Raw genomic sequence first — 1,153,433 nt, 5'->3', positions numbered from 1 at the left:
ATAAAGAAGCAAAGTTTTCCCATCATGTCGTGTCGTGTGCCACTGCTGCTCACGCTGTCATAGCATATGTGGATATGAATAAGTGAAACTTCCTGGGTGTACTAGCGGATGCAATCATCTACTGGGGTCTATTGGGTGAATTCTGCGCATTTGACAATGTCCCGAAACTTATTTGCAGATGAAGTTCGAAGCACTCAATTCCTCGGCGGGGCGAAGTTTACATTTTATTGACATTTCCGAGACCCAGCTTTCTAAATCGCTCGTGATTTCCGGTAGGGGTGGACATTCTTGTTCCCTACTTTGCAAAACATTGAACGGCTTCAGGTACGGATTTTACATGCTGGTCTGAACCGATATCGGGTGTTTGCATTTGTATGCAAATTAGGGCGATGATAAGGATGATGATAATGGTGATAGGGCCATGATATGGATCATGGTTCCACGATTCTAAGATGTGCTGGCAGCAACGTTCGGAGTGTAAGCGGAACGAACATATAACCTTTTTACATCTTCTTAACGTTCATAAGAGATACTTCAAAATGTACGATGATGTGCCAATTTAGTAACACATGTGTGTATGTTTAGTTTATTGTTATTCTTTTTTTTTAACAAATACACAGCGGAGGTGGAAAAGGCACTTTACCCAACAGGGTAAACAAGAACATTATCTCTTTTCTCAGATAGTCTTAAAACTTTTTGTTTTGTTTCTTTTTGCAGAAGTATGGAGGGTTGCCCGACATCACTGAACGTGATAATTAATTGTTTTTTACGTTCGGATCTCACGCCGATTCTTTCGCATGTGAACTTGAAAAAATAACATAGGAACAATTCGATTAGTGAGACTCTTCACATGATTTCATTTGTTATTAGTTTGATCATTCTGAGCTATCATCGTTTCGTTCACACTTCTCAATGATAAAGTATGCTTCTTGTTCGTTTGACATTCCTCAATTTCATTTTCATGTTTTAAATGTTTTCGATACATACCCTAATTAATTCAGATTCAGACTTTTTTTTAAATTAATTCACTAATGTTCTGAAGTCATTTAAATAATGATCTTATTGTATTTAAATATTAGATGTTCCCGTTATGAGATTATCATACTGATTCATGTAGGTGAAGGATAAGTTTAGAAATAATTTTTCGGTTTTGCTAAATAAATTGATTCACTAATGCTTTCTAAATAATGCGTCAACTGATCTATTTTCATTTTGAAAATGAAAATTTGTGACATAACAAATATTGCTATTGTTTTTTGAATGTTAAATTGATCAATTAGGTATCAAGCAATACTTCTGTCGTTTTTTCATCAATATTTCTGAAAACTGACTAAAAAGTTGTAGCTTGACGAAGTATTCGGCTTTGGCTACTACTCCGTTTCAAAATATCCAAATAATGCACATAAAGCTGATGTCCTCCCGTGGCCGAGTGGTTAGCGTCAAACCTAACATGTCGGGGGTTCGGGTTCGATTTCCGTTCCGGTCGGGGGAATTTTTCATCAAAGAAATTTCCTCCGTCTTGCACTGTGGTCACGCGTATTCTAGAGCTTGCCACTCAAAATGCAGGCGTGTTATTTGGCATAGAAATCTCAACTGAGTGTTAATAAAAATGACGCAATTAATACTACGTTGAGACGGTGAAGTTCTTCTAGGAACGTTAGTGCCATTTAAGAAGAAGAAGACATAAGGCTGAAACGAATAAATTTGTTTGTCAGCTTTCAAATATTTATGAATATGAAGATTAACGTACCGGAAACAACATTTTTTTAAAAACTATTTCCTCTCAAATTTTGTTTGTTCCATATCAATTGAATAATGATAAAAATTCCACAGAATTATTTTATTTATTTATTTATTTATTTATGGTAATTGTTGTAGAGTAAGGTGAAACCTTTTAATTTAGCACAACCATATCCTATTTCGATTGAAATTCATAATCAAAGAGCTACATTTTCTATTAACTAATCTTAACTTAACAGCTAAAAAAAACAAATGTTTTGCTGATTTCCCCTGCTGAACCAAGCCACACAATCTCGCCGGAAAATATTTTTATTTTTAATGTCATTTGGAAGTATATTCCAAAGAGCAATGCCCCGTACAAATAAAGTATTGCCGTAATGTGATGTACTGTACTGTGGAATTACGAAATTTCTCATCCGAGAACTTCTAAGCGGTTGTAGGTTATCTTTTAAATATTTAGAAGATGGGAAATGGATAACTTTAAATATAGTCAAACATACACGTAGCCTAATAAATTCATTGAATGGGCACCCGAGTAATTGCTTTTGAAGGTGACTAACATGAGAATATCTATTCAGATTAAATACATAACGAACGCAGCTGTTTAAAGCAATACGTAGTTTATTCAAAGCTCTAGCTGAAACATTCAAGAGCAACTCTGCGCCATACAGGAACTGGGGTAGAATTAAAGATTTGAATAACTTTAATTTTACTTCAGCTTTAACCATACTGGACGTTAGTCGTAGATGCCGACGAACATTCTATACCTTCGAACACATAGTAAATAGTTGACAGTCTCAATCAAGACTGGAAGTTAAAATGAAACCAAGGTTGGTATACGTATCAACATATTCAACAATGTTTTGACCAAGGGTAACATCGGGTAACAAGGTACGATTTCTAGTTCTTGAAATAAACATCACCTTAGTTTTATCTACGTTTATAGGCAACAGGTTTTGGAGAGACCATCGATAAACTGTCTTCAAGTCATTATTCAAAAGGTTTGCCATCTCTTCAATAGGAATATTGATAGAAGCTATATATATTTGTACTTCATCAGCGATCATGTGAATTTTGCAGAATTTCAGTATTGAAGGTAAATCGTTAATGTATAAAGAAAACAGTAACGGGCCCAAGTTGGAACCCTGTGGAACTCCTGATACTATATTGATAGGTTGAGAATTAATTCCATCTACTGAAACAACTTGAGATCGGTTAGACAAATATGATTGTACAAGGCGAAACGAACAGTTAGAGAAAAGAAGAGAGTGTTCTGACAATTTTCGTAACAATTTACAGTGTGATACACGATCAAATGCTTTTGAGAAGTCTATCAATAGAAGAAGTGCTACACCCTTTCTATCAATCATCTTACTGACATCATCATGTACTTTAAGTAAAGCAGTAGTTGTACTGTGTCCAGGTCGAAAGCCTGACTGAAATTCATTGAGCAGCTGGTACGTGAGTGTGAAGCTTTGAATTTGATTTTTGAGAATTTTTTCAAAAGCTTTCGATAATCCACATAAAATGCTAATTGGTCGCAAATTAGACAAATCTGAATTACGCTGTTTCTTTTTTATTGGTAACACCTTAGCAGCTTTCTATGCTCGTGGAAACTTAGGAGATCTCACGCATAAATCAAAAACTAATTTTCGAAGCAACTAGCGGCAAAATAAGTTTAACGAAACGAAGAGCAATTCCATCCATATCAATCGAATTAGATTTAACACCTTCGTCGCCCATAGCGATTCGGTCGAGTTTCTTGCGGAGCCCTAATTCAACTGTCGGTGCGCTAGAGAAATAAGCGGGCAACGATACTAATGAATTCAGGTTCGATTAAGGACTACTTTTCTGTTGAATCCGAATGAAATCAACCGACTGCTGATTAGAAAACTTATAAAAATTAGTTTTCAGTCAATTATACAGTGTTGGAAATGATAATAAAAATGAAATTTAACCGAATGTACTTGCTTTCTGTACTATATTCGATCGCGGAGAATAAATTCAATTTTATTGGATAATATGGAATATTCTGTTCAATCGATTGGGAAGATTCTGTGATCATACTGAGAACATTGTGGGAAAATAATCGTCATAAACTATATCACATTTGGCAACTCCGATTTTTCACGTAATTGGTTTTTATCGTTCTTTGCGCTTGGTAATAAAAAATCTAAAAGAAGAAGCAAGTTGCAAGTTTTTTTCTGAGAATGAGAATAATAGAAGGAGAAGCCCCTGTTTATTCCAAAAAACAATATGTTTATTATGTTTTTTTAGATACACGTGTTTTTTCATTCTTAAAATGTTCACCGGACGGCGTAATAGTAAATTTGAAAGCGAGGATATTAGTAACGACGAAATAGTGCGAAGCATTAAAAGAAAAATTTCGAGTATTATCTCATCAAGTTCCGATTTCGATATTGAGGAACTAGAACTTAGAAGTTAGAGGAATTACTATAGACGACATAAAGATAACGATTTTTCAACAGTACATTTTAAAATGCGATTTTTCACAAATAAGTATGTTCTACTATTCAAGCCATTTCGTTTGATAGCCATATTGATGAAATGAAAAAAATGTCCCATTTTGTGATGGCGGTCATTTTGGATTTACATTTTTCATAAATAACTGTGTTCTACTAGTCAAGCCCTTTCATTTGATACCCATATTGATGGGGTTTTGATAACATTTTGTTGCGGCCGCCATTTTGGATTTTCAAGATTATAGAATACGTAGTTTTATAACGACAGCAGAGATAAAGGCGTGCTTCAAATTTCAGATCAATCGGTCAACAGGAAAGAGGGTGAATTTCTGTTTATGTGGGACAACCCTGCAGATAAACATACAAACATATTTACAGTAGGTAATCTATCTATCTATATATATATAAATGGAGTGATGTCTGTCTGTCTGTCTGATTCTTATAGACTCGGAAACTACTGAACCGATCGACATGAAAATTGGTATGCAGGGGTTTTTGGGGCCGGGGAAGGTTTTCGTGATATTTTGAGACCCCTCCCCCCTCTCTAAGGGGGGGCTGTCATACAAATGAAACACAAATTTCTGCATTACTCGGAAATTAACCAAGCAAACGAAACCAAAGTTGGAATGTGAAAGTTTTAGGGTGCAATAAATGTTTCTATGATGGTTAGACAGTCCTTCCCCCACTCAAAGGGGGGGCTGCCATACAAATGAAACACAAATTTCTGCATTACTCGAGAATTAATCAAGCAAATGAAACCAAATTTGGCATGTGGAGGTTTTAGGATGCAATAAATGTTTCTATGGTGTTAAGATACTCCTTCCCCCTCTCTTAGAGGGAGCTGCCGTACAAATGAAACACAAATTTTTGCATTACCCGAGAATTAATCAAGCAAATTAAACCAAATTAGGCATATGGAAACTTTAGGGTGCAATGAATGTTTCTATGGTGGTTAGATACCCCTCCCCCCTCTCTTAGGGGTGGCTGCCATACAAATAAAACACAAATTTCTGCATTACTCGAGAATTAATCAAGTAAATGGGCGGGACGAAGTTTGCTGGGTTAGCTAGTGCTAAATAAAACCATTTAAAACTATAGTATAAAAACTATATTATTATGTTTTTGATTTTTTGATTATTCTTCGTAACTCATATTTACATTTAAGTGCCCATTCTATCAAATTCCGTTTAAAAATCCTATTCAATTTGAACGAGAAAATTGTCACCTGGGTGATGGTGCCTCCCAGGAAATACACCCGTCACCCAGATCTTGGTGACGGGGCCTTCAAAGTGTTAATTGAGCTTATGGCAGATACAATATCATGTTCTGCTATATCACAAAATATGAATCCATTTTCATTAGCAGAAGTCACATGAATGCGATCATCATCTGTAATGAAGTTTGATCCAAAGTAATCATTGATTTCATCACTTGAGTATCCCAACTGTTCATTATTAGAAGCAGATTTTACAACATTCATATGTTTTAGTTTATCCCAAAGCTCTTTACTTGAGTTCAAGGCGTTTATTTGAGAAGACATGTAATTCGCCTTAGTAGTGTTGATCAATTGAGTTACTTTATTACGCAAACGTTTATATAGATTGTAAAAGTGTGTTGGTTCATAACTGACACAATTTAAACCTAAAGCATTCAATGTGTTATCAAACCCAACCGAACGAGTTGTAGAGTTTTGTAAGTTAGTATTGAAATCTCCAACCACGAGAATATCTGTATAATGCAGTGATAAATCATTTAGCTGATTAGATAGAATTTCGGAACAATCATTACATTGAGGATTGTAGATAACGCCTAGTAAAAATTTATATGTGTTATGCTGAACTTAAGGAACAAAAATTCGGTTCTATCAACGATTTCAAGGCCACTATGAAACTTGGAATGAGATAACACTTTTATATTTAGACATTTCCTGTAATAAATACAGATTCCACCACCTTGACTATATAAACGATCATTCCTAATCAAATTAAAACCTTCGATAGCAATCATGTTATCAGACACGCCATCGGAAAGCCAGGTTTCGGAAATACAACTTATGTTCAATTTACTGTCTTGCATAATAAACTTTTACTCATTAAATTTACTTAAATTGCGTGCGCACAAACTTTGGACGTTAATATGGCAAATATTCAGACTATCAGAACGTAAAGCACAATTCATAACCACTTTAGGTATACAAGCAATATTATCATTTGCGGGAGTATTGACGTCATCAACCGACATCAGGAAGCAGAGTATACAGCGTACAGCAACGAAACAGCATGACCCAGCCCCACAAAAGAAAATCAGCAAACAAATCAAATATTGAGTGAAGATTCATATATAACCTATTAACTAAACTATAATAGCGCATTCCTAACGGATCACTGATCTCATTATAATTTGTGATTCTACTTGTTTTATTGAGACATTACATTCATTCATGGAGTAGTGGCAGTGAAAAAAATCATTACAATTGCGGTTCCACTAGCAGTAGTCAAAACGACAGCAGCAAAAACGAAGACGCGAAACAACAGGAAGGAACGGGATTTAGATGTCGAACAGCATTACTTTAAGGAAGGAATAAATCATGGAAAAATATAAGGAATGGAATCACGGAAAGAATCGGGAGGAGTAAACAAAAACTTTTTGGAAAGGTTTGAAGAAAAAAAAATAACTTTCAGGAGCGGACTAATCAAAGGATATCGCAGGAAATGATACACGTAAATATGTGGAAGGAAATATGATGCAACAAGGAAAGGTTTATTTCTCCGCTAAATGGTCTACAGAGTTAATTCGCTGTACAGCAGCATCCGCAGTAGACTTCACGTGAATCACTCCATCTCGTGTGTAAATGGAGAACAGTTTCCCAGCTTTTTTGAGTTTAACAGCCAGTGTCTTGATACGGCGGGTCTCTTCCTTTAAATTTTCGTTGAGATAAATCCTCTTGTCGACATCAAAACCCAGATGCGACAGTGAAAGAGAATTACACAAATCTTTAACTGAAAATCAATTCATATTTATCGTGAAAATCTCCGCTAGATCCGGCGGCTTACGATTATATTTATTAATTTTCATTTTGAAAAATATTTTTTTTTCTGTGAAAAAAATCGAAACAAGTTGCTTAAGATCATTTTTAAATATATTACGGTCAAATTGTGATAGAGGCGCGTATTTTTTGATATAAAAAGAAGAAATTATACATGGAATTCAGCCCCTCAGTGGTTGTCCTCTCATTTCTAATACGTTTTTGACCACCTCTAATGTGTAAGGAACATGTATGTCATGTTTGGTGAATATTGGTCAAGACGTTTCAGAAATATGCTGGAATAAATGTATCTGTATATAAAAACAGTGACTCTAAGACAAAAAAAGTATTTTTTAATGCTTCAATTTTGTTAAAAATCGCAGTGATTGGTCATTAGCCCAAAAAAATAGAATTTTTCTTTTATTTGCCCATTGGGGTACTCAGTCTTAAAATAGGACATGGAAAAAGCGACTTGACTTTTTTTTCAAACATTTTAGGAGGCAATTAAAAAATTGAATGATTTACAACTAAGGGGCGAACACGAAATTATTGCGACACCGAAAATGTCATGCCAATTTTCTTATAATGTTTAGAATCAAACCAAAATTTTAGGGTAGTTTTAAACATATATTTACTTCAAAAATCACAAGAAAAGTTCGATGGAGCCTTGAGTGTAAAATTGAACGCATTTTCGCTTGATGCCCTCCATCAAAGTCTTTACAGTGTCATCCGGTACCAGTTTCTCAGTTTTTTTTCCATTTTCTTAACATGTCCTTCTCGTCTTTGACTGTCTTCTTGCTCTTCCGAAGTTCCCGCTTCATTATTGCCCAGTACTGCTCCACCGGGCGCAGCTCCGGACAGTTTGGCGGGTTCATGTCCTTTAGAACAAAATGGACAGAATTGGCTTCATACCTCTCCAGGACACTTTTAGAATAGTGGCATGATGCCAAATCTGGCCAAAAAAGCGGTGCTTCGTCGTGCTACTGCAAGAACGGCAAAAGGCGCTTCTCGAGGCACTCAGATTTGTAGATCTCGCCATTTACTGTGCCCTTTGTCACGAAAGGCTCACTCCTCAGTCCGCAAGAGCAGATGGCCTGCCAAACGAAATATTTGGAGACGAACTTCGACATTTTCTTCTTCTTTAATTTGTCGTCCACATCGAACTTGCTCTTGCCGGTGAAAAACTCCAACCCCGGAATTTGCTTAAAATCGGCTTTTATATACGTTTCGTCGTCCATCACACAGCAGCCATATTTTGTTAGCATCTTCTCGTAGAGCTTCCGTGCCCGAGTTTTAGCCGTCGATTGTTGCCGCTCATCGCGGTTTGGGAAGTTCTGTACCTTGTATGTCTGTAGTCCAGCTCTCTTCTTTGCATTCTGGACGTAGTTCTGCGACATGCAGATCTTTTTAGCCAAATCACGGCTTGAGACGTTGTGATTTGCTTTAATCATCCGCTTCACCTTTCCCTCCGTCTTTTTGTTCTCTAGTCCCGGTTTTCTTCCAGCTCCTTTGCCGTGGTCCAACGTCAACCGCTCCTGGAACCGCTTCAACACTCTGGAGACGGTTGAATGGTGAATGTTCAACATTTTTCCCAACTGCCGGTGCGACAGGTCAGGAAATTCCAGGTGTTTGGAAAGAATTTGTTCTCTCGACTCCATTTTCGTTGAATCGAAAAACACAACTTCGAATTTGACAGAATGCAGACAATACACATCAATGAGAAAGTGTGCAAAATTTGGTTGATTTTTACCCAATGGTAAAAAAGTTATGCCCTGTTGAATGTGTCGCAATAATTTCGTGTTCGCCCTTTATGTGTATGTCATTAGAGTATGGGGAAAGGAGAGGCAGTGCAGCCCATTAAAGAAGAGGTACTTTATTCTCAATCAATGCCTGGTAAATTCAGCTAGTATTTTCACAAAATTATTGTTTCATTCAAACTAAAAAAAGATAAGCCCTTTTAATAAGTTGGTCGTGGAATATATAGAAATTGTCATAGATGACAAGTTTCAAACATAAAAAATAGAAAAAAAAACATATAAAGGAGTAAAAAAAACTTTATTGGCATGTATGAATATTGAAAAAATTGTTATTTTATATATAAAAAAAGACCAAACCTTTTCAGAACATTAAAAACGCTACATCGCAGGTCGTCGCAGCAATTTGTTAGTGTACCTAAAACTTGAAAAAAAAAAACAAATCCCAGCCCGAGAGATTCTGGGAGTAAAAAGATGTCGATCAACAAAGATGAAATATTGATTATTATTCTAATTTTCTTCCTTTTCTCGTGTTTTATCTTCTCATTTTCACCTATATGATGCCATAAACTTAAACGAGAAAACGTCACGTCAATTTCGGGAAATCCGTTTGATTTTTATTGATTATTATTAACTTCAGGTGCTCGAGTTGAAATTGTTTGTTTGTTGCTTAAAAAATTGCATATACAGTTATACCTTGATATAAGGTAACTTTATTTTTTTTTCTCATTACGTTATATCGAAGCATTTTTTTTTAATTGATGAAAAAACGGTTCATGATTACTTAAAAATGCGCGAAGACTAATTTTCTATCACCTAGCAGTATTTATAAACCTTTCTTATGCCAATTTAAGATAATTTTCGTAGACAAACATGATCAGTTTTAAGTAGAGGAAAAGATCTGACAAAATTGAAGTGAAATTAGTATTACTTAGTGATGAAACGAATAGTAGTTTGGCCGGATACCGGATTTCCGGCTAGCTTCAAGGCCGGATAGCCGGATATTGGGCTTTTTTTTTGCGAATACGAAATTTTAAGACACTGCATGTGTGCATGAATGAAATAAATGAATACATTGTAGAAGAAATAAACACATTTTTACATAACAATAATGAACTATGAATAAATTTTCCGTTTCGAATGGATATCCTTAATCTTCAACGGGCTGATAAGGATTCAACTACTGATCTTCTCAGAATTACTTTATTACAATGATTTTAGACCCAAGGATTCAGTCGGACTAATTAAAAGTTCTGGAACCAAAACAATCTTGCTGGCAAAGTTATTGGAGTATAGAGAATATCTTGCAACGAATCTTCTGAGAGCAACAGCTCATCGTCGTCTTCAAGACCTGTTAATGAAACAAAAGAGACGAAACTGAATCAAACCATATACACGAAACTCACGAAAAACCTTTTGGGACTATTTCGACGAAGTGGAAAATGAAAGTAATAGTTAGCGTCGCGTTCGGGGAAAAAAATCCCGTTGCTAACGAAATCGATGAAATGTGAAAACATTAGAATTAGAATCGATCGCAATCACGATCCTTACATTTGGTGGTCATTAAAATCTAAGCAGTCAATCAAGAGCTAGAGTTTATCTTTCAGCTCCTTGCAGTAGTATTATTGCGAATACTGTATTCTGAAGTTGGCCTGGTGTACGAAGCAAAGCGTAATTGGTTTTTATCATGATATTCTGAAAGTTTATTATTTATTCATCATAATTTATCACTGGGTAATTTTGAGTACTGTTCTTAAATAAATGTTATGAGTAAATAACAATCTAATTAAAAAAACTGGCATTTCATTAATCAAACCATATTTTCAAATAATTTTACTATTCTATGCTAGCTAATGAGCTGTTTTGTTATGATTTATGTTGTGTCAATGAGAAATTGTTAATTTTTTCCATATCCGATATCCGACCGGATAGCAAATATTGGCCGGATAGGCCGGATATCCGTTTCATCTCTAGTATCAATGTTTATTTTATAGTTTATATGTTTGACTTACTTTATCTCCAAACGACCTCTAAATTCCTCTGCTCTGAATTTTGCTCTTGAAACATGTTCATAGTTATGCTAAAAGTTAAAAAAATACCATAATAATACCAAGTGGAAATGCCGCCCAAAAATATGCATGCGTATTTCATAAGAGAAATTGTCGTGAACTGTAATACAAAACAATCCGTACATTGTCTCTAACAAAATCTTGAGAAAAAGATCAATGCTGCCCATTTTACGGTACCTATTTGTTTAAAAACTTACTAGAGACATTTATTTGAAATAATTAATACTCCAAAAACTATTTCTGCATTGTTTATTTTTTATTCTAAGACATCTTAAAAAGTTACGGTATATCGAGGTACGACTGTATTAAAATCGAAGGAATATATACAACCCTGCTATTCAATTTGAAATATATGTAATTTTTTCATTTGATATTAAACATCAAAAATATATTGGTGGTATTTATGACCAAGTAACTTGGTTGTTCAGTGTATTTAAAATGCATAGTTTCGTACCGAAAAAGAGCATTTGCGGCAATTCTTCTCAAAAATTGAGGTCTTCTTTTATATTCAAAAAACGAAAAATATGTGCATATAATTTAAAAAAAAAAATAGTTTGATTCAATTGTTTGTTTGAAAGATATCAAGAATTAAGGAAAGTATGTATTTCCTTTATTGGGATACATTGTTTCAAGAATTTTGAGAAATACCATTCATGCTTTTTGAATTCCACAAGAATAGTAACGGAACAGTTGTTACTGAACACATGAGCGGTGTTTATCAAAATTTAATAGACGTACGGTAAAGTTGAATGTTCTTTTCTATGTTTAAGCCGGTAATTTTGATATAATATTTCCGATCTCGGGATGAAATTTGTCCAAACAAATCAAATCTCTTAAACCATTTTAGACAATCGATGAGCTGTAATTTACTCACAGCTTATTGATTATCGACTAATTTTGGTCGTACACCCATGAATAAGAGTTTGGGAAAATTTGAGTTTGAATTTAATGTAGGAAATCCGACATTACTTTCCGATACATTTTCACGCTCATGATCGTAAACGCTTCGCCATGCAATACAGCAGTCGCTCGAGTGGGCTCACAATTCAAACAGCAACTTTATGATAAATGTTTTTCTTTTCGATTCGATATCATCATTCGCTTCCTTTCTCTTATCACAAGTACTTTTGTACAACTCGTCGTCACCGACAAAAACATAGGCAAGAAAAATCACCAACTGAACGAGAAAAAAAAAGACACCGGAAACTTTTGTTCTCGGCTTAAATTTCCATTTTCTCGAACAACGGTAGACAGCGGTACGCAATGGTTTCCGAGAGGAGCTAGCACCCCTCCGGATGTGGTTCGGCGTTGAGTGAGCGAGGCTAGCGGTGAGGATAAAAGTTTGAGCATCTCCTGCAGCCGAATCAATTTCCGCCCGATAGCTACTCATATTCGATGGGTTTCCTACCGACGCCCAAGTTTCTCCCGACGACGACACATCATCCATTGGTCCCACTTTTCCTCCCGCCGAAAAAACGCGTCATTGAAAAACTGGGAGTCGAGAAAATAAGGATATCAATATGACAATGATGAAGAAAGTTTTTCATTTATCACACACATACACACGGTTACACATGCTAGCGTATCGCTGCGTTGCATATTCATAAACAAGGAAGTTTGTCTTATCTAACCAGGATTTTTTGTTTGTTTGTTTGTTGCTCCTTTCGCCTTTTGCTGTCGAAGTTTTCGACACACGCAATTCACTTCTCGTTGATCTATATGGGGAACTTTCCATCTGTCTTTTGGAGAGTTTTTTTTTATCGGTTTTGTAATTTATTCATAACTTTGAATCTGATTTTTCACATCATCATATAGAGAGAAGGCAAGAAAGCTATTGATCATGGCGACTGGCGTTGCTCGGAAAGATTTTCGATTATAATGTAAAAAGTTCTTTGGGAGATTGATAATGTTCTGTTCGAAGAGAAACATGTTAAGTATTAGACAGCGAGGGTGGGGTTTTTTCGGCAGGTGCTCTTCTCTGTACAGCTGCGAATTCATCGTTTTGTTCTTAATAAAAACAAGGATTTTGCGACCACAGCTGAACAATTCTCGACCTAACTGTGTGCGAATTAGTTTTTGAAGGGTTTTCTTGTAAACGAAGTCAGTTTTTATTTCAATGTGGGCAAACAAAGAAAATAAATCTGAGTTTCTTTTGTGTTTTTGTGTTCCAGTGTGTTTTTGGTTATCTGAATTCAACCGAAGTTATCGTGCACTCTAGGACTAATTCAGTGAGGGGCGTCTGTTATTTCAGAGAGTTATTTCACATTCAATACTGCATGTCAAGAGCATTACTTGATTCAAGTATTACCCACTAATGTTCTTTTCTTACTATTTATTTACAGACGCAATTTTTCCCGCCAAATCTGTATTACGAAGGGTTGTGCTGTATTAGAGAGTGAAAAAAGTGCTGTTAAAGCCTTCGCCAACACTCAGTGAATAGAAAATTGAAATAAAAAAACGAGGAATATAAAGAAAAAATGTAGAAGCGAAAAAGCGAAGAATCATAAGACATTTGGCTTAATTTTTTTCTTATTGGTACCCTAAACCATACGTTTTGCCCCGTAGTCCGAAGAAAAGTTTTCCATTTTTGGTAAAAACTTTTTTTTTCGACATGACAGTAGAATTCGACGTTTCTGCTATTGTTTTATGGTTAATAGTGTATTGACCATAATCTGAAGAAAACTTTTCTCAGACTATCCTTGAAATCGCTTTATTGTACATACCAAGAACCAGTGAAAACCCTGGAAAGAGGTGCGTCCCCTGGTGGACCCCCGAGGATAGAACTGCTATTAAATGTAGAAGAAAGGCATTACGAAAATTGAGGAACACCAACCTAAATAGTTCAAGCCCATTCTGTCGAAGGAATTTCAGAAGGCTCGTAGCGAAGCAACGCCTGTCACATCCAAAGCCAAATAGGACAATTGGGCCGAATTTGTTGAGGACATCAATCCTTACACGTCATCAAAAGAGTTATGGAGTAAAATGGAAGTCGAAATGGCAAAAAGAGCAGAAACCAATACAATCTCCTGATTGATGGTCAATACACTATTAACCATAAAACAATAGCAGAATCTTTTAGAGAACAAAGCCTCCTCCAACCATAACTATTTCCAAACTAGATAAGCCGAGTGTGAAAATGAGCCCATTGACTTCAACTCCGACTCAGAGTACGATTTAACAGAGACTTTTCCATTATTGATCTTGAGTGGACACTTAGTAGAGCTAACCAAAGCTTTACAGGACCAGATGAGATTAGCTATCCAATGTTGAAAAACCCGACCTACCTTGGAAAAAAGATTGATTGAAACTTTATAATGAGGTGTGGTCCAGCAGGAACATTCCCAATTGCTGGAAAGAAGGTTTGATAGTTTCACTCCCGAAACTAAACAAAGACTAACATGTTCTAGATAATTTCCGACCTATAACTCTTATGAGTTTTGTCGGAAAAGTTATAGGAAGGGTAGTGAATCGACGCTTGAAGATGTTCTTAGAGTATAATAAGTTGCTCGATCCAAGACAGTTCACTTTTCGTGGTACCCAGTTAGAAGAGTCTTTTCGCCTGGTGGGTTCGTTCCTAGGATATTGAACTTCAGAATCATAGTCAACAACACCAAATTCTCATTAAAAGCCTAAGAAAGTGGAATTCCCCAAGGCCCTTCAGGATTATTATGCAATTACTTTTTGCGAAAATATCAGACAATGTAAAAATTCTTGTTGATGCAGATGACATTGTGCCAGTTTCAGTTAGCGTCGCTGCATCAGCAACAAGGAAAAGACTTCAAAAAACTATTGATCCCGTTCTAAACTGGGCCAAAAATATTGGTTTAGAAAACGCCCCGGAAAAATCAAAAGTCTTAAAATATTTGGAGGAACCTTTGACAAGAAACTTAGTTTCATAGCACATGCTCAGGCGGTACAAAAAAATGCCTGCAATAGAATAAATCTATTAAAGATCAGGACATAGGAAATCTTCATTACGGGTAGTAAACGCTTGGTTAACACAAAAATCCTCTATGAAGTGAGCATCTGAGTCGAGGCAGCGAAAACGCGCTAAAACGATTGAACCGATATACAATAAGGCAATAAAGATAGCCATCGGTGCTTTTGGTACAAGTCCTACCTCCGCTGTTATGGCAGAGAGTGGACAAGTAACGTTTGAGTGTCTCGTTACGAAGATTGTAACCAATGGAGCAATCCGTTACCTTTCACTTCCTGACCGCAACTACGATGTCCCATCAATATACGATTCAATGAACACACGAATCAGGATCATCCCGATACATGTGTTCACTCGACGGTTGTGAAAAGGAATTTGAATGTGAAACCGGCAAATGTCAATCTTGATTTACTCGAGGAAGTTCGTGCAGGTGACCTCCAACCTAAAGTAAAAGCTTGTTTAAAAACCTCGTTGAAACGAAATTCCAGATTGAACAACAGGTTTACACTGATGGTGCTGGCAATAAGTGGCAAAATCTGGCGATAGCGCAGATGGTAAGCGCGTCGGTTTTCCGTGCCGAAGGTTGGAGAGTTCAAATCCCGCCACTGTCTATAGTATTTTTCGGATTGGGAATTCGTTTGACAACTCTTGAGCAATAAGCATATCGTTGTGCTTACCACACAATGCATGATTGAATACTGGGAAAGCATAGTTAACCTTAATTAAGAACTGTGGAAGTGCCCACTCCCTCTTCCTTTGTCTCCTCCAATGCAGAACATAACTTACAAACAACCCCATTTCAACTTGGTATGAACATTATGAGCATTAAAGGTGCATACCATTGAATTGAATTATTCCAAGTCTATAAAATTCAAATTGCATTTGCTCGTAAAGAACAAATAGCTTCTATTTTCCTGGATATCAAAGGGGTATTTGATTCATTTTCCATGGAAATTCTCTCAGAGAAGCTTCATAATCGTGGACTTTCACCAATTCTGAACAATTTCTTGTACAATTTACTGTCAGAAAAGCACATGACTTTCTCTCATGGCAGCTCGTTACAGTTTTATGGGCCTACCGCAAGGCTCCTGCCTGAGCCCCCTCTTGTACAGTTTTTATGTCAATGATATGGATGATTGTTCAACTAGAGACTGCACGCTGAGACAACTTGCAGACGATGGAGTTATTTCCATCACGGGTACTAATCCCGTCGTTCTGCAAAAGTCGTTGCAAGATACCCTGAACAATCTGTTCACGTGAGCCCTTAAGCTGGGTATCGAATTCTCTACGGAGAAAACTGAAATGGTAGTTTTTCTAGGAAGCACGAACCCGTCCAATTCCAGCTACAACTAACCGGCAAAACGATCCAACACTCTATGGTTTTCAAATACCTGGGTGTATATTTTGATTCTAAGTGTACCTGGGGGAGACACATTGCGGATTTGAAACAGAAATGCCAGCAAAGAATCAATTTTCTCCAAACAATAACCGGAACATGGTGGGGCGCCCATCCAGGAGACCTCATTCAGCTGTACAAAACAACGATATTATCAGTGCTCAAGCTGGAGAGAATACAATATCGTTGCTTGCGTATAGCCATGGGGTGTTTGCATTCGACACATACGATGAGTCTCGAAGTTTTGGCAGGAGTACCCCCGCTTACTCTTCGGTTCACAGAATTATCCTACAGATTTCTCATCCGTTGCAAGATCATGAATCCATTTGTGATTGATAACTTCGAAAATCTACTCCAACTGACTGTTTATGTGTTTATACCATGAGTACCTTACCCACGACGTGCACCCTTCACCAGGCATCTCCAAACAAGTTTGCTTCCCATACTTTTGCAATTCCTCTGTCAATTTTGATCTGTCCATGAGACAAAAAATCCATGGAATCCAAGATCATCTACGATCCAACGTTATTCCGTCGATATTTTCGGAAAAATATGGGAAAGTTAGATCTGATAGAATGTTCTTTACTTACGGTTCATTCATAAACGGGTCCACTGGCTTCGGCATCTTCAATGAAATTTCCAGTGCCTCTTTCAAACTCGAAGATCCTTGTTCCGTATATGTCGCTGAACTGGGTGCGATATACTACGCACTATGGATCATTGAAACACTGCCCATCAACCATTATTTTATTTCTTCAGACAGTCTCAGTTCAATAGAGGCAATTCGCTCAATGAAAGTTGATAAACGCTCATCTTATTTCCTAACAAGAATAAGACATCTATTGAGTGTTTTGGTCGAAAAATTATTCAAGACTACCTTAGCATGGGTTCCCTCTCATTGCTCGATTCCGGGGAATGAGAAAGCGGACTCGCTAGCTAAGGTGGGCGCTTTAGAAGGCACACTTTTTGAAAGGCAAATTGCTTATAATGAATTTTTCCACATTCCTCGTCAGTATACGCTCGTATGTTGGCAGCGCATGTGGAGTGGTGATGAGTGCGGTCGTTGGTTACACACGATTATCCCTAAGGTCTCGACGAGTGCATGGTTCAAGGGATTGAATGTAGGTCGTGATTTCATTCGCGTGATATCTCGGCTTATGTCCAATTACTACAACCTAAACGCGCATCTTTATCGCATTGGGCGCGCAGCAAACAATCTTTGTGATTGTGGCGATGGCTACCACGACATCGAGCATGTTGTCTGGTCGTGTATCCGGTTCCATGCTGCTCGCTCTCAGCTCTCTGGAGCACTGAGAGCACAAGGCAGACAATCGGATATCCCCGTCCGGGATATCTTAGGTAGCCGGGAACCTGATCTTCTGCTTCATCTATACCTGTTCCTCAGAAACGCTGATGTCAACGTTTGATGATGTTTCCTCCTTTGTATCCCTGTATCATATCCCTCCTATCCAATCGATAAACTTTTACTTAGTCGCGGCAATACATACACATACTCTTCATAGATACACAGGTCGAAGGTTGTGCAGTCCACTGATCATTCAAGAAGAGCCAAAGGTTGTACCGCTCATGGCAACTCTACACGAGCTGAAGATTGTACCGCCCAGTGACCATTCTACCCTGGATTCCTCGAGTCAAGAGAGACGCACCACGATTGATATGAGGTACAAACTAGGGGGGCGTCGCTGATCAATGGTCAGTTACACCCCAATAGGAAGTATCCTGTGTCGGCCACACATACATAGTACTGGAGACTGCAACATCCCAATTATAAGATCTTTGTAATACTAACCTCGAGCCAACCGCGAGTAATCGGTTACATATTACTAACATAGTTGTAAGACAAAAAATGTCAAAATATTGGATTCCTGGCCCCGTCAGGCTAACGCCACATGTGCCTTAATAAAATATATATTTTGTAAAAAAAAGTCTATAAATAAACCTCTGATTTATCATTTGTTTGAGAAACCCTTTAAGCCACCAACCACCAACTTTAAATCATTATATTTTGAGCTTAAACTATTATATTGATGAAAAACAGGTTTCACATAATATGTTTTGGTTGTGATAATCGAGCCTGATAGCAACAAATAGGTAGACCAGGTCAAAATTTTTAGAAAAACTGTTTCTAGTCGTTTTCTCGCAAGCGTGTAAAATGGACTTATGGGGTTACTCAAACAAACGATTCAAATATTTTCGATGGAACAGATTTTTTGAAGAAAAAGTAAAGATGGATAAGATTTTTACCCCTCCGGTACAGATGAAAATGGGGCAACGCTGCTTCTCATCCGTCTTCGAATCGGCCACACCAAGGTCACTCACACATAGGGGGTCCTGATCCGATCCCCTAAACTGCAACGATCATTCATCACATAAAATTTCCGTTTTTTGGTAACTTCGGCATTGAAATGAATTATATAACTCTTAAAATATGTTTTATACTGGTCGGTGTGATTCATTAGTGCTGAAAAAGGGGAAAACAGAGGCCAAACCGGATGCCCTATTTTTCGACACCTTCAAAAATGGCGGTCCTAAACCAACCCCCCTCCCCCAATGTCCTTAACCGGCCATGTTCTGTTTGCAGCGAATCTATTCCCAATTGGACGGAAGTGATACACATTCCAAATTATATAGGTAATGGATGAAATTAACTGACGAGCGGAAAACGAATATAATATTGTTTTGACCTCCGGTTTGCTGAGAATGGCTCTAAATGTCCAACAATGACGGACACCCCCAACGATATGGGTGAAAGGGCTATAACAACGGAAGTCGAATATAGTGTTCCGATACCATTATGGAAACGAAGATGGTGACTTCCGGTTCATTGAGAACGACACTAATAGACCGGAAATAAAGATGGAGGGGTTCAGTTAGACAAGCGTTTAAGTGAGACGAAAAGAGTGTTAAAGCGAAATGGCGGTAGCAAAGAACACAGGCACAAATGAAAACGGAAACGGAATCAAATGCAACGACAACGCTCCACGCTCAAGGCCCAACGGTCAACACGCCCACACACATAACAAAAACAAAGGGTCGGTTTAGGACTACTCTGACTTTTTTCAATTAAGTGCATGCCGTGTACTATAGGTAACAGGTAAATGAAATTTATACAGCTTGTTTTAAAGAGCAGACCAGAAGCAATCGAAAATGCCTTATTTTGTAATTTATCGATATGTACAAGAATATTTAAGGGAGTATTCTAGTCTAGAGGTTTGAAAAAAATAAAAAAAAAAATTCTTCATATTTCTGTAGTTTAAGCATTCAAGACTATACCCTAGAAAAAACATATCGAAAATCCTATTACTTACCGTTAGAGCCATTTTAGTGATGCGATATCTAACCTGAACTTCAAACGCGTTTTTATCAAAACTAGTTTTTTCAAACTGGCGTACACGATATCTCAAGTTCTACTGAACCGATTCGTGTCGAATTTATATGGATACAATCTGCAGGAATTTCTCTATCGCATGAACCTATAAAAAAGAGATAATTTTCAAATTTTACTATTTTCAAAAATCGGAAAACGTTAGAAAAAACGTTTTAAACCGTATTTTGTTTTTCAAACGGCCGTAATTTTGTAAAAAAGATGTTATTGACTTGTCCGAGGTTCATGCGATAGTGGCATCTTCACTGATTCAGAATCTGCTCGTTTTTTTGTTCCAGATAACCAGAAGGGTTGGAATCGTGTACGCCATGACACAACTTTTTTTTGAGCCCTCTCACTTCGTCGAAACAACGTCCAAAATTCGTGTTTCTACACTAGAATACCCCCTTAACTCATTTTCCGTACAGGTAAAACATTTTACCTTTCCTGGCATTGAAAACACTAAACGGCCCCAAAACGCTAAAATAAAGGGAGCAAGTAAAAGGTCTTCATACAACACAATTGTCAGTGTAGTGACACCTTTCATTTGACACTACTAAAAATTCGGAAGGCCATTCCCGAGATCCAAGGGATGGTCAGTTCAGGGCCACCGGTCGGATTAGGGCAACCTTCTCCTATCTTTTTTCGAAGGAAAGAAACAAAACAAAACTCAATACTCTTGCGATGAGGCCCCCATTTCTGTAAGTCACCTTTTACTGGATTCGCCAACATACATAAGACGCTAGAATTAGAAAAAAAAATGGACAGAACTTAAGGGATATACTAAGTAATGATGAAACACAAGAAAGTAATTAGTTGGGTTTTTGAAAGAAACAGAACTCCATGAAGAAATTTTCAAAATCAGAATAGCAAAAATAGAAACAAACTGAATATCGGAGACGAATGAATCGTAAGATTCGAAGTCTCCGTGTACAAAGAAAAATAAGAAGAAGAATATTTCGTGAACATTCAGCTAACATGGAGTTGATGGGTTGCATAGCCTCCAATAACATCTTCTTACTCCCTAGCATCAATAATAAATCATGTAGATAACATTTTCCGATGTTTTGCAGTGGTTGCGTTCAAAAGGAAAGTTTTGGAGATCCTTTCTTCGGAATGGTTCGAAAATTAGTTTGGATGCATGTAAAAGTGTAGTAAATAAGTTACCAACGGATCCACCAGCATGACCCCAGTTGGCAACGATACCGAGCCATCGTCAAACATCATACATTCATTATTTGGACCCCGTCAGCAGTTAGCACTTTATTGACACCGGAACAACGGGCATTACCCTCAAGCAGCATCAGCAGAATTCCACCGATGGACAACAACGTTAACTAGGTCACGCAATTCAGCAATAAACATCCGTGCAACGACAACGACGGCGAACGACCCTTGGACTGGCATCGACAGGTATAATATTGATAGGTCAGCAGATTCATTTAGGAAGTGTAGGGTAGAATTAAGTATCGGAAAATAAAGACGATCATTATTGGTCTGAAAGTTGAACAGTGAAGTTCGTTTTCATTTTTTAAAAACTCGGCCGTAGTCCGCGATTCGTTAACTGGCGCAGTCGTGTAGTACTGGAGTGAAGTAAAGTGTAATTTCAACGGCGGCTTACCGGAGAAGTGCAACATCTCATAAACTTTACCTCATCCAGCAGGAAAACCGAGGGAATATCGGTATCATTTTCTTCAGAGTCAACGGATTATTAACTCAAAGAGAAATTAGGTAAGCGTTCTTTTTTATTATTTTTACGAAAAAAGTGAATTATTTATAAGAGATAAGGTGAATTACCAATAGAAAACAGAGTAAATTATTAACAAAACACAAAGTGAACTATCAACAAAAAAAAGTGAATTATCAACAGAAAAAATAAGTGAACCATTAATAAGGAATAAAGTATACTAAGTGTTACCACAATTTTAACAATTTTTAAAACGTTACGATATGGCTCGCAACATGCAAGAGCAACATATCGAGGATTTGAGAATTCAAATTAGAGACTTAGCTCAACATGTGGCTAACCGGGATGCAGAACTTGCTCAGGTTAGAGCCCAAGCTGCGCAAGCGGAACAGCTTGCACAAGCAGCACAACATTTGGCTAATGTGCCTCAGGCACCAGCTAACAGCGTTGGGAGAACGGAGATGATTTTAGAATCACTCCAGACCCCACAAATCATAAGGGATATACCTTGTTTCGACGGAAATCCCGTTAAGCTGAACTCTTTTATAAGAGCAATAGACAACATAATGCCATTGCTCAATGAAGTTGAGGGGACGTGTGTGTGTACAATGTGTGGATTCAGGCTGTTCGCACAAAGATCAGGCGAAGCCGACAATATATTGGAGCTTTATGGCGCCAATTTGAATTGGGGAGAGATAAAACAAAATCTCATCACCCACTATAGCGACCGACGAGACGAAGTGTCTCTCACTCGCGATCTTTTTAAAAGTACACAAACCCACAGTGTAGAAGACTTCTACAGTAAAGTCTCACACACAATTTCATTACTGATCAATAATCTCAACATTACTGAGAACAACGAGGCAGTAATATCCTCGAAAAAAGAATTTTACCAACAAATGGGGCTGAAAGTATTCCTAGCCGGATTGAAGGAACCTTTGGGGCCAATAATCAGAGCTCGCGGACCATATACTATGAAAGACGCACTCAGATTATGCCTTGAAGAACAACATTATAGTTACGCAAAAGCAGGATTTAGAACTTCAACACCAGTTTCCTATTAAAAACCTTATTCCAGTTTCAACAACTCTCCATTTAGATCTCCACCTCTTCCATTAACACCGTTCCGTAATCCTCCTCCTTTTAGATTTAATCAGAATCAAAATCCATGACAATTTCCCAATAATCCACAGTCCTCACAGAGAGTTCCCATAAGAAACTTTTTACCACCTCCAACCTTTCCTAAACCACTACCTAAATCAATACCGATGGAAGTAGACCCGTCTATAAGAAGTAGACAGGTTGACTACATGAATAGGAGACCTAATCAAATCCCATTTCCATCCAGAAACCCATTTTCACCAGGTTCCAGTAGAATGAACTCAAACGAACAGAGAAATATGGAACAAGCAAACTTCTATTATCCCTACGAATACCATCAAGAATTTCACGATGCGAACTACGGAACAAACCCCTTTTGTCCAGATCAGTCATATAGTGACCCAGAACCAGAACCAGAACCAGAAATTGAAATGCAAAATACACCAGCAGTAAATGAAGAAATAGATGATATAAATTTTCAAGTTTCCCCAGAATCACCACCAGAAACATAGTAAACAATAATTATTTACCCTATGTCCAATTAAACACAAAATTTGGCAATTTGAAGCTCCTTGTTGATACAGGGGCATACAAAAATTATATCGATCCTTCTTTAATTGACCCAGCTTCCATAGAGTACACTACTCCATCTATTGTCGAAAGTGTACATGGAACTAATAAAGTTGATCAATTTGTAAAATTCTCGCCTTTCAAAGGAAGATTACCATTAACTTTTTATCTCTACAAATTCCATTCATTCTTTGATGGACTTATCGGGTACGAATCCCTGAGTGATTTGAAAATTGATATAATGACTTCATCTAACAAACTACAATTTCCTAACTGTACGATACCCATGAGGAAAAAATATCCAGATTCATACACAGTAAGCGTTAATGCCGGAGAACAAATTGGTTTAACATTTCCGACTAATATTACGAATGGAGATTTCTTTGTAGAACGATAGTTACCGTTAACTGAAGAGATAGCTGTAATTCCCGGAATTTACCATGCTGAAAATAATATAGCAACTGTAATGGTCGAAAATAAAAGCCAAGATGTCGCAAAAATTAACCCAAACAGACCTGTGTTCGGAGGGATAAATAATTTTGAAATACAATCAAAATACGAAAAACCAACTGAGAATTATTCAAAAGGAAAATTTTGAGCCTGTAATTTTCCTACGACTTGACCACCTGAATCAAGAAGAACGTAATAGGCTCTGTAAAATTATTTCACAATTTGAAAATATATTTCATCAAGAAGACAAGATTTTAACCTTCACCAACGGAATAAAGCACACTATCAAAACAAAAAATGATGTACCAGTTCATTCAAAATCATACCGGTATCCTTTCTGTCACAAGGAAGAGGTACAACGGCAGATTTCAAAAATGCTGGATCAGGGCATCATCAGGCATTCAAATAGTCCTTGGTCATCCCCAGTGTGGGTTGTACCGAAAAAGGAAGATGCCTCAGGACAAAGAAAATGGCGTTTAGTTATCGATTATCGGAAACTAAACCAAAAAACCATTGAAGACAGGTATCCTATACCAAACGTAAGTGATATATTAGACAAATTAGGTAAATAGATATCTTTATTTCACCACGCTTGATCTCGCTTCCGGATTTCATCAAATTGAAGTCTGTGAAGAGGACATACCTAAAACCGCATTCAGTGTCGATTATGGGCACTACGAGTTTCTGCGTATGCCTTTTGGGCTGCGAAACGCTTCATCCACTTTCCAGAGAGTGATGGATAATATACTTAGGGAACACATTGGAAAAATTTGTCTCGTCTACATGGACGATAAGCTTTGCGCAGTGGCGATATCGTAACCAATGAGGTACATCCGAGGTGCGATTATTGCTAGTTGAAAAAAAAATGGACGATATTATTGTGTTTTCTACAAGTCTTGAACATTTGGAAAACTTGAAGAAAATCTTCAGTTGTTTACAAGAATATAACATGAAGATTCAATTAGACAAAAGTGAATTTCTTCAGAAAGAAGTCGCGTTTTTAGGACATATCGTTACACCGGAAGGCGTAAAACCGAATCCTAACAAAATTGATGCGATAACGAAATGGCCCATTCCCAAAACTGAAAAGGAATTACGCGGATTTCTAGGAATTTTGGGTTACTACCGCAAATTTATAAAGGACTTTGCGAAAATTGCAAAGCCCTTAACAAATTGTTTGAGATAAGGAGAAGGCATAAAACATTGCCATGAATTTATCAACGCATTCGAGAAATGAAAAAATATCCTCACAAGTAGTTCAATATTACAATACCCCGACTTCAATAAAACCTTCATCTTGACAACCGACGCATCGAATCATGCAATCGGCGCGGTTATATCCCAAGGCACTGTTGGCAGTGACAAGCCTGTAGCATTTGCTTCTCGTACCTTGACAAAATCAGAGGAAAATCTTTCCACAATCAAGAAAGAACTCCTAGCTATTTGGTGGGGATGTAAATATTTTAGACCGTATCTTTTTGGCAGAAAATTTGTTTTATACACAGATCACCAGCCACTCACATATGGTTTAAATCTAAAAACTCCAAACAGCAAACTTATTAGATGGAGACTCGATCTAGAACCAGATCATTCTTTAGATAAGTGAGCAAGAAGAGGAAAAATTGGAAGAAATTTTTCCAAGAGTTTTCAGGCGAACCATTTCAAAATGGATGTTTGGTGTACCAGCCCTAATTAAAAATTTTAAAGAATACATGAACCCAAAACAAATCAACTGTATTATGTGTCCAGAATCTTTATTCCCATCAATCCAGGTAGTATACAAAAATTATTTTAGCAGGAATAAAATATTAAAAGTTAAAATTTCACAATTATTACTAAAAGACGTCAAAACCCCAGAAGAACAAAATGACCTCATAAGAGAGACCCATGAACTATCCCACCGAGGAATCCAAGAAAATTTCAAGGAAATGACAAGGAAATATTACTTTCCAAAAATGAAACAAAAACTTAGACGATTCATCATACTTTGCGAAGTGTGCAATAAAAATAAATATGAACGTGCACCATATAAAATCAAACATGGAGAAACCCCAATACCAAAGGCACCTTTAGAAATTATTCATCTCGATATATTCATATCCCAACCAGATATGTTCATGTCAGTAGTCGATAAATTCTCAAGATTTGCCGTTATTTTACCACTAAAGAGTAGGAATATACAAGACATCAGGGGAACACTTTTGAAATATTTTAGCACTCACGGTAAACCTCAACTCATCGTCTCAGACAATGAGCCAGCCATGAAGTCAATCGAAGTGAGAGGACTTCTAGAAGACCTAAGAATTCAAACATATTTTACACCAGTCAATCATAGCGAGACGAATGGGATTGTGGAAAGATTCCATAGTACTCTCGCCGAGATTTTCAGATGTATTAAGGATAAGTATAATTACCTAAGTAGTAAAGAAGTTTACAAAATTGCTTGCACTTTATACAACGGTACAATACATAGCGCAACCAACTTGAAACCAAGAGAAGTCTTTTTCGGTATAAAAGATGGCGAAGAAAGGCCACTTGAAATGGAGAAAATTATTGAAAATCGTAACAAAATTTACGATGACGTTGTTTTAGAACTTGATAAAACTCAGAAAAGAGACATAAATCAACATAACAAAAACCGCGAAAATGCCCCCGTGTTGCGAGAAAACGACAAGATTCATCATAAAGTGCAAGGAATTAAATGTAAAAGTAAAACGAAAAATGAATTCGATGCGGTTCAAGTCGTTGAGGATAGAATCAAGACATTCATAGATGATTCGAACCGTAGATTACATAAATCAAATCTAAAGAGAATTAGAAAGTAACATAATCTTCTTATTCATTTTAGAATCATGCAGCCGATTCCATATGTCATCATCTCATCTACCCTCACGTCGATGATCCTATCCCAATCCATACAAATACAGGACCTTTCGACTAACCCTGGACTTTTGACAATACGGACTAAATCAACTCTTATAAAAAACGGACACTATCATGTTTATCATGAAATAGACCTTAGACAATACCAACCACTACTTGACCGACTACAGACTATCATAACTGAACTAAAATCATTTTCAAACATTCAAGATATTGCCCAAATGTTGGTCGTTAAGTACGATGAAATTACAAACATTTATGAAAAACTTTTTCCAAAAAATAGAGATAGAAGAGGAGCTTTTAATTTATTAGGTTCTACTTTAAAATTGATAACAGGAAATTTAGATCAGGATGATTTAAATAGGATTCATTCAGAAATTGAGCAACTCAAATCAGGTAATAGAGCATTAAACAATGAAAACAACCTACAAGCCACAATAAATGAAAAACTTCAAAATAGACTCGACAGAATTATCCAGTCAATAAACGACCAACAAACAAAAATTATGAAACAAATAATTTCAAACAGACAAACAATGTTAGACATACAAAATCATAATCAAAACTTCACATCAATTGTAAAAATTTTAAAAATATCATTCCACTTAGATCAAATTCATTACCACCTAGACAGTATTTTCGAAACTATACAACTCGTCAAACTCAATACAATATCAAGAAGATTCCTAGAACCAGAAGAACTGAAGTTTATTGTAAAACAGTTAGAAAAACAAAACATAACCCTTTTAAATTCAGAACAAGCTTACGAATTTTTAGGCATCAGGACTCTATTCAGAAATTCTAAACTAAATTTTGTAATCCTAATACCGATTGTCGAACCAGAACTTTTCAACGAGTTACTTTTGGAAGCACTTCCAATCAACAACACATCACTGAAACTTCAATCAAACACGGCGATAGTAGGTGTCAACTCCACATTTCTTCTCAAAGGTTCATGTCAACTTGTAGAGCAGAACACCCTTTGTGACCGTAGAGACCTCATCGATGTATCCAAAGATGAATGTTACTCCCGAATTTTAAGAGGATTTTCTGGCAAATGCGTTTTTACGAACTATTCAGATACAGATGTTAAACGTATAACTGACTACCACATCATTCTCAAAAATGTTAAAGCAGCAATCATGCATACAGATTGTCAACTCTCAGACAGAGTACTTCAAGGAACTTTCCTAATTTACTTCTCTAATTGCACAGTTACCATAAATGATGTGAGCTACAGCAGTAGAGAATCATACAGCAAACAAACCCCACTTATATTACCCCTAGATGGATTAAATATTGAGAAGACCGCCTTCGAGTCTAACATAACTTTGGAGAAGTTACAAGAACTTCACCTCCGAAACCGTCAACGAATGGACTCCATGGAAGATACAACTAAAATCCAGATATCATCAAATATTGGACTGTTTTTGATAATTATCGTTTCAGCGATAGCTGTGGGTGTTTCGAAATACTGTAAACGAACCGAAAGCACTTTCCAACGAAAATGGTACCCTAGTATCAACATAAGTAGTATCCTGGAGGATTCATCAGCCGAAAGAATCGAACCGGGACGGCTCGATCTTCAGGGGGGAGCAGTTACCAACGGATCCACCAGCATGACCCCAGTTGGCAACGATACCGAGCCATCGTCAAACATCATACATTCATTATTTGGACCCCGTCAGCAGTTAGCATTTTATTGACACCGGAACAACGGGCATTACCCTCAAGCAGCATCAGCAGAATTCCACCGATGGACAACAACGTTAACTAGGTCAGGCAATTCAGCAATAAACATCCGTGCAACGACAACGACGGCGAACGACCCTTGGACTGGCATCGACAGGTATAATATTGATAGGTCAGCAGATTCATTTAGGAAGTGTAGGGTAGAATTAAGTATCGGAAAATAAAGACGATCATTATTGGTCTGAAAGTTGAACAGTGAAGTTCGTTTTCATCCGCGTTTCGTTAACTAATATAATGGAGAATATTTTGCATCATAAAAGCTTCAACTTAAAACTTATCGAGTACTTCTCGTATCACGGTGATAAGCGATCAACAATATTATATCTCAAAGGTTGTTTTCCGAATATGATACTTATTTGTAAGGCTTCTATCGTAACCTTTTGCTGTGCTATAATACTTTAAACCACCAGATAATCTTTTTTATATCCATACCAGTGATTCTTTGAGTCAAGCATCGTCGTAAGCGTTTTCCTCATCGTTCCGTTCTACTCTCTACTCTCTACTATGGTTAGCTTAAACGAAATCGTATCAATATGTGAATGATTCAATAATCAAACATACATATAAATATCAACAGTTTGTCTCGTGACATCCATAACAAAGCTAGATAATCGCTAATATTATTACAAATAGAAGACCAATAGCACCATGCGACTGGAATCATTGCATTCAAGGAATCTTTTCGCTCTGATATCGTTCCCACAGACGTAGCTACGATATCGAGACGAAGCCAAACAGAATGATAACTATTTGCTAAATGTTTCTTGATCTATTTTCAGTACTCGCACCTAAGCTACTTTCTAGACGGTGGCTGTGGAAAAATGAAAATGGATTACAAATCCTCAATATAGGTATACATCTTATTTACACTAGAAGTATCTTCGACCGTCTACAATTCCGAACCCTTTTCTCTCATCCTCGAGCAAACTAACCTCCACTTTCTCGAACTGATGTGCTAACGAGAAAATGGGAAAACCTGATTTTCCAGGTCATAATTTCAATTCAGAAGGCTTGGCCATGTCAATGTACGCCGCCCCGGCCGCCTCCCGGAATACCATCGTCGCATTGCGTTCCTAGAGTTGTAATCCACCTGTTTGAGTTATCACCCGTTGAAATTGGATTCCGTGCCGAAGGTACCCGCCTGCTTTTGAGAGACGCTGGCTCCGAGCGCTAGCCTGGGAAGCATTGCGCCCGGCCTGATACGTGCTTCCACGGTCAGGAGGCGAGATTAATGCAGTTATAGCGATGCCACCTGGGCACGACTTCGGCTTGACATTTTCCGCTAGGAATGCTAAAATAGGGCCGAGCCGATATCTTCACAGACTGAGGGATAATAAAATAGAACGCATTCGAACAAGTTATGAATTGATTGTGGTCGGATTCACGATGACTTTCCGTTCCGTGCGATATTTTAGTGAGCTACCCTCACGTTCCCCCAGTCACCAAATTTATTTGGCTCCATATCTTAGCAGCGACATTTTCCGCTGAACAAACATACGCACCCCACCCATTCCGGCAGACATTTTTATTACTCGCTCGTTTCGCCAACAACTTGTTATCGTTGGGTAATCGCCAGTCTCGTGTATTGATACAGATAAAATGGACATCTGGATCACCGGAAAGGGAGGAAGCACTTATGTTTGCTCACAAAAACATGTTCGTCTCGAAAGCGTGGTGTTCGAGTTCGAGTTCGTGTCACATTGGGTGCCATGTAGCCATAAAGTCGCCCAGATGCGCAGCATTGGGTAGCACCCTTATGGTCATTCCAACTGTCTGGGCGATAATAAGCACAGTGTTACCGGGAATGTTTTAAATTTTGGTTGAACGAAACAAAATGGAGAACTTTTTCCTTGCGACACCGTTCAATCGACCCAACTGCCCGGAATGTCTACCAGCCGACGGAGCGCTCCGGATCGTATACTCGGTAATGTGAATTGCTAGTGAGAAGATTCAATTTAATTTTGATCTTCTTTTATGGCTTTCAATTTAGGCTTAATCGACATATGGTAGCGCAAGAGGGACGGGGTCAAGAGTAAATTGTCCCGTGGGGTTGTACGGGGCTTCCTTCCGTTCCGAGTGGTTCATTAAGAAAGGATTAGCTGCCGTGATGTATGGCAAACACATACACGAGCACCTATAAAACAGTATGTTGTTGGTAAGTCCTTATACGGTGCGCAGTCCTATCGCTGAGTATCCATCTCTCGGGAACGGTGTCGTGTGGTCTTGGTACGAGATAATAGGACCGATAGGAACGAATGGCTGTGGGGTGGGCAGAACGACGCCGACTGGAGTCAGCATTTTACTTGTTTAATAGTATTGGCGAGGTTATTCAGCTACATTGCTTGCATTCTCGGTGTAACAATACTTTTTTTAGGATGGTTTGGATGGAGTTGTTCATATATATTTTCAAATGAATAATAGATAGAAACTTGGAATATGCATTTTGTGTGGAACGAAATAAACCCTCACGCTGTCTATTAAGAGAATTTCTTCACAGTACTGATAGTTAACGTTAGCTTAATGAGTTTTCAATTGTTTCAAGCTGCGAGTACAACATCATATTTGTATTTCTATTTAATCAAGTAATTCCATCTTTTTTCAACCAATTCCTTTTTCGCTCTATTTTTATCGCTTGAGTTTTAAGTTGAGTTTTAATTTTTCAAAACCTAAAAATTACCCAAGAACGAGGTGTAATCGAGGTCTACAAAATATTTTGGATGCCAAATATCTCAAAATTGCATGAAACGTCGAGATCTATTGTCATCTCGATTTTTTAAAATTAAAAATCGACTTTCTGGGACGAGGCAGAACATATGCTTTATATTTTTTTTAACTATTAGAACCATACTAGTTTTGTGTGCTCCCGTGGCCGAGCGGTTAGCGTCAAATCTAACATGCCGGGGGTTCGAGTTCGATTCCCGTTCTGGTCGGGTAAATTTTTCTTCAAAGAAATTTCCTCTGACTTGCACTGTGGTCACGCGTATTCTAGAGCTTGCCACTCAGAATGCAATCATGGCGTGTTATTTGGCATAGAAATCTCAACTAAGTACTAATGAAAATGACGCAAGTAATACTACGTTGAGACGGCGGAGTTCCTCTAGGAACGTTAGTGACATATAAGAAGAAGAAGAACCATACTAGTTTACACAAATTGTACCACCCTAGCGGTATCTTTTCCGAGTTAATATCTTCAGTGTACTGCATTTCGAGCACAATTTGTCTCGAAGAGAAATGTCAATTGCAAAAAAAAAAATGCCGGGTGCCGAAAAACGCTCAATTCGCTATTATATTAGAATTGTGATTAGAAAGAAAAAAAATCATACGAGGTTGTGTCCAAGATACGACCGCATTGTTGACGTAGGACTACGCTGTTATTTTATATAAGTCGCTTATTTATATCTTCGGATATTGTTCTATAAAAATGTGAAATTCTAGAAACATCTGCTTAGTAGAATAATCTCTGAAATGGTTTTTTCATTGTAAAATGAGTTGACTATAATTGATTGATGATTCATTCTTGCCCTCGCATGATAATACACTAGCTGATCGTATGTCGCAATTTATTTCATGTCAATTCATTTTTCGGAGTTGGCAGCCCCCTATGGATGATGCGCCACTGGCATAATGCGAATTATGGTAAATATATGTGTATGAGTGTATGTAAATAGAGAAGGCGATAGGGTAATTGTCAGTTTGATATTTTTGTTATATATAGAGTGATTGTTGTCTTTAAATTTCAAATAGTTGTGTAAATTAAATAGAAGGTATAGATTTTAATGAAATAATAGGAAATAGATATAGAGTTGAGAAAGGAAGTTAGGGGAAAGTTGTTGAAAGTCTAGTTAGTCTCAGTCCAGTAGTCACACGGCTCACATGTTAAAATAAATGTAATTCCTGTAAAATAAACTGAGTGTAGTTTATCAAGTACCAATCGTTTTTAATTGTTGGTTTTAAATTGTGATAAATTCTCTGAGCTATCGTTGATGGATCGGGTCGATCCAGACAGCATTAAAAATTCACCTCGAACGCTATTCCGATGGCTTTTTCCGCAATTGACATAGACTCGGCTACAGTCGATTATATACATGTTGCATCAGCACCATTATTCCAGATCTTATAACTACATCAATATATCTTTGGCACCGCATGGAAACAACAACAATGACAACACTTGCAACTATCAAATATCATGCTACATGTTATTTAGTATTGCCTCAAAGGAATCGCACCTCTAGGCATCGTTCGTACAAAGTAAACCAAGCGCCAAACAAGCGTTCGCCATAGCATGCATGCAGAGCCATACATTGGTGCAGTGTTTGCCAAATGATCCACTCATTGAAAAAATCGCTTTCGTTCGTTCAAATATGAACTTTCAGGAAACATTTCCCCCAGCGGTATTCTATTGTTGTTATGTGCTGCAAATCACGACACAAAAGAGAACGAGACAACTCTGCATCGGCTCGCACTTCATTGCACACCTGCATGCAAGCAAAACTATCATATACGCTTTCGGTGCAGAAAGCTTATTTTCTTCTTTGCCTCTAACATATGCATACCGACCTCTCCATGCATCATGAAACAGCAGGATCGTACGGACAACGCAAAGCGAAAGATTCATATTCAGCTAATGTAGCAGATCCTGATTTTTAAGTCTCTGAGAGTGCAAACTATATGATTATTTAGCTCGATAGAGGCTAAGGGAAGGGTAGTCAGATTATATTTTCCATTTTTAACGCCTCTATCCCTTGAAATGTGTATATTCATATAGACCGCATAGTTTTACTAGCAACACCGCTCCAGTGAGAAGCAAAAACTCTCGCGTTTTATCTCTTTTCCCATTCGCTGCTCTCCGCAAATGGTGACGTAATGATGACGTAATTTTTCTTGTATCATTTATTGCTTTGCACTTGTCTGTGCAGTGGGTTTCGCTATAGTAAAATGGGACGATATATGCGGTTCAAACTTGTATGCAGGCTTCGAAAATGGTATGCGATGTTTGATACAGATCGGATATGCAATCAACAGTCTTCGTTCCTCTCTCAGTTTAATCACTAAATATTACAGAAGTGATTACTGACATTCATACAAGTATCTGAATGATCCTCTCATATTTGGTTATATGTTCGTGAGAGTTTACTTGCATGACACATTGTGTATCATTCGATTTTGATCGAAATCCAAACACTGCATTGGTGGCTTGAAACTACTAGGAATATAAACACTTCTCATCATTTTGCGCTATTCTCAAAAGAAACGCTTCTGTTAATATTACTGGTATCGAAAAAAGTTACTTTCTCATGCTCTAGAGAAGCGCAGCTGTCACTCTTAGTGGAGGAAGTTTTGCTACTAGCAAGCGAAACCTAATCACATACAAAAGTCCAGAACGACATTTACTTTTTGGTGACTAAACAAGCGAAGTAAAATCATCAAATTCATCACCAGTCGGGGGAGCTTGATCTTGGTTGTTGCCTGGGTAACGGCGTTTACATTTTTGAAATTTTATTGCCCCTGGCAATGCGTTCGTTTTTTGCAGGGCTCGAGCCTGCCTTCCTCTTCTTCTTGCTCATTACACACTACGCGAAGCATCCAATTTATGACGCGGAAAGAAAAACACACATACGAGTAACGCGAAAAACGAACAGAAAAACCAAACGACCATATCCAAGTTGGATTACCACTGGTGGGGTCCAATCTTAGATCGAAGCGCAGCGAAAGCAAAGTGAACTGGATTGATCAACAGTCCGATGCCGAATGAAAGTTTGCCTCAGCGAGATCCACTGTTTATATTCTAGGCAAGTATTCCACTTCATTCTTTTTCTTTTCCTTTGTTCACGAAGACTTTGAATCCTACGATTTCCCCTCCGTTGGTCGTCGATAAGTTGCTTGTTATTGACAGCTCTGTTCGAGAAAGCACACAAATGGACAGAACAAATGTATGGAAAAATGGAAACGCTTAAAGTTTTCATGAATTTTAACCATTCACAAACCAGGGGATTCTAATGTATAGCATATTAAACAAATCTTACGGAATTTCCGATTCGTTTAGAATGTAAGTCGCCAAAATCCGTCCGCGGCAAAAATAGTTATTGACGTTAACTTTATTTCATGAAAACGTGACTTGTTTTCTGATTTGGCACCCTTAATGAAAGACGTAGTTCTACGTCAAAATGCGAAATATTTTTTGACGACAGCGATAGCGAAGAAGAGAGCACGCTTATTCGACAGAGTCGGGAACCCTCTATCGCTAAGTTCAAATGAGTGAGTTTGTCTTATTTACGTTTCCGATATAAATGATAATAATTATTCTTTTGTTTCAAGCATTTCAGGTTTAGTCGAGGAGCATTTAAAAATATTTCGGATACAGCCATTTCCAAACACTTTCAAAAGCACTGCTACTCCTGCTGCTTTGAAATTAACGGTCGCTTTGAACCTTCTGGTCAGTGGCTCGTACCAAATTAATGTAGAAGGAAACTCTTAACTTGCTATGGCTTGACTAACAATTTCATCACTGTTCAATGAAAGGATGGTACGCAGATACCCATCCTAAGGCCTACGGGAAACGAACATATGTACTTTTTTTCACTCCGAAACTTTCCGCACCGGGGTCCCTCGCTCATTAGGTGCATTCTTTAAACTGTCCCATAATTTTTAAGAAGTTCTCTTCGTATCAGCGGTATTCCTCAAATTTCGGGCGGGATCCGAATGTTCCTCCATGAACTACGTCAAATGATGCTCATTGTCCTTCTTTGTGATTCCACAGTGCTAAAATGACTAGTGATTAATTATGCAACATACTAAAAGTATTGTATATATACTCACATACGGGTACATATAGACGTCAAAACCAATGGAAATACAATAGAAATTTTCATTGATGTATGATTTAATATTAAAATTAACGTTTCACTAGCATTTTCCCATACGACGATCAACCATGTCTTGTCGAGACATTTGTTCTCGTTTCGAGCTAAGAAACGCTCGAACACAATGTTACGTAACGTCATACTATGCTCGAAAGTCTACTACTGCTTAATTCGTTTTACTCGTTTCGAGCTCGCTTCGAGATCCATAATGACAAAAGTGACTAAAACGAACAAAACTCACTCGAAATGCGAAATGCTACCCCAGGTTATAAGTTTTGTCGAAACTCCTGATGATAAATAAGTTTAAACCAAAACAACATGAAAAATTGTAATGAGGATATTTGAAAATGATGCGGAAGACTTCTCTGATTCAGTTTTAGAAATATGAGAGTGTAGGTATAATTAACATGCTGTTTTCTCTCCTTTCAGTATTTCACCTCAAGGCTAAGAGATCATTTAGAAATGGACACGGGCTATGAACATTTTTTTCGAAATTGAGCAGGTAACTTTACATAAAAATATATAAACCATAAATGAAGGTGTGGGAAGAATGGGTGAATCGTATTAACGCCACCGCATCGCAATTTTTTATTTCGAATTAATTTTTTTTTGTAATTAAATTTATTCTGATGTCAGCTCGTTAGATGGACGATTCGCCTCCATTATGAGTATAAGTAACCGAGACGGCCTTCAACCGCCGAGGAGACGCAATCCGAGTCAGCCGTCGGAAGCGACGGTCTATGAGTGACCTACTGTTCTTTTATCTCCCTCGAACGCATTGTCTGTCTTTTTTCTTTTTTTTCTGTTTTACAGATTTCATTATCTTAATCTACGAATTTCACATCACTTTTTCGTAACTCTCAAAACTATAGTACGCAACGCAACTTTCTTGTTTATGATTTAAAGGGTGTGTCACATCAAATTGCATCACGGAAAAAACGCTGTAGAAATTCGCCCAGTAGACCGATCCTTTTGAAAATTTTAGACAGTAAAATAAAAACTATTAAACAACTTTTGGCATTTTCTTTTTGTTCATACTTCGAACCCAAGCCCGTATGCTCGCACCTTCCTCTTTACCCCGTCCATAAGGTTCTGTACAACGTCAGGTTGTAGTTTTTTTTGAACAGAAATCCATTTTCTCTTGAAGTCCGCCTCCGATTTGACAACTTTTGGGTTCTTCCGGAGGGCCTGCTTCATAATCGCCCAATATTTCTCTATTGGGCGAAGCTCCGGCGCGTTGGGCGGGTTCATTTCCTTTGGCACGAAGGTGACCCCGTTGGCTTCGTACCACTCCAACACGTCCTTTGAATAGTGGCACGAAGCGAGATCCGGCCAGAAGATGGTCGGGCCCTCGTGCTGCTTCAATAGTGGTAGTAAGCGCTTCTGTAGGCACTCCTTAAGGTAAACCTGCCCGTTTACCGTGCCGGTCATCACGAATGGGGCGCTCCGCTTTCCGCAAGAGCAGATCGCTTGCCACACCATGTACTTTTTGGCAAACTTGGATAGTTTCTGCTTGCGAATCTCCTCCGGAACGCTGAATTTGTCCTCTGCGGAGAAGAACAACAGGCCCGGCAGCTGACGAAAGTCCGCTTTGACGTAGGTTTCGTCGTCCATTACCAGACAATTCGTCAGCATTTCGGTGTACAGCTTCCGGGCTCGCGTCTTCCCCACCATGTTTTGCCTTTCGTCGCGGTTAGGAGCCTTCTGAACCTTGTATGTACGCAGGCCCTCCCGCTGCTTGGTCCGCTGGACGAATGAACTTGACAAATTCAGCTTATTGGCGACATCCCGTTCCGAACTTCTCGGATCACGTCTAAACTGCTTAACTACGCGCTTGTGATCTTTTTCACTGACGGAGCATCCATTTTTGCCGTTCTTCACCTTCCGGTCGATGGTTAGATTCTCGAAGTATCGTTTTAGTACTCTGCTGATCGTGGATTGCACGATTCCCAGCATCTTACCGATGTCCCGATGTGACAACTCCGGATTCTCGAAATGAGGGCGCAGGATTCATTCACAACGTTCTTTTTCGTTCGACGACATTTTTTCAAATTTACGAAAAATTGACAGTGAAGCATGGCCAACGTGATCTATACACTCTTATCTGATTATAAGCGAAAGCTGAAGATATAATTCCTAAAAATTAAATTTCTACAGCGTTTTTTCCGTGATGCAATTTGATGTGACACACAGTTTTTGGATACCAGTTAATGTACAAATATGATCATTTTAATAACGCTTACTCTAATTAATTATAAAAATACTTTCTGATAAAATATGGGAGAGCTGAAAAAATCCTCGATCGGACGGCACTGGGGGAAGTTGGTCGAGTTCCTTGTATAACTTTCTTCTAAAACTTATTCTTGTATTTGTACTTCTCTCCGGGGGGTGTGGACGCCTTGTCGCTGGTATAGTACTGGAATGAGGGACTTTGACAGCGGAGAATAACTCTCGTCGTCTAGTACGAACGTCGTCCCGCGATAATTCTTCGTCATCCACCGGCACTGAGATTATACGGTCGCTATTTGCTCGTCCTTGTACTCTGAGGACCTAGTTCCGATAGACAATGCCCTCATGCTTGAGGGTTCTGTGGATGTAGGAATGGGAACAGCGAAATTTTCACTAAACACTCCTCGTCTCCCGGCCTAAATGGATAAAAAAATCAATCATATTTCTAGATTTTTTCTTTGGTTTGCAACCAATTTCACACAAATCGTAGAAGCCAACTTAGCTCGATGTACCATTTTCGGTCTAAATTCTCAATGACATGTCTGTTTAAGGACAAATAACTGCCAATGTCAGATTACTAGACTGATTGCTGCTAAAGATTATCAACATCCGATCATCACTAATAGGAAGCACTTTGTAAAGAAGCATAAATACAAATCATAATACAAGGCTGAAACCTGTCGTCAGATGAATCGATGGTAGAATCAATACTCCAGATATTACGAAGCATTCTCCGCATATTTGTTGGTTTGTGTTGTGTCACTAACGGAAAGTTAATCTTCAACGAAATATTGTATTCGTTATTGTATCACAATGGTAGTGCAATTTAAATTTTGCTAAGTCTATACAAATTCCAATTATTTTTTTTATCCCATTTATTTATTTATCAGGCTCATTAGCATATTATCTGTAACAGAGCCGGGTTTTTATCGTGTACAGTGTACATGTACATATAATTATGTTTCTATAAATTGTAAATTACACAGTAGTAGAGTAGCCATTTAGGCGTTAGGTTTTCTGCTCCATTACATTATGGTAAATTACACAGTAGTAGCCATTTAGGCGTAAGGGTATTCTATCTGTTCTTCCATTGTTCAGCAGACCGGACGACAGCGGAGACAGTTGATACTGATCATTGTTGGGTTATTTATAGAACAGCAGCCCGATGTTTCTTGCAGAGCAGAGCAGCTGTATGGATGAATCGATCTTAGTTCCACCGTGGATCGATCTCCATAGCTGATGATGGTTGCGTGGACGTAGTGATTCTATAACAACACAAAGATGGTCAATTGAGGGCCCTGAGTTTGAACTCACGATCGATCGCTTATTAAGTAAACGCGTTACCAAGTGGCTACGAAGACCCCCAAATTCCAATTAGTTATCAATCAGTTACCAAAACGAATATGATTCTATATGAGGGACTCAAATTGAAAGGAGTGTAAGTGACATCATCGATTTCTCTATATCGACTCTCGCTTTTGGTCATATCTTAGCTGCAAACTCATTACCAGCTATATTTGACAATCTGGAGGATAGGTCAGAAACTCATCTATCGGATTCTATAGCAAACTCGTTCCAAATTGAGTTTTGACAGTTGAGTTATTAACTAAAAAAAAAGTTGATGAAGAGAAGTCGATCAAATCACTTACACCCCTTTCATTTTAAGCCCCTCCCTTAAACATGGTTTCAGCGATAAATTGACGCGATATAGTGGAAAACCTTATAGTGTACATAACCGAACGATTATGTTTTCAGTTTGAGATTTTCTGCGAATTGCACCTCGCAAACATTACATTCTCAAAAATAAAAAGATTATGAATAGTAAATTGTAATAGGGTTTTTTTCACCACTTCCCTCGAAAACATGAATGCAATTCGTGCGATATTCCAGAAAATCTATATCGGGGGGATAAAATCAAATAGAGTAAAAATAGAAAAAACTGCCAGCAGGCATTCAAATATTTCAATTTGTGCTAATTTATGAATTCCACTCTTGGTAACCGTGGGCCTCCCGGCAAAGTCCCCTCCATGGATTATAGACACTGAATCACCTGAATCAGACTATGTTCTGAAGCAGCACCTGTTTCATGGGTGACAACAGTTGGTAGGATAGTATTTTCGAATTACAGCAAGGGTCATTTGCGAACTCTCGTGGATGTAATGTGGGGTGAGAACACTGAACAGCAGAATGGGGAGACAAAGTATGTAAGTTTACTCTAGCAGCAACAGAATGGCGATTGGCGATTATTTTGTCCCATCCACCTTGGCGGCAGGTCTCTGCTTTCCATCGATTGATCGTCGTATTTTCGCGTTTGAAAGTACTGACGGAACGAGATATCTTCTAATTTTCAAAATCTGCTGATATAACAGAGCCACTCATGGAAAATTTTATATTTGTCTAATTTTTGCCGACTACATAAACTAGGTGAAACAATAGCATGTATACGAATTGGATTTGTAAAATTTGAGCATAGTTTAAAATGATTATAATGGAAATCAACAGAGTGCAATATAAGTGTTTGTTTTTCTGTTGCAACAATCCTTTTTTTTTGAATAAACGTCTAGGCATTTGATACCGAGTACCATCGCACAAAAAACGACTAGTGAAAGCCCCACTTCCGCTCACAATCACGAACAGTGCTCGCGGGAATGTGCTTTCAATGTGAATACCCACCCTCAAATATTGTTTTATGTGTGTTACCGGCATCGTGGCCAAGTTTGTACGAGATAATGTTTAAGCACATACACACCACATGTTGCTCTAACAGTTGGTTTGCGTTGTGTGAGTGGTTCGAAAGAGAAGTGCGAAAGGCTGGTCCTTAGTGTTTGCTCTTCTTGCCGGAACCGTCTGCACTTGGCAAAATAATGTTAATTAATTTTAATTGGCTCAACATTAAATACGATATCGAAATGGTTTCCTTCCCTCGCTATACGATGGAACGGGGACAAGAAAACACCCCTGGGAACCAAGAGGTAACAAAGCGTGTTTCGCAAATGTGCTGAGAGCTTAAAATTGTATATTTTTTAGCTTATGGGTGAATCCGAAACGTGCCACGACTGCATATGGTGCAATGCTATTCATCGCGATATTGAAAGCGGACTATTGAGAATTCAGTTTGGAGTAGTGCTAAAGTCAATTAGCTATGAGAAACACGGGATGAGAGGTAATATTTCCATTTCGCTGGGAACACGCGCAGTATATGATCAACAGATTATTCACAAACCGCCCGTAATCTTGAACACGTTTCACGCTCTATCTTGTATGGATTAATCAATTCAAATTTTGCAAATCTTAATGAAAATGTTATGGTGCATGATGTATGATGATACTGCATCCCATTAGGAGATTAGATCTCTACAACATAATTCCATCAATAAATTGAAACCATGGCTACAATTATTGATTCTGTCAATTTTTTTCGATTCACGCAAAATATCTGTTTTCCCTGATCTAAAAAGGCTTCATTGCAATGTCCAAGAAGAACATACTTGGCGTTAATGTACTTGTCATTTCAGGTGCAGGTGTTTTCGAATCGCTTTGAAAAGCTTCGTAGCAAGGTCATATTTACCAGCTGATTTGTGCTTATTGTCTTATTAAATTTGTTGGTACTTACGTATTAACGCAAATGTAATGGGGATGCAGTTCTTAGCTAGCGTGGATAAGACAGCGAGGTGGCTCCAAGCCGTCGAGCTCGGTCAAGCCTAACCAAAGGACCGTCTCCTATGTTTCAAACTAACCTGGCAATCGATGGAACACAGGTTTGGTTGCGAGAGACCGATGCTTCCGATGGTGGATCGGCGGCCGACTCAGATTGCGTCACCTCGGCAGCTTGGGGCTTATCCTCGTCAAATGGGAACTTCGCTCTCATTATATTGACCTCAGAATAAATTTCATTACGGAATAATAAATTCATGTTATAGTTATAGCTATTCCCAAGGCTGAAAAACGTGACAGGAGTGACTTCCATAGCGTATAGACCAATTAGTCTAACATCTATCATCATGAAAATGATGGAAAAAATCATTGATCTCCATATCATATCATCGTATTTGAACAAAAGACCGTTGAACAACTTTCAATTTGCCTACCAAGCAATCGAATCAACTGAAACAGCGCGTCACAGGTTGATTTCAAAAATAAAGAGGTCTTTTGACGCTAAAGAAATTTCACTTATAGCTTTTTTTGATATTGAGGAATCATTTGACAATGCATTCCACAATTCTATAGATAAATCTACGAAAAAAGGTGGTTTTGACATGTCCAACTGGATACATGCTATGCTAATCAACCGAATAATAACAGCTATATTAGAAGGATCTACATTAACAACGAAACCAACAAAAGGTTGCCCTCAAGAAGAAGTTTTCAGGGGGTCTTCGTAGCCACTTGGTTACGCGTTCGCTTATCAAGCGATCGATCGTGAGTTCAAACTCAGGGCCCTCAATTGACCATCTTTGTGTTGTTATAGAATAACTACGTCCACGCAACCATCATCAGCGATGGAAATCGATCCACGGTGGAACAAAGATCGATTCATCCATACAACTGCTCTGCTCTGCAAGAAACACCGGGCTGCTGTTCTATAAATAACCCAACAATGATCAATATCAACTGTCTCCGCTGTCCGGTCTGCTGAACAATGGAAGAACAGAAAGAATACCCTTACGCCTAAATGGCTACTACTGTGTAATTTACTATAATGTAATGGAACAGAAAACTTAACGACTAAATGGCTACTACTAACTACTGTGTAATTCACAATTTATAGAAACATAAACATATGTACATGTACACGATTAAACCTGGCTCTGTTACAGCTAAATGCTAATGAGCCTAATAAATAAATGAGATAAAAAAAAAGAAGAAGTTTTGTCTTCTTTGTTGTGGTATCTTTTTGTTTTTAATAATTCGTTTATTTTTACAGGCTCAGTTACTTAAGTTTAAAGGAGCCGAATACTTAAATATAATTTTAAAACTATATATATATATATAAACAATTTTCTTTCATCTATGGTTAGTAAGGTGGAAAACCGATTACTCGCCGTGTACTCGAGATTAGAAGGATGACATATTTTTAGGAGAAGGATGTGATATAAGGAAATTGTAACAATGTTGATGAACACTCAATTCTTAAATCTATTCGCATATCTATAGTGTATTTACATTTCACCTTATTCTACTATTTATAGCAAGGGGACGAATTACCCGTAAAGGAAGGGAAGAAGGGTATAAGGATATAGGGACAATCACACACGAAGATCCATAGCTTTAAGGAAAACATATATATGGGATATGTAATCAAGGTCTAACCGAGCCAACACATCTCTTACCGGCACATTGGGCTGTTTTCCTCGGGCCCGAAGGGAGTTTTCTAAATTCGATCTGGCGACCAGATACACCTCGCACGACCAAACAACGTGCTCGATGTCGTGATAACCTTGGCCACAAACGCAGAGATTGCTGCTGGCAAGATTGAAACGGAAGAGTAGTGCATCTAACGAACAGTGATTGGACATGAGTCGGGAGAAGGTGTGAATAAAGTCCCGACTCAATTCCAGACTTTTGAACCACGGTTTGAGGCTAACCTTAGGGATAATCGAGTGAAACCACCGGCCCAATTCATCTTCATTCCACTTGCGTTGCTAGTTAGCGTTAGTATTTTTGCGGACTAAAGAATAAAATTCATTGAAGGCGATTTGACGCTGATAAATATCGCCTTCAATTGCACCTACCTTTGCTAATGAGTCAGCCCTCTCATTACCCGGAATTGAGCAAGTGAAGGGACCCAGATAAAGGTAATGACATAACAGCGTCTGGATAAAGCACTCAAAATTTCTCGTATTCTTTCAAGGAATTACGGCGAGTGCTTTTCCGGCCTCACTGAACGGATAGCTTCGACAGAGCTAAGACTATCCGTTACAATGTAATAGTGTTCAACAGGTCGTGAGGCGACGCTGTCCAGCGCCCAGTGAATCGGTGCCAATTCAGCAATATATACTGAGCAAGGGAACTGAAGACTATGGGAGGTGCTGGAAATTTTGTTGAACATTCCAAATCCTGTGGACTCGTTTATAGTGGACCCATCAGTAAAGTACATATTATCACAATTGATATCCCCATACTTTGCATCGAAGATCGTTAGAGCGATCCTCGATCGTTGATAATCTGAATATCCATGGATATCTTGCTTCATGGACAGATCAAAATGCACAGAGGAATTGATGTAGTCATGAAAACAAACACGGTTGGGAATATACAAAGAAGGATCAACCTGCATGGAGATGAATTCATGATATGAACTCATGAATCCAGAGTGAAAATTTAACTCGATCAGCTGCTCAAAATTTCCGTTCACCAATGGGTTCATGACCTTACACCGGATAAAGAACCGAAGAGATAATAAATTGAAGAGATCTTTTAGTGGGAGTAGGCCTGCCAAAACCTCGAGACTCATGGTATGCGTTGAGGGCATACATCCCAACGCAATACGGAGACAAAGATACTGAATTCGTTCGAGTTTAATGAGGTTTAATGATGTTTTGGCAGCTGATTGAAAACAGAAACTGCCATACTCCATCACTGGAAGAATAGTTGTTCGAAACAACATTATAAGATCTTCTGGATGGGCTCCCCACCAGGTGCCGGTAATTGTACGAAGAAAGTTTATTCTTTGTTGGCATTTTTTACTCATATACCTAATATGAGCCCCCAAGTACATTTAGAGTCGAACCAGACCCCAAGATACTTGAATGACATAGCATGAGTGATCGGTTTACCCAAAAGTTGAAGCTTTGGTTTTGCTGGTCTATGCTTCCTAGAAAAAACACCATCTCTGTTGAATTCGATCCCTAGCCCAATGGCCCAGATTGAAAATTTGTTCAAAGTATCTTGTAAGGGTTCTTGCAGGTCGGATTCGTTTGATCCTACGACAGACACCACTCCATCATCTGCAAGTTGTCTTAGGCTGCAATTTTGTGTAAGGCAATTGTCGATGTCGCTTACATAGAAGTTGTACAAAAGGGGGCTTAAACATGAGCCCTGAGGGAGGCCCGTGTAAGAGAACCGACTTACTGCCGAATCTCCGTGAGAAAAGTTCAAATGCTTCTCACAAAGCAAGTTATATAACATATTATTCAATAGAGGCGGCAGATCCCGAGAGTGTAATTTGTCTGACAAAACCTCTTTTGAAAAAGAATCAAAGGCCTCTTTTATGTCCAAGAATACTGAAGCCATTTGTTTATTTTGGGCGTAAGCCATTTGAATTTCTGAAGAAAGCAACGCAAGACAATCATTCGTCCCCTTGCCCCTGCGGAATCCATATTGTGTATCTGAGAGTAGGCCATTCGTTTCAACCCATCGATCAAGGCGAAACAAGATCATTTTCTCCAACAATTTCCGTATACAAGACAGCATTGCTATTGGGCGGTACGAATTGAAGTCGGACGTGGGATTTCCGGGTTTTTGAATAGCTATAACTCATACTTGTCTCCAATCATCTGGAACAATATTATGCTCCAGAAACCGATTGAATAAATTCAACAAGCGATGTTTCGCCACATCAGGGAGGTTTTTCAACAAGTTGAACTTAATTCTATCCGTTCCTGGAGCCGAATTGTTACAAGAAAGGAGAGCAAGAGAGAATTTTACTATCGAAAACCCGGAATCAAGATCACACCTATCTTGTGGTATACCTCGAACAATTTTTTGTACGGGAGCGGAATCGGGACAAACCTTCCGCCCAAATTAACAATCCATCGATGTGAATATTCTTCGCTTTCATTCGTTGAAGAGCGATTTCTCATGTTTCGAGCCACTTTCCATAATTTTTTAATTGACGTTTCTCGTGACAAACCTCCCACAAAATTTCGCCAATAAGCACGTTTTTTCCTTTGATCAAGTTTTTAAATTGATTTTCAAGGTTCAAATACGACTGAAAATTTTCAATGGTTCCACGTTTCCGAAAAGCTTTGAATGCGTTCGATTTATCCTGATAAAGCTTGGAACATTGGCTATCCCACCATGGATTGGCAGGCCTTCGGCGAAGACTGGAACCTGGAATGGGTTTCGTTTGAGCGCGAACCGCGCTGTCATAGATCAAACGAGAAATGAAGTTATACTCCTCCAATGGAGGCAAACCATCTCTGGAATTGATGGCTAGAGCAATGTCTTGTGTTTTGTGTCTTGTGAGGTCTTATGCCATGTTCATAGATTCAGAAGAATTCGACCCAATGGTGATGGAAATTTTGATTGGCAGGTGATCACTACCGTTGGGGTCCTGGATTACATTCCACTTGCAATCTAACGATAGTGAATTCGAGCAAAGCGAAAGGTCAAGAGCACTTGGCTTAGCAGGAGGTTTAGGTACACGTGTTGTTTCCCCAGTGTTCAAAACGGTCATATTGAAGCTGTTACGAAGGTCATATATCAACGATGAACGATTGTCGTCGTACTGTTCCCCCCAGGCAGTTCCGTGAGAGTTGAAGTCTCCCAAGATCAATCGTGGCTCAGGAAGGAGTGAGCACATGTCATCAAGTTGTTTGCGGCTACTCGCAGCTCTCGGAGGCCAATACAAGCTGACAATACAGAGGTCTTTGCCCCTGATGTTTGCATGTTGTGTTATCTAGTTGTCGATGATTTTCTTAATAACTGTGACGGCGAGCCTCTCGACACAGACGTTACGGAACGACCGGATGGTAACGAACGCAAGACGGACGGCTGTCTATTTGTTGACAGGTCTGACAATCAGTCTGTCAGAGCCTGAGTTATAGCTATTTTCAGCTAGAAGCATAAATAAAAATTGAGCTAAAGGGTGTGTCACATCAAATTGCATCACGGAAAAAACGCTGTAGAAATTCGCCCAGTAGACCGATCCTTTTGAATATTTTAGACAGTAAAATAAAAACTATTAAACAACTTTTGGCATTTTCTTTTTAGTCATACTTCGAGCCCAAGCCCGTATGCTCGCACCTTCCTCTTTACCCCGTCCATAAGGTTCTGTACAACGTCAGGTTGTAGTTTTTTTTGAACAGAAATCCATTTTCTCTTGAAGTCCGCCTCCGATTTGACAACTTTTGGGTTCTTCCGGAGGGCCTGCTTCATAATCGCCCAATATTTCTCTATTGGGCGAAGCTCCGGCGCGTTGGGCGGGTTCATTTCCTTTGGCACGAAGGTGACCCCGTTGCTTCGTACCACTCCAACACGTCCTTTGAATAGTGGCACGAAGCGAGATCCGGCCTTAAGATGGTCGGGCCCTCGTGCTGCTTCAATAGTGGTAGTAAGCGCTTCTGTAGGCACTCCTTAAGGTAAACCTGCCCGTTTACCGTGCCGGTCATCACGAAGGGGGCGCTCCGCTTTCCGCAAGAGCAGATCGCTTGCCACACCATGTACTTTTTGGCAAACTTGGATAGTTTCTGCTTGCGAATCTCCTCCGGAACGCTGAATTTGTCCTCTGCGGAGAAGAACAACAGGCCCGGCAGCTGACGAAAGTCCGCTTTGACGTAGGTTTCGTCGTCCATTACCAGGCAATGCGGCTTCGTCAGCATTTCGGTGTACAGCTTCCGGGCTCGCGTCTTCCCCACCATGTTTTGCCTTTCGTCGCGGTTAGGAGCCTTCTGAACCTTGTATGTACGCAGGCCCTCCCGCTGCTTGGTCCGCTGGACGAATGAACTTGACAAATTCAGCTTATTGGCGACATCCCGGACCGAACTTCTCGGATCACGTCTAAACTGCTTAACTACGCGCTTGTGATCTTTTTCACTGACGGAGCATCCATTTTTGCCGTTCTTCACCTTCCAGTCGATGGTTAGGTTCTCGAAGTATCGTTTTAGTACTCTGCTGACCGTGGATTGGACGATTCCCAGCATCTTACCGATGTCCCGATGTGACAACTCCGGATTCTCGAAATGAGTGCACAGGATTAATCCACAACGCTCTTTTTCGTTCGACGACATTTTTCCAAATTTACGAAAAATTGACAGTGAAGCATGGCCAAGGTGAGCTATACACTCTTATCTGATTATAAGCGAAAGCTGAAGATATAATTCCTAAAAATTAAATTTCTACAGCGTTATTTCCGTGATGCAATTTGATGTGACACACCCTTTATTTGGACTTGGTCTCCCTACAATAACCTAACTTATTTAGGATACAAGGTCATAGGATTCGTTGATGACATAACCATTCTAGTGATGGGTAAATGTGAGTATAGTATTTCTTATAGAATGTAAAAAGCTCTTAACTACAAACTCAAATGGTGCAACTTGGAAGGACTTAGTGTCAATCTTTCAAAAACAGTCGTAATTCCATTTACAAGAACAAGAAAGTATAAGATTGCACCTCTTAGATTGGGAGGTGTACAATTGGAGCTTTCCGAACGAACCAAATATTTAGGTGTTATGCTTGACCAAAAGCTAAATTGGAACGACCAACTGAAGTAGGCAATATCTAAAGCCCAGACTGCGCTCTGGACATGTAGTAGTATATTCGGGAAAAATCTGGCACTAAAGCCGCGAATGATTCACTGGATCTACTCGACAATAGTGAGACCCAGGCTAACATATGCATCGGTAGTGTGGTGGTCTAAAAATACACAAATATCAGCTCAAAACAAGCTTGATAAACTACAGCGCGTGGCATGCTTATCAATAAATAACTGGAGCAATGCCAAGCGCACCCTCCAAAACCCTAGGTGCTCTATTGCATATTCTACCCTTGCACCAATATGTGCTACTTGAAGCGGAAAAAGGTGCTCTTAGGCTGAAACGTATAAAAAAATTCCAAGAAGCAGATCTCACAGGGCATTTACAAATCCTGAAAGAATTTCAACTGAACACTATAGTAAGTATGAATGAAGACTGGATGGAAACAAAGACAAACTTCAGTGTTCCCTTCAAAGTGATTGAATTCAATCGCAGTGAATGGGAAGTGGGTGGTTCTAAAACTCGACGAGGATCACTCGTGTTTTATACTGATGGATCTAAAATTGCCAAATTTACAGTAGCTGGGATTACTGGACCAGGGATCTACGTGTCAATTACAATGGGGCAGTGACCTACAGTTTTTCAAGCAGAAATACATGCTTTTCTAACATGTACAAATATTTTTTTGATACAGGTATGCCAATACAGGTCGGACTCGATTATCCGGAGTATTGAATTTTTTTCACTTCGGATAATCGAATCCTCCGGATAATCGAGTCAAAACAATTTTTTTTGCGTGTATTTTTCGTTTTTTGAAAATAAAAAAGGTTTTTGATTTTTTTATCCCCTTAAAGTCAGAAAACAGCCTTCTCACATGAACAAATTTTTTTCCAGATTCTCTCAGGAGGTGATAGACGATCATATTTGATGAAAAAATCTTACTACGCATATGTTCGAATTTCAACAATGACAGAGTTACAGAACTTTTTTTTGCTTCATACTGGCTCTACATTAAAAAGTACGCTACGGAAGACGATTCTGATGCTATCATTTGAAAGATGAGAAAATTTAGTACAGGATATAGTAGTGGAACAACTAAATTAGTGATTTTTAATAACATTTTGGAAGTGAAACACTTAAAAGTTAATAATTTTTAATGTGTTATTATTAATTTTATCCTAAAAATTTATATTAAACTAGATTGTTTCTATCAATTAAAATGAAGTTCTTTAACCGCTCCACAATTTGTTCTTTGACGCACAACTTCTATCTTTCTTGATTTGGCTGCAATATCGATATATCGATACAATTCCCGGTGAAAATTCAAGCAAAATCTTCAAAAATCACGATTGTCACAATTGTTCATGTAATAGCCACTTAAACTTCACCTTTACATTGAAAGGTTACATTTCTTCATGAAATAAGTCATATTTGAAATATAATAAAAATTGTTATTTCAAAATTCAACGCCAATATTTTGTTTCTTTGTTAGATGTTGGTAGCACTGCATTATTTATGATATATCGATTTAAGTTCAATATTGATATGAAATGTATTCAATGAAAATGGCTTCGAAAGTTCGAAAAGACTTTTCTGGGGGGAAAAGCGATCAGTTGTTCTTTGGATCGTTTTTTTTAGAAATTTTGATGATGCAGCTCAAGGAATGTTAATTAAGTCAATTATGCGGAAGTACAACATCATGACTCATGTTCAAAAGTCAGTAACATTAAACGCGCCGGGAAAGGCAGGTTTTTATTTGTCAATTATTTTTCAGCAAACCGAAAGCGTTTCAAAAAGTTCTAGCATTCGGAGGTAGACGCTGCACATGTGATTTCTAAAATGGTTGGAGTGGGTGAATATGGTAGTGGGTACGTTGACAAATTTATCAAGCGGTATGGCTTAAGCCTATTTATGATAAATCGGGAATAAGTTTTCCAGTTGTATTTGGGATATTGGTAAGCATGTAAAAGAGTTCTGTGTGGAAATGTGGAGTCCGAATTCCTAACCATGTCAATTACTCAATGCATACGAGAGCGGCTTATGCTTTTAAGTCATTCCACCGACAACATACAGTGATTCAAACTCGTAATCGTACCCCACCATGCAGATATTTTTTCACTGCGTTTGAAAGTCGAAAACAACCCTACGAAACATTCTGTTTAGATAATGCTATATACATCATTTTAAAGCTTAAACCTTCAGCTTTTGGTGAATATTTAACGAACATATCGTTATAATTGTTAATCCTTAACGATCTGCCTGTTTCCGACCTAATCAACTTGTCTCTCGGATGATGCATTTTTTGAAGCTTGATCAAGCCATCTATAAAACCGTTCTTGTTCTTGATAAACTGTCGGAACTTTACAGTGCAGAGAGCTATGAGCCATATTTCTAAGTTTTGCCTCCCAACACCACCAACCGATCCGTATTACAATAAAAGAGAATTGTGAATGAATTAACCAACTGGATATAAATGGTGGAAAAGTCACCGAGTTTGAGATCCTAAAAGACAAAGAAATCGTTAAGAATGTACTCGATCCATCATCTGATATTCACTCTTGCACTTTGAACCAGATGATGAGAAAATCCTTCGAATTTCGGAATCAGTTGGTCCGGAAGATGAAAATCTCAATGGAAATGTTGTGGTTAAGGACGATGAAGAGCAAGTTGGTCTCTGAATGCGTAGTGTGCTTTGCGAAAGATCAAACTGGATAACATTGCATGTAGAAAAACTCGAGAAGTGGTCTGATAACATCATCAGGGGAGGTTATGTTTCCATTTATCATTTCTGTGAATTGGTTTGCTGGAAGTTTAAAATTCTCAAAGAAAACTGTTTTCTTTTTCTTATTTGTTAAATGGATTTCAATTTCAAGGTGATTTTTTAAATTTTTTTTTGGTTATTTATCGATTTACCTTCAAGCAACTGTATGAAGGAAAAATGACGAGAAAAGTTGGCTTCACCTACTAGTTCGATTTTATCACCATCATTTACTAACCATACTCAAACAACAACAAAATAAAGAAATCTAAGCCATATTTTTGAATTATTTTTTATGCTTCGATACAACGTAAAATTTTGAAAGTGAAATGTACGTTATATCGAAGTTTCCCTGTATAATCGAGTCCAAAATTGTATATAATCGAATCACATATAATCGAGTCTGTATATAATCGAGTCCGACCTGTACTGTATTCTATTAGTCAAATCATTTCATTTGATAACAATATTGAGGGGATTGCAAAAAATACATAGTCAACCATTTTGTGGTGGTGACCTTTTTGAATTTATGTTGTTCATAGTGTAATGTATTCTCCAAATCAAGCCATTCATCCATTTTATTGCGGCGGCCAAATTGAATTTTTCAAGATCATGGAATACGCAGTTTTATAATGACAGTAGAATTTAATGTATGTTCCAAATTTCAGATCAATAACTCAACAGGAACGGGGTAAATTTTCTATTAATGTGGGATAACTCTACAAACATTCAAACATACATAGAAACAGGTCAAGCTGAATGAAACCATTCAAAAAGTAATTAGTTATTCGGGGACTGCGGCCATCTTGAAATTGGATTTTTCATTATCTGCTATGTTCTACTAGTCGAGAACTTTCTTTTGATACAATTTTGGGCATTTTTCATAAATAACTGTGTTCTACTAGTCAAGCCTTTTTATTTGATACCCATATTGATGGGGCTCTGAGAAAATAAGTATTCCGCCATTTTGTAGTGGCCACCATCTTAGATTTGCATTTTTCATAAATAACTGTATTCTACTAGTCAAGCCCTTTTATTAGATACCCATATTGATGGGGTTGTGAAAAAAAATGTATATGGCACCATCTTGCGGTGGCGGCCATTTTGGATTTGCATTTTTCATGAATAACTGTGTTCTACTAGCCAAGCCCTTTCATTTGATACCCATATTGATGGAGTTCTAAGAAAATATGCAATCCGCCATTTTGTAGTGGCCGCCGTCTTGGATTTGCATTTTTCATAAATAACTGTGTTCTACTAGTCAAGCACTTTCATCTGATACCCATGTTGATGGGGTTATGAGAAAATATGAAATCCACCATTTTGTAGTGGCCGCCATCTTGAATTTGCATTTTTCATAAATAACTGTGTTCTACTAGTCAAGCCCTTTCATTTGATACCCATATTGATGGGGTTATGAGAAAATATGAATTCCGCCATTTTGTAGTGGCCGCCATCTTAGATTTGCATTTTTCATAAATAACTGTGTTCTACTAGTGAAGCCCTTTCATTTGATACCCATATTGATGGAGTTCTGAGAAAATATGCAATTCGCTATTTTGTAGTGGCCGCCATCTTGGATTTTCATTTTTTATAAATAACTGCATTCTACTAGTCAAGCCCTTTTTTTTGATACCCATATTAGCTATTCAATATAGAATTATTACACAAATTATTCAAAATTTCCGAAAATCAAAAATAAAATACTCCGGATAATCGAGTCTAAAATTCCGGATAATCGAGTCTCCGGATAATCGAGTCCGACCTGTATATGTATTTTCTCAGATAGTCAAGCAACTCTTAATGCATTAAAAGCATACCCATGTCAGTGAAAGCTAGTTTGGGAATGTATTCTATCCTTAAAACAACTAGCTATTATCAACGATGTTAATATATACTGGGTGCCTGGTCACTGCGGTGTAGAAGGTAATGAAATAGCTGATCTTTTAGCAAGATTTGGATCTTCAACTAAATTCTTCGGGCCTGAGCCATTTTGTGGATTATCTACATCGTGCCGGCAATCAGAGCTTAAAACCTGGGAAATTCGAGCAGGTATTACCTTAAAAAAAATTATAGGAGGTTGTGTCCAATATACAACCGCATTGTTGACGTAGAACTACGCTGTTATTCTATATAAGTCGCTTATTCATACCTTCGGATATTATTCTATAATGCTGTGAAATTTTAGAAACAACTGCTTAGTAGAATAATCTCTGAAATGGTTTTTTCATTTTGGAATTTGTTGACGATAATTGATTGATGATTCATTCTTGCCCTCGCAAAACAATACACTAGCTGATCGTAAGTCGCAATTTATTTCATGTCAATGCAATAAAAATTTACCTCGAACGCTTTTCTTTTTTTTTGGACCTTTTTCGCAATTGACATAGACTCGACTAGACTCGATTATATACATGTTTCACCAGCACCATTATTCCACATCTCATAACTACATCAATATATCTTTGGCACCGCATGGAAACAACAACAATGACAACACTTGCAAGTATCAAATATCATGCTACATGTTATTTAGTATTGCCTTAAAGGAATCGCACCTCTAGGCATCGTTCGTACAACGTAAACCAAGCGCCAAACAAGCGTTCGCCATAGCATGCATACAGAGCCATACATTGGTGGCTTGAAACTACTAGGAATATAAACACTTCTCATCATTTTACGCTATTCTCAAAAGAAACGCTTCTGTTTATATTACTGGCCTCGAAAAAAGTTGTATTTCTTTTTCATGCTCGAGAGAAGCGCAGCTATCACCCTTAGTGAAGGAAGTTTTGCTACTGGCAAGCGAAACCACATACAAAATTCCAGAACGACATTTACTTTCTCGGTGACTAAACAAGCGAAAGAAAAATCTTTTTGTTAATAACAACCTCGAAAACAGTAGTAATGCTTCATAGCGCTAATGCAATCCTAGCTGAAGGCAGTTTTGCAACTGGCACGCGAACCCAAATAACTTATAACATTCCAGTAAGACATTCAAGATGCTTGGTATTCCCCAAATATTTTTTTGACGCACAACCTTATGATTCAGAAAACAAACAATGTTGACTGTTTGGAAACAGACTGAATTATGTCACACAGCTTGTACTCTGCTGTAACACCCATCGATGCGAATTCGCTGATGAGTTTGTCAAGAGCGACCGCCTTCCCAACCAGCGGGGGGAGCTTGATTTTAGTTGCTGCCTGGGTAACGGCGTTTACATTTTCGACCGACGCGCCGAAATCGCCTACTTCGCTGTTGTGCGATGCGGTGTCACGCTTTTCACTGCACCAACATCGCGTGCATCATTGGATGACGCTTGTCTCGAAATATTATTGCCCCTGGCAATGCGTTCGTTTTTTGCAGGGCTCGAGCCTGCATTCCTCTTCTTCTTGCTCATCATGCACTACGTGAAACGTCCAATTTATGACGCGGAAAGAAAAACACACGATACGAATAACGCGAAAAACGAACAGAAAAACCAAACGACCATATCCAAGTTGGATTACCACTGGTGGGGTCCAATCTTAGATCGAAGCGCAGCGAAAGCAAAGTGAACTGGATTACTCAGCAGTCCGATGCCGAATGAAAGTTTGCCTCAGCGAGATCCACTGTTTATACTCTAGGCAAGTATTCCCCTTCATTCTTCTACTTTTCCTTTGTTCATGGGGACTTTGAATCCTACGATTTCCCCTCCGTTGGTCGTCGATAAGTTGCTCGTTATTGACAGGTCTGTTCCGGAAAGCACACAAATGGACAGAACAAATGAATGGGAAAATGGAAACGCCTCAAGTTTTCATGAATTTGAACCATTTACAAACCAGGGGATTCTAATGTATAGCATATTAAACAAATCTTACGGAATTTCCGATTCGTTTAGTATGTGAATCGCCAAAATCCGTTCGCGGCAAAAATAGTTATTAACGTTAACTTTATTTCATAAAAACGTGACCTGTTTTCTGATTTGGCACCCTTAATGAAAGACGTAGTTCTACGTCAAAATTGCAAGGGGTTGTATCTAGGACACGACCGCATATTTTCTACGTAGAACTACGCAAATATATTATGCAATCCACTTGTTTATCACTTCGAATATTACTTTAGAATGCACCGAAATTTTTGTAATAGATTATGTTCTTCGTTACGAATAAATTTGATGAACGTCCTTTAGCGTCTTTTTATATGACGCCTAGGACTACCGAAATATGTGAGCGAAAGAATTGTCAAACGATTATTGTATTTTTACATTTTCCTCTGAAATTATTACTCATCTCACTATTAGTTCTCGAACCGCAAAAATTGATTCACCTCTAGTACCTGAAATACGATTTTCCCTGGCTTCTCAGTTAAAAAGTACGTTTTAGCGAAACATATTCCGGTCTGCACAACTACAAGCGAGAACAAAAGTACTCAACACCAAAAAATACCCCCGACTTTAATGTATTTGCAGAGTGGATTCCCAGGCACATTGATTTTGAGGTCCGTGTTAGGGAAACACAGCCCGGTGGGAACAAAAATACCCCCGACTTGCATGTATATTTATAAAGCGGATTTCCACAGGTACGGACCAATCAAAACTTGGTAGTTAGGGTGTTTAGATTTTAGGGTGCTTGATATTTTACAGTTATTCAATTGGTCGGTGTTAAGTCAGAGGGGACCAAGTCGCAAAATTGATAATTTCGAGTTATTGATTACACTTGGTTAAGCATCATGTAAGCTACACACCAAATTTGTCAGATTTGGAAAATCATGCACACAGCAGGAATAATGAATCGCAATTATTATGATTGATCAACGAAAATCCCTCACAGTATGCAGTCAGAGAGGACCATGTACCATTTATCATGGCGAAATGGCTCTATATCATGTGCAGACAGAGTGGACCATGTGACATTCGTTAGAAAAATAAATAAAATCAATTTCCAATCGCCGAATTCAAACCAACAAAACTTTTTATTGAAGCTAATAGGTACCTTGTCGAAATGTGCTTGAACCCGTTAGCGTAAGATGTGCACATTCTGAGTATATTGAAAATAAACTTGGCTGAACGGATCAGTGAAAAATGCTGGCCTTCAGTGTGAATGATCGCAAAATGTACTATTTCAGAGTGCGATTTAGGCTGAAGCGATGACACTGAATTCAAATTTGACGATTCTATTGACGAATACTGTCTAAGATGATTGAAAATGGTAAGTTAACAGAATAGCAGAATGACACACTTTGACTCACAAATGTTGATTGATTGAGAAATATTTCGAAATTGTTCAGTCATTGTGAACCAACTCTTAAAAATGCTTCATTTGATTCAGTTAGAATGGACCATGTTTGTATAGGCGGCCAAATAATTGCCTTTTTTGGAATGATACTTGATGTTTTTATTACAACTATAATACGTCAAAGTATTGCCAGGGAGTAGCTAACATTTCTGAGAACAATATTGAACGAAAAAATTAAATGCTTTGAAAATTGCACAGCATTAAACTTTATGTTCGTTTTTCTCGAAATCATAAAAATGTCACATGGTCCGATCTGACTTAACACCGACCAATTGTTCATCTTTAATTTAATAACATTTTATTAATTGTGATAGACGCGTAGAAATATTTCCTATCAATTGATGCAAACATCTTTCTGATCTATTAGGAAATGTTCGAGTTACGCTCAGGTTTTTTTTTACGCGGGGGATACGTACCTCGTAAAAAACCGCGTAAAAAACCACGCCAATTGGAAAATCCTTGTAAAAAAACCGCGTGAAAAAAACCTTGGTGTATAAGCATTCGAAATACGGGTAGAGTTAGCACACAAATCGGCAGAACAAATGTATGGGAAAAAAGGAAGTTCTTCCAGTTTTCATGAATTTAAACCGTTTAGTTATTAGCGAATTGTAATGTATTAGTATTAGAGGATTTCCGATTCGATTGGTATGCAAATCATGAGAATTCGTTCACAGTGAAAATAGTTATTAACGTTAACTTTACTTCATAAAAACGTGATCTGTTTTCTGATTTGGTACCCTTCCTGAAAGACGTAGTTCTACGCCAAAACCCATTGAAAACGAGATCGACTATTATTCGAAAACATTTCGAATCGATCGCGATCACATTCTTTACGTATTATGGACATTAAACTCCAGCAAGCTTTGTCAATTGGGGGTTCAATTGACAAAGCTTGCTGGAGTTTATCATTCAGCTCCTTGTAGAATTGGTTTACACTGAAGGACTGTTCTCTGAAGCTGGCCTGGGGTACGAAGCAAAGCTTAGTTGGTTGGTTAAAAAATGTGTAATAAAAGTCATAGTGTTAATGAATTAATGTTATGAGTTAATATTTATTCAATTATGAAAAAAAAAAAGATTCATTTTGTGTTATTGTTTTTTTTTTTCTTACATCCGGTATTCGGCCGAATAGTAGTTCACTGTCCTGTATACCAGATATTCTGGCCGGATACCAGATATTTTCCGGATATCCGTTTCATCTCTACTTTTTTGTATGGTTTAATTCGTCTCTACCTGTTTGTATATATGTCCTGTCCCGTTCCTGTTGGCTGATTGGATCCGAAATTTGGATCACACCTTTATCTATGCTGTTATTATAAACTGCGTATTCTATCTTATGATTGTATGATATTGAAAAATCCAATTTGACCACCGCTTAAAAATGATTGAATGGCTTGACTTGGAGAACATACTACAAAATGAACAACATAAATTCAAAAAGATCGCCGCCACAAAATGGTCGACTATGTATTTTTCGGAATCCCCACAATATCGGTGTGAAATGAAATGATTTGACCAATAAAATACAGTACATCATGAAACTATTGATTAAGCACAATAATAATACATATACACAATGTACTAAAAGATTGAAAATAATTAGGCAAGTATACCCAAAGTTAATTTTTAGCACATGTTATGGCATTCCAATTTATTACATTAAATAAGCTGAAAAATATCAGACAATGTTCTACTCCCCAATACATGTATATCATTTGTATTATATATATGCTAGAGCCAATATTAGCATGCGAAACAGGAGACACATTTAAATGAAAGCATAAGTTTTTCGTTTGAGAGCATAAGTTTTGACGTAGGACTACGTCTAACCGGAAGATATAGGGGGTGAAATGGAAATCTAGGCACTGAACAAGTAGGAAAAAATATAAGATTTGGAAAGCTTATAATTCGAGCATTTCTCAATAGATCGCAAAGGTTTTTGCATCAATTGATAGGAAATATATCTACGCATCTATCATAACGAATAACATTTCATTTTTCTTGAGATAAATAATTGAATAATTGTGAAATATCAAGCATTGTCAAAATGCACTATGTGCCCATTTTTGATTGGTCCATTTTGTGCTCCTCAAATCGTACCGACCAAAACGGGCAACCAGAGCAGCAGCGAAATAGAATGAAGCACGATTGGAAAGGAAAAAGAAAAAAATGAACGAAACATTGGTCGTAGTCTCACACATCCGTAATTCTCGAGCCAGCCAGTCAGCTTAAAAATCCCCGCTCCGCTGCCGTAACAATCATTCTCATTCAAACCGTACACCACAGCGGTTCGCATCACAACACATCAACAAACCAACCCAAGCAGCCATGTCTGGACATGGTAAAGGAGGAAAAGTGAAGGGAAAGGCAAAATCCCGCTCGAACCGTGTTGATCTGGAGTTCCCCGCAAGGGTAGCTAGGCCGAGCGCGTTAGTACCAGTGCACCAGTCCACCTAGCCGGCGTTATATAGTTTCGGCCGCCGAAGTGATAGAGTTAGCTGGCAAAGCTGCTCGCGACGATAAGAAAACCCGCATTCGGAACAGAACACATTCGGTTCGATGGACATCAAGACAACAGGCAGTTGCAGCGAGTGGCGAGTGGCAAACGCAATCGCAAAACGGCATCAGGTAGCAGAAGAAAAATGTTTGTTCTTTATACCAACTGCTTTGGTGGCAAATCCAGAACAAGGCGGCATCGAGGGCGTTCGAAATGGTTTTTTTCAAAACCACGAGTACTATGTTTTCTAAATTGGAACCATTCAATAAAACAATGCGCTTTTCAGGGCCATTAAACCTTCCAAAAAAGAGTTTAGGAAATACAGTTCAATGCTTTCTAAAACATTATCCAAAATAATAATAAAACATAAATTGATTTTTTCATAATTTGTTTGCCAGGATCTGATGAGTATGTGAATTTGGCAGTTATTCTGAGCTTATTAACTATCAATAAGCTCAGGGACTTTCCTGATTATTCAATTTCCACCAATTCTTAAATTGTTTCCAGGTTGAAAGTACAGTAATTTACAATTAGTTCGACATTTAGCTAATTGGACGGACATGTAATGCGACTTATTTAGTTGGACATTTTTGTAAACATAGAGATCCAAATTATGACCCCACATTGGAAGTCGACACTGTACCACTGTCATCGCATGTTCAATTACAGGTTAAAATCGCCTCCAATGCGACACTGAGTGGCGCTTCGGCACGTCGCATTGAATGTAATTTACTGTACAACATGTCACAAAGCTGGATGGGAAGAAATTTTCCAACTGTGAAAGCTGTGGCGAGTGGCAAATGCAATCGCTAAACAGGAAGGTTTAGCCGAACAAGATGGGAATATCGAGTGATAACAAAACAATAAACTCTTTACATTGAAGATAATTTTGTGATCCTGAAAAGGACCCTTTTTAGCCTGCATGTGAATCCAACGAGCGAACGAATCGTAATGAATGTATTTTTTTGCCATCGCTCCCTTTTAACGCTCATTCGTTCGTCTCGTTGGACTCGCCCCTCTGGCTGAGTCTGCCGATTTGTCTCTATCCTGTGAGTGTGTACCGCTAGAGTATAAAACACGCGGACCCCAAAAAATATCTTATTTTCTTTCAAACCGTATACCCGTGTGGTTGTACGGCATCGGCATCGTGGACGTAACAAAGGAGGACAAGTTAAGGGAAAGGCAAAGTCTCACTCGAACCGTGCAGGTCTCCAGTTCCCTGTTGGTCGCATTCACTGATTGCTACGCAAGGGTAACTAGGCCGAACGGATTGGTGCCGGAGCACCAGTATACCTAACATCGATTATAGAGTTTCGGCCATCGGAGTGCTCGAGTTGGCTTGCAAAGCTGCTCACGACAATCAGAAAACCCGCATCAAGAACAGAGCAGCTTCGGTTCGGCGCTCATCAAGGCAACAATTAGTTTCAGTGAGTGGCAAAGTGTTTCTCCGGCACGTCGCATTAAATGTAATTTACTGAACAACATGTCACAAGCTGGATGGGAAGAAAATTTCCAACTGTGAAAGCTGTGGCGAGTGGCAAACGCAATAGCTAAACAGGAAGGTTTAACCGAACAAGATGGGAATATCGAGTGATAACAAAAACACAACACCAAAGGTTCTTTTCAGAACCATCAACATATTCATAAAGAGTAAACAGTGAACTAATCCATTTTTCAGGTAGATAGGTAGATATTCACGTAGGAGATGAAAATGAAACAATATATTTAAAATATATATTTAACAAAAGCTGTCCCCTTTGTATAGTCCTACGTCACTCCGGTTATGTCCCCGACATTACCCACCCGTCTTTTTTCGTACAGTTTGCCAAATACACAGCCCAGACAGAGAAAGATATATTCTCGTTCATGTTCTTCTTTATCCTCTTAGAAAACACTTTCCAACTTCATTTTAAGACGAGGTGTTATATTATCACGCTTTTATATAACAGCGCCAGTGCTTGGAAATATCTGTATCACATCAATCTTTTCAGCTGAATTTCTGGCCACATTCGATCATTATACCATTGCATTCGGGATACCGAAAATAAACCAACGCCAAACCTCACAATCACAGCAAGCCACTCACAGTTGATTCATCCAGTTTTTTTCATTCTGTTTTTCGTTCTGTTCTGCGTTCACGGAATGTGAGCAAAACAAAATATCCCTAGTTTTGTCATTCATTGACATTAACATACCAGTTCATTCACTATCAGCATCGTTCTCGGACACTGACGATACGGAGAAATTCGTTGAGGAAGATAAGAAAGTACAGAATGCTCATAATAGTGACAATAAATTAAATTGTTCAAGCATGCAAGGTTTCCGTCTCAGTTAAATTGCTTTCATTTTACATAGTGAATATGCAGTTCCAAATCCACTTATCAGAAATGCTTCAAAAGAAGAATTCCGATGTAATAAATACCGTCTTGACTCAAATTTCAAACATTTAATTTTTTTTAATTCTGAACACACGAACATAAAATGGTGGTGTCCAAGACACGACCGCAATGGGAATATTTCGAGCTTCCTTTTGCAAACGGATCAAACTATGCTATAGGATTAGCGGATGAAATTGCCAACATCCAGCTTTGGCTGACATAGCTTGCATTCGCTGCTTGGATCGATTCTGCAGAATGCCCCCTCGCCCTTGCCCTTTCGTTGCCCTTTCGGAGTAACTTCAAAAGCAACTGAATAAGCAAGGCACTGACTCAATGAGAAAATCACACACAAATCGGGATATTGAAAATGAACAGTCACTACATTCCTGACAATTCAATGGCAATGAATAAATGTGAATGAATTCTCATGACTTGAGCTTTTAGGAAAGCTCAGAGAGCACAGAATGAATATGAATGAACACAGTTGTAAATTTGTTTGCCGTCGAATGAATGACAGTAGCATCGACAAGTAAAATAAACGCGTTACACTGATAAAAATATATTTTCAATGTTGCTTAACAAGCTCAATATTTCCAAGCTCTGAACAGCGCTGACAGCTATATGGATAGCGTGGTCGTGAGAAATAACTTCGCATTCCAGCCGTCCTTGGTTCGAATCCCATTGACGTCATATGGACTTTTTTTTGGCACAATCCCAAATGAAATGAGAAAAGAAAACAGAAAGAGATATCTGCTCGCATACATACAAACCATTTTTAAGCTTTTCAAACAGCTCATTATTTGCGCATTTGACTCTCCAGTACACATAATGGCATTTTGCCAAATATGAAATGATTTCTGCCAACGCTAGTTTGGGTGTAGCAGTTAGTACACCCAAACTAGCGTTGGCAGAAGACATTTCATCTTTGGCAGAAATGATGTCAGATATCGTGTAACTGCGACGCGCAATCGAAATAGGGTGGTTCCCAGTTGGATAATGTGAATGCAAATAGGATTTGTTTTGTTGATTAAAAAACTCAGGTGCTCCGTCAAATGTTTTTGCTACGACAAGTGCTCTGCCATAAAAAAATCTGAAAACTCCTAATCTAGGAGATTTAAGAGGCTAAATAAAATCGAATTTGAATCATTTTCTAGCTTGTTACTGTTGTTCCCAGGGCCGACAATCTCTAAACAAAAAGTTGGTTCTTTGGGACCATTTTTTGAGATAAAAAATACACGTTTTTGAAGATACACGAATGCAAATTAATATGAAGCGACCTGAGCGATAAAAATAAAGTTGCGTGAAACCGCAGTCGACAAGACACGCACTCGTTTTTCTCGAGCCATTACTTTAACAATTTCCGAGCATGCCAGATTCACAAATTATGTTTCCACGAATCCATAGAAAATATATTTTCATAGCTGCGACAAATTTTGTTATTCGATTAAAATTCTATTCGCAGTCGAGCAACTTGCTGTACAGAAAAGAAGAGGGAAAATTTAATTTGCCCATCATTCTGAGCATGACGCTAGCGAGAAAATCATTGTCATTCGCACCCGTTTCTATTCCCGCAGAGTCTGCACCCAACAGTAGCCGTGGACAGACATGAAGCAGCATCCGTTGCGTTGCCTCGCAGGCGGTCAATATTTCAAGAACACATTGATCTGACACACTTTTGTCACATGCACATTCGTTTGGGTTAGAATACGTGTAAATCACTGCCAGGCGAACAATTGTCGAATATTCACACAACAACACGGAGGGAAAGATACGAGCAAAAACCTTTTACGGAATATGTTGTGGAGAATGACTTCCACTAGGTCCTGTGTTAGGATGGGGAAACAAGTTCAATTGTAGAATGAATGTTTAATTTTCATTTATCAGTATTTCTGCTCTCGAATAACTTCTACTACTGAATAATATGACAATAATATCTTTATTTTGAAATAAAACTATGATTTGAACGAATTCGACTGGCCTATCCTATCTAATCGGCTCCCGGAGTATTGTAGGCACTCCAATAAAGGGTCACGCAGAGAAGGAGAGTGGTGCAAAATCTGTTCTCGTCCAAGAATCGTGTGCGACTGCAGTGTGAAAAATCCTGACCGTACGTCGTTGGACATCGTATTATTTATTCATTCCGCATACGGACGAGACACAAAGGCAACATTCTAGAGCGTGTCATTTTTGATAAGAATGTTTACGATAATGGCACAAGGACACACAACTACACACTACCGGCTGGGTGGGGGCCATATAGCCGGGGGGAAGTGGTCCACTGGGTGAAAAAAGAGTGAGAGCTTTTTTCCGCTCGTTCATGACTGAAATGCACACAATCATCATCATCATCTGTGGCAGCAGCCGCCGAGTAGATCCTGTAGACCGAACATGAGTGATTGGAATGTGTGGCATTTTTTGCGCTTCCGAACAGTTTCGTACGATTGTGACTACTTCTCCTCGCTAGAGTAAGTCGTTTTTTTCGCCAATTTGAAGTGCAACTCTACAAAAATGAGAAGCGACGTTGTAAGAGGGCTCGTTTCCGTGCGATTTACGGTACGGCATTTGACGAGAGTCGTAATGACGAAGCACATTGCGCTTGATGACCGCTGTGGTTTTTTTCCCGTGAAAATAATGACGGGGACAAGAAGAATTTCCGTGCGGTAATGGTTGCATCAGTTGAGTTGAATTGTTTTGTAATGATATGCATTAACATACCTTTTCTGGATGCAACATATTCTACAAGTCGATGAGACTTACGTGAATGGACGGTGGAAGAGTCGTTTAGATGGTCGAATATACAATTAGTAGCGGAATTTGCGAAGAGCATAGATTAGTGTGAGGCAAAGGTACGCACGGGGCAAAAGTCCCGTGCGTACGCATTGGCCTTTTTGAAGCAAACGAACATAAAATTTCGAAAACAGGATATTCGTTTGATACATTATTATACCCGTAGCTCACACATATAAACAAGATATATTTAATGAAAGTGGCAAAAAGTTATGAGGTAAAAAGAGTTTTACGATGTTTTGGTCTCATTTTTTGAGTTTTGAAGATTATGATTAACTTACCTAAGTTAATTGGAAAGTTCGAAACCACACTGTCAAGGAAACCTTCATTGTATAGTAGATGATAGTGCGTATTCGTTTTTGTGAAAAAGTTCAAGAGCTTTCTTAAAAATTCGATTAGTTCAAACATTTCTTGTGGGGCAAAAGTTCGCACCAGAGTTTTGCTCTGAAAAAAACTTACAAAACGTTTCAACCAAATTTTTAAAAGGTCCCACAGGAAGAAAACTGGCTTCGAAAGGGAGTCTCGAAGCGTCGAATTGCGACAGACCTCGATTTTTCTGAATCAGCTCTGAGGAAGAGGCTCATATCAGTGAGTGATTTATAATTTGAATCTTTTTTCATTGACATTTCTACTTCTGCTGGGATGTGCCATGCGCGCAACTAGGGCGGTTCAGACAAGTATTTACGAGTGAGTAGTCTGAGGATCTGGCGGACCACTGCAGAGCACTGGACAAAGTTTTCTATGGTATGATATTTAAGGCGCCTGGCGTTTGATTTTGCGGAAGCCAACAACCTCCAGCATGAATTCAATCAAGTTGCAAAACTGGCAGAAAGAGATTGGGTTTCTAGCTTCATGAGGAATCATCATCTGTCTCTTCGAACCCCATAACAGTGCAACGAAACAATAGCGCTCCAAGGCAAAGCGTCGGAATCCTCAGAACCGAATCCAATGATTTTTTTTTTCATTTTCACCATGCATTCAATTCAATAACGGGTATGTTTCGTTTATGTTTATGTTTTCACAATGAACTTCAAGTAAATATTGTTTTTTTTTCAACAATGAGTTTCAAATAAAACAAGTGAAAGTAACTATGTATTTATAAACTTGATTTATATTAATATAAATGATTTGGTGTCCGTTCCTCACGATTTAATTCAAGAACGGAGCTACGGATTGAAACAGTCAGTATCAGGAATGATGCGTCTTAGCCTGCATCAGGTTTATATGTCAAAAAAGAAATTATATACCGCGAGTATAATTCATGTATGATTATTACAGAAATCATTTCTGTAGGAACTTGAGTGTTCAAAATGATTCATATCAATATATCAACTGTAGGTAGGTGACCTGCGGTATTTTTTTTGAATTTTCATTTGTTCATTAAATTAGTTACAATCATCTGTTTTAAGTCAAATATGCGCCGTTTTGTTCGATGACTTGTTCCCAACGAGATGCCAACTTCATAATATTTACCCCTGTTATAGAAGCTCGCTTCCTTATTGGTAAAAAACTCGGATAGCCAATTTTCACAGGCCTCTATTGTGGCTAACTTCTGACTACCTAGCTTGTTCGCCATGGACAAAAACAGGTGGTAGTCACTTGGTGCAAGGTCCGGACTATACGGCGGATGCAAAAGAACCTCCCATCCGAGCTCCCGGAGCTTCTGGCGGATCACCAAAGAAGTGTGTGGCCTGGCGTTGTCCTGATGGAAGACAATGCGGCCTCTGTTTATCAAAGATGCCCTCTTCTTCATGAGTGCTACCTTCAAGCGGTCCAGTTGCTGGCAGTACAGGTCCGAATTGAGCGTTTGGCCATAGGGAAGCAGCTCATAATAGACTATTCCTTGACAATCCCACCAAACACACAGCAGAACCTTCCTGGCCGTTAATGAGGGCTTGGCCACCGTCTGAGCCGCTTCAGCGGGCTTCGACCACGACCGTTTGCGCTTCACGTTGTCGTAAGTGACCCACTTTTCATCGCCAGTCACCATCCGCTTCAGAAACGGATCGATTTTGTTGCGATTCAGCAGCGATTCACATGCGTCGATACGGTTAAAGATGTTATTTGCGTCAACGTGTGTGGCACCCATACATCGAGCTTCTTTGTGAATCAAAGCTTCTTCAAATGGTTAATAACGGTTTGATGACTTATCCCCAGCTCTTGGCCGATGCTACGGCTGCTACTATGCCGGTCTTTCTCGGCTAATTCAGTGATTTTGTCGCAATTTTCGACGACAGGCCTTCCGGAGCGTGGCGCATCTTCGACGACCTCTACACCAGAACGAAAACGTTGAAACCATCGTTGTGCGGTGGAAATGGAAACTGTATCGGGTCCATAAACTGCACAAATTTTATTGGCAGCTTGAGATGCATTTTTGCCTTTGTCATAGTAGTACTGTAAAATATGTCAGATTATCTCTTTATTTTGCTCCATATTTGCGACACTATAACTCACGAACGACTTAACCAAGCAAAACACTGTCAAGGACTATATTATAGCGCGCAAAAATACCTTTCCAACAAGCTACAAGCTACAATGAATACAACTAGAACTACGCGCTTACAACGACACCTCGAGGAAATACCGGAGGACTTTTTTGACAGCCTAATATATAGTTACAATTAGGTTAGCAAATTGAATTTTATTTGCTTTTATTCCAAGAGATATTGGACGACAGCAGTTGGGTGCGCACCTTTGCCCCGCACTACTCTACTGGAAAGCACTTAGAAGTAGTAATAATTCTAAGCTCTTATCTTTTAGAATCAGAAGTCCTATTGTGTGTTTTACTGTACAATAGAATACGCTGTTTGAGACCCTCTAGTAATATTCGAGTCCAAAGATCTGTTTGCACTGGAAACCTCCGTTTTTTGGGTGGTTCGCTTTTCAAACTCCGATATATGACTGTTTACGCGTGATCCGTAATATGTGCCAAATGTTGGCTTACCAAACGTACCGCTTTGAACGGGACAGTACCGTTTTTTCGACCATTTTTGATTTTCCCGTCTTTTTATCAATTTATATCGTATTTTCAGTATGAAGAAACAAATATTTATTCCTTTATTCATTATTTTCTTTAAGTTTTTTTTTAAGTTTAATACTGTAGGATATTATAACTATCTTCATTTATTCAGGAAAACTGGATTAGTGGAATGGTTTCTAAAGTACCAAGCTCTAGAAGCCAAACTAAAAGGTTTGATTAAAGCAAAAAAGCGTGAATATTGGCGGAAGTTCGTCAATGGTTTGTCAAGGGAGACCGCTATGAGCACTCTTTGAAATACGGCTAGGAAAATGCGTGGCTGGAACCATACAAACGAAAGTGAGGAATACTCTGACCGATTTTTAACTTTGCAAGGAATGTTTGCCCCGACACCGTTCCTGCACAAAACGTCGTACGCGACATTCCACTTCAAAACGATTATGAGAATTTTTCGATGGTGGAATTCTCAATTGCCCTTCTCTCATGTAACAATTCAGCTCCGGGGTCGGACAAGATTAAATTCAACTTGTTGAAGAATCTTCCCGACTTGGCAAAACAGCGTTTGCTGAACTTGTTCAACAAGTTTCTGGAGCTGAATATTGTCCCGCATGACTGGAGACAAGTGAGAGTGATAGCCATACGGAAACCCAACAAGCCGGCTAGCGATCACAACTCGTATAGGCCGATTGAAATGTTATCCTGTATTCGTAAATTGTTAGAGAAAATGATTCTACTTCGTTTGGACAAGTGGGTCGAAACGAACAATTTCATTCGACACATACGATGAGTCTCGAAGTTTTGGCAGGAGTACCCCCGCTTACTCTTCGGTTCACAGAATTATCCTACAGATTTCTCATCCGTTGCAAGATCATGAATCCATTGGTGATTGATAACTTCGAAAATCTACTCCAACTGACTCCTCAGTCAAGTTTTATGTCTTTATACCATGAGTACCTTACCCACGACGTGCACCCTTCACCAGGCATCTCCAACCAAGTTTGCTTCCCTTTATTCTGCAATTCCTCTGTCATTTTTAATCTGTCCATGCGACAAAAAATCCATGGAATCCCAGATCACCTACGCTCCGATTCTATTCCGCCGATATTTTCGGCAGAATATGGGAAAGTTGGATCTGATAAAATGTTCTTTACTGACGGTTCATTCATAAACGGGTCCACTGGCTTCGGCATCTTCAATGAAAATTACAGTGCCTCTTTCAAACTCAAAGATCCTTGTTCCGTGTATGTCGCTGAACTGGGTGCGATATATTACGAATTAGGGATCATTGAAACATTGCCCATCGACCACTATTTTATTTTTTCAGACAGTCTCAGCTCAATAGAGGCAATCCGCTCAATGAAAGTTGATAAACGCTCATCTTATTTCCTAACAAGAATAAGACAACTATTGAGTGTTTTGGTCGAAAAATTATTCAAGATTACCTTAGCATGGGTTCCCTCTCATTGCTCGATTCCGGGGAATGAGAAAGCGGACTCGCTAGCTATAGTGGGCGCTTTAGAAGGCACACTTTTTGAAAGGCAAATTGCTTATAATGAATTTTTCCACATTCCTCGTCAGTATACGCTCGTAAGTTGGCAGCGCATGTGGAATGATGATGAGCTCGGTCGTTGGTTACACATGATTATCCCTAAGGTCTCGACGAGTGCATGGTTCAAGGGATTGAATGTAGGTTGTGATTTCATTCGCGTGATATCTCGGCTTATGTCCAATCACTACAACCTAAACGCGCATATCTATCGCATTGGGCTCGCAGCAAACAATCTTTGTGATTGTGGCGATGGCTACCACGACATCGAGCATGTTGTCTGGTCGTGTATCCGGTTTCATGCTGCTCGCTCTCAGCTCTCTAGAGCACTGAGAGCACAAGGCAGACAATCGGATATCCCCGTCCGGGATATCTTAGGTAGCCGGGATCCTGATCTTCTGCTTCATCTATACCTGTTCCTCAGAAACGCCGATGTCAACGTTTAATGATGTTTCCTTCGTTGTGTCCCCGTTTCATATCCCTCCTATCCGATCGATAAACTTTTACTTAGTCGCGGCAATACATACACACACCCTTTACAGATGCACGGGCCGAAGGTTGTGCAGTCCACTGATCATTCAACAAGAGCCAAAGGTTGTACCGCTCATGACAACTCTACACGAGCTGATGATTGCGCCGGCTAGTGACCATTCTATCCTGGATTCCTCGAGTCGAGAAAGACGCCCCACGCTAGATATGGGGTACAGACTAGGGGGGCGTTGCTGATTAATGGTCAGCTGCATCCCAATAGGAAGTATCCCGTGTCGGGCACACGTACAGTGCATCGAAGACTGCAACATACCAATTATGAGAACACTTGTAATACTAACCTCGAGCCAACCGCGAGTAATCGGTTACATATTACTAACATAGTTGTAAGACAAAAAATGTCAAAATATTGGACTCCCGGCCCCGTCAGGCTAACGTCACATGTGCCTTAATAAAATATATATTTTGGGAAAAAAAATAATTTATAAGACTGGCCATTTAAACTTTATTGTTGTGTTCTGGCGCGAAACATTCGAAAAACTAAAATTCCAGTGTTTCATAACCACAGAACTAGATGGAAAAACTCTCACTCCTTTACAAAATTAATGTCAATTTTACATGAGTTATAATGAGTTTCTAATTCGTATGTCATCTTTAGTTCTTAATCAGTTCAAATATCCCATTCAGGGTTGTTTCGACCCAGCTGCGCCATGTTTTAGTGTGTTTTTTGTTCTACGCAGAGGATACTGCTCGTTTAAGCTCTTAAAATCACTCATACTGCTGGTAAGCTGCATCTACTATTCGTACGATCACTTCTCATAAGTTCTTGATAGGGGTTTGATCTGAATTGATGCCAAATTACCCAATAATCACATTGTTTTTCATGCAAAAACAGCACTAAATGATTTTGAAGTACTTCGTTGCACTCATGACTGTGCATTCGTGTTGTTGAAAAGCTATCTAAACTATGTTTTTTTGAAAATATTTCCCTTAAACCATCAAACTGGAATTTTAGTTTTTTGAATGTTTCGCGCCTGAAGACAACAATAAAGTTCAAATGGTCAGTCTTATAAATGAATAGCTATAATATCTTACACCATATACTTCAATTCAACCGACTTCTTACAATAAGCAATAAGGAAAATTCGGAAGGCAACATTTCCGAAAAATCATTCCATTTTGTTATTATTTTTTACCCGAATTTTCAAAATAACTCTTTAGTAGAAAGTGCTGGTGGCCCTGAATAGGGCCAATGGATGGCGTGGTTTTGTAGAAACAGCAGAGGAGATAAGTATGCATCGATCAATCCATAAGTCGACAAGCAACATCACTCGTGCACCTTTTATCCTGCGAATGAAGTGGCCATGATAGCACTTCGTTCAGCCGGAAAAAAGGTACTAGCGCTCAAAATCTTACACCCCAGACGTAACACTCTCGTACCGAACTTACATCCCAGTATAGAAATGGAAGACGTAAATATGACGTAGTTCTACGCTGAAACTTAGCGGAAAATTGTAGATTGTAGTATCGTAGAAATATCGGGATCAAAACAAATCCTAGAATGAGCATCACCTCGATAAGGACTACTGTTTCAACAAGTAGAGAATGACCATGACCTTAGAATGACCATCACCTCGTTATGAATTACTATTTCTAAAAATGGTTAAAATCAATTGTGTTCTGATGTTTGAAAAGAATGACGCTGCATAAAGACCACCGAAATTACCTCGTATGCGAACTTTCTTGAAACGAATTGAAAAAAAGTTTCAACTCTCTAGATGAAGATTCAATTTTCCCTATTGCAACACCCACTGAATAGAATTGATACAATGTAATACTCTAAGTATTGTAGGAATAGTCGGAGAAAAATATTTCACATTGTTTTTGCCTATTCGAAAGCCTTCGTGGTGTTTCCCGAATTTGTTCGGCTGATAAGTATTTACACGGTGGTACTGGGAGAGAATAATGGTGAGAATTGTCTATCGTCTATCGTAGCTGTTTGTAGTTATCGTCGAGTTTTTTTTCCTTATTTGTAGTCGCGGATCAGACTCAATCGATGCAGGATCAAATGTCGGGACCTGCACTAGCCATGCCACAAGTTAATATACAATGTAATGTTGTTTATATCGTATTTTAGATAGTTCAACATATGACTAATACTGCATACAATAGTTCAATATCCGTATAGCCGTAGAGCTATACGGAAAAAGATTTTTCAGTTTAGTTTTCAAAATCACTACACTTGATTATCCTTATTTGATTACCTGACATGCAATTTTGGCGATATTTTTGAAAAAAAATTGTGTTTTCGGACCGATTAAGTGAACGTGCAAAAATGTTTGTTTCAATTTCACGGTACAAGGAAAAGTAAACAAATGCGCTAATTGCGTTAAAGCATTCCACTATTCTGGTAATAGCTGTCATAAGGTGTGTTGAAAGATAATGTTTACTACATATATTCATCATTCCTAGTAAAAGTTCTGATTTCCGTTTTAACTTACCCCAAATTTCAACTTGCCAACCCGGTGTACCTTATATGTTAAACCAACGTTGGAGTGACGGCTTATGCTGGGTTATACTGGCCGGTTTGACATTTGTTTACCAATGTTATCGTAAAATGTACGAATAATTCGTATTGCAAAAATTGACTAATTATTGGTAATATTTACCAAAAAATTCGTCATATATACCAATTTTTCCTAATAGTGTACGTGATACATGAGAGAGAGAGAAACACAATTTATTCTAAGGGGAGTCAAAAAAAGTCAGTCAAAACACTTCAAAATGCACTGAAGTCTATTTGACGGGGAAGAAAGAAATGAGATAATCGAGTCGGTAGAGGGAGATAGCGAATAAACGCCCGACTGACTATTGACTCATGTTGGCGGAGAAACTGCTCGAAGAAGCCAAAAGTACTTTATAACTTGACGCATATATTATTAATTGTGTATAATAGGTTAAAAAATAAATATCACATCCTTCATTTACAGTGACCCATGAATTATTAAAATAAAATTGAAAGAGTAATTAACCAGCGGTGGTGCATATCAAGAGCTAGAAGTATTTCAATAGGTCAAAAGTCAGTCAAAAATGGAAGAGAAAACAATTTCCCCGTCTCACCATGACCAACCTATGCTCCTAGGAAAGATGTTCGAAATTACACTTCGTAAAAAATGGAAAAAAACACAAACAAATAAACTAGAGCAAACAAATAAAAACATTCGTGCAAATGGGCTATCTTTCCGCAGAATTCAAAATACCGCTGGGAGGACATATTCCCTGCCACGTGGAGGCAGAATGCGTGTTGAGCAATCTTCATGAGAAGCAGCGGCCGGAAAACATGGCTTTTGCAAGTAGATTTCATATTTGGTTGAATAAGATCCAATGTTTGGCGAAATAAACAAGCACTGGGTACACTTCTTTTTCCAAAGGTACTAACATTCCAAGAGGAACTTGGCCGTCTCAATGTTGGTTTACTTTTGTATTTTTTCGTGAATGCTTATTTGAGATTTCCATGCCAAAAAGGACACGATTCGACTGTATTCGTAGTAGCGAGCCCAGAGTGCAAGTCGTGAAAAATTCCTCGAAAACAAAAATCAACACTAATTATTCCTGAGTAGGATTCACACGCTTCAAAGGATTGGTTGACACATTTATTTATAGCTTCAAACGTATTATGTCTCTTGTAGCCAACATTAAGTATATTTAGTTATTAATTATAAAGCTTGTTCTGTTATTTGGAACACAGAATTCGGATTATTATTTGAAATTGAGTGAAGAACATCACCGCGAACATCACGAAATTTTGATGTTCGAAATTTTGATTTTGATGATGAAATTTTTAGGTATATCCTTACACTGTCTAATGAAAGTGATGAATCTAGCCAACAATGGTTCAATCGAATATTTTATAGGACGTCTTGTTATTGGATCATCGATTTGCACGCATTATGCTGAAGACAGCTGTCATTCATAGACAAATTAATTCAAATTAACTTGCTCGCCATATGTGTGCCACTGACGGCATATAATTGCATGTAAACAGGAAGCACAAGTGACAATGCGTCATCGCGTGATAGACATAAACCACTACTCTACATCCCGGCGACAATCAAATTATAGAAATCAGTCGTTTCCGGGTTCCTTGTCGCCACAAATTCTGCATGATATGACCACGTTCGGTGCATCACGCCACGGTAACACATAAAAATGAATCATTACGCCGGTTACCTGTCAACAAATTGATTCCAACGAGCAAATTGTATCAATATTTGATTGAATCATATGATACCAAAAACGTAATTGAGCCCGTACGTGTTCCATAGCTCGGTTTACTCCTGACGGGTAGCAATAGAGGCTTTCGGAACGGAGTGCGTTGCAGCGGTTCGCTAAATGAGTCCCATCGCTTCCACATCGTTCGCCTCCGTTCTTATAAACGTATTGCGACATCAACATGTGTTCATACCGATTCCCACTTCCAGTTTTATTAATTCGTTCCACAATGCTGGTACCGCTTTGTCAAGGATGCTCTGGCTGGTACCGACAAACATTTCCATGAAGCAACGGCAAAAAAGAATCAACTATCAACGATTAGGCAAACTTCCTGCCGTTTCTCCACAACGGTGGGAAGCTGCCGCTTCCGGGAGCAAGAAACTTCACGCCACGGTTCGGGCTTGAAGGATGAGAGAGTGAGGGCATTCAAAAACGCATCAACGAACAAACAGGCGATTAAAACATATCGCCAAATACACCCGTGTTGCTCGCATAGATGTGCACGGGCAACCCACTCGAGTTGCGCGCAATTTGGCGTACACCGCAGGGCCATACTAGAAGCAGCAACAAAAGTAAGGTGAGTCAGGTGGAGAACTCACGCCGACGAACGAGCAATATCCGCGCCATGAATATTAAATAGCCTTCCGTCTACCTCCAATCTTTGGTCCGTAATGGAATATGCCATACGTTGGTGTGCATACGAGTTGGATATCCGCGAACCTGGCTCGTGAACCACCTCTTAGGCCGGTAATTCGATTAAGGCGCGAAAAAATCGTGCACGTACGGCCAATGAGCACAGTAGGGTTGTTCATCGAGTGATCTATTGATGTGCTGTGTTATTCTATGTATACTGAATTCTGTTTTACGCGACTGATGCGTGAACAAAAATCGCGTAATCTCGAGCAAATCGCGTAAATAAAAATCGCCTAATTTCGAGAGAATCACGTAAAAAAAGATTGCCCCATCACCGGCACGCGTTCGTCACAACCACTCTCGCACAAAATAAAATCACGCAAGAAAATCGCATAAAAAAATAATCCAGAGTATTTCATTTAATAAAATAAAATTAGTTGCTTTCTTTGAATTACAAAAACGGGGATTTGAAACCTTTTAGTTTAACACATCAAGAAACCAGTTTTCCTGTCTGAATTAGTGAAAAATTTGAACAAAAAATATTGGGGGTTATGTCCAAGACATGACCGCATTGTTGACGTAGGACCACGCTATTATTTTATTCAATTCGCTTGCTTATAACTTATTATTTTAGAATGCTTCGAAATTTTCGAAATAACTGTTTATTAACACTTTGGCGTCCGGCGACACCACAGTGGTTACGCACGCAAATTAGCGCCTGACTGCCGGCGACACCACAGTGGTTACGTACGCATAGTACCTCAGTGGCCGTCGATAGCACTTTAGTATCGTTTGCATTCTGTTGGGGTTTTGTTTAAGTAACAATAACTTACACACACTATCAAGTTTAATGTTTTTATAAATAGGGGAGATGGGGGAAGACGGACATATTAAGAAGAACTTTTATTATATCTTTCGAAACTCATGTTTTTCCAAACTTAAATGCAGTTTCTTGCATTTCAATATACTGTTTTTCGAAATAGTCTGCCGAATGTTTTTCAATGTTTTTATTAATATTAAAAACGACCGAAAAGTAGAACATTTTTTTGATGATTATCCGCATGGACATATAGTGAGGGGAATATGGGCAGGTTTGTAATATTTACGTATGTATATCTTCGAAATTTCATGAAAGTAGGGAAACAGGGTTGAGAACTTATGAAAACTAACGATAAAATTAGTAAAACTGAACAATTTCTAGTCTTCCGATAATGTCGAAAACGGGCGGCGACAATCCAAGTAATCCGAATTAGCGCTGCCTGCGCCAAGCACATATTTTTTTACGAACCGTGCGGACGTCAAAGTGTTAAAATTATTTGGTCGCTCTGAAAAGACATTTTTTGTAGAATCAGTGGAATAATGGTGTTTGTACAACAAGTATATCATCGTCTGTAGCCGAGTGTATGTCAAATGCGGAAAAGACCGCCGAAATAGCGTTCAAGATATATTTCCAATGCATTGACATGAAGAAACAAATTGCTTCAGCTTGTGTATTGTACCTGCAAGGGCAAGAATGAATGCCGGAGATTCGGATTCGATTCACGTTCTGGCCGGGAGATTTTTTCTCAAATATTTTTCTTCTGATTTGCACTGTGGTCACGCGTATTATAGAGCTTGTCACTCCAGAATACATTCAAGACGTGTTATTCGACATAGAAATCTCAGCTAAGCACTGCTAATGAGAATGATGCTAGTATTATCCACGTTGAGAAGGCAAAAGTTCTACTGCGAATGATAGTGCCGGTTTGTGTGTCTCAGTGGAATTGTTCAACATATCATGCACACAGAGCCATACACTGGTGACTGAAACAACTAAATTTATAAACACTTTTCACCATTTTGCGCTTTTCTCAAAAGAAACACGTTCTGCTAATACAGTAGTGCTTCTGAATCCGGACGTTCTTTTAATCCGACACTTTTTCATTACATTCAATATGATGCCAAAACCATGACATTTTTTTGCATGTTGAATTAATGTGACTGATAGTTACTATTGTGTCAATTTAATTTAGTGTCAAACATAGTACCTAGCTGTTAACAAAAAATGTCAAAAATCAAAAATCAATCTGAATTTAACAAACCCATGTCCGGAATAAAAAGCACATTCAGAAAATGATTTTAATCCGGACGGTCAAAAGTTGACGATTGAATTTCTCATTGAAGGAGTTGCATAAGGGTATGTTGGAGGCCTTAGTATGAAGTATGGAGTGTGGAGCAAAGACTTTTGATCCGGGAAACCGCAAAACTCTTCGTTATACAGGACGGGGTCGATTATATGACCCGTTTGTATGTACGTGGGTAACTTTGTAATTTTGTTTGTAGCGCTGTCCCACATTAATAGAAGTTTAACCCCCTTCCTGTTGATCGATTGATCTGAAATTTGGAACACACCATTATCTCTGCCGTCATTATAAAACTGCGTATTTCATGATCTTGAAAATCCAAAATGGCGGTGGTATATTTGCTCTAAGCCCCATCAATAAGGGTATGAAACGAAAGGGCTTGACTAGTAGAACACAGTTGTTTATGAAAAGTTCAAATCTAAAATGGCTGTCAGCACAAAATGGTGTCATATATATTTTTGACGTGGGACTACGTCTAACCGGAAGATGGGGGTAAAATGTAAATCTAAACACTGAGCATGCAGGAAAAAATGAAAGATTCCAAACGCTTATAACTTGAGCATTTCTTAATAGATCGCAAAGATGTTTGCATCAGTTGAATGGAAATATTTCTACGCATCTATCACGAAGAATAACTGCACATCATTTTTATGATAAACAATTGAATAATTGTAAAATAGCAAGCGTTATCTAAACACGGTTCACCCTCGTTTTGATTGGCCCAATTTGTTCTCCTCAAATTGTACCGACCAAACGGAGCAACCAGCGCAGCAGTGAAATACATCAAACTTCCTCAACAAAAACGAAGAAGAAAAAATAGGAACCAAACGGAGCAACCAGAGCAGCAGCAAAATACATCAGGCTTCCTCAACAAAAACGAAGAAGAAATCAATACCACTGCGGGAACAATCGTAGCAACCACCGAGCGCACCATCCAAAGGGAAATAAGAAAACGAAGACACCATAGAAATGTTCGCGACGCTCTAGCCAACTCAGTCTCTCTTTGTCGTCGAAACTGTACGCCACTGTGGATGTACCACAACGTATCGCATCGCATCAACAATACAACAATGTCTGGCAAAGGAGAAAAAGTTAGAGGAAAGGTTTGCTCGAACCGTGCTGGTCTGCAATTCTTCGATGCTTACGAAGCAATCGGTGAACGATTTCACCGATTGCTTCGTAAGGGTAATCATGCTGAGCGCGTTGGTGCTGGTCCACCATTCTACCTCGCCGCGGTTCTGGAGTACATGGCCGTCGAAATTCTCGAGCTCGAGCTGCCAACAATAAGATAACTCGCATCGTTCTTCGCCATCGTAGTGCTTTGGAAATCAAACCGAAAGGTTTTACTTTCTCGCGTTTAGCGTTTTCGAAAGAGTTTAAAGAAAAAGTTTCCCGCCATTACCGAATGCAAGCTTTTTTCAAAGCTTTCAAGCGGTTCTAAATACAATTTTTCTTTTTCAGCAACAGTTCGTGCGAGAAGAAGAAAAGGAGATAACCTATAAGCCCCAAATGCCAATACGACAGTTGGTTTGGTTTGGATTGTCACCTATACCGGCAGTTTTCACTGCTCCTTGCGTTTCCCGCTGTTTTTTCTACCCGGTTTTCGGCATCTTTATACAACTGCATCGCTCCCTGGTGGTTGACGCTATCGCTGGTGTCTCTCGATTCATCGGTCCACTATAATATAGGAGGATAGATGAAGGAAGAGTTCTTTCCACTTCGCTGTCGTCGGCGTCTGCTGCTATGGTGGACATCTCCTCAGGATTTTCCCCACTGCCTTTTTTGGATCCGGATCATTGCCTCCTGCCATTGCCTGGAAGGCTCCCCTACGTTTCCCTACCACTGATCGGTGGTTTTCATTACCGAAGGAAAGTATCATCTGTCTACCGGTAAGCGAAAAAAATAGTTTGCTTTTTCACATAGGGTTAGTAAAGTTAGGACGCCCTGTGGGCATAGGTAGATATCATAAACATTTTCTAGACATTCCCGAAATATTTTTACCAGTGACTTTTTATTCTCAAGTGAAATTTAAGTTACATTACTAAAGTGTTTTTCAGCAAGTGATTTTCGCTCAAGTGAGTTCGATTTTACTTCCAGTGTTTTGTGTTTTTTCTACTATAGTGCTGTGTTGGCATTGTCACCCGCTGTTACAGTCCCCCGACGTCGGAAATTTAAATTATTTTTCATCTGGATGTAGCCCGGTATAGCCAGCCCTTAACTATGGCTTCCAGCAGCTCCGCTAAACCACAACGCGACGATAAGAATCGTTTGCAATATATGGTACAGTACCGTCTTCGATGATGGCTGGTTGTCGATGACTCTTTGTTACTCGTTGTGTAGGATTGATACCACGTGGACCGTCACGTAATTTCTTCGAAAAGCAAGATTGGACGTCCTTGTTCATTTTTTTTTTGGTTCTACTTTTCGTTATAATGATGACAGTGGTGATTGAGAGGCATCCAAATATTCCGTAGAACCATTTTCTATGATCGAAATCTAATATAACGTGATCAATTAGATGTCGATTATTCAACGTTTCCTAGGTTAAAGTTGTGAATTGAATTGAATTTGAAAATTGTTCCATCCAATCAATAATTTAATCAATACAAACAAAGGATAACTAGGCCAACGGTAGTCCCACGTCAACCTTGCGGTTATATCATAGATATAACCCACCCATTTTTTTTCTCCAAACCGTATCAACATGGGTATAAAATGACTAGTAGAATACAATTATTGATGAAAAAATAAATCCAAGATGGCGGCCGCTACAAAATGGTGGATTACATATTTTCTCAGAACCCCATCAATCAAAAGATCAATGAAGAAACGGGTGTTATAACTAGTAACTGCTACTTGCCTGATTATTTTCTAGCTTTTAGTACATCATCTGTATTATTATTATGTTTAATCATAATGAAACCGTTGAACTTAAAAAGTGTTTTGACGTGGGACTACGTCTAACTGGAATATATGGGTGGTGAAATGAAAACCTAAACACAGATCATGCAGAAAAAAATGAAAGATTTCGAATGCTTATAACTCGAACATTTCTTACTGGATCGGAAAGATGTTTACATCAATTGATAGGAAATATTTCTACGCATCTATCGCAAATAATAAAATGTTATTTTTCATGAGATAAGCAATTGAATAACTGTGAAAACTTAATCGTTATCTAATCGCTCTAACTGCCTCGTATTGATTGGCCCGATTTACGGTTTCCCCAACACAGCCATCAAAACCAATCAGTCTGGGAACACTCGGCATTGCAAATACATGAAAGTAGGGGGACTTTTGTTTTCACCGAAATGTGTTCCCTAGCACAGACTTCAAAACCAAGGTGCCTTGAGGGAATTGGCATTCAAATACTCTAGAGGCGAATGAACTGCAAAGTTTAAAGCCTCTCAAAAACAAAGAATGAATGAATTGCAAATACATGCAAGTCGGGGGCATTTTTGTTCCGACTGAATTGTGTTTCCCTCATACAGATTTCAGAACCAAGGTTTCTGGGGAAATTGGCATTGTAAATTCATGCATATCGGGGGTATTTTTGTTCCGCCTGAAATGTGTTTACCAAATACAGACTCAAAACCAAGGTGTCTGGGGAAATCATCTTTGCAAATAAATGGAAACTGCGGGTACTTCTGTACTCACTTGCCTTTGTCCAGACTAGAATATGTTTCCCTAACACGGTCTTCTAAACTCAGAAATCTGGGAAAATCGTGCTGACACTAGAAACGAATGAACTTTCAAGTTTAAGGCCTCTATAGTATAAAAATTGGAAGCTGAAGTTGAAGTTGTTGATTCATGCAAGCCGGGGGTACTTCTGCACCTGCATGCACTCCGAAAAGTGTTTTCCTAACACGGTTTACAAAAGCTGGTTCAAGCACAACGCATTGGTTCGGTTCTTCAAGGTTATCAAAGGTTATTCAAGAATATGCCTTCATATCTTCTGCTCACTGAATTTCTACGCATACCATTTGATGTTGATTATCATTTGCTGCGATAACGCTTATTGATTAAACAATATGCGTTCGACGTACATGTCAAAATCTGAACTAAGTGCTTGATGTTCATCAAATCATGCAAATTCGCGGTTCGAGAAGACGTACACTTGAGAGATGAAAACTTCAGAGGGAAATGTAAAATGAAATAATCGTTTCATAATTCTTCCGTTCACATATTTTGTCCTAGGCATACCAAACGTAAAAGGACTGTAATTAAATTTACTTGTAACGAAGAACATAATTTATCACAATGCATGAATTTACCTTACGTATCATTTGTTCAACCTTTTTACTTACAAAGCAAATATATTGAATTCAATTGAATTCGGAAATTGTTTCATTCAATCAAAAATTTAATCAATAGAAACAAACGATTGCTAAGCTAAGGTAGTCCCACGTCAACCTTGCGGTTATATCATAGATATAACCCGCCCATTTTTTTTACTTATTTTATTTTTAATTTTTCTACAACCATTCAACAATTTCTTTAAAATTTTGGATTCGCATTTTTCATAAATAACCGTGTTCTACTAGTCAATCTCGTTCGTTTGATACCAATATTCATGGGGTATTTAGAATATATTTAATCCGCCATTTTGTAGTGGCCGTCATCTTGGATTTATATTTTTCATCAATAACTGTATTCTACTAGTCAAGCCCTTTCATTAGATACTCATATTGATGGGGTTTTGAAAAAAATATGACGCCATCTTGTAATGGCGGCCATTTTGGATTTCCATTTTTCATGAATAACTGTCTACTAGTCAATACTTTTCATTCGATTCCCATATTGATGGTGTTTAGAGAAAACATGTAATCCGCCATTTTGTAGCGGCTGTCATCATGGATTTACATTTTTCATCAATGACTGTGTTCTACTAGTCAAGCCATTTCGTTTGATATCCATATTGATGATATTCTGAGAAAATATTTAATCCTTCATTTTGTAGCGGCCGCCATCTTGGATTTTTTTGCTCGAAAAACGAACAGGAAATTTAGTAAAGTAGTTGAACAAAATGACGATTGAAATGGGTATGTTTTTTGGATTGCACTTATCACCCGCTTTCCTCCCTTACGCAACGAGCAATCTTTTTGCCTGTATTTTGATATTAGCTCACAATGTGAAACGATGCGTATCAGGAGTTATTCTCCATTTTTCGAACAAACAGGCATTTAAAAGTTGACGGAATCAATGGAGAGATGATCTTAGAAGATGGTTTTACTCTATAATCCCCAAAGTTTAATCAATTCGGGCTGTAATTGAGGTCCAGGATGTCATAATATCGAGCATGTGGTTTTGTTATGTAAAAATGCAGTTAATGAATTGACATGGCTGCTGATTTAGAAGTTCGGAAGGATATACTCACACATATCAGATTTTGACAGCTTGAATAGTCGCGATCTTAATATATCTTTCTTAGAAGCCCGCTTCACTTCCTCGAATGCACTTACCCATTCTCCATTTCCTTTCCTATACACTACACGGCTACACGAACTTCGTAAGGGAGCACTCATAGGATACTCAATATACAGATACTCAATATACATCACCTGGCTATAAAGTTATTACAAACAATGTTCCGGACAACGTGGCAACGAAGGAGAAAATGCTGTTAATATGTATGATATATTTCTGTAGTCATAGATTTATTTGACTTAGACTTAGACTTATATTATGTATATTTATTTATGTAGACTATTTAGACTTGTGTTTAAAAATGATAAATGATGAATCCTTGCCGTCTACTGCATAATTTAATAAACATAAGAAAAGGGTAGTAATGGCTTAAACGATATTTTTGTGTACATTTTTGAACAGAGTGCGGTTCAGGATTCTATCACGTTATCTCATCGTTATCTCAACCGTTTAAAGGATACAAGTTCATACAGGAAACCTTTTTTTCAGGGCTTCCATTTGATATATCAAAATAGGAAAAATTACAAATTTTGAACAACGAAAGAACTCAATTCAAATGCAATTACTATATGTAATCACGGTCCTATGTCAAGATCTCGTCTGTGCCCCTAAAAAAAGTATAAATGAGAAAGATGTTTAACCCCTCTGGTGCAGATTAAAATGTGGCAACACTGGTCGCAGGCGTTAAAATTTGAGTTTTTTGAAATTTGGGTTTAAAAAAAATGCCAAATGTCTTATTATTGCACGATTTATCTCGAAGTTTCGATTTTCAAAAAACTTCAACCGCTTTGCGCCACTCTCCCCTAAGTCTGATTGGGCTGAAATTTTGCATAGGGTGTTTTTTCGAGATGGTGAACATTTTGTATGCGGTGACTTTTTGAAAATTTCAAGTCGATTTGTTTCCATATATTCATTGGCACTCTAATGTACATGGATGTATTATTTCGTTTTCTTGAGTCAAAACTGTTACTGAGGCTTATCCAACACCATTCAATGCATCTTTTGCGATGTTTGCTCATTTGTTATGCAGTAGTGGCTTGAATTTGATTTGATGAGCTTTCGCAAAATTATTAAAGTGAACAATATTCGATTATTACGGTGTTATCTCTAATCATTTAACAAATCCCATGAAAGACCCTTCAACATGTTTCACCAGAGAAAAGTCATAATTTGTAAAAGTAACACAATTTTTACTTACCAACTCAACATCAAATCCAATTAATTTTGCACGAAGTGACAGTATGTCAGTATGTCAAAAATCACTTAAAATTTTGGACTTCGCGCTCTGATCCTCTATTTTTTTGTCGAGTGTAGTTGCGGTATTAAGAGATATACCAAACAATCTAAAATTGAACACCACCCCAGTTGTGTCGCCCCATCCCTCACGACCATATTTTGAGGGTCAAGTGTGGTTCAAATGCACTATCACCGGCATGGAAATCGCTCATCACTGTTGATGGCACGTGCGCCTTGTTTTATGACAAATTTTGGTGTAGTTTTGCGTCACACGATGTGCCAGTGGTGACTGTTTTCAATTGTTTTGTTTTTTCTCTTTGATATATTCGATTTATTAGTCAATTACTTCCTCCCAACAGCACTTTGCCAACAGAATAGGCCTAATGGCTGGGTGCCGGCCACGCTTATCATCTGTCATAAAATTGGAAGCACGTAAATACTATGGTCGTATATGGGTCACTCGTGGCCTTTGCCACCTTCACCGCTACCGACAAGTCGATGCTCGATTATGTCCTCTAAAGCTGGTTTACACTTGAAATTTTGCAGAAGTTTTTTCGGCTATTCTGTGATGTCCTTTGCGTTGTGTATAAAATGTGGAAGCAGCGATCAGGTTGATATCAGTTTTCGGTTATCACATCGAACAATTAGTTCTGCTCAGAAGATACTCGCTAACATCAGAATTAAAATGAATCGATTTGGATTTATTGTTGCTCTTGCTCTGGCCGCTGTGGTAGCAGTTAGCGGTGAACCACCGGTACGACACCAGCAGCCTTTTCATAGTTTCGGACGGTTGCAGTTAGCGCCAACATTTGCGAGGCAAACCGCTGGCTATGACTACCCACGGCCGGCTGGATACCAGTACCCCAACCCGGAGCAACCTTTCCCATTGCCGGAGGAAATTCCAACCAGCACCGCAGTTCCAACAACCACCGAACTCCCCACAACCACAGCATCCATTGATGACTACGATGACAGCACTACCGTAGACCCGGAAACGGAAACTGTTGAAGCGGAAGCCCGCGCTATTGCTGGCCGCCTTCGTGCCGCTCGTCTCCGCCAGGCTCCCGTGAATAGCCGTAAATCCGCTCGCTTGGAGGATCTCAGCTCCCAGCAGAACCAAGACCAGCAGCGTCCAATCTACTTTGTAAACATCCCTGAATCCACTCTGCAGCGACTGTTCCTGTTTAACCAGAATCCTGCCCTGGCTGCCACCGTCGCTGCACCAGTTCCTGCCGCTGCTCAACTACAAATTGCAGCCCCAGTGCAATCAGCTGCTCAAATTCAGACCACCGTTCCCGCAGCACTGCCAGTGGCACCCCAGCAATTGTTCTACACAGCCTATCCTAATTTGTGGTAAACTCATCCTCCGAGACTACTCTTCCAATTTTACACCATTGTAATGTGGTAAAATCTGGTAAGAGTTAAAACCGACACCAAATGTGAATAGAGGACTACGGTATTGTGTTATATTACGTGTTAGAAGCGATTTATAAAAGTATGGTTTTCGTATATGCCCCCAAAAACTTAATTTCATAAGTATCACATTTAGTCGTGTTCTCGTGATAACTGTAATAATTCATAAAAAAAGTTTTTTTTCGATTCATGTTTGAAACTTAAAAAATCAACGGGCGGAATTTTAAACGAACGTTCAGATTTCTTTGAATTTGAGTGTCAATGTTGAAGGAACCCGCATAACAAGTTCTATTTCCTTCCTGATTGATCAAAGTTTTGAGACATTTATAGGAGCACTTCATTGCAAATTGTGTCGGAGGTACAACGTACTAAGCTTAACCTTGGAATGAAGGATTCCTACCTTCCAAAAATCACTTAAACATTTTTGCTTCTTAATTTTTTTTGTCGATTGTAGTTGAATGTTTTTTGATACTTTGATTTTGAACACCATTATCAAAACAATGTAGAATTGATTACATTAACTTTACCAGTCATATTATGATGTCGTTTTATAATATTTATTTAAAAAAAATAAAAATATGTTCACAATAAAAATGAAAACTCTGCCGTTTTATTTTATTTCTTTTTACAGAGCGAAATGGTGATACCCCTACAGAGCCCTAAAGCCAAATTTTTAAAACAAAACTCTATTTCAAGTTTTTGTCTTATTCATACAAAATTCTTAATAATTTAAAGACTTTGCGGTTGGTTAACCTGTTATAAGGCCGTAATAACTATATTGCCACCCACAAACAATATTTTTGTCACACTTGGATTATTATTTCAATATTTTGCTTAACCAAAGATTTCTAAAAGTATCTGGCAATACTCCATTTTTTTAGGGCTGCTAAAATATCCGATATTAATTTTGGAGTCATGTTTATGTAAAAAACCACGATTTCAGAGCGCCGGCAAAACTTCTGTTTAAATTCGTTGAACATGCCACAAGTTGATAAGTTTTTCACTGTAAGCGTTCTATGTAGGATCTTCTGCATAAGTTCACGCAGTTTCTTCAATAAAAAAGGGCGTATTTGATGAAAAATTCAAATTTCATATTATTTCTTTGTAAGTTTATATACAATTTTTTTTCACTGCACTAGAGATATAGTTTAAATTTTTGTATAACCAAAGGCACAATCAAATGAGCTTACAAGGCAGCGGCAAGCAGTGTTTTTGGGGTTAACGGGCAGTGACAACTATATTGCAACCAGTTTTTAGACTGTTTCAATAGTTTATTTTTTATCAAATATAACATGTTCCTCCTCATGTAAGAATTATGTTCTCTAAAGTTTGAATCGATTCCTTGACTAGTTGGGTTGCCAGGTGTATTGAACAGATATATGGATATTGGAAAATCAATAGTCTGGATTTGTCTGGTTTTTTGTCAACATTATTTATATTTAACTGCGAATTTTATTGAACATTTTCACGAGAACGTCGTTTGATGTTTTTAAATGACATGATGATGACCCACCTCATTTGATGTTTTCGGAAGCAGACACGGTTTGCTGACGAGCAATGACAATGAAGTGTCTTTCTCAAGGCAGGTAAAGAAGGAGTTTGGATTCAGTTTGTCCATAAGGGCCCTTCTCAGGATTAGAACTGCGGAAGTTTAAAGTCTCTATAATTCAACACAATCAATCATCAAATTTTACGTCTGATGTGTAAAAGATAGTTTAACAGTTATTTCTTCTCATCATCTATCGACGCATTATACCTAAACTTGATGGTTGTAGACATGTGCAGCAAACCACTTTCTTCGGTGTTCAGTAACTTTTTGGGATGAATCTGCTTAATTGCGGGAATGCCATTTCACTGCCACGGGTAGTTGTGGCTAGAACTTTGCCCCAAAACATGATTATATTGGTTCGTTTATCCGGAGAATAGTTTCAAAAATCAACATTGCACAGCTCTCTGAATTCCTCATCAATTGGCTGAATCATTTCTCTGGGAACCAGATCGGGAAAATTTTCTGTAAGCGGAAGAATGGTTTTATGTTTTCTTCTGATGACATTGGTCGGGCCCAGCATGGTCAGATTCTTCATAACCGATTCGTTGAGGTTGAAGTTCTACATTCCGTTACGGTAACCTGTATAAGGTCATAAAACCAATCTTTCACGAACAGTATACCATCCTTCCTATAGTTAGTTCCGACCACTAAGGGATGAGCACCCTGTATGACCGAAGCCAAATATTTGACTCTTTTTGACAGATAAACTGTGATCGACGTATACTGTTCAAATATATTCGATACAAAACACGACAAGCAAATATTCAGTTATCGGATGCCTAAACATTTTTTTTGTTCTGTTCGTAAAAACCTGTCGGTACATGGTTAAGTAGTAGGTTGAATACAGGAAAACCTGTTTTTATGCGGTTGCTTTTTGTGCGATTTCTCATTTGTGTGACTGTTTAGGTGCGATATTATTATTTGTGCGATTAGTTTGTGTGATTTAAGACCCAATGTAATAATAAAATCGCACAAACGAGGAATCACGCGGAAAGGGACCGCACAAAAACAGGTTTGCCTGTAATAATATTTTATTCGAATTAGTCGAACAATCGAACTGAACGGATTGCTTCGCAAATGATTAATGGGCTTCTCGTGGTGACAAAGGACGGTCTGGGTATTTGGAAGCTTCACCGAAGTCTGGTAGATTCCAGATAAATCTGGAAGTCTGCCAATCGTTGGTTAAGCGGGTAAACTTGACATCATTTTCTCATCAAAATTCAGCAAAATAAATAGATGTAAAATTATATAAATATAAATTTAATTGTAAATATGTTACCTTTAACGAACGAGCGTATTTTTCTAGTACGATGACCAGTTGGTCGAAGGAGTTTTATGAAATTAAGTGCTTTATTTATAGAGTGAGAAAACGTTCATTATTAATATCGCTTTATTGGATTTTATGGAAACTTTCAGTAATAATAGGTAGTATATGAACAGGTATGTCCATACAAAAGGATAATGGAATGAAAATTTTAGAAAAATAATGGGAGTTGAGATAAAGGAATAGATGTGTGTTTGTAATGTATTTATTTGTAAAAAAATTATAACCTAACAGAATGCCCTGAAGTATAACGGAATGCTCCAGATCACGTTGCATGCATAAAAAGGGCATAACCTAACTGAATTCTTCGAATATAACGGTTTTTGATTTGTTCAGAATATTTTTGTAGTTACAAAACCGACCAACTCCAAAAATAAAAATTTTACAGGAGAAACGATTTTCTGTTGCATCATGCTAATGGTTTTGCAGCCCATCATGATTTTAAAAACGCGTCTGAAAAACCGAAAAAAACGAATTTCTCAAACTTGTGGAATTGGCCGGTTTTGCAACTAGGCGACACATTTTTATTTTTCAATGTCGCGAGTATGGCGGCATTCGTTCGCTAAGAGTTAATACAAATTATTCACAAATACTGGAGTAGGCATTTCATTTTTGAAAAAAAAATATAAAAATCGCACGTTATTGATAAATATTTATTAAAAAATCAGTGTTGTGTGATGATCCTCGTGACTTTCTTTCTATTTTACTATTTTACTAAATTTATATCTTGAATTAAATAAGTAAATGAGTCTATTCAACTTCCAAGAAATTCAGAACGCAAATGTTAAATGCACTTGCCAAAGGTTTCATCTTGTTAGAACTTATGTGCACTCATCTATTTGTTGAGCTTTTGAAAAGTACAACAATAATACAATAATCCAGTGTAATCACGTAACACAACTTAACTGTATCTTGATAGTTTCAAACACGAACTTGAGTTAATTAATGGTCAAAGACCTTGTCGACCGTTGAGAAAACAATATCGGGAAAATATAAACAAAGTTTATTGGCGGAATTTGAAAGAGTATATTTTACTGTACATGATGTAGAGACTATGTTATTTTTCGTGTTTGAGTAAATTAAAATTTAAATCATGGGTTTTTGGGTGAAAAACCATCAATAACTTTGAGTAGGTTTATTGACAAGTTTTGCATCGCAAAATGTTGGTATTGATAAGGTCTAAAATTCAAACGAAGATATTTTTGATGTAGAATATTAAACATAAAAGTTAAAGCAAAAAAGCCCGTTTTTTCATGGTCACCGTAATGCAACTCGGAAAAGCGCTAAATCGATTAGATTAAAATATAGAAAGAAACTTTATTCTATAAAGTTGTTCAAAATAACTGGTGCTACAACATTTTCGAACTATGTTTATCTCTATCTATAATGATAAGAAAGTTAGATTTTTTATTTCATCGACAATTTTGGTCACCCTATTTTTGATAACATGAAAATGCCGTACAAATGAAACACAAATTTCTGCATTACTCGAGAATTGATCAATGAAACGAAATTTGGCGTGTGGACGTTAGCCTCCATGGTACACCTAAAATTTATTTTTAGCACATGTTTTGGCATCCATTAAATGACCCTAAAAATAACAGGAAATGTGCTACTTCTCAATACTTGTATGTCATTCGTATTATAAATATGCTATTTCAATATAAAATCAATTTCAGCGAACAAAACAGGAGGCACCTTGCACATTGGGTTACTGCCGTACAAATGAAACACAAATTTCTGCATTATTCGTAAATTAATCAAGCAAATGAAACGAAATTTGGCGTGTGGAGGTTTTAGGGTGCAATAAATGTTTCTATGGTGGTTAAACACTCCACCCCTCTCTCTAAGGGCATACCCACCGATGGGTTGCTATAAGCGTTTGTAATTTGACAACTTTAATCGTTGCTACTTTGGATAGCAACCCATATTTGCACCGGTCGTTGCTATCATGGTTGCCATTTCAGTCCTTTCTTTTTCGCACCGGTGGTTATCAAACGAGGATGTTCTTTTGTTGATATGATTGTTTGCTCCGAGATTTGAGAAACTCACGTGTCGTGGAAAGAAAAGCAAAAATCACTGTTTTAAACAACAACCTAAACATAACCATCGCAGAACGGAAGGAATCAAAACAAAATTCCGACTTTTGCTGCAAATAGCAAACTTGCGATGAAATAACTACTGCGTTGCCAAATTTATGAACCGGCTGCTACTTTGGGGGTGCGTTGTTATTTTACTCACCCGAATGGCAACTCCCGGTGTGGTTGCCAAGTTATGGTGAAGGGGTGCCTAATCGTTTTTAGCAACCGAATTTAGCAACTGGTGGGGATGCTCTAAGGATTAATCAAGCAAATGCAACCAAATTGGGCATCTAGAGGTTTTAGGGGTCACAAAACCTTTCTATGGCGAATAGACACTTCTCCCGTCTCTCTGAGGGGGGAGGGGGGCTGCCATACAAATGAAGCATACATTTCCACATAATTCAAGAACTAATCAAGCAAACGGTACTAAATTTGGCATGTGGAGGTTTTATGGGGAAGAAACATTTCTAAGGTAGTTCGGCACTCCTCCCCCCTCTCTGAGGGGGTCTCCCATACAAATGAAACACAAATTTCTGTATAACTCGAGAACTAATCAAGCAAACGAAACCAAATTTGGCAAGTAGAGGTTTCAGGATGCCATAAAGGTTTTTATGGTGGTTCGACACTCCTACTCCCTCTCTCAGGGTGGACTGTCATACAAATGAAAAACAAATTTCTGCATAACTCGAAAACTAATCAAGCAAATAGAGCCAATTTTGGCATGTAAAGATTTTAGGGGGCACGAAACATTTCTATGGCGAATAGACACTTCTCCCCCCTCTCTAAGGGGAGAAGAGGGGAGGGGTCTGTCTTTATTCTATCATATTTTCTGTATCAAACATTTATTCCATGTAACGGAGAAGCATGTTATTTGCAAGTGGTTTGAAAATCTTGAACGAGAATTGTGTCTGAAAATAATCTGATATTATAATGATGAGTTTTGGTAGAAGTACTAGGATTTTTTTAGTAAAAGGTAAATTCAATGGGGTCGACTAGAATATCATTCAATGAACAGTTCTGCGATTGGACTCATGAACTTGCGCTTAGTATGAAAACGTGATTGTTTGAAGGTATTGATAACAAAAAACAAATTTTAGGCGGGACTAAGCTTGCCGGGTCAGCTAGTTGTATATAAAACTAAATTGGAATATATTTGTTACAAGGTACGAAGCGCTTGAAAATATTTGCCTTTAAGAACAAGGCTCTAGCTGTAGTTGTATTCAGGATATCACAAGTCTTTAATTTAAAATTTATTTAGAATTTGATGCTGGAATGTTTAACAATATCCATAAAATACATACTTCTGTTATTCAATATTTTGTTCATGGCTATGGTATGCCGAAATTGAAAATTCAATTACGGAATAAATTTAATTTCGACACATTATTTATGCACACGAGAAAACACATTTACACAAATAAAAAGCAAAATGGTCAATAAAGTAAACTTTTGCGAAATCATAACACATCACAAATAGTGAGTTGAAGCGCCCGGGGGAATGAAATGTTGCTTTGGGAACTTTTTGGTCTAGTGTCTTCCTAGTTGATAAAGCCAAACTGCATCCGGGCTGGCGGCTGTAATTGCCAAACTTTGCCGTGTTTGGCGAGCCAAAAGGACAGACACGTCTGGCAGACTGATAATCCATTTCTCTATGAACATTCCACCGCGTTTATTGCTGCTGTTGCTGTCACTGCGGCTGCTGCCCGACAATAAACTATAAAATCGAATTTCATATCCGGTTGCAGGATGGCAGTCAACATACCGCACATGTCGAAAGCCGACAAATTTTATGATATGAATTTTGCAGTATCTGGAAAATACCAGGGTGACGTTTACATTTTTGAACGAGCTAAATTTCCTGATGAAATTTTGGTGCACCCTTCGGGTGTGCGCCGTGCATTTTTGTGAGTGCGAGTTTCGAGCTGCAGTTCTGGGGGGTAAAAAGTTTCCGGGTATTCCGTGTTCGGAGGCAAAACAAAAATTTCTTTTAATTAAAGGTCGTAGCACGTGGGTGTAATTCTGGCCCGGTGAACAGGACGAATATAGATGCTGCAGAAAACTTTGTAACGTGATTTTCCAGGAAAATTAATTTGTAATTCCAGCGACAATGCTGGTTTACTTGTGTAATCAACTTGTGTGCATCTCAATAGCTTCATAATTAAAATAATTTAGAGTGGCTATTTTGACGTAGGACTACGCCTTTGATTTCTTTATGAGGGGGTCACTTTACGAAAAATGTAACAAAAAATTAAGGTACTTCAAATGCATACTACGCAAAATCGTTATTGCGATGTCTGTTATACTATAACAGTTCGACTGAAAAGTTTACACGGTAACACAGTAAAATTATTTTTTTTTTGCAAAATTCAATTTTATTATCCAACATAATTGCCTTCGATACAGCGATTATAGCGATCTTACAGCTTTTCGATACTATTTTTATAGTACTCTTTCTGTTTCTCCTCAAAATAGGCCTCAGTTTCGGTAATCACTTCATCATCGGTCTTGAATTTCTTGCCAGCGAGCATTCTCTTCAGGTCTGCGAACAGAAAATAGTCGCTGGGGACTAGATCTGGAAAATACAGTGGATGCGGAAGCAATTCGAAGCCCAATTCATGCAATTTTGCCATCGTTTTCATTGATTTGTGATTCATTTTTAGCACATGGCACATTGGCATCCATGAAATGAGCCTAAAAATAACAGAAAATGTGCTACTTCTTAATACTTGTATGTCATTGGATAATAAATATAAGATCAATTTCAGCGAACAAAACAGGAGGCACATAGCAAATAATTAAAACTTTTCGTATAGTTTGCCAAATACACGGGCCAGACCGAGATGGATATAGATCTCCTTTATGCTCTCCTTTTCACTCCTACAAAAACATTGGTGAAATCTCAAATGAGATGTAAAAAGGAAAAAGAGAGAGATGACTGCTCCCATGCATACAAACATTTTAAATCTTTCAAAACAGTTCATAATTTGCTCAATTGATCCTTCAGCTCACTAAAAAGCATTGTTTCTGTAGAAGATGAAATGTTTTCTGCCAACGCTAGTTTGGGTGTAGAGAAGAGCAAACCGTTCACGAACGTTATGAAAGAACTAGTTCACCAAAAAGATTAAACGAACGATCGTTCTTTTTAAAAAAAAGGTAGTTCGCTGAATGAACTGATCCTGAACTAACTGTTTGGGAACGAATGATGTGCAGCTGAACTGAATACCTGTGGGATGCAGATTTCGTTGGATGAACCGGATGAATATAATGGAAACGCTAAGAGAAAACTAAAAAAAGATAACTATATTGTCATCCACAAGCAAAACGCGTGGTTTATATTGTTAATGTATGCACAATTTTCAATCGAAAAACACAGCTCTAACTTTTGGAAATTTCTTCTTATCATCCGACTTGCACTCGCATTTCCCATTTCCCATTTCCCATTTCCCATTTCCCATTTTCCATTACCCATTTCCCATTTCCCATTTCCTATTTCCTATTTCCCATTTCCCATTTCCCATTTCCCATTTCCCATTTCCCATTTCCCATTTCCCATTTCCCATTTCCCATTTCCCATTTCCCATTTCCCATTTCCCATTTCCCATTTCCCATTTCCCATTTCCCATTTCCCATTTCCCATTTCCCATTTCCCATTTCCCATTTCCCATTTCCCATTTCCCATTTCCCATTTCCCATTTCCCATTTCCCATTTCCCATTTCCCATTTCCCATTTCCCATTTCCCATTTCCCATTTCCCATTTCCCATTTCCCATTTCCCATTTCCCATTTCCCATTTCCCATTTCCCATTTCCCATTTCCCATTTCCCATTTCCCATTTCCCATTTCCCATTTCCCATTTCCCATTTCCCATTTCCCATTTCCCATTTCCCATTTCCCATTTCCCATTTCCCATTTCCCATTTCCCATTTCCCATTTCCCATTTCCCATTTCCCATTTCCCATTTCCCATTTCCCATTTCCCATTTCCCATTTCCCATTTCCCATTTCCCATTTCCCATTTCCCATTTCCCATTTCCCATTTCCCATTTCCCATTTCCCATTTCCCATTTCCCATTTCCCATTTCCCATTTCCCATTTCCCATTTCCCATTTCCCATTTCCCATTTCCCATTTCCCATTTCCCATTTCCCATTTCCCATTTCCCATTTCCCATTTCCCATTTCTCATTTCCCATTTCCCATTTCCCATTTCCCATTTCCCATTTCCCATTTCCCATTTCCCATTCAGGATCTTTCATTTTTTCCTGCATGTTCTTTGTTTAGGTTTTCATTTCACCCCCATACACTCCGGTTAGACGTAGTCCCACGTCAAAAGTTATACCATACATCTCAAGGCCAAGTCGCTAACAATCAGGAAAATTGGCTTCACTTAGTATAATCGATTTCACTCTCAATTGGTTGAAGTTCAATTTTCATGCTTTGATTTTCACTAACACGCAATGATCTTCAATTTCGACGTATCGAATATAATGACGAATACAAAAATTCAATGGAAAATGGACGTCATAACATGTTGATGAAATTGGCCTTCCTTCACGAACTCACGAATTCGTGAAAATAGAACGATCGATCGGAAAGTCCGCAACCAGTGATAAACCAGACTCCTAAATTCACACGTCATTTCGGATATCCTTCAGAATGCATTGAACTACATCGTCTCCTATGTTTCAAACTAATCGGGCAATCGATGGAACACAGGTTTGCTTGCGAAAGGCCGCCGCTTCCGACGGCGGGTCGGCGGCCGACTCGGATTGCGTCACCTCGGCGGCTTAGGGCCGCCTCTGTTCCTTATCCTCAATTGATGGGGACCACGTCCCCATTACGTTGCTCTCAGAATAAAAAAAAACATAATGAAAATTACGCTCATGTGGCGTTTATTCTTAAATACCACAAATCACAAAATCGCATTTTCGTACCAATAAAAAATGACAAAACACTACAAACAACAAGGCAGCAACAATACAAAAGATATCTGAGTGCCAGTGTGTACAACAAAATTGCTATCTATTGTATTTCAACTCCGGTGACGCTAATACGAAACTACCTTCTTTTGTTGTTACGTGCTGCAAATCACGACACAAAATAGAACGAGACACTTCTGCAACGGTTCGCACTTCATGATACACCGACACGCAGGCAGAACCATCATATACATATACGCTTTCGGTGCAGAAAGTATATTTTCTTCTTTGCCTATAACATATAAATATCGCATCACTCCATGCATCATAAACAGTAGGATCGTACGGACTACGCAAAGCGAATGATTCATATTCAGCTAATGTAGCAGATACTGATTTTAAAGTCTCAGAGAGTGCAAACCATACGATTATTTAGCTCGATAGAGGCTAAGGGAAGGGTAGTCATATTATATTTTCCATTTTTAACGCTGTTATCCCTTGAAATATATATATATATATATTCGCCCTACATCATTGGACTCTAAACGCGCGTTTTCTTCTTCTAAACAAATTGTTAATGAGTTCCAATCTAGATTACAAGACGACAAAATTAGCATTATATGTGTCCTTAAGTATTACTTTAACCTAACAAACTAAATAGCAAAAACTTAATAAATTTATCAGACTGTGTGGCGCTTCACTGACACGAGTCCTAGAATACATTTGAAAAAAATAACAATTCAATACTGAAGTAAAATGTATGAACGATGTGTTCCGATGAACAATTGCAAATATAAATATATATAGAGCAAATTCATAAGACATGCGAATTGGGGCTCTTATGGTATTAACAAGTTTTTCCGCACAGTAACTCGATGTTGATAATTCCTTAAATTTTTTCCTTCGTTGATCGTTTTGTTTTCACATATTCACGTTGGAGAGCCTTAACCCTTCTCTTCGTTGGCCGAGTCATTTTGATTGAATGTAATACTTTTCCGTTTACTATTTTTGAAAGCATAGGCAGTCGTGGCAGTGTTCCGAGCTTCGCAATACAATTGTCTTAATCAATTTCAAAGTTGCTAAAACTTACATTATAGACCCATTAAACGTAAAAATAATAATTGTATTGATATCAACACAATTTTATTTTATTAATTTTCATTACATGAAACGCTATGACTCAGGAATAACATTTCATTGAATGGTTTTTATATCTGATTCGATGATGTTGTCTGGCATCAGTGTCGGAAAAGTAACGATGTTTTCACCAGTACAAACGAAATTTTTGCGGAAAATTGAAAAATTAAAAGTTAACTTTCAGAGCTCGACTTTTACGACGTTTTCCACTATACGACGGCAGATGAAAATTTAATATTTGGTGAGTAATCGATTAAATTTTGGTTAATATTACTTGGTGGGAAGTGTGTGCAAACGATCATATTCTTCACACTGTTTCGCAAAATTATTGATTTTCGGGCGAGGGGTAAGGGAGGGAGATGAAAGAAATGAGCGCCATTATGGCAGTCATTTGTGGCTAGCTTCCACCTTCATCTTAATTTAGGCATTTTTTTAAACCGGCAATTTACCGGTAATAACCGGTTATTGAATTTTGGGTCGGTAATGCAATCCCTGTTCATAATTATGATTGAGTAATTTCACAGAATTATAAGATGGATAGAAGAATTGGGCATAGGCAAAAATTTGTCGTAATATTTTAAGGGGCCCCTTAGATAGTCCGACCAGAAGAACGATGGGCTTCACTTCACACTACAAAATTGCTATATGTGGGTAAGCCTCACCGACCATTCTAAACAACATAAACACAAAGTCGATACCGCAACATAAAATATTTACACAATATTCTAATTATTTTATCTATTTGAATTTTAATTTGAGGAAAAACAAACCTAAATTTTGAACAAATGTAACCGAATAAACAATGTAACCCACCAGAAGAAGTTTTAGAAATTACTCATTACGATAAAGCAACATAAATCACCGCTCAAAGGACTTGCAACCGTTGGGCTGTACCGGGGGAGAAATACATTATTCGGCCGAATGACGCCACTAATGGCTGTGATTATAAAGTATGGCATGGCACTTCTCGCACGCAAAGTCACACAATACATGAAATTAGTCAGCACCGAAAATTGCTGCTAGCCGGAAGCTAATTCACAACCGTCGCCCGGGTGAACGCCTCTCCGCCCGCAGTATTCCCTAGCCATCGCCAAAAAGCATGTAATAGCGCACCATAAATAAGTAATGGTTTATGGAGTGCTGCAGTGCATCATTCCTTATCTGGGCCCGTGTTCACCTCGTTCGATCAATGCAATGGTGGTAATTAGTGCTTTCATTGAATCGGAATCGTTCCAAGAAGGTGTGAAAATGATCGGTGTATTGGAAGGATAATTATAAAATGAGCATTGAATGGTTAGTGAACCAAAATATTATTCACGTGTTATTGCGAGCTGTTCCAACTTCACGATAAATTACGCGACACATTTTCCGTCAATTAGATGTAAACTTTGAACTTCTCCAAGGATGCCAAGTAAAGCATAAATAGAACCAAGATTCTGGCAGATTGCCAAATTCTTCTTCATAATGTCCTGCTGTACACAACCGTATAGTAGTCTAATGATGGCAGGAAAGTGCAATAAGGTGATTGATTCATTCCAGACAACCGAAATGTTTTCCTGTTAGTGGAACATAAATAGAAACGAGTTGTGCTTGCCAAACCATTGTGGTAAAACATGCTGCCGGATAAATTACATATACTGAAAACCCCACGTTCAGCTTTCACGCAAAACATTATTTTGATATAATATCACGCATCAAATTTCTGCAAACGCGTTAGGTCGTGTTTATTTTCCATATCCCTACAAATGACTAATAATCAGGGTTTGGGCTAGAGTGGCTATATAAATAATACTTCCAAACTCATTTGCAGTCATAAATTCAATAATCCGTTCCGACAACAGCTGCAATCCGACAACTTATCAACTAGTTTTGTAGGCTACTGTATGTCCCTCATTCCCTGCTGTTTCTGGGACGTCAGCCGAAACCCAGATTCAGGAAACTCTCCCCCGAATGAGGGCAGACCGATCTATGACAAGTTTTCTATTTTGAAATCAGGCTTCCATTCGTCAGAGTGTTACGCGTACACAAGCGTGGGGGGTTTCTCACTGTTTAACTTTCGATGTTTGAATGTTTGCTTTGAAGTTATCCGATACGTGCGGCAGTTCAGGCGTGATGATTTGGTCAACGTGCTATACTAGTAAACGTGAGCCTTTGACTGGGAAATTCGTTTAATGGACGGGATTTGGAAACTAATCAATTCAGCTCGTTTTGCTTTATTCTCGCATTTCTCAAAAGTTTTGAATGTAAGTATTATTCAAACTGTGCTCCATTGACCTGAACAAGTGGTAATCAGAAGGCGCTATGGCTGGCTGGAAAATATGGGTCTAATATTTTGCAATAAGGAACACAACTACCAATTTCAACGAAAGTCTGAGAACAGCTATATCGGTTTGGCATGGAATGACTGTATATAACGGGTGTTCAATCAAAAATGAGAATTTCTTCAGTTTCTTCTTTTTGAATGGCGTTAACGTTCCCTGTGGAACTTTTGCCGTCTCAACGTATGCATTAACTAGCGTCATTTATTATTACTTAGTTGAGTTTTCTTAAGCCAAATAACACGCCTTGAATGTATTCCGAGTGGCAAGCTCTAGAATACGCGTGATCATAGTGCAAGTCGAAGGAAATTTCTTTTGACGAAAAAATCCCCCGGCCAGAACGGGAATCGAACCCGAACACCCGGCATGATAATGTGAGACGCTAACCACTCGGCCACGGGTGCACCTTTTCTTCAGTTTACAATATGTAAAAAGCATTTAAAATTATGTAAATCAGTTCAGTTTTTTTATTGTTAACACATTGCGGACCGCTCACGAGTTTTCTCGTGTTTTGCGTTCCGTCTGTTACGGATGGATCACGAAATAACCCGTGTTTTCTACACTTGAAGGTAAAATCATTGGTTTGCCAATAATCTAACAAGGCCTACCGATGGCTCGCCTTCGTCTCATCCACATCGAAGAAAAGGATCTCATTCGTGGAATCCGAACAGATGAAGCGTTCAAGTTTACCTCAAAACGTGCGGTCTTTAATTGATAATTTGATAATGATTCGGTGGCCCTGAAAAGAGCCGTTTTGTTTGGTTGTTGGGTATTGCTGGTTCACTTCACCAGTGTTTACCGAGTGATGATGACAGAAGGATGGTAAACAGTCGTTGGATGGTGTGTATCAGATGAAAGATACCGAAGTGGAACGAGATATCATGAAAATCGCCCTCTGTGATCCTAGACGAGATGCCTCCTGTGTTATGTATGGATGAAATAAAGAAAAAAACACCAATGTAATATAAGACCAATACCAATACCGAACACAACTATCAATTTTTCTTATCAGTAAAAACATGTGACTTCAATATAGAGAAACCATATTCGAAATGGAAAAGGTAATTTTCTTTTATTATTTATATTTTCTGAGTGTTTATTCAACCCAATGCGAATTCCAATTGGATTAACAACACCTAATGCTATAAGTAGAGTATATGGGAAATCACTTTTTCTAATATTTCTTCACTTTTCTAATTTTTCTCGCCGTATAAAATTTCCTTGAGTGAAAATGAACACAACAAAACAAACAGCTTAAACCAAACGACCCGTTCTCGAGCGGGAACGCACTTTGGTTTTTATTGATGAAAATTGAAATAAATCGTTTCATATATCAAGTCATTTGTACACAACTGCTACCATACACTTACACTTGTGCTAAGTTTTCCATAATACACGATCGGGCATTGATATGAAATTTCACTAAGCAACCAACATCAAAGTTCCAAAATGAAATTTTATTTGCTGGAATTAATCGTATCACTCACCTTACTTGCAACATAAAAATGCCCCCGACTTGCATATATTTGCAATGCCGATTTCCCTCGGGCACCATGGTTTTGATGTCTCTGTTAGAGACCCGCCGCATGTGTCGTCAACTTCGACCACTCAGAAGTGGGTATTTCCTTTAGGATAGGGGTTGAGATTTTTCAATTGTTCGATTGTTTGTTTCATGACGTATATTACTTTCTTCAATATAAAAAATAAGTTAGGGAGTACCGAAATCGATTGATTCCATCAGAATGATGCCCCTTAAGAACGGAACCAGAATCTTCTCCAGGCACTCCACCTGATACACCTTTTGATTGATGGCAAATCTGCTCGGCTTATTAAACCATCACTTTGTCGGAGATTGCAATATACAGTATAAATTTCTTCTCAAACTTATTCTTCTATTTGTACTTCACCTCGGGAGTGTGGACGCCTTGTCGCTGGTATAGTACCGGTCATTGCTGGGAATGTGGGACTTTGACAGCGAAAATAGCTCTCGTCGTCCAGCACGAACGACGTCCCGCTATAATTCTTCGTCCTATACCGGCACTGAGATTTCACGGTCGCTATCTGCTCGTTCATGTACTCTGGGGACCTAGTCTTCTACCTAAAGACGATGTTCTCCTGCTGGAGGGTTCTGTGGATGTAGGAATGAGAGCAGCGAAATTTCGGCCAGCGTCACGCAAACTTTTACCGTCCACGTTGTCGATCAGCCTTTTCAGAGACTTCTTCTTCTTTATCGTCATGATCTTCGCCGGACGGCCACTACCGGTCTTCCACTCGACGTTTCGGGTTACCAGGATCCGGTAAACAAAGCTCACCGGCACATTTTCGTCCCGAAAGTGGTCTACTATAAACTTTATTCCTTGACTTTCACGCGTTCCGAAGAACCGCACAACGCGCTCGCGAAGTGCTTGTTGTTTCGACGCCATCCTTGATCGAATTGAGAGCACCCGAGCGAGAAGAAACGAGCAACCCGTTTCTAGAGAGCCCAGAGAGCAATTCTCTCGGTGAGAAAAAAAATACGCTCCTAACTTTTTTTTACAGGAAGGTATTGGAATCATTCTCATTTTTTATTGAACACCCGTTATAACGTTATATCCTAGGACTAACGGTTCTCGAGATATAACAAATTTTATAGAATGAAAATCGTTTTTGCGAAATACATAATAGAAAATGCATACTGCTGCTGGACATTACGACTAAAGTTCCAACATCGTATAGAAATTTCAGTAACATTATTCCCATTATAAAAAAGGTTATATCTCGTGAACGGGTTTTCATGCAGAATCGCAAGTAAATTCTATTTTTCATATTACTTTCCTTAAGTGGATATTATTTCGCAAATTGTGAAAATTTCATAAATTTTTCAAACTTCATATCTTCATTTTGGTGAGTACGACGCGGCATACATCAAACTTTGTTCAATTGAAAGGATTTTCTTATAAAAATATTTCAAAAAAATATCGAAGAGGGAATGTTTGGCTTTATGCAAATTTTTAATATTAAATTCTATTGTAAGGTAAGATTTTCTAACGGTGTTGCCCAACAACTATACCTCATATTTTATTCATACATCTGAATTTTGAGTTATGATTTTTATCAAAAAAGGTCAGTGATTCTGAATACGCCCTTATAAATAAAACATCAATGTAGTTCAAATTGATCATCTGGGTAGCTGCCACCTTAGAATGTATAAAAAAGGGAGATGCGACCATCTTAAATTTCAAAATCGGCTGGTTTTTGGCTGATTAGGCGTGGGATTGTTCTGTAGATAGATAAAATGAAGTTTGACAATTGACGAATTGAATGACTCACGGATACCACAAATGTTAGCCGAATGCATAGCGCGAGTCCACGAGTGCACATGAACCGCATCCTGGAGTTGTCCCGTGAAGTGTTTGTTTTGAGTCACTGTACTGTAGGTGACTATAAAAAATGATTCACGGCGACATATGACCCATTCCAGCGTGACGAGACAACTGTTTGACTCACTAAAAACAGGTTTTTTTTTCTCGTTTTCATGTATAAATCACACGATTGCCAAATAGTGAACGATTTTGAAGTGAAATTGAGAACATTTCCTACAAGAATCTTCAGCTGGAGAATATTCTGCAGTTGAATTCGCTTGTTGCCAGCCCAAATACTTTTGTGACGTGACAACACCTGTCTTTTTGCGGGTTCCGACTTTTGAACATCAATGTTGTATTTTCAGTTCAGTTTCAAAACATACAAATAAAATTTGTTCTATGAATTGTTAATGAAAGATGAACGTAGATTCCTGTATACTCAGTTTTTCAAAAAACTCGCAAGAACCTGCATTTTGACGGCAGGCATTTTGTGACGTGACGACGTGCTCTGTGCGAATAAACAGTCTCCACGAAGCGTTGTCACGTCACACAATCAATATACTATATCAAGTTGTATTAAATAAGAATCGTATCGTATTGTAGCAAGCTATATACTATTTTTTATGTTTTTTTATTACTCTGAATACTTCTTACTTTCCTCTGAGATCTCCCCTTCCTCTTCCAAAAGTCCATCCTATAGGAGAAGGTGGTCCTTACGTAACCGGTGGTCCTGAACCTACCATCCTTTGTATCCCAGGAACGGTACTTCCTACTGAATTTTCAATAGTTTCAAATAAAAGGAGTCATAACGATGACAATTTGATGAATTTTTTCTGGCTCTTTTCATTCTAGCATTTTAGCGCCATTTTACGTTTTCATTCCTTCGAAAACAGAGAAGAAATATGTTCGACCTGTGTGCAAAATGAGTTTTATGTTCTTTTAGATTGTGAAACATTGCGAAACAAGGCTTTTTTATTGTTTATCGTATGTTCATCTAAATAAGCAATATAAATTGAATCTACCTGTATACACGGTAAGTTTTTATTTGGGAAAAGTCGTGGTGGTCTCAAACCGACCCCCAGTTTTCATATCGTGATTGTTTAACACGTTCACTCTGGCGCTTGCCATCAATGACTAGCACAGGTTTGATTCATCGAGTTGCGCTCACTTCAGGAGGAACGCATTTGATTTTGCTATCAGAAACTTTTGATTAACTATTTGTATACATCCGCGCACATACCTGTGCAAGGGCGTTTATGTTTGCGTGTTGAAGATGACTTTGACTTTGACGTTGACTTTGATCGTTGATCGTTGATGTTTGAGAAAGCATTTGTGTGTGCACTTTCTTTGTATAACTCCACGCACGTCGCTCTAAGGCTAAGTTCTTTCCACTCAAACATTCCCCTTTATTCCGCGCGGCGAATGAGGTGAGATGGCTCAAGTCACTGCATTCCTGTAGGCGAATGGCGTGACTATAGTTTATCACTAGGTGAGATTTGAAGTCGTGTCTTCATATGTTATAAACTCGGGTATCAAAAAGATGTTTAAAAGTAAGGTAGCTGCCACAATGGAACGAGAAACTTTGCTATCTCAGGTCACTCGCCGCGTGGAATAAGGGGGATTATCTTCCTCTCACTTAAATCCTATCTCTCACTATCAAACCTTATTCTTTTTTTATACTTCTTCGCGCACCCATGAATATATGCCAACATTACCGTTCACGATCGTTTTGTGGAATTTCATGCCATTCCCGGTCTTTTATATCCGTTTTTAACGAACCGGAAGTCACCATCCTCGATTCCAAAATGGCATCGGAATACTATATTCGACTTCCGCTAATAAGCCCCTATCGCATGGGGTTTTCATATTTTTTTAGCATTCAATAATACCATCAGCAAACCGGGAGTTGAAATAAGATTATATCTTATGTTATGGAATCTACGTTCATATATTGTTGATAAAACATAGAAGAAAGATCATTTGTATGTTTTGAAACGGAACAGTAATTAATTAAATTAATCATTCATGTTCAACAGCCCGAAACAGCATAAAGTCAGGTGTTGCCATGTCACAAAAGTATTTGACTGATAGCAAACCTTTCTAACTATAAAATATTTTCCAACTGATGATTCTTGTTGGAAGTTTTCTTAATTTTACTATAACACTGTTTAATTTTGTGTTCTTTATTCATGAAAACGCAAAAAAAAGTGTTTTTAGTGAGTCAAAATGTTGTTACGTCACATTGGAATGGATCGTATACTTTCCGTGACGTAACAACAACTTCTGGAGATAGTTGATACGCCTCTATTTGTGTACCGATCTTAACCAAATTTGATGGGCTGTTGACCATCATTGTTTGCTCAGAGAAAACTTAGTATGAAAATGTTTGAAGCTATGTTCGTTTGATAAACTAAAAAAATGCTCTATTTTTGTGACGTGATAACGGTATTGTTTTTCAAATGCTTGTTTCTCAAAAATTACAAAATGAAACGTAGGTCTACCCACGGATCTTCAAACAAGCATTTATTCACCCATTCAATGGTATATAGACATTGAAGTTTGGTTATCATGTGCAGAGATATCTCAAGAAACATAAAAATAGTGAAAACCTAGAATATTTTGGATATAATTATGTAGTTTTTCAAACTCGCCTCTCTCAAAGGTTGGTGCATAAAAATTAATTTTGTTACAAAAAAATTATGATATAACTAGTGCTTATTCAAATAACGTTCTCAATTTTCTTCTAAAACTAGATTTGAAATTTGGTTCTCTGGTGCATAACCTCATGGAATGGGTCATATATGTACACACACATACATACATACAAACGATTAATATATAAAAAAAATTCTTTTGTGGCTTCTGAAAACGCGGTTTACAAATTTTTAAGTCATAGATTTAGAAGTTGTAGACAATGAATTTATAATATTAGGTTGGGGAAAAAGAAATACATTATTTTCTCGGTAGATGGCTGTATGATGAATATCTCGTATAGTATCGATCAAACAATTTTATATTTATGTTCGTTGTGAAGGTGATATTTCACACTAAAAAAATCTTCTTTTTGGTTTACTCCATTCAGTCGTGAATTAACGTGAAATTGACGGGGCGTCGAAGGTGTTAAACGAAAGTGACGTGATGAGAAATGGGCACTAAGCGATTACCCCCTTTTTTTGCATTGCAAAATTTCCTGAGTGATAAGAAATTGGGATCAAGAGAAGATTATTAAAATCGATTATTAATTTTTTTCGCCAAGAAAGGATGCCGTTGGTGACACTTTTTGACAGATAAAGTTTGGTTTGAAATTTGTACAAATACTATTTTGTTTGCCACTTTTCAATTATCAACAGTGGTAAACAATGTCAAACATCAAACATGAGAAGAAATCTACTGAAATATTTAAGGTAACCTAACCATGTACCAACAGGTTAGAAAAAGACCGAAAAAATATAAGACATCCAATAACTGAATATTTGCTTGTCGTGTTTTGTGTCGGATATATTTTTTAAACAGTACACGTTTATCAAATTTTATCTGTCAAAACAGTATCAAACAGTGTATGACTAAGAACCAAGAATTCTATGAGAGAGACATTTTGAAGGTATGCTTCAATGCATAGTTTGGAGTTTTGAATGACACGCAAAAAAATGATTTTCTTTTTCCCAAACTAGATATAATGAAGGCTTTCTAATTCACCACAGAATCTTGTAACTTGTAACTTGTAGCCTCAAAGAAGCCTGTCGCCTGCTGGCTGGAGCGAGACCAGAATGACAATCGCAAATTTTTCATACTCCCGCCTGGAGTAACGGCGAAGATTAAGTTGCGAACTTCTTTTCTGTTTTCTTCTGTTTTGGTTTGCCTCTACGCGTGAGTGAGTGCACTGTTGGATCCAACCTTCAGCTGTTTCCTATGTAAAAAGCATTTTTTGTCAAATTCAGAAATTATCGCAGCTGCAAATGGGGTTTCGAGACTTTCCGGAACTTTTTTTAGAGATGGGATAAATGCATTAGAGAATCGTAAGCAAAAGTGAAAATATATTGAAGAATATTATGATTCTGGAACCAGTATTTTCAATCATTTTTTACCATAGATCTCAATATCGAACGAATTAGTATGGTAAATGTTATTATCAATTTATTCGATTCTAGTCATGAGAAAACAATTTATCCACCATAATATTAATCCTCCCTATCGTCTGCAGATACATCATAAACCCACTTCTTCTGCAGCGAATCGTGGGAAAGCTGCTCTAAATCAAGAGACGCCATTCGTCGCCATCTCCACTCCGCAAGGTATGACACTTTTACTCTGAGACGTTTTATTCCAATTGTGTGAAACGAAAAAATGAGGAATAAAATGAAAAAGAGGTTGGAGGATTCATAATAAGCACCTTGAGTGTCATTATGAAAAGCAGCCGGAGAGAAAACGGGAAGACGGTAAAGCACCGAGATGGAAGGCAAAAAGATGAGCTAATTCAAGAATAACATTGATGATTAATTAATTCAACTTGTTTAATTTGCAGATTGCTTTACAGTTTTAATGATCCAGTTCGGCTGTGGAAAAAAAATACAGCTCTGTCTAGGCAGCTGCTATCACATCGCGGGGGGAGTTGCACAACCGAAGCTGAGTTTTTGCATTTTTAATGGAATAACGTTTACGTAGTATTGCTTCCTTTTTTCGGACTCAGAGAGTGAGTACAAAAAATTAGTAACTGCATAGTAGTGTAGAGATATTTTACCGTTATTTTTGTGTATCTAATGAATATTAACGCCTGAGTTTGTACAGGTCAGAGTATACTAAAATTACTTCAATTGAATTTGAAAATATATACATCCACTTCATGCCAAACCGGTCCTGAGGTTTTCGTGAAAATTTGCAGTTTTGTTCCTTATTGCAAACTATTAGAGCCGCATTTTTTCCCATTTTTTCATTAGGGTGCTCATTTCCATTTTAGGATGAACCTTAAAAATAAAATTATAACTTTCGAAACGTATATAACTTACAGAATTAGAATTTATTGGAGGGTTTTTAAAAAACAACTGCATTCGAGCACAGCATATTTAAGACTGATTTTATTTCTTGCTCATGTTTTACATTAGAGTTCATGCTTACGCTATAGGTTGAACGAGTTGCATACCGTCGCCCGGCTCCTTTTCTGCTGACTCGCATTGTATCGTCTCCGTTGCTTTATGGTAGATGAGTCGCTGGGTTGAAATCAAGCATCAAGCAGGTGTTATTAGAGCTGGTGGATGGCTGGTGTTGCCGTTTGGATTTGGCGGTAACTGCTCCCTCATGAAGTTCGAACCGTCCCGGTTCGATTTTAGTGGATGTTGATTTCTCTGAATCTTCTTCCTTCTCTGGTAATGTTCTGCGGGGTTCTGGGAATGGATGCTGGCTGATTTGAAAGACGTCACTATTGAGTTTTTTCGTTAGGGCTATTACTATTCCTGAAATTATAATTATCGAAAATATTCCGATATTTGTTGAGATATGGATTGTAGATGATTCTTCTATTGAATCCATTCGTTCACGGTTGCGGATGTTTAATTCTTGTAGTTTTTCTATAGTTATATTCTCCTCGAGAGCGCCTTTTTCTATTATTTGTAGACCATCTAGCGATATTACCAGTGGTGTTAGTTTGTTGTGTCTTTCTTGATTGTCAAACTTTGTGCCATTGATGATTACTGCACAGTTTGAAAAGTATATTAGAAAACTACCTGATAGTGTTCTGTTTGTCAGTTTGCAATCCGTTTGTATGAATACTTTTTGAACGTCCTTCAGCACGATATGGAAATCAGTTGACGCCGCTTGACGCCTGAATTGACATCGTGATCCACGAAGCTGCACTTTCCGGAAAATCCTCGTAGGATTTTGGAATAGCATGCGTCGTTGGAAACATCTATCAGATTGTTCCGATCGCACATGGTATTTTGTCCCACAGGTTGGCATCGCCCGTTGAGAAGATAAGTTGATTGGCTTCCTACTATTGCTGTCCTTGATGGTAGTTTTAGAGATGTTCCGTTGATTGGTAATGGTTCCAGTAGCAACTCGTTAAATATTTCCGTTTTAACAAATGGCACTAAGATAACAAAATATAATTTGCTGTTCTCAAAGACTATTTTAATACTTATAAATTCATAAGCCTGTTCTGAATTAAGCATGGTAATGTTCTGTTTTTCTAACTGATGCACTATGACTTTTAATTCCTCCGGTTCTAGGAAGTTCCTCGAAATCACATTTACGCGAGCTAATTGAATGGTTTCGAATACGGTGTCTAGGTGGTTTCGTATTTGGTCTAGGTGAAATGAAACTCTGATTACTTTGCTGAGGGCCGTGAAATTTTGGTTTACATTGTTGGGATCTAATATAGCTTGTCTATTTGAAATAATTTGTTTTACCAACTTACTTTGTTGGTCATTAATGGATTGCATTATTTTATTTATTCTGTTATGTAGTTTTTCATTGATTGTTGCTTGTAAATTGTTTTCATTAATTAACTGTCGATTTCCTGCCTTGAGATGTTCAATCTCCGTGTTAATTCTGTCTAAATCTTCTTGGTCTAGGTTTCCTGTAATTAATTTTATTGTAGACCCTAAAAAATTGAAGGCTCCTCTTCTGTGTCTCTCCTTAGGGGAAAGGATTCTGTATAAGTTTGTAATTTCATGCATTTTACTACGCAACATTCTTGTGATTTCTTTGATGTTCGGAAAGGTTTCTAATCCGGTAATTATGGTGTTAAGTTGGTTAAGTATAGGTTGGTATAGGTCGAGGTCTACTTCGTGATAAACGTGAATATGTCCGTTTTTGATGAATGTTGATTCCATTCGTATGGTCAATAGTCCGGGGTTTGTTGAAATGTCTTGAATTTGAATGATTTGTCCAAAATAAAGTTGCATTTGGAGAACAAGAAGGATCAACAGACAAAGTGCCATCTGAAAGAAAAAATATTATTAGTTATTATTTATTCTTTTTATATTATTTTTGTGTAATCTACGATTCGAGTCGTCAATAAAGCTTTTCAATCTGTCTTCGACAACTTGAACCGTTGAATATCTTTTTCTCGTTTTATTCCGAATTCCCTGCACTTTATGTAACACTTGCTGATCTGGGACCAATTTTGGTTCGTCTTCCAGATGCCGGTTGTGTTGTTTATGTGTGTTCCTTTGTGTTTTGGTCAGTGTTAATACGACTTCGTCATATAATTTATCTCTTTTTGCCAATATTTCTTCGGCGTCCAGAGGTCTTTCATCTTGGTCTTTGATACCTAAAAAGATTTCTCGGGGTTTCATGTTAGTTGCAGAATGTATAGTTTCATTATATATAGTGCAAACAATTCTGTACAATTCTTTGTTGGATAGTGATTCATACTTATGCCTATTACAACGATAAACTGTGGACTGTGACTGTGGACTGTGACTGTGGACTGTGTACTGTGGAATCTTTCCACTATTCCGTTGGCCTCTCTATGATTTGTCGGTGTAAAATATATTTGTATACCTAGATCATCGAGGAGTCCTCGAACCAGATCTCATGGATGGCTCGTTATAGCATACAATAAGTTGAGGTTTCCCATGAATGCTCAGAAGGGCTCTTCTTATATCTTGTATTGTTCTGGACTTGATACTTACTAAAACTCCGAACCTAGAGAATTTATCTACAATGGATAAGAACATATCCGGTTGAGATATGAATATGTCCGCATGGATAATTTCTAGTGGCCGTTTTGGGATGGGGGTCTGTCCTAGTTTGATTTTGTAAGGTGCTCTATCATATTTGGCTTTATTGCATTGATCGCATAATCTTATGTACGTTCTGATTTTTCTTTTCATGCTAGGGAAATAGTATGTTCGAGAGATTTGCTGAAGATTTTCCTGAATACCTCTATGGGCGAAATCGTGTTGTCCTCGTATGATTTCGTTCTGGCGTTCTTCGGTAGTGACGTCTTCTAAGGTGATTTGGGATATTCTCATTCTAAAAGTTTTATTTCGGCTAAAATAGTTTTTGTAGACTATTTGAAGAGAAGGTATGACGGTCTCTGGACAATTGATGCAATTTATTTTTTTTGGATTTGTGTAATCACGTAGTATTCTTAGAAGGGTCGGAACTCCGAAATGTAATTTTGTTATCGTTTTTCTGAACACGAGTGGAAAAATCTCTTCGACTTCTTCACTGTCTGTCTGTCCAATTTTTAAAACTATTTGATTTGAGAATGCATTCAGTGGTTTTAATGTCATAGGTATGAATTCCGAGTCATCCGTGTCTGCCGAATGAACGGTTGCGTCGTCGGTATCGTTTTCGTTTTCGTTATTATCTGTGTCTTCGTTGAGATTGATCTCTAGGGGAATCCGAGATAGGGAGTCGGCAACAGTGTTTTGTTTGCCTGGTCGGTATTTAATGTCATAGTCCTATTCTTCAAGATCTAATCTCCAGCGGATCAATTTACTGTTGGGGGTTTTCAAATTTAAACCGTAAGTCAAGGGCTGGTGGTCAGTGTATAGTGTGAATTTGCGGCCAAATAAATATGGTCGAAAGTATTTACAGCCCCACCAAACGGCTAGTAATTCCTTTTCGATCGTTGAGAGATTTTCTTCGGATTTGGTTAGAGTTCTCGAGGCGAACGCTACTGGTTTGTCTCGACCTATTATGCCTTGAGATAATACGGCTCCAATCGCGTGGTTAGAGGCATCTGTGGTTAAGATGAAGTCTCGTGTAAAGTCGGGGTATTGCAGTATGTCACTACTTGTTAATATATTTTTACATTTGTGAAAAGCTTCAATAAATTCCTTTGAATGATGGACTTCCTCACCTTTCCTCAAACAGTTTGTTAGGGGCTTTGCGATTTTCGCAAAGTCTCTAATGAACTTCCTATAATATCCTCACACACCGAGGAACCCACGGAGTTGTTTCTCATTCTTAGGTAAAGGCCACTCTTTTATTGTTTGTATTTTATTGGGATTAGGCTTAACACCCTCTGGAGTCACAATATGACCCAGGAAAGCAACTTCCTTTTTCAGGAATTCGCTTTTGTCCAACTGAAGTTTCATGTTAAATCTTTTAAGTCTATCGAAAATTTAACAAAGGCTTTCAATATGTTCTTGAAGACTGGTGGAGAAAATTATAATGTCATCCATATACACAAGGCATATGATGCCAATATAATCTCTAAGGACATTATCCATCACGCGTCGAAACGTGGATGGAGCATTCCGAAGACCAAATGGCATCCTAAGAAATTCATAATGCCCATGCTTCACGCTGAAGGCGGTTTTTGGTATGTCCCGATCTTGAATTTCAATTTGATGAAACCCACTAGCTAAGTCCAATGTAGAGAAATAGTGACAACGTCCCAGTTTGTCCAATATTTCATTTATATTGGGTATAGGGTACTTATCTTCGATAGTCTTTTGGTTCAATTTTCTATAGTCTATCACTAGACGCCATTTTCGCTTCCCTGATGCGTCCTCTTTCTTGGGGACAATCCACACCGGGGAAGACCAAGGGCTGCTCAATGACGAATACTACCCTGATCGAGCATTTTGCTTATTTGCTGTTGCACTTCAGCTTTATGGCAATAAGGGTATCTATAGGATTTCGAGTGTACTGGTATTTTACCGGTGTTAATTTCGTGCTTAATAGCACTTGTGAAGGTCAAGTTTAGTCCTTCTTGATGAAATATCTCGCTGTATTTCTTTATTATTTTGAACAGATTTTGGCGTTCTTCTGAGTTTAGGTGGTCTGAGCGGATTTGTTTCAGCAGTTCTTGAGGGTTATTATTCATTGAATCAGGAGGTGAGACTTCGTCAAAATTGTTTAATTCGGAAAAAATAGGTCTGTTTGAATTAACTTTCACTGGACAATGGCTAGTATTTCTAATCATGACAGTAGCTTTATTATCGGTTGATCGGTTGATGTCTATTGGAAGTTTTATAGGAACCTCTTCATTTGCATTCAAATTGATGTCGTAGGAATTAGGATATTTCCTACTCATCTGGATGGTATAGTCCGGAAATCTAAGTGTGTTGGAAGAAGTAATTATGTCGGCTTCAAGTTGAGTCAATGTTTGAGCCAATAAGTCCGTCGATGAAACTTGAACAAAAAGAATGTGATGGGAGGTTTTCCATCGAATGGGGAAAATTCAACGGATTCGTTAATGGAATGGGTGCCGTTGATATTTCTGACGAAAGATTGATTTAGTTTGGAAATTTTGAGATTTGCAATCTTCGCGGGATTGATGTAATTTTTGTTAGCGTCACTGTCTATCAAAAATTTCATCTCTCCTATCTCCGTGTTTTATTTTACATATGGGATAAAATTTGTTATCTCCCGTTTGAACTGTCTGAAGCCGGTTGAAAATTTAAATCATCTACATTTCCTTCTGTGTTCTCAGATGTCTCATCAGTTTCGATATTTCCTCCGAAAATGTTTGGATCATTTTCTGAATAGATGTTGTTATGGGGGTCATAGTCTGGGTAATTTCCCTCAACCTTCGCTAAGGCATAATTGTTGATTTCAGCATGTCCATAATCGGGCAAATATGTTTCTTCACAATGTTCGAAATGATAGTTGGGACTTGGGTGAAAAGGATTTAAATTCTGGCGTGGTTTAAAATGGTTATTATTGTTTCTATTCATGTAATTTACGTTCCTACTTCGGATCGAGTGATCCACCTCCATAGGGACTGGTTTGGGAAAATTATTTTGATGGTTTTGTCCAAACTGATTGCGGGGAAAATTAGGATTTGGTTGCTGGGTGAAATTATTTCTGAAAATTGGGGGTCTCTGAATAGGGTTTGGAGAGAAATTAGGTTGCCAATTAATTGGTTTGGGGTTCGGTGGAAATCGGGGTACGTTCACAGGATCATTATACGGTGCTGAAAATTTAAAAGGATTCACTGGCCGGGTAGGTATATTTGGAGGAATAGGAGCTCTTGGATGATTAAATGGTTTCGGTGGTAGCATCGGTTTATATGATTTTACATAATTTTAGTTTTGCTTCTCCATACAAAGTCGGAGAGCGTCTTTCATTGTAGTGGGACATTGGGCTCTAATGATTGGTCCTAGCGGCTCTCTTAAGCCAGCGAGGAAAACTTTTAGCCCTATGTCCTGGAAAAATTCTTTTTTTGCTTGTTTCACTGCTGCATTTTGTTCTGTTATGCTCAGATTATTTGTGAGCAGTGAAACGATGTGCGATACCTTGGAGTAAAATTCTTCCACGCTTCCGATTTGGTTCAATTTGAAGAGGTCTCTGGTGAGGGAGACCTCGTCACGCTTGTCGCTGTAATGCGTGATTAGGGTTTGTTTTATCTCGGCCCACGTTAAGTTGGTGCCGTATAGTTCGAGTACGTTGTCAGCGTCCCCAATTACTTTTGTGCGGATCGCTTGGATCCACACTCTATAGACGTTAGTATTCTGTGCCTCATTCAGCAGAGGGATTATATTATCAATCCCCTTTAAAAATGAGTAACGGGTTTCCGTCGAAACACGGAAGATCCCGAATAATTTAGGGCGTCAGTAACGATTTTAGTATCGATTCCGTTCTTCGCTCCGGCACTTGAATCACCTGCACGGGGTTCGCTGGCCTGCTGGCAGCCAGTTAGGCGGCAAGTGATTGAGCATTTCGCTCACCTTGCGCTGCTTGGATTTGTAACTGAGCGATCTGCTCATCTTTCTCGGCCAGAAGGCTGGCCAGTTGTTCCAAACTCGCTTGGAGAAGTTCGAGCTGGTTCTCTGCCATGTCTCGGCCTCGATTGAAATTCCTAAATTGCTTAATTTTGGAAATTAAAATTTCCTTTTTAAAGATGTATTTTACTTGGTACCGGTTATAAAAATTCACCTTTTTATTCGTTACTAAATCACTAAATATTAAATCACTATACCTAGTCTCTTTTCGCTTACCTTAATTTTTGCGATATTCCTTCGCTGGTTCTGATCGCTTAGTTTTGTTAGTTGTCCTTGGGGTGCCACTACAATCGATAAGCCGCCGATTCGGTCACACACGCGAACTTCTAACTAAAACCGCAATCTAAAACGACTGCGCCACTTACAGAATTAGAATTTATTGGAGGGTTTTTAAAAAACAACTGCATTCGAGCACAGCATATTTAAGACTGATTTTATTTCTTGCTCATGTTTTACATTAGAGTTCATGCTTACGCTATAGGTTGAACGAGTTGCATACCGTCGCCCGGCTCTATATATATATATATATATATATATATATATATATATATAGAGCCGGGCGACGATATATATATATATATATATATATATATATATATAACTAGTTCAAGTCCTTCATAAAACATAATTTCCAATACGAAAATTGGTATCGATTACGACTGATAGGGGTGCTTGCACGGTTGGAAGTCATAATGGATTTATGAATCATTGCAAAATTTATATTCATTTTCAAATTTTATCATTTAACATTGAATCAGCAAACACTATGCGCAAAAATATTGAAATCGGATGAAGTGTGGAATTTGGCACTCGAAATAGTATAGAAATATGTATAGAAATCAGTTTGCGGAAACGCGAATTCAGGGCAAGAGAGTTGTGAATCAAATATCGGATAATTATTGTTGCACCCCGAGGTGACAGTTTTTTTTCAAAAGAATCAATTGCAACTGCCAAGAAATCATATCCTCATAATATCATGGGTGCATGATCTACTTTTTCATTGTGTCGTCACAGCGAAGCAAAATGAATTAAATTTGAAACATCGAGGAAAAAACTGAAAACACTCTTAGAAGCACACTTTAGGAGAAAGTATTTCGAAAATATTGCGACTAAATCAGCAGATTAAAACACATTAATACTATCGTTATGCAGATTACATTTTTGACGTAGGATTACGTCTTTCGGGAACATATTGGGGTACAATTTGAAAATCGAAAATCGAGCGCACCGTGAAAATTGTCCAATTTCAAATGCTTATTGTTCAGTCATTTCATGATGGATTGATGAGATTTTTGCGTCAATCAATTTCGGCACTCCATAACATTTTTTTACATTGAGTAAAATAATATATGTCATGAAACTAACTATCGAACAATTGAAAAATCTCAACCCATATCCTAACGGAAATACCTACTTCTGATTGGTCGAAATTGACGACATGCGGTGGTTCCCTAACAGAGACATCAAAACCAAGCTGCCTAGGGGAAATCGGCATTGCAAATACACGAAAGTAGGGGGAGCTTTTGCTCCCGCCGAGATGTGTTCCCAAACAGAGACATCAAAACCAAGCTGCCTGATGGAATTCGGCATTGCAAATACATAAAACTCGGGGTCAATTGCAATTAAGAAGAGTGATACGAATAATTCTAGCAAATAAAATTTAAATTTGGAACTTCAATGTTGATTGCTTGGTGAAACTCCATATCAATGTCCGATCGTGTATTGTGAAAAATTCAGCACAAGGGTAGGTGTAAAATTGTATACGATAGCCGTTGTGTTAACCCTTTCCCGTATAACATAGAATCTCACTACATATAGTACATATAGTATTAGGTATTGTTAATCAAATTAAAATTCACATTGGGTTGAATAAACAATCAGAAATTAGAAAAACATAATAGTTATAAAAGAAAATTATAAAAGAAAATGACCTTTCCCATTACAAATATATTTTCGCTATATTAAAGTAACATGTTTTTACTGATAAGAAAAATTGATAATTGTGTTCGGTATTGATAATTATCTTATATTACATTGGTGAATATTTTTTCTTTATTTCATCAATACATATCACAAGAGGCATCTCGTCTAGGATCATAGAGGGCGGTTCTCATCATATCTCGTTCCACTTCGGTATCTTTTATCTGATACGCACCATCCAACGACTATTTATCATCCTTCTGTCATCATCACCCGTTAGACACTGGTGGAATGAACAAACAATACCCAACAACCAAACAAAACTGTCCTTTTCAGGTCCACCTAATCATTATCAAAGAGTTTAACGATGTAATTATCCAAAATCAATGTATAACCTAACGGAATCCTACGTCAATTATGCGGTCGTGTCTCGGACACAACCCTCCTGTGACTTTTTTTTGTTACGAAATGAGTTCGATGAACAATTTGAAGAAATTTCTAAAATAGATTAAATTTCTAAAATAGAATATTATAATTCATGCCATCTACATTCAATGTTGGAGTCAACATACAATAAACATCAATTAAATTAAGAAGCGCTAGTAGAAAATGAAATCTCCAATTTCAATTGCAATATATTTTTTGAAATCAAATCAATTGTTGCATTTTTGATAACTTTTTTCGGACATACTTATACCCGAACACAATATTTTCTACTATGAATACAATCGGAACACAACATCGCTCTCCTTTGGCATTTTAGTACATTTGAACAAGAATATGAAAGTATGAACAAAAATACAAAAATATGAAAATGTCGAAAATATACAATCTAGTGTTTCCAGCGCTTCATCAGATACAAAACAAACATTCTGGATAAAATGTGTTTGAAATAAGATTGTTCGCAGTGGAAATAAAAAATAAAAATAAAGAAGCCTATTGTTATTAAACTTATTAGTTTTTGAGAAGAAATCATTATTCTCGCTACCTAAAATAACATTTTACGTAACATTTTACAATCAAGCTACTACTTATTAACGGTCACATTAACGGTCAAACATATTGTATTTGTAGCTCGCCGTCTGCTTTTGAGAAAAAAGGACCCGTGGGGGTGAAAGGTTTGGACATCCCTGCTATAGCGGATATAGCATCAGAGACGGCGCTACGAATTTTACAGTTTCAACAATCTTAAATTGATTAACAATTATCTGGGTTCTCAAATAAACCAATGCCGACTCAATGGCAATTCATTCGATCGAGTAAGAATCGCTAAGACCTTGATTTAGATTCAATTGTGGATCATTTTGCATCAGCTAAAGCACACAAGGTAAATATTTGACTAGAACCTTCTAAAGCCTTCTAAATACGAATAAACTTTTTAAAGTAAACATTGGTAGAAGTGAGTAGTTTTCACAAAATATCACCATCTCAAAACTAATGAAAAAATCGAAAAAGCGGTACATTTGGGGGCGCTATTTTCATAGTTTGCCGAGGGCGCTGTCTACCCTCACTACGCCGCTGCCCGAATGTATCACATACCCGAATGACATTCATCCGAATGTAACAAATACCCGAGTGGCCATTTGCCCGAATGCGACAAATACCCGAATGGACATTTACCCGTATGAGACAAATACCCGAATGCAACAAATACCTCAATGTGATATTTACCCGAATGCAACATTTATCCGAATGAAGAAGGAAAAATTCCGAAAAATCAAATTATGAGGTTTGTCGAATCTGCTGTTATGAAGTTACGAATAAAAATAAGAAATTGAAATGAGGAAGTTCAAAACAGATGTTGAAGACTTCGCTGTGTTATTCTCCGAAATAAGTATAAGCACACTTGACATGACGTTTTTTTGTCTGTATTATAGTGACTTTCGACACTTTTGGCTGGTTCGTCACTTTTACTTCCATTTTTGGAAGAATGTCGGGAGTGAGAATTGAGCTCGTGACCTTGAGCGTGAGAGGTACGGATGTTACCACTACGCCAGATCGCCTCCCGACATGCCGTCTTCTTTCCTTTCCGTATTTCGCTCTTTAAGGCCAAGAGATCATTCAGAAATGAGTATGGAATATTTCGAAAATTAAGCAGGTAACTTTAACACAAAAAAAATTCAAATGTGAAAAGAATAGATGAGAAAAAAATTGCACTTACGTATTTATTACCGCAGCGCAGTTATTATCATGAATTTATTATTTCGTGATGAAATTTATTCTGACTTCAATGTAATGGGGGCGAAGTCTCCATTTAACGAGGATAAGGAACCGAGGCGGCATCAAGCCGCTGAGATGACGCAATCCGAGTCGGCCGCCAACCCGCCGTCGGAAGCGGCGGCCTCTCGCAAGCAAACCTGAGTTGCACCGATTGCCCGTTTTGTTTGAATTATAGGAGAAGATTCTTAAGTCAGGTCCGACCGAACGTTAGAATAACTCATCAGTGCATAAAGGTCGAACTACAACGGCATGGTACAGGGTATGTCATAAGGGCTTCAATATAAGTGTGTTAAGGTGTTAAAAAGCTTAAACGAGCAATTATATCTATGTACGAGATACAAATTGCCAAAATCCACAGCTTGGTTGGAAGCATATTGATTAGGTAGTTTGAACTGACTGATAACAAAGTAGGACTTACGCATTGTAAACTTGTTGCAATTTATGCGAACTGTTTTTGATTTTGTAATAAGTAAAAATCATCTGGGCCAATAGTTATAAAACACTAGTTTCATTCTGTTTTAGGGACGTTTTGCGCCTAATAAAAAAAATAAATAAATAAAGGCTATGAGAATAATCTACTTTCTATAATTAGTTCCACTGTTTTTTTTCGTCCATCCAGATCACAGCATGTAACCAATGCTATCGATTATTCCGCATCAATAATCCAAAGTAATGAAGATCATAATTCAATTCAATATTTATGGATTTTTATACTTTAAATTCCACAGCTTTTTCTTTGTTACCACGGAAAAGCGACACGGTACATGTTCCCTGCCTTGTATCGAGCGTATAAAACGCTTTTATCATATTTTCCCACTGTCTGTGCTCCATTACTGGGACCGGGAAAGGGCGTTTCTTCATGCAATGGAAGGAGAGATCAAGAGTAGAAAACGCATTGCCTTGTTCTAGCGCAATATTCACTCAGCAGCACCCAAGGCGTGACGTGAAGTAAGAAGATTTTGAACAACAAAAAAATATCGCTCGCAATCCCGAGTGGGTGGGTGGAATCATCGCACACAAAACAAAGTGAATACGTTTCCTCCCTTCCCGGCGATATTTATGACGATACGGAGCGCGAAACATGCTCGGTCATAAATATTACACGACTGTGATGGCGATGTGAGATGGCGATATTGGGACGGCACGCGTCGCTCCATCTACCGCCCCGTATATGGCACACTTCCGCCAAAGGATAAGTAGAACCGGAAGAAGAAGGACATCCCATTGCCACCGATAGGAAAACGGCAGCTGTGGGTTTAGGATTGGTTGGGATGGGTGGATGTGCTGTAAAAATTGTTTTTCGGGGGTATCCTATGGGGGACCATTTGTTTGAAATAGTAAATTTTTTCCACCAAAGGATCCCCGAGATCCAGATAGCAGAAAGGGGCTCTAGAATCGGTGAGCAAAGGATTGGATGATATAAAAAATTCAAAAACAATTTCGAGACCATATTTTACTCAATTCAGACACGCACACTTTTATCATGAATGCTGATAAATAATCTACATATATTCGTTCGTTTACTGCATATCAAATACGAGGAGAACTTTTTATTATTTTGGTGAACACATCAGTGACTTATATCTCGGACCCTTAAGACCCATTTCCGATACTGAAAAAAAATCTTCTTCCTCCTCTTCAGTGGCACTACGCTCTGCAGAGGAGCTCAACCCACTCATGACGTAGATTATTAATAGAATCAATTAACTATGTAAATCACACTTTTGAGTCGTATTTTTTTCTTCAAAAAATATCCCCAAATGGGCTTGAAAATGAAACTCCTACCATGAATTATGTGATGATCATTGCCACCGCTGAGTACTCATCCATGAGAGCCACTGGAGGAAATCATATCATTTCAATTGGGTTAGATTTGAATGAAATATGGAATGAAACTTTTGATGTTGTGTAATTCTTCCAGATTGGCTGGATATGATAGTGGAAATGAATTTCCAGTTTCAACTCATTTAGAATTGCTTTTCTCGGCAGTCTTCGATTGGATAAGCACGGAACTTTTGTCACAGCAACACAACTCAGTACCTTCATTCCGGTACTCTGGGTTTTCCCGGAAAGTATATTCTTACGAATACTTGCTGCAACAGCAGCAACTGGTGCATTTTCTTGCTTCAAAACTTTGTCGGAGCGATAATGGGAAAGTTTTGCGCGTCATCTGATAAAGCTGCTTATATCGGAATGGCAGCTATAGAAATACCCACAGGAGTACGAGGAAAGGAGCTGCAGCCCGAGCGGAAAACTTTATTCCCGTTGACGTGTGTAAACTGAATCAGGTTTCTGGAATGACAAACCGGAGGGGAAGTTTCGCTTCCTGGTGGAAAAGTTTCCAAATTAAATTGCGGAAAATGGTGTTAAATAAGCAAAATGTCACAGTCAGTGCTAACGGTGGAACGCTAAAGTTATCGAGTTCTAAACCGATTGCTTGAATGGCTGAACAAAATCAAATAAATACAGTACTCATATTAAGCAAAGAAAATATATCCGTGATGTGCCCAGGAATGGATTCGTCTACAAAAATTTCCTCAATATTTTTTTCGTCTAGGCACTGATGAAAATGAACTTGTAGTTGTTATTATTACTGTTCAAAATGTTCGCGGTAGTGCTGTATTCGTTTCTTTTCAAAATCGCCATAAATTCGACAATCATCTGATTATTCAGTAACACTCCTGTCAGAATTGAAGCATACATTTGGACTTTGTGCAAACGCTGCTCGGCTTTCATGAAAACCACTTCCGACACGTTGACTGCCCCGCGTGTTTGCAACGAAATTTCGGTCAGACCACTCCTATCCTTGTAGGAAGCGGTTGTGTCACATTTACCCGAACGACAACTGCCCGAAAGACCCGAATTCCAATGAAGAGAATGTAACAAATACCGAATGCGAATGGAACATCTACTCGAATGCAACACTTTCATGAGTGTAACATTTCCCCGAATGCCACATTAACCCGAATGCAACATTTACCCGAGTGTAACATTCACCCGAATGTACTATTTACAGCTATATTTAATTAGAAGGCATTTTCATATTTAATTCTGATGAGCGTTATTAAAATGACCACGTTTATACATTAACTGGTATCCATAAACTCGTATATTTCGTAGAAAGAGCAAAAACGAGAGAAAACAGCGCTGCGTTAATGTTTTCAATGTTATGAAAAAGTGATATACCGTTCTGAATCATATTTTGGACACACGTTAATAATAACTTGAAATGCTCAATGCCCTCATGGTATAACTAAAGGGTTTCTCTAAAGAATCAATTGCGATATTAATTTTATATTTATATCATCAGGGCATTAAGTAATTCAAGTTATTATTACAGAATGTCCGAAATATGAAGCGGTCGGAAATATGATTCAGAACGGTAGTTTCACTTTTTTATTAAGTAAATCATTAATTTTGTACAAATGATGGACTTTCAAATTCGATTTTAAACTTTATCCAGTCATAACGAAGATCATACACGAAGAAGAATGTTATCAATTTCTAGCAGTCCCCATAAAATTAATAGAATGCGAAATTTAAATCTGTTAAAAAAAAGACAGATAATGCGTTGGAAGGAGATAGAAATATTATAACACAGCGATATTCTAGAGCATTTGCGAGAAACAAGGTCACTCGATTACCCGAATGGTAGGGTAATGTTTTTATCTAAATAATAGGTATTCGAGTGACCTTGATTCTCGCAAATGCTCTAGAATATCGCTGTGTTATAATTTGTCAATGAATCCCGAATGAAAAGAAATAAATCTTCAAACAAGAATTAAAATTTTAATAATAATCCTGATAATAAATTAAAATCAGTTGAACGCCACCCGACAGAGAAAGTCTTTTATTAATTTTTGTATAGAAATATGAATGATATATTTCAAAGCTAAAATTAACCGGGCAAACGTAACATACCAGGAAAACTTTGAGTTTAATGACCACCAAACGTAAGGAACGTGATTGCGATCGATTCGAAATGTTTTCGCACAACAGTCGATTTCGTTAGCAATAGATTTTTTTTTCTGAACGCAACGCTGACTATCATTTTGGTTTGCCACTCCCACACTATCCCAAAAGGTGTCGTGTGCTTCGCGTGTAAGGTTTAATTCAGTTTCGTCTATTTGCTTCGTTTGCTTCTATATTGATTTGTGGTGAAGTAGATGTACCCTCTCTCAGATTCTCACCCTTGAAAACAGTTCTAAATTTTGTAATCTTGAATGAAAATAATCGATTGATGTTCTTTGCTTATTTGAATTCGTAGTACCGACTCTTTCTCGAGTAGTATTAAAATTATTTCAATATAACCACAAAAATTTATCATTGTTACTAGTGTTTCCACACGTGCAGATTTATTTGGAAAGGTACAGATTAGTACAGAACATATGATAGTTTATTACTTTTGTTTAGCTGGTTCTTTCGACGCAGCTTGGGTCGTTTGCTGAGGAATCTCTGGGGGAACTTCACACAAATTACTCGCGACGCGGAACACGGAACAAAATGGTGGACACAATGGTGGAAAAGCACAATTACAACACTTTTTATCGTCGGCGGAAAACAAGACTTGCTACGTAAAACCTAACAAACAAAGAACACCGCGGTTTGGATGGCCACAGAATTCACGCTTAAGAAATAAATTGATTTTTATACATGTATTTTTTGTTTTATTACAAATTTTGTTTTTTTTATGGTTCGAGCTCACCGGTTTCGTTGCGACCGTTCGCTGCGTTGGTCGACTTCCGGTTCTTCTTCGAGGGCTGGAACAGGCTATGGTGGGAACGGGACGGCTTCGGCAGGACTCAGGGACGGTCACACGATGGGGAATGGGGGATCAAATTTATTTCTCACGTCGCACGATCGGATGTCACGATGGCCGGCGACACTAGTCGGTCAGAGAGTTGAGACGGCTTGTGATTTTCTACACACGGTTCCGGAACCACTTTAAGAGCCTAGCAAAATTGCTATGCTAGCTCACGAGCACGGATAACCGGATCCCTTTTAGGTGGCGGGATTCTTTTAAAATTTCAGCAGCGATAACAACTGCGTCCGTGCTGTTCCAAATCTTCGCGAAGACTCCCAGATTCTCTTTCATTTTCTCCTCTCAACGCTTTTTTTTTCTTTTCAAATTCTTTGCTCGCTTTTTTCAATTCTTTCAAACTATTCAAGCTTTTGACCTTATTCAGGTTCCCTGGTACTTTTCTATTAAGGCCTGTTTCCAATGCCGACGCCCTATCCCTCTTTCGCTGCGACGACGATGAGACACACGATGGTTACTCCGACAATACAAACACAACCTAATACTATTGGTTTCGGTTGGTGTCACGACTAATAAATAAACATTTAAGGTAGCATGCTATACCTGGACAATTAAACCTAGCACTTGCTTTCCGCATATAAATGAATAAATAAACAATGAACTGAATAAACCAAACACGCAATTGTAAATAAACTTTGAATGTATAAATAAATAAATAAATAATTGAATAAATAGATGAATAAATAAATAAATAAATAAATAAATAGATAACTAAATAAATAAGTAAATAAATAAATAAATAAATATCTTTCTTCCCTACTACTAAATAAATAAATACAAAAAAAAAAACTAACTAACGAAAAAAATAATCTATTGTGAAACACCAACCTGGGGGTCTGCGATTAACTGTTTTTTTGGTTTATTGCAAAAATTGGACTCATACGTCATCTTTTCTACGACAGTTAATCACAGACTCCCAATACTATTTTTTTTTTATTGTCATATGAGAAATAACATTAAGTCAAACACAAGATGTGGACATGAACTGTAAACTTCTCAAATGACAAGACAGCACAAACAAATATTTTACATTTTTTTGTACAATATCGGTAAAGTCCAAACCCACGGTTGGCCTTCCCACCAAATTCATTATTGTAACCCAACGTTTGGTTACACATATTACATTCGAACATTAAGCAACATTAAGGAACAAGACGACTTTTACGACGCAGTATCGTTTGGAGCGATTAAAAAAAAAAATATTTATAATAGTTTGTAATATAGATAAAAAAAACTATGTACAAGCATTATAAAACACACGAAGGACTTGCAAATGTAAATGTAGTATTCTTAGTAAATAAATGAGTATTTTATCATGCTAAATTTCTGCAACGAATATTTTCGATGGTAAAGTTTTTTCGACGAAAAAGTACATATGAGAAAGATTTTGAACCCCTCTGGTACAGATTAAAACGTGGCAACACTGATTGTAACCTTTTCCGTTATTAAACCCTTAACAGAAAAAAAATCTGTACAATATTCCTTACAGAAAACTTGATACTCTAATAGGGGTTATTTGTTCTATACTGAAAATTTAATTATGATTTTTAATTTTAATGCAAAAATGCCTCCCACTTCCGTATTCGCCAAAAAAGAGTCGAATATCCGGTTATCCTGAATATTTGGTGATTTTCAACCAAGGAATGAATTGATTGTTGCCAAAACACGCAGCGGATGTCCAATTATAACCTCAAACGATAATAGTCGTAAACTCGTTGAAGAACACCTGAAACACCTCCGACGTCGAGATCGTTGTGCTTGAGGCAATCTGGCGCGAAAAAAGAAACCCCTTCAATAGCAGCATGTGAGAAAGTCTATCAGTCTTAGTAAATAATGTTCTGTTCTGATCTATTGTAAGTCGTTATTCACCACTGATCAATTTGCCCCCAAACATCAAAGCAATTTCCATGCGAATTGATCGCTGAAATCAATCGAATTACCTGTCAATCTCTCCTAGAACATGTGAACAGTCTTCCAAACTGATGATTTGCCGGAGATATCGGATCGAATAAACTAAATTTTACGAGAAATTCCTCAAATACGATGTATACAAAACAACGGTCGAATGGCTACCGAGAGAGCGAATTGTGTTTTTGTTTTTATTCCGATATGCAACAGGTCTACTGAAGTACAAGGTGACTCAAAACTAATGAATGTATTCAAACATGAGGTGACTATCAATCGAGCATCAACAGTCAATAATTATACTACCAAACAAGCAAGTGACCTCTTTGCTCCTACTGATCACTTTACCCGCACTTCCCCTGCAGATAATGCGCCATTTAAAAACCCTAAACTTCGCTAGGATGACTTCGGTGCAAACGTAAGTAATAGTGGTATCCCAGGCGCGAATTTTTTTTCACTACACTAAATCTTATTTTTTTTTCTAAATTTGGCACAAAAACATACTTCGAATGCGAATTAGAGTGGTTATATGGTTTTGGAGGAAAATTTTTCTAATTAGCGTTGACGGTCCTGATTCGGGTAGCACCATTTGGGAAGCGAAAATTATATAATGATATGCCTCTAATTGGATATACCGAATCAGTGTCGCATTAGAGGAGATTGTGTTTTTTTCAAATGCGAAACCAAATCACTGACAAAATTCCAGAACATTTATTTTCTTGGTGAGCTGACAATAGCCTAGTTTGATGATTCCCCACACAATTGTGTAGCTCAGAACCTTAATGCAATGGCGTCAGTTTGATACAATGGTTACAATGCCAGAGACATCAGCGAGTGAATAATTTGGTGGCGTACTTTTCCTCCCTTCCCGGCGATATTTATGACGATACGGAGCGCGAAACATGCTCGGTCATAAATATTACAAAATTTTATCAATCCGAAACAGAGACATGTGATGACGCAAAACAAAGAACAGGCTATGTTCATTGCTTTGAAAACAGAACGATACTGAAAGCTTGCCTCTCTTCCTTTAACTTTAAACTTCTTCAGTTCATTCGTCTCTATCCTTCAAAAAGGCCCCTGGAAAACTTTACTTTATTCATAATATTACTCCTCCACCCCCATTGCCTCGAAAAAGGCATTCGATCCCTCGTCGTCCAGCTCGCCCAGCAACGATGTTGTTCAGTCGATTTCCTCGCGAAGATTGAAAGTTTGCCTCATAGAGATCCACTGTTTATACTCTAGGCAAATATTCCCCTTCGTTCTTCTTCTTCTCCTTTTTACACGGAGACTTTACATCTTTCGATTTCCCTTTCGTTGCTCGTCGATAAGTTGTCGATATTGACAGCTCAGCTCATCTCGAAAAAAAATTGGCCGAAAATAGACTTTTTGGGACTTGAGCCTGGGTGGCCAAAAAATCAAAACTTTGAGTGCTTTGAGGCACCCCTAAGTCATGTCCGATCGATCTAAAACTTGGTACAGATAATTTTTTTGGGCCAATAAACAAAATGTACATGGTCGGTTTTGAAATTCGATAATGAATTTTTTCCCATACATCCATTGCCACCCTAATATACATCTCTTACGTTATATTGTACACTCAGTAGAGAGAATGTTTGCTCCATGCGGAAAATCCTTACAAATAATCACTCTGATGATAAAGGGGGTAGAGGGGGCAAATTGGTCATGGGGAGCAAAGTGGTCACCTACTTGTTTGGTAATAATACTATTGACTATAGATTCCGTATTGATAGTCACCTTATGTTTGAAGAATTTAATGACTTTTGAGTCACCCTGTACTTCAGTACTTCAGTAGAGCTGTCGCATGTCAAAATACAAATAAAAACAGGAATAACTCTCTCGATAACCATTCGGTCGTAGTTCTGTGCGCATGGTATCTAAGGAATTTCTCGTGAAATTTAGTTTATTCAATCTGATATGTTGGACAAATCATCAGTTGGACGACTGTTCACATTTTCTAGGAGGGGTGAACAGATATTTTATTCAATCTCAGCGGTTAATTAGCATAGAAAATATTTTCATGTTTGGGAGAAAAGTGGTCATAGGTGAATAACAACTTACAATGTTCTGTTTACTAAAGCTGATATACCTAGGTGAATAGGCCAAGCTTATTTCATAAATGTACCGACTAAATCATATATGATGTGAACAAATTTGGACGAAAAAATCGCATAAATGTATCTCATTTAGCTTGATATGTGCGAGTGACCACTTTTCCCCCACTAGATGACCACTTTACCTCCGAGCAAAAAGAAAGTTCGATTTTTCACCTGTTTTTCTAATGTTGAAAAGTATACAATTTTGAATTTTTATAGTAAAAGCCGTATGCTATCTTGAAGAACAATGGGTTGAACCATAATATTCTTCGGGAAACGAGAATTAAATCGGTATGTGGGCGCTGGAAATGGGCATATTCCTTAGGGTGACTTAGGGATGACTTAGGGTTAGGGTTATCAATTTCACAGATCTGAACGATAACATAAAACTCTCTTGAAATATATTGTTTAGTTTTTCCAAAATATTCTCTAGAAATTCATTTTATGCCAGAACGACGTTTGCCGGGTCAGCTAGTTTTTTATATTTTTTCTTGAATGCTATGTTTTTTACATAACATATCCAAAAATCAGAGAGATGTTTTTTCGTAATTTTTATATTTTTCAAAGTTAACTGAATGATTTATTTTTTCCCCTATTTTTCCAAAACGATAAAAATCCCATCTCTGATTTTTGGATATGTTATGTAAAAAAAACTTCACCCTTCAAGAAAACATAAAAAATATATGCAGTACTTGGTTTCAAAACCATGTAAACTATCAATCATTCCGATATGATGGAATTTTTTTTTAACTAATTTTTAAATCACTGAACCGATTCTGATGATCGACATATAAAATTGAAGCCAATCAGTTAGTCTTCTTTGAAAAAATAATACATTTGGGGAAAAATGTATTTAATTTTCGAAATTATTGATTGTATTGGTTTTTTTGACGTAGAACTACGTCTTTCATTAAGGGTGCCAAATCAGAAAACAGGTCACGTTTTTATGAAATAAAGTTAACGTTAATAACTATTTTTGCCGCGAACGGATTTTGGCGATTTACATACTAAACGAATCGGAAATTCCGTAAGATTTGTTTAATATGCTATACGTTAGAATCCTCTGGTTTGTAAATGGTTAAAATTCATGAAAACTTTAAGCGTTTCCATTTTCCCATACATTTGTTCTGTCCATTTGTGTGCTTTCCTGAACAGAGCTTTCAATAACGAGCAACATATCGACGACTAACGGAGGGGAAATCGTAGGATTTCAAGTCTCCGTGAACAAAGGAAAAGTAGAAGAATGAAGGGGAATACTTGCCTAGAATATAAACAGTGGATCTCGCTGAGGCAAACTTTCATTCGGCATCGGACTGTTGAGCAATCCAGTTCACTTTGCTTTCGCTGTGCTTCGATCTAAGATTGGTAACCACCAGTGGTAATCCAACTTGGATATCGTCGTTTGGTTTTTCTGTTCGTTTTTCGCGTTATTCGTATTGTGTGGTTTTCTTTCCGCGTCATAAATTGGACGCTTCGCGTAGTGTGTGATGAGCAAGAAGAAGAGGAATGCAGGCTTGAGCCCTGCAAAAAACGAACGCATTGCCAGGGGCAATACAATTTCGAGGCAAGCGTCATCTAATGATGCACGCGATGTTGGTGCAGTGAAAAGCGCTTGCACTGAACCGAGCTTTCGCGAGTGAGACACCGCATCGAACAACGTCGAAGTAGGCGATTTCGGCGCGTCGGTCGAAAATGTAAACGTCATTATCCAGGCAGCAACCAAAATCAAGCTTCCCCCGCTGGTGGTGAAGGCGGTCGCTCTTGACAAACTCATCAGCGAATTCGCATCGATGGGTGTTACAGCAGAGTACAAGCTGTGTGGCATAATTCAGTCTTTTTCCAAGCAGTTAACATTGTTTGTTTTGGAGCCTTAGAGAATGCATCAATGCATTAAACTGACGTTATGGCGAATCAGGCGTAAAGGTTGTGTGCCAAAAAATTATTTGGGGAAAACCAAACATATTAAATGTCTTACTGGAATGTTATAAGTTATTTGGGTTCGCGTGCCAGTCGCAAAACTGCCTTCAACTAGGATTGCATTTGCGCTAATATTGATCATAATGAAGCATTGCTACTGTTCTCGAGGTTGTTATTAACAAAAAGAGTTTATTCCGCTTGTTTAGTCACAAAGATAGTAGATGTCGTTCTGGAATTTTGTATGTGATTAGATTTCGCTTGCCAGTGGCAAAACTTCCTCCACTAAGGGTGACAGCTGCGCTTCTCTCGAGCATGAGAAAGTAATGCAACTTTTTTCGAGACCAGTAATATTAACAGAAGCGTTTCTTTTGAGAATAGCGCAAAATGATAAGAAGGGTTTATATTCCTAGTAGTTTCAAGCCACCAATGTATGGCTCTGTATGCATGCTATGGTGAACGCTTGTTTGGCGCTTGGTTTGCGTTGTACGAACGATGCCTAGAGGTGCGATTCCTTTGAGACAATACTATTTCAGAGATTATTCTACTAAGCAGTTGTTTCTAAAATTTTACAGCATTATAGAATAATATCCGAAGGTATAAACAAGCGACTTATTTAAAATAACAGCGTAGATCTACGTCAACAATGCGGTCGTATCTTGGACACAACCTCATATAATTTTTTGTAGTTTACATGGAATCGGGACCAAGGGCGCTATATTTTTTATACTTTTTCTTGAAAACTGAGTTTTTTACATAACATATTCAATAATCAGAGAGGTGTTTTTTATCCGCTTTCGAGTTATGATTCTTCAAAGTCAACCGAAGGCCGAAAAATCATTTTTTCTCCTTTTTTTTTCAAAAATGACTCTTTTCAAAAAATTATCGTTTTTGAACTACCGAACCGATTCACATGATCGACATATATAATTTAACCCAATGAGCTAGTCTTCATTGAAATATACCACAATATATTTAATAATTGCGTAAAACATGGATGATAGTCGCATATATGCAGTCTAGTCGCTAAGGAATATTGAACGACAGAAACATGTTAACTTTGAAAAATCATAATAAAAAAACACCAATCTGATTTTATGTAAAAAATCGTTTTGGCATTGAATGGCTATTTGAAGCTGTATTGAAACATTTTTGGGACTAAAAAATGGGTGGGTTATATCTATGATATTACCGCAAGGTTGACGTGGGACTACCTTAGCGTACCAATCATTTGTTTGTATTGATTAGATTTTTGATTGAATGAAACAACTTCCGAATTCAATTGAATTCAATATATTTGCTTTGTGAGTAAAAAGATAAGGTCAATTTATGCATTGTGATAGATTATGTTCTTCATTACAAGTAAATTTAATGACAGTCCTCTTACGTTTGGTATGATGACATCTTGGTTTTGAAGTCTGTGTTGGGGTAACATATTTCAACCGGAACAAAAATGGCCCCGACTTGCATGAAATCGCAATCCCAATTTCTCTACGCTCCATGGATTCGAAGTCTGTGTTAGGAAAACACATTTCAGTCGGAATAAAAATACCCCCAACTTTCATGTATTTGAAATGCCGATTTCTCTAACGCTGATTGGTTTTGAAGTCTGTGTTAAGGAACACATTTCGGTGAGAACAAAAGTTTCCATACTTTCATGTATTAGCAATGCCGATTTCCCCAACGCTGCTTGGTTTTGATGGCTGTGTTGGGGAAACCGTAAATCGGGCCAATCAAAACGAGGTAGTTAGATCGTTTAGATAACGCTTAACATTTTACAGTTATTCAATTGTTTATCTAATGAAAAATAACATTTTATTAATTTTATTAGAAATATTCCGTATCAAAGTTATAAGCATTCGGAATCTTTCATTTTTTCCTGCAATTTAGGAATGTTTCGGAATTCATTTTACCACCCATATACCAGTTAGACGTAGACGTAGTCCCACGTGAATATCATTATTAAGGCATAACCCGCGGAAATTCGAAATATATATATATTTATAAAAATTAAATTCTGTCTGTCTGTCTGTCTGTCTGATTCTTATGGACTCGGAAACTATTAAACCGATCGACATGAAAATTGATATGTAGTTTTTGGGGCCGGTTAAGATTTGCATGATAGTTTGAGACCCCTCCCCCCTCTCTAAGGGGGGGGGGGAGGGTTGGGGGCGTGCTACCATACAAATGAAACCCAAATTTCTACGTTACTCGCGTTAATCACGTAAATGCAACCAAATTAGGCATCTGGAGGTTTGAGGGTGCAATAAATGATTCTGTGGTGGTTAGATACTCCTCCACCCTCTCTTAGAGGGGGCTGCTATATAAATGAAAAACAATGCAATAAATGTTTCTATGGTAGTTAGACACTCCACCCCCTCTCTAAGGGAGGGCTGCCATAGAAAGGAAACACAAATTTCTGCATTACTAGAGAACTAATCAAGTCTGCCATACAAATGAAGTATACATTTCCGCATAATTCAAGAACTAATCAAGCAAACGGAACTAAACTTGGCATGTGGATGTTTTATAGGGAAGAAACATTTCTAAGGTGGTTCGACACTCCTCCCCCCTCTCTAAGGGGGTCTCCCATACAAATGAAACACAAATTTCTGCATAACTCGAGAACTAATCAAGCAATCGAAACCAAATTTGGCATGTGTAGGTTTTAGGATGCAATAAATGTTTCTATGGTGGTTCGACACTCCTCCCCCTCTCTTAAGGTGGGGTGGGTATAGTGTTTATCGCCATCAATTCTCAATTACTTCCCAATTTTTACCATCAATTCCGGCTCTGTTTTCGGTTCTCCCTTTTCATCTGTCAAGTCACCGAAGGTCCGACGGTCACCAAGGATCAAAACTCGCAGGCGTGAATATGCGCATCTATCAAGATTGATAGTAATTGTGTAGATATAATAGTATCCAAGTTAAGACCGGAGCGGTCAATTCGGATTTTTAAAAAACTGAATGTGTTTCCTTTGACGGTCGAAACAGAGGTGAAGTTCTTTATTTCTCTCTTAATTCTAGGTTTACATAAATTGCTTATGCTAGCATTCGCGCGCCTACCGTGGGTCTGATTCCTTGAAATATAAACAAAAACAATCACGCGCTGTTGACGGGCTGGTTTCCTGGAAATCGAACGCTGTGTTTGGATATCGTTATACCGCATGATTCGTTTGGTGTGGCAAATGATGATTCGGATGTTAACTTCCATATAACAATTAACCCTACAGTGGGCTGTCATACAAATGAAAAAAGAATTGCTGCGTTACTCGAAAACTAATCAAGCAAATGGAGCCAAATTCGGCATGTGAATATTTTAGGGGACACGAAACGCGTCTATGGTAAATAGACACTCCTCGTCCCTCTCTAAGGCAAGAAGAGGGGAGGGGTCTGTCTTTATTCTATCATATTTTCTGTATCAAACATTTATTCCATGTAACGGAGAAACATGTTATTTGCAAGTGGTTGAAAAATCTTGAACGAGAATTGTGTTTGAAAATAATCTGATATTATAATGATGAGTTTTGGTAGAAGTACTAGGAGTTTTTTAGTAAAAGGTAAATTGAACGGGGTCGTTTAGAAGATCAATCAATGAACAGTTCTGCGATTGGACTCATGAACTTGCGCTTAGTAAGTTAACGTGAATGTTTGAAGGTATTGATAACAAAAAAGACGGGTGGGTAATGTCGGGAACATAACCGGAGTGACGTAGGACTATACAAAGGGGACAGCTTTTGCTAAATATATATTTGAAATATATTGTTTTATTTTCTTCTCCTACGTGAATACCTACCTATCTACCTGAAAAATGGATTAGTTTACTGTTTACTCTTTATGAACATGTTGGGGGTTCTGAAAAGAACCTTTGGTGTTGTGTTTTTGCGTTTTTTTATAATCTTGATTCTTGTTTTTTTTCTAAAGGCTTTGTACTTATTAAATGTTCAACGCCGGGCATCTTTCGGCGTATGCACATATTGTACAATCAAAATGATGGCTGTGATAGGGAATGCATAGGTGGTCATCAGCTCATTCACTATCATATATTTCACTATTGAGCACATTACCGTACCTTAAACTGTAGTTTCGGAGACGAATGAATTGTAAGATTTGTAGTCTCCGCAAACAAAGTAAATGAAAATTAAAAAGAACTGAGGTTTTGGAGACAATCTGTTGAGAAATAAACGAGCTATAAGCGTTCTGAAAAACCAACAATAAATACAGGGATGGATGACCTTCGGATTAAAGTCCTTTAAAATAAGAACAGAGAGCTCCAAGTAAAGAGCGTTTTCCAACTGCTGATCCGGAAGCAAACCCTAAAAAGGGTCCTTTTCAGGACCACAAAATCATCTTTAATCTAAAGAGTTTATTGTTTTGTTATCACTCGATATCCCCATCTTGTTCGGCTAAACTTTTCTGTTTAGCGATTGTGTTTGCCACTCGCCACAGCTTTCACAATTGGAAAATTTCTTCCCATCCAGATTGTGACATGTTGTACAGTAAATTACACTTAATGCGACGTGCCGAAGCACCACTCAGTGTCGCATTGGAGGCGATTTTAACCTGTAATTGATCATTTGCGATGACAGTGGTACAGTGTCGACTTTCAATGTGGGGTCATAATTTGGACCCCGATTTCTATGTTTACAAAAATGTCCAACTAAATATGTTGCATTACATGTCCATCCAATTAGCTAAATGTTGAAATAAATGTAAATTACTGTACTTTGAATCTGGAAGCAATTTAAGAATTGGTGAAAATTGAATAATGGCGAAAGTCCACAACCATCAATAAGCTCAGAACAACTGACAAATTCACATACTCATCATATCCTGGCGAACAAATTATGAAAAAAACAATTTGTGTTTTATTATTATTTTGGATATTATTTTAGAATGCATTGAACTGTATTCCGTAAAATCTTTTTTGAAATGTTTAATGGCCCTGATAAGCGCCGTGTTTTATGGAAATGGTACCAATTTAGAAAACTTAGTACTCGTGGTTTTGAAAAAATGGGTGGGTTATGTCTATGATATAACCGCAAGGTTGACGTGGGACTACCTTAGCTTAGTAATCATTTGTATGTATTGATTGAATTTTTGATTGAATGAAACAATTTCCGAATTCAATTGAATTCAATATATTTGCGTTGTGAGTAAAAAGTTTGAACAAATGCCATGTCTCTAGTGTCTGCATGATCTTACCAGGTACCTAAGTTTAGGAGACCGTGTTAGGGAAACGCATTCGAGTCTGCACAAAGGCAAACGAGTATAAGTACTCGCAGTTTGCATGTATTTGCAATGCCGATTTCCCCAGACACCTTGGTTTAGAAGTCTTTAAAGGTAATCAGATTTCAGTCGAATCAAAAATACTCCCGAGCTGCATGAATTTGCAATCCCAATTTTCATAGACACCTTGGTTCTGAAGCCTGTGCTGGGGAAACATATTTTAGTCAGAACAAATTGCCCTCGACTTGCATGTATTAGCAATGCCAATTTTCCCTCGCTCCATGGATTTGAAGTCTGTGGTAGGGAAACACATTTCAGTCGGAACAAAAATGCCCCCGAATTGCATGTATTTGCAATGCCAACTTCCCCGCGCTCCTTGGATTTGAAGTCTGTGTTAGAGAAACGCATTTCGGTGGGAACAAAAGCTGCCCCTACTTTCATGTATTTGCAATGTCGGTTTCGCCAATGCTGCTTGGTTTTGAAGTCTGTGTTAGGGAACATATTTCGGAGAGAACAAAAGTCCCCCTACTTTCATGTATTTTCAATTCCAATTTCCCCAACGCTGCTTGGTTTAGAAGTCTGTGTTGGGGAAACCGTAAATCGGGCCAATCAAAACGAGGCAGTTAGGGCGTTTAGATAACGCTTAACATTTTACAGTTATTCAATTATTTATCTAATGAAAAATGACATTTTATTAATTGCGATAGATGCGTAGAAATATTCCCTATCAATTGATGCAAACATCTTTCCGATCCAGTAGAAAATTTTCGAGTTATAAGCATTCGAAATCTTGCATTTTTTCCTGCATGTTCAGTGTTTATGTTTTCATTTTACCCCCCATATATTCCGGTTAGACGTAGTCCCACGTCAAAAAACTATTTCGAACGCACTTCATGCCGCCTTGTTCTGGATTTGCCACCAAAGCAGTTTGTACAAAGAACAAACTTTTTTCTTCTGCTACCTGCTGCCGTTTTGCGATTGCGTTTGCCTCTCGCCACTCGCTGCAACTGCCTGTTGTTGTCTTGGTGTCCACGGAACCGATTGTGGTCTGTTCTGAATGTGGGTTTTCTTATCGTCGCGATCCTCCTCTGCTCCTTTGCCATGTCCAGACATGGCTGCTTGTGTTGGTTTGTTGATGTGATGTGAAGCGAAACGATATGGTGTACGGTTTGGATGAGAATGAGCGTTACGGCAGCGGAGCGGGGATTTTTAAGCTGACTGGCTGACTCAAGAATTACGCATGTGTGAGACTGCGACCAATGTTTCGTTCATTTTTTTCTTTTTCCTTTCCAATCGTGCTTCATTGTATTTCGCTGCTGCTCTGGTTGCCCGTTTTGGTCGGTACGATTTGAGGAGCACAACATTGACCAATCAAAAATGGGCACATAGTGTATTTGGACAATGCTTGATATTTCACAATTATTCAATTGTTTATCTCAAGAAAAATGAAATGTTATTCGTTCTGATAGATGCGTAGATATATTTCCTATCAATTGATGCAAACACCTTTGCGATCTATTGAGAAATGCCCGAGTTATAAGCGTTCCAAATCTTGCATTTTTTCCTACTTGTTCAGTGCCTAAATTTTCATTTCAACCCCTATATCTTCCGGTTAGACGTAGTCCTACGTCAAAACAAATTTCAGACGGGACGAAGTTTGCCGGGTCAGCTAGTTTGAGATATTTTTGAAAGAGACCTTATAAGAGCTCGCTTCAAAAGATGTACATATGATAACTTATTATCAACCAACTTCATTCGTATGACCCATACCATACATATTTCAATGAAAGCTAAATTTTGGGTAGAATGTCATCTACGCACTTCATCATTCAGTTGGTGTACCGAGTCCTCCGAATCAAATTTTGAAGAGGCGATTTCCAAATTTCTTGATGAAAGTGAACTCAGGCTAAAAGTTTTATATTTCCCTTTCCGACGTGGAACATTAATAAATTTCAATATTCTTTGGATTAAAAATTGGTAGGAAGAGGAAAAGTGAAATGATGGCACTACAAAACTTTCTAGGAGAGGCAACAATTTACGCGTTCAAATCGGCCGAAAATCTGTTCCCGGTTTTTAGTCGCTCTCCTCTGAAAGGAAATTGGCCCCCCGGGGTGCAATATTGAAGCGTCGAGTGATAAAAATATTGCTAACAAACTTTCTGAGTTATTTGCTCAATTTTATCGAAGGTGAAGTTTTTGCTCCATAACCCACCCCAGTGCGCTCGCTAACCTCGAATCTTTCACAACAGGCAGAAGGAACCGACAGATCGTTATTAAAACATTATTCAAAATCCTGTCACAGCGAGTAAATCATACTAATCGGTAATAAATTGTGATCAACGTGGAAGAGAGATGAATTAGTTCCATTTTGGTCGTTTTTATTGCTCGTGTCACATACCAACATAAAACCGACGCAAACAAATTTAGTTATTTGTCATCAACTCAGCGCTTATGGGATTTCCGAGTTTGTTATTGAAGTGGGACCAAAGAAGATATGAAGCTGATTTTTTCGGTTAAGGAGTTTCAGTCATGAAAGAAATAAAAATATTTGAACCGAGCATATTTGAATTTCATTCGATGATGTGATATACAATTATCCATTACTTAATCACAAACCTCCATCCCTTCCATCTGAAACTTTCTGATGCCAGAATGGAGCGACATCTTTGTCCCACCAGCGGGTCCTACTTCGTACCACAGGGGTGAGAGTTAATTAAGAGAGAAAATCTCATTATGCTTTTCAGAACGACCTCGCGCTTGTTCTGCTGGAAAGTTTCAGCAAATGAACGGTTTGCGGGATGCGCTTCCTAGAGGTCACCGTAGCTGGCTTCTATCCTTCACGCTCGGGTAAAAGTTTCGAGTGCTTGTACAAGACATTGTACCATACGCACACGTACATCCATACACACATACATGCACTGAGGCCGGCGACGACGCTGATAGGTTGATTAAATTATTGCTGAAAAGTGCTAGAAGACAAGATATTAAATTACAGCCAATTTATGGTGCCCAGGTGGAACCTGAACTACTGGTCGAGCAGAAGATGACAATTTTTGTCACGGTTTCATGACAACCTACTCTGAAACCTTGGTGTGTAATGAAGAAGCAAAAGTTATGGTCAGGTGGAGTAAATACTTTATTAAAATATAAATGAAGGGTCTGAGAGGTGTGTAAAAGAGCGCAAGCCGAACGTATGTGTGTAAAAAAGTGATTTGAACTGTTACTTCAAATTTGTATAGGAGATGGTAGTCCTAGCCGGACCCTTCTTGGATCCTGGGAATGGCACTACCTACAGATTTTTAGTAGTGTCAAATGAAATATATCACAACGGTGACAACGCTATACGAAAAAGGAAAGATTTGACGTTGACGTTTTTGAGCTGCACGGAAAATAAGTCAAATGTTCTTTTACAGGAAAAAAAGACGGGTGGGTAATGTCGAGGACATAACCGGAGTGACGTAGGACTATACAAAGGGGACAGCTTTTGCTAAATATATCTTTTAAATATATTGTTTAATTTTCTTCTCCTACGTGAATACCTACCTATCTACCCTAAAAATGGATTAGTTTACTGTTTACTCTTTATGAACATGTTGGAGGTTCTGGAAAGAACCTTTGATGTTGTGTTTTTGCGTTTTTTTTTACAAACTTTCTCAATTTTTTCTCACTATCTTATAGTTGCTTCTTGATATTTTTCTGAAGGCTTTGTACTTATTAAATGTTCAACGCCGGGCATCTTTTGGCGTATGCACATATCGTACAATCAAAATGATGACTATGATAGGGAATGCATAGTGGTCCTCAGCTCATTCACTATCATATATTTCACTATTGAGCACATTACCGTACCTTGAACTGTGGTTTCGGAGACGAATGGATTGTAAGATTTGTAGTCTCCGCAAACAATGTAAACAAAAATGAAAAAGAACTGAGGTTTTGGAGACGAACTCTACGATCTGTCGAGAAATAAACGAGCTATAAGCGTTCCGAAAAACCAACAATAAATACAGGGACGGATGACCTTCGGATTAAAGTCCTTTAAAATAAGAACAGAGCAGCAGGAAATACATAGCTCATCATGTTGCTCCTTAGTTATTTTTCTATACAATGCAGATGTAACGTCAGTCAATTTTCAACATCAGTTATCAACCAAAGAAAGCAGTTCTTGCTACCGAGAAAATTCGTGAATGCCATCCTGCATACAATGTGTTGTAATTTGAAGCCACATTCAATTCGGGAACCATGCATGGGTTTGTGAAAACTATATGATCAATTTAAAAGACCCCAACCACCAATAAGTTCACAAACAAGCATAAACAAAATAAATCAGTTCATATTATATGTCATATTATGTCACTTTAGAATGCATTGGTATTGTGAATAACTTTAAATAACTCTTCTTTAAAAGGTTTAATGGCCCTGAAAAGCGCCGTGTTCTACGGTGGATGGTTTTACCACCAAAGCAGTCTGTATAAACAAACTTTTTCCTTCTTCTACCTGCTGCCGTTTTGCGATTGCGTTTGTCACTCGCTGAAACTAGTTGTTGCAACCGAACCGAATGTGCCCTGTTCTGTAGGCGGGTTTTCTTATTGTCGTGAGCAGCTTTGCAAGCCAACTCGAGCACTCCGGCGGCCGAAATTCTATAACCGCTATTAGATATACTGGTGCTCCGGCACCAATCCGTCGATGCGTCGAAACGATGCCATACAACCACACTGATTTACGGTTTGAAAGAGAATGATATATTTTTCAGCGGATCCGAGCGTTTTGTACTTTAGCGGTAAACGCTCACAGGATAGAGTCAAATCGGCAGACTCAGCCAAAGGGGCGAGTCCAACGAGACGAACGAATGAGCGTTAAAAGGCAGAGATGGCAAAAAATACATTCCATACTGATTTTAACCTCCGACCGAGAAGGTCGATTTTTCTTTTAGCAGCTCGGATTTTTGGCGTTTCTGGACAACGGACTGGGACGTTCCCCCTGGCGATTTTGGAAGGAGATTTGTTGCAATTGTTTAGACGTGACAGCAGAAGGAGAGCGGGAAAAGGCAATAGCTCGCTTCGACCGTGGAGAGCGGGCGCTCACCGGCTTGCCGGAAAAAGCGCGCGCTTTTTCGGCGTCACCGACGCCACGCCCCATTTTTTCTTTCGGGCAGTGTTGCCGGGAGGCCAAAATACAAATTTCTATGAGGGCAGGCCCACCGAAGCCACCGCTCCACTATGGGCGGACCCCTCGAACGGTAATCTCCAGATACTGCTTCTGAGAGCTACAGGAGACAAGGTGCTTCCAACAAACCCCTTCACAGTCAGCAATACCATCAAGGCAGTTGTAAAAAAATTCAACAGCGCCAAACCACAGCGAGATGATAAAAAGAAACTCCAGTACATCTTGACAACCAGGGATGAGGATACAGTCGGTAAGTTACTTTCGATTACCAAACTGATTGATAATACCCCTGTAGAAGTGATCTTCCACCCAACTTTAAACCAACGCAAATGCGTTGTGACTTGCCGCGAAGTTATCGACCTTCCTGAATCCGAACTGGTGAAAGAACTCACCGCTCAAGGTGTGATCGGCGTCAAACGCATCACCAGAAAGGACAACAACATTGTTGTGCCAACGGCCACTTTAATATTGACCATTCGCGGAACTGTCGTTCCCAATTTCATTTACTTTGGGTTCATTCGAGCCGGGACTAGAAACTTTTATCCCAATCCCATGCAATGCTACAAGTGCTACAAATTTGGGCATACGAACAAGCGATGCAAACGCGAAAATCCGCTTTGCAGAAACTGCGGCCAAGAACATCCGGAACAACAAACAGACGCAAACAAAGTATGCGATGCTTCAGCTTTTTGTGTCAACTGCCAAGGGAACCACTCCTCTTCTAGTAGGAATTGTCCCGTATGGCAAACCGAAAATAAAATCACCAGAATAAGAATCGACAATGGACAATAATACAAAGAGGCAAAGGAACAGCTGCAACTTCAAAACAATGCTCCAACATTCGCAAGTGTTCTGCAAGACAGACTATCCAACTTGCAAAAGCCAGCACCCAGCTGCAACTGCAAATGTAACTGCGCCTCGGCCGCTTCGGCCACTTCTAGCCGCGAAAGCACCCCCCCAATTGACACTACATTCGATACAACCATAACAGATTCAACAACTGGTAGTTCATCAACTGAATCCGAAAGCGAATCAGTCATTTCTATGGATACGTCTGATGTTCCAAACAAAAACAAAAACAAAAGAAAAATAACTAAAGGATCATCCTCAGAGTCAGATCAAAAATCTGAAGATGAGACCCAAACAAACAAAGACAAGAAAAGAACTAAGAATGAACAAAGACAGACACCAACAACAAATAACAATACAACCCCAACAGAAAACAACAACAACAACAACAACACACATCAAACAAAAAACAACAATAACAACAACAGCAACGCACATTCAACAAAAAACAACACAAACACAACAAACACTCCAAAGACTTCTACACCAAACAAAAACAACACCAATACCTCAAAGAAAGCTTCTCTTTCCAAGGGTAAAGGACCATCGAACTAATTCTCTTTGAATAGTTCAAACATACACACAATTAAGACTTAGGAATTAGAGTTAAAAACACCAACACATTCACTCCAACACAGAAATTCGGGATACAATGGAACATCAGAAGTATCCGACGAAATATTCTAGAATTGAAAATGCTTATTTCAAACTCTAATCCCACAGTCATAGCCCTTCAAGAAACTATGACACCAAACAATTTCAATAAACACTTCATCTCAAAATATATCACATATTTCAAAGAGGGTCCCAACCCCTCAAAACACGGAGTTGCAATCGCAATCAAGGATGGCACTCCACATGATCTTCTTCCCATTACCACTGATCTTCAGGCAGTGGTAGTGCGCATTAAACACCCCTTTCCAATCACCGTCGTTAGCATCTACATCACTAATGATTCCGATCCGAACACTCTACGCGGACAACTGGACCATCTGTTCGCCCAACTTCCCGCCCCAATCATGCTTATGGGTGATTTCAACGTCCACTCATACGCCTGGGGAGGTGCATACCTCGATCGAAAAGGATCCATCATTGAGGATTTCATATCCGACCATTCTCTTCTCCTTCTTAACAACGGCCAACACACCAGAATCCATTATTCTGGTACTACTTCAGCCATCGATCTCACTATAGTATCAGACAAACTCTCTTCAAAGCTTTCTTGGAACATCCACGATGATACTTGCGGAAGCGATCATTTTCCAATCTTCACTTCCTTCGGCCAAACTTCTCCAGAGTTTTCAACAAGGCCAAGATGGAAATTTGAATACGCTGACTGGGCTGGCTATCAGTTTGACATTGAAAACCGCCTCTCCGCTAAACGAGATTAGACAGCCGAGGAATTCTCCAAAGTTGTCCTAGAAGTTGCAATGGTGCATATCCCCAGAACCAGTGGCATCCCTGGCAGGAAATGTGTCCCATGGTGGTCGCCTGAGCTGAAGGCAGCGATCAAAGGTCGACGTAAGGCCCTACGCAAATTAAGAAAGGCCCATCCGGACAGCCCACTGGGACCCACTCTGCTTACAGAGTTCCAAAGGGCTCGCAAAGAAGCTAAGACTGTTATCAACACAGCCAAGCACAACAGTTGGGTTAAATTCGTCAGCGAAATTAATCCCAACGCGTCAACAAAGGAGTTATGGAGTAAGATTGGCAGGCTTCATGGAAAGAAAAGAAGCAAAGAATATAATCTTCTAATTAACGGTCAATACACCAATGACCGGAAAATCATCGCCGAGGCGTTTGGAGATTTCTTTGCATCCGCCTCCTCCAATCAAAACTACGACCAAACCTTTCTAACCCACAAAACGGAATGCGAAAGAATTCCCATCGATTTTCATACCGATGTGGAATTTGACTTCAACAAAAACCTCTCCCTCAAAGAGCTCGATTGGGTACTGAACAAAGTCAAACAAGGATCCACAGGACCTGATGACATCAGCTACCCTATGCTTAAGAATCTACCCCATCTCGGGAAAAAAGCACTTCTGAAGCTCCTCAACAAAGTCTGGGACAGTGGAACCCTCCCCAGTTGCTGGAAAGAGGGTTTAATGATTTGTATCCCGAAACCAGACATGAACAATCATCTTCTTGACAATTTCCGCCCCATCACTCTTCTAAGTTGTGTTGGGAAAGTCTTGGAAAAAATGATCAATCGACGCGTAACGACTTTTCTAGAGTCAAATAAGCTGATTGATCCCAGACAATTCGCATTCCGTGCGGGAAAAGGTACAGAAGATTGCCTTGTAGCAATCGAAAAAATCCTAGACGACGCAACTGAAAAATTACACCACATTGATATTGTTTCCCTGGATTTATCCAAGGCCTTCGATCGGGCATGGAGGTACCCAGTGCTGAAAAGCCTTTTCGACTGGGGGATTCGTGGGAGATTAGGTCTCTTCATTAAAAGTTTTCTAGAAAACCGGTCTTTCAAAACCGTTATTAACAACCACCAATCTTCTCTAAAAATCCCAGAAAACGGCTTCCCACAAGGCTCAGCACTTTCACCAACCCTCTTCAACATTGCCATGCAATCTCTATTCGAGATTATCCCGGACCATATAAAGATCATAGTCTATGCAGATGACATCACTCTTATCTCTACGAGCTGCTTCGGCTTAATTCAGAGAAAGAGGCTTCAAAAAACCTTAGACTCCATCCAAAACTGGGCTCTAAAAACAGGTTTCAAAATTTCCCCGGAGAAATCCAAACACATACATATCGGAAAAGCTCTCAGAAGGAGAACCTATCTTCAGCTCAACAAAATCTCGATCCCTACAATGAGGACATTGAAAATACTAGGGGTTACTTTCGACAAGAAACTCAACTTCCTATCACATTCTCAAAAGACCAAAATAGCCACCAGAAAGAAACTGAACATCATCAAGGCTATCGCAGGCAACCTAGCCTCTGGTCATAGAAAGACGCTGCTAAATGTTGTAAATGTTTGGTTGGTCCCACAAATCCTTTACGGAATAGGCACCTTCAGCCGTGGAGGGGACAGGGTGTTAAACACCATTCAACCAATTTACAATAAAGCAATTAGGCTCGCAATTGGCGCTTTTCCCACCAGTCCTACTCTTGCTGTAATGGCAGAAAGTGGGCAACTTCCCTTCACCCACCTGGTAAAAAAGCTATCACAAATAAAGCCATCCGTCACTTGTCACTCCCCGAAAGCGACCACAATGTCCCATTAATAAATAGGGCTAAAACATGGTTCAAAAATCTCACGAACAAAGATCTTCCCGATATATGTGAACGTTCATCTGCGACGGGAAGAAATTGGAACGTCAAACCGCCGAACATTAACCTTGAACTTCTCAAGGCAGTTCGGGCGGGAGACCCTTCTCCAAAAGTCAAAGCCTGCTTCAATAACCTCGTTGCATCCAATTTTCAAATTAATCACCAGGTATACACAGATGGTTCAGTCAGTGCCGATGGAGTTGGATGTGGAATCTTTGAGAGTAGATACACTGGTAGCTTTTCTCTTCCACCGCAATGCTCCATCTTCAGTGCGGAAGCTTTCGCCCTTTTAATAGCTACCCAAGAATGCACCTATGATTTTCTTCCTACCACAATATTCTCCGACTCAGCTAGCTGTCTCCACGATCTTCTGAGTGGAAACAGCAAACACCCATGGATTAAGCAAACAGAAGAGGCTGCTTCAAATAAAAACATCTCCTTCTGCTGGGTTCCTGGTCACTCAGGAATCCGCGGAAACACAGCCGCCGACATACTGGCCGGCAAGGGCAGCAAAATAGAACCCCCAGACATGCCCTGTCCTCCATCTGACATTGTCCGCTGGGTAAAACAGCAAGTCCGTGAAAGCTGGGACATAGGTTGGATAAACAGCCGTCCCATCCATCTTCTTCAAATTAAAAATTCCACTCTTCCTTGGGAGGACCGTCTCAATAGTAGGGAAAGGCAAGTCCTTACCCGTCTTCGAATTGGGCACACTAACTTCACCCACTCACACTTGTTCTGCAGAGCCGAAAAACCCCAATGTGCTTGCAACGAAGCTCCGGTTTCCGTTAGCCATCTTTTACTTGAATGTCAACATACCAAAGATGCTCGAGTCCGACATAACATAGGTCAGAGTCTCCGAGATATCCTCAGTAGAGACGAGACCCAAGAAACCAACTTAATTGCGTTTCTGAAAGAAAACGACTTCTTTGGTAAAATCTAAATCGAAATACTAAATACCTTGGAAATTGCTTAGTAAAGTTCGCCACTTCACAGTCATGTATGCGTGTTTATGTGTGTATACACATGTATGTACGGGTCGGAAGGAAGGAAATCATACATGTGTATACACGCATTCAATAATAATAAATAACAAATAATATAATATATACTTTCATACTCACATCTATCTTCTCTCCATTACATTATAATTTAATCAACTTCCTATTCCTACAGCCAAATTCACCAAGGAGGATAAATTCATTAAATAAACCTCTCCATTTTTCAGCTCTACTATATACCATTAAATTCAAAACCACTATATTTTATCATCTATTCAAACTGTATTTCATTTCATTTCACCCCACCCCACACCCCACTCCTCCCCTCTTTCCTACCCATACCACTCCCACCCCTTTCCACTCCTCTAATCCCACCCAAATCCTTTCCACTCCTTTCCTTCCTATCCTCCTGAGAAGGGCCTTTTTGTTTTTTTGTTTTTGGAACACGCCTTTCGCTGGGTCACTTGTGCTTCGTTACGGCTTTGGTCCTCGGATCATTAAATATTTACTTCCCTTTACAGCTTATATTAAATATCTTATGAAGCATAGGATCCCTTCCTACCTTCTTCTTGATTCGAGAGTCGAGCGAACAGATCTGATGGTGTTATTTTGTTTTTGGTTTCCCTTTCGCCAGTCCCCTCTGGGCTGGTTTTATTGTGGCTCTTCACTGGGCTAGAGGCGAATGAACTGCAAAGTTTAAAGCCTCTTAAAAACAAAGAAAGAAAGAAAGAAATACATTCATTACGATTTGTTCGCTCGTTTGATTCACATGCAGGCTAAAAAGGGTCCTTTTCAGGATCACAAAATTATCTTCAATCTAAAGAGTTTATTGTTTTGTTATCACTCGATATCCCCATCTTGTTCGGCTAAACCTTCCTTTTTAGCGATTGTGTTTGCCACTCGCCACAGCTTTCACAGTTGGAACATTTCTTCTCATCCAGCTTGTGACATTTTGTACAATAAATTACATTTAATGCGACGTGCCGAAGCACCACTCAGTATCGCATTGGAGGAAATTTTAACCTGTAATTGAACATTTGCGATGACAGTGGTACAGTTTCGACTTACAATGTGGAGTCATAATTTGGACCCCGAACTCTATGTTTACAAAAATGTCCAACTAAATATGTCGCATTATAGGTCCGTCCAATTAGCTGAATGTCGAACTAAATGTAAATTACTGTACTTCCAATCTGGAAGCAATTTAATTGGTGAAAATTGAATAATCGAGAAAGTCCCCAACCAGCTCAGCACAACTGCCAAATTCTCATACTCATCATATCTTGGCAAACAAATTATGAAAAAATCGATTTGTGTTTTATTATTATTTTGGATAATATTTTAGAATGCATTGAACTGTATTTCGTAAACTCTTTTTTGAAAGGTTTAATGGCCCTGATAAGGGCCGTGGTTTATGGAATGGTTCCAATTTAGAAAACTTAGTACTCGTGTTTTTGAAAAAAAAAACCATTTCGAACGCCCTCAATGCCGCCTTGTTCTGGATTTGCCACCAAAGCAGTTTGTATAAAGAACAAAGGTTTTTTCTTCTGCTACCTGCTGCTGTTTTGCGATTGCGTTTGCCACACGCTGCAACTGCCTGTTGTTGTCTTGGTGTCCACGGAACCGATTGTGGTCTGTTCTGAATGCGGGTTTTCTTATCGTCGAGAGCAGCTTTGCCAGCTAACTCGATCACTTCGGCGGCCGCAACTTCATAACGCCGGCTAGGTGGACTGGTGCACTGGTACTAACGCGCTCGGCTACCCTTGCGGAGAACACCAGACCAACACGGTTCGAGCGGGATTTTGCCTTTCCCTTCACTTTTCCTCCTTTGCCATGTTCAACCATGGCTGCTTGTGTTGGTTTGTTGATCTGATGTGATGCGAAACGATGGGGTGTACGGTTTGGATGAGAATGATCGTTACGGTAGCGGAGTGGGGATTTTTAAGCTGACTGGCTGGCTCGAGAATTACACATGTGTGAGCAGGGTTGCCAATAATATTTTTCAAAAAACTGGAAGATTACTCTTAAAAAACTGGAAGAAAACTGGATCTGTAAAAGCGTCTTATTTTAGGAAGATCGGCTTTGATTTATCTAAAATGATTTTTTTACCCATTCCAATGCTTGAGAAATAGAATTTTCTTTGAAGCTTCGTATAGTATTTATATCTTCTTCTTAAATGGCACTAACGTTCCTAGAGGAACTTCGCCGTCTCAACGTAGTATTACTTGCGTCATTTTTTTATTTCTCTATGCCAACAACACGCCTTGAATGCATTCAGAGTGACAAGATCTAAAATACGTGTGTGACCACAATGCAAGTTGGAGGGAACTTCTATGAAGAAAAATTCCCCCGACCAGAACGGGAATCGAACTCGGCCACGGGGGCACGTATTTATATGTAGTTCATAAAACTGTAACCGTATTTACTGTGAAATAATATTTAAGAGACGATTTTGTTTTGGGCAAAACATGAAGAGTCTCGTATTTATCGCTTCATGTCCATAAATTCGTTGATAGAAGATCGTCACAAACCCGCGAATAGTTCGATACATCAAAAAGGTACGGATTAGCATGAGATACGAGGTAAAATACCAAAGAAAAATACCATAAACAACTTCCCACAATATTGTTTCAATACTCGAATAAGCACATTCAATGCCAAAACAACAATGCTCATGTATTACTTTGGTATTGAAATTATCAAATTTTGGTATTGAGCTTTTGAGCGTTTTAGCTATTTCTCTCAATCTTTTTTGGTATCAAAATCAAAATGAGGTATCTTTAAATATTTCCTCTTAGTCGAGAAAGTATTTTTGAAAAAAATATGCATAGTACTATTTATGTATGAAGTTCATGATATTTAGAACTAAAATTCCTCTGAGTGATCATGAGAAACTAATATTCATTTGATGTAAACGGAAGCAAGGTTACTTAGGTTTTATATCCATATCAATTAAAGTCAATGGAGACCATTTACTCTATGACCTTCTGAACTTTAGTAGGATTTGGAGAACCTAGAACATCTGATATTTATATTAATCAAAACACCGTATAGCTCGTTGCTTCTTGGTAAGTTGTTGAATAAGATAAGACGAATTCAAGAAAATGGGAAGAACCAAATTACAATCTCACCTGTCCCAGAAGTTCATGAGGTAGATGGAACACGACTGAAAAACAGTAATTTTCACCACACGCATTGCATGCTGCCCGTATCGAATTCGGAAGTGTAAGTAACAGTAAGTTGACTGTGTAAGAAAAGAGAGATCGATCCAAGGTCGAACGATGAATGGTAAAAAATAAAATTGCTCAAGGGATAGGAAGGTGGAGGGAGAGATAATATTTATCGTTGTAAACTTATTTCACAAAAAATGGGTAAAACTAGAGCAAACATATGAAAATCTTGATAAAACTGGACGATATTCCAAAAAACTGGAAGATTTTAGGGTTCAACTGGATGACTGGATCGAGAAAAAAGACTGGAAGAATCCAGTTTAAACTGGAATATTGGCAACGCTGTGTGTGAGACTGCAACCAATGTTTCGTTCATTTTTTTCTTTTTCCTTTCCAATCGTGCTTCATTGTATTTCGCTGCTGCTCTGGTTGCCCGTTTTGGTCGATACGATTTGTGGAGCACAAAATGAACCAATCAAAAATGGGCACATAGTGCATTTGGACAATGCTTGATATTTCACAATTATTCAATTATTTATCTCAAGAAAAATGAAATGTTATTCGTTATGATAGATGCGTAGATATATTTCCTATAAATTGATGCAAAAACCTTTGCGATCTATTGAGAAATATTCGAGTTATAAGCGTTCCAAATCTTGCATTTTATCCTACTTGTTCAGTGCCTAGATTTTCATTTCACCCCCTATATCTTCCGGTTAGACGTAGTCCTACGTCAAAATACTAAACTAAACAATTTTGATGGCTTATGGTCTGTTCATCATAACAAGCTATATCGTAATGTATCGAAATCCGGACACTTGAGCGCTTACGATGATAATTTCAACTACTGAAAAATACTGACATATGTAATGTAATAAGTAATAAACCACATAATTCCACAAGATCGTGTTGCGTTTGTTTAAAGTTTCAAAATTTCCGGACATTTTTTTATTCGTGATTTGAATTCTGAATACTTTTGCTTTTAGTTCCGAACACGTTTATGTAACTCCTTCAATAAGAAATTGCATCGTTTATCCGTCGTCCGGATTTAAAATCATCTTCTGAATGTGCTTTTTATTCCGGACATGGTGTTATGAAACACAAATATATGGCTCGATTTTACTTTGAATTTGCGATTTTGGTTTGGTGATGTTAACTTTGAAGTTAATCGTTGTCCGTTGACCGTAGACCATTGGAGGTACAGAACTTTAAAAACAGATTCTTCATGGAAATAATAATTCGGTTCTAGAAACTCATCGCGATCATAGTTCATTTTACACGGTCTGCAAAAGCGGGTACAAATGCAACGCTTTGGCTCGGTTATTCAAGACTGCATGCCCGTCCATGTCGCCAGCTCATTGAATTTCTACGCATACCGTTTGATGATTAGACAAAATGTTGATAACTATTTGCTGCGATAACCACTATCATAATGCATGGATTGACCTAAATTAGAATTTGTTTGCAATTGAATTCGTAAATTGTTTCATTCATTCACTAGTTTAATGAATAATTTAATCAATAGTTCTGCGCAGCGGTGATATCGTACCCAATGAGGAACATACGAAGTGCGATTATTGCTAATTGAAAAAACACAAACGATTACTAACCCAACGGTAGTCCTACGTCAAGCTTGCGGTTATATCATAGGTATAACCCATCCATAGTTTTTTTTATTTTTAAACTTTTGATTCCCTTCTAATGACTGGTATATTGTTTTTTAATAGTCATATGGAAATAACAATGTTGTTTTCTAGTACTTATGTTAGTTTTACAGAAAGATAAAATTGAGCAATTATAGATACGTATTTGTAAACTGTTCAACAGCATTGCAAAGTGGTTCTAGAAAGATTTATATCATTATCATTGTGGTAAGAAATGTGAAAGAATATGTGTATATGAACTACTATCGTTCGTAAAGTTGGCTTTCAATTGTAATTGTCGAAAATTCCAGAACTTTAGACTAAAATAGAACTAGCAGTTTGAGCAGCCGTACATTCTTAATTACTATTGATTCTACTCACTTGGAATCCAATATAACCACCGTTCCGTGAATTGTTTTCTAACTTGTTAGACATTCCTAATTCGAATTCAATTCTCTCTTAGGCGCATGGAGCAGTCGTACGTTCATTTGTTTTCTCGGATGGATGAATAACGTATAATTCGCAATCGGAACAGTCTATCTCGAGAATGCAAACTATCGCTATCGATATCCCCTGACCAGACAGTTTGTCGATTTTGGTTTCACTTCTTCTTCCATAGCTTTTCCCACTGGCGACTTTGCTACGTTTGGTCTAAGCTGTGTCTGGTATAAGGAGTGTATCGAAAAGAAGTCTTAAACTTACATAAACATCAAAATAAAACTGAAAACGTACAGAAAGTTTTTATAAATGTGAATTTTATTAAAGAATATTAAGTTAACATAGCAATGAAATGAAAAAAAATGTAAGGGGTTGTATCTAGGACACGACCACATATTTTCGACGTAGAACTTCGTAATTATATTATGCAATCCACCTGTTTACCACTTCGAATATTTTTTTAGAATGCATCGAAATTTTTGTAATAGATTATGTTCTTCGTTACAAATAAATTTGATGAACTCCTTTTACGTTTGATATGATACCTAGGACTACCAAAATATGTGAACGGAACAATTGTCCAACGATATTGTATTTAACATTTCCCTCTGAAATTATTGGACATCTCATGTTTACGTAGCTCTCGAACTGCGAAAGTTCATGCACCTTTAGTATCTGATATGACGATTCTTCCAGGCTTCTCAGTTTAAAAGTACGTTTTAGGGAAACATATTCCGGTCTGCACAACGACAAGCGAGTATAAAAATACTCAACACCAAAAAATACCCTCGACTTGCATGTATATTTGCAATGCGGATTTCACAGGTACATCGATTTAGAAGTCTGTGTTGGGTAAACCGTAAATCGGGCCAATTAACACTTGGCAGTTGGGGCGTTTAGATAGCGCTTGAAATTTTACAGTTATTCAATTGTTCATCACACGAAAAATAACATTTTATTAATTGTGATAGACGCGTATAAATATTTCCTATCAACTGATGCAAACATTTTTCCGATCTGTTAAGAAATGTTCGAGTTATAAGCATTCGAAATACGGGTAGGGTTAGCACACAAATCGGTAGAACAAATGTATGGGAAAAAAGGAAGTTCTTCCAGTTTTCATGAAATTAAACCGTTAGCGTTATTAGATTAGTGAATTGTAATGTATAGCGTATCAAACAAATGTTAGAGAATTTCCGATTCGATTGGTATACAAATCATGTGAACTCGTTCACAGTGAAAATAGTTAATAACGTTAACTTTATTTCATAAAAACGTGACCTATTTTCTGATTTGGCACTCTTTCTGAAAGACGTAGTTCTACATCAAAATTCAAGCTTATGGTTGATTTCTAAAAACATTTTTGAACCTTAGATTTAACTCCACTCATCAAATTCAAATTCTCCGGTGTTTGTTTGGCCACTTTTTGCTTTTTATGGGTCTTTAAACCATGTCTCTGTTTAATCTACTGAATCATCCCAACACTGGTTTTGAACTTCTTGGCCAAATCAAACAGATGCAGACCTGTTCTTCTAAATATAATTTACAACTTTTTGGTCCAATCCAGGATTACTTGGTCTGAGTTTCCGTCCACTTCTGCGGAGATCCTCAAAAGAACACTCATTACCGAACTTTGCGATGATTCGTTTAACACTTTCTGGACAAACTTAGATTTTTATTTGTTATTTTGTGGTATGTAACACGGTGTTACTAACACTCTTTTCGGTGCACCAATTGTGCAGAATTTTCTTATTAGTTTCCAAATCAATCCGCGATATTTCGAATACAACCTTATGACCGAGACTAAAATACTTGTATTTCGATTTTTGACATGTAAACAAAGCGTGCTCTGATTACACGCTCGGGGGAGCTTTTTTCCACCGACATAATTTTCTAACAGAGAATTCAAATTGCAAATATATGCAAGTTGGGGGCATATTGATATTGCAAGCAAGTTGAGTGATACGACTAATTCTAGCAAATGAAATCTAAATTTGGAACTTTAATTTTGGTTGCTTCGTGAAATTTCGTACCAATGACCGATCATGCATTGTAAAACTTTTAGCACAAGTGTAAGTGTAAAATTGTATATGGTAGCAGTTGTTATGAAGCGATTTTGCCACCCAAGCAATTTTTTTGCCACCCAAAGAAAGTTCATGCGATGGGAAAATTCGAAAGGTGAATATTCGAAAAAGTAATTTTCCATATGCTCTACATATCGTATTAGGTGCTGTTAGTCCAATTGAAATTCGCATTGAGACGTATAGCGAAAATGGAAATGAGTTGAACAAACACTCAGAAAGTAAAAATTTAAAAAAAAAATTACTTTTTCCATTTCAAATATATTTTCCCTATGATAAAGTAATATATTTTTTCTGATGAGGAAAAATGATAACTGTATTCCATAATGATAATTATCTTATATTTCATTGAATTGTTTTTTTTCTGATGCATAATTTCATCCATACAGAACACAGGAGCCATTTCGTCCAAGGCCACAGAAGGCGGCTTTCATCATATCTCATTCCATTTCGGCATCTTTTATCGTTATACGCACCATCCAACGACTAATCACCAACCTTCTGTCATCATCACTCGGTTGTAAACACTGGTGGAGTGAACAAATAACACCCAACAACTAAAAAAACGGCCCTTTACAGGACTACCAAATCATTATCAAAGCGTTTAAAGGTGTAAATATTCAAACATATCTAACATCAGCATGCAACATATAGCCCAACGGAATCTTACGTCAACTATGCGGTCATATCTCGGACACAACCCATCTGTGGCTTTTCCTGTGAGCGAATGAGTTTAAGTATGAGTTTATCAGTTATACAGGGAATTACATAAAATTCAATTCTTTAGTACTCGCTGGTGGGCTTGAGAAAAACCGATTAGCTTACATGGCAGTAACATAGTAACGGGATTGGCCAGGGAGAGAAAAATATTTATAACACTTTTGATCCCAATTGGTTTTTTGATTTCACAATTGATCCCAATTGATTGTTCAGCATCAAACGCTGAACAATCATAACTAAGTTTAATGTAAAACAGGAGCTTTTATTTATAGATTTTTGTGATTTCAATAGTTATCATGACGCAGTTCGGAAGGTAAGAGCTAAGGATGGCAACTCTAAACGAGCTGGACAGCGCAAATTTTGTTTTTTTTTATCTTTATGTACAAATGTTCCGACTTAGTGATAGTCCATGATATGGACAACCATCAGGTGGACCGTTTTGAACTTGAAAACTTTTTCGATCTTTATAGTTTCACACTTTGAACCATTGAGATTATTACCTTCTCAATTTATACATCACGGGAAGCGATGTAAATACGATACTATAACTGAAAATGCTAGACTGCAATAATTTCACTTGCGTACTTCTGATTGGTCACGCCAACGCGGAGTTAGTTATCCTTACAAATTCAAAAGCTTTTCATTCCGGTTAGGGCAGGAACAACAACAACCCAACGTCTTCTTGGGCAGACAAGGGAGAGTCGCTGGTTTCCGTGTCAGAGATCTACATGTCAAGAGACGTTCTGCTATTTCTTATTCCGCAGATATGTGCTACAGTTTCTTATACTTAGTTGCACTCAATGTGCGAATGATATGTAAGCTGCTATTGCTCTTCATGTACGATCGCTCGATCATAGGTGAATCGGTTGATACAAATGAACAAATACAAATAGGGTAGTTTGATGCGCGCCTTGACACTGTTGTCGTTGAACACAATTCTCTTGGTAAAAATATTGGATACTGATGGGGATGACACGGCGATTGAAACAAATATTTGATAGCCCACTTAAAATATCGCTCCTGGTAGTAGTAGCTTTTCCTTAGTAGCTACTTCTGCGATTGCATTCATCTACACTTTTAACACAGCATGTAGAATGCTAGGACGAAAAAAACATCATGAGCTTCGAAGCCAACAACGGTATTGTTGATAACGGTTTCATAGATGCGAGCACTACACGTCCAACTACTTCAAGCAATTCTCGAGCTGTTACTTCAAGCAATGTTCAACTGTTACGCCTAGGATAATATCGAATTCCTGAAGCGTACTTCATGATTAAGTTGTTTCGTAAAACCACAGCGCATACATGGCAGTGTGAAATAATTTGCCAGCGAAATTGCACTGTCTCCACATTCTTTCATTTGCGTGGTCAGTCGACTTCCATATGAATAATGATGCCCCGTGTAAGAAGATTACTTTCGCTAAGGAGATTGTGTATTCCCAGTTATTATGGTGATGACTGGGTATTCTGTTTCGTTCCGTATGGTTCCATTCCGATGGCAGCCTCCAAAAAGTGATTACTCTATCTGATACTCCGTCTCCATTTCTTCTTGTGCTTCTTCCGGTTCCCCGTCTGTCCCACAGCGTGCATTTTCCCAGTGTCGCATTTTGCGGCTCCACAGCGGAGCTGGATTTATGCGACGAGATTTATGCTCTCCGCTCGCTCAGTGTTGATTCGTGTCGTGATAAATTGCCCTACGCAAACAGCGACGCTCGGACTCGTAGGGGAAATTAATATTTTGAATCACTAAACAAACCACCACCTCCCCCGAAACATATCATTCGGTCGCGGTTCGCAGTAAAGTGAAAGAGCCCGCCGATAAACAGCTGGAAAGTGGGCCACCATTTCCACATATTGACATCGGTCCAAAAAGTTTCCAACTCTTAATTATCCCTGACCACAAATTGTTTGGTTGAACCCTTGGCTAAACTAGACGAGACGGAACGGAGGCGCACACTCGGACGGTTATGATGATGTTGGTCCGTATGGAGCCTTTTTTCAAAGCTTGGGTTGGCCTGGGCTCGAATACGCATTGATGGCGCCAGATCCTTGCCGGGGCTGTACGTTCCATTTTTGATCTTTTTCCTCAGCTGTTCGACCAGACACAAAGGAGCGAAATTTAAATAAATGACTTTTTTATCCCGTCTGTCATACACTCTCAGTGGCAGGGAAATCGATGCCCAAACCAGGAAGATATGACGGCCTTCGTCATCATCATCACCATAATCGTCATCACTAGCATTGCCGTAATTGCTGTCATCATTATCCCTTATGTTCTGTCGGCTTTGATTTTGTCTGAAGCGAGATACCTAAGGCAAAAAATGGCAGCAGCAAATTGTGTTTCCTTTTTTATCCTCTGGCGCTCGCAGATCGGTGTTATATTTGTGATTTGTTGGGCAAATGTGCCCTTGATATGGCTAAATGGATCCAGTATTTACGCCTTTAAAGATAAAGTAAAGGCCAAGAGAGGGCTTGATGAGAAAGATAAGAGATATGAATTGTATATCATTGTCAGACTTTTTTACGTATAACACCTAATTTTCGTGTGTATTTCATGCCTATCTGTTTGAATAGATAAAAGCCGAAAAAGTAGATGAATCAAGCAAATGTTGGTAAAATTCATCTTAAATTTAATACTCTAGTAGAAACATTGCTAAGAACTAGGAACAAAGTCATAATATTTTATACAAAATTACCCAATTTCGAAATATTACAGAACTGATAAACATCTATCTATACAGCCGTTCCATGCCAAATCGATATAGTGGTTCTCAGATTTTAGTGAAAATTGGTAATTTTCTTCTTTTTCGCAAAGCAATTGGCCCGTATTTTTTATTTTTTCATTAGGGTGACCATTTCCAAAGTTAAATTTTTTTGAAAAAAACCATTTTTGGAAAAAGAGGAAAAAGTTGACTTTTCGGACAACCCCAAAATGGAAATGGTCACCCTGCTGCAAAAATAAAAAAATACGGATCTAATGTTTTGCGATAAAGAACAAAACTACCACTTTTCACGAAAATCTGAGAACCACTGTATCAGTTTGACATGAATTGGTTGTATATATAAATCATCCGCAAAGGCGGGTCGCGTGAGTTTTTAAAAATTAAGCAACACATTTATTCAGAGTTTGTAATATGAACTAACATTATTCTCGTCTAAACTCTGCTTAAACACCTATCCATCTATTTATCTATGAAAGCAAACCGGGATAATATTAGTAAACATTGTGCTGATCGTGGCCTTGGTTCTCATGTTGTTGGATGATGATGCACTGTTATCTTCTTTCGTTGGTGATTGTCCGATGCGCTGGCGGCTTTTGTTTATAAACATCCCCTCGTTTCGATGATAACTAAAGGCTGATTTAGACGATGCCAGTCAGCGCTCTAGTTGAAGTATCCAGTGAATAGAGAACAGACACTCTGTTCAAGTTAGAGGCCAATTACTTGTTCGATACTGGTAAAAGTAACTTGAACAGAGTGTCTGTTCTCTATTCACTGGATACTTCAACTAGAGCGCTGACTGGCATCGTCTAAATCAGTCTTAAGGGTAAGGTTACATTGGCTCGGAGTACGCACGAAAACTTGATTGTGCGATGAGTGACGAAAAGAAACCAACTATTTTGTTCGAAAGAAGCAGACGAATTCGAACGAAGCAAGTGGGAAGCAATGTAACCACACCCATACAATTCTATGTGGTTGTTTACTTCTCACGATTGTATGCGTTTCGCGCAGCCTTATTTTCGTAAGAAGCTGCAGCCAGTATAACCGTGGCCTAAGGGTTGGCTGAATATCAGGCAGGATGAAGATTCTATTCGATGATGTGTATTTTGTAAACGCCAGATAATGTTGGATGGCGTGGTTCTACGGATTCGTAAGCATTCCTCGGAGCATTGGTTGAATGATGCGATGTTTGGAAAGACAAACGATTATGGTGGATGGCGTGATTCTGTTGATTCGTCAGCATTACTCGGTGCATTGCTTGAAAGATGAGAATGTTGGTGTTTGGTTGATCAGCGGTTTTGGATATTCGTTGATACGGAATTGATATTCACGTTTTCAGGATCGGAAAAGTAAATGTGCTCGTTGAGTCATCCTTTGGAAAAGGGTATTGTGATATATATATATATATATATATATATATATATATATATATATATATATATATATATATATATATATATATATATATATATATATATATATATATTTATATATATATATATATATATATATATATATATATATATATATATATATATATATATATATATATATATATATATATATATATATATATATAAATGGATTTCTGTCTGTCTGTCTGATTCTTATGGACTCGGAAACTACTGAACTGATCGACATGAACATTGGTATGTAGGGTCTTTTGTGGTCGGGGAAGGTTCTTATGATAGTTCGAGACCCCTCCCCTCTCTCTAAGGGGGGGCTGCCATACGAATGGAACACAAATTTTTACATTACACGAGAATTAATCAAACAAATGAAACCAAATTTTTCATATGGAGGTTTTAGGGTGCAATACATGTTTCTATGGTGGTTAGTCACTCCACTCTTCTCTCCATGGGAGGGCTTCCATACAAATGAAACTCAAATTTCTGCATTACTTGAGAGTTAAACACTTGAGAATAAACACTCCTCCTCCTCTCTAAGGGGGGGTTACTGCCGTACAAATGAAGCATACATTTCTGCATAATTTAAGAACTAATCAAGTAAACGGAACCAAATTTGGTATGTGGAGGTTTTAGGAAGCAATACATGTTTTTATTGTGGTTTGAAACTCCTTTCCCCTCTCTAAAGAGAGGCGGAGAGGTTGCTGAACAGCTCGATAACTAATCAAACAAATGGAATCAAACTTAGCATATAGAGGTTTTAGGGATCGATAAACGTTTATATGGTAGTTCGACACTCCTCCCCCCTCTCTTAAGCGGGGCACAAATGAAAAATAACTCGAAATGCATAAATACAAACTTCTGCATAACTCAAGAACTAATCGAACAAAGGGGTAAGGGTAAAACCCGAGGAAGGAATCGTCCGATTTCACATGTCATCATTTTATTATACAAGAGAAACATGTTATTTGCAAGTGATTAAAAAATCTTGAACGAGAATTGGGACTGAAAATAATTTGATATTATAATGACGAGTTCTGGTAGAAGTACTACGAAACTCATAATATGTATAAGGAATTTGTAAAGGGTCAAAACTAATCAATGAACAGTTCTGCGATTGAACCCATGGATGTTCGCCTAGTAAGAAAACGTGAATGTTTGAAAATTTTTCTAACAAAAAACCATTTTTGGCGGGACAAATGTTGCTAGTTTTCAATAAAGTCGAACGAGTTAAACAACCACAATAACAAAATATACCATACAACAAGAAGATCTAAATTACACATTCTATCACGAACACAGCTGGAACACACCTCCTTCTTCGTACCATTGATATTTGATGAAATTCCCGAAGCACACGGAGCTCGTCCTTCCGCTGAACTCCGTCGTCATAAGCAATATCAATTTCCGTTCTACTGAAAGATTGAAGGTAATGAATGTCGAAACACTCAGGCATCAATTGAATCGATACCATGTAGTGATTTCTCGTGTTGCACGGTTGTCGCACGGAGCCCGCATGCCATAAAGGGTAATTGCGTTTATGATGAGCCCCAAGAATCGAACAATCCGAAGGAACTAAATCATCCCGTATTATCTCGCGGGAGCGCATAAACGGAATGACAACGTCGGCTCCATTAAGGCGACTGCAGCGGATCACGCTGCCAAAAGAGAAAGCCCTGGGTAAATTAATAAGACGTCAACTCGGAATTGCTGTCATGGGACGATGTGAACGACGGAACGATGGTTTTAATTAAGAATTTACGTGCAAGAAGAATTCCGTCGGAATATGACGAATGTTTGGTTTGATGGTCCAAATCAAAACCGATGCTCAACGAACTCGCCTAATCTGCATATTATCTATGAATCTAGGACATACGTTAAGGATTCTGTTTCCATAAGAACACGATTGTGTTCGAATGCTTGAATTTTTTTTGCTCATAAAATATATCAGTTATCGATATTCAACCGGCCAGAATGCGTACTGTGTAACCGTGTATGTGTCCAGTTTTGTTGAACCACAGCCTGTCATGTCCTATGGCACATTGACTATGCTGGATGGAAATGATTGACGGTCCCTCCGCTCGTCTCTCACTCTCGACATTGTAGTGAAATTGTGGATTTACAACAATGACAACAGTGGTCGTAAAGAGATCGACCCCAGAGTCGATTAAGATAAAATTCTCATTAGTGTCGATCTGTCACAGTGTGCGCCACTACTGCTAATTAGAAATTTATGTAGCGGATATTCCTTCCGCCAGGGATAACCAGAACTAAATTTAATATAGGTCTTCATACCGCTACGAATACCATCCGAAGCAACCGAAGAAGTCTCGCAAATATTGCACTTCCAGTCATTCAGCACATCCTTCAGGCTCAGGTAGAGATAATCTCCTAATTAAGTCACAGTAATCAAGCGTGGCCGTGCGTCTCCAGAACGTGGCCCCAGGATCTGGTAATAACAACAAAGCAAGGCGATGGAATTGCCTCCCAGCACCAGCACGGTGTCTAATTTGTGTAAAGCGGTGCCCCAACCCATCTGATAGATGAGCACATATGGGTGTATGTGATGTGCCACTGTTGATACTTCCACTCTATAAATCAATCACGGACGCTTGCTTCCGTACCCAGCATGATGGACAGTACGAACAGCACTGTCCGCTCTCGTCCACAATTCGTTCCGCTTTGAAATTGTCCAGAATGCCGGCGACAGTGCCATTATTGTCAGTGCTTATAAAATGAAGCTCATGCCCAGTACCGGTAGGGATTTACACGAACGCATAAAAATTGTATCCTGACGAACAGAATGTAAAATGTGGACCCTGTGTGGGTACTTACACGCTCTAAATCTACTTTGAATTGAACTCTCTGTGAGCTCGTTTCACTGCTGTATAATTAATGATTGTGAGTACAGAGGCAAGTCCACATAAATGATTAATGGTGTGCAAGTTGGCAAGGTTAATGTTTATGTCGCTAATTATCATTTCCATTCGTCGTCGCTTTTCGGAGATGAAATTTCGTTCTGGGTTGATGAGGAATGTGATATAAGCTAAATGGGCGGAACCAAGCAATTGTAGAGGATTAAAATATGTGATTGCCGAAGTGAAAAAAACAAACAGCTTATTTTTGAGGGAATTTATACGAATGAAACATCAGATAATAGCTTATCGTCTATATAATAGATGACCAAATAATTAAAGTCGATTGAAATATTTTGTCAAAAAAGATATTTATGTAATATTAAGGTCTGTATCCGCAATAATCTGGACATCCTAGAATTGTAAATAAACAAGCCATAAAGCTTTTAATTTCCAATGTAATTTTTTTTCATAAATGATATGGTTTACACATTCACATTACACAGTGTTACTGTTTTGTTATTTAGGCTCTAAGTTTATGTTCAAATATAACGCCTCAAAATATATCTATATATGTAAGTCAACAAAATAATTTATAACAACTCACACACAACACATACACCTACCTTTTGGAAGCTGCAATCCTTGATGCATAAGTCGACGAACATGGAAAACAGAATATAGTAGGTTATGGGAGGAGAAAAGAATTTGGAATAATCTAGAATTTGCTACTTGGCAGGAGTCATAGAAAAAATCAGCCATTTACTGGTTGACATCGGTGCTGAAAACGTGCACTATAACCATAAAGATCATTAAGTTTAATAGTGATAGAATAATAAAAAGCGATCACCAACAAGATTGGAGGAATCAGGTAGGATTTTTTAAATAAGAACCAGCGAACATTTCGGACAGTTTATTCAGACCGAATAGGATTAGCATCCTAGCATAGCCAGTAGCCTGAATTCTATTTTGTTAAAAGGATTCGTTAACTTTCCCGCTAATAAAGCCGTTGAAAGTGTGCTCAGTTCATGGCACTACATCCAATTAAGCCCAGTGAGCTTAAGTCTTTGTAACCGTGAAGCCACTACAGGATCAACCAGCCCTTCGAGTGGATTAGTACCAGCACAGCCACGAGATCCCGTTTGATCCCGCTAGAGAACGCATCAGAATCAACAGCAGCCGGCCGGCCATCACACCACATTTACACACATAGGTATTGTAACCTAGGTAACAATAAAAAATAGAAAAAACTAATGTGGATTATATCTTTGATATAACCGCAAGGTGGACGTAGGACTAACGTTGACTTAGCAATCAATAAGTAACAAGCATATAAATCTTAGACGTTTCATCTTTCGAATAAAGTGATTATCATACCACTTCGTTCAGCCGGAAAAGAATTATTAACGTTCAATGGGGGAATCGATTCCTCCTCGGAAATACCCAGCGCAAAGAGCACCCACTCCCCAAACCCCGACAATTGGAATCATAGGGAAACATTCCAATTTTCAGAAACGAGTACAAAAGTACCCGCTGCTTGCATCTAATTTGCTATGTCAATTTCCCCTGGCTCCATGGTTTTGAAGTCTGTGTTAGGGAAACATCCGTCCATTCCAGCGATCGTACCTCAATCGTTGTGAAACTATAACTGAGTGGATTTCCGAGCGGCACTCGCTTATACACCGATTGTGGTGATTTCAATAATCTGTTTTAAAAGTAATTTTAGGGCTATTGAAACAAATTTTTGGATCAAAAAGTAACAAGCATATAACGCGTAGACATTTTATCTTTCGAATGAAGTGTTTATCATACTATTTCGTTCAGTTGTTTAGGAGCTATTAACACTCAAAATCTCGGTCTCCAGCGTAACGCTTTCGATTTCGTTTGAACTTACACCCCAGTATAGAAACGAAAGACGTAGTACTACGTCAAAATTATATACTTACCTGTTTTGCATTGTGTGATAGTGAGCCTTTGATACGCGAAATCACCTCAAACACGAGGAAAGCCGACCCTGAGAGCATACGGCCTCAAGCTCGTGCTAGCCACAATAAAAGAGGCCTTGAGTGCCCAACCTTAACAATCCTCGAGGCTTAGACCAGGGATTGAGGTCCGAGGGAGATCCGTCTGACCCCGAGAGAGTAATAACAGTCATAAAAGTTTGCGCATACTCCTCAGTAACGTTACCAGCAACTCTGGTCTAGAGTTTTTTGAATTGTTTGGAATTGTTAACTTTTCCGGAAATCACCCACTTCATCGAAACCCATATCTTTCGATTGGGAGTAACTCGGGACAATTAGTAGGATTGGCAAAATTTTGTACACCATTGATCTTATTGGTTTCATAACACTCCATCACGGATCTGTAAAAGATCCGTTCGCGCACGTTTTTGACGTAGAACTACGACCCTCATTTCTATACTGGTGTGTTAATTCAAAATGTTGCAAACGAGAGCGTTACGCCGGAACAACAAGATTTTGAACGTTGATACCTCTTTGCCGGTTGAACGAAATGGTATGATAAGCACTTCATTCGAAAGATAAAACGTCTACGCGTTATATGCTTAACAATTATAAACCCGAAAACTTGTTTCAATTGCTTAAAAATTACTTTGTAAACAGGCTATTGAAATGACACAAATCTGTATATAAGCTGGCGCTCGCTCCGAGATCCATTTAGTTGTGATTGAAAAGAGACGGGAAGATGGTCTTGCTCCCCTTAACACTATGCTCTTCTCTCCCAATCCCATTTGTTTTCTGCAGCCGGACCGACCCGCAGTGGTCCGAAAGCTCTCAAATCGGGGGAAAATTAATAGCACCTTTCTAGAAGCATGGTGTCTTCAGCAAAGTTGATCCTATGCTCCCTGGCTATAACGAAATGACAATGGATTAGTTCATAATGTCACCGTAAGGGTGCACAGTGGTCAAGAAAACTCAAAACGGATCATAACTTCTCAAAGATGCCTTTTTGAAACATTGTGTCTTATCCAAAGTTGATCCTATGATTCCAGATCCTAATGGGATGACAATAGTTTAATTCAAAGTTTTATCGCTAGGGCACACGGTGGTCAAAAAAAATCAAATCGAGGTAAAATTGATAATTCTTCAGGAATACTTTTTCGAAACATGGTGCCTTCTGGAAAGTTGGCCTTATGATCCCTGGCCAAAACGGATTGACCAAAGTATAGTTCATAATTTCATCACTCTGGCGCACAGTGATCACAAAAAACTTAAAATGCAGAAGAATTAATAACTCCTCTGGAATGCTTTCTAGAAACATTGAATCTTCTACAAAGGTTGATCCTATGATATCTGGCGATTACTTTTTTCGAAGGCGCTCGAAATGTTGCTTTCTGGTAACCGAAATGGCTGCATTCTGTTATACTCAAACACTAACATGATTCTTCACTAGGTATTCCTTTTCCATACATTTATTGATCGAATGAAAGGGGTGTAAGTGACTTGATCGATTTTCTCTTCAACTTTTTCTTTCGTGAATAACTCGGCTGCAAAAACGTTCCAATTAGATTTCGCTATAGAAATCGATAATTGAGGTTCTGACCTATCGTCCACATTGTCAAATAAGCTGGAAATATGTTCGCCGTTTCCTTCCCTTTCCTTCTGAGCCCCACAATTGTAATTAGTGCATGTCGGTGCGGTTGCTCGTCACACCATTTTTTCTTCTTTCTCATCGTATCATCGTTTAGGCGGAAAATGACCAATGAATATGAAAGAGAAATATGAAATGTCTGATATGGTGTAGAGAATCTTCCACCATATTAAAATAAACCAGGAAAGCAGGCGTTATAATATCAATCATAGATGAATGCCTCAATGATCTATGATTATAATTGGTGGGTATTATTTGTGCTGAGTATTTTCGAGGATAAATCGATTCCTATTTTGAGCGTTAATTATTCTTTTCCAGCTTTCCAGCGTGACCCGAAAATATGTTTCAATAGCTAACACTTTACGGACCGCTCCCGAGATATCTCGTTTTCGCGTTCCTTCTTTACGGACTTGTGTGAAATTAGCGGATAAAAGTTTTGTTGCGTGCAAGTTCTTGTTCAACGTCTTGCTGGATTTCATGAATAATGAATTATTTTAATTGAAATAAATTGATTGTTTATCGAGTAACATCTTCCACAATCATGCTTATTGGATAGAGAATTGCATCATTCATCTTTCCAAATAATTCATTTTTTCTTTGATCGTGACAGAGAAAAGAGAAAGAGAAAAGTAGATTGAAACGTGAGCATGGGTCAATATAGGAAAATATACAGAATTTAGAAAATAAAAAAAAAAGTTCGAATAGAGCTATCGAAGTTATTCGATAGAGAAATATTTTACCTATCTTCCAGCCACAATTTTATTAATCGAAAAAGGGTCTGAGAAAAATTATAGGCCAAGTTGTATGGGAGAAATTAATTATTTTAAAGAAAATTGAAAAACAGTTATTTGAAAGGACCCAAAACACATTCTCGAGATAGTACTTATTCGATATAGAATATTTTTATCTATCTTTAGCAAAATTTCCATTGGTCGGAAAAGGGTCTAAGGAAAGTTATGCTCAAAACCTATACAATTTATATGGGGGAAATTAATTAAATTAAAGACAATTCAAAAAAGTTATTTGAAAGGACTCAAAACGCATTTTTGAGATGCTAGAGAATGTATAGAGAATATTTTTATCCATCTTCAGCTAAATTTTCGTTGGCCGGAAAAGAGTCTGAAAAAAGTTATGGGCCAAAATATACAAGTTGATGGAGGGAAATTAATAAATTTAACGAAATAGAAATAGAACTTTTTCACACGAAATCGAAATTTGTAGGCGATTTTTGAAATGCTTTAAAATCGTAAAATATCAACGCATGAAGATGGGATATTAATCACTTTAAAGCATAATTGACATGGATTTACACGGAAAATTTTACAGAGAAATTTGTACCTCGATGTATGTAGATGGAGAGGACAAAAACATCGGGAAAAAATGAGAAATCGATTTCTTTCTGTTTTTTTTTCAAAGATAGCAAATCCAATTAACGTTATCAACTATCTTTCATTCGATTTCTATAACGTTGTTATAGAGCCATTCAGTACACAGATAATATTGTTCGAACGAACAATTTCGAATTCGTATTTGATGATGAATAAAAACAGTTTTGGAAACTCTAATAAATTCTACAAACACAATTTTTTTTACGCGGGGGATAGAATTTTTTTATAATTTGTCGCCATACACCATAGGAGATGTTCTTTAAGTATTTTCTCAAATTTTCATTTCCAAGCCTATTGAGAATGGGGAAAAAAGAAAAACTATAGCTCTTTTTTTATCCCATTTGTTTATTTTAGGCTCATTCGCATTTTTAGCTAGTACAGAGCCGAATTTTAATCGTGTACATGTCACATGTTTATATCATATCTATAATTAGCACATTACACAATTGCCATTCGGCGTATTCCCTTTTATACCATTGCAAATGGTACACATTTACACAGTAGTTAAGTTATTTATAGAACAGCAGCCCGATGTGTCCTGCAGAGCAGAGCAGTTGTATCGATGAATCGATCTTATTTCGACCGTTCATCGATCTCCATCGCTGATGATTGTTGCGTGGACGTAGTTATTCTATAACAACACAAAGATGGTCAATGAGGGCCCTGGGTTTTGAACTCACGATCGATCGTTTACTAAGCGAACGCGCAACCAATGTGGCTACGGATACACCTGAGTACTATAGCTTTTATAGTGAGCCATGCAGGAGAATTATCTTATTTCCTAGTTTGGTACTCTATAAAATATTTTCCATAGTACTGGAGATAATGTTTGGGGAACTTTTTACGAACCCATAAATACAATACAATTATAGAGTTCAGAAAAATTAAAAAAAGAATCAAAAATAATTTTTAGAATAATTAAATATTTTCGTACCGCATAGTTCTCGAAGTTTTCTGAAAAAAAAAAACACAAATATCAGAAAACACATACGAACATATTTAAATATAAATAGAAACAGTACTGAGTTTCAAAATTCTAAAAAATATATAAATTTGGGAATATTTATTATTTGTACCGTGCAACATTATTAAAATTCTGAAAAAAATCACACATATCTATAAAAGACGTAGGAATATATTCAAATACGGTTGAAGCGTAATCTAGTGAAGTGTGACAATGGATGAAACGTGTATCCATTACCACACTGCTGAGTCCAATAGGCAGTCTCCAGAGTGGCACTGAGACATATTTCGAAGACTTAGACGTTTCGTACTATAGAAAGGGAATCCAAATGTTTGAAACTCCCTATACCAAGTGTATTGCCCTCGGAGGAAACTATGTTGAGGAATAAATACACATTTGCAAAAAAAAACGATTGTTTTCTTCAAAAATCCCACGACCTTTCAGCCCTTGTAGTACTTCCCAGTGATAGTCCATTTTTATTTACAGTTTTGCACATCACAAATCAAAAATTTTCAAATTAATAAACAAGCGAATTGCTGTCGAAATCACTGTATCCTCCAGGGTCCAACATTTTCGAAGGCGAAAAAGAAACGAATTCAGTCTGGGGGGAGTCACCTCAACATGCCTTGAAGTTCATTAAACGGTAAAGAAAATGATTGTTGATTCGTGTTGACAGAGAAACTGCTGGAAGTAGCAGTCATTTCCAATTTAATGCAAAGGCTGGTGGCTTCATAGTCCTCTGACTAATCTCAGTACGACCACTAATTTGGCAACCTTGGAAGGGACCTAATGTGTATGAAATTTATTAGGCCAAACAGGTTTTTGGTGAGATTAAAATCAATGTTCACTGAAAAACATATTTAAAAAAAAATTCTACGATCAAAAAAATCGGAAAAATCGAAAAGAACAGATCGATTTTCGCGATGATTCGGAGTACAAAGAATCGAAACTTATCGTACACATCTGGGCACTTTTTTTGTCGTTGTTTCTTCAATACAAATTGTTTTTTTTTGTTTCTTTGAGTTAAACTGTTTTTTTTCTGTATTTCATAAGTGAAACTTTAAAAGAATATCATAAATAAGATATCAGAAAAGATTTTAGTGTGTTTACTGTAATTTAACCAAATAAACAAAATAAATTCAAAAAAAATGTGAGGCGGCCACTTTATTTTGCCTATCAATGAGGAAAATTACCTCATTCTTCAAATTATGACTACGTCCATTTATAGAAATCAATCTTTTGATCTTTGATCTTTGACGAATGTCAAAATAATGAACAAATAAGTTTCATTATCCATCCAGCAGATCATTGTTCGGAAAATCCTGTTCCTAAATGTGAGATAAGTGAGTTAATTTCTTGGTGCAATCGATCAGGATACCGAGTGGATCAATTCCATATATTAGGTTGGGGAAAAAGTAATCCATCATTTTTGGGTGAAATTCAAAACCTTTTTTAATATGCTTCGGATTATTCGATTGTGTACCGTTTTGTTGGAAATTTTTTGCCATTATAATGTTGGCTTCATAATGCCTCTATCGGCCCCATTAACACAATTCACAATTTCCAATCTCGCCTTTAAGAGTAAAATGTACCGAATTTTCTATTTGTTGACTACCATTGTTAACACTTCGTAACTCACAAGTGAATGAAACCAACAAAAACAGCAAAAGATTTTTTCAGTGTGAAATGTCACCTTTACAACGAGCCTAAATATGAAATTTTATGATCGATATTACGCCAGATATTGATCACTAAAGCCAGCAACCGAGAAAATAATGGATTACTTTTCACCCAACCTAATATTATGGATTATTATACTCTTTTGTATATCATGACCCCTAAAACTATAGCTCTTCGACTTGACAGCGTATCGTTTTATATCCATCTTATGTATGGACAATATCGCACCAGATTTGTTGCTTTCCAACTGAGCCACTCTTAGGAGGTAAATTATTTAAGTCAATTCAAGTTCTTCTGAAAATCTTCGGCGGTTCTAAAACCTGGTTACGATGTCACTCAAATTCAGCCCATTTACGGCTTTCGGTTTTTGTTGGTACTAAATTTGCCTCCTACAAACCGTACGAGGTTATATGTATTCGAGCAATATTAAGCATAAAAGCTGCTTAGCAGCAGTACCATCGTGGAAGGAAGCTAACGTCACGTTGGGAAGAAATTGAGTTTTGTTCCAAAATTTAGCATGCTGACGAGGTGATGTCACATCACCATATGATGCGTCTGACCTCCTCCCAGGTCCTGTTGCGTGCTCTGTTGACTTCCACCGGAGAACACGTTGGAGAAAAACTCCTTTGATATCAATTACCTTTGATGGTGGGACGTGCGATAAAAATTGATACCATCGTATCGCGTTGTATCGTGCTCCAGCGAAAACACGAGGGACGGTTCGAAGTATCATTATTCGATATTGACTCACTCTGGGCTCGGATCCGTGATCCTGATGGGCACGTATGCGTTTGCCGTTGACGGTGGGGTTGAGTGTTTCATTTATTGGAATTTATTGATTCCTGCGATGGGTTTTGTTTCACTGGAAAAAGATCGGATACGGGTGGACGAATTTTGTCTCGTGCCGAAGGCTATTCAATTTAGCAGTGTTTCCATTCCGTTGCCAGGTCGATACTTGACAGCGTTTCTTGCCATTTCCACGAATCAAGTTTTCTGTCGGAGCATATGTATGAGATACGAACAGTATGTGCGAGGGATATGCATGAAAGGATGAACATTATACCAAGTATGCTGAAACATAGTTTTGGATATTGGAATGAAAATGTTTTTTAAAACGTATGGTATATATAGAATGCGATTCCCCGATTCATATTCATATGTTCTTTCATTTTTTTATTCCAGAATTTGACTATAAGAGAAAACGTGTTCAAGCCTTATAAAATAATATTCTGCAAATTGAGAATTAAAATAACTTTTACCAGTTCCATCATAATTATTAGTCATTCAATGATTTTTTTTTTAAATTAACTATTTCCTATTCCATACGAAATTTTAATTCTTTATTTAATTACATTCTATACGCGAATTGCAATGATCATGATTTTCAATCTAAGTTTTTTTCTATTTCTCCTGAAAATTCGCTTCCATATTTGCTTCATGCATACAGACTGTTTCTCTTAGCTTCGCAGTTGCGAATTCAACATCCTATTAGACATCAACCATCGAAATAGTCTGCCGTGTAAATCTGATTGCAACATGCTGCTCATTTCCATGCAATCATCAGGTAAGCTCAAATTGTGCCATCAGCATCATGCAACATGTAATCCGTTCTCGTGCAAGATCTCCTGGAATTTGAACCTTGCCGTATTTTCTTTACGACAAATCCCACCAGGAATCAACCTGTCGTTTGCAACCTTTGCTTCCATGTGTCAGAGCAAACAGCTCGCTCGCTCTGTGTGTATTTTACATGTTTGCTCGTGCAGTGCATATTGTCGAAAGCAGGTCTCATTACCTTCCAGAATCCTGTTTCCCCCGAGCAAGCAGCTGGTTTGCTGCTGCCGGCGTTTACAAGAATGTGTGATTCTTCGACAGCCATGTGTCTGCTGGCATCAAACAGAATTTTCAAATGATTTCACAACATAATGTCGACAAACGACAAAGTTACCACTCCCCTATCATGCATCGCCCTCGTGGCAACCAACCAGACATCATACGAAACCCACATGGGTGGGTGGTCGGTTGGTTGGGTTCGGTGGAGAGATTGAAAAGGAGCATCACCTTACGTGTTGTGCTATATCCAGTGTTAGTGCGCATCTTCCTTCCAGATACCCACACACACATGTACATGAGTAGTAGAAACCGAATCAGGAAAGTTATCTGATCAAAAATTGCTACATATCATTGCCACCGTGTGTTTCACCTCGTCTCAGCGGGGGAGTGAGCAGTTAACTTGGGACTCAACTATCACCTGCTCACACTACTTCTCTTTGTCGAGCTGATCGTATTAAATTGCTAGGGTTATTTTCATGCCAATATTCTTCCCAGCGGTGAAACCGCGGCAACCGTTGGTGATGGTTCGAACATCGAGACGGGAAATTCGTTTGCAGTGAAATTAAACATGGAACCAGATCATCAGATTTACGGTTGAACGAATTTTCGAAATGAGAAAAATTTATTGAGCTTCGGTAATAAATGAAGGTCGTTTGTGTGAAATCCGAACATTGGAGAGAATAGTGATATATTTTTTAGAAATTCCAGAATTTTTCTTTGGATGGTCAACAAAGCAAAATTAAGGAAATTCGAAATACGCAGCTGTTGAGTCACTATTTCAGAGTATTTTACAGCTACTTGATAAAACTTTTTCAGCTTTGGATGACTGTCGTTCTACGCATAGTTGTTACTGTTAATGTTACTTTCTGACAATTTTAATGTTTTCATGCCTAATCCTTCGGAAAAAACAGGAAAAAGGTAATTGCTTGTCTCCAGTTTTTAAAAAAAACAACATCAAGCTCAATTGTCCCACCATGTATTTTTTGTAGATCCATAATAAATGAATCGGTTCAAGCACAAGAATTTCATGTCACGCTTGCAGCAGGGCCAATGAACTCATTTCTGATTTATAAAAATGAAAACAAAAAAAAAACAGTTTGACAGAACATGCGAATGCCTAATAACAACGAGATTTATATTCTGCAAAGATGTTGCAGATCACTCACTGCGCTCAAGTCATTGTACGATTCACAAGTGATATCACTATCACTACATGGGCTGAAAAGTCTCGGGATTTTACATAAAAACAATCGTTCTTTGGGCAAAGCTGTAATTATTCCTTAACGTAGTTTCCTTCGAGGGTAATACACTTGGTATAGCGAGGTTTTTCGATTCCCTTTCTGTAGTACGAAACGTCTAAGTCTTCAAAATATGGCTCAGTGTCACTTTGCAGGCTGCCTATTGGTCTCAGAAGTGTGGTAATGGATCCACCTTTCATCCATTGTCACAAAACGTCGAACTCGATTAGGCTTCAACAACGCCAAATTGACTGTTGAATCATAAACGCGCAGCTTTTTTTGGTCGACGGTCAGCAAACACATATGCTAGTGACAGTTGAACCTTTCGAAATGAATCGTGTTAATTTTTTAGTGGCGCCATTTGTTGAAAAATCCCGGGACTTTTCAGTCCATGTAGTACTACATACAGATGCTGCTTGCTATGACACCAATTTTGTTTACTTTTTTATGCTATCAAACTGCTGTTAAACTGTAACTATGCGTAAATAGTTCTCACATGTTACTTTTTGGCAAATTTCACTTTTCTTCATAAATCAAACAATAGTTTACTGTTAATAAAAAAACCCGGTGTATTGCTGAATTGGAACGCTTAAAGCCTCTGGTAGACGAATATGCTAGAAAACGTTGACTGCGTTTTTCCCCGTTTGTTGATTTTGGAGCATGGGGCAACCATGCGTAGAATGGCAGATGAGCTGTTGAAAAAAATTAATGCGCATAACTCGAGAACTAATCAAGTAAATGGAACCAAATTCGGTATGTGGGGGTTCGAAAAATGAAAGAAATATCTGCTCCAATACATACTAACATTTTAAGGTTTTTGAAACAGATGCTTTTATTTGCTCATTTCACCATTCAGCACACGAAAAAGTATGTTTTCTGCCGAAGATGAGAAGTGTTTTCAGCCAACTTTAGTTTGGGATTTGGAATATTATTTGACATAGAAATCTCAACTAAGCACAAATAAACATAACGCAAGTAATACTACGTAGTTCCACTAGAAACGTTAGTGCGAATATGGAAGAAGAAGAAGGAGCAGAAGAAGAAGAAGAAGAAACAGAAGCTAAGGTTTTTGGGGTAAGAAATATTTCTATGATGGTTCGATACACCTAACCCCTCTCTAAGAGGAAGGGGGTTGCCATACAAAAAAACACAAACTTTTGCAAAAATTTGGCACGTGAGGGTTTTCGAGTACGAGAAATGTCTCTGGGGCCCCACAAAAATATTATACATATTATCCAACCAACCACATTCCAACCAAATATGACAATTTAAAATTTTCGGAAAACTCTGAAACTTGAATTACCATATACTCGAGGAAGGAATCGTTCGATTTGATAAGTCTTCTTTTTATTATATTTTCTGGATCAAACATGTATTCCATGTAACGGAGATGTTATTTGACATATTTCGGAAATCTCTGGAGAAAAATAGAACAATTCGTAAAATTGGATTCCCAAATGATCTACAATTACATCTTGATAAGCGTTTTTAGTACATTTGATGTTTGCCTTAACGAAATGGATTTTTGTTCTAAAGTGGAAATGGATTTTCCGTTGAAAAAACGCTCTCTTATATCTTCTACCTATATAAATAAAAATGAATCGCCAAATGTGTTGGTAAGCGCAAAACTCGAGAAAGGAATAATCCGATTTAAGTTGTCTTCTTTTTTAAAATACGCGCCACTCAGTTAGTTGATGTCATAGCGGAGCGCTAGTGGTCTCGTTCAACAGGGGATACTGTAAAGTTTTGTCCCGACACGGTTTAGTCGACATCATGTGTAGGAATAGTGAGAAGCGTGCCTTTGCCGTTGAGGTTAACTTTTCAAGCGGATGTTCGGTTATTGCGTGAATTTCGGAATCGCTTTAATTTAGCCCCGTTGGCTCCCGTCCCAGACCGCAATCAATTGTTATATGGGTCACTACATTCAGACAAACTGCTAGTGCGACAAAAGGAAGAACTGGAGTCCCTCGGCCCGTTAGATCACCTGAGAACATTGAAGCTGTGAGAGCGTCAATGTTGCGATCGCCACGGCGTTCTGCGCGCAAACACGCATCTGCCCTTGGACTGTCCGATCGTTCTGTGAGAAGAATTCTTCGTGATGATCTTCATTTTCATCCATATAAGATGGCGATAGTGCAGGAACTTTCAGAACGTGACTTCAATTCTCGGATGAACGCGTGTGAGCTTCTTCTGGATGTCGTTCCCGAGGGTGCTATTGTTTTTTTAGCGATGAAGCCTATTTTCATTGGTGTGGGTCGGTTAACAAAGAAAACATGCACTAGTGGGCTGACACCAACCCTCGAGAATTGCATCAAAAGCCTTCGCAAAGTCACAGTGTGGTGTGCAATTTCCTCAGCTGGAATTATTGGTCCCTGGTTTTTGGAGGATAATGAGGTTACAGTGACAGTGAATTCGGACCGGTATATAAACATGCTACAATTTTTTTTTCCCACGGCTAGAAAATTTGAATTTGGGGGACACTTGGTTCCAAAAAGACGGTGCAACAGCACACGCTTCAAGAGCATCGATGGCTGTTTTGAGGGAACACTTTCCAGAGCGCCTTATCACAATTAGAGGCGATTTGGAATGGCCGGCACGCTCTCCCGATCTGTCCCCTTGTGATTTTTTTCTATGGGGTTTTTTTGAATCCCGTGTTTATGTGAACCGTCCAAGAACCCTACAAGATTTGAAGACCAAAATCCAAGAAGAAATTGCCGACATAACACCTGCTATGTTAACAAGAGTCATGACAAACGCCAGAAATCGGTTTACGCAATGTATGGAGAATGGGGGACGTCACCTAACAGATTTGAGCTTGACGTAGGACTACGTCTTTCATTTCTATACCGGGGTGTAAAATCAAAGTTTCGAAAACGAAAGCGTTACGCCGGAGACCGATATTATGAGCGTTTATAGCTCCTAAACAACTGAACGAAATGGTATGATAAACGCTTCATTCGAAAGATAAAATGTCTACGCGTTACATACTTGTTACTTTTAAATCCAAAAACTTGTTTCAATAGCTTTAAAATTGCTTTCAAAATAGGCTATTGAAATCACCAATCGGTATATAAGCGAGCGCCGCTCGGAAATCCACTCAGTTATAAATGAACAGCGATTGGAGCATGTTGTCGCTAGTGCACCGCATGGTGAGACGAGACGAAAAAGTGAAACATTATCGGGATCGTCTCTACCTGCTCCACTTCAAAAGAGGATCGGTTACATTGAATAGCCTGCAAGCAATCCGTTTTCTTTTTTCTCTCGCCGTCAAATGGGAGCCGTATCGTGGTGGAAATAGAGATATTACACAATGCCAACGGTGCCTGAACTTTGGTCATGGTACAAGGAATTGTAACATGGTCCCACGATGTAACATCTGTGCGCAGAATCATGTATCAGCGGACTGTCCGGTGGAAGGGGCGGCTACCCTGAAATGTGCTAACTGTGGAGGTGACCATCAGGGATCGGATAAACAATGTCCAAAACGCGAAGTGTTCAAACGCATCCGAAAGGAGGCATCTTCCAGCACCCAACCGAAACCGAAAAAACAGGCTGACCCAATGTTCAAAGCAGATGACTTTCCAGCACTGAATAAATATAGTTCGTTCCGACCCAATGTAGTTGGTTTCTTCACGAACAACCAATGGTCCAACCCTCCTCCCGGACTCAGACAACAGTTTACACCAAAATCTGACCCTCCACACAACAATGCGGATCTTTTCAAGCCAGCTGAATTGATGGAGATATTCAACAGCATGATAGTCGCCTTTCGTCAATGTCGCAGCAAGTCCGAGCAGTTGCAAGTACTCGGGTCATTTATCATCCAATATGGCGACTAACAGCCTTAATATCTTCACCTGGAATGCTTGCTCTGTTCGGGCAAAAAAGTATGAGCTGCAGGAATCTGTCAGTAGATATAAAATTGATGTGGGGCTCATCACGGAAACCCACTTAACATCCAGCGAAAGTTTCTCTCTGCCAAACTATGCCATCATACGTCTGGATCGTTCCAACTCAAGGGGAGGAGGGGATGTGATTCTCGTGAAAAAAGGCATCCGGTTTGTCACTATTCCACACTATAACACCTCCGTAATTGAAGCCATTGGAGTTGAGGTGCGAACGCTTGTAGGTAAGCTTCAATTCATCGCAGCCTACTGTCCTAGACAGTGCACTAGCACCAGTGGTCTCTCCGTTAAATTTAAAAATGATCTGACCATCATCACTCGTACCAACGCAAAGCTGATTGTCGGGGGAGACTTCAACGCAAAGCATGAGCTGTGGGGTAATTATCAACGAAATTCCAATGGCCTCCTACTCTTCGAACATGTCCAGCTCGGAAATTATGTGGTACAGTTTGCGGACACTCCTACGTTCTGGTCTCCATCGGGCAGTACTTCAACACTGGATATTTTTCTGGCCAATGTCACTACCACCAAGCCCATCTCACTCAATGAGTTGAGCTCTGACCATCATCCGGTAATCTGCGAAGTTGGTGGTAATGCAGTTTCAGTTCCAGTACAACAGATCAAAGATTACCACCATGTGGACTGGTTGGTGTTCGCTAGGATAGTTGACAACAATATCGTGGAGAATCCAGTGCTCGATACACCAGCAGACATCGACCGTGAACTTGATGGATTCCATGAAGCCATATCTGTGGCGGATAGGGCTTGTGTTCGAAGTGTGCCTGTTAGGGGTAAGTTCATCGAAATAGATCCTCACACATTATTAATCCTCAGACTCAGAAACATATATAGACGGCAATTTCGTCTATAAAAAAAACAGGAAGTGGGTTATATCTATGGTATAACCGCAAGGGTGACGTAGGACTATCGTTGATTTAGAGATCATTTGTTTGAAGTTGAATCTAAATCCATCCTGAATGAATGAATAAATAAATATTTGGGTGACTTCAAAAACGAGAGTGTTACGTTGGAGCATCAAGGTTTTATGCATCCAATATTGGATACAAAAAACCTTGTTCTGAAGAATAATCTTCAGAAGCTTTCCTGCTAACTGCACTTGATTGACAAATCACAAAACCAAATGTATGTGGTCGCAGTATTATATGGATAGAAAACATTAAAATAAACTCGCTTGAATGTAATTTTCAATTCCAAGGGGAACTGGCAGATTATTTTTCAGCAACGATAATTTCTTTCCAGGTTTCCTCTCGATAACCAGCAAACGAAAAGAGTTGCGCGCGTGTATGTATGTGTGTGGCGGCTGCTCCTATGTCTTCCTGAGGAACCGTATTTCGATGCTGATACTCTCTTGGTCACGAGAGTATCAGCATCGGCTTTTCTGCGCTCCCTCACAGTTAAAACAAACTGATTGCATTTCAGGTCAGGTCAGGCCAGGTAATGAATCCCTCGATCCCTCGCGGTTTAGCTCGTTCAGTAACGATGTTGTCTTGTCGATGTCCTCAGGCGTCGTGCACAAATTACGTAACGCTAAAAATCCGAATTTTGAACCACCTCTCCCCCCCCCTTTCGTAACGCAATTTCCTATCTCTAATAAACAGAAAGTAACGCAACATCTACCCCCTCCCCCCTTATCACGTTACGTAATTTGTGCACGACGCCTCACGAAAAATGAATCGGTTTCACCACCAGAATATCATTTCAGTATGCTTTTCGTGCGTGATTGAATCGAGAGAAGGTGTGGTTTACGATGGCAATTTGGAAGGCAAACTAGAGGAGAATGAACTCTCTGAGTATGAAAATTTCGGCGACTGAGCAATAATCGATTGAAAATTATATAATTTTCGCGATACGAAACATTTTCCGTTTTTCATGTTATGCATCCAATATTGGATACGAAAATATCCTACTGATGGGAAAGAATAATCTTCAGAAGCTTTCCAGCTAATTACACTTGATTGAAAAATTACGAAATCAAATGTATTTGGTCGCTGTGTTCGCCATATAATTAGAAAACATTAAAATAAACTCTTTCGCATGGATGTATTCTTCAATTCCCAGGGAACTGGCAGATTATTTTTCAGCCATGATTAGATCTTTCCGGAATTTTCTCGATGCTGTATGGCATCCTAACGAAAATTCTCGTTTCAGTTTGGCCTGCAAAAAACTTTTCTAAACTCTAATCCATCAAATTTGGAGCCCTGAAAAGGGCCGATGATTATATGCTAAGCTAATATAGCACCCTCTCCTTGGATTCGATGGTCCTTGGGCATGATGTGACGCGTTTTACGTGGATAGCACACAAATTTGTATCTTCGAATAAGCCTCCTGCAGCGTCATAACCACGGAACTTTGGAAGCGCAAGTCGGTTTTGAAGTCCTGAGCAATTCCACGATCCAAAAGCTGCAAAGGTAGCTTGCGGATCAGCAATTCGGTCGACTTCCGATAGCGATGAATTTCACGCAAAGTTCCCGGTCGATAGCGATGTGGCTTCTTCACCTATCCTGCGGCTGGTGCGCTTATCCGAGCTGCTTTCGTGTGCCTTACCACTGAAAGACTAACCTGCTATCTGCTTGGTCCCAAACAAACGAGTCGTCACGGTGCGAGAGTAGAGTAATAAATGAACGAAAGCAAAGGAAGTGTCATTTTATAACCTGTTTTCGAAGCTATCATTAAGCTATTGAAACAATTTTCCGACTCAATAAATAGCAATCATATAACTCTTGGACATTTTATCTTTTGTATGAAATGATTATCATACTGTTCTGTTGATCCGAAGCAGAATGAATCACGCTTAAAGAAGGAATGGATTTTTCTTGGAATTTAGTCAGCAGAAATAATGCCCTTTCCCAACAATTAAAAACGATAAACGGTAAACAGTTTCATCAAAGTGATTTCTTCGATATGGGGATATATTCACTACATCACATATATTTCATATTCTTCATTATGATATCCATATCCATGGCACCTATCGGTATCGAATTATCATCGACACCACGATTTTCGCTAAATGCTCCTTTCAGTTCGGCCTGTAAAAAACTTTTCTGAACTCTAATCCATCAAATTTGGAGCCCTGAAAAGGGCTGTTGATTATATGCTAAGCTAATATAGCACGCTCTCCTCGGATACGATGGGCCAGCTGGATGTCCTTGGGCATGATGTGACGCGTTTTGCATGGATAGCACACAAATTGGTATCTTCTAATAAGCCTCCTGCAGCGTCATAACCGCGGAACTTTGGAAGCGCAAGTCGGTTTGAAGTCCTGAGCAATTCCACGAACCAAATGCTGCAAAGGTAGCTTGCGGATCAGCAATTCGGTCGACTTCTGATAGCGACGAATTTCATGCGAAGTTCCCGGTCGATAGCGATGTGGCTTCTTCACGCTTCCTGCGGCTGATGCGCTTATCCGAGCTACTTTCGTAGTGCCTTACCACCGAAAGACTAATGAGCTGTCTGCTTAATCCCGATGAAACGAGTCCTCACGGTGCGAGAGTAGAGTAATAAATGAACGAAAGCAAGGGAAGTGTCATTTTATAAAACATAAAAAAATCGAATGTAAACCCCACCCTCTTTATTGTATAAGCTTACTGTATACTCACGAATATAATAAGGGTGGGATTTAGATTCTATACTTTTATGGTTTATAAAATGACGCTTCCTTTGCTTTCGTTCATTTCTTACTCTACTCTCGCACCGTGAGGACTCGAGCTCGTTAGTCTTTCGCAGACAGCTCGTTAGTCATTCGGTGGTAAGGCACACGAAGTCAGCTCGGATAAGCGCACCAGTAGCAGGATAGGTGGAGAAGCCACATCGCTATCGACCGGGAACTTCGCATGAAATTCGTCGCTATCAGATATCGACCGAATTGCTGATCCGCAAGCTACCTTTGCAGCATTTGGTTCGTGGAATTGCTCAGGACTTCAAAACCGACTTGCGCTTCCAAAGTTCCGCGGTTATGACGCTGCAGGAGGCTTATTCGAAGATACCAATTTGTGTGCTATCCATGCAAAACGCGTCACATCATGCCCAAGGACATCCAGCTGGCCCATCGTATCCGAGGAGAGCGTGCTATATTAGCTTAGCATATAATCAACGGTCCTTTTCAGGGCTCCAAATTTGATGGATTAGAGTACAGAAAAGTTTTTTACAGGCCGAACTGAAAGGAGCATTTAGCGAAAAACGTGGTTTCGATAATAATTCGTTACCGATAGGTGCCATGGATATGGATTTCCTTATGAAGAATATGAAATACATGACATGATGTAGTGAATATATCCGAAGAAATCACTTTGGTGAAACTGCATTATAAAATTATTTGTGTACGAATGCCGCAATCGATAGTCGACTCTAATTTGCGCTGGGTAATTTCCTCGGAGGACTCGATTCCTCCTTTGAGCATTAGTAATCTCTTTCTGACAAAACGATGTGGTATGAATCACATTATTTGAATGATAGAATGAAGAAGTTTTCTGCCAATTTCCTTCAACCTCCAAACGTATCTTTCTCCCGTTTGTCGTTTTCGCGATCGCTAATCCTCTCTCGCAACACCCATTTCTAGTTTGAGAAATTGTTGAGTAAACATTGTTTGCCAGTGCGCGTAGAGCGGGAATTCCTAAAGATTCATTGCACCTCTAATAAATTGCCGAAAGACGTGGTCTTACGTTGATCGCACTTGATTGAAAAAATCCAAAACGAAATGTATTTGGTCGAAGCATTATATGAGTAGAAAGCAAATAATCGCTCGAAAATGACTTGATTTTCGCGATGTGAAACATTTTCCGTTTTTCATGTTATGCATCCAATATTGGATACGAAAATTTCCACTGATGGGGAAAAAAATATTCAGAAGCATTCCTGTTAATTGCGATTGATTGAAAAATAACAAAACCAAATGTATTTGTTGCAGTGTTATATGGATAGAAAACATTAAAATAAACTATTTCGCATGAATGTATTTTTCAATTCCCAGGGGAACTGGCAGATTATTTTTCAGCAACGATGATAGCAACGAGAATTCCGCGCGTGTATGTGTGTGTGTGTGGCGGCTGCTCCGATGTTTCAAGCGGAACCGTGGCATCACTCTCCTCCTGATGGATTCCCTTTTGGCCTTAGGTGCACAAACAGGCTCTTGGTGACACCGTTCATCAGCGCATTCATGATAAACGAAATTAGCTTTACAACAACAGCGACAACATGCTCCAATCGCTGTTCAATCATAACTGAGTGGGTTTACGAGCGGCGCTCGCTTATATACCGATTTTTGATTTCAATAGCCTGTTTTAAAAGCAATTTTAAGACTATTGAAACAAGTTTTTGGATGAAAAAGTAACAAGTATATGACGCGTAGACATTTTATCTTTCAAATGAAGTGTTTATCATACCATTTCGTTCAGTTGTTTAAGAGCTATTAACGCTCAAAATCTCGGTCTCCAGCGTAACGCTTTCGTTTTCGAAACTTTGGTTTTACACCCCGGTATAGAAATGAAAGTCGTAGTCCTACGTCAAAAAATAAAAGACGTCTTGCTCGTAGTCTTACAAAAGTGATAGCATCTACGATGGACTCACTCCGAAATGAAAATTTCGGACGTGTTGTCCAAACATTAGATACTCGTTCTCGTCCCTTTTGGAAATTATCAAAAGTGCTGAAGACAAAGCCGAAACCAGTTCCACCATTGAGGATCGAGGAGTCAATCTTAATCACTCCAATCGAGAAGGCCGATGCAATCGGAGACCATTTTTATAATTCCCACAATATTGGCCTCCACATGCAGAGTTCACATGAACAGATGGTTTCCTTGAGCATCAGCAGCGTTGATAATCAACCTGGTCTTATTCCACCAGAAGGGGTAATTACGGTAGAGCAACTTTGCTCAACGGTGAAGAGCAGTAAAAATATGAAGGCTCCCGGGTTTGATGGCATTTTCAATATCATTCTTAAAAAATTGAATATGAAAGTTCACACTTTTCTTTGCAACATCTTCAATAGATGCCTGGAACTTGCCTATTTTCCTAATTCATGGAAAACAGCTAAAGTTATACCCATTCTGAAACCCGGGAAAGACTCTACATCTGCGTCCACAGACCAATAAGCTTGCTCTTGCTGAGTAAACTGTTTGAAAAGCTGGTACAAAAACGGCTGCTGATGCACATTGAAACCAACAGTATTTTTCCTCCACAACAGTTTGGGTTTAGGAGCGGTCACTTGACATCACATCAGGTACTACGGATGACAAACAACATTAACAAAAGTCGAGCTGTGTCCAAGTCCACTGCTATGGCGTTGTTAGATGTCGAAAAGGCATTTGACAATGTTTGGCATGATGGGCTTGTGCATAAGCTCTTAAACTACAATTTTCCTATATATTTGGTGAAAATCATCCGTAGCTACCTGCAACAAAGATCGTTTAAGGTATCGCTGCAAGGTACTGTATCTAAAATCATTTCTCTACCAGCGGGTGTACCGCAAGGAAGTCTGCTCGGCCCTGTTCTTTATAACTTATACACGTCAGATGTCCCACAATTTCCCGACTGGTGTATGTTATCTCTCTACGCAGATGATACTGCTCTTAGCGTGAAGGGTAGTACTAGGCGAGAACTTAGAAGCAGACTTCAGCGGTGCCTGAATATCTTTGTTAATTATGCTTCCTCATGGAAGATCAAAATCAATGCCTCTAAATCCCAAGCTATAATTTTTAAACACAGACAAACATATAAATTGAACCCACCACCAAATTCCAGAGTTTCAATTAATGGGTCTCCGATTGATTGGTCTTCCGAAGTAAAGTATCTTGGAATTACCCTTGATTCAAGATTGACTTTTAGATCCCACACAGAAAATATCATCACCAGATGCTTCATTTTGGTGAGGCGTCTTTATCCTCTCATCTGCCGCAAGTTTAGATTATCTTGGCCTAACAAGATTGCCGTCTATAAACAAATAATATCACCAGTGATTTTATATGCTACACCTGTGTGGGGATCATGCGCTGAAGTACACAAGATTAAATTACAGCGAACCCAGAACAGGACACTTCGGATGCTGCTCGACTTGCCTAGATTCACACGGACCACAGATTTACATGAAATAGCCGGGGGCGAAACAGTTAAGAACAAAATTACAACACAGAATGAAACATTCCTACAGAGATGTGCTCAATCCAAATATCAGAAAATTAGCTCTTTGTATATAGTAGGTTAAGTAGATTTAGTTGTAAATAGTATGTTAGTTTTAAATCACAAAAAAAAAAACAATCCTAAGATGGATGAACACTAGATAAATGCAAAATTGCATAACTTGAATTTGATAACATAAATATGAAACCGAAGATGTAAAGATATATAATCTGAATCACTTATATATGTATATACAATGTTACCCAACTGAAAATGTAAAATGAAATCAATGTTTGACTTTGACTTTGCCTTGCATGTTGTCGCTGTTGTGGTGAAGCTAACTTCGTTTATCATGAAAGCGCTGATGAACGGTATCACCAAGAGTCCGTTTGTGCACCTTGGGCTAGAAGGGAATCCATCAGAAGGAGAGTGATGTCACTGAAAAGGCGACCAAGAAAGTACCAGCATCGAAAATTGGTTCCCCTTAGAATTGAAAATTACACTCAAGCGAAAGAGTTTATTTTAATGTTATCTATCCATATGATACTGCGACCATTAGGTTTTGTGATTTTTCAATCAAGTGCAGTTAGCAGGAAAGCGTCTAAAAAATTATTCTTCCCCATCAGTAGAATATTTTCGTATCCTATATAGGATGCGCGCAACGGAAAATGTTTAGCATCGCGAATACCATATCATTTTCGATCGGTTATTGCTCAGCCGCTGAAAGTTTCAAACTCAGAGAGTTCATTCGCCTCTCTCTAGTTTGCCTCCCAAATTGCCATCGTAAACCACACTTTCTCTCGATTCAATCACTGACAAAAAGCATACTTAAGCGATATTCTGGTGGTGAAACGCATTCCATTTTAATTCTTTGTGTGGACACCGACTGTACAACATCGTTGCTGGACGAGCTGGACGGCGAGGGATTGAGTGCCTTTCTCAAGGCAAGAGGGCGGAGGTGGTAGCGCTGGAGTAGAGTAGAGTTTTCAAAGGGCCTTTCTCAAGGCTAGAGACGAATGAACTGCTAAAGTTTAAAGTCTCTATAATACAAGACCTTCCTTTGAAACGCATTCAGTATGTTTCGAACTGTGAGGGAGCGCAGAAAAGCCGATCTATCAGGAGAAGAAGAGAAGACGACCAAGGGAGTATCAGCATCGAAAATTGGTTGCGTTTGATGCATCGAAGCAGCCTCCACACACACATATATATATATATATATATATATATATATATATATATATATATATATATATATATATATATATATATATATATATATATATATATATATATATATATATATATATATATATATATATATATATATATATATATGTGTGTGGAGGCATATATATATACGCGCGCAACTCTTCGTTTGCTGGTTATCGAGAAGAATCCGGAAAGAAGTGTTCGTTGCTGAAAAATAACGATCCGGAAATTACATTCAAGCGAAAGAGTTTATTTTAATGTTTTCTATCAATATAATACTGTGGCCAAATACATTTTGTTTTGTGAAGAAGGCGGCCAAGAGAGTAATAGCATCGAAAATTGGTTCCGTTTGAGGCATCGGAGCAGCCGTCACACATATACACAAATACACGCGCGCAATTCTTTTCGTTTGCTGGTTATTGAGCAGAATGTGATCGTTGTTGCAAAATAATCTGCCAGTTCCCCTTGGAATTGAAAATTACATTCAAGCGAAAGAGTTTATTTTAATGTTTTCTATCAATATAATACTGTGGCCAAATACATTTTGTTTTGTGAAGAAGGCGGCCAAGAGAGTAATAGCATCGAAAATTGGTTCCGTTTGAGGCATCGGAGCAGCCGTCACACATATACACAAATACACGCGCGCAATTCGTTTCGTTTGCTGGTTATTGAGCAGAATGTGATCGTTGTTGCAAAATAATCTGCCAGTTCCCCTTGGAATTGAAAATTACATTCAAGCGAAAGAGTTTATTTTAATGTTTTCTATCCATATAATACTGCGAACAAATACACTTGGTTTTGTGATTTGTCAATCAAGTGCATTTAGCATGAAAGCTTCTGTAGATTATTCTTCTTCACCAGTAGAATATTTTCGTATCCAATATTGGATGCATAAAACCTTGTGCCTCCAACGTAATGCTCTCGTTTTCGAAGTCCCCCAAATATTCATTTACTCATTCATTCAGAATGGATTCAGATTCAACTTCAATCAAATGATCACTGAATCAACGATAGTCCTACGCCACCCTTACGGTTATACCATAGATATAACCCACTTCCTGTTTTTTTTTCAAAAATGAATGCTTTATTCTGCAAAATGTTAAAAAAAAATGTAAAAATGTAAGGTAAAAATATTCAAAGTATTGCTCATCGGTAGTCACACCTTTTTCACGAATTGATCCAATTTTTGACTTCATCAAAATTGGAGAAGTGTTGGTCAACCAGGCCATGTAGAATCGATCGAAAAAGGTAGTAATCGGACGGAGCAATGTCTGGAGAATACGGCGGGTGGAATAGGACCTCTCATTTCAGCGTTTCCATGTATGTTGACCGGTTTCGCGACCATAAACATGTGGTGATAATGCATTCGTTACATACGTTGCCCGACGTTTAGGATTGTCGTAATGGACCCACTTTTTATCGCCAGTAACGATTTGATGCAAAAACCTATTCTTTTATGCCGTTGGAGAAGTTGTTCGCACATGAAAAAACGGCGTTCGACGTTTCGTGGCTTCAATTCATACGGTACCCAATGTCCTATCTTTCGGATCATTCCCATTGCTTTTAAGCGATCGGATATGGTTTGCTAAGCTACTCCAAGTGTATCTGCAAGTTCGTGTTGTGTTTGTGATGGATCTTGATCGGGTAAAGCCACGAATTCTTCAACTTCAAACTGTTTTGGCGGTCCGGAACTTTTTTCGTCTTCCAAGTCAAAATTACCACTTTTAAACCGTGCGAACCACGTCTGACACGTTCGCTCAGGTGGAGCATGGTCACCAAAAACTTTCACCAAAATTCGATGAATTTCCGCAGCTTTTTTCTTCATATCGAAGTAATGAAGTAACACTCCCCGCAAAAACACTCTCGTTGGTACGAAATTCGACATATTCGAAGTAGCAAAAACCTATGCTGTTTACGCTTCAACTTTTTGACATATACTGAAACATACATATACGCGCAATAACAGTAGCTTTCCAACGACTGTCTGGAAATTTGACTCACTGGAATAATAATCAAGTTACGCCATCTGTTGTAAAACCGAAGAAACTTAGCGGTACACCTAATACATTATACCGGTGAAAAGGAGTATTTCTCCTTTACTGAGTTAATTAATTCATTTTTAATTTATCATAAAAAATTATAGTTTATTTGTTACTTTTTTTTTTTTGTTACTTTACCAATGTACTGCACTATTATAACTAATAATTATAACTGCCTTGATGAACTGCTGCTCTTCTCTTTTAAAGGGTGTGTCACATCAAATTGCATCACGGAAAAAACGCTGTAGAAATTCGCCCAGTAGACCGATCCTTTTGAAAATTTTAGACAGTAAAATAAAAACTATTAAACAACTTTTGGCATTTTCTTTTTATTCATACTTCGAGCCCAAGCCCGTATGCTCGCACCTTCCACTTTACCCCGTCCATAAGATTCTGTACAATGTCAGGTTGTAGTTTTTTTTTAACAGAAATTCATTTTCTCTTGAAGTCCGCCTCCGATTTGACAACTTTTGGGTTCTTCCGGAAGGCCTGCTTCATAATCGCCCAATATTTCTCTATTGGGCGAAGCTCCGGCGCGTTGGGTGGGTTCATTTCCTTTGGCACGAAGGTGACCCCGTTGGCTTCGTACCACTCCAACACGTCCTTTGAATAGTGGCACGAAGCGAGATCCAGCCAGAAGATGGTCGGGCCCTCGTGCTGCTTCAATAGTGGTAGTAAGCGCTTCTGTAGGCACTCCTTAAGGTAAACCTGCCCGTTTACCGTGCCAGTCATCACGAAGGGGGCGCTCCGCTTTCCACAAGAGCAGATCGCTTGCCACACCATGTACTTTTTGGCAAACTTGGATAGTTCCTGCTTGCGAATCTCCTCCGGAACGCTGAATTTGTCCTCTGCGGAGAAGAACAACAGGCCCGGCAGCTGACGAAAGTCCGCTTTGACGTAGGTTTCGTCGTCCATTGCCAGGCAATGCGGCTTCGTCAGCATTTCGGTGTACAACTTCCGGGCTCGCGTCTTCCCCACCATGTTTTGCCTTTCGTCGCGGTTAGGAGCCTTCTGAACCTTGTATGTACGCAGGCCCTCCCGCTGCTTGGTCCGCTGGACGAATGAACTTGACAAATTCAGCTTATTGGCGACATCCCGGACCGAACTTCTCGGATCACGTCTAAACTGCTTAACTACGCGCTTGTGATCTTTTTCACTGACGGAGCATCCATTTTTGCCGTTCTTCACCTTCCGGTCGATGGTTAGGTTCTCGAAGTATCGTTTTAGTACTCTGCTGACCGTGGATTGGACGATTCCCAGCATCTTACCGATGTCCCGATGTGACAACTCCAGATTCTCGAAATGAGTGCACAGGATTAATTCACGACGCTCTTTTTCATTCGACGACATATTTCCAAATTTACGAAAAATTGACAGTGAAGCATGGCCAACGTAATCTATACACTCTTATCTGATTATAAGCGAAAGCTGAAGATATAATTCCTAAAAATTAAATTTCTACAGCGTTTTTTCCGTGATGCAATTTTATGTGACACACCCTTTATACTGTAGATTTAGAATGCGTCAGTTGCTTTTCCAGAAACGCAAGAGGCGCGCGTTGTAACTCGTCGATAGTGTTTTGTATTTAATTTCTTCGGTACTGACAGGAGTTTCTGGAACTGGTGGCACATGTTTTGGCTGGTATCGCTGGGTGCATCGGTTGAATTTTGTAGAATTGGATGTTACGGCCGCACCAACGAAGCCATATTATTTTCGCTAAATATAGTTCTTATATCTCGAGGTTATTGAAAAATACAATACTGTACTTGGATGTTTTTTTTGAAAAAAAATCCTTCAAACATTCTTCGATATTTAATAATAAGACTTTAAAGAAAATAATGTTTTCCTTATGAATCATTCAGTAACCGATAATGAATTTCTTTTTTTATATATGTTTATATCCTATCGAACATAGTTACATAATGACTTTATTATCTAAAAATTCGTTTATACAGTCAACGTTGGTAGACCACAAACTGACATTTCAACGATTAGTCGCCCGCAAAGACCAAAAGTTTGGAAACCCCTGATATATGATGACTGTATAGTGATGAATTAAATTTGAAAATTTAAATGCATTTATTGGAAAAAAAACACACAATATGGCGCTGGCCACAATCAGAGTTGTTTTCACGCCGAAACAGATAACATCATTCATCGTTTATCAATGCTCCAACAGGCAGTCCATTGTTCTTAAAATGCACCAAGTAATCATGCCATATCACAGAAAGTGAGTGCGATGAAAGCTTCCCCTGACCTCAGCCTTTCCTTTCGCAACGAATGCATTATCACCACATGTCTATTTTTTATTCCCTTCGATGGTTGTTTTTCACAGAAATTGTTACACTGCATAAGAAATTTAGTTCCATCCTAGACCAGCATGAAAAAGCTTAAGCCCAGCTTTCACCCTGAATAACCCTATTGGGAGAAGGAAGAGTAATAGGCAGCAACAGCGGGAAACCACTCCCATCATACGTGCCAGATCTCTACACAAGGCTGAACCGTTGCAATCGATGCTCTGGCAACACGTCTCACTCATCCGTTTATTCGTCAGTTTTTCTTTTGTGGCATTCGATAGATAACACCAAAGAAAACCGAACATTTCTTACGCCATCGCATCACTTGCACACAAATATTTGATGGGGTATTAATATTTTTTGCTGCCCGAACCGAAGGGACGAGAAATAGCAACATATTCTCAGTGCTAGCTGTCTGAGTCTGCCACCCATCAACAGCTATAATGATGCTTGGCTCTACTGAGAATGTGATAAATAAAACACAGCAAAATCGACCTTTGGGATGGAGAAAAATCCGACAATAAAAAAAGGAATAAGGACCTGCAAAAGAACCAATATGACCGCTCAGTTTGAGGGGGACCGTAAGTAACAAAGCACAGAAAAAAGATAAAAAAGAACAGCGCTGAGAAAACCATCTGAACGAAAGGAACGGGAAAATGATTGATTGATTTGTTCCAATCAAATATGTGTATGTGTGATATGTGGAAAAATTATTTGATATTTATTGAACCGAAAATGTTTATAACAACCTCGTCAGGGATTGTCGAAGGTAGCGTCAGAAGCCAATAACTTCGCATCTTCATGATGTCAGCCTTAAATGAACTAGGAATAGAATGTTGGTTTTGCAATGGTTCGATTGTTTATCAAAATTTCGTTTTAACGTTTTTCCAAATCTAGCGGTGTCAGTCTCTACGGCCGTTTTGGGATGGTACAATTTCAAACAGATAAGTACCTAAACAGAACAGCGATCAATATGTGACACGTGTTTTTGTCGTTCCAATCGCCCAGTTAAGGCCTGCTCATATAAGTGTAAGCGGTGCACACAGTTCAATTGATGGGGTGAGCGTTAGGCGTTGAGGGGGAGAAAACGACATAACATGTAGCAAGAGTCGCTATCAAAATTTCAGTCATGAATTTTCACTCTGTTCCATTTCGTTTGTTTTTGCAGTAAAGCGTGTATATGCGGATGGAATTGAAAGTGCTGACTTTGGTTTAAATTTTTTTATTTTACTCTTCAGGTTGGTGTGAGCATACTGTGCTTAGCACTCGATGGAACTAGCTCACGCCGCCCGGCAATGCTTCGTTCGTTTCGTAAATTGGAAAGCCTGCTTCTCAATGCTTCCAGTATTTCGAATGTTCTGGAAATGATAAATTTGGATAAGATTTGTAGCTACAGTTGCGCTTTGAATCTCAATAGAAGGCTCTAATGCGGAGGCTTCTAGAGAAATTTGCAACCCACATAACCGCAGAAATTATTACATGAGTGCAAAGATCGTATCAACAGTATCATAGAAAAATAATGGAATGTTAAACCCTCTTACGGAACTGCTTATTAAGTTACTGTAATGGCGCGAAATGGTACCACGTTTACTCAGAATCGGTTTTCACTGCTAAAAACAAGCACCGGTGCAATCACGCTCCATAATTAATTTATGTTTATTTTACGAGTGAGGGGATTTTAAAATGAATTGTCTCTTGCCGCTGGCCCTTATTTTAGAGTGCAATTTCTCTCTAAATTAAATATAGCTAATTTCATTTCAAGTGCTAATCAAACACAGACAGATGGTTGCGGGTCATCAAGGGTACGAAATCAAAATAACCGAACCTCTGTGCAGTGGGATGCAAAAGTTAAACAAGGAACGCTCTGTTTACGTTTCGAGTAGTCTTTAATAATTGTAACTGGTTGAGCAACACTTCACATTTTTTAAGTTACAAGATGACGGGAAGTTACGGAATGACAAAAGTATTAGAAATCGCCTTTTGTTAAAGCTTGAGCGTTCAATGTTCTAATTGACCCTTTACAATTTCGTTATACTATAAATTTCCTAGTACTTCTCGTCATTATAATATTCTCGTATAATATTCAAAATTCTCGTTCAAGATTCTTCAACCACTTTCAAATTACATGTTTCTTCGTCACATGGAATAGATGTGTGATATAAAAATATTGGGTTGGGGAAAAAGAAATGTCGTATATTGTCAATATATGGCAACACTTAAACATATCTTGTGTTGTACTTATCGCATCGGGCCATAATAAACGGCTATTTAAAGACGACAATCTGTGCTACAAGTATCGTTTTGACAGTGTTGTGATTGTCCTTTTCAGTCTCACGTTATAGCGAGCCAAAGATGTAGTCCACCAAGCAAGAAATTCACCATATTTTACGTTTTTACTACCTGCGAGGTAAAACTGCAACGAAGGCGGCCGAAAAAATTCGTGTAGTTTATGGACCCGATACTGTAACGATTCGCACAACACAGCGTTGGTTTGATCGATTTCGAACTGGGTATAAGCGGATAATGAAGTTGCCTTCTAAATGGCAACTAGTTTGCGAACAAAACGGCGCACATTTGACTTAAATTGGATAATTTAAGTATGGTAAATAAAGCGTCAAATTTCTATCGGAAATACGACATTTCTTTTTTCCCCAACCCAATATAATAAAATAAAAACAGCTCAAATCAGCCGATTCCTTTCACGAGTATAGCGCTTACTAACACATTTGGCAAACCATTTGTATTTCTATAGACATAAAACATCATATGGACCAACAATGACACCATCTTCTAATCGACCCTTTAAAATTACCTTTTACTATAAAATTCCTAGTACTTCTAACAAAACTCGTCATTATTCAATTTGCTTGATTGGTTCTCGAGTTATGCAACTCCCTCTCCCTCAGAGAGGGGGGAGGAGTGTCGAACCATCATAGAAACATTTCGTGCCCTCTAAAACTTCCACATGCCGAATTTGGTTCCGTTAGCTTGATTAATTCTCGAGTTATGCTGCCGTAGGGAGAGAGAGGAGTGCCAACCACCATAGAAACATTTATTGTCCCCTAAAACCTCCATATACCAAATATGGTTCAAATTGCTTGATTTGTTCTTGAGTTATGAAGAAATTGGTGTTTCATTTGTATGGCAGTAGAGGGGGAGGAGTGTCAAACCAAAATAGATTCATGTTTTAAACTTTGGTACCGTAACCCGGGGGCAAATTGATCACAATATTCAGAAAAATGTGAATATTTTCGAATTTTTTGTTAGATTTATTCCCAATTATTTTTGAAATCAGTACTGGTGCTGAGGTTACAAAAAAGCTAGAGAAAGTTTTATTAAAAAAAAATTAAGCGTTGATTTAGAAATTTTTTAGCGGAAAATTGAATTCGCGGGTTGAAATTGATCAATCTATGTTTTTCATCATTTTCTAGTGTCATATGCACAAAAATGTATAGGAAATCAATTATTTCTTCACCTGGTCATTTGAATGATAATTCAAGGTTTGGAGGATACAAAACCCTGTTTCAATCCACCTAATGCCCATGCCTCATGTCTTTCTATAACTCGACTAAAGCACTGACCTGCAGGTCATCCGGAGACCATTCGGGTTATCATAAAGTGGCCAAAAACCCTTTAAATGGACATGATAGTTTTGAAAAACCAAGACGTTCGATATGTCGTATGATGGGGTTCGGTTCTGGTCATTCGTCGTGCTTTTTTGTGAAATAGTTTTTTCACACTTGTTTGAATAGTAATTACCAGAATTTGATTACTTATTCAACTAATCAAGTATCGGCTAGAAGTGAATCAATATGTTTAGCGTCTATTGTTGATGTGTAAAAAATATGTGTAAAAAATATGTTTCTTTAAAATAGTTAAAAATGGAAACAAAAATGCTATTTCGAAAAATGGTAATTTTTATGCAATTTAATAAGTATTTCGTTGAGAGCCATTAACAAAAAGAACCTTCAGATGATTATTGAACATGTCAGATTAAAAAAGTTTGGAATTAAATTACATAATACCTCTGAAAATTTATGTTTGTTTTCAGTAATACATTTGATCAATTTCACCCCGGTGATCAATTTGCCCCCGGATGACGGTTTTTTTTAAGAAAATCTGAATAATTTTCTACATTTCATCCTTTAACCAGAACTTTGCAGGTATTATAGTTTTGAGTTAGTTAAAATTTTTGTTAAAAATAAAGAACAATTTTTTGGCCTTTTCCAAAAAGGCCAGTCTTTTTTTGAATATTTCAAGCATGCAAAGTTGTTTAAAAGACCCATGTGTTTACACTCACAATGTTTCACTGCTATCTGAAATGGAGCTGATTCAAATGATCGACATATCAAAACGAAGCCAATTAGTCTTCGTAATTATTGATTGTAGTCGTTTTTTATTGTTTTCATGGCTTTGGGCTAGAGGGCGCTATATTTTTTAATGTTTTTTCTTGAAAGCTGATGTTTTTTTCACATAACATATTTCGATATCAAGATGCATTTTTTTCATATTTGAGATATGATTTTTTAAAGTTAACCGGTGGTCCCAAAAATTGTTTTTCCCCTTTTATCAAATATTGCTTTTTGATTAAATCCATAACATTTGAGCTACTGAACCGATTTAGATGATCGACATATTAAATTGAATCCTGAATTAAAAATATCACACTAATGGAAAGATTGGATTCTAGTCGCATAGGTCTAGTCACATATGAATATTCAACGAAAACTTAAAACATGTTAAATTTGTAAAATAATAACTCAAAAACGAAAAATAACACCTCTCTGATTTTAGAATATATTATGTATGTCTCAGCTTTCCAGAAAAAATATAAAAAACGCATAGGTCTGTTTTTTCAAACCATCGATAGACTTTGAAAAATCATATCTCAAAAACGAAAAAAATTGCATCTCTGATATCAAGTTATGTTATGCTTTCAAAAAAAAAAAAATTGAAAAAAATATAGCGCCCTCTAGTCCAAAGCCATGAAAACAACAAAAAACGACTAAAATCAATAAATACTAAAATGAAATCCATTTTATTTGCAAGTTCAATAGTTTTTGATAAAAGGCTAGCAATTTTGTATATCGATAATCTAAATCGTTCAGTTTTTCAAAAGTTATGAATTTTTGAAAAAAATCATTCGTGGGAAAAGGTGGATTTTTCGGACCACCATAAAATGGAAGTGGGCACCTTAATGAAGAAATAAGAAAAACGGGTCTAATGTTTTGCAATAAGGATCAAAACTACAACTTTTCACGGAAATCTGAGATCCACTGTATCGGTTAGGCTTGGAATGGCTGTATAAGGAATCTGTCGTAGTTCAAATTATGAAAGTTGCTCTTGGCATTGCTTTGTGTGATTGGATAAAAAAAAAGAGATAGGAGCGGGTTAAAGACCGGTTGCATAATGGTGGAAATTTCCCATCATGGCATTGAATGCACAAAAATTATATAAAAGAACAAGTTCACTTTAGGTTGATCGTGTCTAAACCATGATTTATTTTACCAATAAAGAGAAATCATCCAAAGAAGGGTTAATAGCTTAGTAGTAAAATCATACCAAATCAGATGGTTGAGGTGGTTTCTGAATGATATTTACATTATCTTTGACATGCCATGAACGATTAAACAATGCACAACATATATGATGGCAGGTGAATTACTTTCTTACAAATCATGTCCTTGCAGAAAGTTTTGCATAACGTTCAGACATCTCCTCGGTAATATTGCTATCATAAACTACATATTTTAGACTAATCTATCTCGCTCAACGAATTGTCAATATAATTCACTCTGTTGCGTTTGATCACTGCCTCCGACAGGGAATGGTTCTTTATTTGCTTCTTCGGGAGCATTTTTGCCCATTCCTTCACTTATCATACGAGGGTTCGAGTGTTGAATTCTGTTATGAAAATGATCGAAATTGAATGGCTTTGTTGTGTGTATTTTCCGTTCCGACCCATACCAACAGAGCGAGGGGGATAAATTGTGCTATCCTTTCTCGTTGTAGTTTGTAACTGAGCTGGCATGAAATATTTATGTTTCGCAAAATATGCATCACAATATTTTTGCCATCAACTACATCTCGTCCTCTTACCTTCGCGATGGCAGTGAGCAATAGTGAGTGGTGGTGCCACTGATGGTGCTATTGTTGCCGGCCGAGTCGGAAGATGATTGAAGAAATAACCGCACGGGAGATGCCTTCTGCACATAAGACTGGAAGTCCATTTTGTCCGGAAAGCCAAGCATATCTGGGATGCTGGAGGCTGCATTATGGCAGACGTGGGTCGTGATGCACTGAATATGGAATTTGAGTAGCATTTATGTGAATGAACGATCCTTTGACGGACGGAGAAATGCTTGGCTTGGAAGGAGGTGGACCCGCTTCCGTCACTCTACGGAAGCTTGAGTAAAGTACAACAAATTGCGAGGAAAATTTAATTTTACGTTTAGTTTGTAGCGAACCGGAGTGCTAAGGCTCGATGGAAACAAATACATATTAGTAACATATGTTTATTAGCAATAATTTGATGGCTTTGTTCTTTGGTTATTTATACCAAAACTTTTTCTCCAATCATATTATGTAAGCCAAATTCAGCTTGAAGTCCAAGCCACAAAGAGGATTCTCACCAGTTTCATCCATTCCTTTGTAGCTCTACAAAGGAATCCCTGGCGGGGTCTTAAGCGTGCAAAAAGATGCAGCAGGCAAGATATGAAAATTGCATTTTGATTGCAACTGACAGTTAAATTGCGCTTGCAGTATTCACTTCGGTCCAGTGAGGGAAAACGGTTTGCAGGGGTGCCCCACACAGGGTAGTGCAATGCCGGGCGGACAGTGAGCAGGCAATACGAATGGTCTTTTGTTTAAATTCTGCTGAGATCAGCATGTCGTATTGCTTTAGTTGTACAGCAACAGGCTCAAGATGGACCGAAAGAGAAAAAAAAATCGTTCCTTATAGAGTTTTGACTGCACCATGACTTCTGGTCTGGTCTGGCCTGGGAGTGACTTCGTGCTGATAATTTTTATTGCAAAAGGTAACCTCATCGTCATGGGGATTTGCATCCAATTTCCGTTCCGATCCATAAAAAGATGTACAGCAGTGTCTTAGAGATCATTGGAATATTGCATTTCAGACTAAAGTTGTGAGCTTATGGAATGGGTTCGCAGAAGAGAATAACTGCGTGAACAATTTATTTCATTTTTTTCCGAAATATTGTTGATTATTTTCATTCCACTTCAATAGATTGTTTTGATTGCAATTGATCTTTTTCTACATTTTAATCTTCAGGTCGGAAACCAAACACTTTTCGTATTCAGCCATTGCATACCAAACCGATATAGTGGTTCTCAGATTTCCGTCAACAGTGCTAATTTTGTTCTGCGTCACGAAACATTAGTCCTATATTTTCTTATTATTTGTCAGGGTGCCGAAAAATCAAAATTTCTCCTTTTTTTTCTCCAAAAATGACTTGTTCGCAAAATAATATCTTTTGAACTACTAGACCGATTCAGATGATTGACATACAAAATTGAAGCCAGCTAGCAGATCTTTTTTGCAAAAATACTACGTTTGCAAAAAAAAAAAAGAATTTTGTTTTCGTTATTGTTGATTGTATTTGTTTTTTTATAGTTTTCATTGTCTCGGGACCAAGGGCGCTATATTTTGTTATATTTTTTTCTTGAATTTTTTTACATGACATATCCAAAAATCAGAGAGGTCTTCGTTTTCGTTTTTGAATTATAATTTTTCAAATTCCTCTAATGGTCTAAAAAATTATTTTTTCCCTTTTTTCCAAAAATTACGTTTTTCATCAATAATCAAGAAAACAAAATAATTTTTTTTCCGCAAGATTAATATTTTTAATAAGTTTAATAAGTCTGGCTCATTTGCTTCAATTTGATATATCGATCATTGGAATCGGTTTAGTAGCACAAAAGTAATGAATTTTTGAGAATAGGAAAAAGGGGAAAAATTGATATTTCTAACTATCAGTTAACTTTGAAAAATCATAAATAGATAAGAAAAAGAACACATCTCTAATTTTGATATATTTTATGTAGAAAAGCTTCCAAGAAAAAATATAAAAAATTATAGCGCTCTTAGTACCGAAACTATGTAAAATATTAGAAAACAGATGCAAACAATAATAACGAAAACAAAATCCAAATTTTTTACGAGTGGTGAAAGATTAGCTAATTGGCTTTAAGTTGATTTGCCGATAATCTGAATCGGCTGAGTGGTTCAAAAGATATGAATTTTTGAAAAAAGTAATTTTTGGAAAAAATAATTTTTCGAACCACTCTAAAATCGAAACCGAAATCACTCTAACGAAAAAACTAAAAAAATGCGAAAAAACTAATATTTTACGATAAGGAACAAAATTGCCATTTTTGATGATAATCTGAGAGCCATTATATCGATTTGACACTGATTTTTCTTAAAGAGATGAACAATTGTAAAGAAATCTATTTTTCCCACTTCTGCCTTGAGCTTGCTTCACCAAAAGCCGCCCCGAATCAGTTCATCATTATGGTTCTATGGTAATTATTTTTTTTTTGATGGTACATGGAACCAAATTCTAAAACATGAATTTGAGCAAAGAATTAGTTTTTTTTTTCATGTTAACACTAAAACACACAATATTTATTTTTTATAAAATTATACGAACACTACTGCTACTACCCTGAATTAATTATTTAAAAAAAACAACAACAAAAACCCTAGAATCTGTTCGCCATTAGACAGGAAATTTGTCCAGCAAATTAGTGCTTGAAACACGAACAGAAAATATAGTTTAAAAAAATAAACAATTTGACGATTAAAATGGGTATGTTTTTTCGATTGCACTAACCACTCGCAATCCTCCCAGACGTAACGAGCATTCTTTTAGCCTGCAATTCGTCGTTAGCTTACAATGTGAGTCGATGCGTATCACGAGTTATTCTCTATTTTTCGGACAAACATGCATTTGTAAGTTGGCAGAATCAATGCAGAATCAATGAATTTACGTAGTTGTGCAACGGAAGAAAAAATGCAATTTTTATCTATAATACATTTTTGTAGTCATAGATTTATTTAACTTATATTTATTAGACTTATATTAATGCAGGTCTTAACTGTTTAGACTTGCGTTTAAAAATGATAAATTATGACTCTTTGTCTCCTTCTGCATAATTGAATCAAGAGAAAAAAAGGGTAGTAATGGGTTTAATGGTAATTTTGTGTACATTTTTGAACAGAATGTGGTTCCTGATTCTATCCCATTATCTCATCTAACCTGTTTAAATGACACAAGTTTCTACAGGAAACGTTTTTATCAGGGCTTCCATTTGATGTATCAAAAGAGAAAAAAAAAACAGATTTTGAACAATCAAATAACTTAATTCATATGCAATTACTACACCCGATCACAGTCCTATGTCAAGATCCCGAAGCCCTAGGCAAAGAATCATCAACATGTTTATTTTACTAGGCATAGCACTTTGGTCCTTTCACCTATCCCGTTCATATTTCTCTCATACCACTTGTTTCGCACTTCGCTCAGCCGGCAAAGATATATTAGCGCTCAAAATAATCTTTTGATGGAATCTCACCGCATGGTGTTCATTTCACGAATATGAACAATGTAAACTAGCGAAATAATGCGATATAGTTAAATATTCTCCATGCTGTTCTAATCCTGCAATCAAACAAGCCGTATTGACCGCTGTTTGACTCAGTAAAACTTCACAATGTGCTGGACCTAATAAAAAAGAGCATCATTTTATTTGTATTAAGGTAAGGTAGTTAAAATCCGCACTTCTGACCATTATTGAACTATGTTCTTATGAATTTCTCACTATTCCTGCTAAAATTTTATCATTACAATGAAAACATTTTCACATTTTCCGTTCAAGATTATATAATGATTAAAAGAGCTATGGGGACGAATGTTTGACCCACAAAACAGTTCACCCACACTCGATCAACAGTGATAATATTAGGTTGGGGTAAAAGAAATCCATTCATTGGGAACGACTTCTCGTGGGGGATTGCTTCTCCAGGCACGACGCGAGGAGCTTTTATAAAACGATAAACCGTAACAGGACAGGGAAGGGAACCTGATAACCGATAAATCGGAGGTGGTCAGGCATTGGTAGCAGCATTTCGAGGGGTTGTTGAATGGTGAAGATGGAGTCGTCGAAAGGAATAGGATTGAGATTGAGGATGATGGACAAGCTGTGGATCCACCAACCATAGTTGAAGTGAGGAAAGCAGGGAAAGAGCTGAAGAACGGTGAAGCAACTGGGAAGGACGGCATTCCTGACGAACTAGCTAACTAGCTGAGGCCCGCAGTTTGCAAATCCACACAAAACATGCGATCTATAGGACATTGACTCTCCCAGTGGCACTCTATGGCCATGAAGCATGGACACTGAAAGAGACTGACAGGCGAGCTTTTGGTGTCTTTGAGCGTAGAATCTTACGATCCATTCTCGGCGGCGAACTTGAAGACGGTGTATGGCGCAGGCACATGAATCATGAGGTATACCAGGCATACAAATCGGCGGATATAGTCAAGCGTATAAAACACGGCAGGCTACAGTGGGCTGGGCATGTAGCTAGAATGTCGGACGAGCGGTCAGCAAAGGCTATATTTAGCAAGCATCTCGATAGAGGTCGTCGATAGACCCCACACTCGCTAGATGTGTGCTGTTATCGAGGATGCTAGCGCAGTGAGTGTTAGGGGAGACTGTAGGACAGCAGCCTAAGACCGAGCATCATGACGACGTATTCTGGATTCGGCCTTGGATCGATAATCGGTCCGTCGCCAAAAAAATTAAGTGAGTAAAAGAAATCCATTATCCTCGCGTGAAGTCCAAAACTTTATTTAATATATTTCGGATTATTCGATTTGGATAAAATATTCACCGTTTTGTTGTATAATTTGTTGCCATTTTAAAGACAGCTAATGAGTCTCTCTCTCTCTCTCTCTCTCTCTCTCTCTCTTCAAATGTCCATAAAATGAATAAAGCGTTTGTATTCCGAGCGAGTGATTTATTCAGTCACATCCGCTTTGTGAAGCTGTGTAGTAGAATTGATTGATTGATTTTGTTTGATTATAGAGGCTTTAAACTACAAAGCCTTTAGCCTTGAAAAAGGCCTGTTAGTAGATCGACCAAATGTGAAATAGAAATTACGAATTGATTCTTTCATAACCAAGTAGAAAACATTGGTACTGTACCTCGTCGCTAGTTGCTCATTATTGACGACAGGGGAAGGTAAGCACATAAATGCACAGAACAACTGTATGGTGAAATAGGAGCACTTCGAATAATCGTCAATTTAAACCATTTACGGAATACGAATTGTGATGTATATTTAGCATATCAAATATTTCTCAGAGAAACCCAACTCGATTGGTATGCAAATCATCAAAATCCCTTCGCGATAGGAATAGTTATTAACGTTAACTTTATTTCATGAAAATGTGACCTGTTTTCTGATGTCCTTTGCTGAAAGTCGTATTCCTACGTCAAAACATTGTTATAATTAATTCAGTTTGTGAATATGATAGGTGAATGTCGATAGGAGATAATATAGTTTGGGCAGTTACGTTGGATTTCTGGCTCGAAAATCGCGAAATTGTTGAATTTGACAAAACCGATCGTCTGCAGCGTCCTCAAATGTTTCTGTGTCGAAATAAACCGAAAAATAACTTCTGTTTTTTGCTTTTATTTCATGACAGATTGATTCTGAGACATAGCTGATGTTATGCGACCTTTTTTCAACTAAAACAAGTTTCGTGATGAGCACCTTAGCAGGCATAACCATTAGAAGGAAATTTCAAGCAAGACGTTTTTAACATTCTTTGTAAGTTTAAGCGCATGTGATGCTGAGACGACCTGGGAATGGTCGACGAAATCTACAACGGACGAATCGAAGTGCTGCATTTGAAATCGGCGTGATCCATCAAACTAATAAATAATGTTGAATATAAAGTATAATGTGGTGTAGCGATGTGTGTAGTTTACCTGACCAATAGCTCACTATGGCCATCAAGATTAAATAACACGATGAACTATTATCGTTGGAGTACAGGGAAGCATGAATATGAAGGCGAATGAACTACGTACCATGGGGAACCCAGCTAGAATGTTGTTTGCTTCGAATTCGATGAAACTAGAAACAGCGGAACCCATCCACCTAAGCGATTGGATCAGAAAGAGCAATGTTAGGGATCAAATAGTAAAGCGAAAGGTTAACAGATTTAGTAACTAAAACTCGCAGAAGGTTTTAGCCTCACTGTCCCAAGAAAAGTTCTCACGAGAGTAGCTCAATAAACGAATTAATTCAAAAAGATGTGTTGTGACAATAAGGAAACAAAATTCAAATAAAAAAAAATAGCTCATTTCAATTATATGTATTGTTGCACCTTGATTGAACATTCTTTAGACCAATTTCGAATTAGAAACGAGTGCGGAGCTTGAAGCCATAATACGCGAAAGCAAACCAGTAGTAGCGTGACACAGTTATAATGCGGCCACCCAATTGCGTGGGCTTCAACGCAGTAGACAAGAAACACTCCGCACGGATTGGTTGCCGTTGATCTCAACCGTAGACCAAATCAATTAGCTGCGGATAGGAATGGTGCACGCTGTTCAAATATGCAGCGCCAATTAGATGTTCGTAGAATCCAGCAGATCAAACAACTATTTCACGTCACGCCGGATAAATTATTAATCGAACTGCATCACACGCATTGATTCATGCCGAGTCCGCACTGGTAATAGTAGTTGGTTAGTATTGCACATCGAATCAATCGTTGCAATTTTCAGCGATTACGATTTAGAACCCCCGTCCGCCTGTGGCCGCGCCCGCATTTGGTGTTGCTGCTGCCATGCAGAACTTAATAACACCACAAGTCAACGTTTGGCAAAGTGCTATGAGCTGAGGTTGGACATTCTGATACACCAACGCGACCTGAGATTTATGGTACCTACGTGATAAGCGTAATTATGAAACTTGGGGTAAGCAGAGGGCGTCGTCGGGTGCACATGTATCGTTGGTTGATGTACAATAAAAACAAAAACGAGACATTCTTTGTATGTTACCGTCGAGAGGTACCATGTTTAGGTGGAAAAAATTGTCAGAATTTTGGTTTGGTTGTGGAAATTGCATTTACCGTCTGATTTTGCACCATAAAGATGTTCTGAAAAATCTAAATGTTTGATAATATACTTATTTTTATGAAATTTGTAACTTTTGGAACACTTAGAGTAAGTGACAATTAGGACCCCTTATCAAATCGCATAATATTTCCGAACCAGTACGGTCTGAATGAAAAAAGTCACATTGCACACTGAGCTACATTTGTTTTCTATCAATCAATCATGTTTAATCATTATATCAATCTTCAAACTACCAAAAATGTAATAAAAAAAAGTTTTAAATATGTATGACCAATTCACTCCACAGAAACATGACACCCCCACACAGCATACAAAAATTAAAATGCAATTTATTTCATTTATTGTTATCAAACCTACAGTTTCGCTGCATAAAATGGTTCCTCTTCTGTATGCGAACAGAATTTAACTGCATAATAGGCGAAAAGATCATTAAACCAACGGAAAAAATCTTAGAATCACGATCGAAATATTTACATTTTGTTACAATCAAAGTGCTTTCTTTGTTCATGCTACCGTTTCCTTCCAAATGCCAAAAACAGGGGTTTTGTAGTGTTTCAGAAAATCATCTGTAATTTAGCAAAAATTGCAAAATAGGTTATTTCAACTTTAAGGTGAAAGTTAATTGGCTGTTGACGAATTTCATGCCAAGTCGTCTTAGGAGTTGGTAACACCATCTCAGATAGCAGTGAAACGTTGTGGGAGTAAAGACATTGGTCATTTAAGCAACTTTGGATACTTGAAATCTTCGAAAAAGAATTGAAATACCTTTTTGGGAAAGGGCATTTTTTTCTTTTTTTTTACAAAAAATTATAACTCAAAAACTATAATACAGGTCGGACTCGATTACATACAGACTCGATTGTATGTGATTCGATTATGTACAATTTTGGACTGGATATGACAAATATGACTTGTTTCAAGAAAAATGTAACCTTTGAAGGTTGAGGTGGAATTTGAGTGGCTATTATATGTACAGTGGGGATAAAAATCGTGCTTCTTAAAGATTTTGCTTCAATTTTCACCAGGAATTGTGTTTATCGATATTGCAGCGAAATTAAGAAAGATAGATGTTGGGTGTCAAAGAACAAATTGTAGAGTAGTTCGATATGAGTTTTTGGGATAAAAAAAATTACACATCAAGTATTACTAACATTGAATTTTTCACTTCCAAAACAGTTATTTAAATCCTCTAACTTATATGTTCTACTACTATTATATATATATATATATCCTATATATATCCTGTACTAAATTTTCTCATCTTTCAAATGAAGGCAACATAATTGGCTCACGTATTGTACTTTTAGGTGTAGAGGCAAAAGCGGTGTTCTGTTGCCTCAAAATCCGAAACAAAAAAAAGTTCAATTTTTGTGGGAGATTCTGGAAAAAAAATTTCATGTGAGAAAGGTGTTTTCGGACTTTAAGGAGATGAATCAAAAATTAAATTTTACTAATATATGCATAAAAAACGAATAATTTTTTTTTAACTCCATTATATACAGGATTCGATTATATACAGTGAAAAGAAATCGGAGACTGTATATGCTCGAGTCAAAAATGAAATGTTTTCTTGTTCTTGTTCTTGAATTTTAAAATACAAAAAATACCAAAAAATTTTGAGGGAAAAATTACACTGAGAAAAACTATTTCAAAAATTCAAATTCATTTTTGTCAAAAAAAAATTTTTTTTAATTCTCAAAAAGATTATGTGAATAACTTTTACGATTTCCAACAAGTCAACCATACTTTCCAAAAACAACTTTTTAATGTAATTTTAATGTAATGTTTAATGTTTTTTTTTATTACTATTAATGTTTAACTCGTAACAATTTTATGTATAAATGATCGCGATTTACATGTTCTGCTAACTTTTTTCTACTTAAAAACATTTGAAGAACATGTCAATCGCGAGAATTTACACACAAAAATCTTACGAGTAGCACATTATGTATTTTTTATGAAAATTTAAAGAATTTCCAATGTCTTTACACTCACAACATTTCACGACAATCTGAGATGTTGCTACCAATGTACAATGGTCCAGGAAGTGCATTTAAGTGGAAATTAACATCTAGAGCTTGACAGTTATTCTCTAGACAAAAAATGTCTTCGACAAAGTATTTTTTTTTTTTATCTGTATTATAGTGATTTTCAACTCATTTGGCTGGTTCGTCACTTTTACTTCCATTTTTGGAAGAATGTCGGGAGTGAGAATTGAACTCGTGACCTTCAGCGTGAGAGGCATGGATGTTACCACTACGCCAGATCGCCTCCACTTCGACAAAGTTGTGGCATATGATAGAGTGCTTATTTTGATGTTGTCAACAATAGGATGACCAACATTTACGATGAAATAAGAATTCTAACTTTTTATTTTTACTATGTTTTAGAACTATGTTTACCTCTATCTAAACATAGTTCTTCAACGCTATAGCCCCAGTTATTTAAGGAAACTTTTTAGAACATTTTTTTTTCTATCTCCTGAGATAACCGATATTGCAAAATTTACGTGCAAGCTGTCTTCAGAAGACTTTTAGAGCTTACTAAGACAAACATTTTGCGATGCAGAACATGTCAATATCTCAACTCTACTCAAAGTTATTGATATTTTTGCCTAAAAAATACGCTCTCTTCATTCGCTTGTCATTCTTTTTGGAACAAACATGAAAAATGTTCGCTAACGGCGTTTGAAAGAGCATACTTGACTCTACATAATGTGGGATTTCCAAAACTATGTTATTTTTTGTATTTGACTAAATGAAATTGAAATCATGAGTTTTTGGGTGAAAAAGCATCAATAACTTTAAGTAAGGTGAGATATTGACACGTTCTGCATCGAAAAATAATTGTCTTAGTAAGCTCTAAAAGTCTTCTGAAGACAGTTTGCACGAAAAATTTTCAATATAAAAGTTAAAGCAAAAAAAAAAAACGTTTTTATGGTGACCCTAACGCAACCTAGAAAATAAGCGCTATATCGGTTATTTCAAGAGATAGAAAAAGATAGAAAATAACTGGGGCTATAACATTGTAGAACTATGTTTACCTCTATCTATAAAGATGAGAAAGTTGGAATTTTTATTTTATTGTGGATGTTGGTCATCCTATTTTTGACAACATCAAAATAAGTGCTCTATCATATGCAACAACTTTGTCGAAGACAGTTTTTGTATAGAGAATAACTGTCGAGCTCTAGATGTTAATTTCCACTTAAATGCACATCCTGAACCATTGTGCAATGGCCAGTCGGGTTGGCATGAAATCCGTCTATTATGAGTACAGTGCAGTAAAAATCCTGATTTTTGAAGATTTTGATTGAAGGCTCACCAGGGATTGTTTATAATGATATTGCAGCAAATTCAGAAAGATTGAAGTTTTGTGTTAATGTTTTGTGTTATTTTGGTTGATAGAAACAATGAAGTTTATTACTGACTTTTAAGATAAAACCATAATAACAACTTTTAAACCACTAACTTTTAAGTTTCTCACTCCCAAAATTTTATTTAATTCTTCTAATTTAGATATTTCACAACTATATCCTGTACTAAATTTTCCCATCTTTCAAATGGGAGCAACAGAATCGTCCTACGTAGCGTACTTTTTTATGTAGAGGCAGCCTAAGGCAAAAAAAACTCGAACAAAAAATAAGTTCAATAGCTATGTCATTGTTGAAATTCGAGCATATACGTAGAGGACTTTTTTTTCATCAATTTTTTTTCATCGATATAGTCGTTCTCAGATTTTCGCGGAAAGTGGTAGTATTGTTATTTATCGAACCTTTTTTTTTATTTTCCATGGGTGTCCATTTCCAATTTAAGGTGGTTCAAAAAATCATTTTTCCCCTTTTTTCCAAAAATGATTTTTTTTATATCCATAATTTTTGAACTACTAAACCCATTTGGAAGACCCTTATATCATATTGAAGCCAGTAAACTAGATGAAAACTGCTGAGTATTTTTTACATGACATATCCAAAAATCAGAGACACGTTATTTTCTGTTCTTGAGTTATGATTTTTCAAAATCAACCGATGGCCCGATGAATCTATTTTTACGCTTTTCCCAACACAAAAAATCATAACTTTTGAAATACTAGAACGATTCAGATGATCAACATATCAAATTAAAGCCAATGAGCTAGTATTGCTTGGAAAAATGCTGAACTTGAAAAAAATTGGATATATTTTCATTGAAAGCTGAGGATTTTTCACATAACATATCCAAATATCAGTTTATAAAAAAATTTGTTTTATTTTTTATTTATAAAAAAACTCTCGAGCCGTTTCGGAGGAGTTCGATCTATGTTAATTCGTCTAAAACCAGGCGTATCGCCGGCAAGCTAGAAGCCTTTTTGATTGAGCACAATTAGTTATTGGAATTCTTCAAATCACACATGATCGGATTACAAAATGACAATCGCGCTATTGTCATCGATCCTGTTAGATTACCAGTTGGGGAGCAAGTATCTGAAATCATGGTAGGCCACAACGTGCTGGAATAATGCAGAAACAATAATTTGTAATTAATCGTTGAAATACACATACACATACACAAAAAACACGACTCTTTCCGTACTATATACTATATCTTCAATAGCACTAAGGTTCCCAACGTTCACTCTCTCAACGTAGTACTATTTGCGTCATTTTTATTAGTACTACAATTCCTACGACACAACAAACAAAAGCGGCGTGAGAAAGAATACTTCCACCTGTGAGACGCTATCATCAGTAACCAACACAGTCTCTGCTATTGCCAGGTCAGAGCGCAATAAATTGTCATGACATTATATGTTTAAACGAGAAATGATCTGAATATATCCATATATTAGGCGCTAAAAATCCGGATTTTGGACCCTCTTCCCCCCTACGTAACGCAATTTCCTATCTCTAATACACAGAAAGTAACGCAACCTCGACCCACCTCCCCCCCCTTATCGCGATACGTAATTTGTGCACGACGCATTCGGATAAATGGAAAAAAGGGGGTCTTTTTTTAATTCCTCAAAAATTTCAGCTCTGTCTACTGATCAGCTACTGAACTACGAGACAGCAATTAAACGAAATAAATACTGATTTTCTTGATTTAATTTTTTCTACTTCACGACAAAATTATTTTCCTTTATTCTCTTTACATTTAACATTTTTTTACACACAATATTCATTAGAAAAAAATTATCTGGCAAAACAACGTTTGCCGGGTTAGCTAGTATAATTGTTCTATATGCAATTTTTTTTTGTATTCGATTATATACAATGAAAAGACTCTATATAATCGAGTCCTTTGTATATATATATATATATATATATAATCGAGGCTTTGATGAAATAATTTACAACGTATTGCCAACTTGTGTATTATTCTTTCGTGTGCAAAAATTAAACATTAACCAACTATCTTCAGTTGATGTTGACAAAACCACACAAAGCATCGATATTTTTCAAATTTTTTTCCCGAAATACTACTAAAGAGTTGAATCTAAAATTTCGATGCACTCTAAAAACATTCAAAATCAAAAACAATTGAATCAAACAATTTACCGCTAGAAAAACTGCCTTTTGTTTTACAAGCAAATTTCCACCACCAACACTTTGAAGCAAGAGAATCATAATATGAAACCCAATTGCCAAGTGTTCATTCCAGTCATCTGGTACATCCCGTATAACTAAACACCAGGATACGCATATCACAAACGTAGCATCGATGCTAAAAAAGGTACAGTGGATGAGCGGGACCCTTTCCCGCGACGAGTATGTGCTGGATTTTGGGGCGGTCTTTTAATCTATGGGCAGATAGTTTAGTTTAACGAAATTGAACTTTTGGGAGGATGCTATTCAAGAGCAGGTACCTTGCTCGAAACACCCTTTGCAGAGAGGTAAGCGAGGTAAGCCGAAGGATAAAAAAAGTCTCCCTCCGTCTGCGGTGCAAAGTTCCGCCCTCGGACAAGATTACGGGTCGTCAGGGCGGCCGGCAGGAAGAACCAAAATCGCAAACGCAACAGGGAAATCCCAGTCGAGTAACGCCAGCGAATGTGTGGGGGGAGTGTTTTTATTTATTTCAGGATTTTATTGCAGGGGCGGAGATTAACCCTCACGATAGGCGGGAACACCAGAGAAAATCCGACGAAAGTAAGCGGATGATAATTAAAATCTTGGTTCTCCATTACGTGAGCACGATGGGCGGCCGAGTACACATGCCTTCGGGTTATGCGAACAGAATCTGGAGGCCCTTCATCTATGGTTCAGGTCGTAGGGTGTACAGCAGGCGTAAATAATAGGGTCCGCTTACGCTTTTATGGACTGAAATCAGCCGCACCGCGAAATCGATCCCGGGTTACAGATTGGAGAGTGAATATCAGTGGACAACAAAAATGAAACACTATAGAAACGTAAGCGTCCGTAGATGTGGATCAAAAATTAATGTATCCCAGAAGAGAGATAACCAACGATCTACAGTCAATCGCAAAATTGAGTATACACATGCTACTTGAAGATACTTTCCATTCATTTGGTACAAAATATTTTTAATACATTTGTTCTTTTGATGCATACTAATTACTCACACATTTAAATAGCTTTACGGGGAATAATATTCCGCGAGAGTGTTTTTGACTAATATTTAATATTTTTAATATTGAATATTTCGTCTATGTGTAATGTCAACACCCGACGACTGATTAGGCAGTGTTGCTTTTTGCTTTTTATTTATGTTTGAAAAACTTTTTTTTAGCGAAAGGCAAGGGAGAGGAAATAAATAGATATTGTTACACGTATAATGTTAACAAGAAAAACTTATCATGGAAAGATATTGCGATAAATAGCAGATACTGTCGGAAGAACTCACTCTACAGTGAAGAAAATAATAAACCAATGGAAATACGAAGAAACCATAGAAAATCTCTGGACAGAGGACATAAATCGATCCTGTTTTCTGATGATGAACGGGTAGTTATGCGATAGTAAAAAGGATCGATTTTACGATGAGTATAAGTCGCTTTTATTTTTTTTTTATTTTTAACCCTGAGAAACACAAAACTAACAAACCAACAAGGGGTGTATACTCAATTTTGCGATTGACTGTATTTTAACGATTCCGTTCTTCATCCTCGTTTGCTTATTTATTCTTTGTTCATTAAAACAGAGAACCCACACAATGAAATGCCCAATGTTTTATATGCTAATCGTTTCTATGATCTCAATAAAGTCTCAATCCTCCGTACAAAGCTTTTTTTCTTATTTACGTTTTCATGATTTTTTAAAGCAGGGCTTAAAATCACAATTGTTTTTTTTTAAATAATATTATTCGTCTATCTTACTATTCCTATCTTCGAGTCAATTATGGATCTGTGTTTTGCCATCAGCCTTTTAATCTTTTCGGAGTCATAGTTACTAACGATACTGACGCAGTCAAATATTCTATTCTGAGTATATATTACATCCTTTGCCTTATAGATAATGAAAATTTTAAAATATACTGTATTATACTAACTGCAAAGTTATATTTTTAAATTCAAGTTAATATACTCAATAAGTTTTAGAGGCCTGGCTTTAAAAATGATTGAACTAAAAGGCTTTTTCCAAAATCTCTTAGAAGGGTCTTGCAATTTTCCTCATTTTTTCATGTCTAAAATAGCTTCCGACATTCGGAATGACAGGATTGCTTTTTGAAAACCACTAAGCCAGGCTTTTCCAGCCATCTGAGTAGTTTTATTGAACGAATGCTTTAGTGCTTTATTTTTGCCAGTTCGAAAGCCATTATTTTTTTACTTCCGTCGTGCACTTCCCATAGAATCTCCTCTAGGTCGGGGAGATGTCACACTAGTTCTTGTTCCTCCTGCTGACTGAAAACTGTCGGAAGTGGTTCTAGATGCTTTTACAGCTTTTACAGCCTCTTCCATCCGTCGGTTCATCCATGACTTCCGGTTGCTCTTGCAAACCGGAGTTCGGAGTTCTCCGAAAATACTTGGTTTGGCATCTGCACATGTGTCTGCTGACTTGTTTTCATCGCAACAGGAAGGACGTGAAGGACTACCTGGAGAAACGTCTACTGCCTTTCCTCAAAGAAACATGACATACCCGTTATGTTTTGGTCTGGAAATAAGCCGATGGAATGGTATGTCGAGAATAACTTGATGGTGGTGCCCGAAGATTTCCACCCTCATAACTATCCAAAGGCAATAAAGGAATGATCGGAACGGAACTTTAAGAAGACGGTAGAAAACGAGATACAGTTCAAAGGAAACTGGCGTTCTGCGGCGAACAAAGTTGACGAGATTTTGACGCTTTAACGTCAAAATCAGAACAGGGGAATCATCCTACAATTTTTATTATGAATTTATCTTTTCGTAATGACATTTATTCTTCGGCGGGTGAAGCAATCCGAGTCGGCCGCCGACCCTCCATCGGAAACGGCGATCTCTCGCAGGTACCATGTTCCACCGATTGCCCAGTTAGTTTGAAACACAGGAAACAATCTTTTAGTTAGGTCCAACCGAGCGTTTTGTGTTTTTAACTTATTTCAATATCTCATTCTATGAATTCTACGGCGACTGCTTGAAATTGACAGCTTTCTTCTGAGTTTATGGTCTACTGGATCCAAATGACTGTATAGTGTTTAAAATCGAGTTTGGAAGTCCATCATTTATACCAAATTAATAATTTAATCAATAAAAAAGAAAAACTCTATAGTTGTTTTAATAACTTTGAAAGATGTAGCACACAACGTCGTTTTCTATCGTTTTTGCTCTACCTCCCGAAATATGCGATTTTTATTTAATGTATAAATATGATCATTTTAATAACGCTTATCAGAATTAAATATAAAAAAAATCATTCCAATTAAATATAGCTTTAAATGGTACATTCGGGTATCTGTTGCATTCGGATATTTGTTACATTTGTGATTGGAATTCGGGTAAATGTCTTTCGGGTAGTTGTCGTTCGTGTAACTGTATTCGGGTAAATGTAACACAATCCACCAATGTATACTTTTTCTTTGGTTTTACAATCAGGATTCACAGTAGTTACTCGACGAAATAAAATCTCCATGATCGAAAAAAAAACAATACATGACGTTCTGACCTACTTCGTGATTTGTCGTGAGTCGAGTTTTCTCTTTTATTTATCATATTTTTCAATACGTAACGGCAGTGGGTATTCAGAGATTTGGGAAGGCAACCGGGAAAACAAAAATGGGTATCATTCTACTAATGGGCAATTGGGTGAATACCTCTTCAACAAAACGGACCAACGATAAATTTGTTCACTTATCTACGTAACCTGAAGGCTCAAATCTTGGTGATACTCGATGAAAAGATGTACCACGTCGGTTTTCATATCGTTAGATGGAGCGTGTTCGTGTATTATTGAATCACACGCTGATATTGTTTATTTCGTTGTTCCCAAAGGTGGGACAAGTATAGCATCATCCGTCATCAAGTATAGCATCATCCGTGGCTGCTGCGTGTGTCTACAGGAAGAGATGCATGCTGAATGTATTGTATGCCTTGGGAATAAAGACCATAATTTCGACATGAGCTTGTGTATTGTTCTCGCGAGAACACAATTGAATCATGAATCAATCATCTTCAGTTGTTTCCATAAAACCACGTAAACCATCGGCATTTTCCAAGGCCACCTAAACTTCCTACTGAAGAGTTATTTCAAACATTTCGATGTATTTTAAAGTAATTTCTAAAGTAATTATTGGAGAATTTATTTCTATGATTCTTTGCGTCGGAAGACAATTTGTGTGAGTTTCGGAGTGTGTTTGGGCTTATTGATGACTTTCACGATCCATCATTCGATTTTTGTGAATTCGAGCATTGTTTCCGGGTTAAAGAGGCTTCAAAGTGCAGCGCATTCATAGCCGAACAAGGTATTTTCCAGTGGTGTTCTTCGGTGGAAAATTGCCACCACCAGACGACTGATTTGATTCAGATTTTCTGTTATCGATCTGTGAAAGATGCTATATGAATAATATAATTTGTGGATGATTTTTTTAGAAATTATTTTTTTTTTGGGCGTTAGAGATGTATTTTTCCTAAGAGATACTGAAAAACTACTTGGATATTCAATAAATTTGTGTTTTAATTTTAACAGCACAAGCTAGGACTGAGAGTTTACTTGAACATTTTAAAATTGGATTTCTATCTACCAAATATTCTACGTCGTACATTCGTTAAATATATTGCTGAATAAACTACTATTTACCTTTATTTCTCAGCATTGTTTTGTCTCGTTTTATTTTTTTTGTTTTAATTCGGTCGCATAAAGTAGGACATTTCTGCACAGTTCTGTTGGTAACCGTGTTTGCTATCTCATTCTACCACTTTTCAATTTGAGCTGGTAAAAAACCAGGCGGAAAGGGTTTGTTGTGGGAAGGCAGAAGTACTGTTTAGAAAATGATGAGTGGTATCACACGAAAAGTTCGAAAACTCATCCGAACAGATGATGAATATGATAATCATTAAAAAAAACCTACGAAAAGACATCCTTCCTTTTTGAGCAATTTTAAATGTATTTTTGATTCGAATGAAAGTTTGTATTCTGTTTGGGTTGAAGGAAATATGAGTTTTCCACAGCAATCGGGATTTTTTTGACTCAAGCGTAACTTTTGAAAAAGGCGTTTCGATTTTAGTAGGAGAAAACTATGAGTCGTACCGAAATAGTGTCTTAGAAAGAGTTATAGGGTATTGATGTCTAAACATGAAAAAAATATACACTGAGAAAAAAAATAGTACTCTTTTATTTACAAAAAAAAAACTTGAATTTGCAATATCCAAAATACATATTTTTAATTTTTTTTAATTTGTTCATATAAAATAGAAGTTATGTAGAAAATTTTAAAAACGGGTCCAAGATGGTAAAACTATTTTTGACGAACTTTGTGGAACATCGAATTTTTATGAATTTTCGAAACTTCGAACTTTTGTATGTTAAATCATTTTTAGCCACAAATTATGATTCCTGATGTGATTTAAAACAAAAAAGCTCATTATAAATCTCCTTCTAAATGCAGCCATTCTCGAGATATTTTGAAACATATTTTTAATTTATTGTCTTTTTTATAGTAAATATTCCCTTTTAATATGTTTGTCGTGTTATACCGTCATGTTCATGAAATTTTATGAATTTGATTATAATTTCCAACAACTTTTCCAAATACATAATTATGGTAAAAATATATGTTTAGGAGTTACGTTGAAAATCATTTGAACACATGTGGGTTAATATAAAACGTAGCGATATTAAAAAATGTTTTTTTTATCTTAATACAAACTTTTAACATGTTATACATGTTGCGCCAACAGAACACAACATTTATAAAAGGAAAAAATATAATTCTCTACAATTTGGTCAAATAATTCCTATACTTATCGGAAGTTAAGAGATACTAATAATAATACTAAAATTTTTAGCAATTATTTTTTACCAACATTTGTTTTTATCAACTAACAATTTTGTTGTATATAATTTAATTTTTTTCATTATTTTCTTATATTTCTATACACATTGTGATAACTTGCTGCATTGTCGTTAGAGTACAACTTTGCTGCTACTTCATTCTCGGATACAGGTACAAAAGAATGATACTTTGGGTACCTGGAATTTGTTTGGTGTTATCATACATGCTACTCAACTCTTCCACACCCTGATCATATTCTTCTTGTGACATTTATGAAAATGACTATTTTGTAAGATAGTCTTCTTTTCGCTTGCTAGCCCAGTCAAATAACGTTTTTGTACTCGTAATCGGATGTTCATGCTGCCTAGCCAAACTAGCTCTTATTGCCATCCGTTTTAATGTACCACCAATTGCATCACAAGGTCCTTTGCCGTGTGAAGTTGCAAAAAAATGCTATTCAGCGTCAATGTCGTATTTCGATTTAAACTGACATAAACTCGCAAAATTTTTCCTATTTTTATACTGGGATGCAGCACCATCCGACATAAATTTTATTCTCTTTACCTGCATTTGTTGTTTCAAATATGTCACCAATTTAGAAATAAATACATGCACAGCTATTGTATCATGACTTAAAACTTCAGATATAACTACAAAGCTTAAATTTGCCAGAGAACCTTTTTCATCTCTATAATAAACAACGAATGGATGGATTGTTGCTTGATCATTGTTCCAGTGATGACTTTGAACTTCATCTTGAAGCACAAATGAATAATTTTCGGAAAAATCGCAAATCACAACAACCTCATTTTCTTGCAAATTAGCTTTTATATTGTTAAGAAATGTGGACTGTTGTGTTTTAATATAATCATGAGTAAGTAATTTTTCTATTTTTTCGCAAAAATACGATAAAAATTCTTCCACCGGTTTTACAAGAGTTTCTATGTCGCATCGATCAGTAGAAATCCATTGTGCATAAGTAATTTCAATTAAATTGCGTTCCTGACGCTCATCTAGAAACCAGTTTCCAAACTCGTCCATTGTTGGGCATTTTTTACATTCACGAATGTAACAGTATTTTGATCTATCTGATATGTTACATAGTATTTTTTCCATATATTCTTTGCATTCAATGTAAAAGGAATATTTTTTGAGACTATGAAGCATAAGATTAACATTTTCATGGAATGTACAAACACAAACGTTATGATTTCCTGAACTACTCAGCAATTTGCAATGCTTCGGCAATTTGGATTAAGTTCCTTAAATCTGTTGAAAGTTTCCCGTAATGATGTTATTAATAACCTTCTTTGGATGTGTTGACGCTTCACATCTTTGGCTACAGAAACATAGTCTCTTTCTCCAGACAATGATCGACTGATATCGTCGTCATTATAAAATTCCGAAACATGATTTTTAACATCTTCACTTAAACTTGGTCCATATTTGCTATGTGGTGTCGACAATACACCTTTTTCATTTGCCAGTTTTTTTGGCTTGAATTGCCATATATTTATAAACGCCAAATTATTCTTCCATTTTTTGCACGGACCAAGACTTAGGCAAAACTGTTAAAATTCTAACTTTTTCCGATCTTGTTGTCTTTGTGTGGTCAAATTTCTCTTTGAGCTGATTGATAATCTCTTCAAACTCTTTTGCCTTTTGTTTAAAGTTCGACTCTTCGTCTTCTTCATGTGAAAAGGAGAATAGATTTCTTTTAATACCTTTAGAAATTTCTTTGAATTTTTGTTCGGGGTAACTAGCCTGTCCAAGTCTTTTCTTCATTATGGGTGAAACGTTAATACCGGCGATTCCCTTGTTGAATAGCTCAATGTTGTACGCTCGGGAATACTCTGGTATATTGCTGTTTTGTGAATCTTGCGAAGACGACTGAAACTATTGATGGTACTTCTTCTAAAGTATTTCCTACTGCTGTACTGATCTGCTCCTCAGTATTACACTGCTTTGATTTGGAAGAGTATACAGATAAACGGCATGATCCGCAAATTTTTAAAGATGTATCTTAAAGGATATTGCATCCAATTGACTTAAGTTTCTCAATCATTGACAAGGTTAAGAAACGTTTTTCAGTAGATGAACATTTCTTACCGTTTTTCAGAAACGATCTACAACACGAAACAAAATTTTTGTAGTCCATTGTTGTATACTGTTATTCACTCTATAAGGAAGATTGTTCGACCTTATAGAGATACCTGACTTTAATACCTATACAGAGGTAGCTTAGAGATACTTGTTAATTAATTTATTATTTATTTATTTAATTATATTTGTACCCATAACGTCCGGTTGAATCAACAAGGTGTATTTGTTGTTGGGATTTCAATTCTACTGTTCGTGTTTTGATTGCGTAACACGAATAAAATGTTAAAAGTTTGTATTAAGATAAAAAAAAGATTTTTTAATATCACTACGTTTTGTGTTAACCCACATGTCTTCAAATGTTTTTCAACGTAACTCCTAAACATATATTTTTACCATAATATTGTGTTTGGAAAAGTTGTTGGAAATTATAATCAAACTCATAAAATTTCATGAACATGACGGTATAACACGACAAACATATTAAAAGGGAATATTTACTATAAAAAAGACAATAAATTAAAAATATTTTTTAAAATATCTCGAGAATGGCTACATTTAGAAGAAGATTTATAATAAGCTTTTTGTTTTAAATCACATCACAAATCATAATTTGTGGCTAAAAATGATTGTTAACATAAAAAAATTCGAAGTTTCGGAAATTCATAAAAAATCGATGTTCCACAAAGTTCGTCAAAAATAGTTTTACCATCTTGGACCCATTTTTTAAATTTTCTACATGACTTCTATTTTATATGAAAAAATTTAAAAGCAAATTAAAAAATATTTATTTTGGATATTGCAAATTAAAGTTTTTTTTGTAAATAAATAAAAGAGTACTATTTTTTTCTCAGTGTATATTTTTTTTGCGGAAAAATCCATCAGTCTTGAAGCTGCATCATTAAATAAATAACAAATCAAATATTATCAAGAAATAAGAACACATATAACAATGAATAAGTTTTAGTACCCGGATACGTTCAAACGTAATCGCTAAAACGTCCATTACCTGTTTCCCACGGCATCCATCACTGACCTGGTGCCCATGAAGTTAAATCAATCGCTTGCCCAATGAATCCTCGTCAATTGCTCCCTTCGGGGACGGAGAAAGAGCTCAATCAACGCTCCGACACAAAACGAAGTAATCGCACACTGGTGATCCAAGGGAAATTAGTCCACAAATTGTCTAGCAAATCCCAGCGAATCGGAGCTCAATTTTTCGAACCGATCCGGCCAAAAAACCGAATCCTACTTCCCGTTCATATCGCACTAAGGAGACAAAGGATACCTCGGATAAAAATTTGCCGATGCAGCTGTCTGCGCTCGACAATTTTCCCTGGGGGAGTTTTTTATGCGCTCACCTCCCTTACCTACCAGTTCGGGTTTCCTTTGCACGTTCACGAGATTGTCCTGCATGCTTCTTATTCCGATGCAATGTCATCTCCGGGTTTACTGCTAGGGATGAGCAGAATTGGAACTGCTATTTACAAACAAAATCCGCAGAATCTCGGGCATTTGTTCATATCGATGCTTTGAGTGCCGGGTGAATTTTGAGCATCCCTACTCACACGATCGGAAACTTCTTTACGACGTTGAATATTCACGATATTTCATTTCGAATGATGGTGCTGGCTAAGGCCCTAACTTGGCGGACCACGAGTGCACTGCGATGGTTGGCAATGTATATACCGAGCCTGGGGGTATTGAAAAATTGGTACACGCGAGGAATGGGTCAAACTGCTTGTACCGCTGGTTCGGGTGAACGGAAGACTTGGCCCAGAATTGGACAGGAACAGGCTTCCGACAGTTATTATGACACAGTGAATTATTCTATTCACGTTCATATGGACCGAATATAATGGCTTTCCACGACCCAAGCGAAACTATAATTTAAACCGTTTTCGCTCTGGTGGTGCTAACGGGTGAATTCTAAACATAACCCTCAATCTTGCACACTGATTTGCACGACGGGTATTATTGTGCACAATTAGACAAATTGGAGCATATTCAGCAAACAATTATTTTAACTCTAATCATGGCTTTCTCATATGGATGTGCTGGAAAAATAATTATTCAAAATATGTCGAAGTATGTGTCTCCCGCCTTCTTTCCTTAGAAATCTCTGTGGGCTTGTGCCAATGGCCATCCATATTTCAACAAAGAGTGGATTTCCTACTTCGTGCAAATGTATGCCATCTGTCATGTCATTCATCTCACGTAACTTTTCCTCGTCTCTTCATACCTTTGGCTCAAAAATGTGTGAGTTACTCCACAAAAAATAAACGAGCTACAATCAGCGGTAGCTTTAATAAAAAGTTTCAACATTACGCCGCCCGACCCCACACGGATTTAAGCTAGATCCTTCCAATCGCGTAGCAACATAACTTTGAAGGTGTATTTTTCTTAAACCGCTGTCGATTGCTGCTGTTTCGCTGGTCTACCAATGCAAAAAAAACCTCACAAGTCAGACGAAACCTTATCAGAAACATTACATAAATTCAGTTCAAGCAAAAATACCCGCCCGGAAAGCTTTCGGTCGTAAAATCGAGCAGGAAATCCCGGAAAATCCTTTACGCTCCGGCGATGGTAAAACTAAACACACATTCAGACAGGCGTACGTAGCAGATTGAAACACCCGTTTCATAACCTCTCCACGGATGAAAATGGAAAAAGATAGAAGGTAATATTCAGTACACACGCGGTCGCAGGTTCCCGTTTTTTCCTCATTCCGAAACGCTGCGAAAGGTTTACTCTGAACGGTTGCCCCGCTAAAGGGGCAAAATTCAAATTTATTTTCCACAGAAAAGCTGTTGACTGGTGGTTTTGTGGGAGTGTGACCTTTTGGTGGTCCGCCCAGGCCAGGGATGCAGAGAGCTTTAGAAAGTGTAATTAAGAATCAGAGTTTGCAGAATCGTAATTACCTGGCTTGGGGGTCACTGTAAACGACATGGTAAACTATACTTTGGTTGCTTTGAGCTGGCTCGGATGTTAAGATTATGAAAATCGGGTGGTGAAAAACCGGTGGAGGAAAGGGTATGCAATCTGAAAAATTTGAAACCATAATGCTGGAGAGATCAAACTATCGAAACTATCGAAACTATCAATATGGAAGTTTAAGTCCATGGGTGTTCTTTATTTGTATGTATTTTTAATATGCATAGAGAATTGGTGAGAAACATTACAATCATCATAATCATAGTAGAAACATCATAATCATTCTAATCGTGAAAATCGAAAGAAATTCGTTTCGTTATCGATAGGTAAAGAGAAATGTTATAAAAACAAGCGCTGATAAATAACTACATAAAAGTTTTTCAAGCACTTCGTGAAATGTAGGATGGTCTTGAAACCTCACATTTTTGAGGTTTTTTTTTTAATTTTTGAGAGGTAAGAATATATGTGAAGTGAGTAGAAATTATTTTTGACGATAACTAGTATTATTTGACATGGGGAGAATGTCCGAGCGAAAAACTATAGAAGTATAAAGGGCAATACATGGTCGCACTGTTGAAACAAAATAAACTCTTTAGTTAACTTTTGCACAATTTTGTCTCAAATTCCGAACACTTCATTTTTAAATGTATATTTACTGAACTTCAATGTTATAAATAATTGATTCATAAAAACCCTGACATTTTTTGAGGTATAGGATCGTGGATCGATCTCCATTGCTGATGATTGTTGCGTGGACGTAGTTATCTGTAACAACACAAAGATGGTCAATGAGGGCCCTGAATTTCGAACTCATGATCGATCACTTACTAAGCGAACGCGCAACCAATGTAGCTACGGAGTACCCCCGAGGTACAGGCTCCATTCAACTTTATTTGCTTGTCTTATAAATTCTAGACTACTAAGATACTAAGCATTTGCATAAAAATCGAAAGCCGTGATAAAATTCTGTAAAAAACAAGCATCGTTAATTTTTCGGTTTTTGTAGTTGTTTTAACTATTTTATTTATTGTTTTCATAGTCAGTGTTATAAAAGTTAAGAATCTACTATAAATGGATAAAACATTATCTTTCATGCAGAAATCTTCATTTAAATTAGTATTTAAGTAGTGTCCGGAATTTGAATCAAGTTTCGATGGATAATTCAAATACCGAATAGTAGATGTTTGAACACACTATTTTCAGGCAAATACAGCGATATTTCATAAATTGGGGTACAAGGACAGCCCAATTTTGGAGCAATAATAGAAAAAGACCTAACACCATTTGTAAACAAATGTTTGTAAGCTCTTTTCTGGCAAAACGTAGGTCGAGATCAACGAGAATAAAGAATGATTTTTTGGTCAGATTTTCGACTCAAACCGTATCAACTAAACTGGACTCTGGACTCTATTGTATACAGTCACAGGAAAAATATTCGTCAAATTTGAATTATTTCAAGAAAAAAAATTTAATATTTCAATGCTAAGGGGAAAGTTAATTAACTATTATGAGTACAATGGAGTAAAAATCATGATTTTGGACGATTCCAATTGAAGGCTCACCAGGAATGATTTAAAACTAATAGACCAGACGAACTTCGTCTCACCCAGAATATATTTTCATCCAAATAATTTCGATCCGAGATCGCCGAGTTCTAATAGGAATATTGAACGAAAACTGAAAACATGTTAATATTGGAAAATCATAACTCAAAAACGAAAAAAATCACCTCTCTGATATCCGGATATGTTATGTAAAGAAAACTCCAGCTTTCAAGAAAAACTATGAAAATATGGCCCCCATGTAAGCTATGAAAAACAATTGCAATCAACAATTACGAAAACAAAATCCGATTTTTTTCCAAGTGTTACATTTTTTCCAAGTGTTACTAGCTCATTGGGTTTAATCTGATATGTTGATAATCTGAATTGGTTCAGTAGTTCAAAAGTTATGAGGGATAAAAATTGAATTTTCGGACCATCGGTTTATAAAAACATCATTTCAAGAAAAAATATAAAAAATATGGTGACCTTGGTCTCGAGACCATGTAAACTTTAGAAAACAAATACAATCAATAATCACGGAAAAACTGTGTAGTTTAGTGTAGTTTTTAGAGAAGACTGGTTCATTAGCTTCAATTTGCTATGCTGATTGTCTAAATCGGTCCAGTAGTTTAAATGTTTTGGATTTTAAAAAGAAGTCATTTTTGGAAAAAAAAATAATTTTTGGACCACCATAAAATGGAAATGGACACCTTAATCAAAAAGGAAAAAAATACGGGTCTAAAAACTAACACTTTTCTGAAAACTACTATATCGGATTAGCATGGAATGGCTGTATAGATATACAAAATTCGCTAGATAAATTACTTTTCAATTATATATGAGAGGCTTAGAATGCAAGAGGTGTATATGACTTGATCGATTTCTCTCCATAGAATTTTTCTTTTGATCATAACTTAACTCCAAACACATTCCCAGCTTATTTGGTAATGTGGACGATAGGTCAGAACCCCAATTACCGGTTTCTATAGCAAAATCAAATTGGAACGTTTTTGTGTGTTATGCTTTCAAAGTTGATGAAGATGTATCGATCAAGTCACTTACACCCCTTGCATTCTAAGGCCCTCATATGTTTTTCCAACTGATTTTCATAAATTTTTTGACACATAAACTTGACGCAGTTACATCAAACCTGATACTGACTTTTATATCCATTATTCTGTTCTCGAGTTAAGTCGTGAGAAACCAAATCATTTTTATTTATATAGATTATATTGTAGCCAAATTTAAAAAATATATAGCGGTTAGATGCCAAAGAACAAATTATAGAGGGCTTTGAGAGGGCTTCAATTTAATTGATAGAAACAATCAAGTTTATTATGTATTTTCTAGGATAAAATTTATAGCAACAACTTAAAAACTTCTAACTTTTTAGTTTTTTGCTCTCAAAGTGATACTTAAATCTTACTTAATAAATATAAAATATTGGAAATATAAAAAAAATATATAAAGTATAAAATTCTCTCATAATTCAAACGGAAGCAACAAAATCGTCTTACCTAGCGTATTTTTTAGGTAAAGCCAATTTGAAGCGAACAGAGCCCGAAACAAAAAAAAAAAGTTCCATAACTATATCATTGTCGAAATTCGACCATATGCGTAGGAGAATCCTCTGTCATCTCCTAAGAGATTCCCGATATATGTATTTTTTTATGTTGGAAAGGTGTTTTCTGACTTAAGGGGGTATTCTAGTGTAGATGCATGAATTTTGGACGTTTTTTCGAGCTCTGAAAAAAATAAAACAAAGAATGTTTTTACTATAGTTGAGGGGCTTAGAATGCAAGGGGTGTAAGTGACTTGATCGATTTCTCTTCATCAACTTTTTCTTTAGTAAATAACTCAATTGCAAAAACGGTCCAATTTAAGTTTGCTATAGAATCTGATAGGTGAGGTTCTGACCTATCTTCCAAATTGTCAAATACAGCTGGGAATGTTTTTGAGGCTAAGCTATGACCAAAAGAGAGAGTCGATGTAGAGAAATCGATCAAATCACTTACACCCCTTTCATTCTAAGCCTCTCAATTATTTGTTTATTTATCACTAGCTGGCCCGGCAAACTTCGTCCCGCCCAAAACTTATTTTTTGTTATCACATCCTCGTTTTCTTACTAAGCACACGTTCATGGGTTCAATCACCGAACTGTTCATTGATTGATCTTCTAATCTACCCTTTAAAATTATTTCTTACTAGAAAATTTCAGTACTTCTACCAAAACTCGACATTATAATATCAGATTATTTTCAGACACAATTCTCGTGCAAGATTTTTCATCCATTTGCAAATAACATGTTCCTCCGTTACATGGAATAAATGTTCGATACAGAAAATATGATAGAATGAAGACAGCCCTAAATCGGAACATTTCTTTCTCCAGTTTTGCTCTTATCAACATATTCGGCGATCCATTTTTATTTATATAGATAGAAGACGATACAGGAGTGCGTTTTATCACATTAAGATTCATTTCCACTTTCGAACGAAGATTAATTTCGGTACCGCAAACATCAAATGGACTTGTCAACATGTAATTGTAGAACACATGGGCATTGAATTCTCCGAATTTTCCTCTTTTTTCCTTCAGAGTTTTCCGAAAACTTTCAATTGTCATGTTTGGTTGAAATATGTGTATAATTTTTATGGAAACCCCTCTCCATTCCAGAGAATGGAGGGGTGTCATATTATCATAGAAACATTTCTCGTACCCAATAACTCTCATATTCCAAATTTGGTTCTATTTGCCTGATAAGTTCTTGAGTTATGCAGACATTTATGCTTCATTTGTATGGTAGCCCCCCCATAGAGAGGGGGAAAGTGTCGAGCTATCATAGAAACGTTTATCGATCCCTAAAACCTCTATATGCTAAGTATGATTCCATTTGTTTGATTACTGCGCGTATTGTTTAGCACCCTCCCCCTCCCCCTTTTCAGAAAGGAGAAAGGAATGTCTAACCTTAAAACCTCCATATGCGAAATTTGGTTCCGTTTGCCTGATTAGTTCTTGAATTATGCAGAAATTTATGCTTCATTTGTATGGCAGTATTCCATACCCCCACCCTCCCCGTCAGAGAGAAAGGAGGAGTGTCAATTCACCATAGAAACGTTTCGTGTCCCCTAAAACCTACGCATGCTAAATTTAGCTATATTTGCTTGATTAGTTCTCGAGTTATGCAGAAATTTGTCTTTCATTTGTATGACAGCTCTCCCTTAGAGAGGGGGTGGAATGTCTAACCACGGTAAAAATATTGATTACACCCTAAATCCTCTAAATGTCACATTTGGTTTCATTTGCTTGATTAATTCTCGAGTTATGCAGAAATTTGTGTTTCGTTTGTATTGCAGCCAACCCTTAGAGAGGGGGTGGAGTGTTTAACCACCATAGAAACATTTATTGCATCCTAAAACCTCCATATTCCAAATTTGGTTTCATTTTCTTGATTAATTCTCGAGTTATGCAAAAATTTGTCTTTTATTTGAATTGCAGCTCCCCCATAGAGAGGGGGTGGAGTGTCTAACCATCGTAAAAACATTTATTGCACCCTAAAACCTCTATATGCCAAATTTGGTTTCATTTGCTTGATGAATTCTCGAGTAATGCAGAAATTTGTGTTTCATTTGTATGGCAGCCCACGTCTTAGAGAGGGGGGTGGAGTGTCTAACCACCGTAAAAACGTTTATTGCACCCTAAAACCTCCACATGCCAAATTTGGTTTTATTTGCTTTATTAATTCTCGAGTAATGCAGAAATTTGTGTTAGTCTGTCAGTGAATATCTTCAGAAGAATGGATTTGGTTGAGTTCACGTTGCCTGAGAAACCACATGTATACAGTCGCTTATAGCTAACTGTATTTTCCTTTAAATTAAAATATAGTTTTTTTTTCATTATTAATTATTTTGAATACAAAAGCAATTCTACATTCAGGGGCATATTTTCCATGTATCTTAGACTGTTGCGTTCACAACTGACTGCATTATATTTCTGATCTTCTATCATCATAATTCTTTTATGTCCAACTTCTTGGTATATGTTGTTGTACAGCGCTTTCTTCCTTAGGGCTAGGATGGTAACTTCTCATAGAATTCAAATAGTTGAACGTAGTTATTTTTTAGTTAGATTAACTTTCCTGGTGTTCGCTACACAGATATGATCACAAATACCAATTCGCAAAAGCTATCAAAAATGTATCACCGGCTACCTTGAAATGCAACTTAAACAATTGACAGAATAAAATACTCCACTACTACCTCGTACACAGTCCAAACTAAGGAAACGCCACAGGCGGTTTATCTCATTTCAGCCATTCCATGCCAAACCGATATACTGATCCTCAGATTTTCGTGAAAAGTAGTAATTTTGTTCTTTACCGAAAAACATTGGAACCGTATTTTTCTATTTATTTATTAGGGTTACCATTTCCATTTTAGGGTTGTCCAAAAAATCAACCTTTTCTCCTTTTATCAAAAAATGACTTTTTTTTAACTCATAACTTTTGAAGTACTGGACCGATTCCCATGATCAACATATCAAATTTAAAAAAAATTACACGTGCAAAAAAATTGGATTTTGTTTTCATAATTGTTGATTATATTTGTTTTTTTTAATTGTTTTTTATACGTCTCGGGTATACGTCGGCAAGAGCGCTATACTTTTTAATATTTTTCTTTTTAAAGCTGAGGTTTTTTACATAACATATTCATAAATCCGAGACGCGTATATTTTTGTTCTTGAGTCATGATTTTTCAAAATTAACGGATGGTTCGAAAAATCAATTTTACCCCTTTTTCCACCAAAAAAATTAATAACTATTGAAATGATGGACCGATTCATATGATCGACACATCAAATTAAATCCAATGAGCTATTCTTATTTAGAAAAATATTACACTTGGGAAGAAAATAGAATTTTGTTTTCGTAATTATTAGAATTTGATAGATTTTCCAGCTGGTGCACAACAAACGCGTGCTCTTAGAGATTCAAGCCTCACTGCACATTGGTTAGGAGATGCATTTAAGTGGAAATTAGCATTTAGAACTTGACAGTTATTCTCTGGAAAAAAAAAAGTTGTTACCCATGATAGAGCGCTTGGTTTTATGTTGTCAAAAATAGGGTGACCAAAATTTTCGATGAAATAAAAGATCTAACTTTCTTATCTTTATAGATAGAGGTAAACATAGTTCAACAATATTGTAGCTCCAATTATTTGAGATATGTTTGTAGAACAAAGTTTTTCTCTATCTCTTGAAATAACCGATATAGCGCCTTTTTTCTATGTTACGTTAGGGTGACCATGAAAAAACTGTTTTTTTGCTCTAACTTTTATATTTCAAATTTTACATGAGACTTTTCGAGCATACTAATACAAACATTTTTCGATGCAGAACTTGTCAATATCTCAACTTTACTCAAAGTTATTGATATTTCTTCCCAAAAAACACGCTCTTTTCATGTGTTTGTCATTCTTTCTGGGGAAAACATAAAAAATGTTTGTTGACGGAATTTAAAATAACAGATTTCACTCTATATAATATGTAATTTTCAAAGCTATGTTATTTTTTGTGTTTGAGTAAATTAAAATTGAAATCATGAGTATTTGGATGAAACCCCACCTATAACTTTGAGCAGGATTAATATATTGACATTTTTTGTATAGCAAAATGTTGGTATTGATTAGCTCTAAAAGTCGTACGAAGACCATTTTGATGTAGAATTTTAAATATAAAAGTTTGAGTAAAGAACCAGTTTTTTTAATAGTTACCCTAAGGCTACTCAGATAGAAGGCGCTAAAAACAACTTTGTGGGAGATATTTATTGTTCAGACAAAAACTGTCTTAGACAAAGTTGTTACATATAGAGCACTCATTTTTATGGTATCAAAAATATTGTGACTAAAATTGTCGATGAAATGAAAAATCTTACTTCCTTATCTTTATAAATAGAGATAAACATAGTTCAATAACGTTGTAGCCCCAGTAATTTTAAACAACTTCTTGGAATAAAGTTTTTTTATATCTTTTAAAATAATCGATTTAACGCTTTTTTTATAAGTTACATTAAGGTGACCATGAAAAAACGGATTTTTTCTGCTTTAACTTTTATATTTCAAATTCAACATCAAAACTGTATTCGTACGACTTTTAGAGCTTATCGATACCAAAATTTTGTGATGCAGAACTTGTGTATATATTAATCCTACTCAAAGTTATTGATGGTTTTTTACCCAAAATCTCATGATTTCAATTTTAATTTACTCAAACACAAAAAATAACATAGTTTTGAAAATCACACATCATTTAGAGTTAAATACGCTCTTTCAAATGCCGCCAATAAACTTTGTTTACGTTTGCCTCAGAAAGAATGACGAACATATGAAAAGAGCATGTTTTTTGGGAAGAAATATCAATAACTTTGAGTAAAGTTGAGATATTGACAAGTTCTGCTTCGAAAAATATTTGTATTAGTAAGCTCTAAAAGTCTCTCGAATACAGTTTGCATGTAAAATTTGAAACATAAAAGTTAGAGCAAAAAACAGTTTTTTTTTTCATGGTGACCTTAATGTAACATAGAAAAAAGACGCTATATCGGTTATTTCAAGAGATAGAGAAAAACTTTGTTCTACAAAGATGTCTCGAATGATTGGAGCTACAACATTGTCGAACGATATTTACCTCTATCTATAAAGATAAGAAAGTTATATCTTTTATTTCACCGAAAATTTTGGTCACCCTATTTTTGACAACATAAAAGCGGGCGCTCTATTATGAGTAACAACTTTGTCTAAGACAGTTTTTGTCTAGAGAATAACTGTCAAGCTCTAAATGCTAATGTCCACTTAAATGCATCTCCTGGACCAATATGCACTGTTAAAGACCATATCACAATATTTATTTCGAAGCTTCGAAATGTTTTTTTTTTCGATGAAAGTAATACAACGTAAGTTTGTTCACTTTGTTTTGCGACTGTTGTCTTGGAACAATTTCTTAAATCTTCGTAGTTATGGAATTCGTGGTCAACTAATCGACCTAGATCTTCTCTGCGAGGATGCGAGTTCTCTAGTAATTCTATAAACCTTCACGAAATTTGTCAATTGATCACTGATGTACACGACCTTACAGATGGATAGTTCAATAATTTCTGTATTGGTAAAATATAGTTTCCATGCTAAAATATATTTTTTTCGTGTTTGTACCCCAACCTTTAGCCCTTTATTGCGTTATCCGCGATTTTCGTTATACTCGTTGAACTAGCCCGACTATTTTGCGGATAATCGTGGTTCTACTGTATATGTCGTGTGTTAAATCGCTGTTATCATGTTTTCGATTATCACTTATCTCATCATGTTAATAAGAGTGGGTTCCTATCCAAGCACTAGACTAGTCTATTGTTAAGATAGAATAGGTCGTATCATTGTTAATATTAATTTGGATTATATTTTCTGTTGATGCAAAATATAAGGAGGTTTTATACCCACTTTTGAAGAAAAGCTTGAAGTAAAATAAATATAAAGCATGATTCGTTGGATTGAAAATTTGAACGCAACATTTTAAAACTTAATTTTTCAGTTGGAAATTTTAAAAAATAATTAGAACTAAGTCTGAACAATTTGGCAACGGCTCCAGGATTTTTTTTTTCGTTTTAGCATAATGGTATCATCTCCGTAACACGCGATGGTTGAAATACCAGAAAAAAAATACAGAACGATAATGCTTCTGTTTACGTTGGGAAGACACAATTAGGGGAATTTTATTTCTTGTTAGCATCGAAACGGCTTTTTCCTCTATTCGCTGTCATGATGTACCAAACCGCGACATCACCTTCAACAATCTAATAACGCCAACTGCGTGAGTCGCCCACACCCTGCATACAGAGAGCTACTTGTTGCCGATTAACCAGCTTATGCCAAATCATAAAATCTCGCTTACACACGCACACACATTTCCATGTATCTTCCCATCAACAGCTTTGCGGATCCCTGAATAAAAGGCAACCGTTAGAGTGTGGGACTTGTTGGGCACATTTTTCATCTGAAAATGGGGAGTTTTTTTTTACTTTTACGTGTCCCTGCGTGTGTGGAAATGCGATTTGGAAAACCGCGAGGATATACATTCACACATTCTCCTGCGTACGCACGGGTCGGTCCGGAGTTTTACAATTAAATCTAACAATGTGCGAAACCCTCGCTAACAAGGGTTATCCGGAATTTTACCTTTTTTCAAATGTTTATTCGATGCCCTTCGATGTTAAACTTTTTCGATAAATTTATTAAATTGACGTTATGCGTTGAAACTTAAAAAAGGTGGATTGATTCATGACCATCCCATCAACGGAGTTCAGAGTGATATCCACACACATAAGGGAGTCTTTACAGCTTCACTTCCTCACCGTCTCAAAAACACCATCGAGAGGTACGGGGACCTGCACACAAAACCCCTGACGTAGTAAATTTTTCATGAATTATGCTAATAAAAATAAATATAATATTTTAATCTCATTTGGGCTGTCACGCTCGATGGATACTTGCGCCCAAAAGCTTTCTGTTCCAGTGTTCCCACAATTTCGACTGCCTTTGGTTCCGAAATGAGTTACTAAAGCGACGGCCAGCGGCATCGGTAGAAGTGGAGGTGGCGAAAACCTGTACACCGTTTCGGAAGAGACACGACCAACAATGAGAAAAAACGCTCCTTCCGCCACAACAGCAAAACTCACACACATTCGCGCTAATACTGGAATGCCCGGACGCTGGGGGAAAATTAAACATAATTTTCCACTTTTATGAATTTGCATCTTTTTAACAAACGCGCGCCGGAGAGTCATTATTCTTCCGCCGCAGTAGCCGGGCCACCCGGGCGCGAGCTCAGACAGCCGGAACTTTTCCTGGTGCTCTCGATTCCTTGCCCCGTCGTTATACTTACCGGGCGAACGGTATTCCCCGCTCCGGTGAGGATGGTTACACTTACATGGAGTGAAAATTAATTCATCTTGTACCGTACTCTGTAGCGGTGAATGTGATGACATCGAGAATGAGATTAGGGAGATTTTCATTCTTCTCCAAGGGTTTGGGTAGCAATAAAAGTCTTGTGAAAAGGACGAAAAAAGTCGGGATGATGGGAAAACCCACCACATACATGCTAGAATTCAGCGCGAGAGACGTGCGCAAGATAACACTTTTCGCAATTTCAAACGCTTCCACAAAATTTTGTTTATTTAGACTAATGAAAGAATAACGTGCTGCGATAGCAAAAATTTCTCGCTTCGTTGGGATGGTTTATAATATTGACTTTATGAACTGACATCAGATCGTTTCCAATGCTTGAGCTCTCAATATTGGTTTAATTTCTTCTTATTAAACTATACTAGACGATTTTCATTTCAAGTTCTGTTTAGTTTTTTTCTCCTCATTTCAGTCGAATGCGAAATATCCAGACAACTATAACAATATTCGTTTTGTATCCCTCTGAAAATGGGACTGACTACCTAAATTTTAAAGACCTAAAATATTAGTTTTTCAACGACTTCAACATTGCATTGTATGATAAGACACCTTTACGATGTTTTCTAACAGTTGTCGTGCTTCTCACAGAGGACAGAAGTTTCCTTTTTTTAAATATATGTTAGAAAATTATGGTTCTGAAGTGACCCCCCCCCCCCTGGATCAGAGCGATGGCGCTACCCACCCTAATTTTTTATAGTGTCGAAGTAAAGGTGTCGCAACCTGAGTTGCCAATCTTCCTGTTTTTCCTGTATATTGCCAGTTTTTTTAAACCATGCCAGCAAAACAGCCAAAGGCAAAAAATCTCCAGCTTTTTAAATTTTTTACAGTTTCATCCAGCGTTTTTTATTTAATCTTCTTTTTTCATTTGCTCAAGTGTCAAATTACATTCTATTTTGCCCAGACTTGTTTACAGTAGAATGTGTTTTCCATATTATGGTCCTGTGTGCATTATATGTATGTCAACACATGCCTGAGAGCTGGGTAAGGACATTTGCTCCTTTTTCAGCTTTAGTCCGTTAAGGAAAAGAAAGTTTGCTGAAATTCAAACTCTCTCAGAGTTAAAACCCATAAAAATGCTACAATCGTCAGTCACGCGGTGACTTTTATTGGAATGTATTGTTAAAGGTTTATTGGAATGTTACGAACCGGGAATAAGTGATAGTCGCTATGGGCGAGGTCTGGGGAGTAAGGAGAATGCTCGAACACAGTCTATTTGTTTTTTTTTTCAATTGCTCTTGAGTTACGGTGATTATGTAGGAAAATAGAAAATAAAATGTAGATGTCGAAAATCACCTTGTTTTTTGTCCTAACTTTATTTTTCCGCGATTTCTGATGCACTGAAACTTATTTTTTGAACGACCCTCGTATTAATTCATAGGAATTGACGAAATTCCAATACAGGTCGGACTCGATTATCCGGGATTCGATTATCCGAAATTTTAGATTCGCTTATCCGGAGTATTTTATTTTTGATTTTTGGAATTTTGAAAATGACGGATTACATATTTTTTCAGAACTCCATCAATATGAAAGGGCTTGACTAACAGAATACAGTTATTTATGAAAATTACAAATCTAAGATGGCGGCCAGTACAACCCCATCAATATGGGTATCAAATGAAGGGGTCGACCAGTAGAACACAGTTATTTATGAAAAATGTAAACCCAAAATGGTCGCCACCACAAGATAGCGCCACATATATTTTTTTCACAACCTTGATCAATATGGGTATTAAATGAAAGGGCTTGACTGGTAGAATACAGTAGATCATGAAAAATCCAAATCCAAGATGACCCCAGCTCCCGAATAAACAATTACTTTTCAATGGTTCCATTCAGCTTGCCCTGTTTGTATGTATGTTTGAGTGTTTTGTATGGTTGTCCCACATTAATAGAAAATTGACCCCGTTCCTGTTGAACGATTGATCTGAAACTTGGAACATACATTTAAGTCTACTGTCATTATAAAACTGCGTAATCCATGATCTTGAAGAATTCAATTTGGCCGCCGCTCAAAAATGGCTGAATGGCTTAATTTGGATAATACACTGCACTATGAACAACATAAATTCGAAAAGGTTGCCGCCACAAAATGGTCGACTATGTTTTTTTTGCATTTCCCTCAATATTGATATCAAATTAAATGATTTGATGGATAGAATACTGTATATTATCAAAATATTCCGAAAAAAGTTAGGTAAGAAATGAATTTTTTTTTGAATGTTTTTAATGTATACTAATGTATACTAACATACTAATACGTATACTAATGATACACTAATACCTATATTAATGATACGGATAATTTTCTAAAAACTAAAAAATAAAATGAGTAAAAAAAATTTTAAGTTAAACGGTTTAATGTACAAAGAGCTAGAAAATAATAAGACAAGTAGCAGTTAGTAGTTATCACACCCGTTCCTTCATTAATCTAGGGCAATGATGAGACTAAAATAAAATCGTGGAATATATGATGAAATACTGACTGTGGATAATGGAAATCCAACGTTTATTTCGGAATATTTTCATGATGTACTGTATTCTATTAGTCAAATAATTTCATTTGATACCGATATTGAGGGGATTGCAAAAAATACATAGTCGACCATTTAGTTGCGGCGACCTTTTTGAATATATGTTGTTTATTATGTTTCGTGTTCTCCAAGTCAAATCATTCAGCCATTTTTTAACGACGGCCAAATTGAGTTTTTCAAGATCATGTAATACACAGTTTTATAATGACAGTAGAATTAAATATATGTTCCAAATTTCAGATAAATCAGTTCACAGGACGGGGTCAATTTTCTATTAATGTGGGACCACCCTACAAACATTCAAACATACATAGGAAACAGGTTAAAAAGTAATTAGTTGTTTGGGGACTGCGGTCATCTCGGAATTTTTCATTAACTGCTATGTTCTACTAGTCGACAACTATCTTTTGATACCCATATTGATGATATTTTGAAAAAAAAATATATATATATATATATATATATATATATATATATATATGGCGCCATTTTGTGGTGGCGGATTTTTGATTATGCGGATTTTGGATTTGCATTTTTCATACATAACTATGTTCTACTAGTCAATCCCTTTTATTTGATATACATATTGATGGGGTTCTGAGAAAATTTGCAATCCACCATTTTGTAGTGGTCGCCATCTTTGATTTACATTTTCCATAAATGATTGTGTTCTACTGGTCAAGCCTTTCCATTCGATGTCCATATTGATGGGGTTTTGAGAAAACCCATATTGATGGGATTTTGAGAAAATATGTACATAATCCGCCATTTTGTAGCGGCCGCCATCCTTGATTTTCAAGATCATGGAATACGCAGTTTTATAATGACACCAGAGATTAGGATGTGTTCCAAATTCAGATCAATCGGTCAACAGGATGGGAGTTAAATTTCCATTAATGTGGTACAGCACTACATAGAAAATTACAAAGTTACAAATTTACAAACATACAAACGGGTTATCCTATGTAAAAACCGTTTAATAAATAAGTGCAAATCATAATTATATTACGTTTATCGAGAGAAAATTGTTTTTTTTATGACTCGATTATCGGGAGGATACGATTATCCGAAGTGAAAAAAAATCAATACTCTGTATAATCGAGTCCGACCTGTACTTTGAATACAATAAGTAATATAGAGAGAAAAGTAATACAAAAAAAATTTTACACGTAATTCTGCATGAAACATTATTCACACATTTTTATCCTCAGACTAACTGTTCTCGAGATAGAACAAAATGTATAGAAAATTATATTTGATGAAAAAATCGTATGTGTCATATCATGAAAACTCAACCATTATGGAATCGTTTAGTTTTTATAATTTTTGACTATGAAAGTATATGCATTGCCCATAACTATAAAAGTCATAGGATCATAGGAAATAGGTTGTCCACAGTTTACGTAAATTATTTTCAGAGTATGGATTTCAGTGAAAAAGTTCAATAATTTAATTTAAATATATGGAGCGCAGTTTTAAAATTATTGAACACGGAATAGCTTTTTAATTAAGAATGTATCGGTGATTATATTTGAAAAAATATTTATTCTACGAGTCCACGTAGACATAGTCTATACCCCCTCCCCCTCTCCGTGGCCAAGAGTGGATATTTTAATATCCCCTACCCCCCTAAAGTTGTCCACGAGGTATGTGGACAGTCCCTAATATAAATACATAATGTATTTGTCGTATCCACGTGGTATGTGGACAGTCCCTAATATAAATACATAATGTATTTGTTTGTCCGTGAAGGTACGTGCCGTTTACGCTACGTGCTGGATAATGAAAAACGGCCGTCACAAGGGCAAGAATTAATGGAACGGCACACACAAATAGGAAGGGAAAGACTCGAATCTCGCCACTGACTAACGTATTTTTCGGATTGGAAATTCGATCGACAGCCCTAGAGCACTGCACTGACTGTTTGTATAGGAGACGTAAGCGACAAAATGAACAAAATCGGCTTTTCCGCCGTTTTGCATTCTACGCAATGTAATTCGTTTTCTAACAAACATACATTTGTTCGAAAACATTTGAGTAATTTTGAAAAAAACGTTTCCGAAAAATCACTGTTTGTCCGCATCATAGACGTAGTTCCATACAGCTTTCATACATAGTTCGAAAATCAACAATTATAAGTATTATGGGTTATAAGCTAAATCTACATTTGAATCTTTGTAGAGTCCAAACATGCCAGTCACGAGTCTTATTACTTAGTGTTTCCTAATAGATGAGTATAAGAAACCATTGAAACACTGCTCATATAATTACCTTTTTTTATGCACTGCGATGAAAAAAGAAAAGCAATTGTTTTTTTAGTGTTAGTATTACCTAAATTTCTGCATTTGAATCTTCAAGTAGATAATGAAACAATAAGATCAGTAGTAAAATTGAGATAATATTGGTTCTTAGCATTATAACTCCTCGGATTCGACATCGAATTATTCCACATACTCAGCATTTACTCATACCGTTGGTGTAAGTCATTCCACCATCTTTATGCGATTGATCGTGATATCGGTAAATCATGTTGCTTAAATTACCAACATTGCAGATTGCCTTCACAAATTCAATTGATTGAAAAACGCGAACCTGCTGTTCTTATCTTATACCAGAGAATTCAGGAAAAAAGTACTATCGTAGACTCGCAACAAATCAACAGCACCTTTTCCAGACATTCCACTAAATTTCTTCCAAACCTTTTTGATTTTATCCGAAAACAACAGAAATTACCGACGGAGACGTTCTGACTATTATCGGAAATGTATATACTAACGCTACAGACAGAGCAAGTTGGTGATTACGTCTAGCTATGCGAACGAACATTGATTGAAACGATTGAAACGAATAAATAGACGCAAGCATTCTCCAAATGGAAAAAATATGTTTTAATCTTATTGCCGATAATAAAAATTTGCATGGTTACGCTTACAGGCAACAACAAAATTGCGTTTTCCCAACCCTAAAGGTGTTGGTGATTACGTCTTCTATGCAAACATGGGAAGAGCAGTAAGCGTATCATTGTCCTTGCCCTGCCATACAATACACGATTGGATGCTAAGGAAAGGCATAGTTACCCTTCAATTAGAAATTGTTGAAGTGCACCAAGAGCACTAAGCTGAGTGGTAGGCAAAGCCTCGTAGTACTATGTACTTCTCATATATTACGTAACGCAAAAAGTATTTTCAAATCTTTAAGATAATCTGTTTTAAAATCCTCCGTATCGTGTTTTTGTGTTCCTTAAATATTAAGAGTCAAACAAATAATACTTATCCGACCCCCCTTACCCCTCACTCCTTTAATACAGAACATAACTTATGAACAGCCCTATTCATACTTGGTATCATCATTATGAACATTAAACGTAAAATTGAATTGAATCACTTTAAAACATACTTATATACTATAGCTCTGTTTGTTTGGAAAAAACCATCAAGTCCATCAACTTCAAAGCGTTGTATTATAAGCTTAAACTGCTATATATTGATGAAAAGGTGATTTCACATTAAATGCTTTGGATGTAATAACCGAACCTGATACCAACAAATAGGAGGATCAAGTCAAAATTTCGAGAAAACCAATTGTTTACGCTTTTCTCGCAAATGCGTCAAATGAAATTATGTGGTTCTAAAACAAATGATTGAACTATTAACTAGGCTTGGCAGTCAGCGAACAGTCAATAACCACACAGAGGCTTTGCCCGGCGCGAAGTTCGAGAGATAAGTCGCTTCGAAGAATTGATAGCGTGTTGTAGATGGAAGATGTTACATCTGGTATTAGCTCATATCGGGTGTTTTTCCATAAAAAACACAATGAATAAATAATTTTATGAACCCTTTCGGTCACCAATAGAATAGAAGTAATTATTTTATGTACAAATCTACATTAAAGCAACAAGCTGCCATCTCGCGGAGGACATCATCTCAGAAACAGCACCTTCATCCACGGCAATAAGCCACAACTATAAAAATAAATTCATTACTCATCAACGGGTACATCATCGTAAGCCCTCCCGCTCGCTCAGTCCGCCGTTCAAATATTGGTTTCGAGGAACCCACTCTTCTTCCCTGTTCGCGGTTCACTTGGTGGCACTGATGTCGACAACCACTTGCGAGAGCCATAAACAAGCCCATAAAATATGCTCGTTGTTGTTGACATCCAGGGAAGAGGGAACCGGGTTGCTACATGATTACAATTTTACGGCCGGAACAGCGGCAGAAGTCTAAAAAATGGGGAAGTAATAAACCTTTTTTGAGCTTTACGCCGCGCACTTTCATTGTCAATTTCAACCGAATAAAAAAGAGCCGTTTCGGTACGCGAAAGCCTGCCACACCGCCCTGAACACTGCCCAAATTAATCGCTTTGACGTTGGTAACATTATAGATTCTCGTTTGTAATGGGTTGGATACCGTTAGTATCCTGCTTGACTCCGCTGTGCGTCTTTTTTATGGGAGGATAATTAGAGTACGTGCAAATTAATAATGCTTTCCCTCGCGACGATGAATATCCCTGACGATTCGAGGAGAAGATATATTATTCTACTACCACTGTCATTCTACTGCCTCACTACGAGGCAGCATCCTTAGCCAGTTCCAATCCTTCACATCTTTCTGTTCATTCGAATAAATTGAATACATCAAAGGTTCAATAGTGAACCAAACATCAAACTTCTGATACGTGTTTCTCATTTGTAATGATGCTTTCCGAGAATCTTGGAGTGATTTAATTCAATGAAATTCTCTAATTTCTTAACAGCGAGGCCAACGGGAAAGCGCACCCCAGTGGTTGGCTTATGCTACAATTAATTCGGATTTCCAACCCAAAACCAAATCCGATGGAGCGTCCAGACTCGGATGTTGGTATTCCTGGATGGGTGTGCAAATGGTTCACTATCGGACCCGTGTGTGACTGGAAGGATTAAGTCTCTGCAGAGCTGTCCGTGCCTTGGTGCTCTATCGGCACCACAGAGCGGTCGTTTCCAATTTGCACTCCATCGGTGTGTAAAGTTCGTGTGGTAGTCTCGAATGTATCTGCAGCGGTGAGGATGTAAATTAGACGGCTTTGGATGCATATAGTTGCAGGATCAAGCGGTGTTTCTCCGCTGCAGGGTGGGGCAAGTGCTGGGCTCGCCTTCCGTATCAATTTCGGACCGTAATCAATATTCAATAAGATTGGGACGAATTCAACGAGTCACATTACTAGGTGCACGATGTGGAACAGGAATCATTTCCTGTTTCGACACATCGTCTGACAGAAGTAAATCTAAGCATTTGGCTTCGTGCAGTACCTTTTTGTTCGATGATCGCCATTGACCATCAGTGAAATTGAACTGCACTGCGGAAAGCAAACATGACAAGAGCTGTCCTGGAATACACATGCAATCTCAACGGTGTATGACTGTCCGGCCGCTTGACTCACATGAAAGATTTGAATAAATGTATCCCACCTTCGAATATATGTATGGTGGTTTGAATATAATAATTGTAAGGTCCTTTGAAAAGTGTGATTTTGTTCGAGCGTAAATTATTATTCATATGGGTCAGATGATTTCAAATCACATTTATGTTCGGTACTGACAGCGATTGAAAACAGTCAGCCACTAGTGTTGTCAGTAATAACAGCATCTTGAAAAGGAGAACGATTAAATTTTATACGAATTAAACGAAGATTTACGAAAACCAACAAATTGAAATGTATGAGTATTATTTCATGAAAACCACAACAAGTTTAACAAATGTTCAAGATTCTGAGAAGTCCATGAAAAACTATAAGTCATTGTCCACGTAGAGGGTGGGAGAGTAAAAAAAAATATTCAAAATCTGTCCACTTGTTGTATGGACATCCCCTATCTATTTTTAGATGTGACGGCAGTATTTTGCTTCTATAGACCATTATATACAATGGTATAGCTCACATAATTTACACCAATTGAATATGAGAAGATGATGTACCTTTAGGTGCATCCATGCCATGGTCGATTGAAGTCAATTAAAAATCAAGAGTAATTTTTTACTGATATGATTGATTATGTACTACTAAGTTCATAATCAAACAATGTTTTAGTGAGCATGTAACGGCGAAAGTATATTCTGTCAATATACATAAAATATATACCGGAATTTGTGTTTTTAAAGAAAATGTTTTTTTTTATGATCTAAATTTATATTATTTATATTATTTACTAGCTAACCCGGTAAACTTCGTCCCGCCCAAAATTTGTTTTTTGTTATCAATACCTTCAAACATTCACGTTTTCTTACTATGAGCAAGTTCATGGGTCCAATCGCATAACTGTTCATTGATTGATCGACCCCGTTGAATTTACCTTTTACTATAAAATTTCTAGTATTTCTAACAAAACTCATCATTATAATATCAGATTATTTTCAGACACAATTCTCGTTCAAGATTAACCACTTGCAAATAACATGTTTCTCCGTTACATGGAATAAATGTTTAATACAGAAAATATTAAGGAATAAAGACAGCCCTTAAGCGGACAATTCCTTCCTCGAGTTCTGCTCTTATCAACACATCCGGCGATCCTTTTTTTGGTATAGATAGAAGAAGATATAGGAGTGCGTTTCATCACATCAAAATCCACTTCCAGTTTCGAACAAGAATCAATTTCGCTAGCGTGAACATCAAATGGTTTTATAGCACTTGTCACTGTGTAATTGTAGAACATATGGGAATTTGATTTTTCGAATTTTCTCTTTTTCCTTCAAAGTTTTACGAAAATTTTCAATTTTCATGTTTGGTTGGAATAATTTTGGTTGAAGTATGTGTAATATTTCCCCCTTTCCATTCCATAGGAGAGAGGGGTGTCAGACCATTATAGAAACATTTCTCATACGCAAAAAGCCTCACATCCCAAATTATACTTGATTAGTTCTCGAGTAATGCAGAAATTTATGTTTCATTTGTATGGCAGCCCCCCTAAGGGAGGGGGGAGAAGTATCTAACCACCGTAAAAACATTTATTGCACCCTAAAACCTCCGCATTGCCAAATTAATTCTCAGGTAATGCAGAAATTTGTGTTTCATTTGCATGGCAGCCCCCCCCCCCCTTAGAGAGAGGGGGTGGAGAGTCTAACTACCATATAAACATTTATTGCTCCCTAAAACCTCAATATGCCTAAATTGGCTTCATTTGCTCGAATAATTCTCGAGTAATGTAGAAATTTGTGTTTCATTTGTATGGCAGCCCCCCCTTAGAGAGGGGTGTGGAGTGTCTAACCACCATAGAAACATTTATTGCACCCGAAAACCTCAATATGTCTAATTTGGCTTCATTTGCTTGAATAATTTTCGAGTAATGCAGAAATTTGTGTTTAATTTGTATGGCAGCACCCCCCGCCCCGTTCTTTGAGAGGGGGGAGGGGTCTCAAACTATCACGAAAACCTTCCCCGGCCCCAAAAACCCCTACATTCCAATTTTCGTGTTGATCGGTTCAGTAGTTTCCGAGTCCATAGGAATCACACAGACAGACAGACAGACAGAAATCTATTTATATATATATATATATATATATATATATATATATATATATATATATATATATATATATATATATATATATATATATATATATATATATATATATATATATATATATATATATATATATATATATATATATATATATATATATATATATATATATATATATATATATATATATATATATATATATATATATATAGATTGATAGATATGAGTCAGAATAATTTCAAATCACATTTATGTTCGGTACAGACAGCGATTGAAAAAAGTCAACAATTAGTGTTGTCAGTAATAACAGCATCTTGAAAAGGAAAACGGTTAAATGTTAGAAGATTTTAGAAAACCAACGAATTGAAATGTATGGATATTATTTCATGAAAATCACAACAAATTTTACAAATGTTCAAGGTTCATATAAATCCATTAAAATCATGAAAGACTGTTTAGCACACTCCATTATTTCCTGACGAACGCTCAATTTATCCTGATTTTTCAGAAATGATCTTGATGTTTTTTCCTGATTTTTGTACTCTTTACATCATTTGTAATAAATATACTGGTTTCCATGCTAAAGTTTTCTGTCATGATATTTAGTTCTCCGGTTCGCACTTGTATATATCTTACATTAAGTTAAATTCTCTAGACGCAAAGCTGTACTTAACTTTTTTATCTCTACCCTCAATTGTTTCGTGGCTTTTCAAAAAAATGCTAGAAAATTTCATGAAGCCAGATTGTGTGACGAATTCATGAAATTACAACGAGATGAAGTTTGAGGAACAACATAGCTTTATTGAGGATAATGTGTATGTAGATGTATCCCCAGAGTTTAGTTAATTAATGAGTTAATGTACACTCAAACTAGCGTTGACCCTCCAAATACGTAAATAATTAGCTGTTTTAAAAGCTTAAAAACAAAGGTCTGTATGTATGCGAGAATATATCTTTCTCTGTCTGGGTCGTGTATTTGGCAAACTATACGAAAAACTTTCATATGCTTTCATTTAAATGTGTCTCCTGTTTCGCTTGCTCATATCTCTAGCATATATATTATACAAATGATATGTTATTTTTCGACTCATTTAATGTAATAAATCGGGATGCCATAACATGTGCTAAAGATTAACTTTAGGTGCAGGAATACTTTTCAGAGTGTAAAATTACTCAAGAGAAAATTTGGAATCCGCAGAATAACTGTACTAAATATCATAAAAATTAGGAAAAAATCAACAAGTATTCCACTGCTGATATGCTTTCCTCATTTGTTGAGTAAAGTTTCATTCCAAAGCATGGACGATGGACTCAGTGAAAATTTTAATGTTTATTTCTCTGCAACTGATTGTAGTGATGCTGTAGGTTTTCGGAAAAAATATAAACGATCAAAAGGTCAGGCGAATCACTAGCATTTCCGCTTATGCGAGGATTTATACCATTCTTATTAATTCTGTTACATATCCGGTCTTCGCCCGAGGAAAGATCTACTTTGTTTCTGGTGGGATTTGAAATTCTCACATGTATGGATTGCAGCAGTTTTCGACGAGGAAGCAAAGATGTTCTAAGAGGATAAAATATTTAAGCTGTTCGAAAGATGACGAAAGATTGTGGAACAGAACTATGGATATAAAATAAAATTGTAAGGCTTTGATTGAAAATGACGTTTTTTTTCCAAAAAATCGACATTAACTTTTCAAACAAACCAATATGAGCTTTCCTGAAATATCCTGATTTTTATTTTCATTCTTCCTGATTTTTGGAAATTATAGTTGGCAACCCAGTATACAATGTTATAGCTCACATAATTTACACTAATTCAATATGAAAAAATTATGCATCCATGCCATGGTCGATTCAAGTCAATTGAAAATCATGAGTTATTTTTTACTGATTATAGCTGTATTCAGGAATTGCCTTCAGTTCACGCAGCGAATTCGTTTTAATGTCTTCAATACTGTCGAAACGGGTCCTTTGAAGCGGTAATTTGGCTTTCGGATATACAAAAAAAGTCACATGGGGAGTTCTACGGGGCTTGTTCAATCACATTCGTACCTTTTTTGGTCAAAAATTCGTTCACAATGAAGTTTCGATGAGCCGGTGCATTATCGCGGACCGAAAAATCACCCAAGAAGGAGTACTTGAAATCGGAGTTTTCAATTTTTTTAATGTCAAATGTCTTCAAAATGCATGAAACGTCGGGATCTACTATCATCTCGAAACAATTCTTTTTGTCAAAAGTCGACTCTCGGGGACTTTTTTCGTTTTTTTTTCGGAATACGAGGCAAATAGTATGGATTAGGATGCCAACGAAAATTGTCTTCTCGATTTTTCATACAGACTTCCTGCGTAATGTTGATTAGTTCAATCGGACTTATTAGTGTCGCAAGCGTCAACATTTGAGTTTTTTGAAAACCGAAAAATTACCTAACGAAGGGAGGACATGAAATCAGGATTAAAAAAATTTTTTTTTTGCCATATGAATATCTTAAAATTGCTTGAAACGTCAGGATATAGTAGTTCTCAGATTTTCGTGAAAAGTGGTGATTTTGTTCTTTATTGCAAAACATTATACCCGTATTTGTTTATTTTTTCGTTAGGGTGACCATTTTTGGGTTGTCCGAAAAATTATTTTTTCCACTTTTTTCTAAAATTCATGACTAATAACATAACATTTATAACATAAAGGGGTCTTCGTAGCCTAATTGGTTGCGTTTCCGCTACTAAGCGAACGATCGTAAGCTTATAACTCAGGGCCCTCAACTGACAATTTTTGTGTGTTATTTTAGCTACTATGTCCACGCAACACTCAACATGTGACGGTAATCCGGTAATCCCTTACCGTTCACATTACGGTCTGCTGCATCGGTAATTGGTGCTATTTATAACACAACAATGGAAGCCTCATATCCACTGTACCGCTGTGTATATAGTCCAACTGTACACATTCGAACAATAGGAATATTCTTACGACGAAAAAAGGCGACATGTGTTGTGTACCGATAGAATAGGAATACTCTTACACCTAAATGGCTACTGTGTAATATACAACCTGAAATCAAAATGTACACGAATAAATTCGGCCCTGTTACTGCTGAATTGCTAAAGCCTAATAAGAATAAACAGATGAGACATGATGAGATTCAAATGATCGACATAACAAATTAAGGGCAATGAAATAGTCTTCTTATGTTACACTTGCAAAAAAATTGGATTTCGATTGTATTTGTTTTTTTTATAGTACACATGATCTTTTTTATGATGATGATGATGATTGTTGTGATAATTATCTGAAAGATAATTATTTTTTTCGCATCATTGAAATCAGTTTAGCAAACACAAAAAAACGAACTGATTTTATTTACAGATATAAGTTTAAAAAATTGTTATGTCATAAGACAAGCCAAGACAAGTGTTGTATTTTCTATTTATACAATAAGTATCTTTGGGAGCTGAGACCGACACTGATATTTTGCAAACGCTTTTCATGCGGGCTTAATAGAAAGCGCAGCAATAAAAATTCGGAGCTCAACGTGTTAATAAAACACCCCTTCTTGATTAATAAATCTTGATGATGAATTTATATCATAGTGGTGAGTTTTGGTAGAAGTAATACGAAATTTATAGTAAATGGAAATTGTGAAGATCAATAAATGGAGAGTTCTGCGATTGAACCCACGAACGTTCGCTCGGTAAGAAAACGTGAATGTTCGAAAGAATCCGTATTTTAATTTTGAGCGGGATGAAGTTCGCCGGGCCAGCTAGTATTTTTATATATTTATTGAGACGCGTTGGCATATTAACAATCAATTGATGAAAACATCTTTGCGATCTATCAAAAAATGGTCGATTTATAAGCGTTCTATTTCGACGTAGGACTACGAACTTCATTTCTCTACTGGGGTGTAAGTTCAAAGTTTCGAAAACTAGAGCGTTACGCCGGAACGTTAATACCTCCTAACTATCTGAACAAAATGGTATGGTATGAATGGTATGACTTCATTAGAAAGATAAATTATGGGTTTTCGAGCGGTAATGAGTGAAACTTGTATAATGCACTGCTTTTTTTTAATTTATCCCGATTGGACTGTCACCTTGACAACCTACATGTCAGACCGCTCCAATCGTCACTGGATCGTTACCAGTAGAGCTGTCAGTACCAACTGTACGCGTTATATGCTTGTTAGTTATTGATCCAAAAATTTGTTTCAATAGCTCAAAAATTGCTTAGAATGCAAGCTATTGAAATCAATACAATCTAACTCATTGATGATGATTGCTTTTGTGGTGATCGGAGTGTGTTCCCGAACACGGGCGCAAAATCAAGGCACCAGTAGAACCCTCCATAGCAGACACATGCAAGCTGCTAGGGGAAGTGGGGACATAGTGGTCACCCTAAGAAATATGTCCATTTCCAGCCTCCACATAGCGCTCAAATTCCCGTTTTTCGAAGAATATTATAGTTCAACTCATTGTTGTTCAAGATAGCGAACGACTTTCACTATAAAAATTCAAAATAGTTCATTTTTCATCTTTAGAAAAAAGTGAAAAATCGAACATTTTTTTTGCTTGGAGGTCACCTAGTGGGGGAATATTTTTTTTTTATCTGTATTATAGTGATTTTCAACTCATTTGGCTGATTCGTCACTTTTTTACTTCCATTTTTGGAAGAATGTCGGGAGTGAGAATTGAACTCGTGACCTTTAGCGTGAGACGCATGGATGTTACCACTACGCCAGATCGCCTCCACTAAATGAAATAGATTTATGCGTTTTGTTCGTCCAAATTTGCTCAAATCACATTTGATGTAGTAGGTACATGTATGAAATAAGCTTGGTTTAGAGTCTCAATTTAAATTTTCTCATGCATACAAAAACTAGTAAGAAACACATAACGTTCCGCATAATGAGGCTTGGTTTAGTTGGAATGGCATATTTTTCCATGGTCAAAGTCACAAAAGCAACCTTTTCAAGAGCAGAATGTGATGAGGTATATCAGCTTCAGTAAACAGAACATTGTAAGTCGTTATTCACCTATGACTACTTTGCCCCCAAACATCAATGTGAGTTCTATGCTAATCTATCGCAGAGATCAAACGGAATATCTGTTCACCTCCCCTAGAATATGTGAACAGTCGCTCAAACTGATGATTTGGCCAACATATCAGTTTGAATAAACTAAATTTCACGAGAAATTCCTTAGATACCATGCGCACAGAACTACGGCCGAATGGCAATCGAGAGAGCAATTTCTGTTTTTATTTATATTTTGACATGCGACAGCTCTACTGAAATACAGGGTGACTCAAAAGTTATTAAATTCTTCAAACATAAGGTGATTATCAATACGGCATCTATAGTCAATAGTTATACTACCAAACATGCAGGTGACCACTTTGCCCCCCATGACCAATTTGTCCCCACTTCCCCTATTTCTTTTGCTCGCTTGCATTTGTTCCTGCTCAGAATATGTTCCCGAACACGCATGCTAAATAATGCGGCTGTGGAGACCATCGTATCAGATACATGCAAGCTCGCTTTACTCGCTTGCATTTGTAGTAACAGTATACAAGGAGCTAAAAAGGCCTGCCAACCATCCACCGGTGAACGAGCTGATAGTGGCCGCAATCAAGGCACCAGAGAAGAACAATGGTTTGTGCAAATAAAGGGCACCGGTGCGTAGGGATCCCCCTAAAGCCAAAAAGGAGTCCACCGGAAGGAAGAGTGAGCGGCCGTCTTTCTCCCTCTCACACACATACACACAATCTCGAGCATTGTTCTCACGGGAACGAAATATATCATGTATCAACCAGTTGCTGCTACAAAACTACGCAAAATCATCGGTTCTTTTCAGGACCACCAACAAGTTCAAAAGAGTTTGTTCATTCATTCATAGAAAATTGATTCAGATGCAACTTCAAACAGATGATTACGAAGCCAGCGGTAGATCTACGTCTACCTTGCGGTTACATCGTAGATATAACCCACTTCTAATTTTTTCATTATTACTTACATGTTTAGTATTTTAATTGTTATTTTACATCATATTCTTTTCTGTTAAACGTAGTCCTACGTTTACGTTAAAAAAGTTTCAATTCGGTATTCATTAACAAACTCTCAGACTGGAACCATTACTAAGCGTTTTAACACCTTCCCATTTTTTTTAAATTTATTGTTCGTACTGTTATTTCTGTTTCGTATTTATACATTTTCACTCAATTAGAGCTGAATAGGAAAATTTTTCGAGAGGTTCATTTTCAAGATATTAAAAAAAATTCTCGTGAACATTTTTTGCAATATTGCGTACACAACTGCAGTTTCATTCACCATGGTTCCACCATATAATGGTTGAATATCAAACTGTACTCATTTTGAAACAAGGCTACACAATTGCTTAGCGGTTGTAAATGTTCCGTAAGAGGAAGATTTCCAAAGCTATTTCCAACAGCTTCATCAATATCACAATCATGCGGTGCAGTTTTCGTTTATCGCTTGAAATTGCTGGTTCACAGTAACACTAAAACGCATCAGCGACAATTGATTTTCGAGATCCCAATGGTACGTATCCGATTTCGATACATCCGCCTCTAGAGAGAATGATTTAGTATTGGGCGCTCCTCGAACTACATTTGGATATTCGTTGTTTCAGAGGTATCACGATCTGGAGCTGCTGTCAAACAACAGCGTCCTTTGTGCCGATGGTTGTTTGGAACGCTTCCGGATCAAAGGTCCGACGTTGGTAATTTGATTCTCTCGGTGGCGATGCACGGTGGTGTTTGGCAAGGGAAATTGAATTTACGGTGAAGAGCTCCTAAGATGCAACTTTCGACAACTACACGTTTTGGTGAGCTTAACAAATAAACCCCATAGTCAGAGCCAGAAATCTGAAATTGCAAGTTTAGTTTAGTTTGGCTGTCGACCGAAGGCTGCGTTTGAAGTTCAGCTTTCTCGTTCTGTCCCAGTCAAATAAACAAAACCCAGCATGATTTTGCTTTGACTTTGTTTGAGAGTAAACAATATCACGTACAACGGTTCCCAGAAAATAATTAAAAATAGCTGAAATAGGTCCTTTGGATCCACAAAATGGCTGAAATACACAATAAAAAATCACGATGTTGAAATTTCTAGCACATATCGAGCAGATTCAGTTTTAATTAACATCATTCATTATGACACCTGGCTTGACATTAAAAGTTCCATTTAATTAAATCTATTAATTGCAAACAAACCGGGCCATACTAGAGTTGCTGATGAATTGAAACCGACAAAAGTTATTTTTCACCAGGCACATACTATCTGTCATTTCCAGCCTGGCGAATATATTTAGTTTCGTGGCGAGATGAAAACATATTAGGGGGGTTCTACGCAACATGAAATGAAAAGCGTGTTTGGAGCTGATTCCTATATAGAAACATTATTTTTCGTAATCCTTCATACCAGTTGAAGAGAATAACACCAACAGCCTACAGTGGTTCCTCCCTCACTAAGTGCTTGTCACTCGCGTGTTTGCCATGTGACGCAGCCTAGAGCAAGATGACCTGCCTCATCCAATGCGTGAAACGTCACTCGGGGTGCGTTGAGCGGATTAAAATGACAATTATTCATTTAATTATCTCTCTACTGAATCGTCTAGGTGCTCCCCCACTCCATCGACATTCCGAGAGGTATAAAGTTAAAAAAAGTCCTAGCAGCGCAAACACTGGGCACGGTTCGGACAGTATAAATCATCCCCGATTCGTCGAACTGTGCGTAACCGAACAATATATGTGAATGCATTTTGAATTATTGAGGTAAGAATGATAGGCGGCCAAAAATATGCGGGCGAAAAAAATGAGAAATGTGAACGGTAGGTAATTCGAACGCTATTGTGAAATTTATTATGACAGAAAATTAATAGCAAACATTCCTATCAGGCGAGAAAGGTGGAATACAATGGGTCTGGCTTTAACTGTAATTCAAATGGCCTTCGATTTTTGGTGTTTTTTCACATTGCATTATACGTCTTATAGGTCTGGGTTTTTTTTGTATAAAACCCCAAAAAAAAATACACTTCCTGAGGAATTCAGATGAATTTCCCCATGCCATATCTCTGTCTGATTTGAAAAGTAACCCGATGGAAAACATCAAGCAATCATTAACCTTCGGAACTAGACCTTAACAAACAAACATAAACCCTCCAATCGTTTCGGGCAGGAGAGAAGTAACAAAATCCAAACTCCGCAGCAATTCAGTTTTATGTTCCAGTACGGAGGTTAAATTTTCCCCTTCCCTGTTGAGAAACAATTACATACCACCTAACCACCGTACGATCCCCTCTATGGAACCAGCCCTATCGCCTGCGATTGAATCCAACCCCCCACATTGGTGAAACTTTTGATCTTCACAAATGTATTACTCAAATATTGAAATACCCCACTCGAACGTAGTGCTTCTGTTTTGCCGTGTTTTTTTTGCCGAGAATACACAAATATGATGCTCATCGTTTAATATCCTGACTCATCAAATTCCACCGCTAGCAGCCATTCCACGGTTAGGTAATCTGGTGCGAGGAAAACAAACATACACATCAGCACGAGCAACGGAAACTACCTTTTTTTTGCTGTTCGGCGAAAGTAATATTGTGTATTGAATGTTACGTTCGATGCCGTTACTGCTGCTTTCCAGCCCCAAAAGTATCAATTTGGGATATACACGCTTTTTTGTGTGCTACATTGTTGTGCTCGAGCATATTGAATATTGATATTATTTCATCTCAGAAATCGAAATATATTTAGAAACACATAGAAAATTTACTATTGTTTCATCGGCAGCAGTATGAGAAATTTGAACACAAGGTGTGATTATTAAATAACCAGACTGACATTGTAGCTTTTGACGTAGGACTATTAGAAATAGTGAAAGATTTGATACACAATTTGCAATGTGACCTGCCTCATCCAATGCGTGAAACGTCACTCGGAGTGCGTTGAGCGGATTAAAATGAAAATTAATTATTATCTCTCAGCTGAATCGTCTAGGTACTCCCTAGACTCGACCATTTCATGATAGATTGCAAAGATGTTCGCATCATTTGATTGCAAATATTTCATCTATCACTATAGACAAAATTATTTTTTTTTTTGGAAAATCAATTGAATTATTTTAATATTCCAAGCATAATGTAAACGCGCTAAATGTTACGTTTTGATTGGTTCAACTTGTGCTCCTCAAATTATACCGAATAAAAGGAGAAACTCTTTCTATGTGAACTTGCAAATTCGAGTGTCCAGGGGCACGTTCCCACCGGAGAACCATTTTCGTGCTATCGATTCAATACACACAATGAGGCAGTTTTTTGACGTAGAACTACGTCTTTCATTACATTACGTCTTTCATTACTCATCAAAAACCTGTTTGTGCGATCAAACGGCATTGGTGCGTCAGATTCGTTTAAGATTCCCCCTAAGACCAAAATCGAATCCACCGGAGAGAAAAATGGTACCACTAAGAAGGCGACCAAAAAGGACCAGCATCAAAAACGGTTTCCGCTTCGAAGACAGTCACCACACACACACGCACGCGCTCAACTCTTTTCGTTTGGTGGTCATCGAGTCGGCATTGATTGTCGGCGGGCGTCGAGCGTTGAGAGGAGGAACCGAAAAGATGTCAAAGCCGCTGAAAAATAATCTGCCAGTTCTGCTTAGAACTTGGAATATCGTTGAAGGGAAAGAGTTTATTTTGTTTTCTATTTATAATATAATATTGCGACCTAATACATACGCCTCTGGTTTGTTTTCCAAATTTTCACATATATTTTGTTTTGTGATTTTCGTTTGAGCATTAGCGACAAGCAATGTATTATGTATTATGTATAGGACAAATATGAGAAAGCGGAGAATAATGTTTGCACCAATTTTGCGTCAATTTGGTGAATATTTTGCCTCCGCTACAAACAAATTGTTCGATGGCGTTGTACACAGAGCGAACAACAATCTTGCTTTGCTAGCCGTGCCTTGCATCAGTCGCATATCAATCATGACTGAAATGAAATTTCAAGCAGTTACCCATATTTTTAGATTTTGGTGATTTCAATAATTTATTGTTGTTGTCGTGAATTGTAGAGACTTCAAACTTTTTCAGTTCATTCGACTCTATCAATAGTTTACTTGCAAGGTATGTAACTCGGAGGCATTTTATAATTCGAATGAAGTGATAATCATGTAATTTCATTTAGGCGACAAAGAGGTATTGAGGCTCAGAACTTTGTGCCTCCAACGTAACGCTCTCGTTTTCTAATTCCCCGAAATATCTATTCATTCATTCATTGAGAATTGATTCGGATTCAACTTCAAACAAATGATCACAAAATCAACGATAGTACTACGTCAATCTTGTTGTTAAACCACAGATATAACCCACTCCCAGTTTTTCGGTTAAAGCACCGCATTGATTTTCATGCCGTCTGGAGGAGAGTGCTTTTGTATTTTTTGCGTCACAAACATACACTTTGATATTTTTTCCATTCGTTGTGAAAAGATAGATTGATAGGGTTAAGAAATGTAGAATAATAGTGCTGGTGGAACAAAATACAATCCCCTCATTCCCGATTCATTAGTCAACCAGCTAGTGACTGAACGACAGTGGTTGCTTGATGAAGAAAGTAGGACTTACCGCGTCGGTTTTTATATCGTTCGTAGTTTTTTTTATAGAACCAACACTAAAGAATTTTTGATATATGTTTGGTATTTCAAATATAAAATCACAATTGGCAAGTACCGTACTCTCCAGATATGACTCCGCGTGACTTTTGACGTAGAACTACGTCTTTCATTAAGGGTGCCAAATCAGAAAACAGGTCACGTTTTTATGAAATAAAGTTAACGTTAATAATTATTTTGCCGCGAACGGATTCTGGCGATTTACATACCAAACGAATCGGGAATTCCTCAAGATTATGCTATACATTACAATCCCATAGTCTGTATATGGTTTAAATTGATGAAAATTGGAAGAATTCCCATTTCTCTATACATTTGTTCTGTCCATTTGCGTGCTTTCCCGAACAGAGCTGTCAATAACGATCAACATATCGACGAGTAACGAAGGGGAAATCGTAAGATGTAAAGTTTCCGTGAACAAAGGAAAAGAAAAAGAACGAAATGGAATATTTGGCTAGAGTATAAACAGCGGATCTTGCTGAGGCAAACTTCAATCTTCGTGAGGACACCGACTGAACAACACCGTTGCTGGGCGAGCTGGACGGCGAGGGATCGAATGCCTTTCTCCAAGGCAATGGCGGTGGAGAAGTAATATTATGCACAAGTAAAGTATTCTAAGGGCATTTTTGAAGGTTACAGACGAATGAACTGAAGAAGTTAGAAGTATCAAGCAAGGAAGGAAGGCAAACTTGCAGTATCGTTCTGTATTCAAAGCAATGAATATCGCTTGTTCTTCCTTGTTTTGCGTCATCAGATGTCTTCGTTTCCAAATTACTCAATCGCTGATGTCTCTGGCATTGCAATCATTGCATCAAACTGACGCCATTGCATTAATGTTTTGAGCTACACAATTGTGTGGGGAATTATCAAGCTAGGCTATCGTCAGCTCACCAAGAAAATAAATGTTCTGGAATTTTGTCAGTTATTTGGTTTCCCATGACGGTAGGAAAACTTTCTCCACAAAGAATGACAGCTAAGCTAATCTAGACTGGCAATAGTAACAGAAAGGACTTCTGTTGAGAAGAGTGCAAAACAGAGATAAGTATGTGTATATTTAGCCATAAATATATGGATATTTGTGTGTATGTACGTGCGTGCTTCATAACCCATACATAAAAAAAGTGCATCTTCGCTACGCTGAAACCCCATTTGTAATGACAAATATAAACAAGGAGGGGATATAGCGGTAGGGAATTATTCACGCTAGGGTTTTAGTAATGAATATCTGCTGAGACAAATATTCAGCCTTTTTCCAAGCAGTTGACATTGTTTGTTTTCTGTCATCATAAAGGCTTCGTTGGTACCTTTGACATTGCATCAATGCATTGAACTGACGCTATGGTGAAGCAGGTGTTAAGGTTGTGTACCAACAAATTATTACCAAGTTACTCCACTTTCTCCACTAAGGATTACAGCTGCGCATGTATTGTTCTGCGAGCACAAGAATGAATTATCAGACAATTATCGTCAAATGATTCTACAATAAAAAAAACATTTCAGGGCGACAAAACTGGTAGAATGGTTATTTCAAAATTTTCGTAGCATTATAAAATAATGTCCGCAGCTATAAAGAAGCGACTTGAATTAAACTACAACGTAGATCTACGTCAATAATGCGGTCGTGTCTTGAACACAACCTCCTACTATTTTTTCCTATTTCCGAAACTCAAGTTACCGCTTCATGGGACTCGTTTTGACAACATTGAAGACATAAAAACGATTTTGTTGCGTGAATTGAAGGCAATTCCTGAATATAGATATGAAAAAAATATTTCGATAACTGTTGACCGATTGATATGAAATTTGAAACACAGCTTTATCTTTGTAGTCATTATAAAATTACGTATTCCATGACCTTGAAAATCCAAGATGGCGGCCGCTACAAAATGGCGGAATACATATTTTCTCAAAATCTCATTAATATGGGTTTATCCAAAACCCCATCAATATGGGTATCAAATAAAAAGGTTGGAATACAGTTATTGATGAAAAATGTAAATCCAAGATGGCGGCCGCTCCAAAATGGCGGATCACATATTTTCTCAGAATTCCATCAATATGGGTATCAAATAACGGGCTTGATTAGAAGTTCACATTCATTTAAAAAAAAATGCAAATCCAAAATGGCGCAATATATTTTTTTTAAAACCTCATCAATATGAGTATCAAATGAAAGGGCTTGATATATAACAAAGTTATTTATTAAAAAAATCAAATCCAAAATGACCACCTCTACAAAACGGTGAAACGGTGAATTTTTGACGTAGGACTACGTCTTTAATTTCTGTACCGGGGTGTAAGTTCAATGTTTCGAAAACGAGAGTGGCGCTGGACTGCAAGGTTTTGAATGTTAATACCTCTTTTCCGGCTGAACGAATGATAACCATTTCATTCGAAAGACAAAATGCCCACGAACTATATGATTGTTAATTATTGAGCCGAAAACTTGTTTCAATAGCTTTAAAATTGCTTAGAAAACAGGTTGTTGAAACCGTATATAAACTCGCATACGCTCTGGAAATCCATTCAGTTGATGCGGCAATGTGTATGAGGATGGCCGCACTCAGACGCCTATGCATCATGCTCTACTTTTCCAATTCCATTTATCTTCTGCAGTTGAATATTTCACCATATCAAAAAAAAAAAAAAAACTTTGATTAAAGCTGCGTTACAAAATTATTTGTGTACGAATGCCGCAATCGATAGTCGAATCTAATTTGCGCTGGATACTTCTTCGGAGGACTAGATTCCTCCTTTGAGCATTTATAATTTCTTTCAGGCAAAACGAAGTGGTGTAATAATCACATTATTCGAAAGATAAAATGCAGAAGTTTTCTGCCAATCCCCTTTCAACCTTCAACATCTCTTTCTCCCGTTTGTCGTTTTACAATTCCATTTCTATTTTGCAGTCAGACCTAACGGAGCATTTAGCGAAAACCGAGATATCGATGGTAATTCGATACTGAAGGGTCCCATTGACTACGGATTTGATAGTGAAGAATACGATGTGATATGGTGTAGTGGATATTATCGATGTGGATATTATATGACATATCGAATAAATCACATTTATGAAAGCAGCGTTATAAAATTATTTGTTGACGAATGCTGCAATCGATCGTCGTTATTGGGAAGTTGGAATAGTTGGGAAGGGGCTCTAATTTTTGCTGTGTAATTCCGAGGAGAAATCCATTCCTTCTCAAGTGTTAATAATCCTGCGCCGGATCAACGATGATTCCAATTGTCAAGGCTTGGAAAGTGGGTGTTATTTGCGCTGGGTATTTCCGAGGAGGAATCGATTCCCCATTTGAGCGTTAATAATTCTTTCCCGGCTACACGAAGAGGTATGATAATCACTTTATTCGAAAGATGAAATGTTTAAGATTTATATGCTTGTTGCTTATTTATTGCTGAGTCAACGTTAGTCCTACGTCTACCTTGCGGTTATATCAAAGATATAACCCACTTCTAGTTTTTAACGTAGAACTACGTCTTTCAGGAAGGGTGTCAAATCAGAACACAGGTCACGTTTTTATGAAATAAAGTTAACGTTAATAACTATTTTCACTGTGAACGAATTATCATGATTTGCAAATCAATCGAATCGGAGATTCTCTAAGATTTGTTTGATACATTACAATTCGCTAATATCTAAACGGTTTAAATTCATGTGAACTGGAAGAACTTCTTTTATCCCCATACATTTGTTCTGCCGATTTGTGTGCCTACCCGTATTTCGAAAGCTTATAGCTTGAACATTTATAAACAGATCGGAAAGATGTTTGCATCAAATGATAGGAAATATTTCTACACGTCTATTACAATTAATAAAATAGTTTTCATGAGATGAACAGTTGAATAACTGTAAAATGTCAAGCGTTATCTAAACGCCATAACTGCCAAGTTTTGATTGGCCCGATTTACGGTTTCTCCAACACAGACTTTAAAATCGATGTACCTGTGCAAATCCGTTCTGCAATTATACATGCAAGTCGGGAGTATTTTTATTCCCACCGAGCTGTGTTTCCCTAACACGAGCTTCAAAATCAATGTGCCTGGGGGAATCCGCTTTGTCAAAACATGCAAGTCGGGGGTATTTTTGTACCCACCGAGCTGTGTTTCCCTAGCACGGACTTCAGAATTAATGACCCTGGGGGAATCCACTTTGAAAATACACGCAAGTTGGTCGTATTTTTTGTGTTGAGTACTTTTGTACTCGCTTGTCGTTGTGCAGACCGGAATATGTTTCCCTAAAACTTACTTTTCAACTGAGAAGCCTGGGAAAATCATCATTTCAGATACTAGAGGTGAATGAACTTTCACGGTTCGAGAACTACGTAAACATGTAAAGATGTGCAATAATTTCAGAGGGAAATGTAAAATACAATGATTGTTTGACAATTCCGTTCACATATCTCCCACCTTATGAGGATCGATGCGCGCTGTTGCATATTGAACTCCTTCAAATTCGGCGTGCTATCAATCAAGCTGTATTCGGAGCGAAAATCCTACGGGCTAAAATTGACAGTTCTGAGCATGCGCATATATGCACCTGAACGAGTTCTGCGATCTAGGCAAATTATCCATGCTACACGCAGGAATACCCGATATGGCTCACACGATCCAATTAATTTTGTTTGTAGACGTCTTCATGTAGCATACAATTTGTTTGATTTTAATGTGTCTACTTGTACATTTCGTCAACGTTTATTTTCCGCGTGTCCATTTTAATTTATGTAGTAAGTTTCATAAAGACCTTGATGTCAAATGATGAATAAATAATAATAATAATAATAATAATAATAATATTTTGGTAGTCCTAGGCATCATACCAAACGTAAAAAGACGTTCATCAATTTTATTTGTAACGGAGAACATAATTTATTACAAAAATTTCGATGTATTCTAAAATAATATTTCGAAGCGGTAAACAAGTGGATTGCATAATATAATTGCTTAGTTCTACGTCGAAAATATGCGGTCGTGTCCTAGATACAACCCCTTACAATTTTTATATTTGAAGACAACACTTTTCTTACTCCACTAGAGTTTTTAGCGCTACTCATCTTAATTTATCGTTATTTTTGTTCAATTAGAGTCTAAATATTTTTGCTGAGTTGTCAGCCTCCAGTTGGAAAAGTTTATTCCGTGTCGACCAATCCTATATTCATTTTCTCCAGGTGTACATAAGTCTCAACAAGATGCAAAAAATTTTTTACAACTTATAATTTCCATTAATTTTGGGGTAGAGATGGCAATCAACCTGAGGATAATAAAATTTTCGCAATGCTTTTTCTTCCATTTTGTAAATATTTTCACATTCAGCCATTCCATGCCAAACCGATATAGTGATTCTCAGATTTTCGTAAAAAGTGTAAATTTTGTTCTTTATCGCAAAACATTAGACCCGTATTTTTTTTCGTTTTTGAGATATGGTTGTTTAAAGTTAACCGATAATTCTAAAAAACAATTTCTACTTTTTTTCCATTACAAAAATTCACTTTTGAACTACTGGACCAATTCAGATGATCGATATATCAAATCGAAGCTTATGAGTTAATTTTTTCGAAAAAATATTAGATTTGCGTAAAATTTGGTTTTTAGTTTTTGTAATTATTGATTGAGTTAGTTTCTCGTTTAAAGATAGAGGGCGCTATATTTTTTAATCTTTTTTCTGGAAAGCTGAGGATTTTTTTCTTACAAAATGGATCCGAAAATCAGAGAGGTAACTAAAAATAACAGTTTTTGAGTTATTATTTTACAAGTTTAACATGTTTTGGTCTAGAATCCAATCTTCCCGCAAGTGTGATATTTTTAGCTTATTGGCTTCAATTTAATATGTCGATGTGTTATGATTTTTTTCAATAATTCGTTTATTTTTACAGACTCAGTTACCGTTTTAAGAAGCCGATTTCTTAACTATATTTTTACAACTATATGTAAACAATTTTCTAATTCCATGGTTAATAAGGTAGAAAACCGATTACTCGCGGTTGACTCGAGTTGAATATGAATTTTTACAAAAAGTCATTTTTGGGGAAAAGTGGGACAAATTGATTTTTCAGACCATCCTAAAATGGAAATGGGCACCCAAATAAAAAAATAAAAAAGGGTCTAATGTTTTGCGATAAAGAACAAAATTTCAACTCTTGACGAAAATCTGAGAACCACTAAATCGGTTTGGCATGGAATGGCAGCATTAACAAATATTTGCACTGAATTCGGTGCATCAGTTCATCAGACTGTGCTCTGATTTCTGACAAAAGGCGAAAAAAAAAACAAATAGGATAAATATAATTTGCATATGAAATATCACACACAGGTGTCGTGTGAGCGTACTTTTCCTCTTTGGGGCCAATTAATAGCAAACAAAGCATGATATCAGGTTGATTATCAATACCGAAGGCAATGGAATGAAAAGCATTATAATGCCATGTGCGAGAGGAACGCAAATTCGCTCCCAAATTGCATTTGTAAATTAATTGTGGCTGTAAATTCTCGTTCAATAAATAGCAATATCAAAACGAGAATGGAAGTTGTGCCACCACTTCGCAAACATTCCATCACTCCCAGACGATGTTTCATCATCAGGTGCTGGGTAGGAAATGTGGAATGCGAAATCCATTTCTCGAATATAAATCCGAGCTATCACAATCATGTAGCGGAATGCATATCGTTCGGCAATTTCGTGGATTCCGCTGTGTTTAACAATATGGTTCAATATATCCACGCCTGCACATGGATACGCGTCTGGCATCGGGTCACATCCGCCAAACATCTACCGAGAATTATCGTTGATGCGCGAATATTAATTAACGCAGTTAAGTAGTGATATTTAGGTAAATATTCGTTTTCCGAGAGACTTGATCGTACGAGTTTAATTCCAGCGGTAGAAAAGGTAAGCGCTTTTGTACACACGAGCACCGGGAATATGGTTTCGAGGGATTGAATTAACGTCATAACGTTCATATCAACATGTATTCCAATAGGGAGGGCATAATATTCAACCAATTACAATTTTCAATGACATTTGGATTTCGTCGGAAAGGTAACGAGATATTTTATTTATGAATGGTTAGCATTGATATTGACGAATGATGATTTTTTTCGAGTAGCGTTAGCGTTTCGGCGTTTAGTTCCTTCAGCGATTCTATTTTCATTTCATCACATGCAAAACATTGTCAGTTCTTTGTTATCTTCAACTTCGTTGATAGATAAAAGCCGAAAAGCAGCATACCGGGTGAATACGATGGTTGAGGCATAAAATTAGCAAAGTTAATACCAAAAATGTCAGCACATTTAGTACGCAATATTTTGAGGAAAACTTGTTTGACACAATGGTAGACCAACATCGTCAGCAGCCTGCCGTTTGGTAATTGTCCATGGTAATTTTATTTGCTATATTCATGTTTTCCCCTTCACGGATGTGTTTGGTGTTATTTTATTTTTTACCAAGCTTCATTTTTTCCCCAAAATATATATTTTATTAAGGCACATGTGGCGTTAGCCTGTCGGGGCCGGGAGTTCAATATTTTGACAATTTTTGTCTTACAACTATGTTAGTAATATGTAACCGATTACTCGCGGTTGGCTCGAGGTTAGTATTACAAAGATTCTCATAATTGGGATGTTGCAGTCTCCAGTACTATGTATGTGTGGCCGACACGGGATACTTCCTATTGTGGTGCAACTGACCATTGATCAGCGACGCCCCCCTAGTCTGTACCCCATATCAATCGTGGTGCATCTCTCTTGACTCGAGGAATCCAGGGTAGAATGGTCACTGGGCGGTACAATCTTCAGCTCGTGTAGAGTTGTCATGAGCGGTACAACCTTTGGCTCTTGTTGAATGATCAGTGGCCTGGCCTGCACAATTTTCGACCTGTGTATCTGTAAAGAGTATGTGTATGTATTGCCGCGACTAAGTAGAAGTTTATCGATTGGATAGGAGGGATATGATACAGGGATACAACGGAGGAAACATCATTAAACGTTGACATCGGCGTTTCTGAGGAACAGGTATAGATGAAGCAGAAGATCAGGATCACGGCTACCTAAGATATCCCGGACGGGGATATCCGATTGTCTGCCTAGTGCCCTCAATGCTCTGGAAAGCTGAGAGCGGGCAGCATGGAACCGGATACACGACCAGACAACATGCTCGATGTCGTGGAAGCCATCGCCACAATCACAAAGATTGTTTGCTGCGAGCCCATGAACCGTTTATCAGATCTAACTTTCCCATATTTTTCCGAAAATATCGACGGAATAACATTGGATCGTAGATGATCTGGGATTCCATAGATTTTTTTGTATCATGGAAAGATCAAAATTGACAGAGGAATTGCAAAAGTATGGGAAGCAAACTTGGTTGGAGATGCCGCCTGTTGAAGGGTGCACGTCGTGGGTAAGGTACTCATGGTATAAATACATAAAACTTGACTGAGAAGTCAGCTGGAGTAGATTTTCGAAGTTATCAATCACCAATGGATTCATGATCTTGCAACGGATGAGAAATCTGTTAGATAATTCTGTGAACTGAAAAGTAAGTGGGGGTACTCCTGCCAAAACTTCGAGACTCATCGTATGTGTCGAATGCAAACACCCCATGGCTATATGCAAGCAACGATATTGTATTCTCTCCAGCTTGAGAATATGAATCCTGGCAGCTGATCGGAAGCAAAAACTGCCATATTCTAACACTGATAATATCGTTGTTTTGTACAGCTGAATGAGGTCTCCTGGATGGGTGCCCCACCATGTTCCGGTTATTGTTTGGAGAAAATTGATTCTTTGCTGGCCTTTCTGATTCAAACACGCAATGTGTCTCCCCCAGGTACACTTAGAATCAAAATATACACCCAGGTATTTGAAAACCATAGAGTGTTGGATCGTTTTGCCGGATAGTTGAAGCTGGAATTGGGCGGGTTCGTGCTTCCTAGAAAAAACGACCATTTCAGTTTTCTCCGTAGAGAATTCGATACCCAGCTTGCGGGCCCACGTCAACAGATTGTTCAGGGTATCTTGCGACGACTTTTGCAGAACGACGGGATTAGTACCCGTGATGGAAATAACTCCATCGTCTGCAAGTTGTCTCAGCGTGCAGTCTCTAGTTAGACAATCATCCATATCATTGACGTAAAAACTGTACAAGAGGGGGCTTAGGCAGGAGCCTTGCGGTAGGCTTTATGTATTAAAATGATTTTTTTCGGTGCAATGTTGATTTGTTCAATAACATTTCAACGTGAAAGGGCGTGGTTCATCGAGTCTTTGCATTCCAAGAGAAATTTTGAAAAAAACTAGCAGCACAGCTTGTCATACCTATAAAAGTTCCCAATAACTTGATTGGGATCTGCTACGAAGTAGAAAAAGGGCATTAGCATTATTTGGCATTTGGCATTTATGTTGGAGTGAATGGCAAAGATGTGGATATTATAGATATACATATCAGCTCTTCAGACAACTTCCATATTTACGGCAGCAAAAATCGAAGAGATTATTTCGTCCTATTTGCGGAACCTCAGTACGATTCGTACTGATGCAGCCCTTTTGTTATCAGAAGACATGAAACATGTTCTCTTGGTAGAATCTCATAGGAGCAAAGAAAAGAGCACCCGTTTAACTGTGCTTTGAGGGAAGTTCTTGAGGAGATCGGATACTACATTCGGGGCAAGGCGGACGGAAAGTTTTGGGATGTTATATTCTTGCTTTCCTCAAGATTATACTTGGTTCCCGATGAGACAATTTCGATATTTTCGAATTTCGGTCGAGAGTCTCCCGGACCATAACACGGCAGATTGTATCAGAGATTCAACGAACTATTCATTTATATTTACGAGCGTGGTCAAATGATGGAATAGTTTAGGCTCTTCGATGAACGACTGTGATTGGCGAAGAATTTTTTTTCGAGAAACCAAACGTTAGCGAATATCGTAGACGATATCAAGTCGTACATCAGTATCGAATGTGTTGTGAATTTTAATTTAATTTGTATAATGTAGAACGGTGTTGAAAGTGTTGAATGATTACGAAAAGTTAGCATGAACATGAACGTTAGCAAATACTTCTACAAATTTTGCTGTTTTTGCCAATAGAAGAGTTGACATAATCTGCCTTTCTGGGACTTGAGAGTTTTAACAATACCGTAAACCGTGGAGGAATGGAGGAATTTGTATTTGCCAGAAATTGAATATGTTTCTGATTCGTTCAGGGTACAACTTTCTATTTGCATTCTGGAAAATGGAGCGTGATAAAGTGTTTTTCGACATGAGCCTTTGCACTATTTCGATACTAATTCTATACAAAAAACTAATCACATTTGGAACAACCAAAACATTTCGGAGACGAATAATTATTGTATGAAAACTAAACTCGTATATCAGAATAGCTTAGAATCGAGCCAGGAGCTACTGAAGCGGATGTTTTCAAACTTTTAAATGCCATGATAAAAAATACGAAACGAAGGAAAATAGATACCATCCATATAAGTTATCCACAAAAACAAGCAAGCAAGATAGGGTAAACAACAAACTGAAGTACAAATCTTAACATTCAAAATCATGTATTTATTTTGAAACATAGTCACCGTTAAGTATTAGGTACCATTTCTTTCAATGTGTTTTTTGAAGTTTTTCCATACAGTCACTGAAAAATCTTTCGACTTTTCACGAACCCAGGATGCGATAGCTGCATTCAACTCATTGTCCAAGCTGTAATGATCACCCTTACGGTATCTCTTAAGGGGGTATTCTAGTTTAGAGACAATAATTTCGAATGTTTTTTCGAGCTCCGTAGAAATTAAACAAAGAGTATTTTTAGTATCCATTGAATCATTATTTGTTCATCTATGTATTAACAATAAAACAAAAAATGGACGGAGAAAAAATATTCATAACTATAATAGTTACAAGCTAATTAAGTGAGGGGGGGTCAAAAAACGTGTGCTATGGCATACACGATTCTAGCCCTTCTGGTTATCTGAAACCAAAAAATCGAACAGATTCTGAATCAGTAAGGATTCCGTTATCGCATGAACCTCGGACAAGTCACAAACATCTTTTTTAACAAAATGGCGGCCGTTTGAAGAAAAAAATGCTGTTTTTAAAGTGTTTTTTACGTTTCCCGATTTTTTAAAAATATTAAAATTTTAAAAATATCATTTTTCAATGGTTCATGCGATAGAGAGATGCATATAGATTGTACTCATATAGATTCACCATGAATCGGTTCAGTAGAACTTCAGATATCATGTACGCCAGTTTGAAAAAAGTAGTTTCGAGAAAAACGCGTTTGAAGTTCATTATTATGGCCCTACCAGGTTAGAAACCGCATCACTAAAATGGCTCCAACTCAGTAAACAATGGGATTCTCGAAAAGTCCTTTCTATGGTATATTCTTGAATGCCTAATTTACAGAATTATGAAGGAAAAAAAATTGATTTTTTCAAATTTCTAGACTAGAAAGGCAGTATATAAGTAGGGGAAAATAAATGAAAAATCGCAAGGCGCAAGGTCGGGAAAATACAGAGGGTGTGGTGGGGAGGTTTTTCAGAGCCTTCTCTGTTGCACGCGAAGTATAATATTTCTGTTGATGAGAACCCATCCTACATGTTATTCTATACTATTTGAATCACCCTATGACAATGACAATTGGACATAAGTGGGAAAAGATAACAAAAACCGAAAACCAGAAGTGATTTCGCGTGCGATTTATTTCTCGCGGCCTCGATAGTAAGCATTTTGAGTGGTTTAATTTCAAAACTCAATTTAATGGTAGATATATTCTGATATGTAAGTGCCCATCAAAGAGATGTTAGGCATGTACCAAAAATTAAATTCAATAGTTGGTCGATAATTTAAATTATTGAAATAATTGTCCTGATGAGGTCAAACGGCCAGCTTCTAGTGGGGGTAAGACGGACAATGAAAAATCTGTTTATTCTAGTCCTAACGAATGCCTCGCGTCTACACACCTGTCCGTTTTACCCACATCATAAAATAAGTTGTACTTCTCGTTCCGTTGTAATTTCAGGAAAAAGAAGTGCAAGAATGGGTGGACTTATGAATCGTATCGATACTGACACCGTTATATCGAAATAGTATCGCTCAGTTGCTAGAAAGACGGAAAAAATTGCAGGAAGTGATGGAAAATGCCTTTATTGAGATACTTTGTATAATGATTTTGACGTAGGACTACGCTTCCAGTAAAAGTACCACATTGGAAAACAGGTCAGACTTCTATGAAGTAATGTTAGCGATAAAAATTATTTTCACTGCGAAAGCAATTTTAAATCGGAAATTCTTCAAAATTAGTTTGATATGCTTTAAATCAGGGATTCTCAAACTATTTTTGCAAGAGACCCCTTTTCCAAAATGAAGTGATACCTTAGAACCCTATAGACAATTTTTTTTAAATTTTATCTTTAGTTTTTTTTATTCAAACCAAATACTGTCCACTTTCAAAACTATGCGGTTCGTTAAGTGAGTGAACTTGACATCATTTTCTCATCAAAATTTAACAATTAACAGACATAAAATTCAGCAAATATCAAGTGTAATTAATAATAATTCATATTACAACAAATACTTAAATAGGTAACTAATTTTGTGAAAGAAGAAACATTAAAACCGCAAAGTAGATATAAAAAAAATTATAAAAATCAGTGTGATGGATGAGGCTGGTGACTTTTTACCAATCTCTACCTATATAAATCCGGTTTAAAATTGGTGTGTGGAAGCCTTAAATCTCAGCGTTAATTGATTTTCAAATAGTTTCTTAGTTTTATCTCAATGTTTATATCCACACTAAACCCTTTTTCGGCACGGTATGATGATGGGTGAGGGATAAGATATTTTTCAGTAAAGTTTCACAATGCAGGATACTGTGTTTCTTTGTTACGTTGCAACCAGAACTTCTAGTAGCCTTGGTTGGATTTCTGCTTAAGCTCCTCATCTTTGCTGTTCAACCCCTTTTGCACTATCACATTGGCTTCTTACATGGCTTATTATATAAATATATAATATTATTCATTAATGAATTTGTGAATTTAAGAAATTCCTCAAACCTCGTAGTAATATCCTTGTGTAATGGTTACAAGTGAGTACCAACTGATAACATAACATCGTCTTGAAGCTTTTGTGATAATGTTGACAAATGCGGAAAATGTGAATATTATTTTCTCCTTAAATTCTGTTTATGAAAGATGAGTTTACTCACAAAGTCACACACTGTTATATACTGTTATCAAAATATACACCCAGGTATTTGAAAACCATAGAGTGTTGGATCGTTTTGCCGGATAGTTGAAGCTGGAATTGGGCGGGTTCGTGCTTCCTAGAAAAAACGACCATTTCAGTTTTCTCCGTAGAGAATTCGATACCCAGCTTGCGGGCCCACGTCAACAGATTGTTCAGGGTATCTTGCGACGACTTTTGCAGAACGACGGGATTAGTACCCGTGATGGAAATAACTCCATCGTCTGCAAGTTGTCTCAGCGTGCAGTCTCTAGTTAGACAATCATCCATATCATTGACGTAAAAACTGTACAAGAGGGGGCTTAGGCAGGAGCCTTGCGGTAGGCTTTATGTATTAAAATGATTTTTTTCGGTGCAATGTTGATTTGTTCAATAACATTTCAACGTGAAAGGGCGTGGTTCATCGAGTCTTTGCATTCCAAGAGAAATTTTGAAAAAAACTAGCAGCACAGCTTGTCATACCTATAAAAGTTCCCAATAACTTGATTGGGATCTGCTACGAAGTAGAAAAAGGGCATTAGCATTATTTGGCATTTGGCATTTATGTTGGAGTGAATGGCAAAGATGTGGATATTATAGATATACATATCAGCTCTTCAGACAACTTCCATATTTACGGCAGCAAAAATCGAAGAGATTATTTCGTCCTATTTGCGGAACCTCAGTACGATTCGTACTGATGCAGCCCTTTTGTTATCAGAAGACATGAAACATGTTCTCTTGGTAGAATCTCATAGGAGCAAAGAAAAGAGCACCCGTTTAACTGTGCTTTGAGGGAAGTTCTTGAGGAGATCGGATACTACATTCGGGGCAAGGCGGACGGAAAGTTTTGGGATGTTATATTCTTGCTTTCCTCAAGATTATACTTGGTTCCCGATGAGACAATTTCGATATTTTCGAATTTCGGTCGAGAGTCTCCCGGACCATAACACGGCAGATTGTATCAGAGATTCAACGAACTATTCATTTATATTTACGAGCGTGGTCAAATGATGGAATAGTTTAGGCTCTTCGATGAACGACTGTGATTGGCGAAGAATTTTTTTTCGAGAAACCAAACGTTAGCGAATATCGTAGACGATATCAAGTCGTACATCAGTATCGAATGTGTTGTGAATTTTAATTTAATTTGTATAATGTAGAACGGTGTTGAAAGTGTTGAATGATTACGAAAAGTTAGCATGAACATGAACGTTAGCAAATACTTCTACAAATTTTGCTGTTTTTGCCAATAGAAGAGTTGACATAATCTGCCTTTCTGGGACTTGAGAGTTTTAACAATACCGTAAACCGTGGAGGAATGGAGGAATTTGTATTTGCCAGAAATTGAATATGTTTCTGATTCGTTCAGGGTACAACTTTCTATTTGCATTCTGGAAAATGGAGCGTGATAAAGTGTTTTTCGACATGAGCCTTTGCACTATTTCGATACTAATTCTATACAAAAAACTAATCACATTTGGAACAACCAAAACATTTCGGAGACGAATAATTATTGTATGAAAACTAAACTCGTATATCAGAATAGCTTAGAATCGAGCCAGGAGCTACTGAAGCGGATGTTTTCAAACTTTTAAATGCCATGATAAAAAATACGAAACGAAGGAAAATAGATACCATCCATATAAGTTATCCACAAAAACAAGCAAGCAAGATAGGGTAAACAACAAACTGAAGTACAAATCTTAACATTCAAAATCATGTATTTATTTTGAAACATAGTCACCGTTAAGTATTAGGTACCATTTCTTTCAATGTGTTTTTTGAAGTTTTTCCATACAGTCACTGAAAAATCTTTCGACTTTTCACGAACCCAGGATGCGATAGCTGCATTCAACTCATTGTCCAAGCTGTAATGATCACCCTTACGGTATCTCTTAAGGGGGTATTCTAGTTTAGAGACAATAATTTCGAATGTTTTTTCGAGCTCCGTAGAAATTAAACAAAGAGTATTTTTAGTATCCATTGAATCATTATTTGTTCATCTATGTATTAACAATAAAACAAAAAATGGACGGAGAAAAAATATTCATAACTATAATAGTTACAAGCTAATTAAGTGAGGGGGGGTCAAAAAACGTGTGCTATGGCATACACGATTCTAGCCCTTCTGGTTATCTGAAACCAAAAAATCGAACAGATTCTGAATCAGTAAGGATTCCGTTATCGCATGAACCTCGGACAAGTCACAAACATCTTTTTTAACAAAATGGCGGCCGTTTGAAGAAAAAAATGCTGTTTTTAAAGTGTTTTTTACGTTTCCCGATTTTTTAAAAATATTAAAATTTTAAAAATATCATTTTTCAATGGTTCATGCGATAGAGAGATGCATATAGATTGTACTCATATAGATTCACCATGAATCGGTTCAGTAGAACTTCAGATATCATGTACGCCAGTTTGAAAAAAGTAGTTTCGAGAAAAACGCGTTTGAAGTTCATTATTATGGCCCTACCAGGTTAGAAACCGCATCACTAAAATGGCTCCAACTCAGTAAACAATGGGATTCTCGAAAAGTCCTTTCTATGGTATATTCTTGAATGCCTAATTTACAGAATTATGAAGGAAAAAAAATTGATTTTTTCAAATTTCTAGACTAGAAAGGCAGTATATAAGTAGGGGAAAATAAATGAAAAATCGCAAGGCGCAAGGTCGGGAAAATACAGAGGGTGTGGTGGGGAGGTTTTTCAGAGCCTTCTCTGTTGCACGCGAAGTATAATATTTCTGTTGATGAGAACCCATCCTACATGTTATTCTATACTATTTGAATCACCCTATGACAATGACAATTGGACATAAGTGGGAAAAGATAACAAAAACCGAAAACCAGAAGTGATTTCGCGTGCGATTTATTTCTCGCGGCCTCGATAGTAAGCATTTTGAGTGGTTTAATTTCAAAACTCAATTTAATGGTAGATATATTCTGATATGTAAGTGCCCATCAAAGAGATGTTAGGCATGTACCAAAAATTAAATTCAATAGTTGGTCGATAATTTAAATTATTGAAATAATTGTCCTGATGAGGTCAAACGGCCAGCTTCTAGTGGGGGTAAGACGGACAATGAAAAATCTGTTTATTCTAGTCCTAACGAATGCCTCGCGTCTACACACCTGTCCGTTTTACCCACATCATAAAATAAGTTGTACTTCTCGTTCCGTTGTAATTTCAGGAAAAAGAAGTGCAAGAATGGGTGGACTTATGAATCGTATCGATACTGACACCGTTATATCGAAATAGTATCGCTCAGTTGCTAGAAAGACGGAAAAAATTGCAGGAAGTGATGGAAAATGCCTTTATTGAGATACTTTGTATAATGATTTTGACGTAGGACTACGCTTCCAGTAAAAGTACCACATTGGAAAACAGGTCAGACTTCTATGAAGTAATGTTAGCGATAAAAATTATTTTCACTGCGAAAGCAATTTTAAATCGGAAATTCTTCAAAATTAGTTTGATATGCTTTAAATCAGGGATTCTCAAACTATTTTTGCAAGAGACCCCTTTTCCAAAATGAAGTGATACCTTAGAACCCTATAGACAATTTTTTTTAAATTTTATCTTTAGTTTTTTTTATTCAAACCAAATACTGTCCACTTTCAAAACTATGCGGTTCGTTAAGTGAGTGAACTTGACATCATTTTCTCATCAAAATTTAACAATTAACAGACATAAAATTCAGCAAATATCAAGTGTAATTAATAATAATTCATATTACAACAAATACTTAAATAGGTAACTAATTTTGTGAAAGAAGAAACATTAAAACCGCAAAGTAGATATAAAAAAAATTATAAAAATCAGTGTGATGGATGAGGCTGGTGACTTTTTACCAATCTCTACCTATATAAATCCGGTTTAAAATTGGTGTGTGGAAGCCTTAAATCTCAGCGTTAATTGATTTTCAAATAGTTTCTTAGTTTTATCTCAATGTTTATATCCACACTAAACCCTTTTTCGGCACGGTATGATGATGGGTGAGGGATAAGATATTTTTCAGTAAAGTTTCACAATGCAGGATACTGTGTTTCTTTGTTACGTTGCAACCAGAACTTCTAGTAGCCTTGGTTGGATTTCTGCTTAAGCTCCTCATCTTTGCTGTTCAACCCCTTTTGCACTATCACATTGGCTTCTTACATGGCTTATTATATAAATATATAATATTATTCATTAATGAATTTGTGAATTTAAGAAATTCCTCAAACCTCGTAGTAATATCCTTGTGTAATGGTTACAAGTGAGTACCAACTGATAACATAACATCGTCTTGAAGCTTTTGTGATAATGTTGACAAATGCGGAAAATGTGAATATTATTTTCTCCTTAAATTCTGTTTATGAAAGATGAGTTTACTCACAAAGTCACACACTGTTATATGGTTTTGATCAAGTTGACATTGTCACCCTGCAGCTACAAATTAACAAATTAACTGTTCAACATACCAAAGATATGAGTCATGTAACGTATATCTGTTTTACAATTGTTCAGATTTTCTGTCAAATCGGATCTTTTTCTTGTAAACTACACACACAAATATTGCTAATTAAGAACCTTGGATAGCCAGCGAGCTTCAGTGTGCAGAAGTAACCGACTAAAGGCTTCGTAGTTTTCCTCAAATAGGTGAAAAATAACCGAGAGTTTAAAGAATTGCTTCGAACCTTGTTGACAGCGTTTATAACATATTGTAACTACTGATTCAATTCAGGACTCAGATTCTTTGCTACTATATGCTGTCTGTGAATCAGTTGTCGCTTTGGGTGAGCTATAAAACCACGACCAATCATAGATGGTGAACCATCAGTCGCAACAGAAATAATTTTCCCATGGAAAAAGCGGTTTTTGTCACATCCCTTCATCGTTAAAAAATGTCATGCCAATTTTCTAATAATGTTTAGAATCAAACCAAAATTTTAGGGTAGTGTTATACATATATTTACTTCAAAAATCAAAAGAAAAGTTAATCGATGGAGCCTTGAGTGTAAAATTGAACGCATTTTCGCTTGATGCCCTCCATCAAAGTCTTTACAGTGTCATCCGGTACCAGTTTCTCAGTTTTTTTTCCATTTTCTTAACATGTCCTTTTAGTCTTTGAATGTCTTCTTGCTCTTCCGAAGTTCCCGCTTCATTATTGCCCAGTACTGCTCCACCGGGCGCAGCTCCGGACAGTTTGGCGGGTTCATGTCCTTTAGAGCAAAATGGACAGAATTGGCTTCATACCACTCCAGGACACTTTTAGAATAGTGGCATGATGCCAAATCTGGCCAAAATAGCGGAGCTTCGTCGTGCTGCTGCAAGAACGGCAAAAGGCGCTTCTCGAGGCACTCAGATTTGTAGATCTCGCCATTTACTGTGCCCTTTGTCACGAAAGGCTCACTCCTCAGTCCGCAAGAGCAGATGGCCTGCCAAACAAGATATTTGGAGGCGAACTTCGACATTTTCTTCTTCTTAAATTTGTCGTCCACATCGAACATGCTCTTGCCGGTGAAAAACTCCAACCCCGGAATTTGCTTAAAATCGACTTTTATATACGTTTCGTCGTTCATCACACAGCAGCCATATTTTGTCAGCATCTTCTCGTAGAGCTTCCGTGCCCGAGTTTTAGCCGTCGATTGTTGCCGCTCATCGCGGTTTGGGAAGTTTTGTACCTTGTATGTATGTAGTCCAGCTCTCTTCTTTGCATTCTGGACGTAGCTCTGCGACATGCCGAACTTTTTAGCCAAATCACGGCTTGAGACGTTGGGATTTGCTTTAATCATCCGCTTCACCTTTCCCTCCGTCTTTTTTTTCTCCGGTCCCGGTTTTCTTCCAGCTCCTTTGCCGTGGTCCAACGCCAACCGCTCCTGGAACCGCTTCAACACTCTGGAGACGGTTGAATGGTGAATGTTCAACATTTTTCCCAACTGCCGGTGCGACAGGTCAGGAAATTCCAGGTGTTTGAAAAGAATTTGTTCTCTCGACTCGCGTTGGTTCACCTCCATTTTCGTTGAATCGAAAAACACGACTTCGAGTTTGACAGCATGTAGACAATACACATAATTGAGAAAGTGTGCAAAATTTGATTGATTTTTACCCAATGGTAAAAAAGTTATGTCCTGTTGAATGTGTCGCAATCGTGTTCGCCCTTTATTGAACATACCCTATCAACAGGGTTTCATTACCGGGTTACGTAGACTAGTCTAACTGGAGAGAGAATGTGTTGGGCTGTAATAAAAAATATTTTCCAGGTCGCGACCCATTTCGTCTGTTCGTCTCTGAACGTTGTCATTGCTCCAGTGTAATAAGTGCTGTGATGCTCGTTGTTCCATCTCAATAAATTAATTGATATAAAAACTTTAATTGTGACACTCACAGAACATAGGACAGTACACACATAAAATTTATATTTGTAACACCCACAATACACCTTTTACACAACCCTATTACCATGCACAATTAGGGTAACTATCGAAAATATCACAGTTGATCACAACAAATACACAACAATTAAAAATAATTGTAACAATGAACTCACACTACGTATTTACACAATTTAAAACAATGAACTTAACATAGAGAAGAATACATGAAAAGATGCAAGCTTTTTCATCTGGGGAACCCAGTTATTCCTGCCATTAGCGAAATAAACTTGTTAGAAAACGGGCGTTCTTTTTCATCTCTGGATACTTTCATCCTTGGATGGACTCTACCATTGCGACCCGATCACGGGACACGGACAACTCTACTACGAGCGTACGCTCGTAATAACCGGTGAAGCCCATCATGGGAATTTTACCATATTTTTGCATTCCTCCAATGTTTGCACTACCGAAGATTTGGTAGCTTATTTCATCGGGCATTGTTGTGAGTATAGGTACTGGGTATATTTGGGTATGCTCACGAGCCTACCTATTGTTAAATTCGAATATAGTCACTATTATACAGAAAATTTGCATCAAGTACCAATTAGTGCAATTCCAAATGAAATCGTCCTAAAAATGATTTCAAAAACATGTATTTTTGATTCGAATCATAGTTTGTATTCCGTTTGAGTTGTAGGAAATATGAGTTTTCCACAGCAATTGGGATTTTTTTGCCTCAAGTGTAACTTTGGAAAACGGTGAATTGATTTTAGTAAGAAACATCTTTGATGATTTATATCTCAAAAACTATGAGTCATACCAAAATAGTGTCCTAGAAAGAGTTATAGAATATTGATGTTAAGATGTGAAAATAATATACACTGAGAAAAAATTTAGTTCTTTTTTTTTTATTTACAAAAAAAACTTTAATTTGCAATATCTAAAATATGTATTTCCTTATTTCTTTTTCATATAAAATAAAAGTCATGTAAAAAATAAAAAAAACAAAGAGTCCAAGATGGTAAAACTATTTTTGACGAACTTTGTGGAACATCGAATTTTTATGAATTTTCGGGGTTACCCATATTATGTTTAGGAGTTTAAACCTACATGTCTTCAAATGTTCTTCAACGTAACTCCTAAACACATATTTTTGCCATAATGATGTATTTGTAAAAGTTGTTGAAAATTATAAGCAAATTCATTAAATTCAATGAACATGACAGTATAACACGACAATCATATTAAAAGAGCCTATTTTCGGGTGAATAAATCCATCCATAGCCATAGATCTCCCTAATGTAAACTCGTCACAAGACACTATTTCGGTACGCTTCATAGTCTTTGAGATATAAATTATCAAGGATTTCTCTTATTAAAATCCATACGCCCTTTTCAAAAGTTACACTTGAGTCAAAACAATCCCAATTGTTGTGGAAAATTCATATTTCCTCCAACCCAAACGGAACACAAACTTTTATTCGAATCAAAAATACGCATGTTTTGTCATTTGTCGATTTCATTTGGCATTGCTCAACTTAGTTACACTCTAAAAAATCATTTTCAATTTCTGAGAATATTTGTACCCAACGATTTGCAACTGACAAGGATTATCAGTTCCACCACTACTTTATCTCATCAATTTTAATTTTTCTGGACTCATCAAACAACATGTTCCCATTTATCGGAAAAAGAAGATTTTTAATAATGCTATTTTGAATGGTCAATTAGGAATGGACTTTACTAAAATCCATTTATACTGTTGTGTGCTTACTAGACTAACTTTTCACTTTTCAATATTTTCTAACGCAGTATCGTAAAATTATCCACAGTTGAAATAGTTGGTTTTGGTTTCGTGTTCCATCTGAATCAACTAAACTTTCAAGACCAGTTTGCACTTCACGAGTCAAAAATACTTTTATCCTTGTATGTTGAAGAGTTCTATTTTTTAATAAATCGTTTCTACTTACAGGCTAAGTTATATAAATTTGATGAAGCCAAATTCTAACTCTATTTTTAATTCTAAAGTATGATTACAATTTGCTTATCCTAGGGTAAATAGGAAGGGGAAATGATTAACCGCTGACTCGAAGCTATTAGGGTGGCATATTTTTATCATAGAGAGGAGGGTACATAAGGAGATTTGGATAATTTTGATGTTTACACACGGAGATCGATACTTTTGAGGAAAAGATAGATTTGGTCTAACCGAGCCAACCCATCCCGCATCGGCACAATGGATTGTTTCCCCTCGGGCCCGAAGAGTGTTTTCTAAATTTGATCTGGTTACAACATACACCTCGCATGACCAAACATGCTCAATGTCGTGATAACCTTAACCGCAAACGCAGGGATTGTTGCTGGTAAAGATTGACATGAAATAACAGCGCGATTAACGAACAGTGATTGGATATGAGTCGGGAGAAGTTGCGAATGAAGTTCCGACTGATGTACAGACCTTTGAACCACGGTTTGAGGCTAATCCTGGGGATAATCGAGTTGAAGACGATTTGACGCTGATAAGAATTCTAATAAAATCATCAAAATTTACGGAAATATCAGCGACAGATACATCGACTCTTTCAACAAGACGAATAAATGTTTAAAAGGTCATCAACTGGTGTCTCGGGTCGAAAGTAACCATAGTTTTAAGCATCGGTTTTCAGTTAAATCCCGTAGTACAACAGGACACTTCTCTTGTGGAAGAAGATAAGAGCGCAATCCTTCAAAAATACCAAGAATCTTATCGATGGAAGGTCCAAGAGCACGGCATCGTGTGTTATCCTGCTCAAGCAATTTAGCATCAAGTTCACCGACAAAATTATAAAAACTCTTCAATTTTTTTTACGACGCCCCATGTGACATTTTCCTATTTCCGAAACTCAAATTACCGCTTCGTGGGATACGTTTTGACATCATTGTAGTCATAAAAACGAATTCGTTACGTGAACTGAATTCTTGAATACTTGAATATAGAAAGTGTTTTCGATGACTGGATTGTTTATTGGAAAAAGTGTATTGCTTCAGAAGGGGAATTTTTGAAGGCGATAATATCAATTTAGATGATAAATAAAGCATTTTTTAAAAGCAAAAATAAAATTTCAGGATGTATTTGATAGATTTCATTTTTTGTATATTTGATTATTTGATATTTGACAGATTTCACCTTTTTACTAAAATATTAGTTATTCTCATTCAAACAAAAACTTGTGCTTCTGGGGTAGAGTTTTAGACTTCGTCGATCCCCAAAATCAGTTTTCCTTTTTGTCAACCCCAAGGGGTCGATATCGACCGCTTTGAGAATCCCTACTTTAGATTATGATTCCCTGATCCGTGAGCTGGTTCAATTACCGAAAGTTGGAAGCATTCTTATTTTCCCATATATTTGTTCTTTCCGTTTGTGTCGATTTGACATGAACCCGTGCTATCAATATTTTTTTTTGTTCATTTTTCGTTTTTTTTTTTTGCTTCATTCATGCATCGGTGGGTGGCAATATTTATACACCACTGTGAATCAAATACAACGTGAGGGAGGAGGGAGAGAGGATCTTGCGATTTAGGCCATTTCTTGACGAGCTAAATAAGAGTTTTAACTAATGAAATATTCTAGTATATGTTAAATCCACAAGTAAGTTAAACACTACACCCTGTTTTCACTGCTCTCTAAATTTGCTTGGATTCAAAACGTAAATTCTAATTGATAATTGGAGAGTTTGCATCTCTAAACGCATGGAAGCGAGCAATTATATACCATATTAAGATCGATGATGCTCATCCGAAGCCATGCACTAATGCATCGGTTCAACTACTTTACATACCTGCAGCGAATGTTCCCCCCGGCTGTTTGCCTAATTAGGTTCCCCATTTAAATGCTAATTTGAAACATTTATTCACTTCAGACACAGGAGATAAAAAATCGAACTATTTACCATGGAAATCGTCGCTTTCTCTATTGAAACTAAAAACAAAAAAAAAAAAGATTTGATGCGAGAATAAAAAAAAAGTTTTAATTCTCTCCACTCACCTTACGCTCCACCACTCGGAAATGGTGATCGTGGCGAAGCTGGCCAATACTCATCCTTTTTTCAGCGGTGCACGCGTTTAATTGCCTTCGAATGAAGTGTAATGTGGCTCTGTGCACCTTTATGTGGCCTATAGATGATGGTTCAATCAATACGCCGATTAACGCTTCCAGTGGGAGATTTTACCGTTGGCTTGCTCAAGTTTTTTAAGCCACATAACCCACCCCAATAGCCTTGATGACATATAATTACTGTTATAGTGGTATTCGGGGATGCGCAGTACGCGATTCGGCCAGGTCATTACTCGTTTAGTTAATTTAACCATTAATTATTTATTTGTAAGGTAAGTTAATTACGGTAATTTATTTGTAAGGTAATAAGGCATTAAGTGGAACTCATAAAGTTTTTCCTGTGCATCCAATTAAAAAACAATCAGATCCACAATCAAGAACAGTATTTGAAAAAAAAACAACCGCTGTCGAGGGCAGCGGCGTTTCACAGCGAATCCAACCGTGAACCACTTAAATACGGAAGTACCGACCAGTACAAAGCTTCTGGATTATCCCGACATTTTCATAATTACCTGTATTGCAATGGTGCACAAGCTGAGGATTAAAAGAGCCAATTTTTTCCCTGCCGTCACTCACAGAACTCCCCGGAAACGATGCGGCCGCGAGGGGGATGATAAAAACTGATCTCACATCAGCCCGAGAATTCAACTCTACTCCGCCGTTTCTGTCAGAACCACTTTCCACCTCGACGCTCCTTCCAAGCGGCTGGAAATTAAATTGGCTTTTTAAACTTTTCCCATTTAGCAAATTATGTTAATCCAAAATCAGGGGAAAACAAAACTGCATCGCTGCGGTGGCGATTTAAGTGAGCGGTGTTCGTAGCGGGAAATGAAGAAGAAGACGCTGGAGAAACTCATCCTTTTCCCGATTCTCACTATTCTGAGTTTTTATGAAGAGTTACTCGCATCCCCAAAACAACCACCCATTTAGAATACATAATATTCATAATTTTCACCTTCACTTTCAGTAGCTCATTCGCTCCAAACAATTTCCGTAAGCCGCTATCAGGCCGGATCCTCTCGTGGCGAAATTCCCTCTTTGGGAAGAACGAACAAGTCGAGGGTTCGTGAGTGGGGATGGGGCGTTCGTTGCAAGACATAATAGTTAGTCGAAACAATGTATTATCTCACAGCAACGCGCCACGAAGATTGTGTGGCAGAGAATGGTTCTGTTAGCTTCCAACGTAAGGAGGAGGCGCCCCTACGGCAGACAGATTTAATGAAGCCGTATTTTTCACAATATTTATTTACTGTTACGTTGAACAAAACATCATCCTTTAATTGTAGCTTATTCATGCCGCATTTCGGAATCTTGCCCCGAGTATGGTTCGTTGCACAGGTCATACTTGACTTTGGTTAAAATGAATGATGACACGGACTGTCTATTAGTCCCTCTAACGATGTATTTCAACGTTGGGATACGGTGTAACCGTCGGCGAACCTTTTTTTGTCGAGGGATAAAAAAAACCAGGTGGCTTTTGCGCCACTCTCCGAAGAGAGACCACCCGTCGCTTTTATTTGCCCAGCTATGGTAGAGCCCCTCTATCAAACGGTTCCAAACGGTTCAGGTCTTCAAGGCTGCCGTCTTTGGAGAACGAAAACCTTCGACATCTGGTTGCGCCAGAATGGTCGACACCTCTATAACAATAACCGAAAACACCGCGGACACCGAAGAATACCGAAGTTGGAGATTCGCAAGTGAAGATCTTGTTCCGGAAAACGTAAATTTGAACAGCGTACTCCCGTGGCCGAGTGGTTAGCGTCCCACACTATCATGCCGGGGGTTCGGGTTCGATTCCCGTTCTGGTCGGGGGATTTTTCGTCAAAGAAAATTCTTCCGGCTTGCACTGTGGTTACACGTATTCTAGAGCTTGCCACTCCAGAGTACATTCCAGGCGTGTTATTCGGCATAGAAAACCAAGTACTAGTTATTAAAATGACGCAAGTAATGCTATGTTGAGAAGGCAAAAGTTCCATTGGAACGTTAGTGCCATCCAAGAAGAAGAAATTTGAGCAGCACGAATCTCTTGAAAAAGAAAAAACCTCTATTCTCAGTATTTAGCATCCATTCTATTCTTACTTCACATTATCTCACTTTCTACAATCTTCCATCACTCTTCTCACCTTTTTTCTTTGCTTTCTCTCTCTATCGCGATCATGGGCATGTCACTAAAGCTATCGTACCTGCGCGCAGGGTTTTACCCCTAATTAGTCGATAACCGGATCCGCTCCGGAACTCGGAAACGTGCTGGTTTCCGGGTAGTCTGCGATCGGTTGCCCTTCGTAGAATTCGCAATGCGTATGGCTTGCACCGCGGGATATTGCCTCCGAGTATCGGTCGAACGTTCGGGTTGACTCCCGTCCGTTGCGTCGTGGATTGGGACTCACACGGTAATTATCCAGCAGCATGGCCCTAGATAAGCCACCTGATGAACAGGCGTTCCTGTTACAAAGGGTTTATAAGGCAAATTACTCAAGAAGAGAAGAGTTTCTTTCAGATTTTGTTTTTGATAATTCTTTAAAGCAGTGGTTTTCAACCATTTTTGCTCATTTCTCCCTTTACAAAAATTGATCCCGGTGTTTCACCCCTACCAATATTTTTGTAAGAAAGTTTGTATCATATCAGTAAAGTAATGTAAGAATACTAACGGTTTTCAAGTTATATTCGCAAAATTTTATTTTATACATACATCTGATTACAAAAAAGTTACAAAAAGTTTGCCAAGTCAAAATTGTAATGTTTGAGAACGTTGTCGAAAAGCACACCTCCACCCCTATTCTGTATTTCGATCGATTCGAAATATTTCGAACGAATTCATAAAATTCCATTCTGTATTTCATGTCCGAATTTGTTCATTGATATAAGGAAAATATATTCCAAGTTTAACTTATTGTAAAAAGTCTTGACAAATGCTGTACAATTCCCTTTTTTATGGTCTTCTGTACTGTGCGGTTGTCTGTTCCATCATCATTCACTGACGAAAGTCTTTCAAACATTGCGAAGTTGTTCAATTGAACATTACATTTCAGATTTGGAAATGTTTGCCGAGGATCGTAAATTTTAGCCTATCCAATGAAGTTTTTGTAGCAATTTTTGCTAATCATTGCCATCTTCAAAATGAAGTAAATGTCCAATATTCCCTTGCACAATTCCCCCCTTTTAATGACCAAAATCCCCACTAGGGGGGAATTCCCCACCGGTTGAAAATCACTGCTTTAATATAATCGTGAACAGTGTTCCGTAAACTTTTTTCAAATTGTATGAATACCTAAACCATTAATAAAGAAACAATTAAACAATTGAATCTTTTGGAATCACCTATTCAAAGACTGTCCTATCGAAACAAGCTGATCACTCAGCTACGTTCCGTTCACCGATTGCTCCACAAACGCTATGACCGAGGAACCCCAAATTAGGTTTAATCAGACCTCTGGTTATGCCAAGCGGCTGTAATTTAATTTCGCCCGTTGTATCTCATTGTAGTACAGCCGACATCCAGAGCCCTCTGTAAGCGAGTCTGTTCCAACCCTCGTCATGTTCAAAACCATCTTCAAATGGGAACTCTTCATCTTTTATAACGTGTTTTGAATTTTGATTTTTTTTATGATTTTTTTGTTTTTTATTATATTACAACGGTTAACAGAAGGGTATGAGGCGTAAAATGAAAATCTAAAAACCAAACACGTAAGAAATAAAGAAATATATCGAACATTTCTTAACAATTGAATAATTGTAAAATGTCAAGCAAAATCCCACATTTTTAATGGTAAAATTTGTGCTTCTCAAATTAACTGACAAAACCGAGCGACTAAAGAAGTAGTGAATTGAAGTATGAATATAACAATACCTCTGCGAAAACAATCAAAAAGTAAAACATTCCTAAGGATCGACATACGCGTTGAAAGGTTGTAGAAGATGGAAGGGGAGAGACGTGAAATAAATCTGCACACTCAAGCTGCAAACCCAACGAAGGAATGGTCGCCAAAGTTCTAAAATCGACCGGTAAACATTGACGTTGGAACGCGCAAAGCAAACCAAACGTAGAAGTGAAACATATGACCGGAAACTACGAGTGAAGATCAACAGGGCAGTAGGAGATAATTCTAGGATCTTCGTGCGTGATTTGGCGAATAACAACTTTATACGAAGAAGGAGAAGTCTAGGAGAGTTCATTCCAAATTGACCTTTTGTAATATAAACCAAGTTGTGGTGGATTCAGTTTTTGGACAGTTCCTGTAGAGTAGCGAAACCTGCATCGCTAGCACCACCCCAGAGTGATTTATTAGCTAGCCATAAATATATACAAGTAGGGGAAATCAGGGTAAAACCGACACTGCAGGTAAAACCGACACCCTCTATTTTTTCCAGTTAAAAGTTTTTTTTTGCAAATTTTCCGTCGCCCCCTTTAAACTTTTGCCATTTTTTACGTTTCGAGCCCTCCTTTAACTGCTGAAGTCGCGTTGCTGTCAAAACAAACAAGAATTAAAGTCGATCAGCAAATAGGAAATAGTCCGTGTAAAATATCGACAGTGTAATTTAAGCGTTTTTGTCGGGAAATTTAGTGAAACTCACTATTTTTTGTGAGCCTAACTCATATCAGTTCATTATTCAGTGTATTCTTTGAGAAGGTAGGTGGTATTGATGCTAAAAAGATTTATTTTGAAATTTATCGATGCTAAAAAGACTTATTTTGAAATTTCGAGTTCATTCGGGGTGGAATCGACACTTTCAGTCAGTGTATAATCGACACTGACTGTATGCTTCCTTGCGAGATGTGTCTTATGTTTAATTATCTTTAATCTTTATGTTTTGTAGATGCCTCGTGTTTATGTTCGTAAAACGAAACGGCAGAGCTGGACCGAAGAACAATTGAGGAATGCCAAAAGAGCTATTGATGGTGGAATGTCTAAGAAGAAGGCTGCAAGGGGTTATGGTATTCATCGGTCAAGACTCATTGGACACATCTGCGGCAAATGCTCCTCTAAGTTTGGATCGAAAACCTGCGTGTTTAACCCGAACCAGGAGCAAGAGCTGGTCCGTCATCTGCTTGACCTTGAGAGTCGCTTCTACGGAATTAGCATGACAGATGTTCGTCGTATGGCATTTGAATTGGCCGAAAAAAACAACATTCAACATCGGTTCAATAAGAAGAGGAAGGCTGCTGGCTGAGACTGGATGAAAGATTTTCTAGACCGAAATCCGAAATTTACGTTCCGTAAACCCGAGGCTACATCAGCAGCAAGAGCCAGAAGCTTCAACAAGCCTACGATCAACAGTTTTTCTTGACTTGTTGGAGTCTATTTTAGAAGCCAAACAATTTCAAGCCTCTCGTATATACAATGTTGATGAGACATCGGTATCAACGGTGAGTGAATTTTATAAAATAGTATGGTTTTTAAACATTCATACCGCTCTTAGGTACCCAACAAAAAAAACTAAAATTGCTGCCCATCAGGGTTTATGACTGCTGATCTATTCGGTATCTGGTTCGTTCACTTTTTGCAGAATGTCCATCCAACGGCAGAAGATCTAGTGCTGCTGATCCTGGACAAGCATTCCTGGCACACAAAAATTTTTTTAGAAAAAGAAAAAGCTGTAGAAATCACCTCTCAAGAATACAAACGAAGTTTGACTACTGCAAAAGCGGCGAAAAAAATTAAGGCTATTATGTTAAGCCGTAAGCGAGCTTCTAAAAAGAAACCGAAAATTTGGAAAGCATCTGTAATCTCGGAAGACTTTCTATGTGATATTTATATATTTATGAGGTGTCGGTTTCACCCTAATAGGGTGTCGATATTTCCCGCTATACCATTTATTTCAACCAAAAACACACATTTTTCTATTCTATCAAAATACGAGTTTCACTCAATAAATGATCAACAGAAATCTGTAGAATGATTTATGAAGAGTTAAAGAGAGATTTTTTCTCGATTTGAAGTCAAGTAAACATGGGAAGTCTTGGAAATATTGGAAAATCCTTAGGGTGTCGGTTTTACCCTGATTTCCCCTAGTGGTCTAGTGGCGAGGAGGATTGAGTATATTTGGAACCGTGAAGCAGTTTACGCCGTCATCCAAACGATCTTAAAAGAGAAGCAATATACGAGGGTCACTATTTATATTTCGGGAATTGGCAACACTGATGTCATGTGAGTCCATCTGACGGTTTCATCGTAAAGTTTGACATTTTTGACGATATACGTACTCAGAACATTTTGTCATACGGAATAGCGTCCGTATGTTTATTTTATATTTAGTTGAAAGTTTGGTCTCGGCAAAAAAATGGAACTGAATCGTGAACATTTTCGTGCGATGATTTTTTACGACATTCGACGTGGATTATCACAACAAGAGTGCGTCAATCAACTTAATTTGACTTTTGGCGATGAAGCTCCATCAAAAACCACTGTGTATCGCTGGTATAGTGAATTCAATCGTGGTCGTAGTTCGCTGTCCGACGAGTTTCGTGAAGGTCGTCCAAAATCGACTGTAGTGCCAGAAAACATCGATGCTGTGCACGAAATGATTAAGCAAGATCGTCATGTAACCTATTGTGAGATTGAGGCATCCCTAAGCATTAGTTCCACCAGCATATATGCGATTTTACATTAACACTTAGTTGTGCGAAAATTATGTTCACGTTGGATCCCACATAATTTGACAATCGCTCAAAAAAAAAGGCTCGTGTCGATTGGAATAAATGCTTTGAAATTTGGTTTAAGCGCATGCAAAAGTGTATCGATCATCGTGGCGAGTATTTTAAAAACACAATGAAAATATATTCGCAGCTTAACTATTTGTTTTTGTTCCTATTCCCGAAATATAAATAGTGACCCTCGTAACACGCATATGAATTACATCAGTAGCAGCAAAGATGTTATAATTTCTTATCACAACGGATCGGATTCCTGGCAAGAGCGAATCGTTTTATTTGAGCTGTCTATTTTATTGGGTTTGGATCCGCCCAAGAAAGGTTTATATGGCGAGGAAAACTGTAAAAGCGAAGGAAATCGGACCTTGAAATCGTAGTAGGCATTTTTCCATATAACTTTCTGCTGGACTGGTTCGCCTCTGCGTAGTAGGCGTTGTTAATTCAATTAAAATTTACAAAAAGTCTAATATAAGTGTAACACTATCAGATAGCAGTTTTATTTTTTGGAAACAGCTTGTGAGACCTTAATCATTTAACAAAAGTTCCATGAAAAAAATATTCTACATGTGATTCAACATGAAAAATTATAAGGCTTGAAACATTTAGAATCCGAAGTCACAAAACTAGGTGTATCTCAGGATTGGTTAAAGTTACAAAAAAAATTCTTACATCAAAATTCCATTTATTCTCTGGAAAAATATTGAAAAAAATTTAGAATTTAGTTTGAGTTCTAAAGTAGGATGAAGGTAGGTCAACCTCCATCCTACTTTAGACTTGTACTCTGACGATTCTCATAGTATACTGCCTCTTATTGGACTGCGCAAATTACAGACTGTTGAATTTATCCACAGCGTTACAAATGAAAATAATATCCATCACAACCTGACAATACGTATAGCAAATCACCAACACTCCACACGACAAGCCCAGAATTTAATGCGAAGTCGGGCAACAACCAATGTTGGTCAACAGTGCATTCTGTTTTACGGACCGTCCCGTTTCAATGCTCTGCAACCGGAAATCCGAGTAATAACACGTTCAGATTTTTTTGAAAATAAATTGAAGCTATACCTAAAATCGATCATAAGAGTTTTCCTAGTATAGATTTCGATCAACCACAATAATGCCCCTCAGTGTTTAGTTTTCTTTACGACGGCTACTATAGAATGAACAATTCTAATTATTCCGAATTCTAAATGTTTCAAACCTTATATAACGTTTTATCATAGAACATGCGACAAAATGGTAATGGAGACTCTATTCATTCATCCTCCATATATAATATTCATTATATTATCCACACAGAACGCAGAAACTATCTTGTTCAGGGGTAGTTGTCAATATATTTCATTCCACTTCGAAATCTTTTATCGTGATAATGTCCTTCTGCCATCGTCGTAACAATTGTACCACTGATGAAGTGAATAAAAACCACCCGAAAATCAAACATATCGGCTGTTTTCGATCATGTCCCGGACACATCCTTACTGTAACTTTTTGCTTCCAAATGCATCCTTAAAATATGCACAAAGTAGGTACAGTAGAACATCGATTATCCACGGTGTGGATTATCCGTGAAAGAAAGTTCCGTAGTAATCTCTAGCTCTTTTGTTTTGGTCATGGCTTTCACATTATCTGGTCACTGATGTACACGACCTTACAGATGGATAGTTCAATAATTTCTGTATTGATGAAACATAGTTTTCATGCTAAAATATCTTTTTTTCGTGTTTGCACCTCAATTTTAGTCCTTCATTGCGTTATCCGCGATTTTCGTTATACGCGATGACCTAGCCCGACTATTTCGCGGACAATCGGGGTTCTACTGTATAGTGCGAAAAAAGCATGATTAGAAATTAATTAAAAAATTTTAAAAAAACATTGGCCAGCCAACTATCAGAGGGTTTTCTCGACGCGAAATCGTTTCTAAGGGAGAGTGGTGAATAAAAGATATCAAACCGCGAAAAATGTTCGAAATATCGAAGCATCCTTCTTCAACATGAAGCCAAGGACATGTATTTTATTTGATACTTCGTGACGTGACAACGTTTTGACTCTCTAAAAACAGGTTTTCTTCTTATTTTTATGTATAAATCACATGGTTTCCAAGAAGAAAACGATGTCACAGTATGATTGAGAAAATTTTCTACAAGAATCATCAGTAGGAAAATATTTTGAAGTTGAATTCACCTATTGCCAGTCCAATATTTTTGTGACTTGACAACACCTGACTTTTTGCGGTTTCCGGCTGTTGAACATTAATTAGAATGAGTTCAATGTTCTTTAACCCTACTGTACTCGCGAGAAAAATTGTAACTCGTGTACTCACCTACTGTGCACGTCTCTGTAATATTGCTTTTGTGTAATTTTAGGCGTTTTTGATATTTATTCAAAGAGAACGATATAATTTAATGAAAAATCACCAGGTTTTTTTCTTTCATTTCATTCAGTTTTATTGTTGGATTAATTAAATAGCTGTCTCATTGATTCTCGGTCTGTCAGACCGTATGCGCGAGTATAAGGGGTCTAAGAGGCAATTAAAACAAGGCCATTTTTATTGCTTATGGTATGCTCATCAAAATAAACTTTATAAATTGAATCTAACTTTTGCCTTTAGTACACGGCATACCGTTATTTCGGAAAAGTTTGGATGGTTCTGAAGCGACCTCCAAAAGATGGTTCTGAACCGAATCCCAGTTTTGACCTCCAGTTTGAGAATTATTCAACACGTTTACTCTGGGGTTTGCCATCAACGGCTCACAAAAGCCTTGCACTCGAGACTGTTCATTAGAGTGCCAATGGATGTATGGGAAAAAAGTGACCCTCGAATTTTCAAAGCAAACTTGAAAAAAAAAATTATGCCAAATGTCATCAAATTGCATGAAACGTCGAGATCTACTGTCATCTCGAAAAACTTTAAAAATCGACACTTTGGGACTTTTTTTTCGAGATACGAGGCATATCGATTTTTCATACGGGACTACCTGCGAAATGTTGATTTGCACGATAAAATACCGCTGAAAAATATTAGCTCATACGGACTCCACGTTTGTCCCAAAGTGTCGATTTTTTCCGATCGACACGTTTGTCCTAAAGTGTCGATTTTTGACAAAAAAATATTTCGAGATGACAGTAGATCTCGACGTTTCATGCAATTTGATGACATTTGGCATCAAAATTTTTTTTTCGTAAACCCCGATTTCCTTTATTTCTCCCTTGGGTAATTTTTCGGTTTCAAAAAACTTAAACTTTGACCGCTGTGCGACACTAGTAATTGAAGTCCGATTGAGCTGATATTTTGCACAGGGTTGTTTTTCGTGGGAATCAAGGAAACATTTTTCAAGTTCGCTTTGAAAATTCGAGATGGCTATTTTCATTGGCACTCTACTGTTCATACATCTCCATTTGTGTACCAAATATTGTGATTTGTTGTTCCTCATTGTTTGCTATACGGAACCCAAGTATAAAAAGGTTTGAACTTAAGTTCATCTAAGAAACTAATAGAATGCTCTATTTTTGTGACGTGACAAAACTTCAAAATACCAAAAATTTTCAAATGGTTGTTTCTCATCCTTGGTTTACCCACTGCTCTTCAAACAAGTATTCAATTTTTCATTCATGTAGCTAACACATAATATATTTTAGATATAATTATCTCGTTTTTGAAACACGCTCTTCTCAGAGGTTGGTGCATAAAAATTGAATTCGGTTCGAAGAATTCATATTACAACTAGTGTTTATCCTGATAACATTTTAAATTTTCTCATAAAACGAAATAGAAAAACATCTTCATTCAAAAAAAAACAAGAAAAAATGATTATTGATTATGATTATTATCAAATTAACAGCCATTCCAGGCCAAATCTATATAGAGATTCTCATATTTTTGTTATAATTAACAGTTTTGTTGCTTTTCAAAAAATATTATCCCCTTTTTTTATTTTGCAAGTACAAGTGCAAGTCGGAGAAAATTTCTTTGACGAAAAATTCTTCGACCAGAAGGGGAATCGAACCCGAACCCACGGCATTTTAGTTGTGACGCTTACCCCTCGGTCACGGAAGCATCAAAAATCTAACTAGAAATACTACGCTTTATAAAAATCTGGATTATCTGATTTTTGTAATAATTGATCGTATCGTATTTGTTTTTTTTAATAGTTTTCATGTTCTCATGCAAGAGCATGGCTTGAATTTGATATATCGAATCAATCGGTCCAGTAGTTCAAAAGTTATGAATTTTTGAAAGAAGTCATTTTTGGAAAACAACGGGAAAAAGTAATTTTTCGGACCATCCTAAAATGGAAATGGTCATCCTAATGAAAAAAAAAAAAAAAAAAAAAAAATACGGGTCTAATGTTTTGTGTTAAAGAACAAAATTGCCACCATATCGGTTTGACATGGAATAACTGTTAATAGACAATTTGATAAAAACCTAGAATAGATTTTCTTTGCGGGTAATTCGTCCCCTTGCTATAAATAGTAGAATAAGTTGAAATGTAAATACACTACAGATATACGAATAGATTTAAGAAATGAGTGTTCATCAACATTGTTACAATTTCCTTATATCCCATCCTTCTCCTAAAAATATGTCACCCTTCTAAACTCGAGTACACCGCGAGTAATCGGTTTTCCACCTCACTAACCATAGATCTAAGAAAATTGTTTATATATATAGTTTTAAAATTATATTTAAGAATTTGGCTCCTTTAAACTTAAGTAACTGAGCCTGTAAAAATAAACGAATTAATAATAAAAAAAAAAAAAATTGAATAGATTTCCAAATCAAATGATGTAATCACTTCTGGACCTTATGTAAACATTGTGTTTTTATGAGAAGTTGATAGAAACAATCAAGAGTTTCATGCTTCTTTGGAAGAAAATGATAAAAACCTCAATGTTAAAGCAATGTTCAGATTTGACTAAATGCGTAGGAGACAAATTAGCAAATAAGATCCTCCATCACTTTCTGAAAGATTCTGGGTTGATCGAACATCCTGTACTTCGCCTATTACTCCACCCTGATATGAATCACACTGTAAAGAGAGTTATATCGTTGTGTGATACGAGAAATATCACAACAGCAGCTTGTACCCCATAGCAGGCCATGCAAATTAAACACAAATTTCTACATAACTCGAAAACCTATCAAGCAAATGGAGCCAAATTTGGCATGTGATGGTTTTAGGGGGCAATAAATGTTTCTATGGTGTTTAGACACTCCTTCCTCTTCTCTAAGGGGAGGCTGCCATACAAATGAAACACAAATTTCTACATAACTCGAGAACTTATTAAGAGAATGGAATCAAACTTGGCATATAGAGGTTTTAGAGATCGATGAACGATTCTATTTCCCGAGAATTAATCAAGCAAATGAAACGAAATTTGCCGTGTGAAGGTTTTAGGGTGCAATAAATGATTCCATGGTGCTTAGATACCCCTCCCCCCTCTCTTATGGGTGGCTGCCATACAAATGAAGCACAAATTTCTGCATAACTCGAGAATTAATCAAGCAAATAAAACCAAATTTGGCATGTAACGTAACGGAGAAACATGTTATTTGCAAGTGGGTGAAAAATGTAGAACGAGAATTGTGTCTGAAAATAATCTGATATTGTAATGTCGAGTTTTGGTAGAAGTACTAGGAATTTTATAGTAAAAAGTAATGTTAAAGGGTAGATTAGAAGATCGATCAATTAATAATTCTGCGATTGGACAGCGCTTAGTAAGAAAACACGGATGTGATAACGAAAAACAAATTTTGGACGGGACGAAGTTTGCCGGATAAGCTAGTTGACGATAAAAAAAATGGTTCGCTTGATTAATGATCATGCTGTTATCTCATCAGAAGCAATAAACTACTGAAAATGAGTCCTTAATTTGCAATATAGCCGTATTACCTACTGGCAAAGTAATTATAACTTTTCGTGCTCCAATCCCAATAAAATGACGAATAAATTAAATATTCCCCCAGAAAAAAAAACTATTATAAACTTAATTATTCATCCACACTGCAAGGTAATGTGAACATCAAACGAGTAGTTCGAAAACATAATCGTAAGCAAAAATGCTCCCAATTACCGTGCAATCCCTTTGATCGAATACCATTCTGGTTCCTTTTTAGGGGGGGCTTCCTAAGAGTTTGAAACTACATATTTGGGTTTAGATGTTTACCTTATGGGAGTGCTGAAACGGTCTCTCTAATTGGGGAGTAAATATTTAACAAAATTGGAGTGGCCTCCTGCTGCCGGAATTAAATCCTAATTTATTTCAATGGCCAATGCCGATGTTTCATCGTTTATGCAGAGGAGCTTTGAATACGAACCATACTCACCCTTTTATACAATGTGAGGAAAGTCATCGGATATAATTACGAAATTAAGGATTTTTTAATAATATTTTTTTTATTTTTCATATACTTCTACCCGATATAAGACATCATTTAATGTTTGAGAAGTTCTGTTTTTTTCAATTTGTTTGTTGAGTTAATCCACATTTTTTATCTAAGTGCCTCTTCAATAAATTTTGCAGTTACCTATATTAGATTTTTTTCCTTAAGTTCTAAAAATAAGCACGTGTTATCAACGTTTGACATTCTTACGATCGATTCTCCTTGCTCTCCTATCAAATGGTAGATTTCCATCTCGGCTGTGCTTTGTATTCCTTATGACGTCCTATATTTCATCAGTTCACACCATCGGGCTCTTTGTTAGAATGGGGCCATGGAGTAAAATTAATGTTACTGTATAAATCCTGTTTTGCTTCTTTTTTCTCTGTTTATGCCATCAAGTTTCAACTCGGTTCGGGGCTTTCCTTCTTCTCGTTGTGCTTAATCTAGTATGGTTTATTTCCATCGTGTTTTTATCGCAGCTGCTAGTTTAGATTTTTTTACACATCTAGATTCACATTTATACACTATTTACAGTGGACTCAAGGGCAAAATTATGTGCTCTCCGATTAATAGTATTGCATTTTGCAAGTAAAAATTTTCACGTTTTTTATTATTCGCCGAGTTGCGATAAAAATTTCCCACCGCAGTATAACTTTTATCCTTTCCGGAAAGTTAGCTACGATATTTCGATAACCTCGTTATAATTCCTCTAGGTTCCGGACCACTTTCCATCTGTTTGTGGGTGGCTGTGATTGAGTGGGCGGATGATGGGGTACATAGGCTTACTCGTACTAATTTCCTCTCATACCGAACATACCGATCGTCCAACCTTTCGCGAAAATGGATTAATGGGGAAATTGGCTCGGAAAGAGAAAAAAAAAGTTTTTTTTTCTACCCTCCCTTAACTATCCTTTTATTTCTTCTCTTCATAATTTAATTACATCCAATTTCCGCGATTACATGGTGTCTTGCAGTTATCGGCCATGTCTGCAGCGACAGATTGGATGCTGAGATTTTCCGCCTCTTCGATGATAATCATTATTGGAGCAACTGTTTTTGTGCGGGCCGAGAAAAGGGGCTTTTACAAGCGATTTTATCGGATAAATCCAGACAGAACGAGGAAGAAAGTTCCAGGAAATTGGCTAATTGCTTCAAGAAGGATAACGACGGAGCATTACGAATAGCAATTGAATTTTTGATAATGCGCTAAAATAAGAAAGGCAGTAAAACCTATAACACTAAATGTGTCTTTTCTAATCTCAATTTTCTATTTCGCTTCTTAATCGAATCGCTACAGCTCTCGCCCCTCTGAGCTTTTGGTTTGCTAATTAAATATTAATTTACCTTCCGTTTGCTGATGTTCGCTCACCGTCCTTCCTGGAAATGGAACTAAATCCGAGGGTTCAATCCGTTGGAGAAAAGTTGTTTAAACGCGGAGGCTGGAATACAGCCTTTCTACTACGCTTTGCTTGCATCCCGCCGAAGAATCCGGATTCCGCGGTAAGGCGGCTTGTTTGGTATTTTTCTTTCGGCCCTTGTTTCTACTCCCGACGGCAACTCAAATATACATATTTTGGAAAGGTTATACGCATTAGGGATTTTGCTACAGGCTTTCGGAAACAAGAACGGTTTTACGGCATTTGCTTCACGCTGTATGCGGTGCAGCATAAAGTATGATCCGGCACAGTTTATGGGTCGGTGCGCAATTGATGCTTGCATAAATCATGGAAATTATTCCTTCCATAATGTATCGTTTAATTCGGTTCTCTCAATTCCGTTATTCACTTTTTTTTTATCTAGATAATGGTAAGATAACACATTTGGTATTTATTAACATCGATCGATTTGGTGTGGAATTGAAATGTTACACCTATTGTGCTCGATAAGTTTTTAACATCTCGTACTGATTGGAAAACTTCATGATTTATGGTCGTTAATTGTTTTAAATAGCCACTGTTATCATCTGCAAATATTTACCTTCAATCTGGCTTCATCGAAAGCTGTTACCGATTGTTCAAGTGAAGACTTGTCTGTGCATGCGAAAACCTGCAGTACATCAATTGTTGAGTAGTATTTATTGAAATTTCTAAACGGATAAAGCTGTGAACCTGCCTCTCGTCAAAATATGAATGAGTATACGCACTTTAATAACCTTTTTTGTTGGATGGTGGAAGTTTTCATTCGATAAAATAATTTGAAGCATTTATAAATTCACAATATGAAAAGCAGGACTTTCATATTAAGTTGGGGAAAAAGTAATCCATTATTTTCTCGGTCGGACTGTAGTCATCGATATCTCACGTAATATCGGTCATACAGTTTCAAGTTTAAGCTCGTTTTGAAGGTGACATTTCACACTAAAAAAATTATTTTGCTGTTTTTTTTTGTTTGTTCGATTAAGTTGTGAGTTTCAGGGTGTTAACGATGGAAGTCAACAAAGAGAAAATTCGGTACATTTTACACTTTTTCTTTTATAAAGGTGAAAATGCAAGCCAGGCAGCTGAAATTGTGAAAGGTGCCGATACTATAACAGTAAAGTACGTGCAATTTTTTAAAAAAAATTTTCAAATTTTTCAATTTTTTTTGTAGTGAAATAGACTGAATTCAGAACTCTATTATCAACAAATGAACCGTTTGAAGCTAGCGATTGTCCAGAAACTTTCAGAATTAGCCAACAGAAGAGGTGGTGTGTTCCATCAGGACAAGGCAAGTCCATGCAACTCCGAGAGCTTGATTGGGATGTTTTAACGCATCCATCATATAGTCCGGACCTAGGGCCTAGTGATATCACCTATTTCTCGCTTTGCAAAACTTCCAGAATGATAAAAAATTGGGATCAAGAGAAAATTGTAAAAATCTATTGCTAGGGTTTTTCGCCAATAAGTACCAAGACTTCTATAGAAGAGGTATTATAAAGTTACCTTTAGAATGGCAACAAATTTTACAATAAAATGGTGCATATTTGACCCAAATCGGAAAATCCGAAGCACATTAAAAAAAAATTTGAATTTCACCCAAAAATAATGGATTACTTTTTCCCCAACCTAATATCATCGATAAGAAATTGCATCGTAGGGCACTCGGGAGGTTTTGACATGCTCTCATATAGATACTTACTTGTTTTATTTGTCATGACATATGTGTTTTTTCTATTTTGCATCATCACTTTTTTCAAAACAATATATGTTGAAAGAAGCATTAACCCAAATTAGACTGGAATAAATTACATAAAATGCCAAATAATACTAGAAAAACCCGCAAAACACAATTATAAGCTTCTAAAACTGTCTGTTTTATCTCCTAGAGGTCGAAAAAAGAGAATAGGAGCATCTTTTAGCAGGATACATATTTTATTCGGTCCATAGAAACTCAAACAAACGGAAAGTTGGGAAAGACGGACAGGGCGGGTTAGATGGACATTTTTGATAAACTACATTTTTATTTTAAATTTGAATGATGTACAAAAACTTGTAATACAGTGTATCAATACTATTGACACTTACTGTGTGCACCTAGCTGGTTTTTTGTCAAAATTGCAAATAAAAACATAAAAATGATCTGCAAAGAACAGTTCGATGTGAATTTTCGTCTGCAGAAAATGAGGTTCTTATTGTCAACGAGTATTTTTTTGCGTATTTTTCGTTATGTGAGTGTTTTATCACTTTCTTTCCTTTTTATCGAATCAGCGGTAATTTCTCTCTCCTTTACTCCAGAAATATTGACGTTAAAAATACTGATCGAACCGGGAAGGACGGAATGAAAAGTAAATTTTCGTTTTTAATTTTCAATCTAAATTATTTTTTTTTAAAGTTTAAAGTTTTTTTCCACTTTATTCCACCTGCAAATCCAATAAGATTTTCGCTTCACAATGACAGAAAACGAAACTAGATGCCGTCAATGCGAATTAAATAAATGAACATTGAGTATAGTGCAACGAGATGTTTCTTCACTTCAATTATACCCGATTTACATTTGGCAGATCTTATATGTATAATATTTAATATTATTATACGGTTTAAATTTTGAATTGCAGGTATATGAACAAAAATTGGTGTCTCTGCATAATCTTTCGCAATTGATCTCTAAGCTGAATTCAATCATTGTTCCCGAATCACTGGAGGTCAGCCGCATTCTGAAGAAGAGTCGGTTGTGACGAAGAAATGAAGTGGCAGGAATCAGTTATAGTGGCAGTGCCATATAATTTGCGTTTGCGTTTATGAAACGACTCGCTTCATGAACGCAACGAACATTTTTGGAACCTGACTGGGATATGCTATTCCATCAGCTAAGCAAAACGGATATTGCACCTACAGATTATCTCAGGTTCAGTTTCTCTTCGAAATTCTCTTAAGGACCAGAAATTCGACTCTATAGACAGTATAAAAAATACCTTGTTCAGTTTTCGACCAGAAACCAAAAATATTCCGGGAGGATAGAATTTCTAAGCTGCGTGAAAGATGGCGAAAGATTGTGAAACAAAATTATGCACATAAAATTGAATGAATGTATGTCTGCCTATAAAAATGATCCTTTTGTTTTCCCAAAAATCGACACGAACTTTACGGACAATTAAATACGAGCTATCCTGATTTCCTTCTGATTTTATTTTCATTCTTTCTTATTTTTGAAAATTATAGTTGGCAACCCTGCTTCCGACATTTTCCAGTCAGCAGCAGGAACAAAAAAAATCGAATGGAAGTGACAGAATCGTTGTAAGTATCGACATCTCCTCGAACGAGAGAGGAGGTTCTATGGGAACTGACGGATTAAGACGGACTGAAGCATTCGATCAATAAACCAACTCAGACGGCTGGAGTCTAGGCTAATGTCTAGGCTAATGGTTTTTAAAACGTAATTCGAATCTATCATTCTGGATGCCGGAAGCTATTTATTTTATATAGACATGAAAAAAAAAAGAAAAATTACAAGACCCTTTCCGGTCAAGCCTTTTTGTTCAATCATTTGTGAGGCCTATTAAAAGATTTCAAAAACCTGTTGAGTACATCAACTTGAATTTCAAAGCATAACTACTTAGACTGAGTCCGTCTTTCCCTTTAAGTGTCCGTCTTTTCCGACTCTTTTTTTTTTCAATGATGCCGGACACATCAATGAAGTCAGCCTAATTTACGCCTCAGAGACAATTTTTATTTTTAACAGAGAATTAAACTATCGATTCGTGATGAAATAGCTGTGTATTTTTTGTGAAATTCACAAAAAAAAACAACTTTTACTTAAGGTGTCCAGACGGAAATATACCACCCTTCTCCTACTATCTCAGCACTCGAATGCTAAACGAAGTACACCAGCTAGAGAGCACGTGTGTAAATTCAATGCGCATGTTGTTGAATGCATTGCTGAAATCATAGTAGGCGACTCTACAGCGACGCAAAAAGTTATGATTCAAAAATTAAGCAACATTCTGAAGTTCATCGTGGACACACACTGTTCATATGAAGCTCTACATATCTTGTTCTTCAATAGTGCTAGCGTTTCTAGAGGAACTTCACAGTCTCCGCGTAGTATCGTTTGCGTCATTTTTATTAGTGCTTAGTTGATGTTTCTAGGCCAATCAAAACGCCTTGAATGATAAGCTCTAGAATTCGTGTGACTAAAATGACCACAGTGACCACAGTGATCACGTCATTGCTTATTTTGGATTAATATTTATGAATATGTGGTTACAGGAGACGAAACAAACAAGATAGAGCGCTCGACGGATTTTTATGTATACCGCATACGGAAGGATACGATCGCTTGCGAGACGCTATCATGAGCAACGTCGACACAACCTTCGCTACTGCCAGTCCAAAACGTAATGCATTGTTATGACATTATAGTAAAACTCAAATCCAGACGAGTTGTATAACCTTGCTATGCAATTCAACATTGACGACATTGAGTTTCGAATTCCGATTCTGTGAAGCGAAAATGGTCATGGATTTCTGATGTATTAAATGCGCTTTTAAAATAAAAATTATAAAAAATGTGTTCTATGTAACAGTGTAGCACATATTCAGCAACTGGGGAAAAATCATGAACGAAAATTGTGATCGGAAACGATTTATATCATGGAGAAAATTTTGGCGGAAATGCTAGGAAATACATAGAAAAATAGGCCAGGATTATGTCTTCTAAGTATATAAATAAGATCGAGCAATAATTTTGATTCATTTTTTTGGTATTCGGGTCTGCTAATCTGATAGACAGTAAACTGCCCCACCAATGAAATTAATTAGTTTGACATTTGTTTTGCATCAAGGCAAGATTGCTGTATTTGTATAGCACGTTTAATGATAGTCGAACGGATTTCAATACGCAAAAGTCGAGTTTGATTGAAACGTAAAATCTGAAAGTGTGAAAGTGTAAAATTTTGTGTAGTATCAGACATAGTACTGTTGGCAAATAATTGTCCAAAATTAAAACAAGATGTCTGGAAAAAACATATTCCAAAGATGATTCTAAATCTGGACGGATCAAGAGTTCACAATGAATTTTTTTATTGCCGGAGTTTCATAAGAGTATGCTACAAGCCCTAAAACGAATAGAGCAAGAATTTTCGATGTTTGATGTTGGGTTTAAGATTAAAATAGAATAACATTGAAACAATAAGCTCAACAAAAATCAATAACTAATTTCTCTCAAACAAATACTACTGATAAAATATGTCCGGAATTTAAAACAAAAGTGTCCGTATTTTTAATTACGACATAGTTAAGAAATTTTCAAACTTTGAGCAAATGTAACACGATTCTGTGGATTTTTGTGATTGATTACTTGCATGAATGCCTTCTAATTCTATTGGAATGGTACTGTTTTCGCTGTCGATTGGCCGTCTCGTTAATGCGATTTGACGCCATTGGATTTCTTTTTATGGCGCTATGTCAATCCACTGATCTATACCAACAAGCCAGCAACTTTAGAAGAGTTCAGAGACAATATCCAACGCGAAATTTATAACATTCTAGTCGAAATGTTTGGCTTATTAGTGAAAAATTGGGTCTGACAGATCGATCGGTGTGAACGGGTCCGTGGTGGTAATATGACCGAAATTGAATTTCATTCTTAAAGTGGAAGAGTTGAACTAAAACCAGAATAAATTTGATCTCAATATTTCAAAGAAACCTGTGTTTTATTAACAAAAAAAAGTTGACAAGTTCTTAATAAAAGATCCGTTATAATGATAACTACCTGTGGGAATATCACGTAGTTATGAACAATGACATGACCGTCCAGATTTTGTGAACTTACCTAATTAAGCTGCTTGGCATACTTAGTTTTCCGAAAATTTATCTAGATTACAACTTGGAAAGCAGTCTTCAGGCAACAAACGCAGCGCTGCGCTTGAGTTGAATTTTCATCAGCGCGCGTTCAAGAAAAGCGTGTATTCTCTCTTGGTGCGAAGCGCACAAAATTCATTAGCACGACAGCGCAAAATATACCCGGCGCAGAACTCAGATACTAAACATTTCTTCTCACTTGTGTGATGCGCGTCTTATTCTATACACACACACACATACACATCAAATTCTAGCGCCCGCTTTGTCTTCGTTCGTTCTAAGCAAAGCATAAAAACAACAGCGCGCCCCCATTTGAACCGTATACGCTTGTGTGAAGAAAAATATCTCAACAGACAGAGCCATCCAGATTCAAGCACGGCGCGAATTTCAGCGTAAAACTCAGCTTAAAACTGGGCTTGCGCCCACGGCACTGACAACCAAACATTTCATCTGTGTTTCGGAGCGTGCTCATTCGCCAGAGCGCATGTGTGCGCAAGGAGTGGGAGCTCAACTGGGTACAAAAATCTTGTTGCGCATCAGCACCGAGTTGCATTCTGAAGACTGATGGAAAGGGCAAAAAAATTTTTTACTCGAAAATGGTAAGTCCTACAAAAAAGTGATCTATGGAAGAGTTTGTGAAAAATAGTTGAGTATTCGGAATAAATTCAGAAAAAATATTTTTTTTAAATCCTACACTGAAAAAAATGGATTTCAAAAACTAAAAGTCGATTTACTCAAAATGGTCATCTCAGATTTTGATGAAATGGTAGATAAATTGTAGATAAATATTTGCCCTACAACTCTTCCATACATCGCAACTTGTGCATATTTAAGGCAAAAAAGTTTTTCGAACAAAAACATTGTCAAGATTTTTCCTCGAAAATTATAATTTTTTTTTTTGGTGTACAGTTATAGAAAAAATCAATAACAAGTAGAAATGGATTGATGGTGACCCTTGGATGCTAAAGTATAGTTTTCAGCTTGTTTTTGGAGCTTGTGAATCTTCAATATTTTGGTTAGTTTTATCCTCATCTATACGTCGTTTTTTCATTGGAATACATCTATTGTTCTAAATCACTGCAAAACAAGTTTTACAAATTCGCATTGTATCACCCAACGGATGGGTATATCCCGGTAAACGTATTTTCTTAATTACTGTTGATGTTAACTGATGTAGTTTATTACGTTTAAACTTGGGGTTGCTAACCCTTTCCCGTACAACATCGAGTCTCACTCGTAGTGTACTTGCATAACATATGGCGCTAGAATGCTCAGCAGAGTAGTGAAATCACTTGATGTGTGACGTATTAAATGATACGGGAGGGGGTTAATACTACCACTGTATTTGCAATCCTTGCAAATCTTGGAGATCACGGCTTGACTAATGTTGCTAAATAATGTCACACTATTCTTTGTTGAATTCTGATAATTACGCAGAAACGAAATAATGCTATTTCTTTTCCGCCACTTTACATTTGCTGCCGGTCACGGCCACGACGACGATTTTCGAACAACTGCAGAGTATTTTACTCATCCGTTAGGTATCTATTATTATATTTTTATTATACATTTATTATTATCATATCTTCAGTGACTTACAGTGACTCTTAATAGATACCTAAATCTACAACAACTATTCGATACCAGACCGACAGATGAAGAGATTTTTGGCAATTGCAATTTGAGCAATTTTGCCACGGCTATTGTTTGAGAGCTGTCGTAGCTCTCTGAATTGAAACATATTGTATTTGACTACAAAAACAAGCTGAAAACTGTACTTTAACATCCAAGGGTCACCATCAATCCATTTCTACCTGTGTCTACCTACATTACTTTTTTCTATAACTGTACAACCAAAAAAAAATTTGAATTTTCGAGAAAAAATTTTGAAAAAGTTTTTGTTAGAAAAAGTTTTTTGTCTTGAATATGCACAAGTTGCGATGTATGGAAGAGTTGTAGGGCACATATTTATCTACCATCTATCTACCATTTCATCAAAATCTGAGATGGCCATTCGAAAAAAACATCCATCTAAAATTTGTGATGCTAATCTAGAATGTATAATTTGTATATGCAAACAGAACTCGAATCTGGCATCTGGTATGGTTAGGGAGTTTAAAACTCAAATCCTGGACCTAGGATCTAAATCTGTATCCTTGATCTGCAATTTAAAAATCAATCTCGATTTTCATAGTCGGGAATGTGGGATTTGAGTCGGCAATCTGAAACAACAATTCTCTTCTGGAATATTGGTACTTTGTCATGTACGTCTAAAAATAGAATATTCTACCTTTATTAAATTGGGATCCATATTCGAAAACTGGAACCTCCGGAATGTATCATTTAGATATGGAGTTGAAATCTTAGTGTACAAGGTCTGTTCACATAGAATCGCGACTTCTGAATTTCCACCGGCTACATATATTTGATTTTCGTTTTTTTGTGGTGTTATGTTGATACTCATGTTTCTCACTTATGCTGGCTAGTTGGGCTGTTTTGAATGTTCAGATTATTTTTATGATTTGCTTGCACGTGTTTTGGCTCGTCTTGAATCGGTCAAATTTTGTGTGAAAAACAAAATCGAGTGCGCGGTCGCATTCCGAATGTTTATTGTGGTATACCCGAAACAACATTATTGGGGCAACAAATGTTGATGTAAATGGCGAAATGCGTGCCGGACGCACGAACACATCACCAACCGACAAAAACACTGACACCACGAAGAAAATAGTATTAGCCAATCATCGAATTATTGTTAGAGAAGTTGCTGAGGACTCAAACATATCTATTGGCTCGTGTCACTTGATTTTTACCAATCATTTTGGCTTGAGACGGGTCGCCGCCAAATTCGTACCAAAATTTTTCAATTTCGACCAAAAACAACATCGCATTAATTTTGCTGAGCAGCTGTTGGATTCTGTCCGCGACGACCCAAGTTTGCTACAGAGTGTCATAATTGGTATCGAATCATGGGTTTATAGTCATGGCATGAAAACTAATACTCAATCATCTGCTGAAGCTGCTGAATTGGGAAAGACAAAAATTTAAGACGAGTCAAAACACGTGTGAGCAAAGCGGCTGTAAAAATGTCAATGATTATTCTAATTGACGTGACTAATGAATACAAATCTGCCTCTTCATCCAACTGATTTCTATGCACACTTCTACTTCCCCCTGACATTAATCTCTTTTCCCGCATATACAATCTCATTTTACGTACATAGAAGTGAAACGAAAACGTGATTTCTGATGCAAATAAGTAGTTATACCATTGATGGACGGTTTACAAAAAAAATCTAGCTCACCTGTAGGATATGTGAAACCACGTTGAACTCAAACATCGATACATGCATACGTGATACATGGGAGAGAAAAACGAATGCATTTTGAGGGGAGTCCCTTCAAAATGCAATGAAGTCCATTTGACAGGCAAGAATGAAATGAGATAGTCGAGTCGTAGAGGGGGATAGTGACTAAGCGCCCGACTGACTCTTGAGGCATGTTGACGGAGAAACTGCGTGAATAAGCCAAAATTTTTTCCAATTTTATATGAAGGGGAATTTCTTCATAGTCCGCTGACTTCCCTCAGTTGAATGTGACTATGCCGAGGCCTGAGTGAGAGTACCAACATGAAGACGATACGTAACCCGCGGAAATTCAAAAGTAGTGATACTTTTTGAACAAACCTCGTGTAATATAAAGTGATGGATTCGAACATAGGGAGATAGGATACATATACCTACAATCCGGACCCTGAAACTGAGATCCGTATATGATGTTTGAAATCTGGTAATATGACATCTGGAATCTCTGGAGCAGAGACTGGAAACTCGAAGAAACACAGTTGTTATTAAGCCAGCTGATGTTGTTAATCCTTATTTATATACATACCGACATCGTTATGAAAACCCTAGTTGCCTAATTGGAGGCAACCCAAAGGATACCAAATTAGTTTTTTTCTTCGATTCTACAAAGGAAATAAATTTCACGTCTAAGAAATTGTGCGGAAATGCCCCTTTTTGCAGAACACAAATGTGTACGAAATCTGTCTATCTGTGTAATATATCGAGTAAATCTGGGAAATTTGTAGTGCTCGCTAAATCAGATTCACGCTTAATGAATTTATTGAGTGAGGCAGCGGTTTTATTTTTGGAAGAGTGGGAAGACTGTTGCTGAAGAAAAGTTACATTTCTTCCAGAAATAAAACCGCTGTCCTTCATGTCCAACAGAGCGTCTGCCACCTGAACACCATAATTAATCAAAGTAAATCAATCAACGCGACTGGAAACTAACCAAATTAAGTTCCACTTGATAGCACTGAAATAAAACTGCTATCTCACAGAATGGCGCCAAATTGGGCGAAATGTACTAATTTAGTACCAATTTTCCAAATGAGCACTCACCATTTTCGACCTGTTAGACGATAGTTGTCACACTGACGGGAAATAGTTGGGTGCCGTTCCGCATTCCACTCGCACTCTCCTCCATCTCCTTCACTTCCGCCAGTGATCAACCACCGGAACGTGTTCCTTTGAAGTATAATAACCGTAAAAAAATCTAGTAATAGCCATAATTACCAAGCTTTCGTGCGAGGGCCCATGATGGCTGGTTATTAAAGCAAATGGCCCTCTCATTTGGAAGGTGAAAATTGAGACGTCACGTCACGCTGTGACGTATCGACCAATGTTTCCTTAAACTGTACCGTCACGCTAACGCTCCCCCAATTGGCGATTATTGAACACTTTTTCATAAGTGGATTATGAAGTTTGTCTATTCCAATCGAAAATTCATCAACTGAGAAGTGGATTGTTGATTTTTCTTTGCACAGAAGATATTCCTTCGAAGTTTCACTGAAAGCTATCAAGAATATGGTGAAATGAAAAACGTTTGAACTTAAAACTCACAAGCCAACAGCCAGTATTGTGGCTTTCGTATGCGGAAGCGGTAAGAAAGTGCAGTAAAGTGCCAGAGTTTATTGGAACTCTTGTGGTCTTTTTTTATATTTTAATTTCTTTTGTCCCTTGTTCCTTCGCTTTATTTCGCCTCAAATGCAGCCCATTCAAGACAACTTCTGGTAGATTATGAACTGGAGCCCGGGAGGCATTTGTGGCCCGAATAATAATAGGTCGCATAAAGCACCCCGTTGGCATCTGGCAGTCAATTCCTGGTTTTAAAAAGCAGCATTAGCTTCCTTTTGTCCCTTCGTTCTACAATATATTTTTTCAGCCTCGCTTTCCTTTCATCGTTCCAAAGGCAATATTCTCAAATTTAGTGTTCATTCGTTTTACAGATTCGGTTGGAATGGTAAAGTTTTATTCTGCATTGGAATGCCACAGGTTATCGTATTTATAGGCATTTTCTCCTTCAATCGTTTATCCTCACGAGAGAGAAGTTTATTTTCTTATTCCAATCCATCTTGAATAGCGATTTCCGTATACGAGTCAAAGTAAGCACCACTTGTTCTTTTTTTCATGAGCAATGCTCGGGATTTTATTATCCACATGTCACCCGTGGATTTATTTCATGTGGGTTGCCTTTGGCGTCTTTTCAGTCAGAAATATTCTCCAAGCAAGATTGAACCCGTCGTTAAATTCAGTTGAAATGCTTAAGCATTTGAATATGCAACCTATGAAAACCATTGCAATTGGTCATCTTATCTCGATGCTATTTTTTCTTAAAGATGATTTTAAAAATAAACAGACATTAGCTACTTCATATCACATCGTCACTTAAAAAAAGCTAGAAGCTAACACACTAACACAGCAACAAGCAGGAACGCAACAGTCGTCACTGCCCCGAATTCGGTTCCGATGCTTAAACTCCGCAATCCCACTCCTGAACTGGACGTCGCACTAGCCGACGATCGCCAGCCCATATCGATACCGATGGATTCTCGCGACAAGGGCAGCTCCGTCGGTTCATCCAACTCCTTGGCGCACGGTAGAAAATCTTCCTTTCGAAGTTTCACCAGAGTGAGCACCTGTTTGCCGTTGACCGTTTTGGCCGTCTTGCTAGACGGGTTGATACTTCGATCGTAAGGATCCGTAATCTGTCGACTGCTACCCGATGGTATTTGACCCATTTGTCCCATGTTGCTTCGCTGCATGGGCTGCAGTCCGTAGCCGTGATGGTGAGAATCATCATACTCGACGTTGTCTTCGTAGCCCAGGATATCATGCGGCCGACTGTAGTCATTCATTTGGTTCAGAAGTGCGGTCGAGGCTGGCCCTCGGTTATCCTTGAATTCATATAAGCATTCCACCTGTTGGAGTGTGTACCGAAGATCCTCGTTTTTTGTAGCGTTCTTCAGGTCGATCAGCCAAATCAATCGACAATCACAGATGAGTCTATTATCTGCAATAACATAGAAAATAAGAAACAATAAATAATCATGTCGCAATCATTCGCATTTAAAATTATTTTTTATATGCACCGTGTCCAATATTTTTTCATACAAATTCAAACCCCGATTATTTTACATGAAATATTCAGATATGATCGATTGTGAATGAAAGGTAATATTGATTATTTACAGCATACGTTTCGAAATAACTTCGTCTAGCCTTTTTGACTAACTTGAAACGTTCTTCATACCCGTCGCAGCCGGCACGTATGACATCAACGACTTCATTTCGTCCCAAGTTCGAAGGATCACGAACTTGGATCGGGCCGAAGTAGAAATCTTGTCCTCGTTCAACTTCGACAACATATATGCGCATACAAAATAATCCAAGGGGTTTCTCTGGTGAACTAGTGGCGGCCATTCATATTTGGCCAAAAACTCGGTAAAATTTTCCCGACACCAGTTCTGAATAAGATTCGCAGTATGAGAAGGTGCTCCGTTCTGCTGAAACACGTAATGATCATTCCCGTAAAACCCTTTTTTTTGTTCGTTTCACGACATTCTCCAAAACATCCTTTTCATAATATAAAAAAGTGAGTTTTAACCCCTCTATATAAAAACAAGTGGTAGTTTGGATGTATCAAACCATCACGGACGCGGAGCTTTGGAACTGTGGATTATGTCTATCACTATCTGAGGCTATTTCTCGAACTGTAGGCCCACATTCTGTCGTTTTGGATATTGTGAGACTGTTGCAAGACAGATAACTAGTTGTCCGAAATGACGAATTCTTGTCCACCGTGTCGGTAAAGTAAGAGAATTGCTGTTTCAAACCGTTTCTTGTTCGTAGCATCCGAAACTCCATGAACTTTAGGTTTCTGGAAAGTTCGCCATCCCAGTTTATGTTTGAGTTCATTGTGCATTGTCAATTTCCAAACATCGAGATCAGCAGCCACTTTACATACAGAGCGTTGTGATTTTCGTCGAATTCACTTCCTGACGATCTCAATTACTCGCACAGTCCTCGCTGAACGTTTTCTGTCGGACCTTTTCCGGTCATCCAACGAGGAATTCTCGGGTTCCTCCTAATGGCTCGATAAACAAAATTATACTTTACTCCAAGGTTTTTCAAAACTTATCAAACGCGCTCCTTTCCAAAACGTTGTTATCACCATAGCATGAAACTCTTTAATGGTTTTTTTTTCCAAAATATATATTTTTATCAAAGCTCATATGGCGTTAGCCTGACGGGGCCGGAGTTCAATATTTTGACAGTTTTTCTTATTATCTATGTTAGTAATATGTAACCGATTACTCGCGGTCGGCTCGAGGTTAGTATTACAAGTGTTCTCGTAATTGGGATGTTGCTGTCTCCAATGCTCTGTACGTGTGCCCGACATGGAATACTTCCTATTGAGATGCAGCTGACCATTAATCAGCAACGCCCCCCTAGTATGTACCCCATATCTAGCGTGGTGCGTCTTCTCGACTCGAGGAATCCAGGATAGAATGGTCACTAGCCGGCGCAATCATCAGCTCGTGTAGAGTTGTCATGAGCGGTAAAACCTTTGGCTCTTGTTGAATGATCAGTGGACTGCACAACCTTTGGCCCGTGTATCTGTAAAGAGTGTGTGTATGTATTGCCGCGACTAAGTAAAAGTTTATAGATCGGATAGGAGGGATTTCATATCCACAACGGGACACAACGAAGGAAACATCATTAAACGTTGACATCGGCGTTTCTGAGGAACAGGTATAGATGAAGCAGAAGATCAGGATCACGGCTACCTGAGATATCCCGGACGGGGATATCCGATTGTCTGCCTTTTGCTCTCAGTGCTCTAGAGAGCTGAGAGCGAGCAGCATGGAACCGGATACACGACCAGACAACATGCTCGATGTCGTGGTAGCCATCGCCACAATCACAAAGATTGTTTGCTGCGAGCCCAATGCGATAGAGATGCGCGTTTAGGTTGTAGTGATTGGACATGAGCCGAGATATCACGCGAACATGCTCCACATGCGCTGCCAACTAACGAGTGTGTCCTGACGAGGAATGTGAAAAAATTCATTATAGGCAATTTGCCTTTCAAAAAGTGTGCCTTCTGAAGCGCCCACCTTAGCTAGCGAGTCCGCTTTCTCATTCCCCGGAATCGAGCAATGAGAGGGAACCCATGCTAAGGTAATCTTGAATAATTTTTCGACCAAAACACTCAATAGTCTTATTCTTGTTAGGAAATAAGATGAGCATTTATCAACTTTCATTGAGCGGATTGCCTCTATTGAGCTGAGACTGTCTGAAAAAATAAAATAGTGGTCGATGGGCAATGTTTCAATGATCCCTAATGCGTAATATATCGCACCCAGTTCAGCGACATACACGGAACAAGGATCTTTGAGTTTGAAAGAGGCACTGGAATTTTCATTGAAGATGCTGAAGCCAGTGGACCCGTTTATGAATGAACGGTCAGTAAAGAACATTTTATCAAATTTAACTTTCCCATATTGGGATTCCTGGGATTCCATGGATTTTTTGTCGCATGGACAGATCAAAAGTGACAGAGGAATTGCAGAAGTATGGGAAGCAAAGAGATGCCTGGTGAAGGGTGCACGTCGTGGGTAAGGTACTCATGGTATAAAGACATAAAACTTGACTGAGGAGTCAGTTCGAGTAGATTTTCGAAGTTATCAATCACCAATGGATTCATGATCTTGCAACGGATGAGAAATCTGTAGGATAATTCTGTGAACCGAAGAGTAAGCGGGGGTACTCCTGCCAAAACTTCGAGACTCATCGTATGTGTCGAATGCAAACACCCCATGGCTATACGCAAGCAACGATATTGTATTCTCTCCAGCTTGAGAATATGAATCCTGGCAGCTGATCGGAAGCAAAAACTGCCATATTCTAACACTGATAATATCGTTGTTTTGTACAACTGAATGAGGTCTCCTGGATGGGCACCCCACCATGTTCCGGTAATTGTTTGGAGAAAATTGATTCTTTGCTGGCATTTCTGTTTCAAATACGCAATGTGTCTCCCCCAGGTACATTTAGAATCAAAATATACACCCAGGTATTTGAAAAACATAGAGTGTTGGATCGTTTTGCCGGATAGGTAAAGCTGGAATTGGGCGGGTTCGTGCTTCCTAGAAAAAACGACCATTTCAGTTTTCTCCGTAGAGAATTCGATACCCAGCTTGAGGGCCCACGTGAACAGATTGTTTATGGTATCTTGCAACGACTTTTGCAGAGCGACGGGATTAGTACCCGTGATGGAAATAACTCCATCGTCTGCAAGTTGTCTAAGCGTGCAGTCTCTAGTTAGACAATCATCCATATCATTGACGTAAAAACTGTACAAGAGGGGGCTTAGACAGGAGCCTTGCGGTAGGCCCATAAAACTGTAACGAGAAGATTTTGAGTTGCCATGAGAGAAATTCATGTGCTTTTCTGACAGTAAATTGTACAGGAAATTATTCAGAATTGGTGAAAGTCCACGATTATGAAGCTTCTCTGAGAGAATTTCCATGGAAACTGAATCAAATTCCCCTTTGATATCGAGGAAAACGGAAGCCATTTGTTCTTTGCGAGCAAATGCGATTTAGATTTCAGAAACATCATTTACAGGTATCGATATTGCCTGTGATTTCTGTGATAGTGAATTCGGAATTTGAATCAAATTTCGAAGCACAAAATCCAAATTTTTGAGAGTATAGTATTTTTCAAAAGAAGCTAATTGGCTTTAATTTGATATATCGATCATCTGAATCGGTCTAGTAGCTCAAAAGTTATGATTTTTTTTAAATTGCATTTTTGTTGTTCGGAATTTGAGACAAATTTTCAGTTTTTCACCATGAATATGTATTTGTAAATCAATTTTATGGTGGACAAATGAAAGCAAAGGCTCTATTGTATCCAAAAACCACATTATTTACTCGAAAAAGTACCATTTTGAGCAATGGGACACTGTATAATGGCCAACAAAGCTTGAGTATTCGGAATTTGAGACAAAACGGTACTAGACTAGAAGACTAATGGCTTTAATTTTATAAGTCGGTCATCTGAATCGATCCAGTAGTTCAAAAGTTATGTTAATTTTTCAAAAGAATTATTTTGGAGGAAAGGCTAACTTTCAGACAACCCTAAAATGGAATTGAGCACCCTAATGAAAAAAAAAAAAAAAAATAAAAAAAAAATAAAAATTAATAATTAATAAATATATATATAAAATCTGCAGGCGGTACGTCTGGCATCAAGACGTTGATGACATTTGCCGGATGTGCCATCAAACAGGGTAAAACGTAGAGCACATTATGGGAGGCTGTCCCGTTTTCGCCAACGCAGCCTACACCGAGCGCCACAACAACTTGGCCCGTATTGTTCATCGACAACTGGCGCCCCAATGTGCTCTACTGGAAGACTACGTACCAAACTACCAAAACTACCAAACTACCCACGGTCCCAAAATCTGCAAGTACCGACCATTGGCCGTGGAGCTCAAGGAACTGTGGGGGCTAAGGGAGTTCCCAAGAATTGTTCCAGTCGTTCTCTCTGGAACTGGAATTGTCCCGAAGACACTTCTGGAAGCGCTGAAGGAGGTGAATATGGAGAAGGAATTGGCCGGCATCCAAAAGTCGGTCATCCTTAGCACCTGCGCGATTGTCCGACAATTCCTCGGTCAGGACTAAAACAGCACGAGCATGCAGATACGTGCATTCCGCACAGCCTAGTCCCCCTTTGGCATTCAGAAGCCCGGGGCAGGTGAAAATTCTGGCTAGAGCCTAGTTAGGAAGTGAGATAAGTCTGCAAAAAAAAAAAAATTATAAAAATAAATATTTTACGATCAGAAACAAAACGACCAATTTTAAAAACTTGAGAACTACTATATCGGTGAGGTACGGAATGGCTGTATATTTAAAAGCTCTCGAAAAAATTGTTTGCATACGAGCAACATCGATTGAATGTTTCCAATTTCGTTTATGACGTATATTTTACAGTATAGAGTAAAATTTCTTGGAAATGTTTCAAGAGTTTAAATGTATTCGTTCTTCAAGCGAATGCTCCTCCGAAGATGAGTAGTGACCACAAAAATTGCTGAGCAAAAAAGTTTTCCCTGAACTATGTTTATACATTTTTTTTCTTGCATTCTTGCCACTGGCCGATGGTTCAAATTACTGCCCTTCCTCACAGCCCTTCAGTAGCAGAGTTTATTTTACTCTCAATTAAACTTTGCCTTCAAAGTCGACCCTGTAGAAAGCAAAGGTTCGCTGGTTGGCCAAAGGAAAAATATTCTAGATATAATTCCAAAGTGGGCAAGGGAGGACTCTCAGTTATGGTTTTCATTGAAAAAAAAAATAAGTTTCACAGATTGTGAAAATGATCGATCTTTTTTTTTGTTCCTCATCTGAGATATATAATAGAAGGTTCTGCTGTCAGCTGAGAAATTTGCTGGGAAATTTCCCAAACTTAATGGACCGTTTTTGTGTATGATTTAGCAAATATTTCGGTTCCGGGGGAAAACAATCTGCCAAAACCAAAGCAGGAACTGCGTGGGTGCAAACGGGAGTTGTCGGGGTTAATGAAAAATTTAATTTATGGAACGAAGGGAGAGTTGCTAACAAGCGATTGAAGCTTGACACAACCTGCGGCAAAGGATGATTGATGTGCGCGAGTTTCCCTTCTTTTTTGTCCGGTCACCGGCAGCGATGTTCCACCTGCAGTCGCAAATTACTCGCGAAAAATAAAACAGCGAAAGGTGTCAGCATAAAAACTGCCCGAAAGCTAATTTTGATGGATGATTAAATGGTATATATTGCATAGTAGAAATATTCACACCAGTGCTAGACATGCGAACAGTGTGACGTAATATTTAGTGAGATACAATCAATTAAGGTGGAGCCGGAACATATAATTTATATGCTTGTAGTCACAACACAACTTTCATAAAACGTTTTATTTTTATAATGTAACTCTGTTATATGCAGTTTTGAGATTTCTCTGCAGAGCCATTGTTCCGTCTGCTGGGAACCATTGGTTAGATTTGTGTTGGAGTATTGAAGAGCGAATGTAGTTTCAATTATATTTACACTGAATTCATTTAATTTATATTAAATGAACTTTTCTTCACTCGGGAAATACATTAATTTTTCTATACTCGCGCATAGGTCTGACAGACCGAGAATCAATAAGGTGCCTGAATTGAATGACTATTAAAACTGAATGAAGTTAAAGACAAAATATTTTTTGGAGTTTTGACGTAGGATTACGTCGTTCGGGAACATATTGGGGTACAAATTGAAAATCGAAAATCGAGCACATCGTGAAAATTGTCCAATTTCAAACGCTTATTACTCAGTCATTTCATGATGGATTGATGAGATTTTTGTGTCAATCAATTTGCGACAAAATCGCTGAATTAGCCGAGAAAGACCGGCATAGTAGCAGCCGTAGCATCGGCCAAGAGCTGGGGATAAGTCATCAAACCGTTATAAACCATTTGAAGAAGCTTGGATTCACAAAGAAGCTCGATATATGGGTGCCACACACGTTGACGCAAAAAAACATCTTTGACCGTATCGACGCATGTGAATCGCAACAAAATCGACCCGTTTCTGAAGCGAATGGTGACTGGCGATGAAAAGTGGGTATCTTACGACAACATGAAGCGCAAACGGTCGTGGTCGAAGCCCGCTGAAGCGGCTCAGACGGTGGCCAAGCCCTCATTAACGGCCAGGAAGGTTCTGCTGTGTGTTTGGTGGGATTGTCAAGGAATAATCTATTATGAGCTGCTTCCCTATGGCCAAACGCTCAATTCGGATCTGTACTGCCAACAACTGGACCGCTTGAAGGTAGCACTCATGAAGAAGAGGCCATCTTTGATAAACAGAGGCCGCATTGTCTTCCATCAGGACAACGCCAGGCCACACACTTCTTTGGTGACGCGCCAGAAGCTCCGGGAACTCGGATGGGAGGTTTTTTTGCATCCGCCGTATAGTCCGGACCTTGCACCAAGTGACTACCACCTGTTTTTGTCCATGGCGAATGAGCTAGGTAGTCAGAAGTTAGCCACAAAAGAGGCATGTGAAAATTGGCTATCCGAGTTTTTTGCCAATAAGGAAGCGAGCTTCTATAACAGGGGTATTATGAAGTTGGCATCTCGTTGGGAACAAGTCATCGAACAAAACGGCGCATATTTGACTTAAAATAGATGATTGTAACTAATTTTATGAACAAATGAAAATAAAAAAAAAATACCGCAGGACTTTTTTGACAGCCTAATATATGTTATGAAACTAACTGTCGAACAATTGAAAAATCTCAACCCCTATGCTAAAGGAAATACCCACCTCTGATTGGACGAAATTGACGACACATGCAGCGGCTCATGTACTTACAATTGCTGGTCAATTATTTCCTGGTGGATTTACGAGATATTTGCATCAATCGATTTGAGCACTCCATCAAAGCTTATCACAATGGTATCTCTTTGGTATCTTCTATCGTGATACGCTCCATACAATGACTTATCACCATCCTTCTATCAACATCACTCGGTTGTAAACACTGGTCGAGGAAAAACAATACCTAACATCCACACAAAATGGCCCTTTTCCGGGCCACCAAATCAAATCGGAGAGTTTAACAATGTAATTCTTCAAACATATCCAAAACAACAGATAGCCTAACGGAATCGTACGTCAACTATGCGGTCGTGTCTCGGACGCAACCCTCTTGTGACTTTTTTTCATTCAATTATATCTTTTCTTTGAATAAATACCAATAACGCTTCAAAATACACAATAGCAATATTACAGAGACGCGTACAATCTGTGGGTACACGAGCTACGATTTTTCGCACGAGTATAGGAGTGTTATGATCAACAGAAACTGTTGAAAGTGGCCAAATCGACTGCCACCAAAGAAAAAAAAAGTGTTCGTTGACAGCCTGAAATTCTTGATCAAGCGGAACTCTAAAACCGGAAGCTGTAGCGAAAACAAAAAGAGTGGCTAGCATTCTCAAGCGGAATCCCCACCTCTCCGTCTTAGATGTCACAAACAAACTGGGAGTCGTCGTCGTCTAGCTGAAAACACGACCCGAACTGTGACGTTCCGACTCGAGATAGTGTCGTTCAAAACACGATCCTGGAAGCTGTACACAACGATGCTGACGAGTTTCGATTGTGATGGTTGACGGAGAAATCTACACCCAAAGTTAATTTTGGGCACAAGTTATGGCATCCCGATTTATTACATTAAATGAGCTGAAAAATAACAGAAAGTGTTCTACTCCTCAATACATGTATATCATTTGTATAATATATATATATATATGCTAGAGCCAATATGAGCGAGCGAAATAGGAGACACATTTAAATGAAAGCATGTGAAAGCTTTTCGTATAGTTTGCCAAATATATGGCCCAGACAGAGAAAGATATATTCTCGTTCATGTTCTTCTTTATCCTCTTAGAAAACACAATCCAACTTTATTTTATGATGAGGTGTAATATTATCACGCTTCAATATAACAGCGCTGACAGCTATATGAATAGCGTGGTCTTGTGAAATATCGCATTCCAGCCGGCCTTGGATCGATCCCCATTGACGTCGCATGACCTTTTTGTTTTAGAAATGAAATGAGAGAAGAAAACAGAAAGAGATGTCTGCTCGCATACATACAAACCATTTTTGAGCTTTTGAAACAGCTCATTATTTGCGTATTTGACTCTCCAGCACACGAAATGGCATCATTTCTGCCAACGCTAGTTTTGGTGTATGTAATCGTATGTAACGCCCAACCAGGAACATTAACGCCGAGGCCGAATATTCACGGTGCCAAAATAATGCTCTGTATTTGGTGGGATCTAGAGGGTGGGATCCACTATGAGCTGCTAAAACGTTGGCAAATGACCAAAAGAGCAACAATTGATCCGTTCAAAGCGAACTAAAAACGTCTAGATTATGCGTCCAGAAACAAGTAGATAATAATCCATCATGACAACACTCGACCCCATGTTGCTGTTCGAGTTAAAAAACTATTTGGAAAATAACGGATGGGAAATTCTGGTTCACCCGCCTTATCGATGCAGAACGCTTAGAGTGGAATATGGTAAATAATGTTGGTTTGTCCGATTTTGGATGTTTTCACGCAACTATTAAACGCAAATCGATTTTTTCATGAAAATCACATGTAATCAAGACGAGTTTGTGTTTGTTAAGAAGCCCCAAGTCTCTAGTTCCCAATAATACCATAAGGCGTTAAAATTGTTCATTTTTTTAACGTGGGACTACGTCTAACCTCAGTAAATGGTGGTGAAATGAAAACCTAAACACCGAACATGCAGGAAAAAATGAAAGATTCCGAATGATTATAACTTGAACATTCCTTAATAGATCGGGAAGATGTTTGTATCAGTTGATAGAAGATATTTCTACGCGTCTATCACAATTAATAAAATGTTATTTTCCATGAGATAAACATTTGAATAACAGTAAAATGTCAAGCGTTATCTAAACGCCCTAAGTGCCAAGTTTGGTTGGCTCGATTTACGGTTTCCCCAACACAGACTTCAAAATCAACGTACGTGAGGGAATCCGCTCTGCAAGAATACATGCAAGTCGGGGGTATTTTCGTTCCCACCGAGCTGTGTTTCCCTAACACGGACACGGACACGTTTCCTCAAAATCAATGTGCCTGGGGGCATCCGCTTTGCACATACATGCAAGTAGGGGGTATTTTTTGCTCCGACTGAATTGTGTTTCCCTAAGATGGATTTCAGAACAAAGATGCCTTGGGGAATCCACATTGCAAATATATGCAAGCGGCGAGTACTTTTGTATTCGCTTGTCGTTGTGCAGACCGGAATATGTTTCCCTAAAACGTACTTCTAAACTGAGTAGCCTGGGAAAATCGTCATTTTAGATACTCGAGGCGAATGAACCTTCGTGGTTCGAAAGCTACGTAAACATGAGAGATGCAATAATTTCAGAGGGAGATGTAAAATACAATGATCGTTTGACAATCCTTCCGTTCACATATTTTGGTAGTCCTAGGCATCATATCAAACGTAAAAGAACGGTCATCAAATTTACTTGTAACGAAGAACATAATCTATTACAATGCATGAATTGATCTTACATGGCAACTGTTCAAACTTTTCACTTACAAAGCAAATGTGATGAATTCAATTGAATTCCCAAATTGTTTTGCAAACGATAATTTAATGAATACAATACAAATAAGCCAACTTACAAAGCCAACGGTAGTCCCACGTCAACCTTGCGGTTATATCATAGATTTAACCCACCTATTTTTTGACATAAGACTACATCTTTCATTTCTGTACCGGGGTGTAAGTTCAATGTTTCGAAAACGAGAGAGTGATGCAGGAGTGCAAGGTTTTGATCCTTAATACCTCTTTACCGATTGAATGGAGTGGTTTCATAATCACTTTATTCGAAAAATAAAAAGTCAAAGAGTTTTATGATTGTCACTTATTGATCCAAAAAATCGTTTCAATAGCTTAACAATTGCTTTGAAAACAGGCTATTGAAATCATAACAATCTAGCTCATTGATGATAATTGCTTTTGTGGTGATCGGAATGTGTTCCCGAACACGGACACATAAACAAGGCACCAGGAGAAACCGTCAGCGGATACATGCAGGCTGTGATTTCTTTTGCTCGCTTGCATTAGTGCTGAACGTATTCTTATTCACTCACACTTTCAAAATATTCATTCCTTCATTAAGGATTAATTCAGATGCAACTTAAAACAAATGATTGCTAAGCCAGCAGTAGCCCTACGTCAAACTTGCGGTTATATCACAGATATAACCCACATCTAGTTTTTTATATACATTTCTCATATCGATGTAGGAAAAATGGAGAATATCTAGTTTCTCGTGTTTACGTTGGAATATTTACAGTTCATTTTAATTTTTGATCCGTCGCAGGACACAAAAAAACGTTATGTATATTCGTCATTATGTTTAGCGTGTTTATTTATTCGTGAAATTCTTAAATGAGTCCTTGCAATTAAACCTGATCTGTATTATTTCTTTCAACGTATCGACTCATAGTAGTGAATTTTTTATCAGCATGTTAAAATGAATTGTCTAAGTGTTACATAGCCGTTTTTTGAAATCTATTTTTTTCGATTTTTTATGAGCTGCTAAAGGGCGAATGAAAAATAGTCCATTTTCAACAAAAAACCCTATGTAACACTTTATCAGTGGCGTCGAGTGAAGCTTTTGCACCCGGGGCGGAAGAGTTGATTTGTACCCCCTTCTTCCGTCAGGGAAGTAGGAACATTTGCACCCAAAGTAGAGTTTGTGTCGTACCCGGGGCGGAAGAATCGATTTACACCACCCATGAGAAATCCAAATTCAAAATGGCCAATTACTTTTATTCATGCAACAACTAGTTTTTCATGCAGAATTGCATGTAGATTTCATTTTTATGTTACTTTTCTTAAATGGTAATGTTTTCACAAAATATTGTAATTTCTATTTTATTCAAAAATTCATACTTCCATTTTAGTGAGTTAACAACGACACCACTGTACGTATGTCAGACTTTGTTAAATTAGAAAGGCTTTCCAATAAAAACATACAAAAAAAACTATGGAAAGTAGAGTGTTTTGAGATAGAAAAGGTTTCAATGTAAAATTTAATTTTTGAGAATTATGTTTTAACAGTACATTTGAATGTGATTTCTCCCAAACGGTTTATTGATTTTCCTACAACATCTGAGCTTTGAGTTACATTTTTTAAACAAAAATCAATTATTTTGATTACGCCTTTTTTTTTAAATCAGTCGGAATTTATATTGAAATGAAATGAAATCCAAAAAGTTCCCCACCACAAAAGTGTCGACTATGTATTTTATGCAACCCCCTTGACATTAGAATCAAAATTGATTTCACTAAAAGAATATAGTACATCGTGACTGGTGTATTTCCTGGGGACTTCGTCACCCAGCTATGGGGGATGTTTTCATTGTTGAAATAAAAATTGATTTTGAAAAGGAATTTAATCGAACAGGCACTGAAATAGAAAAATTGGATCTACTTGTAATCAGAGCTGCGATTTGTCGTGAGAATCAAGTGATGGTACTCACACAAAGATAATCAACAAATTTTGTACTACGATTATCTTTGGTGACCATCCCAAAGTCAGTCCAATAGTGTGAGAGGAGTATTATCACAACACTAACGCATGGTGAACTTCTACTTGACAGTAGAAATCCGAGCTCCTTGGTGAGTGTCCTGTCGCTGAAATGTCAGAATAGTGCGACACTCAAAAGTCTAGCTGATGGTTTGGTGTTTGGCGATATTCACAACATTCGCCTCTTTGTGTTCGTTCTTCGTGACTAGGGATGCCAGATGTGAATATACAGTTTCATTTTAAATACAATTTGAAGAATATTGTGTTTTCAGGTATGTATTTTCTTTTCAACTTTTCGGACGGCCTTAACGTTTACACTTCGGCACTTCGCCGACTCTACGTAGTAATACACGTGTCATTTGTATTAGTACTTAGTTTGTGGAATAACACGTCTTGCGTATCCCCTCTATTCCGGCTCCCGATCGGGTTTGAAATTAGCAAAATGATGTATTTTGTAACCCGTTCGACTTCGATTTTTTCACCAAATTTGCTTCTCATCATTGCAAGGATACTAAATCTGCAGACATGTTCGCAATTTTACTGATATTCAATGTCCTGTCTATCCTGTTGCAAACTTATATTTTCAGTTGCAGACTGTAGGGATATGATATTTCTTCTCTTTATGACTTGATTCCCTGCGCTTAAAACCCCTTTTTTCAAACATTACTTTGCTGTTCTCGCGGTTACAAAAGTATCTGCATCTCAGATTTCATCAACATTTCAGATTTTTGTCGAATATTTTCAAAAAAATCATCTGGCATATCTGGAGGTGATGCATTTACTCTGACAAAGGCCAACACGAAAACAACAAGTCACCAAGTATTTTTGTATTATACATTAAATATTTTTGTGTACAATGGCTCTCTGAGTTGACCGCTACCGATCGCGCCAGCTGTCCAAACTGGACTACCACAAAACGCAAGTTGCGCATCTGATTAATCTTTGCTCCCAGGGAGACTTCCAGCATCTCGTGTTATACGGTCCTTCCGGGCCAGTAAGAAAACTCGCATCATGTATCTGTTGTGGAAACTTTACCAATTGGGCGTGGAACGGCTACGCAATGAAATATGAAACTTCACAACGCCCTCGAACCGGAAGGTGGAAATCAGTACCATCAGCAGTACATACCACATCGAGTTGAATTCATCGGTTACCGGGATATATGACAGGGTGATCGTGTCGGATTTGATCAATCAAATTGATCCCAGCGGGTAGAGTGAATATGAGACTCGTCTTGTCCGTGGTGGATTAGCTGACCAAAGATACCCAGGATGCGCTGAGAAGAACCATTGAAAAGTATGTGTCTAGGTGCAGATTGATTTTGTGCGCCAATTCAACTTCGCGGGTTATTCCCGCGGTGAGAAGTCGTTGCTTGGGAATAAGGGAGCCGGCTCTATCTTAGGAGGATATTCTTAAAATTTTGAATGTAATATTGTCATTTGTTTGTTTCTTGAATATAACAACATTATTTGCATTTCAGCACATTCCTTCGGAGAAAAGAATTACGCTATCCTCATGCTGGAAGCTTGCAACGTACAACAGTAACCGTTCACGGTCAACTAAGAAGTACCGGAAATTGACTGGCAAATATTCCATCGAGAAACCGCCAATCAGATTGTCCTCGAACAAAGTCCGCAGAAGCTGGAGGGGGTGGGCGAACGGCTATACGAGCTGCTATTTCAATGCGTTCTATCGAATGTTATAATCTGTGGATTGGTACCGAATCTGGTTAAAAATTGCGATATGAGTCTGAAGACGCAAACATTGAATTTTGTCGGGCATTATGAACACTGGATGCAGCAAGGAAGCAAACATATATTCCATTGGACGTGTTCGTGGCGCAGTTTGTAACACTGTATAAGAAGTTCCTCAATAAAGCCTCAATGGAAGTGGATGATTTTTGAGCGATTCTTTGAGATCGCAATTTTCTTTCGTTTTATAAAAAAATGAAATTTTTGTGTTCATCTCAACAATCATCTAAACTTCAATAGTTCTGGTGAGGCTTAACTCTAAATAAAAAAAACACCTTGTCGGTTTTCAATCGGATCATTTTCATGATCCGCAAATAATTTTGAAATGGTAAATTTATCAATATACTTAAATACCATTTCATTCAAATAATGGTTTTTGCTGCACCATGTTTATTTGAAAATTGTATTTAATATAACTTTTAAAATTATGACACCATAATCTTTTTTATTATAAATGTTTGTTCATGTTAACTGCAAGAAATAAATACTCGAATACTGAAAGACAATTGTTCGAATGAATCGAATATTTAAAAATGGCCCCACGATTAATCGATAATCGAATAAACGAAAAATTTAGACATCTCTAACAACTACAACAACTTCTACTTCAACAAACAAATCTAAACCAAGGAAAGTGAAGTGGAAGGTAAAACGTAATGTCAGAATTGCCGTTCGGACGTATCCCGTAAGATTGAATTTATTTACATAGATGGTATCCAAACAACACTAAACATTGGCTACAGTTTCGTCGGCACAGTTGATTGCCGTTATGAACCAGCACAAAAAAACAAAGCTGCAAATTATGCACCATGTCGGTACCACGATCAAAGCATTCCCTGAATAAATCATATCACATTAGCCGAGGCAGCTGGCGGAAGCATATGCATAAAGGAGAAGGGGGAGGTGTCTCAAACTATCACGAAAACCTTCCCCGGTCCCAAAAACCCCTACCGAGTCCGAGTCCATAAGAATCACACAGACAGACAGATAGACAGATAGACAGACAGAAATCCATTAATATATTAGGCTGTCAAAAAAGTCCTGCGGTATTTCCGCGAGGTGTCGTTGTAAACGCGTAGTTCTAGTTGTATTCATTGTATCGAGTCATACTATAGCTTGTTGGAAAGGTATTTTTGCGCGCTATAATATAGTCCTTGACAGTGTTTTGTTTGGTTAAGTCGTTCGTGAGTTATAGTGTCGCAAATATGGAGCAAAATAAAGAGAAAATCCGACATATTTTACAGTACTACTATGACAAAGGCAGAAATGCATCTCAAGCTACCAATAAAATTTGTGCAGTTTATGGACCCGATACAGTTTCCATTTCCACCGCACAACGATGGTTTCAACCTTTTCGTTCTGGTGTAGAGGTCGTCGAAATGCGCCACGCTCCGGAAGGCCTGTCGTCGAAAATTGCGACAAAATCGCTGAATTAGCCGAGAAAGACCGGTATAGTAGCAGCCGTAGCATCGGCCAAGAGCTGGGGATATGTCATCAAACCGTTATTAACCATTTGAAGAAGCTTGGATTCACAAAGAAGCTCGATGTATGGGTGCCACACACGTTGACGCAAAAAAACATCTTTGACCGTATCGACGCATGTGAATCGCTGCTGAATCGCAACAAAATCGACCCGTTTCTGAAGCGGATGGTGACTGGCGATGAAAAGTGGGTCACTTACGATAACGTGAAGCGCAAACGGTCGTGGTCGAAGCCCGCTGAAGCGGCTCAGACGGTGGCCAAGCCCTCATTAACGGCCAGGAAGGTTCTGCTGTGTGTTTGGTGGGATTGTCAAGGAATAATCTATTATGAGCTGCTTCCCTATGGCCAAACGCTCAATTCGGACCTGTACTGCCAACAACTGGACCGCTTGAAGGTAGCACTCATGAAGAAGAGGCCATCTTTGATAAACAGAGGCCGCATTGTCTTCCATCAGGACAACGCCAGGCCACACACTTCTTTGGTGACGCGCCAGAAGGTTCTTTTGCATCCGCCGTATAGTCCGGACCTTGCACCAAGTGACTACCACCTGTTTTTGTCCATGGCGAACAAGCTAGGTAGTCAGAAGTTAGCCACAAAAGAGGCCTGTGAAAATTGGCTATCCGAGTTTTTTTCCAATAAGGAAGCGAGCTTCTATAACAGGGGTATTATGAAGTTGGCATCTCGTTGGGAACAAGTCATCGAACAAAACGGCACATATTTGACTTAAAACAAATGATTGTATCTAATTTTATGAACAAATGAAAATTCAAAAAAAATACCGCAGCATACCGCAAATTAAAAAAAAATACGACAGCCTAATATATATATAAATTTTTAGTATGCTTGACAGGCATAGAATTTACCGAGGACATCCATTCAGAAACGACAAGTTCTCGAAATTTTCTAATATCTATTTTCTTATTTGTGGCTCTCTGGTACACAATATGGGCATTTACTATAGATGTCCCCAAAATAAAATGTAGGGCTAATTTCCGATACCACTTGATGCTTTTCCTTATTGCTGTGACATATGACACCATCTGGTCAATCCTATCGATGCCGATTTTTCCATTATTATACGCAATTACGCAAAGGTTTTTGTTTTGGAGGACCACGACGAGAAAAACATTGAACTTGCAGACATTATGGGTGCATGTTTTGTCGATAACATTCTTACATCGCGAACATCTCTCCATTTTAGCACCACAATACCTTCTCGTACTATCATTTCACCTTTTTTTAATGGGTACGACATTAGAAAATTTGGTATGTATTTCTAATTGTGACGCACAGTTCCAACGACGTGCGTCTTCAATTTTAAAAATTTACTAATTAACTCATAGCTCGTGTATAAATTATCTACATATAATGTTCGTCCTTTATTCGATAATTTATCTGTAAGTTGAATGCATACATCTCCAGCTAGGCCAACATGCTTTCAGATTTATTGATCAAAACAACTAAAACAACGGAAAAATGTAACTGGTCGTATAGACTTTTGACACCTTCGGTTTACACTCAGCGCTTGCACACACACATATGAAAATCATGCAGTGTATAGTAGTCATCAATACCAATACACTTGGATATAAATTGAAGCATTGTTTGTTTACAATGGCACAAAGCAGCAAGATCATCACCTGGTCTTATAAAAGTTGGACAGAGTGTATAGCTTGCCACTTCGAATACTTTCAAGGCGTATTATTTTGCATAGAAATTTCAACTAAGTACCAATCAAAGTGACGCAACTAATACTGCGTTGAGACGGCGAAGTTCCACTAGGAACGTTAGAGCCAATAAAGGAAAAGAGAAAGAATTCATATTCGAAATTACAACATTGGATTTCAGCGGAAATCTATGACATGGACAATGCATCCCAGTGTCTAAAATTAGAGTGTGTGGGGTACTTGTGTAATTCGTATTATCTTTAACGATTGCCATTAGCTGTTAGTGTTTTTTTTTTCTAAGAATGACCTGTTGAAAAAAAATAACAATAACCAACTTTATGACACCCCATTGTGATTTTGTGGGGTAATGGCCAATCAACCAACCACGAATAATCGGTTTACAATTGCTTCAACATAATTGTGTGAATTTCATTTGTGAATCATAATGAAATTTAACCCCCCCCCCCCCCCCCGTCCCCTTTGGTCTTTTGATCTCTGGAAACCAAACAAAAAACTAATACATGTTATGAGAATACCCCGAATTAGCGTAATTGTTTTTATTTCAGATTATTGTGAAAACTGAGATAGCGATTCGAGTCAATGAAAATCAGACAAACGAATAATACTCTGGCATTTTAAAATAATGATGCCTTGAAAATAAGTGAGATGATTATATCGGTTTGAATATTTCGGCAAATCACTTCCGCTGAAGGAACTGCATGTTGTAGTTCAAATTAATCGTGACTATCTAAACTAAAGGGTGTGTCACATCAAATTGCATCACGGAAAAAACGCTGTAGAAATTCGCCCAGTAGACCGATCCTTTTGAAAATTTTAGACAGTAAAATAAAAACTATTAAACAACTTTTGGCATTTTCTTTTATTCATTTTTATTCATACTTCGAGCCCAAGCCCGTATGCTCGCACCTTCCTCTTTACCCCGTCCATAAGGTTCTGTACAACGTCAGGTTGTAGTTTTTTTTTTAACAGAAATCCATTTTCTCTTGAAGTCCGCCTCCGATTTGACAACTTTTGGGTTCTTCCGGAGGGCCTGCTTCATAATCGCCCAATATTTCTATATTGGGCGAAGCTCCGGCGCGTTGGGCGGGTTCATTTCCTTTGGCACGAAGGTGACCCCGTTGGCTTCGTACCACTCCAACACGTCCTTTGAATAGTGGCACGAAGCGAGATCCGGCCAGAAGATGGTCGGGCCCTCGTGCTGCTTCAATAGTGGTAGTAAGCGCTTCTGTAGGCACTCCTTAAGGTAAACCTGCCCGTTTACCGTGCCGGTCATCACGAAGGGGGCGCTCCGCTTTCCGCAAGAGCAGATCGCTTGCCACACCATGTACTTTTTGGCAAACTTGGATAGTTTCTGCTTGCGAATCTCCTCCGGAACGCTGAATTTGTCCTCTGCGGAGAAGAACAACAGGCCCGGCAGCTGACGAAAGTCCGCTTTGACGTAGGTTTCGTCGTCCATTACCAGGCAATGCGGCTTCGTCAGCATTTCGGTGTACAGCTTCCGGGCTCGCGTCTCCCCCACCATGTTTTGCCTTTCGTCGCGGTTAGGAGCCTTCTGAACCTTGTATGTACGCAGGCCCTCCCGCTGCTTGGTCCGCTGGACGAATGAACTTGACAAATTCAGCTTATTGGCGACATCCCGGACCGAACTTCTCGGATCACGTCTAAACTGCTTAACTACGCGCTTGTGATCTTTTTCACTGACGGAGCATCCATTTTTGCCGTTCTTCACCTTCCGGTCGATGGTTAGGTTCTCGAAGTATCGTTTTAGTACTCTGCTGACCGTGGATTGGACGATTCCCAGCATCTTACCGATGTCCCGATGTGACAACTCCGGATTCTCGAAATGAGTGCACAGGATTAATTCATGACGTTCTTTTTCGTTCGACGACATTTTTCCAAATTTACGAAAAATTTACAGTGAGGCATGGCCAACGTGATCTATACACTCTTATCTGATTATAAGCGAAAGCTGAAGATATAATTCCTAAAAATTAAATTTCTACAGCGTTTTTTCCGTGATGCAATTTGATGTGACACACCCTTTACTAATATTTGTTACTGTTGTTTTATAACCTCAAATTCAATATGCTGAATAAAAAAATATACATGGTAATTAAATATCTCCAAAAACGACTCTCTGTTGCGATTTCTAAAATTGATCAAAACAAAAACAAGAAAATACATTTTCATTTGGGATGTTTTTCCTCAAGAATAAAGGAAAAATAGCATTCCTCTTGTTTTAGCTTCGCGGCTGGGAAAAGTAATTCCACTAACCATTCTTTTGACTTTGTTCCCAGGCATAATCGCAAATTATTTATTTACGTAAGGCGAGAACGCAAAAAAAATACTTGTGTACCTAATAACAACTTCGGTTGCAGGAAACGAAAAAGCGAGGCGTCGGCTCCCAAGGATCCGTACTTGAGATAAAGAGAAATGACACCCGAGAAATGGAAGAGCGCGGCGATGTTTCCACAGCACCCCGACTCTTCGCACGTGCCGTTTCCATCCGACAGGCCCCTACCGAACAAATGGGGCGCCCGAAGGTATGGCAAACAATTTTCCTATCCTTTGTTCACTCCTTCAGCTTATAAAGCACTCACTCTTTTGCCCCTTTCCATTTTTTTTCTCTGCACAATCACGCTTATTTTTCTGCAGCTCGAGAAAATTAATAAAAGACGGCAGTTAGACCTTTATTCTCCGTGTTATACCTTCGCCGATTAGATGGGAGTGCAGAAGCTAGGGGCTGCTCGGTAAACACTGCATCCTGACGGGGACACTACAGATTAAAGGTGACACGTGGTGGAGGTTTTTTAAAAACTGTGAACTATAAAAACTTCTGATTGTTTTATTTCCTTATTTAATGCCTTATTTAATACGCTTTCAAACTTCCATTGCTTTCCGACGTAATGTGTCTCCCCTAGGTCAGTTGGATTTTTTCGTCGTAATCGAATTCGTAATGAGATTTGGTATGGTAGGGAGTATCAGAAACAGTGGGGTGGATGGAATTTATTTGTTTGTTCTACCGAAGAAATCAAATTCAGTTTGGGGAAAAATTAGTGGGATAATTGCCTGCCAGCAATATCCCCAATAATAGATTCGATAAAAATCATGGTTTCTTTTAATTGACTAACATAAATAGCTTCATACTTCCCCATTAATATTTGTTTTGCAACGTATTTTCAAAAAAAGCAATAAGGGTCTGGAACATCAATATAAATAGCTACAGATCGTTCGTAAATAGTAAATAGTAGACATTCGCGCTTCGAGCAAAAGTATTTCAAGCGAAGAAGCTTCCAGGATAACAGTTCAACATTTTAAGATGGGATTCCACTGAGGCAACGTTTATGTTACTCTACGACATGCAAATATGTAGGTTACCGTAGTCGAATCGCTGCTTTATAGGCGTCGGGCACAAATTACGTAACGCGAGAAGGAGAGAGTGGGGTCGAGGTTGCTTCACTTGATGTGTGTTAGAGATACGAATTGCGTTACGTAAGGGAGAGAAGGGTTCCTTAATTTGTTAATCACGCAATATGACCTAATAACGAACCAGTCCGGCAAAACGTGTTTCTGAATGGTGAGATTTTCGGCAACGAAACAAAAACTAAAGTGGGGCGGGTTCATCATACGCGGAACTAATTAAATCAGGGCGTTTCCGACGTGCAATGGACACGAATGAAAACAAACTATTTTTCCGGAATTTTATCTTTACACCTCACTTCCGAGAGGGTACTGGAAATATATTGGAGTGTCTGCTGAACCGTTGAACAGCAATGGCTAATGATCTCATTGTTTAAGGAGAAAACTTTGGCTTTCCATAGTTTTGCGATTGAGCACAATAGTGAGGCCAGATGTTTTAGTTCGTTGATGGAAAATGCAGCTTTTCAATGAATGAGATTTCTAGCTATTAATATACACTGGTGGGAAAATATATAGAAGCATCGGTTTTTACAATATTTTATTAGTTAATTCAATGTTTTCGAACTATAAATGTTACTATCTGCCTGAGATAGCGAAATAATCAAGTGCGTTTTATTCATTATTCAGATCGATGATAGTTTTAGAATAACGAATTACAATGGGAAAACACGATGGAAATATTTTTTGTAATATATTAGGTTGGAGAAAAAGTTATCCATTATTTTCTTGTTAGCTGGCTTTAATGATCAATATCTCGCTTAATATCGATTATACAATTTCATTTCTGAAAGGTTCGCACTAAAAAAAATCTTTGTTGTTTTTTCGTTCCATTCAGTTGTAAGTTACAGAGTGTTAACAATGGAAGTCAACAAAAAGAAAATTCAGTACATTTACACTTTTTTTTCATTAAGGCGAAAATGCAAGTCAGGCCGCTGAAATTGTGAAAATATAATTTTTTAAAAATTTTTCCAATTTCAATTTTCTTCTAAATTAGAAAAACCGTTTTTTGGTGCAATACACTCAATTCAGATCTCTACAGTCCAAAAATTGATCTTTTGATGCTAGTGATTGTCCAGAAACATCTAGAATATACCAACAGAAGAGATGTTGTGTTCCATCACGACAACGCAAGGCCACACAATCCGGGAGCTTGATTGGCATGTTTGAATGCATCCACCATAGAATCCGAACTGGCATCAAATGATCACCACCTTTTTCTCGTATTGAAAAAATTCCAGAGTACCAGAGTTCTGAATCATATTTCAGACACGTTGTTCTAATATCTTGAAATGCTTTATGCACTGATGATATAACTATAAAATTAATATCACAATTGCTAATCCCTTGGTTTCACTATCATTTCATTTGAGAATTACATTTGAATCAAAAAATCAACAACACTACCTATTATTGTTTGTGTTTCACGTTTGTGTAGCGTGAACACGTAGAATTTACCCGTTAATAAATATTAAAATTTCTCCCGTGTTTCATCAGTTCTCATCATCGTTAACAGTTTACTGTGATTGCTTGGTAAGTGTTTCGCAGTTGACTATAAAATATAATCAGGTGTAATGTAATTTTCGTCCAAACAATTACAAAATAAAGTGTCCGAAATTTGAATTCAATCTGTCTGAAATTTGATTTAGTGTCCGAAGTTTGATTCTTATTCGCTTCATTTGAAAAGCATTTTATTCGATGATTTTCTTATGTTTTCCATCACACAGGTACCAAAGTAGAAAGCTTAAAATCATATTGAACTGATTTATTAAAAATATCTACCAAATACATGTGCATAAAGTTAGGTCTGTTTTCTGCATCATATGGCTTATGCGTCCGAAATATGATTCGGAACGGTAATATGCAATTATGATGAAGAGAAGATTGTAAAAATCCATTGCTAGAGTTTTTCTCCAACAAGGACCCAGACTTCTACGAGAGACGGATTATAAAGCTACCTTGAGGATGGAAACAAATTTTACAACAAAACGGTGCATATTTGACCCAAATAGGGCAATCCGAAGCATATTAAAAAAGAGTTTGAATTTCGCCCAAAAATAATGGATTACTTTTTCCTCAACCTGATATACAGCCATTCCATGCCAACCCGTTAGGTTAGGGTTAGGGTGACCGTTTCGATTTTAGGGTGGTCCGAAAAATTTATTTCCTCATTTTTGTCAAAAATTACTGTTTTTTTCAAAAAATTCATATTTTTTGAACTACTAGACCTATATTATCAACATATCGAAATAAATCAAAATATATGAAAAATATTGCGAAAAATATTGTAGTTTACATAGCTTTGGGAATAAGGGCGCTATATTTTTTAATACTGTTTTTTTGAAAGCTGAGCATTTTTTACATAGAATATCTGAAAATCAGAGATGCGATCTTTTTCTTTTTAAAGTTTTGATTTTTCAAAGTTAACCGATAGTTCGAAATATCAATTTTTTCCACTTTTTCCTATTCTCAAAAAATCAAAACTTTTGAACTGCTAAACCGATTCAGATGATCGATATATCAAATTGAATTCAATGAGCTAGACTTTTTTAGGAAAATATTGCACTTGCGAAAAAAAAGAATGTTGTTTCCGTAATCATTGATTGTATCTGTTTTTTATAATTTACATGGTTTCGGGACCAAGGGCGCTATATTTTTTACATTGTTTTTTTGAAAGCTACGGATCTTTTACATTAAATATCCAAAAATCAGAGAATATTTTTGAAAGTCGAAAATAAGCTTCCGAAGCATTCTATTAAGATAGTGATATATACATCATTTTGGAGCTTAAACCTTCAGCTTTTGGAATATTTCACGTACATATTGTTATCTTGGTGTTTGTAGATGAAGTGGACAAAAATATAGAGAAGATATAAAAAATCGATTTTTTTCTGTTTTTACATAAATTTTGTGAATTAACACCATTTTTTGTCAACCAAGTCAATTGCAAATACATTTAACCTTATCAGCCAGCTCTCAGTTGATCTCTATAACATGTCTGTAGGATCTTTCAACACAGAGATGTTTATGGTTGCATGAAAAATTTCCTCTTTGTTCTTGATGATCAATAATTTTAATAATCTTTCGTTTTCATGAGTTTGTGGATGATGAGTATATGTATATATAGGAATGCGTATGTATACGTGTGAGTATCATCACACCTTGCAATCCTACAACCTACAAACGCATGAAAACGAAAGAGTACGCATAGCATAATGAAGTTCTGGTCAATATGCGTTGAAGTGCTACTTTAATTTACTCCAAAATTCGATCGATCGGCTAAATGTATCAATACGAAACGTTCGCAGGTGTTTTGGGGATGCACTAGGCTAAGAATTTCCCTGCTAACATTAGAACTCACTGCAATATTGGCTAAATTACAGATAATTTTCTAAAATCCTGTTTTTGGTACTTTTTTAAAATTGATGCAACAACAATTAAAATAAATTTATAAAAATAAAAATTAAAAAATTGTTTAGTCAAAGCAACAAATTGAACCTGTACAGAATTTATTTGAGTTTTCAAATCTACCTTGCGGTTTGCGGTGCGATTATTTTTTATATGATCGTTATAGATACCAAATGAAAGCTGGTTAAAAGGTTAATTGAATTTGCTATTAAGTTGGTTAGAAAAAAATAGTGTTAATTCACAAAATTTCTGTAAATACAGAAAGAAATCGATTTTTTTTCTTTTCTATATTTTTGTCCTCTACATCTATACACACAAAGAAAAATATATGTTCGTAAAATATTCCAAAAGCTGAAGGTTTATGCTTTAAAATAATGTATATATCATTATCATAATGGAATATTTCGAATGCTTATTTGCGAGTTTTAAAAGTAGTGAAACAGATCTGCATGGTGGGGTACAATTACGAGTTTGAGTCACTTTATATACATCATAGGATTTTATTTTAAAACATGAATATTTTGTATTGCCTCCACTTTTTTTCAAACTTCAATCAAATTTTTTTCAAACTTCATAATCTATCCTCCTCTGAAATTACAACTTATTCTAACCTTAGTACGATTACGTAAATGCTAATATTGCTGAAACCCATCTGGACCAACCAAATTAAATTTCTTCTTGTCGCTAAAAACAACGGATTTTGTACCAAACGAGATATGTTTTCGAGTAAATTCATCTCGAATTTTTCTATGATGTTCGGTCAAAAAAGGTTTTGGTTGTCTTTTCCTTAACACAATGCTAATCATGATATAATTGTAGAACATATGGGAATACAATTTTTCGAATTTTACTACCTTCCTTCAGAGGTTCCGAAAATTTTCCGATTTTTCTCTCCGTAATGTTCATTTACGGAAAGAGACTAATACAAAAAGCTATGGGTGGGTTATACCTGAGATATAACCGTAAGGTTGACGTAGGTACAGAAATGAAAGACATAGTTCTACGTCCAAATAGACGGTTTAAATCGGACCATTCCTTCCTCGGTTTCTGCGCTTCCCAACACATTTGGCGTTCCATTTTTATTTAATAGGAGTACCGGTAATTTTTCCGTTTTTTTTCAAAAATTAATGCTTTATTCTGCAAAGATTACAAATTTAATATTCAAAGTATTGCCCATCGCTAGTCACAATTTTTTTCCAACTTTCTGGCAATTCACGGATTCCTTTGCGAACATAATCGGCCGGTTTGTCGGCTAACCAAGAAACGATCCAATTTTTGACTTCATCAAAATTGGAGAAGTGCTGGTCAACCAGGCCATGTTGCATCGATCGGAAACAATGTTTGGATAATACGGCGGGTGGGATAGAATACGACCTCCCATTTCAGCGTTTCCAAGTATGTGTTGACCGGTTTCGCGACATGTGACCGAGCATTGTCGTGCTTCAAAATAACTTTATCGTGTCTGCTCGTATTGTGGCTTTTTTTCCTTCAGTGCTCGGGTCAAACGCATCAATTGTCGTCGGTAGAAGTCCCCCGTAATGGTTTCAGCAGCTCATAGTACACCACATCCAGTTCACACGTTCGCTCAGATGAAGCATGATCACCATGAACTTCCACAAAAATGCGATGACTTTCCGCAGCTTTTTTCTTCATATTGAAGTAATGAAGTAACACTCCCCGCAAAAACACTCTCGTTAGTACGAAATTCGGCATATTCGAAGTGGCAAAAAACTATGTTGTGTACGCTTCAACTTTTTGACATATACTGATAAAGACGCGCAATGACAATAGCTTTCCAACGAATGTCTGGGAATTTGATTCATAATCAAGTTATCGCCATCTGTTGTAAAACCGAAGAAACATACCGGTACACCCTTAATCATCAAAGACAAAGGGGAATTTTTTACATTCTGTATTGAAAGAATTGTTCGAGGAATCAAATGAAAACTGGTTGACAAGGTCAATTGGATTTGCTATTAAATTAGTGGACCAAAAATGTGAAAGGGTACGGATGTAAGTTTGAATTAGGACTGTGATTGCATTGATTCGGAACAATTGTATTTTTTAATGTATTTTTTCATTGTTCATAAAACTGTTATTTTAACTCTTTCGAAACTCCAAATGGTGGCCCGGAGGAGGGTGCTTGTTACATGTACTGATATCCATCAAACGGGTTGTAGCAATTGAAGTGATAAGATGTATCATCCGCAGTTTCATTGTCCAGAATGTTTGAATTTCCCGCTTCAGTATCCAAGTGTAGCACAGTGTATGATGGACCAACCGATTTTAACCCTTTTTTTTTTGTTGTATTCATCTCTGCCTCTAGATCAATGGTATGGAGAGAAAAATCGGAAAATTTTCAGAAAGCTCTGATCAAAGGTAGGCATTCGTATATCTTCTATCTATATAAATAAAAATGGAAGGCCAAATGTGTTGCTGAATTGTTTGTTGGATCACTTCTTTCTATCACTTCGCCGTAAACGACATTACGCACGAAGACTTCGTCTAACCGACCAAGGCGAGCAACAGCTTTGAATCCAGGAGTGGCAATACGCAGAGAGTCTCGGTTTCGCACGCGCGATAAAGCCACGTATAATTGACCGTGAGAAAACACAGGCTCGTATAGAACAATACCAACTTTCCGGAATGTTTGTCCTTGCGACTTATTAATAGTCATGCTGAAGGCCGGTCTTACAGGAAACTGACGACGCTTGAATGACTCCATACCGTCTTCACTCTCATAGTTAAAATCAATTCGTGGAATCAATACATCTTCATCTGAATCAGAAACTTGACTGATACGTCCACATCGCAGGAGGCGGTTACTACAAATTTCTTTAACCAATAACCGAGTACCGTTACAAAGTCCGTTGGTGACGTCCAAATTTCGTAGCAGCATCACGACTGCTCCTTTCTTGAGAATCAACTTTGTGGGAGGAAAACCGTTAGGTAAACGATGAGCCACGTGTTCTGGTTGCAGCACAGGAATATCTGGATTCTGATTATCTTTGACAACGATTGTGTTGCTACCCATAAGCACGTGCTCGTGACCATGGAACTTACTCATAATAATTTCGTTAAGTTCCATTGTACGTTTGTTCTGTACCGTCAACAAAACAACATCAGCCAGCAAGAACGGATTGTGGAGTGTGTCGCCGTTCAAAACCCAGTCGATCACTTGTTTTTCATTATCCATCACCATGTTTGGCTCGATGTAAATGTACTCCTCTGAACCATGATCGGAGTCCGAAACTTGTAGATGGCCTGAGCCGACTTTTTCCAACCATTCGGAAAACTCTCGCTGACCGGCATCTGCCCGCATGTTTGTTCGCAAAGTGTACGTTTGAAACAAAGGCCACAAATAACTAAATCTATGGGTAGACTGGATGACGGCTTGCTCTGAACCCTTGATAATAACAAGTAGTAGTTGCTTCCAGTCCCCTCCCAGCAAAACTGCTACTCCTCCGAAAGGAAACGTTCGATTTTCAGGTAACGCAAAACTGCGTAGAGTGCGATCTATCAATTCGAGAAGGGTTCGTGAAACCATCACTGCTTCGTCAAAAATGAGGCCATCAAGATCGCGCAAAAGTGCAGCCTTCTTCGATTGTCCTTCAATATTTGCAACTGTGGTAGCCATTGGGTTCAGACCCAGCTGAAACGCCGTGTGTGCCGTGCGGCCGTTTCTCAACAGCTGCAATGCCCGTCGAAGCCACTGCCAATACTTTTTTGCCTCGCGCTTCAGCAGCATTGAGAACGGCGTTGAATGTGAATGATTTACCTGTCCATCCCGATGCCTGACAGAAAATGAACCGCCCATTTCCAACCTTTGGATAATCCAACAACTGCAGAAACTTGTCAGCAAGCGCCTTTTGCTCAAAGTTCATAGTGGCCGCGGCGCGTTGCCACAATCCGTCAGCTGCCTCGGCTGCTTCTTCTTGCTGCTGAGCATCGATCTCGTCGTGGTCAACACAAGGCAAATTGTAATCGTGAAGCGTTTTGCCATAGTGCGACAGAATGCTCTCGATGTGCGCAAGTGCCAGCTGTTCCATTATTGCGGCAGGACGTCGTAGATTTGCGGTTATCATGTACGCCTTATACTTTTCCCACAAAGCCAAGTAGTCGCAGTTGGTAGCGTGCAACAAAATGATAACGAACGTGCGCCTTGCAGATGCAGGTAGTTGGAAGCGCACTGCTTCAGCCATAGCCTGATCCCATTCGGTTTCATCTTCAAGTAGTCCGCTTGCAGCAGCAGCTTCGTAGAAGGTATCGCATGTTACACCATTAACTGTTCGCAAGTCTTTGAATGATATCACACCCGTGCGGTTGTATAGAAGCACTCGAATCGCAAACAATTCTTTGTGTTGCAGATGAACCCAGCGAATTCGGGAAATGATGTCGCATGTACGTCGCTTTCGATCAGTCCAGCAATACGTAGTCGCATTCCACGTGAATCGCGTGGGCACTTGAAGGTAGCTTAAACTATCATTTTGTGGATTGCTCGCGCACAGCTTGAAGTATGCAGTCAACTGTGACGAGTTTTTTCGGCTATTTGCTCATTCAAGCGCCTGTTGTTCGTCCTCGTCTTCAAACATGATCGTCTCCTTGTCGGGCTCGTGAATTTTCAATTCCACAATTGTGTGGGACATTCCCCATAGCGGATAGCCCAGCAAACGATAAGCTGCTTCGCAAGACGTCATAAATCTCATCTGCAGATATTCCACGCACTCGTCAATGACAATCTCTTCCCGTCCTTCCTGAACTGCTGCCTGAACGAGTTGCTCTCTAAACTGCACGATAGCTTGGTCTGAACCCTTGTTAATGTATTTGAAAAGGTAAATCATTGCGGAATGAGGAGCCTTGATGCACTCAACGTTGCAGTGCGCATCGACCAGCATAGATAAGAAGGGATTGTGTGGAACAACATGCTGATTCGTAGCTATTCGTGCGTTTTTAGCGCTTCCAAAAACATGATGTCTACCATTGTCTGGTCTTTTTGGCTCAGCGTATCCTTGAGTTGTGATAATGGATTCTGCAGAAAAATCCTTTGGATACCACTTCGAACACTTTCCGTGTGCCCCTATTTTTGATTTGTCAGCTCGACAAGGCCAGGGATCATGACCCGTTGGTGCCTCACAAGGCCCATGAATATGATGCTTCACAACAAGATCCAAGTATCGTTTTTTTATGTTGTAATCGGCGTCATTCAGATCTGGTTGCTCTGGCAGCTCCGCTGAAATCCATTCTTCCAACTCTTCTGGGGATGCAATATGAATATCAGAGGCTAACAGCAGATGCAAGTGAGGCATTCCACGCTTCTGAAATTCAATATGGTATGCCCAGGCCAGGGCCTTGCCAATTGCGCCATCCTTGATGGCCTGCATAAAGAGATCACTTTTTTGTTTGAACACGCGGACAATCAACGGTGAGTTATCGTAAGCACATTGCCCTGGAAGTAGATTTTCTTTGATCTCTGGCCAATTGGGATTGCCTGTGAACGTAAGAAAAAAGTGCGGGGCTGCAATAGCATTGAACAATGCACACGTATTGTGGAAAAGATGTGCCGTATGTTTGTTGCTGCCTGTGAAATTACCTGGTAAAAAATATATATATTAGTTTGGACTTCTGCGATAATCGAGCAGTATGCCGATCATCATTTCGCTGCGACATTTGTCCCGATTTAGACTCGACAATTATAACAGCGACAGTTACTCGCACAAGGAGGTATCTTTGTCTTAAGAGGCCTATTAACTGTCAAAATTTGAGACCACCGAGTATGAAAGTATGAAATGCACCTTGCTTCTTGTTTGCATGCATACATACATTTGACACAACGAAGGTGCATGATTCGACTGTGATAATTATCAAGACGGTCACTTTCACAAGCCAGGTACTCGTCAATCAGATAAGTCTGACCCAAACGTCTTACGTCAAACAAGAAGTGGTGCAAATCTTGCCGCCGCTGATACATATGGAATACAATGGAATCTCTCCGAGATACATTCGCGTGAGTTTTCTGCAACGGATGCGTATTCATTGCGCTGTCTCCTCGTGCGTCATCTGTTGTGCAACCTCTATCATCTAGTTCTTCGCCAGTTATTGCGTTGGCCAGTCGAGTTCCAGTCTGAAAGATCAGCTGGCCGTGAGGAAATAATAGCGGATAGCAAAGAGGACGCATATCTGGATTATGATGCGCAATCAAATTGACCCTAGATGATGCGTTCCCTCTCATGCGAGTATTCACAACGATGTACTGTTTGGAGAAATTAATCAGCTGGTCTTCGCGATACACCACAGCCATGCAATCCTTTAATGTGGGTACATTCTGTCTGCCTTGGTGGGTTGTGGCATCGACAACAGCACGTGCTTCTTTGTTGCGAGAAGAAACGATGAGCAGGCTGATGTTTCCTGCATCATCGCCGCGTTTTCTATACACTTCGTAAGCCATCAAATAAGCCTTGCAGTGAGCATGATGTATCCTTAGCATTCTGTCCAACTCCCGCAGGAGTGTCATATCTACATCTCTATCGAAGTCATGAGCTCTGTTGGCTCTTCTTTTTGCAGCTTCTTCGACATCATAGAAGAAGTACTGAGCAAACGACGGTTCTTGGTTAGCACGTGGAAAGAGGTGTGAATGTCTATGAAGTACTTGACCCTGAACAGCAACAACTGGAGCACCATGCCGATGAAGAGGCCGATTTGGCATCGTAACCGAACCGAGGGCAAGTAGATTGTTTAGTGACTTGGCGCATTCTTTGAATTTTGCAGATTTAGTATGTTGACCAAAATATAAACTGCGCAGTGGTTCTGGATACTGTTCTACGTCAATTGGCGGGAGCATTACTTTACCTTCTCGGCAACATTTGCGTGGCTCAAATTGGAAGAGTAAAGCACAACATGAAATACATTTGCGGTCTCTGAGTGCACCTAGAGAGATTGCAGCCGGAAGCGAGTTCTTCATGTTGGCCGCTTTGTAAAGAGGTGGATTACCTCTTCGTTCTTTTTGTATAATTGCATACGTTTTTCGGTGAACGTCGGCATTGTTATCGCAAATCTCCACGGCTCTCTCTGCGCCAAGAGTGCTGCGAGAATTTATTCTGCTGTCTTCCTCACGTTGAACCTTTTGAGTTTGCCGATCGTTTAAAATTTGTTCGTCAGAAACGTATTCACGGAAACAAGAATCATGAGCTAGAATAGCGCGTCTACTAACCAAGCAATAAAATGTATGACAAAAATAGGCATGGTTGAGAGAAGGCACAACGAACAACATGTCGTCTGTTGTAGCCAAACTGACGCGCACTCTCATGTTGCTTTGAAATGCTTCATTGCCTAGTTTTTGCAGCGTGTCTCTGAATAACACGAAATTGACGCATGCCAAGAAGCGTATACGTTGCACTTAATACTGTTCTTAGTCCGCTGGAAAACACAGCATGCATACGATGTGTCAATAACTAAGGGGGCAACGTATATGTTTGGTGTACGAACGTTGAGTGGATTGACCGTTGGTGTTGTAGTCGTTTTGCTAATGTGTATCAACGGTAAAACTGACACATCACTTGATTTGATTAAGCCACAGTTAAATTGTTTTGTCCAGTTGTAGGTGACGCTAAACGCAGTTTCAAACGAAAGTTCCGTTCTCAGTGGGTACTGAGCATCCACCATTTTCAAAAACATAGCATACGCCGTATTACCATTCAGTCCGCGTAGCAACGGCACTGGTACATAATTATTCGTCTCTTGAGTAGTGCTTCCGAGAAGATGTAATTGTAGGCGGTTACCCTTGGAAATTCTAGAAGATGATGTTATACTGGTATCACGACTAGATACTGATTTACCCTCCAGCGTTACCCATCTAGGCTCTTTGTTGTAGCACCTGCGAACTGTGCAGAATTCTCGTCATGGAGCTTGCCAGTGCAAAAGGCACGTACGAGATGGAGAAAGTAGAGACTGATTTTTGCTTCGTCCACATGAGCAATTTCTGTGGTCTGTTTAGCGAAAGCACACGAAGTTACAGTCTGCATACCATAAATCAGCACTCCGATCCCTTTGAAGAAAGTGCGAAGAGCTTTCTTCAATGCCATGGACCATGGCACGTAAATTATACATCGCTTTTGGCGAAAAACCGCTAGAATCATATGCAAGCGCGCGTATAGCACTGGAACAAAATACTGCTTATATCTGCCTCGTATTGACTCTTGAAATGGCTCTGGGGCATTGCAACTCAGTGAGGGATCAAACCGCTGCAAAGGCAGTGCTACAATGTCTTCAGTGCATTTGCACTGCGCAACCAGCCAATCAAAGACCGTGACTTCCATCGATTCTATGCAATCATCATCCCTGATCTGTTGAAGCATTGCAGACAGGCTAGACGACTGTTCTTGTGCGACGGTATCAACGGTCTGAGCACGCTTTATGTGTGGTTTCTTCGAATTCAGATGAGCCGGATGTATTGATTTTGGACGCTTAATAGATGGGAAGCCATTAGCTGCCTGATCTATTAGGTGGTGTGGCAAAAGAGATCATGAAGTAGCGGCAACCGCCAAATTATAATTGGCAGTTTCCGCGTTTGTATCTTTGGTGGCATGAAAAAATAAAAAAATATAAAATGCAACAGTTGCATGATCGTTTGAACCTCCTACCATGTTTTGGTCGTAAACGGGGGATGTCGTGTTTGCCAGTTCTTCATGCGGTGCAGCGGAAATGGAACATTGGCGCGGTGGACTACGCAAAGAGGTGTTTAGGCGCGCTATGTTGTCTCTCATGCTCTGGCAACCAACCAACGTATTCCACATGAGGATACGCAATGCACGTAAGTTCAGATTGGTGTTCATGTAGTCTGGCATGCCGTCGCACACTCGCATTGCTGCAGCTGTTGTGAATACGCCACAGGAGATTCCATCAGTTTGAACTGGGCAATCAGTACGAAGTTCTACTGGACGCACAAAACCAAACACAGCCTGTTGCCAAATCTCAATGCAGCGCAAATATATCGGCGGTGGCAATCTGTGTGTAGAATCCACGAAGTGCACCGTTTCAGAGTTAGGCAAGACAGCTACCAAGGCAAAATGGGCTGGAGCCGCTAGTGATATTGGCAGTAAAACGGCGTGGTACGGGCGGAGCGAATTACGAAACTCTGGAGCGAGCAAGGCGAGCATTGTCTCGAAACCAGTCAAGATAGTTTTGTTACCGTCATTTCGCAACTCTGCAAACGGTGCCCACAGTGATGGGTTGACACAACGGCGTTATCTCGATCACGTATATACTCCTGCAGAAAACTGAAAATGCTCGATTCTGTCAGGAATTCCACGAAATTATTGTCGATCAACGACAGAAAGTCTTGAATACTACGATGCACATATCTACGAGGAGGTAACACAAAACGCCCATTCGTAGGTATGATTTCGTAGTATCTGCCACTATCGTCGTCAATCATCTTCTCTGATTGCGCGACACTCATGTCTGCTACAGGATAACTTCTAGGCAACAGGTGCATTTGATGTTCTGAAGACCATAAACAGAGTCAGCGGACGTGCAGGAGACCAGATGTGCGGAAAGGATGTACTCTGAAAAGTTGCAACGGTAAATATTTCGCAATATTTCAATTTCATCGTTTTAAACACTAACATCAATCACTTATATCGTTTGATCGATTAAAAGAATTGAAATTCCATCTGCAGACGAATTGTGGACCGTTCGAGCGAACGAAGAACAATCTTGTTGATTAAAGTTTCTGTAAGCAAGGATGTTATGCAGTTCATGTGCATTTTACATGTTTAGCATTCTACTTACGTAAATTTGAAGCGGGAGAATTTCCGAAGACCATACAGTACAGGGTCAACTGACGTAAAGGAGACCAGATGTGCAGGAAAGGGAACGTACGTTTGAACGAAGTCGAACTCTGAAATGTCACAACGGTGAATATTTCGCAATATTTCAATTTCATCGTTTTATACACTAACATCAATTACTTGTATCGTTTGTTGGTCGTTGGTCGAGAAAAAAAAAATTAAATCCCATCCGCAGACGAAGCGTGGACCGTCCGAACGAATGAGACGAACAATTTTTTTAGTTGAAGTTTCTGTAAACAACGAAGTTATGCAGTTTACGTGCAGTTTACATGTTTAGCGTTCTACTTACGTGAACCTGAAGCGGCAGAATCAATCACTTAGAACTTACCCGAAGCCTCAGTCACATTAAATTAAAATTAATAGTTTTTTTTTGCAGTTATTATATGAAAAAAACACGCACACACAAACACATACACGCACAAACGAACACATGCACACCGCAGACGCGCACACTTCGCGCAGTGATAAAATGAACAAACTGTTGTGTGCTGTATGCTGGGGGACTTGGACGCTTTCTGGGACTTGGTGTTATTGCCGACGGGGCAGTGTTATACACACTGCGTACTGCGGGTGCTGGCTCGTTCTCACACAAAAAACACATCGCAGCTGCTCACTCTCTCACTCTGTTTGTGTTTACGTCAAGAATACGACCATTTACGACCGTTTACGACTGTTCACGACGACCGCGCTTTATTTTTTAGCGATTTTATTTATAGTAAGATAAATATAATATATATATATATATATATATATATATATATATATATATATATATTAATTTTTTTTTTTAATTTCAATACTGTGTTTTAGAATGAACATGTAATCGAGTGTTTGATACTCTGCAATGAAAGTTTATAAAAATCTTCAAATCCTCACGGTTCGTGTACAATAATTGAACACATGTTGTGATTACATCGGTGAACATAAAGCTAAATAGTTTGAGAATGGAAACATACGATCCCTTACTTTTAAACCTTCTGTCGAGTGAATTTTGAGGATTTTTGACGGAATGCGCTCTTGTTTCCCACCATAAAAAAAATGTTCTGATGTACTGTGTGAATAATTAGAAACCCCATGTATGAACAAACTTTAATTGTCATTGGTGAAAGATACGATTATCTGCTACTTGAGATGCTGGAAATTTTGATGGTTTTATTAAAATTCTTCAACATAGAAAGGAAGCAGTGTTTTTTTGGCAAGTGAGGTGAAAATTATTTTTAAAAACTTGATTCAGGGTAAATACAGGATACTAATTTTCTTAATACCATTGAACATTTTTACAATACTGCGTTGGGGTACATTAAAAATGGAAGACTAATCTAAGAGAAAAATAACATTATGAATGGACTCCATGGAAGTCGATTCTCGTAGTGATAAAAAGTAACATTAGTATAAAATTTCCTGTTCAGATGGATGCAGATTGGATAATGAGCGGGTAATAATGAAAGGAATTGATATTGGGAATGGGACAAAAAGATGGAACAAAAAATCCGTGCTAGTTTCGAATGGTTGGGTGCGAATGTTTTCATAAATAGAAAACAAATTTAGAAAGTGTAAGGAATTCGCGGAGCTTACTGATCATAGTTATTTTTGTGTAAAATGTGCTGTGCTTCGCATTGTTCGATTCAGGTCAAATATGCACCGTTTTGTTGTAAAATGTATTGCCACTCTAAGAATACCTCTAGCTCTAGTAATAGATTACAACAATTTCCTCTTGATCACAATTTCTTATCACTAAGGAAATTTTACAATGCGTGAAAAATGTGTAAAACGCTTGGTGCCATGTCCGGACAATATGGTGAATGCATTAAATATATCAATCAAGCTCCCGGAGTTGTGTGGTCTTGAGTTGTCCTGATGGAATTCCACACCTCTAGTATTGGCCAACCTGAACGTTTCTGTTGAATCGCTAGCTTCAAACGATCCATTTGTGTATTACACTGTAAATTGTAAAAAAAAAGAAAATTTATTTTGAAAATAAAAAAATTAATTAAGAAAAATAATTTGCACGTATTTTACGGTTACAGTATCAGTATCAGTAACAGTATCACAAAATTTCAGTGGCCTGGCTTGCATCTTCGCCTTTATAAAAGAAAAAAGTAGAAAATGTACCGAGCTTTCTCTTTGTTGACTTCTATTATTAACACCCTGTAACTCACACCTGAAGTGAACAAACAAAAAAAACCTAAACTTGAAATTGTATGATCGACATAAACTACCTTTTGTTTATATTAGGGCGTCCTAAAAGTTTCTTCCGCGCCACGCTATGAGTGACTCTAAGTGATTGTGTTTATATAAACATGCAGGCCTATGGCATCGGTTTTAGTCGTCCCACATCTCTTACAAAGCACGTTTTGATGGTGCCAAAGTATCTTCTAATTTTTTTATGGTGTGCAAAAAAGGCATATTATACTTCATTGCTTTTAAGAAGGCGATAGTGCAAAGGACACTTGTAGCGGCAGCCCAGCAACGACGGATACGAACATTATCAAGACTGTGCTCACTGAGAATTTGTGATCTAGTGGATGTCATCAATATCTCAAGACAACGGTATATACGCATTTAATCAAGATGGGATATGCAAAGGCAAACGGCCAGGATGGGCGAACTAATGAGGCATTGTTTTCCATGATGACAACGTGAGACCGCATATTGCGTTGGCCTTGAGGCAAAAATGATAACAGTTTAATTGCGACATTGTACTTCATCCTCCGTATTCCCCGGACCTTGCTCCATCCGATTATTCCTCTCGTTTAAAAAATTTCTACGTAGAATATTTTTTTCAAATCCACAAGCGAAATAAAAAAAGCAACTAGATGAATATATTGCAAATAAGCTTCAATAATTTTGGAACGAAGGCATTACGTGTCATATATTATTTCAACTCGTTACTTTGCAGGCGGAAGTTTGATGGTTTGGGGAAAATTCTTTCAAAAAAGCCTGGTCTAGATAGCTTACCATCAACACGAATGAAAAGTCAGCAGTGCAACGAAGTACTTCATAAAGATTTACTGCTGTTTTTGCTAAAAAAACAGTTTGATAATTTGGTAATTTGGTATCAATTCATAAAATCCGGGAAGTTATGACATGGTTTAATGAATAGGGTTTTCAGATTTTGGACTGGTCAGCTTGTTTACCAAATCAAAACGCTGTAAGGAACTTATGAGGAGTGATCGGACGAATAGTAGATGCAGCTTGCAAGTAGTATGAGTGATTTGAAGAGCTTAAACGGACAGTATCCTCTGCGTAGAACGAGATAAACACTACAACATGGCGCAGCTTGGCCGGAACCAAATCCGGAAGCTCATGGCATGGTTTATTGATTAGGGGCTTCAGATTCTGGACTGGTCAGTTTTTTTACCAAATCAAAAACCCATCAAGAAGAAGATTAGAAACTTATTGTAATTCATGTGAAATTGACGTAAATTTTGTAAAGGGGTGAGAGTTTTTCCATCTGGTTCTATAGTTATGAAACATTGAAATTTTAGTGTTTTGATTGTTTCGCGTCTGAACACAAAAATATAGTTCAAATGGTCAGTTTTTTTAATGAAGATAGTTATTATAGCCTACACTATACACTTCAATTCAACCGACTTCTTACATATCTCTGGGAACATAGAAAAAATGAGTGGTCCTATAGGTGTGAAACGCAGTGTATATAAAAATGGATTTCTGTCTGTCTGTCTATCTTTCTGTCTCTCTGTCTGATTCTTATGGACTTGGATATTATAACATTACAACTAACATTAAGAAACCATCATTTAGAAGTAATTGCGAAGGCACGACGACAGCTTGAACAGCATTGGAAAAGTGACGAAGGAGTTCAACGATCTCTACACAATTAAATCACTGTATGTTAGTCTGGTTGGTTCCATTCTTGGGACGGGTTAGATAATCTGGGATCCGTTTCACAGTACCGTAACCGATCGCAAAGACGCCATTCAGCGTCAATTTGTGTGATTTGCGCTTCGCGACTTGCAGTTATCCGGTAAATCTATCACCAGATGCCAGCTGCTAGGATTGGAAACGTTGGAACAAATGAGGAAGGATGCGAAAACCGTTTTTTTTTATACTAAACTGCTGAACACCGAGCTCGACGCTCCTAACCTCTCGTCCCTTGCGTACATAAACATTCCTGGTTCCGCACTCAGGAACTTCGAGTTCTTTCGCCTGCCACGATGTAGACAGGACTACAAAGGTTATGAACCAGCACGAGCAATCATGCCTTGTTTTAATGCTGAGTTTAATTTATATGATTTTAATGAGAACTCAGTTCAGTTTCGCACAAGGCTTCGAAATAATTATAATTGGGAACACTTCATTAAGACCTTATAACGTCGAATGAATAAAAAAAAAATGGCTGGGCTATATATATGATAAAACCGCAAGGTTGACGTGGGACTACCGTTGGGTTAGTAATCATTTGATTGTATTTTACAATTGAATTCAACATATTTGCTGTGTAAGTAACGAATTTGAACAAACGCCATGTAATGTAATGCATCTTGGTTTAGATGGCTTTGTTAGGGAACACAATTTGGTGAGAATAAAAGCTCCTCCAGCTTTCATGCATTTGTAATGTCAATTTCTCCACGTGCCTCAGTTTTGAAGTCCGCGTTGGAAAAACCGTAAATCGGGCAAATTTTTGACCAAAAATGACACGAATGTGATTAACCTTCTATATCCGCGCATAGTTCTGACAGACCGAACATCAATGAGGTGGCTGAATTAAATGACTATTAAACCTGAATGAAGTTAAAGAAAAAATATTTTCTGGAATTTTTTCACTCAATTATATATTTTTCTTTTAATAAATACCAATAAAAAATAAAAATACACAATAGCTATATCAAAGAGACGCGCAAAGTCCTGAGTACACAAATTACAATTTTTCGCGCGAGTATAGAAATGTTAAACAAGCACCATACTCTCCAGATGTTGCCCGTGTGGCCTTTTGGAAAACAAAAAAACGGATTCTGTCGGTGTACTGAAGGTAATTTCTGAATACAGTTATAAAAAGTTTTTCGATGACTCTATTGTTCGTTGGAAAATGTGTATTGGTTATGAATAAAACATTTTCTTCAAAAACACCAATTCCAGGTTTATATTTGACAGAATGTAAAATGTCTATGAAATAGAAAAAAATGGAAGTTTTATAGTACAATCTATAAGAGGAATATGTTCAAATTTTAAATTCCACAATTCTGGATTTGAATTAAATTCAAATCCAGAATTGTGGAATCGAATCTGACAACACTCCACATCACATGTAAATTTAGACATCCCAGCGGGGGGCGTACAAAAAAAGTCAATATTACGACAAACCAGGTTCACGAGAAGCACCCGGAGCCATTCGTTAGCAAAAAAGGTAAAGCTAGGGGCCGGAAGCGAAATGTCGAAAATGCTTGGCATTGTCCTTCGTGCACTCACCTTTCAAATGCAGCACGGCGGTACTGTTAACGAGGTTATCCATCAACGGGAGAAAATTGTTGTAGGTTATCGTTTCCAGCTGATTGGAGTTGAGATTCAGCGAGAGCACTGCTGGCACCCCCGTGAATATTCCCCTCTCCAGTCGTGTCAACCGATTGTTCTCGAGATTGAGTCGCCGCAGGTTATTTAAACCGTCGAAGGCGCGTGCTGACAGTTTCTGGAATGACAACGTTACAAACATTCAAATTGATATTAATTTTTTTTAAGAGAATATTTCGAACCTCAATATGATTACTGTCCAGATCAATTTCCTGTAAACTCCAAAGCTCCGCAAAGACAGCATCACCGATGAAGTGGATACTGTTGGCCGACAGTTTTAGGAACCGTAAATTTCCAAGCCCTTTGAATATTTCCCTCGTCAAAACTGTGATTTGATTCGATTCTAATTTCAGTTCGTCCAAATTGATCAAATCAATAAACACATCATCGTGCAACATCGTCAAGTTATTGAAGTCTAAGTTCAACCTTCTCAGCTGGGGTAACCGCACCAAGGCTTCTTTGTCAAGCTCGATAATTTCGTTCCGCTCCAAGTTTATTTCCTCCAAATAGGGATGATTTGCAAACGCAAACGGATGTACGATTCGAATCTGATTTTTGTGCAGCGTGATGTTCCGCAGTTCAGTTAAATTCCCGAATGCGTAGTTCAGAAGGTCCGGTATCATACCGTACTCGATTGTGAGCTGCTTGAGATTTTTCAACGCCACCACCACATCCGAGGGGATGTATGTGAGGTTGCCGATCTTCTGCACCGTTATCTTGAGCTGCTCGAGTGTGGTTTGCGTCTGGAACGCCAGCCAATTGGGATCCTTTCGGGGTAAATCCTTGCTGAATATCCAGCAGTTGGCTTTCTGTGCCTTGACGTGCGGATCGTCCGGACTGCAGTGGCAGACCAGCTTCATTTCTCGATCCCCCGAGCAGAGGTTCATTAGTGGCAGCGCGGCTTGATTGCTGAAAACCATGTTCATTTGGGCGGATTTCATCTTTTTCGGTTCCTTCTCACGGTATCGGCTTTCGGTTGGACTTGTGACAACGCATAGCAGAAGTAGCACCAGCGCCACGTTCCGGGAGGCTGCTGTTACCATCGCTGAAGGGTACATTGTGATGTTATTCTGGAAGAGGGAAAAGCAAACGAAGGAAAATAAGTTTGATTTTACACTAAGAGTAACTCAATTTCGATTAAAAATATGTGTTATTTTACAGATAATGTTTGACAAAGGCATGGAAGCCAGGATTATAAAGAAACCAGATTCAAAAAACAAAATCATACGAGCAGAAAGTGAACCAACATTTTCCAATACAATCCGGAATTATCGCTAAGAGATGTTGGATAGAAAATACGAATATCAAATTTTGCTATATAAAGAGTACAAAAAGAGCTTTTAAAAGATCCGGATTATCAACCACAAGGTTTAAGTGATGGCTAATTGATGAGAATTGAAAATAATAAGGGATTTCGCGTGTGGATGTCAGTTTTGCGATTACGGGTTTGAGATTCTCGAAATGTTTGATTCCAAAATTTGATTCTCTAGTGGTTATATATCGATAAGTAAGCTTACATCGAAGCGATGGGCAAAATGTACCAAATGGTAAATTTATTTGTGAGAAAAAAATCCGAATGAATAGATAGAGATGAATAGAGGTACAAACAATCTTACTGGAGGGGTGAAACCACAAGAGAGGGTGAGACGGACAGCAGAAAGTAGGTGATGGAGAAAGCATTTTAATCGCGCTTTCTTTCTTTCTATTTGTTTTCTTTTCGCCGTTTTGCCAGTACCACAAAAAAAAATAACCTTGTCGATCTGTTTTTAATTCAGTGAAACATTTTTTATTAGTTGAACATTAAATTGGTTAATTCGAAACATCGATTTGAAATAAATTGAAAAATTAGGTCACTTAACTGAGTGCGTTCAGTTCCTAAACAATTTCCCATATTACGGAAAATGTACACTATTTACTTGGATCACCATATACAATACTATTTCAAATTTTCAAACCTTCGGTATATAAAAAATAGTGATTCTCTATAACAACCGTAATACATACCGAATCTATTGTCGAAATAGATAATAACGAACGATGCGGGCACACTTGACTTCCACGAAACATTAGTCAAGCGGAACTATATAAAAAGAAGAAAAGAAAATATCTCCCAGAAAATAAAGCATGTATTCCCAACACACAGTCAATTATTACATTTCTCGGTGCACATTACTGTTGGCCAGCGTTCATCCCTTCGCCCCAGGCAAAAGGACAACTACGACCGGCCCGGAAATATAATAACAAAACAAATGAACTGCAATATTTCTTCGGAGTTTCAATTGGCCGACTCTGTTGTGCCCAGGAAAAATTCCGGCTGATTTCCAGGCAAAGATAATCGTCGTCGCAATGATTCAAGCGCTTGCCTCGGGGATGTATTTCCCATTCTTCAGGGCATGTTTTTGGCTGCGGAGAAAAATCTGCCAAGCGGGAACTCGTTTATCGCGGGTAAACCTGGGAAGAAGTCCTATTCCGGGGCCGCCTTGTTGTCTCGAAAGAGGAAATTACTCGATAATAAAGCTGTTCTCGCATCACGACCACCGACACCGTAGTTCTGCCTGGATGGTTGGCAGTGTGCCTGATTCGATCGTTTTCCTGGAGTTTTTTTTCTCTGTTCCGTGTGATTTTCCCCATTGCGCTCCACTCATCCGGGTTTGCCAGAGCAGAGAGGGAATTATTTTCCGTTGTACTCCCATTTTCGCTTGTTATGCCAACGATCAAATCAGTGTCATGCCTCCAAAAGGGAGCGATTACGATGTTTCGAACGGAATCGTTACGAAGCTGGCAATCGTTATCTTCCGAACTTTGCCAGTACCTTTTTTCTGGCCGTCGAATGGTTCCATGGTCCTCCCCCATACCCGAGGAAATGAACTTGCCAAAAACGCAACGCAAAGCATTACTTTTTGTTTTGTTGTATAACTGCAATACAATGGAAATTGATTGGAACATTCATTCATGAATGGTTTGAAGACTTCTTTGGAGTTCACTATTTTCAACAAATGTGTCACAAATTATTGAACAGAGAAAACTTTAACACTAGGTTTATGGGACGCGTCTTTTTGACGCACTTCGAATTTAATAAGGAAAATTACAAAAAATTGTTGCATTTTAATTTTATAGAGTTGGGGAAAAAGAAATGTCGTATTTCTGATCGAAATTTGACGCTTTATTTAACATACTTAAAATTATCCAATTTAAGTTAGATATGCGCCGTTTTGTTCGCAAACTTGTTGCCATTTAGAAGGCAACTTCATTTTCCCACACCACCGCCCCCCCCCCCTTATAAAACTCCCCCTCCTTATTTGCAGGAAACTCAGACAGCCAGTTTTCGCAAGCCTCTTTTGAGACCAACTTAGTATCACCAAGAGCGTTTTGCATGGACCGGAAGAGATGATAATCACTTGGAGTTCGGTTCGGACTATACGGTGAGTGCAATAGGACATCCCATCCGAGCTCCCGTAGCTTCTGGCGGGTCATCAAAGATGTGTGAGGCCGAGCGTTTTCCTGGTGAAACACCATTCCTATGGATCATTTCTGGCCACTTCTGGTGACTCGCCTGCTTCAAACGGTCAAGCTGCTCACAGTAGAGAACCGAGTTGCGGGTCTGGTCATAGTTGAGCAGCTCATAGTGGATGATTCCCTTCCAATCCCACCAAACACACAGCAAAACCTTCCTGGCCGTCAATCCGGGCTTGGCGGTGGTTTGAGCCGGCTCACCGCGCTTCGACCACGACTTTTTTCGCTTTACGTTGTCGTACGGGATCCACTTTTCATCACTAGTCACCATCTTCTTCAAAAATGGGTCGAGTTCATTCCGTTTCAGCAGTGCATCGCAGGCGTTGATTCGGTCTAAAAGATTTTTTGTGTCAACTCGTGTGGCACCCATACATCCAGCTTTTTTTGGAATCCAATCTTCTGCAAATGGTTCCAAATGGTTTTATGGTATATACCCAGTTCCTGGCCAAAACGACAATTTCCAACTAATCAACCCGTCGTTCGTTTTTTCAGAGAGAACGAATTTAATTACGTTGCAAAATGACAGATGGCGCTACACTCGCTTCATCAAACTTTCATCCGCGCATGTGCTAATAACTTCAATTAGGCTAAAGCCATGCACATTGCCGGCGAGCTGGAAAACTTTTTGAATAAACATAATGAATTATTGAAATTCTTCAAATCATATATGTTCGAATCGCAAGGTAACAATCACGTTATTGTCATCATGAACCCCAGGTTGGAGAACACGTGTATACATTCAATGTGTATGTTGTTGAAGACATTGGTGGGATCATGGTAGGCGACTGCACAGCGACGCGAGGAATTATGATTCGAAGAAGAAAGAATAATCTGAAGTTCATCGTTGACACAAACCGTTCAAACGACGCTCTTCATCTTCTTCTTCAATGGTACTAACGTTCCTAATGTTCCTAACGTTCACCATCTCAACATAGATTTACTTGTGAACGATAGAGAAGAAGAGAACGAACGATTGCGATTCTAGACAATCATATATGGTGTGAGGAAAATTACACTCGCTTGCGAGACGCTGTCATGAGCAACGCCAACACAGCCTTTGCTATTGTCAGGGCAAAACGCATGCATTTTCATGATATTACAGCCCGTGTGTTCGAACAAAACATGAATGAAATGAAGACTGATGAAACGCCCCGCGCGGTTTGGCACTTTCTTTTCTTAAAAAATAAAAAGACACTTTTTCCCTTTCTGCAGGAGGCACGACGAGGGATCGACCCGACCTTATCTAGACCCTATCACAAAAAAAAATAGATAAACAAAACCCGTCTGTATTCGAGGTCGTTGCACTGAGCTTCATTACAAAATTACACGAATTCAGTTCCCCACCTTGCTGAATGTATTCGGTTGGATGGCAAAAGCGAGGACTAGGAGGTATGCACATTTTTAATTTGGGTATTCGACAAAATACGCCCTGAGAACTCTTCGATCTGATGATCGATCTGAAATCGATCGAGTCAAAATTACCCGAATCTATTGCAATATCGCATTCTGTCATGCGTTCTACTTAAATCCTTAGGTCCACCACCCTTGAAACGCGATGCGATAAAGACGTCATTGAGCTTCGTATTCCATTTCTGTGAAGCGAAAATTGTTATGAGTTTTCGAGTGAAATAAACACGCTTTCAAAACAATAATTATAAATGATAATTGGCTCAGTGCTATATTAGCTGAACAAATATTCAATGCTCATATCAATGTTGAGTTCTGTAGTTCGATGAAAATTTTGTTTATTTAATTTGTCTACTTTACGACAAAAATATGTTCCTATTTTCACTTTACATTTAACGTTCGAGAGAACAAACATGTCGGTTTCGTTAATGAAATACATCGAATGAAAAGGAATGGCTTGAGTTTTTTGAATTTTTGTCGGTGGTCATCGACTTGGCGTTCTATTCCTCGGTATGTCAAACACAAGTATGAACACATAAGTCACGATCGTTTAACGTATGTGTAGATCGTTAAAACAATTAAACACACTTACAATACATCAGTTATTTTTTTATTTAGCAATCAACATATTCACTAGAAATAATTTTTATGGCAGAACAACGTTTGCCGGGTCAGCTAGTCTATATATATAAAAATCTCGTGTCACGATGTTCGTGGCCGTACTCCTCCGAAACGGCTCGACCGATTTTGATGAAATTATACTCAAAATACTTGGTAGGCATGAGAATAGGTCGTAAACTATATATGGTACCGCTAGGACACCGATTACTTTATATTGAATACCGATTAGGGTGGTCCTATGCAAAAAAAAAATTGAATAATTTTGTTTTTGTATTTTTTGCATAAATTTGGCTTAATACATATAACCATATATAATCAATTTTTACCCCTATCTCCTATTTTTAATCGCGATATTTGTATTTCTATATAAACAATATAAACAATACCAAACAATTGATCCGTCGTCCGTTTTTTAAACAGGACGAATTTAGTTACGTTGTTAAATGCCAGAACATCATCCTCTTCATCGATTTTCACCCACACATACGCAAGTAACCTTAATTCGACTAAAGCTAGGCATATCGCCGACAAGCTGGAGGCCTTTTTAGATGAGCAAATGAATTATTGAAATTGTTCTAATCACCCACATGCTCCGAATGAAGAATAACAATCACGCTATTGTCGTCAATTCTGATAAAAAAACGACTGGAGAGCACGTGTGTAGATCCAATGCGCCACCGCTACCTCAATCATTAAGAATATCTATTTATTTATTTAATGTCAAACGTCTTCGACCTAATGGTTGTACAGACTGCTTATAGGGACTTAATTCTATTCTTATAGATTATCCTACTAATATTAAAATCGAACAGTTCAGATACATCGTTAAAGACGCGGCAGCAAGTGTCTAATGGATTATTTTGCCCATATATGGTACGGTGATTACTCATCGCCAGGACTCGATGGTGGCGTAGCTGTCGGGATGGTGCGTGTAGGCTAACGTTTCGAAGTAGATAGCTGCAGTCAATTTTTTCTGTCAATACATCGAAAACAAAAATTCTCTGTAGCACCAATCGTCGGCTTTCCAGGGTTTGCATTCCAATAAGTGCACAGCGCTGTTCATAGGGTGGTAGGTTGGTTGGATCATTCCAGGGCAGGCCACGTAGAGCATACCTTACGAAGCGTTTCTGAACACGTTCGATGCGCTGGATATGTACAGCGTGATATGGGGCCCATACTTGTACTGCGTATTCCAAGACGCTGCGAACAAATGCACAGTACAACGACTTCAGAGCGTAGACGTCATCGAAATGAGCTGTGTTGCGTCTCAAAAATCCAACTATCGCATTTGCTCTTGAAATTGTGACCGAGACGTGCTCATGGAAACGCAGCTTGCTGTCAAGAAGAACTCCCAGATCTTTGATTCGATTGACTCTCTGCACTGGCGAGAGATGCAACATGTATCCGTGTACAATAGGGGAGCGAGAGCGCGTAAATCTGATGGCCTTGCATTTATCAGCGTTTACATGCATTCCATTTTCCTGGCACCAAACCGTCGCTCAATGTCAGCTTGCAGTATGCAGCAGTCTAAATTTGATTGTATTAGGCTGTCAAAAAAGTCCTGCGCTATATTTTTTTTGAATTTTCATTTGTTCATAAAATTAGTTACAATCATCTGTTTTAAGTCAAATATGCGCCGTTTTGTTCGTTGACTTGTTCCCAACGAGATGTCAACTTCATAATACCCCTGTTATAGAAGCTCGCTTCCTTATTGGCAAAAAAAATCGGATAGCCAATTTTCACAGGCCTCTTTTGTGGCTAACTTCTGACTACCTAGCTCGGTCGCCATGGACAAAAACAGGTGGTAGTCACTTGGTGCAAGGTCCGGACTATACGGCGGATGCAAAAGAACCTCCCATCCGAGCTCCCGGAGCTTCTGGCGCGTCACCAAAGAAGTGTGTGGCCTGGCGTTGTCCTGATGGAAGACAATGTGGCCTCTGTTTATCAAAGATGGCCTCTTCTTCATGAGTGCTACCTTCGAGCGGTTCAGTTGTTGGCAGTACAGGTCCGAATTGAGCGTTTGGCCATAGGGAAGCAGCTCATAATAGATTATTCCTTGACAATTCCACCAAACACACAGCAGAACCTTCCTGGCCGTTAATGAGCGCTTGGCCACCGTCTGAGCCGCTTCAGCGGGCTTCGACCACGACCGTTTGCGCTTCACGCTGTCGTAAGTGACCCACTTTTCATCGCCAGTCACCATCCGCTTCAGAAACGGGTCGATTTTGTTGCGATTCAGCAGCGATTCACATGCGTCGATACGGTCAAAGATGTTTTTTTTGCGTCAATATGTGTGGCACCCATACATCGAGCTTCTTTGTGAATCCAAGCTTCTTCAAATGGTTAATAACGGTTTGATGACTTATCCCCAGCTCTTGGCCGATGCTACGGCTGCTACTATGCCGGTCTTTCTCGGCTAATTCAGCGATTTTGTCGCAATTTTCGACGACAGGCCTTCCGGAGCGTGGCGCATCTTTGACGACCTCTACACCAGAACGAAACCGTTGAAACCATCGTTGTGCGGTGGAAATGGAAACTGTATCGGGTCCATAAACTGCACAAATTTTATTGGCAGCTTGAGATGCATTTCTGCCTTTGTCATAGTAGTACTGTAAAATATGTTGGATTTTCTCTTCATTTTGCTCCATATTTGCGACACTATAACTCATGAACGACTTAACCAAACTAAACACTGTCAAGGACTATATTATAGCGCGCAAAAATACCTTTCCAACAAGCTATAGTATGACACGATACAATGAATACAACTAGAACTACGCGCTTACAACGACACCTCGCGGAAATACCGCAGGACTTTTTTGACAGCCTAATATTACTCGGTAAATTTTCAAATCATCCGCATATAAAATTTTCTCCGAACATAACCTTTCGCACAGATAGTTAACGAATAATACAAAAATCAGAGGACCAAGAATGCTTCCTTGTGGCACACCAGATGGAATCGTAAATTCGTATCATTACCCATTTTGAATAAATATTTTTGAATATTTAGTTGGAGGAGACGAAGCAAACAAAATAGTGCGCTCGATGGATTATTTTGTGTGTCGGTTGATGAATTGACGCAGTCAGACAACTTCATTCTTCGATAGCTTGAGCCGTGCCAATAATCCATGGTCAACATATTCACAAAGGTGAAGAGCGGACGTTTGCTTTTCCTATGACACAATGAAGGAAGTATACATTCACTTACGAGACGCTATCATGGGCAACACCTACACAGCCTTTGTTCAAAAGTGTGCACGTGTGTTCAAACAAAAGAAATGCATACACGTATTTCGACAACATGTTGCAGGACTTATTCGCATGAATGACAAAAGCGAGGATTGACTTATACGCATTTTCTTTAGTTTGATTAGTCGACAAAATACGCTCTGAGCGAAAGGATAGAGTAATTTCCTCGGAAATTCTAGATCTATCTACTGATTAACTATACTCCTGTACTCTAAAATCCGATCGAATCAGAACTACCCGAACTAATCGCAACTCAAGTTCAATCGAGTTGTGTAAAAGTGACAGCCTTGCCATGCAATTCGGCATTGAGCTATTTCTGTGAAGCGCAAATGGTAAAATATCAACAAATATCATTGACATCCAAAATCGTTGGGAAGTACCATATTCGGCTCAGCTGAGCAAACATTTAATGTTTATGTTAATGTCAAGCTCTGCAGTTCGGTGAAGAGCATTAAAGACATTTGCAAATGTGTGAAAAAAAGAAACAATATGGATGTGTATCGAATCCAGAATATCGATTTGAATACTCCTTGATTGAATCACTACGACGATATAATGAGGTACCGAATTGGCCTGTGCATCAGCTCCAATGAAGTTGTTTGGCGTATCTTTGGTTTCACAATTCATGAACGAAAATGGTGTGATGAAATGAAAATGAAAATGTTTTTTTTTTTGTTTTTTGTTCAAGTTTGGTTGGTGGTCATCGTCTAAAGCGCTCTATTTTCTGAATATCATAGATCTCATCACTATCTGCACATCACACTCGAATTCGGGAAGTCCATTTTCCCGCGGTCCAATGTAATACACGATCAAACCTTCACGTATCTGCTCGATATTCACGTGGAATCTATCTTTCATCGATCACAATCGATTAATTTTATGGATCGTTAAAACATTTAAACACACTTACAATACATTAGTTATTTTTTATTCAACAGCCAAAATATTCACAAGAAGTAATTTATATGGCAAAACAACGTTTGCCGGGTCAGCTAGTATTTGTATAATAATCAGTAGGGATTATCACAATTACAAAAATAAGAAGCATCGTTCGACTTGAAACGACGGGAGTTAAATTTAAATCAATTTAAATCTAAAACGAATGTGAAAAAATTATAAAATACTGTTAAATAGGCATAATTAACAAAAAAAACCTAATTTACTCCATTGAATCGATTTGTTGATACTTTTCTTTGCATAATGTATTGTTAAGGCATCACGAAAACGATGATGCTTCACCGACACACCAACTGTGGCATGCATCATTCCGTCTCAAGGGAGATTGGTCATCAGATCGCTGATTAATCACATTAAACAATAAATCACCACAGCGTGTGCAGTTGGTCAGTTGGGTTTTTCCGCTCCAACCATCCATAGGCGTCCATATGTGCGCGCCTTTTGCGAAATAATACGCGTCTGGTCCGAGATAATAATTCATCACTTCTTGAAACAATTTCTGGAAAAGCCAAATGGCCTGTCAGCACCGGAAGTTGGGGTGGGAAGGGAGCAGAGGAAAAAAAATCATCATCCCTCAAAAACACACCCCGAATCGACACCATCAGCGGCCAGAGCCAGTCAACGTCCGTCAGTTGGTGGTGTTTCAGATTTTTTTTTGCTCTGGCTCCGGACATCCGCGCTTTGCCAAAATTTTCCCACTCATCCCGTCTCTCTCACTCTATTCGACCTCTACAAAGAAACATTATTAGTGTGTAAGTAATCGGAAGCCAAAACAAATATATTCATCAAACCGATATGATTTATGTTTCGATGGGTCTCCGCAAAGACTCTTGATTTCAATCACCCGCCATCGGTTCGTGTTTGCTCGATTCGTTTTGTTTCCGTACCAGAAATCCGGGGATCGTTTTTTCCTGTATAATCAGCGAATGCTATTCCATTGGCCTTTTTTTTGCGATTCCAGTCTTTTTTGCGATGAACGGGAGAAGTGGTTCCAGCTTAGGCACCAAGAAGTAGGGCGGGTGTGGTCGATTGGATTCACAGTATAAACGAGAGAATATCCGGTTAAACATCCGGCTGGTGGCCATTAGGGTAGGATTTGATGCCAACAATTTGGGTCGGACATGATGATTGAGATTTGTTGCCGGAATTCATACAGTGCGAGAGGAAAAGAGATACTCAGAATGTTTTTAATGCTGTGCCAAAATAATCCTTGTGATTAAAACCGGCAAATGTATACTAAGAATAGCGGTTCATTAATTAGTCATCCATCGTTCGTGTTCATCACAACTGCATTAATAACAGTTTGGCTGAAAAGTTCATAAGGTTGATGGTGTCTAGATGGCGTCTCTTGCAAAAATCTACTTGACTATTACAAAGCACCATCTTTCAATGGATATATGTCAAAATTTGACAGCAATCGTTCGATTGGTTCGTTAGTTACAGTATTGAGAGTGAAGAAACTTTTGTTATTGTAAAAAAAATGAAAAAAATCACAAATCAATGAAAACGATGACAAATTTGCATGAATTAGGCTTTGAATTGCTTCCGCATCCATATTCTCCATCCGTATTCTCCAGATTTGGCCCCCAGCGACTAATTTCTGTTTGCAGACCTGAAGAGAATGCTCGCTGGCAAGAAATTTAACCGATGATGAAGTGATTACCGATACTATTTCAGAAAAACGGAAAGAGTACTAAAACAATGGTATCGAAAAATTGAAAGATCGCTATAATCGCTGAATGCCCCTCGAAGGCAATTATGTTGAATAATAAAATTTAATTTTGCAAGAAAAAAGTTTTTCAGCTGAACTGTTATTGTTGCACGTTAATTTAAATCATGAACATGTCATGTTCATGTTAGTTTGTTAAAATTAGAACGAAAACATTATATCAACGTTATTCATTTATTTATATTCGTTCATTTATTCAAAATCGACTTCATGTGACTTGCGATTCGCTCGGTTAAGAGGTATGTTGCACTAAGTTTCTCCGGTCCTATTTAGGGTTGCTTCCAATAATGTCGGAACAAGCCTTCTCAATGGGACCATATGGGCAGATAACCCTCCTTTCATCAGTATATGTATTTCTTCAAATATCAACCATACAACAGCCAATTTCGACGCTGTCCTATTCGTTCTTTAAACGGTTTCATTTAGCTTGACCCGTTTGTATGTATGTGTGTAACTTTGAAACTTTGTCTGTAGCGCTGTCCTAGTTCAATAGAAATTTAAACGCTTTCCTGTTGACCGATTGATCTGAAATCTTTAACTTTAACTCTGCAGTCATTATAAAACTGCCTATTCCATGATCTTATATGTTATTCCATTATATGTAGAGCAATAATGAGACTAAAGACGTATTTCGCGCCAACTCGTCTATGGGATTGGCATGACCCTCTCAGAACTTAATGAAACTATCGAGGCGTGATGACCTTACCTAATTAAGGACTTTGGCATACTTAGTTTTCCGAAAAATTTATCTAGACTAACATATGGAAAGGGCCAACTATTTTGAAAAGTTTTTTTATAAAATGTTTTACTCGAAAATGGTAAGTCCTACAAAAAAGTGATCTATGAAAGAGTTTTAGGAAAATAATTGAATTTTCAGAAAAAATGCTGAAAAAATATTTTTCTAAAATCCTACACTGAAAAAAATCGTTTTTAAAAACTAAAAGTCGATTTCCTCAAAATGGTAATCTCAGATTTTTATGAAATGGTAGATAAATATGTGCCCTACAACTCTTCCATACATTGCAACCTGTGCATTTTTAAGGCAAGAAAGTTTTTCTAGCGGACATGAAAGTCATTTTAGTAAAATCGATTATTTTTCTGACAAATTCTATCAATTTTTCTATAAACAACTGCACAGTCACAGTGTAGTGTGTTAAAACTTCTGAAATAACTATAAAGCTTACGTTTTCTGGTTTACTATCTTAATAGTTGCTTGCGAGTTATTCCAGTAATAACCCTGTGCCGCATTTTGAATTATGAATGAATAATTCTCTGAAAAATCATTTCTGAGATGGCCATTTTGAGAAAATCGACTTTAAGTTTTTAAAATCTTTTTTTTTTCAGTGTAGTATTTAAAAAAATTGTTTTCAGTATTTTTTACTAAAAATTCCATTATTTTCCTGAAACTCTTCCATAGATCACTTTTTTGTAGGACTTACCATTTTCGAGTAAACAAAATTTAAAAAAATGGTCAAAAATATTTGGCCCTTTCCATATGTTAGTCTAGATAAATATTCGGAAAACTAAGTATGCCAAGGTGCTTAATTAGGTAAGGTCTTCAAGCCAAGGAATTTTCATTAAGTTCTGAGAGGGTCAATATCTGGTCGAGTTGGCGTGAAATCCGTCTAGAATAAAATCGTGAGGCACGACAGATTTCCATTATCCACAGTTAGTGGTTTCATATGCTCCACGAATTTATTTTAGTCTCATAAATGCCATAGACTAATGAAGGAAGGGGTGTAATAACTGATGACTGCTACTAGCATAATAATTATTTATCTTTTAGTACATTACCAGTATTATTATTATGTTGAATCATAATGAAGCCGTTTAACTTAAAAAGTTTTTTTTTACTTATTTTACTAAATCTTGTACATAAAAGAACTCTTACCCAACATTACCAACTTTCGTTACGACTGAAAAAAAGCTTATTCAAAATTATTGATCTTTGTTTCCAAAAAATCGTAACTCCAAATCCAGATGTCTGATAAAAATATGGTGTACGGATCTTTTACTGGGAAATGGGAAATTAAACTTCTCTGTTTCTCTATTATTATTTTTTCCCAGCAAGCCTACAATAATTTACTGAAACGTTTTTATGGGATTTGAAATACATAAATGAAGCAATCTGTGTCAATCTTATGGAGCTGTAATTTATTCTACAGAAAATTACGTTCAGAGAATAACCATTCTGACTTTATTGATATCTTCATCTAATCCAGGCAATTATGCTAGCCACGCACTCTACATCCACATGCTTCGTAGCTTTCTGACGCAGCGGTCATCTGAAAATTATTCATGGCCTCTTTACGACCGCAAATTCACTGTGGTAGCGACAATCTTCGCTTAGTTCGAGTCAAAGGTTTCACCCCACACAATCAGCTTTCGGCAATTATTTAATTCCGCTGTGTCTCTTCCGGTGTGTTTACCAATAGCTAGCGAATAGCTTGCCTCCGAAATCGTCGTGTTAGTAACAACACTATTATCTTCACGATGCTCGGTGTTTGTGTATGGAGACGAGAAAAAAATGCATGGTATTGTACCAATCGTCCGAGGGTTGCCTTGAACCGACCCCCTAAAGGCTGTAAACCTGCAATATTATTTTTGATGACTTTAGGGCATCCGCACCAATGCGTTACTGTTCAAGGTTTCTAGTCTCGAGTTTTAGCCGTTGCTAATTTATTAACTCATCGATTTGCGCACCCGTCGTTGCTATCGCGGTTGCTATAGTATCACTTCTTTTTCGCACCGCAGGTTGCTAAATACGATTGCTATTACTAGAAGAAATGACAAGTGTCAGTTAATTCTCTTTTCGTCGCGTTCATTTTTTGGTAGATAAATACACTTATACACTTCCGAAATTATATTTCAGAGCAAAATCACAAAAAACGAACACAAGACGAATGAAACATACAACAGATGTTTGGCGTTTGTTGAAAATAGCAACACTCGGTTGCTATCGCGTTGCCAAATTTGTTAACTCTCTATTCACCGAGAGGGCGATTACTATTTCCCACACCTGAACCGCAACCACCAGTGGGGTTGCAGCGTTATGGTGAGGATTGTCAAAATGTCTGTAACAACGCATTGGTGCGGAGGCCCTTAGCATTGTCTCAAATACTAAGTCTCTAAAGCTACTTTTGACGTCGGACTACATCTTACATTAAGGGTGCAAAATCAGAAAACAGGTCACGTTTTTATGAAATAAACTTAACGCTAATAACTATTTTTGCTGCGATCGGATTTTAACGATTTACATACCAATCGAACCGGAAATTTACTAAGATTTGTTTCATATGCTATACATTACAATCTCATAGTCTGTATATGGTTCAAATTGATGAAAATTGGAAACATTCCCATTTCCCCATATATTTGTTCTGTCTATTTGTGTGCTTTCATGAACAGAGCTGTCAATAACGAGCACCTTGTGCAGCCGCTAGAATAGAAACAACGAAGGGGGATAGCGAAAAGAGAATATTTGCGAAATAAACTCCACCCTTGCATAGTAAGTAAGTTGTCGCTAGCGTATAAGTATTGTATCTCCTCAGAGGAAAATTCTCAGAATCGTTCTCCGCCCGAAATAACAAAGGTCGCTTATTCTGCTCGTTTTGTGTTTTATGTTCCCCCTCGAGCTGTGAACGCAAGCGAATATTTCACTTGAACCACTTCATATGCATTGCAGATAACACAACCATCCGAGCCATGGCAAAGCATTCGAAAACAGGAGAAGAGTTCAAACGATTATAGGTCGTTTCTAGCCATCAGTGTTTGGATTTGTTTGTGTTGCTTGTTTTATTTGTGCGAATCTTAGAACTTGTTCATTTCCTGTACATGTGAAAAGCACACATTCGATACTTTTAGTTGCCATTCGTATTTGCTCTCGTATGCATCGGCTCTGTTCTGATGCAACAAGCTCCAGCTATGTTAACGGTTTGGACCGAGAGTCGAGAAACGATTTTTCATAAACGGTCATTCTCGTGATGTTTCATTTTTATCGCTGCAACTGTGTGCATCTGCTGGACGCGTGTTTGATGCTTGTTGAATGGCGATTGGCTAAGTGCAATGTGTGCATTGATTTAAAGAAACAAATTGCGACATATGACCAATTAGTGTATTGTTCCCGCAAAAGCAAGAAAGAATCGTTGCTTCTCGAATTGATTCTACAAAACCACACAAGCCACGGGGACTTTTCAGGGTCCCTGGAACTTTTTACTAAAGAGTTATTTAGGAAATTTCAAAATTACCATTTTTAAACCGTGCAAGCCACGTCTGACACGTTCGCTCAGGTGGAGCAGGGCCACCATAAACTTCCACAAAAATGCGATGACTTTCCTTAGCTTTTTTCTTCATATTGAAGTATTGAAGTAATACTCCCCGCAAAAACACTCTTGTTGGTACGAAATTCGACATATACGAAGTGGCAAAAAACTATGTTGTTCAGGCTTCAATTTTTTGACATATACTGAAAAAGACGCGCGACGACAGTAGCTTTCCAACGAATGTCAAAAAAGTCCTGCGGTATTTTTTTTTAATTTTCATTTGTTCATAAAATTAGTTACAATCATCTGTTTTAAGTCAAATATGCGCCGTTTTGTTCGATGACTTGTTCCCAACGAGATGCCAACTTCATAATACCCCTGTTATAGAAGCTCGCTTCCTTATTGGCAAAAAACTCGGATAGCCAATTTTCACAGGCCTCTTTTGTGGCTAACTTCTGACTACCTAGCGCGTTCGCCATGGACAAAAACAGGTGGTAGTCACTTGGTGCAAGGTCCGGACTATACGGCGGATGCAAAAGAACCTCCCATCCGAGCTCCCGGAGCTTCTGGCGCGTCACCAAAGAAGTGTGTGGCCTGGCGTTGTCCTGATGGAAGACAATGCGGCCTCTGTTTATCAAAGATGGCCTCTTCTTCATGAGTGCTACCTTCAAGCGGTTCAGTTGTTGGCAGTACAGGTCTGAATTGAGCGTTTGGCCATAGGGAAGCAGCTCATAATAGATTATTCCTTGACAATCCCACCAAACACACAGCAGAACCTTCCTGGCCGTTAATGAGGGCTTGGCCACCGTCTGAGCCGCTTCAGCGGGCTTCGACCACGACCGTTTGCGCTTCACGCTGTCGTAAGTGACCCACTTTTCATCGCCAGTCACCATCCGCTTCAGAAACGGGTCGATTTCGTTGCGATTCAGCAGTGATTCACATGCGTCGATACGGTCAAAGATGTTTTTTTGCGTCAACGTGTGTGGCACCCATACATCAAGCTTCTTTGTGAATCCAAGCTTCTTCAAATGGTTAATAACGGTTTGATGACTTATCCCCAGCTCTTGGCCGATGCTACGGCTGCTACTATGCCGGTCTTTCTCGGCTAATTCAGCGATTTTGTCGCAATTTTCGACGACAGGCCTTCCGGAGCGTGGCGCATCTTCGACGACCTCTACACCAGAACGAAACCGTTGAAATCATCGTTGTGCGGTGGAAATGGAAACTGTAGCGGGTCCATAAACTGCACAAATTTTATTGGCAGCTTGAGATGCATTTTTGCCTTTGTCATAGTAGTACTGTAAAATATGTCGGATTGCTCTTCATTTTGCTCCATATTTGCGAAACTCACGAACGACTTAACCAAACAAAACACTGTCAAGGACTATATTATAGCGCGCAAAAATACCTTTCCAACAAGCTATAGCATGACTCGATACAATGAATACAACTAGAACTACGCGCTTACAACGACACCTCGCGGAAATACCGCAGGACTTTTTTGACAGCCTAATATATATATATATATATATATATATATATATATATATATATATATATATATATATATATATATATACTCAATCTTCTTCAGGAATTACTTTCACTTACTTCACGCTACTTTTGATCTTTGAGAAATAAAAAAAAAATCAAACAAGTGTAGGTGAGTTTCGGACCACTCCAATTCCATATAACGGCCTGCCGTGTGCTGACCCCAATAGATCGATTCAATCTAAATTTCTCATTCTCATCAGATCAGTTCAAACTTCTTACTTACAAAGCAAATACGTTGAATTCAATTGAATTCGAATATTGTTTCATTCAATCGATAATTTTATCAATACAATATATAAATGCTTAAAAATACAACGGTAGTCCCACGTCAACCTTGCGGTTATGTCATAGATATAATCCACCCATTTTCATTATTTTTCCTAAACGGTTAGGATTTTGCAAAGTTTTGACATTTCATAAATTTTTAAAAATTCATATCTCCACTTTAGTGAGTCGGACATGGCACCACCTTGAATTAATGAATTTATGAATTTAAGGATTTATAAATTTTTGAAATTACGATTTTTTTATCTTCACTTATTTTCCGTCGCGACACCCCCTAAATATAAAAATATTTTAACTAATAAAATTTTTCAATTTATTAATAAAAAAAATAATTAATTTATTAATGTATTTATTATAATTAAACAAACAAATTAAGTTAATAAAAACAACTAAGCTCAATTCTGTCAAAAAAATTTTTATACCCCCTAAATATAAAAATATTTTAATTAATAAAATTGTTCAATTAATTAATAAAAAAAAATAATTTATTTATTAATGTATTTATTATAATTAAACAAACAAATTTAGTTAATAAAAACAACTTAGCTCAATCCCTCCCCCCGACGAACCAGCTAATAATAAAAATATAAAAATAAAAATATAAAGTAAAATATATATATATATTTAAATTAATAATTTTAAAAATAGACATTTATAGAGTTTATTTTAATTGCCTTTCAAAATTATATCTTAATCATGCTATTTTTTTTTACTTATGCCAAAAACAATGATGAAATAAAACAAACAAAAAATGTATAAACAACAAAAAGAACGCTTCCGCACTCCCGGCAATTAAGCAGCTGTGAGTTCTAAAAGTCATTTGAAATCAGTTTGCATGTAGAATTTGAAATATAAAAGTTAGGGCAAAAAAAATCGAGGGGCTGTATCTGAGACACGACCGCTTAGGACGTAGGACTACGCAATCTTTTTTTTTAATTTGTTGGTTTAACATTTCGGATATTATTTGCGAATTCGTTGAAATTTCATGAATAACTCTTTAGTAAAATTTTCCGGGGAGCCTAAAAAGGTCCCCGTGGCTTGTGTGGTTTTGTAGAATCATTTTGAGAAGCAAGAATCGTTGCTTTTGCGAGAACAATTCACTAATTGGTCATATGTAGCAATTTGTTTCTTTATATCAATGCACGCATTGCACTTAGTATTCAACGCCAATCGACATTCAACAAGCATCAAACACGCGTCCAGCAGATGCACACAGTTGCAGCGATAAAAATGAAACATCGCAAGAATGACCGTGCATGAAAAATCGTTTCTCGACTCTCGGTCAAAACCGTCAACAAAGCTAGGAGCTTGTTGCATCAGAACAGAGCCGATGCACACGAGAGCAAATACGAATGACAACTAAAAGTATCGAAGGTGTGCTAATCACATGTACAGCGAATGAACAAGTTCTAAGTTTCGTACAACGAAAACAAGCAACACACACAAAGCCAAACACTGATGGCTAGAAGCGACCTATAATCATTTTCACTCTTCTATTTTTTCGCCTGATTTGCCATGGCTCGGATGGTTGTGTTAATTGCAATACCAAATGCACTTCAAGTGAAATATTCACTTGCGTTCACAGCTCGAGGGGAAACATAAAACACAAAACGAGCAGAAAAATGATTTTTGTTGTTTCGGCCACAGAAAGATTCTGAGAATCTTCCTCTTAGGAGATGCAATACTTATACGCTAGCGACAACTTACTTACTATGCAATGGTGGAGTTTACTTCGCAAATATTCTCTTTTCGCTATCCCCCTTCGTTGTTTCTATTCTAGCGGCTGCATAATGTGCCCGTTGTTGACAGTTCTGTTCGGGAAAGCACACAAATGGACAGAAAAAATGTATGGGGAAATGGGAATGTTTTTCATCAATTTGAACCATATACAGACTATGGGATTGTAATGTATAGCATATAAAACAAATCGTAGAAAATTTCTGATTCGATTGGTATGCACATCATCAAAATCCGTTCGCAGCATAAATAGTTATTAACGTTAACTTTAATTCATAAAAACGTGACCTGTTTTCTGATTCGGCACCCTTCATGTAAGTCGTAGTCCTACGTCAAAAACGTTTTATTCATGGTGACCCTAACGCAACTTAGAAAAATAGCGCTATATCAGAATAGAAATAGAGAAACACGTTGTTCTACAAAGTTGCTTAAAATAACTAGGGCTATAACATTGTCGAATTATATTTACCTTTTTATATAAAGATAAGTAAGTTAGATTTTTTATTTCATCGAAAATCTTGGTCACATAATAATTTATACCTGCTATGGTAAACCATGGAAAATGATAATGAAAATAATTGTTGAACCCAAAAAGATTTTCGTGTTCGGATTTTTATGTGTTTAACTTCAGTAAATATTCTCCAGCTACACCAATAAATGAATATGCAACAGCTGAGACGACCGTCCGGTAGGAAGAGTATCAGCGAAGACAAAATTTCCCATGAAGTCCCCATTTATTTTCTCTTCAACCGCAATAAACTCGGTCCGACTCAGTTGGTTTTAAATATTGTTTATTTGCAGAGCGCACATCTGAATCATCATTTCTTCTCTTGTTATTTATACTCGTCCATCTGAAAGGAAAACATAATTCTTATTAATGCGCGTTCGAATATCCCCCGGAACGAAACGAAATCGAAATCCCCGTACATGCTACCAATTCTAGTGGTTTAATGGGCAAGACCATTCGCCTATTGCACAAGCCATTTTTTTCATTCTCAATTTTTGTGCCCAAAATCGGAAAAGAATATGAGCCTACACAGCGAATGCTACGGAAAAGGGTTTTGTCCGCTGGCTGGGAAGGAATTTTCTCGGAAGTCGGAAGCCGATCCCGACGACAATGGCGTGGCGAACTGTACCACTCGGTCAGAGATTTGGGAAAGCTCTCCAGCTTCTGTACGTCTCATCACCGGAGGAAAAGCCCATTCAGTGTGAATGTCCTTTGAAATAAAAAAAAGGAAAGAAGAACGACAAAAAGGCAAACCAAAAGTGGAACGCGCTGTAATGGAATTATGAAGCCACTCTCTTCCGGGGATGGTGTCTCGTCGATCTCGAGTAGAAAGGAAGATCTCCCGCAGTGTGGTGGTAGCGAGCAAGTAATTGAATTTGGAATCCGGTTCGGTTGCCTCGATTCTAACGGTGAAATCGCACAAAAACATAAAGTGGGAAAATTGAGTGCGGAGAAAACTTCGTTGGGAAAATCCATTCGTTGAGTGGGAGCAAAACCGACAGTTATTTAGAGAATACATTTTTTTATCGCATTTTACACCGATAAAGTTTGTGCTCTTAAGCAATTTTCACTCCGTGAACCAATTGTGGCAATCGAAAGTTAGGACACTACAATCGTACACGAGCAGTTAAGAGTTTAAAAAGTCATAAAATATGCTGCACTTTGCCCAAAACGATTACAATCAACAGCTTGTAATATCGATTCATGTTTGGCCTAAATTGTGTGAAGTAAATACCGGAGAATTAGTCGGTATGCTCGGCTCGGCTCGCCGGATTCAAGTAAGCCCCATACTATCTAAAAGATTCGAGTGAAGCTTCGGAATCGTAAAGTTCACAGTTCAAGCACTCTTTTTCCCGTTTGAGAAGAGCAATTTCCATTTCTAATCCAATCGAAACGGCAACCGTTCAAGTGAAAGATCGAAATTTATGGACGCTTTAAAACTCGGTTCGGTGCACATTCAGCCCTGAGCTGTAGAGAATATATGTCGTGCTGGCCTACCCGAGGCCGGCAGGTCTATGAACAAAAAATCTACAACCTATTTGCCAATCGTGCTCGATTTCGTAGGCATAGCCGAGAATGCTCTAGGGAATGCATCTTCTGCAGAGCGGACACCGTCCAACGGACGGAATTGCTTGGTAATTGTGTTTATATTGGTGATTTTATGTTCTTCTCACGATATCAATCGCTAATAAGATAAACAATCAAAGTGCTTTTACGCTCATATTAAAATGCAGATGATGCAACATTCAACCTCTCTGAACACTACGTTTTCGATAGAGTGTCTTGAACCAGCGGCGACCAGTCGTAGATGTTTATAGAAATGTACAGATGGACAAAAGTATATGGAGAAATTCCACGCAAAATCCGGTTTTTTTTTAATTGTACATAAGGTGACAGCTACCTCAAATCACAATTTTCATTATCATATGACCAATTTAAAATACGACCATTTTTTGAAAAATTTAACCTGAAATCTAGACGTATGATTCAAATATGGTATATATTCTGTGTAATATATACCGGTAATTTGTAATCTCCTGTAGCGGTCAGCAGTTTAAATGTTCTAGGGCAAAACCTACTTTATATGTATTTGCCCTAAGGTAGATAATAAGTATGTGGATTGAGCCGATCTTAAAAGCTGTGTAAAGCTTATTCGCCTCACTGTGCCAATATTCAAATCTGAGAGTCCGGGTTTGATTCCCACGAGTGCTTTCTAGTATTATGCTGCTTCTTGATCGTGAAAGCAGGGAAGCGGTATTTTGACACTAGAATGAGACGGCCAGCTTTAATCTTTAACCTTAGTAAGTACGTCTGAATTCGCTTTCCCTGATCTGAGGATTTCCGGGCTCGCACATTTTACTGCTGATAGCGGAAAACGTTGGAAGTACGCGATTTTGCTCGTTTTCGTCGATTAGCAAGTAATAATTTAGATAGTTAACGTTTGTTCCAAATATTCAAATTTATAATTTCAGTTAGTCAATTGTGTGTGGTGTTCGAATAGAATAGGTTTAAATTGTGTTTTGGTGTAAAAATAGCTGAGGTAAATAATTTAAACTTTTAAACATAAGCAAACCAAGTGCGAACAAGTGCTTATAAAAATCGATAAGCCGAAGGCTACACTATCTCCCCGCAGGCAGCGCACCTATCGAACCCAGCGTAACAATTTCCCATACTCGCTGCGACGCACAAGGAAGATCAGATTCGCCGAAGAAAGCTCCGCCGAACAGCAAAACTCTTTCGGACCATCAGTACAAGTAGGGGAAAAGGGGGGAATTTGGACCACCTAAGCAAATTGCCTAATATTTCCAAACCTATACGGTCTAAATAAAAAATGTCACATTGTATACTGAGCTACGCTCATTTTTTCTCAATAAATAATGTTTAATCATTATATGAAGCTTCAATCTACCAAATATATCATAAAATAAAAGAGATGATTTTTGGATATTAAAATTTGATGCGGGGTGATTTGGTCCAGTGTGTGTTTCATCGAAAAAAACATACTTATGTTTATGTAAAGTATTTTGGGATAATGTTACAATCAGTAACAATGTTTTGGGATCGATACCTGGTGTCTTCGCCAGATTCCAGACCAGAAAAGTTGGATTGACACAATCTCGAATACTGCATGAATCTTTTCACTGTTGGTCGAGCATTTTCAAACACTTTTGATGCTTGGTCAAAGAAAATCCGTTCTCGATGGCCTACGTTGCTCTTTCAAGCTCCTCCTTCTTCCAACGTTGTCTGTCCATCCTCTTTTTGTAATTCAGCGGCATCTGTAATCAATTAGACCAAAGAAAAGTCTGAAACCTGTAGGACCAATTCACCCCACAGAAACGTGTCCATGTCACCTCACACAACACGCAAAAATTGAAATGCAATTAATTTCATTTATTGTTATCAAACTTACAGTTTCGCTACATCGAATTGTTTCACTTTTGTAGGCGAACAGAACTTTACTGCACAATACACGAAAAGTTTGTTTAATTAGCGGGAAAACCCTTAAAACCACTATCGGAAAACTCACATTTTTTTGACGATCAAAGTGCTTGCTGTGTTTATGCCACCGTTTCCCTCTATTTGTGAAATTTTACCAAAGTTTTTCTACTTTAGGTACATACGGTTCAACAATAGAAGGAAATGGCATTATAAAAAATCCAAGTTGAGCCGTAATTTTTGAGATAAAGGGGTGGTCCAAATCACCTCATATGACCAAATCACCCCGTGTTACCCTACATCAAGCCGGTGAGTCCGTTCCATTGTTCAGCGTTTGTGGAGTGTGGCGTCCGGTGAGGATGCCACGGAGATTTTTTGACTGTTAACCGTGAAAACGTGATTCATTGGACTCAAAGTACAATACGTCCAGACAAAAATTTGGTAGCCATTGCTCCGGTGACGTAATTCCCGGACAATGAAGCACATGTAAAGCACCTTAGCGCAAAACACAAGTGGAGATTACAAAAGCACAAAAGTACAATGAAACTTGAATGGTCATGACGAGAAGACAATTATTAAGACATACACACACTAAATATGAACAGGAATGTTAGGCCTAAGAGATATAAATTGAGTGTCGATTAATGTTCGAATTAAATGCTAGAATTTGTTTAATCCTCACTGAAATACATGGTCAAAGTTAGTATTATTAGTTTGGTGTTTGGAATTACGTTAATGTCGCGTATCTAGTACTCGTGGTGTAATCCGTCTTCCGCTCAGCGGAATTTGAATAAATTGAATGCGAAGTTGTAATATTTCCGTTGTGTTACGCTCTCTGGTGGGGAATAGCGACCTGACATGTGATGAGAGTCATTCAGGCACAGGTGGATTCTACTGGTTGCTTTTAGGTTAAATGAAGTTTGAAGAGATTTCGGTTGGTTGTTGAGGTCTAGTTAGGGTATCTTGGCCTGGCTGGAACGATCCGTGCTTCCACCATGGAAGTAGCATTACATGAACTCGCCCTCAAAGGGAGCCTCAACCGGGCAAACTTGATCTTGGCGGGCAGTCTCCTTCGGGAGTGGCGTTAAGCTGCACGCCTATAAAGGATCGGCCAGCCCACGGCTACACTCCCTGCTGATATTTTTTTCCATTTTTTTGGTACCTCATGTTATCTAAATGTTAATTTTGATTGCGATCTGTCATTCAGACTGTTGACAGGGTCATTAAGAGAAAGTTAACATTTTTTTGCTCTGCGATTTTTATATGGATAGTTCTTTTGGTCCAAGATATTGTGTGGAATGTTGCAAACGAAATGTCTGATGCCGAAACATCGATAAAATAAATGGAATGGTACTCGGAAATTGTCATTTAACCCTATGTGGTTGTTTGTCTGCTCTCAGCCACCACATCAAGGAATCATACTAAATACTTGATTCATCTATGAAATAGTTTACATTTTTCCTAAACGAATTTTAATGTCAAATGAACCTTTTAACGAATATATACGAAGTTTCTATGACGAAATAGGTAACGATACACGGTATAAACAAAATATTATTAACGTGGAAAGATAAGAGGATCCCTTTCAAAGGAAATTTATTCCGACCGCAAAGAGTTAAGTTTGGAGAGCTACCCCGTGAATTAAATATCTCTCACGAGACTATTCGTCAGAACTAGTGCCCAAAGCGCTCAATTTTCTTCAAAAATTCAATGATCGAACGATCAAATTCTGATCCCACGTTCATTCTACACATAATTACTGATTTTCGTGAAAAGGGGTAAATATTAGACCCATATTTTTCAATTTTTTAAATAGGGTGCCCATTTCCATTTTATGGTGGTCCAAAAAATCAACTTTTTCCCCTTTTTTCCAAAAATGACTTTTTCAAAAAATTCATAACTTTTGAACTACTTAACCAATTCAGATGGTCGACATATCAAACTAAAACTAAAGCTAGTCTTTCTTGCAAAAATATTCCACTTGCAAAAATTTAAGGTTTTCATTTTGTCATTATTGATTGCATTTGTTTTTTTATTTTTTTCATGGTCTCGGGACCAAGGGCGCCATAGTTTTTAATATTTTTTATTGAAAGCTGAGGATATTTACATAACATATCCAAAATTCAGGAAGGCGTTATTTTTGGTTCTGAAGTTATGATTTTTCAAAGTTAACCGATGGTACGAAAAATCATGTTCCCTCTTTTTTTTTTCAAAAATGGCTTTTTTCAAAAATTCATAACTTTTGAACTACTGGATCAAATCAGATGATCAATATATAAATTTGAAGCCAATGAGTTTTCAAAGAAAAATATAAAAAAATATGGTTGCTTTGGTCCCAAACCATGTAAACTATGAAAAACAATTACAGTCAATAATTACGAAGACAATATTCTATTTTTTTTCCAAGTGTAATATTTTACTAAACAAGAATAGCTCATTGGCTTTAATTTTGATATGTCGATCATCTGAATCGGTCCAGCAGTTCAAAAGTTACGACTTGTTGTGCTGTAAAAAAGGGGTAAAAATTGATTTTTCGGACCATCGGTTAATTTTAATAAATCATAACTCAAGAACAAAAAAAAATCACACCTCTGATTTTTGGATATGCTATGTAAAAATCTCAGTTTTCAAGAGAAAATGTAAAAAAAAATATAAAAATATAAAAAAAACGAATACAATCGATAATTATGAAAAACATTCAATTTTTTGCAAGCGTTGTATTTTTTTAAAGAAGACTTGCCTTTAATTTGATATGCTGATCATCGGAATCCGGAATCAGTATTTCAAAAGTTATGAATTTTTGAAAAAAAGTTGATTGTTCGAACTACCCTACCCTAGAATGAAAATAATCACCTTAATGGGGTATTCTAGTGTAGAGACACGAATTTCGGACGTTTTTTAGAGTTCCATAAATATGAAACAAAGAATATTTATTATCTATTGTATCATTATTTGTTCATCTATATTTTAACAATAAAACAAAAATTTAACGGAGAAATAATATTCATAACTAGAATAGTTACAAGCTGATGAAGTGAGGGAGTTCAAAAAAGATGTTGTGCCATGGCGTACACGATTCCTGCCCTTCTGGTTATCTGAAACAAAAAAAATCGAACAGATTCTGACTAAGTAAAGATGCCGCTATCGCATGAAACTCGGACAAGTCGAAAACATTTTTTTTTTACAAAATGGCGGCCGTTTGAAAAACAAAATGCGGCTTAAAAAGTTTTTTCTTACGTTTCCCGATTTTTAAAAAATAGTAAAATTTTTAAAAATCATTTTTTAGAGCTTCATGTGATAGAGAAATGCCTGCATATTGTATCCATATAAATTCGACATGAATCGGTTCAGTAGAACTTTAGATATCGTGTACGTCAATTTGATAAAACTAGTTTCGAGAAAAACGCATTTGAAGTTCATTGTTGTGGCCGTATCAGGTTAGGTACCGCATCACTAAAATGGCTCTATCTCGGTAAATAATAGGATTTTCGATAATTCCTTTCAACGGTGTATTCTTGAATGCCTAAATTTCAGAAATATGAAAGAAAACAATTGGATTTTGTTCGAATTCCTACACACGAATACTCCCTTAATGAAAAAATAGATAAATACGGATTTTATATTTTGCGGTAAAGAACAAATTACCACTTTTCACGAAAATCTGAGAACCAGTATATCGGTTTGGCATGTAATGGCTGAATATGTATATTTATTTGTTTGTGTATTTATTATATGTGTTGATATTGGTGATCTTTCTTCATAATATTTTGAGAACTGCGCGGTATGAAATATCTAATAAATCTTTAATATATATTTTTTTTTATTTCCATATTTTTGGGATTTTCTAGCATTTTGTAATTTTTTCCTAAAATCTATTATTGCATTGTATTCGTGTATTCGTGAAACGAGCCCTAGCGCTATGAAAAGTATTGTTGCAAATTAGAAAATTAGATATTTTTCCTGAATCCCTATATGGTTCACTACAAGATTCATGGCTACAAACGTAGTTTTTTTTTTCACTACACTCTCAAGATATTGGAAAAGGAAATATAGAAAAAAATACTCATAGTATATCATAGTATCCTACTATGATAAAACTACCATCGAACAGCCATTTTTTTTTGAAATTTCGAAATGTTTTTTATACGAAAAAGAAATAGAAAAGATGTTGATATGTTTAGTCTTATGAATTTAAATTTACGATTTTTTTTGAAATATCGATTTGATAAAAATAAAAAAAGCAGACGGTGAAAATTGGTGAAACATTTTAATTTTATCATTTTGTAATTGATAATTGATTTATCATTTTGTCTCATATTCCGAACACTTAAGCTTTGATGGCCATTGAACAGTGTCTCATTACTCCAAATGGTACTTTTTCGCGAAATTAATTTAATTGTTGGGTACAATAGAGCCTTCTTTTTCACTCGACTGCAATAAAATTGATTCACAGCGAAAATGCTTTTTTTTCTTTTTATTTTTTAGTAAATTTACATTTAAAAATGAAGTTTTCGGAATTTGAGACTGTTCGGAATATGAGACAAAACGGTACTATAAGCTTCTATTACTTCTCCTCAGTTTTCTGGCAAAGATACGAAACCTTTGTTGGGAGATGCTCATGGGCCTGACTGCAAGTGTATACCCCCTATCAGTGACTTTTTTGGTCAGATTGTGGGAAATAATTAAGTATTATTTTTTTTACAAATTTTGTTAAATTCATCCGTATTTAGGTGTTATATGAAATTTGGTATTTTAAATGTTTTTTGTCACACAATTTTCACCGCTCTACTTTCACAATTGAAAATATTCTTTGTTTCAAATTTTGATTTCACAACTCTATGTTCACTAAATATGAAATACATTCTGTCAAATTTATACCGTGAATTTGTGTTTTAGAGAAAATACTTTATTTATCATCTAAATTTATATTATCGCCTTCAAACTATGTCCTTTCTGAATCAATATACTTTTTCCAATGCAAAATCCATTTAGCTGTATTCATGAATTGTCTTAAAATAGTATGTTCAATACTCGATACATTATTAAAAAATTATGAATATAAAAAACACAAGTACGAACACAGCAGTACCGTGTCTCAAAACTCAATCTAATAATTCCAAAACTTAAAATTATTAAAAAATTGTACCGCAAAACCCTCTAAAATTCTGAAAAAACACACATTAAAAACAGATACCTTTGAAATGAAAATTATGTTTTAATGGATCAAAAATTAAAAGAATCAAAAACTTCGAAATATCAAAAAATTACTTTAATTTAAAAAAATATATTATGGCAGTTTCTGTTTTCAAACAGCTGCCAAAACACACCTCATTAAACTCGAGCGAATTCAGTATCTTTGTCTCCGTATTGCGTTGGGATGTATGCCCTCAACGCATACCATGAGCCTCGAGGTTTTGGCAGGCGTATTCCCACTAAAAGTTCGCTTCAATTTATTATCTCTTCGGTTCCTCATCTGGTGTAAGGTTATGAACCCATTGGTGATCGGAAATTTTGAGCAGCTGATCGAGAATTTTCATTCTGGATTCATGAGCTCATATCATGAATTCGTCTCCATGCAGGTTGATCCTTCTTCGTAAATTCCCAACCGTGTTTGTTTTCCTGACTACATCAATTCCTCTGTGCATTTTGATCTGTCCATGAAGCAGGATATCCATGGAATTCCAGATTATCATCGATCGGGGATCGTTCCTACGATTTTCGAAGCAAAGTATGGGCGTGTCAATTGTGATAATATGTACTTTACTGATGGGTCCTCTATGAATGAGTCCACAGGATTTGGAGTGTTCAACAAATTTTTTAGCACCTCACACAGTCTTCAGTATTCTTGCTCAGTGTATATTGCTGAATTAGCAGCAATACACTGGGCGCTGGACAGCGTCGCCTCACGACATGTTGAACACTATTACATTGTAACGGATAGTCTGAGCTCTGTCGAAGCTATCCGTTCAGTGAGGCCGGAAAAGCACTCGCCGTACTTCCTTGAGAGAATACGAGAAATTTTGAGTGCTTTATCCAGACGCTGTTATGTCATTACCTTTGTCTGGGTCCCTTCACATTGCTCAATTCCGGGTAATGAGAGGGCTGACTCATTAGCAAAGGTAGGTGCAATTGAAGGCGAAATTTATCAGCGTCAAATCGCTTTCAATGAATTTTATTCTTTAGTTCGTAAAAATACCATCGTTAACTGGCAACGCCAATGGAACGAAGATGAATTGGGCCGGTGGCTCTACTCAATTATCCCTAAGGTTAGCCTCAATCCGTGGTTCAAAAGTCTGGACTTGAGTCGGGACTTTATTCGCACCTTCTCCCGACTCATGTCCAATCACTGTTCGTTTGACGAGCTGCTTTTTCGTTTTAATCTTGCCGACAGCAATCTCTGCGGTTGTGGCCATGGTTACCATGACATCGAACACGTTGTTTGGTCGTGCGAGTTGTATCTTGTCGCCAGATCGAATTTAGAAAATTCCCTTCGGGCTGGAGGAAAGCAGTCCAATGTGCCGGTGAGAGATGTGTTGGCTCGGTTAGACCTTGATTACATGTCCCAAATATATGTTTTCCTTAAAGCTATCGATCTTCGAGTGTGATTGTTCATACATCTTTTTCCCTTCCTTTTCGTTATTCGCGAGCTATCATATCCCTTCCTACTAACATTAGAATAAGTTAAATTGTAAATACATATTAGATGTAAGGATAGTTTTAAGAATTGAGTGTGAAGTGTCAGTGTGAATGAGAATGTGAATGTGAATGTGAGTGCGAGTGTAAACATACATCTCCTTACATCCCATCCTTTTCCTAATGAAAATGTGTCACCCTTCTAAACTCGAGTCGACCGCGAGTAATCGGTTTCCTATTTCATTAACCATAGAATTAAGGAAACAACATGTTGATATATGCTAGTTGAAATATAGTTAAGAGTTTGGCTCCTTTAAACTTATGTAACTGAGCCTGTAAAAATAAACGGATTAATAAAAAATAAAAAAATAAAAAAATATATTTTCGCTTTTCGCTAAAAAGATGTACACGTGTTCTGTTAACTTTTTTTTATTTCTTTGAGAATTAGTTCGTTTTTCCAAACCAGAAATGAGTGCATTAGCCCTGCTGAAAGCGTGGCATAAAATTCTTGTTCTTCAACCGATTCATTCATGATGAATCTTCAAAAAATACATGGTGGGTCAGTTTTGCTTAGAATATCAATATGGTACAATTGAGCTGGATGTTATAAAAGCTGGGAATAAACAACAACTTTTTTTTGTGTTTTCCCGGGAGATTGGGCATAAAAACAACGTTTTATGAAGAATAGTGAAAATTGTCAAAAAGTAACATGGGACAACTATGCGTAGGACGACAGTACAGCTTATATAGTGAACCATATAGGGTTTCAAAAACATTACTTCATTTTTCAATTTTGATAGCATATACAACATTTTCACAGCGCTGGTGATACGATTTGGAGGAACTTTTCACGAACACATGAATATAATACAATAATAGATTTTAGGATAACGAAATATTAGAATTAGAATGAGAGCCGCGCAGCTCTCGAAAATTTCTGAAAAAAAATTACAAATATCAAAAATCACATACGAACATATTTAAATAGGAATTAAACCAATACTAAGTCTCAAAATATCAAAATTTTATAAATATATATATTTTTGTATCGCACAACACTGTTAAAATTTTGAAAAAAGCCCACATATCTAGAAAAGACCTAGAAATACATTTAAATACGAATTAGAGTAGTAGTTAATCTCTAAATCTTCCAAATTTTTTTTGCAATGTATCAATATTTCTTAGTATTTAAATTTTTGATGAATTTTGTTTTGAATAATATTTATGGATACACCATAGTAAGATGCACATTCAGTATTTTTTTTCAATTTTTTATCTCGATGCTATCGTGAATGGCGTGGAAAACGTTGAAAAGTACGTTTTCTCCCATATATCCTTTGTTGAACCTCAAAGGGGTTCAAAAAATAGTCAAAATTTCTTTTTTGTACCCCATACAATATTTTCCATAGAGCGGGTGATTTGGTTTGGGGCACTTTTTACTTCCATACACGGCCAGGCCCTTTATTCGAAATAACTTCCATGGAAAGTACATCAAATGACTATTGTATGATTTTGATTATGATTTTGGTCGATATGATAGTCGCCGTCCTTTGAAAGTCTTAAATTGATAAAAAACGATTTCCTTTCATATTTACATGAAGTTCACGAGATGAGTGATAATAGCTGAGAGCCAAATCAGCGAGTACAAAAACATTTTTGGCGATACAGCGATTATAGCGATCTTGCCATTTTTCAATACCATTTGATAGTACTCTTTCGGTTTTTTTCCAAAATAGGCCTCAGTTTCGGTAATCACTTCATCATCGGTCTTAAACTTCTTACCAACGTGCATTCTCTTCAGGTCTGCGAACAGAAAATAATCGCTGGGGCCAGATCTGGAGAATACAGTGGATGCTGAAGCGATTCGAAGCCCAATTCATGCAATTTTGCCATCGTTTTCATTGATTTGTGATTTACCCATTTTTTCCACTATAACAAAAGCTGCTCCATTCTAAATACTGTAAAGGCTGATTTAGACGATACCAGTCAGCGCTCTAGTTGAAGTATCCAGTGAATAGAGAACAGACACTCTGTTCAAGTTAGAGGCCAATTACTTGTTCGATACTGGTACAAGTAACTTGGACAAGTAAAGTGTCTGTTCTCTGTTCACTGGATACCTCAACTAGAGCGCTGACTGGCATCGTCTAAATCAGCCTTAAAGGTTGATTTAGACGATGCCAGTCAGCGCTCTAGTTGAAGTATCCAGTGAATAGAGAACAGACAAGTTCGAGGCCAATTACTTATTCGATACTGGTACAAGTAACTTAAACAGAGTGTCTGTTCTCTGTTCACTGGATACTTCAACTAGAGCGCTGACTGGCATCGTCTAAATCAGCCTTAACTCACGAACCAATCGACCGATTGCTGTCAAATTTTCACACGTATCCATTGAAAGATGGTGCTTTGTGTAGATTTTGGCAAGGGGTGTCATCTAGACGTCAACATTATGAACTTTTCAGCCGAACTGTTATATCGATGAATACAGTACGATACCGCAGTTTCCGTCTATTTGGTATTCGACATTCAACTGGAAATCGGAGAATGACATCAATTCATTTTTGTCATTCTTATCACACCTTTCTTTTTTGAACTGCTAATACTACCCATTTTTTGTCATTTTTGTGTCAATCGATTTCGGCACTCCGTAACATTTTTTTATATTGAGTTAAATAATATATGTCATGAAACTGACTATCGAACAATTGAAAAATCTTAACCCCTATCCTAACGGAAATACCCACTTCTAATTGGTCGAAATTGACGACATATGCGGCGGTTCCCTTACGGAGACAACAAAACCAAGCTGCCAGGAAGAAATCGACATTGCAAATACATGAAAATAGGGGGAACTTTTGTTCCTACCGAAATGTGTTCCCTAACAGAGACAGGGGGAGTTTTTGTTCCCACCGAAATGTGGTCCCTAACAGAGACATCAAAACCAAGGTTCCCGAGGGAAATCGACATTGCAAATATATGCAAGTCGGGGGCATTTTTATATTGCAAGTAAGGTGAGTGATACGATTAATTCTAGCAAATAAAATTTAAATTTGGAACTTTAATGTTGGTTGCTTCATGAAATTTCATATCAATGACCGATCGTGTATTGTGAAAATTTGATTCCAATTATATAAATAAAAACCAAGGTGTGTTCTCGCTCGAGAACTGGTCGTTCGGTTATCTGTTTTGTTGTGTTCATTTTCACCCAAGGAAAGTTCATACGGCGAGAAAAATTTCCAAAAAGTGATTTCCCATATGCTCTACATATCGTAGTAGGTGCTGTTAGTCCAATTAAAATTCGCATCATTTTTTCTTTATTTCATCCTTACATAACACAGGAGGCATCTCGTTTAGGGTCATAGAGGGCGGTTTTTGTCATATCTCATTCCAATTCGGCATCTTTTATCTGATACGCACCACCAAACGACTGTTTACCATACTTCTGTCATCATCACTCGGTAAACACAAGTGGAGTGAACATACAATACCCAACAACCAAACAAAATTGCCCTTTTCAGGGCCACCAAATTATTATGAAAGAGTTTAACGATGTAATTCTTCAGACATATCCAAAATCAACAAATAGTCTAACGGAATCCTACGTCAACTATGCGGTCGTGTCTCGGACACAACCCTTCTGTGACTTTTTTGTTGTTGTTATTGTTTAAAAAATGTTATCATGACCATTTTGAGGCAAATACAAATACAATTTACACATTTTTAGACTGATTTGTAAAGTATATGATTTTCAAGACTATTCTTTTTTCACGATTATGATAGAAGCAGAAATAAGTCAGTATTAGGAACCAGGCTCCCATGTTTCAAATTCTATATTATTTTATTTCCGTATCACATTTTTCCACGGAATAATATCGTTCCAAAAACTGCTCACTTTCTGTTGCTGTCCTCTTTAGAGTTCAAAGAAAGTAGCTCATTGCGGTGGGTAAAAAGGGAAAGCAGAAATCTGAATATTCATTGATTTGACTCAAAAACTAGGAAAGTGGTAAGAAAAAAGCTCACAGCTTTTGAAGAGGAACATACTTTTTGTGAAACTTTCCTCGAATCAACAGAACGTGTGTAACGAACGAGCAACACATGTCGAACCTACAGCACGTTCAGGTGAGATAGAAACGAGTTCTCGGCAATTAAAAAAGATGTTAGTTAATTTGCTGGCAAGCCAACTGTTCTCGTATTAAAATGAGAATTCTCATTTCCATAGCAGAAAATGGATAGCAGAGGAGATTGCATATGTACGAGCGCAACGTTTTCGTCACAGTTTCTCCCGTTGAATCCCGTTCAGTCACTGTCCGGTATGCTACGAAATAGCAGAAAACCCCGGACTATTACATTTAGTGAATGCTGTGGCGAGGGTTTTATCATCTTTCACTCCGTCCTTTGACTGCTGGAAAAATCACCATTCAGTCGAATGCTGGAAAGCAACCGAAGAGTGAAAAAAGCTGGAAAATCTCTTTCACAAATGTATTCATAGGAAAACGTCCGACCCCTGCTCCACCCACATCTGGCAGAAGCTCTACTCATTCGTCTGCTGAAAGCAAACTTTTGTGTGCAAACGAAGCTGAGATTTTGTAAAGTGTATCACATTCTTGGCCCCATGCTCCGCTTCCATCCGAGATGTGGTTTATCTCTGTTCCATTTCAATCTCCACATCATTCCTTGCCCTGGAAAATCACCGAAGGTTTACGCTATCCGAATCTTCACACTACTCCACTGACCTCACATCTTGGGAGTACTCTGTTGGGTGATTGTTGGAAAACTGTCTATGCATTGCGATGTTGTGGCATTTCGGAGTGTCACTGGTGTGAAGAATGGAAATTTACTTCGAAAAATGGGGAAACGATTGCCGTCACCAGTGGTGGAGAACCCGAGCTAGCACAAAACGACATCACTCAGGGAATGAGAAGAATCGGGTGTTGCGGGTGGGGGTGTCTAGTAGCGGAGTCGAGTCAACCAAAGTCTCGACAGTTGGCTCCACCTCAAACCAATTGGCAGTATCTGCAACATTTCGGATTTGTGCTATCGGTGTAGGCCTGGTCGGATGGCCCTTGGACGGTGCAAGTGTAAACCGTAAGTCATGCTACCATAGCAAAATTGAGATAGACCACGTGTGGATCACTGGAAGACTATCGGAACTTATCTGAGCGAAGGAAGATTTTTTTTTGGTAATCAATCAAGTTTCTCGGAAAAATAAATATTTTGCGAACAAAAAACACAGAAAAGCAATTTTTCGATAACTTCGTTTCGGGATTTCACATTGAATTGTATTTATCAAGATTTAGTGGAAATTCGCTTGGACAGTCTATTTTGAGCAATATCACAGATCAAGTTGACGAAATAATTTTGATAAATCGTTATCTAAAATAAATAGATCCTAGGGGGTATATTGGTTTACGTACTTTCTAGATACGTATACGTAAGAACGTATAGATACGTATGGGTTTGGTAAAAAACATTCTATATTGCATTTTCACAAGCCCATACAATGTGCATTTGATTTGTGAAATAATTAAACAGACATTGGCCCCAACATCTTTAATCTTACTCATGATTCCAGGAACTCTCGGCAACATGGTCTGGACCACCTTGAGGTTTTTTGGCAGACGGGATTTGAGTTGTTGCGCTGTGAGGGCTTCCCAACCGTTTTCGTAAACCGAATGGGACAGTCTGGCCCAATTCGACTCAATTGCCCGCGCTTGTGGTATATTTGGGGGATTGTCTCTGTTCTTTGACCTTCATCGTAAACAAACGAAAACACACTTAGAACGAACAAAGCTCTCAAAGAGGAGAACAAAACCACACACAGCAGTTTGTATTGTGTCATTGTAAACAAACGATGTTTTAATTTATATTCTAGTGTATTGGTATGGGTGACTATCATACATGATTTTCATATGTATGCTGTGCTGAGCGTAAACAAATGTTTAGGATTTTTCAAATGTCAAGTTTGTATAAGATCAGTAACGCACTCCTAAGCTGGAGAATGGATTTATCTTGACCGTGCTCTTAAAAAAAAAAGGTAACAACTACGTCAGTACGTAGATTAGTTAACCCTCAGTCATCTGTGATCGTTCTGTATTTTAGATACTGAATAACAAAAGTGCTACGAATTTTATTTTGTGGGGCGCCCAAATTCTATATTTTCCAATCATACGATGTTAAATGGCCCAACAGAAGTATAATATGCTTATAAGCTGTTTCTCTCAGAGACTATGAAGCAAAGAATTTCGGCTGAATGAGAGATTCCATCAATCTATTCATTAATGCATTCAGCGTTGCCAATGTTCCAGTTTATACTGGATTCTTTCAGTTTTTTTCCTCGATCCAGTCAAACAGTTAAACCTTAAAAGCTTTCAGTTTTTTTTAAATATTGTCCAGTTTTATCCATGTTTTTATATGGTTGCATCATTTAACAAAGTTTTTGTAAAATAAATTCACGATGTATAAAAATTATTTCTCTCTCACTCTTCTTATTCCTTGACCAATTTTGTTTGTTGATATTTTTCTTCCGATCGATCCAACGTGTATTTGCTATGCTGGCTACAAATTTTTATAAACATTATACGTTATAGGTCCTCCAAATCATTCTAAAGCTCATAAGTTCATAGGGTCAATGTGCTCCATTGACTTTAATTGATATGAATGTAAAAAACCGAGTAAAATTCCTTCCGTTTACATTCGTTTACATCAATCGACCATTCGACGAATTTAAAATCCGAAAAATTCATGTGTCACAACATGGCGGGAAAGACTATTTGTAGATAATCTGAAAAGGAAAACCTGTACAATTAATTGGACCGGCTATATATTCTACTATTTATCACATCGTTTCCAATCGAAATCCAACCGTAACGATGGAAAACTAACTGTGGGAAATCTGAGAAAGTAACTAAGAGAACTCTAAAATCAATCTTCCGACGATTATGTTATTCGATATGATTTATGTTATTCGTAACTTATATACTTTATAGAACTCCATTCGTGACGGCGGCGAGTTATTATTGGGAAACCTGGAAAGATATCCGGTAGAACTCTAGAGCTAATCGGACCGGCGATATATCGAAATCCAATCTCGAAGGGGAAAGCTATCGCTTGGAAACCTGAGAATCCGAGATAACTCCTCTAGGAATCCGAAGATATGTTCCGTTCTCCTTAGGGGCTTTGGATTCTCTGCTCTGGCAATAAATACGAGATATTTAAAGTTTTTTCAAAATAAAACCATATTTTCTAGAGGTTCTAGAAGGAAATATCCTCAAATATTGTTTCACAGTAATGTTCGGGTGATGGGAAACGTTATTTTGATCTGCTCGAATGGGTAATTAAAAGTTGATTTCGCTATTTTATGAGCTACATACGCTTCGGAGGAAAGACTATTTCTTAAGAATTGGAATAAGTAAAAAAATGATTTAATATAAATCAAAGCCGAAATTCTTAAAATAACACGATTTTACCGGATCCAGTTTTCTTCCAGATTTTTTTAAGATCAATCTTCCAGTTTTTTGAAAAATATTATTGGCAACTCTGAATGCATTACTGCATTAATACTCCAGTCCGCGTTCTTTTTTTCCTACATTCTCTGAGCACATAATATAAACGCCAGATGCGAAGACATGTTTTTGTTTTGAAGACATTTAATTTTGTGAAAACATACTGAGGTCATTTCAAAGTATGTGAAAACAATTGTTTGTGTGATTTATCGAACATGATTTAGGAATATCGTAATAGTTTGTTCATTTTTGTTCATTATGATTATATTTGAAGACATTTATTCGTGTCATGCATAGATATTTGAAAAAATCATCTGGCATCCCTCACATACAAGCTATTTCTTTCGTGAGAATGTTATCCGGCCGAAAGCGAGCAAATTGCCCCGATCAAGGGTATGCAGTACTGCCCGATGATAAGCTGATGCGGAAAATATCAAGTTGAGAAGGAATTTAATCCTTTTTTACCGTTTTCTTCATCTGAAAATATGAAACAACATGAAAAAGTAACAAAAATACGAAGAGAAATAAAAAATTGTAATGAGGAAATTTGAAAATGATTTTGAAGACTTCGTGGTGTCATTATTAAAAATAAGTATAGGCACAATTGACATGCCGTCTTCTTTCCTTTCCGTATTGATCTTTAAGGCGCTAAGATCATTCAAAAATTTGCATGGGTTATAAAATATTTCGAAAATTAAGCAGATAATTTTAACCTTTCCACTACGAAAGGTGTATATATACGCCCTCGCCAGTCTTTCACTTCTTCACAATAGTATGTAGCAAACATAACATTCGTCGAGAAAGTACATACGAATGCAAAGAATGTGATGTAGGTTTGTTTTAGCCAATACTATAGGATATTTCATACAGAAAGTAACCATTAAATTGTTTCTTTTATTGATATAATTGACAAAATCCCTAAGTTGAGTTCAATGCTATGCTTAAAAAGCTAATGAATAATAAATGAATATTTTTATTATATTTACAATTATTACTTTTAAATCCTAAGAATAGTATCAAAACTCCGGGTACTACTTTACTCACTACACCCAAACTAGCGTTGGCAGAAAACATGTCATCTTTGGCAGAAAAGATGCCATTTCCTGTGCATGAGAGTCAAATGCGCAAATAATGAGCTATTTTGAATGCTTAAAAATGGTTTGTATGTATGCGTGCAGACATCTCTTTCAGTTTTCTTTTCTCTTTTCATTTGGGATTGTGAAAAAAAAGTCCATACGACGTCAATGGGGATCGAACCAAGGCCGGCTGGAATGCAAAGTTACTTTACACGACCACGCTATCCATATAGCTGCCAGCGCTATTATAAAGAAGCGTGATAATATTACACCTCATCATAAAATGAAGTTGGAAGTTGTTTTCTAAGACGATGAAGAAGAACATGAACGAGAATATATTTTTCTCTGTCTGGGCCGTGTATTTGGAAAACTATACGAAAAGCTTTCATTTAAATGTGTCTCCTGTTTCGCTCCCTCATATTGGCTCTAGCATATATATTATACAGGGTTTTCCATTTCGGGCTTCTGAAAGTATACAGCCCTGCGCTGACAACCGTTTGACATAGCTATCAACCAAAGCGTCATATCGTTAGTTGAATGTCTGCCATTTTACAATATGGATCGTTTTAGCATCGCACAACGTGTTAATTTTGTTAAATTATACTATAAAAATGATGAAAAACCGGCAAATGTTTTTCGAGCATTACGGACGGATTTTGGTCGTCATGGACGGCTTACAGAGCACACAATCGCTAATGACCCGAATGTTTCGATTCCACGGCGTGCTCAGCAATTGGGCTTGTCAAACACATCATTGTGGCGAATTTTGCATTTGGACTTGCAACTACATCCATATAATGTCCAACTGGTACAAAAATTAGAGCGTGGTGACCATGGAATGCGTCAGGCATACGTCGATTAGGTGAACGAACAACAGCAGCAAAATGCTGAATTTTCGCATCAAATTTTCTTCAGCGATGAGGCACATTCCGAGCTCGGTGGCTATGTGAACACCCAAAATTTCCGTATATGGGGCTCAGAAAATCCACACGTGATTGTTGAGAGGCCATTGCATCCGCCAAAAGTCACTGTTTGGTGCGCATTATGGTCTGGTGGAGTCATCGGGCCGTATTTCTTTGAAAATGAGGACGGCGAGACGGTAACTGTGAATGGTGAGCGCTATGGCCGCATGTTAACCGATTTTTTTTGCCACAAATTGAAGATATGGATACGGATGACATGTGGTTTCAGCAGGACGGCGCCACGTGCCACACAACACGACCGAACATGGCCATATTGCGAACGAAATTTGAGGGACGCATAATTTCGCGTTTTGGTGATGCCAATTGGCCGTTCAGATCATGCAATTTGAACCCGCTAGACTTTTTTTGTGGGGTTATGCGAAAGACCGTGTCTATGCCAACTCTCCGCAAACTCTTGAACATTTGAAAGACAACATTCGTGAAGCTATGACCGAGATACCGCCCCATATGTCATCGAAAATTACCTGTTCCGGATCAAGGTGTGCGAGAAAGCCCTAGGTGGACTTTTGAATGATGTTGTTTTTCACACATAATGGTATAAACCAAACTTTAATTTGAAATAAAAGTTTCATCGAAATTCGAATTCTAAGTGTGTTTTATTTCAATTTACTTTCGGAATTTAAAGTTGGAAAACCCTGTACAAATGTAATACATGTATTGGGGAGTAGAACATTTTATGTTATCTTTAAGCTCATTTAATGTAATAAATCGGGATGCCAGAACATGTGCTAAAAATTAACCTTGGGTGTAGTCACTGGTCTGGCGCAACACAACGACCGACAAGCGCATACCACGCCGTACTCGCTGATGGATTTCTCCGAGAATGGGTCGCAGTGTAAAGGTTAACATAAAAAATATAAAGTATAAATCCCATGATTATGTGAACAGAATTGATAAGAAAATGGTACTTACCTTTTTACTACCGCAGCACCATTTTTATCATGAATTTATTATTCCGTGATGAAATTTATTCTGAGGTCAACGTAATACGGGTGAAGTCCACATTTAACGAGGATAAGGAACCGAGGCGACACCAAGCCGCCGAGGTGACGCAATTCGAGTCGGCCGCCGACCCGCCGTCGGAAGCGGCCTCTCGCAAGCAAACCTGTGTTCCACCGATTGCCCGGTTTGTTTGGAACATAGGAGATGATCCTTTGGTTAGGTCCGCGGACGGCATACGTTTACCTGGTGCTTTACGGTCGGCAGTCAACTCAGATTGCATCACGCTGTTATTTTCTATAAGTCGTTCGTTTATACCTTCGGATATTATTCAATAATGCTATGAAATTTTAGAAACAACTGCATAGTAGAATAATCTCTGAAATGGTTTTTTTCATTGTAGAACCAGTTGACGATAATTGATTGATGATTCATTCTTGCCCTCGCAGAACAATACACTTGCTGATCTTATGTCGCAATTTATTTCATGTCAATGCATTGAAAATTTACCTCGAACGCTATTACGGTGGCCCTTTTCGCAATTGACATAGACTCGGCTACAGTCGATTATATACATGTTGCACCATCACCATCTCATAACTACATCAATATATCTTTGACACCACATGGAAACAACAACAATCATAACACTTGCAAGTATCAAATATCATGCTACATGTTATTTAGTATTGCCTCAGTGGAATCGCACCTCTAGGCATCGTTCGTATAACGTAAACTTGAAACTGCTAGGAATATAAACACTTCTCATCATTTGCATTTTGCATTTTGCGAAACGCTACGGTTGATATTACTGGCCTCGAAAAAAAATGCATTACTTTCTCTTGCTCGAGATAAGCACAGCTGTCGCCCTTAGTGGAGGAAGTTTTGCTACTGGCCTGAATTCAATCGAGCCTGCCTTCCTCTTCTTCTTGCTCATCACACGCGAAGCGTCTAATTTATGGACGCGGAAAGAAAAACACACGATACGAATAACGCGAAAAACGAACTGAAAAAACCACACGACGATATCCAAGTTGGATTACCACTGGTGGGGTCCTATCGTAGATCGAAGCGCAGCAAAAGCAAAGTGATCTGGATTGCTCAACAGTCCGATGCCGAATGAAAGTTTGCCTCAGCGTGATCCACTGTTTATACTCTAGGCAAATATTCCCCTTCATATTTATTCTTTTCCTTTGTTCACAGAGACTTTAAATCCTACGATTTCCCCTTCGTTGCTCGTAATTGACAGCTCTGTTCGGGAAAGCACGCAAATGGACAGAACAAATGTATGGGAAAATGGAAACGCTTACAGTTTTCATGAATTTTAACCATTTACGAACCAGGGGATTCGAATGTATAGCAAATTAAACAAATCTTAGGGAATTTTCAATTCGTTTAGTATGTAAATCGCCAAAATCCGTTCGCGGAAAAAATAGTTATTAACGTTAACTTTATTTCATAAAAACGTGACCTGTTTTCTGATTTGCAAAACGCTCTTGGTGATACTAAGTTGGCCTCAAAAGAGACTTGTGAAAACTGGCTGTCTGAGTTTTTTTGCAAATAAGGAGGGGGGTTTTATAAGGGGGGGGGGGGGGTATAATGAAGTTGTCTTCTAAATGGCAACAAGGATAATTTTAAGTATGTTAAATAAAGCGTCAAATTTCTATCAAAAATAGGAAAATTATTTTTCCTCAACCTTATATTTTTCGTTTATTGTCAATAGATGAAGAATTTCATTTTTGATTCATCCCCTAATGGTTCTGACTTTGTTGCATTGAAAGTAACCTTTTGCTCGCTACTGTGCCCAGCTAGCTCACCTGTTCTTTTCTCAGGGTCGGCTTCCGATCTCGGGAGGACTCACATAAAGACGCACGAATTTTGAAAGAACCGATTAAACACCACCGAAGTAGAAAGGACTGATGAGATGAATAATAAATGGAATTTAATGAAGATATATTTTTTATTAATTTATCTGGTTAGTAAGCCCAATGTGCTCCTTCGTCGTCGGTCGTTGGGAGGGGGAGGAAAGAGTGGCGTACCTTATAACGTTCTCGTTGGTGGCAGGCGAAATGTTGGTTTCGGTTCGTCCAGTACCTGTCCAGGCCGGTCTTCCCTAGGTCCAGGTATCTCGTGTTGGAAAATTCCGTGATTCAGCCAAACTCCACAATGGCGGTATTTGGGTCGGATATCCTGACGATGTGGTTTCCACAATTTCTAGGCCATTAGCAGTAGGTCCAGAACAAGTGTGGCCAGAGATTAAATTCCGGGGTCACACCTGAGAGCAGCGGAGTGTGTACCGGAACGTTCCTAGAGCACAAGGCTATCAGCGGATGTCTTCCTGTTGTACTCCTTTTTTACCACACCACTATTATCTTGCTTCTTATTTTTCTCAAACTTTTCCGTCTATTTCGCTCTCTATCTCTGGTATTAATCATCGAGCCCATCCTTTTTGCTTTCCTTCAAACCTCCTTTCTCTCCCCTTCCCGAGTTCTCCCTCCTCCCCCTTTCTATTCCTTCCTTCCTTCCAGTTCCGGTCACTGTCACTAGTGACAGTGACAGCTTGGCGGGAATTATAATCTCGCCCAGGCGTTACGCCGTCCTTGTGACACAGTGGGCTTACCATAGTGGGGTTAGTAGTACAATCTCAATTTCAATTTAATTCTAACTACAATAATAATAAACACCAGTCCAAAAACAGATTTTATACAAAGAAAAACAAAATCCACCACGGTGACGCCTAATTGTTCCGTATTTCAACGGTAACAATCTTCCCGGAGCCAAGTTGAAAAATTGCATAGTCAATTTTTCTTCATTCATATTGAACAACACCTCCTTGACACACACCTTTTCCGAGTTCACCTGAATAGAGCTACCAAATCATTGTGCGTGGCTTATCTTTCGCTAGATACGGGTTAGCTTTCCAGCTTTCAACTATTACGCCATACAACTCCTTCTCAACCATGCTTCACCAGGCTGGACAGCCACGTGATTCCCCCATTGCTCCTAACTAAATGAGGTTCACGTCCTCGGTGACTACAGAAATGAAACCTACGCTTCTATCCTCTCTTCCATTCATTCATCCGCACTCATTCATACCAATCATTACCCGGGCACCTAAAACTGAAACATCCATCTTCGTTCATTCATCCATTCGCTTCTATTTTTCTTAACCTACTTGTTTGTTTACCGTTTAAGTTTAACTGGAAACAAATTCGAAGTTTTACGGATGGGATTAAATCCTTTACTATACCGCATACCGTTTGTATTTAGTCAGCTTATGAATTCTAGCTTGAGCCTATTCGGGGTCATTAGGCATCATCATCTACTAAGTAGACTCCTCTCTATCTCCAGGGCAACTGCCTGCTACTGATCATCAACGTCCTCAGACTCCGGTCTTTAGCGAATAACTCGTATTTGAACTAAAAAGCTTTTCACGTAATTCTATAATTAAGTAGAATCAACATCTAACTATTCGAATCGCGTACTCGAGAGTTGAGTCATTTATAACCCTATTTTTGAATTGTGAGAATCGGTCATTTGAACCAAACAAATCAAACATCTCTTACTATTTATTTCTACAAGGATGTAGAGATGTGAGCCTATCCATTAGACAGTTCAGAAAAAAACAATGGGGAACAATAGTAGCTGTCAACAATCTGGCATCCGGCATGTTGAAGAGAAAGCGTCGTCACAATATGAGCATCAAAACTTGAACATTATTATATAAGTCTAAGGTTTGTGTTAATTTTCGGAGAAATTATTTGGCATGCGAAACTGCAGGACAACCTGGTAAAACATATTAATTATTCCAGTGAGTTAAAAATAAATTCTGCAAAGAACGACTTCAATATTATTTGTAGCTTTTTAGTTCCAGGGCATCATGGAAGACGTTCGACACCACAATTGGTTTTGTGAATGCTACTATCGATGGTTACCAAAACTGCAACATTTTCATATGAATATTTACAACGTAATGTATAATTGTTCAAACATAAATACATCACCCTGGTTTGAGGTGAGCAGCAGGCCACACTCCCAGGGATTTTCAGTTGCCGTCCTCTAGCTCATAAGAGGACGTGCCAATGATCCTTTTAATCCGTGCTGGCAAGTACAATGGTCCGTATTTTGCATTGTAATGTTCTACTGCGTTGGACTGTTTCATGTTGCGCCTATAAATCGCTTGGCCAACTTGAAAGGGTTTTGCATATTTACTGTGTCTTAGATTATAACGGTGTTTTCCTTCTTCGTGTGCTCGCTTGAGATAGTCCTGAACCAGGTCATAAACACGTTCGAACAACTGCCTTCTGTTATCAGTAAATTCGACACGTATGTTAGATGGCTGGTGGAACCATTTGTGATCGGATCCTTTGAAAAATGCCTCATGGCCGTGAATGATGAAATACGGCGTAAATTCGGTGGCGGAATGAACGGAAGTGTTTAAAATGACTTCGATTTCCGATAATTTTGTGTCCCAAAGTCTTTGGTCCTCTCGAACATATGTTCGTATCGCAGCATTGATTGTCCGATTTACTCTCTCTACAGGATTTGCTTGAGAGTGGTACTTCGAATTCAACCAATGCTGGATATCGAATCGTTCAAGAAGGCTTTTGAAATCTTGGGAAGTAAACACAGTAGCATTATCAGTGATAATAGCTTCTGGTGTAGAACAGCGAAGAAACCAGTGATCTTTCAGGCTTGCACACAGTGTGGTCTTATCTATTTTCCTCATTGGGGTGAGCATAACCCATTTGCTGAAAAGGTCCATTGTGACCAAAACATATTGGTTTCCCTTTTTGCTCCTAGGTAGCGGTCCGAGAAAGTCCGTTGCAATGACTTGCCATGGATGGCTAGTAACTCTTTGTTCTCCCATTTCAGGTACAACAGGAACTGAAACGGCTTTAGTCTCTTTGCATATTGTACATCTCTGCAGATAATCCTTAGTATCCATGGCCATTCTGGGCCAGTAATATTTTTGTTTAATTCGAGCCAGCGTTTTATCAAATCCCATGTGCATCGCATTATCATGGCATTCTTTTAGAATTTGATCTCGTTTTTCCCATGGAATAACCATCTTCCATTCATAGCGAAAGTCGTATGGCTGGCTACGGGATTATATGAATTTGTAAATATTCCCCTTTTTAATTTGAAAGTCTACGTACTTGTCTGGTTGATCCATAATTTTTCGTTTTAGGTCATCATACCACGATGAAGTAGTCACAGCGCACACCACAGCTACACAACGTGACAATGCATCTGGAACTATGTTCTCCTTCCCTTTTCTATGGATGATTGTCATGTCATATTGTTGCAGCGTTAGGCTCCACCTACTACATCGTGATGATGTCTTCCACTTAGCTTGGAGAATATGGGTCAACGCAGACGAGTCGGTAATAAGGGAAAAATGAGACCCTTCAACATATCCACGGAATGCCTCGATGGACAGGAGAGCGGCAAGTGCTTCTTTCTCACAAGCATGATAGTTCCTTTGTGGAGTTGTCAGCTTGTGTGAAAAATAAGCAATTACCCTCTCCTGTTCGTCCTGAATTTGCGTGAGTATACCTGCCACAGCCACATCACTAGCATCGGTTTGAATGGCGAATTCTTTAGTGAAGTCCGGGCTCATTAATATAGGAGAGTTGATCAATTTTTTCTTGATTACACGAAAGGCTTGCTCAGCACTTTCGTTCCAGTTGAGAACTTTGCTTTTTGTCTTCAACAATTCGGTCAGAGGCGCGCTAAGGCCACTGAAGTCTCCAATGAATCGACGATAGTAATTTGCCATTCCTAGGAATCTTCGCAGTTTAGTGACTGTGCAGGGCCTTTCGTAATCCATGATTGGTCGTATTTTCTCTGGATCGGCTCGCAAGCCATCTACTGATAATAGATATCCTAGGAAGTGCAATTCACTAACGCCGAAACGAGATTTTTCCAGGTTGATGGAAAGGTTCGCCTTATTTAGACGACGCGCTGTTTCCCTAAGCAACCGAAGATGCTCTTCAAACGATTCGCTAACTACAATGATATCATCGAGATAGACGAATATGTTTGGTTCCAATTCACCGTGTCCCAACACTTGATCCATTAGCCTTGACAAAGTCGCAGGGCTATTTGCCAGACCAAATGGGAGACGGGTGAATTGGAACATCCCTTTCCCTTGGACACTAAAAGCCGTATATTTTCTAGAGTATTTTTCTAGCGGAATTTGTAGAAAAGCCTCGGACAAATCAATGGCACTTAAATAGTTGGCCCTTGGCAGCTGTCCCAAAATTCGTCCAGGATGGAGTAAGGGATAAGCATCTCGTACGGTGCGTTCGTTAATTTTACGTGCGTCCAAACAAAGTCGAACCTTTCCCGTAGGCTTGATAACAGGCACTACGTTCAGGGACCATTCTGAATGGCATCTTTCGAGTATACCTACTTGAAACATTCGGTCTAATTCTTCGGCTACTTTTTCTCTCACTTTTGGAGACATGGTATACGGATATTGACGAATTGGGGGTTTAGACTTCCATTCGTCAGATATTTGAATCGAATGTTCTATTAAATGGGTGGTCGGTAAGCAACCCGGGGTGGCTGCTTTAAATGATCGCTTGACTTCGGTGAGGGCTTTCAATTCATTCGGTGAAAGAGTAGTAGAATTTTGTTCGCAGATCGGGGCATTTTCCTCGGCTTCCTGCACTAACGCACACTCTCTGATTTGAGGATAAATATGAAATTGAGTCCAGAATGTCATTCCTAATAGACACTGAACTAATAAGCCATCCACTACTAGAGTTGGAACAACTTTTATCTTTCCATCGAAATAAAAAGGAAGATAAACTTCGCCCATAATATTCAATTTGTTTCCCTCGGCCGAACGAAGTTCTATCGCGTCTATCGGACTTCTTAACTTGAAACTGCGTAAGCGTTTGAATAGTTTGTAGCTGATCAAAGTTCGATTGCTTCCTGAGTCCAGTAACCCTTTGACGCGATGACGATTTATATTTACCCATGCAAAGGGGCGATTGTCTTGTAATGTGGGTAAGAGGATCTCAAGGACTTGTGAGTGTGAACTCAAGTTTACGCGTTGTTTCCGGACAAACGGCGGTTTTCGTTCGTCTGAAACCCGTTTTTTTGACAATACGGGCAATGTTGAGTGTCAAACCCTTTAAATCCACAAATGTAACATATTAATCCTCTAAGAGTATGACATTTTTCTATCTTATGGTTTGACTGGCGACAGTTTAGACACACATTAGCTGGAGGAGGATTAAAACCCGCAACTAGATAGTCCAAAGTTCGCCGTGGCTTGGAAGGGCCCTCTCTAGGATCATCATTGGGTCGGCTATTCTCTACTGTTTTCTTCTCGTTTTCCATAGATGAAGACATATTTCGAAAACTAACTGATTGTTCGGATCGGAGCTTTGGCGATTTCCAATTATCGATGTGGTTAGTGTTATTCTTGTAGTTCGATGGTTTATCAAAAGATGGGCGATTTTCTTTAATAACGTTAACCATTTTCTCGTTTCCAAATATCTTTTGGTAGAGAGAAAAGTTTGAAGCATCAATTAGATGTCCCGCTTCTATCAGTTGTGGAAGATCGAATATTGGCTTCCACAATAGAGCCTTTTTATAATCGATTCGCATGTTTCGTTTTAACACGTCTAACTTTTCCCTGTCGTCCATGGGGTTACTCATGGACCTGAACATTTTCTCCATGCTGAAATAATAATCTTGGAACGTTTCGTTCCTCTGCTGGCGTCTCTGGTATATTTGAGAGCGAACGAGTGTATCGAGTTCGGGGTGAACGAATGTTTTTCGCAATTCGTGAATTAAGTGTTGCCAGTTCAATAACCTGCCCCCAGAGCGCATAGACATGTACCAGTTCGCGGCGGGGCCTTCAAATAAATGAAATGCTGAGTCAAACAGTTCTTGTTCCGATACCCGTTCTGAACGCGACAGTTGCTCTACTATGGACAGAAATTGGTTCAACTTCATTCCCTGGTCGGTACCAGTATATTTGTCAATGTTCCATTGCGAAACTGCTAGCGTCCTATGAGACACAGATTGAAATCGCGGTTCTGATGGCCTGTTGTTCGTGAGTGGTGTTGGTAATTGAAATGAGTGACCTGGATCAAATTTCGTGGAAGAAAACGATCATGATGGTTCATTTGAGTTGCTCTAGATGTCACATCTGGAACTAGATTTAGGGAATTGGAATTTGCACTGATATATTTGTTTTCACGACACAATAGAGGTTCGGTTTGTTGTGGTTGATTGAAGTGATTCATCGAAAATTGAGATTTGTTTTCAGCGCCAGCGCAGTAAGCTGTGGTAGGTATCGGAAAAGCGTAAGTATCTTCGGTAAGATAATTTAGATTTGAAATATTTGAATAAATTGAGGTTCTGGGTTTTTCTGAAGTCATAGAAATTGGTCTCGAATATTGTGTAACCACTATTGTGTTAACGCTCGATGAAACCGTTGCTTTTGGAATAGCTCCCAGGTGATGACTAGAAATAGTCACTGGATTATACTGGGAAAAAACTTGAAAGTAAGTATTGTTTTTGGGCGCCATCTGCGGATTATCGTTTGATGATAAATTCACAGATTGAGACACTGACTGTGTCTGCATTTTTCTCAGCTTTGTGAGTTCTTTTTCGAGAGTTAGAAGAGCGTCTTTGAAATTATTCACATTCACGGATTCTACTGTATCATTCATAAGACCCATTCGTTTGAAACAATCAATCATCTCTACTTCTGCATCGGTAATTTTCGAAGAATTTATTGATCTAATCACATTATCTAATTGATTACCCCCATCAGTATTTATACACGTTGATAATGTTGCTACGTTCTCGGATGATGTTCCAACTTCATTTACGCTAGATGCCATTGTTCCAAAAATTACTTCACCAAAATTAAGGTTGAGAAGCTCAATCGCCTTTTCCAATAACTTTGTCACTTTTGGTTTCGGCGTTTCATCATTAGCAAAATTACTCAAAATTAATAATCTATTCGCCACGTGTAAAAGTGAGGTTTGGCACTTCGGTGCTATATGGCTGACTGTTAGACCTGACGATTCTAATTTCTCTAATTTTTCTTCACAAATATTCAGTTCACATTCCGGATCGTTAGCTAACACTTTTTCGACTATGGAATGTTCTCTCTCCTGTTTAAGCGATTCTCGCAGTACCCGACGTCGTCGCGACATCGATAGATCTCCCGTCAGAATTATATTCCTGATCCCTAGCTCGTAATCTAATTCATCTCCGTCTAGAAAATCTGCTCTAATTTCTAGACAACGTCTCTCGAGGTTTTGTAATGAAAATTTTTCAACTGATTCCATTTTGTTCAACTATTTCCAAACGAATGAACGCACTAATAGTTAGCAGAATGCGGAAATCACACAGCTATCGCGTACCTAGTTATCACACAATCAAGTCAAAGAAGTATTTTACAATAATCAATCACCTTCTGACTTTTTCTTGCACCTCGCGATCGACAATTCACACTCGATAGTAATATCGTAGTTTCACTCCTTAGCACACTATTCCAGGTTAACTCTTCCGAGGTAAGTATTTTAGAGGAAATCGTATCAAGACAAGTGACAACTTGGTTTGAGTCTCCCCGAGGTTCGGTAAAAATATTCCAGTTGAAGATTGGAATATTTTATTTTATCGCGGATCGCCAATTGAAAGTAACCTTTTGCTCGCTACTGTGCCCAGCTAGCTCACCTGTTCTTTTCTCAGGGTCGGCTTCCAATCTCAGGAGGACTCACATAAGGACGCACGAATTTTGATAGAACCGATTAAACACCACCGAAGTAGAAAGGACTGATGAGATGAATAATAAATGGAATTTAATGAAGATATATTTTTTTATTAATTTATCTGGTTAGTAAGCCCAATGTGCTCCTTCGTCGTCGGTCGTTGGGAGGGGGAGGAAAGAGTGGCGTACCTTATAACGTTCTCGTTGGTGGCAGGCGAAATGTTGGTTTCGGTTCGTCCAGTACCTGTCCAGGCCGGTCTTCCCTAGGTCCAGGTATCTCGTGTTGGAAAATTCCGTGATTCAGCCAAACTCCACAATGGCGGTATTTGGGTCGGATATCCTGACGATGTGGTTTCCACACTTTCTAGGCCATTAGCAGTAGGTCCAGAACAAGTGTGGCCAGAGATTAAATTCCGGGGTCACACCTGAGAGCAGCGGAGTGTGTACCGGAACGTTCCTAGAGCACAAGGCTATCAGCGGATGTCTTCCTGTTGTACTCCTTTTTTACCACACCACTATTATCTTGCTTCTTATTTTTCTCAAACTTTTCCGTCTATTTCGTTCTCTATCTCTGGTATTAATCATCGAGCCCATCCTTTTTGCTTTCCTTCAAACCTCCTTTCTCTCCCCTTCCCGATTTCTCCCTCCTCCCCCTTTCTATTCCTTCCTTCCTTCCTGTTCCGGTCACTGTCACTAGTGACAGTGACAGTGACAGCTTGGCGGGAATTATAATCTCGCCCAGGCGTTACGCCGTCCTTGTGACACAGTGGGCTTACCATAGTGGGGTTAGTAGTACAATTGCAATTTCAATTTAATTCTAACTACAATAATAATAAACACCAGTCCAAAAACAGATTTTATACAAAGAAAAACAAAATCCACCACGGTGACGCCTAATTGTTCTGTATTTCAACGGTAACAGCATCAAACTGGCTCTCATTAAAAAGCACACTACATATGCCAATTCGGTTGCTCTCATTTGAAAAATGAGGTAATTTAGTACAGGATATAGAAGTGGAACATCTAAATTAGTGGAATTTGAATAATATTTTGGAAATGAAAATTGGAAAGTTAGTTATTTTTAATGTGTAATCATTCATTTTATCCCAAAAATTCAGATTAAACTTGATTGTTTCTATCAAATAAATTAAAGCTCTCAAATCACTCTACAATTTGTTTTTTGATACCCAACTTCTATCTTTCTCAATTTCGCTGCAATATCGATATAAACAATTCCTGCTGAAAATTCAAGCAAAATCTTCAAAAATCGCGATTTTTATTCCCTGTACTTATAATAACCCCTTAAATTTCACCTTAACGCTGAAAGGTTACATTTTTTCTTTTTTTCCTCTTTTATTTATTTTAGGCTCATTAGCATTTTAGCTGTAACAGAGCCGAATTTTAATCGTGTACATGTCACATGTTAATCATATCTATATTGAGCACATCACACACAGTTGCCATTTTTCAGCGTTAGAGTATTTTCTTCTATACCACTGCATATGGTACACATTTACACAGTTGCCATTTAGGCGTAAGAGTTTTAATATCTGTTCTTCCATCATCCAGTTAGATCGGACAGCGGAGACAGTTGATTTATCATTGTTGAGTTATTTATAGATGCGTCTTGCAGAGCAGAGCAGTTGTATGGATGAATCGTTGTATCGTGGATCGATCTCCATCGCTGATGCTTGTTGCGTGGACGTAGTTATTCTATAACAACACAACGATGGTCAATGAGGGTCCTGAGTTTTGAACTCACGATCGATCGCTTACTAAGCGAACGCGCAACCAATGTGGCTACGGAGACCCTCGCATTTTTTCTTGAAATAAATCATATTTGAATGATAAAAAAGTTTATTTTTTTCAAACTGTATATAATCGAGTCCAAAATTGTATATAATCGAATCACATATAATCGAGTCTGTATATAATCGAGTCCGACCTGTATATCCTTTTTTCGGAAAAGTCTCGCATTCGAGTAGATGTTACATTCGGGTAATTGTTACATTCGGCTAGCTGTCGCATTCGAGTAAATGTCACAATCGGGTAATTATTACATTCGGGTAAATGTCGTATTCGGATAAGTGTCAATTCGGGTAGATGTTACATTCGGGTCGCTGTCGCATTCGGGTATTTGTTACATTCGGGTGAGTAAAATTCGGGTGAATGTCTTTCGGGTGAGTGGGTTGCGGGTAATTTTGACACAATCATCACAGACTATGATTGCCTCTGTAATCATGCTATTGTGTATTCATAGGCGTTATTTGTATTTTAAATAAATTTAAAAGTAATAAAAGTTATAATTAAATAAACAATCTCCAGAAAATACTTTTTCTTCAACTTCATTCAGTTTCAATTCAGCTGAATACTGTAGTAAACATGACTGAAGATTGAATGGAAACATAGACTTCATAGACTAGACTTCAGTGTTCCCTTCATAGTGATTGAATTCAATCGCAGCGAATGGGAAGAAGGTGGTCCCAAAACTCGTTCAGAATCTCTCGTGTTTCTCGGGGTCGACAAGTTAATTCCAATGTGACAGCAGAAATACATGCTGTTCTAACATGCAAAAATATTTATTTGGCTAGAAAATACAGGTAAGGCAATGTCTGTATCTTCTGAGATAGTCAAACAGCTATCAATGCATTGAAATCATACAGATGTCAGTCAACGCTAGTTTGGGAATGCATACTATCCTTAAAACAAAAAACTGCTTCTAACGATGTTTATTTATACTGGGTGCCTGGTCACTGCGGTGTAGACGGAAATGAAAAAGCCGATCTCTTAGCAAGATTAGAATCTTCAACTAAATTGCCATGAGCCATTTTTTGAATTATCTATATAACACCTGAAATCAGAGTTGAAACCTTGGACATGTGGAGAATTGAAGCTGACTCTATCAACACCAAGCCAATCCCAAAAATTCTTTACACCTTGTAACAGAATATAACGCAGCGTATTCAGTTTGAATAAGTCAGATTTGAGTACATTGACCGGTCTATTGACTGGACACTGTACGAGCAGATATAACTTAAAAAAATGGAAAACTGACAGATGATAATTGTCGTTTCTGTAATTTTGATGCTGAATCATCGTAACATTTAATGTGTCAATGCAGTGTATTGATTCATCAAAGACTGCTGATTGTTGGAAAGGACATTCTCATACCCAACGAGTTTTGATCTGATGAACATAAAGGAATTCATACCTTCTTGAGGAGGAGATGCAAAGTCCTAGTGCGACCATAATTTATTCCCTGAGTAATGGAACGAACTGACAGTGCATATATAGTGAACTGGAGTGCACTACAATAGATCAAATTAATGGTCAGTGGTTCAAGCCTTCTACAGAAGAAGACGTAAGTTACCCTACGTTGAGACGGCGCACATCCTCCAGTTAGTGCCATAGAAGATGCATAGAAGAGGAAAGAAAGAATAAGAAAATTAGGAAGAAGGAGAAGTACATCGTGTAGTACTAATATACCTCACCCATGAGGAAGTATTTGAGTGTGTGTATCATTCAGACAAAAACATATTAATGTTCATAATTTGCTAGATTCTTCGATTATATTTGCGATATCGTCATCGAACGGTTTTGACATCTGGATACGACATTAGTTTTTACGAGGCAAACTACTCTCTATCAGATTACTCAGCCCGAAGACAGTTTTAAATTGTGAAAATATGAATAAAACATTGTACTTGGCGTTATTTAATTACTCGAAACACGTTGTCCTTACCATAACTTAAACTATTTTGTGAAAACATTGAATATTCACCCTAAAAAACATTATCATTATAATACACTGCGTTTCATAACTATAGAATCACTTAATTTTTCTGAGTTTCCAGAGATATGTAAGAAGTCGGTTGAATTGAAGTATATAGTGTAGAATACAATAACTATCTTCATTTATACGACTGGCCATTTGAACTTTATTGTTGTGTCTCACTACTCTATAAAATTACGGTCAATTTCACATGAATTACAATAAGTTTCTTATTCGTAGGTCATCGTTAGTTCTCAATCAGTTCAAATAAGTTTGTAGGCGGCAGTTTGATGGTTTGAAGAAAATATTTTCAAAACGGCATTGTTCACATAGCTTTCCATCAACACGAATGAACAGTCAGAAGTACAACAATGTACTTCAAAATTATTTACTGCTGTTTTTGCATCAAAAACAATGTGATGATTGGCTAATTTGGCATCAATTCATAAAATCCGGAAAGGTCATGAATAGGTTTAATGAATAGGGTCTCCAGATTCTGGACTGGTCAGCTTGTTTACCAAATCAAAACCCTGTCAAGAAATTATGAGGAGCTATCGTACCATTTGTAGATGCAGCTTAGTAGCAGTATGAGTGATTTGAAGAGCTTAAACGAGTAGTATCCTCTGCGTAGAACGAGACACACACTACAACATGGCTTAGCTTGGTCGAAACCACCCCGAATGGGTTATTTGAACTGATTCAGAACTAAAGATGACCTACGAATTAGAAACTTATTGTAATTCATGTGAAATTGACCGTAAATCTTTAGAGGAGTGAGAGTTTTTGCTTCTTGTTCTATAGTCATGAACACTGGAATTTTTGTTATTTTCAATGTTTCGCTCCTGAACACAACAATAAAGTTCAAATGGCCAGCCTTATAAATGAAAATAGTTATTATATTCTACACTATATACTTCAATTCAACCGACTTCTGACATATCTATGCTGCCGTTCTACGCATAGTTGTCCCATGTTACTTTTTGACAACCTTCACTTCTTCATAAAACGATGTTTTCATGCCTAATCTTCCGGAGAAAAACACATAAAAAGTTATTGTTTGAATTGTATTGAATGTTTGAATACCTAATAACAATGAAATTTATATTCAGCAAAGGTGTTGTAGATCACTCCCTTCTTCATAAAACGATGTTTTTATGCATAATCTTTCGGGAAAACACAAAAAAAACTTATTGCTTGTTCCCAGTATATCAAAAAACAACATCAAGAACAATTGCCCCATGTAGATATTCTAGACATAAGCCCGTAACCAACATTGATTGATTCAAGTGAGGGGATCTGTTCACATTTCATTAAACAATAGTTTTCTGCTTATAAAAAACCCAGTGTATTAATAAACTGAAATGCTTTAAGCTTTTGGTAGCCAAATATGGTAGAAAACTTTGATGACGTTTTTCTCAGTTGCCGATTTTGGAACATGAGACAACTATGCGTAGAACGGCAGTATGGAAATTCAAAAAAAAAATGGAGTCTGTCTATAATTATGAAACGCAGTGTATAAAATCATCTTCAGACACGATTTTCTTTTGAAATTATTTCACCACTTGCTGAAAAAAGTGATTTTCATTCACATAGACTACTAATTTGATTCGTAAAAGTTAATTTCCACCCATAATTTTTATTTTAAAATGTGTTCATTCCGCTTGAAAATCCATTGTTTTCTTTGACGCTTTACAAACTGGTAAAACGAATTTCAATGTCATCAACGCGAACGAATGTGCCCCGTGCCATGTTGTGACTGTTTCTAGACGCGGGTATTCCGTTTATTGTGCAATCGTTGTACGAATTTTTTGTTTTAGATTCCTCGCATTCCCGCCAGAGGTAACGGTTGAAACAGAAAAAGTTATTGCTAAAACTGCATCCAAATAGTTATTCCAACAATTCGCAATAACCGATACACGCTGCAGCCCAATCAAACCACGCAATAAAACAACTGGAGCGCAAATATTTTCCCAGATAAATCTAATCAAATAATATGAATTTTTTACTCGGCCAATATTGGAACAGAATGGCCGATTGATTTGTTCTGTTTCAACAAGTCGGTCTCCACCTTTCCTGTGGTATCGCAATTTTGTTGCCGGTATGCTCCAACGCCCCGATTCCGTTCCGTCTGCAGCGTTTCCATTCGTTCGACGGTTAGTTACAATTGATTGAAGAAATAGCTCCGCTTCTTTGATTGCGTTACCATGGCCTCGATTCAATCGCACCTGATGGTACTGTTTCCAAACGTAGAACGAGCAAGAAAAAAAAATCGGCACTTTGGCACCGTTGAACGGGAACCGCATACACCACAAAGGAAAGCATGAACAGAACACGACGTCATGAATTTAACAAGCAGTAAAAGATTCTCTCGCCGTAACGAAATTGTTCTGATGCGAGCTTGCGTTGATAAATTATTTCTCTACCGCCAATATTGAACCGTGCCACTCGAGCAGACGGAGCTGATTGTCAGAAAGAGGATGAGAAGGTTAATATTTATAAAGTTGCTTGCATCGGTGATTAAATTTATCGAGAAGATGATTCAATTGAATGAAGCATAAATCCTTCTCCGTTTCAATCTGAATAAATTGTTTGCCTATCAGAAAAATGTTGGGCAAATGAAAAGTTATCATTTCAAATTACGGGCACGCTTGGTAGTTTGTGAACAAAGGGAACCATTTCTGCGGCAGGAGGAATCAGTTGGTGGATAATCCTCAGCTTTCAAACTTCGTCCAATCAACCTGTTCTGAATAAGTGAAACAACACAAAAGGATATCTGCTCAGCTAAACTCTTAGCTAATGCCGTCTAATGAATCTCAAGAACTCGCCACATTAATCCTGCTCAATCCGGCTGATGCCAGTCAAGGGTTGATTAATCTAGCAGAAAGTGTCCCTTTTTCAAAACAAAACAGAAAAAAAACGGAAAAGAGCCTGCCGAAAATCCCTCCCTTCAACTCCAGCAAGACCGCAATGTCACTTTGCTGGGACTATGCATCAGCTTCTACCATTTTCCGAAAGAGAGATTATTTGTGAGTGACCTTCGTTTTCTTCACATCCTCCGCGTTCCATCCAATCATAACTACTGACCCCACCACCCGGGTCAGCTTGGTCCGGTCAGGGCGAAAAAGTGATTTGCATGTTTCGCTTGGGCTTCCGCTACCCTCTTCAAAAATCTTGGATCCTTTTCGGATGGAAATTCATCCGCAAAGCGACGCAAAAAAAAAGTATCGCTCTTTTTGGGGCGACATCATCACAGCTGGGAGTGTTTTGATGAGCGTCCTTTGAGTGTATTATCATTAGCTGTCCGCATTTGAATTGCGTTGGTTTTGCGATACTGGCCGAGCCGGCGATGGAGCTCTCATGGCAGAAATTAGCTAGCGGTCTTTTCTGGCTAATTTTCACCATGACAGGAAGATAAAACCAAAGACGCTTAATTAAAATTAGTCATTCCCCCCGATTTACTCTAGGCGAAGAGCGAGGAAGTTGAGATTTACTCAAGTAGAAAGCCGCCAAACTTTGGCAGTAAGCAAGTGCCTTCCCAGTAGAATGCAAAGTATTTGCGTTGTTCTCGTGAAATGTTCCGATGAATGAATGGTAGGGGGATTCGGAAGACTGTTTCTTACAACAGTACATGATGCGCAGGATGTGGTGGGATGAAGCTAGTGGCAGATTTGCACCACCACCATCCGGAATATACAAATCTAGATGGAACTCTGGGTTCTGCTAGTGAAGGGTATGCCGAGATTTCCTGATTAAATAAACACTGGGTTATAGTTTCTATCCACTGTGCAAGTGGCAAATAAAGATGATAATTATATTCAATATGAAAAAAAATATGAAAAGAAATGGTGCAGACGTTTGCTTCGTAGTTTGTTCTTCCAGTTTAAATTATGATGCAAATATTTCGAAAAGTAACATCCATACGAAAATCTCAATAACTAAAGACTAAAACTAAAAGTGTTACAATTGACATCTGAAATGTTTATTTTTCGGAATATGTTCGGATTGTTCTAATATTCTCACGTATTTCAATCTATCCTAACGACAGTTTTTCCTTTACGAAAACGTTCGAAACGTCGTACACGGTACATGTATTCAGTTTTATCGAATTGGTGATTTTTGTGCCTGCCCAAACCGCCCAAAATATTTTTTTTTCTTTTTGCTCACGTCACATACAACTACAAACTGGAAAACAAACGGATCACATTTAATTTTCTGTGCAGAAAACTTTTAAAAGGGCTGTCTTGTTAGGTCTTCGTAAGTAACCTACAATTCATGGAGCGAAATAGGTAGAAGAATAAATTCAATAATTCGGGATTGAAATCGAGCAGAAAATATGTTGACTTTTTGAACCTACTGTTTTCTCAAAATAATTTTACTCGAACGAAGAAGTGAAGAACGTAACAGAAGAACTTGCTATGCGAATACACTGGCTGTCCAAACTATTCTATTTGTTATATTGCTTCAGCTCTTGCGTGACCTAGAAGATCAGCTGCTTCTCCGTTTTGGTAAAGAAATTATTGGAGTACATTCTCCGTTTGAGGTTCACCCAAAAAGTTTCTATCTGTCGCAACTGGGGACGTTGGGAAGGTTAGCGGATCTTCGGCACGTTTAACTTCAACTGATTCATCTTTCCTAGATACCTCTTGGCGTAATGGACCGACATCAGATCCGGCCTAATTACCACATACTCCTTCACAAGACCTAAAGTGTTCGAAGATGAAAAATGAAAATCGACTCTCCTCTCAATAGCTCCGCTTCGACTAGGACTACTTCGGCAATCGCCGTCAATATGATTTGAATTGACTAGAAAATAAATTGACGAGCGTTGAGAGCGAGGATGACTGATGAACTATCTAGCAAATGGTTATTCTAATTGACGTGACTAATGAATACAAATCATCAAGATAAAAAACGTTTCAAGTTATTAATCCAGAATGTTAGAATTATGAAGCTGTCTGAAATATGATTTAGAACGGTATATTGCATCGACTTGGTATTTGGATTCAGGTGTTCTGTATATAAATGACGTATAAAATATCATGTTTGTTGAAGTTGAGCGTTTAGGGCAAAATCCATGTTGTTTTTCAACTATGTAACGTTTACGTGCATGTTGGATAAAATCGAGGGCAATTACTTCGAAAAGTTTGGATATAGCACATAAGCAAGCAATTCCTCAGTAATTTTTAACATGTTTCTTTGCCCTCTTTCTTAACTTCTTCGCGTACAACATCGAGCCTCGCTCGTGGTGTACTTGCATTACATAGTGCGCTAGAACGCTCAACAGAGTAGTGAAATCACTTGATGTTTAACGTATTATATAATACGCTAAGAGGTTTAACACAGGGAAAATATAGGACTGTTTCCATGTGTTGTGGAAATTGTATTAGAGCGATTAAACAATGTTGATAATGGTGAAAACAATCTATTAGCGCAATGTTTAAAAGTAATGGATGAAATTCCATCAGGACCAGAGGAAGATAATGCCTTGAGCTTCGAGTTGTGGATAGTAACAGCGTCAATCACTGGATGAGGACCAATCTCATGTAGAATTGATGTCTTTGTACTGTTTTTTTAAAGAGGTGAGGAACGCTCTACCAGCCATATCTGAGAAGGGTTAACCCAGAGATGGAGTGGGGCTCTCACTCACTAAAACCAAGTCCTCTACTCGTAGCCACATTCCCCTTAGAACCACATCTAGGTGACTACTGCTCATGCACTTCACCTGTTGTTATTTCCCTTTTTTTCTTTCTTTTTTCGTGCCATTTCAATTATGCCATCCGTTCACCCGTCGAGATGTGTACCGATTAGGAATTGCCCTCCAACATGTCGCACAACCCGTCACTGCCACACTTCACTCTCCAACGGAGCGCCTATTAGGTAGTGCCTTCCGTCACAGCTACTCTCTTGGGATATGTATCGGATAGACGATTCCTTCCTTGACGCTTGCTCCTTCGAAACAACCCTCGCTGTGTTCCAGCTCAAGATCAGGCATTGCCTGCACGCCTTTTAGTGTTCGAAACTCCGCTTACATTCCATCTAGCCAGCATCCGTTTACCCGTCGAGACGTGTACCGGTTAGGAATTGCCCTCCAACTTGACGCGCACTCCGTCACAGCTACTCTCGTGGAGTACCACCTTCCAGACCAAGCGTTGTCAGTACGCTGAGTTTCGAGTGATCTCATTACGAGTCTTCGAACTGTATACTTCCCCGTTCACCGAAAGCCTCGAAGGAAAGAACAGCGGCTTGGACATTCCCTTCTCGCTAATCGTCAGTCGCAGAAAACCCTTCTTCGGGAACTTGTTAAGGGTGATATATTTGACCTTCTTGGATAAGTAAAGTACCGTAAAGTAAATATGTTTTTCACCAACTGCTCCAAACGCTACATCTTGGTGATTGCCTGCTGTTCATAAATGGCTGGCCTTGATTGACGCTTCCCGAGAGAATGTCCATTTTGGCCAGATACTTCATTACCGTTTGGCTGGTTGCTCCGATCCCCGGCTCAAGGTGCGGAGTGCTGGGGCCGCCTTATTTTCGGTCTTCCACCTCAGCTTCTGCTGCACTCTACGGTCGCGCAGCACCGTCGGTTGACCGGAATCAGGCTCTCGTTCAACACTCTCGCCTATCCTCAGAAGGGAGAAGGCGAACGATGCCTGACCATAACCAACTTCTTCGCTCCGGAATGGAGCTGGCAGTTCGAAAAAAGCTTCGGAGCCTAGTTGCTTGACTATTTTCGCCATGGATGCTGCTAATCAACTGATAAGGGCGTCGAAGCATTTTTGTAGAAGGCTTAAGAAAGGATAATTTAAGGAAAATTTTCTCTATTAAATTATCTTTTGTAGTTTTTTTTTATTTCCATCAGAAATTAGTTCATTTTTCAATACATACGTAATAACACTGAAAACCCGTTCAAAAAATTCAATTGTTTTGATTTGGTTGGGGAGTCCATTCACATGCGACTTACCCATCAGTCTTGGCTCCTTTGAAATCCTTTGAAAAATACTTTATTTTATACTATTCGCAAAAATCTGCCAACGGGTGGAGCTTATGTAGTTATATTTCCCTTCCCGTTCGTCTTCGGCTTCACAATGGTACTGGTATTGTAATGCTTTTTAATCCGGACACGTTTTTCATTATATTCAATATCATACCAAAATCATAACATCTTTTGCATGTTGAATCAATGTGACTGATAGTTACTACTGTATCAATTTAGTGTAGTGTCAAGTAGTGATGAAATGGATAGTAGTTTGGCCGGATACCGGATTACGGATATCTGGCAAGCTTCGAGAACGGATATTCGGTTTTTTATTTGCAAAAAAGCAACTGAATGAAACAGCATCTGTGCATGAACCGAATAAAGGATTACATTTTAGGGAGATAGATCGACACATTTTTGATAAAATTTATTATTTTGATGAAATGATGAAATTTTCCGTTTATAACCAATATCTTTCAATAGAGTATCAAGTTGAATACAAGGAATCTTGAACATATTTTTTTCTGATAATGATTTTCTATCACAATGATGAGATTTTTGTGGAATGTGTTTTCGGGGATGATAATCTGAGATATTCACTACAAAACATGCAACATGGTTTTATGGAACAATGCGTTTGGCTTCTGATATCGTTTGAAGAAATAACAAGAATTATAAGTTCTAGCCTCTCCTGTATATAGGAGGTAATGTTACATTTTGCTGCATAAAGAAGCATTTGGACTAAGACGAGACTGGACATAGAACACCGAACTAACCTCGCATGAAGGCATTATTCTTTTTCAACTACTCGGAAAAAAATTCAAATTACTTAATGCAACCTCTCTGGACCCGAGGATCATATCAGACTATTTAGAAGTTCTTGAAACTAAGCAAAAGAGACGAAACTTTACACGAGCAGCTTATGACATCTTCTTAGACTGTTTCAACGAAATCGCAAACAAAAATAATAGTCAGTATAGCGTTCAGAGAAAATATTACCGTATATCCGTTTCATCTCTAGTGTCAAGCATAGTACCTAGCTGCTGAGTAGGCGACTGGCGTAGTGGTAACATCCATGCCTCTCACGCTGAAGGTCACGAGTTCAATTCTCACTTCCGACATTCTGCCAAAATGGAAGGTAAAAGTGACGAACCACCCAAAAGTGTTGAAAGTCACTATAATATAGAAAAAAAACCTAGCTGTTGACAAAAAAATGTCAAAAATCATAACAAATATTTGTGTTTCACAAATTCATGTCCGGAATAAGAGAAACACATTCAGAACACATGACCTTGAAGGTATGGGGCAAAGATTTTCGATCCGGGAAACCGAAAAATACTTCGGTGTACTAAAGATTGCAATGGAAGATCGGATTAAGGAACGCTACTCATTAACGAAAACGATGCAGCAGCAGCGAAGAAGAAATAATTATCGTGGAGTGGAAAAGTTAGGAAAAATCGTCGAAAATTTAAGAAAGTGGGATAACCCATCGTCTCAGCAGAATGGATCAATAACTTTATGAAAAGACACCCGGAACTTTCCAAAAGCGTTGCTGTAAACTTGGTCAAGCGACTAGTTGTGTACGAAGACGATATGCAAAAATGCAAAATTCGCCACAATGATGTGTTTGACAAGCCCAATTGCTGAGCACGCCGTGGAATCGAAACATTCCTCCACACTGGCAGAAACAGCAGCAATATTTTCGGCCGAACGCACATTACGATGATGCACAGGTTTCACAATATCCGCTACGGATCCAGTTTGTTCGAATTTACGCACTACATCAGCGATTGTGTGCTCTGTAGGCCGTCCATGACGACCAAAATCCGTCCGTAATGCTCGAAAAATCTTTGCCGTTTTTTCATCATTTTTATAGTATAATTTAACAAAATTAACACGCTGTGCGATGCTAAAACGATCCATATTGTAAAATGGCAGACATTCAACTAACGATATGACGCTTTGGTTGACAGCTATGTCAAACGGTTGTCAGCGCAGGGCTGTATACTTTCGGAAGCCCGAAATGGAAAACCCTGTATATTGAATTGTAAGAAACAGTATTCAAGTTTTGGGAAACATGAGTTTCCAAAGATATAATTGAAGTTCTTTTCAACATATCCGTCTTACCTCCACTTACCCTTTATGAATATTATGAAACTTGGTAGGATAATGCAGAGAACTAATGTATGGTAAAATTGAATTGCTCCAAATTTTTGTGAATATACCAAACAATTTACGGTTTAGGGAATTGTAATGTTTAGTATATTAAACAAATCTTAGAGGATTTACAATTTGTTTGATATGCAAATAATGAAAATTCATTCGTAGCGAAACTATTAACATTAACTTTATTTCATAAAAATTTGACCTGTTTTCTGATTTGGCACTCTTACTGAAAGACATAGTCCACTCTTACTCATAGACATAGACATAGTAGAACAGTTGTTTTTGACGTAGAATTAAGTCTTTCATTAAGAGTGCCAAATCAGAAAACAGGTTACGTTTTAATGAAATAAAGTTAACGTGAATTACTATTTTTGCCGCGAACGGATTTAGACGATTTATATACCAAACGAATCGGAAATTCCCTAAAATTTGTTTTTTAAGCTATACATTACAATCCCCTGATGTGTAAACGATTTTAATTGATGAAAACTAGAAGCATTTCCATTTTCACATTCATTTGTTCTGCTCATTTGCTTCCCAATCCGTGCCGTCAATAACGAGCAACTTAATGGCGATCAACGAAGGGGAATATTTGCCCAGAGCACAAATATTGTATCTCACTGAGGCAAACTTTTTAGAGACGAATGAACTGAAAAGTTTAAAGCCTCTTTAAAATGGAATGGAAAGCAAACTTTCAGTATCGTCCTAGATACGAAGCAATGAATATTGCTTGTTCTTCCTTATTTTGAGTCATCACATGTCTTCGTTTCGGATTGAGCTGTGGACGCGATCAAATTACTTTTTCGCTGATGTCTCTGGCATTGTAATTATTACATCAAACTGACACCATTCCGTTAAGGTTCTGATCTACACAATTGTGTGGGGAATCATCAAACTAGGTTATCATCGGCTCAAATAATGGTTGAAAATAATGGTTCAAATAATGGGTGTCTACACCAAGGATGACAGCAAAGCTAAGCAATTCCTTAGAATATTAATAGAAAGGTTTTCTGTTCAGGAGAGCGCAAAGCGGAGATAAGTGTGTGTGTAAAAAATATCCGAAGTTATTAACAAGCGACTTGAAGAAAACAACAGCGTAGTTCTACGTCAACAAAGTGGTCGTGTCTTGACACAACCTCCTATATTTTTTTTAAATGTAATTCTTTTCGTTGTTCAGCAATCTGTTAGTTTAATTCATTTGAAACTCCAAATAGTAGCCCTGAAAAGAGCCGTTTGTTATATGTACTAATAACCGTCAAACGGTTTGTAACGAACAAAAAAATTAATTATTAACTTCCGAAAGGAAGTTCAACTGTCTAACTGAAAACAATTAATGAATATCTGTGTCACACATAACAGGGTGGAATGGTGGATGAAGTATATGTGGATCGGTAAACAAAAATAATATATCGCATTTGATTACATTGAATATGAAATTTATGGGTAAGAAACAAAAAAAAGGTAGAAAATACTTACGATTTCGTGATATTTTGGGGTGAAATACACATGAAATCATGAAGTTGCTTTATTTTTAATGTATGGCTATGGTATTGTGATTTCTTTCCAAAAAAGCAGTAGCTTTTTGGTGAAAAAAAGTTCGTTTGCACACTATCACCCTCATTATTGTTTTCGAACGCAAAGAAAACGTTCGAAAGTATGCTCCATTTGTATTCTTGTTTTCATACGAGTCAAATCCATCCATTCGAACTTCCGAAAATTAAACAATTCAAACGAAACGCCTATTCTAGTTTTCGTACAAATGAATTTTTTCATCTGCCTACCAAACGTCACTTTTTTCTAACAAATCCCGTTCGTTTGTTAAATCAGTATTCGCGTTTTTCAAATAATTCGAGTTCAAGTCGTATCGGTTCTACTGCTCAATCTATCGTAGAAGAAATTGAGTCATTGAGAATTATGAATATGAGTCATGAAGATTATTGATATTTCATTTCGTCTCATTTTTGTGATGCGATGTAACGCCGGTCTCAATAACTCCTCGCATGATAACCGCTGCCACACTCCTAGTACTGATATCATTTTTCGCTGTACAATTGCCCATGTTGCCGCAGCCCGCAAGACACTCGCTTGAGATGTTCGTCATCCCGTCATACATAGAAGTCATTTGCTAACTGTATTATCTTCAACTGGACTTATCTATAACAGAGCGTACGTTAACTGGGCTGAAAAGCAGTTATCTATCAATAATAGATGTCATCTTCAGTGTGAAGTATTGCTTCTCTTGTTTTGCAGTTCAGTTAGCGAGTAAAATTCGATAAATGTATTGATTTAATGGCACAATTAACGAACAATCACTGTATGGGTTACACTTTCATCATTGCTTTGATGAAATCTTGCATGACATCTTGCTTCTGATCATTCATTTAGCTCGCGCAGTCCGAAGACATCGGTCGCAAATTTGTTCGCGTCTATTATAGAGTGGAGATTATACCGTTATCAGTTCGTGGCTGGTGAAGTTATTTCACCCTAACGGGGTTCTCTTTATTGCGCGAGTGAGGAGAGCAGCAATCACTACCAGCGTGAGGAAGAAGTCCTCCACGGCGGACGCGGTGCGTGTGCCGTATCATCGCTGTGTATGCTTTAGCATCGTCATCGATTCCATCATCGTGTTGTGGTGCGATAGTCGCTTAAACGCGTTCCCCCCTCAGAAGATGTCTCTTCAGAGAAAGGGGTAATCTACCTTAACAAGCCCCCCTCAAGAAAATTGGCAAACTTTTCCTCTTCGCCCCCTCAATCTCCCGCTCCCGCTTCCGCTCTACTACCGAACTTGCCTCCCAGCCCTACTGATCCCGCTCCCGTTCAACAATCGACCTCGTCCTCCTCCTCAGTTGTTTCCTCTCCTCGTGTCAAGGTCTATCCAGACGATGCACTTGGAGCTGGTCCATGGGTTGTTTTTTTCCGGCCTAAACCAAAAGGAAAGTCAATTAATGTCATTCAGGTTTCGAAAGATCTGGCTGGATAATCTTATTCCTCCGTGGTCGAAATCTCTAAGGTTAGACCGAACAAACTGCGTGTTGTCGTGAGTGATCGGAAACACGCGAATGCAATTGTGATCGACGAGAGATTCTCCCTAGAGTATCGCGTCTACGTGCCCTCCCATGACGTAGAAATCTCGGGGGTGGTAACTGAAACTGGTCTGACGTGCGAAATGATAAAAGAAGGAGTTGGTAAATTTAAAAGACTCCCGACAGCCGCCAACTAGGAAAAGTATCCCAAGAAGAGGGAAAAACTAAATTCACGCCGTCAGACTCGTTTCGAGTAACTTTTGCTGGTTCCGCTCTACCTGACTACGTCATGGTGGGCAAATTGAGATTGCCTGTGCGACTCTTCGTGCCAAAGCCCATGACTTGCCAAAAATGCAAGTCAGTTGGTCACACTTCAGATTATTGTGCCAACAAGGAGCGCTGTGCCACTTGCGGAGAGCAACATGAGGGGAAATCCTGCAGTGCGACTGAGCATAAATGTCCATATTGCGGGGAATCCCCACACGAGCTCTCAGTTTGTGAAACTTACGAAGTCGCTGGGAAGACAGAAACGCTCTTTGAAGGAACGCTCGAAACGCACTTTTGCGGATATTTTAAAGGGCGCTTCTCCACTGGCCCAACAACAACAACCAATCAACACACAAAATGTCTTCGCCACGTTGCCCGTTGACGAAATAGAAGTGGACACAGCTAACGGGGGCACACCGTTCATTTTCCAAGGGAATCCCCGGCGCAAAAATGTGACCACTTCCAAAGTTCAAGGACCCTTCCGGTGATACCCCCTGTTAGCATGCCTAAAAAATCGAGTGCAGCGGACAAGCAAAATCAGGTTCCTCCTGGCTTCCGTGGGAATAATTCACCTTCGAATGGCCCAGCACTCGAGGGGACATCAAAAATCCCAACTGTCCCTGTTTTTCCGTCCAGTTCAACTTCTCAATTGGGATTTATAAAGTTGTCTGACCTTTTGGACCAAATCTTCAAGTGTTTTAATGTTTCCGACTCCATCAGAACCATTGTCATTTCTATGCTTCCGGTATTAGACAATTTTGCAACAATTGATGCAAACATGGCCCCTCCTTGCAATGATTATCTCTCTTGATGTCTAATTTAAATAGAGAGGTCGGAGATATCACTGTTTTACAGTGGAATTGTCGTAGTCTTATCCCTAAATTGGATACATTCAAATTTTTAATTCAAAAGTTCAATTGTGATGTTTTTGCTCTGTCCGAAACTTTCTTCGCTTTCTTCGCGAGATGATCTCTCTTTCCACGATTTTAATATCATACGCTTGGACCGTGATGACAGATACGGAGGGGTGCTATTGGGTATCAATAAGTGCCACTCATTTTTTCGAATTGACCTTCCACCTATTGGAGGGATCGAAGCTGTTGCTTGTCATGCAAACATCAGAGGCAAAGACCTCTGTATTGTCAGCTTGCATTGGCCTCCGAGAGCTGCGGTTAGCCGCAAGCAACTTGTTGACATGGGCTCACTCCTTCCTGAGCCACGATTGATCTTCAACTCTCACGGAACTGCCTGGGGGGAACAGTACGACGACAATCGTTCATTGTTGATATATGACCTTTGTAACAGCTTCAATATGACCGTTTTGAACATTGGGGAAACAACACGTGTACCTAAACCTCCTGCTAACCCAAGTGCTCTTGACCTCTCGCTTTGCTCGAATTCACTATCGTTAGATTGCAAGTGGAATGTAATCCAGGACCCCAACGGCAGTGACCACTTGCCAATCAAAATTTCCATCACCATTGGTTCGAATTCTTCTGAATCTATAAACATGGCATATGACCTCACAAGACACATTGACTGGAAAAAATATGCGGACGCAATTGCTCTAGCCATCAATTCCAAAGATGGTTTGCCTCCATTGGAGGAGTATAACTTCCTTTCTCGTTTGATATATGACAGCGCGGTTCGCGCTCAAACGAAACCCATCCCAGGCTCCACTTTTCGTCAAAGGCCTCCCAATCTATGGTGGGATAGCCAATGTTCCAAGCTTTATCAGGATCAGAGCTTGGAAATATTGAGCTTGTTAAACAACATTGAAAATATATTTTTATCAGTGTAACGCGTTTATTTTACTTGTCGATGCTACTGTCATTCATTCGACGACAAACAAATTTACAACTGTGTTCATTCATATTCATTCTGTGCTCTCTAAGCTTTCCTAAAAGCTCGAGTCATGAGAATTCATTCACATTTATTCATTGCCATTGAATTGTCAGGAATGTTGTGACTGTTCATTTTCAATATCCCGATATGTGTGTGATTTTCTCATTGAGTCAGTGCCTTGCTTATTCAGTTGCTTTTGAAGTTACTCCGAAAGGGCAACGAAAGGGCAAGGGCGAGGGGGCATTCTGCAGAATCGATCCAAGCAGCGAATGGAAACTATGTCAGCCAAAGCTGGATGTTGGCAATTTCATCCGCTAATCCTATAGCATAGTTTGATCCGTTTGCAAAAGGAAGCTCGAAATATTCGCATTGCGGTCGTGTCTTGGACACCACCATTTTATGTTCGTGTGTTCAGAATTTAAAAAAATTAAATGTTTGAAATTTGAGTCAAGACGGTATTTATTATATCGGAATTCTTCTTTGAAGCATTTCTGACAAGTGGATTTGGAACTGCATATTCACTATGTAAAATGAAAGCAATTCAACTGAGACGGAAACCTTGCATGCTTGAACAATTTAATTTATTGTCACTATTATGAGCATTCTGTACTTTCTTATCTTCCTCAACGAATTTCTCCGTTTCGTCAGTGTCCGAGAGCGATGCTGATAGTGAATGAACTGGTATGTTAATGTCAATGAATGACAAAACTAGGGATATTTTGTTTTGCTCACATTCCGTGAACGCAGAACAGAACGAAAAATAGAATGAAAAAAACTGGATGAATCAACTGTGAGTGGCTTGCTGTGATTGTGAGGTTTGGCGTTGGTTCATTTTCGGTATCCCGAATGCAATGGTATAAATCATCGAATGTGGCCGAAAATTCAGCTGAAAAGATTGATGTGATACATTTATATCCAAGCACTGATCAGGATAAATCGAACGCATTTAAAGCTTTTCGGAAACGGGGAACCATTGAGAATTTTCAAACGTATTTGGACCTTGAAAATCAATTTAAAAACTTGATCAAAGGAAAAAAACGTGCTTATTGGCGAAATTTCGTGGGAGGTTTGTCACGAGAAACGTAAATGAAAAAATTATGGAAAGTGGCTCGAAACATGAGAAATCGCTCTTCATCGAATGAAAGCGAAGTATATTCACATCGATGGATTTTTAATTTTGCACGGAAGGTTTGTCCCGATTCCGCTCCTGTGCAAAAAATTGTTCGAGATATACCACAAGATAGGTGCGATCTTGATTCCGAGTTTTCGATGGTAGAATTCTCTCTTGCTCTCCTTTCTTGTAACAATTCTGCTCCAGGAACGGATAGAATTAAGTTCAACTTGTTAAAAAACCTCCCTGATGTGGCGAAACATCGCTTGTTGAATTTATTCAATCGGTTTCTGGAGCATAATATTGTTCCAGATGATTGGAGACAAGTGCGAATTATAGCTATTCAAAAACCCGGAAAACCCGCGTCCGACTTCAATTCGTACCGCCCAATAGCAATGCTGTCTTGTATACGGAAATTGTTGGAGAAAATGATCTTGTTTCGCCTTGATCGTTGGGCTGAAACGAATGGCCTACTCTCAGATACACAATATGGGTTCCGCAGGGGCAAGGGGATGAATGATTGTCTTGCGTTGCTTTCTTCAGAAATTCAAATGGCTTACGCCGAAAAAAAAACAAATGGCTTCAGTATTCTTGGACATAAAGGGGGCCTCTGATTCTGTTTCAATAGAGGTTTTGTCAGACAAATTACACTCTCGGGGTCTGCCGCCTCTGTTGAATAATATGTTATATAACTTGCTTTGTGAGCAACAGTTGAATTTTTCTCACGGGGATTCGACAGTAAATCGGGTCTCCTACATGGGCCTCCCCCAGGGCTCATGTTTAAGCCCTCTTTTGTACAACTTCTATGTAAGCGACATCGACAATTGTCTTACACAAAATTGCAGCCTAAGACAACTTGCAGATGACGGAGTGGTGTCTGTCGTAGGATCAAACGAATCCGACCTGCAAGGACCCTTACAAGATACTTTGAACAATTTTTCAACCTGGGCCATTGGGCTAGGGATCGAATTCTCCACGGAGAAAACAGAGATGGTGGTTTTTTCTAGGAAGCATAGACCAGCAAAACCAAAGCTTCAACTTTTGGGTAAACCGATCACTCATGCTATGTCATTCAAGTATCTTGGGGTCTGGTTCGACTCCAAATGTACTTGGGGGCCCATATTAGGTATCTGAGTAAAAAATGCCAACAAAGAATAAACTTTCTCCGTACAATTACCGGCACCTGGTGGGGAGCCCATCCCGAAGATCTTATAATGTTGTATCGAACAACTATTCTCTCAGTGATGGAGTATGGTAGTTTCTGTTTTCAATCAACTGCCAAAACACACCTCATTAAACTCGAGCGAATTCAGTATCTTTGTATCCGTATCGCGTTGGGATGTATGCCCTCAACGCATACCATGAGTCTCGAGGTTTTGGCAGGCGTAATCCCACTAAAAGATCGCTTCAATTTATTATCTCTTCGGTTCCTCATCCGGTGTAAGGTTATGCATCCATTGGTGATCGGAAATTTTGAGCAGCTTATCGAGCTAAATTTTCATTCAGGATTCATGAGCTCATATCATGAATTCATCTCCATGCAGGTTGATCCTTCTTCGTATATTCCCAACCGTGTTTGTTTTCCTGACTACATCAATTCCTCTGTACATTTTGATCTGTTCATGAAGGAGAAAATCCATGGAATTCCAGATTATCATCGATCGGGGATCGTTCCTACGATCTTCAATGCAAAGTATGGGCGTGTCAATTGTGATAATATGTACTTTACTGATGGGTCCTCTATGAATGAGTCCACAGGATTTGGAGTGTTCAACGAAATTGTTAGCACCTCCCACAGTCTTCAGAATCCTTGCTCTGTGTATATTGCTGAATTGGCAGCAACACATTGGGCGCTGGACAGCGTCGCCTCACGACCTGTTGAACACTATTACATTGTAACGGATAGTCTTAGCTCTGTCGAAGCTATCCGTTCAGTGAGGCCGGAAAAGCACTCGCCGTACTTCCTTGAGAGCATACGAGAAAATTTGAGTACTTTAACCAGACGCTGTTATGTCATTACCTTTGTCTGGGTCCCTTCACATTGCTCAATTCCGGGTAACGAGAGGGCTGACTCATTGGTAAAGGTAGGTGCAATTGAAGGCGATATTTATCAGCGTCAAATCGCTTTCAATGAATTTTATTCTTTAGTCCGTAAAAATACCATCGCTAACTGGCAACGTAAGTGGAACGAAGATGAATTGGGTCGGTGGCTTCACTCGATTATCCCTAAGGTTAGCCTCAAACCATGGTTCAAAAGTCTGGACTTAAGTCGGGACTTTATTCGCACCTTCTCTCGACTCATGTCCAATCACTGTTCGTTAGACGCGCTACTCTTTCGTTTTAATTTTGCCGATGGCAATATCTGTGCTTGTGGCCAAGGTTACCACGACATCGAACACGTTGTTTGGTCGTGCGAGGAGTATCTTGTTGCCAGATCGAATTTAGAAAACTCTCTTCGGGCTAGAGGAAGGCAGCCCAATGTGTCGGTGAGAGATGTGTTGGCTCGGTTAGACCTTGATTACATGTCCCAAATATATGTCTTCCTAAAAGCTATCGATCTTCGTTTGTGATTGTCCTTATATCCTTATATTCTCCTTTTCCTTTTCCTTCGCGAGAAATCAGATCCCTTCTTACTAACAATAAAATAAGGTGAAATGTAAATACATGTTAGATATAAGATAGGCTTAAGAATTGAGTATGATGAATGTGAGTGCGAATGTGAGTGTGAACATTGTCAACATATCCTTATATCCCATCCTTTTCCTGAAACAAAATGTCACCCTTCTAAACTCGAGCAAGCCGCGAGTAATCGGTTCTCTACTTCATTAACATTAGAATTAATAAAAAATATACTTGTAACTATACAGATAGGAGTTTGGCTCCTTTAAACTTATGTAACTGAGCCTGTAAAAATAAACGATTTAATAAAAAAAAAATCTTGCTTCTGATTACTTCAACATATTTACATACGAAAATGGTTGTTAATTTGGTTGATAGATCGAATTTTTGCACACAATTTTGTGTTGCGTATCACATTCATGGTAATGAAGTTGAAAGAAAGAATGTATAATACATGATTTACCTTCGCATTCGCTCGCAAAACATACCTCTTTTAGTTGTTAAATTGTTCACTTGTTTTATTATTTCCACTGTTGATGTCTTAGGTAAAAAAAATGCTGGATTAATTTGCCGTCAAATGGTATATATTATATCATATATCGTAAGAACGATTCTGCGTAATATGTATTTTAAAACTCTGTATAAACGTTACATTTTCTGTAGAGTGTTCCCTAGGGTGCCAACGAATGTATGGGAAAAGATCGACCCTAATATTTCAAAAAGTTACCTGTTCACCACCTCGAAAAAACACCCTATGCCGAATTTCAGCTCAATCGGACTTAACACTATTGTTAAGAGTGTCGTTTATAGACGACATCCGCCCGACGAGCTGTGTGTACGAGCGTCGTCTTTAGACGACATGAAATTCATACTGCTCTTCGATCACACGAGTGCGATATGCATACTTTTTGGCGCAGTGCTCCGTACAGGGGTAGCACTTTGGCGGAGCACACAGCCGTAATGAAAGGGTTAAGGGAGAGTGGTGCAAAGCGGTCAAAGTTTGAGTTTTTTGAAAATCAAAAATCACCCAAGGGGGGAGTAAAGGAAATCGGGGTTTTCGAAAAAAAAAATTTGATGCCAAATGTCTTAAAATGGCATAAAACGTCGAGATCAAGTGTCACCTCGAAAATTTTTTTTGTCAAAAATCGGCACTCTGAGACTTACTTTTTTTTCGGCATGCGAATTGAAAAGTATGGTTTAGGGTGCTAATAAAAATTGGTATCTCGATTTTTCATTCGAAACTTGCTACGAAATGTTGATTTGCACAATAATATACCCTATGCAAAATATTAGCTCATTCGGGCTTCATTTACTGGTGTCGCAGACGTTAAAATTTGAGTTTTTTGAACACCGATTTTCAAATCGGTTATAGAAATATATCAAATACGAAATCAAATACGTAGTCTTACGCCAAAAGCGCTTGGTGCATTTCGCCATCACGATGCAACTGTTGCGTTTCAAATCGTTCGAAAATGTTTAAGTTGAGCGCTTCCACAAATAATTCGTATCTAATTTGCTATGCAGTAACTTAAGTAAAGAAGGTTATAGTTGCACTATAGTTAGGTAATCAAAGCGTGTACATAGTTATTACCTCAATTTCGGAGAGAACAGTCAAGCTATATCCATTTTTTTTCTAGAGGGGCATACTATACCTTTCTCAATTGATTGCGCTAGTCTCGTTCACACGTTGATTGGCTTGTGGGGATACAGCACTTGTTCTTGAAACATTGTTCTTATGAATCCTTTATATTCAATCGGTGTTATCGGCTATGATCCCAAGATGAGACCTGATATCGAAAATGATATCACAAATGGATTAATAACATCGGATAATGAACAGTTAAATTGAATCAATTTAGACAGACACAAGAAAACCACTACCGGAAACAATTTCCGAACAGGATAATAGCAAATTCGAGCACTAAGGTAAACAAACTTCAAGATCGCCAATTCGATTGACGAAGAAAGCTGCAGCTCACTGACGCTTTGGGAGCGAATCTCTATCGGGATAATTGAAAATTCCCTCATTAATGAAGCATTCATCCCGCAAAATGTGCTCATTGAAAATGCATCATCCTTGATCAACGCAGCATGTACATACGGGGGGCACGAGACGAACTGAGAAACTTTCTCCAATCTCCCACGCGGTGCAAACAGGAACAGATTTTTCTCATCCTGTTGGCATGAAATCTGTTTGGAAAGTGTGGGAAATCCGTGCGAAATTTCCGTAAACACTTCATTAGATGCTCCAATGTGCCGTATTAAGCAGTGAGTTTAATTGCTTAATTATTCATCCAACTGCAACCTGGCGAAGCTTTCTATTAAAGGCTGTGGTTGCATAGATTTTCCCTGGCAAGCAAAGTTTGAACTATGGGAATTTCGTGGCTTGACAAAGTTTACGGGGGTAATTGTTAAGTTGAATAAAGTTCACTGTTCTGAGTCATATTTTGTAGCGATAAGCCAACGATTGATGTGACAATTCTGCATGACACCCAGAATGCAATTTATGCCCCGCAGCTTTCAAACATCATGTGTCAAAACAACACACACTTATACTCATCAGTTCACGACAACTAAGAGGTACATGGCTTATAAGGTGGTTCTTGCACCTCTTCCGTGAGATACCTTAGTATTTCACATTAGCATCACACCCACCCGCCACTGCAACGGCAAAAGCATAAATTGTGAAGTGTGAAGTTTTCACCGTGATGAACAAATTCACCCATTCTTCCCTCCTCATCGGAACCGTTGTGCGTGGCAACTCCAAGGATTGCAATATAGTATACTCGCAAAAGTCAGTTCGCGTCACCTATCCGAAACTTTTTGGCTCTACGGAGACGTGCACTCGGGTTGCGAAGATAAATCACGAAACAATTTGAATTAACGACCGTGGAGCGGTTTTCGAGCAAACATAACTTGGACCGTTTCGTTCTGACTGCGGGTGTCGCCCATACTGCTTCTGGTTTCGCTTCTTGTGTTCCCGTGTTCGTTTCGAGAATACTTTGGCGGGAAAATGTCATCGGATGGTAGAGCTTGAAAGGTGACTGCTATCAAAATGTTGAATCACTGTTTTTTTCATCACGAAGGGAAGACTACAAGCATGTAGAAATTTGGGCAGAATCAGCTTTAACAAGTTTTAGTGAAAAAAAATTAAAACCGCGATTGAGAATCGGTTCAATACACATGAGCCCACGTTTCTATCAAGTGTTATCAATCGAAAGTTTTTTATTTACAAACTTTACATACCAACAATCACACGGATCCTGTCTAATTTGATTTGCTTCCTTTGTACATCGGAAGGATAAACATTCCCGTTATCCTTCCAATAAATCCACAATGGTCCATTCAGAAAACGATGGCTTCATTTGGGCGGTTGTTGTTCCGTCTGAACCCGAACGGACGGAATCGAATTCGCTATCATCCACAATCGAGGCAACCGAGGAGGAGGCAAACCCTTTGATCATGACTCCCTGTTGCCCACCCCAACTAAATTGCCGCTGCTTGAACTTTTTTCCCCGGCGCCAATTTCTCCCACACCATATCAAGAAATAAAATCTTCGACTGATGATGTGGCATCTAACGATGGAAAAGAAAATTTATCCGACGTTCCGTTTCTCTTTTCTTTGGCTGCCATCAATCGATGGTGAGGAATCGGAAACAATCTCATTTTCAATCACGAGGTGAAAAAACAAATTTTGGGTTGGAGATTTAAAACATAAAGGTGGTATTTTTTTAGCGTGATGGGATGGATAAGGAAAACAATCACCGGAATATAGTCAAAAAACAACATAAAGCGAAAACAAAGGAAAAGTTAAATTTGCTGTAAGACAATTTGCATGTTTAGCGACTTGATTCCTTCGTCCTTCTTTTTCCCCTCTTCCCACTCGGTCGATTCATGACGCTGTTGCTTTTTTCAGTAAGAAAATGTTTTCTGCTGAAATTTCGTTATGTTATGGAATGCACAATAAAGGAGGTTCACTTTCGAGAAACCTGTAACTTGTTTTTTCGGTGAATTTGGTGCAAAAATGATTCCCAACAAACAAGCTCACCAGAACACTGGCGTTAGCACATTTGAGAATGAGTGAGATTTGTCTGAATATCATTTGATAGGGTTCGAATCAAATGATATTCAGACAATCAATACGTGATGGTCTAGGACTGCAAATGAAAACGAAAATCACGTTGAAAGATCGCTCTAGATCTCCGGTATAATGAACAGGTAAGTCAACTTATCGACAAAGATAATTTTGACAATCTGTTGAAGAGAACTTTTTAATGAACAATCCTGTTCAATTATCGAACTTAGCAATAGTTTAGAAATGAGCAGTGTTGCCACATTTTTATCTGTACCAGAGTTGTTAAACATCTTTCTCATCTGTATTTTTTCTTTCAAAAATCTGTACCGTCGAAAATCTTCATTGTAAAGAAAAATGTATTTTATTAGCATGAAAGAAATATATGCTTATACAGCCATTCCATGCCAAACCGATATAGTTGTTCTCAGACTTTCGTGAAAATTGGTAGTTTTGTTCTTTATCGCAAAACATTTGAAACGTATTTTTTTTTTCTTACGGTGGCCATTTCCATTTTAGGGTTGTCCGAAAAATCAATTTTTTCCTCTTTTTTCCAAAAATGACTTTTCTCAAGAATTCATAACTTTTGAGCTACTAGACCGATTCAGATGGTCGAAATATAAAATTAAAGCCAATCAGCTGGCCTTTTTTTGAAAAATACTATATCTACAGAAAATGTGAACTATGCTCTCGTTATTATTGATTGTATTCGTTTTTTATTGTTTTCATAGTCTCGGGACCAAGGGCGCTATATTTTTTTTATATTTTTTCTGAAAAACTGAGGATTTTTCACTTAACATATGTCGAAACCAGAGAGGCTTTTTTTTCGTTTCGTTCCGCTGGCTAACATACAACTGAAACACAAATTTCTACATTATTCGAGAATTAATCAAACAAATGCAACCAAATTTGGCATCTGGAGGTTTTAGGGTGCAATAAATGATTATATGGTGGTTAGATACTCCTCCCCCCTCTCTTAGGGGGGGGCTGCCATACAATTGAAACACAAATTTCTGCATTACTCGAGAATCAATCAAGCAAATGAAATCAAATTTGGCATATGGAGGTTTCAAACTGCAATAAATGTTTCTATGGTGTATGGTATACAACTTCTTCTTGAATGGCGTTAACGTTCCCTGTGGAACTTTCGCCGTCTCAACGTATGCATTAACTAGCGTCATTTATTAATACTTAGTTGAGATTTCTTAAGCCAAATAACACGCCTTGAATGTATTCCGAGGGGCAAGCTCTTGAATACGCGTGACCACAGTGCAAGTCGAAGGAAATTTCTTTGACGAAAAATCCTCCGGCCAGAACGGGAATCGAACCCGAACACCCGGCATGATAATGTGAGACGCTAACCACTCGGCCACGGGTGCACAAACGCATACAAACGAAACACAAATTTCTGCATTACTCGAGAATTAATCAAGCAAATGAAACCTAATTTGGCATCTGGAGGTTTTAGGGTGCAGTAAATGTTTCTATGGTGGTTAGACACTTCACCCCCCTCTCTAAGGGGGAGGGGGGGACTGATCTAGACGCTGTTTGGTTAACTCAACTGCATCTTTCGCAGAACAGGAAACCGAAATCAATTATGTTGGCGGCTACTATAGTAATCGCGATGGAACGAATTTTCACCTCAATCGACAAACACAACCAGGGTTGCCACATATACAGTAGTAATAGCTTAAACTATTCTTTTCATTCCATGTTAAGTATGACCATAATCAATCTTCCAATTGTATATTGACTCATTCAAACGATCCCATGACTAAACCGACTATGCTGTTCCTAAACTTTGTTCTACCGCTCATCAATAACGTCAATCGCGCTTTTCAATCAGAAAGTTCTCAATTTTGCGAACTTCATAATGAGACAAGAATGTTATTGTTGATCATGTTGGGCAACCTATGTTTGGAGAGCTACGTGGATGAAGCTAGGAAGTTGATCTTCAAATCAATTTGTCGTGACTTCTATGTTGAACTGGAGAAACATAATTACAGCCTTGATAAATCCTCAAAATTTGGTCCAAACCTAAATGACTCGATGCACCAATTTCCTCAATTCGTTGAAGCAGGTAATAGACAATGCTTGGATAACGAATTCAGGCTACTCTAGTCATGTGTAATGGGGCAAAAATTGAGTGACTCGAATATAACTTGGTCTCAGCTGTTGGATGTCAAAAGGGGTGATGGGAAATTTTAGTATCCATTGCTAAGGTCGTTTGTAAGACATTTTTTGATGACATTCATCAGCATGTGTTGAGCGAATATTTTTACTTTACAGTGCCAACACAACAAAGTCCGGAAATCGGTTGGCTACCACTATTATGAACTCTGTTTTGAAAGCGAAGAACTATGTATCTATGTTCAAGGAGGAGCGCCAAGGATGGAGATGAAGGAAAATTTGAAGGTAAAGTTCAACAAAAACATGTAAAAACATAATGCAATTCAGAGGCGAAAATCTTTTCTATGATTTATTTTGTTGTATTGACACGATTTTAATAACCCATACATAAGAAAAATAAGTTCAAAGTGAAAAAAAACTTTATTTTCACATTTTTCCATTAATTTTTCGATACATATTTTTTGGCTAAAAATACAGATACCATTCTGAATTATATTTCGGACAACATCATATTTCGGATACTTTGATTTAATATCTTGAAACTGATGATATAACTATAAAATTGATATCACAATTGCTTCTATAGAGAAATCCCTTGGTCTCACTATTATTTCATATGAGAACTACATTTGAATTTTAACATAATCGGCAAAAATCTGACCACACTACTTATTATCATTTGTGTTTGACGTTCGCTTAGCGTGAGCACGTAGAATTTACCCGTTCATCAATATTTAAATTTCTCCAGTGTTCATCAGTTCTCATCATTGTTAACAGTTTACTGTGATTGTTGGTAAGTGTTTCGCAGTTGACTATAAAATATAATCAAGTGTAATGTAATTTTCGTCCAAAAAATTACAAAATAAAGTGTCAGAAATTTGAATTCAATCTGTCCGAAATTTGATTTGGTCTCCGAAGTTTGATTCTTATTCGCTTCATTTGGAAAGCATTTTATTCGATGATTTTTTTATGTCTTCAATCAAATAGCTACCAAAGTAGAAAGCTTAAAAGCATATTGAACAAATTTATTAAAAATATCAACCAAATAATACCTGTGCATAAAGTTTAAATCTGTTTTCTGCATCATACGCCTTAAGCGTCCGAAATATGATTCAGAGCGGTATAACTATAAAATTAATATCACAATTGCTTCTTTAGAGTAATCCCTTGGTTTCACTATCATTTCATATGAGAACTACATTTGAATTTTGTCGTTTGTGTTTGACGTTTGCTTAGCGTGAGCTCGTAGAATTTACCCCTTCATCAATGTTTAAATTTCTCCCGTGTTTCATCAGTTCTCATCATCGTTAACAGTTTACTTTGATTGTTTGGTAAGTGTTTCGCAGTTGACTATAAAATATAATCAAGTGTAATGTAATTTTCGTCCAAAAAATTATAAAATAAATTGTCCGAAATTTGTTTTTTTTATAAATAGTGTCCGAAGTTTGATTCTCATTCGCTACATTTGAAAAGCATTTTATTCGATGATTTTTATTTGTTTTCAATAAAATAGGTACCAAAGTAGAAAGCTTAAAAGCATATTGAACTAATTTTTCGAAAACATCAACAAAATAATACTTGTGCATAAAGTTTAGATCTGTTTTCTGTATCATATGCCTTAAGCGTCCGAAATGTGATTCAGAAAGGTATACAGATTATTTCAGAAAATTTTACAGAATTAAATGTGGCAACCCTGAACACAACTGACTATTAGATAATTTCTTATTTCAAACGACTTGCAATAAATGCTTGTACTTCGAAGCCACTTTTAAATCGGAATTTGTAAAAACTGAACGATCGATTTGAAAGACCCCAACCACCAATAAGCTCAAAGAAACGTCTAAATTAACACAGGCTCTCCCCAAGCAAACAACAATCAGTTTATATATTTTATTTTATTATTTGGATGTCACTTCAGAATCCATCGTATTGTAGATTCATTCATATACTCTTTTGTGAAATGTTTGGTAGTCCTGAATAGCGCCAATTGATTTTTGTTCTCACGATGCCGAAATGTTTGTCCTCATTTTGCCGATGTACTTTTCTCGATAAACTGAATGAAGCCACAGACACTGGAGTGTTGGATAGATTACACGAAAGCGATGGGATATGGCTGTTACGCTCCTGCCACTCAAGCCCCCGTTCCTGCCCCGTTCCACTTCGGCCGCTACATGCTAGGTAGATGGCCGATGGCACATCAGCTCTGCTTCGCGGTTAGAAACTGTATGAAATTAAAGTAACAGCCAAATTTATTTCATTCGACTGACGATAGAATCACAAGAGGAGTGGCTTACAATATAATTTTTGTTTGTATCTGAATTATATTCCGCTGTTTCTCTGGATGCTCTTCTTGGTCGGACCCATTTGAGGAGCACAAATTGGACAAATCATGTTTGGACAATGCTTGATATTTCAGGTTATTCATTGTGATAGATGCGTAAAAATATGCCCTATCAATTGATGCGATTGCGATCTATTAAGAAATCCTCCAGTCCAGTGCCTAGATTTTTTATTTTACCCCCCTATATCTTCCGGTTAGGGGTAGTCCTACGTCAATATAATTTTGGCAGTTTTTCATCGAACTTTGCAATAATTTAGTTTAGAGTTTTCCGAATCATTGGGTTAGGTGCACTACGAATGATGTGCTTGAAAATAAAATTGATAGACAGTGATGATCTAACTTTCCTTATATAAATAGCAACGGTAATCTTCTGAATATTGAGCACCGCCACAGTTCGCATCGCTCGGCAGAATTTGCCCACCCGAAGAGCAGTGCCTCAGAAAGCAAATCTGAAACGAAGCTGACTATTCGAGCATCGATATCGGGTTTCGTCTCCAGTGGAACAAAGCACACATCAAACCAACGTACCGAGAATTTAAACAGAAATGAATTCGGTGAAATCCTCTGGTAAAGTTCATCGTAAGGAATTCCAGCAACTAGAAGCTCCGGTAAATATCAATAAAAGAAATGATTGTCTTTCGATGGATGAAAGGATTAAACGAGCACTCCAATGGAGTGGTTTTTCTGTCAATATTCAAGAGTTGGAATAATGACCTGCAGGGTCAACATTGGACTCACAGTTGCACTACGATAAGCAATGCATCTATGATAAGAATAAACCGAACTTGTACGCTATCCCCCGGAGGAAGTTTAGTTAATATTGAAACAAGCAAACATACGAACCCACATGGCAAACAAAATCCGTCATCAATCGAACGCACATAGTGAGCTTATTTATCTTCAGTGGTTGCCCCAAAATTCGACGCACAAATTTGGTTGACCGCACCGAAAATGGATTGTGTCCCACTGAGTGAGAGCACTTACCAAAAACTCTTCATTATGCTGATGACAAAAGCTCGCCGAGTGTATTTTTCCGCATGTCGGTTTTGATCGCAAGTGCATATTTGTCTACTCCGATGGGAGAAGGACGCAACATAATTGGATCGCCATTTGATGACATAATGAACCACTTATCTGCAATTGGAGGTTTTAAGTAATTCCATTGAAACAGTGGACTGATTGTTTTGCTTAAGCGCAGCGATAGCGAAATTTGGCGTTAGCTAACATGCGCACTGACCGCAATCACAAAACACTAATCTATACTATTTGCTCCAGTAGATTATGCAATTTTGGGAAATATCCCTATGGCTTTGGCACAACCCGGTGTTCGCACATGAAATTTAGGTTGACGGATAATTCGTGGCAAAATCTGTGTACACACGGCAGAAAATTCGGCGTGTGAAATTTCGTTCGGACGAACGTTTATCGTGTTATTTTTATGTTCTGTACGCAATCATGTTGAGATCAAAAGCTGAAAATATATCGAGACTGCCAACATCAAGTGCAATCGGTCGTTGCATGGGAATTCAATTATAAACTTCAAATCCCCCTTTGTCATAGGTTTCGATTTTACGAGTAGAATAAATTGAGGGGGGGGGGGTGCATTTGAGCGGCATCCCAATGATGGCGTACACAAGGTGCAATAAACCAGCCGCTGTGCGCTTGGGTCCACTATTTTTGGGCACAACCGCACACCAGCGTATATGTAGCTGTATTCATTGTTCATAGCAATCAATAAATTATCGAGCATGATTTGTTGAGCAATCCTTGTTGTTCCAACAAAAACTATAGACAAAGCAGAAACAATATCGTTTAGACAAACAGTGCCCCATGAGTTAATGCTCCAGATTATTTTTGAACGTTTATTGGCTAACCTGGAGCATTTGATATCATCGTGTGAACAGTATTGGTAAATACACTATTACCCGACCTCAAGCAGATAAACAAGATGTGATGTCAACTGGTAGTTCATATTCCAACGATAAATAAGCCTAAATTATGATTTTACTCTCACAATAGCTAATTACATTACATTTGAATAATATATAACTAAAATACTTTGGGCTTATTGGACATCAGAGGAACAGAACCTCGAACATGGATTAAAAAACCGCGAGTCATAAAAATAAATTAATGTTCAATAATCAAAATCGTTCCTTGAAAAAAAAAAGTCCCGTTGGTAGCAGTACACTAAGACCGACGTTTGATCCATTCATCGAAACTTTCTATTAAATAATTATTGATCTGAAAACTTATTTGAATGGCTTGAGAAATGCTTTGAAAACAGATTATTGTAATCACACAAATCTGTAAATCTGTAAATCTGTAATTTGTGCTAGCACGGAAATTTACTTTGTTATAACCGTTGGAGCACCTTCTCGCTGCTACAAATTGATGTGGCGAAGCTAACTTCGTTTATTGAGGAGAAGAGCGCTGAAGCGCTGAAGAACGGTATCACCGAGATCCAGTTAGTGCAAACGAAGGGCACTGGTGCGTCGTGTTCATTCAGGAAAGAAGAGTGGTACCGCCAAAGTTGCCAACCTTCCAGTTTTTCCTGAATATTGCCAGTTTTTTTTAGCATGCCAGCAAAACAGCGAAAGGTAAAAATATTCAGTTTTTTTTTTGTATTTTTACAGTTTTATCCACCTTTTTCTTGCTTTCGTCATTTTACTTTTTTTTCTCCTTAAAATTATATATTTTTCTCCCATTTATTAGAATCCTACTCCGCTCCACTCACATCGAAGACCTTCATGACGTTTATTGTCTTTCTCTGTCTATATCTATCTATCTGCCATAAGCACACAGAAGTACGACATGATGTTTTCCCACTAATTTGACTCCTCCTATGGACATTCGTTCATTATAGAAGGCGCATTCTGCATTTCTATAAAGTCATTCAGATATTTGCGATCGGAATGAGATGGATGTGTTTTTCTTTTGGGGTAAAATATTATCCTTAAAACTTAATGGATCTGAGCCTAGGAGCACGGACGGGATCTTGGACTGAGGATTGATGTAGTAATTTCATTTGAATTTAGTTTTTTCATTGTTCAAAATCTGAGATTTTTCTCTTCTGATACATCAATGAAAAAAAAACTTTTCCTGTAAGAACTTGTAACTTTTAAACGAATTAGATGAGATAACGTGGTAGAATCCGGAGCCAAATTCTGTTCAAAAAATGAGAGGGTTATATCTACGATATAACCGCAAAGGTGACGTGAGACTAGCTTAGCGTAGCAATCATTTGTTTGTATTGATAAATTTTCGATTGAATGAAACAATTTCCGGATTCTATCGAATGCAATATATTTGCTTTGTGAGTTAAAAGAGTCAATAACTGCCATGTAAGGTCATTTCATGCATTGTGATAAATTATGTTCTTCGTTACAAATAAATGTAATGACAGTCCTTTTACGTTTGGTATGATGTCTAGAACAAAATATTTGAACGGAGGAATTATCAAACGATTATTTTATTTTACATTTCCATCTGAAGTTTGCATCTCTCATGTGTACGTACTTCTCGAACCGCGAATTTGCTTGATTTGATGAACTTCAGGCACTCAGTGCCAGAAATTCAATGAGCAGAAGATTTGAAGGCATATCCTTCAATGCAATCTTGAATAACCGACCAAAAGCGTTGTATTCGTACTCGTTTTTGTAATCCGTGTTAGGAAAACACTTTTCGGAGAGCAAAAAACATGCGGATGCAAAAGTACCCCCGGCTTGCATGAAGCAACAACTTCAACTTATACTTTTTATATTATAGAGCCTTTAAACTTGAAAATTCATTCGTCTCTTTTTTTTTTTATATATCTGTATTATAGTGACTTTCAACACTTTTGGCTGGTTCGTCACTTTTTACTTCCAATTTTGGAAGAATGTTGGGAGTGAGAATTGAACTCGTGATCTTCAGCGTGAGAGGTATGGATGTTACCACTACGCCAGATCGGCTCCTCATTCGTCTTTAATGTCTGCAAGATTTTCCCAGGTTCCTAAGTTTAGAAGCCCATGATGTTACGGAAACATATTCTAGTCTGCACGAAGGCAAGCGAGTTCGAAAATACTCGCAGTTTGAATTTATTTTCAATGCCGATTTTCCCAGACACCTTCTATTAGGTAAACACATTTCAGTCGAAACAAAAATACCCCAGACCTGCATGAATTTGCAATACCAATTACCTCAGACACCTTGGTTCTGAAGTCTGTGTTGGGGAAACACATTTCAGTCGGCACAAAAATACCCCCGACTTTCATGTATTTGCAATGCCGATTTCTCCAACACTGTTAGGTTTTTAAGTCTGTGTTAGGGAGCACATTTCGGTGAAAACAAAAATCCCCATACTTTCATGTATTTGCATTGCCGATTTCCCCAAGGCTGCTTGGTTATGATGGCTGTGCTGTGTCTAATGAAAATAACATTTTATTAATTGCGATAGATGCGTTGAAATATTCCCTGTCAATTGATGCAAACATCTTTCCGATCCAGAAGGAAATGTTGGAGTTATAAGCATTCGGAATCTTTCATTTTTTCCTGCATGTTTTGTGTTTAGGTTTTCCACGTCAAAATGAACACAAGAATACCATTAAAGCCATTACTACCCTGTTTGGGCACTTGCCATAATTATTAAGTTTACCCTAAATGAATTCGCTACAAGTAGAATTACCAACTCACTCTGTTTTGCGTAACGCAATGCGGTGGAGAGTACCAATAGGAGATAGGATTCTCTCGCATCTCGTTATCGAGATGAGACACTCTACCTCGATAATCACTATCATTGCTATCGAGTTCAGTTCAGTTCAATAAAAACTATCGAATTATACAGTTCTATTTTCCACTCGCTACGAAATAAAACCAAGTGTTGTGTACCACGTGTTACCGTTCGCGCTTTTTTATTACGGTAAACTTCTACCGTCCAGCGGACCAGATTCCGCCGTGAAAGATCACCAATCCGGAGAACCAGCGCCCCTACATTTAATGGTCCTTCGAGGAACCGAATTGGCGTGATCGAGTTTAACAATTGTTGGCGGGAAAAAGAGCCCATTGTGTGGAGTGACAATACCACCATTGTAGTTACTGATCCTTTGGTGCCATTGTTCCTTCGGCGTCGGTTGACCAAATCGACGATCACAGATCCAGTAGACGAGCTGTATGGATTTTTTGGAACATATCTGGACCACGATTACTAGCATCCCGCAGACACGGAGCAAATTGGCCTATTCTACATCATCCTCCTGTTTGTGGCAAGATTGGCGTGGGTCGGTGAACAATAGACGGCAGCGTGAGTACACACAGCATCAAGGTACGATTATTCAGTTCGAGTGCAGCACAAGAGGTGCAGGTGCAGGGCATTTGGAAAAAGTGTTTAGCTGTCGAGGAATTTTTTTCCTGCATCAAGTGACATCTGTTTGTTGCCGTGTGTGCGTGACTAGTGATCCCCGATAATCGTTCGATTAATCGATTAATCGAATACTTCCTACAGAAATCGATTATAAATCGAACGAATACTGCGCAACCAATAATCGAAGCGAACGAATAATTTACGTCGATTAATCGATACAAACCCAGAGAAAAAAAAAGTAAGGCCGCTGTAGTTTTATCCTGAAAATCAATCATTATCTTTGACGCTCCCCTAAACTGGTAAATGAAGCCCAATGCCGTCAACGCGACAAAGCTTAATTTGTTTACAAGTTTAGGTAAGAGTAAGAGATAATACAGTAGAACCTCGATTTTCCGCGAGCGGATGATCCGCGACTACGAGTTCCTTAGTAAATCTATAAACCTTCCCGAAATTTGTCAGTGAGTGGTAGACTCATGCTCTTTTGTTTTGGTCATGGCTTTCACATTATCTGATCACTGATGTACACGACCATACAGATAGATAGTTCAATATTTTCTGTATTGATAAAACATGGTTTTCATGCTAAAAATATCTTTTTTCAATGCTTGCACCTCACTTTTAGCCCTTTATTGCGTTATCCGCGTTTTTCGTTATACGCGGTGATCTACCCCGACTATTCCGCGGATAATCGGGGTTCTATTGTAATTGATTTTCAGGCAGAATGAACACTTTTTTGATTCCAGAATGCTTTCTCGCAAATGAGAAAATCAGTCTAACAAATTATTTCTCTCAGTGTGACGATTAATCGATTAATCGATTATTTGAGGCGATTAATCGTATCGAATAACAAACTGATGAAAAGTATTCGATTAGCTGATGAACGATTAATTTCAAAAATCGGGGATCACTATGCGTGACATATTCGACGCCTGCTTAGATAGCATCGAGGAGATGCATTTCTACACTCGTAAAATTATTTGGTGAGAACGTTCTATATTTTCAAATTAAATGTTCGTTAAGATGATTAGGTATTGAGGTTTGTGCCTATGGGAGAAGAGAAAACTAAAGCAATGTCACTCCCACAGGTTTACCCCTCCATCAATAAAAATTTAATAAGCCAATTGTTTTCACACAGCAATTAACAAGACGATATGCGGAAGTCTGGAGCACATTAGTAACAATAAGTAATAGTTATAGTTATAGTTATAGTTATAGTTATAGTTATAGTTATAGTTATAGTTATAGTTATAGTTATAGTTATAGTTATAGTTATAGTTATAGTTATAGTTATAGTTATAGTTATAGTTATAGTTATAGTTATAGTTATAGTTATAGTTATAGTTATAGTTATAGTTATAGTTATAGTTATAGTTATAGTTATAGTTATAGTTATAGTTATAGTTATAGTTATAGTTATAGTTATAGTTATAGTTATAGTTATAGTTATAGTTATAGTTATAGTTATAGTTATAGTTATAGTTATAGTTATAGTTATAGTTATAGTTATAGTTATAGTTATAGTTATAGTTATAGTTATAGTTATAGTTATAGTTATAGTTATAGTTATAGTTATAGTTATAGTTATAGTTATAGTTATAGTTATAGTTATAGTTATAGTTATAGTTATAGTTATAGTTATAGTTATAGTTATAGTTATAGTTATAGTTATAGTTATAGTTATAGTTATAGTTATAGTTATAGTTATAGTTATAGTTATAGTTATAGTTATAGTTATAGTTATAGTTATAGTTATAGTTATAGTTATAGTTATAGTTATAGTTACAACTCAAGAAAATTGGTCTGAAAACTGAAGGATGGTCGTATCTCATCGCTCATTTGTTGTATAAACGTCTCGATAAAGAAACACAGAGGCTGTGGGAACGAGTGCATAGTTCACGTGAAGCACCAACCTACGAAGAATTGTTAAAGTTTCACCGGAATCATCTGGCAACTCTACAACCCCTCACTTCCTCGAAATCTATAGCGTCAGAGTATCGTTCAGAACAAAGTAGGATGGTAATGAAGCTTGAGCTTGAGCTTGAGCTTGAGCTTGGGTAGACTGTACAATTCGTAGTTGCTCTCCGTGATTGACCTGAACCAACCAAATTGCACACAGAACACTCAGAATGACGCTTGGGACTAGCAAATCATTCTCGTTGTGCAATTTTCGGTGATTCGAGCTTTAAATGGTCAATAACGACGCCGGCCACGTCCTTACAGTCACCAGGGGAAGGAAAGGAATGTTAGTATGATATTCGCCGCCCGAAGGCCAGAAGGGTCGCCTCTATAGCGTGGTTCCCTAGCGTTTATCATGGGAGGGATAGTTGTTAGTGGGGAGAGGTAAGAATCAGGATTCACTGAGGTAAGTGATGTGATTATGTGAAAGCGAACAATCGACGGAACGAGAAAATGAAATTTCGAAAATCCTATGTGTCTCAACGCGCGGCAGAAATTATCTCTAGGTATCCTGAGAAGGAAAACCTGCAAAATTGATTGGACCGACTATATATTCTATTATTTATTGCACGTATTTTTTATTGAAATCCAATCGTGACGGCGGAGAGTTTTCTTTGGGAAACCTGAGAAGGTAACCGAGAGAACAGCTCCAAAACTAATAATTCTAAATTCATCACGCGTCTTCTTTATCGACCTCCAATCCCGACGATGAAGAGTTGTCTTTGGGAAACCTGAGAAGGTAACCGAAGTCACGAGTACTATTTATAGAACTCCAATAACGATGGCGGAAAACTGTAGATTTCAAATATTATTTCCTGAAGCTGAAATTTGTAGTCTCAAACTTCAGATTGAAAATTTAAATATCGAATTCCGAATACCAAATCTAAAATACTCAATTTCGAATTTTCAATCCTTTAAATTTTATATTTCGAGCCTATGTTTTAATTATAAATTTAATAAAAAAAAATTAATTTAATAAATTATAAAATTTTTTAATTTCAAGTTCTAATTCCGAAATTTCATTATCTCACATTCTATTCTTGCCCATCTTGTATTGTGCTCCCCAAGGGTTCGTGCAAGCAGCTACCACATTTACACACATTTTCTATCTCACTCTCATTCTCAAATAGTTCCCTCTCCGGAAAAGCTGCCAGTCCTTCCTAAAGAGAATCACATTCATTAATTCTAATTAGATTCCTGATGGAGCTGAAGAAGAGATGAAAAACAGATAGACACTGGTGCTATTCGATTATAAGCTATAAAGAAGTTAAGTAGGATTAATGTATGGATATGAAAAGAAGTAATATTATACAAAGAGTAATAAAGAACTTAGCTGGGATCGTTGTCAACTGATCATTCCTGCAATCCACCCTATAGTGATACCTGCACTACCGAACACACAGGCACATACTTCGCCCTAGCAATGATAAAAAAAAAGAACACACACACATACACATAAATGGAAACAGTCCGATAAAGCCAAACGAAATCTTCGCGTCTTCGCATCACAAACAATTGCTTTATTCGGAGATCATTAACTTTTAACTGCTTCAGTGAATCCTAAACACACTCGCGAATTTATGGCCAACCGCTAGAATCATACTCAACGATCAGCAGAGAAAAACGCGTTCGAACATGTCTGACGAAGCTAGAAGAACCTAACGAGGAGCGAAGAAAAAATGCGTCTTTTCCCGACGACTGCCCGAACGAAACTGAACAAAGTAGGATGGTAATGAAAGTCAAAAATTAGTTCTACGCTCACAACAACCACGTTCCACCAGAAAGTTTGTCCACACTGTCAAAATCCTTTCCACTCTCCTTTCAAATGTATTTCATAATACATTTGAAAGGAGAGTGACTCCTTCACAACGACTCGAATCAGTAAAAAAGGCTGGTTTGTGTTTAACTTGCCTTTCTTCCTCCCATTTGGTGCGGGCTTGTCCTAGCTCAGCTTGTCGTGTTTGTGGTCAAAGACATCATATGATGCTACATCTGCGACCAGCAAGCCACACCTCCAACTCAGGACAAGAAACATCGCAATCGCAATCATCTAACTCCAGAATACCTCAACATCAATCAAGTTCAATCGCACCAAACGCAAACAATACATCTACTTCGCAATCGCAAACATATGCTACCACGCCCGTAACTGCACCGTCAATGAAACCCACTACCTCCACCCACATGCCAGTAGCCTTGCCCGCTAGTGTACCAGCCGATAGCAGTGTCGTGTTTCTCGCGACCGCTGTCGTTAAGATAGGAGATCATCATGGAAATACGTTATTTGCAAGAGCCCTTTTGGATGAATGCTCCGAACGATATTTGATGAGCGAACAATTGGTGCAGAAATTGGCACTAAATCGGAAACACGATCCTCTCGCACTCCAAGGTATTGGACAAAGCACTGCAAACTCGAAACAATCGGCGATGGCAACCATCCGTTCACGCTGTACGGAGTTCGTGGTAGATCTCATATTCCACATTTTACCGGAATTTAAACCTATTTTGCTATCGAATCAAGTGTCCATAGTTAATTGGAACATCCCATCGCATATCCAGCTAGCCGATCCCCAGTTCTTTGAGCCCAACCACATAGATGTCATAATTGGTGCAGACATCTATTTTAATCTACTGTGTGATGGTTTTGTCGACCTAGGACCGGTACTACCCCATCTAAAAGAAACCATTTTCGGGTGGATAGTTTCCGGTAAATGCAACACATTGCAGTCAAAGAGACCAGCCAGCATTTTCGTATGTAGTAATGCTGAGCTGAAAAAACAACTTACTCGCTTCTGGAAAATTGAGTCGTGCCATTCGAACGAAACTTTTTCGGTGGAGGAACGGAAATGTGAATCTCACTTCACCGCTACCACGACACGAGATCCCAACGGACGGTTTGTGGTTTCTTTACCTAAGAAACCAGATGTTCTGGCGAAATTAGGAAACTCCAGAGACATTGCAATCCGTCGTTTCTATCGCTTGAACGGCATCTTCATGCTAATCCTCAGCTGATGGAAGCATACGAAGCTTTTATTCAAGAGTACGGCCACTTGGGACATATGATCTCGATCGATCCAACCAACGATGTTTTAAAATCTGGAGAGAAAATCTACAAAATGCCTCATCATGGCATTATTCGAGCAGATAGTGCTACAACGAAACTCCGCGTCGTTTTCGATGCTTCATGTCCCTCCGATTCCGGCATCTCGCTGAACGACGCTTTGATGGTGGGACCGGTAGTTCAAGACGAACTGTATAGCATCATATTACGATTTCGCATACCACGTTTCGTAATTGTGAGTGATTTGGAGAAAATGTACCGACAACTCCTGGTATATCCCAGCGATCGTTTGCTCCAGCGCATCGTCTTCCGATCTTCTCCGTCGGAACCTATTCGAACCTTCGCATTGCTGACGGTCACTTACGGCACCGCATCGGCCCTATATCTAGCAACCCGCGCGCTGAAACAATTCGCAACTTATGGTGAATTGACCCATCCCAACGCAGTCAAAGTCCTAGTTAAGAATTTTTATATTGACGATCTTCTTTGTGGGGTAGATTCCGAAGAAGAAGGAATCAAACTCTGCCACCAACTGAACGATCTATTGCGATCCGCGGGATTTAAATTGCATAAATGGGTAACCAACAGCGCGACTATTCTTCAAAATATTCCGGTGGAGCTTCGCGAAAAAAGAAATTTATTGGAGCTCGATTCATCGAGTACACAAGTAAAAACTCTTGGTCTACTGTGGCAGCCAGTCGACGACGTTTGCGTTTTAATAATTTGGTCCTACGAAGCGCCGATTACCGAACGCTTGGTATTATCCGAAGCCGCACGTTTATTCGACCCTCTTGGTCTATTGGGGCCAATTGTTTTACGTTTCAAGCTCTTTATGCAAGAGTTGTGGAAAGCGAAAGTTTCCTGGGATGACCCTTTGAAGGAAAATCATCAACAATTCTAGTAAGAGTTCCGGGAAGATCTTGAAATTCTCGACACATTTACTGTTCCACGGTGGGCGGCTCCAATCACAGATCCTGTCAGTACAGAACTGCACGGTTTTAGCGATGCTTCGGAAAGCGCATACGGCGCGTGTATATTTCTTCGAACTATTTTTGCAACTGAAGTAGGTTCTGTACATTTGCTCACAGCAAAATCGAAAGTCGCCCCTAAGGCAACTGAAAAACTCGAGCTCACTATTCGCTTGCCACGGCTTGAGCTCTGTGGAGCGCTTCTATTGAGTCACTTATTCGAGAAGGTGGAAAGTAGTCTGCAAGTTGCAGCCCGTCCATTCTTCTGGACGGACTCGATGATTCTTATGCATTGGTTAGCAGCATCGCCATCGCGCTGGAAAAAGTTCGTTTCCAATAGGCTGGCTGAAATCCAGCAAATTACCGCTTCAGGTGTCTGGGGACACGTTTCCGGTGTCGAAGATCCGGCAGACGTCAGACTAGAGGCAAAGCCAAAGAGCTGATCGACCATTCATTATGGTAGCAAGGGCATCCATGGTTGCAACAGCCAAATAGAATTCCATTTATCTTCGGCCACCTATTTACCAGCAAGTCCGCACCGTTGAAAGTATTTGTGGCTGTATTTGTTTGCCTTTCTACCAAGGCAATCCACCTTGAATTGGTGGGAAATTTGTCCACCGATTCGTTCATCGCTTGCCTAAAGCGATTCACAGCACGGCGAGGGATACCCAAGACGATCTACTGCGACAACGCGACTAATTTTGTTGGAACACGGCGAACACTAAACGAATTTGTCTACTTATTTAGCTCCCAGCAGAACCGCATGGAAACCACCCGTCATTGTACTGAAAATGGGATTCAGTTTTCGTTCATTCCTCCGAGATCACCACATTTCGGCAGCATCTGGGAAGCGGCTGTCAAGTCGCTGAAGACACATCTTCATCGTACACTCGCAAACGCCATGGCCAACACCGAGCAATTCACAACACTACTCGTACAAATCGAAGCACTCCTCAACTCCAGGCCTCTCACGCAGTTCAGCAACGATCCTGAAGATTTAGACGTCCTCACTCCGGGCCACTTTTTGGTGCACAGGCCCCTTACTGCTATACCGGAGCCATCGTACGAGGAAATTCCCACCAATCGCTTATCGCAGTGGCAAATGATCCAAGAATATCTTCGCCGCATCTGGAAACGGTGGTCAACCGAATATCTGTCGGGATTTCAACAGCGAACCAAATGGACCAAATGGTCGTCAGCATCCGCACGAAAGACGGCATCTACAAACGGGCGATCACACGTATTTCCGTTCTGCCTATCCCTGACAATCAACCAGAACGAGAGACTGCAGCGTTCCACACGTTCGAGGTGCCAGCAAAAAACGCAATGTTGGATGGGAGGGGACCTAATGGTCCTCTCGCAAGTTAAGTATCTAAAAATGCTCCCCTGAACTTGGTATTCTCCGACCTAAAATCAACCGTATTGACAGGATTACTGGGCTTGGTCCACCCTACCCGATAAGATGAAGATGTCAACCTATCTGGCCACCCCGCTGAAGATACCTGAAGATACCACGAGATCTGTTCTACCACCCAACAGCCGTTGGTCGAGAAGATGCAGTCGTTGTTTGCAGTTTTGATGATTTTTTTTAAAATGTATCCTAAATTATATTAGTAGTTAGAAAAGTGAATTACTTGCAGATAGGGATTAGGATTGAAATCAAGATTTCAATGGTTGGCGGAATGTTTGGGCACTTGCCATAATTACTAAGTTTACCCTAAATGAATTCGCTACAATTAGAATTACTAACTCACTCTGTTTTGCGTAACGCAAAGCGGTGGAGAGTACTAATAGGAGATAGGATTCTCTCGCATCTCGTTATCGAGATGAAACACTCTACTTCGATGATCACTATCATTGCTATCGAGCAGTTCAGATCAATAAAAACCATCGAATTATACAATTCTATTTTCCACTCGCTACGAAATAAAACCAAGTGTTGTGTACCACGTGTTACCGTCCGTGCTTTTTCATTACGGTAAACTTCTACCGTCCAGCAGACCAGATTACGCCGTGAAAGATCACCAATCCGGAGAACCAGCGCCCCTACACTACCCCATTTCTTCTGTTTATTCAATTATGCAGAAGAAGCCAAGGAGTCATATTTTTTTATTTTTAAACACAAGTCTAAATAGTTAAGATCTACATAATTATAAGCCAAATAAATATATGACTACAGAAATATATTGTAGATAATAATTTTGGATTTTCTCCTTCGTTTCCACGTTGTCCGGAACATTTTTTTAGGGGGTTAATAACTGGTGATGTATATTGAGTATCCTACACTCTGTCCAACTTCTAGAAGACCACCCTGATTATAGTTCGTTGCAACACAAACAGCTAGAATTTCAACAAGATACATTCATTCATTGTCGAATGATTAGAACAAAGTATATTTAACAAAATTTCGTTCAAAGGGTTGTTTGTTTATTTATTGTGCTTAAATATGATAATTTCAGCTGCCCATTTTTTAAATTTCAAAACTGTGTTTTCCACTGTCGGTTCATGTGAGCTTTGACAAAACTCAGACTTCTTCCGATGTGAGATGGTGTTAGATGAGGAGATTTAACCTTTTGAGCCCTCTTTATGTGAAGATTTTTAATCAAAACTTGACGAATTGTCTCCAGAGTAACATTTAAATTGAGGGGCTTAGAATGCAAGGGGTGTAAGTGACTTGATCGATTTCTCTTCATCAACTTTTTCTTTAGTTAATAACTCAATTGCAAAAACGTTCCAATTTAAGTTTGCTATAGAATCTGATAGGTGAGGTTCTAACCTATCTTCCACATTGTCAAATACAGCTGGGAATGTATTTGAGGCTAAGCTATGACCAAAAGAGAGAGTCGATGTAGAGAAATCGATCAAATCACCCCTTTTATTCTAAGCCCCTCAATTGAAATATTACTTTATTTGCGTAAGCGATTTTGAGGAATTCGAGGCTGTTTCAGCTATTTCTCGTTTATCCTGGTCAGAGAGCTTCGATTTACGTGGAGCTCTCTTCTTCTTATCGTATCCTTGAGGATTCGCTAAATAATTGAGTACTACTTGATGGGATCGTCCAATTCGACGAGCAATTTCTCTGATACCAACATTTTCTTGGAGAAATTCATCGATTTGTCCTTCTTCTCTCTCCGTGAGCACTTTTCCCTTCGGCATTTTCCAGATTTATTGATCAAAACAACTAAAACAACGAACAATGTAACTGGTCTTATAGAAACTTGGCGCTTGAAAAATGCCAAAACATTCGTTCACGTGCGTGCACACACACACATATGAAAATCATGCAGTGTATGGTAGTCACCAATATATATTTGAATATTTGATAAAACATCGTGGCGGGAGCTCGAATAGTTTAACAAATGATAGTATGATTCAGAAAAACAATGTACAGGGTTTTCCAATTTTAAATTCCGAATGTAAATTGAAATAAAACACACTTGGAATTCGAATTTCGATGAAACTTTTATTTCAAATTAAAGTTTGGTTTATGCCATTATGTGTGAAATACAACATCATTCAAACGTCCACCTAGGGCTTCCTCGCACACCTTGATCCGGAACGAGTCGATGACTTGTCGGCACATATGGGGCGGTATCTCGGCCATAACTTCACGAATGTTGTCTTTCAAATGTTCAAGAGTTTGCGGAGAGTTGGCATAGACACGGTCTTTCGCATAACCCCACAAAAAAAAGTCTAGCGGGTTTAAATCGCATAATCTGGACGGCCAATTGGCATCACCAAAACGCGAAATTATGCGTCCCTCAAATTTCGTTCGCAATATGGCCATGTTCGGTCGTGTTGTGTGGCACGTGGCGCCGTTCTGCTGAAACCACATGTCATCCGTATCCATATCTTCAATTTGTGGCAAAAAAAATATCGGTTAACAAATCGCTCACCATTCACAGTTACCGTCTCGCCGTCCTCATTTTCAAAGAAATACGGCCCGAGGACTCCACCAGACCATAATGCGCACCAAACAGTGACTTTTGACGGATGCAATGGCCTCTCAACAATCACGTGTGAATTTTCTGAGCCCCATATACGGAAATTTTGGGTGTTCACATAGCCATCGAGCTCGAAATGTGCCTCATCGCTGAAGAAAATTTGATGCGAAAATTCAGTATTTTGCTGCTGTTGTTCGTTCACCCAATCGACGTATGCCCGACGCATTCCATGGTCACCACGCTCTAATTTTTAAACCAGTTGGACATTATATGGATGTAGTTGCAAGTCCAAATGCAAAATTCGCCACAATGATGTGTTTGACAAGCCCAATTGCTGAGCACGACGTGGAATCGAAACATTCGGGTCATCCTCCACACTGGCAGCAACAGCAGCAATATTTTCGGCGGAACGCACATTACGATGATGCACAGGTTTCACAATATCCGCTACGGATCCAGTTTGTTCGAATTTACGCACTACATTAGCGATTGTGTGCTCTGTAGGCCGTCCATGACGACCAAAATCCGTCCGTAATGCTCGAAAAACATTTGCCGGTTTTTCATCATTTTTATAGTATAATTTAACAAAATTAACACGTTGTGCGGTGCTAAAACGATCCATATTGTAAAATGACAGACATTCAACTAACGATATGACGCTTTGGTTGACAGCTATGTCAAACGGTTGTCAGCGCAGGGCTGTATACTTTCGGAAGCCCGAAATGGAAAACCCTGTATAAGCATCATCAAGCACACGAATTATTTGCCAATGTAAATGCTGTATTTGTAGTAAATAAAAGAGTATATTTTTAATGCTAATAACATTTATTTTTCTCTACAACTAATTTTCGATGGTACAGATTTTTGGAAGAAAAAGTACATATGAGAAAGATTTTTAACCCCTCTGGAACAAATGAAAATGTGGCAACACTGATGTGAAGGGTCTCTTTAGTCATAACGATTTCACGTTCGTTTAGTAAGCGAATGGCCATGGGTTCTATCCCAGGACGTTTCATTGATTAGTTTTGTACAAACTTGGAAGTTTAAAGCATCTGTCGTTAGCGGCGGCGAAGCGTCTAAAATTACCTTTCTTAAAGCCAAGAGTTTAGATCAAGCTTTTGCAATTGACCTTTTTCAAGCCTAGAGGTGAGTGAACTGAAAAAGTTTAAAATCTTTATATTTTAAGACAATATAATTATCGTCACCAATACATCGAATTCTCGAGCGAATGTTAACCAACTGCATATCGTGAGTCCATGATTGTACATAGGGCGTATACCGCAAGTATAAAGTTGTACAAAATCATTCTTATAAATGAATAAATCAGTAATCAACAAATTTCTGTTTAAAAATATAATGCATATCATGATTGAAACCGCCCGGATGGAAACTCCCTAGGCTCAGGATCGAAAGGTGCAGCCGAAAAGTTGTATACCGATAGCGTATCACTCACACCGCCCTCATCTGTTGCTGATGTTTCCATAATTTCCAAAGTTCCCCCGAATCGCACGGTTTTTCAAAGACTTGGCAGCTACCAATCTTGTCAAACATCATCCATCTTTTTAGGCAGGCAGTGATGGCGGAACCTTTCATAGACCCCTCCATTGCGAAAAGTTCCAAAGATAAATGAAAGTATATTTTCGGCCTCCAGTGACACAGATAAACACAGAATCTGTAGCAAACTTTGCCCCATTTCGATGAGATGTTCTGGCTGCTGGATGTTCATCATCGATGAAGGGTACACCCATATCCGGCAGAGTTTCCTGATTTAGTGGAAATCGATTTTACTTCAAAAGACACGCATTTTTCTTTGTGAGTATTTTTCCGCCCACTAGAGTGGGATAGCGGTTGCCTCCTTCGTGTCTAGCATTGCGTATGAACTCGATGGAGCTTTGCGATGTTCGTTCCAATTTTTTGTTGCTTTCATTCTGCGAAAAAAAATGGGAGTGTTGTTCTCTTTTCAATTAAAGATCAAATTGAATTTGTTGAAAAAAAAAGAAGAAAAAACTGTAAAATAATAACCTTAAAGTAAGCTGCCTTGAAACCGCTGACGGAACGCGATGAATGTTATCCCTAATAGGAATTACGAGCGTCTTCTGGTGTAATCGGTTGTCATCGACCGCTCCTTCGAATCCAGCGATTTCTGATATCCTTCAGCTAAAACGGATCCCATTTCCAGCCCAGCGAGCGCGAACAATTTGAACCTCTCTCGCTCTACCTCGGTTCAGCCGCGACTTCCCACGCCCGCAGCCACTTGTAGACAAAAGTGCCAATATTTACTAGAGATCCGACCCTACCTTACCGGGAAGGGTCTTCGCTGTGTCGTGTGTTTGCGCTTTTCGTCTTCCTTCTTCTGGTTTTCTTCGGCGACAAGAGGTAAACTTTTCTTTTGGGGAGCCGCCTTTTCCCACCAGCGCCAACCAAACTCTCTTTCAAGCGTTTCAAAATAAGAACAGAAAATAAAACATCGAAATAAAACAATGATGGTAGAAAGAAGGAAGACATTTGTGTTTGCTAATATGAGCCCCCGTTCGGCGGAAAATGTTGCTTCCGTGGGTGAAGTTCCGCGAACAGCGCAAACAGCTGTCACGGGAGAGCTCCGCATAATAATACAGGCAACCATAATGACAATGGAAAGAGGATGGACAACAGCGGGACGATGGTGGGTCACACCAGGGTCAGATTCGATGTTCAATGGCAGTAAGTTTTAACGAGATGACTTTTCCAACAAGTTGAGTCATTTTTTTGTTGTTGCTGGGAGCAAGGCAGCGCTAAAAACGTGGAAATGTTTGAAAATTTAAATTAAGAGAATGCCAGCTGGAGTGCTTCATTAGTTGTTCGGAAAGTTGGTTGTTACTGTACTGTAAATTTAGTTTCTGGTTTAAGTAAGCAGGGGCATTTGAAGTTTATTAGGAGTTTAATAACCGAACTACGAGGTTAATGTATAGATAGCAGTAATTAGGGAGCGTTGTTTTCATCGATTGAAAATATGATATTGATAATGACAATTATTTTGAACCACCTACAGATTCTTAAGTTCAACGATGATCATTATTTCCCATATATTGGCAAATGATAAGTTAAGGACGAATCCTCCCATGCCATGCAATATGCGAGCCTAGAATCAGCCACCAGTATATTTAAATATCACTGTCCAATATTTAAATATCACTGTCAATCATATCAGCTCAAATCGATCGCTCGAAATTCAAATGCAGCATTCGTTCTACGGACAGTGTGGATTCGTAATCTCAGCTCCGCCATATTACGGGGGTCGTTCAAAAAATATGTTTCAGTGCCTCAGAAATCACGGAAAAATAAAGTTAGGACAAAAAATAAGGTTATTTTCGTAATCTACGTGATCTCACCGGGAATAAGTGATAGTCGTTAGGGGCGAGGTCTGGGAAGTAAGGAGGATGCTCGAACACAGTCCATTTTTTTTTTAATTGCTCTTGAGTTATGCGAGCAGAATGGAATCGTAGATGAGGTCCAAAACTTCACAATAGATCGGTGATGAAACAGACGTTCGGCGGTCAACGATTCGATAACAATGAAGAAATTCGTGACGCAGTTATATCGTACTTCAAAAAGTTGGGCGCTACGCACTTCGCGCTCGAAGTAGAAAAACTCGTGCCACGCTATGAAAAATGTACGTTACGGCGATTATGTAGAAAAATAGAAAATAAAACGTAGATTACGAAAATTACCTTGTTTTTTGTCCTAACATTATTTTTCCGCGATTTCTTATTTTTTGAACGACCCTCGTATATTCATTGAATATAATCGGGCCACTTCAAATTACAGTGTTCATAATTCATCATTCATCGAACTAATAGAAAGGCTTTCGAAATGACCTTTCTCAAGGTCGATTGTTTAGTTTAGTTTGCCGAATTGGTCTTTTTCAAGGCTAGGACCGAATGAACTGATTAGTTTTAAATCCTCTGTAATTCAAAACATCATCATCATCATAATTTGAGTCATCTCGCTCCAATTGAAAGACAGCAGTCTTTTTCAAGGCTGATGTCAAACACACAGTGGTTTTCCTCGATTCTGAGGAATGAGAGATATTTATCGCACAGTATTTTATTCAACGGGGGCACCACATCAATTTACATACCGTCTCGTGAAACTCTTCCTTTTTATTGTTGCATCACATCATATTTGAATCTGTACTGGGGTGTGAGGTTAAAATTTTTGAAACGGGATGATTAGGTTTGAAGTGCAAAGTTTCTTGCGTTGATACCTCTGTCAGATGAACAAAGTGGTATGTCAATCACTTCTTTCGAAAGTTAAAAGATGTATGAGTAATGGTGATTACTTATTCGCTCAAAAACTTGTTTCAATAGCTCAAAGCTGCTTCGAAAGCAAACCGTTGAAATCACAAAAATCTATAAATAAGAGTACCTACTTAAAAGTCCATCTTAGTCAAGATTCGTCGATGAATGTCGTTGGTTGCTAGTGAATGTTCTCTTCAATGTTCAAATCCGTTGCTCCGTTCTTGAGTTAAGTCGTGAGGAACTCGACACCAAATCATTTTTATTTATATAGGTATGCAAAATTTGCCGTAAAATCCAATTTTACAACTTTCCAAATGGCTTTCATAATTTTTTTGGCATATAAACCTGACGCAGACTGAGACGTTTTAATCCTGATACTGACTGTTCAAATTCGTTGCTTCGTTCTTGAGTTAAATCGTGAGTAACGGACACCAAATCATTTCTATTTATATAGATTACTTCAATGTTTGTTCTCGCCGGCAATAATTTTGTAGTTCTATGTTAACAATGCGGTCGAGTCCTGGACATCACCTTTCTTTATTTTTTTCATGCGGCCGCGACACCATCACAAACCCTTGTTTGTGACCCCTTTGGAAATAGGTTGAGTACCCCTGATGTAAACTATAAAAAACAAATACAATCAATAATTTCGAAAACTTTCCAAAATTGGTGGTAGGGGAGGTGGGGGTAAAACGGACATATTAAGAAGAACTTCAATTATATCTTTGGAAACTCATGTTTCCAAAAACTTTGATGCATTTTCTTCCAATTCAATATACTGTTTCTCTACCTAATACGCCAAATATTTTACAAAAAAGTGTTTTTCAATGTTTTTTAGACCGAAAAGTACATTTTTTTCGATGCGGGTAATATGGACATATAGTGGGGGTAATATGGACAGATTTGTAATATATGAATTGTAGAGGTTTATCGATCGGGAATTCATTCAACCAAGGTCTGAACTCATCACGAATATCCGTTGAATGGTGAGAAAATCAAATTAATCCTCCTAGAAGTGATATCGTGCTTTTGAGCAATATAAACGAACAGATACTTAACTATTATGCTTTTGGTTCCCGTCAGCTTCTAAACAGTCCATATTTGGCGATTTGATTTCTATTTATAGACGCAGGGCATTCCTTAGGAACAGATTAAACAGACTTTTCACAGTCCATCTCTCTACCACTAGCAACTGTCCGTTATGCTCGTTTAAGCTCTTCAAATCACTCATACTGCTTGTAAGCTTCATCTACTATTCGTACGATCACTCCTCATACGTTCTTGGTAAGGTTTTGATCTGGTAAATAAGCTGGCCAGTCCAGAATCTAAAGCCCCTGTTCATCGAACCATGCCATGACTCTCCGGATTTTATGAATTGATGCCAAATTACCCAATTATCACGGTGTTTTTGATGCAAGTAAATAATTCTGAAGTACTTCTTTGCACTTCAAACTGTTCATTCGTATTGATCGGGGTCCCAGAGTGTCAATTTTTGACAATTTTTTTTACAGATGACAGTGGATCTCGACGTTTCATGCCATTTGAAGACATTTGGCATCAAAACAATTTTTTCAAGACCCCGATTTCCTTTTCCTCCCTTGGGTAATTGGGTATTTTCAAAACACTCAAACTTTGACCGCTTTGCGCCACTCTCCCTTGAGTCCGATTGAGCTGATATCTTGCATAGAGTGTTTTTTCGAGGTGGTAAACATTTATTATGGGGTAATTTTTTGAAATTTTGAGGTCAATTTTTCCCCATACTTTCATTGGACTTAACACGTTGAGCCCAGCATCGGTCCCTAGGGGCCGACGTTGAGCTTTTTGTTAGGGAATAGCTGACTGACTGGGACTGACAGTTTCAAATTAATAAAATAGAAATATATTCGGTTTGTTTTCGAATGTTTTACAAAGTTTGACTACTTTCTAGTCGAATTGTTGACTATTTTATATTTATACAATAAGCATCTTTGGGAACTGGGACCAACACTCATATTGTGCAAACGCTCTTGATGCGGGCTGAATGGAAAGCACAGCGAGAAAAAATCGGGGCTTGACGTGTGAATGTACCCAATACCCCAAATAATGGCAGGGCTTTCATTATTCAAATAATTATAACATTAAGTTTAGTAAATTCACATTCAAAAATTAGGTGTTCGGAACTTGAGATAAAACGATAATATTCCTTTGCATGAAATGATTCTCATCAATTTCCAACGCCGGATAGTCGGATAGTTTGCTGACATCTTGAACGCAAATAGGAAGGGTGCAATAAAAACTCGAGAAAAAGGATTGTGAAGAGCCCACCCTCCGGCATTCATTTAGATAAAGCGACTGGATAATTTTCCATTTTCGTCAGAAGGCGGCAGCTAGCGAAATGAAATGAAAATATTTTCACATATGTACAGAATATGCACACATTGCAGTGAAGTAAGTCCCAGGCTATATATTCCATCAGATTCAATCTAGCGGCATGTGTATTCAGTCCCGTAGACAGGAAACTGCAGTAATTTGGAACCCACTGCTAGGCTGAGGAAGCACAAAAAACTACTTGCAACAGAACATTGTACGGATTTCTCGAGTGGAGGCGTTTTTGCATGGCCATATGCGTTTTTCAACCGAATAGAAGTTTCGCTGTGGCTTTTAATAAAAGAAAGCACTCCCACGGATATGGAATGTGTTAGGCAGGGAGATGAAATAATCCCATCCTCACATTCGTTTCAGCAATATCTGAATTCAAACAAATCACATTTTAACGGAGCTTCAACGCTTTTGATGCTTTGAAAAGAAAAATATAAATATAATGGTGGTGAATGTGATCCTCATAAACTTGAAAGGAATACACAAAACCACTTTTTCTCGAGGGGCCCATAAGCTTCGAAGAGATTTTCACAACAATCAATCACTCAACTTTTGGACACTGCCTCAGCTTTCATGTATCTTATATACCTTCCTCAGCCAGAAAGGAGGATAACCACCTGCTACTCAAAACATTTTCCCCTTCGAACCATGTGGCGCTTCCTGCCCACAAATCGGTCTTTCGTCATCAAGCCGTCGGCTCGTTGGCCTACCATTACAAAAAAAAACTAAAAAAAAAGACGGGTGGGTAATGTCGGGGACATAACCGGAGTGACGTAGGACTATACAAAGGGGACAGCTTTTGTTAAAAATATATTTTAAATATATTGTTTTATTTTCTTCACCTACGTGAATACCTACCTATCTACCTGAAAAATGGATTAGTTTACTGTTTACTCTTTATGAATATGTTGATGGTTCTGAAAAGAACCTTTGGTGTTGTGTTTTTGTTATCACTCGATATTCCCATCTTGTTCGGCTAAACCTTCCTGTTTAGCGATTTGTTGTCACTCGCCACAGCTTTCACAGTTGGAAAATTTCTTCCCATCCAGCTTGTGACATATTTTACAGTAAATTACATTCAATGGCACGTCGCATTACCACCACTCAGTGCCGGATTGGAGGTAATTTTAACCTGTAATTGAACATTTGCGATGACAGTGGTACAGTGTCGACTTTCAATGTGGGGTCATAATTTGGATCTCTATGTTTACAAAAATGTCCAACTAAATAAGTCACATTATATGTCCGTTCAATTAGCTAAATGTCGAACTAATTGTAGATTACTGTACTTTAAATCTGGAAACAATTTAAGAATTGGTGAAAATTTAATAATCAGGAAAGTCCCCAACTATCAATAAGCTCAGAACAACTGCCAAATTCACATACTCATCAGATCCTGGCAAACAAATTATGAAAACATCAATTTGTGTTTTATTATTATTTTGGATAATGTTTTAGAAAGCATTGAACTTTATTTCCTAAACTCTTTTTTGGAAGGTTTAATGGCCCTGAAAAGCGCCTTGTTTTATGGAATGGTTCCAATTTAGAAAACTTAGTTCTCGTGGTTTTGAAAAAAACCATTTCGAACGCCCTCGAAGCCGCCTTGTTCTGGATTTGCCACCAAAGCAGTTTGTATGAAGAACAAATTTTTTTCTTCTGCTACCTGATGCTGTTTTGCGATTGTGTTTGCCACTCGCTGCAACTGCCTGTTGTCTTGATGTCCACCGAACCGAATGTGTTCTGTTCCGAATGCAGGTTTTCTTATCGTCGCGAGCAGCTTTGCCAGCTAACTCGATCACTTCGGCGGTCGAAGCTATATAACGCCGGCTAGGTGGACTGGTACACTGGTACTAACGCGCTCGGCCTAGCTACCCTTGCGGGGAACTCCAGATCAACACGAGCGGGAACTCCAGATCAAGGTTCGAGCGGGATTTTGCCTTTCCCTTCACTTTTCCTCCTTTGCCATATCCAACCATGGCTGCTTGTGTTGGTTTGTTGATGTGAGGTGATGCGAAACGATGTGGTGTACGGTTCGGATGAGAATGATCGTTACGGCAGCGGAGAGGGGATTTTTAAGCTGACTGGCTGGCTCGAGAATTACGCATGTGTGAGACTGCGACCAATGTTTCCCTCATTTTTTCTTTTTCCTTTCCAATCGTGCTTCATTCTATTTCGCTGCTGCTCTGGTTGCCCGTTTTGGTCGGTACGATTTGAGGAGCACAAAATGGACCAATCAAAAATGGGCACATAGTGTATTTGGACAATGCTTGATATTTCACAATTATTCAATTATTTATCTCAAGAAAAATGAAATGTTATTCGTTATGATAGATGCGTAGATATATTTCCTATCAATTGAGGCAAAAACCTTTGCGATCTATTGAGAAATGCTCGAGTTATAAGCGTTCCAAATCTTGCATTTTTTCCTACTTGTTCAGTGCCTAGATTTCCATTTCACCCCCTATATCTTCCGGTTAGACGTAGTCCTACGTCAATACAAAAAAAAAATCGATGGTTGCAAACAGGATTTGCCATAACGGGTGTCACTGCCTAAAAACTTTCTACCGTGGCTCTCTCCAATACCCCCGTTTCCGGTCCTTCTGTAAATATACACAAAAGCCCAGTGGATTTGTTCTAGCGATGCTACACACCTGCTAACGGTGAGCCGACACAGATTTAATGCGAAACAGATCGAGTCATAAATTATATTTCTCAGTGTGGCCCAAACTTTAGCCGACCGGGGGTGTCCGCGAGGGATGCACGTGCTCCGCATTTGAGAACGTTTATCGTGGAAGGCACGTGGAATAGGGGTAGCGTTGTGGCAGGAGTAAAGAGACGGCGGAGATACATTATGTAAGTGTGGATATGAAGATATAATTATCAGTACAAGAGCATACCACATCAAATGGTTTTACGTTTAATGTTTTAGCACTGTTTAGTAATCCGTTCGTTAGATATTTAGGGGTATCTTTGAGAAGATATTATCACTTTGGTACACCTAACGACAGTGAAACCATGGCACGATTCAACGATTGCAACACATGTATTGGTTGCCGTCAAATTAATTGAGATTTGGAATAAGTTCTGAATATTTTTCACATATATCAGAACTTCCTGCTCAAGATATAATATGCAACCTCTGAAGCGGTTTGTATTCTTAGAACTTCGCAATTTTACCTTGGCACCACGGATGGTTTGTTAAAAATAATTCAGAGTTTTCAGTTTTCATTGTTTTCTTTTTAAATATAATTGAGACGTTTCATATTGACTGGCCATGTGAAACGAAGCAGTGTTCGTAATTGCTGTAACATCTGCAACCCAGCATCTTCATAAAGCTGGTAAAATTGGAAAATTGGTCGTTTAGAAGTGGTTATCTGCAACCCACTCGGTTACCCGGACAAAATTATGTGCGATCTGCTATGTTCGGGTCAATACTGGATTATTGATATATACCATAACCACAAAAATTATATTTTTGTTCTAGATGTTTGTTCTTGGAAACATACTATTTTTGGGCTCGTCGTCGAAAACAAACGAGTACTGAACTATAAGACAGCTTTATGTGAATATCGTTTTGCAGAAGTATGAAAATGATACGTTATAGTATTGAAAATGTCGAGTTTTGAGCAGAACAAAATATAATAAGCTTGAGGTAACTAGAGTAGACTATACACTTCGTAGTTGCTCTCCCTAAATGGCCTGAACCAGCAAAACTGCACAAAGAACACACTGAATTACGCTTGTGAATAGCAATAGTCTATGACGACGCCGGCCACATCCTTGCAGTCATCAGGGAAAGGGGAGGAATGTTAGTATGATATTCGCGGCCAAAGGGTTCGCCTCTATAGTGTGATTTCCCTGCGGTTGTCATGGAATGTTAGTGTGAAAGAGTAACAATCAGGATTCACTGTGGTATTGTAGTGAAAAATCTGTTTTATAAGAATAAAAAAATACTCATTTATTTACAACAAAATATTTGATTTACTTACTAACTTTATATCTTGATTTACTAATGATAAATATTGTATTTATTGTGAATGTATATCAACATTTGCAAGCCGCGAATCACTCGTATGTTTGATGATGCTTATGCAGTCTTTTGAAATTTAGATTGCATACTACGATTCATAAAAATTTTCGAGAGCCCGCCACGATGTTGGACTCTTTCACCTACAACAGCGAGTCTCACTCGTGGTGCACCTGTGTATCATATGGCGCTAGGACGCTCAGCAGAGCAATGGAATACCTCGATGTGTTTGTGTTTGAAGAAGAAAATCGCTCGACGGTTTCTATCTACACATACCGGAATGAGATTTCCTTCCTGAGAAATTTTACTTTTAGGGTACGGAGTTCGTTCTTCAGAACATTCCATCGTAGAACCCTGGAAACCCTTCCAATACAACGATGGAAGAAAGGTCAGAACAGCAACAGAAGCATGTCTGAAATCACAAATATGTTCTTCACATTAAACTTCACAGATAGAGGAGATGTGTCTAAATGGCGCCTGCCAGGCAACTTGACCTGCCTGATTTTCTCGTAAACCAGCAAGAATAGAAATGCAATGGATATAGGCAAACGTGCTAGTCAATGATAGAATCCTACCATGCAAGTTTTACATTTGTAACATGCTTTAAAAAATAATAGAAATAATTTTCTTTGGAAGCAATTTTCAATCGGGGCAATTTGCTCGCTTTCGGCCGGATAACATTCTCACGAGAGAAATAGCTTGTATATGAGGGATACCAGATGATTTTTTCAAATATCTCTGCATGGCACGAATAAATATCTTCAAATGTAATCATAATGAACAAAAATGAGCAAACCATCACGATATTTCTAAATCATGTTCGATAAATCACACAAAAAATTGTTTTCACATACTTTGAAATGACCTCAGTATGTTTTCACAAAATTAAATGTCTTCAAAACGAAAACATGATTTCACATCTGGCATCTATATCATGTGCTCAGAGAATGCAGGAAAACAAGAGCGCGGACTGGAGAATTAATGCACGAATACTGGGAGAACACGCTCACCGAAGGAACGATTTCTTCTCTTCGCTGGTGGGCATGAAGGAATCTCTCATTCATACAAGCTGTTTCTCTGAGCTCTATAGTCGCTGAGAGAAACAACTCGTGGGCATATTATACTTCTGCTGGGCCATTTAACACCGTATGATTGGAAATTTAGAATTTGGGCGCCTCACAAAATAAAATTCGTAGCACTTTTGTTAATCAGTATCTAAAATACAGAACGATTACAGGAACGATCAGGTGACGGAGGGTTAACTAATCTACGTACTGACGTAGGTTTTACCTTTGTCTCAGAAGAGAAATATTTATGTAATTCTATTAATGTAAATTCAAACTGTAGGACACTAGAATCCCACTACCCATTACCACAGTTTACATAGTATACGTATACACAGTTCAAATACTGTAACAGGAAGTAATATATTACCACTTTACTAACTATTGTTTCACACACATATATAAAGGCCATGAAGGCAATAAATGAGAATGGTAAAATCAGTTGGAATATAGCCTCGGAGTATTAAACATCTATCCACGAGTTTTACTTTCAAATCTCAATTTTATCCGCAAGTTCCGCGAGTTATCTCTCGTCCGAAATTCGATAGTCGGAAAGTTATTTTATTTTAAAGTTCTCGGATTGTGCGAGATTTCGGCGAAACAGTGTCGCGAACAATTAATGGTGCCGAAACCCGGGATTCGATATCCCCTTTAACAAAGGATAATTGGAAACGTGTGTCCACGTGTTACTGAGTTGAGTGCCATCCTGTCGAATCAATTGTCGATTTGTGCTGATCGCAATAAAATCAACTGCTTCGTCGTCGAGGTCAGCACATTTGTCGTCAGTAGCAGAAGGTATCACGGAATCCAAAAGGACGTCGTCGAAATCCCGAATCCGGAGCCAGCTTGGAAATTGAGGTTAACAGAGGCACGTGGTCGAGTGAATCGTAAGCAAACTGGTAATAGCAGGTGGGTACATCTTATCTTGTTGGATCATTGGCGATGACACTGCCCAGGAAATCAACTTTGAGGAAGGGCTCCCTCCATCATAAAACTCTTTTACGACGTAGAAGTAATATTCTTGGATCGGCTGAATTGATTCAGACCTTTAACGACGATTTCGAAGTGACCCAAGTTGACCAGGTGGCGATTAGAATAGAGCGACTTGATGAGCTCTGGGAAAAGTTTGAGGTTGTCCAAGATGAAATCGAAGTAATTGAGGATGAGGAACAAGAATTCTCGGAAACTCGCCAACGATTTCAAAATCATTACTTTGAACTGAAGGCAGCTCTAGTTAGGAAACTTCCCCAACGTGATCCCACACCAACCGTTAGACAGCCCTCGTTTTTACCCCCTGCTCCTCAAACCATGTCCGTTAAACTTCCTGAATTGAAGATACCGGAATTCCGCGGTCATCCGGAAGAGTGGATAGAGTTCTACGATTTGTTCAAATCCGTAATTCATTGTAACACCCAACTCTCGAACGTTCAAAAACTCCATTACTTGCGTGGTTCGCTCAAGGGTGAAGCTTCTCGCTTGATTTCATCCTTTTCGATTACTGGAGACAACTACTTGATAGCTTGGAAGACGGTATGCGACCGTTATGAGAACACGAATTTTCTTATCAAACAGCACATGTCTGCCATCTTGAAAATTAATTCCATAAAGAAGGAGTCTTCATCGGCATTGGCTGAGTTAGCTGATGAGTTCAATCGTCATGTCGGAATTCTCAATAAGCTCGAGGAAGGAAATGCTCATTGGAACTCCTTCCTAGTGGAACGTCTAAGTAGTCTGTTAGATGAGAAATCACTGATGGCTTGGGAGAGTCAGTGTAAGGAGGAAGAAAAACCGAAATATGAAGATCTCCTCGATTTTATGCATAAAAGATCTCGCACACTACAGAAATGTAAATCTACATGTATTCCATCCAGTAGTGTGTCTGTAAAATCTTATAGAGGAAAACCTTCCTCCTCCCACGTGGCCTCTGAAAAAGTAAATAAGTGTTTGAGTTGCAAACAAGTACATCCTTTGATCCAGTGTGAGACGTTTCTGATGTTATCACCTAACAATCGGCTTGATTTCGCTAAACGACACCGACTATGTATCAATTGCTTACGGAGCGGACACATCGCAAAGGATTGTAGGAGCAGTATGTGCAGAACATGTGGAAAAAGACATCATAGCCTGCTCCATCTTCCACCGTTGATGTCAGCATCGTCAGTAGTTGATGCGACGGATGTTGAACAATCACCCAGCACGTCCCAAGCGTGCACCGTTATTTTTGCTGCATTGTCGACCAAATCTCGAGCAGGAATTTCGTACTCGGTCGCGCAAGCACCACCGGAGGTGTTGTCACGTTCGGTACCCCAGGCAATCGCGTCGATATCTGAAACCAATCCGTCGTCTGTCGTTACTGCTGACCCCCCTTCTTCGTCGTCGGTAGGTTCGTTCGGTAATCTCGAGAATGAACATCTTCCATATTGCCCTCAGGAACATGCCACCTCTTTTACACAATCATGCAATGGACGTGAAATCACAGTATTTTTATCAACAGCCGTCATTCGTGTGCGCGATGTGAATAACTGCTATCACTTTGCGCGGGCTCTTTTGGACAGTGGTTCACAGTCCAACTTCATTTCTGAAACACTTTGTCAGAAGTTGAATCTAAAGCGAACCCGTATCAATCTTCCTGTCAGTGGGATCGGACAAGCAACTGTGAGCGTCCATTTCAAAGTTAATGTTATGCTTGCATCACGTTTTGGGGGATTCGAAGAGCAACTGCCATGTTTGGTATTGCCGAAACTTACCGTTAACCTCCCCAGTCGTAGTGTCGATATTTCTCGGTGGAATGTCCCTCGTAACTTGCCGTTAGCTGATCCGAGATTCAATATTTGTCATGGGATCGACCTGATTATAGGGGCGGAACTATTTTACACTCTTCTCGAGTCGCAACAAATAACGCTAACTGATCAATGTCCTATTCTACAGAAAACCGTATTTGGATACGTTATCTCTGGAAAGGCTGCAATCCAGAAGGACGAAACGGTTGTGTGCCACGTGACCACCGATCAAGATCTCAACTCCCAACTCGAACGTATGTGGGAGGTTGAGGATTTCGACGAGGGAAAGACGCTAACCCAAGAAGAGCAGTACGTCGAAGATCACTTCCAACGCACTGTGACGCGAGATGAAACTGGACGGTATACGGTGCGGCTACCGCTGAGGGAATCTCTAATTTCACTTCTTGGCGATTCCTACAGGTCAGCTGTAAACAGATTCTCGATGATGGAAAAACGTTTTGCTGTGGACAATACGCTCCGGGAAGAATATACGAAATTTATGGAGGAGTACATACAGATGGGGCATATGGAGGAATGTTCTCTTGTCGCGGGCCCGCAGTTCTGTCTCCCTCATCATGCTATCCGTCGGCCTGATAGCACAACGACGAAAACGAGGGTCGTTTTTGATGCTAGCAGTAAATCTCACGGTCAACTCTCACTGAACGAAATCCTGTTTACTAGACCCACTGTTCAGCCAACCTTACTTGCAACGGTCGTCAACTTTCGGATCCCACGGTACGTGTTCTCAGCTGATGCCGAGAAAATGTTCAGGCAAGTGTGGACGCACCCAGACGATCGAAAATTTTTGAAGGTCGTTTGGAGGTCGAGCTCTACGCTGCCACTGAAGCTGTACCAATTGAAGACCGTAACATATGGACTCGCATGTTCACCATACCAAGCAGCACGTGTATTGAACAAGCTCGCTGAGGACGAAGGAGATCGATATCCACTTGCTGCATTCGTAGTCACGAAACGATTTTACGTCGACGACGTCCTGGCAGGAGGAGATAATATCGAAGAAGTTGCTGAGACCTGTCGTCAATTACAGGATCTTCTTGCTCAAGGAGGATTCACTCTTCGAAAATGGTGTGCCAATGATCCGAGTGTGTTGCAGCACATTCCCCAAGAATTTTGGGGGACTTCTCCCCAGTTGGAAATTGGTCGCAGTACGATCACGAAAGCCCTTGGATTATTGTGGAATCCGAGAACCGATCGATTTGGATTCCAGGTGCCTTCTCTACAGAAGCTCGATGTTATCACCAAGCGTACTGTAGTGTCCGAAATGTCGAGGTTGTTCGACCCTCTTGGCCTTTTGGGGCCAGTCGTAATCAGTGCCAGAATATTCGTGCAAGGATTGTGGGCGAAACGGCTGGATTGGGATGAACAATTACCAGCGCATGAAAATCGGTGGTGGCAAGCTTTCCGTGATGAATTGGAACAACTAAAACAGATCACCGTACCAAGGTGCGTGTTTCCTGAGAACCGTCGAGAGTATAAATTGCACTGCTTTTGTGATGCATCATCGAGAGGTTATGGATGCTGTGTGTATGTCGTCGGATCGGATGCCGAAGAAAACCGGCTCCTGATAGCGAAGTCGAGAGTTGCTCCTCTTCGCGGTTTATCCATACCCAGGCTGGAGTTGTGTGCTGCAGTATTGGGTAGCCAATTGGTGTACAATCTGATAACGAATACAGACTTTTCGAACTCAGTAGTTTTTTGGACAGACAGCACAGTTGTTCTCCACTGGATTCGTTCACCACCACACGAATGGAAAGTGTTTGTATCGAATCGTATAGCAGAGATTCAGCGCCTTACCAGAGGTGCTACGTGGAATTACGTCTCTTCTGAGCTCAATCCAGCGGATCGCATATCCAGAGGTACTCAACCAAGTAAAATTATTAATGATTCTTTGTGGTGGCATGGGCCACCATTCCTCACACAACCTGCAGATACATGGCCAACAATCCCACCATTAATCTCTTCTTCCAGCGACATCGAGCAGGAGAAACGTCCAATTGTCGTGTTAGCAGCAGTGGAAATTGATGATTCCATCTTCGAGCGATTTTCGGAGTTCAACTTAAACGAAACAAACTCGACACATCTCACCCAATTGAATTTGATACCAAATCACCTCTAAGAAATTTGAACTTATTTCTCGATAATTATGATATTTTACGCATTAACGGACGATTGAGTAATACTGCTGGTCCATATGATTCTAGGTATCCACTGATTTTGCCAGCAAATCACCGTTTGAGTTTTTTGATCGCACATTCTCTACACTTGAGGACGGCGCATTCCGGTCATCTTTATTATTGGCGACAATGCGCCAGAGATTCTGGCCTCTGCGAGGTAGAGACTTGGTTCGGAAGGTGGTTCGTAATTGCATCACCTGTTTTCGTTGTCGACCCACCGAGTGCCACCAGCAAATGGCACCACTACCAGCAGCCAGAGTAATCCCATCGCGAGTATTTTCGAAAACAGGACTTGACTACTGCGGGCCATTCAATGTTCGTCCGCTGTATGGAAGGGGGGCGAGCATAAAAATGTACGTGGCGGTTTTCGTTTGCCTGGCGGTTAAAGCGGTACATTTCGAGATCGTTCCCGACCTCACGACGGCCGCATGTATCAATGCTATCAAACGGTTCGTAGCTCGACGCGGGCGGTTAATCGAGCTACATTGTGATAACGCGACAGCTTTCGTCGGAGCTGATCGCGAATTGGCTACGTTACGTCGGCAGTACCTCGACCAGTTCAAGTCGAATGAATGGAAGAATTATTGCGTCGATTCTGGGATAAACTTCTTCTTCATTCCGGCTCGTTCCCCGCACTTCGGGGGTTTGTGGGAGGCCGGAGTGAAATCATTTAAATTTCACTTTCGTCGTATTTTTGGTGGACATTCTTACACTTTGGACGAATTTTCCACGGCAACTATCCATATTGAAGGCATCCTGAACTCCCGGCCTCTCACACCCTTAACGGACCACCCAGATGACCTTGCTGTTTTGACGCCCGGTCATTTTTTAATTGGAGAACCAATGTTTTCGATTCCAGAACCTGATGTCACTAATATAAACACGAATCGACTTTCTCGTTTACAGACAATGCGACGCTCTGTACAGGATTTCTGGAATCGGTGGTCCAGAGACTACGTCAGTCAGCTTCATCAACGCTCAAAGTGGAAAAGGGCAACCACGAACATTCAGGTGGGAGCCTTAGTCTTGCTGAAGCAGAGTAATCTTCCTCCATTCTTGTGGAATCTTGGCAAAATCGTGGAAACGTACGCCGGCCAAGACGGACTAGTTAGAGTGGTTCTCGTGCGGACGAGTCATGGACACTACAAACGAGCTGTGACGGAGATCAGTGTACTACCAATAGATGCCACAGACGATGCTGCCAATACTGAAGATCAACAACCAACAGATAAGCAACTACCAGAGCAGCAAGGTTGAAACGGACCGTTTCAACGGGGCCGTGTGTGTCTCAGAAGAGAAATATTTATGTAATTCTATTAATGTAAATTCAAACTGTAGGACACTAGAATCCCACTACCCATTACCACAGTTTACATAGTATACGTATACACAGTTCAAATACTGTAACAGGAAGTAATCTATTACCACTTTACTAACTATTGTTTCACACACATATATAAAGGCCATGAAGGCAATAAATGAGAATGGTAAAATCAGTTGGAATATAGCCTCGGAGTATTAAACATCTATCCACGAGTTTTACTTTCAAATCTCAATTTTATCCGCAAGTTCCGCGAGTTATCTCTCGTCCGAAATTCGATAGTCGGAAAGTTATTTTATTTTAAAGTTCTCGGATTGTGCGAGATTTCGGCGAAACAGTGTCGCGAACAACCTTAAATTTAAAGAGCACGGTAAAGATAAATCCATTCTCGCTTAGGGGGTGCGTATTACACACTTCTCCTATACGTTTTGTTCTGTTCTCATTTATATCAAGAGATGCATTTTTAGTGATTTCAAGGGATAACACTGAGTAATAAAAGTAAGAACAAAAAGACGAGTGGGTAATGTCGGGGACATAACCGGAGTGACGTAGGACTATACAAAGCAGACAGCTTTTTCTAAATATATATTTTAAATATATTGTTTTATTTTCTTCTCCTACGTGAATACCTACCTGTCTACCTGAAATATGGATTAGTTTACTGTTTACTCTTTATGAACATGTTGGGAGTTCTGAAAAGAACCTTTGGTGTTGTGTTTTTGCGTTTTTTTTTACAAACTTTCTCATTTTGTTCTCACTCTCTTATAGTTGATTCTTGATTTTTTTGTGAAGGCTTTGTACTTATTAAATGTACAACGCCGGGCATCTTTTGGCGTATGCACATATCGTACAATCAAAATGATGGCTGTTATAGGGAATGCATAGGTGGTCATCAGCTCATTCACTATCATATATTTCACTATTGAGCACATTACCGTACCTTAAACTGTGGTTTCGGAAACGAATGAATTGTAAGATTTGTATCCCCGCAAACAAAGTAAATAAAAATGGAAATGAACTGAAGTTTTGGAGACGAACTCTCCGATCTGTTGAGAAATAGACGAGCGCTTATAGCTGAAGAACCAACTGTAAATACAGGGACGGATGACCTTCGGATTAAAGTCCTTTAAAATAAGAACAGAGCAGCAGGAAATGCATAGCTCATCGTATTGCTCCTTAGTTATGTTTCTATACGAGGCAGATGTAACGTCAGTCAATTTTCAAAATCAGTTATCAACCAAAGAAAGCAGTTCTTGCTACCGAGAAAATTCGTTAATGCCATCCTGCATACAATGTGTTGTATTTTGAAGCCACTTTTAATTCGGAAACCATGTATGGGTTTGTGAAAACTGAATGATCAATTTAAAAGACCCCAACCACCAATAAATTCAAAAACAAGCATGAAAAAAACAATCAGTTCATTTTATATGTCATATTATGTCACTTTAGAATGCATTGGTATTGTGAATAACTTTTAATAACTCTTCTTTGGAAGGTTTAATGGCCCTGAAAAGCGCCGTGTTTTACGGTGGCTGGTTTTGCCACCAAAGCAGTGTGTATAAACAAACTTTTTCCTTCTTCTACCTGCTGCCGTTTTGCGATTGCGTTTGCCACTCGCTGAGACTAGTTGTTGCCATCGAACCGAATGTGGTATGTTCTGTAGGCGGGTTTTCTTATTGTCGTGAGCAGTTTTGCAAGCCAACTCGAGCACTCCGGCGGCCGAATCTCTTAACCGCTGTTAGGTATACTGGTGCTCCGGCACCAATCCATTCGGCCTAGTTACCCTTGCGGAGCAATCAGTGAATGCGACCAACGGGGAACTGCAGACCTGCACGGTTCAAGGGGGGCTTTGCCTTTCCCTTAACTTGTCCTCCTTTGTCACGTCCACACGTCAACGTTACTGCTTGTGTTGCTTTGTTGATTTGATGCGATGCGATGTGAAACGATGCCATACAACCACACTGATTTACGGTTTGAAAAAGAATGATAAATTTTTCAGCGGGTCCGCGCGTTTTGTGTCCAAGATACGTCCGCATTGTTGACGTAGAACTACGCTGTTATTTTATATAAGTCGCTTGTTTATACCTTCGGACATTATTCTATAATGCTGTGAAATTTTCGAAACAACTGCTTAGTAGAATAATCTTTGAAATTGTTTTTCATTGTAGAATCAATTGACGATAAATGATTGATGATTCATTCTTGCCCTCGCAAAACAATACACTAGCTGAACGTATGTATGAACGTTTATTTCATGTCAATACATTGAAAATTTACCTCGAACGCTATTCCGGTGGCCTTTTCCGCAATTGACATAGACTCGGCTACAGTCGATTATATACATGTTGCACCAGCACCATTATTCCACATCTCATAACCACATCAATATATCTTTGGCACCGCATGGAAACAACAATAATAACAATTGCAAGTATCAAATATCATGCTACATGTTATTTAGTGTTGCCTCAAAGCAATCGCACCTCTAGGCATCGTTCGTATAACGTAAACCAAGCGCCAAACAAGCGTTCGCCATAGCATGCATACCGAAACAGCTGGCACCCTTAGTGGAGGAATGTTTGCTACTGGTAAGCGAAACCTAATCACATACATAACTCCAGAACGACATTTACTTTCTTGGTGACTAAACAAGCGAAATAAAATCTTTTTGTTAATATCAACAACCTCGAAAACAGTAGCAATACTTCATTATGATCAATATTAGCGCAAATGCAATCCTAGTTGAAGGCAGTTTTGCGACTGGCACGCGAACCTAAATAACTTATAACATTCCAGTAAGACATTCAAGATGCTTGGTATTCCCCAAATATTTTTTTGGAGCATAGCCTTAACGCCTGCTTCGCCATAACGTCAGTTTAATGCATTGATGCATTCTCAAAGGCACCAAAAAAGCCGTTTACATTTTCGACCGACGTGCCGAAATCGCCTATTTTGCTGTTGTTCGATGCGGTGTCACACTCGCGAAGGCTCGATTCAGTCCGAGCGCTTTTCACTACACCAACATCGCGTGCATCATTAGATGACACTTGCTCGAAATTTCATTGCCCCTGGCAATGCGTTCGTTTTTTGCAGAGCTCGAGCCTGCCTCCCTCTTCTTCTTGCTCATCACACACTACGCGAAACGTCCAATTTATGACGCGGAAAGAAAAACACACGATACGAATAACGCCAAAAACGAACTGAAAAAACCACACGACGATATCCAAGTTGGATTACCACTGGTGGGGTCCAATCTTAGATCGAAGCGCAGCGAAAGCAAAGTGAACTGGATTGCTCAACAGTCCGATGCCGAATAAAAGTTTGCCTCAGCGAGATCCACTGTTTATACTCTAGGCAAATATTCCCCTTCATTCTTCTTCTTTTCCTTTGTTCACGGAGACTTTAAATCCTACGATTTCCCCTCCGTTGGTCGTCGATAAGTTGCTCGTTATTGATATCTCTGTTCGGGAAAGCACACAAATGGACAGAACAAATGTATGGAAAAATGGAAACACCTAAAGTTTTCATGAATTTTAACTATTTACAAACCACGGGATTCTAATGTAAAGCATGTTAAACAAATCTTAGGGAAATTCCGATTCGTTTAGTATGTAAATCGCTAAAATCCGTTCGCGGCAAAAATAGTTATTAACGTTAACTTTATTTCATAAAAACGTGACCTGTTTTCTGATTTGGCACCCTTAATGAAAGACGTAGTTCTACGTCAAAAACAGGAAATGGGTTATATCTATGGTATAACCGCAAGGGTGACGTAGGACTATCGTTGATTTAGAGATCATTTGTTTGAAGTTGAATCTGAATTCATTCTGAATGAATGAATATTTGGGGGACTTCGAAAACGAGAGTGTTACGTTGGATGCACAAGGTTTTGGATACGGAAATATTCTACTGATGGGGAAGAATAATCTTCAGAAGCTATTCTGTTAATTGCGATTGATCGAAAAATCACAAAACCAAATGTATTTGGTCACAGTGTTACATGGATAGAAAACATTAAAATAAACTCTTTCACAAGAATGTAATTTCAAATTCCCAGAGGAACTGGCAGATTATTTTCAGTAACGATTAGATATTACCACATTTTCCTCGATACTGGAAGCCCACCAGTGGTTAATGCTAACTCGATAACCATCTGTTAATAGCACTTGATTGAAACATATTTGGTCACAGTGGTACATGGATAGAAAACATTCAAATAAACTCTTTCACATGAATGTATTTTTAAATTCCCAGAGGAACTGGCAGATTATTTTCCGGATCTTTCTCGATGCTGAATGGCATCCAAACGGAAAGAATTCCGTGCGTGTATGTGTGTGTGTAGCGGCTGCTTCGATGGTCACCTTCTCTTCTCCTGAAGGAAGGAAGGAAGGTCTTGTATTATAGAGACTTTAAACTTTTGCAGTTCATTCGTCTCTAGCCTTGAGAAAGGCCCTTTGAAAACTCTACTCTACTCCAGCGCTACCACCTCCGCCCTCTTGCCTTGAGAAAGGCACTCGATCCCTGGCCGTCCAGCTCGTCCAGCAACGATGTTGTCCAGTCGGTGTCCACACAAAGAATGTTCTCCTGAAGGATCGGCTTCTCTGTGCTCCCTCACAGGTTCAAACAAACTGCATGCGTTTCAGGGCAGATCTCGATCCTTCGCCGTCCAGCACCCTCAGCAACGATGTTGTCTTGTCGATGTCCTCACGAAAAATGAATGCGTCTCACCACAAGAATATCGCTTAAGTATGCTTTTTGTGCGTGATTGAATCGAGAGAAGACGTGGTTTACGATGGCAATTTGGAAGGCAAACTAGAGGGGAATGAACTCTCTGAGCTCGGAACTTTCGGCGACTGAGCAATAGTCGATTGCGGGCGCATACAATATTGGATACGGAAATATCCTACTGATGGGGAAGAATAATCTTCAGAAGCTATTCTGTTAATTGCGATTGATTGAAAAATCACAAAACCAAATGTATTTGGTCAGTGTTACATGGATAGAAAACATTAAAATAAACTTTTTCACATGAATGTAATTTTAAATTCCCAGAGGAACTGGCAGATTATTTTCAGTAACGATTAGATATTTCCACATTTTCCTTGATACTGGAAGCCCACCAGTGGTTAATGCTAACTCGATAAACATCTGTTAATAGCACTTGATTGAAACATATTTGGTCACAGTGTTACATGCATAGGAAACATTCAAATAAACTCTTTCACATGAATGTATTTTTAAATTCCCAGAGGAACTGGCAGATCATTTTCCAGCAATGATTAGATCTTTCCGGAACTTTCTCGATGCTGAATGGCATCCAAACGGAAAGAATTCCGCGCGTGTATGCGTGTGTGTGTGTGTGTGTGTGTGTGTGTGTTTGTGTGTGCGTGTAGCGACTGCTGTGAGATCTTCCCGGGGAACAGTTTGTGGCATCACTCTCCTCCTGATGGATTCCCTTCTGGCCTAAGGTGCACAAACAGGCTATTGGTGACACTGTTCATTCGCGCTTTCATGATAAACGAAGAGCTTCACCACAACAGCGACAACATGCTCCAATCGCTGTTCAATTAGAACTGAGTGGATTTCCGAGCGGCGCTCGCTTATATACCGATTGGTGATTTCAATAGCCTGTTTTGAAAGCAATTTTAAGACTATTGAAACAAGTTTTTGGATCAGAAAGTAACAAGTATAGAACGCGTAGACATTTTATCTATCGAATGAAGTGTTTATCATACCATTTCGTTCAGTTGTTTAGGAGCTATTAACGCTCAAAATCTCGGTCTCCGGCGTAACGCTTTCGTTTTCGAAACTTTGATTTTACACCCCGGTATAGAAATGAAAGACGTAGTCCTACGTCAAAAATATGTGGAAAGATGAATGATTCAATTCTCTATCTAATGAGCATGATTTTGAAGGTTGTTATTTGCAAAAACATTAACTTTACATTAACATAACATTAACATTATTTGAAAAAAAAGTAACTACTTGTTACTTTTTGATCCAAAAACTTGTTTCAATAGTCTTAAAATTGCTTTCAAAACAGGCTATTGAAATCACCAATCGGTATATAAGCGAGCGCCGCTCGGAAATCCACTCAGTTCTAATTGAACAGCGATTGGAGCATGTTGTCGCTGTTGTGGTGAAGCTCTTCGTTTATCATGAAAGCGCGAATGAACGGTGTCACCAAGAGCCTGTTTGTGCACCCTAGGCCAGAAGGGAATCCATCAGGAGGAGAGTGATGCCACAAACGGTTCCCCGGGAAGACATCGCTACACACACATACACGCGCGGAATTCTTTCCGTTTGGATGCCATTCAGCATTGAGAAAGTTCCGGAAAGATCTGATCTTTTCTGGAAAATAATCTGCCATTTCTTCTGGGAATTTAAAAATACATTCATGTGAAAGAGTTTATTTGAATGTTTTCTATCCATGTAACACTGTGACCAAATACATTTGGTTTTGTGATTTTTCAATCAATCGCAATTAACAGGATAGCTTCAGAAGATTATTCTTCCCCATCAGTAGGATATTTCCGTATTCAATATTGTATGCGCCCGCAATCGATTATTGCTCAGTCGCCGAAAGTTCCGAGCTCAGAGAGTTCATTCCCCTCTAGTTTGCCTTTCAAATTGCCATCGTAAACCACGCCAGTTCCTCTGGGAATTTAAAAATACATTCATGTGAAAGAGTTTATTTGAATGTTTTCTATCCATGTAACACTGTGACCAAATACATTTGGTTTTGTGATTTTTCAATCAATCGCAATTAACAGGATAGCTTCAGAAGATTATTTTTCCCCATCAGTAGGATATTTCCGTATCCAATATTGTATGCGCCCGCAATCGATTATTGCTCAGTCGCCGAAAGTTCCGAGCTCAGAGAGTTCATTCCCCTCTAGTTTGCCTTCCAAATTGCCATCGTAAACCACACCTTCTCTCGATTCAATCACACACAAAAAGCATACTTAAGCGATATTCTGGTGGTGAGACACATTCATTTTTCGTGAGGACATCGACAAGACAACATCGTTGCCTAACGTGCTGGAGGAGGTGAACGGCGAAGGATCGACACATACACGCGCAGAATTCTTTCCGTTTGGATGCCATTCAGCATCGAGAAAGTTCCGGAAAGATCTAATCATTGCTGGAAAATGATCTGCCAGTTCCTCTGGGAATTTTAAAATACATTCATGTGAAAGAGTTTATTTGAATGTTTTCTATCCATGTAACACTGTGACCAAATATTTTTCAATCAAGTACTATTAACAGGTGGTTATCGAGTTAGTATTAACCACTGGTTGGCTTCCAGTATCGAGGAAAATGTGGAAATGTGTGTGTGTGTGTGTGTGTGTGTGTGTGTGTGTGTGTGTGTGTAGCGACTGCTTCGAGATCTTCCCGGGGAACAGTTTGTGGCATCACTCTCCTCCTGATGGATTCCCTTCTGGCCTAAGGTGCACAAACAGGCTCTTGGTGACACCGTTCATTCGCGCTTTCATGATAAACGAAGAGCTTCACCACAACAGCGACAACATGCTCCAATCGCTGTTCAATTAGAACTGAGTGGATTTCCGAGCGGCGCTCGCTTATATACCGATTGGTGATTTCAATAGCCTGTTTTGAAAGCAATTTTAAGACTATTGAAACAAGTTTTTGGATCAGAAAGTAACAAGTATAGAACGCGTAGACATTTTATCTATCGAATGAAGTGTTTATCATACCATTTCGTTCAGTTGTTTAGGAGCTATTAACGCTCAAAATCTCGGTCTCCGGCGTAACGCTTTCGTTTTCGAAACTTGGATTTTACACCCCGGTATAGAAATGAAAGACGTAGTCCTACGTCAAAATACATTGATTACGATTTGTTCGCTCGTTGGATTCACATGCAGTTGTTTCTAACAAACACGAAGGCACCGAAGACTAGTGGAATAGTGTAAAAGCCGCCAAAAAGTTCGGCACAGCGCAGAAGAATATCTCGGAAACCGACAAGAAAAAGGAGAAGGAATCATATGCTATCTACATCAAAAGGTGCTGAATCAGGATCATTCCAACACTTATTTCTCATCGAATGCGATGAGCGTCATGAGCTTCGTCAATGCATCTTTGAGCGTATCGTAGCGGAAGCCTCGCGTCAGACCCACTACAATAAGCGGTCAACCATTACGGCGTGGGAAATTCAGATCGCAATCAGTCTGTTGCTGCTCGGTGAACTTGCATGCGGTTTCCGAAGGCACCAAAGCGGTGAAGAAGTATACCAGCTCCAAGTAAAGAGCGTTTTCCGACTGCTGATTCGGAAGCAAACCCTAAAAAGGGTCTTTTTCAGGACCACAAAATCATCTTTAATCTAAAGAGTTTAGTTGTTTTGTTATCACTCGATATCCTCATCTTGTTAGGCTAAACCTTCCTGATTAGCGATTGCGTTTGCCACTCGCCACAGCTTTCACAGTTGGAAAATTTCTTCCCATCCAGCTTGGGACATGTTGGGTCATAATTTGGACCCCGATTTCTATGTTTACAAAAATGTCCAACTAAATATGTCGCATTGCAGGTCCGTCAAATTAGCTAAATGTCGAGCTAAATGTAAATTACTGTACTTTCAATCTGGAAGAAATTTAAGAATTGGTAAAAATTGAATAATTTCGAAAGTTCCCAATCATCAATAAGCTCAGCACAACTGCCAAATTCTCAAACTCATCATATCCTGGCAAACAAATTATGAAAAAATCAATTTGTGTTTTATTATTATTTTGGATAATATTTTAGAATGCATTGAACTGTATTTCGTAAACTCTTTTTTGAAAGGTTTAATGGCCCTGATAAGCGCCGTGTTTTATGGAATGGTTCCAATTTAGAAAACTTTGTACTCGTGGTTTTGAAAAAAACCATTTCGAACGCCTTCGATGCCGCCTTGTTCTAGATTTGCCACCAAAGCAGTTTATATAAAGAACAAACTTTTTTCTTCTGTTGCCGTTTTGCGATTGCGTTTGCCACTCGCCACTCGCCGCAACTGCCTGTTGTTGTCTTGATGTCCACCGAACCGAATGTGGTCTGTTCTGAATGCGGGTTTTCTTATCGTCGCGAGCAGCTTTGTTAGTCAACTCGATCACTTCGGCGACCGAAACTATATAACGACGGCTAGGTGGACTGGTGCACTGGTACTAACGCGCTCGGCCTAGCTACCCTTGCGGAGCAATTGGCGGGTACACCTACGGAGAACTTCAGACCAACACGGTTCGAGCGGGATTTTGCCTTTCTCTTCACTTTTCCTCCTTTGTCATGTCCAGGCATGGCTGCTTGTGTTGGTTCGTTGATGTGTTGTGATGCGAAACGATGTGGTGCACGTTTTGGATGAGAATAATCGTTACGGAAGGAAGGAAGGTATTGTATTATAGAGACTTTAAACTTTTGCAGTTCATTCGTCTCTAGCCTTGAGAAAGGCCCTTTGAAAACTCTACTCTATTCTACTCCAGCGCTACCACCTCCGCCACACAAAGAATGATCGTTACGGTAGCGGAGCGGGGATTTTTAAACTGACTTTTTGGCTCGAGAATTACGCATGTGTGAGACTGCGACCAATGTTTCGTTCATTTTTTTCTTTTTCCTTTCCAATCGTGCTTCATTGTATTTCGCTGCTGCTCTGGTTGCCCGTTTTGGTCGGTACGATTTGAGGAGCACAAAATGGACCAATCAAAAATGGGCACATAGTGCATTTAGACAATGCTTGATATTTCACAATTATTCAATTATTTATCTCAAGAAAAATTAAATGTTATTCGTTATGATAGATGCGTAGATAAATTTCCTATCAATTGATGCAAAAACTTTTGCGATCTATTGAGAAATGCTCGAGTTATAAGCGTTCCAAATCTTGTATTTTTTTCCTACTTGTTCAGTGCCTAGATTTTCATTTCACCCCCTATATCTTCCGATTAGACGTCCTACGTCAAAAATCTGTACCAATATATACTTTATGACGAAAATCTGTAATCTGCACCGTACAGAATCTGTACAAGAAAAAGGAAAATATCTGTACCTTTCCAGATAAATCTGTACGAGTGGCAACACTGGTGGTAAGTGTTGTGATTGTCAATGAGGAGCGGAATCCTGAAAATTGAACGTATTCCAACAGGTGGCGGCGAAAGGTTATCTGTGAAGGGAGAACACCAAATCATTCACCTCAATACTGTCGTAACGATTCTTCGCCGATAGTCCGACCAGACGAAATAAATCACGTATCCGTTCCGTTATCGGTTCCCTTATTAATTTGAAGTTTTTTCCCGTGGTTTTGTTTCGTTCCTACTTCGGAATACAATTTCTTCCGAAGATACCTTACCAAGACCTTCTAAAAAAAATGGGTGGGTTATATCTATGATATAACCGCAAGGTTGACGTGGGGCTACCTTAGCTTATCAATCATTTGTTTGTATTGATTAGATTTTTTATTAAATGAAACAATTTCCGAATTCAATTCAATTCAATATATTTGCTTTGTGAGTAAAAAGATTGTATAATGCCATGTGAGATCAATTCATGCATTGTGATAGATTACATTCTTCGTTACTAGTAAATTTAATGACAGTCTCTTTACGTTTGGTATGATGGCATCTTGGTTTTGAAGTCTGTGTTAGACAAACACATTTCAGTCGGTACAAAAATGCCCCCTATTTGCATGTATTTGCAATTCCGAGTTCGCCGGACACCTTCGTTTAGAAGTCTGTAATAGGTAAACATATTCAGCCGGAACAAAAATGCCCCCGACTTGCATGTATTTGCAATGACAATTTCCCCACGCTCCATGGATTAGAAGTCTGTGTTAGGGAAACACATTTCAGTCAGAACAAAAATACCCCTGACTTTCACGTATTTGCAAAGCGGATTCCCCCAAGCACATTAACTTGAAGTCCGTGTTAGGGAAACACAGCTCGGATGAAACAAATATACCCCCTACTTGCATGTATATTTGCTAAGCGGATTCCCACAAGTACATTGATTTTGAAGTCTGTGTTCGGGAAACCGTTAATCGGGCCAATTAAAACTAGGCAGTTAGGGCGTTTAGATAACGCTTGCCATTTTACAGTTATTCAAATGTTTATCTATTGAAAAATAACATTTAATTAATTGCGATAGAAGCGTAGAAATATTCCGTATCAATTGATGCAAACATCTTTCCTATCCAGGAAGAAATGTTCGAGTTATAAGCATTTGGAATCTTTAATTTTTTCCTGCATGTTCTGTGTTTTGGTTTTCTTTTTACCCCCCATGTACTCCGGTTAGACGTAGTCTCACGTCAAAATTGCGATCACACCTTCAATCCCGCCTTCCCCCTCTGTTGTCTCCACTCTCGATCCACCTCCTCCCTCGCCTTCACCCTTTTGACACTGCTCCCCCTCAATCCTCGTCATCGCCTTCCCCCCACCATGTTGTATCGCCTACTCGTGTCAAGGTATATCCAGAAGATGCACCTAGAACTGGCTCTAGGGTTGTTCTCTTCATGCCTAAAACCGATGAAAGATCTCTGAAAGTTATGCAGATCGCTAAAGATCTGGCAGGGTATACCTCCGTGACTGAAATGTCGAAGATTAGATCAATGATCGGAAGCACGCAAACCAGATAGCTGTCGACCAGCATTTTACATTTGAGTAACGCGTTAACATTCCCCTCTCACGTAGCTGTAATTGAAAGTGTGGTAGCCGGAACGGGCCTGAGACGTGCAAATATCTTACCAGCTGAGGCTGAGGATGAAGCTATTGAGAACAATTAAGTGTTGGCCCATGCGGAAGACGCATCGCTGCTTGTACGCAAAGCGTACACGCGGCGAGAGACAGAAACTAAAAATTGTAAGGAGTTGTATCTAGGACACGACCGCATATTTTCGACGTAGAACTACGCAATTATATTATGCAATCCACTTGTTTACCACTTCGAATATTATTTTAGAATGCATGGAAATATTTGTAATAGATTATGTTCTTCGTTACAAATAAATTTGATGAACTCCTTTTACGTTTGACAAGATGCCCGGGACACCAAAATATGTGAACGGAAGAATTGTCAAACGATCAAACGGTTCTCAAACCGCGAATGTTCATTCACCTCTAGTATCTGAAATGACGGTTTTCCCTGGCTTCTCAGTTTAAAAGTACGTTTTAGGGAACTATATTCCGGTCTGCACAACGACAAGCGAGTGCAAAAGTACTCAACACTAGAGACGTCGGTTAATCGTTCGATTAATTCAAATAATCGAATATCTGCAATTTGATCCGAGTAATTTTGTATCGAATAACGAAAAATCAAAATATGAATACATCGAATAATTATCACAGTAATCGCGATTAATGAAAAAGGAAACAATTTTTTTCAAAAAATACAGTGCAAAATTTAAACTTTGTTTATCGAAATTCATCGATTATGCTAAACCGCTTACGGTTGAAGTATAAAAATAATTCCCTGATGGTGGAGGAGACTGGGGAGAAGAATTCAGCGTCTGCAGGAGTAAATAGCGGAATAGAAGGATGTGATCTAATCTCCCGTACTAAAGTGGTAGTGTTCAAATTCAGAGTGCCAAGGAAAATACTAGTGGCCAATGATTCTACAAAAATACTTCTTTTGAACTAGTAGTTATAGGGACCAAGTAGAAATTTTCAAATAAATCTGCTATTTCAACAACATTTGAAGAACAGGTAGTTTTGAACACAAAAAATTGTATGTTGGTGCAATTAAAATATTTTGCATCATTTGCATGATGTGCTCTTTTTTCAATCGCCCGCAAAAAAATCACGAAATGGTAACTTTATCAATCTACTGAATTACCATTCAAAAACTACTATTCTGCATATTCTGCATAATTTTTTTTATTATAAATGTCTGTTCATCTCGATTACAAGAAATAAATATTCGCTCGATTGATCGAATTCTGAAAGACAATTATTCGAATGAATCGATTATTTGGCCCCACGATTAATCGATAATCGAATAAACGAAAAATTTAGACATCTCTACTTAACACCAAAAAATACCCCCGACTTGCATGTATATTTGCAGGTACATTAATTTTGAAGTTCGTGTTAGGGAAACACAACTCAGTGGGCAAAAAATACCCCCGACTTACATCTTTTTACAAAGCGGATTCCCCCAGGCACATTGATTTAGAATTCAGTGTTAGGGAAACACAGCTTGGTGGAAACAAAAATACCCCCGACTTGCATGCAGAGCGTATTTCCTCAGGTACATCGATTTTGAAGTCTGTGTTGGGGAAACCGTAAATCGGGCCAATCAAAACTTGACAGTTAAGGCGTTTAAATAACGATTGACATTTTACAGTTATTCAATTGTTAATCTCATGCAAAATAATATTTTATTAATTGCGATAAACGCGTATTTCCTATCAATTGATGCAAACATCATTCCGATCGGTTAAGAAATGTTAGAGTTATAAGCATTCGAAGTATGGGTAGGATTAGCACACCAATCCGCAGAATAAATGTATGGGAAAAAGGTTCTTCCAGTTTTTCTGAATTGAAACCGTTTAGAGATTAGCGAATTGTAATGTATAGCATATCAAACAAATCTTAGAGAATTTCCGATTCGATTGGTATGCAAATCACAGTTCACAGTGAAAGTAGTTATTAACGTTAACTTTATTTCATAAAAACGTGACCTGTATTCTGATTTGGCACCCTTCCTGAAAGACGTAGTTCTACGCCAAAAAGGAAAAGTGTCGGATACCAAAAATTATGACCCAATGAGGAATGAATACGAAGCAATAAACTTGGTTCTGGTTCACTTGAATGCAATGTTTTTAACTTTCCTTTGTAAGAAGTATCGTTTTTTGGGTTACTGGAAATAATGCATGATGAAGATGCATAGGGATGCTACAGAGGTATAATGTAGAGACATAAATTTCGGACGTTTTTTCCAGCTCCGTAAAAATAAAACAAATAATATGTTTACTATCCATTATATCATTATTTGTTCATCTATCGTTTAAATTAAAATTAAACGGAGAAAAAATATTCATAACTATAATAGTTAAGAGCTGATGAAGTGAGGGGGTTCAAAAAAAGTTGCGTCATTACGAACACGATTCCAGCCCTTCTGGTTTTTTCCATTTATTTATTTACAAGGCTCATTTTAGTTGTACCAGAGCCGGGTTTAATCGTGTACATGTACATATGTTTATGTTTCTATGAATTGTAATTTACACAGTAGTTAGTAGTAGCCATTTGAGCGTTGAGTTTTCTGTTCCATTACATTATGGTAAATTACACAGTAGTAGCCATTTAGGCGTAAGGGTATTCTTTCTGTTCTTCCATTGTTCAAGCAAACCGGACAGCGGAGACAGTTGATATTGATCATTGTTGGGTTATTTATAGAACAGCAGCCCGATGTTTCTTGCAAAGCAAAGCAGTTGTATGGATGAATCGATCTTTGTTCCACCGTGGATCGATTTCCATCGCTGATGATGGTTGCGTGGACGTAGTTATTCTATAACAACACAAAGATGGTCAATTGAGGGCTCTGAGTTTAAACTCACGATCGATCGCTTGGCAAGCGAACGCGTAACCATGTGGCTACGAAGACCCCCTGGCCCTTCTGGTTATCTGAAACAAAAAACAGGAAGTGGGTTATATCTATGGCATAACCGCAAGGGTGACGTAGGACTATCGTTGATTTAGAGATCATTTGTTTGAAGTTGAATCTCAATCCATTCTGAATGAATGAATAAATTAATATTTGGGGGACTTCGAAAACGAGAGCGTTACGTTGGAGGCACAAGGTTTTATGCATCCAATATAGGATACGAAAAACCTTGTTCTGAAGAATAATCTTCAGAAGCTAACCTGCTAACTGTACTTGATTGACAAATCACAAACCCAAATGTATTATATGGATATTTTATGGATAGAAAACATTAAAATAAACTCTTTCGCTTGAATGTAATTTTCAATTCCAAGGGGAACTGGCAGATTATTTTCCAGCAACCATTAGATATTTCCACATTTTCCTCGATACTGGAAGCCCACCAGTGGTTAATACTAATTCGATAACCACCTGTTAATAGCACTTGCTTGAAACATATTTGGTCACAGTGTTACATGGATAGAAAACATTCAAATAAACTCTTTCACATGAATGTATTTTTATATTCCCAGAGGAACTGGCAGATTATTTTCCAGAAATGATTAGATCTTTCCGGAACTTTCTCGATGCTGAATGGCATCCAAACGAAAAGAATTCTGCGCGTGTATGTGTCGATCCTCCGCCGTCCACCTCCTCCAGCACGTTAGGCAACGATGTTGTCTTGTCGATGTCCTCACGAAAAATGAATGTGTCTCACCACCAGAATATCGCTTAAGTATGCTTTTTGTGTGTGATTGAATCGAGAGAAGGTGTGGTTTACGATGGCAATTTGGAAGGCAAACTAGAGGGGAATGAACTCTCTGAGCTCGGAACTTTCGGCGACTGAGCAATAATCGATTGCGGGCGCATACAATATTGGATACGGAAATATCCTACTGATGGGGAAGAATAATCTTCAGAAGCTATCCTGTTAATTGCGATTGATTGAAAAATCACAAAACCAAATGTATTTGGTCACAGTGTTACATGGATAGAAAACATTCAAATAAACTCTTTCACATGAATGTATTTTTAAATTCCCAGAGGAACTGGCAGTTTATTTTCCAGAAATGATTAGAACTTTCCGGAATTTTCTCGACGCTGAATGGCATCCAAACGAAGAATTCCGCGCGTGTATGTGTGTGTGTGGCGGCTGCTCCGAACTCTTCCCGGGGAACCGTTTGTGGCATCACTCTCCTCCTGATGGATTCTCTTCTGGCCTAAGGTGCACAAACAGGCTCTTGGTGGCACCGTTCATCCGCGCTTTCATGATAAACGAAGAGCTTCACCACAACAGCGACAACATGCTCCAATCGCTGTTCAATTAGAACTGAGTGGATTTCCGAGCGGCGCTCGCTTGTATACCGATTGGTGATTTCAATAGCTTGTTTTGAAAGCAATTTTAAGACTATTGAAACAAGTTTTTGGATCAAAAAGTAACAAGTATAGAACGCGTAGACATTTTATCTTTCGAATGAAGTGTTTATCATACCATTTCGTTCAGTTGTTTAGGAGCTATTAACACTCAAAATCTCGGTCTCCGGCGTAACGCTTTCGTTTTCGAAACTTTGATTTTACACCCCGGTATAGAAATGAAAGACGTAGTCCTACGTCAAAAATCGAACAGATTCTGAATCAGTAAGGATGCCGCTATCGCATTGATAGAACTTGAACTTGCAGAACTTGAGATATCGTGTACGCCAGTTTAAAAAACTAGTTTTGAGGAAAAGGCGTTTGAAATTCATTGTTATGGTCGTACCAGGTTAGATAGTGCATCACTAAAATGGCTGTAATATGGTAAATAATAGGATTTTCGATAAGTCTTTTCTATGGTATATTCTTGAATGCCTAAACTACAGAAATATGAGGGAAATTTTTGTTTATTTTTTCAAATTTCTAGGTTCTAGGTTCTGAATAACTCGAGAACTAATCAAGCAAATTGAGCCAAATTTGAGATGTGAGGGATGCGAGAAATGTTTGTATGATGGTATGACACCTCCTCCCCCTCCTCTAGAATGGAGAGGGGGTCCCGTAAAAATAAAACACATATTTCAAACAAACATATTCCAAACAAACATGACAGCTGGAAATTTTCGGAAAACTCTGAAGGAAAATGGGGAAATGAGAGAATTCGGAAAATTCATTTCGCATATGTCAAACCTTTGCAGTGGAATGAGGTGGGACCATCATCACAATTACATAGTGACAAGCGTTGTTAGTCCATTTCATGTTTGCGCTAACGAAATTGATCTTTGTTCGAAAGTCGAAATGGATACAATGGATGCGATAAAACGCACTCCTATATCTTTTTCTATCTATATAAATAAAAATGGATCGCCGAATCGATTATAAGATATAGATAATTCATAATAATTGTTGATAAGAGCAAAATTCGAGAAAGGAATTGTCCGATTTAGGGCAGTCTTTCTTCTACCATATTTTCTGTATCAAACATTTATTCCATGTAACGGAGACACATGTTATTTGCAAGTGGTTGGAAAATCTTTAACGGGAATTGTGTCTGAAAATAATCTGATATCATAATGACAAGTTTTGGTAGAAATACTAGAAATTTTATAGTGAAAGGTAATTTTAAAGGGTAGATAAGAAGATCAATCAATTAACAGTTCTGCGAAGATACATTTTGAGAATTGTTACTCCATAAAAACTCGTCAACTATATTGAATATTTTTTGTCAGCGAGTATTACACGCGGCTGTGAAGATAAAAAGATGAGTGGGTTATATCTATGATATAACCGCAAGGTTGACGTGGAACTACCTTAGCTTAGCAATCATTCGTTTGTATTGATTAAATTCTTGATTGAATGAAACAGTTTCCAAATTCAATTGAGTTCAATATATTTGCTCTGTGTGTGAAAAAAATGAACAAATGCCGTGTAAAGTCAATTCATTTATTGTGATTGATTGTTCTTCGTTACAAGTAAATTTAATGACGGACCTTTTACGTTTGGTATGATGACTAGAACAAAATATATGTACGGAAGAATTATCAAACGTTTGATGAACCAGCCTAAGGCTGAAAATCTTTCCAATAAAGACAAAAAAAAAATTATCAAACGATTATTTTATTTTACATTTCCCTCTGAAGTTTACATCCCAAAAGTGTACATACTTCTCGAATCTCGAATTTGCTTGAAACTGGGAAGTTCATTCGCTTCTAGTGGCTGCACGATTTTCCCAGGTTCCTAAGTTTAGAAGATCATGTTAGGACAGACATATTCCACTCTGCACAAAGGCAAGCGAGGACAAAAGTACTCGCAGTTTGCATTTATTTGCAGAGCCGATTTCCCCAGAAACCTCGGTTTTGAAGTCTGTGTTAGGGAAACACATTTCAATCGGAACAAAAATGCCCCCGATTTGTATGATTCGCAATGCCGATTTCCCCACGCTCCATGGATTTGAAGTCTGTGTTAGGGAAACACATTCCAGTCGGAACAAAAATACCCCCGACTTGCATGAATTTGAAATACCGATTTCTCCAGGCACCTTGGTTTAGAAATCTCTATTAGGGAACACATTTCGGTGGGAACAAAAGCTCCCCCTACTTTCGTGTGTTCTTCTTCTTCTTTTTGGCTTTAAGAGGGTTTAAACTTTTCAGTTCACTCGCCTCTAGGCTCTTTCGTGTGTTTCTTCTTCTTCTTTTTGGCTTTAAGAGGGTTTATACTTTTCAGTTCATTCGCCTCTAGTTTCGTGTGTTTGCAATGCCGATTTCGCTGCTTGGTTTTAAAGTCTGTGTTAGGGAACATTTTTCGATGAGAACAAAAGTCCCCCTACTTTCATGTATTTGCAATGCCGATTTCCCCAAGGCTGCTTGGTTTTGATGGCTGTGTTAGGGAAACCGTAAATCGGGCCAATCAAAACGATGCAGTTAGGGCGTTTAGATAACGCCTAATATTTTACAGTTATTCAATTGTTTATCTAATGAAAAACAACATTTTGTTAGTTGCGATAGATGCGTAGAAATATTCCCTATCAAGTGATGCAAACATCTCTCCTATCCAGTACGAAATATTCGAGCTATAAGCATTCGAAATCTTTCATTTTTTCCTGCATGTTCTGTGTTTAGGTTTTCATTTTACCCTCCATATATTCCGGTTAGACGTAGTCCCACGTCAAAAAGAACAGGATACTTCAAAGGAAGTTTTGAAACATTTTTGTATGTAAAAAATTAATTGAAATTAATTTGAATACAGAACAGTGTTAAACACACATGTAATTATGTACCTCGTTTTTCTATTATAGTTTCACAGATTCTTGTTAATTATAGCAACAATAATCACGTATCCGCTTGCTTTGAAGATCAAAATTCAATACCTAAAGTTTCCCAATAATACTGTGTATCAAAAATGTACCGACAGAGAATATATAGCATAAAATATGTACATTTTTATTCACCTGTTGCTTGTCGCAAATCAAAAACCTTCTCGGCTTTTCCACGGCGCGCCACCCTGCACCATCCCAAGCTCACTTCCAAGCCTGTCGTCGAAAACGTCGTTTTGATGATGTTGGAGAAAATGCTTGTAAAAATTATCATCACCACAAGTGCACCAGCGATACTAAGTGACACTTTAGCACATTCAAATGACATTCCCTGTCCTCAGCAACGGAACTCTCTAACTTCTCTCTTCCCTCCATCTCCCATGCAGAAGTGAAGGCTAAGGAGGTGGAGAGCACGAATTGGCCTGTTTGATACTTCACAGACTTGTCACACAGAACTCGACCTGCGCTTTCGCCAGTCGAAAGAATTGTTTTCTGTTTACGGTTCTCGCCGTTGGAGTGGAACCCCCAGAGAAAGCAGCTCGAATTCGCAGCCATCACCATGACTGGGACACGCCACCGGGGGTATTGCAGAGGGGCGTCAGTTTGAGAACACTTGCTTTTGTCAGGCGAAGAAAAAGTACCCTTCTCATGAACGCAACCCGGGGGTGGCAAGGATCGGGCAGGAATGGGACCGTTGAAGCCTTTTTTTCGTGCCAAGCACCCGTTTGAGAGTCATTTGTTTCAAGTTGTTGCGTTTGCTGTTGAATATTGTGGGGGTTCTAGAAGTGGGATCGGGGGGCCAAAGCTAAAGAGCAGCAAAAATTAATGTGAAAATGTAACAGAGCACGAAACGCTCCCTCGGGGTGGAAGGCGGATGAAGTTCGGGGAGTACCAAACATGACACTTCTTACATGACACCTTGTCCCGGGTGTACAACACAGTTCAAGTGAAAAAGTGATTGCCAGTACCGTCTTCTTGTAGGAGTTCTGAGCGAGTGTCGTTGCCTTTTTCTGTAGTTTGAACATTAGGCGAATACATGACACTAGAGGTGTTGGGTTAAAGTTTATCTATTACAGCTGAAAGAACAAATATGCGGTCGAAGGCGATGAAGGCGGAGAACTCTGCTAGTGAGATTAAATGCACTGCCAGCGAGGATACGAAGCTTCCACTTAAACTGAGAGGAAATTTGAAAACACTTTCAGTTGATTGGGTTTGCGTGTGGAGGTTCATCGTGGCAAAGAATGGAATTTATTGCTGGAAGTAGTATCTAACGAAAAACTTTATGCTTGTGGTTCTGCAATAATGTTAGCGTGAGTGGTGCTGACGGAGAAGGTGCAAGAAAACGATAGTTTTTTAACTGCCTTGAGTAATATACCTTTCTTGGTACCTACTCGAAATTGTGAAACGAAACAAAACAAGAAGCTGTGTTTTTATTTGTGTTGTAAGGATGGCTGCTACAAATTCTCCGGGGCTTAAAGAAATCAATAATTTTAGCTCTGGGAACTATGGAATGAACAACTGTACAGGAGGCCTGATCAAAAAGAGATTCAAACTTCTTGAACATTGATCAAACTTCTTTGTGTTATCGGTTTGTTTTCCAACCACTCTTACGAATAATTGACTTTTATTATCAAAATAAATTAAAAATCTGTTTTTTTGTTTTATAGAATGGCATTAGTAGCGGATACAATAATGCGGTTTGTGGTTCGGAGCAAGTATGGAAATGTTCATTCGCTCATTTCTCCACATCTAATCATAAATCACTCTGGTATCTGCTTGGAATAATCATGGCGAAAAGAATGCAGCAAGCAGTCGTGAGATTTCACGATGAATCATTTTGCATTCTCCGACCATCTTCATTCGGGACTGAGAGTGAACATAACAAAACAAAGAGTGGAAAACAACACTCAATGCATGAATACTCCTTTGGAAGAATCGCACGAAACGAAATATCGAGTGAGTCAAAATAGACTCAATCTGCGTGTATATATGATTTTATTTTCCCTTCTACTCTCTTCTTTTTTTTTCCAAAATATATATTTCTCAAATGGCTCAAATGGCGTTAGCCTGGCGGGGCCGGGAGTTCAATGTTTTGACATTTTTTCTTATTATCTATGTTAGAAGAATGTAACCGATTACTCGCGGTACTCTCTTGCTTGTCAGCATTCAAGTGCATTTGTTACCGGCAATGCACATGAATCTACTTTCCCGCACACCAATAACTTGCGTTAATATGGTCTTTTGCGTTGGCTTAGATCATTCCATACTAGAAACAAAAAAGTGCCATTGCAATAGTGCACAGGAAACAACTCAATTTCAACTATCTACTTTTATTTTATTGCCGCGATCGAGGCTTCAATGATTGCTATTTGAGTGAAAAACGAACACTCGCTGGCTCAAGCAAAAGTTTCCAATTTGATCCTATTACCGTCTAACGTCATTCCGAGAGGCAAATGAGAGAATGCAAAATTCTCTGAGTATAGCTGAGCGGAATCGAGACAGTATTTTTCTGTTTAACTCGAGAATGAACTTTGAGAAGATGATGGGTGAATGTTTTCTGTCTCAAATACAGTGAGGCATAAACGGAGAATAGGAGGGTGAGTTTTATCTGTGAATGAGTGTTGTTGAACGAATTTCGATGCAATTTTGCCCATACCTGGTGCGGAGGAATCGTAGGTTCGTACTTCTTTAAATATGAGGATGAAAACAACGTTCCTGTCAATAGTGAATTTCAACTTTTATGTTAATGTGCGCCTTGACATGAACACCCATCGCAAACGGTGCAACGGTTGCAGTTGAGACACATTCGGCCACAGTCGATTATATTTTGTCTTACCAAGCTCACTACTCTATATTTCTTATCCACTCCAATCTATCTTTGGCAACATACAAAAGCAACAACAATGTGTGTGTATGATGCAAAAATACAGAAGCACTCTCCATCAGACGGCATGGAAATCGACATTTATGTATACCAAATAAGATGAATATATTCTCTATTCTTTATATGGATATTTCCTCTCTCCACGTCTCCAGCGTCTGGCTCACAGCGGAATATAAATATTGTAATAGGCTAATGCATTAGTTGCTCGTTTTTGCCTGATTAATAAGCACAGAGTTAATAGAACAAATGTAGGCGAAGTGGGGGTTAAGTAATCACTTTAATAAATATGCCCATCCCCTGCGTCCACATACCGCTACAATCCCCGTTTTTCGAAAAATAATGCCAGCTTATTTTTTGTTCAAGATGGCAAACGGTTTTTATTAATACAAATGAAAATAGTACGTTTTTCATCAACGCCGCATCCGCCTATCCCCAACAACTCGAATAAACCGCCCAAAGAGAATTCGCGATATTCCAGTCAGGTAGGATAAGCGAAAAGTATATTTTTCCGAGCTGGCTAGAGTGTGGACGAAATAAGCTGCCCGTCGCCATTGCTTCATATCAAAAGCCTCCCACCTCGCCGCTCTCCACCTGCACTGTTTTTGCAATCTCTACCCCGCACCACCAACAGAAATATAAACATCAACTTATCCACCATTCATCAATTCACCGCCTTTGGTCAGCACCTGTATACACCGTCTTTCTAATTTCACTTGTATCAATCCGATAATACATTCATCCCGCTGTTGCTCATCTTCTCATTCTGGGATCCGAAAATACCTGCAAGCAGCTGCACATATAACACCACTACAGTATTGACAAATTTACGTTGGATTTACAACCAGATGGCGCAGCGAGTAAAATGAGGATGTTTTGTTTTTTTTGGTATGAAACTCGTTCAAATTTTTTAGAAAAATCAGAAGTTATCTTCAAATTTTCCGGTTTCATGTATTGTTTTTGAACTAAGAAAATGATGCTAATGTAACCTAAAACTCAAAAACAAATCACGTATATTTTACTTCCGGGCTTTCCAAGGTAGTTCTCACATGCAGGAATCGTGCATTTTTCTAATTGTGTTTGATTGTGCTCTCGAATTTCGTTCTTTAATTCAACCATTGTCAACATTTTTATAGTTTTCACTACTGAAAGAGGTAAATAAATAACATGTTATATATAAAATTGCGCAGAATTAAATTTCTTATAAACTCATCGCAATCAAATAATCTTTAATGATTATAACATTGTAATTTATGGAAAGAACTACAATCCTTCCATAAGCTCACATGGCAAAATTTAAAACCATCATCACTTTCACCGCAGCGCCGCCTAGGTGTAGATTTGTACGTTAGATCGCTAATTGACGAATTTACGTTGGATTTACAACCAGATGGCGCAGCGAGTAAAATGAGGATGTTTTGTTTTTTTGGTATGAAATTCGTTCAAATTTTCTAGAAAAACTGAATTTATCTTCAAATGTCTCGGTTTCATGTTTTCTTTCCACGCTGAAAAGGTTAGAAAATCATCGTTTTACAATGTGCTATGTATATTACGAGGAATGGCTTGTTATAAGTATTGTAACTTTAATTTTTTCCAAATAAGTAAACGATGAATAGGGTGTTTTGCGCTAAAAATACTGCAAATCCTTCTCGTATTGGCCCCTACATAATCAATGATATCAGCCAATTTGATATGATATCGATTTCATCACAATTATCCATAGTATCATTAACCGATATGCATTATCAAACTTAAAATTTTCGAAGATTATCCATGACTTTGGTCAAATCGCGTGTTGAAACCATCGTAAATATACAAAACTCCAACTTTCTTACCATATACTAACGACATTCAATGGCTGAAATGAATCTAAATTGAAATAAAATGAATAATCACAACCGAATCTTGCTTTTCAGTGCGTAATATAAACTAACACCCTCACTTTTGTGGTTCTGAGCTCTAATGTAGATGTCGCATGAGCTGATTCAGCTTTGCGTAAATTCGTCAATTGGAGTCGGTCAGTCCAACGGATTTGCTGTTCCCACCTATGGACTAAGCCTGAACTTGGAATAGACGTACCGTTTGCCTGCTGCTTTTTCCATTTCCGCGAATTCGATCAACCTGAAAAGTCATCCATACGACTAGTTTTGCTTCATCGAGGCCTTTCCGTCTGAGCTCCCGATCCAACCGACATTGTTTGTAAACAACGGTTAGTGTGAGACGTTTGTGATCATCGCTTAGTGTTAGTGCGCTACACTTAAACCGGCAAATTGTCACCTTCCCGTCATCAATACAGCTAGTGGCGCCATCTGTGTATCAGTAAGAGCATTTCTCATAGCATCTACACTGTAATATAATTTCATCATGCTGGGTGTTTGCGAGAGTTGCGCGATCGAGCTTCATCGAGTGGGATTTTGTTAAATGTGGCGGTTTCTGCTCGGCTCAATTTTGTTTGAAGTGTTCGAAAATGGATAGCACCACATGCGCCAAAGTATCTGGTATCATGAATTTGTTCTGGATGTGCAATGCCTGCAGTAAAATGATGGTTAATGCACGTTTCAAGAACGCCATGGTGTCAACAAATGCCGCAATGAATCAGAATTTTGAGGAACTGAAAAATGAGATTCGTTGCCCTGTTTTGGATGAAATAAGGCAGGAAATCCGCACAAATTCAAAGAACTCATCCAAGCGGTACCGAAAACACCACTTCCTATTCCAAACATCTCCTTTTTTGGATCCTCTAATAGAAAACTTGAGAACGAAGGAAAACATGAGCCGTCTCCCAAACGATCATCGCAACTACGTCGTGGTACAGATTGTTCAGGGCAGTCTGTGCATCAGTTCTACAAGAGAGGCCAACATGTTTTGGCTGTATCTGTCGAACATATCCGCTGAAACTCCTGATGACTGCGTAACCGAACTAGTACGACAAAGACTTGGATCCAGTAATTTGAAAGTAGTGAGGCTAGTTCCAAGAGGCAAGGATGTGCGGTATTTGAATTACGTATCATTCAAAGTGGGGATGCCTATGCAGCTGAATCAAAAAGCAATGCTGGATTCCACCTGGCCTAGTCAAGTATCGTTTAGAGAGTTCGAAAGTAGGGACGTACCAACAAGGGTTTTTTAGAAGCCTGCCATCCCTGCCGGTCCAGTGACAGAACCCGACATCTCGAACATTGCGAGCAACGCAGAAACGACTCCCTCTTCGGATCACATTTAATAACATCAGGTAAAGCTACTCATATGTTGGCCAGTCATCACATAAGACCGCGCAAAACCGACCCGCAATTTTTGACAGTGTACTACCAAAATGTGAGGGGCATACGTACCAAAACTCACGAGCTCTTTTTGAAACTCTCCACCTGCGAATACGACGTTGTAGTACTAACTGAGACGTGGCTTCGCTCTGATATCACTAGTTCCGAATTTGCTGCTAATTACTCAGTATTCCGCTGTGACCGCAGTGCTGCTTCCAGCAATCTTCAACGTGGAGGAGGTGTTTTGATCGCCGTTAATGTCAGTCTCGAATGCCATTCAGCTGAGTTGGTTGACTGCGAGAATATCGAACAAATAGCTATGCGCATCAAGTTATGTAACTCGGCAATCTTTGTGTGTGGAATTTACCTCCGACCGAACTCACCACCGACGTTGTATTCTACGCACTCTGCAGCAGTACAGCAGATCCGTGAACGCGCTTTGGAGTCCGATAAATTCGTAATAGTTGGAGATTATAATCTGCCTCAGTTGTCATGGTCATACGGCGAGGACGTTAATAGTTTGCTTCCGTCCAACGCATCTACTGAACAGGAAATCGCTCTGGTTGCTTCAGGGTTACATCAAGTCAACAGTCTGCTCAACTCAAATAGTCGTACGCTTGATTTGGCTTTCGTGAATATACCAAATGATGCCGAGATAATTGAACCTCCAGCTGCTCTTCTCAAAATCGACCGCCATCATAATCCGTTCGTTCTTCGAATTGACGTGAACGATTCGTATCTGCAGTTCGACAGTGAGTCAAATAGTGTCGATAGTTTTGATTTTCGACGATGCAATTTTTATGAGTTGAATAACGCGATCATGGATATCGATTGGGCTGAGATATTCCGCGGAAAGGACACGAATGAGACGGTACGTATATTGACGTAGGACTACGTCTAACCGGAAGATATAGGGGGTGAAATGGAAATCTAGGCACTGAACAAGTAGGAAAAAATGCAAGATTTGGAACGCTTATAACTCGAGCATTTCTCAATAGATCGCAAAGGTTTTTGCATCAATTGATAGGAAATATATCTACGTATCTATCATAACGAATAACATTTCATTTTTCTTGAGATAAATAATTGAATAATTGTGAAATATCAAGTATTGTCCAAATGCACTATGTGCCCATTTTTGATTGGTCCATTTTGTGCTCCTCAAATCGTACCGACCAAAACGGGCAACCAGAGCAGCAGCGAAATAGAATGAAGTACGATTGGAAAGGAAAAAGAAAAAAAATGAACGAAACATTGGTCGCAGTCTCACACATGCGTAATTCTCGAGCCAGCCAGTCGGCTTAAAAATCCCCGCTCCGCTGCCGTAACGATCATTCTCATTCAAACCGTACACCACATCGGTTCGCATCACAACACATCAACAAACCAACCCAAGCAGCCATGTCTGGACATGGCAAAGAAGGAAAAGTAAAGGGAAAGGCAAAATCCCGCTCGAACCGTGTTGATCTGGAGTTCCCCGCAAGGGTAGCTAGGCCGAGCGCGTTAGTACCAGTGCACCAGTCCACATAGCCGGCGTTATATAGTTTCGGCCGCCGAAGTGATCGAGTTAGCTGGCAAAGCTGCTCGCGACGATAAGAAAACCCGCATTCGGAACAGAACACATTCGGTTTGGTGAACATCAAGACAACAACAGGCAGTTGCAGCGAGTGGCGAGTGGCAAACGCAATCGCAAAACGGCAGCTGGTAGCAGAAGAAAAAAGTTTGTTCTTTATACAATCTGCTTTGGTGGCAAATCCAGAACAAGGCGGCATCGAGGGCGTTCGAAATGGTTTTTTTGCCAAAACCACGAGTACAAAGTTTTCTAAATTGGAACCATTCCATAAAACAAGACGCTTATCAGGGCCATTAAACCTTTCAAAAAAGAGTTTACGAAATACAAAAAATACATGCTTTCTAAAATAATATCCAAAATAATAATAAAACACAAATTGATTTTTTCATAATTTGTTTGCCAGGATCTGATGAGTATGTGAATTTGGCAGTTGTTCTGAGGTTATTGATTTTCACCAATTCTTAAATCGCTTCTAGATTGAAAGTACAGTAATTTACACTTATCTCGACATTTAGCTAATTGGACGGACCTGTGATGCGACATATTTAGTTGGACATTTTTGTAAACATAGAGTTCGGGGTCCATATTATGACCCAATATGTCCCAAGCTGGATGGGAAGAAATTTTCCAACTGTGAAAGCTGTGGCGAGTGGCAAACGCAATCGCTAAACAGAAAGGTTTAGCCGAACAAGATGGGGATATCGAGTGATAACAAAAAAAAATAAACTCTTTAGATTGAAGATAATTTTGTGATCCTGAAAAGGACCCTTTTTAGCCTGCATGTGAATCTAACGAGCGAACAAATCGTAATGAATGTATTTTTTTGCCATCGCTGCCTTTTAACGCTCATTCGTTCGTCTCGTTGGACTCGCCCCTCTGGCTGAGTCTGCCGATTTGTCTCTATCCTGTGAGCGTGTACCGCTAGAGTATAAAACGCGCGGATCCCAAAAAAATATCTCATTTACTTTCAAACCGTAAACCAGTGTGGTTGTACGGCATCGTTTTACATCGCATCGCATCACATCATAAAAAGAAAACAAGCAGCAACGTGGACGTGTGGACGTAACAAAGGAGGACATGTTAAGGGAAAGGCAAAGTCTCACTCGAACCGTGCAGGTCTCCAGTTCCCTGTTGGTCTCATTCACTGATTGCTCCGCAAGGGTAACTAGGCCGAACGGATTGGTGCCAGTATACCTAACAGCGATTATAGAGATAACTGATGATAACTGATGTGGAAAATTGACTGACGTTACATCTGCATTGCATAGAGGAATAAATAAGGAGCAACACGATGAGCTATGTATTTCCTGCTGCTCTGTTCTTATTTTATAGGACTTTAATCCGAAGGTCATCCGTCCCTGTATTTACTGTTGGTTTTTCAGAACGCTTATAGCTCGTTTATTTCTCGACAGATCGTAGAGTTCGTCTCCAAAATCTCAGTTCTTTTTCATTTTTATTTACTTTGTTTGCGGAGACTACAAATCTTACAATTCATTCGTCTCCGAAACCACAGCTTAATGTACGGTAATGTGCTCAATAGTGAAATATATGATAGTGAACGAGCTGATGACCACCTGTGCATTCCCTATCACAGCCATAATTTTGATTGTACGATATGTGTATACGCCGAAAGATGCCCGACGTTGAACATTTGATAAGTACAAAGCCTTTAGAAAAAAAATCAAGAATCAAGTTTATAAAAAAACGCAAAAACACAACACCAAAGGTTCTTTTCAGAACCCCCAACATGTTCATAAAGAGTAAACAGTAAACTATTCCATTTTTCAGGTAGATAGGTAGGAATACACGTAGGAAAAGAAAATAAAACAATATATTTAAAATATATATTTAGCAAAAGCTGTCCCCTTTGTCCTACGTCACTCCGGTTATGTCACCGACATTACCCACCCGTCTTTTTTATGAGAAGTTGTACAATATTCTGGAGCGACGTGTTCCGCGTAGAAGATGTCGAAATTATTGTTTCCGACAACCCTGGTGGACACCTGAGTTACAACATCTCCGAAACATCGTTCGTAAAGCACGCAAGAAATATTTTAAAGCTAGAACTGCCGAAAACCGTACCAACTTGCAGTCTTTAGAAACACAGTACACAAATCACCAGTATGTAGCTTTTCGTAGCTACATCGAATATTTGCAGCAGAGTGCGAGACAAAATCCGTCATCCTTTTGGTCGTTTATACGTAGTCGCAAGCAACCTAATCGAATTCCTGTCGAGATGACATTTATGAACTCGCCTATCTCTTCACCTCACGAGTTAGCAGACAGTTTTGCTGGATTCTTCGAGAATGTTTATGGCACAGCATCGCCAACATTCTCCCCTGATAGTGTAAGAACCTGCCCTGCGTATAATCTGAGTTGTCCGCTTCCAGTTTTGAGCCAAAACGAAATATCTGTAGCCCTGAGTAAGTTGGAAGTTTCGAAAGGGCCCGGCACGGACAATATACTGCCACTGTTTTTAAGAGAATGTGCCGATTCACTGCTGATACCACTGACGATAATTTTCAACAGGTCACTCAGTGAAGGTGTATTTCCGGATGCCTGGAAGCTGGTCTCGATAACTCCGATTTTTAAAGCTGGCAACAATCATGCAATTGAGAATTACAGAGGTGTCTCGATTTTACGTTCTCTGTTAAAAGTGTTCGAGCATTTGGTTCACGATGCTCTGTATGCCGCTTCCCGACCATTGATATCGGAGCTCCAGCATGGTTTCGTGCAGAAGCGATCTGCTACTACCAACCTGATGTCCTACGTGAGTTTCCTGTGTTCGAAAATTGAAAACGACACCAGATTTATGCGATATACTTCGATTTCTCTAAGGCGTTCGACAAGGTACCTCTGGACTTGGCAATTGCCAAATTTAAATATCTTGGCTTCCCTGATTGGATCACCGAATGGCTACGCTTGTATCTATCTGACCGGAGAGCGTTTGTCAAACTGAACGGATTTCACTCACGCGTTTTCTCCATCACGTCAGGAGTTCCTCAAGGTAGCGTTCTTGGACCGCTGATATTCATTTTGTTTAATAATGATCTCTGCTTCCGGTTGAAATCGAGTTTGCTGATGTACGCCGACGACCTAAAAATCTACAAAGTGATATCATCTCATCTAGACTGCTGCGCACTTCAAGCTGATGTGGACGAGTTATCTCTGTGGTGTACTGAGAACGGGATGGAGCTTAACACCAAAAAGTGCAAATTTATTTCGTTTTCCCGCCGACAATCCCTATTAGATTTTAAAAATTCCATCCATTCAGAGGTTCTGGAGCGTGTAGAAACTATCCGTGATCTAGGGGTCACTGTTGACAGCAAACTCCGGTTCAACGAACATGTAAGCGCGACAACCGCAAAGGCCTTTGCCGACCTTGGATTTATCCGACGCAATGCAAGTGGCTTCACCGATGCATACGCTCTAAAGGCACTATACTGTTCGATTGTTCGCAGCATCATGGAGTGTGCTGCTCCCGTATGGTCGACTTATCATGCAATCCAGAGTATTCGGATGGAAGGGGTTCAACGCAGCTTCATACGATATGTTCTTCGACAACTTCCGTGGAATGATCCAACAAATCTGCCGGACTATCGAAGTCGCTGTAGACTCATTCATCTTGAAACTCTAGCCGATAGACGCAGCAACCTTCAGAGACTTTTTATATTAGACCTCATCATTGGAAACATAGACTGCCATTCTCTTCTGCAAAATATCAACTTGTACGCACCTTTCCGTCAACTTCGTGAGCGTGATTTATTTGTAGTTACCGTCATAGAGCAATGTATGGGTACAACAATCCTTTTGATAACTGTGTTAGATCGTTCAATAATGTAAGTGCTGTATTTGATTTTAATCTGTCTAAATACGTGTTCAAAAGTAGATTAAGGAACTTAGACTAAGATTCAGTCTGTGGAGTTTTTGAAACTCGAGACCAAGTAAATAAATAAAAATAAATGTAAAAGTTTTCATTTAAAATATGAACAATTTAAAACTGACTTGGGTCCTGGTAAACTGATAGAGAATAATATGCCTTCCTAATCGTATATCAATATCAGACGTCGTCACTGCAGATCTACATATTAGATATTAGATATATTTTTTTATATATTTCATATATAAAAAATCACATATTAAATATAGAAAGATGATTTTTCATTCGTAATTTTCATCTTGAAAGTGTATACATTCCACCTGAAAATCTATTACAGGTTGGACTCGATTATTTACAGTTTAAAAATATATTTTTGACATAGGACTACGTCTTTTATTTCTGTACCGGGGTGTAAGTTCAAAGTTTCGAAAACGAGAGAGTGACGCTGGAGTACACGGTTTTGAACGTTAATACCTCTTTACTGGCTGAATGGAGTGAAATAATAATCACTTCATACGAAAGATAAAATGTCAAAGATTTATATGATTGTCACTTATTGATACAAAAAATCGTTTCAATAGCTTAAAAAGTCATTTGGAAACAGACTATTGAAATCAGCTCATTGACGATGATTGCTTTTGTATTGATCGGAATGTGCTGCAACTTCATCAGTTGCTTTTGCAAAACCACGCAAACTAGTTCGAAATAGTATTTCATGTTAATAACAATTTTATACACTCAGGTTGTTTAGGCGGTTTTGTACGAGTGTTTTTTACGAGTTTGTTCACGTGGATTGTTCAGTTAACGCGGTTTTTTTACGAGGTACGTATCCCCCGCGTAGAAAATCCTAGGTGTACTTATAATCATCCACTCACACTCTAACAAGGAAAACTTTCATCAATCTTTTCGTCAATTTCGTTGAGAATTCATTCAGATGAAATTTAAAACGAATGATAACAGAGCCAGCGGTAGTCCTACGTCTACCTTGCGGTTATATCACGGATATAACCCACTTCTAGTTTTTTATATTTCAAGTATGTCTTATTCCAATAAAAAATGTAAAATTTCAACGTTATGGTGATTTTTATTGGCTATCATAAGTACAGTGGAGTAAAAATCGTGATTTTAAAACATTTTGCTTAAATTCTCACCTTGCTAGCTCGCTCGCGTCTGTGATTTCTGTGATTCTTCAGTTCATTTGCCTCTAGTCTTGAGAAAGCTGCTGGTGGAAAGAACTCTACTTCATACTCCTCCTTCGTCTGTCTAGTCTAGGACAATTAATTCTCGCTCGACGCTCGCCGGCAACTATGTTACTTCGATGACCACCAAGCGAGGAGTGGTGTGACTGGAATTCACGGATGGCAAATAAGTTGAAAACAGGGAAAAAAGAATGTATTTGTTGCTCGTTATTGACGGTACGGGACACGGGCACACAAATCGGCAGAACTAATGTATGGTAAAATGGGAATGCTTCCAGTTTTCATGTATTTAAACCGTTTAGGGAATAGGGAATTGTAATGTATAGCATATAAAACAAATCTTAGAGAATTCCGAATCGATTGGAAAGCAAATCATCAAAATTTGTTCGCAATGAAACTAGTTATTAACGTTAACTTAATTCATAAAACGTGACCTGTTTTCTGATGTGGCAATACCTGCAAATACCTGCAAGCTGCGGGTATTTTCGGTACGTACATACCGGAATATGTTTCCTAAATACGGACTACAAAACCGAGAAATCTGGAAAATACGTCATCACGGATACTAAAGACGAATGAACTTCCAAGTTTGAAGCCTCTATAGTATAAAAAATTGAAATTGAAGTTATTGATTCTACAAGCCGGGGATACTCTCGTATACGTATGCATTTTTCTACTCCGGAATGTGTTTTCCTCACACGGACTACAAAAGTGGATATGAACACAACACTCATTCAATCAATAATTTAATCAATACAAACAAATGATTACTAAGTCAACGGTTGTTGCGTACACCCCTGATGTACAGCAACGCACCAACGATTCAACGGCGAGCACTGAAACTAACAAAATATGTTCGTGTTCGTGTACTTGATGACGCTGTTTCTTCAAAAAGCTCGACTTGATTATCCTTCCTAAGTAAAACAAAGCAAGTCGAACTGTTTGAGGAAACGTGATAGTATACATTTAGTGAAAATCAATTAAACTTCATTTATACCTAAGAATCAATACGCCGAGAGGTAACTTAGATAGCCTTATTATTTGAAGTACCCGCTAATTATTAGAGCCTTGAATTTAGGAAATAATACTAATAGATTCTAAAAGAATCCAGTTAGGGTACGAGTGTAGGAGATACCCACAAACGTGAGTCCTAATGATAAATTGTTGATATCCTAACCTAATCAATGTAGTGTAAACCACAGGAAAATTTTAATCGATTTCGTGAAATAACATCTATTAAAATATCGGAACTTCGTTTCTTATGTTGCTTCGCAACAACGGTGGTCCTACGTCAACCTTGCGGTTATATCATATATATAACTCACCAATTTTTGTGTTTAAATCATTATTGCAATGGTAGGTACATGTATTAAATCCCATCCCAATTCCATGGTCCATTCCACTAGAGTCGTAATTGAAATTTTCTTATTCGACAAAAACGTTGTAAGAAACACAAACGTTTAGCACAATGAGGCTTGGCTTCTTCAAGAAAAGCGTGTCTATCAGCTATAGTTAGTCGTTACCCACTAGTGACCATTTTGTTCCCAAAAAACAAAGTAAATTGTATGCGAATTATTCGCTGAAATTAATCCAGACATCTGTTCACTTCTCCTAGAATATATGAACAGTCCAGACGAATTCAGAAGGGGCTTTTCATCGACGTTAAACTCGTCATGTTTTTTGCAAACCACTTTGCAAACCATTCCCGTGCCGTAGGCCTTCTCCATACTCGTCGCCAATGTCCCGGGTTGTTTCGGCAGCTTGTTGACCTCGATGAAAAGCAAAGGAGAGCAGTTGTCGAAAAAGTTGATTTTTGTCTGGGAATATCATTTCTAAGCCTCAAAATTAATAAAAAATTAAATAACTCAAAATTACATTTAAGACAGTTTTATAGAGCAAAAAAGTTCTATCGAATGAATGCTAACCCTTTGTCAAACAGCAAACGAATTGTTGAAAATAAAAGAAATATGAAAACGCTATGAACTTATTCCCCAACCCCATAGAATATATCAGGTCGAATAAACTATATTTAACACTCCTATACTCGCGCATTGGTCTGTCAGACCAAGAATTCATTTCTCAGAAAATATCAACACTACGACTTTGCGATTCTCTCTAGCTTCGTTATTCGTCGTTTGTCATCGTTTAGCGTATCGCATGTGTTGGTACAAATGGGACGTGTGCCACTTTTTCAACACTTTCGGTCTGACACATCGACGCGAGTATAGGAGTAACTTTTTTAGACAAGTACCTTTTTCCATATTCTAGAATATTGTTGAATGAAATGTATAAATTAATGTTAGTGGTGTGGAATATTTATTGAATATAATGCATAAGATCATTTCCGGACTATTCTTATTTGATTTCAGTCCCTTTTGTAAATGGATTGAACGGATCCATATATTAACTATTCATCGATATATTCGTCGTTAGATTCATACGTTCAAAAGCAAAATATAAATGTTCGAAATGTTCGATTTCGTATAGTTATTCACTAAATATAAAGGTCATACATATACACACTTGTGAAAGAATTTCACTTGTGGAAGAATTGTCAACAGTAAACTGTAAACTAATCGATGGCTTATGGTAATTTTTAAAAGTTACAGTTTCGGTTTTTTTATAATGGACAATATCGACAATAAAACAAGAAAAGATAAGAAAGTTCCTAGAAATCCTTTTATATCATCATATTATTTTGCGCTATCTAAAAAGGACATTAATTCTTAGTAAAAAAATAGGTTTGTTTCGAGGATGCGGTTATGCTATGTTCTGATTCTAACTCCAATGAAACCACAATCGATTAATACGTTTTTATGTTATTTTATAGTTCTATATACTTTCATGAATTATATTCAGTTGCTCACTTTCATTTAACAACAGTGAAAAAATCGAATTTCGGTATTTGTGTTGGAGTATCAAAAATTACTCTATTTTGAGGAGGCTGAATTAGATGACTATTAAAACATAAAAAAACGAAGAAAACATATTTTTTGGAGTTTTTTCATTCAATCATACCCTCTTCTTCAAATAAATACCAATAAAGCCTGGAAAATGCACAATGGCAACATGGCATAGAAGTTCAATTTTCGGTCTGTGACACCGTGCGCGAGTATACGTGTTATGATTTTGCACGCGAGTACAGGAGGGTTAATGAGAAATTCCTTAAATACGATGCGCAAAAAACAACGACCGAAGAGCTACCGTTATATTTCTGTATTTATTTATATTTTGAAATGCGACAGTTCTACTGAAATCAATTTTCGGTAATTTAGACCATTTAAGGATTAGATAGTAGTAAATTAAAGCATATATATAAAAAAAATCTTATAGAATTTCCGATTTGATTGGTATGCAAGTCTTCAAATCATGGAAGTGTGCAACATGGGTAAGGAGCCTAGTATTATAGTATAAACTTACTGTGCTCTTGGTAACTCGTCGATCGCAAAAATAGCGGATTCCCACGTCCCGTTAAGTCCGACACGGACTTAAGGGAGAGTGGCACAAAGCAGTCAAAGTTTGAGTTATTTCAAAATCAAAAAATAACCCAAGGGGAGAGTAAAGGAAGTCGGGGTTTACGAAATATATTTTTTTATGCCTAATGTCTTCAAATTGCATGAAACGTCGAGATCTAGTGTCATCTCGAAAAATTTGTTTTGGGTTGAAAATCGAAACTCTGGAACTTATCTTTTTTCGGACTACGAGACGAAACATATGGTTTTGGGTGCCACTAAATAAAAATAGTGATCTCGATTTTTCATTCGGAACTTACTGTAAAATTTTGAGTTGCACTATAATATACCCTATGCAAAACATTAGCTCATTCGAACTTTATTTATTAGTGTCGGGGGTTTTCAAATTCTTTTTCTCGATGCTGAATGTCTCAAAATTGCATTACTCGTTGAGATTTACTGTTATAACATTTACTGTTATTTGGCACTTCGTCGTTCTTCCATCTGAAAAGGTGATTTTCGACAAAAAAAAATTTTTTTTGGGATAACTGTAAATCTCGACGTGTCTTGAATATTTAAGACTTTTGGCATAAAAAAAAATTTTTCTTTGGAAACCCCGATTTCCGGTGATTTTTTGGTTTTCATAAAAACATAAATTTTAACGTCTGCGACAGTAATAAATGAAGCTCGAATGAGCCAATATTTATATAGGGTATATTATCGTGCAAATCAACATGGTGAACATTTTGTATAAAGTAACTTTTTGAAATTTTAAGGTCGATTTTTTCCCATACATTCATTGGCACCCTAGTGCATTCATATAAAATCTCATGGTCAAGAGGTAAACATCTCACCTATCATCATAGGGACTTCGGGCTCGATTCCCGTTCCGATCGTTTTCTTCATACTTGCATATCTGAATTACCACTCTGAATACAATAAAGGCGTAATATTTGACATACAATCATTACAAAACGATGTAAGGTTTGAAGTGTGGAGACAGACATAGAGAAAATTTAGATTGAACATGGGTTTCAGCGAATTGGTTATTGAATAAAATAGAATCAGCGCCGGATGCTTCAATTTTGGAAACTGAAACGAAGCTAAGAATAGTCCAACCGTAATAATTGAAAAGTTATCTTCTTAACAGATAATTATGACGAAATGTTACTGTGCTGCAGATTCTGTCCGGTTTTTTTTTGTCAAAGAAAGTTTTTTCCTTTTGCACATATACACACGTATTCTCGAGCTTTGCACTCTAAATAAATTCAAGACGGGTTATTTGGACCAGAAATCACAACCAAGTATTGAATAAAAATTATTCTAGTAATATTCCAAGTACCAACTAATAAAAAGAACTGATTTTAGCCTTTTGGTATATTGTGCTGGTAAAATACTAAGAAAGCAATTAATATAATAAAATTTTGAAAAATCGGCTTGATTTTAGTTCTATAGATGAGTATTGCTCATAAATGAAGTATAATTAATTATAACTGAGAAATACAGGATTGAATTCCAGACAAATCAAAAATTCTCATCCCAATTAATTTGAGTTCTGCGCTGCGTAATTTTTGGGTAGTCGACAAACTTCACAGAACCAACCCATTGATCCTCCACGGTGCCTTCCCCGCAAAGCAGTCCCCTGTGCGGTATAACTTATCGACCTAAATGCGCAACCATCAGTGGGTCAATGTTGAAGGGAACAGCGAAATAACCGGCGCGCAATTTCAGCAGCTTCCTCCGGCAGCGCTTATAATTTATCCCGAAATTATCGGTCAAATTTTGCCACTAGCAACACCAGGAATTGTCATCATGGGCAACATTTACGTTTCGAATCCGCACCAGAGGATTCAGTACAAATATTCACATCGGTAAATGCTAGGTTTTGTCGATGGTATCAGCAGCAGCAGCGTTGCTACCGCGATAACAGCGACCGACTGCCGGTCGCAAATCGTCATCAGTTGGGAGCTATATTTTCATTAACGACCTTTCGGGGCCACATTTAGCGCCGGATGCTTGCGCGGATGGACGACTGCCGCGTTAAATTAGTAGCACCATTAAACGTGTTCCCGACGGGTTGGCATCCCTCTGCGGTGATACCTCGGCGTAATGAACGGGGTGAGTCATAGCAAAATGTTTGATTGTGAAAGCATGTGGAAGAAACGGGCAATTCCAATTTTGCTATCAGATCTGCACCACTCCGTTCAAATCCATTCAAACTCAATGCGAGTCCGGGCGATGTTCAATACATAGAATCCAATAAAAACTTATCTTCTATTGTTTTTCAATCGTATGAAAAATACTCTTCAAAAATTTTATCATTCTCTTCGAATTTTCGGAACTTGTTTTTCCTCCCATCGGATTGGACCTTTGTCTATGGAAGATGAATTCTTACTGCAGATATGGGTAAACCAACAAACAATGATAATTTCCGTTTGACCAAGAATGGTCTCCCACAACTACACCATTCGAATGGCTCGAAATTCGAACGAATCCATTAAATGATTGCCGATTATGGATTCATTGTACGGTTTCGTGTTTCGCAATGTTTCTTTTCTCGAGGGAAATGATTGATTTGTAGTTTGTCTGTTCGAGCTGAACACTTCTGCAGTAACCAATTGTGCTCATTGAACCGAATAAATGGTCTAATCAGCTGGCCGGAAAATGGATAGATTGGATGGTTCGAATGGATATGTGTACCTTCGTAAAGCGGTGCTTATGTTGAAGAAATTCCACTCCGAGGTTCGTACCTGAAAATTGAAAAAAAAAGAATTTGTGAAACCAGGTGAATCCACTGCGTTACGGAAATGAGTCAAAATTTGAGAGTTATTATATTAACATAATTTCCACTAAACGCCGGCAAGAGCAAAATTGGCCTAAGAGAAATCATACACGCAGCACCGACATAATTAAATATACCTGAGCCGCGGAAAGTGACTGTATGCCGTATTAATCTGTGCTAATGGGTTCCCACTGGAGCCAACCGAGGCACTCCCTGAATGAAATTGAATTATTCCAGCCGGGTGTGATGGTAGATACATGGGGGCGATGTATACAGCAGCACCCCACCAGCATTCGGTACGACAGATTAGCTCCATCGAAAGGGTTGACGACGGGTAGTGGTTCACAATTTTGCCCCACCCGTTTTAGTTATCAAATTACTCGGCGGCAGCTGCTAGACGGGTGCTCGGCAGCACAGAGCTTGTTTATCTAAAACGTGATGGAATACACCAACTTTTGGGAATGAAGGTATCCAAATGATGACAGCATCGATGCCGAGCTTTGTCTTAGGCTAATTTCCAACACTCCAACCCTTGGTTTTTATTGTAATTAGAGAGTGTTGCTACTGGTGTAAAACTTGGATCTTCTTGCTGTGACCTACATTCAGGCACCGAATTACATTTGCTGGAAATATGTGCAGTTCCCTTGTTATATTTGAATTATGTTGGATATAAGGCGAACAGAATTGCTATTTGGAGCGAAAATATATTTTAGTAAATATTAGCGCTGGTTCCATTTATAACGTGGTCAGAGACACGTGTAACGTGAAGTGCAATTTTGTAACTGTTTTTGAAGTAGAACTACGTCTTTCAGGAAGGGTACCAAATCAGAAAACAGGTCACGTTTTTGTGAAATAAAGTTAACGCAAATAACTTTTTTCACAGCGAACGAATTCTGATGATTTGCACACCAATCGAATCGGAAGTTGTCTACGATTTGTTTGATATGCTATTCATTACAATTCCCTAATCCCCAAACGGTGGAAATTAATGAAAACTGGAAGCATTCTCATTTTCCCATACATTTGTTCTGCCGATTCGTGTGCTTACCTTCCCGTACCGTCAGTAACGAGCAACCAATATCATGTACACCGGGGGAAGTTAAAACGGAAATCATAACTTTTACTAGGAATGATGGATTGACGTGATATATTTTTTCAGTATAAATTACCTTTCAACCCACCTTAAGACAGCCATTACCAGAATATCGGAATGCCTTAACGCAATCCGCGCCTTTGTTTACATTTCCTCATTCGTGACTTCAAAACAAACAAATTTGCGCGCTGATTTTATCGATCCGAAAATATTGATTTTTTTTCTAAAATATCGCCAGAATTGCAAAATTTTTTCAGCCCTGGGGTAAGTTTAAAAAGCAGTGAAAATCGCCTATATTTTAAACTCTGCTGGAGATGTCGGACGATATTTGTCGGTGATTTCTATATGAATTAATGATGATAAATTCGAAAAAAAAATGAAAATTGTTCATATTTCGTTCCACAGTATGTCCTACGTAATTTATGAATACACAGACATGAGACAAGCCAAATTTGTTAATTTTACAACTAGGGGTCGTTCAAATATTACGTAACACTTTTTTTTACTATTTTAGACTCTCTCTCCTCTACATAACATGTAACAAATGGTCATATGCATAACAATGTTTAGATTTAGTTGGATTCATTTCTAAATGAGTTTCCACAAGCCGTCCCCTCTTTCCTTTTTGAGTACGTTACGTAATATTTGAATATTTGGATGATCCCATAAACCTCTTTAGTGGCCGTTTCGAGTGGCTTTACGCTAACATGAAAGCGTCTTAAATAGTATTCTTGATGTTATTGTTTCGTATATTAACTGCTAGTATGTAGAGTCTGTTTTGTGTGTATGAGACTACTCCCCCACTTCTCACCCCTTTTCCAATTGTTTATATGTAATTCCTTCAATTTTGTGTTTCTTAAATCAGTTGTAGATGGTTCGAGGTTGAAACAGTGTATATGAAAACTAAACATTTTTAAAATTTATATTTTTCGAAACATCCAGTGCTAATCTCTATTTTTCATTGAAAGTCATACAGAGATTTAGTGATTTTTTAAGATAACTGTCAAGTTGAACTTTGAATAATCGTTTCAACTTGCCCCGATGAACCTCATTCAATTCTGTCCGTTTCCAACTTATATATATTAGGCTGTCAAAAAAGTCCTGCGGTATTTTTTTTTGAATTTTCATTTGTTCATAAAATTAGTTACAATCATCTGTTTTAAGTCAAATATGCGCTGTTTTGTTCGATGACTTGTTCCCAACGAGATGCCAACTTCATAATACCCCTGTTATAGAAGCTCGCTTCCTTATTGGCAAAAAAAAATCGGATAGCCAATTTTCACAGGCCTCTTTTGTGGCTAACTTCTGACTACCTAGCTCGTTCGCCATGGACAAAAACAGGTGGTAGTCACTTGGTGCAAGGCCCGGACTATACGGCGGATGCAAAAGAACCTCCCATCCGAGCTCCCGGAGCTTCTGGCGCGTCACCAAAGAAGTGTGTGGCCTGGCTCTCCGGAACGTGGCGCATCTTCGACGACCTCTACACCAGAACGAAAACGTTGAAACCATCGTTGTGCGGTGGAAATGGAAACTGTATCGGGTCTATAAACTGCACAAATTTTATTGGCAGCTTGAGATGCATTTTTGCCTTTGTCATAGTAGTACTGTAAAATATGTCGGATTTTCTCTTTATTTTGCTCCATATTTGCGACACTATAACTCACGAACGACTTAACCAAACAAAACATTGTCAAGGACTATATAAATATAAACCTTTCCAACAAGCTATAGTATGACTCGATACAATGAATACAACTAGAACAGACACAATTCTCGTTCAAGTCTTTTCTACCACTTGCAAATTACATGTTTCTCCGTTGCATGGAATCATTTTGTAATTTTGTTGAATTTAATACAGAAAAAAATATAGAATAAAGACAGACCCCACCCCTCTTCTCCCCTTAGCGAGGGGAAGGCGTGTCTATTCACCATAGAAACGTTTCGTGCGCCCTAAAATCTTCACATGCCTAATTTGGCTCCATTTGCTTGACTAATTCTCGAGTAATGCGGAAATTTGTATTTCATTTGTATGGCAGACCCCCTTAGAGAGGAGGGAGGAGTATCTAACCACCATATAATCATTTATTGCATCCTAAAACCTTCACATGCCAAATTTCGTTTCACTTGCTTGATTAATTCTCGAGTAATGCAGAAATTTGTGTTTCATTTGTATGGCAGCACCCCCCCCCCCTAAGTGTGGGGGGAGGGGTCTCAAACCATCATGAAAACCTTCCCCGGCCCCAAAAACCCCTACATACCAATTTTCATGTTGATCGGTTCAGTAGCTTCTTATGATAGCTCGATAGTTCCCCCTTTTCTAAGAGGGGGCTGCCATACAAATGAAAGACAAATTTTTACATAACTCGAGAACTAATCAAGCAGATGGAACCAAATTTGGCATATGGAGGTTTTAGTGAGCAATAAATGTTTTATGGTGGTTTGAAACTCCTTTCCCCTCGCTGGAGAGGGGAGAGGGGGAGAGTGCTGAACAACGCGAGAGCTAATAGAACAAATAAAATCAAACTTAACGTATAGAGGTTTTAGTGATCGATAAACTTTCTATGGTAGTTCGACACTCCTCCCATCTCTCTAAATGGAGGCTCCCGTTCAAATGAAACACAAATTTCTGCATAACTTGTAAGCTAATCAAGTAAATTGAGGAATATTTGGCATGTGGAAGTTTTAGGGCGCACGAAACGTTTCTATGGTGGTTCGACACACCTACTCCCTCTCAAAGGGGGGGAGGGGTGTATGCCTTACAAATGAAACACAAACTTCTGCATAACTCGAGAACTAATCAAGCGAATGGAGCCAAATGGGTACGAGAAATGTTTCTATAATGATATGACACCCCTTCCTCTTCTGGAAAGAAGAGGGGGTCCCATTTAAATAATGCACATATTTCAACTAAACATATTCCTACCAAACATGACAATTGAAAATTTTCGGAAAACTCTGAAGGAAAATGGGAAAATTCGAAAAATTCAATTCGCATTTGTTCTACAATTACATATTGACAAGCGTTGTTAGTCCATTTGATGTTTGCGGTAACGAAATTGATATTAGTTCGAAAGTGGAAATGGATTTTAATGTGATAAAATGCACTCCTATATCGTCTTGTATCTATATAAATAGAAATGTATCGCCGAATGTGTTGATAAGAGCAAAATTCGAGAAAGAAATTGTCCGATTTAGGGCTGTCTCCATTCTATCATATTTCCCTCTCAATCATTTATTCCATGCAACGAAGAAACATGCACGAAAATTTTGTCTGAAAATAATTTGATACTATAGTGCCGAGTTTTGGTAGAAGTACTGAAATTTTATAGCAGTTCTGCGATTGGACCCATGAACGTGCGCTTAGTAAGAAAACGTGGATGTGATAACGAAAAATAAATTTTAGGCGGGACGAAGTTTGCCGGGTCAGCTAGTTTGATATAAATAAGCCATTCGCGATTTGAAGCCACATGTTAGAGGCGAATGAACTGAAAGTTTAAGATGAAGGTGGAAGGAAGCCACAATGGCGCTTATTTCTTTCATCTCCCTCCCTCACCGCTGCCCGTAAATCAATTATTTTGTGAAATAGTGTGAAGGAAATAATCGTTTTCGCACACTTCCCATCAAGTAATATCAACAAAACTTTAATCGATTACTCACAAGATATGAGATTTTCATCTGCCGTCGCGATGTATAGTGGAAAACGTCGGAATACTCGAGCTAGTGCTCTGAAAGTTAAATTTTAATCTTGCAATTTTCTACAATGGTTTTGTTGGTATTTTTTATTTTTTTTTTTTTTATTTCTGTATTATAGTGACTTTCAACACATTTGGCTGGTTCGTCACTTTTACCTTCCATTTCGGAAGAATGTCGGGAGTGAGAATTGAACTCGTGACCTTTAGCGTGAGAGGTATGGATGTTACCGCTACGCCAGATCGCCTCCTTTTGTTTGTATTGGTGAAAACATCGTTATTTTTTTCGACACTGATGTCATCGAAACAGCTACAAAAAAAAAAAAACCACTCAAAAAATGTTATTCCATAGCGTTTCATGTCATGAAAATCAATAAAATAAAATTGTGTTGACATCAATACAATTATTTTTTTTCTTGTTTAATAGGTCTATAATGTAAGTTTTAGCAACTTTAACATTGGTAAAGAAAATTGTATTGCAAAGCTCGGAAAACTACCACGGCTGCCTATACTTTCAAAAATGGTGAACGGAAAAGTATTACATTCAATCAAAATGCCTCGGCCAAAGAAAGAAAAGCGTTAAGGCTATCCAACGTGGATATGTAAAAACAAAACGATCAACGAATGAAAATATTAAGGAATTATCAATGTCGAGTTACTGTGCGGAAGAACCTGTTAGTACGAAAATTTGCTCATGTTACACTCGCGTATAATCAGAATTTTACTTCATATGCAAATACACGCCACACAGTCTGATTAGTGAATTGATTTTTTACGCGCGCTTTGCTCTTCTCTCACAAACACTATTAACCCATTTTCACGCGTGCTTTTACCTATACTACTACGATGGCTTCCTTCCACCTTCACCTTAAAGCCTCTAGAAAACAAAGAAGGAAAGAAAGTATGAAGCCACACCACTTCTCGTTTGGTGTTCATCGAAGCAACATCGTTACCGGAGAGCGTCGAACGGGAGAGCATTGTGTTTCTCAAGACAGGTGAAGAAGGAGCAGAGCCGCGATTTGTCGTAAGTATCAATTGATGGTACTCACACAAAGATGATCTACAAATTTTGTACTTTGATTATTTTTGGTGATCATTGCAAAGCCAGTTCAAAAGCGTTAGAAGAATATCATCACAATACTAACACACGGTGAGCTTCAGCTTGACAGTAAAAACTGAGCTTCTTAGTGAGTGCCCTGTTGCTGAAATTTGAGAATAGGACGAGACTCGAAAGCCTGGTTTAATGGTTTGGTGTTTCGATATACACAACATTCGCTTCTTTGTATACGTTATTTGCGACCAGGGATGCCAGATGTGGATATACAGCTTCATTTTACATACAATTCGGAGAAAAACAGGAAGTGGATTATATCTGTGGTACAACCGCCAGGCTAACGTAGGACTATCGTTGGTTAAGTGTTCATTTGTTTGAAGTTTGAAGTTTGAAGTTAAAATATCCACGAGTATATAGCCTTGCCAACTATTGATAGAGTCGAATGAGCTGAAGAAGTTTTAAGTCTTTATAACAAAAGACAACAACAAATTATTGAAATCACAAAAATCTATAAATACGGATCTGCTTGAAACCTCATCTGAGTCATAATTTATACGTGGGTGATGCAAGATACGGCTAGCAAAGCAGATTCGTTGTCGAACAACTTGTATGTAACAAAGGTAAAATATTCAGCAAAAGAAGCAATCACGCAAAATTGGTACAAGATTTACTTCTATTATATTATATATACTAGCTGACCCGGCAAACGTTGTTCTGCCATTTTTCTAGTAACAATATTTTGGTCGTTAAATGAACAATAACTAATGCATAAGTGTAGGTGTGTGTGTCTGTTCTAACAATTTGTAGCAAAGTAGAAAATTGAAATAAAGGAAATCTATAATGATTTCGTTCAATTACTGGCTCGTTGGTGAAAAATTCTTAGCAGAACCGAAAGTAATTTTGCATTGTTAAAATATGAATGAAAATTTTTCCTCAAAGATGTTTGAATACCTTGGAAACTTAGTCCTAACCCTACTTAACTTTTTCTCTATAAATCTCCTTGCATTCCGGCAAAACTCTATCCATAATTTAAAAGCATTATCAGAGACAATTTTTGTTCAATATGTTTCCCCGCACATTATACAGAACATATATTAGAGCATATTTCAATTATTTTGGCAGAGTATTTTCATACATAATTTTTATTTTAAAAGCGTGTTTCTCTCATCCGAAAATTTATTACCATTATCCATTCAGCAAAAAAGGAACACGAACTACAATGACATCTGTGTCGAATTTTGTGGCACATTTGTACAACCCGATTGGACTTGAGCTGAACGGATCACAGAAAACCAAAACAAAAATGTGCGTATGAAGTAATTCTCGCACTTGCCATTCATCTGAATGTATCCAGCAACGTGTGAAACCGTATAAGTGTAATGTGGTAATGGAGCCCATTAGAAGCTTAATTTTTGTTTGATTCGACATTGCATGCGTTTTGGCCTGGCAATAGTGAAGGCTGTGTCGGTGTTGCTCATGATAGCGTCTCGCAAGTGAACATATTATTTCTCACGCCACTTCTGTTGATTGCGTCGTAGGAATCGCAGTCGTTCTCTATCTACCTTTGCGTATGTGTCGACCATAAATTATTGACACAGTTCACTGCATCGGATAATGATGTTGTCCTCATCGCGTCAACTTTGCTTGTTGGGTCGTCTCCTCTAACCACATGTTCATAAAAAGTATGACCGTTTATTAAAGATTTTTTTCTGGCTTCTTTCATAAAAATCGATCGCGCCGTTTCGGAGGAGTTCGACCACGAAAATCGTGACGAGATTTTTATATATATATATAGATTATATTATTTGGCTTTCTTATGTTTGCCCAATACATAATAAATAATACATTGCGTGTTACTAGTTCTCAAACATAAAATACAAAAACAAGTATTTGCTCGCAGTGTCATATTTTAAAAAGAGAACTAAATAAACTCTTTCGCTTCAACACAATTCTAAGTTTTAAACAGAACTGACAGATTATTTATCAGCAACGATGACATCTTTTCCGTTTTTTGTCCTCGACGCTCGATGCCCGCCAGCAGTTAATACTAACTCGATACCACCAAACGAAAAGAGTTGAGCGTGTGTATGTGTGTGTGACGGCTACTCCGATGTCTCAAGCGGAAACAATTTTCGATGCTGGTACTTTCTTAGTCACCTTTTCAGTGGTACCACTTTTCTCCCAATGGATTCCCTTCTGGCCTAAGGGAGACCTTTTAACGATCCCGGTGTTAAAACGATGAACGAAGCTAGATTCGCCACAGCAGCAATAATCTACTCCAAACGCTGTACAATTATAACTGAGTGGATTTCCGAGTCTGCTTTTACGGTTTCTCCAGGTGCCTTGATTTAGCGCCCGTGTTCGGGAACACACTTCGATCACCACAAAAGCAAACATCATCAATGAGCTAGATTGTTATGATTTCAATAGTCCGTTTCAAAGCAATTTTTAAGCTATTGAAACTATTTTTTGGACCAATAAGTGACAATCGTATAACTCTTTGACCTTTTATCATTCGGTAAATAGGTATTAACTTGCACTCCAGCGTCACTCTCTCGTTTTCGAAACATTAAGGGGGTATTCTAGTCTAGAAATCTGAAAAAATCGAAATTTTTTTTTTACCATATTTCTGTAGTTTAGGCATTCAAGAATATACTCTAGAAAGGACTTATCGAAAATCCTATTATTTACCTAGTTAGAGCCATCTTAGTGATGTGGTATCTAACCTGTTACGGCCATCACAATGAACTTCAAACGCGTTTCTCTCGGAACTAGTTTTTTTCTAACTGGCGTACACGATATCTCAAGTTCTACTGAACCGATTTATGTCAAATTTATATGAAAATAATCTGCATACATCTCTCTATCGCATGAACCAATAAAAAATTATAACTTTTTAATTTTACTATTTTTAAAAAATCGGTAAACGCAAAAAAAGACGTTTTAAACAGCATTTTTGTTTTCAAACGGCCGCCATTTTGTTAAAACCCATGTTTTTTACTTGTCCGAGGTTCATGCCATAGCGACATCTTTACTGATTCAGAATCTGTTCGATTTTTTTGTTTCAGATAACCAGAAGGACTGGAATCGTGTACGCCATGGCACAACTTTTTTTTGAACACCCTCACTTCACCAGCATGTAACTATTCTAATTATGAATATTTTTTTTCCGTCCTATTTTTGTTTTATTGTTGAAAGATAGATAAACGAATAATGATATAATGGATAGTAAAAATATTCTTTGTTTAATTTTTACGGAGTTCGAAAAAACGTCCGAAATTCGTGTCTCTACACTAGAATACCCCCTTAAACTAGCACCCCGGTACATAAATGAAAGACGTAGTCCTACGTCAAAACATGTATTTTCTATTCTTGTTTTCAGATGGTATTAACGTTTTAAAAGGAACATCGCCTTCTCAACGTAGTAATATGTGCGTCATTCGAATTAAGCGTGGAATACCTTGACTATATTTTGAGTTCGAGAACACGCATGTACCAGTGCGAGTTGGACGAAATTTCCTTAATGAAGAATCTTTAGTTAGAACGGGATTGAATCCGAAACTCGTATAAATCTACCAAATATCTACCGAAAATAATGATGATAAATCGTATCGTTTTTAGCGGTAACAATTGTTTTTTTTTTCATTCTCACTTATTTATTTTTATTCATTCAACCATACCGTTGAAATCTTGACTATTTCTATAAGCATATACATTAGGGTGCCAATGAATGTATGGGAAAAAGTCGACTCTAAAATTTCAAAAAGATACCCTATACAAAATATTCACCACCTCGAAAAAACACCCTATGTCAAAATTCAGCTCAATCGGACTTAAGGGAGAGTGGCGCAAAGCGGTCAAAGTTTGAATTTTTTGAAAATCGAAATATTACCCAAGAGGAGTAAAGGAAATCGGGGTTTTCGAAAACAAAATTTCGATGCCAAATGTCTTAAAATTACATGAAACGTCGAGATCTAGTAACATCTCGAAAAAAAATTTTTGTCAGAAGTTTTTAGGCATTATTCATTGTAGAGAAAAATCATGAATTATGAAAAAATACTCACTTGTTTACTAGAAAACATTATATTTACTTGCTTACTTTGTATCTAGATTTACTTACTACAAATACTAGTACTTACGTATTAACGCCGCTGACAATTTTTATTTTTCCGTGGGGGAAATCAGGGAAAAACCGACACTGTGGGTAAAACCGACACTCCCAGTTTTTTTTAGTTAAAAGAATTTTTTTGAAAATTTTCCGATGGCCTCTGTACACTCTTGTCATTTTTTACGTTTCGAGTCACCCCACAGCTGCGGAAATCGTTTTGCTGTCCAAACAAACAACAAAACAGGACCGGTTAGCAAACAGGAGACAGTCTAATTTCGCTCGTGGAATTTAAGTGTTCAAGTCGGAAAATTTTGGAACATTCGATACTTTTATGAGCTTAATTTATCCTAGATCATTGTTCAGTGTAGTTTGTAAGACGGTAGGTGGTGTTGTTGCTTATCAATGCTTGAAAACATTGTTTTGAAATTTCGAGTCCATTCGGGGTAACACCGACACCTTCAGTCGGGGTAAAACCGACACCTGGTTTTGTGTTTCACAGACAGGAAAAATGCGTTTTTACTTTTCGAAGATGCCTTGTGTTTATATTCGAAAGACAAAACGGCTGAGCTGAACTGATAAAACAGCCAAAATCTCAAAATCAAAATCAGCCAAAAGCTCATGGTATCCCTTCGTTCAACGTTCATCGGCACATTTCACGTGGATGTTCACCTAAGCTGAGGTCTTAAAGTGTCCACATAGTATATAGATAACCTCTTAATAATTTGAAATTATTCTAACAAGTTTTCATTCAGGGTGTCGGTTTCACCCGAAAGGTTGTCGATATCACCCTCACTACGATTCATTTCACCTGAAAACATCAATTTTTTGTATCATATCAAAATTCGAGTTCTCCCAGAAAATTATCAACAGATACTGTAGAATGGTTCATAAAGAGGAAGCGGAAGCCCTCTGTATCAAAGTGCGCTACTACAAAAAAGATGCATACGGGAAATTTTAGTGCTAGTGTGAATATGGAAGAGTATCCAGGATTTTGGAATATAGATATACACTGCATTTATTTAGATACAACGTATATTTCATGGAAGGATGCTTTCAAATCCCAGTAGGAAAACCTTACTGTTGCATGTTGTGGGCTTCGATCCCACCTCACGCGGAAATATAGAAGCAAAAGTGTTTATAGTTTGTGATTGATACCTGAGTGGGAATTTTAAATTCTGGTGCGAGTTGGCAGCGCAGTTCAATCGTAAAGTGAGGACGGAACCTAATAAACGAAAAGCGCTGTGAGCTTTCGACGATTCTCTTTACAGTAATTTGTTATAGAAGAACCCAAAAATGCTGATATACACGAATCAAATGCTACGTTCGTAGTACGGGCAATGAGCGAGGAGGACGGAACAACTGCGATCTAAGCTTCGCCATTTCTCGGTAGTTTGCTGAGATATTTGCATCAATCGATAGGAAATATTTCTACTCGTGCAGCTCAGTGCAAAAATTCTGTGCAAAAGTTGATAATTGTTGAATGCAGGGGTATGACTAAAACGTCAAATCCCTCATATTGCCAGTGCACCCAATATTGTTGCGGTTCATTGACATTTTGGTTCTGTCAATTACTGTTGTTTACAACTCGGTCCGGTTATATAGTCGAATAGTGGCTAACTTTAAACTCCATGTTAAATGTGAACACCTCCATGTGAAACCGAAATATGAAAATCGCTCATGCAGTTAGAAATAAAGCAGCGCATTTTTCTTTATTTTTACTATCTCCGTGATTTCAACGATTTCAATCCTCGCAAATGATATGTTGGTAAAAAAATGACGCCATATTGATTTTGATTTTGAGTAGCCTATATTCAATTGATGTCTAACCCCTGGTTGAATGCAATAAGGATTTGCTATGAAGTATGTTGTACACAGTGAACAAACACGGTTTTATCAGACACGTACCGGCATGAGCCGACAAATACACGAAATTTTTATATTGTGAGACATAGCGGGTTCTCAGTACGGACCGGCAGCACAGACTGAGCGGGGATATTTGTTTTTGGAGCGAGAAGGTGAATTCGCGTTGACGATTTTGAGCTTTCTACTGAAGTAGTAAAAATAACTGAATATCTAAAAAGTTATTTCAAAACTTTCGATGCATTGTAAAAGAATATTCGAAGAGATTAACAAGTGGATTGCACACTATAATTCCGTAGTTTTACGTCGAATATGCGGTCGTGTCCTGGATACAACTCCTTACCATTTCTTACAAATCAGATTTACCTGTAATGATTCATTGGTCATTTCAAACTTCTGCCTCAACAAAATGACAAAAATACCGCAGTTAGCCATCACGTCCTTCTGAGAAACAGATGATATTTCCAGAGCTCTTCGATAAAATTACGCTTCTGTTTAGACATTTAAAAAATTAACGTAATATCGAAACAAAACACAAGAACAACATCGTAGCCGGTGAAGCGGAAACTCTGGATGAAAACAGATGGAAGATCCTGTGGAAGATGTAAATGTCACTCTTTACACGCTCGCACAGCTTTAGTCAAAAAAGTTTTGCGAGCGCGTAAAAATTTTAATTTTTATGAAAATCAGGACAAATCTTACAAAAAAATGAATCAGGACGCCCCAAAAAGATATCAAAATCAGGACATATCCTGTTAAATCAGAATGGATGGTATCTCTATATATCCCGAGTACAGTAATTTACATTTGATGCGACATGCCGCAGTACCATTCAGTGTCGCATTGGAGGCGATTTTGACCTTTAATTGGACATTTTCGATGTGAGTGGTACATTGTCGACGTCTGGTGGTGACCTTCAATGTGGGGCCATAATTTGGGCCCCGAGCTCGATGTTTACAAAAATGTCCAATTAGAGGTAAAAATGTTCAATTAAACCTGTCGCATTACAGGTCTGCCCAATTAGCAAAATGTCGCATTAATATAAATTACTGTACCTTGGGCAGTTTGGACAAGTATTAGAGAGTGATCAGTCTAAGAAACAGGCCAACCATTGCAGGCCATTGGACAACGCGATTGTTGATGGTGCCTGGTGTTTGTTTTTGGGGAAACCAACAAAATCCTTCAGATCCAACCACATTACGCAACTCGGGAAGATATTGGACATCTAGCTATCTGAGGATGCATCGTGCGTTTTCTCGAAACCTCCATCAATATCCCACCCACTCTTAGATGATGGTTTCACCAGCTATTATTGATAAATACTTGATTTTTGTTACATGTTATCTCAAGATCTGAGTTCAATAAGTGCGATGTTCGCATTTGTCAATTTGTATTATAATACAGACAAAAATCGAAGTATTTGTGGATTACGTTTCGAAGGTAATATATTTAGTTACTATTGTGTAAGCAAACTGAGCCCTAGTTGATTCTTTTTCAAAAGTTATTGGACGACAACAGTTCCTTTCACCCCTTTGTCCCGCACTACTCTATACAATTTACTCATCAGACTTGGTTCATTCCGATTAAGGAGTATATCGAAAAGTAATCTCAAACAATTGATACGTTATTACTCACACGGGTGTATATTTTCTGGACGTGCATTCACAGCATGTGTTGTTCACTTGCCAAAAAAATTACTACAGGTCACTTGTTTACGTTTGTAAAGTTGTAAGGTTTTGAAGAAGCTGCAAATCGAATCGGAAACTAAAATAAAAGTTTTACGCATTTGTAACATACAATCAAATCACGAAAAGGAAAATTCGCCCGGGGAGTGCGGAGCGAATAATTGAGAAGTTTGGCAATGAGTGTTTCCTGGAGGATCTACCAAGAAGATCTGAATCTGAACGTGGACCCGTTTCTAGTGACCTCGAATTGGACCAGAATGTCGTAATATATTCGTAAGCATCGATCTGCCTCAATTCGTAACATGGCCAAGAAATTTTCTACAAGCATAGGAATGATTCAACGGATTGAGAAGCGACATGATTTGAAAACTTACAAGAAGCAGAAAGTACCCAAACAATCTCCGGAACAGTAACATCGCTCTAAAGCGACGACGAGACATATGTCAAAGACTCCAGAACGCTGCCGGGGCCTCGGTTTTACACTGAATCATGGGGAGAGTCTACCGATGGATACGACTGTTGGGGTGAAAAATTCGGCCAAAAGGTACTAGTATGGAAAGCCATTTGCACATGTGGCATGCGATCTTCTACTTTTCTTACAAAATGGACCATAAATTCTCAAATTTATTTGAACGAATGGTTGAAAAGATATTGCTTTCATTGTACATAAAGCATGATCTGCCTTCTTTATTCTGGCCAGATTTGGGAACGGCTCATCACTCCAAATCTTCTCTCTAATGATTTGCTGAAAACAACTTTATGTGCGTCGAAAAAAGACATCAATCCACCAAATTGTGTCCAACTGCGACCAATTAAATGTAACTCGGCGATTGTCAAGGGTATATTCAGGAAAGGCGGAACAGTGTGTCGGGACATGTCAGATTTCAGGAAGAATTGATCAGCGGCATCCAGGAAGTGTACGGAAGCTACAAATTTCAACAAAAAAATTTTGTCAAAAATCGACATTCTGCGACTTAGTTTTTTTTTTCGTAATACGATGAAAAACGTATGGTTTTAGGTGCCAATAAAAATAGCTATCTCGATTTTTCATTCGGAACTTGCTGCGAAATGTTGATTTGCACGATAATAGACCCAATGCAAAATATTAGCTCAATCGAGCTTCATTTAGGGTCAGCCATCATCTTGCGTGGACATCGACTGGACAACATCGTTGCTGGACGAGTGCCTTTCTCAAGGCAAGAGGGTGGAGGTGGTAGCGCTGGAGTAGAGTAGAGTTTTCAAAGGGCCATTCTCAAGGCTAGAGACGAATGAACTGCAAAAGTTCAAAATCTCTATAATACAATACCTTACCTTACCTTCATTTAGGGTAACACGGGGTGAGTTGGTCATACGGGGTGATTTGTACCACCCCATTATCTCTAAAAGTATGACTCAACTTGGATTTTTATAATGTCATCTCCTTCGTTAGTGCCTAACGTAAACTTTAACAGGTGGAGAGAAACGGTAGCATGAACATTTGATTGTCAGAAAATGTGAATTTTTCGATAGTGGTTTTAAGGTTTTTTTTCGCAAATTAAACAAACTTTTCGTGTAGTGTGCAGTAAAGATCTGTTCGCCTACAGAAGAGGAACAATTTGATGCAGCGAAACAGTAAGTTCGATAACAATAAATGAAATTAATTGCAATTTAATTTTTGCAAAACTTCTCAGATGTATGTCATCCCACATCTGGGAAGTTTTGCAAAAATTAAACACGTTTCTGTGGGGTGAATTGGTCCTACAGGTTTGAAGCTTTTCTTTGGTCTCATTGATTCTAGATGCCACTGAATTACAAAAAAAGGATGGACAGACAACGTTGGAAGAAGAAAGAGCTTGAGAGACCAACGCAGGCTATCAAGGACGGATTTTCTTTGACCAAGCATCGAAACTGTTTGAAAATTCTCGAACAACAGTGAAAAGATCCATGGAGAATTCGAAATGGTCTCAATGCAATTTCTCTGGTCAGGAATCTGGCCAAGACACCTGGTATCGATCCTTGAACATTGTTACTGATTATAATATCATCTTGTATTACTTTACATAAACATAAGTATGTGTTTTTTCGATGAAATACACACTGGATCAAATTACCCCGCATCAAATTTTAATGTCCAAAAATCATCTTTCTTATTTTATTATATATTTGGTAGTTTTGAGCTCAATATAACTACTGGCTACTGTTGAAGTTTTGTACGTTTTTTTTATGTGATTTTTTTTTATGCGGTTACTTTCCCCCGTACAAAAAAAAAAGGTTTGCCTGTAATTGAAGTCCGGTTAAGCTAACATTTTGCATTGGATATATTATCGTGCAAACATTTCGCTGCAAGTTCCGAATGAAAAATCGAGATAACTATTTTTATCGGCATCCACAACCATAAGTTTTGCCTCGTATTCCGAAAAAAACAAAAAAAGTCCCAGTTTCGATTTCGACAAAACTAAATTTTCTAGATGACAGTAGATCTAGACGTTTCACGGAATTTTAAGACATTTGGCATCAAAACATTTTTTTTAAACCCCCGATTTCCTTCACTCCTCCCTTGGGTGATTTTTCGATTTCTCCCTTAAGTCCGATCCCTTAAGACAATTTGAGTTTAAAATTAACGAGTGTTCCCAAATTGCGGTACGGTAGGTGTAACGAAGCTATGGTTTTTACTCATAAGAAACATCCAATCGCTGTACCCAATTCAATATGGAAGGGTCCCCAACTTAGAGTAAATCACATCATTCCAGATTTCCGGATATTCGGTATAAGTTCCAAATGCTATGGATATAAAAAATCCCTGCAAAAGCGTAGCACATACAAATGATCCCTATGGAGTAAGAAGCTGAAAGCAGAGAAACACCAAATGAATTTTTCATGAAGCATGATTAGCAAGTACCGTTTTGGAAGCCAAACTTAAAGATCGTTAAAGCTTTATGCCTCCATTTTACACGCTTCTTAAAACAACGAAAATCCTCCTGTAATCCATCAAAACATATATGAGCGCGGAGAGGGGGGTCGCTTCATTGAGCGTATTTACGGCGGTTGTGTGTTACGTTCACTATAACCCAGGTCATTTAGCGAACATCAAATTTTGCGCCGATGTCGGGTTGAGGCGCATAAAAGACATGTAAAAAATCTAATATTGGACCATTTTACCTCGAGTTATAGGTGAAAATACCTTGGAGCGCCGCATGACGCATTGTACGTGACGACGGCTTCATGCTGACTTTGTTTGTAATGCGGCATATGATGAACAGCATAAGTCACACCTTCATTGGGATGTGCTGTTTACTGCGGTTTTACGATAGGGTCCCTGGACGGTAAAGGATGAATGTGTACATAGTAGAAATTGTACCACCTGCTCTAGGCCGCTGCCAGTTGTGCTCGCGTTTATTACATAAAATGACAGTGAAACGAACAAAAAAGCTTTCAGTGTTCTCGACTTTTAGTGCTAACAATAGATAGTATTGAAGGCGGCTGCATTTAGACCAAAAGCGAGAGACTTCTAAAATGCTCCTTGATTTTCATCATTCGACTGAACCAACATCAAAACTTTTTGTCACAATTTCCAAACATCGCGCCGTTCCAGCCGTGTATCATTCTGCCACAAAAGTTGATCCAATTTCGGCGAACATCCCGCGCGGGGATCAAATCCCCTCGAGCCAAAATTTCTTGCCAGGTGTGCGCTAATAGAGGCACCTAATGCCACCTAATACACCCCGACTTGTGGCGACAGCAGCGGCGTCTTCGGTTGATACAGAGGTGACGCCCGGGAGTTGCCGGGAGCTGTTGTCACTTTTGGCACCGTATGATCCTCCATGATCTGCTGCGAGACGAGATTCACCGACGGAAAAAGTTGAGAACCATAAATTCAGGTGAAACGACAGCTGCGTGACGGATGAGAACCGCGAAAATGTTATGCCAACCTCGGGGAACAAACTTTTCGGTGTTTTTTCTTCTTTTTTGCTCTTACCTCTCTGGCATTTCACTTTTATATTTTGGTTCATTAAAACAAGCAGCATGCAAGAGAGTGGGTGATGCTTTTCGAGAAGGAAATTTTAACTTCTCAACAGGAGCGTGTTATGACAACAGATACGGAACCATGTTTTTCTTCCTGATGAATTCTCGTGCGAAAATCCTACCCTCTTTTATTGGGACGCTTTTATTACTTAATTATAACTTGGGTTCGTGGAATGGAAGTACACATTGCGCCGCATTGCAATTACTCATTTTGGTAAGGCAAACGAAATTAGTGCGTCAATTCATTCTACCTGGCGCTGCGATCTGCTCCAGCCGGGTTTTGCATTAAATTTCGTTACTCTCCCAGAGACGAGAAACGGAGGCGGCAATAAACTTCCACCGTGTGGCACTTCTTGCTCGTCAACGCAAAACGGTATCTTTCCTTCCTATCCTTCCAAAAATGTTGGTAATCCTTGCAAGAATGAAGCCAACATTGGGACTAATTTCACAACGCTGCTGGGTGTGTATAGTACGACACTGGCATTCCAACTACTGCAGCTACTACTGCTGCCAGAACACTACCAGATGACACCCGTTCCGGGAAGGGAAACGGACAAACACAGCTTGGCTTCTATTATGGGACGATTTCCCGGTGTATACCGGGGAGCCCAAAGCTTGCTGACGAAGAAATAAGTTAGTCTTATCCGTTTGTTTACTCGTATATTACGAAGCCAGAAAATAAACTCATCTTCCATCTGGTGGAAGGTCCGCTGATGCTGAGAGGAGGGAGTTGTTCCGTAGCAGACCATACTGTTGACTGCGTGGCTACGAGTATTCCGGATATTCGAGACGGAAGCTGGCGGTACTAAAGGATAGTAAGCGTGAGGAGACCATCTGGTAGAAGCTGGCTCTACTGCGTAAGTTTATTGATCCGAGATCCTCCAGAAAAAGGATACCAAATTATGTTGCAAGTAATAAGCGCTGTCATCAATACACTCTATATAAAACCCATGCAGACCAACCTAACCCAATTCTAACAGCAATGCGGATTAAGTCGAGAACCAATCCAAACACACATTAAGCTACTGACTTTTTCATACCATGAGGAAATTTTCATACACTATATGCAGCTACCAGCGAAAATATAAATATGTTATCAGAAATTCAGCTGTTCGGAACGCTGAAGTTATAGAGAATTTTTTTTTTTGATTCCACGCTTTTTATGACGGTTGTTCAGCCGCCGCAACCAATGAATATTCTGCTTGCCATGTTTCTGGAGCTAGTGCAGAGCATCGGATATACAGACTGATCATTTCTACACCCAAACTAGCGATGGCTGAAAACTTTTCATCTTGGTAGAAATAATGGCATTTCGTGTGCTAGAGGGTCAAATGCACAAATAATGAGCTGTTTTAAGCTTAAAAAAGGTTTATATATGCGAGCAGATATCTCTTTTTGTTTTCTTTTCTCATTTCATTTGGGATTGTGCAAAAAAAAAGTCCATACGACGTCAATGGGGATCGAACCAAGGGCGGCTGGAACGCAAAGCTATTTCACACGTCCACGCTATCCGTATAGATGCCAGTGCTGTTATATGGAAGTGTGATAACCATGGTAAATGAAGTTGGAAAGTGTTTTCTAAGAGGATAAAGAAGAACATGAACGAGAATATATATTTCTCTGTCTAGGCAAACTATACGTAAACCTTTCAGATGCTCTCATTCAAATGTGCCTCCTGTTTCGCTCGCTCATATTGACTCTAGCATATATATTATACAAATGATGTACACGTATTGGGAAGTAGAACATTTTCTGTTATTTTTCGGCTAATTTAATGTGATAAATCGTGATGCCATAACATTGACTAAAAATAACTTTGGGTGTAGACTGGATTGAAAATAGAGATGAAACGGATATACGGTAACAACCGGGTTCCGGATTTTAGATAAAATCAATAGTTTTTTTAAATGTTTTTTGTTTATTTAAACTCATAGTACTTTCTCTTATTCGACCAGTATTTAAATTATATATATACTTTTTCTCGCCCAAAATATTTTTTTGTTAAAGATACTTTCAAATATTCACGTTTTCTTACGAAGTGAACGTCCATGGGTTCAATCGCAGAACTGTTAATTGATTATTTTTTAACCTTTACAAATTCCTTTTACTATGAATTTCCTAGTACTTCTACTGGAACTCGTGGGGTCCGCGCGTTTTGTACTCTAGCGGTACACACTCACAGGATAGAGACAAATCGGCAGACTCAGCCAAAGGGGCGAGTCCAACGAGACGAACGAATGAGCGTTAAAATGCAGCGATGGCAAAAAAATATATTCATTACGATTTGTTCGCTCGTTGCATTCACATGCAGTTGTTTCTAACACGAAGGCACCGAAGACTAGTGGAATAGTGGAAAAGACGCCAAAAAGTTCGGCACGGCGCAGAAGAATATTTCGGAAACCGACAAGAAGAAGGAGAAGGAATCATATGCTATCTACATCATAAGGTGCTGAATCAGGATCATTCCGACACCGGTTTCTCATCAAAGACGATGAGCGTCAATGCATCTTTGAGCGTATCGTAGCAGAAGCTCCGCGTCTGATCCACTACAATAAACGGTCAACCATTACGGCGTGGGAAATTCAGATCGCAATCAGTCTGTTGCTGCCCGGTGAACTTGCATGCGGTTTCCGAAGGTACCAAAGCGGTGACGAAGTATACCTGCTCCAAGTAAAGAGCGTTTTCCGACTGCTGATCCGGAAGCAAACCCTAAAAAGGGTCCTTTTCAGGACCACAAAATCATCTTTAATCTAAAGAGTTTATGGTTTTGTTATCACTCGATATCCCCATCTTGTTCGGCTAAACCTTCCTGTTTAGCGATTGCGTTTGCCACTCGCCACAGCTTTCACAGTTAGAAAATTACTTCCCATCCAGATTGTGACATGTTGTACAGTAAATTACACTTAATGCGACGTGCCGAAGCACCACTCAGTGTCGCATTGGAAGCGATTTTAACCTGTAATTGAACATCTGCGATGACAGTAGTACAGTGTCGACTTTCAATGTGGGATCATAATTTGGATCCCGATTTCTATGTTTACAAAAATGTCCAACCAAATATGTTGCATTACATGTCCGTCCAATTAGCTAAATGTTGAAATAAATGTAAATTACTGTACTTTCAATCTGGAGGCAATTTAAGAATTGGTGAAAATTGAATAATTGCGAAAGTCCACAACCATCAATAAACTCAGAACAACTGACAAATTCACATACCCATCATATCCTGGCAAACAAATTATGAAAAAATCAATTTGTGTTTTATTATTATTTTGGATATTATTTTAGAATGCATGTTATATAACTGTATTTCGTGAACTCTTTTTTTGAAAGGTTTAATGGCCCTGATAAGCGCCGTGTTTTATGGAATGGTTCCAATTTATAAAACTCAATACTCGTGGTTTTGAAAAAAACCATTTCGAACGCCCTCGATGCCGCCTTGTTCTGGATTTGCCACCAAAGTAGTTTGAATAAAGAACAAACTTTTTTCTTCTGCTACCTGCTTTTGCGATTGCGTTTGCCACTCGCCACTCACTGCAACTGCCTGTTGTTGTCTTGGTGTCCACGGAACCGATTGTAGTCTGTTCTGAATGCGGGTTTTCTTATCGTCGCGATCCTCCTTTGCTCCTTTGCTCCTTTGCCATGTCCAGACATGGCTGCTTGTGTTGGTTTGTTGATGTGATGTGATGCGAAACGATGTGGTGTATGGTTTGGATGAGAATGATCGTTACGGCATCGGAGCGGGGATTTTTAAGCTGACTGGCTGACTCGAGAATTACGTATGTGTGAGACTGCGACCAATGTTTCGTTCATTTTTTTTCTTTTTTCTTCCCAATCGTGCTTCATTCTATTTCGCTGCTGCTCTGGTTGCCCGTTTTGGTCGGTACGATTTGAGGAGCACAAAATGGACCAATCAAATTATTCAATTGTTTATCTCAAGAAAAATGAAATGTTATTCGTTATGATAGATGCGTAGATATATTTCCTATCAATTGATGCAAACACCTTTGCGATCTATTGAGAAATGCCCGAGTTATAAGCGTTCCAAATCTTGCATTTTTTCCTACTTGTTCAGTGCCTAGATTTTCATTTCACACCCTACATCTTCCGGTTAGACGTAGTCCTACGTCAAAAACTAAATGCTTTGAAAATTGCAGAGCATTAAACTTTATGTTCGTTTTTCTCGAAATCATAAAAATGTCACATGGCCCGGTATGACTTAACACCGACCATATGATACCGCCAGGATACCGATTACTGTATATTTAATATCGATTTGAGGTGTCATATGCAAGAAATTTTTTTTTCTGAATAATTTTATTTTTGTATTTTCTGCATAAATTTGGTTTCGAAAAATACATGTATAGAAAATTTTCACCACTATCTCCTATTTTTAATCGTGATATTTGTATTTTGATATAAACAATACCAAATAAATGATCAGCCGTTCGTTTTTCAAACATGACGAATTTTTTTACGTTGTTAAATGCCAGATGGCACTTCGACCTCTTTATCAAACTTTCACTCCATACATACGCAAGTAATCTCAATTCGACTAAAGCTAGGCGCATCGCCGGCGAGCTGGAAGCCTTTTTGGATGAGCGCAATGAATTATTGAAATTTTTCTAAATACACACATGCTCGGGATGCGAAGTAACAATCACGCTATTTTGATCAATCCTGATAAAAAACCGGCTGGACAACACCTGTGTAGATCCAACGCGCCACAGTTACTTCAATCATTAAGAACATCATTACTCATTTTGAATTTTTATTTATTTTTAAATATGTGGCAGGAAGAGGCGAAACAAATAAGAGAGTGCGCTGAATTGACGCAGTCAGGCAACATCATTCTACGATTTCTTGAGCTGTACCAATAACTCATGGTCAACATATACGCAAAGGTAGAGAGCGAACGACTGCGATTCCTATGACACAATCAACGGAATACATTCACTTGCGAGACGCTATCATGAGCACCATCGACACAGCCTTTGTTAAAACGACAGCACGTGTATTCAAAAAAAAAAAAAAGATGTCTTTAATGAGCTCCATTACAAAATTGCACGTGTTCCGTTCAATGTTGCTGGATGTATTCGGTTGAATGACAGAAGCAAAGATCACCTTATACACACATTTTCAGTTTTTAGGATAGTGTAATTTCCTCGGAAATCCCAGATCTATCTACTGATCATCTATTCCCTGAAATTCTATCTAACCAGAATTACCTGTACGGATCGCAACTCAAGTTCAATCGAATTATGCAAATGTGGCAGCCTTGCAATGCAATTCTATTGCTATTTCTGTGAAGAAACAATGGTAATGAATTCTCGGGTGAAATGAACACGCTTTTAGAACATTACAAAAGAAAAAGGTCAGCCGAAGGATCCGCCATCCCTCTCAATCGTGTGATCCACCAAGGACTCTACAGAAAATCACATTCACAAATTGTCTCTGATAGTGATATTATGGATAAAGTTTTGGCGGAAATGCAAGAAGATTTATAGAAGAAACGTTAAGTTATGACTGTCTTCTAAGTATTTAAACAACGTCGAGTAATGATTTCATTCAAATTTTAGCAATTTAGATTGGCTTTCGTGTTTATTAATCTGATCGAAAGTAAATTGCTCCACGAATATGGATTAATTTTTGTTGTTGTTTATTTTGCGCCAAATTCCATAGCACGAATGAATTCATGTCGATCGGATTTCAGAATACAAAAGACGAATCGTAAGATCCGATCGAGATTCGAAGCAATCGGATTCTGGAATATGGGTGACTTTTCGATATTGTTACCACAAACATGGTTCATTACCTACGTTGTGATCTTAATCTTGTATCACCTTGCATGGCAGATGGAATATGTATAAGGCGTTTTCCAAATGAACGGGACCCAGCACTTATAAATTAATATATAAATTAAAATAATATATATTAATATATATATTAAAAACGATAGCGCGTATTTTCCATCAACTAGCAACAATTTAACAAAATTAATATTGGTTTTCTTCGTTTTATTTTCCATTTTACAACAAAAATATATAACATTTTTCACTTTACTTTTAACATTAAAGAGGTCAAGCATGACAATTACGATAATAAAATGTATTTAACTAAAAAAAAATGTTTTTTTTTATTTTTTTTTTATTTTTGTCGGCGGTCATCGTCTAAAGCACTCCATTTCTCTGTATGTGATAGATCTCATCTCCATTTCCACATCACACTCGGGTTAGGGAAGTCCACTTTCCCACGGTACATGGTCAAACCTTCACGTATCTGCTCGATATACACGTGGAATCAATACTTCATCGATTACAATCGATTTATTTTATAGATCGTTAAAACATTCCAACACACTTACGATACATTAGTTAATTTTAATTGAACAGTTAAAATATTTACTAGAAATAATATATATGGCAGAACAACGTTTGCCGGGTCAGCTATTTTTTTTAAATTTTTTTTTTTTGAAAGCTGAAGTTTTTCTTTTACATAACATATCCAAAAATCCAAAAATCAGAGATGTGATTTCGAAGAGAAAACAGCAATAGATAAACTGTTTATTCAGCCTCGATATATACCGTTATCATTCTATCCACATATAATGCAGGAAACAATTTATCCAGCGCCATCTGAGTTTTCTGTATAACTCATTTCCCTTCGGTATCTGTGAAATTTTTCAAAACTATAAAAAAATCAATATGCAACAAATAGCCCAATGTCATCCTGCATCAACTATGCGGTCGTGCCTCAGACACAACCTTCCTGTAACGTTTCTTCCTGAGAGTCGTTGTTGTCGTTGATATACAAGTATTGACAATTTTCATTTAAGCCGCCTGTTTATTTCTTCTTCTTGTTGGATTGTCATAAAACAAGAGTGCAAATTTATGAATTTTCATTTGTATGGTATACAGTGGCGTCGAGTTGAGTTTTCGCACCTGGTGCGGTAGTGTCTTATTGCACCGCTCCTCTTCCAGAATTTTCTTTATGAAGCGGTTGTACAAAAACAAAAAAACTAGAACTAATCAAGCAAACGGAACCAAATTTGGCTTGTGGAGGTTTTAGGGGGCAAGAAACATTTCTAAGGTGGTTCAACACTCCTCCCACCTTTTTAAGGGGGAAGGGGAGGGGGTTTGTCATACAACTGAAACACAAAATTCTGCATAACTCGAAGATTAATCAAGCAAATGGAGTCAAATTTGGGATGTGATAGTTTTTTGGTACGAGAAATGTTTCTATGATGGTAAGACACCCCTCCCTTCTCTGGAATGGAGAGAGGGTTCCATAAAAGTAATACACATAATCCAACCAAACATGGAAATTGAAAATTTTTGGAAACTCTGAAGGAAAATAGGAAAATTTGAAAAATTAAATTCGCATGTGTTCTACAATTACATATTGACAAGCATTGTTAGTCCATTTGATGTTTGCGGTAACGAAATTGATCTTCGTTCGAAAGTGGAAATGGATTTTAATGTGATAAAACGCACTCCTATAGCGTCTTCTATTAATACGAGCAAAACTCGAGAAAGGAATTGTCCGATTTAGGGCTGTCTTCATTCTATCCATATTTTCTGTATCAAAATTTTTTTCCATGTAACGGAGAAACATGTTATGTGCAAATTGATGAAAAATTTTGCACGAGAATTGTGTCTGAAAACAATCTGATAATATAATGTCGAGTTTTTGGTAGAAGTACTGAAATTTTATAGTTAAAAATAATTTTAAAGGGTAGATTAGAAGATCAATCAATGGATAGTTCTGCGAGTGGGCTCATGAACGTGTGCTTAGTAAAAAAACATGGATGTGATAACGAGAAATAAATTTTACGCGGGACGAAGTTTGCCGGGTCAGCTATTAATTGATATATTTAATCATATCCCGATCTCCAATGAAAGATGCCCTTAAGATGGAGAAGAGAAGAATATAAACAAATAGAAACACAGCATCGAACAACCTTGTTGGATTCCGGTCTAAGTGACCTAGAACCGCAACAGTGACCCTGATTGATTTTGGCATGTTATGATTACACCCATACCTCGCTATACGGCCACTCTTTATATGGCATTTCACTATAACTGCCCTCTTCAATTAAGGCACGTTTTCGACTTACGGCCTAAAATGATTCGCTATAACGGCAAAAAAACGTTTTTCGATGTCGATATACAGAACCACTATGTAGGTTTGGCATGGAATTGCTGTTTACATACACATATTTTATGTAACATGAAGTTGTTGAATTCTAGTTTATGGTAATGTTTGATTTCGGAGTCTGTTATTATTTCTTGTACAAATATGTGTACTTGTATTATATGTATTTTTGATTTATCATGTTGAATGATAAACCATCTTCTTCTTCTTCTTGAATGGCGTTCACGTTCCCTATGAAACTTTGGCCTCAACGTATACATTAATTAGCGTCATTTAGTAATACTTAGTTGAGATTTCTTTACCCAATAACACGCCTTGAATGTATTCCGAGGGGCAAGCTCTAGAATACGCGTGACCACAGTGCAAGTCGAAGAATATTTCTTTGACGAAAACTCCCCCGGCCAGAACGGGAATCGAACCCGATCACCCGGCATGATAATGTGATACGCTAACCACTCGGCCACCGGTGCACCCTGAATGATAAACCATGTTACATATTAATTAAAATTGAAACCGATACGATTGAATTTGTATGAATTCGTATTAGAATAATTAATTCCTTATACGGCTTTTCGCTTTGCGGCCAAATTTTGTGGAACCAATCTAGGCCGTAAAGCGAGGTATGGGTGTATTGGCAAATCGATAGGTTGCCGTAAGATGTATTTTGTATTAGAATTTTCTGTTTCATTTTAAACATTGATGCGATAATGAACATTGAATAACATACGATTGCTCAAATTGTGCATTAAAACAAGTTCTATTAACATTGTTGTTCATTTTTCCAACCTACTCGCAACAATATTTAGTTTTGATAGCGAACATTCTGTCTGAAGAGAATGTCACGCAATTTACGGCCAATCGCTCGAAACAAGAAATACAAACCAACAAACCTCCTCCTGAAAAGCTTCTAGACTATGAAATTTATTCTACTCCCACAAAAAACTTCATATCAAAAACTCCAACTCAGCTTGGTCGCAAAAAAAAACGAAACACTAACGTGTGATGGATTGCTGTTATGGGAATTGTGCGCACTGTGCGACTCTCTACATGATGAAGACGTTCTTTCATGTATCATGATATGTGAGCAAAATACTATTCATAAATTTACGAATGGAACATTAGAAAAAAAAAGGATGGTTATTTCTACAGAATAACAAGATAAGGCAAGTCATAAATAATTTCTATTTATCAAAGAAGCACACTAAATTGATGGTCCGCATTTCTGGACACAGAAGCATTGTGTAATAACTGAGCATATGATACTGGATTTCAATCATATTTGGATTGGTTACAATTACGGGCATGTTCTGTGGCGGTAAAAGCGTGCCTCTTCCAAAACGAAACCAATTTGTAAATGATACCATCCATCATTTTATCCATGTGTGTTGGCTCGAAGAGACATTGATCGGATTATATAATATGTGATATTTCCTCGTGAAAATTTCCACTTCCTAATGACGTTGTTTAGTGAAACGAAAGCAATAACATTTCCATCCCAACATTAGATAGAATCAACACAATCGCACACACACACACCTTCATAAACTCATCATCATTTGGTGCTCCGTAATTTGTTACTACCAAACCATCGTGGAAACGGAAACTCACTACAGAATGGCTTGCTGACGGATCCCAACGGCTAATCTTTGGGCCTTGGGAAATTTAGTGGCGTGTCGTTGACTCAAAAATTCAGACCCACTTCTCCGAGTGATACACGTTTACGTGAAGGTTTCTGTGGCAGCAAAAGCCTCGTAGCGGGAACTAGACGGGAGTGATTTTCGACACGCCGAAGCATGAGCGTGACTGCCTGTTTTCCACGCGTTTCCCAATGGCAGGGTTTCATGAGGGGTGCGTAAGTGGATGAGCTCATTAAAATTTCACCACGCGGAATTGATTAAAGTTCGAGCAAGTTGAGGTTAAAAGTTTTCATTTTTAATTAGATCCGACGAGTGGCGCCCGAGACACACGTCAGCGGATGGAAAATCGTACAGTGAATGAGTGGAAATTTTTCGAATGCCTTCTCCAGCGAGCTGCGGGAACCGTTGCTTCCTGTGTACGCCGAACTTTGCTTGCGGGAGCGAATTTCGTGGAATTATTACGTTTTGCCGAAAGTGTTCCGGAAATAAAGGTTACAGTTGGAGATATTGGAGCACCTGGGAACGCACTGCTCGTTAGGGTTTGATGATTTCGGGTAACATTTATTAGGAGACAAATGTTCCCTCGTTTCGTTGGAGGGATGTTTTCATGGAGTTGTACCTATGATCCTCGGAGATATTTCATTTGTGTATCATGTTTGTTGGAATTGTAATTTTGTGTTCAAATTACATCGTTCTACAATAAAAACTTCAATGCATAAAAATTTCAAAACAATTTTTAGGAAACAATCAGCAGTTTACGGGTGCCCTGTCCCCCGAACAGGTTTGATTTTAAACCCCCAAGGTAACAGTGTAACAAGCACACTCAAATACACACAAACACACAACACAGTGCACTTGGTATCATTGGCATCAATCCCTTCGGCGGGAAATAGAAATCAATCTGGGTCGATTGTATTTTGTTCGCTAAACCACAAATAGAACACAGAACTGTTAGAAGTGTTCGCGCGCATAGCTGAAATGTGAAGCAAAACTGCACATTTCGGCAACCCGATATAGAAACCTGTCGTTACAGAGTTTACGAATTCGATAAAATCATACATTTCCACACTTGAAGTACTTACATGTGTTTTGTGTTCCCCGAGGGCGCGTTGGTGGCCTCTGCGAGTTGATAAATAATTTCAAACTCAGCATAAATTCGATGTGTTTCGATAACACAATGGTGCTTGGAGGGGAATTCAATACATAAATGTCGCTACCGGGACGTACGCTTCGTTGATACGTATTCTACAAGTTATAATGAATTACTTCCAATGGCAACATTGCGGGTTCTCAATCAAATCTGATTTTATTTATTTTATTTCCGACTATACCAATGAAACTCAAACCAAACTTGGTCGATTTTTAGAACCATTCTGATCGAACTGGTTTTCGTTTTATTATTATTTTCCTGTGAATAATACATTCATAACTCAAATTAGGATTGATTATTCATTTTCAAGCATTGTCTAACGTTTAGTCCCTTTTGTGAGCAAATCATATTCTAGTTTGAAATCGAATTCCACTTTGTACGATTTGTCAGTACTATTCACTCGTAAATGTGATAATAATGAATAATAAATGTCAGAGGCCTTCGCACTAAAACTTCACGCTTACAGCTAGGATTGTCGAGCAGTCATTATGATGTTGTCATTCTTACTGAAACATGGCTCCGGTCCGATATATGCGACGCTGAATTATCATCCGATTATTCACTTTTTCGTTGTGACCGTAGTGAAGCAACCAGTAGCCTCACAAGAGGTGGCGGAGTGCTTGTCGCAGTGAAAGCCACACTGCACTGTACCGAGGTTTCGATACCTCATTGTAGTACGCTTGAGCAAATGGTAGTCTGTGTGAAACTATCCAACCGATATTTGTACCTCCTCGGCATTTACTTTCGACCAAACTCTGAGACGGCGTTGTATTCCAACCACACTTTCGCTGTTCAGTCCTTGACGGACCGATCTTCGGCTAACGATATCGTTTTATTGCTCGGTGATTATAATCTTCCTCATCTGCAATGGGGTTTTAATGAGGATGTCAACGGATACTTGCCTGTGAATGCTTCTAGCGATCCAGAACTCGTGCTCACTGAATCCATCTCATCCTATGGCCTCGTACAAATCAACTCTATTCCAAACATCAATGGCAGACTACTTGATTTGGTTTTTACAAACGCTCCAGATAATTTTGAAGGCCAGCCGCCGATATCACCACTTCTACCCGTTGATCCGCACCACCCACCATTCGAACTACAAATGGACATGCAGAGCTGTGTGCATATTTCAGCCACGACTGATTCCTTTGACCTGGATTTTAGACGATGTGACTTCAACTCTTTAAATAGCGTATTTTCATTGGTCGAATGGGAGGAACTTCTTCAAGATCGTACAGTTGATTCCGCCACCCATATGTTTTATGATACCCTGTTTGAGATCATACATTCGAAAGTACCCCGACGCCACCGTTCTATTAATAGGAACACCAGGAAGCCTTGGTGGACTGCAGAGTTGCGAAGGCTGCGAAACAAACTGCGTAAAGCACGCAAACGATTCTTCATCAATAAATCAAACGAAAACCGTGAATCTCTTCGCATCGTGGAAACATGCTATAAGGATCTTGTAGAGAACAGCTACAGGGCCTACCAGCAGAGACTTCAATCTGATATGAAACGGAACCCTACGGCGTTCTGGAAATTCGTTAGAGAACAAAGAGCGAGTAATCGAGTACCACAAGTTGTCGAATACGGTAACACAACAGCAAACCTACCTGATGAAGTTGCTGATCTTTTTCGACGATTCTTCCAAAGCGTGTTCATGACTGAGCTGCCTCAACCAGGATCTGGATGTTTTCGCAACCTACCGTCGCATCATATCCACCTACCATTCTTCAATTTTACCCACGAGGAAGTTTTAAGATCATTGCAAAAACTAGACGCGACGAAAGGAGCCGGAGTGGACGACTTAGCACCTATCCTGTTGAAGAACTGCGCTTCATCATTGGCCTTTCCTCTGACAATACTCTTTAACAAGTCGCTCGAGGAAAGAACATTCCCTAGCCTATGGAAAACTGCGAAGATGATTCCTATCTACAAATCAGGCAGCTTGCGGCGCGTTGAAAATTACCGTGGAATATCCATCCTATGTTGCCTAGGGAAGCTACTCGAATCACTGATCCACACAGTGCTACTGTCTGCAGCGAAATCGATGATATCTGAGTTCCAGCATGGATTTGTACCCCATCGTTCCACAACGTCCAATTTATTATGCTATACCAACGTGCTCTTTCGTGAAGTTGAACACAGAAATCAAGTGGACTCTGTTTATATTGATTTCTCGAAGGCTTTCGATACTGTTCCGCATATTCTTACGGTGAGAAAACTGAAGCACATGGGTTTTCCTGATTGGATATCCGATTGGATGATGTCTTACCTGACCGGTAGGAAAGCTTTTGTTGAGGTGAACTCAGCACGATCCACAACATTCGATATAGCGTCCGGAGTCCCCCAAGGAAGTGTACTAGGGCCATTGATATTTGTAATCTTCATAAATGACTTGTGCCTACGAATATCTTCTGGAAAACTATTGTTTGCCGACGACCTTAAAATTTTCCGAGTCATCAAATCAGCTGCGGACTGCTGCAGCTTGCAGGCCGATATCGATTCTCTAGCGCAGTGGTGCAAAGACAACGGCATGCGTGTGAACACAAGTAAGTGCAAGGTGATCACCTTTAGTCGTTGCTACGAGCCGATAGACTACCGATACAACTCTTTTCTTGGATCGTGTACATTCTATCCGTGACTAGGGTGTTATCATGGACTCAAAGCTATGTTTCCACGATCACATCTCAGCTATCACCTCCAAAGCATTCTCTATCCTGGGATTTATACGTCGGAATGCGTCACAGTTCACCCACGTATATGCACTAAAAGCTTTGTACTGTAGTTTAGTGAGGAGCAACTTAGAGTACGCTGCACCGGTCTGGGCCCCATACCACGTTTCCGAGATTGTACTTATCGAGCGTGTACAGAAATGTTTCATTCGATTTGCATTGCGACATCTGCCGTGGAATGATCCCGTCCATCTTCCCCATTATTCGGAACGTTGTCGTCTAATTGACTTGGAATTGCTCACGGCAAGGCGACTGAAGATGCAACGACTGATTGTATTCGACATCCTCAGTGAAAACATCGAGTGTGCAGATCTTCTTCTGCATATTCCAATAAACGTTCCTCAACGTCAGCTGCGTTTCTCCATATTAATTGCTGTTCCCGGACATAGAACATGCTATGGCTACAATAATCCATTCAGTTCCTGCCTTCGAGCCTTCAACAATGTCTGCCAAATTTTTGATTTTAACATGACCAAAGATTATTTTAAAGCTAGGATTAAGAATATATCATAAGTATAACCAGTCTGTACGATACTCTCGAAGACGATGAATAAATAAAAATAAAAAATAAAAAAAATAAAATAAAAATATGGTAGGTTAGAACGTACCAAAGTACTGATTGATTTGTTGAATTCACTAGAATAGAAATAATACCTATCTCATAAGTTCTACATAAGTTCTTATAATGACCCACTCCATGAGGTTATGCACCAGAAAACCATATTTCTAATCTAGTTTAGGAGAAAATTGAAAACGTTATTTGAATAAGCACTAATTATATCATAAATTTTTTGCAACAAATTTAATTTTTATGCACCAACCTTTGAGAGAGGCGAGTTTAAAAAACTACTTAATTATATTTAAAATATTTTAGGTTTTAACTATTTTTATGTTTCTTGAGATATCTCTGCACATGCTTAATCAATTTTCAATGTCTATATACCATTGAATGGGTGATTAAATTCTTGTTTGAAGAGCCGTGGGTGGACCTACGTTTCATTTTGTAATTTATGAGAAACAAGCATTTTAAAAACAGGTATTTTGAAGCGTTGTCACGTCACAAAAATAGAGCATTTTTTAGTTTATCAAATGAACATAAACAATGAAAGTCAACAACCCACAAAATTTGGTTGAGATCGGTTCCCAAATAGAGAAGTATCAACTGTCTCCAGAAGTTGTTGTCACGTCACGAATAGTATTCAATCCATTCCAGTGTGACGTAACAACATTTTGACTCACTACAACCACTTTTTTTGCGTTTTCACGAATAAAGCACACAAAATTAAACGATATTATAGTAAAATTGAGAAAATTTCCAACAAGAATCATCAGTTGGAGAATATTTTATAGTTAGGTTGGCTTGTTGTCAGTCAAATACTTTTGTGACATGGCAACACCTGACTTTTTGCTGTTTCGGACTGTTGAACATAAATGATTAATTTCATTAATTACCGTTTCGTTTCAAAACATACAAATGATATTTCTCCTATGTTTTATCAACAATATATGAACGTAGATTCCATAATATAAAATATAACTTTCAACTTCCGGTTTGCTAATGGTATTATTGAATGCTAAAAAAAATATGGAAAACCCATACGATATGGGCTTACCAGCGGAAGTCGAATGTCGTATTCCGATGCCATTTTTGAATCGAGGATGTTCACTTCCGGTTCGTTAAAAACGGAGATAAAAGCCCGGGAATGCCATGAAATCCCACAATACGATCGTGAATGGTAATGTTGGCATATAACCATGGGTGCACGAAGAGGAATAAAAAAGAATAATGTTTGATAGTGAGAGATAGGATTTAAGTGAGAGGGAGATAATGTTTGGGTGGGAAGAACCTAGCCTTAGAGCGACGTGTGTGGATTTATACAAAGAAAGTGCACATGCAAATGTACACGCAAACATCAACGATTAACGATCAACGATCGAAGTCAACGTCAAAGTCAAAGTCATCTTCAATACGCAAACATAAACGCCCTTGCACAGGTATGTGAGTTTATCAAAAGTTTCTGATAGCAAAATCAAATGCGTTCCCCTTGTAGTGAACGCCACTCGATGAACCAGGATTGTGCTAGCCATTGATGGCAAGCGCCAGAGTGAACGTGTTAAACAATCACGATATAAAAACTGGAGGTCGGTTTTGGACCACCCCGACTTTTCCCAAATTAAGACATACCGTGTATTACAGGTAACAGGTAGATTCAAATTATATAGCTTTTTTTTTGATGAACATACCATATACAATTAAAATAGCCTTGTTTCGCAATGTTTCACAAACTAAAAGAACATAGAACTAATTTTGCACAAAGGTCGAATATATTTTCTCTGACTTTGGAGGAATGAAAACGTAAAATGGCGATAAAACGCTAGAATGAAGAGAATTCACCATATTATCAAATTGTCAGCGTTATGACACCATTGAAAATTCAGTAGGAAGCACGGTTGCGTTAGGACCACTTTCCCCTATAGGATGGACTTTTGGAAGGAGAAGGGGAGATCTCAGAGGAATGTAAGAAGTATTAAGAGTAATAAAAAAACATAAAAAATAGTATATTACTTGCTACAATACGGTGAAAATCTTATTTAATACAACTTATTGATTGTGTGACGTGACAACGTTTCGTGGAGACTGTTTATTCGCACAGAGCGCGTTGTCACGTCACAAAATGCCTGCCGTCAAAATGCAGGTTCTTGCGAGTTTTTTGAAAAACTGAGTATACAGGAATCTACGTTCATCTTTCATTAACAAATCATAGAACAAAGTTTATTTGTATGTTTTGAAACGGAACTGAAAATACAACATTGATGTTCAAATGTCTGAACCCGCAAAAATACAGGCTGACAACAAGAGAATTCAACTGCAGAATATTCTCCAGCTGAAGATTCTTGTAGGAAATTTTCTCAATTTCACTTCAAAATCGTATACTATTTGGAAATCGTGTGATTTATACATGAAAACGAGAAACAACCCTCTTTTTAGTGAGTCAAACAGTTGTCATGTCACGCTGGAATGGGTCATAACGCATCAGCAAAGCAAAGCAAAGCAGACAAACCAGATTCGAGTGCTGTTTAAAAATGGGTATATAAACCGGTGTGAGGATACGGTGCAATAAATATGTTTGAACTTTAATGCGAACGGTGTTGAAAACAAAACATTTCAACGTTGTTTCGGTACGTGTTGATTCGTCCGGGCGCAAGTGTGCGCAAGGAGTAAAACTTCTACTGTGTGCAAAAAATAGTTGCGCAACAGCACCGCGTTGCATTCTAAAGACTGCTTTCATCAAATTATCACATCACAGACGAGTATTCTGAAGGCCTCCGGATATTCACTCTAGGAACGGGATACACAAATTGTTGAATCACTGGCTTAAGTATATTGAACTTGAGGGAGAATATACTGATGAATAAAATCATTTTGTTTACCATAAGATTGTTTTTATTTCCACACCGCGAACTTTTCAACCAGCCTAGTATATCAATTCCATACGCCGAGCTTTACTCTTAATTTTAATAATAATCTCCCGAAAGCGACATTTCTCAAATGGTATAATGCAGTCTAACAGAAATGTATACAACAAAATGTCGAACGAACGGTTTTGCGGTATATTTCCAACGGTGTATCATCAACAGCACAAAAATGTATAAATATTAATGCATTTCAAAAATGCTGTTCGTAAAATTCACATTTAGCATCGAAATAGTCCCGCATAAATTTCAATCCCTCTGTAAAAACATATTTATTACCACAACAATACGATGGATGATTACACCGTTTCGATATGGAAATCGGTGCCCGAAAACAATGAACCTTTCATCAGAAACTATGCGCTCGAATTATTATCCCATTGTAATGGTATGCCTCTGCATTACCATTATCCCACGTATCCATATGCGCATATGCACACGCCAATGTTCGATATGAATGGTAGATTCGTATTCATTCGAGCATTGACTGGCGATGATCACATAGTGCTTTTAGTGGAAATGCTTCGCTCATAATGCGTTGGGGGTGGGCACCCTTGTTTTCGGCGCTTTGGGGAGGATTGTTGGAAATTGAACTTTTCAAACTTTTCACAATAAGTCTCCATTCCAGCAAATATGCGACAGTTTTGACCTATTGTGTGTGTGTGTTAGTTTACTTTGTTCGCATTCTATCCTCCCGGCTCAACTCGTGTTTTAGTGCTTGGTCCGTGCAACAGAAGCGACATTACCGCATCAAACGAACTCGCTTCTTTTGTCGTGGTCATTCTGAGTGGTCTACCCCGATGGATACCAAAACGGTCGGTCGGTATGTCATAGATCGTGCTTGAATGATTGATGATACTGGTACATAGATGTCTATCTGCAAGATTTACTGTTTCGACTAAAAACAAAAGCCTCGGGCAGCCTTCCAAAGCTTTCAATATTTGGAACCATATGCGTCGTCGGACGCTGGACGCGATGATTCGTGCCATGAAACATTTATGCCTTGTATCATTACGGAACACCGTCATTGAATTTCGTATCGATTTCCTGTCACAAAGATGGATTCATCAAACGTCATATAACTGAAATGGTTCCGAACTCAGCAATAAGCCGCACCAAAGACGGGTAAAAAAATGAAATGTTTCGCATCCCATTCAAACTGTGCAAGGGGAAGCAAGATGAACCCATTTCATACTAAAGTGACAGTTTCGAACCTTTTCACGTCTTTAGCTCTTTACGGAGCCAACTGGAAGTAATTTAGATTCCAGCCTCTTCATCAATTTTCCGTCGGCGAAGCATTATCGCTAGGCAAAAAATCGAGAGGTGCCCACGGCTTCCGCTTACGTTTAAGAAAAAATAAAGCTTTCAACGATACTTACTTTATAACTTCAAATTTTGTACAAAAACGACCACATTTCGAATTTTTATATTATATTTTTAAAGGAGCAAAAGTAACTTCATACGATGGCCTTTTTCGAAAACATCCAATAGAACACATAGATTCGCAGAAGTCTTTTTTTTTTGGTCAATTGAGCATGAAATCCGTTCATGAAGTATTCTCCTGATACTTTAATTTTCTAATAGCTTTCCCATTACAATATGCAAATATTCACATTCCGGCCGCGAATAAACGATTGGCTGATGTGGAACGACGGTTTGAGCTATCCAGCCATCACTCGTCATAAACACGCGCCGAAAAGGTTCAGCCAGTGGGTGAAGGTTACAACGGATGCCATCCTGTACACTTCCCATATTCTTCACAGCTCGGCTATCGATTTCACCGTGCGCGCAGAGCTTCCGACAAAACAGCACCGTGCTTGATAGTTTTCAGGAGTGAACTTTTCAATAAAACAAGGAACGTAGGTATCACAGCATTTCGCGAATGCGATGAGTGCAACCTGGATTAGGAGAAATTTCGCCTTGTTTGTTCATGCCGAACCCATTCACTAGAATCGTTGCTAGAGAATCCTTTCCATTATATCACACCATTTACTCGCATCACATGATCATATCTGGAGCATTCCACATCGCTAGTCCGGACGTGTAAAGAGTTTTAGAAAGAACAGATTAGTCTGTGTCGGTGCTGGTGGCCTGGAATAGGTGGGATGTGAATAGAATCGATGGCCAACGTGGCGGAAATCACTGTCTGTTTCCCTCTCAATGAAGCACTTATCATTTTTCAATAATTAAATCTCCGTGAGGATTACGTTTTCATTAATGTTCCTGCTGAATGCACTGAGTGTTCCCGCTAAATGCACGTATTATGCTGCTCATAAGATCAAAACACTACGGCAGGACTTAATTAAACCTCTTTGCTGCATAATGGTTATTACATTCTAATAAAAAAGGTTAAATCTGACAAATGAATGTAGACATGGACGACCGTAACTCAAAAATTCATAGTTTTTGAACTGTTGAAATTTTGTATAGTTTCCCAGAATTAGCGATATTATTTAAAAATTGAAATAAACCACAAAATTTTCACCCAAAAATGGTACATAATGGTTTTTTTTCAATGGGAAATTTAATGTGGTTTGCAACGCGTTGGGGTACACGAGTGTTTCAACCCTCGGTGAGTCGGTGTACTATTGGATGTGCAACGTTCCGTTCGCACAAGATGGCCTAGGGTGCTTTAAATAGTCAATGGCGACAGCTGATTTTTGCTGAATCGTGAAGTGTCGACATCTGTCAACCAAATATTGTTTACAAGTTTTTGAGTTTCGCCAAACAAGTTCAATTTTTACTTCGTTGAAAATGTTCAATTTCGTTGCAAATAAGCACAATTTGCGAGAAGTTTGTTTCCATTGCAAGAAAAGCGCAGCTGAAACGCATCGGATGCTTGTGGAAGTTTATGGTGACTATGTACCATCGGATAGAATATGATGAATTAGAGACACTCGATAAATATTCGAGTCAAACGCAAACAGAACTTGTAGAATCATTGGGAGTAACTCGACGAGCTTTTTTTAAACAACTTAAAGCCGCAGGATACATCTAAAGGCAAGGAAATTATATTCAACTAGCTGACCCGGCAAACTTCGTCCCGCCCAAAATTTGTTTTTTGTTATCAATACCTTCAAACATTCACGTTTTCTTACTATAAGCAAGTTCATGGGTCTAATCGCAGAACTGTTCATTGATTGATCTTCTATTCGCCTCCGTTGAGTTTACTTTTTACTATAAAATCCCTAGTATTTCTAACAAAACTTATCATTATAATATCACATTATCTTCAGACCCAATTCTCGTTCAAGATTTTTCAACCACTTGTAAATAACATGTTTCTCCGTCACATGGAATAAATAATTTATACAGAAAATATGAATAAAGACAGCCCTAAATCGGACAATTCCTTCCACGAGTTCTGCTCTTAGCAACACATCTGGCGATCCTTTTTTTTTGTATAGATAGAAGAAGATATAGGAGTGCGTTTCATCACATTCAAATCAATTTCCAGTTTCGAACAAATATCAATTTCGCTAGCGCACACATCAAATGGACTAACAGCACTTTTCACTTTGTAATTGTAGAACATATGGGAATTTAATTAATATTATATATATGTGTAATATTTTTATGGGACTCTCTCTCCATTCCAGAGGAGGGAGGGGTGTCATATCATTATAGAAACATTACTCATACCCAAAAACCCTTACATCCAAAATTGTGCTTGATTAGTTTTCGAGTTATGCAGAAATTTGTGTTTCATTTGTATGACAGCCCTCCCTTAGAGAGCGGGAGGAGTGTCTAGCTACCATGGAAATATTTATTGCATCCTAAAACCTCCACATGTCAAATTTGGTTTCGTTTGCTTGATTAATTATCGAGTAATTCAGAAGTTTGTGTTTCATTTGTATGGCAGCCCCACCCTTAGAAAGGTGGGTGGAGGGTTTAACCATCACAGAAGCATTTATTGCACACTAAAACGTCAATAAGCCCAATTTGGTTTCAATTGCATGATTGATTCTCGAGTAATGCAGAAATTTGTGTTTCATTTGTATCGCAGACACCCCCCCACCTTTAGAGAGGGGGTGGAAAGTCCAACCATCGTAGACACATTTATTGCACCCTAAAACCTTCACATGCAAAATTTGGTTTCATTTGCTTGATTAATTCTCGGGTAATGCAGAAATTTGTATTTCATTTGTATGGCAGCCCCCCTTAGAGAGGGAGAAGGGGTCTCAAACTATCACGGAAACCTTCCCCGGGCCCAAAAACCCCTACATACCAATTTTTATGTTGATCGGTTCAGTAGTTTCCTAGTCCATAAGAATCAGACAAAACGACAGCCAGACAGACTGACAGACAGAAATTCATTTTTATATATATAGATACAAATTGGAAGAGAGAGCGACGATTTTGCATATTCGAAATGTTGCTCGAATGACACAAAGGATGTTTTTTGCTCCGAATCATTGCTGGGGACGAAAAATGGAATCAACCCAAAATGCAAAATATCGTATGTAAATCAGAAACATCAATGTTGAAGCCGAACATCCACGGATTTTCAGCCAACTCGTCTTAGGAGTTGGCAGCACCATATCAGATAGCAGTGAAACGATGTGAGTGTGAAGACATTGGTCATTTAAGCAACTATGCATACTTGAAACATTCGAAAAAAAATTAAACAACTTTTTGAAAAGGCGTCTAAATTTTTTTCTTAATTTTTCACAAACAAAATTATAACTCAAAAACTAGCGTATCTATAGAATTCTGATCAAAGGATGAAATTTAAGAAATTGTTTATTAAAAAATACCATTTTTTTTGAAAGAAAATTTACTCTAAAAAAACATTATTTTAAAAATTGTAATTCATTTTTCTCAAAAACGTATTTTTTTAAATTCTCAAAAAATTATATAAATAGCTCTTACATCCAACAAGTCCCCCATACATCGAAAGATGGGTACATTTACAGGGGAAAAATTCAAGCAACAACTTTCTCATGTTTTCTTTGAAAAAATACAACTAATCCTACTTTTGTTTAAAGTCAAGAAAGCGATATAGTGTATTCGACAAAGTTATAGATGTTATTAAAATATGAATTATTCTCCAAGACACTAACTTTCTATTTTTCATAGTTTCTGGAATACATGACATTTTTGTATGAAGACTCATGAAAAAGTAATGTATAACTCGTAACATTTTTGTGTGTCAATTGTCGCGTTTGACATGTTTCTTAATAGAAAAAAAACTGCAGAATATGTAAATCGCAATAAATTTTACTTAAAAATTTTAAGAATTAAATATTAATTGCAATTTTTCTAAGGAAACATGAAAAAGTTATTGTTAGAAAAACTCTTTTCCTAGAAAAGTGCCCATCTTCCGATGAATGGATGACTTATTGGAAATTCTAAGGACTAATCATATCTATTTTGTCAAAATTTAAAAAAAATGAGAAAAATGAGTTTTATTTTTAAAATATTTTTCCTAGCAAATTTGGTTTTAAACATTTGTTTGATATTTTTTAATGATGATATTAAAAATTTTGTAGGTTTTATAGTTTTTGATTTTAGATTTTTCGAAAAAAAATTGAAAAAGAAACTCAAATTTTCAAAAAAAAAAACACTCAAAAACTGTAAGGCCTGCAAATTATTGGTTAGAGAATGAAATGTAGGAAATTGTTTGACTTTTAGACATTCAAACAATTTAACAAAAAAAAATAGAAAACAAATATTTTGAAAATTAAAAATTCATTTTTTCAAATTTTTTTTATTCTAAAAACAGATATGATCAGCCCTTACACTTTCCTACAATTCACTTTTACAGGGAAAGAGTTTTTCCAACAACTTTTCCATGTTTTATTTGAAAACTTAATATCTATGTTTAACTCGTAACATTTTTATGTATAAATTATCGCAATTTACATGTTCTGCAAACTTTTGTCTATTTAAAAACTGTCAGGAACATGTCAAATGTGAGAATTTGCACACAAAAATTTTACGAGTAAACATTATTTTTTTTCAAAAGTCTCCATACAAAAATGCTATGAATTCCAAAAACTACAAAAGATAGAAAGTTGAAGTCTTCGTCAAAAGTTCATATTTTAATAAGATCTAAAACATTGTCGAATAGGCTATATCGCTATCTTGACTTTAAACAAAATTATGTTTGGTAATAATTTTTTCAAAGAAAAATGAAAAAAGATTGTTAGAAAAACTTTTTTCCTGTAAAAGAGCCCATTCTCGAATGTATGGGTGACTTATATATATATATATATATATATATATATATATATATATATATATATATATTCTTTTTTTTTTTTTCAGAGAGAGATTTTGAGATTTTTTGAGAACTTTTGAAAAATACGTTTTTGAAAAAAATGAAATTAAATTTTTACAATATTGTTTTTTTTAGTGTAATTTTTCTTTAATTTTTTTATATTTTCCATGAAAATTGAAACAATTTACTACATTTCATCCTTTGACCAGAATTGTCTAGGCTTTATAGTTTTTGAGTTAATAATTATTGTAAAAAAAATTATATTAAAATTAAATTATATTAAAAAAATAAGTAATTAATATAATAAGTCTAATTTTTTTTTGAATATTTCAACTACGAAAAGTTGCCAATGTCTTTACACCCACATCGTTTCGCAGCTATCTGATATGGTGCTGCCAATGACCAGTCGAGTTGGCATTAAAATCCTCATTTGGTGGGATCTAAAGGGTGTGATCCACTACGAGCTGCTAAAACCTTGTCGACCGATCAACGGAGACTTCAACAGGCAACAATTGTTTAAAGAGAGCTACTACCAAAAACCATCCTGATTATGCGATCCGACACGAGTCATGACAATGCTCAGTCTGGTTCACTCGCCTTTTAGCCCAGACTTTGCCCCTCCCGACTACCATTTGTTTCGATCTATGCAGAGTGCTTTGAGTGGAATACGCTTTATTTCAGAACAAGGCATCAAGATTCGCGACGGAATCCGTAAATTTCCATAAAAATGGGAAAAAGTAGTGGTTAGCTATGGCAAATACTTTGAATAATGTATTGATTCATTTTATTATTCAAATGAGTGTGTTCGGAACGAATTAAGCTGCACACCACTATGGCGAACTAAAACATGCGTGTAGGCATGTTTTTGAGTTCTTTCTTCGTTATATTTATCAATTTCTTCTCAGTTTTCGCGAAAAAAAATGTTGGAGTAGATCTTACGCTTCAGGTTTGCACAGAAATTCTCGATGGGACGCAGTTGGGGGACGTTGGGCGGGTTCCCCGACTTGGGTACCACATCGATATTCAGCCGCTCCATCTCCTCTAACGATTGTTTCGAGTAGTGGGCCGATGCCAGATCGGGCCAGAATACCGCGTCTTCGCTCTTATGGTATTTCTTGATGAACGACGCAACTTCAGGCAGGCGCTTCGTACTATAAATTTCCCCGTTCACGGCCAGTCCGGAGCTAAAGAAAAGCGGCTTTGACATCTCCTTCTCGCTGTTTATCAGCAACAGCAGCACCTTCTTGGGGAACTTGGTGTGTGAAATAAACTTCACTTCGGAGTTCACTTCCTTCGTGGGGGAAGTAAAATACGATGTGCCCTGCCAGTCGATGCCATCCAAGGTGAGATAGGTTTCGTCGCCCATCACCAACGCCACGTCGCGATTCGCCGTGAAAACCGTCTTATTCAGCCGCTGCGTCATTGCCTTCAGTTCTGAAACCAGTGGACAGGATTTCCGCTTCCTGACATGTATGTCAATGTTCGCCAGGCACTTTTTCACTGTTTGGCCGGTTGCACCGACCTCCCGGCCAAGCGCACGCAGCGATGTAGCCACTTTCCCCTCGATCTTCCTCTTCAGCATCCTTTGGAGCTTCTTGTCGCTCGGTGTCGTCGGTCGACCGGAACCGGACTTTCTTTCGATGCTATGATTGCTGTCGATGCCAAGGTGTTGTAGATGCCAGTACGGGCGTTTCCGGGGTCCACAAAGTGCCGCACGATGTCCGTTTTGGACGTGGCGGGGTACCGTTCTTTGAACGCGCTCCCTTGTGAACGGAGTAGCTATCACGGTTAGAGTTCGACTGATAGAGCTGTCGATTTTTTTCCGCTGACTCATGGGTTACTATGGTTGATTTTTTTAATGCAAACGTTACTCACTTTCTGCGATCGACTGCTCTTTCGTATGTTTACGTTCATTTTTATTGCGTTGATCCTGAATGGCTCACATAAGCCCTTCTGTTTCAGAAAAAGGGTATCTTCTAAATAATTGCAACTTTTTAATCCATTTTATGCCAAAATTTTAGAAATAACTTTGGATGAAAAAATTATAATCAATTTATCTGAATAGAATTGTGAATTTTAGACCAATATTGTTCATAACAAAACTGCTTTCAAAGGGTCAATGTTAGGTGTTACAAAAATTCACAGACCTATCGACATTTGGCTCTATGACTACAAACAATAGAAAACTAGGTATCTCTTGAACGAACCTGATTGCACAAAAAATGTATTCTCAATGCAACATGAAGTATTTCGAGAATATATTTACAATCCAGATATTATGAATCGTTGAATGAGATGTTGATAAGGAGTTAAAGGCTGTCCATAAATACCTGGAATTGATAATTTAAAATCACGTTTTGGTTGAAGCGAAGTTCTAGTGATCGCTGTCATTTAGTTTGCTCACAGTAGCGAATTCCATCAGTTCAGATCAATTGTGTTTCATGTTTTTTTAATTTCTCCACGTTACGCACCATCTACATGTCGATCATCTAAATCAGTTCAGTGGTTCAAAAGTTATGAATTTTTGAAAAAAGTCATTTTTGAAAAAAAAAGAGGAAAAAGTGGATTTTTTGGACCACCCCAAAATAGAAATGGTCACCCTAACGGGAAAATAAAAAAGTGGGTCTATTGTTCTACGATAAAGAACAAAACTACCATTTTTGACGAAAATCTGAGAACCACTACATTGCACAATGGTCCAGAAGATGCATTTAAGTGGAAATTAGCATTTAGAGCTTGACAGTTATTCTCTAGACAAAAACTGTCTTAGACAAAATTATCACTCATGATAGAGCGCTCATTTTTATGTTGTCAAAAATAGGGTGAACAAAGTTGTCGATGAAATAAAAAATCTAACTTTCTTATCTTTATAGATAGAGGTAAACATAGTTCGTCAATGTTGTAGCTCCAATTATTTGAGACATCTTTGTACAACAAAGTTTTTTTCTATCTCTTGAAATAATCGACATAGCGCCTTTTTTCTAAGTTACGTTAAGGTCACCATGAAAAAAACTGTTTTTTTTGCTCTAACTTTTATATTTAAAATTTTACATGCAAATTGTCTTCGAAAGACCTTTAGAGATTACTAATACAAACATTTTTCGATGCAGAACTTGTCAATATCTCAACTTTATTCAAAGTTATTGATATTTATTCCCAAAAAACGCGCTCTTTTCATTTGTTTGTCATTCTTTCTGGGGCAAACATAAAAAATATTTGTTGACGGAATTTGAAAGAACAGATTTCACTCTATATAATATGTGATTTACTAAACTATGTTATTTTTTGTGTTTGAGTAAATTAAAATTGAAATCATGAGATGTAAACTCATCACTAACTGTGAGCAGGATTTAGATACTGACATGTTCTGCATCGCAAAATGTTGGTATTGATAAGCTCTAAAAGTCGTACGAAGACCATTTTGATGTAGAATTTTAAATAAAAAAGACGGGTGGGTAATGTCGGGGACATAACCGGAGTGACGTAGGACTGTACAAAGGGGACAGCTTTTGTTAAATAAATATTTTAAATATATTGTTTTATTTTCTTCTCCTATGTGAATACCTACCTATCTACCTGAAAAATGGATTAGTTTACTGTTTACTCTTTATGAATATGTTGATGGTTCTGAAAAGAACCTTTGGTGTTGTGTTTTTGTTATCACTCGATATTCCCATCTTCTTCGGTTAAACCTTCCTGTTTAGCTATTGCGTTTGCCACTCGCCACAGCTTTCACAGTTGGAAAATGTCTTCCCATCCAGCTTGTGACATGTTGTTCAGTAAATTACATTTAATGCGACGTGCCGGAGAAACACTTTGCCACTCACTGAAACTAATTGTTGCCTTGATGAGCGCCAAACCGAACCTGCTCTGTTCTTGATGCGGGTTTTCTAATTGTCGTGAGCAGCTTTGCAAGCCAACTCGAGCACTCCGACGGCCGAAACTCTATAATCGCTGTTAGGTATACTGGTGCTCCGGCACCAATCCGTTCGGCCTAGTTACCCTTGCGGAGCAATCAGTGAATGCGATCAACAGGGAACTGGAGACCTGCACGGTTCGAGTGAGACTTTGCCTTTCCCTTAACTTGTCCTCCTTTGTTACGCCCACGATGCCGATGCCGTACAACCACACGGGTTTACGGCTTGAAAGAAAATAAGATATTTTTTTGGGGTCCGCGTGTTTTATACTCTAGCGGTACACACTCACAGCATAGAGACAAATCGGCAGACTCAGCCAGAGGGGCGAGTCCAACAAGACGAACGGATGAGCGTTAAAAGGGAGCGATGGCAAAAAAATACATTGAAAATGATGATGATGATGGTCCCGCCTCCTTCCCCTACAGAGGTTTGAGCAAGACGAGTTATCTAAAAGATAATTTTTTTTTTTTTCAACATTGAAATCAGTTTAGCAAACATGAAAAACGAACTGATTTTATTTACAGATATAAGTTCAAAAATTGCAATGTCCAAAAAAGCCAATACTCAGTCATGTCCGCCACAGAGCCGATACGGTCCCGACGAGGCCCTTGCAGCCAAGTGGTCCACCAGAGCACAAGTCCAACCGCCAGCCTTGTTTTAGATTGACTTTGAATACCCTCATTCAGAGAAATCGAGAAAATTTCCTTTACGAAAAATTCCTAGACCGGCACTTAAAAAAAACTTTCAATTTAATATACTTTATATCTGTGTCTCGCGCGCGACGCTCAAACTTTTGTAGACTACTTTTATTTTTTTTTTAAACTAATACAACTATAAGAACGACAAAATAAAAATAAAAATAGTCCATCATCACCAAGATCATGACAGACATAATAGAGATCAATACAAATTTAAAAAAGATGATTTAAAAAAAAATTAATAATCTACATAATATAATCCGTTCAAAAACTTCGTCAGATTCATTGAAAATATTGAAAACAAATTGCAAAAAAATTGTCCACATTCAATTATCCGTTCGTATAAAACTTCGTCAGTAAAGATCTTCGTCATAAAAATAAACAAAAACTCGTTCAGCTGTTAAGAGAACACAGCTTTTACATGTGAAATACAGTGCCTCTTAAATTCTGTAAGTGTTGTTGCGCATTTAATATGTCTTGGCATCGAGTTGAACACATTTATTCCTTTGAAGTACAACGAATTTTGTGAAGCACATGACAAGAAATTAGGTGTTCTTATTTCATTCGCGTTTCTGGTGTTATAACTATGAAAGTCAATTCCTCTTTCAACTCGATCACACAAATATCGAGGCAGCAAACCTTTAACTACTTTGAAAATGAACACCATAGTTAAATAAACAATCCTTTGCTTCACGGATAACCATTGCAGAGCGTCCAACATTAAAGATGAGGAAGTGAATCTGTTACATTTTAGTATCAACCGCATTATTTTGTTTTGCAAGCGCTGTAATCTCGATATTTGTGTGTCATTGGCTAAAAATAAAATGGAAGAGCAAAAGTCTAAATGAGGAGAGATGATTGATTTGTATAGCTGTATTTTGCTGCAAATAGTTAAATCGTTTTTCAATCGACATAAGATTCCATACTTCTTGGCAATTTTCTTGATGACATTGTCAATGTGAGTGTTGAACTTGAGTTTGTCATCAATAATCACGCCAAGATATTTAATGTCCCGAACTCGATCAATAGTCTCATTATCAATAACGATGGAGACGTTTTCATTTAAACGATTTCGCGAGATTACCATATATTTAGTTTTACTTATGTTCAATTTCAATTGCTTATACTTCAACCATCTACTTAAAGAATGTAAATCTCCATTCAAATGTAAAACGACCTGATCTAAATCATTAGCTGCAATGAATAACACAGTATCATCTGCAAAAAGATTGATATCACAAAATCGTAAAACTCTTCCCATGTCATTGATATACATAATAAATAAAAGGGGCCCTAATACACTTCCCTGAGGTACTCCAAGATTATTCCCTAGGGGATTCGAAATTGTATCATTAAAAATAGTCCGTTGAGTTCTGTCATTTAAATAGCTTTCGAACCATTTATATGCAGTACTCGTAAATCCAAAGCGCTTAATCGTGTTCAACAACAAGGGCCTAGAAATTGTTTCGAAAGCGCGTTTTAGATCCAAAAAAACAGCAATGATATTCTCTTTGCACTCTAGTTTCTCTTTCCATTTTGCTAATACCAAGTTCAATGCGGTTTCACAGGAATGACCTTCCCGATATCCCGATTGTTCTGGTATTAGCAAAGCATTGCAATTTAAATATTCCAGCAGCTGGCCTTTAACGACTACTTCTAATATTTTCTCTAGCGTGTGCAACATATTGATGGGACGAAACTCTTCGGCTTTAATCGTTCCAGCAACCTTTTGAATTGGAACTATTAAAGATTCCTTCCACACCTTAGGCACATGCCCAGTTAGCAAAGATTTATTAATAAGGTCCATACATAATACATTCATTACGATTTGTTCGCTCGTTGGATTCACATGCAGGCTAAAAAGGGTCCTTTTCAGGATCACAAAATTATCTTCAATCTAACGAGTTTATTGCTTTGTTATCACTCGATATCCCCATCTTGTTTGGCTAAACCTTCCTGTTTAGCGATTTGTTGCCACTCGCCACAGCTTTCACAGTTGGAAAATTTCTTCCCATCCAGCTTTGTGACATGTTGTACAGTAAATTACATTCAATGCGACGTGCCGAAGCGCCACTCAGTGTCGCATTGGAGGCGATTTTAACCTGTAATTGAACATTTGCGATGACAGTGGTACAGTGTCGACTTTCAATGTGGGGTCATAATTTGGATCTCTATGTTTACAAAAATGTCCAACTAAATAAGTCGCATTACATGTCCGTCCAATTAGCTAAATGTCGAACTAATTGTAAATTACTGTACTTTCAATCTGGAAACAATTTAAGAATGGGTGAAAATTGAATAATCAGGAAAGTCCCCAACTATCAATAAGCTCAGAACTACTGCCAAATTCACATACTCATCATATCCTGGCAAACAAATTATGAAAAAATCAATTTGTGTTTTATTATTATTTTGGATATTGTTTTAGAAAGCATTGAACTGTATTTCCTAAACTCTTTTTTGGAAGGTTTAATGGCCCTGAAAAGCGCCTTGTTTTATGGAATGGTTCCAATAAACTTAGTACTCGTGGTTTTGAAAAAAAACATTTCGAACGCCCTCGATGCCGCCTTGTTCTGGATTTACCACCAAAGCAGTTTGTATAAAGAACAAACTTTTTTCTTCTGCTACCTGATGCCGTTTTGCGATTGCGTTTGCCACTCGCCACTCGCTGCAACTGCCTGTTGTCTTGATGTCCACCGAACCGAATGTGTTCTGTTCCGAATGCGGGTTTTCTTATCGTTGCGAGCAGCTTTCCCAGCTAACTCGATCACTTCGGCGGCCGAAACTATATAACGACGGCTAGGTGGACTGGTGCACTGGTACTAACGCGCTCGGCCTAGCTACCCTTGCGGGGAACTCCAGATCAACACGGTTCGAGCGGGATTTTGCCTTTCCCTTCACTTTTCCTCCTTTACCATGTCCAGACATGGCTGCTAGGGTTGGTTTGTTGATGTGTTGTGATGAGAACCGATGTGGTGTACGGTTTGAATGAGAATGATCGTTACGGCAGCGGAGCGGGGATTTTTAAGCTGACTGGCTGGCTCGAGAATTACGCATGTGTGAGACTGCGACCAATGTTTCGTTCATTTTTTTCTTTTTCCTTTCCAATCGTGCTTCATTATATTGCGCTGCTGCTCTGGTTGCCCGTTTTGGTCGGTACGATTTGAGGAGCACAAGATGGACCAATCAAAAATGGGCACATAGTGCATTTTGACAATGCTTGATATTTCACAATTATTCAATTATTTATCTCAAGAAAAATGAAATGTTATTCGTTATGATAGATGCGTAGATATATTTCCTATCAATTGATGCAAAAACCTTTGCGATCTATTGAGAAATGCTCGAGTTATAAGCGTTCCAAATCTTGCATTTTTTCCTACTTGTTCAGTGCCTAGATTTCCATTTCACCCCCTATATCTTCCGGTTAGACGTAGTCCTACGTCAAAAGTGAGAGTAAAACAAACCCGTTTTTTCGTAGTTACCCTAATGCAACTCAGATAGAAGGCGCTTAAAACAACTTCGTGGGAGATATTTATTGTTTAGACAAAAACTGTCTTAGACTAAGTTGTTATATATGATAGAGCGCTCCTTTTTATGTTTTCAAAAATAGGGCGACCAAAATTGTCGACGAAATGAAAAATCTAACTTTCTTATCTTTATAGATAGAGATAAACATAGTTCAACAATGTTGTAGCCCCAGTTTTTCTAAACAACTTTGTAGAACAAAGCTTCTTTCTATCTTTTAAAATAATCGATTCAACGCTTTTTTCTAAGTTGCATTAGGGTGACAATGAAAAAACGTGTTTTTTCAGCTTTAACTTTTATATTTCAAATTCTACATCAAAACTACCTTCGTACGACTTTTAGTGCTTATCGATACCAACATTTTGCGATGCAGAACTTGTCAATATCTTAATCCTACTCAAAGTTATTGATGGGTTTTTACCCAAATACTCATGATCTCAATTCTAATTTACTCAATCACAAAAACAACATAGTTTAGAAAATCACACATCATGTAGAGTGAAATATTCCCTTTCAAATGCTGCCAATAAACTTTGTTTACGTTGGCCCCAGAAAGAATGACAAACAAATGAAAAGAGTATGTTTTTTGGGAAGAAATATCAATAACTTTGAGTAAAGTTGAGATATTGACAAGTTCTGCACCGAAAAATGTTTGTATTAGTAATCTCTAAAAGTCTTTCGAAGACAATTTGCATGTAAAATTTGAAACATGAAAGTTAGAGCAAAAAAATAGTTTTTTATGGTGACCCTAACGTAACATAGAAAAATAGCGCTATATCGGTTATTTCAAGGGATAAAAAAAACTTTGTTCTACCACGATGTCTCAAATAATTGGAGCTACACCATTGTTGAACTATGTTTACCTCTATCTATAAAGATAAGAAAGTAAGATTTTTTATTTCATCGATAATTTTGTTCACCCTATTTTTGACAACAAAAAAACAAGCGCTCTATCATGAGTAACAACTTTGTCTAAGACAGTTTTTGTCTAGAGAATAACTGTCGAGCTCTAAATGCTAAATTCCACTTAAATGCATCTCCAGGACCATTGTGTATTGGTTTGACATAGAATGCATACGAGCCAATTTGAAAATTTGACAAAGCTGGTCAAAACTGAATAAATATCATCGAGCAGCCACCCTGGTTGACGCTATTTTTAGAATGCAAATCAATGCTGTCGTTTTTAATCAAATTTAAATTTTAGGAAATACATTAAAAAAAAAGATTAACTGTAAAACCTGGAATAGATACTGCAAAATTCGTTTGAAAAACATTCAAAGTGTTGAACTATACGATGGCATAAGTATTTTATTCCTGGCTTACTTTGGAAACGATACAGTAAATTTGAATAAATGATAAATATTATGTGTCAATAGACTTATTCCTGATAACTTTTGGCAGAACGTAAATATATATATTTTACGGCTTCAAAGCACACAGAAATATTTTTCACATTTTAAAAAAGGAACGCTCCAACATACACAGAAACAAATTTGGTGGTGATGAGAGCAGAGAGATGATTATGAAAACGTAAATGATAACAAAATCTGCAACAAAATAATATAGTTGCACCATGTTTCTGTTGTATGTCAGAAAAAAATCAATCATACTTTGATGGATATTTGAGTCTCATAAGCCATTCAAGTGATTCTTCAACTTTCAATATATTTGTAATTCTATGATCCCATTTTCGCTAGAGCTCTGGTTCCGTTTGAAATAACCATCTTGTGTTCCAAGCATTTTGTCTCCAATTGTTGCACGTTATTGTTACCATCCACTCTGATGTTCTCGATCCAGACCGAGCTCTTTATCTGCTTTTCATATCGCATCATCCGCAGCGTCATTGTTATCTCATCAGATCAGCCACAACAGAGGCAACACTCACGACGCCCATCACAAACTCACGCACCATATGAATCAATTTCATCTCGCTTCAACGCAGAAAGGAGCGATGGGCGAAGCATAATGCCATTTGCCTTGACATTCCATCAAGGTGGAAATCGTTAAGGTGATGCCTTCGGCACGTCGCATCGCCTCAGCCGGGAAACAGGGAGGCACAAGGACAATCAAGATGTAAGCTTTTATTCCCAAACCCCTCAAAGCGCAGCTTGTTTTTTGTTTCTTTCTGTGTGTCTTCCCGTAACACGGTGCCATACAGGATCAAGTATTCCATAAATTATTCAAATTTCGTTGTGTGATTTGCATAATGTTGTTATGCATGGAGCAATCAGATCGGAATGGGGCTCTGTAGCTAGCGGAGAAGCAAGTGTGAAATCGAGATCTGAATCGCCATTATCTGCAAGAGATTTGATGCGCATTTCCGCTCGCTCTGTATCCGCGTGGGAGTGGTTCCCGTGTGCAATATGCACTAGAAATATTTTCCAGTCGGACAAAGGGTGCCAAATCGGATTTACCCACGCTCCGTACCCTCACAGTACCCCATGCCAAGTATCCACATCCGATTCATAATCTTCGCCGATAGCGATTTCGTTTTAGGCACATGCTTGGTGTGTAGGTGTCGTTACAGCCTTGGAAAAAACGTTTCTACAATCACCGGTCGAAGGTGAACTGTTCATTTCCGATCATTTTTTCACGTGGATGGGTTGTGAAAGTACGGACTAAATTGGGAAAGTTTTATTTGGTCAACCCCGCATCTTCCCGTCACGTTCTTCGTTTCCTGTGTCAGAGCGGGTGAGTCAAAATGGGGAACGCATACACGCAAGCTCATTTCGCACGGTCCAATAAAGCCGGCTCATAAAAATGGTGACGAGTCGAAAAGGTATCATTTCGGCTCGCCTGCCAAAAGGAGAAAGACAGATCAGTTATCCCCTGTAGCAGTTACAGTCGGCACCCCTTTCCACTTTCCGCAACTGTTATCAGTCTACAGTTTTGGTACTTAACCTTTGTCCAGGAGGCAAGATAGACGTGCACAAACACACACACACGTTCAGCGAAAGGAAAATGGCTTTTTCGGTTCATCTAGATGAAATCGAGTCACAGGACGACAACAATACAGCGATGGACAATAGAGTGGTTCCAACTCGTGACAGGAACTTTAATCGGTTCTTTGTCGTTCAGTCAAGATGATAAATGGTTAATTCGGCGGGATCCACTTTTGCTTGGTGAACAGGTCGGAAATTTGGTCGAAACATTTTTGAAGCCGTTTTATTTCTGAGGCAGATACAATTCGTTTGAATTTATTCTCTTTTGTAAAAGAGGCGTGAACCAGTCCGAAAGCGAAGTTCATTCAATATTCCATTAGAGGAAGAAAAAATGTTATTAATGTTCATTGTTCTTCCTAATGAATCTCTTAAAAGTGGACAACTTAACGTTTTCTGTTTCCTATTAAATGATTGTTTCTCCTGCAGAGTGTCCTATCAAATCAAATGAATAAAAACTGGTATAAAAGTTGAATATAGCTATAGAGAGAAAAAACATGAGTTTTGCAGAATACAGGTAGGTCTATTATATTGTGCATCTTTTTTAAGATAGACGCATAAATAACTATTATTAAATATGAAACAAGAATTCCCACATTAATAGTAATGAAGTTGATTCTTTTAAAATCCGGTTTATCTCGGGATGTGTGTGTAAATGTATATCAAAATGCAGATAATTTACTGTTATTTTCAGAAAGAAATATATAAAAACATATTCCGTCACAGTTTTGATGACTTTTCGTATTGTTCATCGGGTATCCTCCATCAAAGTTTGAACTCTCTGTTAGTCAACCTCAGAGGCCATTTTATTTCATTTCATTCCATTTATTCATGTCTGATGCATCCCAAGTCACTTTGGCATCCTTCTTCAATTTCTTCATGACAATTACCCAATATTTTCCGATTGGACGGAGTTGGGTATCTGGAGAATTGAGTTCTTTTTCAATGTAATCGACCCCATTGTCATGATACCACTGAAGCACCTCTCGGCTGTAGTGGCAGTTTGACTGGGAGCTTTCTAAAATTTATCACGAACGTTTCGTAGTCCAACAGCATGTATCCTTCGTACTTCGTCAAAATCTTGTTGTACAACTTTCGAATGCGTCTTTTGGCCAACAGATTTGGCTTCAGCTTCGGTTTGGTTGCTTACAGACACGGAAATTACGATAGCCTTTTCGTATACGGTTTCCCGGATGGTACTTTGATCTGACGATTTCGTAGTCCGAAAGTCTCGGGTCAATATTCCAATTGACCCGAGATTTTTTTTTTCCAATTCAAAATATCAGAAGTCTCATGCAGTCAATTCTTTTGTATTGAAATTAATGTTAAATGAAATTAAATTTGTGCCTACAAACCACAATCAGCGGGCATCATTGATTTTTTACGCAGGACTACGTCTTTAAGTAAGGGTGCCAAATCAGAAAACAAGTCACGTGAAATGTTGAGAGCATGCACAGCACATTTTTTTGTGCTGTCACACACAGAAAAAAGAAATTTTTACAGCGTTAACTCGTTGGCTCGGTTAGACCTTGATTACATGTTCCAAATATATGTTTTTCTTGAAGCTATCGATCTTCGTGTGTGATAGTCTTTTTTATCCTTACAGCTTCCCTTTCTTCCTTCGCGAGCAGTCGGTTCCCGTCCTACTAAATATATATAAATAAAAATGGAAGGCAAAATGTGTTGGTAAACTCAAGACCCGAGGGAAGAATGTTCCGATTTGTCTTTATTTTGTTGTATTCGTCTCTTCCCGTAGATTAATGTTATGTTATGGTTATGATTTTTAAATCATTGAAAAGCTTCGAAATTTTTAAATCTATAAAAAAGTTCGAAAAAAAATTGTTCCCACATGTTCTAAAATGGAGGGTCTCCGTAGCCACATTGGTTGCGCGTTCGCTTAGTAAGCGATCGATCGTGAGTTCAAAACTCAGGGCCCTCATTGACCATCTTTGTGTTGTTAGAGAATAACTACGTCCACGCAACAATAATCAGCGATGGAGATCGATCCACGGTCGAAATAAGATCGATTCATCCATACAACTGCTCTGCTCTGCAAGACACATCTGGCTGCTGTTCTATAAATAACTCAACAATGATCAATCAACTGTCTCCGTTGTCCGGTCTAACTGGATAATGGAAGAACAGACAGGATAACTCTTACGCCCAAATGGCTACTGTGTAAATGTGTACTATATGCAATGGTATAGAAGGGAATACTCTAACGCCTAAAAATGACAACTGTGTAATGCGCTAATTATAAATATGATAAACATGTGACATGTACACGATTAAAATTCGGCTCTGTTACAGCTAAAAAATGCTAATGAGCCTAAAATACACAAAAGGAATAAAAAAAATGTTCTAAAATGACAGCTTTTTCCTTTTTGCATCAAACGTGTATTCCACGTAATGAAGAAACATGTTATTTGCAAGTGAATTAAGAATCTTGAGCGAAAATTGTGTCTGAAAATAAATATTATAATGACGTGTTCTGGTAGAAGTAATGAGAAAATTATAATAAAAAGAAATTGTTAAGAGTCAATTAGAAGATTAATCAATTTCAAAAAACAAAGAATTTTTTTTAGCGAGGCGTTCGTGTACTGTTGGACTGAGAACATAGTAAATGCCAAGAGAGCGGGCGCGGGCTCGTTTGCGGGTAAGCTCTTTTGTTCACGAATGCGGAAATCAAATGCAAACCGCCTGTTTCCGTTTGTGGAGTGTTTTTCCGCGAGTGAACGCAGATGGCAGACGAATTTAATAAATATCTTCACAATCGAACTCGTCGAACGAAAATAAAAATTGAGCTGTTAAATTATTATTTTCGATTGTTTCGAATTTTTTGGTTTTTTTTTTTCAATTTAGTAATTCGGTTGAAGCTTTCTTGAGAAAAATATCGTATACATACAATTTATTACTAAATTAAATATCTCACAATTCAACTGTTTACAAAATGAAGACATGTTATTATATGTGGCATCATTGTGCTGGGTTGTTTACATGTGGAATGGAGTGGAATGAAACATCTGAAAATGCGCGATCCAAAGCGATCAGTATGTCATAGCACGCGATGAGCTCAAATTAATCGCTCCGCATCGCATCGCACCACACCGCGTTTACTATGTCCTCGGTCTTAACCTATTCATAATCTATATTATATATATATATATATATATATATATATATATATATATATATATATATATATATATATATATATATATATATATATATATATATATATATATTAATGGATTTCTGTCTGTCTGTCTGTCTGATTCTTATGGACTCGGAAACTTGGTATGTAAGGGTTTTTGGGCCCGGGGAAGGTTTTCGTGTTAGTTTGAGACCCCTTCCCCCTCTCTAAGGGGGTGGGCTGCCATACAAATGAAACACTAATTTGTGCATTACTCGAGAATTATTCAAGCAAATGGAACCAAATTAGACATATTGAGGTTTTAGGGTGCAATAAATGTTTCTATGGTGGTTAGACTCTCAAAAAATGTTCTAAAATGACAGCTTTTTCCTTTTTGCATCAAACGTGTATTCCACGTAATGAAGAAACATGTTATTTGCAAGTGAATCAAGAATCTTGAGCAAGTGAATCAAGAATCTCCTCTCTAAGGGGTGGGCTGCCATACAAATGAAAGACAAAATTCTGCATTACTCAAGAATTATTCAAGCAAATGAAATCAAATTCGGCATATTGAGGTTTTAGGTTATAATAAATCTTTCTATGGCTCTAAGGAGGGGCGAAAGCTAATCAAGCACAATTTTGGATGTGAGGGTTTTTGGGTATGAGAAATGTTTCTATAATGGTATGACACCCCTCTCTCCTCTGGAATGGAGAGGAGGTTCCATAAAAATATTACACATATTTCAACCAAAAATATTCCAGCCAAACATGACAATTGAAAATTTTCGGAAAACTCTGAAGGAAAAAGGGAAAATTCGGAAAATTTAATTCCCATATGTTCTACATTTACATAGTGACATGTGATGTTAGTCCATTTGATGTTTGCGCTAGCGAAACTGATCTTTGTTCGAAACTGGAAATGGATTTTCATGTGATGAAACGCACTCCTATATCTTCTTCTATCTATACCAGAAAAAAGGATCGCCGGATGTGTTGATAACAGCAGAACTCGAGGAAGGAATTGTCCGATTTAGGGCTGTCTTCATTCTATCATATTTTCTGTATAAAACATTTATTCCAAGTAACGGAGAAACATGTTATTTGCAAGTGGTTGTGGTTAAAAAATCTTGAACGAGAGTTGTGTCTGAAAATAATCTGATATTATAATTAAAAAAAAGTAAATTCAACGGAGACGAATAGAAGATCAATCAATGAACAGTTCTGCGATTGGACCCATGAACTTACTTACGTGAATGTTCGAAGGTATTAATAACAAAAAACAAATTTTTGGCGGGACGAAGTTTGTCGGGTCAGCTAGTCAACCTATAAAATGTGCAGCTTCCAATGGCCAATGACTTTGAATAATATAAAAAAAGTCGAATATAAAAATTATATAAAAAAGTCGAATTTGTCCGAACTTTGCATTTTAAGATATGGTAGTGGCTGCCCAAAATGATTAAAATATGACCAATATCAGTTGAGAATATTTTTCCATTATATTCATTGTATCAAATTTGATGAAAGTATCGAGTAGATAATAAATTTATGGAAAAAGCGAAGAAAACCAAAAAATCCGAATTTCATGATTTGGAGTATTTTTTTGAACAAATTTCATACAAATTGATTTTTTTCGGCCTACTGTTTCATTGCTATCATTAGCCCACTGTTCATAATTGAATAGATTGCAATTGGATCCACTGATTTGAATTACATTTGGTTTTTCGTTTCGAAGTTTCTTCGGAAAGTTTTTATTTTCGAATTAAACTTAATATTCAATAATAAAATAGAGAAGGATAGGATAGAGAATGTTTTAACAAGGGAACTCATGAGCCGCCATCTTTTTGTAGCCAGCGTAGAAAAACATTAGCATAGAAATTCATTATCTAAAATTATAAATGAAGTACTTCATGCGATTATATCCTGCAGCATTGATTTTAATTGCAAATCGCTAAAGAAAGGTTTCGGATGGGTATCCAAACATTTTCCCAAAAGAAACTACCCAACGGAATCAAATGTTTAACATATTTGCATCAATACTGACTTCAAACAATAAACATTGCATGAGCCCTGAGCACGAGTCTAGCTCTAAGCTGCCAAAGCACAATTTTCGTTGGTTGGGATTGGGTTACCAGGGCCCTGGGTTTAACACTTTATTATGTACTTCATTTATTTTTTTGTGTAAGTTATTGGAGTTCCAGTATCAGAAATGCAGTTTCCAAGCAATGCTTTTTTGAATGAAAGGTACCTACTTTTTGATTTACCGTTATAATAAGACAATCTCAACTAAAAATCGTTCTAAGAAAATGAAAACTTTAAAAAATATGAGTAAGCAGCGTTTGTATATATGGGAATGTGTATGTATATGTGTGAGTATCATCACTCATTCCTATCATCATGCTCACAAACCCATGAAAACGAAGGTAACAAAAAGTTCATTCTAAGGGAACGCATAGTACTTTGTACTTCGGGTACAGTTTGCGATGAAATGGCTAATCGTATTAATATGGAACGTTCACAAAAGTTTTGGGATAAACTAGGCTAAAAAAATCTGCAAACATTAAAACTTACTGCAATATTTGCAAAATAACAGAAACATTTCAAATACACTACAAAAAAAATGTTTTTTGTCCTTTTTTTATCGATGCCAAAAAAAAACAAAAAAAAAATGTTGGTTTACCTCAAACTGATCAATTAGTCTTGTACATAATCTATCGTAGTTTTCAAAACTATATTTCGTTTAGCGGGGCGATTATTATTTATCGGATTGTTTATCATCAAAGATGAAAGAGGAATTTTTCATTTAGACAAAAACATGTCTGTATGAAAAGGTCCTGCAGGAACGTTATAGGAATCAAATGAATGCTGGTTGATATAGTTCATTGGATTTGCTATTGAATTAGTTAGCAAAAAATTGTGTTAGTCCTGAAAACTGTGGGAAAACTGTAAGAAATCGATTTTTTATTTCTTTCCGTTATTTTTCTTTCACTCCATCTACACACATCAAGATAAAAATGTGTTCGTAGAAAATTCCAAAGCTTGAAAGTTGAAGCTTAAAAATGGTGTACATCTCATCTTCATGCGCCACGAAGTCACAACATTTCAAAAATCACCTACAAATTTCGACACCCTGTTCCTCATTTTTTTTATAGATTATCTTCTGCTGGAAAAGCTTCTGTTACGCTACGTTAGAATGACAGAGATTAAATGAAGCCGTTTAGTCATCCCATTGCGTTTTGGAACCAACTGGTGTGGGATATAATTAGGGAAATTCAATCTTTATTCGGAACGCAAACGGGATTGATTTCGCATTAATTGGAGGGAAGAACAATTATCTGATATTGGCTTGCAGTTCCATCACTGGGGTTCAACAGTCGTCTTATAGGATTAGACATGGATTTCCGAGATGATTTTGCGAAAACCAGATTTGGGCTGAGCCGAACTAAATAATATAAACCTCCTCGAATAATGAATAACCAACATCGTTGAAGCAGAATTTCATTGTGAGAAATCATCATCAACTCATCGCATGAATCCTTGAAACTCTGCCCTCAGTTATGACGATAATAAAAGCAAAGTTTCATATTTGCTTCAAGAGCGATCGAATCAGTTCTTGTTTCTCAAGCAATTTATATGTCCATCAGTTTTTCCGCAAACAATCTTGGAAATCCAATCACAGTCCAGTCCCTCTGCTGGTATTATTTTCTGCTTTGTTTTTATTGGCCAAATTCACATTTTCCTTCCCGGTCTAATTTTTAAGCATTCGACCGTTGGCACTTGCTTTTCGCCACGCTACAATCGTGCGCCAAATGGCGTGAACACATTACATGATCCGTCCTTTTCCATCAGCAGTAGCCCTTTGTGCGAAGAATGAGAGGTGTGAACCACACTTGTCCGCCCAATATCCAATCCCTTGAGGCACCGCATATACGTATATATCGCTATCATTATTATCGTTATGATTATGGGATTTTCCATGGGTATTCCATCCTCTCGTTTCGTCTGCTCGGATGAAGCAGCGAACGGATACGCCTTGGCCCACATTCGCCGCGCTCACAAACACAGATGGTGGCACTTTTCCGGCGATTTTATTGTGGCGATGATACAAATCGGTGTGACTGTGCGTATATTCGTGCATTTTTCATATGCGTTCCGTATCGTTGATGGGAAATGAATTCATCACTCACGGTTGTGATGATTGCGATTGTCACGCGTGAGATGAAAGCAAAGTTCGGTGGGAAGCGTGTAAAAATTGCGTGATTTAACTCGTGGTTGTACGATCCCCAGAAAGTGCTTGACTGTTGGGAGCGAGTGGTGAAATCGTTCATCTTCCGGTGAGTATCCGTTTCGAATCGTGGGTGAAATGTTCAAAAGGGAAACCCATCTCCCTTCCAATTTGGCGCTGTTATCATATTGTATCTATGTTTTATGCATGTGAACGAGGTTATATTTGCGCAATCAGTGTGCTTGAATGGGAAGGGTTTCCTGGTGATGAGAGACCTCTACTCGATGTTCTATTGCTGCCATATTTATGTATTTATGTTATTTTACAGGGTTTAGACAGATATAATTTTGTTATCGAGCCCTGTGAGAGGGTCAATTGGATAGAAACTTTTCACGAATTTCGTCTGAATATCCACATTCAACATCAAATCCATATTATAAACTAACAATTAATAATCAAGATATTTCTACACAGTTGCGCAATTGATTATTATAATGTTTGTGAGCAAAAAAGTATAATTCAATTTAAAACCACTTCAATTACACATCCGCAGATCAAGAGGAATTTTATAGGAACACATAAATTGCTGTGTCCGCGTTGCATCATCACAAAGGAACTTGTCTTCTCAAAGATTTCAGCCCCGAGGTGTTTATCCATTTAATGGTACCCCCCATCATTCATTTTTAAGATGAAAGGAACAAGAAACTTTCAAAATCAGCTATTTTCAATTGAAAATTCTTGAAAATTCATGAATTCCTTGCTCGTTTATGGGAACTGCTTCATGGCTTCTTCTGCTACAACAGAACAACCGTCTGGCCGTTGCTGGGGCATCAGTTTGACTACCTGCCGCGACCCTTAACTCTTCAACGAATTCGAGTAAAACCATGTTTACATCTAGCAATTCCTTATCCCTATATCTCTGGCTCTCCCGTGGCCGAGTAGTAAACGTTAAACACATCATGATCGGGTTCGGATTGGATACCCGTTCTGATCGGGGCCGATCCCTGTTATTACCGATCAATTAATTAGTGTCGTTCACGATGAGTTCTTTTTATTCAATGCTATTTGTTAAGCACGTAAGTTAAATTTTGTTTGTTTTGGACTGATTTGGTTGTCAATAAATGTAGAATTTTTTTGTGGACTAATAATTGTGTTATACTAACGCTACGTGAGTCCGACAGCGATGAGCTGAGAGACCGATCTATCAGCGTTGACAGACAGAACGACAGGAACAGTTCCGGCAACAACTGAAATAAGCGGAAGAAGAAAGAAACGGAAAATGAAAGGAGACAGAAATAAAAAAAAGTTAAAACATTTTCTAAGTTAAGCGGTTTCATTGTGATAAATCATAATAATAATACAGATAATGTACTAGAAGCTAAAAAATAATTAGGCAAGTAGCTGTCAGTAGTTATCACACCCCTTCCTTTAATCTAGGGCATTGATGAGACTGAAATAAAATCGTACCAAATGAAAAGACTCGGGGAGACTTGAGAAAATAAGTAATCCACCATTTTGTGGTGGCGGCCATTTTGGTTTTGCTTTTTCATGAATGTGTTCCACTGGTCAAGCTCTTTCATTTGATATCCATATTGATGAGGGTTTTGAAAATATGCTTATTAGGGTGGCAGCGAAAATGATCATGTCAAATTTCAAAAACCGACCATGTACCTTTTGTTTATTGGCCCAAATGACCTGTGCAAAGTTTGAGCTCAATCGGACATGATTTAGGGGTGCCTCAGAGCGCTCAAAGTTTAGATTTTTTGATCCTCGAAAATCTTCCAAGGGGGGAGTAAAGGAAATTTGGAAAATCGATTTTTTTCGATGCCAAATGAATTTTTAAGTCATGCTGAAATTTTGCACGGGTCATTTTTTGGTACAAAAAACAAAATGTACATGGTCGGTTCTTCAAATTCGATAATTATTTATTTTCCATACCTCTCAGACTAAGTCCCAAAAGGTCGATTTTCGGCCATTTTTTTTTTAAAAACCCCGACTTCCAGTGATTTTTCGGTTTTCACAAAACTCAAATTTAAACGTCTGCGACACCAGTAAATGAAGTCAGAATGAGCTAATATTTTGCATTTCGTAGCAAGTTCCGAATGAAAAATCAAGATAACTATTTTTATTGGCACCCACTTTTCGATTCGTAAGTCCCAGAATGTTGATTTTTGACAAAAAAAAATATTTCGAGATGACACTAGATCTCGACGTTTCACGCAATTTTAAGACATTTGGCATCAAATTTTTTTTTCGGAAACCCCGATTTGGATGATTTTTCGATTTTTAAAAAACCCAAAATTTAACCGCTTTGCCACTCTCCTTTAAGTCCGATTGAACTGATATTTGGCATAGGGTGTTTTGTCGAGGTGGTGAACATGTAGTATAGGGTAACTTTTTGAAATTTTAGGGCCGATTTTTTCCCATACATTCATTGGCACCCTAATTTACAGCCATTCCATGGCGTTTTTTTTTCGTTTTTGAGTTATGATTTTTCAAAATTAACCGATGGTCCGAAAAATCTTTTTTTCCTTTTTCCAAAAATGTATTACTTTTGAACTAATGAGCCGATTCTTATGTTTGATATTTCAAAATAAAGTCAATTAGATATCATTCCTTAAAAAAATTTTTAAAAAATATCACACCTGCGAAGAAAATGGGTTCTACTTGCATAGATCTAGTCTAATCGCATAGAAATATTGAACAAAGACTGAAAACATGATTACTTTGAAAAAATATAATTCAGAAACGAAAAGAAACACTTCTCTGATTTCGAAATATATTAGGTAAAAAAAACCTCAGCTTTCAAGAAAAAATACAAAAATATATAACGCCCTTGGTCCCGAGGCCATGAAAACCATGAAAATCAAATACAATGAATAATAACCAAAACAAAAACTAACTTCAATTTTTTTGCAACTATATTATTTTTCCTAAGAATTCAGACAATTTTCTTTAATTTGATATATCGATCGTCTGAATCGGTCCAGTAGTTCAAAAGTTATGAATTAAAAAAAAAAGTAATTTATGGGATAAAGGCAAAACATTTGATTTTTCGAACCACTCTAAAATGGAAAGAGGCGCGAAAAAAAATTTGAAAAAATACGGGTCTAATATTTTGCGATAAAGAACAAATTACTTTACAAAATCCTATTCAGCTTGAACGAGAAAAGTGTCACGACGAACGTGTTAAACGAATGGCAGAAAAAAGCAAGTTTAGTTTAATGACAAGAACTGCAAGTTCCGAAAATTATACAATTGGGGAAACCAGAAGAAAAATCAAACGAACAATCGAAAATTAGAGACACTTTAGATAGCGATCAGTTATCACCTTGTGTAGACGCTGAGAGGTAATTTGGAAATTTTGCTGCTGTGCCGATTACTCGTGCCGCTATATATGCGTTTGTTGAATAGAATAAGGGACTGTTTTATGGACTGTTATCAAGCAACACCATCAAGACAGCACAAAAGTTTGGATCAAGCAACACCGATTCGAAAGGTTCTTTCCAGAACCATCAGATTCATCATAAAGAGTTAACTTTTCGAGTAGATCTTCACTTCACGCACAAATCCTATATGAAAAATTTGAACAAATGAAAATCTATGCATATAAAAATTGAGTTATTCCTGTCTGAATCTCATAGACTTGGACATTACTGAACCGACGAGAAAATTTATATGTAGGGGATTTTGGGGCCGGGGAATATCCTTATGATGGTTTGAGACCCCTCCCCTCTCTCTAAGGGAGGGCTGCCATACAAATGAAACACAAATTCCTGCAGAACTCGAGAACTAATCAAGCAAATGGAGCCGAATTTAGCATGTGGAGGTTTTAGAGGAACAACATATTATTCTATAGTAGTTTGACACTTCTCCCCCTCTCTAAGGAAAGAAAAACTCTAGAGGAAATGGGAAAATTAGGAAAATTTAATTACTATATATTTGTTAGTTCATTATATTGACAAGAGTTGTTAGTTCATTTCAAAGTGGAAATGGATTTTCAGGTGAGAAAATTTACTCCTATTTCTTATAACTATTTAACTAAAAACGGATCTCCAAATGTGATAGTAGGCGCAATACTCGAGGAAAGGATCGTCCGATTTGGTATGTCGTATTTTATTATATTTTATGGATCAAACATGTATTCCGTATAACGGAGAAACATGTTGTTTGCAAGTGATTGAAAATTATTGTGTTTGAAATTGTGTCTGAGAATAATTTGATATTATAATGACGAGTTTTATACAAGTAAAAGGAAATTTATGTTAAAAGGAAGTGGTAAAGGGTCCATTAGAAGATCAATCAATGAACAGTTCTGTGAAGGTATTGATAACAAAAATCCATTTTGGGCGGAAGGAAGTTTACCGCGTCAGCCTCAATCAATATATTTGGATTGACAGCCCTTGGTGTAGTCACACATACCTCCGGTATTGTTCCCGACATAATCCATTCGTCCTTTGTTTCACAAAGCCTCATTGGTTCCCTAAAATACGTTCTGGGCAAGCAATTTTATAATTAATGATTATGTCATAATGAATACCACATTTTCGAAAATTTATTTTAAGTCAAAGATTTATTTCCATTCTTTCAAATAAGTCTCCTAAGTCAAAAGCATGTGCAAGCCGTTTGAATGACCTCGCGGGAAATAATATTATCTCTTTCAATGATCTAATACTTCATTATTTGTGACATCTCTTCGGAATCACCAAACCATCGTTTTAACACAGTAGTGCACACTTTGTTGCTTTCGAATAATTGGGCCTTTCCAAACATAATTCAAAGTTTCCCTCGCACAACAATAGTAAACAAAATGCCCAAATTTCCGGGCAGTGAAAATCGCATCTTTCTTTAACGTGTTTGGATCATTTCGACGTCTTAAATTGCACCAAGATAAATTTTTATTGCGCCCTCCCAGCATCCGTTATCAACCCAGGAGCCACTGAAGGTTGTCATGGAAATCTGTCGCCTCGCAGAGGTTATAGATAGACAAACCCGGGTGGGCTGATGGAAACTGAAATCATCATTAGATATTACGCCGCACGGTAACAGTACCGATATAAAGCAATAACATGGCGGACATCGGAGGATTACGACGTCTTGGACTTCCGCGGTGTAATCTCTGACAGGATATCAAGAGCGCTAATAGTATCACCCAACGTGCTGAACCGAGCCGGATGGTACGATGCTTGGATAAATGTGTATCACTTACCTGGAGTTTTTTTTTTCGTGTTGCTAATGTAATATAATTTAATGTCACGCAAAGCTACCATTTGAATAAAACAAAATAGCATGGAAACGGGGGCAATATTTTCATTCATAATAACTGTTAGGCACAGGAAATACTCGTTGATGATACCCGAGGGTGCAAAACAACTAGGCTAGCCAGAGAAGATGCAAAAGGATGACCAGGAGGAAGTGTCTCCTCTGCCTTCCGGGTGAAAAGTGAGACGTCCGATAAAGAGAAGAAAAGTTTTACTCTTCCATTTTCCTTGAACAAGGTACTTGAATCGCAACGAGATGATATTGTCTTCGGAACTTTTCTCACAGCTGAAAGGAAACCGAGAGAAGCTTTTGCAAGTTTACAACAGTTGCACTTAATATCTTCTTGCCCCGGAAAACAAAATGCAACTTGACGTTTTCCGCAGCAGCTTGGACAGAAGGGCACTCCCTGTGACATTGGCGTAAATTTGAGACAACTTTTGCCTTTTTTTTTTTTTTTGGCAGACTTATCTCACTTCTTAACTAGGCGAACCTAGCCAGAATTTTCACCTGCCCCCGGGCTTCTGAATGCCAAAGGGGGACTAGGCTCTGCGGAATGCACGTATCTGCATGCTCGTGCTGTTTTAGTCCTGACCGAGGAATTGTCGGACAATCGCGCAGGTGCTAAGGATGACCGACTTTTGGATGCCGGCCAATTCCTTCTCGATGTTCAACACCTTTAGCGCTTCCAGAAGTGTCTTCGGGATAATTCCAGTTCCAGAGAGAACGACTGGAACAATTCTTGGGACCTCCCTTAGCCCCCACAGTTCCTTGAGCTCCACGGCCAATGGTCGGTACTTGCAGATTTTGCGACCGTGGGTCTCCTCCAGATTCTGGTTCAGTGGAATAGCGACATCGATGATGGTGACTTTGCGGTCGCTCTTGTCGTAAACCATTATATCTGGGCGGTTGTGGTGGATCGAGAGGTCGGTCAGAACAGTGCGATCCCAGTACAGCTTGAAACGGTCATTTTCCAGGACAGGTGCAGGCAGGTACCGGTAGTTTGGTACGTTGTCTTCCAGTAGAGCACATTGGAGCGCCAGTTGTCGATGAACAATACGGGCCACGTTGTTGTGGCGCTCGGTGTAGGCTGCGTTGGCCAAAACGGGACAGCCTCCCATAATGTGCTCTATGTTTTCACCTGGTTGATGGCACATCAGGCAAATGTCATCAACGTCTTGATGCCAGACGTATCGCCTGCAGTTTCTCGTCGGCATTATCCTGTCCTGGATGGCTATCATGTCGGCTTCTACTACTGAAGAGAGTTCACCACGCGTTAGCCACAGATTAGATGCGGCCTTGTCGACGTGTGGCCGGTCCAGTTGATGGGGGTGGGCACCATGCACTGCCTTCTGCTTCCAAGCTGCAATCTTCTCCTCCACTGTCTGCAGATTGCAGTTGAGTTGGTACTCCGCTTGCGCCAAGTGCAGAGCGCTGTATCCTCTGTCGGCGGCGCAGACAGCCCGGTATAGCGCGTTTTGGTTGGCGCGTTCTGCGAAGTACTCGCGCAGTTGTCGTACCTGGGCAACACACAGTGCAGAAATGTCGACGATTCCAAGTCCCCCTTCTTTGCGTGGTAGTGAAACTCTCTCCAGTGCCGATTGAGGATGGTGCATTCCGGCCTCTTTGAATGCTTTCCTCATCCTCCTCTCAAGGTCCTCTAGGTTAGTTTTGCTCCATTTGACTACACCAAAACTGAAGGTCAGCAGGGGAACCGCGAATGTGTTGATCGCGCGTACCTTGTTCCCCGCGTTGAGGAAAGTCCTCAGGACACAGTTCACTCGACTCAAGAACTTGTCTCGCAGCTCCGTCTTGATGTCGGAGTGGCGAATCCCGGTGAGCTGTCGGAATCCAAGATATTTATAGGATTCGCCACGAACCATGTCTCTTATAAACTCGCCGTCATAGACCTCGTAGCCTCCGGATTCGGTAAGTTGTCCTTTCAGCAGGTGGACACAGCGACACTTGTCGAGGCCGAACTCCATACAGATGTCCCTGCTTATGTCTTCGACAACCCGGATAGCTACACCTAGACGCTGACGTGAATCAGCGTAGACCTTGAGATCGTCCATGTAAAAGGTATGGGTCACTTCTTCGTGGGCGCCGTCGCCATACCTTATTTTATAGCCATGACCGTTTCTATTGAGCGTCCTACTGAGGGGGTTCAGTGCCAGACAAAACCAAAGCGGGCTGAAAGAGTCGCCTTGGAATATCCCCCTCTTTATCTGCAGCGTTCTAGACTGCAACACATTTTCCCCATCACTGAGGTGCAGAGACGTACTCCACTGCCTCATCGCATGCTGCAGGAACCTAACGACGACGGGATCAATTTTGTAGAGCTCCAATACCCGGACGAGAAACGAGTGAGGTATGGAGTCATAAGCCTTCCTGTAATCGATGTAGGCCATACTTAGGTTCCGCTGGTTATATACCGCCTGGCCGACTATGGCTGCGTCGATGATGGCCTGGTCTTTGCAGCCATGCGTATTTTTCCTGCATCCTTTCTGCTCTTCTGCGATGATGTGATGCTGTTCGCAGTGAGCAGAAACTTTGGCGGTAATTATGCTGCTCAGTATTTTGTACAGACTCGATAGGCACGTTATCGGTCTGTACTTTGATGGGTTCAATGTGTTGCTGTCTTTCGGGAGGAGGAAGGTGACGCCACGGGTGGCGAATTCAGGAAGGTTGTGTGGGTCACGTAGCACCTTGTTGAAGCACTCAGCTATCTTTGGATGTGCGACGGTCAGCTTCTTGTGCCAAAAGTTCTGGACACCATCGGGGCCCGGTGCTGCCCAGTTCCTCAGGTACCGCGAGGCTTCGCGGACATCGTTCTCTCCGACGATGATAGCTGGCATCTCTCCAATTTCACCACAACTCTCCTCCTCCCGTCTTAACCACATTTGCCCGTCGCGATGTTCTACTGGGGTCTCCCAAATACCAGCCCAGAAGTTCGTCACATCGCTAATATCTGGCAAACCTTCGCGGTAGTCGGGCTTCTCGTCGCTAATGTGGTCGTAGAACGCTTTTTCGTTATCTCTGAACATCCGATTTTGTTCCTTTGCAGAGTCAGAGTAACGTTTCAGCCGTTTAGTTAGGACGCTCAATTGCTGTACCAGTGTGTCGAGTTTTTCCGTCAGCTGGTGAGCTCCCAGCTGGCGAAGTTCAGTAGGCCGCACGATCACAGCAACTTGGCGACATAATTTCGCCGATCTGCTGCCTCTTTTGTACGCCATCAGTCTTCCAATTGCGGCGCGCTTGTTTAGGATCCGTTGCTCCAATCTCCTTCGCCATGGAGGCTCACGCCTTTCACGGAGATGTTGGAGCAGTCCGCCTCTTGGCCTAATACGGTATCCTAAACTTTTGGCGGTCGCCACAGCAGCACAGTAAACTTTCAGTTGCAGCTCCTCCATGTTCTCAGCATCAACCAAGTGCAGCGGAAGAACGTGCTCGTTCATGAGCTTTACTGCACTTGTCAGCCTGCGGGAATGCTGCAACTTCGGGATCCTGGGGCGCGACAAAGGGTCCGTGTCGCGGAACTGTGAGATCGCCTCGTCGTAATGGAAGACCAGATCGCGTAGTAGTTGTTGATCTGGCTGTGGATCTTCCGGCTCAGGGGGTTGTTGTACTGTGGCCTCCACTGGTGCTGATTCGCGTGCCCCACTCGCGAATGAATTGCTCAGCCGTACTGAACTTCGTCTCGACACATCGCTTGCTCTGCTTGTTCTGGAGCTTAGTTCTCTCTGCACCTGCTGCTTGATCTCGTCGACTTGCGTTTGGGAGAGCATATTGTTGCGTACAATCGCTCTACGCCTCGCGTTCATCGCGTTTTGGTCAAGCCTCCCGACGAACTCTGGATACGCTTCCTCGAACATTGCGAGTATTCGAGGGCGACCGCTCATGTCCGTCTCCAAAGCAGTGCAGATGTAATAGGCGCGGATCACGAATTCATTCATTTCATGTGTCCACATGATCCGTCGCCTAGTAGTACCCACAAGTGTGGACGACTGTCGCCTGACAGTCGCAACACGCCTCGTAGGCGCAGCGTTTCGTTGGTGATGTCGATGGCTGCTGTTTCCGTGTGGCGGTAGCTCTTCGGGTTGAACCCGGCTGGTGGCCCGCTCTTGCACATCGCCCTCCAGCCGCTGGCCGCTCGCTCTTACGCCCGTTCCAGGACCAGCTCCAGTTCGGGGACCCTCCTCGGGCGATCGCATTCTGAGTATTCTTCGTGAACGTAGCTCCATTTTCTGGGTGTATCTCCTTTGCCCGGGAGACAGCGGGTTGGCAAGGCCTCCATGACCCGGGAGGCCTTCCCCGGGAGAGATATAGCGCTCTGACTCGCTCGCACCCCCTCACTTAGCCACTTTCGACACCCGTTCTCGGAGCCAAGACCAGGTGTGTGTTTCCAGTTCACGCCCGATCTAAAAATGTCGTCATATGATCTTCGTGGAGGCGTGAGATAGGAACATTTGAGACCAACAGGTAGGCTCCTACCCTAGTGTTGATCCCCATTTGAGAACCGAATGGGGTTCTCAAATGGGGATCAACACTAGGGTTTTTTTTTTTTGGCAGACTTATCTCACTTCTTAACTAGGCGAACCTAGCCAGAATTTTCACCTGCCCCCGGGCTTCTGAATGCCAAAGGGGGACTAGGCTCTGCGGAATGCACGTATCTGCATGCTCGTGCTGTTTTAGTCCTGACCGAGGAATTGTCGGACAATCGCGCAGGTGCTAAGGATGACCGACTTTTGGATGCCGGCCAATTCCTTCTCGATGTTCAACACCTTAAACTCGATAGGCACCTGGGCAAATGTCATCCAGATTCAATGTCATCCTGGGCAAATGTCAAATGTCAACCAGATTCAAAATATATCAAATTATAAGCAATAGCTTCTGTGCATAGCCATAGAGCTGCCTTTTCGCTAGTTGATTTGCCATTAATTTTTTTAACAATCATTTCTTCTGGGTCACAAATTCTTATCCTCATTTTTTCATTGATTATATATAATACCCAGTTCCAAATAATTTTGGATATTGTACACTTTTTTATGCGATGCATGGATGAATCTACGGTTCCACAGATATCACAAAGTTGAGAGACTGTCCCACGTATAGAATGACGAAACAATTTATTTTTACATGGTACAATGTCATTAAGAACTATAAATAGGGCATTTTTTCCACTTGTGGATAAGAAACTCTGGTGCATATTCTTCCAAATAACCTCCCATTCAAGGCTTGGCAATTCTAATTCTATCCTCGGAACGATTTTCAGTTCATATATCAAGCTTTTATATATAAGACTACATGTGTTAGATCTTGTATATTTCCTTTTTTCCTCTGCCAATTTTATCCATTCACGAGTGTTGCGTGTTAGTAGTTGGTTAGATTTTTGTGCCATCATGTACTTGTCAACTTGCTGATCATTTTGCATGAAAACTACGTTTTTAATGAACAAAGCTTTCATTTTATTTTCCACATCGATCAAGGATAAGCCTCCATTTTCTACATCTAGATATAGTTGCTGCAATTGAACCTTGAAAATCATTGTATTGAAAATGAATTTCTGGCAAATTCTTCGAATTTGTGCAATTTGTTTATTATCAGCCGGGAATATTTGAGCAACATACCAAATTTTAGATAAAATATAGCAATTAAGAATATGAACTTTTTGAAACAAATTCAAATTTCTTCTAGAGTGAATTTTTATGGCGTATTTCAGTTTATTAATAATGTCATCATAATTTTCTGTTATCATAGTTTTGAAGCTCGAAGTGAATGAAACACCTAAAATTTTCATTTTGTTAACTTCGTTTAACTGATGTGGACCAGAAAAACAGTTGTTAAATCTCAAAAAGTTTGATTTTTGCATGTTCAATTTAATCTTTGAATAAATACTGAAATAGTTGATGAGAGTAAGAACAGTATCAAATTCCATATCATTGAGAACAAATATATTGATATCGTCAGCAAAGGCAACTATTTTGATGAAATTGTTGTCTATGAAGCATCCATTAATGTTTTCATATATCATGCGAATCAAAGGTTCAATATATAGGACAAATAAAATCATGCTCAATGGGCATCCCTGTCGAACGGATGAAGCGACTTTTATAGATCTTGTGAGGAATCCATTAAATAGGATTTTTGATGAAGCGGCCCGGTAGAGGTTTTTGATACAATTTATGAATTGTATGGGAAGGTTGTATTTCTCTAGCAGGATCCACAGAAATTCGTGATTCACCTGATCAAAGGCTTTTTCTAAGTCTATAGAAATTAACATACCTTTTAAACGTTTCGTTTGTTGGGATCGTATTACAATATTACGTAGAAGCTTCAGATTATGAACACAAGATTTGTTTGGGTCAGCAGCTGCTTGGCCTGGACCAACCAGTTTTCCCATTAACGGCTGTAGACGGTTCGTCAATATTTTAGTAAATATTTTGTAGTCACAATTCAACATTGAGATTGGACGTCGGTTTGAAATATCGTGTATGTCACCTTTCTTCGGAATAAGTGTAATTATTCCTTCTGCAAAAGACGCAGGTGGTGTTACACTTTCAACGAGATACATGTTGAATATTTTTACCATGTCATGTTTCAGATGTTCTTTGTAAGTGTTGTAAAACTCGTACGTTAGCCCGTCTGGACCAGGGCTTCTTTTTTTTGTCACCTGCCTTAGAGCTATTTCAAACTCGTCGTCTGAAATTGGGGATGATAATCTATTTTGATCAGCCATATTCAGAGATCTATTAACGTGACTTAAAACTTGTTCAACACCTGTTGCATCAAATTCTTTTCTGTCAAACAGTTCTTGGAAATGATTTTCTAAAAAAGTTTTCAAGATTGCATTGTTGGTGGTTACTGCACCATTTACTTCCAGTTTTAACAAATTGGATTTGCTATCTCGGTTTATTCTAGATGAAATTTGAAAAAACCCTAGCTTTTCATCCTCAAGCAGAGTGTTTGGTTGGTATTTTTGACGGTAACTTTGAATGCGTCTGTTTTCTATTTCTATTAGTTTGGATTTCACATATATCATTTCATCTGGGTGAGATTGTCCGTTCATCATAGATGCAGAAATTTGTTTTAGGCATGTGTACAAAAACGATTTTTCCATTCGTATTTCTTCATTCATTTTAAACGTCTCTGATTTGAAAAAATATTTAGTTTTATTCTTAAAATTCACATTCCACCATACATTGAAATTTTCAGTAAAGCTGTGTTGATGCTTCAAACTATCATATATTTGAATATATCGGCTAGTGACTTCTGGAATATCCATTATAGTTGAATTAATTTTCCAATATCCCCTTCCGGAAAAAGTCATGCAGCTTGAATCAGATACTTTATATTTCATGATCACTGAATGGTGATCAGAAAATGCTGTTGGTAGAATGTCTATCGATATTACTTGTTCCAAAAATTCTTTCGGGCAATACATTCTGTCTAGTCTAGACTTCGAATTTGCTCTAAAAAAGGTGTATGATGTTGAATTATTAATTGATTTCTCAATATCTTTCATATCCATTGACAATACAAGGTTGTTCAATCCTGCACAGAAATTTTCCACGGCTGAATTAGAATCGTTTGAATCTAGAATACAATTGAAATCTCCTAATAAAATATTTGGATGTTCATTAGATAAATGGGGTATTATGTCTTCATTGAACAAAATATCTCTTTGTTTCTTGTGCTGGGAACCTGAGTGCGCGTAAATGTTTATAAAATTCACGTTATCAAAAATAATAGATGATATTCTCCCATTAGGATTAAGAAGAATGTTCCGGGGATCAATATTCTTACGTAGAAGAATGGCTGTGCCTTTGTTTGTCGAACTAATGTTAACAAAAGCTTGGTGCGTCGAAATGAAACCGAAACATTCAAATGACACTTCCTGGAGAAATATAACATCCAAGTCATTGTCCCATATGAAATCTTTAAGTAATGATTTTTTAGCTGAGATGCTCATTGCATTGATATTCAATGTAGCAATTCTTCTTATGAAATTCACTTTGATCGTTTTGTTGTGTTTACTGTAACTTTAGCTCCGATTGGTAGTAATTGGCTCTTCGATGCTGATCTTTTTTCCAAAACTGATGTTGGCAGAGCTTCTATAGTTTTATTCTTTTTGGTGTCAGCCTTAATTTTTCTTTGCTGTACTACAGTAAAAGCAGCTTCCTTACCTATGTCGTCGTCGGATGAACTGGTTAGAGCTCGCTTCTGAGCTTTCTTCTCATCATCGACTTGCATGTCGTCGGTTTGTCCCGGTTCTACCAGTTGAGATGATTCGATTCCTCGTTGATTTGGATTGACTGTGTCTTTATCGGGTGATTCTGTTTCGATGCTCGATGACTTCGTTGTCGATTCGAAGGATGATGCTGCTAGTTCATATGTTGCTGCGCTCTTAGTTTGTTGCTCTGAACCAGTAGAAATATAGCTTTTTGCGCCTTCTCCCAACGCAGTCACATTGGCGTACGACGAACCACTGCTAGCATTGTGATTACCGCTGCTGCTACCACTGCCACCATTGCGAGAAACCATTTGCGAACAATCCGCCTTCACGTGTCCCTCGCCATTACAAAGGAAACATCGATTTTTGAGACCATCATAAAATATTCTGGCCCGAAAATGGCCAATGTATATGTGTGGAGGTATTTCCTTAGCCACTTCCATGTAAACCCCACGGATTCCCGTGTAGATGTTGACGCCATGTGCTGCTGCATACCGTTCTTTTATGTGCTGTCTTATTGAGCCGAACTGGCCCAAAACATGCGCGATATCTTTGTCTTCGATTTCAGGCGGAAGACTAAAAATTCGAACATACCTGAAAATTTTACTAGCCATTTCCAGGTGCACGCGTGTTATGGTACCATCGTCGTAGTGGAACATGTATGTCTCTTCGATATTTCTCATAAAATCCGAAAACTTTATTTCATCGATAAACTTCATATAAAATCTGTTTTCATTTTCATCCCGGTATATGGAATGAAGGTCTGCTGGGGGAACTTTCAGGTGCTGTAACGTGAACTTCAGTACTTCCAGATGCGTGGGGGTCTTGCTTCCAGATGAGCACACCAGTTTAACCGTGTTCTTTCGAACTTTGGTTTCCATTTCTATTCTTTTGTTTTCAAAAGATTCCACTTATTGTTTGTTTAGCACAATAGGTGCCAATGAGACTATTGTCATGCACTATTTTTCTCACAATATTATCTCGATCAGGTCGAGAGATCGTCCGAGAAATGCACTGAATTACCAACTTTAATTTTCTTCAAAATTCCTTTTTTGAGCTTGACATTTTTTCCGGCAGAAAAAAAAACCACGTGTCACGCAAAGCTACCATTTGAATAAAACAAAATAGCATGGAAACGGGGGCAATATTTTCATTCATAATAACTGTTAGGCACAGGAAATACTCGTTGATTCTACCCGAGGGTGCAAAACAACTAGGCTAGCCAGAGAAGATGCAAAAGGATGACCAGGAGGAAGTGTCTCCTCTGCCTTCCGGGTGAAAAGTGAGACGTCCGATAAAGAGAAGAAAAGTTTTACTCTTCCATTTTCCTTGAACAAGGTACTTGAATCGCAACGAGATGATATTGTCTTCGGAACTTTTCTCACAGCTGAAAGGAAACCGAGAGAAGCTTTTGCAAGTTTACAACAGTTGCACTTAATATCTTCTTGCCCCGGAAAACAAAATGCAACTTGACGTTTTCCGCAGCAGCTTGGACAGAAGGGCACTCCCTGTGACATTGGCGTAAATTTGAGACAACTTTTGCCTTAAGTACGAATTATGATACGACATGAACGTTTGGGAGAACTGTTTACAATGTTTGACCCGGTTTCAAGCTGTGAGAGGATAACAATCGTTTCCATCCTGGATCTCTATTATTTAACGAGTTCTTGCCACTGCAGGGATTGAAACTCGGAAGCAACCCGCAGAAACAAGCGCTTGTAGTGAAACAATGCTATAATTGATACTTGATGATATAATAAACACTAACTCACTTCCGGCTCACTCGAAGTCGGTATATACAAGTACATCTTCGAGTAGAATAGTCTATCTCCACCGTCAGAGCATCCTCCCCCACATCCGTTTTCTCATCGCACTAATGGCAAACCATCGAACCAGAAAGTATTCGTACATATATCGTTAGGAGAAGCTTTCACTGGAATACATACGCTCAAACATCTACACTTCAGAAAGTTTGAGTACTGTACGCTGCGAAGATATTTTAATTGACGGCTGTGGAGAGCTCTTGTGCAATAGTAAAAGCCCCTCCCAGTACCCACTTTAATGTTTACGCGTAATCATCAAAACGTGTGCTCTCGCAACACAAAGTCATGCAACAAGTATCTTTCATAATTAGAACCGCGAGTCGGAAATATTACCACTAACGAATGCTTCATTCTTTCGCCTTCTGCTAGTTGTATGAATACAATCCTTCTGGAAGCTCAATGGTCAAAGGGAGAGAGCATCATTCATTGATTCCGTATGAGGGCAAAATGAGGAGAAAAAACGTCCGTTATCATAGTGCAATTGAAAATACATCGCAACCGAACAGGGATATGCAGATGATTGAAAAGATAGATGAATGATCAGCGAATAACGAATCAATTTCAATAGCCAATACAAGAGTGAGATACTAAGATACCGAGTTACCCAGGATACAACCCGGCGCTGAATTATTCTATTACCTAGTTCCATCAGTGTCGCTAATCCTGTGGGAATTACGCATTTATCCCGTGCTGAATTATATGAAAATCTCTCTAAAAATTACTTTTTAGGGATTTACACCGAATCGCCTTGGTTGGTTTGGAAATTTAATTATGACTTGAGTATTATTCAAAGCTACTCAGCCCAGGTTTAGTTTTTTTTATGTTTTGGCTTCACATCGATCGGAGTAAAATCATTCTAACACGGGTTTGTGGTGTGATTAAGCGATGCTTCAATTTCACCGCAAATCGACCACATTCACGTTCCTAGCTATGTCAGAAAAGCAATGAGTGGATTTTTTTCCAAACTCTAATTACCTTTCATCGACAGACATAAGCTAGATAAGATTTTGTGTACGAAAATTATTCGAGAAAATGATCTTGTTTCACCTTGATAAATGGATTGAAATGAATGAAACACATTTCATCTTTGGCAGAAAAAAGCTTTTCCGTGTGTTGTGTCCGTGTAAAATGAACAAATAAAAGCACATTTTTCAAAAGCTTTAAAATGTGTGTATGTATGAGAGCAGACATCTCTTTCTTTCAAACTGAACGTCAGCTTGTGATTGTACCCAAAAAAAAATGTCATCAGGGATCGAACCAAGGCCGGCTGGAATGCTGGAATCTACTGGTGCTGTTACATAAATGCGTGATAATATTACATCTCATTATAAAATAAAAATGGAAAATGTTTTCTAAGAGTAAAAAGGAGAGCATAAACGTGAATATATATCCTTCTCGAATATCGAAGACGAAGAACGTTCCGGACCGCCAAAAAAGTTTGAAGATGAAGAATTGGAGGCTTTACTCGATCAAGATCCGTCATAAACGCAACAAGAATTTTCAGATAAACTTGGATTAGCTCAGCAAACCATATATGAACGTTTAAAAGCAATGTGAATGATCAAAAAGATAAGACATTGGGTGCCGTATGAATTGAAGCCACGAGATGTCGAACGCCGATTTTTCACGTGCGAACAACTGCTGCAACGGCACAAAAGAAAGGGTTTATTGCATCGAATCGTTACTGGCGATTGAAAGTGGGTCTATTACGACAATCCTAAACGTCGGGCAACGTATGGATACCTCGGCTATGCATCAATATCGACGGCCGCGCGGAATATTCACGGTCAGAAGGTTATGCTGTCTATTTGGTGAGACCAGCTGGGTGTGGTGTACTATGAGCTGCTAAAACCTAATGAAATCATTACGGGGGACCTCTAACGACAATTGATGCGTTCGAGCAGTGCACTGAAGGAAAACAGACACGATAAAGTTTTTTTTTGCAGCACAATGCTCGGTCGCATGTCGCGAATCCGGTCAAAACATACTTGGAAACGCTGAAATGGGGGGTCCTATCCCACCCGCCGTATTCTCCGTCCGATTACTGCCGTTTTCGATCGATGCAACATGGCCTGGTTGACCGGCACTTCTCCAATTTTGATGAAGTCAAAAATTGGATCGATTCGTGATCAGCCGATTTTTCCGCAAATGAATCCGTGAATTGCCAGAAAGATGGGAAAAAGTTATGACTAGCGATGGGTAATATTTAAATTTGTAACGATTTTTTGCATTAATTTTTGAAGAAAAACGAAGAAACTTACCGGTAGTCATATTATATCTAAAAAAAATCCAAAACTCATCTGAACTCCCTACTATCAAGATACGCCTATCAAAACATCCTTTTTACTAATTGGTGTCAAAAAGAGATCAAAGATACCAAAAAGACCTTTACTGTTTATATAATTAATGGAATGCCGAGAGTTTTTTTTACATAAACTTATAGATAGAGTCTCTTTGCTCTCAACTCCTTAAAAACCACAAAATCTTAAGGGGGGGACGCCGGTCTCGAAAATCGAAAAAAAATAATTTTTGTTTTTTGCATTTTTGGGAAGCTTATGCCTACAGAAATGTTGTCCTAAAAGGATTTTTCGATATTTGATTTCATTTGAAAGTTACAGTCTAAGATATGAAGTCACCTCATGGGATATAAAGGGTGTGTCACATCAGATTGCATCACGGAAAAAACGCTGCAGAAATTCGCCCAGTAGACCGATCCTTTTGAAAATTTTAGACAGTAAAATTAAACTATTAAACATCTTTTGGCATTTTCTTTTTAATCATACTTCGAGCCCAAGCCCGTATGCTCGCACCTTTCTCTTTACCCCGTCCATAAGGTTCTGTACAACGTCAGGTTGTAGTTTTTTTTGAACAGAAATCCATTTTCTCTTGAAGTCCGCCTCCGATTTGACAACTTTTGGGTTCTTCCGGAGGGCCTGTTTCATAATCGCCCAATATTTCTCTATTGGGCAAGCTCCGGCGCGTTGGGCGGGTTCATTTCCTTTGGCACGAAGGTGACCCCGTTGGCTTCGTACCACTCCAACACGTCCTTTGAATAGTGGCACGAAGCGAGATCCGGCTAGAAGATGGTCGGGCCCTCGTGCTTCTTCAATAGTGGTAGTAAGCGCTTCTGTAGGCACTCCTTAAGGTAAACCTGCCCGTTTACCGTGCCGGTCATCACGAAGGGGGCGCTCCGCTTTCCGCAAGAGCAGATCGCTTGCCACACCATGTACTTTTTGGCAAACTTGGATAGTTTCTGCTTGCGAATCTCCTCCGGAACGCTGAATTTGTCCTCTGCGGAGAAGAACAACAGGTCCGGCAGCTGACGAAAGTCCACTTTGACGTAGGTTTCGTCGTCCATTACCAGGCAATGCGGCTTCGTCAGCATTTCGGTGTACAGCTTCCGGGCTCGCGTCTTCCCCACCATGTTTTGCCTTTCGTCGCGGTTAGGAGCCTTCTGAACCTTGTATGTACGCAGGCCCTCCCGCTGCTTGGTCCACTGGACGAATGAACTTGACAAATTCAGCTTATTGACGACATCCCGGACCGAACTTCTCGGATCACGTCTAAACTGATTAAATACGCGCTTGTGATCTTTTTCACTGACGGAGCATCCATTTTTGCCGTTCTCACCTTCTGGTCGATGGTTAGGTTCTCGAAGTATCGTTTTAGTACTCTGCTGACCGTGGATTGGACGATTCCCAGCATCTTACCGATGTCCCGATGTGACAACTCCAGATTCTCGAAATGAGTGCACAGGATTGATTCACGACGCTCTTTTTCGTTCGACGACATATTTCCAAATTTACGAAAAATTGACAGTGAAGCATGGCCAACGTAATCTATACACTCTTATCTGATTATAAAACTAAAGCTGAAGATATAATTCCTATAAATTAAATTTCTACAGCGTTTTTTCCGTGATGCAATTTGATGTGACACACCCTTTAGTATTGCTGCACGAATTTTAAAACGCGTTTTTCTCGAAACCATGTTATTTCAACTGGTGGTATCGATATATCAGGATATACTCGATCGATTTGGCTGAAATTTGTTATCAGCATGTAAAAATGAATTTGCTAAGGAGTTCCATTTGAGAAGTGGATAATTTAGACGCAAATATGCTTTTTTCGCACTGAAATGCATATAAAACATCTAAAAAAGGTAAATGGACGATAACTTCGGCAAATATGCTTCTTTTCATATAGCGCACAAAAAAACCCGCTCAAGAACAAAACCTCGCACAAAAAATAATTCGTACATAAAAGGACTGCACAAAAACAGGTTTCCTGTATATATACAGCCATTCCATGCCAAACCGATACGGTGGTTGTCAGATTTTCGTCAATAGTGGTTGTTTCGTTCTTCATCGCAAAACATTAGACCCGTTTTTTTTTATTTTTTTCAGTAGGTTGACCATTTCCATTTTAGGGTTGTCCGAAAAATCAACTTCTTCCTCTTTTTCCCAAAAATTCCGTTTTTCAAAAAATCATAACTTTTGACCGATTTAGATGACCGACATATCAAATTAAAGCCAATCACCTGGTCTTTTACTACTATTTTGAAAAATCATAACTCAAAAACGAAAAAAACACCTCTCTGGTTTCGACATATGTTATGTGAAAAATCCTCAGCTTGGTCCCGAGACTATGAAAACAATAAAAAACGAATACAATCAGAAATAACGAGAGCAGAATAAAATAACCTGTCATGATTTTTTTTGTACTCCTCGTAGACATAACTACGAGGCAACACAATTAAAGTGAGGATAATATGGGTCGCTGGTTACATACAATTATTCCCAATGTATCGACAAACGCATGGTTCGAGGGATTGAATGTAAGTCGGGACTTCATTCACGTGATGTTCCGCCTCATGTCTAATCATTACTTGTTAGATGCACTTCTGTATCGCATTGGGATCGTTGATAGTAATATTTGCGTTTTTGGTGATGGTTATCATTACATCGAGCATGTGGTCTGGTCTTGTATAAACTTTCATTCTGCCAGAGCTCATCTATCGGATTCACTTAGGGCACTAGGAAGGCAATCTGACTTACCGGTTAGAGACATATTAGCTAGTCGCGACCTCCACCTTATGTTTCCTCTTTACCAATTCCTCAAAAGGAATGATATATCCGTTTGATTTTTTCCCTTCTCATCAAACCAAACTACCCCACTCGCTCCATCCTAATTCTAAATCCTACTCCTGTCCAATGTTAGTTAGATTAGTTAGTGTTAGATTTAGTTAGATTATTCAATTCTTAGTCTTAAGTATATATAAAATAAGCTATATTTTAAGGTGAAATTTGACTCGGTAAACGTTAGATAATAAGTAATAGATAAATAGAATAAGCACTAGAAATATGCGCAAACATCTCACAAGCCGAATTCAACTCATTTTTTCAAACTTGTTTATTTTTACAGGCTCAGTTACATTAGTTTAAAGGAGGCGATTTCTTAACTAAATATATAAACTATATATTTTTATATATTTCTCTATAAACAAATTTTCTTAATTATATTGTTAATACGGTAGAAAACCGTACTCGCGGTTTAGAAGGGTGATATATTTTTATCAGGAAAAGGATGGTATACAGACCCCGTTCGATTTTGGCAACACGCCCGAATATTTTGTGTTGTCAAAATCGAACAGTGCCAAAAACGAACGGTTTTTTTATATTTTATTAAAACTTTTGAGTGGTTAAAAATATTTAGGAATCAATTAAAAATTATATGACGCGAATATTTTAGTTTTTGCTCTCCTCGGGTACACTATGGTATACACTGAGGAGTCTACTGCTCCGGGGTTGAAGATGGCAAAATATAGAAATAACTTCATGCCGTGCGCAAATGCTACGGGTACTCACAAATTGCCGATGTTTATAATTAGAAAAACGAGGAACCTTCAGGACTTTCGAAAACATTCAAATTCCTTTTGAATATGCCGCTTCGAAAAATGCATGAACGACGTTTCACGAGTCATTCGTACCAAATATTCGAAAATTTTCCAGTAGAATAGAAAAAGAACCGAAGGCTCCTTCTCGACAATTGTACGGCCTATCATTTTCAACATAAGCTGATTTCGGATAGCGGCTTGAGGTAAAGTGTCTACCGCCAAACGTGACCCCTTTACTAAAGCCCATGGACCAACAGGTCATTCAAATTACCACAACAAGATACCGAAACAAATTACATCTTGAAATCGCCAATGAGTCTGACTTCAAGCAACGGATTAAGAAAATCAATCTTAAAGATGTTCCTTTTTGGCTGCATGAATCATGGATGGATGTATCCGGAACAGTGATTCAACGATCTTGGAAAAATATAGACTAAATAGTTGGAACTGCTGCACGGAGACGACGTTCCTTTGCGTATATTGTTCTATTCTCAGATGGACATCGACACAGCCGGATTTAAGAAAAACACAAAAACATCGACACAACAGGATTTAAGAAAAACCGTTCGTTTTTGGCACATGTGCCATACACGAAACGTGCCGAATCGAGTCGAATTCAAAACATGATTTGCGTTAATTTTCACACTAACAGGTACATTAATCCCAAATAAGTGATCGCTCGTACCTTTATTGCCAATGACGTTAGAAACCCAAACATTCGTCGCGCACAGTTTCGTACCGTCTAATCAGGTAAATTGGAAAAGTTATCGTTCGATTTCTCGCGAAATGTGTGGTTTACATGTCATTTCCAGTGTAATAATAAGCACCGCATAGTTCATTCACAAGTTTTTCTCATTAATAGGGGTGATAATTATCGTCAAATAAAATGACGGTAACAAATCAAGAACTTTCATCTACAAGACAAGTGTTTCCCGGAATCCCTACTTATACTTAGAGTTTACTCCGTCTGCGGAAAACTCTGAAATGTTTGTCAATGTATACAAAGGTCAAACCTGTATAAATTTCAAAAACTTCAAAGATGCATTATAGCCGCTATACACGAGTATCATGTTTTAAGAGAACTTGAAAGCTGGTTCCGAAACAAAGTTTCCAAATTTGCATACCAGCTCGTCTCTTCCTTGAGCAAGCTCTTCCTAGACAAACATATAAGATGCTGGCTGCCTCAAAGGCATCTTTCCGCAGTGCGCCAGCTTTCATGTTAATAATAACTAATCAGCAGAATTATGAAGACATTACATCCACACATACACATATTCGGAGCGCTGAAAGAGCAAGGCCCACTCTCCGGAAATATATCTTCCCTGCTGGCCGGTTTCCGCTTTATCAAGTGCCAAAATATTCCAACATCAGCAAAAACAATCGTCTTAAAGTAGATGACACGGTGGTATGAGATCGTGTTTGCCTGCTGGTGCTTCCACCCACCCGGATGGACGCCTCCTTCCCCTCCCTGCTGCGGGCGTAAAATGATGATAGATGCTCAATTTTTCCCATGGTTCGGCCGGGTCGGAAAAAAGCTTGTATTTTTCGATCCTTGAGTCGGGAAATGATATGCTAGGGGCAATGTTTATTTTTGTTGATTTTTCGCATCGTTCGTCCTCGTGGAGCAGCCGGAGCCGCTCGGGAGAATTTGGGTGAGAACACTTCTGATGGCGGCACTAGATGTTGCCGATGCTCACATTTCGCCGCTGCCTCGAGGATATGTATTTATACTTATCGGAAGCCGACAATTTGCTGTTTACGAACAAATATGGTCGGTAGGGACGGGGCGGATCAGGACAAAAAGGAACATGGGAAAAATTGCTCGAATGTGTTACGTTCCGACGCAGCTGTCAGTAATAATGTCGGTTTCCCATGGATGATGGGACATTTATTATAGTCGATGCCTGACGGAACCGAGTGAATCGAGCGGGAGTGTTGCTTCGGGATATGTCGAGGAAGACATGAAAGAGCTTGTGTATTGTTACAAATATGGATTTCAACCGAATCAAATCAAAAAAGGATAATTTCAGCAGAACTGTTAACAACACGGTAGTATAAAAGCATCTTTGTTGCACATCATTGTTGAAGCTTCATAGCCCAGTGTACAATGGATAGAAGGTGCATTTTCAACTCATAATCCGAAACGGTGTGTAGCGTGTATACACTGGAGAAAAACTTTAGTAAATGCAGCTACCAAATCTTTAGTAGTTGAAACATTGGTAAAATGTACACATATTTTGTACATATTACCAACATTCGGTAAAACTGATGTCAGATGCAAAGTTCATCCATACCAAAGATTCGTATATTTTACTACATAGCATTTGTAACCTTGTGTGTTTTCATGCTTAGCAAAAGTGTGTATGCAGTCGCCATTTCTCTACTGGAATGGAAGCGATTTGGAGGTAAGCATTTTGATTTTGCTCTGATTCACTGTATCTAAATATCTTTTTTTCAGCTTATAAGCATAGATAACAATTTTTCACATAATATATGGCACGTTGGAGCAGCGTTACAGTAACGAAAATTATCGAGTGGAAAAACTAAAATAAATCAACAAAAATAAAGTCCGTGCTCCGCTTGTTCGTAGTGATCTCGCCAACAGCACTTCCTCGCGATCGAATTTTGCAGGTTAACAGCTTCATGATACAATTATAAAGAAGCCCCTTCAGCTAAAATCCGTCACTTCTTTATTTCTACAGAAGTACTCTAGCGAAAACATCACACAAGAGAGTACCGAGAGACAAAATTCTTTCAGTATTTTCACCCCTCAGGAAGCGGAGTACAGCTGGGATAGCGAAATCTGCCTTCGAGGAGATTCGCTAGATTATGTTGTTCAGTATAATTGCTTATGTGCAATTTGGAATTCGGAGGTAAGAATTTTGTTTTCATTGAATATAAATTTGAATCCGTCTCCTCGGTCGAGAAACCTTGCATATTTCCGTCGGGGAGAAGCTATTTTCTTTTTTTTGCAGCTAGCAATAAAAAATAATATAAAATCATTAACATATTTATGTTTCTTGTTTTCATCAGGACATGGGAGAAAAAATATGTAGGGAGAGTGCTGCGTTCTGGTACTGTCGACTGTTTGTTAATACAGAGGTGAAATTTACAGAATTGCTTGCTGTTTTTTCCATCCCAACGAGCTCATCGAAAACTAGAAGTTATATTTACTGTAATCACGACGGCAGACAGTAGGCGCAGTACTCGGAATCGTGGCAAGGGTACAACGAAGGAACTATTACGACGAATTGAATGAGTAAGTAACTACATTTGGTTCCCCGTTTGTCATAATTTGAAATCTTAATCTCTCGTTTTAGTTCGTACGAATCACGAATCATCAAAATCTCTAAATTGAAGCAACGAGAAAATGGTTTTATATGCAACGAAAGGCAATACTGGTGATCACACAAGCCAGCCGGATAAACGATCATCTGCTGCATTACTAAAGTGTGCCGATTGCCTGCTAATCAGCTGTCCCCAAAGGAAGAAAAACAGATCGATGTAGTCAAGAACGGAACTATTGTTTTTATTATATTACAATGTTATGATTATTATTATGTAACTGTTAATGTAGAATTACTGCTTTTGTATATAGCATAAATTATTAGTTACACAGCTTTTTAAATGAATATAGTTAATTAGAAATATTGTCTCAACCCTTATATTGTTCCATTGGTGGACCAATAAATCTGCCATTATTAAACTGACGAATCGCTTTTGTTCGGCCAATATTGATCCAATATCGGTATAAAAAATCGTAATTTTTGCTTGACATATTTGTTTACCAATTGTTTTTCGTAAAATGAACCAATGATTAGTAGGGTCGAAAATCACTAATGAATTGGTAACATGTACCAAAAAATTGGTCATATTTACTAAAGATTTCTCTTAGTGTATGCTCCAGTGGGTTCCAATGTCAAGAATCCAACTGCCGTGTATCATCTCTGCCAGTGTGCAGAGTAAATCATTTTGCCACCTGCTTGAGTCGGGCAGAATCAGCCCGGTACATCTCGGACGGTTTGATGGGAACTAATGTGGTTTGGGATGCCATTCCGTAGTCCAGTACGCACAGCATATGAAGTCTGCGTTGCTTATAAATCCTGTTCGACAATGTGGTCGACGATATTTAAAGCCCTGCGTATTTGCATTCCTTTTGTTCACCCGTAGGAATGTTGGCCAGCTGCTTGTTAGTGACCAGTGTTGTGATGCAGATACTGGCCAGACTGTTGTGCAGTTGCTGCATAGTTGCACCGACAAGAAACATGAATGATTGGCGAATAATTCAAAAGCTCGCACTCTGTACCAAGTGTGTGCGTATACGGGAAGAGTTCGGAAGTACTTGCTTTAATGCTTCACATTCAAAAATTTATACAGGTGGCGGTGGAGTCCATGCATTCATTCGGGATTATGAAGAAATATGGAATAGAGATAGTAGCTATATGTGCATTTTGATTTTCAGCATCAAACAGATATGAACATACTTATTATATTCTCTTTGTTTCAAAATTAAGCAAGTAAATTTGGTTCTACTTTACTACTTTACTTTACTTTACTAAGATTACTAAGGTGTCACCCCTCCATAATACTTGGTTTTCGTTTTCGAACTAAAAATATAAACTTATCTAAACAATCATCCAACATGCATCCAATTAGGTATATGGAGGTTTTGGGGTGCAATGAATGTTTCTATGGTGGTAAGATATTCCTTCCCCCTCTCTTAGGGGGGGGGGGCTGCCATGCAAATGCAACACCAATTTTTGTATTTCTCAAGAAATAATCAAGTAAATGAAACCAAATTAGGTATATTGAGATTATTCCATGTAACGGAGAAATATGTTATTTGCAAATGGTTGAAAAATCTTTAGAAAAAAAATTAGAAAAAATAAATAAAATATGGATTATTTGTGGATGTCGAAATGTGACTCAAATAAACCTTATCAAATGAATATCTTCGGGAACTTATACCTACACTGATATTGAACAAGTGCTTCCCGTGCGCTTTCGCTCTCATGTTGCGAGCCCGATGGAATGCGCAGCAATAACGGTACGGGGCTCAACGTATTAAACATGTCTGACCCATCGTTGACAGCAAATTTTTGATTAATTTCAACTCTGATAAGCCTCTCCACAAAATGCTAGATAAACGTACACGGTTTGAAAACAACTTCAAATGCACTGTAAGATTTGAAAACGTTTCTTGAAAGTTCCACTTTATGATGAACTGTAACACATCCAATGCAATCTCAATCTCAATCTCATTCTCATTCGAGGTAAATTTTCAATGCATTGACATGAAATAAATTGCGACATACGATCAGCTAGTGTATTGTTTTGCGAAGGCAAGAATAAATCATCAATCAATTATCATCAACTGATTCTACAATTAAAAACCATTTCAGAGATTATTCTACTAAGCAGTTGTTTCTAAAATTTCACAGCATTATAGAATAATATCCGAAGGTATAAACAAGCGACTTGTATAAAATAACAGCGTAGTTCTACGTCAACAATGCGGTCGTATCTTGGACACAACCTTCTATAACTTTTTTTATTGTAGGCTAAGTACTTTTCAGACTTTCATATATCTGTGATATAACCGCAAGGTTAACGTAGGACTACCATTGGATTAGTATTCATTTGTTTGAAGTTGCATCTAAACCAATTCTTTGGAATTGTCTTGCGATATGTTCAAATATATACGAAATAAGATTCTTTCGCTTGTGGTCTCTTTTTGTCGCGCGACAAACAAATCTTCAAGACAAGCTTATTCAAACCTCCGTACATCCGAAATATATTTTCCGTGATATGAAAAATCATCACGGAAACACCTAGTTAACTGCCAAAATGTGTGCGAAATCGTATTTTACCCCTTGGGTGCATTCACAAGCAAACGATTTTGCATCTCCGTTCATCACGGCAGCAAAAAAAGAAACGGACAGAGATTGGTCAGCCGACGCATCACGCATCATGCATCATGCATCAACCGCAAACCTGAAAAACTGAAAAGAAATTTCAAGAAATTTCAAGATCAATATACTTCTTCTCTTGAAAATAAATTTCAAGAGAAGAAGTATTTTTGATGATTTAACAAGTTTGCTTTCGAAGCAGTTTTGAGCTATTGAAACAAGTTTTTATGACCAATAAGTAAAAACGTCTCTCGAACATTTTTTATCATTCGAAAAATGTTATTTTCATACCACTCCGTCCGATAGAGAGATATTAACGCTCAAACCCTTATAGGGGAACCGCGGGTAGTACGAACAGGGGGAGTAATATGGACAGGTGGTTAAATTGTATAGTTATATTTTGAATTTCAAATGTCTGTTGATGGGAACCCCTCCTACATGCTATTCTATATTATTTAAACCCTCCTAAGAAAATGAATACTGATCCAAAGTGGAAAAGGGAAACAAAAACCGAAAATCATACATGATTCCGCGTGTGGATGTAATTTTAGCTGCTTCAATATTGATCATTTTGAGTGGTTTAATATAAAATATAAAATTTAATTCGCTGATGGTTATATTTCGGTTTGTGAGTTTACAGAGAAGCGATATTAGGTATGTACGGAAAAGTAAATTCATTCTTGAGTGGAATATTTTAATTATTGAAATAATTGTACTGATGGGGTAAAACGGACAGTTGCCAGTGGGAGTGAGATGGGCTGTGAAAAGACTGTTTAATATATTCCTAAGGAATGTCCTGCGTCTATAAATGGAAATCAAATCGCCGAAGGTGGAATGTTTAGAAGCTGACTGGAACCAAAAGCAAAATAGTTGTGGATCTGTTCGTTTATATTGCTAAAAAGCACGATATCACTTCTAGGTGGACTAATTCGATTTTTGCATCTTTTAACGGACATTCGTGATGAATTCAGACCTTGGTTGAACAAAATCATTCCTCTCGCGATCGATACACCACTACGCTTCATATTAGGCTGTCAAAAAAGTCCTGCAGTATTTCCGCGAGGTGTCGTTGTAAGCGCGTAGTTCTAGTTGTATTCATTGTATCGAGTCATACAGCTTGTTGGAAAGGTTGGAAAGGTTTTTGCGCGCTATAATATAGTCCTTGACAGTGTTTTGTTTGGTTAAGTCGTTCGTGAGTTATAGTGTCGCAAATATGGAGCAAAATAAAGAGAAAATCTCACATATTTTACAGTACTACTATGACAAAGGCAGAAATGCATCTCAAGCTGCCAATAAAATTTGTACAGTTTATGGACCCGATACAGTTTCCATTTCCACCGCACAACGATGGTTTCAACGTTTTCGTTCTGGTGTAGAGGTCGTTGAAGATGCGCCACGCTCCGGAAGGCCTGTCGTCGAAAATTGCGACAAAATCGCTGAATTAGCCGAGAAAGACCGGCATAGTAGCAGCCGTAGCATCGGCCAAGAGCTAGGGATAAGTCATCAAACCGTTATTAGCCATTTGAAGAAGCTTGGATTCACAAAGAAGCTCGATGTATGGGTGCCACACACGTTGACGCAAAAAAACATCTTTGACCGTATCGACGCATGTGAATCGCTGCTGAATCGCAACAAAATCGACCCGTTTCTGAAGCGGATGGTGACTGGCGATGAAAAGTGGGTCACTTACGACAACGTGAAGCGCAAACGGTCGTGGTCGAAGCCCGCTGAAGCGGCTCAGACGGTGGCCAAGCCCTCATTAACGGCCAGGAAGGTTCTGCTGTGTGTTTGGTGGGATTGTCAAGGAATAATCTATTATGAGCTGCTTCCCTATGGCCAAACGCTCAATTCGGACCTGTACTGCCAACAACTGGACCGCTTGAAGGTAGCACTCATGAAGAAGAGGCCATCTTTGATAAACAGAGGCCGCATTATCTTCCATCAGGACAACGCCAGGCCACACACTTCTTTGGTGACGCGCCAGAAGCTCCGGGAGCTCGGATGGGAGATTCTTTTGCATCCGCCGTATAGTCCGGACCTTGCACCAAGTGACTACCACCTGTTTTTGTCCATGGCGAACGAGCTAGGTAATCAGAAGTTAGCCACAAAAGAGGCCTGTGAAAATTGGCTATCCGAGTTTTTTGCCAATAAGGAAGCGAGCTTCTATAACAGGGGTATTATGAAGTTGGCATCTCGTTGGGAACAAGTCATCGAACAAAACGCATATTTGACTTAAAACAGATGATTGTAACTAATTTTATGAACAAATGAAAATTCCAAAAAAATACCGCAGGACTTTTTTGATAATATATTACAAACCTGTCCATATTCTCCTCAGTATTTGTCCATATTACCCGCATCGAAAAAAAAAGTTGTACTTTTCGGTCTGTTTTAATTTCAGTAAAAAACATTGAAAAACACTTTTTTTGTAAAATATTTGGCTAATTAGGTATAGAAACAGTATATTGAATTGCAAGAAACTGCATCGAAGTTTTGGGAAACATGAGTTTCCAAAGATATAATTGTAGTTCTTCTTAACTGTTCCCCCCAGGCGATTCCGACTCGAAACGAGTCGGACGGTGTAAATTTAGTTTTATCTCCATCATGGGAGGGTTTCCCGAGTTGGCGGCTGTCCAAGATTTTTATATCCGATGAGAGGAGCTTCTTGAACTTGCCTACTCATTTTTTATTAGTACGCTCGTCAGACCCGCTTCAGCTATCACACAGCTATCACAAATTATAAGTTATGGAAGGGAATGAATGTGCGATATTCGAGAGTGAAATGTTTATCAGCAACAATCTCGTTTGCGTGCTTCCGGTTTTTCGCGATAACTCGCAATTTTTTCGATCTAATGCTGCAAATTTCAGATACAGTAGTGTAACTGACATGATAACATGATCTGAATCACGTTAAGGCTTTTTTTCATTTGGTTTTGGCCGGAGGAAAACAAACCACGGGCCAGTTCCAGGTACATCTTCTGGATAGACTCTTACACGGTGATCGGAGACAATAGAGTGGGAAGACGAGGATGAGGGTTGAGTTGGGTCGGGAACATCAGAAGGGGGAAGCGAAATTGATGGAAGAAGGGGAGTGGGAGTATCGGAGGGTTGAGGAGGGAGGCTTGCAATTTTTAGAGGGAGGATTGGTAGGATGATCGGATTCGTTCCCAGAAGAAATATCTTCATTGCGAGAGACCCGCTCATGTATTTTTCCCGAGCCCTTTTTTGTATGGGTCTCAATATTGGACTATTTCAACTATTCACCATTATACAAAACCTTCTGTCTTATTGTATCATGTTCACACACCCACACAAGAAAAAATATCTCAAACTTAAAAAAAATTGAATGAATGGAACCGTTATACAGTCCACTAATCCAGCGTTGCCAGAGGGGTGCTCCTCCCCGCTGTTCCTGATGTTTCGGCCACTTCACTTTGCAACGCAAGAGAAAAAAAAACACATGCAGATTGAAAGGGATAAAGGGAAAAAATATTAACTTCGCTAACCGTGAAGCAAACCGAGAACAATGCTACTGGCTCCTTCAAGTAATCGACAAGGAATTCCGCTTCCTTATTGTCAAAAAACTCGGATAGCCAATTTTCACAGGCCTCTTTTGTGGCTAACTTCTGACTACCTAGCTCGTTCGCCATGGACAAAAACAGGTGGTAGTCACTTGGTGCAAGGTCCGGACTATACGGCGGATGCAAAAGAATCTCCCATCCGAGCTCCCGGAGCTTCTGGCGCGTCACCAAAGAAGTGTGTGGCCTGGTGTTGTCCTGATGGAAGACAATGCGGCCTCTGTTTATCAAAGATGGCCTCTTCTTCATGAGTGCTACCTTCAAGCGGTCCAGTTGTTGGCAGTACAGGTCCGAATTGAGCGTTTGGCCATAGGGAAGCAGCTCATAATAGATTATTCCTTGACAATCCCACCAAACACACAGCAGAACCTTCCTGGCCGTTAATGAGGGCTTGGCCACCGTCTGAGCCGCTTCAGCGGGCTTCGACCACGACCGTTTGCGCTTCACGTTGTCGTAAGTGACCCACTTTTCATCGCCAGTCACCATCCGCTTCAGAAACGGGTCGATTATGTTGCGATTCAGCAGCGATTCACATGCGTCGATACGGTCAAAGATGTTTTTTTGCGTCAACGTGTGTGGCACCCATACATCGAGCTTCTTTGTGAATCCAAGCTTCTTCAAATGGTTAATAACGGTTTGATGACTTATCCCCAGCTCTTGGCCGATGCTACGGCTGCTACTATGCCGGTCTTTCTCGGCTAATTCAGCGATTTTGTCGCATTTTTCGACGACAGGCCTTCCGAAGCGTGGCGCATCTTCGACGACCTCTACACCAGAACGAAAACGTTGAAACCATCGTTGTGCGGTGGAAATGGAAACTGTATCGGGTCCATAAACTGCACATATTTTATTGGCAGCTTGAGATGCATTTTTGCCTTTGTCATAGTAGTACTGTAAAATATATCGGATTTTCTCTTTATTTTGCTCCATATTTGCGACACTATAACTCACGAACGACTTATCCAAACAAAACACTGTCAAGGACTATATTATAGCGCGCATAAATACCTTTCCAACAAGCTATAGTATGACTCGATACAATGAATACAACTAGAACTACGCGCTTACAACGACACCTCGCGGAAATACTGCAGGACTTTTTTGACAGCCTAATAAATAACTGAAAAATAAATTTAAAAAAACCATTGAAACCTAAATCAATTTCATTTATCAAATACAAGAAAAGTAAAACATTTTCTTGACATCAATCAAACCAATTAATAGAAATGATAAATGGAAACATAACCTTTCCGCTTCGTGAGGCCCCTTTTTCGACCTGGATTGTTCGTTGGAAAAGGTGTTTTGCTTCAGAAGGAGTCTATTTTGAAGGCTATAATACAAAATTTAGATGATAAATAAAACATTTTCTTTAAAAACACAAATTCCCGGTATATATTTGAGAGAATGTTCTTTAATTATATATTTAAAAAAAGAATAGATAAACAGAAATGAATGCATTTTCTAATCATAAAAATCACAGCAGGAATTGGTAACCCGTATCCATCAACCCATAACCATGGGTCTATCGCTAACGATCTGAATCAATCTTTTATCACTTGGAGCCTGAAATCAATCAAGCAGAAAGCAGGAAAAAACAGCAGAAAATGTGATTCACTCAGCTAACTCACTTCTAACCTCAAAGTTATTTTACTTCAGAGAAATATCTCAAATGAGCCATGACCCGACCAGAAACATCCAAACGAATTTCAAAGTTTAGTGGCTCTCCTTTCTGGACTGGACACGCTTTTCCCGCCTCCCGCCAACGCAAACAACAAAACCAAAACTTTTGGCGGGCAGGGAATCGGTGCTGTTTGTTAGATTTTCCACCCAATGGGCACGAGATAGCAGGCACGCAAGCAAATTGATTCAACCATGTGTGGTTACTTTCCGACCGAAAGGCTTAAACCGGAACCGGAAGTCGTGGAAGCGTGAAGCACTGCTTTGAAAACGTGCTGGAGGAGGGAGGTAGGAGAAAGAAAATAAAATGAAAGGTCGATGTGATCCTTTTCAATCTGCATGTTTTTTTGTCAGAAATTAAGGAACAGAGGCTACGAAGTTCTAACGAAACAGTAAATGTAATACTTACACGAGCAGACAACGGACGAATTACCTAAAAAGATCAGAAAAAGGTGAATTAGATGCGATGTTTGGAATCTTCGATAAGATAATTATCTACTGCGTAAATTTAGTATAGCATTGCCCCCAAATTAGGGTTAGTTTTTTTATTCCCCTAATCCGAGCACACATATTCGTATAACCCTCTTAAATTTAGATTATACCGTTTGGTAGACTGTAGTGAAACTTTTGTGTAAACACAAACATATCATTTCCTGATAATGTCGTATTTGGTCCCCATTCACCGAACCAGGCAGAAGGTTGGACGAAACTTTGGCTTCCCCTTTTCGCCAAGACTGCCGGAATAAAGTTTTCCTCGTATTTGTCTATTTCATTTCCCAGCCCTCCGCAAACAGAGAGGATGGAGAACAGGAAAAAAATATTGAATAAGTTTTCCCCACTCGCACTCTCCATTAGTGTCAACGGGTATATCCTCAATTAATTTTCCTTTCGTTTCGCCATAAAATGTGGCATCAGCCTTTTTTCCGCCCACTTTCGTACGCTTATCGAGCGCGGTTTCCCCTCGCTGACACATATTGCGCAGTGCCACTTCCGTCAGGTGACGATGTGTTTTGTAAATAAAAGTTCGGATTCTGTGAAATGGTCATTTCCCCCGGTCAAACAGTGACCAGTTTCGACGCAAACTTTTTCAATTAAAAGTCTTCGATTCCGAGGAAATTGGTTTGATAACATGAGAGCATGTGAAAATTGGAACATTTTAACCAACGAGTGAAATTTATCGAAATATACAGTTGACAACTGTAATCATTTTCGATCTCTTTTCATCTATTCGTTACCTGGAAAGACACTATTAAACCGGCAGCTGTTTTTCGTCGCGGAAACTTATCCCTTAAATGTCGACAACGAACTTTTCACATCTGAAAGTTTAATGTATTTCCTCGGGCTAAAAATATGGAAATGAACTGCAAACAGTGAAATCACTACCAAAAGGTAGTTCTAGTAAGGTTGCATTGTTGCACTGCTATTTTCTACCGGAGTTCAGCAAAGTCCAAACGTGTATAAACGAAACTTCACAAACAATTCGACCGGAGGCAGTTGCAAATGGTGGTTGGCAGTATTTATGTCGACAGCCCGAACAACTCTTAGGTCATCGCAGAAGCAGGAGTGGAATGCAAGAACAAATGAAAATGAAAAAAAAATGAAAAAAAGCGAACCGAGAATGCAAATGCACATTTAGGAAAAGTTTTCCGCCGAACTGCTGGAAGCCACTGATGGTAACTTTTGCGAAGCCCTTCGAGAATATATGTGGTGACTGGGTATGAGAGATTTTATTTTGTAATTTGCTGTGTTGGTGAATTGTATGTCTACTTTCGTAATGATTACATAAAAAAAGGTAACTCAATTATACACAAACGGTTGCACTATTGTTATGTAAATTATAAAAAAAAAAACAATCAGTATGAGATGAAGGTGCTCCCAATGTTCGTAATGGTTCAATACTGTTTTATACCGATGGGTCGAAAATTGGTAATAGAACAGATGCTGGAGTGTATGATCCCATAATAAAGATTTCTGTAGCCATTGGGAACTGGCCAACAGTTTCTCAGGCAAAAGTTGCTGCAATAATAAAATGTATAAATGTCTGCCTCAAAAAAAATTATAGACATGCTAGCATTTGCATCTTCTCAGACAGACAAGCGGCACTTAAAGACCTCAATGCTTTCATGTGCAAATTTTCTGGGAATGCATTTGCCTTTTATGGCAACTAAGTATCTGATATTCGGTATAGCTGTACTGGATTCCTGGCCATTTCGCTATAATTAACAAGCAGATGATGAACTCGCAAGACGTGGCTCAAGCTCACCCTTCACTGGTCCAGAACCGTTATGTGGAATTTCTGATTGTGTGTTGAAGAGTGGGCTGAAGTAATGGGAAAACCGGGAAGTGACGGCCCACTGGATGGCTGTACAACTTAACTAGTCAAAAAAATGTATCAAGCCGAGTATTAAAATTACTCAACAATTGCTGAGTTTTAATAAGAAAGACAGCACATTCACTGGCCTTATGTATGTATGACACTGTCCGAGTGAATAACATCTCAAAAACATAGGTTTAGTGCAAGATGATATTCGTCACTTTTGTAATGCCGAAAGCGAAACCTCGGAATATGTGCTCTGTAATTGCGGAGTTCTAACAAGACGCGACTTCAATACCTTGATACGGCTATTCTGGAGCCCAAGGAAGTTTTGGTCTGTGTCGCCGATCAGGATTATAAATTTCATCGGACAGATTATTCCTGATTAGCACCTATCTCGCTATAGCTTTCAGTCTACTTCTTCATCAATAAGCAGTAGATAAGCTTGAAGCGGTTGGACACACTACAATAGTTCAAAATAATGGACGCAGTGATTCAAACCCAACAAGGGAAAAAAATTGCAATAAACGCATCTCGGTAAAACCTCATTGGTTACGATAACGCCACTGCGCAATAGGATATTTATTCTAAATGAAAAACTTAATATTCGTTCAAACTTTTTATTTTAAAATGTGTTTATTTCTTTCTTACATTTAACACACTATTTGCACCATGTCATATGCTGTTGAGTGCCACGGTTTTGTAGCGATTGGATGGGATGAACATTTTTAAAGGTATTAAGTCCATAGTTTCGTAATGGTAGGTATTTCTGTTCGAAAGAGAATGCTTGTGAACTTATATGCTTATATTTTTTACCTTTAATATCATATGTCATACTCTCAGTCACCGATGACTGACACTGAGTTTTCGTTCAGGCCGCGTCAATCACCGGTGACTGACGTGGCAGTCTACGTGTTAATTTTGTATTTCCTAATAAAGAGCAAGCTGGCCGGATATCCGATATCTGGTATCCGGCCAAACCACTATCCGTTTCATCACTAATATTAATGTGTTCGTGAAAAGTGCCTCCAAATCATCACCAGCGCTATGGAAAATATTGTATAAGGTATCAAATAAGAAAAATTAAGTAATTTTTTTTTTGAATCCCTATATGGTTGACTATAAGAGCTGTAGTCAAAAACGTAGTTTTTCTTTTTTTCACGCCATACTTAACAGGCTTGGAAATGAAAATTCGAGAAAATACTCAAAGTACGTCTATTATGGTGTACCGCGACGTGTGTTTTGAATTTTTTTTATGCCAAATGTCTTAAACGAAACATCGAGATCTACTGTCATCCCGATTTTTTTTTTCTAATTTATTCAAGCTAATATTTTGCATAGGGTATTTTATCGTTCAAATCAACCTTTCGCAGAAGGTTCCGAATGAAAAATCAAGATAACTATTTTTATTGGCACCTTTTTTTTATCTCATTTATTTAAATTTTATTTAAAATGCTCATTAGCATTTTAGCTGTAACAGAGCCGGGTTTTAATCGTGTACATGTACATATGTTTTATGTTTCTATAAATTGTTAATTACACAGTAGTTAGTAGTAGACATTTAGGCGTTAAGTTTTCTGTTCCATTACATTATGATAAATTACACAGTAGTAGCCATTTAGGCGTAAGGGTATTCTTTCTGTTCATCCATTGTTCAGCAGACCGAACAGCGGAGACAGTTGATATTGATCATTGTTGAGTTATTTATAGAACAGCAGCCCGATGTGTCTTGCAGAGCAGAGCAGTTATATGGATGAATCGATCTTATTTCGACCGTGGATCCATCGCTGATGATGGTTGCGTGGACGTAGTTATTCTATAACAACACAAAGATGGTCAATTGAGGGCCCTGAGTTTGAACTCACGATCGATCGCTTGATAAGCGAACGCGTAACTAAGTTGCTACGAAGACCCCCTTATTGGCACCTAAAACCAATGTTTTGCCTCGTATTCCGAAAAAATAAGTCCCAGGATGTCGTTTTTTGACAAAAAAAATTCTGGATGACAGTAGATCTTGATGTTTCATGCAACTTTAGGACATTTGCCATCATTTTTTTTTTTTTGAAAATCCCGATTTCCATAACGCCTAAAAGCCATAAAAGATTATCTCAGACACAATTCTCGTTCAAGTTCACTCCTAAATCAGACAATTCCTCTCTCGAGTTTTGCTCTTATCAGCACATTCGGCGATCCATTCATATTTATATAGATAGAAGACGATAGTGGAGTAGGAGTGCGTTTTATCACATTAAAATCCATTTCCATTTTCGAACGAAAATAAATTTCGTTAGCGCAAACATTTGTGTTTCATTTGTATGGAAGCCTCCCCTTGATGAGGGGGAAGGAGTGTCGAACCGTTATAGAAACGTTTATCAATCTCTAAAACCTCTATATGCCAAATTTGCTTGATTAGTTCTTGAGTTATTCAGAAAACCCCCCCACCCCCTTTAGAGAGGGGGAGGAGTGTCAAACCACCATAGAAACATTTATTGCATCCTAAAACCTCCACATGCTAAATTTGGTTTGGTTTGCTTGATTAATTTTCAAGTGATGCAGAAATTTGTGTTTTATTTGTATGGCAGCCCCCCCCTTAGAGAGGGGGGAGGAATGTCTAACCTCCATAGAAACATTTACTGCATCCTAAAACCTCCACATGCTAAATTTGGCTTGGTTTGCTTGATTAGTTTTTGAGTAATGCAGAAATTTGTGTTTCATTTGTATGGCAGCCCCACCTCAGAGAGGGGGGGGGGGATGTCTAACCACCACAGAAACATTTATTCCATCCTAAAATCCCACATGCCAAATTTGGTTTCGTTTGCTTGATTAATTTTTGAGTAATGCAGAAATTTGTGTTTCATTTGTATGGCAGCCCCCCTTTAGAGAGAGGGGAGGAGTGTCTAACCACCATAGAAACATTTATTGCATCCTAAAACCTCCACATGCAAAATTTGGTTTGGTTTGCTTGATTAGCTTTTGGGTAATGCAGAAATTTGTGTTTCATTTGTATGGCAGCACACCCCCCCCCCCTTAGAGAGGGGGGGAGGAATGTCTAACCACCATAGAAACATTTATTGCATCCTAAAACCTCTACATGCAAAATTTGGTTTGGTTTGCTTGATTAGCTTTTGGGTAATGCAGAAATTTGTGTTTCATTTGTATGGCAGCCCCCCCCCCTTAGAGAGGGGGGAGGAATGTCTAACCACCATAGAAACATTTATTGCATCCTAAAACCTCTACATGCCAAATTTGGTTTTGTTTGTTTGATTAATTTTCGAGTAATGTAGAAATTTGTGTTTCATTTGTATGGCAGCCCGCCTTTAGAGAGGGGGAGGAGTGTCTAACCACCATAGAAACATTTATTGCATCCTAAAACCCCCACATGCTAAATTTGGTTTGGTTTGCTTGATTAGTTTTTGAGTAATGCAGAAATTTGTGTTTCATTTCTATGGACCCGAAAACGTTCATTTTTTATTATTACAGAGTCAGTTTGTAACTAAGCGATTTTCAAAAACGAATTCGCTATATGAAACGTTCTGAACTACATGTATAAAAAGTGCATAGGACACCGAACCAGAATGAGACGCAAAATCCCACCGCGAAAAACCCACTGCCCGGAAACTCCACAAGCATCTGCTCGTGTTGCACCGTAATGGATGATAAAGCCTTCGTCAAGTTTGACTTCCGTGAACTTCCTGGGCAGGAATATTACGTCGATAATAATTACTCTTTTGTATTTCATTATGAATGTTTCATGAAATATTGATCGTACAGCAAAACTAGGCAGTTTAAATATCACGAAATAAATCTGTATTAAAAAACGGAAAATGTACAGGGTGGGCCATTTAAAGTGGAAGCATCTGGCAACCCCATAACTTTTGACAGAGATGTCAGATTATCAAATGTCATACCGCGTTGGAAGCGTCATTTCAGTACAATTTTAACCATGGAACAATACACACCTAAGCAACGCGCTGAAATTGTTCAGCTGTACATTCAAAATAACTTCTCAATTGTGTTAACTAAACGTGCGTGGAAAAATAAAAATAAAGTTAAAACATCGCCTGGAGACAACACTATACGTCGATTATATGCCAAATTTATATCGTCTGGTAGTGTTGGTAATGCCAGTCATCTGTCCAGACAACGACCAAGACGTTTCGACGAGAATATTGATGCCGTTCGAGCCAGTGTTGCAGAGACTCCATCGACATCAGGTCGCCATCGTTCGCAAGAGTTAGGCATCGCTCGAACCACTCTCCGACGCATAATTCGTGTTGATTTGAAAATGTTTCCGTATAACATGCCACGACCGTAGCGGCTGCCACGACCAAATTATTGCGCGAAATGTTCCCCGGAAGATTAATATCGAAAAACGGCGATTATGACTGGCCACCGAGATCACCTGATTTGACGCCTCCTGACTTTTTTTATGGGGATATTTAAAATCCAAGGTATACACTGGTAAACCAAGGACCCTGGCTGCGCTGGAAGACAATATCCGACAAGAAATTGCTGCCATATCGGCCGAAACATTGGGCAAAGTGATGGAAAATGCCGAAAAAAGGACACATTTTGCGGTCAAGGCCAGAGGCGGTCATTTACGAGATATCATAATCAAAAAGTAGTTAGAACAAATCTCCTTGGACCAAAATAAATGAATTTCAAAAAAAAAAAATTTTAAAATTCAACTGCTTTACTTTGCTATTGCAAAAACAAATCCTTCCACTGTAAATGGCCCACCCTGTATATTATAATATAGCTCGGATTGGGGAGGAAATTTTTGAAAAAAAAAAATTATAATTCAAATATGACTTACTTCAAGAAAAAAGTAACATTTCAACGGTAAAGTGAAATTTAAGTGTCTATCATAAGTACAGTGGGGTAAAGACGCGATTTTTGAAGATTTTGTTTTTTATTTTCACCAGGAATTGTTTATATCGATATTGCAGTCAAATTAAGAAAGATAGAAGGGTGTCAAAGAACAAATTGTAGAGTGGTTAGAGAACTTCAATGATATAAACATTCAAGTTTAGTTTGAATTTTTTTGGATAAAATTAATAGTTACACATGAAAAATTACTTTAAAATTTTTCACCTCCAAAATGCTATTTAAAGCCACTAATTAAGATGTTCCACTACTATATCCTGCACTAAATTTTCTCATCTTTCAAATCATAGCAACGGTATCGTGCTTTTTAATGTAGAGCTAGTTTGAGGCAACAGAGTCCGAAACATAAAAAAAAGTTCTATAACTCTGTCATTGTTGAAATTCGAACATACGCGTAGAAAGACTTTTTTCATCAAATATGATCGTATATCGCCTCTTGAGAGATTCTGATAAAAAAAATTGTGAGAAAGGTGTTTTCTGGCTTTAAGGAGATGAATCAAAAATTATTTTTTTCTTTAATTTTCAATAAACGAGAAATATAGAAATATAAAAACGAATAAAAATAATATAAATATTTTTTTCGACTCCGTTATATACAGGATTCTATTCGATATGTTTTATTTATGTTTTTGTGCGGGGGATAGAGACAGCACAAAAATCGCACTAAATAGATCGTTCTAAACTTCACCAATAGCTTTAAAAAGCAGTGTTCGCTACACAATTTGAAAAATAAAATCCATTAGTGATCAACATTCGATTTACTTTTTTCACTTTGATAAGCGGCCAACTCGCTTGCGCATATCATAAAATCAACTCTTTGCTGCGTTCAATAAGCTCCTACTGACATCTTGAAATAAACAAAACAAAACATGAGAATGGGAATTAGCTGACACAGTCCCTACATAGAGCGATGAAATACATTTCATTGATAGAAAAATATGACTACATTTTTTTCAAAAACCGCACATAAAAAAAAAATCACTAATTTTTTTATGCTGACTGCATATAATCGAGTCCGCCCTGTACTCCCTAGTGTCATTCAGTATGTTCTTTGTGAAATATCGCTGGTTTAGGTCAATCACGGAGAGCAACTACGAAATGTACACCTCAAGCTCAAGCTCATTTGGAGTTTCAATAGAAGCTTCAAAAAAGTTCTCAAGTACAGTGTAACGTTCCCAATAAACTCTGGAGAAACTAATGGTTGCAAATAGTAGATAATCTCATTGAGCCATTTGTGCTAACTGTAAGATCTTTACAGCACTCGTACGAAGAAAAAAATAACATATAAATGCCAATGTGGAGAATTAATAAATAATTAGGAATCGATTGAGTCCACTTTTAAGCAAATTTAAGCATCGATTGTTGGAAAAATTATCATCCGTAACTGAAGAAGAACAATATTTGCTTAAGCTATGCTTGTACAACTTCGTTCCATCCGAAATAAACCGGCAGTAGATAAACATTACATTTACATCAAAGCTAGTGGAAACAGATTGGGAATTGCAAATACCACACTGCTCCAAAGTAAACGTGCCAACAAAACAGACCATTTCCATAATATGTCGGCAAAAGAACATTTTGATTGCAACCAGTGAGGCAAACCCAATTCAAAACACATTTCCATTTCCAGGAAAATTGACCAGATTTTCCGAACATGTTCAATTGATCACCTTCGGGCACGGAGTACGCCATCTCGAAACCAAACACATGCTAACCATAAACTCTATGCATCATAGCAGCATGATGATGGGTTTGGTCTGACCACTTCATCTCCGTTCTTTCTCAATTCGCCAACGAAAACATCTCTTTTCTGGGTCATGGTTCGAAAGTCAACAATTTTCTACCCTGCCCCGGACCTCCGCTCCTGCTGTTAGTCAAGTTGATGGTGTCTTCGAACGATGCTGCTGCTGCTGACTGACAAGTTTTCCCTCCCAGAGTTTCTCCGGAGCATTTCGTTAGCTGCAATCGTTGCGTCCAAGTGATCATCCGCGTCGAGTATAAACATTTTGAACCTCGGGAGGTGCATGCTGTATACAGGGAAAATATGGCAAAAGGCACTTGTCTGCTCTGGCCGGGTTGAGCAAGGGGCAAGCGTTGCCGACGAGGGGGCGCGAAACGTGCGTGGGACTGATTGATAAATGATGATAATGGGTTTTCTCGCTCCCGGCTATAAACAATATATAGTGACGGTGTCTGGACGTTATCTGCCTGTATTTCTTATTTTCCACTGACAAGGATGAGCCTGGGGACTAGGTTAAACACTCTGATATCATAAATCACAACCCCCCGGGAAGAGAAAGGGGAGAATGAAGACCGTCTGTGGCACTTTCGATTCCCCACAATGTATTTTTTTTCGGTGTTTTGTCTTGAGGATAAAAACAAGCAAAACAGCTTAAAGTGAGCAGACGAAAAATGAAGGAAGCAATTTTTTATAAATTCTCGGTTTGTTCTAGGAAGTGCGACGATAACAGACATTTTTAGTGATTGTACCATCGGCAACAGCAGCAGCCAGGATGGAACTGTCGCATTTTGTCTGAGATAGGGACCGCATGGTGATTTATTGGCTGTCAATCAAATGCTTCCGATTTTCCGCTTGGAAGGTTTCATTTGGGTCAATGCGGAAGTGGTTTATTCAATTATTGTAATAGTAGAGGCGTGTAGGCGTTCGATTATTCCCCTGGCGTGAGTTGAATGTGCCGTTGTGGATGTTAAAGTAAGATGCTGTCTTCATAATGATCTCGGGCAAATTATGTACAGATGAATAGCAGTTGTGGTTCAAACTTGTGAATAATTGACTACGTTGATAGCGAGGTTGGTAATTATTGACAAAAACTAGATTGAGCCAGATATGAACATATGTGCATGTGACTTTTATTGTCTTCACGTTCTAAATAAGTTAATCCTCTAAAGTAAACTTACAATTTACACGGTTCGGTTTCGCACGAATGCGTCTGCAACGAGTATTTATTATTAATTGAAGGGTGTGTCACATCAAATTGCATCACGGAAAAAACGCTGTAGAAATTTAATTTTTAGGAATTATATCTTCAGCTTTCGCTTATAATCAGATAAGAGTGTATAGATCACGTTGGCCATGCTTCACTGTCAATTTTTCGTAAATTTGGATAAATGTCGTCGAACGAAAAAGAGCGTCGTGAATTAATCCTGCGCACTCATTTCGAGAATCCGGAGTTGTCAAATCGGGACATCAGTAAGATGCTGGGAATCGTTCAATCCACGGTCAGCAGAGTACTAAAACGATACTTCGAGAACCTAACCATCGACCAGAAGGCGAAGAACGGCAAAAATGGATGCTCCGTCAGTGAAAAAGATCACAAGCGCGTAGTTAAGCAGTTTAGACGTGATCCGAGAAGTTCGGTCCGGGATGTCGCCAATAAGCTGAATTTGTCAAGTTCATTCGTCCAGCGGACCAAGCAGCGGGAGGGCCTGCGTACATACAAGGTTCAGAAGGCTCTTAACCGCGACGAAAGGCAAAACATGGTGGGGAAGACGCGAGCCCGGAAGCTGTACACCGAAATGCTGACGAAGCCGCATTGCCTGGTAATGGACGACGAAACCTACGTCAAAGCGGTCTTTCGTCAGCTGCCGGGCCTGTTGTTCTTCTCCGCAGAGGACAAATTCAGCGTTCCGGAGGAGATTCGCAAGCAGAAACTATCCAAGTTTGCCAAAAAGTACATGGTGTGGCAAGCGATCTGTTCTTGCGGAAAGCGGAGCGCCCCCTTCGTGATGACCGGCACAGTAAACGGGCAGGTTTACTTAAGGAGTGCCTACAGAAGCGCTTACTACCACTATTGAAGCAGCACGAGGGCCCGACCATCTTCTGGCCGGATCTCGCTTCGTGCCACTATTCAAAGGACGTGTTGGAGTGGTACGAAGCCAACGGGGTCACCTTCGTGCCAAAGGAAATGAACCCGCCCAACGCGTCGGAGCTTCGCCCAATAGAGAAATATTGGGCGATTATGAAGCAGGCCCTCCGGAAGAACCCAAAAGTTGTCAAATCGGAGGCGGACTTCAAGAGAAAATGGATTTCTGTTAAAAAAAAACTACAACCTGACGTTGTACAGAACCTTATGGACGGGGTAAAAAGGAAGGTGCGAGCATACGGGCTTGGGCTCGAAGTATGAATAAAAAGAAAATACCAAAAGTTGTTTAATAGTTTTTATTTTACTGTCTAAAATTTTCAAAAGGATCGGTCTACTGGGCGAATTTCTACAGCGTTTTTTCCGTGATGCAATTTGATGCGACACACCATTTAATTAGTCTTTGCTGATTGTTGTATAACATACATTTCAACAACACTCTCTTCAACTAGTTGCCTTGATAGCGAGATTAGAAGTAGGAATATAGACAATTAATTAAATCAACTTGGCCTGAATGTCACTTTCAATGCTGTTATTATGACATACAAATATTCATATATAGTTTGAATCAAACAATCAAAAATGGTTTTTATTGTTCACCATTTGGTGTATACAGAATCATCAAATCTATATATTTTTATATTTCAAACCTGAAAATGAACGAATTACCGCTTAACAATTAAATTCATTACAGCCTCAACAAAATAACTGAGGAACATAGCTTTCGCTTCACCATTGTCGTACATTTTTCACGCGAAAAATGTTTATTCGTTTCAACGATTCGAAATTGCACTTGTCTGGAGCTTCGCGCATATGTCGCAAATGTTCGTGTCTCGTAGTGTCCTCACAGCAGTAGTATGGTTCTTCTAGAAACCATACCACCAGCGCTCAATTTCGGTAAGATGTTTTATTCATCCATTTTCCGGCGAACGTCGGATGTGGCACGTATCGATTATAAACTGTATTGATTTGGTTCGGGGTGGGAAAAAGTATTGCCATTACGCTGCCGAAGAGGGGAAACAAGTGATAGCTGAGGACCACACCACGAGTGGGCGATTAGAAGATGAAAGTGACACTTTCCAAACTTTTGCGGTGAAAGATTCACGAACCGAGTGGCCCCAGCTGCAAGCTGTTTGGTCTCAATGTTGCTCTCCGTTTCGGTTGAAGTATTGTGTGCATCCAAGTGTGAATAATAAAATAATAAACTTTAGCTGGTTCCGATGGCGAATTTTCTACGAGGGAGGAAGGCCGAGCTGCTTCCGGAGGGGTAATGATGAATGGAGTTCAGATAGTTGGAAGCGATGATGATGGAAATTGGTCCCAAGTCAGCAAGTTTTACGCAACAGATGTTTGCAAGATCGACTCCAAATGTCGATACGGGCAGTGACAAAGTTTTAACTCACTTTCGCAGTGTCACAACATTAACCCACTTGCGATTAAACTTATTCAATCAACTCATCCGGCGGAGATCGGGCTGTCAATATCCGTGATACGCTTTCCAGTCACTACACCATTGGGAGTTCATTTGCTCATAATGGTTTGCAAATTAGATTATTAAGCGTCCATCGAACATAAACTTTAATACAGTTCACTTCTCTTGGAAATATATAACTTAAAGAACTGTTAACTAGTTTCATCGTTTTTTTTATCGGTTTAGGATTGATTCATCCGTTTAGTTATGTACTGTCTCAATAACAATGCTGAATCTAAAGATGGAATTCATGGTTTGAATGGATGTAACATAAAGTGCTCATGGTTGAATAGTTGACGAATGCGGCGAAATGAACAAAATTGATTTACTATTTGCTCGGGGTTAGTTCCAAACACAGTCACATACATACTTTTTAAACATTTAATAGCTTTCCCCCTAGCTTTCTTTCGCTTATCCTACATACAAGAGAATGGACAAGAAGAGGTAACTAACTACCTTACCTAACTTATACTAAGTGTCTGGTCAAAATTGGGCATGCAAATAATGTACAAAATCATAGTGAATTTTCGATTTCATGAAGAATTCGCACAAGAGTTTCATGGTTTGCAAGAATATCTCGAACTGGTTGAATAGTAGTTCCGGTCAGGACGTTGTTTCGATCTTCCTCTAAATGTTCGCATTCCCAGACGAGATGATCAATAACAGCGTATCCCTTACCGCACTCGCATTGATTCGAATCGAGATGTTGGTTCTGAAAAGATGACCGTTTTGACTAATATTTTTTGTTAACATCCGTGTAGAAATGATCTTATCATACCAAGTTTTGGGTTGACGATACACCCGAACTAGCGTTCCAGCTGCCATACATGGAAAACAAATTTCTGCATAACTCGAAAACTAATTAAGCATAAGGAGCAAAATTTGGCATGGGAAGGTTTTAGGAGACAAGAAACGTTTCTTAAGTGGTTTGACACTCCTCCCCCTCTCTATAGGGAACAAACAGACAAAGGAATCACAAACTTCTGCATAACTTGAGTACTAATAAAGCAAATAGAGCCAAATTTGGAATGTGAGGGTTTTTTGGTACGAGAAATGTTTCTATAATGGTATGACACCCCTCCCTTCTCTGAATGGAGAGGGTTCCATGAAAATAATACACATATTCCAACCAAACATGACAATTAAAAATTTTCGGAAAACTCTCAAGGAAAATGGGAAAATTCGAAAAATTTCAATTCGCATGTATTCTACAGTTACATCGTTACAAGTGCTGTTAGTCCATTTGGTGTTTGTTCGAAACTGGAAATGGATTATAATGTGATGAAACGCACTCCTATATCTTCTTCTATTTATACAAAAAAAAAGGATCGTCGAATGTGTTGATAAGAGTAGAACTCGAGGAAGGTCCGATTTAGGGCTGTCTTTATTCTATCATATTTTCTGTATAAAACATTTATTCCATGTAACGGAGAAACATGTTATTTGCAATTGGTTGAAAAATCTTGAACGAGAATTGTGTTGATGAGTTTTGTTAGAAATACTAGGAATTTTATAGTAAAAGGTAAATTCAATGGGTCGATTAGTCAATTAGTCAATCAATGAACAATGATTGACAATGAACAATGAACAGTTCTGCGATTAGACCCATGAACTTGCTCATAGTAAGAAAACGTGAATGTTTGAAGGTATTGATAACAAAAAACTAATTTTGGGCGGGACGAAGTTTGCCGGGTCGCTAGTCTAAATATATAAAAATGGATTTCTGTCTGTCTGTCCGTCTGCCTATCTGATTCTTATGGACTCGGAAACTACTGAACCGATCGACATGAAAATTGGTATGCAGGGGTTTTCGAGCCGAGGTAGGTTTTCATGATAGTTTGAAACTCTCTCTAAGGGGGGGGGGGATGGTGGCGGCCATACAAATGAAACACAAATTTCTACATTACTCGAGATTTAATCAAGCAAATGAAACGAAATTTGGCATGTGGTAAGATACTCCCCCCCCCCTCTCTTAGGGGGGGGGGCTGCCATACAAATGAACATAAATTTCTGCATTACTCGGGAATTGATCAAGCAAATGAAACCAAATTATGCATATGGAGGTTTTAGGGTGCAATAAATGTTCCTATGATGGTTAGACTCCCCACTCCCTTCTTTAAGGGGGGGCTGCCATACAAATGAACACAAATTTCTGCATTACTCGGGAATTGATCCAGCAAATGAAACCAAATTATGCGTATGGAGGTTTTAGGGTGCAATAAACGTTTTCACTGTGGTTAGACTCTCCACCCCCCTCTCTAAGGGGGAGCTGAAATGAAACAAATGAAAGACAAATTTCTGCATAACTCGAAAACTAATCAAGAAAATGCCAAATTTGGCGTGCGAAGATTTTAGGGGACACAAAACGTTTCTATGGTGAATAGACACTCCCCCCTTCTCTCTGAGGGGCAGGGTGACTGCCATACAAATGACGCATACATTTCCGCATAATTCAAGGACTAATCAAGCAAATGGAACTAAATTTAGCATGTGGAGGTTTTATGGGAAAGAAACATTTCTAAGGTGGTTCGACACTCCTCCCCCCTCTCAAAGGGGGGGGGGTCTCCTACACAAATGAAACACAAATTTATGCATAACTCGAGAATTAATCAAGCAAACGAAACCAAATTTGACACATGGAGATTTTAGGATGGAATAACTGTTTCTATGGTGGTTAGACACTTCTCCCCCCTCTCTAACGGGAGAAGAGGGGAGAGGTCTGTCTTTATTCTATCATATTTTCTGTATCGAACATTTATTCCATGTAACGGATAAACATGTTATTTGCAAGTGGTTGAAAAATCTTGAACGTGAATTGTGTCTGAAAATAATCTGATATTATTATGACAAGTTTTGGTAGAAGTACTAGGAATTTTATAGTAAAAGGAAAAAGTAAAGGTTCGGTTAGAAGATCAGTCAATGAATAGTTCTTCGATTGGACTCATGAACTTGCGCTTAGTAAGAAAACGTCAATGTTTGAAGGTATTGATAACAAAAAACTAATTTTGCGCGGGACGAAGTTTGCCGGGTCAGCTAGTTACAAATAAAATATAAAAAAATGTACATGGAACGAACGCATAAAGATGGGATGCACACATATTAAAGCATTAACTCTCATGTTTTGGGATATTTTACGAACAGATGAAGAGAACAAAATATCGGAAAGAGATAAAAAATCAATTTCTTTCTATTTTTTCAAAGATTATATGAACTTACACTTTCTTTTGCTGATATCTAACTTAATAGCAAATCCAATCACCCATATAAACCAGATTTCATTTGATTCCTATAACGTTCCTGTAGGATATTTCAATACAGAGATATTTTTGTGTTAATGGAAAATGGAGAAATTATTTGATGATTAATTGTTCAATAAATAATAATAAGCACTTTTTTAAAATCGATGCAAAAATTTCTAATATGTTTTTCTCCACCAATGTAACAAATTATCATTGTACCTTTATTGGTGTTTTCAAAAGTACCTTTCGATTTGCGATGCGATCATTGTTTATCGAACAAAAGAATTATCAAAAACGAAGGGGAAATTTTTCATTCAAACAACAATATACCTGTATTGATAGGTCCTACAGGAACGTTATAGGAATCAAATGAAAGCTGGTTGATAAGGCTAATTAGATTTTCTATTGAAATAATTTTTGTTTGTATCAGCAAGAAAATGTGTTAGTCCACATAATCCATAAAAATAGAAAGAAATAGATTTTTTATTTCTTTCCGATATTTTTGTTCACTACATCTACACTTAACAAAATAAAAATTTGTTCGTCAAATATTCCAAAACTTGAGAGTTTAAGCTTTATTCTAAGTACAAAAAATTGTATTTCATTTTTAATGAAAAAAAATGGCAATTACTTTTCGAGCAACTCCACAGTTACAATTTCCCAATAATGATGATGTTGGTGGTTAGCCCAAACATACAATCATGGGCAGGTGAAGTGTTATTTTTTTTTGTTTAAGCTTCTTTTGTTCTCACCTCACTTTTCAGCCACAAGGCTGTGTGCCTTATCGTATCACACTGATGGGAATTGGGAACGATCCAAACGACCGTTTGAAAAAGAAAGGAGAAAGTTTTGGAAGATAATTTTCAGTGAGAGAATAATAGCACACTTCATAATGCGCTTAAGCAAGAATGGTTGTTCAACGTCATGGATTAGAACTTTTGTGAAATCGTTGGAAAAAATGCAAACTTATGATGTCGTGGAGAAAGTATTTTCCGGTGGGGACCTACGACGGGTTATCAGGATACGGGATGTGTAGAATTGGATCAGCGAGAGTAAATGAAACCAATTGTTTTCGACATTTCATGACTTTCGTGATATTCGTGTTCGTTTTAATTGAAAATATTATACGAATGTTGTCTTTCTAGAACGACAAATATAAATCAGGTATAAATCAGGAATTCCATTCAAATTCAGAAGCTTACTAGTGAACAGAAAGGATACTTCTGAAGGTCACCAGTTCAACATGAACAAATACATAAAAATCGGATATTAAAAAATATGTAAGTATTATAAGTCATTGATAGGTGACATTTTGAAAATGTCAAAATTATTAGGTGAACAAGTTTCTTCGATAAAAAATCATTCGTTTGGAACATAAAACTAACTACTTCTTTATTCAAAGTATGCTCCATCGGGAATAAACAATACACAGATTCCACGCTGGTAGAATTCTGGTTGTTGTGAAGTTTTCGAGCCAATGTTTTATTTCATAAGATCGGAACCGCTCTTCAGAAAGGGCTGACATCATGGACTGAAACCAGAAGTGATCTGAGCGAGCAATGTCTGGGGAATGTGGCGTAACAGATAACCTCTCCCAATTCACTCTTCCAAGATGGCTCTTCACAGATCCATGAACATGTTGCCTGGAATTGTCGTGCTATAAAATTGCCTTGTCGTGTCTATTCTTCTATTACGGTAGTTTTTCCTCCAGAGATTGAACTGTTTGAACGTATTGATTATTGCGATACCGTTTAGGGTTCAGAGATCGAACGGTAGGTGCTACCAATTGTGTGTCTTGAATTTTTTCGGTGGTTTTTGGTATTGTTTCTCATCCAAATTAAAATTATTGCAACTGAATCGTTTAAACCACCTTTCCCACATGGAAATGTAAGCTGTAAAAAGTTCGACGTTTTCAATTAGCTAAAAAATATTGATTGTTTACCACTCAGTCAAATGTACTTCCGAAATTTCCAAAGGGATTTCTTTTCCGTGCTCTGAGTGCTCACGACAATTACAGTTTCAAATGCGTTTTGCTTGATGGGAGACGAAAGAAGGCAATCGTTGTTGTACACCTGGGTATAAAACCCAAATAATATTTATAGATCATCTATAAAAATCTTGATAAATAAACCAGAGTAAGCATTGTAGTGCTCCCGTGGCCGAGTGGTTAACGTCACACCTAACATGCCGGGGGTTCGGGTTAACAATGGAAGCCAAGAAAGAGAAAAATCAGTACATTTAAACTTTTTTTTTATAAAGGCGAAAATGCAAGCCAGGCCGCTGAAATAGTGAATGTTGTTAATAATTTATTTTTGTTAATTTTGACGTAGAACTACGTCTTTCAGGAAGGGTACCAAATCAGAAAACAGGTCACGTTTTTATGAAATAAAATTAACGTTAATAACTATTTACACTGTGAACGAATTCTCATGATTTGTATACCAATCGAATCGGAAATTCTCTAAGATTTGTTTGATATGCTATATATTACAATTCGCCTACGCAAGTTTCAATGCGTCCACCATATAGTCCGAACCTCGCACCAGGCGTTTACCACCTTTTTCTCGCATTGTAAAATTTCCTGAGCAATAAGAAATCGGAATCAAGAGGAGATTGTAAAAATCTATCGCTAGAATTTTTCTCTATTAATTATGAGCATTATGAAGCTACCTTTAGGATGGCAACAAATTTTCCAATAAAACGGTGCATATTTGACCCAGATCGGACAATCCGAAGCATGTTATTTTTTTTAAAATTTCACCCAAAAATAATGGATTACTTTTTCCCCAAACTAATATTATTTGAATCAAAAAATCAATTGTGACGGGAAGAAGCTCGACGAGTCTGCTAGTATTTCAAGTTTGTATGAACTGTGATAATGTTAACCGAATAATTTAGTGATTGATGATTTTTAAATTTTCTTATGAACGTTTTTGAAACGTAATAAGTCTGTGAAAAAGCAACCAGCTTTTTCGTTTATCATAGCTGGTTTCACTTCGAAACCTCGTCAAAAAACATTGTAACCCTTACATTCCTCACGAACATTCATTTTCGGGTTGGGTTTACGCAATTCGCTATGCTTCTGCAACAACTACGAGCTGCTGTTTATCATAGTACAAGGCAACATCATGTAAAAAATAACAGAACACAACGGCCCAAGCAACATTAATCATTCTGCACGTTATATCGATGTCAAGTTTCTCTAATAACCCGTCGCTTGTGTAGCGAATCGACAAGCATGAAAAGTTAGCCTTTAGCACATAACATGGGCCCATCTGCAGTATTACTGCGCTGTGGAAATCATGGAAAACTTCAAGCCCGACAAAAAAAAACAGTGAACAAATTAAATTGTAATTTCGTTCTCACGTCCTTGGCGCCATTTTTGGAAAGATATTTGTACAGTATAGTTGCTGGCACTCTCACTCGGTTATTTCAGCTGCTGTTTTTTTTACCCTCCGATAGCACAAAAATGCCCAACAAAACAGCAGAATCGGAAGACATTTCTGAGCCTGTCTCACGCACTTGCGATCAGAGCACGAATAAAAGAGAAAAAAATGTTACGATAACACAAATGGCCCGTTTGCTGTCACGAAGATTCGGAATCAGCGACATTTGACATCGCGAATCGATTAGAAAACTTTTGGGGGTGGGTCTCTGTTCAAAATTTAGTTATAAATAAGAGACCACGAAATGAGGATGGAGAAGAAAGCTCCACGGATGGCACAAAATATAGCTGGGCGTAATTTTATCAGCGATATTTAGGAGGCTGGCTTCCCTTTCAAAACGTCCTGGATGTCAATTCACTTGATGAAGAAGTTTTCCGATCTGCCATCGATTGAAGGCTAATTGCGTAGCGAAAGTTGGTTAATTTTGGTTTTAAATTTTCGTACGACTGAATCGCGAAACTCTTCAGTGAGTTCTTATACTTTTAGGCGTAGCTGTGGCACTCCACAAATCATTACCACCGTCCCTCCAGATAACGACATTCCATCTGCTAGATTGCCGAATAATAACATCAATAACGTAAATAAATCTGATGATTTATAGACATCGTTATGCTAAAGATAAATAAATCAAATCTTATTAGCAATAATGTCGTTAGCTCGAGGGTTGACTACCCGATTCTTAATCCCATTGAAAGTCTGTTTATATGCGGGCAAATCGAGAGTTGAGAACCAATCGTACCGAGGTTACAAAAGTCAGAAGAAGAAATAAAAGTGTAATTCAAACCGGTTGTCCCGGTCGACCGACGTAAACCGAAAGCCACCACCACCACAAAACGATAGCGTATTTCGTGCACGTACGGATGTTTTCCTCCCGTTTATCCCTTATCTTTATTATCACAGACACGACGTGGTCCACGGTGGGACTTCCGTCTGTAGCCTGTGGCCCTACACCCAACCCGACGAAACACGTGATTGAAACATAGCTCAATCGTGCTCCGGGCGCATCTCAGAAGCCATCCATGGGAGACACTGCAGAGGAACTATTTATGGATCCGTCCCATTCGCTGTTGCGTCACTCGTGACCGTTGACGGTAATGGGTTTTGCAATGATGGCGGATTACGACAACAACGGCGGGATTTGTACAAGCAGCATGAACAGTGCATGTTGACCTAGTAAAGACCGACCCTCAGTAGCACTAAATACGTGATTTGGAGAGCAGCTTTCGGTGGGGATGAATAATAGCGGGAAACTTTCACGGACGCTCTGCTTAACGATGCCGTGAAAATCAATGAACGTAAAACATTCCGCATGGATGCCACGATGAAAATAGCATGGATTTATTTTTTCCCCACTAGGGGTGCATGATTTGATAACGATTGAACAGAATAATGTAAATAGTACAGAGTGATGAAATAATGTTTCGGATTGTGGAACGAATTTCATGTATGGATCGAAAATCGGTTTTACAATAAAAAACGTATGCATTGAAAAATTAACTATTTTCGGATGTCGATGAAAAAAAATATAATGCAATGGAACTAAGTTGGATTTTTTTTCGGTAATTGGCTGGAACCATAGCCATGGCCGAGAAAAAGATGGATGTCGGTACATTCTTCAGCTCTTTCGAGACCTTGGCGATTAGCTGCTTCTCCGTTTTGGCCACGAAATTATTGAAATACATATTCCGTTTGAGGTTCGTCAAAATAATTTCTATCAGTCCCAGCTGGATGGCTCTATGGCACGGAACGAGCAGTCTAGCTTGCTGAAATAATTTGATTCTTTCGGCTATCAGTAGGATGCCAATGAATGTATGGGAAAAAGTGTCCAACGAATTTGGAATTTCCTGCAAAATGTTGATTTCGACGAAAAAATACGCTATGCAAAATTTCAGCTTATTCGGGCTTCATTCACTAAAGTCGCAAAACGGTTAAAGTTTGAATTTTCTGGAAACCCAAAAATCGTCCAAAGATTTTGCCGTAGGACTACATCTTTCATTTCTGTACCGGGGTGTAAGTTCAACGTTTCGAAAACAAAAGAGTGACGCTGAACTGCAAAGTTTTGAACGTTAATACCATAACATTGAACTCTCGCGTAACTTTTGAAAACGTCCTAAGTAACAAATGTAAACAAATCGAGTTCATGGATTCACACTATTAGTTATCAATCATTTAATGCATTGAGAAAACAATCGTTCAAGTATCTATCCTTTTCACCTTTTTATCGCCGATACAAAAAATGACCAATGTACAGATTCGAATTTTAAGCACTCGACTGTTACTTCGGACACCACTTTCCTCTGACGCTCGATACATCCGAAGTAACAAAGCAACCAATACAACACGAAATCGCACTTCGGTCATTTTGAGTTTTTGTTATTTTCGGGTGTTGATATCGTTTTTAGTTCAATTCAACGAGTTATAACAATAATGATCTGCTTTTAGCACGAAGTGCAAGTATTTGGATCGTTGTTTAGTAGTTATTTTCAGATTCTCATCGTGCAACGTTATTTGTCCAATGTACAAAGCGGGCAGTCAAAACGTCCAATGTAACATTTTTCGCTCGAAGGCTTGAATTTCTAACTAAAATCTCATGACAACAGTTACATTTGGTTTTTCAGAGTTATTATTGACTGCTAGTGGTAAAAGTAGTGATAAAGATCGATTCCTTTTGAAACAATTCGCGGAACAATATTCCGATCTTCAACTCCGTTTTTCTCGAGTTGATGTGAATGTTACATAGGACCTTTTCAAAAGTTACGCGAGAACTACGGGCAGAAACGAATACGTCAAAATAAAGATGGCTCGAATCGGACGATTCCTTCTTCGGGTTTCGCGCTTAGCAACACATTGGTTTTTCGTTCGCTCACTTGCAAGCTTATCGGACGCATTCTTCAGTCGATTCGAAAGAGGTGTTTTTATAACATCGATTCCATTGTGTTTTTTTTCATCCGGCGCGCTTGCAAACGTGGTGAATCTCAACCAAATAACTGGTGTACGATCGAGACACTGAGGATCGAGTCAACAGATCACATATACTCATCACATACGCCACACCGCAGCGGCAAGTAGAAGTTTATTTCATTTTTTCTACTTTCTATCATTTCTTCCACTTTCTGTGCATAACAAATACCATTGTTTCGCTTGGTGTTTACGTAATCATCAAGCGTTGGCATTAGGGTGACCATCTTCATATATATTGCACTTGAACATTTGTTGGAACTTTTTTCATTTTTGAATTCAATTTAATAAAATTAGTTTGAATAACTATAATGTTCTACTGTAACTAAAATAGAAAAAAAAAATCTTATTATATTTTATTTTTATTTTTTTTTATTGCCAATAAATTCTGTTCATATCAAACAGTTGACGAAATTTATTACTATGGCTGAAGGCGGGGAGGATCCCGCAACGACGCCAATGTATATCTCTGATACGGAACCCCCCGAAGAACCGGAAGGTGAAGTAGAAATTGGAAGAAGAAAGGAAATAGAAAACGTAATTTCTGATGATGAGGAGGATAAAGAAAAACTGGATTTTCTTCAAAAAGTATACCCTGAGGGCTCCAAAGGCCCATTCATTGTGTACTTCAGACGAAAATCCAAACCCCTCAATGTTATTCGCATCTCTAAAGAGCTAACAAAAAACCTCTCCGATGTTACCGAGATTACTCGGATGGGGCCAGACAATTTACGAGTCGTCGTCTCCAGCCGGACCCAAGCAAATGATACGAGGGTCACTATTTATATTTCGGGAATAGGAACAAAAACAAATAGTTAAGCTGCGAATATATTTTTATTGTTTTTCAAAGTACTTGCCACGATGATCGATACACTTTTGCATGCGCTTAAACCAATTTTCAAAGCATTTATTCCAATCGACACGAGCCTTTTTTTTTGAGCGATTGTCAAATTATGTGGGATCCAACGTGAACATAATTTTCACAACTAAGTGTTCATGTAGACGGCGCCAGTGGTTGTATGGTTAGCGTAACAGCCTCACAATCCGATCGGCCTGGGTTCAATCCCAGCTGGCGTCGTTGGGATTTTCTGAGGCGAAGAATCTCTGGTTACGTCTTCCTTCGGAGCGGAAGTAAAAGAAGTTGGCCCGGCTCATGAGTTGTTGAGTCTGATAGGTAGGAACAGGTGGAGTCGCCTCCCTGATGTCGGTGATTGGCACTAAAGTGGCGGAAATAGGCCGACGAAAAATAAGCGAAGATAAAAAAAAAAATAAGTGTTCATGTAAAATCGCATATATGCTGGTGGAACTAATGCTTAGGGATGCCTCAATCTCACAATATTTGGACATATTTGGACGACCTTCACGAAACTCGTCGGACAGCGAACTACGACCACGATTGAATTCACTATACCAGCGATACACAGTGGTTTTTGATGGAGCTTCATCGCCAAAAGTCAAATTAAGTTGATTGACGCACTCTTGTTGTGATAATCCACGTTGAAAGTCGTAAAAAATCATCGCACGAAAATGTTCACGATTCAGTTCCATTTTTTTGCCGAGACCAAACTTTCAACTAAATATAAAATAAACAAATAGCGTCCGTATTACAAAATGTTCTGAGTACGTATATCGTCAAAAATGTCAAACTTTACGATGGAACCGTCAGATGGACTCACATGACATCAGTGTTGCCAATTCCCGAAATATAAATAGTGACCCTCGTATAACCCGTTGCGATCTTTTTGCGATTGAGTATCGCGTATACGTGCCCTGTCGTAACGTAGAAATCGACGGCGTAATCACCGAAAAGGGTTTGACCCGAAATGATGTACTCAAGGATGGAGTCGGTCGCTTCAAGAACTCTTCGCTTAAAACTGTGAAGATTCTTGCATGTGACCAACTGAAATCCGTATCTATTATAAATAATAAGAGAGTTCTCAGTTCGACAAATTCTTTTCAGGTAAGGACTCCGCCCTTCCAAACTTCGTTTCGATAGATGCGCTTCGTTTACCTGTTCGATTGTTTGTACCCCGAGTAATGTGTTGCAACAACTGCAAGCAACTTGGTCACACGGCCGTCTACTGTAGCAACAAAAAGAGTTGCGCAGATTGTGGAGAGAGTCATGATGGGACTTCTTGCGCAAAAGAGCGCAAGTGTCTTCATTGCGACGGAGCCCCCCATAATCTTTCTCAATGCACGGTGTACATACAACGAGGGGAAAAAATCAAGCGTTCCTTAAAGGAATTTTCAAAACGGACTTATGCAGAAATGCTTAAGAATTCCGTGCCTACGACGCAGGACAATCCTTACTCCATCCTGCAGAACGACGAGCCTGTCGCTGACGCTCCCAACGCGGGAAGTTCTGGTACATCGCAGGGTGCCATCAGGAAAAGGAAAATCACTACTTTTCCATCACTCCCCAGTAAGAAGTCCGAAATGTCCCAAGTTGGATTGAAACTTCGAACCGAACGTGCTGAAAATAGACCGAAGCAAGTACCTCCTGGTTTACACGGTTCTTCTACTAACCAGGGGTCCTCAGCACGTTCCGGAACAACATCCAATACGTCTGTTCCTTTTTCGCGGTCAAAGCAACAGTCACAACCTGGCTTGTTTGCGCTTTCTGACCTGGTGGACAACATTTTGAATGACAGGCATTGAAGGCATTGAAGTTGTCGCTTGCCAGACACAAATCAATGGCAAAGACCTCTGCATTGCCTCTATATATATTCCTCCCAGAACTATGGTTGGCCGCCATCAGTTTTTTGATATCATAGAGGTATTGCCGGAGCCGCGGCTAATCTTAGGTGATTTCAACTCCCATGGAACAGCATGGGGATCACTCTACGATGACAACCGTGCCACTTTGATTTATGATTTGTGCGACAACTTCAAACTGACAATTTTAAATACTGGGGAAGCAACTAGGATAGCCAACCCTCCTGCACGGGCAAGCATGCTAGACATATCACTTTGCTCTTCTTCGTTATCCCTGGATTGCACGTGGAAGGTAATCCAAGATCCCCACGGTAGTGATCACCTGCCAATAATTTTATCGATCGCCATTGAATCAGATTCTCGTGAGTCAGTCGATATCGCGGATGACGTCATGAAAAATATTGACTGGAGAAATTTTGCAGAAATAATATCTGAAGCACTTGTTTCAATGCATGAACTTCCTCCACTCGAAGAATATAACTTTATATCGAGTTTGATTTACGAAAGCGCATTTCAAGCTCAAAAGAAACGTGTTCCTGCTACCACTTTCCGACGTCTTCCTCCATCACTTTGGTGGGACAAGGAGTGTTCAAAGGTCTACCTTGAAAAATCATCCGCTTTCAAAAAATTCAGGAAAACTGGATTAGTGGAATGGTTTCGAATGTATCATGCTCTAGAAGCCAAACTAAAGGTTTGATCAAAGCAAAAAAGCGTGGATATTGGCGGAAATTCGTCAATGGTTTGTCAAGGGAGACCGCTATGAGCACTCTTTGGAATACGGCTAGGAGAATGCGTGGCTGGAACCATACAAACGGAAGTGAGGAATACTCTGACCGTTGGATTTTAAAATTTGCAAGGAAGGTTTGCCCCGATTCCGTCCCTGCACAACACATCGTGCGCGATATATCGCTTCAAGGCGATTATGAGAATTTTTCGATGGTGGAATTCTCAATTGCACTTCTCTCATGTAACAATTAAATTCAACTTGTTGAAGAATCTTTCCGACTTGGCGAAACAGCGTTTGCTGAACTTGTTCAACAAGTTTCTGGAGCTGACTATAGTTCCTCATGACTGGAGACAAGTGCGAGTGATAGCCATACGAAAACCCAACAAGCCGGCTTGCGATCACAACTCGTATAGGCCGATTGCAATGTTATCCTGTATTCGTAAATTGTTAGAGAAAATGATTCTACTTCGTTTGGACAAGTTGAAACAGAAATGCCAGCAAAGAATCAATTTTCTCCAAACAATAACCGGAACATGGTGGGGCGCCCATCCAGGAGACCTCATTCAGCTGTACAAAACAACGATATTATCAGTGTTAGAATATGGCAGTTTTTGCTTCCGATCAGCTGCCAGGATTCATATTCTCAAGCTGGAGAGAATACAATATCGTTGCTTGCATATAGCCATGGGGTGTTTGCATTCGACACACCCACCCTTCAACCTTCAACAGGCATCTCCAACCAAGTTTGCTTCCCATACTTTTGCAATTCCTCTGTCAATTTTGATCTGTCCATGAGACAAAAAATCCATGGAATCCAAGATCATCTACGATCCAATGTTATTCCGTCGATATTCTCGGAAAAATATGGGAAAGTGAGATCTGATAGAATGTTCTTTACTGACGGTTCATTCATAAACGGGTCCACTGGCTTCGGCATCTTCAATGAAAATTCCAGTGCCTCTTTCAAACTCAAAGATCCTTGTTCAGTGTATGTCGCTGAACTGAGTGCGATATACTACGCACTAGGGATCATTGAAACATTGCCCATCGACCATTATTTTATTTTTCCAGACAGTCTCAGTTCAATAGAGGCAATCCGCTCAATGAAAGTTGATAAACGCTCATCTTATTTCCTAACAAGAATAAAACATCTCTTGAGTGTTTTGGTCGAAAAATTATTCAAGATTACCTTAGCATGGGTTCCCTCTCATTGCTCGATTCCGGGGAATGAGAAAGCGGACTCGCTAGCTAAGGTGAGCGCTTTAGAAGGCACACTTTTTGAAAGGCAAATTGCTTATAATGAATTTTTCCACATTCCTCGTCAGCACACGCTCGTAAGTTGGCAGCGCATGTGGAGTGAAGATGAGTTCGGTCGTTGGTTACACACGATTATCCCTAAGGTCTCGATGAGTGCATGGTTCAAGGGATTGAATGTAGGTCGTGATTTCATCCGCGTGATATCTCGGCTTATGTCCAATCACTACAACCTAAACGCGCATCTTTATCGCATTGGGCTCGCAGCAAACAATCTTTGTGATTGTGGCGATGGCTACCACGACATCGAGCATGTTGTCTGGTCGTGTATCCGGTTCCATGCTGCCCGCTCTCAGCTTTCCAGAGCATTGAGGGCACTAGGCAGACAATCGGATATCCCCGTCCGGGATATCTTAGGTAGCCGTGATCCTGATCTTCTGCTTCATCTATACCTGTTCCTCAGAAACGCCGATGTCAACGTTTAATGATGTTTCCTCCGTTGTATCCCTGTATCATATCCCTCCTATCCAATCGATAAACTTCTACTTAGTCGCGGCAATACATACACATACTTTTTACAGATACACAGGTCAAAGGTTGTGCAGGCCACTGATCATCCAACAAGAGCCAAAGGTTGTACCGCTCATGACAACTCTACACGAGCTGAAGATTGTACCGCCCAGTGACCATTCTACCCTGGATTCCTCGAGTCAAGAGAGATGCACCACGATTGATATGGGGTACAGACTAAGGGGGTGTCGCTGATCAATGGTCAGTTGCACCCCAATAGCAAGTATCCCGTGTCGGCCACACATACATAGTACTGGAGACTGCAACATCCCAATTATGAGAATCTTTGTAAATCTAAACTCGAGCCAACCGCGAGTAATCGGTAACATATTACTAATATAGTTGTAAGATAAAAATTGTCAAAATATTGGACTCCCGGCCCCGTCAGGCTAACGCCACATGTGCCTTAATAAAATATATATTTTGGAAAAAAAAACACATTTGTCCTTACATTTTTATTTATTTAGGTTATATCTCCAAAGCTGTGAAGTCGGAGAGAAATTTCCCGGTTACGACTCATGCTCCGACTCCCCATAATTTATAGTACCAGCACCGACTCTGTTCCTTCAGGAAAAATAATAAAAATTCATTGCATCCCAAAACCACAGCCTTCGTTCATGAATTAACGATGCAAACTAACACTTTAAGGACTGCACGTTTTGGGGCAGACTTGAACGCTTTATTTGTTCGGATTCCACGAATGAGATCGTATCCTTCGGTTTGGATGAGACGAAGGCGAGCCATCGATAGACCTTGTTTTCTGGCTGAACGGAGTGGTATGATAATCATTTCATTCGAACGACAAAATGTCCATGAGCTATATTTATAATTAGTTATAGATTAGTTATATAGAGTTATAGATTGTTAATTATTGACCCGAAAACTTGTTTCAATAGCTTTTAAATTGCTTAGAAAACAGGTTATTGAAACCGTATACAAACTCGCATACGCTCTGGAAATCCATTCAGTTGATGCGGAGATGTGAAATGAGGACGGTCGCACTCAGACGTCTCAGACGTCTATAGTTGAACCGAATGGATGGCTATAAAGCATGTTCATTTCTGGCCCATCATATCCGTCGATAGCGTACTTAAACAGCCGCGCTTCCGCATTCGTCATTATTATCTTAGAACTTTAGCATATAATCAACGACCCTTTTCTGGGACACCAAATTTATGGATTAAAGTTTTTCAATTCCATTTCTCCTCTGCAGTCGGACCTAACGGAGCATTTAGCGAAATCCGAGGTATCGATGATAATTCGATACCGATGGGTGCCATTGACTATGGATTTGATAGCGAAGAACACGATAAGATATGGTGTAGTGGATTTTATCGAAGTGGATATTATATTACATATCAATATTTGTTTACGAATGCTGCAATCGATCGAAGGGTGGAAGGGTGTCTTATTTTTACTTATTTTTTTAGTGCTATTCCGAGGAGAAATCCATTCCTTCTCCAGTGTTGATAATCAACGATGATTTCCGAGGAGGAATTACTTCCCCCTTTAAGCGTTAATAATTCTTTTCCGGCTAAATGTAGTGGTATGATAATCACTTTGATATGTCTAAGATTTATATGCTTGTTACTTATTTATTGCTAAGTTAACGTTAGTCCTACGTCCACTTTGCGGTTATATCAAAGATATAACCCACTTCTAGTTTTTTCTATGGCAAATGTCTCGAAATCATATGAAACGTCGAGATTCACTGTTATCTCGATTCTGTCAAAAATCTACATTTTGAGACTTGCTCGTTATTCAAACGGTTTTATTTAGCTTGCCCTGTAATATGAGGTTGGGGAAAAAGTTATCCATTATTTCCTCGATAGCTGGCTTTAGTGATCAATATCTCGCGTAATATCTATCATTTGTTTACAAATGCACATTTCACACTTGATAAAAACCTTTCGTTGTTTCCTGTTTGTTCCATTCAGTTGTGAGTTACAGGGTGTTAACAATGAAAGTCGACAAAGAGAAAATTAGGTATATTTTATCATCAATATGGATTTTCCAAAACCCCATCAATATGGGTATCAAATGAAAGGGCTTGATTGGTAGAATACAGTTACAGGTCAGACTCGATTATCCGGAGTATTTTAATTTTAATTTTTCTTATTTTTAGATCGGAAATTTTGAATAATTTGTAATTCCATATTGAATAATCAATATGGGCTTGACTAACTTGACTAGTTGAACACATTTATTTATGAAAATGCAAATCCAAAATGGCCGCCATCACAAGATGGCGCCATATATATTTTTTTCAAACCCCAACAATATGGGTCTCAAATGAAAGGGCTTGACTAGTAGAACACAGTTATTTATGAAAAATGCAAATTCAAGATGTCGGCCACTACAAAATGGAGAATTACATATTTTCTCAGAACCCCACCAATATGGGTCTCAAATGAAAGGGCTTAACTAGTAGAACACAGTTATTTATCAAAAACGCAAATCCAAAATGGTCCCCACCGCAAAATGGCGCCTTATATATATGGGTATCAAATGAAAGGGTTTCACTAGTAGAAAACAGTTACAGGTCGGACTCGATTATATACAGACTCGATTTTATATGATTCGATTATATACAATTTTGGTTTTGATTATATACAATTTGATTTTTTTTTACATCTCAAATAAGACTTATTTTAAGAAAAAGTGTAACCTTTCAATGTGAAGGTGAAATTTAAGTCGCTATAATATGTACAGTGGGGTAAAAATGTGGTTTTTGAAGATTTTGCTTCAATTTTCATCAGGAATTTTTTATTTTGATATTGCAGCGAAATTGAGAAAGATAGAAGTTGGGTGTCAAAGAACAAATTGTAGAGCGGTTAGAGAGCTTTAATTTAATTTATAGAAACAATCAAGTTTAATGTGATTTTTTAGGACAAAAAAAAATAACACATTAAAAATTATCAACTTTTAAGTTTTCACCTCAAAATGTTATTAAAAGTTTCACTCCTATATACTGTACTAAATTTCCTCATCCTTCAAATGGAAGCAACAGAATAGTCTCCGTAGCGTACTTTTTAATGTAGAGCAAGTTTGGGCCAACAGAGTACGAAACAAAAAAAAAGTTCTATAACTCTGTCATTATGGGAAGTTCGAACATATGCGTAGAAGGATTTTTTTCATCAAATATGATCGTCTATCGCCTCCTGAGAGATTCTGGATAAATTAATTTTGTTCATGAGAGAAAGATGTTTTTCTGACTTTAACCCTTTGAGTGCGGAGCAAATTGTGAGCATATGCCAAAAAAATGCGGATGAGTTTGGATATATTTTAATCTAACATCCAATGATCGTAAATAACTGATTAGGTCACAAAACTTTAGTTCGCGGAACAAAGCGTGTGGAGTCCTATTTCACAAATGTTCCCGAAAGACGAAATCCTACGTTAAAAGATGCCAATTCGAAAATGCTAACATAAAACAAGACGCACTTTTGGCATACAACAAGAGGAGCGCTATCGCGCTCCCCCGTTTTCAAACGGTTAAGGAGATGAATCAAATAGTTTTTTTTTCTTTTTTATTCAAAAAACGAAAAATAAATGCTGAAAATAAACATAAATAAAAAACTGACTCGATTATACACAGCATTCGATTATATACAGTGAAAAGAAATCCAAAACTGTACATAATCGAGTCCGTCCTGTATTTATGAAAAATACAAATCCAAGATGGCTGCCACTACAAAATGGCGGACTACATATTCTCTCAAAACTCCATTAACACTACTATACTCGCGCGAAAAATCGTAATTCGTGTACTCTGGACAGTACTCGTCTCTGTAATATTGCTAGTGTGTATTTTTAGGCGTTATTGGTATATATTCGAAGAAAAAGATATCATTGAGTTAAAAATCTTTCTTTTACTTCATTCAGTTTTAATAGTCATTTCATGGTTCATAGTTTCTCAGCCACCTCATTGATGCACGGTCTGTCAGACCTATACGCGAGCCTAGGAAGTTTAATATGGATATCAAATGAAAGTGATTGACTTGTAGAACATAGTTGTTTATGAAAAATGCGAATCCAAGATGGCTGCCACTACCAAATGGCGCACTACATACTATTAGACTGTCAAAAAAGTCCTGCGGTGTTTTTTTTTGAATTTTCATTTGTTCATAAAATTAGTTACAATCATCTGTTTTAAGTCAAATATGCGCCGTTTTGTTCGATGACTTGTTCCCAACGAGATGCCAACTTCATAATACCCCTGTTATAGAAGCTCGCTTCCTTATTGGCAAAAAACTCGGATAACCAATTTTCACAGGCCTCTTTTGTGGCTTACTTCTGACTACCTAGCTCGTTCGCCATGCCCAAAAACAGGTGGTAGTCACTTGGTGCAAGGTCCGGACTATACGGCGGATGCAAAAGAACCTCCCATCCGAGCTCCCGAAGCTTCTGGCGCGTCACCAAAGAAGTGTGTGGCCTGGCGTTGTCCTGATGGAAGACAATGCGGCCTCTGTTTATCAAAGATGGCCTCTTCTTCATGAGTGCTACCTTCAAGCGGTCCAGTTGTTGGCAGTATAGGTCCGAATTGAGCGTTTGGCCATAGGGAAGCAGCTCATAATAGATTATTCCTTGAAAATCCCACCAAACACACAGCAGAACCTTCCTGGCCGTTAATGAGGGCTTGGCCACCGTCTGAGCCGCTTCAGCGGGCTTCGACCACGACCGTTTGCGCTTCACGTTGTCGTAAGTGACCCACTTTTCATCGCCAGTCACCATCCGCTTCAGAAACGGGTCGATTTTGTTGCGATTCAGCAGCGATTCACATGCGTCGATACGGTCAAAGATGTTTTTTTGCGTCAACGTGTGTGACACCCATACATCGAGCTTCTTTGTGAATCCAAGCTTCTTCAAATGGTTAATAACGGTTTGATGACTTATCCCCAGCTCTTGGCCGATGCTACGGCTGCTACTATGCCGGTCTTTCTCGGCTAATTCAGCGATTTTGTCGCAATTTTCGACGACAGGCCTTCCGGAGCACGGCGCATCTTCGACGACCTCTACACCAGAACGAAAACGTTGAAACCATCGTTGTGCGGTGGAAATGGAAACTGTATCGGGTCCATAAACTGCACAAATTGTATTGGCATCTTGAGATGCATTTTTGCCTTTGTCATAGTAGTACTGTAAAATATGTCGGATTTTCTCTTTATTTTGCTCAATATTTGCGACACTATAACTCACAAACGACTTAACCAAACAAAACACTGTCAAGGACTATATTATAGCGCGCAAGAATACCTTTCCAACAAGCTATAGTATGACTCGATATAATTAATACAACTAGAACTACGCGCTTACAACGACACCTCGCGGAAATACCGCAGCACTTTTTTGACAGCCTAATATGTCAAAGCTCCATTAAGGGAATATTCTAGTCTAGAAATTTCAAAAATTAAAATAAATTTCTTTCATATTTCTGTAGTTTAGGCATTTAATAATATACTTTAGAAAGGTCTTATCGAAAATCCTATTATCTACCGAGTTTTTTTTTCTAATTCTGGGAAAATCGTATGAAATGTTTTTCAGTAAAACTGCCATATCAGAAAATAGGTCACTTTTTTATGAAATAATATTAACAATAATAACTTTGTTGTGAACGGATATTTGTATACCAATCGAATCAGATTCGTTCGATATACCATATATCATAGTCCTCTAGCCTGTAAATGGTTTAAATTAACGAAAATTGGAAGAAATCTTACCCCTTAAAACTTGCTACTAGCGTATCGGTGAGGTACTATTTATACATACCACTGCGAATCTCTATTCGATGATAATTTATTGAATTGAAATGACTTTTTCTTTCAAACAGTCTTACTTCTGCCAGCGAGTAGGCTGCATCAAATTGCGGTCAAATTTCGTAGCTACCAATTCCAGAAGGAACTCGATGATATGATACAATACTGTTTTCATGCCGCCTGATGGAGCCATTTTCAGGGTTGCCAAAACTTTCCAAAAATGTCGATGAGTTCCATCTCTTCGAAGTAATAAAAAAGTGGATTGATTTATATTATATATGTACAGCCATTCCATGTCAAACCGATATAGTGGTTCTCAGATTTTCGTCAAAAGTGGTAATTTTGTTCTTTATCGCAAAACATTAGACCCGTTTTTTTTATTTTTTTCATTGAGGTGACCATTTCCATTTTAGGGTGGTCCAAAAAATCAACTTTTTCCTCTTTTTTCCTAAAATAATTTTTTTCAAAAAATCATAACTTTTGAACCACCGATTTAGATAATCGACATATCAAATTGAAGGCAATGAACTAGCCTTTTGTTAAAAAATATTGAACTTGCAAGAATGTATATAATTTTCGTTATTATTGATTGTAGTCGTTTTTTATTGTTTTGATGGCTTTGGACTAGAGGGGGTTATATTTTTTTCTATTTTTTATTGAAAGCTGAGGATTTTTTACATAACATGTCTCGACATTAGAGATGCTATTTTTTTCGTTTTTGAGTTATGGTTTTTCAAAGTTAGCCGATGGTTCGAAAAACAAATGTTTTCCCCTTTTTTCCACTACAAAAATTCATAACATTTGAAACCACTGGCATTTTAGGCATTTAATAATATACTCTAGAAAGGACTTATCGAAAATCCTATTATTTACCGAGATTTTTTTTATAATTCTGGGAAAATCGTATGAAATGTTTTTCAGTAAAACTGACATATCAGAAAACAGGTCACTTTTTTATAAAATAATATTAACGGAAATAACTTTGTTGTGAACGGATATTCGTATACCAATCGAATCAGATTCGTTCGATATACCATATATCATAATCCTCTAGTCTGTAAATGGTTTAAATTAACGAAAATTGGAAGAAATATTACCCCTTAAAACTTGCTACTAGCGTATCGGTGAGGTACTATTTATACACACCACTGCGAATCTCTATTCGATGGCAATTTATTGAAGCAAAATGACTTTTTCTTTCAAACAGTCTTACTTCTGCCAGCGAGTAGTCTGCATCAAATTGCGGTCAAATTTCGTAGCTACCAATTCAAGAAGGAACTCGATGATATGATACAATACAGTTTTCATGCCGCCTGATGGAGCCATTTCCAGGGTTGCCAAAACTTTCCAAAAATGTCGATGAGTTCCATCTCTTCGAAGTGATAAAAAAGTGGATTGATTTATATATGTACAGCCATTCCATGTCAAACCGATATAGTGGTTCTCAGATTTTCGTCAAAAGTGGTAATTTTGTTCTTTATCGCAAAACATTAGACCCGTTTTTTTAAATTTTTTTCATTGAGGTGATCATTTCCATTTTAGGGTGGTCCAAAAAAAATCAACTTTTTCCTCTTTTTTCCTAAAATATTTTTTTTCAAATAATCATAACTTTTGAACCACCGATTTTTATAATCGACATATCAAATTGAAGGCAATGAACTAGCCTTTTGTTAAAAAATATTGAACTTGCAAGAATGTATATCATTTTCGTTATTATTGATTGTAGTCGTTTTTTATTGTTTTGATGGCTTTGGACTAGAGGGGGTTATATTTTTTTCTATTTTTTATTGAAAGCTGAGGATTTTTTACATAACATGTCTCGACATTAGAGATGCTATTTTTTCGTTTTTGAGTTATGGTTTTTCAAAGTTAGCCGATGGTTCGAAAAACAAATGTTTTCCCCTTTTTTCCACTAAAAAAATTCATAACATTTGAAACCACTGGACCGATTCAGATGATTGACACATCGAATTGAAGCTTATGAGTTAGTTTTCTTTTAAAAAAATATAACTTTTGCGAAGAATACGGATTTTTGGTTTTGTAATTATTGATTGAGTTAGTTTTTCATAGTTTTCTCGAATAAAGATAGAGAGCGCTATATTTTTTTATTTTTTTTGGAAAGCTAAGTTTTTTTCACATAACATGTCTCGGTATTAGAGATGCCATTTTCTTCATTTTTATGATATGATTTTCCAAAGTTAACCGATGGTTTGAAAAAAAAAACAAATTTTTCACTTTTCTTCCATTACAAAAATTCAAAGATTCTGAGCTATTGGACCGATTCAGATGATTGATATATCAAACTGAAGCTTATGAGTTGGGTTTCTTCGAAAAAAAAATATCACTTTTGGGGAAAAATTTAATTTTTGTTTTTGTAATTATTGATTGAGTCAGTTTTTCATAGTTCTCTCGGTTAAAAATAGAGGGCGCTATATTTTTTAGTTTTTTTTCTGGAAAGCTGAGGATTTTTTACAAAACATATTTTGACATCAGAGATGCTATTTTTTCGTTTTTGAGATATGATTTTTCAAATTTAACGTGTTTTAAGTCTTCCTTCAATATTCCTATGTAACTAGACTAGACCTATGCGACTAGAATCCAGTCTTCCAACCCATTTGTTAATTTTCCAAAAAAGGTTAGCTCATTAGCTTCTATTTAATATGTCAATCATCTAAACCGGTTCAGTAGTCCAAATGTTATGATTTTTTGCAAAAAGTCGTTTTTGGATAAAAGGGCAAAAATGATTCTCGGACCACCGGTTAACTTTGAAAAATCATATTTCAAAAATGAAAAAAAAAATACATCTCTGATATCGAGATATGTTTTGGTAAAAGTCCTCAGCTTTCAAGATAAAAATATAAAAAAATATAGCGCCCTCCAGTCCAAAGCCATGAAAACAATAAAAAACGACTACAATCAAAAATAACGAAAATGAAATCCATTTTTTTTGCAAGTTCACTATTTTTTTAATAAAGGGCTAACTTATTGTCTTCAATTTGATATGTCGATCATCTAAATCGATGCAGAGGTTCAAAAGTTATGAAAACGAGTCGTTTTTGGGATTTTTGCTGGGTGGGGCTGTGTTAATTAAAGAGTGTGTCCGGACTTATTGATGGCTTTTTCCATAGATTATTTAATTTTCGTGGATTCTAAATTTTTTTCCAAATAAGCCTTCTTCAATGGGCAGCGCATTTTAAGCTGGATGTGAGAAAGATATTTTTTTCGGCAGAAAACTGTCGTCAACACCGCCGCCAACCGATTTGGTTCGGATTTTCTGATGCCGTTTCGCGAAAGGTACTGCATAGCATATTTTATGGATTATTTCTTTGGGAAACTATGTTTTGGGAGCTTTGGATATGTAGTTTTGTTAAGAAATACTGAAGAACTATTTTAATACCAATAAGTTCTGAGTTTCAGTGTCACTATAGACAGCGAGCAATCAACAATACATGTTAAAGCTACATGTTGTGCACGATGGCACGATGTACCGTAATTTGTGAGCGAGGGCTGCAGGGCTGTTCCAACGTTTTCATTTTGTAGGAGCCTCACACAAGGTATCCGTATGTGAAACATTCAAGAGCTGCAGGGGTAAAATGAAGCGTTATTGTTTATAAGGAATGCTCAAAGCCCACATTCGCCGATATCCTGAAGATCGCTCCACTCTTGGACCAACAACAATATCTACTCAACACTAACAATGTCATCGCTCTTTCATATTGCTCTTATATTGATATGGCATATATATATATTACACAAATGCTGTACCATGTGGTAGGGTAGCACATTTTCTGTTATTTTGACGTGGGACTACGTCTAACCGGAGTATATGGGGGTGAAATGAAAACCTAAGCACAGAACATGCAGGAAAAAATGAAAGATTCCAAATGCTTATAACTCGAACATTTTTTGATAGATCGGAAAGATGTTTGCATCAATTGATAGGAAATATTTCTACGCGTCTATCATAATTAATAAAATGTTATTTTGCATGAGATAAATAGATGAATAACTGTAAAATGTCAAGCGTTATCTAAACGCCCTAACTGCCAAGTTTTGATTGGCCCGATTTACGATTTCCCCAACACAGACTTTAAAATCAATGTACCTGTGGGAATCCTCTTTGCAAATATACATGCAAGTAGGGGGTATTTTTGTTCTCACCGAGCTGTGTTTCCCTAACACGGACTACAAAATCAATGTACCTTGGAAATAGAAATAGAATATGTTGCATCGAGAGTAATAGATGCATACATTGTCCGTTCTGTGGTTTAAATTTTTAGTATCAATTACAATTCGACAATCAGTCATCTAGCAATCAGTTACCGACGGCAGTAATGGTGTCCATTCAGCATTAAGATATTTCCGCCGAATGAAGAGTGAAGGAAGGAAGTGAGAAGGTCCCACGTCTCTCCGGTTATGTCCACGACATTACCCACCCGTATTTTTTTAAGCTCATTTGGTCGGGGTTCTGCCAAAACGAGCCAAGCGCCATTTTTTCAAAATTTAGCTACTTACACCATTGGATGCAGAAAATAATAATCTATCGACTGTAAAATGACCATGTCATTCAGATAATTGACAACAGCTCCAAAACAAAAATTATGTGTAGCAGACTGTAAAAAATCGAACTGTACTGTAACAGCCAATCTCGGTTTTGGTTTCGTCGATTCCATTCCGGTGATTTGAATGTCGAGTATTTAACGGTTCTCCCACTTCGATACATGTGACCACCGAAAGGTCGCCGTACGTATTCAAAGTTATTCAGATGCAGATTATTTTAATGAGATAACATTTTCCCGTAAAATTTTTATCGTGCCAAATCCTACATATTCGAAGTTTTCGTAATTTCATCTGTTGGGTTGCAGCGAGAATTTAGTCATAGTCTCTATACTTACACAAGGTCTACTTTAGGGTGGGAGCGAAAATGGTCATGTCAAATTTCAAAAACCGACCATGTACATTTTGTTTATTGGCCCAAAAAATGATCTGTGCAAAGTTTCAACTCGATCAGACATGATTTAGGGGTGGATTTAGGAAATTTATAAAATCGATTTTTTTTTCGATGCCAAATGACTAAAAATGCATAAAACGTCGAGATATGGTGTTATCACGAAAAAAAATTTATTTTTTGGTCGAAAATCGACTTTTTGGGACTGTGGCCAAAAAATCTTTTTTCAAAACTTTGAGTACTTTGAGGTATCCCTAAATCATGTCCGATTGAACTGAAATTTTGCACAGGTCATTTTTTGTGCTAATAAACAAAATGTACATGGTCGGTTCTTTAAATTCGATAATTTATTTATTTTTCATACCTTCAGCGGCACTCAGGCTAAGTACCAGAAGGTCAGAAGATTTTCGGTCAAAATTTTTTTCGAGATGACACCAGATCTCGATGTTTCATGCATTTTTAAGTCATTTGGTATCGAAAATTTGGTATCGATTTTCCAAATTACCTTTAGTCCCCTAATGGAAGATTTTCGAGGATCAAAAAATCAAAACTTTGAGCGTCTTGAGGCACCCCTAAATCATGTCTGATCGAGTTGAAACTTTGCACAGATCATTGTTTGGGCCAATAAACAAAATGTACATGGTCGGTTTTTGAAATTCGATGATGAAATTTTTCTCATACATCCATTGCCACCCTAGTCTTCGTATAATATACGTATAATATAACGATATTGAAATAGCCAGAACAGCTCACAGGAGCTCCATATCACTACTTTTACGTCAGACCGCGTACTTTCTTCATTGTATAACCCTCTGCCTGCCTCCATTACGCTAAAATTGACAATGTATAAATGCTCCCCACATTACCCATGGTCCCCATCGGAACGTACTAAATTCTCGCCGACAGTATCAGAACAAACCCATCAGTGTAAACCGATTTATTCCCGCATTTTTGATGGGTGCCACTTGACATGTTAGCTTAATGCCATCAAAAGGTTAAGCATTGGAAAATCGTACCACAGGAGCAGGCTGAGGATAAAATCTTTTCGGCTTTTGAATCTCCTTCTCAGAAAATCTCACCCCTAAACCTAAACCACTCTCACCAATCTCCCCCGCCGTCACCGTTCGACAAGTAAGGCTTTTATCTTTACTGTTTTTCGAGCTCTTTGCCATCAACATCAGCCGTAATCAGCGTCTTCCTTCGGATATAGCAGGGGATAATCTAAAGGAATGGAGGGCGAGCCGTGGAATAATTAATGAGCGATCGAACGTATTAAAGCCAGAAGCGATAATAAATTGAATATCATAAATCTCACCTTTTCTCGATTCTGAGATTCCCGGCGAAGGAGGTGAAGTTTGTTTAAGTGGAAACATTGCACTCCCGTGAGGCGGCTCGACTCGGGGGCAAAAGCTGATTGATTTTGTTCTTGTCGGTAAATTTTCTCCCGGCACTGGCATTGACACGAAAATTTTGAGAAGGTTCTTGGGCGTTGTTGTGACAGGTGTTCTGTTGATTTACTTTCATACTTGCCGCTAGGAAAGGGCAATGCTATCGAAGTTTTGTATCATGCTAGAAAATTGAAATATATAAGAATTTACCAGAGAGCCGAATTATGTTGAATGGAAATCCTATACCTGCCATGATATTCAACTCATTCCCGCTATAGTTGAATCCGTGTTTCATCTTCGGACATGATTCCATTAGGCCGTACCGCAAAATCCCTTTAGAACATTAACACATAAACCGATCCTTCACCATTGGCCCCGGAATCACAGCATACGGCTTTATGCCTTTCTTATTGCTTTTAACAGAAGATAAAGAACCTCCTTTGCTACCAATAATAGTAGCACCTTGTGCAGGCCCCCGATCTGACCGTTCAGTCCACAGTTTCCTACCGTTTCTATCGTATCCAGCCCTCAAGGTTTAATTTATTTTCATTAGGCTTCAAAGCGTCTTCGCAAATTGAATGGAAGTACCGGCTGTTGTTGGGGCAGCAACAGTAGTAATAGTACTATGACTAGTAGTATCAGTAGTAGTAGCACAAAAGGTTGAAGAAGAAGGATGAGGAAGTTTCTTGTAGTATTATTATTACTATACCGGATGCTTTCGGTTGGTTATCGATTCTGCTAATGGATTTTAAATGTTATTGCTAACTTTTATTTTCGGCAGAACCTCGTGTTTAAGATACACAGCATGTTTTTAAGAGAGCGGATTTTAGCATCAGGGAGAAGACATTTATCATAGGCCAGGAATGTAGTTGTTTATCTTCACATCAATTCAGATAATGATGATTGGTTTTTATTATTTGGTGTTCTATTTAATTAGATTCACTTCGTATACTCTCAAAATATGCCAACGCAAACGCATATATCTCTCTGGTTAGCGAACGCTGGCTGTCTGTGGTCTTTATAAACTGCAACGCCAGTCGTCTTAACAATATTTCTTCTTGCATATCAGATTACAACCGGCTATTTACAATAAATCACTCGAGACCGCTCGAGGGTAAGTGGGTGTGAAGTTTCAATTTCCAGTGGCGAAAGTAATCAACAGGTCCTTTATTTCATATCTGGATGACGAATCTAGCTGCTGGCGATAATATGTTTGGTTGCCCTGATAATGGTCGGTATCAGTTTCGAGTTCATCACAATATTATGAAGGGACTTGCTAGTTTTTGCAGCCTTTCATAAGCTATTTCAAAGTATATCTATTCAGTTTACTAACATTTCTATTCGATAGAAAAGCTCGGTTTTAATTCGATGGAAATTAAGCACGTAATTCAGTGAAATTGTATACTTTCGAGTTTGTAATAATGTATCGGGAAACAAGAGATTCATTTACAACTAACTGACCCGACAAACTTCGTCCCGCCCGTTCATGGGCTCAATCGCAGAACTCTTCATTGATTGTTCTGCTAATGTACCCTTTAAAATTATTTTTTACTATAAAATTTCAGTACATCTACCAAAACTCGACATTATAATATCAGATTATTTTCAGACACAATTATCGTGCAAGATTTTTCATCCACTTGCAAATAACATGTTTCGCCGTTACATGGAATAAATGTTATCTTATCTTATCACCACATTTGGCGATCCATTTTTATTTATATAGATAGAAGACGATATAGGAGTGCGTTTTATCACATTAAAATCTATTTCCACTTTCGAACGAAGATCAATTTCGATACAGCAAACATCAAATGGACTAACAACGCTTGTCAATATGTAATTGTAGAACACATTCGAATTGAATTTTTCGAATTTTCACATTTTCCTACAAAGTTTTCCGAAAAATTTCAATTGTCATGTTTTGTTGGAATATGTTGGGTTGAAATATATGCATTATTTTTATGCGACTCCCTCTCTTTTCCAGAGAAGGAAGGGGATTAGTTCCCGAGTTATGTAGAAATTTGTGTTTTATATCTATGGCAGCCCCCCTTCGAAAGGTGGGAGAAGTATTGAACCACCATAGAAACCTTTCGTGTCCCCTATAGTTTTTGCATGCCAAATTTGGCTCCATTTGTTTGATTAGTTTTCCAGTTATGCAGAAATTTGTCTTTCAATTGTATGGCAGCTCTCATTTATTGATTATGCAAGGTTCTATAATACAACAGTATCAGCTCCCTACAGAACTACGCTGACTGCCGATAGCGAAGTGCGAAATATTACACTCACGCATACCAATTCACGATATCTTATCAAGAAGTACTAGTGGTTTAATTCAGTCATCTCCACTTTCCCAAATCCACTAGTCTATTGTCCGTTCCCAAACTTCACAAAGGAGCACTCACTATCATAAGAAATCTAATCTACATTTCCTGGCGATGTAATTATTACGATCCGCCACAGGCAATGTTTCAGACAAATATAATATCGCCGAGGCAAGCTAGCCATTTAAACTTCAATTCAAGAATGCACTGTAAGATTATGACTTATTAACGTATTTTGCTGAATCAAATAAACAAAAGAAAAAAGACGATGTTTCTGGAAAGATTGATTCGTATTTCTGTAGGGACAGTTTTATTAATAAGAATTTCGGAGAATGTCGAGTTTTTTGTATAAATGTTGGAATATCTATATGTTTATTTTCAACAATTTACTATTTAAATTAGAAAGTATTAATAATCGAAGATTCAGAATTCTTTCTACCATTACAACTCTTACAACCCTTTTGAAATTCAGTTCATTTCATAGAACAATCGGTTTTTCTAGGGCCATCGTTTGGAGAATTAAATTAAAATTAAAAAATATGATCGTTGGATTTTTTGAAAGGTACAAAAATTCAAATCAAAAGCAATTATCCTCAAAGTTCTACGTAAAGTTACAGTTCATGCCCCTAGGCTCAGACCATTCTACTTTTTTTGTTTTGGTCGGGTCTGCATTCAACAACTTCAGCAATTCCTCGTCTTCAAACCGTTTCGATGCACCAAGATGATCATTGTCCTTCAAATCGGAATCACCACTTTGGAATTGCCTTGACCATTTTTTACTGCTGGAGCATGTTCACCATAAACTTCCACAATTGCAATATGGCACCGACATATTTTTGAAGTTAAATGTCAAATGAAAAAATGACATATATGTCAAATCGAACGAATGCACAACAACATCTAAAACATCAACTGGACAATTTCAGCTCGCACACCTGGTATTGTGTATTGCAAACTATAGCCACATCTAAGATAATTATAGATGGTGGTGTGGGAACGACCATATTGTTGACGTAGGACATTATCTCAACCAATTTTCTCGTTTAATACTTCGGATATTATGTTATAGAGAAACGCAATTTCAGAATTGATTCTTTATTAGAAATTTCGTATGGCCCTGAAAAGAACCAATGGTGTACGTGTTTTAGTAGAAGCTGAAAAACACATATAAAAATAATACGCAAAATATAGCGCTAATTGTTATCTGATATCACACACTGCGGCTTATCCGCATCAGTTAGGCCCATGTTAGACTTAACAGTTTCCCCCGGGTCTTTTTGGTATGAGACATAGTTAATGGTGTTAGATAGCTGTTTCGCTATTAGAGGAAATTATCGCTACTATGTTGGTACGGATGCAGTCAGTTATGCCAATGTTTACTGATTTTTTCAGGATTTTAATGACTTCTGACACGTTTCCTCATACACAGACAATACAGATAAGCACCTTGTCTGATTTGCTGGAATGATTCTTAATCTTTCACCTTTTCCACATTACAATAAAAATCAGTACAAGAAATGGAGCACCATCTACAGGTTGAGGCTTATATATAGGTCGGACTCGATTATATATGATTCGATTATATACAATTTTGGACTCGATTAATACAGTTCGAATGTTTTTTTACATTTTTAATATGACTTATTTCAAGAAAAAAATGTAACCTTTCAACGTTAAGGTGAAGTTTAAGTGGCTATTATATGTACAGTGGGGTACAAACCGTGGTTTATGAAGATTTTGCTTGAATTTTCTTCAGGAATTGTTTTTCAGATATTGCAGCGAAATTAAGAGGGATAGAAGTTGTAGACGCTTACATAGTTTTAATTTATCTGATAGAAACAATCAAGTTGAGTTTTAAAATAAAATTAATAACAATACATTAATAGCAATACATAAAAATTCACCACGCAAAATAACTTCTAACCGTAGAGCACATAATTGCCCAGTGTTCATTGTTACATATTCTCCGAAAGAAGATAGGACTTCTACAATCCGTCAAAGATATAATGCTTTATGAAATGATCCGAAAAATGAACAACAATGTCTATGCTTTTCGAAAAAGAACGTACCTCCACGATCACAGAAAGTAGAATTTCCTATGTTGTGTAGCCTAAAGGGTTTTTTCTGTGCGAATATTTGAGGTGCTCTATTTTCGGTCCCGATTGTTTGATAGCAATTTGGAATTAAAAAAAAGGGATTTTTAAGAAAATGAAAAAAAACCTAACTTAAAATTGAACATAACATATAACTAGTTTTCAAATATTCACGAAACTACCATGTATATTCATGAAATGAAAATTACTTTATATTTTTAATATAAAACAGAGTTTCCTAGAAAAACTTTGCATCGAGACAATTCGTACAAGCCCAGGGTTGTTACACAAACACAAACCCTTAACATAAAATGAGTAATAAATCGAGCAAGAATGAAAATAGACAAAAACTGAACATTACAAGCTATTGCACAAAATCCAAAGTTTCTGCTGTCACCAATTCCAATTGTGTTTAGGAATCATATCATCCATTTGCAGTTTATTATCTTAGTGTCTTCTATTCTTTCGACCCATTCTATAACAATTGCTCAGCGCTTCACGCTCATTAAGACAGTCCATTAAATTCTGCAGACAAGAGCAGAATGATATCAGTCGCCATAAATCAGTCCGCATTTTATTATCCTCTACAAATGCCCAAACATTGTTACGAGTTTTTGAAGCACTTCTTCTGGTGCAGTGTGGAGAATTAAGTAAAATTTCGCGTTAGGAAGCACATGAAAATTAGGGAAGCCATTCTGTTATGCCGAAGCATAATCGAGATTACTTTTTCTCTGTGTCTTGCAGATAATTTGAGTGACTTGTTAGTACGGCGAAAACTGGGAAAAAATATCAGACACTAGTCAACTAAAATTTACTTCCCACAAATTATTGAAAAGTTACATTTACATTTACAACATAAAACAGAGAAATCGGTGCAATTTATGTTTTTTTTTTTGTGGAAAAGACGAAAATGCAAGTCAAAACGGCTGAATTTGGAATGGTGTTTAAGATCCCGATACTGTATAAGCCAAGCCAGGGAGGCATATTATGAATCCAACAAAATGGTTTAGAATTTATCAATCAAAACGGTGCATAATTGACCTAATTCGGATAATTCTAACTAAGCTTGATTATGTCTTGAAATTTATACAAAAAAGAGAATGAATAATTTCAATATTCATGAACCTCTTATGAAAATAGAAGATATTTATATCCAACTACGATAACTAATGAAGTGAATTGATTGAAAAACAATCATCATACAAATTATAGATAACAGTTCGGCTGAAAAGTTTATAGGTAACACAGTAAAACTGTTTTTTGCGTTTTTTGCAAAATTCAATTTTATTATTCAACATAATTGCCTTCCAGGGGGCGATACAGCGATTATAGCGATCTTGCAACTTTTCGATATCATTTTCATAGTGCTCGGATTTTCCTCAAAATAGGCCTCAGTTTCGGTAACCACTTCATCATCGGTATTAAATGTCTTGCCAGTGAGCATTCTCTTCAGGTCTGCGAACAGAAAATAGTCGCTGGGGGCCAGAAGCAATTCGAAGCCCAATTCATGCAATTTTGTCATCATTTTCATTGATTTGTGATTTTTCCATTTTTTTTTTTCACAATAGCAAAAGTTGCTTCACTATCGATGCTGTAACTCACGAACCAATCGACTGACTGCTATAATCTTGACACGTATCCATTGAAAGATGGTGCTTTGTGATAGGCAAGTAGATTTTTGCAAGAGGCGCCATCTAGAAGTCAGCTTTCTGAACTTTTCAGCCGAACTGTTAAGTCGGAGTAAGCTAGAATGTAACTATTCTTCTAAAATAGAAAGGGTCTACTCTTAATTGTCGACTAAAGTAAATAAATAATCCATTTTGAGTACGATGACAAGAAATGCTTCCCAAAAATTAGATACAAAAAATTACACTATATATTCATTCACTTTTCTCACCAGGCGATCGGTATAGCTTTTTCCTGTGATTCCACCGGGTGTTTCGCGTGTTGTTTGGTTAATTTCGTTCCGATCTGATATGTGCTGATCGCGCTCATCCGCGCTACCCGCCATTCATGGTGCAATGTATTTCCGCAATTACTACATCAAATCTTCCGCTAGCGATTTTTTTATGGCGCGTTCAGTTAACACTATCGTGAGCACGCTAACCGAAAAGCAGTTCCGGCGGCAGTGGAGGCACCACGGCGCACATGTTTACCATCTGTATTATAAATCGACATATTTTACGATGTTCGCTTCAGTAAGCGGATGAAATTGTGCGGAAATTGTTCGAAAATGCAACTGAAAGTTTTGATGGATTGCATGCTCGGTGTGGGGCTGCTGCTGTTTACCTTTGGTGGAATTGCACAGGTTGATTAATGCTAGCGCTAATTGCATTTATTGTTGGCATCGGATGATTTTGTTTGGTCACCAACAGGGAAAATCTGTGGTGGAAATCGACGACTATTTTCGGCAGTGCGGAGACGGAAAAGTCATTCCAGGTGTGGATCTAAGCGGACTAGAATCTCCCCAAGACGATGAAGGAAATTCATTGTTGCACGGAAGAATGGTTTACAAGAAAGCCTACAATCCACCAATAAAGGTAGATGAGCAAAGGCTTAAGACGGAATCATTTTTGGTAATTAAAATCATTCCCATCAGATGAAGATACACACCGAGCGCTTCAAGCAGGGATCATGGACAAGTGGTGAGATCTCCCGCGATGTGGACGACATATGTCCTCTGTTGATGAGCCGCGCCGAACCGTGGTACATTTTCACCAGTCTCATGAAACAGCAGGAGTGTCCTTACGAGGCCGGGGTGAGGAAAGAATCTATTGGCCGTCGGCAGGGTCTCATGTTTTCTGCTCGCTAATGTATTGTTTACTCGTTCGCACAGCACGTGGAAACGTTTGATATGGCAAAGGTTGGGGACATGGGACTAGACATACCAGAACACTTTGAAGGCGACTGGAAAATGTACGTGGATGTTACAACGACGCGGGATGACAAAGAAGTCACCGAATGTTTTATGATTGCTTTTTCTATCAAGGAGATCTGAGGGGGACGAGATTTCCTGCCAAGCTTTATTTATACAGGTTAATTAGGGCAAATACTGTTTCCGATTATATGTTATCTGTTATGTATGATAGTCAATATTGGTTTTGATGAAAAAAATAATTTACCATAATATTCGTTGAAATGTCACAGACAAATCAAAATCATTACTGATGCTAATGTTAAACCGTAACGTGCTCCTTCTTGTTGGATGGCACTAACGTTCACAGTGGAACTTTTGCCTTCTCAACATAGGTATTACAGGCGTCATTTTTATTAGTAGTACATAGTTGAGATTTCTATGCCGGATAACACGCCTTGAATGTAGTCTGGAGTGGCAAGCTCTAGAATACTCGTGATCACCGTGCAAGTCGGAAGAAATTTCTTTGACGAAAATGCCCCGGCCAGAACGGGAATCGAACCCGAACCCCCGGGCATGATAATGTGGGACGCTAACCACTCGGTCACGGGAGCACCGCTAAACGTTACAAATTTCTCGAACATCATCGAGTCTTTCTCATGGTGCGCTTGCATATCACAAGGCGTAAGACGCTCAGCAGCAGGGTTGCCAACTATAATTCTAAAAAACCCGAAAGAATTTAAATAAAAATCTGGATAAATCATGATAGTTCATATTCGGTTGTCCGAAAAGTTAATATCGATTTTTGGGAAAACAAAAACATCATTGATTTGAAATCACCAACTGAAGCCTCCGGATTCAAACAAAAGGTTACTAATTACACCAGAATTACAAGAACAACTTCGACTTTGATTTGATTTTTACAAATTTTGACAATGGTTGAGTGGTTGAAACTCTTAATGACAAAAAAATCTCGGATCATGAAACAATCGGTATGATCTTAAATTATTTTGTATCTGATGTTTCCGAGATTGAACGGAACAAATCAAATAAATGTTGGAACAAATATTCGAAACATACATTGCAAACTGTTTTACGAAACAAAATGATTGCCATTTGGGAACAAATCACACTTCATGACGTTGCCAAACAACTAGAAGAAGCACTTTGTTCTTCAATGAAACAAATAGTGACTGATAGAAAGGCTGGCATTCCAACATTAAGACAGATTGAAAATAAGCCTTGGTATAATGCCACGTTGGCCTCTATCAAAATAAAACGAGATCTACATCTGATAATAGCGAAACGCACTAGAAGCATTGACAAATGGAACACATACAGAATATGGAGAAATGTTCACGTGCGTGAGTTTAATAACTTTAAAAATAAATTTGTTCAATGTGAAATAAGTGCTGTTCAACATGATCCGAAAAAGCTGTGGAAAAAAAAATCAAAATGTTATGTAACCCGGGCGGTAATAATGAAATTGGAGTTGTTTTTGACGGTGATACGGACAGTGATATTAAAACAGCAGAAAAACTTAACATTTTTTTATGTCAAGTGTGCAAGAAATTCATAGAAGTATTGTTTCTCCATCGACACAACTAAATTTTACTTTCCCTATTCTGCCTTCACAAATGAGAAGCTTTAAAACCATTAACATGGAAATATTGAGGAGGCTGGTGATGGATTTAAGAAACTGTGCAGGAGTTGATAATGTTAGCAAAAAAGTGTTGGTGGATGCTTTTGATGTTATCAAAGAGCATCAATTATACATAGTAAATGAATCGATGCTCCGTGGCGAATTCTCGCATAGCTGGAAAAAATCTATCGTAGTACCTATTCCTCGAAATCGAAAATCATCAAAACCAGAAGATTGTAGACCTGTGAAAACCAATGTACGAGAAAATCTTAGAAATCGTAGTAAAGGAACAACTTTTGGAACATATAACGAGAAATGGGATACTGGTTGAAGATCAATCTGGATTCAGGAAACGCCATTCATGTGAAACGGCTCTCAATTTGTTGCTCTTGAATGGAAACAGGCTATCGGAAGTAAGAAAGTTGTTCTAGCCGTATTTATTGATTTAAAAAGAGCTTTCGAAACGATTGATCGGCGAAAGTTAATAGAATTGCTTTCCAGTTATTGTATATCAGGATCTGTAATAAACTGGTTTGAGCGTTACCTGTATGGCCGATAGTGACGTGAATTTATTTGCTGACGATACTGTGATATCTGTTGTGGAAGACACGAAATGAACCGTGAACTGCAACATCTAGATGACTGGTTAAAATTTGAAAAACTGAAATTAAACATTAACAAAACGAAGTACATGGTTGTATCAACACGTGTTGTTGAGTGCAACAACCTGACTATAACCATTGACGAACAAACAGTGGAGATGGCATCATCAATTAAATATCTTGGCGTTATTTTAGATGAAACGCTACGTTTTGACGAACACATAAACTACACAATAAAGAAAGCTATAAACGAAAATTCCAATATTCAATTATCTCCAAGATAACTCGTCCAGCTCAAACCTTTGTAGGGGAATGAGGTGGGACCATCATTATTAATACAATAACTATTGACTATAGATGCCGTATTGATAGGCTCCTTATGTTTGAAGAATTTAATGACTTTTGAGTCACCCTGTACTTCAGTAGAGCTAGTTCTGCGCGAATGGTATCTAATGAATTTGTCGTGAAATGTAGTTTATTCAATCTAATATATTGGACAAATCATGAGTTTGGACGTTTGTTCACATATTCTAGGAGAGGTGAACATATATTTTGTTTAATCTCAGCGATTGATTAGCATAGAAGTTACTTTGATGTTTGGGGGCAATGTGGTCAGAGGTGATTAACGACTTACAATGTTCAACGACTTTTTTTTTAAATTTTATTATAGTGCAACTCTAAATTAAGATCTCTACTGTTAACAAATGGACTGTTTGAAGCTTCTAATTGATCAGAAACGTTCGAAATTGGCCTACAGAAGAGGGTTTTTGTGTCATCAGGACAACGCAAGACCACCCTTTTCCGAGAGCTTGATTGGGATGTTTTAATGCATCCACCATATAGTCCAAACCTGGCACCAAGCGATTACCACCTTTTCCTCACATTGCAAAATCTCCTGAGTTATTTTTTTAGAAATTGGGATGAAGAGAAGATGGTAAAAATCTATTGCTATAGCTTTTCGCCAATAAGGACGAAGACCTCTATGATAGAGACATTATGAAGTTACCTTTAGAATGGCAACAAATTTTACAACAAAACGGTGCATATTTGACCCAAATCTGGCAATCTTAAGCATATTTAAAATTCCACCCAAAAGTGATGGATAACTTTTTTCGCAACCTAATATATGTTTGGATGCAAAACAATGTTGACTACGCCGTCGTCGATCAGGGCCTCAAACTTCACATCCTCATCGTGCACGGCATTGTCCTGGTCGATCAATTTCTTCAGAATCGAAACTATTCGTTTTTTCAACCGACAACGGGATATCAGCATTATCCATGACTTGACAATGGAATCAGCCGGACTCGTTTCAAGCCTCGGCTACTCGAAACATAGCATCCCTAATGTTGATTCGAACAATGTCATCGAACTCTCCTTGGCGTCCAAGAAGCCAAAGCATGAGCTTTTGCTTATAGTTTGATTTGATCATTTGAATAAAATTTTGGTTCATGAGCTGTAAGAAGGTGATGCATATTTTTTTCGATTTTCAAAAGATTACCCCTCCCTCCAGAGGACACGCGTCGATGTCTGGCTACGACACTGCAATATACAAATAAATCAGTGCAAATTATGCTTATTTTACGTTTACAGAGAGATTTTGTATGATTCGATCATCCGGATACGAAAAACCTTGTTCTGAAGAATAATCTTCAGAAGCTAACCTGCTAACTGTACTTGATTGACAAATCACAAACACAAATGTATTATATGGATATTTTATGGATAGAAAACATTAAAATTAACTCTTTCACATGAATGTAATTTTAAATTCCCAGAGGAACTGGCAGATTATTTTCAGTAACGATTAGATATTTCCACATTTTCCTCGATACTGGAAGCCCACTAGTGGTTAATACTAACTCGATAACCACCTGTTAATAGTACTTGATTGAAAAATATTTGGTCACAGTGTTACATGAATAGAAAACATTCAAATAAACTCTTTCACATGAATGTATTTTTAAATTCCCAGAGGAACTGGCTGATTATTTCCCAGCAATGATTAGATCTTTCCGGAACTTTCTCGATGCTGAATGGCATCCAAACGGAAAGAATTCTGCGCGTGTATGTGTGTGTAGCGGTTGCTTCGAGATCTTCCCGGGGAACAGTTTGTGGCATCACTCTCCTCCTGATGGATTCCCTTCTGGCCTAAGGTGCACAAACAGGCTCTTGGTGACACCGTTCATCCGCGCTTTCATGATAAACGAAGAGCTTCACCACAATAGCGACAACATGCTCCAATCGCTGTTCAATTAGAACTGAGTGGATTTCCGAGCGGCGCTTGGTGATTTCAATAGCCTGTTTTGAAAGCAATTTTAAGACTATTGAAACAAGTTTTTGGATCAAAAAGTAACAAGTATAGAACGCGTAGACATTTTATCTTTCGAATGAAGTGTTTATCATACCATTTCGTTCAGTTGTTTGGGAGCTATTAACGCTCAAAATCTCGGTCTCCGGCGTAACGCTTTCGTTTTCGAAACTTTGATTTTACACCCCGGTATAGAAATGAAAGACGTAGTCCTACGTCAAAACATCGCGAGAATGACCATTTCTCGAATTCTCGATCAAAGCCGTTAAAAAAGCTAAGAGACTGTTGTATCGGAACTGGGCCGATGCGCACGAGAGCAAATACAAATGGCAACTAAAACATTTCAAAAAAATAATAAGGGGTTGTATCTAGGACCCGACCGCATATTTTCGACGTAGAACTACGCAATTACATTATGCAATCCATTTGTTTACCACTTCGAATAAAATTTTTAAATGCATCGAAATTTGTATAATAGATTATGTTGTTCGTTACAAATAACTTTGATGAACGTCTTTTTGCGTTTGATATGATGCCTAGGACTACCAAAATATGTGCACAGAAGAATTATCAAACGATCATTGTATTTTACATTTCCCTCTGAAATTTTTGCACATCTCATGTTTACGTAGTTCTCGTACCGCGAAAGTTCATTCACCTCTAGTATCCGAAATGATGATTTTCTCAGGCTTCTCAGTTTAAAAATACGTTTTAGGGAAACATTTTCCGGTCTGCACAACGACAAGCGAGTACAAAAGTACTCAACACCAAAAATACTCCCGACTTGCATGTATTTGTAAAGCGGATTCCCTCAGACACATTAATTTTCGAGTCCGTGTTAGGGAAACACAGGATTTCCACAGGTACATCGATTTGGAAGTCTGTGTTGGGGAAACTGTAAATCTGGCCAATCATAACTTGGCAGTTAGGGCGTTTAGATAACGCTTGACATTTTACAGTTATTCAAATGTTCATCTCATGAAAAATAACATGTTATTAATTGTGATACACGCGTAGAAATATTTCCTATCAATCAATGCAAACATCTTTCCGATTTATTAAGAAATATTCGAGTTGTAAGTATTAGAAATACGGGTAGGGTTATCACACAAATCGGCAGAACAAATTTATGGGAAAAAATGAAGTTCTTCCAGTTTTCATGAATTTAAACCGTTTAGAGATTAGCGAATTGTGATGTATAGCATATCAAACAAATCTTAAAGAATTTCCGATTCGATATGCAAATCATGAGAATTCGTTCACAGTGAAATTAGTTATTAACGTTAACTTTATTTCATGAAAACGTGACCCGTTTTCTGATTTGGCACTCTTAATGAAAGACGTAATCCCAGGTCAAAAACTATGGATGGGTTATACATATGATATAACCGCAAGGTTGACGTAGGACTGCCATTGTATTAGTAATCATTTGTGTTTTTTTCAATTAGCAATAATCGTACCTCAGATGTTCCTCATTGGGTACGATATCGCTGCTGCGCAGAGCTATCTTTTCTATGTATGATTAATTTTTTGATTGAACTAGTGAATGAATGAAACAATTTACGAATTCGATTGCAAACAAATCCCAATTTAGGTCAATTCATGCATTATGGTAGTGGTTATCGCAGCAAATAGTTATCAACATTTTGCCTAATCATCAAACGGTATGCGTAGAAGTTCAGTGAGCTGGTGACATGAAGAGATATGCAATCTTGAATAACCGAGCCAAAGCGTTGCATTTGTACTCGCTTTCGTAAACAGTGCTAGCAAAACGAATTCCGGAGTGTAAAAATGCATGGGGGTATAAAAGTACTGCCGAGATATGCAAGGCCGATTTTCCAAACTTATAGGTTTCGGAATCTGTGTTGGGAAAACACATTCCGGTTTGCAAAAATGTAAGCGAGTACAAAAGTACTCGCAGCTTGCATCTCATTTGCAGTGCCAATTTCCCACGCTACATGGTTTTGGAATCCGTGTTAGGGATATATTCCGATTTGCAGTAACGCAAAAGAAGTGAAAAGTACCTACAACTTGCATCTATTTTGCAATGCCATTTTCCCAGGCTCCATGGTTTTGAAGTCTGTGTTAGGGAAACATTCATTCATTCCAGCGATGGTACCTCAATCGTCGCGCAATCATAACTGATTGGAATTTCGAGCGACACTCGCTTTTATACCGATTGATGTGATTTCAATAGCCTGATTTGAAAGCAATTTTAAGGCTATTGAAACAAGTTTTTGGATTGAAAATTAGTGGGTTATATCTATGATATAACCGCAAGGTTCACGTGGAACTACCTTAGCTGAGCAATCATTCGTTTGTATTGATTAAATTCTTGATTGAATGAAACAGTTTCCAAATTCAATTGAGTTCAATATATTTGCTCTGTGAGTGAAAAAAATGAACAAATGCCGTGTAAAGTCAATTCATTTATTGTGATTGATTGTTCTTCGTTACAAGTAAATTTAATGACGGACCTTTTACGTTTGGTATGATGACTAGAACAAAATATATGTACGGAAGAATTATCAAACGTTTGATGAACCAGCCTAAGGCTGAAAATCTTTCCAATAAAGACAAAAAAAAATTATCAAACGATTATTTTATTTTACATTTCCCTCTGAAGTTTACATCCCAAAAGTGTACATACTTCTCGAATCTCGAATTTGCTTGAAACTGGGAAGTTCATTCGCTTCTAGTGGCTGCAGAATTTTCCCAGGTTCCTAAGTTTAGAAGATTATGTTAGGACAGACATATTCCACTCTGCACAAAGGCAAGCGAGGACAAAAGTATTCGCAGTTTGCATTTATTTGCAGAGCCGATTTCCCCAGAAACCACGGTTTTGAAGTCTGTGTTAGGAAAACACATTTCAATCGGAACAAAAATACCCCCGATTTGTATGAATTCGCAATGCCGATTTCCCCACGCTTCATGGATTTGAAGTCTGTGTTAGGGAAACACATTCCAGTCGGAACAAAAATACCCCCGACTTGCATGAATTTGAAATACCGATTTCTCCAGGCACCTTGGTTTAGAAATCTCTATTAGGGAACACATTTCGGTGGGAACAAAAGCTCCCCCTACTTTCGTGTGTTCTTTTTCTTCTTTTTGGCTTTAAGAGGGTTTAAACTTTTCAGTTCACTCGCCTCTAGGCTCTTTCGTGTGCTTGCAATGCCGATTCCGCTGCTTGGTTTTAAAGTCTGTGTTAGGGAACATTTTTCGATGAGAACAAAAGTCCCCCTACTTTCATGTATTTGCAATGCCGATTTCCCCAAGGCTGCTTGGTTTTGATGGCTGTGTTAGGGAAACCGTAAATCGGGCCAATCAAAACGATGCAGTTAGAGCGTTTAGATAACGCCTAATATTTTAAGTTATTCAATTGTTTATCTAATGAAAAACAACATTTTGTTAGTTGCGATAGATGCGTAGAAATATTCCCTATCAAGTGATGCAAACATCTCTCCTATCCAGTACGAAATGTTCGAGCTATAAGCATTCGAAATCTTTCATTTTTTCCTGCATGTTCTGTGTTTAGGTTTTCATTTTACCCTCCATATATTCCGGTTAGACGTAGTTCCACGTCAAAAGTAACAAGCAGAGAACGCGTAGACATTTTATCTATCGAATGAAGTGTATATCATACCATTTCGTTCAGTTGTTTTGGAGCTACTAACGCTCAAAAACTCGTTCTCCGGCGTAACGCCTTCGTTTTCGAAACTTTGAACTTACACCCCAGTATAGAAATGAAAGACGTAGTCCTTTGTCAAAATGTATGGGTTAGCTTGAGATACGAGGATACATGTATAAAAGTCGGGGTCTAGTAGCGAGGAACATTCAGTATATTTCGAACCATGAAGCAGTTCGTACCACAAATGAAAGGAGAGATCACCAGAGAATCAAAATAATAACCATACGAGTTACATTGACAGCATCAAGAAAGTTGTTTGATGTTGTTGAAAGCGGACACGGTCTGTTGAGGTGAGAGTTAGAGGGCTAGAGACGAATTAACTGCAAAAATTCAAAGTCTCTATAATTCAACAACAAAAAGAAGAATCAGCAACATCAGCGGCAAAAGTGGTAAAATTTCCTGTCACAACAGATCGGATTCCCTCGTCTCCTTCCAAGGAAGGTTTATACGACGAGCAATCAGAAAAGTGAAGGAAAATGCGGGAAAGTAATTCCCGGAAAGCGTTTTTTATTACATCATTCCATCATCTTGGGCTGGTTTGTCTCTGTGTAGTAGGTATTGTAATCCTTAGGAGATGCGCAATTTGATCTATTCTTTGTGCTCGTCTCCGCCCAAGGAATGTTTACAGGGCGATAAAAAATGGAAATCGACGGAAAATTAGGAAAAAGTGTTTTCTGATATGTTCTATTTCATAGTAGGCGTTATCATATTAAGATTCGTGTTCCATTGGTTAAAAGCGAGTATGCCAATGGAGAAACTGTGTTTTCACCCTCCATATACCGTTCTGAATCATATTTCGGACACTTTGTTCTAATATCTTGAAATGGTTAATGATAAACTGATGATAAAACTATAAAATTAATATCACAATTGCTGTTTTAGAGTAATCCCTTGGTTTCACTATCACTTCATTTGAGAATTACATTTGAATTATTACATAGTAGGAGAAAATCCATCCAAAATCCAAAATACGCTCATTATCGTTTGTGTTTGACGTTTCCTTAGCGTGAGCACGCAGAATTTACCTCTTCATCAATATTCAAATTTATCTCGTGTTTCATCAGTTCTCATCATCGCTATCAGGTTATTGTGATTGCTTGGTAAGTGTTTCGCAGTTGACTTTAAAATATAATCAAGTGTAATGTAGTTTTCGTTCAAAAAACTACAAAATAAAGTGTCCGAAATTTGAATTCAATCTGTCCGAAATTTGATTTTTTTTATAAATGGAGTCCGAAGTTTGATTTTTATTCGCTTGATTTGAAAAGTATTTTATTCGATGATTTTTTTATGTTTTCAATCAAATAGGTACTAAAGTAGAAGGCTTAAAAGCATATTGAACTAATTTATTAAAAATGTCAACCAAACAATACCTGTACATAAAGTTAAGATCTGTTTTCTGCATCATATGCCTTAAGCGTCCGAAATATGATTCAGAACGGTATACTTTACATTATTTTATACATGCAAACACGAGAGCCATCTCGTCCAGAGCCGAATAGTGCAGTTTTCAAAATATATCATTCCTCTTCGGTATCTTTTATCGTGATATGCATCATTCAATGACTAATGAACATGCTTCTGGTATCATCCCTCGATTGTACCATTGTTGAACTGAACAAACAATACCTAAAGGCTGATTTAGACGATGCCAGTCAGCGCTCTAGTTGAAGTCTCCAGTGAACAGAGAACAGACACTCTGTTCAAGTTACTTGTACCAGTATCAAACAAGTAATTGGCCTCTAACTCAAACAGAGTGTCTGTTCTCTATTCACTGGATACTTCAACTAGAGCGCTGGCTGGCATCGTCTAAATCAGCCTTAACAATCATACTAACTGGCTCTTTCCAGGGCCAGCATATTATATAAGAGCCTTATAATGTAATTTTTCAAATATATCCAAAATCAGTATTAGACAAATAGCCTTACGTAATCCGTGTCTCGCACACAACCCTCCTGTAATTTTTTTTTAGATGTCTCGTGCATGTAGAACAAAACTACACAGGTTTCTTAAAAAGTACCTTCAAATAAAGGTGTGCGCTACCATATTGAGGATCGATGAGAGTTTACGAACTCGCCTCAGTACTCTAGGTGAACATTATAACTACTTAATTTGGCGATTCTTTTCTAATGGCATTAACGTTGCTCTAGAGTTCAGTATGCTCTTATGTGTATGTGTCTATGACAGCTGGAATGAGTAGCGATCCAGAAGTTCTCACCACGACTAGCGGCATCAGCGCCGGTTGCAGTTCATCTTTAAATCCTACTGAAGGCGTTCAATCACAGCTAAAGGCAGATTTTACTGAAGGCATGAGTCTGAACTGTGATTCGGTGTTTTTCTTTTTTTGAAGAATCGGTTCAAAAAAAAACAATTAGAGCTCTACGATACCTGGAAGAATTAAAGTCGATAGCAATTCGCAAATAAAATTGATTTTACCTTCTGATTAAATGATGTGAATGTATACTCCCTCCGCACTTCCTGATTAATCGGAAATCCAAAAGCGAAATCGCACCTTGATCAATCCCCTCTCTCTTCTGTTTATCACTACTGAAAAGTTGTCGATCAAGTGTTATTAAACCTTAATCTCCGAAAGCAGATAAAAAGTAATAATCGATAGCGCTTAACACGTTGATTTGTCCATGTGTGCCGTTTTTCGGCGTTCGTCCCCACTAATTCTGCACCAACATCATTCAGTAGTGACACTTCATAGCATCAGACAAAGCCCCGAATTGATGGTCCACTTTTCATCGGATGGATGACAGCATCGCTGGATGCACATCGGGATGTAACATCACCGCCTGGACACTCTAGGGCACACACGTACACAGACTTAACGATCGATACCAGAATCACTGTCACTGGGTTCACCAATTTGGACAGAAAGGATCCCCCCAGCGGACGTGTGAACCTTTTTTTCCCCCGCCAAGCTTTTAATCCCACACTCGCGCTTCTGCTATTTCATTGTTTTCTCGCTGTTCGTTGGAATCGTACATATATTTATTTATATAATCCTCGTTCTCTTCCTTATGGTGAGCAACAAAAACGCGGCAATAGGAAATATTTGCGAATTGATATGAATGTTATTTATTTCTTGTTGGTTGCCGTTTGTTTTTTCCTCTGGGATCGACACAACCGGAATGGGGAACAAACAATATGTTGAGTGTTCCTGGTTTCTGTTTGCACACTGAATGATGTTTTCTAGAGAAGAAAAAAATCTATTGAATACTTTTTTTCCAATGGTTCAGCACAATCTGTGATTAATGGGGACGTCATGATTCATGATACTTATGGAGGACTGCAGCGGTCGGTACTGACCTCAGAACTATTATTAGTAATTAGAACAAATTTGCACTACCATTAATCATACAAACTGCTGCTTATTACGGACCTCCTCCTATGCCATGAGATGCCAGGGTTAGTATCTCGCAAGCTGTCTAATCCATACAATATGGGTTCTGGCACGCTTTTTCCATAAATTCTTCCACCAACAGTAACACCAGGCGAACCTCACGTTCGTTTCCTTGTTCCGTATCACACCCTCGTATCCTTGCACTCTCCCTTCCACTCACTTCCGCATGCCACCGTTACACTCCTTAATATGCATCTATTGCTTTCTGCATCGTTTAAATTATTCAGTGTTGCATCGGGCGTGAAGAATAACTTCGGCGTCTGTATCCCCACCCAACGCACTCAACAAACGGACATCACTATTCTTCTTTCACATTCACGACGGCTTCCAACCAGCTTTTCTCCGGCCTCACTTTTACGAGTATCCGCTCTCTCACAGCGCTCCACTTCCGTCCTCGAATTAACCCTTTCTAGCCGGAACGCACAATGCACAATGTCCGACGCAGCCACCAAAACGTTAGAGGACAACAGCAGTAGTCAGCAACAGTGGTCCAGCTGAGGAACACAACAATTCCCGTGTGTAAGTAATACTACGTCCACGTCCGGAATGGTCTGGCACCGAACTAAACGGCTGCTGTTGATGACCCTCCCTAAAAAGAAGAAGGTAACCAAGCACACGCACACACGCTGTAACGCGAATAAGGATCGGATCGGAAGAGCCCACTTTCACTCCGACGAGAGTCCGCTCACGGCTTCCTGGCGGGCGCCACTCGGCGATGCGTTAATTGTGCTTTCTTCGTCCCGGCAGCAAGCTTTCGACGAGAGGTGCCAAAAGAGAGAAAGCCCAAGTGGGAGAGCACTTTGTCTCGTCGCCATTGTGGGATGTGTTGCTGTGGGTGGTATGCAACGCACCGGATATGTTTCTTCTCACCGGCTGTGTTTGTTGCACCAATCGTTCGAGCGGGGAGAGAGCAACAAGTGTGTTGTTTGTATTGCTGTGAGAGATTGTAAAACGAATTCACTTACTTTCTCCCAATTCGAATTGCGATGGCGCAATGTTACAGCTCTCTCTCACACACATTGAGGACAACTATGGGCGTTACGAAGGAGGTTTTGTTAGCAATCGACTGAAGTAACAGTTAAGCGCCGTTTTTCCGTTATGACCGATTTCTGTTTGATGTTGCCTTCCGTTGGTTGGAGTCTAGGGTTCATTTCAGGTATCTCCCACTGTAATGCTCTAAACGTCACGGTGCCAGAATCTCATACCACAGACCAAGGCAACTTTACCTATTCAAAATTGCGAAGATAAAGTGATGACCATGGCATTTTCGAAACTAAGGGATGGAAATGTTTGTTTACATGCTCTATACGCCTCAGTCAGACTCTTTCACGACTGATTCATTCTAACCTATCAGGACGAAGTGGAATCGGTATATTGTCTACGAATAGTGAAACATCGATTATCTCTTCTATACTCGCGCGAAAAATCCGGATTTTTAGCGTTACGTAATTTGCACACGACGCCTAGAGAGTGAAATCATCCAATGTCATCTTCAAGATCATTCCTAGATCCGTCCATTGATTCTAACAACTGATAAATGCCTAATATCGGCATATAATTCATAATACGCATCTAATCACATTGTGAGCTCGAGCCGAAACGTAGGCAAAAAGAATGCTCGTTGCGTTGTAGGGGAAAACGAGTGGCTAGTAATATCGTAAAAACATACCCATTTAAATCGTCACATTGTTACCCTTTTTACTATATTCACTGTACATGTCTCAAGCAAAAAAAAAGCTTGATAAAATTCCTGTTTAATGGTATACAACACAACATATGTCGCAATAACGATTTTGAGTAATATGCGTTTGAAAACTCTTAATGAATCGTTACATTTTTCGTAGAGTGGGGGGGGGTACTCGCAGGCCAGGGAGTGGAACTGCAGGTAGCAACAGTAACAAGTTTGCTTCCTGCACGATCACATCACGATTTTAGCAGCCTTGCTAGTAACCTGACGACGGCGGCATCGAGGGCTTAAAAATTGTTTTTGACGTAGGATTACGTCTTTCGGGAACATATTGGGGTGCAAATTGAAAAACAAAAATGGATCACAATTCCATGTTTGTTATTTTTGTTACTAGACTTCCCATCCATGATCGATAAGCGGCCGTTTAATATTCAAACATACATCTATGCTGCGCGACATCGATTTCCTGCGCAGTTATGGTTTCCTTTGGGATCACACATATTCTTCTATTTTGGCCTTTCTATGTTCCTTCGTTTGAAAACAAGTGTTCTTTTGAGGTCATAAACCTCTGCTGTTCACAGCACGGGAGGGAAATTCAATTTATACATATTCCTATTCTGAGGTCACGAACCTTCACAAGTGAGCCATATGGGCATCACTTGAAAATGCCTCCTACCGGCCCTGATTTGGGCCTTCCGCCCGTGACAGCTTTCATATTTGATCACTGAGAGCGCCGCTACAGTCAAAATCAAGTGTCCCATTTCTAAATGATCAAAATTTTTATTATCACTTTATAGCTTGTTACATCTCTGAGTGCAATGTTATAGGAAAAGCAGACATAAATCAGATTGAATTAAACAAAATTGTTACAAATTCTGCACAAAACATCGCGATATAACAAATTATCTTATCTGTGTGAGTTATTTTGCGTATGATTGGTATGAAATGTGTGGAAATGTGGAATGTATGTGAAAAAAATTAGCGCACCTGTAGTAAATAATTTTTATTCAAATTTCAACAATTGAAACTGCTTTCTGCCTCTAATTTGACAGAGATTATTGTGTCTGGCTTAATGCTCGTTGCCACCAGATGTCGACATTGTAGCCAAGCTAAGACCCTTTCCGACACGTACCGGCACTGGCAAAATATTCTCGAGAATTCCTTCATGTATAACCGGAATGGTCCTAAAAACGATTGTTTTCATTGAAAACCTCGGGTCTTTTCTGCCCATGTAGTATAATATCACCTTTATACGATCGTCGTCGACCTTTATGAGAGCATTCAAACGGAACGGCGTTCGATATGAGTAAATTATATCAGAGACTGTGGACATAGAACTTATGTTACTACCGCAATCCCCGTACCATACCTAGTAATGGATTCCAAAACTAGAGGGGGAAAATAAAAACAATGGATTCCGAATATTACTAAACCTACGCGGTATGCATGTCTCCGGTTTCACATTCAAGAGACACTGGGTCGAAGTAAAACCGAACAAGCCGCATCGGAGAGTCTTCCTTTGGAGAGTGCGTTCTCTTCAACATTCACTCTAGAGGACCCTTCATTCAATCGGAAGGCAAGGAGAAGTATGTGGTTTCCGGGAGTAAGAAAAACGCTGAATCCCGTCGGGAGATGCAGATATATCACTGCATTTTAGTCCGCTTGTGGTCCACGTGGCTGGAGAGTGTAGCAACCGTTTTCTGCCGTTACTGTTGCAGGGTAACGTCAGTTACCAGCCACGCGTCATCGGAATGAAACCTTCGTGATACATTTTCCATGTTGCTGCCTTACTGTCGGATATTAGCGGTAGGGGAAAAGGGGGGAATTTGGGCCATCTAAGCAAATCGCCTAATATTTCCAAACCAATACGGTCTAAATAAAAAATGTCACATTGTATACTAAGCTACACTTGTTTTCTCTCAATAAATAATGTTTAATCAATATATGAAGCTTCAATCTACCAAATATATCATAAAATAAAAAAGATGATTTTTGGATATTAAAATTTGATGCGGGGTGATTTGGACCGCCTGTGGGGTGAGTTGGTTCAGTGTGTGTTTCATCGAAAAAAACATACTTATGTTTATGTAAAGTATTTTGGGATAATGTTACAATCAGTAACAATGTTTTGGGATCGATACCAGGTGTCTTGACCAGATTCCAGACCAGAAAAGATGGATTGACACCATCTCGAAATTTGCATGAATCTTTTCACTGTTGGTCGAGCATTTTCAAACACTTTTGATGCTTGGTCAAAGAAAATCCGTTGTCGATGGCCTGCGTTGCTCTTTCAAGCTACTCCTTCTTCTAACGTTGTCTGTCCATCCTCTTTTTATAATTCAGCGGCATCTGGAATCAATTAGACCAAGGAAAAGTCTCAAACCTGTAGGACCAATTCACCTCCACAGAAATATGTCCATGTCACCCCACACAACACGCAAGAATTAAGATGCAATTAATTTCATTTATTGTTATCAAACTTACAGTTTCGCTACATCAAATTGTTCCTCTTCTGTAGGCGAACAGAACTTTACTGTACAATACACGAAAAGTTTGTTTAATTAGCGGGAAAAACCTTAAAACCACTATCGGAAAACTCACATTTTTTGACGATCAAAGTGCTTGCTGTGTTTATGCTACCGTTTCCCTCTACTTGTAAAGTTTTACCAAAGTTTCTTTTACTTTAGGTACATACGGTTCAACAATAGAAGGAAATGACATTATAAAAAAATCCAAATTAAGCGTATTTTTTTAGATAAAGGGGTGGTCCAAATCACCCCATATGACCAAATCACCCCGTGTTACCCTACATTTTTATCTCCCATAACGATGGAAATAATATCACCGAAGAAGAAGAATGATTGCACTCACTGTACGTTATATTCCGCTGGAATATAGCTTCAAATTGAATCTGACAGAAGGCAAGCGATAATCACTGCCCTTACTATTGCTGAACCAATATCGTCACTTCAAAGGTGACAGTTTTGCTTATTTACGTATCCATGCTGCCAAAAGTGAACTTTATCACCGAACAAAAATTAGTTTTTCGGGATCCTTAATCGTAATGAACAGCAACTTCGTTTTGAGCCTATTCGCCAAATGTACCGTGTGCTGACGTTATTCCCACCAAATCCTCCATGAAGTTGATGGACACCACTCCAATTGTTGATGCTGAATGCGCTCATTTTAGTATAGCCCCCGTCACTACGCTCTACAGATTATGATGCAAAATTTATAATGAATTTTCAGGGGTTGTCATATTTAATTATATCGATTTATAAAAAAATGTTTCGCCCTTTCCAAAAGACAGTTTAGACCTATTTTGGAGATGAGTTGGCGCAAACCCCCTTATGAATAGCTATTGCGAACCGCTTCGTTTGCGTTCACTAGGGTGACAATGAATGTATGGAGAAAATTTCATCATCGACTTTCAAAAACCGACCATGTACAATTTGTTTATTGGCACAAAAAATGACCTGTGCAAAGTTTCAGCTCGATCGGACATGATTGGGGGGTGTCTCAATGAACTCAACGTTTTGATGTTTTGGCCTCCCAAAAAGTTGATTTTGGATCAAAAATTTTGTTTCGAGATAACACCAGATCTCGACGTTTTATGCTTTTTTAATGCATTTGTCAACGAAAACAAAATTTCGATTTTCCAAATTTCCCTTATTTCCCCCTTGGAAGATTTTCAAGGATCTAACAATCAAAACTTTGAGCGCTTTGAGACACCCTTCCAATCATATCCGATCGAGCTGAAACTTTGCACAGGTCATTTTTTTGCATTTTTTTTACCAATAAACAAAATGTACATGGTCGGTTTTTGAAATTTGACATGACCATTTTCGCTGCCACCCTAGCGTTCACCCAAATAAGTGCACAGCCGATATGTTGCAAAAACTAGAATTTCCTTCAAAAGAATTTAAAATTTGACCAAATTAAGAAGAAGACAATGAAAAACGAAAAGAAGAAAAGAAATCTAATTTAAAGAAAATCTCCTGGTAATAAACATGATTAGTTTAATATTACACGGAAGAGCAACAAACATACGAGGTATGTTCAAAAAGTATCACGAATTTTGAATTTTCGCGGGTTACGTATATTTGAATTTCGATTATTTATTGGCGTTATGTTCATATAATTGTTGACGGCTGCTTTGCTTGTACGTGTTTTGGCTCGCCTTCTATTTTCACCTATTAAAAAATGAATCAAAGAACCTGTATCAAATTTTGTGTAAAAAACGAAATGAAGTGCGCGGATGCAATCCGAATGTTGACTGTGGCATCCAGAGAAGCTACCTTGGACCGAAGCAACGTCGATCGGTGGAATGTTTTCAGAAGGCCGAGAAGATGTGAACGACAAAGAGCGTGCCGGACGCCCGAGCACTTCAACAACAGACGAAAAAATTGATGAAGTGAAGAAAATGGTATTGGCCAATCGTCGAATCACCGTTTGTATCAATGAATTGGTCATGAACGAGTCGCCGCGAAATTCGTCCCATAAATGTTCAATTTCGACCGAAAATAGCATCGCATGAACTAATGAGCTGTAGGACTCTGTCCGCGACGACTCAAATTTTCTCCAGAGGGTCATAACTGGTGACGATCATCCTCAAACTCAATCTTCTTCTTCTTGAATAGCGTTCACGTTCCCTATGGAACTTTTGCCGTCTCAACGAATGCATTACTAGCGTCATTTATTTATATTTACTTGAGATTTCTTAAGCCAAATCATCCCAACTGCAGCTGCTGAATTGGAATACGCGAACATCGAAGACGAGCCAAAACACGCAACCATCGAAGACGAGCCAAAACACGATGCGACTTTCAAGAATTGACTGAACATTCGAAATAGCCGGACATGTCAGCGTGAGTGATAGACATGTGTACCAACACGACACAAAAAAAATCGAAAATCAAATATACGTAACCCGTGGTAATTCAAAAGTCGCGAAACTTTTTGAACAGACCTCGTATAATGTTAAATCAAAAGTTTTAATAACGAAATTTTATCTGTGTTTTATCTGTGAGATATTTCACCATTGTATTTCGAGAGACACTCGCTAAAACTGGTACGGGTTTTGAAATAAAACCGTATTTTCTAGAGGTTATAGAAGAAAAGATCCCTCAATATTGATTCACAATAATGTTCGAGAGGTGGAAAACGTCACTTTGATCTGCTCGAATGACATGATTAATTTTTAATTAATTTTTAGTTTATTTCGTCATTTAATGAACAACATAAATACTACACGAAACTTCGAAGGAAATTTTATTTCTGAAGCATTGTAATGGGTAATCCTTTTAGTAAATCAAAGCTGATTTTCTTAAAATATAACGGTTTGACAGGTTCCTTCAGACACCTTATCTCGTTTAGAAATGTTGCAACAGTTGTCCCAACTGTTATCATCATGTGTGCTGCGCTGGAAAGAACATAATTGTATAACACACTGAGGGTTCTATGAAATTCGATGCGCTGCGCGGAAATCGATTATTGGGTCAGTACTTCGAGGCTTGGGAACACATTTGTTCTAGTAAAGATTTCAACACTTGTGTGGTATGAAAAATGATAAGCAATTAAGGTGTGAAAAATTACAGGAGGTTGTGTGCAAGATACGACCGCATTGTTGACGTAGAACTACGCTGTTTTTTATATAAGTCGCTTGTTTATATCTTCGGATATCATTCTATAACGCTTTGGCGCACAATCTTAACGTCTGCTTCGCCATAACGTCAGTTTAATGCATTGATGCATCCTCAAAGGCACCAACGAAGCCCTTATGATGACGGAAAACAAACAATGTTAACTGCTTGGGAAAAGACTGAATTATGCCACATAGATTGTACCCTGCTGTAACACCCTTCGATGCGAATTCACTGATGAGTTTGTCAAGAGCGACCGCCTTCACCACCAGCGGGGAGAGCTTGATTTGGTTGCTGCCTGGTTAACGGCGTTTACATGTTCGACCGACGCACCGAAATCGCCTACTTCGCTGTTGTTTGATGTGGTGTCACACTCGCGAAGGTTCGTGCAGTGCGAGCGCTTTTCACTGCACCAACATCGCGTGCATCATTAGATGACGCTTACCTCGAAATTTTATTGCCCCTGGCAATGCGTTCGTTTTTTTGCAGGGCTCGAGCCTGCCTTCCTCTTCTTCTTGCTCATCACACACTACGCGAAGTGTCCAATTTATGACGCGGAAAGAAAAACACACGATACGAATAACGCCAAAAACGAACTGAAAAAACCACACGACGATATCCAAGTTGGATTACCACTGGTGGGGTCCAATCTTAGATCGAAGCGCAGCGAAAGCAAAGTGAACTGGATTGCTCAACAGTCCGATGCCGAATGAAAGTTTGCCTCAGCGAGATCCACTGTTTATACTCTAGGCAAGTATTCCCCTTCATTCTTCTATTTTTCCTTTGTTCATGGGGACTTTGAATCCTACGACTTCCCCTCCGTTGGTCGTCGATAAGTTGCTCGTTACTGACTGCTCTGTTCGGGAAAGCACACAAATGTACAGAACAAATGTATGGGAAAATGAAAACGCTAAAAGTTTTCATGATTTTTAACCATTTACAAACCAGGGAATTCTAATATAGCATATTAAACAAATCTTACGGAATTTCCGATTCGTTTAGTATGCAAATCGCCAAAATCCTTTCGCGGCAAAAATATTTATTAACGTTAACTTTATTTCATAAAAATGTGACCTGTTTTCTGATTTGGCACCCTTAATGAAAGACGTAGTTCTACGTCAAAAATATGACCTAGTGAAGATATGTTGTGTGTAGAAGTATAAACACACTGGATACGCTTGAGTAAGGGAATGTTCAATGAATGAGCTAATTCGGATTTCAAGTGATCTGACCACGGATCAATTCGTGATCTTAGAGTGTGACATTAAAATTGATAATCTATGATGCATGGAAGATTTGGGTTGACATTAAAATTTTTGGGAAAACTGTTATAGAGTTCAGGAGTTCGGGTCGAGCAACGGTATCGATCAGACGTGTTCGTTCGCGCTCTCTCTTTGCTCTCCATATTTCGTATCTACGAAACTGAAATGAGAACAATGAAGTTTGACTTCTCGCACACAGAGTGGACACATGTGGGCATATTTCGGATGTTTAGTGTTTGAAAAGTGTACTTTCTACATGGAGCATTCGAATATGAAATTTTCTGGAATCATATTCGATTAGTTTGTCAGCCTGAAGAAATTTGTGCTATCGCGTCCGCTGTTAACTTTGTGTTGCGATATGTTTTTCTGCAAATGTGAAAATGCAAATGTGAATATAAATGAAAAATTCGTCAATCGAGCGACGCCATATTTTCACTTTGCATGTTCTAGTGAGCATATAGTTCGATGAATTTCGTTATACGGCGTTTCAACGCCGCGTCAGTTTTGCGTTGTGTAATGTTTCATTCGTCGATGTTTGTATGAAATGTTGTGGTGATTAGTTTTCTTAGCTTCGTATGGCAGAGTATTCCTAGTGCTTGTGTATGTGTGTGTTTTCATACCTAGTGCAAAGTTCTTTCGTCGCAGTGTTCGTATCACAATAAAAGGGGAGCTGGCATGGGTTGGCAGAGCGAAGAGCGGCGTGAGCTAAGTTTTCTATTTTCTCACTATAATATATTATTATTTGGGGAACTCGTAAATGGGAAGGATGTTTTGCGTATATTTTTTTCTTTCATTTATTCTGTTGCCGTAGATTGTCGGTTTTGACATAGTATGTCACACTGCTTTGAAGAGATTGATTCTAGATCTGTAGTATATATAAGAATTGGGATTCTAGATTATAGTTACAACCGATGGACTCTGAATTCGATTATGAAAAGCAGCTTAGCATTCAGATATTGACGTAGGACTACGTCTTTCATTTCTATACCGGGGTGTAAAATCAAAGTTTCGAAAACGAAAGCGTTACGCCGGAGACCGAGATTTTGAGCCTTAATAGCTCCTAAACAACTGAACGAAATGGTATGATAAACACTTCATTCGAAAGATAAAATGTCTACGCGTTATATACTTGTTACTTTTTGATCCAAAAACTTGTTTCAACAGTCTTAAAATTGCTTTCAAAACAGGCTATTGAAATCACCAATCGGTATATAAGCGAGCATCGCTCGGAAATCCACTCATTTATAATTGAACAGCGATTGGAGCATGTTGTCGCTGTTGTGGTGAAGCTCTTCGTTTATCATGAAAGCGCGGATGAACGGTGTCACCAAGAGCCTGTTTGTGCACCTTAGGCCAGAAGGGAATCCATCAGGAGGAGAGTGATGCCACAAACGGTTCCCCGGGAAGAGATCGGAGCAGCCGCCACACACACGCATACACGCGCGGAATTTTTTTTCGTTTGGATGCCATTCAGCATCGAGAAAATTCCGGAAAGATCAAATCGCTGCTGAAAAATAATCTGCCAGTTTCCCTGGGAATTGAAAAATACATTCATGTGAAAGTGTTTATTTTAATGTTTTCTATCAATGTAACACTGCGACCAAATATTTTTCAATGAAGTGCTATTAACAGGTGGTTATCGAGTTAGCATTAACCACTGGTGGGCTTCGAGTATTGAGAAAATGTGGAAAAATCTCATCGATGCTGAAAAATAATCTGCCAGTTCCCTGGGAATTGAAAAATACATTCATACGAAAGAGTTTATTTTAATGTTTTCTAACCATATAACACAGCGACCAAATACATTTGATTTTGTAATTTTTCAATCAAGTGTAATTAGCAGGAAAGCTTCTGAAGATTATTCTTCCCCATCAGTAGGATATTTTCGTATTCAATATTGTATGCGCGCGCAGCGGAAAATGTTTCGCATCGCGAAAATTATATAATTTTCAGTCAATTATTGCTCAGTCGCCGAAAGTTTCAAACTCAGAGAGTTCATTCCCCTCTAGTTTGCCTTCCAAATTGCCATCTTAAACCACACCTTCTCTCGATTCAATCACGCACAAAAAGCATACTTAACGATATTCTGGTGGTGAAACGCATTCATTTTTCGTGAGGAGATCGACAAGACAACATCGTAATTAAACGAGCTGAACGTGCTGGACGAGCTGGACGGCGAGGGATCAAGAGATTCATTACCTGACCTGACCTGACTTGAAACGCATACAGTTTGTTTGGAACTGTGGGGGAGCGCAGAAAAGCCGATTCATCAGAAGAAGTGAAGACGACCGAGAGAGTATCAGCACCGAAAAACGGTTTCGTTTGAAACATCGAAGCTGCCGCCACACACACACATATATACGTGCCGAACTTCTTTCGTTTAAATGCCATCCAGCATCGAGAAGATTCCGGAAGAATATTATCGTTGCTGAAAAACAAACTGCCAGTTCCCATGGGAATTGAAAAATACATTCATGCGAAAGAGTTTTTTTTAATGTTTTCTAACATATAACGCTGCAACCAAATAGGGTAAATGATCTTAGTTTGTCCAATTTGGGGTGTTTTTACGCAACTAGTAAATGCAAATCGATTTTTATTCATGAAAATCACACATAATCGATACGAGTTTGGGTTTGTTGAAAAGCCCCAAGTCTCTAGTTGCTAATACTACCATAAGGTGTTGAAATTATTCAAATTTTTATGTTTTTTAACGATTTTCCTTAAAGAAGAATTATGATCATGGTTTGACCACCTCTGATCATGGTTTGTCCGGTTTTAGAAATCTCCATTTTTGAATGAGAACATTCGAATTCACAATTAGATGTTGCATTTATCATTGCTTGAGTTTACTGTCATCATATTGATTCATTCATAATTTAGGCTTTCTTCAGAATATTGCCTTTTCTTGGGCATTTTAGAAGTGTTCACCTCAACACAATCAACACAGAAAAACCATACTTCTGCTATGCGCGAAGCACACCATAAACAAACATAAACAAACTGCAGCGCGCCAAGCGGTTGCCATAGAAATCATGTGGACAAAACAACATTATTGAATTGGACAACTCATGATCAGAATTGAGTTCATCAAAATGCGTTAATTTAATGGTTTAGCTATGTAAATCCGATAAAAATGGTGAGCAAGCATGATGTTTACAATATTTATAAGTGTTTTAATCCAGAAAAGGTCTGAATACGTGCCAAATAATCATCTGGTGATCGATTAAAAGTTAGCTCGAATGAGGGGCGCATTGACACAAATAGAAGGTGTATTTTATAATCCTTTAAAACATGTGATTTCGTAAAAATATACTATCAAACTACTATAAATCATGTAAAAGGCAATTTCATTTATATGTTTCGAAACATTCGAAGGCCTTATTTGACACAGGAGCGCTGAATTAGAGCATTCAAAAAAGTGGGCAAACCATGATCATATTTTCGACTGGACAAACCAAAATCATTTACCCTACATTTGGTTTTGTGATTTATCAATCAAATGCAATTAATTGGCAGGAAAGCTTCTGAATATTATTCTCCCCCATCAGTAGAATATTTTCGTATCGAATACAAGATGCGCGCGCAATGGAAAATGTTGCACATCGCGAAAATCATATAATTTTCAATCAATTATTGCTCAGTCGCCGAAAGTTTCAAACTCAAAGAGTTCATTCGCCTCTAGTTTGCCTTCCAAATAGCCATCCTAAACCACACCTTCTTTCGATTCAGTCACGAACAAAAAGCATACTTAAGCAATATTCTGGTGGTAAAACGCATTCATTTTTCGTGAGGACATCGACAAGACAACATCGTTACTGAACGTGCTGGACGAGCTGGATGGTGAGGGATCAAGGGATTCATTACCTGGCCTGACCTAACCTGAAACTCATTCAGTTTGTCTGGGACTGTGACGGAGCGCAGAAAAGCCGATCCATCAGAAAGAGAAGAGAAGACGACCGAGAGAATATCAGCATCGAAAATTGGTTCCGCTTGAGACATCGGAGCAACCGCCACACACACATACACGCGCGAAATTCTTTACGTTTGCTGGATATCGAGAAGAATCCGGAAAGAAGTGATCGTTGCTGCAAAATAATCTGCCAGTTGCCCTTGGAATTGAAAATTACATTCAAGCGAAAGAGTTTATTTTAACGTCTTCTATCCATATTATACTGCGACCAAATACATTTGGTTCTGTGATTTTTCAATCAAGTGCAATTAGCAGGAAAGCTTCAGAAGATTATTCTTCCTCATCAGTAGGATATTTTCGTATCCAATATTGGATGCATAAAACCTTGTACCTCCAAAAAAATGATCTCTAATTCAACGATAGTCCTACGTCACCATTGCGGTTATACCATAGATATAACCCACTTCCTGTTTTTTTTTAATTTTAGCTTCGTTATTGCATATTTGACGTTATTGCAATACACAATTTTAAGGTTTTGTTTTCAGATTATTTATTTAAAGCACGTGTTTACACAGGAAGGTCGACGATGGAAGGCTGAGTCATTTGTTTTACTTATTTTATTTCTATTTCTCTCTCTATATCTTAAATCTTCTAACGCTAAAACTTTTTTAACAGTGTCCTTGAGACTTTATGTGTAGTTATGAGTAATGATTGTGTTATATTTGGAGAGTCGTTCTGATGCGGGTTTGCATCCTACGCTCTCTTCGCATAAATACGGCTCGATTCTCTTCTATTTTCACGCTATTCTTTTTTTTTTGTGGCGCACGACAACAAAACAAGGCAGTGTATTCCCGATTGTGGACAACGTCATTGTAATGCACGTTGTAATTTTGTAAGTCTTCCTTCTCTAATTCTTTAATTGTTTGATTATTATTCTTCAATTATTGAATTCTTCAACTCCCCAGTTCTTTAGAGTTTTTAAAGGAGTTTTTTTTATGACTTTCTCAGGTCAGGAAAAATATCTATGTACTACGCACGATGAATAACGAAATGTATGACCAGTCTAAATTTAATCTATATTTTCTATATAATCTATATTATCTTCAAATCTCATTTCGCCGAATAGTTGAGAGTTCACACTTTTAGAATAACATCACTTACCGCAGTGAATCCTGGTTTTTCTTAACCATTCCCACTAACAACTATCCCTTCCATGATAAACGCTGGGGAACCACGCTATAGAGGCTGCCCTTCTGGCCTTCGGGCGGCGAATATCATACTAACATTCCTTCCCTTTTCCTGGTGACTGTAAGGTCGTGGCCGGCGTCGTTATTGACCATTTAAAGCTCTAAATACCGAAAATTTCTCAACTAGTATGGTTTGCTAGTCCCAAGCGTCATTTTGTGTGTCCTTTGTGCAATTTGGTTGGTTCAGGTCAACCACGGAGAGCAACTACGAATTGTACAGTCTACCCAAACTCGAGCTCAAACTGTTATAGTACAAGATTTCAGTGTTTTGGCTGGCTGTCTATAACTGAGTGGATTACCGTTCTGTTCTATCCATATTTTTTAAGGAACTTTAACCCGAAGGTCACTCGTCCCTGAGAGTGGATTTTCGAGCTGGCACCCGTTTATATACATTATTTTGTAATTTCAATAGTATCTTTTCAAAGCAATTTTTAACAAGTTTTTCGATTCAATGAGTAACAAATATTACTCGTAGACATTGTATCCTTCGAATAAAATGATCACCATACCATTTCGTTGAACCGGAAAAGGATTATCACGAGAGATACGTAGGAGCAAATCGAACTGCTATAGGGAGCTGTGTCGAGACGTCGATGTAAATCCTTGGGTTGAAGCATGGAATTATGTCCGGAAAAACTTGAGGTCATTGTGAATGGACTCTTTCCGCAGCACGACCCACCGACGTGGCCACCCACACTGTACGGTGAGGACGAAGCAGAGAACGCACAAGTCACCAACGAAGAACTCATCGCGGTGGCAAAAGGTCTAAAGTTGAAAAAAGCACCCGGCCCCGACGGAATCCCCAATGTGGCCCTGAAGTCGGCGATCCTTGCTTCCCCGACATGTTTAAGATGGTGCTGCTGAAATGCCTGGATGACGGTCTCTTCCCTGCGAAATGGAAGATCCAAAAGTTGGTGCTGTTCCCGAAACCAGGAAAGCCACCTGGAGATCCAGCATCGTATAGGCCTATTTGTTCGTTAGATACTTTGGGAAAGCTCTTGGAGAGGGTTATTCTCAACGAACTGGTGAAATGCACGGAGGGTGATCACGGACTGTAGAAAATGCAGTTCGGGTTCCGGAAAGGAAAGTCGACAGTGGACGCTATTCGAACAGTTATCGAGAAAGCTCAGGTCTCGCTTGAACAAAAACGAAGAGGCGATCGTTACTGCGCGGTGATTTTGATTGACGTGAAGAATGCCTTCAATAGTGCCAGCTGGGAGGCCATCGCCGAGGCACTACACAGACTGAAGGTCCCTGGCTACCTGTTCAGGATACTGGGGAGCTATTTCCAGAATAGGATCCTAGTTTACAACATAGACAGGGGACAAATACAGAAGAACATCTCGGCGGGAGTTTCGCAAAGTTCCATCCTAGGTCCTACGCTTTGGAACACGATGTACGACGGTGTACTAACGCTGAAACTACCCAGAGGTGTGGAGATCATAGGATTCGCGGACGACATCGTAATAACTGTACTCGGCGAGACGCTCCAGGAGGTGGAAATGTTGGCGACTGAGGCTGTAGACATGATCGGTAGTTGAATGGACAGCGTAAAGCTCCAGATGGCACATCACAAAACCGAGGTGCTGTTAGTGAGCAATCGTAAGGCAGTGCTGCGGGCAGAGGTATCGGTCGGAGGACATACCATCGTTTCGAAGCGGGCAGTGAAATACCTCGGAGTCATGATCGACGACCGTCTAAATTTCAACCAGCACGTCGACTATTCATGTGGGAAGGCTTCAAAGGCCATCAACGTGGTGACGAGGATCATGCCAAATAGCTTTGGCCCAAGCAGCAGCAAGAGGCATCTCTTGGCAAGTGTATCTTCGTCGATGCTGAGGTATGGTGGCCCTGCTTGATTGGCGGCTCTGGATACCCACCGAAATAAGAGGAAACTCAATAGCACATTCCGACTCATGGCCATGCGAGTCGTAAGCGCGTACAGGACCATTTCGATAGAAGCTGCGTGTGTCATCGCCGGTATGATTCCCACCTGCATCACCCTGGCGGAAGACAGCGAGTGCTACAAGCGACGGGAAACCAGAGGTATCCGGAAATTGATAAGAGCGGAGTCGTTGGACAAATGGCAGCAGGAATGGGATACGGAAGAAAACGGTAGATGGACGTATAGGCTGATACCGGTACTATCAATTTGGTTGAACAGGAAGCACGGTGAGGTTAACTTCTACTTGAAGTAGTTTCTGTCTGGACATGGCTGTTTCAGGCAATGTCTACATCGGTTCGGGCACGCAGTTTCACCCCTCTGTCCGGAGTGTGGAGATGTGGAGGAAACACGAGAGCACGTCGTTTTTGTCTGTCCCAGGTTTACCGTAAGGCGTGAGGGGCTGCCCTCACTTCATGTCGGGAATATTGTGGAGGAGATGTGTCGCGACGAGAGGATCTGGAATACCGTGAGCAGTGCAATCACACAAATCATGTCGGAGCTGCAGCGGAAGTGGAGAGTCGATCAACATGCTGACAACGCCCGACTGCAAGGCGAACAACGGCGACGGCTGTTGCAACCGATGGTACCCCACGAGAGTAGCTGTGACGGAGTGCGCGTCAGGTTGTAGGGCACTACCTAATCGGCACTTCGTTGGGAAGAGAAATCCTGCGAGGGTGAGTGTGACGGGGCGCGCGTCAAGTTTGAGGGCGCTTCCTAATCGGTTCACGTCTCGACAGGTAAACGGATGCTGATTGGACAACTACGACGGAGTGAGTGTCAAGGAGGGCGTCTTCAAACTGGTGTATACCCCACGAGAGCTGCTGAGACGAAGTGCGCGTCATGTTGGGTTGGAGGGCACTACCTAATCGGCGCTCCGCTGGGAAGAGAAATCCTGCGAGGGTGACTGTGACGGGGCACGCGTCAAGTTGGAGGGTGCTTCCTAATCGGTGCACGTCTCGACAGGTAAACGGATACTGCCGCTGAGAATAGCAAAATGCCTGCCTGGCAACGCCTGATCGTGGCCTGGATGGAGGAACACTGTAAACGTTTCGACTGAGCAAGCGCCTAGGAGAGCATCATCGAATCGGTGTGTACCCCACGAGAGTTGCTGTGACGGAGTGCGCGTTATGTTGGAGGGCACTGCCTAATCGGCGCTCCGTTGGGAGGAGAAATCCTGCTAGGATGGCTGTGACGGGTTGCGCGTCAAGTTGGAGGGCAATTCCTAATCGGTTCACGTCTCGACGGGTAAATGGATGCCTGCGAAATGGACATGAGCGCAGTGGAAAGAAATGGAGAAAAAAAATATTGAGAAAAAGGGAAGGATCAACGCTATTCAGCGTTGTAAACTCGAGCATGAGCTGAGCACAGCCGCCCCCTGAAGTAGTCGCCTAGATGTGGTCCCAGGGGGAATGAGGCAACGAGTAGAGGGCTTGGTTTTTGTGGGTGCGATCCCCACTCGACGTCTGAGATAACCTTTCCCAGGTAAGGCTGGTAGAGCGTTCCTCACCTCTATAAAAAAAAAACACACACACACAGAGAGAGAGAGAGAGAGAGAGAGAGAAAAAAAGGTGTACGTAGAATATTCCAAAACGTGAATGTTCAATCATTGAAATGTTGTACATACCATCTTCATTTGTTGATTTTTCACGAAGTTACAGCATTTTAAAAATCACTTTAAAAATCCAACTTCGCACTCTGTTCTCCTAGATTCTTCTCGAGTATCAGAAAAATTTAAAATGTATGTATGTACCGTTCTGAATCATATTCCAGACAGCTTCATATTCCGGAAACTTTGTAATAATATCTCGAAATGCTTAATGCCATGATGATATAACTATAGAATTTGTTAACTCCGGCTTTAGCCGTACTGCCCGGCTTAGCTCACCTCGGTATATAGATCTCTCAGGGTCGGCTTTAGCCCTCGGGAAGACTGTTCCGACCTTTTGAAAACCTGTAAAATATTCAACGGAAAGCGGTCACGAGAAGTTGTCTGTGCAAATGGACTAGATTTGGCGAGAGAGGAAAATAGAGAGGGTAGTTAGTTTTGATCTTTGTATATTTTCGATACTTTGTTTGGGGTTAGTGTGGTACCGTAATCGTTGGGGCCCTTGCTGTTCTTCGTGGTCGTTGTCGTTGCGCTGCGGATCACCGTTGATGCTGGGAGGAAGGAGGTGTTTTCCGGGATTCTCCGAAATCTCGATCGCTCGGAAAGCGTCGCGTGAAAGCGTGGTGGTAGGTAGCGGGAGTATTTCCGCAGGACACCCGAGGATGGAGTAACGTGGTTCAGGGTCCGCTTAACGAGATCAGTAGGAGGTCTTCTCTCTCTACTTCTTTCGCTTCACTCTTCCACTCACTTTTTACTTTCACGACACTTTTCTTTTCTTAATTTTCAACTTTCTACAGCTTGTCTTTTAATCTCTTCACAATAAATTTTCTCCAACTTTTCCACTTGTTTTTCGTTTCCTGGCTCCGGACTAAGTGATCAAATCTATTCCACATCTCCTTCCAAGTCACCTTTTCCTCCTCCATTCCAGCACTTTTCATTATCGTTTGTGTTTGACGTTCGCTTAGCGTGAGCATATAGAATTTGACCGTTCATTTATATTTAAATTTTTCTCGTATTTCATCTGTTTTCATCATCGTTATCAGTTTACTGTTATTGCTTGTTAAGTGTTTCGCAGTTGACTATTAAAAATAATCAAGTATAATGAATTTTTTCTCCAAAAAATTACAAAATAAAATATTCGAAATATGAATCGAACTTTTTCCCTACGATTCATATTTCGGACAGTTGAAATTGGTTATAGTAAAATGTGAGTTTTCAGGCCCATTATGGTAAGCGAAATTGGTACAGAAGAATAATGACAAAATAGATGAAACTATGTAATAACAATTCAGAAACAAGATCAAACTCTGTGGATAACCTTGAATTATTTTATTACTTTGAACAACAAATAACTTGAATTCAAATATATAATAATCATTTAAGCAATAGAACCCTTACGGTATTTTAACACTTTGCGGTCGGAATTAATTTCCCTTAATAAAGATCGTCCTATCTTCCCACATTAATAATATTTAGTTTATACCGATTATTCATAGAAACTCCGTGTACATTTATGAAAAAGTTCACTAGGCATTAAAATTCGTTTAGAAAAAATGTAAACTATTACATCGTTGAATAAAATATTTAAATGATTCCTTGTCGTGGAGGCTGAGAGCAGACCAACGACCGCAAAGGGTTAAACCATGAAGCTTCGACATGAAAAAACATCAATAAACGACAAGTATTTTGGGGGAAAATAGGGGAAGGGTTGAAAAAAAACATGTTTATTCGAAGTTGTTTTGTGTATTCAATCAAATAGGTGCCACAATAAAAAGCTTAAACGTCTTAAGCGTCCGAAATATGATACAGAACGGTACTTCGAGAGTTTATTTGTTGAGCTAGATGAACTTCTCACACATTTATTTACAAATGAGTCTTTTTGGGATATCAAAATCTAAATGATCCCTTAATTTGAAATCCTCTCAAGGCCCTCGAAACCCGATCCCACGGCATTGAGATAACATTTGAAATTTTTATAAAAATGTAATTCGTTCACGATCAAAACAGTAATATTTCCCATACCTTTGTGTATATAAAATCTACAAAAAAAAACAGAGATGCAAACTCTTTCGACATCCTCCGCAAATATTTACTATGCGACGAAGAACCAACAAACCATCCACCCAACAGTAGAACATCAAGCGTAAAACATCAGATACATGAATAGGCGCAGCGCACAAATTGATTAATTTGCTCAAGCCCATTTCTCCGAGGAAATTAATATCCACTCGTCGTCCATTCGATACTCGTAGAGCTGTCGTGTTGGGAAAACAAATTGCTCTCATTTATTGATTACCGTTTCGGTTGTCCCTTTCAAAGCCCAAAACCACCCCCGCGGGTGATCTGCTCACACATCCCATTTTAGTAATTAGTAAAAATGTCTCAAGTCTACTCAACCGAAAACACATTAAATTATGTCATCAGGCAAATGGATGGTGAATTGCCACGAGTAGCTCCTTTGGCGTTTTTGGATGGAAGGCCATTGATTCGTATGTGGAATTGAAGAGATGCTAATAAATACAGCTATTCATTAATTACGGAATTGTTTTGTCTTGTGCCTCTGATTGGAGGCATTCACGGAAGGTTGTACAATTGATTGGAGGAATACGCATACGAACCCGCTGGGAATCGTAGAGGAATCCAAATTAGGCGCATGGCAACGAGGGGGCGCATGTATCCCCGAAATGTCGTCCACCAAGCCTCCCACAAGTTAATCTTTTAATCCGCGCAGCCGTAGCATTTGCAGTCTAAAGAAGGTCTAATCATAACAAATCCTGTAGCTTATAAAACTCACTGAAAGCTTGAAAACACTAACCTGCCCCTTGTAGAAGCGAAAGAGAGAAAAAGGAGAAAACCCAAACTGTACCGAACGGCTTTTTCCACTGGGACGAAGGCTTTCATTCATGTCATCCAATGGCCAAGCTTCTTTGTCCAGGATTCGTTAGAACTGTGCCTTTCTGACATCGCTTCCGTTGCGGAGAAGCAAGTGGGGGGTGGAATAAAACAAAAGTGGCCTGTGCTACTTCTCCTGGGAAGATTGCCTTCACCATATCGTCACGGTCTTGACATGCACACCATACCGGATGACATCAAACCCTGCAGAATCGCACAAAGAGCTACGAGGTCTATTCACTCGACGACCAAAAATCAAACGTCTTTTTTCACATGATTTTGATGTACGATTCGGGATGTGAAAGCTGCACATTCAAAGAGCTTCTTTGTAAGCGCTGATTCGATTGGAATGCCCTGAAGCGGTAGTCCGGTACAGGTTGGAATGACGAAGCGGACGGAGGGTAACAAAAAAAAAACGCGATGGGGTCGCCTGATGTTCAATAGCATTAATCTAATGTATTTCCCCGTCCACATGTACAAGGATGCGGAGTCTTGCTAAGCGGCACGAGCGGGCGATGGTTCCAGGCGAAGGAAAGGATTTGCTGCTCGCCATAAGAATGGATGTGTTGATGCGGATATCAAAAGGGGCACAAATTACTTCGATGCGAACATTATCGTTTGGTTGCCGGCGGATTCGGAAAATGCTTTGACAAGCGTCTTTACGCTTACCGACAATGATTCGATGACGGTTAATTAGCAAGATACGATATCGCCAATCAAACGGGCGGCAAATAGCTTTATTGGTTGTTTTTGTTCGAGCTTTATTATTGCCTTGTTTGATATGTTGTTTTTCTAATGAAAAACAGAGAAAACAGAAGCATATGGATTCCAGGTCGAATCATGTAACCGACTCATCTCTAATTTGGATGAAAATATTTTGATATTGATAGAGCTGTATTACAAAATCCAGCAAGCATTTCCTGTAAGGATAGCTTCTTTTGTTCACAGCATGGCGTCACAGGAGCACGTGGCGAGTGCATGCTCGCTGTAAAAATCCGGACTATTCTCTAGTGATTTGAACTATCTCAAATCTGCGATGTGCAAAGTTCTGAAAAGATTTGTAGAACTTCTGACCAGGAAACTCGACAATAATTTTAAGACACAAATTGTACCGAAGCGAAAATTGTAGGCAAAGAAACGCTCAAGGGAGTTATGAGAATGTTCGCGGAAGTTATAATTCCCGCAATGTTTCGCTGTAAAAAAAAATTTCAACATTTCCAACTGCTCCAAATGCACGTTGTTTGGTCGTGCGAGGTGTATCTGGTCGCCAGATCGAATTTAAAAAACTCCCTTCGGGCCCGAGGAAGACAGCCCAATGTGCCGGTGAGAGATGTGTTGGCTCGGTTAGACCTTGATTACATGTCCCATATATATGTTTTCCTTAAAGCTATAGATCTTCGTGTGTGATTGTCCCTACATCCTTATACCCTCCTTTCCTTCCTTTGCGGGTAATTCGTCCCCTTGCTATAAATAGTAGAATAAGTTGAAATGTAAATACACTATAGATATACGAATAGATTTATAAATTGAGTGTTCATCAACATTGTTACAAATTCCTTATATCCCATCCTTCTCCTAAAAATATGTCACCCTCCTAAACTCGAGTACACCGCGAGTAATCGGTTTTCCACCTTACTAACCATAGATGTAAGAAAATTGTTTATATATATAGTTTTAAAATTATATTTAAGAATTCGGCTCCTTTAAACTTAAGTAACTGAGCCTGTAAAAATAAACGAATTAAAAAAAAAAAAAAACTGCTCCAAATGTCTATGAAGAACTAATTTTATTTCCTTTTACAATCAGGGACAGGGAGTAGATACAAATGGGGTTTTAGCGAAGATGTACTATTCATGCGTACGGGTTATGAAGCACGCACGTACGCACACAAATCTATGTATGTATGTATATATATATATATATATATATATATATATATATATATATACATATATATATATATATATATATATATATATATATATATATATATATATATATATATATATATATATATATATATATATATATATAATGCTTTGACAAGCGTCTTTACGCTTACCGACAATGATTCGATGAGTGTCTAACCACCGTGAAAACATTTATTGCACCCTAAAACCTTCACATGCCAAATTTGGTTTCATTTGCTTGATTAATTCTCGAGTAATGCGCAAATTTGAGTTCCATTTGTATTAGAGACGAGAATTATTTAGACATTAGAGAAGGGGATGAAGAGTCTAACCATCATAGAAACATTTATTGCATCCTCCAACCTTCACATGCCAAATTCGGTTTCATTTGCTTGGTTAATTCTCGTGCAATGCAGAAATTTGTGTTTCATTTGTATGGCAACCCTCCCTATGAGAAGGGGGAGGAGTGTCTAGCTACCATAGAATCATTTCACTATTCATTCACGAGACGCGACACGGAACTAGGACATAACACTTATAATCCTTACAAAAATGTTTGTGATAAATAGTGATACATGTCCTTACGTTAGCACAACCAAAATTAAGTAATAAAATCATTTATTGCACCCTAAAACCTTCACATGCCAAATTTGAATTCATTTGCTTAATCTCGAGTAATGCACAAATTTGAGTTTCATTTGTATGGCAGCCCCCCTTAGAGAGGGGGTTGGAGAGTCTAACCACCATAGAAACATTTATTGCACTTTAAAACCTCCATATGCCTATTTTGGTTTCATTTGCTTCATTAATTATCGAGTAATGCAGAAATTTGTGTTTCATTTGTGGGTCCAATCGCAGAACTGTTCATTGATTGATCTTCAAATCGACCCCATTGAATTTACCTTTTACTATAAAATTCCTAGTATTTCTAACAAAACTCATCAGTATAATATCAGATTATTATTTTCAGACGCTATTCTCGTTCAAGATTTTTCAACCACTTGCAAATAACATGTTTCTCCGTAACATGGAATAATTGTTTTATACAGAAAATATGATAGAATACAGACAGCCCTAAATCGGACAATTCCTTCCTCGAGTTCTGCTATAATCAACACATTCGGCTGTACTTTTTTATTGGTATAGAAGAAGATATAGGGGTGCGTTTCATATTGCGTAGAACAAATGGGAATTTAATTTTTCTAATTTTCACTTTTTCCTTCAGAGTTTTCCGAAAATTTTCAATTGTCATGTTTGGTTGGAATATTTTTGGTTGAAATATGTGTAATATTTTATTGGACCCCCTCTCCATTCCAGAGAAGGGAGGGATGTCATACCATCATAGAAACGTTTCTCATACCCAAAAACCCTCACATCCCAAATTGTGCTTGATCGATTCTCGAGGTATGCAGAAGTTTGTGTTTGTGTGTCCCCTAGAATTTGTCTTTCATTTGTATGGCAGCCCCCCCCCCTTAGAGAGGGGGGGTGGAGTGTTTAACCACCAAAGAAACATTTATTGTACCCTAAAACCTCCATATGCCTAATTTGGTTCCATTCGCTTGATTATTTCTCGAGTTATGCACTTTTGAAATGTTTCGTGCCCCCTAAAACATCCACATGCCAAATTTGATTCAGTTTGCTTGATTAGTTCTTGAATTATGCAGAAATGTATGCTTCAATTCTATGGTAGTCCAACCCCCCCCCCCCATTTGGAGAGAGGGAGGAGTGTTTCATTTTTATGGCAGCCCCACAACCACCATAGAATCATTGATTGCACCCTAAAACCTCTACATGCAAAATTTTGTTCCATTTGCTTGATTAATTCTCGAGTAATGCAGAAATTTGAGTTTCATTTGTATGTCGACCTCCCCCCCCCCTAAGGGAGGTGGATAGTCTAACCACCATAGAAACAGTTATAGCACCCTAAAACCTTCACATGTCAAATTTGGTTTCATCTGCTTGATTAATTCTCAACTAATGCTGAAATTTGTGTTTCATTTGTATGGAAAAAAACCCCTACATACCAATTTTCATGTTGGTCGGTTCAGTAGTTTCCGAGTCTATAAGAATCAGACAGACAGACAGACAGAAATCCATTTATATATATATATATATATATATATATATATATATATATATATATATATATATATATATTGTGCTCCTGTGACGCCATGCTGTGAACAAAAGAAGCTATCCTTACAGGAAATGCTTGCTGGATTTTGTAATACAGCTCTATCAATATCAAAATATTTTCATCCAAATTAGAGATGAGTCGGTTACATGATTCGACCTGGAATCCATATGCTTCTGTTTTCTCTGTTTTTCATTAGAAAAACAACATATCAAACAAGGCAATAATAAAGCTCGAACAAAAACAACAAATAAAGCTATTTGCCGCCCGTTTGATTGGCGATATCGTATCTTGCTAATTAACCGTCATCGAATCATTGTCGGTAAGCGTAAAGACGCTTGTCAAAGCATTATATATATATATATATATATATATATATATATATATATATATATATACATATATATATATATATATATATATATATATATATATATATATATATATATATATATATATATATATATATATATATATATATATAATGCTTTGACAAGCGTCTTTACGCTTACCGACAATGATTCGATGACGGTTAATTAGCAAGATACGATATCGCCAATCAAACGGGCGGCAAATAGCTTTATTTGTTGTTTTTGTTCGAGCTTTATTATTGCCTTGTTTGATATGTTGTTTTTCTAATGAAAAACAGAGAAAACAGAAGCATATGGATTCCAGGTCGAATCATGTAACCGACTCATCTCTAATTTGGATGAAAATATTTTGATATTGATAGAGCTGTATTACAAAATCCAGCAAGCATTTCCTGTAAGGATAGCTTCTTTTGTTCACAGCATGGCGTCACAGGAGCACAATATATATATATATATATATATATATATATATATATATATATATATATATATATATATAAATGGATTTCTGTCTGTCTGTCTGTCTGATTCTTATAGACTCGGAAACTACTGAACCGACCAACATGAAAATTGGTATGTAGGGGTTTTTTTCCATACAAATGAAACACAAATTTCAGCATTAGTTGAGAATTAATCAAGCAGATGAAACCAAATTTGACATGTGAAGGTTTTAGGGTGCTATAACTGTTTCTATGGTGGTTAGACTATCCACCTCCCTTAGGGGGGGGGGAGGTCGACATACAAATGAAACTCAAATTTCTGCATTACTCGAGAATTAATCAAGCAAATGGAACAAAATTTTGCATGTAGAGGTTTTAGGGTGCAATCAATGATTCTATGGTGGTTGTGGGGCTGCCATAAAAATGAAACACTCCTCCCTCTCTCCAAATGGGGGGGGGGGTTGGACTACCATAGAATTGAAGCATACATTTCTGCATAATTCAAGAACTAATCAAGCAAACTGAATCAAATTTGGCATGTGGATGTTTTAGGGGGCACGAAACATTTCAAAAGTGCATAACTCGAGAAATAATCAAGCGAATGGAACCAAATTAGGCATATGGAGGTTTTAGGGTACAATAAATGTTTCTTTGGTGGTTAAACACTCCACCCCCCCTCTCTAAGGGGGGGGGGCTGCCATACAAATGAAAGACAAATTCTAGGGGACACACAAACACAAACTTCTGCATACCTCGAGAATCGATCAAGCACAATTTGGGATGTGAGGGTTTTTGGGTATGAGAAACGTTTCTATGATGGTATGACATCCCTCCCTTCTCTGGAATGGAGAGGGGGTCCAATAAAATATTACACATATTTCAACCAAAAATATTCCAACCAAACATGACAATTGAAAATTTTCGGAAAACTCTGAAGGAAAAAGTGAAAATTAGAAAAATTAAATTCCCATTTGTTCTACGCAATATGAAACGCACCCCTATATCTTCTTCTATACCAATAAAAAAGTACAGCCGAATGTGTTGATTATAGCAGAACTCGAGGAAGGAATTGTCCGATTTAGGGCTGTCTGTATTCTATCATATTTTCTGTATAAAACAATTATTCCATGTTACGGAGAAACATGTTATTTGCAAGTGGTTGAAAAATCTTGAACGAGAATAGCGTCTGAAAATAATAATCTGATATTATACTGATGAGTTTTGTTAGAAATACTAGGAATTTTATAGTAAAAGGTAAATTCAATGGGGTCGATTTGAAGATCAATCAATGAACAGTTCTGCGATTGGACCCACAAATGAAACACAAATTTCTGCATTACTCGATAATTAATGAAGCAAATGAAACCAAAATAGGCATATGGAGGTTTTAAAGTGCAATAAATGTTTCTATGGTGGTTAGACTCTCCAACCCCCTCTCTAAGGGGGGCTGCCATACAAATGAAACTCAAATTTGTGCATTACTCGAGATTAAGCAAATGAATTCAAATTTGGCATGTGAAGGTTTTAGGGTGCAATAAATGATTTTATTACTTAATTTTGGTTGTGCTAACGTAAGGACATGTATCACTATTTATCACAAACATTTTTGTAAGGATTATAAGTGTTATGTCCTAGTTCCGTGTCGCGTCTCGTGAATGAATAGTGAAATGATTCTATGGTAGCTAGACACTCCTCCCCCTTCTCATAGGGAGGGTTGCCATACAAATGAAACACAAATTTCTGCATTGCACGAGAATTAACCAAGCAAATGAAACCGAATTTGGCATGTGAAGGTTGGAGGATGCAATAAATGTTTCTATGATGGTTAGACTCTTCATCCCCTTCTCTAATGTCTAAATAATTCTCGTCTCTAATACAAATGGAACTCAAATTTGCGCATTACTCGAGAATTAATCAAGCAAATGAAACCAAATTTGGCATGTGAAGGTTTTAGGGTGCAATAAATGTTTTCACGGTGGTTAGACACTCCACTCCCCTCTCTAAGGAGGAGCTGTTATACAAATGAAAGACAAATTTCTGCATAATCTGAAAACTGATCAAGCAAATGGAGCCAAATTTGTCATGTTTTAGGGGACACGAAATGTTATCATGGTGAATAGAAACTCCTCTCCTCTCTCTCTGAGGGGGGGGAGGGGTGCCATACAAATGAAAGACAAATTTCTGCATAATTCAAGAACTAATCAAGCGAACGGAACCATATTTGGAATGCACAGGTTTTAGGGAGCAAGAAACATTTCTAAAGTGGTTCAACACTCGAGAAAGAAATTGTCCGATTTAGGACTGTCTTTATTCTATCATATTTTCTGTATAAAACATTTATTTAATGTAACGGAGAAACATGTTATTTGCAAGTGGTTGAAAAATCTCGAACGAGATTTGTGTCTGAAAATAATCTGATATTATGATGAGTTTTGTTAGAAATACTAGGAATTTTATAATAAAAGGTAAAATTTTCAATCAATGAATTAATTTTTTTTTCAAAAAATCAAAATTTTCAATCAACTAATCAACGGGGTCGAATAGAAGATCAATCAATGACCAGTTCGGCGATTCAAAGCATGAACTTGCTCATAGTAAGGAAACGTGAATGTTTGAAGGTATTGATAAAAAAACAATTGTTGGGCTGGACGAAATTTGCTGGGTCAGCTAGTTAACCTATAAACCTATAAAAACATTCAAATCGCCAACCAATCTATCTACAACTACCTAAATATCAAAATACAGTTCAATATTGATTAGTTAAAGCCTTAAATCTCCGCGTTCAATGGTTCCTTCAGTTTCGCGTTGTTTGTAACCATAATGAAGCCTTTCTCGACAAAGTATGATAATGGAAAACGAGAACGAATACGAGGAGCAATGTCTCACATCGCAGTATAGTGTTTTCCAATGTTCCGTTATAACTAGAACATATGACAACTTTGGTTGTACTCCTGCCTCATCTGTGCTGATGATAAACAACTTTTCTTGCATTATCAGCTTGGTCCATTCCATGGATGTGATATAGTACTGATTATGGAATTTCCAATTGAGGAATTTGAAAATTTTGAAGATCTAAAAACATTTTAGTAAAATCCTTGTGTAATCCAAGTGAGTGACTTATGATAATATAACGTGATCTTGAAGCTTTTGTGATCATTTTGACGAATGCGGAAACTATAAATATTCTCTTCTGCTTAAATTTTGTTTTGAAAGTTTAGTCAGAAGGGCCAATATTATTGATATTGTTTCAAACAAGTTGAAATCGTTACTCTGCAGCTGAAACACAAATTTAAAAAAAAAACCGAAAATCTTGCTATGCAGGAGGCTCTTGGTGGTTAGCGAACTCCAGCGTGTAGAATTAACCGAGTATAGATTTAATCGTTTTTCTCATATAGCTGAGCAAATAATCGAGTGTTCAAAGAATTGCTTCGAAGGTTTTTGATAGCACTCATAACATATAGTAAAGACTGATGCAATCTAGGGCTCAGATTTTTTTGCTACTAAATGCTGTCTGTGAATCACGCAATGAATGGCCAGTACCTTACGCAGCTGTAACTTTGAGTGAGCTGTAATACCCCGATGACGATCAATCATTGATGATGCACCATCAGTCTCAATGTTCTTCCATGGAATAGCTTTTTCGATAAAAATAAACCGATCGATTCTCTTTTGGTATCAGACTTTTTTATATGTAGCGAAAATCATTTCTTGGCACATATTTTGAACCTCAAAATATCGAACATATCCTAACAACAAAGCTTCATTTCGGGGTTATGTAGACTCGTCCAGCTAGAAAAAAAATCTGTTGGTCTAGATTCGACAAAAAAATTAGAGGAGCAGAGTGCGAAGTCGGAAATTTTAAGTGATTTTGCTGTACATGCTTTAACTTCGTGAAAAATCAACGCATATCGATGGTATGTACATCATTTTGAATCTACAACTTTCAGGTGTTAGAATATTTTACGTACATATTTATATCTTGGTGTGTGTAGGCGTAGTGAGCAATAATATCGAAAATAAATGAAAAATCGATTTTTCTCTATTTTTTCAAATATTTTTTGGGCTAACATAATTTTTTGCTAACCAATTAACCTTATCAACCAGCTATTATTTGGTTCCTAGAACGTTCCTATAAGACCTTTCCATACAGATATATTAGGCTGTCAAAAAAGTCCTGCGGTATTTCCGCGAGGTGTCGTTGTAAGCGCGTAGTTCTAGTTGTATTCATTGTATCGAGTCATACTATAGCTTGTTGGAAAGGTATTTTTGCGCGCTATAATATAGTCCTTGACAGTGTTTTGTTTGGTTAAGTCGTTCGTGAGTTATAGTGTCGCAAATATGGAGCAAAATAAAGAGAAAATCCGACATATTTTACAGTACTACTATGACAAAGGCAAAAATGCATCTCAAGCGGCCAATAAAATTTGTGCAGTTTATGGACCCGATACAGTTTCCATTTCCACCGCACAACGATGGTTTCAACGTTTTCGTTCTGGTGTAGAGGTCGTCGAAGATGCGCCACGCTCCGGAAGGCCTGTCGTCGAAAATTGCGACAAAATCGCTGAATTAGCCGAGAAAGACCGGCATAGTAGCAGCCGTAGCATCGGCCAAGAGCTGGGAATAAGTCATCAAACCGTTATTAACCATTTGAAGAAGCTTGGATTCACAAAGAAGCTCGATGTATGGGTGCCACACACGTTGACGCAAATAACATCTTTAACAGTATCGACGCATGTGAATCGCTGCTGAATCGCAACAAAATCCACCTGTTTCTGAAGCGGATGGTGACTGGCGATGAAAAGTGGGTCACTTACGACAACGTGAAGCCCAAACGGTCGTGGTCGAAGCCCGCTGAAGCGGCTCAGACGGTGGCCAAGCCCTCATTAACGGCCAGGAAGGTTCTGCTGTGTGTTTGGTGGGATTGTCAAGGAATAATCTATTATGAGCTGCTTCCCTATGGCCAAACGCTCAATTCGGACCTGTACTGCCAACAACTGGACCGCATGAAGGTAGCACTCATGGAGAAGAGGCCATCTTTGATAAACAGAGGCCGCATTGTCTTCCATCAGGACAACGCCAGGCCACACACTTCTTTGGTGACGCGCCAGAAGCTCCGGGAGCTCGGATGGGAGGTTCTTTTGCATCCGCCGTATAGTCCGGACCTACCACCTGTTTTGACTACCACCTGTTTTTGTCCATGGCGAACGAGCTAGGTAGTCAGAAGTTAGCCACAAAAGAGGCCTGTGAAAATTGGCTATCCGAGTTTTTTGCCAATAAGGATGCGAGCTTCTATAACAGGGGTATTATGAAGCTGGCACCTCGTTGGGAACAAGTCATCGAACAAAACGGCGCATATTTGACTTAAAACAGATGATTGTAACTAATTTTATGAACAAATGAAAATTCAAAAAAATACCGCAGGACTTTTTTGACAGCCTAATATTTCAGTTTGAATGAAAAATTACCCCTTCGTCTTTGATGATGAGTTATTCAATAAACAATCATCGCACCGCAAATAGAAATCAGTTTTGAAAACTACAATGAATTCTGCACAAGAATAATTTGTTACTTTTACGGAAAAAAAGTTCTTCAAATGTTTTACATCGATTTCAAAAAAATGTCAAGCAAATCGTGCCAGAAGTACAAAATCTCTCGAAGCGACTCTCAGAATGAACGATTCATAACATTTTTCCCTCCACGCGACGCATTTCAAGTTTCCTGAAATAATAAAAAAAAATTTGCTGCGCCATGAACATAGATGACCAAGTATTTTGTAGTTCAAGTAATTTTGTAATGACCAAGCATTATAATTAAAGCTCCCACGTATTTCAGAAATCAGATGAACTTGCAACCTAAGGGCAAGCTTGTTATACAGTAAAATATCAGGGGTTTGTTTGGACATGATTTTGATGATGACTTCCTTCGTGTTAAATCGCGTATATGTTTAAAATACAGAGAAATGTTAAACATGCCTGAAGGACTCGTACGATCAAACACATTATCTTGCACGAACCTGTTCACGTTTTTTTACTTGCCGAATTTTTCATCTAGTACTTTTTGTATTTTTTTATTTACATCTTGTGCACACTCATCGTCTCGTTGAGTTTTTAAAATGTACAGCAATAATATTTTCTACTGAGATATTAGTCATTCTCAGGTATATGTGGCAATACAAAATCTGTATTTTTCGACCCCAAGGGGTCGATATCGACCACTTTGAGAAACCCTGCTCTAAAGCGATCGAATTTGGATTGAGCATTCGTTTTTTGTATGTTCTCCAATCCAAGGGGTGGGAGTTGAGTTGAGCTGCATATCGTTCATCGACATTATGAGCCAGAATTGTTTTCAAATGGTAATAGAAAATGTGTCCTATGAAAGATGTAAGTGCCTGATATCGGTAAATTTTCAGGAAGTATTTATTCAATGCGTGACGCTCACAATATCTGCCTCGAAGTGTAACATGCACACACGAAACACTAAACATACAATACGATAAAACTCTGTTGATAAATTGTTCCTCTCATATTGGATTCTACAAGCAGTAGATCTATCTCACTCCCTTCAGTTGTTTTATTAGACATCGATCCATTCCACGAAGCCCCAACCATGGGTCTAACTGAAACCTAATGCAACGCTACGTGACTATCAGCCATTACCTTGACCCCGCAATTACTTCTCCCAAAACAAATGTCTAGCGTAAATTTCGCGATGAATTTCTTTGATGCTTAAACCATCCCTCGAGCCAGCGGCAAACAGCGATAATCACTCGGAGCAGCAGGAGAGCACAGCTTTAAGCTTCCTTTCGGTGTAGACGCGTTGTTATGTTTGTTCTCGTGCAGATACCTACTTGTTGAACCCTTCTCATCCGCATTTGTAGCTACCGGGAAGGGGCATCCCCAAACAAAGGATCCAGTCACTTTTGTATTTTTGATGCTTTAAATGAGTTCCCCGAATCGACGGATTCGCGTCTGCAGCAGGATTTTCCGCCAAACTTCGGAACTGCAAATCGCTATCGTGTCCACTGCAGTCCTCTTCGGGTAACGGCGGAACTCACTCTCTCCGACCAAAGCGGTGAGAATTTATTTTTTCTGAGTATAAAAGGATTCTCTCCGGTGTGACAAACCACCGTAGGATGGGTCGAGTGACGCTACAATCGTGCAATGTGGCACGACGCGCTCTGATACGTAACGTATGTGTACAATGATTCAAAAAATCGTAACTGCGCCTGACGCCATACTGCAGCCGACCACTATGATGGACCACGACGGATGAGGACACCTGAAGGCTCCGGGTACCCTGGGGGAAGTGGACAAAACGACCGAGCAAAACAAACTGCACACGAGCACGAAATGTGTGGCCAAACCCGTCTATGCCACCGTCGGACGCAAAATGTAGAAGGCAAAAAGATTATCCCATCAGTCGGTTAGGAATCGTTGGAGCGTTACGTTGCGATTTCTGTCCGGATTCGACCTGGCAAACGGTGGTGGCTCCTGTGCGCGTCGGTTTTATCGTTGAAACAAAGGCGGAAGTAGCGGTGACCACATCGATTGCGTGCGAACGGTGCGTGAGTGCGTGCTTTGGTACCCCGGTACCATCGGTACATTGCCCTTGAGTGGCAGGAGGACAATTGTCGGTAGTGGTGAAGAGGTGGGATGAATTCTGGCGCACCGGCGCCAAATAATTCAAGTGTGTAATGAACGGTCAGTTCTCATGCGGGCTGGTTCGTGAACGAGAGTATAACTGTTATTAGAGTAAAATAGTTTCGGAGAACGCTGTGGTGCTAGTTGATTCCCCCGTCCACTATTGGATCTAAATTTTAAATGTCGGCAAATATAAATGAATAAGTAATTAGGTCAAAAAACATCCGGCGTGACTCGAAGCATATGTTCATATGCTTTGCATTGTTTTTGTTTTCGCTGTCAGTTTAAAACCCTTTGAAGAATGCGAGTGTAAACATTTCATGGTCTTGAATATGGCATTGTCTATAAAACGTAACGAATCAAAACAATCCGCACGCAAAAACATGACGAATAATATGTGGCCGTGTAACAGTGTTGCCAATATTAAATCTGTTTTTTTAGATTATATATGATCCAGCAATAAATGGAGCTTTTTCATCTAGGATTGTCTCAATCACACAGTATATCACCTGACGATGTTGCATTATTGGTTTTCGCCTAGCATCCTATTTTTAAACAACAACAAATGATGCTGGGCGACCTTCACGGCTTCCGTCGGTAGGCGAACGCATACCCCCAAAATAGTTATACCATTCTTCATTGCGTCATAGAATAAGCTTCTTCACGTGAAATGTGACTATGATGAAGGATGCATCGTCTATATCGAATGGCATAATAAATCATGCGTGAACCTTTTTCGATTCAATTTTCATTCTTTCGGTGAGTCAAAACAGTTCTAACCAGAAACGTTAAACTTTTCTCAATAGGCACATAAAAATACACATTGTTATTATGATTTAAATGTGAATCATGATCGATTTCTGTGGTGTACACTTTTCCTAACGAACTATCTTGGTTTGATAAAATTGTGTTCAGTGGGTAACCAGAAAACGGGCTGTGTCATCCGAAATATGTATGAAAAGTGAAAAGAGTTCATATTGAATTTTGTTCTGACTTCATTGTAATATCTATGTGTGAGTATGTGTCTATTCTCAATGTTTGAATGATTTCGACGATTCAGAAAATTCGGTGAAATTATGGATGACGATCAACTTCAAAGATGTCCATCTGACGTGATCACAGGATAAACCATCAATAATATTGCGTAGAAGTTTCCAAGAAAACTTCAGTGAGTTTCGTGAGAATGGTTTGCAACATGTCAATACCAAAGATTCATTACATTCTAACTTTGCATTAAAAGGCGTGTTACTTAACTCATGTCATCAGATGCGGTACAGACATCTCGCTCACTTTCTATGCCGCAGGACGCCAGTTTGAACCAAACTGCTTCTCGCCTCCAAAAGTTGCTTGGGTCTTCTTCGACATACCAATCCATGGCCTATGTTCTGTAATAGAAGGATGCCAAATCCGCTCAGAACAATCATGCAGCTTCAGGGAAGGCAGCAGACGTTTTTCCAGACACTCATTCACATGAATTTCCTGGTCGACTGTCCCGGTTGTAAACAACAGTTACAGATAGCCTCCCAAACCAGATATGTTTTAGCGAGCTTCGACATTTTCACATGCTTGAATATGTCGGTCGCCTATCCTCTTCCAGATGTCGTATAAAACTCCTATTCATGAGTTTGTTGGATGTTTCACAAACGTATGTTACGTCGTCACAATCGAACGTCGATAGTATTGTCGTGTACAGTCTCCGAGATCGTCGGGTTTTGTCTGTCGTGGAGATTTTGAGTCACAAACTTTTCATAAGTTGGTTGTAAACGATTAAGATTGTTTTGTTTGAGATATCTCTCACGGAGAGGATAGGGTCGCTGTGACTTCCAGTTTCTTCTTGGATGGAGTAGTCCAGATTTTTTTTACAAATGAGGTGTGTTCAGATTTTTAACGTTCAAAAGGAATGCGCAAAGTTTAATCGACCAAATTTTGGTCATAACATCCTTTATTCAAAATCCGATTCATCGACCGATGTTGAACAGCTCCAAGATTTATATTACTTCCGAAATTAAATGTTACTTTAGACGAATTTCATGCCAACTCGTCTTAGGAGTTGGCAGCACCATCTCAGATAGTAGTGAAATGTTGTGGGTGTAAGGAATTGGGTCATTTAAGCAGCTTTTCATACTTGAAATATTAGAAAAATAATTAGACTACTTTTTGGAAAAAGCCAAATTTTTTTTTGTTAAATTTTTACAAAAATTTATAATTTAAAAACTATGATACCTGAAAAAATCATGTCAAAGGGTTAAATGTAGGAAATTGTTTAAATTTTCACAAAAAATACCAAACATTTTTTGAAAAAAAATTTTGCTGTCAAAAAAGTTATTTTGAAAATTAAAATTTATTTTTCACAAAAATATATATACAGCCATTCCATGCCAAACCGATATAGTGGTTCTCATATTTTCGTCAAAAGTGGTTGTTTTGTTTTTGTATCACAAATTATGAGATTCGTATTTTTTTATTGTTTTGTTAGGGTGACCATTTCCATTTTAGGGTGGTCCAAAAAAAACATTTTTTCACATTTTTGCCAAAAATTACTTTTTTCAAAAATTTATAACTTTAAAACTACTAGACCGATTCGGATGAACAACATATCAAATTAAAGCCAATCACCTGGTCTTTTTTGAAAAAATACTATACCTGCAGAAAATTTGAATTCTGCTCTCGTTATTATTGATTGTATTCGTTTTTTAATGTTTTCGTAGTCTCAGGACCAAAGGCGCTTTTTTTATTTTTTCTGGAGAGCTGAGGATTTTTCACATAACATATCTCGAAATCAGGGAGGCGTTTTTTTCGTTTTTGAGTTATGATTTTTCAAAGTTAACCGATGGTCTAAAAAATCATTTTCCCCTTTTTTCCCAAAAATGACTTCCGTCAAAAATGTATTACTTTTGAAATACTGGACCGATTCAGATGATCAACATATCAAATTAAAGCCTACTACAGGGTGGGCCATTTCAAGTGGAAGGATTTGTTTCTGCAATAGCAAAGTAAAGAAGTGGAATTTTAATTTTTTTTTAAATTCATTTATTTTGGTCCAAGGAGATTTGTTCTAACTACTTTTTGATTATGATATCTCGTAAATGACCGCCTCTGGCCTTGACCGCAAAATGTGCCCTTTTTTCGGCATTTTCCATCACTTTGCCCAATGTTTCGGCCGATATGGCAGCAATTTCTTGTCGGATATTGTCTTTCAGCGCAGCCAGGGTCCTTGGTTTACCAGTATATCCCCATTAAAAAAAAGTCAGGAGGCATCAAATCAGGTGATCTCGGTGGCCAGTCATAATCGCCGTTTTTCGATATTAATCTTTCGGGGAACATTTCGCGCAATAATTTGGTCGTGGCAGCCGCTGTATGGCATGTAGCGCCGTCCTGTTGGAACCAGTAATTGTTCAATTCATTTTCACGAACAAATGGCAATAAAAATTCGCCTAACTCTTGCGAACGATGGCGACCTGATGTCGATGGAGTCTCTGCAACACTGGCTCGAACGGCATCAATATTCTCGTCGAAACGTCTTGGTCGTTGTCTGGACAGATGACTGGCATTACCAACACTACCAGACGATATAAATTTGGCATATAATCGACGTATAGTGTTGTCTCCAGGCGATGTTTTAACTTTATTTTTATTTTTCCACGCACGTTTAGTTAACACAATTGAAAAGTTATTTTGAATGTACAGCTGAACAATTTCAGCGCGTTGTTTAGGTGTGTATTGTTCCATGGTTAAAATTGTACTGAAATGACGCTTCCAACGCGGTATGACATTTGTTAATCTGACATATCTGTCAAAAGTTATGGGGTTGCCAGATGCTTCCACTTTAAATGGCCCACCCTGTAGCTAACTTTTTTTTTTAAAATAACACATTTGCCAGTTAATTGGATTATAATCACATACATCCAGTCTAGTCGCATAGAAATGTTGAACGAAAACTGAAAACATGTCAACTTTGAAAAATCATAACTTAAAAACGAAAAATAACAACTCTCTGGTGTTCGGATATATTATGTGAAAAAAATTTAAGCTTTCAGCAAAAAATATAAAACAATATGGCGCCCTTGGTGGCGAAACGACGTAAGCTATAAAAAACAAATATAATCAATAATTACGAAAACAAAATTCATTTTTATTCAGAGTGTAATATTTTCTCAAACAAGACTAGCTCATTGGCTTTAATATATAATCAAAAGTTATGATTTTTTGTAGTGGAAAAAATGAGAAAAAATTATTTTTTGAACCATCGGCTCAGCTTTCCAGAAAAAAATATAAAAAAATATAGCGCCTTTGGTCCCGAGACTATGAAAACAATAAAAAACGAATATAAACAATAATAACAAGAGCAGAATTCAAATTTTCGGCAGGTAAATAATTTTTTTTTATTTAAAAAGACCAAGTGATTGGCTTTAATTTGATATGTCGATCATCTGAATCGGTCTAGTAGTTCAAAAGTTATGAATTTTTGAAAAAAGTCATGCGAAAAAATGTTTTTTTTTGACCACCTTAAAATGGAAATGGTCACCGTAACAAAAAAATAAAAAAATACGGGTCTCATAATTTGCGATAAAGAACAAAAGAACCACTTTTGACGAAAATCTGAGAACCACTATATCGGTTTGGCATGGAATGTCTTTATATGAATAGCCCTTAAAATTTCCAACAAGTCGTCCATACATCGGAAGATGGGCACTTTTACAGGGAAAAAGTATTCGATGATGATGACCCACCTCATACCCCTACAAAGGTTTGAACTGGCCGATTTATCTAATAGATAATATTTTTATTTAACCAAATTAAGATATCAGTATTGGAGCCGATCTGGCGTGGAGGTAACATCCATACTTCTCACGCTCAAGATCACGAGTTCAATTCTCACTCCCGACATTCTTCCAAAATGGAAGGTAAAAGTGACTAACCAGCCAGAAGCGTTGAAAGTCACTATAATACAGAAAAAAAAAAAAAAAGATATCAGTATTATAAAACAAAACAGCGAACTGACTCTGTTGCAGGCATGAATTTCTATTAATCGAACATCATAAATAGGCAAAAACTTTAAAAGCAAAACAATGGTCCTATCCTTATCGACATTATCATAATGATAATCCCAACTTCTGACCCAAAGTTTTTTAAGGCATGTCAAGAAAATTTCCAACCCGGGAAGATCCTTGACAGATTGGGAATCGAACCCAATATCTAAAAGTGTCTACTTAGAACATGATAGAGATCTGCCACATTCACAAATACTCGATATAACCATCTTATGATAAGATAGTTTACGACAATTCTGAATGAGCTATCCCCATTCCAGTTTCCACTTCAGACCCACATAAAAATTTCATTATATATCAGTGTTCTGCCAGTGTTCCATTAACATAGTCCAGGCCGACCAAACGCGCGCGAGGCTCAAACTCTCGTAGACAACGCTTATTACTTTTTTTTTTACAATATACATAAACAAAACAAAAAAAAATCATCATCATCAGTACGAACATGGTAGTTTAACCTGTAAAAAAATTTTAATAATTTTTATCAATTGAAAACATAAATGAATGATTTAGGAAAAAAAAATATAAAACCTGTTTACAAAACAGATTTTACGTGTGTGAAATACACATTTTCTTGAACTCTGCCATTGTTGCCGCACGTTTAATTTCTCTGGGCATCGAATTGAAGAAATTCATACCTTTATATAACAACGAGTTCTGCGACCTACTAAACATAAAGTTGGGTGTTCTTGCATCATTCGCGTTTCTTGTATTGTATCTATGAACATCACTTCCTCTTTCAATTCGATCACACAAATATCGAGGCAGCATATCGTTCAAAATTTTGAAGATGAACACCATTGTCATGTAATAAATTCTCTGCTTCACAGATAGCCACTGTAGCGCGTCCAACATCAAACTGGAGGAAGTGTATCTACTACATCTTAAAATCAAACGCATTACTTTATTTTGTAAACGCTGCAATCTCGTTAATTGTGTATTATTTGCAAGGAAGAGGATCGACGAGCAAAAATCTATGTGCGGTGAAATCAATGATTTATACAATTTAATTTTACTGTTTATTGTCAACTCTTTCTTCAAACGACACAAAACGCCGTACTTCTTGGCAATCTTTTTGATGACATTATTGATGTGAGACTTGAAAGTTAACGTGTCATCAATAATAACTCCTAAGTATTTGATTTCTTTCACGCGTTCTAATGTCTCACCATCTATTTCAAAATTTACGTCAATACTGGAGTTTGCTGCAGAAATGAGCATGTATTTTGTTTTGCCAACATTTAACTTTAATTGTTTAAATTTAAGCCACTGAGCCAGAGAATGCAAATCTTCGTCTATGTGTTCCGCGGTTTCTTTTATATCCTTAGCTGCGATGAACAGGACAGTATCATCCGCGAACAAATTAATGTCACAGTATCGTAAAACTCGTCGCAGATCATTTATGTATAAAATAAACAAAATGGGCCCTAAAACACTTCCCTGTGGCACCCCGAGTGAGTTGCCAATGGGATCGGAAACAGAATCGTTGAAACGAGTCTTTTGAGTTCTATCGCACAAATAGCTTTCAAACCATTTGTACGCCATCCCTACAATTCCAATACGCTTCAGTGTTTGTAACAATGAGGGCCTAGAAATTGTTTCAAAAGCGCGTTTAAGATCCAGAAATACCGCAAATATAGTCTCTTTCGCCTCGATATTCTCTTTCCATTTTGCTAATACCAGATTCACCGCGGTTTCACAAGAGTGTCCCTCTCGATATCCCGACTGTTCTGGTATTAGCAAACTGTTATTATCTATAAAATGTATCAGCTGACCTTTCACAACAAGTTCTAACAGTTTCTCTAATATGTGCAGCATGTTAATAGGGCGGTACTCTTCGGCCTTATCCGTCCCATTAACTTTGGGGATTGGAATCACAAGGGATTCCTTCCAAACCTTTGGCACGTGCCCAGTTCGTAAAGAGTCATTTATCAGGTCCAGCAGATTGTGTCCAATGATGTGAAAGCAATCTTGAATCACTTTCGCGTTGACATTATCGGTACCAGCCGATTTTTGCAATGAAAAACAGATACCTTTCAATTCAACAAAAGTGATAGGTGAAAAACAATCTAGTCTGCTATTGATAGTAATCGGCTGTATTATTTCGTCAGGTTCTCTGACCAACGCAATACTTTGGTTGATCAGCAGAACACTATTAACGAAATAACTGTTAAATTTCTCTGCAATAATTTGGTCTGACTGTTCTTCTGACCCTCCGAAAACTATGGAACGCGGTATACTATTTTTCGAATTTAATAATGTTTTTAATATTCTCCATAGTCCTTTACTATTATTTTGATGTTCATCGATTTTCCTCTGTATATATTCACATCTAGTCTTTTTCAAGGCCCGTGAAAAGGGTCTCCGTAGCCACATTGGTTGCGCGTTCGCTTAGTAAGCGATCGATCGTGAGTTCAAAACTCAGGGCCCTCATTGACCATCTTTGTGTTGTTACAGAATAGCTACGTCCACGCAACAATCATCAGCGATGGAGATCGATCCACGGTCGAAATAAGATCGATTCATCCATACAACTGCTCTGCTCTGCAAGACACATCGGGCTGCTGTTCTATAAATAACTCAACAATGATCATTCAACTGTCTCCGCTGTCCGGTGGTCCAACTGGATAATGGAAGAACAGAACGAAAACTCTTACGCCTATATGGCAACTGTGTAAATGTGTACCATATGCAATGGTATAGAAGGGAATACTCTAACGCCGAAAACATGGCAACTGTGTAATGTGCTAATTATAGATATGATAAACATGTGACATGTACACGATTGAAATTCGGCTCTGTTACAACCAAGATGCTAATGAGCCTGAAATAAACAAAAGGGATAAAAAAAAAAAAAAAAGGCCCGTGAATATATGTTCCGCGCTAAGGTGTACATGTTCCAATGGTTTTCTGAATTAGTTTTCAAAAACTTTTTGTACTTTTTGTCTCTTTTGCGTTTGAGGCGCATCAGATCCAAAGAGTACCAGCTGTTCGAATTGCTCAAATCAATATGTTTTTCAACTACTAATTTATTCGTACACTCTCTCAAAATATTAGTTAGAACAGCTGCTTTATCATTCAGATGTCCAGTCATTGCCACAAAATCCAGGCTTGCCGACACAAGCTGAGACATGGATTCTTTAGAATATCGTTTCCAACATTTGATCTTTACTTTATTTTCATCACTGTCATGCTGTCCATTCTCAATGTAAACAAAAATTGTCTCATGGTCAGTTATTTTAAATTTGGCCTCGGTCGAAGAATGAACAGTAGCAAAATTTGAAAAGACGTGATCAATCAGAGTTCTACTATGTTTAGAAATTCTAGTAGCTTCGAGAACCGTTTGTTTCAAGTTGAAATAATGCGATAATTGTTTCAATTGATTCGAATTTCGTACATTGAGCCAGTCAATATTAAAATCACCAGCAATTACATTTAATTTACTGCAATCAACGATATTTTCCCACCAGTTCTCCAAAATTTCAATAAATCGCTGGTCACTGGAACTAGGGGAATGGTATACAATTCCATAATTTCCTATCTGCATGCCCCTTTCAACTGAAATAGCCAAGAACAAATTATTTTCAACAGCTTCGTTTAACCGAATGTTGAAATTAACTGATTCTTTTGCATAAATTGCAACACCTCCTGTGTGTTTAGAGTGCGACAAACAAAAAACAACTTTGTAACCCGGTATGTTGTACTGGTCAAATGATTCTTCATTAACTATGTGAGTTTCAGAAAGAAAAACCATCTGAGGACGCACGTTTTCTACAAGTAATCGCATTTCTGCGTAATTTGTACAAAGCCCAGCTATATTCAAATAGATTATTGCCAACTTACTTTCACATGTAGTTTTCCGAAATTGCTATTTAGTTTGAAAAATGTTGCTTTTTTGTTTCTCCAGCAATCTCCGATACACAGGACACTGTGTACTATAAGTTGGATGATTTTCATCCAAATTCATTTTTTGTTCCTTTTTTACTTTCAAGCAATTTATACATTTCCATTCTGTTGATGAACACTCAGATGTTTTATGTTTTCCATTACATCTTGAACATGGTTGTTCTTTTTCGCAGTCGGTGCTCTTATGTCCAAATTCTCCACATTTGAAACATCGCAAAACATTAAAGGCTTCAATCACATTACATTTATCCCACCCAACACTTACTTTACCAGCAGTCATCAGGTGGCCATAAGTGTCATGATCAACTTCAATAATCGTGTTATATTTATTATATTTCAAGCGTGGATTTTCATACTTCGCAACAACTTTAACATCAGTGATAGAAATGTTATCATTCTGACTTTTTAAATAATCGATAAAAACCTCAGAGGAATATTGATCGCTCATCCCAATAATTTTCAATTTTGGTTTGATCGGTTTTGGTTTTGGTATTAAACCTCTCTCCAAGATTGCTTTCAATTCTTTGTTTTACATTTTCTACATTATCCCCTTCCGCACATTCAACAATAAAGTTTTAGATATTGTTAAAAAATAAACTAATGAAGATGTTACATTCATGCAAATTTTTTTTAACATTTTTTTTCTTAGAGTTATTACACAACTTTAGAGTTTGGTTACAAACCATAATTTTCTCATTTATAGTGAAAAGCAGATTTTTTTACAAGCATGATTATAAAATTTTGAAATTTGAAAATACTTATTATTTTTTTTTATGAATCTCGTATATGTTTAAATGCGATTCTTGTATAAACTGGATACAAATGATCCGAAGCGAAGCAGCAGTGAGAAGCAGTGTAAGGAAACCTAGTTAACGTTTACATGTCAGCAAACGTTGTTCTAAAAAGTACTAAAAATGTGAATATTCTCATCTACTTTACAATTAGTACCAAAAATAAAAAGTTGTTCATATTCTATAATATTTCTCGCCAATGCACCATGTTCCAGAGAACGAATTTAATTGGAAATTTGCTTCTAGAGCTTAACAGTTTCAATACTGGGCAGACTCGATTATATACATAGACTCGATTATATACATAGACTCGATTATATATGATTCGATTATATATAACTTTGGACTCGATTATATACAGTTTAAAAAACAATTTATCCTTCAAATATGACCTATTTTAAGGGGGTATTGTAGTGTAGAGACATGCATTTCGGACGTTTTTCCGGGCTCCGTAAAAATAAAACGAGAGATATTTTTACTTTCCATTATATCATTATTTGTTCATCTATCTTTTAACAATAAAACAAAAATAAAACGAAGAAAAAATTTTCGTAACTAGAATAGATAAGAGCTGATCGTGCGAGAGGGTTAAAAAAAAGTTGTGCCATGGCGTGCACGATTTCAGCCCATTTGGTTATCTTAAACAAAAAAATCAAACAGATTCTTAATCAGTAAATCATGCGATAGCGGCGCACCTCGGACAAGTCGAAAACATCTTGTTCGACCAAATGGCAGCTGTTTGAAAAACAAAATGCGGTTGAAAACGTTTTTTCTTCCCATTTTATTTAAAATAGTAAAGTGGAGTAAAAATCGTGATTCTGGCAGATTCTAGTTGAGGTTTTGGAATTGTTTGAAATTATATTGCAGCGAAATTCAAAAAGAATTGGTTGTCAAAGATCGAATTGTAAAGTGGTTAGAGAGCTTTAGTTTGGTTGATAGAAACATTCAAGTTTATAATGTATTTTTGGATGAAAATGAGAATAAGTCCTGAAAAATAAGCTTTTAAGTTTTCCACTTCTAAAATGTTACTAGGAAATTTCACAACTGTATGTATTGAATTTTTCTCATCTTTCAAATGAAAGCAATAGAATTGTCATATGTAGCGTAATTTTTGAATGAGAGTCAGTTTAACAGAGCCCGAAACATTGAAAAAATTCAATAATTATGTCATTGTTGAAATATGCGTAGATGGATTGTACCCATCAAATATGATCCTGAAAAAAAATCGGATTTTTTTATGTGAGAAAGGTATTTTCTGACTTCAAGGGGATGAATAAAAAAAAAATATTTTAATATTAAAAAAAAAACAAAAAAATTTATGTAGCAGAAAGGATGCAGGAAAAATACGCATGGCTGCAAAGACCAGGCCATCATCGACGCAGCCATAGTCGGCCAGGCGGTATATAACCAGCGGAACCTAAGTATGGCCTACATCGATTACAGGAAGGCTTATGACTCCATACCTCACTCGTTTCTCGTCCGGGTATTGGAGCTCTACAAAATTGATCCCGTCGTCGTAAGGTTCCTGCAGCATGCGATGAGGCAGTGGAGTACGTCTCTGCACCTCAGTGATGGGGAAAATGTGTTGCAGTCTAGAACGCTGCAGATAAAGAGGGGGATATTCCAAGGCGACTCTTTCAGCCCGCTTTGGTTTTGTCTGGCACTGAACCCCCTCAGTAGGACGCTCAATAGAAACGGTCATGGCTATAAAATAAGGTATGGCGACGGCGCCCACGAAGAAGTGACCCATACCTTTTACATGGACGATCTCAAGGTCTACGCTGATTCACGTCAGCGTCTAGGTGTAGCTATCCGGGTTGTCGAAGACATAAGCAGGGACATCTGTATGGAGTTCGGCCTCGACAAGTGTCGCTGTGTCCACCTGCTGAAAGGACAACTTACCGAATCCGGAGGCTACGAGGTCTATGACGGCGAGTTTATAAGAGACATGGTTCGTGGCGAATCCTATAAATATCTTGGATTCCGACAGCTCACCGGGATTCGCCACTCCGACATCAAGACGGAGCTGCGAGACAAGTTCTTGAGTCGAGTGAACTGTGTCCTGAGGACTTTCCTCAACGCGGGGAACAAGGTACGCGCGATCAACACATTCGCGGTTCCCCTGCTGACCTTCAGTTTTGGTGTAGTCAAATGGAGCAAAACTAACCTAGAGGACCTTGAGAGGAGGATGAGGAAAGCATTCAAAGAGGCCGGAATGCACCATCCTCAATCGGCACTGGAGAGAGTTTCACTACCACGCAAAGAAGGGGGACTTGGAATCGTCGACATTTCTGCACTGTGTGTTGCCCAGGTACGACAACTGCGCGAGTACTTCGCAGAACGCGCCAACCAAAACGCGCTATACCGGGCTGTCTGCGCCGCCGACAGAGGATACAGCGCTCTGCACTTGGCGCAAGCGGAGTACCAACTCAACTGCAATCTGCAGACAGTGGAGGAGAAGATTGCAGCTTGGAAGCAGAAGGCAGTGCATGGTGCCCACCCCCATCAACTGGACCGGCCACACGTCGACAAGGCCGCATCTAATCTGTGGCTAACGCGTGGTGAACTCTCTTCAGTAGTAGAAGCCGACATGATAGCCATCCAGGACAGGATAATGCCGACGAGAAACTGCAGGCGGTACGTCTGGCATCAAGACGTTGATGACATTTGCCGGATGTGCCATCAACCAGGTGAAAACATAGAGCACATTATGGGAGGCTGTCCCGTTTTGGCCAACGCAGCCTACACCGAGCGCCACAACAACGTGGCCCGTATTGTTCATCGACAACTGGCGCTCCAATGTGCTCTACTGGAAGACAACGTACCAAACTACCGGTACCTGCCTGCACATGTCCTGGAAAATGACCGTTTCAAGCTGTACTGGGATCGCACTGTTCTGACCGACCTTTTTTTTTTTTTTTTCTCTATTATAGTGATTTTCAGCACATTTCGGCTGGTTCGTCACTTTTACTTCCATTTTTGGAAGAATGTCGGGAGTGAGAATTGAACTCGTGATCTCTGCGTGAGAGGTATGGATGTTACCACTACGCCAGATCGCCTCCTGCACTGACCGACCTCTCGATCCACCACAACCGCCCAGATATAATGGTTTACGACAAGAGCGACCGCAAAGTCACCATCATCGATGTCGCTATTCCACTGAACCAGAATCTGGAGGAGACCCACGGTCGCAAAATCTGCAAGTACCGACCATTGGCCGTGGAGCTCAAGGAACTGTGGGGGCTAAGGGAGGTCCCAAGAATTGTTCCAGTCGTTCTCTCTGGAACTGGAATTATCCCGAAGACACTTCTGGAAGCGCTAAAGGTGTTGAACATCGAGAAGGAATTGGCCGGCATCCAAAAGTCGGTCATCCTTAGCACCTGCGCGATTGTCCGACAATTCCTCGGTCAGGACTAAAACAGCACGAGCATGCAGATACGTGCATTCCGCAGAGCCTAGTCCCCCTTTGGCATTCAGAAGCCCGGGGGCAGGTGAAAATTCTGGCTAGGTTCGCCTAGTTAAGAAGTGAGATAAGTCTGCCAATAATAATATGTATAAAAAACAAACAAAAAAAATACTCGATTTTATGCAGTGAAAAGAAATCGAAGACTGTATATAATCGAGTCCGCCCTGTATGTTTAAAAATATTATCTTTATAAATAGAGGTTAGCGTAGTTCAACAATGTTGTAGTCACAGTTATTTTAATCAACTTTGAAGAACAAAGTATTTTTTTATCTTTTGATACAACCGATTTAGTGCTTTTTTACTAAGTTCCAATGTTCACCCACGGAAAAACGTTTTTTTCTCTAAAGTTTATATTTAAAAAAGTACATCAAAGCTGTCCTAGAACGACTTTCAGTGTTTTTCAAGACAAACATTTTGTAATGCATCATTTGTCAATACCTTAACCCAAAGTTATTGATGGTTTTTAACCCAAAACTCATGATTTTCATTTTAGTTTAGTCAAATACAGAAAAAATAACATAATAATTTCACATTATATAGAGTCAAATATGCTCTTTCTAATTCCGCCAACAAACTTTTATTTTATGTTTACTCCTGAAAGAACGGCAAACAAATGAAGAGGGGGTATTTTTGGGGAAGAAATATCAATACCTTTGAGTAGAATTATAATATTGACAAGGTCTGCATCGCAAAATGTTTACCTCAGTAAGTTCTAAAAGTTTTCTCAAGACAGTTTGCATGTGGAATTTGAAATATCAAAGTTAGAGTAAAAAACCGTCTTTTCATAGTTAGCCTAATGTAACTTAGAACAAAAGCGCTAAATTGATTGCATTTAAAGATAGAAAAGCAAACTTTGTTCTACAAAGTTGATTAAAATAACTGGGACTACAACATTGTGGAACTATGTTTTCCAATAAATGCAGCAGATAGCATCGATAATCAATCCTGTTATGAGATATTAATAATAATACAATTTTTGTTATATTTGGATGCTCTGCACGACAAAAGCGCGGGGATATTTTGTTTTTCGCCATTCAAAAGGAATATTGATTGTAATGTATTTTGATTCAAAGTTGAAAAAAAATCAATGAAGAATGTTATGAAACCAATTTTATTTGGTGGCTTTAACATTATTTAGTCACTAGTGTGAACGACCTGATAGATAAGTAATTTAATGATTTCTGTGTTGATGAAAGATTCATGCTGAAAAATATATTTTTTTCGTGTTTGCACCTTATTTTTAGTCCTTTAATACGTTATCTGCGATTTTCGTTATCCGCGGTGAACTTGCCCGACTATTCCACAGATAACCGGGATTCTACTGTACCTCCCTGGAAGCAAATTATTCGTATTGCGAGCGACATCGATCTTTCTGAACGAATAACGATCCAATTATTTATGGCCCTTTCGACATTCCTATACTTCCGAGTGAACATCAATGTTTCCTTCTTTTTTTTAGAAGGCATGACATTCCTAAAGTTAGAACTATATCAAGCATAGACATTAACCAAAATGGATTTCCCATGACAAAGTCCCATCAAATCTTTATTTGATTATTGCTTCCGAAACCGAATCGATCCGCAGAACGACAATGTATTGAATCAATCCCATGACGCTGGGGTGCTTGAAACATCCGAAATCGTCCACTAGAAGTTCTGTACTATACAAAAACGTTTGTTACGTTGCGTTTTATCATTTATTCTCCACCATTTGCAGGAAAAATGCTAACATCATAATGGCAGAATCAATGTATCGTGGGTGATCCAGGATGACGGTTATATACTAATGTCCCTTTCTTTGAAAGTCGCGACTAAAAAAAACTTTGATATCATAGCTCAAAAACGAAAAAAAACACATCTTGGATATGTTATGTAAGAAATCCCCAACTTTCAAGAAAAAATATTTAAAAAATATAGCACCCTTGGTCCCGAAACCATGTAAACTATAAAAAACTAATATAATCAATAATCACGAAAACAAAACCCTGAATACCACTGAAAATCAGATCCACGCAACACACCGATAGATGGGAATTAAATGATATGTAAACAGAAACACACACATCCCTACACTAAATTCCCCTAAACAACACTGATGATACTCGTAGGGGGCGTTGCCAATGTTCCAGTTTAAACTGGATTCTTCCAGTTTTTTTCCTAGATCCAGTTAAGCAGTTAAATCCTAAAATTTTCCAGTTTTTTCAAATATCATTCAGTTTTATCCAGTTTTTTATATGTGTGTTTCAATTGAAAAAAATTCGCAATGCATAAATATTACCTCTTCCAGGGTGGGCACAACAAAATCTTTGTTTTTGATCCAAAAAAAAATTTTCATCTTAGTTTTTTTTTCAACAAATCTGTATAGATAACTGTATCAAAGTACAATTTTGAAAAATAATCTTAGCTCCAGTATCATTTAGTTAATACTGTAATTTAGTATGTATTAATATTGGGCGATCTTCGATCGATATTTAGAAGTTCAAGGCAAACGACACAAGATTAAAATTCTGGAAAATTATTTTATTCTGGATGCTGAGGAACAAAACAAAATGTTTCGATGTTTGAATGGAGATATGTTCAATATTCTCTGTTAGAATGAGAAGATAAATGGGGGAAAAGGCTTTTGATTTTTAAAATTTTATGTTATGTTTTAAATTTTATTTTATGGATTTATTCAATGAATCGATCCCTAAGCCGTTTAGATTTGTATGGCAGACCCTAAGGGGTGGTGGAGATTTTAGGGGGCAAGAAACATATAGGTGGTTAAACACTCCTCCCACCCCTGAAGTGGGGGGGGTCCAGCTGCCACAGAAATGAAACACAAATTCATGCTTACCTCGAGAGCTAATCAAGCAAGTGAAACCAAATTAAGCATATGGAGGTTTTAGGGTGCAATAAATGTTTCTATGATGATTAGACTCTCCACCCCTCTCTCTAAGGGGGGGCTGCCATACAAATGAAACACAAATTTCTGAATTACTCGAGAATTAATCAAGCAAACGAAACCAAATTTAGCATGTGGAGGTTTTAGGATGCAATAAATATTTCTATGGTGGTTAGACACTCCTCCCGCTCTCTAAGGGTGGGCTGTCATACAAATGAAACACGAATTCCTGCATAACTCGAAAAATAATCAAGCACGACTTGGGATGTAAGGGTTCTTGGGTATGAGAAATGTTTCTATAATGTTATAACACCCCTCCCTTCTCTGGAATGGAGAATAAAAATATTACACATATTTCAACCAAAAATATTCCAACCAAACATGACAATTGAAAATTTTCGGAAAACTCTGAAGGAAAAAGGGAAAATTCGGAAAATTAAATTCCCGTATGTTCTACAATAACATAGTGACAAGTGTTGTTAGTCCATTTGATGTTTGCGCTAGCGAAATTGATCTTTGTTCGAAACTGGAAATGGATTTTAATGTGATGAAACGCACTCCTATATCTTCTTCTATCTATACAAAAAAAAGGATTGTCGGATGTGTTGATAAGAGCAGAACTCGAGGAAGGAATTGTCCGATTTAGGGATGTCTTTATTCTATCATATTTTCTGTATAAAACATTTATTCCATATAACGGAGAAACATGTTATTTGCAAGTAATTGAAAAATCTTGAACGAGAATTTTATCTGGAAATAATCTGATATTATAACGATGAGTTTTGTTAGAAATACTAGGCATTTTACAGTAAATGGTGAATCCAACGGGGTCGAATAGAAGATCAATCAATGAACAGTTCTGCGATTGGACCTATGAACTTGCTCATAGTAAGAAAACGTGAATGTTTGAAGGTATTGATAGCAAATAACAAATTTCGGGCGAGACGAAGTTTGCCGGTTCAGCTACTTATAAAGTTTTCGGTCTGGAAGCACTACATGATAATGAAATGCTTCTCTTTCAACAACAAGAAATTGTCTATCTAGAAAATTATCTTTCTCTCCCACAGTTACCATCCCATCGACTTCACATTGAGTGATTAAACTTCATGGACGCGTCGCGCTTGTAGTGCTGTCATACAAACAAAATCGGATGACCTAATACGGCTGCTCTTGTAGGTGTAACATTTGGCGCAAAAACAAAATAGAAATCTTGTTCCGTATGACCGGAAGCGCCGGGCGCGTCTCAATAGATTGCGTGCATCAAATTTTCCACCTTCTCCGCCACGTATCTTATCGCGAAGAAGAAAAACAGTCAAACAGCAGCAGCAACAACAACAACAATAACAGAAAAATAGAGAACTTGAGACGGAAACTCGTGAAAGTTTTCCTCTCTCTTGTCGGTAATCGTCCAACGTGTGTCGACGGTCCTTTCCGCCAGGGACCGTGAAGTGTTTTGTTTTATTGCAAGGCAAAGAGAAGAAAACGTGAAAAATACGATGGAATTGAAGGAAACATCGAGCGAATAGAAAACAAGTGTAAATTGATATTTATTGTTGGTGGGATCTTTGAGTTGGCTTGGGTGGGTTGGTGTATGTGGATGTTCGAGACTTCTGTGTCCACTTTTTGCTGTCGGCTCGCTTCAGATCCTGGCTCCGTTCCCCTCTTCGACGGTGGCCTATTAATCCTGCCGATGGAAGAATAACAATCAGTGAACTGAACACAGAAATAGCTTTGGAGCGGGGGAGTGTGCAGCGCAAAGGTCAAACCGAAGACGTATCTATTGAAGAAGATTTTTATTTTCCGTGCAGGTTTACGTTTGCAACTAGATTCGGACAGCTGTAGCGGATAATTGGGTAAGTTTTTTTTATTACTCTTCTTATTTGCGCCAGATACATTACGAGTTGATGTGTTTCAGCAAATTGGGTTTCAGCTTTTCATTCAGTTCACATGAGGCGAGAATAGGTTTCAATTGTCAATGGATTATGTAGAGGATTCCAGATTCTATTGAACGCGGGACAAGCAAAGATAATCATTGTATATTGTGGCTAATGGATTCACTGGAACTTCTCTACAAAAGCTTCTGAGATGATCAATCCAGTACATTACCTCAGAAACAAATATTGTTGAAACTAAATCTTTCATGAATAAAAGCGTCTCATTTGTGTTCTCCCTTCCATAGTTAACAAGTATTTTTACTCATCGTACGAAACCAAATATTTTACAATTTCCTTCGCCGTTCGAAAGTTGTATCTTACCTATGAAGCCTCGATTCCGTACATAGCTATTATAAAATTCCCAAGGAACACAGCTAAATAATTAATTCTGCTTCATTCCCAGAAGCCCAATTGAGAGGGCAGAAGAGTTTTAAAAATTAATCACTTCCCCCCAATCAGCCTCATCGGAAATAGGGGAAACTCTCCAAGCGTCTGTTAATATTGAATGCGTCATTTCGGCCCGACTAATGTAATTCACTGACGTCGACCAGACTCGCCTCTTTCTCTATCGGTCAATAAATAAAGTCCGAATTTGCAAGTCACTGGCAAAAACTTTCCTATCGGTGACCTGTCGATCTCGTTGAGAAAGCTGCAAAGTAACGTCCAAAAAAATGGATCCAAATTTTGATAAACTTCCTAGCATGATAAATATACCAATATAGGCCGATAATAATAACTTCCCTCCTAATGTGATCGATCGAACCTGATGAAATAATGGACCGACGCAAACAGCCAGAGTCCACACAGAAACCGGAATGATATGCTAAGCCGGGCGAAAAATTTAAACGAACCATCCTTTTCCAAGCTTTTAATGAACCTACCGCACTATAAAAAGTTCCCCTATTTTATGTTGGTTTCATTTAGCGCCATCGCCTCTATGATATGGAACAATGCCGACGATTTCAGCTGAAAGTTTCCGTCTTTCCCCACTTAGGCACACACCCAAGCATCAACATTTCAGGCGGGCATTCAGTTACTTTTGCCGCTTGTGTTCGTCCTTTGTCGAGTATGCCCGGGAGAGAGAAAAATCATCACCTGTGAACTACACCTCTTTTTGATCGTTGCTGTACCGGAAAAATGTTCCTCGTAGTTTTGCTTCCTTTCACGCTGACCTGACAAGCACACAAACGTTTCGGTGTGCGCTAGTTAGTGCCGACGGTATGTTCAACCCACGGCCAACACAGGTCAGGCGTAGAATGGATCATCACTGCCGACACGTGTTGAAGTTTGCGGATTTCCCAGTTCGGCGGTGATTTTGTAACTAGATTAGGGCAGGCTAGTCACTGCAGGGCTTTTGCGCTCGACACACCAATCAATTGTGTCTGATTGAGTACAGATAGGAAAAATTGTTTTATCGTTCCATGTCGAAATAGCGGTGGAATAGGAACAAGAACATTCCATCTGAAAATCAGGATGCGTTTTCTGATAGATGATACTACTAAGCCAATATTTGAGAATAAAATCATATCCAATTTAAAAATCTTTATTATCCTAGGCACTGTTGATGACGACGGACCGAATCGTTTTTGCAGAATGATTATGTTTTACTGGTGCCAGAAGAGTATGGTCTATTATGAGCTAAGAAACGATGTAAACTATACTAAACACTACCAATAGCAATTGATCGGTTTAAACTCGTACAAAGATGCGAAAAATTGTTCACATCGTTCGATGATTCGATTCAGTTTGAATCAGAGAAAATAAAAAAAAAAATCAAAGCATATTAAATAGCAAGTCAGCCATTCCATGCCAAACCGATATAGTGGTTCTCATATTTTCGCTAAATTCGGTAGTTTTATTCCTTACCGCAAAATATTAGACTCGCATTTTTTATTTTATCATACTTTTTTTTCAAATTGAAGCTAATAAGCTAGTCTTCTTTGAAAAATGTAAAACAGAAAAGAAATGTGTAAAATTGTTTATCTTTTCATTAAACAAAGTTTATTTAAAAAAACGATTGTACCGTTTTGTCTCATATTCCCAACAGTCTCAAATTCCGAACACTTCATTTTTAAATGTAAATTTACTAAAATGTTATGTCATAAATAATTGAACAATGAAAACACAGACACTCTTTGAGGTATAGGCTTCATTTTGTCATCATTCACAGGTATCGATACAGCCTATAATTTATAATATTAGACATTTGCGAAAAAGTGGCAGTCAAAACCAACGATAAAATGTTTACGTTAGCAAATTCCGTAAAAAACAAGCATAGTTCATTTTTTAGCTTTTGTAGTTGTTCCAACTATTTTGTTTGTTGTTTTCATGTTAAGTGCTAGAGAATGTATGAACCTACAATAAACGGGTAAAATGATATTTTATGCAGAAATCTTCATTAAAAGTAATATTTAAGTAGTGTTAGGAATATGAATCAAGTTTCTACGAATGATTCAAATTCCAAACACTTCATTTTCAAATGTGAATTTGCTGAACTTAAATGTTATAAATAATTGAATAATCAAAACCCAGAAATTCTTTGAGTTATAGCCTTTATTTGAACATCATTTACAGGTATCGATACAGCCTATAATTTATAATATTTTATACATTTGCAAAAAAGAGACAGACAAAACCGACGCTAAAATGTTTGCGTTAGCAAATTCTGTAAAAAACAAGCATCGTTAATTGTTCAATTTTTGTAGCTTTTACAACTATTTTGTTTGTAGTTTTCATGTTAAGGACTACACCCAAACTAGCGTTGGCAGAAAACATGCCATCTTTGGCAGAAAAGATGCCATTTCCTGGTCATGAGAGTCAAATGCGCAAATAATGAGCTAATTTGAAGCTTAAAAATGGTTTGTATGTATGCGAGCAGACATCTCTTTCTGTTTTCTTTTCTCTTTTCATTTGGGGTTGTGCAAAAATAAAGTCCATACTACGACAATGGGGATCGAACCAAGGCCGGCAGGAATGCGAAGTTACTTTACACGACCACGCTATCCATATAGCTGCCAGCGCTATTATAAAGTAGCGTGATAATATTACACCTCATCATAAAATGAAGTTGGAAGGTGTTTTCTAAGACGATAAAGAAGAACATGAATGAGAATATATCTTTCTCTGTCTGGGCCGTGTATTTGGCAAACTATACGAAAAGCTTTCATTTAAATGTGTCTCCTGTTTCGCTCCCTCATATTGGATCTAGCATATATATTATACAAATGATATACATGTATTGGGGAGTAGAAAATTTTATGTAATCTTTCAGCTCATTTAATGTAATAAATCGGGATGCCAGAAAATGTGCTAAAAATTAACTTTGGGTGTAGAAATCGTAAGAATCTACAATAAATGGATGTAATAAAATTATATTTTATGCAGAAATCTTCATTCAAATTAGTGTTCGGAATATGAGTAAAGTTTCTACGCATGATCCAAATTGCGAACACTTCATTTTTAAATGTTAATTTACTGAACTTTAATGTTATAAATAATTTAATATTCAACAGCCTGACATTCTTTGGGTTATAGACTTCATTTTAACATCATTTACAGTTATCGATACCGATATAGCGCCCTTGGTCCCGAAATCTTGTAAACTATAAGAACCAAATACAATCAATAATTTTTTTTACGAGAATAACATTTTTCCAAGATTAGCTAATTGACTTTAAATTGATATATCGATCATATGAATCGGTCCAGTAGTGAAAAGTTATGATTTAAAAAAAAACTGCATCTTTGCTGTTCGGAATTTGAGACAAAAGCGATCAAGCATATTTTTAGTTTTTCACTATGAATATGTATATGTAAATCAATTTAATTGTAGTCAAATGAAAAAGAAGGCTCTATTGTATCTGAAAATCAAATTAATTTCGTGAAAGAGTACAATTGAGTAATGAGACACTATTTAATGGCCATCAAAGCTCAAGTGTTCGGAACATGAGACAAACGGTATTGAAAATTCTAAAAATATGTATGATAGTATGTACTATCAAGTAGTCACCTATACATCGGATGAAAAATACTACTACTAGAGGGAAAGAGTTTTCCACACAACGATTTAATTTTTTTTTCTTAATTCTTTACAAAAAATTATAATTTCAAAACTATGATACCTGCAAAATTCATGTCAAAAGACGAAATGTAGGAAATTGTTTAAATCTTCACAAAAAATACCAAATTTTTTTTGGAAAAAAATTTCGCTGGCAAAAAAGTTATTTAAAAAATTTTAAAAAAATAATTAAAATTATATATATATGAATGGCCCTTACATTTTCCAACAAGTCGTCCATATATCGGAAGATGGGCACTTTTACAGGGAGAAAGTTTTTCGAGCAACAACTTTTTCATGTTTTCTTTGAAAAAAATACAACTTATCCTAACTTTGTTTAAAGTCATGATAGCGATATAGTGTATTCGATAAAGTTTTAGCCCCTGTTAAAATATAAACCTTTGTCAAAGACATCAACTTTCTATCTTTTATAGTTTTTGGAATATAAGTCATTTTTGTATGAAGACTCATGAAAAAATAATGTTTTGCTCGTAACATTTTTGTGTGTAAATTCTCACGTTTGACATGTTCTTGACATGTTTCTAAATAGAGAAAAGTTAGCAGAGCATGTATTATTTATACATAAGAATGTTACGAATTAGGAAGTAATTATCTCAAAAAAAAATTGATGTTCGAAAAACTTTTTCCATGTAAATGTGCCCATCGTCCGATGTATGGAAAACTTGTAGGAAATTTTAAGGGCTATTTATATCACCGGGAATAAGTGATAGTCGCTAGGGGCGAGGTCTGGGGAGTAAGGAGGATGCTCGAACACAGTCCATTTGAATTTTCTTTCAATTGCTCTTGAGTTACGCGAGCAAAATGGGGCCGCGCATTATCGTGGATGAGGAGCACTCCTTTCGTCAATAAACCTGGCCTTTTGTTCTTAATCGCGGTTCTTAATCGGTCCAAAACTTCACAATAGAACGGTGATGAAACAGGCGTTCGGCGATCAACGATTCGATAACACTGAAGAAATCCGTGATACAGTTACATCGTACTTCAAAAAGTTGGACGCTATGCACTTTGCGCTCGGAATAGAAAAAAAACTCGTGCCACGCTATGAAAAATGCCACGAACGTTACGGCGTTTACTTAGAAAAATAGAAAATAAAACGTAGATTACGAAAATCACCTTGTTTTTTGTCCTAACTTTATTTTTCCGAGATTTCTGAGGCACTGAAACTTATTTTTTAACGACCCTCGTATAAAAAAAATATTTAGAAGAAAAAATAATAATAATAATAAATAATACTAGCTGACCCGGTGAATTTCGTCCCGCCCAAAATTATTGTTTTGATATGAATATTTCAGAACATATTTCTAAACTTTTTCTCATCATAACATTGTTCTATGGGCAGAATACAAAAAATACAACAAAATGAAGACGACTCTTCTTCGGATTTTGCGATTAGCAACACATTTGGGCTTCCTTTTTTGTTTATATAGAGAGGAATGCGTTATTCCGCATGAAAATCCATTTCCACCTTCAAACAAAGATCAATTTCGTTGGCGCAAACATCGAATGGACTAACAACGCTTATCATGATATAATTTTCGAACACATTCGCGGTTCCCCGGCTGTCCTTCAATTATGGTGTAGTCAAGTAGAGCAAAACTGACCTAGAGGACCTTGAGAGGAGGATGAGGAAAGCACTAAAAGAGGCCGGAATGCACCAAAGTTTGTAATGTGGTGTAATATTCTCATGCACAGCGCTGTCAATGTTTCAGTTTGAACTGGATTCATCCAGTTGTTTTTCCACGATTCAGTCAAATAGTTAAACCCTAAAATCTTCCAGTTTTTTGACGTGGGACTACGTCTAACCGGAATGTATGGGGGGTAAAATGAAAACCTAAACACAGAACATGCAGGAAAAAATGAAAGATTTCGAATGCTTATAACTCGAACATTTCTCACTGGATCGGAAAGACGTTTGCATCAATTGATAGAGAATATTTCTATGCATCTTTCGCATTTAATAAAATGTTATTTTTAATAAGATAAACAATTGAATAACTGTAAAATGTTAACCGTTATCTGAACGCCCTAACTGCCTCGTTTTGATTGGCCCGATTTACGGTTTCCCAAACACAGACTTCAAAATCAATGAACCTGTGGGAATCCGCTTTGCAAATACATATAAGTCGGAGGTATTTTGGTTCCCACAAAAATGTATTTCAAAACAAAGATTCCTGGGAGAATCCACATTGCAAATACAGTAAACATTTGCTAACTGGGCGAAAAGGGAAGACCAGTTATCGACATTCGCGTTTTAACTGGTCCGGCATGCAAAACGTCAAATAAAATCGAGGGGAACTTCAATTAATTGTTTGATTCGCGTTGATCATGAAATTGGATAAACAAAAGGATTCCAATGGAAGTTTCGCATTAAGTGCGACAACAGGTATAAAATATAATTTGAGGAAATTATTTTTCTGTTATTAAATCAATGTTTTTGTCATGCAAAAATAATTTAAATTCTCATAACAAATAATTTAAATTCTCATAACATAACATTTAAATATGGGAAACTTCACGCCAGGCAAACGCACGTGCGATGACGACGGAAGGACGTAACCACCTGAAGGAGAACTCGGTACCTGCAGTAGATAGGATACATTGTTGGCTAGAAGAAAGCCCTTTACTCGAAAGTACGCCGTTTCGAATTCCGTACGTAATTTCAGCTCCTCGTCAAGAATTTCTTTGTCGAGCCCGTCTGCACGGCGTTGAAGTCGACCCAGAGCTTGATGATGCACTCCAGTACTTTCGGTACTTCATCTCTATCATCGTCGTAATCTTCTACGAATTGGCGGATAGCGTTGAACGATGCCAGTAGGTTTTTTTTGTCGCAGCTTGAGTACCTTGATGTGACGATCGGTAGACATGATGACGGAAGCATCTGTAAATCACAAAACCGCGTAGCCCTGACAGGGAAAGTAAACAGCAGTGGAACTTCAATTACTTGTTAAGGGAAAACATGCCTTGTTATTAGATGCAACTGTAAAAGTGATCGTCTTCAATGTAGGTGGTTGACTTTCTACAGCAGCTGTCACTATCTGTAGGATCAGCAAGCGATATAATGAACCAGCAATATTGCGACTTTCTTGAGTTCTCTTTCCCTCTAATGGCGTACCTTAGCGTATAGTCCGGACACAAGTTACGTGGTTATGTGATTTTCAATTCTTTATATTTTCATGTATTGTTCAAAATATAATTATATATCGGCTGTATTCCAATAAAAATCTTTTCAAAATTAAATAGACCCAAGCATTGCACAGTGCACACACTCTGCAAATAGGCGTTGAGCAAAATGTTCTGAACACAACATACTTCAAATGTTACGTTCATTTAGCTCGTCTACACCCAAACTAACGTTGGCAGAAACTATTTCATCTTTGGCAGAAATGATGCCATTTCGTTTGCTGGAGAGTCATTTTTTTCTGATTTCATTTGGTATTGTGCCAAAAATAATTCATACGATGTCAATGGGGATCGAACCAAAGCCGGATGGAATGCAAAGCTATTTCACACGATCACGCTATCCATATAGCTGCCAGTGCTGTTATAAAGAAGCGTGATAATATTACACCTCATCATAAAATGAAGTTGGAAAGTGTTTTCTAAGAGGATAAATAAGAACATTAACGAGAATATATCTTTCTCTGTCTGGGCTGTGTATTTGGCAAACTATACGAAAAGCTTTCATATGCTTTCATTCAAATGTGTCCCCTGTTTCGCTCACTCATATTGACTCTGGCATAAATATTATAGAAATGATATTCATGTATTGGGGAGTAGAACTTTTTTTTGTTTTTTTTTCAGCTCATTTAATGTAATAAATCGGGATGCCATAACATATGCTAAAAATTAACTTTGGGTTTACCGAGAGGTAAGGCTCGTTTTATACAGTTTTATCAATCAAACACGTACGACACATGTTCATGGCACAACAAAACGGCATAGATGACAAAATTTTCTATACACTGCATTTGAGCGCCAACTGATTCCTCAGATTCGCTTTTCATACATGGATAAGAGTGGAAAATATTTCTAATTTGAACAAAAAAAACAGAAAAAATACAAAACTGTATAGCTTGATATCCACAACAGTGGCTCAATCTAAGCTAGAACATTTAATTATTTTCAGAACGTTTTACCGAACACGAAAAGTGACATTTAATTATCGCCCCTTTCTGTACGTGACTGCTTTCCTGCTCTTTATCAAGCAAAAATGGAAAATTGCTCGAAAGTTGTATATTCCCCGTCTCTGCTAGATCTGCCACTAAAATAGCCTCGGTGTGACCGATTGGACTAACTTTTCTCGGTTGCCCCGAGCGGAATAAAGCTTCTGATTCGCACATCAGAGTGCACACATAGGTTTTCCGATTCCGGAGCCAGCGGCATTTTTGAGCAAGGGGAAGGCCCCATTTGTCGCACTCGGCGTCAGATTGCTGGTGCAGTCAGTGGACGCTGCTCTGTGCTCCACACTGGCGTCTGAAACGAGCGCAACTTTTTGATATATCTTCAAGCTGCCGCGGGGAAATTGGCCGATTATCGGGGAAGAATAACGTAAAGTGGGCCAAAATGGGAATTATTTCTAGTACTCGAAAATAAAGTTTTTCCTCTTTCTTTCCAGTTCAACTTTTTTTTTCAATTGTGATAGAGTAATGATGAATTATTACATCTAGAATTCATTTGATTACTTCTTGGAGTATCAAATTGAGTATCAAAAAAAAATCCAGCTGAATTTTTCCAAATGCCAATATCGCAATCGGAATCGGAGTGGTTGGGTGTTAATCAAAAGTAAAATGGCTCGTTTGGAGGGACCGAAATCGAGTTACCTGACCTTCCGCAATAACGGCACTGAAATCGTCTAGCACAAATGCATTTCATACAATGGGAAAAGTTTTCAGGGGTTTTTGTTTTTTTTTTGGTATCGTCATACATCCGTCGCTCCCATCGGGTGAAAAAGTTTCAATCGGAAAGTGAAAAATATACAACGATGTTTTGGTGGAAGCGAAAAACGGGCTACGAGTAATTTGAATAAGTTTCAAAAGCCCCGACGCCAAATGGACGAAGTCTTCGTCGTAAACGAAACGTCTAGATGGGGGAACTCTATGAACATCGTGTGCTAATATGTTCTTATCGAGCTAAAAGTTTTTGTCGTTATGCTTTCGTAATACCGCAAATGAGGTTGAAAATTATTCTAATCTAGGTGGGGATTATAGTCTTAAATGATAAACACTGTGAACTTTATCCTGATAGAACATAATTCTTCTTCTTTTGGTCAATGCTGTCCATTTTTCGGCGATTGCTTTTACCGGACCAGGAACTTGTTCTTCTTACTATGAAAGAAAAAAAAAGGATCGAACCAACTAGTTATACACACGGGCCGAAGGTTGTGCAGTCCACTGATCATCCGACAAGAGCTGAGTATTGTACCACTCATGACAACTCTACACGAGCTAATGATTGCGCCGGCTAGTGACCATTCTATCCTGGATTCCTCGAGTCGAGAAGACGCACCTCGCTAGATATGGGGTACAGACTAGGGGGCGTTGCAGATTAATAGTCAGCTGCATCCCAGTAGGAAGTATCCCCTGTCGGGAACACGTACAGAGCATTGGAGACAGCAACATCGCAATTACGAGAACACTTGTAATGCTAACCTCGAGCCGACCGCGAGTAATCGGTTACATATTACTAACATATTTAGATAATAAGAAAAACTGTCTAAATATTGAACTCCCGGCCCCGTCAGGCTAACGCCATATGTGCCTTGATAAAAATATGGACCTGATTCTCAAATACACTTCACGGTGGAAACGGAATGAAACGTATTCGCGATGACAACTGTACAGTGTCGACATCTGGATACGAGATTAGTTTCCCACTAAACTTATCATTATAATATCAAATTATCTTCAGATGAAATTTTTGTGTGAGATTATCATATCACATGAAGAAAACCAAGTTTTCCACTCACATTGAATACCAGTTTGATACGAAGAAGTTAATTTTCATTAATGATTTTTTATTTGAAAAGTGCTCATTCTGCCTGAAAACTCATTATTACCTTCGACACTTCACTAACTCGTAAAACGTAGTTCAATGGCGTGCCGTTTGTTTCGTTTCCATTGTGAAGTGTATTCGAAAATCAGGCCCTATATGTTTTGGAAAAAAAAGACTAGTAAAACAGGTGGGACTCGATTATATACAGATTATATACTGACTCGATTGTATATGTTGCCATTTCATTTAAAACCGATATAGTGGTTCTCCGATTTTCGTGAAATGTGGCAGTTTTGTTTTTTTTTTTTTGCAAAACATTAGACCCGCGTTTTTTTTTACATTTTTTCATCAGGGTTCCCATTTCCATTTTGGGCATTTTGGTCATTTTGGTTCCCATGGTCGAAAAAAACAACCTTCTCCGCTTTTTTTTCCAAAATGACTTTTTTTTTTAAATTCATTACTTTTGAACAACTCAATCGATTCAGGTAACCGACATATCAAGTTAAAGTCAATTTACTAGTGTTTCTCGAAAAAATGTTACACTTGCGAAAAATTGGATTTTGTTTTCGTAATTATGATTTATATTTGTTTTTTTACTGTTTACATGACCTTGGACTAGAGGGCGCTATATTTTTGTCATATTTTTTTTTGAAAGTTGAGGTTTTTACATTAGATATCCAGAAACCAGAGAGTTTTTTTGCAGTTTTTTGAGAAATTGTTTTTCATCTTGTCCGGTGGTTCAAAAAATATTTTTTCCCATTTTATCCAAAAATGTGTTTTTTTTTTCAAAAATTCATGACATTTCGACACACAACGTACACAACGTACGAACTACAGCATGTTTGGTGGATTTAGTGGTTTGCAAAGATTATTCAACAGAGTGACAATGCTGTACGACTTCCATTTATCCCGAACGCTTCTTCGCCGGAGGTTTAGCTCTTTTTTTTCTAAACTAGTTTAATTTACCATAGGTTTTTAGTTTCGATGTTAGTTTTACTATGTGACGATTTTTCTATGTGATGACCTTATGTAGTGTAACATTCATGATTAAATATAAGTAACATCATTGGGGCCTTCACAGCCTGTTGATGAATAGACAATAAACAGAATGACACCCCTTCCTCCTCTGGAAAGCAGAGGGGGTCCCATAAAAAATGCACATATTTAACCAAAAATGACAATTGAATATTTTTGGAAAACTCTGAAGGAAAATGGGAAAATTCTAAAAATTAAATTCGCATGTGTTCTACAATTAAATATTGACGAGCGTTGTTAGTCCATTTGATGTTTGCGGTAACGAAATTGATTTTCGTTCGAAAGTGGAAATGGGTTTTAATGTGATAAAACGCATTCCCATATCGTCTTCTATCCATATAAATAAAAATGGATCGCGGAATGTGTTGATAAGAGCAAAACTCGAAAAAGGAATTGACCGATTTAGGGCTGTGTTCATTCTATCATATTTTCTGTATCAAATATTTATTCCATGTAACTGAGAAACATGTTATTTGCAAGTGGATGAAAAATCTTGCATAATAATTGTGTCTGAAAATAATCTGATATTACGAGGGTCGTTCAAAAAATAAGTTTCAGTGCCTCAGAATCAATTTTTCTACATAATCGCCGTAACGTTCGAGGCATTTTTCATAGCGTGGCACGAGTTTTTCTATTTTGATTTTTTTTTTACGTTAAGGTGAAATATAATTGGCTATTATTATAAGTACAGTGGAGTACAAATCGTGATTTTTGATAATTTAGATTGGAGGAGGCGATCTGGCGTAGTGGTAACATCCATGCCTCTCACGCTGAAGGTCACGAGTTCAATTCTCACTCCCGACATTCTTCCAAAAATGGAAGTAAAAGTGACGAACCAGCCAAATAAGTTGAAAATCACTATAATACAGATATAAAAAAAAAAAAAAAAAAAAAAAAAAAATTTAGTTCTTCACCAGGAATTGTTTATATCGATATTGCAGCGAAATTAAGAAAGATAGAAGGTGGGTGTCAAAGAACAAATATATGCCCATGAAAAACCATAATTAGAACTCTAGGAAAAAAGTTAGATTTTTGCAGCATTGTGTTATTGAGAATAATGACAAAGAAATATTTTTATATTCAAAATACGGTGCAAGTTGATAAATGACGGGACAATCAAATAGTGTCGAAAAAACGGTACTATCCCGTTTGAAACGGTACGTTTGGCCAGCCTATCTATTGATAAGGACTGGTTTTAATTTCTTGTTCAGATATAACAGTTCATGATGATTTTAGTATTGGTGTGAAGTTAAAACCTAATAAATGTGATTAAAATTGCGACAAGTTGAGCTAATTGAAACTGGATTCTGTAATTGCGATGGTTCTCAACAAAAACATTTTCATAAAAAAATGCAACTTGAAATGAAAAAAAACTATCTCTGAATGTCTGGAATTCGACTAACTCATTCAATCATTCCGGCCCTTGTCGTTTTATCATTGAATTGAATGCACTGCAAAGGTAAGATAAAACAGCGTTTTTTCTTTACAACTGAATGCATCTCCTGACCGGAGTCTAGGCTTTGGAAGATCGTTAGTTGCATGTCTAGTAATGTTAAGAATAAGCTACAGCATTGCATCACTGCAATTGCGTTCCCAATTAATTGCATCCACTTCTTTTGAGGAAAAAAAAACCCTATAAGTCTTACTTCATACAATCCTGGCATATACCTGTCTGCTAGTGCTTTAGAGTATTTGACGAAGGAAGCCGTATTTTCCATCATCCAAGTGGTTAGTTGTGTAGCTCGTATTTCTAGTTATCTTCGCAAACTTGGCTGCAAGGAAGAAAGCTGGAAAATTCCGCATAAGACGATTTTTCTCGCATTTTCCGTTCACACAACAACGGCAGTGCTCCCAGGATTCCCGTGATTCACATATTTAAACGGACTCTTTCATTGCACAAGTGCTGCAGCATTGCTCCAGTCCAATTACTAGCGCTCATTATTACCCTATTCACATTTCCATGGAGTAGAGCAGAGCGGAAAACAGTTCATCACTTTCACATGTTCCACCCCAGGCACATACATTCCATTTTCCCCCGTCGATTCCCACAATATTGCTTCGCCCGCATCGTGTGATGTTTGCCTTCCCGACTGATAATGCTCCAAATCGCTTCGATCATCTATGTGGCTGCTGTTGCATGGAAACCGAAGAATTCCCTCTTTCGCTTGGCAGCAGGGAAATCTTTTCTCGCCTAGTTCGAACTATTACCCCATATTGGCGGACGGAAAATATATCGCTTATCTCGGCGGTCGATCGAAGCGCAAAGGCCAATAAAAGGAGGCCCCGTTTGCATTCTTCAGGTTGGGGCGGAAGGAAAATATTTATTTGCAGTTGTAGAATGGCAAAATTTTTTCATTTATCTGCACTTCTCTGGAAGCAATTTCAGCGGATTATCTCTTGGAGGATTGTCGGGATGAGTTTAGCGGGGGGATCAAACGGGGAGCTCGGGGAGCGAGCTATAAGATACACGAGCAGAAATTTAGCTCACGTTCGATTCCCGGCCGGTGAAGATGAAGTAGCATCGAGTGCCTGACTGGAATTGGCGATGGCCTAGAAACAAAATCAAGTATCTTTCTGTGAATCGAATGAATGTTGTTATCTCCGCCGAACAGTAATATCATTTAATTTATAATTTTACAGCATGGCTTCTAAAATCCTGCTATAAAACGTAGCACATTAATATGCACAATTCATATTCAAACCACTTCATCTTTAGAGGTCATTCCTGAAACGACTGCTCGAAGGATACAGAGTAGCGCGCGTCACTCAATGCTAATTTCAAAAATTTGCGAAAATACTTTTTACTCGTAATCGTTTCATCATTCTCCCCTACCAAACATCTCATCGCAGAACAACGCATAATGAAATGCTTTTAACACGTTAGTTTTCTCCGGACGCGTTCATCTGGAAAGAGTAGAAAGCTCGTGAACATCAAGCATTCGCATGAAAAATTTCTCCGGTGTGCTTTTCTTGTTTGTCGGCTGGCGGTTCCGTCATTCCATTAGTCACCTTTTTGTCGCCCACTTTCATCGCTTTCGGTCTCATTTGAACGCGTTCGGGCTTTTTCTCTTCCTTGTTCGCACTGAGGATGATGGCGAGTACCAGCGAGAGCACTTTTGTATGCCAGGCATCGGTGTGGGTGGATGTGTTCACAAGTACAGTACGACTTCCGACATACGTCTCCGGAAACGTCGCGATAAATAAAATCTGAACTTCACTTGGGCCAGATTGAATTCCTGGGAAACTTGTTGTAGTAACGGTATTGGACAGATATTTAGGTAGGTCAAATCAGGGGGATTTTAAAGTAGTGATCGAATTGATTGAATTAAAAGTTTCTTTGAGTCACACTAGAGAGAGGGCTATGCTGTAACCTTATATCATAAACATATGTCTGAAAGTTGGTTGCCGTGGTTGCTCACGCTTGACCAAAATCTAAATTGTGTGAAATGTTGCAAAGACGGTTTGCAGCTGTTCCAGGAGAATTCACAGGCCTTCGAGCATCGTTTCGCCACTGTGAATGAAACATTGATACATCACTGCACCCCAGAGATCAAAAAAGCAATCTGATCAACGGTTTACCATTGTATCTGTCAGTCCCAACTATCAACGGTTTTCTAACAAAAAGTGCATTGTCGGTCCCTTGTGACCGACGCGGGGCTCAACGTGTGAATGCTGGCGGCTATACGTAGAATAATAAAACTATTATAATTGTATATAATTCATCGTCGTTGAACTGTTTGGAAACCGAGCTGCATGAAAAACGTCCACGATTGGCTCACAGAAAAGGTCCTTTTCCATCACTACAACGCACCAGCTCACGCCTCAGAAATTGTGGTCGCAAAATTAATGGAAATATGGTTTCAACTCGTTTCATACTAAATTTTATCTGCAGGAAAAAGGAGTGACTATGAACAGAGTTGTTGTAAAGCTTAAGGTCCTGAAACTTTGCTTGAATGAAAACCACCAGAAATTGAAAGATGAGTTCCTAAGCAAACGACATCCAATTGCATCAAGCTTGATATATCTACCTAAGAAACGCGTCAGATTTAAGAAGCAGCTTCCTGATCATTGCAGGACGAAGCACAGGAGGCAATGTACGAAGGTTTAGAAGGATCGATGCGGTCGTGAGGCTGTTTGATTTTATTCGCCCAAAAAAAATTATTCTGGCGGATGAACAACTACTAGAACAATTTACTCGAAAGCTGTCTCCATTCTACAACGATATGAGGCAAGATCTTCCGATAGTTTTCTGCAGCGGCGTAATGAGGGTGACAGCGCCCCGGCAAACTATGAAAATGGTGCCCAAAAAAATACCGCTTTTTCCGATTGTATCACTAGTTTTGAGATTGTTTTATTTTGAGAACACTACTTACTTATACCAATGTTCACTTTGAGCAGTTGATTCGTATTTAGAGGGTTAGAAATATCATTGCCAGCTTTGCTTATTCTATAATCAAATCTTTGCCTTGTGCGCTTTAGCTGAAGCAAAATGATCCACAACTGCATTTAAATCAAGGTCTACTACCGATTCTTTCTCGATCGAAAGAATTGCCAATCAAGACCGACTCAATAGGTCTTGATTCATTTTAGAACGTAGTTAATTTTTAATCAATTTAACCTTGCTGAAGCTGCGTTCGCACGATGCCACTGTAACTGGAAGCGTCAGGAAAATTCGCGCCGTCTCGATGATTGAACAAATTCCTTCGAAAGAATATCTGAGAATAATGTTCAAGATGCCTAAAGGTGTCGAAGAGTACAGTTCAGTGAATAGATTCTTCATCTGCGTCTTGAACACTCCCGCCTCTGACAAGTTCTTTTGTATCAACGGCTGAAAAATACTGTGCTGTGGAGTTTTAAATTTTTGTCGGTTATCGAGGTCGTTTAGCTTCAAAATTTTCAGGGATATCGAGTTGAATACACTTTTCTTTTGCGTACTGAATGGCATGATTAGATGCTTCCTTCTTCATCTCCTCGAATGATGATCGCAAGACTTTAAGAAGTTTACTTGCTACGTCTAAGGTCATACCTTCTGATTGTAACGATTCATTCACTTTGTCCATACTATTGAGGATTCTTTCCCACAGTTCCATAAAACAAAGGAATTCGAAATCTGTTTGGTAAAGTAAAATTTCAGCTACGTACAAGGTAGTACTGTTATTTTTGGTCGAATCTGTTAAATCAGTGTTTACAAAAAAGACAGAACAAATAGATCTTTTCAACGCTAATACCGCTTGCCGTTTTGACGACAATCATGTATCGGAATCCCCTTTCAACGGTACTCCTATATACTCAATAGATACATTCCAACGCGAAGTTGATCTGCTGAAATATTTGAACATTTCTTGTGCAATTACAAAAAAAACGTTATTATTGTAGGTGTAATACTGCTTGCGTGTACTACGACGAGATTCAAAATATGGGCCGCACAGGCCACGATAGTCAATATAATCTTCTTTCAGCTTTTACAGAATATTATCAGCTGATTCTGAGACACGACGGAGAAAGTGTTTAAAGTATCTATAAAACATTCCCTGACCTGACACTTGCCTTCGGACAAATCTATGAAACGGATTACCTATGTGAAGAATTGACTCCCTCGCTCAGAGAAACGTGTCGATAATGAATTAGTTTGAAAAATATAAAAGGCCGACTCTCACTGGTCCACACGGTGCGCGATCTGTGTAGGTATTCTGGTTGGAGTTAAAAATCAGGACACCTGTCACAACTACGATTATGACCAAACCATTCCTTTGTGACATTTGTAAATAAAAATGAGTGGGTTATATCTATGATATAATTGACGTGGGACTACCGTTGGCTTACTAATCATTTGTTTGCATTGATTGAATTATTGCTTGAATGGAACAATTTTCGAATACATTTGAATTCAACATATTCGCTGTGTAAGTAAAGAATTCGAACGAACGCCGTGTAATGAAATCCACCTTGGTTTCGATGGCTGTGTTAGTGAACACATTTCAGTGGGACCAAAAGTTTCCCCAACTTGCATGTATTTGCATGGCCAATCTCCCCAGGCACCTTGATTTTGATTGCTGTGTTGGGGAAACCGCAAATTGGGCCGATCAAAAAGGGGCGTTAAGGCGTTTATATAGCGCTTGACATTTTACAGTTATGAAATTGCTTATCTCAGGAAAAAAAACATGTTATTAATTGCAATAGATGCGTAGAAATCTTTCCTATCAATTGATGTAAACATTCTTCGGCATAAGCTTCGAGTAACCGGTCGTGTGCTGTGAGCGTCTCCGTTGAAGCATTGTTTTCGGTTACCGTTGGCTGTTATTATTTTTTTTGTCGCCCGGGTGTGCTTTTTTCGCGCGTTTTCGAATTGTTCGAGATATCGTGGAACGCAGTGTGAACTCGGAATTGGTAAGAAAGGCTGAATCGTCAAAGCCTGGCAAGGCCAGCCGGCTTTCAGTTATCGCCGATTTGTCGCCATCGCAGTCGAAGTCGGACATCGGTGGTCAGTTGCACGCACACAATACCAGCGCGATTCGCTGCTAACTTACAGCAGTGTGAAGGAGAGCATCACTTCTTAGTGGTGTGTGATAGTGCCGAGCGCTCAAGCGCTCCGATTGAGAAGCAAGCAGCGGTTGCCAGTTCATCAGCACTGGGGTGCATTGTGGTGAATAGAAATAAATAAGATATAAGATTTATTTTTTTTTTAATTTTTTTTTTAATTATTATTATTATTAAAAACAAATTATTAGAATATAAGTACCAATTACAGAATGGCAGAAGGAGGGGGAGGATCTCCAGATATGGAGATCTCTGATGATGACTCCCCTCTGGTTGAAAAAAGTTCTAATAAAGGAACAGCGAAGACACTTAAACGCGTTCCTACATCAGAGGATGTTTCGTCCGGGGACGAGTCTGCTAACTCTAGCAAGCCCCCCTCTAAAAAACCTGCAAATACCTCCTCTCCAACCCCCCTCGCTCCTACAACAGCTCAGATTTCGCCTCCCCATCCTGTTGTCTCCGATCCCCTTCAATCCTCGTCATCTCCTTCTCGTCCTGTAGTCTTCTCTCCACGTGTCAAGGTCTATCCTGAAGATGCACCTGGAACTGGTCCGTGGGTTGTTTTCTTCAGGCCTAAGCCAAACGGAAAAGCACTTAATGTTATTCAGATCATGAAAGATCTGGCAAGATACTCCTCCGTGACAGAAATTTCGAAGGTTAGACCGACCAAACTGCGTGTTGTCGTAGCTGATTGGAAAGACGCAAACGGTATTGTCGTCGACCAGAGGTTTACCCTGGAATATCGTGTCTACGTGCCTTCCCATGACGTAGAAATCTCGGGGGTGATAACCGAAACGGGTCTGACGTGCAAATCAATTATGGAAGGAGATGGCAGATTTAAAAAGCTGCCTTTGATTAAGGTTAAAATCTTAGAATGCCGACAACTCGGCAAAGTCTCCCAGGAAGGGAAAGAATCGAAATTTACGCCGTCCGACTCGTTTAGAGTCACTTTTGCTGGCTCCGCCCTCCCTGACTACGTTATGGTGGACAAATTGAGGCTACCGCTGCGACTCTTCGTGCCAAAGCCCATGACTTGCCTGAAATGCAAGTCAGTTGGTCACACAGCAGCTTACTGCGCCAACAAGGAGCGCTGTGCCACTTGCGGAGAGCAACATGTGGACAAATCCTGCAGTGCGATTGAGCAAAAGTGTCCATATTGCGGAGGAACTCCGCACGTGCTCTCGGCTTGTGAAACTTACAAGAGTCGCTGGGAGAAGCAGAAGCGTTCTTTAAAGGAACGCTCGAAGCGCACTTTTGCGGAAATTTTAAAGGGCGCTTCTCCATTGGCCCAACAGCAACAACCTTTAACCGCAAACAATGTCTTCGCTTCGCTGCCAGTTGACGAAATGGAAGCGGATACAGCTAACGAGGCCACACCGTACATCTTCCAAGGGAATCCCCGGCGCAAAAATGTGACCACTCCCAAAGTTCAAGTACAAGCCCCTCCGGTTATACCCTCTGTTAGCATGCCTAAAAAATCGAGTGCAGCGGACAAGCAAAATCAGGTTCCTCCTGGCTTCCGTGGGAATAATTCACCTTCGAACGACCCAGCACTCGAAGGAACATCAAAAACCCCAACTGTCCCTATTTTACCGTCAAGTTCAACTTCCCAATCGGGATTTATAAAGTTGACTGACCTTGTGGCTCAAATCTTCACATGCTTTAATGTTTCCGACTCCATCAGAACCATTGTCATATCAATGCTTCCAGTATTAAAGACAATTTTGCAACAATTGATGCAAACATGGCCCCTCCTTGCAATGATTATCTCTCTTGATGTCTAATTCAAATAGAGAGGTCGGAGATATCACTGTTTTACAGTGGAATTGTCGTAGTCTTATCCCTAAATTGGATACATTCAAATTTTTAATTCATAAGTTCAATTGTGATGTTTTTGCTCTGTCCGAAACTTGGCTTTCTTCGCGAGATGATCTCTCTTTCCACGATTTTAATATTATACGCTTGGACCGTGATGACAGATACGGAGGGGTGCTATTGGGGATCAATAAGTACCACTCATTTTTTCGAATTGACCTTCCACCTATTGGAGGGATTGAAGCTGTTGCTTGTCATGCAAACATCAGAGGAAAAGACCTCTGTATTGTCAGCTTGTATTGGCCTCCGAGAGCTGCGGTTAGCCGCAAGCAACTTGTTGACATGTGCTCACTCCTTCCTGAGCCACGATTGATCTTGGGAGACTTCAACTCTCACGGAACTGCCTGGGGGGAACAGTACGACGACAATCGTTCACTGTTGATATATGATCTTTGTAACAGCTTCAATATGACACTTTTGAACACTGGGGAAACAACACGTGTACCTAAACCTCCTGCTAACCCAAGTGCTCTTGACCTCTCGCTTTGCTCGAATTCACTATCGTTAGATTGCAAGTGGAATGTAATCCAGGACCCCAACGGTAGTGATCACTTGCCAATCAAAATTTCCATCACCATTGGGTCGAATTCTTCTGAATCTATAAACATGGCATATGACCTCACAAGACACATTGACTGGAAAAAATATGCGGACGCGATTGCTCTAGCCATCAATTCCAGAGATGGTTTACCTCCATTGGAGGAGTATAACTTCCTTTCTCGTTTGATCTATGACAGCGCGGTTCGCGCTCAAACGAAACCCATCCCAGGTTCCACCATTTCCCGAAGGCCTCCCAATCTATGGTGGGATAGCCAATGTTCCAAGCTTTATGTAGAAAAATCGAATGCATTTAAAGCTTTTCGGAAACGTGGAACCCCTGAAAATTTTCAAACGTATTTAGCCCTTGAAGATCAATTTAAAAACTTAATCAAAGGGAAAAAACGTGCTTATTGGCGAAATTTCGTGGGAGGTTTGTCACGAGAAACGTCAATGAAAAAATTATGGAAAGTTGCTCGAAACATGAGAAATCGCTCTTCAACGAATGAAAGCGAAGAATATTCACATCGATGGATTTTTAATTTTGCACGGAAGGTTTGTCCTGATTCCGCTCCTGTGCAAAAAATTGTTCGAGATATACCACAAGATAGGTGCGATCTTGATTCCGAGTTTTCGATGGTAGAATTCTCTCTTGCTCTCCTTTCATGTAACAATTCTGCTCCGGGATCGGATAGAATTAAGTTCAACTTGCTGAAAAACCTCCCTGATGTGGCGAAACATCGCTTGTTGAATTTATTCAATCGGTTTCTGGAGAATAATATTGTTCCAGATGATTGGAGACAAGTACGAGTTATAGCTATTCAAAAACCCGGAAAACCCGCGTCCGACTTCAATTCGTACCGCCCAATAGCAATGCTGTCTTGTATACGGAAATTGTTGGAGAAAATGATCTTGTTTCGCCTTGATCGATGGGTTGAAACGAATGGCCTACTCTCAGATACACAATATGGGTTCCGCAGGGGCAAGGGGACGAATGATTGTCTTGCGTTGCTTTCTTCAGAAATTCAAATGGCTTACGCCGGAAAAAAACAAATGGCTTCAGTATTCTTGGACATAAAGGGGGCCTTTGATTCTGTTTCAATAGAGGTTTTGTCAGACAAATTACACTCTCGGGGTCTTCCGCCTCTATTGAATAATATGTTATATAACTTGCTTTGTGAGAAGCATTTGAACTTTTCTCACGGAGATTCGGCAGTAAGTCGGGTCTCTTACATGGGACTCCCCCAGGGCTCATGTTTAAGCCCCCTTTTGTACAACTTCTATGTAAGCGACATCGACAATTGCCTTACACAAAATTGCAGCCTAAGACAACTTGCAGATGATGGAGTGGTGTCTGTCGTAGGATCAAACGAATCCGACCTGCAAGGACCCTTACAAGATACTTTGAACAATTTTTCAACCTGGGCCATTGGGCTAGGGATCGAATTCTCCACGGAGAAAACAGAGATGGTGGTTTTTTCTAGGAAGCATAGACCAGCAAAACCAAAGCTTCAACTTTTGGGTAAACCGATCACTCATGCTATGTCATTCAAGTATCTTGGGGTCTGGTTCGACTCCAAATGTACTTGGGGGGCCCATATTAGGTATCTGAGTAAAAAATGTCAACAAAGAATAAACTTTCTCCGTACAATTACCGGCACCTGGTGGGGAGCCCATCCCGAAGATCTTATAATGTTGTATCGAACAACTATTCTCTCAGTGATGGAGTATGGCAGTTTCTGCTTTCAATCAGCTGCCAAAACACACCTCATTAAACTCGAGCGAATTCAGTATCTTTGTCTCCGTATCGCGTTGGGATGTATGCCCTCAACGCATACCATGAGTCTCGAGGTTTTGGCAGGCCTACTCCCACTAAAAGATCGCTTCAATTTATTATCTCTTCGGTTCTTCATCCGGTGTAAGGTCATGAACCCATTGGTGATCGGAAATTTTGAGCAGCTGATCGAGCTAAATTTTCACTCCGGATTCATGAGTTCATATCATGAATTCATCTCCATGCAGGTTGATCCTTCTTCGTATATTCCCAACCGTGTTTGTTTCCCTGACTACATCAATTCCTCTGTGCATTTTGATCTGTCCATGAAGCAAGATATCCATGGATATTCAGATTACCAACGATCGAGGATCGCTCCAACGATCTTCGATTCAAAGTATGGGGGTATCAATTGCGATAATATGTACTTTACTGATGGGTCCACTATAAACGAGTCCACAGGATTTGGAGTGTTCAACGAATTTTTTAGCACCTCACACAGTCTTCAGAATCCTTGCTCAGTGTATATTGCTGAATTGGCAGCAATTCATTGGGCGCTGGACAGCGTCGCCTCACGACCTGTTGAACACTATTACATTGTAACGGATAGTCTTAGCTCTGTCGAAGCTATCCGTTCAGTGAGGCCGGAAAAGCACTCGCCGTACTTCCTTGAGAGAATACGAAAAATTTTGAGTGCTTTATCCAGACGCTGTTATGTCATTACCTTTGTGTGTACAAGCCCCTCCGGTTATACCCTCTGTTAGCATGCCTAAAAAATCGAGTGCAGCGGACAAGCAAAATCAGGTTCCTCCTGGCTTCCGTGGGAATAATTCACCTTCGAACGACCCAGCACTCGAAGGAACATCAAAAACCCCAACTGTCCCTATTTTACCGTCAAGTTCAACTTCCCAATCGGGATTTATAAAGTTGACTGACCTTGTGGCTCAAATCTTCACATGCTTTAATGTTTCCGACTCCATCAGAACCATTGTCATATCAATGCTTCCAGTATTAAAGACAATTTTGCAACAATTGATGCAAACATGGCCCCTCCTTGCAATGATTATCTCTCTTGATGTCTAATTCAAATAGAGAGGTCGGAGATATCACTGTTTTACAGTGGAATTGTCGTAGTCTTATCCCTAAATTGGATACATTCAAATTTTTAATTCATAAGTTCAATTGTGATGTTTTTGCTCTGTCCGAAACTTGGCTTTCTTCGCGAGATGATCTCTCTTTCCACGATTTTAATATTATACGCTTGGACCGTGATGACAGATACGGAGGGGTGCTATTGGGGATCAATAAGTACCACTCATTTTTTCGAATTGACCTTCCACCTATTGGAGGGATTGAAGCTGTTGCTTGTCATGCAAACATCAGAGGAAAAGACCTCTGTATTGTCAGCTTGTATTGGCCTCCGAGAGCTGCGGTTAGCCGCAAGCAACTTGTTGACATGTGCTCACTCCTTCCTGAGCCACGATTGATCTTGGGAGACTTCAACTCTCACGGAACTGCCTGGGGGGAACAGTACGACGACAATCGTTCACTGTTGATATATGATCTTTGTAACAGCTTCAATATGACACTTTTGAACACTGGGGAAACAACACGTGTACCTAAACCTCCTGCTAACCCAAGTGCTCTTGACCTCTCGCTTTGCTCGAATTCACTATCGTTAGATTGCAAGTGGAATGTAATCCAGGACCCCAACGGTAGTGATCACTTGCCAATCAAAATTTCCATCACCATTGGGTCGAATTCTTCTGAATCTATAAACATGGCATATGACCTCACAAGACACATTGACTGGAAAAAATATGCGGACGCGATTGCTCTAGCCATCAATTCCAGAGATGGTTTACCTCCATTGGAGGAGTATAACTTCCTTTCTCGTTTGATCTATGACAGCGCGGTTCGCGCTCAAACGAAACCCATCCCAGGTTCCACCATTTCCCGAAGGCCTCCCAATCTATGGTGGGATAGCCAATGTTCCAAGCTTTATGTAGAAAAATCGAATGCATTTAAAGCTTTTCGGAAACGTGGAACCCCTGAAAATTTTCAAACGTATTTAGCCCTTGAAGATCAATTTAAAAACTTAATCAAAGGGAAAAAACGTGCTTATTGGCGAAATTTCGTGGGAGGTTTGTCACGAGAAACGTCAATGAAAAAATTATGGAAAGTTGCTCGAAACATGAGAAATCGCTCTTCAACGAATGAAAGCGAAGAATATTCACATCGATGGATTTTTAATTTTGCACGGAAGGTTTGTCCTGATTCCGCTCCTGTGCAAAAAATTGTTCGAGATATACCACAAGATAGGTGCGATCTTGATTCCGAGTTTTCGATGGTAGAATTCTCTCTTGCTCTCCTTTCATGTAACAATTCTGCTCCGGGATCGGATAGAATTAAGTTCAACTTGCTGAAAAACCTCCCTGATGTGGCGAAACATCGCTTGTTGAATTTATTCAATCGGTTTCTGGAGAATAATATTGTTCCAGATGATTGGAGACAAGTACGAGTTATAGCTATTCAAAAACCCGGAAAACCCGCGTCCGACTTCAATTCGTACCGCCCAATAGCAATGCTGTCTTGTATACGGAAATTGTTGGAGAAAATGATCTTGTTTCGCCTTGATCGATGGGTTGAAACGAATGGCCTACTCTCAGATACACAATATGGGTTCCGCAGGGGCAAGGGGACGAATGATTGTCTTGCGTTGCTTTCTTCAGAAATTCAAATGGCTTACGCCGGAAAAAAACAAATGGCTTCAGTATTCTTGGACATAAAGGGGGCCTTTGATTCTGTTTCAATAGAGGTTTTGTCAGACAAATTACACTCTCGGGGTCTTCCGCCTCTATTGAATAATATGTTATATAACTTGCTTTGTGAGAAGCATTTGAACTTTTCTCACGGAGATTCGGCAGTAAGTCGGGTCTCTTACATGGGACTCCCCCAGGGCTCATGTTTAAGCCCCCTTTTGTACAACTTCTATGTAAGCGACATCGACAATTGCCTTACACAAAATTGCAGCCTAAGACAACTTGCAGATGATGGAGTGGTGTCTGTCGTAGGATCAAACGAATCCGACCTGCAAGGACCCTTACAAGATACTTTGAACAATTTTTCAACCTGGGCCATTGGGCTAGGGATCGAATTCTCCACGGAGAAAACAGAGATGGTGGTTTTTTCTAGGAAGCATAGACCAGCAAAACCAAAGCTTCAACTTTTGGGTAAACCGATCACTCATGCTATGTCATTCAAGTATCTTGGGGTCTGGTTCGACTCCAAATGTACTTGGGGGGCCCATATTAGGTATCTGAGTAAAAAATGTCAACAAAGAATAAACTTTCTCCGTACAATTACCGGCACCTGGTGGGGAGCCCATCCCGAAGATCTTATAATGTTGTATCGAACAACTATTCTCTCAGTGATGGAGTATGGCAGTTTCTGCTTTCAATCAGCTGCCAAAACACACCTCATTAAACTCGAGCGAATTCAGTATCTTTGTCTCCGTATCGCGTTGGGATGTATGCCCTCAACGCATACCATGAGTCTCGAGGTTTTGGCAGGCCTACTCCCACTAAAAGATCGCTTCAATTTATTATCTCTTCGGTTCTTCATCCGGTGTAAGGTCATGAACCCATTGGTGATCGGAAATTTTGAGCAGCTGATCGAGCTAAATTTTCACTCCGGATTCATGAGTTCATATCATGAATTCATCTCCATGCAGGTTGATCCTTCTTCGTATATTCCCAACCGTGTTTGTTTCCCTGACTACATCAATTCCTCTGTGCATTTTGATCTGTCCATGAAGCAAGATATCCATGGATATTCAGATTACCAACGATCGAGGATCGCTCCAACGATCTTCGATTCAAAGTATGGGGGTATCAATTGCGATAATATGTACTTTACTGATGGGTCCACTATAAACGAGTCCACAGGATTTGGAGTGTTCAACGAATTTTTTAGCACCTCACACAGTCTTCAGAATCCTTGCTCAGTGTATATTGCTGAATTGGCAGCAATTCATTGGGCGCTGGACAGCGTCGCCTCACGACCTGTTGAACACTATTACATTGTAACGGATAGTCTTAGCTCTGTCGAAGCTATCCGTTCAGTGAGGCCGGAAAAGCACTCGCCGTACTTCCTTGAGAGAATACGAAAAATTTTGAGTGCTTTATCCAGACGCTGTTATGTCATTACCTTTGTGTGGGTCCCTTCTCATTGCTCAATTCCGGGTAATGAGAGGGCTGACTCATTAGCAAAGGTAGGTGCGATTGAAGGCGATATTTATCAGCGTCAAATCGCCTTCAATGAATTTTACTCTTTAGTCCGTAAAAATACCATCGCTAACTGGCAACGCAAATGGAACGAAGGTGAATTGGGCCGGTGGCTTCACTCGATTATCCCTAAGGTTAGCCTCAAACCATGGTTCAAAAGTCTGGACTTGAGTCGGGACTTTATTCGCACCTTCTCCCAACTCATGTCCAATCACTGTTCGTTAGACGCGCTACTCTTTCGTTTCAATCTGGCCGGCAGCAATATCTGCGTTTGTGGCCGAGGTTACCACGACATCGAACACGTTGTTTGGTCGTGTGAGGTGTATCTTGTTGCCAGATCGAATTTAGAGAACTCCCTTCGGGCTAGAGGAAGGCAGCCCAATGTGCCGGTGAGAGATGTGTTGGCTCGGTTAGACCTTGATTACATGTCCCAAATATATGTTTTCCTTAAATCTATCGATGTTCGTGTGTGATTATCCTTATATCCTTATACCCTCCATTTCTTCCTTTATGAGTAATTGGTCCGCTTGCTATAAACAGGAGAATGAAATGTAAATTCACAATAGATGTACGAATAGATTTAAGAATTGAGTGTGTGTGATTATCAACATTGTAATAATTTCCTTATACCCCATCCTTTTCCTGAGAAAAATATGTCACCCTTCTAATCTCGAGTTCACCGCGAGTAATCGGTTTCCCACATTACTAACCATAGATTTAAGAAAATTGTTCATATATATAGTGTTAAAAATATATTTAAGATTTCGGCTCCTTTAAACTTATGCAACTGAGCCTGTAAAAATAAACGAATTTATAAAAAAATAAAAAAAAATAAAAAATTGATGTAAACATTCTTCCGCATTTGAAACCTTTCATTTTTTCCTGCCTCTATCTTTAACCGAATGACGGCGCCAGTGGTTGTGTGGTTAGCGTAACAGCCTCACAATCCGATCGGCCTGGGTTCAATCCCAGCTGGCGTCGTTGGGATTTTCTGAGGCGAAAAATCTCTGGTTACGTCTTCCTTCGGAGGGGAAGTAAAAGAAGTTGGCCCGGCTTATGAGTTGTTGAGTCTGATAGGTAGGAACAGGTGGAGTCGCCTCCCTGATGTCGGTGATTGGCACTGAAGTGGCGGAAATAGGCCGACGAAAAATAAGCGAAGATAAAAAAAAAAAAAAAAAAATCTTTAACCGAGAAAACTATGAGCTTGAGCTTGAGCTTGGGTAGACTGTACAATTCGTTGTTGCTCTCCGTGATTGGCCTGAACCAACCAAATTGCACAAAGAACACACAGAATGACGCTTGGGACTAGCAAATCATTCTCGTTGAGCAATTTTCGGTGATTCGAGCTTTAAATGTTCAATAACGACGCCGGCCACGTCCTTACAGTCACCAGGGGAAGGGAAGCAATGTTAGTATGATATTCGCCGTCCGAAGGCCAGCAGGGTCGCCTATATAGCGTGGTTCCCTAGCGTTTATCATGGAAGGGATAGTTGTTAGTGGGAAGAGGTAAGAATCAGGATTCACTGAGGTAAGTGATGTGATTATGTAAACACGAACTTGACGACTCGACGAAACGAAATTCTGAAAATCTTATATTTCATTAATTTATTTATCGCGCGTATTTTTAACGAACCAATCACAGCGTAGGAGAGTTATATTTCGGAAACCTAACCGAGAAAACTTATCTAAACTCAATAGGACGGGCGCTATATTTCACTATTTATCATGCCTACTCTCTATCGAATACCAATCGCCACGGCAGAAGATTGTCCTGGGAAACCTGACAAGGTAACCGAAAAAATTCCTTCAAAATTAATCGGACCAGTGATATGCGTCGTTATTTGTCATGTCTACTCTTTATTGAATTCCAATCACGACGGTAAAAATTTATTCTTGGGAAACCTGACAAGGTGACCTAGAAAATTCTTCTAAAATTAGTTGGACCGGCAATAGAATTGAAGAATAAAAGATTTTCAAAGTTAAGTAATTAAAAAATTTTAGAATTCAAGAATAACAAATTGAAATGTGTGAAAAAATAATTAAAAATAAATCTTATCTGACACTTCTGCAATGCGGTTATTTACGCCTTCCATTTAGCAACACTTATACACTGAGAGAAATAATTAGTAAATATAACGAATTTTTTGGTAAATACTACCAATATATAGTCATTTTCGACCGTACTAATAAACACATATGTCAAGCAGAACCATGATTCGGAAGCCCAATATCGGCTACATTTTCTCGCCGAAAATGCACATATCAGAATTATATCCTTATTATACCTCCGTATTGCCTTATGGGAACAATGAAAATGGTTGATACGCGCTTTTCTCACCAGTTTTCAGATATGACAATATCCAAGCTTACTAATTTTATCGAGTAAAATATACTAATCTCTGGTAGGGATGCGGGTTTGTTGACAATATGTACAAAAAATTTGTACATTCTACTAATTTTCCATTACCAAATGTATTTGGTAGTTTTCGACCGAGAATTTTTCCGAAGTGTAGATATTCCACATCTCTCATGCTCTCTTCCTCTCCCTCTCTGTCTGGAGTTTCACGTGAATTGTTTCCCCTAGTGACATCGGCACTGTGGCACACATACAAATATACTTCCCATTAACTATGGAGTGAAAGGAAACACACGAACATGTCTGATCCGGTCCGACGAAGCCGATCGCGCACTATCATGCCGCCAACAGTACAGTTTTGTTATTAAAAAAAAACAGAATAATTTTTCACTGCATTTCACTCACACAGAACACGCGAACACACTGTTGAACACCATAAAACGCAAATCGACATCTGTGTGCAACAACTTTATTTTTCTGAACGAGGAAAAAAAACAATGCCATTTTCGCCATTAGAAAGAGGAACCAAACTTCACTTCTATCACACATATCAGCGATTTAGAAAAACCAGACGATACTAACAAATATCTGCCATATAGCAGAAATAACTGAAACATGTCTTTACACGTTGTATGACGAATTGAACCAAACGGAGCGATGAAAAAAACACAACCGCACCCGACGACTGTACGATCGTCTCTCCACTATCTTTAACCGAGAAAACTATGAAAAACTAACTCAATCAGTAATCATAAAAACAAAAATCCAAAAAATCGCAAAAATAATATTTTTTCGAATAAATTTTAAGCTTCAATTTGATATCAAATCAAGCTCTCGCAATTGTGTGGCCTTGCGTTGTCCTGATGGACAAAACGCCACTTCTGTTGGCAAAATCTGGACGTTTCTGGTCAATCTTCAAACGGTCCATTCTTTGACTAAAAAATTGCAATTGCACATTCTTGCACTAAAAAAAATTATAAAAACAATTAAAAAAAAATTTTAAAAAACGTTTGAAAAAAATTAAAATTAATTAAATTGCATCTATTTTACTGTTGCTGTATCGGCACCATAAACACCATTCACAATTTCAGCGGCCTGGCTTGCATTTTCGCATTTATAAAAGAAAAAGTGTAAAATGTACCGAATTTTCTCTTAAAAGTGATCCATTATTTGTTGACCTCCATTGTTAACACCCTGTAACTCACAACTGAATGGAACAAACAAAAAACAGCAAAAGAGTTGTGTGAAATGTCACCTATACAACGAGCCTAAACTTGAAATTGTATGATTGATATTACGCGAGATATTGATCATTAAAGTCAGTTACCGAGAAAATAATGGATAACTTTTTCCCCAACCTAATATATCTTAATCCTACTCAAAGTTGTAGATGTTTTTCGGCACAAAAATCTGTATTTAAGCGGGTACCAGCTCAGAAATGCACTTTCAGTCTGTAATCGATCGCGCTCGTGTGCAGTTTGTTTTTGAAGTTTTTTCACGTTGTTTGGAAGAAAAACTCAGAACAGCCTTTAAGGCTACCGAGTCTCTCATTCATAAATTCACACAAAATCGCAATATCAGTAGTGGTGCTATCATATCGTGATCTGGCGAGCGACACGTTCGGACGTGTTTCGCGTCCTGCTGAAATGGAAGTAGAACAGACGCCGCCAACTGCGGCTCGTTCTGTTTCCAAAAACACCTGTAACCCGCGACGCCGGGAAAGCGCGCGCGAGTTTGTCGCGACCGGAGGGTTTTCCGCAGGTAAGCGGTTGGCTTAAGCGCCACTCCCGCGAGGGAGACCAACCGCCGTGTTCTTGCTTTGCCCGGCAATGAGACACCCAACACCTAAGGGCGGGTTTGTCCTTTCCTTCAAAACCCTGGTTTGTTCCGCGACTTTCACCTGCGCTACTGCGGACCCGCGACACCGTTTGTCCGCGTTCCGCAATTCCAACAACAAAGGGACACTTCGGCCGATCCAATGAGTACCGATTTACGCTGAAAGGGTCTCCTCACTGGACCTACTGAACAATGTCCGTCCCCCCCACCTTGAAACCTAGTTTCGTAGAACAGGAGCGGGGGTTGAAAAACTTCACAAGAAGAGGAGTCCCAACCCTGGACTCGTGACCAACTGAATATTCACTCGATTTGTCGGGTTTTTAGGCTACACCGCCAGCCAGAAAAGGTAGAGTGTTCTACACTACTATACTATCTCCACAACATTTATTAAATCTGTATAATTATCATCTCATTCACATTACTACTACTAATATTCTAAATCACAAAACTCATTCAATTACACACTCTACCAGAAACATTTAATGAACCATATAATAAACCTACACTTCAAACATAAACATTTTATTTACAGTATCGGTTTCGAACCCTCGACCCATAGCGTTCATATACTCAAGCACAACGCGTTTACTAACTGATCTATCCGCTCATATTGAATGTGTTGCGTTCTATACCGATGGGCATTTGCCTATCATCGGCATCGTGCTTCGCTGTGTGGTATTGTTCTGTGGTTTTTCATTGTTAGGGATGTGGCTTTCTAATAATTTATCCTACATGCGCATGTGTTATTGGATAAAAATAGTTTTCGTACTCACACAACCTAGGAATTACGTGGAGCCGTTCTGCTTTATCGCCGTTCCTAGCGATGAATAGCGTTACTGCTGCGATGTCTGCACACGGTGTCCTACGTGATCCGTGGGGTGATTCCTTCGTGCGCGAGTATAATGCGCCAGCGTACTACGCGTGACCACCGGAATTGTCGGATTTGGTGGTCGTATCCAGACCTCAAGCGCGGGGTCAGAAGCGGCTCTTCCTCTATACACGGGGAACGAATACCACACAAATGCCACATTTTTAACATCAAAACCACAATTTAAATTACGCCACGTGCAATAGAGCTTACCTCGAATTTTATTTAGTCGTTGGGAAAACGAAGTTTCTCACACCGAAAAACACTAACGACGACTAACTGGTTTCGAACATGGAACAAAAAAAAAACAGAAAAAAAACTTATCTACACTGACTGTACGATGTAACTTTGCCGACTTTTACCTTTTTGACTTTAACTCGCGGTTCGAAAAACTAACTTGACCGCTCCTGCCTATTCCACGTTTGAAGTAAGAATGATCGAGCATATTAGTAAATCCTCAGATCAGCGAGATACTAAAAGGACCGGAACTACGTAATAGTTAACGATGTTAACTATTCAGTAATTATACCGAAGTTCCTCTGTGTTTTTATTGGTCCGGCATTCAAGCATTCGCGGGCGATACCCTTTAACCTCCCGAGCACAGTTCAAGTCGAGGTGCTCGCCGGGTTTTGGCAGTTCAATAATAAGAAAACCCCACCGAAAGACTCTGCTATTTGGAGGAAATATCCAAAAGAAAAATACCAAAAAAAAGAAAAGCATGAGTCTTCTAGATGTGTATTGGTCAGTGGGTGTCTTGGCTAAATACAGCCGCCAAGTCACATTCAGCACCCATTATGGTTAAACGCTCGAATCCAAAAGCAGAGGAGACACTCGCGCTGCCAAACGTCCCATACAGAGAAAGAAGAGAGGAGCTCAGATTAACACAACCGAGTTTGTGTTGACTCTGGGCTTCAAAGTTATCAAACGAGGGGCTTCCAAATACTCAAATCGGTACCATGCTACACACCGCAACAAAAAGGAAGAAAATAGATCCGGCCGTCAGTAATGACGATTTGGTGGAAAATTTAATCAATAATAATGTGTACAGTACGCTAGCTCAGCAAAATTCAACCGACGGTCATCCGACTTCGATTGCTACCAATCCTGAAAACACCGTAAAACGTGCAAAGCTGCCGCCTTTGGTTGTGAAAAATTTACCTTTCGCTACACTCATGGAGAAAATGAGAGTGTGTGAGGCTCAGCCAACATATCGTATCACCCGTTTCGGAACGAAAATACATTGCTCCTCTGCAGCTGACTTCGAAAAAATCGAACATTATATAATACAGTGTGGTTATGAGTACTACACTCATGACAAGGCAAGTGAACGGCCGTATCGAGTTGTCCTTCGTGGCTTCCCACTAGTTGAACCTAAAATGTTGATCGACGAGCTGAAGAAAGAGCATAATTTATCCGCTCAGGATGTAAACATCATCAGACGGAAGGCTGAGAGTGCAGCACAGGATGAGTGTCTTTATTTGGTGCGGTTTGCAAAAGGCTACACAAATTTGACGAAGCTCCGAGATATTAAGAGCATTGCTCATGTATATGTACGATGGGAAGCTTATCGCAATAAGCGAGCCGATGTGACACAGTGCATGAATTGCCTGTTCCACGGCCACGGCACCCGCAACTGCCATTTAAAAAGCAGATGCAACAATTGCGGTGAAATGCATGCCACAGACACCTGTCCAGACAAAACATCATCAACAAAGTGTTGTGCTAATTGTAAAGGACCTCACCCTGCTACAGATTGTAGCTGCCCCAAACGTGCCGAATACATCCGCATTCGGCAGCAAGCGACGTCATCAAATCAGCCGCGCAGGAAAACGAAAGCTCCAATCGTTCCGATCTTTTCTGAGCAGAATTTTCCTGCATTAGCAACTCATTCAGCTCCTGCCGAAACTTCTAAATGGGCATTTCCTCAGCCCCCAGCTAATGCTTGGACCAACCAACAGAGAGAGCGTCGCGTCGATCCCCGCATCAGAGCGGAAATGCACATCCCGTCGTCACCACCGCCAAATTCCTCCTCCAATATAAACAAGGATGATCTTTACAGTGCCGCCGAGCTGTGGAACATATTTCGCGAGCTCTCCGCTCGATTGCGGCTATGCAAAACAATATCGGACCAGCTAGACGTCCTAAGTTTTATTGTAATTAAATATGGGGTCAAATGAGCCCCGTATCCTTCGGTTCGCCAATTGGAACGCTCGCTCTGTCAGAGCGAAAAAGTTGGAGCTAAGCACATTTCTGACTCAACACAACATCGATGCGGGTGTGTTGGCCGAAACTCGGCTAAATCCATCCATAAGTTTTTCCCTCCCAGCTCACACCGTTATCCGGTTGCATCGCCCCAACTCCAGAGGGGGTGGTATTGCAGTTTTCGTTAGGCACGGAATCAGATACGAGATTGTCCCACATCCGAAAACCAACGTTATCGAAGCAGTCGGTGTAAAAATTTATGCGTCTCGTGGTCATATGACGCTGTTTGCAGTTTACGTTCCCCAGCAGTGTGTGGATAGCAATGGTTCTTCTCAGCTTTTCAAAGAAGATCTCCGTAAACTTACGGACAACCGAACGGGTTTTGTAGTGGCCGGTGACCTTAACGCCCGCCATTTGTTGTGGCGTAATAATAGATGCAACAAAAACGGAAGTCTTCTTGCGGATCATATTGCTGCTGGAACGTGTAATATTTTCTATCCGGATGAACCAACTTTCCTCTCTCCAGCCGGTATTACCTCGACGTTAGATGTGTTCTTGTCGGACCTGGAACTGTCTAAGCCAATCACCCACCACGAATTGAGTTCGGATCAATACCCGGTGGTTTGCGAGTGTGACTTCCATCCAGCTCCGGTTCCTCCGTTAATGAGACGCGATTATCACCACGTCAACTGGGTTGCTTTTAGCCGCATAGTGGACCGGCGTCTCCTCGACCAGGTGGTTTCACAATCCGATGCAGACATCGACAGTTACCTGGACGTTTTTGAAGTAGCTGTCCACGCTGCAGAAGAAGCCTGCATCCGACGTGTTCCGGTTAGAAGAGATTTCACCATTATCGACGATAGTACCAGGCGGCTAATCCAGCAACGCAACACAGTTAGGAGGCAATTTCAACGCTCCGGTTGTTTCCTGAAGAAACAAGAACTAGATTATCTCAATAACTTGATTAGTGACCGGATGTTTCATATTAAGAACCAGAAATTTGCTGCCGACATAGCTCAACTGGGAGATCACGCGAAGCCTTTTTGGAAGATAGCTAAAATCCTGAAGAAAAGACCCGCTGCTATTCCGCCACTGCAAGAGGTCAACGGTGATATTTTGGTTTCCCCGATCGAAAAATCGAACTCCATCGCTAACGAGCTAGTCGAGTCACACAATCTTGGAATCGACATGGTAAGTCCCCACGAAATAATTGTGCGTCATACCATCGGAACACTCAATCGATGATGCTCCCTTTGATGGTCAAGTGACGGAGGATGAGGTTCGTACAGCTGTGAAGCGAGGAAAAAACATGAAGGCCCCTGGAAATGACGGAATTCTGAACCTGGTGCTCAAAAGGCTTTCCGGAAAAGCTTTCCGATTATTGGCAGCGATTTTCAACAGATGCTTCCAACTTCAATATTTTCCGATCAGGTGGAAGATGGGGAAAGTTATTCCCATTCTGAAACCTGGGAAAAATCCAATGGCTCCTACGAGTTACAGACCCATTACTCTTCTATCGGCTGTTAGCAAGCTATTTGAGCGGCTCATACTCCAGCGATTGATGGCTTATGTCGAGGAACACCATGTTATCGTGCCTGAGCAATTCGGATTCCGGAAGGGGCATTCAACTGTTCACCAACTTATACGCATGAAGAATATAATCCACCGTAACAAAACGCTCTCCAACAACACGGCTGTGGTCCTGCTAGACGTTGAAAAAGCCTTTGACAACGTCTAGCATGACGGACTCATCCACAAGTTGGTTCAAGCAAACATCCCAGGTTACATCACGAGGATAGTAAAGGACTACCTAGCCAACCGTACTTTTAGAGTTCACATTGCTGGTGTCTCTTCGGAAATCAAACGAATCTCAGCCGGTGTTCCGCAAGGCAGCTTGTTGGGACCAATTCTGTACTCCATCTTCACTTCGGATGTACCACTGCTGCCAGCCGATTGCAGGCTGGCACTTTATGCCGACGACAGTGCCATCATCGCGAATGGTCGGAAGCCTAGAGATTACCGTTCGAGACTCCAGAGAGGTGTATCGGCGTACGTAGATTACCTGAACAGCTGGAAGATCAAGGTCAGCGAGGACAAAACACAGGCCATCCTCTTTCGGCATCGTCCGTCTCCAAAACTGCTTCCACCAGCCGATTGCTTTGTCGAGGTGAATGGCCGACCCGTCGACTGGAAGAATGAAGTGAGATACTTAGGAGTCATCATCGACGACAAGCTGCTGTTTCGTTCCCACACCGATCACCTCAAAATAAGGTGTATCATCTTGCTGAAATCATTGTACCCGCTGATTTCCCGTATATCACGCTTATCACGACGAAACAAAGTAGCTGTTTTTAAATGCATCATCGTCCCGGTGGTAAACCACGCTATGCCAATGTGGGGTACATGTGCAGCCACGCATAAGAAAAAACTGCAGGTTGTCCAAAACAACCTGCTTAGGATGATCCTTGACGTCCCTTTCGACACCAGAATAAGTGAACTGCATAGGGCTGCAGATTGCAGAACCATACATGATCGAATCGAGACTTCGGTAGAAAAATTCTTTGGGAGTGTCTCGCTTTCGGAGTACCCGCTCATCCGAGCGTTGGTTAGTTAGGTGTTTTAAATTTGTTAATTTAGGCTAAGTAGGATTTTTCAATTTAAACAACCTTTGATAGTTAAATATCGTAATAAAAAATAAATATATGATGAACTTTATGCACAATTCAGATGTGAAATGAAAAAAAAACAAAACAAAGGCTGAAAATTCTGTATTGTATCACTTAAAAAAAATGTCATGTAAACAAACGAAATGAAAAGAAATATATCATAATTTAAATTGCAAAAAAAAAAATTGCAAAGAAATGCACTTAGTAATGATTGCGTTGGCAATTGAACATCTCCCTGCCAGCCAAAGCACTGAACTTCTCCTGACCATTCCCGTTTCTCTTTCGCTATCTATCCGAATGGAATCTCTAGCGAAAAGCAATGTTTGGATAATAATTGAAGATGGATTACTATTTGAGCATATCAAAGAGACCGCATTATTTCGCTAGTTTGCATTATTCATATCTGTGAAACCAACACAGTGCGGTGGGATCTTACCAAGAGACTATTTTGAGCGTAGTGCGAGATGAGATAAATAGAAACGAGATTGGTCAGGGGAGTACACTGCTTCGCCTAGTAGCACAAAAGCGGTAGGAGGAGGGGGGGGGGGCTTTTTTTTTAAATAGCCATGCTTTCACTTGATTGGACTTTTTAGAAATCTTTCAAAATATACATTTATTGAGAGTTGACTCAGGTGCAACTTCAAATAAATGATATCTGAGCCAACGGTAGTCCTACGACAAACTTGTGGTTGTATCAAAGATGCATTTAATCGTAATTTCATCGTAAACACTTTCGAAAACAAAAAATTAAATCGAAAATGCGCGTTTGAAGTTTTGAGTCAAGGACGTACTAGATTAGATACCGCGTCACTAAAATGGCTATTATTCGGTGAATAATGATAACTTCAAAAATCTTTCAAAGGACAAATCCTCAAATGTATAAGCTTAAGAAATATAAGGAAAAAGATTTTTTTTTCAAATTCCTAGACTAGAACACCCCCTCATGACGAAATCCAGTTTTTTTCACAACAAAGACCAAATTTTCATTTCTTAATTTTGGAATGATTAAATATAACTTTTCCGTGGATTGGAATGTGGTTATTTTAAAGCTTAAAATTATGGCCATAACCTGGTAATAATTTACAGATTCATCCAAGAATAATTTCCATTCATCCAAGAATAATGAAAATTCTTGTAAAAATGAATACAAACACTACAGAAGATGGATCAGCGTCTGCAGAAGATAGCGAATCCGTCCAAACGTTATTTCCCTTTTCGAAGATTAAAAACACTCCGTTTTAATTTTCAATTAAAAGTCACCGGATGAAGCTGTCTCAATCTATCTCCGCAAGCATTTTTTTCCGGAGGACGATTTAATTTGCACATTTTTATTCGCTCGGCAATGATCGCACTTTCTCAAATCACATCACAATTAATTTCGCGCTGATTCCTTAACCCGTGGAAATGGATGCTTAGGTTTTTTTTTTCCGTTAGCGCGAGTTGAGGTGAAGAGAAATCTGAGAACAGGAAAATAAAAGTACGGTATAAATTAACTGTTCGCCGTCTTTCGATGCAAGCGATGAAAGTTTACGACGAGAATCCTTACCCAGGTGCAGGACGACGACAGACGGTGTGAAATGGTAAAATAAATCTTCACCCACACCTGCATTCGCTATTTACCGTGTGGCATCAGTCAAAGTGGGAAGCTCCGTTATGATGATATTAAAAAGTGTTCTTGAAGAGAGTGAAATACACATTTCTACTGCTTTCGCGGACTATCTTTGCCAAAGACGGAAAGAGCAGAAGAACAAAATCAGGTCAGATTATTTGAAAGATGATTTCAACGTAACATTGCGGTAAAATTATTCGTAGAGATACGTTGGCACATTTTAAGGTTGACTTTGCTGCGAAAATTATGGATGATTTTATGTAAATATCAATACTTCAGTTCATACTTGGATCTCGTTGAAAGCAGACGTACAATCGAAGAGTAATGAAAAGCCTAGCTAAGCATAATTGTTCTACGTGTTTTGTTATAATGAAACAATAGAAGTCTTCTGTATTAAAACACAGAATCCATTGTAACAATGATAGTGGTAACCCGGAACCGTCGGATGTGGAAATGTTCGTATTCATGAAAAACAAAATGTTGCTGAAACATGACAACCTTCTTGTGGGATATCGGTATAATATGGTCCAGCCCTGGTTCCTCTCGTATGACACGACACACACACCAGCGCGAGCTGAAGCTCGACTCGGGGACTACCGACCCGAAGTGCCTGCATCGCTCGCCCGAGTCTTTCGCAGTGCATCGAGCAGGTAAGACGTGCATTCCAAAAGCTCCTGTGCGTTGGGTGATTTCCCCACGAATCGGTCGGATTAGTTCCCACATTTGGTGATCCTGCCAGGAGCATATTAATTTTCCTAGGTAGCCTATCTGAAATTATCCTCCGCTTCTAATGGGAAATCACTCACGCATTAAAAAAATAGGGAAAAAAAGAAAAAATCTAACAAAATTAGGATACTGAGTGTGTGCTTGAAAATTTCAACATGGCGTCTTTTCGTCACTACGGTTGTAAATTTTGCAAAAATGTCATGAGAGTGTTCAGCATGTTGTAGTGTGAAGTGCGTGTTGGGATAATCCGCTAACTTGTATGTGTGATCGGGATGACCACATAGCGTGAGTGCGCGCAGGAATTCACAACAACCACGGCTCATGAGAAAAATTCATGTGTGCGTGATAGAACAGACGATCTGGTGCGTTGGGATGACCACCAATACAGAAAGAAATGTCCTCGGTTTGTGTAGGTTCGGGATGACCACAATAATCGATGGATAAGCAAAAATACGGTAGCGACGCTTTGGGATAACCGTCAAAAATAAGCCCGAAATTGCAAAAAAAAGAGAAAGTCTTCAGTGTGTCCGTAATGACCAAGTAGATCGATATTCGACAGTTCGTTGAAAGCGGATAAGCAACTAGTTTATATGTATTCGAGTATCACTCCCGGGGTACTTGACGTCTAGGCTGTGTAAGTGAAATGATTCCTAGTCTTCAAATAAAGTGACTGTATGCGTGTGTAAAACTTACTTAAGCAACATGCCTGGTTTGTTTACGTATAGTCAAACTTAAGCCAAACAAAATAAAAAAATAAACAAAGTTTGAAATAAAGATATTCAGAAAACACACATTCATACCCCAGAATACAATTTTTTTTGCTTGAAATAACACTTGGACCTGACACTACCTATTCACCAATTACAGACAAAGTTTAACGTTTGCGGGAAAATGACCAGCGAAGGGAAATACGTCAGAGCTCCGAAATATTCATCGGACGAAAGCGACGCCGACGAGCAGAATCTTCATCGTTCCATATCACCCGTCCACAGCGTTTCCGATCATGAGGAAGCTATCCCAGGTGCGTCACAGCATTCGGTGACCAGTGCGGATTCGTCCGTTGAAAATGGTGACGACAGTTCGGACAAGGAGGCTCACGAACGAAACCCAATCCAGTCAAGACAGTGGGATTCATTATATGTCGAAGAACCAGTCGTTCGCCGCCCAGCCCCAGAAAATGCCGCGTGAAGCCTGGAGATTTGGTTATTGCGGAGCGATTGGCACGAACGAAGGGAGATACAAGATTTGACCCGACTAAACTGACCGTAGTTGCAGAGAACAACGGCAATCTTGTTTTATGTGACGATAATGGGCGAAGCTTCCGTCGTCACGTAACGCAAACTCGCAAGGTTAATGAGTGGAGAGCTCGCGAACCTGTGGTGGAGAATAAGGTTGACCAGGAATCAACACGACGCCGCTCCAACCGGGACCGTAAGCCTCCTGCTTATCTGGACACGTACGTACGGGTGTGTGAGCTCGAAGATTTGGACCGTTGTGACCCCAAATAATTCATTTCACGCGTTGAAATTCCCGAAATACATAGCACTGTAGGAAAAAAATTAAAATAATTTAGACTGATGACAATCGTATAACCTTAGCAACCCGCTCGGTTGTTGTAGTTTTGATTTGCTTTTGGCCCGAGGAACTGTGCATCATAATCGCCAGTAAACAAACAACACGCTCTGGGAATCAAAACAAAATCGATTAAAAGAACAACGAACCAAATCAAAACAAAACCGGTAAAATGACATTTCTCACCCCACTGCAAATAGTAGTGGTGTAAGATCGGTCTACACTGCAATCCAAAAAACTAAAAATTAGGTCTTTTTGATCCATCATGACAGCTAAGTACAACCATTCAAAATTGGAGTCTTTGAAGAGAACTTATTTTTAAGTTATTTTTATCTCCATTTTGAGTTTTTTTTCGGCTTTCCGTGTAGTGGAAATCGTATGAACGTACACGGTTAGAAAAAGGAGTTCAATTTTAGATTCTTTCCAACCAAATCGTAACTTGTGCAGTGGGCGAATGAAGACACTTGATTTTGGGTATAATGGAAGTTGCACTTGCCGGTATTTCCCTATCTTTAGTGGGGTGACCGGAATAAATCGCCACAGTAAACAACTGCAACAGAAACAACCGCTTAGAAAAAGTGTAGTAGGCTAGAAATATTTGGCGCGGGAAAAACATCATGTGCCTCACATTTCTATTATAAATTTATTCTCTTGTTCTCGTTTTTCGAAATTTATTCTGAGGACAATGTAATGGGGACGAAGTCCCCATTTGGCGAGGATAAGGAATCGAGGCGGCCCATGCCGCCAAGATGACGCAATCCGAGTCCACCGCCGACCCGCCGTCGGAAGCGGCGGTGTCTCGCACGCAAACCTGGGATCCACTGATTGCCCGGTTAGTTTGAAACATAGGATACGATCCTTTAGCAATGTCCGACCGAGCTCTAGCGAGCGTCGGACGGTATACGTCTGCCCGGGGCGTTACGTTTGCCTGGGGCGATACGTTTGCCCGGTTAATTCTTGTTTTGAAATACAATACCGCGCCACAATATTTATAGCCTACTACACATTTTATAAGCGGTGGTTTCTGTTGCAGTCGTTTTCTGTGGCGATTTATTCCGGGAACCCTTTAGTGGAATAATAAAAGTTGGAAGCACATGTACGCATTCTTTTTATTCCGAAGATGTGGGATATCGGTATAATATGGTCCAACCCTGGTTCCTCTCGTATGACACGACACACACACCAGCGCGAGCTGAAGCTCGACTCGGAGACTACCGACCCGAAGTGCCTGCATCGCTCGCCCGAGTCTTTCGCAGTGCATCGAGCAGGTAAGGCGTGCATTCCAGAAGCTCCGGTGCGTTGGGTGATTTCCTCACGAATCGGTACAAGGAGAATCATGAACTGTCGGTGATAATTAAATTCAAAATGGAGGGGGATCTAAAATCTACCTTACGTAGGCTACCTGGAAACATGAAGTTTGAATATGATACGCATCGAAGTGCGGTGGTTCAATTATCAGCTGCTAGTGCGATTGTGCACTACGTGCGGATTTTTAATATCCCTCCTGAGATTGAGGTGCGCATAATTTTATTTCCATGGATCTGAAGAAGTTAGTAGAACTTTTCGAAATGAAAGACGTTGCGCAGAGTTAAATAAAACGCGCTATACTTTTTTCAGGAACGAGAGTAAGTCTAGGTTAGACAGGTTCAACGTCCCAACAAATTTTGTTCAAAATGTGTTAGATTTTTTTAATCTTTCCTGTGATTTTCTAAAATCACTGTGCAATATTAAAAAAGGTCAAAATAAAACCAGATTTCGCACCGTGGTCGTGGCGATGACGATGACGATGACGATGACGATGACGATGACGATGACGATGACGATGATGATGACGAAGGTCATGTATACCTTTGTAAAGTAATTTTCATGAATTAAAATGAATTTTACAAAATCAGTATATATCCGAATTTATCGAGCACTATTTACGACAAAAAATTATCTTTGGAATTTAAACGAATTAAATTTCCAACATTGCAGATTGCCTTTACAAATTCAATTAATTGAAAAAAACCCGAACCTGCTGTTCTTATCATATCCCAGAGTATTCAGGAAAAAAGTACTATCCTAGACTCGCCACAAATCCAGAGCACTTTTTCCAGCAATTTCACTATTTTTTTCAAACCTTTATTTTATCCAATAACAACTGAAACTACCGAAGGAGACGTTTTGACTATTATCGAAAATGTTAATACTAACGCAACAGACAGAGCAGCCTGGTGATTACGTCTAGCTATGCGGACAAATGTTCATTGAAACCATCGATTGTCCGCATAAATAGACGCAAGCGTTTTCCAAATGGAAACATATGTTCTAAACCGCAAAATCTCCTAGGCCCTCTTTTTGCCGATAATATCCTTCAACTGGACTGATTATTTCATTGGAAATTCGCATGGTTACGCTTGTAACCCTTGTGTTTTCCCAATATTAATGGTGCTGGCGATTACGTCTCCTATGCAAACATGGGCAGTGCAGTCGTGTTATACAGTCACGGTATGAATTAAATTTTCAAGGTGTTGAAGATTTTCTACAGTTGTAATTGAACGAAAAACATAACAAACATAAAGCGACATTATAGCATCACGGGAATTGAGATGAAACAATAGATACGTTTTCAAAATCCATGTTGGGAATTTTTAAAACATTTGTTGATCATAATGGGCGATATTGACGAAGAATAGACAACGAGAACAGAAAGAGCTAATGTAGGTTAGGAGAGGTTAAGTTAAGTTAATATGATCTTCACTATATTATTAGTGTGTAAAGGTATTTGTGTGTGGATGTATGTATGAGTAATGGGTGGATGATAAGTTTGAAATTAAACTAACCCCGAGAAAGCCGCGGGTAAACGGCTCCCCATTTAAATTTAGAAATAAGTTTGGTGTAAAACGAAAAATGTAAAAATGTAATTGTTATATTCTACACATTGTATAGATGAAGCGGGAGTAATAACAGAGAACACGTTGATTAAAAAAAAGTACACTAAGGTTTGATTCAGTTAGAATCCGGGAAAAACGTAACGTTGCGGTAAAACTATTGGTTGAGATACGATGACACATTTTGAGGATGACTTTGCTGCGATGGGCGATTTTATATAAAGATCAATAATCGTATATCCACTTTGAAGCCACTTAAATAATGAATATAGCGGCAGCTCTTAAAAATGTCATATTTCCACCGTTCAAAATTGGTTCTTGACCTAATTGATTCAATCACGACTGCCTAGCGATGGAAACGTATAATTAATTCGTAAGCATGATAATTTACCGTCATATTTTCAGTTTGTCATCAGGTGGTGAAAAAGGTACGTAAACATTCTATTTAATGAAAAAATTACAGCAAGTATCTGAAAACAATCACGATTAGGTCAATTTGCCTAATTAATTCGTGGATCGAAGGGGGTCAAATCACAATTTTCACGGGCATGAAATGGCGCCGTAAAAAAACTTTGGTTGCTTATTTTTCTCTCGGGTAGCCGGGAAATCGTCACCTTGCCGAAGGAGATGAGATAGGCAGCAGCTAATTATCGAAGTGACTGTAAATTTGATTTAAATTTGAGTGGGTCACAATCGTCAGCCCGGCAGCCAAGGAACCGAGGAGTTGTTTTCGAGCCACTAATGTTATTTGTCCAGGTGGAAAAAAGAGGGAGGTTTTGCAGGGCGCGAGAAATAAATGCCTCTAACCCGAGAAAAAGTTTCTGTTGCCTGAGAGCTTGTTTTAAAATGCTTTGATTTTCAGCGAAAGGTTGTGGGGCTGTTTCCGGAGGAAAGCTGATTAGCGCAAGGTCTGTTGTGTTAAGTGAAATTAATTTGGGCAAAATCACAGTGTTGTTAGTGCTTTATAATCGCGCAATGGAAGCACATTCATTATCTTTATGAACAAAAAATTTCAATTGTCGCCGATCTGTTTCCACGAAAACAGTTCTACATTTTCAGGTTTTGTTAAATCAAATTAGGGAGAGCGTTATATTGCATCTGGATTTTAATCTCATGAATACATTTAAGCAATTAACACGATACTCCATAATCATCCTTACATAATAAACAACATATAACCTTCCATAAAATTTTACGATCAATGCAAATTGTCATTGCTTGTGTTATTTCCACAAAACAGAGTTGACATAGGGATCGAGCATCGTGCGGATAAAGACGTTCGTTTCGGAAAATGTTTCCGCCTGCAAACAGTCGTTAAGCCTCTCATCACATCGCCTAGAATATTCAATTTTCACTCCTTAAAAAGTCGCATCGACAAGGAAGGAATGCGAAATTTGGGGCCCATTAATGCGCTCCAGCCGCGCGTGCCGTGAAGACAATTTTCCGCCGGCTCATCCCGTGTGCCATCGATAGAATGTCGTATAATGAATTGCTTCCCGGAGTGAATCGTTTACAGTGAGTGCCGCCATACAGACATACACACACGTGTGGCACGAGAGAATCATCCCTTCACGGTCGGGTTAAGTGGATGGGATGTAACACGAGAGGAAAGGCCTCAGTCCCAACATCAAAAAGAAACAAAGATACATACACACAGCCATTGGCGGCGCGCGTTGATAGGCAGTTAATTTTCTCCAGTTTAGCAGAGCAAAAAGCTGTTCCTTCGAACGTTTCGGGCATTTTCGTATGTCTCAATACGGTGAAAAGAGAGACGACCAGGACTCACTCCAAGGTAGGTGAAACAACACGAGGTGGGACATTGTAGGGGTAGAATTATATTACATTACACGCCGGAGAGATCTTAATTGATGTCTTTGTTTGTCTTTCTGGAAAGGCCTCCGGAGAATATGAGTGAAGATGGCGGGTGATGGGTTTGCTTCCAAATGGGGCAGTCGGTATTCCGAACAAAAGTTTTCCTAGCACAAGATCTACAGTTTTTTCGTGATTCAATTAGTAGAACAGATTCGTCATGTTCTCGCCGGAGAATTGCGGGGAAGCAATTGAGCAAAAGATCAAACGGAAGAAGCAATGTTTCAGGAGGACTTAAGGAGAAGTTTGCGGTATCGTGAGTTGGTGAGCTGAACGATGTTGTAAGTTTTAATTAGCATTTGCTCTCGGGTGGTTGTTGGGGGGGCAATGTTTCCCATCGAACACGGTACTGATTGTTTCGCGGTGTTTCGATTAACTAATCTAAAAGCCATTATTGCCTGGTTCTGAACAATTAGTGGAACAAATTTGTTTGTGCTTTCGAATCGCGTGCCTTACCATAAAGGCTGATGGACGTCATCCGTACTGAAAATCGACAGACTTATTCAGGATTCCACGCCAGGCTGATTTCTGTTATGATTAGAACATTATGAAAATATGTTTTCTTTGTTCGCACGAAAACAAGCGCTTCCGATATTTATTGTTTCAACTAGGTTCTTGAAAATCGAACAGGTTATCAGACTACGAAAATGAGTTGATCCATTTCATGCATGTGTGCAACCGGAACGTAACGAACCTCACGGTAGCAACCTTACTACCAACAACTATCACAATTGCAATCATCTTTATTGAGAGACATTTGGTTTATTCTATGTTTAGGTGTCCGCCAGCTGATTTACGGTATTGTCTCTTTCAAATGAAATCGGTTAATCATTATCCCGCCTTTTGCCATGATCATTTTATGAGGTATTTACATTGATCTCAGAGGCACATATTAGTAGCGAGCGTAGATATTTCTTCGTGCAAAAACTTGTTTTGTACAAGTTCAATTGTCGCTAGGAACAATTTCAACAATATTTTCTTCGTGCATACCATTTCTAAAATGACAAATTGAGAATGCTGAAAACAATAATACATCCGGTGTAAGGTTTCGGGGAGCAATAAAAAAAAACTTCCCCGCTGCGGCAATTATTCAGTTTTTAAACTCTCTTAAAACCAAAAGGAAGAAGAAGAAGAAAAATTATTCAGTTTATGGTTCGCTATCATGCTGAACGGACATGTTGTTAGTTGTTAGCTTCAGAATATTTTCTCAGAATGTGCACCAAAAAAACTGTGCAGTACTGAGCTTACATTGGCGTGCGGAATCAAACAGAAGAGAAATGTGAAGTTAACTATTAACTCAAACTTCACTTTCAGATTTTCATCCTAGTCTCTAGCCAGTGAACTTTAAGAGATAACATTAAAATTTATAAACTGTCTTGTAGCCACTGTAGATTTTTATCTTCTAATTGTTTGGGTGTGCGTGCGTGTGTTTGTAAGTTTGCGTGTCGATGAAAATCTTTATGTTTGATATGCGTTCACTTTAACGGAAGATTTCGGGATTCAGCTTATGATTCTCGTGCAATCATGAACTAGCGGTATGGAGTTAATTTATATCCGTCCGAGAGTAATCCTTTACGTAAAATAATTCTACAGAAGAGTTAATTTTTCTGCTGATGTGTATATCAGTCACCCACATCTAAAATTGCTTCGAGTATCAATATAAATACAAGTCGGACTCGATTATATTCGGTCTGAATTTTTTTTTTTTATATTAAAAATTTGACTTATTTGAAGGAAAAATGTAACCTTTCAACGTTAAGGTTAAGGTTAAGTTAAGTGACTATAATATGTACAGTGGGGTAAAAATCGCGATTTTCGAAATTTTTGCTAGAATTTTCACAAGGAATTGTTTATATCGATATTGCAGTCAAATTAAGAAGTATAGATGTTGGTTGTCAAAGAACAAATTGTAGAGCGGCTAGAGAACTTCAATTTATTTGATAGAAACAATTTGTAATATAAATTTATAGGATAAAACTAATAATAACACATTAAGAATTATTAACTTTAAAGTTTTTCACTTCCAAAATGTTATTCAAATTCTCTAATTAAGATGTTCAACTACTATATCCTGTACTAAATATTCTCGTCTTTCTAATAAAAGCAACAGAATCGTCTTCCGTAGCGTACTTTTTAATGTAAAGCCAGTTTGAAGTAACAGAGTCCGAAACAAAAAAAGTTCTATAACTCTGTCATTGCCGAAATTCGAACATGTTTTCTGAGTTTTAGGGGATGAATCAAAAATCAAATTCTTCTTTTATATTCGAACAACGAAACATACATGCATAAAAAAGAATAACAAAAAAAAATTTTTTTTACTCGATTACATACAGTGAAATAAAATCAGAGACTGTATATAATCGGGTGATATACTTTTTGAAACAAACATATGGTAATGTTTTTTCACCAAATAATAGCCTAATTCATAAACTACCTCTTACCACCAATTCCATCCATTTTCATGCTCTCAATGTCAGTGTTTTTTTTCACAGCGTATTGGTAACTTACAGATTTAGGAAGAAGTTCCATTTTTCGGAAAATGTGGGATCGGAAAAAAAAATTTAAGCATTGACATTTCTCCACCGCCAACAAAAAAAAATAACAGCAATAGTTTTCGTTGCCAATGATGATTTAAAACTATTTAAAATAAGGAACATCTCACCATAGGTGGATGAAATCAATTTTTTGCTTAGAGACTTCCCTCTGCGATCCTTCTGATCGTACCGGAATGTAAAATTAATTATGAATGCCGTATATCTGCTAAGTGATTTTTTTTTTGTTTGCAGTTTGTACTCGCAAAAAAAGAGCAGATTTTGACCAATGTTCGGTTTCCATTTCTCGAAAAATCTTTCGAACTGAATTGGGTTTCTTTAACGCCAATAATCAAAACTACACAAATGGCTTTCGTCAAAAAAAATATTGTTTTATGCTGGTCGTTAACACGTTAAGACCCGCGTCCATCCCTAGGGGCCGACGTTGAGCTTATTGGTAGGAAAGCGCTAACTGATTGGGACTGACAGTGACTGACAGACTGAAAATAATAAAATAAAAATATATATGATTTGTTTTGGGATGTTTTACAAAATGAGACTACTATTTAGTCGAATTTCTGAGTATTTTCTATTTATGCAATATATATCTTTGGGAGCTGGGGCCGACACTGATATTGTGCAAACGCTCATGATGCGGGCTAAATGGAAAGCGCTGCAACAACAATTCGGGGCTCATCATGTTAATGGGCTAAATGCTATAAGCTGATTTGCGAATTTTATTCCTTCGCTGCTTTGCAAATGGTTTGCGCCGCTCAGAGTAAGATCCAAGGTTCTTGCACGCAAAGTTAGAAGTCGAACTTCAAGCAGCTTCCGAGACGAGAGTTATACTCGGCACATGAAAGGGATAGGTAGCAGACTTCTTAAAGATAATGAAACTATCCGTGTTCCCTAAAAATACCTGGTTTGGTAGGTCACCTGCACCTGCAGTTGGACAAGCGGTATTTTCGTCGCCACCAGAACTTTTAACCAGTATGTATACGTCAAGGAATGCCTTAAGAAATGTCTTCCACTTTTCCTCAACAAACACGATGAACCTCTTTTATTGTGGGCAGATATGGAGTCCTACCATTATGGAAAGAAGACGATGGAATGGTTTGACGAGAATAACATGGTGGTGGTGCCCACAATCTTCCCATCACCCAAAGCTCCGCTCCATAAAGAGATATTGGGTAGTGTGCCAATGCAAGGGGCCATCTCGAATTTTCAAAGCGAACTTGATTAAAAAAAAGACGGGTGGGTAATGTCAGGGACATAACCGGAGTGACGTAGGACTATACAATGGGGACAGCTTTTGTTAAATATATATTTTAAATATATTGTTTTATTTTCTTCTCCTACGTGAATACCTACCTATCTACCTGAAAAATGGATTAGTTCACTGTTTACTCTTTATGAATATGTTGATGGTTCTGAAAAGAACCTTTGGTGTTGTGTTTTTGTTATCACTCGATATTCCCATCTTGTTCGGTTAAACCTTCCTGTTTAGCTATTGCGTTTGCCACTCGCCACAGCTTTCACAGTTGGAAAATTTCTTCCCATCCAGCTTGTGACATGTTGTTCAGTAAATTACAATTTAATGCGACGTGCCGGAGAAACACTTTGCCACTCACTGAAACTAATTGTTGCCTTGATGAGCGCCGAACCGAAGCTGCTCTGTTCTTGATGCGGGTTTTCTGATTGTCGTGAACAGCTTTGCAAGCCAACTCGAGCACTCCGACGGCCGAAACTCTATAATCGCTGTTAGGTATACTGGTGCTCCGGCACCAATCCGTTCGGCCTAGTTACCCTTGCGGAGCAATCAGTGAATGCGACCAACAGGAAACTGGAGACCTGCACGGTTCGAGTGAGACTTTGGCTTTCCCTTAACTTGTCCTCCTTTGTTACGTCCACGATGCCGATGCCGTACAACCACACGGGTTTACGGTTTGAAAGAAAATAAGATATTTTTTTGGGGTCCACGTGTTTTATACTCTAGCGGTACACACTCACAGGATAGAGACAAATCGGCAGACTCAGCCAGAGGGGCGAGTCCAACGAGACGAACGAATGAGCGTTAAAAGGGAGCGATGGCAAAAAAATACATTCATTACGATTTGTTCGCTCGTTGGATTCACATGCAGGCTAAAAAGGGTCCTTTTCAGGATCACAAAACTATCTTCAATCTAAAGAGTTTATTGTTTTGTTATCATTCGATATCCCCATCTTGTTCGGCTAAACCTTTCTGCTTAGCGATTGCATTTGCCACTCGCCACAGCTTTCACAGTTGGAAAAATTCTTCCCATCCAGCTTGTGACATATTTTACAATAAATTACATTCAATGGCACGTCGCATTACCACCACTCAGTATCGGATTGGAGGTAATTTTAACCTGTAATTGAACATTTGCGATGACAGTGGTACAGTGTCGACTTTCAATGTGGGGTCATAATTTGGACCCCGAACTCTATGTTTACAAAAATGTCCAACTAAATATGTCGCATTACAGGTCCGTCCAATTAGCTAAATGTCGAGATAAGTGTAAATTACTGTACTTTCAATCTAGAAGCAATTTAAGAATTGGTGAAAATCAATAAGCTCAGAACAACTGCCAAATTCACATACTCATCAGATCCTGGCAAACAAATTATGAAAAAATCAATTTGTGTTTTATTATTATTTTGGATATTGTTTTAGAAAGCATTGAACTGAATTTCCTAAACTCTTTTTTGGAAGGTTTAATGGCCCTGAAAAGCGCCTTGTTTTATGGAATGGTTCCAATTTAGAAACTTTGTACTCGTGGTTTTGAAAAAAACCATTTCGAACGCCCTCGATGCCGCCTTGTTCTGGATTTGCCATTGAAGCAGTTTGTATAAAGAACAAACTTTTTTCTTCTGCTACCTGCTGCCGTTTTGCGATTGCGTTTGCGTCTGCCTGTTGTTGTCTTGATGTCCACCGAACCAAAGCGCGAGCAGTTTTGCCAGCCAACTCGATCACTTCGGCAGCCGAAGCTCTATAACGGCGGCTAGGTGGACTGGTGCACTGGTACTAACGCGCTCGGGCTAGCTACCCTTGCGGGGAACTGCTTTCCCTTCACTTTTGCTCCTTTACCATGTCCAGACATGGCTGCTTGGGTTGGCTTGTTGATGTGTTGTGATGCGAACCGATGTGGTGTACGGTTTGAATGAGAATGATCGTTACGGCAGCGGAGCGGGGATTTTTAAGCTGACTGGCTAGCTCGAGAATTACGCATGTGTGAGACTGCGACCAATGTTTCGTTCATTTTTTTCTTTTTCCTTTCCAATCGTGCTTCATTCTATTTCGCTGCTGCTCTGGTTGCCCGTTTTGGTCGGTACGATTTGAGGAGCACAAAATGGATCAATCAAAAATGGGCACATAGTGCATTTTGACAATGCTTGATATTTCACAATTATTCAATTATTTATCTCAAGAAAAATGAAATGTTATTCGTTATGATAGATGCGTAGATATATTTCCTATCAATTGATGCAAAAACCTTTGCGATCTATTGAGAAATGATCGAGTTATAAGCGTTCCAAATCTTGCATTTTTTCCTACTTGTTCAGTGCCTAGATTTCCATTTCACCCCCTATATCTTCCGGTTAGACGTAGTCCTACGTCAAAATGTTGAACCCCACGAAAAACTACCCTATGCAAAATATCAGCTCAATCGGACTTCATTTACTAGTGTCGCACAGCCGTCAAAGTTTGAGTTTTTTGAAACCCGGAAAATCACCCAAGAGGGAAGTAAAGGAAATCGGGGTTTTCGATTTTTTTTCTGATGCCAAATGTCTTCAAATTGCATGAAACATCGAGATCTAGTGTCATCTCGAATTTTTTTTTGTCAAAAATCGACGCTCTGGGATTTTTCGGAATACAACAATATACAACAATACAACAGCGGCGAACAATGTCGATGAAGGCACTGTACAAAAATTTTAAAGCAACGCTCCTTTTGCTTGGACGCCATTTTTAGAAGTGAAAAGCAAACGTCAAAATCAAAATAAGGGAATCATTATACATGCACACTTACAAAATTTGGGACGTTCAGCTTTTTTTTTTAACAAATACGTCAAATTTGAGTTGATCAAATTTTGATAGTGCACCCTTAAACCCGAAATTTGTTTGACAACGAAAAAGAACGAACCATGGAGCGAAGCGAGGCGTCTTGACTAAATAACGTAACGCGTAAAAGAGAGAGGGGAGTCGAGGTTACGTTATTTCCTGTGTGTTAGAAATAGAAATTGCGTAACGTAAGCGTCCCCTTCATTTTGGGGGTCCAAATTCTGAATGGGTAGTATTATGAATTTTTTTCCTAGCGCCTAAAACACGGCTGCGCTCGAAAACTACTCGTTCAGGCCTCCAGATGTTTAACATAATTCAATTATTGAGAAGTATTATTGAGTACAGAAAATTCATTTATTGAGTACAGAAGTATTATTTTCAACATTTAAAGCTTGAAATATTTAGAATCCGGAATCACTGTTCATTTCATAGCAGTGGTTGTAGTAGGCGTATAAGAAATTTTTCGGCAGCAAAATATTCGGAAAATCTGTACCTTTTGACGAATCTTTCGAGAAGAAATTTGATTTTGGACACCCACATTGAAAATCCGGCTTGGTCAGGTACTAAAATCGAAAAATCGCTGAAAGTGGTTAAATCGACCGTGTATGATGTACTGAAACGTTTACGTGAACGTATAACTGCTGTTCGGATGGATCAGAGGACGCGCCACAGTGGAACTTACGATCGGAAGCTGAGTTTGAAGGTATTGAGAACAATTAAGGCAAACCAGGGACTCTCGGACTACGATATCGCCAAAAACACAATTCTAACCAAAGTACCATCGTAAATTTCGAGAATAGAGAATTCGTAAGCGAGAAGGTTATCGTATTTTCCAGCAACCAAACAGGACGCTGAAGCAAAATCTGGTGGTCAGAAGACGCGTTCGAAAGCAACAGGGTGCATACTGATAGATTTTGGACAGCTCCCAGGCCAGAAATTCTACAAGGCCATTGCCAGACGAGATGTCCCCAGCAAGTTGAAGTCCATTTTGGTTGATAAATTTACCAGGATGTTCTTGATTTGACAAAGGATCCGCAACAGTGGACAGAAAACCAAGGTTCTCGTCACAAACAAGACAATGGGCTTGAAAATGTATAGGGAAGAGTGCCTGCAGAAACGTCTCCTTCCGGTTATTGAAAAAGTATTCGAGTTTATTTGTGTTGATGATCATACATCGGCCAACACACACCAAATTGTGTAGAAGGAACGCGTAACTGAATTATTAGATAACATTTTTTTGTAAATAAAGTCATTCGTCAATGTCCATTGTAATTCACCAATCGTGTGGGGTAAACATGGCAAACCACCACAAACAACTTCAAAGTATGGATTGACGCCAAAGGAGGTATAATGGAACCAGAAGGGAGTCGTCCGTTGTGAGCTATTACCACATGGCCTTACGTTAAATTCAGCGCACTACTGTTCGCAACTAGACTTATTAGATTAAGAATCAACAATCGGAACTGATCAACAGAAAAAGGTTGGTATCCCATTTTTACCCTTGATTGTAATCGCTGCAGATATTCCGGATACCAATGGAATCATATGTACCATTTGTTTCGATCTCTACTAAAGCCACTTGATTGAAAAAAAACCTTGACCGATGAAAGAGCTAAACTAAACACGTAGCACAATGTGTAAAAGAATACTGAGTAACTGTGTACCGTATATAGCCGTATATAACGATATGCGATGCTTTTTGGACTGATATGCGATTTGATACGACAACGTTACCACTCAATCCATCGATGACATGGAAAATCGTGTTTTTGCATTTTAAGCGATTTTAGATATATATGATCGATATTTTGATTGATATTTTATGCGATTGTGATTTGATACGAAATTATATGTAACTTATCATGTGCAAAGTTATACGATTTAATGTTTGCTGGGATGCTTACTAGCGTTACGTTATCACCAAATAAATTTGGTAAGATCCTAAGATAAACTGGAGACAGATGGCAATACATATTTTCCGAAAATAAAAGGATGGTATGAACTGTGTTGCACTTGGATTAATAGTAAAAAAAAGTTGAACTTACAATACGATTCATGCGCTCCCAATGAATTCATCTCAAAACATTGTCATTGGACAAAACGGAATACAAATAGTAGTACTTATATTCAATACAAAATTAGAATAATCAATACCTGTAGTGAAGAAAACAAAAAAGGTCTTCTTTCTATCAAAACAGTCCATCGTTCTTCACTAAATGTTATTAATTACATAATTCCCGTTAACTGCCGGTGGCCGATAGCAATCTGAAAATTGTTTAATAGCAACGAGGCCTGGAAGGCTCAAGATTCTGCTGCGAAACTTGAGCCCCCCCGTCGGCAACCGACTGCACCATACTGTCTGCCACAGAACCAAGAAATACAAGGAAAACTTTGCTAAAATTAAATCACAACAAAATTACTTCCGTGATGAATGGGGTTCTTCTACAACCCGGAAGGCTAGAACAAAGTGCCAAAGCACGAAGCGAGTGAATAATGAAACACGTCTTTACCTAAAGCTCCAAATCAGCGCATCATTGTTCCCCGGTTCTCTCGCCCCATCCGGTGACCCGAAGTCGATCAAACTTGGAAGTTACGCCAAATTGGTTACCACCAAGGCGAATCGTCATCGCCAACGAGTTCCAGGATTCATCACCTTTCGGTTGCGGTGGAGGCGATGGCGAGCTCACGGTGGGAAACAGAAACAGAATAAGTAGGACACGCAATTTTACGATTAATTTGTGTCAATCAATTACAGCCACTGGTGAGACAGAGAACTACAGGGGAAAAAAACAACAACCGATGGAGGTACAACGGCACTGCGGAACAACGCCGGCTGCTAATGTTTTGGATCGTTTTGGCGGCGCGGGGTTGAAAGCATCGCCTCCGCGTCCAACCGTGAACGGCCGTGAAGGGAACGAATTGAGAAAGTGAAAATTTGCCCGAAAATAGCTTTCGAATGAGGAACATTAAGTAACCGTTTTGCTATGGATTTTCGGGCGCAACCGTTTAACTGACAACGCACAGTATTATATTGCAGATGAGTAGCAATTTCTCTAAACGGCGACTTGGTTTTATTTAAAAATTGATTATTGTTCTTGGGATAACTCTTGTTATCTTTAAACCAATTCAGGAATAATCGAAAGAATAATCATTATTATAAACTTTTTAACAATCGAGAAAAAATGATGACTTAAACAAAATTAATTGCTTCTTTCGACGATGTTTTTGACTCCAAAGCCTTTAGAGTAGATCAATTATTCGTTGCCTGTAAATGACTGAAACTAGACGTAACCGTTGTTGTTTTAGATCGGCCGTTGAAGAAACTACGTATATTCCGAATTCCATTCCAAGCTTAACACGTTCGTCGCCCCATCGCCCAGATCTGGGTGATACTTTCCTCGTTCAAATTGAATAGGATTTTTAGAAAGAATGGATTGGAATAGGCACTCAAATATAAATAGAGGATGCATAGAAAAACAATAGAATCAAAACCATAAAAATATAATTTTTACACTATACATTTTATTCATTTATATTTCGGATGGTCTTACGAATCTCCTAATGATATGATGTAGTATTAGAATGTATTTTTTTGCGATCAGCTCCAACAAAGTGCATCATAAATTGGAAAATAAAGTATTGCCAAGTTATATTTCGTGTAAAGTTTGTTTAAAAACAATATGCGTTCTACTTTTAAAAAAAATTCCGCAAGTTGAATGCAGCCGTCTCCGACCAGACCAACTTACTTTCTTCCGCTGGTATCTCATCTAGATATACACTCATAAAACATGTTTACCCTGCTGTGAAGCACAGTTTTATTAGTTTTTCACCATACTTACGAAACCATTCCGTGACAAATCGATATAGTGGTTCTCAGATTTTCGTCAAAAGTGGTAATTTTGTTCTTTATCGCAAAACATTAGACCCATATTTTTTTTATAAGGGTGCCCATTTCCATTTTAGGGTGGTCCAAAAAAAACATTTTTCCACTTTTTCCCAAAAAAATTCCTTTTTTCAAAAATTCATAATTTTTGAACCAATGAACCGATTATCGTTTTTATTGTTTTTCATGAAAAATCATATCTCAAAAACGGAAAAGCAGCATCTTTGACATCGAGATATATTATGTTAAAAAATCATCAGCTTACAAGAAAGAATATAGCGCCCTTTAGTTTTTTTTTTAAATCGTTTATTTTTACAGGCTCAGTTACATAGGTTTAAAGGAGCCGAACTCCTTATCGCCCTTTAGTTGATAGCCACGAAAACAATAAAAAACGACTTCAATAAATAATGACGCAAATAAATTCTTTTTTTTTTCGTAAGTTTAATTTCAATCAAAGGCTAGTTCATTGGCTTCAATTTGATGTATCTAAAGGGTGTGTCACATCAAATTGCATCACGGAAAAAACGCCGTAGAAATTTAATTTTTAGAAATTATATCTTCAGCTTTCGCTTATAATCAGATAAGAGTGTATAGATTACGTTGGCCATGCTTCACTGTCAATTTTTCGTAAATTTGGAAAAATGTTGTCGAACGAAAAAGAGCGTCGTGAATTAATCCTGCGCACCAATTTCGAGAATCCGGAGTTGTCACATCGGGACATCGGTAAGATGCTGGGAATCGTCCAATCCACAGTCAGCAGAGTACTAAAACGATACTTCGAGAACCTAACCATCGACCGGAAGGTGAAGAACGGAAAAAATGGATGCTCCGTCAGTGAAAAAGATCACAAGCGCGTAGTTAAGCAGTTTAGACGTGATCCGAGAAGTTCGGTCCGGGATGTCGCCAATAAGCTGAATTTGTCAAGTTCATTCGTCCAGCGGACAAAGCAGCGGGAGGGCCTGCGTACATACAAGGTTCAGAAGGCTCCTAACCGCGACGAAAGGCAAAACATGGTGGGGAAGACGCGAGCCCGGAAGCTGTACACCGAAATGCTGACGAAGCCGCATTGCCTGGTAATGGACGACGAAACCTACGTCAAAGCGGACTTTCGTCAGCTGCCGGGCCTGTTGTTCTTCTCCGCAGAGGACAAATTCAGCGTTCCGGAGGAGATTCGCAAGCAGAAACTATCCAAGTTTGCCAAAAAGTACATGGTGTGGCAAGCGATCTGCTCTTGCGGAAAGCGGAGCGCCCCCTTCGTGATGACCGGCACGGTAAACGGGCAGGTTTACCTTAAGGAGTGCCTACAGAAGCGCTTACTACCACTATTGAAGCAGCACGAGGGCCCGACCATCTTAAGGCCGGATCTCGCTTCGTGCCACTATTCAAAGGACGTGTTGGAGTGGTACGAAGCCAACGGGGTCACCTTCGTGCCAAAGGAAATGAACCCGCCCAACGCGCCGGAGCTTCGCCCAATAGAGAAATATTGGGCGATTATGAAGCAGGCCCTCCGGAAGAACCCAAAAGTTGTCAAATCGGAGGCGGACTTCAAGAGAAAATGGATTTCTGTTAAAAAAAAACTACAACCTGACGTTGTACAGAACCTTATGGACGGGGTAAAGAAGGTGCGAGCATACGGGCTTGGGCTCGAAGTATGAATAAAAAGAAAATGCCAAAAGTTGTTTAATAGTTTTTATTTTACTGTCTAAAATTTTCAAAAGGATCGGTCTACTGGGCGAATTTCTACAGCGTTTTTTCCGTGATGCAATATGATGTGACACACCCTTTATCATTTAAATCGGTTCAGTAGTGCAAAAGTTAGGAATTTTCAAAAAAAAAGTCATTTTTTGGAAAAAGTAGAAAAAACGATTTTTGGACCTAAAATGAAAATGGTCACCATAATAAAAATGTAAAAAAATTCGGGTCTAAAATTTTGCGATAAAGAACAAAATTTCATCTTTTGACGAAAATCTGAGATCCACTGTATTGGTTCGGCATGGAAAGGCTGTATGCAAAAAGTAGTCCTGAATCGATTATTAAAGAATAGAGGATCGATTCAGTAGGGGAAATGGAGGTAAGACGGACATGTTAAGAAAAACTTCAATTGTATCTTTGGAAACTCATGTTTTCCAAATTTTAAAAGCAGTTTCTTACAGTTCAATATTCTGGTTTTCTAAATAATTGGCCAAATGTTTCATAAAAATGTGCTTTTCCATGTTTTTTTTACTGAAATTAAAACAAGCCGAAAAGTAGAACATTTTTATCGATGCGGGTATAATGGACATATAGTAGGGAGAATATGGACAGGTTAATAATATACAAAGCGTATAAGTTGATCACCCGCGAGAAGAATAATCTCGTTCTCTCTCAGTGAACTCGAAGCCGTTAAAAATACATCTACACGCAGAATCATGTTTCATTTTCGGTTTTTGTTTCACTGTACCACTGTTTTGATCAGTAAAGCATTGTTCATCTTCAATCTGGACGCATTAAAACGGGTCTACTTCGGAGCTATGTGAACGAAATAAAAATGTTATGTACTCAAAATGTAGATCTTTTATTGCACTTTAAAGGAAAAATAACAAAAAAAATATTCCGATGTGGTTTTGATGAAATCTCGAACTTTTCGGCGAATACCACTCATCATAGTTTGGACACCCTGTTCGCTGACCTCAGCGGTCATTTTGTTCCACCATCTCTTCATCTCTGTTGCATCCCGAGTCGTCCTACCATTCTTCTTCATCTTCTACTTGACAATTGCCCAATATTTTTCGATTGGGCGGATTTGTGGGCAGTTGGGTGGGTTGATGTCCTTTTCGACAAAATCCACCCCGTTATCTCGATACCACTGTAGTACCTCTTTGCTGTAGTGGCAGCTTGCCAAATCTGGCCAAAACTTTACTGGTCCTTTGTAAGATCTAATGTACGGAAGAATACGTTTTCTCAGGCACTCCTCCTTGTACATTTTAGAGTCCATGGTCTTGTTTGTCACAAAAACCGGGGTTTTTCGTCCGCAGCTGCAAATACCTTGCCAGATCAAACACTTTCTTGCAAACTTATCGGCAAAAACGAATTTGAACTTGCCGGGGACATCGCCCTTTATAAAATTTTTGGCCTGGAAGCTGCCCAAAATCCATCTTCACGTACGTTTCGTCATCCAAAAGGATGCATCCGTCGTACTTCGTTAGAACCTTGTTGTATAACTTCCGGGCACGTCCTTTGGCTACTACATTCTGCTTCAATGTCCGGTTTGGTTGCTTACTGGCCCGATAAGATCGTATTCCTTCGCGCAGACGAATCCTTCTGACGGTGCACCGGTCAGCATTGAATTTCTTGGCGATGTCATGGTCCGACTGCCCTGGGTTTGCCTTGATCGTTCTCAACACCTTCAAATGCAGTTTCCGATCCCTAGTTCCACTATGACGCTTGGTATGAACCTGCCGATCGATAGTATGCATCTCACGGAAACGTTTGACAACGCTGCACACGATTTCGCGATTTTTGAACCTGACCACGTCGGGTTTTTGACGTGGGTGTCCAAAATTAATTTTCGTTTCGCGGCTTCCATCACGTGTAACTTTTTTGAAACAAAACGAATCGTAATGAAATTTTCTGCACTGATAGAGGAAACATTCCAAAACAAAGTGCTGTCAAAACATTCTAGATCCGACCACTAGGAGCGCTGTGGTATAATATACACTGCGTCCAGATTTAAGATGAACTATGCTTTATTCATTATCATAGGATGGTTTTAATATTATAGAATATCATGTGGAAGGGGTTCCCATCAACAGAAATTTGAAATTCATTATGCAACTACACAAATCAACCACCTGTCCATTATACCCCCACTGTCCGTCTTTCCCGCGGTCCCCCTACTGTTTTTTCATAAGCATTGTGGAAAATCATTATTTCCCGTTTATTTCTCTGAATACTGCCTAGCGTATCGACAAACAATTTGGGCCTCGGAAGAAAAACAAACGAATCGCGTTGGACGACGAACGTGTTATCGAAAACTTTCCCACGGCTCTTTGCGCAAACCGATTTAAACGGTGGAACAAAATATGGATTAGTAAGAAATGTTTGTGATCGTTATTCTTTACAATCTGGTATAAGTTACCACCAAGTGTATTTGGCGTTTCGACGTAGGTCTACGTCTAATAGGACCATATGGGGGTTAAAATGAGAATTTAAACACTGAACATGTTGGAAAAAAATGAGTGGGTTACATCTTTGATATAACCGCAAGGTTGACGTGGGACTATCTTAGCGTAGCAATCATTTGTTTGTATTGATTGAATGAAACAATTCCCGAATTCAATTGAATTTAATATATTTGCTTTGTGAGTAAAACGATTGTATAATTATATATAATGTCAATTCATGCATTGTGATAGATTATGTTTTTCGTTACAATTTAATGATAGTCCTTTTACATTTCGTATGATTTTTTTAATTTTTTTTTTATCTGTATTATAGTGATTTTCAACTCATTTGGCTGGTTCGTCACTTTTTACTTCCATTTTTGGAAGAGTGTTGGGAGTGAGAATTGAACTCGTGACCTTTAGCGTGAGAGGCATGGATGTTACCACTACGCCATATCGCCTCCATTTCGTATGATGCCTAGGACAAAATATGTGAACGGAAGAATGATCAAATGATTATTCTATTTTACGTTTCCTTCTGAAGTTTGCATCTCTCAAGTGTACGTACTTCTCGAACCGCGAATTTTCTTGATTTGATGAACTTCAGGCACTCAGTTTCGATTTTGACATGTACGTCGAACGCATATTGTTTAATCAATAGGCGTCATCGCAGCAATTGTTTATCAACATCTTGCCTGCTGTTTATCAACAAATGGCATGCGTATGAATTCAGTGAGCAGAAGATATGAAGGCATATCCTTCAATGCAATCTTGAATAACCGAGCCAAAGCATGGCATTCGTTCCCGATTTTGTAATCCGTGTTAGGAAAACACTTTTCTGAGTGCAAAAAAAAGAAAAAAAATTATAGGAGGTTGTGTCCAAGATACGACCGCATTGTTGACGTAGAACTACGCTGTTATTCTATATAAGTCACTTATTCATACCTTCGGATATTATTCTATAATGCTGTGAAATTTTAGAAACAACTGCTTAGTAGAATAATCTCTGAAATGGTTTTTTCATTGTAGAATTTGTTGACGATAATTGATTGATGATTCATTCTTGCCCTCGCAAAACAATACACTAGCTAATCGTAAGTCGCAATTTATTTCATGTCAATGCAATGAAAATTTACCTCGAACGCTTTTCTTTTTTTGGCCTTTTTCGCAATTGACATAGACTCGGCTAGACTCGATTATATACATGTTGCAAAAGCACCATTATTCCACATCTCATAACTACATCAATATATCTTTGGCACCGCATGGAAACAACAACAATGACAACATGTTATTTAGTATTGCCTTAAGGGAATCGCACCTCTAGGCATCGTTCGTACAACGTAAACCAAGCGACAAACAAGCGTTCGCCATAGCATGCATACAGAGCCATACATTGGTGGCTTGAAACTACTAGAAATATAAAACACTTCTCATCATTTTGCGCTATTCTCAAAAGAAACGCTTCTGTTAATATTACTGGCCTCGAAAAAATTTGTATTTCATTCTCATGCTCGAGAGAAGCACAGCTATCGCCCTTAAAGGAGGAAGTTTTGCTACTGGCAAGCGAAACCACATACAAAATTCCAGAACGACATTTACTTTCTCGGTGACTAAACAAGCGAAATAAACTCTTTTTGTTAATAACAACCTCGAAAACAGTAGCAATGCTTCATAGCGCTAATGCAATCCTAGCTGAAGGCACTTTTGCAACTGGCACTGGCACGCGAACCCAAATAACTTATAACATTCCAGTAAGACATTCAAGATGCTTGGTATTCCCCAAATATTTTTTTGACGCACAACCTTATGATGACAGAAAACAAATAATGTTAACTGCTTGGAAAAAGACTGAATTATGCCACACAGCTTGTACTCTGCTGTAATACCCATCGATGCTATTCGCTGATGAGTTTGTCAAGAGCGACCGCCTTCACTACCAGCGGGGGGAGCTTGATTTTGGTTGCTGTCTGGGTAACGGCGTTCACATTTTCGACTGACGCTCCGAAATCGCCTACTTCGCTGTTGTGCGATGCGGTGTCACATTCGCGAAGGCTTGGTTCAGTGCGAGCGCTTTTCACGGCACCAACATCGCGTGCATCATTGGATGACGCTTGCCTCGAAATATTATTGCCCCTGGCAATGCGTTCGTTTTTTGCAGGACTCGAGCCTGCCTTCCTCTTCTTCTTGCTCATCATACATACGCGAAGCGTCCAATTTATGCCGCGGAAAGAAAAACACACGATATGAATAACGCGAAAAACGAACCGAAAAACCAAACGACGATATCCAAATTGGATTACCACTGGTGGGGTCCAATCTTAGATCGAAGCGCAGCGAAAGCAAAGTGAACTGGATTGCTCAACAGTCCGATGCCGAATGAAAGTTTGCCTCAGCGAGATCCACTGTTTATACTCTAGGCAAGTATTCCCCTTCATTCTTCTACTTTTCCTTTGTTCATGGGGACTTTGAATCCTACGATTTCCCCTCCGTTGGTCGTCGATAAGTTGCTCGTTATTGACAGGTCTGTTCGGGAAAACACACAAATGGACAGAACAAATGTATGGGAAAATGGAAACGCCTCAAGTTTTCATGAATTTTAACCATTTACAAACCAGGGGATTCTGATGTATAGCATATTAAACAAATCTTACGGAATTTCCGATTCGTTTAGTATGTGAATCGCCAAAATCCGTTCGCGGCAAAAATAGTTATTAACGTTAACTTTATTTCATAAAAACGTGACCTGTTTTCTGATTTGGCACCCTTTATGAAAGACGTAGTTCTACGTCAAAAAACATACGAGTGCAGAAGTACCCCCGGAAGACCGTGTTAAAGAAACATATTCTAGTTTGCACAAAGGCAAGCGAGTACAAAAGTACTCGCAGTTTGCAATTATTTGCAGAGCCGATTTCCCCAGACATCTTGGTTTTGAAGTCTGTGTTAGGCAAACACATTTCAGTCGGAACAAAAATGCCCCCGACTTGCATGAATTTGCAATGTCAATTTCCTCAGACACCTTTGTTTTGAAGTCTGTGTTAGGCAAACACATTTCACCTGGAACAAAAAAGCCCCCGACTTACATGTATTTGAAATGCCAATTTCTCCACGCTCCTTGGATTAGAAGTCTGTGTTAGGGAAACACATTTCTGTCGGAACAAAAATACCCCCGACTTTCATGTATTTGCAATGCCGATCTCTCCAACGCTGCTTGGTTTTGAAGTCTGTGTTAGGGAACACATTTCGGTGAGAACAAAAGTCCTCATACTTTCATGTATTTGCAATGCTAATTTCCTCAAGGCTGCTTGGTTTTGATGGCTGTGTTGGGGAAACCGTAGATCGGGCCAATCAATATGAGGCAGTTAGGACGTTTAGATAACGCTTAACATTTTACAGTTATTCAATTGTTTATCTAATGAAAAATAACATTTTATTAAGTGCGATAGAAGCGTGGAAATATTCCCTATCAATTGATGCAAACATCTTTCCGATCCAGTAAGAAATGTTCGAGTTATAACCATTCGGAATCTTTCATTTTTTCCTGGATGTTCTGTGTTTAGGTTTTCATTTTACCCCCATATACTCCGGTTAGACGTAGTCCCACGTCAAAAATGAAAGATTGCGAATGCTTATAACTCGAGCATTTTTTAATGAATCGCAAAGATGTTTGCATCAATTGATGGGAAATATTTCTACGCTCCTATCACAATGAATAATATGTTATTCTCCTGAGATAAACAATTGAATAATTGTGGAATGTTGGGCATTATCTATACGCGATAAGTGCCACGCTTTGATTGGTCCAATTTGTATTCCTCAAACGGTACCGACCAAAAGTAGCAATGATTTTGCCGCCAGTCAAATCAAATAAATTTCGCAGTTGCTTTCCGAAAAGATTATTCTCATTCTAACCGCCAAGCAGAGCTCATACGTTGAGGTCACCGTTCCAGCATGTCCACGAATATCACCGAATATCAGCAGCGGATAGCAGTAGTAGCGGCCTGCCATTCAACGGACAACCATCATCTTTCGTATAGTCGATTCAGCACACAGGTATGATACTGATGCAAAATTGCCTGTGGCTGCAATCCGTTTGTTCAGAAGAGTGCATTAGCAAAATAAAGACACAAACTTCGACATATGACAGTTTGTTCTTGCGAGAACAAGAATGAATCCGCGTTTCAGGGCCATGCATGCATTCTAAAGTGATATCCGAAATAATAAAAAAATGAAATGATTTTTGTTTGCTTGAGGAGAGCTTGTGTTAATTTAGGAGTGTTATTCAGCTTATTGGTCGTTGGGGACTTTCCGATCATTCAATTGATTAAATTTTCCTGGATTCGCGGAATTAAAAGTGGCGTCAAAGTTCAACACATTACCGTATGCGTGATAATCTTTACACCATCACACAAATAAGGTTCCCGTTTCACCTGTGCATACAATACTTTGGTTTCCTTTACATGCACGTGAGCTATTCTATATCATAATGGGCTGCGAGTAAAAGAAGCCAATTCTCTTAGTTTGACAGTACACCATGACAAAGTGGCAGCGTATTCGTGATTTGTCTCACACAAAACGCAAAAAGACATTTCAATCGCCGTGAATACAGGTTTTTTTACCTAAGGTACAATAGGTACAGATTTTTGGGGTTCTAAATGTACAACAGCAAATAAGGAAGATATTCGATTATTTAACCCTCAAACCTGATGTAATAATTTACAACGGATGGAGAACACATACCGTGTCTCAAACGTGGAATTGCTCCGCAAGGAAACATCTGTTACAGAAAACATACACGTATGCCTAAAAATAATTGAGGGTTCGCTTCGATTTTTTAATATTCTTATGCGATTTTTGTCTATCCATTTCAACAATAAAACTGAGCTTATAATTCGACTAAGCATATGAGTATTTTGACGTTCGAGTAATTTTTTTTGGTCATGAAACAGATTTTACAACGCAACAAATATGTTGAATGATTCAGATGTGTGGTACAGATTTTATAATGAAAAAGAACAGATGGAATTTCTTCTAGTACAGATGAAAATGTGACAACACTGCTCAGAAGTGGTTACAGGAACATCTGCTGTCAAAAAGAAACATCCATAAATAAAAAAAAATCGAAATCGATTTTTTTTACTTTTTTTTCTTCAATTATTCAATGGTGCAAACATTATCACGCACACAGTTCAAGCCGGAAAGGAAATTTTTTTTCCAAAAGTGTGAGCTGTTATAGTTATAGTCACCACCAACACAATCGATTTCAGTTTTTTTTTCGCATAATCAGCTGAATAGTGGATTATTATTTGTGGATCATTCGTTTGGGAATAATGGTTTTTGGGAGCGTTGGAGATGTAATTCTGCTAATGGGTACAGAAAAACTACTTGGATATTCGGAGTTATTTAAATTGAAATCCCTGGGTGTATTCCTACGTCTCTCCGATTATCTCCCAGACCTTGTCAATCCTTCTTTTTATAACTATAGTCGATAATTTTGTTCTATAATACAAAATTATCGACTCCGAAACCAAACCAAATCATTGATAATCTTCGGCTCACCTTTTATACATACTTTGAAATAGTTAAACTTCTCCGACACTGGTAATATTGAGAGTACATCAGGAAAAAATCAGCATTGAAATATCGATTCTTGAATTTCACTGAAATGAAGAAAATTTTCACAAATCCTGTTGCTTCGGTGGACATACACAGCTCTCGTATGCTTTTTACTTTGTATCTACGGAAGCATAGAAACTTAGAATCTTTTTAAATCCTCGAATGGATTAGGAATCGATCAAATCGACAAAAGATCGTTTTGTTTACCTCCAGTGCAGGAAACGCTCTTAATTAACTTCATTCAATGAATGTTACATATTCTATGAATATTGTTGCTGCAGGTGCAAATGGAAAACCTGATTGATTATGCAACGATCAGAATCTTAATTTGCATTATTGACTCGATAGAACTCATAGTTGTCATTTAATCATACACCCGCTCTGGCGTTCATTACGTTTCACATGCCGGATTATGATTGAAACCAAACCGATGTAGCACAGAGTTCTATTCCAGAGAAATGAACGATGCTCACAGTGCTAACCAAACAGTCACAATAAACATAATTGCACGCAATTTTGCCCGTTATTGAAACAAATCAAATAGCAATTTTCATAACGAAATCATTGTTTAATTATGAGTCGACTCCCGACGATGCATCCTAGCCGGCTTCAGATTAAATAGCATAGAATCGCTATGCAAATTAACAATGGTGGTGGGGTAGTTCTCCAGGGAATTTCATTCTTTCTATCAATGTTGATGGAATACTCTTCTACATCAGATTAACATTGGACTCTATCAAGTGACGGCGGGTTGTAGCCCGCGGTTTGATGTTGTGATCTTTCTCAACTTTGTTTCACACCGGTGTTGAATTGCTGATGACTGGCTAACATGGCGCCTTGCATGACGGAAACGGAAATGGGAAGACGTGTTGCGAGAGGTAGCGAATAAAAAATTCTGAGTCGAGCGTTTTCCGAAAGGAAAACCACCAAACGGAAGGGAAACAAGAAGCATGTGAACCGTGGAGAAAGACGCGCCAGGACAAAGATTGAGGGCGGTCTCCGGTGCCTTGGTCCGCATTTCTATTCACGACCGGGCACAGGTGAAATATGCTTAGCAGGGTGTACGGTATGCAGAAGAAATTTGGCTTGCATAGTATGACGTTCGTCGCAAATACGGTAAGAAGCGTAGAGTATACCTGTTACTATTTTCTAGGTCATTATTTATGAATATATTACTATCAACCGAATGGTGACCGCAGATTCGTCTTATGTCAAATGTGCAATCTATTTGAAGATCGAAGGTGCTGAGTCTTTCCAACGTAGACAAATAGTAAAAGTAAAATTTCGCAGCAGACATTTGCCTTGTTTCTTTGGTAGAACTTGGTAGAAGATCTGTGAAGGCGATCTGGCGTAGTGGTAACATACATGCCTCCCACGCTCAAGGACACGAGTTCAATTCTCACTCCCGACATTCTTCCAAAAATGGAAGTAAAAGTGACGAACCAGCCAAATGAGTTGAAAGTCACTATAATACAGATAAAAAAAAATTGGTAGAAGACCACAAACCCGCGTTAGAATAACGTTAGTACCCATCTTATTTCTATTCACCCAAAAACCGTGGCTTTGCGGGTGGTTTTCAGCAGCAGCAGAGCTAACAATCGTTTTTTTTATTCCCTAACATTCACGCAAAATCAACGCCTGGTAGGAGGCAAGCTGGCTCCCGCCGAGTGCACCGAATGAAAAGAGTAAATATTTGAGAAAGTTTCTCGCATATTAAAAAGCTTCCTGCTGCAGTCAGTCAGCCCCCAACGGTGGCGTTTGTGGCGGATGATAAAACCAGCACGGCTGCTGCTGGAACTGCCGACGGAAGCAACATTTGGAGGAGCTATAAAATTTTTGCCAGCAAAATATTGAATATCACGATAGAGACCGAGCGAGTTTTTTTAGGTTTTCTTCTTTTGTGAAATGTGTATCCTTGTGGAACATTAAGCAATGCGTACATCTAAGGAAAAGGAATTAAGAAAATCTTGAGACTCTAACAAGACGTTTCGAGGAAATATAATGATATTTATTTTGTTTGATTTGGCCATGGAACAAAAAAAAACGATACAATACTCACAACTATTGTTGCCACACGCACATATTTATCTTGAAAAGTACAGAATTTTTCATTATTTTTGGTACAGATTATGTACGGTGGTGCACCCGTGGCCGAGTGGTTAACGTCTCACATTATCATGCCGGGTGTTCGGGTTCGATTCCCGTTCTGGTCGGGAGATTTTTCGTCAAATAAATTTCCTTCGACTTGCACTGTGGTCACGCGTATTCTAGAACTTGCCCCTCGGAATACATTCAAGGTGTGTTATTTGGCTTAAGAAATCTCAACTATGTATTAATAAATGACGCCAGTTAATACATACGTTGAGACGGCAAAAGTTCCACAGGGAACGTTAACGCCATTCAAGATGTACGGTACAGATAACAGATTTTCGTCAAAAAGTACAGATTGGTACAGTTTTTTTCCACGGGTGAAATTTTTTTGCATTTGAACAAATCTACATTAAGGTACATGATTGCTTTTATGCCACAGTATCGCTTTATACTGCAGCTCGAAACTTTTAATAAATGATAGTATGCAATCTAGACTCAGAAAAACTATGTATAAGCATCATCAAACACACGAAGGACGAATGAAAAGTGATTGTGATGTTTGTAGTAAATAAATGAGTATTTTTATGCTATAAAATGGATTTTTATCTTCAACGAATATTTTCGATGGTACAGATTTTTGGTACAGGCAGTGTTTGGATTTCGATCAAAATCAAATGATACACAATGTGTCATGCAAGTAAACTCTCACGAACATATAACCAAATATGAGAGGATCATTCAGATACTTGTATGAATGTCAGCAATCACTTTTGTAACATTTAGTGATTAAACTAAGAGAGGAACGAAGACTGTTGTTTGCATATTCGAGTTGTATCAAACATGGCACACTATTTTCGAAGCCTGCATACAAGTTTGAACCGCATATATCGTTTCATTTTACTATAGCGAAACCCACTGCACAGACAAGTGTAAAGCAATAAATGATACAAGAAAAATTACGTCATCATTACGTCACCATTTGCGGAGAGCAGCGAATGGGAAAAGAGATAAAACGCGTGAGTTTTTGCTTCTCACTGGAGCGGTGTTGCTAGTAAAACTATGCGGTCTATATGAATATACACATTTCAAGGGATAGCGGCGTTAAAAATGGAAAATATAATCTGACTACCCTTCCCTTAACCTCTATCGAGCTAAATAATCATATAGTTTGCACTCTCTGAGACTTAAAAATCAGGATCTGCTACATTAGCTGAATATGAATCTTTCGCTTTGCGTTGTCCGTATGATCCTGCTGTTTCATGATGCATGGAGAGGTCGGTATGCATATGTTAGAGGCAAAGAAGAAAATAAGCTTTCTGCACTGAAAGCGTATATGATAGCTTTGCTTGCATGCTGGTGTGCAATGAAGTGCGAGCCGATGCAGAGTTGTCTCGTTCTCTTTTGTGTCGTGATTTGCAGCACATAACAATAATAGAATACCGCTGGGGGAACTGTTTCCTGAAAGATCATATTTGAACGAACGAAAGCGATTTTTTCAATGAGTGGATCATTTGGCAAACACTGGGTACAGGTTTGTGGTAGAAAAAGTACAGATGAGTAAGATTTTCAACCCCTCTGGTACAGATTGAAATGTGGCAACACTGCTCACAACCGTTGGTAGAGCCTGTATTCAACTCCGTTAGAATGATCTTATTGTGAAGTTTTGGACCGATTAAGAACCGCGATTAAGGACAAAAGGCCAGGTTTATTGACGAAAGGAGTGTTCCTCATCCACGATAATGCGCGGCCCCATTCGGCTCGCGTAACTCAACAGCAATTGAAAAATTCAGATGGACTGTGTTCGAGCATCCTTCTTACTCTCCAGAACTCGCCCCTAGCGACTATCACTTATTCCCGGTGATGGAACCAAGGTAGACAAATTCCTCTACCACCTCGAGCTCGTCGCCGTCGATCACAACACTACTACCAAGAAAAACTCTGTTGCGATCAGTCCCTCCAGCTAGCATGTATTTAGTCTTAGACGCATTGATCCCAAGCCCAATCAGCACTGCTTCGTGTTTCAGTCGGGTATACAAGTCGGCTACCGTCGCATGTGTTCTTCCGATTATGTCCACGTCGTCGGCGAAGCAGATAAACTGACTAGACTTGTTGAAAATCGTGCCCCGCATGTTGAAGCCCGCTCTCCGCATAACACCTTCCAGCGCCACGTTAAAGAGCAGACAGGAGAATCCATCGCCTTGTTGAAGTCCCCTGTGAGTCTCAAATGAATTCCGACAGCTCACCAGCTTTCGGGGAAAGCCGTGTTCGTCCATGATCCTCCATAGCTGTCGTCGGTCGATTGTATCATATGCGTCCTTGAAGTCGACGAAGATGTGGTGTGTAGGGACCTGATACTCGCGGTACTTTTGGAGGATCTGCCGCAGTGTAAAAATCTGGTCCGTCGTCGAGCAACCGGGCATGAATCCGGCCTGATAACTTCCCACAAATCTACTTACTATTGGCGATAGGCGGCGGAAGAGGATCTGAGACAAAAATTTTGTAGGCACCATTCAGGATTGTGATGGCACGATAGTTCCCACAACACAGATACAGTACTACAAAATTGCAAGAATTATTTTTGGAAGATATCGAAATTATAGATTTTCCGAATATACGGCATTCAACGGTCCAGCAGATGTATAGAATGCACACAAGTTGTTTCTGTATATTTAGGGCTGGTTTTAGGAAGAAATTTGAAACTTTTCCTGTTCGGCCCTCGCTGTCCGCATGGACTCTCTTATAACCTCCCAGGGTCGTCTATGGTCTCGCCAGGTTATGAAAAGGGAAAACACCACGTTCTTAAGTTTCCTAATACGACGGACTTTTTATTATAAATTCATTCCTGTCCTATTTCCCTAGCTCCTCACTTTTTACAGGGTACTCACATATGTAATGTGTTAGTATCAGGGCCCGCCGTGATCCTTCCTTGCTTGCTCGCGTTGGCTCGGCTATCCGGTGGAGATCTAGATCCGGTTCGTCACTGAGTTGTCTTAAGGGATTCTCTTTCCCGGGATTTCAGCTCTGGTTCTCGGCTCGATCGATGATGTCCACCACGTCTTACCAGGAACAAACATCTGATGAATTTCGATTTCGATGAACCTCAGTATGAAACCGCCACACAACTTCGTGTTGATTAGTGGGACGGCTTACGACTCCCAATTAGTGAAGGGACTTGATCTTTTGGGAAATTTATTCCACGAAAAAACTTTTTGTATTTGGAGTCGTTTAGAACACGTCTGGTCTTTGTGCGGTCGCTCCAGTCAGTCCCGAATCGATCCCACCGGAACTCTCTCGACCCGCCAAAATCTACTCGTTCGGGTTCCTTTTACCGCCTTCAGTCGTGCCAACCTGTGCGATGTTTTTAATGTGTCGTGTAATGTTGATTGTGCTGTTTACAAACCTTGATTCGTGTTGTGTATGACTATGTGCCGTCCTTTTAACCCTAGATATCTATATAATATTTTTTTTAATCTGTCATTTTATTTTTATTAGGTTTTTATTTATTGGAATAATGAAGATATTTTTTTTTAAATTTTATGCGAAGGACCCTATCTAGCTGTTTTTAAATTTAGCTATAGTGTTTTCTCTTTTTTTTAACAATAATTTTAATAAATACCGTGGGTGGAGTGAATCTCAAACCAACAACGAAAACCCAACAGGTGACTTGTCACAAATTGGAGCCTTTTTTGAAACAAAAATTATTGATGAAAATATTTTTTTGTTCTTATAGATGAATATTATTATTATTATTATTATAGAGTTATGGCACTTCTCAGCATTGAGCTGGAACATTCACCTACCCCCGGGCTTCTTGAATGTCAAAGGGGGATTAGGCTTTGGTATCATTTTATTGTTTTTTTTTTCTCTTCATAATAGTGTCTGTACAATCATCATTTTCCAATTGTGGTGATTCAGGAGATTACCACTGGTATGATATTACATGTTCCAAGAAACACCGCTTTCTGCAGAACCGCAAACTGCTCTGTTACTTGCAGCTCCTCCAAAGACTGTGTGAGAGAGTGGGGAACTAACCAGTTGCTGAGATTACCACTGATATGATACAGATGATTTGTAAATGCCATATTTGTCTTAGTTCTTCTGCCAAATCGTGGTATTCAGTTATCTAGGCAGCAAACGTTGATTGAAGATTGTGGTCTAACGGTATCGCAATGTCTATAATTAATACTTCTCTCTTCCTTTTGTCTTAGACCACAATATCAAGGCGATTATCTGGTATTCGGACATCCGTAATGATCTGGCGATCCCAGTACATGGAGTGTGTTGTAAGGGGGTCGGATAAGCATTATTTGTTTTATGCTTAATGAATGAGGATTACCATAATAAGTTGTGGAGGAAAATAGAGGATCTGTTGGTGTCACGTATGTAATTTTTTCCACCGCCATATCCTTGAAGTTTTTCTGAGTGAGGAAACCGGATGAACGAAAACTTGAAGTGGATATTTTGGTCGTTTGGGCGTTTCCAGCCACTTCTTTCCAACGAAATAGCTATTTGACCTACCAGGCGTCTCAGGTTTCGGTTTTTTTGGAGAGTACGCGGTTCTGTCTATCGTCTTGGTGAAGGGTGTGCACTCCTATCCTCCGTACAACAGTTACAGCTCCACAATACACGATAAATTGTAGGTTCTCCACGACTTCCAGGTACACAGGTAGAACTTCCTGGTCGAGTAGTTGTTGTGTAATAAAATGGCTCGTCTTCGTGTATAGAGCCTATTCCGATCTAGGTGACCGGCAAATCATGGGAACTGCTCGTTGAACATTTCCAGCGTTCTTGGTCTGCCGGACATGTCCGTCTCCAACCTTGTGCAGACATAATAGCAACGATTCACGAATTCATTAATCTCTTTCGTCCACATGATTCGTTGCCGTTGGCGGCCTGACGCCTGTCCAATCGCAGCATCATTTGCAGGTGCAGCATAGCCATGGTGATTTCTTGTCCGCTCTTGCATCAATTCCTCTAGCCACTGGCCGCTCGCATGTACGCCCGTTCCAGGACCAGCTCCAGTCCGGGGGCCCTTCTCAGGCGATCGCATTAATATAATTCTTCTTGATCTCAACTGCATAATTGGTAGTTATCCTTTTCCCGGGAAAACACGGGTTGAAACAGATTGCTTCTTAGAGCCCTCAATCTGCCTGAAGGTCGATATCTCAGTCGTTCCTAACCTGGAATACAGACGCTGTTGTAATCCGCTCCTAACATGGAGAACAGAGGCTACACTAGTCCCCCTTCCCTGTTTGCATACGACCCAAGGTCCCACCGGGATTGGTTACCCGATCTTTCCAAGGGTTTATCGCATCTCAGCTAGTACCTCGTGACGGTAGGGATCGGAGTTCCTGGGCAAAGGCTGGAGGTCGCAATGGGAGCTACGAGACACGTGCACCAGGCTTTACTAACCGGATAATAGCGACCAAAAACTACCGAAAGTACATCTTGCACGAAAACGTTGTCGACTGTTGCAGAAAGTGCAATAAAGTAGGAGAGACGATTGAACACGTCATAACCGGCTGTGGAGCGCAAGCCGAATTAGCTTATCTCAATCGTCACAACTCGGTTGCCAACTTTGCATAGAATTTTTTTCGCGGGAATCAACATTTTGCAGGTTAGTCCTTTTCGAAAATTTGAAGATCACTTTTTCCCATACATTCATTGGCACTAAAATGTGCAGAATATGCAACAAAGCAAAGATTAAAATATATTTTTTTCTCTAAAACATTTTTAAGTAATTCTCGCAGCAGTAATTGTCTTTCCAATGGCAATCTGTTTTCCATAGCTCAATAATAATTTTTCCGATTCCACATAAGGCTATTAATTTGTATGCAAAAAATCACGTTAGTCCACAAAATCTTTGAAAAAAAAGAAAGAAATAGATTTTTTTATTTCTTCCCTATAATTATCGAACTCTTCATCTTCATCAACCTGATGTAGTTCCAAAACTGATGAAACATTCGCACACACGGCAGTCGAAGACGAATTTTCATCATTGTTGAAATACGTGTTTGAATGCAAATTAATGTTGACTATGCCATTGTCGATCAGGGCCTCAAACTTCCCATCCTCGTTGTGTACGACATTGTCCTCGTCAATCAATTTCTTCAGAATCGAAAGTATGCGTTCTCTTGAACCGACAACGGGATATCAGCGTTCTCCATGACTTGACAATGGAATCAACCGGTACCTCGTTCCAAGCTTCGGCTACAAATCATATAGATTTTCTTTCGATTTTTTTATGATTCGACTATCCGGAAAATTCGGTTATCCGGAGTGAAAAAAAATTATAGGAGGTTGTGTCCAAGACACGACCGCATTGTTCACGTAGAACTACACTGTTATTTTATATAAGTCGCCATACATTGGTGGCTTGAAACTACTAGGAATATAAACACTTCTTATCATTTTGCGCTTTTCTCAAAAGAAACTCTTATGTTAATATTACTGGCCTCGAAAAAAAGTTGCATCACTTTCTCATGCTGAAGAGAAGCGCAGCTGTCACCTCAGCTTAGTGGAGAAGGTTTTGCTACTGGCAAGCGAAACCTAATCACATACAAAATTCCAGAACGACATTTACTTTCTTGGTGACTAAACAAGCGAAATAAACTCTTTTTTTTAATAACAACTTCGAAAACAGTAGCAATGCTTCATTTTGATCAATATTAGCGCAAATGCAATCCTAGATGAAGGCAGTTTTGCGATTGGCACGCGAACTCAAATAACTTATAACATTCCAGTAAGACATTCGAGATGCTTGGTATTCCCCAAATAATTTTTGGCGCTCAACCTTACCGTCTGCTTCGCCATAATGTCAGTTTAATGCATTGATGCATTCTCAAAGGCACCAACGAAGCCCTTATGATAACGGAAAACAAACAATGTTAACAGCTTGGAAAAAGACTGAATTATGCCACACAGCTTGTTCTCTGCTGTAACATCCATCGATGCGAATTCGCTGATGAGTTTGTCAAGAGCGACCGCCTTCACCACCAGCAGGGAGAGCTTGATTTTGGTTGCTGCCTGAGTAACGGCGTTTACATTTTCGACTGACGCTCCGTAATCGCCTACTTCGCTGTTGTTCGATGCGGTGTCACACTCGCGAAGGCTCGGTTCAGTGCGAGTGCTTTTCACTGCACCAACATCGCGTGCATCATTAGATGACGCTTGCCTCGAAATTTTATTGCCCCTGGCAATGCGTTCGTTTTTTGCAGGGCTCAAGCCTGCCTTCCTGTTGTTCTTGCTCATCACACACTACGCGAAGCGTCCAATTTATGACGCGGAAATAAAAACACACGATACGAATAACGCGAAAAACGAACAGAAAAGCCAAACGACTATATCCAAGTTGGATTACCACTGGTGGGGTCCAATCTTAGATCGAAGTGCGCTTGCAAAGCGAGTGCAAAGTGAACTGGATTGCTCAACAGTCCGATGCCGAATAAAAGTTTGCCTCAGCGAGATCCAATGTTTACACTCTAGGCAAGTATTCCCCTTCATTCTTCTACTTTTCCTTTGTTAACGGAGACTTTAAATCCTACGATTTCCCCTCCGTTGGTCGTCGATAAGTTGCTAGTTATTGACAGCTCTGTTCGGGAAAGCACACAAATGGACAGAACGAATGTATGGGAGAATTGAAACGCTCAAAGTTTTCATGAATTTTAACCATCTACAAACCAGGGGATTCTAATGAATAACATATTAAACAAATCTTACGGAATTTCCGATTCATTTAGTATGTAAATCGCCAAAATCCGTTCGCGACAAAAATAGTTATTACCCTAAACTTTATTTTATAAAAACGTGATCTGTTTTCTGACTTGGCACACTTAATGAAAGACGTAGTTCTACGTCAAAAATCAACATTCCGGATAATCGAGTTCGACCTGTAATCATAAACAGCAAAAAAAAATATTCAGAGATATCCATATTACAGGATAGATGGACTTTTAGTAGAATAATGTTTCATGCAAATTATTACCACCGCTTAGTATTCCTTTTCTTCATGTAAATTAAATTATTGTGTAGTGCTGATTGGCTTTGTTTTTCACGATCAGATTGAGGAACACCATATGCGAATGGTAATAACGACGGTAATCGCAACAACTCCCCAAATCGGTTGGAAGCTGAGATCGTGGGGTGAAGTGTTAATCTTTCTGGTGAGGCACAAATTGCACGTTAACAAATTCAGCATAATTTTTCAACAAGCAGAAGTTTACCATGGCGCATAATTCTCCGAAATGAACAAACGCGAAACTGCTCTGAGTTCGACGCAGTGTTTTGCACAATTTTCGAGATTGAAACAAATGGAACTTTAATACGAGGTTTTATTGTTTTCATTGTTTGGATCTGTTCTGTTCAATTTGGGGAATATGAAAACAATAGGGCAGATATATGTAATATCACAGTAGATTTAATGCTCTTAATATGCTGTCTTGGTGAAATGCTGATTTTTTTGTTTTTTGATTCAAACAAAAAGTTGTTCTATTGAAATCGTATCGCTGCGAAATGGGTTCTCCAGCTGAACTGTTTGAATTGGATGCTTCAATTGCCAAACTGATTAACTCCATAGAACAAGATGTTGAGAAAAATGATAAAATATTATATGTTTTATTATTATTTATTATTCAATGGCTAAAAAGATTTTGTTATTTAGTGGTGTTAATACTTATTATTAAAGAAATTTGTTTCGAATATATATAATTAGGAGCTAATCAAGTGCTTTGAAACTAAAATTTAATAATATTCAAAAAAATGAGTTAATCCATTTGGCAAGTGAAGCATCCAATTATCACAGCAATATATGTAAGAAAGGCAATGCAACGTTTTGCATAGATTGAAACAAAAGAGTATTTTCAGCTACAATAACATGTATACACCCTTCTAAAAAGTTACTCATAAGTAAAACACTTTTCACTTGTGGAAAATATTGTACTGAAAATAGTGTCTCCTAAGCTAAGTGCGTGTACAACGATTGATCGAAATCACTCTTTTTTAGCAGATCCGTTATTTGAAACTATTTCTGTTATTTTCTGTTTTTTTTATTTATTTTATTATTGTTATTTATTTGGGTCTTGTTGGAATTATTAATTTAAAAAAACTTCTAGCTATCTTAACTTTTTGTATGGATGCAAATAAATCGCAAAATATATTAACAGCAATGGGCAGCTGAAATGCAATTATGAGACTGTACATAATACCAAGCATTCCATGCCAAACCGATTAGTGATTCTTAGACTTTCATGCAAAGTGATAGTTTCGTTCCTTATCGCAAAATATTAGACTCGTATTTTTATTTTATTTTCTCATTAGGGTGCCAATTCACATTTCCATTTCCATTTCCAATTTCTAATAATTTTAGAATGGTTCTAAAAATTATCTTTTCCCCTTTTTTTCAAAAATGAAAATTCATAACTTTTGAACTACTAGACTGATTCAGATGACCGACATAACAAATTGAAGTCAATGGGCTAGTTCTCTTTGAAACATACTTACACTTGCGAAAATAAATGGATTAAGCTTTCAAAATTATTGATTGTATTTGTTTTTTATAGTTTACATCGTTTCGGGACCAAGTGCTCTAAATTTTTTCATATTAGTTTCTGGTTTCTTGGTAAACCATATTCACACGAAGCTAAATAAATGTTTTTATGATGGTTTTTTAAATTTTTATAGCGAAGATTTTCACTGACGATGTTTATTTTGAACGGATTATATTTTGTAGACTATTTAAATTTTTTAAATTATCTTTTTTTTTAATTTGTATTGGTTCCTATTATGTCTGTCATAATCTTGGTGATGATGGACTATTTCTATTTTTATTTTTCGTTTTTATAGTGGTATTAGTTAAAAAAAAAAAAAAAAAAAGTGGTCTACAAAATTTTGAGCGTCGCACGCGTGACACAGATATAAAGGATATAAAATTGAAAGTTTTTTTACGTGCCGGTCCAGAAATTTTTCGTAAAGGAAATTTTCTCGATTTCTCCGAATGAGGATATTCATAGTCAATCCAAAACAAGGAGGCGGGACCATCATTATCATCATCAATAAAACCGATTTATGTCCAATTTATATGAACACTACCTATATGCTTCTCTCTTTCGGATGAACCTATAATAAATCTTTTTTTTTTAATTTTACATTTTACAATTTGAAAAAATCGGAAAACTTAGAAAATTACGTTTTAAATAGCATTTGTTTCTTCACACGGCAGCCATGTTGTCAAAAAAAAACATTGTCCGCCATCTTTACTGATTTAGAATCTATGAGTTTTTTTTTGTTTCATCAAACCAGAAGGGCTGGGATCGTGTATGACATGGGACAACTTTTTTTTACCTCTTCTCTTCATCAGCTTGTAACTATTCTTATTATCTTTTTTTCGTTTAATTTTTGTTTTATTGTTCAAAGATAGATAAACAAATAACGATACAATGGATAGTAAAAATATTGTTTATTTCATTTTTTTCGGAGCTCGAAAAAACGTCCAAGATTGTCTTATCAAAATATTGAGCCTCATCAAAATAGATATCGATGTGGAGTTCGATATGGTGTATTACCTAAATTCAATCTAGTTAATTAATGAAATACAAAAGCAACCATCGAAATTGATTCAAGTCTCTACGTGTAACATAATAGTCGAGAATTAGAAATTATAATAAATATTGAAAATGGAACCATGTTACAGTCGCAATAAATAAATGTAGGCGCATGATAGTCTAGTCGCATAGGAATGTCGAAAGAAGACTGAAAAAATGTTAACTATGAAAAATAATAATTAAAAAATGAAAAAAAAACCTCTTCGATTGTTGAATATGTGATGTAAAAAAACAGGTTTCAAGAAAGAGTATTGAAAACTATAGCGCCCTTCGTCTCTAAACCATTTGAACTATAAAAAACAAATACAATCAATGGCTGATGGAATGGCTAATACACTCCAAACGATTGAACATATTTCAATATAACGCGCACTACATAAAATACGGAGGTCAAAACCTTATTTGCACACACTTGCGTTTGGTTCTCTTTGAAAAATCTGCTACATCTATCATTCTGAATTTTCACGAAATCCAACGCTCATAAAATGTATGATAGATGCTTACGAAAAAACTGAAACAAGTCATTTTAGCATCCTTATTTGAAGTTGGTAGTAATCTGGCATCTAATCAAATTTAAGATCAAAATCACTTTTGATTCGATATGATTCTGGGGAATCCAGAATGAATTCTTCATATGAATATAGAAACAAAAAAAGTATGATAAACAAATTAACTTTTTTATCTCGATTATACAGGATTCTATTATACACAGTGAAAAGAAATCGGAGGCTGTATATAATCGAGTCCGCCCTGTGTGTAGTGGTACATCCCATTCAAACTATAAAAGAGTTTGGAGAAATAATGATAATAATACTTCTGGTATTGGATTGCCGAAAAAAGAATATAATTTTTTTTTTATCCCATTTATTTATTTTAGGCTCATTAGTATTTTAGCTGTAACAGAGCCGAATTTTAATCGTGTACATGTCACATGGTTATCATATCTATAATTATAGCACATTACACAATTGCCATTCGCCTGTATTCCTTCTATACCATTGCATATGGTACATTTACACAGTAGCCATTTGGGCTAAGAGTATTCCTTCTGTTCTTCCATTATCCAGTTAGACCACCGGACAGCGGAGACAGTTGATTGATCATTGTTGAGTTATTTATAGAACAGCAGCCCGATGTGTCTTGCAGAGCAGAGCAATTGTATGGATGAATCGATCTTGTTTCGACCGTGGATCGATCTCCATCACTGATAATTGTTGCGTGGACGTAGCTATTCTGTAACAACACAAAGATGGTCAATGAGGGCCCTGAGTTTTGAACTCACGATCGATCGCTTACTAAGTGAACGCGCAACCAATGTGGCTACGGAGACCCCCTAGAGAATATAATTGGTTAACTTAAAAAAAAAGATGTATTAAAATTTGAAAAAAAAAATATTTTCTCTATTTCTATTATGATGGATAGTTCTTTTTGGTTTCTTCTGTTCTCTGGTTCTTCGGCTTCTACTCTAACAATGTTCCATTTATTTTCGGTTGTTTTCAGATTTGGGAAATTAGGGTATATGTGGTCTTTGAACCAATTGCATTCCAAAAACAATTAAAAACTCTCGAATAAGTTGTTCTAAGACGATTACAGATTATCGATTACATTCAGCATCAAGGGTACCAGGGCTCGGCAATGTTCAACTGAAAATAACCAAGGAACTATGAAACTATCAACCGTCGCATTCAATCGGAAATGTGTTTTTGCTTCCTCCTGCAGTTTCTCTGTCAACATAAATCAAAAATCATTCGGACGCTTTCGTTGCTATCTGCTTTTACTTCGTCCGTGTTCATTTCATTTTTAACCGTAAAATGAACTCCACGGCACACTGAAATCACAGACTGAATTCGTTTTTCTCTTTCTATCTCTCATTTACAAATTGTAGATGAGTTCACGGTACGTAAACAATGGAGCCATTCATTAATAATGTGTGTACTTTTTTGCATCAGAAATCAAGTTTTCATTTCACTTTATATGGACCATAAATATGATTATAGGAAAAGTGTAATACGCACCCCCTAAGCGAGAATGGATTTATCTTGACCGTGCTCTTAAAATTTAAGGTAACAACTACGTTAGTACGTAGTTTAGTTAACCCTAAGTCATCTGTAATCGTTCTGTATTGAAGATACTTTAGAATAACAAAAGTGCTACGAATTTTATTTTGTAAGGCGACCAAATTCTAGATTTCCAATCATACGGTATTAAATGGCCCAGCAGAAGTATAATATGCTCCTAAGTTGTTTCTCTCAGAGACAATAAAGCTCAGAGAAACAGCTTTTATGAATGAGAGATTCCATCAATCTATTCCCTTCATGCCCACCAGCGAAGAGAAGAAACCGTTTCTCCGGTGAGCGTGTTCTCCCAATATTCGTGCATTAATTCTCCAGTCCGCGCTCTTGTTTTCCATCCTCTAAGGGCATCCGCACCAATGCGTTACTATTCAAGATTTCTAGTATCGAGTTTTAGCCGTTGCCAATTTATTAACTCATCGATTTGCGCACCCGTCGTTGCTATCGCGGTTGCTATAGTATCACTTCTTTTTCGCACCACAGGTTGCTTAATACGATTGCTATTACTAGAAGAAATAACAAGTGTCAGTTAATTCTTTTTTCGTCGCATTCATTTTTTGGTAGATAAATGTAATATATACACTTCCGAAATAATATTTCAGAGCAAAATCACAAAAAAACAACACAAGACGAATGAAACCCACAACAGATGTTTGACGTTTGTTGAAAATAGCAACACTTGGCCCGGTGCTATCGCGTTGCCAAATTTGTTAACTCACTATTCACCGAGAGGCCGATTACTATTTCCCACACCTGAACCGCAACCACCAGTGGGGTTGCTGCGTACTTTGACGAAGACAGTTTTTGTCTACAGAATAACTGTCGAGCTCTAAATGCTAATTTTGAATGTATCTCTTGAACCATTGTGCAGTGGCAAACAATGTCAAACATCGAACATGGAAAATAAATCGCCTGAATCATTTAAGGTAACCTAACCATGCACCGACATACCGAAAAAATATTTTAGGGATCTAATACCTGGACGCAAACAAACGTCCATGTTTTGTGTCGAATATTTTTGATCAGTACACGTTTATCAAATTTTATCTGTCAAAAAGAGCCAAATATTTAGCTTCGGTCAAACAGTGTATGAACACCCTTAGTTGAGATTTGTATGCCGAAAAACACGCCTTGAATGTATTCTGGAGTGGCAAGCTCTAGAATATGCATGACCACACTACAAGTCGGAAGAAATTTCTTTGACAAAAAATCTCCCGGCCAGAACGTGAATCGAACCCAAACCCTACCTGCTCGAAACGAAGCGACTGAGAGGAGAGTTAATTTCCATGGTTCGTTTTCGACAATATTTGAGCCTGATGGCTACATACATCCCTGGGATGCTCGTATGAGCTTGATGTTGTTCTTCCACTTCATCTCCAAGTTTTCATTGATTGGTAAATTATTTATTCAATTCGAAAAAATATCTGATTTTACCAGCCGGGGTAGAAAATTCAACTGTTACGCGGGGACGGTTCTCGACTGCCGATAATCACTGAATTTGCCACATAATTGCAATGAATGCAATGAAAGCTGTCAGCGACTCTTCGTATTTCATTTGGTTAATTTGAATAACGTGCAATTTGCATTCCGGGCGAGACACAGAGTAGGAAGCAAATTTAACCCAGCCAAAATGGCAATATTAATAGTGCTTCGGGGGACTGAAGATGCTATGGGGCGGCTATTCAAGTTATTCGACATGAAATTTGGTTGAACTCACACGCAAATTAAATTTCATCGTTAACCGATGAGCAGTGCTTGTATTTTGTCGCCGCACAATTGAGTTTAACCGGGCTCGAAACATTATGAGAACGGTCGTTTTTTATTAATTTTCTATATTCATAAAATTCTAACAAAGCCAAATCCATGACATTGGTCTCTAAGAGACAATCAAAATGCATCTGAAAAATAAATATTTTAGTTTACCCACGAGCTATTTTTTTTTTCAATGTAAAATTTGGTGTCGACAAGAAAAGTTTCACTGGAAAATTTCTACGTGCTAATAATTCCCACCCTCATTCTCTACTTTACACGTTTGCTCTTCCAAACGATAGGAGATGCGTTGAAAGCGTATTTGTTGAAATGCTCGACAAAACTCGGGAAGTTTTGCCACCTTACCGTTAACGCACACGCGGAATTATTCCGATGTACTCCATCCACGTGTTCCGTCGTCCCAACGTCACCGCTCCTGTTGGTTTCATTTTTGGAGACTATATTTGTTCAAGATAAGAACGGAAGAGTTCAGTTGGAAATAAGTCTCGTGGAAATATAGATTCACCTGTCCAGATAGGATGTTTTAAGAAATGGCGCTTTGTTCGTGCCTGTTTAAAGCAAGGCGCGTGAAAAGTAAAATCAATTTCCGGGAAAGATGAAACGGCATCACAGAGATGATCATTTACACAACTTCTGTCATATTTTTAGATACCTGAGAGGTGCTGTTTGAATACAAGTGTCTGTTGATAAATGATTCATCATAAATGCTAGGAAATGAAACTTAATTTATCGCAAGGACAGATCAACGGGTCATTGTTTATGCATTCGAGCTTTGCTCTGGTCTATATGAAACAGAACGACTTAAATCATTCAGCCGACGATGGGAAATGGAAGACAAATTGATAGCGGATTCAGCAAATATTGAACACATTACTCAACAATTGCGCACCATAAGCATCGTACCTGGGAACGAGTTTTGTCTGTTGTGGCGAAAAACACATTGCCATCTTGCAGCACCAACATTGCCTCGGAATTGTATGATTTACGATTTGTTATTTTTCGAGCTCCAAGAAAATGTCCTTCGCCCTGATCTGTAGCTTTGTTGGGATGGAAGTGGTGTCAGCACACAGAAAATGCAAACATATATTATTTGAACGAATAAACAACAGTGAAATCAATAAAGATTTCGAGCATTCACTGTAACCAATGGCAACGCATCGTAAAGTTTGTGAATACAAAATCGAATCAACTAATGATGTTGGGAACCATCGTCGATTTGGATTCACTTGCAACAACGAAGCGGAGGCAATAATCGTGCAACCACGGATAACGACACAGCATATGCCTGGATTCCACAACACATGTAAATAGGACACCAAAATTGACATAGTGTCGTCACGTGTTGCTCGTCGTCTTATTAATAATTGATTTCTGGAACATGTCGAAACAACTGGACTGTCGCTTTGTCGAGTCGTGAAAAACCCGGTCTTCCTTCCGCACGAAAACGAACTTATGCTTACCAATCAAACCGTTGGAAAAATCTGTCACAGAATCGCTTAGTAAGCATAGTGGTATGGCTTTATCCGCAATGTTCCATCGAATTCACTCTATTGACAGGGAGAGCAGCACTGTATCAAATCTTTTTTTATTTTTTTTATCTTCGCTTATTTTTCGTCGGCCTATTTCCGCCACTTAAGTGCCAATCACCGACATCAGGGAGGCGACTCCACCTGTTCCTACCTATCAGACTCAACAACTCATGAGCCGGGCCAACTTCTTTTACTTCCGCTCCGAAGGAAGACGTAACCAGAGATTTTTCGCCTCAGAAAATCCCAACGACGCCAGCTGGGATTGAACCCAGGCCGATCGGATTGTGAGGCTGTTACGCTAACCATACAACCACTGGCGCCGTCTCACTGTATCAAATCTGTCCCACATAATTTGCAGCGTCGTCGGATTATGTCCGATTCATTTTCGTCTTCCCATTTGCTATGCCAGAATTGAATATTCGGGCGAGAATGCACAATTCCACGTAAACTCAACGATTCTCTGCAATTCCTTTGGAACATTATTCGAATATTGGTAGCTACTCGAAACCCCATTCTCTAATATCCTTCGACCAATTTTCCATGATTTCACTTTATGGAAAACTATTGTACTTTTTTTTTTACCCCAAAAACAAATGAAGTTGTGTACATTATTTATGAAGGACTACGCTGTTATTTTATTCAATTCGCTTGTTTATAACTTCGGATATTATTTAAGAATGCTGCGAAAGGGCCTGGCCGGGTAAGGGAGTAAAAAGTGCCCCCAAACCAAACCACCATCTGTGTGGCAAATATTGTATAGGATACTAGCTGACCCGGCAAACTCAGAACTCGCAGAACTGTTGATTGATTGATCTTCTAATCTACCCTATAAAATTATTTTTCGAAATTATATCAGATTATTTTCAGATAAATTTCTCATGCAAGATTTTTCATCCACTTGCAAATAACATGTTTCTCTGTTACATAGAATAAATGTTTGATACAGAAAATTTTCTGAAAATTTTCAATTGTCATGTTTGGTTGGAATATTTTTGGTTGAAATATGTCTAATATTTTTATGGACCCCCCTCCCCTTGAAGAGAGGGAGGAGTGTCGAACCATCATAGAAATGTTTATCGATCCCTAAAATCCCTATATGCTAAGTTCAATTCAATTTGTTTGGTTAGTTCTCGAGTTGTTCAGCACCCTCCTCTCCCCCTCTTTAGAGAGGAGAAAGGAGTGTCAAACCACCGTAAAAACATTGATTGCACCCTAAATCCTCCACCTGTCAAATTTGGTTTCATTTGCTTGTTTAATTATCGAGTAATGCAGAAATTTGTGTTTCATTTGTATGGCAGAACCCCCCACCCCCCAAGAGAGGGGGGAGCAGTGTCCAACCCCCATAGAAACATTTATTGCACCCTAAAACCTCCATATGCCTAATTTGGTTTCATTTTCTTGATTAATTCTCGAGTAATGCAGAAATGTGTGTTTCATTTGTATGGCAGCCCCCCTTAGAGAGGGGGGAGGAGTGTCCAACCACCATAGAAACATTTATTGCACCCTAAACCCTCAATATGCCTAATTTGGTTTCATTTGCTTGATGATTTCTCGAGTTATGCAGAAATTTGTGTTTCATTTGTATGGCAGTCCCCCATTAGAAAGGGGGGAGGAATGTCCAACCATTATAGAAACATTTATTGCACCCTAAAACCTCCATATGCCAAATTGGGTTCATTTCCTTCATTAATTTTCGATTAATTTTGTGATTCATTTGTATGACATTTGTATGGTACTAAAAAGAATATTGAAATTATAGAAAATATTGTATATATTTTTTTTTCCATATTTTTGTCTCAAAGGTATTGAGAATGGCGTGAAAAAAACGAAAAGATGCATTTTCACCATAGATCCTATGGTGTGCAAAGTGTCCCATTGCAAAGCAGGGAAACAAAAGAAAATTGATTGGTGAACGGCGTGGATTTGAGTTATTTTCTTGTGGAAACTTTTCTTATGCGGACCATATCTACCGCACAAAAAAAGTTTTTTTCAAATTTTGTAGCGAACACGATTTTTAAAAGCTTTTTTAAATTTATTATTATTTTTTGGCACCCTAAACCATAAGTTTTACTTCGTCTTCCGAAAAAACGAGTACCAGAGTGTCGATTTTTGACAAAAAAAAAATCAAGATGACAGTAGATCTCGACGTTTTATGCAATTTGAAGATATTTGGTATCAAAAACCCCGATTTCCAAGAGGGGAGGGCATTTTTCGGTTAACAAAATCTCAAACTTTGACGGCTGTGCAATACTCTCCCTCAAGTCCGATTGAGCTGATATTTTGCATAGGGTAGTTTTTCGTGGGAATCAACATTTTTAATCAAGTCCCGTTTGACTTGAAATCCCTGGACTTTTCAACCCATATAGTATAAGATGGTGTTTATGATCTATTGTGGTATGATTTATATTGTATTAACAAAACAATTATAAATTTCGTTTTAGAATTGGTATTTCGTCGGATAGCAGGTTACTGAGTGGTATCCAGTCGGAGAGTGATATTTGAACGGATAAGCCGGATAACAGATAGTTGCCGGATAACGTAATAACCATGAGAGAAGATAAAAATGACGCTCATTGCGACAGAAATAATTGTAAGAAAAATAATTTCACCATGCAGAAAACGATTGCCGCTGTTCTTCTTGGTCCGCTGGAAAAATGATTCAAATGGAATCTGACGACTGCGACTATGACGGACGGACGATGGTTCAGATTTTAATAACCTTCGGACACAATGAGCTAGGAGAAAAACTAGGACAACGTAAGAAGCTTCAATTTTTTTTTTCCAAAATATATATTTTATTAAGGCACATGTGGCGTTAGCCTGACGGGGCCGGGAGTTAATTTTACTCTAATTTTACTCTAATTACTTTACTCTAATTTTACTTAACTCTATTTTGACAATTTTTGTCTTACAACTATGTTAGTAATATGTAACCGATTACTCGCGGTTGGCTCGAGGTTAGTATTACAAGTGTTCTCATAATTGGTATGTTGCAGTCTTCGATGCTCTGTACGTGTGCCCGACACGGGATACTTCCTATTGGGATGCAGCCGACCATTAATCAGCAACGCCCCCCTAGTCTGTACCCCATATCTAGCGTGGTGCGTCTTTCTCGACTCGAGGAATCCAGGATAGAATGGTCACTAGCCGGCGCAATCATCAGCTCGTGTAGAGTTGTCATGAGCGGTAAAACCTTTGGCTCTTGTTGAATGATCAGTGGACTGCACAACCTTTGGCCCGTGTATCTGTAAAGAGTGTGTGTATGTATTGCCGCGACTAAGTAAAAGTTTATAGATCGGATAGGAGGGATTTCATATCCACAACGGGACACAACGAAGGAAACATCATTAAACGTTGACATCGGCGTTTCTGAGGAACAGGTATAGATGAAGCAGAAGATCAGGATCACGGCTACCTAAGATATCCCGGACGGGGATATCCGATTGTCTGCCTTGTGCTCTCAGTGCTCTAGAAGCTTCAATGAAAAGCTTTGGTTAACCGTATAATTATTATTTTTTCTTCATACTCTATAACGATCTGGTGAGATAACTGAAGCGTTCATTCTACGTCAAATTGAAGCTGTAGCGGATGTAGCGTAAGATGTCAACTTTTTGCGAGTAGTGAGAACGTGAGCTAATTGACAAATGAAAAGCATAAAAAACATAGAAGAATAACAGAATTTACCAAATCTCGACCGAAAGGAAAATTAAAATAGTGATGACGAACGATTGATTGTTTTCACGTTCTTCATTCCCTACAGGATTATTTGCAGGAACTCATGAAAGTGCTAGTCACCTTTCGATATTTCACCAGTATGAATCAAACCCACAAGCCAAAATTATTGACTGGAATGTCATAATTTGATTTTTCGACGCTTTCTATTCAGCCACAACAAGGTGATCTAGTAAAGCGTGGGGGGGGGGGGGGGCGTTATGTGAAATCCGTATTCGGCTAGATCGTGCCCAAACAATACTGAAAGCGTTCTTTTGTATAACAGAATATGTCTCGAACGTTTCATTTGTCAGGCAATATTTGGAATGTTTTTCCAAAAAAAAGAACGGAGAAAATCACCTTAACACGCAATTTAATACCTGAATTGTATACAAATTTCTGATTCTGGCATGGTCGGAAAGTTTAAAACTCACAGGAAGGTAGTGTCCTAGACACCACCGCATTGTTGACGTAGTATTTCGTTAGGCTATCTGTTGCATGCTGATTTTGGATATGTTTGAAGAATTACATCGTTAAACTCTTTGATATTGATTTGGTGGCCCAGATAAAGGCCGTTTTGTTGGGTTGTTGGCTCCTGTGGTATGTATGGATGAAATAAAGAAAAATAAACATGCCAATGTAATATAAGATAATTATCATTATCGAATACAATTATCAATTTTTCTCGCCAGAAGAAAACATGTTACTGTATTATAGAGAAAACATATTTGAAATGAAAGAGGTCATTTTCTTTTATAATTTTGACTTACTGAGTGTTTATTCAATCCATTTCCATTCTTCCTTCAAACCCAACGGAACACGATGCTCAATGCGATTTTCATTTGGGTTAACAGCACCTAATACGATATATAAAGCATATGGCAGTTTTTTCGAAAATTCATTCACTTTTCCAGTTTCTCTCGTCGCAACTTTCCTTGGGTGAAAATGAACACAACAAAACAGACACTTTGAACTGGACGATCAGTTCTCGAGCGGGAACACACATTGGTTTTTATTTGTGGAAATTGAAATAAATCATTTCATATTTCAAGCAATTTTAACACAACCGCTACCATATACAATTTTTCACTTACATTTGTGCTAAATGTTTCACAATACATGATCGATGATTGACATGAAATTTCACGAACCAACCAACAATACAGTTCCAAATTTAAATTTGGGAAAAGAAGTTCCCCCTACTTTTATGTATTCAAAATGCCAATTTCTTCAGGTAACTTGGTTTTGTAATTTCAAAAATACAGTCAACTCTCCCTTACTCGATGTTCTGTAACTCGATATTTTCCCTAACTCGATGAATTTCATGGCACCTTTGATTTTACATGCATTCTTCTCTCCCTAACTCGATACCTCCCTTACTCGATGCCTCTCTTACTCGATGGGCTTTGTTTCATTTTTCCATGGATTTTTACCTCGCTAACTCAATTGATTTTCGCGTACTTGTTTTTGTGCGTTTCTAGCTGTCATTTCAATTGCTCTTGAAAGTGAAGACGAAGTGTTCGTATTATCAAGGATTTTTTTTTCAAGTATGGAAAACCAGGGAAAACCTTTCAAGCGAACGATTAAAACGCTAACCATAGCGCAACGTTTGAGCATCATCGAGCAGGTCGAAAAGTATGGGCGAAAGGTGTCTGAAGTTGCAAAAGATTTCAGTATTGCACAAAGTACGGTGTCAACACTATTCAAGCAAAAGGAAAAATGGCATCGGATGGGAAAATTTAATGTGGACAAAAAGCGTATAAGGTTGGTTGGGAACGAGAAGCTGGAACGGTCAATGGAAATTTTTGTCAATCAAGCCAGAGAGAATAATTTACCTCTCTCAGGTTCTATTCTTCGGGAGAAGGTTTGCGAATTTGCCCAGAAACTGGGAATTCCCAATTTTAAAGGAAGTTCTGGATGGCTAAGTAAATTTTTCAAACGGCAAAAGATGACATTTCGGAAGCTATGTGGCGAGAGTGCCAGTGTAGATCTCAGTGTAACGGACAACTGGATTTCGCAAACCCTACCCAGTATAATCGCCGAGTATGATGCACGTGATATCTACAATGCAGACGAAACAGGACTTTTCTACAAATGTTTGCCAGACAAAACATTTGCATTTCGATCAGAAACTTGCCACGGAGGAAAATATTCGAAACAACGTCTGACAGTCATGTGTGCAACCAACATGGACGGAAGCGATAAACTACCATTGCTGGTCATTGGAAAGAGTAAAAACCCACGGTGTTTCAAAAAGAAGAAATCATTACCAGTGATATACGAGAGTAACACCAAGGCCTGGATGACCTCTATTCTTTTTGAGAAATGGATTATGCAACTTGACGAAAGATTTTCCAAAGAAAATAGAAAGGTATTGATTCGGGAATTATGTGTAATGGGAATGTATCATACTTATATCTCTTTCTCCTCAAAGGTGGTCATGTTCGTTGATAATTGTACAGCGCACCCAAAATCTCTCCAACCAAAGCTTAAATCGATAAATTTGCAGTTTTTTCCACCAAACTCTACTTCAGTAGTTCAGCCGCTGGACTTGGGCATAATCAAGAACCTGAAACAGTACTATCGCCATGAATTAGTAAAACGAAGACTGCTAGAAATGGAGGATACAACGGTATTTTTTTCCTTTTTACATTCATGTTATTCAGCACTCATACTGTATTCAAATATACTCTAGGACCCTTCAGATATATCGGTATTGGATGCAATTGAATTACTTTCACGCTCTTGGATAAACAAGGTTAAATCTGAGACTGTTCAAAATTGCTTCAGGAAAGCCGGATTTTCCATAAATGATGATGATGATATTCCGCTGGCAGAATTAATGCGTCGTGAGCTTGCTGCTGTCGACAGTGCAGTACCATTCGATTGTTCATCGTCATTTGATGAATATTGCGAAATGGATCAATTCACTGTGATCTAATGACTAATACCGATATACTGGAAAGTGTTGAAGAAGCTGAAAAAGACGTTGAAAATAGTAGTCCTATGGAGTTAGAGGAGGTTCAGGAAGTTTCAGCTAATTGTTTTGAAATTACACCTTCGAACATTAAATCGAACCTAAAGAATATGTCCGAAATATTGCAATCAACTGAAAATGTTCCCGTGAAACTATTTGAACATTTCTTTGCGATTGAACAGTTCCTGCGTGATCGTTACAATTTAGTTTGAATTACATACATAATTAATATTTTCTTTGTTAAACTAGTTCCTTTTCCATTTCCAATTCCATTTTACAATAAAATTGGCCTACTAAACAAACATCCTATGTATTTTAAATTTATATTAAAATTTGAGAAAAGAATGTATAATAGTACATGCGCATTAGTACATATAGGGTAAATGTACTTATGCACAAAAACAAATCAATTATAGTAATATCCTGTATACGCAATGGTACCAATTATAGTAAACCCCATGTACCATAATTGGTTTATTCCTAATTGGGTCATATTTTTAAGCCCTAATATTGGGACACTTACCCTAACATCATATATTTGCAATTTGTGGCATAAAAAAAAATATGAAAAAATGTTCTGTATCTCGATACCTCCCTAACTCGATGGTCCCTTGGATATTGAGTTAGGGAGAGTTGACTGTATAAAATTTTATTCATTTTCACTGAAATGAATTGTTATGGAGCGCTCAAAATAATTGATGCAAAACTTTCGTAAACCTATCAGAAAATGACTAAGCAATAATTGTGAGCACAAAATAAAGCTTGTATCTTCAATTTCGACCAATGAGAACGAGGTATTTCCGTTTGGATAAAGGTTGAGATTTTTCAATTGTTCGATAGTTAGTTTCATGACATACATTATTTTATTCAATTAAAAAAAAATTTATGGTGTGGCGATATCGATTGACGCAAAAATCTCATCAATCCATCATGAAATAACTGAGCAATAAGCGTTTAAACTTGGACATTTTTCACGATGCGATAGATTTTCGTTTTTTTTGTACCCCCAATATGTTCCCGAAAGACGTAATCCTACGTCAAAAGAAATTAAACAGTATGGTTACTTCAGAAGCTGAATAGTATAATGGTACTGTAAGAATAGTAAGAGTAAGAGTAGTGGCCGAGTAGTTAAAGTCACACATTTTCATGCCGGGAGTACGGGTTCGATTCCCGCTCTGGCCGGGAGGCTTTGGCATAAGAAAACACAACTTAACCCTCCTGTACTCGCGTGCCAAATCATAACACGTATACTCGCGCACGGTGTCACAGACCGAAAATTGGGTCACTTCTCTGTAACGTTGTCATTGTATATTCTTCAGGATTTATTGGCATTTATTTGAAGAAGAGGGTATGATTGAATGAAAAAACTCAAAAAAATATGTTTTATTCGTCTTTATTATGTTTTAATAATTCAACCTCCTCAAAACAGAGTAATTTTTGATACTTCAACACGAATAACGAAATATGAATTTTTCACTGTTATTAATTGAAGTGAGCAACTGAATCTAATTCAAGGAAGTATAAAGAGCTAAAAAATAACATAAAAACGTTTTAATCGATTGTGATTTCATTGAAGTGGGAATCAGAACATAGCATAACTGCAAGTTCGAAACAAACATATTTTTTACATTTCATGCAGTTGTTGCGTGTTTTTCGGGTCATTTATCGAAGAGAAGAGTGTACAGCGATCTTCTAGAAAATTACCAGATGATAAAGGTTCTGGAATATAAAGTTTGCATATTACTAATATTCTTTGTCTCTGTATTCTAGGTAAACTAAGATGTAATGCCTTTTTTAGATGATATAAAAGGATTTCTAGGAACTTCCTTTTCTTTTTCTTGTTTTCTTGTCGATATTGACCATTATAAAAAAATTATCCCCGAAACTGTAACTGTTAAAAATTACCATAAGCCACCGATTAGTTTAAAGTATACTGTTTACAATTCATCCACAAGTGAAATTCTTTCACAAGTGTGTATATGTATGACCAATATATTTAGCGAATAACTATACGAACGTTTTGAACGTATGAATCTAACGACGAATAGTTATTATATGGATTCGTTCAATCCAGTTACAAAACAGACTGAAATCAAATAAGAATAGTCCGGTAATGAGCTTATGCATTATATTCAATGAATATTCCTCGCCACTAACATTTATTTATACATTTCATCCAACAATATTCTAGAATATGAAAAAGGCAATTGCCCAAAAAATTTACTCCTATACTCGCGTCGGTGTGTCAGACCGAAAATGCTAAAAAACTGCTGGAAAGCGTTTTCAGGTACATGACTAAGAAACTAGAAGAAGTGGGTTATATATGTGATATAACCGCAAGGGAGACGTAGGACTACCGCTGGCTCTGCAAACATTTGTTTGAAATTGCATCTGAAACAATTCTCAATGAATGAATGAATATTTTTTTCTAAAGATTGCTGAAAGATTTCCTTGTTAGTTCGTGAGTGAATGAGTATGACAAAATTATTATTAATATGAAATTCAACGGGGGGTCTTCGTAGCCACTTGGTTACGCGTTCGCGTGAGTTCAAACTCAGGGCCCTCAATTGACCATCTTTGTGTTGTTATAGAATAACTACGTCCACGCAACCATCATCAGCGATGGAGAACGATCCACGGTCGAAATAAGATCGATTCATCCATACAACTGATCTGCTCTGCAAGAAACATCGGGCTGCTGTTCTATAAATAACCCAACAATGATCAATATCAACTGTCTCCGCTGTCCGGTCTGCTGAACAATGGAAGGACAGATAGAATACCCTTACGCCTAAATGGCTACTACAGTGTAATTTACCATAATGTAATGGAACAGAAAAACCTAAAAACGCCTAAATGGCTACTACTACTACTATGTAATTTACAATTTATAGAAACATAAACATATGTACATGTACACGATAAAAACCCGGCTCTGTTACAGATAAAATGCTAATGAGCCTGAGAAATAAATAAATGGGATAAAAAAAAATGAAATTCAACTGTTTCGAACTTGATGGTGGTCCAAAAAAGAACCGTTGGGTTTGCGTCTATTTTGTTTTCGCGAAAATAATACACGAGAGTTTCCATGACCACGCGGAAGCAGAATAGATACTGATGCCATGGGATACGATTGCATCACTGAAACCGAATGCGCAAATCTCCCTTCGCTCCACCGCAGTTACAAGCAAACATTTATTCATGACCATTCCATGCGAATGCAAAACAGGAACTGATGCTCTTGGATACCTTTACATCACGGGAACCGGATGCGCAAATCTTTCTCTACTCGAGCGCATTTGCAAGCTAGTAAAAGAAATAACAACTTGCATGTATTCGCGATGACGGTTTCTCCAGGTACTCCAGGACAATCCTATTCAGAAAAATATTAATGTTTATGTAATTCAGTAAGTGATCTGTTGGGGACTATTGATGAAAAGATGATTCAGATCATTATTGAATATGTTATGTGAAAAAAATCGAGTTTTATTGAATTATCCCTCTAAAACAATTTTTATTTCAGTGGTACATTTGATAAATTTCACCCCAGTTGTTTGGGAGCTGGTTCTTTGTCATACGCAGGGCCCTATCCTGCGTTTCTTCGGTTTAGGACGGATAGGACTTGAACTTTGGACATTGATGCAGAAGATGTCTGTCTGAACAGTCTACACACCGAAGCTCGACAGTTTTCCTTGGATTGAAAATAGTTTGTGTAAATGGTTGTTCCCTCTTCGGAGGCCTTACTGTTTCAATCCTAATATCGGTTGCCCTAGATGGTAATGAACTGAGGACCCGAATTCGCCGCTGCAGAAAATCAACCATGTCCTTAATGGTTTCCTGTTCTTTCGTCGCGGAATACTCTTCCCAGCCTCTCCTAGTAACTGAGTCTAACCTGGAACCTAAGATGTCCAACAGCAGTAGGTCCTTGTACTCTGCTGGCTCAACTAATTGATCCATGTTATGGATGACACGCTCAAAACTTTCCAATAACGATTGCAGTTGTATATCAGACTCTTTTCCCAGGGTTGGCATTTCAAATAATGTCTGAATTTGTCTCCGTTTAAGTAATTTGCTGTCATTGTAACGTTCTTTCAATGCCTCCCATGCTACCTGATAATTCCCTTTAGTAATTGCGAGGGGATCCACAAGAGCCTTTGCCTCCCCTACTAAACAACCCTTTAGGTAGTGTAATTTCTCAGCCTCTGGTAAATCGCTCTTATTGTGTATCAACGATTGGTATAAATCTCTAAAGCTCAACCACTCATCAATATTGCCATCAAAAGTTTGTAATTTAATTTGTAGGAGCCGAAAATGATCGATAATTGATTTTTGCGTTACATCAAATCCTTGGATAGACGCATTCGTACCAGAACACCATCTAATTCCTTAACCTTTTCGAGTAATATGGATTTCACCTCATAATACCGATTACCGAAATCGGAACGTTGCTTGGAATACGTTTCATCTTCTGTGATATAATCGTCGTGCATTTCTATGTCTATAATGGCCTCATTAATCTTCTCCCATAATTCTTCGAGTTTCTCCAGTCGCACTGTAATTCGCGTTGAAATAATTTCCTCGTCCAGAGTGTCCAAAAAATTGCAGATATCATTGAACATCTCTTGCAGTGATCTCAATCGTGTTTGAAGTGCCTTCAGCGAATAACTTCTGGTTGTTGATGGCATATTGGACACTCGATTTGTTTGTAGGTATATAAATGAAACAGCTTATGTAGTATCAAAAGTAAGATCCTGCTTCGGCTGGACATATACTGACCTGACAAAAATTAATTGTACTAAATTTCCAATAACAGTGTGCCGATTAATGCTCGTGTTCACAAGCTGTTGCTCCTTAATAGTACAATGTGTAATTGGCGATTGTGTGCGCCCCTGGGTTACACGTTCCACAAAATATTAAATGAAACGCCAGACCAATACCAATGCACGAGATAGAAATATTGGGTGTAGAAATCAAAACAAACTCCAGCTTCGGCTGGACATATACAGTAAACTGACCTTAACAAAACAAAAACAGCTATCCGATGTGCGTATAATATTCTGAATGAATGGTGATCGTAATGCAATTTTGTGACCTGTTGTGAAATGCAACGAATCTGTTTAACCCAGTGATATTCGTGGATGTCCCTTTGAGTCTCAGTGATGACTAATTCGTGCAGGGAATTAGCAGATAAACCATCCGTCTTCAATTGTTTAGGTGTTGTAGATATCAGTCGATCCCGGTAGAAAAACTCCAATTTATCTGATCTCTTTGTTTACCATTGGCTTCAGTGATGTCTTTGGTGGTGTGCGTTGGATTCCGTTAGTTTTTTACCGTTGTTTCTCCAGTTGTGAAATGTAAATAAACAAACGAGCGGTGTAGATATCACTAATTATCCCAGCTGCGGCTGGGCATACACTATGTGTTTATTTACCTGGAAAACCAGGACTTGAACCTGGAGTGAAAGTGCTACGATTTTCCGATGATGAATCCGCTATTGGTTTCGTCGGTGTTGTGTTGTCGGAGACCGAGATTGGATTTTTCTTAGTTTATTCGTTTTCCAGTTTAGATGAAAACAAAAGGCATAGTCATCGTTTCTCAGGTGAAAATTTACTGCAGTGCGAGTGTAAATTGGATTGCAGCTTGTTTTTGATCATTGGTGCAATGCAATTCAGCTAGTTTGTGTATTCCTTTCGATGGCGGAGTTTTTATTGTTGGTGATTGGTAATGGCGAATATCCAATTCGCTGTGGTATTTCTCCAAGTGATGGCGGCCTTTATCCGTTCGATTTCGTTTGACAGTCGTTTTCTTCCCGTAGGATCCGGTTCGAAGGACCAAATGTTTGGGAGCTGGTTCTTTGTCATACGCAGAGCCCTATCCTGCGTTTCTTCGGTTTAGAACGGATAGAGATTTCCTCCGGGATATGTATTTCGGGAATGTGTAACCGCCAAATTAACCGAATACCAACATAATTACACACTACAGTAATTTATTCACACTTTCTGAACATTTACATTTATTACAATTTTACTACATATAAAACAAAAACTACATATAAAACAAAAACACATAGAATTCTGACTGATGCAATGGTCGTTTTCCAAATAATTATTTTAATCCTTTCTCCCTTTGATTTTCTCATAATTTCTTATTTGGTTCACATTTCCTTCCCTATCTATTTCTTATTATCGTGTTCGTATTTCTTGTGTCCTCTGTATTGATAAATTTAACCCATGTAGCAAATCACATTAATGCAGGGGTCTGGCAGAGGTGAAATATTTAACTGTTGTTCAGTATCCAACACCGGTGATCAATTTGCCCCCGGATTACAGTACCACAGAAATATCTTTGAATGAATGAAAAATTACTCATTCGTCTGCTATTAGCAAAATTTCAAGAAATGGTCATATAGTAAATTTGAAATTGTTGATCAAAATTTAGAAAGTTGATAACTGATACAGATTTTCATTTTCAAATAAATTGAATGTATTATTACTTTGGCAGCAAAAAAATGTTTAATTTTTTTTCATCATCGTTTAAGGTGATTCTATTTCCGTCTGTCTAATTTGTTTAATCTCACTGTCTCCCAAATAAAAAGATAAAAAATACCTTATTTCAATCTCAATTTTTAATATTTACCCACAGAATTAAAATCAAAGATAAACTCCTACATCTAAAAACATATTTTGAATACGAACTAATTGAAAATTGAATTCTTTTCAATTGAAAAGATGACCGCTTTTTAATCGCAGTGTATACGACAAAAACAACGTTTCCCCATATACTCCGTCCAATGCTTAGCAAAGTAGCACCGATGAGCCTAAAATGAGCCCGAAACCATGTTCACCAAACATTGCGTTAAATTCGTCGCACAAAGCTATGAAAACCTCGAAAATTGTCATTCGCCAAACATTGAAATATCCACACACACACACACACACCCCTCCGATGGGGAATGGCACGATTCACGTGCAAATCAAATACTGTTGAAATAAATGTTGGCAAATAAGCTTGCCGTAGCTAATTTCATGCTATCTACGTTTTCTCATAAATACACATCCATACAATATTTATCATTCTAAATCCTCGCTTTACGCTTATTCTAGTGTCACCCACCCTCTACTCTCGCGTTCGCCTTGCCAGAATCCTCTCTTCTTAGTTCAGCTTAAAATTTCCAACTGGCTGCCGGCAATAAATAGAAAGCAGATTTAGGACTCCGGTGGAATTGTGTATCGCTTTGGGAAGCTGATTGGGCGTAGGAACGTTTGTATGGGTGAGGATGAGGAGGAGGAGGAGGCAGTGTGTCTGGAGGAATAATAGCCGGCCAAAATAAAACGCACCCCATCGTTCGCACAAATAGGATTCGTTTGCCAAGAGGGCAGCCCCGCCGGGAGGAGAACCGTTGATGACTTCTGCCGCTGAATGCCCCAGCCTCATAATCCTACTCGTACATTCCGCACGAGTACTAATCTTTAAAGCAATTTTTCGCCATTTTTTGCTTGGAAGGGCGATCAGCTTGTGTTGCTACCCGCTGGCAGCAAGACGCGCACGTGGGTCATCGAAGTATTGCTGAAGACGGACAGAAGGTGAGATGATTTGCGTGGGAATGCAACTGTGGTGGCGAAGGAAGCTGTTCTGCCCATGTTAGTATAAAAGACGTGAAATGACATGATGGAATGAAGGATGAAGAAGGTGAAAAACAAACACTATATTGATAGAGTGTACTGTTCCAACAGAACCGTAGAAATAAAAAAAAAGTCGAAGTTTGGAAGGAAGTAACTACAAAGTTTATGCAAAATTATTAATCGAAGAATTTAAGCAGATAAGAGAATAATTAGAGACTAGCACAATTAGGGAATATGATAGAAGAAAGCCGTGGAGCTGCCGGCCTAGAATCGCACTTCGGGTTTTGGTCCCTGCCACTTTCCCTGGGTGACAACTCGAGTTAGGGCGCGAAGACTGCACGGGGAAATACCGTGTACAGGAGCAACGAAAGGAGTGCCAGGCACATCCGGATTGACGCCAGTAAGATCTTGATTACGACATACTGTGTGGGGTAATAGTGCGGATACCTCCGTCCCAGTAAATACCTTGGCAGGACTCCGAGTATGCTCGAAGCTCGCCTAGGCTTAGACACTAGGTACTAGGATTGCTAATTTTGCTGACTTACGCCGATCCGGCTCTGAACACGGTCCCCATGAAGACCCGTGTCAACCCCTACATGGCCTCACTACATGCATAGGTAACCATGAGATCACAGAAAGACGACTATGTACAACGACCGGAGACGGAGACAGGCCGAAGGTTGTGCAGTCCACTGATCATTCAACAAGAGCTGAGAATTGTACCGCTCATGACAACTCCACAAGAGCTGATAATTGTGCCGGCTAGTGACCATTCTATCTCGGATTCCTCGAGTCGAGAAAAACGTACCACGCTAGATATGGGGTACAGACTAGGGGGACGTTGCTGATTAATGGTCAGCTGCATCCCAATAAAACAATATCCCGTGCGGGCACTCGTACAGAGCATTTGAGACTTCAACATCCCAATTATGAGAACATGTTGTAATACTAACCTCGAGCCAACCGCTAGTAATCGGTTACATATTACTAACATAGATGATAAGAAAAATTGTCAAAATATTGAACTCCCGGTCCCGTCAGGCTAACGGCATATGAGCCTTAACAAATATATATTTTGGAAAAACAAACCCCACCGGAGATAGCGGCTCGGAGTTGAGACCCAACCAAAATGGAGACAACCAACAAAAACAACGGAGAACGAAGAAATAGTACTATGAATACAGGTGGCCAAGTCAACCCATTCACTAATAGTAGATAGCTGCTGCGTTCGCCATTACTCAACCGAGTGGAAACACCAGGCTCTAGTGGCAGTAGTGGAGGAATACCTGAGACTCAGCAAAGTCGGGGTTGCAATCCTCGGTTCCTGGCAAAGTCCAGTGGTAGTTTAAGCCAAGAAGGAGGGCTGACTGGAGATAGCATCCTGAACACGACCATGATGAGGGTCAGATAATTTCACACCTTCATGCAAGACAAACCTAACGTGTATAAGAACCGTGCCTTCGAGGACAAACTTTGGACAATATTCGCAACCGATTGCTGATTCCTGAGTCAGTTCCTCAAGTTGGGTACTCTACGGCTATGGCTACGCTGCTACGGCTCTATGGAAGACCAGAGATTACCATAATGTCGTTCCTGAAAAGGTTGCGAGAAATTTTCAACCCCAGAGGAAATGATGTTACAACGTTGAGCAAGTTGAACATGAGAGTGGAGAGCCTAGTTGATCATATGATTTTGGCGGATCAAAACAGTGTATTAGCAATCCTATGCTATCGCAAGAGTTGGTAGATATGGTTCCGTCGAATCTGAAGTTGCTCATACAAACGAAACGATTATATCAAAATATGTTTTGTTTATTTGGCGACATTCAACGATTTCATCAACACGTTGAACCTGGGTCGGTACCTGGGGACTGACATTGGGAACTGACATTGAGCTTTTCGTTAGAAAAACGTTAATCACTGGAACTGACAGTAAGATATAAGCTTATTTTTTAAATGTTTTATGATATGTGACTACTTTTTAGACAAATTTCTGGCTATTTTTTCCTTCTAAACAATAAATATCTTTGGGAGTGAGGACCGACACTGATATTATGCAAACACGCTTCATACGCTTCATACTGAATAGAAAACGAAGCAAGAAAAAATCCGGGCCTCAACGTGTTATGAATCTTGTAACGATGGCAAGTGAACTAACACCCCAAGTAGACCCTGGGTTGCCGGGAAGGTACGAGAAAGTTAAGCAAGAAAACACCGCAAAGAAGAAGCTGTTCGTGCACCAAGAAGCAATGATGGTACTAAGACCGACCGGGAACAACACTGATCAGGAGGAAGTAGCTAGTCTAAATGATAAGCCCTGTTTATATTGTGACAAATCAGATCTTCGTATTGCAAAATGTCCAGAGTTTAGGAAGCTGAGCTTGGACGATCGATGGAAGGCGATGCGACAAAAGGGATTATGTCGACTGTGTTTGTTTCCTCACCGATCATGGAAATGTTGTCTCAAGCACGAGTGCGGATTGAGGGACTGTCGCATGCGTCATCACCCTTTGCTGCACACGATGAAACTAGTGACAATTACGAGAAAACTGAGCGAGAAAACAAGTTTCCCATTGAGAGCTAGAAGCTAGCAGCTCAAAATACTCAGCCAACCCGTAGCTCGCGAAGCTCGCTTTGCAAGGAGTTTCTTAGGATGTCACTCCTCAGCTTATAATCGGGGTAGACAACGCTAAGTTGATCATTGCACTCAAGAGTCGAGAAAGTGGTACGATGCACTACCGATAAGAATGCTGTGCTTTTCACTTGCCTGCCAATCAGAGCACTACTTTTGGAGGCTGTTCATGGTTTAAACACCCAGTCGTGTGCGATGGCTATCAGAAGGTTCGTGGAGCGCAGAAGATCACCAGTACAGATAATGGAACTAATTTTATTGGAGCAAGCAATATACTGCAGGAACAGCTCTAGATCATCAATGAACATTGCACCTTCACGATATGGTTGTTCAAATCGCCGCTGGCGCCCCACATGAGAGGATCATGAGAGCGCATGCTCAGATAAATGAAGAGGACGATGGAGGCTATCGTACTCACACAATCCCAACGATGAGGTTTTGGAGACGGCTGTGTCAGTAGTTAACTCTAGGCCGCTAACCTACATTAACTTACTTTTACGCCGAATAACTTCATGCTCTACGACACGCAGAGAATCAACCAACCCTGCCAAGAGCTGGTGGATTACACTACGCTGCGGTACAATTAGAAACTTGCCAGTATCTAGTGGATACATTCTGGAGATGCTGGGTACATGAATATTTACCTATGCTAATCCGACGCACCAAGTGGTTCCAGCCAGTAAGGCCTTCAAAATCCGTACATATGGTAGACGTGGTAGACGAAGGTAGGCACAATGGATAGCCTCGAGGGCGTATTTTGGACGTGGTGTCAAGAAAGAATGGGCAAGTGCGGAGAGCAGTGGTGAAAACATCCAAAGGGATGATTAGTCGGCCAGCAACGAAGTTTGCATTGCTAGATATACGGACTAGCCACGAAACAGAAGAGGCTTATTCGAGCGAACCGGAACTACACGGACGGGAGAATGTTGGCGAATCCACTGTGTCGTAGCACCGGTTACGTAAATTAGAAAGAAGGTCGATGTTTTGAAGGAACTTCAAAGTTTGTAAAAGATTATTCATTAACCCTTTGCAGTCGGAATTAGTTTTACTAGAAAAAGCAGTTATGTATAATTTTGTGAAATTATATGCCGAATATGTATAACTTATGAGATTATGAAATATCAAAAAGATTTACTTATTTTTGTGTAAACTTCAGATAAGTATTTACTAAACAATATTGTTTTAATTAAAAAAGTAAATGCCATAATTCACATGATATCTATCAAAACAAGTGCTTCCATGGCCGAGTGGTTAGCGTCCCACACTATCATGCCGGGGGTTCGGGTTCGATTCCCGTTCAAGCCGGAGAATTTTTCGTCAAAGAAATTCTTCCGGCTTGCACTGTGGTCACGCGTATTCTAGAGCTTGCCACTCCAGAGTATATTCAAAGCGTTGTTATTCATGTTATTCATGCATGTATCACAAAAATAATCATTTGGCGTCTTCCGCCTTTTATCTTTCTGTTTGAACATACAGAACAATACCCGTTGCTACAATACAAGGAGTTTCGAATAAACTATTCCCCGAGCATGAGTGACAACTTTCGTTTGTACTGAGTACCGCTATTTATTATTCATAGAATCGTCGTATTAATTTGTGAACAAGTCCACTAGACATTAAAATTCTTTCATAAAAAATGTGAACAAATCTATTGTTGCATAATATACAAGATTAGTATACTTCCTTGCTGTGGTGGCTATATATATATATATATATATATATATATATATATATATATATATATATATATATATATATATATATATATATATATATATATATATATATATATATATATATATATATATATATATATATATATATATATATATATATATATATATTTACACAGCCATTCCATGCCAAACCGATATAGTGGTTTTAATTTTTTTGTCAAAAGTGATAGTTTTGTTCTATATCGCAAATAATGAGATCCATTTTTTTAATTTTTTTTGTTAGGGTGGTCAAACATTTTTTTCGCATTTTTGCCAAAAATGACTTTTTTCAAAAATTCATAACTTTTCAACTAATAGACCGATTCAGATGATCGACATATCAAATTAAAGCCAATTATCTGGTCGTTTTTGCTATACCTGCAGAAAATTTGAATTCTGCTCACGTTATTATTAATTGCATTCGTTTTTTATTGATTTCATAGTCTCGGGACCAAAGGCGTTACAGTTTTCTATATTTTTTCTGAAAAGCTGAGGATTTTTCACCTAACATATCTCGAAACCAGGGAGGCGTTTTTTTTCGTTTTTGAGTTATAATTTAGGGGTAGGTGCCATATAAACGAAACACAAATTTCTGCATAATTCGAGAACTAATCAAGCAAATGGAGCCAAATTCGGCACGAATTGTTTCTATGATGGTGTGACACCCCTTCCTCCTCTGGAAAGGAGAGGGGATCCTATGAAAATAATGCCCATATTTGAACCAAACATATTCCAACCGAACATGACAATTGAAAATTTTCGGAAAACTCTGAGAAAATTAAATTCGGATGTGTTCTACAATTACATATTGACAAGCGTTGTTAGTCCATTTGATGTTTGCGGTAACAAAATTGATCTTCGTTCGAAAGTGGAAATGGATTTTAATGTGATAAAACGCACTTTTATATCGTTTTCTATGTACAGTGACTAAAATCCGTAATCGTACTCCACCATGCAGAACTCTTTCCCCTTCTTTTAGAATGTAAAAAAAAACTTTTCGGGACATTTTTTTTTAAATAAAATTATAGTGTCATATGAGAGTTAAAAGGTTTGCTATCTGTTTTCAGAATAATGGTTTTTATTTCTCTAAAAATGGCGATTGTATGTGCTAATGTATGAAAATTGACTCAAACTCATAATTGTACGCTGGTTGAAATCTCTAATATTGATTGCCCAATTTTCTAATTTCATAATTATTATGGTATTATGGTTTTTAAAATTAATATTTTTAGAAATTTAATGGTTTCTAAATTTTCTACACAGATAACTTCCTTAGTTTTTTTTACTGGGATTGATGTCAGAAGATTGTGGAGGGAGGGAATCAATAATTTTTGAGCAATTTTAACGTAACCATGTGCGAACTTCATATGTTTTGAGCTCTGGGTCATTGTTTTGGCAATATTTGAATCCTCGATTCCATCAGATTTTGTTGACTTTATATTTTCGTTTTTGTTGTTTTTTTTTATATTTTCGTTGCTTTATATTTTCCTTTAGGATGTTCAAATAAAACATTCTGATCCAATACACCATCGAAGAAAACCAAATTCCTCATACATGCACCCTCATATCATCCCTCCACTACAACCATGTTTAAACGATGCTTTCAGATTTTTTTACGTTCAATTCATCGTTGGCTTCGTCCATACGAAACGATAATCATCGGAGCCAAAAATATCAAATTAGGACCCATCTATGGAAATAACATCTTACCAGTAAGACATTGATGTGTTTCATACTGTTTGGAATAATCAAATTGGAGTTACTGATTTTTTTTTTGGCTGAAAAACGGTTTGTCCCTCTATGCTCGGGCATTCAAGTTGCCCTTCCTGGACACATTACAAACTTTTTGTTTGCTCAACTTGGTTTTTATCGATGGTGTAATGGATCAGAATGTTTACTTGAACATCCTATAGGTGAAGCATGTGGCAAAGTGTGAACAAAATGAGATGGAATCGAGGATTCAAGTTTTGCCAAGATAATGACCCAGAGCTCAAGACATATGAAGTTCGCACATGGTTACATTAGAATTACTCAAAAGTTATTGATATCCCTCCAGAATCTTCTGACATCAATCCCAGTAAAAAATTAAGAAAGTTATCTGTGTAGGAAATTTAGAAACCATAAAATTTCTAAAAATAACGATTTTAAAAACCACTTAATGAAAAAAAAAAATGTAAATATACCTTCCGAATATACCAAAAAACTCGTAGATAAGACTAAAGACAGCTAAAGATAGTTGCAATGAACAAGGGATACCATAATATTGATTGAATTAGGAAATTGGCCAACGCTTTCGAAATCGAGTAGAGATCTCAACCAGCGTATGAGTTTTAGCAACCAGATTATGAGTTTTAGCAATTTTCATACATTAGCATATGCATTCGCCATTTTTAAAGAAATAAAAACCATTATTCTGAAAACAGATAGCAAACCTTTTAACTCTCATATGACACTATAATATTATTTAAATAGAATGTTCCGAAAGCTTGTTTTCGTCTTTCAAAAGAAGGGAAAAGAGTTCTGCATGGTGAGGTACGACTACGGATTTGAGTCACTATTTATAAATAATAAAAATGGATCGCCGAATGTGTTAATAAGAGCAAAAACATATTCAGTGTAATTTTTCAATCCAAAATTTATGGGGTTATTAAAGAGTGTGTCACATCAAATTGCATCACGGAAAAAACGCTGTAGAAATTTAATTTTTAGGAATTATATCTTCAGCTTTCGCTTATAATCAGATAAGAGTGTATAGATCACGTTGACCATGCTTCACTGTCAATTTTCCGTAAATTTGGAAAAATGTCGTCGAATGAAAAAGAGCGTCGTGAATTAATCCAGTGCACTCATTTCGAGAATCCGGAGTTGTCACATCGGGACATCGGTAAGATGCTGGGAATCGTCCCATCCACGGTCAGCAGAGTACTAAAACGATACTTCGAGAACCTAACCATCGACCGGAAGGTGAAGAACGGAAAAAATGGATGCTCCGTCAGTGAAAAAGATCACAAGCGCGTAGTTAAGCAGTTTAGACGTGATCCGAGAAGTTCGGTCCGGGATGTCGCCAATAAGCTGAATTTGTCAAGTTCATTCGTCCAGCGGACAAAGCAGCGGGAGGGCCTGCGTACATACAAGGTTCAGAAGGCTCCTAACCGCGACGAAAGGCAAAACATGGTGGGGAAGACGCGAGCCCGGAAGCTGTACACCGAAATGCTGACGAAGCCGCATTGCCTGGTAATGGACGACGAAACCTACGTCAAAGCGGACTTTCGTCAGCTGCCGGGCCTGTTGTTCTTCTCCGCAAAGGACAAATTCAGCGTTCCGCTGGAGATTCGCAAGCAGAAACTATCCAAGTTTGCCAAAAAGTACATGGTGTGGCAAGCGATCTGCTCTTGCGGAAAGCGGAGCGCCCCCTTCGTGATGACCGGCACGGTAAACGGGCAGGTTTACCTTAAGGAGTGTCTACAGAAGCGCTTACTACCACTATTGAAGCAGCACGAGGGCCCGACCATCTTCTGGCCGGATCTCGCTTCGTGCCACTATTCAAAGGACGTGTTGGAGTGGAACGAAGCCAACGGGGTCACCTTCGTGCCAAAGGTAATGAACCCGCCCAACGCGCCGGAGCTTCGCCCAATAGAGAAATATTGGGCGATTATGAAGCAGGCCCTCCGGAAGAACCCAAAAGTTGTCAAATCGGAGGCGGATTTCAAGAGAAAATGGATTTCTGTTCAAAAAAAAACTACAACCTGACGTTGTACAGAACCTTATGGACGGGGTAAAGAAGGTGCGAGCATACGGGCTTGGGCTCGAAGTATGAATAAAAAGAAAATGCCAAAAGTTGTTTAATAGTTTTTATTTTACTGTCTAAAATTTTCAAAAGGATCGGTCTACTGGGCGAATTTCTACAGCGTTTTTTCCGTGATGCAATTTGATGTGACACACCCTTTAATGAAAATTTACAATTTCCTACTTTTCATCCTTTGATCATAATTTCGTAGGATAGTAAGATAGTTTTTGAGTTTTAATTTTTTGTGAAAAATAAAGAAAAAAAAATTGGCTCTTTTCGAAAAGAAATCTAATTCTTTTTCGAAGACTCAAGTATACCAAGTTGCTTAAATCACCAATGTCTTCACACCCACAACTGGTCATTTTAACTTCATTGTTCAATTCAGGCGAGAAACATTCAATGTATAGGAATTCTTCAAGACTCTCATACAGTTTTTATATGGATCCAAATAATCGCGAAAATTGGAACTATGTTACGGATGCTCAGAAAAAAAAATTAATAACACTAAGAATTGCGATTCCATTCATGATAAGCCATCTCTGACGATGCATGAAAAATATCACTTAAAATTGTATACATTAGAAAGTTTTCATGATTTCCTCGTCTTAACATCCCTTACAATTCGCACAAATTCAAAGACGGATTTACGTAAACTATTGACGCAACTAAAACTGAAATCGTCTTTTTTAACGATGACGCAGTGGAACAAGCGGCAACCAACCGCTAATGCTAGCCACAATCTCATCGGGATTTTAGCAAATTAAAGCGATTTCAAGGATTCAACCTAAGCCCCGCTTGCGGCCCGGCGAAGACATTCGCTGCCAGCATGATGCGGCAAATCACGACTGTGGGATTTCCCGCCCGGCCTAGAAAATATACGTTTTTATTTCTAAGGATACCGAACGGGGGCGCTTTCTTATAGCAGCTCAGTCATTGTGGGCGAGTCTTGCGTGTTGTTCGGCACATATACGCAAACTTCCACCCGTTCAAACGTATACACTCACACAATGGGTAAATTTATGGAAATAATCCCTTTTCTTTCGCGGCGTCGGCAGGGAAATTCTTTATTCCACTCCTTGGCGTATTTGCGACGCCTTTTCAGCAGCCGGGTGGTGCTGGTTACCGGTGGATTAAAATATGTGCAGACGTTGGTACGTCTGTTACACTATTTTGTGCTCAACAGTTCGAACAAACGCCGGCTGTATGCTAAATAGGCACCGGGGGGATTGCTTCCTACGCGTGTCAAATGATTCGAAATATGAGTCTAATTTTATTGTTATCGCCGTATTAAGTATCCATGGAAAATTTTAGCTGAATAATAAACGGTGAATGTGTTTTTTTATATGCGAACTGCGAAATGTAACTACAAATTGAGCAAATGTATTGATATGCTGCTGAAGATTCTTGGATTATTTGAAAAAAAAAACAAAACAAATTTATTTTCCGGATGATTATGATACTTTAAGTTATAACTGATAGAATTTTTCAATAATTATCACGTTCATTACCGTGAGCTTGTGAAATAACACCATCAGATTGTTCGATTCCCAAGAAAACCGGAATAGTTACCGAATTGGTATCTCCACTCGGAAACCTTTCTGCACGCTAGGTTTTCTTAAACAATCCTCCGGTCATGGACTGAACCCGCTCCATCTATCAGGAAAAGATAAATATTTAAATTAGGAAACGTTAGTGAAATACTCTTTTTCTGGCGGGTGAGACAAACCGATAAAGAAAGCGATATTTAATTCCCAACTCCCTGCGCTGTTGAACCGGTAATGTAGCTTATTTTTAGAGACAACTTTGTACCTCCCGAATCGTGTTATTTTGTGGAAATCCAAAATTTTATGTCGGTTATGACTGGAGTCAAGCCGATGGCGCGGCGCAATTACGAGAAAACTTGCGTTGCGACTGATGCCGTTGACTTGTCTTAAATAATACAAACAAAAGGGGGGGAAATCATAACCGTAAATAATTAACCCGTCCCATGAGGAATGGCTTACGACGGGGAGAGCGCTTACCGAGACAGATTGACATCTGGATGCTTTCCGCTTATTTAGCTCCACACTGTTTTGTTTTTCTACACTAACGTTGTTTCAAAGGCCAACAAGTTTCATTGAACGTGCCACCTCATAGAATGCAGCTTTGCGTTTGCGTAAACTAGACACATTTCCGACGGATTCCTGAATGGAAGAAAATGACTGGTAGTTTACATGGCGGTTGTAAATCTACGCCATTCGTCTTCTTGTATGGTATACTCGTTTTGAAAAATGATAAATCACAATTCGACGTGTGAACTTTGCTTTAGGTTAAATTTAACACAAATTGAATTGAACGAAAAGAAAACGTTCCATTTATATCATTGGTAAATATCGTATGAAGTATGAAGAAAAATATGCAAATGAAGTTTTGTTTAACTTGTGTTTAACATGTTTTCTGGTATGATAGATATAAGATTATTGTTATCCCTTTTGTTTATTTTAGGCACATTAACATTTTAGCTGTACCAGAGCCGAATTTTAATCGTGTACATGTCACATGTTATGTTTATCATATCTATAATTAGCACATTACACAGTAGCCATTTAGGCGTAAGAGTTTTCCTTCTGTTCTTCCATTATCCAGTTAGACCGGACAGCGGAGACAGTTCATTGTTGATCATTGTTGAGTTATTTATAGAACAGCAGCCCGATGTGTCTTGCAGAGCCGAGCAGCAGTTTGTATGGATGAGTCGATCTTATTTCGACCGTGGATCGATTTTCATCGCTGATGAATGTTGCGTGGACGTAGTTATTCTGTAACAACACAAAGATGGTCAATGAGGGCCCTGAGTTTTGAACTCACGATCGATCGCTTACTAAGCAAACGCGCAACCAATGTGGCTACGGAAACCCCCAGATATAAGGTTTGCTCGATACTTTTTGATGTTGTCCTTTTTTATGAAAAGGCATTTCTTTTCAATCTATATAAATAAAAATGATTTGGTGTCTGATTCTCACGATTTAACTCGAGAACGGACCCACGGATTTGAACAGTCTGTACAGGTTGGACTCGATTATATACAGACTCAATTAAATATGATTCAATTATACACAATTTTGGCTTTTTTTTAGTACAGTGGGGTAAAATCGTGATTTTGGTAGATTCTAGCTGAAAAATCACCAGGAATTGTTTAAAATGATATTGCAGCGAAATTAAAAAAGATAGAAGTTGGTTCTCAAAGAACGAATTGTAGAGCGATTAGAGAGCTTCAATTCGGTTTTAAGTTTTTCACTTCGAAAACAATACTTAAATCCACTAACTTGGAAGTTTCATAACTGTATTTTGTATAAAATTTTCTCATCTTTCAAATGGAAGAAACAGAATTGTCCTACGCAGCGTAATTTTAGAAATTGGAGCCAGTTTAAGGCAAACGGATCCAGAAACAGAGAAAAAGTTCAATAGTTCTGTCATTGTTGAAATCCGAACATATCCGTAGAATCCGAACATATCCGTAGATATGATACTCTATCACTTCCTGGAAGAATTCGGATTTTTTGTATGAGAATGGTATTTTAGGACTTTGACGAGATTAATCAAAAATTAAATTCTCTTTTTATATTCAAAAAACGAAAAATTTATGTATCAAAAACAAATAAAAAAATATATTTTTTGACTCGATTATATACAGGATTCAATTATATACAGTAGGGTGCCAATGAAAATGGTCATCTCGAGTTTCAAAAAGTTACCTCTTAAAAAATGTTCACCACCTTGAAAAAACACCCTATGCCATATATCAGCTCTATCGGACTTAAGGGAGAGTGGCGCAAAGCGGTCAAAGTTTGAGTTTTTTGAAAATCGAAAAATCACCCAAGGGGGGGGAGTAAAGGAAATCTGCGTTTTCGAAAAAAAATTTTTGATGGACTCTCCTGTCTGCTCTTCAACGTGTCGCTGGGAGGTGTTATGCGGAGAGCGGGCTTCAACATGCGGAGCACGATTTTCAACAAGTCTAGTCATTTTATCTGCTTCACCGACGACGTGGACATAATCGGAAGAACACATGCGACGGTAGCCGACTTGTATACCCGACTGAAGTGAAGCAGGGCTGATTGGGCTTGGGATCAATGTGTCTAAGACTAAATATCGCAACAGAGTTCTTCTTGCTAGTAGTGTTGTGATCGATGGCGACGAGCTCGAGGTGGTAGAGGAATTTGTCTACCTTGGCTCGTTGATCACAACTGACAACAACAACAGCCGTGAAATTCGAAGACGCATAGTCACTGAAAGTCGTGCCTAATATGGGCTCCGCAAATCCTTGAGGTCCAACAAACTCCAACCCCGTACGAAGTGTACCATGTTCAAATTCCTAATTCGACCGATGCCGATGGACGATGCTTGAAGAGGACTCACAAGCGCTTGGTGATTTCGAACGCCGAGTGCTCAGAACAATATACGGTGGTGTACAAGAAAACGGAGTATGGAGAAGGAGAATGAACCACGAACTGGCGCAACTCTCTACGGCGAACCCAGCATCCAGAAAGTCGCCAAGGCTGGACGAGTGCGATGGGCAGGGCATGTTGCAAGATTGCCGGACAGCAGCCCTGCAAAGATTGTGTTCGCATCGAATTCGGTAAGAACGAGAAGAAGGTGGTTGGACCAGTTGGAGCAGGACTTGGCAAGAATCGGTGCAGCCGGGAGTTGGAGAACTGCAACCATGGATCGGGTTTATTGGAAAAGAGTAGTGAATAAGATCTAATCTCAATGGAATGTAGAGTCATAGTAAATAAATAAATCTCTGCCGATGACTTATTTTTTTTCGAATACCGCACAAAAAAACCAAATGAGATTTACGATACGCTCCTAGACTCGCCTTTACGGACCTATGAAGAGGAATTGGAGGCAAACTCTTCGCACGCGTAAAAAGAAAATCGTTTCCTTAGCGACAACTTTGCAGAACCCGCTAATTGTAAGCTTTGAAGACAACCAAGAAGTGTAACTTGCAAAAGTGCAACGGGATTCAAGAAATGTGGCATTTATCCGATTACTATGAAGCCGATTCTAAGAGCATCTCACATGTTCCAACATTCACCAGAAAGGATTGAGAACATAGGAATCGAGGAATTTCTAAATTTGAAATGAGAAATAGTGGATGAGAGCGGCACACGAAAGCGACGAAGAAAGTTTGATATCCCTACAGGAATCAGCATCACGGCAGAATTAAGAACAATCTTCAAATATAATAATTTCTATCACACTTCTAGGTGGATTGACACTATTTTCGTAACTCACGTAACGGATAATTTTAGTCTTGGATTTCCGAGTGCAGCCGATAAGTTTCGGGAAAAGCGACTTACTTTAGTAAGCACGCCTAAATTCACCTTACCTGATTTGAGAATATCCAGGCATTCTGCTGCGGATTTCTTAAAACAGTGGAAATGTGCGGTTTTGTTATATAAAAATCAGGTGTGATAAGTATGATCTTTGTGAGTGAACTTGTTTCCATATTTTCAATGATGATGACGATGACGATACGATTGTTTTTCAAAATTAGTTTATTATTACAGGCTCAACTACGCAAGCTCGTTAACGGAATTTATCGTCGGTCTTATTGGTTTTACAAAAGTTCTGTCAGGTACCTTCTCAGTTTTCCCAAAGACAACTCTCTGCCGTCGCCCCGTCACCCAGATACGGGTGACACTTACCTCCTTCAAATCATATAAAAAACCAAATAAAAATCGAAACTCATATTATACGACATTAACATGTGTGTATGTTGTCAGATAGTCCTCAAATTGAAAAAAAAAATGTTGCTAGATCATGCAAAAGTTTTATACAAACTAAGTTTGACCTTCATTTAATTATTTATCCACAAGTTGGGCCCGCAAGACATTCAGCCGAATCCCATTGGACGACGAACGAGTTAAACGGAAGCTAGATTTGGTACATGTAGAAGAGATGAGGGTAAGACGGACATGTTAAGGAAAACTTCAATTGTACCTTTGGAGACTCATGTTTTCAAAAATTTAAAAGCAGTTTCTTACAGTTCAATATACTGGTTTTCGAAATAACTGGCCAAATGTTTTATAAAAATGTGTTTTTCCATGTTTAATACTGAAATTAAAACAAGTCGAAAAGTAGGGGAGCCGCGGATAAGATGGACAGTGGGAGTATAATGGACAGGTGGTTGATTTGTATAGTTTCATTATGAATTTCAAATTTCTGTTGATGGGAAACCCTTCTACATGATATTCTATAATTTTTAAGCCATCCTATGACAATGAATACTGATCAAAAGTGGAATAGAGAAACAAAAACCGAAAATCGAACATGATTCCACGTGTGGATGTAACTTTTGCGGCTTCGATATTCAGCATTATGAGTGGTTTAACTCTTTGCGGTCGGGTTAATTTTGGACATGGGTGTCGTACTGGAAATTATTTAGCAAATTATTAGCAACATAAAAAAGAGTTCAATATTCTTCCCTTCACTTTCCATCATGCTTTGGATGTGATTATGGATGTGACTTTTCATCGCCAGTAACGATTCGATGCAAAAAATCGTTCCTTTTTCGTGGCTTCAATTCATACGGCACCCAATTTCCTATCTTTCGGATCATTCCCATTGATTTTAAACGATTGGATATGGTTTGCTGAGCTACTCCAAGTGTATTTGCAAGTTCTTGTTGCGTTTGTGACGGATCTTCATCGAGTAAAGCCTCCAATTCTTCATCTTCAAACTTTTTTGGCGGTCCGGAACGTTCTTCGTCTTCCAATTCGAAATAACCACGTTTAAACCGTGTAAACCACGTCTGACACGTTCGCTCAGTTGGAGCATGGTCACCATAAACTTCCACCAAAATGGGATGACTTTCCGCAACTTTTTTCTTCATATTAAAGTAATTAAGTAACACTCTCAAAAACAATTAAATTCTGCTAAACATATAAAACAATCAAATATAATCTCAATAACTCGACAGGGAATTCGGAACGGTTATATCTACTCATAATCCAATTTATTCAGATACTCATGGCGGCTGGTTCACGGAAATTATCTTCGCCATTCCAAGTTACGCAACACAATTAGGATCCACATTTACGCAAACCATAAATAACTTTGGCCAATTCATCGTCGATTGTTGTGCTGTCTGTATCGTTCAATCGATGCTGTATCTCCGGGGCAAGTCGGAGAAGGGAGAGAAAAAAAATCACAACACGAAAGAATCGAAATTCGATTCTTTACGGAATAGGTACCTTCCACTGGCGGTAGCTTATTCCCAGAATGACACTTTCGTCAAACGATATTATATCTGATACAAACATAAAATACACGGTGCTCCCGATAGGATTTATTTTGTTAGTAAATACGCGAGAGATCAACAAAATGTTCACTCACTCAATATGTGGTTGCACGAAAAAAAAATTGTCCAGCTTTGCGGATGACATGATATTTGAAAACATGATTCTTATTTTTCACCTCCGAAACACCGATTTCTAATATCCTTCCACACAATGGGGAAACTTTACTCATGTCGGCAAAATCAGATACACCCGTCTATTGCGAACTCGTTTGTTCGATTATGTAACTTGATACGGTGTATTATCGAGGGAAAATCGATAAACGTAGCGCCCCCTTCTGCATTCCGGCAACACACCTCAGGCACGTAACATTGCTTATTCCTGGAAAAGGCAGTGTGCTGCTCCGCTCCTGCCTCCATATGGGCTAAAACCTCACATTCGCTGCTCATTGTTTGATACGACCGGCGCTACTTTTTAACCATCATCGGAGCCCGTCATTCACTCATTGGCAGTCAGAAAAGCATTGAGCTATCGAGCCCTTGGATGTGAATCAGGCCAAACATTCATTTAATTTCCTGGCATAACCGGTGAATACCGTTGAGAATGGATCGAAGGAGCAGGGCCTTGAGAAGCTACTGTCTATGGTGTGGATAACGAGTTCTCTTGCTTTTGGAACGTAACGTGGGCCGTTGAAGGCAGCAAATGGAACACTTATTTATTCTACCCGACTCGGGTATCGAAAAATTGCCCTAAAATGCATCAAAAGCGCATTTTAGGGCAATTTTTTGACCAAATTGCAGCTTCAATTTGAACTTTCATTATTTGACCTGTGCGTTCCGAGAAAACGTATTTAGTGGAAAACGCATTTCGTGTTTCGAAAATATGACATCGTCAATCTACTGTGATATGAATTTATGTTGGTTTGAGCTGAGTTTGATTTGAACTTCGGTGAATTGAAACAAAATTGATTGTAGATTTGTAGCGACAAATTGGGATTTATTGGAGTGATCGACAGGTTATGAATACCGCGAACGATCATCCTAATTACGAAATTGTGTGGGATTCAAATGGAACCTTTCCCGGATGGTAAATTGGGGATGTTAATCTATCAGATAGTGAGCGTAATTACCGCTGACTACAATCGTTTTATGTGTCATTTTCCGAATTAAATTGCCGCTGTCGTTTTATTATCGCCAACATATTTAATCAAACTCCGATCTATCGTCGAATCATACAGATTAATTGTTGTGGTTTCCTGGATAATTGATAATGATTATGGAGCGTAGTTGATTGATGATTTATAATGGATTGTGTTCTGAGACAGCATGAACCGTTGAAACATCAGAAAAGCGATATGTCAGAAAACGGACAATTGAACGCATTCAAATTCAAATACATAATCGAAAGATTACAGAAATGTTGAATACTTTCGTTCAATCCCGATCTGGAGAGTCAAAAACATCGATTTTTTTTTGTTTTGCAATTTTGGGTAGTTTATAACATAAAAATTTTACTGAGCCTAAAAACATAAAGTAACTTATTTGTAAATAATTTGCTTCATTTTTCACAACGCACCGCAGCAAAAGTGAGGTCGCGTTTTTTAGCGACTCCAGCATTGAAGTGTATAGTATATATAGTATAGTGTATTGTTTACACTGTATTTTTATCGCTGTCGACTTTTCGAAAATTGAAAAAAGAATCGCGTCACTCGATAAACAACGTCGCGAAATACTTTTGCGCAAGCAGCTGGAGAATCCATAACTCTCTCATCGAGACTTCGGAAAACAACTCGTAATCGTGTAGTCAACGGTAAGTCGTGTGATTTAACTATACTACGAAACTCTGAGCATCGAACGGAAGGAGAAATTCGGTCAGAATGGATGCTTTTTTAGTGATCAGGATCAGGGCTAGTTATTTTCGAAGCTAATAAATGTGATTGAATTTTATTCATACAACTCTCACTTCCACTACAGTCATTTTCGGTGGATTAATTTCAGTGTATCGGGGTGAAGTGGAAACGAAATATTCTCTACGCAAACAGTAACATTGATTCTTTTGTTTCGTTCCTTTCCCCTTTCGTTCTCTTACAAGTATAAAAGCAGAAGCTTTCACTGACGATTAAAACTGCTTGAACGGGTTATATTTTGACGTAGGACTACGTCTTTCATTTCTATACCGGGGTGTAAAATCAATGTTTCGAAAACGAAAGCGTTACGCCGGAGACCGAGATTTTGAGCGTTAATAGCTCCTAAACAACTGAACGAAATGGTATGATAAACACTTCATTCGAAAGATAAAATGTCTACGCGTTCTATACTTGTTACTTTTTGATAAAAAACTTGTTGCAATAGTCTTAAAATTTCTTTCAAAACAGGCTATTGAAATCACCAATCGGTATATAAGCGAGCGCCGCTCGGAAATCCACTCAGTTCTAATTGAACAGCGATTGGAGCATGTTGTCGCTGTTGTGGTGAAGCTCTTCGTTTATCATGAAAGCGCGGATGAACGGTGTCACCAAGAGCCTGTTTGTGCACCCTAGGCCAGAAGGGAATCCATCAGGAGGAGAGTGATGCCACAAACGGTTCCCCGGGAAAACATCGCTACGTACACATACACGCGCGGAATTCTTTCCGTTTGGATGCCATTCAGCATTGAGAAAGTTCCGGAAAGATCTAATCTTTTCTGGAAAATAATCTGCCAGTTCCTCTGGGAATTTAAAAATACATTCATGTGAAAGAGTTTATTTTAATGTTTTCTATCCATGTAACACTGTGACCAAATACATTTGGTTTTGTGATTTTTCAATCAATCGCAATTAACTGGATAGCTTCAGAAGATTATTCTTCCCCATCAGTAGGATATTTCCGTATCCAATATTGTACGCGCCCGCAATCGATTATTGCTCAGTCGTCGAAAGTTCCGAGCTCAGAGAGTTCATTCCCCTCTAGTTTGCCTTCCAAATTGCCATCGTAAACCACACCTTCTCTCGATTCAATCACACACAAAAAGCATACTTAAGCGATATTCTGGTGGTGAGACACATTCATTTTTCGTGAGGACATCGACAAGACAACATCGTTGCCTAACGTGCTGGAGGAGGTGAACGGCGAAGGATCGACACATACACGCGCAGAATTCTTTCCGTTTGGATGCCATACAGCATCGAGAAAGTTCCGGAAAGATCTAATCATTGCTGGAAAATGATCTGCCAGTTCCTCTGGGAATTTAAAAATACATTCATGTGAAAGAGTTTATTTGAATGTTTTCTATCCGTGTAACACTGTGACCAAATATTTTTCAATCAAGTACTATGAACAGGAGGTTATCGAGTTAGTATTAACCACTAGTGGGCTTCCAGTATCGAGGAAAATGTGGAAATATCTAATCGTTACTGAAAATAATCTGCCAGTTCCTCTTGGAATTTAAAAATACATTCATGTGAAAAAGTTTATTTGAATGTTTTCTATCCGTGTAACACTGTGACCAAATATTTTTCAATCAAGTACTATTAACAGGTGGTTATCGAGTTAGTATTAACCACTGGTGGGCTTCCAGTATCGAGGAAAATGTGGAAATATCTAATCGTTGCTGGAAAATAATCTGCCAGTTCCCCTTGGAATTGAAAATTACATTCAAGCGAAAGAGTTTATTTTAATGTTTTCTATCCATATAATATCCATATAATACATTTGGGTTTGTGATTTGTCAATCAAGTACAGTTAGCAGGTTAGCTTCTGAAGATTATTCTTCAGAACAAGGTTTTTCGTATCCTATATTGGATGCATAAAACCTTGTGCCTCCAACGTAACGCTCTCGTTTTCGAAGTCCCCCAAATATTCATTTATTCAATCATTCTGAATGGATTTAGATTCAACTTCGAACAAATGATCTCTAAATCAACGATAGTCCTACGTCACCCTTGCGGTTATACCATAGATATAACTCACTTCCTGTTTTTATTTTCATTTCGCATTTTTTTATCATGATGCTTTCAAACGTAAGTTTTATTTTACCAAAATGGATCGTCGCGGACCGTGTTCAAAATTCTTCAATCACTTGTAAATAACATGTTTCTCTGTTATTTGGAATACATGTTTGTTACAGAAAAAGTAATAAAATGAAAGACGGCACAGATCGGACTATTCCTTTCTCGAGTTTTTCACCCTCTCTAAGGGTGAAAAGAATAGTCCGATTTGAGCAGTCCTTCATTTTATTATATTTCCTGTATCAAACACGTATTCCATGTTACGAAGAAGCATGTTATTTGCAAGTACGCTGGATTCTTTTTTATGCGTTTTTTGCGTGATATTTTTTACGCTATTCGCTCAAAATTACGCTATTTTTTTATGCGATTTGCTTGAAATTACGCGATTTTTTTACCCGATTTGCTCGAAATTACGCGATTTTCGACTAGGTCTGCGCTTTCAGCGTGCCCACGCAGAATTGCGAGCGCAGTACTGGTCCCAGACATTTATGGTATTGAATGAAAATACAGTAGAATATATTTATTGTGACTCCGTTTATACTGACCTACCACTAATTATCACGTATTTACAGGACGAAGTTTGGTTTTCATGTAAAATCCTTTTGAAAAAGTCGAATATAATGACTTCTTTACATGCATTAAAGGGTGTGTCACATCAAATTGCATCACGGAAAAAACGCTGTAGAAATTCGCCCAGTAGACCGATCCTTCTGAAAATTTTAGACAGTAAAATAAAAACTATTAAACAACTTTTGGCATTTTCTTTTTATTCATACTTCGAGCCCAAGCCCGTATGCTCGCACCTTCCTCTTTACCCCGTCCATAAGGTTCTGTACAACGTCAGGTTGTAGTTTTTTTTGAACAGAAATCCATTTTCTCTTGAAGTCCGCCTCCGATTTGACAACTTTTGGGTTCTTCCGGAGGGCCTGCTTCATAATCGCTCAATATTTCTCTATTGGGCGAAGCTCCGGCGCGTTGGGCGGGTTCATTTCCTTTGGCACGAAGGTGACCCCGTTGGCTTCGTACCACTCCAACACGTCCTTTGAATAGTGGCACGAAGCGAGATCCGACCAGAAGATGGTCGGGCCCTCGTGCTGCTACAATAGTGGTAGTAAGCGCTTCTGTAGGCACTCCTTAAGGTAAACCTGCCCGTTTACCGTGTCGGTCATCACGAAGGGGGCCCTCCGCTTTCCGCAAGAGCAGATCGCTTGCCACACCATGTACTTTTTGGCAAACTTGGATAGTTTCTGCTTGCGAATCTACTCCGGAACGCTGAATTTGTCCTCTGCGGAGAAGGCAACAGGCCCGGCAGCTGACGAAAGTCCGCTTTGACGTAGGTTTCGTCGTCCATTACCAGGCAATGTGGCTTCGTCAGCATTTCGGTGTACAACTTCCGGGCTCGCCTCTTCCCCACCATGTTTTGCCTTTCGTCGCGGTTAGGAGCCTTCTGAACCTTGTATGTACGCAGGCCCTCCCGCTGCTTGGTCCGCTGGACGAATGAACTTGACAAATTCGGCTTATTGGCGACATCCCGGACCGAACTTCTCGGATCACGTCTAAACTGCTTAACTACGCGCTTGTGATCTTTTTCACTGACGGAGCATCCATTTTTGCCGTTCTTCACCTTCCGGTCGATGGTTAGGTTCTCGAAGTATCGTTTTAGTACTCTGCTGACCGTGGATGGGACGATTCCCAGCATCTTACCGATGTCCCGATGTGACAACTCCGGATTCTCGAAATGAGTGCACAGAATAAATTCACGACGCTCTTTTTCGTTCGACGATATTTTTCCAAATTTACGAAAAATTGACAGTGAAGCATGGCCAACGTGATCTATACACTCTTATCTGATTATAAGCGAAAGCTGAAGATATAATTCCTAAAAATTAAATTTCTACAGCGTTTTTTCCGTGATGCAATTTGATGTGACACACCCTTTAGTACATATTTACATAACAAAAACGGTTTTTTAACAAAACGTTTTGTATGACGTCCACTTATTATGACCTCCTTTCGATGTCATTATAAACGGATTCCACTGTAATCAGGAATCCCACTAGAAAGTTGCCACATTTTGTAACTCATCCGAAAACAAAGCCATACATTTATTATTTTATTACTCCTATTACTTCTGTAACTGTCAGTACCAGTATACAACGCTCTCCTAGCGAAAATCTCATTGTCGGTCCCTAGGGACTGACGTTAGGATCAACGTGTCAAGTGACATGGTCATGATCGCGAAAAAGGGTGTAAGCAAAGAAAAGAAGTGAATAAGAAGGATTGTAAACAATGTGAAAATGTCAAGGAAAATATTGGGTATGCAATAGAGTGTGGGAAATAATGACACAAATGTGGGAAATGTTTCAAACGGGACTCGATTTAAAATGTTGATTCCCATGAAAAACAACCCTATGTAAAATTTCAGCTCAATCGGATTTTATTTACTAGTATCACACAGCCGTCAATGTTTGATTTGTTTGAAAACCGAAAAATCACTCACAAAATAAAAATAAATTGTTTTAACTGTTATCTTAAAACATTTTTTAAATCTCGACAATTCATTCAATTTTAAGATATAAAAAAATTTAAACCTGATTCCATGTATATCTGACAATAGTAAATGAAGTCCGAATGAGCTAATATTTTGCATAGGGTATATTATCGTGCAAACCGATATTACACAGCAAGTTCCGTATGAAAAATCGAGATAACTATTTTCATTGGCACCCTAAACCATACCTTTTACCTCGTATTTCGAGAAAACGTCCCAGAGTGTCAATTTTTAACAATTTTGACGTAGGACTACGTCTAACCGGAAGATATAGGGGGTGAAATGGAAATCTAGGCACTGAACAAGTAGAAAAAAATGCAAGATTTGGAACGCTTATAACTCGAGCATTTCTCAATAGATCGCAAAGGTTTTTGCATCAATTGATAGGAAATATATCTACGCATCTATCATAACGAATAACATTTCATTTTACTTGAGATAAATAATTGAATAATTGTGAAATATCAAGCATTGTCAAAATGCACTATGTGCCCATTTTTGATTGGTCCATTTTGTGCTCCTCAAATCGTACCGACCAAAACGGGCAACCAGAGCAGCAGCGAAATAGAATGAAGCACGATTGGAAAGGAAAAAGAAAACAATGAACGAAACATTGGTCGCAGTCTCACACATGCGTAATTCTCGAGCCAGCCAGTCAGCTTAAAAATCCCCGCTCCGCTGCCGTAACGATCATTCTCATTCAAGCCGTACACCACATCGTTTCGCATCAGAACACATCAACAAACCAACCCAAGCAGCCATGTCTGGACATGGTAAAGGAGGAAAATGAAGGGAAAGGCAAAATCCCGCTCGAACCGTGTTGATCTGGAGTTCCCCGCAAGGGTAGCTAGGCCGAGCACGTTAGTACCAGTTCACCTAGCCGGCGTTATATAGTTTCGGCCGCCGAAGTGATCGAGTTAGCTGGCAAAGCTGCTCGCGACGATAAGAAAACCCGCATTCGGAACAGAACACATTCGGTTCGGTGGACAATCAAGACAACAGGCAGTTGCAGCGAGTGGCGAGTGGCAAAAACGCAATCGCAAAACGGCATCAGGCAGCAGAAGAAAAAAGTTTGTTCTTTATACAAACTGCTTTGGTGGCAAATCCAGAACAAGGCGGCATCGAGGGCGTTCGAAATGGTTTTTTTCAAAACTACGAGTGCTAAGTTTTCTAAATTGGAACCATAACAAGGCGCTTTTCAGGGCCATTAAAACTTCCAAAAAAGAGTTTAGGAAATACTGTTCAATGCTTTCTAAAACATTATCCAAAATAATAATAAAACACAAATTGATTTTTTCATAATTTGTTTGCCAGGATCTGATGAGTATGTGAATTTGGCAGTTGTTCTGAGCTTATGATTTTCACCAATTCTTAAATTGCTTCTAGATTGAAAGTACAGTAATTTACACTTATCTCGACATTTAGCTAATTGGACGGACCTGTAATGCGACATATTTAGTTGAACATTTTTGTAAACATAGAGTTCGGGGTCCAAATTATGACCCCACATTGAAAGTCGACACTGTACCACTGTCATCGCAAATGTTCAATTACAGGTTAAAATTACCTCCAATCCGATACTGAGTGGTGGTAATGCGACGTGCCATTGAATGTAATTTACTGTAAAATATGTCACAAGCTGGATGGGAAGAAATTTTCCAACTGTGAAAGCAAATGGCAAATGCAATCGATAAACAGAAAGTTTTAGCCGAACAAGATGGGGATATCGAGTGATAACAAAACAATAAACTCTTTAGATTGAAGATAATTTTGTGATCCTGAAAAGGACCTTTTTTAGCCTGCATGTGAATCCAACGAGCGAACAAATCGTAATGAATGTATTTTTTTGCCATCGCTCCCTTTTAACGCTCATTCGTTCGTCTCGTTGGACTCGCCCCTCTGGCTGAGTCTGCCGATTTGTCTCCATCCTGTGAGTGTGTACCGCTAGAGTATAAAACACGCGGACCCCAAAAAAATATCTTATTTTCTTTCAAACCGTAAACCCGTGTGGTTGTACGGCATCGGCATCGTGGACGTAACAAAGGAGGACAAGTTAAGGGAAAGGCAAAGTCTCACTCGAACCGTGCAGGTCTCCAGTTCCCTGTTGGTCGCATTCACTGATTGCTCCGCAAGGGTAACTAGGCCGAACGGATTGGTGCCGGAGCACCAGTATAACTAACAGCGATTATAGAGTTTCGGCCATCGGAGTGCTCGAGTTGGCTTGCAAAGCTGCTCACGACAATTAGAAAACCCACATCAAGAACAGAGCAGCTTCGGTTCGGCGCTCATCAAGGCAACAATTAGTTTCAGTGAGTGGCAAAGTGTTTCTCCGGCACGTCGCATTAAATGTAATTTACTGAACAACATGTCACAAGCTGGATGGGAAGAAATTTTCCAACTGTGAAAGCTGTGGCGAGTGGCAAACGCAATAGCTAAACAGGAAGGTTTAACCGAACAAGATGGGAATATCGAGTGATAACAAAAACACAACACCAAAGGTTCTTTTCAGAACCATCAACATATTCATGAAGAGTAAACAGTAAACTAATCCATTTTTCAGGTAGATAGGTAGGTATTCACGTAGGAGAAGAAAATAAAACAATATATTTAAAATATATTTAACAAAAGCTGTCCCCATTGTATAGTCCTACGTCACTCCGGTTATGTCCCCGACATTACCCACCCGTCTTTTTTTTTCGAGATGACAGTAGATCTCGACGTTTTATGCAATTTGAAGAAATTTGGAATAAAAAAAAATTGTTTTTCAAAAAAACTCAAACTTTGACGGCTGTGCAATACTGGTAAATGAAGTCTGATTGAGCTGATATTTTGCATAGGGTTGTTTTTCATGGGAATCAACATTTTAAATCGAGTCCCGTTTGAAACATTTCCCACATTTGTGTCATTATTTCCCACACTCTATTGCATACCCAATATTTTCCTTGACATTTTCACATTGTTTACAATCCTTCTTATTCACTTCTTTTCTTTGCTTACACCCTTTTTCGCGATCATGACCATGTCACTTGACACGTTGATCCTAACGTCAGTCCCTAGGGACTAGGGTAATTTATCTTGAGAATAAACATTTTTAAGACAGTCCCGTTTGAAAATTCGAGATGGCCATTTTCATTGGCACTCTAGTGTGCAACCTAATTCGTGCACACTAGTAAAAATGAGTTAATACTTTATTCTAAGTATTGATCATCGCAAGCCACTACTTCTTTCCATCTTTCCGGCAAATTACGGATTTCGTCGCGAAAGAAGCGTTCATATTTTGAAGTAAAAAATGAATCGAACCAATTTCAGATACCCTATTCTGAAGTAAAGTTTCCTTTCGAAGTATTCTGCATCTATCGAAACAAATGATAGTCGGAAGAGGCTAAGTCTGGGCTATAGGTCGGATAAATAAGAATTTCCCATTCACAATTTGCTAATAGTTTTTAACTTGAATAGCCCAAGCGTTGTCATGATGGAATATTATCAAATCGTGTCTGGTCGCATAATCTGGACGTTTTTCGGCAATAGCTCACTTTAAACAGATCGAGTATTGCCATATATCCATTGGTCGTTTTATCACACCATTTGGATCCCACCAAATACAGATCACCACTTTAACACCATGGTTCAGTGTTGCCACATTTTAATCTGTACCAGAAGGGACAAAATCTTTCTCATCTGTACTTATTCTCCAAAAAATCTGTACCATTGGAATTATTCATTGTAGAGAAAAATCATGGAATATGAAAAAAATACTCATTTGTTTACCAGAAAATATTATATGTGCTTGCTTATTTTAAATCTAGATTTACTTACTACAAAATACGAGTACTTAAGTATTAATTATTATTATTATTATGAATTTATTTTTCCGTAATGAAATTTATTCTTTGACATGTAAGGGGGGCAAAGTCACCATCCAACGTGGAGACGGCCCCAAGCCGCCGAGGTGACGCAATCCGAGTCGAATTCAATGTACATTAACATTTGCTAGCCTCGAATCACTCATGTGTATGTTTGCGAGGAATTTGTGAACGAAAGCGAATTCTCAGCGAGCATCGTAAACGTTTTGACCTGAGTACTGTCCAAAATCTATTTTCACTTATGTTTCGTTGTCCATTGCCATGATTAGGAGCTATATTCGGCTTAAAAGTTTGAATCGTTTGTTTCCTGGTATTAATAGAACGAAAACCTTCTAGTAGATGATTTTCATGGACAATAGTTCGATTGAAATTGTATTTTAAGACATGTACCAGGTCTACAAGTATGAAACTTAAATTTTGTTTGAAGTGAATACACGATTAATGCATTAAAATGAAAAACCCTATTTTATTCAAAGTATTTTCCAACGATAGCCATACATTTCTCCCATCTCTCTGGAAAATTTTGGAGGCCACTCCGAAAGAACTGTTCTTCTTAGAAACAAATCATTATTCAAGCCTTGCGCTGCGTAGCAAGTGCGTGTCCCACCGATGATAACAGTTGCAACTTGCAAGAGCCAAGTTTGGCGAATAAGCCGTATGTGAAAGAACTTATAGCATTATCATGCAACAAAATAACTCTGTGTTGCGTTTTTTTAGCCTTCTGTTCGTTACTCGACCAAATCGCGATTCAAATTGATGGTTTGCTTGCGGCAGCTTCCAGCATTAACGGTTTGTCAGATTTGAGCTGCTCAAAGAAGACCAAACACCTCTGATCCTACCAAACAAATCTGATCCTACAAAACACAGAGCATTGCCTCCGTGCATCTGGTGAGCAGCATTTCACATGTGATCTCCCAGCAGTATTTCGTTCAGCTCATGTGGAACTCGAAGTTCGCTGTCCACGGACTTTTTCGAAGCTCTTCCATTCTCACGTCAAACCCGTTTCCATTTTTCGTGAACCATTGAAAGCTTTGTGATTTCTCAAAAGCACGTTCACCGTGAGCATTCGATGCGATTTTACAGTAGTTTTCTCTAAGCGGTAGCAAAAAATCAATGCCAATTGCAAATCGTACTTTCCATGCACAAAAGTAAACATGTTCAAAATTATTCAAACCTATGTTGCCAAGTGAAACTTGTTTTGTTTTGATTCGAAATCCTTTGCTCGATGTCAAAACAAGACAATCTTACCAATAATCATATTTCGGAGACTTTGTTCTAATATCTTGAAATGCTTAATGCACTGATGATATAAGTATAAAATTAATATCATAATTACTTCTTTGAAGTAATCCCTTGGTTTCTCTATCACTTCATTTGTGAAATTACATAGTAGGAAAAAATCCAACATCACTACTCATTATCGTTTGTGTTTGACATTTGCTTAGCGTGAGCACGTAGAATTTACCCCTTCATCAATATTTAATTTTCTCTCGTGTTTCATCAGTTATCAGGTTACTTTGATTGCTTGGTAAGTGTTTCGCAGTTGACTATAGCATATAATCAAGTGTTATGTAATTATCGTTAAAAAATTACAAAATAAAGTGTCCGAAATTTAATTTTTTTATAAATAGTGTCCGAAGTTTGATTCTTATTCGTTTGATTTGAAAAGCATTTTATTCGATGATTTTTATATGTTTTCAATCAAATAGGCACCTAAGTAGACAGCTTAAAAGCATATTGAACTAATTCATCAAAAATATCAACCAAATAATACCTGTGCATAAAGTTGAGATCTGTTTTCTGCATCATATGCCTTAAGCGTCTGAAATATGATTCAGAACGGTACATTATGATGAGGATTACATTGACATTAGCATCCGTATGTTCCATCACGATGCGTGCTTCGATCAATTTAACGAGAATTTTCCGTTCACGAAAACATTTCAGAGCATCGTGAACTGGAATTTTAGTGGATTAAAACGAATTCGCGATCTTCGTACCAGACCATGTGAAGATGATGATGGTTACGCCTCCTTCCCCTACGGCTTTTGTCGTGGGTGTCCAGGTTATTTTGATTTTTTAAAATAGAAACACATTGAAAACAAAATCTTGTAAAAGCATCATATATCTAACCACAATGGGCGCTACTGGTCTTGGGTCCTCAATTAGTATTATCAAAATTGAATGACGTTATGGCGCAAATAAATCAATGTATTAGATTTGTGCTACGCACGGCTTTTTTTTCAAATAGGGACGAGTTTAACGCACGCATAGCTCAAAGTTATAAAAAATTCAATAGCTGTACCATTTGGAACAAAGAAATATGCCGCACGCATGCATTCAGTCAAGAAAGAATGTTTTTATCAGAAACAAGTTAAAAGGAAAATGTAGAGATTACAAAGTAGTTAAGTAGTGGATGTGTATATATGTGTGTTCTGTATCAGCCATTCTATACCAAACCGATATAGTGGTTCTAAACTATTCGTGAAAATTAGTAGTTTTGTTCCTTATCGCAAAATATTAAACCCGTTTTTTTTATTTCTTTCATTGGCCATTTCCATTTTAGGGTGGTCCAAAAAATCTATTTTTCCCCTTTTTTCCAAAAATGACTTTTTTCAAAAGTTCATATCTTTTGAACTACTTGAATATTCGACACTAGCTGACCCGGCAAACTTCGTCCCGCCGAAAATTTGTTTTTTTGTTATCAATACATTCAAACATTCACGTTCATGAGTCCGATCGCAGAACTGTTCATTGATTGATCTTCTAATCGACCCCTTTGAATTTACCTTTTACTAAAAAATTCCTAGTACTTCTACCAAAACTTAGCATTGTAATATCAGATTGGTATTATATCAAATTTGGTATTTTCTTGATTAATTTTAGAGTTATGCAGAAATTTGTCTTTCATTTGTATGGCAGATCCCCCACCCCCCATGAGAGGGAGGAGGAGTATCTAACCCCTAAAACCTCCACATGCCAAATTTGAATTCTGTTCCTTGATTAATTCTCGAGTAATGCAGAAATTTGTGTTTCATTTGTATGACAGCACCCCCAACCAACAACCCCCCTCCCCCCCTAAGAGAGGGAGGAGGAGTATCTAACCATCATCTTCTTCTTCTTCTTCAATGGCACTAACGTTCCTAGAGGAACTTCGCCGTCTCAACGTAGTATTACTTGCGTCATTTTTATTAGTACTTAGTTGAGATTTCTATGCCAAATAACACGCCTTGAATGCATTCTGAGTGGCAAGCTCTAAAATACGCGTGATCACAGTGCAAGTCGGAGGAAATTTCTTTGACGAAAAATTCCCCCGACCAGAACGGGAATCGAACCCGAACACCCGGCATGTTAGTTATGACGCTAACCACTCGGCCACGGGAGCACTATCTAACCATCATAGAATCATTTATTGCACCCTAAAACCTCCATATGCCCAATTTGGTTGCATTTGCTTGATTAACTCTCGAGTAATGTAGAAATTTGTGTTTCATTTGTATGGTATCCCCCTCTTATACAGGGGGAGGGGTCTCAAATTATCATGAAAATCTTCCCCGGCCCCAAAAACCCCTACATACCAATTTTCATGTCGATCGGTTCAGTAGTTTCCGAGTACGAGTTGATGTGCACCCGTGGCCGAGTGGTTAGCGTCCCACATTATCATGCCGGGTGTTCGGGTTCGATTCCCGTTTCGTCAAAGAAATTTCCTTCGACTTGCACTGTGGTCACGCGTATTCAAGAGGTTGTTGTATACATTCAAGGCGTGTTATTTGGTTTAAGAAATCTCAACTTAGTATTAGCAAATGATGCCAGTTAGTAAATACGTTGAGACGGCAAAAGTTCCACAGGGAACGTTAACGCCATTCAAGAAGAAGAAGTTTTCGAGTCCATAAGAATCAGACAGACAGACAGACAGACAGAAATCCATTTATATATATATACTATCTGACCCGGCAAACTTCGTCCCGCTCAAAATTTGTTTTTTGACACCCGGCGATCCTTTTTTTTTGGTATAGATAGAAGAAGATATAGGAGTGCGTTTCATCACATTAAAATCCATTTCCAGTTTCGAACAAAAATCAATTACGCTAGCGCAAACATCAAATGGACTAACAGCACTTGTCACTATGTAATTGTAGAACGTATGGGAATTTAATTTTCCGAATTTACCCTTTTTCCTTCAGAGTTTACCAAAAATTTCCAATTGTCATGTTTAGATGAGTGTCATACCATCATAGAAACATTTCTCATACCCAAAAACCCTCACATCCCAAATTGTGCTTGATTAGTTCTCGGGTTATGCAGAAGTTTGCGCTTCGTTTGTATGGCAGCCCCCCTTGGGGGTAGGTTGAGTGTATTCACCATAGAAACGTTTCGTGCCCCGTAAAACCTTCACATGCCAAATTTGACTCCATTCGCTTGTTTAGTTTTCGAGTTATGAAGAAATTTGTATTTCATTTGTATGACAGCCCACTCTTAGAGAGCGGGTGGAGTTTCTCACCACCGTAAAAACATTTATTGCACCCTAAAACCTCCACATGCCAAATTTGGTTTCATTAATGGATAGCTGTTAATTCTCGAGTAATGCGGAAATTTGAGTTTAATTTGTATGGCCCTTAGAAAGGGGGGGGGGTCTGCCATACAAAGGGGGGTGGAGAGTCATACCACCATAGAAACATTTATTGCACCCTAATACCTCAATATGTTCAATTTGGATTCATTTGCTTGAATAATTCTCGAGTAATGCAAAAATTTGTGTTTCATTTGTATGGCAGCCCCCCCCCCCTTAGAGTGGGGGGAGGGGTCTCAAACTATCCCGAAAACCTTCCCCGGCCCCAAAAACCCCTACATAGCAATTTTCATGTTGATCGGTTCAGTAGTTTCCGAATCCATAAGAATCAGACAGACAGACAGACATAGCTCAAGTACTAAGCCAGAAAATGGAACCTAATTTGGCATGTAAGATTTTGGGGGTAATAAATATTTTTATGGTGATTTGACACTCCTCACCCCTCTTAAGGGAAAAGTGCCATACACAAGAAACACAAATATATGCATAACTCAAGAACTAAGCACGCTAACAGAGCCACCTTTGGCATATGGAGATATTAGGGGGCAAGAAATGTTTTTATGGTGATTTTACATTCTTCCCTTCTCTTAAAGGAGGGGGGAGTGGTCTGCCATACAAATGAAACGCAAATTTCCATCCATTTTGGGCGGAATCCAAAAAAAAAATACATTTTAGGTGGAACGAAGTTTTCCTGGTCAACTACACCCAAAGTTAATTTTTAGCACAATCCCAAATGAAAAGAGAAAAGGAAACAGAAAGAGATGTCTGCTCACATACATACAAACCATTTTTAAGCTTCAAAATAGCTCATTTTTTGTTCATTTGACTCTCATGACCAGGAAATGGCATCTTTTCTGCCAAAAATGGCAGGTTTTTTGCCAACGCTAGTTTGGGTGTAGTACGCTATATTTTTATTCGATGTTCATTCCACCAATTTCTTTTGAAAATTCCATTCAAAACACTAATTCACGTGAGCAAGTATTACCCATAATTAAATGACCGGGCCTTCGCTGTAGTATAGCCATCAATCTTATGAAGACGAAGGCAGCGATGAACATGTTAAGTAGAATAAGACAAAAAATGAATCAAAAGATGTAATGCACGGTAATAAATAATTCCCGCATTTAAATTTCCCAAAAAAATTATCAGTATTTATATCCCTGTCTTTATTTTTTATCATCGCATATTTCTGTTTCGACTTTGTACTCGTTAGTATGCCTGAAAATCACCCTTCAGATATAACAGTATAATAATAACAGTTCCTGTAAGAAGTGCGACAAAAGTCGAGAGGTAATCATTAAAGTTTTCATGCACCGAAACTTAAATAATTATAATACCTTTCAAATGCATTGGTTCAGATCAATGAAGAATAGCAAGGCTAATACAATAAAAAAGTAAGTTGAGGTATAAAATATCCGAACAGGTCCTTCATCGATAAATCGAATCAGCTGGGCGAAATAACAAGCAATCGAGGAAGCGTAAATTTCAATAAAGTACTTCACTATTTACATTCTACCCTCGTTTCTCATCGCTCAAGTCGACTCTACAGAAGGGAAACCGACACCAACCATTAAAAATCCATATCGGAATAATTGGCTTCCCAGTTCGATATTAGCATCATTCTCGTCGATGCGATCCTCCGTACCCTCCCCGACGGGACGCGCACATAACGTCGACGAGGCACGCGACATGGTAAAAGCGGAGAAAGTCAATTGCGACATCATCTTTCCGCTATTGTTTGGTTTGGTTCTGTTGGGACCGGGGACGGGGAGGACGGAAAAACGCAACGCACAGTTCTCGTGTCACAATCAATGAAGAATGACACCATCGTTAGCGTCCCAGAGGACTTCAAACGTACACGAAGGGCTGTGAGTTCCGATGGATCACGGAGATTGTTACGGATTGGATATTACATCGAACGAAGCGTAAGGAACATGGGGTGAGAGGAGATAGGGCGACGGAATCCACGCAAAGCTCCGTGTTTGAATATGGCTTAATTCCCTCGCGACGAAATGATTCGTGACGTGACGTCATTTAGGCTCCCTATCAAAAGGAACAATGGGAAGCTTTCAAGAAGAAATAAATTTTACGGTAATATGGCCATCAATAATGAAGTCAATATATAGCGATGACATTTTTCCAACAATTCTCACAAAAATGTTGTGTATGTACTTGAATTCGAGAATGCTCACATTGAAATCATCAACCCATCGAAAAAAATAAATGGGTAAAATAGGACAATTCCCACTTCATTCAATATTTCCATAGCTGCGTGTATTCCGGGGCTAACCAAGGGCTCTAGGATAGATAGATCAACATTTCATTCTATAACATGTGCCATAGACAGACATTCCGACTGTACCCATTAAGTGACCTTTTTTTCCTGCAGCAGATCATGATTGAAAGCGACAAAACGGCTCCATCTACATCGGCTGGGGAATCGAGGATATCGAAATCGCACACATGTTCGAAAAATGCTATCGAGTCAACGTGGATGTTGCCTGCCTGTGGTTTCCTAGGAAAATTGTCGAAAGCGTACGGGCTGGCCTGACCTCCAGTCCGGACATCGAATTCGTAGCTGTTTTCCCATTAACAACCCCATTCTCGCAAATAAGTCGAAACTTGCGGTGATTGAAACTGTGGCGAAAAGACGACGGAGGAAGCTGAAGTGTACAGATGGAGATTTGCCAGATTCAGATGGCAGCTGCAGATTTCCAATTAAACTCGTATATCTTTTTTCTGAATATTTTTTCTGAACAGTAGTTTTATTTTATTTCATGCGACGATTACTCGACTTCGTAACAGCAAAAAGCGACGAACATCAGTGGATGACTGTTCAGAATAGATTTCTGTTGTAGAGTTTTTTATTCAGACACGGCCTTGTTGTGTACTGGTGAAATATTGTTCTGTGAGGTAAAATGACATGGAATGCATCATTTTTCCTTGCGTGGCGATTTGCCGTGAACTGATTCCACGATGACGTGTCATATAATTTCACAAACACTGAGTTGAATTATTTATTATGTCAAACGATCACAGGTTTGAAAAAAAACAATTGCAAATTTTATGTTTTCCTCAATACCATGGTTTATTATAACCGATACATGTCACACTTACAATTTTTCGATGCCATCCTAGAACTCATTCAAAAAAGTTAACTAGACTTATTCACAATCCATATAAATGAAAATGGAAGGCCCACTGTGTTGGTAAGTGGAAAACCTGGGTAAGGAATGGTCCGATTTGAGCAATCTTTATTTTGATGTATTCGTCTCTTCCTGTAGATCAATATAGTGGTGAGCAAAATCGAAAAAAAATCTGAAAACTCTGGAGGATAGTCGGAAATTCATATAAAAAAAATCATTTCAAAAATTTAATTTTGGGCGGGACGAATTTTGCCGGGGCAGCTAGTATTCCAAATAACTATTAATAATTCATTTGACTTATTATGATGGATATGATATTATTATTAAAATTAGTACGTTTCAAAAGTATCAAACATAAATTTGCATAAACTATAAAAAACCCACAATTCTGTAACATTAACTTCTTCATTCAATGAAAAACGCTTTCCACAAAGTATTTTTTTTTCAATGTTCGGAACAAATAAAAATCGGATGGAGCTAAGACCTGGCGAATAGGGGTGATGTTCCAAGCGTTCGTTTTTAAATTTGAGCAGTTCCGCCATTACAACATCACTAGCATTAAAAAATCCATCGTCATGTTTTATTTCTTCTGCGAGGATTTTTTTCCATTCTACTGATCCAAACAGTTTTTTTTTATAATATTCTCCTGTTGCTGTTCTACCGATCCGAAGGTAATCAATTAACTTAATTCACATTGCATCCCAAAAAAAAGCTAATGACAGAACGCTGTAAGGGGGTCTCCGTAGCCACATTGGTTGCGCGTTCGCTTAGTAAGCGATCGATCGTGAGTTCAAAACTCAGCTAAAATGCTAATGAGCCTAAAATAAACAAAAGGGATAAAAAAAAGAACGCTGTAGTAAACTTCCAACATTTATTTCGCCTTCAAGCTGAACAACCGGGTTCAGTCAACCCTGTAGATTGTTGCCGCAGTGATAAACCAGAATCATATCCATGGTTGCAAGTTGACACATAAATTTCATCTTATTCTGCTCAAAACGGTCCAAATGGTGTTGAGAAAGTCTCACTTGGTCAATAGTCTATCATCCATATTCATGTACACTCAGTATTTTTACGCGGTTCTTTACGAGGTTTTCTTTTACGCTTATTTTCTAATTAACGCGGTGTTTTACGCGGATTCTCCAATCAATGCGGTACCCGCGAGTAAGATCAAATTTTTCCCTCCGCTCACTTTTCTCCCTCATGCTCTCTCAGAGAATTAGTGGTTATGACGGAAATTAGTCCTGCATCCTATCACGATTCATACGTGGATTTGACGTGACCTGTTTTTTTACACGTATTTTTCACGGATTTTACAATCCGCGTGGTTTTTTAACGTTGTTTTTTACGCGATTTATTTTACGATGTACGTATCCCCCAGGTAACAAAACTAATGTTATGTACAAAATCAACCATTTTCTCAATAACAGGCTAAGCGAGGATTATCTCCAATGCTAGGATGAATGCTTTGAAAGTTTCTAGCTAACTTACATAGAAGAGCCGCGGGTAAGACGGATCGTGGGGGTATGATGGACAGGTGGTTGATTTGTATAGTTGTATTATGAATTTCAAATTTCTGTTGATGGGAACTCCTTCTACATGCTATTCTAGAATATTTAAACCATCATATAATAATGAATTCTGATCAAAAGTGAAATAGGGAAACAAAAACCGAAAATCAAACATGATTCCGCATGTGGATGAAATTTTTGCGGCTTCGATATTAAGCATTTTGAGTGATTTAATTGCAAAATTGTATTCGCTGATGGTTATATTTTGATTTGAGAGTTGACAGGGTACTCAATATCGCTTAGGTATGTACGGAAAAGTGGATTCATTCGTAAGTGGTGAATTTAAATTATTGAAATAATTGCACTGGTGGGGTTGAAATAGACAGTCACATCCATAATCACATCCAACGCATGATGGAAAGTGAAGGGAATAATATTGAACTCTTTTTTATATCGCTTTCTCTTTTTGTTCTATTTCAGTTACTGGACGTACAAAAACTGAGAGAGAGCGAAATTATTCCTCTCGCAAGCGATAAACTTCTACGCTTCATATATTATTGACATGTCCTTATTCCCCCCACTACATGTCCATTATACCCACATCGATAAAAAATGTTCCACTTTTCTGCTTGTTTTAATTTTAGTAAAAAACATAAAAAAACACATTTTTATGAAATATTTGGCCAATTATTTCGAAAACCAGTATATTGAACTGTAAGAAACTGCTTTTAAGTTTTGGAAAACATGAGTTTCCAAAGATACAATTGAAGTTTTCCTTAACATGTCCGTCTTTCCCCCATCTCCCCTACCATTGCTTCTGTTGTCGCCAAGTCTATGTGTCGAATGAAAACTTTTTGAATGATGTTTTTTTTCTTTGTAAGAGTCTACAGGAGCTTACATTTCTCTTTCAGTAGAACACGAAAGAAACTTTTTTTCTCTTTTTACCTTCGTACCGCTCCAGCATTTCATTCGGACTGCGAACTGCGAACGAACGTAAATTCTGGTAATTTTTTCTTGAATTCATATATGGTCCGGGATAGAAGTTATGGGAAAAGCGTACTTTTTTGTTTTTAATTCGTTTTTAAGCCGTTTTATTTAGCTTGACCTGTTTGTATGTTTGTAGGTTTGTTCATTCGTAAGTTTTTTTATGTTTGTTCCACATTACTAGAAATTTGAAACACCTTCCTGTTGACCGATTGAAGTGATTGATATTTATGTCTGTTGTCATTACAAAATCATGTGTTCCATGATCTCGACAATATAAGATGGCGGCAGCTACAAAACAAATTTGCTAAAAACCCCATCAATATGGGTATCGAATGAAGGGCTTTACTAGTTAAACACAGTTGTTATGAAAAATGCAAATCCAAAATGGCCGCCATCAAAAAATGACGATATACAGCGCAGACCCGATTATATACAGTCTCCGATTCAAAAAATATATTTTTATTTGTTTCTCACACACACGTTTTTGGTTTTTGAATTTTAAAAGAAGAATTTAATTTTTGATCCATCCCCTTTCTCATATAAAAAATCCGATTTCTTTCAGGAGGTGATCGAGGATCATTTTTGATGATAAAAATCCTTCTACTTATATGTTCGAATTTACAACAATGACAGAGTTATTTAACTTTTTCTCTACTTCAGGCACTATTTACCTTAAACCTGATCTAATTCAAAAGTTATGCTACGTAGGACAATTCAGATGCTTCCATTTGAAAGATGAGAAAATTGAATTCAAAAAAAACTTTTAATTCATCATCTATATACATATAAAAGGATTTCTGTCTGTTTGTCTGTCTGTACGTCTGATTCTCCATGATTCGTCATACAAATGAAACACAAATTTTTGCATTACTCGATAATTAATCAAGCAAATGAAACCAAATTAGGCATATTGAGGTTTTAGGGTGCAATAAATGTTTATATGGTGGTTAGACACTCCTCCCCCTTCTCTAAAGGGGGGCTGCCATACAAATGAAACACAAATTTCTGCATAACTCGAGAACTAATCAAGAAAATGGAGCCAAATTTGGCATGTGAAGATTTCAGGGGGCACGAACGGTTCTATGATGGATACACTCCTCCCCCCCCCCCTCTCTAAGGTGGGCTGCCATACCAATGAAAAAATTCGGCATAACTCGAGAACTAATCAAGCACAATTTGGGATGTGAGGGTTTTTTGGTATGAGAAATGTTTCTATGATGGTATGACACCCCTCATCTGGAATGGAGAGGGGGTCACATAAAAATGTTACTCATATTTCAACCAAAAATATTCCAATCAAACATGACAATTGAAAATTTTCGGAAAAATTTGAAGGAACAAGGGGAAATTCGGAAAATTGAATTCCCATATGTTCTACAATTACATAGTGACAAGCGTTGTTAGTCCATTTGATGTTGGCGCTAACGAAATATCTTTATCTTCTTCTATCTATACAAATAAAAATGGATTGCCGAATATGTTGATAAGAGCAAAACTCGAGGAAGGAATTGTCCGATTTAGGGCTGTCTTTATTCTATCATATTTTCTGTATCAAACATGTATTCCATGTAACGGAGAAACATGTCATTTGCAAGTGGTTGAAAAATCTTGAACGAGAATTGTATCAGAAAATAATCTGATATTATAATGATGAGTTTTGCTAGAAGTACTAGGAATTTTATAGTAAAAGGTTAATTCAACAGGGTCGATTAGAAGATCAATCAATTAACAGTTCTGCGATTTGACACATGAAATTGCGCTTAGTAAAAAACGTGAATGTTTGAAGGTATTGATAAGAAAAAACAAATTTTGGGCGGGACGAAGTTTGCCGGGTCAGTTAGTATAGAATATATATTCGATACGTAAGGAAAAATTTTCATACATATTTTTTTTATTTTGAAAACATGTTCCTTCCACCTTAAAATCCATAATCATTTTCATCTTCCAATGAAACACACGAAGCTTGATGCCGTCAACGTAATCCGAATTGGATTCCAATAATACGAAAGCAAATGCAGCAAATGTGGATAGTCTTTATTTTTAGATTTTCCTAAATAATACTCGGAACTTGACAGTTCCGTATAGTTGTATTGGTGAACCCGAATGCGAACCCAACAGTTTTCGGGTAGGAATTAGTGCGAAACTAGGTTGAAACTGAGTGAATAAAAAAAACGTTTTGAAAGCAGTTAAGTTGGAACTGAACAAAAACAAATTCGCTATCAATATAACTTTCTAGCTTTGTTATCGCTATTCCCAGTGCCGACGCTCTCTAAACAAAAAGTCCACTGTAAGGTATGTACCAAAAAGTAAAATGATATGTGAGTGAAAAATTCAAATTATTCAAATAAGTATACTGGTGGAGTGATACGGACAGTGAAAATATTGTATATTATATTTCTAAAGAATACCGTTCTAAATAATTTCATATCTTGGTTAAATAAAATTGGAAAAGCTTGGAAAACAATTTTTTTGTGAAACATAATCAGGCAATTGAGAAAAAGGTGTATTGAACTACAGGGAGTTTGAAGTTTTGGGAAACAGAAGTTTCCAATGAATACATTTTTGATTGATATGGTAAACCGATTTTCCATCAAAAATTTCTACGAAATCCCCTATTTTCATTGATAAGGATTTCTGCCCAAACATCAGCCGATCCGATCTGATTCGAATGAAATTTACGGCCTGAATGGATGTTTACAATGTCTTATCGAGCACCTCTGAGAAACAACGACAAGAGCAGGGGGCCTCACTGATTCCGTCGCACAGAATAATCCATTCCCACGTCACAGCCATTTTCTGTTATGGTCACTTATCATCCCATAAAATCATTCACTCTGGATTAATTGAAAATAAAATATTTACCGGAATCCAAACGGTCCATATCGATATTGATCTGGACTGAAAAAGCGAAATCCCATCACTGGTATGCCGTTCCTCAGGAGAGTTTTGCGTAACACCCGCGTAGTCGTAGTTGCATGATGGGATCACGGTAGGAAAGGGACGTGGGTGCTGATGGTGGTAAAATTGGAAACGATTAATGGTATAATCGATACACATTTCATTCGGACATTGCGGATGAAAATGAATGCCTCTGGTCTCTGTGGGACTGCGCGGGAGTGTTGATGAGGTGAGAGGTATAATTTTGGGTTGATTGAAGTGGTCACTCTGACCACCCACTCAGGTCGGGTTTCGAGCAGGCTTGAGCGTGGATACGATGTCCATCACCGCCGGAGCAACCTGCTGCAATTTATGTATTGATGATGGTGATGACGATCCGTGAAAGCAAATATGGGATAAAACGCTTTTCAAACAAATAGCAGCTCTAGGTTCGATCCGGTGGTTTTTGTTCCAACCTATGCTGATTGCGAATATCGGGACGCATGCATAGTCCTGTGTTTATCGAACCCATATGCGGCCGTTTACTGATGGCCACTCTGTCACTGTTTTATATTCAATTTCTCATCAAATTGCACATCAATTTTCCCTATCCCACCCTAGTTTCGTTTTAAATTTTTCCAATCATCGGGATCGGTTGCATTTTGGAGTATTTACTATGTTCAGCAACATGCGTCAATTACTCTGGTAGGCTGCAGGGCGTGCATGGATATTATATGTTTTGACTTTTGAATTACATTATCGGACAGTTATTCCCAGGCCAAGTTTGCTAGGGCGTGATGTCGGGAACGTTGTAATTGATACAAATATAATTATCCTGTAATTACACCTTCATCGGATCGGCTACGGTCACTAATAACGTAGCAATTAAAGTGTTGTGATTTCTCCACTGACAGCTGTCTCTTCGAATCCCTCCTCTGGAAACTAAAAATGGCCTAGAGTCGATTACGTCGCAGTCTGACTGCGTGATTATTTTATGTTTCGGTAGGAAAAAATATAATGATGAAACGAATTACAAATCGCTGATAAAAATTCACTTCACATCGACGATTGTGTACATAGAACATAGCCAAAAAAGTTTCCATTTGTGTTGACTATAGCTGAAGCACTATTGCTTCCATGATTATATGCTAATAACTGAAGACGTACACTTGAATTTGCAACAGTGAAAAAATGATTTCACAAAATATAAGAAATAATAGTAGGTGTACAAGTACGACTTTACGGAATCATTGTATGAGACGAAGATCGTTCTTTTGCATCATGTTGATGTTGGTAACACATGTATTTGTGGTATGATGTGGGGTGGGTACAATAGAATACCGCGAACCAGCAAACCAGTAGCCAAAGGACTGACTTAGTTCAGAGAAAATAGTTTAACACGTTAAGCCCAACGTCGGTTCCTAGGGGCCGCAGTTGAGCTTTGTGGTAGGAAAGCTCTGACTGACTGGGATTGACAGTTACAAAATAATTTAATAAAAATATTTACAAAATGTGACTACTTCCTGGTTGAATTGCTGACTATTTTCTATTTATATAAATATCTTTGGGAACTGGGACCGACACTGATATTGTACAAACGCGCTCGATGCGGGTTGAATGGAAAGTGCAGCAAGAAAATTCGGGACTTAACGTGTTAAACATAGTGGGTATAATAAATCAGACAGTAAATTCGGAAAATAGCTATCGATGGCTTTTGGCAAATCCATCGGATTTGTTGAAGGCAATGACGCTAGAATTTGATGAGTGATAATTTCATGATAACTTCAATTATGTTTTATGAGATCCAATGAATCAAGTTAGGTTGGACTTTTTCGAATCACTTAAAGAACTGGATTTCGTGTTACCGTTGCCTTCTAATGGAAAACAAAAGCAGTTCAAACGAAAGAAAAATCGAGATAAACGAATCATATACTCTGAGTGAACCGTAGAAGATATTGTTAGTACAATTGAAATTCACGTTGACGCATTGAGACATATCAAAGGAACACCATGGATGTAATGCGAAAATAGTAATGGATTTTCACATGAAACAAAAACGGTTTATACATTAAAATTATGAATAGAAATCTCACTTCACAGTATCAAATATGTATTCTCAACCATTCCATGTCAACCCGATATAGCAGTTCTTTTCGTGTAAAGTGGTAGTTTTGTTCCTTATCGCAAAACATTAGACCCGATTTTTTTATGTTTTTCATTAGAGTGCCCATTTCCATTTTTCTAAAATTGATTTATTTCTAGAAATTCATAACATTTGAGTTACTGAACCGACTCAAATGATCGACATACCATATTAAAGTTAATCAACTAGTCTTTTCTAGAAAAACTGTATATTTTTAAGTAATTCGGATCTAGTTTTCGTAATTAATGATTGTATTTATTTGTTTATTGTTTACGTGGTTTTGGAACCAAGAGCGCTATATTTCTTAATATTTATCCAAAAATCAGAGGGCCGTTTTTTTAGTTTTTGAGTTATTATTTTTCAACGTTAACCGATTCTCCGAAAAAAAAATTCCCCTTTTTCCGAAATAGCTATTTAAAAGAAAATATAACTTTTGCGTTACTGGACCGATTCAGTTGATCGACATATCGAATTGAAATCACACTTTTGAATATGTAAGAAATGAATGTGATGGATTTTATGGAAAAAACTCAGCTTTCTTAAAGATATAAAAAACCATGTAAAATCCATGTTCCAGACTAGCTAGTTGGCTTTAATTTTATATGTTGATCGTATGAATCGCACAAGAAATTCAAAAGTTATGAATTTATGAAAGTCTTTTTTGGAAAAAAAAAAGGGGGAAAATGATTTTTCAGACCATATGTAAAATTTTGAATATCATGGCCTACAAACGAAAAAAAAACGCCTCTCTGATTTTTGCATATGTTATGTAAAAAACCTCAGCTTCCAGAAACTATGTAAACAATAAAAAATGAATACAATCAACAATTACGAATATATTTAGAAAAAAAGCTGTCTTATTGGCTTCATTTTGATATGTAGATCATCTGTATCTGTCCAGTATTTTCAAGAATTTTGTGTTTGCGAACTATAATTTGCGGATATCATTGATTTTTTTTTGCAATGAACTAAAAACCCGTTACTGATTCGCATAGAATGTTGGTGGAAGCATATAGTAGGGGAAATGGTGAGAATTTGGACCCCCTAAGCAAATCGCCTAATATTTCCAAACCAATACGGTGTAAATAAAAAAAAATCACATTGTACACTTAGCTTCACTTGTTTTCTCTCAATCAATAATGTTTAATCATTATATCAAGCTTCAAACTACCTAAATCTATATATATGAAAATGGATTCCTGTCTGTCTGTCTGATTCTTATGTACTCGAATACTACTGAACCGATCGACATGAAAATTGGTATGTAGGGTTTTTTAGGGTCGGGGAAGGTTCTTATGATAGTTCGAGAACCCTCCCCCCTTTCTAAGGGAGACTGCAATATAAATGAAACACCAATTTATGCATAACTCGAAAACTATTCCAGCAAATGGAGCCAAATTTGGCATGTGAAGGTTTTAGGGGGCAAGAATCGTTTCTATTGTGAATAAATACTCCTCCCCTCTCTAAGGAGGTGATGCCATACAAATGAAGCATAAATTTCTGCGTAACTCAAGAACTAACCAAGCAAATAAAACCAAATTTGGCATGTGAAGATTTAGAGAGCAAGAATCGTTTCTATGGTGAATAGACACCCCTTCCCCCTCTCAAAGGGGGGGGACACCACACAAATCTATGTAAATAAAAATGGATTTCTGTCTGTCTGTCTGATTCTTATAGACTCAGAAACTACTGAACCGATCGACATGAAAATTCGCATATAGGGGTTTTTGGGATCGAATAAGGTTCTTATGATACATCGAGAACCCTCCCCCTCTCTATAGAGAGAGGGGCTAAATAACTCGAGAGCTAATCAAGCAAATGGAATCAAACTTGGCATAAAGGGTGTGTCACATCAAATTGCATCACGGAAAAAACGCTGTAGAAATTTATTTTTTAGGAATTATATCTTCAGCTTTCGCTTATAATCAGATAAGAGTGTATAGATCACGTTGGCCATGCTTCACTGTGAATTTTTCGTAAATTTGGAAAAATGTCGTCGAACGAAAAAGAGCGTCGTGAATTAATCCTGTGCACTCATTTCGAGAATCCGGAGTTGTCACATCGGGACATCGGTAAGATGCTGGGAATCGTCCAATCCACGGTCAGCAGAGTACTAAAACGATACTTCGAGAACCTAACCATCGACCGGAAGATGAAGAGCGGCAAAAATGGATGCTCCGTCAGTGGAAAAGATCACAAGCGCGTAGTTAAGCAGTTCGTGATCGTGATCCGAGAAGTTCGGTCCGGGATGTCGCCAATAAGCTGAATTTGTCAAGTTCATTCGTCCAGCGGCCCAAGCAGCGGGAGGGCCTGCGTACATACAAGGTTCAGAAGGCTCCTAACCGCGACGAAAGGCAAAACATGGTGGGGAAGACGCGAGCCCGGAAGTTGTACACCGAAATACTGACGAAGCCGCATTGCCTGGTAATGGACGACGAAACCTACGTCAAAGCGGACTTTCGTCAGCTGCCGGGCCTGTTGTTCTTCTCCGCAGAGGACAAATTCAGCGTTCCGGAGGAGATTCGCAAGCAGAAACTATCCAAGTTTGCCAAAAAGTACATGGTGTGGCAAGCGATCTGCTCTTGCGGAAAGCGGAGCGCCCCCTTCGTGATGACCGGCACGGTAAACGGGCAGGTTTACCTTAAGGAGTGCCTATAGAAGCGCTTACTACCACTATTGAAGCAGCACGAGGGCCCGACCATCTTCTGGCCGGATCTCGCTTCGTGCCACTATTCAAAGGACGTGTTGGAGTGGTACGCAGCCAACGGGGTCACCTTCGTGCCATAGGGAATGAACCCGCCCAACGCGCTGGAGTTTCGCCCAATAGAGAAATATTGGGCGATCATGAAGCAGGCCCTCCGGAAGAACCCAAAAGTGGTCAAATCGGAGGCGGACTTCAAGAGAAAATGGATTTCTGTTCAAAAAAACTACAACCTGACGTTGTACAGAACCTTATGGACGGGGTAAAGAGGAAGGTGCGAGCATACGGGCTTGGGCTCGAAATATGAATAAAAAGAAAATGACAAAAGTTGTTTAATAGTTTTTATTCAACTGTCTAAAAATTTCAATAGGATCGGTCTACTGGGTGAATTTCTACAGCGTTTTTTCCGTGATGCAATTTGATGTGACACACCCTTTATATAGATTTTAGAGATCGATAAACGTTTCTATGGTGGTTCGACACTCCTCCCCCCTCTCCAAGGGGGGGCTGGTATACAAAAGAAGCGTGAATGTCTGCATAACTCATAAACTAATAAAGCTAATTGAACCAAAATTGGCATATGGAGGTTTTAGGGAGCAATACATGTTTTTATGGTGGTTTGACACACCTACCCCCTCTGTAAGGGCATGGGGGCTGCCATAATGTCTGAAAACAATCTGATATTATAATGACGAGTTTTGGTAGAAGTACTAGGAATTTAATCGTGGAAGGTAATTCTACCCTTTAGATGATCAATCAATGAACAGTTCTGCGATTGGACCCATGTACGTGCTCTTAGTAAGAAAACGTGGTTGTGATAATGAGAAATAAATTTTGGGCGAGACGAAGTTTGCCGGATCATATACTACATAAAATAAGAGAGATGATTTTTGGACATTAATATTTCATGCAGGGATTTGGACCGTCTGTGGTGTGATTTGGTCCAGTGTGTGTTTCATCGAAAAAAACATACTTATGTGTATGTGAAGTAATACAAGATAATATTACAGCCAGTAACAATGTTCTGGAATCGATACCAGGTGCCTTGGCCAGATTCCTGACAAGAGAAATTGCATTGGGACCATTTAGAATTCTGCATTGATCTTCTCACTGTTGTTCGAGCATTTTCAAACACTTTCGATGCTTGGTCAAAGAAAATCCGCAAAGCAAAAATTAAAATACAATTAATTTCATTTATTGTTATCAAACGTTTCGCTGCATCAAGTTGTTCCTTAGGCGAGAAGAACTTTATTGCACAATACACGAAAAGTTTGTTTAATCAGCGGAAAAAAACCTTAATACCACGATCGAAAAACTCACATTTTCTGACAATCAAAGTGCTTGATGTGTTCATGCTACCGTTTTCCTCCTTGTATTAAATTTTACCAAAGTTGTAAAAGTTGGGGTGGTCCAAATCACCCCATATGTCCAACTCACTCCGTGTTACCCTATTGGTGTAAGCTTATTCACCAGAGTTGACACATTTCGATAACGATTTGTTTTTCTCGATAGGGTATGCGTTCGTAATACGGCACACCATTTCTCACGAAAATAGCTCGATAAGTGGCTCGGAAAACAAACAAAAATATTTTAGCACGGTTATGGATTGCCGGTAGGATGACAAAAAATGGCCGTTATTCATGGTCGGAGTCCTAGGCTCTCTCCATCCGTATGCCCGTACTTGCAATAAGAAAATAACTGGCTATTGTCCTATTAATAACACAACAATGACCTTCTTAACTGTCTCCGCTGTCCGGTCTAAAATATGTATGGTTTGTTTTTGGATGTTTTACATAATGTGACTTCTTTCTAATAGCTATTTTCTATTCGTACAATAAGTATCTTTGGGATCTGGGATCGACACTAATATTGTGAAAACGCACTCGATGTGGGTTGAATGAAAAGCGAAGCAAGAACAATTCGGGACTCAACGTGTTAATAGCTACTGTGTAATTTACAATTTATAGATACCATAAATATGCCATGGTGCTCCCGTGGCCGAGTGGTTAGCGTTCCACATTATCATACCGGGGGTTCGGGTTCGATTCCCGCTCTGGTCCAGGGATTTTTCGTCAAAGAAATTTCTTCCGACTCGCACTGTGAGCACGCTTATTCTAGAGCTTGCCACTCCAGAATACATACAAGGCGTGTTATCCAGCATATAAATCTCAACGGTAATGAGCCATAATAAATAAACAAATGGGATAGAAAAATGCCTATCTGTGTAGTGTGCCTATCTGTGTGTTTTTTAAAATTTGATCACAGTCTTGGTTACAACTCTCTCTTTCCAAACCTCACTCCTACGCTCTGCTGCTATCCCTGCATATTTTGAGGTGGTTCAATGAGAAGACTTCAATATAAGCAATAGACCTTGATACCAAGTACCTTGAAGCCTGGCTTGTTTCTCGTGGACAAATGGGATTCTGAGTCCAACTAGTTGCGATTGACTCAAAAGCCACTTCCGCGAGAAGGGGACATTAGCCGTGTTATTTTTGATGCTACGTTATCAGTAGGAAATAGAATTATTTAAATGAAATAAGAATCTTGGAAAAATAAAGTATCCAAATAATATCTTCACATCCACAAAGTTTCAATGAATTCAATGCTCGTTGCCGGAAGCAGGAACGTATCGCAACAGATGTTTCTATGCTTGTTTCAAGATGTTCATCATTAACGACTGCCCCAGTGCCCTTGGAATATCTGTTTTGATTGACATTTTTCACCAATTATTAAACAACGTTGAACAGTTTCGAACGCACCTATTATATTTTGCAACAAACCCTCATCCAACCTATAAAATACAACCTACCCGAACGAGAAGAATCCAAACTTAACTTCTCAATGCAGCTCAAGAGCAAGCTGCTTGCATTTCCAGCACAAAACTATGCATTTTGCACCATTTGCTTCTGCAAGAACACATCCACATCCGAATCTGAATCCGAAGGATCAGATGTGTTTCTTTCAACGGGACCTCTTAAGATTGAAACGGTGCGATAAGAATGCACCTCTTATTCCCTTCCCTCGTCTCGCGAAACCATTATTTTCCAGTGGAAATAGGAGGTACCTACTGAGCGATACGTGCTGCCGTACAAACAGCTGTCACTCAGTATATTTCAACTCAGCAGAAAAGGTGTACTATTTCCGCATCGAAGCTGCGAGACGCATCAGTTTTGCGCTGTTCTGTACCGTTCGAAACCACCCCTGATTTTGTTTTTATTTTCAACTTCAATTCGGCTCCAGCTTCATTTAAGTTCTCCGCTCTCCATTCTCCGCTTGTGGGCAGCCCTCGAACATATTCCCCTGGTGGCTATTATTTTTTTTTTTCAGAATAAACTGACTTTGCATATATGTCCATGTCTGGTAATGATTCCACTGACGCATAGCCATAACTTCCGTACGAGTGCATTTGAAATGTCTTATATTTCAATCAGAAATGTATTATTTCCCCGAGCTTCAATCAAATGAGAATTTCGGTGCTAAATTTACCCGGAGGTACCCCGTTAGGCTGCAGCCGTCCAGTTAATGTAGGGAGGAACAAAAGGACGAAGATGATAATTATCAGATTTCCAACCAAATAGGTACAAACAGAGAGATGGGAAGGTAGAGCAAAATGAAGGCAGGAAGACAACGGTACAAATGAATCCTCCGAGCCCATTGTTGTGAACGCACGCTGGGGGATGCCTTGTTTTGACGTATTTTTGGTTCGTTCTGATATGTGTGGTTTGCAGACATCAAAGATAGATCGTGTCGGATGGGATTACCCTCGAATCGGTCGAGAGGGTCCTTTTCGGGACGCTAAACTTGACATACATTCCAAGAGCCGAATTAGATTCTGCCGGATGAATGCACAGTAGAAATGAATTCGCCCGTTTATTTGTTATACGGAACAGAAACACAGTTACTATTGTATCCTTCTAAGGGATGCTATTAAAAATACCTCTGACGTGTTGGAATAACAGAGTGATGTAGGGAAATAATTGAATCGAAAAACAGTTTCCGTGTTTACATGCAGAACATGTCCCAGGAAATCAAATAAATCCAACTCGTCCCGATTTATCTCGCTCAGCAGATCGAAGGGATCAACAACATAATGAAACTCTAGAATCTTCAAACATTCTACATCAAATGTTCAATATGATACTTGACTTAATAAATCATAATCAGCGCATACTGTATTCAATGCATAAACACAACTTCTGATCAATAGCACTGATTGCTGGTACCGTAAACTTGACCATTGTTGATCACAATTTTCAGGAAAATGTCAATATTAGGGGAAAAGTAATACATTATGTTCTCGGTAGCTGGGTTTAGTGATCAATATGATCATGATCATACACTTTCAAGCCTCGTTATAAAGGTGACATTTCACACTTCTTTTGCTGTTTTTTGTTTGCTCCATTCAGTTGTGTGTTATAGGGTGTTAACAATGGAAGTCAACAAAGAGAAAATTCGGTACATTTTACACTGTTTCTGTTATTTACTTTTTTTTATAATTTTTTTTAATGCAATCAAGGCCGCTGAAATTGTGAATGGTGTCTATGGTGCTGTAACAGTAAAATAGGTGCAATTTACTTTATGAAGCTATCTTTAGAATGGCAACAAATTTTACAACAAAACGGTGCATATTTGACTCAAATCGGGCAATCCGAAGCATATTTAAAAAGGTTTTAAATTTCACGCCAAAATAATGGGTTATTTTTTCCAGAACCAGATATTTCCGAATACCCAATTATTTTTAAAACCAGTACTAATGTCATAAAACTTTAATTCCCCAAATGTCAGTTAAGCAAATTGTGAGTGGAAAGATTCAGAACATAGCTTTGGGGTGAAATTGATCAATCAATTTGTTCATCATTTCCTAGTGTAATATGCACGAAAATGTATAGAAACTCACTCATTCCTTTAACTACGGCCATTTAAATGACAATTCAAGGATTTAAGGATACAAAACATTATAAATGCACATGAAGATGTAGTCGTACCTTTCTCATATAATGATTTAAAGTTCAATCTGCAAGTCATCCGGGTCAGGCATTTGTTACATTCGGGTAAATGTTGCATTCGGGTCAATGTTGCATTCGGGTCAATGTTGCATTCGGACCTTTGTTACATTCGGATATGTGTTACATTTGGGTAGATTTGCTTCGGGTAAACGTGTTTCAGATGAATGGAATTCGGGTGAATGTGACAGTACCTTTCTACCAAGCATAAAAATAAAGAAGAGATTGCTGTTCAGAAAAAGATAAATTTTTATTCAATTCAATAAGCGATTCGCTACTAACGAAAAAAATCCTACAGATGATTATTGAACGTACCGAATAAAAAAGTTTTAAATTTCATAAAATGATATATTTCTCCTAATGGTAAGCGAAATAGTGGAACATATGATAAGCAGCTGGGCTCGACTATCGACATCGACTATTCTTATGCCCAAAACATCAACCAAACTATGACGAACGGTCTCATGACAGATATTAAATTCACGAGCTAACTCACAAACTTAAATGACGATTTCCGAGCACCTTACACCATTCTGCAATTCTGCCTTACACCATTCTGCAACATGTTCAACATTTCGACCCAACAAATTTTGTTTGCAACACAAAATTTCACACCAATAGAATTTTCCATATCAAAAATCGTCCAGCAACAAAAAGTCAACTTGTTCTTAACGATGTTATAAACAAACTAAATGACAGATTACGCTTAAAATTGACATTAAGACCCACAGTAGTACTAAGTTTATAAAAAATTGAAAAATATTTATTTGACAGAATGTACATGTTCCGCCGACTCTTAGAGTGCACTCATTCACACAACTACCAATACTTTAATAAACAATATCTTAGTTCCAATTTTTTTAGTGTATCTTCAAACATACCCTAACCATGCCGGAAGAGATTCGACTAAATTTCAAATGACATAACATATCGTCAAAAAAGCCATGATTCAATTACACTTGATGACGTGACGAGCAACGCTAAAGATCGCGTTTACATGGACAATCCTCAGACTTCTGAACACCTGACCACGAACATGCGTGGTATTTTCTATTGAACGCGTAGAGCCCCGCGTCGGTCCCTAGGGACTGACATTAAGGCTTTCGTCAGAAAATCTTTGATCATTTGGACTGACAATTATTAAAAAAGAAAATAAAATACTTTATGGTATAAAATTCTCATTTGTTCCGCCGATTTCAACATATTTGGTATAAATAAGCCGTTCGCAATTTGAAACCACACCACCTCTCGTTTGGCGGTCATCGAAGCAACATCGTTGCCAAAGAGCATCGAGCCGGAGTGGATTGTCTTTCTCGCGACAGGTGAAGGAAGAGTATGGAGTAGAGTTTTTTTTCCACTCTGGTCCTTCTCAGGGCTAGAGGCGAAGAACAAAAATTAAATGGAATGAAACACAGTTGTGAGCGAACTAGCAAGCACAACACAACGACCGAATATCATTCATGCTTAATGTTGATTTTACACACATATACACACACAACTCGATACAGGAAGAGGGAGCTCTCTGTAGCAAAGTGTGCAACGACAGAGGAGGTGCATAAGGAAATTTTTGGGCTAGTACGAATATTGAAGAGTATCCAAAATTTTGGAATACAGATATGCACTGCATTTGTTTAGATACAACGTATCTTTCATCGAAGTATACTGTTGCTGGTTGGGGCAAAGATGTTTATAGTTCGTGATCGACATCTGAGTGGGAAGGAGAAAGTCTGATGCGAGTTGACAGTGCAGTTCAATCGTAAAGTGCAGAACCAAATAAACAAAAAGTGCTGATTGCTTTCGTCGTTCTGACTCGCATTCATGAGTCGAGTCTACTGAAGTAATAAAAATCTAAATAGCTAAAAAGTTATTTCAGAAATTTCGATGCATTCTAACATAATATCCGAAGTGATAAACAAGTGGATTGAGTAATATGCGATCGTGTCCTAGATGCAACCCCTTACAATTTTAAAGATGGATAACAACCACTATAATAAAATCTCCATCAATAGTTAACCCTCCAACTTCGGAGAGTTTATCCCCTCTTTCAAGTCACTTAATCACTTCAACTGATAAGTGCTTGTTTATTTGTAAAGATAGTAACTTTACTATTTGTGTTTTAGCAAAAACAAAATTCATATAAATTCCCCATCTAATCAAACACGAAGTGCTATATCAAAATAAATGGCGACACTAATTAATTGGTTTATATAAAACTTCACTTCTGCAATTTCTGTGTGGTTTATTGAAGAAACAATTTTTTTTTTGAAAAATAAACCTCTATTAGTGAGCGCGCCCTCGAAGTTGGCATGGTAATTGATCATTATGTTATCGACAAGCGTACAGGTCCATCGATGAAAAAGTTTTAAAGGCATTCTTAAGCGAAAAACAAATACTACGCGTGAATACCAGCGTAGAAGGAATAATTTCCCCGCATCTGGAAAAAATGCTTGCCCGACGTTCGAGCCTAAATCGACTGAATTATTCCATTTGGTATACAGTGATTCAAATCCATAATCGTACTCCACCATGCAGATCTCTTTTCCCTTTGTCGAAAACAAAATTTCGGAACATCATATTTAGATAAAGTTATAGTGTCGTGTGAGAGTTAAGAGGTTTGCTGTTTCAGAATAATGATTTCATAATGATGATGATTTTTTATTCTTAAACGGTTTTATTTAGCTTGTCCTGTAATCTGTTTTTATGTTTGTATGTTTGTAACATACAAATGTAACATACATGTCTGTAGCGCTGACCCACATTGATAGAAATTTGACCCCCTTCCTGTTGACCGATTGACCTAAAATTTGGAACACACCTTTATCACTGTAGTCATTATAAAACTGCGTATTTTATGATCTCGAAAATCCAAGATGGCGGCCGCTGCAAAATGGCGGATCACGTATTTTCTCAAAACCTCATCAATATGGGTTTTCCAAAACCCCATCAATATGGGTATGAAATGAAAGGGCTTGACTAGTAGATTGCGGTTATTTATGATAAATGTAAACCCAAAATGGCTACCACTAGAAAATGGCGAACTACATATTTTCTCAAAACCTCATCATATGGGTATCAAATGAAAGGGCTTAACTAGTAGAACACGCTTATTTATGAAAAATGCAAATCCAACATGGCTGCCACTACAAAATGGTGGACTACATATTATTAGTCTAGGGCATTGATAAGACTAAAATAAAATCGTGGGGCACGTTGGATTTCCATTATCAACAATTAGCGACTTCATCATATGTCCCACGATTTTATTTTAGTCTTATCAATGCCCTAGACTAATGAAGGAGAGGTGTGATAACTGCTAACTGCTACTTGCCTAATTATTTTCTAGCTTTTAGAACATTATTATGTTTAATCACAATTAAATCATTTAGCTTAAAAAGTTTTTTTTAAATTATTTTATTATATCTCTGAAAATGGCGAATGTATGTGCTAATGTATGAAAATTGACTCAAACTCATAATCGTACGCTGGTTGAAATCTCTACTCGATTTCGAAGACGTTGACCAATTTCCGAAATCCATCATTAGTATGGTATTCATTGCAACTATCTTTAGCTGTCTTTGGCCTTATCTGAGATTTTTTTGTATTCGAAAGGAATATTTATCAGTTTTTTCATCAAGTGGTTTTTCAAATCGTTATTTTAAGAAATTTAATGGTTTCTAAATTTCCTACACAGATAACTTCCTCAGTTTTTTACTGGTGGTGGATCACACCATTGAGGAATATGCGAATCCTTCAACTGAAGGAGGTCTGGGTTGATAGTTCATATTCGGGATAATGTCGCACTTTGGTCTTATGGAAGACCATTCGGATGTGGCTTGCACTGGAGAAAACTAAACACACTTTGGAATAACTTCTAAAACACGGAATTTATTTTTGCGGTTGAACACGGCAAACGTTTGGATTTGTAATGACAAATATTGTATTTATAAGGATCGATTCGTATGCTGTATCGTTGTATGCGTTCGGCCCATATATGTTACTGCGCATTGGGTTATTGTGTTTGTCGTGGTTGTGATTGTGGCAGGAAGGAGAGGCTTGGATGGGAAAAAGGATAAGGATGGGAAAGGAAAGTTGCTTTTTTCGATTCTTGTTCCTCTTTCAGTACGATTATGAGCTTGAGTAAATTTTCATACATTAGCCCATATATTCGCCATTTTCAGAGATATAAAATCCATTATTCTGAAAACAGATAGCAAACATCTTAACTCTCATACGACACTATAACTTTATCTGAATAGGATATTTCGAAAGCTTGTTTTCGACTTTCGAAAGAAGGGAAATGAGATCTGCATGGTGAAGTACGATTACGGAATTGAGTCACTTTATTGCGCAGTTGACTCATTATTATGCACAATGAAAGAACATTTGAGAACGAACAAAGGAATCAGAATTGTACCGAGAAATGCAAAAATGTTGTTTCATTGTCGAGTGCAATAGCAATTTAAAAATGAAGAAAATACAGCCTTTCAAATTAGTCTCCCTGCACTTTTATAAGCAACATAAAAAATACATATACAGCCATTCCTTGCCAAACCGATATAGTGGTTCCCAGATTTTCGTGAAAAGTGGTAGATTTGTTCTTTGTCGCAAACGATTAGACCCGTATTTTTATTGTTTTCGTTAGGGTGACCATTTCCGTTTTAGGGTGGTTCAAAAAATCCCTTTTTTTCACTTTTTTCCTAAAATGACTTTTTTCAAAAATTCATAACTATTGAACTACTATACTAAATCGGTCTAGTAGTTCAAAAAGAGGAAAAAATAGATATTACGAACTATCGATTAACGATGGAATAGCATAACTTAAAAAAGAAAAAGAGCACATCTCTGATTTTGAGATATTTATGTAAAAAATCCTCAGCTTTCTACAAAAAATATAACAAAATATAGCGCCCTTGGTCCCGATGCAATGAAAACCATAAAAAAACAAATACAATCAACGGAAACGGAAACAAAATTCAAATTTTCTGCTACTGAAATATTTTTCCTAAAACGACAAGACGATAATTTGATATGTCGATCATTAAAATCGGTCCAGTAGTTCAAAAGCGATGAATTTTTGGAAAAAAGTCGTTTTAGGAAAAAAGTGAAAAAAAGGGATTTTTTGGACCACCCTAGAACGGTAATGGTCACCCTAACGGAAAAATAAAAAAACGGAGCTAATTATGTGCGATAAAGAACAAATTTACCACTTTTGACGAAAATCTGAGAACCACTATATCGGTTTGGCATGGAATGGCTGTATAGAAAAAAATATTGTTAGAAAATAAGTTACTTTCGGAACAACTCATCAGATTATTCTCCGATGCGGGAAGCTCCAATCAAAATGAGATTACGAAAACATGCAATTAATGAGCTATGATTTCCTAATAATAATTATTCGTTTTCATTCATTCAATATTCCATATTTGCATCCTGAACATTACTATATTGCTCAACACATCAACAGCATCATCCATCGGCAGCTAATATTAGCATGAGATTACTCCAGTTCGAAGAATGTCCAACAAGACTATCACGATACATCACTACAAACCTTATTTTTCTCTTTTCTAATTACAGGCAGTGCTAGAATTTTCCAGCATACAAAGTGTATGTGTGTGTGTGCATGTGGTTTTTGTGTATTGTGCTAAGTCTCCTCCTAGGATTTCTGATTAGACAACGAACCGAGTTCACTCAGATCAAAGGCACAGTAAGTGGTGAGTAGCTTTGGATTTGTTACTTAGACAATCGCTCGTGGTCGGGGGACTCAAGCTAGGATTGCATCCTGTGACAATGGGTGTTTGCCATGGAATACAATTGATTGCATCCATTCTATGTTTTTCCTATTTGAAGAAAAATGATCCTCATAATGTAATTCTAATGGATCAATGGCTGGAATCAACCAATGGGGGAGAGTCTAATGCAAAAGGAAAAGTACAAGTTCATTTCGTTGTTCGTTGTAGGACTAAACGTCAACCGAAAACCCAACCGATATCACTTCCGCAAACGACCCAACCCACAGCCAATCAATGTTTTGTTTTGCTTCTGCCCACCATCGCTACCAAGAGACCAATTTTCAGGGGGCTAATTACTTTTCGGAAGGTGATTTCCCCCGAACCAATTTCCGATCCAGCATTTCACTGCTGTATTTCGAACCGAAATCCAGAATATGGAGAGCAAAAGTTTTCGTTTTGGACTCAGATTGGAAGGTGCGAGGGAAAGGTCTCTCATACTTCGTATTTGTGGTTTTGATCCATTTTGTTTACCTTTACCGAATTTATCCGCCTGATTTGATGACCTCCCCTCAGCGGAGTTTCGACATGAATGATTGTTTATCCCATGGATCGCCCGTTTCATCTCGAAATGGCTTTTGGGTGGAAAGTTTATCAGCCTTCTCATCATCGTGGGTTGATTTTGGGTGACAGTCATTGAGCTGGGCGAACTCAAATGTTCAACTGATGTTTTAGAATCAACAGACTGAAGGGCCTTTCCTGTTTTCGTTTTCTCGACAACATTTCCAAGCATTGTCTGTTTGTTATTCAAAAGCTCTGGTGTTTTAGAAGAGCTCAAAAAATCATTCAGAAATAACTTGTGCACGAATAAGTTATCACACGTTTTCTGTGTCATTCCTTCATAGTGAACAACGAAACAAACTAAAATTTCGGAGACCGTTCAATCAACCATCATCAAGATCGATGTCCAACTGTTTACCTCGACGTATGACAATTCTGAATGGGTCAAAGGCGTGGGGCTGAGTCAATGATCACAAGTAATTACATGTCATCAACAGCATGTCTATGCCAAGGAAATTAGAATCAAAGCACCGACAGCCAACCGTCGCTTTCTCGATAGAAGCAGCTTACGTCGATTAGTGGTTTTATTCAACCGCCGAAACGATGTCGTTGAGATCGGATACTCGGGAAAAGCAATATAAACTGGAGACGTTTTATGTTTCGTATGCTCACCTTCTCATTCCCCCCGTTCAACACAGCGTTGAGTTTCTACGCAACCTATCCGACGCAAGTTTGGTCGATCCTCTTTACAGCACCCACTCAACTATCCTCTCTACAGCACCAACTCAACTTTATGGGTAATCACGAGCACTATAAAATGGTGCTCCGCCGAGGATACAAAACGACGAATGATAGCGGCAACAAACATCAATTATGGATATTAGGATACAAGAATTACACAAGAGAGACAGTCTGATAGTATTCTGATAGTATTCAAAGGATCTGCTGTAGTGATATAATAAAAATTTGTCGCGTGGAAATCGCCATAACCGGTCTGAATATTTCATTGATAATTACTTGCCAAATAAAAATACAAAGTCAACCGGAATGCTCCGACAAATAGCACGTATAGAACTTTAAAACTTTAAAACTTTTAAACGGACACCTATGTATGATTGATAAATTACATTTTTATTTTAAATTTTAATGATATACAAACTTGCAATACAGTGTATCAATACCTTTGACACTTACTGTGTGTACCTGGCTAGTCTTCTGTCAAAATTGTAATCTACAGAGTGACAAGAGACAAAAAAGTAATCTACAGAGTGCAGCTAGATGTAAATTTCCATCTGCAGAAAATAAGGTTCTCATTGTTATCGAGTAATTTTTTGGGGTATTTTTCATTACGTGAGTGTTTTTCCATCACCTCTCTTCCACTTTATCGAATCAGCGGTTAAGTTTTCTGATTTTTACTCCAGAAATATTGATGAAAAAAATACTAATCAAGTGGGTAAGACGGTCCAAAACTTATCGAGTACATAAACTTGAATTTTCAGTTAGTGTCCATCTTTCCCGCCAAGTGTCCGTCTTTCCCAACTTAATCTTATTTTTTCAAAGATGCCGGACACATTCACTTTGCAAAATTTCTGCTTCAAAGACAAATTTTATTATAAAAAGTGACCTATCAATTTGTGGAGATATGGATATATATTTTTTGTGAAGTTCACGGAAAAAATCAACGTTCACCTAAGATATCCGTCTTTACCACCCCTCCCCTAATTTTCGACTCGATTATATGCAGTTTGAAAAAAAAATTATATATTTCTAATCTGACTTATTTTACGATAAATATTTCAAGATGAAATGAAGGTTGATTGACTATTTTAGGTACAGATCCAAAACATCCTCAACACAAGAACACTGTGGTTAGTTCGTGGAACAATCATCAATCTTTTTTATTCTTCTAGGATTCTAATGCAAATAAACAGAATGTTTATTGTGTTCTGGTTAACAAGGGAAAGCCATAAAAGTGGATATGAAATTTGCTTGAGAACTGTAGAAACATTGAGTTTAGGCTGTCGTCATTGATGATTCTGAAATAAAAAAAGCATTTTATTTGCTTAAAACAAAATCTTGTTCCTCAAACTTGTGCTCTTTTCATCTATAGGAATGTACTCAATATATACTCAATGTATACTTCAGAAACAGATCTATTGTCTTAGCGGGAAAGTGTTTGGAAATTTTCGAAACTATTAGTCAAATTCATACCCAACTATCCAATACTAGTGCTAAGGCCACGAAACGTTATGGAAAGTTTTGTTAAAAAAAAACCTTAAGTGTTAATTAGGAAAAATTTAAGCGAAAAATTTCAAAGCGTAACTTCGGAGTGAAATTAATCAGTCTATGTTTTTCATAATATATGCACATAAATGTATAGAAAACCATTGCTATCTTCATGTACGGTCATTTAAATAATAGTTCAAGTTTCTTGTTTCAATATTAATTGCAATGGTTTAGGTACTATTTCATCTCATAAAGTATCGGCTAGGAGAGAATTAATATGTTTAACGTCTGTAAATATTGTTTAGATGTGTTGAAAACATGTTACTGTACCATAGTTAAAAATTGAAAGGAAAATGATATTCAGAGAAATATAAATTGTCGTAATTCAATAAGTGATTCGTTGAGAGCCATTGACAGAAAGAATCTTCAGATGACTATTGAACATGTCTAATAAAAAAAGTTTAAATTTTAATTACAAAACAGCTCTGAAAATGTATGTTTATTTTCAGTAAGACATTTGATAAATTTGTCCAAATTGGTATACATCATCATAGAAACAGTAGGACCATGTATCCTGGCATGAACAGTTTCAGTCGGTCTGGCAGTAAATAAAACAATAGATTCTTAAAGCCCTTTGAACTCGAGGCCTCGAGGCCATAACATATCAGCTTAGCTATGACCATAATACCATTACATATCAAATTAGTGTTTTGTAACCGCTCTTGATTAATTTCATGAATGGCACCGTTCTGAATCATATTTCGGACAACATCATATTTCGGACACTTTGTTCTAATATCTTGAAATGCTTAATGCACTGATGACATAACTATAAAATGAATATCACAATTGCTTCTTTAGAGTAATCCCTTGGTTTCACTATCATTTCATATGAGAACTACATTTGAATTTTAACATAATCGGCAAAAATCTGACAACACTACTCATTATTGTTTGTGTTTGACGTTTACTTAGGGTGAGAACGTAGAATTTACCCGTTCATAAATATTTAAATTTCTCCCGTGTTTCATCAGTTTTCATCGTCGTTAACAGTTTACTGTGATTGCATGATAAGTGTTTTGTAGTTGATTATATAATATTATCAAGTGTAATGTAATTTTCGTCCAAAAAATTACAAAATAAAGTGTCCGAAATTTGAATTCAATCTGTCCGAAATTTGATTCCGAATTTCGGACAGATTGAATTTGAATTCAATCTGTCCGAAGTTCGATTTTCATTAGCTTCATTTGAAAAGCATTTTATTCGATGATTTTTTTATGTTTTCAATCAAATAGGTACCAGAGTAGAAAGCTTGAATGTATATTGAACTAATTTATTGAAAATATCAACCAAATAATACCTGTGCATAAAGTTTAGATCTGTTTTCTGCATCAGATGCCTTAAGCGTCCGAAATATGATTCCGAACGGTATATATATTGACTAACTTTTGCAGTTTTTGACAAATTATATCTTCATAAATGATATTAAATTGATTTAAGAACGCATTACACTTGGTTCGCTTTGGTTGAACGCAATTTCGTTTTTCTACAGTCTACTACACAGCATTTTTGTTTTGGATGTTTGATTGTCCAATGGTGTAAGTAACTTAATTTAGAAAAAATGGCGCTCGATTTTTTTTTGGCAGAACCCCGACCATATGTTCTACAATTACATCATGATAAGCAATAGTCAATTTGATGTTTGCGCTAGTGCAATTTATTCGAAAGTGGAAATGGATTTTCAAGCGAAATAACGCACTCATATATCTGCTATCTATATAAATAAAAATGGGAGGCAAAATGTGTTGGTAAGCGGAGAACTTGGGGAAGGAATGATCCAATATGAGCCGTCTTTATTTTGTTGTATTCGTCTTATGTTACGGTTAATATTTTGAAATTTCATCAAAACTCCAAGTAATTCCAAGTAACGGAGAAACATGTTATTTGCAAGTGAATCAAGAATCTTAATCGGAAATTTTGTCTGGAAATAAATGTATATCATAATGACGAGTTTTGGTAGAAGTAATAGGATAACAGTAGATAATAGATAACATAATAGGTAGTAGTAAAAGGAAATTGTAAAGGGCCAACTAGAAGACCAATCAATGGCGAATCCTGTGATTGATCCTACGAACTTTCGCTTAGTAATAAAACTTGGATGTTCGAATGAGTTCATATAAAAAAAATATTTTGGGCGAGACGAAGCTCGCCGGGTCAGCTAGTTTGAAATAAATCTGTTCAGGGGCACATGAAATATTATGTACGCCAGCTTTAAAAAGATAGTTTCAAGAGAAACGCGTTTAAAGTTTTGACTCTTTTGACTCAAGGTCGTACCAGCTTAGATACCGCGTCATTAACTCAGTAAATGTTGAGGATTACGAAAAACATTTCGATGGGAATCAAAATTTATGAGATTTGAGGAATATAAAATTCGATTTTGGCCCTTTCTAGAAAATTGTATTTATAGGGAAAATAATGGTCATAGGAATGATCGCTACGCATAATAAACTAATTTGTCTGATATTGCCTTCATAATGGAAAAATATGTTGAGTTCATTGGTTTACACAGGTAGCTAGGTATATAACAGTTCGGCTGAAAAGTTCATAAGGTTGAGGTCTACATGGCGCCTCTTGCAAAAATCTACTTGACTATCACCAAGCACCATCTTACAATGGATATGTGTCAAAATTTGACAGCAATCGGTCGATTGGTTGGTGAGTTACAGCATTGAGAGTGAAGCAACTTTTGTTATTGTGAAAAAAATGAAAACTCACAAATCAATGAAACGATGACGTTCGCGCGCAACCGTTCTTAATTTTCGGATACTTAACACAAAACCAGACATTCAAATTTAAACACAGAACTTAACGCGAACACATTTATTCAGCTTTTTCGACCATATATTTCTGAGTCTGACTCTGTTCTATGTCCTATCCTGTCTACAATCAGCTGTTTATATTCTATCGCAATCAGCTGTTCTCTCACATAAGAATAGAGCAATCAAAGCAATATCTGGAAAATCTCTACTCTCCCGAGATAAATGATCCCTCTTTGTAAGTTGTGTGAAACAGACCAAGCGTTGTTGTGTTAGTAAAGAAACACACAATATCGCTGGGACGTTGTGGACTACGTTTGGGATGTTCAAATCATTCCGGCACGAACAGATGACAAAATTGCATGAATTGGGCTTCGAATTGCTTTCGCATCCACCGTATTCGCCAGATCTGGCCCCCAGCGACTATTTTCTGTTCGCATAGAATCTATTACTTGACAATGGTGCTCATCTTTAAAGTTTTAAATGATATGCTGCCTCGATATTTGTGGGATCGAATTGAAAGAGGAAGTGATGTTCTTAGATACAATACAAGAAACGCGAATGATGTAAAGCGTCGTGCATAAATTACGTAACGCTAAAAACGAGGTTTTTAGACCCCCTCCGCCCCCCTATGTAACAAAAAGTAACGCAAGACGAACCCCCTCTCCCCCTCATGTTACGTAACGCTAATCTGTACACAAAGTCAAATTTGTTTGAAAAAGTTTTAGCTTTTTTTAGGTAATGAGAATATCAACGTAAAAAAATCAGATATCTGCCCAGGTCGGAATCAAATGTTTAGACGAAAGTTCTTTATATGCGAATAGTGACTTCGGAACAACTTTCGACAAGTTCCTAGAATTTCGAGCAAACCGAGATGGAAAATTAATGCTCACATCTGTTGGGATTGGTGCTTTCAAACCATCTAGCGTTTAGCTGAGAAGATCACGAACTGGTAGACATTGATGTTGATTTACATAAAAATAACTACTCCTTCGTTCAATGCGGCAGTTCCTGTCGTTACATTTCACTACCTGCAAAAGGTCTTGGGATGTCTTTACGTGACGAGCAAACAACTCGACTTGATATTGTACTAATTCCCCTTCATCGATTTAGGAGTTTGCGGACTTAATAGGGTAAAGTCGGGAAAGGCGGAAACCCCTGTATTATTGTTAACTGTTAATTGTTAATTGTTTATTAATTGTCATTATAAGGCCTATTATTGATAAATTACATTTCTATTTTGAATTTCAATGATATACAAACTAACAATACAGTGTATCAATACCTGTGACAATAACTGTGTACACTTAGCTGGCTTTCTGTTAAGTTAATTAATAAAAACAAAAAATAATCTACAGAGAGCAGCTCGATGTAAATTTTCGTCTGTAGAAGATAAGGTTCTCATTGTTATCGAGTAATTTTTTGGGGTATTTTTCACTACATGAGTGTTTTACCATCACTTCTCTTCCAATTTATCAAATCAGCGGTGAAGTTTTATCATTTTTACTCCAGAAATATTTATGAAAACAAATTACTAATCAAGTCGGGTAAGACGGACACTCCACCGACTAAAGACGAACATTTCGTTTTTGAAACAAATTGATTATCTCCTCTTCTTTGTTTAACAGATGCCCACTAACTACGTTTGCAAGTGCAAGCAGATATCATGGACGAATCAACAGAGCGGTTTTTAAAACGTAATCAGAATTTGTCATTCCGAATGCCGGAAGGTATTTTGGACATGGAAAAATGTTACAAATTGCAAGCCTTTTAGGTGATTTCAGTCTAGCCTTTTTGTTCGATCATTATAAAGCCTATTTGAAGACCGCCCAAACTTATCAAGTACATAAACTTGAATTTTCAGATAGTGGTCATCTTTCCCACCCCAAGTGTCCGTCTTTCCCGCCAAGTGTCCGTCTTTCCCGACTCAATCTTATTTTTTTTAAAAAGCCGGACACATTCATTTTGCAAAATTTCTGCCTCAAAGACAAATTTTATTATTTGTGAAGTTCACGAAAAAATCAACGATTACTTAAGGTAACCGTCTTGTCTTTACCACCCTTCCCCTTTATTCTACTTTGACGGGATATCCATCGATCGCTAGGTTATTCCACAAATCAGCTAACGATTCCCCTGTATACTAAAAATGTTTTATTTCCAATTCCGGGTCCCTTGTTTCGAGCTTTTATCCAAGTGAGATCCCTCATGATCACGAGGAAGTATTTAACTTGTCGGAAAAGAGAGACAATCCAACTCAGTTGAATGCACTGTGTGCTGGAGAATTTGTAGCAACTAATATTGTATCAAAATTCAATTGATTAAATAATAGATCTAAAATATCTATGACCTTTTTAAAACGAGGTTTCTCGTTTGGTCCTCCATCCACATTAATTATGGTTACTGGCTTGATTATCCTTCGGTACCGAATAAATCAAATTCAGGCAGCTCGCACATATTTTGAAAATCGATCCCATGAGGAAATGCTTTCGAAGAACAGTGCCTTTCTGAACAAACTGCAACGTATATTGAAACACTGCATAGAACAACTTCAGCATGATCGAGGTGCCCTAGCTTTATTTTGCATCCTACGATAACAGACGGAATAAGCTTATGTTTTCCAGCCCTGACAAAATCATGATTCGGTAGATTAACGCAATATTCGAGATGCATTAAGCGGTGCCTGCTTACTGCCCTTACAACACGTGCTTTATCATCTTGGCTCAGGAAACACACCTCTTTTGATCTCAGAATCGAAGCTAGGGGCGCGTGAATTTATTCAGGAATAAAAATGGAATTTTGTTACGTAACGATCACGGCAATGACAGGTTTGAACTCCTCCCCTTAACCGATCTGGGCATTGAAATCTTCGATGATGATCATGAGGTCTTGATGTTTTGGGCAGCGTCCGTATTCGCGTTCCAGCAACGCGTAGAATTCGTCTTTGTCATCATCGGGACTTGCAAGGTTAGGGCTGTGCACGTTAATGATGCTGATGTTGGAAAATCGGCCCTCAAATCCTCAACCTGCACAATCTTGGGTTGATTGACCACCATCCAATCACACGCTCCTGCATATTGCCCATCACAATGAAAGCTGTGCCTAGCTCGTTAGTGTTGCCGCTGCTCTGGTAGATAGTATGACCATCGCGAAATGTTCGTACTGTAGATCCTCTCCAACCCACTTTCTGCAGCGCTACAATATCAAACTTGCGGTTTTTAAATAGTTCGGAAAGCATACGAGTACTTCCGATGAAATTGAGAGATCGACAATTCCACGTCTCGAGTTTCCAATCGTTAGTCCGTTTTCGTCGCCTGGGTCTGTGTCGATTAGTCCGGTTCAAATCATCTTGTGTATCATTCGTTGCTTGGTGTTTTAGCTTGCAAGGCCTGCGACCAACCCCACCATCGTGATACTGCTGCTTTACGTTCCGAGTACCGCCAGGACTGGGCAAAGACGCTTATATCGGTGCCAATTCGCTTAGAGAAGTTGTTTCCGGGCTGTTGTGCCTTTTCTTGGGGACTGGCAATGACCAATTCTCATCCAACCACACCCTAGACAGTTCCCCTTGAACCAGTGCAAACCAGAAAAATGATCTATGACGATAGAATTTGTGATCCGAACGGGAATCGAACTCGAAACCCCCATTCTTGACAAGCGCAACGTTTACAACTAGGCCATGGGGACCATTTGGAAGAACAGATATTTCGCTGGTCTAGCAGTTTCTATCTATGCCAGGTTACCTATATCATTGATGTACAGAAGAAACAACAGAGGACCAATATTACTAACCTGAGGTACTCCAATGTTTATTGGACGCAGGGTTGCATTATTCAATGCAACATATTGCGTCTATCGGTGAGAAAACTGTGCACGGGTTCGCTGGCTTTTCCTCGGAAACCATAGATATTAAGTTTTTTTAGTGATACATTATGGTCGGTTGTATCGAAGGCCTTTTTAAGGTCAAGAAATAGTACACCAACTATATTTATGTGATCGATTCCATATATTCGCTCATCACCAAGCTCAGTGATGGCAGTTACAGTGCAACTGCAACGCCGAAATCCGTACTGGAACTTGTAGAAAGCATTATTTATGTTCAAAAAGTCAAGGAATTTTACAGCTTCTCAAATATTTTATTCAACACTGATAGGGTTGAAATTGGTCGATAGTTGCTGGGATTCGTACAATCGCCGGATTTAAAAATTGGCACGAGTCTAGCAATTTTTAGACAGTTTGGGTATTTTTAATTTTTATAGATCTTCCTGTTATAGAAACATTTCTGAGCCAATTTATAAAAGACAACTGCGTTCGCTTTATTACATTCACTGAGATATTACGAATCTGCAACCTTTTTGCTGTACAGATCTTGTATGATCGTAAGCACCTCTGCTTGATTTAACGGATATAAAAAATGAGTTTGGCATATAAAGGGAGTACATCGATGAATTGACATTATTTCGCTTAGGAATTTCACGAGAAAGTTGTGCTCATCAGATGCTTGAAAAATAATTGTTGAAAACTTCACACACTTCTTGGTCCCTTGTATACTCAATACCATCATGGACAAAATTAAGGTGTGTCATTTCCTTGGAGCGTCCAAAAATGGAATTAATTGTTTTCCACATTCTTGAAAGATTCGTTTTGTTTAACCCATTTTAGGCCAAGCGTTCGAAAAATCGAACATCAACTTTGATAATTTTTCATGTCTTTGCAAAGCTACCATATGGTAATGCTTTTGTATCAAAAGATAGCTTAATATGTTAGCTACCACTTATTATCAAGTTCACTCAGTTTTGTATAACTTTATTGGGCAATAAATTCGATTTAAAGCAAGTATATTTGGAACGTATTTTCAATTTCAACTAAAAAATCCAATAAAATACAAAATTATGTGAACTTTTCTAATGTATTACTTTTATAAAAGAACATACATTGCAATATGGGGCAAAAATCGTTCGATTGAGCCTTATACAGGAAAATAACAACCGGAAAAATTGAGTGTTCGAAAAATCGAACGTTGGCCATAACGAACATTTTTTTCTGATGAATTAATACCAACACATCTAACCTCTGCAGCGCGGTTTGGTTCATTTACTTTGGAAGATGGAAGTTTTTTTCATTTGTTTTTGCATTCTCATTTGTGAATGTTTGCAAATATCAATTAATTCAGTAAATATTATTGAAAATCTGTATGATTTTTTGTCCGTAATAACCTTAGGTAATGGTGGCCCGTAGGATTCGTGTGTAGAGGAGCTGGAAATGATCAGTACATATAACGAGGATTTTAATGAGATTGCTGGTGTGAATATTCTTTCGCCGGACCGAATAATAACCACCCAATCCTCGATTCCATTGTTTTTTCATTTTGGTACTTTGCAGGTATTGGAAAATGTTTTTTTTTTCGGGAAATGGATACTTAGAAAGAAATAATTCTTAAGCATAAAATTTGTCCACGGTCAACAATGAAAACAACAGCATATGCCTGCCAGTAATAAGTTGAAATTACATCAAATAAGAAATGTCACATCTCATCTTAGGTGGATTAACTTAGGTCCATATTATACTTAGAGACCTCTATCCTCCTGTGCTTGTTCGTACGTGAATATAAAATACCGTGAATACCGTATATTTGCTAATTGAACTAATTTTCAGTTCGCGGTATTTTTGTGCTTGCAAAAAAAAGTTCGGGTTTCGGCCAATGTTCGATTTTTCGAACAGCCATTTCCCAGAAAATGGAAAATGGAAAAAAAATAATTCTTGAACATTGGGGTTTCTTTACCATCAATAATCCAAATTACACCAATTACTTTCGTCAAAAAAATAATTTTTACAGCTTGGTCGTTAATGGGTTAATAATTGTTGGGAATATGCTCTTTTACATGTCTTTTCTCTAGGTGAACTTTTTTTAAAATATATTTGAGCATTTGCGGACCATTCTCAATAACTCTGACGCAATGTAATGAAAAATGTTCAAGATTCGTGTTGATCGATCTTCCTGCATTTACCTGCTTCCATATTGTCATTCCCAGTGTCGACGCTCTCTAAACGAAAAGTTCATTACCGGCACGAATTGAACGAAAAATTCAGTGTCGATACCCGGGACCGATGCGAAGCTTCTTCTTCCTCTTAAATGGCACTAACGTTCCTAGAGGAACTTCGCCGTCTCAACGTAGTATTACTTGCGTCATTTTTTACTAGTACTTTGTTGAGATTTCTATGCCAAATAACACGCCTTGAATGCATTCTGCGTGGCAAGCTCTAGAATACGCGTGACCACAGTCCAAGTCGGAGAGTTTCTTTGACGAGAAATTCCCCCGACCAGAACGGGAATCGAACCCGAACGCCCGGCATGTTAGGTTTGACCATAACCACTTGGCCATGGGAGCTCTTCTTTATAATAGAGTCATTGAATTTTGTTTCCTGGAATAAAAATCAATAAATGAAACAACCTCATTGAGCATAACACAACCAGCATATTACCACTAAACCACTCATCTATCATTTGCTGCTCAAGCTTCAAACTAAATCTGGAAGTCAACTTCAGATGGATTATTTTTGTACCGAGTGTTTAATTTATCTAAACAACTGTTTTCCCTGAATCCAGAAGTCATTGACAGCTCACACAGCCACCTACACTGAATTATGTTTCTGTATCCACGAAAGCTGCAAGTAGATATTTTCGAGCCACCCGCGTCAGGAAACCCGATTGGGTTCTTGGGAATGATAAACATTTGTGCTTTCTTCACATTTGAAGCCCGATGTCCGTTGGCTACCTCCTCGACCTCGGGCCCACTGCCATTAAAACAAAATGGACCGAAGAAATCGGCACAATCGAGCAGCCAGGTCTATCTGGGTGGGGTGGGAACCGGCAAAATGGTCCGTCGAAAGAAATCGAAAGTGAAAAACGGACGGTCTCAAATCGGTTGGTTTCCAATCGTTTGCAAGGATTTCGGGCGTATCAGCCGGAAATCCAAAGGCAACGCCGGGAATCGAATCGGGCGAGATCAGATAACCATCGCAATTACTGTGAGAAAATTGTTTATGTGCCCGTTTTGTTTTGCGACCTTCTTCGGTGTCTTGCACGGATTGCCAACATGATGTCACCGGACCAAAATGATAAAGTACTTTCTCCGAGCACTGGTCAACCGAATTGGGATTCGGTGCTGTGGAGCAAGACTGATAAATCAAGGGTAGAAAGGCAAGACAAAGGATGCGACAATCGTCAGTAGGTGAAAACGGTTCGATGATAAATCGATTTGGGACTCGGCCGTTTCCTTGTGATACAGAGATGGGATGGGATTTGAGTTCGATAGTGGAGAGCTAACCAGATTCTGATTATCGTACAATTGCTGCGGAGGATTTGATTGAATAGTTTTCATCGTTATCATAAACAAGGTAAATGAGAAAATGGAATTGCAAATATGCTATACTGAATGGTTCAATCAAGACGGATGAGAACGAGATTATCTCTCCGGGGTCGACGAATGATTCAATCAATGGATTTGCTATCGAATTGTTGGTTAGTTTCACGATTCTGCAATTTTAATCTAGTTATGACATGAGAGTTTTGTTTTTGTTTTTGAAACAACAATTTGTTTTTTTTTCTATTCTTCAAGCATTTTGATATTATTATCTAAATCATTTGAACGAATTCCTTAGGCTGATTGTGGCCAATTAACGTTTTTACAATCCCCTCAACAAATCAAAGGGAAAAAAGGGATAAAAATAACGCTAATGAATACCTCCAAGCTGTTAGCTGTTAATTACCCGCAAGCTTCAAAACTTTCTCCTCCTTTCCGATTCGGGTTGCACACAGTAATTATAATCTATTTCATCTGCTCGAAGCCAGCGGCGCTGATGTAATCGGATGTTGGTTCTAATTGCTTTGGGAGAGTGGAAACTTTTTCATTTGATGCCCCTGAATGATACGGTTCACTCCGAAACACATATACCACATTAATATCACTTTGCGCTCCGAAATCCTAAATACATATTTGATAGTCTTAAATTGTCTTAAACTGTTCCTCGTCGCAATTCTCCACTATATTTGTAAACAAAAAATACCTGTAAGCATACTGCCATCCCTCCTCTGAAAACCTCAATCCATTCCTCTCAATTTCACCCTCGTTAGGATGGCAATTCATATTTTTATGCCCGAAAAAAAAGTTCACATCCTGAACTGTCAGACAAACCACTGACTCTCTATCGAGTGCTAGCTATGTTACCTTCTAATGGACCTGTAAATTCTTTTGACTTGGTACATGAAAAGCCGTACAAAGGAGAAAGTGAACAAGAAAAAGTTTTAGGAGGTGAATGTTTGCATTTCGTATAACTACTGTTTGTCTCTCCTTTCGGATTTTTTGAGCTGAAATTCAGCACCGGCAGCTTCGTATAGCTCTTTTTTTTGATGGTCTGATTTAGTCAGCTATTCAATGTATTCACGCTCCGTTCTTTCCCTTTGATCATAAATTTAATGACGTCCTAAGGGGCGAATTTCACGAAAATTCACGTAGTGTTCAGAAGATCATGATTTTTTCATTTAAACCTTTACTATATATTTGAGTTTTAAATTGTTTTATTGTTGGACATTTGCTTTAATCTCCGGGAGCCGAAGGCAATTAATAATTTGACCGCCTTTCCCGTCGCGTTTATTTTTATTGTTGTAACAGGTGTAAAAGTCCAAAAACGTGGACTGTCGAACACAGTTTGACTATGGTTCAAACAATAATTGTGGAGATGCCTCCCAATCGTACACTGAAGTCGCTTTTTACGCGGTTTTTTCATACGCGGCTTTTTTTTACGCGGTTTTTGGAATTTACGCTTTTTTTACGCGGATTTCGAAATTTATGCAGTTTTTCCACGTGGCACTTACCAACCACGTAAAAACTCAATATGCCAATTGATGTGACTTTTCACGAAATAATTTTGTATTGTATCACTGGTTAGTGGCTGAGAAATAAAAGGAGATACAGATATCACGATTTTAGCATGCAAAAAAAATCAGTTAATCAATTGTTAGAATATGGGTTGCCTTTTAAACTAATAATTCACTGTTTGTTAGATTTTTTCAGTGATTCTGAAAATTACCCGGTTTATTTTTGCGCGGATTTCGGAATTTACGCGGAAACAAATCCAATATTTTTCCGGTAGATGACTGTAATCGGCATTGTATAAGTGCGATCGAGATAAACTTGTCGGCGTTAGAATGAGATGAGATTTCGATTTTCGAAATTTTTTCACACACGTTGAAGATTGTCACCAATAAAGGAAAAACACGCCATACTTATATTTTCACTTCGATGAACCCGAACGCACATGTCAGAGGTTTAAATATAAATATAGTTTAGAATTCTAATATATATATTTTTATCCCGTTTGTTTATTCTAAGCTCATTAGCATTTTAGCTGTAACAGAGCCGAATTTTAATCGTGTACATGTCACATGTTTATCATATCTATAATTAGCACATTACACAGTTGCCATTTTTCGGCGTTAGAGTATTCCCTTCTATACCATTGCATGTGGTACACATTTACATAGTAGCCATTTAGGCGTAAGAGTTTTCCTTCTGTTCTTCCATTATCCAATCCAGTTAGACCGGACAGCGGAGACAGTTGATTGATCATTGTTGAGTTATTTATAGAACAGCAGCCCGATGTGTCTTGCAGAGCAGAATAGTTTGTATGGATGAATCGATCTTATTTCGACCGTGGATCGATCTCCATCGCTGATGATTGTTGTGTGGACGTAGTTATTTTGTAACAACACAAAGATGGTCAATAAGGGCCCTGAGTTTTGAACTCACGATCGATCGCTTACTAAGCGAACGCGCAACCAATGTGACTACGGAGACCCCCAAGAATTCTAATATAGATTTTTAGACCTCGTCGACCCCCAAAAATATGTTTTCGTTTTCGTCTACTCCTGGGAATCCGATATCGACCCCAAGGGAGATAACTTTGAGAATCCCTGATATACAGGATTCGATTATTGACAGTGGAACGAAAAACAGAGACTGTATATAAACGAGTCCATCCTGTACTGTAACAGCCAATTACACATAATTTAGGTATCGAAAGAATATTGAGAATTGTATAGTATACCGTCTTTGTTCCGACTGCCCAGCAGATAAACATTGCACAAAAATCTTTTCTATAATGGAAATGAAAGTTAATAGAAGCATAATGGCATAAATACCTTCGAAATGTCAACAAGTTATCAAACAAAACAGTGCATATTAGCATTACCATTAGAATCGAAAAAGTAGTACAATATTATGGATGGTACGAGTTCAAAACTGTAAAGTTAAAAGATCGCCTAATTCGATGAAACGGATTTCACATATGTTCTGCAGTGAGTAGTTTGCCAAATTGAAATTCTTCAGTTCGATTGAAATACGCGTTGACGGAATTGAGCTCCGTTTTCCGTTATTGTGGAGTAAAAATGATAATGGATTTTCTGGTGGAATAAGCATTTTTCCAATAAGATTTTTCGATTAGAATTGACTTTTACATATCGAGTATGAACTACATGGGCTGAAAAGTAAAGTAAAATGAAAATCACTGAACATTTAGAAAATAATGAAAGGTTTGAATCGCTTATCGACCATTTCTTAATAGATAGCATAGGTGTTCGCATCAATTGATTGGAAATGTTTTTACGCATCTATCACAATGAAGAAAATTATACCATTTTTGAGATAAATAATTGAAAATTAGAAAATGTCAAGCATTACCAAAACGCGCTAAGTACCACGTTTTGATTAGTCCAATTTGTGCTCTTCGGATTGTACCGACAAAAACGGACAACTACGGACAACTGCAAAAACAATCGGAGCTAGCCACCATGCATCTATCCTTTTCTTTCCCAATGCTGCATACGACGTGTTTTCTCAATACAATAGAAGGCTGAAGAGAAGTGAAACATTGCGTCGCAAGCCCCACTCCGGTATAATTCCACAGCCAGCAAAAACTCACTCCTTCCTTGATCGATAATTCATTTTCTAACCGGGAAGCAGAGCAGAAAAGAAGCAGCAAGAGCCTAACCACAAACGTAAAACCCCAATCCAGCACAAAGTGATGTAATGGTGAAGATGATACAGATGTAAATTCAATGTGACTGCATTCACTTTTTCTTGAAGAGTGTTGACAATAAAGACACAAATTTCGATACATCACATGCTTGTTCTCGTGAGAACAAAAGTAAATCCATTTAATAAAAATATGATGCTTTTTAGGGCCACCGAACCTTTCACTGAAGCGGTATTTCAATACAATTCAATGCAATAGTTCGATGCATTCTAACGTGATATCCGAAATGATAAAATGCAAATTGATTTTGTTGTAATTTGTTTGTTTGAATTTAAGAGTGTTTTTGGACAGATTATTATTGGTTGGTGACTTTCCGATCGATTGAATTTCCTCAAACTTCTGCATTGCTTCCGGGTTTAAAAGTGGCGTCAAAGTATATCACATTGTAAGCCAGATAAGGGTAAGGATAGGAGAAGGTGAAAATTGGTCTCATTGCAATTCCTATAGTTGCCACCAAAACAATTGATTTCGATTTTTCTGCTGCCGTTCTGCGAGAGGTAGAGGAAGTGGGGGCATAGTGGTCACCCTAAGGAATATGCCCATTTCCTGCACCCACATATCGCTTCAATCACCGTTTTTGGAAGAATATTGCAGTACAACTTATTGTTATTCAAGATAGCACACGGTTTTTACTTTAAAAATTCAAAAAAGTACATTTTTCATTTTTAGAAAAAAAAGTTGAAAAATTGAACATTTTTTTAGCGTGGAGGTAAAGTGGTCACCTATTGGGGGCAAAGTGGTCACCCATACATATCATGCTAAATGGATAAATTTATGCGTTTTTTTGTCAGAATTTGTTAAAATCATCGTTGAAATAGTAGGTACGTGTATGAAATAAGCTTGAGCTATTCGCCTAGAGTCGTAATTGAAATTTTCTCATACATACAAAAACGTAGTAAGAAACACATAACGTTTCACATAATGAGGCTTGGTTTAGTTGGTGTGGCATATTTTTCCACGGTCAAAACCACAGAAGGGAATCCTTCAAGAACAGAATGTGATGAGGTATATCAGCTTTAGCAAACATAACATTGTAAGTCATTATAAACCACTGACCACTTTGCCCCCAAATATCAAATTTATTCCTATGCGAATTTAATCACTGAAATTAAACCAAATATCTCTTCACCTCACCTAGAATATGTGAACATTCGTCAAAAGTGATGTTTTGTCGAAGATATCAGGTCGAATAAACTAAATTCCACGAAAAAAAACCTTACATACGATGTGCACAAAACTACGGCCGACCGGCTACCGAGAAAACGATTTCTGTTTTTATTTATATTTTGACATGCGGCAGCTCTACTGAAGTACATGGTGTCTCAAAAGTCATTGAAATCCTCAAACATAAGGTGACTATCAATGCGGTGTCTGTGGTCAATAGTTATACTACCAAACAAGCAGGTGACCACTTTGCCCCCCATGACCAATCTGCCCCCACTACCCCTACTGCGTGATATAATTTGTGGATTATTTCATTGGGAATGGGAATGTTTTTGGGAGCGTTGGAGATGTAATTTTGCTAAGAGATACAGAAATCTTGGTGTGGTCTTACGCAAAATTACATCTTTTGCTCCCACCGAAATATGTTCCCTAACAGAGACAAAAAAGACGGAACAAATGGACCTTTTCAACGCTAATACCGCTTGTCGTTTTAACAACCATCTTGTATCGGAATTCCCTTTCATTGATACTCAATAAGTACATTCCAATGTGTAATTGAACTGAACTTTTCTTGTACAGCTCTAAAGTACCCGACCCATCCGACCCATCGTTTTCAGCAGCGTTTCATCTAAAATAATGCCAAGGTATTTAAATGATGATACCCTCTCCCCAATCAATATTTATATCATTTTCAACAACACGTGTTGATTCAACCATATACTTTATTTTGATAATGTGTAATTATAGTTTTTCCATTATAACCATTCATCAGGTGTTGCAGTTCATGATTGATTATTATGCAACAATCTTGCAATGTGTCTGCCATAAAAATCACTGTGTCGTTAGTAAATGAATTTACGTCACCCCGCCTCCTGCTGACGGATGCTTAATCGTTTCACCACAGCCTCAATTTCTAATAAGCATTCCATTCGACTTAATTTCATTAATCGCCCAGAACGAGCGTTTGAAGAAAAGTTTCAAAATACTTCTGGAAAACTCTACCACCGACAAGTGCCAAAAACTTCAGCCTAGATTCTGGGGACACGTGCTGCTGTCATCACCCGAGTGCAATACTTTTTCCATCGCGTTCGTTTAGCCGAACGACCGCAAGGCCACAATTTCGCAGAGAACATTCGAAGAATATAAAGCATCCTTGAAATTAGCTCACGAGAACGGAGAAAGAAGGACACACAGAAACACCAACCTCGCATAGACACGTTCCTTTCGATAGCCTTGTGATTCGGACTCCAGGGTAAAATTTCATTCCCTCGCATGGCCATTGTCTTTGCCTGGAACCCCGACCAGCACACCATCAGGCAGTCTGGCCACAACGGCACATTGTGATGTTCGCCCGAAGGCGCTCTCCCCGTTAGGACCACCACACCCAGGCGGGCGCTGGCGGACGATAAGACGATAAGTGGAGCATCTGCTCCGAATGCGAATTTTTGTTCTTTTGGTCGAGTCATGCTTCTGCTCCTTGGTGTGATTCGTCGTACATATTTGCTAGGCAAGTGCCGATGCGGTGGCGGCACTTCTCAAACACTTCTCCTTCCCATGCGACCAAAGTGATACAGTGATTTTCGGCTTTAAAGCTGACCCGAGGAAACAATGAAGTGCAGGTTGGTCGAGTTTGCCGATAACCCGGCCAGTGGTTGGTCGAATTGATGATGTCGCTATAGGTACAATGGTCAAATCAGACGGTTCAGAGCGGTCACAAGAGAAATGTGCTGAGGTCTTCTGGGGCCAATTTCTATTCACCTGCATGCGTACGAGGTCATCTAAAATCATTTTGTTTGTGTTTTTCGAGTGGATGAATCGTTACGACAAGCTATATCTCTTCTGCTACCCTTTTACGAATCGTCATGAGACGGTTATGAACCAGCCACCATTTGTTGTTCAATTTCCAGTGTCCATCGTTTTCAATGAAGTTCCCTTGCACTGTTTATCTTGATTAGTCTGACTCAAAGGAATGAGTTCCACATTTGATTGTCGAAAGCACTGTTACGAAAAACAGTCCATAAATGTGTTGTAATCCTTGGAATTGCTGAATTTGCCCAGTATCCAACAGATAAACCATAAAGTTTATGACGGATCGATATCGGAAGACAAAATTAACAACTGTTTTTTGAAAAACACTATCCACAATGGAAACAGTTGTTAATTTTGACACTAACAGGGTCAATGTGAATTTTAATTTAGATTTAAAATTTCTACTTATGTGCTTACCCATCGCCACCTTTCGGAGAAAAACAATGTTGAACAGATTGGCACTTTTCCGCCCTGATGGGTGAACAAGTCCCGAAGCGAATGATTCTTTTCATTATGAACGAGTTGCATTGCTTTTTTGTTTCACCATCTTAACACTATTGCACATGCAGGAAGGATCCAATATGTTCCACCAACGGACTATGAAAATACATTCTTTCCTGCGACTCTTCGCCTGCCGGCCGACTTTCATTGTTGGCAAATATCATCCTCGAACTCGGTTTTTGTGACTGTGCCTCGACATTTCCCACATACACTTTCCGCACTTGTACCGACAAAATGTACCGCCCAGTCCCGAAGATACTTATTCGAAATTGCTTTCATCGTTCTGTTAATTACTATCTACTACGTTAAAACCAATTTTTCTTCATGTGGAATTATGTTGCCATACATTCACGAGAAAAATTCAATTGGTTTTTCTTTGCGTGTTTTCGCTGGACTCACTCCATGATCCAACCATCTGTTGCCCAGATGAAACGATAGTTCTTATCAAACAGCAAAAGCTTTCCGACGGGAGGCAAAAATATCCCCGGATACCTCTAGGCTCCATACGGATCCCAGTGGGTGGCAACGATATTGTTGAATGCTATTTTTTATTCGCCGGGAGTTTTATTCATTCCCTGCTTGTGTATTTTTTCTTGCTCTCATTTTTTTTATTTCGCTTACTGACCAGCTGATGCTTATTGGAATTTATCGCTTCAGGACTCGTAAACGGTAGACACAGAGTCGCGAGACTTGGCGGTCGATACTGGCCAGGTCTCTAATTTGCAGTAATTCACGGCCGCGCTTACCTGGCTCTGGGCGGGCACACTAGGACTGCAGGAGATCATCCGATTGTTCCACACATAAACGACAAGGGAAGGCTTTTATAGGATTAGCTGGAAATAAGTGCTGGCTCAATTGGGGACCGTTTTCGACGGCATTCGATAAGGAACGCGCACTAATGTATTGTGTATTTCTAGCGTTTAAAGATGTCATGTTTTTATTTCCGGGCTTTGGATTCGTTATGGATAGGATGGCATTAGTTACGGTTCCAGGAATAGGGTGTTTAAATCTTTTCCAGTAAGATTTAAATGAATCCAACTAACCCAACCATATCTCAATTTTGATCTGACTCAGTTGAGAACGTGGAAGCACAGTTTCAGTTTTTTAACACGTCATCCATTTATTTTACATCATAATTCTGTGTAATACTTTTCTTTCACCCAGAAGATTTTCGAGAGAATATCCAGTACAAGATGAAATTAATGTTACAATACTTTTCATTCACATTCTTTTACAGAGCATTATTTTGTAACATTTCATAGAAGGCACTATGAAATGAGGAGTATAAAACATCATGGAAATAAAAAATTAATTGAGACAATGTCTGTCTGTCCTTCTGTCTTTCTGTCTTTCTTGTCTGATTCTTATGAGAAACAGAAACTACTGAACCGATCGACATGAAAATTGGTATGTAGGAGTTTTTGAGGTCGAGGAAGGTTCTTATGATAGTTCGAGACCCCTCACCTCTCTCTAAGGGGTGTAACTGTAACACAAATTTCTGCATTACTCGAGAATTAATCAAGCAAATGGAACGAAATTTAGCATGTGCATGTTTTAGGGTGCAATAAATGATTATAAATGATTCTAAGGTGGTTAGAGACTTCAATTGGCGGTGCAATCATTGTTCATCGAATTATTCACCATCAAAGATGAATAACCTACAGAGACAAATGCAAACTGAATAATACGGTTAATTCGATTTGCTATTGACTTGCTTATTATGAACCCATGTTTGTCTACAAAAGCTTTGGAAAAAAAAGGAATGGAATCGGTTTAACTCTCTTCAAGGCGTTTTTGTCTACTACACATATACACACAGAAAAAAATGCGTAGTATTATATATTGTGAAAGTTGAAGTTTTGAAATAGTGTACATCTCATCTGTATGAACTAATTAACGTTATATATAGTTTTTTATGTTGAATCGCATGTAGATTCTATTTTTTATGTAACTTTTCTTAAATGGTTAGGATTTCACAAAATTTTGAAATTTCATAAATTTTCAAAAAATTATATCTTCATTTTGGTGAGTCCGACACGGCACTACTATATGTCAAACTTTGTGAAATTAGAAGTGTTTTCCAATAAAAATATATTAGAAATAGTGAAAGTGGAGGTGTTTTGAGATATAAAAATGTTTAATATAGAACTATTTATGCAAATATCTATATATGTATACAAAACATGCCAATACCGTTCTTCAGCTACTCGAAATACCCACGTGATTATAACTGATTATAATTTACCCAATTTGGCATGGAATTTTGATGAAGATGTGCAAGGATTTTTGTCGCTCAATGCCTCATTCGAACAGGAGGTTGCTCTTGTTGAGTCTTTACTGTCTACAGGACTCAGACATATCAACGATCTTGCCAACGTGGATGGCAAGCTTCTCGACCTGGTACTTGTCAGTGATCCGCAATCCATTCATCTGTTCGAGCCACCTTCCGCCATTCTAAATGTTGACCGTCACCATAAACCATTCGTACTGAAAGAAGTATTCCGTATTGAAGATTCTGGAGTATACCGTGAGTATAACTTTGCACGGTGCGATGTTGAAGCGATTAAGAACATTTATGAGATAATCCATGACTTGGTTTCGGTGAAAACTCGAAAGCCTTCTATGCACTTCCAACAACGCTGGTGAAATCCGCAATTGCGTGACCTGTGAAACCGTCTGCGTAAGGCCCGCAAACGTTACTTTTGCACTAGGACTGCGGAAAAAAATATGATGTAGGGGAAATCAGGGTAAAACCGACACCCTAAGGATCTCCACATATTCCCAAAATCTACCATGTTTCTTCGACTTCAAATCGTTACAGAACCTCTCTTCAACTATTTATGAACCATTCTATAGTATCTGTTAATATTTTTTTGAGTAAAGCTCGAATTTTGATAGAATATAAAAATTGATGTTTTCAGATTATATAAATGAGAGAGCGGGCAGTACCGACACCTTTGAAAAAGAAGAATATAAACTTGTTACAATAATTTTAAATTATTAAGAGGTTATCTATATACTATGTGGACACTTTAAGATCCCAGCTTAGGTGAACATCCACGTGAAATGTACCGATGAACGTTGAACAAAGGGATACCATGAGCTCTGCCAGGCTTTTTTGTTTACATGCCCGATTCAACGTTGGGTTGGCTGTTTTTTCAGTTCAGCTCAACCGTTTTGTCTTTCGAATATGAACACGAGGCATCTACGAAAAGTAAGAATACATTTTTCCTGTCTGTGAAACACAAACCAGATGTCGATTTTACCCTGACTTAATTTGTCGGTGTTACCCCAAATGAACTCGAAATTTCAAAACAATGTTTTCAGGCATTGATAAGCAGCAACATCACCTACCGTCTCACAAACCACACTGAACAATGATCTACAACGAATTAAGCTCATAAAAGTATCGAAATTTCCAAAATTTTCCGACTTAAGCACTTAAATTTAACGAGCGAAATTTTACATGGACTGTCTCTTGTTTGCTAACCGGTTCTGTTTTGTTGTTTGTATTGACAGCAAAGCGACTTCCGCAGCTGTGGGGTGACTCGAAACGTAAAAAAAAGGCAAGTACGTACAGGGAACATTGGAAAATTTTCAGTGTCGGTTTTTCCCCGATTTCCCCGATGAATCCTTGTCAGCATTCAAATGCATTTGTTATCGGTAATGCATATGAATCTACCTTCCCGCACACCAATAACTTGCGTTAATATGGTCTTTTACGTTGGCTTAGATCATTCCATACTAGAAACAAAAAATGTTATTGCAACAGTGCACATGAAACAAATCGATTTCAACTATCTACCTATATTTTACTACCGCGTTCGAGGCTCAATGATTGCTATTTGAGTGAAAACGAATGATTTTACCGAGACACTCGCTGGCTCAAGCAAAAGTTTCCAATTTGATTCTATCATCATCTAACGTCATTGCGAGAGGCAAATGAGAGAATACAAAATTCTCTGAGAATAGATGAGCGGAATCGAGACAGTATTTTCCCGTTTAACTCGAGAATGAACTTTGCGAAGGTGATAGGTGAATGTTTTTTGTCTCAAATAAAGTGAGGCATAAACGGAGAACAGGAGGGTGAGTTTTATCTGTGAATGAATGTTGTTGAACGAATGTCGATGCGATTTTGCCTATGCCTGATCGCAAGGTCCAAATCCAGACTATATTCCACCACCCTTCCGCAAGAACTTTGCAGCATTGTTAGCCGCACCCGTCATACTCATATTTCACCGTTTGAGTGCGGAGCAAAACATGCCAAAATGGAAATGAGTTTGGGCATATTTATAAAAGCTTTAGCTTTTCAAGTGTCATTTTTAAATTTATCGAAAAATGGATGAGCAATAAGCGATAGAATCTAGACTTTTTCAATCTGTACCACAATATGTTCCCGAAAGACAAAATCTTATGTTGAAAGGAAGTCCCCGCAGTAACAAGAGAGCTTCAACTGACAACTTCGTTCAACTGACAAAAAGAGCGCTCGAAACATTGCACCCCAAACGTAACGCTCTAGTTTCAGAAATTTTAAACTTACACCCCAGCACAGATTCGAATATGATGTGATGCAAAAATACAGAGGCACTCTTCACCAGACAGCATTCAAATCGACGTGGTGCTTCCACCGATCAAAATTGCACCACACTGTGCGATATCTATAATTCATTCTTCCTTAACATCGAGCAAAACAACTGTATGTGCTACATCAGCATTGAAGAATACTGCGGTCTGATAGCTGGAGCGAGACGTTTTGAATGATGAGGATAATATTTTGAATTATAAAACTCATCAGTTCATTCGCCTCTAGCCTTGACCTATTTCGAAAGCTATACTAAACACTTGACCTTGAGAAGGGTAATTCATCAACGACGTGTGTGATCACCTAAGCTCCTGTAAGTTGCTATACGCTGATGACCTTAATTTATACCGTACGATCAACTCGATACTAGATTGCTGCGCGCTTCAAACTGATATTGTTCGGTTAATAAGGTGGTGTCAGATGAAAGGCATGCAAGTAAACACGGCCAAATGTAAGGTCATCACCTTCACCCGTGCTCAGTCGCCGATCAGATTCGAATACTCGATGAACCAGTTGACGCTTGCAAGAGTCGATTCTATTAACGATCTTGGACTGATGTTGGACAGCAAACTACGATTCAACAAACACATAGCCATGTCGATCGCGAAAGCTAATGCCACGTCTGGATTTCTACACCGCCGTTCGACGACGTTTATGCGCTAAAAACGTTGTATTGTTCGTTGATTCGTAGTGTTCTTTAATATGGAGTACATAAATATTCAATTCCATATCATGCTGTCCACATTTCACGAATTGTACGAATTCAAATAAGATCCGTAAGATTTGCGTTACGCCGGCTTTCATGTTCATGGTCAAGTCCTGACAACTTGCCTTCGTACGAGCAGAGATGTGCACTCATCGGAATGCAAACGCTATCGTGTCGACGAGACTTTTTACAGAGACTCTTCGTTTTTGACATCATTCGTCATTATATTGACTGCAGTAGTCTGCTGCAGGACGTCAATTTTCATGCTCCAGCCCGCCAACTTCGCAATACCAGCCTTTTATGGCTTCCAAGACACCGTACCGCCTATGGCTTCAACAGCCCGCTTGACAGATGCTGTCGACTCTTCAATGACGTGTGCAGATATTTTGATTTTGACGTTTGCAGAATAGTTTTTAAGAATGATATTAAGTGTTCGTAACCAATATGTGTGACTTGATGTTAAGATGTTAATAAATGAATAAATTTAATTTTTGAGTAATATTAACAGTGTATTTCAGGTGTTATTTTTCCTCGATAGTTATTTGATTTTCCAATAACCTTGTCAAACATCATATTTTAATCAGACATCTGGATTTTAAGTTACGAATACGCCCTTTTCAAAAATCATCCGTAATTAAAATTGGTCTATGACAACAAAAATTGCGATTTTAGGTAGTTTCCATCATAAGTACCAAGTTTCAAAAAAAATCGGAGAGGGTCGTGTTAGCGGCCGGCCCTTTTTGGCATGCAATTGCTCTTTTCCTAAAGAGCTTATTGATTATCCAATAACCTTGTCAAACATCATATTTTAATCAGACATCTGGATTTTGAGTTACGATTTTTTTATAGAAAGATCAATGATTTTGAATACGTCATTTTGAAAAATCACTCGTAATTTAAATTGGTAATATTATAATGGAAATTGTGATTTTGGGTAGCTTCCATCATAGGTACCAAACTTCTGACAAATCGGAGAGAGTCGGGTCAAAATTTGATGTTTTTTGGCCGATTTGGCGTGAAATTACTCATTAGACACGTTTTTTTTCGTTTTCGGGTGACCATTTTGGTTTTAGGGTGGTCCGAAAGAGCATTTTTTCCTAGTTTCCCAAAAATAACTTTTCAAATCATTTTTTGAAAAAAGGGGAAACTTTGATTATTTGGATCACCCTAAAATAGGAATGGGCACCCTGATGAGAAAATAAAAAAAAAATACGAGTGTAATATTTTACGATAGAGAACAAAACTAATATCATTTATTTTATTCTTATCAACGGGTACAATTATGCCCTAATGACAATCACTTACTGAACTAAACTTACATTTTACTTATATATATATATATATGAACGTGAAAAAAAAAATTAATCGCTAATAGCAGTGGCTGTAATTGCTGAGGTGTATCGTTTTTTAAGTAATGCGCGAGACAATCCGAAATCGAAGAAACGACTGTAGCAATTGAACTCACGACACATGCTCGACAAAGGCTCGTTATAGCCATAGTTTGTGTTAGAAAACGGTATTTGAAGGAAACTGTGAGTCCTCAGGTTTCTTGTTTGCACGTTGAAATTAACCTTCTGCAGAAGCTCTGGACAATCAATATGTGACAATATCAAATCTGATATGAAGCAGGTTTTGGCAATCCTTCGACGATCATGCAGTGTTTCTATTCCGATAAGTTTGCAGCGATTTTCATAGCTGGGGAGATTATGAGGATTACTCATAATCGGCGGCGCAATGCAAACCTCATGAACTTCCGCTGGACAGCTTCCAAACGTAGAATACCGTTTTGGTAGTTGGGTACCCAAACAATAGAGCCGTACTCCAATAATGAGCGGACCAGGGCACAGTATAAAGCTTTAATGCAATAAAAACCAAGTTTCACAAAAATATGAAAACCACTATATCGGTTTTGCATGGAATGGCTGTACTAATATATTATATGGGAGACGATGCGTTCATTTCACAGCCTCCCATGTGATCACATTCTCATTCTCAGAATTTCCTCTTATAAAGTGAATTTTCGTGGTTCCATTTTCAATACCAAACCAATAACATTTTTCTGCCAAGCGCATGAAAGGAGTGCAGCCCGTATTAATTATTGAAATTGAACTCTGCGGCAGATGGTCTAGCTGAAAACCATTGCAAACTGAGTCAAAGTTGACGGCCCTGCGGAAAGCGGTTGATCGTTCCACTACTCACTATCCCTCTCTCCTTCCGGCATCCGAACGCCAACCGACAGTAACATATGTAAATGATTTTCACTACTAATTGATAATGAATTATGACTTGTGGGTGCTGTGATGTAGCCGTGGCAGTCGTTGCCAATGTTTGTCATAAGTGGGTGAAGGACAGTTGGGCTTTTCACGCTACACGAGGGGAAATCTGCTGGTAGGAACTGATTGATATTAATTTTTATGTGGTTCCCATCTTCCGCTGGTTAAATCAATCCAAATATGGCTGAATCAGATAAAAAGTAATTTTAATTAGTCAAAACAATATTCGAGGAGATGTAGGAAGATGTATTGGAAACTCAATGTGCAACCAACCAACATTTCGCTTCTGGGTTGGGAGTAACAACATTGATACCAATACAAATTATTCCCTCTGAGACCCCCATAACAACGGATCTCTGATTTGGCGGGTTCTGTTATTGCCAATACGAGATATTGACTCTTGTTCATTGTGGTTACATTCTCTGACACATGGCACTGGATTATGTGTGCTTGGTTTGATGCAGTCTTGTAGTGATTGGCATCGATGCGTTTATTTTTTTCTTTTCTTATTTCTCTCCGACGTGGAAGGGTTAGATATTGGATGGTATCCGACGGCAAGCGAGAAACAATGCCAGAAGCCGAGCTGTGAGGTATGGTGGGTGCGTGAAAATCAATAGTCCTACTAGACATCCAGCTACAGGCATTTGATTAGGTTTTCGCCCCAGGAACAATGTCGCATCATTAATGCAGCCGTCAGATCTTATTTGATGAAGTGATGATAAACAGATCAGATATATGTGTCAGTGCTAACTAGGTCGATGAGTACAAAATAATTGAGTTTCAGCGATAGAGATTTGCAAAGCAAGATGAGGTGGTGACCCGGCATGTCCACAATTAGGACACGTTTGCTAATGTTATGATTATAAATAAATATTCTGCTTACGGTGTAGAGATTTTTTTTCTGTAATGATGATACATGCTAAAAGATGATTACATTTATAGAACGTTTGAATGACAGCTTTGAGTGATCCTCTCGTTATATTTTTACCCCCGGCAATCCCACGCACTAGTTGTATTCTTTAAAAAAGATGGAACATTGTGAAAAAACAGTATGTTGGGGACAGAACAGGAAAGACGTAGGACTACTACCCGGAAAACGAAACTATCTACCCGCAAAATGGATAAGTTAAATCGGATAATTAACTCCATGAAATTTTTGGGGGTTCTGGGAAGAGTATTTGGTTTTGTCATTGACGCTAGTGTTGAGTGGTCATAAGTTTTATGCTGTCAGTAGTCTTTTAAATAGTATTAAGAATATATCGATCTACAATAGATTAACGACGGATTCGATTTTCCTCGTATTCTAATGAGTTTGTATTATATTTCTACACAATTACTCAATTTCCGCTCACTTCTTTTTAGCTTCATCTTCTTCTTCTTCTTCTTCTTTTTCTTCTTGTTTTCGCATTGACACTTTGTACTTAAACGTTCGATCGCCGGGTATTTTTGGTGATGATGACGATGTTGCCTTGAATTATAGAGGTTTTAATGTTCTTCAGTATATCTACCTCTAGCCTTGAAAAAGACCAATTTGGAAAACTAAACCTAAACTCTCATCCCGCGACCTTGAGCAAGGCCAATTGTTGAGATGGCTGAGATGGTTAGGAATCCGCAAAATCACCTCTGTTACAAGTATTCAATTGTTTTGGCACTCTTCAAATAACTCTCAGCCTCAGTATTAACATTTACTATTGAAACCCAGTATAAAGCTCAGTATGAAATCCAGAACACATTGAATATATAAGCATTTTTTCAGTTTTTCTTAACAAAATAACATCTCCAACGCTCTCAAAAACATTACAGAGACGAACGAACTGTAAAAATTAAAGTCTGTTAAATGCAAACGAAGAAGAAGATGTCTGATGAGTTATGAATAAGTCAAGTCGAGTTATTTTATATCCAGTTGTTCGAAGATCAATAAAATTTGAATTTTTGGAGAAAACTTCGCATTTGAAGACTGCGAATGCAAATTTTAATGCATTGTTTTTATTTTAATTTCAAAACTATAATATGTTATAAGAATTAATTGTACAGACTTCCTTCAAGTAATATAGACATGAATACTGCAACAGTGATGAATGAGAAATTATAAATTTCTAAAATTAAATATTGGCCCCTATTATGTAATTCTAGGCGAACAGAACATTGCCGGTTAGCTTATAGATACAGTCGGGTGAAAGTTGTTGGCATAATTTTTCGAGATGTTTGGTTTGCTTGTTTCATTTCTGGTGTTTCACTTTGGGAAACATTTCGGCAACGTTTCAAAGCATGAAATTCATCGACGTTCGAGAAAGAACTCGGTTCGATAAGATTCTATCGATTTAAAAAATACGATGGTTTGTTCGGTGTTCGGTTCGGTGTAGATGTAGAGATCGAATCGACCGTTCGATTGAATTTACATAATACAGTCAACTCTCCCAAACTCGATGTTCTGTATCTCGATATTTTCCCTAACTTGATGGATTTCATGGCACCTTCGATTTTACAAGCATTCTTCTCTCCATAACACGATACCTCCCTAACTCGATGCCTCTCTTACTCGATGTGTTTTGATTCATTTTTCCATGGATTTTCACCTCCCTAACTCGATTGATTTTCGCGTACATGTTTTTGTGCGTTATTACCTCAGATTTCAATTGCCCTTGAAAGTGAAGACGGAGTGTTCGTGTCATCAAACAATTTCTTTTCAAGTATGGAAAACCACGAGAAACCTTTCAAGCGAACAATCAAAACGCTAACCATTGCGCAAGGTTTGAGCATCATCGAGCAGGTCGAAAAATATGGACGGAAGGGGTCTGAAGCTGCAAATAATTTCAGTATTGCACAAAGTGCGGTATCAACACTACTCAAACTAAAGTAAAAATGGAATCGGAATGGAAAATTGTATCTAGACCAAAAGCATATAAGGTTGGTCAGAATCGAGAAGCTAGAGCGGTCAATGAATTTTTGTCTTGTCAAGCTAGACAAAATAATTTACCCCTCTTCTATTCTTCGGGATATGGCTTGAGAATTTGTCCAGAAAGTGGGAAATCCTAACTTTAAAGCACAACCAACATGGACGGGAGTAATTAATGGCATAATTAATGTGTCGTGAGCGATGTCGACGGTACAATACCGTTCGATTGTTCAATGTCTTTTAATAATTAGTGCAAAAAGGACCAAAACGTGATTTGCTGTGATCTGATGCCAGATACCGATATACTAGAAAGTGTTGAAAAACCTGAGAAAAACGCTGAAGATAGTAGTTCTATTGAGATGTTAATTCGAACGTTAAATCAAACCTGAAGAATATGTCCGGAATATTGAAATCAACTGAAAATGTTCCTGTGAAACTATTCGAACATTTCTTTGTGATTGAACAGTTCCTGCGTGATCGTTACAATTCAGTTTGAGTAAAATACTTCATCAATATTTTCTTTGTTAACCTAGTGCCTCGTGCAAGTCGGACTCGATTATATACAAACTCGATTATATATGATTCGATTATGTAAAATTTAGGACTCGATTGTATACAGTTTAAAAAAAAGTTTTTTTTTATAATTCAAATATGAATAATATCAAGAAACAAAATTAACTTTCAGCATTAAGGTGAAATTTAAGTGGTTTTTATAAGTACAGTGGATTAAAAAACGCGATTTTTGAAGATTTTGATTGAATCTATATCAGGAATTGTTTATATCGATATTGCAGCGAAATTAAGAGAGATAGAAGTTGGGCGTCAAAGAACAAATTGTAGAGAGGTTAGAGAGCTTCAATTTAATTGATAGAAACAATCAAGTTTAGTATGAATTTTTAGGATAAAATTAATAATTACAAATAAAAAAAAACTTTTAAATTTTCCACTTCGAAAATGTTATTTTAATCCACTAATTTAGATGTTCCACTACTATATCCTGTACTAAATTTTCTCATCTTTCAAATGAAAGCAACAAAATCGGATTACGTAGCATACTTTTCAATGTAGAGTCAGTTTGAGCCAACAGGATCCGAAACAAAGAAAAAGTTCTATAAGTCTGTCATCGTTGAAATTCTAACATATGCGTAGAAGGATTTTTTTCGTGAAATATAACCGTCTATCACCTCCTGAAAGATTCTGGAAAAAATATTTTTCTAATATGAGAAAGGTGTTTTTTCACTTTAAGGGAATGAATCAAAAATTCAAATTAATACCATAATTGGGACACTTACCCTAATATATGAAAATTTAAGACATAAAAAAAATTAGGAAAAAATGTTCTGTATCTCGATACCTCCCTAACTCGATGGTCCCTTTTGATATCGAGTTAGGGAGAGTTGACTGTATTTCCGATAGAGGGATCTTATAACTCTAGGTAATTGAGGAATAGAATAATCATCTTGAGCGAATTTTTAAGAGTAATAAATGCTTTGTATGTTCATAAATGACAATTTCCTAAAAATAAATCAACGATATTGACCGATGAGACTTTACACGAAATAAAGTACAGGTCGGACTCGATTATCCGAAATTTTCGGATTATTCGGAAATTTTGAATAATGTGTATAATAATTCCATATTGAATAGCCAATATGGGTATCTAATGTGGCTTGACTAGTAGAATACACTTATTTATGAAAGATGCAATTCCAAAATGGCTGCCACCACAAGATGGCGCCATATATTTGTTTTTTACAAACCCATCAATATGGGTATCAAATGAAAGGACTTGACTAGTAAAACACAGTTATTTATGAAAAATGCAAAGCCAAAATGACGGCCACTACAAAATGGCAGATTACATATTTTCACAGAACCCCATCAATATGGATATACTAGTAGACTTGACTAGTAGAACACATTTATTTATGAAAAATGCAAATCAAAAATGGCTGCCACCAAAGCTCCATCAATATGGGTATGAAACGAAAGGGCTTGACTAGTAAAACACAGTTATTTATGAAAAATTCAAAACCAAAATGGCGGATTACATATTTTCTCAGAACCCCATCAATATGAATATCAAATGAAAAGGATTAACTAGTAGAACACACTTATTTATGAAAAATGCAAATCCAAAATGGCCGCTACCACAATATGGCGCCATATATATTTTGACGTAGGATTACGTCTTTCGGGAACATATTGTGGTACAAATTGAAAATCGAAAATCGAACACATCGTGAAAATTGTCCAATTTCAAACGCTTATTGCTCAGTCATTACATAATAGATTGATGAAATTTTTGCAACAATCGATTTCGGCACTGCATAACAATTTTTTATATTGAAGAAAATAATATATGTCGTGAAACTAACTATCGAACAATTGAAAAATCTCAACCCCTATCCTAACAAAAATACCCACTTCTGATTGGTCGAAATTGACGACACATGCGGCGGTTCCCTAACAGAGACATCAAAACCAAGCTACCTGTGAGAAATCGGCATTTCAAATAGATGAATGTAGAGGGAGGTTTTGTTCCTACCGAAATGTATTCCCTAACAGAAACAACAAAACCAAGATGCCCAGGGGAAATCAGTATTGCAAATATATGAATGTCGGTGGCATTTTTATATTGCAAGTAAGGTGAGTGATACGATTAATTCTAGCAAATAAAATTTAAATTTGGAACTTTAATGTTGGTTGCCTCGTGAAATTTCATATCAATGACCGATCGAGTATTGTGAAAAATTAAGTGTAAGTGTAAAGTGTAAGTGTAAAATTATATATGGTAGCAATTGTGTTAAAATGACTTGATATATGGAACGATTAATTCCAATTTTCATAAATAAAAACCAAGGTGTGTTCCCGCTCGATAACGAGTCTTCGGTTTAAGCTGTCTGTTTTGTTGTGTTCATTTTCATGCAAGGAAAGTTTATACGGCGAGAAAAATGGGAAATTATCTTATATTACATTGCTGAATTTTTTTTTATTATTTCATCCATACATAACACAGGAGGCATCGCGCCTAGGATCACAGAGGGCGGTTCTGTCATCATCACTCGGCAAACACTGGTGAAGTGAACAAACAATACCCAACAACCAAACAAAACGACCCTTTCCAGGAGTCCACCAAATCATTTTCAAAGAGATTCACGATGCAATTCTTCAAACATATCCAAAATCAACAGATAGCCTAACGGAATCCTACGTCAACTATGCGGTCATGTCTCGGTCACAATCCTCCAGTGAATTTTTTTTTCACAATCCCTTCAATATGTGTATCAAATGAGAAGGCTTGTCTAATAGAACTTAGTTATTTATAAAAAATGCGAATCCAAAATGGCCACCGTCACAAGATAGCGCCATATTTCTTTTTCAAAGCCACATCAGTATGAATTTCAAATGAAAGCACTCGATTGGTAGAAAACAGTAGATCATGAAAAATCCAAATCCATAACGTACCCTCGTTATAACGTACCCTCGATATAACGTCACTCGATACATTTTACTTCGATATAACGTACACATTTCCAAAGTGTAAAGGAAAAAAAAATCAATTTTTTTTTCCTGATAGAATAATGAATTATATGTATTGTGATGCTAAAACAAGTTGTGTACCTTCAATCAATCCCGAAATACAGCTGATTTTGTGATTTCGGATTCTAAATGAATCAAGATTTAATCAACACTACGAAGGGAAACATCATGAGAAAGGCTGGCTTCGTCTTCTGATTGAAGTTATTCGTTAACTTTACTAAAACAGCAACACAATAATGTATTATAGACTACGTTTGTGGGTACTTTATTATGCTTCGATATAACGTACAATTCGATACAACGTACAATTTTGAAAGTGAAATGTACGTTATATCGAAGTTTACCTGTATTACCATACACCTTCCTTCATTAATCTAGGGCAATGATGAGACTAAAATGAAATCATGGGGTATATGATGAAACAACTAACAGTGGATAATGGAAATCCAACATTTATCTCTTACCTAATTTTCTTCGGAAAATTTTGATAAATAATATAATGTATTCTATCAGTCAAATCGTTTAATTTGATATCAATATTGAGAGGATTGCAAAAATACATTTTATGGTGGCGACATTTTCGAATTTATGTTGTTCATAATGTAAAGGGTGTGTCACATCAAATAGCATCACGGAAAAAACGCTGTAGAAATTTAATTTTTAGGAATTATATCTTCAGCTTTCGCTTTTAATCAGATTATAGTGTATAGATCACGTTGGCCATGCTTCACTGTCAATTTTTCGTAAATTTGGAAAAATGTCGTCGAACGAAAAAGAGCGTCGTGAATTAATCCTGTGCACTCATTTCGAGAATCCGGAGTTGTCACATCGGGACATCGGTAAGATGCTGGGAATCGTCCAATCCACGATACTTCGAGAACCTAACCATCGACCGGAAGGTGAAGAACGGCAAAAATGGATGCTCCGTCAGTGAAAAAGATCACAAGTGCGTAGTTAAGCAGTTTAGACGTGATCCGAGAAGTTCGGTCCGGGATGTCGCCAATAATCTGAATTTGTCAAGTTCATTCGTCCAGCGGACCAAGCAGCGGGAGGGCCTGCGTACATACAAGGTTCAGAAGGCTCCTAACCGCGACGAAAGGCAAAACATGGTGGGGAAGACGCGAGCCCGGATGCTGTACACCGAAATGCTGACGAAGCCGCATTGCCTGGTAATGGACGAAGAAACCTACGTCAAAGCGGACTTTCGTCAGCTGCCGGGCCTGTTGTTCTTCTCCATCCATTTTGCCGCAGAGGACAAATTCAGCGTTCCGGAGGAGATTCGCAAGCCGAAACTATCCAAGTTTGCCAAAAAGTACATAGTGTGGCAAGCGATCTGCTCTTGCGGAAAGCGGAGCGCCCCCTTCGTGATGACCGGCACGGAAAACGGGCAGGTTTACCTTAAGGAGTGCCTACAGAAGCGCTTACTAACACTATTGAAGCAGCACGAGGGCCCGACCATATTCTGGCCGGATCTCGCTTCGTGCCACTATTCAAAGGACGTGTTGGAGTGGTACGAAGCCAACGGGGTCACCTTCGTGCCAAAGGAAATGAACCCGCCCAACGCGCCGGAGCTTCGCCCAATAGAGAAATATTGGGCGATTATGAAGCAGGCCCTCCGGAAGAACCCAAAAGTTGTCAAATCGGAGGCGGACTTCAAGAGAAAATGGATTTTCGTTCAAAAAAAAACTACAACCTGACGTTGTACAGAACCTTATGGACGGGGTAAAGAAGGTGCGAGCATACGGGCTTGGGCTCGAAGTATGAATAAAAAGAAAATGCCAAAAGTTGTTTAATAGTTTTTATTTTACTGTCTAAAATTTTCAAAAGGATCGGTCTACTGGGCGAATTTCTACAGCGTTTTTTCCATGATGCAATTTGATGTGACACACCCTTTAGTGTATTCTACAAGTCAAGCCATTCAGCCATTTTTAGCGGCGGTCAAATTGAATTTTGCAAGATAATGAAATACACAGTTTTATAATGGCAGTAGAATTAAAGGTATGTTCCAAGTTTCAGATCAATCAGTTATCTGGAACGGGGTCAAATTTCAATTCATGTGGGACAATCCTATGAACACTCAAACATACATACAAACAGGGCAAACTGAATGAAACCATTAAAAAGTAATTGTTTATTTGGGAACTGCGGCCATCTTGGTTTGGATTTTTCATGATCTATTGTGTTCCAACAGTCGAGCACATTCATTTGATACCCATGTTGATGGGGCTTTGAAAAAAATATGGCGCCAATAACTGTGTTCTACTGGTCTAACACAGGTCTAACAGACTAATGAAACTGAACAAAGTTGAAGAAAAAGTATTTTCTGGAGTATGTTTGTTATTTAATTATAAGTTTTATTACTTTAAATAAATACAAATAACGTTTATAAATACACAACAGCAAAATTACATAGACAAACACAGACAAGCAGCACGATTTTAGGAGTGCAGAATGAACCGAATTTATATGAAGAAATAGGATAAATATGATTTCTGTCTGGGGGTAGGGGTGCAAATTGGCTTTTCCGGCTTTTCCGATGTGCAACCGATGCTTCCCTGGGTGCAAATATTTCTACTGTTCTGGCGGAAAGAGGGGGTTCAAATCTACTCTTTCGCCCTGGGTGCAAAAGCTTTACTCGAAGCCACGGGTTATGATCTTACGCGCGAGTACAGGAGGGTTAAAGCTTTGTTCTCCAGTACTACATTAATTTTCTAATGACTTTTTCATAAGTCAACATTGGTAAACCGCCGCCTAGCAATTGAACAATTAGTCACCCATAATACCCAAAAGTATGGCCACCCCTAATATATATGGTATGGCAAAATGATAGCATATGAGCGAGCGAAACAAGATACACATTGCAAAAAAGCTAGCATTAAAACTGTTCACGTACTTTGCCACATACACGACCTAGACATAGAAATATATATACTCAGTTTATGTTCTCCTTCTCGCTCTTACAAAACACTTTCCAACTCCATTTTATAATGAGGTGTAAAATGATCACACATTTATACAACAGTATTAGTAGCTATATGGATGGCGTGGTCGTGTAAAAAGGCCTCGCATTATAGTCGGCCTTGGTTCGATCCCCGTTGACTTCATTGGAACTTTTTTTGGGAGCAATCCCAAAAGAAACGAAAAAAGAAGAAATAAAGAGATGCCTGCTTCCATACATACAAACTTTTTGAAGCTTTTGAGACAGGATTTTATTTGCCTATTTGACGCTTCAGGACACGAAAAGGCATTGTTTTTGACGAAGATGAAATGTTTTCTGGCAACGCTAGTGTGGGTGTAGAGTAAGGCCGATTCGCGATGACAGATGTGTGTTTATGGGCATATACAGTCAACTCTCCCTAACTCGATATCCAAGGGACCTTCGAGTTAGGGAGGTATCGAGATACAGAACATTTTTTCATATTTTTTTTATACCACAAATTGCAAATATATGAAGTTAGGGTAAGTGTCCCAATATTAGGGCTTAAAAATATGACCCAATTAGGAATAAACCAATTATGGTACATGGGGTTTACTATAATTGGTACCATTGCGTATACAGGATATTACTATAATTGATTTGTTTTTGTGCATTAGTACATTTACCCTATATGTACTAATGCGCATGTACTATTATACATTCTTTTCTCAAATTTTAATATAAATTTAAAATACATAGGATGTTTGTTTAGTAGGCCAATTTTATTGTAAAATGGAATTGGAAATGGAAAAGGAACTAGGTTAACAAAGAAAATATTAAATATGTATGTAATTCAAACTAAATTGTAACGATCACGCAGGAACTGTTCAATCGCAAAGAAATGTTCAAATAGTTTCACGGGAACATTTTCAGTTGATTGCAATATTTCGGACATATTCTTTAGGTTCGATTTAATGTTCGAAGGTGTAATTTCAAAACAATTAGCTGAAACTTCCTGAACCTCCTCTAACTCCATAGGACTACTATATTTCCAACGTTTTTTTCAGCTTCTTCAACACTTTCCAGTATATCGGTATCAGTCATTAGATCACAGCAAATCACGTTTTGATCCATTTCGCAATATTCATCAAATGACGATGAACAATCGAATGGTACTGCACTGTCGACAGCAGCAAGCTCACGACGCATTAATTCTGCCAGCGGAATATCATCATCATCATTTATGGAAAATCCGGCTTTCCTGAAGCAATTTTGAACAGTCTCAGATTTAACCTTGTTTATCCAAGAGCGTGAAAGTAATTCAATTGCATCCAATACCGATATATCTGAAGGGTCCTAGAGTATATTTGAATACAGTATGTGCTGAATAACATGAATGTAAAAAGGAAAAAATACCGTTGTATCCTCCATTTCTAGCAGTCTTCGTTTTACTAAAGGGTGTGTCACATCAAATTGCATCACGGAAAAAACGCTGTAGAAATTTAATTTTTAGGAATTATATCTTCAGCTTTCGCTTATAATCAGATAAGAGTGTATAGATCACGTTGGCCATGCTTCACTGTCAATTTTTCGTAAATTTGGAAAAATGTCGTCGAACGAAAAAGAGCGTCGTGAATTAATCCTGTGCACTCTTTTCGAGAATCCGGAGTTGTTACATCGGGACATCGGTAAGATGCTGGGAATCGTTCAATCCACGGTCAGCAGAGTACTAAAACGATACTTCGAGAACCTAACCATCGACCGGAAGGTGAAGAACGGCAAAAATGGATGCTCCGTCAGTGAAAAAGAACACAAGCGCGTAGTTAAGCAGTTTAGACGTGATCGGAGAAGTTCGGTCCGGGATGTCGCCAATAAGCTGAATTTGTCGAGTTCATTAGTCCAGCGGACCAAGCAGCGGGAGGGCCTGCGTACATACAAGGTTCAGAAGGCTCCTAACCGCGACGAAAGGCAAAACATGGTGGGGAAGACGCGAGCCCGGAAGCTGTACACCGAAATGCTGACGAAGCCGCATTGCCTGGTAATGGACGACCTACGTTAAAGCGGACTTTCGTCAGCTGCCGGGCCTGTTGTTCTTCTCCGCAGAGGACAAATTCAGCGATCCGGAGGAGATTCGCAAGCAGAAACTATCCAATTTGCCAAAAAGTACATGGTGTGGCAAGCGATCTGCTCTTGCGGAAAGCGGAGCGCCCCCTTCGTGATGACCGGCACGGTAAACGGGCAGGTTTACCTTAAGGAGTGCCTACAGAAGCGCTTACTACCACTATTGAAGCAGCACGAGGGCCCGACCATCTTCTGGCCGGATCTCGCTTCGTGCCACTATTCAAAGGACGTGTTGGAGTGGTACGAAGTCAACGGGGTCACCTTCGTGCCAAAGGAAATGAACCCGCCCAACGCGCCGGAGCTTCGCCCAATAGAGAAATATTGGGCGATTATGAAGCAGGCCCTCCGGAAGAACCCAAAAGTTGTCAAATCGGAGGCGGACTTCAAGAGAAAATGGATTTCTGTTCAAAAAAACTACAACCTGACGTTGTACAGAACCTTATGGACGGGGTAAAGAGGAAGGTGCGAGCATACGGGCTTGGGCTTGAAGTATGAATAAAAAGAAAATGCCAATAGTTGTTAAATAGTTTTTATTTTGCTGTCTAAAATTTTCAAAAGGATCGGTCTACTGGGCGAATTTCTACAGCGTTTTTTCCGTGATGCAATTTGATGTGACACACCCTTTAATTCATGGCAATAGTACTGTTTCAGGTTCTTGATTATGCCCAAGTCCAGCGGCTGAACTACTGAAGTAGAGTTTGGTGCAAAAAACTGAAAATTTATCGATTTAAGCTTTGGTTGGAGAGATTTTGGGTGCGCTGTACAATTATCAACGAACATGACCACCTTTGAGGAGAAAGAGATATAAGTATGATACATTCCCATTACACATAATTCCCGAATCAATACCTTTCTATTTTCTTTGGAAAATCTTTCGTCAAGTTGCATAATCCATTTCTCAAAAAGAATAGAGGTCATCCAGGCCTTGGTGTTACTCTCGTATATCACTGGTAATGATTTCTTCTTTTTGAAACACCGTGGGTTTTTACTCTTTCCAATGACCAGCAATGGTAGTTTATCGCTTCCGTCCATGTTGGTTGCACACATGACTGTCAGACCTTGTTTCGAATATTTTCCTCCGTGGCAAGTTTCTGATCGAAATGGAAATGTTTTGTCTGGCAAACATTTGTAGAAAAGTCCTGTTTCGTCTGCATTGTAGATATCACGTGCATCATACTCGGCGATTATACTGGGTAGGGTTTGCGAAATCCAGTTGTCCGTTACACTGAGATCTACACTGGCACTCTCGCCACATAGCTTCCTAAATGTCATCTTTTGCCGTTTTAAAAATTTACTTAGCCATCCAGAACTTCCTTTAAAATTGGGAATTCCCAGTTTCTGGGCAAATTCGCAAGCCTTCTCTCGAAGAATAGAACCTGAGAGAGGTAAATTATTCTCTCTGGCTTGATTGACAAAAATTTCCATTGACCGTTCCAGCTTCTCGTTCCCAACCAACCTTATACGCTTTTTGTCCACATTCAATTTTCCCATCCGATGCCATTTTTCCTTTTGCTTGAATAGTGTTGACACCGTACTTTGTGCAATACTGAAATCTTTTGCAACTTCAGACACCTTTCGCCCATACTTTTCGACCTGCTCGATGATGCTCAAACGTTGCGCTATGGTTAGCGTTTTAATCGTTCGCTTGAAAGGTTTTCCCTGGTTTTCCATACTTGAAAAAAAAATCCTTGATAATACGAACACTTCGTCTTCACTTTCAAGAGCAATTGAAATGACAGTTAGAAACGCTCAAAAACAAGTACGCGAAAATCAATTGAGTTAGCGAGGTAAAAATCCATGGAAAAATGAAACAAAGCCCATCGAGTAAGAGAGGCATCGAGTAAGGGAGGTATCGAGTTAGGGAGAGAAGAATGCATGTAAAATCAAAGGTGCCATGAAATTCATCGAGTTAGGGAAAATATCAAGTTACAGAACATCGAGTAAGGGAGAGTTGACTGTATCTTTTTGGCAATTTGCCAGACCTAGAGATGGGTTTAAATCGTTAAAATTTGAATAAATTCCTTGATATTATCTGTTGGTTTGAAACACATAGATCTAACCCTTTCTATAAATATCCAGATATTTCAACTAAAATTTATTGTTATAATCATTATTACACACAATTTTCGTTAAAAACTGTTTCGCCACTAGCACAAAAACTATAGTTACGTTTTAGTTACATAAAATACTAATTGGGTACGACAAAAATATTTTATTCATAACTTCTATTTTGAAAGTGCATCTTTTTCTACATGAAATATCATTATCATTTACGCTACACTTATCAGAAAACGAAGTTCAATTGATTTTTTTTTTCTATTATAGAGACATTAATGTTCAAAGCTCAATCGCCTCTAGCCTTGCAAAGGGCCAATCAATTAATGGAGGGTCCTGGAAGGGAACCCAAGATCGCTCGCTTGGCAAGCGAACGTACGGTCATTTTGACTAAGGGGACCCCCTCGAAGCTCAAAGCCATCAGCACGAATATTTATGGGAAGAGGTGATACAATTAACACCCTAAGGAATATGCCATTTTATTGCATCCACTATTCACATTTAATAGTTTCATTATATGCCCCGCGATTTAATTTTAGTCTCATCAATGTCCTTGAATAATGAAGGAAGGGGTACGATAACTGCTAACTGCTACTTGCCTAATTATTTTGTTTATTCACACATGTTATTCCCAATAAACAGTTCAACCTAAAATGTTTTTTTTACTTATTTTATTTATTTGTATACACGTTTGTGTTTGTGTGTAAAGGGTGTGTCACATCAAATTGCATCACGGAAAAACGCTGTTGAAATTTAATTTTTAGGAATTATATCTTCAGCTTTCGCTTAAAATCAGATAAGAGTGTATAGATCACGTTGGCCATGCTTCACTGTCAATTTTTCGTAAATTTGGAAAAATGTCGTCGAACGAAAAAGAGCGTCGTGAATTAATCCTGTGCACTCATTTCGAGAATCCGGATTTGTCACATCGGGACATCGGTAAGATGCTGGGAATCGTCCAATCCAAGGTCAGCAGAGTACTAAAACGATACTTCGAGAACCTAACCATCGACCGGAAGGTGAAGAACGGCAAAAATGGATGCTCCGTCAGTGAAAAAAATCACAAGCGCGTAGTTAAGCAGTTTAGACGTGATCCGAGAAGTTCGGTCCGGGATGTCGTCAATAAGCTGAATTTGTCAAGTTCATTCATCCAGCGGACCAAGCAGCGGGAGGGCCTGCGTACATACAAGGTTCAGAAGGCTCCTGACCGCGATGAAAGGCAAAACATGGTGGGGAAGACGCGAGCCCGGATGCTGTACACCGAAATGCTGACGAAGCCGCATTGCCTGGTAATGGACGACAAAACCTACGTCAAAGCGGACTTTCGTCAGCTGCCGAGCCTGTTGTTCTTCTCCGCAGAGGACAAATTCAGCGTTCCGGAGGAGATTCGCAAGCAGAAACCAACCAAGTTTGCCAAAAAGTACATGGTGTGGCAAGCGATCTGCTCTTGCGGAAAGCGGAGCGCCCCCTTCGTTATGACCGGCACGGTAAATGGGCAGGTTTACATTAAGGAGTGCCTACAGAAGCTCTTACTACCACTATTGAAGCAGCACGAGGGCCCGACCATCTTCTGGCCGGATCTCGCTTCGTGCCACTATTCAAAGGACGTGTTGGAGTGGTACGAAGCCAACGGGGTCATCTTCGTGCCAAAGGAAATGAACCCGCCCAACGCGCCGGAGCTTCGCCCAATAGAGAAATATTGGGCGATTATGAAGCAGGCCCTCCGGAAGAACCCAAAAGTTGTCAAATCGGAGGCGGACTTCAAGAGAAAATGGATTTCTGTTCAAAAAAAAACTACAACCTGACGTTGTACAGAACCTTATGGACGGGGTAAAGAGGAAAGTACGAGCATACGGGCTTGGGCTCGAAGTATGAATAAAAAGAAAATGCCAAAAGTTGTTTAATAGTTTTTATTTTACTGTCTAAAATTTTCAAAAGGATCGGTCTACTGGGCGAATTTCTACAGCGTTTTTTCCGTGATGCAATTTGATGTGACACACCCTTTATTCAATTGGAAATATAGCTTCTTCAAAATTCCAATATTTTTTGACAGGGTGGGTATACGACATTGAAATCGAGACTCTACAAGGCGGTCTATTTCCAGAAAGAATATTACCATTCATATGCTCCGTTAGGCCTCGACAGGGTCAGCAGTAGCGATAACAGAAAAGTAATCGATTTAAACTTTCAGCAGGTTAATTATTCTCATTGTGTGTAAATTGATGAAAAACTAACCCTCGAACACAGTATAATATTTTATAATATGAAAAAAAGATGAATTTATTACCACGGGCAAACATTGAGTAATTAGTCAATAAATTTGCTAGACAATTAGCAGCATTGCATGTATTCTCCCGCCGGGTACGATCACTTGACGAAGTTGGGTGAATTTCACGCACCCGTGAGTACCATGCTGACCCCGGGTAATCAATAATGAACCACCCTTCCAGCCATAAACAGCAAATTGCGATAAAAACAGGCCGTAACTTTGCCCTCTGGAAAACTGTCATTTCCCTGAACGCTGGCCAACAGCAACGCTCATTCAGTAAGGTCAGGATGCATCTCGATCTCGGGTACCGGCAGTACTCCCTCATCTTCTACATATGTTTGCACAGTTGTTGCATATATTACCGAGTTACATAACTAACACAGAGGAAGTAACTCATGCTGCGGGAACTGTGATGTAATAACGTACTGACACCGACCCCGGTTTTCGTCTGCGGGTTCCGTCGATAATTGAAATTAACTTTGATTTGTAGCTGAGCCATGTCATCCATTGCCCAACACATTGGCTGATGGCAATCTGCTTTATGAATTGATTCGCCGCCTGCATCTGAAACCATTGTCATCGTGTGCGTAGGTGGGCTTTTAGGTTTTCAACACTAGGGGAGCCGCCGCAATCTGTAGCACATTGATGTGCGCGGCCGGTGGTGCCATATCGGGCAGCAAGGATGCACAGCGCTGAAAATGTGCAGTATTACCCCCACGCGATCTCGCAGGTGTTAAACGTAATTGCTGAGGGTTATTATCATTCGCTTCCGCAGTCACAACGATTCGGGCTGTTATTTGCACAGCACTAGTGTCTGTTCAAACTTCGAACCACCGGATTCACATTGTGACAAGTAGTGGAAGTAATCCGCCATCAGTATGGGTGCAGAGCTGGGTAACTACGGGAGCCTGACGGGCGAGGTTGACATCAAAAAAAGCTTCCACTATTCAATAAAGTTCAATAAATGGCGCGAGGTTCAATTGAAATCGGAATTCGTATGAGGTGAATGTGCGGCATCGTCGAACGAACAATCCGCAAACGAAAAAATCCAATCAATTCCAGCTTTATCATGTCTTACCATTATCGGGTAAAGTGTACGTCTGAATGTGATATTTCTGCGGGTGCAGATATAAACGGCATTTGAATTGGCATCCTTCGTCCAAATGTTACTGTTCTGCTTCGTCTGGAATCGTTAAAAAGCTTGCCAGAATTTTGTTTTCTTTACCCCAAAAAAGTGCAAACGTGGAAGGTTTTCACGTCTTCATATACAGGGTCTTTTAGATTAAACGCTCACGCAACAACTTAATAACTTCTACTAAAGTGAACCGATTTTTATATTTTTATATTTTTATATATTTTATATTTTTATATTATTTTATATTATATATATTTGGAAGTAATCGGCGACGAGAAATGTTGAAATTCTTACCATAAGAGGACAAAATTCCATTAAGGCTTCGGTTGCTCGAGTAATACGATTTCACTAAAAATACACGTTTCTGTAAATTGTACATCTTGACACTAAAGTAGCCGAATATAATCGTCCCGAAGTGTTACCATCGACGGAGCGAAAAAAATTATAAGGATTTCGACGTAACTCTACGGAATTATATTATTCAATCCGCTTGCTTATCACTTCAGATATCATTTTATAATCCATCGAAATTTTTGAAATTACTTTTTAGAAGATTGTTTTAGTGTAATGGAAAGAGTTTTCGAGTTTGAGCGACAAATACAATAATGCAATTTTAGGTGAACTCACTTTTAGAATAAAAATTATGAATAAAGCTAAATTTTCGGTATCGAATATGTATCATATGTAGAAAAGTAACATGCTTTTTCGCAAATTGTGAAAAAATACGCTCGACAAAAAAACAGAAGACCAGAGTGCGGAGTCGGAAATTTTAGATGATTTTTGACATGCTGTAACTTCGTGAAAAATCAACGCATATCGATGGGATGCGCATCATTTTGAAGCTACAACTTTCAGGTATTATAATATTAGTGGGCAACAATACCGGGAAGAAATGAAAAATCGATTTTTCTTTGTTTATTCAAGAATATGCTAGACTAACACAATTTTTTGCTAACCAAATCAATAGCAAATCCAATCAAGCAGCTTTCATTTGGTTCCAAGCACGTTCCTGCAGGACCTTCCCATACAGAAATATTTCAATTTGATTGAAAAATTACCCCTTCGTCTTTGATGAAAACTTTGATAAAAATCATCGCACCGCAAATCGAAGGGCAGTTTTATATTTTTATATTTTTATATATTTTATATTTTATATATTACATTGACGAAAAAAAAATATTTAAATTTTTTGCATCGATTTAAAAAAAGTGCCAAAAACAGGGTTTTAGGCTTTACAAAATCCACTTTAATTCTGCAAATATCGCAGTAAGTTCTAATGTTTGCAGGCATATTTTTAGCCTAGTGTATTCCCTAAACATCTGTGAACGTTTCATATTGAAACGTTCGCAGTTTTCTCTAGCCGATTTTTCAAAGTTTGGAGTATTTGGAGCATTTAATCGCAAATCCTATCAGAAGTACAAATCCTACGCGACTCTCAGAACGAACGATTCGTAACGATTTAGATGATCGATATATCAAATCGAAGCCAATGAGCTAGTATTTTATTAATAATATAGAAGTTGCAAAGAGAATGGATTTTGTTTACGTAATTATTGATTGTGGTCGTTTTTTATTGTTTTTATTGCTTTGGACTAGAGGGCGCTATATTTTTTTAATATTTTTTCTTGAAAGCTGAGAATTTTCTACATAACATATCTCGATATCAGAGATGCTATTTTTTTGCGAAAAATTTGGATTTTCGTTTTTGTAATTATTGATTCAGTTAGATTTTCATAGTTTTCTCTGTTAAAGATAGAGGGCGCTATATTTTTTTATATATTTTATGAAAAGCTAAGAATTTTTTACATAAAATATCTCGATATAGAGATGCTATATTTTTCGTTTTAGAGTTATTATTTTGCAAATTTAACATGTTTCAAGTCTTCGTTCAATATTCCTATGTGACTAGGCTAGATCTATGCGAGTAAAATCCAATCTTCCCGCAAGTATAATATTTTTTCAAAGAAGGTTAGCTTATTGGCTTCATGTAGAATATGTAAATCGGTCCAGTAGTTCAAACGTCATGATTTTTTGTAAAAAAATCATTTTTGGATAAAGTGGGAAAATTATTTTTCAAACCACGGATTAACTATGAAAATTCATATGCCTTTGTGTCTGGTAATCTGATAGAAAACAAATTGATCCCTAAACGGATATCACTACCGGACGTTGACACTGTACATCTGTCATTGCGGATTATTTCACATTTCTAATAAATCATTTTGTTTTTTTTATTGAAGCACAACTGGGAGAGCATGGGCTGCTTGTGCCAATGGGACAATGTGGGATTTTCATTTACATGATGGTTGACATTTTCGAGTTGCTCAGTAATTAATTTCAAAGGATTTTATTTTTTTTATTTTTTTGAAGGCATAGAAAAAAAAATTATTTGAAAACTCCGATCTCCGTTCATTTTTTGGTTTTCAAAAAACTAAAATGTTTACGTCTGCGACACGAGTAAATGAAGTTTAATGAGCTAATATTTTGCATTGGGTATTTTATCATGTAAATCAAATTTCTCACGAAGTTTCATATGAAACATCATGATGATCACTTCATTGGTACCCTTAACTATACGTTTTGCCTCGTATTGCTCCCAGTTTTCATTATTTTAAACCGTTTATGGATTATGGAATTGTAAAGCATAGCATATCAAATGAATCTTAGATAATATCCGAATCGATTGGTATGCAAATCATCAGAATTCGTTCGCAGTGAAAATACGTTAACTTTCCAAAATCCGCGTAAACTTCAAAATCCGCATATGAAAAAACCGCGTGGATTCTAAAATGCCCGTAAAAATAAACCACATAAATTTCAGAATTCGTATAAAAATCTAACAAACAGTGAATTATTAGTTTAAAATGCTAATAATTGATTAACTGAATTTTTTGCATGCTACAATCATGATATCTGTTTCTCCTTTTTTTTCTCAGTTACTAATCAGCGATACAATACAAACTTGTTTCGTGAAAAATCACATCAATTAGCACATTATATTTTTACACGGTTGATACGTGCAGCGTTAAAAAACCGCGCCTATTTTGAAATCCGCGTAAAAATCCGAAATCCGCGCAAAAAAAACGCGTAAGCACTGAAATCCGCGTAAGGTCGCGTAAAAAACGACTTCAATGTATAACAGCTGATGATTGTAAATAATACAAAAGTAGTTCCAGGACTATTTTGTTCGATTAGCCGTAGCCGTGCAAATACTCGTCAATAAGGTGTTCTTGATGGCTCATCAGAACATGACCATGCAACCTCCGAGGGTTTTGATCGTCACACTCGACTTCAACGTTTTTTTTTTAGTTGCTTGTTTGCTCGGTAAGAACGAAATCCTCCTCGCAGACGAATTCTTCGAATGGTACAACTGATTTGTGATTGTCGTACGATCTCGTAGAATTTTTAACTCGTGTGCTGCACAAAAAGTTGTGAAACTCAACCACGAAAGGACTATACTTTATAAAGAAAACGCTGCTGAAAAATCTTCTAACGGTCACAGAGCTTGCCGTGATGTTTATCCAGCTCATACGGATTCTAAGTGGGCAATGCTTTACAAACTGAGTGCCATGGTGGGTGCTTTAGTTCTTGTTTGCTTAAACGTTTTCGGACCTGTTTCCCAAACCATGTACTGACATACGTGAAATCTTCCAGCCTAATTATTTCCATGTTCGATGTTTGACATTGTTTGTCAAGTGTTTCGCTTCAGTCAAACAGTGCATTTTCACCTTCATCATTTTCTTTATCTTCGACATCGACTGCTACTGCCACTGAATCGTATGTAACAAATAAAATTCTTGCACGAATTATGTAGAAAAGTACATCAAAAACCGCTTGAAGAAAACATTTTTTTTTTTTAATTTACGTAGAACATTTGGCAAAAGTCAGGCTGGACAGTATGATATCATCAATAATTATCAAGATTGTCCATTAAATTTGTATTTATTTACGATAGTAAATCATGAACTGACGATTTATCGAAGTAGAAGCAGTATTTATTGCGTTGGTTCTCTTTTTTCTTCACTAGAATGATTCGCGATGGTTAGCTACTATTGTTTTCGCAATGGTATTTGAATACACAAATCGTGCCTCACTGCAACGTTTGTTGCTCGTTTTGATCGGCATAGTTTGTGAGCATAGATTGGATCAATCAGGAAGCAGAAGTTTCAATTATTTAAAAAAATTATTATTTTCTTAATTGTGATAGATGCGTAGAAATACGTCCAATCGATTGATGCAAACGTCTCCGAGATTTATCAATAAATGGCGTACACGATATCCCAAATTCTTCTGAACCGTTTAAATTTTTTGTTTGAGTACATATTCATGCACCTCTCTATCACATGAATGATTTTTTTTTCTAAAGTTCACCGCTTTTAAAAAATTTGAATCGTTAAAAAGAACGTGCTAAAAACTTGTTTTTTAAAACTACCGCAATTTTGTCTAGAAACATTCTTTTTTTTTGCATCTACGAGGTTCATACCTAAGCGGCATCTTTACAGCTTAACCATCCATTGGATTTTGTTTTTGTTTCAAATAACCAGAAGACTGAGACATTGTGTATTGCCACTTCATACGCGCAGCTTTTTCAGTTTTTGATATATTTTTTGTTTATTTATCTTGATATTCTTAAAAGATCAAAAAAGGAAAAGATAAAATATTATTCGTTTTATTTCTAACTGTTTCCCCATAAATATGGCCATGTTGGTATGTGTGCACTCCAAGTATATTTCCATCATATAAAGTTATGCGAATTTCAATTTCCAAACGCAAATAACCATAGTTGCTTTAACCTGAATGCACCATAATGTATAGAATCTATGAAAAAAATACTATAGTTTGTTTGATATGGCAAAACATTGGACATAGCTTCAATCAAAGACAAAGTGAGCTATTCTAACACCCAACATTTGGATACTTCCAAACTTTTTGTACGCAGTACGATCAAATATAAAAATATTTGTCGGATGATTAATTGTAATCAACGATTTTTCATCCGACAGATATATTTGCGGGTAACCCAATATATGCTCATTGATTTTATTTTAGCAATTCCAGGAGTTTCTGCAATCCTTGAATCTTAAATTTCACAAAACACGCTGTTCTACAGAAAAAAAACACACAAACTTGTAAAGTATTATTTTCGTTTCGTTTTCGCTTCCAAAGTAAGTGGAGAAGCTTTCGCTAACTTTGTTGAATTATTCGATTATGAGTGTTGCAGAGCATTGCGTTTGAACTTTCAAAATGCTTTTATCTAGATTCGCGTTTCTTCAACAGTCAATTTTTGCACCGAACAGGATACATGGCTACTGGCAGAATCAATCCACAAAATTGAGTTTTTTTGTCTCTCTCTCCGCCCGAGTCAAGAACGAAAAACATAAAAGTGAAAAAAATCATGGCACTGCAATAAAAGCTGGAGCGTTCAATTTGCTTTAAAGTGTGCTAGTAAGAAATCAAGCGCTTCGACTGTTTCTTTCAAAACGTGGCGAGGGATGGTAGGTAAACGGCGAAAGCTATCCTCCTCCCTATGGCATCTCCTACTGCAGTTCAAACCATAAAGAAGGCAAATCCTACTCCAGCATCAAACGCTCTCAATTTTCCGTACCCGAAACCCACTGATCCATGGTGGCCCAGGAGAACGGCACTGCATTCCGCGCCATGACGACGGAATTCATTCCTCATCCGAATTCGGCTTTCGGCGTTCCGTGTATCTCGCGCAACGTCGGCGTTGAATTGTTCGGCTTCTTACGAAATTAATTAAAAATCAGATAAATGTATGTTACGTTTAATAATTCAACAGTCGAAAATGAAACCGTTCGTCCCGGGGAGAAACGGAGGGACGCATGCTTTTACGAAAGCATTGGGGACGAAAATAGCCAATTCGGGACGCGCGTCTGGGAGTGGCGCGTGAAAATTGCATTAAAAATTGAGTGGAGCTCCTTCTCGGGCTTGCAAAAAGGGGGGTTGGATTTGAGTGTGTTTTAAAATAAAACATGATGGGCCCCGGTGGGTGAGGGAGTGGATAGGTAATTTTGGATAGCAAATATACTTTATAACATCTATGTAATATAGAAGTAGTGTCTGCAGAGTTAAATATGATTCTGTAAAATCAATTTATTATTCCCGCTTGAAACATACGAATTTGTTCAGTACAGCTATAACAATCATATATAGTTCAAATATGTAATTTTGTTCGATAACTTGTTTCAATATTGTTAGTAATTCTATCATGTCACTATCAGGGCTCGGCAAAGTCATATTCAACTGAAGATAGTCAGCGGACTATGAAGAAATTTGCCTCCGTTTTCAATTGGAATTGTATTTTGGGTTCTTCCAGCAGTTTCTCCGTCAACATGACACAAAAGTTATTCTGGCGTTTAGTTGCTATCTCACTCTACGACTCGACTATCGCATTTCATTCTTCCTCGTCAAATGGACTTCAATGCATATTGAAGTGACTCCCCCAAATTGAATTCGTTTCTCTCTACCATGTATCACGTATGCATATATCGATGTTTGAGTACAACGTGGTTTGACATATACTACAGGTGAGCTAGATTGTTTTGTATCGTACACGAAAATTACTCACATGTATAAAAGAGCATGCAGTGTTGTGTTCAGAAAATGAATTTTGTTGATATAAACGTGTTTTTCTGTATGTTTTTTCACAAAATTGAACTCGGAGACAAAGTGAACAAAAATTTTGTTTAGAATTCCTCCCTAGCTGCACGCTATTTACAAATACTATCGCGAGGACCTTTATAGCATACCTGGTAACTGTCTAAGTTCGTTGGTTTGAGTTCACGGCGAGTAGACAATAAACCGTCCATTAATGGTATAACTTCTTTTTTTTTGCATTAGAAATCAAGTTTTCGTTTCACTTTATATGGACGTAAAAATAAGATTGTGTACGCGGGTAAAAATATTCATGTCAGGGGGAGTAGAAGTGTTGATTGAAGTCAGGTTGAATGAAGAGGCAAATTTGAATTCATTAGTCACGTAAATTAGGATAATCAGTGACTAGAATAGTTCATGAGTCTTCCTCGCTCTCAACGCTCGTCAATTTATTTCTAGTCAATTCAAATTATGTTGACGACGAATGCCGAAGTAGTCCTAGTCCAAGCGAAGATACTGAGAGGAGAGTCGATTTTCATTTTTCATTTTCGGAGATTTCGGGCCCCGGTCTCTATCATAAGAACTTTAGTCCCTATTGGTAAAACAAAACTGGAAAAAAACTCCCATAATAAGAATATGGCTTAGCAAAGCTCAGACCTTATCATGATTACCACTTGTATCGATCGACGTGAAGCGTTTACACTGCGATATGCTTCACTCTAGAACAGAGTAACAAAAATTGCCTGAGAAGGAACATTACATCGGAACATTAATCTGGTCCACCGTATACATATCATTTCAACCGAGCTCTTATATACTTATATACTATGGAATCTCAAATTAAGTAGTTTATAGATATGGAACATGGTGTAGAACAGCAAAAATCGAAATGAAGTAGAAAAATCGAAACACTAGTTCTGGTGTTTTTCAGAACCAAAATCTTCCATCTCCATACGTTTCAAGTGTTGTAATTATAATTGTAATCAAACCAAAATTCATCGCAGCACGTAAAACCCAGCGGTGAAACTATTATCGGACAAGAAAATTGCTCTTCTATGTCGTTTTTTAATGACAGAACATCCGGTTTATACCCGTAATCCTGTCACGACTAAAATAATAGTGAACGAGGTGATTCTGCACAATGATATCATCTTATCGTTAGCTCCACAATCCAATAGCCAGTGTCAAGCAAAATGTCACACGTGGATATTCGATACTGCTTGATCTATAAACATGTCCAGACAATTCATGCAATGATAAAACCAAAACGATCTTGAAATTCTAAAACTCAAGGCAAACAGCGCATCGTATCGATGCTTGCCACGTAGCTACATGTAAGCGAAAAGAGGAGGACGTTTCTGACCAATTTGTCTGAGTTGTTCCACTTCATTTGTTCGCCGGAAGTCCCAGCTCCGCGAAAGAATCAATATCCTTACAACACACTTACTATATCGTCCTAGCAGTGTACCAATGTAAGATGGAATCTCGAACTGCGATAAACGTTATTTTTAATAACGCTCCCCCGTGAATGTTGTTCTTTCGCAAATAGTAGCACCCGATGTTCAAACGACGAAGAAAAAGTGATTTATATGAATCATTTCATTGCGAGCTAAAAGTATTACTGTTCGGAGAAAAATATCCGCCACAGAATTTGCGAGAGCGAGAAGCTTTCGTCTACTTAGATCGTAGCTTTCCGCCGCCCGCCGCTTCCCGAGTCATCTAAAAGAACACAAAAGAGAAAAGTCTTATCATTAGTAAGTAAAATAAAAGCTCGCTTTTGCTCCCTTTGGATGGCTGACTGTTTCCTTTGAAATAATTTCAACTCACTTCAGCTACACACTTCACATCCATACCTCTGCACTATTGCACAGTCTGAACGGTATAGAAACCGGAAATGTCTGACGATCTTGAGTAGACACACTCGACAAATGCAATATTGAGCGGCAATGGTTAGCAAAAGAAGGCGCTTCCTTGAGCTGCTGCTCTGTGCTTGCATTTGATGTAGTACCGCCACAGGAAGGAAGCAGAGCTGTGTTGCCCCAGTTGTGCAAGGACCTTCATCGAGCTGCTGTGTAAGAACCGTCCAGTGATGCGTAACGGCTTTAGAAGTTCAAACCGAAGACGCCATCTGCCAACGAGAACTGAAGCAAAAGATGGCAACTATGAGAATAGATATTTTCTTCGTAATGAAAAATTAAAACCAAGAGATGCTAGCCGAATTACAATTACACCAGAGTTCGGTATTTGAGGGATTTAGTGCCAGCTCGTCTCGGAGTTGGTAGCACTCTCTCAGAGTTAGTTTAGATTTTGTGGATGTGAGGATATTAGTCAATTAAGCGAATTTGTATAGTTACTCCATTGTTTTTCCAAAATTTGTCTAGAGTACCTTCCAAAGAAAGTGAAACTTTTTTGTGCCTTTTTATAAATCAATATTATTCGAACTTTTTTTATTTGGCTTCTACAGAAAAATGAAAAAAATGTGTAAAAGAATAACCAACCACAAGTCATCCATACATCGAAAATTTGACAAATCCAAGCAAAAAAATAACTATCAGCTTCTTTGCTTTTTGTTTTTTTTTTTTGAATAAATAATTTAAAAACTGTAACATCTAAAAAATATACCTATAAAAAAACATACCTATTTACGCAAAATATACCTATATACGCATCTATCACAACATTTTTCTGGACAAACCATTGGAAAACAGTTGAAAATTGGCAAGCGTTATTTAAACAAAATCTAACGTTCTACTTTGCTTTTTGTTTTTTAATAAATAATTTAAAAACTGTAATAATATACCTATATACGCATCTATCACAACATTTTTTTGGACAAACCATTGGAAAACTGTTGAAAATTGGCAAGCGTTATCTATACAAAATCTAACGTTCTACTTAGTTCGACCTGTATTCTCCAAACTGTGTTGACCAAAACAAGCCACTGAAGTAGCAGTGAGGCACATTTCGATTATAGCCGTACTATTCCTAAAATAATCGTAACAAACCATCGTGCATTTTTCTATTCAAGAAAAGGGAAAAAGAAGCAGGAAGAAATAGTCAAATACCACTCACGAAATTTTTCGGAAAGCTGATAGCGTATTGTGATTGTATTGAATGTATTGGATAGAACCAGAAGGAAAAATGGGGGTTATTCTGAGAGTCAAGTTGGTATGAGATTGAGATTGAGATTTTTCCCTTTCGGAGTTACATGATAATCCTCACCCAATTCTAAAAGTTGGGCGGCTCAGAAGTACAATGACAAATGAACAATGTTCATTACACCTGGTATTTTTTACTTACATCGATTCTCAGAGTACCAAAAAGTTCGCGAATTGACTGTCACGTCGTAAAGCGACTCTCAGGACAACTCCCAATATCACTTCTTCACAATTCACAACAATTTCGCATGGATTAAAACGAATTTATAATTTGTAGTCCATCCCTAGTTCTAGATTAGTTCAAATTATCTATATACAGCCATTCCATGCCAAACCGATATAGTGGTTCTCAGATTTTCGTAAAAAGTGGTAATTTTGTTCGTTATCGCAAAACATTGGACCCATTTTTTTTAGTGCACCCAGTTTAGGGTGATCCAAAAAATATATTTTTTCCACTTTTTCCAAAAAATGACTTTTTTTCAAAAATTCATAACTTTTGAACCAATGAACCGATTAGGATGATCGACATATCAAATTGATATTTTTATTAAAAATACATATTGGACTTGCGAAAAAAATGGATTTTATTTTCGTAATTATCGATTGTAGTTTTTTATTGTTTATTGCTTTGGACTAGAGGGCGCTATATTTTTTTATATTTTTTTTAGGAAAGCTGATGAATTTTCACATAACATATCTCGATTTGAGAGATGCCATTTGTTTTGTTTTTGAGTTATGATTTTTTGAAGTTAACCGATGGTTCGAAAAAGCGGACCATGCCCATTTCTTTCACTACAAAAACTCATAACTATTGAACTACTGGATCGATTAATATGATCGACTTATAAAATTCAAGCTTAGAATTAGTTTTTCTTTTTGAAAAAATATTACTCTTGCGAAAAAAAAGGATTTTCGTTTTTGTAATTATTGTTTGAGTTAGTTTTCCATAGTTTTGTGGGTTAAAGATAGAGGGCGCTATATTTTTTAATATTTTTTATGGAAAGCTGAGATTCTTTTCACATAACAAATCTCGATATCAGAGATGCTATGTTTTCGCTTTTGAGATATGATTGACTAGCCCATTGGCTCCAATTTGATATATCGATCATCTAAATCGGTTCAGTGGCTCAAAAGGTATGAATTTTTGAAAAAAAGGCTTTTTTGGGAAAAAGTGGAAAAAAATTATTTTTCTAACCAATCTAAAATAAAAATGGGCCCCCTAAAGAAAAAATTAAAAAATACGGGTCTAATGTGTTGCGATCAAAAACAAAATTACCACTTTTGACGCAAATCTGAGAACCATTGGGATCGCTCTCAGTAGTTATCAAATATTCGATTTTTGTTGCTTTGTTCCTTATCGCAAAATGTTAGACCCGTTTTTTTTTCATTAGCAGTTTCATTTGTATTTAAGGGTGGTTCGAAAAATCATGTTTTCGACTTTTTTTTTTTTCCAAATATGACTTTTTTTTAAAAAAAACATAGCTTTTGAACTGGTCCAGATTCAGATTATCGACATATGAAACTAAAGCCAATTAGCTAGTATTCTTTGAAAAAAAAAATTTTAGTTTCGTAATCATTGTTTGTATTTATTTTTTTATAATTTACCATGAGGCAACCCTTGTTCCATCATTAAACAGAAGCTTATACCAACAAACGATTTCGGACCATTTTGAAATGTTCACTAATTTTTTTTTTAACAATAGACAATACATCTCTTATTTCAATAAATCAGATCTTCTTCAAGTATGTTTGACTTTTTTAACAGTTTGAGAAATAAACTCCAAAATTAAACAAGTAAACAAGTTTTTATTCTTCATCCAATACTCCTATGCGGAACCCGAAATCTTCGAAGATGAAAAATGAAAATCCACTCTCCTCTCAGTAACTTCGCTTCGACTAGGACTACTTCGGCATTCGCCGCCAACGTGCCTTGAATTAACTAGGAATAAATTGACGAGCGTTATGAGCGAGGATAACTGATGAACTATTCTAGCAAAAGGTTATTCTTATTGACGTGACGGATAAACACAAATCTGCTTCTTCACTCAATTTGACTTCAATCCACACTACTCTACTCCCCCTGACATGAATCTCGTTACCCACGTACACAATCACACTGATACAGAAAAGTAGTTACACTAATAATATCCATTATTTACCCACCGTGAACTGAATCCAACGAACCTAGATAGATAGATACTTTATAGCATACCTGGTGCTATAAAGGTCCTCGCGTTAGTAATAGTAAATAGCGTGCACAATAGCTTGCAGTTTGGAAGGAATTCTAAATTAATTAATTGTCAATTAACGGTCAGCTGCATCCCAATAGGAAGTATCCCATGTCGGGCACACGTACAGAGCACTGAAGACTGCAACATCCCAATTATGAGAACACTTGTAATACTAACCTCGAGCCAACCGCGAGTAATCGGTTACATATTACTAACATAGTTGCAAGCAAATATTGTCAAAATATTGAACTTCCGGCCCCGTTAGGCTGACGCCATATGAGCCTTAATAAAAATATATATTTTGGATAAAAAAAAATTGTCAGTGTTTCTGAACACAACATTGCACGCTATTTTTTATGTGTGAGTAATTTTCGTGCGCGATACATAAAAATCTAGCTCACCTGTAGTACCTGTCAAACTTTATTGAACTGAAACATGAACTGAAACGATACATGCACACGGGAGACATGAGAGAGAGAAACGAATTCATTTTGGGGGGAGTCACTTCAATATGCAATGAAGTCCATTTGACGGGGAAGAATGAAATGAGATAATCGAGTTGCAGAATTAGATAGTAACTGAACGCGCGAATGACTGTTGAATCATGTTGACGGAGAAACTGCTGGAAGAAGTAAAAACTAATTTCCAATTGAATACGAAGGCAAATTTCTTCATAATCCCCTGAATATGACTTTACCGAGCCCTGCTCCTATGCGACTAGACTACCATGCATCTGTAGTTCGAAAGTTATGAATTTTTGAAAAAAACAAGTCATTTCTGGAAAGAAGGGGAAAATTTGATTTTGCGTACCACCTCAAAATGGAAATGGGCATTCTAATGTAAAATACGGGTCCAATATTTTGCGATAAGGAACAAAATTACAATTTTTTACGAAAAAATGAGAACCATGACTGGATGGCATTGAATGGCTGTATACAGGTAAACTTCGATATAACGCACATTTCACTTTCAAAATTGTACGTTGTATCGAATTGTACGTTATATCGAAGCATAATAAAGTACCCACAAACGTAGTCTATAATACATAATTGTGTTGCTGTTTTAGTAAAGTTAACGAATAACTTCAATCAGAAGACGAAGCCAGCCTTTCTCATGATGTTTCCCTTCGTAGTGTTGATTAAATCTTGATTCATTTAGAATCCGGAATCACAAAATCAGCTATATTTCGGGATTGATTGAAGGTACACAACTTGTTTTAGCATCACAATACATATAATTCATTGTTCTATCAGGAAAAAAAATATTGAATTTTTTTCCTTTACACTTTGGAAATGTGTACGTTATATCGAAGTAAAATATACGTTATATCGAGTGACGTTATATCGAGGGTACGTTATATCGAATCATGTATATCATTTCGACCAACCAACACCAAGTAGAAATTTTCATCTCGCTCTACGCAGAGAAATCTCATTATTAGATTCTCAGAACATCTCAGATTCTCATTATTAGATTCTCAGAACATCTCATTATTAGATTCTCATTCATACTCAGTTTTGCCTTATGTACTGAAGGTACAGTTTTTTCGAATTTTTTCCGTTACAGATTATATACGGTACGGATTACAAATCTTTTTTTCCTAAAGTACAGATAAGTACAGATTTTTTTAAGTGTTAATTTTTTAACATGTGGAATTGGTCAAACAGATGACAAATGATATCGATTTCGAATATTCGACCCTCAAGGTTACTGCAATGTTAAATCCTAGAAACTTTCCTAATCTAACAAGCATCAATGCAATAATAGAGTCGTTTTTGGATCTCTTCCGATAAGTGCTCGATTAGCTAGTCTAGAATCTAAATCCCCTGTTCAATAAACCATGTCAAGTTCGTCCGCCTTTTATGAACTGAAGCGTTCTCCTGTTGATAATCCAATCATCACAGTGGTTTCGGTTCAAAAATGGCAGTAAACGATTCTCATATATGTGCTCCGTTGTACTCCTCACCGTTCATTCATATAGGTGGGAAAACTATCTGAAACAGTCCTCTCTGAGGATTCAAAATGATGAGCAGGAATTGGCAATCCAGGGTACATCCGCAAGAGTTCGTGAAACTCATTGCCAACAACAGTAGAAAAAAATTAAAGGGTCTGTGCCTTAGGGCATGGGCGGAAGCTTGACGTAGGACTGTGATTGTTTGGAAAAATTGTTTTAGGTCTTTTGATTGCTCAAAAATTCGTAGATTCGACCATTGCAATACTCCGAATGGTGGCCCTAAAAAGAGCATTTGTTTTATAAAAAATCTAACGGATTGTAGAAGTTGAAGTGATAGAAAGAAACCTGGTGTCATGCGACTTTAAAACTATCTGTTTTAAAAAGTCAAACACTGAAAATATATTTTTATTGCTACGAGAATGTCCGTCATTCTTCGGACTTCTTGCTTCGTAATCAACAATTGTACACCGATCTACGTCATTGATGAAATGGTCTAACAAAAAAAATCGATCGATTCTATTAGTCCGTAGGAACGAAGAAAGCATCTACACATGGCAATGATGTTCAATTCAATTGTTATTATATTTGATAATATCAGTAATTTCACTACTGCTACACCCAAACTAGCATTGGTAGGAGAGGCATCATCCTTGACAGAAAATATGCTTTTCATTCTGTTAAAGTGTCAAATGCACAAAGAAAAATCACCTGTTTAAAGAGCGTTTGTAGGTATGGAGCAGACTTCTCATTCACTCGGTCTGGATGTCAGCTTGGAATCGTACCCCAAAAAAATCCAAAAGGGAGAGGCGAATTGGTGCTTCAGTGGTCGAGTGATTAATTAACATGTCGAAGGTGAGGATTCGATTCCCGTTCTGGCCAGAGGATTTTTTTGTCAAAGAAATTTCCTCCGACTTGCACTGTGGTCACGCGTACTTTAGAGCTTGCCACTCAGAATTCATTCAAGGCAAGTGTTATTCGGCATGAAAATCTCAACTAAGTACTAATAAAAATGACGCAAGTAATACTACGTTGAGACGCCATAGTTCCTCTAGGGACTTTAGAGCCATTTAAGAAGAATAAGAAGAAAAAGTAGATATATGCTATTACAATCCAGCCGTGCCGGTCTTGGTTGTTCTTGATTGTTCAATCCCTGACATCTCTCGCGAGGGTTTGGAAAAGGCCGGTTGGGTTGTAAAGGCTATTCCATACAACCACTAGAGCCATCGTACCAATGCGCGAGAATATTACACCACATTATAAAATGAAATTGGATCTACTTTTACTCTAGTGTTTAGAGATAGTGTTTCGACGTTGAACTTTTGACGCGTACTCGTTTGCAAAGTGTCTGTTATTTTGATCTCTCATATTGCTGTGACATATATATTTTTAAAAAAGTGCGTTTTAAAAATAGTTCCGAAAAGCTCCGTCGTTCCTGAAGTCAGTCAAAACTAATTTTGAAAGTAGAATTGAGCGTGCGAAAATGCTTATTTTGCTTATTTGTTTACATTTTCAAAATTTTAAATAATTCTGATAGGGTGCCACCAATCCCATGAATGAGTTTGCGCGAAATCCTTCATTTGAATCAAGCAGGGACACAAGTTACCCACTTGCGAATCCTCACCATCCCTTGTATGTGAAGAAAACACAAGATCGTCCAAACACCCCCGCAAGGCAATACCAACCTGTCAATCTTAACCTGTTTAAAAGTTTGAAATTTGTCTATCCCTAAAAACGATCTAGGCGGTTTTCCGCACTACCCTCATTTCGCACTAGCCCCACCAACATCTCGACGCACAAACTCTATTATTCTCTACTCTTCTTTGGCTCAGCCTCCATTACGGACTGTTCCTTCTAGTCCCGAAGTAGGTGCTAAAACACGTGATTGTGGACAGCCAAGATTTACGGTCCCTACGGGTCCTCATTCTGAACTGACGCAAGTGTTTACACAACCACATACATACACATTCATACACCCCCTCACACCTTTTGCAGCCAGCCTTTTTCTTCGAAATGCTAGGTATCTGTGTGCGCCAAATCGGAGTGCGACTGCAAGGATACAAAAATCAAGTCCAGGTCGGAAGGACACCGGAGAGAGTCGTAAAAACGCAAAAGCATTAGAATGCGATGAAGTCTGCATTGCGCGGGGGTTAAGAAGAGACAGAAGAAATAAGTTTTGGATGAGCAGCACCAGCAGCAGCATCAGCAGGTTACCAAACAGCAGAAAAAGGGAAGCAAAAGAGTCAAATTCTATGAATTTTTTAAAACTGCCTCTTTCCCCGGGCCTCCGGAATCAACTCTTTGCAAGTGAAGCTTACAGAAGTATATTATTTCTTCGGTGATTGTGTTTGTTTTTTTGTCTATATTATGTGTCTGTTTAGTTCTCCAAATGAACCCTGTGGGAGGAAGAAGGTCGAGAAGGAGTGAGAAAATAACAAAAACAGGAGTAAATTTACCTGGAGGTTTATTGTTGACAAGTGTACCAAAGTATCCAAGCAGGTAACATTACAGCGCTATTTGATGCTGTTGGGCATTGAAATTCAATACAGGGTTTATCGGTTCCGATAACTAGAATAGGCTTTTCTAAATTTGTGAAACGTCAGCAAATCTATTTAAATGCTTTGTAATATTCATTCGGTTACAGTGAGGACCTTCTATTCAGTCCGATGAGCATTTACAAGAGTTTACAACATAACGATTTTGTTCTCGAGAGAAATCTAAGCATGTATGGGACAACCAGCATGAATAATAAGAAATAAAATGGAGACGAAACATGAGATAGGATGCGCTAAAATTCATTGAATTGAATAAGCTTTTTTTCAATGCAATAAGTGCCGAAATATATTCGAAGTTGAATAAAAAAACAGAACGAGTGTCCCGTATTTAGGATGCTCATATTTGTATTTTGAATATAGTATTTCGAATTTTGTACATGCCGATTCCTTTTTCGTCGATATATTTCGAGAAAGCGAGGAAGTAGAGGTTGCAATTGATCCGTATTCTGAAACAAGACAATGTTTCATACGGACATATATTCTTTAGTAGTATGTATCGTTGTGAGTTCATAGTTAGAGCTTTCATTAATCAAATTTATAAGAGAATGGAACTGAAATGTTATTTGCAAGGAAAAGTATTTGAGTTCATATTCTACATTCTACTGTTTTTTATAGAGACATAAAAACAAATTGAAAAATCAAGCTATACACAAAGCAAGTGAGAGAATATACAAAAATTTCCATTATTTTCTTTCTGACAGAATAAAACGCTGTACAGTCAAACTCAAAATTAAGTATACACCCCGTGTTGGCTTGTTATTTTATAGTTTTTCGGGGTTAAAACCGAAAACCGTACCGTTCAAGTTTTTCTTAAAAAGAAAATTGAATTCAGTTCAGAAATATTAGCAGATAACAAAATTCAATCTCCTAGTATTTGTCCCCCCTTTTGCGTTCAGCACTTCCTGCAAGCGATGAGGCGAGATTTCTGGTCACTGAAGACGGAAAGGCCTCCCAGATCTCCGTAATCGTCGCTTCGAGTTCCGCTTTGTTCCCTGGATGTTCATTTTTCAGATGGTTCTGGATTTCCCACCAAAGATACTCAATTGTGTTGAAGTTCAGTGATTTCGGAGGTGTTTTGAGTTGATTGGGACATTATAAAGCAGGTATTCTCGCATGATGAAGTCAGTTTGCTTCGGGTCATCATTCTGTTGAAAGTAGTAATCACGAGGGAGAGCCAATTTCTGCACGGGACACTGAACATTACGTTTCGGGATGTTCAATGAAGCCATCTTGTCCATCGCCGAATCGATGAACTCCAGTTCGAGAAGCCGTCATCGTACCATACATCATCTGACTGCCACCGCCGTGTTTTATTGTGAGAATCAAATGCTGATTCTTGAACACCAATCCTGGTTTTCTTCACACTATCTGTCCTTCATCCGATTCAAAGAGATTGTTTTTCATCTCATCCGTATAAATGACCTTGTTCCAGAACTCCTTAGGTCTGTTTACATATGCCTTAGCAAACTGTAGTCGTTTTTTCATATTCGCCTTTGAGATGAAAGACTTTTCACGGCCAACAAGACCTCTCAGATTGTTCCTGTGTACTGCTCTCCGGACAGTGTCTGTGCTGACAGGTCTTCCAATGATGCCGACTACTTCGGTAGTCAATTTAGGAATGTTTTTTTTGAGTTCTTTCGAAATGTTCGCACAATTACTCGTTCATCACCAGAAGACAGGATACGTTTGTGTCTTCTACTCGGGAGATTTCCCATGGTTCCTTCGTTTTTTTCAACTTGTTTATGATTTTCTTTGCTATATAGTGGGTTCTTCCGGCTATATCTGCGATTTCCTGCAATGTCTTTCCACGACAATTCATCTTACTTACAAGGTTAATTCGTTCGGAGAAATTCAAGTTGTACGCTCAATTTTGCGATGCCTAGAATAGAGATTGTTTTCAATTTTTAGGAATAAACCATTAGCAGAATACTTTTCGCGGAATTTTATTGCACGTACAGCTAGTTAAATTTGTGAGTAATTAATATGCATCAAAAGAATCAATGTATTCAAAATATTTTATACCAAATAAATGGAAAGTATCGTCAAGTAGCATTTGTACACTAAATTTTGCGATAGACTGTATATATTCATTACTACTATCTTGGGAAAATTTGAACACACTAGTCTTCTTCTTCGAAGGTCATTCACGCTATTCAGTTAAGGTTATAAACATATCTATAAGATGTCAGCTATTTCACGTTACTTGCAACTTGCAATCAGTGTCCAATATATTATCATACACTTTTTTAACGTCGGACTACGACTTGAGAAAGCTACCCGTACTGTCAATAACGGGCAACTAATGTATTCTTTCCTGTAGCCTTATTAGAATGAATTTTGTAATTATAGCATCTAGAACAGGAAAAACCAAAAAAATTATTCGCCCGTTTTAATTTTTTTTTTCAAAAATTAGCGAATTGAAATCACAGCTAGCGAGGCGGCAACATTAATTCCAAATGATGATATTACACACATTACACACAGTGCAGCATTAGTGCACATTACACACAAATACAGCAGTGCTTTTTTTCAAAACTGCCTTTCGATTTACGATGCGATCATTATTTATTGAACAATTAATCATCAAAGACGAAGGGGACATTTTTCATTCAAACAACAATATCTCTGAATTGAAAGGTCCTACAGGACCGTTATAGGAATCAAAGAAAAACTGGTTTATAATGCTAATTGAATTCGCTATTGAATTAGTTGGAAAATATTGTGTTAGTCCATCAAACCTTTGGAAAAACAGAAATAAATCGTTTTTTTTCATCCCGATATTTTTTACCAAGATAACAATTTGTTCGTAAAATATTCGAAAACTTGAGAGTTTAGTCTTTAGAATAATATGTATTCCATCTTTATGTGTTCATTCTATTCACTATTTGTAACGAAAAAAATCGGCAATTACTTTTTCAGTTAACTCAATATATTCTGTTCGAATGTTGCTCTATTCATTGCTTTTAAGAATTTTACGTCATAGTGGATCAAACTACAATGCCTCATTGCAGAGTATTATTGCGAAAGCTGTTTTGAGCGCTGTTCTGTATAATAATAAAATTAATACTTGTCACAAGAATGCGCAGAGCTTGTGTGCGCGGAATACCTCAAAGTTTGAAGAGCTCAAAATTAGCTTTTTCAATAGTAAGCTTGACATAGTCTGTATGACTGAACGTGGCTAAATAGCATTATCCGTGATTCAATGATTGCAATACTGATTCACAATCTAATTAAAAATTACCGTAATAGGTATGGTGGTGAAATTTTGGTTACTTGAATTCTAGTAAAATGGTAGTAATCCTTTTTCTTTAGGTGCTTAAACCGGATTATACCGATTCACTATTTCAACATTTCGAATCATTAAAATGGAGGTGTATATATTCTTTTATAATCGGTGGTTTCCCATTTGCTGGTTAAGAGTGGAAAAGCTTAATGATTTAGAAATACGCTTTCAACGTGGTCGTTTTGTAATGTGAATTTTAACCTACTTTTTTCGGTAAAAACGGCTTCCGTTATTCGATCTCCTTTTAATCGACAGCTCCGATATGGTTTTGGAATTTAATCAAGTATCAATGCATGATTAGATTTTCTATCCACCTAATTTGTGTATGAATCCTGCTGATGATGAATTCTACTATCGCCATTTTAAGAACTGTTTAAGAATTACTGAATCTCAGTGCACTTGATCACAACTTTTACAGCTCGAATAATCCTGATTCATTTATGGAAATATTGAATGAAAAGCTTCTACATATCCATGATTTATGTGTTCCTGTAAAACAGTACAAGCATAAAAAAATCAACCCATGGTTCGATTTGGATATTGAAAAGGCATTAGTAGATATTGACATTACCAGATTGACAAAATATAATAGGCTAAGAAATAGAGTTGTCTCGAGAATCAAACTAGCAAAACAGAACTATGGTAAGCGATCGTTCGATGCTAGTGGTTCTAGTAAACATTTGTGGTCGAATATAAAAAATTGGTGTATCTTCTAAGAATCCAACATTTCCTATCAATGAATGACTATAATGACTATTTTTCTTGGATTCAACCATCAAGTGTAGAAAACACGAGTTATTTCGTGATCCATCCGTAACAGTCGGAACGCGAAACACGAGAAATCTCGTGAGCGAACCTTAATGTGTTCACATTATTATTAACAAAAAAAAGGATTTGCTACGAGAAATTTGGAGTGCTTTATCCAGACGCTGTTATGTCATCACCTTTGTCTTGGTTCCTACACAATTCCGGGTTATGAGAGGACTGACCATTCCGGGTAATGAGAGGACTGACTCATTAGCGAAGGTGGATGCCGTTGAAGGCGACATTGATCAGCGTCAACCCGCCTTCAATGAATTGTATTCTTTAGTCCGTGAAAATTCCATCACTAACTGGCAGTGCAAATGGCACGAGGATGAATTGGGCCGGTGGCTCCATTCAATTATCTCTAAGGTTAGCCTTAAAACAAGGTTCAAAAGTCAGAACTTTATTCGCACTTTCTTCCGACTCATGTCCAATCACTGTTCGTTAGACGTGCTACTCTATTGTATAAATCTTGCCAACAACAATCTCTGCGTTTGTGGCCAAGGTTATCACGACATTGAGCACGTTGCGGTGTATGGTGTATCTTGCCGCCAGATCGAATTTAGCAAACTCTCTTTGGGTTTGAGAACGGCAACCCAATGTGCCGATGAGAGATGCGTTGACTCGGTTAGATATTGATTACATGTTCCAAACTTCAAGCTATCGATCTTTGTTTGTGATTTTCCATAAATCCTTATACCATCCGTTTCTTCCTTCACGAGCAATCGGTTCCTATAGATAAAACTATAGGCAAAAGATTGGCTCTTTTACACTTATGTAATTGAGCTTGTGAAAATGGACGAAATTAAAAGAAGTCTGCTAGTGTTACGGTTGTTTTTTGAAATCTTTTCACATCCTTGTTCTCCACACAGTTCCATAAACATATGATTACGTTCAACTGCCTTTTCTTCGCTATGAAGGGCTCATTTTGTAGATGAGCACGTGTAAAATGATTCGTATATTCGAATAAATCTAGGCTTCGGAACCGCTTCGTACAATTAACTGTAAAATGATGTAATGTGCTTCCTCGTACGAAACACACTTGAATGCATTGCGCCACGCATTATAGTGATTCACAAATCTGTATATAAGCGAGTACCGCTCGGAAATCCACTCAGTTATAATTGTACAGCGATTGGAACATGTTATCGCTGTTGTGACGAAGCTAACTTCGTTCAACATGAAAGCGCTGATGAACGGCGTCACCAAGAGCCTGTATATGCACACAAATGGCATTGGTGCGTCGGGTTCGTTAAAGATTCCCCCCGAGGCCAAAAAGGAATCCATCGGAGAGAAGAATGGTACCACTAAGAAGGCGACCAAGAAAGCACCAGCATCAAAAAGGCTTAATGCATTGAAGACAGCCGCCACACGCATACACACCCGCGCGCATCTCTTTTCGTTTGGTGGTCATCGAGTCAGCATTGATTGCCAGCGAGCGTCGAGCATCGAGGAGAAGAATACGAAAAGATGTCATCACTGCTAACATATAATCTACAACTTCCGCTTAGAACTTTGAATTACGTTGAAACGAAAATTTCACTAGGTTTTCTATTTATGATATACTGCGACCAAATAAATTTTGTAATTTTTCAATCAAGTTCAAGCAATAGGAAAGCTTCTGCAGATAATTCTTCCCCACCAGTAAAACATATTCATATACAGGTCGGACTCGATTATATACAGACTCGATTATATGTGATTCGATTATATACAATTTTGAACTCGTTTATATTCAGTTTGGAAAAAATTTTTTTTTTAATATTTCAAATATGGCTTATTTCATGAAGAAATGTAACCTTTCAACGTTAAGGTGAAGTTTAAGTGGCTATCACATGTACAGTAGGGTAAAAATCGTGATTTTTGAACATCTTGCTTGAATTTTCACCAAGAATTGTTTATACCGATATTGCAGCCAAATAAAGAAAGATAGAAATTGGGCGTCAAAAACAAAATTGGGCGGTTGAATACCTTCAATTTGATTGATAGAAACAATCGAGTTTAATATATTTTTTAGGATAAAATTAATAATAACACATTAAAAATTATTAACTTTTAAGTTTTTCACTTCCAAAAGGTTATTAAAATCCACTAATGTAGTTGTTCCACGACTATATCCTGTACTAAATTTTCTCATCTCTTATATGAAAACATCAGAATTCTCTTCCGTAGCGTAATTTTTAATGTAGAGCCAGTTTGAGGCAACAGAGTCCGAAACAAAAAAAAGTTCTATAACTCTGTCATTGTTGAAATTTGAACATATGCGTAGGAGGTTTTTTTTCATCAAATATGATCGACTATCACTTCCTGAGATAATCTGGATAAATTTATTTTTTTCATGTGAGAAAGGTGTTTTCTGACTTCAAGGAGATGAATCAAAAATGAAATAACTCTTCTACAGGGTTTTCCAACTTTAAATTCCGAAAGTAAATTGAAATAAAACACACTTAGAATTCGAATTTCGATGAAACTTTTATTTCAAATTGAAGTTTGGTTTATGCCATTATGTGTGAAATACAACATCATTCAAATGTCCACCTAGGGCTTACTCGCACACCTTGATCCGGAACAGGTAATTTTCGATGACTTTTCGGCACATATGGGGCGGTATCTCGGTCATAACTTCACTAATGTTGTCTTTCAAATGTTCAAGAGTTTGCGGAGTGTGGGAAAGACATGGTCTTTCGCATAACCCCACAAAAAAAGTCTAGCGGGTTCAAATCGCATGATCTGGACGACCAATTGACATCACCAAAATTTATTTTATTAATTCGAATTTACGCACTACATTAGCGATTGTGTGCTCTGTAGGCCGTCCATGACGACCAAAATCCGTCCGTAATGCTCGAAAAACATTTGCCGGTTTTTCATCATTTTTATAGTATAACTAGCTGACCAGGCAAACGTTGTTCTGCCAAATAAATTATTTCTAGTGAATATTTTGGGTGTTGAATAAAACACACTAATGTATTGTAAGTGTGATTGAATATTTTAACGATCTTTAAAATAAATCGAATGTGACCGATAAAAAACGAATTAAATGATTTGAACGAAAGGTTATATGATGTTTCTTGGTGTATTTCATTAACGTAACTGACATGTTTGATCTCTTAAAAGTTAAACGTCAACTGAAAAAAGTAATATGAGTTTGTCGTAAAGTAGAAAAAATGAAATATAGAAAATCAATATTTATTGCTGTCTCCTTGTTAGAAAATACGTGCATGTGATTTTCAACATGGCTTAGTTTATAACAGCTTGGTCTCGTTCATAAATTGGAAAACAGCGTTACGCCAGCTAACTTCAATGGAGCTGATTAATCGGCCTGTTTGGAATCGCGTTATTTTATCGTTGTCATTCAATCGAGGAGTATTCACATCGGTAATCTAAGTTTGAAACACAGCCATATTGCTTCCTTTATTCATGGATGTTTTTATTACTCTTCACCGATTTGTAGAACTCAATATTCATATATGCATATGAGTGATCGGATTTTACAATTCAATCGAAATCGACTTTTACACTCTTAAATTCGTTCGCCTTGTCGCGAAACAATGGTCAAAATAAGTCATCCGTATTTGTGGTTCAATTTACTCTCTATCTGATCGGCATAATTCCGGAAATAATTCTAAATTGTTGAAATTTGAATGAAAATTATTATTCGATTTCGTTTGGATGCTAAATTTGTTTTGAATGTGTTTGAATGCTAAATTTTGCGTGTTTATTCCACCCGAAAAACCATTACTATTTTTGCTTCATAGAAATGGAACATGGAGACCAATGCTGTTTACGTCGAATTGCGTGACAAGGTTGTCACATTTGCTCAACTCGATTGGACTTGAGCTTGAACAGAATGCAAAATTGCGCTTTTTCCATTCAACAGAATACAACCAACAATATGTGGGGACGAATACGGTCGAACTTCATTTTGTGTTTGATCCTACGGGCTGAAATTGACAGTTCTGAGCTACTGGGTCGCATGCGCATATATGCACCTGAACGAGTTCTGCGATCTAAGCAAATTATCCAAGCTACACGCAGGAATACCCGATATGGCTCACACGATCCAATTAATTTCGTTTGTAGACGTCTTCATGTCGCATACAATTTGTGTGATTTTAATGTGTCTACTTGTACATTTCGTCAACGTTTATTTTCCGCGTGTCCATTTTAATTTATGTAGTAAGTTTCATAAAGACCTTGATGTCAAATGATGAATAAATAATAGAGACAATAAAGACAACACACGCGCAATGTCATGACAATGCATTGCGCTTTGGCCTGGCTATAACTAAAGCTGTGTCGGCGTTGCTCATGATAGTGTCTCGCAAGTGAATGTATTATTCCTCGCACCGCTTTTGTTGATTGTGTAGTAAGAATTGCAGTCGTTCACTCTCTACCTTTGCGTATATGTCGACCATAAATTGTTGGCACAGCTTAGGATATCTTGAATTGGCATTTCTTGACCATGTCAAATCACCATATGATAAACATAAAAATCCTTCGAGCGCGCCCTCTGTATGTTTCGTCGCATGTTCATAAATATTAAATCAAAATGAGAAATGATGTTCATAATGAATTAAGTATCTGTGACGGGGTCTTGTTGTTCTAATGTTTATGCAAGAGATTTTTCGTTAAAGAAACCTTTCTGACTTGCACTGTAGTCACGCGTATTCTAGAGCTTGCCACTCCAGAATACATTCATGGCGTATTGTTCATCATAGAAATCTCAACTATTTAATAATAAAAATGACGCAAGTAGTACTACGTTGAGAAGGCAAACCTTGGGAACGTTAGTGCCATTGAAGAAGAACATAGCGAGGGTCGTATGAACGCAATTCCAGATTATTGTTTTTCTTCGCATTAAATTTCTCGTGTCACCGTGCTATCATGATTCCAGCAGCGCTTGTGCTTTGGATCTACACACGTGCTCTCCAGCTGATGTTTTATCAGGGTTGATGGCAATAGCGTGATTGTCATTTTGTAATCCGAGCAAATGTGATTTGAAGAATTTCGATAACTCATTGTGCTCATTCAAAAAGGCTTCCAGCTCGTCGGAGATGCTCCCTGCTTTAGATGAATTGATGTTACTTGTGTATTTGTAGATGGATGTTCAATGAAGCAGGCGTTACGCCATCAGTCATTGAACAACTTAAATAAATTCGTTCTGTTGAAAAAACGAACAACGGTTAAATTATTAGAATATTTTTGACACAAAAATAATCAAATCGGAATTAAAAATAGGGAATTGGGGTCAAAATTTAAGGTTATATGTATGGTATGAAGTCAAATTTTTGAAAAAAAAATATCCAGATCTTTTTTTCTGCATAGAGCCACCCTATTCTGTATTAAATGTATGGTTATCGGTATCCTACCGGTATCATATATAGTTTACAACCTATTCTCATACCTACCAAGTATTTTGAGTATAATTTCATCAAAATCGGTCGAGTCGTTTCGGAGGAGTTCGGTAACAAACACCGTGACACGAGATTTATATATATATATATATATAGATTTAACAAAATTAACACGTTGTGCGATGCTAAAACGATCCATATTGTAAAATGGCAGACATTCAACTAACGATATGACGCTTTGGTTGACAGCTATGTCAAACGGTTGTCAGCGCAGGGCTGTATACTTTCGGAAGCCCGAAATGGAAAACCCTGTATTTTCAAAAAACGAAAAATATATGCAAAAAAAAACAAATAAAAAAAATTTTTTGTTTGACTCGATTATATACAGGATTCGATTATATACAGTGAAAAGAAATCAAAAACTGTATATAATCGAGTCCGCGCTGTACTACTACATGGGCTGAAAAGGGATTTTTCAACAGATGGCGCAAATAAAAATGAACAAGATTCATTTCGAGAGGTTCATCTGTCACAAGCTTATGTGGAGAGTTTCATGACATTTCGTTTATTTGTTCACAAACTACAGTTGATATGAAAAAAGAAGAATATCGTATTTTGATCAAACATTGTTTTTTGATGAGAACAACTCCAGGATAATCAATGCAATGGTTGACGAAATTGTATTCCACTTCTGCTCGTTCGAGAACAACAGTTTATCGGTGGTTTAGTGAATTTGAAATGGCCCGTACTAGCACCGCAGATGCATCTCGCTCTGGAAGGCCAAAGAGGCTACGAATCCAGAAATCGTAAAACAAGTGCACCAAAAACAGCTGCGCGTTGATGATTTCACGGCCGGTTTGGCGTTGTTGAAGCGTTATTGAGTGGACTACTTTACGTTTTGTGACAATGGATGAAACGTGGATCCATTAACACACTACTGAGTCAAATAGGCAGTCTGCAGAGTGGCACTGAGGCATATTTCGAAGACATAGACGTGTTGTACTACAGAAAGGGAATCTAAATGGTATAAACTCGCTATACCATGTGTATTGCCTTCGAAGGAAACTATGTTGGGGAATAAATACTGTTTTGCCCAATGAACGATTGTTTTTATTAAAAATCCCGGAACTTTTCAGCCCATGTAGTATATTCACTGAATAGTAGTAAATGGAGCTTGATTGATAATACACTTTTCTATTAATTTAATTCAAGAGATTACAAAGGTATTACATACATCATACATCATACTTTTCTGCTGTTCATGAAAAAGTAACAGAGTAGATACCAAAACATGTTTCAATATTTCTCTATTTTTTAAATAACTCCAAAAAACTTGTTACCGAAAAGTTATAAATGTTCGATTCTCTTTGTTTTCTTTTTTTCCGCGGCGTATTACACAACGATTTTACTGAGAGAATTGAGGATATCCTAAATTTACAAATTCCTCAATAAATCCCTACAATATCACAACCATGTTATAAGCCAATGTCATCGATGCAAGAAGAGTTCATTACCTTCTGCACAGATGAGGAGCTTAAGCAGAAGCTATCAGAAATTCTGTATTTTGGAAAATTGTTGAAAAATATATTATCGATTTTCCATCTTCATACCTTGTCGAAAAAGGCTTCAGTATGGTTACAAACATTCTGTCGGAACAACAAAAAACTATGGGAAAATCACCGAAAGAGGAGATTTTGTTGAGCAAATTATGTCAGGCCACTTAATCCTTTATAAGGCCGTGGAAACTATATTACCACCCACAATATTATTATTTCAATATTTTGCTTAACCAAAGACTTCTAAAGGTATCTGGCAATACTCCAATTTTTTTAGAGCTACTAAAAAATAACGATATTAATTTTGTCATATTTATGTAAAAACATATATAAAAAAATCGCTGCACTACAAATGTTGTTTTAATTTTTGCATAACCAAATGCGCAATAAAGTGAGCCGTGGGCAACGACAAATAGTGTTCTTGGGGTTAACCGGCAGTGGCAACTATATTGCCACATTTTTTCATCTGTTTCAATAGTTTATTTTTTATCAAAGCTTTATGTTCTCTGAAGTTTGAGTCGATTCTTGCCTAGTTTCCACGATCTTCTAAAGGGTTAGAGAACAGCAAATGTTTTGAATTGTTAAGTATTTCGTATGATTGAAGAAGTTTGGCTATGGGAGTTTGAAAAAGGGGTCTATTGCCCAAAATAGTTTGAGAATCCCTGGTCTAGATGATGAAACCGGAAAGATGTCATCGTTGCTGACAAATAATCTGCCAGTTCTGCTTAGAACTTATAGAATTGTGTTGGAATGACGAAAGAGTTTATTTTGTTTTCTATCTAAAATATAATACTGCGAGCAAAAACATTTTTATGTATCTAATATTTGAGAATTAGTGACAAGCAAACATAAAAAGCGGAGAAATATATTTTGCACCATTTTTAAGTATCTGATTCTTTTGTTGAATGTGAGCGACAATCTTACTTTGCTAGCCGTGTCTTTCATCATTCGTTATTTCAAGAATTTGTTGTTGTTGTCTCAAATTATACAGACCTCAAACTTCTTCAGTTCAGTCGATTTTATCAGAAGTTTGCATGTATCTCCAACGTAACACTCTCGTTTTCGAATTCCCCGAAATATTCATTCATCCATCAATTGAGAATTTATTATTCAGATTCACATTCAAACAAATGATCACTAAACCAACGATAGTCCTACTTTAACCTTGCGTTTATACCACAGATATAACCTACTTTATGTTTTTTAAATGACAAAGACGATATTTTCCGTTCATGGAAAAAATGATGACATCAAAAGAAAAAAACTGAGCCTTCAAGCCATCGAAACACACAAATCAATCCAATTTCCAACGCCAATCGATCCAAAAACTTCCAACCAACTGTGGGATCAGAGAAGGTTAGTTTCCGGTTAATATTGTGCTATACCAATTTGTTTTGATGAAAGTTTCCCGAAATTTTCAAAGTTTACCCATCACCCTGGAATACGATTGACACCAAAAGAGCGCACTGTTTACAATCCCTAGACGACGAAAATGGAAAAATATAGCCTGCCAAACGGCGTTGGTTTAACCTTCTTCCCAATTTTCACGCTTCGCTCGGCAGGTTCCGCAGCCAGGTATGATCGATGCGAGCTCCGTTCACCTGTCGTCAAAGTGAACAGCGGGACGTCTCCGAATGCCTTCTCTTCCACCTACACAGCATAAAGGAGAAAGAAGGGAAAAAAACGCATCCTAGCATCAATGAGGACACAGAAAGGAATGAACTAGGTGCGTGTGGGTGTGTAGGTGAATGTGTACATACAAGGGCATTAAAAGTTTAAGCCTCATTTGGATTTACGATCTGTGAAGAATTTTCAAATCCCGTACGCTACGAACGACCGCATCCATCACAGTGAAACCCATTCTAAATCGAACCCACAAACCGGAGGACGAACGTTTGCTTGGCTCTTGGCTGTCGTGAAGTTCTCTCCCAACTCTCACGGCATTTTCCTTTTTGCTCTCTTTCTCTCTCATTCTGGTTTTCATCAGTGCTATGTTTAGCCGCAAGCAATCGAAAATTGTGCTGTATAGAAATAGTCGGCAGAACGGGGGAAGCAAAAAAGGCATGCTTTGTCCAGAATACATCATAGGAACAAACATAAATGCGGTGATGGAAATGCGAGAGTTTCAAAGAGCGATCAGGAAGCGAGAGAGAGAGAGCACAAACATAACATTATCTCTCACTATATCTTCGGAGAAGCAGCGAGGCAGCATAAATACGATGGAGTGCGTTCTTTGGTGAGACCAACCTGAGAGGGGGGTTCTGACCTTTCGGAATTTTGTTCCGGGAGGCAGTACAGAACCATCACGCGACCGAAGCGGAAGTGTTGTAGAAGTAAGGACGGTTTGGGTTTTGTGCGAAGTAGCGAAAGCACGACCGAAAGTGTGTCATCCGCCACCGATAGCCGACAAGTGCGAGAGGAAAGATTTTGCCAATCGGATTTGGCGCGTGTTGCTTCTTTTGGTTGCTCTTACTGGAGTTCGGTACGCTGTGTTCTTGGGCACCACGTGGCCAGCAGTATATCCGGCTTTGGGAATCGGATTTTCCCCCGCAAATACGACACCCAACCCGGCCTCTGACAGTGATCCAAAAGTGGTGGATAGTGAAGTGCTTTTGTGTAATGATGATATTGTGATGGAATTTCGTTACCGGCAGGATAATCGGCGCTGCGAGGGAAATTGAGCTTCCCGGCTTCCAGAAAAAAAGCAAATCGTGTTTTATTTTCGTTGAAGACGGATAGTAGAAAGGAAACATTTTCGTGTTATCTTCCCCCGTGTAAGGAAAAAGGGGAAATTACTTTCGTCTTCTCGGACCGTAGGATAAGCCGTAGCTTGACGTAGAACAATAAGGTAAGGATTAATCGCTGCGCTATGCGGCGGTAAGTGCTACTGTAAGAACAACATGATAAGCAACTTTTGGTGCCAACAGTTCCGATCGAAAGTTACTTTGTGGGGATTTCGTGGTGAACATACGTTGTATGAGAAAAGATCCAAGGTGGAGGGATTGGACTTTACATGTGCTTAGATGAGTCCACGATATGTTTGTTTCGAAAATTTTGATTCGGCAAGCAGTGGAAGTGCTCCTCCTCAGGCGGGAATGGATTTGTATGATTTTCTTTGATGAGCTTCACGCGGTGTTAGCTTTGGGTTTTCCTAGTATCGACCAAGCTGAGAAGGTGTTTGGTGTGAATTAGGTTAGAAATAATTTGCAAAAGTCTAACGTGTACGTCGAGTGAAAATCGTACTTTACCAAGAAAAGATTCAGTTACTGGGGGTTATTCTGAGAGTCAAGTCGGTATAAGTGATATTTTTCCCTTTCGGAGTTATATGACAATTCTCACCCAATTCTAAGAGTCGAGTGACTCGGAAGTACAATGAGAAATGAAAAGTGTTCATTGCACCTGGCATTTTTTTTTTTAATTACGCCGATTCTCAGAATACAAACACGTGCGCAAATTGACTGTCGCGTCGTGAAGCGACTCTCGGAATAGACCCCACTATTCAGTTCTATCTAACGAATTCTGACAAAATTCTACTTTCAAGTAAGCAATATCGTATAGTTTGAAGCTTCTGTGCAATCAATATCTATCGAGCTCATGAAACCGATATGAAAGGGATTCTCCCACGGCCTATGAGGTATATATAACTTGTCTACGAACTTTTATTCAACTAAACTTTTTGGTAGTGTAGTTTGTTCGGTAGTTTTTGCGCTATAATTACTATACTGAAAATGAGCAATCGATTCGAAGTATGAACGCTCGAAAAAAAATAAGAACACGAAGATCGGAAATGACCTAAAATGATGTGGACTTCAAAATATTGATTGGTGAAATTTCATTTGTGTATTGATACAAATATGTTCTAAGTTGTTGTCATTGTGAACAATATTCAGTATATCGTTCAAATTCAATGATATTGACCTTATCCTGTGTGTTCAGGGTCTATCTAACACCTAATTGAAAAGTAAACATGAAACAACAAAATAAACCGCAATCGAATGTCAACTATTGTTGTTAGTGGATTTAGGATTAAATAAAAACAAAAGTTTACGAGTGGTACAAACCTTGATCACCACCAATGTTCCAACAAAAACTAGTGGAAATTGTTCAAAAGTTGCTGAATGCCAAGACTGAAAAGGCGATTTGTTCAATTGGATGTTAGAACACTCATCGTTGCATTTTTTTCAGTTGGTACATCAAAAGTGTATACCATATAGGGAAGCGATTCGACGAATACGTCCTGATTTATAGTGAAATAAAAAACGAGTTTCGAAAATGCTTCGAAATTTGGATAGGTCGGTACCATTTTTGAGGTGAATTACTTTGAAATTTTTATATAGACTTTACTTTGCAATTATTATATTGAAGATTATTATATTGACGAATTATTAAATGTTTATTAAAAATATAGAAAATCGTTCTCGTTGTTGTTCATTTTTGAGAACAGTATAGTCCTAAATGACAAACATCTTATAACATGTTTAGGGTTTCTCTAGGGTTTCACTGGATTGATCAAAATCAACAAATTATGTTCATATTCCTCTCCTCACGATCACAATTAACTGGTAAGTTTTAGACAGCTCAATTTGCGAACAATAACTGACCAATGATTCCACTGGCCTATAAAGCGCATTTAAACTTTTACAGGATACAACGGTATTTCGACATAAGCACGCGGATTCTATTAATTCCAAATGCAGTTATGCTAATTGACGTATCAATTTAACCAAAAATGAGATTCCTCACTCAAAACCAATGAGTTAAAGATGGGTTTCTACAAGTTTCTCGGACTGAAACGTGGTTTGTGTTAAAAATCTGGCTAATTCTCATGCATTATCAATTGTCGGTCTATTCATACTGAAATGACAAATGAAATTAAATGAAATAAAACAATACAAGTGACTAAAAAATGTTGCGAAGTTAAATTTATATACCTCTCAGCCATTCCATGCCAAACCGATATAGTTTTGTTCCTTTTCGCGAAATATTAGACACGCTTTTTTTTTCGTTAGAGTAACCATTTCGATTTTAGGGTGGTCCGAAAAATCATTTTTTTCCACGTTTTTTCTAAAAATGACTTTTTTCAAAAACTCACAACTTTTAAACTGCTAGATCGATTTAGATGATCGATACATCAAATCAAAGCCAATTACCTAGTATTTTTTGTAAAAATATTATACTTCAAAAAAATTCAATTTTGTTTCCGTCGTTATTGATTGTATTCGTTTTTTGTTGTTAACATGGCTTTGAACTAGAGGGCGCTATATATTTTTATATTTTTTCCTGAAAGCTGAGTTTTTTTTACATAAAAATCCAAAACTCAGAGATGTAATTTTGGTCGTTTTTAAGCTATGATTTTTCAAAGTTAAGCGATGGTTGAAAAAATCAGTATTTTTTCCAAAAATGGCTTTAAAAAAATCATATATTTTGAACCACTGGACCAATTCAGATGATCAATATATCAAATTTAAGCCAATGAGCTAGTCCTTATTGAAAAAAATATATATAATTGGCAAAAAATTGGGATTTATTTTTTGTAATTATTGATTGTATTTGTTTTTCATAGTTGACATGGTGAAAGACAGAGAGCGCTTTTTTATATTTTTGTTGAACACTGAGAATTTTTTACATAACATATCAAAAATACGAAATTTCTCTTCGTTTTTGAATTACGATTTTATAAACTACGTTGTTTTCAGTCTTCGTTCAATATTCCTATGCGAATAGACCAAATCTATGTGACTAGCATCCTATTTTTAACGTCCCCTAGTTCAAAGCCATGAAAACAACAAAAAACAAAAACAATCAAGTATTACGAAAACAAGATACAATTTTTTTGCAGGTATAATATTCTTACTAGACTAGCTATTTGGTTTTATTTTGATATGTCGATCGTCTGAATCGGTCCAGTAGTCCAAAAGTTATGAAATTTTGAAAAAGTCATTTTTGGAAAAAAGTGGAAAAAAAAATTTTCGGGACACCCTAGAATGGAAATGGGCACCCTGATGAAAAATAAAAAAAACACGGGTAATACTTTACGATATGGAACAAAACTATCAATTTTACCGAAAATCTGAGAGCTACTACATCGGTTTGGCATGGAAGGGCTATCTATAAAAACTCTAAATAAATACAATAAATCTGCCCAAAAATGACCTTCACTTTCACGGATGATATTTTTTTTGAGCAAAACTAATCATTGAGCCATTTTCTTACATATCACAGTATTTGAGCCAAGTCTGGTGAATAAGCCGCATGGGGTAGTTGATTCCAATTGAGTAGCTCAACCGTTTCCCATATCGGTCTTGCTCGGTGTGACAAGGCGTTGTCATGAGGAAAAACCACTTTGTGTTCCTGTAATTTCTGTCATTTTTGGAGCAATGCACTGTTCAATTCAATCAGATGTTTTCGGTAGCGTGTATTTTCAACATTTTTACCGGGTTGTGAATGTGAGAACATTCACACTTTTGGTGGTGTTCACGTTCCTTGTACTTCACATCAAAGTTTACACTTTTCAACTTTTTTTTATCACTCATTGGGATTTGCCGAGAACGTTCTCGCCGTAAGCTTTCACCAACATTCTATGCGAATCGGATGTTTTTAATATGTAATATAAAATTTAACACAAAAAACCATTTTTATGCGTAGCTTTAATGTCCTTCAGTCTTTTAGGTTCTCAAAGTAGCCTTGAACTACTGTCTTTTTATTACTTTAAGCAATGTCATAATTCGGCAAAGCCTCAATCACGCACGTTCACCGACCGTAGTCATTTGACTACAAAACCAACCAAAGAACATTAAAACCTTTCTCTTCTTTGGAAAATAAACACCTCCCCCTACCCCCAAAGCATGACAAACATCTTTGATTTAGCTCCCGTGAGGAAACCGGCCGGAGCTAAAATTAATCAGATCCATTACAGGAATAACAGAGGGTTCACAATTTCAGTAACGCAATCTCGCAACGCATTCACACGACACGAATGGTCTCCGCTTCCGCTAGAAATAGGCCAGGCGTTGCCCTTTTGTGACTCCTGTACTCCTGAACCGGAGCCGGATAAGCTGTTTTAATGACTCAGCAGCACTCCGATACCTGTGTGATGGGTCTCGCCTGAAAAGTGCAACCAGCCACCCCCTCGGGGCGAAATGTAAAGTAACCCTCCATTGGCCCTAACTTTTCCTCCTGGCTCCCCCTCTTCCATGTATTACTTCGCTCCCGACAGCTGGGCGATGATATTATAACCGTAAAATTTTAATTAAAATTCGGATGACTCCAGTTAATCACAACGCTTCGAGGAACCATCCTTCCGTGTTTGTCCATTTCATCCTTTCCCATCGTCCCATTCCAGTGCTATATAGCGGCTCGCTGATCAAATAGAGAACCGAAGTGAGTCGTTGAACCACACAACATTTTGGGAGACACCATGCGGCTAGGAGTATACGACCATATAAAATGGTCACACTGCAATAAACATTATGCTTTAGATCCACTTTTTACTGGAGTTTGCGGCGACGATGACGATGACGACGACTGTTTAGCTGTTGTCGGCATCGTTCGCTCGGATTCTGGAACGCAAGCCCAACGTTTCAAAATTGCTGTGTAGCTGCACAGTAAATTAGAACTAATTTCCCCCATCTTTGAACTTCATCAGTTTCTTTGGAACGCAGAGCGCAGCCTCGCATTTGCCGTTGGAGTCGATTCTTGGTGCAATACGAGCATAGCGCGGACGCAAGGGAACACACGAATATGAACCGGTCCCAATAATCATAAACCATCCCTCACAACACCACTTTCGTGCCGTTGCCGCAAGATTACGCTGTTGCGTGTCTGCCGGCGGATATTCCACTGACATCATCTTTATTGTCAGTGTCATCAGGCGAGAGATATGGTGTCGCCGTCGCCGCCGGCATCCTACGCCTTTCCGATGGGTAATGAATTCTCACATATGAGCATGCAAGAGATGCAATGAGTTGCAGTACGTATGCTGCATCCAAGCATTCAAGTGTTCTTCACACAGCTGCAGCTGGTGAGAGTCATTGACTACAACAGTAGCGTGTACATCGAATCGTGGCGCGGCCGCATCATATGACTGATCGAGTTACTCCAGCAGCGCGGTTGGTTTGATCTGTTTCGCTATGAAGTATTTCATTTTATGATTATTTTATGGAGTTTTTCATATGATTGGCGTGATTGGCCTTGGGAAAAAGAAATATAGGTCGGACTCGATCATCCGGAGACCAGGGTTACCATATCTACAGAATAATCTGTATTTATACAGATTTTTTCAGACATTTTCATAACCGTTAAGAGTTTAACTTTTTCTATATTGTTTTGTTATTGTCATAACAAAGCTACTTACGTAATGCAATATAAATAAGCAGGTCTTGGTAAATGTAGACAATGTAAATGTACACCTCAATGAAGCATTGTATTTTTATTACAGTTCTAGCTCTCCGTGGAAACCAACATCGTTGAATTCATAATAACTATGTCAATCAATTATACTAGAGCTAATATTATGCTTCAAATTTGGGCTTATAAATTTAATACAGATTTCAATACAGATTTTCTGAGAAAAAACTCAAATGAAAGGATTTTTTAAGACCAAAAACACAGATTCTATTATGGTAACCCTGCTGAAGACTCGATTATCCGGAGTTTTCGACTCGAATATCAGTAGTATTTTGGTTTTGATTGTTTTGACGTAGGACTACGTGTTTGATTTCTATATAGGGGGTCACTCTACGAAAAATGTAACATTTATTAAGAGTTTTAAAATGTATATTACGCAGAATCGTTCTTACGACATATGTTATAATGGTGACCGGAATAAATCGCCACAGTAAACAACTGCAACAGAAACAACCGCTTAGAAAAAGTGTAGTAGGCTAGAAATATTTGGCGCGGGAAAAACATCATGTGCCTCACATTTCTATTATAAATTTATTCTCTTGTTCTCGTTTTTCGAAATTTATTCTGAGGACAATGTAATGGGGACGAAGTCCCCATTTGGCGAGGATAAGGAATCGAGGCGGCCCATGCCGCCAAGATGACGCAATCCGAGTCCACCGCCGACCCGCCGTCGGAAGCGGCGGTGTCTCGCACGCAAACCTGGGATCCACTGATTGCCCGGTTAGTTTGAAACATAGGATACGATCCTTTAGCAATGTCCGACCGAGCTCTAGCGAGCGTCGGACGGTATACGTCTGCCCGGGGCGTTACGTTTGCCTGGGGCGATACGTTTGCCCGGTTAATTCTTGTTTTGAAATACAATACCGCGCCACAATATTTATAGCCTACTACACATTTTATAAGCGGTGGTTTCTGTTGCAGTCGTTTTCTGTGGCGATTTATTCCGGGAACCGTTATAATATATACCATTAGACGGCGAATTTATCCAGCAATTTTTTCACCTGAGACATGAACAGTGGAAATAATGAAACAAGTTAGCAATTTAACAAATAAAAGAGGTATGTTTTGCGAGCGGATGCGAAGGTAAATCATTGTTGTTTCAACTTCGTTCCCATGAATGTGGTATGCAACAGAAAATTGTGTGCAATAATTCGCTCTATCAAACAAATTAGCAAGACCTTTTTCGAATGTAAATATATGGCGCATAAGTCACGCAACGCTCTCTGAAGGAAAACAAAATGACGATAGCGTTGCAACTATCGGGCGTGTTGGTTCCTAAGCGGTTCAGTTGTCGACTTTGAATCGTTTTTTGTTCGAGAATAAAGATTTTGTATTGTGAGATATTTTTTTATACGAATTTTTTTTTGTGCCAATCGGTTGCGTGATTTATGCGCCACCCTGTATTGAAGTAATCAGATGCAAGATTTCATACATCACTCAAATGTCATGCAAGATTTCATCAAAGCAACGAGGAAAGTGTCACCCATACATTGATCGTTCGTCAATTGGACCGGAAAATCTATACAATTATCGAATTTTACTCGCTAACTGGACTGCAAAACAGCAAAAGCAATGATTCAAATTGAAGATGGCATCTATTATTGATACATAATTTTATACATAACTGCTGTCCAGTTAGCGAATGGCTTCAGTATATGACGGGGGTGGCGAACATCTTAAGCGAGTGTCTTACGGGCCGCGGCAACATGTCAATACTAGAAGAAGGGCAGCGATTATCATGCGAAGACTTATTGAGATCGGCATTACATCGCATCACAAAAATGAAACGATATGAAATATTAATATTCTTCATAACTCATTTAAAAATATCATAATATCATAATCCTCAATGACTCAATTCCTTCTATGATTGATTGAGCAGTAAAACCAATACGACTCGATTGTGATAGTCTGTTAACGAACATTATTTCACCGAAAAAGCCACTGCTCCCGATGCCATAGAATAAGACTGATATTCATTAATCATTTTCAGTTAGCCAGTTGAACTTCCTGTCAGAAGATTATGTTCTTTTTTTTGTTCGTTACAAACCGTTTGACGGTTATCGGCTCTTTTCAGGGCTTCTATTTGGAGTTTCAAAAGAGCTAAACTAACAGATTTCTGAACAATGAAAAGAATTACATTTAAAAAAAAAACAACTGTTCCCTAGGCTCAAAGCCTTCTACTTTTTTCAATTGAATTCGTTTTTGACTTATTGTAACATTTGAACTAAGATTTGTATCCTAAAAATGCCTTTATCCGAGTTTATTTCTGACACTTTTCTACAAATCTTATCTAGAAACTGTCGATCTTCTCGGGCATATTAACCTCTTCAATATCGTAATTAATCGAATGGGCCTGATCCGTGGTACATTTGCATACCATAGAGCGCGTAGATGCTCAATAGAGAAGTTAAATGGTTTGAGCATGAGCTGCCATACAAATGAAACACAAATTTCTGCATTCCTCGATTAATCAAACAAATGAAACTGAATTTGGCATGTGAAGGTTTTAGGGTGCGATAAATGTTTCTATGATGGTTAGACTCTCCACCCCTCTCTCTGAAGGGCTGCCATACAAATGAAACACAAATTTCTGCATAACTCGAGAATTAATCAAGCAAATGAAACCAAATTAGGCATATTGAGGTTTTAGGGTGCAATAAATGTTTCTATGTTTCTATAGACTATCCACTCTGTTCTCTAAGGGAGTGCTGCGATACAAATGAAACACAAATTTCTGTATAACTCGAAAACTAATCAAGCAAATGAAGCCAAATTTGACATGTGAAGGTTTTACGGGGCACGAAACGTTTCTATGGTGAATGCACCCCTCCTGGGAGCTGCCATACAAACGAAATACAAACTTCTGCATAACTCGAGAACTAATCAAGCACAATTTGGGATGTGAGGGTTTTTGGGTATGAGAAATGTTTCTATGATGGTATGAGGGGGCCCCATAAAAATATTACACATATTTCTACATAAAATATTCTAACCAAACATGACAATTGCAAATTTTCGGAAAACTCTGAAAGAAAAAGGGAAAATTCGGACAATTTAATTTCCATATGTTCTACAACTACATAGTGAGAAGTGCTGTTAGTCCATTTGATGTTTGCGCTAACGAAATTGATCTTTGTTCGAAACTGGAAATGGATTTTCATGTGATGAAACGCACTCCTATATCTTCTATCTATACCAATAAAAAAGTACCGCCGAATGTGTTGATAAGAGCAGAACTCGAGGAAGGAATTGGCCGATTTAGAACTGTCTTTATTCTATCATATTTTCTGTGTAATACATTTATTCAATGTAACGGAGAAACATGTTATTTGCAAGTGGTTGAAAAAACTTGAACGAGAATTGTGGCTGGAAATAATCTGATATTATAATGATGAGTTTTGTAAGAAATACTAGGGATTTTAAAGTAAAAGGTAAATTCAACGAGGTCGATTAGAAGATCAATCAATGAACAGTTCTGCGATTGGACCCGTGAACTTACTTATAGCAAGAAAACGTGAATGTTTGAAGGTATTGATTACAAAAAACAAATTTTGGGCGGGACGAAGTTTGCCGGGTCAGCTAGTTTAAATTAAATTGTGGCCTAATACCATGAATAGTGTCAAACGCAGCAAATAGATTCCAGTTATCACATAGTTAATGCTCTCCGCAGACACATAAGGGACAGTATCATAATCCTATTTCTGAGTTCTTTCCATTTTTGTAAAACCGTTGATTGGGTGCAGTTACATTGCTTGAAGCCCTATTTGTGGGCTGAATTGTGAACAAAAAGTATTATATCCATAAGTAAACAACATTCGTGGTACTTCGTTAGAATCTACACCTTCCAAAAGCCATATTTAGGCTAACAAATTCTGCTTCAGCGCCTGGTTCATATCAGCTATCGTTTGTATTGTTGTTGTTTGCAATGTTTGCAATTTTTTAGTGCCCCGAAAATGCAAATTTGGGATTTGCGGTACTTATGGATATATTTATTTTTTATTTCCTCTACAACGAATATTTTCGATGGTACAGATTTTTGGTACAGATTTTTGGTATAGATTTTTGGAAAAAAAAGTAGAGATGAGAAAGATTTTTGACCCCTCTGGTACAGATTTAAATGTGGCAACACTGCCCATGGGATTAACTCTCCATTGGATTTTGCACAGGCAGCTTTGGAGACGAGATTTTTATTATTTGGGGAGAATTTTCTCAAGAGGGCCTGGTTTAGATACCATCGACACGAATGAACAGTCAGAAGTGCAACGAAGTACTTTAGAATCGTTCACTGCTGTTTGAATCAAAAACAATGTGATAATTGGGTAATTTGGAGTCAATTCAGAAAATCCGGAAGGTCATGGCATGGTTTGATGAATAGAGGCTTCAGATTCTGTACTAGTCAGCTAGTTTACCAAGTCAAAACCCTGTTAAGAACTTATGAGAAGTGATCGTACGAAACGTAGATGCAGCTTACAAGCAGTATAAGTGATTTGAAGCAGTATCATCTGCGTAGAACGAGATACCCACTATAACATGACGCAGCTTGGTCGAAACCACCCCGAATGGGTTATTTGAAATGATTGAGAACTAAAAATAACACATGAATTAGAAACTAATAGTAATTCATGTGAAATTGACGTTAATTTTGTAAAGAACTGAGAGTTTTCCATCTGGTTCTATAGTTATGAAACATTGGAATTTTAGTTTTTTGAACGTTTCACGCCCGAACACAACAATAAAGTTCAAATTGCCAGTCTTATAAATGTAGTTAGTTATTGTATTCTACACTATATACTTCAATTCAATCGACTTCTAACATACCCATGGAAACTCAGAAAAATGGAGTGGTTCTATATTTATGAAAGGCAGTGTAGAAGATTATCCGGAAGATCATGGCTAATCCCGACATCTCAAACTATGATTTGGCGGGGCAAAGTTTCTGACAAATTGAAATTTGGTAAGTTTACGGAAACAATTATGATTTGGCAAGGAATCTGTAGTTGCGGCAAGAAGGCCCGAGTTTTAGCGTTCCATCCAATAGAAAAGTGAAGATGGACAACAGTCCAATTTCGTCTAAATAAAGATGAAAAATTGGTTACTCCTTCAATTTGGTTAAACCAAAGACTGCAAAATTGTCTAGAACTCTGATCAATCGAACGATTATTACAGAAGTTTTATTTAGCATCGAACGACTGAACTTTAAAAAAATTCTTCCTTTTTATTCTTATTTTGGCTTCACATGCGAATTCTAAATATGATTGCTCCAATGAGACTCCAAGCAAAATTGATAACTGGATCAATGTGTGGATTAGCTGAAAATATTCTGATGTTTAGGAGAAGGACATAACAATTTATCGTCGCTGAGTTGATGATAGTATTATGTTAATAACTTCATAAGCCAATTTAAAAACACATTCAGCACACATCTGTGTCACGTCATATTAGTACTCGGACATACGGAACGTAATATCGTTTCTGCTTCCGTAATCAAAAACTGAATCGTAACGAAAATAAAATCTTAACTTCAGGCTATTTTCCCACAATCCGTAGTCCTCCGGACCCAAACACGCTTGGCCCTGAAGGTAAACAGAACGCAAAAGTTCCGGCAACCACAAAGCGTTCTCCAGCACTGTTTACCGGAGGCAAATAGATTCACGTAATCACTAACATCCTTAGGAGTAAACACGATTCACTCTGTGCCATGTGGCTGCTCCACCGTATTATATAAAGTACCAAATCAAATATCCAACTATTTCAAATAGATCTTCCGGCCGCCGGTTCCACGCTCTGGAACCGTTACGGCTAGCTTTGTGTACACTTTGCTCCAGCTTCGTGTAAGCATATTTATTAGTTATTGTTTTTACTATTTATGTTACTAGGCAAACATCATCATGCGTAAAAACGACACGCCACAGTCGATGTCGTTGTCTCCGCCGTTTCCGATCCTGTGCTCGGTGCTATCTCTCTGTCCACCGTTTCAAGTCTCGCCCCCTCTGCACAATTCGCCGTGCCCACTATTGTTATTACAAAGATCTAGAACGAGCGATATCATTCCTGCTCCATCCTACACCGCACTCGGAATCTTTCAGCATTCCCCCAGAGAACTATCCATACCAAGCGAGCGACCGAACGACCGGTATGATACACCGTATTGTTTATATTCACATCCTGATATGTTTATGTTTATTTGGAATCACAATAAAAACATACACAAGCGCACGGACACACATCGGAGTCTACCTTTATTCCCAGGCATTTCATATGGTATTGTGAGGCTGGGTGCGCTTCGTGATAAAATGAAAGGGTGGGGTGAATGTGAATGCTCCCAACGTTACATACGGTGGAGTAGTTCGTGGTGACGACAGTGCGCCATTGTAGTGGTCGTTGTTGTAATTCTTATTCCGCCGAGCGTCGTCAGCTTGGGAAGGCACACCTCCCTTTTGTTAGCGCTAGTTTCGGATCAAATCGAATCATCACTTTGTGTGTGTGTGTGTATGTGCGGCGGCGGCACCACGAATCATCTCAAATGAACAGAGTTATGGATGTTTTTTTCTCGCTGGAAAGGCGGCGTTCCACCAGATGGGCCATGAACGTAAAGCGCTTGGGAGCAATATGACCAAATACAAGAAATTTATTTTGCCCCATAACAGTCGCAATTTATGAGTGGGAAACTTACGATTCTTAAGGATTTGCCGAGTTATACGGCGATACAAATAAGGCCGTAAAGAATATGTGTTTTCAGGTATGAAAATGGGATTTTTCGTCATAAGTTAATATTTACAATGACATTAATCAGATTATCTTACAATACACCTTGGGTACATATCGAAACCTCAAATTAGTTTTCGCCCGCGAATATTGGATGATCATGTAAACAGTTCTAGTAGAGCGATTATACGTCAAATTAGCCGGAAAACAGACGATTTTGATCCGACCCTCTTCGATTTCTGGAAACGTTGAACATAAATTTTAAATGCTACCCAAAATTACAATGTTCATATCAAAAGATCAATTTTAATTATGGTTGATTTTTCATAAAGTCGACAATCATTGACTTTTATTTTAATATATCGTAACTTGAAATAATGATGTTTGACTAAAACATGACATTCTACAAAGTTGTTGAAAAATGAACAAACTTTCATGAAAAAATGACATTTCGAATGAATTGTTGAAAGAATTAAATTCAATACTTAAATCGTTCATATCTCCAAACATACTCCTAAGATATTGATTTAGTATATTTTCATTTAAATATTATTTTAGTACGCGTGACCACAGTGCAAGTTGGAAAAAATTTGATTGGCTAAAAATTTCCCGGTCAGAACGAGAACCGTACCCGAACCCCCGCATGATAATGTGGGTCGCTAACCACTCAGCCACGGGAGCACTGATAAGTTCTCATGTTAACAGCAAAATTTATGGCTTAGTATTTCTCCAACTCATGAAAACGAAAGTTACGAATCGTTCACTCTGAGCGCACGCATATCATTTTGTACTTCTGGTACAATTTGCAATAAAGTGCTCCTTAAATTCACTCCAAAGTTTGATCGATTGGTTAAAAAACGGATGAACGTATCACAAATCGATTTATTTTTTCCCGATATTGTTGTCCACTACATCTACACACACCAAGAAAAAAAAAAGTGTACGTAGAATATTCCTATACTTGAAAGGTAAAGCTTTTAAATGATGTGCATCCCATTTTTTGCGTTCATTTTCACGAAGTTAAAGCATGTCAAAAATCACTTAAAAATTTCAAAAATTTCGAACTCTGTTCCTCTATTTTTTTTTTGCAGAATGTATACAATTTGTTATATCTCGTGGACGATTGGTATTAGGATAAAACGTTTTATATATAAAACAAATCCTGAGAAAACACATATGTGCTCTAATCAAACAAAAGAGTACAAATTAGAGACAAACGAACATATTTTTACATGAAAATAATGAACCATGATGAAATTTTTCATTCAGATTGAATATCCATTGATGGGGTGTCATGTTTTCTGCAAAGAATCTTAATTTTTTTTTCTGATTAGGATTTCCTATAACAATGATGAGATTTTTGTGGATACATTGTAAAAGTTTTAATGCTGGTCGAGTTAGAGTAAGTACTACTAATTTGAATAAACAAAGAACATCAATAAATTATTTTCATTCAAGATTGAACAACTTAGATCTGTCTTCAGCGAGGAAAATGTGAGAAAGGGCACACACTCACTAATTAAACGACACAACACTGGTTCTTTATGGAGCAATGCATTAGCGTTTTTTGGCATTTGAAGAAATAAAAAAATCGCATGTATATCCGAGGTAATTTCGCATACTGCTGCATAAAAAAAGGATTGGAATAATGACGAGACTGCGGTACTTACTTCATATGAGAGCATCCTTAAACGCTGAAGAGGTCGTTTCAACTGCTTAGGTGAAGAGCCATATTACCCAATTGCATTTTTTTGAGCCCGAGGTACAAGTCAGACTATTTAGGAGTTCTTGAAACGGAAACAGCCCGGCAGAAAATGTTATGTGAATATATAAAATATCTTGAAATTTTCAGAGCTTTCATGAGCATTTCAGTAATTAAACCTTATTTCTAATTACGTATGAATGATATTATTGAGCTGTTTTGTTAATGATTGTGATATTTGTTTAATGAGAAATTATAATTTGTCTAATATCCGGTATCCGGATATCCTTTTCATCTCTATTAGACATTGACGAACTACAGGTGTGCTAGATGTATAGTATCATTTGTATCATCATTTTAGTTCGTTTACCGAGTTCAATTTTGCAAAAAACACGAATAGAAAAACGTTTTCAAATCAATGAAATTCACTAAATTGTTACAAAATCGGAATAAAAATCTATAATTCTGCTCACTATCTTATATATATAGAATTAATTGTTCGTATGACACAGAAAAATTAGCACACCTGTAATAAATGTCAAACAACTTTGGCTCATATGCTCTGTAGTGAGAAGCTTATCCAACTGGAATTATTTTTTTTCAATTTCAAATTCGCGGTTTGAGCTCTGTGTTCCGTTATTGTTAAGCAAAATGATAATGGATTCTCAGGTGGAAAAAGCACATTTTCAAAAAAAAAATTGTAAGGGGTTGTATCTACGACACGACCGCATTTTCGACGTAGAACTACGGAATTATGTTATTCAATCCGCTTGTTTACCACTTCAAATATTATTTTAGAATGCATCGAAATTTTTGAAATAACTTTTTAGTTATTTAGTTATTTTTACTCTACCTCAGAAGTACAAATTTTCATTCAAAATTTGAACAATTGAAAAATGCCTTCGGGCCTAGTAAATTGATAGAGAATAATATGCCTCCCTAAATGGATATTGCTACCAGACGTCGACACTGCAGATCTACATATCATATCTGAAAATCCATTATAGTCATTGTCGCTTCCCAAACTCGTGATAGAAAGCTCAATGTTGTCAACATAAATTTACCCTCTCGCTCCAAAAACAAATACATCCACTCCGTCTGTGCTGCAGGTCCGTACTGAGATCCCGCTATGTCTGACAGTAAAAATATATCATGTATTTATCGGCTTGTGCCAGTAAGTATCCGATAAAACCTTTTTGTTCTCTGTGTGCAACATACCCTTATTCCAATCAACAACTATCAACTTTTGCACAGAATGTTTGCACTGAGTTGCGCAAGTAGACATGTTTCCTATCGATTGGTGCAAATATCTATGCTAACTATCGAGAAATGGCGAAGCTTAAATCGCAATAGTTCCTCTCTACTCTCTCCATTCCATTCTTGTATCGACATATGGGTCCGTATATGAGTGTGTAATCAGCATTAAGCATGAATGATGTCCACTTGTTGTGTTGTGCTTCCTAGCTCACTCATATGTCAATACTGCAATACGCTACAGTTTCATTAGGAGACACCAGGATTGTGTTGTGCAGGTGCAAAGTTCAATTAAAATGAGTGTTGACGAATGCCCAATGGTGGATTCCAGATGACGTCATACGGTGCGAATATTGTTGAAAAAAATGGGTATAATCCGATATTGAAAATAATTTCTTCTAAAATAAGTCTATACTTGGATCTACTCACCAGCTATGAGATATCAATCAACTTTACTCAAAGGAAAATTACCCGTTGTACCGGATCGATGTTGCCGCCAACGAATATAGAACGAAAATTTCTTCAAATTTATTTCGTTGGCTATTTATAAAACGAAATAGACCAGCATACGTCTTTCATTAAGAGTGTCGAATCAGAGAACAGGTCACATTTTTATAAAATAGTTTTAAGAACAATAATTATTTTTGCATCGAACGGATTTTGATGATTGCGCATTGAATTTGAAATTTTCTAAGGTTTGTTTGATATGCTAAAAATTACAATTCCCGAGTTCATAAATGGTTTAACATGATGAAAACTAGAAGCATCTCCATTGCTCTGTGCAGTTGTGTGCGTACCAATCTGTCAATAAAGATCAACTGATGCACCGAAGAGGCGCTATATAATTTCGGAGACAAATAAAGCGAAAGATTCAAAGTCTCCGTTCACAAAGAAACAAAGAAAAAAGACACTTCTGATGATTCTACCAAACCACACAGGCCATCCATCCATCAGGCCCACAAAAACATTGTACTAATATGTTAATTCTTTAAAAATCAAAGTTTGAATTTTTTGAAAACTGAAAAATCAAATCAATTTTCTTATAAAAATGTTTGATGCCAAATGTTTTCAATGGGGGATCTTCGTAGCCACTTGGTTACGCGTTCGCTTACTAAGCGATCGATCGTGAGTTCAAACTCAGGGCCCTCAATTGACCATCTTTGTGTTGTTATAGAACTACGTCCACGCAACCATCATCAGCTATGGAGATCGATCCACGGTGGAACAAAGATCGATTCATCCATACAACTGCTCTGCTCTGCAAGAAACATCGGACTGCTGTTCTATAAATAACCCAACAATGATCAATATCAACTGTTTCTGCTGTCCGGTCTGCTGAACAATGGAAGAACAGATAGAATACCCTTACGCCTAAATGGCTACTACAGTGTAATTTACCATAATGTAATGGAACAGAACATCTAACGCCTAAATGGCTACTACTTCTACTGTGTAATTTACAATTTATAGAAACATATACATATGTACATGTACACGATAAAAACCCGGCTCTGTTACAGATAATGCCAATGAGCCTGATAAATAAATAAATGGGATAAAAAAAAATGTTTTCAAATTGCATGAAACGTCGAAATTACTTTGAAAATTCGAAGGTCACTTTTTCCCAAACATCCCATACAATGTACATATTGGTACTGACAATAATTCTAAAGGGTGTGTCACATCAAATTGCATCACGGAAAAAACGCTGTAGAAATTTAATTTTTAGGAATTATATCTTCAGCTTTCGCTTATAATCAGATAAGAGTGTATAAATCACGTTGGCCATGCTTCACTGTCAATTTTTCGTAAATTTGGAAAAATGTCGTCGAACGAAAAAGAGCTTCGTGAATTAATCCTGCGCACTCATTTCGAGAATCCGGAGTTGTCACATCGGGACATCGGTAAGATGCTGGGAATCGTCCAATCCACGGTCAACAGAGTACTAAAACGATACTTCGAGAACCTAACCATCGACCGGAAGGTGAAGAACGGCAAAAATGGATGCTCCGTCAGTGAAAAAGATCACAAGCGCGTAGTTAAGCAGTTTAGACGTGATCCGAGAAGTTCGGTCCGGGATGTCGCCAATAAGCTGAATTTGTCAAGTTCATTCGTTCAGCGGACCAAGCAGCGGGAGGGCCTGCGTACATACAAGGTTCAGAAGGCTCCTAATCGCGACGAAAGGCAAAACATGGTGGGGAAGACGCGAGGAAGCTGTACACCGAAATGCTGACGAAGCCGCATTGCCTGATAATGGACGACGAAACCTACGTCAAAGCGGACTTTCGTCAGCTGCCGGGCCTGTTGTTCTTCTCCGCAGAGGACAAATTCAGCGTTCCGGAGGAGATTCGCAAGCCGAAACTATCCAAGTTTGCCAAAAAGTACATGGTGTGGCAAGCGATCTGCTCTTGCGGAAAGCGGAGCGCCCCCTTCGTGATGACCGGCAAGGTAAACGGGCAGGTTTACCTTAAGAAGTGCCTACAGAAGCGCTTACTACCACTATTGAAGCAGCACGAGGGCCCGACCATCTTCTGGCCGGATCTCGCTTCGTGCCACTATTCAAAGGACGTGTTGGAGTGGTACGAAGCCAACGGGGTCACCTTCGTGCTAAAGAAAATGAACCCGCCCAACGCGCCGGAGCTTCGCCCAATAGAGAAATATTGGGCGATTATAAAGCAGGCCCTCCGGAAGAACCCAAAAGTTGTCAAATCGGAGGCGGACTTCAAGAGAAAATGGATTTCTGTTAAAAAAACTACAACCTGACGTTGTACAGAACCTTATGGACGGGGTAAAGAGGAAGATGCGAGCATACGGGCTTGGGCTCGAAGTATGAATGAAAAGAAAATGCCAAAAGTTGTTTAATAGTTTTTATTTTACTGTCTAAAATTTTCAAAAGGATCGGTCTACTGGGCGAATTTCTACAGCGTTTTTTCCGTGATGCAATTTGATGTGACACACTCTTTAATTGATATATCAAATATCGATGAAAGGGATATACTCCGAGAACCTCAGCTGACTGTACGGAAAAAGAGATTCTGATTGTTGCACAACTTCAACCAATAGAGTGATATTACGTTCAATAACAAAAAAACAAAACTCGTATATTTACCTACTACCCGGATCTCCCTTTTCCACACAAGCGGAACAACTGTAGAATCATTTTCCGACACAGCCTGTATTATATTAAATTTCATTTTGTGGTTGCGGGTGCTCTCCGGTACGATTTCCAGGGAGGAGCAAAAAGGCACCGAAAAGATCCACATGTGTGGCATATTCCGGGCATCACACGTGTAATTTGATTTAATGACAACTCCGTAGATACAAACAATCGTTCTCCGACACGAGAACGTGTGCATCTCGACCCGAACGAAACCCATAATTATTCCCAGAACCCAAACCGCACAACCATCCAACCGTACCGGCGAGGATGAGGAAGCACGCCAGGTTTGTAGCTCATCGCTTTCGCTGAGAAGGTGGCGGCGCTGGGCCCAAACCCGCCTCTCAAAAACACATACATCAAAATCTGTCACCTCGCCACGGTCTTTGGTCTTGCGGGTCCGCTGGTGTCATGTGGTCTCTCTCTCTCCTTGTGTGTCCCGCAAAGTTGTAATAAACGAGCGTTTTGTTCTCCTTCGATCGGCCCCCCAAAATGAGCCTGTTCTGTTCCTAGAGCAAACAGTTGCAGACCCGAAATAATAACACTCGTAGCCCATTTCTTGTTCGTCGGTTTATGTTAATATTTGATGAATATTTACCTCTTACTTGACGGATTACATTTCCGTGATTTGTATTATACGTTACTTATGAATTTCCTCCTTCTTCTCCCTTTTTCCTTAGGTAAGAGAACCAACTCCAACTGATGATTCAAGTACGGTTCACATACACAGTAACGTAGCGTCAATGAAACGGATTAATACGAAATCATCGTTCAATCCGACGTCAGAAGCGAATAAGTGAATTTCACAGCTGAGCCCTTCTCAATTGAGTAAGTCTGATCACATTTTGCGTGAATTTCATGGTGATGAATAGCAGCACTACTGATAGATGTACAGGGTTTTCCATTTCGGGCTTCTGAAAGTATACAGCCCTGCGCTGACAACCGTTTGACATAGCTGTCAATCAAAGCGTCATATCGTTAGTTGAATGTCTGCCATTTTACAATATGGATCGTTTTAGCACCGCACAACGTGTTAATTTTGTAAAATTATACTATAAAAATGATGAAAAACCGGCAAATGTTTTTCGAGCATTACGGACAGATTTTGGTCATCATGGACGGCCGGACGGCCTACAGAGCACACAATCGCTAATGTAGTGCGTAAATTCGAACAAACTGGATCCGTAGCGGATATTGTGAAACCTGTGCATCATCGTAATGTGCGTTCGGCCAAAAATATTGCCAAAAGTCACTGTTTGGTGCGCATTATGGTCTGGTGGAGTCATCGGGCCGTATTTCTTTGAAAATGAGGACGGCGAGACGGTAACTGTGAATGGTGAATGGTGAGCGCTATGGCTGCATGTTAACCGATTTTTTTTTGCCACAAATTGAAGATATGGATACGGATGACATGTGGTTTCAGCAGGACGGCGCCACGTGCCACACAACACGACCGAACATGGCCATATTGCGAACGAAATTTGAGGGACGCATAATTTCGCGTTTTGGTGATGCCAATCATGCGATTTGAAAACGCTAGACTTTTTTTTGTGGGGTTATGCGAAAGACCGTGTCTATGCCAACTCTCCGCAAACCCTTGAACATTTGAAAGACAACATTCGTGAAGTTATGACCGAGATACCGCCCATATGTGCCGAAAAGTCATCGAAAATTACCTGTTCCGGATCAAGGTATGCGAGGAAGCCCCAGGTGGACATTTGAATGATGTTGTATTTCACACAAAATGGCATAAACCAAACTTTAATTTGACATAAAAGTTTCATCGAAATTCTTAGTGTGTTTTATTTCAATTTACTTTCGGAATTTAAAGTTGGAAAACCCTGTACATTTAAGGTAGCGTCAATTAAATCGATGTCTTCCATCAATTTGGTCGCAAAATGATGCTCTGTCATCGGTGAAAAATTATATATCGGCGTCATTTCTCTATACATTCTAGTGAACCCAATTTGAAATATGTGAGTATCGATTAACGGAGCTGTAAATATTGACCCTCCGCTTCACCACTTTTATCAATTGCATCGGCGGATGTTAGCGTTTGCTCTGCGAACTTGTGTCAGTTGTTCGCTCATTAACATATGCTAAAATGCAGGAGTGTTATCCGATTTTTTATGTGTTTGTTAGTATTGCAGTTTCCGGAATGCATTTTCCGACCATTGAACCATCGCGACATGACTTGCCACTCCAAACGAGTACCGTCGATGGGAGTGAGAATGGGTCATGGGGGTGAGATTGTGTTGGATTGACAAATATTGCGAATATTTTCGAAAGCTGTGAACCGTTCAATAGGGGACATATTTTCACTACTTTCAATGTATAAAAATAATTCATCAAAGTTTTTTTCCGTTTTCGACCCAATCTCACCCCCATTGACGGTATTTGTTTTCCATTACCGACTCGGATGCTGCGAGTCTAAATAATGTCCTGATATGGCAATTTGTGTCTAATTGAGTCGGGTTGATGATGGAAGACGGAGAGCCTAGGCACGGATAATGGAATCGAAGATATATTTCAATGGTTGGCTCATGTATAAAATTTTTCTGTCAATGATTAGCTAATTAGAATAATCTCTCCATCGACAAAAAAAAATATTGAGGAAGAATGCCTGTCTTTTAGAAAGGACAGAACCAAAAGTTGAATGTAAAATCATTAATGATCTATTGAATCAATTAATGTGCAAACAAATTGAATATTTGTTACATTTATTGGTATAAAAACTCTGCTAGGAATGTATAGAAAATGGTGCATTTTTCAAGCAAGATGGGAAGTGTTGTTTTATACTATGCGACGCGTGATGGGTATTACTTACAGTGTCGGACAAAACATTAAGACCACTGCTCAAACAAAAACAGAAAGTGACAAAACTTTGAGAAAAAATAATCCAATTCAGTGCTCCAGTGCTTCATACGAGGGCGGTCCGATAAGTACTTAGCATCATCACCCGATGGTGTCAGTATCGCAAGAGAGATTACTTATTGTGTAGTACATTCTCGTAAACGGCTACTGTCAAAATTTCAGCCGAATCGGACTCGTAGTTTTATTTTACCCGTGTGTGGAAGTGGGCGTGTCCGAGGATTGAAAAAAATGGGAAAAATGGAAATTCCGCCGTCGCCATGGCCAAATTGGTTGAATTGCACTATGAACTACTGCCCTATCCACCGTATTTTCCAGATTTGGCCCCGTGCGACCTCGAGAAAAGTTGGAGCATTGCTGGGTCAAGTGTATCGAGCCAAAAGGAGACTATGTTGATAAATAAATCGCTACTTTTCCAAAATTTTTGTTTTTTTGTGTAGGCTAAGTACTTATCGGACTACCCTCGTGTGTAGTTAAAACAATATTCATTCATTAAAAAAAATGCCTTTTAAGCATACTTAACAACTATAATGTCGCGACAAAAATTAAGACCGGTTTCGAAATTCATGGTAAAAAAAATAAAAACAAAAAATTCATTCTGTTAAAAGCTTCTGGGACTAGTACTGGGTCGTGTAACCTTTGTTACGCAACACTTCATGCACCCAGTTTTGGCACGTGGTGACCGGGATGGCATACCAACAAACTTAGATCCTACCCCACCGTTGCCGCTTATTCTTCGACTTTTCCGTGTACACCGACCTTTTCACGATCTCCCATATGTTCTCTATAAGGATCAGATCCGGTGATTTGGCTGGCTACTCCATGACGTCGGTTTTGTTATCCTGGAACAATTTTTTGACGGTCTTGGCGGTGTGCTTCGGATCGTTATCCTGCATGAACTGTCACTTCAGAGACATCTTCCCCTCGGTGTGTTGCAACATAACATCTCTTAGGATTTGGGCGTAGAGGTACTGATCAATGATCTTATCCACCCAGTACAAGGGACCTACCCAGTACCACAAGAAACACCATAAAGTTCCCTCCTCCATGCTTGAGTGTCTTCGTGGTACATTGTTGCATATAAGCGCAGCCTATTGGGCGATGGACCCAAGTTTTTCCGTCCGGAACGATGAGGTTTACCTTCTGCTTTTCCTTCTCTGGGCCGATCCAATCGTAGTGGTCTTTCGCGAACTTCAGCCCCGCCTTCAGATGCTTCGGCGTCAGCATCGGGGCCTCCCGGGTGCTTTTACCGCTTAGCCCTTGCTCCACCAGCCGCCACTGAACTGTCAGGGAACTCACGGACTAGTTCAGATCATCCCGGAAGTTTTTCGAGGCCTTGACGGGATCTTTCTTGGAGGCTCGCTTTATGGCAGAGTCATCCTTCGCGGTCGTTTTCCTTGGGCGTCCGGTTGTTTAGGATTTTTGCGGTCGTAGAGGGCATTAAACACGAAGGTTTTGGATCGTCCCAAGTGCTCTGTGATTTCGCGTTGGCTGCTGTGTGCCTTGGACATTTTGCGGATGACCATCCGCTGTGTTTCCGTGCAATTATGTGCGCGACCAATTTTTCATTCACTGCAACTAGAATTCGAAAATTAAAACCTTACATACTTCTTTTTTACATGATAAATACTTACCAGGATAAAAAAACACAAAATACCACCGAGAAACAATCAATTTTCTATATAAAATTCGAAAATTCGAAAATAGTTCGAACAACACTCGAAACAGCCGAAACGAGGAACTGGTCCTAAATTTTGTCGCATCATTTTAATTGTTAAGTGTGCTTAAAGCGCATTTTTAATGAATGACTATTGTTTCATCCACAGACGATATAAATTCTTTGAACGAGGTAAATAAATTATTATAAATGAATTGAAGCTCTGGATTGGATTATTTTTCTTCAAAGTTTTGTCACTTTCTTTTTTTGCTTGAACAGTGGACTTAATGTTTCGTCCGACACTATATGGTGTAATGTTTCAACGCAAATGAAATCGAAATCATCATGCTAATTAGATGAAGCATAAAATAACGTGGCGAAGTTGAAATAACAATAATCAGAATGTTACATCCAAAATGAGAAAAAAAATTACCAATTGCGCTACAATTTTGCCTTGTATCATGAAATTAAACATCATTTCTGTTAACCCCAATGAAGCAGATTATTTAAATTCAATCACATCGATGCATTCCATTAAAAAAGAATAAATCACTTGCTCATCCAGAAATCTACAGATGCTCAGGAGCATTTAATGCTTCCAATCGGTATCATTTCCCTTTCCGTGTTTTGTTTTTACTCTCACCCACACACAAAACTTAATGCAACTGGCTTTCACTTTCCACACGCAACACTCCCCTGTTTACCATGTTGCGTAAACTTTCAGCTCAACCAATAACCAAATTAAAAAAGAACGCCAGATGAAAAAAAAGAAATTATTCGAAACAGTACGTAAACAGTCCACACCTAAGCGAAAAAAACGGAAGTGGAACGAAAAAAAAATCCAGATAAAACAATTGAAATCAGTCAGAAGCAGCAGCTACAACAGCAACAACAACAAAACGACTTACGCATGAACACAAAAATAATGGGAGAGCTGTTTTAGTGAGGCGTAAAATATGCCGCTCGATTAAACGGGAGATTTATTGGCCGCTTCCGCCGATGGTTCCGCTGCACTGCTTGAGTCAGCTTCCCACCTTTTCGGCTGTTGGATATTTGGATTCGATTTTACCTTTAATGAGGTTCGTTTCAATGTGTTGTTTGAAATAATTATGCCCGAACAAAATAAAAACAAATGTTGTTATTGTTTGCTCGAAACATGTTCATAATTAATCTCAGCCGCATGTATGTTGTTCGATGTTCGACAGGAAGCTGCGGAGCACGTCTGAACGATGAACGCCGAAAGGCACGTGTCTAATGTGTGTGTGTGCGTGTGTCGCAATCAAATCCCCGCCTGACAGATGGACGTCAATTATCTCCCCCGTTTATGAGAGCGTGATTCGGCGACAATCAGTTCGCGGATTAACGATTCTCGGCGAACACTTCTGCGGTCGTCAGAATCATCAATTCGTGCGTCGGTTTAATGCTGACTGATTAGCAACATCTCGTTCCACAGCTGATGTACCGGTTTGTGTCTCCGACGCGTTGCAATACACCTTCTCCCTGTTAAAGGGTCAGATAATGCGTTTTTGATGAGTGCATCGCGTGCGGCGGACAATTAGCTACCGGTGGAATACTTAATGGGTTCTGCTGCAAGTGAGAATGCAAGGCACAGAATTCAACAAAACATCACCATGATATCGGGCCATTGTTCTAGCAGGATTCCTTCCGATCAGGGAGCACCCCGAATATCAGCGCTCTGTAGTAACTTCAAAGACAACAACATGCCGTGTACGTGACACTTTTTAATTATAGAAAATTGCTCGTAGCGATGGGATAATACCGAACATGCGTTCTGGCCGGTGGTGGGCCACTAATGAGACGTGTGTGCGTTAAACATATCCCTCCCCATTACCAGGGCTAGACAGAAGGGGGTACACAGTCGGGATGGAGTTCATTAGGTGGCGCGTTGTGTGGTCGCCACCACCACCGCCGCCGTTTCGTTGTGGCTGACTATCAGGTGCTTCTTGCGCTTATATTTTCCACGGATACAGGAACGAATATGGGGCGTACTTCAGGAGCAGAACGAAGGAAGATAATAGTTTGTACCCTTACTTTTGGGTTGCGTAGAGGTTGGTTCTGATTTTCCATCTCTCCGCTCGGCTCAGATTTGAGACGGTGTGTTAATTAGTTTTCGGCATCATCTCACACTGTTTGTCTATGTAGTAACATTGCCAACTCACGACTACATAATGGCGTTGCTTACAGGGAATAATAAGCGGCAACGCGATTTGCGTTGTAACACAACTGTTATTCTGGGAGGGTGGCTGGAGGCGATAATGAGGATTCAATATTTGCGTCTTGGTTGTTGTCAATTTTAAAGCACAAATTAAGGATGTGAGGAAAATTATTCAGAATTTAGTGAACGTTAATCTGATCGTAGAATGGAATAATGAACACAACGGAGCGGTTTCTGAATGCGAATTAGTGTACTCAAATTCCTGCATGATTATCAGGACCTTGAAAACCCTCGAAAATCAGGGAATATCAGGGAATTCAAACAAAGTCAGGGAAAATCAGAAAATTTCGTCACCAATCTAGAGAAAATAAAATTCCGTCAATTAGAATTAATGATACCAAAAAAGTTGTATTCGACTAGTTTGACTCTCTCTCTCTCTACGTCTTTCAGTATATGTTGTTTGCCCTATCTGTAGATGAACTTAGTCCCTCCGAAGGGTAGACAGCGCGAAAGTAGACGGCTTTTACATTCGCGATGTTTTTGCTGGCATTTGGCATCAGTATCGGCAGTATTGCTACAACCAATTCACTTCCTTTTTTCTTCTTCGAAAACTATTGATGAATTCATGCTTGAAATTCATACTATCGAAACAGTTATGTGTCACAACTGCAACCAAGACATGGTTGTACATTGGAAAGAATGTTTCACGATAGCCAGAAAACTGAGAAAATCTATCTAGAGCGTGATAAAATGAGTTTCATGATGAGGTTTGGTATTGCCCCGTATTCTAAATCTGACATCGATGAAACTTTGCGAGCGTTGGTTTCGACGAGTCTTTGAACATAGCTACATAGAGGCTGCAGATGGATCTGAAAACATGTGGTAAGAAACGGCTGTGCTATGCGACAAGTTTATGATGCTATACTTCAAATTGAAAGGAAAGCACCAATGAAAATGTTGAGCTAATTTATTCAACTAGTTCAGATTCTCAATCTCTTCATCTAGAAGACAAGGAATGTCGGAAGTCATATACGTCAAATGAATCAAAGTTAATGAAACGGCTACGGGAAGCAGAAGCGAAATCTCTGGAGATGAAACGAAGAAAATTTTGGAAAACGCACAGAAAGGAGCCGAAAGATTGCAAAATAACACATTTCGTTAGATCCGTAACAGTTTCACGAAATTGATCCGCATATTTTCACAAAACTCCATCAGAACGAGGATCAAATGAAATGGCTTTACTAGTAGAACACAGTTAATTATGAAAAATGCAAATCTAATGTGGCCGCAGTCACTAAATGACCAATTACTTTTTTTCATGCAACTCCCGCGTTTAGGTATCAAATGAAGGATCTTCTCCTTTTTGATTATTCGCTCTTAAATTTAGTACACTCTTTTATTTGTGTTAGCATTATAATTATGCGTATTTCAAAATATCAAAAATCCAATTTGGTAGACGCTACAAATTGGCGGATTTCATATTTTCTCCAAAAAAAAAAAGAGTTGAATGGTAAATGGCAATATTTTCTCTGTCCCGTAGAACGAACGATAAATTTGCATTTGGTATATAAATACTGCATCTCGTTGATGCATAAGTACCTCGTTGTTGATGGTGTTGGTGGGTAACACAAACGAACAGAAATGGGAAAATGGGAATGCTTTCAATTTTCGTCAATTTAAACTATTTACAGACTAGGTGATTGTGATGGATAGTATATCAAACAGATATAAGAGAAATTCCGATTCGATTGATACGTAAATGGATTGCAAGTTTTCGACACCTAATCCATCATCACAGCACATCATCTCCCATTGTCGCCTGTCATCTTGCTGCCCCGTGACCATTAGCACCAGCTATATTTCGTTGGATTATTATCACCTACCGAACGTGAGCAAAATAAAACATGGATAAAAGGCATTGCGGGGAATGCAGCTTGGTAATCAACGATCTGGAACCAATTCGCTGCGGATTTTATGATACGTTTTTCCATGTCAGCCAGCAATGCTGCGGATTCAACAATCGTTCGCTTAAAGAGCTGTTTTCAACTGGGAAAGCAATGTTCATTTGTCCCAAATGCAGAAGCACACTCAATGGTCGAAGTGTTTGCTCATTCCTCAAGGAGTCAACAAGTTCGCAACTGCCATCGCCGCTGAATTTGATTGAGCTTTCTGGTCAAGAGAAGAAGCTTACCAGTCTTGTTGAATCTTTAACTAAACAAGTGGAGAACATTGCCAATGAATTACTTACATCCTTCGAGTTCACCTGACATAATTTCCGATACCTTCTCTCTGATCGTCTTTACATTGGACTCGTTTAAACAGCCAAGAAGAGTAAATAAGAAAATAAAGTCATATGTTTCAGAAGACCGACTAATCGATAAATTAAAGATTTACTCGCGAGAGACCGAGTAAATGATCGTAGCGGAAGTTGGGGTAAAAAGTACAGATTACGGAATATCTTTTGGATCTTTGAAAACTTCTTCAAATGGTTAATAACGGTTTGATGACTTATCCCCAGTTCTTGGCCGATGCTAAGGCTGCTACTATGCCGGTCTTTCTCGGCAAATTCAGCGATTTTGTCGCAATTTTCGACGACAGGCCTTCCGGAACGTGGCGCATCTTCGACGACCTCTACACCAGAACGAAAACGTTGAAACCATCGTTGTGCGGTGGAAATGGAAACTGTATCGGGTCCATAAACTGCACAAATTTTATTGGCAGCTTGAGATGCATTTTTGCCTTTGTCATAGTAGTACTGTAAAATATGTCGGATTTTCTCTTTATTTTGCTCCATATTTGCGACACTATAACTCACGAACGACTTAACCAAACAAAACACTGTCAAGGACTATATTATAGCGCGCAAAAATACCTTTCCAACAAGCTATAGTATAACTCGATACAATTAATACAACTAGAACTACGCGCTTACAACGACACCTCGCGGAAATATCGCAGGACTTTTTTGACAGCCTAATATTACATCCACACGCAGAATCACTTTTCCCTTTTCCATTTTGGTCAATAGTCCAATGTTATGAGGTGGCTCGATTATTATCAAATAACATGTAGGAGGGATTCTTGTTAACACAAATATTAAATTCAACATTTCACTAGTCAAATCAATCGTATCTCCATTTATCCCCACTGTCCGTCTTACCCATTTATTCTCAGACATCGACAAGATTCAACAATTGATAACTGAATACATTGCTGATCTGTATAGCACTTTTGTTGCATCTTGTTGGCTTTCTAGATTGAAGGATCTGTGAGTCAATTTTTCCATCCAAACTAAATCTTTGTAATGAACTCGATCAATCATGACCATACAGTATATAGACACACAATAAGCCATCAATTCAATGTGTATACCAATACACAACAGTGAATGAAATTATAATTGAGATTAGCATGTTGTGTTCTGAAGAAACATGAATATTCAAGTCAGATACGAAACACACCTGCTAGGCTATTCGCCTCGAACTAAACCTCATCGGTTGATAGAAGTCAAGTATGTCGACAATGTTCCCAGAACTCTCGGCAAATTGTTGCTCGGAACATTTAATGCTCTATTCAATTCAAGCTAATGACCGACTACATTCGAATCGATTGAACTCAATCAATTAGTTTAAGACCTGATGCTCCGATTGGAACGGTTTGGAGAGCTTCGGCAAGATGAATGCAAACTACAAGTGCCACCCACTCGGCCGTAGAAATCTCATCTCTTTCACCGTCGGCAAAGCAAAATACAACGACGATCCTCGGATGACCCCTGTTATTGACATCGTTTGAAATGGAAATGTTTTTTTTTTATTGGGGGTATGCTCATTCGGACGAACCTCGCGCGTGGGCGATCCACAACTTCCCACGGCTGCCGGATTAATTTGGTTTGCATAGTTGAAAGTGCTGAAAATATTCTTTTCGGAACGTGAATGTGCCATCCTCCGCTGCCATCCGAAGATGAAGGTGTTGTGAACCACGGATGCACCTGCGGTTTTCGTTTCGATTAATCAAAAATTGTTGCATTCAGTGCTGTTTAACCCATTTGTGGCGAACAGCACCCGTAGGCGCTCAGCCATAAACGCTCGGTCTGGGCGAATAGTGTTTGTTGGCCCCGTTCTAAATCCCGACAGAGTTGTCCGTGCTGTCGATTTTCCACTGTCACGCCGGCGTTCCGCCCCGTAAGGGTTAATGCTGGGCGCCAAATGGAATTCTTTCACACTTGCTCCAAGCCTTTGCAGTAATCGATTAATTCCGGTTCAGCTGGCTCGGTAAATTCAATTTATGGTGATGACGATGTACCGCCGGCGGCCGAGCGAAGCTCCTGAGGCGAAAAATGTAAATAAAAATGAGATGCAAGCACTATACAATAAATGCACTGAAAATCGATCCAATCAGCTACTGTTGACTGATTGTTCGGTGGATTCGATATTAAATAATATTACGCCCAACGAGGCGAACGGTATACCTAGTGGGCGCTGGTCGTAATCGCATTTCATTTAAATATTTAATTTTCAGAGATGGAGCGTACAGTGCAATATTTGCGTTGCTTTATCCTTGAAAAAGATTGAAATTTGAACAAGTCGTGAAAGGAAGTCTTCACATTCACCGAGAGAGAGCTTATCGGTTTGTGCTTCCCAATGGAGAGTATAGAAAGTGGAATGAATCGAACTGTACTCAGAAAGATTGAATGTTGAATACAACTTTCTAAGAACTTCCAAGATGCTGTACGAATCTGCTCTTTTTCCTACAGATTTCATCGATTTGCGTTTCCCAGTTGATTGCATTTACTTGCGCTTGGACGATTCTGTTGGGGTAAATTCATCCGAGAAATCACAACGCAAAAAAGCATCGCTGTCCATAACCGGCGTAAAAGTGCCGACGGGAAAGTGTCAATCACACATTCCACTCTGCACTTATTGCGATGCTGCCATCGTGCGCCAGAAGGACACTATTACAGAAACGCGCTTTATCCTTCGATTTTTGTTTTCCTTTTCGCCTCGTGCATCTCCACTGGATCCAGTTCGAAGCTCGCAAACCGACACACACACACAATAGGATCCGAGGGAAAATTATTTTATGCGCCTCCGGCTGTGTTTTAAAAAGTTTGCACTCCATCTGGCCCAACTCCGGTGGCTCTTCTCGAGGCAATACGGCAACCTCGGATGGAAGCGCGGCGAGATGTAATTGAATTTGACAATTGACAATGGCACCCCTCTGACGGAATTGGATGGTGGGTTGGAAGAGGCGGCCGCCGGAGGGAACCGGCGATAAAACGAAAAAAAGCAAATAAACAAACACACAAATGGAGAGAGACAGAAATAAGATGGATACGATTATGAACAGGGAGGATAAGTCTCACCACCTTTGTGACGTCTCGGGGTATAAAGAGGTTTCCGCGTGTTCAATTCTTACTCATTGTTGCAAGTGGACGGGAACCCGAATCCGGAGCAGCTGACGCAGTGAGGGAGTGAACGGGACGCGGATACCGGGAAAGCCAAATAGGGGTTTTAATTAAAGCAGGGCTCCGTACCTCATCGTTACCAGGTTTCACTGAGTGCGCTCGCTCACTTCCTAATTATGGGAGACAGGCTAGTCATTTAGAGTGACTCCGGAAAATGGGATTGTCTCAGAAGAAAATCAGTGCAATACCTTCTCACTGCAAATACAATCAGAGGAAGAAGCACAAGAAAGTTAGGTTTCCTTTTCAAGACGCTTTATGTTTATTATGGTGTTCCTTGTCAAATCTTATATACTCCATTAAATGACAAGCAACATCATCAAATTGCGTTTGCTTTTTGGGTCTGGGAAATTAACTTTTAGGGTGAGCCATCTGTGGTTTGATTTATCCCATTTGTATGAACCGATACTCCGTTATTGATCGGAATGTTCAGAACTGTAATCTACATATACAGGGAGGCCTTTTTTTGTGCGGTTTTTTGTGTGATTTTTTGTGCGTATATGAAAAGAAGCATATTTCACGAAGTTGTCGTCTATTTAGTTTTTTTCGATGGTTTATATGCATCTCAGCGCGAAAAAAGCATATTTGCGTCTAAATTATCTACTTCTCAAATCATCTCCATCCTTCCATCAAATGCTCTAAGTGGCGCATGGCATGATTTCTGATAGCGACAATTTTCGCCATGTAACTAAAAGTACAACAGAGCCATGCGCAACCGAAAAAGCAAACTGTCTCATCGAAAAGCCGGGAAACAAAAGGAAATCTAACGGTGAACGGCGTGGATTCGACTTTTTTTCTTGGGGGAAACTTTTTTATGCGATCCCTATCTACCGCCATTTTTTTCCAAATTGTGTACCTAACTCGATTTTTAAAGTTTTGTACGATTTTTTTGTGCGGTCCTTTTCCCTCGCACAAAAAAAAGTGTGCCTGTACTTTGAATTTTAAATTTATCGGTTCACTAGCTGACCCGGCAAACTTCGTCCCGCCTAAAATTTGTTTTTTGTTATACCTTCGAACATTCACGTTTTTTACTAAGCGCAAGTTCATGGGTTAAATCGCAGAACTGTTAATTGGTTGATCTTCTATCGACCCTGTTAAATTTACCTTTTACTATAAAATTCCTAATACTTCTACCAAAACTCATCATTATAATATCAGATTATTTTCAGACACAATTCTCGTTCAAGATTTTTCAACCACTTGCAAATAACATGTTTCTCCGTTACATGGAATAAATGTTTTATACAGAAAATATGATAGAATAAAGACAGCCCTAAGTCGGATAATTCCTTCCTCGAGGTCTGCTCTTATCAACACATCCGGCGATCCCTTTTTTTGGTATAGATAGAAGAAGATATAGGAGTGCGTTTCATCACATTACAATCCATTTCCAGTTTAGAACAAAGATCAATTTCGCTAGCGCAAACATCAAATGAACTAACAGAACTTGTCACTATTTAATTGTAGAACAAATGGGAATTAAATTTTCCGAATTTTCCGTTTTTCCTTCAGAGTATTCCAAAAATTTCCTATTGTCATGTTTGTTTGGAATATTTTTGTTTGAAATATGTGTAATATTTTATGGGACCCCCTATCCATTCCAGAGGAGGAAGGGGTTCATACCATCATAGAAACATTTCTCATACCCTAAAACTCTCACATCGCAAATTGTGCTTGATTAGATCTAGAGTTATGCAGAAGTTTGTGTTTCGTTTGTATGGCAGCTCCCCTTAGAAAGGGGGGAGGAGTGTATTCACCATAGAAACGTTTCGTGCCCCGTAAAACCTTCACATGCCAAATTTGGCTCCATTTTCTTGATTAGTTTTCCAGTTATGCAGAAGTTTGAGTTTCATTTGTATGACAGCCCACCCTTAGAGAGCAAGAGGAGTGTCTAACCATCATAGAAACATTTATTGCACCCTAAAACCTTCACATGCCAAATTTGGTTTCATTTGCTTGATTAACTCTCGAGTAATGCAGAAATTTGTGTTTCATTTGTATGGCAGCTATCCAGCTATGGTGGAGAGTCGTGTTCCATTTATTTGACAACCCCCCCTTAGATAGGAGGGAGGGGTCTCCAACTATCACGAAAAGCTTCCCCGACCCCAAAAACCCCTACATACCAATTTTCATGTTGATCGGTTCAGTAGTTTCCGAGTCCATAAGAATCAGATAGACAGACAGAAATCCATTTATATATATAGATATATAGATTTGACTGTCAATGAAAATGGTCATCTCGAATTTTCAAACGGAACTTGATTAAAATTGTTGATTCCCTCGAAAAACTACCCTGTGTAAAATATCAGCTCAAACGGACTTCATTTACTAGTATCGCACAGCCGTCAAAGTTTGAGTTTTTTGAAAATCGAAAAATCACCTTAGGGGAGGAGTAAAAGAAATCGGGGTTTTCGAAAAAAAAATTTCTGATTCCAATTTTTTTTAAAAACCCTGATTTCCTTTCCTTGGGTTATTTATCGATTTTCAGAAACCTTAAATTTTGACATCTGCGACAATTATTTGCATAGGGTATTTTATCGTGCAAATCAATATTTCGCAGGAAGTCCCGTGCGAAAAATCGATATGACGATTTTCATTGGCACCCTAAACCATACGTTTGCCTCGTATTCCGAAAAATGAGTGTCCGAGAGTGTCGATTTTTTACTTTTTTTCCAAGACAGTAGTAGTAGATCTCGACGTTTCATGCAATTTGAAGACATTTGGACTCAAAAAATTTTTTTTTCGAAAACCCCCCCTTGGGTGATTTTTCGGTTTTCAAAAAACGCAAACGTCGGCTGTGCGACACTAGTAAATGAAGTACGATTGAGCTGATATTTTACATAGGGTAGTTTTTCGTGGGAATCAACATTTTTAAATCAAGTTCTCTTTGAAAATTCGAAGGTCACTTTTTTCCCATACATCCATTGGCACTCTACTGGTTACGCATGATCAAGACAGAAAGTGATAAAGTGGTCGACATGACCTACGATTAAGATGTGAAAGTCTAAGATATCATGTCTAAAAAATATAGTATATGAGATGTCTTTGTTGAGAGACCGAACATCTTACCATTTCATTTTTTTTCGAAAGACAGCCAATTATATCAGACAAGTATTGTTCGAATATCTACACCGAGAAATTGCTTTTGTCTGTAATCATTCTTGAACGTGTTTTATGATGTGTTTTTCTAGACCTGAAAAATAAAACAGTTTGCTTTCGACATTGTGGTATACAAGTGTATTTTTTGATCGGCTGTCAGAAATGAAAAGCGCTTCCGTTCAGAAACGATAATTTGGGAATCTCCCTCTCGTTTCCACTGCAAAAGTGGAGACCACACACATAACGTTTTAAGTCTGGGAACAAGTTAACTCGTTCGTGCTAGATATTCCATCAAACTTCCACTTGTTTCGGTCTTCCAGTTTTCTCATGTCAGTTTCAAACTGTGTTCACTTCCCGATTTCACTCTTGAGTGACCCACAGAGCGTTCACGGTGCATTTAGTTGATCAAATTCCCACCATCTGCTGCTGAGTAGGCTATAAAAAATTGCCGTCAATAAATCTCCCTGCATGTCAGTGTCTAGAATAGCTCAAAGCAGTCAAGCGTCATATCAACTTCCCGCTGGCGGTAGCAAACTTTATACTCGCTTAGAAGTTCATTTACCTATCATCGAAATTCAACACTCCCGGTTGACATTAATCTCGTTTGAAGGGTCCAATTACTTGTACATCGTGCACCGGTTTTCACCACTATCAACCCTTAAAACCGAAACCTGAAGTGGGAGAGGTGTACCCTAAGCGCATACGAGAAAGAACACTTCCCCCTACGGACCAACGAAGGAACTTCGCCTGCCTGATGTCATCCTGTTCCTCGGCAGTCCCGAGTGGAGGATATCACCACGATGTTTGTCGTGGAATCGAAACAAAAAGCGAACGAGGGCTTCGGGTCAAATTTCAAACGCGCTTCCCATATTTCATCTCTAGAATCAGCATTTACATACGAACCATCGCGCACAATGCAGGGAAGAATACATCAAATAAAAAACAAATAAAAAATAAACACCAGAAGCTATGCACTTTGACTTAGGGGAACGACAGAAATATCCGAAAGCAGGGTCAAAAATCTTCAGCTGCGATCGAAAGGGAATTTGAACTAACAGGAATGGGACATGGAATCTCAACAAATCTGTGTGACGTGTATTTGTTTATATTTCCGATTGATGAGATGGATGCAGCGTCGTTTGAATTCGTTGGGCGTAACGTGTTGTGACACTGGTCGAAACATGATAATCCCTGGTTCAAGTTTCTGAATTGAAACTGAAATTTTCGGGAAGATAGAACCTAAATTAGGTTTCGGTTTCGGGTTGAGCGAATGGTCAAATCAGATATCATTCTATGCATTTAATTATTGGATCGGTGGCGTGGATTCTACTTTCCAAAATTGTCAGCAAAATCCCCAGGAAATCACAGCACCTGCCAGGTCGACAATTTTCTCTCAATCATCCCAAACGCCAACCGCAACCGCCAACGGGTAAATGGACAAGTAATGAATCTTATTACCCCAATTCTGTCGAACAATCGCTGACCAAACCCGACAATTAGTTCCCTCGGTAAAGGCCCACCAGATGGTCAACGAAAGCGTGATAATTAGTCTCATCAATTCCGCTCGCCATTATTCGTGGGGCTCGGGATTGTTTTTGGGTTGGGAGAAAGATTGTCGAAGTAAGATAATTTAATCCGGGTGGGTGGCTGCAGAGCACCGGTCGCTTATTCACGAGGCAGACAACTCACCATTAAACGGATTTCACGAATATTTGCCGGGATAATGTGTGTTATCTTTTTTCCCTGCAATTACAATCAGACCAGATTTCATTGGGCAACTGTTGGAGGAGTTTTTCAACATGGCTTCATAAAATTTGGGATCAATGCCGGTTTCAGTAACCATTAAAAGTTTCCAGCATTTAAACAATTTTTCCCAGTCATGGTAATCATAGCGCTTGAATTAAACTAAAAAAATAACTACAACAACAACAATACAGCCCCTGAAAAACACAAGCGAAACATACAGACCGAGAGTTTTCCAGCTGTCAACTGGCGCTTTCATTAAAACGCTTTAATGAAACAGCGTCCTTCCCCGCAGCTGGGGAGATCCTGCTTTTTGTCCCACTTGCTGTCACATATAATCATCATGTGGAGTTCGCCGATTGTTCCACTGGCGTTTCACTTTTAGAGACGCTGGCACCGGGTGAAACACAATAGCCTCAGACTTTTCCCCACTGCCCGGACTCCACCCTTCCGGTCCTTGCCCCGAACATGTATGGGATAGTGGCGTCGTGAAAAACGGAGTAACTCACCCTACCCTGTTTGGTAGAGGAATTACTTTTGTTTTTGCTCCGTTTAGATCCTGTGAATTCCACTGGCTATGCCTTGCCCACAATCTGTCTTCTGTTGGAGTCTTTTTAATTAACTCATGGTTTTTCGTTGTTTCGTAAGCAGAATCGAGAAGTAGTGAGGGTGATCTCTGCGAAAAATTGTTATTCGAATTTTCGGTCCTTATTTTCTAATAATCATTATGAGCTTCCAACAGCGTATTTGCGGGGAAAAGGGTAGATTTTTTTAAGAATGAATCAACCTGAATTGATTTTAGTCAATACTAATGACTCATTCTATGACAGTATGCACCAACAAAACAGATTTTAAAGCTTGAAAAATTTCTTGGTACGATCCTTGGAAGGGGAAATGAGATCTCACAAGAAAGTGAGAAGAATTCATAAGAAGAACTAACATAAAAATTAATATATATCATTCTATAATACGGTAAAATTGATATTTAATATATTTTGTTTGATATTGTAACGTGAGAACGCTTGTGGATTCTGTTTTTCAAACAGAGCGTGTTGTCACGTCGCAAAATGCATGCCGATATATGTAAGGTTCTTGCAAGTTTTCAGGAAAACTGAATATACTGGAATTTACGTTCGTCTATTGTTGGCAAATAAGTTCATTTGTATGTTTTGAAACGAAGCTGAAAATACAACTCTTATGTTTAAACATCGGATACTGTGAAAAGTCAGGTGTTGTTACGTCACAAAAGTATATGATTGGTAATAAGCGAATTTAATTATAAAATATTCTCCAACTGATGATTCTTGTTGCAAATATCTCTCAATTTTACTTTTTGGAATTCGTGTGCCATATAGAAGAATACGTGAAAACATGTTTTTCTTGAGGCAAGATACATTGACTCGTCACACTGAAATGGGTCTAATACAATTCAAAATATAATTTTCATGGATTCGAAGGAAGATGCGAATTGAACCACATACTTAACAGAGAGCGTTTTTCTCGATTTTCTCGATCCGGAATTACCAGATCGAGACCGTCACGACTAAGTAACAGGTTATGTAACGAGTTATAAGCAAATAAAACAAAGAATATTTTTACTATCCTTCACTCTATTATTTGTTCACAATCTTTCAAGAACAAAAACATACTCAAACGAAAAAAAAAACTAAATATTAAAAGTAACAAGCTGAAAAATTGGGAGTGCTAAAAAAAAACATTGCCATGTCATATACGATTTCAGTCCTTCTGGTTATTCGAAAACGAAATAATCCAATAGATTCTTAATGAGTGAAGATGCTGCTATGGTATGAACCTCGGACGAGCCAAAAAAAAATTACACAAATGGCAGCCATTTAATATTAAAAATTGTGTTTTAGAACTTTTTTTTTATAACATTTCTATTTTTTATATGTAGTTAAAAGCTGTTTCATCTCGTGAGGCATCACGTAAATCGAAACAAATTCTCATAAAAAGCGTTGTCGATTCAAAACCACTTTTCTGTCAGATCTGGACCAGTTGTTGAATAAATGAAAACATCCGAAAAAAGATGTTTGAAAAACTATCCATTGTTGCCAGTGACTGATGAAATTCATATTCCAAATTGCTATTTCGAAAAGATTCTCCTAAAAGTTGAGGCTTTTTTTACATCATATATCCAAAAATGAAAGATATGTTTTTCTTCGTTTTTAAATCATGATTTTTCAAGACAATCTTGTTTTCAGTCTTCGTTGAATATTCCTATAAGAATAGACGATCCTATTTTTAAAACTTAAAACTATACTTAAAAACGACAAAAATCACATCTCTGATTTTTGGATATATTTTGTAAAAAAAACTTCTACTTTCAGGAAAAAATATGAAAAATATGGCGTCCTCTAGTCCAAAGCCATGAAAACAACAAAAAAAAACAAATATAATCAACAATTACGAAAACAAAAATTCAAAATTTTTGCAAGTATAATATTTTACTAATTATTATGTGTACCGGTAATTTCCTCGATTTTAAAACAGATGGCGTCACTTGATTATTATTCCAGTGAATCAAATTTTCAGACATTCGTTGGAAAGCTACTGTCATTGCGCGTCTTTTTCAGTATATGTCAATAATTTAAAGCGTAAACAACATTTGAAGATGAAGAATGGTATGCTTTACTCGATCAAGATCCGTCACAAACGCAACAAGAACTTTCAGATAGATTTGAAGTAGCTCAGCAAACCATATCCGATCGTTTAAAAGCAATGGTAATGATCCGAAAGATAGGACATTGGGAAAAGTTGATTTTTAGGACCACCATAAAATTGAAATGGGCACCCTAATGAAAAAAATGAAAAAATACGGGTCTTATATTTTGCGATAAGGAACAAAACTACCAATTTTATCGAAAACCTGTTAACCACTATATCGGTTTGGCGTGGTATGGCCGATATATAGTTTTTCATGTAGAATCATCTATTGACTTAAAGTTGTCTACGGAAATACGGTGTCACTGTTTGGGCCCCATACCACGCTGTTCACATCGTTCGCCTAGAACGTGTGCAGAAAACTTTCATCCGATATGCCCTTCGTCATCTTCCGTTGCGCAGCGACCAACATCTGACCTTATATGAGGAACACTGCGCACTGAGAACAACTTACCGATACTGCAAAAACGACGTAGTTTCTCCAGAGACTGCTGATTTTCGACCTTCTTAGCAATATCCTTGACTGTGTAGAACTTTTGGGTAGGCTTCGAATCAACGCTCCAGGTAGATCAACCAGACAATTTGTTTTGTTCCAGCAAGTAGCGCATCGTACTCTATACGGATAAAATAATCCTTTGAATGTTTGTTGCCAACGGTTCAATGGTGCTTACTCTCAGATACACAATATGGGTTCCGCAGGGGCAAGGGGACGAATGATTGTCTTGCGTTGCTTTCTTCAGAAATTCAAATGGCTTACGCCGAAAAAAAACAAATGGCTTCAGTATTCTTGGACATAAAGGGGGCCTTTGATTCTGTTTCAATAGAGGTTTTGTCAGACAAATTACACTCTCGGGGTCTGTCGCCTCTGTTGAATAATATGTTATATAACTTGCTTTGTGAGAAACAGTTGAATTTTTCTCACGGGGATTCGACAGTAAATCGGGTCTCCTACATGGGCCTTCCCCAGGGCTCATGTTTAAGCCCCCTTTTGTACAACTTCTATGTAAGCGACATCGACAATTGTCTTACACAAAATTGCAGCCTAAGACAACTTGCAGATGACGGAGTGGTGTCTGTCGTAGGATCAAACGAATCCGACCTGCAAGGACCCTTACAAGATACTTTGAACAATTTTTCAACCTGGGCCATTGGGCTAGGGATCGAATTCTCCACGGAGAAAACAGAGATGGTGGTTTTTTCTAGGAAGCATAGACCAGCAAAACCAAAGCTTCAACTTTTGGGTAAACCGATCACTCATGCTATGTCATTCAAGTATCTTGGGGTCTGGTTCGACTCCAAATGTACTTGGGGGGCCCATATTAGGTATCTGAGTAAAAAATGCCAACAAAGAATAAACTTTCTCCGTACAATTACCGGCACATGGTGGGGAGCCCATCCCGAAGATCTTATAATGTTGTATCGAACAACTATTCTCTCAGTGATGGAGTATGGCAGTTTCTGTTTTCAATCAGCTGCCAAAACACACTTAATTAAACTCGATCGAATTCAGTATCTTTGTCTCCGTATTGCGTTGGGATGTATGCCCTCAACGCATACCATGAGTCTCGAGGTTTTGGCAGGCGTACTCCCACTAAAAGATCGCTTCAATTTATTATCTCTTCGGTTCCTCATCCGGTGTAAGGTTATGAACCCATTGGTGATCGGAAATTTTGAGCAGCTTATCGAGCTAAATTTTCATTCTGGATTCATGAGCTCATATCATGAATTCATCTCCATGCAGGTTGATCCTTCTTCGTATACTCCCAACCGTGTTTGTTTTCCTGACTACATCAATTCCTCTGTACATTTTGATCTGTTCATGAAGGAGAAAATCCATGGAATTCCAGATTATCATCGATCGGGGATCATTCCTACGATCTTCAATGCAAAGTATGGGCGTGTCAATTGTGATAATATGTACTTTACTGATGGGTCCTCTATGAATGAGTCCACAGGATTTGGAGTGTTCAACGAAATTTTTAGCACCTCCCACAGTCTTCAGAATCCTTGCTCTGTGTATATTGCTGAATTGGCAGCAATACATTGGGCGCTGGACAGCGTCGCCTCACGACCTGTTGAACACTATTACATTGTAACGGATAGTCTTAGCTCTGTCGAAGCTATCCGTTCAGTGAGGCCGGAAAAGCACTCGCCGTACTTCCTTGAGAGAATACGAGAAATTTTGAGTGCTTTATCCAGACGCTGTTATGTCATTACCTTTGTCTGGGTCCCTTCACATTGCTCAATTCCGGGTAACGAGAGGGCTGACTCATTGGCAAAGGTAGGTGCAATTGAAGGCGATATTTATCAGCGTCAAATCGCTTTCAATGAATTTTATTCTTTAGTCCGTAAAAATACCATCGCTAACTGGCAACGTAAATGGAACGAAGATGAATTGGGCCGGTGGTTTCACTCGATTATCCCTAAGGTTAGCCTCAAACCATGGTTCAAAAGTCTGGACTTAAGTCGGGACTTTATTCGCACCTTCTCTCGACTCATGTCCAATCACTGTTCGTTAGACGCGCTACTCTTTCGTTTTAATCTTGCCGATGGCAATATCTGTGCTTGTGGCCAAGGTTACCACGACATCGAACACGTTGTTTGGTCGTGCGAGGAGTATCTTGTTGCCAGATCGAATTTAGAAAACTCTCTTCGGGCTAGAGGAAGGCAGCCCAATATGCCGGTGAGAGATGTGTTAGCTGGTTTAGACCTTGATTACATGTCCCAAATATATGTCTTCCTAAAAGCTATCAATCTTCGTGTGTGATTGTCCTTATATCCTTATATTCTCCTTTTCCTTTCCCTTCGCGAGAAATCAAATCCCTTCTTACTAACAATAGAATAAGGTGAAATGTAAATACATGTTAGATATAAGATAGGCTTAAGAATTGAGTATGATGAATGTGAGTGCGAACGTGAGTGTGAACATTGTCAACATATCCTTATATCCCATCCTTTTCCTGAAACAAAATGTCACCCTTCTAAACTCGAGCAAGCCGCGAGTAATCGGTTCTCTACTTCATTAACATTAGAATTAATAAAAAATGTTTATATATACTTGTAACTATACAAATAGGAGTTTGGCTCCTTTAAACTTATGTAACTGAGCCTGTAAAAATAAACGATTTAATAAAAAAAAAAAAAAAACGGTTCAATGGAGTACTTATATGAATTTGATCTGACCAGAAATTTGTTTAACATAAGGATCACTAAAAAAAACTTTAGTCTTTCCGACAATTAGTTCGTGAAGCCTAGATAAAATTACTTTGGGAGATTTTTGAAATTTTTCTTCCGAATTGAGTTAGTAATCTTGAACAACACACAACTTAAAATATGCTGAAAAGTCATGTGATGTATCTTCACCTCCTCTAAGTAGTAAAAGCCAATATGCCAATAAATTCTCTGTTTTTCGTTTCAGGTAAGATTGCAACGATTGCAAATCCAACACATCGAATAAAGCGTAAGTTTAACTTTCTGCACGATTGAATTCTACTGTTGGTCCGCCAGTTTAGACGAAAGAAATCATACGTTAGCTTGCTATCAGTGTCATAGTATTTTTAATTGAATATTTCGCAGTTTTCGTTATGCAATTTTATTCCATTTAATATCGCTTGAAGGTTATAAACTAACGTTATGAGAATGATGAAGAAATTAAAAATATTTTTGAAATACAGGGTCTTTCAGATTAAACGCTTACACAAAAAAAAAACGAATAGCTGCTTATAAAAAAATGTTTTCGCTCCCTCGATGGTAACACTGCATTCCCTACTTCGGATCGAAAATATTCGGCTACTCGTTCAGTCTGATCGGATGGTTTTTAGTGTCAAGATGTACAATTTACAAGAATGTGTATTTTTAGTGAAATCGTATTACTCGAGCAACCGAAGCCTTAATGAAACTTTTTCCTCTTATGGTAAGAATTTCAACATTTCCCGTCGTCGATTACTTCCTCTGGGGGTACGTGAAGGACCGTTGCTATGTTAATAAGCCACAAAATTTGGAACTTACAGAAGAAATAACTCGGATTTTCAACAGTAATGTTAAGGCGCGTTTATGCCGAATGATGCCGATCGGCTTGTACCAGGTTGCATATTCGGTTATTTAATGTGGACGCCACATCGGGTGCACGAAATCGGAGCTCAAAACCTAGGAAACATCAATGATTGAAGTCAACTGGAGGGCTCTATCAACACCAAGACAATCCAAATTATTCATTACACCTTGTAACAGAATAACACGCAACCTACTCAGCTTGAATAAGGTAGATTTGAGTACATTAACCGGTATATTGACCGGACACTGTCCCAGCAATTATCACCTTTAAAAAATCGGAAAACTGGCAGATGATAACTGTCGTTTCTGCAATTTCGAAGCTGAGACTTCGAAACATTTACTGTGTCAATGCAGTACACTAATTCAGCGAAGACTGCGAATTCTTGGAAAGGGCATTCTTATGCCTAACGAGATTTGGTCTGCTGAACCAAAACAGGTAAGGAATTTCATAAAGAAAGTCATACCTTCGTGGGGGGATATGCAAAGTCCTGGTGCGACTATCACTTATTCCCTGAGTGATGGAACGAACTGACACTGCATACATAGCAAACTTGAGTGCATTAAAATAGATCAAACTAATGGTCGCAGTGGTACAATGCTCTTACAGAAGAAGATTGATTTTTCTCGATACCTTGAAACACTACTGCCGATTGTAGGCTCCACTACTTCGGTCCATTCAAGCGACAGTTTCCCATTTACGCAAACATTTGAAGACGCCGTATACAGCAGATTTAACAAATTGAAATTATTTTGCTATTTGTGTACTTGACAAAGTTGGATTTTGAACGAGGGTGACTAGAATCAATTTTCTTCTCTCGGCTTCCATAACGCTCAATGTTCAAAACTAAACGGATGGTGAGGATTTTTTTAACACTAGAAGAGGAACGCTCCAAAAATAAACTGATATGGAAATTTAATAGAAACGAACATTGGGAACTCTGTTAGAAAATAAACAATGATTCCGGATTCTACGTAACAAGAACCTTACTACCATACTACGACCTGTACCTGTAGATTCATAGACAGCACTGCTCAGCAGGGCTCGGCAGAGACATATTCAACTGAGAATAGTCAGCGGACTATGAAGAAATTCGCCCTCGTATTCAATTGGAAATGAGTTTTGGCTCCTTCCAGCAGTTTCTCCGTCAACATGGCTCAACAGTCATTCGGGCGTTTAGTAGCTATCTCACTCTACAACTCGACTATCGCATTTGATTCTTCCCTGTCAAATGGACTTCAATACATATTGAAGTGACTCCCTTCAAAATGAATTCATTTATGTCTCTCATGTATCACGTGTACATGTATCGATGTTTGAGTTCAACGTGGTTTGACATATACTACAGGTGAGCTGGATATTTTGGTATCGTACACGAAAATTACTCACACATACAAAATAGCGTGCAGTGTTGTGTTCAGAAACACTGACAAATTTGTGAATTTTGTTGATATAAACCCGTTTTTCTGTATATCTTTTCACAAAATCGAACTCGGAGACAAATTAACTAATTTTTTTTTAAAATTCCTCCCAAACTGCACGCTAGTTACTAATACTAGCACACCTTCATAGCACACCTGATAACTGTCTAAGTTCGTTGGTTTGAGTTAACGGTGGGTAGACAATAACCGTCCATCAATTGTGTAACTATTTTTTGCATCAGAAATCAAGTTTTCGTTTCACTTTATATGGACGTTAAGATTGTGTACACGGGTAACAAGATTCATTGTTTTTCATGCAAGCCACAAATAATGGTATTTTGAATCGAAAATTGTTGACAAATGTCAAAGCGTAAAAATTACATTCTATATTATTTTTATCCTTTTACATTAGCGTTTGTGAAGATGAGAATTACGGTTTCATATTTATACACCTTGTAAACTAAACATGTATTCCTACACTTGCGCTGATACGAAAATGGAAGCGATTGAAAACAACAAATTCAAAACACTAATCATCAGGCAGCACATTTCACGCATCTCTTCATCGGAGCGATATTCGTATGGGAACTCGAGCACTCTGGAGGATAATGTTGTTTGTGTCGAAGATTAGAGAGATAAATCTGCCAATGAGAAGTCATTTTCAGATAGCTCCAGGACCTCCGAATTTGTCTGCCCAGACAATCGACCGAGGGTATGATCGGCGCAACTGTTTATTTTACGTTGGTGTCTTAATTCGATTAGGCTTTCGGATCGTGGAATAATGCCGCCTTGAGCGGGTTCACGTCCACATCTTGGAAGCGACCGATGCAGCGTTGAAGAGTTAGGAGGATGATTGTGTGAATGATGGTGTCTTGATCGAAATGAAGGAAATACAGTCAGTCAGTTAGTCAGTATTGCCTGCGGCAATATTTGTGTTGATGCTAGGTTCTGAAAAATCTATTCGAGACAGGGTGCGGCTGGTCGGTCAGTGCAAGAAGCGTACATAAGAGGATTAGGCGTTGGTTCGAAGTTCTCGGTGTGCTATGGGAAATGCTGTGTGATGCTATGAATTGAGAATGACGTGCGAAACAAAAGTAGGGCTGCGGTTTCACTCCGATGCCGACAAGGAGAAATGGGATGAATCATCGTTTTCTCGTCTGTTCCGGTCGCTGGGGTGAAACACATAGTTAACAATGAAGGTCTAGTCAATTCTGCTTGCGCCTCCCGAGCCGCACTGCGGACGGTGTGAAAACAGCAATTTGTAAGATATTCCACGTAAGCCCCGAGATATAGCAATTTGGCTCATCACTTCTTGGCTGATCATGCTTCACGGCCCGAGACTCACAAATCATTTATCACGAGAAGTGTGGGAAAGTTGAATTCGTTAACTTGAATGCCGATCTTCGAACTAGTGTCATTTTTCTATGAACTGACTCAAACTTCTCATAGAGCTCAAAACCGAGCGGGAAATTTTGCAATCCCCAGTTCTAATCGGATCGGATTGATACGATTTTTTTTCTTGCTGCCTGCCCACTTCACAGCCGTACGCATCGAACTGACCAAGCTGATTGGCATTCCTCGAGAGCTTAAATAAAATTCATAACCACCGTTTGGCTTGATTCGGTCCAGAAAAGTGGATTCTACATTTGCCCTTCATATTATTTGTTTATGTTCAATGCCGAATGAAAACGCATGCAGTAGAGCTGCTGGGGGGCGAATTGCGTATCAAATTCCGGAACGATATCGGGTTTTATCGTTTTATGCTCCCTCATCATCATCATCATCGTCTTCCTTTCCGACGACTCAGTCAGAGAGCGTTTCGTGGTTTGAAATTTTTATGTGAAACCTCTGGCTGACCGTTTCGAAAAGGGTCCCAGCTTATCGAATGAAGGGCGAATCATATTCCAAATGTTACCGCTCCCGCGCATCGGCTTCCTAGTCAATTCGGTTTGTGGGTCGTATGCGATGTGGTTTGAAGATATATCGAGTTACACCCGAGAACCCGGCTCCGATGCGGTTCAATGGGCGAGAAAAATGCATGTCCGAGCTTTGAACACGCTCTGAATATTATTTATTTATTCTCCGCTGTTTGTTATTGTAATTGTTGACTAATAGGCTTAAATAGATGGGTTCGCGATTTGCTGGAAATGATGAATAAAAAAACTATAAAAACAATGGCACATGACGTTCGACCACACGTAAAATATTCTAAAGACCAGTGAAACGTTATTCAGCGTTTATTGTTGAATAAGAAAAACACAAAAATACAATGGGTGTATTGGTAAATGCCAGACATTGAAATATAAAAAAATCTGAAAGCATTCAAGCTGAAACAATAAAAGTTAATTCAATTTGTTTCGATGATTTCACCAGTATTGGCAATACTGCTTTTCCAATCTATCTCGAAACTCATTGCAAATTCAAACTCGAACGATCCTTCGTTTCCCAGAACGACAAGTCATCCCCTCCCATCGCCTTCTCGGGGCATGTTTTTCGCCAGAACAATATTGCCGCCCATAATCCTCCTACGGAATTACGCATCGAAACTCAATTACAAATTCATATTTTTCATCTAAACACGGCAGCCCAATCAACCCGGCACAACCAATAATAAGTCCTCTCTTCCTGCCGTTATCCACTGCCTCACCCTACTCACCAAGAATCGAGCCGGAAAAAAGCAGAAAGAACTCATTGAATCGCACCAGGAGGAAATCAATCTTGACAATTGATAAGTAACTTTTTTACCATCCATCCCCTCATCAGATTCTACCCACTCGACTCGATCCTTGCCGGGGAAAGTAGCAGCGGTGATAATCACGCTGGCACGTTCCTTTGGTTTGATTCAATTTGTTCAAATTTTGTTAGGAAATCTAGATTGATCGGCAGGCCGGGAGGCATCAACGAGAGCATCATCCCGAACCCCATCCGATGGCAAAGATGATGATAATGATGCTGGTGTGCTCTCGATGCTAGGTTTCATCGGTGCCTAAGAGTGTGAGTGTGGTATGAAGAAGTCACTTGCCAATGAAGGTATATTTTTGCTTTTTGCTAACATTTATAACCTAAGAAAGCAAACCGAACGCAGGGTTGGATTTCTAGGGGCAAGAGGAACAGGAAAACGGCAATTATTGTTGAGGATAACATAGACTGCACATCGTTGCTTGATTCTCGTGTTGCCTTAACATAATCTTCGGAAACTGTTGAGCCAGTCGTTGTTTAGAACTCATAATTGCAGTTCCAATGACCGGCTGGTCACATGCAAGATTTTTTTTAAATGTACCCGACTTTCAACTGTACATTAATGTTTATTTTTATTATTTTTGCTGTGCTATGCCGTTATGCTTCTTTGGGTTTATTTTTTAAACATAAATCAACGTTGATATCACAAAACAATTTTTTTCAGATAAAACTCTGCATTATTCATTATCATAGATTCTTCCAGCAGTTATTCATTCATTTAAGTATTGGATTGTCCGAAAAGTAATGATTTTATTCATTACGAATAATTTTTTTTTGTACATAGAATGAACGGATGAATATTGGATGTATATTATTTAACCTCATCAACCAGTTTTCATTTGATTCCTATAATGTTCCTGTAGAATCTTTTAATACATAAAAATTTTTGTTCGAAAAATTTCCCTTTCGTCTGTGATGATTATTTGTTCAATAAATAATAATCGTATCGCAAATCGAAAGGCAGGTTTCTGGCACTTTTTGAAATTAATGCGAAAAAAATGAATAATTTTCTTTTTCGTCAATGTAAAAATTTTCCTTGTGTAGGATTTTTTGGAGTTCTAAAATCTACCAAGGCAAGCACAGAAAAGCACAGAAGAAATATATGGTAAAATTCGAATGCTTCCAATTGAATTGAAAACATTTACGAACTCATAAATCTTAAAGTATAGTATATCAAACAAATCTTAGAATACTTCCGATTCGATTTGTATGCGAATCGTCGAAACCCGTTCGAAGAGAAAAAAATTTTAAGAACGTTAAAACTACTTCTCAAAATCATGACATGTTTTCTGATTTGGTAACCTTACTGAAAAAGGAGTCCTATGTCGAAACAAGGTAACATATCCATCAGAAGTATTATCTTCTGTGGCTCCAGTGACTAAGTCACTGAAGTGAATTTTTCAACCAAAGAAAGTTTATCCGACATACACGCGTATATTTCAATTTTTCATTTCAATTCATGCCACCCTATTCACATCGATGCATGTTACTAGCCTTGGACACGCTGGAAGACAGAAGGAAACTGCACCGGCAGGTATTCGTAGCGAAATTCCTGAACGGTGAAGTGGACTGCCCTCAGTTGCTTGCACAACTTGACTTCCATGTTCCCCGAAGGACTTTGCGGCAATCATTCCTGCTACAGCCAAGTTTCCATCGAACTCTATACGGATATCATGAACCGATGACAGCGATGATTCGTGAATTTTCTTTGGTGGAATCTGCGTTTGAGTTTGGAGAACCGTCAAACCGATTTAGGAATAGATTGAGGAGAGCATGACTGTTTTTATCTTTATATTTATGTGGAGTTTCATGTATGTAAACTAGTCTAAGTTTTTATTCATTAACACAAACACAATGTCGGATGAATTATACAATATACAATACTATACAATACAAAAAATTTAATTGAAAAGTGATGTACCCGAAAGCATCCGGAACTCCGAAAAGAAGTGTACGCATACTTCAAAGCCCAACGAAATAAATGATGTACATAGTTAGCTTTTATTAGTTTTATTCTAAATTAGTATGAATTCAAAGGAAAATGTCCAGTTATCTGGATCAATGTTCTGAACGATTTCTCTGTAGACAACCTACCTCTAAAATGAAAGGTAGGACGAAAAAGGAAAAAAGAGACAAAATTTTATTGAAAAGATATCCACAGTTTGAGAGAAGCGCTTACTACCACTATTGAAGCAGCACGAGGGCCCGACCATCTTCTGGCCGGATCTCGCTTCGTGCCACTATTCAAAGGACGTGTTGGAGTGGTACGAAGCCAACGGGGTCACCTTCGTGCCAAAGGAAATGAACCCGCCCAACGCGTCGGAGCTTCGCCCAATAGAGAAATATTGGGCGATTATGAAGCAGGCCCTCCGGAAGAACCCAAAAGTTGTCAAATCGGAGGCGGACTTCAAGAGAAAATGGATTTCTGTTCAAAAAAAACTACAATCTGACGTTGTACAGAATCTTATGGACGGGGTAAAGAGGAAGGTGCGAGTATACGGGCTTGGGCTCGAAGTATGAATAAAAAGAAAATGCCAAAAGTTGTTTAATAGTTTTTATTTTACTGTCTAAAATTTTCAAAAGGATCGGTCTACTGGGCGAATTTCTACAGCGTTTTTTCCGTGATGCAATTTGATGTGACACACCCTTTACTAGGCGATCGTCATCCACACGCTTGATTTTTGTTGGCAAATGTTGGCCTCCAGTAACGATGCGTTGGATCAATTAGTTTCAGCTTTGGAAATCATCTCCTCGATAATATCAGCACGGTTGTATAGTATTCAGGTATTTTGGTATCAACTTTAGGACGGTTTTCGATGTCGAATCCATGCCACGAAGCTCCGACAGACTCAGAATCACTTCTGAAGAATTCTGAACTTATTACATAACTTAGAAATATGGATTCAGAACGAATCGTTCGAATGTGGTTTTCCTACCATAATAATAATGTTTTGTTATATTATAACAAAACCGAAAGTATGTATAATCTCTTTATCTCGCTCATCATTATGAATTTATATAGAATTAGAGTCAAAATAATGAGAACATAATGGAAAAGAGCCAATTTTCGACGTTTAATTTACATAACATCGAAACCTCAGAGAAATAAGTATACTTGAACCCCCACCTAATAGAATCCTGTTGGAGTCGACCCTGCGATCACAAATTGCAAATCCAAGTACTTAACAGTCGTTAAACCGGTGGTGGTGATGGTGGTGGTAATGGTGGGGGTAGGATTTCCTACACAAATTGAAAACACACTTCTGCTCACAAAACAACATCTTTTCACCCATCCCTGTCCCCGTATTTCCTTCCCTCTTATCGGCACAGTCAACGGTGACGATGGTATGTCGTAGAATTTCGCCATCCATCCATAAAACAAGTACTTGGGAATTGGAAAGGCAAAGAAGCACACTGGTGGAAAATAAAAATACTCACTGGGGGAAGAAGTGCCTAATTGCGAAATCGAACACAAGTAGGTAAAAAAGGGAGCGAAACGGGCGAGTCAATGAGTAAGTGTAGGGAAAAAATCAACAAGCTGACAAGCCGAAGTTGATAACTGAATGGGGCAGAAGCAAAAAGTACTCATCGTTGATTGGAGAGAAGTTGTGTCGTGCCCTTCGTCACTCTCCCCTGCGCTAATCAGCCCCGTGATGGCATAAGATAAATTGATAGCGACTGATTCGTTCATTATTTTATTTTTTGCTGGTGACGTTCGAGAGCCGGACAGGCGTAAGGGGCACTGATTGATCCAATAATTTGCTAACACCGAACCTGAAATACCGCAAAACGTTACCTTTCGAGGCGGCAAAGTATAATTAGGCAGTCAATTCATGCCGCAAACTAACCTCTGTGATAGGCATTTGACGAACACTTCCAAAATGTCAGCGTTTCGAGTGGGAAGTCTATCAGAACACTGACATTTTCCTCTCAATCATGAAACACCGTTCCGCCCAGCTTGTCAGCGGTTCGGGAAGTTCTCCTCGCCTAGTTCACCTTCGAAACGTTCAAAGTCATACACATCGTACAGTGCAGCAGCAGCAGCAGCTACGAATGGTTCCCATCCCTGCCTATCAAAGCCCATTAAAAGTGGAAAAAAGCTTTCGTTCAGATTAGCTTCTCGTTATTAAACTTGCTCCTTTCCTGGCACCTTCTGCATCTAGTTCGTGGTGGACGAGGGCGCAGGGAAATGCGCTCAACTTTCCCGATTGACAGGTTCGCCTTTTCGGTACGCAATGCCAGCGTAAGGTTCTGATGGTTTGACGGCTGATGCTAATGGAAGTGCGGCTAACTCCTGTAATAAGTCAACTTCCTCATTTGCTTCCCTCCCTATTTATTGCTAATATTCCAATCGATATTGGTGCCTTAGGTTAGGATGGATGGGAGAGGAAGCGAGAGAGCTGCAAACAAGCAGTACCCTCCCAACAGGGTTTCTGGAAAGCACTCATTAAGAGGATCTGTTCTACCTCCCCTTGGTCGCCTATATGACTCACAATGATTGCGTAACATTTTCATGACTTTTGAAGCCTCTTTGTATCGCAGTATATATGTGTGCAAGTCATTTTTCATTCAGTCAATAAGCTACGAGCTGCATTGTTTTGTGGGAAAATTCCGAGGGGTGTTGGATCAAGTACCGACCGGCTTCTTTCATACCGCTGGTCTAGTTTGCCCCTAGTTCGAGTGATTTATCACCGATTGACTGGACTGACTTATTTGCTATGTTCGGAGTGCTCCTACCAGATGCATTGTTACGTTTGATGATGTACAGAAGAAAGACCGTTGTTTGATGGTTGGAATTCCTGATTAAGTTTTTGTTCCTGTGCGGAAAATTGTGTTATCCCCCAACACGACCGCAAATTGTCTCTTTTTGAGAAATTAGAACAGCCATAGGCGACTTATAGATATTTCCAAACCAAAATTGCCATGAGTTCTCTATGAATGCAATTATTTTCAAACAGTTTATTTAATTTGCTAATAACTCTCCCAACGATAAATCAAATTCGAGAACTACAACGCAGTTCGCAGAACTCACTTGCAAAATAATACCGCCCTAATTAAAAACATACTTCTAAAACAATCCGCTTATCGTCGACTGCATGCCCCATTCGACCGCAATCAAAGTACCTATCGTCAGACCTCAGCCAGGCACTCGCCCGCCTGTATCCCCCCACAAAGGCGGCAACAAACCGGGAGATCAAACAAATATTTAGAGTTATCACAACTCATTAATAATGAATCGAAAATCAACACCAGGCGGGGGCGAGTGGCTCGGCGTCGGCACTTTACCTGTCTGCGTTTTCGCGGCACCGTCGGCGGCTCCAAACCGGTTCTATTTTCATAACAAATTACTATTGAATCCGTCCGGGTAGACAGAGCACGGTTGGCGGATGGAAACGCTGTCGTCGGATGGGATCCAGCTGTTGCTGCTGCTGCTGTGTTCCGGGAAGTTTATGCTATAGTTTTGATATTTCCCATGCTCGGAAGTAAAAATGTAAATACCGTCAATTTTTCCTAACGGTTGGAGAGTGGTTCTATTTGGTGATGAAACTACACGCTTTTGCGTGCATGAGAGGAGTTCTCGAGTTCCTAAAATGTTCGTCAACAGCACACCACCCGGAGGAACGATATGAAATTGGTGCCCAGTTCTTAAAATGTTGTCATTGCCAGCTGCTGACTCTGCTAGATTCCTAGCCCGGATCGCCAACAGTGCGCCGCAAATCCGATTCATTCTTCCCATGCAAACTTCGCTGATTCCAACCGGGCGAAAAGGTAAACATAAACAGCGTGCAGCACTCGATGGGTGGTAACTTGCCGGAGCCGCAGGACTTCCGCCAGTCTTCGTTTGTGACGATGCCCTTGACGCATGAAGTTCATTTTGTGCGACCTTTCACTCCGTTGCATCATTGTTACGAAATTTTTTTTTTCTTTTTCGCTCCGTTGGTACTCCATTGTCTGCGTTTGGCCCGGCGGGATTTTATAGGAACAAAGTATCGGATAATTCATTACTTATTCTATTATACAGCTTTGATGCGGTCTCCCGGATTGAGGCAACAGGAGAAGGGAAAATGGTGAAAAATAAATGATTCTTTTTTTCGGCAAATATTAGATTTGTTCTGGTCCCGTGGTGGTCCCTTATGGAGAACCCCTATTCAAACGCTCGTTACGGAACTCCTTTATTGTGACGGGATGAGTCCGTTTTTCACAGAATTCCCATCCACTGGGGTTTAATACGTGATGCTACACTGGATTGGTTTATTCTGCAGTGATTTGAGGAGAAATCATCAATATAACAGCTTAATTGAATTCTAGACATGTGGCGAGAATTCAGAAGGGTGCGTTTTATTGCAAGGATATCTAATTAACACATGAGTTATAACGCATGGCATTAGCTAGAAAGAACCGTATCCTTGTGCTGAAATTGGATTGAAATTGTTTTTAAACACACCGATATGGAACATTCAAAACTCGCTTTATTTACATGAATCATTATCGGCAACAGATAAAATTAGAAATATCGTTGGAAGTATAACATCAAATTCGACCTGTTCTAGTAAAAATGTATGATTTTTTTGCGACAACAATGCAAATCGTTTTAAAGTTATCCTCCATTTTTCACTATATATAAACGGATACTATTTAAAATCGAATCAATTTTTCATTGTTTTACATACATATATATTTTTTTTGGTTTTTTGATTATGAAATATGAAATTTATTTTTATGCCTTTCCATTAAAGTCAGAAAACACTTTAGCTGATAGAGGACCACTTTTGATGAGAAAAAAGCTGGAGCTCTAATTTATTCAAATTTTTAGCATTATGTTCTTATAATGTCCTGGTCTATGTTGTAACCTCATTTTTCATTTACTTTTTCTATATTGTATCTAAACATATAACATATTTATCTTGACTAGTTTCGACAACTTATGAATCAAACTAAACTACGGAAAAGCTGTTCTATCTGGTGTACAAAGCATAAAAAACCGGTATAATAAGGGAAATTCCTCAAAATGATATCGGATAACGTAAAAAGTCTCTTACTTTCGATGCAACGTAACATGTGTGAAATCGGCTCTCAAATCATAAGAGATGTAGCAAACGTATTCCATTCTAGTTCTTCATTCGACTTTAGAGACGAATGAACTGCAAAGCCTCAAAGCCTCTCTGAGACAAACAACCAACTAATTGTTCGAAATTGATATATAATAAACGCATATTTCATTACAATGGATCGAACAATGGGCACAGCGGCAACATTACCAAAATAACTCTCAGACACATCATGTTAGCTGATCGCTGTCTAGAGTGCGACCTGTGAGCAGCCAGTGTATACTCCACTTTATCTCGACATGACATCGAAAAAGAATCAATACCATGTAAGCTAAATCTCGAATTGCCTGGAAGAATACTTCTTGTGGCAATGTAAAGCAGATGAGTGAATTCGGGAGAACCTACCTATTTTATTCGTTATATTGTTCACTTTTCTGACTCTTCAATAACGTTTGTCGAACATTATATTTTAATCACAACTGCATTTAGAGCTACGATTATTTGAAAAAAATCAGTTATTTTGGATACGTCCTTCTAGAAAATCATGCGTGATTAAAATAGGTTATTAGCTCAAAAAAAAATCTTGGAAATTGTAATTCTGAGTAGCGAGCACTTTATTTGTCTGTTTTCCGCTAATTTTGCGAGGGAGCCTTTTCTGAACTGCCAAAACTTTCAACTGACTTTCTACTAAGAGCTAGTTTAGAAATTTCAATGTATTCCAAAATAATTATCGAAGTGATAAACAAGCGAAATGAATAAACTAATTCCGCGGTTCTTCTACGTCAACAATGCGATCGTATCCTGGACACCACTTTCTAAATATTTTTTCGAGTTCGCACCTCTTTTTTTTTCATTCTTGTATTGCTATATTCGTGATTTTGGTTATCCGCAACTATACAACTAATTCCACGGATGAAATGGAGTCTCTACAGGGTGACATATAGGGTACGCAACGCTCTTTGAAGGAAAAAAAAATAACGATCGCGCTGCAACTATCGAGCGTGTTGGTTACTAAGCGTTTCAGTTGTCGACTTTGTATCGTTTTTCATTGGACAATAAAGATTTTGTATGGTGAGACATTTTTTATACGAAATTTTGACGTAGGACTACGTCTTTCATTTCTATACCGGGGTGTAAAATCAAAGTTTCGAAAACGAAAGCGTTACGCCGGATACCGAGATTTTGAGCGTTAATAGCTCCTAAACAACTGAACGAAATGGTACGATAAACACTTCATTAGAAAGATAAAATGTCTATGCGTTATATATTTGTTACTTTTTGATCCAAAAACTTGTTTCAATAGTCTTAAAATTGCTTTCAAAACAGGCAATCAGACAATCGGTATATAAGCGAGCGCCGCTCGGAATTCACTCAGTTATAATTGAACAGCGATTGGAGCATGTTGTCGCTGTTGTGGTGAAGCTCTTCGTTTATCATGAAAGCGCGGATGAACGGTGTCACCAAGAGCCTGTGCACCTTAGGCCAGAAGGGAATCTATCAGGAGGAGAGTGATGCCACAAACGGTTCCCCGGGAAGAGATCGGAGCAGCTGCCACACACACATTCAGCATCGAGAAAATTCCGGAAGGATTCAATCGTTGCTGAAAAATAATCTGCTAGTTCCCATGGGAACTGAAAAATACATTCATGTGAAAGAGTTTAATTGAATGTTTTCTATCCATGTAACACTGTGACCAAATATGTTTCAATCAAGTGCTATTAACAGATGGTTATCGAGTTAGCATTAACCACTGGTGGGCTTCCAGTATCGAGGAAAATGTGTAAATATCTAATCGTTACTGAAAATAATCTGCCAGTTCCTCTGGGAATTTAAAATTACATTCATATGAAAGAGTTTATTTTAATGTTTTCTATCCATGTAACACTGTGACCAAATACATTAGGTTTTGTGATTTTTCAATCAATCGCAATCAACAAAAGCTTCTGAAGATTATTCTTCCCCATCAGTAGGATATTTCCGTATCCAATATTGGATGCATAAAACCTTGTGCCTCCAACGTAACGCTCTCGTTTTCGAAGTTCTCCAAATATTCATTCATTCAGAATGAATTCAGATTCAACTTCATACAAATGATCTCTAAATCAACGATAGTCCTACGTCACCCTTGCGGTTATACCATAGATATAACCCACTTCCTGTTTTTTTTTTGCAAATCGATTGCCTGACTTATGCGCCACCCTGTACTGCACATCTAATGTTCTGTAAATTTTCAATAAACAAGTTATTTTCAAGTTATGATTTTTGGGAGGAAAGGTCCCTAACTTGGAATGCGCTCTTTGAAAAAAAAAATCTTAAGGCAGTATTCTAGTCTAGAAATTTGAAAAAAATCAATTTTTTTTCTTTTTCATATTTCTGTAGTTTAGGCATTCTAGAATATACCATAGACAGGACTTATCAAAAATCTTATTATTTACCGAGTTAGAGCCATTTTAGTGATGCGGTATCTAACCTTGTACGGTCAGAAAAATGAACTTCAAACGCGTTTTTCTCGAAACAAGTTTTTTTAAACTGGCGTACACGATATCTCAAGTTCTATTGAATCGATTCATATAGAATTCATATGGATACAATCTGCAGGCATCTCGCTATCGCATGAACCTTCCAAATATGATATGGTTTTTGAATTTTACTATTTAAAAAAAAAACGGGAAACGTAAGAAAACACGTTTTAAACCGCATTTTGTTTTTCAAACGGCCGCTATTTTGTCAATAAAGATATTTTTAGCTTGTCCGAGGTGCATGCGATAGCGGCAGCTTTACTGATTCAGAATCTGTTCGATTTTTTGACGTAGGACTACGTCTTACATTAAGGGTGCCAAATCAGAAAACAGGTCACGTTTTTATGATATAAAGTTAACGTTAATAACTATTTTTGCTGCGAACGGATTTTAACGATTTGCATACCAATCGAATCGGAAATTTTCTAAGATTTGTTTTATATGCTATAAATTACAATCCCATAGTCTGTATATGGTTTAAATTGATGAAAATTTAAAGCATTCCCGTTCCCCCATACATCTATGTGCTTTCCCGAGCAGAGCTGTCAATAACGAGCAACTTATGCAGCCGCTAGAATAGAAACAACGAAGAGGGATAGCGGAAAATGAATATTTGCGAAGTAAGCTGTCGCTAGCGTATAAGTATTACATCTCCTCTGGAGAAAATTCTCAGAACTTTCTGTACCCGAAACAACAAAGGTCGCTTATTCTGCTCATTTTGTGTTTTATGTTTCCCCTCGAGCTGTGAATGCTAGCAAATATTTCACTTGAAGTTTATCGCTGCATTTGTGTGCATCTGTAAAACACGTGTTTGAATGTTTGAAAGTTTGATACTCAGTACTCAGTGCAATGCGTGCATTGATATAATATAAAGAAATAAATTGCGACATATGACCAATTAGTGTATTGTTCTCACAAAGGCAAGAAGGGTTGCTTCTCGAAATGATTCTACAAAACCACGCAAGCCATTAAACCTTTCCAGGGACCCGGAACTTTTTACTGAAGAGTTATTTGTGAACTTTCGACGTATTCGCAAATAATATCCGAAATGATAAACCAACAAATTAAAAAAAAAAGATTGTGTAGTCCTACGTCCTAAGCGGTCGTGTCTCGTATACAACCTCTCGAATTTTTTGTTTGAGATAACCAGAATAGCTGGAATCATCAGCTATTCTAGTTATGAATATTTTTCTTTGTTAAAAGATAGATGAATAAATAATGATGCAACAAAGCCAAAATTGAAAATTAACATTTTTCTCTAAAATATTTTCACGTAATTCTCGAAGCAGGAATTGTATTTCCAACGGCAATCTGTTTTTCTTAGCCCAAGTAATAACTTCTTCAATTCCACATAAGCTATTTCATTTGAAGCCCAATTTTTGGATTCTTCATCTTCATCAACCTGATGTAGTTCCAAAACTCAACAAAACTCGACTGTCGAAAACGAATTTTTATTATCGTAGAAATATATGTTTGAATTCAAAACAGTGTTGACTATGGCATCGTCCATAAGGGCCTCAAACTCCACAAATCCGTCGTGTACGGCATTGTCCTGGTCAATCAATTTCTCCAGAATCGAAAGTATGCATTCTTTTACAACCGACAACGGGATATCAGCATTTTGCATGACTTGACAATGGAATCAGCCGGTGCCTCGTCCCAAGTCTCGATTACCCAAAACATAGCATCCCTAATGTTAATTCGCTTAACAATGTCATCGAACTCTCCTTGGCATCTAAGAAGCTCACGCATAGTGGAGGCGATCTGGCGTAGTGGTAACATCAATACCTTACACGCTAATGGTCATGAGTTCAACATATTTTGGTCCATACGCTTTAACAAGGCGATGAATATTGTTTTTTTGACTTTCAAAACATTACCCCTCCCCTCAGAGGACGCCAGGCAATTTCTGGCTAGGACAATGCTATATACAAATAAATCAGTGCCGATCATAGTTATTTTACGTTTACCGAGAGATTTTCTTTAAAAAAAATTAATGATTCAATTATCCGGAAAAGTCGATTATCCGGAGTGAAAAAAAATATCAAAATTCCGGATAATCGACTCCGACCTGTACATCGGCCTTGTCCGCCGTTCCGTTTGGGTATGAATAAGCCTCTCGCGATTTAAAATCACAATCTCAATCCAGCTAGCGAGCAGATAACATGATTTCATCACTCATTAACTCAAGCTGTAAAAAATAAAAAAAACAAGAAGTGGATATAACTGTGATATAATCGCAAAGTAGACGTAGGACTACAGTTGGCTCGGTAATCATTTAATTAAAATTGCATCTGAATCAATTCTAAATGAATGAATGTATGAATATTTTGAAAGATTGCTGAAAGTTTTTCTTGTTAGTGTGTGGTTTTATGAGTATAAATATGGAATTGTTATTAACATAAACTTCAACTCTTTCGAACTTGTTGGTGGTCCCGAAACGAACCGATGGAATTTGAGTGGCCTTGTAAAAGCAACTGAAGATGTTTGATACATGATTAATTTTTGTTTTCGTGAGAATAACACGAGATTTTTCATTATCACTCCATACGCAGAATAGAAACTGAAGGCGCCACTTCACGGTGAAAACAAAATAAAGTCTATATAACCTTGCATAAAATTCATCTCGTTTTTATCATGATGTGGCAATTTTTCATGATTGTTCCATGCGAAAGCAGAACAAAACCGATACTATTGATGAATTTACGTTAGATTTGCAACCAGATGGCGCAGCGAGTAAAATGTTGATGTTTAGTTTTTTTGGTCGTTCATGTTTTTTAAATAAATCAGAATTCATCTTCAAATTTCTCAGTTTCACGTATTCTTTCTACTCTAAAAAGGTTAGAAAATCTCATTCTACAATGTGGTATGTTTTTTTTTGAAGAATGGCTTGATATAAGTGTTGTAAATTAATTTTGTTTCAACTTGATAAACCATGAGTTGCGCTAAAAATACTGCAAATCCTTCTTGTATCGGCCCTTACATTATCAATGATATAATCCTACTTAATATGATATCGATTTCATCACCATTATCCACAGTATTCATAACCTGTATGCATTATCAAACTCGAAATTTTCGAAGATTATCAATGATTTTTGTCCAATCGCGTGTTGAAATCATCGTAAATATACAAAGCCCTAACTTTTTTACCATATACTGAAGACATTTGATGGTTGAAATGAATCTGAATAGAATTTTTTTTTCTTAATTATAGTGATTTTCAACACATTTCGGCTGGTTCGTCACTTTTACTTCCATTTTTGGAAGAATGTACGGAATGAGAATTGAACTCGTGATCTCTACGTGAGAGGTATGGATGTTACCGCTACGCCAGATCGCCTCCTCACTAAATAGAAATAAAACTAATAAACACGACCGAATCTTGCTTTTCAGTGCGTAGAATAAACAAACATCATCACTTTTGTGGTTCTGAACTATGATGTAGGTGTCGCATGAGCTAATTCAGCTTTGCGTAGATTCGTCAATTGAATTGCATCACGGGAACACCAAGTCGAATGGGTAAATGCGAATATTCCTTCGCTTAGACGCATTCACACGCAAACAATTTTTCATGACTGTTTCATGCGAAAGCAGAACAGAAACTGATGCGAGTAAAAGTACTAACGCCTTGCATGTGTCCGCTATGGTTTTCCAAACACTAATGCGAGCGGGCAAAAGAAGTCGCAGTTTGCATGTATTCGCTATGACGGTTTCTCCAGGTGCCTAGATTTTGCGTCCGAGTTCGGGAACGCATTGCGATCACCAATCATCATCAATGAGCAATGATGATTTCAATAGCTTGCTTTCAAAGCCATTTTTAAGCTATTGAAACGATTTTATAGACCAATAAGTGACAATCATATAACTCGTTGACATTTTATCTTTCGGATGAAGTAATTATTATACTGCTCCATTCTGCCGGTAAAGAGGTATTCACGTGCAAAACCTTGCACTCCAGCGTCACTCTCTCGTTTTCGAAACTTTGAACTTACACCCCGGTACAGAAATGAGAGACGTAGTCCTAGGTCAAAATATTTTGGCGAAATACATTGGTATAATTTATTGACAGATATCGCAAGCAACGGCAGTTCTTTGTTGTTCGATGATGTTTGGTGCCTTTGTATTTTGACATCACAAACACACATAGTTGTTATTTCAATGCATTGCCAAATGTACATTGAAGTGTTTTCTATACAGTTTGATGGTGCGATTGTTCTGCTTTTGCTCACAGTAGGAAGCAGCAGGAGAGGCGCTAAGACTTGGATGAAACTCCGTCTTTGATGTGGTGCATGCTCTCGTTGACTCTGAAAAGTAATGTTAGCACTTCCGCTCCTCAATAAATACAAAAATAATAGATTCATTTGTTCATCCAAGTGAATGGTAACTGCTATTTACAGAACAGTGAAATTTTGTTCGGTGGAAAGCATCTCGTCGATTCTCATTCCACCTGGTGAAGAGTGCTTCTGTATTTTTGCATCATACGCACACTTTGTTGTTTTCATGCATTGTCAAAGCTAGATTGAAGAGGTCAACAAATGTGAAATAATGGTGCTAGTGAGACAAAAAATAATCGACTGTGTGTCAACTGCGAAAAAGATCGTCGCGATTGTTTGTAGATTACTTTTAAGTGATAAACTGACTTTTAGAGGGAAATTTCAATAGATCGGAGTCATAACTCTAGGCTCAAAACAATCTCAAAGGAGCATGGGTATGAAACTTTGAAAAAAAAAACCTGGAGAAGAATCTTTCTTTCTGCTTTCAAAGGCATCCGGCGCTGAAAGTAAAGCATAGATTGTTCGGGAGCGACGTTATGAAAAAATGCCGTATTACATTAGCACCCATATGAATAACCCGCTTCGTTTCCCAATTTGAATCCATTGAACTTCAGCATTTGGATATACATACTAGGAAAGTTGATGAAGTCAAGAATATGACTTTTTACACTTTGAAAAATCGTTTGGTGAACATCTGGGATGAATTGCCGATCGAAATCGAGCATGATAATTCCAAAAACCGTTTACGTAATAAAATAAAGCGGCTCAAATTTCTAACTAAAAACATAAAGCTTGCGGGTAAAGCCTGATGAATGAATACTATAATCCATGACAGTGAAGCCTCTCATACCCCAGTGTATCGGTTGAACAATCATAGCCACAAGTTTTACAAGTCTCGATTGCCATTTCGGCAGTATTTTAACCAAGATCAAAACAAAATTCGATATCCACTCTTTGATTTTCATACATTTTTCGACCAATCCTCAAAAACTACTGACATTGATTGCATTTCATTTACGCCTCTCCTGAACAGAATGTGTCCAAATGCTGACAGTTTGTTAGTCACAATTTGAGCCATGTAAATCAATCACCAACCATCAGTTATAGTCAGCAGTACCCTGAGTAGTAAGCGATTTCGGTTTGTTTCAGTACACGGGTATAAAATATATGTATGAAAAATAAATCCTGCTCATCCTCCGTGCTCCTTTTGTTCCCACTCAACCGCCTGAGTATAACCGCTGGGATCCTCACTCACTCGCTCACAACGACCTCTTGCGGCTTGGTTCATACGGATTTTATTTTTTTCTTACAAACTCATGCATAGATAACTCTTTTAATCGCCTTAAAATCAAACCATTTCCCGGCATAATTGGCTTACAATTCACACATACACCACCACCCTTGCTTTGGATCTCTCCGTTCCTTACAGAAGTGCCATGCCTCTTATCACCGTTTGTACAGCCGAAGGCATTAAGTCAAAACAAAGAAGGGGAGAGAAAAACGCTTGGATAACTTCATCCCCGCCCGGTACACCGGTGGTGTGTTTGTGTGTGCACACCCATTCGCCAGCGGAATCCGTTTAAATCAGCATTTAATTTTATGTACAAAAAAAAAACCGTGGGTCGGGTCGTGGTTCCCTTGCCTTTCCAGGGTGATTGCGGAGATAATGAAATGCTTTCTAATTATCGCACGAAAAATTGTCTACCGAACCTTCGCTCCTACCTCGTACCTCGTGAGTCCTCTGCTGAGCTTCTCCGCCCAGAGGGTGGGAATGGGTGAGATTAAGCTCAAATAACCACCCGCATGATAAGTGGTGGTGGCGGCCGAAGATGTGAAGCCGTAGCAGTCACTGCTGGCGCATGAAGGAAGGAAGAGGATGCACAGCAGTTTACGGTTAACTGCGGTGTGAGAGTTAGACGGTGATTAATAATTGATAACTCATCAAATCTGCGGGCGAGAAGAGCTCGACAGATTTATGACAAAATTAGGCGCCATACCTTCGTTGCGAACAAAACGACGGGGGTGTTCAGTTTCAAATTTTTATTATAATCAGCTTTGCGCAAAATGGTTTGATTTGTTTCTAAATGATGAAAAATTCATTCCTATTTTCTTCCAAATTGCCCTCAGATGTTTGCTCTCGAGAGAAGATATTTTCTCGCGTTAATTATCTCGTTAACCCGCGTTCTCTTGAGAAATCTGAACCGCAGTCAAGTTGAAAATAAGTAGATGCTTTGGGAAATGAAATTTTGTTGCCAATTTCCTGTTACATCTTAATGAAAGATTTCATTAAATGTGTTTCCAACATTCATTCTCCTTTATGTTGATTTGTCATTTGCATATAATCCGGATAATTGGGCGATTCAGTTAAATTTTCTGATTCAATGAAGTTTCAACGTCCATATTCCTTCAAACAAGTAATTGTACATTGCGATATTTACGCATAGGCTGCTAATCCAATAACATCCCCTTTATTTTGAGCTGAGTCTGCACCAGACGCTCGTCAAATATAGTCCCTTACGAACTCCTTGTTTTAAATATTAAATAGCAAAAGCAAACAATGCAGGTTATTTACCCCTCGTGAAGCGCGACGACAATTCCTCATTGAAAAAAATCAAATCAACACAATTTAATCAAACCAATTAATGAGCCGTATTTACATTCCTTTTTTTCACTCTTTGTTCCAGGATTACCCACACGGTTGCACGTATCGTGCAGAGAATCATACAAACCGCGTAGTCAAACGCAAACCAAAATGACTACGCCACGAAGGATCACTTCGCCCGCCAGTATAGCGTTGGTGCTTCTTGTCGTCACGGTCAGCCTTCCCCAGCTCACATTCGCCCGGAGTTATGAAAAGGAAACCTACCGGAAGGGCAAATCAGCACAAATATCAGCCCCACAGCCCACAATTACCACACCGCTGGTGGATCTCTGCTCGGAGGACATTAACATGAAACTCGCCTGTCACTGTTCGCCGGAGAATCACGCCAAGGCACAGAAGGCATCCTGTTCGATTTTCGACGGCGAGCTGCCGCGGAAGGACACCAATTGGCTCGCTTTCCACACTCAAACCAGCCTCGAGCATCTCAAATTCACGGTACGTAAGTCCGGCAATCTGACCTACATCCCATCGGATGTGATCTTTACCCTGAAGAAACTTCGCACGTTGACCATCGAGTATGGTATCATCTCGGATGTGCACCCGTATGCCTTCGGTAATCTTAGCGAGCTTCGAATCGCAAATCTGCCCAACAATCAAATCAAGACCCTGCATCCGAATGCCTTCGCGAACCATGCGCAGCTGGAGGAGATCGTACTGGAAAATAACGACATTAAGAAAATCGATCGTGAGGCGTTCGTCAATCTGCCTCAGTTGATCAAGCTAAACATGGCGAACAACAGTCTCACCGAGCTGCACGACAATGGCTTCATCGAGTTATCCAAGCTGGAAGAGTTGCGACTGGAACTGAACATGATTTCCGTACTGGCCAAGGAGTACTTCAAGGGGTTGGAGAATTTGAAGATCCTGAAGCTGTCCTACAATGACGTGAACTATATCGGTGCGACCGTTTTCGCCGACCTTTGGAGCCTGCATATGCTGTTCCTGGATAGCAATAAAATCGAGGTGAGTCTTTCGCGGGATTCCGTTACAATTCTATTATAACAAATCGATTCCGCTCTTTAATCCACAGAAACTGGACGAGAGAGCATTCGACGGATTGAACAATCTGCGTTATTTGCACCTGGAGAATAATCGGATTATTACGCTGGAAACTGGCACGTTTACCAGTGTTTCGGCGCTGGTAGTATTGAACCTGGACGGAAACTCTCTGGAAACGCTGAGCTACAATCACATCGTTCCGCTGATTGATAACCTGGTTAACAACAGCGCGCTGTTATCCATTCGAGGTATGTACGCATACATGATGCTAACATATTGTGATGTCTATATTTGAGGATTTATTGTGGTAATCGGGTAAAATCACCGATTCATCATGCCAGATCAAATTCCGATTTCGATGCTTGAGATTATCCAGGTTTGATGAAATTGGGACGTTATTCGATGCTCATACCACGAGGATAGAATGAGGGCGGTTTTCGATACGAGAGTGGACAAGCATGAACATGGGCCCACATGGAAATTCAATCTTCCATATTTTTTTTCGAGCTTTTTCGCTCTATAATTACGCCGCATGATATTTATAACGAAAGTGTAAGGTATGCGCTACGCAGATGCGCAGATAAAGTGGCACTTGCGCACCTATCTATTCAGATGACACTTTATAGAACTAAGTGAATTGAGAGCGAGCGCGAATGATAAATGATGATGATTCATTAGAATAATAATGCCGAACGAATTTCGTCTAATTTCTAATTCGGGCGTATTAAAAATATATTAAACGTTTGATTAACGTATTCACTGGAACATTGTTTACAGAGCAGATCCAAATCAAATCGACAAATGACAAAACATAAATCTTTTTGATTTGAATGGATATTTTTATTTGTTTTGGACTAGAGAAAATATGAGTTTTCCATAGGAACTGGGACCAAGAGAAGGCAAGAGTAACTTTTTGAAAAGGCGTATCGATTTTAGTAAGAGAAATTTTTGATCAATTCTGTTACAAACCTATGAGTCGTCCCGCAACGGTGAAGGAGTTGTAGAGAATCGATATTAAAAACGCAGAAAAATATACACTGAGAAAAAATAGTCTTTTTTTTCGTGGAAAACAACAGCGAATTGCAATATCTCATATAAGTAGTTTTTAACGTTCTTTTTCCTTGAAAAATAGAAGAATTTAGGAAATTTAAAAAAATGTGAAAATATGAAATTTGTTCATGAATTTTTGAAACATAAAATTTTTGAATTTTTGAAAAAAATTATGGTGTAACTTAAAACAAAAATGTTCATAACCAATATCCTTCTGAATGCAACCATTCCCGAAATATTTAAAAAATAGTTATAATTCATTGTCTTTTAAACAGTTAACTAGCTAACCCGGCAAACTTCGGCCCGCCCAGAATGATTTTTTTTGTTATGAATACTTTCAAACATTCACGTTTTCTCAATAAGCGAACGTTCAACGTTATAATTGACCATTTACAATTTCCTTTTACTATAAATTTCCTAATATTTCTACCAAAGCTCGTCGTTTTGATATTCTCGTATAATATTCACAATTCTCGTTCATGATTTTTCAATCACTTGCAAATAACATGTTTCTCCGTTACATACAATACATGTCAGCTCAAATCAGACGATTGCTTCCTTGCGCTTACCAACACATTTAGCGATCCATTTTTATTTATATAGTTATAAGATATATGAGTGCATTTTTTACCTGAATTTCCATTTCCACTTTAGAACAAAAATCAATTTCGTTAGCACAAACATCAAATGGACTAATAACGCTTGTTACGATATAATTGTAGACCATATGGGAATTCAATTTTCCTTAGAGAGGGGGAGGAGCGTCGAACCACCATAAAATATTTCTTGCCCTGTAGAACCTCCACATAGCGAATTTGGTTCCATTTGCTCGTTTAGTTCTCGAGTTATGTGCATCCCCTCCCTAACTAAAAGCGGGGGTCAGCGGTCAGCTGATTTGGGATGAAATCTATCTATCTATATATATAAAAATGGAGTGATGTCTGTCTGTCTGATTCTTATGGACTCGGAAACTACTGAACCGATCGACATGAAAATTGGTATGCAGGGGATTTTGGGGCCGGGAAAGGTTTTCATGACAGTTTGAGACCCCTCCCCCTCTCCAAGGGGAGGCTGCCATACAAATGAAACACAAATTTCTAAATTTCTCGAGAATTAATCAAGCAAATGAAACGAAATTTTGCCGTGTGGAGGTTTTAGGGTGCAATAAATGTTTCTATGGTGGTTAGATACTTCTTCCCCTTCTCTTAAGGGGAAGGGGGGCTGGTTCTGCCATACAAATGAAACACAAATTTCTAAAAGGTAATTTTAAAGGGTAGATAAGAAGATCAATCAATGAATAATTCTGCGATTGGACCCATGAACAGCGCATAACAAGAAAACGTGGATGTGATAACGAAAAATAAATTTTGGGCGGGACGAAGTTTACCAGGTCAGCTAGTATAAATATAAAAATGGATTTCTGTCTGTCTGTCTGTCTGTCTGATTCTTATGGAATCGGAAACTACTGAACCGATGACATGAAACTTGGTATGTAGCGGTTTTTGGGGTCGGGGAAGGTTCTTACGATAGTTCGAGACCCCTCCCCCTCTCTAAGAGGGGGCTGCCATACAAATGAAACACAAATTTCTACATTACTCGAGAATTAATCAAACAAATGAAACGGATTTCGGCATGTGGAGGTTTTAGGGGGTAAGAAATGTTTTTATGGCGATTCGACACTCCTCTCCTCTCTTTAAGAGGGGGCTGCCATACAAATGAAACACAAATTTCTGCATAACTTAAGAACTAAGCAAGAAAAAGGAACCAAATGTGGCATGTGGAGGTTTTAGAGAGCACGATACGTTTCTATGGTGCTTCGATGCTTCTCCCCCCTCTCCAAGAGGGGGAGGTAACATAACTCGAGAAGTAAACAAGCAAACGAGCCGAATTTGGCATATGGAGGTTTTAAGGGGCAAGAAATGTTTTTATTGTGGTGCGACACTCCTTTCCTCTCTTTAAGTGGAGGCTGCCATACAAATGAAACACAAATTTTTGCATATCCCGAGAACTAATCAAGCAAAGGGGTAAGCACAAAACTCGAAGAAGCTATCGTCATATTTGAGTAACATGTTATTTGAAAATGATTGCAAAATCTTGAACGAGAATTGTGTCTGAGAATAATTTTATATTACAATGACGAGTTTTGGTAGAAGTAATAGGAAATTTATAGGGAAAAACAGGAAGTGGGTTATATCTATGGTATAACCGCAATGGTGACGTAGGACTATCGTTGATTCAGTGATCATTTGTTTGAAGTTGAATCTGAATCCATTCTGAATAAAGAATAAATGAATATTCGGGGGACTTCGAAAACGAGAGCGTTACGTTAGAGGTACAAGATTTTATGCATCCAATATTGGATACGAAAATATCCTACTGATGAGGAAGAATAATCTTCAGAAGCTTTCCTGCTAATTGCCCTTGATTGAAAAATCACAGAACGAAATGTATTTGGTAGCAGTGTTATATGGTTAGAAAACATTAAAATAAACTCTTTCGCTTGCATGTTATTTTCAATGCCAAGGGGAACTGGCAGATTATTTTGCAGCAGCGATATCTTTCCGGATTCTTCTCGAAGTCCATCATCAGTGGTTGATGCTAACTCGATGACCACCTGTTAATTGCACTTGATTGTAACATCACAAAACCAATTGTATTGTATTTTAAACCAATTGTATTTGGTCGCAGTATTATATGGATAGAAAACGTTAAAATAAACTCTGATAATTGCACTTGATTGAAAAATCACAAAAACAAATGTATTTCGTCGCAGTGTTATATGGTTAGAAAACATTAAAATAAACTCTTTCACATGAATTTATCAATTCCCAGGGGAACTGGCAGAAAATTTTTCAGCAACGATAATATTCTTCCGGAATCTTCTCGATGCTGGATGGCATTTAAACGAATGAAGTTCCGCACGTATATATGTGTGTGTGTGTCGGCTGCTCTGATGTCTCAAACGGAACCGTTTTTCGGTGCTGATACTCTCTCGGTCGTCTTCTCTTCTTCTGATGGATCGGTTTTTCTGCGCTCCCTCACAGTTCCAAACTAACTGAATGTGTTTCTTTCTTTCTTTCTTTCTTTGTTTATAAGAGGCTTTAAACTTGTAAGTTCATTCGCCTCTAAAAAGCGTTTCATGTCAGGTAATGAATATCTTGATCCCTCGCCGTCCAGCTCGTCCAGCTCATTCAATAACGATGTTGTCTTGTCGTTGTCCTCACGAAAAATGATTGCGTTTCATGATGATGATGTTGAATTAAAGAGGCTTTCAACTTTTCAGTTCATTTGCCTCTAACAGATTGCGTTTCACCACCAGAATATCGCTTAAGTATGCTTTTTGTCCGTGATTGAATAGAAAGAAGGTGTGGTTTACGATGGCAATTTGGAAGGCAAACTAGAGGCGAATGAACTCTCTGAGTTTGAAACTTTCAGCAACTGAGCAATAATCGATTGAGAATTATGTTTTTCGCGGTGCGAAACATTTTCCGTTGCGCGCGCATCCAATATTGAAAACGAACATCTTCAGAAGCTTTCCTGCTAATTGCACTTGATTGAAAAATCACAAAACCAAATGTATTTGGTCGCAGCGTTATATGTTAGAATACATTAAAATAAACTCTTTAGCATGAATGTATGTTTCAATTCCCAGGAGAACTGGCAGATTGTTTTTCAGCAACAATAACATCTTCCCAGATTCTCTCCGATACTCGAAGCCCATCAGTGGTTAATGCTAACTCGATAACCACCTGTTAATAGCACTTAATTGAAAAATATTTGGTCGCAGTTTTACATGGATAGAAAACATTAAAATAAACTCTTTCACATTAATGTATTTTTCAATTCCCAGGGAACTGACAGATTATTTTTCAGCAGCGATTAGATCTTTCCGGAATTTTTTCGATGCGAAAAAAAAATTCCGCGCGTGTATGTGTGTGTGTGTGGCGGCTGCTTCGATGTCTTCCGGAGAACCGTTTTTCGATGCTGATACTCTCTTGGTCACTATCTCTTCTCCTCCTCATTCTTTGTGTGGACACCGACTGGACAACATCGTTGCTGGACGGGCTGGACGGCGAGGGATCGAGTGCCTTTCTCAAGGCAAGAGGGCGGAGGTGGTAGCGCTGGAGTAGAATAGAGTAGAGTTTTCAAAGGGCCTTTCTCAAAACTAGAGACGAATGAACTGAAAAAGTTTAAAGTCTCTATAATACAATACCTTCTTTCCTTCCTTCTCCTCCTGATGGCTCGGCTTTTCTGCCCTCCCTCACAGTTCCAAACAAACTGCATGTCTTTCAGGTTAGGTCAGGCTAGGTAATGAATATCTCGATCCCTCGATTCCTCGCCGTCCAGCTCGTTCAATTATGATGTTACCTTGTCGATGTCCTCACGAAAAATGAATGCGTTTCACCACCAGAATATTATGCTTTAGGTATGCTTTTTGTGCGTGATTGAATCGAAAGAAGGTGTGGTTTACGATAGCAATTTGGAAGGCAAACAAGAGGGGAATGAACTCTCTGAGTTTGAAACTTTCGGCAACTGAGCAATAATTGATTGAAAATTATATAATTTTCGCGATGCGTAACATTTTCCGTTGCGCGCGCATACAGTATTGGATACGAAAATTTTCTACTGATGGGGAAGAATAATTTTCAGAAGCTTCCATGTTAATTGCGATCGATTGAAAAATCACAAAACAAAATGTATTTGGTTGCAGTGTTATATGGATAGAAAACATTAGAATAAACTCTTTCGCATCAATGTATTTCTCAATTCCCAGGGGAATTGGCAGGGTATTTTTCAGCAACGATTAGTTTGTTCCAGATTTTCCTCGATAATCCTCGATAATCGAAGCCCATCAGTGGTTAATGCTAACTCGATAACCACCTGTTTATAGCACTTAATTGAAAAATATTTGGTCGCAGTGTTACATGGATAGAAAACATTAAAATCTTTTGCATGAATGTATTTTTCAGTTCCCAGAGGAACTGGCAGATTATTTTTCAGCAACGATTGAATCTCCCCGGAATTTTCTCGAAGCTGAATGGCATCCAAACGAAGAGTTCCGCGCGTGTATGTGTGTGTGTGGCGGCTGCTCCGAACTCTTCCCGGGGAACCGTTTGTGGCATCACTCTCCTCCTGATAGATTCCCTTCTGGCCTAGGGTGCACAAACAGGCTCTTGGTGACACCGTTCATCCGCGCTTTCATGATAAACGAAGAGCTTCACCACAACAGCGACAACATGCTCCAATCGCTGTTCAATTATAACTGAGTGGATTTCCGAGCGACGCTCGCTTATATACCGATTGGTGATTTCAATAGCCTGTTTTGAAAGCAAATTTAAGACTATTGAAACAAGTTTTTGGGTCAAAAAATAACAAGTATATAACGCGTAGACATTTTATCTTTTGAATGAAGTGTTTATCATACCATTTCGTTCATTTATTTAGGATCTATTAACGCTCAAAATCTCGGTCTCCGGCGTAACGCTTTCGTTTTCGAAACTTTGATTTTACACCCCGGTATAGAAATGAAAGACGTAGTCCTACGTCAAAAATCCATTTTGGGCGGAACGAAGTTTGCCGGGTCAGCTAGTTGCTCTATATAAGATGGTGGTAATGGAACCAACAAATTATCGCATGTAACCGTAGTGTGTATCAGCTGGGAAAAACCCGCCACGACCACTGTCACGGGATTTTTGTTATATTATAGAGGTTATATAGGATCTTATATATCCGTATGACATAACAAACAATAAAAAGTACTAATATAAATGACGCCAAATAATACTGCGTTGGATCGACAAAATTCCTCTAGGATCAATACAGTTATCAAAGAAAAAGAACGATGACTTGATGAAGGCGGAAAAATTTGCTTGGAAATAGCGCCACTCAATTATCCACAGTAAGCTGAAAAATGAGGCAAAATGAAAAAAATGTATTCTACGCAAAAAGAAATATTTCTACGATTGGTCTTAGCAGAACATAAAGAATGTAGAAATTAGAACAAATAACCATCTCATTTTTTTGTGGCATATCCAGTTTAGAAATTCTGCTCCGTCGCATCTTTCAATTTATCCCTTTCAGTCGCACTCAATTCTTTGTAATCTGGAATCTCAACCCACTGACAGGAGACCGTCTCTCTTTCTTCCGTAGACAACCGCTTCATCTGCGACTGCCGCCTTGCCTGGGTATACGATCTGAGCAACCGCACTCGCAACGAGGACCTGAAGGAAAACTTGCACGGCATCGAGTGCACCCTGTCGAAGAAAAGCTTCGGCAGCAGCAGCAGTGATTCACAGCGGCAGCAAAGCCAATTGGACAATTCCTTCCTCCACAATGAGTTCGACGAGGATGGTGACTACATCGAAGACGCGGCGCTCGACAACGAATCCATCGTCGAGGAGAAACCGGAAGTTGTCAATTTGTTCAAACTTGGCAAGGAGCATCTGCCGTGCCCCGAGGAACTGGTTGGCCCCACTGACGGGCCCAATCCGCGTGAATCCAAAGGCCTGCTAGATTTGCCCTGGGGACACTCCGGTGTCAGTGCCATCCGACCGCACGGAGCCAGTAACACGATACTTTCCGCCGTAGCGGCTCTAGTTTCCTTCGTAGGCTTAGTGGTGATTGCTAGTGTTAGATTGTAAATTTGATAACTTATTTTCCGCTGTGTATGTATTAGATTTAAGAGAAAAAAGACAAAGATTGGAATGGAATGGAACTCATGATTTTAAGCATACCCCTATGGGAGACTACGATACCAAAATAAGATGTAATAGAAATGAGCCCCCAAACGCAAACACTCTGTCTTGAAACACTGAAAATCACACGAGAACAACCAAATAGCGGTCGGTTAGTATTTTTCGTCCGCGAGAAAATCCCCTGATCTTTATAGCTATTTCTCTATTAAACTGATAAAAAAATAGGTGTAAGCTAAAGTAAACAAACAAAAATTAAAATAGATTCTTCTACACAATAAGGAAAAGTGATGACTAAGTAAGACATTGATTGAGTAACCTAAGAAACCAAACCGCTCCGCTGATGGTGTAAACAAAATAAAATAAGTTTTAAGGAAGGGAAAACTCCGAAGTCACTTCAAATAAGGTAATTTAAATACAAGAGAACAAAAAGAAAAGAATGTATTAGAAAATCTACTTTTTAGAATTATTTTTGATAAAGCAATAAAAAAAATAATTTTCAAACCGAAACCGGAACCCATTTTGATCCTTTGTTCTCCTTGCCACTGAATCTCAGTGGATTTCTTATATCACATCCAGCGATGCGGAAGGATATCTTCCCTCGTCCTCGCCCCTCGCCAACGTCTACTCGTCCGTCAAGAGATCGTAGTGAGCAACGCAGACAGCAGGGTCAAATAGAATTCTTACGGGTTATGCAAATCATTCCAGCTCGACAAGCATCAAACCCGGCCGAACGGTAGGATCCGGAAAGCGGAAGGCAGTACATACCGCGGCGAATGAGCAAATCGAATCGGATCATCACTTATTCACCGTTTTTCGGTTCCGGCAAATCAAATTTACGCTCGATAGGAAACGATGATGCTTGAAATTTTCGTTTGCTTCCATTTTTTTGTCCGTACAGTTTTTCCGATATTGTTTTCCGTTTCATTTCCATTACTTTTTGTGTGTCCCCGAAGTTGGGGCGGTAAAAAATGGGTCGTTGAAATTTGATACGCTGATTAAATTAATTATTGCGGTTTGTTCGATACAACGTTGTTTTTATTTCTTTGTTTATTTGAGTTCAATCACAGTTGCCGCAATCGTGTGGGAAAGATTGTTGTCTTCTTTCGGTTGACTGCAATATGAGAGCTGATGAGAGCTCCAAAGCCAAGATAACTGAATTTACCTTGCACGATGCGTAACAATTCGCTTTCGTGCCAGAAAAACATATGATACTTCGTCGCCAAACTGACGCCACGGATGTCGTTAAGGCTAATCTGGAACTTTTTATGTATAAAAGCAACTCAACCCGCAAAGCAAACAAACAAAAACAAACAAAAAAGGGGGAAATTCAGCCAGTTTTAAACAACCGTTTTGGGGAAAATCTAATTTTTGTTTTCAAAATGTTTATTTTCAGCGCAGTACTTTAATTGTAATTTACTTTCAAAGTTTTTATGAAAACTCAGTCAATTTCCTAAAAGTCACTCATTGAGTTTTGTAAGAGTTGTCATTTTTTGAGTTATTGAGATTTATGAAGAAAAGTGCAAAAAGTTGCTGTTGCCTGTTGCCGAGACCCCTCGCCGCGGTGTTGGTGAACCAACACTCCGAATCCTCGTGAGTGAGGAGGCGAGGCAAAACTAGAAATTTCCATTTCCTTGATTATAGTGTCTCCTATAACGCGATTTGTTACTTTGCATTCATTATTCAGCATTACAAAAGTTATTTCGTTTGCATTCAGAAGACATTCTTTGTTGTTGGACAGATATTTGAACTGGAAACTACCAAATATCCCAAATTTGCCACAAAGTAAGTAAAAATTTAGTTGAACAAGATTTTCTTTCATATCAATAATAATGAGGGATTCAGGAGGCGAAGGGCTCTAAAATTTGTTATACAGAAAATTTCCCCAGATATTTGTTGCAATATTTATTTGATCTGCAACAGATTATAACTCTGTTACACGATCAGTAGATCAACAATGGATTATGAGTACTATCTAAATCAGTGGTGGCCAGGTATAGGCATGACGCGGGCCGCAATGATTTTTTTTCCACTGCTGTTTATGATAAAATGTAAAATATAAAATATAGATTTCACAGTTTTTCTATGTCTCACTACAGCATTTAAATAAGAAACTATTTTGTTTTATAATATGAAGACTTATAAAATGATCACGGGTAAATTGGGTGTTCTTTCAGTCATTAAAAAAAATATTACAATATTCATTAGTTTATTTCGATATAGAAAATGTTGAAATATAAATATACTCTAACGCCGTTTCGATTTTACCTAGACAACATTTTTGAGCCAATTTATTGGACGACGCTGCTTATTGATTCCGATTTCACTTGTTTCATAACGAGAAACTCAACTTCTCAAAACTCGTCATACGAGTGGATCCAGATAAAAAGCAATAACAAGAAATTTTTTTCAAGTTCTGGAAATCGCGCTTAAGAAACAAATTTAGAGTAGAAATCCAAAAGAACATGGTTATCAAATTTGTTACGCAGCTCTGAATCACACTGCATTTTAATGAGTTACATCTGCATTTTTAAGGGACATGTTCATCAAGGAAACTGAATGGAATAGGAAACGGTTTCGAGAAATCTTTCTTATGCTTCGAAATTCCCAAATCTGTGAGAAATCATCGTCTGGGATGCGCCAATGTATTTACAAGCTGACGATCTACTTCCCTTGAACTACTTGAACCTTGAACTACTGCGACCATTAATTTGATTTATTGTAACGATAACCTAGCTGACGATTATTTCTAAATTCTCAGTGTCAGAAAATGGCCAAAAATCAATTTTCCATTTGTTTTTCGAACAAATTTGCTTTCGTTTTTTTTATTTGGTTGAATTGTGAACCGATTTACCTTGCTGGTCCAAGTTCAAATTGTTCAGATGGCTTGTGATGTTCGGTTATGGTCCGCTACACGGATATGGTCTGCTTCGTTTTTGAAATTCTCGCTTTTCGTTTTTGCTAGTGCTAGCTTTCTCTCTTTTATGGACTCAAAGTTACATGCATCCTGTTCTAATTCTTATAAGAACCTTGGAAACATTGGGGTACTTGCGTATTAACGTCATCATTGAGTTTTTTTGTAAATTTTCCTTCAAATGATGAACAGTTAATCCAAAGGTCCAACTCGGTGCTCTTAGAATTATAAAAACACTTTGTATCGCTGAATCGAAGAAATAAAAAAAAATCCGCATCAACGTCATCACAGTACAATTTTTATTATGAATTAATTTTTTTCGTAAAAAAATTATTGTGAGGTCTATGTAATGGGGGCTAATTCCCCATCTAACGAGGGTGTGGAACTAAGGTGGTCCCAAGCCGCCTAAGTGACGCAATCCGAGTCGGCCGCCGGCCCACAGTGGTCCCTCAGGAATTCTAGGTGGCATTAAATAGAAAAATGAACAACAATGCATGACCGAATGAATGGTCTAGTTTTGTTCTATAACCTTGAAGGCATCTAGTATCACATATGGCAACAGTGTCCGTGACGATTTTCGTTGCGTTAACGACGTGGCAACGTAGTGTTTGATACAATGAATCAATGTAGCGATAAACACGCATGTTTTTCAAATTTTGCACAAGTGCTACACAATACCTTGAAAATAATGTGATGGGGTTCTGGATAGAGAATTTTATGCTAATTTCGAATTTGTATTGTATATTAAGTTTAAAATGTTTTGAAGCTGGGAAATGAGTGTTTGAAAGACAGTACATTTTCTACATTGAATTTATTCAAAATTAAACCTTCAAAAAAATCTCCAAATACCTCCAAAGTTTTTTATAACAAAATGTTTTCCTTAGGATCCCCTCTACACTTTCCCTTTATGACTTATGGCCACTTCTGACCACTTTGCGAAAAAATGCCATAAACATTTTGGGTACTTACGTATTAACGCCACTGGAGTACATTTTTATTATGTATTATTTTTTTCGTAATAAAACTTATTCTGAGGTCCCCATCTAACGAGGATAAGGCACCGAGGCGGCCCCAAGATGCACAGGTGACGCAATCCGAGTCGACCGCCGACCTGCTGTCTGACGCGATGACCTCTCGCCAGAAAATTTGTGTTTCATCGATTGCCCGGTTATTTTGAAACATAGGAGAAAGTCCTTTAGAAAATCGTTCAGTTGGTGTGCGTCGGAGAGTATTCGTTTGCCTAGTGCATTACGTTTGCGTTTGCGTTAATTTTAGCTTTGAACTGTATCATGCATATATTTTATCCGGGCTGCACCGTGGTCCCTCAGAAATATAGGTGGCATTAAATAGAAAAATGAATGGAAATGCCTTGAAATTAGATGTACGGGGGTTTTCAAAGGTGCTGAATCTATTTTTGAGTCATTTTGGTTATGAACTCCAAAGCAAGGGCTGGGGGAGGGGGTAAAATTTGAAATTTTCGGAAAAAACACGTGTGGGGTGTCTAATTATATGTTTTCAAACTTGCTGCAGGGGGAGGGGATAAAAATTGAAAAAATCGAAAAACACGTGTGGGGTATCAAAATGTGGTACTTTCCTATTAGTGTCACCGGAGCCGAAATACAATAGATAGCAATTTTATTGTACACACTGGCGCTCAGATATCTTTTGTATTGTTGCTGCCTTGTTGTTTATAGTGTTTTGTCATTTTTATTGTTACAAAAATGCGATTTTACTCGGATTGCGTCACCTCGGCGGTTTAGGGCCGCCTCTGTTCCTTATCCTTGATTGATTTTACCTTACGTTGACCTCGGAATAAATTCAATTAAGAAAAACCAATTCATAATGAAAATTGCGCTCCAGTGGCGTTTATCTTGAATACCCCAAATCCCAAATACACATTTTCGTAGCACTAAAAAATGACAAAACACTGCATACAACAAGGCAACAACAATACAAATAATATTTGAATGACAATGCGAACAATAAAAATGCTACCTATTGTATTTCGGCTCCGGTGACGCTAATACGAAAGTACCCGATTTTGAGTAATATGCTTTCGAAAACTCTTAATAATTTAACATTTTTACATTTTTCGTAAACTGATCCCTCTACATAGAAATAAAAGACATAGCCCTATGTCAAAACAATGTTTCGAGGAAAACCGCTTTTAACTTTTCAACATTATATTACGATGAATGAAGCAACTAATTTACAAATAAGTTACTTCATATTTTTCATGTCATCAGAAACATCAAAAGTAACGAAAATATAAAAATAAAATTAAAAAATGAGTTTTTCGATTCCCCAGGTCTGGGTCGGGGCAAAATATTTCTTCATGATGTTGAAATTTATCCGAGAATTTCACCAAGCAAATATTCTCTCTACTGGGTGATCGATATAACTTAATTAATGTATGTAAAAATATGAAAATAATGAAATTACACAGCATAAAATACACATATGCGAATAAAAAGCGCAAAACTCAAACTATTGATGAAAATTTACACAGTGTATTGTTATAATTGAAGATAACTACTTACCCTTCGGTGCCTCCAGCAATGTAATTGTTACATTGGCGTTCGCGTTTTAACTGCTCAGCTAGTTGATTCAAACCGTTTCAGAATATCAGAACGTTATTCTCCGTATAAACTCTATTATTGATCTTTTTTCATTTTTCCTCTTATAAATGAATAAATCAATTCGAATTGAATTTAAAAACACTTTACACTAGCATGACAACAATTATAATTTTTATTTTCAAATCACAATATATATGTTTTTTTCTCCATCCACTGATATCATTTATACTTTGTTTCATAACTCATGCAATTCAATTGATCGAAATAAAACAAAGGCAAAGATCAAAATCACACGCTCACGCATTCACGCAAATCACGTATTGGGCACGCGGTCGCATTCTTATTTTTTTTCCACAAAATGCTAGGATTGCTTACGGTACTGAAACACGTGCTGCACTTCTATTCACAATGCGTTCTCCCATTATACTGCTTCCACTTTTATGTTAATTTAGAATTTAGAACTAGATTTTTTTAATAATGATATTATATTATTTTTTTCTCATTTTAGCACATTCAAACATCACTGCGCGACAAACATACTAAGAATTAGCTCGTAAAACAACTGCAGTGAGGCTTGTATTGAGATAAATCACATTTTAATGATAGCACTAACACTTATAGCACTCACTTTTTCCGAGCATGTGGCCATTGATTATCAAGCTGAATATGCACGCAAATGAAAACAATACCGGATATTTCTTTACACAGGCAGCACTGAACAATTCTATTTTATCATTCTCAACAATATCACTATTCATATTTCTTCCCGTGAACGAAATCGATCACCGACGGCGCCGCGTTTCATCAGCACAATTGACTAAGTTCCAAACACTTTGGAACGAGATTTCCCTATACCATTCGGACTAGTTAAGATACACGTTTTTACACCCCGGTTGTTGAACTGAGACTGAGCGCGAACGGCTGCCATTCACTGCCTAGTCTGAGCTATTCGCGTCTTCGGCACTGAGCTTCGTGTTCCGTTAGTGAGAAGCGGGAATGGTATGGATTTTCAATTGACATAAACACACTCATATATTTGTATTGTGTGCAATGAGCTGGCTAATCAACGACAACATCCGCGGCAATAGTATGCGCTACCGGAAGAATTAAGCTATTAATGGTAGATTATTATTATTAGCTCTCTCCAGAACCATTTCCTTCACACTGTAATTCTTCAAGCAGTTGTTTTTCGAACTAATTCATAATATTCTAGTTGGGCAGTGATTGAAGGTGCCAAAAAACATAAATTTAATCGTGATGAGAATAATTCTAGCTTGACCAAAAGTAATAGTAATGTATTATGCGAATGCATTGGGAATAAATGTACAGCACGCGATTTAGCACCGCAAGCGACCCGAGCGCTTAGCGATAATGCGACCGTGCGCAGCACATGTCCAAAGTTCCAATTGTTTGTTCCGACGTTCCATCTTCATGTTACACTGTATACAGTGACTCAAACTCGTAATCGTACGCCATCATGCGAATCTCTTTTCCCTTTTTTTGAAAGTCGAAAACAAGCTTTCAGAACATACTATTTAGATAAAGTCATGGTGTTTTCACTGTTTCCAGAATAATGGTTTTTATTTCTCTAAAAATGGCGAATGTATGTGCGAATGTATGAAAATTGACTCAAACTCAGAATAGTACAGTGGTTTAAATTTCAATTCAATTTCGAAGGAATTGATCCATTTCAGAATTCCATCTTTAGTATGGTAACCCTTGTTCTTTACCTGCCTTTAGCCGTTATCTACGAGTTTTTTGGCATATTCGGAGGAAAAATTGATCCATTAATTCGTGAAGTAGTTTTAAAAATCGTTATTTTAAAAAATCTGATGGTTTCTAACTATTCTACCCAGATCTCTCCCATAGTTTTTGCTGGGATGATATCGGGAGATTGTGGAGAAGTATCAATAACTTTTGAGCAATTGTAATGTAACCATGTGCAAACTTTATGTGCCTTGTGCTTTAGGTCATTGTTTTGGTAAATCTTGAATCCTATATTTTATCTCACTTTGCCTCATATTTTTCTCCAAGATGTTCAAGTAAACATTCTGTTGCATTACACCATCGCCCTCCATCTTTAACCGAGTAAACTATAAAAAACAAATAAGGGGCTCAGAAGGAAAGGGGTGTAAGTGATTTGATCGATTTCTCTTCATCAACGTTTTCTTTAGGTATTAACTCAACTGCAAAATCATTCCAATTTGAGTTAGCTATTGAATCCTATAGATGAGGTTTTGACCTATATTCCACATTGTCAAATACAGCTGGAATGTGTATGCAGCTAAGTTATGACCAAAAGAGAGAGAGTCGATGTAGAGAAATCAATGATGTCACTTACACCCCTTTCATTTTGAGCCCCACAAATACAATCAATAATTACAAAAACAAAATCAATTTTTTTTATTGCAAATGTAATACAAAACGGAAAACTAGCTTATTGGCTTTAATTTGATATGTTGGTCATTTTTAAAAAAAGTTTAAATAGACACCCTAATAAAAACAAAAAAAAATATCAAAAATATGAAAGATGGTAGTTTTATTTCTTATCGCAAAGCATTAGACCTGTATTTTTTTATTTTGTTTTATTAGGGTGCTCATTTCCATTTTGGGGTAGTCCAAAAAATCACTTTTTTTTACTTTTTTTTTCCAAAAATGACTTTTTTTAAATTCATAACTTTTGAACAACTGGACCGATTTAGATGATCGATATATCAAATAAAATTCAATCAACTAGTTTTTTGGAAAAATGTTACATTTGCAAAAGATTTGGATTTTGTTTTCATAATTATTGATCGTATTTGTGTTTCATAGTTTCCATGGACTCAGGACCACGGGCGCTGTATTTTTTTATGTTTTTTTCTTGAAAGCTGAGGTTTTTTTTACATAACATATCCGAATATCGAAGAGGTGCTCTTTCGTTTTTGAGTCATGATTCTTTCAGGTTAACATGTTTTCAGTTTTCGTTCAATTTTCCTATGCGACTAGACTACATCTCTGCGATTGGAATACAATTTTTACGCAGGTATTGTACTTTTTCAAAGAAGACAAACTTATTGGATTCAAACTGATATATCGTTCATGTGAATCGGCCCGCTAGTTCAAAAGTAATAAATTTTTGAATAGAATAATTATGATAAAAAAAAGGAAAAACATATTTTTTAACCTATTTTGAAAAATTATAACTCAAGAACAAAGAATAACGCCTTCCTGATTTTTGGATATGTTATGTAAAAAATGGTTCTGGGACTAAGGGCACTATATATTTTTTTAATATTTTTCTTACGAGCTGAGATATTTTACATAAAATATCAAAAAATCAGAGTGGCGTTTTTTTTGCGTTTTTGAGTATTTAATTTTCAAAACAAACAGTATATGCATATAAAACAAAAAATAGTTTTTTGACGTGGGACTACGTCTTTGATTTCTATATAAGGGGATCACCATACTAAAAATGTAACAAAAAATTAAGGGATTTCAAATACATATTATGCAAAATAGTCATTGCCAATAGTCATCATATACACCCAGTTTTTTTAGGCGAGGGATACGTACCTCGTAAAAAACCGCGTAAAAAAAGCGTTAATTGGAAAATCCGCGTAAAAAAACCATATCACCTAATGATAGATATCAAATGGGACTATCCTCACGTAAAACGGAAGTAGAAAGTTGAGTGTTGCTTCCGAAAACCCGTAGTTTTTTTCCTGCAATTTCGTTGGTTACTGGTAGCTATAGTTCGGTTTTCTTCACGAACGAGGTCATCTGCTTTGTTAGAAGATTTGTACACTCTACTGCCGATGCACGTGGAGTTCCACTGTTGCACCGTCCAGAGCTAAGTAGACAAGGAAAGACATTCACGAATCGCTGCCCGTAAAAACCCCCTCCCGTTGTACCGCCCGGTGAGCTCCCCGTTACCCAACACCTGTAATCGACGTAAGAATCGTGATAAGGTGCGGCATTAATTTCCTTTATAAGCGCTTAGCTTCGTTACAAGAATCTAATTACGTGGGTGTATGTTGTATTATGTACCATTGGATAGGAAATTTATCCTATTTTATGGATTTTACTCGCTGCTTGCGCTGTGGTGGAAGAGCAACAAACAGCATGTTTGCATACAATTCGAGCGTTAGCCTCCATGGTAGAGATGGGCAAATCATTCAGGAACGGTACGAAAAAACAAGCTAAAAAACATCCCATTCGAAATAAATGTTTAAATGTATTAAATGTTTTTTTTTCAATCTTTTCGGTATTCCTGTCATTACCTACGTGAAAGTAGGTAATTACTAGAGCATTTTTCCATTTCAATATCTTTAATTCATTTTTTTAGGAAAACAAAAAATTACTTTTCTTCTGAAATGGGCACTTTTAGGGTGTGACATAAAAAATCCACTTCAAGGTTAATTTATGAAAATAAAAACAAATAAGTAATAGTCGATATGATCTCCTTTGGTCTCGATAACTAACTGACAATGCTTTCGCATACTCTCCACGAGGTTTCGGAGGTGTTGGGGGCTTAGCTCGTCTCAAGCCTTCTTCAACGCAACAAAATAATGTTGCTTGTTCGTAACGTCAGTTTTGTCCACCTTGTTGTCTAAAATCGTCCATAAATTCTCAATAGGATTCAAGTCGGCTCCTCGGGGTGGCCACACTATTGGTTTGATCCGGGCCGATCTGAAGAATGCTGCTGTTTTCTTTGCAGTATGGTTCGGGTACTTGTCTTGCTGGAAGGGGTATTCCCATTTTCAGCATGGATTCTTTCAGGTTCTCGCACAAAATGACGACGTAATCATTGGCAGTCATAATCGGTCGCTTTTTGGAGAAGTAACTATTCAGGCCCCGTTCCAATAAGCGTCGTTGAATGGTGCGACTGGAAAGACTCAGATCAAAACTTTCTTTAATCGCCCGAATGGTCGTTCGTGGGTTTTTCTTTACATTCCGGATAATTAGCGTGTTTGTTCTTGCATCAGTCTAACGTTTCGGTCCTCTTCCCGGTCGATCGATCAAGCTCCCGAGCATCTGATGCTTCCGAACGACCAGCTGGACCGCACCACGGCTTACACCATACTTGCCAGCAATGTTTCGTTGTGGCTCCTTACGCCGGAAGTCACGCACAATAAAATTTCGGATCTGTGTTGAAATTGGCCTTCCATCCATTCACCGGAAGTTTCCTCAGCGTGAGGAACACGTCACTACGCACGAAAAGTTGACTAAACAGCTACGAAAATTATGTTTGTGCCAGATGTAAATAACCAGTTTGTTACCGATCATTTCAAAATTCTTCGGTCACAAAAGGTTGTTTGTGTAAATATTTTCTGTCTAGTGTGTAAGTCAATTTTTGTTTTGCTTCGACTGGTATAAATGTTGTTAAATGTACATACCTTGATTTAATTTATGTAAACATACTAACCCAACATCGCCCCGACGAGGTTGCGTGTCAGGCGAAAAGAGACATCTGTCAGGATTGACAGATGTCCTTCCGGTGGAAATGGGAGGGAGTAGGAGAAGGGCAGGAGCTGGATGATAGGAAAGGAGGGGACTTGGAAGGAGATGTTGGATTGAGTCGGTCACTTAGTCCGGAGTCAGGAAACGACACGCAAGTGAAGAATTTTGGTATCGTTGGAACAGAAATTTGAGGAGAAGAGAGTTGAAAGACAGTGAGTTGAGAAGATAGAAAAGAGTCGTGAAAGAAAAAAAGTGAGTGGTAGAGTGAAGTGACAGAAGTAGAGAGAGAAGACCTCTTGCGGAATAGGACCCTCAATCACGCTACACCATCCTCGGGTGTCCTGCCGAGAAACTCCGGCCACCTACCACCACGTTTCCAAGCGACGCTCTTTTTCTATACGGTCCAGAGCATCACGGACAGAACGCCTCCCCCCTTCCATCCGCACCGGTGAACCGCAGCGCGACGACGACGACCACGAAGGACAACGAAGGGCCCCAACGAAAACGGTACCGATACTAACCCTTTAAACCGAAAAAATATAGAAAATCAAAAACTAACTTCTCTGCTCTATTCTATTAAATAATCAATGCCAGTCCATTTTGCATAGGCAGCTTCTTGTGTCCGCATTTCGCAAATCCGCTTTGCTGGTGGTCCAACCGAGGTCGAAACAGTCCTCCCGAGGGCCAAAGCCGACCCTGAGAGAAATATAAAACACGAGGTGAGCTAAGCTGGGCAGTACGGCTAAAGCCGTAGTTAACAATTGGCGATCCTCCTAAAACAAAAAATATTCTAACCTTCAGTTAGAATATTTTTACGGCATCTCGGGGAGACTCGAGACATTCGTCTCGAATTAGATAAAAAGTCATTCGTCTCGATTAATTTCTGCTTCGATTTTCGCACTGGAAGAGTGGGTGAAGTTTTAGGAAATCGTTTGATTCTTTGTATCGAAAAAAAAGTATCGATTTGAGCTGACTGATAACAGCGACGTGAAATTATATTGCGTTTGGAGATCGGAACAAGCCCCTATCTAGGATTGCTTGTGTCCGCAGGAAGTGAACACGTGTACTTACCTTATCATCGCCATTCTATTTCAGATCTCTAGATAAATTACGTAGTGATAAAGTGTAGATGAAGTGTAGATTCGATATGGATTCATCGAAGAAATTTACGAGTGATAATTTGAAGGAAAAATGGGTGCATATGAGAGTAGATTTTCTGGACGCAGAAGAGTTAGACTATGAATTAGCCATGAGGAACATATTCTTGTCAGGAGAACGTACAATGACTCGACGACGTCGAGCATTACGCGAAGTGCTAAAGCAGGAGAAGGAAAATATCGTGATCGAAAGAATTTTACCCCATGAAGAGGGAAAAGAATTAGAAATTTGTAGAGAAAAGTTGCATAACCTCGAATACTCATTAACCGCGAATCATGTGGCACCAAAATGCTATACTTCATTATTGCATATAGCAAATCGATTACTAGTGCTGATTGCGAATGCAAACGAAAACGTGAAAGATAATGCGCATGAATTGTTGAAGAAAGTTTTAGATTTGCTTAATCGTCATTATGGAGAAAATGAAGATAATTATCGTGAAAATCCTGGTAGCGTGGGCGAGGATGAAGAAGTGACAGTGGACTGTAATCCAGTTGTGAGTGATTCAAATACAATACAAAGACAATCTCAAGCAGATTTGTTTTCCATTGAGCTAGATATGATGAATTGTTTCCAACGAATGGGTTTGATTAATACTTCGAAGTCGACAGACGTTACCGATTTGCGGGACGCATTATTATCTCTTGAAAAAGAACTGTTTATGTTGAGAAAATCTCAAATACCTTCCGATAACGATTCACCGATTGCTTCATCAATTCAGATCTCATCGCGAAACGATCAAAATTTTCATTCATTTAACCCATCTGTGTGTACTGCAACTTCAGTATCAAAATACACCGGTACGATTCCGAAAACTACTTACCCTTCCACCTTAAATACTGTAGTAGTCGCGCAATACTCGCGACCAATTCCGTCATTAATGCCATCATCATCGGTATATTCAACAGTATCGAACATGTGTTGCCCTCCTGGGGTAGCTCCTGATAGAAACCGCGCCCATGAGCATTTTTCAAACTTACCATATTCAAATTTCACCAATACCTTTCCCGCAAATAATCCGCTTCAGTTCTCAGACATCACTCATCCTCAGAATGTTGGGTCCTTCGGAATGAATTCCGCTCATCAGAAAGTCACGAACCCCATTCTGACTTATCCACAGAACGCACTCCACGCTACAAACAATTACAATCCACACTTTCCACAAAATGAACTCAATATGAATCGTCACAACTTCTTTACAAATTCCAGCACCTCTGATTCGAGACGTACCCCGATATTGCACAAGACGATACCGGTTTCACAGTGGAACATCGAAAAGTATTCTGGAAATGATCAAGGCATGAAACTCAACGAATTTCTACTTATGGTAGAACAGTTGTCGCTTTCGGAGCGTGTTTCTGAAGAAGAATTATTTAATTCTGCATTCCATCTGTTCACAGGACCAGCATCAAACTGGTACATGTCCCTGCGCTCTAGTGGGAGATTGCATAGTTGGCAACACTTAATTCAAGAGCTTCGAAAAGCTTTCGTTCATCCTGAATTAGACACACTGGTTCGATCTAGCATTTATCAAAGACGCCAGCAGAGGAATGAAACATTTCAAGATTTTTATTTTGATATGGATAAGAAATTCAGATCCATGATTACCCCAATGCACGATAAAGAAAAACTAGATGTACTGAAACGTAACCTCCGAACGGATTATAAAAAGGCCTTGCTGTGGAAACCCATTTACGATCTTCCACAACTCATCGAGTCTGGTCATCTCATTGATGCATCTAATTTTTCCATGTACCACAAAGTTTTCGGTAACGAAAAATCGGCGAATATAATCACCAATAAGAACCCACCCAATACAAATTCGATACAACCGAACCCACAAAAGGGGAAATACAACAAAAGTAATAATTGGAAGTCTTCTAAAGAAAGAGCAGAATCCAGTGAAAAGCTACAATCTTTTCCTGAACCAATAAAGAAACCCAATAATTTACAATCAGTTGGTACTGAAGATCCTAGAGAAGGTCCGTCTAAACCACATCGGACGCTAGAGTTTCTGGTAGCTGGATTCAAACCCCCACCTTCAAATGTGTGTTTGAATTGTCGGCAACCAAATCATCAATTAGATCAATGTCGTTCATTGAAAGGATTGATATGTTTTGTATGTGGATTCAAAGGTTTGACTCACAACATTGTCCATATTGCAGAAAAAACGGATTTCAGGCGATCGAAAAACGCCGATCGTCAGACAACTCCGCGTAAGTCAAGATATTTCTAACTCAATTCCAGATTCTTGGGAATGTATTCCCTCGAATCAATACTGTAGTAAACCACAAATTTTGCAGATAACATTACCTGACGTGAACGACAATCGACCGTATGCTTGGGTCAGTATTCACGACGTGAACATAAAAGGCTTGCTCGATTCTGGTAGCAATCACACTATAATAAGTGATTCATTATACCGCCGTTTACCTCGTTTTAAATTGAAACAACCAGCTAATTCTTTAGAACTAAGATCAGCTGGAGGAGAATTTTTGAAAATTATCGGTGAAGTGTACATTCCGTTCAGATTTAACAATGAACTGAAGGTTGTACCCACACTCGTAGTGAATGGAATTGTAATAGACTGTCTGCTAGGAATGAACTTTTGGTCAAAATTTCGCATATACCCTAGCGTACAACAGTGTGCCACTATACATCACACTGATAACCTTTTGGAACCCACCCTGGAATCAACAACTTTATCCTCTAACGAAAACCTTGCCATTAGCGAAGTCAAGCTTCTTTTCAAAGCTGCCGAACCAGGAAGATTATACACTACTCATTTAACGGAACACACCATCGAAATTTCAGATGCGTGGAAATCCAAGGCGCCCATTCGACAATACCCCTACACAATGTCTCCAAAGGTTCGAGAGAAAGTTGCTATAGAACTTGACCGAATGCTTCGTCTAGGAATAATTGAACGATGTCATTCTGACTGGTCTCTGAATGTTGTACCTGTCATTAAACCCACAGGAAAAGTTCGACTCTGTTTAGACGCTCGAAAAATAAACGAACGCACTGTGAGAGACGCTTACCCTTTGCCCCATCCTGGACGGATTTTAGGACAGCTCCCAAGAGCGAGCTACTTGAGCACAATTGATTTGTCGGAAGCATTTCTCCAGATTTCACTGGCGAAAAGCTCGAGAAAATATACCGCATTCAGCATACAGGGCAAAGGGATGTTCCAATTCACTAGGCTGCCATTCGGCCTGGCTAACAGCCCTGCGACTTTGGCCAGGCTGATGGACCAAGTCTTGGGGCATGGTGAATTGGAACCAAACGTTTTTGTTTACCTCGACGACATCGTTGTGGTAAGCGAAACGTTTGAGGGTCACTTACAGCTGCTTCGTGAAGTTGCTCGGCGACTAACAGAAGCAAACTTATCAATTAACCTGGAGAAATCCCGATTCGGTGTGAATGAATTACCATTCCTTGGGTATCTCTTATCCACCAACGGCCTCAGAGCAGATCCAGTAAAAATACAACCAATCATCGACTATGAAAGGCCAAATACCATAACCAAGTTGCGAAGGTTTTTGGGTATGGCAAATTATTACCGCCGCTTCATTGACGATTTCAGTGGTGTAACGGCACCCTTGAGCGATTTGCTAAAAACTAAAAGCAAGATCCTAGGATGGAATGACGAAGCTGAACAAGCTTTCTGTTTGATACAAGAAAAGTTCTGTGTAAAAGTTCATTCTAGTCAGTCCAGATTTTCAGAAGGAATTCTCAATCCAAACTGATGCTAGTGATGTCGCGGCAGCGGGAGTTCTCACGCAAAATCTGAATGGAAGCGAGAGAGTCATAGCTTACTTCTCGCACAAATTGACAACACCTCAAAGGAATTATCACGCATGCGAGAAGGAAGTACTGGCAGCTCTCCTTTCCATTGAGGCTTTCCGTGGGTACATAGAAGGGTCTCACTTCACATTAATAACCGATTCATCCGCTTTGACACACATCCTGAATACAAAGTGGAAAACCTCGTCTCGTTGCAGCAGGTGGAGTCTGAGCCTACAGCAATACCACATGACTATTCTTCATCGGAAGGGCAAAGAGAACATTGTCCCCGATGCACTGTCGCGCTGTATTGCTGTAGTCTCCGACGGCCCTGGGAAAACGTGGTATGAGGACCTGAAAATTAAAGTTATAAATAAGCCAGATGATTTCGTTGATTTTCAGGTGAAAAATGGAGCTTTATATAAATTCGTTTCTACACCGGACGAACCTCATGATTTTCGATTCGAGTGAAAACTCGTTGTCCCCCAAGCAAATCGAAAGAAAATTTTGGAAGACAATCACGATCAATCTATGCATATGGGATTTGAGAAAACGTTAAACCGAATTAAACTGAAGTATTACTGGCCAAAAATGGCCAAAGACATTAGAGAATATGTTCAGAAGTGCGCCGTGTGTAAAGAGGTAAAGGCAGCTTCAGTACCCGTAATTCCTTCTATGGGAGAGCAAAGGATCACTTCCCATCCTGGACAAATAATAGCGACAGATTATATAGGGCCGCTTCCTAGAAGTAAAAGAGGCAACCAATATATCTTGGTCATCGCTGACCTGTTCAGTAAATGGGTGATGCTTACACCGTTGCGCAACATCAATAATAATTCACTATGTAGTACTTTGAAAAATCACTGGTTCTTCAGATTTTCCACTCCTGAAGTAATCATATCAGACAATGCGACAGTGTTTCTGTCTCGAGAGTTCAAGGCTCTTTTAGATAGGTTCGGAATTCGGCATTGGTTGAATTCTAAGTACCATTCACAAGCCAATCCCGTGGAAAGGGTGAATCGGACAATCAATGCCGCGATTCGAACCTATGTTAAAAGTGATCAGGGACTCTGGGACAGTAAACTGTCGGAAGTAGAATTTGTTCTTAATACATCCTCACACGTTTCCACAGGAGTAACGCCTTATTTCGTGATTTATGGTCATGAAGCTTTCACTAAAGGAACCGACCATCGTTGGTTCCTCGAAAATCAAAACCAAACCCCTGAACAACTGATAGAATCGCGTAGAGGATCATTCCAGGACATTTACGATTTAGTCCAAAAAAATTTGAAAAATGCCCACGAAGCAGGAAAATCTCGTTACAATCTTCGACATCGACGATATGCTGAACCCTTCCACGTAGGACAGAGGGTCTACCGAAGGAATATGAAGCTATCCAATGCTTCCGAACGATATAATGCCAAGTACGGGTCAATGTATCTACCCGCTACTGTAGTTTCCAGAATAGGCACTTCGTCCTATAAACTTGAGGACGATGATGGCAAAGACCTGGGAGTGTGGCCAGCAGCCCACCTAAAACCAGGATAATTTATTTAATTTAATATTATGTATACAGTTACCTATTGCATGTGTTTCTAGAATTAGTTTGATCATTATGTTTATGAGTTATTGGTTGTTTTGTTCCTCATCGTTTCTGTTCATCCGCATTTTGTTCCTTCAGGTCCAACTATCGTTTGGTCCGAAATGCTGAATTTTAAGTCAGATCCTACCAATGATTTCGGATTAACTTCAGAAAACGTTTGGGAAACTGAAAGAAAACCCAAGATAAAATTCAACTAGCGAAGGATACTTATCCCAAGCGCATTTTAGATCATCTTTAGCCACACAATACATTTGGTCTCTCAATTAGTTTAGGATGTCTTAGAATGACAACTGTCATTTGACCGTCTTCAACCGTTACAACAATGATTTGCATTGTTTATGGCGGTTCACATCTCCGCTCTTTCTATTGTGATAGAGAAGTGCGTTCAGTAGATGTGTTTTGAATTTAACGTTATTCAATGTAAGTGAGTACTTCGTTGATATAAATGCACTCCACTTTCGAACTCGTGATTCGAAGAGTTGGAAGTGTATGCAACGATAATTCATTATATCGTTAGAGCAATTTGTTTGGAACATGATTGACTAATTTGCTGGAGACCGGAGTCATTACGACGTTGATGGTCAGTAGCAGGCTATTTCAAAAAGGAAATAACCCTGAAAAACAGCGCGGAGTCGATGAATTTTGACGATGAAGCCCTATGACCCCGAATCAGTTACACAGTTCCTCAGCCAAATAGATTAGGCAGAAGCATTATATAGCCTAGTAGTGATAGTATCATACAGACGATAGTAACAGATTTTGTCTCTGTATGAGGAACGTTGAAGGAAATGAAAATAGGGAACGGTATGAATGAATCCGCATGTGAGGTAGAATGAATGAGGACGGACGCGTCCAGCGCATGTAAGAGTCGGATTGATAGATGAATGATTGAGAAGTAGGAAATTATTTCGTTCTTGATTTAGAAATCAGGATAGAGAGATGAGATTGATTTGATGATGGTGGGATGACGGCGTTCATTGATCGTGGCACATAGTGGTTTGAAATGGTGAGGCGCGGGAAGAAATTTTAATGTGGTATGGTGGATCGAGGTTGCCATCAGACGGTTCTTCGTAATTACCAAATCCAGTTTTCGGACCGAGCTCACTTGGACAAAGCGAAATTCAATCAGAAAGCGGTTTGACGAAAAATTATATTCACAATTTTTCTACCCGAACTCGGGGAGGATTGTTACCGATCATTTCAAAATTCTTCGGTCACAAAAGGTTGTTTGTGTAAATATTTTCTGTCTAGTGTGTAAGTCAATTTTTGTTTTGCTTCGACTGGTATAAATGTTGTTAAATGTACATACCTTGATTTAATTTATGTAAACATACTAACCCAACATCGCCCCGACGAGGTTGCGTGTCAGGCGAAAAGAGACATCTGTCAGGATTGACAGATGTCCTTCCGGTGGAAATGGGAGGGAGTAGGAGAAGGGCAGGAGCTGGATGATAGGAAAGGAGGGGACTTGGAAGGAGATGTTGGATTGAGTCGGTCACTTAGTCCGGAGTCAGGAAACGACACGCAAGTGAAGAATTTTGGTATCGTTGGAACAGAAATTTGAGGAGAAGAGAGTTGAAAGACAGTGAGTTGAGAAGATAGAAAAGAGTCGTGAAAGAAAAAAAGTGAGTGGTAGAGTGAAGTGACAGAGGTAGAGAGAGAAGACCTCTTGCGGAATAGGACCCTCAATCACGCTACACCATCCTCGGGTGTCCTGCCGAGAAACTCCGGCCACCTACCACCACGTTTCCAAGCGACGCTCTTTTGCTATACGGTCCAGAGCATCACGGACAGAACGCCTCCCCCCTCCCATCCGCACCGGTGAACCGCAGCGCGACGACGACGACCACGAAGGACAACGAAGGGCCCCAACGAACACGGTACCGATACTAACCCTTTAAACCGAAAAAATATAGAAAATCAAAAACTAACTTCTCTGCTCTATTCTATTAAATAATCAATGCCAGTCCATTTTGCATAGGCAGCTTCTTGTGTCCGCATTTCGCAAATCCGCTTTGCTGGTGGTCCAACCGAGGTCGAAACAGTCCTCCCGAGGGCCAAAGCCGACCCTGAGAGAAATATAAAACACGAGGTGAACTAAGCTGGGCAGTACGGATAAAGCCGTAGTTAACAAGTTGTCAAAACCCAGGGGTGCAACAATGAACAAAACACGGTAAAACAAATATACGCAGATGGTATTCTATGTCATACGCTTAAAGTACCCATTTAGAAACAAAAGAAATAAAAAGAATTTTTTCCAAATAATGAATCAACGATACTGAATTGGCAAAATGGTGTACTTTTACTTAGTATTGACCGGAATAACGAAAGGTTTGAAAAAACTTTTAATATTGGAACACTTTGATTTGAAATAGGGGTGCTTTTTAGTACCCATCACTGTATTTCGATATACAATTTGCGACTTTTAAAGAAGCACCTTTCCTTTTCCGAGTAATCAAAAAAAATATATACAAATTATAAAATGTTCTATCTAATCCAAAGATAGCAATGCCAGGACATGAACAGCTGTGAAGCTGCCTTTTTTTGTTGGATTCCAGACACTGAACTAAAGAGAGAAAAAACAGTTCAAAGGAACTGGTTAGCGACTGTACCGTTCATCAATGTGAAGTCCATTATCAATCTGAACTCCATGGTCTGGTTTCCTTATTCGTTCTTACACGTTTTTTTCGTGAAGGACAAGGTGAGTTGATATATATTAAGAATTATTCTACATTTGCCGATGTTAAACACTTATCAGAATCAGAGGAGAGGAGATGGAAGATAGCGACACTCTATATCCCTTAAGTTTTGAAGAGAGACTGACGTTGATAGATATTTTATTAGAAAGTTTGTTGTCTAATGATATCGTACTCAATGCACGTCTCTATCATGAAGGAAAAACGAAAGAAAAAAAGGGATCATTCGATTATATTTCTAAAGGGACGGTCTTATTAATAAGGATTTTGATGTACATTTATGAATATCGGATACGACAAAACCAGAGAATGCCGAGTTTTTCGCGTTGATGTTGGAATATCTATCTTATTTTTCATCAACAGTTTATCATTAAAAATATAAGGTATTAATAATTAATGTTTCACGATTTTTTCTACCGCCACAACTCTTATAACCTGCTTAAAGTTCAATTCAGTTCAAATACCAAACGGTTTTTCTAGGTCCAGAACTCTTTCTGTTTAGATTATTGAATAATTTTAATTTACAGATTTCTGAACAGCTACAAAAACTCAATTCAAAAGCAATTGTCCTCAAAGTCTACGTCAACATTCCGTCTGTGTCTCTAGGATCGGACCCTTCTACTTTTTATTCTATTACTACATAATTCGGTTATACAGTGATACAAACTCGTATGACGGTGTTTTGGGTCAAAATGTTTACTCGAACATCCAAAAGAAAAACATGTAGCAAAGTGTGAACAAAATAAGATTGAATCGAGGATTTAAGTTTTATCAAGACAATGGCCCTAAGCACAAGTCACATATAGTTCGCATCGTTACATTATAATTGCTCAAAATTGATTCTTCTCCCCAATCTCCCAGTTAAAAAATGTGGAAGTTATCTGTGTAGGAAATTTAAAGACCATCAAATTTCTAAAAATAACGATTTTTAAAACCACTTGATCAAAAAATTGATGAATATTCCTTCCGAGCACACAAAAAAAAATAGTTGCAATGAACAAGGAATACCATACTAATGATGGAATCCTGAAATTGATCAACGCCTTATGAATCGAGTTGAAATTTCAACCAGAGTACGATTATGGATTTGAGTCAATTTTCATACATTCGCACATACATTCGCAATTCTAAGAGAAATAAAAACCATTATTCTGAAAACACATAGCAAACCTTTTAACTCTCATATGACACTATGACTTCATCTAAATAAAATATTCCTAAAACCTTGTTTTCGACTTCCAAAAGAAGGGAAAAGAGATATGCATGGTGGAGTACGACTACGAGATTGTATCACTGTATACAGTGAAACATGAAGATGGAACGTCGGTAAAATCAATTGAAGCTTCGCCATGTGCTGCGAACGCGCGGTCGCATCATCTCTAAACGCCCGGATCGCTTGCGGTGCTAAATCGCGTGCTGTACATGTATTCCCAATTCATTCACTAATTACACTACTATTACTTTTGGTCAAACTAGATTTTTCTCACCATGATTAAAGTTATGTTTTTTGGCACCTTCAATCACTGCCCAGCTAGTATATTGTTAATGAGTTCGAAAAACAACTGCTGGGAGAATTACAATGTGAAGAAAATGGTTGTGGAGAGAGCTAATAAGTAATAGCTTCCTTTCTCCGGTAGCACATACTATTGCCGCGGATGTTATCATTGATTAGTCACCTCATTGCACACAATACAAATATATGAGTGTGTTTATGCCAATTGAAAATCGGAACACGAAGCTCAGTGTCGACGACGCGAATAGCTCAGACTAGGCTGTGAATGGCAGGCGCTCGCGTTCAGTCTCAGTTCAATAACCGCGGCGTAAAAACGTATATCTCAACTAGTCCGAACGATACAGAGAAATCTTGTTCCAACGTGTTTGAACTTAATCAATTGTGTTGATAAAACGCGGTGTTCCGTCGGTGTTCGATTTCGTTCACGGGAAGAAATATGAATAGTGATATTGTGAAGAATGAAAAAAGCATTGTTCAGTGCTGCCGGTGTTAAGAAATATCTGGCATTGTGTTCTATTGTGTGCATTGAACTGGCTAATCACTTGACCACATGCACGGAAATAATGAGTGCTACCGGAAGTACGAAGCTATAAGTGTTAGTACTTTCTCTAGAACGTTTTTTAAGCTCACTATTAACATCTTGTCAGTTTCGCGATCTCATTATCAGTGTGTTTGTCGTGGTTGAAAGTGCTAAAATGGGGAAAAAATATATTATCGTGGATAGAAAAATCTAGTTCCGTTCTAAATGCAAATAAAAATAAAAGTATAAGAATGAGAGGATGCATTCTGAATAGAAGTGCAGCACGTGTTTTAATGCCGCAAGTATTTTGTGAAGAGGAGTTGTAATGCGACCGCGTGCGCAACACGTGTTTATTCGGTTTGAGCGCCCCGAGTGGTTTAAGTGTTGCGTTCTAGTTTCATTTTATTTCGTATCATCGAGTAAAAGTGGATGTGAAACTCAATAAAAATTCAACCAGAAAACGGAACATTGAATGAAAAAGAAAATAGAAATATTGTGATTAAGAACAAAAAATATAAGTTGTTGTAATTGTTTTAACGCTAGTGAAAAGTGTTCCAAATTTATTCGTTTGAAAATATAAAAAGTGGAGCAAAAAATTAATAGAGATACAATTTATCCGGAGGTTAATGTTCTGATATTCTGAAACTGGTTAAATTAACTAGTTTAGCAGCTTAAACATGAACTCCCAGGTTATGTTTTAACTACAATGACCATTACATCGCTGGAGGAACCAATAAGTAAGTAGTTTCTATCATTTTCGCATTTATGTACCTGAAAAGTTTGTACTGAATAATTCCATGATTTCCATATTTTTATATACATTTTAAATTGCAGGAAATGCGCAGATAAATTTCTACATTTTAAAAAGAATTCTACTTTAATAAACAAAATATTGAGAGTCCAATTATGATTTTTTTTTTGTAAATTTCTTATGATCCACAGAACATTTTACTGATTTTAGCTAAGAAATTTTATTTAATTTTATTTATTTTTTTGCGATAGATTTGTTATAAGTCATATTCAAATTCATTGTTTGTTTTCTAAAAATAGTAGCGCCCAATCCAAATGTCTGATGAAAAAATGTGCAGTACAAAATTGTTGGAAAATCAATGAACTATTTAGTAAAAACAACATTTGAAATACAACATTAGAAACCTTATTCAAGAATTGGACTGACGAAATTTAATGTTGAGTGGTGCCATTTCGGACTTTCTAAAATCAGACATCTGGATTTCAAGCTATGTTTCCATTAAATTGTATAATTTCGAATACGCAATCAGTCGCAATCAAAATTGGTCATATAGCAATGAAAATTGTAGTTTTAGGTGGTTGCCACCTTATTATGAAGTTTTAAAAAAAAGAAGAGAATCACGTCAAAATCTACTATTTTTCGGTTGATACGACTGAATATCGGAATTGCTCTATAACTTACATTGCTTTAACACGTTGACTGCCACGTTATTCAACGGTGACTGACACCGACTTTTCGCTCAAGTTGCGTCAGTCACCGGTGACTGACAGTATAACATATGATAATAAAGGTAACTAATATGAGCATATGAGCATATAAGCATTCCATTTCGAACAAAAATACCTTCCACTACGATAAAAAACGTTGGCCCTAATACGTTTAAAAATTTCCATAGAGTCACTATAAAACCGTGGCATTCAACGTGTTAATGTGATCGTACATACTAGAATATAACCTGTGAATTAAATTTTAATATTAACCCTTAAATTCATGATAATGTATATGTACATCAGTGTTTACTTCCTCACATAATTCCTAAACGGTAATTCAAACACAGTATTTTTTTAATTTTAATAGGTGCTAAAAATATTTATCTAAGTTATTGAACGCAAGCTTTCATGATTTGACAGTTCACTTTTTTAACTGTCAAAATTTGACAGCTTGGCGCAACACTACCTGTTTCAATTTATTGTATTTAAAAAGCAAAACGATCGAAGCCGCAAAAATTATACCCGCAAGCGGAATCACTTATTATCTTCGATCGGAACAAATAAACATGAGAATATTTTTATTATACTTTATTCCATTAGTTGTTTCTTTATCTTGACCACAACAAGATCTAAAGAACTAAACGTATTAACGCAACCGGAGTAGAATTTTTTTTATGATTTTTTTTTCCTAATGAAATTTGTTCTGAGATCCAATTGCCCCTTTTACAAAGAGTAGTCTAATCCTTTTCGAAGATTTCAAGTACGCAAAGTTGCTTAAATGACCAATATCTTTACACTCACAATGTTTCACTGCTTTCTGAATTGGTGCTGCCAATGGCCAGGCGAGTTGGCATAAAATCCGTCATATGAAGAAAAACCTTTCATTATTTTTCCAAATGATTAGACAAGAAAATATAAAAAATATATATAACATTTAATGTATAAAATTTTAAATACAAATGGATCGTAGGTCTATTCTACTCCTACCATTTGACATCTCCAAACTTCTCACATCTTCAGGATTACTCACTATTTTTCTTTATTCAAGAATATGAATGGATGTAGCAAACTTTTACAAATGGTATGATGAAACATAGGTAATGTATAAATAACTAGCTAACCCGGCAAACTTCGTCCCGCCCAAAATTTGTTTTTTGTTATCAATACCTTCAAACATTCACATTTTGTTACTATGAGCAAGTTCATGGGTTCAATCGTAGAACTGTTCATTGATAGATCTTTTAATCAACCCCGTTGAATTTACCTTTTACTATAAAATTCCTAGTATTTCTAACAAAACTAATCATTATAATGTCATATTATTTTCAGACACAATTCTCGTTCAAGGGTTTTCAACCACTTGCAAATAACATGTTCCTCCGTTACATGGAATAAATGTTTTATACAGAAAATATGATAGAATAAAGACAGCCCTAAATCGGACAATTCCTTCCTCGAGTTCTGCTCTTATCAACACATCCGGCGATCCTTTTTTTTTTTGGTATAGATAGAAGAATATATAGCAGTGCGTTTCATCATATTAAAATTCATTTCCAGTTTCGAACAAAGATCAATTTCGCTAGCGCGAACATCAAATGGACTAACAGCACTTGTCACTATGTAATTGTAGAATATATGGGATTAAAATTTTTCGAATTTTCCGTTTTTCCTTCAGAGTTTTTCGAAAATTTTCAATTGTCATTTTTGGAAGAGTGTCATACCATCATAGAAACATTTCTCATACCCAAAAACCCTCACATCCCAAATTGTGCTTGATTAGTTCTCGAGTTATTCAGTGTACATTTTATCAGCGCTGAATGAGAAGACATCAACAAGGTTTGCTTTCATAAATAGCGGATAGGTATTTAAGGAAAGAATCGATCAGAATAAAGTCAGTCATAATTCAAAATTGAACAAACATCTATGATTTAGTTTTTAAAAATCCCTTTGGTTCGGTAAAGTAGTTAACTTATATATATATATATATATATATATATATATATATATATATATATATATATATATATATATATATATATATATATATATATATATATATATATATATATATATATTCATATATATATACTGAATATCGGATTCTGTTTGGTGGCCCTATTCAGACATTCTGCTCATAAACCATTGGGAGTCAATAGAAATACAGCCAGGTTTTCTTTACGCGGGGGATAAATACGGCCCTAATTCCCGTCAAAAGCATTAAGTTCCATCATAAGCACTAATTACCGAGCTGAGGGAGTGACGCGATATAGGAATTGTTTCTATTTTGTCAATTTGAGTAGGAACTTCAAAGATTCACCACTTTCAATATTTCTATATGAATAAACATATATTCTAAAAAACACGAATTTCTGCCCATTTGAATAGGCTTAACACGAAAGTGTGTGTGAACGCGATTAAGTGTTCAACAAACTTCTCCCGGTAATGTCTTAATTTTGTTAGGAAATCTCTACCGAACTGGAAAGATTAGAGCGTAAATATAATTTTGAATCATTACTCACCGGGGGAACGAAGCTCCCACATTGTTGGGTCCTTTGAATCTGTTTCGTCACTTCTTGGAATGCCTTTCCCTGAACAGATCCGGTTATGGAAAGTTGTTCTCTTCAGTAGAATTCGTTAAAAGTTAGTTTGAATTGAGTTCTTGATGTGTTGCTGTGTTGCTAACTTTTCTATTTGCCATCGGAACTTTCATCATTGTACACACCAATATCATCTCCATATTGCTAGCTCTATTCATCCGCCATTCATCTTTTTTTTTTCTTAAATCCCGTAAACCGGTAAGGTAATCTCCGCCATTAAGTATATCCCGCTCTTCCAACGGCTGGCCGAGTTCTGATCCGACGCCGGGGGAGGATACGATGATGGAAAATCTCTTCCCGGCGGATAAAGGTCAAACTCCCATTCCTATGCGGGATATGATGCGTGAAGAATGTGAGCAACGACCGTACAAAGCAGCACGAAAAATCATATGAATATTTTATACAACTTTTAATGACACTGTGAAATCCACTTTTTCCCCCTTTGCACGGACCGTGAGGGTAAGCTTCAAAAGTTTGACTTATCCGTGTGGCGGGGCTTTGCAATCCCTATGTGCTAAATTTGTGATGAACACCATGCATGTATACATAGGCTGCATGGAACAGACTGGGATTTGGCTATTGTCGTTGTTACTGGATATGGATGTGGCGGATTTTTTTATATTCATCATAGCCTTCCGGGGGAAACGACGTCCAATGCTTTAACACGCGCTTATGATGATACAAAATATCCATATCATCGCGTGAAATCAGAAATCCCTTCAGTGGCGGCGGAATTCCTTTTTTTCAGTTTACATTTCCATCATCACAAGTGAAAGTTGATTTCAAAGAGATGGTCGAGACACATTTCTTTCAGCTGAAAAATGATGTGTTCATTCAATACTGCAACAAATGTGGTAAATTTCGTATATGAAACTCTGGTACCACTGCCTCTCTTTCCGACCAAGTAATTTTTATGATCTACATATCCGGATCACGGCCATTTCTCCATGATGTGCGAGGTTTGATTGTTATTTTTATTATAATTTCGCTCCCGCATCGTCTCATTTATACATGACAAACGACTTTTGCCGCCTATAATATCCTCGTCAAACGTAAATGTGGCGTCCATTCCGGGAACGAGATTAGAGCTGCTGTTCAGCTGTTTTTTTATTAGAAATGTGCTTGCGAAATTATAGCACTCCGAACTGTCGTCTTTCTCTGATTTTCCGATTTTCTGGTATTTATCCATTTTTTTGTGAACTAGCGTAGAATGTAAATATGTGTTTTCTGTGCTGTTTTGGAAAAATTATTGTCTCGATCCACGTGTTTATGGCTGGGCGTAAAGTGACAAGCATTGCTTGATCCTTGATTTCGGAGATGAGAACTCATAAAATGAAGTTTTTTTGGTGTAACAGAAAAATATGATCTATGTCGACAGCGACTGTACTTGGGTCGAGTTATTATCGTTGAAATATATTTTTTTAAAACTAAACATATTAATTTAAAATTCTTCAATAACGAAGCATAATCATTATGTCTCGATTCTATGGAAAGGCGTTTGCAACAATATTTCATAATTTCGCGATATTATAATTTGTAATATTTTCACAAATGTTGCTACCTATCAACGTGTTTTCGGAGCATTGAACACGCAATAACGCAATGTTGTGTTTTCAGTATTTCAGGAATAAATTAGATTTTTGATATGAATGTTGATATGTTGCTACACCCAAACTAGCGTTGGCAGAAAACATGTCATCTTTGGCAGAAAAGATGCCATTTCCTGGTCATGAGAGTCAAATGCGCAAGTAATGAGCTATTTTGAAGCTTAAAAATGGTTTGTATGTATGCGAGCAGACATCTCTTTCTGTTTTCTTTTCTCTTTCCATTTGGTATTAAGCAAAAAAAAAAGTCCATACGACGTCAACGGGGATAGAACCAAGGCCGGCTGGAATGCGAAGTTACTTTACACGACCACGCTATCCATATAGCTGCCAGCGCTATCATTTAAATGTGTCTCCTGTTTCGCTCCTCATATTGCATATATATTATACAGATGATATACATGTATTGGGGAGTAGAACATTTTATGTTATCTTTCAGCTCATTTAATGTGATAAATCGGGATGCCAGAAAATGTGCTCAAAATTAACTTTGGGTGTAGATTGCGATGGCGAAGGTAGGTAATTTTGATGATCTGATTCAATATAAATACCGCATCAAAAGGCGGTATTTGGCCTAATGCGTGTACACATTATTCTGTTAACCATTACCGGATTATTTTAGAAAATTGAAAGTGTCGTTACGAGATTTTTTTTGGGTTGAGCTATTAATCAATATGACTTTTTAAGTAACCTAGGTTCTGTCCCAAAAGAAAATATGAAGAATTGCGCGAATCAAATAAATAAATATAGCATTGACGAATGAGAAACATAATTTTTACATACAATATCCGACCATTGAAGAAAAAGAACCTTTCCTTTCACCAGTAATTAAAAAAAGTTCAATGTTGTTCTTGATATCGGTATTGATACCACTGAAGAACGACAGAACGGCTCAAAAAATATGGTACACTTGATATTGTAGATGGAGATTTTATCAAAAGATTAGTGTCTAATAATTTCTTGCTCAATACAATATATTGAGAACGTTATGGCACGACATTGAGTGCGTTAGTAATTTCGAAAATTTTGCAATTGGTTTCTGATTGAGAGGTTCGAAAGGCTACACTCATAGGTACCCTACAGAATCTACAACCATAGGGGAGCACTCAAGGTCATAAAATATCTAATCTGTATCACCTGGCGATGTAATAATTACAACCCACCACAAAAAATGTTTCAGACAAGTATAATATCACCGAGGCAAGCTAGCTTAATTAAACTTAAGTTTAAGAACACACTGTTAGATGATATATTGTTATGATATTTAGTTAAATTAAATAAATTAAAGGAAAAAGGAGACCGATCGATTAATATTTCTGTAAGGACGGTTTTATCAATGAGGATTTTTATCTACATTTATGAATATATCGATACAACAAAACCAGAGAATTTGTAGTTTCTCGTGTTTTTGTGTAATCGAAAACCGAAAATATGAAAAAAATAGCTGACCCGGCAAACTTCATCCCGCCCACTATTACTATTCTGATTTAAATTATTTCGAACACTGAGGTTCCCCGAAAATTATTTTTCCATACGCGATCTATATTAGCGGTATATAAATTATTTTTTGACATATAAACCTGACACAAACTAAGTCACATCAATTCTGATACTGACTGTTCAAACCCATTGCTTTGTTTTTAAGTTAAATCGTGAGGCACGGACACCAAATCATTTTTATTTATCCATATCCTGATCTATATCAGGGGTTCTCAAACTCTTTTGTGCAAGAGAACCCTTTTCCAGAAATAAGTCATACCTTAGACCTCCATAGCCAAATTTCATTGAGAATCCTATTTTTAGTTTTTTTTTCTTACTGAATAATTATCAATTTGAAAACATTACAGTTGGTTAAATACAGAACAAAATATTTCCTCATTATATGCAACAAAATAAATAGAGATAAAATTTAGTAAACATCTAGTAGTAAACATTTAGTAAACAAATGTAATAATGATGATTGCGCCGGCTAGTGATCATTCTATCCTGGATTCCTCGAGTCGAAAAAGACGCACCACGCTAGATATGGGGTGCAGACATAGGGGGGCGTTGCTGATTAACGGTAAGCTGCATCCCAATAGGAAGTATCCCATGTCGGGCACACGTACAGAGCACTGAAGACTGCAACATCCCAATTATGAGAACACTTGTAATACTAACCTCGAGCCAACCGCGAGTAATCGGTTACATATTACTAACATAGTTATAAGCAAACATTGTCAAAATATTGAACTCCCGGCCCCGTTAGGCTGACGCCATATGAGCCTTAATAAAAATATATATTTTGGATAAAAAAACATGTAATAAATAATTATTAATACAAATTACTTACAAACTATGTAAACATTCAAATCGCAAACCAATCTATCCATAACTATCAAAAGTTCACATATTGGTTAGTTAAAGCCTTAAATCTCCGCGTTCGTTGATTTTCAAATGATTCCTTCGGTTTCGCGTTGTTTGTAACCATAATGAAGCCTTTTTCGACAAAGTATGGTGATGGAAAAACGAGAAGATATTTTGCATCCTAGTGATAACATGGTCTTGAAGCTTTTGTGATAATTTTGACAAATGCGGAAACTGTGAATATTCTCTTCTTCTTTTTTGTTTTGGAAGTTTTGTCAGAAGGGCCGATATTACTGATATTGTTTGATGCCACATGTACATTATTATCTGGAAAGGTACATATTTTTGGATGTTTTGGGTACAGATTCTGTACGGTACAGATTACAGATCTTCATCAAAAAGAACAGATTGGTACAGATTTTTTCGCGTGTGAAATTTCTCGTTTTTTTGGTCAGTATTATTACTTGAAACCACTCATTACATTCACCTGAGAATAAATTTCATTACTGGAAAAAAAAAATCATAATAAAGCTATTTGAAATCATCGTATTGGATTTGATCACCTATGTTTGCAACAATAACATCGTCGAAGAACAACATGGTTCCGTGTCTAAACGGTCGACTTCTACAAATATTCTACTGTATACATCACACATCGCTCGTTCACTTCAAATGCGACAGCAAATCGATGTGGTATATACCGATTTCTCTGCAGCATTCGACAAAATCAACCACAGTATCGCAGTTGCTAAGCTCCAACGTCTTGGTTTCAATGGTTCCTTCTTCATCTGGCTACGGTCTTATTTCACTGATCGTATTATGTCGGTAAAAATTGGAGACACTATATCTTCTCCTTTTCATGTAACGTCAGGTGTTCCGCAAGGGAGCCACCTCGGTCCATATATTTTTCTGTTATATCTTAATGACATTAATTTTCGTCTGAAGTGCCTGAAGCTCTCTTACGCCGACGACTTCAAGTTATTTTTCCGCGTAAATACCACTGGAGATGCGGAGTTTCTGCAAGAGCAGCTGAATGAACCCCATGGATTAATGGTTCCGGATTCTTTCTATCACTACAACTCTTACAACCCGTTTGAAGTTCAGTCAGTTCTTGTATCAAACGGGATTTCCAAAACCACCATTTAGAGTATTGAATGAGTTACATTTACAGATTTCTGAGCAGTTACAAAAACTCAATTCAAAAGCATTTGTCCTCAAAGTCCTACGTCAAGGTTCCGTCCGTGCCTTTAGGTTCAGACCCTTCTACCATTTTTTTATGAAAAATACACGTTTATTGTTCTGGACTATTTATATTGTTTCATTCAAATTGCACAATGGTCCAGGGAACGTATTTAAGGGGGTACTCTAGTGCAGAGACACGAGTTTCGGACGTTTTTTCGAGCTCCGTAAAAATAAAACAAAGAATATTTTCACTATCCATTATATCATTATTTGCTCATCTATCTTTTAACAATAAAACAAAAATTGAACAATCGTATTAGCGCCACCGTAGCCGAAATATAATAGATAGCATTTTTATTGTTCGCACTAGCATTCAAATATTATTTGTATTGTTGTTGCTTTGTTGTATGCAGTGTTTTATCAACCCGCCGTCGGAAGCGGCGGCCATTCGCCAACAAACCTGTGTTCCATCGATTGCCCGGTTAGTTTGAAACATAAGAGACGATCCCTTAGTTAGGTCCGACCGAGCGTTGGTCGAGCGGTTAGGTAATTGCTATCTATTGTATTTCGGATCCGGTGACGCTAATACGAAAGTACCAAGAAAAAATATTCGTAACTAGAATAGTTAGGAGCTGATGAAACGAGGGGGTTAAGAAAAAAAGTTGTGCCATGGCGTACACAATTCCAGTCTTGGTTATCTGAAATCTGGAAAAAAAAATCGAACAGATTCTGTATCAGTAAAGATTTCGCTATCCCATGAACCTACCACAAGTCAAAAACATCTTTTTTGAGCATTTGGCGTCCATTTGAAAAACAAGTTGTGTTTTAAAACGATTTTTCTTATGTTTTTCGATTTTTTAAGAATAGTAAAATTTAAAAAATATGGTTTTTAGAGGTTCATGCGATAGAGAAATACATGCAGAATGTATTCATATAATCATAAATCGGTTCAGTAGAACTTAAGATATCTTGTACACCAGTTTGAAAAAACTAGTTTTGAGAAAAACGCGTATGAAGTTCATTGTTATGGTCGTACCAGGTTAGATACCGCATCATTTAAATGGCTCTAACTCGGTAAATAATAGAATTTTCGATAAGTCCTTTCTAAGGTATATCCTTGAATGTCTAAACTACAGAAATATCAAGGAAAAATTTTTGATTTTTTTTTTCATATTTCTAGACTAGAATACAGGCTTTAGTGGACATTTGCATCTGGAGCTCAACAGTTATTCTCTAGACAAAAACTGTCTTCGACAATGTCGTTACATAGTTGGATTTTTTTTTTTTAATTCGTTTATTTTTACAGGCTCAGTTACTTAAGTTTAAAGGAGCCGAATTCTTAAATATAATTTTAAAACTATATATATAAACAATTTTCTTACATCTATGGTTAGTAAGGTGGAAAACCGATTACTCGCGGTGTACTCGAGTTTAGGAGGGTGACATATTTTTAGGAGAAGGATGGGATATAAGGAAATTGTAACAATGTTGATGAACACTCAATTTATAAATCTATTCGTATATCTATAGTGTATTTACATTTCAACTTATTTTACTATTTATAGCAAGGGGACGAATTACCCGCAAAGGAAGGAAAGGAGGGTATAAGGATGTAGGGGCAATCACACACGAAGATCTATAGCTTTAAGGAAAACATATATATGGGACATGTAATCAAGGTCTAACCGAGCCAACACATCTCTCACCGGCACATTGGGCTGTCTTCCTCGGGCCCGAAGGGAGTTTTTTAAATTCGATCTGGCGACCAGATACACCTCGCACGACCAAACAATGTGCTCGATGTCGTGATAACCTTGGCCACAAACGCAGAGATTGCTGCTGGCAAGATTGAAACGGAAGAGTAGTGCATCTAACGAACAGTGATTGGACATGAGTCGGGAGAAGGTGCGAATAAAGTCCCGACTCAAGTCCAGACTTTTGAACCACGGTTTGAGGCTAACCTTAGGGATAATCGAGTGAAACCACCGGCCCAATTCATCTTCATTCCACTTGCGTTGCCAGTTAGCGATGGTATTTTTGCGGACTAAAGAATAAAATTCATTGAAGGCGATTTGACGCTGATAAATATCGCCTTCAATTGCACCTACCTTTGCTAATGGGTCAGCCCTCTCATTACCCGGAATGGAGCAATGTGAAGGGACCCAGATAAAGGTAATGACATAACAGCGTCTGGATAAAGCACTCAAAATTTCTCGTATTCTCTCAAGGAAGTACGGCGAGTGCTTTTCCGGCCTCACTGAACGGATAGCTTCGACAGAGCTAAGACTATCCGTTACAATGTAATAGTGTTCAACAGGTCGTGAGGCGACGCTGTCCAGCGCCCAATGAATTGCTGCCAATTCAGCAATATACACTGAGCAAGGATTCTGAAGACTGTGTGAGGTACTAAAAAATTCGTTGAACACTCCAAATCCTGTGGACTCGTTTATAGTGGACCCATCAGTAAAGTACATATTATCGCAATTGATACCCCCATACTTTTCATCGAAGATCGTTGGAGCGATCCTCGATCGTTGGTAATCTGAATATCCATGGATATCTTGCTTCATGGACAGATCAAAATGCACAGAGGAATTGATGTAGTCAGGGAAACAAACACGGTTGGGAATATACGAAGAAGGATCAACCTGCATGGAGATGAATTCATGATATGAACTCATGAATCCGGAGTGAAAAGTTAGCTCGATCAGCTGCTCAAAATTTCCGATCACCAATGGGTTCATGACCTTACACCGGATGAAGAACCGAAGAGATAATAAATTGAAGCGATCTTCTAGTGGGAGTAGGCCTGCCAAAACCTCGAGGCTCATGGTATGCGTTGAGGGCATACATCCCAACGCGATACGGAGACAAAGATACTGAATTCGCTCGAGTTTAATGAGGTGTGTTTTGGCAGCTGATTGAAAACAGAAACTGCCATACTCCATCACTGAGAGAATAGTTGTTCGATACAACATTATAAGATCTTCTGGGTGGGCTCCCCACCAGGTGCCGGTAATTGTACGGAGAAAGTTTATTCTTTGTTGGCATTTTTTACTCAGATACCTAATATGGGCCCCCCAAGTACATTTGGAGTCGAACCAGACCCCAAGATACTTGAATGACATAGCATGAGTGATCGGTTTACCCAAAAGTTGAAGCTTTGGTTTTGCTAGTCTATGCTTCCTAGAAAAAACCACCATCTCTGTTTTCTCCGTGGAGAATTCGATCCCTAGCCCAATGGCCCAGGTTGAAAAATTGTTCAAAGTATCTTGTAAGGGTCCTTGCAGGTCGGATTCGTTTGGTCCTACGACAGACACCACTCCATCATCTGCAAGTTGTCATAGGCTGCAATTTTGTGTAAGGCAATTGTCGATGTCGCTTACATAGAAGTTGTACAAAAGGGGGCTTAAACATGAGCCCTGGGGGAGGCCCATGTAAGAGACCCCACTTACTGCCGAATCTCCGTGAGAAAAGTTCAAATGTTTCTCACAAAGCAAGTTATATAACATATTATTCAATATAGGCGGCAGACCCCGAGAGTGTAATTTGTCCGACAAAACCTCTATTGAAACAGAATCGAAGGCCCCCTTTATGTCCAAGAATACTGAAGCCATTTGTTTTTTTCGGCATAAGCCATTTGAATTTCTGAAGAAAGCAACGCAAGACAATCATTCGTCCCCTTGCCCCTGCGGAACCCATATTGTGTATCTGAGAGTAGGCCATTCGTTTCAACCCATCGATCAAGGCGAAACAAGATCATTTTCTCCAACAATTTCCGTATACAAGACAGCATTGCTATTGGGCGGTACGAATTGAAGTCGGACGCGGGCTTTCCAGGTTTTTGAATAGCTATAACTCGTACTTGTCTCCAATCATCTGGAACAATATTATTCTCCAGAAACCGATTGAATAAATTCAACAAGCGATGTTTCGCCACATCAGGGAGGTTTTTCAGCAAGTTGAACTTAATTCTATCCGATCCCGGAGCAGAATTGTTACATGAGAGCAGAGCAAGAGAGAATTCTACCATCGAAAACTCAGAATCAAGATCGCACCTACCTTGTGGTATATCTCGAACAATTTTTTGCACAGGAGCGGAATCAGGACAAACCTTCCGTGCAAAATTAAAAATCCATCGATGTGAATATTCTTCGCTTTCATTCGTTGAAGAGCGATTTCTCATGTTTCGAGCCACTTTCCATAATTTTTTCATTGACGTTTCTCGTGACAAACCTCCCACGAAATTTCGCCAATAAGCACGTTTTTTCCCTTTGATTAAGTTTTTAAATTGATCTTCAAGGGCTAAATACGTTTGAAAATTTTCAGGGGTTCCACGTTTCCGAAAAGCTTTAAATGCATTCGATTTTTCTACATAAAGCTTGGAACATTGGCTATCCCACCATAGATTGGGAGGCCTTCGGGAAATGGTGGAACCTGGGATGGGTTTCGTTTGAGCGCGAACCGCGCTGTCATAGATCAAACGAGAAAGGAAGTTATACTCCTCCAATGGAGGTAAACCATCTCTGGAATTGATGGCTAGAGCAATCGCGTCCGCATATTTTTTCCAGTCAATGTGTCTTGTGAGGTCATATGCCATGTTTATAGATTCAGAAGAATTCAACCCAATGGTGATGGAAATTTTGATTGGCAAGTGATCACTACCGTTGGGGTTCTGGATTACATTCCACTTGCAATCTAACGATAGTGAATTCGAGCAAAGCGAGAGGTCAAGAGCACTTGGGTTAGCAGGAGGTTTAGGTACACGTGTTGTTTCCCCAGTGTTCAAAACGGTCATATTGAAGCTGTTACAAAGGTCATATATCAACAATGAACGATTGTCGTCGTACTGTTCCCCCCAGGCAGTTCCGTGAGAGTTGAAGTCTCCCAAGATCAATCGTGGCTCAGGAAGGAGTGAGCACATGTCATCAAGTTGTTTGCGGCTAACCGCAGCTCTCGGAGGCCAATACAAGCTGACAATACAGAGGTCTTTGCCTCTGATGTTTGCATGACAAGCAACAGCTTCGATCCCTCCAATAGGTGGAAGGTCAATTCTAAAAAATGAGTGGCACTTATTGATCCCCAAAAGCACCCCTCCGTATCTATCATCACGGTCCAAGCGTATAATATTAAAATCGTGGAAAGAGATATCATCTCGCGAAGAAAGCCAAGTTTCGGACAGAGCAAAAACGTCACAATTGAAGTTATGAATTAAAATTTTGAATGTATCCAATTTAGGGATAAGACTACGACAATTCCACTGTAAAACAGTGATATCTCCGACCTCTCTATTTGAATTAGACATCAAGAGAGATAATCATTGCAAGGAGGGGCCATGTTTGCATCAATTGTTGCAAAATTGTCTTTAATACTGGAAGCATTGAGATGACAAGGGTTCTGATAGAGTCAGAAACATTAAAACACTTGAAGATTTGGTCCAAAAGGTCAGACAACTTTATAAATCCCGATTGGGAAGTTGAACTGGACGGAATAACAGGGACAGTTGGGGTTTTTGATGTCCCCTCGAGTGCTGGGCCATTCGAAGGTGAATTATTCCCACGGAAACCAGGAGGAACCTGATTTTGCTTGTCCGCTGCACTCGATTTTTTAGGCATGCTAACAGGGGGTATCACCGGAGGGGCTTGTCCTTGAACTTTGGGAGTGGTCACATTTTTGCGCCGGGGATTCCCTTGGAAAATGAACGGTGTGCCCCCGTTAGCTGTGTCCGCTTCTATTTCGTCAACGGGCAACGTGGCGAAGACATTTTGTGTGTTGATTGGTTGTTGTTGTTGGGCCAGTGGAGAAGCGCCCTTTAAAATATCCGCAAAAGTGCGTTTCGAGCGTTCCTTCAAAGAGCGCTTCTGTTTCTCCCAGCGACTCTTGTAATTTTCACAAACTGAGAGCTCGTGTGGGGATCCCCCGCAATACGGACATTTATGCTCAGTCGCACTGCAGGATTTCCCCTCATGTTGCTCTCCGCAAGTGGCACAGCGCTCCTTGTTGGCACAATAATCCGAAGTGTGACCAACTGACTTGCATTTGTTGCAAGTCATGGGCTTTGGCACGAAGAGTCGCACAGGTAGTCTCAATTTGTCCACCATAACGTAGTCAGGGAGGGCGGCACCAGCAAAGGTGACTCGAAACGAGTCGGACGGCGTAAATTTGGTAAATTTGGTCCCCATCATGAGAAAGTTTCCCGAGTTGGCGACAGTCCAAGATTTTCACTTCCATTGAGGGGAGCTTCTTGAACTTGCCTTTTCCTTCTGCTTTTATTTGTTCGCTCGTCAGACCCGTTTCAGTTATCACCCCCTCAATTTCTACGTTATGGGAGGGTATAAATGTTCGATATTCGAGAGTGAAATGTTGATCAGCAACAATCTCGTTTGCGTGTTTCCGTTCATTCACGACAACTCGCAATTTGTTCGGTCTAACCCTGCGAATTTCAGATACAGAAGTGTATCTGGCCAGATCTTTCATGATCTGAATCACGTTAAGGTTTTTTCCTTTCGGTTTTGGCCGAAGGAAAACAACCCAAGGGCCAGTTCCAGGTGCATCTTCTGGATAAACTCTGACACGTGGAGCGGAGACAACAGAGGGGGAAGACGAGGACGAGGACGAGGATGAGGATGAGGACGAGGACGAGGATTGGGTTGGATCGGAAGCATCAGAAGGGGGAAGCGAAATCGATGATGGGAGAGGGGGAGTGGAAGTAACAGTGGGTTGAGAAGGGAGGCTTGCAATTTTCTTAGAGGGGGGCTTGGTAGGATGAGCGGATTCGTCCCCAGAAGAATTATCTTCCTTATGAGGGACTCGTTTATGTTTTTTCCCAGATCTTATATGAGATTCATTATCGGAGATCTCCATCTCTGGAGATCCTCCACTATTCTCCATTTTACAAAAATTTATGTCTTATTTCTAAATTATTATTGATTTTAACAATAATCTTAAAAAAAAAATAGCAAAAAAAAAAATTATGATAATAATATCAAACAATGAACAAATGAATTGAATAATAATATTAATAATAAATATGTGTACCTTAATATATAAGTTGTTCCAATAATGCGCTCTACTGCCCTAATCAGGGAGAGACAGAGGCTACGCGCTACGGAGACAACACAATAGCGCAAGAATAGCTTACGCAGCCACGTAATGATGAATCCCGTTTGCGACAGTCACGCGATGGCGATCCCGTTATGCCGAATCAGTTCAACAGCCGCAATCCGGCTCGCTGCAAAAGCGCTGCTTCCTTTGTTCCTTCGTTCCACTTCACAAAAGGTCAGGTCGAAAGCGGACAGCAATGACCTTCACTCGTACCAATAGCACAATAGCAAAAGTGGCAACGCACAATACCGACACTGAACTTTACTCGTCAAGAGTTGGATAGCGAATGATAGTTGGATTGTTCATTTTAATTTTAAAATAGGTTTACCAAAATTAAAAAAAAAAATCTAACTTTCTTACCTTTATAAATAAAGGTAACTATAATTCAATAATGTTGTAGTCCCAGTTATTTTAATTAACTTTGTAGAACAAAGTTTTTTTTTCCTATCTTTCAGTACAACCCATTAAGCGCTTTTGTTCTAAGTTACATTAGGGTCATAGTGAACAAAAAAAAATGTTTTTTTGCTCTAACTTTTGTATTCAAAATTCAATCTGGTCTGAATTGTCTTCAGAAAACTTTTGGAGCTCACCAAAACAAACATTTTGCGATGCAGAACTTGTCGATATCTCAACCCTTTTTCAAATTTATTGACATTTCTTCTCCAAAACTACACTTTTTTTTATTTGTTCGTCGTTCTTTCCGGGGAAAACATAAAAAATGTTTATTGGTGACGTTTGAAGGGGCATATTTGACTCTACATAATATGAGATTTTCAAAACTATGTTTTTTTTTGTATTTGAGTAAACTAATTCTAAAATCATCAGTTTTTTGGGTAAAAAATCTCAATCCTACTCACAGTTATTGATGATTTTTCACCAAAAACTCATGATTTCAAATTAAGTTTACTCAGATACAAAAAAATAGCATTGTTTTGAAAATCTTATATTAGGTTGGAGAAAAAGCTATCCATTATTTTCTCGATAACTGGCTTTAGTGATCAATATCTCGCGTAATATCGATCATACAATTTCAAGTATAGGCTCGTTGTAAAGGTGACATTTCACACTAAAATTTTTTTTTTTTTGCTGTTTTTTGTTTGTTCCATTCAGTTGTGAGTTACAGGATGTTAACAATGGAGGTCAACAAGAAAAAAATCGGTACATTTCACACTTTTACTTTTATAAATGCAAAAATGCAAGCCAGGCCGCTGAAATTGCGATTGGTGTGTATGGTGTCGATACAGCAACAGTAAGATATATGCAACTTGATTCATTTTTCAATTATTTTTTAAATTTTTTATTCTAATTTTTTTTCAATTTTTTTTTTTCAAAATTTTTATTTTAGTTCAATGTTCTAAGTTGAGATCTCTGCTATCAACAAAGGTACCGTTTGAAGCTAGCGATTGACCAGAAAAGTTCAAAACTGGCTAAAAGAAGATGTTTTGTGTTCCATCAGGATAGCGCAAGGCCACAGATTTCCGAGAGCTTGATTGGGATGTTTTCATGCATCCCACCATATAGTCCGGACCCGGCACCAAGTGATTACCACCTTTATCACGCATTGCAAAATTTCCAGAGTGATAAGAAATTGGGATGAAGAGAAGATTGTAAAAATCTATTCCTAGAGTCTATGGCCAATAAGGACCAAGACCTCTATGATAGAGACATTATGAATCTACCTTTAGAATGGCAACAAAACGGTGCATATTTGACCCAAATCGAACTATCCCAAGCATATTAAAAATAGTTTCGAATTTCGCCCAAAAATAATGGATTCCTTTTTCCCCAACCTAATATTATGTAGAGTCAAATATTTCCTTTCAAATACCGCCAATAAACATTTTTCATGTTTGCCCCTGAAATAACGACGAACAAATGAAGAAGGCGTATTTTTGGGGAAGAAATATCGATAAATTTGAGTAGGGTTGAGATATTTACAAATTCTGCATCGCAAATTGTTTATCTTGTCAAGCTTTAATAGTCTTCTGAAGACAATTTGCATTTAGAATTTCAAATATGAAAGTTGAAGCAAAAAAAAAACATTTTTCATTGTGACCCTAATGTAACGTAGGACAAACAGAAAAAAAACTTTGTTCTACAAAGTTACTTAGAACAACTGGGCTACAACATTGTCGAACTATGTTTACCTTTATCTATAAAGATAAAATTGTTAGATTTTTTTATTTTACCTACAATTTTTGTCACCCTATTTTTTACAATTTCAAAATAAGGCGTCTTGCACAAATTACGTAACGCGATAAGGGGGAAGGGGGGTCGAGGTTGCGTAACTTTCTGTGTATTAGAGATAGGAAATTGCGTTACGTAGGGAGGAGGGGGTCCAAAATCCGGATTTTTAGCGTTACGTAATTTGTGCACGACGCCTAAGACCTCCATCATATGTAACGAGACAGTTTTTGTCTCAAGATTAACTGTACAGCTCTAGATGCAAATTTCCACCTAAATTCGTTTCATGGGCCTTTGTACGTTGGAAGTCGCACACTTTTCCACATCTTCCATGCAATTTATGAATGCCTCTCCAATATTTTTTTTTGGTTTTCGAGCCTTTTTGGCACATTTTTGAAAAAAATTGGAATGCTGCTTTATAACTTCTAACATTACTGTACTCCAACAGCCTCACAGGGGCCAAATTATGTTTGAGCGGATTATTGAATAGGATTTTGGTTACAATACGAAGCGAATCATCGAACCAATCCAAACCAACGAATCAGCAATGTGTGATATCGATAATGATCGAAACATGTTTTCGGGTAACTGAGAAACCGTCCCCTGAAAACACAAATCCTGAACATTTGAGCCTGCCTAAATTCAATGAAAGGGAGACTAGATGGAGATGTTTCCAGCGAACCAGCATGACTCATCGCAAAAGACAAAACCAACAAAAAAATCAGAAAAAAAATTTCAACTCTACACCTCGTGGGCCGAAAAGCAAAAGTCAGCTTGCACAGCGCGGTGAAACGGTTTTTCCTCATTCACATAGACTAAGATTTATTTCATGCTCCAAAAAAATTGCAGGTGTAAACTCACTCTCGTCGTATTTAATCCCAGCCCGGCAGTGACTGTTTCCGAAAGGTGTTTCCGCTCGTATATTTCCTTTAATGTGCCCTCGGGCCAAAGTCAAGGGGATGGTACGTATTTACTGCACTCATAAACAAATCGCAGCCACACACACCTCTCGTATAAATCCCGGCACATACACAGCTACACACATACACAAACACGCAATCCGGTGGTATTTTGGAAACGGTTACTTCATCTGCTGAGCAACGAAACGACCATCGGGACCGACCAATGTCAAATGGGACGTCATAAGTCTTTGCAAAGTTGAGAATGATTTGATTATTTTTTCGCACTTTTACCTGTCGGTACAACGAAACGAACCGGCCGCCGGTGTGTTGCAACGAGGGTTGCGCAAAGACAAAAAAAAGAAACCGGCGTGGCTATCGTAGGAATAGAAGGGTATGTTAACGTTGTTCCGGCTCTCGGAACAGCCCGCTACATGAAACGTAACGACTGCACAATTATGCGACTAAAAGGTTTTTCCTGTACAGGACAGCTTAATTTTTGACGCCAAATGTGACTATTGCTGAATGCATTAATCAACGCAAAGGGTGTTAGTGTGGGACGGTTTGATAATCTAGACTGTAGACATAGAAAAATTGCAGCATGATACAAACTCAACGTTGGCTTTTCACAATTACTGTCCAGAAGTCTTGAGTTATTGCATCGACACGCTCTTGTCTATTCTAGCTGATAATTATTTTTGCTGTGAGTATTTTGTATTGTTGATGCCTTGTTGTTCGCGGTGTTTTTTTATTTTTTTAGTGTTATGAAAATGCGTATTTGTCGTAAGTCGATTAACTGCTTATCAACTTTTCTACAAGTTTAAACTGTTTCCAAAAATAGGTCTTCAAAATAAATCCCAAACAGCGGCGAGGCACAATTTTAATTAGTTTCGCGCAAAAAGGCCTGGCAGGGTAAGAAAGTTAAAAATGCCCTCAATCCAAATCACCTACTCTATGAAAATATTTTCTAGGGTACCAAATAAAATATGTTGACTATTTTTTGAACCCATTTGTAGTTCACCATACATAAAACAAAGATGATGATAGCCCACCTCATACCCCTACAAAGGACGATTTATCTTATAGATAATATTTATTTTCAAACATATCAGGAAGCCAGTATTATAAAAACAAAAACAAAGCGAACTGGCTCTATTGCAGACATAAACATCTATCAATAGAACATTAAAAATAGGCATAAACTGCGAGAAAACAAACAATGTTCCTATCCATATCGACTTTGACATAGTCATAGTCTCAACTTCAGGCCCAAAGTTTTTTCCAAGGCATGAAAATTTCCAACCCGGGAAGATCCTTAACTAATTGGGAATTGAACCCAATATCCAAAAGTTTCAACTTAGAACATAAAAGAGATCTGCTACAATCAGAAATAATCGTTATAACCATCAGATGAAAGATAGTTTACGACAATTCTGAACGAGCTATCCCAATTCCAGTTTCCACTTCAGACCCTACATAAAATTTAATTGTGTGTCAGTTTTCTGTCTGTGTTCATTATTAACATTAGTCCAGGCCCCTCAAACGCGCGCGAGGCTCAAACTTTCGTAGACAACGCTCGTTTTTATTTTTTTATGTTTTAATAATCTACAATATAATAAAAAAACATCATCATCATCAGTACGAACATGGCAGTTTGAGATACCTGTAAATTTTTTTAAATCTCAATAATTAGTAAACATAAATAAATTAATTCACAAAAAATTTTCGAAACCCTGTTTACAAAACAGATTTAATGTGGGAAATACACATTCTCTCAAACATTGTTGCCGCTCGTTTTATTTCCCTGGGCATCGAATTGAAAAAAAATTATTCCTTTGTATAACGAGTTCTGCGACCTACTGAATATAAAGTTAGGTGTTCTTGCATCATCCGCGATTCTAGTATTGTATCTATGAACATCACTTCCTCTTTCAATTCGATCACACAAATATCGAGGCAGCATACCGTTTAAAATTTTAAGGATGAGCACCATTGTCAAATAATAAATTCTTTGCTTCATAGATAGTCACTGTAGCGCATCCAACATCAAATTAGAGGAAGTGTATCTATTACATCTAAAATCAAACGCATGACCTTATTTTGTAAACGCTGCAATCTCGTTAATTGTGTACGATCTATTGTGAAAAACGTACTTTTCAATCTTTTGCACGCCATTCTCAATAGGTTTGAGATAAAAAATTTGAAAAAAAAAACACGAAGTGGGTTATATCTGTGGTATAACCGCAAGGGTGACGTAGGACTATCGTTGGTTTAGTGATCATTTGTTTTTAGTTGCATCTGAGTCAATTCTGAATGAATTAAAAAAATAATATTTGGGGGACTTCGAAAACGAGAGCGTTACGTTAAAGGCGCAATATTCAGCAAACGAAGCTATCACACGAAAGTTGTATACATAATACATTGCTTGTAATGTGATATGATTTGTATTCCATTTCCAATAGACAAAATATCTGTTGCATCAAATCAGTCTACATAATTTTCGCGTTCGCTCATCCTTTCTCACAACACCCATCTCTCGTTTGAGAAATTGTTGAGAAAACATCGTTTGCCAGTGTGCGTAGAGCTCGAATTCCTTCTTAAGATTCATTGCACCTCTAATAAATTGCCGAAAGACGTGGTCTTACGTTGATCGCACTTGATTGAAAAATCACAAAACCAAATGTATTTGGTCGCAGTATTATATGGATAGAAAACATAATAAACTCTTTCGCTTGAATGTATTTTTCAATTCCAAGGGAACTGGCAGGTTATTTTGCAACAACGATAACATCTTTCCAGATTCTCCTCGATACTCGAAGCCCACAAGTCGAAGCTCACTCGAAGCTAACTCGATAACCACCTGTTAATTGCACTTGATTGAAAAATCACAAAACCAAATGTATTTGGTCGCAGTGTTATATGGATAGAAAACATTAAAATAAACTCTTTCGCTTGAATGTTTTTTTTTCAATTCCAAGGGGAACTGGCAGATTATTTTTCAGCAACGATAACATCTTTCCGGAATCTTCTCGACGCTGGATGGCAACCAAACGAAACTAGTTCCGCGCGTATATGTGTGTGTGTGTGGCGGCTGCTCCGATGTCTCCGATGTTTTTCGATGCTGATACTCTCTTGGTCGCCTTCTCTTCTCCTCAGGGTTGCCACATATACAGAATATTCTGTATTTTACAGATTTTTCGCCAAATTTCAGATACAGAATCTGTATATACAGAATTACAGATTTTCAGCAAAAATACAGAATTTACAGATTTAAAAAAAATTAAATTTCAAATATTAAGTTTATTACATTGAATACATAGATACCTAAGTTATGTAAGATAGAATTGTAAGTTATGTATGACCGCAGTCAATCCGCCAATTGTATATTGACTCATTTAAACGATCTTATTACTAAACCGATCATACTGTTCCTAAGCATTGTTCTACAACTATAACGTCATTCGCACTTTTCAATCAGAAAGTTCTCAATTTTGCGTACTTTATTATAAGATAAAACTGTTATTGTTGATCATGTTGGGTAACTTATGTTCGGAGAGCTGCGTGCAACGATTCGTTGATGCTGATCTTGATGTGAATGATTTTGAAGACTTTCTGAAGAAGCCTGAGAATGTTTGCGTTGGTATCGATGCAGAAGAAGATGAAAGAAGATTGGATGCATCTAGGAAGTTGATCTTCAAATCGATTTTTTCGTAACTTCTATATTGAATTGGTGATACAGAACTGCAGCCTTGATAAACCCTCAAAATTGTGTCAAGCTACTAAAACAGGTAAAAAACAAGGCATGGATAACGAATTCAGGCTACTCAAGTCGAATCTTATGGGGCATAAATTGAGTGAGTTGAGTGGATATAACTTTGTCCCAGCTGTTGGATGCCAATAGGCGTGATGGGAAATTTTTGTATCTATTGCTAATATCATTTGTAAGACATTTTTGATGACATTCATCAACATGTGTTGAGCGAATATTTTTGCCACAATTGTAAACTCTATTTTAAAAGCGAAAAACTATGTATTACCTAATTTTGGTTTTTGCTAACGTAAAGGCAATTGTCACCACTCACGAGACTAAGACTAACTCGACTCAAGGAAGAGCGTCAAGGATGAAGTTGAAGGAAAATTTGAAGACGAAGTTCAACAAAACCATGTAAAAACATCATACGATTCAGAGGTGAAAAACTTTTTTATGCTTTATTTTGTTGTATTGACACGAATTTAACAACCCATAAATAAAAAAAAATAAGTTGAAAGTGAAAAAAACCTTTATTTTCATTGTTTTCCCTCAAATTTCGGATACAGATTTTTTGGCTAAAAATACAGATATACAGATTTTTTCAGAAAATTATACAGAAATAAATGTGGCAACCCTGCTTCTCCTCCTGATGGATCGGCTTTTCTGCGCTCCCTTACAGTTCCAAACAAACAGAATGCGTTTCAGGTCAGGTCAAGTCAGGCCAGGTAATGAATCCCTCGATCCCTCGCTGTCCAGCTCGTTCAGCTCGTTCAGTTCGTTCAGTAACGATGTTGTCTTGTCGATATCCTCACAAAAAATGAATGCTTTTCACCACCAGAGTATTGCTTAAGTATGCTTTTTATCCTTGATAGAATCGAGAGAAGGTGTGGTTTACGATGGCAATTTGGAAGGCAAACTAGAAGCGAATAAACCCTCTGAGTTTAAAACATTCAGCGACTGAGCATTAATCGATTGAAAATTACAGTGACTCAAATCCGTAAACGTACTCCAAAATGCAGATCTCTTTTCCCTTCTTTTAACAAGCAAGCTTTCGGAACATTCTATTTAGATAAAGTTATAATGTCATACGAGAGTTAAAAGGTTTGCTATCTATTTTCAGAATAATAGTTTTTGTATCTCTAAGAGTGGCGAATGTATGTTCTAATGTATGAAAATTGACTCAAACTCATAATCGTACGAATTCCATCATTAGTATGGTATCCCTTGTTCATTGCAACTATCGTTAGCTGTCTTTGGCCATATCTACAAGTTTTTTGGTGTATTCAAAAGGAATATTTAAAAGTTTTTTCATCAAGTGGTTTTTAAAATCGTTATTTTAAGAAATTTCATGGTTTCTAAGTTCCCTACACAGATAACTTCCTCAGTTTTTTACTGGGATTGATGTCGGAAGATTGTAGAGGAATAAGGAATAATGTAATGTAACCATGTGCTAACTTTATATGCCTTGAGCTCTGGGCGATTCCATCACATTTTGTTGATACTTTGCTTCATATTTTCTTCCAGGATGTTCAAGTAAACATTCTGATCCAATACGCCATCGATGAAAACCAAATTGCTCATACATGCACCCTCATACGATCCCTCCCCCACAACCATGTTTAAACGTTGCTTCCAGATTTTTTTTACATTTAATTCATCGTTGGCTTCCTCGATACGAAACGATAACCATCGGAGCCAAAAATATCAAATTCGGACCCATCTACGGAAATAACATCTTACCAGTAAGACATTGATGTGTTTCATGCTGTTTGGAATAATCAGATTGGAGTTACTGATTTTTTTTTTGCTGAGAAACGGTTTGTCCCTCTGTGCTCGGGCATTCACGATGCCCTTCCTAAGCACATTACACACTTTATGTTTGTTCAATTTGGTTTTTATCGATGGTGTAATGGATCTGAATGTTTACTTGAACATCCCGAATAGAAATATGAAGCAAAGTGTCAACAAAATGTGATGGAATTGAGGATTCAAGTTTTGACAAGACAGAACTAAAGACATATCAAGTTCGCACATGGTTACATTATAATAACTCAAAAGTTATTGATATTCCTTCATAATCTTCTGACATCCATCCCAGTAAAAATCTGAGGACGTTATCTGTGTCGGAATGAGTTTGAGTCAATTTTCAGATACATTCGCCATGTTTAGAGATATAAAAACCATTATTCTGAAAACAAATAGCAAAACTTTTAACTCTAACACTATAACTTTATCTAAATAGAATGTTCCGAAAGCTTGTTTTCGACTTTAAAAAGAAGGGAGAATGAATCTGCATTTTGGAGTACGATTACGGATTTGAGTCACTGTATATGATTTTCACGATGCGAAACATTCGCCGTTGCGCGCGCATGCAATATTGGATACGAAAATATCCTACTGATGGGGAAGAATAATCTCCAAAAGCTTTCCTGCTAATTACACTTGACGATAACGATAACATCTTTCCAGATCCTCCTCGATACTCGAAGCCCACCAGTGGTTAATGCTAACTCAATAACCACCTGTTATATGCACTTAATTGAAAAATCACGAAACCAAATGTATTTGGTCGAGGTGTTATATGGATAGAAAACATTAAAATAAACTCTTTTGCATGAATGTATTTTACAATTCCAAAGGGAACTGGTAGATTATTTTTCAGCAACGATGACATCTTTCCGGAATCTTCTCGATGCTGGATGGCAACCAAACGAAAATAGTTGCGCGCGTGTACACATTGTGGTGGCTGCTCCGGTGTCTCAAGCGGAACCGTTTGTAGCATCACTCTCCTCCTGATGGATTCCCTTCTGGCCTAAGGTGCATAAACAGGCTCTTGGTGACACCGTTCATCAGCGCTTTCATGATAAATGAAGTTAGTTCCACCACAACAGCGACTACATGCTCTAATCGCTGTTCAATTATAACTGAGTGGATTTCCGAGCGGCACTCGCTTATATACCGATTGGTGATTTCAATAGCCTGTTTTGAAAGCAATTTTAAGGCTATTGAAACAAGTGTTTGGATGAAAAAGTAACAAGTATATAACGCGTAGACATTTTTTACTTTCGAATGAAGTGTTTATCATACCATTTCGTTCGGTTGTTCAGGAGCTATTAACGCTCATAATCTCGGTCTCCGGTAACGCTTTCGCTTTCGAAACTTCGATTTTACACCCCGGTATAGAAATGAAAGACGTAGTCCTACGTAAAAAAAAATTAAACTGCATCTTATTATGGTGTATCGAGAAATATTATCAAAAATAATTTTCATTAAAATTGAAGTACTAAAAAGTCTTGAAATATTGTTTTTTTTTGCGATTTAGAGTTTCAGTACTACTCTCATTCATATTTAAATGTGTTCCTGCGCCTTTGCGAGGTACAAAAAAAAAGAAGAAAATTTTAAAAACTGCGCGGTTCGAAAATATCCAATGAATTTTTTACTTCCATCTTTTTTATTTTCTACTATTTTTTTTCATTTTCCTAAAATCTATGATCGAATTGTATTCGTGTTTACATTTTTACTGATTCTGTTCACTATAAGAGCTATGTTTAAAAACGTAGTTTTTCTTTTTTTTTAAGCCATTCTCAATAGCTTGGACATGAAAATATGAAAAAAACAATACTCAAAGTGCATCTTATCATGATGTTCCACGACATATCGTAGAATAAAATTACCATCGAGAATTCAATTTTTTTTGCGTTTTGAAATTTTGATTTTTTTTATACGAAATATGTGTCATTTAACACTAATAGTGTCTTGAGCAAAGTTAAGTATTTTCATGTTATCTAAAATTTTGTGGAACATGTTGATTTGAAATAATTTAATTTATGTATAACTTAAGTTAAAAAAACTAGTTTTGAGAAAGTCTCTCCTGAAAAACAGTTATATCTCTGAAGGACTGATATATAGATATTATACATCTTCAGCAAAGTTTCATGAAACAAAGTTGCTGAAGACATAACTCAACTATCTGGAGGTTTAAAAAACCATTTTTCCCCTTTTATCCTATTTATATTATTAAATATTATTATATTTATTATGTACCTGATTATATAAATCTTATCCAAAAATGAAATTTTGCAAAAAATCATAACATTTGAGCTACTGAACCAATTTAGATGATCGACATGTTAAATTGAATCCAACATGCTAACCTAAGCTAACTGTCACACTTGCGGAAAGATTGAATTTTAGTCGCATAGGTTTAGTCTTGTTACCTAGTCACATAGGAATATTGAACGAAGACTTAAGATATGTTAAATTTGCAAAATAATATCTTAAAAATGAAAAATAATACCTCGCTGATTTTCGGTTGTATTATATTATGAAAAAAACTCAGCTTTTCATAAAAAATATAAAAAATATAGCGCGCTCTATTGTTAACCGAGAAAGTCGGTTTTAGGGAAACACATTTCGATTGGCACGAATTCAAGCGAGTATATCCAGGCTGTATTTGCCTTTTTTTTCTTTTTCTTTGCTTTTAAGAGGCTTTAAACTTTGCAGTTCAGTAGTCTCTAATTTACCATTGCCGATTTCTCCAAGTACCTTGGTTCAGAAATCCGTGATAGGGAAACACATTTCGATCTTCATATATGTATGTGGGAACAGAAGGGCATCGGGCCTGTATGTATTTGGAATGTCAATTCTCCCAGGCTCCTTAGTTTAGAAAACGGGAAACGTACTACATACTACGTAGGAAGTACGGGAAACCGTACTCCGCTGTCATCCTGATTTGTCCTTTTAGTCGATACAATTTGAGGAGCACAAATCGGGACAATCAAAACGTGGAATTTAGCGCGTTTTTATAACACTTGACATTTACAATCATTCAATCTTTTCGTTGTTTTGACAGATGCATAAAAATATTTCATATCAATTGATGCAAACATATTTTCGATATACTAGAGATATGCTCGAGCTATAAGCATTCTACATCTTTCACTTTTCCTAAATATTCAGTGTTTAAATTTTCATTTTACCCTCACATATTCATGTTGAGCGTAATCCTACGTCAAAATATCGAAGGGGACATGTTTTGAGTTTAAAACATTTTTAACTCATTGTGGTTGTTTGTCTGTTCACAGCCACCACAGCAAGGAAGAAAGCTTTACACTTATTTTAACAGTTATATTGTATCGATTTCAATTAAATAGAAAAGTTGATAGAGAAAGAGATGTGTTTTGCTTTTTAGTGCAGTCTATATTTTATCCACTTGTGTATCATATTTTTATTGTTCATTTCACCATCGTATACAATAAAGCAACTATTTAATAGTAATAGGACAATGATGAAATGCGCTTGAAAATTATGTTATTTAAAGAATAACTGAAGGCTTACGAACTATATTACTCCACTACCCAGTTTTGGATAAAATGCATTTTACTTTACATAGTGATCCACTCCTAAAAATAATCAACTGTTCCGTTAAGCTATAGGTAACTATCAGTGATAGACTTTCTTGATTCCTAGACCTCCTAGGCCGTATCCAATGTGACCGTGCTGTAGATATGGATTAATGATTGACCCTCCGCTGATGATCGGTCCTCCACCAATGATACCACCGCCGAGAACTCCGCCGGAGATGATACCGCTGCCGATGAGACCTCCTCCTCCCACGATTGGTCCTAGGGCTGCTGCTCCAGCGTATACAGGACCAACACCGAGAGCAGGGCCAGAAATGGGAACGGGAACCGCTTGCGGCACTGGGATAGGTTGCGGAACAGGAATGGGCTGGGGTACTGGCACTGGTTGAGGCACCGATATCGGAACTGCCCGGGTGATAGTAACAGGATAGGGCTGCGGCACTGGAATCGCCACTGGTCTGTCCACCGGCACGTGGACAGGATAGGGTCTTGGCACTGAGACTGGAACAGCCACAGGATGGGGCACCGGTCTATCCACAGTGTAGGGAACGGGAACCTTGATTGGAACTGGAACATGCTGCGGAACAGGTACTGCCACTGGGGTTGGCACTGGTACCGGAAATGGCTGAGAAATCGTGGACTGGGTATGGATATTCCTGGTTATTGTTGGTGCTAACGAAACAGCTGGAGCTGCAAGAGCCCCACCTGCGATGGCGCCTCCAGCGATGAGGCCTCCTGCCAAAAGTCCTCCTCCATACAATCCACCAGCGATTGCTGGAGCTGCTATAGCCGGTGCCGCTAGTTCGGCAGCCGCGAGCGACCCTAGACCTCCCAACCCGTAGCCATATCCTCCAAGCAAGGCTCGCTTCTGTGGTACTTTTGAATTCTGCGTAGATTCACCAGCCGCGAGTGCGAACAGCATCGCGGAGCCTACGCTCAGGATAACAGTTATCAGCTTCATAGCTGTATGATTTCACTCGTATCACTGCTCAGTTCTGACTGATAATTTGATAATGTTCACCTACTTTTATACTGAAATGGGGCAAATGGGGCACCGGAGTAACAAGTACACACTTACGCCGATATAGAGATGCATCATGTAATCACACAGACCAAATTAGTCCGCCGACAACAGCGACCAGCAGTTCGATGCCATTTAAAATGTTTTTCATCATGCGTCACGCGTGTTGAAGCGGGAAAACTCGCACGCGCAGCGAACGTGGATGGCGGTTGGTATCGCATAGCTTTTCGTCTGCTGTTTGCTTTTTGCTCCATTCGCCAACGGACTGCGGACTGCCAATTGTGATCTCTTTCATAACGTCTTCGGCGCCTCTAATGTCCAATCAGGTTCCAGAATCTGGTGGAATGTTGCCATCTCTAAGTTTATCTCGAACAAACCAAACGATCGGCTCGGTGCAGCTGACCGACCACAAAGGAGATACTTCCCGGGATTGCTTTTTTCACCCGAAGAGAAGTGTGGCTGCGTTGACGCGTGCTTTAATGTTTTGTAATCAGTTGAGAATTATGTCATTTATCCTATACAATGTAGTAGGATTGAACAGTTTGTCGATTTGGATCGGTTCGAATCGCTCTAGTTTGCGTTCTTCGTTTGCTCAAATAACATAATTAGAGTGGATTGCATTAAATTCCGATGGTGGTATTTAGTTAATTGCAAGAATGTTGAAATCATCTATCACACATGCTTTTATTCAACCGATAATGAAACTCATACGTGGAATTGTTGTCATTTTGAAGTGGACATCTATGGTGTAATATGAAATACTCGAGTACTATCGACGTACTCGAGTACGCTCAACGTAATTTCATTTCTTAAAAATCGAATCCCTTCCGATTTCAGTGAGAAAAAATTAATTAGTCTTAAAATTCGAGAACATATTAACCCTTTGCGGTCGTTTGCCTGCTCTCAGCCACCACAACAAGGAAGTATACTAATTTTGTATTTTATGCAAGAATATATCAGTTAATTCTTTTCTTAAAGATTTATGATGTCTGGTGAATGTGTTAACGAATCCAAACGGCGATTCTATGTATAATACATAACGGTATTCAGTATAAAGAAAAATTGTCACCCATGCTTGATGGAAGGCTTCATGGAAAACAACGTGTGGCCATATAAATGAAACACAAATTTCAGCATAACTCGAGAATTAATCAAGCAAACGAACCCAGAACCCACAGAGACAAGCATTGTTAATCCATTTGATGTTTGCGCCAACGAAATTGATTTTTGTTCAAAAGTGGAAATGGATTTTAATGTGATAAAACGCACTCCTATATCTTCTACTACCTAATTAAATAAAAATGGATCACCAAATGTGTTGATAAGAGTAAAATTCGAAAAAGAATTGTCCGATTTAGGGCTGTCTTTATTCTATCATATTTTCTGTATCAAACATTATTCCATGTAACGGAAAAACATGTTATTTGCAAGTGGTTGGAAAATCTTGGACGAGAATTGTACCTGAAAATAATCTGTTTTTCTAATGACGAGTTTTTTTGGTAGAAGTCCTAGGAAATTTATGTTAAAAGTAAATTGTAAAAGGTCAATTAGAAGATGAATCAATGAACAGTTCTGCGATTGGACCCATGATCGTAAGTAAGAAAACGTGAACGCTTTGGAGGTATTGATAACAACAAATAAATTTTGGGCGGGACGAAGTTTGCCGGGTCAGCTAGTGTAAAGATAAAAAGCGGAAGACGCCAAACTAATTATTTTTGTGATACGTGCGAATACATGAACTGCATTCTGGGACTGTTTCGAAAGACCTCATTATTATAGCACATATTTTTAGTATGAAAATAATGGGCCTGATCACGAGCGTCACTTCACGGTGAAAACTAAGTGAATTGTATACAACGTTATTACGGCTGCCACCGTGTGTGTAGAATCCAGAAGAGTTCATCCGTCGTGACAACTTTGATGAACTCGGTGTTATTATGAATATCACGATACTGTCACGTCACGGGGAAAAACAAATATATTTGTCACTTATGTTTTAGATGGTGAAAGCTAGTCACGCGGAACAGAGTAAGTTTAATTTCGGATTTATTGAGCTTTTTTGCAAACATTTTGAATCTTGTCTTGCTTTTTAATAAAGAAAAGATAAAAAAAAACAGCAATTTACCCGCTTGGTGGCAGTTTTAGAACAAAATCCTGACATATCCAGAGGACGTAAATTTGTTTATTAGGATTCGATAAATACACTATGGGATGTAATTGAGGACTAAAAATGTAGCTCCCGTAGACCGATTGGAACATAGCGAAAGGTCTAAATTCGATTGTCCTAAACAAATAGAAATTTTTGTTTCTATTTTAAGGATAAGACAGAGAGTTGCAACCAGAGATGCCAACCTTCCTCATTTTTCAGGATTTCCCAGACTTTTTGGCACGCTCCCTGATATCCTGACAAACACTCAATTTTCCCTGATTTTTATAAAAGATCCTGATTTTCCATGATTTTTTACTTTTTACTTTTTGCTCAGAAAAAAAATCCATATAAATATACTGGGAGTTTTGCTGGTTGTGTATGAGAACTGTCATAATAGTCTACATTAAAAAGCTTTCCGGTACGCGCTTATATAATGCTTACTCTTCCTTTCGATTATACTTTATGTACGCATTTTCAAAGGTACAGTGTCGACATTTTTTGAATTTTGAAGTTAACGTGAATCTATTAGAATCATATGCCCGAAGGTTCTCGCAATTCAATCTCAATATAACGAAGATTAGAAACAGAATTGGAACGGAAACGATGAAAGGAATATTAGCGACCAAAAATTATGTACAGTTAAAAAAAAACGATACAGGTTTCATTATATGTTCGCAACAAATAACATCCAGTGTACAAGAATTTTAGAAGTAAGAACGTGTAAGCATTTTTTTTTATTAAACTGTAATTGTTATTAAAAAGTGTTTTATTTCTTGAAGAATATATATTAAATTGTTTGTAAAGCAAGAAGTTGTAAGAATGATCCGTGAGACACGCCAAATTAAATTGCAGGTACACTACATATGTTTAAAATCTCCGTTCATGTGCATCAGTTGAAACATGGTTACCTAAATCGTTACGACTTGTGCGTTTCATCTATGCATCGATTTTTTTAAAACAAATCGTGGCGGGTGATGAAAACAGGTCATTTTAAACAATCAGACTGACCAGGTCTTCACCTGAAAAAAAATTATGATCTGGTTCTACGCTATGCAAAATATCAGCTCAATCGGACTTCATTTACTAGTGTCGCACAGCGGTCAAAGTTTAAGTTTTTTGAAAACCGAAAAATCACCCAAGGGAAAATCGGGGTTTCCGAAAAAAAAATTGTTGATGCCAAATATCTTTAAATTGCATGAAACGTCGAGATCTATTGTCATGTCGAATTTTTTTTGTCAAAAATCGACACTCTGGAACTTAGTCGTTTTTTCGGAATACAAGGCAAGGTATTGGGTGCCAATGTCGTTTTTTCGGAATACACGGAATTCGGAATTTCGGAATATACGGTTTTTCGGAATACAAGGCAAAACGTATGGTTTTGGGTGCCAATGAAAATCGTCATATCGATTTTTCATACGGGACTCCCTACGAAATGTTGATTTTTACGATAAAATACCCTCTGCAAAACATTAGCTCATACGGACTTCAGTTACAATTGTCGCAGATCTCAAAATTTTTGTTTTCTGAAAATCACCCAAGAAGGGAGTAAAGAAAATCGTGGTTTACAAACAAAGTTTTTTGATGCCAAATGTCTTAGAATTGCATGAAACGTCGAGATTAACTGTTATTTCGAAAAAAAATTTGTCAATTTTTTGTACTGCAAGAGTAATTTTATTTTTCAGTGTCTTCTCTCCACTCAAACACAATAAAATTGATTTGCAAAGCCTTACCCATGGTAGAAAACTAAAAATAGTCTACATTAGCGACTTCCGAAAAGTACAAATGTACAGAAATATTCTGGCAGGAATAATCTTCTCCACAAAATCTGCGAGAATCAACGAATGATTTTGATTTTGCAGTTTATTTTTGGGAATTGATTATGAATTAGGAAATTATAATTCCATAATCAATGGCTTTGGCGTTCCATTATAGCAGGCTGCACTTTAGAAATCCATTGATCAGTATTTGGTCTATATTTTCGATTGATTTGTTAAGCAGGAGAGCGAAGTCTCGCTATGAAATCATTGCACCTTCAGTTTCAAAATGCCATTTAACGAGTGTAGTATCCCAGACAGATGCCATTGTTTTTTGAAAAAATAATACTTAATAATATTTATTTACGAATAGTGTTAGGTCCTTCTCTATTATTACTCCAGTACAGGACTGGTCTAATTGGTAGATTTTTTCTGTATTTGCCTGAAATAGTGTGTTTTAACATCTACTGTTCGAATTTTAAATCATGCGTTGAAAGTGTATTCATGTTACTATCGCTACTTTAATACTAATTCAATTGAAAATTCCTTAGTTAAAGATTACTTGTTCATCAATATCTTTTACCTTTTCTAGTGCTTAACCTGAAAACAGCAAAATCAGAAAAACTAACGATGCTTGTTTTTTAGCGAAATTTTTAGCGGAAACACAAACATTTTACTACTGGTTTTGACTACCCCTTTTTTAAATATAGGGACGTCTCAGTGATGTAATATAATTATATCACACTCGCGTGATATAATGGAAATGTGATGTATTCGACACAGATTTTTCTGTGGAACGTAAAATCTTTTTTTTCTTTTTTTCCCAAATATGTATGATCTAACATTGTTTTTCATGCAACATGCATATTAGGGTGCCAATGAAAATGGTCATATCTAATTTCAAAAAGTTACCTCATAAAAAATGTTCACCACCTCGAAAAAACAACCTATGCAAAATTTCAGCTCAATCGGACTTAATTGCATGAAACGTCGAGATCTAGTGTCATATCGAAAAAAAAAATTTGTCTAAAATCGACACTCTGGGACTTTTTTTTTGGGTTTTTTTCAGAATACGAAACGAAAAGTATGGTTTTGGGTACCAATAAAAATAGTTATCTCGATTTTTCATTCGGAACTTACTGCGAAATGTTGATTTGCATGATAATATACCCTTTGCAAAATATTAGCTGATTCGAACTTCATTTATTAGTGTCACAGACGTAAAAATTTGAGTTTTTCGAAAAACGAAAGATCACCGAAAATCGGAGTTTTCAGAAAATTTTGTTAGTGCCAAATGTCCTAAAAAAGGCCGTGAACATTTTTTATGTGTTAACTTTTTGAAATTTTTTGGGAGTAATTTTTTCCCATACATTCATTGGTACCCTAATCTATACACATGGTAAATTACACAGTAGTCATTTAGGCGTAAGTGTATTCCTTCTGGTCCATTGTTTAAATAAACCGGACAAGCGAAGACAGTTGATAGGTATGATCATTGTTGTCTTATGAATACTTTGCTGTCCGCACGTCTCGTAAGAAAACTATTTGAATGCGCTAGCAGCGTTAATTCGAATTACTTGACTAGTCACCGGGCATTCGTGACATAATAGGGAAACAATTAAATTATAAGTTTTTCTAATCTCATCGTTAATTCTCTTAAGTTTTCAACTCTGTTCCCCTACTTTCATGAAATTTCGAAGATATGCATACGTAAATATTACGATCCTGTGCATATTCCTCCCATATATGTCCATATTATCCGCAACGAAAAAAAAAATCGACTTTCGGTCTGTTTCGATTTCAGTAAAAACATTGAAAAGTCACTTTTATTGTAAAACATTTGGCCGATTATTTCGAAAAGCAGTATATTGAATTGCACGAAACTGCATTTAATTTTGGGGAAACATGAGTTTCCGAATATATAATTGAAGTTACTATGTTAGTATTCCTCCCACCTTCCCAACTTATAAAAACACAAAATTTGTTGACGTGTGTAAGTTATCGTTACTTAAACCAAACACCAACAGAATTTTAACGATACTAAAGTGCTGTCGCCTGCCACTGAACGATACTATGTGCACATAACCACTGTAGTGTCACCGGACGGCATAGTGTTAATAGCAAAACAGCCCGATGTTTTTGTTGCAAGCAACAGAGCTTGTATAGATGGAGAGAGGTCAGGACTCCGATCGTGAATCGATTTTCGACACTGATGATCGTCGCGTAGGCATAGTTATTCTATGATAACACCAAGATGGTCAATTGAGGCCACTGAGTTCTGACTCACGACTGATCGCTAAGTGAGCGAGTAAGCTTAGTAAGACTACAAACCCCCCATAATTATGCTTACGTTATTAAATCACATACTAATATTTATTTACAAATCATGATGGGAATAACAAAAATCATTAAATCATTGTAAATAAAACGTCCGAAATGCGTACCTTTACTCTACCCCCTTAAACCTAAGTTTTAGAATGCACTACAAAATGATGACATTTGAATACGATAAGATTAAATAAACTTGAATAAACTTCAAAAAGGTAACCGTACAATCAATATTTCTGTAGCTACGGTTTCATTAATATGGATTTTTATGAACATTTATTGAACATTTAAGAAATTTAAGAAGAAAACCAGAGAATGTCGAGTTTCTCCTGTTATTGTTGAAATATCTTTCTGATTTCTTTCAACAGTTTACCTTCTAAAAACAGACAGGATTGATAATCCTGTCGCTAAAGCTCTCGATAAATACCTTCATAAAATTAAAGCCATCATTTGAAGTATTGGATGAGTTCAATTTATGAATTTTTGAACAGTTACATAGTCTCCTCAAAGTCCTACGTCAAGCTTCCGTCCGTGCCTCTAGGCTCAGATCCTTTTACTTTTTTTAGTTGTTTTAATGAAAGAAAAAAGTTCAAATAATATATTTCTAGCGTTCAGAATCATAAAAACTTAACATTTGGCGAGAAATAAAATTGAATTGTAATGTGTATTGTTTTTTATAACTGTTTAGAAGTCATTAATACTGAGATTTCAGTATCTGCCAAAATGTCAGTTAGCTCCTTATGATTTCAGAAGCTAGCATTAATTGAGCTTCAGCTTGGGTAGACTATACACTTCGTAGTTGCTCTCCGTAATTGATCTGAACCAGCGAAATTGCACAAAGAACAAACCGAATGACGCTTTGGAGTAGCAAATCATTCTCATTGTGCAAGTTTCGGTGAATCGAGCTTTAAATGGTCAATAACAACGCCGGTCACGTCCTTACAGTCACCATGGGAAGGAAAGGAATGTTACTAAGACATTCGCCGCCCGAAGGGCAGAAGAATGTGATTTTTTTTTTCGTTTTTAAGTTAAGAGTCTACCGATGGTCCGAAAAATCATTTTTGCCTATTCTTCTAAAAGTGATTTTTTTCAAAAATTTATAACTTCTGAACTACTGGACCAATTCGTATAAGCGACATATAAAATTGAAGCCAATGAGCTAGTTTTTTTTATAAAATATTACACTTGCGATCTGATTTCTGTCGCATAGACCTAGTCTAGTTGTACAGAAATATTGAACAAAGACTAAGAACAAGTTAAATTTTAAAAATCATAACTCAAATACGAAGAAACACTAATCTTTGATTTTTGGAAATGTTATGTAAAAAACCTCAGCTCTCTATCGTTCTCGTTCTCGTTCTCTATCTGTAATCGAGAAAACTATGCAAAACTAACACAATCAATAATTACAAAAACAAAAATATTAAATTGTTCGCAAATGTAATAATTTTTAAAGAAGACTAGATCATTAGCTTAAATTTGATATGTCGATCATCTGAATCGATCCAGCTGTTCAAAATTTATGATTCAAAAAATTTTTGTTTAAGAAATGGATGGATTTGGCGAAAAAACACGATTTTTCGGGCCACCCTCAAATGGAAATGGGCACCCAAATGGAAAAATAAAAAAAAATACGGTCCTAATGTTTTGCGATAAAGAACAAATCTACCACTTTTTACGAAAATCTGAGAATCACTATATCGGATTGACATGAAATGGCTGTATGCGTACCTCCTTTTTTCGATTTTTCCGTTTGTGTTTTGAATATTCTCCAAAGTATTTTATCATTTTAATTTGGATGAAAACAAACTCGACTATATACAGACAACTCAAATCTGATCAGCCGTAATCAGCTGTGATGATGAGTTATACGCGCGTGGGAAAAACCTTGTTCTATATATAAAGAAGTTACACTTTTTTCCTCGCGATTATTGGATCTCTATGACATTTCTATTGTTTTCTTTTTGACAGCCAATTTGATTTTATCCGCATGACACAGACGATAACTAAGCACAACTGATATTTTCTAAGTATGGTGCGTTTCGTTTGTTCTGAACATGCAGTTCTCTGTATATGTTCATTCAGTTTCGTAATCTGATACACAATAACCATCGTTATTAAGGCACTTCAGGAATACCAACCTCACTACATCTACAAACGATTACAAAATCTGATCCACTTCCCTTTCCCCGCGTACAGCAACACAGTGCGGAGCAGCTGCTGTAATTAAACTCCTTATCCCCAGCATAGTACACCACGTGCAACCTCCTTCCGGGTGAACTGACTGTCCAATTGAGTTTCCTAATTGTGCAATCAGAGATAATCCTTTCATTAGATGCGACTTTAGCGTGATGCCCTCGCTGGTGGAGAAATTTCCTTTGTTCCGTTAAACATGTGTTCAAGCGTGTATCTATGAAATTGTGAATGTGTATGTGTGTATGTTTGTGAAATTTCCGTACACGGAGCGTACCCGAGAAAGTGAGTATAATTATGCGTCATTATTGCCCGGCCTTTGTTTCACCATGCTGAAGTGGTTGCGCACATGTGTGTGTGTGCGAGATTCTGACATTTTCCGCCCAAAGACTGCGGAACGGGTCACTTGATAACCGATCCTGGCGGGCAAGTCAGCAACAAATAGGGGGAAAGTTGACCGTTTTGCGGGCGAGAGCGCCCACGATTGGCATTGCCACATGTTGGACGACCAGTTGTCCTTTATCGCCAAGGCAATGTAATTATCCTTCATTAGAAATGAATAAATGATAGATCACTTTTGCAACACAATCGAAACTCTTGTTTGATGAGTGATGATACGCCGCGTACGGAATATCCTTAAGGCATGGTCCAGTTTTATGATGTTTCGTTGCGTATCCTGTTCTCACGTTTGACGTATTTAGTGATTGATGCTTAACATAGTTTGCAGCAGCTTCCCGAACTTCCGCTGTTCAATATTAACAGTTGGGGAACGAATCCAGTTAGTCGAACAAATAAAGCATGTATCTTACGACAAGTATGTCACAATCGATTCACAATTTCAATAGAGTTGAATCCTTTTAATGCTGCCATAATTGTTTGGCTTCAAACCCTGTATACACGTGACAAATGTTAATTGAAATTTAATTAATCGACCCATATCAAACCGGAAGTCAGGGATTTTCCGGATTATGTATACACGAAAGGTGGAAAATTATGCTCTTTGTTGTATTATTGAACTGTGTAAACCATTTTATTCACCCAATTGAGCAGCACTTCATGATGCCGGTCAGTTATCTTCCCCATTTTCCCCACAAGACTGTTTATGATAAATATGCATTGGTTTCAGTTATTCTACTGCACTGCTGTATTAAATATCAAATTGACAGTTCGAAGTAGAGCTCTCTTACTAATAAACATGGAAATAAAACTCTTCAAATCGAACAAAAAAAAATTTCATTAGTTTCACATAACTGCATGTATTGAATAGTTGAAACGTGAACATTAACAACTATTACATTGACGGTATTTGGAATTGTTTTCGAAGGTAGGTAAGCACTAATCATTTTTTGGGCAGACTGGCTGTTCAGACCAAAAGTCTGGCAAAGATAACGGATGATTCGCATAGAAACTAATGAGCGCAGAAATCACCCCAAGCCACGATCACATTGCAAAACAAACAAAAGTTCTTTTTTGCTACCTTCGTTCAATTTGTGTAGGTTGGGATAGGGAAGGGAGGGCCATAGTTCAGACCATTTCGTTATATAAACATTGAACATAAGACGGCAGCTATCCAAAATCACAATTTATGTTCATCAGATAGTACAAACAAAAACAGCCAACTAAAGTAATAGCGGAATACAATTTGAGTACATCAATACTGCTACGAAAACAAACGTAGCTGTCTATCGTTCATTTAATTCTCGATACACTGGAAGCCTGAAGATAAACGAAACATTGCATCGTAAGCCCCACTCTAGGGTTCCAATGATTGTATGGAAAAAAATCGACCCTAAAATTTGAAAAAAAATTTCCCATACAAAATGTTCACCACCTCGAAAAAACGCCTTATGCAAAATTTCAGCTCAATCGGACTTAAGGGAGAGCGGCGCAAAACGGCCAAAGTGTGAGTTTTTTGAAAATCGAAAAATCTCCCATGGAGGGAGTAGAGGAAGTCGGGGTTTCCGAGAAGAAAAAAAATTGATGCCAAATGTCTTAAAATTGCATGAAACGTCGATGACAGTAAACATCTCGGAAAGTTTTTTTTGTCAAAAATCGACATTCTGGGCCGTTTTTCGGAATACGAGGCAAAACGTATGGTTTTGGGCGCCAATAAAAATTGTTATCTCGATTTTTCATTCGGAAATTGTTGCCTAATGTTGATTTGCATGATAATATACCCATTGCAAAGTATTAGCTTAATCGGATTTCATTTACTAGTGTCGCAGACACATAAATTTAGGTTTTTTGAATACCGAAAAATCACCGGAAATTGGGGTTTCAAAAAAATGTTTTTGATGTTAAATGTCTTCAAACTTCATGACACGTCGAGATTTCTTGTAATCGATCAAGCACACAGTGATGATACAAAATTGCCTGTGGCTGCATTCAGTTTGTTTAGATGCAGTGGCGTAGCGTGACCGGGTGACACCCGGGGCGGGTTATGAAAATGGTCATCTCTAATTTCAAAAAGTTACCTCATAAAAAATGTTTACCGCCTCGAAAAAACACCCTATGCCAAATATTAGCTCAATCGGACTTAAGGGACAGTGGCGCAATGCGGTCAAAGTTTGAGTTTATTGAAAATCGAAAAATTACCCAAGGGAGGGGTGATCGGGGTTTTTGAAAAAAAAATTTTTTGATGCTAAATGTCTTCAAATTGCATTAAACGTCGAGATCTAGTGTCAAAAATATGACCGGTTCGATTAGAATGGATATTATTTCCAAAATCTCTTTTCGCACAATTGTTGAGAATTCGCGTTTTCAAAATTATATCACTCACCACAGTGAATCTTGATTATTCTAACCTATTCCCACTGACAATTTTTCCTTCCATTATAATTGCAAGGGAAGCACGCTTTAGAGGCGACCATTCTGGCCTTGAATATGATACTAACATTCCTTCCCTTCTCCTGGTGACTGTTAGGACATGGCCGGCCGAAATTTGCATAATGAGAATGATTTGCTACTCCCAAGCGTCATTCAATGTGTTGTTTGTGCAATTTCGCTGGGTCAATCACGGAGAGCCACTACGAAGTGTACAATCTACCCAAGCTCAAGCTCAAGTGAGAACAAGAATGAATCCATTGTTAATTTCAGGGCCACCGAACCTTTCAATAAAGAGTTATTTCAATACTAGCTAATGCAATAGATTGGTGCTATCTAAAGTGAAACAGATTTTTGTTTGCTTGAGAAAAGCTTTTGTGAATTTAGGTGTGTTTTTGGGCTTATCGGTTGTTAGAGACTTTCCGATCATTCTTTCAATATTCACGAATTCGTGCATTGTTTCCGGGTCAAAGTGGCGTCAAAGTATAGTATACTGCGAGCCGGATGGGAAGAAGAAATTTTCCAAAAATGAGAGCTGTATTCGTCAATTGAAAGCTGAGGTGAAAATTGTGCGATTGCTATAGTTGCCGTCACACATTTGATTTCGAATTTTATGTTGCCGTTCTGTGAAAGGTGTTGCATGATATAATGTTTTGATTATTTCTTTGAGAATGATAGTTTTGAGTTGGAGATGTAATTTTGCTAGTAGATACTAAAAGTGTAGTCCTACGTCTCAATTCGTCACTTCGGAGATGAGAGACTTATCCTAGGTATCAATAACTCTCAACATGTTTAAAAGAATCAATAGAGGGAGTGCTTGGAAGGCGAAAAACGACAAATGGGTAACATTCATGAGCGAGATCGATCAATTATGACAAAGAATCCCTTTAGTAAGGCTTTGTAAGGCTTTTCAGCAATATATCATGTAAATGGTAATATCGGGTTTTTCAATAAGAGCGCTACAAAAGTTTTTTTTAAATAAAACAAAAACAGTTTTGGATATCAATCAAATTGTTTATTCATGTGAAAGTACATTTGATTGTTCGATATTCATACGAAGTTCATCAATCGTCACTGGCTTGTTGGCATAGACCATAGACTTGTCGTAGCCCCAAAGGAATTAGTCTAACGACGTCGAACTGCACGACCGAGGCGGCCAATTGATCTTTTCGCAAAATTCGCCACAACGACATCACAGAATACATAACACTTGAAAACGACGTGTGGGTCTTCCTCAATTGATGCGCTGGCGGCAGCAATATTCTCGACACTACGGGCACTTCTTTGTCTCACTGGCACGGGAACATTTTGTACTGTGCCTGAGTCAAAGAGTTAAAGAAGGTGTATGAAAGGCAATTTTTCGACTACCCCAAACATAACTCAGATAAATATAGAAACATTATTAGTTTATCAATACTAAAACAAGTATTTTCAGTACAAGATTCAAAACTTCAGCATAAAGCCTAAAGCTTCACAATACTGGAATTTTTCTATTGAGTAGAGTTCTGGAAAATTTGGCGGATTTGCCTCGTTGGTTTCGTACCACTCCAACACTGGTTTCGCGGATGGGCAAGATGCCAGATCCAGCCAAAACAGAGTGTCACCTTCGTGGGACCAGAATAAGGGCAGCAGGCGCTTCCTCTTTATATATATGGCCGTTGATGGTGCCGGTCGGTATGTACGGCTTGCTGAATTTGCTGCACCCACAGATTGCCTACCACACCAAGTACCTCTTGGAAAATATGTCGATCTTCTTCTTCCGGAGCTTCTACGGAACATCTAGGCGGGACTTGCCGATAGTTTTTCATCGGCAAGTCCCGCCTAGATGTTCCGTAGGCCGGGGATTTTCTAGGCGTCCGCTTTTAACGTACGTCTCGTCGTCCATTACGATGCATTTCGGCTGCACCGTATTCTGTTTATCGGTTCGGTTAGGCGCCTTTCTTACTTTGAAGATATGAAGTCGCTTCATTGCTTCATTGTTTGCTGGGGCAACCAGATGAAAGAATTGACCTTCTTGGCAACGTCATGAATCAAAAGGTTCGTATTGAGCTTCAAGTATCTCCTCACTTTCCTTGATTTCACGGGGTCGTCGTCATCGCTTTTCATCCTCTCCCAGCTCACTGCTGGTTCGTCTGGGTCTCCTTGAACGATTTTACCACAAGAGACGAGATCGATTCCCATCTGTTTCCCGATCCACCTGTGGGACTGGCTTGGATTTTCCATGACCGCGCCCATATTTTTTTTCTGTCAAAGCACTTCTTGCTTGGAAGCCATCTCGATAACAACTTGAAAGATTGTGACCAAATTTTGCACATATAAAAATTACACTCTAAACTAGTTTTTTTTCCTCATTTGATTGGTGATGGTCATTGCTTCCCTATTAGAAAATGAATGTTGATTTCACAGCGGAACAGCGAATTTTATGCCAGGCTGCCAGTGGCTGCCAGGAGAATCACACTGGGGTGGGGCTTGCGACGCAATGTTTCGCTTCGCTTCAGGCTTCCATTGTATCTAGAAAAACCATGTGGCATCAGCTTTAGGAAAAACTGTAGTCTGTTCATTAGCTTGTGCGTGTGTCTTATTTCCTCACTCCCATTGGATAGAATGATATACAAGGGGAATAGCTACGTTTGTTTTTGCAGCATTGTTGATGTCTTCGAATTGTATTCAGCAGTTACCTCAGTTGCTCCTTTTAGTCGGTTCAATTTGAGGAGCACAAATTAAGTCAATCAAAACGTGGGATTTGTCGCGTTTAGGTAATGCTCTACATTTTACAATTATACAATTGTTTATCACAATCAACCCAATCAACTGATGCAAACATCTTTGCGATGTACCAAGAAATGGCCAAAATCTTTCATTATTTCCTGCATGTTCAGTTTTGTTCAATTTAAGATTATCATTATATTTACCCTCCTTTCTTTCTATTAGTCCTACTTCAAAAGGTTTCAGCAGAAGTATTACTATATTCTTCAAATGTAAATGCAAGTGCAAATTATTTATGTGGAATCAAATGTTGGATTTTGCACCCAAGAATCCATGTAGCACATAGGTATGCTACAAATGATGGAGTGTACATAATAATTCAACAAAAAATATGCTTAACTATATCATTGAAGTGCCTTTTTGTCCTATCATCGACCGACTTAATTTTTGAGTTTTAATCAAAACGAGACCAGTCATCAAAATCATTCCCACGAAGTCATTAGAAGAGGATTTCATGGTGTGGACACATGGTCTACTTCCATTGCTGGATTTAGTATTTTGTTATATTCGACTCGGAAGGGAAAACGCGTAGGTTAGCACTCTGTGAAGAGACTGGAATTATACAGATTATATCTTCAACGGACTGTTCATGGGTGGATAATGATACATTCGTCCTGTCTTTGTCGTGCGTTACTCACCCCTTCAAAACACCGGAATCAGGTTATTGATTGCCGCAGAAACTTCGTCCTATTTTTATCAGACCACCACCGAGAGCTCCATTAAACCCAAAGTGTCCCCACAGAAACTGTAACTTTGTCGGTCTAATGTTCCTTTTGGGAACACTAAAACAGGTCACGCGATAGAGGAGTAGTTTTTGGTTCGCTGTCCTATGGGTGGTGAGTGGGTGAGAGGAAAAGGAAGAAGAACATCCGTCGTCACCGCGTATTACCCTCACGCGCTGTACCAATAATAATAGTAATCGACAAAACCTGAAAACTACTACAATTGCGAGGGTGGCGCACCTTCTGTTGGATAAAGCGCCCACAGGCGGGGATCCATGAATGCTTTTCAAAGTTATGATGTATTCAATTTTTGGTGTAAAAAAAATACTAAAGAAGACAGGTATTCCAGTAGTAATCACATAATTATATACAGTATTTTATCAATAGCATTATTCGATTTGTGCACAGAGCGGAATGAGTAAATTGCTTCACTAGGTTTTTGTCATATCTTGGGTGTATACTCTATGTGCGGGGGTTGAGTTAATGTTTCTTATATTTTTCGATAACGAATTGAATATTATGGTTTTATTGTTAGAAGTATCGCTACGGTTCAACGAGTATCTTGCTATGTTCCTATGCTGAATCATAAATCAGAGTTTTATGAATAAATCGTTTCGGCATGAATGGCTTGTTATAGGTTTAAACTTAGGTAAAACGGTTGGGAACAAAATTTTCCCCCGATATACATTACCGTTTGTTTTAATAATGAATCAGTAATAAAAACAGTCACTGTATATAACAAGGTATCAGACGAATGAAGCGACAGAACTTTGTTTTTGCGAGTGTTCCCCCGCGTCGCACGTATCAAAGACATTCTATTTTGAAGGTTTTCCATTTCGCAGATGTATTTCTTGCCTGTTGTTGTTCATTCCGTTTCATATAGGTGAATGGAGGGTAAAACGAACAGATAAACAGGAACTTCGGTTGGATTTTCAAAAGCTCATGTTTCCGAAGCTCAAATGCAGTTCAACGTACCGTTCTTCAAACTGATTTCATAAAAAAAGACGTTTTAATATAAGGAATGAAAAAAAAATCGAAAAGTAGAACATTCTACTAGAATATTCATATTTATATTTTTCATATATGAACACGGTACTCACGTGAATCATATCTCCAGGCTGTATGAACCAATGTTTATTTGATTCATAAGTGTGGTATTGAAAATAATATGTCTCAAATATTACCTGTGCAAACATAAATCACGAGCTTCTCAGTATCCATTTTGTTGACACCAGTAGCTGTGCATTTTTTAAAAAGCAAGTCACATATACTACAAATTAATTTTCCTTTCTGTTACATTCCCAAAGATCCTTCCACCACACGTAGAATTCCTTATGGTTTCAGTTTTTGCAACACAATATTTCTTCTTGACAAGTTTCCAGTGATATACGGTGGTTTATCGTAGAATAATTTGTAGAAAGGGAAGTCAGCATCAATATGACATTCAAGAGTTCACTACATGTCCGTCTCACCCACAGTTCCCCTATCTAAAAAGATTCCTATGAAGTAGAGCTACATGCTCATATATTCATCCTCCAGTAGTTGTTGTGTATCGGATAGATTATGCTATTCTTGTGGCTGTTCCGGCAGTACTCCGTAAAACCGTAAAAACTGTTATAAATAATTGTCGTTTTTACCAACCCTCTCTATTCTCAAATCCTTCTCCAAATTGAACAGAGTCGCAAAAAATTTGATGAATACATTTATGTGAGAGTGTGAAACAAAATAAAAATGTTATTAGTTGCTTGATACAGTTGTTGCAGATTACGATTTGTGAAAATTGTGAATGTTCAAAGTTCAAACACATTATTTTTCAATAACATGTTCAACACGTTAAGCCCCGCATCGGTCGATGTGCACTGACACTGAATTTTCCGTCTAGATCACACCGGTTTCATCGGACCGACAGTGCATTTTTAATTTAGAGAGTGCCAGCACTGAGAACGATACTAACAAAGTTATAAAATATGTTTTAGAAAAGTCCACTACTAGTCTGCAGGAACCGACGTTGGTCAGAGGAAAAGTTCATTGTCGATGCCCTAGCTCGACCGGTGTTAGACGTGTTAATGAAGCAAAAATACAAATTTGATTATCAAACGCATTCATTCACAAAGATACTTATAGTTACTGAGTTATTTTCATTGTCAGTTTGCCCAAAAAATTATAGAAGATTATTTGAGGTTGAATATTATAGAAATGTTTCATTTAGTTCCAGCTCTCAAAAATATTTATTTATTGGAAATAAGATATTCATAAATTTGAATGAATTGTAGCCACATTTTGTAATTCGTCCGAAAAAATCCATATTTTTGACGTAAGACTACATCTTTCAGTAAGGGGCACAAAATCAGAAAACAGGTCACGTTTTTATGAAATAGCTTGGAATCAATAAATACAAAGGCCGTTTGAAAAGTCCGTCCAAAAAGTAAACACTACTTAATTCTTTGGGGTAAATCTTTCATATTTTTCAACTTTTTTGGCACTGGTTGTACTGCGAATTTTTAGCGCACCAAACATCAATCAAAATATGACGAATAGACTAGTGAGAGATATTTGATTTCGGGCTAGTTCTCTCAAAATTAAATGACAATTTCCGAGCACAGTTCCTTTTATTTTGTCGATGTTTTCATCAGTGGAAGAAGTAGATGGTCGTGCTAGACGTGGCAAATCGTTCATTTCTTCTCGGCCGTCTTCCAATGTCTTATACCATTCATGCACCCGTGTTTTCGACATAGTTGAGTCACCAAATATATTCTGCATCATTCTCAATGTTTCGGCAAAGAAAATTTGTTTGCAACACAGGATTTCATGCAATATCTTTGAACAATAAAATTATCAATATTAAAAATCGTTGAACAAAAAAAAAGTTAACTTGTTATGTAAACAGACTAAATGACAGATCGCATTCAAAATTGACATTAACACCATTGACACTTGGTACTAAAAAATAACAAAAAGTTCAGCGGGAAGATTGAAATTTTCAAATTCACGGTATGTATATGACAAAATGTATGGCCAACAAAATTCAAAATCTGTTTGTAAAATATATTTGGTTTATACTTTAAAATTATTTATATTCCGTTATCTAAATAGAATGTTTCGAAAGCTTGTTTTCGATTTTATTTTTTTATGTTGTAGCTTCATGGTTTAGAATACCGTAAGGGTTATATTGCTTAAATGACAATTATATATTTGAACTCATGTTTTTTTTTATTAATCCGTTTAGTTTTACAGGCTCAGTTACATAAGTTTTAAGGAGTCGAATTCTCAATTATATTTTTATAACTATACATAAACAATCTTCGTAAATCTAAGGTTAGTAAGGTGGAAAACCGATTACTCGCGGTCTACTCGAGTTTAGAAGGGTGACATATTTTTTCAGGATATAAGGATTGTAACAATGTTGATGATCACACTCAATCCATAAATCTATTCGTATATCTATAGTGTATTTACTTTTCAACTTAATCCACTGTTTATAGCAACATCTCTCACCGGCACATTGGGCTGGCTACCTCGGGCCCGAAGGGAGTTTTCTAAATTCGATCTGGCGACAAGATACACCTCGCACGACCAAACAACGTGCTCGATGTCGTAACCTTGGCCACAAACACAAAGATTGCTGTCGGCAAGATTAATACGAAAGAGTAACGCGTCTAACGAACAGTGATAGAACATGAGTCGGGAGAAGGTGCGAATAAAGTCCCGACTCAAATCCAGACTTTTGAACCATGGTTTGCGGCTAACTTTTGGGATAATCGAGTAGTGCCACCGACCCAATTCATCTTCGTTCCATTTGCGTTGCCAGTTAGCTATGGTATTTTTATGAACTAAAGAATAAAATATCGCCTTTAATCGCACCCACCTTTGCTAATGAGTCAACCCTCTCATTACCCTCTCATTACAGTGTCTGGTTAAGGTGAAGGTGGAAGGAAGCCATTGTAGTAGTATAGGTAAAACCACGTGTAAAAATGGGGTAATGGTGTTTGTGAGGGAAGAACAATTTGTTTCGTTTGTGTTGATTTTTGTACGTAAATAGATCAATTCACTTATCAGACTGTTGGCGCTTCACTGACACGAGGCTTAGAATGAATTTGAAAAAAAAAATTCAATACTAATATAAAATGTATGAACGATGTGTTCCGATGAGCAATTGTAAATATGAATATATATAGTAGGTGTATTTGCATATGAAGTAAAATTCTGATTATACGCGAGTGTAACATGAGCAAATTTATAACGCATGCGAATTGGGACTCTTTTGGTATAAACAAGTTCTTCCGCACAGTAACTCGATGTTGATGATTTCCTAATATTTCTCTTCGTTGATCGTATTGTTTACACATATTCACGTTGGATGCTTTCACCAATACAAACAAAACCATTGCGGAAAATTGAAAAATGAGAATTTAGCTTTCATAGCACTAGCTCGAGTTTTCCGACGTTTTCCACTATACATTGCGACGGTAGATGAAAACTTAATATCTCGTGGGTAATCGATTAGAGTTTGGTTGATATTACTTGATGGGAAGTATGCGAAAACGCTCGTATTCTCGTATTCTCTCAATTCTCGTATTTTCTCTCGTATTCTCGTATTCTCTCAAGGAAGTATGGCGAGTGCTTTTCCGGTCTTAATGAACGGATAGCTCCGACAGAGCTAAGACTATCCGTTACAATGTAATAGTGTTCAACAGGTCGTGAGGCGACGCTGTCCAGCACCCAGTGTATCGCTGCCAATTTAGCAATATACACTGAGCAAGGATTCTGAAGACCTGAATGCTGAAAAGCCTGAATTCAAGTTATTTGTTGTTTAATGTAATAAAATAATTTTAGGTTATTCACAGAGCTTGAATCTTGATTCTTCATTTTTGTGAAATAGTTTCATACCAGGACTCACTTCTGGCCTCTGCAGGAGCAACGTGAGGCTTTCTTCCACTGTGAGTTGATGAGTTGCCAGGATATACAACAACATAGGGAGACTTCAACCTATCAATGGATAGTTCTGCAATTGAACCCACGAACGTTGTCTTAGTAAGAAAACGTGAATGTTTGAAGTTATTCATAACAAAAATATCCGTTTTTTGGTCAGCTAGTAATTAAATAAATAATGATCACACCACAAACTGAAAGCCAGTTTTGAGAACCTCAATGAATACTGTATGTTAATTTGTTATATTGACAAAAAATATATTATATAAATCTTTTGCATCGATTTTCGAACATCACCAAATACATTTTTTGTAGTGTTTAAGAAAAGCTTCTGTAATTTAGCGAATATTGCAATAATTTCTAATGTCAGTAAAATTTTGTTTAGTTTATCCCAAAATCCCATGTGAACGATTCATTTTGATACTTTAAGTTATTTTTCAAACGATCGATCAATGTTTTGAGTAAATTGAGGAACACTTCATCGCAAATCGTGCCAGAAGTACAAAATGCTATGCGTATCCTCAGAATGAATTATTCGCTTTCGTTCCCATGAGTGTGTGGGTAATGTTACTTGATACGATTTCCTGATTTATTTAACGAACGCATATTTCATTGTACAGAAAGCTTCCACTGCGTGGCGCGAGTAATCAGCACAGCAGCATTATTTCCAAATTATCTCTCAGTTTTAATATATGGTCTTAGCGCATCGCTATCTAAAGTGTGACTGATTTTCGAATTGATAGACCAGCTAATACAAGTATTCCTTTTCTTCCTCGATATCAAAGAATAAAACCTTACCATATAAGCTAATGCCGAATTGCATGGAAGAAACTATTCGTTGCATAGTGAGAGAATGTGAACAAAGAAAATCGGAAAACCCTACCTATTTTATTTGTTACATTGTTCACTTATTTTACTATTCCCACTTTATTTGTCTTCGGTAAAAACATAGCTGGAGATGCTTCCTATTAATTCATGTATCTGGAATCGATATCCATTTATCAATTATTATTAAAAATTATTAAACAATATAAACGTTCAAAACAATTCATTTTTTTTTCACCCGAAACATTGAAATGGGCCCTTTTATCGAAAGGTTAGACGTAAGCATACATCAAAACGTCGCTGGTAACACTGCATAACTGTGGAACACAGAATCTTTTATCTGATATTTATTACTCGATAATATTATACTTGATAATATTAGGTCACATTTAATGCAGTCAATTGACTTTCAAAACGAAACAAGTGAAGTTCATGAGCTAAATAGAAGATTAGTCTAATTTACGCGGAAAAATTTGACCCTTTCCTAAACAGCGCACATTAAACAAATGAACATCAACAAACAAACACAGCAACATGATACACTAAGTCAACATCGCTCAGATATTATTCAGCAATCGATTATCACGTTCCCCGGCCCGCAAATATTTGTTCGTACACAAATTTATTGCCTGGACAGCCATACTATGCGAAGAGGATTGAATAATTTGTGTGCTCACAATTTTACATTTTACTCTCGGAATAGTTCTGGTTTGTTTTCGCCGCTCGCATTTCGATATAGTGAAACAAGGTGGCAACAAAACGCAAATACAAACACACGTTCCCTTTTTTATTGCTGTTATTGCATACGACAGGCATCATCCCTTTTTGGAACGGATACATTTCTCCACTTCTATTCTACCGGTGGCAGTCTAATGAAAGCAGCACAATAACAAAAATAATAACAAAAAACACGAAGTGATCCGAGGAATATTGTGAAACACGAAATCGGATAGGGGTGGCAAACGGGTGAGAAGCGAGAATACAGCAGGATAGGTAGGGCGTTTCGATTGTTCCTCCGGGTAAGTGGAAGGAACTGAAGCACGATGGGACAATCCAAAGTTACCAAGTGTAACGAGATAAACAAATAACAGACCTTATTATTTATTGAGAGAGTATACATCCAATTATAGGGAAACTATGAGCAGAAGTGCAAACAAGGATACAATCGACGTCGCGTGTTGACTTTTATCGAGTTGAGGGATAGTGGAGAAACTGTTGTCTTCTTATTGCTTCCGAGATGTAGGGGAAAAGGGGGAATTTGGACCACCTAAGCAAATTACCTAATATTAGGCTGTCAAAAAAGTCCTGCGGTACTTTTTTTTGAATTTTCATTTGTTCATAAAATTAGTTACAATCATCTGTTTTAAGTCAAATATGCGCCGTTTTGTTCGATGACTTGTTCCCAACGAGATGCCAACTTCATAATACCCCTGTTATAGAAGCTCGCTTCCTTATTGGCAAAAAACTCGGATAGCCAATTTTCACAGGCCTCTTTTGTGGCTAACTTCTGACTACCTAGCTCGTTCGCCATGAACAAAAACAGGTGGTAGTCACTTGGTGCAAGGTCCGGACTATACGGCGGATGCAAAAGAACCTCCCATCCGAGCTCCCGGAGCTTCTGGCGCGTCACCTAAGAAGTGTGTGGCCTGGCGTTGTCCTGATGGAAGACAATGCGGCCTCTGTTTATCAAAGATGGCCTCTTCTTCATGAGTGCTACCTTCAAGCGGTCCAGTTGTTGGCAGTACAGGTCCGAATTGAGCGTTTGGCCATAGGGAAGCAGCTCATAATAGATTATTCCTTGACAATCCCACCAAACACACAGCAGAACCTTCCTGGCCGTTAATGAGGGCTTGGCCACCGTCTGAGCCGCTTCAGCGGGCTTCGACCACGTCCGTTTGCGCTTCACGTTGTCGTAAGTGACCCACTTTTCATCACCAGTCACCTCTACACCAGAACGAAAACGTTGAAACCATCGTTGTGCGGTGGAAATGGAAACTGTATCGGGTCCATAAACTGCACAAATTTTATTGGCAGCTTGAGATGCATTTTTGCCTTTGTCATAGTAGTACTGTAAAATATGTCGGATTTTCTCTTTATTTTGCTCCATATTTGCGACACTATAACTCACGAACGACTGTCAAGGAATATATTATAGCGCGCAAAAATACCTTTCCAACAAGCTATAGTATGACTCGATACAATGAATACAACTAGAACTACGCGCTTACAACGACACCTCGCGGAAATACCGCAGGACTTTTTTGACAGCCTAATATTTCCAAACCTATACGGTCTAAATAAAAAATGTCACATTGTATACTGAGCCTCGCTTGTTTTCTCTCAATAAATAATGTTTAATCATTATATGAAGCTTCAATCTACCAAATATATCATAAAATAAAAGAGATGATTTTTTGACATTAAAATTTGATGCGGGGTGATTTGGCCCAGTGTGTGCGAAAAAAACATACTTATGTTTATGTATAGTGTTGTGGGATAATGTTACAATCAGTAACAATTTTTTTGTGATCGATACCAGGTGTCTTCGCCAGATTCCAGACCAGAAAAGTTGGATTGACACCATCTCGAATTCTGCATGAATCTTTTCACTGTTGGCCGAGCATTTTCAATCACTTTTGATGCTTGGTCAAAGAAAATCCGTTCTCGATGGCCTGCGTTGCTTTTTCAAGCTCCTCCTTCTTCCAACGTTGTCTGTCCATCCTCTTTTTGTAATTAAGCGGCATCTGGAATCAGTTAGACCAAAGAAAAGTCTGAAACCTGTAGGACCAATTCTTCCCACAGAAACGTGTCCATGTCACCCCACACAACACGCAAAAATTGAAATGCAATTAATTTAATTTATTGTTATCAAACTTACAGTTTCGCTACATCAAATTGTTTCTATTCTGTAGGCGAACAGAACTTTACTGCACAATACACGAAAAGTTTGTTTAATTAGTGGGAAAAACCTTAAAACCACTATCTGAAAACTCACATTTTTTGACGATCGAAGTGCTTGCTGTGTTTATGCTACCGTTTCCCTCTACTAGTGAAGTTTTACCAAAGTTTTTCTACTTTAGGTACACACGGTTCAACAATAGAAAGAAATAGCATTATAAAAAATCCATGTCGAGCCGTAATTTTTGAGATAAAGGGGTGATCCAAATCACCCCAAATGACCAAATCACCCCGTGTTACCCTACCAGTGAGGAACCATGTAACTGGTAATTCACGCCAATTAGATTCAAAAAGTAATCCGTCGATGATTGAATGACATATCATCCGCACATTAACTAGTGCAAATACAGGTTAATCACTCGAAGAGAAAACGAATTTAAATTCACTCTTAATGCTATCATTTCTGTGCTAGCGGTGCTGGAGCTCGTTTTAGATGATCGACATATTTAATAGAAGCAAATAAGCTAGAGGGCGCTGTGTTCTTTTATATTTATACTTTTATACTTATACTATCTTTTCGTTTTTGAGTTATGATTTTTCAAAGTTAACCGATGGTTAGAAAAAACTATGTTTCACCCTTCTTTCCACTACAACAATTCAAAATTTTTGAACTACTGATGATCGATTCAGATGATCGACATATTAAATTTACACTTATGAGTTAGATTTCTTCGAAAAAAAAGAGACTTTTGCGAAAAAATTTGATTTTCGTTTTTGTAATTATTGATCGAGTTAGTTTTTCATAGTATTATAGTGCGCTATATATTTTTAAATATTTTTTCTTGAAAGCTGAGTTTTTTTTACATAATATATCCGAGACCTAGAGAGGTGTTATTTTTTCTGTTTTGAGTTATTATTTAGCATTTTGCAATTTAACATGTGTTAAGTCTTCGTACAATATTCCTATTTGACTAGACTAGACCTATGTGACTAGAATCCAATCTTCTCGCATGTGCGATATCTTTTCAAAGAAGGTTAGTTAGCTTTAATTCAATATGTCGTTCATCTAAATCAGTTCAGTAGTTCAAATGTTACGATTTTATGCAAAAAGACATTTTTGGATAAAAGGGAAAACAATTTCCTTTTAATATAAATTCCCTAGTACTTCTATCAAAATTCGTCATTATAATATCAAATTATTTCCAGACACAATTTCCCCTTCAAGATTGTTCAATCACTTGCAAATAACATGTTTTACCGTTACATGGGATACATGTTTGTTCCAAAAAATATAATAAAATAAAGACATCTCAAATCGGCCTGTTCCGAATTGGCGTTTTTTACCTGAAAATCAATTTCCACTTCCGAACAAAGATCAATTTCGTTAGCACAAACATCAAATATACTCTTGTCACGATGTAATTATGGAACATATGCGAATTTAATTTTCCGATTTCCAATTTTCATAGTTTTCCGAATATTTTCAATTGTCATGTTTGGTTGAAATATGTGTAATATTTTCATGGGACTATTTATTATATTTCCAGTCCCTAAAAATCCTCACATGCTAAATTTGGCTCCATTTGCTTGATTAGTACTCGAGTTATGCAGTAATTTGTGTTTCATTTGTATGACAGCCCCTCTTTAGAGAGGGGAAGGGGTCTCGAATCATCATAAGAACCTCCCCCGGTCTCAAAAAACCCTACATACAAATTTTCATGTCGATCGGTTCAGTAATTTCCAAGTTCATAGGATTCAGACAGAAAGACAGACAGAAATCAATTTTTATATATACAGTAACGTCACGATCATATCACACTCAAAAAAAAAAAAATCGCGTGGTATAATGGAAACAGATTTTTTTTTCTATTTTCTTTTTCTTTTTTATCGTATCGCATTAATTTTTGGCTGTCATTCCGTGTTTATTTTTTTCCTTTGATGTTAATAGATCTGAGTTACTATTGGGTTGGGGAAAAAGAAATGTCGTATATTGTCAATATATGGCAGCACTTAAACATATCTTGTATTGTACCTATCGCATGGGGTCATACTATACGACTATTTAAAGACGACAATCTGTGCTACAAGTGTCGTTTTGTCAGTGTTGTGATTGTCCTTTCCAGTTTCAAGTTTTTTTTTTTTAATTCGTTTATTTTTACAGGCTCAGTTACTTAAGTTTAAAGGAGCCGAATTCTTAAATATATTTTTAAAACTATATATATATAGAAACAATTTTCTTACATCTATGGTTAGTAAGGTGGAAAACCGATTACTCGCGGTGTACTCGAGTTTAGAAGGGTGACATATTTTTAGGAGAAGGATGGGATATAAGGAAGTTGTAACAATGTTGATGAGCACTCAATTCTTAAATCTATTCGTATATCTATAGTTTATTTACATTTATAATAGAATAAGAATAAGAATAGAATAAGTTCTACTATTTATAGCAAGGGGACGAATTACCCGCAAAGGAAGGAAAGGAGGGTATAAGGATGTAGGGACAATCACACACGAAGATCTATAGCTTTAAGGAAAACACATATATGGGACATGTAATCAAGGTCTAACCGAGCCAACACATCTCTCACCGGCACATTGGGCTGTCTTCCTCGGGCCCGAAGGGAGTTTTCTAAATTCGATCTGGCGACCAGATACACCTCGCACGACCAAACAACGTGCTCGATGTCGTGATAACCTTGGCCACAAACGCAGAGATTGCTGCTGGCAAGATTGAAACGAAAGAGTAGCCATCTAACGAACAGTGATTGGACATGAGTCGGGAGAAGGTGCGAATAAAGTCCCGACTCAAGTCCAGACTTTTGAACCACGGTTTGAGGCTAACCTTTGGGATAATCGAGTGAAACCACCGGCCCAATTCATCTTCATTCCACTTGCGTTGCCAGTTAGCGATGGTATTTTTGCGAACTAAAGAATAAAATTCATTGAAGGCGATTTAACGCTGATAAATATCGCCTTCAATTGCACCTACCTTTGCCAATGAGTCAGCCCTCTCATTACCCGGAATTGAGCAATGTGAAGGGACCCAGACAAAGGTAATGACATAACAGCGTCTGGATAAAGCACTCAAAATTTCTCGTATTCTCTCAAGGAAGTACGGCGAGTGCTTTTCCGGCCTCACTGAACGGATAGCTTCGAAAGTGCTAAGACTATCCGTTACAATGTAATAGTGTTCAACAGGTCGTGAGGTAACGCTGTCCAGCGCCCAGTATATCGCTGCCAATTCAGCAATATATACCGAGCAAGGATTCTGAAGACTGTGTGAGGTGCTAAAAAATACGTTGAACACTCCAAATCCTGTGGACTCATTCATAGAGGACCCATCAGTAAAGTATATATTATCACAATTGATACGCCCATACTTTGCATTGAAGATTGTAGGAACGAACCCCAATCTAAGATAATCTGGATTTTCATGGATTTTCTCCTTCATGAACAGATCGAAATGTACAGAGGAATTGATGTAGTCAGGAAAACAAACACGGTTGGGAATATACGAAGAAGGAACAACCTGCATAGAGGTGAATTCATGATATGAATTCATGAATCCAGAATGAAAATTTAGCTCGATCAATTGCTCAAAATTTCCGATCACCAATGGATTCATAACCTTACACCGGATGAGGAACCGAAGAGATAATAAATTGAAGCGATCTTTTAGTGGGAGTAGGCCTGCCAAAACCTCGAGACTCATGGTATGCGTTGAGGGCATACATCCCAACGCAATACGGAGACAAAGATACTGAATTCGCTCGAGTTTAATGAGGTGTGTTTTGGCAGCTGATTGAAAACAGAAACTGCCATACTCCATCACTGAGAGAATAGTTGTTCGATACAACATAATAAGATCTTCGGGATGGGCTCCCCACCAGGTGCCGGTAATTGTACGGAGAAAGTTTATTCTTTGTTGACATTTTTTACTCAGATACCTAATATGGGCCCCCCAAGTACATTTGGAGTCGAACCAGACCCCAAGATACTTGAATGACATAGCATGAGTGATCGGTTTACCCAAAAATTGAAGCTTTGGTTTTGCTGGTCTATGCTTCCTAGAAAAAACCACCATCTCTGTTTTCTCCGTGGAGAATTCGATCCCTAGCCCAATGGCCCAGGTTGAAAAATTGTTCAAAGTATCTTGTAAGGGTCCTTGCAGGTCGGATTCGTTTGATCCTACGACAGACACCACTCCATCATCTGCAAGTTGTCTTAGGCTGCAATTTTGTGTAAGGCAATTGTCGATGTCGCTTACATAGAAGTTGTACAAAAGGGGGCTTAAACATGAGCCCTGGGGGAGTCCCATGTAGGAGACCCGACTTACTGTCGAATCCCCGTGAGAAAAATTCAAATGTTTCTCACAAAGCAAGTTATATAACATATTATTCAACAGAGGCGGCAGACCCCGAGAGTGTAATTTGTCTGACAAAACCTCTATTGAAACAGAATCAAAGGCCCCCTTTATGTCCAAGCATACTGAAGCCATTTGTTTTTTTTTCGGCGTAAGCCAATTGAATTTCTGAAGAAAGCAACGCAAGACAATCATTCGTCCCCTTGCCCCTGCGGAACCCATATTGTGTATCTGAGAGTAGGCCATTCGTTTCAACCCATCGATCGAGGCGAAACAAGATGATTTTCTCCAACAATTTCCGTATACAAGACAGCATTGCTATTGGGCGGTACGAATTGAAGTCGGACGCGGGTTTTCCGGGTTTTTGAATAGCTATAACTCGTACTTGTCTCCAATCATCTGGAACAATATTATGCTCCAGAAACCGATTGAATAAGTTCAACAAGCGATGTTTCGCCACATCAGGGAGATTTTTCAGCAAGTTGAACTTAATTCTATCCGATCCCGGAGCAGAATTGTTACATGAAAGGAGAGCAAGAGAGAATTCTACCATCGAAAACTCGGAATCAAGATCGCACCTATCTTGTGGTATATCTCGAACAATTTTTTGCACAGGAGCGGAATCAGGACAAACCTTCCGTGCAAAATTAAAAATCCATCGATGTGAATATCCTTCGCTTTCATTCGTTGAAGAGCGATTTCTCATGTTTCGAGCCACTTTCCATAATTTTTTCATTGACGTTTCTCGTGACAAACCTCCCACGAAATTTCGCCAATAAGCACGTTTTTTCCCTTTGATCAAGTTTTTAAATTGATTTTCAAGGTCCAAATACGTCTGAAAATTTTCAGGGGTTCCACGTTTCCGAAAAGCTTTAAATGCATTCGATTTTTCTACATAAAGCTTGGAACATATGCTATCCCACCATAGATTGGGAGGCCTTCGACGAATAGTGGAACCTGGGATGGGTTTCGTTTGAGCGCGAACCGCGCTGTCATAGATCAAACGAGAAAGGAAGTTATACTCCTCCAATGGAGGTAAACCATCTCTGGAATTGATGGCTAGAGCAATCGCGTCCGTATATTTTTTCCAGTCAATGTGTCTTGTGAGGTCATATGCCATGTTTATAGATTCAGTAGAATTCGACCCAATGGTGATGGAAATTTTGATTGGCAAGTGATCACTACCGTTGGGGTCCTGGATTACATTCCACTTGCAATCTAACGATAGTGAATTCGAGCAAAGCGAGAGGTCAAGAGCACTTGGGTTAGCAGGAGGTTTAGGCACACGTGTTGTTTCCCCAGTGTTCAAAACGGTCATATTGAAGCTGTTACAAAGGTCATATATCAACAATGAACGATTGTCGTCGTACTGTTCCCCCCAGGCAGTTCCATGAGAGTTGAAGTCTCCCAAGATCAATCGTGGCTCAGGAAGGAGTGAGCACATGTCATCAAGTTGTTTGCGGCTAACCGCAGCTCTCGGAGGCCAATACAAGCTGACAATACAGAGGTCTTTGCCTCTGATGTTTGCATGACAAGCAACAGCTTCGATCCCTCCAATAGGTGGAAGGTCGATTCGAAAAAATGAGTGGCACTTATTGATCCCCAATAGTACCCCTCCGTATCTGTCATCGCGGTCCAAGCGTATAATATTAAAATCGTGGAAAGAGATATCATCTCGCGAAGAAAGCCAAGTTTCGGACAGAGCAAAAACATCACAATTGAAGTTATGAATTAAAAATTTGAATGTATCCAATTTAGGGATAAAACTACGACAATTCCACTGAAAAACAGTGATATCTCCGACCTCTCTATCTAAATTAGACATCAAGAGAGATAATCATTGCAAGGAGGGGCCATGTTTGCATCAATTGCTGTAAAATTGTCTTTAATACTGGAAGCGATGAGATGACAAGGGTTCTGATGGAGTCGGAAACATTAAAACACTTGAAGATTTGATCCAAAAGGTCAGACAACTTTATAAATCCCGATTGGGAAGTTGAGCTGGACGAAAAAACAGGGACAGTTGGGGTTTTTGATGTCCCCTCGAGTGCTGGGTTGTTCAAAGATGAACTATTCCCACGGAAGCCAGGAGGAACCTGATTTTGCTTGTCCGCTGCACTCGATTTTTTAGGCAAGCTAACTGGGGGTATCACCGGGGGGACTTGTTCTTGAACTTTGGGAGTGGTCACATTTTTGCGCCGGGGATTCCCTTTGAAAATAAACGGTGTGCCCCCGCTAGCTGTGTCCGCTTCCATTTCATCAACTGGCAACGTGGAAAAGATATTGTGTGTTGAGATTGGTTGTTGTTGTTGTTGGGCCAGTGGAGAAGCGCCCTTTAAAATTTCCGCAAAAGTGCGCTTCGAGCGTTCCTTTAAAGAGCGCTTCTGTTTCTCCCAGCGACTCTTGTAAGTTTCACAAGCTGAGAGCGCGTGTGGGGATCCTCCGCAATATGGACACTTATGCTCAGTCGCACTGCAGGATTTCCCCTCATGTTGCTCTCCGCAAGTGGCACAGCGCTCCTTGTTGGCACAATAATCTGAAGTGTGACCAACTGACTTGCATTTGTTGCAAGTCATGGGCTTTGGCACGAAGAGTCGCACAGGCAGTCTCAATTTGTCCACCATAACGTAGTCAGGGAGGGCGGCACCAGCAAAGGTGACTCGAAACGAGTCTGACGGCGTAAATTTAGTTTGGTCCCCATCATGGGAGAGTTTCCCGAGTTGGCGACAGTCCAAGATCTTTACTTCCATTGAGGGAAGCTTCTTGAACTTGCCTTTTCCTTCTTTTTTTATTTGTTCGCTCGTCAGACCCGTTTCAGTTATCACCCCCTCAATGTCTACGTTATGGGAGGGTATAAATGTTCTATATTCGAGAGTGAAGTGTTGGTCAGCAACAATCTCGTTTGCGTGTTTCCGTTCATTCACGACAACCCGCAATTTGTTCGGTCTAACCCTGCGAATTTCAGATACAGAAGTGTATCTGGCCAGATCTTTCATGATCTGAATCACGTTAAGGCTTTTTCCTTTTGGTTTTGGCCGGAGGAAAACAACCCACGGGCCAGTTCCAGGTGCATCTTCTGGATAAACTCTGACACGTGGAGCGGAGACAACAGAGGGAGAAGACGAGGACGAGGACGAGGACGAGGATTGGGTTGGATCGGAAACATCAGAAGGAGGAATCGAAATCGATGATGGGAGAGGGGGAGTGGAAGTAACAGTGGGTTCAGAAGGGAGGCTTGCTATTTTCTTAGAGGGGGGCTTAGAAGGATGAGCAGATTCGTCCCCAGAAGAATTATCTTCTTTTTGAGGGACTCGTTTATGTTTTTTCCCAGATCTTGAATGGGATTCATTATCGGAGATCTCCATCTCTGGAGATCCTCCACTATTCTCCATTTTACAAAAATTTTTGTCTTATTTCTAATCTATTATTGATTTTAACAATAATCTCAAAAAAAAAATAACAAAACAAACAAACAAAAAATTATGATGATAATATTAAGCAATGAACATATGAGTTGAACAATAATATTAATATTAAATATGTGTACCTTAATATAAAAATTGTTCCGATACTGCGCTCTACTGCCCTAACCAGGGAGAGACAGAGGCTACGCGCTATGGATCAACACAATAGCGCAAGAATAGCTCACACGGTCACGTGATGATAATTCCCGTTAACGACAGCCACACGATGGCGATCCCGTTATGCCAATGTTCAACAGCCGCCAAGGGCTGCAAGCTGCAAGAGCGCTGCTTCCTTTGTTCCACTTCACAAAAGGTCAATTCGAAAGCGGACAGCAATGACCTTCACTCGTACACTATACCAATCGCACAATAGTAAAAGTGGCAACGCACAATAACGACACTGAACTTTACTCGTCAAGAGTTGGATAGCGAATGCCAGTTTCAAGTTATAGTGCGTCAAAGATGGAGTCCACCAAACAAGAAATTCGCCATATTTTACGTTTTTACTACCTGCGAGGTAAAACTGCAACGAAGGCGGCTGAATAAATTCGTGTACTTTATGGACCCGATACTGTAACGATTCGCACAGCACAGCGTTGGTTTTATCGATTTCGTTCTGGTATAGTGGCTGTCGAAGATACACCCCGTACTGGTAGGCCAACTGTCATGGAAACCGATAAAATCGTTGAAATCATCCAAGTAGACCGGTATGTGAACACTCGCTCGATTGGCCAGGAACTGGGCATAAACCATAAAACCGTTTGGAACCATTTGCAGAAGATTGGATTCCGAAAAAAGCTAAATGTATGGGAGCCACACGAGTTGACGCAAAATAATCTTTTAGACCGAATCAACGCCTGCGATGCACTGCTGAAACGGAATGAACTCGACCCATTTTTGAAGAAGATGGTGACTAGTGATGAAAAGTGGATCCCGTACGACAACCTAAAGCGCAGAAAGTCGTGGTCGAAGCGCGGTGAGCCGGCCCAAACCATCGCCAAGCCCGGATTGACGGCCAGGAAGGTTTTGCTGTGTGTTTGGTGCGATTGGAAGGGAATCATCCACTATGAGCTGCTCAACTATGGCCAGACCCTCAACTCGGTTCTCTACTGTGAGCAGCTTGACCGTTTGAAGCAGGCGATTGACCAGAAACGGTCAGAAATGATCAATAGGAATGGTGTTGCTTTCCACCAGGACAACGCTCGGCCTCACACATCTTTGATGACCCGCCAGAAGCTACGGGAGCTAGAATGGGATGTCCTATTGCACCACCGTATAGTCCGGACCTGGCTCCAAGTGATTATCATCTCTTACGGTTCATGCAAAACGCTTTTGGTGATACTAAGTTGGCCTCAAAAGAGGCTTACGAAAACTGGCTGTCTGAGTTTTTTGCAAATGAGTAGTGGGTTTTATAGTGGGGGGGGGGGGGGGGGTAATAATTAAGTTGCCTTCTAAATGTCAACAAGTTTGCGAACAAACCGGCGCATATTTGACTTAAATTGGATAATTTTAAGTATGTTAAATAAAGCATCAAATTTTGATCAGAAATACGACATTTCTTTTTTCCCAACCCTCTATATTGGAAACAGATTTTTTTTCTAATTATGAATCTGTTTTTTTTTTTCTTCAACATGATTTATTTTAACACTATTTTTCGTACGAAGTGCAGACAAACATTTATTACATTGTTTATAACATGAACACGTAATACATTACATCATGCTGTGGAATTTTTCTGATACTGGGACAAATAATTTCACCGTCGAGATTCGGTCCACTAATTGAAAGATCAGGAATCGTAATCAAGGTTGACACCGAAGCTCTGTATTCTTTAACAAACATATTTTTGTGTATCACATTTATTTGTTTTCAAAATTTAATAATTATGATTAACAAACCGTGCTGTCAGGACTCAAATTGGAAAGATACTATACCTTTCTATGTTTTTTCTTTAGTGTCATGTTCAATGTCCTGAACCTAGTATGATTATTATTTCTAGTATTCTCATTTGAATAGTTTCTGGTTCATTGGTTGAGCAATAGATGTTGCATTCGGGGGTAGAAAAAAACTTTTATCAATCTCTTGTCAGAGAAAATTTCGTTCCCACAATGGTTAATGAACCTAAAACGACTTTAGGTTGTAACTTAATTTTGGGCTGAAAACGCACTTCTGAAACAAAATGATTTGGAACAATTCAGAATATAGTTTCCGGTTCATCCAGGCAGTAGTAGAAGGTCCTCGATAGCACTCTGAATGTGCCGTTTCTTTGGAACATCGAAAGTTCTTCGATCTTCCAACAATCATTAATAGCAGATTATGAGTATCAGAAATAAACTAACATGGCATGAAAATTTTTATCAGTTTTGATTTCAAATAAACCAGAATCGTCGCAATTGTTTTCTTGATCGACAATCAAATATAAATGTTCAGATCTCGTAACTATCTATTGCCAGGAAACCGACAGAAAACTTTTTCACCACATACAATATTTTAAATTTTCGAATGCCGAACCTCTTTTAAAAATTGAGGCACTATTGAACTTAAACTACGCAGGTATTCCAACATTAGATCCAAACTTCTGGCTTGCAAGTGAATATGATAAAGTTAAGTTCTCGTTGTTTGCGTATACAGTCGTTTCCTGACTTCACTGGACTGACTAACTTCAAAGCAACATAAAGGTTTTTTTTTATTATTTTATTGAAAGAAATTCAATATTCATACATATATTTTAATTGTTACATTTTGTCACTTTTTTGAGTTTTGAGTCACTGTATTCTAGATTCCTCAGAATATTCAGTCTTATCATAAACCAGAGAATTTCTAGTTTTTTATTATTCACATCCTTCTTCCTGGTATATGTTGTTGTACAGCATTTTCTTGAATTTTCTTCGGTCACGTAAATCTTGGCCTAGAAGTGGTCACTTTCTATAGCGCTCAAATAGTTGGACACCGTTAAAAAACAAGTCACAGCAATATTTTGAGGGAAAATTTACCACCGATTAATTCTTTTCTCTCGGAGGGGTTTTTTTCACTCAGCTTATATTGTCTAGTTGGAGATACACATGAATAAATATAAATTTAAATTCACTATCATCTCACACAATCGAAGAGAAAGTCGCTCAAAATAAACCACATTTGTTGATTCTAGACCCGTTAAAATGATACGAGGTTGAAGGACAATACTGCCCATGTTTGTATAGAAGACGTAAACGACAAAATGAACAAAATCGACTATTTCGCTGTTTCGCATTCTACACAATGTAATACGTTCGCTCAACATGCAAACACACATTTTTTGTTCGAAAGCATTTAAGTAATTTTGAAAAAACGTTTCTGAAAAATCACTGTTTGTCCGCATAACATACGTAGTTCCATACAGCTTTCAAACATCGTTCGAAAATCAACAATTGTCAGTATTATGTACTATAAGCTAAATCTACATTTGAATCACATTCTTTGTAGAGTCCAAACATGTCTGTCACGATAGTGTCTTATTACTAAGTGTTTCTTAATAGATGAATATAAGAAACCATTGAAACGCTGCTCATATAATTACTATTTTCTGTACACTGCACTGCGATGAACACAGAGAAGCAATTGTATTTTTTAATGTTAAAATTACCTAAATTTCTGCATTTGAATCTTCAGTAGATAATAAAACAATCAGATCAGTAGTAAAATTAATATTGGTTTTTAGTATTATAACTCCTCGGATTCGACATCGAATTATTCCACATACTTAGCATTTACTCATACCGTTGGTTCAGGTCACTCCACCATCTTTATGCGATTCATCGTGATATCGGTAAATCATGTAGCTTAAATTACCAACATTGCAGATTGCCTTTACAAATTTAATTAATTGAAAAAACACGAACCAGCTGTTCTTATCATATCCCAGAGTATTCTTCAAGAAAAAATTACTGTCATAGACGCAACAAATCAAGAGCATCTTTTCCAAACATTTAACTAAATTTCTTCCAAATCTTTTTGATTTTATCCGATAACAACTGAAACTACCGACGGAGACGTTTTGACTATTATCGGAATTGTAAATTCTATTTCTACAAACAGAGCAACCTGGTGATTACGTCTACCTATGCGGACAAATGTTCTTTGAAACGATTGATTGTCCACATAAATAGAAGTAAGCGTTTCTCAAATGGAAAAAATATGTTATAATCCGCAAAATCACCTAGGCCCTCTTTTTACCGATAATATCCTTCAACTGGACAGATCATTTCATCGGATATTTGCATGGTTATGCTTGTAGGCCAAAAAACAACAAAAATGCGTTTTCCCAACACTAATGGTGTTGTCGATTACGTCTCCTATGCAATCATGGGCAGAATAGGTAATACAAATGATATAGCGAGAAAATTGTTCGTAGAACATAACAATTGACATAAATGCTTGAAACTATTTTTGACGTAGGATTACGTCTTTTGGGAACATATTGGGGTACAAATTGAAAATCGAAAATCGAGCTCGTCGCGAAAATTGTCCAATTTCAAACGCTTATTGTCCAGTCATTTCATGATGGATTGATGAAATTTTTGCGTCAATCGATTTCTGTACTTCATAACAATTTTTTATATTGAAGAAAATAATATTTGTCATGAATATAACTATCGAGCAATTGAAAAATCTCAACCCCTATCCTAACGGAAATACCCACTTCTGATTGGTTGAATTGATGACACATGCGACGGGTCCCTAACAGAGGCATCAAAACCAAGCTGCCTGGGGGAAATCAGCATTGCAAATACATGAAAGTAGGGGAACTTTTGTTCCTACCGAAATGTGTTCCCTAACAGAGACATCAAAACCAAGCTGCCTAGATGAAATCGAAGTTTCAAATACATGAAATTCGGGAGCATTTTTATATTGCAAGTAAAGTGAGTGACACGATTAATTATAGCAAATAAAATTTAAATTTGGAAGTTTAATATTGGTTGCTTCGTGAAATTTCTTATCAAAGACCGATCGTGTATTGTGAAAAATTCAGCACAAGTGTAAGTGTAAAATTGTATATGGTAGCGGTTGTGTTAAAAATGGGACTGATTCTCCTGCGCGAATGGAATGTGACAGCAATGAACTCCTCAAAGTCACATGCCTCAGGTCACCATATCGCCAAAGGCGATTGCCCTGACGTGAGAGGTTCATTTGGGAGTAAAATACCCAATGAATGACAAATCGTGCAGTGTTCATTGAAATATATGTCAAATCTTGTGTTTTTTGCAAAGGCTCTATGCACTCAATGTGTTTTATGAATATATGTTTTTTTGATTTTAAAAATTTTCATTCCTTGTTACAAATATGTACAGGAAATAATTTCGTTCATCTTTATAAATGTTTTCCTCTTATTATAACTGATGAAAAATAATATCACTGGGATAAGAAGATAAATAAAATATATTTTCAAATCTGTTTTTGCATAGTCTTCTTCTTCTTCTTATATGGCACTAACGTTCCTAGAGGAACTCCGCCGTCTCCACGTAGTATTACTTGCGTCATTTTCATTAGTACTTAGTTGAGATTTCTATGCCAAATAACACGCCTTGAATGCATTCTGAGTGACAAGCTCTAGAATACGCGTGACCACAGTGCAAGTCAGAGGAAATTTCTTTGAAGAAAAATTTCCCCGACCAGAACGGGAATCGAACCCGAACCCCCGGCATGTTAGGTTTGACGCTAACCACTCGGCCACGGGTGCATAATCCACTCATATTAATGCATAGTCCCTTTGCATTAATATGAGTGTATGTTATTTCAATTGTTTTGATTTCGTATCCGTGTTTCGATTCCGCATTCGAGTTTTGACTTAGTGTCCGGTACTGATTCCGTAATAATTACGCTAAAAGTTTGATGGAAGGTTGACCATTCTTTATTACATTGCAGTGAACATTAATTTTATAGTCGCCTCACATAAAAGCCATCAAGGTAAGATATATTTATTATCGCATTTAAATAAATTTAAAAGCTAAATTTTATCCATAGACAATGAGCCGATAAAAATGATAGAACTGTCAAGGATCTTGTAATTCTACTGTCCGAAACTGCGCTGTTATCGTCTGGATTCTCACTGAATGAGCCCGGTGTGCACGCATCTCGCATCTATCTTATGGTCAAGCTGGGTCTTGGAATCGATAAGGACGAAGCCATGAGCAACAGATAATAACTCCAGCCACAACTACTGATGAAGATGCTCCTCCATTAGTGGATGACACCGAGGGTGCCGCACACATGGAAGAAGTTGATTAAACATATACGGTTTATAAGCTACTTAAATACTTTTCGTAATTTTTGAAAGTCTGATTTGTGTTTGTGGAGAAAGGAAACGGTATGCTGAATTGAGTTTCGCGTATCAGTTAGGGCCAACTATTGTAAACTTACATTTTAATTTTGTACCGCGTTGTAGCGGCTGCAGAAGATGTATATTCTTGTCATTAGTAATAGCATACCAAGTACTTGAACTGACTACGTGTTAATAATAAATATAAATTATTTCAAAATTTACAGTTCAACTGGATTGCATTCGAAATTTCCTTTTTTTGTCATAAAATACTAGTCGATAACAAATGAGGATACGACTTCAAAAGTCACAAAATGGCATGTTTTTCCACTGCAATCGCCCACGAAAATAGAATGAGTGTTCATGAGAGTTCATTCAAGGTAAAAATCTCACCACAGTCGCCTTCGGGAATTGAGTGAAGCAATTTTTCCGAGCTGTCACTTCCCATTCGCGCATCAGAATCAGCCCCAATGACTTGATATATGAAACGACTTATTTCAATTTTCATAAATAAAAACCGAAGTGTGTTCCCGCTCGAGAACAGGTCGTTTGGTTTGAGCTGTCTATTTTGTTGTGTTCATTTTCACCCAAGGAAAGTTTATACGGCGAGAAAAATTGGAAAAGTGAAGAAATATTAGAAAAAGGGATTTTCCATATGATCTACATTTAGTATTAGTTGTTGTTATCCCAATTAAAATCCGCATAGGGTTGAATAAACACACAGAAAGTAAAAACTATAAAATAAATTTATATTTTCCATTTCAAATATGTTTTCTCTATATTAAAGTAACATGTTTTAACTGATGAAAAAAATTGATAATTGTGTTCGGTATTGGTAATTATCTTGTATTACATTGGTGAGTTTTTTTTTCTTTATTTCATCCATACATAACCCAGGAGGCATCTCGTCTAGGATCACAGAGGGCGGTTTTCATCATATATCGTTCCACTTCGGTATCTTTTATCTGATACGCACCATCCAACGACTATTTACCATCTTTCTGTCATCATCACTCGGTAAACACTGATGGAGAGAACAAACAATTCCCAACGACCAAACAAAACGGCTCTATTCAGGGCCACCAAATCGTTATCAAAGAGTTTAATGATGTAATTCTTCAAACATATTCAAAACCAGCATGCAACAGATAGCTTAGCGGAATCCTACGTCAACTATGCGGTCGTGTCTCGGACACAACCCTCCTGTGACTTTTTTCTACTTAATTCTCATGTTTTGTTCCATAATTTAACTAAGAACTGAACTATTCACATGATTTCTTATGTTTCGAAAAACGTGATATATGCGAAATATTTTCAGTGATAAATTCGAGTGTGATATAAACGAAACGTGAGAACAACGCACAGTGATATAATCGAGACGTCATTGTATAGATTAAATTGTATTGGAAGATTATTCAGAGCAATTCCACCACGAATCAGCCAAAAAAGAGCAAATTTTGATGCTAGCCTTTTCGACTTTATTAAAAATTAATACTTATGGTGGAAGCTGCCCAAAATCACAATTTTCATTATCATATAACCATTTTAAATTACTACTGATTCTTCGAAAAGGCTTATTCAAAATCATTGATCCTTCTTTCAAAAAATCTCAATTCTCAAAAAAACTCAATTCTCGTTGAAGATTTTTTAATAATTTGCAAAAAAAAACATGTTTCATCATTGCATAGAATACATATATGATATGGAAAAGTGAATTTTCATCCCACCTGAGAATCCATCACCATTCACGCTTCACACAAACCCATACCATACTCTCCTAGGGTTCAGCGCTTACCAACACTTTTTACGAACCCTTTTTATTCATATAGATAATGTATTACGATGAAGTCAAATGTACAAAAATCAGAAAAAATCAGGATCATTCCAGTAAAATCTCGCGAATTCGAGTGATTGTTATGATATTAGGAAACGTGCCAACAAGTCTGGAAAATCGTGAAAAATCAGGAAGATTGGCATCCTTGGTTGTAAGTATAGATCCCAAATCCAGAGTTAGGATCATTTTTTACGGTAGATCTTGCTTTTGAGCGACTTTTTAAAATCTTGCTCTCCATCTCTTGAAACTAGTTCGATCAAGGCGGGTATGTTTAACATCATTTAGTAGTTCCAGTGATGTGAACTTTAGCATTAACGGTGTTCCATTGAGAACAGCCGAGGTACCACTTTGCTGTTTCTCTGGTTTGCGGAAGACGGCCAAACGCTGTCGCGAGTCACTCTCACCAAGTCGTAAAACGAACCGAGCATTGGACGGAAAGCAGTGGAAAACTTTTTCATTTTCATCTTCTAAATTTGGATCGAACAAAATGACATCGTCACACCGAGCTAACGCTTAATATCAACCCAACCTCGTGGCCCTACTCTCTTGTACGCTAGTACATCCCCAAAACACTTTCGTATGCCACAAAAGTCCATTCCCAAAACACTTTCGTTTGCCACAAAAGGTCGTCCTTTCGATTTAGCTCAAGCCGAGTATTTGTTCTGAGAAATTTTGAGAACGTTAAGCTTATCGACTGGTTAGGGAAAGAAACGCGTGCACGCAGTTTGGCCTACCGTGGAGTATCCACGGTGCATACTTGTGTAATCAATTCCACCACCCCCTATTTTATTGCCTTGTGTTTTCCTTTTTGCAGTTTCCCGCCCTCCTGGGAATTGTGTGTCTTATTTGTCGTATACAGGGGAATAACGTAAGCCAGAAGGATGCAACAAAAAAACGACTAAACAAACAAATAGGAAAACTCGTCGATGTGCCATGCTAGAAGTGAGCTTAGGGTTTTTTTTATTGGTCGTTTATTTGGAGTTTATCATTCGCTAAGCACTGTGTAAGAAATATGCATCGTACGTGAATTCTTTTTTGTTCGATTTAATTGTTTTTCTATCTTTTTAGTTTAGTGTTCCATCGAGACAAATCATCGGCAAACAAAACTGCTTTAATTCCAACCCAGTGCACCAACTAAGCCACGGAAGCATGTTCCAAATTATCCGTGGAGTTATTCCTCCCTCTTCCTGTTGCAAGGAGAACAGATCTCAATCTGGCGAGACGAGTGGCGACTCTTGATTTTCGCCCGCCTCTCGCATAGCCGTTGCAACAATATTATTATATGGGATAGTAATCCAGCTCACGGTCCCCCTTCAGGACGTTTGCGTTTGCAGTTCGACAGAAGCACCACTTTGGATGACTTTTCCCTTCCGTTGTCGATAGGTCCTTTATTTGCCTTTCTCCATTTCGGGGTTCCAATTTTTTTTCTGCTGCAACACACTTTTGCGGAAATATAAATAAATGTAGTCATTCTTATTCCATCCTGTTTCCTGCACCGAGTGGCATGTGTCGCTCGTATTTCCTTCGTTTCAATTATTTCCTATCGTATTTATGGCATTTATTACCCAGGATAGCATTGATTCTGGCCGCCGATTTAATGGACTAACTAATAGGACCACGGCAATAAGATGGTTCTGTCGACGGCTTTCGATGGAGTTTGAAGATTTATGAGAATGTTTTTTTTTTCAATGTTTTTGTTTATGTTGTTCGGATCCTTTTTATTTCATTGAATGAGAAACGAGGATAAAACTTATCCAATAGGTTCTATTATCAACATGTTCTCCCATCTGGAAACTCTCAAAGAAGCCATCATTACGCCGTTGTATTGTTGGGTCGAGCGAAGAATATTGTTTGAAAGAATCGTGCTCGATTAGTCTATAACATCTTCCTTTTCAAATTGACTTGATTTAGAGAAGTAATATCCCGGCACAAACATCAATCATACAGATAAAACGAACAATCTCAAATATTCAGAACATCATTGTGCTAGTTCAAGGGGTTATAAATGAGAGTAAAAATACATCAAACGAAATCACTATTTCTCTAATGGAATAAAAAAAACCATTCGAGAACGACCGAACATCAATCAATGAATCGCTGTGCAAGAATTGAGTGACATTCTTCATTCACGCCACTAAATATGGATAAATTTCTTCTGCATATTCTGCATTCTTTCAAAAAACTACAGCAAATCTCATTTCCATTCAATTTTTGAAAATTATGCCAGCTAGCAAATATTTACTTTACCGTTGATATCTTAATTCGTTACATGCTGCATAGTTACTTTCCCGCTCTGTTGACATTGGTTGGGAATTTACAACCGTTTATGTTTTTAATCAACGTGGTGTGACTCTGCGTTCATTTGCATCTCGCCAAATTCGGCACGTTAGCTTTCAGAAATCAACAATTTGATTTACAAAAAAAAAAACCCGTCATCATGTTTTATTGCCACGTCCTCCGATTCTGCACACAACTCGAATGGCAGTGAAAAACGGAACCAATTTATGACGTTCCGCCAGTCGGCACACATTCGCACGTGATTGTTACCGAATAATTGCGCAAACGAACCCCTCTCCGAATGCCTGCCGATTATGCCGAAATGACGTGTGCCATCCTGAAATACCAAACAAAAGGACGCGTGTGTCACGGGTGGACACTCATTTCGGGCGCCTCACCCGGAAACCGGAAATGTCCCGCAGTGCATCTACGCTAATACTGTTGCCCGGCTGCTGGACTAAATAAATTATCGATTCGACACTAATGGGGTGTGAGAAAACGCGACAAACAGCGGAAGCAGTTCCTGTCGCGAACGCACATACGGTCCTTATTTTTGTTTCGGCTGGGGTGCAACGAATGTCGACGATGGAACCATTTGTCAACTGTCAATTGAAACGGGATGTGAATGTGAGATGGATTACAGTGTCACTGAATATTGTTTTTTTTTAATAAAAAAAATGACCCCGTATGAACTTGCTTGAACTTGAATGTAAATGTTAAAATATGTCAGTCCCTATTCCCATATAGAATATTGTTTTCACCGCCACGTTTTTTTGTTGGGTGTGCAATATTCCGCGATTGGGAGAAACTACTGAGCCTCTCGCCTGTAGTGACAGCTTCTAACCAGAACTTCGCAGACTTCGTGTTCTTTAATGTACGCTAGAATACACTTTTCCAGGCCCTCTTGCTTGTACATCTTCGAGTTCACATTACGATTTGTAAAGAAACATCGGTTTTCAGTGTGCATTCGTGTATTCGGAAACGAATTTAAATTTACATGGAATATCTACAGATAAACCTGTTTTTGTGCGAGAAATAGGGACCGCATAAAAAAATCTCATGAATAATCGTGCAAAACTTCACCAGGGATTTTAATAAAATAGTTTTGTTTACACAAATTGAATAAAAAACTTTTTTTATTAAAGCAAATTACAGTCTCAATTTAGCTAGCGAGCAGACAAGATACTTTTCTAATGCTGAAAGCTTTTACAAACGTTTTGCATTAGAAGAACGAAAGAATAGTAGAAAACACAAACAACGGTGCAATTTTATTCAATGTCAGCACTGGTTCGATTTTAATGCTGTCTGGCGAGATTGCGTCTGTATTTTTACATGACACGCACGAGCAATTCCAAATTAAATCATCTTATAAATTCAGATTTTAAAAACATGTATTTTTGATTCGACAGAAAGTTTGTATTCCGTTTGGGTTGGAGGAAATATGAGTTTTCCACAGCAATTGGATTTTTTTTTGACTCAAGTGTATCTTTTGAAATTGGCGTATCGATTTTAGTGAGAGAAATCGTTGATAATTCATATCTCAAAAACAATGAGTTGTATCGAAATAGTGTCTTAGAAACAGTTATAGAGTATTTATGTTAAAATGTGAAAAAATATATGTATTTTTTATTTTTTTTTCTATTTTTTCGTATGAAACAGAAGTCATGTAGAAACTTTAAAAAATTAGTCCAAGACTATAAACTATTTTTGACGAACTTTGTGTAACATCGATTTTTTATGAATTTTCGAAACTTCGAATTTTTAAATGTTAACGATCACTTTTAGCCAGAAATTATGAATCCTGGTGTGACTTAAAATAAAAAAGCTCGCATTCAATTTCCTTCTGAATGCAGCCATTCTCGAGATACTTGAAAAAACATTTCTAATCTATTTTCTAATCTATTGTCTTTTTAGACTTTAATTTCTTTTTGAATTTATATATGCAGCCATTCCATGTCAAACCGATATTGTGGTTCTCAGATGTTCGCCCCTAGGGACCGACGCTGGACTGAACGTGTTATAAGCAATGGGAATGATCCGAAAGATAGGACATTGGGTGCCGTATGAATTGAAGACACGAGACTTCGAACGTCTTTTTTTCGAACAACGCGAACAACTGCCCCAACGGCATAAAAGAAAGGGTTTTTCTGCATAGAATCGTTACTGGCGATGCAAAGTGGGTCCATTACGGCAATCCTAAACGTCGGGCAACGTTAGATACCCCGGCCATGCATCAACATTGACGGTCGCGCGGAATATTCAAGGCCAGAAGGTTATGCTGTCTATTTGTTGGACCAGCTGGGTGTGGTGTACTATGAGCTGCTAACACCGAATGAAACCATTACGGGGGTCTCTACCGATGACAATTGATGCGTTTGAGCCCTGCATTGGATGAAAAACGGCCACAATACGAGCAAAGACACGATAAAGTTATTTTTCAGCACGACAATGCTCGGCCGCATGTCGCGAAACCGGTCGAAACATACTTGAAAACCCCTAAATGGGAGATCATATCCCACCCGCCGTATTCTCCAGACATTGCTCCGTCCGATTACTACCTTTTTCGATCGATGCAACATGGCCTGGTTATTAAAATTGGCAGAAAGTTGATTTTTGAATCACCCTAAAATGGAAATGGACTAAGTTAATGATAAAATAAGAAAATACGGGTCTAATATTTTGCGATAAGGAACAAAACTACCACTTTTCACGAAAAGCTGAGAACCATGACACCCTCTCCCCGCAGTTTTGTTGTCATTGGGCGTCCTCCCGGTTGAAAAATATCACGTAGTTTATGGACGATCCTTCTATAAGTTTAAAATATTTTCTTAGATTACAAATAAAAACAACCATCATCATCTTCTTTTTCTTCTTCTTTTTGTTCTTCCTCTTTTTCTTCTTCTTTATTTTCTTCTTCTTTATGATTGTCAGCAGATTTATCATTATTTTTTTCTGATTCAACTATCATTTTCCTCAATAGAAATAATACTTCATCGGGAAGTTTTTTACAATTACTTTTCTCCATTTCAAAATAAGTGTTTACTATAAAATCTGTGGTGATGAGAAGATGATTGACTATTCCATGATTAGTATTTTCTCGACTATTTTTACAAGTGAAATTCAGAATTCATTATACTTATCAGCAGGAAAAATCTCTCTTTCTCTCTCTGCTATTTTCATTTGGTCTAGTGATTTTCGACGCATCATTGTTTCATAGATCTGTAGTCATTCTATTCTAAATTCTAAATTTATTCTAAATTGTGTATTTATGAATTTGATTTTCTAGATATATCTGATATCTGTTTTGAACGAATCGAGAAAGCAATGACACTGAAATCATACAACGTTGCAAATGAAAAGGAGCGGAATTACTACGAATGTTATTTGTTTTTTTTTTCTCATACATCGGACTGTGTGCTTTACTCTGTTTTCAAACGAGTACAAAGTAAAAGCAACCTGCCTTTTTTTACAATTCGAATATTGATGCTTGATGCTTATTATGGACTTATTATGGACCATTGCCGTAATATTATTACGGTTAAAACACTGTTATCAATTTTTTTCGCTCATTCATCATTTTCGAGCCAATTCGAATGAATAGCTCATCTTGGTAAATCTACAATCAATTAAAGAGCACTTTTATTTCTATGGAGAGAAAATGGAAAATCTTCTAATGATCTCTAAGCAAGTCTTTAACCCTTAGCGAACAAATGCCGCCATACTCGCGACATTGCAAATATTCTAAAAAAAGTGGAACGGTCGCACGGACGGAAGTTTGACGTAGGTCTGTGATTGTTCAGAGCACTTGGTTGTTCTAAATGTTTTTTTTTTCATTGTTCAAAAATCTGTTAGTTTAACTCTTTTGGAACTCTAAATAGTAGCGCTAAAAAGAGCCGTTTGTTGTATGTACTCATAACCTTCAAACGGTTTGTAACGAACAAAGAAAGACAATAAGCTTTTTGCAGAAAGTTCAACTGTCTAACTGAAAATGATTATTGAATGGTGGAATGATAGATAAAGTTTGTGTGAATCGGTAAACAAAAAAAATTATATCGTCATTGATTACATTGAATATGAAATTTATGGGGAAGAAACGAAAAAACAAGTTGGAAATATTCACGATTTTGTGATATTTTGAGGTAAAATACACATGAAATCATGAATTTGCTCTATTTTCTATGGATAGCTATGTTATTGTGATTTCTTTCCATTGTCTTATTCTTTTTATTAGGCATCGGGAGCAGTAGCTTTCTCGGTGAAATAATGTTTGTTTGCAGACTATCACATTCAAGTCGTATTGGTTCTACTGCTCAATCTATCATAGAAGGAATTGAGTCATTGAGAATTATGAATATGAGTCATGAAGAATATTAATATTTCATTTCGTTTCATTTTTGTCTTGGGATGTAATGCAGATCTCAATAAGTCTTTGCATAATCCTCCTAATTAATGAACGATCACTGTATGGGTGTATTAATTCCTTTCCTCGTTGCTTTGACTAAATCTTGCATGAAGTTTGAGTGATGCATGCCATCTTGCATATGATTACTTTAACATCCTGCCTATTTGTTAGATAGAACGAATTATTGCACGCAATTTTGTGTTACATACAACATTCATGGGAACGAAGTTGAAAGAAAGAATGCATAATACATGATTTACCTTCGCATCCGCTCGTTAAAAATACCCCTTTTATTTGTTAAATTTCACTCTTGTTTTATTATTTCCACTGTTGATGCCTCAAGCGAAAAAAATTGTGGATAAATTTGATTTGCCGTCTAATGGTATATTTTAAAACATACATTGTAAGAACGATTCTGCGTAATATGCATTTGAAAACTCTTAATAAACGTAATATTTTTCGTAGAGGGACCCCCCCCCCCTATATAAATCAAAGACGTAGTCCTACGTCTACGACTATTTTTTTTTGCAAAATTTTATTATTCAACATAATTGCCTTCGGGGGCGATACAGCGAATACAACGATCTTGCAACTTGATACCATTTTTATAGTACTCTTTCGGTTCTTCCTCAAAATAGGCCTCAGTTTCGGTTATCAATTCATCGTTGGTCTTAAATTTCTTGTCAGCGAGCATTCTCTTCAGGTCTGCGAACATGAAATAGTCGATAGGGGGCCAGATCACATTCTCCAGATGCGAAACTATTCATGCAATTTTGCCATCGTTTTCATTGATTTGTGATTTTTCCATTTTTTTCACAATAACAAAAGTTGCTTCACTCTCAATGCTGTAAGTCACGAACCAATCGACCGATTGCTTTGTGATAGTCAAGTAGATTTTTGCAAGAGGCACCATCTAGACGTCAACCTTATGAACTTTTCCGTCGACCAACTGGTCATCGTTCTAGAAAAATGCACTCGTTCGTTAAAGGTTAATGCTACAGGTTTGAATAGAGTTCACAACGTCACATATCTTGTCTTTAGTCTAGCCAGGCACAAGTTACATGCTATAATGAAAATGTTTGGATTCAAACATGTCGACTTGCGGATGTGTTCTCGGTTGAGATGCACACATTCTCTCTTTTGCATTTTCCCACGATATGACTTTCAACTCGAAAATATGGCCAGCTCCATTCATCTAACCTCTCCGGTCCTCGCATTATGCGCATTTTTGATGGAAGCTGCAGCGGTACAGTCGCAATGAGATAAGGCATTGCGATGTAAATTTTAGTGTGCGCATGGTTGCCATCAAATGCTTGCCAGCAGCACAAAATCTCCGCCTCGGATGAGAAATGGTCTAATTTCTCGTTTCGCTTTCGTAGTGCTCACGAAAGTGGGTAAATTCCAGAGATTATCTGGCACTTTTATGTGGTGTGTAGCAGTGTTTTATGCCTTGCAGAGTGAATGAGGAATAGCCACTCGAATTATTTACGGCGAATTAGCATTAGTTTTTACGTCCTACTGAGTGTGTGACAGTTTGATTGGGCGCAAGACCACACATTCTTGTGTATAGAACGCTTCGTACGCACGAAAATAGAGTATAGAAAGCATGGCACCAATTTGTGCCCGGAGAAGTAAAAAGACATTAATCATCGTCTAGCTCCAGCCAGATCCATCGGTCGCCCCGGTCATGGCTGGATGAAGAGGGAAGCAACACTCTGGATGGAATGGAATTAACGGAATGCCGGCCGATGGAAAATTCAAAAAATTGTATGAAATAAATCATGAGCATTGTTTTCATTCCTATGAACTAAGCTACTAGCCGATGTTTTGCATTCATTCTGTTTGGGACATTTTCATTCGCCAGTTATCGTGACCCTGTACACAGCAATTTTCTGCAGCACACAGAAAAGCGCAAATCTAGTTTTTCCGTGTTTGACCTGACCCACCTTTAAGTGAAGCACGTAATTAAAGCGTTTGACTTCTTGTACCCTACCAGAAGATCCATCCAGTTATTTTTCTGTTGAATGTGAAGATGGTATACGGAGTAGAACGCATACATACACCCTCGAGCATTTCTCGTTCGCTACAGTCAAACACTTGTGGTATTATGGGGGCGGGTAGAGAGTAGGATAAGACTTACCGCATGATGCATACTTGAGATGTCAAGTAATATGTCTATGATCATTAATTTTCCACCCTCCAACGTCTAGCACTCATTTTGTGCTTGTGACCGACCCACTTCCGACACGCCCCTCCATTCGGCTTTTCACCTCCGGTGGAGCGTCCTCGTTTCTGAACAGCATCTCATTTGCGCTGAGCATTCGACAAGCCTGGCCATGTCGATGCGACCGTGGGTAAGGTGAAGACGAACTGCAACCAGGCAACATCACCACCGGGAAGATTTTGCTGAAATGTAAAACTGATAACAGGCGGAGGCTGTAAAGGAATTGTTGATTGTGCTTTTACAGGGATTATCCTCAATGGTGATTAAAAAGATCACGGTTAAATCCGATACCTGCATCTTGAAGACAGGCAACAGATTGTTGGATACATTGTATATTTAAATATTGATTCAATTATTTCAATTGAGCGAGAGAACCTTGAACAAATGCTTGCAAGTTACCAGCACCATTGACCACATGACACGAACAACGATTGAAATATCATGCATTGAGTGTCATTCAACAATATATAAACGCATAATCAGCGTAAATCCAACTTGCTCATATAGACGGAGGGACAAACATGCGTGTTCGGTTTATGATGCATTGTTTATCAATGTCACAAAGTTATTTTGAATAAAAAACGTACAAACCGTTATAACAGCTAATGATACTTTAATGAAAGTCATCTGAGGAGCTTGCGGTTCTTTTTGCTTGACTTGAGGGTGCATTTTGATGTTACTTAACCATTATCATCAAAATTTACATAACTAGTGGAATTCATTCACATTCTCATCTACAGAATGTTCTGTTTGTATCTAAGCTGATTCGAACAGGACATTTTCACGAATATATAAAAAAATCAACATGATTAAAGATCTTTTCCCATTTTTGTCATTTCCTCTTATCATTTCAGAAGTCTATGGTAAATAACTTTTATATCTTTCCTTCACTGAAGTTTGATAATCAATATTATATTAGGTTGGGGAAAAAGTAATCTATAATTTATGGTTGAAATTCGAAACTATTTGTAATATGCTTCGGATTGTCCGTGTTGGTTCAAATATGCACTGTCTTGTTGGGAAATTTGTTGTCATTCTAAAGGTAGCTCCATAAAGTCTCTATCATAGAAGTATTGGTCCTTATTGGCGGAAAACTTTAGCAATAGATTTTAAAATCTTCTCTTGATCACAATTTCTCATCACTCTGGAAATTTTGCTATGCGAGAAAAATGTGGTAATCGCTTGGCGACAGGTCCGGACTATATGGTGGATGCATTTAAAAATCAAGCTCTCGGAATTGTGTTGTCCTGATGGAACACAGCACCTCTTTTGTTGGCCAATTCTGGACGTTTCTGGTCAATCGCTAGCTTCAAACGGGCCTTTTTTTTTTTGACAGCAGATCTTAATTTAATGTAAAATTAAAAATTGTAAAGGGTTATATCTAGGACACGTCCGCATTTTCGACATAGAACCACGGAATTATATTATTCAATCCACTTGTTTTGACGTGGGACTACGTCTAACCTTCCAATAAAGGGGTCTATTTCAAAGTTTCGGGTGGAAAAGGTGTAAGGTTTTCCTATTGGGATTTGAAAGCATACTTCCATGGAAAATACGTTGTATTTGAATAAATGCAGTGTATGTCCGTATTCTTACATTCTGGATACTCTTCCATATCCGCACTAGCACAAAAATTTTCCGTACGTTGCTGACACCTTCTTTGTGTGTAGTGAATGCGGATGAAATTGCATTGTCGTTTCGCAATATCTTCCATTCTTGCATCGAGCTGTGTGTGAACATTATGAGTGATGTTCGCTCGTTGTGTTGCACTTACTTACTCCTCGCTTGCAACTGTGGTTTCATTCCATTCTATCTGTGGAAAGAAACTCTACTCCATAATCCTCCTTCCCTCCTTCCCTTCCTGACAGGGAAAGAATCCATTCTCGCTTGATGGTTGCCAGCAACGATGTTGCTCCGAAGACCACCAAGCGAGAAGTGGTGTGGGTTAAAGGGAAGGTAGGAAGGAAGGTATTGTATTATAGAGACTTTAAACTTTCGCAGTTCATTCGTCTCTAGTCCTGAGAAAGGCCCTTTGAAAACTCTACTCTACTCTACTCCAGCGCTACCACCTCCGCCCTCTTGCCTTGAGAAAGGCACTCGATCCCTCGCCGTCCAGCTCGTCCAGCAACGATGTTGTCCAGTCGGTGTCCACACAAAGAATGATGGGTTAAAATTGTGGATGGCTTATTTATACCAAATAAGTTGGAAACGGACAGAAACGAATGTATTAGTTGCTCGTTATAGACGGTACGGGAGAGGGAAGCACACAAATTGGCAGATCAAATGTATGAGAAAATGGGAATGCTTCCAGTTTTCATTAATTACAAACGTTTAGGGATTAGGGAATCGTAATTTATAGCATATCAAACAAATCTTAGAGAATTTCCAATTCGAATGGTATGCAAATCAGTAGAATCCGTTCGCTGTGAAAATAATAATTAACGTTAACTTTATTTCATAAAAACGTGACATGTTTTTTGATTTGGCACTCTCTCTGAACGACGTAGTTCTTCGTCAAAAATAAAAAAATTCAAAAATAATATTAAAAATAGTATTAAAAATAATATAAATAAATTAAACTGTACGTATTTTCTGTTGCAGTGTCGGCACCATACACACTATTCATAATTTGGAACTAATAAATGAAGCTAAGAAAGATTTGAGAAACAATTCAACAAGTATGTTTTCGACAGCAATAACGAAAGCTCCGACCGACTACTGGAAGGCCAACCAACGCGAGGCATTGAAATATTTTCGTAACATAATCAATAATTTTTTTGTTTATTGGAAATTTGTCCCATTAAATTATCTTTTGTAGTCTTTTTATCGCCATCCATTGTCCATTTTTTTAATGCAAAATATTTTGTCGATAATACTGTATACAATAGTTAGAACAAATTGGAGACTGAATATTAAGGTGCCAATGAAAATGGCCATCTCGAATTTCAAAAAGTTACCCCCTAAAAAATATTCACCACCCCGAAAAAACACACTATGCGAAATATCAGCTCAATCGAACTTAACGGAGAGTGGCGCAAAGCGGTCAAATTTTGAGAATTTTGAAAATTGAAAAATCACCCAAGGGGTTTTTGTTCGAAATTCATTATTATATTTAGTCATTATATCCGACTTTTTTACGAATTTTATATGAAAACAAAACTTCGTTGTATAATTACGTAATAATAAGCGGTAGGTCAATATAATCGGAGTCTAAATAAACGGATTCTACTGTATAACATATTCACATGAAATTTCTGTGTGGGACACTCATGGCTATCGACTGTACCTGAACTGATCTAGAATACACATGAATGTTGAGTTTGGACGCTGGTTTTCATTGTGGTTACGTCATTCCGTTTTCAAGTTTTTACGGGGAATTTTTTCACATTTTAGTACAACTTCGTAGTTTTTTGGAAGTATGTGGTATTTGTACAAAACACGAGATTACGGTAGATAAGGTCATACATACAACGACACACTCCGTACTTTTGCCTCGGCCATAACAAGAATATCGAAAACTTTTGGGTGAGATTTGAACTTTCAACTAGAAGCCATTCTTCAAAAAAGAAGAAGCCGTTTTTTTGGAATACGGAACACTCTATCCTTTAAATAACTCAACTCACCTTCAATGGTAATTTGCATTTGGTTCAGCAAACAAAATCATAAAATCAAGGGAAGCTTTAGCTCCTCCACATACAAATCGAAATTGCGGCCAAACTGCTAAATTCAAACGAAGACTCACTCACAATGAAGATATTCCCTGGGAACGGCCCAGTTGTAACAACAGATGAATAACAACGGCAAAAAAAAAACAATGAAGCTGCGATGAAATGAAGATCAACCCGTCATCAAATGGATCCATTTTTAGATATCGACGGGGAGGAATATTTCGAAGAAATAGATTTGCAAATGGTAATTTGTTTTTATCATTTGGGATGCATCTAAAACGGAAGAAGATGTGATGAGCAGCGCTATGGCGGCACAATGAAATCTATGGAATAACACCATGTTAAGCAATGTTATTATGAAATTCAAATCAGAATGCGAAATAATATCAATATTTCAATAGAAGGTCACTCGTACGGTGTAATTCATGTAATCGGTGAACTTATATCAATGCAACTTCTGATAAATCGGTATAGTTCATTGAAAAGAATTTTAAAATCAAAATCCAATAAGAAATTTCTCTGTAACGCATCAAACATTGTTCAATGTCTATTTATCACTCATTTATTTCCACACCAGCGTTGCAGGAATGTTTCCGCCGAAATTGACAAATAGATATGCCTCCAGAACGTAAAACGAGAGAAAAAACGCGACAACGACAATGTCTACGCCGGAAGTGCTTGCTAACTTACTCATTTCCCCATCTATTTGAATGACAAATGAAACTTGTTGTTACCGAATCGAATACAGAGAACTCATCTTCAACGATTGGAACCATCTTGTGGCGCTGCTAGCAGGGCATTTTCCGAGGCGAACGCCAGAGCTATTTATAAGTTACCATAATGTTGTACCAATGTGCAAACGGCATCACATTCCAATGGCTTTCGGCTGAACTTTCGCTAGGTGGGGGAGTCACAGGAACAAAACAGCCCTCACTTTAATAGAGGTACTTTTTATGGACGCCATCCAACCGATCTGGCGTTCTGCCATTGTCAATAAAGAAAAGCGGGACATTTGGGGAAGAAAAAAATAAAGAAAACAAGCGGAAAATGGCAATAAAGATACCACGAGAGAGTTGCGAAAATACATATTATATTTTTCCAAGGGACTGCCAATTGGTTCGCTTGGTCCGGTTCGGTGAAAGAGTTCCCGAATGCTCCAAGTGAACGCGCACGAACACTACCGACCACAGGCGTAAATTTATCACCACCGATGTCGGAACCACTTAGAAGTCGGGACTCAAGTCGCCGCAGAAAAAAGCAAAAAAAGAGCAAACTATTCAGCAGAAATGTTTTTTTCCAGTTAGCGTTTATTTTTAATGGGTCCCAGTGGTGGCGTGTAATGCTTTTTCTTTTGTTTTTCCAGCACCCCATAAAAGCGAACCGACGATTTCGTCGTCGGGAGTGCAAGCGGTACGCGAAGGGAATTTAAGATGCCGTAAGCTTCAAACGAAGTGCCCTCGATGGCGTTTTTACGTTCGATTTGAGCTGAGCGCGCGACAACTTTTGAAAGTACGATGAATATTGATGGTTTCACAAAACCATCGATATTTGGAACAATGTTCAACCATTATTACAAGTTTATCGAAAACCCAAAGTATTAACAAACAAAAATGCTTTAACATTCTCGTACAGCTTAGGGGCCGTATACATTGACAGCCGCTGTTCATGAGCGTGACAAATAGTCCCATTCAATGTGGCATTAACTGGTGATTAACGTTGTAATGTTATAATATGAGTACAAACTGTAGCACATACGTAAGGATTCAACATTCAATAGGATACATTCATTTAATGTCTCCTCCTATCTCACGATCTGTCCTTCCCATCCCACCCGAGCGTATCCTTGTGGGAAGGCTTACGCAACGCAACCGCCACCAAAGGTTCCTGGAGTGGTTGATGTCATGACTGCTTCCCATTAAGTTACCCCCTTATTCTCTCCACACGATTCATTTGAAAATCTATTGCCACGAGTATCCAATGTTTCGATTTCATGACGATGGCGGTCGTAATTTTTTTTCTCTCTTGTTTTGATACCATAGAATTACTCTTAACGATTTCGTCTCACATCCAGCCCGGCCTTGTATTGTGCCTACGAATGTGTCACATACTTCGGGTTCAGGAAACGCGTTTCAATGAAGTCATAAAGTTACACTAATGGAGTGATACCGAGGCACGAATAGGTAGATCCCCCTCTTGACGTTGAACTTTGAGCCACTGGCAGGCTTTGGCACCTCTGTTGGATGTGTATGTGTGGGCTTGTTTTCGCTATGTAGTTTATTGATTTTTACTAGAATAGAGAATAGAAGTTAAAAGATTCCTTTTTTTCGAAATTCAGAACAGTGCGACATATTTCTCTAATAATAGTTATTTCTCTAATAATTTGAAGGTTCAAAGATGGTTCTGGAATATTTTTTTTCAACTCAATCCGCGGTTTATTAATTTAACACGATTTAACAGGGACCGACAATGAAATTTTTGTATGGCAGGTAGGCCATCGACAATTAACTTTTCTGAACATCATTTTCTAACTTTGATGCTGTCGCTCCCTGTGTCGGGTCCCTCCAGACGGAAAGTCCACTGTCGGTCTGATGGGACCGGCGTGAAAAAGACGAAGAATTTAGTATCAGTCCCCAGAGACGACGCGGGATTCAACGGATTAAACCTAGTTCTCACAGATTGAAGTCAGTAGCCCCTGGTATTCTAAATGGTCGAGACATCGGAGAAACTATGTTGCATATATTAGGTTGGAGAAAAAAAACATTATCTTACCGGTAAATGGTCGCAGTGATGGAGTTTCCGTAAAGTATCGATCAAACAATTTCATATGTATGCTCATAGAAATGAGGAATTTTACATTAAAAAATGTTCTGTTGTTTTTTGTTTGGTCAATTTAGTCAATTTCGTGTAATTTAGATTACGTCAAATTATTCAATCACATTTGAAATTTATCTATATATATATAAGTTATAAGCGAAACCAGGCTTAACCTTCAAAACCATCAACACAGAGCACGTGTTGTCGAGCGGGTAGTCATTGAACGAGGGTAATGATTTAAAGCAGGGTAGTTGAAAGTGTAGTCAACGGGTAGATTAGTCAAGTTCTCCGTGGATATAAAATATGGAGCAATGTCAAAATAAAGCAGTTCTAGCCTAGAGCTCAACCATCCAACATGTTCTTGTTCAACCATCTTTCAGAACCTTAGGTGATTATAACTTATATATATATATATATATATATATATATATATATAAATGGATTTCTGTCTGTCTGTTTGTCTGTCTGTCTGATTGTTATGAACTCGGAACTTACTGAACTGATCGACATGAAAATTGGTCTGCCATACAAATGGAATACAAATTTCTGCATAACTCGAGAACTAATCAAGCAAACAAAACCAAATTTGGCATGTGGAGGTTTTAGGATGCAATAAATGTTTCTATGGTGGTTCTCTAAGGGGAGAAGAAGGGAGGGTTCTGTCTTTATTCTAGCATATTTTTTTATTAAACATTTATTTCATGCAACGGAGAAACATGTTATTTGCAAGTGGTTGAAAAATCTTGAACGAGAATTGTGTCTGAAAATAATCTGATATTATAATGATGAGTTTTGGTACTAGGCATTTTTTAGTAAAAGATAAGTCCAACGGAGTCGATTAGAAGATCAATCAATGAACAGTTCTGCGATTGGATTCATGAACTTGCGCTTAGTAAGAAAACGTGAATGTTTGAAGGTATTGATAACAAAAAACAAATTTTGGACGGGACGAAGTTTGCCGGGTCAGCTAGTGACAAATAAAACTATACCGTGCAAATTTGACCTAAATCAGATCATCTTAACGTCTCGAAGTTTACCCCCAAAGTAGCATGTGGAATGCTATGCGATAAAACAACTTAAAAAAACTAAAGAAACTAAAAAGAAAGCCAGCAATCTTTCCCAATCTCTTTAAACGAAATCGATTTGAGAATCAGTAGGTACCGTAAACCGGGGGCAAATTGATCACTAATTTCAGAAAAATGTGAATATTTCCGATTTTTTATTTTAGATTTACACCCAATTTTTTTTTAAAGCAGTACTGGTGCTAATACCACAAAACGTTATGGAAAGTTTTGCTCTAAAATCCTTAAGCGTTAATTTGGATTTTTTTAGCAGAAAATTTAAAAATGTAGCTTCGGGGTAAAATTGAATGATCTATGTTTTATAGGATTTTCTAGTATCATATACACAAAAATGTAAAGAAAATCAATTATATCTTCACGTACGGTCATTTTAATGATAATTCAAAGGTTTGAGGATACAAAAACCTGATTTAATCCACCTAAAGGTGTGTTCATGCCTTTCCATAATTCGATTTGAACACCGATCTGCAGGTCATCCGGACAACATTCGGGTTATCCAATTGTGGCCAAAAACCCTTGAAATGGTCAACAATGAGCTAGTTTTGACAAACCAAGACGATCGATATGTCGCATGATGGAGTTTGGTTCTGGCCATTCTTTGCGCTTTTTTTGTGAAATGGTTTTTTCTTACTTGTTTGAATAGTAATTACAAGTATTCAATTACTTATTCAACTCATCAAGTATCGGCTAGAAGTGACTTAATGTGTTTAGCGTCTATAAATATTGCTTTGGTGTGTGTAAAATATGCTTCTTTACCATAGTTAAAAATGAAAACGAAAATGCTATTCAGAAAAATGTCAATTTTCATCCAATTCAATAAGTGATTCGTTTTGACAAAAAGAAAAAATTGACAAATTGACAAAAAGAAGATGATTATCGAAGATGTCAAATAAAAAAAGTTTAAAATTAAATTGCATAATACATCTAAAAATTTATGTTTGTTTTCAGTAATGCGGTTGATCAATTTCACCTCGGCGATCAATTTGCCCCCGAAGGACGGTACTCGAAAGTCGGCTGTTCAATTTAGGAATAATGTTCGGCTAAATTTTTGGAAAGTCAAATTTTCTAGGAAAATAACATAATAAATACTGTTAAAAAATTTGCTCTAAAATTTAATTCATTTATTGACCATTTCAGAAAAATAGCAATTTATTATGTCAAGGACGTCAAGGATAACGTCTATTTTTGGAAGAATGACGGGAGTGAGAATTGAACTCGTGACCTCTAGCGTGAGAGGTAAGGATGTTACCACTACGCCAGATCACCCCCACTTTTCTTATTTATGGGTTGTTAAAGTCGTATCAATACAACAACATAAATCATAAAAAGGCTTTCATATAATTATCTGAATTATATGATGTTTATAAATGGTTTTGTTGAACTTTGCCTTCAAATTTTGATCAATTATTCTGTTATTCTGTAACAACAAAAAGATGGTCAATGAGGGCCCTGAGCCAATGAACTCACGACCGATCGCTTCCTAAGCGAACGCGCAACCAATGTGGCTACGGAGACCCCCTGATACATAGTTGTTCGCTTCAAAATTGTGGGTGCCAACCGATTTCCGGACTTTGTTTTGTTGGCATTATAAAACGAAAATATTCGCTCAACACTCAACACTCAACACTCAACACTCAACGCTTATCAAAAAGTGTCTTAAAGTCTTTTTTCCGTTGAAATTTGGTCGCATAAAGTAGGGCATTTCTCAGCATAGAAATAACGTACAAAACAGTGAAGGATGTCATTTTATAGGGTTTTTAATTAACCTTAAGGGAAAACTACATGAAAATTATTCGTCAGCTGGTTTAAATATCAAATTTATTACAGTGCACAGACATGATACCTTGATTTATAAAAATGTTGAAAGCAACGCAACGAGATGGCTCTAGTTGGAATTGTTATGCGAAATTATGCGTTAGGCGGCTCGCACACCGGAGCAATAAGCAACTAGCAACTATCAACATGCAATAAGCAATATTATCGCCAATAGATTTTTCCATTTGATTTTTGGTGATCTCGCACACCGACGCAATACGATATCGCTATCGCCTTTACAGAGCAACACATATCGCTAGCAACACGACGTGTCGGTTGAAGAGCAACTTATCGCTCATAATTTGACAAGTTTCATACATTAAATAGATTGTTTGCATAATGTCACTCGTGATTATTGCTCTGGTATGCGAAGAACAACAAAATATGTTGCCTGTTGCATATTGCGTATTGCAGCTTGCTAGTAGCTTGTTGCTCCGGTGTGCGAGCCGCCTTATGCGCCATTCAAGAAGAAGATATATGAATTTAAAAAAAAAATTGAATAAGACAATAAATTAGAAATGTTTTTTTCAAATATCTCGAGGATGACTGCATTTAGAAGGTGATTGATGTAGAGCTTTCATTTATTTTAAATTACATCAAGATTAATAATTTGTGGCTAAAAATGATTGTAAATGTACAAAAATGCGAAGTTTCAAAAATTCATAAAAATTCGATGTTCCACAAAGTTCGTCAAAAATAGTTTTACCATCTTGTTTCCATTTTTAATTTTTTTTACATGACTTCTATTTCATATTAAAAATATATATATATATATATATATATATATATATATATATATATATATATATATATATATATATTAGATATTGCAAATAATATTTTTTTTTTGTAAATAAAAAAACAGTACGAGTTTTTTCTCAGTATACATTTTTTCACGTTTGGACATCAATACTCTATAACTTCTTCTAAGACACTATTACGGTACGACTCATAGTTTTTGAGATAAAAATGATCAAAGATTTATCTTATTAAAATTGATACGCCATTTTCAAAAGTTACACTTGAGTCAAACAATTTCCAAATGCTGTGAAAAACTCATGTTTCCTCCAACCCAAGCAGAATACAAACTTTCATTCGAATCAAAAATGCTCATTTTTTGTCATTTGTCGATTTCATTTGCAATTGCTCTATTCTGTTTTATTGTGTTCCGCTTCAAACTTTGCAGTTCATTCGTCTCTAACACTGTGATATCAAATCAGGGATGGCTTATTTATACAAAATAAGTTGAAGCGGGTAGATACGAATGTATTAATTGCTCGTTATTGTTCTGCCGAACAAATGTATGGGAAAATGAGAATGCTTTCAGTTTTCATTGATTTAAACCATTTACATACTATGGGATTGTAATTTTTAGCATATCAAACAAATCTTAGAGATGAAGATGGGGGTCTTCGTAGACTAATTGGTTGCATGTCCGGTACTAAGCGAACGATCATGAGCTCATAACTCAGGGCCCCTCACCTGATCATCTTTGTGTGTTATTCTAGCTACTATGTCCACGCAACAATCATCATGTGACGGTAATCCCAGTCCCTTACCGCTCACATTTTCGGTCTGCTGCATCGGTAATTGGCACTATTAATAACGCAACAGAGGAAGCCTCATATCAACGGTCCCGCTGTGAATAGCCCAACTGTGAACATTCGAACAATAGCAATATTCTTACGCCGGAAAAAGGCGACATGTGTTGTGCATCGATAGAATAGGAATTCTCTTACGCCTAAACGGCTACTGTGATATAGATTAAAAAAAAGTTTATCGATAGATAGCGATACTCTTACGCCTAAAAATGGTAACAGTGTAATATACAACAAAAATTATCTTAAGATAAAAATGGTACACGAATGAATTCGGCTCTGTTACAGCTGAGTTGCTGATAATAAAATAAACTGTTGGGATAAAAAAAATTCTTAAAGAATTTCCGATTCGATTGGTATGCAATTCGTCAAAATCTGTTCGTATCAAAAATAACTATTAACCTTAACTTTATTTCATAAATACGTGACCTGTTTTCTGATTTGGCACCCTTAATGAAAGACGTAGTTCTACGTCACAATAACAAAGGTAAGTTTCACCGATTTCACTCGCCGCTCACATTCTCCCTCAATACAACAAGTAAAGTTTACATCCAATTCACGCGTTAGCTTAAATGGTATGATTTATTCTTTCGATAACACGTCGCATCAAGCAAGGGGAATTAATTTGGTTTACTATGTGGCTTCAATTTTTAGTTTCACTCTAAACTGTAATATGGCATAGGGGAAGGGTGATAAAAACGGACACCTTAAGTAAACGATGATTTTTTTCGTGAATTCTCAAAAAATATATATCTATCTCACCACAAATTGATTGTCTAGGTCTCTTTTTATAATAAAATTTGTTTCTGAGGCATCTTTGAAAAAAATAAGAATAAGTCGGGAAAGACGGACACTTGACGCAAAAATGGCACTAACTAAAAATTCATGTTTATATACTCGATAAGTTCTTACTTAACTCTTGACTTATCTTGACTTAACTAAAATCGCCTAGAAGGATTTGTAATTTTACTCATTTTTTTATTCTCATTTTTTCTCTAAAATAGCTTCCGGAATCCGAAAAATTCGGATAAGGTTTTGAAAACCGCTCTGCTTATTCGCTCATGATATCTGGTTGCATTTCCAATCGTAGTTAGTGGGCATTTGTTTAGAAAAGAAGGAGGAGATGATCAAATTGTTTCCAATACCAAATGTTTGTCTTTCCATTCGGTGGGGTGTCCGTCTTACCCGACTTGATTAGTATTTTTTTCATAAATATTTCTTGAGAAAAAATGAGAAAACTTTACCGCTGACTAGATAAAATGGAAGAAGAGTGAAATTTCATTCATAGATAATCAAACACAAGAGTTTAAATTTTCAATTAGCATCCTCAAAAGACACAAGAAAAAACAGAGACAAAAACACAACGACGATAACATTTTTAATCTATCTGAATTTTCAAACATCGTAATTTAGCACTATTTACAGAAAGAGGTCAAATAGAATACAGCTTTCATCGGCGAAACCGTTCCACAAAAAAAACTGAATTGAGATGCAATGAATCGTAGAACGTAGAACAAAATCATTATTCTCTCCGCTGGCAGAATAGAATCATATACGGGAAATGTTTTTCTATACCGCCGCAAGAATCTAGGAGAAATAAACAACGAAAAATATATATTAAAAAGCAGTTCATGAGCTAACAGCGAGCGCCGGTTTTTGTGGCTCATGATTTAATAATACATCCTCGTACCACCTTCCCCGACCTACTCGAGCACTCGTTGGCGCGGCGAATGATAAAGGACCTATCAACCGGCAAACCAGCAAATCTTCCGACCCGAGAGCAACCAATCGCTTCGGCGGAAACAGAGGAAGCTGAACAATTTTCTCCCTCGTTCCAAAAAGTGCTAGAACAAAATTGAAAAGCAGCGGTTTTTTTTTCCTCCGTCGACAACTGGATATGATCGTAAGGAGCCTTCTGGATGGTGGGTTATCAAGATGGAAATGGATGGGGATGAGGGCCGTTTTCGGTGGGAGAATATAACACAACGAATAAATGCCACACGAGTGCATGTTCAATTTTATCCAATCGCGGAAAAAGGAAATATAAACGGAACGATGGCGGGAGGAAATTAGGAAAATCACAATGGAATAAGAAAAACATCAGAATCATAAGCAGATTCACATTTCGGAGTAGCTGTTTGCACTTCTGGAATCAATTCGTTCGATTGTTTTATTAATTGCGTGGATCGGGCGCAGTAGAGATGTGTTAAGATGGTAGTAATGATGAATTAAGAAACAAAGATTATTTCAGACATATTCAATAGCTACGTCCATACCAATTATAGCAATCTCACATTACTTTGTACCCAGCAAATAATTTCAGAATATCATTGAAAGTTGATTTTTTTATATTATATATTCAAAAAATCATGCAAATTGTCAGCCGGCTTCTTGTTCAAAAAAAAAACGTGCAGCATGCCCCACCTTAGGAAAAAAAAGAGAAATGTGTGTTGATTTTGCTCTCCAAAATTATGATAACAATTCCCAGATGCGCAAATGTAGATTGTCCTTTTTTCTATAAAAAAATATAATAGAACAACTAAGTTCCTAACTAAGAGAACAACTAAGTTCCTTCGGTTTTTTTGCACAATGAGTCTTTGTTTCTTCGAGTTTAATGTCAAATACATATAGCACATGTCAAGTCGAAGGAATTGATACAAAGTGTTATCAGGGAATAGTAACTCCAAGCAAAAAGTGGAGACTGATGTGCGGTTGCTCGAATTTAAACAGTGAACGAATTTTACACTTTAAAAATTGAACTGGCTTAGACATAGAAAAAAAAAATAGCGAAAAATATTGAAGTGAAATGTTTAGCCTCGCGAATCGCAATTTGAATCGCCAAAAATTACTTCGAAGTGTTCAATTTACAAGGTAAATACTAGATGTGCAACATAAGATGTTGGTCAGTGATTCACGTATAATTTAAGGGAATGGCGATAGATACTCGATTGACGAAGGAGGAGTTGAAAATAATAAAGAAGTTCATAGAAGAAAACTTTTCTAATCGCACGATCGCAACAAAAATTGGTCGATCTGAGAAAGTGGTAAGAAACCAAGCAACGATCGTCCTGCTCACACATTAAGGCTAAAATTGGTCTTTACGTGACGAGCCAACCACTCGGCTCAAAATCGTAACTATCCCGCTCCATCGATTTGGGAGTTCGCGGGCTCAATATATTCTGCTTTGACGAGATATCCATCGATCACTAGGATATTCCACAAATAAAATAACAATTCCCCTGCATACTCAAAATGTTTCGTTTCCAGTTCCGGATTCCTTGTTTTGAGTGTTCCATCCAAGTGATATCCGTCATAATCATGAGGAAGTATTGAACCTGCTAGCTCCCGGGAAAGAAATGAGCCATCTGACGTTCAATTCAGTTGAAAGCACTGCGTGCTGGAGCATTTGAAGCAACGAGTATTGCATCAATATTCAATTGATGAATCGAAAATATCTATGACCTTCTTAAGACGAGGATTCTCATCTGGCCTTTCTCCACATTAATTATGATTATTGAATAGTCATCATTTAGGTCTCTTTCATCGATGTGATCGCCCACCGGATCCGGCCGAAAAATATTCACACCAGCAATATCATTAGAATTATAGTTCCACGAACTAATGATTTCCTGCAGCTCCTCCATACACGAAATTGTACGGACCGCCATCACCTAAGGTTATTACAGACAAAAATGTAACTATTCGACAATATTCGTTCAATTAATTGATACTTACAAACATTCACAATTTAAACTGCAAGAATAAAGGAGTAAACCTTCCATCTTCACAGTGAACAAACCAGAATGTGCTGGGCAAAATGGGTTAAGTTATGATTTTTCCAAGTTAACCAAATGGTTCAAAAAATCTTTTTTTCCAAAAATACCTTTTTTTAAAATAAGGTATACCGAGGCAAGTTGAAATTCGGGGTAAGTTAAAACGGAAATCATAACTTTTACTAGGAATGATGGATTTTTTTTTATTTAAATCGTTTATTTTTACAGGCTCAGTTACATAGGTTTAAAGGAGCCGAACTCCTTACTGTATTGTTACTAGTATATAAACATTTTTCCTTAATTCTAATGTTAATAATATAGGAAACCGATTACTCGCGGTCGACTCGAGTTTAGAAGGGTGACATATTTTCTTCAGGAAAAGGAGGGGATATGAGGATATATTGACAATGATCACACTCACACTCTCAATCACACTCATCACACTCAATTCTTAAACCTATCTTATATCTAATATTTACATTTCATCTTATTCTTAAGAAGGGATCCGATCTCTCACAAAGGAAAAGGAAAAGGAAAAACTAAGGGTGTAAGGACAATCACACACGAAGATCGATAGCTTTAAGGAATACATATATTTGGGACATGTAATCAAGGTCTAACCGAGCCAACACGTCTCTCACCGGCATCATGGGCTGCCTTCCTCGGGCCCGAAGGGTGACTACTAAATTCGATCTGGCGACAAGATACAGCTCGCACGACCAAACAACGTGCTCGATGTCGTGGTAACCTTGGCCACAAACACAAAGATTGTTGTCGGCAAGATTAATACGAAAGAGTAGCGCATCTAACGAACAGTGATTGGACATGAGTCGGGAGAAGGTGCGAATAAAGTCCCGACTCAAGTCCAGACTTTTGAACCATGGTTTGAGGCTAACCTTAGGGATAATCGAGTGGAGCCACCGGCCCAATTCATCTTCGTTCCATTTGCGTTGCCAGTTAACTATGGTATTTTTGCGAACTAAAGAATAAAATTCATTGAAGGCGATTTGACGCTGATAAATATCGCCTTCAATTGCACCTACCTTTACTAATGAGTCAGCCCTCTCATTACCCGGAATTGAGCAATGTGAAGGGACCCAGACAAAGGTAATGACATAACAACGTCTGGATAAAGCACTCAAAATTTCTCGTATTCTATCAAGGAAGTACGGCGAGTGCTTTTCCGGCCTCACTGAACGGATAGCTTCGACAGAGCTAAGACTATCCGTTACAATGTAATAGTGTTCAACAGGTCGTGAGGCGACGCTGTCCAGCGCCCAGTGTATCGCTGCCAATTCAGCAATATACACTGAGCAAGGATTCTGAAGACTGTGTGAGGTGCTAAAAAATTCGTTGAACACTCCAAATCCTGTGGACTCATTCATAGAGGACCCATCAGTAAAGTACATATTATCACAATTGATATCCCCATACTTTGCATCGAAGATCGTTGGAACGATCCTCGATCGAAGATAATCTGATGTTCCATGGATATCCTGCTTCATGGACAGATCAAAATGCACAGAGGAATTGATGTAGTCAGGAAAACAAACACGGTTGGGAATATACGAAGAAGGATTAACCTGCATGGAGACGAATTCATGATATGAACTCATGAATCCAGAATGAAAATTTAGCTCGATCAGCTGCTCAAAATTTCCGATCACCAATGGGTTCATAACCTTACACCGGATGAGGAACCGAAGAGATAATAAATTGAAGCGATCTTTTAGTGGGAGTAGGCCTGCCAAAACCTCGAGACTCATGGTATGCGTTGAGGGCATACATCCCAACGCGATACGGAGACAAAGATACTGAATTCGCTCGAGTTTAATGAGGTGTGTTTTGGCAGCTGATTGAAAACAGAAACTGCCATACTCCATCACTGAGAGAATAGTTGTTCGATACAACATTATAAGATCTTCGGGATGGGCTCCCCACCAGGTGCCGGTAATTGTACGGAGAAAGTTTATTCTTTGTTGACATTTTTTACTCAGATACCTAATATGGGCCCCCCAAGTACATTTGGAGTCGAACCAGACCCCAAGATACTTGAATGACATAGCATGAGTGATCGGTTTACCCAAAAGTTGAAGCTTTGGTTTTGCTGGCTTATGCTTCCTAGAAAAAACCACCATCTCTGTTTTCTCCGTGGAGAATTCGATCCCTAGCCAAATGGCCCAGGTTGAAAAATTGTTCAAAATATCTTGTAAGGATTCTTGCAGGTCGGATTCGTTTGATCCTACGATAGACACCACTCCATCATCTGCAAGTTGTCTTAGGCTGCAGTTTTGTGTAAGGCAATTGTCAATGTCGCTTACGTAGAAGTTGTACAAAAGGGGGCTTAAACATGAGCCCTGGGGGAGTCCCATGTAAGAGACCCGACTTACTGCCGAATCTCCGTGAGAAAAGTTCAAATGTTTCTCACAAAGCAAGTTATATAACATATTATTCAATAGAGGCGGCAGACCCCGAGATTGTAATTTGTCTGACAAAACCTCTATTGAAACAGAATCAAAGGCCCCCTTTATGTCCAAGAATACTGAAGCCATTTGTTTTTTTTCGGCGTAAGCCATTTGAATTTCTGAAGAAAGCAACGCAAGACAATCATTCGTCCCCTTGCCCCTGCGGAACCCATATTATGTATCTGAGAGTAAGCCATTCGTTCCAACCCATCGATCAAGGCGAAACAAGATGATTTTCTCCAACAATTTCCGTATACAAGACAGCATTGCTATTGGGCGGTACGAATTGAAGTCGGACGCGGGTTTTTGAATAGCTATAACTCGTACTTGTCTCCAATCATCTGGAACAATATTATGCTCCAGAAACCGATTGAATAAGTTCAACAAGCGATGTTTCGCCACATCAGGGAGATTTTTCAGCAAGTTGAACTTAATTCTATCCGATCCCGGAGCAGAATTGTTACATGAAAGGAGAGCAAGAGAGAATTCTACCATCGAAAACTCGGAATCAAGATCGCACCTATCTTGTGGTACATCTCGAATAATTCTTTGCACCGGAGCGGAATCGGGACAAACCTTTCGTGCAAAATTAAAAATCCATCGATGTGAATATTCCTCGCTTTCATTGGATGAAGAGCGATTTCTCATATTTCGAGCCACTTTCCATAATTTTTTCATTGACGTTTCTCGTGATAAACCTCCCACGAAATTTCGCCAATAAGCACGTTTTTTCCCTTTGATCAAGTTTTTAAATTGATTTTCAAGGTCCAAATACGTTTGAAAATTCTCAATGGTTCCACGTTTCCGAAAAGCTTTAAATGCATTCGATTTATCTCCATAAAGCTTGGAACACTGGCCATCCCACCATGGATTGGGAGGCCTTCGACGAATAGTGGAACCTGGGATGGGTTTCGTTTGAGCGCGAACCGCGCTGTCATAGATCAAACGAGAAATGAAGTTATACTCCTCCAATGGAGGCAAACCATCTCTGGAATTGATGGCTAGAGCAATCGCGTCCGCATATTTTTTCCAGTCAATGTGTCTTGTGAGGTCGTATGCCATGTTTATTGATTCAGAAGAATTCAACCCATTGGTGATAGAAATTTTGATTGGCAAGTGATCACTACCGTTGGGATCCTGGATTACATTCCACTTGCAATCTAACGATAGTGAATTCGAGCAAAGCGAGAGGTCAAGAGCACTTGGTTTAGCAGGAGGTTTAGGTACACGTGTTGTTTCCCCAGTGTTCAAAACGGTCATATTGAAGCTGTTACAAAGGTCATATATCAACGATGAACGATTATCGTCGTACTGTTCCCCCCAGGCAGTTCCGTGAGAGTTGAAGTCTCCCAAGATCAATCGTGGCTCAGGAAGGAGTGAGCACATGTCAACAAGTTGCTTGCGGCTAACCGCAGCTCTCGGAGGCCAATACAAGCTGACTATACAGAGGTCTTTGCCTCTGATGTTTGCATGACAAGCAACAGCTTCGATCCCCCCAATAGGTGGAAGGTCAATTCTAAAAAATGAGTGACACTTATTGATCCCCAATAGTACCCCTCCGTATCTGTCATCGCGGTCCAAGCGTATTATATTAAAATCGTGGAAAGAGAGATCATTTTGAGAAGAGAGCCAGGTTTCGGATAGAGCAAAAACATCACAATTGAGTTTATGAATTAGAAATTTGAATGTATCCAATTTAGGGATAAGACAACGACAATTCCACTGTAAAACAGTGATATCTCCGACCTCTCTATTTAAATTAGACATCAAGAGAGATAATCATTGCAAGGAGGGGCCATGTTTGCATCAATTGCTGCAAAATTGTCTTTAGTACTGGAAGCATTGCGGTGACAATGGTTCTGATGGAGTCGGAAACATTAAAACACGTGAAGATTTGATCCACAAGGTCAGACAACTTTATAAATCCCGATTGGGAAGTTGAACTTGACGGAAAAACAGGGACAGTTGGGGTTTTTGATGTCCCCTCGAGTGCTGGGTCGTTCGAAGGTGAACTATTACCACGGAGGCCAGGAGGGACCTGATTTTGCTTATCCGCTGCACTCGATTTTTTGGGCAAGCTAACAGGGGGTATCACCGGAGGGACTTGTCCTTGAACTTTGGGAGTGGTCACATTTTTGCGCCGGGGATTCCCTTGAGAAATGAACGGCGTACCCCCGTTAGCTGTATCTGCTTCCATTTCGTCAACTGGCAACGTAGCGAAGACATTGTGTGTATTGATTGGTTGTTGTTCTTGAGCCAGTGGAGAAGCGCCCTTCAAAATTTCTGCGAAAGTGCGTTTAGAGCGTTCCCTCAAAGAGCGCTTCTGTTTCTCCCAGCGAGCCTTGTATGTTTCACAAGCTGAGAGCACGTGTGGGGATCCCCCGCAATATGGACACTTATGCTCAGTCGCACTGCAGGATTTCCCCTCATGTTGTTCTCCGCAAGTGGCACATCATTCTTTATTGGCACAATAAGCAGCCGTGTGACCAACTGACTTGCACTTTAGACAAGTCATTGGCTTTGGAATAAAAAGTCGCACGGCTAACCTCAATTTATCTACCATCACGTAGTCAGGGAGAGCTGAACCAGCGAAGGTGACTCGAAACGAGTTGGACGGCGTAAATTTCTTTTCTTCTCCTTCATGGGAGACTGTTCCGAGCTGGCGGCAACCCAAGATCTTAACAGTCGTCGAGGGCAGTTTTTTAAAACGGCCGGTACCTTCACTCGTAATGTATTCGCACGTCAAGCCCGTTTCAGTTATCACACCCTCAATTTCGACTATGTGAGAGGGAATGTAGACCCGATACTCAATTGTAAAATGCTGATCGACAACAATCTTGTTTGCGTCTTTTCGATCATTCACGACAACTCGCAATTTGTTTGGTCTAACCTTCGAAATTTCCGAAACGGAGGTATACCTTGCCAGATCTTTCGCGATCTGCATGACTCTCAACGCCTTTCCATTTGGCTTAGGCCTGAAGAAAACAACCCAGGGACCAGTTCCGGGCGCATCTTCTGGATAGACCTTTACACGGGGAGTGGGAATAACAGGGGGGGAAGGCGAGGACGGGGATTGAGAGTGGGAAGACGAAGGTTGAGAAGGAGCGGGAAGAACAGAGGGAGAAGACGAGGTTGAAGGTAGAGTGGGATCGTTAAGGGCAGATGGGAGATTTGCTAGTTTTTTGGAGGGAGGCTTGGTAGGGTTAGCTGACTCGTCCCCAGAAGAAGTATCTTCCGTATTTGGTACGCGTTTGAGTGACTTTTTTTTATCACTTAGGAGGGAACTAGAGTGAGAGACCTCCATATCCGAAGGTCCCCCACCCTCTGCCATTTTAAAATTGGCACTTATATTCTAAGTATTTTTTTTTAAATAATATTTCACAATAATAATAATTCACAAAAACAAAAAAAAACTTATAATTATAAATATTTTCTCTCACTATATTCAATCTTATTCACCTATGAACGCACTCCAGTGCAGATGAACGGGAGCGTGCTGAAAGCTCGTTGGTGGTGGGAATGTGCCTACGACACCACTACACACAGTCGTCGGTGAAAGCTTACCCGCACTGTCACTGTTGGCACGATGACTCGGCGAAATCTCCAATGCCGGCGAAGCAGCGACAAAACAAAAACCAATGCTTGGCTTTCCGAGGATCACTCACTATCCAGATAGCGAAATGAACTCTTCAGCGGCAAAAAAAACAACAACCACGCGGTAACCGATAACGGAACTTCAGGAATGATGGATTGACGCGATAAAAATATATAAAGTAAACATTATCTTTCAACCCACCTTATGACACCCATTATCATTATATTTGAATGCATTAACGCAATCCGCGACTTTGTTTACTCTTCCTTGTTCCGTGAAATCAAAACAAACATTATTGCGCGCTGACTCAATCGCTCATTTTTTCAAAAATATCGCCAGAATCGCAAGTCAGGTAATCAAAAACGGAGAATCAAATGTAGTGGTTTTTATAACTAAACTGAAAAATCTTTTTCCGTATAGCTCTGACCATTTAAACTCACCCCATGTTTTTTCCAACCCTGGGGTAAGTGAAAACCAGGGAAAATCAACTATTTTTAAACATTGCTGCACTGCCGTTCTACACATAGTTGTCTCATGTTCCAAAAACAGCAACCGAGAAAAACACAATCAAAGTTTTTTCGCATATTTGTCTACCAAAAGCTTTAAGCATTTCAATTTAGCAATACACCGGGTTTTTTATAAGCACTATACTATTGTTTAATGAAATGTGATGAGATCCCCTCACTGAATCAATCATGCTTGATTACGAGTTTAAACATTCATGGTGGGACTGTTATGCCTAGAATATCAACATGGGACAATTGAACTTGATGTTGTTTTTTGATATACAATAATTTGTTTTGTGTTTCTCCGAAAGATTATGCATAGAAACATCGTTTTATGAAGAAATGAGTGATCTGCAACACCTTCGCAGAATAAATCGTGAATTCTCATTGTTATTAGGCATTCGCTAACAAGGTGCACACGTGTTCTGGTAAACTTTTTTCTTGTTTGTTTGAGAATTGGTTCGTTCTTCCAAACCAGAAATTAATGCACTAAGCCCTGCTGAAAGTGTGACATGAAATTCTTGTACTTGACCGATTTATCCGATATGGATCTACAAAAAATACATGGTGGGACAGTTATGAATAGAACATCAACATGGGACAATTGAGCTTGATGTTGTTTTTTTTAAAAGCTTGAAAAAAACTATATGTTTTTTTGTGTTTTTTCCGTAAGATTACACATAAAAACAACGTTTTATGAAGAAAAGTGAAAATCGTCAAAAAGTAACATGGGACAACTATGCGTAGAACGGCAGTGCAGATACCAGACGTTATTTGTCGATGACTACTGTATGAATGAATGATGATAAATTTGGCGGCGGCGATGACCTCCTCATTCGATTCAAATTTCTACCCGGCGAGTGACTTTTCCAAGTTTGGTAACAAAAAAAAAAGTCGCACGAGGTCAAATCTGAAGAATACGGTGGATGGGGCAGCAGTTCATAGTGCAATTCGACCAATTTGGCCGTGGCGACGGCGGAATTTCCATTTTTTCCATTTTTTTAAAATCCGCAGACACGCCCGCTTCCACACACCGTCAAAACAAAACTACGAGTCCGATTAGGCTGAAATTTTAACAGTTGGTGTTTACGAGAATGTACTACACAATAAGTAATCTCTCTTGCGATACTGACACCATCGGGCGATGAGGCTAAGTACTTATCGGACCGCCCTCGTATATATACCTACGTTGATATCTTCATATGCTTTTCAAAATCTTCAAGGTCTGGTCCTGGAACATCAGAATTGATGTATTATTCTTGGCATATAAGAAGAAAGTGAGATCTCAATGAATTCAGATGTTTCGGTTTGTTTTGTTCAATTCAGCAATCAATTTCAGAACGTAATTCAAAAACAGTAAAATAGGATTTCGTTCATAGTTGAATCTGTCTAGGGTATGTTTAACGACGGATTCCGGCGAGAGCAGGCGAATTCAGATTTTTCAATGGTTCGAGCTTCAATATTTCCTGAACTGATTTAATACCTTCAGCTGTGAGCTGTGCATTTCCAGCCTGAAAGAATTTTCCGATATTCGATTTCGTTGAAAAGTTACAGCCAAAAGTATCAAGTCACATCAAAGGAGTTAGTAATGCGGTACGAATTTTTAAACGCGATTTTCTCAAAACCATGTTTTTTTCAACTGGTGGTATCGATATCTAAGGATCTTTGGCTGAAATTTCTTATCAGCATGTAAAAATGAATTATCTGAACAAAACATTAACTAAACACTTCACTTTATTTCTAGCATCCGAAATAAATCACGAAATTTCATTATTATGCGACCATCCAGGCAGGGGTCCACCCTTAAAAAAACGACCTGTTGTAGTTGTTGTTTTTTCTAAAAAAAAGTCGTAGATGGAACCGTTATCCATTGAACGTTTATGGTTAAATTGGTTAATGTTCGTAGTGATGCTCATGAACGGTGGTTAATATGTGGGTAACCTGCTTATTTACGTGTCATATACCCAGGATATTCAACGGCTTGATTAAATCAACATCAGGAGCGGTACGAACTTTTCGGACAACCCTACACCCATATGTACTGCATAAATGCTCACAATATTTCCCGTTTGATTATTATTCAGTATTATTAGTCGTTTCAACCGAAATCAGCTCAGTTCATAAAATGCTTTACTCTGGAGAAAGGATGGTCAAAATGGCGAGTCTATGTACGAGTCTATATAGAAATCGTAATCCGATTCTTCGCAGAAAAAAAATTCCATCGCAAATTGAATGCATATTAACAATATGTCAGTAGAGTCTTTACCACCCATGGTCAACAGCAAGGTTTCGTATGGAAATCTGCACAGCCGTTTGTCGGATGCAATGGACTAGTCCCGTAACGAGAGCATAAAATCCAAATGGGCAAAAACTTTGAATGACAATGAGCCCAGAGGATCCACTTCGCCAACAACAGTTCTGGTGCAGATAGGATTGGTTCACCATCACCTGTTCTAGTGGTTACTGCAAAACATCAGATTTTCACCCCACAAGTACTGTACATAATGCCAACGAGTGATAGCAGCTTGGTGACTGGCCATCATCAGAAGGCTGCATTTGAGACACATTCACAGGTCACCACTCGGTTTGTTGATGCTGCAGCTGGGAGTGATTGTGTGTACAGCGTTAATGAACGCTGGCATCTGGTGGATGAACTTTCCGCTCATGCAAGCGGTACTTGCGGATAAAAGTTGGTCTAGCTAGTGTAAAAGTTACACACCGAAAAAAAATCGTTCCAAATTGTTCAATTTTATGGTTCAAACGATATTCTGCTTGCATGGTTTCGTTTGATCTATTCTCGTTAATGCCGACCGTTTTGAATTACCCCAATCAAAGAGGAATTTAAATCCTGCTGTAGTTGAGAAGTTTGATTTTCATCCTGGGCGGTTTTTCCGTTCATTTAAGCATGAGTCCAACAATATTCTAGTAATCTAACTCCACCGCAGACGGGTACACCTCGTTTTGGAAAATTGAAATTTTCCCGCATGCACAATAGGCCAACTTTAAGTAGCAAACGGTACCTTATCTGATATTTTAACATTATCCCTCAGTCTCAGTATATATCTATGTTTCCACTAGGAGCCCATTTATGTGGCTTGCCGCATACCAGCTCTGTGAACCAGTAGCGGACAACCCGAGGGAGGAGTAACTATACGGCAGTGAAAACCCGTCGTCCATCTGATATTGCAGTAAAATGAAAAACGTTGACTTTTGCGTAGTAGAAATTTCCAGCCGCGAGGTGCACAATCTCTCTGGCTGTCGCTGCTGGTCTGTTACCGCAGAAATGTTGATGGATTCAGCTAATAAAAATTTAATGACGAGGTTCTTGGTCTTACGGAGGAAGGAGAAAAAAAGTCCAATAAATATGGAAACCATTCATTGCTGTAACGTGACAGTAACGTTACTGTCATTTGAATGGACGAAAATTGAAGATTGGTTTTGAGAATCAACAGAATAATCGAAAATAATTTTGTGAAATCGTCTTCATGGGACTTTTTTAATGAAGCTAATTGGAAAACTTTTATAATTAGCTCAACTTTATGATAGGTATTAACATTAAAAAGAGTTTTTTTTGTATCAGGCAACACACAAAAATTGATTCACTGCAAAAAGTGTGCCACATGTTTTTGATGGGTCAGGTGAAGGTGTTTCGAACTAGGCCAGTAATTTGATGAATTATTGAAAGAATAAATTATACTGGAGCATAATGGGATGAAGATAAATACTTTCTACTTTGCTTTGGGAAACTGGGTTTCAATTTCTTTCCAGAAGTATACCAATGCCCGCACTTGGAAAGTCAATATAATGTGATACGAAGAAATAGAAAACAAAAAAATATCAGAATTTGTTTTTCGAGATTTATAATCATATGCCAAAAAGATTCAAACAGTATCCAACATTGACGAACGCCCTTTCCAGGCAAGGAAATACCCCATTTTGCATTCCTCTGCCGTACACCAATTCCCGAATAAATCAACTGCTTTTTAAAGGAATTGCTCATTTCCATCCCATCCGCAAAGACGGAGTCGCAAAATGCTGAAACGCGTGGGAAATGTTTTCCTGCGATGGGAAATCTATTAAGCGGCACTAAATTTACAGACAGTTATCGAGATGAAGTAATGGTCGTACAGAATTTATTGCCTAGCAATAAGCAGCACTCGCACAAGATACACCAGTGCCACAGACTACCTCCTCCCAGAGTTATGGGGGCCAGCCTTGCGCTCCTCCTTCCAGCCACAGAAGGGGAACATCCCTTTCGTTTTAGACTACTTCAGTCAGCACCGTATGGAACGGAATGTACATTAAGATGATTGTGTACGTGAGATCATGCCAGTGGTTCACACCTGATACCTCTGAACTTTCATTTTCCTTGTTGAAGTGAATTGTGTCGTGCATAGTAATTTATACACTGGCAGTTACTCTTTCCGGGATTACCTGCAAAGTGCATTAAAGGCTTCTTTTGTTATTGGTATCTAAAAATCGCTTTGAATTTTTCGGCAGCCATAAAATCTGCACTTATGGCTTTTTTCAATTTGTTAAGCATATCTACTCTCCGAACAAATTTTACAGCATCCCCATCAATGGATTACAAAATTTCAATTTTATTGCCTTCGTCAATTTTCATTGTTACCAACGTAAGGGAATTTGTTCAACAGTCGCTCTTTTTCGTCTAACGCCAGTAGCAAAGAAGTACAGTTTTCCGTACATCGTCACTGGCACAAAACACCACTCGGGTCGAGAATAACAAACTTTGCCTGCACCGATGATCTATATCAATATGCCAGCAATGAGTTTATATCTTTATCAAAAGAACATGAAAAATTTATCATTCCATCAAGCAGCAGTTACAACTGTTCGTGTCTGCTGGTGCTTAATCCAGTTGTGTTGTTCGGCGCCACGAAAACGACACCGCCCATCAGTCCAACCCATCGCGATCGCAATCGTCGCTCGAGGGCGTTTGGGAGGCGAAAATTCGATGCGGAAACGGATAGGGCTGTTGAATGGTTGAAGTATGAAGTGATTGGTTCAATTATGTGCAATGAGGAGGGAGTATGATTGCAAAATCCGCAGCTCTCGAAAGGAAGCGCGGTTTTGTTCGAGCTTGAGGAAGTTGAGCGTGTAGTATTGGCAATAGTCGTGAGCGGTGTTGCCACATTCTAATATGTACCAGAAGGGGAAACAATCCGGGGCGCAAATTTTATTATGAATTTGTTTTTCAGCAATGAAATGTATTCTCAGGTGAATGTAATGAGTGATTTCAAGTAATAATACTGACAAAAAAGAAAAAAAAATCACACGCTGAATAATCAGTACCATTATGTACTTTTTGACGAAAATCTGTAATCTGTACCGTACAGAATCTGTACCAAAAATAACCAAAAAATCTGTACTTTTCCAGAAAAATCAATACGTGTATATCATTTGTATAATATATATGCTAGAGCCAATATGAGTCAATATAAGCGAGCAAAACAGGAAACACATTGAAATGAAGGCATATGAAATTTTTCGTATAGTATAGTTTCGTATAGTTTGCCAAATATATTCTCGTTTATGCTCTTCTTTTTCCTCTTATAAAGCACTTTCCAACTTCATTTTATAATGAGGTGCAATATTATCACACTTTTATACAACAGTACTAGTAGCTATATGGATAGCGTGGTTGTGTGAAACAGCTTTGCATTCCAGCCGGCCTTGGTTCGATCCCCATTGATATCCTATGGACTTTTTTTTGTGCAATCCCAAATGAAATGAAAAAAAGAAAAAAAGAAAGAGATGTCTGATTCCATACGTATAAACATTTTGAAGCTTGTTTTAAAAGCATTATTTCTGCCGAAAAATTCAGCACACGAAAAAGCATTTTTTCCGCCAACGCTAGTTCCCAGTTCCCAGGACGCTTAAGGCATTTGATGTAGAAAACAGATCTAAACTTTATGCACGGGTATTATTTGATTGATAATTTCATCAAATTAGTTTAATACGCTTGCAAGTTTTCTATTGGGGTACCGGTTTGATTGAAAACGTAAAAGATTATCGAATAAAAATGTTTTTCAATTGAAGCGAATTCTAATCAAACTTCAGACACTATTTATAAAAAAAAACAAATTTCGAACAGAGTGAATTCAAATTTCAAACACTCTGTTCCCAAAACGTTTCTTGTCGTTTCAAGTCTGTACAATTACTAATGCAATAAATCATCAAATATGCCAAAATAACAACGACTTGCTCTGTCTAAAAATGTACTGCAACCTTCTATGCACACACAAATGTCTTGAAATTGTCTACAACCATTGATGACTTTAAACTTGTAATAGAACTTTTACCACTTGTTTTTTTTTAAATTAACTTAAAATAATTTTCAACAACCTCTTTTGTGATAATTGAAACCATTTATTCCTTCCTCTATTTTTCCCAAAAATGCCTGTCGTTCATTGATGTTTCTTTATGTTGTAGCTTCATGGTTGAAAATACCGTAAAGGTTATATTACTTGAATGATAATTATATATTTGATTTCAATTTTATTTTTATCCCATTTATTTATTTAATGCTCATTAGCATTTTAGCTGTAACAGAGCCGAATTTTAATCGTGTACATGTCACATGGTTATTATATCTATAATTAGCACATTACACAGTTGCCATTCGCCAGTATTCCTTCTATACCATTACATATGGTACATTCACACAGTAGCCATTTAGGCGTAAGGGTATTCTTTCTGTTCTTCCATTATCCAGTTGGACCACCGGACAGCGGAGACAGTTGTTTGATCATTGTTGAGTTATTTATAAAACAGTAGCCCGATGTGTCTGGCAGAGCAGAGCAGTTGTATGGATGAATCGATCTTATTTCGACCGTGGATCGATCTCCATCGCTGATGATTGTTGCGTGGACGTAGCTATTCTGTAACAACACAAAGATGGTCAATGAGGGCCCTGAGTTTTGAACTCACGATCGATCGCTTACTAAGCGAACGCGCAACCAATGTGGCTACGGAGACCCCCTTGATTTCAATTCAAATTATTCAAAATAATAAAGTAATTCAAGGTTATCCGTTTCAACTCAATTACCGTTTTCCTTTCCTCAAGTTTTTGGCGCTTCGTCATTTCAATCAATTTCTTCGCAGGTTCTGCGTCTTTACTCAACATATCCCTGAACTCGCTTGTGGCCACTGCAGGAGTAACGTGAAGCTTACTTTTACCGTGAGTTGAAGAGTTGCCAGAATACACGGCATCGTAGGGAGGAGTCAACGTTTCTTCTGTTAGTAATTCATCTAGTTGCACGTTATCCACTAATTATCCAATTATCCAGAGTCCCTCTTATCGATCTGCTGGTCTGTAGTTGAAGAATATATGTATTATTTCTACAAGATTTCAAAATATGCAAAATAAATTTGGTGTTTTGTATGCATTATATGAATCACCAATTTCATGTGTCCGAAATATGAACCGTAGGGAATAAATTCCAATCAAATTTCGGACATTTTATTTTGTAATTTTTTGAAGAAAAATTTCATTATGCTTGATTATTTTAATAGTCAACGGCGAAACATTTACCAAGAAATATCAGTAACCTGATAACCATGATGAGAACTGATGAAACACGAGATAAATTTAAATATTAATGAACGGTTAATTTCTATATGCTTACGCTAAGCGAACGTCCAACACAACCGATAATGAGTAGTGCTGTTAAATTTTTACCTACTATGTTATAATTCAAATGTGGTTCTCATTTGAAATGATAGTGAAACCAAGGGGTTACTCTAAAGAATCAATTGGGATGTTATTGGATGCATTTCAATATATTATTACAAAGTGTCCGAAATATGAAGCTTTCCAAAATATGATTCAGAACGGTAATTCATCCTCCTCAAAACAGTGTAATTTTTGATACACAAATAACGAAATTCCTTTTTTCCTGTTTTTAACTAAAAGTAAGCTACAGAATATAATTCAGGTATAAAGGGTATAAAGGGATATAAAAAAACATGAAAACGTATTCATTGATTTAGGTTTCATTGGTGTAAGAAACAGAAAATACCATAACTCGAGACAAGCATATTTGAGGGACTCAACATGAATAGGGTGTAAGTGACATCATCGATTTTTCTTCATCGACTCTCTCTTTTGGTCATAACTTAGCTGCAAACTCATTCCCAGCTGTATTTGACAATTTGATAGGTCAGAACCTCATCTATCGGATTCTATAGCAAACTCAAATTGGAACGTTTTTGCAGTTGAGTTATTAACTTAAGAGAAAGTTGATAAAGATAAATCGATCAAATCACTTACACCCCTTTCATTCTAAGCCCCTCATTTGTACATTTCATGCAATTGTAACGTATTTTTCGGGTCCTTGTGCGAGGAGAGGAATGTATGACGACCATCTACATAGATACCCGATTAGAAAGGGTCTGGAATATCAAGTTCACATATTTATAATATTCCTTGTCGCTGTGTTCTTGGTAACATATAATTAATACGTGGTTTCTTGATGGGGCATATTAAGAAGATATGAGGGACTTAGTATGAAAGGGGTGTATATGATTTGATCGATTTCTCTCGTTTGGTCATAACTTAACTGCAAATACAGGGTCTTTGAGATTAAACGCCAAATAAAGCTTTTTTTTAAAAACCAAATAAAGCTTTTTTCGACAACGAGTTTTAAACAGTGAACAAAATTCTTCGTTATTTCTTCTTTAAGTTCCTCCAAATTTTGTGGCTTATTAACACTTTACCGACCGGTAGCGGTTCGAACATACTATGCCCTTTTCACCGTCAATTCAGCCGCATTCATTGGTCACTTCCAATGAATAAATTCACAATATCTATTACGCTTTCAGAGGAACTTGGCATAATTCTTACGCCAGAGCTGCCTTCGAAAGGTTCCAAAATTATATTCTTGTCGTTCGTTGACCATGTACCATTGTTGTCTTCAACGTTATCATTTATGCCCTCGTCTTCTGAATCACTGTATATTAACGGTACAGGACGTCGCTTTCGAATCGCTATACTACTGCTATCACTTTCGTCATCAGTACTACTTGCTGAACGGCAGTCAAGACAATCTGACAGATCGTCGAGATAAAACTCACCGACACTATCCTCTTTATTCATTTCTAGGCTTCTGTTCTTGTAAATACACGTTCTTGTAAATTGTACATCTTGACACTAAAAACCATTCGATCAGACTCAACGAGTAGCCGAATATTATCGTCCCAAAGTGGGGAATGCAGTGTTACCATCGACGGAGCGAAAAAAAAAATATTAGGAGCTATTCGATTTTTCTGCGTGAGCATTTAATCTGAAAGACTTTGTACATTCCCAGCTATATTTGACAATGTGGAAGATAGGTCAGAACCTCATCTATCGGATTCTATAGCAAACTTAAATTGGAACGTTTTTGCAGTTGAATTAATAACTAAAGAAAAAGTTGATGAGGAGAAATCGATCAAGTCACTTACATAATTCTTCGATAATTATCTCACAAGTGTGTATATGTGTGACCATTGCATTTAGCGAGTATACGGAAGTGAAACATTTGCATTTTGCTTTTGCACGTATGAATCTAACGACGTTCTTATTCTTTCTCCGTTCAATCCAATGACAAAAAGGACTGGAATCAAATAAGAATAGTCCTGTAGTCCTGTAATAATGCATTATATTCAATAAATATTCTACACCACTAACATTAATTTATTCATTTCATTGAACATTATTCCAAAATAGGAAAAAAAGTCACTTGTCCAAAAAAGTTATTTCTATACTAGCGTCGGTGTCACAGACCGGTTATAGTACAAAAGGGGCACACGTCCCCTTCGTAACAAAACTTACGATACGCTGAGCAATGACGAACGACGAATGAAGAGGTAATGGAAGAAGGAGGAGCTTGAAAGAACAACTCAGGCCATTAAGAACGGATTTTCTTTGACCAACAACGAAAGTGTTTGAAAATACTCGAACAACAGTGAAAAGATTTATGCAGAATTCGAGATGGTGTCAATCCAATTTTTCTGGTCTGGAATCTGGCTAAGACACCTGGTATCGATCGCAAAACACTGTTACTGAATGTAACATTATCCCAAAATACTTCACATAAACATAAGTAGGTTTTTTTCGATGAAACACACACTGGACCAAATCACCCCGCATCAAATTTCAATGTCCAAAAATCATCTCTTTTATTTTATGATATATTTGGTAATTTGCGGCTTGATATAATGATTAAACATTATTGAGTGAGAGAAAACAAGTGTAGCTCAGTATACAATGTGACATTTTTTATTTAGACCGTATTGGGTTGGAAATATTAGGCGATTTGCTTAGGTGGTCCAAATTCCTCCCTTTTCCCCTATAGGTGTACCGAATAATACATTTTGGCTATTTTTGTAATCTCTATGTGATTCACCATGAAATGGTTAAAAACGTACTTTTCATAAAGATTTCTTTTAGAATTTTGAGTTCCAGTTCCAGTCTAATTTATATTTAAAAATGTCCGTATGTCGAGTATTGCACGTTACGAAAATTACTTTCCATTTTTTCACTGTCAGCATTTATTTTTTTATTTCCATAAAATCTATGGCTTTATTGCATTCGTACATCGTTCGCCTTAACAGATTCGCAAGGTGAAACTGCGTGCATATTCGTAGTAGACACTAGTAAAACTCATACTCACTCACTTGTACTCAAGTCATTGAATACTCCTGTAAAACATCGTATCCTATGTACACTATCTGCTAATAGACGACAAAAATCAAATAATGGAAAATTACTCTCTTCTGAGGCAAGGAATCTTCTAACTGGAAATTAGATACATATATTAAAAAAATCCTGTGCTTTCCTTACACGTTTTAGAAGAGTGTCCAAATGAACGGATTGCATCTCAATTTAAAGATAAAAATTATAAACCAGGAAAATTTAAAAAAAACAAATTATATAATATAATAGACAAATTTCATACCAACTCGTTTTAGGAATCGGCAGCACCATCTTAGATAGCAGCGGAACGTTGTGGGTGTAAGCAAATGGGCCTTTTAAGCAACTTTGCACACTTAAAATATTCAAAAAAGAATTAGACTACTTTTTTGAAAAGGTCAAAAAATGTTCTTGATTTTTTACAAAAAATTATAGCTCAAAAACTATAATACCTACAAAATACAGAACAAAAGATTAAATGTACAAAATTGTTTAGATTTTCATAAAAAATACTAAAAATTTTTGAGAAAAATTTCGCTGAAAAAAAAATTTTAAAAATTATTTTATTCATTTTTCTCAAAAACGTGTTTTTTTTTCAAATTCTCAAAAAAATTATATGGATATAGCCCTTACAATTTCCAACAAGTCATCCATATATCGGAAGGTTTTAATAATTTCCATCCTTTGATTTGAATTTTGTAGGTATGATAGTTTTTTAGTTATAATTTTTGGTAAAGAATCAATAAAAAAATGTTGGCCCTTTTTAAAAAGTAGTCTAATTTTTTTATAATATTTCAAGTATGCAAAGTAGCTTAAAAGACCCATGTGATTACACCCAGAACGTTTCGCTGCTATCTGAGACGGTGCTACCAACCGCCAGTTGAGTTGGCATGAAATTCGTCAATATAAAAAATAAAACAAAACGTTTTTGAAGAAAAACGAATTTCAATTTTCAATATATTTTTTTCAGTGTAATTTTAAAAATATGTTTTTCTTGCATCTTTTATGGAAATTTAAACAACTTTTTATTTTTATTTTATTCTTTTTTTATTCTTTGATTAAAATCTGTAGGTATTATAGCTTGCGAGTAAGAAATATAACTTTAGCCCTTTAGCCCTTTTAAAAAGAAGTTTATTTTTTGAGATTTTAAGTATGCAAAGTTACTTAAATGATCAATGTTTTTACTCCCACAACATTTCACTGCAATCTGAGAATGGCGATGCCAAAAAATCGAACAGATCCTGAATCGGTGAAGATGTCGCTATCGCATGAACCTCGGACAAGTTAAAAACATCTTTTTTGACGAAATGGCGGCCGTTTGAAAAACAAAATGTGGCTTATGAAGTTTTTTCTTACGTTCTCCGATTTTTTTAAAAATAGTAGATTTTTTAAAAATATCATTTTTTTGAGGTTCATGCGATAGAGAGATGCCTACAGATTTTATTCATATAAATTCGACATGAATCGGTTCAGTAGAACTTGATATATCGTGTACGCCAGTTTGAAAAAAATAGTTTCAAGAAAAACGCGTTTGAAGTTCATTGTTATGGCCAGGTTAAAAATCGCATTACTAAAACGGCTCTAACTCGGTTCATAGTATGATTTTCGATAAGTCCTTTCTAGGGTATATTCTTGAATGTCTAAACTACAGAAATATAAAGAAAAAACAATTTGATTTCTCTCAAATTTCTAGACTAGGAGTTCGGCTCCTCTAAACTTATGTATCTGAGCCTGTAAAAATAAACGATTTAAATAATAAATTTCTAGACTAGAATACTGCCTTAACAAGGATTGCTAACTGCTCACTGGTTGGAGTGAGACTGGAAATGAAAACGCTAACGACATTTCTTTTTACTCTCGCCCGATCCAAATTTGTTGCAAGTTTCAAATGCTTTCCTTCTTCATTGGTGGCTTTAACACGTTGAGTGTAAACACTTTCATTTTCCCGTTTCATGTTCAATTTGAAAGATTTTCTTTCAACACTCCATAACGTATGTTGAATGTTCTTCATTCGTTGCCATTGATTGCTTATTTTCCTTATGGAAACTTCGCTCTATATCAAACTTTGCACATAAACAAACAACACATACTGAAATCATTCATTACGTATATACTCAGAACTACCTCTTAAAGTACGTATTAGTGCACAAATGTAAACCGTAATGAACAACTACGAAGAGGATAACTAGTACTGACATGCGTTCCTACATCTCTAATTTTCTCCAGTCTATAATGAATGTTAAATTAATATCTGCTGCAACATTCAATCCGGAGAGCCATCGAATCATACGACGTAGTTTTAAAAGTTAAAATTGAAGAAAAGAAAGCTTTCCAGCCTCCTGTTCCCTAGCTCTTGCAACAGGATAAATATTTGTCGGTTTTTTTTTAATTGAAGTGTCCTCTCCAGCTGGGCGGATGTTTGAGCACAGCAGCTCGGAATCTCGGAGAGCACACTCTCAGCCTAGGGTTAGCACCTCGGACTTTTAATGTAGTCAACTGCATGCGATATGAGCATTCCATCACCTTGTATGCAGCAAACAACATGAGCATCCTGAAATTGTATTCCATGCATATGGGTCCAAACATCCGCTCTGGGGGGGTGTCAGTAAATATAGAATATGACATGCAATCACTGTGCAGCATAGTACTGCTGCTGCCAGTGTTGTTGACGGGAAATTTTTGCGATGTATGGTAAGGCTCCTAATACGGGGTAACAGGAAAAAAAACTTTTAATGATGTTCTATTTCACTGAAAACAGCATCTACCATGTTAGGAACTGGTTTCACATTTAGGTCATCAACTTTCTGCTCAATTACCTCTTGTAACAACACTCGACAGTGTTGATTGCATCTTATGGGAATAACGAATACGGTAGATGAGGTTTGTAGTGATGCTACATCTCCCTCTTCCCTATCGGACGAACATTTCATATAATAGTGTATTACGTTGAAAATGAATATAAAAAGTGTGTCAATATGTGTTATTAGATTCATCACATTGAGAAATGACAACTGAAAGAGCATTCCGTCCAGCACATACATTTTCCCATCGAAATATCAACATAAAAATATCATGATCTCGTGTATGAAAAGTGAAATAATAACAAAATCAATAAAGTGATGTAATATTTCATTATTTATATTGCTCCCGGTTCTCCCTACGTCGTCGGATCAACGTATGCCCGCCGGTGTCGCACATGGCCAACAGGCAAAAGCACATGGAAAACTGCTGCTACTGTTGCCCACGACGCTGCCGGTGTATATAAAATTATAATTTATGACTTCATCTATAATTCAGCTCGCTGCAACTATTGCCATCGCATTTCACTGCATCATCGACAGCGCGTTATGGGGACCCGCGGCCTGTCGAGGATCCCGAGCGGCAAACTCCGCGCCGTGAACGGTTTCACCGTCCTAACACAATTTTAGTGCTACTTCACCACTATCCGCCGGTTCCATCTAGCACCCACCACCACCATTCGCCGCAGGTCTCGCCCTCAACAGAAATCCATTTCATCGAAAGGAACTTGTAGCTTCGTGACCTCCCACAACAACCCCACCCGCTATACAGAGCGGCGCTCATACGATTATATCAAATATTTTGCTCTAAAGAGTCGCGTCGATATGCAAATGATACACAACATAAATAACAACCCGCCGAGTCCCTTTCGGAGGGTGGAGGAAGCTCGAACAAGTTTTCTGAGTAATGGTTTGCGCTCTGTCGCTATCGTGATGGGTGCAGTGGGCTGTTGGTGGCAGTGGTGGTTTGGTTCGATCGGTCGTAATTTACATGTTTCAAATCAAATATTTAACCATAATAGAAAGTAGAATTAGTATCTCCGCACCACGAATCAATAGCACCACAAATCAATTAGAAATTGTCTCATGTTCCATGGGAACTGCGTTCAGTAACTATCTGAAAAGTGTTCTAACGTAGAACTAAGTTCTTTCTAAAGAAAATCTAAAAACTGAACTACAATTCACGTTACAATTGTAACGGAAATTTTTTTTTTTTTTAAATGATCGAGTTGTGGTGCGTCGCATCACGTCAACTATCAACACTTTCTGATCACTAGTCTCACGAAATCTGTCATTTGGTAACGCCATCTAAATATTATCTATCACAGCTATTACGTTATTTATTTTACGAAAGAACGTGCTTTCATGAAACACTCGGCGTCTCCACATTTTTTGTTGTCATCGAAGCACATTTTGTTTTCCTTACTTTGTTCCTGTTTGTTTTCATGAAAATTATTTAACCTATTGCTTTTTTTCCATTTTTCAAATTCTTTATAAAAATTCGAACATTTTTAACAATCTCGTGAATTGTTTTCTGATCCATCGTCAACGTTCTCAGTGGACGTGGACTCTGAATAGTCTTCTATTGGGATACATTTTTTTATTTATAATGACATCTAATTTCAAATATAAACTTGTTTTTAAGGTTTAAAGTTTACATACCAAAGTAAAATTTATGATGGCAATGGCAGTCACCAGACTAGGATTGAGCGTTCTTTAGAGAAATATCGATCCTGACGAATCGATTTTCTAAACTGCCTAGGGATAGATTCGCTGGTCAAATCTTTACCAAATGGCTATTCTTCCATTTTATCTACTTATTATACAAAAATTATACAAAAAAGTCTGCTCCCATTTGAAATCAAAGTGTTTCAATATTAACAATTTTTTCAAACCCTTCGGTATTCCAGTCAATACTACATAAAAGTAGGTAATTAGTAGACCATTTTGCTATTTCAGCATCGTTGATTTATTTTTTAGAAAAACACGACTTTTGTTCCTAAACAAGTACATAAAAAATCCACTTGCATAAATTTGTTTTACCATGTTTTGTTCATCGATACACCCCTCGATTTTCACAGCTGGTTATTTAAATCTGACACAAACATAATTTTCGTAGCTGTTTAGTCAACTTTTGGTGCGTAGTGATGTGTTTTTGATGCTGAGATAGCTTCCGCAAAATGGAAGGAAAGCAAATCTCAACACAGGTTCGAAAATTTGATTGTGGATGACTTCCAGCATAAGGAGTCTCAACGAAATTTCGCTGGGAAGTATGAGGTAAGCCGTGGTGCGTTCCAGCTTTTCTAATCGCACCATTCGACGGCACTTGGTAGAACGGGACCTGAAGAACCACTTGACCAAAAAGGGACCGATTATCCTAATACCAACAAAAAAAAAAGGACTTCAGTTAGCGAGGGACCATGTCAAATAGCAACTGGAGTTCTGGAAGCGCGTTATTTGGTCGAACGAGTCCAGGTTCGAGCTGTTTAATAAGAAAAGGCGACTCCGAGTGTGGCGGAAGAGCGACGAGAGCCTCCAGGAACAGCATGTACAACCGACCATTAACCACGGTGGTGGAAGCATCACGGTGTGGGACTGTTTCTCGTGGACTGTGGTGAAAAACTTAGCGCAGGTCAACGGTATTATGACTGCCGACGGTTACATCGACATTTTGTGCAAGAACCTCATGCTGAAAATTAAAAATGAGAATCCATGCTAAAAATAGCTACACCTTCAAAGCAAGATAGTAACCCGAAGCATACTGCGAAGGAAACAGTAGCATTCTTCCGATCGGCCCGGGTCAATCCAATAGTGTGGCCACCCCAAAGCCCCGGTGTGAATCCTATTGAGAATTTACGGGCGATTTTGGACAACAAGGTGGACAAAACTGACGATACGAACAAGCAAAACTATTGCAGCAATTGAAAAAGGCTTGGGACGAGGTGGACCCCCAACACCTCCGGTACCTCGTGGAGAGATTGCCGAAGCATTGTCAATTAATTATCAAGATCAAAGAGGGTCGTATTGATTTTTTTTAATTATTTTTTTTAAATGAACCCTGAAGTGGATTGTTTTTTTTATGTCATACCATAATAGCTTCCATTAAGGAACAAAAGTAATTTTTTAGTTTTCCTGAAGAATAAATCAACGATACTGAAATAGCAAAATGGTCTACTTTCCCACCTACCTACTTTCCTACTTTCACATAGTGTTGACTGAAATACCGAAAAGTTTGGAAAAACTTTTAATCTTGGAACAATCTCATTTCGAAAGGGGGAGAATTTTTATGTGTCCATGACTGTATATGAATATCGTCTTTTCTTTAAGCAGGAAATAAAAAATTTTATATTTTTATTATGACACCGTCAGTGACCGTCAGTGCGAAAAAGGAACAAGTGTTCGTAAAAGTAACTTTCCTTTTTCATGCTTTCCCTCATACCCATCCAAACCAGTTCCATCAAACCAACAATTTAATGTGTGGTACACGACACATCAACAAACGAACAAATACGTGTACATATACGAATCGATCCCTACCAATTTCATTATTCATTCCAAATCCAACAGTCAACTGCATAACATCGCATGAATAAATACTGTGTGTTTAGTTAGTATTTCAAGTGTTTTTATTATTTTCCAGGGCAACCCATATCCAAACGGTCTTTCTCAATACCAAAATTTCCGTAATATCCCGGATCCTATCAACATCGAGACCTCATTCAGTCCAAGAATTCGCCATTCCTGTCAATGGTCAGAGCCATCAAGCATTTTATTTTGTTTCTCAGCATGAGGGCCACAAAAAAATTGAAATCAATGTTTCTGGTTTGAGGCTCAGATCCTTGCGTTGTGCTCGTTGTGTTTGCTCGGAGCTTATCCGCAACATTGACAGTTTTTTTTAAAGATATGCGATGGATCGAATTTTGTCACAAAACTTTCAAAAAGTGGTGACTGTTCAATGGCTACAGTGGTTATACGCCAAGCTATGGTCCACGCATATAATATATATACAGGGTTTTCCATTTCGGGCTGCCCTGCGCTGACAACCGTTTGACATAGCTGTCAACCAAAGTGTCATATCGTTAGTTGAATGTCTGCCATTTTACAATATGGATCGTTTTAGCATCGCACAACGTGTTAATTTTGTTAAGTTATACTATAAAAATGATGAAAAACCGGCAAATGCTTTTCGAGCATTACGGACGGATTTTGGTCGTCATAGACGGCCTACAAAGCACACAATCGCTAATGTAGTGCGTACATTCGAACAAACTGGATCCGTAGCGGATATTGTGAAACCTGTGCATCATCGTAATGTGCGTTCGGCCGAAAATATTGCTGCGGTTGCTGCCAGTGTGGAGGATGACCCGAATGTTTCGATTCCACGGCGTGCTCAGCAATTGGGCTTGTCAAACACATCATTGTGGCGAATTTTGCATTTGGACTTGCACCTACATCCATATAAAGTCCAACTGGTACAAAAATTAGAGCATGGTGACCATGGAATGTGTCGGGCATACGTCGATTGGGTGAACGAGCAACAGTAGCAAAATGCTGAATTTTCGCATCAAATTTTCTTCAGCGATGAGGCAAATTTCGAGCTCGATGGCTATGTGAACACCCAAAATTTCCGTATATGGGGCTCAGAAAATCCACACGTGATTGTTGAGAGGCCATTGCATCCGCCAAAAGTCACTATTTGGTGCGCATTATGGTCTGGTGGAGTCATCGGGCCGTATTTCTTCGAAAATGAGGACGGCGAGACGGTAACTGTGAATGATGAGCGCCGCATGTTAACCGATTTTTTTTGCCACAAATTGAAGATATGGATACGGATGACATGTGGTTCCAGCAGGACGGCGCCACGTGCCACACAACACGACCGAACATGGTCATATTGCGAACGAAATTTGAGGGACGCATAATTTCGCGTTTTGGTGATGCAAATTGGCCATCCAGATCATGCGATTTGAACCCGCTAGACTTTTTTTTGTGGGGTTATGTGAAAGACGGTGTCTATGCCAACTCTCCGCAAACTCTTGAACATTTGAAAGATAACATTCGTGAAGTTATAACCGAGATACTGCCCCATATGTGCCGAAAAGTCATCGAAAATTACCTGTTCCGGATCAAGGTGTGCGAGGAAGCCAGGTGGACATTTGAATGATGTTGTATTTCACACATAATGACATAAACCAAACTTTAATTTGAAATAAAAGTTTCATCGAAATTCGAATTCTAAGTGTGTTTTATTTCATTTCACTTTCGGAATTTAAAGTTGGAAAACCCTGTATATATATTGCATTCTCGAAGGCGTTTTACCCAGCTTCCACAATGTTTGCCCACCATCCACTATTATAACGGATATCTGTGAATTATCAACAATAATTAATTGTGAATGTTCCGACTATCAGGAAAATTATACCTTGTCTTTGAATATTCTCGTGAGATGTTCCTTTGTATGAGCTGGATCGACAAAGCATACAGTGAGAGTAACTGCTTTTATATATTTATGTAAATGTATTTGGTTTGTCCAGTCGAAAATATGATTTTGATTTGTTCACTTTTTTGAATGCTTTTGTTCTGCGCACCTGTGTCAAATCAGGTACTCAAATGTTTCTAAACATATGAATAAAATTTTTTTTTTTTTCATTATTTAAAGTAGTTTTATAGGACACTAGCTGACCCGGCAATCTTCGTCCCGCCCAAAATTTGTTTTTTTTATCAATACCATCAAACATTCACGTTTTCCTACTATGAGCAAGTTAATGGGTCCAATCGCAGAACTATTCATTGATTGATCTTCCAATCGACCCCGTTGAATTTTGTATGGCAGCTCCCCCTTAGAGAGGGGGGTCGAGTCTCTAACCACTGTTAAAATATTTATTGCAGCCTAAAACCTCCACATGCCAAATTTGGTTTCATTTGCTTGATTAATTCTCGAGTTATGCAGAAATTTGTGTTTTATTTGTATGGCAGAACCCTAGAGAGGAAGGTGGAGAGTCTAACCATCATAGAAACATTTATTGCACCCTTCTTCTTCTTCTTCAATGGCACTAACGTTCCTAGAGGAACTTCGCCGTCTCAACGTAGTATTACTTGCGTCATTTTTATTAGTACTTAGTTGAGATTTCTATGCCAAATAACACGCCTTGAATGCATTCTGAGTGGCAAGTTCTAGAATACGCGTGATCACAGTGCAAGTCGGAGAAAATTTCTTTGACGAAAAATTCCCCCGACCAGAACGGGAATCGAACCCGAACACCCGGCATGTTAGTTATGACGCTAACCACTCGGCCAAGGGAGCACTATATTTATTGCACCCTAAAACCTCAATATGCCTAATTTGGTTTGATTTGCTTGATTAATTCTCGAGTAATGCAGAAATTTGTGTTTCATTTGTATGGCAGCCCCCCTTTAGAGAGAGGGGAGGAGAGTCTAACCACCATAGGAACATTTATTGCACCCTAAAGCATCAATACGCTAAATTTCGTTTCATTTGCTTGATTAATTCCCGAGTAATGTAGAAATTTGTGTTTAATTTGTATAGCAGACCCCCTTAGAGAGGGAGGGGTCTCAAACTATCACGAAAACCTTCCCCGGTCCCAAAGACCCCTACATACCAATTTTCATGTTGATCGGTTCAATAGTTTCCGAGTCCATAAGAATCAGACAGACAGAAATCCATATATATATATATATATATATATATATATATATATAGATTTATAGGGATTCACATGTTTTAAAGGTTTATAAAGTTCACCTTCTATTGGTGTCATTTGAGCTAACTTCTAATCATCCAACAGATGATCATTTGATACGTATTCAGAACTTATCTGGATTATAACACTTACAAATATTGTAAACATCATGATTGCACACCATTTGTCTCAGATTTTTATACCCAAACTCGTTTTGATTACATATGAGTTTCATGAAAAAAAAATCGATTTGCGTTCACTAGTTGCGTGAAAAAACCCAAAATCGGACAAACCAACATCATTTACCTTTTTATAAAAGCGAATAAATGGATGTGCGTTTTCCAAACAATTGATCGTAGGCCCACTCTCAGAAACCTCTATTAGCAATGTTTTAAATGACTTTTACATGGATGAATGTGAATGATCCAACATTTTAGACTCTAACCACTCGAACACGGGAGCATCACGAAGGATCTACATTCTGCAAATATACACCGGGAATTTGTAAACATAAATCTCTGAATATTTTTCAATTTGTTTTAAATTATTACTACTGTCAGTGGTCTCAATATTGATTTGACATTTATGTTCATTCTACGACACACTAGCCCACTGTATCACTCACTCAACAAAGCAAGGATTGATGAAATGAAAAGCTCCTATCTGTACCTTCATGAACTGACTATCGCTCACTCCCTGTCAATGAGTGCGGAAGAGTAGCTTCCCGGAGCAGGATTGAATCCCGTTATATCATCGAACGGCTGTAATGAGCCAGGTAATGCCACTGATATAGTCGCTTGCATGGTTACCATGTTCGAGCTGTTCAACGCGACGGGCGAAAAGACGTACCGATACGTGAAATTGCAGTCGTTATTGCACCAGGGATCATGGATCATGGAAGCTTCCAGCGCGTTCATACTGATGTGTGCTCGTTGATTAATTATGAAGATAAGGCTAATAATTTAAAGCGGAATTATATTTTGCGTCACAAACTGTTTCACCATGATAATTACTATTATAGAACGTTGAAGTCTTCGTCTTCCACACAAAAGTTATATTTGTTTCGAATAACAAAAAGTTCCTTTGCGGGTAATTCGTCCCCTTGCTACAAATAGTAGAATAAGTTGAAATGTAAATACACTATAGATATACGAATAGATTTATAAATTGAGTGTTCATCAACATTGTTACAATTTCCTTATATCCCATCCTTCTCCTAAAAATATGTCACCCTCCTAAACTCGAGTACACCGCGAGTAATCGGTTTTCCACCTTACTAACCATAGATGTAAGAAAATTGTTTATATATATAGTTTTAAAATTATATTTAAGAATTCGGCTCCTTTAAACTTAAGTAACTGAGCCTGTAAAAATAAACGAATTAAAAAAAAAAAAAACAAAAAGTTCAAATACTAATCATCACCATTGAAAACAAAGATGCACCGATGACCACTCAATGGCAGTTTTTTTCTGTTTCGTTTCAACAAGGAAGAAACAGTGAAATGAGAGTTGTTTTTCGTTTTTTTTTTGCGGCGGTCATTAGGTGCCGATTTTTCATGCCGTGCGAGCGGAGGCAGCTGATGCCATCAAATTTGGTTTTTTTTTTAGTTTGTCGTTCCCCGCCCTGGGAGGCAACAAGCTTTTGGGACAGGAAATACATTATTCCTGTTTGAGGACCCCACATCGAATGCCTGAGAATACCATTAGAGTGCAACTGCCTGGGGGATTGATGGCAAAAGGTTGACATTAAAATGGTTCAGAAGTATTTTTTTCTGGAGCTTTTATTCTCTGAAACTGAATAAATGCGTTTCTCGGTAGGACCAAATTGTCGTTACAATATGTAGGAAAATTTATTTTGATATGACACTCGTAATTAACCGTTTTGGGTATGGGGAAATTTTTGAGAGCATGCGGATGAGTTTGATTATATTTATATAAATTGATGGAATGCTGCAAAAAAAAATCTTAAATCAATCGAAAAATGTATGACCAATAAGCGATAGAATCTAGATTTGTTCAATTTGTACCCCCTTGCGCCCGCACCCTCGTTGAAAAGTGCCAAATCAAATATGTTAACATAAAACGAGAGGAGCGTTATCGCACTCCACCTTCCCCAAACGGTTAAACCCTTTCAAACCCTTCATCAAAAGCATAGTTCGCCTGTATTCAGCAATCGAAGGATTCACGTAATCCACTTTCTGATGTACAAAACAGAAAGAAACATTATTACGTATGTATTGAAAAATGAACTAATTTCACATTTTTCTCAAATCCTACGTAAATAAGCCTTCTATAAAAAATCTTCGATGCCTTTATCAGATGATTTGCAGAGGTCATCGCGAAAAAAAGCCAAACAACCACACTCGTTACTTTGTTTGTACTGCTTCTCCATCCGGGAGTGAAATAGTTGAAAATAGTAGTGTAAGCAATTCGTGTCCGCCAGATATATCCGATCCGGCATTCACAACAACCCCTCTCTTCAGGAGAAAGACGAGGTGAGGTCAAGTTCCGGTCGCCCAACGATGCTGCGCTCCGCTGTACCTAAAACCGTCAACCCTCCCAACGACCTCCATCTGTGACCGATAACAAATTTTTGATGTTTATCAAAAATCGAATGAATCGGTGTTTACGAAGAACCTCTTCTTCTTAAGTGATACTACTGTAGCACCGGTTTTACCACCAGTCAGTTAAGAATACAACGCGGTATAATTTTATCCAGCATACTAAGCATACTCTTCCCTGGCCCGACTGGCTCAGTACTTTTTATTTCATCTTGTGTTTACAATTACAATTTCTTATTTACTAAATAAATTTTTCGGTTCGCGCTAGAATCGTACGCACACGTTTCCGTGGTGCTAACTCTGCGCGAACCTCTGTTGAACAATCAAACCGCTATGTTGAACTTGCCCCCCCGGAAATTTGGCGAATAAACAAAAACTAAAGTGGGGCCGGTTCGACATAAGCGGGACTTATAAATTAAATAAGGGCGTCACATCTCCCCCTACTCAATGAGTTTTAGGGGAAACTTGAAGAGTTTTACCTAAAACTGGGTCGTGCGGGTTAATCTCCTATATCCTATATTTGTTTATTCACAAAAAAAATTGGCTTACTGTTTACATCACTTTTTTTTTGTTTTAATTAAAACATTTGTTAAAACAGGAATATAGGAATTTATGGTTCTTTATATCAATTCATACAGTCGTTCCTCTTGTTCCTCAGCTGCCCTCGTCTTCCGTTGTGACTCATCAATTGGTTGGTCTCTGATACTAGGTGTGGGTTGCTGCTTGTCTTCTTCCGCGTTGCGCAGTCTTTCTTTCTCCACCAGATACGTGTATTTGCGGTTCTTCCCTGAACGTTCCAACGGCCCAAAGTTCAACCGACTCATAAAGTTCTATTTGATTTTTTTTTCGGTTGTAGTGTTTGCGCTCATTTTATTCCATGTCACCATTTTTGCCCCATTGGGTTGCATCCTTTCCTTCTCCAGCTTTTTCTTCAATCGTACTGAAGTTTAGGTATATCGACAGCAATCTTAGCTTTCAATATAATGTTATGTCATCTCTTCTAGTTCATCTTCGATCCTCATTTTAGTATCATGTGATTTCTGTTTATCTTCAACTTCAGATTTATCGGCGATAAATAATCTTTATGGAGGTAATTGTAGTCTTATTGCGTCATCCTTTGCATTACCTCAATTATGGAATTTAGTTGTATCACGTTCTTCACAGCTTTTATTCCAGATTTGTTAGAGCCAGATTGCTCACTCCACGTTTTCAATACTCTCGAATTGCTTATTGTTGTTTTTTTCCCCATCATCCTACAGTACCCGACACCTTCGATCATTGACCTTCCGCATAACTCGTCATCCTCTTCCTTCCTGTGACTATCCGGCTGGGATGCCGAATCACTTCTCTCCCTTTCAGCGGTATGCTGAGTTTTGACCTTGACTCGCCTAGCCATGTATCGCTCCTCATCGTATTTTTTTCATGTTCATGTATTTATTTATTTTTTTGTATTCCATTACTCTCATTCCTATTATTTCTAAGTTCTTGCATGACATGATTTCTAACAGCAACACGTTTCAACATGCAACTAAAAGCACAAAACAGCCAACCGAAAAGGCAAACAATCCCTTCGCAAAGCAGGGAAACAAAAGGAAATTGAATGGTGAATGGCGTGGGTTTGAGTTATTTTCTTGGGGGAGACTTTTTCTATCATCGTTTTATGAAGAAACGAGTGATCTGCAACACTTTCGCAGAATATAAATCTCATTGTTATTAGGCTTTCGCTAACAAGGTGTAAACGTGTTCTGTTAAACTTTTTCTTATTTGTTTAACCCTCCTGTACTCGCGTGCAAAATCATAACACGTATACTCGCGCACGGTGTCACAGACAGAAAATTTAACTTCTCTGTAATGTTGCCATTGTGTATTTTTCAGGCTTTATGGCATTTATTTGAAGAAGAGGGTATTATTAAATGAAAAAAAATATATTTGTTCGTCTTTATTGTGTTTTAATAGATCATCTCATTCAGCCTCCTCAAAATAAATTAATTTTTGATACTCTAACACAAATAACGAAATTCGAATTTTTCTCTGTTATTAGTTAAAAGTAAGCAACTGAATATAATTAATGGAAGTATAAAGAGCTATAAAATAATATAAAAAACGTATTAATCTATTGTAGTATCATTGGAGTTAGAATCAGAACATAGCATAACTGCATGCTCGAAACAAACATATTTTTTACATTCCATGCAGCTGTTGCGTGTTTTTCGGGTATTTTATCGAAGAGATGAATGTATAACGGACTTCTAGATAATCACCAGATGTTAAAGATTCTGGAACATAAAGTTTGATATTTCTAATACTCTTTGTCTCTGTATTCTTGGTAAACTAAGAATCAAAGCCTTTTTTTAGTTAGGGCACAACAGATGATATAAAAGGATTCCTAGGAACTTCCTTTTCTTTTTCTTGTTTTCTTGTCGATATTGTTCATTATAAAAAAAAATCCCCGAAATTGTAACTGTTGAAATTTACCATAAGCCACCGATTAGTTTATAGTTTACTGTTTACAATTCTTCCACAAGTGAAATTCTTTCACAAGTGTGTATATGTATGACCATTATATTTAGCGAATAACTATACGAAAATTAAACATTTATAGCTTGCTTTTAAACGTATGAATCTAACGACGAATATATCGACGAATAGTTAACATATGGATCCGTTCAATCCGGTGCAAAAGGGTGCAAAGTCCGGAAATGATTTTATGCATTATATTCAATAAATATTCCACGCCACTGACGTTCATTTATAAATTTCATTCAACAATATTCTAGAATATGAAAAAGGGCACTTGTCCAAAAAAGTTACTCCTATACTCGCGTCGGTGTGTCAGACCGAAAGTGTTAAAAAAATGGCACACGTTCCCATTGTACCAACACATGCGAAACGCTAAACGATGACAAACGACGAATAACGAAGCTAGAGAGAATCGCAAATTCGTAGTGTTGATATTTTCTGAGAAATGAACGAATTATTGATTTCTCGGTCTGACAGACCAATGCGCGAGTATAGGAGCGAGTATAAAGCGTGACATGAAATTCTTGTACTTCAACCGACTTATTCGATATGGATCTACAAAAAGTACATGGTGGGACAGTTACGAATAGAATATCAAAAAGGAACAATTGAGTTTGATGTTGTTTTTTTAAATGTTAGGAATAAACTATATGTTTTTTGTGTCTTTCTGTAAGATTATGCATAAAAGCAACGTTATGAAGAAAAGTGAATATCGTCAAAAACTATGCGTAGAACGGCAGTATAGTTTCGTGAAAACCCGTCTTGTTGTGTCACAACAAGTTGCTGCTGTTGGCTGTTTATCTTTGATAAAGTTACAAACGTAACAGCATGTTTGTTTAATACTTCTTTAACATAACATTGATAGGGTTTATGTCATTCTCTTATTTTGAATTGAAAATTTCCTCTAAACTCTGTTACAAAAGCTTATACTCTAGTAGAAGCTGTCATTTTTTTCTAACAGATGACTGATGCCGTCAGCCGCAGTCAAATAAATTTAATTCATTGAATCTTCCGTGGCCGAGACTTGGTAACTCAAAAGTAATAATAAAATAAAGCGAGTGTAAAAGGGTTGATACATTGTCCGAAAGGGTTTCTTGGGATCAACACTTTAATTTTTTTAGTCCATCTGAGCGCTCTACCTTCTGCTTCTTTCCGCATCACACATGGGTGATATGGCTTCAGAGATCATAGAAACCGGAAAAGCAAAAGATCGAAAATTTTATACCTCTCATAAATTCTACATGACACATGCCAAACGAGGCGATAAATAATTTTCAATAAGCTCCACCGGGATGTTGAGAGAAGAAGTGGAGGAGCAGCAAACGAGATGACATGGCGGATGGTGAAAAGGATACTTCGTGGTGGTTTGACACGTTCGACGCTAACTTGCTACCATCGAAGATGACTGTGTCTTGGCTTGGAAAAAGGAACCCATGGAGAGCACATTACGGCAGGGAGTAAGATGACACACTTCCAGCCCTTTCACACCGGTTTTAATATTTTATTAACGGTAAACTCGTTCTTCGCCAAGTTACTGCGAACTATTGGCGATCACACGGTGTGTTCGGAGTTTCCCATTTCTGTTGCCGGTGATATTTTCGGCGAGTGTAATTTTTTCGAAGCTCGCGAACCGTCCGTGCGTTGAAGTGAAAGATAATAAAATAAGACAAGTGACATGTGAGCCCGAACTGCGATGTCAGCCACATAAAAGTGGTTCTTGCGTAGCTTGCGTATAACCGAAACGTAAGTTGTAAAAACTTGACGATTGGGTCGTTATACGCGCTAATTCCGCTCCAGTTCGTTGAATAATTGTGGGCTCTTAATTCCATAGGCGGTAGCGAGCCACGGGCGCATGTATTATTTAATTTCTCTCGAATAACATCTTCATGAACGGTAGGGGAAATAAAATCCTGTCAGTAACAAACGGTTCGTATTGTTCAGTGTCATCGTGGAACGCGTAGAGAGCTACTTTAGCTCAATGTCTCACATTTACGATTGTTCGAGGAACGCAACCAGACGCCCAAAGGCACACATAAACGCGCCCATGTCATTTGTCAACGGTATCATGGAATTTCTTTCGAATGTGACTGGAGGATGTATTGTTTTAGTGATGCTTGGCATCCCATGACAGGAGTATAGGCGTAAGCGAAGTAATTATTTCCCTCTTTGGAGAATTAATCATATCCTCGCCGAAAATCGAGTGAATGTGTATATCAAACATATGGCGCCTTGAGTGTCCTTAAATCGCTCAGTGAAAGTGAATTTCAAGAGAAAGCTATAATTTTTCGTCTCGCTGGAATAAATTTAATTTTCTCATAATTAGAACATAGATTTGACAAGGGCACGGTTTAGTGAAGTCCTCTAATTGATCAATTTTATAACGTTGTATTTCGTCGTATTCCAGCAATTTTCAACATACTTCACACGAATTTCGTTGATGTGTTAAATTCATAATTTTACTAAAACATTAATCGTAATAATGAAAAAACAATTCATGTTTGGAGCTGGTTCAACATGAAAAATAGTTTCTTTTTACACCAAATTTTGAAAGATTACGGTAATAAATGTTTTGTGTATTGATGATTCAAAGTATTGTCCAGCACCGATCACTCCTTTCTCTGAATTCTCAGACAGTATAAAATGAGTCTCCTCCATCTTGACAGGGTCACCAATAACTTATCCTTCCACAGTTCTGGTCGTTTTTTTTATTTCTTCTCGTTGTTATTGATTTCATTGTCTCAATAAAGGATTTTTATATATATATATATATATATATATATGTATATATATATATTTAAAAACTACGGACTACGTCCTTTTTGTACACTTTCCCTCCGCCTGCTCCACGTTTATTGTTACATGTCAACATGGAAATGAAATTTTTCCTCACTAAGCAAGAAATGACTGGCGGCTACCTGGGAATCCTGGCAAAAGGCTTTCCACCCATAGCAGCATGGAAAAACACTACTCGTTATTTTTGTTATTTTTGGCGTTGGCAACGTCAGCTGATCCCTGCGCGCGATTACCGCAAGGATGACGCTGCACACGGAGCATTCCGAGAGTGTTGCAGAAGTTGATTCCGCCGGACGATGACGTGATGCTCTTTTGGCAGTCGGTCAGGTACCATCTTTTTATGTGCTCCATTATTCTGGCCCGTCTCGAGCCATACGATAAAAAATGGCTCCGCTGTCATACCGTTCGACTAGAATAAATTTAAAAGTCCCGCGGTGAGAGAAGCGAGAGCACCGTGATGGCAGCAGCAGCAGCATAACGCCTTAATTAGAATGTCATAAACACTCATCTGGGCGTGTTCGAGTTTTTTTTTCTCCGTCGCTCTGGTGTTTCATAGCGGTCCTTGGTTATACATAGTTTTATCCTCAGCTTGCACATTTGATGGTCAGTAGAAAATTGAAATTAAGATAAAAAATCCACCCAGGCGAGGCTTCATTTGAATTTAAATGAAAACTCATTTAAGTTCAAAAGGATCCAGTGGAAACGAATCGGAGGTATGAGAGAAAGATGAAACAAAACGACGTATCGAGTTTAGGCTAAATTAGTGGTGTACACCTAGAAAAAAATGTAACAGTTTCGAATGGGATTACAGGAAAAAATCGGTTAAACAATATCCGATACATGCAGAGCTGAAACATCGATTGTTTATGTATTTTAAAAAATTCACTAAATGTAGGGAACATTTGTGAAATCATTTCATACAGTGCCAGTTACTTAGCGTCTTTCGATCACAAATTCAAGGCAGGTTTGGTGTTTTTATATACACTCATCGTATGAAGCACTCTAATTGTAATGAATATATTTTTCGCCCATTTTCACTGCACACTGAATGGAAGAAAAACGATTCTCCGATTCGGCAAATGCAAATGATTCGCACCGGAAGAAATACCGCCGCACAGCAAAAAGCTAATCAGGGTAGCTGATTTGAGGTTTGAAATTATTTAATCAGAGGAACGGATCATCCTTTGAGTGGAGTGAAGTCGATTGTGTACAACAAGGGTTTTTTTCACAGCTTGTGTTCCGAGAACAATTTTGAGAAGGCTTATATTGATTTGTAATGAATCATTCCGTTATAACAATTATCCTCTTTACTATACGAATGTAATGAACATAAAATGTGGAAAAATAAGTGAAGCGGGCCAGTAACATAAGTAAATATATTCTAATACTGACCTTTTATGATCAGACAGTAGTAAACACTGGATGTATCTTTCATCGCTATCTACTACTTTTCCTAGGGTTTATTCTAGCATTTGAATTACAAAAACAACTTTTTCGTCAGAGCCTTATAAACTGAATCTATGAAACATCAATATAATAAAGTAACAACTAAGTTTGCATATGCTTATAATAAATAGAGGCTTTCACCTTTCAATTTTTCGGGATATTTAACAAAAAATTAGAACCGCTTATAACTAGGCTGACCAATTAGTTCAGAATGAAAAACGGGATGCAAGCATAAAAAACAAAGTTTAAGATTTCTTTTTTGTTCGATCTTTAGAAAAAGATCGATCCTGATGGATCGATTTTCTAAACGACGCAGGGATCGATTTACTGATTAAATCATTGCTGGATCGATCTGTGAAAATTCGAATCCTTTTTTTCCAGTTTATTTACTTGTTATATATAAGTATTGTCGTTTCTTTAAACATGAAATAAACATTTCACATTTCTATTCGAACATCAAAGGCATTTCAGTTTGATTCTTAGAATAAAGATCACAAAATAACTTGAAAGCCCAGAAAAAATGTATTTTCCATGGCATTTATCTTAAATCATCATGGAATTGTTTAATTAAATAAATTAATTGAAAATTATTATTAGAAATTCAATAACTGATATTCATCTAGAACTCCGCTGACAATAATCCCGTTGAATCTAATCGTATCATACGCCTGACATTTAGTCGAAATCCAGTAGTCTCAGTTCTAGAAAAGAACGCTTCAGCCTGACCTGATATCTCCATCCCATCTCGTCACAATTTTCACTGTGGAGGCGATCTGGCGTAGTGGTAACATCCATGCCTCTCACGCTGAAGGTCACGAGTTCAATTCTCACTCCCGACATTCTTCCAAAAATGGAAGTAAAAGTGACGAACCAGCCAAATGAGTTGAAAATCACTATAATACAGATAAAAAAAAACAATTTTCACTGTCAACCTAGTGGATGTGATGGTGTAAATATAACTTGTGACCACTTGTTTTGTAATGACCAAACATACAAAACTGCTTCTCCTGAATTTACGACCACTAATAAACCTTGAAAGGGATCCAATGTTCATGAAATTTGTCAAGTGGTTTTGGGTTAGAATCAATGTTCACTGAAAAACAAATTTTCCATTTTTTTCTACGATCAAAAAGATCGGAAAGATAGCAAAGAAAAGATCGATTTTCGCGATTTTTTTTTTTTTTGAGTAAGAAGAATCGATCCAAAAAATCGGAAATCGGAGAGAAAAGAATGATCTTCTAAATATCGATCCAAGATCGCCCAATCCTATTCACTATCACTAATTTGACATCCTCGAAAGCTATCCAAATGTTGACATTATGTTTATGAAATTTGTAAGGCGGTGAGATTAAAATCGATGTACATTGAAAAAAAAATCTAAGATCGCAAAAATCGAAGGAAAAAGATCGATTATTTCGGGCACAATGAATCGATTAAAAATTGAAATGGAAGAGATCGATCTTCTGAAAATCGATCCAAGATCGCCCAATCCTAGTTCGCACATGCATAATGCTTACATTATGTCAAATTCTGTAACCAGCATATCTGAAGAATCTAAGAAAATATAACGAGATTAAGTTTGAGGAACAACATTACCTTGTATGATGAGTATGTACGAGTAGCCGCAAAGTTATTGACGAAGGAATAAGTTTCAATAGTGTAATATTGCACAAAAGAAACTTTTTTGAATTCAAAGTCAATATAAGAAGATGTTATACAACATTTGCTCGTCAGATTCAAAAAAGAAAATAAATAAAAATAGAAATAAAAAATAGAATAGTGAATATATCTATAATTGAATCAAAGAACATCAAAATTAAAAAAAACAACAATTCATTCAAATTCAACGAAATTCCCAATATTTATTATCTGCAATCCACTGTAGTCACACTGTAGGTTTTTGTGGTAAAAATATGAACGATCCAAAGATTCTTGCAAAATTATCTCAATTGCAAAAACTTCGACTTTATGGCCAGCATAAAAAATACGAGAAAACAAATATATTGGGAGGATACAATTTTTATACTGCGTGAAATGTGGCGGGAGATTGTAGAATGAAATGATAATAATGAAGAATGTAGAATAAAATGAATATATGCAAGTCTGCCTTTTTTATAATTCTTTTGTTTTGATTTTTATTTTTATGATTCTTTTGTTTTCCCAAAAATCGGCACGGACTTTCTGGACAGCCCAATATAAGCCTGATATATCCCGATTCTTCCTGATTTGTATCCTCATTCTTCCTGATCTCTGAAAATTGTAGCTGGCAACATTCGTCATAGAAAAAAATTATTTCAACTGGTGCGGCACTACCATGCTTCACGAATTCTTTACACCGTAAAATATTCCTGTCCCGGGAACTGTTTGAAATCCGTTTTTAAGGGTTTGCGGGCGCACGTTTAGGCAGCACTCTGCTGGCGCTCAACCCGGAGAGTTTGCACCTTACACGTATTCAAACCGGATAGTTTCTTAGACCTCTTAGAAATGAGCAATCATCGCTCTCTCGCGTGTTATTCCCAGGTTTCGTTCTGCTCCGGATTTGTGATCCACTGTCATTTGTTTCATGACGTTTTGAAGGGCCTTTGAAATGGTTGAATGATGTTTGTTCATCAAATTTCCAAAGTCACGATGCGACAGCCCAGGATTTTGCATGTGGGTGAACAGAATTCTTTCGCGAACGGTTTGCTGATTTTTGTATTCGATTTTCGATTTTCGTTATGCACTGACAACAGAAAAACTGAGCGGATGTGAGCAAACATTCCAAAGAAAAACTGGGCAAAATAAATTAGGTTAATTTCGGTCAAACATGAAAAAATAATAAATAATGCAAGTATAAAAGTGTTGCAATAATTATCAATTCGTCTCCCCTTTTATGTGAAAGGTTTGTAATAAAATCAATTCAATTACCGCCAATTTGAGTGGCAAATACATCGTCCCTTTAAACTAGACAAATAAATGTTTGAAAGGTTACTAACTGAATCATCTCTAAAGGATTTCCGAAAAAAAAACGAATGGTGTGCCACTATGCTCAAGAAATTAAACATGAACCTGATTCTCGAATACACTTCACGGTGGAAACGAAATAAACGGCACGCCATTGAACTACGTTTTACGAGTTAGTGAAGTGTCGAAGATAATAAAGAGTTTTCAGGCAGAATGAGCACTTTTCAAATAAAAAATCATTAATGAAAATTATCTTCTTCGTATCAAACTGGTATTCAATGTGAGTGGAAAACTTTGTTTTCTTCATGTGATATAATAATCTCATACAAAAATTTCATCTGAACATAATTTGATATTATAATGATAAGTTTAGTGGGAAACTAATCTCGTATCCAGATGTCGACACCGTACCGTTTTCATCGCGGATACGTTCCATTCTGTTTCCACCGTGAAGTGTATTCGAAGTGTATTCGAGAATCAGGCCCATAATATTCGACGAAATCACGATAATATTTTCATATATGAAAATATGAAAATATTTATGAACTTCCACAGCAAATCTTTGGATATCGATTGCATGTTTAAAATTTATTGAAAATAACGACAAAGGGATAAACAGTGTTTTCTTCATACTCAAAATACGGTACAAGTTCATAAAAAGACGGTACATTCAAAAATGGTCGAACAAACGTTACTGTCCCGTTTAAAACGGTACATTTGGTCAGCCTACATTAGGGTAATGGTCATCTCTAATTTCAAAATGTTACCTCATAAAAAATGTTCAAAATCTCGAAAAAACACCCATTGCCAAATATCAGCTCAATCGGACTTAAGCGAGAATGGCGCAAAGCGGTCAAAGTGTATTTTTTTTGAAAATCGAAAAATCACCCAAGGGGGGAGTAAAGAAAATCGGGTTTTTCGAAAAAAAAAATTGATGCCAAATATCTTAAAATTGCATGAAACGTTAGATCATTTCGAAAAAAAATTTTTTGTCAAAAATCGACACCCCGATTTCCGGTGATTTTTCGGTTTTCAAGAACTCAAATTTAAACTCTCAAATTTAAACTCTGCAAATTTAAACCCTGATTTCCCTTGTCCCCCCTCGGGTGATTTTTCAATTTTGAAAAAACTCATACTTTGTCCGCTTTGCGCCACTCTCCCTCAAGTCCGATTGAGCCAATATTTGCCATAGGTTGTTTTTTCGAGGTGGTAAATATCTTGTATAGGGTAACTTTTTTTAAATTTTAGAGTCGATTTTCTCCCATACATTCATTGGCACCCTAGCCTACATATACTGCCAATCCATGTCAAACCGATATAGCGGTCCTGGATGGATTGATGAAATTTTTGCGTCAATCGATTTCGGCACTCCATAACAATTTTTTATATTGAAGAAAATAATATATGTCATGAATCTAACTACCGAACAATTGAAAAATATCAACCCCTATCCTAACGGAAATACCCACTTCTGATTGGTCGAAATTGACGACATGCGGCGGGTCCCTTACAGAGACACCTGCCTGGGTGAAATCGACATTGCAAATATTTATGTATTTAGAGGGAACTTTTGTTCCTGCCGAAATGTGTTCTCTAACAGAGACATCAAAACCAAGCTGCCTGTGGAAAATCGGCATTGCAAATACATGAAGATAGGGGGAACTTTTGTTTCTGCCGAAATGTGTTCCCTTATAGAGAGAACAAAACCAAGCTGCCTGGAGAAAATCGGCATTGCAAATACATGAAAGTAGGGGGAACTTTTGTTCCTACAGAAATGTGTTCCCTAACAGTGATATCAAAACCAAGCTGTCTGGGGGAAATCGGAATTGCAAATATATGCAACTCGGGGGCATTTTTGTATTGCAAGTAAGGTGAGTGATACGATTAATTCTAGCAAATAAATTATAAATTTGGAACTTTAATGTTGGTTGCTTCGTGAAATTTTATATCAATGACCGATCATGTATTGTGAAAAATTTAGTGTTAGTGTAAAACTGTATATAGTAGCAGTTGTGTTAAAGATGACTTGGTATATATATTTTTTTATAATCTTTTTATTTTTACAGGCTCAGTTACATAAGTTTAAAGGAGCCAAACTCTTAACTATAGTTCTACTAGCATATATTAACATGTTTCCTTAATTCTATGGTTAATAAATAGGAAACCGATTACTCGCGGTCGACTCGAGTTTAGAAGGGTGACACATTTTCATTAGGAAAAGGATGGGATGTAAGGAGATGTGTGTTCACACTCACACTCACATTCACATTCACATTTTCATTCACACTGACACTTCACACTCAATTCTTGAAACTATCCTAACATCTAATATATGTTTACAATTTAACTTATTCTAATGTTAGTAGGAAGGGAACCGATAGCTCGCGAAGGACGACCAAACAACGTGTTCGATGTCGTGGTAACCATAAACGCAGAGATTGCTGTCAGCAAGATTAAAACGAAAAAGTAGCGCGTCTAACGAACAGTGATTGGACATGAGTCGGGAGAAGGTACGAATAAAGTCCCGACTCAAGTCCAGACTTTTGAACCATGGTTTGAGGCTAACCTTAGGGATAATTGAGTGGAGCCACCGGCCAATTTCATTTTAATTCCATTTGCGTTGCCAGTTAGCGATGGTATTTTTACGGACTAAAGAATAAAATTCATTGAAGGCGATTTGACGCTGATAAATGTCGCCTTCAATCGCACCCACCTTTGCTAATGAGTCAGCCGTCTCATTACTCGGAATTGAGCAATGTGAAGGGACCCAGACAAAGGCGATGACATAACAGCGTCTGGATAAAACACTCAAAATTTCTCGTATTCTCTCAAGGAAGTACGGCGAGTGCTTTCCCGGCCTCACTGAACGGATAGCTTCGACAGAGCTAAGACTATCCGTTACAATGTAATAGTGTTCAACAGGTCGTGAGGCGACGCTGTCCAGCGCCCAGTGTATTGCTGCCAATTCAGCAATATACACTGAACAAGGATTCTGAAGACTATGGGAGGTGCTAAAAATTTCGTTGAACACTCCAAATCCTGTTGAGTCATTCATAGAGGACCCATCAGTAAAGTACATATTATCACAATTGACACGCCCATACTTTGCACCGAAGATCGTTGGAACGATCCCCGGTCGAAGATAATCTGGAATCTCATGGATTTGCTCCTTCATGAACAAATCAAAATATACAGAGGAATTGATGTAGTCAGGAAAACAAACACGGTTGGGAATATACGAAGAAGAAACGACCTGCATGGAGATGAATTCATGATATGTACTCATGAATCCGGAGCGAAAATTTAGCTCAATAAGCTGTTCAAAATTTCCGATCACCACTAGATTCATAACCTTACACCGGATGAAGAACCGAAGAGGACTTGATCTATGAAACGATTTATTTCAATTTTCATAAATAAAAACCAAGGTGTATTTCCGCTCGAGAACGGGTCATTTGGTTTAAGCTGTCTGTTTTATTGTGTTTATTTCACCCAAAGAAAATTTAAACGGCGAGAAAAATTGGAAAAGCGAAGAAATATTAGAAAAAAAGATTTCCCATATGATCTACATATAGTATTAGGTGTTGTTAGTCCAATTAAAATTCGCATTGGGTTGAATAAACACTCAGAAAGTAAAAATTATAAAATAAAATTACCTGGTTCATTCAAATATGTTTTCTCTATATTAAAGTAACATGTTTTTACATTAATATAGAGAAAAATTAATAATTTTGTTTGGTATTGGTAATTATCTTATATTATTTTGGGGTTTTTTTTTATTATTTCATCCATACATATCACAGGAGGCGTCTCGTCTAGGATCACAGAGGGTGGTTTTCATCATATCTCGTTCCGCTTCGGTATCTTTTATCTGATACGCACCATCCAACGAGTGTTTACCATCCTTTTGTCATCATCAATCGGTAAACACTGGTGGAGTAAACAAACAATACCCAACAACCAAACAAAACGGCCCTTTTCAGGGCCACCAAATCATTATCAAAGAGTTTGACGATGTAATTCTTCAAACATATCCAAAATCAACAGATAGCCTAACGGAATCCTCCGTCAACTATGTGGTCGTGTCTTGGACACAACCCTCCTGTGACTTTTTTTTATTTTATATTTCCATTTTAGGGTGGTCCGAATAATCCATTTTTTCGCCTTTTCCCATAAATGACTTTTTTTTTCGAAAATTAATAACTTTTGAACTACTAGACCGACTCGGATAATCAACATATTAAATTGAAGCCAAATAGTCTTTTATGGAAAAATATTACACTTGCTTGCCAAAAATTTGTATTTTGGTTTGGAATTATTGATTGTACACGGCTTTGGACTAGAGGGCGTTATATTTTTTTTTTTTGAATTCGTAACGAATGTAAAAATGAACGAATTATGAAAAAAGTTGAATGTGAATTGATTAGTTGTGAAGAATTGGCAAAAAACAGCGTTTCATTGACAATACAGGGAATTTCGAAGCTCTAATAACTTTTCGCTCGCCGTGAGACAAAAACATATAACCTTCCTTGGTGAAACAGTTAACAGTACTGTAATTATTTGCTTTATTTCAACAAGGAAAGTTTGCGATTATGAACCTTATATTTTGATGTGATGCTTCCTCTGATGTATGGATATAATTTTTGCTTTGATACATCAACCGTTTTCGCCAGAGCTTCATGAACTGAATCTATAAAGCATTGAGTTGATTAAGTAAGTAAGTAAGTAGTAAGTAGGTTTGCTTATGTGTAATACAGATGATGGCTTTCACTTTCCAATTGTTGGGGGTTTTTAACAAAAAGTGAACACCACATAGAAATCGGACTGCACGACTCGACGTGCACTGTGATAATTCCGGGGCTCTGGGAACCCTATCCCAACCAATACAAATTAAGCGTAGGCAGTATAAAGCAGGGCTCGCGCTCAACGGGCTCACCTATTGTTTACTGTTTGGAGTCATATATGTTAATGTTCGATAACGTTGGATAGTTTCCTTTGGCAAGCGATGTTTGAATACCCATACGGATGCTTTGTTGGCGATTTGCAATTAAAAACACTGCTGCAGAATTGCGCGGAGCACTTAATTTTTTATTTCAGGTTATGACGTCTATGCTCATGATTTTCTTTGCTGGCTACAAAAATATGGCCGCATAGGACCCCCCCTGGATAATTTCCCACCAGAGCATATGGGAACCATCAAAGAAAAAGTCGCCGTTGGTTGGATGGGAAGTGCACACCGTCAATTCGGTGCCGCAATAAACCATATATGAGCGAGCGTGCGTATATGCTCGTGAGTACAAAAGCCGTGATGAGGGAAAAGCTTCCATACATGAAATTTAATCATGATTTATGTGCGATGGATAGGGTAAACGTTAGCTTTGCAGCGTTACCAAAACCTCGATAATAAGGATAACCTGCGGACATTTATTAACCTGTTATTTCCAGATTCCGCGTTATCTCATAAAAACATCAAAAAAGAAACACCAATCAAAATGTGGGAAACATGTTGTGCAATGGATGAGGAAATATCGCTTCCGATATATAGCCATCATACTTTCCTGAATGTGACAGGTGCAGTTCTAGTGTCAAAATGATGCATGCTCTGCTGCTTGGGTGCAATTTAAAAGTATTTACCCGAGACACAGTTTCGTCGGTGCTTTACCGCTGTGCACGAAATATGGAAATGAAAAGTTCTCTCGATAGCACCATTGTTAGCTGCAACTCGGCTTGTGACTTAAACACTAACACACTCACTCAAAACGAGCCCATAGAGTTTACTATCCAGAGGTGGGATAAGTGGTGCGTGCTTCATCACCGTTTTAGCTAATTACGGAAGCATGTACACTGCGTTTCACAACTATAACTCATTTTTTCTTTTCAGAGATATGTAAGAAGTCGGTTGAATTGAAGTATATAGTGTAGGATATAATAACTATCTTCACTTATAAGACTGACCATTTGAACTTTATTGTTGTGTCCAGGCGCGAAATATTCAAAAAACTAAAATTCCAGTGTTTCACAACTATAGAACCAGATGGAAAAACTCTCACTCCTTTACAAAGTTAATGTCAATTTCACATGAATTACAATATGTTTCCAATTCGTAGATCATCTTTAGTTCTCAATCAGTTCAAATAACCCATTCTGGGTAGTTTCGACCAAGTTGTTCTATGTTGTAGTGTGTATTTCGGTCTACACAAAGTTTAAGCTCGTTTAAGCTCTTCAAATCACTCATACTGCTTGTAAGCTGCATCTACGATTCGTACCAATACTCCTCATAAGTTCATGGCATAGTTTGGATCTGGTAAACAAGCTGACCAGTTCAGAATCTGAAGCCCCTATTCATTAAACCATGCCATGACTTTCCGGATTTTTTTAATTGATGCCAAATTACCCAATTAACGCGGTGTTTTTGAAGCAAAAATAGCATTAAATGATTCTGAAGTACTGCATTGCACTTCTGACTGTTCATTCGTGTTAATTAAAGCTATCTTAACCGGGCCTTTTTGAAAATAGTCTCCTCAAACCATCAAACTGTCGCCTGCAAAGTTACGAGTTGAAAAATGACATGACACGTTCCGTAAATCATTCCAGTATGAAAAAATTCTATTCAAGTTGAAACTCTTTTCATCTGAGAAGTTCGTAAAACCCATGGGATAAGCTTCCACATTAGTTTTTGAACCCGCAGCTTTGGAGATTGGATTTTTATCGTTTAGGGAGAATTTTCTCAAAAAAGCATGGTTTAGATAACTCACCGTCAAAACGAATGAACAGTCAGAAGTGCAACGAAGTACTTCAGAATAATTTACTGCTGTGTTTGCATCAAAACAATGTGATAATTGTGTAATTTGGCATCAATTTATAAAATCCGGTAGGTCATGGCATAGTTCAATAAATAGGGGCTTCAGATTCTGGACCGGTCAGCTTGCTTACCAGATCAAAAACCTGCCAAAAACTTATGAGGAGTATTCGTACGAATAGTAGATGCAGTTTACCAGCAGTATGAGTGATTTGAAGAGGTTAAACGAGCAGTATCCTCTGCGTAGAACGAGATACATACTACAACATGGCACAGCTAGGTCAAAACAACCCCTAATGGGTTATTTGAACTGATTGAGAACTAAAGATGATCTACGAATCAGAAACATGTTATTATTCATGTGAAATTGACATCAATGGTGTAAAGGAATGAGAGTTTTTCCATCTGGTTCTATAGTTATGAAACACTGGAATTTCAGTTTTCGTGCCTGAACACAACAATAAAGTTCAAATGACCAGTTTTTTAAAAGAAGATTGTTTTTATATCCTACGCTATATACTTCAATTCAACCTACTTCTTACATATCTCTGGAAGCTCTGGAAAAATGAGTGGTTCTATTGTTGTGAAACGCAGTGTACAAGTTTGACACATACTGAACAATTAGCATGATTATTTATACAGTGTGTTAGCAAGTGATGTGAACATTTGGGATTTAAAAAGTTGTTCGACCTTTTATGACTCCCGGTCTCAAATTAGAGATTGGTAAATCTTTGATTTGGTACATTACGTAGCCATTCAAAGTTCGAGATTTTGCATTGAAATTGTAAAATAAAACTCGCGAACACAATACCATAAATTGATAATGAAAAAAAAAATTAAATAGTTATTTAATTTTCGTTCTGTTTATTGCATTTTATGTATTTTACATTTTAATGAAGAAAAATCGATATAATTGTAACGTATTGTAAAGTTCAGGATTAGCAAAATTTGGGAGAAAAATAACTTGAATATACCTGAAATCACCTTACACAATTTCACGAACTCTCGCTTTTCGTTTCTTAGATAAATTTTTGAAAACCATAGAGTTCTGTTTCGCATCAAACCTGGTTCATCATTTATATCAAACCAATGAAAACACATGGGTGGCTTAAGGCGAAAAATTATAGTTTAAAAAATACATCTTAAAAAACAAGTATTCAGGAAATTTGTATTATTTTCTGAAAAAAAAATTACTTTTCGAAAAAAAGCTAAGAATTGAACGACAAATAGAACTAGAAGCTAGAACGAAAACCTAAAAAAAACAAACATTTTTGAAGTGTTTGCCTTAAAAAAAGGCATTCGAGGTCGCATTTATCTATTGCTGAAAAGACTTTTAAGGGGGGACCCCTGTCGAAAATAATGTTTGCGTGATTTTTTTTTCGGATGGTATAAAATTCAGTATTCGGGTATTTTGATTATTGTTTAAGGTATATTTGAAGATGTATTTTCATCTTTTTAGTGCACGAATAATGATTATTACGCTGTTGGCAGCAGGATGCGTAGATGTTGTCTGAAAATATTTTGAAACTTTAGGATAAAGCGTTACATAGAGGTTTTTTTTTTTTTTTTTTTTTTTACTGTATTATAGTGACTTTCAACTCATTTGGCTGGTTCGTCACTTTTACTTCCATTTTTGGAAGAATGTCGGGAGTGAGAATTGAACTCGTGACCTTTAGCGTGAGAGGCATGGATGTTACCACTACGCCAGATCGCCATAGAGGTTTTTGAAAATTCGAAAAATTGCCAAAAAGGCGGCAATTTTTGTTAAAAATAAATTATTTTCCTGAAAAATCGCTGTTTAGAAGCTCATAAAAAATCGAAAAAATGTGATATAAAAAACGGCTTCGTAACGCGTCAGATAATTCAATTTTACATGCTGATAAAAAATTTCAGCCAAATCAGTCGAGTAGATCCTGAGATATCGATACCACCAGCTGAAAAAACATAGTTTCGAGAAAAACGCGTTTATAAATTTGTACAGCAATACTAGATCCCTTGAGGTGACCTCATACTTTTGTCTGTAACTTTCTAACAAAATCAAATATCGAAAAATTATTTTGGGAAAACTTTTCTTTTAGGACAACATTTCTGAGGACATAGGCTTCCTAAAAATGCAACAAAAACGAGTTTTCCGACCTTTCAGACCGGGGTGTCCCCTTAACACGTTGAGCCCCACATCGTTCTTGCAGCGCTTTACAATTGGCCAACTGTCCAACTTCTATTAGACCAGGTGATGATTTTGCTGATTTATGTCATTGTAAACAAACAATGCTTCAATTTATATTCTAGTGTGTAGGTTAGGGTGCCAAAGAATGTATGGGAAAAAATCGACCCTGAAATTTCAAAACATTGCAAAATGTTCACTATGTCTAAAAAATGCCCTATGCCAAATATCAGCTCAATCGGACCTAAGGGAGAGTGGCACAAAGCGATCAAAGTTTGAGTTTTTTGAAAATCGAAAAATCACCCAAGGGGAAGTAAAGGGGTTCTTGAAAAAAAAAATTAATGCCAAATGTCTTAAAATGGAATGAAACTAGTGTCATCTCGAATTTTATTTTTTTAAATCGGCCTTCTGGGACTGAGACCAGTTACATTTTCCATTGTTTTAGTTATTTTGATCAAAAAATCTGAAATATGCCGAAGGGAAAAGTGCTCACGGAGGGAGAAGAAAGACAAATCGGTGCATTTCTCCAAGAAAATATTGATTTCAGAGAAATTGCTCGTCGGATTGGACGATACCATCAAGTTGTGTTCAATTATATTGTTGATTCAATTGTTGATGAATTTTTTTTTTTTTTTTTTGATAATATTTCTCTATACATCATATTAAGACGCACCTTCAGTATTTTTTCAAATTCTTATCCCGAAGCACAATATTTTTCATAGAGCGGGTGATTTGGTTTGGGAGCACTTCTTACTTCCATATCCAGCTAGGCCCTTTGTGATCTCCCAACAAATACTTATTAGTTGTTGTTAAACTAGTCAATTGAAAAAAGATCGAATAATAGTATTGAGTTTTAAGGGGATAGTACACTATGAATATCATAAAAAGTATGTGATTTCCGCGATTTTTTTCAACGAGAAAATAACTACGATTAATCTGATATCTGATAAAGGGTGTGTCACATCAAATTGCATTACGGAAAAAACGCTGTTGAAATTTAATTTTTAGGAATTATATCTTCAGCTTTCGCTTATAATCAGATAAGAGTGTATAGATCACGTTGGCCATGCTTCAATGTCAATTTTTCGTAAATTTGGAAAAATGTCGTCGAACGAAAAAGAGCGTCGTGAATTAATCCTGTGCACTCATTTCGAGAATCCGGAGTTGTCACATCGGGACATCGGTAAGATGCTGGAAATCGTCCAATCCACGGTCAGCAGAGTACTAAAACGATACTTCGAGAACCTAACCATCGACCGGAAGGTGAAGAACGGCAAAAATGGATGCTCCGTCAGTGAAAAAGATCACAAGCGCGTAGTTAAGCAGTTGAGACGTGATCCGAGAAGTTCGGTCCGGGATGTCGCCAATAAGCTGAATTTGTCAAGTTCATTCGTCCAGCGGACCAAGCAGCGGGAGGGCTTGCGTACATACAAGGTTCAGAAGGCTCCAAGCCAACGGGGTCACCTTCGTGCCAAAGGAAATGAACCCGCCCAACGCGCCGGAGCTTCGCCCAATAGAGAAATATTGGGCGATTATGAAGCAGGCCCTCCGGAAGAACCCAAAAGTTGTCAAATCGGAGGCGGACTTCAAGAGGAAATGGATTTCTGTTAAAAAAAAACTACAACCTGACGTTGTACAGAACTTTATGGACGGGGTAAAGAGGAAGGTGCGAGCATACGGGCTTGGGCTCGAAGTATGAATAAAAAGAAAACGCCAAAAGTTGTTTAATAGTTTTTATTTTACTGTCTAAAATTTTCAAAAGGATCGGTCTACTGGGCGAATTTCTACAGCGTTTTTTCCGTGATGCAATTTGATGTGACACACCCTTTATAATTGCGTTTTTGTCTCAAAAATCGAGATAAAAACATTCATCAAAATTTTATTTTTCAAAATATCAAAAAAAAATCCTACGTACGATGACAGGAAATTTGATGGAGAATCTGGGAAAAACTATTTATCAAAATCGGATAAACCGTTCCGGAGCTAAAATTATCACCCGCAGTTCGCAAAACTTAGTTTCGAGAAAAACGCGTTTTAAATGTGCTGAACTATGCGTTGAATAAAAGCTTACTTAGATCGAACTGACTCTTTTGTTCAACCATCGATACTAAGCTGGATAAGGATAATAAATACACCAGTAAAATGTTTGAGAGTGCTTTTATTATTGTTAGTTCAACAACTAATGAGAAAGGTGATCAGACGTAATTTAAACCTGAAGTATAGCTTTTATTCGACTATTGATTTTAAACTGATTTTAACAAATTATATTGGCTATAGCTTAATAAATTCTCATAATTTTCTTGAACGAGGCTTGAATGGAGATTTGATAACAAATAGTTCAGGCGTTATTAAGCAACAACGCCGCACTGGTGGGGAATTGTTAGTTGGACGCTTCTCGAGTGACATACGAACACCACATCATTTTTATTTGTAAAGATAAACGAGATTTGCTAAATAAGCTTCGTTTTGATTTTGATATATTTTCGGACTTTCCCATTTCTTCAATACTTTGTTCGGTTTATAAACCACTAGCTGACCCGGCAAACTTCGTCCCGCCCAAAATTTATTTTTTGTTATCAATACCTTCAAACATTCACGTTTTCTTACTATGAGCAAGTTCATGAGTCCATTGATCTTTTATTCGTCTCCGTTGAATTTACTTTTTACTATAAAATTCGTTGTATTTCTAACAAAACTCATCATTATAATCCGGCGATCCTTTTTTTTGGGTATAGATAGAAGAAGATATAGGAGTGCGTTTCATCACATTAAAATCCATTTTCAGTTTCGAACAAAGATTAATTTCGCTAGCGCAAACATCAAATGGACTAACAGCACTTGTCACTATGTAATTGTAGAACATAATTCCCATATGTTCTACAATTACATAGTGATTTTCCGAATTTTCCCTTTTTCTTTCAGAGTTTTCCGAAAATTTTTAATTGTCATGCTTGGCTGGAATATTTTTGGTTGAAATATGTGTAATATTTTTATGGGACCCCCTCTACATTCCAGAGGAGGGAGGGGTGTCATACGATCATAGAAACATTTCTCAAACCCAAAAACTCTCACATCCCAAATTGTGCTTGATTAGCTTTCGAGTTATGCAGAAATTTGTGTTTCATTTGTATGACATCATGAGAAAGGCTGGCTTCGTCTTCTGATTGAAGTTATTCATTAACTTTACTAAAACAGCAACACAATAATGTATTATAGACTACGTTTGTGAGTACTTTATTATGCTTCGATATAACGTACAATTCGATACAACGCACAATTTTGAAAGTGAAATGTACGTTATATCGAAGTATATATATAGATACAGAACCCAGAGTTAATTTTGTTGATTCGCCTTCAAGTTAAATTTAGAGTCTTGATATGAAAGTTATGTTTTTCGGAGAAAGTCTTTCTGAATACCCATCAAATATAGCTCATAAATTTTCATTGCGTAGCTCATAAATTTTCATTGTTAGTTTGTCACCCAACTCTGAATCTATAAGATTGAATATTGAAGAGACTACGAAAATTGAAACAAATGAAACTAGATAAGAACACTTAATAATACAAATAAGTATATGAATATAACGAGCAAGAAAATAACGACTACCTCGCATTGTTCTATTCGTTCTATCTTGAATTCATTTGAAGTATGCTTTAAATTCTCTACCTTTTTGGTAAACGACAACCATCAAGCCAATTTTGTTTATGGCAGATGGAGCATATGCCATAAACAATAGATGTTTCATACATGCAAATACACTTGGGGACATGCATTCGGCCCAGAACAAAACACAATGACAAAAATTCGAGCAAACACAAGGCTGAACGTAAATATCTGGAGACTCAAGCCACTGCCTGCCATAGAACGTGTGTGGGTGGGACGTTTTACGGAATGAAAACCATCTGCCAAGAGGCTTGTTAAATGAGAGGTATTTGCTCGAGTGCTATTTATCCAATCTCATAACTTTTGTTTCGTTTTGAAAGGTCGGAACGTTGTCGCTAGCCATACGAAGTTATTAGAATAACACTCGTTTGGCTACATTCGAAACGTGTATGGATGTTTGCATTGCTAGATGATCAGTCAAATGTATACTATCCTTTCGGTGTACTTTAAAGTGCTAAGATTCAATTATTCAAGTCACTGAACGTATTCGAATATTGATTCAAAATTATGTTTCAGATTAAAGATTATCAATAATATTCATTAATGTTGTAATAAACATTACATGTACAGCTTATTGAATAATTCCCACAGCGATACATAAAACAACATCCATTATGGGCGTTAACCATAACACACGAGAGCCCATTCAAAAATCGAACAAAGGATTGTATAACAGCTGTGTTGTCTTCGAACAAGAGAAAAATAATCTCCCATGTACTCTTGCACTTGTCATCCTTCCAGCGATTGTCTATCTACACAATGTCAGCCCAAGTGTTTGCTCTGACGACGTTGTCATCGGAAGGCAATATAAACAGTAATCATTTATCTGGAAAAAAAACAACAAATCATTATTCACTCGCTGCTCGTAAATACACATCTTCACACAAAGGCTTGAGGCTGCCGATTTCCGATCCCACACTTGGAGCGATTTCCGACAAGAGATTGTAAAAATTGATCTTGAAACGTGTTATGGTTCAAATATTGGAAGTACTATCAGACTATAATTCTC

The 1,153,433-nt window shown here is 38.2% G+C and overlaps 5 protein-coding genes and 2 pseudogenes across 13 annotated transcripts; 4 read left to right on the top strand and 3 right to left on the bottom strand.

Annotated features, from left to right (window-relative positions):
* Positions 1-24,390: 24,390 nt before the first annotated feature.
* LOC129780669 (U4 spliceosomal RNA) lies at positions 24,391-24,541 on the top strand (annotated as a pseudogene).
* A 257,761-nt stretch (positions 24,542-282,302) lies between these two features.
* Positions 282,303-992,371, bottom strand: LOC129780067 (connectin-like). 4 transcript variants are annotated; one of them, XM_055787971.1, is made up of 7 exons: positions 992,237-992,371; positions 991,509-991,630; positions 578,937-578,960; positions 486,771-486,820; positions 335,360-336,247; positions 335,079-335,295; positions 282,303-295,897 (listed from the first exon to the last, which is right to left on the bottom strand). In XM_055787971.1, the coding sequence occupies exons 5-7, from the start codon at positions 336,233-336,235 to the stop codon at positions 295,290-295,292; spliced, it is 1,701 nt and encodes a 566-aa protein (XP_055643946.1). In that variant the 5' UTR covers positions 336,236-336,247; positions 486,771-486,820; positions 578,937-578,960; positions 991,509-991,630; positions 992,237-992,371; the 3' UTR covers positions 282,303-295,289. The 4 variants fall into 4 exon arrangements, with proteins under 4 accessions (XP_055643946.1, XP_055643947.1, XP_055643945.1 ...); XM_055787972.1 differs by lacking the exon at positions 486,771-486,820; XM_055787970.1 differs by lacking the exons at positions 991,509-991,630; positions 992,237-992,371 and adding an exon at positions 636,029-637,549.
* On the top strand, positions 443,577-447,551 carry LOC129774161 (uncharacterized). Its single transcript, XM_055777857.1, has one exon. The coding sequence runs from the start codon at positions 443,577-443,579 to the stop codon at positions 447,549-447,551; it is 3,975 nt and encodes a 1,324-aa protein (XP_055633832.1).
* LOC129780068 (uncharacterized) lies at positions 624,684-625,661 on the top strand. The gene is made up of 4 exons (XM_055787973.1): positions 624,684-624,806; positions 624,874-625,038; positions 625,098-625,256; positions 625,335-625,661. The coding sequence occupies exons 1-4, from the start codon at positions 624,705-624,707 to the stop codon at positions 625,494-625,496; spliced, it is 588 nt and encodes a 195-aa protein (XP_055643948.1). The 5' UTR covers positions 624,684-624,704; the 3' UTR covers positions 625,497-625,661.
* On the bottom strand, positions 631,246-631,412 carry LOC129780913 (U4 spliceosomal RNA; annotated as a pseudogene).
* Positions 669,463-986,565, top strand: LOC129780066 (connectin-like). 6 transcript variants are annotated; one of them, XM_055787965.1, is made up of 6 exons: positions 669,463-669,694; positions 686,849-687,634; positions 839,353-839,489; positions 977,336-978,276; positions 978,344-978,560; positions 985,513-986,565. In XM_055787965.1, the coding sequence occupies exons 3-6, from the start codon at positions 839,399-839,401 to the stop codon at positions 986,001-986,003; spliced, it is 1,740 nt and encodes a 579-aa protein (XP_055643940.1). In that variant the 5' UTR covers positions 669,463-669,694; positions 686,849-687,634; positions 839,353-839,398; the 3' UTR covers positions 986,004-986,565. The 6 variants fall into 6 exon arrangements, with proteins under 6 accessions (XP_055643940.1, XP_055643938.1, XP_055643939.1 ...); XM_055787963.1 differs by having other exon boundaries at positions 669,463-669,733; XM_055787964.1 differs by having other exon boundaries at positions 669,463-669,747.
* Positions 992,372-1,036,835: 44,464 nt separating the features above from the next.
* LOC129774160 (tetra-peptide repeat homeobox protein 1-like) lies at positions 1,036,836-1,037,717 on the bottom strand. The gene has a single exon (XM_055777856.1). It carries the CDS (start codon positions 1,037,715-1,037,717, stop codon positions 1,036,836-1,036,838), a length of 882 nt encoding a protein of 293 aa, XP_055633831.1.
* Between the last annotated feature and the right edge of the window lie 115,716 nt (positions 1,037,718-1,153,433).

This window comes from Toxorhynchites rutilus, chromosome 3, assembly GCF_029784135.1.
Source record: "Toxorhynchites rutilus septentrionalis strain SRP chromosome 3, ASM2978413v1, whole genome shotgun sequence".
NCBI lineage: Eukaryota > Metazoa > Arthropoda > Insecta > Diptera > Culicidae > Toxorhynchites > Toxorhynchites rutilus.
The sequence above is the reverse complement of the archived record's forward strand: the minus strand, read 5'-3'. Positions and strand labels throughout refer to the sequence as shown.

Excerpts from the sequence above, each read along its gene's own strand:
- LOC129780067 (XM_055787971.1), bottom strand. The coding sequence starts at position 336,235 with ATGTACCCTTCAGCGATGGTAACAGCAGCCTCCCGGAACGTGGCGCTG. Across the intron at positions 335,296-335,359 it reads TGGACAGTAATCATATTGAG|AAACTGTCAGCACGCGCCTT; the intron begins GTTCGAAATATT and ends TTGTCATTCCAG. Across the intron at positions 295,898-335,078 it reads CGCCGTGCTGCATTTGAAAG|ATAATAGACTCATCTGTGAT; the intron begins GTGAGTGCACGA and ends ATGTTATTGCAG.
- LOC129774161 (XM_055777857.1), top strand. The coding sequence starts at position 443,577 with ATGACACTGCCCAGGAAATCAACTTTGAGGAAGGGCTCCCTCCATCAT.
- LOC129780068 (XM_055787973.1), top strand. The coding sequence starts at position 624,705 with ATGAAATTGTGCGGAAATTGTTCGAAAATGCAACTGAAAGTTTTGATG. Across the intron at positions 625,039-625,097 it reads CCTACAATCCACCAATAAAG|ATGAAGATACACACCGAGCG; the intron begins GTAGATGAGCAA and ends CATTCCCATCAG. Across the intron at positions 625,257-625,334 it reads AGTGTCCTTACGAGGCCGGG|CACGTGGAAACGTTTGATAT; the intron begins GTGAGGAAAGAA and ends TCGTTCGCACAG.
- LOC129780066 (XM_055787965.1), top strand. The coding sequence starts at position 839,399 with ATGTGGTTTTTGTGTATTGTGCTAAGTCTCCTCCTAGGATTTCTGATT. Across the intron at positions 839,490-977,335 it reads GATCAAAGGCACAGTAAGTG|GATTACCCACACGGTTGCAC; the intron begins GTGAGTAGCTTT and ends TCTTTGTTCCAG. Across the intron at positions 978,561-985,512 it reads CGCGCTGTTATCCATTCGAG|ACAACCGCTTCATCTGCGAC; the intron begins GTATGTACGCAT and ends TTTCTTCCGTAG.
- LOC129774160 (XM_055777856.1), bottom strand. The coding sequence starts at position 1,037,717 with ATGAAGCTGATAACTGTTATCCTGAGCGTAGGCTCCGCGATGCTGTTC.